The 996,061-nt window shown below is 41.9% G+C and overlaps 167 protein-coding genes, 43 long non-coding RNA genes, 1 other non-coding gene and 1 pseudogene across 397 annotated transcripts; 106 read left to right on the top strand and 106 right to left on the bottom strand.

The window, feature by feature from the left end:
• Positions 1-10,987: 10,987 nt before the first annotated feature.
• On the bottom strand, positions 10,988-16,752 carry LOC124196525 (vitamin D3 receptor B-like). 2 transcript variants are annotated; one of them, XM_046591648.1, is made up of 4 exons: positions 15,333-16,752; positions 13,556-14,565; positions 12,907-13,435; positions 10,988-12,654 (listed from the first exon to the last, which is right to left on the bottom strand). In XM_046591648.1, the coding sequence occupies exons 2-4, from the start codon at positions 14,441-14,443 to the stop codon at positions 11,861-11,863; spliced, it is 2,211 nt and encodes a 736-aa protein (XP_046447604.1). In that variant the 5' UTR covers positions 14,444-14,565; positions 15,333-16,752; the 3' UTR covers positions 10,988-11,860. The 2 variants fall into 2 exon arrangements, with proteins under 2 accessions (XP_046447604.1, XP_046447603.1); XM_046591647.1 differs by lacking the exon at positions 15,333-16,752 and adding an exon at positions 14,727-15,068.
• A 7,251-nt stretch (positions 16,753-24,003) lies between these two features.
• On the bottom strand, positions 24,004-31,707 carry LOC124196524 (ecdysone receptor-like). The gene is made up of 4 exons (XM_046591646.1): positions 30,915-31,707; positions 26,548-27,402; positions 25,931-26,459; positions 24,004-25,838 (listed from the first exon to the last, which is right to left on the bottom strand). Exons 2-4 carry the CDS (start codon positions 27,343-27,345, stop codon positions 24,892-24,894), a joined length of 2,274 nt encoding a protein of 757 aa, XP_046447602.1. The 5' UTR covers positions 27,346-27,402; positions 30,915-31,707; the 3' UTR covers positions 24,004-24,891.
• Positions 31,708-34,217: 2,510 nt separating this feature from the next.
• On the top strand, positions 34,218-69,015 carry LOC124196189 (neurobeachin-like). Of its 12 annotated transcripts, none has more exons than XM_046591054.1 (41): positions 34,218-34,598; positions 35,395-35,499; positions 35,566-35,692; positions 35,762-35,953; positions 36,019-37,656; positions 37,755-37,906; positions 37,967-39,539; positions 39,609-39,756; positions 39,827-39,980; positions 40,064-40,243; positions 40,318-40,482; positions 40,556-40,796; positions 40,918-41,091; positions 41,304-41,449; positions 41,538-41,624; positions 41,700-41,841; positions 41,915-41,995; positions 42,058-42,252; positions 42,350-42,476; positions 42,568-42,676; positions 42,746-43,081; positions 43,152-43,278; positions 43,384-43,520; positions 61,874-61,991; positions 62,120-62,222; positions 62,290-62,405; positions 64,799-64,911; positions 65,028-65,168; positions 65,286-65,405; positions 65,499-65,651; positions 65,726-65,798; positions 66,270-66,364; positions 66,433-66,522; positions 66,600-66,777; positions 66,858-66,938; positions 67,075-67,242; positions 67,317-67,412; positions 67,487-67,657; positions 67,734-67,930; positions 68,012-68,163; positions 68,255-69,015. In XM_046591054.1, exons 1-41 carry the CDS (start codon positions 34,431-34,433, stop codon positions 68,343-68,345), a joined length of 8,760 nt encoding a protein of 2,919 aa, XP_046447010.1. In that variant the 5' UTR covers positions 34,218-34,430; the 3' UTR covers positions 68,346-69,015. The 12 variants fall into 12 exon arrangements, with proteins under 12 accessions (XP_046447010.1, XP_046447011.1, XP_046447009.1 ...); XM_046591055.1 differs by having other exon boundaries at positions 39,606-39,756; positions 66,864-66,938; XM_046591053.1 differs by having other exon boundaries at positions 39,606-39,756.
• Positions 54,456-56,447, bottom strand: LOC124196191 (protein mab-21-like). Its single transcript, XM_046591066.1, has 2 exons — positions 55,232-56,447; positions 54,456-55,064 (listed from the first exon to the last, which is right to left on the bottom strand). Exons 1-2 carry the CDS (start codon positions 56,072-56,074, stop codon positions 54,810-54,812), a joined length of 1,098 nt encoding a protein of 365 aa, XP_046447022.1. The 5' UTR covers positions 56,075-56,447; the 3' UTR covers positions 54,456-54,809.
• A 108-nt stretch (positions 69,016-69,123) lies between the features above and the next one.
• Positions 69,124-70,521, top strand: LOC124196192 (thymidylate synthase-like). 2 transcript variants are annotated; one of them, XM_046591067.1, is made up of 6 exons: positions 69,124-69,265; positions 69,331-69,463; positions 69,530-69,709; positions 69,769-69,844; positions 69,905-70,175; positions 70,270-70,521. In XM_046591067.1, the coding sequence occupies exons 1-6, from the start codon at positions 69,257-69,259 to the stop codon at positions 70,477-70,479; spliced, it is 879 nt and encodes a 292-aa protein (XP_046447023.1). In that variant the 5' UTR covers positions 69,124-69,256; the 3' UTR covers positions 70,480-70,521. The 2 variants fall into 2 exon arrangements, with proteins under 2 accessions (XP_046447023.1, XP_046447024.1); XM_046591068.1 differs by having other exon boundaries at positions 69,153-69,265; positions 69,337-69,463.
• Positions 70,522-71,515: 994 nt separating this feature from the next.
• On the top strand, positions 71,516-72,803 carry LOC124196193. Its single transcript, XR_006875612.1, has 4 exons — positions 71,516-71,806; positions 71,900-71,997; positions 72,268-72,385; positions 72,527-72,803. It is a non-coding gene; the product is annotated as an uncharacterized LOC124196193 (long non-coding RNA).
• Positions 72,804-73,655: 852 nt separating this feature from the next.
• LOC124196188 lies at positions 73,656-76,089 on the bottom strand. 6 transcript variants are annotated; one of them, XR_006875608.1, is made up of 7 exons: positions 75,719-76,084; positions 75,413-75,659; positions 75,288-75,354; positions 75,072-75,226; positions 74,866-75,017; positions 74,501-74,645; positions 73,656-74,143 (listed from the first exon to the last, which is right to left on the bottom strand). It is a non-coding gene; the product is annotated as an uncharacterized LOC124196188 (long non-coding RNA). The 6 variants fall into 6 exon arrangements; XR_006875610.1 differs by having other exon boundaries at positions 75,288-75,332; positions 75,719-76,083; XR_006875611.1 differs by lacking the exon at positions 75,288-75,354 and adding an exon at positions 74,713-74,791 and having other exon boundaries at positions 74,084-74,143; positions 75,072-75,287; positions 75,719-76,089.
• A 107-nt stretch (positions 76,090-76,196) lies between these two features.
• On the top strand, positions 76,197-78,152 carry LOC124195664. Of its 4 annotated transcripts, none has more exons than XR_006875351.1 (7): positions 76,197-76,529; positions 76,589-76,606; positions 76,663-76,959; positions 77,019-77,173; positions 77,232-77,372; positions 77,593-77,736; positions 78,093-78,152. It is a non-coding gene; the product is annotated as an uncharacterized LOC124195664 (long non-coding RNA). The 4 variants fall into 4 exon arrangements; XR_006875349.1 differs by having other exon boundaries at positions 76,198-76,529; positions 76,589-76,834; positions 76,915-76,959; XR_006875348.1 differs by having other exon boundaries at positions 76,589-76,959.
• A 1,191-nt stretch (positions 78,153-79,343) lies between these two features.
• Positions 79,344-81,259, bottom strand: LOC124195663. 3 transcript variants are annotated; one of them, XR_006875345.1, is made up of 5 exons: positions 80,969-81,259; positions 80,117-80,214; positions 79,871-80,046; positions 79,567-79,720; positions 79,344-79,494 (listed from the first exon to the last, which is right to left on the bottom strand). It is a non-coding gene; the product is annotated as an uncharacterized LOC124195663 (long non-coding RNA). The 3 variants fall into 3 exon arrangements; XR_006875346.1 differs by having other exon boundaries at positions 79,871-80,008; positions 80,969-81,258; XR_006875347.1 differs by lacking the exon at positions 80,969-81,259 and adding an exon at positions 80,308-80,591.
• A 355-nt stretch (positions 81,260-81,614) lies between these two features.
• Positions 81,615-94,507, bottom strand: LOC124195657. Its single transcript, XM_046590171.1, has 15 exons — positions 94,032-94,507; positions 89,568-89,720; positions 89,183-89,255; positions 88,928-89,039; positions 88,690-88,852; positions 88,357-88,616; positions 86,559-86,658; positions 86,100-86,480; positions 85,696-86,031; positions 85,424-85,617; positions 85,136-85,360; positions 83,545-85,070; positions 82,578-83,285; positions 82,458-82,508; positions 81,615-82,394 (listed from the first exon to the last, which is right to left on the bottom strand). The coding sequence occupies exons 1-15, from the start codon at positions 94,075-94,077 to the stop codon at positions 81,962-81,964; spliced, it is 4,761 nt and encodes a 1,586-aa protein (XP_046446127.1). The 5' UTR covers positions 94,078-94,507; the 3' UTR covers positions 81,615-81,961.
• Positions 94,508-96,901: 2,394 nt separating this feature from the next.
• LOC124195658 (E3 ubiquitin-protein ligase NEDD4-like) lies at positions 96,902-101,868 on the bottom strand. The gene is made up of 17 exons (XM_046590172.1): positions 101,567-101,868; positions 101,341-101,417; positions 101,197-101,278; positions 100,934-101,133; positions 100,640-100,844; positions 100,398-100,566; positions 100,191-100,330; positions 99,758-99,823; positions 99,578-99,668; positions 99,396-99,513; positions 99,205-99,308; positions 99,014-99,138; positions 98,703-98,932; positions 98,281-98,643; positions 97,990-98,218; positions 97,744-97,913; positions 96,902-97,659 (listed from the first exon to the last, which is right to left on the bottom strand). Exons 1-17 carry the CDS (start codon positions 101,603-101,605, stop codon positions 97,557-97,559), a joined length of 2,511 nt encoding a protein of 836 aa, XP_046446128.1. The 5' UTR covers positions 101,606-101,868; the 3' UTR covers positions 96,902-97,556.
• A 31-nt stretch (positions 101,869-101,899) lies between these two features.
• On the bottom strand, positions 101,900-104,374 carry LOC124195660 (integral membrane protein DGCR2/IDD-like). 2 transcript variants are annotated; one of them, XM_046590175.1, is made up of 7 exons: positions 104,031-104,374; positions 103,743-103,950; positions 103,443-103,674; positions 103,265-103,358; positions 103,038-103,198; positions 102,769-102,975; positions 101,900-102,706 (listed from the first exon to the last, which is right to left on the bottom strand). In XM_046590175.1, exons 2-7 carry the CDS (start codon positions 103,947-103,949, stop codon positions 102,483-102,485), a joined length of 1,125 nt encoding a protein of 374 aa, XP_046446131.1. In that variant the 5' UTR covers position 103,950; positions 104,031-104,374; the 3' UTR covers positions 101,900-102,482. The 2 variants fall into 2 exon arrangements, with proteins under 2 accessions (XP_046446131.1, XP_046446132.1); XM_046590176.1 differs by having other exon boundaries at positions 101,900-102,703; positions 104,031-104,347.
• A 709-nt stretch (positions 104,375-105,083) lies between these two features.
• On the bottom strand, positions 105,084-106,220 carry LOC124195661 (integral membrane protein DGCR2/IDD-like). Its single transcript, XM_046590177.1, has 5 exons — positions 106,031-106,220; positions 105,813-105,910; positions 105,671-105,737; positions 105,516-105,602; positions 105,084-105,423 (listed from the first exon to the last, which is right to left on the bottom strand). The coding sequence occupies exons 1-5, from the start codon at positions 106,113-106,115 to the stop codon at positions 105,344-105,346; spliced, it is 417 nt and encodes a 138-aa protein (XP_046446133.1). The 5' UTR covers positions 106,116-106,220; the 3' UTR covers positions 105,084-105,343.
• A 311-nt stretch (positions 106,221-106,531) lies between these two features.
• On the bottom strand, positions 106,532-107,558 carry LOC124196143 (tubulin polyglutamylase complex subunit 2-like). The gene is made up of 5 exons (XM_046590957.1): positions 107,474-107,558; positions 107,237-107,404; positions 107,034-107,168; positions 106,770-106,954; positions 106,532-106,666 (listed from the first exon to the last, which is right to left on the bottom strand). Exons 1-5 carry the CDS (start codon positions 107,556-107,558, stop codon positions 106,532-106,534), a joined length of 708 nt encoding a protein of 235 aa, XP_046446913.1.
• Positions 107,559-107,712: 154 nt separating this feature from the next.
• Positions 107,713-110,552, bottom strand: LOC124195659 (E3 ubiquitin-protein ligase RNF115-like). Its single transcript, XM_046590174.1, has 8 exons — positions 110,393-110,552; positions 110,107-110,229; positions 109,921-110,026; positions 109,614-109,803; positions 109,390-109,550; positions 109,156-109,319; positions 108,945-109,096; positions 107,713-108,832 (listed from the first exon to the last, which is right to left on the bottom strand). Exons 1-8 carry the CDS (start codon positions 110,471-110,473, stop codon positions 108,514-108,516), a joined length of 1,296 nt encoding a protein of 431 aa, XP_046446130.1. The 5' UTR covers positions 110,474-110,552; the 3' UTR covers positions 107,713-108,513.
• Positions 110,553-111,380: 828 nt separating this feature from the next.
• On the top strand, positions 111,381-113,886 carry LOC124196142 (putative inorganic phosphate cotransporter). Its single transcript, XM_046590956.1, has 11 exons — positions 111,381-111,396; positions 111,481-111,554; positions 111,632-111,661; positions 111,731-111,889; positions 111,967-112,200; positions 112,265-112,352; positions 112,415-112,770; positions 112,839-112,991; positions 113,076-113,208; positions 113,274-113,515; positions 113,578-113,886. The coding sequence occupies exons 1-11, from the start codon at positions 111,381-111,383 to the stop codon at positions 113,737-113,739; spliced, it is 1,647 nt and encodes a 548-aa protein (XP_046446912.1). The 3' UTR covers positions 113,740-113,886.
• A 3,522-nt stretch (positions 113,887-117,408) lies between these two features.
• LOC124196211 (exosome RNA helicase MTR4-like) lies at positions 117,409-121,700 on the top strand. The gene is made up of 12 exons (XM_046591090.1): positions 117,409-117,904; positions 117,976-118,347; positions 118,410-118,584; positions 118,647-118,958; positions 119,021-119,396; positions 119,461-119,621; positions 119,692-119,968; positions 120,045-120,217; positions 120,282-120,602; positions 120,659-120,847; positions 120,919-121,408; positions 121,478-121,700. Exons 1-12 carry the CDS (start codon positions 117,804-117,806, stop codon positions 121,633-121,635), a joined length of 3,105 nt encoding a protein of 1,034 aa, XP_046447046.1. The 5' UTR covers positions 117,409-117,803; the 3' UTR covers positions 121,636-121,700.
• Positions 121,689-124,188, bottom strand: LOC124196212 (adiponectin receptor protein-like). The gene is made up of 5 exons (XM_046591091.1): positions 123,964-124,188; positions 123,123-123,823; positions 122,678-123,046; positions 122,422-122,615; positions 121,689-122,344 (listed from the first exon to the last, which is right to left on the bottom strand). The coding sequence occupies exons 2-5, from the start codon at positions 123,820-123,822 to the stop codon at positions 122,210-122,212; spliced, it is 1,398 nt and encodes a 465-aa protein (XP_046447047.1). The 5' UTR covers position 123,823; positions 123,964-124,188; the 3' UTR covers positions 121,689-122,209.
• Positions 124,189-134,628: 10,440 nt separating this feature from the next.
• Positions 134,629-153,984, top strand: LOC124196209. 6 transcript variants are annotated; one of them, XM_046591085.1, is made up of 18 exons: positions 134,629-135,611; positions 137,939-138,047; positions 139,659-139,881; positions 141,434-141,598; positions 141,662-141,742; positions 143,142-143,375; positions 143,471-143,631; positions 146,140-146,251; positions 147,096-147,394; positions 147,497-147,523; positions 147,661-147,705; positions 148,003-148,235; positions 148,758-149,375; positions 150,725-150,991; positions 152,194-152,327; positions 152,440-152,519; positions 152,656-152,869; positions 152,938-153,984. In XM_046591085.1, the coding sequence occupies exons 1-18, from the start codon at positions 134,894-134,896 to the stop codon at positions 153,037-153,039; spliced, it is 3,822 nt and encodes a 1,273-aa protein (XP_046447041.1). In that variant the 5' UTR covers positions 134,629-134,893; the 3' UTR covers positions 153,040-153,984. The 6 variants fall into 6 exon arrangements, with proteins under 6 accessions (XP_046447041.1, XP_046447039.1, XP_046447045.1 ...); XM_046591083.1 differs by having other exon boundaries at positions 134,631-135,611; positions 152,437-152,519; XM_046591086.1 differs by lacking the exon at positions 147,497-147,523 and having other exon boundaries at positions 134,632-135,611; positions 152,437-152,519; positions 152,938-153,983.
• Positions 135,800-141,974, bottom strand: LOC124196210. Of its 3 annotated transcripts, none has more exons than XR_006875624.1 (6): positions 141,461-141,564; positions 140,524-140,610; positions 140,276-140,454; positions 139,954-140,100; positions 137,828-139,883; positions 135,800-135,959 (listed from the first exon to the last, which is right to left on the bottom strand). It is a non-coding gene; the product is annotated as an uncharacterized LOC124196210 (long non-coding RNA). The 3 variants fall into 3 exon arrangements; XR_006875623.1 differs by lacking the exons at positions 135,800-135,959; positions 141,461-141,564 and adding exons at positions 136,477-136,619; positions 141,876-141,974; XR_006875622.1 differs by lacking the exon at positions 135,800-135,959 and adding an exon at positions 136,477-136,619.
• Positions 153,985-155,040: 1,056 nt separating the features above from the next.
• Positions 155,041-155,935, top strand: LOC124196208. 2 transcript variants are annotated; one of them, XR_006875621.1, is made up of 5 exons: positions 155,041-155,120; positions 155,176-155,364; positions 155,426-155,593; positions 155,663-155,780; positions 155,850-155,935. It is a non-coding gene; the product is annotated as an uncharacterized LOC124196208 (long non-coding RNA). The 2 variants fall into 2 exon arrangements; XR_006875620.1 differs by having other exon boundaries at positions 155,085-155,364.
• Positions 155,936-156,171: 236 nt separating this feature from the next.
• On the top strand, positions 156,172-159,333 carry LOC124196206 (structural maintenance of chromosomes protein 1A-like). Of its 4 annotated transcripts, XR_006875619.1 has the most exons (10): positions 156,172-156,232; positions 156,299-156,461; positions 156,529-156,673; positions 156,732-156,912; positions 156,980-157,457; positions 157,902-157,976; positions 158,107-158,223; positions 158,291-158,516; positions 158,601-158,998; positions 159,059-159,333. XR_006875619.1 is itself a non-coding variant. In XM_046591082.1 (4 exons), exons 2-4 carry the CDS (start codon positions 156,376-156,378, stop codon positions 156,747-156,749), a joined length of 249 nt encoding a protein of 82 aa, XP_046447038.1. In that variant the 5' UTR covers positions 156,172-156,232; positions 156,299-156,375; the 3' UTR covers positions 156,750-156,908. The 4 variants fall into 4 exon arrangements, 1 of the variants encoding a protein (XP_046447038.1); XR_006875617.1 differs by having other exon boundaries at positions 158,601-159,333; XR_006875618.1 differs by having other exon boundaries at positions 158,291-158,524; positions 158,601-159,333.
• Positions 159,334-160,994: 1,661 nt separating this feature from the next.
• On the bottom strand, positions 160,995-165,567 carry LOC124196205. 2 transcript variants are annotated; one of them, XM_046591081.1, is made up of 8 exons: positions 165,412-165,562; positions 165,330-165,347; positions 162,712-163,927; positions 162,158-162,654; positions 161,700-162,080; positions 161,519-161,635; positions 161,326-161,432; positions 160,995-161,250 (listed from the first exon to the last, which is right to left on the bottom strand). In XM_046591081.1, the coding sequence occupies exons 3-7, from the start codon at positions 163,865-163,867 to the stop codon at positions 161,343-161,345; spliced, it is 2,241 nt and encodes a 746-aa protein (XP_046447037.1). In that variant the 5' UTR covers positions 163,868-163,927; positions 165,330-165,347; positions 165,412-165,562; the 3' UTR covers positions 160,995-161,250; positions 161,326-161,342. The 2 variants fall into 2 exon arrangements, with proteins under 2 accessions (XP_046447037.1, XP_046447036.1); XM_046591080.1 differs by lacking the exon at positions 165,330-165,347 and having other exon boundaries at positions 162,712-163,877; positions 165,412-165,567.
• Positions 165,568-165,745: 178 nt separating this feature from the next.
• LOC124195415 lies at positions 165,746-167,162 on the top strand. The gene is made up of 5 exons (XM_046589803.1): positions 165,746-166,013; positions 166,073-166,309; positions 166,374-166,481; positions 166,547-166,834; positions 166,910-167,162. The coding sequence occupies exons 1-5, from the start codon at positions 165,909-165,911 to the stop codon at positions 167,159-167,161; spliced, it is 990 nt and encodes a 329-aa protein (XP_046445759.1). The 5' UTR covers positions 165,746-165,908; the 3' UTR covers position 167,162.
• On the bottom strand, positions 167,089-171,824 carry LOC124195416 (tubulin polymerization-promoting protein homolog). Of its 2 annotated transcripts, none has more exons than XM_046589804.1 (6): positions 171,310-171,824; positions 168,639-168,915; positions 168,483-168,557; positions 168,016-168,145; positions 167,874-167,936; positions 167,089-167,775 (listed from the first exon to the last, which is right to left on the bottom strand). In XM_046589804.1, the coding sequence occupies exons 2-6, from the start codon at positions 168,905-168,907 to the stop codon at positions 167,656-167,658; spliced, it is 657 nt and encodes a 218-aa protein (XP_046445760.1). In that variant the 5' UTR covers positions 168,908-168,915; positions 171,310-171,824; the 3' UTR covers positions 167,089-167,655. The 2 variants fall into 2 exon arrangements, with proteins under 2 accessions (XP_046445760.1, XP_046445761.1); XM_046589805.1 differs by having other exon boundaries at positions 168,639-168,910; positions 171,310-171,700.
• Positions 171,825-181,304: 9,480 nt separating this feature from the next.
• On the top strand, positions 181,305-193,639 carry LOC124195354 (protein FAM135A-like). 7 transcript variants are annotated; one of them, XM_046589717.1, is made up of 23 exons: positions 181,310-181,978; positions 182,578-182,866; positions 183,184-183,476; positions 184,606-184,635; positions 184,840-184,939; positions 185,181-185,710; positions 185,771-185,987; positions 186,167-186,670; positions 186,796-187,269; positions 187,349-187,546; positions 187,639-187,748; positions 187,855-188,149; positions 188,245-188,586; positions 188,677-188,926; positions 189,065-189,292; positions 189,384-191,568; positions 191,628-191,645; positions 191,722-191,874; positions 191,955-192,007; positions 192,069-192,223; positions 192,278-192,419; positions 192,645-192,788; positions 193,145-193,639. In XM_046589717.1, exons 1-16 carry the CDS (start codon positions 181,902-181,904, stop codon positions 189,587-189,589), a joined length of 4,143 nt encoding a protein of 1,380 aa, XP_046445673.1. In that variant the 5' UTR covers positions 181,310-181,901; the 3' UTR covers positions 189,590-191,568; positions 191,628-191,645; positions 191,722-191,874; positions 191,955-192,007; positions 192,069-192,223; positions 192,278-192,419; positions 192,645-192,788; positions 193,145-193,639. The 7 variants fall into 7 exon arrangements, with proteins under 7 accessions (XP_046445675.1, XP_046445673.1, XP_046445672.1 ...); XM_046589716.1 differs by having other exon boundaries at positions 191,628-191,874; positions 192,000-192,007; XM_046589718.1 differs by having other exon boundaries at positions 191,628-191,874; positions 192,069-192,186.
• Positions 193,640-196,647: 3,008 nt separating this feature from the next.
• On the bottom strand, positions 196,648-202,521 carry LOC124195499. 5 transcript variants are annotated; one of them, XR_006875232.1, is made up of 11 exons: positions 201,998-202,521; positions 200,893-201,921; positions 200,663-200,835; positions 199,076-199,474; positions 198,859-199,011; positions 198,658-198,717; positions 198,122-198,528; positions 197,842-198,046; positions 197,414-197,776; positions 197,252-197,337; positions 196,648-197,180 (listed from the first exon to the last, which is right to left on the bottom strand). XR_006875232.1 is itself a non-coding variant. In XM_046589933.1 (11 exons), exons 8-10 carry the CDS (start codon positions 198,416-198,418, stop codon positions 197,310-197,312), a joined length of 969 nt encoding a protein of 322 aa, XP_046445889.1. In that variant the 5' UTR covers positions 198,419-198,528; positions 198,658-198,717; positions 198,859-199,011; positions 199,076-199,474; positions 200,663-200,835; positions 200,893-201,657; positions 201,716-201,921; positions 201,998-202,498; the 3' UTR covers positions 196,648-197,180; positions 197,252-197,309. The 5 variants fall into 5 exon arrangements, 4 of the variants coding, with proteins under 4 accessions (XP_046445889.1, XP_046445885.1, XP_046445886.1 ...); XM_046589933.1 differs by having other exon boundaries at positions 197,252-197,776; positions 200,893-201,657; positions 201,716-201,921; positions 201,998-202,498; XM_046589929.1 differs by having other exon boundaries at positions 197,252-197,776; positions 201,998-202,498.
• Positions 202,522-206,323: 3,802 nt separating this feature from the next.
• LOC124196302 lies at positions 206,324-207,478 on the bottom strand. Of its 2 annotated transcripts, none has more exons than XR_006875655.1 (4): positions 207,336-207,478; positions 207,134-207,205; positions 206,955-207,077; positions 206,324-206,756 (listed from the first exon to the last, which is right to left on the bottom strand). It is a non-coding gene; the product is annotated as an uncharacterized LOC124196302 (long non-coding RNA). The 2 variants fall into 2 exon arrangements; XR_006875654.1 differs by having other exon boundaries at positions 207,148-207,205.
• Positions 207,479-208,028: 550 nt separating this feature from the next.
• Positions 208,029-209,011, bottom strand: LOC124196301. The gene is made up of 3 exons (XR_006875653.1): positions 208,859-209,011; positions 208,373-208,790; positions 208,029-208,304 (listed from the first exon to the last, which is right to left on the bottom strand). It is a non-coding gene; the product is annotated as an uncharacterized LOC124196301 (long non-coding RNA).
• An 881-nt stretch (positions 209,012-209,892) lies between these two features.
• Positions 209,893-212,274, bottom strand: LOC124196299 (major facilitator superfamily domain-containing protein 12-like). Its single transcript, XM_046591239.1, has 9 exons — positions 211,902-212,274; positions 211,661-211,820; positions 211,389-211,599; positions 211,205-211,319; positions 210,970-211,140; positions 210,806-210,898; positions 210,422-210,733; positions 210,257-210,345; positions 209,893-210,198 (listed from the first exon to the last, which is right to left on the bottom strand). Exons 1-9 carry the CDS (start codon positions 212,127-212,129, stop codon positions 210,000-210,002), a joined length of 1,578 nt encoding a protein of 525 aa, XP_046447195.1. The 5' UTR covers positions 212,130-212,274; the 3' UTR covers positions 209,893-209,999.
• Positions 212,275-212,416: 142 nt separating this feature from the next.
• LOC124196297 (mucin-19-like) lies at positions 212,417-222,704 on the bottom strand. Of its 3 annotated transcripts, none has more exons than XM_046591236.1 (10): positions 222,573-222,704; positions 218,401-218,627; positions 218,176-218,316; positions 214,768-218,108; positions 214,078-214,579; positions 213,854-214,003; positions 213,660-213,790; positions 213,464-213,568; positions 213,252-213,384; positions 212,417-213,177 (listed from the first exon to the last, which is right to left on the bottom strand). In XM_046591236.1, the coding sequence occupies exons 2-10, from the start codon at positions 218,533-218,535 to the stop codon at positions 213,097-213,099; spliced, it is 4,719 nt and encodes a 1,572-aa protein (XP_046447192.1). In that variant the 5' UTR covers positions 218,536-218,627; positions 222,573-222,704; the 3' UTR covers positions 212,417-213,096. The 3 variants fall into 3 exon arrangements, with proteins under 3 accessions (XP_046447192.1, XP_046447190.1, XP_046447191.1); XM_046591234.1 differs by lacking the exon at positions 222,573-222,704 and adding an exon at positions 220,390-221,404; XM_046591235.1 differs by lacking the exon at positions 222,573-222,704 and adding an exon at positions 218,773-218,976.
• A 313-nt stretch (positions 222,705-223,017) lies between these two features.
• On the bottom strand, positions 223,018-235,015 carry LOC124196298. 2 transcript variants are annotated; one of them, XM_046591237.1, is made up of 23 exons: positions 234,855-235,015; positions 234,634-234,742; positions 234,505-234,555; positions 232,725-232,816; positions 231,692-231,730; positions 231,033-231,200; positions 230,216-230,245; positions 230,078-230,128; positions 229,212-229,289; positions 228,354-228,412; positions 228,059-228,168; positions 227,892-227,989; positions 227,668-227,796; positions 227,321-227,450; positions 227,108-227,230; positions 226,584-226,673; positions 226,350-226,445; positions 226,229-226,256; positions 225,385-225,603; positions 225,115-225,189; positions 224,887-224,903; positions 224,687-224,701; positions 223,018-224,473 (listed from the first exon to the last, which is right to left on the bottom strand). In XM_046591237.1, exons 1-23 carry the CDS (start codon positions 234,947-234,949, stop codon positions 224,360-224,362), a joined length of 2,016 nt encoding a protein of 671 aa, XP_046447193.1. In that variant the 5' UTR covers positions 234,950-235,015; the 3' UTR covers positions 223,018-224,359. The 2 variants fall into 2 exon arrangements, with proteins under 2 accessions (XP_046447193.1, XP_046447194.1); XM_046591238.1 differs by having other exon boundaries at positions 228,086-228,168; positions 234,855-235,010.
• Positions 235,016-237,433: 2,418 nt separating this feature from the next.
• LOC124195584 lies at positions 237,434-253,657 on the bottom strand. 6 transcript variants are annotated; one of them, XM_046590069.1, is made up of 7 exons: positions 253,067-253,657; positions 252,106-252,322; positions 244,125-247,796; positions 243,941-244,019; positions 243,648-243,789; positions 243,481-243,567; positions 237,434-239,956 (listed from the first exon to the last, which is right to left on the bottom strand). In XM_046590069.1, the coding sequence occupies exons 3-7, from the start codon at positions 244,240-244,242 to the stop codon at positions 239,048-239,050; spliced, it is 1,335 nt and encodes a 444-aa protein (XP_046446025.1). In that variant the 5' UTR covers positions 244,243-247,796; positions 252,106-252,322; positions 253,067-253,657; the 3' UTR covers positions 237,434-239,047. The 6 variants fall into 6 exon arrangements, with proteins under 6 accessions (XP_046446025.1, XP_046446022.1, XP_046446024.1 ...); XM_046590066.1 differs by having other exon boundaries at positions 252,106-253,657; XM_046590068.1 differs by lacking the exon at positions 252,106-252,322.
• A 4,174-nt stretch (positions 253,658-257,831) lies between these two features.
• Positions 257,832-259,377, bottom strand: LOC124195587 (transmembrane protein 98-like). The gene is made up of 5 exons (XM_046590071.1): positions 259,171-259,377; positions 258,927-259,105; positions 258,596-258,857; positions 258,291-258,482; positions 257,832-258,182 (listed from the first exon to the last, which is right to left on the bottom strand). Exons 2-5 carry the CDS (start codon positions 259,094-259,096, stop codon positions 258,084-258,086), a joined length of 723 nt encoding a protein of 240 aa, XP_046446027.1. The 5' UTR covers positions 259,097-259,105; positions 259,171-259,377; the 3' UTR covers positions 257,832-258,083.
• A 135-nt stretch (positions 259,378-259,512) lies between these two features.
• On the top strand, positions 259,513-262,736 carry LOC124195580 (exosome component 10-like). The gene is made up of 7 exons (XM_046590057.1): positions 259,513-259,746; positions 259,818-259,954; positions 260,018-260,129; positions 260,190-260,300; positions 260,369-260,737; positions 260,807-260,950; positions 261,010-262,736. The coding sequence occupies exons 1-7, from the start codon at positions 259,696-259,698 to the stop codon at positions 262,588-262,590; spliced, it is 2,505 nt and encodes an 834-aa protein (XP_046446013.1). The 5' UTR covers positions 259,513-259,695; the 3' UTR covers positions 262,591-262,736.
• Positions 262,737-263,164: 428 nt separating this feature from the next.
• Positions 263,165-266,889, top strand: LOC124195583 (6-phosphofructo-2-kinase/fructose-2,6-bisphosphatase 1-like). 2 transcript variants are annotated; one of them, XM_046590063.1, is made up of 10 exons: positions 263,165-263,274; positions 263,387-263,723; positions 264,644-264,769; positions 264,966-265,113; positions 265,201-265,216; positions 265,291-265,579; positions 265,643-265,746; positions 265,816-266,034; positions 266,110-266,344; positions 266,424-266,646. In XM_046590063.1, exons 2-10 carry the CDS (start codon positions 263,417-263,419, stop codon positions 266,585-266,587), a joined length of 1,608 nt encoding a protein of 535 aa, XP_046446019.1. In that variant the 5' UTR covers positions 263,165-263,274; positions 263,387-263,416; the 3' UTR covers positions 266,588-266,646. The 2 variants fall into 2 exon arrangements, with proteins under 2 accessions (XP_046446019.1, XP_046446018.1); XM_046590062.1 differs by lacking the exons at positions 263,165-263,274; positions 263,387-263,723 and adding an exon at positions 263,941-264,333 and having other exon boundaries at positions 266,424-266,889.
• Positions 266,890-267,010: 121 nt separating this feature from the next.
• LOC124195581 (kazrin-like) lies at positions 267,011-276,158 on the top strand. Of its 3 annotated transcripts, none has more exons than XM_046590059.1 (14): positions 267,011-268,125; positions 268,217-268,340; positions 269,156-269,322; positions 270,055-270,182; positions 271,658-271,837; positions 271,957-272,254; positions 272,749-272,835; positions 272,975-273,059; positions 273,170-273,333; positions 274,109-274,527; positions 274,605-274,887; positions 274,956-275,100; positions 275,195-275,408; positions 275,487-276,158. In XM_046590059.1, exons 3-14 carry the CDS (start codon positions 269,163-269,165, stop codon positions 275,769-275,771), a joined length of 2,448 nt encoding a protein of 815 aa, XP_046446015.1. In that variant the 5' UTR covers positions 267,011-268,125; positions 268,217-268,340; positions 269,156-269,162; the 3' UTR covers positions 275,772-276,158. The 3 variants fall into 3 exon arrangements, with proteins under 3 accessions (XP_046446015.1, XP_046446014.1, XP_046446016.1); XM_046590058.1 differs by having other exon boundaries at positions 267,011-268,129; XM_046590060.1 differs by lacking the exon at positions 272,749-272,835 and having other exon boundaries at positions 267,011-268,129.
• Positions 276,159-276,160: 2 nt separating this feature from the next.
• Positions 276,161-279,522, bottom strand: LOC124195582 (zinc finger protein 431-like). The gene is made up of 8 exons (XM_046590061.1): positions 279,216-279,522; positions 278,141-279,145; positions 277,888-278,082; positions 277,532-277,812; positions 276,999-277,460; positions 276,835-276,927; positions 276,663-276,762; positions 276,161-276,600 (listed from the first exon to the last, which is right to left on the bottom strand). The coding sequence occupies exons 2-8, from the start codon at positions 279,141-279,143 to the stop codon at positions 276,464-276,466; spliced, it is 2,271 nt and encodes a 756-aa protein (XP_046446017.1). The 5' UTR covers positions 279,144-279,145; positions 279,216-279,522; the 3' UTR covers positions 276,161-276,463.
• Positions 279,523-282,342: 2,820 nt separating this feature from the next.
• LOC124196141 lies at positions 282,343-283,574 on the bottom strand. Its single transcript, XM_046590955.1, has 5 exons — positions 283,567-283,574; positions 283,360-283,448; positions 283,194-283,304; positions 282,908-283,079; positions 282,343-282,857 (listed from the first exon to the last, which is right to left on the bottom strand). The coding sequence occupies exons 1-5, from the start codon at positions 283,572-283,574 to the stop codon at positions 282,644-282,646; spliced, it is 594 nt and encodes a 197-aa protein (XP_046446911.1). The 3' UTR covers positions 282,343-282,643.
• A 294-nt stretch (positions 283,575-283,868) lies between these two features.
• On the bottom strand, positions 283,869-285,463 carry LOC124195586 (skin secretory protein xP2-like). The gene is made up of 2 exons (XM_046590070.1): positions 285,367-285,463; positions 283,869-285,252 (listed from the first exon to the last, which is right to left on the bottom strand). Exons 1-2 carry the CDS (start codon positions 285,376-285,378, stop codon positions 284,284-284,286), a joined length of 981 nt encoding a protein of 326 aa, XP_046446026.1. The 5' UTR covers positions 285,379-285,463; the 3' UTR covers positions 283,869-284,283.
• A 1,256-nt stretch (positions 285,464-286,719) lies between these two features.
• On the top strand, positions 286,720-287,293 carry LOC124195588. Its single transcript, XM_046590072.1, has 2 exons — positions 286,720-286,878; positions 286,948-287,293. The coding sequence occupies exons 1-2, from the start codon at positions 286,768-286,770 to the stop codon at positions 287,275-287,277; spliced, it is 441 nt and encodes a 146-aa protein (XP_046446028.1). The 5' UTR covers positions 286,720-286,767; the 3' UTR covers positions 287,278-287,293.
• A 1,272-nt stretch (positions 287,294-288,565) lies between these two features.
• LOC124195589 lies at positions 288,566-289,279 on the top strand. The gene is made up of 3 exons (XR_006875303.1): positions 288,566-288,587; positions 288,718-288,862; positions 289,218-289,279. It is a non-coding gene; the product is annotated as an uncharacterized LOC124195589 (long non-coding RNA).
• Positions 289,280-290,476: 1,197 nt separating this feature from the next.
• On the bottom strand, positions 290,477-291,240 carry LOC124195579. Of its 2 annotated transcripts, none has more exons than XR_006875297.1 (3): positions 290,987-291,240; positions 290,695-290,836; positions 290,477-290,622 (listed from the first exon to the last, which is right to left on the bottom strand). It is a non-coding gene; the product is annotated as an uncharacterized LOC124195579 (long non-coding RNA). The 2 variants fall into 2 exon arrangements; XR_006875298.1 differs by having other exon boundaries at positions 291,045-291,240.
• Positions 291,241-291,931: 691 nt separating this feature from the next.
• Positions 291,932-293,009, top strand: LOC124195578. Its single transcript, XR_006875296.1, has 2 exons — positions 291,932-292,451; positions 292,531-293,009. It is a non-coding gene; the product is annotated as an uncharacterized LOC124195578 (long non-coding RNA).
• A 250-nt stretch (positions 293,010-293,259) lies between these two features.
• On the bottom strand, positions 293,260-299,298 carry LOC124195577 (F-box only protein 21-like). Of its 8 annotated transcripts, none has more exons than XM_046590053.1 (13): positions 299,068-299,298; positions 298,854-298,947; positions 298,403-298,675; positions 297,640-298,327; positions 296,740-296,854; positions 296,298-296,615; positions 295,967-296,137; positions 294,645-295,005; positions 294,425-294,570; positions 294,040-294,373; positions 293,896-293,976; positions 293,652-293,832; positions 293,260-293,586 (listed from the first exon to the last, which is right to left on the bottom strand). In XM_046590053.1, exons 8-13 carry the CDS (start codon positions 294,966-294,968, stop codon positions 293,429-293,431), a joined length of 1,224 nt encoding a protein of 407 aa, XP_046446009.1. In that variant the 5' UTR covers positions 294,969-295,005; positions 295,967-296,137; positions 296,298-296,615; positions 296,740-296,854; positions 297,640-298,327; positions 298,403-298,675; positions 298,854-298,947; positions 299,068-299,298; the 3' UTR covers positions 293,260-293,428. The 8 variants fall into 8 exon arrangements, 7 of the variants coding, with proteins under 7 accessions (XP_046446009.1, XP_046446010.1, XP_046446008.1 ...); XM_046590054.1 differs by having other exon boundaries at positions 296,468-296,615; XM_046590052.1 differs by having other exon boundaries at positions 295,967-296,615.
• LOC124196140 (serendipity locus protein H-1-like) lies at positions 296,529-298,665 on the bottom strand. Its single transcript, XM_046590954.1, has 6 exons — positions 298,403-298,665; positions 297,640-298,327; positions 297,478-297,558; positions 296,740-296,854; positions 296,687-296,691; positions 296,529-296,615 (listed from the first exon to the last, which is right to left on the bottom strand). Exons 1-6 carry the CDS (start codon positions 298,663-298,665, stop codon positions 296,529-296,531), a joined length of 1,239 nt encoding a protein of 412 aa, XP_046446910.1.
• Positions 299,299-300,037: 739 nt separating the features above from the next.
• LOC124196318 lies at positions 300,038-301,882 on the top strand. 2 transcript variants are annotated; one of them, XM_046591269.1, is made up of 6 exons: positions 300,038-300,177; positions 300,252-300,314; positions 300,381-300,714; positions 300,779-300,980; positions 301,034-301,285; positions 301,345-301,882. In XM_046591269.1, coding segments are annotated over exons 2-6 (1,254 nt in total). In that variant the 5' UTR covers positions 300,038-300,177; positions 300,252-300,312; the 3' UTR covers positions 301,809-301,882. The 2 variants fall into 2 exon arrangements, with proteins under 2 accessions (XP_046447225.1, XP_046447226.1); XM_046591270.1 differs by having other exon boundaries at positions 300,068-300,090.
• A 1,909-nt stretch (positions 301,883-303,791) lies between these two features.
• Positions 303,792-306,275, top strand: LOC124196317 (troponin C-like). The gene is made up of 7 exons (XM_046591268.1): positions 303,792-304,056; positions 305,050-305,074; positions 305,138-305,281; positions 305,343-305,462; positions 305,520-305,651; positions 305,723-305,785; positions 305,843-306,275. The coding sequence occupies exons 1-6, from the start codon at positions 304,054-304,056 to the stop codon at positions 305,746-305,748; spliced, it is 450 nt and encodes a 149-aa protein (XP_046447224.1). The 5' UTR covers positions 303,792-304,053; the 3' UTR covers positions 305,749-305,785; positions 305,843-306,275.
• A 1,800-nt stretch (positions 306,276-308,075) lies between these two features.
• On the bottom strand, positions 308,076-310,455 carry LOC124196316. Its single transcript, XM_046591267.1, has 2 exons — positions 309,563-310,455; positions 308,076-309,508 (listed from the first exon to the last, which is right to left on the bottom strand). The coding sequence occupies exon 2, from the start codon at positions 309,233-309,235 to the stop codon at positions 308,357-308,359; it is 879 nt and encodes a 292-aa protein (XP_046447223.1). The 5' UTR covers positions 309,236-309,508; positions 309,563-310,455; the 3' UTR covers positions 308,076-308,356.
• Positions 310,456-310,591: 136 nt separating this feature from the next.
• Positions 310,592-327,027, bottom strand: LOC124196315 (integrin alpha-PS2-like). 2 transcript variants are annotated; one of them, XM_046591265.1, is made up of 12 exons: positions 326,264-327,027; positions 318,701-318,822; positions 318,541-318,635; positions 318,344-318,464; positions 318,204-318,265; positions 317,710-317,758; positions 316,916-316,984; positions 315,660-315,835; positions 314,017-315,581; positions 312,980-313,946; positions 312,682-312,909; positions 310,592-312,296 (listed from the first exon to the last, which is right to left on the bottom strand). In XM_046591265.1, exons 1-12 carry the CDS (start codon positions 326,413-326,415, stop codon positions 312,198-312,200), a joined length of 3,705 nt encoding a protein of 1,234 aa, XP_046447221.1. In that variant the 5' UTR covers positions 326,416-327,027; the 3' UTR covers positions 310,592-312,197. The 2 variants fall into 2 exon arrangements, with proteins under 2 accessions (XP_046447221.1, XP_046447222.1); XM_046591266.1 differs by lacking the exon at positions 316,916-316,984 and having other exon boundaries at positions 326,264-326,992.
• On the top strand, positions 312,440-312,511 carry Trnaw-cca. Its single transcript has one exon. It is a non-coding gene; the product is annotated as a tRNA-Trp (tRNA).
• A 2,095-nt stretch (positions 327,028-329,122) lies between the features above and the next one.
• On the bottom strand, positions 329,123-330,905 carry LOC124196126. Its single transcript, XR_006875595.1, has 3 exons — positions 329,781-330,905; positions 329,592-329,675; positions 329,123-329,511 (listed from the first exon to the last, which is right to left on the bottom strand). It is a non-coding gene; the product is annotated as an uncharacterized LOC124196126 (long non-coding RNA).
• A 6,458-nt stretch (positions 330,906-337,363) lies between these two features.
• On the bottom strand, positions 337,364-339,111 carry LOC124195468 (hatching enzyme 1.2-like). The gene is made up of 7 exons (XM_046589895.1): positions 338,822-339,111; positions 338,607-338,735; positions 338,406-338,529; positions 338,122-338,318; positions 337,993-338,052; positions 337,738-337,829; positions 337,364-337,627 (listed from the first exon to the last, which is right to left on the bottom strand). The coding sequence occupies exons 1-7, from the start codon at positions 339,033-339,035 to the stop codon at positions 337,586-337,588; spliced, it is 858 nt and encodes a 285-aa protein (XP_046445851.1). The 5' UTR covers positions 339,036-339,111; the 3' UTR covers positions 337,364-337,585.
• Positions 339,111-343,289, bottom strand: LOC124195470. The gene is made up of 9 exons (XR_006875208.1): positions 343,155-343,289; positions 342,900-343,071; positions 341,784-341,884; positions 341,444-341,721; positions 341,279-341,335; positions 341,132-341,210; positions 339,633-339,729; positions 339,336-339,470; positions 339,111-339,249 (listed from the first exon to the last, which is right to left on the bottom strand). It is a non-coding gene; the product is annotated as an uncharacterized LOC124195470 (long non-coding RNA).
• Positions 341,108-343,530, top strand: LOC124195467 (mucin-5AC-like). The gene is made up of 8 exons (XM_046589894.1): positions 341,108-341,222; positions 341,293-341,356; positions 341,464-341,531; positions 341,640-341,725; positions 341,805-341,949; positions 342,024-342,837; positions 342,919-343,055; positions 343,166-343,530. Exons 1-8 carry the CDS (start codon positions 341,205-341,207, stop codon positions 343,343-343,345), a joined length of 1,512 nt encoding a protein of 503 aa, XP_046445850.1. The 5' UTR covers positions 341,108-341,204; the 3' UTR covers positions 343,346-343,530.
• A 56-nt stretch (positions 343,531-343,586) lies between these two features.
• LOC124195469 lies at positions 343,587-345,426 on the bottom strand. 2 transcript variants are annotated; one of them, XR_006875207.1, is made up of 7 exons: positions 345,252-345,426; positions 345,038-345,175; positions 344,760-344,843; positions 344,627-344,697; positions 344,307-344,427; positions 344,055-344,204; positions 343,587-343,979 (listed from the first exon to the last, which is right to left on the bottom strand). It is a non-coding gene; the product is annotated as an uncharacterized LOC124195469 (long non-coding RNA). The 2 variants fall into 2 exon arrangements; XR_006875206.1 differs by having other exon boundaries at positions 343,587-344,204.
• A 290-nt stretch (positions 345,427-345,716) lies between these two features.
• LOC124195374 (UDP-GlcNAc:betaGal beta-1,3-N-acetylglucosaminyltransferase-like protein 1) lies at positions 345,717-349,296 on the bottom strand. 2 transcript variants are annotated; one of them, XM_046589745.1, is made up of 10 exons: positions 348,933-349,296; positions 348,636-348,855; positions 348,485-348,549; positions 348,352-348,417; positions 348,139-348,302; positions 347,924-348,076; positions 347,582-347,864; positions 347,387-347,510; positions 347,038-347,314; positions 345,717-346,609 (listed from the first exon to the last, which is right to left on the bottom strand). In XM_046589745.1, the coding sequence occupies exons 1-8, from the start codon at positions 348,960-348,962 to the stop codon at positions 347,430-347,432; spliced, it is 1,062 nt and encodes a 353-aa protein (XP_046445701.1). In that variant the 5' UTR covers positions 348,963-349,296; the 3' UTR covers positions 345,717-346,609; positions 347,038-347,314; positions 347,387-347,429. The 2 variants fall into 2 exon arrangements, with proteins under 2 accessions (XP_046445701.1, XP_046445702.1); XM_046589746.1 differs by lacking the exon at positions 345,717-346,609 and having other exon boundaries at positions 347,039-347,142; positions 347,199-347,314.
• Positions 345,724-347,517, top strand: LOC124195373 (coilin-like). Its single transcript, XM_046589744.1, has 5 exons — positions 345,724-345,929; positions 345,997-346,987; positions 347,047-347,149; positions 347,219-347,333; positions 347,397-347,517. The coding sequence occupies exons 1-5, from the start codon at positions 345,724-345,726 to the stop codon at positions 347,431-347,433; spliced, it is 1,452 nt and encodes a 483-aa protein (XP_046445700.1). The 3' UTR covers positions 347,434-347,517.
• A 726-nt stretch (positions 349,297-350,022) lies between the features above and the next one.
• Positions 350,023-352,582, top strand: LOC124196139 (pollen-specific leucine-rich repeat extensin-like protein 1). Its single transcript, XM_046590953.1, has 7 exons — positions 350,023-350,032; positions 350,077-350,433; positions 350,497-350,667; positions 350,739-350,786; positions 350,876-351,070; positions 351,150-351,506; positions 351,574-352,582. Exons 1-7 carry the CDS (start codon positions 350,023-350,025, stop codon positions 352,212-352,214), a joined length of 1,779 nt encoding a protein of 592 aa, XP_046446909.1. The 3' UTR covers positions 352,215-352,582.
• A 395-nt stretch (positions 352,583-352,977) lies between these two features.
• Positions 352,978-355,134, top strand: LOC124195372. 6 transcript variants are annotated; one of them, XM_046589742.1, is made up of 4 exons: positions 352,978-353,578; positions 353,704-353,832; positions 353,955-354,266; positions 354,330-355,134. In XM_046589742.1, the coding sequence occupies exons 1-4, from the start codon at positions 353,074-353,076 to the stop codon at positions 354,941-354,943; spliced, it is 1,560 nt and encodes a 519-aa protein (XP_046445698.1). In that variant the 5' UTR covers positions 352,978-353,073; the 3' UTR covers positions 354,944-355,134. The 6 variants fall into 6 exon arrangements, with proteins under 6 accessions (XP_046445698.1, XP_046445695.1, XP_046445697.1 ...); XM_046589739.1 differs by having other exon boundaries at positions 352,983-353,578; positions 353,647-353,832; XM_046589741.1 differs by having other exon boundaries at positions 352,987-353,578; positions 353,647-353,832; positions 353,955-354,218.
• Positions 355,135-356,188: 1,054 nt separating this feature from the next.
• LOC124196092 lies at positions 356,189-358,754 on the bottom strand. The gene is made up of 2 exons (XM_046590905.1): positions 357,080-358,754; positions 356,189-357,012 (listed from the first exon to the last, which is right to left on the bottom strand). Exons 1-2 carry the CDS (start codon positions 357,321-357,323, stop codon positions 356,342-356,344), a joined length of 915 nt encoding a protein of 304 aa, XP_046446861.1. The 5' UTR covers positions 357,324-358,754; the 3' UTR covers positions 356,189-356,341.
• A 3,792-nt stretch (positions 358,755-362,546) lies between these two features.
• On the top strand, positions 362,547-363,805 carry LOC124195524. The gene is made up of 2 exons (XM_046589961.1): positions 362,547-363,035; positions 363,127-363,805. Exons 1-2 carry the CDS (start codon positions 362,816-362,818, stop codon positions 363,678-363,680), a joined length of 774 nt encoding a protein of 257 aa, XP_046445917.1. The 5' UTR covers positions 362,547-362,815; the 3' UTR covers positions 363,681-363,805.
• A 1,065-nt stretch (positions 363,806-364,870) lies between these two features.
• On the top strand, positions 364,871-366,840 carry LOC124195523. Its single transcript, XM_046589960.1, has 4 exons — positions 364,871-365,314; positions 365,385-365,465; positions 365,542-365,742; positions 365,811-366,840. The coding sequence occupies exons 1-4, from the start codon at positions 365,017-365,019 to the stop codon at positions 366,593-366,595; spliced, it is 1,365 nt and encodes a 454-aa protein (XP_046445916.1). The 5' UTR covers positions 364,871-365,016; the 3' UTR covers positions 366,596-366,840.
• A 5,196-nt stretch (positions 366,841-372,036) lies between these two features.
• On the top strand, positions 372,037-375,115 carry LOC124195412. The gene is made up of 8 exons (XM_046589802.1): positions 372,037-372,515; positions 372,707-372,976; positions 373,058-373,279; positions 373,346-373,558; positions 373,633-373,800; positions 373,871-373,901; positions 373,969-374,118; positions 374,218-375,115. The coding sequence occupies exons 1-8, from the start codon at positions 372,407-372,409 to the stop codon at positions 374,867-374,869; spliced, it is 1,815 nt and encodes a 604-aa protein (XP_046445758.1). The 5' UTR covers positions 372,037-372,406; the 3' UTR covers positions 374,870-375,115.
• A 635-nt stretch (positions 375,116-375,750) lies between these two features.
• On the top strand, positions 375,751-377,077 carry LOC124195620. Of its 2 annotated transcripts, none has more exons than XM_046590109.1 (4): positions 375,751-376,014; positions 376,076-376,318; positions 376,383-376,605; positions 376,678-377,077. In XM_046590109.1, exons 2-4 carry the CDS (start codon positions 376,123-376,125, stop codon positions 376,979-376,981), a joined length of 723 nt encoding a protein of 240 aa, XP_046446065.1. In that variant the 5' UTR covers positions 375,751-376,014; positions 376,076-376,122; the 3' UTR covers positions 376,982-377,077. The 2 variants fall into 2 exon arrangements, with proteins under 2 accessions (XP_046446065.1, XP_046446066.1); XM_046590110.1 differs by having other exon boundaries at positions 375,753-376,014; positions 376,467-376,605.
• Positions 377,078-382,348: 5,271 nt separating this feature from the next.
• On the top strand, positions 382,349-383,719 carry LOC124195381 (39S ribosomal protein L16, mitochondrial-like). The gene is made up of 6 exons (XM_046589755.1): positions 382,349-382,509; positions 382,658-382,747; positions 382,813-382,970; positions 383,036-383,167; positions 383,225-383,386; positions 383,513-383,719. The coding sequence occupies exons 1-6, from the start codon at positions 382,497-382,499 to the stop codon at positions 383,675-383,677; spliced, it is 720 nt and encodes a 239-aa protein (XP_046445711.1). The 5' UTR covers positions 382,349-382,496; the 3' UTR covers positions 383,678-383,719.
• LOC124195382 (huntingtin-interacting protein K-like) lies at positions 383,708-384,313 on the bottom strand. Its single transcript, XM_046589756.1, has 3 exons — positions 384,075-384,313; positions 383,901-384,008; positions 383,708-383,839 (listed from the first exon to the last, which is right to left on the bottom strand). Exons 1-3 carry the CDS (start codon positions 384,216-384,218, stop codon positions 383,741-383,743), a joined length of 351 nt encoding a protein of 116 aa, XP_046445712.1. The 5' UTR covers positions 384,219-384,313; the 3' UTR covers positions 383,708-383,740.
• Positions 384,314-384,529: 216 nt separating this feature from the next.
• Positions 384,530-387,895, top strand: LOC124195380 (putative glycerol kinase 5). Of its 3 annotated transcripts, none has more exons than XM_046589753.1 (10): positions 384,530-384,733; positions 385,126-385,338; positions 385,449-385,542; positions 385,603-385,772; positions 385,836-386,032; positions 386,112-386,322; positions 386,393-386,719; positions 386,783-387,080; positions 387,146-387,221; positions 387,301-387,895. In XM_046589753.1, the coding sequence occupies exons 2-10, from the start codon at positions 385,192-385,194 to the stop codon at positions 387,365-387,367; spliced, it is 1,587 nt and encodes a 528-aa protein (XP_046445709.1). In that variant the 5' UTR covers positions 384,530-384,733; positions 385,126-385,191; the 3' UTR covers positions 387,368-387,895. The 3 variants fall into 3 exon arrangements, with proteins under 3 accessions (XP_046445709.1, XP_046445710.1, XP_046445708.1); XM_046589754.1 differs by having other exon boundaries at positions 384,558-384,783; XM_046589752.1 differs by having other exon boundaries at positions 384,558-384,809.
• Positions 387,896-388,142: 247 nt separating this feature from the next.
• LOC124195413 lies at positions 388,143-389,622 on the top strand. Of its 2 annotated transcripts, none has more exons than XR_006875182.1 (5): positions 388,143-388,296; positions 388,363-388,532; positions 388,602-388,773; positions 388,993-389,138; positions 389,562-389,622. It is a non-coding gene; the product is annotated as an uncharacterized LOC124195413 (long non-coding RNA). The 2 variants fall into 2 exon arrangements; XR_006875181.1 differs by having other exon boundaries at positions 388,993-389,065; positions 389,562-389,603.
• Positions 389,623-390,817: 1,195 nt separating this feature from the next.
• Positions 390,818-391,975, bottom strand: LOC124195482. Its single transcript, XR_006875216.1, has 3 exons — positions 391,646-391,975; positions 391,045-391,197; positions 390,818-390,968 (listed from the first exon to the last, which is right to left on the bottom strand). It is a non-coding gene; the product is annotated as an uncharacterized LOC124195482 (long non-coding RNA).
• A 339-nt stretch (positions 391,976-392,314) lies between these two features.
• LOC124195458 lies at positions 392,315-393,649 on the bottom strand. The gene is made up of 2 exons (XR_006875200.1): positions 393,543-393,649; positions 392,315-393,471 (listed from the first exon to the last, which is right to left on the bottom strand). It is a non-coding gene; the product is annotated as an uncharacterized LOC124195458 (long non-coding RNA).
• LOC124195457 (actinia tenebrosa protease inhibitors-like) lies at positions 392,994-394,732 on the top strand. Its single transcript, XM_046589873.1, has 6 exons — positions 392,994-393,139; positions 393,210-393,452; positions 393,512-393,787; positions 393,878-394,105; positions 394,196-394,429; positions 394,488-394,732. The coding sequence occupies exons 1-6, from the start codon at positions 393,070-393,072 to the stop codon at positions 394,535-394,537; spliced, it is 1,101 nt and encodes a 366-aa protein (XP_046445829.1). The 5' UTR covers positions 392,994-393,069; the 3' UTR covers positions 394,538-394,732.
• Positions 394,423-397,938, bottom strand: LOC124195456 (glutamate receptor ionotropic, delta-1-like). Of its 7 annotated transcripts, XR_006875199.1 has the most exons (13): positions 397,844-397,908; positions 397,266-397,476; positions 396,975-397,176; positions 396,668-396,788; positions 396,483-396,586; positions 396,313-396,397; positions 396,085-396,243; positions 395,821-395,995; positions 395,512-395,729; positions 395,310-395,432; positions 395,088-395,239; positions 394,579-395,019; positions 394,453-394,510 (listed from the first exon to the last, which is right to left on the bottom strand). XR_006875199.1 is itself a non-coding variant. In XM_046589866.1 (12 exons), the coding sequence occupies exons 3-12, from the start codon at positions 396,989-396,991 to the stop codon at positions 394,767-394,769; spliced, it is 1,407 nt and encodes a 468-aa protein (XP_046445822.1). In that variant the 5' UTR covers positions 396,992-397,176; positions 397,266-397,476; positions 397,844-397,938; the 3' UTR covers positions 394,453-394,766. The 7 variants fall into 7 exon arrangements, 6 of the variants coding, with proteins under 6 accessions (XP_046445828.1, XP_046445822.1, XP_046445824.1 ...); XM_046589866.1 differs by having other exon boundaries at positions 394,453-395,019; positions 397,844-397,938; XM_046589868.1 differs by having other exon boundaries at positions 394,453-395,019; positions 396,975-397,171.
• Positions 397,939-398,393: 455 nt separating this feature from the next.
• Positions 398,394-400,319, bottom strand: LOC124195472 (glutamate receptor ionotropic, delta-1-like). The gene is made up of 7 exons (XM_046589899.1): positions 400,171-400,319; positions 399,995-400,088; positions 399,741-399,899; positions 399,163-399,648; positions 398,971-399,093; positions 398,737-398,885; positions 398,394-398,655 (listed from the first exon to the last, which is right to left on the bottom strand). The coding sequence occupies exons 4-7, from the start codon at positions 399,406-399,408 to the stop codon at positions 398,439-398,441; spliced, it is 735 nt and encodes a 244-aa protein (XP_046445855.1). The 5' UTR covers positions 399,409-399,648; positions 399,741-399,899; positions 399,995-400,088; positions 400,171-400,319; the 3' UTR covers positions 398,394-398,438.
• A 1,063-nt stretch (positions 400,320-401,382) lies between these two features.
• On the bottom strand, positions 401,383-402,841 carry LOC124195473. Its single transcript, XM_046589901.1, has 4 exons — positions 402,628-402,841; positions 402,421-402,543; positions 402,196-402,344; positions 401,383-402,091 (listed from the first exon to the last, which is right to left on the bottom strand). Exons 1-4 carry the CDS (start codon positions 402,778-402,780, stop codon positions 401,791-401,793), a joined length of 726 nt encoding a protein of 241 aa, XP_046445857.1. The 5' UTR covers positions 402,781-402,841; the 3' UTR covers positions 401,383-401,790.
• A 56-nt stretch (positions 402,842-402,897) lies between these two features.
• Positions 402,898-404,528, bottom strand: LOC124196138. The gene is made up of 6 exons (XM_046590952.1): positions 404,153-404,528; positions 403,867-404,069; positions 403,676-403,779; positions 403,482-403,575; positions 403,173-403,331; positions 402,898-403,089 (listed from the first exon to the last, which is right to left on the bottom strand). Exons 2-6 carry the CDS (start codon positions 404,038-404,040, stop codon positions 402,898-402,900), a joined length of 723 nt encoding a protein of 240 aa, XP_046446908.1. The 5' UTR covers positions 404,041-404,069; positions 404,153-404,528.
• Positions 404,529-404,833: 305 nt separating this feature from the next.
• On the top strand, positions 404,834-406,356 carry LOC124195471 (trichohyalin-like). 2 transcript variants are annotated; one of them, XM_046589898.1, is made up of 3 exons: positions 404,834-405,075; positions 405,147-405,760; positions 405,803-406,356. In XM_046589898.1, the coding sequence occupies exons 1-3, from the start codon at positions 404,849-404,851 to the stop codon at positions 406,219-406,221; spliced, it is 1,260 nt and encodes a 419-aa protein (XP_046445854.1). In that variant the 5' UTR covers positions 404,834-404,848; the 3' UTR covers positions 406,222-406,356. The 2 variants fall into 2 exon arrangements, with proteins under 2 accessions (XP_046445854.1, XP_046445853.1); XM_046589897.1 differs by having other exon boundaries at positions 405,147-406,356.
• Positions 406,357-406,496: 140 nt separating this feature from the next.
• Positions 406,497-408,321, bottom strand: LOC124196128 (glutamate receptor 3-like). The gene is made up of 5 exons (XM_046590942.1): positions 408,112-408,321; positions 407,516-407,996; positions 407,311-407,433; positions 407,095-407,243; positions 406,497-406,994 (listed from the first exon to the last, which is right to left on the bottom strand). Exons 2-5 carry the CDS (start codon positions 407,666-407,668, stop codon positions 406,727-406,729), a joined length of 693 nt encoding a protein of 230 aa, XP_046446898.1. The 5' UTR covers positions 407,669-407,996; positions 408,112-408,321; the 3' UTR covers positions 406,497-406,726.
• Positions 408,322-411,273: 2,952 nt separating this feature from the next.
• LOC124195636 lies at positions 411,274-418,872 on the top strand. The gene is made up of 2 exons (XM_046590143.1): positions 411,274-417,280; positions 417,341-418,872. Exons 1-2 carry the CDS (start codon positions 412,499-412,501, stop codon positions 418,772-418,774), a joined length of 6,216 nt encoding a protein of 2,071 aa, XP_046446099.1. The 5' UTR covers positions 411,274-412,498; the 3' UTR covers positions 418,775-418,872.
• Positions 418,873-419,623: 751 nt separating this feature from the next.
• On the top strand, positions 419,624-421,112 carry LOC124195481 (trichohyalin-like). The gene is made up of 2 exons (XM_046589910.1): positions 419,624-419,827; positions 419,899-421,112. The coding sequence occupies exons 1-2, from the start codon at positions 419,733-419,735 to the stop codon at positions 420,974-420,976; spliced, it is 1,173 nt and encodes a 390-aa protein (XP_046445866.1). The 5' UTR covers positions 419,624-419,732; the 3' UTR covers positions 420,977-421,112.
• A 723-nt stretch (positions 421,113-421,835) lies between these two features.
• Positions 421,836-423,381, top strand: LOC124195369 (store-operated calcium entry regulator STIMATE-like). Its single transcript, XM_046589735.1, has 7 exons — positions 421,836-421,995; positions 422,058-422,184; positions 422,257-422,401; positions 422,472-422,593; positions 422,685-422,797; positions 422,866-422,949; positions 423,021-423,381. Exons 1-7 carry the CDS (start codon positions 421,978-421,980, stop codon positions 423,273-423,275), a joined length of 864 nt encoding a protein of 287 aa, XP_046445691.1. The 5' UTR covers positions 421,836-421,977; the 3' UTR covers positions 423,276-423,381.
• LOC124195368 lies at positions 423,327-425,863 on the bottom strand. The gene is made up of 10 exons (XM_046589734.1): positions 425,420-425,863; positions 425,270-425,316; positions 425,067-425,165; positions 424,890-425,001; positions 424,681-424,827; positions 424,558-424,598; positions 424,164-424,493; positions 424,062-424,092; positions 423,893-423,979; positions 423,327-423,827 (listed from the first exon to the last, which is right to left on the bottom strand). The coding sequence occupies exons 1-10, from the start codon at positions 425,697-425,699 to the stop codon at positions 423,541-423,543; spliced, it is 1,461 nt and encodes a 486-aa protein (XP_046445690.1). The 5' UTR covers positions 425,700-425,863; the 3' UTR covers positions 423,327-423,540.
• Positions 425,864-425,893: 30 nt separating this feature from the next.
• Positions 425,894-426,879, top strand: LOC124195371. 2 transcript variants are annotated; one of them, XR_006875162.1, is made up of 3 exons: positions 425,894-426,012; positions 426,117-426,317; positions 426,379-426,879. It is a non-coding gene; the product is annotated as an uncharacterized LOC124195371 (long non-coding RNA). The 2 variants fall into 2 exon arrangements; XR_006875163.1 differs by having other exon boundaries at positions 425,936-426,027.
• LOC124195370 (U7 snRNA-associated Sm-like protein LSm10) lies at positions 426,343-427,436 on the bottom strand. Its single transcript, XM_046589736.1, has 3 exons — positions 427,090-427,436; positions 426,903-427,020; positions 426,343-426,839 (listed from the first exon to the last, which is right to left on the bottom strand). Exons 1-3 carry the CDS (start codon positions 427,230-427,232, stop codon positions 426,639-426,641), a joined length of 462 nt encoding a protein of 153 aa, XP_046445692.1. The 5' UTR covers positions 427,233-427,436; the 3' UTR covers positions 426,343-426,638.
• Positions 427,437-431,140: 3,704 nt separating this feature from the next.
• LOC124196308 (phosphofurin acidic cluster sorting protein 2-like) lies at positions 431,141-439,290 on the top strand. Of its 12 annotated transcripts, none has more exons than XM_046591248.1 (12): positions 431,271-431,788; positions 432,774-432,861; positions 432,970-433,372; positions 434,111-434,593; positions 434,669-435,105; positions 435,237-435,488; positions 436,082-436,290; positions 436,386-436,898; positions 436,968-437,294; positions 437,357-437,733; positions 437,852-437,968; positions 438,130-439,290. In XM_046591248.1, the coding sequence occupies exons 1-12, from the start codon at positions 431,646-431,648 to the stop codon at positions 438,240-438,242; spliced, it is 3,462 nt and encodes a 1,153-aa protein (XP_046447204.1). In that variant the 5' UTR covers positions 431,271-431,645; the 3' UTR covers positions 438,243-439,290. The 12 variants fall into 12 exon arrangements, with proteins under 12 accessions (XP_046447215.1, XP_046447204.1, XP_046447206.1 ...); XM_046591250.1 differs by having other exon boundaries at positions 431,273-431,788; positions 437,381-437,733; XM_046591247.1 differs by having other exon boundaries at positions 431,273-431,788; positions 434,108-434,593.
• A 551-nt stretch (positions 439,291-439,841) lies between these two features.
• On the top strand, positions 439,842-443,118 carry LOC124196310 (alpha,alpha-trehalose-phosphate synthase [UDP-forming]-like). The gene is made up of 8 exons (XM_046591260.1): positions 439,842-440,033; positions 440,117-440,279; positions 440,377-440,502; positions 440,591-440,731; positions 440,831-441,111; positions 441,178-442,305; positions 442,387-442,631; positions 442,736-443,118. Exons 1-8 carry the CDS (start codon positions 439,903-439,905, stop codon positions 442,975-442,977), a joined length of 2,457 nt encoding a protein of 818 aa, XP_046447216.1. The 5' UTR covers positions 439,842-439,902; the 3' UTR covers positions 442,978-443,118.
• Positions 443,119-444,509: 1,391 nt separating this feature from the next.
• Positions 444,510-446,048, top strand: LOC124196313. Its single transcript, XM_046591263.1, has 4 exons — positions 444,510-444,660; positions 444,728-445,246; positions 445,354-445,489; positions 445,575-446,048. Exons 1-4 carry the CDS (start codon positions 444,621-444,623, stop codon positions 445,678-445,680), a joined length of 801 nt encoding a protein of 266 aa, XP_046447219.1. The 5' UTR covers positions 444,510-444,620; the 3' UTR covers positions 445,681-446,048.
• Positions 446,049-446,230: 182 nt separating this feature from the next.
• Positions 446,231-449,748, top strand: LOC124196312 (glutamate receptor ionotropic, delta-2-like). Its single transcript, XM_046591262.1, has 10 exons — positions 446,231-446,838; positions 447,483-447,583; positions 447,687-447,790; positions 447,876-447,969; positions 448,073-448,231; positions 448,315-448,495; positions 448,570-448,784; positions 448,860-448,982; positions 449,048-449,196; positions 449,337-449,748. The coding sequence occupies exons 1-10, from the start codon at positions 446,799-446,801 to the stop codon at positions 449,599-449,601; spliced, it is 1,431 nt and encodes a 476-aa protein (XP_046447218.1). The 5' UTR covers positions 446,231-446,798; the 3' UTR covers positions 449,602-449,748.
• Positions 449,749-449,868: 120 nt separating this feature from the next.
• On the top strand, positions 449,869-452,781 carry LOC124196311 (glutamate receptor ionotropic, kainate 2-like). The gene is made up of 10 exons (XM_046591261.1): positions 449,869-450,389; positions 450,547-450,696; positions 450,804-450,907; positions 450,980-451,073; positions 451,146-451,304; positions 451,373-451,553; positions 451,616-451,833; positions 451,914-452,036; positions 452,111-452,262; positions 452,343-452,781. Exons 2-10 carry the CDS (start codon positions 450,556-450,558, stop codon positions 452,614-452,616), a joined length of 1,446 nt encoding a protein of 481 aa, XP_046447217.1. The 5' UTR covers positions 449,869-450,389; positions 450,547-450,555; the 3' UTR covers positions 452,617-452,781.
• Positions 452,782-454,956: 2,175 nt separating this feature from the next.
• On the top strand, positions 454,957-456,236 carry LOC124196314. Its single transcript, XR_006875656.1, has 5 exons — positions 454,957-455,257; positions 455,317-455,535; positions 455,597-455,719; positions 455,788-455,929; positions 455,998-456,236. It is a non-coding gene; the product is annotated as an uncharacterized LOC124196314 (long non-coding RNA).
• Positions 456,237-459,243: 3,007 nt separating this feature from the next.
• On the top strand, positions 459,244-471,732 carry LOC124195409 (TNF receptor-associated factor 4-like). 4 transcript variants are annotated; one of them, XM_046589797.1, is made up of 9 exons: positions 459,244-459,331; positions 460,968-461,149; positions 463,465-463,525; positions 465,567-465,671; positions 466,857-467,018; positions 470,066-470,383; positions 470,562-470,822; positions 470,979-471,134; positions 471,321-471,732. In XM_046589797.1, the coding sequence occupies exons 1-9, from the start codon at positions 459,308-459,310 to the stop codon at positions 471,516-471,518; spliced, it is 1,467 nt and encodes a 488-aa protein (XP_046445753.1). In that variant the 5' UTR covers positions 459,244-459,307; the 3' UTR covers positions 471,519-471,732. The 4 variants fall into 4 exon arrangements, with proteins under 4 accessions (XP_046445753.1, XP_046445756.1, XP_046445755.1 ...); XM_046589800.1 differs by lacking the exons at positions 459,244-459,331; positions 460,968-461,149 and adding an exon at positions 462,924-463,354; XM_046589799.1 differs by lacking the exons at positions 459,244-459,331; positions 460,968-461,149; positions 463,465-463,525 and adding an exon at positions 464,754-465,312.
• Positions 471,733-473,307: 1,575 nt separating this feature from the next.
• On the top strand, positions 473,308-475,033 carry LOC124195347. 2 transcript variants are annotated; one of them, XR_006875156.1, is made up of 7 exons: positions 473,308-473,418; positions 473,493-473,607; positions 473,738-473,837; positions 473,926-473,984; positions 474,163-474,284; positions 474,349-474,473; positions 474,681-475,033. It is a non-coding gene; the product is annotated as an uncharacterized LOC124195347 (long non-coding RNA). The 2 variants fall into 2 exon arrangements; XR_006875155.1 differs by having other exon boundaries at positions 473,899-473,984.
• A 299-nt stretch (positions 475,034-475,332) lies between these two features.
• Positions 475,333-477,409, bottom strand: LOC124196090. The gene is made up of 2 exons (XM_046590903.1): positions 477,039-477,409; positions 475,333-476,528 (listed from the first exon to the last, which is right to left on the bottom strand). Exons 1-2 carry the CDS (start codon positions 477,177-477,179, stop codon positions 475,704-475,706), a joined length of 966 nt encoding a protein of 321 aa, XP_046446859.1. The 5' UTR covers positions 477,180-477,409; the 3' UTR covers positions 475,333-475,703.
• A 982-nt stretch (positions 477,410-478,391) lies between these two features.
• On the top strand, positions 478,392-479,077 carry LOC124196448. The gene is made up of 4 exons (XR_006875727.1): positions 478,392-478,445; positions 478,540-478,636; positions 478,704-478,809; positions 479,020-479,077. It is a non-coding gene; the product is annotated as an uncharacterized LOC124196448 (long non-coding RNA).
• A 3,894-nt stretch (positions 479,078-482,971) lies between these two features.
• Positions 482,972-496,184, bottom strand: LOC124196442 (paxillin-like). Of its 12 annotated transcripts, none has more exons than XM_046591524.1 (11): positions 495,770-496,184; positions 492,299-492,444; positions 489,787-490,019; positions 489,350-489,370; positions 489,096-489,183; positions 487,510-487,650; positions 487,303-487,380; positions 487,036-487,209; positions 486,388-486,618; positions 484,223-484,343; positions 482,972-484,022 (listed from the first exon to the last, which is right to left on the bottom strand). In XM_046591524.1, exons 1-11 carry the CDS (start codon positions 495,795-495,797, stop codon positions 483,877-483,879), a joined length of 1,407 nt encoding a protein of 468 aa, XP_046447480.1. In that variant the 5' UTR covers positions 495,798-496,184; the 3' UTR covers positions 482,972-483,876. The 12 variants fall into 12 exon arrangements, with proteins under 12 accessions (XP_046447480.1, XP_046447476.1, XP_046447475.1 ...); XM_046591520.1 differs by lacking the exon at positions 495,770-496,184 and adding an exon at positions 495,210-495,537; XM_046591519.1 differs by lacking the exon at positions 495,770-496,184 and adding an exon at positions 494,284-494,436.
• Positions 496,185-496,354: 170 nt separating this feature from the next.
• LOC124196446 (PAXIP1-associated glutamate-rich protein 1-like) lies at positions 496,355-497,207 on the top strand. Its single transcript, XM_046591533.1, has 3 exons — positions 496,355-496,552; positions 496,616-496,776; positions 496,842-497,207. The coding sequence occupies exons 1-3, from the start codon at positions 496,487-496,489 to the stop codon at positions 497,056-497,058; spliced, it is 444 nt and encodes a 147-aa protein (XP_046447489.1). The 5' UTR covers positions 496,355-496,486; the 3' UTR covers positions 497,059-497,207.
• A 72-nt stretch (positions 497,208-497,279) lies between these two features.
• LOC124196447 lies at positions 497,280-498,109 on the top strand. The gene is made up of 2 exons (XM_046591534.1): positions 497,280-497,920; positions 498,020-498,109. The coding sequence occupies exons 1-2, from the start codon at positions 497,551-497,553 to the stop codon at positions 498,043-498,045; spliced, it is 396 nt and encodes a 131-aa protein (XP_046447490.1). The 5' UTR covers positions 497,280-497,550; the 3' UTR covers positions 498,046-498,109.
• Positions 498,110-498,201: 92 nt separating this feature from the next.
• On the top strand, positions 498,202-499,309 carry LOC124196445 (glutathione S-transferase 1-like). Its single transcript, XM_046591532.1, has 5 exons — positions 498,202-498,423; positions 498,495-498,662; positions 498,743-498,801; positions 498,876-498,962; positions 499,065-499,309. The coding sequence occupies exons 1-5, from the start codon at positions 498,291-498,293 to the stop codon at positions 499,230-499,232; spliced, it is 615 nt and encodes a 204-aa protein (XP_046447488.1). The 5' UTR covers positions 498,202-498,290; the 3' UTR covers positions 499,233-499,309.
• Positions 499,310-499,932: 623 nt separating this feature from the next.
• Positions 499,933-501,959, top strand: LOC124196444. The gene is made up of 4 exons (XM_046591531.1): positions 499,933-500,101; positions 500,195-500,421; positions 500,510-501,473; positions 501,605-501,959. The coding sequence occupies exons 1-4, from the start codon at positions 500,051-500,053 to the stop codon at positions 501,797-501,799; spliced, it is 1,437 nt and encodes a 478-aa protein (XP_046447487.1). The 5' UTR covers positions 499,933-500,050; the 3' UTR covers positions 501,800-501,959.
• Positions 501,960-502,283: 324 nt separating this feature from the next.
• Positions 502,284-507,494, top strand: LOC124195474. Of its 3 annotated transcripts, XM_046589903.1 has the most exons (9): positions 502,284-502,558; positions 502,620-502,788; positions 503,169-503,867; positions 503,950-504,296; positions 504,382-504,614; positions 504,695-505,029; positions 505,120-505,299; positions 505,415-505,472; positions 505,722-507,494. In XM_046589903.1, exons 3-9 carry the CDS (start codon positions 503,226-503,228, stop codon positions 507,389-507,391), a joined length of 3,465 nt encoding a protein of 1,154 aa, XP_046445859.1. In that variant the 5' UTR covers positions 502,284-502,558; positions 502,620-502,788; positions 503,169-503,225; the 3' UTR covers positions 507,392-507,494. The 3 variants fall into 3 exon arrangements, with proteins under 3 accessions (XP_046445859.1, XP_046445858.1, XP_046445860.1); XM_046589902.1 differs by lacking the exon at positions 502,620-502,788 and having other exon boundaries at positions 502,285-502,558; XM_046589904.1 differs by lacking the exons at positions 502,284-502,558; positions 502,620-502,788 and having other exon boundaries at positions 503,731-503,868; positions 503,952-504,296.
• Positions 507,495-507,544: 50 nt separating this feature from the next.
• Positions 507,545-508,491, bottom strand: LOC124195475. Its single transcript, XM_046589905.1, has 2 exons — positions 508,411-508,491; positions 507,545-508,310 (listed from the first exon to the last, which is right to left on the bottom strand). Exons 1-2 carry the CDS (start codon positions 508,420-508,422, stop codon positions 507,654-507,656), a joined length of 669 nt encoding a protein of 222 aa, XP_046445861.1. The 5' UTR covers positions 508,423-508,491; the 3' UTR covers positions 507,545-507,653.
• Positions 508,492-512,435: 3,944 nt separating this feature from the next.
• Positions 512,436-514,911, bottom strand: LOC124195613. 2 transcript variants are annotated; one of them, XR_006875321.1, is made up of 3 exons: positions 513,776-514,911; positions 513,098-513,539; positions 512,436-513,006 (listed from the first exon to the last, which is right to left on the bottom strand). XR_006875321.1 is itself a non-coding variant. In XM_046590104.1 (2 exons), the coding sequence occupies exons 1-2, from the start codon at positions 513,107-513,109 to the stop codon at positions 512,680-512,682; spliced, it is 339 nt and encodes a 112-aa protein (XP_046446060.1). In that variant the 5' UTR covers positions 513,110-513,539; the 3' UTR covers positions 512,436-512,679. The 2 variants fall into 2 exon arrangements, 1 of the variants encoding a protein (XP_046446060.1); XM_046590104.1 differs by lacking the exon at positions 513,776-514,911.
• A 2,487-nt stretch (positions 514,912-517,398) lies between these two features.
• LOC124196352 lies at positions 517,399-520,546 on the bottom strand. Its single transcript, XM_046591368.1, has 2 exons — positions 518,428-520,546; positions 517,399-518,353 (listed from the first exon to the last, which is right to left on the bottom strand). Exons 1-2 carry the CDS (start codon positions 518,437-518,439, stop codon positions 517,616-517,618), a joined length of 750 nt encoding a protein of 249 aa, XP_046447324.1. The 5' UTR covers positions 518,440-520,546; the 3' UTR covers positions 517,399-517,615.
• Positions 520,547-521,076: 530 nt separating this feature from the next.
• LOC124196353 lies at positions 521,077-521,788 on the bottom strand. Its single transcript, XM_046591369.1, has 2 exons — positions 521,723-521,788; positions 521,077-521,661 (listed from the first exon to the last, which is right to left on the bottom strand). The coding sequence occupies exons 1-2, from the start codon at positions 521,732-521,734 to the stop codon at positions 521,188-521,190; spliced, it is 486 nt and encodes a 161-aa protein (XP_046447325.1). The 5' UTR covers positions 521,735-521,788; the 3' UTR covers positions 521,077-521,187.
• Positions 521,580-523,516, top strand: LOC124196354. 2 transcript variants are annotated; one of them, XM_046591370.1, is made up of 4 exons: positions 521,580-522,102; positions 522,243-522,295; positions 522,364-522,731; positions 522,815-523,516. In XM_046591370.1, exons 3-4 carry the CDS (start codon positions 522,720-522,722, stop codon positions 523,265-523,267), a joined length of 465 nt encoding a protein of 154 aa, XP_046447326.1. In that variant the 5' UTR covers positions 521,580-522,102; positions 522,243-522,295; positions 522,364-522,719; the 3' UTR covers positions 523,268-523,516. The 2 variants fall into 2 exon arrangements, with proteins under 2 accessions (XP_046447326.1, XP_046447327.1); XM_046591371.1 differs by having other exon boundaries at positions 522,040-522,102; positions 522,217-522,295.
• Positions 523,517-524,102: 586 nt separating this feature from the next.
• Positions 524,103-529,776, top strand: LOC124196349 (putative gustatory receptor 28b). 2 transcript variants are annotated; one of them, XM_046591364.1, is made up of 12 exons: positions 524,103-524,412; positions 524,847-526,212; positions 526,307-526,530; positions 526,601-526,880; positions 526,943-527,017; positions 527,092-527,181; positions 527,246-528,493; positions 528,555-528,814; positions 528,897-529,191; positions 529,256-529,330; positions 529,414-529,503; positions 529,584-529,776. In XM_046591364.1, exons 7-12 carry the CDS (start codon positions 528,032-528,034, stop codon positions 529,638-529,640), a joined length of 1,239 nt encoding a protein of 412 aa, XP_046447320.1. In that variant the 5' UTR covers positions 524,103-524,412; positions 524,847-526,212; positions 526,307-526,530; positions 526,601-526,880; positions 526,943-527,017; positions 527,092-527,181; positions 527,246-528,031; the 3' UTR covers positions 529,641-529,776. The 2 variants fall into 2 exon arrangements, with proteins under 2 accessions (XP_046447320.1, XP_046447319.1); XM_046591363.1 differs by lacking the exons at positions 528,555-528,814; positions 528,897-529,191; positions 529,256-529,330; positions 529,414-529,503; positions 529,584-529,776 and having other exon boundaries at positions 524,847-525,059; positions 525,925-526,212; positions 527,246-527,710.
• A 60-nt stretch (positions 529,777-529,836) lies between these two features.
• LOC124196348 lies at positions 529,837-534,817 on the top strand. Its single transcript, XM_046591361.1, has 8 exons — positions 529,837-530,681; positions 530,761-530,990; positions 531,050-531,622; positions 531,707-532,994; positions 533,063-533,322; positions 533,409-533,703; positions 533,763-533,837; positions 533,902-534,817. The coding sequence occupies exons 4-8, from the start codon at positions 532,527-532,529 to the stop codon at positions 534,058-534,060; spliced, it is 1,257 nt and encodes a 418-aa protein (XP_046447317.1). The 5' UTR covers positions 529,837-530,681; positions 530,761-530,990; positions 531,050-531,622; positions 531,707-532,526; the 3' UTR covers positions 534,061-534,817.
• Positions 534,179-534,995, bottom strand: LOC124196351. 2 transcript variants are annotated; one of them, XM_046591366.1, is made up of 2 exons: positions 534,889-534,995; positions 534,179-534,817 (listed from the first exon to the last, which is right to left on the bottom strand). In XM_046591366.1, exons 1-2 carry the CDS (start codon positions 534,898-534,900, stop codon positions 534,290-534,292), a joined length of 540 nt encoding a protein of 179 aa, XP_046447322.1. In that variant the 5' UTR covers positions 534,901-534,995; the 3' UTR covers positions 534,179-534,289. The 2 variants fall into 2 exon arrangements, with proteins under 2 accessions (XP_046447322.1, XP_046447323.1); XM_046591367.1 differs by having other exon boundaries at positions 534,179-534,795; positions 534,889-534,981.
• Positions 534,996-535,261: 266 nt separating this feature from the next.
• On the top strand, positions 535,262-536,378 carry LOC124196350. The gene is made up of 2 exons (XM_046591365.1): positions 535,262-535,970; positions 536,070-536,378. The coding sequence occupies exons 1-2, from the start codon at positions 535,518-535,520 to the stop codon at positions 536,310-536,312; spliced, it is 696 nt and encodes a 231-aa protein (XP_046447321.1). The 5' UTR covers positions 535,262-535,517; the 3' UTR covers positions 536,313-536,378.
• A 2,533-nt stretch (positions 536,379-538,911) lies between these two features.
• Positions 538,912-547,984, top strand: LOC124196346 (protein MMS22-like). 5 transcript variants are annotated; one of them, XR_006875667.1, is made up of 25 exons: positions 538,947-539,298; positions 539,839-539,964; positions 540,047-540,095; positions 540,178-540,644; positions 540,731-540,953; positions 541,020-541,145; positions 541,205-541,547; positions 541,616-541,912; positions 541,975-542,201; positions 542,271-542,374; positions 542,438-542,604; positions 542,661-542,940; positions 543,006-543,113; positions 543,178-543,355; positions 543,420-543,527; positions 543,594-543,774; positions 543,835-544,011; positions 544,079-544,201; positions 544,279-544,398; positions 544,532-544,666; positions 544,737-544,909; positions 544,986-545,177; positions 545,289-545,363; positions 547,223-547,306; positions 547,765-547,984. XR_006875667.1 is itself a non-coding variant. In XM_046591359.1 (24 exons), the coding sequence occupies exons 4-23, from the start codon at positions 540,581-540,583 to the stop codon at positions 545,338-545,340; spliced, it is 3,378 nt and encodes a 1,125-aa protein (XP_046447315.1). In that variant the 5' UTR covers positions 538,947-539,298; positions 539,839-539,964; positions 540,047-540,095; positions 540,178-540,580; the 3' UTR covers positions 545,341-545,363; positions 547,765-547,984. The 5 variants fall into 5 exon arrangements, 4 of the variants coding, with proteins under 4 accessions (XP_046447314.1, XP_046447315.1, XP_046447313.1 ...); XM_046591359.1 differs by lacking the exon at positions 547,223-547,306; XM_046591357.1 differs by lacking the exons at positions 547,223-547,306; positions 547,765-547,984 and adding an exon at positions 546,872-547,213.
• Positions 547,985-547,998: 14 nt separating this feature from the next.
• Positions 547,999-551,261, top strand: LOC124196347 (high-affinity choline transporter 1-like). The gene is made up of 10 exons (XM_046591360.1): positions 547,999-548,595; positions 548,672-548,779; positions 548,882-549,186; positions 549,270-549,422; positions 549,524-549,653; positions 550,023-550,117; positions 550,191-550,313; positions 550,377-550,480; positions 550,551-550,681; positions 550,745-551,261. The coding sequence occupies exons 1-10, from the start codon at positions 548,421-548,423 to the stop codon at positions 551,173-551,175; spliced, it is 1,755 nt and encodes a 584-aa protein (XP_046447316.1). The 5' UTR covers positions 547,999-548,420; the 3' UTR covers positions 551,176-551,261.
• Positions 551,262-551,880: 619 nt separating this feature from the next.
• On the top strand, positions 551,881-554,441 carry LOC124196199. The gene is made up of 7 exons (XM_046591077.1): positions 551,881-552,359; positions 552,430-552,829; positions 552,915-553,048; positions 553,129-553,432; positions 553,545-553,622; positions 553,703-553,901; positions 553,977-554,441. The coding sequence occupies exons 1-7, from the start codon at positions 552,046-552,048 to the stop codon at positions 554,183-554,185; spliced, it is 1,638 nt and encodes a 545-aa protein (XP_046447033.1). The 5' UTR covers positions 551,881-552,045; the 3' UTR covers positions 554,186-554,441.
• Positions 554,442-554,587: 146 nt separating this feature from the next.
• Positions 554,588-557,087, top strand: LOC124196198 (F-box only protein 21-like). Of its 2 annotated transcripts, none has more exons than XM_046591074.1 (8): positions 554,588-554,847; positions 554,960-555,065; positions 555,139-555,550; positions 555,624-555,769; positions 555,839-556,154; positions 556,209-556,286; positions 556,349-556,598; positions 556,663-557,087. In XM_046591074.1, exons 1-8 carry the CDS (start codon positions 554,748-554,750, stop codon positions 556,815-556,817), a joined length of 1,563 nt encoding a protein of 520 aa, XP_046447030.1. In that variant the 5' UTR covers positions 554,588-554,747; the 3' UTR covers positions 556,818-557,087. The 2 variants fall into 2 exon arrangements, with proteins under 2 accessions (XP_046447030.1, XP_046447031.1); XM_046591075.1 differs by having other exon boundaries at positions 554,590-554,847; positions 555,142-555,550.
• Positions 557,088-558,327: 1,240 nt separating this feature from the next.
• Positions 558,328-558,928, top strand: LOC124196204. Its single transcript, XR_006875616.1, has 3 exons — positions 558,328-558,500; positions 558,571-558,678; positions 558,887-558,928. It is a non-coding gene; the product is annotated as an uncharacterized LOC124196204 (long non-coding RNA).
• Positions 558,929-561,630: 2,702 nt separating this feature from the next.
• On the top strand, positions 561,631-563,189 carry LOC124196200 (28S ribosomal protein S35, mitochondrial-like). The gene is made up of 6 exons (XM_046591078.1): positions 561,631-561,824; positions 561,914-562,231; positions 562,292-562,431; positions 562,504-562,683; positions 562,781-562,964; positions 563,067-563,189. The coding sequence occupies exons 1-6, from the start codon at positions 561,707-561,709 to the stop codon at positions 563,132-563,134; spliced, it is 1,008 nt and encodes a 335-aa protein (XP_046447034.1). The 5' UTR covers positions 561,631-561,706; the 3' UTR covers positions 563,135-563,189.
• Positions 563,190-563,225: 36 nt separating this feature from the next.
• Positions 563,226-572,797, bottom strand: LOC124196194 (ankyrin repeat domain-containing protein 50-like). 2 transcript variants are annotated; one of them, XM_046591070.1, is made up of 8 exons: positions 572,239-572,797; positions 566,199-569,538; positions 565,919-566,108; positions 565,146-565,839; positions 564,967-565,061; positions 564,709-564,867; positions 563,925-564,618; positions 563,226-563,854 (listed from the first exon to the last, which is right to left on the bottom strand). In XM_046591070.1, exons 2-8 carry the CDS (start codon positions 569,024-569,026, stop codon positions 563,643-563,645), a joined length of 4,872 nt encoding a protein of 1,623 aa, XP_046447026.1. In that variant the 5' UTR covers positions 569,027-569,538; positions 572,239-572,797; the 3' UTR covers positions 563,226-563,642. The 2 variants fall into 2 exon arrangements, with proteins under 2 accessions (XP_046447026.1, XP_046447025.1); XM_046591069.1 differs by having other exon boundaries at positions 566,199-569,531.
• Positions 572,798-578,844: 6,047 nt separating this feature from the next.
• Positions 578,845-580,451, top strand: LOC124196203. Its single transcript, XR_006875615.1, has 3 exons — positions 578,845-579,317; positions 579,456-579,556; positions 579,775-580,451. It is a non-coding gene; the product is annotated as an uncharacterized LOC124196203 (long non-coding RNA).
• A 1,228-nt stretch (positions 580,452-581,679) lies between these two features.
• On the bottom strand, positions 581,680-590,568 carry LOC124196195 (interferon-induced very large GTPase 1-like). Of its 2 annotated transcripts, none has more exons than XM_046591072.1 (3): positions 589,944-590,568; positions 582,932-586,771; positions 581,680-582,871 (listed from the first exon to the last, which is right to left on the bottom strand). In XM_046591072.1, the coding sequence occupies exons 2-3, from the start codon at positions 586,761-586,763 to the stop codon at positions 581,871-581,873; spliced, it is 4,833 nt and encodes a 1,610-aa protein (XP_046447028.1). In that variant the 5' UTR covers positions 586,764-586,771; positions 589,944-590,568; the 3' UTR covers positions 581,680-581,870. The 2 variants fall into 2 exon arrangements, with proteins under 2 accessions (XP_046447028.1, XP_046447027.1); XM_046591071.1 differs by having other exon boundaries at positions 582,932-586,774; positions 589,944-590,567.
• LOC124196197 (verrucotoxin subunit beta-like) lies at positions 587,035-589,916 on the bottom strand. Its single transcript, XM_046591073.1, has 2 exons — positions 589,353-589,916; positions 587,035-589,243 (listed from the first exon to the last, which is right to left on the bottom strand). The coding sequence occupies exons 1-2, from the start codon at positions 589,453-589,455 to the stop codon at positions 587,085-587,087; spliced, it is 2,262 nt and encodes a 753-aa protein (XP_046447029.1). The 5' UTR covers positions 589,456-589,916; the 3' UTR covers positions 587,035-587,084.
• A 917-nt stretch (positions 590,569-591,485) lies between the features above and the next one.
• On the bottom strand, positions 591,486-592,329 carry LOC124196202. The gene is made up of 2 exons (XR_006875614.1): positions 592,097-592,329; positions 591,486-592,020 (listed from the first exon to the last, which is right to left on the bottom strand). It is a non-coding gene; the product is annotated as an uncharacterized LOC124196202 (long non-coding RNA).
• A 2,195-nt stretch (positions 592,330-594,524) lies between these two features.
• Positions 594,525-597,354, top strand: LOC124196201 (ionotropic receptor 93a-like). The gene is made up of 10 exons (XM_046591079.1): positions 594,525-594,631; positions 594,768-594,935; positions 595,058-595,161; positions 595,256-595,349; positions 595,420-595,578; positions 595,650-595,830; positions 595,983-596,200; positions 596,277-596,399; positions 596,484-596,632; positions 596,734-597,354. The coding sequence occupies exons 2-10, from the start codon at positions 594,792-594,794 to the stop codon at positions 596,987-596,989; spliced, it is 1,428 nt and encodes a 475-aa protein (XP_046447035.1). The 5' UTR covers positions 594,525-594,631; positions 594,768-594,791; the 3' UTR covers positions 596,990-597,354.
• A 1,904-nt stretch (positions 597,355-599,258) lies between these two features.
• Positions 599,259-600,309, bottom strand: LOC124196103. Its single transcript, XM_046590915.1, has 4 exons — positions 600,096-600,309; positions 599,862-599,987; positions 599,644-599,798; positions 599,259-599,568 (listed from the first exon to the last, which is right to left on the bottom strand). Exons 1-4 carry the CDS (start codon positions 600,189-600,191, stop codon positions 599,322-599,324), a joined length of 624 nt encoding a protein of 207 aa, XP_046446871.1. The 5' UTR covers positions 600,192-600,309; the 3' UTR covers positions 599,259-599,321.
• A 373-nt stretch (positions 600,310-600,682) lies between these two features.
• On the bottom strand, positions 600,683-601,733 carry LOC124196104. Its single transcript, XM_046590916.1, has 4 exons — positions 601,429-601,733; positions 601,174-601,277; positions 600,994-601,087; positions 600,683-600,871 (listed from the first exon to the last, which is right to left on the bottom strand). Exons 1-4 carry the CDS (start codon positions 601,546-601,548, stop codon positions 600,686-600,688), a joined length of 504 nt encoding a protein of 167 aa, XP_046446872.1. The 5' UTR covers positions 601,549-601,733; the 3' UTR covers positions 600,683-600,685.
• An 805-nt stretch (positions 601,734-602,538) lies between these two features.
• LOC124196137 (ionotropic receptor 93a-like) lies at positions 602,539-603,868 on the bottom strand. The gene is made up of 5 exons (XM_046590951.1): positions 603,697-603,868; positions 603,339-603,556; positions 603,068-603,193; positions 602,854-603,005; positions 602,539-602,785 (listed from the first exon to the last, which is right to left on the bottom strand). Exons 1-5 carry the CDS (start codon positions 603,866-603,868, stop codon positions 602,539-602,541), a joined length of 915 nt encoding a protein of 304 aa, XP_046446907.1.
• A 3,537-nt stretch (positions 603,869-607,405) lies between these two features.
• On the bottom strand, positions 607,406-609,192 carry LOC124196136 (glutamate receptor ionotropic, delta-1-like). Its single transcript, XM_046590949.1, has 7 exons — positions 609,005-609,192; positions 608,842-608,935; positions 608,574-608,732; positions 608,322-608,508; positions 607,934-608,151; positions 607,650-607,772; positions 607,406-607,576 (listed from the first exon to the last, which is right to left on the bottom strand). The coding sequence occupies exons 1-7, from the start codon at positions 609,190-609,192 to the stop codon at positions 607,406-607,408; spliced, it is 1,140 nt and encodes a 379-aa protein (XP_046446905.1).
• A 1,090-nt stretch (positions 609,193-610,282) lies between these two features.
• LOC124195477 (synaptic vesicle membrane protein VAT-1 homolog) lies at positions 610,283-613,031 on the top strand. Of its 2 annotated transcripts, XM_046589906.1 has the most exons (10): positions 610,283-610,424; positions 610,484-610,615; positions 610,688-610,774; positions 610,890-611,397; positions 611,465-611,537; positions 611,615-611,809; positions 611,885-612,095; positions 612,154-612,414; positions 612,468-612,712; positions 612,772-613,031. In XM_046589906.1, the coding sequence occupies exons 5-10, from the start codon at positions 611,472-611,474 to the stop codon at positions 612,835-612,837; spliced, it is 1,044 nt and encodes a 347-aa protein (XP_046445862.1). In that variant the 5' UTR covers positions 610,283-610,424; positions 610,484-610,615; positions 610,688-610,774; positions 610,890-611,397; positions 611,465-611,471; the 3' UTR covers positions 612,838-613,031. The 2 variants fall into 2 exon arrangements, with proteins under 2 accessions (XP_046445862.1, XP_046445863.1); XM_046589907.1 differs by lacking the exons at positions 610,283-610,424; positions 610,484-610,615; positions 610,688-610,774 and having other exon boundaries at positions 611,352-611,397; positions 611,611-611,809.
• LOC124196135 (BPTI/Kunitz domain-containing protein-like) lies at positions 610,352-611,140 on the top strand. The gene is made up of 4 exons (XM_046590948.1): positions 610,352-610,424; positions 610,484-610,615; positions 610,688-610,774; positions 610,890-611,140. Exons 1-4 carry the CDS (start codon positions 610,352-610,354, stop codon positions 611,138-611,140), a joined length of 543 nt encoding a protein of 180 aa, XP_046446904.1.
• A 2,518-nt stretch (positions 613,032-615,549) lies between the features above and the next one.
• On the bottom strand, positions 615,550-618,023 carry LOC124196124. Its single transcript, XR_006875591.1, has 7 exons — positions 617,735-618,023; positions 617,472-617,675; positions 617,071-617,238; positions 616,872-617,012; positions 616,485-616,634; positions 616,156-616,243; positions 615,550-616,062 (listed from the first exon to the last, which is right to left on the bottom strand). It is a non-coding gene; the product is annotated as an uncharacterized LOC124196124 (long non-coding RNA).
• On the top strand, positions 617,995-619,316 carry LOC124196123. The gene is made up of 4 exons (XR_006875590.1): positions 617,995-618,182; positions 618,241-618,381; positions 618,623-618,710; positions 618,804-619,316. It is a non-coding gene; the product is annotated as an uncharacterized LOC124196123 (long non-coding RNA).
• Positions 619,306-625,812, bottom strand: LOC124196125. 3 transcript variants are annotated; one of them, XR_006875594.1, is made up of 8 exons: positions 625,740-625,812; positions 625,563-625,670; positions 623,985-624,190; positions 622,355-622,436; positions 620,847-622,291; positions 620,657-620,775; positions 620,295-620,448; positions 619,306-620,221 (listed from the first exon to the last, which is right to left on the bottom strand). It is a non-coding gene; the product is annotated as an uncharacterized LOC124196125 (long non-coding RNA). The 3 variants fall into 3 exon arrangements; XR_006875592.1 differs by having other exon boundaries at positions 620,847-622,436; XR_006875593.1 differs by lacking the exon at positions 623,985-624,190 and having other exon boundaries at positions 620,847-622,436.
• A 1,802-nt stretch (positions 625,813-627,614) lies between these two features.
• On the bottom strand, positions 627,615-646,872 carry LOC124196122 (endocuticle structural glycoprotein SgAbd-5-like). Its single transcript, XM_046590941.1, has 5 exons — positions 646,806-646,872; positions 646,242-646,452; positions 628,497-628,643; positions 628,241-628,368; positions 627,615-628,131 (listed from the first exon to the last, which is right to left on the bottom strand). Exons 3-5 carry the CDS (start codon positions 628,503-628,505, stop codon positions 627,954-627,956), a joined length of 315 nt encoding a protein of 104 aa, XP_046446897.1. The 5' UTR covers positions 628,506-628,643; positions 646,242-646,452; positions 646,806-646,872; the 3' UTR covers positions 627,615-627,953.
• Positions 633,869-635,051, top strand: LOC124196118 (cuticle protein CP14.6-like). Its single transcript, XM_046590936.1, has 3 exons — positions 633,869-634,131; positions 634,288-634,412; positions 634,482-635,051. Exons 1-3 carry the CDS (start codon positions 634,126-634,128, stop codon positions 634,813-634,815), a joined length of 465 nt encoding a protein of 154 aa, XP_046446892.1. The 5' UTR covers positions 633,869-634,125; the 3' UTR covers positions 634,816-635,051.
• Positions 638,542-639,774, top strand: LOC124196121 (larval cuticle protein LCP-22-like). Its single transcript, XM_046590940.1, has 3 exons — positions 638,542-638,783; positions 638,846-638,967; positions 639,035-639,774. The coding sequence occupies exons 1-3, from the start codon at positions 638,775-638,777 to the stop codon at positions 639,288-639,290; spliced, it is 387 nt and encodes a 128-aa protein (XP_046446896.1). The 5' UTR covers positions 638,542-638,774; the 3' UTR covers positions 639,291-639,774.
• Positions 642,520-643,714, top strand: LOC124196119 (endocuticle structural glycoprotein SgAbd-3-like). Its single transcript, XM_046590938.1, has 3 exons — positions 642,520-642,796; positions 642,912-643,042; positions 643,109-643,714. Exons 1-3 carry the CDS (start codon positions 642,788-642,790, stop codon positions 643,362-643,364), a joined length of 396 nt encoding a protein of 131 aa, XP_046446894.1. The 5' UTR covers positions 642,520-642,787; the 3' UTR covers positions 643,365-643,714.
• Positions 645,056-645,948, top strand: LOC124196120 (endocuticle structural glycoprotein ABD-4-like). The gene is made up of 3 exons (XM_046590939.1): positions 645,056-645,167; positions 645,235-645,368; positions 645,483-645,948. Exons 1-3 carry the CDS (start codon positions 645,159-645,161, stop codon positions 645,727-645,729), a joined length of 390 nt encoding a protein of 129 aa, XP_046446895.1. The 5' UTR covers positions 645,056-645,158; the 3' UTR covers positions 645,730-645,948.
• A 1,802-nt stretch (positions 646,873-648,674) lies between the features above and the next one.
• Positions 648,675-662,505, bottom strand: LOC124196117. The gene is made up of 4 exons (XR_006875589.1): positions 662,235-662,505; positions 661,965-662,064; positions 661,529-661,757; positions 648,675-648,849 (listed from the first exon to the last, which is right to left on the bottom strand). It is a non-coding gene; the product is annotated as an uncharacterized LOC124196117 (long non-coding RNA).
• Positions 652,429-654,637, top strand: LOC124196107 (larval cuticle protein LCP-17-like). Of its 3 annotated transcripts, XM_046590920.1 has the most exons (4): positions 652,429-652,566; positions 652,664-652,724; positions 652,791-652,893; positions 652,974-653,370. In XM_046590920.1, exons 1-4 carry the CDS (start codon positions 652,444-652,446, stop codon positions 653,269-653,271), a joined length of 585 nt encoding a protein of 194 aa, XP_046446876.1. In that variant the 5' UTR covers positions 652,429-652,443; the 3' UTR covers positions 653,272-653,370. The 3 variants fall into 3 exon arrangements, with proteins under 3 accessions (XP_046446876.1, XP_046446877.1, XP_046446875.1); XM_046590921.1 differs by lacking the exon at positions 652,974-653,370 and adding an exon at positions 654,347-654,637 and having other exon boundaries at positions 652,664-652,893; XM_046590919.1 differs by having other exon boundaries at positions 652,664-652,893.
• Positions 655,182-656,010, top strand: LOC124196112 (endocuticle structural glycoprotein SgAbd-4-like). Its single transcript, XM_046590932.1, has 3 exons — positions 655,182-655,270; positions 655,347-655,525; positions 655,601-656,010. Exons 1-3 carry the CDS (start codon positions 655,262-655,264, stop codon positions 655,863-655,865), a joined length of 453 nt encoding a protein of 150 aa, XP_046446888.1. The 5' UTR covers positions 655,182-655,261; the 3' UTR covers positions 655,866-656,010.
• On the top strand, positions 656,576-657,543 carry LOC124196113 (endocuticle structural glycoprotein SgAbd-1-like). The gene is made up of 3 exons (XM_046590933.1): positions 656,576-656,731; positions 656,857-657,008; positions 657,111-657,543. Exons 1-3 carry the CDS (start codon positions 656,723-656,725, stop codon positions 657,364-657,366), a joined length of 417 nt encoding a protein of 138 aa, XP_046446889.1. The 5' UTR covers positions 656,576-656,722; the 3' UTR covers positions 657,367-657,543.
• LOC124196106 (mucin-12-like) lies at positions 657,804-661,186 on the top strand. The gene is made up of 3 exons (XM_046590918.1): positions 657,804-658,149; positions 658,236-660,580; positions 660,644-661,186. Exons 1-3 carry the CDS (start codon positions 658,138-658,140, stop codon positions 660,936-660,938), a joined length of 2,652 nt encoding a protein of 883 aa, XP_046446874.1. The 5' UTR covers positions 657,804-658,137; the 3' UTR covers positions 660,939-661,186.
• A 156-nt stretch (positions 662,506-662,661) lies between the features above and the next one.
• LOC124196114 (larval cuticle protein LCP-22-like) lies at positions 662,662-663,392 on the bottom strand. The gene is made up of 3 exons (XM_046590934.1): positions 663,318-663,392; positions 663,116-663,231; positions 662,662-663,045 (listed from the first exon to the last, which is right to left on the bottom strand). Exons 1-3 carry the CDS (start codon positions 663,324-663,326, stop codon positions 662,790-662,792), a joined length of 381 nt encoding a protein of 126 aa, XP_046446890.1. The 5' UTR covers positions 663,327-663,392; the 3' UTR covers positions 662,662-662,789.
• Positions 662,662-674,452, bottom strand: LOC124196111 (endocuticle structural glycoprotein SgAbd-3-like). 2 transcript variants are annotated; one of them, XM_046590931.1, is made up of 4 exons: positions 674,329-674,452; positions 674,097-674,212; positions 673,782-674,019; positions 662,662-662,807 (listed from the first exon to the last, which is right to left on the bottom strand). In XM_046590931.1, the coding sequence occupies exons 1-4, from the start codon at positions 674,416-674,418 to the stop codon at positions 662,790-662,792; spliced, it is 462 nt and encodes a 153-aa protein (XP_046446887.1). In that variant the 5' UTR covers positions 674,419-674,452; the 3' UTR covers positions 662,662-662,789. The 2 variants fall into 2 exon arrangements, with proteins under 2 accessions (XP_046446887.1, XP_046446886.1); XM_046590930.1 differs by lacking the exon at positions 662,662-662,807 and having other exon boundaries at positions 673,594-674,019; positions 674,329-674,451.
• LOC124196116 (larval cuticle protein LCP-22-like) lies at positions 664,224-664,972 on the bottom strand. The gene is made up of 3 exons (XM_046590935.1): positions 664,897-664,972; positions 664,686-664,801; positions 664,224-664,615 (listed from the first exon to the last, which is right to left on the bottom strand). Exons 1-3 carry the CDS (start codon positions 664,903-664,905, stop codon positions 664,360-664,362), a joined length of 381 nt encoding a protein of 126 aa, XP_046446891.1. The 5' UTR covers positions 664,906-664,972; the 3' UTR covers positions 664,224-664,359.
• On the bottom strand, positions 664,224-670,143 carry LOC124196109 (endocuticle structural glycoprotein SgAbd-3-like). 4 transcript variants are annotated; one of them, XM_046590925.1, is made up of 4 exons: positions 670,015-670,143; positions 669,784-669,899; positions 669,438-669,675; positions 664,224-664,377 (listed from the first exon to the last, which is right to left on the bottom strand). In XM_046590925.1, the coding sequence occupies exons 1-4, from the start codon at positions 670,129-670,131 to the stop codon at positions 664,360-664,362; spliced, it is 489 nt and encodes a 162-aa protein (XP_046446881.1). In that variant the 5' UTR covers positions 670,132-670,143; the 3' UTR covers positions 664,224-664,359. The 4 variants fall into 4 exon arrangements, with proteins under 4 accessions (XP_046446881.1, XP_046446879.1, XP_046446880.1 ...); XM_046590923.1 differs by lacking the exon at positions 664,224-664,377 and adding an exon at positions 665,823-665,975; XM_046590924.1 differs by lacking the exon at positions 664,224-664,377 and adding an exon at positions 667,445-667,596.
• On the bottom strand, positions 665,823-668,257 carry LOC124196110 (larval cuticle protein 1-like). 3 transcript variants are annotated; one of them, XM_046590928.1, is made up of 3 exons: positions 668,117-668,221; positions 666,284-666,399; positions 665,823-666,213 (listed from the first exon to the last, which is right to left on the bottom strand). In XM_046590928.1, exons 1-3 carry the CDS (start codon positions 668,204-668,206, stop codon positions 665,958-665,960), a joined length of 462 nt encoding a protein of 153 aa, XP_046446884.1. In that variant the 5' UTR covers positions 668,207-668,221; the 3' UTR covers positions 665,823-665,957. The 3 variants fall into 3 exon arrangements, with proteins under 3 accessions (XP_046446884.1, XP_046446885.1, XP_046446883.1); XM_046590929.1 differs by lacking the exon at positions 668,117-668,221 and adding an exon at positions 666,495-666,591; XM_046590927.1 differs by lacking the exons at positions 665,823-666,213; positions 666,284-666,399 and adding exons at positions 667,445-667,834; positions 667,905-668,020 and having other exon boundaries at positions 668,117-668,257.
• A 935-nt stretch (positions 674,453-675,387) lies between the features above and the next one.
• LOC124196105 lies at positions 675,388-681,652 on the bottom strand. The gene is made up of 7 exons (XM_046590917.1): positions 681,429-681,652; positions 681,296-681,368; positions 681,166-681,233; positions 676,648-681,107; positions 676,515-676,587; positions 676,385-676,452; positions 675,388-676,326 (listed from the first exon to the last, which is right to left on the bottom strand). Exon 4 carries the CDS (start codon positions 680,159-680,161, stop codon positions 676,832-676,834), a length of 3,330 nt encoding a protein of 1,109 aa, XP_046446873.1. The 5' UTR covers positions 680,162-681,107; positions 681,166-681,233; positions 681,296-681,368; positions 681,429-681,652; the 3' UTR covers positions 675,388-676,326; positions 676,385-676,452; positions 676,515-676,587; positions 676,648-676,831.
• A 2,098-nt stretch (positions 681,653-683,750) lies between these two features.
• LOC124196470 (cuticle protein CP14.6-like) lies at positions 683,751-687,960 on the top strand. Of its 3 annotated transcripts, none has more exons than XM_046591580.1 (3): positions 683,751-683,880; positions 684,008-684,159; positions 684,250-684,701. In XM_046591580.1, exons 1-3 carry the CDS (start codon positions 683,872-683,874, stop codon positions 684,605-684,607), a joined length of 519 nt encoding a protein of 172 aa, XP_046447536.1. In that variant the 5' UTR covers positions 683,751-683,871; the 3' UTR covers positions 684,608-684,701. The 3 variants fall into 3 exon arrangements, with proteins under 3 accessions (XP_046447536.1, XP_046447538.1, XP_046447537.1); XM_046591582.1 differs by lacking the exons at positions 684,008-684,159; positions 684,250-684,701 and adding exons at positions 687,323-687,474; positions 687,540-687,960 and having other exon boundaries at positions 683,762-683,880; XM_046591581.1 differs by lacking the exons at positions 683,751-683,880; positions 684,008-684,159; positions 684,250-684,701 and adding exons at positions 687,134-687,243; positions 687,323-687,474; positions 687,540-687,960.
• LOC124196474 (endocuticle structural glycoprotein SgAbd-4-like) lies at positions 685,455-695,941 on the top strand. 3 transcript variants are annotated; one of them, XM_046591587.1, is made up of 4 exons: positions 685,455-685,586; positions 685,678-685,829; positions 685,911-686,262; positions 695,834-695,941. In XM_046591587.1, the coding sequence occupies exons 1-3, from the start codon at positions 685,578-685,580 to the stop codon at positions 686,260-686,262; spliced, it is 513 nt and encodes a 170-aa protein (XP_046447543.1). In that variant the 5' UTR covers positions 685,455-685,577; the 3' UTR covers positions 695,834-695,941. The 3 variants fall into 3 exon arrangements, with proteins under 3 accessions (XP_046447543.1, XP_046447544.1, XP_046447542.1); XM_046591588.1 differs by lacking the exon at positions 695,834-695,941 and having other exon boundaries at positions 685,911-686,128; positions 686,159-686,342; XM_046591586.1 differs by lacking the exon at positions 695,834-695,941 and having other exon boundaries at positions 685,911-686,342.
• On the top strand, positions 690,018-690,897 carry LOC124196469 (cuticle protein CP14.6-like). The gene is made up of 3 exons (XM_046591579.1): positions 690,018-690,106; positions 690,226-690,377; positions 690,459-690,897. Exons 1-3 carry the CDS (start codon positions 690,098-690,100, stop codon positions 690,814-690,816), a joined length of 519 nt encoding a protein of 172 aa, XP_046447535.1. The 5' UTR covers positions 690,018-690,097; the 3' UTR covers positions 690,817-690,897.
• On the top strand, positions 691,683-692,614 carry LOC124196468 (cuticle protein CP14.6-like). Its single transcript, XM_046591577.1, has 3 exons — positions 691,683-691,813; positions 691,908-692,059; positions 692,141-692,614. Exons 1-3 carry the CDS (start codon positions 691,805-691,807, stop codon positions 692,496-692,498), a joined length of 519 nt encoding a protein of 172 aa, XP_046447533.1. The 5' UTR covers positions 691,683-691,804; the 3' UTR covers positions 692,499-692,614.
• On the top strand, positions 693,636-694,411 carry LOC124196473 (cuticle protein CP14.6-like). Its single transcript, XM_046591585.1, has 3 exons — positions 693,636-693,701; positions 693,789-693,940; positions 694,006-694,411. The coding sequence occupies exons 1-3, from the start codon at positions 693,693-693,695 to the stop codon at positions 694,355-694,357; spliced, it is 513 nt and encodes a 170-aa protein (XP_046447541.1). The 5' UTR covers positions 693,636-693,692; the 3' UTR covers positions 694,358-694,411.
• LOC124196476 (larval cuticle protein 65Ag1-like) lies at positions 695,085-695,941 on the top strand. The gene is made up of 3 exons (XM_046591589.1): positions 695,085-695,159; positions 695,251-695,399; positions 695,482-695,941. Exons 1-3 carry the CDS (start codon positions 695,151-695,153, stop codon positions 695,831-695,833), a joined length of 510 nt encoding a protein of 169 aa, XP_046447545.1. The 5' UTR covers positions 695,085-695,150; the 3' UTR covers positions 695,834-695,941.
• Positions 695,942-696,839: 898 nt separating this feature from the next.
• On the top strand, positions 696,840-698,766 carry LOC124196490. Its single transcript, XR_006875728.1, has 3 exons — positions 696,840-697,089; positions 697,251-697,362; positions 697,584-698,766. It is a non-coding gene; the product is annotated as an uncharacterized LOC124196490 (long non-coding RNA).
• Positions 698,383-699,322, bottom strand: LOC124196467 (larval cuticle protein 65Ag1-like). Its single transcript, XM_046591576.1, has 3 exons — positions 699,170-699,322; positions 698,904-699,055; positions 698,383-698,822 (listed from the first exon to the last, which is right to left on the bottom strand). Exons 1-3 carry the CDS (start codon positions 699,176-699,178, stop codon positions 698,465-698,467), a joined length of 519 nt encoding a protein of 172 aa, XP_046447532.1. The 5' UTR covers positions 699,179-699,322; the 3' UTR covers positions 698,383-698,464.
• Positions 699,323-700,750: 1,428 nt separating this feature from the next.
• On the bottom strand, positions 700,751-701,668 carry LOC124196471 (larval cuticle protein 65Ag1-like). The gene is made up of 3 exons (XM_046591583.1): positions 701,515-701,668; positions 701,289-701,440; positions 700,751-701,207 (listed from the first exon to the last, which is right to left on the bottom strand). Exons 1-3 carry the CDS (start codon positions 701,521-701,523, stop codon positions 700,856-700,858), a joined length of 513 nt encoding a protein of 170 aa, XP_046447539.1. The 5' UTR covers positions 701,524-701,668; the 3' UTR covers positions 700,751-700,855.
• A 974-nt stretch (positions 701,669-702,642) lies between these two features.
• Positions 702,643-703,542, top strand: LOC124196479 (larval cuticle protein 65Ag1-like). Its single transcript, XM_046591593.1, has 3 exons — positions 702,643-702,769; positions 702,867-703,000; positions 703,115-703,542. The coding sequence occupies exons 1-3, from the start codon at positions 702,761-702,763 to the stop codon at positions 703,440-703,442; spliced, it is 471 nt and encodes a 156-aa protein (XP_046447549.1). The 5' UTR covers positions 702,643-702,760; the 3' UTR covers positions 703,443-703,542.
• A 197-nt stretch (positions 703,543-703,739) lies between these two features.
• Positions 703,740-710,962, top strand: LOC124196456 (larval cuticle protein LCP-22-like). Of its 3 annotated transcripts, none has more exons than XM_046591554.1 (5): positions 703,740-704,032; positions 704,440-704,637; positions 708,447-708,562; positions 708,627-708,865; positions 708,936-709,367. In XM_046591554.1, the coding sequence occupies exons 2-5, from the start codon at positions 704,475-704,477 to the stop codon at positions 709,261-709,263; spliced, it is 846 nt and encodes a 281-aa protein (XP_046447510.1). In that variant the 5' UTR covers positions 703,740-704,032; positions 704,440-704,474; the 3' UTR covers positions 709,264-709,367. The 3 variants fall into 3 exon arrangements, with proteins under 3 accessions (XP_046447510.1, XP_046447509.1, XP_046447511.1); XM_046591553.1 differs by lacking the exon at positions 703,740-704,032 and adding an exon at positions 710,780-710,962 and having other exon boundaries at positions 704,571-704,637; positions 708,936-709,227; XM_046591555.1 differs by lacking the exons at positions 703,740-704,032; positions 704,440-704,637; positions 708,447-708,562; positions 708,627-708,865; positions 708,936-709,367 and adding exons at positions 710,033-710,097; positions 710,153-710,382; positions 710,488-710,962.
• On the bottom strand, positions 704,653-705,533 carry LOC124196480 (larval cuticle protein 65Ag1-like). The gene is made up of 3 exons (XM_046591594.1): positions 705,400-705,533; positions 705,184-705,314; positions 704,653-705,103 (listed from the first exon to the last, which is right to left on the bottom strand). The coding sequence occupies exons 1-3, from the start codon at positions 705,406-705,408 to the stop codon at positions 704,776-704,778; spliced, it is 468 nt and encodes a 155-aa protein (XP_046447550.1). The 5' UTR covers positions 705,409-705,533; the 3' UTR covers positions 704,653-704,775.
• Positions 706,778-707,734, bottom strand: LOC124196462 (endocuticle structural glycoprotein SgAbd-1-like). The gene is made up of 3 exons (XM_046591571.1): positions 707,635-707,734; positions 707,299-707,543; positions 706,778-707,228 (listed from the first exon to the last, which is right to left on the bottom strand). The coding sequence occupies exons 1-3, from the start codon at positions 707,641-707,643 to the stop codon at positions 706,877-706,879; spliced, it is 606 nt and encodes a 201-aa protein (XP_046447527.1). The 5' UTR covers positions 707,644-707,734; the 3' UTR covers positions 706,778-706,876.
• A 397-nt stretch (positions 710,963-711,359) lies between the features above and the next one.
• Positions 711,360-714,264, top strand: LOC124196492. 3 transcript variants are annotated; one of them, XR_006875732.1, is made up of 9 exons: positions 711,360-711,747; positions 711,808-711,931; positions 712,026-712,076; positions 712,146-712,314; positions 712,375-713,069; positions 713,133-713,463; positions 713,553-713,646; positions 713,717-713,835; positions 714,072-714,264. It is a non-coding gene; the product is annotated as an uncharacterized LOC124196492 (long non-coding RNA). The 3 variants fall into 3 exon arrangements; XR_006875731.1 differs by lacking the exon at positions 711,808-711,931 and having other exon boundaries at positions 711,361-711,591; positions 711,664-711,747; positions 714,072-714,263; XR_006875730.1 differs by lacking the exons at positions 711,808-711,931; positions 713,717-713,835; positions 714,072-714,264 and having other exon boundaries at positions 711,362-711,747; positions 713,553-713,692.
• A 1,861-nt stretch (positions 714,265-716,125) lies between these two features.
• On the bottom strand, positions 716,126-716,784 carry LOC124196134 (annotated as a pseudogene).
• A 4-nt stretch (positions 716,785-716,788) lies between these two features.
• On the top strand, positions 716,789-718,192 carry LOC124196494. 2 transcript variants are annotated; one of them, XR_006875736.1, is made up of 5 exons: positions 716,789-716,807; positions 717,006-717,189; positions 717,251-717,408; positions 717,635-717,755; positions 718,131-718,192. It is a non-coding gene; the product is annotated as an uncharacterized LOC124196494 (long non-coding RNA). The 2 variants fall into 2 exon arrangements; XR_006875735.1 differs by lacking the exon at positions 716,789-716,807 and having other exon boundaries at positions 716,997-717,189; positions 717,298-717,408.
• A 1,378-nt stretch (positions 718,193-719,570) lies between these two features.
• On the bottom strand, positions 719,571-721,698 carry LOC124196493. Of its 2 annotated transcripts, XR_006875733.1 has the most exons (7): positions 721,529-721,690; positions 721,146-721,468; positions 720,774-721,088; positions 720,380-720,710; positions 720,197-720,290; positions 720,008-720,126; positions 719,571-719,764 (listed from the first exon to the last, which is right to left on the bottom strand). It is a non-coding gene; the product is annotated as an uncharacterized LOC124196493 (long non-coding RNA). The 2 variants fall into 2 exon arrangements; XR_006875734.1 differs by having other exon boundaries at positions 720,774-721,468; positions 721,529-721,698.
• Positions 721,699-723,617: 1,919 nt separating this feature from the next.
• Positions 723,618-724,722, bottom strand: LOC124196461 (endocuticle structural glycoprotein SgAbd-8-like). Its single transcript, XM_046591570.1, has 3 exons — positions 724,492-724,722; positions 724,128-724,417; positions 723,618-724,057 (listed from the first exon to the last, which is right to left on the bottom strand). Exons 1-3 carry the CDS (start codon positions 724,498-724,500, stop codon positions 723,736-723,738), a joined length of 621 nt encoding a protein of 206 aa, XP_046447526.1. The 5' UTR covers positions 724,501-724,722; the 3' UTR covers positions 723,618-723,735.
• A 494-nt stretch (positions 724,723-725,216) lies between these two features.
• On the top strand, positions 725,217-726,080 carry LOC124196489 (endocuticle structural glycoprotein SgAbd-1-like). The gene is made up of 3 exons (XM_046591604.1): positions 725,217-725,258; positions 725,336-725,574; positions 725,645-726,080. Exons 1-3 carry the CDS (start codon positions 725,250-725,252, stop codon positions 725,970-725,972), a joined length of 576 nt encoding a protein of 191 aa, XP_046447560.1. The 5' UTR covers positions 725,217-725,249; the 3' UTR covers positions 725,973-726,080.
• A 738-nt stretch (positions 726,081-726,818) lies between these two features.
• Positions 726,819-727,754, top strand: LOC124196464 (endocuticle structural glycoprotein SgAbd-2-like). Its single transcript, XM_046591574.1, has 3 exons — positions 726,819-726,900; positions 726,972-727,201; positions 727,307-727,754. Exons 1-3 carry the CDS (start codon positions 726,892-726,894, stop codon positions 727,632-727,634), a joined length of 567 nt encoding a protein of 188 aa, XP_046447530.1. The 5' UTR covers positions 726,819-726,891; the 3' UTR covers positions 727,635-727,754.
• A 702-nt stretch (positions 727,755-728,456) lies between these two features.
• On the top strand, positions 728,457-729,418 carry LOC124196463 (cuticle protein 3-like). Of its 2 annotated transcripts, none has more exons than XM_046591573.1 (3): positions 728,457-728,534; positions 728,647-728,900; positions 728,971-729,418. In XM_046591573.1, exons 1-3 carry the CDS (start codon positions 728,526-728,528, stop codon positions 729,296-729,298), a joined length of 591 nt encoding a protein of 196 aa, XP_046447529.1. In that variant the 5' UTR covers positions 728,457-728,525; the 3' UTR covers positions 729,299-729,418. The 2 variants fall into 2 exon arrangements, with proteins under 2 accessions (XP_046447529.1, XP_046447528.1); XM_046591572.1 differs by having other exon boundaries at positions 728,510-728,546.
• An 826-nt stretch (positions 729,419-730,244) lies between these two features.
• Positions 730,245-731,206, top strand: LOC124196458 (endocuticle structural glycoprotein SgAbd-1-like). The gene is made up of 3 exons (XM_046591565.1): positions 730,245-730,293; positions 730,403-730,677; positions 730,748-731,206. Exons 1-3 carry the CDS (start codon positions 730,285-730,287, stop codon positions 731,097-731,099), a joined length of 636 nt encoding a protein of 211 aa, XP_046447521.1. The 5' UTR covers positions 730,245-730,284; the 3' UTR covers positions 731,100-731,206.
• A 7,201-nt stretch (positions 731,207-738,407) lies between these two features.
• On the bottom strand, positions 738,408-739,365 carry LOC124196477 (larval cuticle protein 65Ag1-like). The gene is made up of 3 exons (XM_046591591.1): positions 739,223-739,365; positions 738,945-739,117; positions 738,408-738,847 (listed from the first exon to the last, which is right to left on the bottom strand). Exons 1-3 carry the CDS (start codon positions 739,229-739,231, stop codon positions 738,526-738,528), a joined length of 504 nt encoding a protein of 167 aa, XP_046447547.1. The 5' UTR covers positions 739,232-739,365; the 3' UTR covers positions 738,408-738,525.
• A 1,366-nt stretch (positions 739,366-740,731) lies between these two features.
• Positions 740,732-741,576, bottom strand: LOC124196486 (larval cuticle protein 65Ag1-like). The gene is made up of 3 exons (XM_046591600.1): positions 741,466-741,576; positions 741,209-741,339; positions 740,732-741,130 (listed from the first exon to the last, which is right to left on the bottom strand). Exons 1-3 carry the CDS (start codon positions 741,472-741,474, stop codon positions 740,845-740,847), a joined length of 426 nt encoding a protein of 141 aa, XP_046447556.1. The 5' UTR covers positions 741,475-741,576; the 3' UTR covers positions 740,732-740,844.
• Positions 741,577-742,021: 445 nt separating this feature from the next.
• On the bottom strand, positions 742,022-743,339 carry LOC124196485 (cuticle protein CP14.6-like). The gene is made up of 3 exons (XM_046591599.1): positions 743,184-743,339; positions 742,724-742,857; positions 742,022-742,642 (listed from the first exon to the last, which is right to left on the bottom strand). The coding sequence occupies exons 1-3, from the start codon at positions 743,190-743,192 to the stop codon at positions 742,354-742,356; spliced, it is 432 nt and encodes a 143-aa protein (XP_046447555.1). The 5' UTR covers positions 743,193-743,339; the 3' UTR covers positions 742,022-742,353.
• Positions 743,340-744,678: 1,339 nt separating this feature from the next.
• Positions 744,679-745,410, bottom strand: LOC124196488 (pupal cuticle protein Edg-78E-like). The gene is made up of 3 exons (XM_046591603.1): positions 745,287-745,410; positions 745,095-745,225; positions 744,679-745,025 (listed from the first exon to the last, which is right to left on the bottom strand). Exons 1-3 carry the CDS (start codon positions 745,293-745,295, stop codon positions 744,788-744,790), a joined length of 378 nt encoding a protein of 125 aa, XP_046447559.1. The 5' UTR covers positions 745,296-745,410; the 3' UTR covers positions 744,679-744,787.
• Positions 745,411-745,946: 536 nt separating this feature from the next.
• Positions 745,947-746,706, bottom strand: LOC124196481 (endocuticle structural glycoprotein SgAbd-4-like). The gene is made up of 3 exons (XM_046591595.1): positions 746,569-746,706; positions 746,388-746,509; positions 745,947-746,328 (listed from the first exon to the last, which is right to left on the bottom strand). Exons 1-3 carry the CDS (start codon positions 746,629-746,631, stop codon positions 746,052-746,054), a joined length of 462 nt encoding a protein of 153 aa, XP_046447551.1. The 5' UTR covers positions 746,632-746,706; the 3' UTR covers positions 745,947-746,051.
• A 1,186-nt stretch (positions 746,707-747,892) lies between these two features.
• LOC124196483 (cuticle protein CP14.6-like) lies at positions 747,893-748,835 on the bottom strand. The gene is made up of 3 exons (XM_046591597.1): positions 748,682-748,835; positions 748,453-748,583; positions 747,893-748,371 (listed from the first exon to the last, which is right to left on the bottom strand). The coding sequence occupies exons 1-3, from the start codon at positions 748,688-748,690 to the stop codon at positions 748,074-748,076; spliced, it is 438 nt and encodes a 145-aa protein (XP_046447553.1). The 5' UTR covers positions 748,691-748,835; the 3' UTR covers positions 747,893-748,073.
• Positions 748,836-749,983: 1,148 nt separating this feature from the next.
• Positions 749,984-753,655, bottom strand: LOC124196482 (cuticle protein CP14.6-like). Its single transcript, XM_046591596.1, has 3 exons — positions 750,743-753,655; positions 750,534-750,664; positions 749,984-750,467 (listed from the first exon to the last, which is right to left on the bottom strand). The coding sequence occupies exons 1-3, from the start codon at positions 750,749-750,751 to the stop codon at positions 750,167-750,169; spliced, it is 441 nt and encodes a 146-aa protein (XP_046447552.1). The 5' UTR covers positions 750,752-753,655; the 3' UTR covers positions 749,984-750,166.
• Positions 753,656-754,879: 1,224 nt separating this feature from the next.
• Positions 754,880-762,891, bottom strand: LOC124196460 (cuticle protein 16.8-like). Of its 2 annotated transcripts, none has more exons than XM_046591568.1 (4): positions 762,138-762,891; positions 757,254-757,446; positions 756,749-756,881; positions 754,880-756,645 (listed from the first exon to the last, which is right to left on the bottom strand). In XM_046591568.1, exons 1-4 carry the CDS (start codon positions 762,183-762,185, stop codon positions 756,396-756,398), a joined length of 624 nt encoding a protein of 207 aa, XP_046447524.1. In that variant the 5' UTR covers positions 762,186-762,891; the 3' UTR covers positions 754,880-756,395. The 2 variants fall into 2 exon arrangements, with proteins under 2 accessions (XP_046447524.1, XP_046447525.1); XM_046591569.1 differs by lacking the exon at positions 762,138-762,891 and adding an exon at positions 758,065-758,252.
• LOC124196457 lies at positions 758,415-769,803 on the top strand. Of its 8 annotated transcripts, XM_046591562.1 has the most exons (6): positions 758,415-758,638; positions 759,115-759,314; positions 767,945-768,093; positions 768,244-768,451; positions 768,637-768,815; positions 768,934-769,803. In XM_046591562.1, exons 4-6 carry the CDS (start codon positions 768,449-768,451, stop codon positions 769,589-769,591), a joined length of 840 nt encoding a protein of 279 aa, XP_046447518.1. In that variant the 5' UTR covers positions 758,415-758,638; positions 759,115-759,314; positions 767,945-768,093; positions 768,244-768,448; the 3' UTR covers positions 769,592-769,803. The 8 variants fall into 8 exon arrangements, with proteins under 8 accessions (XP_046447518.1, XP_046447519.1, XP_046447513.1 ...); XM_046591563.1 differs by having other exon boundaries at positions 758,421-758,638; positions 767,945-768,451; XM_046591557.1 differs by lacking the exons at positions 758,415-758,638; positions 759,115-759,314 and adding an exon at positions 767,706-767,814 and having other exon boundaries at positions 768,625-768,815.
• Positions 769,804-770,117: 314 nt separating this feature from the next.
• On the bottom strand, positions 770,118-773,696 carry LOC124196455. Its single transcript, XM_046591552.1, has 6 exons — positions 773,535-773,696; positions 773,329-773,454; positions 773,143-773,238; positions 772,254-772,454; positions 771,527-771,689; positions 770,118-771,432 (listed from the first exon to the last, which is right to left on the bottom strand). The coding sequence occupies exons 1-6, from the start codon at positions 773,547-773,549 to the stop codon at positions 770,366-770,368; spliced, it is 1,668 nt and encodes a 555-aa protein (XP_046447508.1). The 5' UTR covers positions 773,550-773,696; the 3' UTR covers positions 770,118-770,365.
• A 2,274-nt stretch (positions 773,697-775,970) lies between these two features.
• Positions 775,971-776,863, top strand: LOC124196478. The gene is made up of 2 exons (XM_046591592.1): positions 775,971-776,127; positions 776,204-776,863. Exons 1-2 carry the CDS (start codon positions 776,119-776,121, stop codon positions 776,687-776,689), a joined length of 495 nt encoding a protein of 164 aa, XP_046447548.1. The 5' UTR covers positions 775,971-776,118; the 3' UTR covers positions 776,690-776,863.
• Positions 776,864-778,623: 1,760 nt separating this feature from the next.
• On the top strand, positions 778,624-779,645 carry LOC124196459. The gene is made up of 2 exons (XM_046591567.1): positions 778,624-778,854; positions 778,923-779,645. The coding sequence occupies exons 1-2, from the start codon at positions 778,846-778,848 to the stop codon at positions 779,547-779,549; spliced, it is 636 nt and encodes a 211-aa protein (XP_046447523.1). The 5' UTR covers positions 778,624-778,845; the 3' UTR covers positions 779,550-779,645.
• Positions 779,646-779,990: 345 nt separating this feature from the next.
• On the top strand, positions 779,991-782,251 carry LOC124196491. The gene is made up of 3 exons (XR_006875729.1): positions 779,991-780,284; positions 780,364-781,427; positions 781,565-782,251. It is a non-coding gene; the product is annotated as an uncharacterized LOC124196491 (long non-coding RNA).
• Positions 782,252-782,879: 628 nt separating this feature from the next.
• LOC124196487 lies at positions 782,880-783,575 on the top strand. The gene is made up of 2 exons (XM_046591601.1): positions 782,880-783,000; positions 783,085-783,575. Exons 1-2 carry the CDS (start codon positions 782,992-782,994, stop codon positions 783,472-783,474), a joined length of 399 nt encoding a protein of 132 aa, XP_046447557.1. The 5' UTR covers positions 782,880-782,991; the 3' UTR covers positions 783,475-783,575.
• Positions 783,576-785,554: 1,979 nt separating this feature from the next.
• LOC124196466 (cyclin-dependent kinase inhibitor 1C-like) lies at positions 785,555-786,704 on the top strand. The gene is made up of 2 exons (XM_046591575.1): positions 785,555-785,707; positions 785,794-786,704. The coding sequence occupies exons 1-2, from the start codon at positions 785,699-785,701 to the stop codon at positions 786,337-786,339; spliced, it is 555 nt and encodes a 184-aa protein (XP_046447531.1). The 5' UTR covers positions 785,555-785,698; the 3' UTR covers positions 786,340-786,704.
• A 977-nt stretch (positions 786,705-787,681) lies between these two features.
• Positions 787,682-788,526, bottom strand: LOC124196472 (cuticle protein CP14.6-like). The gene is made up of 3 exons (XM_046591584.1): positions 788,422-788,526; positions 788,193-788,344; positions 787,682-788,126 (listed from the first exon to the last, which is right to left on the bottom strand). The coding sequence occupies exons 1-3, from the start codon at positions 788,428-788,430 to the stop codon at positions 787,775-787,777; spliced, it is 513 nt and encodes a 170-aa protein (XP_046447540.1). The 5' UTR covers positions 788,431-788,526; the 3' UTR covers positions 787,682-787,774.
• Positions 788,527-790,602: 2,076 nt separating this feature from the next.
• Positions 790,603-795,275, top strand: LOC124196454 (aminopeptidase N-like). Of its 5 annotated transcripts, none has more exons than XM_046591546.1 (14): positions 790,603-790,756; positions 790,870-790,937; positions 791,593-791,962; positions 792,026-792,181; positions 792,300-792,623; positions 792,685-792,790; positions 792,857-792,934; positions 793,000-793,162; positions 793,226-793,307; positions 793,414-794,113; positions 794,172-794,365; positions 794,430-794,741; positions 794,817-794,901; positions 794,990-795,275. In XM_046591546.1, exons 3-14 carry the CDS (start codon positions 791,820-791,822, stop codon positions 795,185-795,187), a joined length of 2,541 nt encoding a protein of 846 aa, XP_046447502.1. In that variant the 5' UTR covers positions 790,603-790,756; positions 790,870-790,937; positions 791,593-791,819; the 3' UTR covers positions 795,188-795,275. The 5 variants fall into 5 exon arrangements, with proteins under 5 accessions (XP_046447502.1, XP_046447507.1, XP_046447505.1 ...); XM_046591551.1 differs by having other exon boundaries at positions 790,612-790,756; positions 794,823-794,901; XM_046591549.1 differs by having other exon boundaries at positions 790,633-790,747.
• A 1,662-nt stretch (positions 795,276-796,937) lies between these two features.
• On the top strand, positions 796,938-797,842 carry LOC124196496. The gene is made up of 6 exons (XR_006875737.1): positions 796,938-796,986; positions 797,083-797,172; positions 797,236-797,360; positions 797,450-797,540; positions 797,609-797,728; positions 797,790-797,842. It is a non-coding gene; the product is annotated as an uncharacterized LOC124196496 (long non-coding RNA).
• Positions 797,843-798,690: 848 nt separating this feature from the next.
• Positions 798,691-800,342, bottom strand: LOC124196296. Of its 2 annotated transcripts, XR_006875651.1 has the most exons (5): positions 800,189-800,342; positions 799,990-800,130; positions 799,601-799,750; positions 799,275-799,362; positions 798,691-799,181 (listed from the first exon to the last, which is right to left on the bottom strand). It is a non-coding gene; the product is annotated as an uncharacterized LOC124196296 (long non-coding RNA). The 2 variants fall into 2 exon arrangements; XR_006875652.1 differs by lacking the exons at positions 799,601-799,750; positions 800,189-800,342 and having other exon boundaries at positions 799,037-799,181; positions 799,990-800,040.
• Positions 800,343-800,641: 299 nt separating this feature from the next.
• LOC124196295 lies at positions 800,642-801,340 on the bottom strand. Its single transcript, XR_006875650.1, has 2 exons — positions 800,862-801,340; positions 800,642-800,802 (listed from the first exon to the last, which is right to left on the bottom strand). It is a non-coding gene; the product is annotated as an uncharacterized LOC124196295 (long non-coding RNA).
• A 163-nt stretch (positions 801,341-801,503) lies between these two features.
• Positions 801,504-802,037, top strand: LOC124196294. The gene is made up of 2 exons (XR_006875649.1): positions 801,504-801,817; positions 801,877-802,037. It is a non-coding gene; the product is annotated as an uncharacterized LOC124196294 (long non-coding RNA).
• A 298-nt stretch (positions 802,038-802,335) lies between these two features.
• Positions 802,336-803,987, top strand: LOC124196293. Of its 2 annotated transcripts, XR_006875647.1 has the most exons (5): positions 802,336-802,489; positions 802,548-802,688; positions 802,928-803,077; positions 803,316-803,403; positions 803,497-803,987. It is a non-coding gene; the product is annotated as an uncharacterized LOC124196293 (long non-coding RNA). The 2 variants fall into 2 exon arrangements; XR_006875648.1 differs by lacking the exons at positions 802,336-802,489; positions 802,928-803,077 and having other exon boundaries at positions 802,616-802,688; positions 803,497-803,642.
• Positions 803,988-804,898: 911 nt separating this feature from the next.
• On the bottom strand, positions 804,899-805,751 carry LOC124196292. Its single transcript, XR_006875646.1, has 5 exons — positions 805,703-805,751; positions 805,517-805,606; positions 805,329-805,453; positions 805,149-805,239; positions 804,899-805,080 (listed from the first exon to the last, which is right to left on the bottom strand). It is a non-coding gene; the product is annotated as an uncharacterized LOC124196292 (long non-coding RNA).
• Positions 805,752-807,413: 1,662 nt separating this feature from the next.
• Positions 807,414-811,470, bottom strand: LOC124196290 (aminopeptidase N-like). Of its 2 annotated transcripts, none has more exons than XM_046591231.1 (12): positions 810,727-811,470; positions 810,508-810,663; positions 810,066-810,389; positions 809,899-810,004; positions 809,755-809,832; positions 809,527-809,689; positions 809,382-809,463; positions 808,576-809,275; positions 808,324-808,517; positions 807,948-808,259; positions 807,788-807,866; positions 807,414-807,699 (listed from the first exon to the last, which is right to left on the bottom strand). In XM_046591231.1, the coding sequence occupies exons 1-12, from the start codon at positions 811,248-811,250 to the stop codon at positions 807,502-807,504; spliced, it is 2,916 nt and encodes a 971-aa protein (XP_046447187.1). In that variant the 5' UTR covers positions 811,251-811,470; the 3' UTR covers positions 807,414-807,501. The 2 variants fall into 2 exon arrangements, with proteins under 2 accessions (XP_046447187.1, XP_046447186.1); XM_046591230.1 differs by having other exon boundaries at positions 807,788-807,872; positions 810,727-811,468.
• Positions 811,471-812,037: 567 nt separating this feature from the next.
• On the bottom strand, positions 812,038-836,822 carry LOC124196289. 4 transcript variants are annotated; one of them, XM_046591227.1, is made up of 21 exons: positions 834,789-836,822; positions 834,355-834,723; positions 831,907-832,921; positions 830,465-830,757; positions 830,018-830,293; positions 829,035-829,937; positions 828,610-828,837; positions 828,443-828,505; positions 822,740-822,922; positions 821,949-822,587; positions 821,702-821,854; positions 821,259-821,357; positions 820,488-821,132; positions 819,695-819,840; positions 819,145-819,415; positions 818,218-819,085; positions 817,938-818,154; positions 814,274-817,868; positions 813,930-814,199; positions 813,531-813,842; positions 812,038-813,442 (listed from the first exon to the last, which is right to left on the bottom strand). In XM_046591227.1, the coding sequence occupies exons 1-21, from the start codon at positions 836,616-836,618 to the stop codon at positions 813,083-813,085; spliced, it is 12,735 nt and encodes a 4,244-aa protein (XP_046447183.1). In that variant the 5' UTR covers positions 836,619-836,822; the 3' UTR covers positions 812,038-813,082. The 4 variants fall into 4 exon arrangements, with proteins under 4 accessions (XP_046447183.1, XP_046447184.1, XP_046447182.1 ...); XM_046591228.1 differs by having other exon boundaries at positions 821,949-822,584; XM_046591226.1 differs by having other exon boundaries at positions 821,949-822,596; positions 834,789-836,821.
• Positions 836,823-847,011: 10,189 nt separating this feature from the next.
• Positions 847,012-856,712, bottom strand: LOC124195401 (lysyl oxidase homolog 2-like). The gene is made up of 8 exons (XM_046589789.1): positions 853,512-856,712; positions 853,304-853,450; positions 852,621-852,970; positions 852,312-852,396; positions 851,526-851,786; positions 851,159-851,420; positions 849,361-849,613; positions 847,012-848,517 (listed from the first exon to the last, which is right to left on the bottom strand). Exons 1-8 carry the CDS (start codon positions 853,828-853,830, stop codon positions 848,395-848,397), a joined length of 1,800 nt encoding a protein of 599 aa, XP_046445745.1. The 5' UTR covers positions 853,831-856,712; the 3' UTR covers positions 847,012-848,394.
• A 1,450-nt stretch (positions 856,713-858,162) lies between these two features.
• Positions 858,163-862,290, bottom strand: LOC124195398 (DNA-directed RNA polymerase II subunit RPB2). The gene is made up of 5 exons (XM_046589775.1): positions 862,121-862,290; positions 860,571-862,056; positions 859,953-860,499; positions 859,414-859,875; positions 858,163-859,350 (listed from the first exon to the last, which is right to left on the bottom strand). Exons 1-5 carry the CDS (start codon positions 862,137-862,139, stop codon positions 858,340-858,342), a joined length of 3,525 nt encoding a protein of 1,174 aa, XP_046445731.1. The 5' UTR covers positions 862,140-862,290; the 3' UTR covers positions 858,163-858,339.
• A 102-nt stretch (positions 862,291-862,392) lies between these two features.
• On the bottom strand, positions 862,393-863,106 carry LOC124195404 (kunitz-type protease inhibitor 1-like). Its single transcript, XM_046589793.1, has 2 exons — positions 862,954-863,106; positions 862,393-862,860 (listed from the first exon to the last, which is right to left on the bottom strand). Exons 1-2 carry the CDS (start codon positions 863,009-863,011, stop codon positions 862,559-862,561), a joined length of 360 nt encoding a protein of 119 aa, XP_046445749.1. The 5' UTR covers positions 863,012-863,106; the 3' UTR covers positions 862,393-862,558.
• Positions 863,107-863,564: 458 nt separating this feature from the next.
• LOC124195402 (cilia- and flagella-associated protein 157-like) lies at positions 863,565-869,636 on the bottom strand. Of its 3 annotated transcripts, none has more exons than XM_046589792.1 (11): positions 869,407-869,636; positions 869,164-869,332; positions 869,004-869,106; positions 868,787-868,940; positions 868,577-868,700; positions 868,375-868,518; positions 868,027-868,308; positions 866,459-867,961; positions 865,332-866,370; positions 864,112-864,335; positions 863,565-864,026 (listed from the first exon to the last, which is right to left on the bottom strand). In XM_046589792.1, exons 1-8 carry the CDS (start codon positions 869,634-869,636, stop codon positions 867,890-867,892), a joined length of 1,278 nt encoding a protein of 425 aa, XP_046445748.1. In that variant the 3' UTR covers positions 863,565-864,026; positions 864,112-864,335; positions 865,332-866,370; positions 866,459-867,889. The 3 variants fall into 3 exon arrangements, with proteins under 3 accessions (XP_046445748.1, XP_046445747.1, XP_046445746.1); XM_046589791.1 differs by having other exon boundaries at positions 865,906-866,370; XM_046589790.1 differs by having other exon boundaries at positions 864,112-866,370.
• Positions 869,637-869,729: 93 nt separating this feature from the next.
• Positions 869,730-879,626, bottom strand: LOC124195396 (ral GTPase-activating protein subunit alpha-1-like). 4 transcript variants are annotated; one of them, XM_046589771.1, is made up of 34 exons: positions 879,393-879,626; positions 879,023-879,323; positions 878,851-878,961; positions 878,620-878,791; positions 878,431-878,555; positions 878,212-878,327; positions 878,010-878,154; positions 877,697-877,943; positions 877,452-877,620; positions 877,284-877,379; positions 877,045-877,205; positions 876,743-876,977; positions 876,151-876,670; positions 875,765-875,914; positions 875,566-875,700; positions 875,301-875,497; positions 875,138-875,236; positions 874,914-875,069; positions 874,696-874,827; positions 874,505-874,630; positions 874,265-874,432; positions 873,961-874,005; positions 873,504-873,614; positions 873,011-873,448; positions 872,692-872,946; positions 872,161-872,630; positions 871,922-872,096; positions 871,729-871,857; positions 871,509-871,664; positions 871,269-871,427; positions 871,066-871,193; positions 870,856-870,992; positions 870,634-870,783; positions 869,730-870,569 (listed from the first exon to the last, which is right to left on the bottom strand). In XM_046589771.1, the coding sequence occupies exons 2-34, from the start codon at positions 879,126-879,128 to the stop codon at positions 870,442-870,444; spliced, it is 5,847 nt and encodes a 1,948-aa protein (XP_046445727.1). In that variant the 5' UTR covers positions 879,129-879,323; positions 879,393-879,626; the 3' UTR covers positions 869,730-870,441. The 4 variants fall into 4 exon arrangements, with proteins under 4 accessions (XP_046445727.1, XP_046445729.1, XP_046445728.1 ...); XM_046589773.1 differs by having other exon boundaries at positions 873,961-874,002; positions 879,393-879,625; XM_046589772.1 differs by having other exon boundaries at positions 879,023-879,626.
• A 104-nt stretch (positions 879,627-879,730) lies between these two features.
• Positions 879,731-884,605, top strand: LOC124195399 (apoptosis-resistant E3 ubiquitin protein ligase 1-like). 2 transcript variants are annotated; one of them, XM_046589777.1, is made up of 14 exons: positions 879,731-879,925; positions 880,676-880,824; positions 880,904-880,976; positions 881,052-881,248; positions 881,311-881,573; positions 881,636-882,433; positions 882,495-882,636; positions 882,706-882,827; positions 882,895-882,970; positions 883,035-883,243; positions 883,307-883,516; positions 883,577-883,765; positions 883,823-884,085; positions 884,149-884,605. In XM_046589777.1, exons 2-14 carry the CDS (start codon positions 880,689-880,691, stop codon positions 884,249-884,251), a joined length of 2,781 nt encoding a protein of 926 aa, XP_046445733.1. In that variant the 5' UTR covers positions 879,731-879,925; positions 880,676-880,688; the 3' UTR covers positions 884,252-884,605. The 2 variants fall into 2 exon arrangements, with proteins under 2 accessions (XP_046445733.1, XP_046445732.1); XM_046589776.1 differs by lacking the exon at positions 879,731-879,925 and adding an exon at positions 880,382-880,617.
• A 49-nt stretch (positions 884,606-884,654) lies between these two features.
• On the bottom strand, positions 884,655-889,702 carry LOC124195400 (F-box only protein 21-like). 10 transcript variants are annotated; one of them, XM_046589785.1, is made up of 13 exons: positions 889,287-889,702; positions 888,847-889,225; positions 888,613-888,785; positions 888,270-888,552; positions 888,114-888,209; positions 887,859-888,048; positions 887,566-887,741; positions 886,876-886,943; positions 886,750-886,808; positions 885,863-885,951; positions 885,413-885,789; positions 885,127-885,327; positions 884,655-885,059 (listed from the first exon to the last, which is right to left on the bottom strand). In XM_046589785.1, the coding sequence occupies exons 1-10, from the start codon at positions 889,613-889,615 to the stop codon at positions 885,932-885,934; spliced, it is 1,773 nt and encodes a 590-aa protein (XP_046445741.1). In that variant the 5' UTR covers positions 889,616-889,702; the 3' UTR covers positions 884,655-885,059; positions 885,127-885,327; positions 885,413-885,789; positions 885,863-885,931. The 10 variants fall into 10 exon arrangements, with proteins under 10 accessions (XP_046445741.1, XP_046445742.1, XP_046445740.1 ...); XM_046589786.1 differs by having other exon boundaries at positions 885,413-886,038; XM_046589784.1 differs by having other exon boundaries at positions 885,413-885,951.
• Positions 889,703-889,939: 237 nt separating this feature from the next.
• Positions 889,940-892,795, top strand: LOC124195395 (probable methylmalonate-semialdehyde dehydrogenase [acylating], mitochondrial). The gene is made up of 11 exons (XM_046589770.1): positions 889,940-890,120; positions 890,293-890,430; positions 890,495-890,644; positions 890,711-890,944; positions 891,002-891,214; positions 891,272-891,391; positions 891,458-891,584; positions 891,727-891,908; positions 891,972-892,151; positions 892,255-892,353; positions 892,442-892,795. Exons 1-11 carry the CDS (start codon positions 890,088-890,090, stop codon positions 892,541-892,543), a joined length of 1,578 nt encoding a protein of 525 aa, XP_046445726.1. The 5' UTR covers positions 889,940-890,087; the 3' UTR covers positions 892,544-892,795.
• A 1,618-nt stretch (positions 892,796-894,413) lies between these two features.
• Positions 894,414-900,877, bottom strand: LOC124195394 (mucin-5AC-like). 2 transcript variants are annotated; one of them, XM_046589769.1, is made up of 6 exons: positions 899,169-900,877; positions 896,664-899,081; positions 896,387-896,506; positions 896,071-896,196; positions 895,649-895,747; positions 894,414-895,551 (listed from the first exon to the last, which is right to left on the bottom strand). In XM_046589769.1, the coding sequence occupies exons 1-6, from the start codon at positions 900,169-900,171 to the stop codon at positions 895,085-895,087; spliced, it is 4,233 nt and encodes a 1,410-aa protein (XP_046445725.1). In that variant the 5' UTR covers positions 900,172-900,877; the 3' UTR covers positions 894,414-895,084. The 2 variants fall into 2 exon arrangements, with proteins under 2 accessions (XP_046445725.1, XP_046445724.1); XM_046589768.1 differs by having other exon boundaries at positions 896,664-900,877.
• Positions 900,878-904,672: 3,795 nt separating this feature from the next.
• On the bottom strand, positions 904,673-910,818 carry LOC124195393 (mucin-2-like). The gene has a single exon (XM_046589767.1). The coding sequence runs from the start codon at positions 910,573-910,575 to the stop codon at positions 904,726-904,728; it is 5,850 nt and encodes a 1,949-aa protein (XP_046445723.1). The 5' UTR covers positions 910,576-910,818; the 3' UTR covers positions 904,673-904,725.
• Positions 910,819-914,982: 4,164 nt separating this feature from the next.
• LOC124195350 lies at positions 914,983-925,600 on the bottom strand. Its single transcript, XM_046589705.1, has 3 exons — positions 925,500-925,600; positions 920,366-920,538; positions 914,983-919,935 (listed from the first exon to the last, which is right to left on the bottom strand). Exons 2-3 carry the CDS (start codon positions 920,523-920,525, stop codon positions 915,359-915,361), a joined length of 4,737 nt encoding a protein of 1,578 aa, XP_046445661.1. The 5' UTR covers positions 920,526-920,538; positions 925,500-925,600; the 3' UTR covers positions 914,983-915,358.
• A 6,441-nt stretch (positions 925,601-932,041) lies between these two features.
• LOC124196133 (aminopeptidase Q-like) lies at positions 932,042-934,751 on the top strand. Its single transcript, XM_046590947.1, has 7 exons — positions 932,042-932,297; positions 932,380-932,492; positions 932,793-933,262; positions 933,326-933,481; positions 933,985-934,090; positions 934,158-934,219; positions 934,301-934,751. Exons 1-7 carry the CDS (start codon positions 932,042-932,044, stop codon positions 934,362-934,364), a joined length of 1,227 nt encoding a protein of 408 aa, XP_046446903.1. The 3' UTR covers positions 934,365-934,751.
• Positions 934,752-936,421: 1,670 nt separating this feature from the next.
• On the top strand, positions 936,422-936,775 carry LOC124195351. Its single transcript, XR_006875157.1, has 3 exons — positions 936,422-936,470; positions 936,567-936,656; positions 936,720-936,775. It is a non-coding gene; the product is annotated as an uncharacterized LOC124195351 (long non-coding RNA).
• A 95-nt stretch (positions 936,776-936,870) lies between these two features.
• LOC124195590 lies at positions 936,871-937,347 on the top strand. Its single transcript, XR_006875304.1, has 3 exons — positions 936,871-937,016; positions 937,088-937,207; positions 937,282-937,347. It is a non-coding gene; the product is annotated as an uncharacterized LOC124195590 (long non-coding RNA).
• Positions 937,348-940,330: 2,983 nt separating this feature from the next.
• Positions 940,331-941,934, bottom strand: LOC124196288. The gene is made up of 4 exons (XR_006875645.1): positions 941,571-941,934; positions 940,851-941,128; positions 940,452-940,609; positions 940,331-940,393 (listed from the first exon to the last, which is right to left on the bottom strand). It is a non-coding gene; the product is annotated as an uncharacterized LOC124196288 (long non-coding RNA).
• A 120-nt stretch (positions 941,935-942,054) lies between these two features.
• Positions 942,055-942,738, top strand: LOC124196287 (uncharacterized protein KIAA1143 homolog). Its single transcript, XM_046591225.1, has 2 exons — positions 942,055-942,263; positions 942,362-942,738. The coding sequence occupies exons 1-2, from the start codon at positions 942,153-942,155 to the stop codon at positions 942,707-942,709; spliced, it is 459 nt and encodes a 152-aa protein (XP_046447181.1). The 5' UTR covers positions 942,055-942,152; the 3' UTR covers positions 942,710-942,738.
• Positions 942,739-947,876: 5,138 nt separating this feature from the next.
• Positions 947,877-953,093, bottom strand: LOC124196286. The gene is made up of 4 exons (XR_006875644.1): positions 952,941-953,093; positions 952,649-952,764; positions 952,222-952,445; positions 947,877-948,528 (listed from the first exon to the last, which is right to left on the bottom strand). It is a non-coding gene; the product is annotated as an uncharacterized LOC124196286 (long non-coding RNA).
• Positions 953,094-959,156: 6,063 nt separating this feature from the next.
• On the bottom strand, positions 959,157-969,071 carry LOC124196285 (T-box protein H15-like). 2 transcript variants are annotated; one of them, XM_046591222.1, is made up of 7 exons: positions 968,926-969,071; positions 966,539-968,337; positions 965,984-966,470; positions 963,862-964,297; positions 962,343-962,507; positions 962,039-962,115; positions 959,157-960,598 (listed from the first exon to the last, which is right to left on the bottom strand). In XM_046591222.1, exons 2-7 carry the CDS (start codon positions 966,768-966,770, stop codon positions 959,776-959,778), a joined length of 2,220 nt encoding a protein of 739 aa, XP_046447178.1. In that variant the 5' UTR covers positions 966,771-968,337; positions 968,926-969,071; the 3' UTR covers positions 959,157-959,775. The 2 variants fall into 2 exon arrangements, with proteins under 2 accessions (XP_046447178.1, XP_046447180.1); XM_046591224.1 differs by having other exon boundaries at positions 966,539-968,234; positions 968,926-969,068.
• Positions 969,072-981,166: 12,095 nt separating this feature from the next.
• LOC124196284 (T-box transcription factor TBX20-like) lies at positions 981,167-993,276 on the top strand. Of its 3 annotated transcripts, none has more exons than XM_046591220.1 (9): positions 981,167-981,364; positions 981,508-981,610; positions 981,853-982,034; positions 987,251-988,016; positions 988,089-988,506; positions 988,595-988,904; positions 990,563-990,727; positions 990,896-990,972; positions 992,169-993,276. In XM_046591220.1, exons 4-9 carry the CDS (start codon positions 987,773-987,775, stop codon positions 992,827-992,829), a joined length of 1,875 nt encoding a protein of 624 aa, XP_046447176.1. In that variant the 5' UTR covers positions 981,167-981,364; positions 981,508-981,610; positions 981,853-982,034; positions 987,251-987,772; the 3' UTR covers positions 992,830-993,276. The 3 variants fall into 3 exon arrangements, with proteins under 3 accessions (XP_046447176.1, XP_046447177.1, XP_046447175.1); XM_046591221.1 differs by having other exon boundaries at positions 981,183-981,364; positions 987,276-988,016; XM_046591219.1 differs by lacking the exon at positions 981,167-981,364 and adding an exon at positions 981,424-981,440 and having other exon boundaries at positions 987,276-988,016.
• The last annotated feature ends 2,785 nt before the right edge of the window (positions 993,277-996,061 follow it).

Below are 996,061 nucleotides of genomic sequence, written 5' to 3'. Positions count from 1 at the left end.
TGAACCCCAAAAAATGTCTGCCATCGCTAACTTTTACCGCACAATGGAATTTGTGTCACACGAAGTAGACCGGGTCAACTTGTACGAAGGGAATCCAGTCTGATGATAAATCAACCCGTCCATCACAAATTATTGTATATACATAATAATTATGTAGTCAAGGTTCCCGAAATGTTATTGCGGCGGCGGATAGCAACACGGACTGTCTATTAATCTTTGATATGAACAAATCCGTCCCCACCAACCCAAAAAATAATATGGAGAATTAAATTCATTGGCCAGCCCGAAAACTGGCTCAGCTCGTTATTTTCTTTTTCTTCCCGTCAATGTTTACAGTTACGTCAACAGGCGTCAGTAACTTCCCACGAATGTAAAAGTTCATCAAATTATTATTATCAGACTACTAGAAAAAATAATAAATACAAAGATGAACCTTTAGCATATATTTTACATCAAAGTTCGTGGGAGTCATCACGCAATAATTATCGTATTCCGATGGTGCTGCCTTTGAATTTCTTGCGGGGAAAATGTAATCATTGCAATTAAATTTATCGAATTTTTTTTTTCTTTTGGCACAGCGTGCCGAGCCTTGTGCCAAGAAGAGATTGCAACAAGAGACGTTATGTAACAAGAAAATCAATAACAAAAGCTGCTGACTGGAGACTTTTACCATTTGGGCAAAATCCACTCAACTTTGAGTCCCTTAAATACACAAAGTATATGTATACAAGCACAGTGCACATCAGTGTGTAGTGAGGGGGAAAAAAGAATTTCCAAACAAGAGCGGCCATCTTATAACTCTGCGTCTATTTGTAAAGGCAGGAAAATATATATGTATGTCTGGAAGACAAGAGAATATGTCTAGTCTCTCTACACACACACACACATGCACATCATATTGACAGAGTCTCCTGGATTTCCCTGTGTGTGTGTGTGTGTGTGCATTCAACGTCTTTTATATCAATCCCGATGCGAAACGAACGAGCCATTCGTGTATCGCTCATCCAGCGCTATTTCCTCCTCCTGTCCATTTAATCAAAAAGACCCTCCCCCCTACTCCCGGGGCAATGTCCAACAGGACAGAAAAGAGAGAGAGAGTCTCTTTTGTGTGTGCAAACTATTTCGTCCATCTGACTAAATACAGTCGACTCGAATATGTTGGACGTGAAATAAAGCTTTTCTCCTCCTCATCCAGACATAGAGGAGGATGTATACTATATTACTGTGTGTGCGTGTATAGACGAAAATGCTATAGCTCTATCCCGCGCTGTATATGTGCAACATCAAACAGTCGCCGTACTTCTTTTCAGACAGAAAATTTTTCTTTCCAGCTATGGCGTATATTATAAATGAGCTTTTCATTCCTCGTCATCACATTTTCCCTTATATTCCATTCAACCCAAAGTCGGCAGAGTTTGATTCGCTTCAATTCATCGCGAAACCTTTTTTTCCATGGACTTTTTTCCCCCGATGAAAAGTTGAGACATTGTACAGGCACCGCAAAAATGTTTCAAGTAAAATGTTGCGGCCGGACGGAGGCCCGTCTCTCTCGGCTAATTATTTTAACGGACAAAAAAAAACAACAAATCTAAGTCGAAGAAAAAAGAAAAAGTGACTATACACGTAGAATATAAGATGGGTGAATTTATGACGTCCATCAATTTCTCTCTAGAGCCTTGAGAGTCGTCGCATTCGTTCCCATTCAACTCGGTCATTTTCTCATTCCGCTTCTTCAGACGGGCGCTATGTGGCGGCTTCGGGCTGGCAGCGTCTAGTCGTGGCAACTACTGCGTGTCTATACCACCATCATAACGGAATTCAAGTGGAACGATGCCAAAAACCGTTTCGGAAAGAAAAACAAAAAAATACGCCGTGTAGCGTTGAGGATTTTTGGGTCGAAAAAAAAAGGCGGCGGCTATAAGCACAAGGCCTTTTTTTCTTTTTACAATCGACGGCCATTTTTATGTCCTTTCTCTCTCTCTCTCCTTTTTGGCTGGCACCAGCAGCAGCAGCGGACATTACAACGCCGAATATAGAGAGGCAACAACCTCACCCAACCCAAGCCCGAAAAGGAAACGGACTCATCTAATGGTCACGCTGATGGATTCCTCCTCCAGCCATGTCTCCTATATAGCTTCTCTACCGACTGTCTGGAAAAGAAAGAAAGAAATTCTTGTCTATACTCAAATTATTGCGCATAACATTAGAATATCTAATAGGCTCAAGCTCCGCGACCTTGCATAATCTGCCATCGTCGTCCTTCACTTCTCCCTTTTCTCAATCATCGAAAGATAATGATCCCAATCCTCTCTTATAATTTCTTTTTTTCCCGATGATGTTGAACGAGGCTCTTTCTCTCGTGAATTTCGTCTAACACGGGAGCCAACGTTTCACGGTCTGTTGATGAAGTGACGACAAAACATTTCCGACAATTTACCCGGGCGAAATTTGCGCCAACATCCAACGTCATCTCTAATAAGAAAAATTCCTGGATTTACATAAAACAAGCCCTTCTGAAATACAATAACATGGCCAGGAGGGGGTATCCAATTAATTTCGCCAAGGGATACGGAGGGAAACGTAGACATACTACAACCTGGGCGCTCAAAGATAAATAGTTTAGAAAGGGATATTATATTATATGCGCCGGCTATTAAATATGTATACGCGCACACACACACACGAGCTTATTCAAATGTCTGACGCAAGTCTCTTATTACGCCTTTACGTAATGCAGGTGCTGGGAGGAATTGCGGAGGTGGTAAAAAAATCAAATCTCCGGGATGTATGATGCAATCAACATTTGTTTGTTTTTCACCGAAGAATAGGTGGAAAAGTAAGCCCACGGCACGCCCAACTTCTCTACACTTTACACGAACGCACGCAGATAATGATGGCCGATCAGAGGAAGATGAAGAAAACAAGTTTCATCCGATACACGTGTCACCAAAATACGCGAATATCATCACATTGGCGCCGCCATCGAACGCACAGGAAAGTGGAGAGGGCCTTTGACGTGGAACGAGATACGCCATGCGTGGCCGTCTGTATAAGTCACACACGACTCATATCTCTTCTTATTCCGACTTTATTCTTCTTCACTTGAGAAGGGGATTTCTTTCTTTCTTCTTTGAGAGTCGGCAGACAGATCCTTCATCACCGACTCTCTTTCTAGAGCTCTCCTCTAGCTTTTATTCAGACATCTTTATCCCACTTGTGTCCCCCATCCGTCCATGCACGTAGCCAACCCTGCAGATTCCCCCCCCCCCCTTCCTTGCCAAAGAAACATGATGACTTGTGTATTTCAAATTCGACTTTTAAAAAAGGGAGTCCTGATTTCATCACGACAGTGGCGCCCCTTTTTTCCTGACAAGAATCACGAACTAGACACAATTTCCCCCTGAATGAAGAAGAATGGAATGGAATGGCTTGCATCCATCATCGTCTCAGCAGTTATAATACAGGAACGATGGGGGGAAGGAAAGAGATATTGGAATGGATTTGTATTTTTCACGCTGTCATAAGAAAGGGGTGATGATGAGTAAATGATACGGAATCATTCATTCAATGGCGTTTTATCGTTCGCCCACCATCTGAAAAAAGGGGATATCCGCTACACGCAACTTATTTCCACAGAGAAAAAAGCTCTATAGATCCTGCGAGGAACACAATGCACGCCCGGGGGGGATAGTTATTGAATTCTACATTGGATAGCCAAAAAGAGATTGCCCATACGACGAGAGACTCTGAAACGTTCACAAATTACCAAAGTGCTCCATACGGCCTCGGAGTGCCTATCAAATATGTGTGTATAGGCAGCTACTATATACTATAATATCCCGGTGCTCTCCCCCCTCCCCTACTGCTATTGAAACACGATTGTTATTGTTAATGAGCTCCTGATACTTAGTCCTTATATCTGGATTATATTGAGGGAACCAACAATATTGTATACTATTAGCGTTCACTCTCGACAAATTGCGTAGCGCACAGCCAGGTCCATTTTTCACTCGACGGATACATAATAGCGTACAGGCGCTACATTTAAAATAGACATATCATATTTTCCAATGCAATATCAAACTTCAAAGGGAATTTAAAGTTTACCAATACATACTAAAGCTTGATTAGTTTATCTCTTTTTTAAGGTTTTCTTTTTAATCACACGAGCGGAGCTTGTCCAATGCTCAACATTTCTCCACAGCATCGAAATCTGGTTCTTTTGATCTATGCACACATATATTACACCAACAGTAATTTCAGATATGCGCTCAGCATGTCAACTCTTTTCATCACGATTTCATGCATTGGCGAACTCGTCTATTTCATCCAGCCAGCTATAGTGCGCTGCTGCTGGCTGGCTTTCTGATCAATTACTTTGCGGTTTCTCTCCCCAAAATTGCCACTAACCATTGATATGGCCGCTATAGCTGGCATTCTAGATCGGAACCTATTACGTCGTGGTAGGAGTGTACCATCACCCTGAGATGTTTCTTGCAAACACTGGTGGCTGTTTTTCCCTCCTGTCTATCGATCGACTCCGCCTTTTGCATCCGCCTTAGCAACCAGAACCCAGGACCTGGACATTTTCCCGTACTGAATTATTTAACACGTACCGTATGAAAAATACTATGTAGTACTCGTTCACCTCACTCCCGTGTGTAGTGCGAGCTCTTCCCGTTAAATTGACTTTGACTTTCACACAATAATGCCAGTAAATCGAAACAAATTTTAATTGTATCAAGGGAAAACGAGGAGGTGCCGCCGGTGTGGCGGCAGGTCCCTCTTGGTAAAATCAATTTTCGACTTGCACTTTGCTTGAAGTGTTTAAAGTTCAAATATTCTTGAATTTTATTAACCGCAGACAAAGTTGCGAGGTACAAAAACAGGCCTGATCTACAGTCGTTCTACAAACGAGTTGTTTAATGAACCCTGACTGATTCAACAAAAAAGACAAGAGAAAACCAAGTTCCAGTCGTCCTAGCTCAGGAGTAATCTAACGATTTATAATTAACGCCATCAGATAGTCATGGGAGAAAAGAGTATTAGAGATAAATTTTTCCTACCTTTCATCCGCTTTCATCCTGGAAAGTACGGCCAGGCATCCATCCATAATTGCTCCATCCGCAGAGAAGTTGAATCCACCAGGCGGGATAGGAAAGAGGGCGTCCGTCCCGCATCCTCGTGAATACACCCACACACTCATATGGGTGTAGTACACGAGGGCGATTAAAAGAAAAGAGCTGAAGAGTAACTCGACCGACATTTCTCAATCAAATGGGATGGTTGTTTATCTAAATAAAAAATAAGAAATGGGTTACGAAAAATAATAGCAGAAAGAACAAGTAAGGAATTGGTAAAACCTAATTTTTAATAAATGGCATTTATGCAAGTCATGCATAAAAATGATCTAGCAGATTGCAGGAATAAAAGTAACACAAAATTATTTTCCAAGCGATATTATAGTGAGACTGTTGCTGATGACAGGTGAACAGGTCAATACCAGCCCAAGTTGCATATCTTTTTGTTACGATGGCTGAATCAGGCCTCATCAAATCTGCACAAAGGATAAAGTTACGTAATGCAAACAAACTGCCATGCATTGACAGGGGGCTTACATGTTAAATGCCAGTCAGAAAAACTAACATTTCACAAAGTTGAAACAGGTTTAACTCTACTATTTATCCTCGCATAATTATTCTATTGCTAGTTTTATAAACCTGCCAAACAGCATGGAGTCTGATGGAGTGGAGAGCATGGAAAGAGACACCAGAGTTGTTCACACCATTTTGTTCACAGGACGACCACTTTTTTGTATAATTTTGTTACCCAATTTTTTGTGCAGTCACGTACACGTTTCCAAAAAAGTTTTCGACTGGTCGTTCCGTTTTTCTACATCTTAAACCTCGTCTCTATTTCGAAACTTTGAAAGTTGAAACAATGAAAGCAGCAGACGACCCTAATATTGTAATTAGCCATGTTTTGATTAAGATATCGATATGATTAACAATCGAACCCCCCCTCTAAATTTAACCGCTCAAAAACGATAAAAGCGGTTTTCTCACCATCCACTGGGATTATTTGAGTTTCTATTAAGATAATTACGTTTAGACAAATCCAAAATGGACAAAAGCTTGTTATTACGAATTCAGCTATGGGCGATAATTCGTGATTTCACTATCCATCAGCTTATGCCAGATTTGCGAGCATCAATACATCAATAAAGTATCCACAAAAGTCTTAGCAAGAAGCCCTATAGTCGGTTCGGCGTTCATCAGTTCCGAAACAGGCCAGAGCTGTAGTAGTATATATCCATCCGGACTCCCCAAACAAACTCCAAATTATATTGACGCTCGCATTTGTATTTATCCCGGGTTGCGTGATCGGTGGATTGAAAGCTTCCTTCTCCAAAAACTTCCCTATTTTTTCGCAGCGCTGGGATGTATATAAAAGAGCAAAAGCGTGCATTGAAGCCTTTCCGGGAACAGGTAATATTGAAATATTTAACGCTCAGTCACACACTCCACACACATATTGTATAGACAGGTAAAACTTTATCCGCCCTTTTATAAGACAGACATTCCACCCGTGAAAAGGTCGTTCTTTTTGTGTACGTATAGCTGGCTCAGTTAGCATACCTAGTAATGCGGCCAAATAACAAGGAAAGATGACACCCAGTATAGAGTCATCGATCAAACGTAATAATAACTCTATTCGAGCTAGCAACTTTTTTGATTCATGCGGGTCTTATTTCAATATAAATAGTGACATCATATTTCGACGGTTGTCGACCTGCAGACCCCGTCAGCAGCAGTGTTTGTGCGCTTATTATATTACGTATTCCATTCCGACGTCTGACGTAGTAGGTAATACCTTTGTTAGGCAACTGTATGCATTGTTTGAAATGTCTAAAAACCGAAAGCCACTCAAACTATGTCTGTGTACAGCGCAGACACACACACGTACTACTTTTCCACAATATGTCTTTTGACATATTTACTGTTTGTCTGGATGGATTCATCACGTTCGTCGCCAATCGATGCGAAAGAGCTCGTGAGTAAGTCTGTTGTCGCATATAGAATATAGAAGAATCACTTCTTTTATTTTTGATTATTCACGCACATACTCTCGCACATACTGTATTATACAACAGCATCAGCTGGAAAACTCTTCTGATGAACTCTATTGTTGTTCGGCAGCGTATAAGAGAAGTTTTGTCAACACTTTTTCTCTGTCCCACGAGTTGTTTTGTTCCTTCATATGAATGCGGGATGAGGAATTGATGAAGGTGCAACTTTTTTCGATTGCACAAAGTGTTGAAAAGGGGTGGACGTGATCATTTTTGGGCTCTTTTGTTCGTCGACCAAATTACTGGGCAAACAAGACAAAGCTGAGGAACCCAGTTTCTTTTTGTCGGCTTTTTGTTCATTTTTCAAAATACCAAAATTGTCGATCGAAATAAAATACGCCATTGTAAACGCGTGTTTGAAAAACTGCGCTGCCGGGTCTGTGAGAACACCCACGTCCTCCATCACCCAGGAAAAAAAAGTTGGCTGCTGGTGAAACCTTCATTACAATGAAATTCTTATTATATAAATTTTATAGCCCCGAAATTAATGAGTTGTGATCACTGGAAATGTTGTTCTAACGACAACCAGGGTACGTACTCTAAAAATGTGTAATTGTGAGAGTGTACTGGACTGTTTTTGTATTATAAATAATACGGTCAATGGCACATTATTATCCTTAAAGTCCGGAGTGGTCCAGCACTTTTGCCATTATTATTGCCATTCAAATTACTGGGCCGTCTTTTAATTTTTTAATCTTTTCGAATCGAAGTGCTCGCAGCTGTGGAGAAATTGGAAATCAATTTTGGTCGATTGTGGGAGGCAATATTCCGCTTTATGAATAAATAAGGTGACTGGGTCCGTCCACGTCGAGAAAAGAAGCGAATGAACCTGCTGGTGCCGATCAATAACCCCTCCCGCCACTGCACAACATTAACAGTCCCGCTCCGTCTGAAACTGAGAGGTTGTATCATTTGATATGCTCCGCTCTACAGCTCGTATAGCTTCAATCAATACGTGTGTGTATACCAGTATACCTGTACAGTACGGCGCTGCTGTTTCTTTTGTCAAAACTATCCAATGGTATATACACACGGGAGTCCAAAATCTTAACGCTGCCAACGTTGGATTTATCATTTAGAATTTCATTGTTGGCCTATAGAGACCAAACAGTCGGGTCTTTTTGTATACCATTTCGATTACAACCGCAGAGGCCACTCAACATCCCCAAAGCAGCCTCGTTCAAAACAAATACTACACCGAATTTTAACCAGCGCGGGCTGATCAAGAAATGGTCTCCGTAATTAAGAAACGGACTTATCGTAAAATCCAACAATATTTACAAGAGATCGTAGGAACCACGTCCGGTTCTCCCCATGGGAATGTCAATAGCATCTGGGACTGTAAAAATTAGTTTCATTCTTTTGGAAAGAAGAAGAAACAAGCAGAAGAAGACGAACTGAGAAATATAAACACATCGGTGTTTTTATGGCGGCGGAGACTGTGGAGTCTGGAGTCGTCTCCAACACAGAAGCCGACGTGTGCACCAGCATAGTGTAGTTTATAACTGTAAACTCAAATTTAAAAATAAAAGAGGCAATGTCACTGTGTACACGCTCGTCTTTTTAACGGCAACTGTCGTCTAGTCGTATCTAATGAACGGCCTGGAAATAATTACCACCATCTTGCCGCTTTTCTCTATTCGACTAAGAAATTATAGACTAAATACAAATTGAATTGGACGTGAGGCTTTGTATCTACATGTAAATCATCACGCTGAATTAGCACTTGCATTTATTCCGTGACTAATTGTTCTCGATGCTGTTTATAGTCCGTTTGCGTCATTTCGTCAGCTATATAGGGTGAAAGAAACTGTGCATTTTCTTTCACTTATAAAAGGTTTCTTTGAAATAGTAGAGTACACCGAGCAATCGACTATACATATTACATACGAGTTACGACGTTGTATAATACATCTCCCAGTCGGAAATCCAAGATGGAAAGATTAAGAAGAAAAAAGACGATCAATACGACCCGTCTTCCACGAATTTGGTACGTGAGTGGAGATTACATACGTGGCCGTCGTCAGCAGCAGCAGTGAAAAGCGGAAGTTTCAATGAAATCGAAAGTTTTGTATCCCCGGCGATCCATATATTTATGCACACAGCACCCAATTTCATCAGATGATAAACAAACACCAAAAGTAACGATTATCATCAAACTTCAAATGAAATTTCTATCAATGGCAAAGAAAAGAAACAACGATTCAACAACAAACAGTGTTGACCATCTGTCGTCATATTTTTGGTTCTTTTCTGGATTCCACCTGTGCATACATGTTCGGCCAAAACCGAACCGAACCGAAGCGTTGCTGCCCATTTGAACGCATCAAACAACCCCTTTTTTTTATTCCATGCCAGCTGGAAATATGCGACTGGTGTAGTTAAATATTCCGAATGTCACGTGAACCATTTCTCTCTCCTTAGACGGTTAGGGTCTGTCAATCGCCTCCAGCTCTAATGCCAACACCTGGTCTCACCTGGAAAATTCTCGATTTGTTTTCACGCCGGGCAGATTGTATACATATAGCGAAGAGAAATCATGGCCAGTAGATATCCAGAGTATACGCGTGTCTTTTCCTCGAGGAAATTATTACGTATAAGGTTGCGGTTTTCTGTTTGTTCAATATGAGCCGTCAAGGTGAAATAGGTAGAGAGCTCTAGATGCACCCACACACATACAAAAAGAAGAGCGGTTGCTCGAAAAATAAATTCAGAGTTGGATAGGTTTCTATTTCGCTGCCGGGGGAGCCAACGGCAAACAAACAATTTCGTGTCTCTCCGCTGAGCTATATGCCAATATATATATAACCTAGCCCAAACAAAACCCCACAGAATGAAAATATAACAATACGAATTTCGTTGTGTCGACCTCTCCTGCGCAGCTTGTGAAAATTGATATCGGGATAAAAACAAACAAGAATTGTTATTTGATCAGAAAATCGGCAGAATAATAAGGCATGGGCTATTACTTGGGTGCCCAGGTAAGTCGGAAACCCTTGAAGCATGTCCTTTGCTTGTCGTTGGCCTTCTATATTAGTGCGCGCTACTTGTTGGCCACTTATCCAACAATGTCTGTCCTATACCTGCTTGTTTTTTTGCCCCATCATTCTTCGCCGAAGCGTAGAGCACTAAAGAACCACAACGACTGATGCTTACAAATAAATGCGGAACCGTGAAAAAGAAGAAAGATGACAAAAGAATAAAAACCTTTTTTTACCATTTTCTGGGCAGTCACGATCCCCTAAATGCTTGTATTCAGTTTCGTCGAGATATTTTTAGCAATTTCTTTTCGATCTTTCAGCTTCGTCACGATCCCGAATTTAGAAATCTACGGGCTTATTATTTTCTATAGTTCCATTCATCCGAATTTCCACAAGTAAAAATTTAAAAATTGTCTTTTATAGGTTAAAATAAAAATGTCTAAATATTTCCATCGCTTTACTTACTTTCAAATTTTTAAAATAAAAACAGGTTTCATTTTTCAACGCCCAAACTCTCCTAGAGCATTAAATCGATTAACATATAGTGAATGTGTTGTCGACTGTCGCTGGGCAGAACTGGAACGGTATATGTACATTTCAACCAAGCACAGCAGCAACCGGTCTTTCCCCCCCTATTGAATCGACATTGAATAATAAGTTCGATTCTGTTGGTGTGTGTGGCTGCCGGCGTTTTGTCCTGCATAACTCGTTCGTATAACCCGCACGATATCTTCCCCTTCACACCCATGGAAGTGATGGAACCAAATGATTTCCCTGCAACATCCGATAACGAGTTAGTTTAATAGCTCGACGTTGTGGGGAAATAAATACGTCCCGGAATAAAAAAAAACAATCGAAATGTTTCGATTGGGGGTCGTTGAGTATAATTACTGTATGTATTTCTCATTTGTTTTCTGTTTTTTTCTCTTTTGTATCTCCTTCTCTAAACAGACAATATGAAGCACAACGATATTATAAGTATTGAGTGAACAAACAGAATAATAGTAGATGATAGATATTTTTTTTTTTGCCTCATGTATATATATATTATGTAATATACATATACACAAGATGTCAACAAAGAGGCACACAAACAATAAGAGGTATTACACACGGTGGTGCATGAAATCACAAAACAAACACACAATCAATAATTTGTAATAATGGTTTTCTTGGGGCAATTTTTTTTTTTTAACTTTTTAACTTTTTCGCTGTTTGGTTTATGTCAGTTTTTTATTTCTCCCGGAGACGAGGTATCGTGAGCAGAAATTGTTTTTTCCAACTTTTTTGTTTTGTATAGGGGGGGACAGAATTGGTTTTTTTTTAAAGACATCAGGTAAGAAACAATCCCATTCAAAGAAAAAAAGCTCATTAGCTGTGTAGTATACCCGGCATTTGCAGTTTAGTTTTCCATTCGTCAGCAAAGAAAACTTTTGTCCGAAACGACACAGAGAAGGGCCCAGTCATTAAATGTTGATTTCTTTTTATCATTGCACAGAAGGTTTGATTTTTTCCATTTTTTAAACGACACAGAAAAAGAGAGCTACCGAACCGAGGAAGGAAAGACAGAATTTCATAACCAGTAAGCAGGATGTGTATAGATTTCAAAGAAAGTGAGACGATGGAGGGGGGGCCAGGGGTTGCGCCCTTCCAATGCCAATGCTCTAAAATACGTAGACAAACGACAAAGACATTTCTTCTGTTCCATTCAATTCCTAGGGCTGATGAGGAGGGGATTTTTCATTTTCTTTTATTCGGAATATAAGTGGCTGGTGGGGGCCTGAAGGATCCGTCCTTGAACCAAGTCCTTGTCGGTGTACTCGTCTATCACTTCGTAGAGCTCATCCAATTCCCTGTCTGTCAACGGCGGACTCTCCGACACTGGGGAGCTCTTGAGCAGTGGCATCGTCTTGTCGCTCAAGGATTGTTCCCCGTCGTAAAACGTCGACAGGGGATCAAACTGGTAATTGGGCTTGACCCATTCGTAGCCGAAATGAGGAGCATTCACTACCTGACTGACCGATTGCTGCATGGCCTGCATAAACTGCATGGCCATATTCGTGCCAGGGGGCTGCTGCTGTTGATTCATTCCATTCTGATATTCTTGGGGGTGGTTCGTCTGATGCTGGGATTGAGCTAAAAATTGCTGAGCCTGGTGTTGTTGTTGCTGCAGCTGTTGAGCGTTAAATCCGTTCGTTTCACCGTTCTGACAACGTGGCTGCTGCTGCTGCTGATAGGCCGTCGCGGCTGCGTCTAATTGCGGCGGCTGTCGTTGAGCGTAAGGGTTTGCTGATGGTGGAAAAGGTGGCGAATGCGCTGCTGGCTGTTGATACGTCGAAGACCCGCCCAATTCCACGTCTGATAAGCGACTGGAAATTACTTTGGCATTCAAAGTCGGACTGTGGCAGGATTCATCGTTGAACGATGGTTGATCAGCCTCGTCCAATGGTGTTTCGTTACCGTCGTGAACCACTTTCAATTCGGGGTAAGGATTGAGCTTCAAGCTGTTCAACTGGCTCTGGATCGATGAGACTTCGTCGGTTCCTGATAAACGAAATGAAATAAATAAATTAAACAATACAAAAAAAAGGAAAACAAACACAAACAAAAGTTTGAAGGGAGATAAAATTCGTCCTCATTTCTCTTCTGTCAAAAAACCTTAACAATAACAACAATAGTCTCACTTGCGACGATAAGAAAAACAAAAACGGGAAAATACTTTCCAAAGTCTAAAAAGAAAATGATCCGATATTTTCCTATCTATAATATCAAAAGTCAAAATTGCTCGTGTCTCACCTAATCGCAGATTGGCGTGATTGTGGGTATCGCTGAGCTCCCTCAAATCGCTCAGCTTGGTCAGCATTTTGCCAAAAATGAATTTGGCTTTGGCCAAACCGAAGCGCCAATTCAAATAGTGTTCCAGCAGCGAAGTGTAGTACGATTGGAATTTCTCGATCCAGTCCGTGTGAATGAGACCTGCCCTCTCGGGAGTGAAGAGGACAATCAAGATCAATAGCATGATGGTGGGCTCGTCGACCGACATCTGCCGGATGCACGAAATGAAATCGAGATGCATTTGAAAGAGGCGACTTGAAGTCAAGTGAACAATGTTATCCAGCTTGAGGACGGGCATGTCCTTGTACATGGACATGTTGGCAGCGGGCCAACGGTTGGTCTGAGGGTCAAATACGAGGGCCCCACGCAGCAGACACATTTCCAGGACGCCACCTTTCAGCAGGCAGCTCTGATCCTGGAATGGTAAACTTGAGAAGTCGGCCATCATTCGGGAGAAAAACGCAAATCGGCGAATCAGGGTCCCAAACATCTAATTACAAAAAACATTAGCGGTTAGAAAAGTTTACTCATCGATTCACACAGACCGGGACACCAAATGGCAAATGGTTTGGGGGGAAACCCAACCAAAATAAGGAAAAATAAAATTTACCTCCATGACTTGGACGCCGGGACGGTCGCTATCGAAGAAACGCAGTTCTGAGCGATAGGGAACGTGTTGGTAAGCGTGCATGTATTTAGTGACGATCGATTCGATTTCTTTGATTTCGAGCGGAGCCATAAAATCGATCATTCGTTCGATCTGAGGCTCGTAGTCAGCACTGGCAACGGCGGCGCTGGTGGGGGCAGTAGGAGCAGCGAATCCAGGACTCTGATCTCCTCCGCTCGAGTTGGACGAAGTATTTAAATTTTGAGCACTCGCATTGGAGCTAGTTGACACGGTAGGCGACCTTTTGCACGATTTCTTCTCGGCCCTGGCCTTCATGAGAGCCTTGCGCTCCTCCTCGGTCATGACCCAGCTCTTCTCCATGCCGATGGCGAAGCATCGCTTCATGCGGCAGTACTGGCAACTCTTGCGGTTCGACAGGGAAATGACGCACTGGCCGCGGTGACAGCACTGGAAGTGGAGGTAGTTGTCGTTTTGCACCGAGCGCCGGAAGAAGGCCTTGCACGAATCGCACGACAATCCGCCGAAATGGTAACTCTTGGCGATGTCGCCGCAAACGCCGCAGTACTTGACTCCTCCATTCCGACCGGAACTACCACCGGCGCCACCTCCGTCCATTACTACTGGGGAGGATGGGTTGTAACGTAAATCGGGATAAGATGACGAGTCGCTGCTACCGCTGTCGCTGTAAAGTCTCTCCATCATAACAGTTTTTAATTTGCCAAAAGAACAGTTGCTACTCCAAAATATCACTATCAACGGGTTTTTTACACAGACACACACACACAAAGTTGATTGGGGGAAACTAAAGTCTTTCAAACACGAGCTGATCCATCGCAACTGGCAGCAAAGAACGTTACCATGTAACAACATCAACCAGGGTTTTTATTTTATTTTCCTCTTCCAGTAGAAGGGGACACGGTAGGACGAAGACACGAGTCGTTAATTTCATCGACCAGTGCCTTCAGGCTACTTCAGTCTGATTCTCCTGCCGGCTAAAGAAAAAAAAAGAAATTGGAAAAAGAAATTATTATTAATTGAACCTCTAAAATAAAATAAAAAAAACTTGTTGCAACCGCTTATCCTCGCCAAATTCTTGTCTCAAGAATAAGACCAAAGGCCACACAGTTAATAAGCGAAAAAAAATTACACGTACGTCACAGCCCATCAATTGCGATTGCCTACGGTGGGTGTGTTTTACGTCACACAGTATTTAGTATACACGCTAAGGGCAATATAACACACGGCGAGTTGTATAACCGACATTGTTGTCGAGACTATGTAGTCGATACGCTGTCAGCTTGCCAGTGAATTTCTCCAAAAGTAGTTTCGGGAGAGACAAGAAAGTCACGCTACACACACACAAGGCCACACGATCAATGCACACACCAGACCATGGCTGAACACAACAGCGAAATTCGTAATCGATACCGAAAGGTTAGCGTCGAAAAAATTATTAAAAATGTAGATTCATACTACGACTCATCGATTCTGGTTGGAAACAAGAAACTGATTAGAAACACTAGACACACTTTTCATGGACTGGATACCCCCAAAAAGAAATGAGGGTCTCTGAGTCCTTTTTAAAAAACAACAAATCTAAAAAAGAAAAAAAAGGCTGGATTCGCCTCAAGGCAGTTGGTCGGGAAAAACATGGCGCCCTACGTCTTTTTTGGGTGTAATACTTTGGCGAGTTTCGAGATATAATATTATGAATTCCAATAAAATGCACACTGTACAGAGAAACGTTTCAACGACTTACCTCGATTAAATCGATCGACAAATGACGTCTGCTGGTAAGATGTCGATTAGTTTTAAAACGCCTATTTTTTCACGACTGCAGATCGAACGTTCACTGTGTCGATTTTTCTCCTTTTTCCAGTTTATTAGACGAAAGAATTAATCGGCCAACAGCAGAAGCACAGATGGAAGTTAGCGTCTGCAGTCACCCACGTCATCTGGCACTGTACGTAAAAAAAGTCGCAACAAAGTTCCCGTTCCATCGGTGTGGCGCGCAGTAGTCACGCCGTCCTCTTTTACCCATACACACCCGAGTTCACTGGATACGTTCACGCTCTCTCCCCTCTTAAAAAGAAGACGTAGAAGACCAACTCAAAGACATTGTACGACATCACCACCGGTACTGAGTTACTGACTATGCGCGTGAATGACGTTCTCTCTCTGATCGGATTTTCTCTTCGCACACACACACAAACGAATATCCGTATTTGCAACGAGCAATTTCACGAAGGAAATTGGGAATAAAAACTCACACTAATAATGTGAACGACTGGCTCTGCCAGACAATGTCGGCCACCGTGTGGGACAGGGACACGCAGAAATGGAGACTTTGGTCTGGGCTAGTGGGTAGGGCTGGCTAGAAAGAGCTTGCTGCTGCTCTACCTCGTTTCCCCCCTCAGGCCGATCTGAATAACAGCTGACGAACGCCATCTATTGTTCGACTTTAGAACCGATTACAACAACCGACGAAAGTGGCTTCCTCTAGGAGCCGACACGAACTCGTTTGGGTTTTCTGAACGCGTCGAACGTGTCACAATAAAAAAAACTGGAAATCCCGCCTTTTTTTAATCAGCAATGACATTGAATAAGAATCGTGCTCGGGGGATCACGTCCGTCTAAGATGCTGATCTTTGCCAAAGTCCCTCACACACACATAGAGAGAGAAACGTCTCGAATTCTTTTGAAAAGGCCAGGCAAAAGTTGATGGAAGCAAGCGATTCAGCAAAGAGCTAAGGGGAATATGATGAACGTGCACATAGTCGATTAATCAAAAGTCCTCGTCTCTCTCCTCTTTTGTCGTCCAAAGCAGAACATTGGCGCACACAAATTCTCCCTCCGTTGCCAATTCAAAAAATAAAACCGCCCACAGATGATGACACGGTCGGTACTGCTCCGTCGTGACTCGCAGATTCTCTCAGCTCTTATTCTACATAAGAAGATTTAACAAATGTTTTTTTTTCTTTGTATTATTATTATTATTTTTTTTTAAGTTGACAACCAAAAATAATTCAAACAAACGTAGAAAGTAAAGAAGCTTTTAGATGACGGAAGGATTTGTATATTCAATTCTCCCCTTGGGGGATGGAATAAGCTACAACATCGTTACATACGTACATCCCCCGACAGATTGCACACGTAACACACCATTTCCAGACAAATCTAGAACGGAAAGACTACGGGGTATATTTTTATTATTAAAACATTAGCGTTGCGATATTATAAAATCAAATCAATGAAACGAAATCGACATGGACATAAACCTCGACTCCGGACGAGCGGCCTTATTTATATTGTTCCACCCATTTCTATACATTGTAGCGAAAATAAATAAATACAAAGGACAAAAGAAAATAAACACAAATGTTTAGTTAAAAAAAAAAACTTTTTCGGTTGCTTCCAGAATGCTGAACGGCTGGTGATTCGTGTAAACAAATATGGCGCTATCTGCTAGCCTGGGAGGTCGATGTTTCTCAGTCTTGTATAGGCCACGATAATGGAGCCGATAACGATGAACTCATATTCCATATTTTCCACGTGTCAACAAGTTTATATACTTGAATCGGTCCAATGTCCGCATTTTTTCCACTCTGCGTTCTAAAGGGCATTTCTTTATTTTAAATCATACACGAGCTGCTGCCTTTTACAAAAAGATGGCGATCCTTGGTGAAATCTCACGGGGTGGAAAAAAAATAGCCTATATGATTAGCATCAATACACACTTCCTTGTAGAGGATAAAATGAGGTATATACTGTAGAGTGTAGCAGCCCATTGTTTAATGACTGCTTTAATTGCTCACAATTAGCGAGCTGTTGAATAGGACAAACATATTGACAATAGGAATAGCTCCGCATCATACAAGTCGAAATTGGGGATACGGCTAATTAAATTATCCGATTGTTCGATTTTCTGACGCTCGGACCCAACCTGAACTGGTTCAATGGTTTTCAACACTTTTATCGTTTCGTTCGTGTTCATTCGCTTTTGCTTGTCGTTTTTTTTTTCTATTACTGGACAGTATACATGCAGTGCTGTCTTTTTCCCATTTTCCATGCAGCGTGAACATACAGGTAGCGGCCGGATGGGTATGGTGTACGGTGATCGCCGCTGTAATGAAAATTGATGTTGCGCACAAGTTCGTAAAATAACAACGAGCGATGCTTACTTTTTTTAAATTCATATTTCATTTGTATAAATACATAAATTTGTTTGCGTGGTTCGAGTATAGTTTTGTTAAAATTCTATAATTGTTAATGACAAACTTGAAATAATAAGGTAAAATTATCAGCCATGAATATGTACCGAAATAGACCGCTTTATCTTGATCACACAGAGATAATAGCCGCGCTGTTATCTGTAAAAAAGTTCGTTTTCCCGTCAAGAAAATTTGGGTCAATTCTTATTTCTTGTTGGAGCGTTAAAATGTCTATATGACTCTCCTACGTTTATACGCAGAACCTTATATACCTCCTGTCAGTCCTGTGTGTTATTCGTGGAAATCGAACGATTGTTTGACACTCCCCAGCGGGATTCTTTGAGTCCCCTGGGGCGTGAATTTGAATGTCTCATATTAACAACAGCAAGTAACGATCTTGTTATTCATTTCCTGGATTTAGTCTCCTTTTTTATTGATAGTTTACATGAATAAACAGCGTCTTGTCTATTACATACCGATGTGAAACTATAGAATGCAGTGAAGCGTCTGTATTACTCCGAGGGGGGTGAGCTAAACTCATTTAATATATCCGTATATACTACTATATAATAATGTCATCAGTCCAGAACCAGAAGAGTTCTTGATTTACTATTGTCGAACAAGTTTATTATACACAGCTTTCTTTCAAAACGTTCACTTCGTGGAGGACTGGAGGTATATGAACTATACTTGCTACTTGCCAAACCAAGCCAACGTTCAACTCGATTGATTACTACGGTCTCCGATACATTATTCATCAGAAAATTCTTTTCTTCACCTTTTTTTTTTTTTTCAAAAAGAATAAAAGAGGAAAAATAAAAATAAGAATCAACAGATAATGAAAGCGACTACTATTACTATTCTGCGCTGGTTTTTTTTTATTATTTTTTAATCTTCTCTACGGTAGGATATTCCGTCGCAGAGAAGAAGACAAAACAATCATCGATTATTTTTGAAGCATAAAATCTTCCACAACTGCGCGCATCACGCTTCGCCAGAAATCACTATTGGGCATTGTCTGTGACGATGCATTGTCAACGATTGTGGAAATAATAAAGAAGACCAAGACAGAGACATTTCGGGAGTTGCTGGGCGAAAATGAGAAAAAGAGCCACCGTTTCTTTATGCTCACTATACACCGGGGATAAGAATTTCCCCATTTTAATGTCTAAAGAAAAAATAACAACAACATTCATTTCTCTTCTTTTTTTTTAAATTTTTAATCAGGGAATAGACAATGATTTCAATTCAACACTGTACACTATATAAAGTAGGTATAAATATAAGTCGGCTGACGGTGCAAGTGAAGCATTGAAATGAAAAACAGAAATTCATCGCCTTATTTTTGTACCAAGAAAATGTTCTTTGTTATTACAATCCTTTTTATATTACATCTTTTTGTTTTGTTTTAACCAGATGATATAGCATCATCAGCGGTACACGTACAACTTCACATTTGGCTTTAACAAAATAAATCTAGACGTCCAATAAATAAAGTCAAGTTCGACAAGGAAAAAAAAGAAAACTCCAACATGTTTCCTCGTTGATTCCGACATGAAATGTACAAAAGCTGCAACCTGCCGACGACTAGATATATATCTATAATAGCCCTGGTAGCTACACACATTTCATCACTTGTACACAACATCAAACACACGAAATATCAAAGCGATTGATTATAAAAGGTGATAATGCTAGTGCCGCGACTACAAACAATGCTGAAACCCTTGTAGATCCAGAGAGAAAAACTAATAAGATTGATGATTGAATGTTCGATGCATCGATGACTGGCTCCTATAGCCTGCTTGCGTGTATAGGCTAATACTACTCGGATAAATAGGCTCTCCCCGCCGTGTCTATAATGAGATTGGCGAACGGGACGACGCCAAAAAGCTTTGATCGCCCATTCGTATAAAGGTAGTGAATACAACTTGGATGTGTCTATAGCTATGTAGTAGGTGTACTATACCTGCGACGAGCGGATATACCGTCGCAAAAGAGATTCCCTTTTATACTTTTGAAAAAGAAAAAAAAAGAACTTTGAAAAGCTCTTTTTCTCACCGCCCTGGCTGCCGAAGCCATTGACGTTTGCGAAGCCTTTAGATATATACTTCAGAACATCATCCTTCGATATAGAATTGGATTCTAAAAGCGACTATATATAGTAATAGCTCCAGCAGAGTCTAATAGAAAAACCTGCTCAGGTCTCATCAAAAGCTTCCTCGTCTATATTGCACGGATCGACGGATGGCTATCCACATCAGTTGTATCACTGAATGAAGTTTTTTCCCTTTTTATCGAAAATCCCGCACAGGACGTAAAATAGCAGCGAAAAGAAATAATTCCATTTGCGTCAATACACAGTAAATATCCAACTGTATTGACTGAAAACACATGTGCTGTCGCTGTCAGACCGTGTCTTTGGGTATATATAGCTCGTATTTATGCCTGTTGACAGATTCGGTCTAAAGTATTAATAATACCGCATCGATGTGCGTATATATTTATCTTTTTTAGAATATTCTTGGTACGAACTGAATCGCGGTGCCAGACGGAAAAGTGTCCGCCATCGATGCGGAAAGTCTGAGAAATAACGTGTAAACAGAAAATGAATAAACTGCAAAGCAGAAAGGAGGGGAGGTGAGAATAATAGGGTTTTAGGGCCCGCCACAAAAAGGTGTGCTGCGTAGATAGTCCAAACGGCCGGCCTTGGACTAGCGCTTGGCCGCATCAGAAACACGCGGAGCACCTGACGTAAACGAGTCGAGGTTCCCACACACAATAAAGTTCCCATATTCTAGTCGGCCCATTCAACTGTGAAAATATTGACATATTCTTATTTTATACGTGCCAAGTGCGGGCTAAGAAAGGAGAGAAAAATGGGATGACGAACGGCTGTAGTCGAATTGATCCAGCAGCTTTGTGCTGCTGAGGCAATAATGTCGTCATATTCGCTGTCATACGGCCGCCGCTTCTATAATTTCCTGGGATAGGACGGCTAATAATCGAATCTGCAATTTATTTTGATTTGCTTCCCCCATTATTTCATCTCGAAAAACATCCCGACTATGTGAAGCGCATCGCATTCTTTTTTTTGGGGGTCCGTCTGTTGTTGTTCCAAAATGGAAAAAGAAGGGGGTCTTTTGAAGAGTGGGCAATCCAACAGTCATGTTCCAACATCAGCAGTTTTTAGAAAGACATTTTTTAAAAAAATAATCTAACAATGAAAAAAGGAAAACTAAATTTTTAACGCGGAACTACTCAGCACTTTTTGAATAGCGCGCCACGGAGAAAAAATAGGATGAACAAGCGACAATGATTCGACAGTCTGTTATTTTTGAAAAAAAAAAGTGCCAGGATGCGCAGTGGAGCGGCTGAATGTATTTGTCTTGGCAAAGTTCGAGCCAATAATGGACTGCTGCTGCTGCACAAGTGCAGGTGTCGTCTAAAAATAGCCTCGTCTTATCTTGACTTAATCTTTTATTTTAAAAAAATTCTAGATTTCGAGATAAAAAGTCTGACTGGCTTTTGTTGGCTACAACACAAGCAAACAATACCAACGCCGAGAGTCCCGGGATGAAAAACTCTTACCGATAAATAAAACAACTAGGAATAGAAAGAATTTAAAGTTCTCGGCTTTATTATTTTCAAATAATTTTGTTTTGACACTAGCGGACTCGGATTCTGATGAAATCGTAGAAAGGAAATGGTTGTTTCTCGTTTTGAATGGAGCTGGATTCAATCATTTGTCAAATCCCATTCAACTGTTCACCGGCAGCATTGAATCGGATTCGAATGAGAGGATATAGAAACTAAGAATTTGTATTGAATTTCTTTCGACAAAATTTTGGTTTGCTTCTTTTGTAGGAATTTAATGGCGATAATTCAAGGCCGCGGACTGTAATCATTTCTCTCAAATGTTAACTGCCGACATTTAGAAAAGCGTACCCAGTGCGCAGACTGACGGCCCACCTTTTCATCGGTATATCTACCAGCGGCGAAACAGATCAATATTTTAATTAGACGTCAGGCACTGAGCACTCTACTGCCGCCGCCTTGCTCATGTCTACTTCCCCCCCCCCTTCTATCATGATGGACTTTGTGGATAATCTATGATGTATATAGCAATATAGGTTATTACATCCATATTGTCGATCGATACTTTTATATTTCACTCGCAAAAACCTATTTTTAAAAAAAGGTAAAACCAATACGACGTAGAGAGACTAGCATGTTTCGGAGAGATGAGAGATGGCACGAAAATGCCATTGACTGCTGCTGGGGCTCTATCCTATGCGAACGTGTTTCTTATTCGCTTCCTGTCTGGCGGGCAAAATCGATCGATAGTTGGTGGAATTGCTGGTGTCTACGTACATACACCAGTAAATAGGGAATTATGGGTTTCTTTCTTGCTACGACAATCTTCCAGAAAATCGAAACCTAAAATTCGGCAGTCGGATAAGACATTTGTTCTAGAAAAAAGAAAAAAAAAAAAGTTAAATTTCGATGAGAAATATAATTGGACTCTATTTTTTTTTTTTTTTAAAGACCACCTGATGGCGTTTTTTTCATGTACTTTAACTCCTTCCTCGTTTAAAAAAAAATGATGGAACCAGCCTAATTGATACAAACACTTTGTTTTTTACCGGCATGAAGGTAATAAAAAATTGGGTTACCGAGTACGTCTGATTTTGTCACAGCAGCTGGAAGCATAGACAAGGTGGGAAATATGAACACCTTTAGACCGTTGTTTTTATTGGGACCTTCGGACCCTTTGGAGTTTGGACTTTGAGAAAAAGGGGGAAAAAAAAGATAAAGAAGGTGGAGTTCCACCAGCCTCACGCTGAGCCATTGTTTATGGGAAACAAAAATGAAAAAGGTTTTTTTTTTTATTTTTTTTAAATTTTACCTTGGAAAATTAGAGCCTCTTCTTGTGTCGACGGTCTCTACGCAGTGGAAGATGGAAAAATAACATACAACATATGGAATAAAAGTGCGAGGGTTAGTTGGATACGATTTGATGTTTTTTCGCGTCTAGTCGATTGGTGTTTAACCGAGCGTTAGCAATTTATCCTTATGTCAAATTGGGTAAATGATTATTTATTGCATAAGTATTACAAGACACACTTACTCACATCTGTTGAGTTTTCTTCCGGGTAAACATACAGTACTATATCCAGATTTATCCGGAAGGTCGACGCTATACTCGAGTTCTTTATATTAATTAATAAGTTGTACATTCTCATTACAATTTCTCCCCGGTTGAAATGAATCTGTGCAGGGCCTCTCTTACATATGTGCAGTAAAAACAATCGATAACAAACATTACTTGTAATGACTGCGCTGCCAGCGTATAACGCCGCTTGTTTGACAAAGTTCCATGTGTGACTTATAACATTCAGCGCGTCACCAACTTCCTTCGCTCTTTATTAAACGACGCCAGCAACTTCCTATACATACTACTTCGGTGGAGGTGATGACGTAATCCTTTGTACGGATCCAACAAAATGTCGAGCCTTTTTGACTTGTGCAGCCAACTGATAATGCATAGTCGCCGGGATAATATAATGCAGCAGTCACACATATGAAAAGTTCGTGTATATAGGTATATTTCAAATTAGAACTCGTCACAATAGTATTTCCCTATTATAGCTAGGCTACTTATTATCACGAGTGAGGAGTGACAAGCAAAAACAGTTTATAAGACCGGCAGGCAGGCAGGCTTTAAGACTCTCATCGTCATTATTCCAGGAACTCAGCTCACTTCACCGGTTGGGTTTCACGACCCGGTCAGATGAGCAAAGTGATGACCCGAAAAAATCCTCAAAGGTCGGCCCGGTCAAAAGAACAGATGTTGGCGTCAGGCGATTATTCTGTATAACTGCAGCTAACGTCTCGATTTCTTATCAATTCCAAATGGGATAAAACCAACCTCTTCTCCATCAGCACTCAATAACATCTGAAACTTATTTAATGTCAGCGATTGTGTCATCCATATTTTGAATTGAAGATGTGAACGGCTATAGCCAGACTACTGGACTACGGGTTACAAAAATGGGCACAGGGCAGTTTCACCAGTTTGATTACGCGGTCAACTCGTCTCACATTTCCTGCTGAGAGGCGGGATTTTGATTTATTCAAATTGATAGTCTGCCGATTTCGGCAGACGGTTGCAAATTCGACAAATGATATAATTAAATTCCAGCCCGTCGCAGCCAGTATGCCATCACACAGTGTATTTTCTAATTAATTTTGGTTTCCGACAGCAACAAAGTCCAGATAATATAATGATAGAATAATAATAATAATATATAGATGTGTAATTTTCGTCTGTATAACGGCATCGCTGCTGGGTTTTGCAACGTTCATTTTTAACAATTTTGAACCATGTAGACCTACGTAAAAAAATTTAACCTAATTATAGCTGCAATACATTTCGTCAACGTACTATACCAATGATGTGGAACAGCTACAGGTGTGTGTTTGACAAACTTTGGAAAACATCATGCCGACGATATACTCTCATGTCGAAAGTTTACAGTAGCTACACAACTGTCACGTATTAACATCAAATTTCCAAAAAAAAAGGTGATTTTGGGATTTTTAAGTGAAAGGGATTTTTAGAGTCGGTGAGAATACGACAAATACGTTCTCTATATCACCATCACGGGCAGTTGACCGCACTAAAAAAATACAAAAGGAGAAAAACGTGAGTCCCTCGCAAAATGTTCATTCTTTTACAGTCTGACATATGTTTCGAGAACCAAAGTTAAAAGATGTATACGTATACTATATAATATGCAAATGACGTTCCTGTATTAGGTGAGGTTTTACAAAAAGGGCAGGTACGTGTGTGTTTACAACATGTGGGTCGACGGATAAAAATGTTTTGGGCAACTCGGTGGTCCAGATCGTCACCAGCATAAACACAATAAGAGAAATGCATTACCGATCCTTTTGAACTGCAGGAAATGATGACATGACACACAGACAGGGGACTAAAAATATAACAAAACATCAAACATAACCAACTTGCATTCAATGTTCTCTTCTAAGGAAATGCTCGTTTCTTTTTTTAATATTAATATCTTTCCTTGATGAACGATGTCAATGCTGGGCGTCGTAGAGCTCTGAATATTCTTCCAGCGCTTCGTAGAGTTCCTCCATAGTTGTCTGAGTCACAGGGACGTTTTCGATCGCCACCATCGACGAATTGAAGTCGTTGCAACTGCCGCTGCAGCTGCTGCCGCTCGATTTCGATTCCGGCGACGACGGATCCTCCAGCGAGGAGATGGAGTACGTCTGGTGGGTCGGTGATTGCGTCTTGGTGGTAATAGCATCCATTAAATCGTCTTCGGCCATCGGGTCAAACTGGTAGTCGGGTTTGACCCAGTCGAAACCGAAATCGGGAACGTTGACCACCTGGTTGACGGATTGCTGGATGGCCTGCATGAACTGGAGGGCCATGTTGGCCATTTCGGGGTTGGGTTGTTGTTGCTGTTGTTGTTGCTGCTGCTGATAAGTTTGGTAGGCTTCTTGCTGTCCTGCTCCTAGATGGACTCCTTCTTCGCAACACGACGAAGAGGAATAAGAGGAGGAAGAAGACAAGCTGGATGGTTCACGTGTGATGTAGTGCTGACTCGACTGATGCTGGGCCATGCCACTCGCGGGATACGACTGAGTGTACGGATGTTGTTGTTGTTGTTGCTGCTGCTGCTGCTGCTGCTGATGTTGAACGGGTGGAAATTGCTGATGGTGGGGCACGTAACTGGTGCTGCCGTCGGAAACATTGGACTGCTGGATATTGCTGGCACTGCTGCAACTGGTGTACGTCCTCGTTGATTGAGCATCGGACGCCGGAGCGTAGAAGGATTGCTGAGCTCCTTCGGCTGGGAAACCTCCGCCCGGATGAATGGCGACCGAAGGATCGACAGTAGAAGCCATTAGAGCTGCTGCTGGCCCATCGACGTCATCAGGTATCACTTTACATTCCGGATAGGGATTGATTTTCAAATGCTGCAGTTGGTGTTGGATCGAAGAGATCTCGTCGTTGCCTGCCGGGGGTAGTAGAAAAATTCGAATGATCAAAAGGATTGGATTAATCACATAAGGCATTTGAGGGCGCCATGACGTTGTTTCGACGTACCTAATTGGAGATTGTGGCGGTTGTGGGTGTCGCTCAATTCCCTCAGATCGCTCAATTTCGTTAGCAATTTGCCGAACATGTACTTGGATCGGGTGGTGCCGAAGCGCCAGCCCATGTAGCGCTCCAGCAGTGAGGTGTAGTAGGCCTGGTATTTCTCGATCCATCGGGTGCGGACCAGTCCGGCCCGCTCGGGCGTGAAGAGGACAATCAAGATCAACAGCATGATGGTCGGCTCGTCGACGCCCATCTGCTGGATCGTGTTGATGAATTCCATGTGCATCTGGAAGATGCGCGACGACGTCAGGTGGCCGATGTTGTCCAGCTTGAGAGTTGGCGCGTCCTTGTACATGGACATGTTGGCGTTTGGCCAGCGATTCTTCAACGGGTCGTAGACCAGGGCCCCCCTCAACACGCACATTTCCAGGACGCCACCTTTCAGCAGGCAGCTCTGATCCTGGAATGGTAAACTTGAGAAGTCGGCCATCAGTCGGGCGTAAAAGGCGAATCGACGAATCAGCGTTCCAAACATCTAATTACAACAGGATCGAAATATCTCATTAAGAATTTTTTAAATCGCTAAAATAGGAAATGGCGGGCTATTTGAATTATTATTTTACCTCCATGACTTGGACGCCGGGACGGTCGCTATCGAAGAATCGCAATTCCGTGCGATAGGGAACGTGTTGGTAAGCGTGCATGTATTTAGTGACGATCGATTCGATTTCTTTGATTTCGAGTGGGGCCAAGAAATCGATCATCCGCTCGATCTGTGGCTCGTAGTCGCTGCTGCTGGATGTCGAAGCCCCGTCGTCCGACGAATAATTGTAAATGGATTTGCCACCGGTCGTTGTCGAAGTGGCCGAAGCCGCCAGTTGTTTGCTGAGCTTCTTCTCGGCCCTGGCCTTCATGAGAGCCTTGCGCTCCTCCTCGGTCATGACCCAGCTCTTCTCCATGCCGATGGCGAAGCATCGCTTCATGCGGCAATACTGGCAACTCTTGCGGTTCGACAGGGAAATGACGCACTGGCCGCGGTGACAGCACTGGAAGTGGAGGTAGTTGTCGTTTTGCACCGAGCGCCGGAAGAAGGCCTTGCACGAGTCGCACGACAATCCGCCGAAATGGTAACTCTTGGCGATGTCGCCGCAAACGCCGCAGTACTTGACCACTCCGCCTCTCCCGCTGGGCGGCATCACCGGATGGAGCGGAACGTTCGAAGGGCCGTTGTTCTCCAATTTGACGGCGACCGCTGGATGTTGTTGTGGTTGGTGCTGGTGATGAGACAAAGATGGGCCACTGCTGTGCATGATGTTGGAAGTTAAGTTGTAATTGTGGTAGGCGGAGGCGGCCGAGTCGACGATGGGATCGAAGTTGGCCATCATGCCGAGGCTGTTGATTGGATTGGCCATCGGATCCATTTTTTTCAGTTTGGCTTCCCTTCACCTCCGCTGTCGATAGGCAACTGGCCTGTGGAACTGATAAGATATTCCTTATTACACCACTCGGTCAGCTCATTATATTGTGTGGCTATTTTAAAACTGTGTTTCTTTTTTAATCTTTTGGTAAATGCAACCTGCTGCTGCCATTCCCAATCGCACACGGATACGTGTTGTGGCTGCTGCTGCTGCTCTATGTGCCAGTTACATCATATCCTCATCGTTTAATTTTATAATCGAGTTATTTCGGTCACGAAACCCCAAAAAACATATTTATCTATATAGCGGCTGCCCCCTTTTCTTATTTTTAAACGCGGGCTTGTTTCCAACGCCACAGTACACAAAATTATTAGACTCATATCTCGATTGGCGTTCCAAATTTAGACGTTCACGCAAAACAAACAACGCTGGCGGCGCGTGATTCTCCAGCGTTGCGTCATTTCCTGAATTTCGCTCGCATCAGGTACAAAACACACCAAAAGTGTTTGAGTTTCAGTAAATTATTATTTTCAATTTTTATGTCCTCTGCGATGACAAACAAAAAACAGACGACACGTGGGAACAAGTCAAAGAAAACGACGAGTAGATGAGTGTGTCTGTCTGCGTGACTGTCTCTTAAATAATTGGAGAGCGGGTGGAACTCTCTTTCATTTCTTTTTTCCTCCGGATGCCACGTCGGCGGAATAGATGGTAACTCTCGTGAAATGGTTTCATGACTCCGGTGTAGTATAATCATTATGAAAACGTGTGATGCTGCTCCTTATTCCTTGCACGGTCCATTTCTCCTTCGTAATGAGACGCGGCGCTTCTACTTGTCATGTGATGATTATTCCTGTAGCTGCTCTCGTGCGTACCTCCCCGACTACTACACTAGCTGCTGCTGCACACACACGTTCCACGCACAGACTGATAAGTGTCGACCGGTAACTTTGCAAGTTGCCGAACCCCATATTTAAAGGGGGAAATAAGATGAAGAAATACTAAGAAAATAGACTATGAAATTTGAGATCTGCTGGAAAATGGTCTAACTTGGAAAAAAAAAGGGATCAATTCACGGGGCTGTCACGACAGTGTGTAAGCCGAACACGCGGCAAGACACGGGCCGGCCCTCACCTCCTTCAGACATATGTATAGTCTAATACGAGCGGAGACCGCGTGACTTTTTTTAAAAGTTGCCGAAGCCAAAAGAAAAGGGAAAAGTAAAAGGGGGTCTCGGCATTGTGTGCATTTTAATGTATCGATTGGCAAGAGATAAGACGGAAGAAGGGCGCGTGTAAAAATAGAAAAGAGCAAACGATCATCTTGTGATATCGATCGCTTTGGCCCTGTCCCTACTAGTCCGCTGGCTGCTGCTCATTCGCGTACCTCGTTTAGATATTTCTCCCCAAATTTTTTTTAGAGGGGGGTGGGCGCAGACATGTAACTTTGTAGTATATGTTGGAGACAAGTTATTTATTGTACAATTTAGTGCTGTAAAGCTCTAACTGCATGATGGGGCCAGACGGATACCAAGAGAGGACAGACATGCTGACTATATACATGTCCCTTTTCAAAGGCAAGAGATAGAGAGCTATAGATTATTAGCCAGTATTGACGGATCGCGGAAGACTTACATAGCCCAAGTCTTTTGATGGATGAATTCAAACATTGCCCAAAAGGGTGATCGCTCTCTCCCGTATGTATACTAGAATTGTATATATGCTGCTGCTGGTTTGAATCGCCGAAATGGTGACTCCCATATTTCTATTGATTCCTGTTGTGTTGGCTGCCGAGTCGAGTGTAAAACAATTTTTTTTTTTTATTTCGCCTTTTGGTTTAAAACTTCTAACCGGTGGGGAAAAAAAATAAAATAATTTGGCTGTTTATAGATTCCCATTTTTCTTTCTGAAAAGGAGAAATCCCGCGGGACTCGAATCGCGACTCGGCGATTTTTTATTGAAATTCATTGAACAACAAACGCGCACGAGTCAGCAGCTATTTTGGATTTTTTTTTTTTTTTTAAGTTACTATCATCACACAGACAAGACCGTTCTCTCTGTCGAAGCGCCAGAGGAACCCGTGCAACTTAACCGTCTAAGTTTCTCCGCGCCCAAGGCATCAGGAATTAAGACTCAAGAAAAGAAGTCGACGTAACATTCTCCTGCTGGCGTTTGGTGGTAGTGTTAAAAAAAAAAAATTGAAAATAAAAACTGGTCTTTAATGAAAGCGATGAACCAATTTCATTTCGGAGGTGCTAAACATTGATTCCACCTTTTTTTAATTCTTGGTATTTCACACTGTGAAAAAAAAAAGCGGATTCATCAGAAACTGCGTATTCTGCTGCCACCCCGTAATTCTGCTTGGCTAGAGATAAGGTTAAATAATACACTGGCGTCTAGTAAATGTCAAACATCATTTGTCAGTCGAGAGAGAGAGAAAGAGAGAAGCCAAACAAGTTGACGCATTATAGTTTCCAAAAGTCAGCGTAAGCCTGACACTCACAAATCTGATTTCCAACGCACACACTACACACACACACACACTGGCATCTAGAAAACGGTAAATAACTGTTCAGTAACATATTAGGTGTACACACAGGAAAAAGTCTGTCGTCCGAGACCCCAGAAATGGTTACAAATAAAAAAGATGATTCATTTTTTCTATCTTATTTGTTTTTTTTTTTTTTTTTTTTTTTTTAATTCCTCTTCCTATTACAGATCCTGCTGCTGCTCTACTGCTATGTAGTTATACGTACGGTTTACATTATGACGGAATTAGATTTTTCGTGGCTCCTCATGTTACAAACTGACCCTCGCTTACCAGCAAGTGTACGTATATAAGAGCGGAAACGTTAACACACACACACGGATGATATAAACACACTATGTGTCGTCATGTGGCGCGTCGCGCTCTCCGATTTTGATCCGCAACTGGCACACGAATATACACGACGCAAATTCACAAACGTCTCTGTTATTGCTACTATTCGTGTATAGAGGCTGAGTTCCCCCCCAAATAAGAAAAGATGATTGTGTATTTTGTCATTTTCACGCCGTTATTCGTCGTGACTGACTGGCGCACAGGTGGGCCAGACATCCGATCCATGCATCTCTGCACGTTTTTTTTACTCTTCTTCACCAACACGGATCGATGTCGTGAAAAGCGGACATTGATAGTTGTCGGAGAAGAATTTGTTGCGCGAAAAACAATCCCGCGACAGAGAGAGAGAGAAAGAGAAGGATTTGTGACAGTGTACGTGTTCCTTGTTCCGCAAGGATGACCGCATCTTTCCTTTCTGCTTGCGGCTAACTCCGTTCGCCTTTTTTTAATTGTAAACAAATCCCAATTGAAAATGGAGAGCGAGATATTTCATAAATATAATGAAACTTTCACTCTTCTCTTTTCTTTTGCTGTACGTTTGGGAGACTCAGTGTGCGCCCAGAGATAAGAAACGGAACCAAAATTGGACACACTTTTGGTTTTCTTTTGACGCAACGAATTTTTCTGTACACGGCGCTTACGTAACAGTGTAACAACATTCTATACTTTCAAACGGGGTCAGAATTACTCACCTCACAATCAGGTAACGGTGTTGTTGTTTTTCACTTTCAATTGGATAAGTTAGCGTCTCGATAAAAGTTTGGGTTTATTCGCTGCTGCCGGGACACTTCTATTAATCCATCGTCGTTCGGCAGGCAAGGTAGAAGAAGAAGAAACACGAGTAACAGGCAACTTGTTGTGGTGTCTCCATCGGCACACGTCAGACGCGGTCGAAACGAAACGAAAAAAATCACCAAAATGAAAAAAAAGCGACCAGAGAAAAAAAAGTCAACCGATTCGGTCGACAGATAACCCGAAACTGAGTTTCTTTTTCAAAAAACTCTTATACAAAAGTCGCGAAAACAATGGGGGGAAAATAAAGAATTTGAAGCCCTGCTGCTGCTGCTGCTGCACACACACAACAACAACAACACACAGACACGAATGAGAAATGAAAAAGAAATGAAAACAATAATAAACTGGCGCTCGCTAGGGAGACTCTCTTCTTGACTTGGGCACTTGGCCACGTTCAAAGCCACACTAGTGAATTTCAGCCCAAGTTTTCCTATTTGAAATGGACGACCAGCTGGGAGAGCGCAGAGAGACGGTGCAGCATTTGGGACTCTCTCTGCCACAGTCCTTGGCTGCTGCTCTACCGTGAGCCAAAGCAACGAAAACGAGGAAGAACAGAGAAAAAACCGAATAGACGGGAGAGAAAGAAGAAAAAAGGAAAAAGAAAAAGAGAAAATCACGTAGCGAGACCGTGGACGCGCAGACGCTATGTCATGGCACTTAAACGCGCAGGACCCAATCAGCACGGTGGTTGTGCTGCTGGCGCGTTCGTTTTTTTTCTTTTATGGTAGACGAAAGGAGGTGGGAGATGGGCGGTGCTCCCGTGACGTCAGTCCAAAAGGAGCAGGGACGGGACGGCGAGATGTTGTTGAACAAGATCGTTACGTTGGGGCCTTCAACGTTTTATGTGATGATGGTGTTTTGATTGATATCATCGCAGCGTCATTAAATCCAAAAAGTTTTGATCGCTCGGTGTGAGATGCAGAGCAATGGGCGGCAGGATCAATTAAATGGTTTACCTGTCTCTCAGTACAGGTTAAATAGTGGCCATTAAAAAAAAAAGAATTCTTTCAATACTTTGTGATTTGTCCTTCTCTATTACTTTGTATGCGTGGTGGTTACGTAAAGACTTGCGTCATTTTTCTTGGCTCTTATGTACTTGCAACGCCACCTAGGACTTTGCCTTGACACTTTTGTTTTTCGCTCCAATCGGAAGGTCATCATCATCGTCGATCTACTCAAAATGGAATCCGATCTGCTCTCAGATCGCCATAGCAAATGGGGAATTAAAGTAAACACTAAATACAGCTGTTGCCAAGCTCGTAAAAGGACGGGGAGAAACGCTGCTGCTGAAGGCTAAAACCATTTTATCAGAGATGTTTTCATTTGGGATTCTTGTTTATCCCTTAAAAAAGAAGAAGAAAAAAAGAGATCACATTCCAGAAACACGAGAATGCACAATTGGATTGAAAGTCGGTTTATAACAACCGACAACAACCCGTGCGCTGAAATAATCATTTGATCTGTATATCTACGTCACAGCGCATCCACATGGGCTCATTAAATAACAAGTGGCCCATTTTTAATTCATAGGCCGACGCCTCCTTGGAAAACCAGTCGAGGTAATGAAATATCAAAGGAGTTTCGTGTTTATCTTCCAGTCAAAGTCAATGTCGCCGTCGAAGTCAAATGGAAGAGCAGCACGTCCGCTTACAACTTTCAAAAAAATGAATTTTATTGATCGACATGTAGAGCGACGGCGACGACGATTCCTGCAGAGGGAAAACGACTGACAAAAATGATTGCGCATGTGGATCACTAGCTTCACCCGTGCAGGCATCAGAGGCAAGTATATAAGCCTACGTGAATTATTCATTAGGCAATTCGGTAGAGCGAATGTCAAAAGTGAAAGAAACGAGGATAGAGGATTCAGCTGCCATCTAACGGTCCTGGACGCTAAACCGCCCGTCGTCCCTTCGTTAACATCATTAACGAGGGTAAACCGGACGCTCGCACGTACTAATAGTTGGAAATGAATTATTGATGATGTAATGGCGTAGTTATAATGCGGACCACGGTTATTTTTTTGGGGGGGGGGGGTGGTGGGTAGGGGTCCTACTACTAATTGTTTTACTTGCCCACATCATCCTCTTCAATCCCTATAGCGTTATAATGATGATGCCAACTGAAAATTAAAAATGGTAGCCTTGTCGCCCTTCCAGCGATAATGGCGTGGTTCCCTCTCGTTCCTAAATTCTCCTATTTTCTCATTGAAATTAGTATGGCTTTGGAATGCTTCGTTAAATCTAGCTTTATATGAAACTTGTGTTTGCGGTGTGTTTAGCTTTAGCCCTGCAAAACGTGTGTTATCGTCACACTAGCTTAACGCTTGCAGCTCGATTTCACAATCGGTCGTGTTTGAACCGGTTCGGGATTGCCATGGGAGATTCAGCGATTGCACGCATTCTCCATTTGCTGAGTTTACTGGAAAAAAATAGAAAGTACTGGCAACACATAACATTTTTAGAGAGGTTATCATTGGAAATGTATTACGTTGCTTTAAGAGGGCCGTTCAGCTTTCAAGGGAATCAATCGATTACTTGCCACTCGCGCTTTCTTCAGTATATACGTCAATGAGTATCGACTTATTGGGTGACCATTCGCCTTCTTCGATTTCATTTTCCAAGTGAAAACGGATCGTGGTTTTATAATGCCAATCGATCTCATTATAACGCTGGGTTTATTGTTTCGAAAGCTCAAAAAAAAATTACAATTTACAAATTTACAATTGCTTTTTTATTCATCAAAAGTGATGTGGCGCCGTTGTATGCTAATCAGCTGAGAGCTGGATTAGAGAAAAAAGAGAGAAGCCAGTCGATATCGGTTGGGTCCTCTTGTGTTCAACTGCCGCAGCAAATTAACATAAGTGTCAACTGAATGAATTGACTTTTGTTGTCCGAGAAATAATAGATAATCCTAATTAAAGTAGTGATAATTTTATCACAGGTCCATAAACGTATTAGTGTAAAGTTTTAAATATTGCATTAAGAATTTCAATGAAATAATACATTGTTTTAAAATATCTTTAACATAAAAGAATTATAACATAAAATAATTCGTTTTTGTTAAGATTTTGATTCTTAATTTTAAGATTTGATTGAGAAATGTTTTTTCCGAAATTGCCACCAGAGGGTTCGCTGCCGGTTACGGAACGTTGCATCATAGAGCTCATCTCTATTTCCCTGTCGTGACTTCTACAGTTCTACTGCTAATGTCATTCAGCCGTGTCTGTCTGTCTCGAGTGTATATGTGTATGTGTACAATTTGTTCTACTACTTTCGGTTTTTTAAAACAGTCCAGAATCAGTTCTTTATTTAGGGACTTTGCTAGGTTGGAGCTTATGTTTTTATTACAGGGCCATCGGGAGACTTCTCTCCTACAGCTAATTTCAAAGTATTAGAAAACAAATTTCGAAAATGAATTCAAACGGAAAGAATGCCGAAGAAACTGACTGGAGTGATGGAGGGATTCCGGCTGTCTTGCAGGCATCAACAGAGACTAGCTTGAAATTTGCTTGCTTAGTGAGGTTTATAGAAGCAAGCCATGTCTCTCGCAAAGAAATCCTTGAATCCGTCCTTTACCTGGTAACTTTTCAATTCCTCAAGACTCATAGAAAAATATGGACTATTGTAGAACGAAATGTTAGAGCACCCTTTGTTATGAAAACATCTCTATAGCTTATTAAGTTATCTGGGCATTGTATTTTAGGTTTGTTACACAATATCCAAATAATTCAAAATTTAACTTACTCAGTTAATTTGATGTGTTTCTAATTCTTCGTTTGAGAAAATAATTGCTAGTTATATAGAAACATTATTATTCGTGTTACCACACACCATATTTCTCTGCTGCAAGTAATCACTGTGTGATATAAAATGGAACAGAATTTAGTAGATATAACTATGCAGTTGCAGACAAAACAAGAATATAGTTCTTTTACAGTTTGCTTGCATTAGAGTTTAACCATTGCACATTGACTTGACTAGTAAAAACTCAACCGTAAATTGGTTTCTCTACAGTCCTCAGTTGTCTTGTCTTTCTGATTCCTATTTGCCATTAATGAATTTAAGTGTATAGATATCATGTGTGAAAGTTTAACTGGATGCTATGTTTTGAACAAAAATTCATAACTTAGAATTTTGATGGTTCTACCAAAATTTCCCTTGGCAGCTGAGTTAAATGATAATCTACTTGTGTGGAAATTTATCATGGGACTATTTAAAATTAGACCTACTGTGTGGCTGTGCCAAATTTCACTCATTTCCGTCCCAATTTGCGATGCAAACGACTAATTTAGCTAAAATTCATTTCCCTGAAAATCCCCTCAAATTTGATTGTTCGTGCAAAATTTCAATTCTTATGTTTTCGTTCATTTTATAGTTAGTTGGTGGCGAGTTCGACATGGAGCTCAACTTCGTAATCCATGATGGTGAATCTGTTGTGCACATGCTCGCCTTTCTTGACAACTGCCCTTGCAATTTGCAGGTAAGAGACTCCGGATAATAGTCAAATTATTCATCTAATTATCGTACTTCATTGTTATTCTTCTAGGCGGAAATATGGAGCATATTCATCGCCATTCTAAGGAAAAGTGTCCGGAATTTACAAGCCTGCACTGAAGTTGGACTTATTCGGCCAGTTCTGGCACGTTTAAAAACAGCCGAGCCCATTGTTGCTGGTATGAATTTTAAGTAGCTTTTTTTATTTTTAAAAATAGCTTTATAACGCATTTGTGCGATCTCGGTAGATCTCCTCGTCGAAGTGTTGGGTGTATTGAGCAGCTACAGCATCCGAGTGACTGAATTGAAATTACTGTTTCGAGCTATGCGGGCAGAAAATGGTCGTTGGCCACGTCATTCAGTAAAATTACTTCATGTCCTAAGGCAAATGCCGCTGCGTAGCGGACCGGAAGTTTTTATAACATTCCCAGGAAACAAAGGTTTGCAAACATGGTCAACTTTTTTTTAAACAAATAGTCGGATGTCAAATATCTTTTGGTTGTAGGATCGGCTCTAGTGTTGCCTCCCATGGCCAAGTGGCCACAAGAAAACGGCTTCACATTCACCACCTGGTTTCGGTTAGATCCTGTCAATGCTGTCAACATTGAGAGAGAGAAGCCATACCTGTACTGCTTCCGGACTAGCAAAGGGTTGGGTTACTCGGCCCACTTTGTTGGTAGCTGTCTCGTATTGACATCAACTAAAGTGAAGGGAAAAGGGTTCCAGCACTGCGTCCAATACGAATTCCAACCGCGACGATGGTACATGTTGGCCGTGGTTTACATTTACAATCGATGGACCAAGAGCGAGATCAAGTGTTTTGTCAATGGCCAACTCGCCTCTTCTACTGAAATGACGTGGTCCATCTCCACAGGAGAAGCCTGGGACAAGTGCCACATTGGTGCCACTCCAGAATTAGACGATGACCGCCTTTTCTGTGGTCAAATGGCAGCTGTCTACCTTTTTAGCGAAGCACTCTCTGCTCACCAGGTCTGCGCTATGCACCGACTCGGGCCAGGCTATAAAAGCCAATTCCGTTTTGAAAACGAGACCCCGGTACACCTTCCAGAAAATCATCGACGCGTATTATACGATGGAAAGTTAGCCAATGCCATTGTTTTTATGTACAATGCAGTTGCTACTGACGGGCAACTTTGTTTACAATCGGCCCCCAAAGGCAACCAATCTTACTTCGTCCATACTCCACACGCCCTCATGTTGTCTGGTGTACAAGCTGTCATCACGAATTCGGTTCACAACACGCTCAACTCCATCGGCGGCGTTCAACTCCTCTTCCCACTCTTCACGCAACTGGACCTGCCCGTCGAGGACTCTGTCCCCACTGGTGACGGTAAAAAGGATGGCTCGGAGAGTCAAGATGATCGGGATTACACAGTTTGCAGTAAACTAGTGGCGTTTCTTTGCGAGCTGATTGAAAGTTCGCCCACCGTCCAACAGCAAATGATGCAGAACCGTGGATTTCTAGTGGTGAGCCACCTGCTGCAACGTTTGTCACGCAACCACCTGACGCTGGATGTTCTCAATGCCTTTTTGAACTTGACCAAGTTCTTGGTCACCTCTCCATCGCCCAATGCCGATATCCTTTTGAAACAACTGTTGGATCACGTCCTTTTCAATCCGTCACTCTGGATTTATGCGACGACTGAAGTACAGACGCGGCTCTATTCCTATTTGGCCACCGATTTCGTCCACGATACGCACATTTATACGACGGTCCGGAGGGTCTCGACAGTTCTTCAAACAGTCCATACGCTCAAGTATTATTATTGGGTCGTCAACCCGCGATCGTCCTCCGGCATCACGCCGAAGGGCTTGGATGGAATACGACCGTCGCAGAAAGACGTGCTGACTATCCGTGCATTGATTCTGCTCTTCTTGAAACAACTGACCATGATGGGAGATGGAAGTAAAGAGGATGAACTTCAGAGTATCCTCAACTACTTGACAACTATGAATGAGGACGAAAACATCCAAGACGTATTGCAGTTATTAACGGCTTTGTTAGCTGAATTTCCAGCTGCCATGGTGCCAGCGTTTGATGCCAAGCAGGGCGTGAGGGCAGTCTTCAAATTGGTTGGTTCACCCAGCCAGTCGACCAGGTTGATGGCCTTAAAAATTCTAGGTAAAAACATACAGAAACTAACCCCTCCTACCTGCTTTACGTGGATTTAGTCAAGTGCTCAAAAGTTTTGATTATAAAACTTCTTCAACTTCTTTTAGGTTTCTTTTTGGCTCGATCGACGCACAAGCGCAAGTACGACGTCATGACGCCGCACAATTTACACATGCTGCTAGCCGACCGGCTTTCGATTCATGAAGATTGCCTCTCGTTGCCAACCTACAACGTTCTTTATGAAATCCTCACCGAACAAGTCAGTTGAGTGCTCACGTATTTGTCCGAATCTTTATTTATCTGTTTCTTAAAATCACAGGTGACACAGCAGATACTACGCGTACGCCATTCAGAACCAGAGTCTCACGTAAGACTGGAAAACCCGATGATTTTAAAAGTGATGGCTACTCTGATCCGGCAATCGAAGCCTTCCGAATCCTTGATGGAAATCAAAAAAATCTTTCTGACAGACATGGCGTTTTTGTGCAATAACAATCGGGAAAATCGTCGTACAGTCTTGCAAATGTCGGTGTGGCAGGAGTGGCTTATCTCCATGGCTTACATTGTGCCTCGAACGGCCGAAGAACATTTGATATCCGACATGGTCTATTCGCTCTTCCGCACACTGCTTCATCACGCCATCAAATACGAATACGGAGGTTGGCGTGTCTGGGTCGACACATTGGCCATTGTTCATTCCAAGGTTTCTTTTGAGGAATTCAAACTCCAGTTTGCCGATATGTACGCCCATTATGAGCGTCATCGAAGTGATCACATAACCGATCCTGATCTTCGTCAGCAACGACCAGTAAGCACGATTTCAGGACAAAGAGAATCGGCAGTTTTAGCTTCAAAGGTCACCCCTTATCCGGATATGGTGTCGCCCGCCCCCATTGTGGAAGTGCATGACAACGCCAGTCCAATCGATCCTCCGACCGAATGTAATGAACGTGTCACTTTGTCATCACAAGGTGAAAAAGAAATGGAAAAGGAAAATCAATCCAATCGAACTTTTTCCGAAGATTTTCCGGCGTCGGCAGACGAGCAAGTCGTCACCATAGCGGAATCAACGACGCAGAAGGAGGAAATTGTCGTGCCTGTTCAACCGGAAGACACCGAAGGCGTTGTGCAGAGCCACGAATCTCTTGTCGATCCGAACGAAGAGGTGGGATCTGATAGCATGGATCAAGAAATCAATGAAATTCGTGGGGAAATGGAGGAACGAACACATCCAGATAAACCATTGGTTCCTGGAGTTAGCGATGAAGACAGTGATAATGTTACCATGGAGATTCCTGTGAATGGTGGAAGTCCAATTAAATTTACCGAGTTGAACGGTGGATCGGGAGATGAAGAAGACAAAGAGCTCGACTCTGCTATTGTTACTAAAATGGAAGAAAAACTTAATCTGAAAGCAACCGTAGAAAAAGATGCATCAGATGATGAAAGCAAAGAACTGGAAAATTCGATCGTTGGCGAAATGGAAGAGAAACAGGATCCTAAAACAGACGACAGTGGCGACACGCCCACGACTCAATTAAGTGAAGAAGTGGATGGCAACGAAGAAAAGCCAGAGCCGGAATTGACAGAACAACAGGAATCTGTGCCAGAAATAGTGGAACAGAAGCCTTTGCAGACTGTATCAGGAGCGCTGGATTTGCAACTAGAAGATGATGGAGAAGGAGAGAGTATGACTAGTTCCATGGAGTCCCACAGTGCACGCATTCAGGACCAACCGGCTGCTTCCGAACCCGCCCAAGAACAGCCAACCGCTGCAGTCAAGGATGAAGGAGCAGTTGCCAACGAAAATCACCAGAAGGAAGAAAGTAAAGAAACTCATTTGTCTCCGGAAAAATCGCGTGAACCGTCGCCAAAGAAGCAGAACAAGAAAGGTACGCCATTCCGACATGACTTATTATGACAAATTTTACGATAATGTTTTCGCTCCCTTGGTTTAGAAGTTGGTCGAAGTAAAACGTCGCAGACATTCAGTCCAGGTCCTTCTCGGCCTCCGTTCCGCATCCCGGAATTCCGATGGTCATATGTCCATCAGCGATTACTATCTGACTTGCTCGGGTCCATTGAAGCTGATTTGCACACATGGAGAAAGTAAAATTACCTTAAACTTATGACTAGATGGAAAAAAAAAGAATGTGTAATAATAACATAACATTTTTAGTCATAGCACCAAGTCGGTGCTAGAATTTGTCAACAGCGGAGAGAGCGCCATATTCGTCGTCAACGCCGTCCATTTGATATCGCAATTGTCGGATAATTTGATTATCGCTTGCGGTGGATTACTGCCTTTACTGGCTTCAGCTACTTCTCCTCACGTAATGATTCTTTTCCATTTCAATGTGACATTCTTGTCAATTTTAACATTTGAGATGCTTATCTTCATTCCTCTTTTTTGTAGAGCGAGCTGGATATTGTCGAGCCAACTCAAGGGCTCCCTGTTGAAGTTGCCGTCAGCTTCCTTCAGCGCCTGTCAGCCATGGCCGACCTTCTCGTCTTCGCCTCTTCCATCAACTTGTCAGAGTTGGAGTCGGAAAAGAATATGGCGACAGGAGGAGTACTCCGTCAGTGCCTGCGCTTGGTAATACTGCAATTGAGAGTGAACGTCACTATGGACTGTTGAGTCATATCATGTATCTCATTACCATTTCATAGGTGTGTACTTGTGCTGTCCGCAATTGTTTGGAGTGCAAGGAACGCACTCGATTGGGTAGCTGGCTTCGCTGTAACGAGGAATCGAGTTTGTCTCCCAGAGCGTCTCATTTGGTATCGCTCATTAAGGGAGCTCACAGTCACTTCAAGCTTCACTCCCAGTCTGCGGTAAGTAGCAGTTGACACCTCCTCGCTGATCTTGAAATCAACCTTCAGTATGGATCTTAATGGAATCGTTTAGGATGGCGAAGATTTGCCGACTTTCGGTGGTCCAATTCGCGACGTCGACCGATTGCTGCAAGACTTGGACGTGAACCGATTGAGGGCCGTCATTTACCGAGACGTGGAAGAGACCAAACAAGCCCAGTTCCTTTCTTTGGCTATCGTTTATTTCGTTTCGGTCCTCATGGTCTCCAAGTACCGTGACATTTTAGAACCACCCTCTACTGGATTCAACAGCCCAGGCGCCCTCCATGAACCGGGTATAACATAACATTTCATTTATTTGTCTTGTTTTAGTTTTAAAGAAGCAAAAATGGATGGGAAAAAATCCTTAAATTTGTAATGATGAATGTGGTAATCATGATCGTAAATCATCGCCAGCTTCATGCCACATGCGTGGCTCGAGCCGTGAATGGACTCACGCCCATGGCCGGCCATCCCACCCTCATCATCAGCAACCTGTGTCGAATCATCAGCACTCTCAGACGTCTGTGCGCGTCAAGAACCACGTGTACGGACCAGAACCGCTTCCATGGCAACAATCCTCCGCCATGGGTATTTTTCTTTCCGCCAATGCGTCTTTTAAATGTCGTCGGACGCATGCTCAGTAGGGAAACGGAATTGCATGCTCTTAAAGCGAATGCCAACTTTTTTCTATCTTGCCAATAGATTTGATTGTTGTATTTGGTTGTTTGGTCATTGTGTTGTAGTTGCAGTTTTTTCCTCAATGATCCATGCTGATTGATGTTTTTGTTACGTTTTCCCAGGCCACAATGGTAACGGAGTCTTGACACCGGATGAAGAGCATGCGGCCGAGGACGGAAGGGGCGGAGAAGAGGAAGTCATTGAAATCGACGAAATGAACTCATCCGTCATTGCAGAGCGCCGTTCTGAATCCAGTTATAAATCCGAGGTTAGTTTGAAATGAATTTAGATCGCTACCAGTTTTGCGTTGAATTTACAATTGAGTGTGCTAACCTTGCTTCGGCATTCGGCAATAGAAACCTTCTACCAAGTCTGCGACTGCTTCTAACCCAATCTTATCCAATAACCGAGATAATGCTACAACTAATTCTCCTGCTTCTAAGGCAAGCAGTTCATTTGACTTGTGCCGATGACCTCGTTCCTATTGTTTCAATTATTCATCATGTCTTTCCCAACAGAACGAAGGAGACAGCGTGTCGATAAGAAGCGGAAAAGTCGTCCCGACTGAGACCTCTAGGGCGGCATCTGTCGTCAACGAAGAAGAAACGTCCTGGACTGATGTGAACCTTGATGAACAACGGGAAGATCAACAAAGACCGGGTAATTTTTCATTCGTCTGTGTGTAACAAGAAATTCAACGTTTAATTTACCATTTTTAATCGATTTCGGACAGCACCTGGAACAATGAATGTTAGCGGACAGGCTATGGTTGGCCGAGGTAACCATCAGGGCGCAGGATCTTCTGTCGAATCGGGTAATTTCGATTGTAGAAGGTGAATTTAAGCTTCTTCATCATTCAATTCGAATTTTTTTCAGTTTTGAGACCCTTTAACGTTCCAGCACTCAACAGTAGTTCGTTGGTAACAAGAGAAGCCTCTCTAACGCAGCAACTCGAAGCCGCTTTAGGATCAGTTTGCCCACTTTTGCGCGAAATTATGGTCGACTTTGCTCCCTTCCTGTCCAAAACTTTGTTGGGATCGCACGGCCAAGAACTGCTGCTGGAAGGCAAAGGTTTGTTGTTGCTGTCCAATTTTCTAGTAGCTTATAATTCAATAATAATTTTAAAAAACTTTCGATTTTACTACGGATCCATCATCGCTGAATGCAGGGTTGATCACTTTCAAACAAAGCCAATCAGTGGTGGAGCTGGTGATGTTGCTGTGCTCGCAAGAATGGCAAAACTCGTTGCAGAAGAACGCCGGGCTTGCCTTCATCGAGCTAATCAACGAAGGACGGTAATTGGCTATTCTTGATAAGAAAGAAGAAGAAGAATGTGGAAGTTATTAGAACCGCGGAATTCTTTTCAATCTCATTTTGTATGTGTAGGTTGCTCTCTCACGCCATGAAGGATCACATAGTCCGCGTTGCTAATGAAGCGGAATTTATTCTGAACCGAATGCGGGCTGAAGACGTGGTCAAGCATGCGGATTTCGAGGTAAATTCATCATCCGTTTTACCCATTCGCGAAGTGCGAAGTTGTTCTAATCTGATATTTGCTTTACAGACACAATGCGCTCAGACTCTTTTGGAGCGCCGTGAAGAAGAAGGCGTCTGTGATCACATCATTAGTGCTGCTCGACGTCGCGACGCCTCGTCGGCATTGCGTCTGGTTGATCGCATAACCAATATCATCGTTTCGAAACAGGGTGCCTGGGCTTCATCATCGCCCGACGGCGATGGCGCCCCGTCGGCCCCTCTTGAATTTTGGCGGCTGGACGCCTGGGAAGATGATTCCCGCCGGCGGAAGCGTATGATTCGCAATCCGTTGGGTTCCACCCATCCGGAAGCTACATTGAAAGCCGCCCTGGAACATGGCGCCTCTGAGGCGACTGTCCTCCAGGTGAGGATTGAGCAACTTTGATTAACATTCACATTCGTTGGTTTTAATTATGAATCATCAACTCTTGAAGGCCGAAGAAGCCCTACACGCCCAAATAGCCAAAAGCAAACCTAATTTGGCTCCGCTCCAGTCCTCTGACTTGCTGGACGATGCTGAGCTTCTGGCTGAAGATCGAGAGCTGGATGCTGAACTAACTGGTAATGAGTCTAGACGAATGCATCAATCATCTCACCACTAACTAACCAAACGCATTTCTAAAACGTCTACGTTTCTTTTTTGTGTTTGTGTGTGTGGTTTTCCAGGTCCCGTCAATTTGAGTAGTCGTGCCAAACTCATTGCACCAGGCCTCGTAGCGCCCGGTACACTGTCCATCACATCAGCTGAACTCTACTTTGAAGTCGACGAGGAAGACGCCGAGTTCCAGAAACACGACCAAGAGGTAGGAAGACACTTTTCACTCAATTTACTTATGAATGGTTTCTGCACTTAGTCGAAGAGCTCTCTTAGTTCAAAGGTCAGGAAAGAGGTCTTTTTTCTTTCCTTCATTTTGAGTTTGTTTTGATGAATGGCATCCTGGATGAGACTCTATAAAGAGGGCCCTGATTTTTGGAATCTGTTAGCGAGAACGGATTGATGAGTCTTGGGTGGTAGTGACGTGGGTAGCGTTTATTTGTTATGGTCGTGGCAAGCGATTTGTACATGATAATGATGATGATCATCATTCCACTCTCTTGTTTCTTTCTCCTTTCTTTGTTGAACGAGTCATCGAGATAGATGAGAATCTTCCATGCAGTCGGATGATTAGTCGCTGGAGGACAGCGCGAGATTGGGTGGCCGTTCAAAAAAAAGAGAGGAATTAAAAAGAAAAACAAAAAATAGGAAAAATAGGGAATGAAAATAACACGAGACAAGTCGAGTGTGATACGGATCAGATTTTAATGAAGGACAGGACGCTCGGTATTTAATGGCCTAATGATCGATTAGCGTGTGGGAACGCAACCCCAGAAGAAAAAGGGAAATAATAGTTTTTTTTTAGCTGAAAGAAACAAACAAAAAGTAAATACAAAATGGAAGGGAAATAAGCGATTACAACCCGAGGGAAGCCCACAGACCCTCGAAAGTGAAATAGAAAACCATCCCAAATCCAACAACCTCCACCGAAAAAAAAAGAGAATGAAAGAGAGAAAATAATAAAAGAAAAAGGTAACTCTCGACAACTTAAGAAGAAGAGGAAGCTTCATCTGCATAGCGATCCCGTGGTATGTAAAGCAGCCATATAAGAGGGGTTAGAAAAGGAGGCCAGAAAAGAAGATGCTGATTTATGCGTTCACAAATTGCCAAAAGCTTGTCGGTCGATGATTTACACGGAAGATTCCCAGCTCCGCCTTGAGAATGTAAACGCTTTAACCATTTTTTTTTGTTCGTTTCCTCCTTTCCACCTCGGTGGAAACGGCAGCAAAAACAACAACAAACCGGACCAACTCTTGTTGTATGGTTTAGTGAGAAGCATTTTGACCTCTTGACAACCTCAACTGCGATTATTACGAGCCGTGTTTTTATGGCAACTGCGGAAAGAAAAAAAAAAATAGAAAAGGCTACTTTGTGTTTTGTGTTTGTTGAAGGCAAAGAAGCGCGGCAATTCGTTCAAATTTTTAAGAGAAACCACGTCGTTATCCTTACTTTTTATTCCCCTTTTGGTTTTTTTTTTTCCTCTTTCAATTTCTTACTGTCGGCTCATCTTTCACGCTCCCGGTGTTGGCGTGTACGCCGGAAGAGCAAGAATCAAGAGTTGTTTGAATTTTCCATTTTGTTTTTTGTTTTTTTTTTGTTTTTATTTTTTGTGTGTTTCTAAATGAGACTCTTGTGATCGATTGCCGGACGAGTTGACCGCTTCCGCCACGCGCCTTTTCTTTTACTCCCCCCAAAAAAGAAACAAACAAATTCTTGTCGGTTATGAATAAGCATTTTGGTTGGAAGATCATTTGCATCTTGATGGCGGTGACATGGTTCGCCGTTTGTGTGCATGTGAACCCCTTTCTGCTCATTCTTGAACTTCCTTTGGAGTTTTTATTCAAATCGAAATCGTCTCTAATGTATTCGGTCCGTTCATTATGACGAAGTTGAAGAAGAACTTGAAAGAAAAGCGTCGGTGTTATATAGTAGTATTCTTCCCCCCTTCAGTCGTTAAACGTCCACCTTTTCTGTTTCTCTCCTTTTTTTTCTATTTGTTGTTTCTTGTTTGTTGAAGGTCCGGAATTATTTATCGATTCAGACGGAGGGGTTGATTTTTGTGTGTTTTTGATTTCTGATTGCCCTTTTTTTCCCAAGATTTATTTCTTGAGAAGGGTCGGAGCGAAAATAGTCTCCAGTAGACTGGACTATGTGTCTCTGCAGAGACGGACCAAAAGGGAATGAAAACAAAAAAGAGGTGCTGTGGTGGTGGTGCGAGTGAAAAAAAGAGGAGCTGTTAGAAAACAAAACAAAATCCGAAGCCCTTTGCATAAAAAAAAAGAAAAAAAGGAAGAGACCTTTATATAAATATACACACACGCACTAGTTAGGTATTCGAGTCCCGTCTCTCTTGTAAGTCCAGGTGGATGCGATATTGATAGGCACCGCTGGTGTTTGGCGGGAGAGAAGAGGAGGGCACAGGATGGCTGCGAAGAGAAACAAAACAAAAAAACAAAACAACAAAAAGTTGGAAATGTCTGTGCCATGAAATAAGACAGTGAGAAAGGAGCAAAGCATCGAGCGAGATAACGCGGGACGAGCCAAAAAGACATCGGGAGAGAGGAGAGAGAGAATTCGAAAATACACGCGAGGGCAATAGAAGAAGACGGGCGCAGAGCTAGGTGGAGGGAACAGGGGGCGCACCACCTTTAAGAGTCGCAGGGAGACGACGACGACGACACGCCATCAGGTTGGAGGATGGCGATGCCAAACGAAACAGGAAACCTGTCGCTGCACACTCTTTGTGTCTGTGTGTGTAGTCTTCGGACGTGGCATCTTTTATATGGTGTTGGCTTTGATCGCGCCACGGAATAGATAAATAAGGTAATCCCAAGAAGAAGAAGAAGAAGAAGAACCGAAACGTCGCGTCTCTGTAAAAGGAAGCGCGGAATGTCGTCACGACACTTGTTGGTCCGCGCAACACACACCCTGCCGGCGCTGGGCTGTGCTGCTGCTGCTGCTGTTCTTTTTCACGGTCTTTTCCTTTCTATCTCCTGGAGTTTCAGGTGCTGCTGGCCTTGTTTGTTAATTCGGTCCCCTGTCTGGCAGTTTTTTTTTCTTTTTTTAAAAGTTTTGGCGTTCGTTTTTTTGTATTTTATTTTTCTTGTTGTCGAGGCGACGTGGACTGCCCAGGAAGAAAAAAGATAAAGTTGAGGAAAAATAACAAAATCAGAAAAAAAAATAAAAACCAGATGGTCATCCTTCCACCTATATGGACGGGCGCTTGTTATAAGTTATAACTGACTGGCTTATTATATGCATAGCAGTGGTAGTCACCGTGCTCCTCATCTATGGGGTCCACGATGATTGACAGCGCTTGTTGCTTTCCAGCTCCTCCTTCATACGTCTTCATTTGTTTTTGTCTTATTGTGTGTGTCTGCCACTAAACTTGACCAGACAGAGAGACTCTTCAACTCTCGAGGCTCAACCGAGAACGGGCAACTGGTTTCCAAAAGAAAGAAAAAGAAAAACCTTTACCACTGCAAGGAAAGATGATCCAATCCAGTTGACATGATGACAGCTTGATGTTGGTTTGGCTCCTTCTTAACTTCTGTCTTTTTTCTTCTTCTTCTTCTTTAAACTGGAGGAGTTTTCAAGTTGATTTCTACCTTCTTTTTTGCCCAAATTTATCAAAGAAAACAATTCGACCACCTTTGCGTTTCCTGGTCGTTGGATGTCGTTTTTCTTTTCTCCAGTTAACCTCCTCCCCCCTTTTCTGGAAAGTTAAAAAGAAAAGAAGATAGGTATCAGGCCATTTGAAGTGTTATGGTCTTTGACTGTCCGTGGGAAGAGGAATCGCATTCAACACACAGGACGAAACACGAAGGAGACAAAAAGGAGAAATATCTAAGTGAAATAGGAAGAGAGGCCTATAATATCCTAGTCAACTCAACGAGATAAAAAGCTAAAATATGACCGCTACTTACCACTGCGACGTTAGGTTTTATTTTCCAACCATTTTCAAGACATTGTGACCGGCCGTTACGTAACCGCCTTTTATTTTGTAATCTGTAGCAACGTTAAAAGACTAGGGAGGAATTGATAAGCCAAATCAAATGTAAATCTTGTTTTATTTAAAGTCATTTCAACGAAAAAGGGGAAACAAAAAAAAATCTTTGCGATCAAAAGTAGAGAAAAAAGACTAAGCAAGGAGGAGGAGGATCAGTGGCGGCGGTGAATCGGTGCCCAGCGGAGCTTGTGTCTACCCGGCGCGTCCCCCCCTGCCGAGGCCGGCGTCACCACCCCGACGTAGCGGCTGACTACTCGTAACTTTCCTGTTTCAATCGACTTGTGGGCGCGGATCAAAGGAGAAGGAGAAGGAAAATAGCGGCGGCGTCTTTTTTTTCTTCTTCTTCCTTTTTTGATATTCTTTCGTGGGTGAAGATTTCATCGAATCCCGCGATCAGAGGACTCCCCGTGATTTTACGGGTCGCGGGGGGTTTTTCCATGACGTTCCATCGGCGGCAGTGGGCAACGCATCGCGCCCGATTGACGAACGGATTGTTTGTTTTTTTCTGTTTTTCCCCATTTCTTTTAAAGGGAAATTTGATCTTTTTCAGAGAGCTGTGTGTCGTAAGAGATGGAAAGAAAAGAAAGATAGCCCTCACCATTCTTCTTCTTCTATAGCCGGGCATGATGATGACCCCTCTCTATCTCGTGCCTCCCCCTTTTGGACATGAAAGAGGGGCCATCATATAGTCTCTCTCTCCTACTCGTCTATAGGCCTATAAGTATCTCTCCCTGTCTTGTCTGTTGAGGGAATAGAAGAAGGAAGAAGAAGAAGAAGGTTCCGTGTTTATTTTACCCCCTGGTTGGTTATCCAGCAGGGGGTTGACCTCATAGAATCGATCATTATCTTTTCTTCTTCTTCTTCTTCGCTGGATGGCGCACACGGAGACCCGTGTCCCATAGTCTCCGTTCATGCGCAATCTGAGTAGCATTTATTTTGATGGCGAAGAAAATGTGTTTGGAAGGAAACGACAGACAAGGAGACCTTTGGCACACCAGTTGGAGAGGTGAAACAAGAAGTTGCACTTTTACCTGCGTAATGAGTTTCCTGGGACGAATAGGAGGAGGCATTTGAGATTGAGTTATGCGCTACACGAGTCGTTGTCGTTGCGCCATCGGTACAGGCCCGTGTGCCAAAAGAAGAAACAGTTTATTTTATTTTATTTTTTTCAAACTACATTATTTTGGAGGGAAAATATTTCAGAACCTGAGACACTAAGACACACACAACATGAAACGACCTTTCTATTCGTCTCGCCCCCTCTCATTGGGGATTACAATCTCTTGTGACATTGTACAAGAGGTCCTCACCCCCAAAAGTAATTCCTTTTTCTTCTTTACCGTTGTCTTTCTTAACTTTTCGAATTTGAAACAAACAAACAAAAAGAAAATGTCTTTAGCATTTTAGGCCTATTTGTTTAGGTCATCGTCACAAACACACACAGCGGAAAGAACGAACGAAATGTGCGAGAGTCTCGGAATAAAAAAAAAATAAAAAGAGTCGGAGGGGGAATCCAGCGGTACACTGATGGTTTTTGATATCCCATCGGCCGATCAGATGTTTTTAATGAGAAAACCTGAACCGACCGGCCTTCCTTTTTCTTCTCACTATCTCTTGTATTATATAACTCCTCTTTTTTTTCTTGAAAGATTCTTCTTCTTTTTCTTTTCGTCTTTCTTTTTTCCCGACCATCTTTCGATCATTTAAATAAATGGTCCACCAGTTTTGGGATTTTTGGGTCCGATCAACGCTGAGGGGGTGAGAGCTAGTAGATAGGAGGACCTGTTAAATCAAATGGGGGAAAGACGCAAGCACGTGGAAAGGAGCAGCGCTCGGAGAAGAATAGAGAGAGGGACATGCCTAATATTGATTGACTTAAACAATCGGGAAATAATCTTCACTGGGCCTCTCCTCGTGATGTCAGAACGAGTCAGTGTTACGGGCTTGTTGTACGGCACACCGGAGAGAGTGGCGGAGGCTGCTGGTTGTAGTAGGCTGGTGTAGGTTAGAAGAAGAAGAAGGTGGGGACCGATGGTACCTGTCTGTCGCACCAGCAGCAGAGTATTATATATATCTATAAAGACAGATAAGAAGATATATCGATTCATCGTCGTCAACTCGGCATCAGACGTTGGACGAGAGGGGAAAGAAAAAGGAGAGAAACAACATGGGAGCCCCACACGAGAGACGGGAAAGAAAAAAGAAGAAGAAGAAAAGAAAAATAAAGCGTTGGACGGTTATTGATGTCAACTAATAAAGAGTAAGAGTGAGGAGTAAGGTGAGCTCTGTTTCAGAAAAAGGAGGAACAAACAAGAACGCCAAGGAGGCAGAAGGCAGAAGAAAACTGGCTGTGAGCTGCTTCTGTGAGACGTGGGCGATTCATCTCTGACACAACACGTTGGCCCGGTCGTTTGGAAACAACCAAAAAAAAAGGACAAACTTTTTTTTTCTTTTTCCGAATTTCAATTTGAAATTCAAGTGGAAAAAGAAGAAGAAACAAAAGGAGAGAGAGATAAGCGTTCCTTGTGTGTAATATAACACAGTGTCATCTTATATAGGAAGAGGAGCGGTTGGGTTTTTTCTTTTTTTTTTAAATAAAAAGGCGCGGTCGGTCACAAACTGAGACATGTGTACAACAGGAACGAAAGCGCTGGCCTGGTGGCTCTACGTGAATGACGATCGTGATCGTCCTCACGCCGAGTGTACAGTTGCTACACAACTGCTACACGTACACCCAGAGCGCCAGCAGCAGCAGCAGCAGCAGCCACCCAGCAAAAAAGAGTGCAATCGTTTTGTGGCCTTGTCACATACACGTCGGGTGGAAAATAAAGAGACGGACTGAGAGAGAGCGAGAGAGAGCCGGAGCCTATTGCCGCCACCGCCGTGAATTTCCATAGCGTGTTATTATTATTCCTTCCCTATGCGCTCCGCTCGTGTGTTTGTTGCTGTTGTCTTTTCGGCGTTGGTTGGTTGATTTCGGTTGGATTTTCTTCCTTTTTTCGGTGTTTGCGATGGGGAAAGATCCTCTTGCGCGACTATCAGTTCACCTGACACTCGCCTTTTGTCTTGTGTGACCCCCCTCCCATCTCCCCGAACCCTCCTTCTTTTTCCACTCCACTCCTTGGGTCTCTCCCCATCACGCTGACATTATCTTCTTTTCGACTCTTCTTCTTCTTCTTCGCCTTCTTGGTTTTTTGGTTTTTTTTTTCGTCTTCTATCTCACGCAGGACTTGAATTTATTACCGGCCGTGAGAGAGAGAGAAAGAGAGAAAGAAATTTTCGGCTTCTAGTTTACGATGTAAATAAAGGCAGAGAAATAATAATGGCCGTCCGGAGAAACACTATTATATATTTAGCTCGCAGGGATTTCGGTTTTACCTTCTCGTCCTCTCTGCATCCCCAAGTCGAATGTGTATATAATTCAGTATTAATTGGCAACTCGGAAAGGCCTATCTAATACAATAGGAAATATCAATATTTATTATGCCGAATTCAATCAGCCCGGTGCTTCTCTCAAATGGGCCACGCCCCTATATCGTTTGATTTGTGTTGGTCCGTCCGTCCGTCTCTTTTTTTTTTTTGTTTAAATTTTTCCCGTTCTAATGACGGGCCCTTGCCCTTTTTGGACGAGCGGATAGATGACTGAGGATTGTGGAGAATAAAGAAAAGACTCCGAAAAATTGGTGCCCCTCACATCTTTCACACGACATGACGAACGGGCCGACGAACGGAATGTGTTTTGTGAGACTTTTTTCTTTGCTTCGGGTCCCTCTCTTGCTCTTGGTGGCCGTACGTGTCAGGAGAGAAAAGAGAGTGTGCCCGGCGTGATTGTTAGCAGCGATAAAACTGGGAGAAAAACTTTTTCTTCTTCTTTTCGAATGTCTCTTCGTGGATGTGACACACTGCTGCCAGCTTTCTCACACCGGTAATCACCGCCTTGCTTCTTTTCTTTCTTCTTTCGTAGCCCCAAATGATTGACAAATTTGTCCGTCGATCGAAATTATTAAAATCAGAAACCGTTTGGGAAACGGTAAAAAGATTTTGAGATTTTGAATTTCCCGCGCTCTTTTTTTTCAGCGGCGCTGGCTCCGTTTTACAAAGTACTTACACGGACACCGTTGGTTTTTTTTTGGGGGGGGGGGGTTTAGTTTCAATTTGAAACAAGAAAAAAGATGGAAATTGAGCCGGTAGATGAAGATGATGATGACAGGGTTTTTGTCTTCTCACACACGGCCCTCTTTCTGTTCCGTCTTGTCGACGTGATTTGCCGCACATATTGAATTCTTCTTCATCTTCTTCTTGTGCGAGTTGTTGTATAGTACCTTCCACTCGTTTTGAAAGGGGAGGCAGAGGATCATGTTGGACGAGGGAAAGATGAGGAGGTTCCACCTTTTTTCTTAAAAGGTACTGGATTGTGTATACACACGGTGGGAGGGTTGGAAGGCTGGGCCCTTCTTGTCGACAGGTATCCATTAACAACTCGAATGAACCCCCCTCTCAATTCCTCTGTTTGTTTAAGCTCTCGAAGGAGAGAGAGAGATTTATGATGACGTCAGCGGGGAAGCATTTGCGATGATCGCAGGATGTTGTCGATTCGCTCGTGACGATCGTGTCGCATTTCGGATGTGTGCGGGGGTGAGCTCATGGGGTTGGGGACCAGGGGGGGGGGGATCCATTTCGCGTGATCGGAGCCCATTCATCTCTCTTGTGCCGGGCAGGGCTCGAGTCTATGATCCGTAATATTGAGCGTGAGAAAAGAAAATGGCCCCGTCACGCGACCCGCTGCCCATTTTCTCGGTTGTCTGTGGAGGGGAAGGCCAAAAATCCGACCATTTTTGCACGCCCGTCTCATAATCAAATGCCCAAAAGGAACTTAACGTATACCAAGAGCAAGGATGGAGCTAGGGAGGTCGTCATTAAAGTAAAACATCATAATAATAGGCATGTAAAAGATGCAAAAGCAACTCTATGCCCCTCCTACGCGCCCACGCCCACCGACGATGGGGACGACGACGATGGCGACGGCTCAATCAGCCCCGCTGTCTTTTTTTCTTTTCCGTCTTTTTCTACATTTTTCGAACTTGTCGGAACCCCCCAGAAAAAGAAAGAAATAGGCGAGATATGTGTGTGTGTGTGTTGTTCCCTCTCTTTCTCTCTCTTGAAAGTAATATGAATTAAGTGGTTTGTTTACTTTGAGAGGGGGGAGCAGAGGATTTCGGGGGGTCTTCATTCCAAAGCTCCCACCTCTTAAAAAGGAAGGCAATGATGAATAATAACATTTTGGGTGGGTGAAGAAGAGAGAGAGGAGGGGGGTGGGTTGGTCGTGATTGACGTGCCGGAATGTTGCCGGCGAACCAACCTTTGGCCCATCTCGCCGAGTCCGCGCTGTCGTTGTTGTGTGGTATTATCAAATATTTAAACGCCATTTCGGCATTGAGGAAAAAAGGACAGAAAGAAATTCAAGAAGATAGAGAGAGACACACTTTTGATGATATCGATGATTCAATCTTGGGACAACAGAGACAGACCCGCACAGTCCCGCGATTCTTTCATTTTTCTCTTTTTCTTATTTTTTTTTTCGCTTCCGCATTTCACACTCCATCGCACCCTCTCCCTTCCAACTTTTTGTGTGTGTCTGCGGCGCCTATTATCAAAATGCATGCGCGCACATTCTCCTGATGGAGTTTTGAACACTGGAGGAATAAATAGAAAGGGGGGAAAAGAATAAAGAGGGAAAGAGGACAGGAGAGAGATGGGCTGCGGATGGATCCAGCTGGTGGCCGACCCACCGCAATTCCCCTCCAAAAGACCATCCGCACATCAAATAGACGAGAGAGTAAGGGGGAGTAGTAAGAGATGTTTGAATGTTCACTGAATCGGGAAATGAGTAGTACTCGGCGTAGTAACGAGTTTGTTTCCATCCTGTCGAGGACAACAATGGCGGCAGACGAAAATGATGAAGGAAGAAAAGCAGCTCTAGGAGAGGCGGTGGCGGTCCTTGTGTGCAGACGCGTACGCTACGATGATTCACTTTCCGATGGTCGTCGACGTTCTGTTTGTGTTTGTCGTGCCGACTAGCATCTAATAAGATATAGTGGGCAAGCTTACGCTGGCGCAACCACGGAATGCGTGTAGGCCTTTATCTTTTTTTTTTTTGGACGGTGGCCCTCTTCTTTTCTCTCTTACCTTGCCCTATAGTATGCCTACCTCAAAAAGGAGGGTAGACATAGCCACTCTGATGAGATCATCCGCTTTTGTTACCTGATCAATACTCTTTACACGGGGAAAAAATAGACGAGTTGTTGGAGGGGAGTCCTCCAGTTGCTCTTTGCGCATCCACTCCAATTTTTCAAACAACAACAAAAGAGGAGTGGTCTGGCACGGCCATTTTGTTGTCGTCCAGTACACTACTACGACTACTACTACCGTACCGAACTCTATGGGAAATTGTTCAGGTGTTAGGTTGGTCTTAATGGGGGACTTTTGTCATTTCAAATAATTTGTTTTTAAAACTTTTTATTGGTAGTGTAATTTTGTGAAATTTTCTTTATTCTTGTTCAGATGTACTGATTTCTATCCGACCGCCACACACGGTCGAAAGTGGCGTAGGAAATAGAAAAGCGGAAGACATTTAAAATGAACAGCAACAACGACAACAAACAAACGAAAAAATTTAGTTAATAGGCGCGAAGCGTGTTATTAGAATTCAATGTATACTAGAGTTCGGGGGGAAAAAAAGAAGATCATTTGGTCTGAGTTAAAATGTCAGTTAGGAGATAAGAAAATAACCAACACATTTTTTTTTTCGAATCGAAATGTGAATTTCTGAATTTTGGTATTTTTTTACAGACATTAATTGATATTTACAACAACTCCCCGTTTCACAATAATCGCGGTTCTATTTCCAGACTTTAGGGATTTTGTTTGATTTTTGGTGGATACAAAAATAATAATTCTTAAAAAAAAATTCGCCAATAATAAATAAGAAACGACAAATCGTTTAGAGTGGGGTGGGATCTGTTATTCTTTTTGTTCTTTTTCCACCGGGTAAAATCAGTTTGTTGTTGTTGTCGGACGAGAAATTAAAATTAGCGTAGAAGAAAAAGCGATCGCAAAAAAACAAACAGAATTCCGTAATAGTTCAAGACGAGGACGTGAAGTGAAATTTCGTCTTGTTTAATAATCATCAAGGGTACAGACTGGGGGTAGTAGTATGTCAAAGAGCGTCTAGATCTAGATTGTTAGCACCACGAATCGCGACACTCTTTAGTAATAATATTTGATTGACGACCCTAAATCTAGGAATTAAAAAACAAACCAACAAACTTATCTATGAATGAATAATATCGAATATTATTACAAAATCCTCGAATTTCTTCTTTTTCTTTCTCTCCCGCCGTCTTCTTCTTCTTCTTCTTTTGGGTTGGGTTGCGAAGGCAAAGAAAAATTTGTCCCGTTTTTTGTTTTCTCCTCAATTTATTAATTCGTTTAGAGTTTCTCTAACGAACGTGAATTGGTGAGGAGTTCGCGGGTGAGGCGCCAGGCCTGTTTGGCGGCGCTCTCGAGCGAGGCGGGTGGTTTGCCGCGGAAGAGATCCAGCGACGGCAGGAAGTAGTGCGGGCAGCGTCTGCACTGCAGACAGGAGATGAGTTGCAATAGGATCCCGTTGATCCTGTCGCCCAGGCACGATTCGTCCCACTCCATCTCCCTGGGATGTTTCTCGCACTCGTAGAGCAGCAGCGTCTACGTCAAAAAACAACAAAAACGATGATTATCAGTTATCCCCTTTTGAAATGGATCCGATCCCGACGGCTTTCCAATAGGCCTTTCGATATTTGTCGTTGGGTTTAGATAACATCATTGATTGATCATTGGGAGACCGTCGGGTTTGTTTTTGTTTTGGTATTTACCTTCATGATGTAAGTTGTGACGGGATTGGCTGGGATGTCGAGATGCCTGTCTCTCAGAGTCTTTAAAATGCTGAGGCATTTGCGGCGACATCCGCCGACCAGGAGCCGGTTCTCGGCTTCGATGAAACTGAGGACCCAGGCGTCGCCTTCCATGGCCGACTGTTTGCCAGTCATGGCCGGCGTCTCCTTGGAGAGCAGGTCGAATCCTTCGGTTTTGACGTCGGCGACGAGGCCTGGGTGCGGCCACGGCATGTGCGGAATGGGCCAGTGAGCGGCCGAGCGCGGCCAGACTCCCGAGCACTTGAAGGCGGGCGTGATTTGGACGACGAAGCGCTCGCGGATCCTCAGTTTGACTTCGGTCGTGTCGGCCACCATTTTGACGATGTCGCGGTAGGCCGATTTGTCGCAGGCCTGGGCCACCAGCGTCTGGAACCTGGAGCGGATCTTTCGGGCCGACAGGTAGCCGGAAGCGGTGATGAATTCCACCCAGAGCGACATGGATCGCTTGCGTCCGTCGCTGAGTTTGAGGACGGCGCAGCCGGGCAGAGTCCCGTCGTCGACGAAATTGAAGACGCCCATTTGATTGAGATAGAGGACGACTTCGAATTCGCCGGGCGAAACGACTTCCAGCCCCTCGAACCGCCCGTTGCACTCGGCCAGCGACGAGATGAATCTCGGCTCCTGGACCTCGACTTCTTTGAGAACGTCCTGCACCACTTTGCACACTTCGCGCAACGTTTTGGCGATCTGGCCTTTGCGCGTTTGAACCCGCTCGCCGTAGTACTTGTTCAACTGGTACAGCATCTTCGACTGGGCCGCCATCATATCCGAAGGGACCAACATTTTCGTCGTTTTCTTCCGGTTTGTTAAAAAAAAATCACTGTGTGAAAAATGGTGGATGGATCGGTTTGGCGGTGTTATCCAGGGAAATCAGTCGGGACTCGGAGCCTAATTGATTTGCGCAGTTGATTTCAATTATTCAATTGCCGTGAGAGACATCGTTGTGATGGGGTGTAGAATGGTCTGACTTGTTACGAGTTGGTGGCGGGGTGTGGTAGACTGCGGATGGAGAAGATTGTCTAGCAGGAGAGGCTTGCTGGACCACTGCTCACCACGTTCGGCGCATCACTGGTCGCTCACGAAGAGCCTCTCCATTGTTTCTTGTCTTTTTTTCCTTCCTTTCTTGCACTCTCTCATCCACCCTCCGTCCAAAGACAAGAGAGATGGGAGACGGGAGGGGGGCATGGGCTGGTCTAGCTCCTCCTCTGATCGCTTCTCATTGGTGCCCGACCCTGTGGACTTTTGGCAGTCGAGGCGGTTCGTTTTGTCCGCCATGTCGGGGCTGGGGCGACGTCGAAACCTCCGGACCTGCTAACTTGTGTGTGTACGCCCGTGGGTTGGACTTGGACCGTTCATTTCACAGGCGGCAACGGGCCAATGGCGTTGCGTGTTGGTTTTATCGACCGGGAATCTTATCCCGTCTCTTCCATACCCAGAAGCTGCCGCTTCTTTCTTTCTTCTTTTCTTTCCTCGTATATTAGAACACCACACACACACACATATCCCGCTCCCTTAGACTTGTGTGTGTATATTCATGCCCAGGACTCTTTCCCTTTTTCTTCTTGTTATAAAGTTTCTACATTTAATGGCGGTTCTTTATGTTTTCTTGTCGGTGCTAGAGGGTCGAAACGAAGAAATGGCAGACGGGAGGAATAGAATAGATGTGGGATATTTATTTATATATGATGGGAGTTAAACTCGAGGAAACGGTGGATTGTATTCCCTTACTGATTTATCGTAACGAATATTTCCCCAGCAAGATCTACATATAAAGTGTGCGTACGTAATGTTTGGTTTGGTTCTCTTCTGTTGGGCGGGTTTGGGCTGTTGTTGCTGTTGTTGTTGTTGTATTTTACTTTCGGGTTGATTTCATTTTATCTTTTTCTCTCCCGTGAGCTTTTTGCGGTTGACGTCGGCACCGGATCCTCTTTTGAAATAATTATTCTCCGACTCTACTTTTTCCAGCTCGGGATTCTTTTTTTTACTTTTACGACTCGTTGTTTTTGTTTCTCTGATACGGTGCCGACTGAGAACTCTCGTATGCAAATGCGCAGCTCTTTCTGTTTGTTTGTTTGTTTGTTTGTTTCTCGTGTTGTCTTGTCCATCAGTCGGCGTGGCTAATGACAAAGGCCAACAAAGTGGAGGATATACACCACCTAAGTTACTTGGCGTTTCCTCCACATTTCACATAAAAGCGAAAGAGGAGAGAGAGACGAGCGTTCGCGGTCGAAAAATGACCGGTTATGACTCGTTGGAATTGTGTTTAGTGTTTTCTCGAACGGCTTGCGTGAGCGGCGGGTTTCTTTTGGCCGAACCAAGGATCAATTATCTCTTTTTTTCTTGTTTTCTTTTTCTTAATAACGCAACCCAACTAACAACTTTGCGGCCCACACATTCCGCCTCGTTTGTCACCTCCGTTTTCTCTTCACGAAAAACTTGTTTTCCTTTTTTTTTTGTTTTTTTTTTTTACATATTTATTATGTATTCCTGCTATCATTCATTGCCCACCGAAAGCCAAAGAGTTTCATCAGTCGACACAACAGTCGACAGGGTCCAGGGAAAGAACAAACAAGACACAAGACAAAAAAGAGAACAGCTGCACAATTTGATAACGGGAGAGAGGTCTGCGCTCAGACCGACCGACACAACATCTGGTTCTGTTAAGATTGTTCAACAATCGAAATGTAGATAAACGAAATACGGTAGTGAATAATACAGTTTGATTGGCAGCAAAGTGTCCAAGTGGACGACGAGGATTTTCAAGTCGATGGCGGCCGTTTTTTGGCTTGTGCTGCGCCGGGTGCGAGTTCCGCACGACACGGAAGAGCGTCGGCGCCGCCGGTCGGTCGGTTATTCCGTATAGTTTTCTTTGGAACGAGAAAGAGAGTCTGTGAGTTTTTTTGAGCGGAAGTAAGTTGGTTAGATGGAACTTAATGCATCCGTAATGCCCTTCTCGTCCTCCTCTTCCTCCTCCCCCCCTCGACATTTGAACCGGTAAGATGTATGACCGTCTAGACGGTAGCCATGGCAACCAACCCTGTGCTCTTTCCTATAATCCGATTTAGTCCCTCCTCCCTCCCCCTTCTTCTCTGGCACTCCCGCTGGTGTTTGTGCAGTTCCAACGTCACTTTTGTGTGACTCACGAAATTCTCGGAAAAAACCATTTTCCCGACTGTGAGGCGAGGCGGGATAGAACAGGGAAATGATCAAAGTAAAAGATTCCCATTCATCACCTTGAAAACTGCTGCCCTTTTTCTGGTTGTTTTCGCTGTTCTTTTGGGTGGAAATTCGTTTTTCTTTTCTTTTTGTCTGCTGTTTTTATTTGCTCGATCAATTTGCGTGGCTGCTCTGATCGATTTCTAACCCAATCATCTTGTTGTTCCTGCTGCTGCTATTGCTGCTGCTCTCCGATGGCGTGTTTTTAACTTGATTACGTGGCAACAAAAGAGAGCTAGAGAGAGATACACCAGCTATTATAGTGAGGGGGGGGGGGAGTAGAGGTGGAGAGCAGGTTTTATCGTGTGTCATACATCTCCCATTAGTGTCACTACTATATAATACTGCCGATGCGTACAAGTGTACATGAGAGAAAGAGAGAGGCAGAGGCGCACACTTGACCGACCGATCCAGCCTCTCCCCTCCGCCATCAACCGAAAAACACTCTCTCGCTGATTATTCAAACATTTGGTGAAAATGTTGTTGTGTGTAGTGACTGTAGTCTACTGTATAGACTTTGTTGTGTGCTTGTCTATGTGACTCCCTCCCTCTCCCCTCTCCTCCTCCTTTGATCTATCAGGGCATTGCTGGTGGGCCGGCCGGCCCCATCTGCCTCTTTTCCAGCTCACCCCAGTCTCGATTCTACACGCATCAGCGGGTTGTGCTGCAGTAAATAGTTGTTTCAAAAGTACTCGCAGGAGTTTGGTGTGTAGGTAGAGACGCACTGGTGTAGTATATACCAGCTAGATGATGAAGCCATTGGAATGATTACACCAAACAGAACAACCCATCGAGAAAATAAAGGCAAGGAGGTGGGACAGAGTGGGTGGATGGGCAATCAATGTTTACAACTTGCGCATTGTACAATGTGTGTAAATCAGAGATGAGAGAAACATTGGATCGGAAATATTCTTTGGGTGCAATGTTTTCTGATCGATTCGACACGAGTTTTTCTCCTTTTTTCTCTCTTTTTCTAAGCTCGAAAAGAATTCCTTATTTTCAATTTTCGGCTTTTCCTGTTGTTGTTGGAAATTTGATTGAATCCATCAAAGTCTAGTACGATACCGTGGCAAGCGGGTACTAACATAAGCCCGGCCAGTCTTACCAAGGTGAGGCTTTATTTTATATTTTATTTTTCGTGGAGGCCGGCGAGGATTGGGGGATGTGGCTGACATCAACTCACTTGATGCATCGAGCCGCGATGCACCACCAGCCAACGTTTCACGCAGTTCAACACGGCGCCGCGCTTGCCATGCAACAACGTCGCCCGCTCGGTCATTATCCAATCGGCAACGAAGAAAAGAGAAAATAAAAAAAAATAAGACGCTAGAGTTATCATAATATGTAAAACACAAGAGGAAAAAAAAAGTTTCTGGGGGCGATTATTCAAAAGTTTGTTCCATCATGTTGTCTCTTCTCGGCCGCCATTTTCTTTTGAACACGGAAACTTTGTGTACGCAACACAAGTGCATGTACTGCAGTAGATTTCTAGAAAGGAAGTCATCTGTTCACTTTTCCTGGGAACATTTTTTTTTTTTTAATTTTCCTTGGACGCCCGTTTCCTTCTATTTGATGCCCGGTGTCAAAATGGCCGCCATTCTGACGGACATTTTCGTTTTCTACTTAAATATTGCGTGCCTAAATGATTTAAGTTCATCACTTTAAAATTCATCCGCCGGTGTTTACACATTGACGACTCGTATCTTCCGACTACAGTCCGGATTCTCTTCCGGACATGTTTGAGAATACGGAAGGGTGATAATGAGATGTGTAAGCCGACCACGAATTTCGATATAATAGGCCTGTGGTGGGTGCGTAATAGATATGGCGCTATATTCATTCCGCGTTTGATGGTTTTCAAATTTCAGGCCAATCGCGGGGATAGAAGAAAAAAAAGAAAGAAATCGCCTTTTCTTGAGTTAATTCCCAGTTAATCACTGGCGGGATTACATTGGAGTTGGCTCACACTCAATCTCGAGGGTCTCATTAGCGTTTGCTTGCGCACATCTCGATCCTTCGAGTCCTTTGATGCACTTGGCACGTGCGGATCTTTTTTCCCTCCCCCCAATAGAATTTTCCCTGTTATTCATAAAAGACGCGCACACACTTCCCATCCCTCTCTCACTCTCTCCATTCCATTAAGGCGTGGCCTACTATTCCATTTGGCTTTTGATATTTTTTTAACAACCCTATCATTACACACACACACACGACGTCGAGCCGCCTGGCTCCTCCGAGTATTTCGGCTCGGCTCGTGTAATCACTTGGCAAACTGCTGAACACACGTGACGTTGTAGACACCCGAGAAGATCCTCTAATAATCCGTTAGGTCGCCGTCGTTGGCTGTCGCCGTCGGATCATCATTAAACAGGATCTGCTGATGAGGAAGAGGAGGATGGTATTATCGACTGTGCCATCCGAGAACAATTTTGATGACACACTCGAATTTTTGTTAGAACGGCGGATAAAATCTCTGCTTACTGTCACTTTTTCTTTGCAATTGCGCTTTTAAATAAGACGAGTCGATCTCATTTTCGTGAAATATCATTTCAAGGATGAAACGAAAAACGTCGAATAGGGAAATGAAGTATAGAGCAACTGCTGTAGACTGCAGAGCCCGGTGGTAGGCTACTATATCCATAGGGCCGGCTGTCTTTTTGGGCTTGTCCTCCTCCTCTTCCGAGCTTTAACCAACGCAATAAGGAGGGAGCGCAAAGTAATCAGGTCCATTTTGGGTTGGAAAGAAGCAAAAGAAAGAAAGAAGGGGGGAAACTGTAACAGCAGCGGCAGCAGCAGTAGTACATGAGGTAATTCGATCTCGTGTGTGTCAGAGCTAGAGAAGAAGAAGAAGAGTCTCTGGCTTTTGTGTGTAATGCGTGCGCGTTGCATTCTTTCTGTGTTATCTTTTCAACGGATTTGTAGAATCCCTCTTCTAAAGAGAGGAAAGCAGAAAAAAATATAGAGTAATAGTGAAGTGGGTGGTGACAATCGTGTGTCTCCTTATAGACTCCCACTCTCTCTCTCTTTGGCGTGTGTTTTTTTGTTATTATTATTTTTCTTATTTCTCTGTCGTCCCCTACGATGGAGAAAAAAAAAAGGAAAAAGTCTTAAGTTGTCTCTTTGGATTTTCGTTTTAAGGTTTCTTTTTTTTTTTTTTACTTTTCTCCAGTTCACAAGAGTTGATGTTTCTTTTTTTCTTTTCTGCCTAAGGAAGTAGAAAAGATTTCGGTTTTCGATTACCCTCTAACTCACCCTACACATCACCAAAAGAGAGAAAGACAAACGAGAAGAATAGAAGAAAAGGAATGACGACATTGTGTGTCATCTGTTTTTTTTTTTTTTTCTTTTTCTTTTCTTCTTTTTTAGGTATTAAAGTACTGCGATAATCTTCATGGAAAATGGTATTTCACGGAGATACGAGCCATCTTCACCCGCCGTTATCTGCTACAGAACGTGGCCATCGAGATCTTTTTAGCCAGCCGCAGTAAGTCTTCCGACCTGTCATCCATCTTCCTCCGATAGCTTTTTTTTTTCTACAACAGAAAAAAAAATGAAAATAAAATTTTGAAAAAATTTATTTTTATCGTTTCTTATCGTTCACGCGTTATATAGCCTCGATCCTGTTCGCCTTCCCCGACCAAGCCACCGTCAAAAGGATCATCAAGGTACTGCCGCCCGTCGGCGTTGGCGTCAAATACGGCATCCCGCAATCACGGTAAAAATTCGCCCGCCAAATTCAAATGTTTGGGTTACAATTTTATGGAATGATGTTTTTTTTCCAGGCGAGCATCGATGATGTCCTCCCGTCAGCTGATGCGCTCGTCCAACATGACGCAGAAATGGCAGCGCCGGGAGATCTCCAACTTTGAGTATCTCATGTTTCTCAACACCATCGCAGGTAAGAAAAATAAATCAATAAGAAACAAGCAACACACAAAAGAAATAGTTTGGATTGCCCAGTTGTGTGTGCGTTTTATAAGCGCTTGCCCCTTGTCAACTTACGTAAAGAAAAGAAAATCTGTTGGGGGGGGCTTTTTTTTTTCTTCTTTTTTTAATTCCGCCCGGCTGCGAGGTCGGAATCTTTCCATGTCTCTCCCGAAACGGGAGATAAAATAAAACAAGAAAGACATTTAAGAGAGTTTTTCTTTTGGGGAGTAGAAGAGAAAAAAAAAAAGAAAATATATATATATAAGAGAAGGGGCGACATGTTGTGTGTGTTTGTGTGTGTGTGGATCTCGTATTTTTAGCCGTCGACTGACTTTGGGGCTGGCAACGAGAAGCCGCAAGAGAGAGAAACTTTACGGTGTCTTGGAGACGTCGCCTCCAATCAGACAACTCGCCCGACACTGTCCGCACCAATATCCATCCAGCTCTGAATAGGCGGAACATTCACGCGCAAGAAGAGAAGACGCGACCAACTGTCTGCCCTTTTTTTCTAAAATAAAAAAAGACAAACAAACAAACAAAAAAGGCGCACGAAAACGACAAACAAAATAACCGGCTTTTATTTTTGGAGTTTCTTTCTTTGCATTTCGAAACGATATGGATATAGATTCGAACGTAACGTTAAAGATTTTTAACGACAGACGACGACGAGAGCGAAAAGATGAGTTGAACTTTGTGTTTCTCACGATAAAAATGACCCGGCCGAACTGCTGCTCTTCGGCGCAAGTGTCGTGGTGGTGGCGGTGGTGGGGACATTTTCCAGATGACCAGAAGGTTCTTCGTCATTTCGACGTTTTGTTGCGCCACACAACACCACAAACACACACACAAAAACGTGGACAATATCTCAACAGCCATTCATCTTTTGTGTTGGGAGGGGGTTGTTTCTCTTTGGAGTCGAAGCTGCGGGTCTTTTTCGTGCAACCGAACAGTTGCTGCTCTCAGCTTCTTTTTCAAAAGGATGGATGGATGCGGAAGAAGACGTTAAAAAAAATGTTTGTTTCTTAGCTTTTTTCTTTCTCCCTCGCGACTCTGTCAGACGGCGCCATCTCTTCCGTGGGGTTTTATTTTTTCCCCCTATTTAAAAAAAAACAAAAACAAAAAGTCAGTTGCCCCTACGACAACTGGATTGAATCAAGCGACATCCGTTTAAGAAAGACGCCAGTACGAGAAAAAAAGAAAAATTGTACCCGCTTTATATTTCATCCATCATCCCGGAAGAGAAAATTCTTCTTTCAAGAAAAATGAAAAGAGCGGGAAGCGATAAGAATTTGAAAGCCGCTACTTTATTAAGAAAGATTTTTGGGGTTCTTTTTATGTTGATGAGAATCAATTATTTATTATGTTTCTCCCTTCTTCTACCTTGGCCGGTGGAAGAGAACCAGGGCGCGCGCGTGTTTTAAACACACAGACGAAACTCCCGACTGCGTGTTTATCCAACATTCAATTTCCTTATGTTAATGTCGACGCCCTTCGGGATGGTGCAGTGGGGGTACCTCTTCTGATCAAATCACCAGTCCATCATGTCAATCCGTTAACAGAGGCAAATGCCATCGATCTCTCCCTTGTTGCTCTTATCCCTTCGTATTTCTAACATGCAGCGCCTCGCCATAGACAATCCATCATCCCCGCTGTGGTAGTACTACAATAGTCAAACTCGACTCGATCCAGCGCTGCGGTGGGCCCGTTTCTCTGTACACGGATGTTTATACAATGTTGAGCAATTGCGAGCTCTTCTTTTCTCATCCAAGATGAAAGAAAGAAAGAAAAGGTGTTTTTTTAATTTTCTTTTTTTTTTCTCAACAAAAGAGCAAATAGGCCAACTCGCAAGGACGGGCTCCCTCGCACTGGATTGTCTAGGCGAAAGTTGCGTGTGGCCCACAGTGAGACTAGGCAGCGCTGTGCTATGCGGGATGTAATATGTTTGACTTGTTGCTCATTCATCGAAATGACTGTCGAAGAAGAAGACGCACTCATCCATCATGAGTCTGTCGGAGAAATTCCCTTTTCTCTTTAAGAGGAAACCAAACATGAGGATCATGTAGTACCATCACGGGGGGATATACTAGGCCTCCCCCCGAAAGGGGGGGGGGACGCTTTTTAGCTCCAACCTCCACCGCCCAGGTGCAAGTCAACACATCCCAAAACGTTTTGTTTGATTATTATTCATTCAACCTCAAAGAGCGACTCCGCCTAAATGAATGGGGGGGACTTGGTGTACGCACAGTACAACTCCCACCCACCTCCTCCTCCTCCTCCCCCGCCTTCTTGTTGTCTAAGAAAACGGTTTTTGATGTGGAAACATTTTATTATTTTGTTTGTATTTTTTTGTTTGGGTTTGTGTAGGACGGACCTATAACGATTTGAGCCAGTATCCGGTCTTTCCCTGGGTTCTGACCAACTACGATTCCAGCGAGCTGGATCTGAGCCTGCCCAGCAACTATCGAGACCTGTCCAAGGTATGTAATATATGAGCAATGCTTTTCTTTCTTTTTTTGTGGGTTGATAAAGTCTGCGCTAACCATATGTGGGCATATTTTTATCTTGTTGTTTTTCTCTCTGCAAACGCTTCTAGCCCATTGGAGCTTTGAATCCGAGCCGGAAGCAATACTTTGAAGAGCGTCATGCCAACTGGGAACACGACAGCATCCCGCCCTTCCACTACGGCACACATTACTCGACGTCCGCCTTCGCTCTGAATTGGCTCTTGCGACTCGTTAGTTTGCGACCTTTTTTTACTTTTTTACTTTTTCTTTTTCCAAATGAAAAAATAATTATACATGTTGAGCTTGAAAACAATACCATTTCCGTTCTCTCTGTCTGTCTCTCCCAGGAGCCTTATACGACCCTGTTTCTGAACCTGCAAGGTGGTAAATTCGACTACCCCAACCGGTTGTTCACTTCCATGGCGTTGGCTTGGCGCAACTGCCAGCGAGACACTTCAGATGTCAAAGTATGGAATGACACTTGATCAAAGTCCTTTTCTTTTCTTTTCTGTCCTGTTCTGATCTTTAATCTCTTCTCACTCGTGTTGGCTGCATTGCAGGAGCTGATTCCCGAGCTGTTTTACCTGCCCGAGTTGCTGGTCAATGCCAATCAATACCAAATGGGGCAGACGGAGGATAACGTGACCGTTTCGGACGTGATTCTACCTCGCTGGGCCAGCAGTCCGGAGGAATTTATCCGCATTCATCGAATGGTGCGCGTTAATTGATTTAAACGAGACGCTTTAATCAAGTTGACAGTAATCAAATTCCCTCCCTTTTTCTTCAGGCATTGGAATCGGAGATCGTGTCGTGCCAATTGCACCAATGGATCGATCTTATCTTTGGTTACAAACAGAAAGGTATGTCGGGAATGAATTCCAGTTTTCCTTTTGTGGGTTGGGGCGGACGGAGGATTTGTTTGTTATTTTTGAGTATTACTCTGTACTTCTACTACTGCTACTACTACTGAGAGACTAGTAGCACTATTATGAGAAGGGGAAGGCGCATATGGTTTCGATTTTGGGCCTGTCGCCGCCTAATCTCTCGAGAGTCTCGACGTCCCGTGAGACGAGTCCCACGTCGCGACGCCCGCCAGATTTATCCGCCGTCGCCGAGTCGAACTCTCTCACCCCCCCATACTTTCCCATTTTTCTTCCTCTTCCGACCGGATATTTGGCGCGTGGTCAATTAAGACGACAAGTCTGTGTCTATGTGCCGTTTCCCTTCCGTCGGAATAAAAGTTTTTCTTCCAATTGGTCTCCCGCGCCATCTAGTGGTGAAAAATAAATAACGTTTCTTTTTCACAATTGAATTTGTTTGTTTTGTTTTAGGTCCAGAAGCAGTGCGAGCAACCAATGTTTTCTATTACCTGACGTACGAAGGCAGTGTCGATCTGGAGAGTGTGGCCGATCCAGTGACGCGAGAGGTCAGCTCATTTTAATTCTGTTACTATTCAGCAGTCATTAATCTTTACATTCAATCCTCTAACATCAGGCCATTGAGAATCAAATTCGAAGTTTTGGCCAAACTCCGTCGCAGTTGTTGATGGAGCCTCATCCGCCGCGCAGCTCAGCCATGCATTTGGTAAATGATAATTCGATGTCAACTGTCAACTCGACCGATTTTTAACTATTTCCGTCTTAATTTGTTTTGTTTTATAGTCTCCGCTGATGTTCAGCTCTGTGACGGAGGATGTTTGCATGTCGATGAAGTTCCTGTCAAACGCGGCCGTCGTTCATCTGTCTGCCAACACTTATCCCCAGTTACCTCTGCCCTCTGTCGTCTCCGTCCACGCCAATTTGCAATTCGCTCTCAACAGGTGGAACCCAGCCTACGCCGGTACGTCATTCAAATCCGAGAATAATAAATTGGCAATTGTCTATTTATTTCTAATTGTCTTGACTGATGTTCTCGGTCAGCTTCAGGTAACAATTCGGGTTATGCTGACAATGCCCAAGCCGTCCTCGCCAATTTGCCCCTCTCTATGGATCCCGTCCTATGTAAGTTATTTGCCGATTCGTCGTTTTTTTGTTTTTTTTTTTGTTTTTTTTGTTTTTGTTTTTGTTTTTGTTTTTTCTGTTGACTCGAATGAAATCTATCTTGGTCTAACGAATCTGTCTGGTTCTTATCAAATAGCTACCGTGACTAGCCAGAGTGGATTCTTGGCTCGTCGCCATCTAGGAGACAATTTTAGCCAAAAAGTGCGGATGCGTTCCAACTGCTTCATTACGACAGTTGACAGCCGATTCTTAATGGCCTGTGGATTTTGGGACAACAGCTTCCGAGTTTTCACTACTGACACCGGTATGTTCATAACGTTATGTGCAAGTTATCGAGATTCCTCTCATGTAAAAATATTCTCTCGTTTGCTTTGACAGCTAAAATCGCCCAAATCGTCTACGGCCATTTCGGTATTGTGACGTGCCTCAGCCGCTCTGAGTGCAACATCACATCCGACTGCTACATTGCTTCTGGTAAAATGCCACATCTCTTACGAAAATGTAAACAAGTACAAGTTTCTTATCGTGAATTTTGTCCCATCTTACAGGCTCGGAAGATTGCACTGTACTTTTGTGGCACTGGAACGCACGGACTCAAACCATTGTTGGCGAATCAGCCGATTGCCCAACTCCCAGGGCGGCCCTTACCGGCCACGAGTCTGCCATTACCAGCGTAGCAGTGTCAGCCGAAATGGGTCTTGTCGTCAGTGGCAGTCAGGGTCAGTTTAAAATCAAATCTTTTTGTCAGCTTCTGTTTTTAAAAATTGAATTTACAAATTTTGATTCCCAATGCAGGTGGGTTGGTTTTGGTTCACACGACTTTTGGAGACTTGCTGCGGTCGCTGGAACCCCGTGAATCTTACGGCAGTCCGCAGAATATTGTCCTGTCGCGCGAGGCCTTGGCTGCTGTCCATTACCAGAAAGGCAACATTGTTACATACACTGTCAACGGCAAAACGATGCGACATGTCAACCATTCTGATAATATCCACGTAAATAACCTATTATAGTATTATCTTATGTTCGTAGTTTGATTATCTACTTGTAATTTGTACTTCATCTTGCCTTTGCAGTGCGTTGTATTGACTCGAGACGGGGAGTACTTGGTGACGGCTGGTGAGCGAGGTATCGTCGAGGTCTGGCGACTCTTCACCCTAGCTCTACTCTATGCCTATCCGGCCTTTGATAGTCCCGTCCGATCTTTGGCGTTGTCGCACGATAACAAGTAAATAAGAAAAACAAAACCAAAAAAAAAGCTCCTGCTCCAAAATTCATTCAGTTGGCTAAAATTCTAATCCATTGATTTTTTCTTTTAGGTACTTGTTGGCAGGGTTGGCGACGGGATCGATCGTCGTTCTAAACGTGGATTTCAATAAATGGCACCACGAGTATCAGCAACGCTATTAAGAAGAAGAAACTGGGGTTGGGGGAGATGCCATTTGCTTGCGAATTCCGTTGTTGAGCTCATTTAATGTGCCTCGCTCTAACACTTGCGTGGTTTCCTTGGATGCCAAGTCGATGCGCTTTGAAATTGTGTTTGTTTCTGCCCGAATTTGACGACGAGGTTATGTCTTGGAAGATTTCCGGCCAACGTTCTGCCCCCTGTCTCTCTATTTCTCTCTCTCGCTCGCTCCCTCGTACATTCCGACGAGACATCAATCGATTCCCTCCCATCACGTGAAGGTTGTAGCTTCTACTGACTTGTCCTTTCTCTAGCCGTACATATATAGAACTAGTTTTCTCTTAATTTTCTTTTTAAATTTGTTTTCGCGTATGCAAGATCAATTTCCTGGGGTGATTTCAGCAGGTTTAGTAGTTGTTTTATTTGATTTAGATGTCTAGTCACACAGTGCGCTCCGGCCAATCCAATATCCCATCCCTTTTTGTCTTATATACAAAGGAAAGGAAGAGAAAGTGAAGAAACGCGAATTCAGTCCTCGTTTTATTCGTGCTGTGTACTGTACTGGCTACTGAAATTTCCTGTCTTTTTCCTATATATATTTTCTTCTCTCCCATGTTAGTGTTCCGCCAAAAGTTTCTGTGTGGGGGTTTGCAATACACTAGCTCTTTTACTTCAGTAATTTTGAAAGATTTTTTGGGGGTTTTTGTTTTTGTCTAATATTCCAATCAAAATGAAATTTGTGAAAATTTAGAAATGAAAAACAGCCACGTTGATATACATGATTTGGCAACCATGTTGAGTAAACTTAGTCTGCTACAATTTGCGGAAGCAAACAGCGGTTGAATTTTGCTTGAAACTTGTGGAGGGAGTTTCTCACTTTCTCTCTTTGACTTCTCAGTTCTTAATTCAATGGAAAATGTCTGAGGTTTGCAAAGTGTTGGTTTCAAGTTTATTCCTTTGACTTTTGACGATAATAACTACACAACTTAGGCACAGCATGAAGAACATCAGTATTTGAATCTTATTAAGAATCTCCTACAAAATGGAAATGTCAAAGGGGATCGAACAGGAACCGGAACGAGATCTATTTTTGGAGCACAAATGCGATTCAGTTTACGAAGTGGTATAAAAAGTAGTTTCATTCACTTACAAGGACAGTTAACTGATATTCTTATACTTTTTGAAAAAGGGAGGTTTCCACTGTTGACAACTAAACGTGTTTTCTGGAGAGGACTGATGGAGGAGCTTCTTTGGTTTGTTAGAGGTTCAACCAATGCTAACGAACTCAGGGAGAAAGACATTCATATATGGGATGGAAATAGTTCTCGAGAGTTCCTTGATTCACTAGGCCTGAAAGACAGAGAAGAAGGTAATGCCTTTATTTTTTAGATTGTGAGAACAAAGATAACTGGATTCTTATGCTATTAGGTGATTTGGGTCCAATCTATGGATTTCAGTGGAGACATTTTGGAGCTAACTATGATAACATGCACAGTGATTACAGGTAAAAGTTAGACTATTCTTCATTATACCAGATTTTAAAACATGTTTTGAACTTATGAAGTTGCCAAGGGGTTGATCAACTAAAAAATTTGATAAGCACAATCCGCACCAATCCTGATGATCGACGCATGATCCTTACAGCTTGGAATCCTTCGGCATTACCACTGATGGCATTGCCGCCGTGCCATTGTTTGGCTCAGTTCTACGTAGCAAATGGCGAACTGTCTTGTCAAATGTATCAAAGATCTGCTGATATGGGTTTGGGTGTCCCTTTCAACATAGCTAGTTATTCTTTGTTGACATGCATGATTGCTCATGTCACAGGATTAAACGTAAGAAAAGAACATTTTTTTTCTCTCTTAATTTTGTAGGATTAGCCTAGTATTCTAAATACAATTTAATTTTCTTATTATTTTTATTATGAAGCCGGGTGAATTCATTCATACACTTGGAGATGCTCATGTTTACAACAATCACATCAGTGCACTAGAAAAGCAACTAGAGCGACAGCCACGTCCTTTTCCCACCCTGAAAATCGTTCGAAAAGTAAGCGATATTGACGATTTTAAAGCTGATGATTTTGTTTTGGAGGGGTATGATCCCCATCCGAAGATTCCCATGGACATGGCTGTTTAAATTTCGTGATCTTTTGATAAATATATCAGATAAATCCACTCACTAATTGTTAAAAGTAAAGATTTATTCAGTGACTCAGCTTTAATGAAATTTTATTAAAGATTAAGGAGCATTTATTAAGGTTGCTGAAATTCGTTAGCACATTATTTCCAAACCGATTTTTTTAACACTTCGGATTGGAGGAAAGAAAGCTCCAGAAATCCCCCACTAGGTGCCAGTGCAGTTTAACAACAACAATGGATGCCATTCCCCACATTGATTAGTTGTTGTTTAGTGGTCCGTCTTTCACGTTTCGATGCAATATTAGGTGAACATTTTTTAATGTTTGTTTTAGCAGATTAAGTATTACCAAACTTCGTCGTTGGGTATTGCTGGCATATTTAAAGTTAGCCCAGTTAAAGTGTGGTTTAAGGGAGTATTAACTGAACCTGAAGAAAAGTCGCAAGTCACCATGTATCTTGGAGAAAATATTGCGTGAGTATCAAAGTTACTTGCCTTTGTTTGTTAGTTCTTTCAACTGAGTGTCAACGAGCTAGAGCAGACATTGTTTTTTTTATGTTACTGTTAAGCGTTTATTTTTTCCGACGCTAGACGACACAGCCTTTGATCATTTTCCGTTCAGTTTAGTTGATTTAATTAAGTTTACTTTGCTCATCTCTGGATAAGTTTCTCGCTGCTACTATATGGAAATTTTTAGTGATAATTGACGGTTTCTGTTTCAGCAACAAAGCTCACTTGTTAGATTTTATATGTGTTCTTTTTTTCTACTTCCGGTTTTCTCATTTCAGTCAGTAGTTCAGTAAATATTTATCTGACGAACAAAAGAACCACATATTCGTAATCCTCGTCAAATTTGTGGTAAAGTTCATGTTTCTTTTTGTACGTACGCATACTTCCGGTTTCAAGAATTTTCCTGAACTATAGTTCAGGAAAATTCTCGATTTTGATCAAATTCTGGATTTCGTTTAAATTATACCTAATCGACCCCAAATTTCACGGAGATCACGAATATTTGGTTTATTTGGTCGGCATCTCAATGGTTAGGGCGCTATCGCTTACTTCCGGTATGCTTCCGGAAAATTTACATAAAACTAGCAAGTGAGCATTGTTTTCTGTACAGTTCTAAGGACTGAAGGCTAGGTTTAAGCAAACAAATATGACTTTTTCAAGTGTTGTGTGTATCTTAAGACCACCTGCAAATACTGAGTTTTGAGACGTGTCAAATAGATGGCGTGTTGATTGTGTCAATTATGGAATGGCGGTTTGTTGTCAAAAGCAGTCAAAAGTTAAGCTATCCTTTCTTCGAAAATTACCAATGAGTTCATAGGTAAATTCGAGTGATTTCGTCTCTAACTTGTCGGTGATGTGTTCTATTCCGTGTATATGTTGGATAACCTTATTGTTTCTCATCAACTTGTAGGAGGAAACGTGAAAGGGTCGTGGCCGTGTGCAGCCAACCGTTAACTATTTTGTTCAAAATCATAGTATTCTACTGAATGTGCCATTGAAATGATACAGGTAATAACCAACACTAGTTTTATCCATTTCATGTATTGCTGAAACATATATTCTTCTCGTCTTTTATTAGGAGTCAAAATTATATGTTGTTTGTCTTGGACTTGCTAGATCACCAACGGCCCATCATAGTATTCTACTGAATGTGCCATTGAAATGATACAGGTAATAACCAACACTAGTTTTATCCATTTCATGTATTGCTGAAACATATATTCTTCTCGTCTTTTATTAGGAGTCAAAATTATATGTTGTTTGTCTTGGACTTGCTAGATCACCAACGGCCCAGCATAGACCAATCTCTCATTTCATCTTCTCGAGAGAAGATTGGATAACTCATTGGTGGTTTCATGTGCAAGTTCACTGAACATGTCACTGAAATGTATTCGAAGTATTGATCTCCTCTTACATCTATCTAATGTTTAAGAGACGCTTTTGAGTGTATACTGAAAATTGTTTATTCTTTTAGATCATAGACATCAAGCACATTGATGACACAAATTGTAACTTATTTTTCTTTTTTTATTTATAGGTTCTAAACTTCAGGTTTCTAAATTTGCATGGCAGACTTTATGAGAAGTCATGTCCTTTCAAGAAAGTCAACAAGATTCCTTGTTTGCTAACCTGTTGGCTGGTACCCTTGAATCTCCCTTTATACTTTCTTAAGCGGGCCATCTTTATTTGAGGTATTGTTTTCTGTCGCTACAATCTTGTTTGAATATTATTGCCATCCAAATAAATGTTCATTCTGCTTACAGGGTAATCCTTCGCTACTTGTCATGGGCTTCATCCACTGGTGAAAACAACGAGAGAATGCTGCAATCCAAGACTGATAAATTGTTTAATCGTTAGATTAAATGACAAGTGCATATCTGGGCTCCCTTCTTTTCTGTGGCCCCGTTTCCCTAACTAACCACTAACCAACGCCCGCCGGTGGTCACTCACCCGCTGTGAAACCAGGAGGAGGGGAGGGCTCTGGTCGAACGGGGACTTGGAAGGCGCATGATCCGATGAAAACTTTTGGAGGGTCATGAGTCTAACCCGGAAGCCTAGTATGACTACATCTCCCCAGTAAAACTTGCCTCGTACTTCTCTCTTCTTCTCGGTCCAGATAAATATCTCTGGGGGCCGTAGACATGTCCTATAACAGCATGTGCGAGTTAAACAATGCAACCCACTACCCAATGAAACAAAAAGCCATGGTTTATTATTTGCGCAAATCTCCGTCAGTCAAGTTACAAATTTTTCTAATTCAACAAATCGTGTAGAATTTTTGCATCTAGTCTATTAGTGCAAATCGCGATTCCATGTGTTTGGTAGTTAAGAAAATGGTTGTTTAAAAAACAAACAATGGGATGTTCTGAAGCCAAAAAAACTCACCATTGTTTGTTTTTTAAACAACCATCTTTTTAACTACCAAACACATGGAATCGTGATTTGCACTAATAGACTAGATGCAAAATTCGACAGAAGTTGTTGAGTTAGAAAAATTTGTAACTTGACTGACGCAGATTTCCGTAAAACTAAACCATCGCTTTTTGTCTCATTGCCGCAGCGGTGGTGGCGGGTTGCGTTTAACTCGTACAGAAGAAAAACGTTTTGAACCGGACGCTCTGATTATTGAATTTTTTGAACATTTTAAAAAGAAAATACAAAGTTGGTTCATGCAATATTTTTATTTTTACTTATTACAGATATTATATGGTTAAGGTTTAAATTTGGTTTATAGGGTTATGGGTTTAAATGTAAGGATTGGTATGTGTATGTTTTCGGGGTTTGAAGGATTGGAAGGTTTATGTTTGTGGAGTTTGATTGTTTGGGATACATTTATAGGGTTATAGATTAACTGAATTTTTATCCAAACTTTAAATATCCTCCCTCCCCCCTCCACTTTCTTTTCCCAATCCCGGAAACATGTTTATTATTTGTTGACATAAACATCCCATATTTGTTTTTGTTGCTTCTGAACTTATAAACGGTAAACTGCAAGTCACGATGACAATTTAACAAAATAATGATGCACCTTCGGTAACACGACACCAGCACCAAGGAACGGCCAATTGAACTTGATGTAGAAAGATCTTTCACCAGCATAGGCTGCAACAACGTGCCACATCGGACAGCCACTACGCGAACATAAACGCTAAACCTAGAACCAAAATTAAATGAATTAATCTTCAGCATCAATGGAAATGCTGTCAATGAAAAGACGAATAAATGTCACTTTATGTTATTTACAAGAGTTAACCCAAATCGTAAGTTTACCATTAAGAAAATTGTACATGTCAAATTCAACAGACTGGCTGACAAAATCCATGTGTGATTTAGACTGGAACCAAGAAGAAGGGAAGCTAAGACTTCAACTAGCTTTATAACAAAAATGATAGAAGTATAGCTAAACTATGCAATCTCTTAAGAATTATCATTATAAATGTTCCAAAGGAATCTACGGTTGGCACACTTTTCCAATGAGCCATGCAATTAGAAAGTTGATTGAAATAATTACTTCAATTGTAGCTAAGTGTTTCTTCGTGTGATGAAACACACAACAGTACAGGTAGCAAGAGGAACATCCTTTATCAGATGGCTGCTTCAAATCCATATTTATGTTGGGCAGCAACGGAAAGCTCAACTCCACCAGCACGTTATTCCTATAAAAAAAAAAACTCATGAAGCAACAATTTCTCAAACAACAAAACATAAATGATTGAAGTTAACTTAAACTACAAAATCCTTCAGAATAAATGTTGCAAAGGAATGTACAGTTGCAAGCTTTTCCAAGGTTCAATTTCCACAACTGAAATAGGATGAAAAGATAGGCACTAACTAAATCTGTAGTCTCACAGTTAGAAAGTTGAACATTATATTTACCCGAAGTGTTCCGAAGTGTTTCTGACAAACGTGATGCTGGTACAAGAAAAAGAGACATTTTGGCAAAATGTTCAGCTGCTCAGGCCCAGCTCAGGCCACATGATCAGATGTAATTGCCATGTAGAAATTATAGGCTGTTACCAGATAAATACCTAAATTCACACAAATAATTAACACAGTCACATCCAAGAATCCAAAGCAATTACCATTATTACGAATAAAAATGTCAAGAAAGAAAAGTACGCCGTATTAAGAAGTATCCAATCCAACGATACGTTTTCAACATGCGGTTTCCAATCAGTGTTTTAGGAAATGGCGGAATTTCGTCTGGACTCTTGAGTAACGAAGACACTCGCGCCATCTAGCAGACATAATTTTAGCCACTTAGTGATATCCAGCATATTCCGTTAGCAAATGATTACCTAATTGTGGAAAAATCGCCGAATAATTAATCCCTAATATGGCCCCTAAGGTGAATGAGTAGCAGTACTAGAGCAACCAATTTCTATTTCTTTTCCAGTTCTTCTACATTATCTACAACTTGTACCTGTGAATTCATATCAAATGTTGTAGTTAGCTCATATCTGTAAAGCATATGCTGTGCTGGAACTCTGTGGCTGGAATGTTTTAAATTGTGGTGATGCAAAGTAGCAGTTCTTCCAGGGCGCTGTTGGACAAAGTGACAACAGCCCCAAGACATTTTCAAGGATTTCATTTCGTCTTTAGAAAAAAGAGTACTGAGTATGCTGACTGCAAACTCTTGTTTGCCCTGTTTGATGCATAGAGCCATAGATCTATTTCAATAATATGTGTGGTTAGTTGTAGTCTGTGGTTGTATTGACTTGAACCATACCTGTTGTGGTCTCCTGAAATGATAAATTGTTGTCGTTTCTTCTTACATTGTTTTCTGACTTTTTGCCAGGACTAGAAGCTGTTGCTGGTGAACTGACTGGTTCACTGGAATTTCAGATACTCATGTCAAAGTGTGGCGTAGTATGGCAGCTTCTTGTCGTAAAATTATTCATGAACTATTCCATCACCTTTCTATGCAAATCTTGCTTTACTGAAAGAAACACAGCACAACTTCTTCATCCCAAGCTCCCATTGCCCAAACATTAACCGCAAGGTTTTGTTTACGAGTTTACGTTTACTTTACGACATCAACGGATAAACCAGCGGTTGAGCGGTAGCCTACTGCGGATCAGTAGCGGGTAGCCATATCGTGTGGTGTTGCCAATGCCGAAAAAATAATGCGCGTTTTGATTCTTTTGAATATTTTAATTGCACAAACTGGCAAGTGGCAACACCACACGATATGGCTACACCGATGACCGATCCGCTCAACCGTTGGTTTATCCGTTTATGTCAAAGTAAAAGTAAACAAAACCTTGCGGTTAATGTTTGGGCAATGGGAGCTTGGGATCAAGAAGTTGTGCTGTGTTTCTTTCAGTAAAGCAAGATTTGCATAGAAAGGTGATGAAATAGTTCATGAATAATTTTACGACAAGAAGCTGCCATACTACGACACACTTTGACATGAGTATCTGAAATTCCAGTGAACCAGTCAGTTCACCAGCAAAAAAACAGCTTCTAGTCCTGGCAAAAGCCAGAAAACAATGTAAGAAGAAACATCAACAATTTATCATTTCAGGAGACTATAACAGGTATGGTTTAAGTCAATACAACCACAGACTACAACTAACCACACATGTTATTGAAATAGATCTGTGCATCACACAAGGTAATCAAGAGTTTGCAGTCAGCAGCATACTCAGTAGCCTACTCTTTTTTCTAAAGACGAAATGAATCCTTGAAGATGTCTTGGAGCTGTTGTCACTTTGTCCAACAGCGTCCTGGAAGAACTGCTACTTTGCATCACCACAATTTAAAACATTCCAGCCACAGAGTTCCAGCACAGCACATGCTTTACAGATATGAGCTAACTACAACATTTGATATAAATTCACAGGTACAGGTTGTAGATAATGTAGAAGAACTGGAAAAGAAATAGAATTTGGTTGCTCTAGTACTGCTACTCATTCACCTTAGGGGCCATATTAGGGATTAATTATTCGGCAATTTTTCCGCAATTAGGTAATCATTTGCTAAAGGAATATGTTGGATATCACTAAGTGGCTAAATATGTCTGCTAGATGGCGCGAGTGTCTTCGTTACTCAAGAGTCCAGACGAAATTCCGCCATTTCCTAAAACACTGATTGGAAACCGCATGTTGAAAACGTATCGTTGGATTGGATACTTCTTAATACGGCGTACTTTTCTTTCTTGACATTTTTATTCGTAATAATGGTAATTGCTCTTTGGATTCTTGGATGTGACTGTGTTAATTATTTGTCTGTGAATTTAGGTATTTATCTGGTAACAGCCTATAATTTCTAAATGGCAATTTAATCTGATCATGTGGCCTGAGCAGCTGAACATTTTGCCAAAATGTCTCTTTTTCTTGTACCAGCTTCACGTTTGTCAGAAACACTTCGGAACACTTCGGGTAAATATAATGTTCAACTTTCTAACTGTGAGACTACAGATTTAGTTAGTGCCTATCTTTTCATCCTATTTCAGTTGTGGAAATTGAACCTTGGAAAAGCTTGCAACTGTACATTCCTTTGCAACATTTATTCTGAAGGATTTTGTAGTTTAAGTTAACTTCAATCATTTATGTTTTGTTGTTTGAGAAATTGTTGCTTTATGATTTTTTTTTTAAATAGGAATAATGTGCTGGTGGAGTTGAGCTTTCAGTTGCTGCCCAACGTAAATATGGATTTGAAGCAGCCATCTGATAAGGGTGTTCCTCTTGCTACCTGTACTGTTGTGTGTTTCATCACACGAAGAAACACTTAGCTACAATCGAAGTAATTATTTCAATCAACTTTCTAATTGTATGGCTCATTGGAAAAGTGTGCCAACTGTAGATTCCTTTGGAACATTTATAATGATAATTCTTAAGAGATTGCATAGTTTAGCTATACCTCTATCATTTTTGTTATAAAGCTAGTTGAAGTCTTAGCGTCACCTTCTTCTTGGTTCCAGTCTAAATCACACATGGATTTTGTCAGCCAGTCTGTTGAATTTGACATGTACAATTTTCTTAATGGTAAACTTATGATTTGGGTTAACTCTTGTAAATAACAAAGTGACATTTATTCGTCTTTTCATTGACAGCATTTCCACTGATGCTGAAGATTAATTCATTTAATTTTGGTTATAGGTTTAGCGTTTATGTTCGCGTAGTTGCTGTCCGATGTCAATGTGGCACGTTGTTGCAGCCTATGCTGGTGAAAGATCTTTCTACATCAAGTTCAATTGGGTGTTCCTTGGTGCTGGTGTCGTGTTACCGAAGTTGCATCATTATTTTGTTAAATTGTCATCGTGACTTGCAGTTTACCGTTTATAAGTTCAGAAGCAACAAAAACAAATATGGGATGTTTATGTCAACAAATAATAAACATGTTTCCGGGATTGGGAAAAGAAAGTGGAGGGGGGAGGGAGGATATTTAAAGTTTGGATAAAAATTCAGTTAATCTATAACCCTATAAATGTATCCCTACCAATCAATCTCCAAACTCCACAAACATAAACCTTCCAATCCTTCAAACCCCGAAAACATACACATACCAACCCTTACATTTATACCCATAACCCTATAAACCAATGTTAAACCTTAACCATATAATATCTGTAATAAATAAAAATAAATATGTTATATGAGCCAATTTTTATTTTATTTTTAAAATATTCAAAAAATTCAATAAACAGAGCGTCCGGTTCAAAACGTTTTTCTTCTGTACGAGTTAAACGCAACCCGCCACCACCGCTGCGGCAATGAGACATAAAGCGATGGTTTAGTTTTGCGGAAATCTGCGTCAGTCAAGTTACAAATTTTTCTTAATCAACAACTTCTGTCGAATTTTGCATCTAGTCTATTAGTGCAAATCACGATTCCATGTGTTTGGTAGTTAAGAAGATGGTTGTTTAAAAAACAAACAATGGTGAGTTTTTTTGGCTTCAGAACACCCCATTGTTTCTTTTTTAAACAACCATTTTCTTAACTACCAAACACATGGAATCGCGATTTGCACTAATAGACTAGATGCAAAATTCGACAGAAGTTGTTGAATAAGAAAAATTTGTAACTTGACCAACGCAGATTTGCGCAAAAAATAAATCATGGCTTTTTGTTTCATTGGGTAGTGGGTTGCATTGTTTAACTCGCACATGCTGTTATAGGACATGTCTACGGCCCCCAGAGATATTTATCTGGACCGAGAAGAAGAGAGAAGTACGAGGCAAGTTTTACTGGGGAGATGTAGTCATACTAGGCTTCCGGGTTAGACTCATGACCCTCCAAAAGTTTTCATCGGATCATGCGCCTTCCAAGTCCCCGTTCGACCAGAGCCCTCCCCTCCTCCTGGTTTCACAGCGGGTGAGTGACCACCGGCGGGCGTTGGTTAGTGGTTAGTTAGGGAAACGGGGCCACAGAAAAGAAGGGAGCCCAGATATGCACTTGTCATTTAATCTAACGATTAAACAATTTATCAGTCTTGGATTGCAGCATTCTCTCGTTGTTTTCACCAGTGGATGAAGCCTATGACAAGTAGCGAAGAATTTCCCTGTAAGCAGAATGCACATTTATTTGGATGGCAATAATATTCAAACAAGATTGTAGCGACAGAAAACAATACCTCAAATAAAGATGGCCCGCTTAAGAAAGTATAAAGGGAGATTCAAGGGTAGCAGCCAACGGGTTAGCAAACAAGGAATCTTGTTGACTTTCTTGAAAGGACATGACTTCTCATAAAGTCTGCCATGCAAATTTAGAAACCTGGAGTTTAGAACCTGTAAATAAAAAAAGAAAAATAAGTTACCTGGTTTATAATTTGTGTCATCTATGTGCTTTTTGTCTATGATCTAAAAGAATAAACAATTATCAGTATACACTAAAAAGCGTCTCTTAAACATTAGATAGACGTAAGTGGAGATCAATACTTTGAATACATATTAGACTGCAACAGAAAAAGTTCAGTGACATGATCAGTGAACTTGCACATGAAACCACCGATCAGTTATCCAATCTTCTTTCGAAAGATGAAATGAGAGATTGGTCTATGCTGGGCCGTTGGTGATCTAGCAAGTCCAATACAAACAACAGATAATTATGACTCCTAATAAAAGACGAGAAGAATATATGTTTCAGCAATACATGAAATGGATAAAACTAGTGTTAGTTATTACCTGTATCATTTCGATGGCACATTCAGTAGAATACTATGATTTTGAACAGAATAGTTAACGGTTGGCTGCACACGGCCACGACCCTTTCACGTTTCCTCCTACAAGTTGATGAGAAACAATAAGGTTATCCAACATATACACGGAATAGAACACATCACCGACAAGTTAGAGACGAAATCACTCGAATTTACCTATGAATTCATTGGTAATTTTCGAAGAAAGGATAGCTTAACTTTTGACTGCTTTTGACAACAAACCGCCATTCCATAATTGACACAATCAACACGCCATCTATTTGACACGTCTCAAAACTCAGTATTTGCAGGTGGTCTTAAGATACTCACAACACTTGAAAAAGTCATATTTGTTTGCTTAAACCTAGCCTTCAGTCCTTAGAACTGTACAGAAAACAATGCTCACTTGCTAGTTTTATGTAAATTTTCCGGAAGCATACCGGAAGTAAGCGATAGCGCCCTAACCATTGAGATGCCGACCAAATAAACCAAATATTCGTGATCTCCGTGAAATTTGGGGTCGATTTGGTGTAATTTAAACGAAATCCAGAATTTGATCAAAATCGAGAATTTTCCTGAACTATAGTTCAGGAAAATTCTTGAAACCGGAAGTATGCGTACGTACAAAAAGAAACATGAACTTTACCACAAATTTGACGAGGATCACGAATATGTGGTTCTTTTGTTCGTCAGATAAATATTTACTGAACTACTGACTGAAATGAGAAAACCGGAAGTAGAAAAAAAGAACACATATATAAAATCTAGCATCTGCTCTAGCTCGTTGACACTCAGTTGAAAGAACTAACAAACAAAGGCAAGTAACTTTGATACTCACGCAATATTTTCTCCAAGATACATGGTGACTTGCGACTTTTCTTCAGGTTCAGTTAATACTCCCTTAAACCACACTTTAACTGGGCTAACTTTAAATATGCCAGCAATACCCAACGACGAAGGTTGGTAATACTCAATCTGCTAAAAAAAAACATTACAAAATGTTCACCTAATATTGCATCGAAACGTGAAAGACGGACCACTAAACAACAACTACCAGACACGACACTAATCAATGTGGGGAATGGCAGCCATTGTTGTTATTAAACTGCAGTGGCACCTAGTGGGGGATTTCTGGAGCTTTCTTTCCTCCAATCCGAAGTGTTAAATACAGGTTAAATAAATCGATTTGGACTTTGGAAATAATGTGCTAACGAATTTCAGCAAACTTAATAAAAGCTCTTAAATCTTAAATAAAATTTTATTAAAGCTGAGTCACTGAATAATTTTTTTAAATTTTAACAATTAGTGACGTGATCTCCATGACTGCATGAAATTTGGGGTCGATTAGGTGTAATTAAATCGAAATCAGAATAAGAAATTTCTAAAAATTATTTAAAATATCGGGATTCTATTGTTGTTGTTGGAGTTCTTCTGTCAGCAACCCTCGATCTTTATAGTAAATCTGAGGATAACATACACTAACCAATATTCCCAATTGTGTGTATTGCCACTTGTTATATTCCGTCAGAAATCAGGTAGTTTGCAAAAGATTTTGTAGAAAAGCACATTACACTGCAAAACAAGACATCCCTATTACATTAAACTAAGACCAATTTTGAAACCGTGACAAAGGAATATAAATAAGCAATAAATTAAAAGAGTGAAATTTAAGAACAAGCCATCCTTTTTTTCTGTTCTGTTATGCAATTTAAGTGAAACCCAACCATTTTGTGTTGCAATTCAATCTGAGTTATGTGCTGACATCGTCAGTCGATTGCTTATTGGCAATTATTTACAATAAGGAAGTAGATTGAAAAAACATTATAGGTTATTAAATGTGATTTAACTGGATTCCTGTGAAACCAATAAGTAAGAATAATGCGGAAGTAACGGAGAACCAAGGAGCAAATTTAGTGGAACTATTGTTATTGTTTTGATGAGAATCGTTTACTTCCTCGTCGTCCAATCCGCGGTGTTCAACTGGCAGCTGGCTCGAATCCTGTTGAGGAATTTTATCCAAAAGTTGATTGTCATTCCGTTCATCATCGACGGCTTGTCGCTTCCGTCGCTGTGATTGGCTTTCAACACGATCGATTTCTTTATTGTCATCATCATTTAAGACATTATGGGACTTTTCGTCGACAGAGGAAATCTCTTCATCATTGGTTGTTGGTAAAGTGGTTGAGGCATCTGGTTCAACAGTGCTATCTTCTTCTGGAGAAATATCCGTCGAGGCTTCAACGGATAAAACTTCGGCAATTTTACTACAAGGACAAGAATCAACATTAGATGGGTACCAACAGAGTTATTAAAGAGTTATTGTGTACCTTAGTAAAGATTCGGAAGGAGCTTCACCGGACAACCATTCCTCGAGGTTGCTTTAAAAAGTAAAACATATAATTAGTAGGAAAGACAATAAACATAAATTAAAAAAAAAATGTGACTACCTTAACAAAGACTCGGATGGGAATGATCTTGGGGTGTATTGTTCTGATGGCCCAAATAAAAATCGTTCCAACTGAGCTCTCTCTTCGTCCGTGATGACGGGCTTGCCTCCAGTTCCCAAAACGGATCCTCCTTTGATAATGGATGCTGAAAACTGATCTAGAACGTTGGGGTTCTTCAACGGACGCTCAGAACGGCGGACTCCGTCGAAATTGGGCCTAGTGGCCGCCTGAACTTTAGAGGCAATGATGGGTGGAAGCGGCCCTTGGAAGTTTGGTGGAAACGGCAAATCAGCTTTTCCATTTATCGAGACTGGAGGTGGACCTTTGTGTATGGCATGAGGTCCATCTGCTTTTTTGTCCGTTTGCATTGGTCGAGAAATATCTTTGCGTCGGTCCCCACCGCCCAGGAATCTTTGAAGAAGGCCCGTTAGTCCTTGATTTGGCTTGGACTGCGGTTGTAATGACGGCTGATTTTGCGCCGGATTATTGCGGTTCTTTAGTTGACCCTCTTGCTGCTGTCGCTGCTGCAGCGATAACGGCTGTTCACCTTGATGTTTCTGTCCTTCTCCAGAAAAAGGTCGTTGAATATGGAGTCCCGGTGGCGGTCCTTGTAGAGGTTGCGGTAACAGCTGTTCACGGTTTTGTCCAGCTGACGGATGTCTCAGTTGAAGGAGAGGACCGTTCTGAGGTTGCCAATTTAGCGACGGCCTGTTGTGAATAATATAAGAAATATGGCTGTCATTAAAATCAGTCCATTCATTTCATCGTTTCGGGAAACAAGTCAGTCCCAAAATGTTTCGATCCTCATCAGTGTATTGACTGTTTTAATATTATCGAATACTGGACAATAAATAATACTGATTGGTAAAATAAATAGTGTTTCAAAGTTGCTATAGCTAGCTCTACAAGTTTGATAACAAAACTTTTCGGTTACATCGAAAACTTTTGTTCTTTGAAATCCGCTCACCTATTATTAGGAGAAGGCCCAGATGGTCCAGCAGCAATGGGCGTAGCCAGGGGAGGGGTGTTCTGCTCCTTCCGGCGGTTACCACCAAAGCTGAAAAATGCAGCCAAACCTGAAGATTTCTTGCGAGCAGGAGGAGAAGGTGGAGGTGTGTGGGGACGAGCATTAACATCCTGGCCGTTGAAATGAGGTCGCTGCTGTTGCTGACGCTGGGCAGGAGGCGTCGGGTGCGGTCTGAATTGTTGTTGATTGAAGTGGTTCACCTGCTGCTGGTTGGCTTCGTGATTAGGAGGGAACCTCGGAACAGGTGCCGACGGTCCGGGAACAACTGGAACAACAGCCTTGGGCAACGTGATGGGAACGGGTTCTTTGGGTCTGCGGTGATCTTGTTCGGAAGCGACGAAAACGGGATCCAATGTTACCAAACTTGGTGAATCCGTCGTGAATCTCGGGTCTTCGGCAGAGATTCCTTTCCCTTGGGCGTTCTGCTGAGGCTCGACGTCAAATCCAAGCGGTGGGATCGGCCCATCCGCATTCCGGATAGGTTTGAAACCACTCTCCAGAATGATGGTGTTTGGATTAAAAATACCGCCGATCTGGTCGTTTTGTTGTCGGAAAAACGGAAGGTTGGAGGATGCGGATTGCTGGTTGAAAGAATGCGACTGAACCGGAGGTGGATTGATCCTTGTTGGAATCGTTTCCTTGTTGTTGAAATGCGTGCTTTCTTGCTCGTTTGATGACGGACTCCATGCAGGTTTTTCCGGCTGCTGTGGGCGATCACGCGACCTATCCGGAGTCAACGGACGGGGTTCCGCTAAATCGTGATTGGGTGACGATTCTTTCTGATGATTCTGCGAATTGGGTCGCTGGCGGAAGTTGGTGGAATGCTGGATGAGCTTAGTTAGTTGTTTGACAGGGCCCGGGATGGACAGGCCGGAATGAGGCTTCTGTTCTTCCGTTTTGACGTTTTGCGATGGAATTTGCCTCTGAGGGGGTTCGGTTGTTCTCACAGGAACGGGAACAGGTTTGGTTGGCTTGACAGTGGGAGGTGTCGGAGGTGCAGTTGGGAGTGGTGCTGGATAGCGTACTGTATTACGTTGCGGAGCTGTAGGGCGGGGTGAAGTTGACGGGCGTGGTGGTACTGTAGTACGTTGTGGCACTGGTCTTTCATCTTCTCTACCGCCAAAGCTCGACTCTTTGAAGAAATCTTCAAAATCGGTCGGGAAGTTGCCTCTGAACGGATTTTCCGGGAAGAAATCGCCGCTGTCACCTGGTGTTCGAAGCTCTGGCCCGAAATCAACATTGTTCGGAGAAGAGGCGGCATCCATTTTCTTGATTTCTTGGAAACGGGGTGAATCATCTTCGTAATAATCCGGATACTCTTTCTGTTCGTCTTCTGAAGGCTCTTTGGGCGAGGGTTTCAACGGAGCTGATCCTTGTCCGGAAACATCCGCTTTGCGATTGTTATCACCCAGATCGCAGCGATCCACAACGCGGATTTTCCAACCCAAATATCGGTGAATGTAGGACTACAAAAAACAAACGAAAGTTGAGAGTTAAATCATTCTGGCGATAAAACAATAAAAGGAAATACCTGATAGTAGACGGTGTCGGGAGTGTACGCGTCCGGCTTAAACTGCATGATGGCCGGCTCACCTTCCTCGCAATGGAGTTTCAACGTTCTCTGATACGCCCCGAAAGACGAAAACTTGTCGGCCGGTTGGCTAGGATCTTCCACCCATTCACAGAGACGGCCTTGAGCTGAAGATGCTGGATTGCCATCGCGATCGTAATTTACGCCAGCAAAGATTTTGATTTTCTACAAAGTAAAAAAGGGTGTCAAATCAATTTATCACTTTTGTTCCATTTCTGTGGGACTTACGGATCTCTCGGCAGGTGTTTTGAACTCGTAACCACCTTCGGGATCGTCGGTGATGTAGAATGGGTGATAGCGAGATGGACGGTCGGGATCCTGGCCACCTTCTACCACAAAAGTGTACGTCTGGCCACGAACGACAGTCACTTCGGGAATGAGCAGTCCGTTGATGAACCAGGAAACACCCCAGCCCTGGTTGCCTGTCATCGATAAATAAGGAAAATCACAATTAAATTTCGAATTCGATTCGGTATAGACTTTTAGAAAATATTACAAACCTGTAATAGCGTTGTATCCTTGACTGCCACCAGTCGGGCCGAGATGGGCGTAATAGACGTGATTTTCCGGCTCATTGCACTCGATGGCTGGGATGTACCAGGGCGGCCTAGTAAGCACGGCAGGTGTGGAAGGCGGCGGCGGTGGTGGTGGTTGGTTCTTGGCCAAATATTTGGTGTTAGGTCCCACAGAGTTACCTTCCAATGAAGACCAAGGCTCTTCGGTGGTCGGTCGACGTTGAACGCTGGGAACAGTCACAGAACTCGATGTCACAGTGGGGTCTTCCGGAGCTGGACAATTCCAGAAAGGCGATCGTCCGAAATCAATCAACAAATCACCTAGACAAAAGAAAAGAAGAAAAATGATTCTCATTATAAAAAAGAAATAACTCGTCTGTGCCACCCACCTTTATTTCTGAGTTTGTGGTAAGTGGGTTCATTGTCCGAACTGAGTGGTCCAACGGCCCAAATGACGGCCTGCGTTCCATTGGTGATGATGCTTTTGTCCTGTTCATCTTGAGCTTTGAGTGGCCTCTGGTAGGTCAGCATGACGTAATCATTGACGAGAGCAGCATTGAGCAATCGGATGTTATTGGTGCCACGAGCGGACTGGGTGTCTTGGCACACTCCCTTTCCGGCCGTGCACGCGCTCTTGGACGTCATGTAGTGATCGTGAACAAAACCCTTGCCACTGGAACGATCCAGCCAACCGACGGCTACATCGGCTCCGATCATTCTCGTCCTCTTGGAATCTCCGCTGGGTCCGAACGCCACGTATTGCCCGTCATCTGTGTGCACACGCGGAAATGAATGATCAATTGATTCTATTTGAATGAGTCATCAGACAAGAGAGAGAGGAGGTGTACCAATTTTCCCGACGAGTTGGAGGACGATGGTCTCGCCAGCAACCGCCCATCGCACCTCGAGCGCTAGGTCATCCCAGAGCACTTCACAGTTCAGTTTGGCCTGCACGTTGACGTCAATAGAGACAAGGTCGAACACGAACGAACGAAAAAAAAATGTACAGTTAGAATTAAAAATTCAAATTAAAAAAAAAGAGACAACCAACGAACTACAAAAATGAAGAAGATTCGGGCTGGCGCAACGAAATCTTGGAAAAGGAAAACAAAAACAAAATTTAAAAAACAGGTTGATCAAGGAAATGAGCCAGAGAGAGAAATAAAAACAGGTTGGAAAAAAAGACCAGCTTTTATTTCAGCTTTCAAAAAGTGTGCCTTTCTTTTACAACGCACAGGGTCCAGGTGGATAGCAAGTCAAGAAAATGGGAATAAAACTAATAATAACAAACAAAAGACACTGACGTCCGTCTCTCCTCTTGGACATTTGTTTGTTCTCATGTTTTTTCTTTTTCAATTGCATGTATACTTTTACGTTTTCTTTGTTCTCTCTCTTTTATAAACATAATATTTGATAACTTCTGCTGCTGGGGGAAAAAAAGGAGGGTGTAAAGCTTTACCAACTGTGAAAAAAAATAATAAGAAAGATGTCATCAATCATATCTCTTGTGGTGGGGGTTTCAAACGGCTCTGTTGAGTTGGCGGACAGGAGCCGAGCGTGAATAGAAGGCGGGATAGGATGGTAGTCGGTTGGCGGGTGCAACTACTTTGGGTGCTGGTGCTGGACGAAGACGCGGATCGTACTGTTGACGTGGGCGTTGAGGCTGCGGTGGCTGATTGGAAAATTGCGGCGCTCTCCGCCGGGCCAGTGGAGCCGTTCGCGGTTTATTACCATCACCGATGAGCACTTTGTTGTAGATGTCGTCGTCCGGCTGCTTGTCGTCGTCGTCGTCGCGTGTGTATAAACAGTGCGTGAAAAAGAGAGGGAGCAGAAAGAAGTCGAAGAAATAAAGAGACGGAAATGACAGGCAGTGGAAGAAGAAGATAAGGGCGAACAGTTATATGAATGATTCGCCCCATTATTTTGACATTAGAAATTCAGTTCATTAGATAAAGGTATTAGAAGAAAGTTACACCTTATCACCCTATAACACTATGTTAGCAGTCGTTTTGAATTTAATTTCAAAAAGGAAAATTGACCGCCAACGGGATCTTTCCGCCTTTTGAAATTGTTCTAATAATCGGGAATTGTTATCCGGAAATAAAACAAATAGGAAAGACGTATAGAAGCGTGACGTTACGAAACGACAAAGTGTCTACATATAAACTAAATAGGGACTACTTGTATACTAGGCAGTAAATAGTGCGTTAACACTAAACAATAACCAGAGAAAAGAAAAAAAAAGTCCATTATTTTCCCACGTATTCGGATGACACGGATGCGTGCCGTCAATTCAACTGCCGATGGCACAGGGCATTCAAAACCTCTTCCGTGTTTAACTGGCGTGAATCCCTTGGCCGTTGTTCTCCGAATATGCTTCGGCGGCAACAACCAAGAGAAATGGGACTGGTATTTTTTCTTTTCTTATTATTATTTCAAATGGTTTTGTGTTCGAGTTGGTTATTTTTGGTTAAGACGATCGGTCTCGGTCTACTTTCTGCTAATTTAGCGGGCGCACGACGGATCCGGTTTAGAGAGGAATATATACATAGTAGGTTAACACGCATGCGCTTCCTCAACGTAATAACAGTTAACCGCAAACATGTCGGATTTGGAAAAAAAAGAATTTCGAGTTGTTCATCTTACCTGAGGTGCGACGCCGAGCATTTTGAGCGACGGAGGCACGTTGAGGCTCTTGGGGATGCGGATGTGACCGAAATCGATGCCGTAAGCCTTGCACCAGACACTCAGCCATTCAACGTCGAAAACCGTCAAATCACCCGGAAGAGTCAGCACCAGCGTTTTCGTGTCGTAGCGTCTCAACGGGTCGATTTTGCCGTTTTCGTCCGGCACTTGAGCTCCCTCTTGGCTAGGCTTGGAGCCGGTACCCACCCAGAAAAAGGCATCTAGAAATATTTTGAGCAAACAATGCCACGTCATAATGTGTTGAGTTGTTCAAAGTTGTTGTCGACACCATACCGGGAGCTTGTCCGTCGTAAGTGAAATTGGGCAAGAGGAAAGTCTGAGCGTCAACGACGTAGATACGATCCGAAGCGACTTGGTGGATGCCCGACAGCGGGGTCAAGCGTTGAGGACGCGGGTAATCAAAACCAGCTGGTACTTTGACTTCACCAAAAGCTTCCTAAAATGACAAACGTCCAGGGATTATAATATTAGAATTTAGAAAAGAATAATGCAACAACTTGTTCATACGTACGGAAAAGGATCGACTCCATACAGTCAACCAACGGATTTCTTTGATGGTTTTGCCTTCGGGTAGAGTTAGCGTCAAGTCTTGGTCCTCGTAAGCCCTCGAAAGACTTTCCGTTCTACGATAACAGACAAACAAAAAAGATAACGTTAAACTCGAGCTCTAGGACCCGTGCCGTCCAGTAAAGCGTGAATGGATGACAATCGCAGAAAAAGAATGTTAGCTGATCTTTTCGGTACAAAAGGAAGATGGTAAACTTACGAGCCATCTTCGTTGGGGATGACGAATCCGTCCGTTCCGACTCGGGACGACGATCCGGCGTAGAAAAGCGCATCTATTCACGACGTAATCACCGACGCAGGGGAGACGAGGAAGAAGGAAAAAGTTCAGTTACGGCACGACTTTTATTTGTTAGATTTCAGAGGAGAATGCAAATCAAACGGGATTTATTCAATGGAATGTCGAGAATGATAAACAACTAGAAATACCCCCTCACTTGAATGGACCTAAGCAATAACGCCGTCGGCTATATCACGACGACCTTTCCAAATGACTTGTGATTGATTACGACGACTCGATCGACTCATCACGTTTCCATTTCCCAAAAAAGTTTGAACAAAACGAAAACAACAGAAGAGCAGCTCACCTTGGCCTTTGCCATCGTAGGAGAAGGACTTGATGAAAAGAGTTCGTGCATCGACGGCGTAGACGTCGCCGCGGATCCCGTGGTACTGCGACTCCAGTGAACCGATCAGACGACCGTAATAAGTGTTGGCACCCGTGTCGGCCCGGCAAACACCTGCAAAGACCAAACAAAACAGAAAAAATGAATACAAAAACGAACGGCCAAGATGAAAGAATTAAAAGGGGATAAAAGGTCGACGTGCGTCACGAAGTCGACCGCGGAGGTCGAGTGGATGTTTAGCGATGACAGTTCAACCGCAGCCAAAACTACATACAGTGCCAAAAAGAGAGCCGACAACAACACCACGACCATTCGTTCGTCAAAGGGGGGCGTGAGGGCACAACGTTGCATTTCGCCCAAAAGTTTAATAACTTGACATGAATCAGACCCTTGCACAGCTCACAGAAGAAACGAAATAAACGCCATCACATTATAACGGCTTTGTTGATGTTCTCTCTCTCTCTAGTGTTTGGTGACTATTTCTCCGGAACGAATGACTGGTTAAGACATTTCAACGCCATTCATCCATCACGCTTTGCTGGATGCTAAAGCAACGATCTGGATTTGCCAACTCGGTGAATCACCACTGGGCCAACGAGGAGGAGGCGATTGGAGGACCGTGATAACGGAACGATTCCCACACTATTCCAATTTGGAATTGACAGTGGATGGAATGGCTGCAAATGATCCGGAGTGTAATACAATCATCCAAACTTGGTGATTATTCGGCGAACGCAACTAGGGCAGTGGCACTTCTGATGGACCGGTCTAAAAAAGTTGCTGACTTCCACCCGGATGAATGCACAAAACGCGCCAAGTGAAAGAAAAAGAATGTCACCCATTTTGTTATCCACCAACGATTTCATAACAACTTGGGGTTTGACGTATGTAGGTGACAATGACGAGAAGATAAAAGAAGTTAAAAAAAAAAGACGACAAAAACAAGGTGGATGGACTACTTTTCCGCTTCATTTCATCGTGCGTTGCGTGAAAGTCACGCGCATTTCAAATTCAATAAGGTGAAAATAGAGAAATTTTTCTTATTTCGGACAGCAGCTAATCTGAAAAATGTATCTCATTCTATTTCTGTTTCTTTTACGAAGCTCAACTTTACAAAAAAGAAACATCAATAACCGCCGATAGAAAGTTGCTTGGTTATGCACAAAATCTCTGACGGGCTTTTGTTGTCTGGCCGTGTCTGGGATCTGCCCTACACCCGCCAACGCGAGCCGGGATCGCGGGCGGGCGTCCTCGGAACGAGGAGAGAGAAAGCTCTTTCCCATTGGACACACACAAGCTGAAAATCTTGCCATCTCATTCTCTTTTTCCGTTTCCAGCCAATAACGCCATGGCCGTCGTTGTGCATACGTGCGGCGGCCGTCGTCCCGCTGGCCTTAATCTCAACTTTTTCGAGACACGGTGGCCCGCAACGGGTTTTCTTTTGGTTTTCGGGTTGTTCCTTTCTTTCTGGGCATTCACTCGCACTGCCTGTTGTTTTTATGTACAGATTATGCAGCGATCGCTAGTGTGGAATCTCCATCTCGGCCAGCAGAGACCACAACGGGTTCGTTCGCTTGTCTGACCTCATTTTCTTCCCGTATTCTGTCGAACGAATTCTACCCCGTTTGCTTTTGTTTTTGAGAGGGGGGTTGTGCATAACAGGGCTTCAAACTGTTGTCGCCATGATGGCCGATATTCCGACTCTGGTCACTTGGATGTTTCGTCTCACGATCCACCGTGAGTCTGTTAAATCCCGTCTCATCATCATCACCGTCCGGTCTCCATCAAATTTCCGTTGGATGCGGTTCTCTTGGTCTGCCAACTTTACGTTTTGTTTTGGCCCTTGGTTTCACCGTTTCGGTTAGTTCGTGATGATGAACCGTTGGGATAAATTATTAAACGAAAAAAATAAAATTGCGGATCTCAATTAAATGTAACCCGAGAGCTACGAGTGTAAGTGGTTTGATCGTTAATAAACTAATTCGAAACTATAACAATGTAACGGTGAGTCGAAGGCAGTCCGTTCGGTCCGGCAGCCGAATGTTGGCTGTACGAAATAGGCGAAGAAAGTGATAGCGTGTGAATTCCTCCCGAATGTTATTAGCGTTACACCACGTTATTCCTTTTTTGTCCCCTTGGTTTATTGGCTGGAAAAACAGCTACGACTTCCGTATCAAAGGCAATTTTCGCCGATAACATCTGCCTCGTCCTTCTCTCTTGTACATAAGTCTGCCGATGTTTCCTTTTGTTATTATGGACTCCCCAACACCAGCAATGTTGTTGTTGTTGTTGGTGCCTGGGAATGGTGAAGAGGAAGTCCAGTAGCCCCCCCCCCTCTCTTCTACCTTTTCTTTCTTTCTCAAATTCTTTAATCATCTGAGGAGTTCGCCGTTATGTTGTGTCGCAACCGTCGTAATTATACACAACGCACATATCGAAGCAACGACAAAATTAAGTTTCCCAGGAAATGGTTGGAATAATCACGGCGATCCTAAGGTTTTAATCGAATAAGTAATACAGGAAATCGTTTCCTTTTTTAATGAATAATTACTTAAAAAAACAAAAAAGACGAAAACATTTGAATAATAAAATAAGAGAAAGATGCCGAGCGCGCTCAGAAATCGTCTGGAAACTGGGGAAAAGGGCAACGATAAGCCTGCCGCGGGGTCAAACACTTGGAGTGCCCAGTAAAAAAAGAGGAATGCTAACATCAACTATAAGCACCCGAACATAACGGAACTTTTTTTTTTTTTAAGTTATGGAAGGGGGAACCTTAGATATACTAATCTACCCCCTGTTTCTTGAAAATAATAATAAAAAAACAATCTAAAACTAAAATACTTGGGTTGGCAGTCAGTTGCTATAAATCAGCTATTGTCGTTCCGAGAAAAGCAAAAAGAACAAATCATTTTATGGATGCCTTAGTGTTGTTATGACGCAAGGTTGCTGCTCTAGTTACCCCATTTTCCCACGATTTGCAAACACTACCTGAATTTTTAAAAATATTTTTTATGACTTACGATTCAGTGAAAGATAACCCCACCTAAAGCTACGAGGTTAAAAAATAAAAACAAGTGTTAAAGGGCCCCAAGAAGACGAAAATAACAAAGGTGCATAGAAAAAATCGTTCCGGTCAGTGATCCAGCACCCTATTCCTTCCAGGTTCAACCATCGGCAGTCTATTCTATATTCAGATTCTTCTAGTCCTTCAGCTTATAATACCGTTAGATTAACGAGAACATTGCTACCTTTTGCCGTGCAGTAGCGTATGTGTTGGCACCTTCTGCCAGATATATCTTCTTCCTGTTGTGTGTCTCAAAAAAGGAACATTTGCCTAGCTCTTCCAGCAGATGTTTGGAGTTGAAAGGCACGGAGCTTCCCTCTGTTCTAACACGGTTCGCTTGACGATTTGAAGACAATGTCGACTTCCGATGGAAAGAAAGAAACACGCAACAAGAGAAGCTACTGCCCACGTAAAGTCAAAAGCTGCGCACCTGCAGTCGATTGAAGAACAAGAGTTATACAACCATTAACCTAGATTTCCCCCAAAGTCGCAATCAACGTCCCCCCCTGTCTACCCTTTTCTTCAGCCCCACCACCCAACGGGCCGGTAATCGCAGTTATATGTTTCTTTCGAGTCTCACAGCTCCGTGAAAGACCGACCACCATCCAATGCCTCCTGTAGCGAATGATTTCCGTTAGGTCCACCGTCGGGCGGCCGCGCATCTCGTGTGAAACTGAAACTGAAAGCCATCTGTGCGACGAAGAAACGGCTTTCTCTCCGAGGCGGTCCCCCCGTGTATTCCCATTCGACGAAGAAAAGAATAAGAGTCTTTATTATCAGAAAAAAAAGGGGAAAAAATTACTTTCAACATGTCAGCAACCTTGCCCACGCCATGACTGTACGATGAGACTTTACTTTTTCTTTTCCTCGTCGTCCATTTCCCTACGATTGTGTTGCCTACTGTGTAATTTCCTTTTCTTCGACCATCTGACTCTCGGCGGTGGGACTGCTGCATAGGTGCAATATAATTCAGTGTTTTGTTCGAGTTGGCAAAAGTGGGGAGACTTCGTCATCCAAATCCCCACCCAACCATCTACCCAACAAGCCGAGCGTTTATTCCCTTTAATACTGTTACTTTCCACGTTGTGTACGTTTAAACGACGTGCGCATATCGGTGGATTTGGTTAGACTTCATCGCTTCCGTTATGTTTGAGTCGAGTCATCTGGTCCCGCTCAATCTCTCTTTCCGATACATAAATAGCAGAACCCCTTTTATCTATCGACCCGAATATTTTCGTTGTGTTCGGCAGAACGGGAACAATTGATTTCAATCGGGAGCCGGAAGTGATGTGCATCATACATTCACTCATACGCATTTTTTGATTTAAAATTGAAATAGTTGATGGTATGGTTAAACTTACCAGCAACCAGAAGTAGAAGAAAGAAGGCAACTGTAGATTCCCCCATCGTAGATATCTCGATTACGGCTGTCCAAAAGATTCGAACGACGGTTTCTCACTTGGTATCGCCTCAGATGTGAAACACTGTCGGGGGAAATGAAAAATAATATTCAAAAATTTCAATTTGAAATTGTTTGTTTCGGGGGAAAATAAACTGGAGCTCCACTCAGCCCCACTGTCAAGAGTGGAATGACCGTAGACGAGGAACCGTAGTGGCTTTTATATATGGCCCGCACCCGCTATGTCTACACGCGTATACCTTCTCTTCTTCTTCTTAGACCGTCTCTGCATCTGCTTTATACCTGATTCTCTCCTTTCTTTCTTTCTTTCTTCTTCTTCTTCTTGCCTCTTCGTATTCTCCGTCTTTCATTTTTACACCATTCACCAGTGGCACGTGACCAGGAACAGTTTTGACTTAAACAAATTTTTCTTCTCAGTTCTTTTCTCTTCCTATAACTTCGTCTTCCCACAAAAAACCCCGAACGCAGATTTTTTTTTCACGAAATACCGGCGCAAAAAAATTTTCTTCTCCCCCCGGTGAATGACGGGAAAAAGAATCGCGTTTGCTGTACCGATAAAGAAAAATAAATAAAAAAAAAACACCGGACGGAGTTTCCAACACCGGGAAGTTGGGGTCTAACAACAAAAATTGTCTTCCTCGACTTCTTCTTCACAGCCTCTAGGTCACGATAATGCACAACTCATCGGCTATTATCTTCTCTGTTTAAAATCCCTCCCACCCCAAAGTCTCATGGATAACAGTGATTCTTCCAAGATTTTCAAAAGACGAAAAGTTATTACCTTCGTCAGCTTGTTGGCTCAGAATAACCGAATTCCGCAACCGAGTTGGAGAAGAAGAAGAAGAAGCGGAAATTCAGCTGCTGCTGCTGGATCGCAATCTCGTTATTCTTGTTTTTCTTTAATTCGTTTCCACGATGCGCGGGGAGAGAAGAGCGACGACGACCAGTCTCGGGACTTACTACCGTTACACGGTATACTCTGGCATCTTCTTGTTTCTTCTTCAATAGTCGTGATCACCTATTAGCAATGCTCTACTTTCGGGATATGCCATTTCTCATTAAAATTTTGATTTTGTGAACTCCTTTTTCTTCTAAACTTACCTCAGGGCGACAGAAGTTAAGAAAAGGGAAAAAACCTCGGAAAACTTTGATTGCGCGGTTACGACAGGGTAGCAAACTGCACGCCATTCAGCATGCTTAATCAGTTTGTGTCCATTGATGGACAAGTTGTTTTCCTATTCGAAACACACCCTTTTTGAAATTATTTATAGAGAAACAAAATTAATTACTTGGTTACCTTGCCTTGGGAGCAAAACGAAATTCCTCATTTTGGCCCGTATCACCGATGACCTTATCGTTGGCTGCCCGACAATTTCGTCGAAAAATATAAATTACAGCATCCCCCCCCCCCCAAATTGGAGAAGAATATTACAATCTCCAGTTTGTTTCTATCTGCCTCCTCTTCTTGTTGTGTGGAGTAATCGTGTGAAATCCAACATGGTTTTCCAATTCAAGTTATATAACTATAATTATTGGGGGCGTGATCAAAAACTATTCGAGACGATGGGTAGTGTGAGTTCTTTTTGATTGAGTGAAACAGACTGCGAAAACCGTGTTAAGTCGGACACGACGGGAACGATCCGGCTTGGTTTCCGGTATTATTGCGGTCGCAGTTCTCATTGGCTACTGCCAAAATGCGTTCCGACTCAATACATTCCATTTGTGCACACGAAATTCCGTGTAGTATACAATACAGATTTCATTGACTGTAAATAATAAGCATGATTTAAAAAAAAATAAAGTTTGAAAGAAAATGTTTTTGCACGGACCTTCTCAATGACCCACAAATGGCTCGGAATGGAAACACCTCAAATGTACGCATTTATCCCCGAAGGCAAAGTAAAACATCTGTCAAAAGGAAGACAGTGTACATCTAGCAGACTTAGTAGATTAATGAGAATCTGAATGAAATATAATTGAGCCAGCAATTAGCTAAGAGATCAAATCGCTTATCGCCGAGTCACGTACCTTTGCTGTAAATTTGAACATTGCCCTTCTTAATCGTCATATCCTGGAGAGACTGATTACGAATAGATCGACTATAATTGTTGGTACATCAGACGATTTCCTAAATCTGAATAAAAATAAAATTATTATTTTGTAGGAACTTTAAGTCATTATGCACTCTAAAACAATTTACCTGCAATTCATAATAGAACACATGGTGCAAAGAGCCACAAAATGAAGGAACAACAGACATTTGATTATTCATCACGATCATGGTGGCTATTATTCCGCATTGCTGGGTTTGAATGAATCAGCGAAATTAAAAACGTTTAAACAGTTTTTAAAAAAAGAGAAAAAAAAAATCCACAACTCGTCGTTTATGCACGGACAGTAATGCAATCCGCCACCATATGGTTTTACACCATATGCATTTTATAAACGGGCAAAAAAACATTTTATGATGTCGAATCCAACACCCGTTCCGGTAATTATCTAGTTCTACATCAAAGCACTTTTTTTAATCAACAAATTTGGGAGGAGTCGAAAGAAAATGGAGCGAGTGCCATTACGTATTGAGTAAATAGCTCTCATGTATTGAATTTGGGAAGGTTTTTGTTTTCACTGACACACAAAGGAGGAAAGGGATGTTATTGCTGCAAAAAAATAAATGGTAAAACTTTTTTTTGGGCAAAAAAAAAAAAAAATCGTTGGATTTAAAGAGACAAATAATTTTTTTTTCGTTGACCGGGAAAGAAGTTATTTTAAAAAAAAAGAAAAAAAAATTAATAATTAAAGAAGAGGGTATAGACTGTATAATAATATGTATCACACTGTGTAGAATAGTCGCGACAAACGAGAAAAAATTGTAACACAAAACACGCAGGCAATTGTCGGGATTAAATCGACGCGACGGGGAAAAGAATAGATGATGTTATGGTGTTGGTTAATAATATTGCAACGATTTTACCGAATATGGGTCGAATGGGAAGTAGAAAAACGCAATGAAATTGCTTCCACCTTCATCTACACTTTCCTCAAGTGATGCAAGAAATGGCAAAAGTCGAACCCCCCGAAATCAAACTCCATCAGCACCCTGTTCATGACAAATGATCCAGGCCATGTCGGAGTAACAAATGTTTTCCATAGTTTAAAAGTAAGAGTTAAAGAGAAAGATAGAGAGAAATATACCAACTGTACACTACCCAAGGAAGGGGAGAAAAAGGGAAGGTAAATAAAGAGAGTACACGGCGTCTCCATAGGCATCGTGAACAAAGAGGATCGTTTTCGAGGCATAAGACAGAAATCGATTATACGACACGCACCGTTGGTGGAATGAATGATCTTACACAACTTACAGTGGTAGGGAAAGAGAATAAGAATGATAAGAAAGAAGAGAAATCTCTACAGGAAAAACACACGCAAACAAGAAATCTTTTTTTTTTAAAGATTATCGGCACGTTTAATCTACGCCGGCGAAGCCCTCAGATCCTTCGATGGCTTTGATCAGTTTATCTCTTAGCTGTTGGTAACTCTCGTAAGGTGGCAAGTCCAAACGATTGAAACTATTGACAACAGGAAAACAGAATCCATCGTCAAAAATCTTGCACGGTCTTTCGTTTCGCAAAGGAATGAAAAATGCAACTTACCAAGTGTGAGCACGGGGGAAGTTATTTGGCGTGCCCCATTTCTCGATGGTAAACGGCTGTGGGCCATTGCTGCCGTACAGCTCTTTGAATCCATTCATGGGAACACGTGATGTCCCCGTAACAAACTGCAAGACTCGAGAACGCATTTCGGGATTGAACGATAAAACCACCTAAAAAAAGGAGAAATATTCGAATTGAGGTTTCGACGATGTCGATAAAACAACTTCAAGAAAAGACGAGACTTACCCTCCAAAACCATTGCACTACCATGTGGTTGGCATTGTAATCCCCCTTGTAATTGGTGTGTTCTCTCCAATCTTTGACATCAATGGTACCAATACCACACATCAATAATTCGAGCTCATTTTCATCGAAGATCTTGAGCATCGACAAAGGAATCAAGTCCTTGAAACCGTCGAGGAAGGCACGCATCTGAGCTTCAACGCGGGACACGAACCTCCATTGGATCACCAAACTAGAGAGCAAAACATTGGTAGATCATCGCTGGAACAAATAATTTAACTTAAATAAACTTACTTGATGTATTCATGTTTATTGTCATTGGTGACAGGAATGTTGGTCCCGTTAGGCTTCAGCTCGCGCTGGATTGTTTTGCCAAAGCTTTCTTCGTCGACAGCAAAATTTAAATCCAACTCGCTTGGATCGTTCTCTTTGATCCAAACAAGAGAGTTGAAGTACTCAGTATCGACAGACTCCATATCTTTCAGTTCGATGGGCTTTTCCAACATCATTTTATAAAATGGGCGAATGAAAAAGCCGTCAAGCAATTTGCCGTGATAAACTGCCATGCCAGCAACTCGACCGATGAATTTGAAATAAGACAGATGGTCTTCGGTACACAATCCAGACATTGGGTTGATTTGCAGCGTGTAATTGTCCCTGTAGGCAAAAGTAAATGAATAAGTTGAAGTTGCAAGCAATTTAAATTGGAGACTTACATAGCAGAATATTCAAACAGGCCGTAGTATGGGTTGAACATTTCTTTAGAGAGAAGAAAGAACCATTCACGAGCAACACCGCCGTAATCGAGTCCGACTTCACCGTCAAATTCTACCCAAAGTTTCGTCTTGAGCAGCTCCGGTCGGGCGACAGTGTTGATAATTCGATACGAATCTTCCAGTATAGAGGCTCGATGAACTTTAATTTCAAACTTGTTTGGAATGTTGGCCTGTAACAAGCGGAAAAAACAAAAAAACAATTAAACCTAAGAACGCAATCAACAATAGATTGTAGGCATTTAATATATTACTGGTTTCTTAAGTTGCGACTTGAAGAAGTCGTACTTCCTTTTATAGTCACGTGAGTAAGGAACAGCCGGTCCAGCAATATTAGGGTTCGACATACGGGGGTCTTCCCATTGGGTAATTCGTGTATCTGCATGTCAAGAATGCATTAAGCGTCAGCTGTACGAGTACCACCTGACGGAAAATGCCAACTTACTATGATCAATGTAGAAGATTCTGCCATCATTATGGATTCTTTCTTCCCATCCTTCCGGAAGAGGTCCCAGCGCTTCATCTTGGAAGTTTTTGTTTCCAGGGCTCCTGAACAAACAGATAATAGAATTATTGAAATGACCTTCATTTTTGGCTTTGTTTTTGTTTGAGAAGCCCAACAAAAAGAATACGAACTGGCTCTGCCGCGGAAGTGTCGATGGTCTCCCTGATCTTGGGTCCACCCAAGTTGTAGCCCGCTTGTTATGATCGATAAAAAATAGACGTCCATTTGGAGCAACTTGCACTGTCCAACCTAGATGTTTCCAAACGAGAAGTTTGCAGCTGTACACGTACGAGGAAATGAATGATTCACGTACCTTGTGGTAGTCCTTCACTGCTAGGAACAACTACAGGTCTTGGTGGGGTTGGAGACGTACTATTTGCAACCTGTTCTCCGCCGTCAATAGACTAAAATTTGAGGGTAAAGATATGGGTTAAAAATCACGCCATGAGGAAGGTCAGCATCGAAAAAGGAAATCAGGTTTTATTCTAATTACCGTTACGGAGTGACGAGGTGACGCTGGACTAGGTCTTGGACTGCCATTAATTTGTACATCTCTTAACTACAAATTTCGAATAAAACAAGAGGAGGTAAGCACAAATTCGGTTAAGCTGACTGTAAGTTTAGCATAGTCTACTAGCTCGATATTCTACATCGAATATTTCTAGCTTTTCTTACAACTGTAACAACGCGCAGAGGCAGGCTAATCAAACCTGTTCATCGCCCTCTGCAGTATCATCCCAATAATCATCGTATTCATCATCAAATTCGTCCCCGTCATCATAATAATCATCAAGTTCTTCATCGTCATATTCATCCTCCTCAAATAATATCGATTTTCCCGAAACAGCATGCAGAAGAAAGTGGCAAAATTCGTGAGTAGATATAAACATAACCGGGAGACCCAATAAAAACGAGATCAACTCTACCTGATCAGCAATACCAGCGGCTGCATCTAGTCCAGCTTGAAGCGGATGGGCATCGTCCGATATGTGATAGCGTCGTTGCATATCCGATCCAGCAGTTTCAAGGTTACGTTCACGTGCCAACTGCTGTTCCTGAATCACAGCTTTAACGGAAAGGAAAATTCGTGATAATACTCATAAAATAACAAGCCTTCCAGACTGCTCATTTACCTGGCTGGATGGACGGTCTCTCCCACTGGGTGGTGCGAGCAATATGATTAACGTAATAGGTTCGACCGTTAGCATCTTGACGTTCCTCCCAACCAGAAGGCAAAGGGACAGACTGGGCCGTTGCATTGGCGACGTCTGGAGCGGAAGAACTTCCCTGAACGTAAACGGGCTGGAATAAAAATCAGTATATTAGTATGCGAGAATATAAATGTAAATATTTTAACTATTTTAATCAGATTTACTCTAGCTGGCTGTTCTACTTGTGCCTGTCCAGCACTATTAACACCATCTGTCGTATCAACCATTTCCCAACCAGGTTCGGGATCCTGAGTTTGAGGCTCGGTTGCAGCGACAGAATCATTGGCTACTGTAATCTCCGAAACTTCATTTGGATCAGGGATGTATGCATGATATAGTTGCAGATGTCCTTTGACCTTGGAACGCGCACTGTTTTAAGATAAAGGACATAAACATTAAGCATGAAAGCAAAAATAAGAAACAGCAATTGCAATCTATTAGCATAAAATAGCATGTACCTTCGTGGCCGAAGAATGTAATATTTCCTGGGTATACTTGTATCTGGTAGTTCCTTTGGAAGTCCAACCAAAGGAAGTTCTACCATTCCCAGAAAGTCATCTCGGGTCAAGCGATTTTCATCAAACACTTCCATCACTAGCTTATGTTCTGAAGGTTTGACCCGGAATATGAATTCTTCATCCCATTTTGGATTTAAGGTCTGTGAAGTAAATGATTAAAGTTAGAAACAAACTACTGGCAGCACTGTGATGTTGCAACATACCCTTTTCTTGGTTCGTGTCAACACTGAATCAATCACTTGTTCTCCATTATTTGCCACCAAATCAATTCTCACATAAGGATCACTAAATTTAGGAAGAAAAGTGAGGACATGAGTAATACAACAAACACCACACTTTGTTATTACCTTGCTCCAAATATGTCTTTCTTGCAAAGGTTATGCCCAGCAATCACACGTAAACGAAGTAAACTTGTAAGCTCAGGCTAAAAGAATAAATATCAAATCATGTACAGACTTACAAACAGAAATTTGCCTTCCTTTCAAACAAAAAAAAGTAAACAAAATCTGATTTTGACCAGATTTGTCCGGGTTTAAGGTTTCATATTTCGGTATTTAGACACGTAGTACGTACCATTGCGTTATTGAGCCCATAGACACGACTTTCGGCCATGCAAACTTTTGAATTTTCCTTGACTTGATGCGATAAAAAATGAGTATTGACTCTGCAGATTTTCAAGGTTTAAAATTGAACAAACTAATTGAAAATGAAGTTTTTCACGCCCCAGCCCCAGCGTACAACACAACCAGAGAGCAGACAACTTGTATAGTTGTAGGCAACGAAAGTCGACTCGAGAACTGATGAATATCAGCTGATGGAGAATTTCGTCAGTCACGTGACCCATCGATGTGAGTTTGTGACAATGCTCTCTACTAAATGCGCTCTTGAAAAAAACGAAACATCGCACATGCTTGAACTCAATTTATTTCTTTGTTCGAAAGTGGTCGGCTGTAGATAATACGTTACCGTTTACAAAAAATTGAAATGAGGGGCGTGATTATATAGAGAAATCTGCCCTACAATAAACACATTCAAAGCAACCTACCGTCACCGCGACAGGACTGCCTATATGTGGATTATAATATTAATGACGTATGTGCCCATCAATAGATGACTGTGATTTTCGAAGCCTTTTGTCTAAGCACATAATTTTACATAATAGAAACGTTGTAATGAATACAATTCAAAATGATTGGGGGAAAATACCGTCGAAAAACACATCATGGAGGAAATTTGTCAAAGGTTTTCAAAAATAACCTAGATGACAACGAATTAACTATGTGAAGGCTTTTTGAAATGAAAATACATGGAGAAGCCCCACATAGTCGCGTAAAAAAGAGAAAAGCGAGTAAAAGGTGACAACACAACGAGAGCAGAATCAATACATCGAACAGTCAAACGAGATCTTCTAGACTGAAGTAGCTGATTTCTTCTACTAGATTCTGCTTTAGGTAGATACTTGATTCTGCTAAAGAATAAGTACACATAATCAATTGGAGCCCAGATGGGCAATCGACGCGGCAGAAGAAGAGGAGGAAGTGCTCAAAGTCCCAGGTTGGGCGTGACTTGAACTGCTCGTGCAGCTGCTTGTGTCTGAGCAATCGAGGGCAAGTTGTAGGCTGAAACGTTGAATGGCAACTTCGGCTGGAGAACGTTCTCTCGGCAAGTTCAAACTATTCCTCCATTGAGCAGAAGGAAGTTCGTCGTCGTCTTCTATAAACAAAGCATTCCAATTCAACAGCTGTGTAAATTAAACATTTCTCAACTAACATTACCCCTGACTGAGGAGGCCCCTCCTTCTATCTCATTCATAGCTGGAGTTGAAATACAAGCAAGAACTTCTGCGTAACTAGGAGGAGGTGTTCCCGCGTCCAAAAAATCGCTAGAATCCAAAGTATCGTTGCTCCGTCGTAACATCAACGTGTGACTCATAGGTGTTTCGACTAAATCATTCGACGGAGCGGATGGAACAACTAAAAGACCTGCAACATAAATATAATGCATTAAATTTGTTGAAATACGAAATAAAAACTTCTGTTTTTACTTGTGGTTTCGCGGCTGTTTTCACTTTCTTCGATAACTAGACGATTGGATGGATTTTCAGAATAGGGCGGTGGGTTATCCGTGACGGACGAATTAGGTAGCTTCCACATCATGTAAATTGAAGATTGATTTTCTCCAAGATTCATTAAGGGTTGAGGTTGTCTGTGCACATAACATACAACATCATTAGCCGAAATTGATTACTCCGATAATGTAACTTTACGCTACCTGCTGAGATGTCCAGTACTACTCGTCAGATCTCCATGATCAAAACTCGCTATACTACTTGAGGGAATTGTATCTCCTTCCAATTCATGACAAGCTGTTGAATAAAATGTAAAAGAATAAAATTGTAGTAAGAGATATTCAATAACATTGATATAAATGCATATTGATTCAGCATTACCTGAATGATTCCGCACACGACGTCTCTTTAACCGATAAAAGAGGAAGGCTAAAAGAGCCAGTGAGAGTACAGCAGTGACTGCTGTTGCTATTAAACGTAAACCCAAATCCCCCCCAACCCAGTTCTCATCACCCCACGTAACATCGATGGAACCTTCATCATTCCCTCCTTCAGTGTTGTCCAAGCAAATGAATTCACAGCAAGAACTTCCAATTCTGAAGGATTTGCAATCCTGTGAATGAATTTGATCAAAATTAACATTTGCTTGACTTTTAAAAATCTTTTGTTGTTATAATGTACCTTGGGAGCAGCACACAAGACCGCTTGGCACCATTTTGGCTTTCCTCCATCACAAAGACAGACTGTACAGGAATCTGGGCCTGGAACATAGTGATTCCCACCAGTGATGGTCCTTCCATTAATATCTTGGCAGCTCTCTCCAAAAACACCGATTTCATCTTCTTGGGAACTATCAGGGGTGGCAACAAGGAACCTTTCACCAGGCATTCTAAAATAGTTGTGTGTGAATATTGATTAGAACCACTTTACACGACTTTCCCCTATGAATTAATTGGCTGCGTTGTTTACCTGGCAGTCACGTCACGCCAAGTCACGAAAGGAATGGGAGCGGAAAAATGTTCCTGTTATGTCAATTTATCCAGGTTTTCAAATACCAGGTCGCCTCGAGAACTTGACTTTGAAAAGACAAGAGATAGTAACAAGCCATATAGAGTATAAAACCACCCTATCTTGTTCTACAAAAAGCTGCGCGAAAAAAACTGAAAACTTATTTTAGGCAGTGATAAATAACACTTTGCTATCAACACTTTATCATGGAGGTATATTCCTGATAAACACACGAGTACGCGTTCAGCTCAAAAATGACACTCTTTACAGAAAAATGTAGTACTAAAAACAATCGACTGACGCGCCACCTAACGTCGAAACCAGCACAACAGATGCTAGATGGAGTACAGCAGGAAGTCGTGGGTTTGAGGAGGGAATGCCTTTTCTTTCTGAGTTAAAGTCATCAAAACCCTTTTTTTGGTATGAAGATGGAATGCCAAAGGCAATAAACAAGTTTTTACAGATGTATTAATTCAAACCTATCCAGAAAAAATGCTATTCAAGTACTAAGGAAAAAATCTTCTTTGTCTTATACTCCAAATTTACTACGTCCGGTAGTTGAGCGGATCGATGTTCTCGGTTCTAATTAATTATAGTGCTCAAAACAAAGTAATTTTCTACTAGATTTGTTTGTTTTTGTAGGCATCTTAAATTCTGTTTCGTTTTATGACGCATAGCTGTTGGTATTTGAAGGATATAGGTTGGGTAGCTTACACAGCACTTCTTTATTCAAACTGAAACTTGGTTTCCGTGAATCTATTTAGGTCGGAGCCGTTGAGGTGCGTGCAGAGCTTGGCAAAATTTTATGGCCATGCAGCAGATGTAAACAGACCATTTTCAGCAGAGTCTACATATATTTATTCTCCACCACGCAACCTTTAAAGGAAGCCGATCTGTATGGAAACCTTATCCCTTTTCAGTGACCAGTGGGAGTATTGTATTTGGAGACTCGTATTTCTTCACGCCTTAAAATGTAAACAAATTAAAATAAATACAAAGGATTAACCCTTTATCTCTAGCTATACGAAGTTTATTGGAAACGGATATAGTATAATAACGTTAACTACACAACATTTGACGCTCTTCAAATCTCCGCGCCTCTCTAACAGAACACAACACGTCCGATAGAAGAGACAGCGACCGCATTTCTCTAGAAACGGGATAAATATAACAATACAATCATAGTGTTTATAATAATGATCAAGTAATAGGTTGGTTTAAAATATTCAAAGTTAACCGGAACGAGATTCATGCAAACTTAATATGTAACACATCTAAATCTTCACTTTCTTTTCGTAAATGGACGAGTGGTCGACTAATGCGACATCGGCATCGGATTTGTTCATCGATATGCCTGAAACATAGAATATTGTTTAGCATACATTTCCAATCATTATTGTGAGATGTGCAAAACAAGCACTTTGATTTTTCAATCTTATTAATTACCTGTTGCCATCTTACGGTTCTTTCTGTGAAGGTAGTAAACAAATACACCAATCATGAGTAGGGAGAGTAAGCAGAACCCACAAATGACTGGAAAAAAATTATCATATTAATCAATTTACAAATCCATGAATATATCATTTGCATGTTAAACTAACCTTCAACAACTCTATCCATGCAAATAAACTCACAGCATGATTTCCCTGTTGTATAAAACAAACAATCCTGTACAAAACAAAGAGTATGATGACCAATCCTTCATTAATTCAGAAGTTAGAAAAAAAGGTGATTTATCATTACCTCTGAAGCTGCACAGCGAACAGCTTGACACCAAAGGTTCTTTCCATGTTCACAAAGACACAAAACGCAAGGGTCCGAACCGGGAATGTAAGTGCTTCCTGTATTGTTACAATAACATATTACATGTAGGACTTGAAAATAATCACTACAAGTTGCGATGCGCAACAAACAGCAGGGATGACATTTGTGTGTGGTTTAACAAAGATGACAGTTGGTACCTGAAGGGATAGTAACGTTTTGGAAGTCTAGGCAGTGATCGTCTACATGATTTGAGTTTTTATGTCCGTCCATCACTGTAATCATTCTGTAAATCCGACTTTTTAGTTGTGGTAATTTAACAAACAGTCAAGGGAGACAACAATAACCTCCATTTTGTTTTGCTTGTTCCTCAAATGCCATCTAGTTGCGTGAATCCGTGTTACGCGCGATCCCGGTTGAACGTGCAGCTACCAACCAACAAATCGGAACTCTATATGGTTTAATAGCCCTACTGGCCTACTGCGCATATTCACGGTCTAGACTGGGTGTGGGTATCCTCTGCAGCTTGCACCAACGGTCAATGGGCCAGGGACGTTTATATATTTACATTCAATGAAAACAAACGCGGATTCGTTCTATAAAGTATACACGGCATCAAAAAAATTCATTCGAAAAAAGTTCGGCTATTTTATTGCTACATTCAGTTTATTGCCGAGACCTTCGTTCATATTTACAAATAATCACCTTGGCGTTTTATTTGCCTTGAAGATGCTCTTATCAAGGACGTTGACTGGGTGAGCCGTTCGATTGTCTACATCCTCTAATTTCAAAAAGTTGGATTGAGATAGATAAGGCGCGAAATAGGCGTACAGTTGCTGAAAGAATATTTAAAACGGTAAAGTTAAAGTGACAATGAGGGTTGATGATAGGACTAATACGACTGATAATAAAGGTTTGATCAAGATAAAATTTTCACACCTTGTTCCAGTAAGAAAGTTCCATTTTGAGGTGGACAAGGGGCCAGTCAGGCAGTCCCATGTATAGTAACATGAGGCGAAGATAAGCAGTTAGACTATCAGCTATTTGATGCAATTGCCCTTGACTACTTAGGTAATGAACGGAGCTGTTTGCGGTGCCTTTGGTTACCAAAAGTACGACACTTCCTAATTTCGAAACAGCAATTTTTTTTATCCCTCCTTCGATATCCGACACCATTTTTATTTGCTTTATTTGCGGGCTTACCTTGCGAGAAATTGGTGTCAATTACAAACAATCGTGTGGAGCCATCGTATTTGTCGGGAGTCTTGAAAGGCTCGTTGACCGGACATAATTCGGTCAGGACGTTGATGTGCATTTTTCCCACTGGATAATTATGATCTTAACAAGCACAGCATGATGAATAGTAATATGATGAAGAACGGTTGATTAATCAAATGAATTCGCACCAGCTAAGCGAAACTTCCATGTGAATTCAAATCCGTTTGTAGCTAAATAGAAGCTTTTGACCTCTTCAGGCAACGAAGTGGCATGTAACTGTTCCCAGTGCAACAGCGCAAGAGTTTCGCAGCCATATTTCTCATCCATCTTCAAATCGACAATCCCTTGTATGGATTCTGTTAAAAAATGAATATGTGTACATTAATGTTTTAGTAATTATAGATCACTTTAAGCTGATTACTTACGTAAATAGGTGCTCAAATCCAAGGTTAAATAACGGTAAAATTCATTTCGCAGCTGATCATTGAAATTTCCAGCAGGGAAAGCCATCACCTCTCTTCGTAGGAACAGTTTTCCGCGTGTCCATGGCAACCGAGTGTAAAATCAAACAAATTATAGTAGCCAACTCATAAACTCTGTTTTTCCTTTTCCCCTTGGCTTTACTTCTATCAAACACACTCGATATTAATTAACCTGGTCTAGCGACTGACAAAACTCGATAATTTATTTTTGTTTTTCTGATCAATTTCAACAAGGAAACGGAAGGAATTACATAAAAAAATTAAACAGAAATCGCGGAGTTCTGCGCATGATTCTTTTTTCTTGATTTGTTGCCCCACTCGAGTCGACCAATACGTTTTATATCCATTTGGTAGTTTGCTTTCTAAGTTACTTAATAGAAATGGGAGAGTGGATCAACTGTATCCAGTTTTCCCCTCACGGCAAGTCGACTACTTGCAAAAGAAAAAAAAAATAAGTAAAGGGAAAACGACACTTAATTTCACCACTAATCAAAAAAAGTTACACATTTTACATCGGGCCACGTCAAATAATTTTGTGACTGGGTTAATTCAAAGGAAAAAAAAAAAAAAAACTAGGTTCCTCGCAATTTTGACGAACTTTTATGGGATGAAAAGGCGCATAATCAAACAGGGAAGGGGAAAAAATAAACAATCCGGAAGCGCCATGTTAATAGGGGCACAACTGGAAAAGACAAAAATGTTTGTTGTTGTTTTTTTCTTTCATTATTTTTCACTACTCAACTGGAACTTCCTGTTGCTTATCAAGTGCTCCTACACGTATGACACATCCAATCGTTAGTCTCTTTTTACAATATCTCGGGCGCTGGAGTCACTATCATGACGATTTCGAAATTTCTTTGCCGTGCAGAGTGCGAGTTTATCCAGAAGGTAGAAAAATTGAAGGGAATATGGGTAGAGAGGAGCTATGGTCTTGTTATTTCTTTGTAGGATTGTTTTTTCTTTTGCCTTTTTCCATTAATTCTTTAGTCATAATCATCTTCAAAGTGATGGGATCGTCCACGGCCTCTGCCAGCGAAACGCTGTGTAGGTCTCTGCTGAGCACTTGCACCGTTGCTGGAATCTTCATCTTCTTCGTTGCTTTCTTGACCTCCAGGTCGTTCTCTGCTGCTGCGCAAGTTGTAAGAATGCGATGGAGCAAAAGAGCTGAAAGGATTACTTGAATTCTCGCGCCCTGGCTGCTGTTGAGACGAGGAGGCAAACGAAGGAGAGGATGATTGGTATGATGGAGACGCTGAACTTGGCGAAGAAGACGATCCCCCACTAAGCGCATTGGTGATCGACCTGAAAATTTGTTGTGTCATGGATTACTGAGCTTGTTTTTGTAATGATTGAGACAGACAGTGCAACGCTGTGTGATCCTATTACGTGACTAACGCAATTACAAGTTCCTTACCCAATCAAGGAAGAAATTACAGATCTCGGACCTCCTGTTTGGCCATCTCTGGTGCTATTGAGCCACGAAATTCCGCTTGAACTGTTGGCGCTACTACTACTGCTGGATGACGTACTTGGCCCTGCGGCAGAAGCACTTTCACTCTCCGCATCCTATTGAAAACGGGCATTAAGCGATGAAGACAAAAAAATGACTCTTGTCACAAACTTACAACCGAATCATCGTTGAGAGCCTTCCTACAAATCGGGCAGGTCCCGTGTAACTGAAGCCATGGCACGATACACTGTGTGTGGTAATAGTGCTCACACACTAATTTTCGGACTGGTTCAGCAAGTTTGAAGTCTTCCCAACAAACTGAACACTGCAAATTTTGTTCTGCAAAAATTTGTGAATTTGGTTATTTGAGGAAAATGAATGGAATATTTTGGTTATGACTGGAACTTACCGACTTGTTGCTGATCGATCGCTACAGTAGGGATCTGAGAAATCTTATCTTTAGCCATTGGAGGCGGACCTGTGCCATCCATTTGGTTCAGCAATTGAGTTATGATAGCATCTAGGCCTGCCCGGCCAAAGGCATAATCACCTGGATTGCCATACATGAACCTTCAATATTGTAAATATCAGTAGGTGTTACAATTTAACCAATATATCGACCGAACTACTTACATGGGTGAGCCTTGAGCCTGTAACACCGCCGGATCAAAATCGAATCCTGATAGATTTATAATGAATTCTTGGATAATAGTTTCCAAAGGAGGCATTTGGCGATCACTATTAGTCCTCCGTCGAGTTGACCGAACGGGAAGATTAAAAGTTACAGGCTGTCGTCTTCGTCGAGTCGCTGTTCCATTTCCAGCTAGGCAAAACAAAGAATAACATCTTATAAACATCAACGAATCGGTCAGTGATGGTACATGTGAAATGTTTATGAAAAGTTGTCATGAGTTTGGTTATTAGAGAAACAACAACATACCGCCTGAAGATGTGGATGAAGGTTCTTCATCTTCTCTTTCGCCATTATTTGCTGCTTGTGGTACTGTTGCATCACGTAAACTACCAAATAGACTTTGGCTGAGAAGCTGAAAACAAAGAAGTAATAGTTAGTATATGGACCAAATAAAAAAATCCTGGTGAAAACATTAGACGATGACAAACTTACTTCTCCTATAGATGTGACCATTTCAGCATCACCTTCATCACTAGATTCATCGCTGAAAGATTGCTGTGTTGGGAGTTCCATTTCCTCAATAAAGCCACTGTTACATCTTGGACATTTGAAACCCTGTCAAGATAACGTAAAATAGTGTTAATATATTACGAATAAGTTTGCCTGTGACACGTCCCAAATTAGCCCCCCCTCCCCCCTCTTTAGTGTGGACAGAAGTTGCTCCCAGAACTGGATAGCAATTTAAAACTAATTTCGAGAATCATTCATGTATTCTTACGGGAAGGACGCGTGCGATTTCCACATTACATCGGTGACAAAAGAACCGATTCGACGAGTTTGGCTCCGAAACGGCCGCCATTCTGCAAACAAATAGTCAATTTGTGAGGAGACGACGAACAGTCCTCTCGACCGAAAATACTATCCCTAAACACAGTTCTCGTACTCATCCACAGATGGTGCTTATTAATATCCACGTCGGTTTTATAAAATAAATTAAACTTTTTCCAGTTAATTTAAAGATTCCATCACATAAATGGATTCTTGAAATGAATAAATAATCGTCAAAACATTTCAGTTCACTAATTGATTCACAGTGGAAATGCGATCGTGTGGAAGTTATGTGAAATGACTGTGCATGAAGCGTCTGATGTAATCTTTATCAAAATCATCTCGAATCTATGAACGTGATTTAATTTTTATGATAATTCGCCATTACGAAATCAATAGAGAGTGATGGTGTGACACAACAAACACAGATACAACAACACATATTGTGGTAGGCTGTATGGACGGTTTCTTGGCTATCACTGAATCAAAGTCACGTTTGATTTTTGGCCCATAGGCTAACTGTATATCCTTGACGTAATAGGTTATTAGTACGATTGCATCTTTCTTTTGATGCAAATGGCAACTGTCCAAGCTTCTTGGGAAATAACATCACGCGATGTTTTCGTAGCCTATGAGATGTATATCATAAAACTTAATGAACAAATGCGGTAATATCAAGAAGCGGAAAGCTAGCACGGAACCGTTTTCTATTTCTCACCATTGATTTCAGGGAGGGTGACGTTATTCCCATTCACCAGTCGAGTCTATATAACGTTCCAGCATCTAGCGTGAACAGACGTCTTCTCATCAAGTCCTTACAATTAGTTTTTCCTTCCAGAATACGGAAGTCCCGATCTGCCGAATCGTTGGATCTGCGACTTAGTTTTCACGCGAATAATTTTGGATGATCCATCGACGTTCCAAGTGTATAGAAAAGCATGGCTATAGGAAGATGTATGTAATATCTGAATGAGGATTGTGTTATTTTGATTAATTCTGACAAAACGTTAGGTTTTAAAATTTATCTTTTTCTTTCAGTATGGATAATACCATCCCGTTACATCTTCACCACCTTGGTGTCGATGGGCCTGGCTATCATTTATGGGCTGAAGGTACACTTAACCGAAGATCGATTGCTTTAATATTTGATACACTCTGCTAAATAACAATTTCAAAAAGTAATCTCTAGGTCAATTTGAGCGTGGCGATTGTCGTTATGGTAAAATTCATTTCACGTTTAATAAAATGACGTAACATTTTATGTTGATGAGCAATTCTTTTATGCCAGATTAATTCGACGGAGCTTAACGCAATGACAGCAACGGAATCGTCCCATCAATCACATCGTGCCGCTCAAAACGTTTCTTATTACGACAAAGGAACTAATTTACCGGAATTTGCTTGTGATGACCCCAATTTTAAAGTTAATGAGACCTTCATTATACAGGTACAGCATAAAATCAAAGCGCTGTGTTATTAGAGATTATTTTATCATGCCGTAAAAATTCCCACAAACATATATAGGATGGGCCGTTTGTTTGGACCGAACCAGTTCAAGGTTTGATACTGGGATCGTACTTCTGGGGCTACATACTGAGTCAAATTCCCGGTGGAAGAATCGCTGAAAAATACTCGGCAAAGTGGGTTATCTGGGGAGCCGTGATGACCAACGTAGTCTCCGCTCTTTTTACGCCGTTGGCGGCCTATAAAAGCTACATTGCCGTCCTTGTTGTTCGCTTCATTCAAGGGCTGGGCGCCGTAAGTCCTTATTTCCAGCATGTCAGTATTTAAATCTATGATTCTAATTTCTTTATGAGCTTAGGGAGTCTCTTCACCAGCTATTCACGTTATGCTAACTAAATGGGTTTTGCCAAAAGAGCGAAATTTGATGTCCTCTTTAATCTACGCCGGTAAAATTCTAAAAATATCAAGAAGGATTGATTTCTAATCACTTATTTTACGATTGCAACAGGAATGGCATTAGGTACGGTCATTTCCCTACCTTTTTCAGGTATTCTGGCATCCGTTGGTGGATGGGAATCGGTTTTCTATGTTGAAGGTGGTTTAGCTTTGATTTGGTGTGTCCTGTGGCTCTTATTCATATATGATTCGCCGGAAGAACATCCGCGCATCCAATCTGTGGAGTTGAATCTTTTTAAATCTTCTTGTGGAGACAATCGTGAAAGTTTGGATCCAGCAATCGAAATAAAATTAGAAAACGAAGAAACTAACTGTGAAGTGTTCACGTCGACTCGGTATTTATCCGGCGAAACAGCTGCAAAAGAAAATAAGAAAACATGGCGCAATAAAAAAGGAAAACCACATTCGGTATAATTATTGGAAAATGCGTTAACTTTATTTTATCAATAGAAATTTACCTTTTTGTTGATTCGTAGAAGTTACCTCCTGTACCTTGGAAAGCTCTTGCTACTTCCGGTCCATTCTGGGCTATTCTCGTGGCTCATACCTGCGCCAATTTCGGTTGGTACATGCTTTTGGTTGAACTGCCCACCTACATGAAGGCCATTCTGCGCTTCAATATCAGCCAGGTGATGAGCGAAATTATCAGCCCGATCCGAATACATCTGTTTTGATAATTTCCCTATTTTTTAAATAATCCACACTCGCAACAGAATTCTGCGTTGTCCGCTATTCCGTATTTGTCGTTGTGGGTTTTTAGTATCGTTTGGAGCAATCGTTTAGACTGGGCAAAAGGCAAAGGATGGATCTCCAATACAACTGTGCGGAAGTTGTCAACAGCCGTTGGTGAGCAACTGTATAATTCACATAACAGACTCAAATAATTTGACGCTGGGAATCTGTAAAAACAGCATCTTTGCTGCCCGCTGCCTGTTTAATTGGCGTCGCTCTGGTTGGATGCAATCGTGAAGCAGCAGTTGCCCTGGTGACTATCGGTACGATGTTCGTTGCCGGAATGTATTGCGGATTCCTCACCAATCACGTAGATATCGCACCCAATTACGCGGGTACTCTCATGGCCCTGACGAATACGGTGGCTACTATTCCGGGATTCATCGTTCCAGCATTTGTCGGCCAATTAACGCACGGAAATGTCAGTTTACTTTGAATAATGGATAGAGGTCCCGTAACTTCAACATTTTTTATTTTATTCAGCAAACTTTAGGGCAGTGGCAAATTATTTTTTATACTACGGCTGCCATTTACGTTGTTGAGTTCGTCGTTTACGCAGCGCTTGCATCTGGAGAAGAACAATCTTGGAACAAAGTTCTCCGGCCAACACAAAAACTCCAATGCCCAAGAGTTAGAGGAATGTAGGTAAGGCATGTCGTAAACAGTTTGTGCAAGAAAAACGTCATCGTGTTGCTGAGAAAAAAAACTAGAGCTAATCCAATCCCATCATAAATAAAATGAATATGATCAGAGGTAACATTTTATGCAACTGTTAGAGTAAATAATTACAGACGCGAAAAAATTGTCGCGCAAATTGTGTAATTAATTGTAGGTCATAAATACACGAGATGGTGTTCTACATTTGTATTCTAAATGCCATTTCTTAACAGAACAGAACAGAAGAGAACAGCACAGCACAGAACAGAACAGAACAGAACATACCAGCATAGCACAGAACAGAACAGAACAGAACAGAACAGATTAGAACAGAACAGAACAGAACAGAACAGAACAGAACAGAACAGCACAGAACAGAACAGAACAGAACAGCAAAGCACAGCACAGAACAGAACAGAACAGCACAGATTAGAACAGAACAGAACAGAACAGAACAGAACAGAACAGCACAGCACAGAACAGAACAGAACAGAACAGCACAGATTAGAACAGAACAGAACAGAAAAGAACAGAACGGAACAGAACAAAACAGAACAGAACAGCACAGAACAGAACAGCACAGAACAGAACAGAACAGAACAGCAAAGCACAGAACAGAACAGAACAGAAGAGAACAGAACAGCACAGCACAGCACAGAACGAAGCAGAGCAGAGCAGAACAGAACAAAACAGAACTGAACAGAACAGAACAGAACAGAACAGAACAGAACAGAACAGCAAAGCACAGAACATGACAGAACAAAAGAGAACAGCACAGAACAGAACAGAACAGAAGAGAACAGCACAGATTAGAACAGAACAGAACAGAACAGAACAGAACAAAACAGAACAGAACAGCACAGCACAGAACAGAACATTACAGAACAGCACAGCACAGAACAGAACAGAACAGAACATACCAGCATAGCACAGAACAGCACAGAACAGAACAGAACAGAACAGAAGAGAACAGCACAGCACAGAACAGAACAGAACAGAACAGAAGAGAACAGCACAGAACAGAAGAGAACAGAACAGAAGAGAACAGCACAGAACAGAACAGAACAGAACAGCACAGAACAGAACAGAACAGAACAGATCAGAAAAGAACAGAACAGCACAGCACAGCACAGAACAGAACAGAACAGCACAGATTAGAACAGAACAGAACAGAACAGAACAGAACAGCACAGAACAGAACAGAACAGAACAGCAAAGCACAGAACATGACAGAACAGAACAGAACAGAAGAGAACAGCACAGATTAGAACAGAACAGAACAGAACAGCACAGCACAGCACAGAACGAAGCAGAGCAGAACAGAACAAAACAGAACTGAACAGAACAGAACAGAACAGAACAGAACAGAAGAGAACAGAAAAGAACAGAACAGAACAGAAAAGAACAGAACAGAACAAAACAGAAGAGAACAGCACAGAACAGAACAGAACAGAACAGCACAGAACAGAACAGAACAGAACAGATCAGAAAAGAACAGAACAGCACAGCACAGCACAGAACAGAACAGAACAGCACAGATTAGAACAGAACAGAACAGAACAGAACAGAACAGCACAGAACAGAACAGAACAGCAAAGCACAGAACAGAACAGAACAGAACAGCACAGATTAGAACAGAACAGAACAGAACAGAACAGAACAGCACAGATTAGAACAGAACAGAACAGAACAGAACAGAATAGAACAGAACAGAACAGAACAGCAAAGCACAGCACAGAACAGAACAGAACAGAACAGAACAGAACAGCAAAGCACAGAACATGACAGAACAGAAGAGAACAGCACAGATTAGAACAGAACAGAACAAAACATGACAGAACAGAAGAGTACAGCACAGATTAGAACAGAACAGAACAGAATAGAACAGAACAGAACAGAATAGAACAGAACAGAACAGAACAGAACAGAACAGAACAGCACAGATTAGAACAGAACAGAACAGAACAGAACAGAACAGAACAGAACAGCAAAGCACAGAACAGAACAGAACAGAACAGAACAGAACAGAACAGAACAGAACAGCAAAGCACAGCACAGAACAGAACAGAACTGAACAGAACTGAACTGAACTGAACAGAACAGAACAGAACAGAACAGCAAAGCACAGAACATGACAACAGAAGAGAACAGAACAGAACAGAACAGAACAGAACAGAACAGCATAGCACAGAACAGCACAGCACAGAACAGAACAGAACATACCAGCATAGCACAGAACAGCACAGAACAGAACAGAACAGAACAGCATAGAACGAAGCAGAGCAGAATAGAACAGAACTGAACAGCACATAACAGAACAGAACAGAACAAACCAGCACAGCACAGTACAGAACAGAACAGAACAGAAAAGAACAGAACAGCACAGTACAGCACAGAACAGAACAGAACAGAACAGAACAGAACAGAACAGATCAGCACAGCACAGAACAGAACAGAACAGAACAGAACAGAACAGAACAGCAAAGCACAGCACAGAACAGAACTGAACAGAACTGAACAGAACAACAGAACAGAACAGATTAGAACAGAACAGAACAGCTCAGCACAGCATAGAACGAAGCAGAGCAGAACAGAACAGAACAAAACAGAGCTGAACAGAACAGAACAGAACAGAACAGATAAGAACAGAACAGAACAGAACAAAACAGAACAGAACAGCACAGAACAGCACAGCACAGAACAGAACAGAACAGAACAGAACAGAACAGAACAGAACAGAACAAAACAGAACAGAACAGCACAGAACAGAACAGAACAGAAGAGAACAGCACAGATTAGAACAGAACAGAACAGAAGAGAACAGCACAGATTAGAACAGAACAGAACAGAACAGAACAGCAAAGCACAGAACAGAACAGAACAGAACAGAACAGAACAGAACAGAACAGAACAGAACAGAACAGAAAAGAACAGAACAGAACAGAACAGAACAAAACAGAACAGCACAGAACAGAATAGCACAGCACAGCACAGAACAGAACAGAACAGAACTGGACTGGAATCGAATCCTTTATTTTTTTATTTTAAACTTGTCGACTGTGAATATTCCTTTTTTGTAAACTTAACATTTCTAACTCAAATCTAGAGTAAATGTCATAGGTAACACTTCAACATTTTCCTTATTTTGTCATAGTGGCTGTATTTAACAGGACTCTATAACTCGTGAATAAAGCTGTTAAATTTATTTTATTTTTTTGCTAATTTTAATTTAAATATTTGGCCGCTCGGCGCAACTAAAGGCTGGTGGCTTTTTTCAAATCTTAGTAAGAAACAAAACAAAAACAAAGATATATGTTAAATACAGTTAAATATTTTCTAATTCCACATTGCTAGTAATAAATTTTGCTGTAACTTAAGCTTAAACAAGAGTGGGACGAAGCCTCTGCCACACCTAAGCCGGCTGTGGCATTTTTTTATTTTTATCTCTCGGCTCACACACACACACACATTTCCGCCTGAACGGTAATTTTTTTGGAACACAGAAGTGGAGATGGACGGAGTTGAAGGGGGGCGAAGACGGCCCGGTCGGACAAAGTCAAGAGATTGAAATATTATGATTTCCCCCTTATGATTTACTGATAACTTTTGAATGTTCCGAAATGTTTGATTGTATCCATACTTTTTAAAGTAAAAGTCACCATAGATAAAGTAGACGTCGAAAGTGGTCTTTATCTGTGGTATCACGGTAATTTAAGTGATAAACGAAGCGCTTATTCACCATACCGTATCAGATTCATATCATTCATTTTTAATTTCATGTTTACTTTTGCTTTTTTAATGTTTTAATTCATATTTCTTTTAATTCATATTTCCTACGGGAACCTCGAAAACCGAAACGGGATGCCAGCTTTTTACGTTGCCAAATTTTAAAAATCTTCATTTGCCGAAAAATTGAAGCAGACGAATTTTTTTTTTACAGCATAGCACATGGCGTCAATGTCAGTCCCAAAATTTACTTCATTTTCTGTTCTCTTGCTAAATTAGTACATTCAACAAGGTTTTATAATTTAAAGATCCTGGACTAAGCAAAAATGGACAATATTGACGATCTCTTCAGCGTGTTTAGTGAGGAATCTACTGTAACAAAACCGTTAATTGGAACTAAAAAGAATGTCACGAAGCCAGAAACAAGGTACCAGTACTTTTTACTCAACTAACCTTAGCAATCTTTACTATACTTATCTGCTGTTCATTACAATTTAGTGAATCCACTGAGAAGCCCTCATCCAGTGGTCTCAAGCGTCACATCAAAACAAATGACAATAATGATGATGCTCCTCAAGCAAAAACTTCCAAAATGGAGACTGACGAAGATGAAAATGTAGATGAAAAACTACTGATGTCAGGACCAAGAATAGCCATTCACACACTTGATACCATAGAACAATGCACCCATGAAGTTGCTGTTCCACCTGATGCTGACTATGCTCCATTGCGGCCATACTCTGGGCCTCCAGCCAAGGAATATCCATTTGTTTTAGATCCATTTCAGAAAGAAGCTATTCTCTGTTTGCAGAATTCTCAATCAGTGCTGGTGTCAGCCCACACATCAGCTGGCAAAACTGTTGTTGCTGAGTGAGTAATTATTGTTGATATAGTTCCTGTTGTAATTCTAATATCATATTTGTATTATTTAGATATGCCATTGCTATGTCATTGAAAGAGAAACAACGTGTTATTTACACAACTCCCATCAAAGCTTTAAGTAATCAGAAGTACAGAGAATTTTCTGAAGAATTCAAAGATGTAGGTTTAATGACTGGAGATGTTACTATCAACCCAACAGCCTCTTGTTTAATTATGACCACTGAGGTTAGTTCTTTTGACATTTTCTTTCAATCAACGAAAAGTTTAGAGCTCCTATTTCTTTACAGATTTTAAGGAGTATGTTGTATCGTGGCTCAGAAGTCGTGCGTGAGGTGGCATGGGTGGTTTTTGACGAAATTCATTACATGAGAGACAAGGAGCGTGGTGTCGTCTGGGAAGAGACAATTATTCTACTACCGGACAATGTTCATTTCGTCTTTCTCTCGGCTACGATCCCAAATGCACGGCAGTTTGCCGAATGGATTTGTCATTTGCACAAACAGCCATGCCATGTTGTGTACACCGATTATCGACCAGTTCCGCTCCAGCACTACATTTTCCCTGGCGGAGAAGGTATTCATCTCGTTGTAGACGAAAAGGTATACTTTTAAGAAAAAATGTATTTCAATTGAGCTTGAAAAATAACTATCTTCAATTGCAGGGGCAATTTCGAGAAGATAACTTTAATGAAGCAATGGCAGTTCTGCACACGGTTGGAGATGCTGCATCTGGCGATAAACGTGGTCGACGTGGTGGAATTAAAGGTGGTGAAGCCGGTTCCAGCTGCTTCAAAATTATCAAAATGATTATGGAGAAGAACTTTTCACCTGTCGTTGTTTTCAGCTTTAGCAAAAAAGAATGCGAATTTTACGCATTACAAATGTCAAAATTGGATTTCAATTCAAATGAAGAGAAAAAGTTAGTGGGTGAAGTCTTTCAAAATGCCATGGAAGTACTGTCGGAAGAAGACAGGAAATTACCACAAGTGGAACAGGTCCTGCCTCTTTTGAAAAGAGGAATTGGTATTCATCACGGAGGTAACGCGTTAAAATTCATCTTATTTCTTGTGTCACGAATATATTTTTCTTAATTTTTGTTCAGGTCTACTACCGATTTTGAAGGAAACCGTAGAAATCCTTTTTGCTGAAGGGCTTATCAAAGCCCTATTCGCAACCGAGACGTTTGCTATGGGTCTCAACATGCCTGCTCGCACTGTTTTCTTCACCAACGCCCGCAAATTCGATGGCAAAGAAAATAGATGGGTAAGATTTTATTAATTTTATCCTACGTTTTCTTATAATCACAAGTCTCTTGTTGTTGTTGGCCTCATAGATTTCATCTGGAGAATACATTCAAATGTCTGGTCGTGCTGGTCGACGTGGTCTCGACGAGAAAGGTATCGTTATCCTGATGATAGACGAAAAAATGAGCCCTGCAGTCGGTCGCAATTTGGTGAAGGGCCAAGCAGATCTTCTCAACTCGGCATTCCATCTAACATACAACATGGTTCTCAACTTGTTGCGCGTTGAAGAAATCAATCCAGAGTACATGCTGGAGCGTTCGTTTTTCCAGTTCCAGCAATATGCTGCCATCCCGCATTTGGTAGAGAGTAAGTATTGATGTTGACTCTTGAATCCTATAGTATTTTTGGCAGATTGGCAGTTATTGTTTTATGTTTTATTCAGATGTAAGACAGAAGGAAAAGGATTTCAAAAAATTCTCTGTTCCTCAAGAAGAGGATGTTTCTTCCTATTACACAATCCGACAGCAATTGGCTAACTTGAACGAAGGTCTCCATAAATATTTAGTGAAACCTCAGTACATCGTTCCTTTCTTGCAAGCCGGGCGTATGGTTCACGTAAGTTTAAATATTAATTTAAAAACTTATTTTCTAAATACTATTTTACAATATTGATTTCCAGATCAAAAATAAGGGTGACGACTTTGGCTGGGGAATCATTGTCGATTACAAGAAAGAAAATTTAGTAGGAAAAGGAGAAGACAGTAAAAATAAGGATTTGGATAGTTCTTTTGTCGTCAGTGTCCTTATGTACATCTCCAAAGCCAGCACAGAGAGTAAAGTAGTTTCTGCATTGAAACCTTGTGGGCCCAAAGAAGAGGGAGAAATGCGAGTCGTGCCTTGTTTCCTTAATCTTATCACAAAGATCAGTTCTGTCCGTCTCTATTTCAATGAAGATCTTCGCCCACTCGACAACCGTATGGAAGTCTACAAAAGGATCCAGGTACGAGTCGTCGTTTAAATTTCGTTTATTTACTTAACAATTTCATTGAAATGTAGGAGGTTCACAGACGTTTCCCACAAGGTGTTCCTCTCCTCGACCCTGTTAAGGACATGCACATTAAAGATAAAGATTTTGTAGAGATGGTACAGCGATCACGAGCTTTTGAGGAGCGTTTGACAGCCCACCAACTTCATCGCGATACCAAAGTCGAGACCCTGTGCCAACTCTACCACGACAAACAAGGGGTATATATTTCATCGTAAAGTGATTTAAGAGTGTCCTGCTAAAGTGCTGTATTATTGTTCTTATTCAACAGTTGGCTGCCCAACTGAAACACGCCAAAGACGAGTTAAAGAAAGCCAAATCCCTTTTGCAAATGACGGAGCTGAAATGCCGCAAAAGAGTATTACGCCGTCTCGGCTACTGCACTGCGGCTGACGTTATTGAATTGAAAGGTCGCGTGGCTTGCGAATTGTCTAGCGGCGATGAGCTGTTGCTAACCGAAATGATATTCAACGGACTGTTCAATGCACTCGATGTGACTCAAACAGCTGCGCTACTCAGCTGCTTCGTCTGCGATGAAAAATCCAACGAGATGCCCAAACTTTCCGAAGCATTATCAGGTCCTCTGAAGCAGATGCAGGATCTAGCCCGAAGGATCGCCAAGGTGTCAGTTGAGGCTAAACTGGAACTGGAGGAAGACGAGTATGTAGAGAAATTCAAGCCTTACATGATGGATCTGGTCGCTGCCTGGTGTCGTGGGTCTTCATTCGGTGACATTTGCAAAATGACTGATCTCTTCGAAGGTGATTTGAATGTTTTAATTAATTTCTCCATTTGATCCTAATACTATGTGTTGTACTTGACAAAATTAGGAAGCATCATTCGTTGTATGAGGCGGTTAGAAGAATTACTTCGTCAAATGGTGCAAGCATCTAAAAGTATAGGAAATACCGAGTTGGAGAACAAGTTTAGCGAAGGTATCAAGCTCATCAAACGTGACATCATCTTCGCTGCCAGTCTATATCTTTGAATTGTTAACCTTGTTTCTCTTTTTCTTTCTTCCTTTTAATGAGCATACAAAGATTTGACACGTAATCAACACATGTATTTCTGATAGTATATATATATTTCATATGCTCTTAAAAGATATGGTATTTGCTGTCGGAAGTCCCATTCCGAGGTACTACCAACTGAAATGGGAGGGTTGTGAATTTTACGTGCTGGGTTAACCAATAATGGGTGGTCTAAAATAACACGAATAGCGCCAACCAGAGGCTAAACAAATATCTTAAAAAGAGGGAAAAAAAATAACGTTGAAATCCCCTTTGTACAAAAATCCATGCAGAGTTGCCGTTTTAAAAGATACTAACACCATAGAATCAGATCTTATTAAGACAATGCACGTCTTGACGCTTTAAGTAGTTAATGGCAATGGCTAAAAAAGGAAAAACGTTGAGACGGTTTCTCGAACGACAATGACGAGCTACTCAAACGGAGAAAATGTTGCCTTTTAAAATGGCTCTACATTTGTTTTAAAGGAAGTTTAGTGGTACACTAAACCACGGTTGGTTTTGACGCACTTGTATGTATTATTGTTGTTTGAACTAAATACGGAAATCGCTGACAAGTGGCGGGCATTCACCTATAGTCAGCCTGTGCATTGCCATTTCGGAAATCCCATGATAGTGAACGAAGGCTGCGGCAACCACGAAAACGTGGAAGATTTGGTGGCTTTGAAACTACAAGTCCAACCACAATGTAATTAGTGATACTCCGAGACCGCCTACGGTAAGGTATAGGAATAAATTTTTCTTACCCAAATATCGAATTTTCCCGGAAAAAAGCGTTCGGGGATCCGCAAGGCGTAAAACATGGTTCCAATGATGTAGAGTAGACCCATTAAGATAAGCCAGCCTAACGAGGCCTGATTCAGGGCTTTGATCCATCCCTCTTGCACTGAATAGTGTACAGCAGGAATCACTCCACTCAGTCCAAAGCTCAGAAAGACGCCTGCGCAAGTGACAGAAGAAAGTATAGACCAAAAGTAAAAATTACGTAACTTTGATAACTACCTGCTCGAAGGAATCTGTATCTGGGCTCGCCGAAACGGGGCCAAAGTGAAATGATGATCGATGACAGACCGAGTACAATCTCGACGCAGACGTAGACAATACGAGGCCAAAAATCGCAGTAAAAGCTGTAGTAAAGCCATGGGACAAATGAGCCCATGATTAACAAAGCGATGCCGACGTAGTCCAGTTTGCTAAACAATTGACCAGCCCATTCTGAATGACAAAGGAACGTGTGGAAACAGGTTGAGAGACCGAGGCAGACGCAAGCTCCTGTGAAAAAAGCCGAAAAGACAACTTTGTCTTCGTTGCGTATCTCCTCCTCGGAACAGCTCAGGAAAAATGCACCAACCCCCAAAAAGGCGATGCAACCTGATGGATGTACAAAATTTAATTTCGGTCATTAAAAACTGTAGTTATTATAAACATTAGACGATGGTATTGTTACCAAGCATATGGGTCCAGATATTGCCAGTTTCCGTGTGAATGCTGAAAATACTTTTGATGCAATCCCAAAAAGATGGTAGTGGTGGTCGGTAGCCCTGCCAGATAAAATCGTTATCCTGTAACCATTTAGGCAAAGCGTGAAAATGGCAAATAGTCCACGAGACGGTGAGCATCATCCGTCGAACTAATTCTTCTGCATGACGCATCGCCCCAGCTGCAATCTCTCTGAAATCAAACATTTCACTGTCTTCTTCAATTTCAATAGTAGCTTCTTCTGCATCATCATTCTTGGGATTGATCAAATGTCCTCCAGTGAGTCCCTTAAGAGAAAATTGATCCACACTACCAGAATCACTGCTCGATTCAGTAGTATCATCACAGTTGACCACATCAATAGTGGATCCACGTTTCTTCTTCAACTCATGGCACAATTGGCTGAGATCTGCTTCGTCTTTGCCGATCTCAACAGGGTTCCCTTCAATCAGGGCACAAGCCCCCTCTGAATCCAACAGTCCATCTGTTTCATGGGGATCATCATTTTTTATATCACAGTCTGCGTATGGAATTTCCTTGAGTTCCAGCACAACATCAGATGTCTTCTGACCATCATCTTGATTTTCTGAAAGTTTTGTGGCAGAGCACAAAATGCTAGGGGATTCGGGTAGGGAAACAACGACTTGTGTATCGATGTCCACATTCATCCTGGGAGCCAAATAAAGGTAAGTTAATCTCTCTTGCACGTAGTAGCGAAAACGGTATTAGATAACAGTACACGATTGGTCGTACCAGCAATACATGTAAACTGTGTAAGAAAGATTGGAGAAAAAATGGTCTATGTTTACCTTTAAGATCGATTGCATTAATGACTTAGATCATATCCGATTGTTGTTGGCCACGAACGTCGAAGCTTCCCAAATATTTTGGGGTAGTCCGTCTTAGTTTTGCTCAGCGAAAGTTACTAGAAAGTTTCTGTGCAAGTGTAGAGATTTAGATAACCTTGGAACAAGGAAGGTTGCTGAAACTGCACAAACGTCACAATTTCTTTGTTAGTAGTGCCATCTTCTGGAAGAGAAACAATCGACGAAACTCCACCTACCGATGAAAAGTGGCGAATATTTAGATGAAATAATTAAATACAAAAGCTGTCAAAGCAAGCGCTGAAAGTGGAATAAATTACCAAGAAAAATCCATTTCAATAGTGTGCTGTGAAGCGGAATCATCGGGACAGAAAAGGATTATGTTTCTCCTATTCATCGGAGATTTCGTGACGAACCTACACCCAACTAAGCTCCTTTCATTTGAAATAAGCTTTCACAGGAGCGAAATTTCAATGTGTGAAGAAATGTTTGACTGCTCTGTGACATGCGACAAGAGAAGCCCTTGAAACAATATGCTACAATTTGCAGTTTAAACTCTGAACGCAATTGGACTAGTAGCTCGTTGCAGACTCAATCTGCAATCCAAAACAAGCTAAAGATACATATCTAGACTTATTATACAAGAAGGCTACGCACAAGTTGTTCGAACGAAACAAGGGCGCAAAGGTGATGAAGTTTAACACTATACGAAGAGTCTCAAGAAGTTCCAGCTCTCCAGACGTATGTATATGGGACGAGGTGCGCGTGACAAACTTCAATTTCACTCTTTAGTGGCTTCAAAGAATCACTTTGTCGCCGCTGCATTATATATAAAAATATATCCGAATGGAGAATAAGACGTCGGATATGTCGTCTAGTTTATGCGTAGAGGAGACATTACTCCCCGTAGATGTTACGGTGTATATTTTTCATCGTCTAGTCGAAAAGGGCGAAACGGTAGTGCCCGGTGAGTTGAAGCAAAAGGTGAAAAGGTAGACGTGAAAAAAAAAAAGAAACAATCGATAGTACATCTCGTCGGGAAACAGAGCGGGGAGGCTATACACAGTCGTTCGTGCAGTATACGCGCAGCAGAAACGCAACTCGCCCTTAAGAGCTGTATCTCGATGCTGATGCTCTTGTGTCGATCCATGTTTCATGGAAATCTTCTTTTGTTTCTATATCGATTGAATTTCGCTGCTTTCCGCTACGACTTCCCCTTTTTTTCCAATTGTTTATATGCAATTTCCGTTCCGTCCATTGTGTCTGGCTCTGTGTGTGTGTGTGTGGGAGTCGCTTTTGTAAAATTTAAACTTGATATAGGTCAAATATACAGGCTGCTGGGCATATCAATAAAAGGGTTAGATTCAATATCGGCTCTTTTTCAGGGCTATAAATAATGTAACCCCTTTCACAGCAGTTGGGTGAAACCGATTGATGTAGTGCCATATTACGGAAACGGCTGAACGCAGGAAATGGTAATCAAATAAGATATAAATTTGTAACTTGAAGTCACTTGAGTGTGTTTTTTTTCTTCTCCCCCCAACTTACAAACGCGGTCGCCATGAAAAGGCGACCGTCCATGTGTGTATGGCGGATATGTACTATATCGAGTCGCTCCATTTTTTACGAGAATCTAAACTATTTTGATTTTATTGGCCGCCAGTCTCTCTCCGTTATTCGACTTGCCATCAAACGGAATGTGAAACTTGCATGACTAAGTGAATAGCCCTGGCAGCACACTGACTGGTCTAATGATAGTCTATAGAAAAGATATAGCCGGGTGCATTGCCTTGGCCAGAACCACCATCGGTTCGTCCATTTGCCGAGTGTACATCAGGCCAACAGCCCTCCAGGCTACAGCCCAGTCGTATACACACTAACCATTTCGATGGCGAGAGGGGATTCAACCGATTCCGGTGGCAAGCGTCCAAAATGTTATTCGCGCCTCACAGCAGACGAGTCACTGGGCATATCGAGCACCCAAAACTTGAATTGAATACCCCCCGTCGATCCATAAAAATGATTTTTGGTCGCATTTGATTCCTTCGGGGCCTCCTTAATTCAGCTGCAATCGATTTTAGCTGATTAAATAGATGCTGATTCAATGATTCATCAAAGTTGTCTATATAGGTTATTCAAACGTCATGATTAACTTGTAATCTTATTGGTAAACTAAAGAATATTCTGTTGAACTAACTAGTATTTATGAACCGGGATTTTAATCAGAATAGGCGCTGCGACGGGCCTAAATCCAATTTGTTATTCGGCAGCCTGGATTTATGAATCAAGGGGGCGGCAACCAATGCACAGCAACCACACCTTGAAATAGAATTTAATTGACATTTTTAGTTCAATGGAAAACTAAACACAAAGGCCTGGTACCCTTTGGTAATTTAAAGGTGTGGTCTTGGTTGAATTGTGTCATATTTTGTTTGTCTGCCCACACCGCACAGCGTTGAATTAAAAGCAGAATAGATATTTGCGCCTTCACAGTTAAAATAAAACTCCTTATTCAAATTTGGCTCCCATTTTAACCACGTCACTTCAGCAATCAGATTTGCTTATTACTTTGCAAAATTATTCGTCGAGTCTAAGAACAAGGGGATTTCGATGGCACCAGCTCTAATGCGCAAGTGACTATGTAAATTAGCCTGGACAATAAAAACTGTTGACATTTCCATTTGGGTGCGTTGCCGACAGAAAAGGGTTACACAGTGCGGCAAGGAATACAAGACAAATGATACACAACCAATTACAAAGACTCTGCATCAAAGCCTTAATTTTTCTTTCCCTTTTCTAACTCGATTGAATCATAATGGTTAACGGGTCAATACCCATCAGAGAGTTTAGAAGAGTGTCTACTCCTTATTATTCAAGATCCTCCTATGACGAAAAAGAACCTCGCCAGTCACGAGCGTATTGGATTTGCTCGTCTTTGTCCATCGCCCAGCAGATATCCAGCGATATGGTGCGACGCAATTGCTCATGTCGATATTTTTTTTTACACTGAAATGAAAACTTTATGTTATTTTACAGGGGCTCATAGACTAATAATATTAGATTCCCCCCCCCCCACCCCGCCGAAAATCTTATTTCCTTATATATTACTTCTATCAAAGGCACTGGGCTGATAGAAGGGTGAAAAGAAACTATCAAAAGGGCCTTCTTATAGCCTCGATATCTTCTAGAAAAAAATTTTATGGAAATCGAATCAACGAGTCCGGGAAATGCAATAATCAATGTTTCACGTCTCTCGCCTTGTGAAGAAATTCACTTCTCACGATAAAAAGTCTCTCCCTCTTGTAGATGTCGCTGTTTCGCTTTTCGGCGAATTTCTTACTTTTTTCTTTCTATTAAAAAATATATAAAAAAAAAGGAGAAACGAAAATCCTGCACGATGAGAGAGAAACTCTTGTGAGGAACGACTGTGCGGGAACTCTGCTCGAGTTCAGCCAGTCTGTGACTTTATATTGACAGAATCATAAGGAGCAGCTGGGATGAAGAACCAAAGAAAACCGACGTGCTTTTATATACATGACTGTATACCTTTGAACTAACTATAACTCTCTCTCTCTCTCTAAAAATATGCGAGGCAAAATAAAAATAAAACAAACAAAAAAGGAAAAAGTTTCGGCTCTCGACAGACCCAGAGCCCATTCTCTTCTCACGACCGCCAACCATTTTAGATTAAAATAGCTCATCGTCTTGATTAAAAAAAAAAAAAAAACAAAAAAGTTTTTCCTCCCCATTTCATTTTTCTTTGATTCCGTATTTTTTTAAATATTTCACATTCATTCGATATTATTTATGGCCCTACAAAAAAAGAAACGAGCAGTCACGTTCGTTCTTAATTCGTTCATGACGCAACATTAATAGCTTTATGGCTTCTCTATTCGCAGCCGAACATCCATCAACCCTGACAAGTTGCCCCAGGAGCCGATGAGGAAGAACATTCTCTCCATCACCGAGACGAATTGCGTCTACCGACATCAAGACGAGGTATAATATCTTTTGGGTTGCGCCTCAACCAACCGACTGTGAAATGAACACAAATATAAAGCCACGCTTACTGTTGATACTATATATTAGTTCCCTAGATACACTATATTACACAAGAGCCTTAATAATCGTACTCTCCCCGATCATTTTCCGAATCAAGAAAAGCTCCCGCCCGCGTTCATCAAATGTGATCGACTGGCTGCCGAGAGATCGATCGTCTGCTAGTATATATGCTCCCGATCACATATAGGAAGCAGTCTCTATAGAGAGTATATAGAACTATAGACACATTAGATGCGAATGGGTGAAAAAGATTTGTTATTATATAGAACGGCGCCGGCGTTGGTGTGCACACGACTTCCTTCCGCTCTCGCCTCCGTTATTTCGCGCCCAGCGCCTATACATCTGCTGGGATATTTATTCTTCGTTATCGTTCCAACGAAAGAAGAAGAAAAAAAGGTTTTTCTTTTTTGGTTGTGTGGGAGTGACTAGCTGCTGCTGGGCGATGCCAAGAACTTCTCACAAGGCTTATAATGCGATTATATAGATCTACTTGCTGGTCTGAAATACAATATCCATACAAAAAAGAAAAACCAACGAAGACTCTCGCCTGTTGGCCTCTCCGCACAAACCGCCTGTAGGGCCCGAGCAGCAAATGGCTTTGATGAATCACTGCGTAATACTGACTGTCATCATTTTTCGGTCACCAAATACATAATAAGACGGAGTGCATGTTGCGCTGCTACTGCTGGATCACGTAATGCCTATTCGTTTCACGTCTTATTATATGTATCATCAAACTATATTTAGAAATGTCTTTGCAGCATGGATGTTGCTGTGTGTATATCGCACACGAAAAATCTATCCTTCATTTCGCTTGGCCAAACCGAAGCTGCTAGGGCCACAGGGGAGACACACACACAACACATCTATCTGGATCTTATTCTCTGTCTCCATCTCTTTGAGGTGCATTCGTGCTCCGGGAATCTTTTGGCGTGACTCTCAGGTCGAGTCGCGCAGTTCTGCACGTCTGATCACTCTAGCTGGGCTGTGCGTTGTACAAACACATACTGTATATACGCCGGATGGCCCCACTGGCAGATTGTTGAGAAGAAACTGTCAAGACTATCCCTACGCGCTTTGGGCTGTTTTTTATATTCTCGTAGTTCTGTATAGACGACCGACAATAGATAACAAAAATAGTTTGACTAGTGGTGGTATTGATCTGTTGCCGAATCACGGACCAGACACGAATGCTGGCGGGGAACAAGACAAGCCGGTCCTTTATGCTCTGTCTAGATACTATATGGGCTAGTTCTCACGCCTGGGCAACGTGTGTGTGCATCTGACCTTGGTAGAGCCCAGCCAACCGTGAGATAATCGCTGCTGGCTAGAAGAGCCATCCAGCTGGATACGGACCCCACCCCCACCCAAACATAGGTAAAAAGATAATGACCGTTTCACCTTTTTTAAAAAATAAAGTTTCGAGAGAATTTTCTTGGAAAAAAAAAAGAAATTTGATTTATGATGTCAGCTGAAAATAGACACTTATGCGAAAGAGCGGAGATGTAACCGGGCATTTCTCCGTTTCATTTTAACAACGTTTACGGAGAGACGTCCTAGAAATGGTAGTCGGGGGAATATTATTTTTTCTTTCTGCCCGATCCTGGCGCCTTATGAATCCGAGTTCTATAGGCTCCTAGTTTCACATTATCGACTCTATTTTTAGTTGGCAAACCTACAGCTATCATTTCCGACAACTCAGCACGGCCTTCCTTATTATTATTATTTCAATGATCTGTAAAATAATAATAAAAGGACAACGAGAACAATGAACTATAACTAATAGCATACTATCTATATCGTAGAAACTGTGTATACTTGTGATTTTGTTGGATTAGGATGGCAGCGCTGGCTGAATGCCACCGACATTTTCCCCAGAAAAATAACAAAAAAAAAGTCGAACTTGCGGAGCACAGCATGGGCCGGCTATATAAGAGCAAAAGATCATCCGAGCCGGGGCCTATATAGTCGCAATATTTCCTCCTCGATTTATTATACCGAGACCGGAGATGACTATAGGGAGCATTTCGGCGGCTGTCACTTTTGAAAAAAATAAGTTTTTTTTTTTCTTCTTCTTCTTTTCCCCTTAGGATAGGCACACGCCTGCCATATAGTTGTATATAGACTTGGTTGATGTCTACAATAAAGATCCACGGCCAAAGAGAAATATGTCGGACATTCACTGTGTGACGTTTAGTGGAATCGGCGACCGGCCAAGATGCTCCCGTGATTGTTTCACCCGGCCCCACCATCGCCCTCTACAAATATAATATCAGTCAAGAATGACGAAATCGATAGAGAAGAAAAGGCAGCACAGCCTGTGACACCATACACGACACATCACTCTCTATGGAGCCTCTCGGCGCGCTGTGTAAATAACCGCTTTTTATTGTTTTTTGTTTTTTCGGAAGCCGGCACTAATTAGCTGTTATTATAGGACCCTTGTACAGTGTGTGTGTGTGTATCATTTATTGTATCTGTAGAAGCTGTGAGACGACTGAAGCTCGGAATTTCTTTTATATTGTACGTGGTATTATATTCGGGGTGCGATTAATAGGCTCGTAATATTCGTCATCAGAGTGTAGAGTAGTATCTAGACTGCCGTTGATATCCCCCCCTGCTGTTGTAGAGCAAAAACACCGCCTCCCCCCAAAAAAGCCAATATTGTACATCAGGGCATTATTACAGCCGAATAATTAATAGAGCTCTTTCTCCTGGCTTTCTTATTATCAGCGTCTACTTGGTTCTAGTTACTAGGGGGAATACCTATAATAGTTAGAAATACCCAGACAATATAATATTAGAACCAGACATGTGTGCAGCTAGTCGAATAAAGAGAGGAGGCACGGCAGGTCCCTCTTGGTCATAAAAGTTTCTACTTGCAATTTGTTGGAAGTGTTAAACTAAAGTGTTTTCGAGTTTGATTGTTTACATCCACTGACAAAGCTGTTGGGTACAAAACAGAGCCTGATCTGCAGTCGGTCTTCAAATGAGTTATTTAAAGAAAACTCACTGAGAAAAACAAAAACGGAAAGAGAGAATAGTTCCAATCAAGTGCCTAGCTCAGGAATAATCGTACTCTATCTAACGGTTTATAACCGAAGCCACCCAATACTCAAAAAGGAGATAGATTGTGTCCTACCTTTATACCCGGGAAATACGGCCAGGCATCCACAAGTGCTCATCCATCCGTTTAAAAGTTGAATCCCACCAGGCAGGATAGGAAAAAGGGTGTCCTCATGAATACCCCCACATTTAGATGGGTGTACACGAGGACAGAGGGGATTTGAAGAAAGGAGAATTTCTCCAATCAAACAGGATGTTGCTTCCCTAAATAATAAATTTTAAAATGGGTTAAGTAAAATAATAATTTTCAGAAACAATAACAAGGAAAACATTTCACAAATTTGAAACAGGTTTAACAATTGGCTATGCTTTAGCTTAATAAAATAGTATCGATATTATTTAAAAATCGACCCCCAAGTAAATCCAAACTGCTCAAAAACGATCAAATAAGCGGTTTTCTCACCCACGCTCGACATCCGCTAGACAGATCGGGATTATTTTAGCATCTCATAGTTACAGTTTAGACACTCCGGAACCCGAGAATAAAATAGAAATCTACGAGCTCGACAACGTACTGACCAGATGATGCATTATTAAATTGGGTTCTGTCCGACAACCAACCGAAAATGAAAAAGGAATTGCCCAAAGTATATAGCTGCGTAGACTGGCGGTAGTATGAAGCTTGCGCTGCCGTATAACAGTGCTATACACTCACTGGGGTCCTATTTCTATTTCATTTGGCCAAGAGATGTGTCAGCTGCTGGGTGAGTATCATAAAATGAAACTATCGCTATGATTTCCTCTGATGTCGAACGAACCTGAGGATATATCGAGAATGGAGATCAATAGAGAGTCAAAATCAATCAAATGAGAACGGGGATACATGAGGCAAGTCGGCACTGATGAACTACCGTCGTAATAATAATTAAAAAAAAAGTCCAGGGTTCTTGTACATTATGCCATCGAGTTTCCCTTAACAATTTTCATTCTGAGGAACCAACTCGAGCAACTGCTGTATAAAACACGGGCAATTGATCAGTCGCTATTTCCTATTCACACACAAACACACAAGGGATAAGCTCCGAATTCACTGGATCCCTTCATTCACACATGCAATGACATGCAAAAGCGGAAAAAGGGGGTGGGAACACGTCGGACAAAGACGTGAGGCACCAGAGTATTCACGGCGATTGTGACTCTGCATAAACACAGCAAAAAGGCAACACGAGTCCGATCGTCCGAAAATGGTCGTCCAGCCAAACCATGCCCAACCTACCCAAATAAAGTTATCTCAAATTATATCTACAGACTCTCAAACACTCAAACTGTAAACCACTCTGACGTTGACCTACATTTCATCGGCCTAGAAAAAAAAAGAAAAAGCTTGTTGATACTTAAAGCGTTCGCCATTGGCCCAGCCAGAAAACAATTGCCGTCCGTTATTCAACACTCTTTTGTTTGACCACATCTCTAAAACTATTTACACACTGTCGAGAATTCCCGTTGATATCGAATCACGCGTGCTGTATATTTACTTGGAAGTACTATAGAGAGCTTGTATAATGGATATATATGGTCCAGCGGAAAAAGGTGGACAAGGAAAGGAAAAAACAAACCCGTCGTTTTGATTTGCGTCCGCCATGGAAAACGATAAAGACCGACGTTAAAAAAAAAACCCAACGGGAGCGAGGAGGACTGAAAGTTGAGCAAGTTTTTCGTGCCATTCACGAATCGGCCAGCCAAATGGTCCATCTATACGTGCCGGGCCACCCTTTTCTAGAAAGGCTGTGTGCATGCTGAGCGAAGTTTTCTGTGGCTGGCGACAGTTGTCTTGTTTGTCCACTTGTTCACTCCCACCTCCGTTCAAACTGTTTCGGTTTCCTACGTGAGCTGTATTATTATTTCCTCTTGCTTGTGCACGGTCTAATATTCGCTGTGAGGGCTCACGTTCGCTGTGTGCTGGTCGATACATGTGCCGACTGGTGTGTGGACAGTATGTACATGTTGTACGCCACATTTGCCTATTGCCCAGCAGAGGTGGAACTTGTGTGTCGCAGGAAATGTGTTGGGCTAACATCATTCGATCCATCACCCGCAGCTGGGTTTAAGCTACACGATGTGTATTTCCCCCAACTTTATTAAAGTACTACACCCACACGCGGTGTCTCTCCGAATTATTTGTCAAGATATGAACTGACTCGTGGCTGGGGATCAAAGCGCGGTGGCTGGAAATGGAGATTTCGAGAGCGGTCGGGACGATTCTATTCATCAAACTATTCGTCTGACGATCTCCATCCATCCAAAACGGAGGGGGGCGAAAAAGGAAAGGACAACCATCATCATCGGAAACTAATGGTAAGTGTAGCAGAAACGGAGAGGGAAACATCCAATCGTCCTTCTTTTATTACCAAATGAAGAGGAACAGCACGCACAGCAGGGTCGTCGCTGCTGTGCGTTGAACCGTGTCAGTGGCTCTATGGGGGGCGGCGTGAATAGAGTCATCGATTTTTCGGCTCTTCGCCCGCCTCGCTCTTTTCTATTTATACGCAGGGAGAAGGAGCGACAGAAAGACATTTTAGCCGGGCGTCCATACAAAGACAAGAAGAGCAAGCCGATGAGATCAAGAAGTAAAAAAAAACGGTCGGGAAAAATATGTTGACTCGGTAGTGATAATTGAGAATTCGTGTCGGAATAAAAGAAAAAAAGGTTCAACTGCATATCAGAATTATTCACACTAGAAGTTGGTGGCTTTTTCGGCGAAAGAATAAAGGCTCGACTCGGTAGGAAAACGGCGGATAAGTCCCCGACATTTGAAGCAACACGCTACAGTCGTACAAGGGCCTAGACCACCACCTTCATACATCTACGTGTCTGTATGAGCTGGATTGCCCACCAGATACAGGACCAGTCTTCATTAAATCAATAACTTTGTGTAACCAAGTTGATTGAGAGAGCGCGCGCTAGGCGAATGAACCGCAAATGATTATTCAGGGGGAGACGCGAAAATTAAATTAAAAATTAATGGCTAAAAACAAGTTTTCTTCAAAGGGAATTTGTAGCTTGTTAATAATCATATCGATTGATCATTTTTTTTCGGTACAAAATTTATGGACGCGTTAACTCCCCCCGTCAAAAGCAATATGAAATAAGCGCTAAACGGCCCATTTCCCTCCCTTTCAAATATCTTGTGAGAAATCATTTAAATTCTGATCGAATGACTTTTGTTGACGATTTGAGGGATTGGGAGAGCCTGTAGAAAAAGCAAAATGGGAGGCTTGGAATGCCCCGGAATGAATTTGCATTCCGTTACTGAACTACGCTGAAAAGGCGAAATTGTCTGTAATATTAGGAGCTATATAGTCTAGGTCTGTCTGTTGGAATAATAATAAAAAAAAAGTCCAAAAGAATGATGCCCAGCAGAGGGGGAATGACATTAAGGAAAAAAGAAAAAGGACGAAAAGTGAGTTGATGGGAATTTTAAAAAATACGAACGGTGGAGACGAACGAGGCGCGGGAGTAACCAGTAGCGAAGCAGCAGAGTATAACAGTGCCCAGTTTCGTGCGCTTCCAGTTCAGTCAGTCGCCGCGCTCGGAGCGAATCAGACACCCAGTCACGTCGGCGGGATTCAGCTGGCCTAAACTTTTTTTATTTTTAATTGCGTGAATGTTTGATTAGTTGTGGTGGTGGTGTCTAACTTTTGGCTGGTTTCTATCGCGTGTGACACTTGACAAAAGGGGCTGGATAATATGGAGGAGGATCGGGTTGATAAGTCTTTGGACGGACACGATGTACGCCAAGACTAATAACCAGGTGCAATCGGGATCGAGTGAAGCAGTTGCCGATGATCACCTGCCGTTGTTTGATTTCCATCGAGCCCATCCGTTGACGGATGAGCCAACGCTAGCCAGACTGGATCCTTATCAACAGCAGCAAATCTACCCTCCTGCACCCAACCAGCACCACCCTCAGCACCACCCCGTTTACCTGGCACCGTCGTCCAACATCCAGCAGAATCTCCAACAGCATCGCTCGTCCTTTTCTTCGACGTCCAACGGCACTTCTAGCATCCAGCAGCAGCAGCAGCAGCAACACGGATCGACTCAGCGTCTAGACTTCCGGAATCTTTTGCTGGCGCCACCGGCGGCAGCGCGAAACGCTCGCGACGGAAGAGGAAGCGTCAGCGCACCGGCCACTCCGGTCGACGATAGTGGCAGTGGTGGTGGCGGCGGCAGTTTGGTTATTGCCGCCTCTACGGTCGTCACAGCGGCCGTTCCGCTTAATTTCAACGTCTCGTCGTCTTCTTCTTCCTCCACTTCGAATTCCGGAAGCAAAAATAACAGCGGGCTAGGGAAATTCATGATGAAGAAGGTCAACTCTTATTCGAGTGGCGCAGCCATGGCCGGCTCCGCCCCACCCGATTGTGTCCTCAGGGATCTCATCCATCCGGCGCACGCCGACGCCCTCAAAGCCCACAGCGCCCTGGCCATGAAACTCCTCAAAACCGGTAAGGATTCGACGGCAGGAAACCGTCTCTCTCCTTCTCTAGGGTTATTGATGACTTTCTCCTAAAGGGAAAAAAAAAACACGTTAAATAGCGCAGCTCAGTAGAATCTTATGTAATTATCTCTTACCTCCGAACTCTGAATAGACCGCATAGAAAACTCTTTGTACTTCGGCAAGGATCTCATTCAGAGGCGAACAAATTCTTCCTGGATGAATCAGCACGCCAGTCTGGTGATGTAAAATACTCGCGTGATGGTAATGACAGGTGACGTCACTCTGTGATGACGAGATCTGTGCGTAGTATGTTACGGGGGGAGGACCCACAAAAGGCAGGAGGAGGCAAAGTTATCTAGAAAATAGAGATGATAGGATCACATCATGTCCCTTTGATTAGAAGAACTAGGCTCGTACCCCCCTTCCACTCTTGCCATCGTCTAATACTTAAGGGATAGATAAATACAACTGGCTTTGGCTTTTGGCTTCACGGATGGCCAACTTTTTCCGACCGCAAAACAACCGGGGTATTATCTTTCCCCGGTACATGTAGTAGTAATCTGTATTATATAGCTGATTGGCTTTTTTTTTCCTTTGCTCCTACCATATGGGGAAGGGGTGCGCGGCATTTCCTCCTTTCAGTCGTTAAGGGGTCGGCCAAAAGGTGAACGGCCAAAGTATTTCAGGACTCCCGAAATTCTATACTGGGCCGCAGAGGTTATGTTATCAAAACCCAATAAACTCCACGGACCCGTGAGTCTCGCTCCGCCAACGGATCCATATCAAGTCCTCCTGCGATCGCCTTGATGCTATCGACTTCCGGACTATTGACCGCAGTAAAACAACAACAACAACCTCCTGCGCTGCTCCTGCCGCTCCTGTTGTTGTAAATTTCCTCGATGATTCGCCGTGACACCAGTTTGCTGTTGGGAAATAGTTGAGTGTGTCAGAGCTATTAGGTACAATTCCGGCGCTGGCTCGGCTTTCTTCATCATTATCGTCACACGAATAGGATCTGAAACACAAGGATACAAATATCTAGTGTTACACTTCATTATAATTCACATCGCCGAGCCGCTTTCGGCCCCCCCATTAAATTTTTAACCTTTTTTTTAACCGTTTGTCCGCGCCATTTTGTCGTTCAACTGTTTGGATTTATAATAGCACATTTTCAAATAAAACAATAGCCCCAAGCCTTTTTTTATTTCTCCTTTTTATTTTTTTTTTTTAGATCTTCCGGTTGGGATCCTTTTTGGGTTTTCCCCATCTTTTTTGTAGGCATTGCGTATCGTTGCCATGGAAATGGATTCCAACCACTGCCACTCAATTATTTTTTCAAGCATCTAGTCTGTGGCTATATAACATACAACAACTTTAGAATATTTTCAAAAATAAAAGGAGAAATAAAAAAAAGGCGAATTTGGGAGGTGATTCTATACGCGAGGGCGGGCATTCAAAGTTTTCGGAGGATAAGTCCCGCGGGTTAGTACACTACTAACGTTCGCTCTATCTCCCCCCCCCCCCCCCCCACGTCCCTGTTTCCATATAGATGATGATCACGCCAGGAGCGGGAGGAAGCATGTTACCCAGGGCAACGACCAAACTGCCAAAGATGATTATATGGGAAGGAGGCCAGCAGGTGCCTCTCTTTGCAAAGAATGGGAAAAGGTGCTGCCTCTAGTGTCCTATATACACACACAAAAGATGTACTCCCCCTATACTATATGGATCCTAGGTTTTCTCTCTATCTTTTATCCTTTCATCAAGATTCGTGGGGGTTGTGTATATAGCCAGGCGGATCTGTTTGGTAGAGCACCATCAACCGGGGGTATATAAGCGACGCGTACTGCAGGCCCCTGCTCCCCATACAACGGGAGATCGATCCTGCTGGTATATAACCCAGTCAACATTTTCAGTCGATATCTTTTCTTTTCCTGGATAGAAATCGACATTCATAGAGAAACAAACAAACAAAAAGGGGGAGCAAAGATCAAGCCTGCATGTACACATAGCCGAGATAAAGAGAGAGTGCTCTAGAGCATATAAAGTGTGTGATGGTGTGTGTGTACCTGTACCTTTTTATATTATTGACGACTTTGTTTCATCGTCTGTTTCGGCACAAGAGTTTGATTATTGTCTTTCGTGATCGTGTGTCATTTGTGTGTGTGTGTGGGGGAAACCTTCCTCTTATATGATTACACAAGCTATATAATACGTACATACCTTTGATTGTCTTTCTCTTTTGTTCTCTCTCTCTCCCTTTCACGTGCGGATCCATATTCACGCCGGCGGCGTGTGGAATGTTCGGACGACGACCCGCGTGACCGACGGCAGTTTCCGACTTCACCCAGCAATTGGCCACCATTGAGGAACAGCACGGCGAGCAGCTTCAGCAACTAGTCGAGACATTCCGCATCAGGAACGCCGAACTGAGGAAAGAAAGGTATAATATTAAAGGATATCAACCCAAAAATAAGCTGTTTTTATTTTATGTTTGCCAAAAAGATTGGGAGATCCTTCAAAACATTCCCAGCATACTTACAGTGAGAGAAAGATAGTTTTCTAATGCACTGTGACACACAATGTACAGGAGAGAGAGTGGTTGAAGCACCAACGAGAGCAGCAGCTGCTGCTGTTTACGTATCGCCTTGCGTAACGGGTTATTGCCTATTTTTATAGAGCTCCGAATGAGAGCTAGCTTCACATAGATCTATGCATAACCTTGTTTCCCATTATAGCATATACACACACATGAGGTAGACACAAACGAATGGGAAACAGCTGAAAGGAAAGAGCCAAACATTTCGATAGAGGCGACACGATAAACAAAGTTGTGCGATTCCCATGGCAACCATCGAACCAGAGACTTGACAAGTGGATACAAACGCCATAATTCAGTAGATCCGTGTGTGTGTGTTCCGATCTGTCGGCTCTATTCAAATCAAAGCTGCGTGCACTGTCGACAGCGAAGGTTCATCTATACCCGAGTGACCCCCCTCCTTGCTTGGCTGAATTGTTAAAGAAAACTGTCGCTGGCGTTTAACGACGCTGCTGTCTCAAGTATTGAGTGACCTATCGAATCTACCATAATGATATACTGGGATATATCTCGACGTCAATCAAACAATACAAAAATGACACGGACAAACTCAACTGTTTTTAGTTGGAACATTCGACACGATTCGGCTATTTATGTCGGACGAAATTTGACACGACCAACTTTTTTATAGTAGACGACGGGGGGATACGAGAAAAGTGTGCCGGTCAGCGTGTGTCACGTTGGCGTGATTATTGTCAGTCTGGCCAGCATTTCTTATATAATAAGTGCGTCAGCGGAAGTCGAGAGACGGGGACTTTATAATGGCCAGTTCGTGACCTGAGCAACACGGCACCACTCTTGAGAAAGTGAACATGGCAACAAAACATCCACTGGACGCGCTCATCATCCGGAGAAAAAACCCTGCAAAAACGTCGTATCATTATAAGTTGCGTCTCCCTGTCCACTTATTTCCTCCTGTCCCCTCTTCAGACAGAACAAAACAAACGGGAAAATATTGGCCCTTGTTAAACAAATAAACGACTCGATTTTCTATTATTATACCGGTCTTACTTGGAATAAAAGGATCGTCGATTCAGTTTTCTCGAAACATTCGACATTCAACTTGACTGTTGCCTTTTCGTGCAACGTTCAGTCTTTCTTGGGTGGGGGTTGATTGCACGAAAGTCGTCGAAAGTTAATGCACCTATAGACTCGTGTATCGTTTGAGATACTATATCACAAAACCAATAATAATATCGCAATCGAAGAGAAAGAGCGGCACGCCACCATCGACTTGGTACAAGAGATAACTTTTTAAATATTTGTGGGTTTCCCGGGGATTGCTATGAGAGTAACGCCCGTCTCGAAATCCCTGTAGCTGAGCTTTGCCATAGATCGATCGGCGTGAATATTGGATGTAGGTGCACGGGCTGAGACTTGGAAGTTGATTGGATTATACTACCTTGAGAAACGCGCATTTTTAATTATTATACGCGTCGTGTTTGCAATTAACAGGCCCAACGGGAACTACGGCATCTTTCAAGTCTGGGAGACGCTCCTCCAGGAAGTGGAGGTGGATTCGGCCGTAGTGGCCGACATTGCCAACTGCCTGAATCGCCAAGTGTCACGACCCATGACGGACGGAACTTTTCACCGGAAACTGGAGGCCCGCAAAATATTCCAACATCGGGAGCAGCTGGAAAATGCCCTGGAAAAGGCGTCACAGCAACTGGACAAGGTCTGTAAAGAATCATAAATATAAATCTTATCTTACGAAATAGCGGAATATTACATAAGTTACTAAACATACGTGATTGGAAGAAGAATCCCGAGTGGCAAGTGACGGATGAGTCCTGATGGAAGAAGGCTGGTAAAAATCCAATTGATATAGTCGCTCAGAATGCCAGACACGTAAGACAATACACAGGGAACTTGGTGTGGTAAAAGTGCAGGATCTCTGTAAAAGAAAAGAAAAAATGGTAATAATAACAACACGAACGAATAAATGGTAAAGTTTTATGGTCTACACGCCTACACATAATCTTTTCCACTTTGTCTGCTGCGCCTGCCCGTTTGAAGCACTAACAAACAATATTTTAAAAAAACTGGAGGTGTATACAAACAGTGCTCACGTGAACGTATAGTGTACAATGCATTATTGATCTTGATGGATCTGGTGTAGCAAATAGGACTGCATGTATACAGGCGATGCTCGGATGGTCTGAATCAACATTCAATTTCCGGTATGAGGCCCACTGCATCACACTGAGCAGAGGCTATGATGACGTGGCGGAATTGAAGGAGCCCTTGGCTAGAAAATCAGGATCTCTTTTTGCTCAACATCCTATACAAATATGGGTGTGTACTCGATAATACTTACGCCCCAACTTGTTCACAAAGCCAAGAGTTATAGACCATCCGCTGTATAGATTTTCTTTTTTTACGATCCCAGGTTGTCCTGGACACCCTGGAAAATAAAAAAGGAACACCTCATTTTAGATTGGCGGGGAGAAAAACAGATAACGATTTGTACAGTTCTGTATGCACGCAGTTCTTTTCAAGACAACTTTTCCCCCCCTGTATTTTGGGTTGCCTTCGCTAATGGGTTGCCATTGGCAACGTGACTGCCACTTGATTATTAGATAAGGGCGCCAGGGATGGGTGAGATAGAAAAGAGGAAGGATGAAGCAGGAGTTAATAATAACAACAGGCGCTGCAGGAACATCATCAGCAACAGGATGGAGAAATGGTGGAGGGGGGAAGGTAACGCGTGTGTGCCGCATGCTGGGCTGTAGCTTGTAGACCTAGGGAACGCGTAGGTTGTCGGGCATGTTGTCCAATGTTATTCGGAGAAATGGCTTTTGCCATTAGCGCAGCAAGAAGGGGGGAAATAAAAGGCGTGGCAGAGTGTGTGTACCAAGCAGTTACAAATGGCTTAATAAATAACTACCGAGTTAGTATTGGATTACTCCATTAAAAGAGGTCAGCGAGCCCTTCTCGTAGAGACAATTTGATCCCGGCTGGATCGACTATACCGTGCAATTTAGATTAATAATCTTTCGCCATTGAACACAAATTTTGAACGGCACACACACCAACTTTTCCCGAGTCGATGCAATTAAATAATTGAGTTAGTTCTTTTGATCGGATCGACGACACAATGGCGATCCCATAAAGAGATATTTACAGAAATTGACGACAAAATTCGAAGGGATTAAACAAGATTTTTGAATGGCAACAACAATCTGATATGTTTATATAGTAAGCAATTTTGTTGTTGTGATGGACAGAGTTATCAGCTATACGACGAAGCTTACCAACAACATCTGGCCGCTCCTAATACGTTGACGTTGGCCGCCTACGTAGAATTGCACAACAACTACGTGCAGGATGTTCATGCAGCAAACGCAATGGCCGACCAGTTTCACAACGTTATCCTGCCGCAATTGATCCAGGTATTTACCAACAACGTAATACAAAATACAGGTTTTACAATTTATCTTTTTTAAACTATGCAGGAACTAGAAAGCGTCTACGTCGATCTGAGCAAAACTATGACCAATACCATCCAGCAAGGTTGCGAAGCCATGTCGGAGAGGGTGAGTCTGAATTTCCGTATTAGCTAGACCCAGTTTACTTGTTGTTAATTCACTATCAAACGCTGTATGGTCAAATCAATCCCAACAATGAAACTTATACAAATACAACATGTGGTAGAAATAGAGAACTTACTCGAAATTGGTCGAAAATTTTTTTGTCCATCAACACCATTGTGAATAAAAACGCGGGAAAAATGACCATGTGAGAAAAGCAACAACCTGCTCCTTCGAAAAATCACACACACAATGAGGCAGGATGCCAGGATGAATCACCCGGAGCTTTGTTGCAATTCGTATAAAGATTAAATGTACTACTGTTTTTTCGAAGTTGAATACCCCAAACATTTTTTAAATAAAATTTCTTAACTTACTAACCATCCTTCCATAATTCTGATTTAATTATAAATATTTAAAAATTCAATGCATCGTGAGCATTGTATTTTTGATATTGCAACACTGCTCAGGTTGATTCAACCTCATTGTCAGTTAAATATTCGTCGATGGAACATGTGCTTATTTTTGCGCTTGTTCATTTTCGCGCGTTTTTTATTCGCGATTGTAGACAATGGAATTTTTGACCAGTGAGTAAGTTCTCCGTTTCTAACATGTTGTATTAATAGTTTTTGTAATCTAATAGATTTTCATGGCCGATATTTTATTATCCATTCAAGCCAATTTCATGACGATATAACGGCAGATTAAACTGTCGGGTGTATAACGACTGACACGAGCTTCCAATCAGGAAAGAAATGACTTGCACTATATATCCCATGCTACTCATTGCCTTAATGGCATGAGCCTCCTCCAAAAAACCTTATGAAGTTCGTACCGTGCAGATGTCATCAATGTCAAAAGACTTCAACGTTCAATTGATTCCCCAAGGCATGGCAAATTCTGCCTTTGATCCTCTTTTTTATTTTTTACGAATCACTTTGACTTGGATGATATCTTCTTTTTTCCTCTCTCCCCTCCAAATATCACTATATTCTTTCGACAATCTGTAACAGGATATTAGTCCCTGTCGAAATGTTCGGTAGCAATTTCATTTCGTTCCAACTTTCTAGTCAATAAAAGGGGAGGAAAAAGTCAGTGGACAAATAATTTTGGGGAAAAAAGAAATGAAAGGACTTTTTCTTTCTTCTCGTAGAACCTCCATGCTGTGTATTAATCATATTTACCAGGGTTCCACATCAGTTCGTATAACCTTATTGTCCCTCATACTCAATAATCCCTTGTCTGTCTGACGAAAAGTTTTCAAATCAATAATTCTGATGATGAATGTCTCTCTTGCTGGCGTAAGTAATTAACTAGCACACTATGTATGCCTGAATAACTGTTGATGAAGTGTAATATCATGTTTCCACATGTTGCTCACAATATTCTTTTTTGTGTTAATCAGGCGGAAGGATCTTCTTCGAAACGTTACAACGCCCTGGCGAATCAATGCCGGGCCGTCAACCCCAGCACAGATTTGGCAACTTTCGTTCGCTCGGTGGTCGGTGGCAGCGGGAGCGGCCCTGGCGGTGGCGGAGGTTCTGTGCTCACCATCCCGAGCTCGTTCAACAAGTTCACGTTCATACCGCCAAGAAATCCCCCGCCGGGAAGTGTGTCGTGCTCCCAGCACGATATTCAGGTCTAAATTGCCGTCCTATTGGTCCCATAGGGCGACGCCGATGGGGAGTTATTCATATTGATCTAAAAGCAAAATGTTTGATTATGGTTTTATAGGACGCATCGCTGGTGCTGAAAGACGAGTTAGTTTTCGATCGGTTGGCGGGATTTTCTCTGCGAACCAAATACGATTCACTCAAGAAAGACACTGCCGAAGTGGAGGCTCACGTAAGACAGTTAAACGAATGTATGGAATCGCTCACCCGCCTCCAGCAAAGGTACTTTATACCAACTTTTGATATTTAGATATATATCCGATACCCATTCGCCCTTTAGCTAAGCTAGATACCTCTACCACATTTTCACGCCGCGTTATGGTAAATAGCTGGGATTTTATTTGCACTTTTTTATTCCACATAAACTGATATCAATACTGCATTACTGTCGGGGGCCCCCAAGACAAGCGGGTCTTTATATATGTGGCCTATAGTCTTTATTACAATATTATCTTTGCATTCAGACTGTATATGCGAATGTATTATCAGCTGTGTGGTGGAAAAGCATTTTGCGTGGTACGCTGGAGAGACGACGTCATTCTAAATCTGTCACCATCCATCTTTGTCAATGTTAAGAGTATACTTTTCAAAGGGAACCACCCTCCCCGCACTTAGACAATCCGCCTCTCCTAAGACATCCTCACAATCCAGCGGGGGAAAGAGAATCATAGAATTTCCATTAACATCAACTCTTATCCGATCCTTTTGGGGATCAAGTTCAATCGAATTTTCAATTGAATGTGTCCGTTAATTGTGTTGGGTTAGTCCGTGCAGATTTTTAAAAATCAAATTTTCGTAGTGATTAGATTTGCCCCCATTTCGGTATTGTCAAGGGATAAAAAGAGCTAGATGATGGGCTATAAACAGGGTTAAAACCTGCTTCAACAATCTAACAATCTCACACTGGTCAAATAGAAAAAAAGGAAACCTTATCTACGCAACATACAACACGTTATCGACCGTGAACGCCCAGCTTGGGTTGCTGGCAATTTAAGCCCCCAAGTGCAGTTGCGTGTGTGTGTATAGTGTCCTCCTTCTCTTATATAGTGGCCCTTTAGACCACTATGGTGAAAACGTACAACGACGCACGGTATACGTGCTTAGGGTTTATATGACTCCCACCGGTCAAAGAAATAGGAAAAGAAACAATAACGACCAAACGTCTACACAAGATGTAATAAGTGTCGTCATATACTTCTTTTCTCTCCTGCCCTACCGTCCACCTCCTCCGTGTCCTCCCACCCTTGGCAACCACAGCTATTTCGCATGATTACAGTCATTATGGGTAAAATATCAGCCGGGCCAGCCCCGAAAGACAAAAGACCCGTCTCAATTTCATGTCAAAATCCTCAATCCAATTTCGTTCTACTTTTCTTTGTATACGAGGATTAGCTTGCACAAACTCGTCTTGTTATATCCCTTGTAACGTTCTCGATTACTTAATGAATTTCCCAAGAAACCCACCAGCTCCGGACTTGACTACAAAGTGGTCTCCACTATTATTCACCTATACTTAAACTGCATTAAGTCAAGGAAGTGGTCTAACTTCAATTAATCAACGGGTAGATAATGTGTCTTTCTACTTATGAAATCCATCTCCACCACACACAGATCTACTGCGTGTAAGCATCGCCATTGTCATCAGGAACACCATCATGCACCGTGGCATGCAGAAACAGTGCAGGATCATTACCTTCTTAAATATAAAAGACTGCGAAGAGCGGCCCGTCGTTGTCGCATTGGCCGATTGCTCTCTTGTGGCCAAGGAAAAGGATGGCTGCGCAGCATCAAACGCCAAAATGTAGTTACACACAAGGTGCGCTTCAACTTTCAGGGCGCTGCTTTTGAATGTGCAATGTGGCGGCCATTTAGACGGTTGGAAAAAGAAAAACGATTCTGACCTTTTCTCTCTCGCTCCGTTGATCAATAATATCCAGTGCGCTGTTGTACTGTTTCTTTCTTTTTTTCCCCTGTTGACTTCAGATTCGCTTGTCTTTTGTGTAGAAAAACAAAACAAAACTAACCCATAATGTATTCAGCAGCAGGAAGATTGGCTGGCGCTCTCCAGCAATCCCTCGTCCGCTCTCTCCTGTAGTACCTGTTATTCATAGATGAGCGTACCTTTTATTATTGATTATCGTGAAATTGCGTGCAGTGTGCGACATTGTCTACGTGCTCTATCCATCGCGTAGGCTACACGTCGTAGATGTACAGCCGGATAAAAGATGGAGTAGAGAATCTGATCGATGTCGGAATACTAAAAGAAGCGCACGAGGCGTTTCACCACAAGAGCACAGGGCTGTGTGTGTCGCAGCTAGGCAATATACCGGCACGCAGCAATTATCAATGCCGAGGCTGTAGTCCTCATCAGACTTTTCGGTTGTATTGGCTTTTATTGTGTATAGGAGGAACACGCAGTATTTTCAAATTATCTGCCACCAGTCATAAATAAAATCTCGAGCTCAATTGTAATATTCAATTTCTTGTATAGCCTGCGCGCTACCTCTCTGTACGTGTTACCTGCCGGGCTTATCCCGCGCCATTGTGTTCGCGATGAACCCCCCGCAGTATATATATCTATATTTATATGTCTAGAAAAGCAACTCGGCTTATGAGGCATTACTTTACTGCTTCCAACCGAGTTGCCAATTATATAAGACGACTATATTACGGTTATCTTCACAATGCTGGCTTGCAAACTATATTTAGTCTATTTCATTGTGTTAACAGAAGTTTGGAATCCAACTCGTACAACAAAGCCAGCGAACTGCAAGAAGAGATCTGCGCCAAGAAGTTGGAATGGCGAATGGCCCAGCTCCACCTTGCCGCCGTCAAAGCTCAGGTATATACCCAAAAAAAATCAAACAATTCTTTTATAAAACAGCAATAATCAATAAAAGCACAACGATCGTCGTTTCTATTGTTTTTTCGGGGAAACGGAAAAGAATTTCAAGATGGGCTCGTTATTTCCACATAAATCGCATATTTTGAATGTTGACGGCAGACGGGTTGACAGTTTAGTTTAATACGGTAACATTAAACTCGGAACAGCCAATAGAGACACGATGGGAGTCGCGGGCTACGTGCTTTGAATTTATATATACAAGAAACGTTATATCTAGTCGTGTCTAGGCCGTGCAGGAAAAACTAATAGGTCTGCGCGTGATGCAGACGTGCGTGGAGCAATAAAGTTGCGTAAATATTATCTTTTTGAAATTGGCGGTTAATCTGGAAATGGGGGGAATGTGTTATTATATTCAATCAAGCGCATACACATTCACGGCGCCGCCGCTTGATTCAATAGAAAAGAAGAAGAAAATCCATACGAGGCTTTTCACTGTATATTAGAGTTCAATCGATTTTCTTTCCTATTTTCACGCGGGAGGAGCTTCCGCACTAAAATCGCTTGCCGTTGTGGAAAATTATTCATTTGCGAACACGAATATAGGCCTATGAATGCGTCATTATCACGATCTTTCTGGGTATTTCATCCGAATGAGGGTGCGGTTTAAAAAAGGTCTTTTGCTCTCTAATGTTACCTTAACGTCGTTGCTTGTACCGGAGTTCTGTAGTAGTTGATGAAAATGAGCTTCTTTCTCGCTGTGATCTTTCCATCTGTGATTGAGTGATTGAGATCTTCATTTGAATTCCTCCTTTGTTCTTTTGTGTGTGGTGGCGGAATTTAGCGGGACTTGTACGGATCCAAGGCTGAAATGGTCATGGCAGAAGTGGCGGCGGCTTCCGGCGGCTCCCATCAGTCACTGCAACAACTCGGCAGCAATCGAGGCAGCAAGTTTAACTTGATGGCAGGCGGAAGCGGAAGTGGCGGAAGCGGTGGACCCGGAATGAAGACCAAGTGGATGAAGGCATTCAGGACGCTGACCAACAGTTCGTCCTCGCACAACATGGCCGTGTCGGGTTCTTCGTCGGCCGCCACCGGATCGAGTCCACCTCTCGCCAACAACCGATCAACCACACCCGAACAGTAATTACGTCATAATTATTGTGCACACATCTTATTCCCTTTTTAATTTTAATTGGATTTCCATCATTTTTCATTTGGGCCTCAAAATGTTTTGATTATAAGATGCTATGACAGCTTATATTCAAGCCGGTAAATTGTATCTCATTTTTATTTACACAACTGCTTCGCACTATTATGTTTTCTTTTATTTATTTCCTCTTTTTTTTAACTTTTGACTTGGACGAAACCCAACGAAAACAACAACCAATCGCGTCGCACGTCAACAGAGGATCTCGACTCTATCAGGCAGTCATGGCCGTGATTGCCCTCAGGTATAAAAGCCTTCCGACATCACCATTCTGCGCATTCTAATTTACTATATACGAAAGATTTATTCTTTTTTTTTTGGCTATAATATCAGTTGCAAATTGGTCGTCGTTTCCAACGTTTTGGCTTGTTTAAATTGGAAAGAATAGCTCCTGATTTCCCTTTTAAGTGTTGATCATAGAGAAATAACTGAAACTTTTTCGTATAGTTTGTTAAAAAGGATATGAATAGTCATTTGGTATTATAATGCGGGCGCCTTTTGAAGTTGACGGGATTATTTTCATTATTCAAAATTTTTCCAGGAAGAGCCCCAGTTCGTCTAGCAGCAAATCAGAGAGACGAGAACAGCGGAGCTCAAATGTGTCGGCCACCGTTGCGGCGGGAGTGTCGGGAGCTTTCCATTCGACCATGTCGTCATCGGACCTGCTTCAACACCATCATCTAATGCAGAATCAAGAAGGCCAACGTCACGTATTCCAGGAGAACACCTACAAAAAGATTACGCCGTGCGATGTCTGCTCCCAAGTTCTAAGAGGTATACACACACAAATGAGCAGGGGAAACTTGGTATAGATCCATCCACCGGTGCGGAGGGAAAAGGTCATTTAACACACAATCTAATGTGTAGAATAACTGCGGTCTATCCAGACTCCGTATAGGACAACTTGGTTGATTCGAGAGATAGTGTGCAACCGCGTCGCCGTGACAAAATCGGCACTGCGCACCTTGCACCGCACCGGTCGATAGAATGAGACAAACGGGCCATGTTGAGAACTAACGTCTTCACATGCTGCCTGGTTGAACTTTTGCCTCTTGTCTAGCAGAGAACAAATATCTGATATGTTCGGTCGCCGACACACACAGAGCGATCTGTGACCTACATTGGCCCACAATCGAAAACGACATGTGACCTATCTCTTTTATGATTGAACTCTTTAGGCTCTATTATGATGATGACAGTTCATTAAACAATTGGTGATGGAAGCGCATGCTTATCGAAATGATTTTGTTTTATGACAATGAGAATTAATTGGATCGCGTGTCGATATTTAACTAGGGCATTCGCGTCAAGGATGGAAGTGTCGCCTGTGCAAAATCAACGTCCACGCCGATTGCAAGTCGGGAGTGGGCCGTTGTCTGCCGAAATCGCGGCTGCTGCGCCGGCAGAAATCCAGCTCGGAGCTGGAGACGTCGGCGTCGCAGCGGATCATGTCGGCCAATTACGATCCGCAGTACCAGTTCCAGCAAGTCCAGCAGCAAATGCAGGCGGCGGCGGACGAGGAGACGATGGTCGGTGATGATGGACCGCTCAATTTCGGCCGGGAGGAAATCGACCAGACGTACATCGTGTTGAAACAGGCCAGCGAAATGGCAGTTTCGTCCAGCTCGGGCAACGTCTCCGGCCGACGAACCCAGCAGCAGCAGCAACAGCCGTTGCCCTCATCATCGCTGGATCAGCAGCCGCAACAGAATATCTCGGCCAGCGATCAGTCACTTGGCAGCAGTACAGGGGCAATCAACCGGACGGGCTCCGCGAGTGTCATGCGGATTACCACGTCATCCACTCAACTGCAGCAAACGGCGGCGGCGGCTGCGGGGGCCTCGTCAAGGAGAGCCAACCCGAATTCACTCAGCGTCGGAGATCCTTCTTCCTCTTTTCTTTCGTCGAGTTCAGGTAAATATGTACACAGGGAAATGGCGTCGTATCCGAGAGTCTGTGTAGTATTAGCCGCTCGGTTCGTTTCTCTCGGCACCAACTCTATCCATTTTCATCATTGAGATGTGTGTATTTGCCGAACCGCATTATATACTACATCCGCTGCAGCCCTATTATATTACGGGCGCGCGCCATGTAGTCAAAGAGAGAGCGTTTGAGGGCCGGGCCGTGCCCGTTCTATCCATCAAGTCAGACGACGAGATATGGCTGGTGGTCCTGGTGCTAGAGTGCCACCCCGGGGGGATGCGCCAAGAAGATATGTATACATACACTCAGTCGACGCCATTACACAATGCGACACACGATTCTCTTCGCAGACTGTCCTCGGGTGGTGGCCTTAAAAACCAACAGGCGACTTTGACTAGACGCAGACAATGGGCGGGGTAGTACTGGCCTATTCAAAAAAGGAAAGAAATCGAAGGAACTGTTATGTGGTTTTTCGCCATAGGTAAGTGGAGACGAAGTCTAGCTGCTACATGTTGTATGAGCTTTGATCGATTTGGGAATTGGGTAAAAGTTCAGGGAGTTGATTTTGCTGGCACAGTGACGTTGCTTTCCAACCCATCCCTTTGATGCTGGTTGACATTCTGTGGCCAACAACCGTTGGACGGGTGTCTTTGCTGGATGGGCCGAAATCGGAGGTTTCTTCTTCCGCCCGCGGTATGGCGCGACACACATCATCCATAGCAAAGGCACCCAACAGGATAATTAGACGGCGTCAGTTTGTATTAGCTTTTAGACACATTTGCTAGAAAGTTTCAAAGGCCAACTTACAAGCCCTGGAAACTCTGGAAATAAAAATCCAAACGAAATAAAGGTCATCGTGTATATAACGTAGTAGTAGTACGCTTTCGAGTTGACTTTGGAAATTGCGGAACGATGAGAAGATAACGCCTTGGAGTTCTCCAATCAAATTGGAGTGTTTGCGGATGCATGGTATACTATATAGTCTGGCCCGTAGTGAAGTGATGCACAAGTGAGAGCTCTCATCCTCTACAGCAGAGTCTTAGTGTGCTATCAACTTTTTTTGGAGGGGGGATCGGAATCTTGGCTTTGATTGAGAAGAACCGACGGTTGTGTAAAAATCGAAAATCCCCTCCCGATCCATCCATATTCCGCCGCAACATACACACACACAAAACATTGTTATTGATGTACTAGAGAAAAACTAAATGGTGTAGCGCGTGTGTAATATCGAACCGTCCGCTGCTGCCCTTTGCGTCTTGTTGTGCTCTGATTGGGTCCATCCATCTCTCTCCATCCCATGTGGCCATCCAACGTCGATTGCCGTTTTCTGGTTCTCACAGCGCCGCACAGCCCGCGGCGTCATCAGAAGCTCAATCTGCGGATGAAGAGTTTCTCGCTGGACGAATCGGGCGAGCACTTTCATCATCACGGAAGCATGAGCGTCGGATCTGGCCACTCGCACGGATGCGGTCCGCCCAACGGCCACCACCGTCTCACCCACCACCGCTCGTCCAACCCGAACGCGGCCACGACGACGACGACCAGCAGCAGCGGAACGCTCAACAGCAACAGCGCCCACAACAGCCAGGCCTCATTCTACTGCCAATGTAAATTTCGCATCTCGTTAAAAAAAAGGATTCATTATGTCCGGGGGGTGAGAAGACAAACGGGCGATAAGTTCAATCAATTCAGCATTGCATGAATCGGGTTCTGTCAACGATTGGGGGCGTCAACTTGATCGCTTTGATATAACACACAGTGCCGCTCGCTTGGTCTTGATCGATATAGACACACACCGTCGATATGACGTGTCTTTCTTCTTCTTGTGTGTTTTGTGCCAACGAGTGCGCGCCTGCTCATTGTGTTTGTGTAGGTGCTGCTGCTGCTGCTGGGGGATTCTGTCTTTTGTTTCTATACTTGTGTGTCATCTGTGTGTTTGTTATGGGGATGGTCTTGCCAACGGGTCATCTTAATGCTCCACTCGAACCGGGGGCAAGCCTGCTTTTCATATTATTACTACACTCTCTCTGTACATCTATTTGATGGACATGCATTCAATCCCATCAACTCAGCTCAAGTTCTTGTTTTGTCATCTCTATTTATTCTCTTTACCTCGAAATCGCTTTCTTACAGCTCTGCTCTTGGCTATACACACGCACACGACGAGCCCCCCTTTTTTCTTCTTGGATACAAATGTCGTTAATGCTCTGCTGCTTGTTATTGCCGGCTTTCTTATCAACACTCACGAATTTTCGCTCTCTACTCTACTCTACTCTGACTATATTAGACCAGAAATCTTTCATCACTCTCATTTTAACTGCGTTATCGATTTTTTAGCCCAAAAAAAAAAGAAAAACGCGCTGCATGAAAACTCACTTGTACTACATCAAGTCTCTTTGTCTTCGTCATACATCTCTCTTTCTAATTCGAGCATGTTATACTACCATCGCTGCAATTGCTGCTGCTGCTGCTATACTGGTTCTTGGCTTTTGACTCTTGGGCTCTTTATTTGATCTCTTGATTCCGCTCTGGGCTCTCTCTCTCTCTCTCTGCGCTCTACTTTTTCACTTTTTCACAGTTTGCTTCTTTTTTTGTGGTGTGTTTCTGTGTTTTCTATAGATTTTGCAGAAAAGCTGGGTTATCACATAAATGCAAAAAGTTACATACGAGCGAGTTCTAGCTCTATAAATCTGCAGAGTTGGACTTTTTTTTCGTAGAGCTAAATATTTTGAAAACAAACAAGATGGAAAAACTGCTGGGGGGATGTGTGTTTGAAACTTTGTCTTTGTCTCTTCCTTGTAACGCACAGCTCCTTCAAGTCCCGTGCATCACAATCGACGTTTGCTGCTCAGCGCCAGAAACATCCGGATGAACTCGGTCGAGTTGCCGGACGAAAATGAGAAATCGCAGAGCTCGGCCAGCGCTTCTCCCTGTCCGTCGCCCGTACGCCCCATTTTTATTATTTCAAAATCTTTATTTTTTTTTAAATAATGTCGATAAAAACGTTTTTCTTTTATCTGTTTTCTTTTTTCCCTAACCGGTTCGCCGACAGAAGGCGCAGAGGCTCTTGCCCACTAACCTCTACGTGGTCCTCTTCAACTTTAAAGGCAGAGAAGCTGACGAACTCGATCTCAAGTACGTAGTTTTCACTCGTAGTTTATATACATCATTAAAGACTGGATGATAATAATAAAAAAATAAAAACTAACCGAATTATGGATTCGTTGACATTTGGTGATTGCGGCTGGCGAAAATAACAAAACGTATTAAGGGCTGGCTACAAAGTGACAGTGATCGATGCCAGCGACCCGGACTGGTGGCGGGGCAAATGTTTGGGACAGATTGGCTTTTTCCCTTCAAAGTACGTGGCCAAATTGGCACCCAACGAGAAACCCCTGCAGGTGACGCACAACTTGCAACTCGGAGGCAACGACGACGGGACCGATTCCGATCCGAATCGTCTCACTAAATTACTACGGGATCAGGTACACAATAATTTGAATATAAAATCCTTGAAATATTCATTGTCGCCAATTTCTTTTTTCAACGGCAGATTGTGATACAAATTGGAGAAGAGCTGAACGGGATGGTCACCGTTCGCAATGGTGAAAATAAAACAGGATCCTGCCCAACTCAATATTTACAAGAAGTCTGAATTGGAGTCGAATAGTATTGACGATTGCGAATTAAGGCTGCACACGGAATCGGAGTTTTCTCTCTCTGTAGACCGTAGAATATCGTTCGGGATGAAAACAATACGAAATTAATCAAATCGCTTTTGGTTTTCAACCGCTCCACAGTTTTGACACGCCCCTGAATTAAACTGGAATCATAAAAACCAGACAAATGTTTCGTTTTATTAGCATTAAAAACACATTTAAAATTTATTTGCGGATTTAGAAAATAACAAGAGGAAAATTCCGTACCGCGTGCAAGACCTAATTGAAATAATGACATGATTTCTTTGGTTAGTTCGTCGGCAATTTTTCATACTAATAGAATTTACGAAAAAAGTTCCTTAACACACGAAAATCCACGGCCGTTCTGGAACTTGAATCCCTTCCTTGCCCCCCTCTCAATTTTGACCTTTTGCCCAATATTTTTAGAAGTATTTGTCGTTTCATCACGTTGCCCTCAAGCACCAAATGTAATTAACCTATATACATGCATAACTACCTGTTATACCTGGAGATGTTCGTCAGAAGAGAGATGAAACATCCAATAATTACCTCCTCTCCTAGTCCTGTCCTGTTACACCAACACCAATCCAGCCTTTATAATTTGATAAAACAAAAAAGAAAGCGCCTCATCCCTTTGATTGTGACCATGTGTGACGATGGACGAGACAAAAGATAACACATGCTTTTAACCCTGTACTCGCAGAGGGCGATCTCGTTCACCACCTGGGCCGACCTTACCTGTTTCTATGTCTAATATGTTATCCAGCACACAATATCACTGTATTCGTTTTCTCATCGACCCAATCAACCCAAAAGAAATATAAAATAATAATTACAAAAAAATCAAATGTTCTAGGTGTGCTATAACAAAATTGTGATTGAACACTCCCCAAACACAAGAACTAAAAGTATATGAATGAAGTTACGGCGGTCCTTCAACAGCAGCGTGTTCGTTGATTGATCCTGGTGTAAACTCCTGGAAATTCCGGCTCCGCACATCCTGCGTGGTTAGACAGGGCAAAAAATAAATGTTGAGAAATTCAAATTAACCCAAGTTATTGAACATATACCTACACCCCAACTAACGATGCCAACCTAGCTGGATCCACTTTTCACCCGGAGCTGGTTGGACAAATAATGGACCTCCACTATCGCCCTATTAATAGTTGTCGAGCAATTTAAAATATCTTTTCTTTAATTTCTTATTTTTAAAAAAAGGTTCTTACACTGCGAGTGCCTTTTCCTGGATAACCTGCTCAGAGCATTTGGTCAGTTATTCCACCGATGTACTGCTGCATTCATTGTTGGAAATGATTTGAATAGTCACTTGTTGCTAGACGTTTGGTTGGGTCCCATCTAGAATCAAATTGAAGATTTTTATTGAATTCAAAATTTATTTGAGTTGAAATTTATACTTTTGACTGGTACTCCCCATCCGATCGTAACTGCATCTCTGTACGCGTATTGGTCAGCCAAGTGAATTGACGGCAGACAAACAGGGGAAATGGTATTTGTGAAGTTAACTGGCGACTCCAACGTCAGCAGTGCGATGTCGTTGTGCTACAAGAAAAGTTGACAAATCTGATTTATTTTTTTTGGTAAAAATTATGACATAAGAATAAGATAAAAGTTCCATACAAGTGTTTCCGCGTTAAAATCTCTGTGCCAGGCCAATCGTCAATTATCCTGTATTTAATTAATCCCTGAGGCTAAGGCTTTAGCCTGCCGAGGGCCTTAACAGGGTTCCCGTAGAGCTCAAAAGTCTCCCTGGAAGGAAATGGGAAAAGGCGGAGCTTAGAGAGAAAAACTACCCCCACGTGACCGAAATCTGGCCTTGCTATTGGCTCCCGTCTCGATTTACCGATCGATATAAAATCGGAAATTCAGTGAAGCCTATACTCCCTGCAACGCGATTTTCAACCCACGGTCCCAGACTTCTCAGTCTTCGCCGAAACCTGAAAATGGAATTACGTGGTATACCACTACACTGCGACTGTGACTTCGGGGTGTTACTGTTATGTTATTATTGTAACTGTCTCTGCGTTGTGTTCATGTTGTAAGTTGGTAATAATAAAGCAGTTTTCATTCTAATTTTACGAAATTTGCTCTAGAGACCATGAATCGAAAGGATTCTCGAATTGTGAACTTCCTCGAAAGCCCTATTGTTTACACCATTGTTATTGTGACTAGTTTTCAACCTCCTTTGCATGGCTGAAACCCCATTGAGGAGGAAGGAGTTCAATGGTATGCTAGTAGCAGGAAAGACCTGGACAGTTTACTGGAAAACAACAACACACAAGGTATTGATTTAATAATAATTTTTAGTGGCTTAAAATTCTATTTCGACTGTATTTTCTGCAGCCATTGTGGAACGGTGGGAAAGGTCTGTGAGAATTAAAAAGAGCCAAACAGGCAGAAGAAAAACGATTGAGTGAAATTGGTAAAGAAATTAAGAAGGTGGAAGAAATGAAATCGATGTGAATGTGTCAAAAGAACGACCTAGACAATATGGATGAAGGCATGGCCTTGGTATAATCCGTTCTGTCTGTTAATTTAAAAATGTTATGTCACAACATTATTTGTATTCTTAATATCAAGGCTTGACGAGATATGGGAGCAGTAACAAAAGACCTGCTGAACATTCAGAAGTCTATAACTAGTTTAGAAGCAAATATTGGAAAAGTAAGAAGACAATATGAATGAAGGCATGGCCTTGGTATAATCCGTTCTGTCTGTTAATTAAAAAATGTTATGTCACAACATTATTTGTATTTTTAATATCAAGGCTCGACAAGATATGGGAGCAGTAACAAAAGACCTGCTGAACATTCAGAAGTCTATGGGGCTCTTCGGGATCTGTTTTATTTAGCCGATTTATCTGGCAACGCAGCATGGCGCCAGTCTTTTTTGAGGGAAGAACGGGGAGAATGGGACGAGTGGGAGGGAGGAGGGCGTACGAAAAAAAAGGGGACCCACGTTTCCTCTTCTCCCCCATTCGTCCCATTCTCCCTCTTCTCCCCGTTCTTCCCTCAAAAAAGACTGGCGCCATGCTGCGTTGCCAGATAAATCGGCTAAATAAAACAGATCCCGAAGAGCCCCATAACTAGTTTAGAAGCGAATATTGAAAAAAAAAAAAGTGAAAGGCACAGCATTTTAAATAAATCAAAGGTAACCATTTAATTTCTTTTAATTGATCTTATTCAGTTTCTTTAATTATTTGTGTTGCCCAAATAGAAGGAAGATATCGTTATTCCGATGTCGCTTGGTAACATGGAAGACATTGGGCAAGATAGTAATATGCTACCGGAAGTATGAATAGCGAGTCTGTCACAACCTGTGGTAGCGATTCAGTTAGCATTCCTCAAAACTCTCAAGAGATATATGAGAGAGAAGAAAGGTAAGTTGCCTGCACAACATTCGGGTGTAATTTCCGCTTTATTCTCTTTGTTTTTTATCTTATTTAGAATTGTTGTCGACTATTCTAATCTACCTGACAAGTATAAAAATCTTCTTGTATCGGATGAAATACGCCGTGAAGGTGATCTCCTAGAACGTCGCGTGAACGAGTTGAGCCATACAGTTCAGCATAATAAAGCCCCTAATATGCGGGTACGTTGTTTTTTCTTACATTTTTCCGTGATCAACTTCTTGTTATGTTCATCTTTAGGCTGTGGAAAAAATTTGACTTGGCAGGAGAAAAGCTACAATGGACCAACACAGAGTTTGAAAAGGTTCGCGCCAAAACCAAGAAAGCTCAACAGGCATTTGAAAGAGTAAAACAAGAGCGTTTTGATCTCTTTATGTCTTGTTTTGAACACGTTTTGAATAAAATCGATGGCATTTATAATGTAAGGTTAAACCATTAATTTTTACAAAGTCACCATATTTACCATTTTTAAAATTTTTGCCCGTCAGTCGTTGGCGAGGAACAATTCTGCTCAAGCCGTTTACCCCAGCCGTCAGAGCGCCCCTATCAGCCTGACGGTGCAATAGAATTTTCGCCTACTAATAGAATTTTCGCCGGATCTATGCAGACGCACCTACCCCCTATCACATCACATCACTGCCTAATTCCAGAATTCTTCCAAGATAGCTCTGTGACTTAGCCGAAGGCCAACGCTTGCAACGCGAGCCCTAGTTCAATTGAACCGTCCAGTAGTAGCTCTAGCTCGATGAGTTATTCCAGGAAATAATTTAAGCGTGTCCGTTAAACCGTTAACGGTTTAGTAAACTTTTTATTCAAATGCTCCATTCCAGCATTCCTAGATGGCGAAATCGTCGTGCCCGGAAGTCATGAAAAATTGTTGTCTGCTGATTTCGAATTCGAATGGCGACCAAGCCGACCAGTCGAACACGTTGCGAATTGGAATAATCTTACATATATAATCTATCGGTATCTATTTCCACATAATTGGAGCAGTTGCAGTTGTGAGCATTTTCGCGAGTGTCGGGTTGTAAAAGTTAACAATTCATGATTTCGTGCCGATACCGTGAACGATCTGCTTTGCTGTATGCTATGCAATGCTCACTTTGATTTTTTATGGTGGATGTGGACGAAGTCGTTGGCATATAATGTCAGGGCGTTGGTCTCTTCAGATTATCTTGTTGAGAGTAGAGTTTTAAGTTTTATAAAGTTTCATTATATTCGTTTTTATAGATGAAGTTTAAATTGACATGTTTGATGCAATGTTTATAAATTATCTCGTGTTTTATTTCAAGTGCAACACATCTAAATGATTATTTTTAGCTTGTAGATAATAAAATTAAGTGTCTATAATGTCTTTAGTTTATTATAAAGCTGCTAATAATAATATATGGTTTCTTATATTTTTATTAGGTTCCAAATCAACAACATCTTGTTGTTTTAGTTGGAATGGTGGAGTGCCAGTTGTGAAGCCAGAAATGGAAACAGGTATTGGTTGAAACTTATCGTGTCTCTTTTACACCTGAAATTTCCAGATTATTTGTTTACTGGTGAAGTGCATACAATTAAACTACATAATTTTTGTCATAGAAGACACTAATAGTTCGTTATAATTTAGACAACGACAAGACAACCGACATTTTTCTAAGGGCATGGCAATTATTTGATGTATCAAGACCACGTCACTAAATCTAAAATCACAAAAAATATTTCTGCTACAGGAGCATAATGCGCGGTAAAGAATTTCTAAAACAGATTAAAGGTCTATCTGATAGCAATGATTATTGCATTCTACAACGCAGAATTTTCTCAGCAAGAAATGCGACGAAAGAGACCAGATATCCGACAATTAATATGACAAATGCCCCTGTCAAATTGTTAAGAGATAATCGTGTTGAGTCTTTTTTCGAAGACTTTTTCAATTGCATTATATTATCGGCTTTTTCAAGACACTGTCGAACATCAGGTTGATACCACTTGGTCCAAAAGTCCAGCAACCCAAAGTCACGCATCTCAAGAATCCTAACGGTAAGAGAGTAAGTGCGTGAGATTAATGTAATTGTTATACTACATAGCTACCTGATGTAATGATCTAAATATTGACTTGAACAGAAAACCAATAACTAAAATGTGTTCAACGACTTACCCTTGATTGAAGTACTCCAAATAAGGACTATTCTTAGCCAATGCCCAGCTCCAAGGTGAAGCATATTCTTTCTCTTTGGCTAAAGCCAGGTTACATTTCCCAGTAGATTGAAAATCGTTTTTCATCACATCCAGTATGGCTAGGACACTCTGCATACATTTCATCAAAACACTTTGATAGTTATTTAATGGTTTTCTTTCGCATATAGTATTTATATTTACGTTGATGTAGACGTGATTACCAGACTTGACGAGGCTAACACAGTTCTCTGTTTTAAGACAACGGGAATTCGGATAATCGCGCAACTTATTTTTCAAATGGTTGTAAATACTGCCGTCTGGATATATGCTTTTCTGAATGCAACGTATACATTTTTAAAACAAGTTAACACTTTTTACATTAACCCGTTCAACTTTTGATGAAGGAACTTGAAGCTTACCGAAAAGCCAATATCGAAACCGTTGCCTGCATCCACCACTAGATGAATCTTGGAAACGTTCGACAAATCTTTCATATCGTGAATAAGAGGCTCAGCATTTGGAGAAATCAAATACGATACTAAAAGACTGTTGTAGCTGGAGATCAAGACAAAAGCTGCCAGACACCAAACCATGGTCACCCATCGGATGAATAGCCTTCTATCAGGACAGTATCCACCTTTTATACATTATTAGTTTAAAATTATAGTAGATCATTCTTTCTTCTGCGTTATTCACTCTTCTGCTGGATTTTTTTTTTTTTTTAAGTTTACCTTGGCTTAAAATGACCTCTACGATGTAAAGCAGGGAAAATGTTGGCAAGTGATTGGACTTTTAATGGACGCATTATCAGTTTCAATTTGCCCGGGATTTTCCCCGTTTCTTTCGTTAGAAAAATGTTTGGAAAAGCGTAGCAAACAATATAGTGCGACTAGAACAGAAGAAAAAGCACAAATTATTCCGATCCAAACCTGTTAAATAATTAAGACATTAATAGATGATGATCAAAGCTCCTAGATTTCAAAGATTTTTTCGCGTCCAGTTCAAGTAAATCAATATGCGAAATACATAGAAATTACCTACCAGCATTTGAAATGGTTTGAGGATCGCGGAAACATTAATTGAAGCATCAGGCATTGGGATCATTAATCCGATGTTGCTCGCATATAAAAAGCCATGTGTGAAATCCATAAAAACAAGCCGGGTATAAAGCGTCGCCATACCCCCGACCATCAAGTCGCACTTCTAATAACGAACGTAATGTAAAGTCTCAACAAAGCAGTAATACGCTAGCCAGGATTATTTAAAACCGTTTACTCACCCCGTTTACCAAGTAGGAGGAATAACCTGGGGAAATGCTCGATCCCTCAATCGAAGTTTTGTTTATTTGAAGAAAAGAATACCTTACATGCAATTATTGTTTAAACATATTAGTTCTTTATCGATAATTTTATGATTTGAATTTCTCACGAAAATCCGTAACGGAGTGAAAGCCAATCTAGCATAATAGCTGATATCCCCCCTATCTCGATTATGTAACCCGAAGAATTTCTCACTTCCGTGAGAGCAATGGGATACTGCCGTTGGGAAAGCGCAAACAGTTAAGACATTTTTGAAACGTGAAGTGCAGTGGAAAATTATAACATTTACTTACAGTTATAGGGGCAATGATTAGATGTTGCCCTTTTAATATTTCTGGGTGTAATGTTGCTAAAACACTTTCCATCAACACGAGAATAATGAAAAAAGCCATCTTCTTTATCTTGGTAATCATTTGGAAATTAAACACGGGATTGAATCCCAATTGGGAAACCATGTCATAAATGCTGCTGCGATTGCTGCTATATAGAGCACTTATTTTCTACTGCACCGTTATTCCTTCTGAATTCATTTTTATATATTTGTAGGATTGCCATAGATTTACAACTAAGGTAACCAGCAACAAACAATTTTATTATTTTTGGTTTGTTTGTTTCTGTTGTCCCGGTTACTGTTTTAATTCTAACCATAGATCACGTTCGAATTTTTTTTTTTTTTTGCGCGTTTGACATTTATACATACCAACGGAAAATAGCTGCATATTGCCCAGCAGCGGCCACGGCCTAAAATTTTTAAGAAGCACGCAGACAAGTGGACAAGGGGTTTAAAAAATCATTCGTTAGCATTGTATACACTGTGAGTTATTTTGATATTATCAAATAGAAAATGCGTACAAAAAGAACACGCAAGACTTATGTCGAGAAGTAGAAGGAAATATCTGGTACAGACTTGTTTATTTGTAAGTCCAGCGGATGGAACTTTGAGTCAAGGACGACTTTAAGTTACGGCCATGATGACTTAGCAAAATCATATGGCGATAAAGAAAACAAACGGTGTCTTGTCTGCATTTGAACTGTTTTTGTAATTAAAAAAAGAATTCGCTGGATTACTGCAGTACACAAGTAGTATAGTTACATTAATACGCTCGTCTGTGGTATTAGACTTGACCGACGTGTCAAATAGAACCACGAAACGAGACAATTGAAGTAATTTAGGTTTAGACAAGGACAGTCAACGGTCAGGCGTTTTCCCCGAAGATGGGAAAAAGGGATGAACTTGTAAGGCAGACGGTCGACTTTGGCAGAAGAAAGGTTTCTTTCTGTAAGTAATTTCATATAACATTTCAGGAACTAGTTAACCACTGAATACTGGATGAATAACTTATCAGACTCACAAGGCGATTTCTTATTCTTAGTGACAAATGTACATCACCGTGTCTTGATCCAGTTCCGCCTCGTCTACCAGAATTACATGTTCAACAGCGATCGAAGTATTATCAGCCTAGTTATTAATAAAACGGTATCATAATCTTTACTTTTTTAAAGACAGAAAAATACAAAGATTCAAATAATAAAGCATTCAGTTACCTCATCCACTGAATTTGATTCCAGAATACAGATTTCCTCCATACTGCTATCGATTTGTTTGGACGCACATCTTCTGGTGGTGCTATGTAAGGTCGAGGTGTTGCTTCGTTTTCCTCCCTTAAATCGGTAACAACGTGAATTAGGAGAGCAGGTTGATACTTAGAAAGTGAAGCGGTTCTACCTTAGATGCTGATTCCGTCCGTGAAATTTTTATGGTACTCATTAACTGTTCGACCGTCATCGATTCCGCCACGTCGCAATCACTCTCACCATAGAAGTCATTCAGATTGGCTTTGAGTGTGTAGGCGTAATCAGCGAGTCGGTATCGACTTCTTACTACCCGAACGTTGAAAAAGTCGGTGATCTTCATCAAAGACGAAACCAATACGTCGACAGAAGACTTATTCCACTGAAGATGTGTTTCACTTAATCGTTTCATGATTCCACTGAACGATTCTGGCTGGTTGGCGGTCTGAAGCGATATTCCAAACGGGCGTAGAGCCCATGCACCCATTCTATTCATATCAGGATCGATTGCCAGGTCAAAATATTCTGAAAACTCCTAATTAAATACCAAACAAAAATATTTCAAGATAAAATTACAAGTTACAAATTGCGAAACTTTTAAAATTTGCTTACTTTTTTCCATCTTTTCAAGTACATTTGAGCAAGTAGAGACTTGTATTTACCAGCCGAGTCTTGATTCAGTAAACGAATGAAATCACTTTCATATTGCTGAACCTCTTGTCGCTCGGTGATGTTAAAAAACTGGAGTTTTAGTTTAATGTTTTGAAGTGCGTGTTGCCAGCAACGGAGTCGAGGAACATCAGGACAATGTTTCGCGATGGCGTTGGTGATGCTTACTTCTTCGTTGCTAGTGATGATCATTCTTTGGGGAGTCGAAAACTCTGGAACAGCCGCAGCAAAACGCATAAAGAAGGTATCGTGAACTTCCGGCACATCGCGTTCATAAATCATGTACATTAGCGGAATGACAGGACTATCTTCAAACTCTGGTTGCCGGAATGTCAAAACTGACAAATACAACTCTCCTATCGCAAATGTTGTGTCGTAAGTAAGACATTGCGTAGTTAGGTCTTCCCGTTTGATGAATTCCCTGAATTCTGATACAGCATCTATAAAACACAAATTTAGTTATGCAAATAAATCTAATGACAAACATTTGGACTTACTTTTGTCGAAGCAAATGACCAAAAGGAAAGGGGCTATTTGGAGATCACTCACAAAACCAGTTTCACAAGTATACAAGTTGTATATCGCATCCGCTACATCATGAGACGAACGATCCGCTTTGCTTGGAGTTTTGCGCTGAACTTTGGGCGTGTTTCGGACTTGTTTCTTTTCATTGGGTGAATCGACGGTGGAACGTTCGGCTCTGCGAATAAACTTTCGGGCGTTTTGGACTTGTTTAACGTCTCTTGGAGCGTCGATCATGTGACGCGCTCGATTAGAGCAATCAGTCAACATATCTGAATAGACTTGTAGAGGTAACTTCTCCGTTACAGTCTCCATCTGGATCTTTTTCAGCACAGACGGAGCGGTGCGATGATATTCTTTCTCTGGGTCCTTGGAGTTTCCATGAGCGAAATCCCTGACCACGGTTTCGTCTCCTTGATACCAAACTAACACCTGATTTTCATACAGCGGGCACTCGATGGCATTTTTAGTAAATTCCGTGCTAAATTCATCAACAGGTCCCACTTGCAACTTGAAATAGTAGCGTTTGGAATCGATACCATTGTAGCTGAATCTGGTAACTGAATTTTGTCTCCAGCGATAACCGTCAACGCGCCAATCCTGTCGCTTTAATGGGATCTCCCACTTGAAAATATACTTGAATCCACCCTTCGGGCGGAGAGGAACTTCACTTAAGACAGGTAAATTTGCTTCAGACTCAAATAGCTTCATTTGATTTTCAAATCTCTGTGGGGTTTTACTGTCTTTATCAGAATCTTTGGCATCTTTAAGGGCTGCATCAACAGCAAGGGAATCATCACCCTGATACCATATCAAGATCTTGTTCTCGTACAGTGGACACTCAATTGCATGTCTAGTGAAGTCTGTTGTAAATTCGTTGCCAGGCCCCACTTGCACCTTGAAGTAATATCGTTTGCAATCCACATCACCATACTTGAATGTCACAGTTGAATATTGTCTCCAGCGAAATCCATCCACACGCCATTCCTGCCGCTTAAGTTTATCTTCCCATTTAAAGATGTACTGAAATCCAGTTTTTGGACGAACTGGAACTTCAGTAAGAATTGGTAAATTTGATTTGGGTTCAAATAGCTGCATTTGAGTTTCATATCTCTGAATTTTCTTTGCCATTGCTGATCTCCTACAGAATAAAATATTTGATTATAAACCACTGTAGTGACTTCTGATGACGGTAGAATCTATTGCAACGAAATCTTTCGTTGCACTAACTAGCCATTTTGGCTATTGCAACGAAATCTTTCGTTGCACTAACTAGCCATTTTAGCTATTGCAACGAAAGATTTTGTTTTTTAAATAGAAGAAGGAAACCATCATATTAAATCGAAAAACAATTTTTTTTTTTTACGAAATTTGACTTCTGTCATGCTGTGCCGCTTCGACCCATTCCTCCTTCATGCTTCGACTGTGGCGCTGATTGATTTTTTAAAATATTTTTTTTACATATTTTATTTTTTTTATATTATGCTTCAATTTTTTATGCTGTGATAGATTTATCGAGTAACCATCAAGTAACCTTCATTTCTAACAACTTGTACTCTTAAAGGGTTACCATCCAATTTTAATTTTTAACTTTCGACATTCTATGTTTTTCAATTACTAGGCAGACTTATGCAGATTTGGAAGACACTCAACAGTGTACCACTATTAGCCTACTCGGCTACTCCTGTACATAAATTCATTATACTTTCATCATTAAATAAGGCAGAGTAACTTAGAACTGGGGAAGCGTCGTTGGTTCCATCTTTCCCTTGATTCTTTACAGCTGGATTTCCCCCCTCCCCTGCTAACCTGGAAGTTTTTAAGGTCGTCGTGAATTTAAGCCGGCAAACGAACTTTGGCAAGCACTGGGAAGCAGGAGGGAAAAAGCTAGCTCTTGTCGATTTGTCGGTCGGCTCAAAGATTCAACACTTCCCCATTCTACATTTCCCTGTCATGATGAAAGTAAACTTCATTTAGTAACTGGTGATGGTAGTCCACTGAGGTCAGACTGTGATAACATCTTCCCAATGTGCATGTAATGTACAAGAAAAAAGTTGAGTAATCGAACCGAGGTTGTACCTGCCGGGAATGGCCAAATCATAGAAGAGAGTCCCATTGCAAAGAATTTTGAAAATAGAAAACGTCAAATGTTATTTAATTATTTTAGATTAAAATTTGATGGTAACCTAAAGGGTACAACTTTTTAGCACCATCAGAAATATAAATTATAGCCTACACACTGAGACAATGTCGAAAAGAAGGTTACTTCATGGTTACTTGATAAACCTATCACAACATAAAATTGACACATATTACAAAAAAATATGTAAAAAAAATTTTCAAATCAGCGCCACAGTCGAAGTCAAACAATTTCACAGAATGACAGTTTAAGTCGAATTTCGTAAAAAAAAGAAATTTTTTTTTTATTTAATATAATGGTTTCCTTCTTCTTCTTATTATGTTTAAAAAATAAATCTTTCGTTGCAATAGTCAATATCTGTAGTTAGTGCAACGAAAGATTTCGTTGCAATAGCCAAAATGGCTAGTTAGTGCAACGAAAGATTTCGTTGCAATAGATTCTACCTCTGATGACTGGATTTGTTGAACAAATCTATTTTTAAAAATAACAATTCTGCCAAACTTTAGGCATATGCAATGCACGTGAAAATATTTACCTGTATTTTTCTTACGATCTATATCACACTTATTTTGGGACGATAAATTTATGAAGATATGATTCAAAATAACCGACAACCAAAAAACGTCATTGCCTTTAGGTTTTGTGTTTTGTTGAATTGTTGTTGCGTGGAATTTTCCGCGCATGTTGTTACTAGCTGTTGATCGATAAATTATAGCTGAATAGATAACGAGTAGTTTTTTATCTTTATTTTAGTTTGAAGTCTCATTTGCTACTTTTTTTATAATTAAAATTAGAATAATAACTTGATTTACAGAACAAGACCCTTCGATTTATTTCCCATCCCATGTCCTTATTCTGCCTATCACTCTGAGAGGACAGCGCCATCTTATCGGATGATGATGGTGTGGGAAGTCTGCTCAAAAGTTGTCTGCTCAATGTTGTTGATAATTTCCTGTTCTTTCAAACAATACGCACGTGTAGCCTAAATAAATATCGCGAACTTTGTGCATCTAGTGAATTATAATTGTAAAGATGGATTTCGGAAGTTTTGCCGACGACTTTTTTGAATCCGAAGAATGTGATAACAAGGAAATATCATCACAATTTCACTGGATAGCTCATCGATCTGAACCGGGTGTAAGTTGCCAGCTCACTACTTAATTTTTATTGTATACTAAAGGGTGATTTTGTGGTAGTGGTTTCATGAAGTTTGCGAAAGTGCCTCTGAGAGTGATGTTACATTCAATATCAAGCATTTGCGTGCAAATCACTTGTACTACACTGGCAGGTACGTGGAAGCTGCAAACACTTTTACAGAATTGCTCAAACTACTGCGAACTGGGAATCACCAAAGAGAAGTGTCTGAGGGTCTGTGTAGGAGTCATCTTAAACTTGGAGATTTCAAAATGGCCCTTGAAGCAGCCAATCAATTTGTATGTTTTCTTTTGATTTCAAGAAATGCTTGACTCATTTAATGACAATCCCATGTATTTTCAGAAACTGAGTTGTAAGAGTGAAGCTCATTTTTCCTCTTACCACATGATGTGTGGGGAAATCCATCAAAAAAATTTGGATTTCCAACAGGAACTCATTCATCTCCAGCAGGCAAATCTTTGTTCAAACACCATATATATTTAATAAGCAAGATCACTAAATAAGACATTCTATAGGCAATCAAAATCCACCCAACAAATTCCGAAATGTGGCTCAAAACGGCTGAATGCTATGGCCATATCAGTCAGATTGACATTTATGATGTTCCTTTCCCGTTGTCAAAAGATAAGGATACGACGTGGTTTGCTGCGGCCAGCCTATTACGGGTAGACATAATTTTGAAGAGCTTGGCTGGCAGAGAATCCTTTGGCAATTTGAAAAAGAAGCGCAATCAGAAACTCCAAAATCTTGTTCATCCTATCGTGGCCAGCCTTCCAAAGAATTTCACTGCTAAAGCTCATGAAGTACTTGGGAAATTTTTATTTTATTTTTGTCTTTGCTTTTTCACTACAGAATTGATTCATTTTTATTCGTTTCAGGCTTTGAGTCGGGACGTGTATAATATAGAATCTCAAACGCAAGACGAAACCGAGTTCGTTGATTTGGGAAGTTCAAAACAGGAGAAACCAGTGGAGTGCGAAAGCGATGAGCTCATTGTTGCCATGGGTAGCGAGTCCCAGAAAGATTGGTTCGAAAAACAGTGGTTCTCGTTTGTTGATTCCATTCAAGAAAACATGTATTACATACCCCCAGACAATACACAGACGGATGTAGTGCTTAACGCACTTTAAAGGATTGTAAATGGTTCGTTCGAGTCATCATGGTCGAGTAATGCAGGGAAGGTTTTGCTTTGTTTTTGTTTCTTAAGCAGTAAAAAGCGGAAGAAGAAAGTGTGGGCGTCTCCCTGTTAAACTCTGGAAAGCGAAAAACTTTAATCTAAAATACGTTTTGCAAATGGATTATTAAACAGAATGGAGAAGTATTATTGAATCGATGAAAAGGGCAAGGGAGCACATTTGCCACAAAAGTGGCAAACGGCTTCTTTCGAAATTGTACTTCATGTTTCTCGGGTTAACTTTTAATGCTTTAGTTTTTAGAAATTTCACGAAATGCGACTTCTACATGTACGACGGAATGGGTTAAGTTCAAACACAGAACAGACTCCTTACGGAAGTGGGTAGCATTCGAAACCAAAATGATTTCCCTTTCAACAATTGAAAAGCAAATGAAAAATTGCGCTTTAGGTATTGAAGGAAAGTGAATCAATTCATCGTTTTCTTTTTCTTTAATGACTCTTATCGTAAGAGTTCTTATTGTCATAGCCTTGAACGTATCCGGAACCGTCAGGTTTGTCTCGCCTCCCATCCATCCCGCGACCGCGCCCGCTCTCATCAAACCGCATCCGCTACAGAAATAGACAAAATGAGACATTTAGCGCAGGATGTAGTAAGTGATTGTTTAAACAGCCCTTTTTAAAAAGCCTATTATGCCGTTCATACGTACACTAGATCCGGTGTACTTTGCAGAGTCTGTAAGTCTGTCCACTGCGGCCGTTTTCATGGTGACCTAAAAATTTCGAGATAAGTAGACATGTATAACTCATTTTCTAGATCACGAAACAACATTATCGTGTCAGCAAACATACTGTAGTTCCGGTCGTTCCTGGGGGTCCGCATTGGATCATCTTCTCTCTGATTTCAGTCAGCTCGACTTTTTTGGCCTTAGCCAGTTCCTCCAGAAACTTTTGGTAGTCTGCCAGTCCCAGCTTGAGTGACCTATACGGATGTATCAAGGCGAGTGCCAACGACAAGAAAACAACAACGGCGTGAGTATATGAGTTGACATGGAAGAATGATCACTTAGTGTGCCGTCGACAAAAATGCACAAAAATGCATGGGCTTCTATAGAGAGAGAGGTCAAACATAAGTCGGACCCTTATTTCATTCTGTGTACAACTTAATCGAATCAGTCCTTATTTTTGAAAAAAAAAATTTCCCAGGCTTCCAGTAGACAAATATTATGTTGCAAGTCATCACTTATTATTTCTTTTGTAGGAACAGTGCGCGTTGAATGACATGCCGTTCTGGCGATTACACTGTAAATTCAACTCACTTGTGTTTTTTGAAGTAGATGCCGGTGTCGGTGGCCGTGATTTTCTTGCCGTCAATAACTTTGGCTTGTTTCATCCTACAGGATGACACACGATCGTGATTAAGCTGAAAAATGTTGTGTGAATTCTTATTCCAGAAAAAAAAAAGATGACGTTACCATTTGTCACTCTGCGACAAAGAAATCGCCTTGCCATCGGCTTTGCTGTCGCCGAATTTCGCAAATGCGCGGAAGAGCTCCGTCAATGGATTCTTGGCACCTGATCCGGGACGAGGAGAAGCCGGAACAGCAACAGTCTCAGTCATGGTGGGGGCTATTACAGGAGCCCCTTCCGGAGCTGAAACCTCGGGCAGTTCATCTTTCAGCGACTGGAGTGGTTGCTCACCGTTCAAACCGTCTGGTGACGACTTAGTGTTGACATCAGCCATTTTCTATTCTTTTTTTTTTTAAATGAAAAATACGTGAGGACAGGTCACACCATTATAGAAACAGGGAAGTCGTTAAAGAAAATGAAACGTACAACAAAAGAAAGAAAAATGGAAATAAACTGTCGATGTGGTTATGGTCAAAAGAAAGAAAAGTTTAAGAATATTATGGTATTGGCCACTTCACGGTGGAGTGAACAAACCATTCGGACACGGGTGGGCACATCACGCGACGTAGGTTTTTGTGGTGGCACACAAAATCGTGTAGCGGCTGAGTAAACAGTGACTAAGCGATAGCTTGTTGTTTCTACCACGTCCGTACTTTTTTTCCCCGTTGTTTCACGGAAGTTTCATTTGAATAGTTTAGCTTATTGTGTTCTCTGGCCGTTTTCTCTTCTGCATCTCCTTCTTGCATTTAATATCAACGTATTCGAACACTACCGTATTGTAGGGTCCGTGACCGCAAGCCATAATCCGCGCTCTGAAAGCTATCCGTGTCGAGATGTTCGCCCATCCGGAATGGGATTCTATAATGTCAAGTCTATTCTCGAACTCTTAATGACTAGAAACAAAATGCTGTTTCCCATTCATCGACTACATACTTTTGTATCTATTCTTTTCATGCCTCGAAGCTATATTTGCGTGAAAATAGTTAGACTGTGTCACGCAGATGCACGGATGTTCGACTGTGGAATTTTTTTCTTTCATTCATTTGCGTCGATGAGCTCATTTCTCTCTTTTCTTTTTCTGCAATTTCGGACAAATCCGAACACCAAAATACTGAAAGCCCGGCTGGCATCACGCATGTGAAATAACGTCGAGGCTTTGCTCGGGATCGCACACATCTATTTATACGAGCAAAGCGAATTTCTTGCTGAAAGCTTTGCTGGGCACGACAGTGGGCGTCAACGACATCACCTTTTTTATCTGACCACTTCATCCTTATCACCTGCGGAAGAAGACATAACCGAATGCATGTAGCAAATCGTCGTCCAAAGACATTCGTTCATATTTTAGGAGGATTGGGTGCACTTTGGGTGCACTTTTGAGTCTTTGTTTGCAGTTTTGTTATATTCTTCTCGCCATCTCATCTTTTACCCCAACAATAAAAATGGGCCCGGATAAAAACATACAGATGCTTGGGGACTTTTGTGAGAAAACGTGTGCTCTAACGTTGTAAATCTAGTTTTGCCAATTTCTAGTTTTATCGTATTATTCGGTTTTATTCGATTTATTTAATTAAATTTTATTTTTGTTTATCCAATTATTTGTATTGAATATTTTTTTTAAGACAAAATAAAAAATTCGATGATAAAAAAACTTGATTCGATTTTCGATTCATTTTCACAATTTGGCAACTGCAAACAAAACCATTCCAGATTGCACTTGCAGACTGCAATTTAGCGAACACGACACGTGAATCGTCTTTTTTTGAATTTCTTAGAGGGTGAGAACTAAAAATCGTCGATAAAACCTACAAGAAAATAGATTCTTCACTTCATAATGAACATTCTACTATTTTGGCAGGTATGTTTAATTTTAATTTATAAACCTGAGTGTGAATTATGTTGTATTGTAAAAAGCTGGCAGAGGCAGGCACAGACATAGGTTTTTTTTTTCTTGTCAGAGGCCTCAGGCTGAGGCCACCATGGTCGAATTAGAAATAAACTTAGAAGAAAATGATGATGAGGAATCATTTAAGCTATTTCAGAGTTTTCTTGTCCAACACCATCCATGTGAACAAGTCACATGGTGGTTATCGTTAGTGTAGGAACTTAAACATCAGGTTTTATGCCCTAGGAATTTATTGATCGAATTTAGTTTAAAAACAAGATAAAACTGAATAATAAATTGAATATTATCTAGTTGATTATCTTGTTTGAGGTAAACAACTTGATTTTCATTTTTTGTGTGAACATTTTTCGAAAAACCAAACTATTGAATTGAATTGAATTTAGTTTTTTTTTTAAACTAAATTTGCAACCGACCATTGCATCCTTTTCATCTGTGAAGACTTTCTTAATGCTCCATAGTAATTGCCGCCCAAAGACATTCGTTCATATTTTAGGAGAATTGGGTTGCTACATTTGGGTCTGCTGTTTACTAGTTTTCTTATTGTTCTTCCCGATGATCTCATCTTTGCTCTCAATAATAAAAATGGGCCCCGGATAAAAACATAGCGAATACTTGAGGACTTTTGATGGAAAACTGTGCTCTCGAATCAATACGGCCAAAGAGCATGCGCTCCACAGACATAGGCGTCGCCCTCCCGTTCGCATTTCCCGCCATTCTTTTCCGTCCTCCATCACTTCCGCCGCCCTTATGGACTCCGCTTTTTTTTCTTTTTGACGCCAATTGTTCCAATTGTCACTCTAAAATGTAGACACAAAATTGTTTGGACTTACTTTGAAATTTGTCGCCTTGTTTTGGAATTTGTTCGTTTCCTTTCAATTTCCGGTTCGAGCGGATGGTGGTCTATACGATGTCCAAACTGGAGGGGCGAAAAAAAAAGAGCCAACTGATGGATGAGACGAACCAGCTGCACCAAACGCACGAATCTTTCACTCGGTCAGACTATGGCAATCTGCTGCGATTGTCCAGTTGCTGGAAGAGATGGAAACGGATGGCTGTTTTTGAAGGATGGCGTGCAGCACGCGGAGGTGATCTTTTGTTGTTGTTGTTGTTAACGCGGACCGCTGCTGATTGAGCGCGTGTCGTTAGCCGAGGACCTTGTACCTACAACCAGCACGCCAAACAGCACACTCTGGTCCAGCTGCCGTACCCTGGAATACAGCTGGTAGGGGGCGATATTGGGATGGTGGTGGAGGGGGGGGAGAAAGAATGGGACCCATATACACTCAAGTCCCTTTTATTATCAGTTCCTTGTTCCTTTGCGTGACTAGCTCCTCCACCCACCGACGCCTTGACGTGTTTCTCCACACTGTTTGATTTTCCCGCCGCTAGATGGCAGCTCCATCCAATAATTCCAAAATGGCCGTATCGGATTGAATTGAAATTCAAAACGACTGAAATATTTACACCGCGCCCGTGTTCTCTCCACACAATGTCCAATGTCGTGAAAAATGAACAGAGAAGGTTCAATCCAATTCTTCTTCTTTTATCCTGTCGGGCTCAGAGTGCGACGAGAGCTATCACTTGTCAGATTGATTCGATAAAGCTTGATTGCATTAGATATACACACATTGTGCGCACATGACGTTAGTGGAAGCACTATGTCGTATGCAAGAGACGTCTACAGTCGCTGTAGAGTGATGGAAAATATCAATATTCCATCAGAGTCAATATTGCATTTGCTATTATTTCCGAGAAAACTTTGTTGCTTCTTTTTGTATTCCCGCCCTTTTTATCACTCGCTGAATGTTCTGGACAGAATGGGGGCTCAAGTCGCGATCGATCTCGAAGTGAAGAGGATTTCCCAGCACACCCACCCACCCAAAAAAGAAATCAAACGAGAAATGCGCTTGTTGTCGGTTGTATTTTGATAAATATTGCGGTGGGCTGCCGTTGTCGAGTGAGAGGGGAGGAGCAAAAAAAGATGACAAGAAAGAAGAAGAAACTTTTTTATTTATTCTTCTTCTTCTTCTTTTCACGCCGTGATTCTCTATCTTTCTGAATCTGTCCCTAGCGGCCTGGGCGGCCGTGATCGATGCGGAGCAAAGAAAAAGTATATCCAGGGTAAAGATGCGAAGCTGTTGGCGAAGAAATAAGTGCGTCCTTTTTTTATTATACAACCGAAAAAGAAGAAAAAGTTTTGATGGCAACCGCCAAGCTTTTAACTTGACACTGATGATGCGGTAAACCGGGCAAAGAGTCTCGCAACTTGTCACTGCCACCTGGCCTTTTTTCGTGATTTTCTTTTCGGTCACTCTTCTTCTTTTTCCCCCCTCGGCGCCGGGATGATGTTGTAACTGTTGATTTACTTTGTATTTTTTTTGAGATTCGTTAGACCTCGGCTTGGACGACCGGCATGGTATAAAGGACCGGAAAAGTTGTTTTAACGTGAAATCTCTCCTCTCCCGCGTCTACGGTCAATAGAAGAAAAGTCCAGCAGGACGAAAAGAGACGGTCAATCGTATTATATACACCCAGTCAAGCGCATTACGAGACCGGATATCTGTCCGGCTACTCTATAGACTTAACCATGTTGTCGGGATTTGGTCGTCATTTCCCCGTTTCTGATCTCTTTTGATGTACAGTGTTGGCTGAAAGGAGGAATATCATACCTGAGTCAAATCAGTTGTGTCCCGAATTCAATCCATCCGCTAGATGGTGCTGTCGTCGGCGGGTTCACGCTCCATCTCCATCGATTTTTCTGATTCTTTGAAACCCAACAAAAACAAATGGGTCCAATCAATCGGGCGCGCGTGTATATAGAGATGCTATTGGTCACCCCACCAATTGGCCACCAGTCCCTTTTTTTTTCTTTTGAATCCCGAAGGATCACAAACATAAGAACAACCCAAAAAATATCTGAAGCTTTTTTCCAAAAAACCCGTTGTAACATCAGGTTCTTTATTTATTTGGTCGGCTGCGGCCGCCGGCCGTGTGTCATTCTCTCCATCGACGTGTACACATCTAGCGGGAGTGCCGATACGCCAATCGATGTCGTGGAAAATTGTAGAGAGACGCACGAGCGCGCGCAGCCCGTGCTGCCCAGCAGAGCTCTTTCCAGCCCGGCCCTTTGTGTCCCACCTCCCGGTATACTCTCGGCGGCGCTCACGGTGCCGTCGACCATCACCTTATGACATTTCGCACGCAACCAACCTTTTTCTCTTTGCTCTCTTTAGTTGCTCACCCTATCTGGGTTCTTCCACCCCCACCACCCCCTTTTACAGTCTTGTCATTTATAGATAATCCCATCAAGGAGGATATGAGACAGTCAGACCTCTCTATATGAAGGTTTTTCCCCCCTCCTTTTGTTCATAACACAGTCTATATAGATACATGTTATGTATAGCAGCAGTAGCCAGTCAGAAAGGAGGAGACAAAAGCTGAAGCACTTGGTGGGAGCACCACACGTTCATAAAGCCCCGCCATTACTGTCCCCCGACCCAATCCTATTCTAGATGTAGATATATACCTTTGTCTTATTTCTTTTCCATCTCTCTCACCAATGTTGGAACTTTCCTATATCCACCTATACTAGAAATTACGCCACTGTTATATTTTGACGATAGTTATACTACATACTAGCTGGTGTAGAGAGTGAATTTCTCCGATGAGCGACGAAATGGGTTTGTGCGGAATCGATGATTCCATTCCCGTTCTTTGTGGCTTTCCTTTTTCATTGTCGTCGGGAAATTTTGTTGAAGGGGAGAAGCCTATAGATGTGCGTAGGCCGCCCATACAATGCCCCCAGTGTGTGTACATACCTTTTTTGGGAGTGGGGTAGATTTCTTATAATGATGAACGATCGCGAGTCCGTATGCTGCCGGCTCTTATTCTTTTGAGACGTGATATACTAATAATATCCAGGCGATAAAATTCCAATCCATTCTACTATGGGGTGTTAGATCGTTTTAATGAGTTGAGATGAAGCTCATTTCGCCTGTCTATTATGCCTGGCACTCTATTATACATCCTGGGATAATATTCCAATTTTTTCTTTTTCTTTTTGCGCTGGGTGCTGGTGTGTGTACAAGTATAACGAGCCGATGGCAGCTCAGCCAATCATTGAGGACTGTTTTATATGTGTGTGTGGATCCTAACTGACTGCCAACTCCACGGAGAGATGAGAAAAGGTCAATCCAATTATCTTTCGGTGAGATGCAAGTTCCGCGAATATAATTCTATAAGAGCCGTTGTGTCGATGTGTCGGTTGTACATGATACCAGATCAATAGCCTTTTTTTCTTTAAAATTTTTAAAAGATATTTTGCCAATTGCCAACACACATCGATCGAAACCTCGGCCATTTTATTATTATTATTACAAGGAATAACGCGCTCACACATGTCGTGCTGGAATCCGTTTTGGTCTAGCCGAAGAAATGTTTCCTCCATTCACATTCCAAAATAGAAAATACCTTTTTGGCCGAATCAAACTGACGACTTTAATCGAATATTTAACATCATATAAAATAATACCTTGACTGAGATTCTTTTTATTTTCTAAGCATCACCGTCAAAATAAATCCCCTTTTAAAATATAAAGAGTCAGTCGAAATTCTCTAGGGAAAAAAACGAATTCGGTTCCGACGACGTGTACTTCAAACATCTAACAGCGACTGTCGGCTGCTGCCGTACACTATATACACTTGACGACGGGGTTGTCTATACGTGTATAGTACGCGTAGGAGGAGAGATCCACTGGGGACATGATATCTGCGACAAGCTTTTGTGTTTGTATCTTTTTGGCTGCGCCACATAGTAGTAGTAGTAACTGTATACGTTCGTAAATAACTCGAGTTATATACATCTCTAATGCACTGCAAATAATATTTTTTTAACTTTTTCAAAATGTTTCTTTTAGTCTACATTTTGTGAATATTAACGTCATAGGCAGGAGTGTACCGAACGCGTGGGACGCCATTAAACACACGACATGTGAATCACGCACTCGTCGTTGCACTATGTATACACATATACCTGGGGTTCTATATAGCGCGCTTTATTTCCGGGCTCGTAATTTCGCAGTTTGACAATTGCCGGCTGCTGCTGCTGCTGCTGCTGTCTATTACACCGTCGCTGCTGCGTTCATGTTGTGTATAGTATCGTATATAATATGTGCAACTTTCAAACTGATTGCTATATACACACACACGTGAAAGGGGAGGTACGCTCGCGAGCAAAGGGCCCCCCGCAGGATGGTCATATTTTTTAAGTGCCTGCAGGGAAATGGGGGGTGGGGAATCCATTACCTGGATATACTGTACGTATACACACATTCATAAAAGTGACGGTCGGGCGTATAAATACGTCATTGCTCTCCATTGTACCTCAGACGAGATAGATATACTAGGGACTCTGTTAAAGAAATGGGAAAAAACACAGTGCAGCACTTGTCTTTGCGATAGCCTGGTAGATGTACATCCGCCCTTTCGTGTCTATAGTGTACATATATATACCCGTCAACTAATAACGTCACGTTTTATCAAAGGAGCCATAACAAACAAACTCCCACTAGAAAAAAAGAAAAAAGCCTAAAGGCCAAATAAAAAACGAGACGACAATTGTTGTTGTTGTTCTATTTATACACAAGTCGTCCCTTTTTTTTTATTTTTTATTTTTTCACGATGAAAGGGAAACACGTTCACGCACAAGTGGGCGGTGACATCAGCACAAGAACCGGATATGCAAATGATAGGGGAAAAGAAGAAGGGCGAACCACACCAAAAAGATGTGCAGAATGCGCGCGGTATTGTAATCATTAGTGACACGTGTTCAACGACCCCTTGCTGTTGGACCCACCGAGTTTTGCATATGAATACCAGCGGGGGGTTGTATTGAAACTTTTACTCTACACATCGACTGTACAGACCTCCTCCCTGGTCTACTATACATGTTGTGTATTACGTTCGCTTGTATCCAACGTTTTGGCTCGTCTAACCCAAGGTGAAGAAGATCAATACCTGCTTACTACAACGTACTATACGACAGTCGCTCGAGCAAATTTTTCATGCATCTCCATCGCATAGTAGTAGGTCTTAAGGAATAAAGTTCGACAGCGGATGTTTGAGAATTTCCGCTACGTCAATCTTTTGAAATCGTGAATTTCGCACGGATGTTGTATAATCATATTTTTATTTCTGGAATATATTATACGCATTCTCGGATGCATGTGTGCTGTCCAATTAAGGCGGTAAATGAGGCGAATTTCGCCATACATATTCGGCTCATTTTTTTTGTCTTTCTTTCTGCTTAATCGACCGGATGAAAAGAGAAAAAAGGAGCCGATCCTCCTGTCGACTTTTTAGCTCCGCCACGTTGATTTCTTGGCGTCCTTTCAACTAGCACCAGGGGCTCTGCTCCTGCACGTTCTACTATGTACTTTTTCTTTTTAGATATTATACCGCGCACTCACTTGTGTATTCTCTTGTATGCCTTCAAAAGCCAGCGGCCCGGCAGCAACAGCACAGCAGCCAATTCATGTGAGATGCTGGTTCTCTGCTGCTGTTTTGTACTACATAAGAGACAAATTCTTTTCATCTTTAGTTTTTTTTTTATATGATACCCGAGATGTATTGGATGCCCTTTTTTGTTAAAAAATGTTTCACGTAGATCTTCTCTGCTGTGTGTGTGTGTGTTACACACAGCTGCACGGGGGCCGAGGGTATATATTGCGCTGGATGTGAAATGTCGAGTTCTTATACTCCATCCACACCCCAGGGGAGGTTTCGGTATAGGCCAAACTCTTTTTTTCTATTATGAATTGAACCTTGAATCAATATATTATAGAGGAGCGTATACAGGGTGGGCGGGCGGTTCCGTCAATACCGTTGCCTCCTATATAGCCTCCCCCCCATCCACCCACCCATCAAAGAAAAATAAGACCCTCCGCGCCATCCAGACCCCAGCCGGGCGGAGGGGAAATTCACCAGCCGAACGCTCAACAGCCAACACACCTCGAGTTGTGTGTGTGTGTGTGTCTTTTGAGTTTTGTTGATCTCATTAGCGTCTCGATGAAACACAAAGTTTGTCAGGGCGAAACGACAAAAGCCTCCGCCGTGTGTGTTACTCTCGGCATCCATCTCGCCTTCGACTTTTTGGTAGTCGACTTCGTCTATATAAGAATCCATCCGCACCGATGTGAGACTGGGGGAGGGGGGGGGGTTATTTCGACAAAAAAGATATTGTTCCCGCGTGCAAACGCTCAACCAATGAGAACGAGAATAAGAAAAGAAGAAGAAGAGGGTATAAGACAACTTCACAAGTTGAGTTGACGTGTCAGCCTCCATCTGTGTGACATGTCGGCTGACATCGCTCGAGAGTTGCTGTACAGGAACAATCGACTGTTCTCTATTTTTTCAGTGTTTTTATAAATGAAAGTGCTAATCAATATCCGACTTATAGGTCTAGACGAATGAGCTCTCTTGTAATATTCACGCGTCTATTTGATTTGATTTCCCTGCAATGTTTCTATTGGCTGTTTCGTCACAGGGTGAGATAAGACGGATGGCTAATTTCCCATTTGAGACCCTGGCCTAGCTTAACATGACTCTGAGACTGGGCGGCAAATCCCTCACAAATTTAAATCTATGCTAATGAATGTGTGGAACGCGGCTTCAAGTGGGAATGGCCCATTACCATAGATCCTTCTCGTCGCCGAGCTTCTTTGTCCGTGCTCTACATGTGCCAAGTCAAAACGAATAAGGAGCATAGCCGGCCCGGCATCCAGCGCGGCCGCCGCTGCTATACTGAACTGTATATCGCGCCGGGTCCGTCCCCCCCATTCGTTACTTTGAAGATTATATTAGGAGACGCCGGGCGTTAATGCTCTTTACGGTCGCTCACATATATGTCTGTATGTACTAGAGTGATGGCGATATAAGTGTCGGCACCATCGCGTGAAATATACCCGTTTCGCATCCGGGCGGCGTCTATACTAGATCCAACTATGCACACACAAGGGCTCGAGATGATTATATCTCTAGGAGCCAGCCTATATATATAGCAGACGACGACTTATTAGTGGCAGGAGGAGACACTATAATATTAGCAGAGACACATTCTGTGTGTGTTCTTGCGTTCTAATGGCCGGGAATAACGAGAAAAACAAACAATGGCATAGATGATTGCGTATGTAGAATAATAGGAGCCGAGGCGCCAAGGATCGATTATTATAGTATAGTGGTGCAATCATTCAACCGGCGCCGGTCGTCTTGATGTTGCCACTGGAGCGTGATGAGCAGTTGACTGTTAAAGCGAACTCAACTGCTGCGGGGGTGTACATGACTGGCTGCCAGAAGGAGCTCGGGGGTGGATATTTAGGAGCCGAAAAACAAAATTGCGCTGCTGCTGCTGCTGCTCCTGTTTTGCAGACGACGTGACCCACTCGGCCAGCTGATGCGCTCCTGGGAAACAAGGAGCAGTCAGGAGCTGAGCTAGGAGTAGCCGCAGAAAAACACAAAAGACAAATCTTTGTTTGCTGCGAGTTTCTTTCTTTACCCGCCCACATCATTGCCTCGATTCCATGTTCAAGAAAAAATCCTGTAAAAAGTCCAGGAACTATCGGACGCCTTTTTTTTTTTACTCCCGAGTACTGCTGCGTCTATAGTGTGCACATAGTAGACACACAGTGGCAAAAAGGAGCTTATAGTCCCCCCATTCCGACTTGGTTTCTCTCTCTACTGTGTGTTTTCTCTGGCAAAATAACATGCTGCCCAGGGATGGATCCCAGTTAAAGGAGCCGGCGCGCGAGAGAGGATAGTGCTGGCAGGGAGGGGCTTATATCGATTGGGCGGACATGACGAACGACAGGAGAGTTTTGAACTTGCGTGCCGCTCTCTCTCTCTTACTGTGGTAGAAGAAAGAATACATAGGAAAAAGTAAAAGGAGCCGACCGACCCTATAGGAGTAGTACACTTTCAGCCTCTGTGTGCATGTGTGCAAGTCGCGTCATAAATTTTCAGCAGTCGCCTAGGCTCTTTTTCCAACGAAAAGGAGCCCGTTGGTCGGCGCTGGGTTGGTGTAGAGCTGGAAAACTGAAACAAAAGGGCCTCCCGGCAGCCAGGAGCCAATTTTATACGGTGGAAAAGAAACGAAAAAAGAAAACGAAAAAATCCAATGTTTCCCAAGAGATGCATATAGGATCTAAATATATGTATGTCTGTGTAGTATATGTATAAGCCCAGGGTGTAGTAGTTTTTTTATATATGTGTATATACTACAGATATTAGACACACAAAAAGAATAAGAGAGGTACTAGTACAACAGCCAAAGTTCTGATGGATATACCGCACTAAAAGCTATTGGACGCCTATACTAGCTTCCACCTCATTCCGGAAGTGAGGGTGGCCGATAGATACAACTTGATCCCCTCCTCCCTTCTAAAAAAATAAAAGGATGGATGGATGGATCAAACATTCCCATTGAGACGTGCTCCCGGAATATTACGTAATGTCAAATTCTTTTGGTGGGGGACCGTGACAAATATAAAAAGCGGGAGCAAACAATGGAATCAGGAAGATTGGAACCAACAAAAAAAATATCCAATTTGTGCTGGGGGGGGGGGCGCATTAAAATGTGCGCGGTCAGAAATATCACGCAAAGGTCACGGTGAGTCAGCAGCAGCGTTATGTATATTTTGATTGATTCGATTTTCTATTTTTGGTCAGGTATTTGTGGTGGTGGTGTCCTCGTCTCGTTTGGACGTCCGCATTGCTTACGGATGAAAAAAAGGCCAGGAAAAAGCGGAAGAGAGAAACGAATTATTTAGGAAAAACGACAATGACGCATCGGCTCGTGTACATTTGAATGCGGCTGGCCGTTTCTTCTTTCTTGTTACGTCTTTTTTTACATGGGTCTATATTTACATATGAAAGTGGGAAGGGGGGATTTGTATAAAAGTGACTTTTTCTGGGCCTCTAAAACATCTTTGGGCCGTCTACACTATTGGCTGCAAACCTGAAAAGATTGGCCCAATAATAAATGTCGCTATATTTATATTGCTTCCGCCTTCTTTCCTGTTTCCCATATATCCGCTTGATTGGTTTTCGATCCGGATGTGGCCAGTGGAAAGAAGAAAAAAAAAGGCGGAATGACGTGGATTTCGTTGGACTAGGCGAAGAAAAGAAATAAGGAAAGAGAAAATCACGAAAAATCAAGATGGAGGAAAGCAAAGATGGGCGATCGTGTGTGTGTCCGATGCCGACGCTATCGATAGACAGTCGCAATTTGTCTTGTGCGACCGTTATACTTTTTCTTCTTTCTCTCTTTTTCGCCGTAATATTTTGTCGTTCAACAAACAAACAAACAGCACAGAGGAGCATTCGATTTTCGTTATGGATTCGGACGCTCGATGGTGGTGGCCTGATGGGGGGGGGGTATTATAAATCTCGATTGAATTGGAGAAACGAGCCATGTCAACTTGTACGACGTCCGCGAGAGTGGCGAAAACAAAGATATGATCAACCTCTCTGTTGTCCAGCCCCCCGAAAATGGCTCTTGGAAAACTAGATAGTATAAAAGATGTCCCCGGGTATTTCCCGGACGAATGGACGCCGAGTCGTAACTCGTAATGTAATTATGAACGAGTCGAGTTGATGGAAAATGCGACGCTCTCCCGACATCAACAAAACAACAACAACAGAGGGAAATGACAAGAGCAGCCAGCGGCTGGCCCAGGAATAATAAAGAGCATTTCGATTTTTTCTCCGGGTTAGAAACGGCTTCGATCCGGCGTTGCCCAACTTTCCCAACTGTCAAAACGAAGGACGGGGGGAGGGGGGAAGGAGGACCGACCGAGAGACTGGCAACAGTCGGTAGACGACACGGAGTGAACGCGGTCGTGAGTGGGGGGTAGCGCGTGACACAGACGACAACAACAACAACCAGACGGGGGAAAAAGAAATCACTAACGATTGAGACGTCTCACGTTCGACTAATTATCCCCCGATGCGGATGTAACTAGCAGAACAACAACTACAACGAGCCGTGTGTCTGGAATTAACGGTGATTCTCGTATTGAATTAGGGTTAGTGTTATACGGCCTGCGAGAGTGCGACGGAAAAAAACTCGTTAATCATGAAAAGGACCAACTGCTACTCCTACCGCCACTGTCGTTCGCCCTGTTGAAGAATCTCTTGCCAAAGTGGCAGCAGCTGTGGCCGTGTTCTATTACCTGGTCTGGAAATCAGTTTCCTTTTGTGTGTAGTGTGTCTGCCAGTTGTGGTTTTGCTCAACAGTGCAGGAGATTGATTCTGCCTGCCCACCTGCGCTTTCATCAATCATTTCACCTCCTCAGCCCCCCAACAAAAACCGTAGAACAACTGCTCACTGGACCGTGGAGATCATGCTATCTCTCCTGTCCACATCATCATGGGTGATCTTCAAGCAACGCTAGAGCTTTTTGTGGAATTGAACAAGTTCTACAATGTGGACCTCTTCCAGCGAGGGTGAGTCCAATCAGCAGCTCCAACTCCCCACACACACAGAGGACCGTCAAGTGTTTTTAATTCCCCCCTTTCGAGTCTTAGCTACTGAATGACTTGACTGAAGGGGGTTGTAATTTGACTGCTGGGTGTTGCAGGAAAGGACCGTGAGCCATGGCTGGCTGTTGCCAGCACTCACATCCTGCAATGTGAAAGCAAATCCCCTTTTCCTTCTCTCTCTCTCTCTGTAACTTAAGCCGAAGAAAGCGTCGTACTAAACTAACAACCACCCCTGACGTTTCTCTTTCGTTATTGATTGGGCGCCCTCCCCCCTCCTGAACAGTGGCGCTTTCCCCATACTTAAACGGCTTAGTACATGATCTCTCTAGCTTACACAAACGTCTGGAAAAGAATGGAAAAGACGACGAGCAGGAGAGAGAGAGAGAACCTGGATCCGGGAGCTCCTGTAAAAAAGATGTCCACGACTAATCAGGCAGACGAGCAACGTCTGTGTGTGTTGGGTCGTGACCGACTGCACCAACATCTTTGTCCTGCGTCTTTTTTAAAAAACCATGTCTAGATCATTATTCTTTGTGTTCCGTGTGTTTCTTTGCCATGCACAGGATCTACCAAGTGCGGGGGCACTTGAGGACGTCGCCCAAGATCGCCGTCAAATTGGAAGGATCGCTCTACCACCGCCCGAGCGGAAACAACAACGGTCAAGGCACTACTACCGGCGGTGGCCAGCAGCAAGCGACTTCATCTGCATCTACGGCCAATATCCTGCACCCGGCCTGCGTCCTCAACGGCTCCTTTATCAGTCAAACATTCCAGATCCTGTACCGCAACGAGGACGTCTCCCTGTCGGACATGGCCCAATTTAGACTGCACGTCCTAGTAGACAGCCATAAGGTTAGGCCACTACTGCTGCTACTGCTGCACTAGTACTACCGTCTAGAGCTCTCTGCTCCACTCACCTCGTTCTGCCCGTCTTGACTATTGATTTTTTTTGCTCCCCTCCCGTCTTCTTCTTCCCTGCCGTGACTCCCGTTCTCTTCCTTTGGCTTTTGGGTCGACAGCAACGACGAGCAACAACGCCAAAACAACCTTTTCTTTCTCTCATCTTTTTTAAGTTGTCTGTGTTGATTATTTGATTCTTTTTATCTTCTTTGACTGTTGTTTTCCCTCTGATATATTTTGTGTTTTCTTTTCCTTTTTGGTCCGTTTAGATTGAAGAGACGCTCGAGCGACTGGATTTACATCTGGTGATGGAGCTGTGGTTCAGCGAGCAGGGCTACAGCCTGGCAGAGTCTGGATTGGATTCCCAGGAACGTTTTAGCAACGGAAGCGGTGGCAACGGCGGCGGCATTCTCTGCGTTTCCAGCCGGACGCTGCAGCTTCACTTGTCGCCCACGCGCGGCTTACACTACCACCTGCCCGTCCTTTTCGACTACTTCCATCTGGCCGCCATCACCGTCACCGTCCACGCCTCTCTCATCGCCGTCCACCAACCTTACATCAAGTAATGAATTCCAGGCGCCCACCACTTTGATTTTATTGCCTAAGAGAGAGAGATTGGAGTTCAATCCAGCCGAGGTGGCTCTGGCTCTGGCTGGGCTGTGCTGTGCTGTTCAAAACATGGGCAAGGGAATAAGTCGGGCGTGTTATTAGGAGCTCCTCTGCTCTCCTTGTGCTGCTCGGCAGAGATGTTATAAACAAAGACTGTGGCTGTCAAGTTGTTTTGTATCGTCTTTAACAACTACAACAATCACAAGACAGCCGGCCCAGCTGTTCTGTCTGCAAATAAACACGGCCCTGACTAGCTCCAGTGCCGTGTCTGTCTGAGAAAAGGGGCCACTCCCATCGCACTGCTTAGTCTACGATGGCAGCGCTCTGATTCCCGGCAACCAGTCAAAGCCCATCAGAATCTCTTCATGTCTGACTATGTTGTTCTTCTTCTTCGTTCCCGTGTAGTATAGCGCGCGGCCGAAAATTGTAGAGGCAACCGGCCTCCTCCCTCCCGGAATTCTCCCACGCGAAAAGTATAGACCGATCGCGCTTCACTCGTCGCCTTTTCCATTCCAAAACCTGTCGCAAGGAGGGCGGAGAAGAAGGAAATGTGTGTGTGTGTAGTTATTTGCTTTTATAGACGACAGGAATATAAGCTCCTTCTTCTTTTCTTTTACTTTTTGATAGATTTCTTTTCAAACACTCCCGACATTCTTTGAATGGCAACCTCGCCGGCGCCTAGTATGCGGTAAACTTTACTTTTCCGGGGGGAGGGGAAAGCTTTTTTCTTCTTTCTCTCTCGAATGTTGTTGTGAGTCTCTCCTGGATCGTTTTTTTCCCCCCAATTCTGGATGGATCGTCGACGATTGCTATCGATCCAGGCCGTTAAGTTTCATTAGTCGAACGCTGGAATGGATCTAGGTGGGATGGTAGGAATAGTATCGATACTTTTGGAAAGGGAATAAAATAAAAACTCGTCAAGCTAATAGCTTTTTTAGAAGTATTTTCTACTCGCCCGTTTTTCAACCGAGTTATATAAGGAACGGTTGGGGAAATTAATGTCGGACATTTTTCTCTTATATATTTTCTCTCTCCTTTTGTGCTGCACTTTTACTCTGCGGATAAAAATAAAACCTATCAAGGAGGAGTATGAAACACCTGGTGCAGAGCTGGTAAGTTGTTTTTAAAAAATTTGAATGACAACGTGGAGAAGCTATTGTGTTTGACCGAGGCCATTGTATTTGATTTCTCATTGTACATGGTATCGCCATCTTTTTCGAGTGTCTCGCACATATTGTCATTGACTTTGCATTGTTTAACTAACACCCTCACCCCTGTATATTTCCTTTCGTGTGTGTGTGTGTTTTTCCATCCAGTGCTCCCCGGAGTGGCCGTTCTCGGATGGGCAACAATGCCAGGACTTCGTATTCCCGTTACGACGAATCGTCCTTCGATAGTTTCTTCTTTCCCGGAGGGGTAACGTTGTGTGTTTTCTTCTATTTTTCTTCTTATTCTTCTTCTTGGCAAAAGTGAATGCCATCCATTTTTTGTTTGCTCTTCTTGATGGATGTTTCTCATTTCTTATTGGCTCTCTTATCCCTTTTTCTTTTAGCCCATCGGTTCGGACCGGATCGATAACCCGGCCGTTGTTATTTCTTCTTCCGGACCATTTCGATTGATTCTCTTTTTTTATTTATTTTGATCCTTACGAATTCAGACTGGAGTCAAGTCGACGGGTCACGCTGGTTGGCGATTGGCTCAGGCGCGACAAGTTCACCGGGACGTGTGCAGTTTGCTGTCGGCCTCGGCTGAATCGCTGCGCTCCGCCCGGCGTCGCTTCCTCAACGAGTTGCCGGAAGAGCAGCACGACGAGCAGCACTCGAGTCGACCGCTGCGCGGAACAAGTGCCGACGACCAGCAAATTCCGGCGTCCACCTCGCAAGTGACGCTGGGAGGAGGCCGGGACGGACACTCGTCGGACTGCGAGGAGGAATTCGTCGCGGCGGCCAACAACGAGATTGGCCAGCTCTGTGCTCACAATGTCCTACTCTGGCGCAAGTTGCTGGACGCCTTTGCCGGCAGCGAACCCGTCCGCTTGATGCTGGCCCAGCAACATCACGCCAACCGCGTCAGACGTTTCGCCGAGGCCTTTTACGTCGTCAATCACCCCAGGCCGGCCATGGCCAATTGCAACGACGCCGATGTCCACACTTACCTCTACGTGACGGAGGCTTTGCGCAAATCCAGGTAGAGTGACAGCATCCGTTTGTATGGGAGCCGTCAAATTGATCCGTCCATCTCTTATAGGTATCTGTCCAGCTTGCCTCCGTTGCCGGTCGAGTGTCTGGAAATGAACGGCGACATCAATAGTCTGCCCGTCATTTTCGAGGATCGCTACGAGCCAGCCGGCAGCGCCGGATTCAAGAAAAGATCCTTCACTAATCCGGTCGCCAAGCCCACCACGCCCAAGTGTGATGGGCCCTTTGAGTTCCAGCAACCCATTTACGAGGAGATTAATCCACAGGTGAACCATTTTGAACCGCTTTTTGCCTCTTTGTTGTTGTTGTTCTAGTGGCTGGGTTGGGCTTTTTGCCCAGTCGTCGTTCAATTGTTGGGTTGAAATATAATGGCGACTTTTCTCTTTTCTTTTTTGTGTCTCGCCCACTGCTGGCCGCCCATTGATCGTGCTGATGAATCATTCAGACGCCGTCCGGCAACAAAAGCCTCTTGCAGCCTCAGCAGTCTCGACAATCCCGTCGCCCACCGGGGGCCACGTTGGTGGTGAATCATGTTTATCGATCTCTGCCCCAGACGCCGCTCATTAGCGGGGCGTCGCCGTCCGTCCTGCACCATCACCACCACCACCTTGGCCAGCAGCAGCAAGAGTTGTTGCTGGGAGATCACCGCCGACGCTCTTACGGCGGAGAAAAAGGCCAACTCCAAGCCGAATTGGCACACGACGCTCACGTCACGGAAACGGCGGCCGGATCGTTGTCGTCACGTCCGGCGGCCGACGACATGGACGACATGGACGGCGGAGGCGAGGAGCCGCTCATTCGTCATGTCAACGACGACGACAGCGGCGGCGGCGACCATTTAAATGACAATGGCAACTCGGCAAGCGGATCACGTTTCAAATTCCGCCCACTGGTCACGAGCAAAAGCTCCGAAAACTTTCAGCAGCTCAGACGAGTCGCCATGGCAGCCGTAAATAATCCAATTTGACTTTGTTATCAGTCGTATTTTTCCAAGGACTTTTTGTTTGGTTGCTTTCCTTCTATATTATACATCAATTGGATGTTTGTTTTCTTTTTTTTTTTTACGTCCATCAGGCCGCCAGGAGGAATCCGTCGCTGCCCGTCAAATTACTGGGATACAAACCCCTGGTGGAGTGCTGCACGGCAGCTAATCCGCAATCCAATAGCGAATCTCTACCGGATCTGAAATGCGCGTCGCCCGGTCGCCAGGCGGTCGCCCATCGAATCAAACCGCCGACATCGGACCTGGCCTTTTGCCACAGCGTGTCCGATCCGGCTCTGGTCCGCGCTGCTTCGAGCGGACGGACTTTGAAGACGAATGACATCATGACCAAGGGTGCCATGGCGCCCACCAGTCCACTCATTGAACGTCTCAGGGCCGACGGATTGAATTCCTCGGCCAGCGACTGTAGCGACCAGAGCGGATGGGTTTCCTCGACCATGTCCAGCCGACAGAATAGTCCGCCACCGGCCCGTCACCGATGTCGAGACGAGCCAACTTATCCTGAATTAGATCCCGCTCCGCTGGCTCCGCCGGAAGAGTTCCAAGTAACCTCAGCTGGATAATTTCATGTCTGGTCCATGGTTTGACGATCTTTTATTTGTGTTTTGTTTCTCTCTGGCGCAGGATCCTCCCCGGTTGAGAAACTTTGCTGCCAAGCGGTTCAACCTGAACTCGATGCTCATCTCGCCCAAGCGGGACGCTCCGCCTGAAGGCACACGCGGAACGTTTCGCAGCCTCGGGGAAGACGAAGGTCTCGGTGTCGGTCGCAGCAGTAACGGCAATCAGTCCGGTGGCCGTAAACCGCGCCCACTCAGTCAAGAGGTTTGCCCCGCAACCTAAATTGCTCGAATTTTCGAATATGAAATTTATTCAACTGGAAAAAAATTTGGTGGGTTGTTTTTTATTTTTCACAGGAACTCCGATTGCTTCAGTTATTGCTGTACGAAATGTGCCGACCGGGCCAGCCCAATCCGCTCATTAGAGCGCTGTCTCATTCACTTTACGAGTCTTTGGCTGTTTCCTTGTAAGTTGCCTTGTACTCCTTCCTTATTTCTTTCTTTTTAATTGAACAAATTTCCTTTGATCTTCAAAGGCACTTAATAAAATGAACAAACAATTATTCATTGTAGATCCCTGACATCCAACAATCCATCCGCCCAGCATTACAAGTTGCTGGAGCCGAATGTTTCGCATTCGACTTCGTTGCCGTGTCTCATTAAAAATCAGGACGACGAGGCGCTCGACTTGCATCCGCTGCACGCCCAATACCAACAAAACCAACGCCAAATGCAGCAGCAACAACAACAGGAGCAACAACAACATCAACAACAACAGCAGCAGCACAGCCAACTCCAAGAGCAGCGAACTGGACTTCACCCGAATATTCAACAGCGATCGGTTTCGCTTTCAACTTTGCAGCCCAAAGTAAAAGAAATTTTCCCCCTTTATTTCCTGTTTTTAAAATGGCACTACTTTTGATTGCGACGTCCCATTAATCTCTGGACCCGTTCACCCAAAAGGAGGAGACCTCGGCGGAGAGCGAAGGAGAGGAGCTGCTCCAACAAAAGTTGGTCTCGATGCTGGGCGACGGTACGCTCTCCTTCCTGAAAGCCAAGGAGGATTTCAAACGTCAGATTCACTTTAACGGGACGCTCTACTCGGATATCCATCCGATCAATCCGACGTCGCCTTACTTCCACGTGGCTGAGGAGTTGAGGCCTTTCTCGCCCGAGGGACTCCACTTGATCGTCTGCGTTCACGGGCTCGATGGCAATTCGGCCGATTTGCGACTGGTCAAAACCTATTTGGAATTGGTTCTGCCCGGCTCCAATTTGGACTTTCTCATGTCCGAACGCAATCAGGTTGGCCATTTTGATTCTCTCAGCTCTCAGCTTTTTCTGGTTGTTGTCACATTGTCGTCTCTGTAACGTGTTGTATTTCCTCGTACTCAGGGTGGGACATTCAGCACGTTCGACGCCATGACCGACAGGCTCGTCTCGGAGATCTTCTGCTATCTGGAGGGCAATAATCTCAATCCCAAAAGGATCAGTTTCGTCGGTCACTCGCTCGGCACCATCATCATACGATCGGCTCTTACCCGACCGCAAATGCGACCGCTCTTGCCGAAACTCCACACTTTCCTATCGCTCTCCGGACCGCATCTGGGCACCCTTTACAATTCTTCCGGATTGGTCAACATGGGTATGGATTTCTTCGTTCGTTCGTGTGTTGTATACTGGCGAATGCCCATCGGGATTCGGAAGGAGGGAGGGAGAAGGGGGGGGGGATCTTTTTTTTTTGCTGATCGATCGGCTCATTTGTACATGACATTCTATGCAGGTTTGTGGCTGATGCAGCGATGGAAGAAATCCGGCTCGCTACAGCAGTTATCTTTGAAGGATGCCGAGGATCCCCGCAATTCTTTCCTCTATCGCCTGGCTCGCAGCTCGGAATTGCATCACTTTCGTTATGTCATTCTTTCGGCTTCGGCCCAGGATCGATACGTCCCGCTGCATTCGGCCCGCGTCGAAATGTGCCGAGCCGCCGTCAAGGATCCCACGGTTTTGGGTAATAATAATCAAAAAAGACCCAAATACTAGCGAAATTTGTGTTGTATTGATTAATGGCGTGATTTTGTGATGCCGTTGTGCTCTCACAGGCACCATCTATCAGGAAATGGTTCACAACATTCTCGGCCCGCTGATGAACAACGACAAAGTCACAGTGGTCCGTTACGACATCCATCACGCTCTGCCGTCGACGGCCAACGCCCTGATTGGTCGGGCCGCGCACATCGCCGTCCTCGACTCGGAGCTCTTCATTGAAAAATTCCTGCTCGTCGTTGGATCCAAATATTTTCAATGAGTCGCTCCTTGAATCACGATCTCATCAGCCCCGACTTCGTTCCCTCCCTGTTTGGTCAACGGGGGTAGGTATAAAAACACTTAAATTTATTGACGATTACACGGCAAATGGTACGCCCAGCTCGAAAACTGCCACGGAACAAATGAAGAACGAGAAGATTTGGAAGAATGATTGAAATGGAACAAAAAGAATCTGGTCAACCGTCCAATGCTACAATAAGGGGATTTTTAGGAGAAATGCGAATAAAGTTAGCAGCAGAAGGAGATACGTGTCTGTCAAGTCAGACTATCTCTCTCTTTCTCGGCCGAACTCTTTTTGTACATATAGAAATTTTAAAAAGAAATCCTTCTTTGACGAATTTTTGTCGTTCCCCTGTTGCACGGATCAAAAAATCTCTAATTTCTTGTTTTCGTTTTTATTTAATCTTGTTTTCACCATTGAACTCTATGTAACTGTTGAATCTCGAGTTTCAAGTTTCAATCATGTCTTGTTGGTCTATAATGGTCTTCCCGGTGAATCATTTCTTGAAAAAATTTAAGGGATTAGAAAACAAACAAAATAATCGCAGTGTGGTTGGGTCAAAACTTGGGAAAATATCAAACGATTTAAAAAGTATTCGAACCAATGTTCCTCTTTTAAAATTAAAAATAACAAAAATACTTAACCGTATAAGAGATGATTTAAAAAAGAAAGAAAACAAACCCGCTCATACATTTTTGCACGGCCATAATCTCTCGTATATACATACATATATATATATCAAGTATTATGTAATATCCAACTAAGTCCTCAATCTCTTTTGATCTTTTGTTACCGAATTCTTGTTCTTCTCGTTTTTCGCATGAGCCAATTCACACGGAACTTGTTATACTTTGTCTCATGCGCCAAATCAGTCGTGCAATATCTGCTTGTTCTTACATGAAATCTTTTGACTCAACGATATGCCTGTTTTATGGTTTTTTTCTTCCGAGATAGACAACCGTGTTACCAGTTTATAAAGCCACGGCACGTGGCGGGGATTTGGAAAAAATAAGATGGATTTTCAGAATTCCTTCTGAATAATTAATAATATAGCTTCTCATCAGACTGAATTATTTCAGAGTTACAATACCTTTGCGCTAATAAGCTATGCACGTTGTTTTGTAAACGTTTTGCGAGGGAACTTAAACCGATGCCGTTGTGACGTGTTTACCACATTGAAGACAGAGATCTGAGGAGACACTGAGCTGTTCTTGATTACCCATGAGGAAGAGCGCCGGGAAACTATTACATCATTTTTGATCGTGACTCGTGAGCACGAAAAGGATCGGCGGATGTGCGTCAACCACCGTCTGGGGAGCTACTTCTATTGTGAAACTCATGCAGTAAATAACACCACAGTGTAGCGTAGCCGACCTTCTGGATTCGGTTTGGAATTTGTATTTATCTTTTTAACATTGTTGACCTCTAGTACATTCTTAAGCATCGTTATAATATTAATTCCAATCCTTATTAGTCACTTTCTGCTCTGCTAGTCTGCTCTCTGTCTCTGCTTCCACAAAATTTCTTTCGAAATTGGCCACACCGCATCCGCATTGCAATTTCAGTTTTCGCACATTTGATAAACCGGCAACACCGCTTGGCTCGCAGTGCTGTAGTGACCGCTCAACCGTTGGTTTATCCGTTGATGTCGTAAAGTAAACGTAAACTCGTAAACACAACCTTGCGGTTAATGTTTGGACAATGGGAGCTTGGGATCAAGAAGTTGTGCTGTGTTTCTTTCAGTAAAGCAAGATTTGCATAGAAAGGTGATGAAATAGTTCATGAATAATTTTACGACAAGAAGCTGCCATACTACGACACACTTTGACATGAGTATCTGAAATTCCAGTGAACCAGTCAGTTCACCAGCAAAAAAACAGCTTCTAGTCCTGGCAAAAAGCCAGAAAACAATGTAAGAAGAAACATCAACAATTTATCATTTCAGGAGACTACAACAGGTATGGTTTAAGTCAATACAACCACAGACTACAACTAACCACACATGTTATTGAAATAGATCTGTGCATCACACAGGGTAATCAAGAGTTTGCAGTCAGCAGCATACTCAGTAGCCTACTCTTTTTTCTAAAGACGAAATGAAATCCTTGAAGATGTCTTGGAGCTGTTGTCACTTTGTCCAACAGCGTCCTGGAAGAACTGCTACTTTGCATCACCACAATTTAAAACATTCCAGCCACAGAGTTCCAGCACAGCATATCCTTTACAGATATGAGCTAACTACAACATTTGATATAAATTCACAGGTACAGGTTGTAGATAATGTAGAAGAACTGGAAAAGAAATAGAAATTGGTTGCTCTAGTACTGCTACTCATTCACCTTAGGGGCCATATTAGGGATTAATTATTCGGGGATTTTTCCTCAATTAGCCAATTAGGTAATCATTTGCTAAAGGAATATGTTGGATATCACTAAGTGGCTAAAATTATGTCTGCTAGATGGCGCGAGTGTCTTCGTTACTCAAGAGTCAAGACGAATTTCCGCCATTTCCTAAAACACTGATTGGAAACCGCATGTTGGAAACGTATCGTTGGATTGGATACTTCTTAATACGGCGTACTTTTCTTTCTTGACATTTTTATTCGTAATAATGGTAATTGTTCTTTGGATTCTTGGATGTGACTGTTAATTATTTGTGTGAATTTAGGTATTTATCTGGTAACAGCCTATAATTTCTACATGGCAATTACATCTGATCATGTGGCCTGAGCTGGGCCTGAGCAGCTGAACATTTTGCCAAAATGTCTCTTTTTCCTGTACCAGCTTCACGTTTGTCAGAAACACTTCGGGTAAATATAATGTTCAACTTTCTAACTGTGAGACTACAGATTTAGTTAGTGCCCATCTTTTCAACCTATTTCAGTTGTGGAAATTGAACCTTGGAAAAGCTTGCAACTGTACATTCCTTTGCAACATTTATTCTGAAGGATTTTGTAGTTTAAGTTAACTTCGATCACTTTTGTTTTGTTGTTTGAGAAATTGTTGCTTCATGAGTTTTTTTTTTTTTTTAATAGGAATTATGTGCTGGTGGAGTTGAGCTTTCCGTTGCTGCCCAACGTAAATATGGATTTGAAGCAGCCATCTGATAAGGGTGTTCCTCTTGCTACCTGTACTGTTGTGCGTTTCATCACATGAAGAAACACTTAGCTACAATCGAAGTAATTATTTCAATCAACTTTCTAATTGTATGGCTCATTGGAAAAGTGTGCCAACTGTAGATTCCTTTGGAACATTTATAATGATGATTCTTAAGAGATTGCATAGTTTAGCTATACCTCTATCATTTTTGTTATAAAGCTAGTTGAAGTCTTAGCTTCCCTTCTTCTTGGTTCAATCTAAATCACACATGGATTGTTTCAGCCAGTCTGTTGAATTTGACATGTACAATTTTCTTAATGGTAAACTTACGATTTGGGTTAACTCTTGTAAATAACATAAAGTGACATTTATTCATCTTTTCATTGACAGCATTTCCACTGATGCTGAAGATTAATTCATTTAATTTTGGTTATAGGTTTAGCGTTTATGTTCGCGTAGTTGCTGTCCGATGTGGCACGTTGTTGCAGCCTATGCTGGTGAAAGATCTTTCTACATCAAGTTCAATTGGCCGTTCCTTGGTGCTGGTGTCGTGTTACCGAAGTTGCATCATTATTTTGTTAAATTGTCATCGTGACTTGCAGTTTACCGTTTATAAGTTCAGAAGCAACAAAAACAAATATGGGATGTTTATGTCAACAAATAATAAACATGTTTCGGGGATTGGGAAAGGAAAGTGGAGGATGTTGGAGGGGGGAGGGAGGATATTTCAAGTTTGGATAAAAATTCAGTTAATCTATAACCCTATAAATGTATCCCTACCAATCAAACTCCACAAACATAAACCTTCCAATCCTTCAAACCCCGAAAACATACACCTACCAACCCTTACATTTATACCCATAACCCTATAAACCAAAGTTAAACCTTAACCATATGATATCGGTAATAAATAAAAAATATATTATATGAACCAACTTTTATTTTATTTTTAAAATGTTCAAAAAATTCAATAAACAGAGCGTCCGGTTCAAAACGTTTTTCTTCTGTACAAGTTAAACGCAACCCGCCACCACCGCTGCGGCAATGAGACAAAAAGCGATGGTTTAGTTTTGCGGAAATCTGCGTCAGTCAAGTTACAAATTTTTCTAACTCAACAACTTCTGTCGAATTTTGCATCTAATTTACTGGGGCAAATAGCGATCCTATGTGATTGGTAGTTAAGAAGATGGTTGTTTAAAAAACAAACAATGGTGAGTTTTTTTTGCTACTCAGAACACCCGATTGTTTTGTTTTTTAAACAACCATTTTCTTAACTACCAAACACATGGAATCGCGATTTGCACTAATAGACTAGTGCAAAATTCTACGCGAGTTGTTGAATTAGAAATTTTTTTAACTTGACTGACGGAGATTTGCGCAAATAATAAACCATGGCTTTTTGTTTCATTGGGTAGTGGGTTGCTTTGTTTAACTCGCACATGCTGTTATAGGACATGTCTACGGCCCCCAGAGATATTTATCTGGACCGAGAAGAAGAGAGAAGTACGAGGCAAGTTTTACTGGGGAGATGTAGTCATACTAGGCTTCCGGGTTAGACTCATGACCCTCCAAAAGTTTTCATCGGATCATGCGCCTTCCAAGACCCCGTTCGACCAGAGCCCTCCCCTCCTCCTGGTTTCACAGCGGGTGAGTGACCACCGGCGGGCGTTGGTTAGTGGTTAGTTAGGGAAACGGGGCCACAGAAAAGAAGGGAGCCCAGATATGCACTTGTAATTTAATCTAACGATTAAACAATTTATCAGTCTTGGATTGCAGCATTCTCTCGTTGTTTTCACCAGTGGATGAAGTCCATGACAAGTAGCGAAGAATTTCCCTGTAAGCAGAATGAACATTTATTTGGATGGCAATAATATTCAAACAAGATTGTAGCAACAGAAAACAATACCTCAAATAAAGATGGCCCGCTTAATAAAGTATAAAGGGAGATTCAAGGGTAGCAGCCAACGGGTTAGCAAACAAGGAATCTTGTTGACTTTCTTGAAAGGACATGACTTCTCATAAAGTCTGCCATGCAAATTTAGAAACCTGAAGTTTAGAACCTATAAATAAAAAAAGAAAATAAGTTACCTGGTTTATAATTTGTGTCATCAATGTGCTTTTTGTCTATGATCTAAAAGAATAAACAATTATCAGTATACACTAAAAAGTGTCTCTTAAACATTAGATAGACGTAAGTGGAGATCAATACTTTGAATACATATTAGACTGCAACAGAAAAAGTTCAGTGACATGATCAGTGAACTTGCACATGAAACCACCGATCAGTTATCCAATCTTCTCTCGAGAAGATGAAATGAGAGATTGGTCTATACTGGGCTGTGGGTGATTTAGCAAGTCCAATACAAACAGCAGATAATTATGACTCCTGATAAAAGACGAGAAGAATATATGTTTCAGCAATACATGAAATGGATAAAACTAGTGTTGGATATTACCTGTCATTTCGATGGCACCTTCAGTAGAATACAATGACTTTGAACAAAATAGTTAACGGTAGGCTGCACGACGGCCACGACCCTTTCACGTTTCCTCCTATAAGTTGATGAGAAACATTAAGGTTATCTAACATATTCACGGAATAGAACACATCACCGACAAGTTAGAGACGAAATCACTAGATTTTACCAATGAATTCATTGGTAATTTTCGAAGAAAGGATAGCTTAACCACTTAACTTTTGACAGCAAACCGCCATTCCATAACTGACACAATCAACACGCCATCTATTTGACACGTCTCAAAACTCAGTATTTGCAGGTGGTCTTAAGATACTCACAACACTTGAAAAGTCCATATTTGTTTGCTTAAAACCTAGCATTTAATCCTTAGAGCTGTACAGAGAACAAAGCTCATTTGCTAGTTTTTTTGCAAATTTTTCGGAAGTATACCGGAAGTAAGCGATAGCGCCTTAACCATTGAGCTGCCGACCAAATAAACCAAATATTCGTGATCTCCGTGAAATTTGGGGTCGATTTGGTATAATTTAAACGAAATCCAGAATTTGATCAAAATCGAGAATTTTCCTGAACTATAGTTCAGGAAAATTCTTGAAACCGGAAGTACGCGTACGTAATATAAACAACGTGAACTTTACCACAAATTTGACGAGGATCAGGAATATGTGGTTCTTTTGTGTGTCAGATGAATATTTACTAAACTACTGACTGAAATGAGAAAACCGGAAGTAGAAAAAAAAAACACATTATTTAAAAATCTAACAAGTGAGCTTTGTTGCTGAAACAGAAACTGACAGCTATCACACAAAAGTGTCTTTTAGTAGCAAGGATAAATTTCTTGAGAGGTGTGCAAAGTAAACGTAACTTAACTTAGCGGAAAATGATCAAATGCTTTGCTGTCTACTCGTCTAGCGTCAGAAAAAAGAAACGTTTACATGAAAAAAATGTCCGCTTTAGCTCGTTGACACTCAATTGAAAAAACTAACACACAAACAAAGGCAAGTAACTTTGAAACTCACGTAATATATGTCTCCAAGATACATGGTGATTTGCGACTTTTTTTCGGGTTGAGTTAACACTTTCACACGAGTTAACACTTCACGCACCGGCACGACCCACTAATTTAGTTTTGCAATACTTAATCTGCTAAAACAAACATTTTAAAAATATCCACCTTAATGCTGCATCCAGTGCATCGAAATGTGAAAGACAGACTGACAGACCACTAAGCACTAACCAATATAGGGAATGGCAGCCATTGTTGTTGTCAAACTGCACTGTCACCTAGTGGGAGATTTCTGGACCTTTCTTTCCTCCAATCCGAAGTTAAGTGTGTTAATAAAAAAATCGGTTTGAAAATATTGTGCTATCGAATTTCAGCAATCTTAATAAATTCTCCTTAATCTTTAAATACAATTTCGGTAAAGCAGTCACTGAATAAATCTTTAATTTTAACAATTAGTAAGTGCATTAATCTGATGTATTTATCAAAAGATCACGAAATTTAAACAGCCATGTCCATGGGAATCTTCGGAAGGGGAATCATCCCTTCATAACAAAATCATCAGCTTTAAAATCGTCAATATCCAGAAATCGTCTCATACAGCAGTCACCTATTCATCATGTTGGTATAAGTAAGCATACTATAAAATATCTTAGTTAAATTAAGTCAGCTTGAAGTCCTTGAACAAAAGAAAACTTGAGTGATTTTACTAACTGTGCGATATTAAGAAACTTGTATTTTCGCATCAATTAGAAAATCAGTTGTGTTGAATTTCAGGATTATCCACTATCTTCTTTAATTCAAAAGCGAATTTAATTCAAAAGCGAATTGGTCCACATTGGTTTGTAGCTTTGATGAACTTGTAAGAAGATCCGCAGCTAGCTGGCCCACGGTTGCTACCGCATTGTCCAGTAGCTTGCAAGAAATCATTTGATGGGCAACCGAAAGCAGGACTGACAGGCTTACTAACGTCGCGTCTGGGTCTACTGGGACTGTGAAGATATTATTACATAAATTATCAAGTGTCCTTAAATGTTTGCTAAAATGCATGTAAATAACTTACACCAAAGGATTTGCACACTTGAAATTATTTCCGTTTCGACCGCCGGGTTGACAGGGATTTAGGAGAGATGTTGGAATTCTACTTGGCTGTTGGAATATCCCAAAAGTATTAATCCCTTGTCTTCGTTTTCTTGATAACCATTGTGCACGAAAAACGTATTACTTTTGTTATTCTTTGTTGTTATGGGTTCGTTTGCGGCCCAATCAAAGATGTCATCTAAAATTGCGTTCTCTTCCGGAGAAAAAAAGTACGGCGTTCTAGGGTCATCCATGTCAACACACTCTCCCTGACAGTGAAAGATGTTGTAACCAAAAAGTTCAGAAGGTGAGCAAGGTCCACGAGTGCCTAACGCACAGCAGTATCCATATTCATCGTCTTCGTCATCGTTACTTATTCTTGATTGTTTAACTGGGACCAATTGCAGGAGAAAGTCCTGGTATCTATCAACGAGTTGACAAGTGTTGGGGAAACACTCTAATTTACCCGATGAACTAACGGATACAACCTGATTGGTTGGACACGGTCCTTAAAAAAAATCATAAAAAGAAATTAATTAACAAATAATTTGGGAAAATTGGCGTTTACTGTACCTTGGGTAAATAAAGGAACGCAATCGTCTTCCTCTGATGGGAATGGATATTGCCCAACAGGACAATCACAAATTGGATCTCCGTAAGCCGAGTAATAAAGACGCCTACCTCCACGACACTCTTTAGTATCGTAAATATCGTGACATAGACCATCTCGACCGACGAACACTTTTTCTCTGCCACAAAGGCGAGGAGTGCATATTCCCTAAAAGTAAAAAATAAAATAACATCTGATAAAATACAAGTTCAGTATTAATTCTAAAAAGATCTAAAATCCCACCTCGTAAGTATACGGGTCGACCGTAATCCAAAATAACACATTCTCGCAAGGGCCTATCTTCAGAAGAGGATAACAGTACCCATCGCCCTTAAATCGGACAGAATAGTCTCCACAGCCATCATCAGGATAAGAAGAATTAGACGGTTTTCCATTTTGTGGAACTTTTGCACCATTAAGCGGAGGACAACTCTCACAAGAATGGTCTTCCGTACTGGAGACATCACTAGAATAGGTTGGCGCGTTGTTTGCCAATACCAGTGGGACAGCAGCTGCAAATATTATTGCTGAAGCAAACATTTCCTTGAATGCTTGATGTTCTTATAACAAGAACGGGTTTGTCCGGGGCTTTCCCTTGACTCTTTGTTATGGCGAAACAAACTGTTTTTGGTTAATTAACTGCGATCTTTCTATGAAAAAATAAATAAATAAAAATAAATAAATAAAAATAAATAAAATGCATGACATTGCGTCGAAATACTTTATCCTTAGAAATATTATAACTTAAACTGTTTTTAAAATAGAATAATTTTTAATACCGTGGTTGATGAGTGAAGAGTAACAAACGACTGTTACGCCAAAATGTCTGTACAAAATACCTGTTAAAAAATCGAATAAAATACAAACAAAATGTAAACTAGCAAAAATAAAAAAAATAAATAATCAAAATAAATAAAATAATCAAAATACAAGATAAAATACAAAAACTAAAATAACAATACAAAATATGTACAAAATACTTGTTACGCCGGAATATGTCGGTGGAATTCGTTCTTGAGTTGAACACTCGATGGACCCGTCCACAGCCAAACGGGGTTTATATAGACTAACCAGTCCACTCTTGCTCCCACCTGGTTTTTCGTTCTCTCATAAAAGAGATGTTGGTTGTCACCCTTCGATGGAAAAAGAAAAAAACCTTACTACAGTTCTACAATCGAAAAAGAGAAAGGCAAACACCATAAGCGTGTTGCGTAAACTGGTGTAAACCATCCTCGACAGGTTGGCAATGGTAATTAAACAGGTAAACAAAAAAACGACAAATCAGTGTACGGGATCACCTTGAAATAAGCATTAATCGAAGGAAAGAAATCAATCTCGTACCAGAAAAGGTTTAAATATTATTAATAAGGTCATAAGACGAAAGGCCGATACCCCCCCGGCTGACCTTCCTTGTACAACTTCTTCTCACTTCAAGATCGTCTCTTCCAGATCTTCGTTTCAAAGATCGTCACGTAGGACCTCCCCTGATGTATCTAACGCATTTGATTTGATTTTGACTGTCTAACCATGCTAGATGGTCCCCGCACCGCCGACCTTCTTGTACAGCACCCAAAGACGCGGAAGTCTTGCGTATTACTGCATTGTAAACAAGCTCGAATTTAGTGCAAATATTTTCTAATCGTATTTGTTCCTTCTATGGTAGCTATTTACTGTTACCTCGGCACATTTTACTCAACAGTTAAGGGAAATGATTTTAAAAAGTAAATAAATTTTCGGTAAATCAATTGGAAATTGGAATAATTGTTCTAATTAACAAGAATTTGAGGCCACTACCACATAATTGTTGCATAACGAGAGAGGGGGAATAAACAACGAGCTGTTGAACACCCGGGAATAGAACTTCGAAAGAGTTTTTATTTTACCCTAAGTTCTTGTTTTAGAAAGTGAAGCGCAGTTCTTCGATGAAAAGGGGGGGGGGGGAGAGAAGAGAAGAGCCAGATAATTGAAAACAAATGGTAAAAAAGGCGCAATAAAAGAGAGAACTTTCTAAGTCTAGATCTATGGGCAGCTTATGTATGCGAGAAATGTAAATGCACAGAGGAATACCACACGCTCTAAAATGTTGATTCTGCATGACTAGCCACAACGAAAACTGGCGTAGTCTCTTATTAATGTAAAACAGACTAGTTACTCTGGTATTTCTGCTTCAAATTTTAAGAGATTTTGTCTGATCATCCAAATGGTCAACTATATGAGTGAAAGGTGTTGACAGTTGAGTAGAAGCTTAGAAGGGTAGTAAGGGAATCTGAATTAATAGAGATCAACTAGGATAGTAAAAAAAAGGGATATTAAATCTTACGGTACAAGTTGGTAGCGCTATTACAAAAAAATATCAGGATTGTCGAAATATAGCTACTTCATAAACCTATCACAACCTCACTTCATTAATCTCTCGGTAGCTGAGCGGAAATGAAATGGTTTCGTATTCCTGTACCTTTGCTATTGCATAGTATGAAGTTGCGTGTGGGACTTGACGGCACAGCGACAGAGCGTTTTGCATATGTCAAACATGTAATGTGCATTCGTTTGTAAGATAACTGAGCAGAGGTATTGATAACCACCATATGCACATGCTGCTGCAGCATGGCCACCGGGGCGAGTTCAAATCTTATACAGGGGAAGTTGACAAAAAATATTGTGCTCCGAACGGGAAAAAAAGCCTTCACTCCGCATCTTGTAATTGGGTTATATAATTAGCACAGATGCGAGTGGCGTTAAAATTCTATGGTAAAAGTAAGTACAAAGGGTAGTTGCAGCACTAACCTGATTAACGTTTAGTTTCGTTTCTAATTTCAGTTTAGGAAATGTGAGTGTGAATCTGGATGATTGCCCACTTTGCTTGTGATTAGTGGCTTGGTATCACGAGGGAAGACGTGTCATGGCAGAAATGAGAACAGACCGAGCCTCAGCCAACGTTCGATTTTTCTTCTGTAATTCTAAAAATATAAATTCAAATCAGAGAAACAAGCACGTAATTTTAAATTGTGATATACCAAACAAATCGGCAAGGATGGGTTCTTGTAATTGGGGCAGAAGCGACGATGGCTGCCAAATTATCGATTTTCGCTGAAGGACCACCAGAGAATTACCCAATTCCAAATAAGCATTTTTGAAAACAAATTCGGGGATGACGTCAAGTGCAAAATCTTCTGCAATAGCACTGCCTGCCGATCACGTCTCACGATAAAACGATCAACTTCTTCAGTGAACACGTGAGCGTATAAAGATTCGTCGAAGTCGGTAATTTTTCTTCGGGCGTGTTCTAGTTGCACGGATGGTCGACCTGCAAAGACTCTTCTAACGTAGGCCGAGAACGAAGTTTCATTTTTCAGCAGGAATTGATTGAAGGCTTTGAGTGTCCAGTCCAGTAATGTTATCAAGTTCTAAACCTAGATTCGTCTGCTGAACTAGCAGTCGGGATAAACCATTTTCAAAATCGTCTCTCGCCTGAGGTCCGCTTGCGTGGTTGTCCTTTTTTTATGAAAACGAGTCGTCAATCGAATCCAGCAATATGTGAAGACTCGTGTCACGTGAAAGCCATCGGGTTGAAGCCATTAAATAGAAGACCTGGATCTCTCTTCTTCTGCAGTCAGGGGATGAGTGCAACTTTATCAACGCCCTACATCGTTGCATTTTCTTCTTCCGTTGTAGACCGAGACCAATAAGATGTGGTAGGCGCCAATGAATGAGAACTCTCCAGTTTTGACCCATTGGAATTCCGTGTTTCAGCTCTTTCTCAAATGTTTTGAGAGTTTTCTCTATTCAAATCCTTTTCAAACTTTAAGTTACACAAGTTTAAGGGTTGCTTGAAGTTACAAGTGTCAAGTTCTGTGTCAATTCTTGATTTTGGGACAACTTTTCTTCAACTATTGCCACTGCATGAGAATGAGATCTTTCTTTCCTGGTTTTATAGAATTGTGTGGACTGTGGAGTCAACAGTTAACACACCCTAATCCGTGAGTCTGCACTTCATTGCGGAAGCTTGATTTAACTTTCAACAAAGATGACTTGTTCTGGATGTTCTAGAGTTGTCAAGTTAAAAATTTAGTTGCAAACAGAAATGTTTCATAAAATCAGAGAGAAAGAGGAAATGTTTACCTTCAATAATTTTTTTGTTACTCGATTTGGATTCTGTTGCAATTAATCATCTTAAATCATCGTAGTAGTGATTGCAAATTTTTCAATATTGGAAAATGTTGTAACCCCAATCTTGCATTTCTTCTTCGGCCTGCAGCCTAGCCCACAAGCTCTTTGTATATTGTCCTCATTAGCATTGAGGACAATGTGAATGTGAATTCTGGTTCATGTTACCTAGTTTTAAAACAACTTTTGAAATTTATGTCCATGTTTGAACCAGATTCAAACTTCAATAATTTATCACTTTGAACTTTCCTGATACTTGATTGATTGAACCTTCACATAATTGTTTATTTATAAAATGATTAATTTCCTTCTATTCTTCAACGCAGTGTGAGTCACTCACTCTTACCAATGTTGGGACTTGGGAGAAACAATACGAACGAACAGATCAGACCAGAACAAGCCACAGACGAATTGACGAATGATGCGAACATGCGATCCATATGAGTATATGACGTTGCCAAACAAAAATACTTCAGATATGTATGGAAAAATTCACCGAGTAAAACACTAATTCAAACTAAAACTAAACTAAAACTAAATCAAAACTAAACTACAACACTAATCCACCGTCTAGAACACTAAAATAAAACTACTAAACTAAAACTAAACTAAAACTATAAATAAAGTAAAACTAGACCAGCAGCAAAACCAAAGTGACTACTGTTTCTAGACCATAATGATATGCCATAATTGTGGTTAAGGTGGTTCAGGTTATATTGGAGAGGGAATAAACAAGAAAATCATACTTACACAAACACACATTTAACACAATAAAACACTCACACAACCTTAGGCAAGAAAAAGTAATACCGTACCATTTAAAGATCTTCGAAGTCCTTTGCTGCGGCGGAGACGATCTTGTAGTGGCGGCGGCGATCCTCCTTGGTCCAGGGTCCCATCTAGAGTACATAAAAAAAAGTATGGTTAGACACTTAGAAGAAAACAATATACCTGACATCCATTGGCGAAGGTCCTAGCGTGCGGCGATCTTGAAGCGGCTCCAGTGGTGACGGCGGCGGTGGCGGCGGCGATCTTCTCCAGTCTAAAGAAAATAAAAAAAAACATTAATAAAAGAAGTTTAAGGCATTTGAAATCAAATGAAATTTACCTTCGACCCGTGGGCCAGGGTCCTATCTTGAAGCGACGATCTTGTAGTGGCGGCGGCGATCCTCCTTGGTCCTGGGTCCCATCTAGAGTACATAAAAAAAGTATGGTTAGACACTTAGAAGAAAACAATATACCTGACATCCATTGGCGAAGGTCCTAGCGTGCGGCGATCTTGAAGCGGCTCCGGTGGTGGTGGTGGCGGTGGCGGCGGCGGTGGCGGCGGCGATCTTCTCCAGTCTAAAGAAAATCCAAAAACATTAATAAAAGAAGTTTAAGGCATTTGAAATCAAATGAAATTTACCTTCGACCCGTGGGCCAGGGTCCTATCTTGAAGCGACGATCTTGTAGTGGCGGCGGCGATCCTCCTTGGTCCTGGGTCCCATCTAGAGTACATAAAAAAAGTATGGTTAGACACTTAGAAGAAAACAATATACCTGTCATCCATTGGCGAAGGTCCTAGCGTGCGGCGATCTTGAAGCGGCTCCGGTGGTGGCGGTGGCGGCGGCGGTGGCGGCGGCGATCTTCTCCAGTCTAAAGAAAATCCAAAAACATTAATAAAAGAAGTTTAAGGCATTTGAAATCAAATGAAATTTACCTTCGACCCGTGGGCCAGGGTCCTATCTTGAAGCGACGATCTTGTAGTGGCGGCGGCGATCCTCCTTGGTCCTGGGTCCCATCTAGAGTACATAAAAAAAGTATGGTTAGACACTTAGAAGAAAACAATATACCTGTCATCCATTGGCGAAGGTCCTAGCGTGCGGCGATCTTGAAGCGGCTCCGGTGGTGGCGGTGGCGGCGGCGGTGGCGGCGGCGATCTTCTCCAGTCTAAAGAAAATCCAAAAACATTAATAAAAGAAGTTTAAGGCATTTGAAATCAAATGAAATTTACCTTCGACCCGTGGGCCAGGGTCCTATCTTGAAGCGACGATCTTGTAGTGGCGGCGGCGATCCTCCTTGGTCCTGGGTCCCATCTAGAGTACATAAAAAAAGTATGGTTAGACACTTAGAAGAAAACAATATACCTGTCATCCATTGGCGAAGGTCCTAGCGTGCGGCGATCTTGAAGCGGCTCCGGTGGTGGCGGTGGCGGCGGCGGTGGCGGCGGCGATCTTCTCCAGTCTAAAGAAAATCCAAAAACATTAATAAAAGAAGTTTAAGGCATTTGAAATCAAATGAAATTTACCTTCGACCCGTGGGCCAGGGTCCTATCTTGAAGCGACGATCTTGTAGTGGCGGCGGCGATCCTCCTTGGTCCTGGGTCCCATCTAGAGTACATAAAAAAAGTATGGTTAGACACTTAGAAGAAAACAATATACCTGTCATCCATTGGCGAAGGTCCTAGCGTGCGGCGATCTTGAAGCGGCTCCGGTGGTGGCGGTGGCGGCGGCGGTGGCGGCGGCGATCTTCTCCAGTCTAAAGAAAATCCAAAAACATTAATAAAAGAAGTTTAAGGCATTTGAAATCAAATGAAATTTACCTTCGACCCGTGGGCCAGGGTCCTATCTTGAAGCGACGATCTTGTAGTGGCGGCGGCGATCCTCCTTGGTCCTGGGTCCCATCTAGAGTACATTAAAAAAGTATGGTTAGACACTTAGAATAAAACAATATACCTGTCATCCATTGGCGAAGGTCCTAGCGTGCGGCGATCTTGAAGCGGCTCCGGTGGTGGCGGTGGCGGCGGCGGTGGCGGCGGCGATCTTCTCCAGTCTAAAGAAAATCCAAAAACATTAATAAAAGAAGTTTAAGGCATTTGAAATCAAATGAAATTTACCTTCGACCCGTGGGCCAGGGTCCTATCTTGAAGCGACGATCTTGTAGTGGCGGCGGCGATCCTCCTTGGTCCTGGGTCCCATCTAGAGTACATTAAAAAAGTATGGTTAGACACTTAGAAGAAAACAATATACCTGACATCCATTGGCGAAGGTCCTAGCGTGCGGCGATCTTGAAGCGGCTCCAGTGGTGACGGCGGCGGCAGCGATCCTCTCCAGTCTAAGAAAATCCAAAAACATTAATAAAAGAAGTTTAAGGCATTTGAAATCAAATGAAATTTACCTTCGACCCGTGGGCCAGGGTCCTATCTTGAAGCGACGATCTTGTAGTGGCGGCGGCGATCGTCTCCTGTCCATGATCCTAATTACATCAACGACAAATGGTGGATAAACTTTATAGTTTTTTAAACCACAATCAATTAAGCAAAAATAGAAAATATACAGCTAAAACATTCAATTTAGATTCACAATTTCCTGAAAGTGAAAGAAAAAGGATTATTAGTTGACACGTAAGGGTTGGGGATTGGTAAAGACGAATTTTCCACACCACAGAGGCACCACAGTAAATTGGCAACTAACTCTATCGTGAACTTAAACCTTAACTTAGCTTAACCTACAATAGCCTTAGCTTAGCTTAACCTACAATAGCCTTAGCTTAGCTTAACGTCTTAACCTACAATATCCTTATTTTATGCTTAACTTTAACAACCTTATCTAGATTGGCTTACTCTAATTAGGTAGCTACTGGTGTGGACAACAAATAAGGTGAATCAATCTACGAACACTACAAGACTATTTTAGTGCAGATGCAATTTTGGTGATATAGTGATGAGATAGTAAAACGAAATCTACGACCATCAACGACACAAAACACTACAGAGAAACCACGACAAATTGTGTAGGCAATGCATAAAACGCAATTAATCCAAGTGCAAAGGCGTGAAGATGCAAAACTACAGCAGCAAACTAGAGACAAGTGAACACCGTGCGAATACGTGGACTACTGAGCATTTTTTGGCCTCTGGAATGCCCATCGGCACGCCGATTTCCCGCAGCAAAACCCCTGGAGGTATTTTCCAGTATTCGAGGTCAGATGAAAATGGAGCAGTTGAAGGGAGGAGTAACCTTTATTGACCCAATTTGAACTCAACATCGTTTGGTAGCGAACAGCCTTGAAACAGTTATTTTGTCTCTCTTCCCCTTTAACCTTGTTATGACGCTGGCTTGACAACACCATCTCACAATTATGCGTCGTCAAAGTGTCGAGTCAACTCATGTTAGTAGGTGTAGCCTAAGTGTGTTAATCTCAATTGTTGCTTCAAGCATGACGAGGTAGAAAAATCTAATGCCAAAATCTTGACCTAATTCGGTTTTTATTGGAGATAACGTAGATAATGCACCTGGCTTATTCGTTATCACAAAAGATAAAGACAGTTTTATTAGCTTAAAAATTTGTACAAATTCAATTACCTAGAATACAGTCACTAAACATTTTCCAACAATATGATTCACTTTTTCTTTGTTTGATGTTTTGGATGTGAATAATTCAGCTTGATCTGTCCAGCGTTATTCCTCCACCAACATTGCAGCTGAAAACTGACATGTAACATTTTAGATATGTTCTTCTCCATTGGGATGTTCTTTTTAGAGAGTCAACAATTGGGAAAGAGGACAGGACAAGACTCCTTCACCATCCTTGTTGGGGTAAGGTCCAGACTCAACGATATTCTTCTGTGTTGTATCTGTTAGTAAGAGACGTCACCATCCGTCTTCTGTTTTCTTTTTTTGATCTCCGACAATTTTGACATTCTTCAATTGACAGTTCTTCCAGCCCTTACCTATGTGGTAAAATATGGATATTTAATTAAAAAACCAGACTCTAATGTATTGTTATGTGGTCTATGATTAAAGAAATACAATTAACAAGCTCTAATGAAATTTTGAATGTGATGGCTGGCTCATCTTCTTCTTGGTTTACCTCAACTATACAACAACTAATTTTAGCTCACCTAACCAATGTGATTACTGGTACTTACGCTAAAGTAGTTTTGGACTTTGTAAAGACAGGTCTGTGTCAAAAATTCCCTTTTGCAAACTGAACTATCTATGATAGAGCACACCTTCTTCTAAATCAGAGATGGCATTCAGACCTACAAGACCTAAAAAAAAGGAAGCTTTACCTCCGCAGTTAAATAATGATATTGATGATTAATACAGTAAAATAGTGACCTCTTGAGATCTTCAACATCCTGTTTCGAAATATTTCCATGCATAATGTGTGCATAATCTGTTAATTAATAAATGAAAATTTAGTAAACTAACCAACATCCAACAGAAAAACTTGCTGTTTTCTCAACAGTTTGTTAATGCACTTTGTACCCAAACCAACAGAATTTAATCTTAAAAAATTAATTTACTGTTTGTCTGTGTCCGTTTTTTTATATTCTTTCCATTTCACATAGTCTTAACAACAAATATTCCATGGAATAGTGATAAAGAAATCAACTCAAGTTTCTTTTCTTCGGTCATAACCATTTTGCATTTTAACCAACCAAAAAGTTCAATAGACCTTTTTCACAATGCGGAAAGTCGGGATTTTCCAATCCGGCAACGCCGTAATCGGCCATTTTAGTTCCCATTATTTTTTCCCTGTGTAAATTCCCATAAGGAATCGGGGTACCTTTGGTTTAAATTAATTTTTTAATTATTGGTGTCTTACAGCCAATTTATTTTTCATCGATCGTGTTCCCCGATGAATTGGTAACATTTTCATATTTATCTATACATTTTAACATTAACTACTTATTATAATATCAGGACTTGAAGTTGTTTGTTTTGATTCAGTTCCTGATGAGAGCATCAACAACAACGGAAACTGGGTTTACTGATTCGAGTTTTTCAATTGATTTACGCATTAATTTTTGTCTATGGTTAAGTTTAATCGGAAAGAGGGACTGAAAAATTCCCTTGAAAGTATTTAGGGTAAACTAGTTTAAAATGTACTCATTCAACTGTGATTTCTCAACATTTTGTTCCATACTCTGACGTTTTTCACCATATTATCTGATTCATTATCTTTATTTCGTTAGTAATTTTAAGAAAACTCACAGTTCTTTTTTCGAGTGAAACATTGTATTAAACATGAAATAAAGTTTTTAATAAAAATACTGAAGACGTGACGTGACACTGCTTCAACTAGTAATTATTTCTCATTTTTCAATACTTTTTATTCGAAGAACCAATGACTGTTTTGCAGGTAGATGGATTCTGATTGTTACTTGATTCACCAATGTGTTGATGTGTTCATCAAACGTGTTCTGCATTGTACCCTCAGGTACAGTTGTATCTTTCATGAAATCAGTAACTACGTCTTGTGGAATGTGTGTCTATGGAAGAAAATGATGAGATATGTTAAGTAATGTTATAAATGACATAATCAATATAAATAACATACCATCCTCTTACATCGTTGAACATGTCCCAGCAACCTGCCTTCTTAGAGAGCGACTAATTCTTTCAACAGTAGCAATCTCAATGGAATTTTGCTCATTATTATGTGTTGGTGCAGTTAAAAACATGTTACTTAGTTAATTATTTCACATAAATATTTCCAACACGACTCAATAATATGAATTACTTTAAAAAATTTACTATGTTACCAGAAGTAAAATGTTGACTACATACTCTGCTGTATATTTTTATAAACCTTTTTCTCTCAAATTTGTTCTTTTCAGCAGCCATATACCTGTCTCCTACTTTTAGAAACCCCATATTCTAGATGTCCATTAACATTCACTTTTGGGAAGCAAAAGTTACAGCACCGCAGCCAAGCACATAACATGTCTGTTTTGACATACCAGAATCAAAACAACCTAATAAAGTTCGAATTACATAATTAGTATAAACCGCAAGTAAAATGTACCATACATGAAAATGTTACCAATTCATCGGGGAACACGATCGATGAAAAATAAATTGGCTGTAAGAAACCAATAATTAAATAATGAATTAAAACTAAAGGTACCCCGATTCCTTATGGAAATTTACACAGGGAAAAAATAATGGGAACTAAAATGGCCGATTACGGCGTTGCCGGATTGGAAAATCCCGACTTTCCGCATTGTGAAAAAGGTCTATAAAGCACGCCACGCGGAAATAAGTCAATAAGGCAGACGACAACAAGCAATCATGATTCGATGGAGCAGTTCAAAATTCCACTACTAGGTGGCCAATAAAGAATAACTATGGCGGCTTTTTCAAAATGGTGCTAAGTTTGTAATGACAAATAAAAATACATCAATTTGGGTTGTGAGGTTCCCGTAGGAAATATATACTTATGACGTAAAATATAAGAAAGCAAAAGATATAAACTATACATATTTGAATCCCACGACGGTGAAATGGTGAAACCCCACGACGCAATTTTAAATCTAATCACTAGAAATTTAAAAAAAAATGGAAAGTTGGTTGAAAGCAGTTGGAAGTTAAACTTCAACAATTATTTACCACTTGTACGAGCCAACGACCTAGAAACCTAGAAATTGATTAATTCCTTATTTTTCAAATACTGCAAAAGTGTGTTTTTTTAAATTGCTAGATGGCAGCATTCCATATTTATTTCCTTCTTCGCTAGATGCTGTGTAGTGTAGGGGATTCCCCTTGTTGTTAGCTTCCCTCAGAAATTAATTACAATCCTTCAGGGAAATGGTACCTTTTGCGCAAAATAAGGCCTAAGAAATTTTCAAGAAATAGCAATCTCGAGCCTTGATACTTGATAGAATTACTGAACCTGGTACGAAAATCTTTAAGAGGATTGTAACTGTGAAAGCAAATATGCGGTATATGCCTACAAGTTGCACTATAATAGGCTACTTAGATGTTACTTTGAGTGCGCAGTACAGCCTGCCGAAGTTCGAGTAAAACCTGTTTCGAATGCTTTGATGGAATGAACAAAGTTCTTCCTACGCGATTACCCTCAACAAGTACGAACATTTATTCAGATTTCGCAAACACAGTGGATCAATCAATAACTCGATATTAGGTAAATTAGATTTGAATTTAAATATTCTTCTAAACGGAAATTAGTGGACGTATTCGATCAATGACGTCGTCTCTTCAGTTCGACATGTTCCATAGTTCTTGACGTCTTTCGCTTCGACGTGGTTACCCTGAGATTTGGGGCCTAGCAAGCTCGATATTATGACAAAGATAAACGGAATGCCCACGCCGTAGATGAGCACTTGGGCGTAGAAGTAAGTACAGCCGTCTTGGCAAACCCAACTGTGAATAAAGATATGTTTATCAACTTTCCATTGCTGAGTAAAAAACGATAAATTACCTGTGCAATCCCTGAATCACGGCGACCATAATGCCGCTAGACATTTTGTCGCAGAAGCTCATGCAACCGTAAACGAATGCGGACGTTTCCTGCGAGTCGCAAAGTTGCGTGTTACATTAGAGGCAGTTGTATATTTATCAATAGGAAGAGTGACATTTATGTTACCGTATTGCTGTCGATGAGGTCGGCTGCGGACGTCAGGGACAAGATAACAACCATGGCGGCCCCGCCGCCCATCATCGAGGCCAGCAGATAGAATTGCGCGTTGTCCGAAGAAGGTGGACCCAACGAAGGGTCCAGTGCACTAGCATTCTCAGATAAATTGATGTCAATGACTAGCCAGATGCAACTAATCAACCCCATAAGTGAAGCCATTCCGTAGGAGGCTTTTTTGCCGTACAATTTGATGGTGATTTTGAGTAAGCCGGAACCGATCAGCCCAGCGACGTTCATCACCAAAGGAATCAAAGCCAACATCTATTTAAAAAAACAAATGGTACACCAGTGAGTAAGATTAAGGACTCACGATGACTGGCATTAAGTTAATACCTCTGCCGATTGTTTAGTCTCTTGCAGGTAAAGTGGCACGAAAACTATAGAAGTATTGTGAGCTAGACGGGCAGCAGTGTACAAGACTCCCACCTATTAAAAACACTCGAATAAGCCTTTCCGTTTTGTTTTAATAATATTAACTTCATCGTCTAATTATTTACCCGGTAGAAATGCCAGTTGTAAAACCATCCGAGCCACTGGCTTTTCAAAGTGACGGCAGCTGTGCCCATAATAGCGGGAGGTCTTTCAATCTTGATTGGCTTTTCATTAACGCCGACGTGAAAGATTATTGTAAACACTATACCGATACCAGTGATAGATATAGCCAGAACCTGAGCGAATTGAACATAGAATAATTGTATAATAGAAAAGCCGATAAGTTGAGTGGGAAATTACCATAAAGTCTACGCCGTTTTCGGCGGTGACTTGAGATAAACTGTGGCTACTTTGCGCGAAGATGAGAAGCGCGATGGCATAGACTAAAATATCGGTGATGATATCGAATGAAAACCTGGCGATAAAAAAATATTATTTCATTTTTAAATCTTGTTTGATTCATATTTCGCTCAATCATATATACCTGATGATGTTGAGTTCATCACGCTCGGCTTCAACATGCGTCAGTTCGGGAATCATGGCCAAGTGGGAAATTTGAGCAGAGGCCCAACCGAATTGGAAAACACAAACGAGAGCAATGAGAATGACCAAGTAACCGATACCGTTGGACGATTCACAAAGGCCCATGCAGCCGACGAACATGAGCGGAAAGGAGACGATCACGCAAATCGAGCCTGGCGGTGGTAATTAATTATGTTAGTAAACTGTAAGTCAAAGTGTAAACACGAAACTGACCGATGAGATGCCATATCTTTCGTTTGCCATAATTGCACAGGTTTTGTCCACCAATGCAGCAGCATTGGCCGTGATCGGATAAGATTCCCACCAAAGGAGTTGCAATGGCATCGGCGACTTGACCAATCAGCAAAATGATGCCGGACAGTCCACTGGGAATCTGAAAATAGTAGCCATAAAAAAAAAAGAATCAGAGCTGGAATATAACATTTGATATAGTAATAAAAATTTGTTATTTTACCAGTAGAACGTACTGTAGATAGACGAGAAGGTAGCTGAACCAGACACTGGCGCACAGGTCGTTAAGTACATGACCGGTGCCGAAGGACAACTTTTGTCCCCAGCCAATCGAACCGCCACCAATCCCCATTGATGTCTGTCTAACCTGATGTCCGTGATCGTTCGAGATGTCGAGAAAACTCTTAAAAGAGGACGACGAGATTTGCCAACTTTCTTCGACGTCAAACATCAGCCCAACACTGAACGAATGTCGGAACTTATTGAGCGCGTTAACAAAAAAAAAATCAACTTGCAAGGGATCCGTGCTGTGTCCTGCTTAAGGTCAATGCACACATGAGGCCTATAACAGCAACAGAGTAGACAGACGGGCAGCGCAAAGGTTTCTCGACGTTCGTCAACACGGTAAAGATAGCGAGAAAACGGGAAGCTTTGTTTAAATGAAGGGGGGGGGGGGACGATGAGGGCTTCGGTAATAATAAGAGAGTCCCTATAGATTCAAAAGGAGAGAAGAACATGTAAGGTCGTACCCACTCGTACGGATTCCGTAACTTGTATTCTCACAACTCATATCGTCTCGATGACAAGCAGGAGGAAACCCGGTGTACATGGTGGCAATCGGAGAAGGTATATAAAGAAGTGGATAGGAGACAGAGGGGGGAGTTATTTGATAGAGTCTCAATAATGGTGTGTGTGTAATGTTTGTGTATTTTTATGGGGGTCCTAATGAACCAACTGAAATATAACAGATGTGCTCTGTATAGTTTCACTAGCAAAATAATTCTGCACGATAGAAACACACAAGCGCGGGCCCGACTTTCTTAAATTGATTTGGCTCGTCTCGTCCTGGCCTGTGCACGCCCTCTTGGACTCTCACATTCAAATCAACACGAATAATTTGTCAAAAAACAAGAAGAAAAAAAGCAGCTGATTATTGTCAACAAACAATGAAAACTGTAATCATTAAAGAAAAGAATAGAAAGAGAAGAGAAGACAAAGCTGCCGAAAGATCAGTCAACTATTATATAATATGATCGTCTGAAATATCAACTAGAATTGTCACGAGCAAAGTGAGTCTTCTAGTTCATCTCTAAATGTTGAGGTTTTCATTAGCAAATTTCTGACGGCTGATTATTACACGTTGTGTTACATGATATCATGAAAAAAAAATGTAAAGAAAAAGAAATGTTGTTCTTTTTTTAAAATACTTGAATTCGATGGTTTTCTCGATCGGCGCAGACTATATTGCCGTTTGACATGACGGCGATGCCTTCAAGTCCCTGTTGTATCGATTGAAATAAAGTCGGCCGTTAGTTGATGGACAGTAGCTTTATAGTCTAAAAATAGGGCGTACTTTGAATTCTCCGTCACCGGAGCCCCAGCATCCGAAAGCTTTGACGAAAACGCCGTCAGCGGTGAACACTTGGATGCGGTTGTTACCCGAATCAGCCACGACGATGTAGCCTTGGTCGTCGACGGCTACTCCCCTGTACCAGATGGAATTCAATTATTATTTCAGTTCCACTCCGCGTGCATCTAGGGAAATCAATGAGACAGCCCCGTTACCTGGGAAACTTAAATTGCCCCTCATCTGCTCCCTCGCCACCAAACGAGGCGATTACTTTGCCATTGACGTCAAAGACTTGAATTCGGTGATTGTTCGAGTCCGATCTGTTGGAAATCGATCAACGGGAACGGTGAGATTTGATGGAAAACATTTTCGATAAAACCAGAAAAAAAAAGAAATTTAAAAATCACTAACACAATGACGCGATTGGTACTGCTGACGGCTATGTAGTGCGGATGTTCCAGCTGGCCGGGCCGATTGCCCATTGTGCCGAATTTGCCGACAAAAGTTCCATCTGACTGGAAGACCTGCACTCGATGGTTTTCCTTTTAAATAGTACAAAAGTGATTTTATTCCTTCAATAGTAAAGATCAAATAGGGTCAATCACCTTATCGCAGACGTAAATGAAACCAAGAGCGTCGGTTGTGACGCCCCAGGGATAGCTGAACTTGCCGTCGGTCGTTCCTTGCGAGCCGAAGACCCGCAAGAAACGGCCCGATGGATCGAACACCTGGATTCTGTGATTATACCTATCCGCCTGTTGAAATGGTTGAAACCGTGATGTAAACTTTAACAATTTTTGAATTTAAGAAAAATCACGACGCAACTTACGATAATGTACTGGCCAATTCGATTGATGGCAACGCCGGCCAAGCAGTCAAACTCGCCTTCGCCGTTTCCGTAATAGCCAAACTCTTTCAAGAATTTGCCAGTGGAATCAAACACCTGGACCCGATGATTGGAGCTGTCCGCCACGACGATGGAATTGTCGGGAGCCACTGCAACGCCGCGGGGCCAGGTGAAGGCTCCGGCTTCGCTGCCGCGGGTTCCCATCTTCATCAGGACCTTCCGCTTTTGCATGTACTGGTGTCTGGACGAAGACGTAATCAATCCCGACGGCGGTGGTCCTGTAACGTCTTCCGAGTTGCGTCGTCCGTTGGCCGCGTTGTTTCCGGAGACGCCGATGGATCGGGCGCGGCTGAATCGCGACGACGTCGGTTGCGCTTGTTTCCCTCCTCCGGCCGTTGTCGAATCGCTGTTGGTCGTGGCTGACGGTGGCTGGCCGTCTCCTTCTTTATTCCTGGGCCCGTACTTGTTCTTTAAATAGCGCGCCCTAGTATCCAAAAAACGGCGGCAAATTCAAATGATTGAGCCATGCTATGATTCCAATGAAGCCAATGATTGAGCCAATGGAGATGAGCCTACTAACACGTCACGGACACAAATTTCCTAAATGTCAAAAGCCAGCAAGCTATCGATGCAAATTGGCTGACTTGCTGGGAGCCGGGCTGTACTACATACCAAGTGGACAAGGAAGATCCTGAAGCGGATTCAGCTGAAGGCGATGTTGGTTCCAGCGAAGAAGTCCCGGTATCCCCGACTTCTCCGCCCAGCTGACCGTGCTGATGATAGTGTGGGTCCGATGCCCTGCCGCCAGCGACGCCGTCGCCGCCCGTCAATTGACTCGACGACGACGGCCCCGTGGGCGACAAGGGAGCGGGTGGCCCCACATCGTGAGAGCTCTTGCTGCGGGCAAGCCGGGATCGGCGGTCCTTAAGGGCTGCATATCTCGACCTGCCGCTTGGATACCGTTCGTCACCGGAGACGACCAGGAGCGGCTGCGACGCCGACGAAGCCGACGCCGAGGCCGACACCGCCGACGACTTGTTGTAGTCGTCGTCGTTGTCGTCCATCGCGTCTTCCTCGTCATCGTCGGCCACTTCGTTGCCGCCGTCCGGTGCGCAGTCTAGCGCAGCAGAGCTCTTACTTTTGTTTAAAAAACGACTCTGATAGCCTCTCGTTTGCGAGTAGCGCGGAGTCGATGACGATGATGACGAGCTGCCGTGATAGCCGCTCGAATCTCCTCCGTAGCTTCCACCAGTGTCGCTGGACAAGTTGGCCCGCGACCGGTTGAGGTATTTACTCGTCAACGGATACTTGTTCTCCATATCGTCGGCCAGCGCCGAGCCCGTCCTGCTCCTGGACAAAGCCGATCCCGTTGTCGATGAGTCGGTCGTTCCGAAACGAGAGGAGGAACTGTAGGGCCGGCTGGATGATGATGATGGGGTAGCCGCCGCTGAGGCATTGGCTCGGCTCCTCGGCGTGTAGGAGGAAGGCGAGTCGGATGATGTTGGTCTACTATTACCGGAGCTACTACCGGTGTGATTGGTGCTACTACTACTGGGATAGGTGGATGTGTCGCGAGCCTGTGCACTCCTGGCCAACAGAGGCCCGATGTCGGTCCGAGCTAATTCCCGATCCTTAGTGGTGGTGGTGGTCTTGGGTGCAGCAGCCGCCGCAGCAGTTTTGCTCCCTGCTGCCGTACTGCTTTTACCATTCGCCGGTTTCTCGGCTGAATCGGATTCCGACGAATCTGAACTGTCGTCGGATGAGCTACTCTGACTATTCTCGGATCCCCTCGAGGCCTCTGCTGTAGGAGTGCCAGCCCGGCCTAAAAAACGACTCTGAAATCGGTGGGGGGCTGCTCCAGTCGCAGCTGTTCCATTGCTAGCGGCAGCAGCAGCTGCGCTACTACTACTCGTCGAACTGCTACCAGTTGTTCCATAGCGTCCAGACGATGGACTGGTAGCGCCACCGCTGGTGGTGTTGCCGAATCGGCTCCGGGTCGTCGTCGTGGCCATTGACGCCGAAGCGTCGCCATTCGTGCTGCCCGTACTGGATTTACGCCCTCCAGTCACTCCGCCGCCGAATCGATTTTTCAATTCGACCGTGGAGAAAGCCGCGCCCGTATTGCGCACCGGCGACGAGTGGGTCGAAGACTCGGCCGACGTGCTGCTCTCGGAGCTGGACTTGTTGAACCGCTCGGTTGAAACGCGGCCCACACGTCGACTGGGTCGATCCGACGTGTCTTCGGCAGGTGACGACGTCCGCGACGCCACAGCCGCCGCGTAACTGGACGCCACAGCCGCCGCGTAACTGGACGCCACAGCTGTTCGATCCTTCTGCCTGGACTCGGACTCGGTGTCGTTGGGTGTCGACGTGCCGCTCTTGCTTCCGCCGGCCAACAAGGACCTTCTCCGCGTTCGCGCTTCTTCCGGTGTTTCATTGGTGGGCGTGGCCCCGGAGCTGCTGGATGATTCCGCCGGAGTCTTTTGCGAGGCTTCCGAGCCGGTCGTCGAGGTCTGCCTCGAGGCCGCCGGAGTTTTACTGCCCTGCTGCTGCTCTGACGAATTGCTGCTCTGCTGGCTGGAAAATCTTGGCCGCTCGCCAGCTCCCGTCGGAGTCGACGGAGTGGCATCCGTTTTTCGAGCGCTGTCGGAAGAAGAAGCTTCCTGTCCTTTGTTCTGCTTCTTGATTTTGGCGATTTCATCTTCTTCGCTCACTTGGCGGGCGGCAGCGGTGGGACGGGGCGGTATGCGGCTCGACGGACTGGACAGCGACTGCTGATTTGTGGCCGGCGTTGGCAAATTGAGCGTGGTCGGTGGGGTCGGTTTCTTTTTCCTGCCCACCTCCTGGAGCCGTTTGATGACCCGCGGCGAATCCGTCAGACGTGTAATGCCACTGAGCGGTCCCCTGGCAGCATCTTCCGTGTCCAGGACTTTGAGACGTTCCTTCTTGTTAGCCGATGGATCGCCAGCGTCGCCCGCCTGAAAGCGAACAGAACGGCCGGCCGGCTCGTTATCCGAATCGCCCGAGTCGTGATGGCGCATAAAACGCGAGCGGAATTTACGACGGCCGCTGTCCGGCTCCTCGTAATCGCCGTAGTCGTTCCGGCGTGACGACGACGTGTCGTATCGGTCGATGGCTCGAGTGCTGACACTTCCGTGTCTCTCGCCGAAATAGCGCGGCCGTCCGCTGCTTCCGCCGCCGATATCGTCGTTGTTGTCCGATCCGTAGGCCATGCTGTTGTAGCGCTCCTCCTGCTGGCGGAAGGCGGCCGCCACCCGGTGATCGCTTTTACTCCGCATCAATCCCGGTCCCAGCGACGGGGCCGTGGGTGGACCCTGGCCAGAAGATGACGACGGACCTTGAAGGATCGTTAGTTCCCCCAAGTTGGCCAGGGTGTTGGACAGCTGATTGGGATCCTGCGGGACAAAGAACCGCACCCGCCGGTGGTAGTCGCCCGTTTCCGTTTCGAAATTGCGGATAAACTCCATGGTGCGCAGGAAGATGTCTTTAGTGTCCATGAGCTCGTTGTCGTCCCAGGCGACCGTGCTGGCCGACGAGGAGGAGACGGACGACCCACCTTCGGTGCCGCCCGTTCCGGCCGTGACGTGCTTTTCGGCGAATTCGGAATTCGAGTCAAAATTTGAGATCTCGTGCTCCAGGTTGGCCCGCAGGCCAATCATGGCCTTGAGCTCTTTCGACATAAAGGCCTCGATTTCGCCCTTGATGTGGTCCGTCCGGTCTTTGAGCGCCTTGGAGAGACGCCTGTAAAGACCGTCGACTTCCTCGATGATGGACAGGCAGTTGGTTTGCAGCTGAGTCGAGTTCTTGTCGATGACTCCTAGAGCGTCCTGCAGCCGAGGCAAAGTCCTCCGCACCTGGTTGTTGACTCGAGCGATTTCCCGTCTCAGGATGTCCAAATGGCCCTCCTTGCAATCGCTGCAGACTTTCTTGTCGCAGTGACAGCAGAGCGTGCAATAGTTTTTCTCCGAGCAAACTCCACAACGTTCCATGATCTTAGGATAGAACAAAAAAATGGATAAGAAACCGTGAATCTGGGTCTTAAATTTAAATGTCAAATACCTGACCGCTGGTGGGGTCGGGCAACTCTCCGGTGATTTCGATGTGTAGCTCGAGAAACCGTTGCAATGTCACGTTGGTCGGATAAGCCGCAATTCCTTGATAAGGGATTCGGTGCTCGGCTCTGCATTCCGGACATTTGACCTAAATTAATTGAAATTTTGAAATTAGAATATCAGTGGCATTTTGATTAGTACTCTACTAAAACTCAAGAAATTGATTCGATACCTGGCGAGTGACGTAGTTGATGAGGCCCTCCATACAAGGCTCCATGCAGAACGAGTGCTGACATGGTAGCAGTTTGGGGTTGCGGTAACGGTCCAGGCAAACGCAGCAAGTCAGCAACTGATCAAACTGTTCCATCTTGTCGAATCCAACTCTCTTTGCAAGAGTCGATAGCGACCAAGCTGCTGCACACACAAATGGCGGCTGGATCAGCCGACGTCGTTAGCGTTCTGGATTTAAAAAAAGAAAGAAAGGCGTGGACAGAAACACGATTGAGACCAAATTGAGATTTGTTTTTCCTTGCAGACGAATACAAACAAAAGGGACGAAACGTGACAATAGTAAGTAATGAAAAGAATAATAAACAATAATAACCAAATGAGATGAAAGGGAGCGGACGTCGAGAATCGATGAATATTGAAGCGGGACTGGGTTTTTGTTGAGAGTTTTCGATCGACAAAGACGGGGGGAACTTGAGTCAGCTACAAACATGGGCGGGTGGGAGCGGCGGGGGAGTATATGAGATGAGCTGGCCAAACGTCGTCGTCGGTCGCTGGACTTTTGGCGGCTGGGCGATGTCGACCATCTTGAGAGTGAGACATAGCTCGGGCGGCGGCGGCGTTGGGCGCCAACGCATATCGGCTATAATTAGACCCCGGTGCGTCGCCCTCGGGAGAAAAAAAGTTTGTTACCGCTCCACGTTGCCAGTGTGTGAAGCAGCCCTCCATCTTTTCCCTACTTTCCAATGCCTTGATTCGTTTGTGTATATATTTTCGTCCTCACAACGCACGACGAGTTGTCTCAATATCGAGGCGATATGGGTCAAGCCCGTTTGGCTCGTCTGTCCGGCGTGATTCGCACGGACGACGCATTCGCACATTGACGCATCTTCGCCCAACTCTCGAGTGTCACAATAGCGACGACAAATTTCAGCCATAATAAAAGTTGCGATGTTTTTCACCGGTGACGCAGATCTATTTCTTTCTAGGTTTGGAAGACATCCGGTTCGAATGTCACACGACATCATTGCGTTGATGACGCACACGCCAGCTTTGCCGTCCGCTGTTGATTAAGAGGGGGGCGGCGGCGGTATCTTTCTCTTGTGTTTTTTTCTGGCAACTTGAGTTGCATCTTTTTGTCTTTGCATACCAACAATAAAGTCAGTGACAAATTAATGGAAATCCTCGATTATTAGTAATAGGAAATAAGTGGAAATTTCTGTTTTCTTCTGCTCCGGAATAAAAGCTGAATAAAAACATGGAATTTACGTCCGAGTTTAGCATTTTGATGTCTAGACCGTGTTTTATCCAGCGCACCGCCAGTAGCGAATTGGCGCTGTACCTTGGTCTTGACGCTTCTAATATTATTCCCCACTTTTTTTTCTTCTTATTCCTGTCTATTTTTATTGGATTCCCTTCGTCTTTTCTTTTTTTCCGCATTCCCAATCCCATCCGGCTGGCGAGGATCAGCTCCGAGTTGAGACTGTCAGATGGCGCGAGTATCCTAACCTAACCGGGGAAACTTCTCCCGTAAAAGATTACGCATATCCATCACGGGCCATTAAGGCGACAGACGAGTCCGGCACGTGTTACAAGAAATGAGCACCGCGTACATCGTCTATATATGGTGATTTCAGTATTTGGTATACACAGAAAGGAAAAGCATTCACCCGTCTTTAGGATATACCAGGATCGCGGTCGGAGTTATACACTGGCAGTCGAGTTAGGGCCAGGGTATATTTATTTCGTAATTAGCTTGGCCTTAAAGAAAAGAAAAGAGCGGATGAGTCGAGAAAGAGAGAGAGAGGCGGACGTGGCTCGCCTGAAGAAGCACAAGGTATTTTTAGCTGGCGAGATCCCAAAACGGGAGCCACCCGCCGCTTTTTCCTGCTGCTCCTGCCCAGACTGCTACCCCGGATTCTTATAATATAGCCGACGCACACACACAGAGAAAAAAGGTAACAAACAAAAGATGCACTGCTGATGACCTTACCGTTATTTCAAGCTAAAAGGCTTGAAGTGGTCGTGGTGGCTCCGTCCAAATGGAGACGGGCGACAAACGAGTTAAGGAGAAATGAGAGAGAAAAATGTCCGGCACTCGCAAATGAAAATATCGGCACTGATTAAGTTTGGTTTAGCACAGATGAGAACAAACGAGTGGATGCGGTGTTGGGTTTCTTTTTGATTGTGTTCTGGATCATTGTGGCCGGGCTAGGGATCGTCGGACGGACTAGCGCAAGTGGGCGGCTCGGCAGTGAACAGGAAATGTTGGCGTCCATTTTTTTTTTTTTACCCTGGGCCGAAAAAATGATGATGATGATCAAAAAGGCCGCCGACTTATTCCTAGTTTTCCTCCGTCTCCCCAGCCCGGCCTGGGCCGGCTACTTGCAGTTACCGATAGCAACACAGCGCAATCCTCAGCAGCTCCAACGTGATGGCAAGCGGAACAGACGGAACGGCACCGGTTGAGTGTCTGCCTCCCCTCCTTTTAACGAGTTGAAAACGTCCAGGAACGGTCACAGGTGACGTTAAGGCAATTCACTCAATAAAATAAAAGACGGGCCTCTTCCGAGTCACATTAAACAAAGTCGACACGAGAGACAAATTACAAAAGGATTTGGATGGAGAGAAAGTCACTTATTGGAGGGGGGTGAATGCCGGGCGGCTCACCAGCACACCCGTTGGGAAACTGTACTTCTGAGCTGTCCAGGACGTTCACATGTTGACTGGTGACTGGATAACAACTGAGAGGGGGGGATGCTCTAAGAGCCGCGCTCACTCTCTTCGCAGCCGCCAGTCTCCAGCGACTGGAAGAAGAATGAGCTGATGGGGCAAAGTGAAGAAAAAAAGCCAAGTCAAGTCTGTGCAGCCCCGGCGCAAACGGTTGCAGCTCTCCTGTACAAACTCCAGCACTTCTCTTCTATACACACAAAACTATAGGCACATTGCATCAGAGCGCGGGACCCTCTCTCTCTCTCCGGTTGCTGGACGAAGTACCAGTCTAAAAATGAAACCCTACCTCGGAGCAGGGTATAGGATGTAGGAGCAGCCCAGCAGGAAGAGAGAAAAGATGAGGGAAAAAGAAGGAGGCAGCAACAATTTCCCCCACCCCGAAAGAAGCTGATCGTTTTTGGGTGGATGGGAAAAACACATTTGAAAGGGGCCCCCGTTTTTTTTGGGCCGGTGCCGCGTGAATGAGCTGCCCAGCCGATTCCTGCCAACAAACAAGGGCGCAAGCAAGGGCCCGTTATTGTCTCGGCAGTCTACTCGTTGGTATTTCAATGAGGGTCACGACTGTTAAGGGGCAGCAAAGGCTCCTGATTGACGTGGTGACTCGTCAGTTTGACGCCAAAACAAAAGGGAAAGAAACGCTTTGATGGGCGAGATCAGCGCTGCATCACACACGTAGAACAAACACTGTCACGCACGCAAGGACCGTTATAGCATCACAAATAACATCAAGATAGCGCAGTATACATACACGACGAGTCATCGGACTTCCAGCAGCTGTTCCATGACGAATTGTCTTGGGAATCGAGACACACACACACACTCTGTGGACTTTCGGGAGGAGTTTCTGACGGATATGTAGTAGTACAACGAGTATGACATTCATTCCCGTCTTGTAAAACAAGACAAGATAGACTGTGTGTTTTCAAAGGAATCGAAAAACATGACTAGTACAGCAATGAGGTGTTAACTATGCTGTCGATTTCTGGGTAGTTTCTGTCAACTCGTTAATTAACCATTCAGCTGACCATGGCGTTGCAAATACACAGTTTTAAAATTACACGAAATAAAACTAAATTCAATCATTTGGTTTTTTGAAAAACATACCGGTAGTACAATGAAATAATTTAGTTTTATTTTGTTTTAAAAAATTTCCTAGTTCTCAATCTATTGAAAAACCTGTACGTAGTTAACTGAGTGTTTTCATTCTTCACCAACGATAACCACAATGTGACTTGGAGGTGTTCACCTGGATGATGTTGGACAAGAAAACTCTGAGATACCTGAAATGATGCCTCATCACCATTTTCTTCTTAATCTAAAATCCTTTAATTCGGCCATGGTGGCCTTTGACTGAAAGAAAGCTATGCCTGTATCTGCCTCTGCCAGCTTTTTAAATTACAAAATAATTCCCACTCAGGTTTACAAAATTAAAATGAAACATACCTGTCAAAATGGTAGAATGTCCTTATGTAATGCAAAAACTATTTCCTCGTAGGTTTTATTTAATATGATTTTTCTGGAGCTACTTTTCTCAGGCTCTCAAACATTTGAAAAGAAAAGAAACATTTCCACGTGTCGCTAAATTGAAGTCTGCAATTAAAGATGGTCCGGTTTTGCATTTGCCAAATTGCGAAAATGAATCGAAGAATAATTATCAAATTTTTTTTTTCTTTATCATCGAGTCATTTATTGAATTTATCGAAGTCAAATTATTAAAAAACAAAATATTTAATAAAAATAATTACGAAAAAAATTAAAACTCAATAAGTCTGATAAGTCGAATAAAACCGGATGTTACGATAAAATTAGATTTGCAACGCCACAGCTGACTCATTAGCTGACTGCCGGTTATTAAAAGTGAATCGTGAACAGGAATAGCAGCTGCACGTTAGTTGTTTCAATTCATTTTGTATTAAGGTGCGTAGACGTCAGAGTTGGTGCGTTTCGCACGTAAGCATAGTATCAAAATCGATTAAACACACTACGCAGTGAAATGGCAATCCAGCAGGGTGATCCAGTTCTATCTAATGGATAAGTTACAGAATGGACAGGGGAGGGGCTATATAGAATTCATGTGTATCACAATATCCTCTACGACATTTTGTGACAAGGTAACTGGGTATAAAAGTCCTTCTAAAAAAACGTATCTAGTGGAGCAGGAAAGAAAAAAAAAAAAGGAATAGCCAATTTCTTGGAAAGAGACAATGCAAAAATGGCGTTTAAAAGATGGATGAATGCCTCGTAAAGCTTATATATATTCGCCCTAATCGCCAAAAGCATTATTATATAGGCGGAAAGCTTAAATAGTATAGACCGCGGGAAGCGGACTAATACCCGAAAACTAATGCATTCATCTCTGACGACAATCATGCGCACGCACACACCACCAGCCATTTTTACGTTTACGTAATCAAAAAATGAAGATAAGAAAGAACTTTCTCTTTTGTTGCTGCCGTTTTTTCTCCCCCGTTTCTGCGCTCTCCTTTTTTATTTTATTTCCAGGAGCCTCGTGCTCAGTTCTCTCTCTTGGGTGGGGGACTTGTGTAATGGGTTAAAACGTAGCCAGGAGTGACATTCGAATCCCGGCATGCACGCGCGCGGTTGCGTGACTGCCGGATATCTAAGTTTCCCCTTATTCAAAAACCCGTTGAGTTAGCGATGAAATGTTCGTGAAATCGAAATCGAAATAATTGACGAGAAATATAAGTCTAGGGCGATAATAAATTAATAATTCATTATTTTTGGACGGAAACGCAGCAGCGGACTATTTTCGGAGAGAAACAGTTGCAGCATCAATCACGAAAGAGCGGACGGATGTTGGCATTTGGGATTTTGACAAGACATTTAAAGAAAAAAAAAGAAAAAGAAAAGTTCGACCGAAAATCTTTTCTTTCAACAAACAAACGGATAGGAGAGAGATCAACAACCCGAGCTACCTAATACATCACCCAACTTTCAGAGCTGATAAAAGGATACGGCGATTAGAACCATACAGCGGCTTACGTAGACAATCGATAAATATATAGGGTTTTTAGCTTCTCTCTTTCTCTCTGTAGCTCCTTGGTTATTACTAATAACTACCGATCAAAACCTTTATCCGGTTCATGCACAAACACTAAAAGATTCTTTTGCGGTCATGTTCGCTAATTATACGAATTATGACATCTCCCGTCCAGCAGCACGTTCGCTAGTTCGAGAGTAGCTGCTCAGCTGCGTTCACAACTGTGCCTTCAAGGCAAATCGGACAATTCTTTGAGGTATTCCGGCTCGTCCATGTAACCGGGAACGTCCACCTCCAGGAAGCGAGGCAGCCCACCTTCTCTGCCCGTCAGCCAGTATGTATCCTATTTCCAGCAACAAACGGGGCGACCCAAAGAGGATGAGGGCAGGCCAACAGCCGTTCCAGAGCAGCAGCAGCAGCAGGAGCAGCAATAGGCGAGAAGAAGAAAAACGGGAAGAAATTGTCGCCGTTAATAATAGACGAGACTACACACGACGTCGACGACGCCAGGCCGTCGACCATATCAATGTAAAAATAACAAAAGACGTGTGCTCACCATCATCCCTTTACCCTGAATGGCACAATAATAACGGCCCCCCGATTTCATTCAGCATCAGCAACAGTCGTAGTGTACAAGAGAAAATAAAAAGGGGATAAAATAAAAGATGAAAAATAGAAAATCAATACATGATGATGAACCAAGAAATCCTGGAAGGCAACACAGGCCCCTCCTGCAGCTGAAAAATGCATGTATACCTTGACTTCAAAGCTCCCTGCAAATAAGGAAAAGAATTCAATTTTTAATTCAGTCCAATATAATAATCAACTCGAATTCAAGACTCGATATTCTTCTGATAACAAATGCGGGGTTACAAGATCCCCATTTCAAACATTGGAAAATCTTTCAACTTGACATAGATCGACAATAATCCTGCTACAAAAAAAACCGTATTGACTGTCGTTATAGATCGAGAGCTCACGTACCGCGAAGTTCCGTGTAATAACCACCGACGGCGTCTAGCGCTTCTTTGGCGCTGGCGCTGATGTGAATCTTCATGGCTGCCATCCAATAGGTAAAAAAAAAGAAGAATAAAATAGATACACAGTTCTTGAGAATTGGATGATTAAGTTTCGATTTATGTTCGGCTTTTTCGCCTGTCATACCGCTGGGACACGTAGACTGAGTGCGGCACGTGAAATGACAGGAGCTGTAAAGCTCTTTTATTATATGCACATATATACATACGTACGTACCTTCTCCGGTCGATTCCATGCGCGACGCCGTGTTAATAGTGTCGCCGAAGAGGCAGTAGCGCGGCATTTTCGTGCCGACAACTCCCGCCACGCAGGGTCCAGTGTTGAAGCCAATTCGGATGCTGACCGACTGGTTGGGTCGGTGCGGTATGTGGAAATTTTTCACGCCGGCAATCAAATCCAGCGACATTGTGGCGATTTCGCCGACGTGCTTCAAGCCTGAAGGAATGATCCGACATAGATTGAGACAGAGATGTCAAATTTTACATCGAATTATTGACGATAACATTTTTGAAATACAGTAGAAATACTTTCGATTTAAATTTGAATGGAAGTGATTTCAGGAAGGGGAAATAAAGAAGAGCGAATTGAAATTGATGGTAATTGAAAACTGTCAAGGAAAAATTGTCTGCTGACGTATAGTAGGTGTACGGCAACTATAAATTCAAAGCCTCAAAAGGCAATGAATAAATAATGAGACGGTCTAGGAATAAGGGCACAAGCGGCGCACCAAGAGGATTTTCACAATTTTATGCGCCAACTCGGATTGAAAAAATTGGATCCGACATTATATACGCTCAGTGAGTCAGTCTAATATTTAGATGTCGTTATAAAACCGTAATTTTCTATAGGGAAAACCGCCTAGCTATAAGTGTGTGCACCGGCTCTATTACATCTACTAAGTCGCAATTCTGAATGCTGCTAGCTGCCCCCATATAGCTTGGTGAACGACGAATAATAAGTTTAGATTATATAGTGTGTGCTAAGCTTTTCTTTTCAGAAAAGAGAGAGAGTGCTCCTCAAAGTGGTTAAAGGTACGTGCTTGTTACAATCGTAATCCTACCGTTGCGATGAGGAAGGCCGGAGACAACCTATATTTAAAACACAAAAAGAGAAAATTGAATCAAACTCGGTTGGGTTTCAAACCTAACAAGAAAATCAATTTCAAAAAGTAGCGTTGATACCATGTAGGCGTCGCCGATCGTCTCCACCTTGTAGACATCGTAGCGCTCAAGTTTGGAATCAAACATCTTGTAAAGTGCATTGAGGAAAGCGATGATCTGACGTTTGCCAAGTTGGAAACAAACATGAAAAAATAAATAAACAGATATAAAAGAGAGAGAGAAGATTTGAATTTGGTCCTTTTTTTCCAATAAGATCCCGAGTTAAAAAGAAGAAGAGAGAGACTCTCGACACACCTCGAGGGGCGTGCTGGAGGCAGAGATGGCGGTGAATCCCACGATATCGCTAAAGTAGATGGTCACCGAATCGAAACTTTCCGCCGGCACCTGCATCAATAGTACATGTACATACGGAATAAAAAGAAAAAAGCCCCATGAAAGATGGAAAGCGCCCGAGACACGCACACATATGAGCATTCAACTTGCGTATGCCCTTTTCACTCTTTAGACACAGAATCTATATAGAGTTGGCCAACTGCATTGTACATCTATAGAGAGTTGGAGACGAGCTGTTTCGCCAGGACTGCGCCAGCACAAGATGTTTGGGGGTCTAAAAGTTTTGGTGACAAAAGGGCCGCCAAGCAAAGTCCGTTGGGAGAAACGAGACAGACACAGAGAGAGAGCTCACATCTCTGTGGAAACCAACACACGCGAGCATCGGGGGTAGTACACAACAAAGGCGGAGCAGAAGTACACATAAATTGATCTCGGCGAGTCTCTTCACAATGACACAAAGAAGCGAGCGACGACGAGCAACGAACCTGTCTCCTCTGTTTGAGTTGACGGACGACGGCCTTGGGCAGCATTTGGCATAACAATCGATCGCAGCGCTTTCGCTCGCGCTTCAATTCCGTCGTTTTGGACACCAACCCGCTGGCGAACGTCTATTTAATGGGCGCCCAAATTCAAATTTTGGAAATTGAGATCAATGCGCAGAGCTCTTAATCAAACAACAGCAGCTGTTCAAACAAGACCTGAATGGTTTGCGTGGCGTTGCGGACCAGGAAAATGATGAACGGCGAAATGAACAGAACCAGCGACAATATGCAGATGGTGACGGTCTGCAATGTTCCGGCCCCTTCCAGCTCTTGCTCCACCGACAGTCTGGAAAGATTTTCGACAAAATCAAAGTGGCAGATTAGACACACACAATGGCACACAAAAGGGAATAATGGAAAAGGCTCAGAAACGTCCCAACTATAATGTCAGATTAGACTGTCGTCATCATTAGCAGCCTTGCACAGGGGTGACTTACTATCAGTCTGAGCTGCAGATCAGGTTTATACTCTAGCGTGCGGGAATTATGTATATGCATACTCACAGGATTTCGTCGCGCAATTTGTCCTGATGCATTCGCAAAGAGTCGATGTACAGCGACATGTAATCGTAGTACGTTGTCGCTATTTCATTGTCCGGCGTGCGCTCGAGATTGGCGTAGACTTCGAGCCTCCTATCACGGGCGGAATATAAGATTGCGTTGTAATCAGAAATTAAAAAAAAATAGAATAATTTCAGACACAAGATATCAAATCGGATATAACTCACCTCGCCGTCAGATTGTCGTAGTAGGGGAAGTTATCGACAAAGAGCTCGTAAGTGTTTTGCGACGACGACGAGAATTGCTGAGTGGCGTTGAGGTAATCCTATAGATCGGGGACAAGGTGGTGACAAAATCATTGGTTCAAATAGTCTGCTATGTGAGTTGGTCAAACTTTATTTAGCCACGATGATAAATACACCTGTGCCAACGAGTCATAGCGGACGTAGCGGGCGTAGTTGTCCAGCGAAAGGTGGCCCTTGCCAAAGTAGTAGAGCCCGTAGACTGTAAAATGTTTGTGTTAAAAGGAGGAAACAATTCAGTCAATATTAAATAGAACTGCCGAACGCTGTCGCTGCAATCACTGCCGGAATTCTTCAAAATTTAATTCAGAGCAGCGTAGCAGTGCTAAGGTCTCCGATGAAAATACGCGGATGGAATATGTTTTTTAAAAAGGTGGAAATACAGACCTATGGCGATGCTGAAATTTTCGATTGAGCGGATGACGAATTTGAAGGCAATCAGCAACCTGTTCACACAAGACATTCAAAAGGATTTCGTTGAAAATAGATCGCTTAACACATAGTACACACAGCCGCAGCCTTTAAAAATTCACTTGATTGGGAATTCGCAGCAATTGCTTTGACACACAAGGAATAGGAAAATTGGGTGCATAGCGGGAACGTTTCGGTGGTTATTGATTTTTTCCCCCTCGTCAGCTGGATCTGTGCCATGAGGGCCATTTGGACACTGCCAGATCAGCACCTCGCGTCACGCTCTTGATCGTTGACGTAACGATTTAGCCTTTGATGAACTATATACTGCCGGTCTTTGGCTCTGGACGAAATAAGCTTCTTTGCGAAAAAAAACAAAAATGCGCTAAGAAGTGACCTGCTTAGTTAACTATCTGCAACTGATGAACATTTGCAGCTGCAACTGCCGTGAAACTTTGGCTCCCTTTGATGGCATTTTTATTACGAGGCTAATTGAGTGCAGCGCTTAGTGCGTGTCGTTGGTGAAACTTTGCCAAGTGCAATCAAACTGATAACGAGCTATGCCGTTAAAGAAATTCGACTGGAGAGAAAATAAAAATCAGTTTTACTTCGTTGAATAGCTGAAATCCACTTATTACGGGGGGGGGAATGACTTTTGGCTACTTTCTCACGACTGTAGGCGACATAACACAAATTGGAATGAATATGTCTTGTTTTGGATATGTTATCGGATATTACGAATAACTCTGAAAGTTTTCAAAACTCTTGATGAACTGACGAAACTTATTGAAAACTAAAACTTGAAGAAAAAGTAATTGATATAGACTGTGTGACCTCCAAGCTCCGGTCGTCGACGTTTGTCGAATTCTTGTTGATAGTTGGTCTAGAATCAGATCGTTGGCCACATTATACCTGCATTAATGGATCAAATAAAATTACATTGAAATATCTCGCGCGTTGCAAATTTAGTTTTAAAAAACGTAATACAATGAAATAATTAAGTTTTATCTTGTTTTAAAACTCAATAAATAAATCCCTAGTCCTCAACGTATTGAAAAAACCTGTTCTTAGTTCTGAGTGTTTAAGTTGCTCCACCAACGATAACCACCAGCATATGTGACTTGTCCACATGATGATGTTGGACAAGAAAACCCTGAGATACCTAAAATGATGCCTCATCATCATTTTCAACTAAGTTTCTTTTAATTCGGCCATGGTGGTCTCAGCCTGAGGCCTCTGACAAGAAAAAAAAACTTTGTCTGTGTCTACCTCTGCCAGCTTATTACAAGTTACAAAATAATTCACACTCAGGTTAACAAAATTAAACATACCTCCCAAAATAATAGAAATTTTATTATGATGTGCACAAACTATTTCCTTGTAGGATTATCTATGATTTCTAGTATTTCCACACCCTCTCAACAATAATTTAAAAAAAAGACGATTCATGTGTGTTTCGCTAAATTGTAGTCTGCAATCTGGGATGGCCATGGCGCGCTTTTGAACTTTTTGCCAGATTGCGAAAATTTTCGAGTCGGAAATTGACTCAAACATTTTTTATAAATTTTTTTATTGAATTTGTCTTAAATAAAAAAACCAAATATTCAATAAAAATAAAAGTGTAAAATTAAAATAAAACTACATACGTCAATCGACTAGATTTGCAACGCTAGACTAGACTAGTAGAGTAGACTACTTACCAATTGATTTCCCGAATGGCAGCGCTATCCTTTTGGCCTTCACCTCGTTCCCTTTTTGATCAAGAAAAAAGAAATAGACTGAAAGTGAAATATGACAGATTCGGGAAATAGTTGAATCATTCAGAAATCCCAACTTACGCAATGTCAATAATTCCGAATCGTTTGACGCTGCCGTGAAATCAAAAAGCAAAAAGTCGAGGATGAAAGAAACATTGGACGGAGAGAATTTCAAAATTCAAAGGAGGAGTTTGGTATGTGCGTGTGTGCAGATTTTTAATTTATAATCGAACACTACACATGGTAATAAGATGATGAGGGGAAAAAATGTTTTATGAGCCGAGTCGTCTCTTGTTCGTTATACCGAGGCATAATCAGCATTCTCGACTCATACGGATGCCAACAATGCTTTGGATCTTTCGAGCGAGATATGCCAGCACGCTCAACTCCTTCAATTATGATTGCGTCTATAATAGAAGGAACTTCCGCGCCCAGAATAGGAAGGGAGCAGAGAGATATGACTTTTGAAAAAGAATATGTCCTTCCAGATAGAGATAGAGAGAGTCTTGACTTTATCCGGACAACAACCGACGCAGTTACAGTTATCTAGTATACAGCTCTAAGAAAACCCTCGATTGCCCTCAAGCAGTATAATTGAGGTATACTTTAGAGCCCAATCAGCCGTCGTTATCATATTTGACTTACCATACGTCTCTGTGTCATCATCAATATATAATGGCGATGCGCTATCGAATTGCATCAGTCGCCATGCGTACCCCTCGGGAAAGCTAATACTGCGTCAACGTGATCTTTCCTCCACTGTATCGATACACTCCATCCAAATCGATATTGTGATTATTTCCGAGTCAAACTTATATCAGGTATACATAGTAGGCGGTGGACTATTAAGGTGGCTATACGATGATTGGCTGCTGATGCACCTTCTTCCTAATCTTACCCGAGTAAACTGAGATGTTCCATGAAATTGGCTTTGCTGCCGAAGATGCTGTTCCACGAGTCGGCCTTGAAGGCGAAGATGGCGCTGACGTTGCGGAGGGCCTCGTCGGTGACTGCGAACCGGTGCGATAGGCTAGATCTGTTGTACAATCCCGAATGGGAGGAAAGCCTAGGATGTAGCAGGTGTGCGAACGCATCAAAGCCCCCGTGCCGATCAATCACGATGACCCCATCAGCCGAAGCCGCGCGCCGTTTTTTAAAATGTGTGGTTTTCAAAAAATCGGGCGCGGGAGAGAGAGAGAGACGAGACAACATGCAAACAAGAATATAATAAAAAACCCCAAATAGATTCGACGACGTTGCCGGATATATATATCACCACCGATCGGAGCTTGGCGTGTCGATGAAAAATGAATTTTTGTTTTTTTGTTTTTAATTTGGAAAATGTGAAACGAAAATGAAATGTCACAGCAAAAACGGCATGCGTCGTTTTTGAACGAGATCTATATAGCGATAATTGTTATTATTATGTCTAGTGATGACACGTATCAGCCGGGAGCGGCGGGGGTATATATGTATATCGAAATACAGCCGGACATTATTGTGAGAGCCGATATGTAAGTAGAAAGAGATATAAGACACTGCAACGGCAAAACAAACCTGCTGGCGGTGGACGCCTCTGTGCTATGCTGTCCTAAACTAAGAGAGATGGAGAAATCAAAGAACAAACCAACAAACAACAAGAGCCAAACAAACAACAAATAAAAAAAAGAGAAAGACGAGTTGACAATATGCTGGCCAATAGACAAGACGATAGTATAGTTGGTATACTAGTATAGACAGACAGACTACACGTAGTACTCATCTTCTTCTTCTCTTCTTTCAAAAGATTTTTTGAATTGCGCGCGCGTGTGTGCAAACAACAACCCGTGAGCGAAAGCGATGTTATACACAGCAAGTATATAATAGAACGGAATAGTTCCGGACTGGCGGTTATTCGTTAGGAAAAGGCATCCGATGTTTGGTTGTATCCGTATAGAATTATGATGAAACCCGATGCGCGATATCATTATTCCTTTGGGTTTGGGATTCCAATCGCATTTCTTTTGAGTCTCATCACATTGAATCCCATCCATATTATTTGTGAAATAAGAAAAAGGGAAGTAGAAGAAGGGCGGCGGTCAATAATGTATAAAACAGCGCAGGGGAGGAAATTTGGCATTATATAACGCGGGCTGGGCGTGAGACGAATGATAAGCGCTGGCAGCGGCCATCGCCCAGAATCGTCTACAAAGTGGGCGATTCCACAACAGCGGAATAATAAGGGCTGCAATAATCTCGTTATTTAAAAAAAAAGAAGAAAAAAACATTTCAAAAAGATAATAAATGCAGAGCAGCTAGCAGAGAGCGGAAAGAATAATAAAAAGCACTCGCATGCGGCCAAGTCGAAAGAATAGTTCATCATTACGGGCATCGTTATTATATATATATATAGTATACCTATATCTCCCGCGTCACAACATCATTCGACCATCAAATCGAATGACCATATATTACATTTCTATCTCTACGTCTACATATATCATCTAGATCAAGTCCAGGAGCCCTTTAGCATTTAGACGAGCAATATAAAATGGAAGACGGGCGTCGTCTATAAATGGACGCCTGTGTGTGTGTGTGTCGTCCAACTAACCTGTTACCCTTGGTGAATATGTAATGAGCAATCTCGCTGCGTTCGTGTTGCAGAGCGGTGAGTAGTTTGCCAACCTCCACCGTCAGATCGATCTGAGCACCCACGACGGATGCGGATATAAAGGCGGGAGCAGCCAGCCAGCCAGCAGATCAAGCGCGTGGCAATCAAAGCGTGAAGAAGAGGAAGCGGGAAGCCAGCAGCACGTATATATTACATCCGAGAGGGCGGAACACCAGCACCCAAATATATAGGGTATAGGTCGAATATACATTCACAAAATAAAAGAAGACGGAATGAATGGAAATAAAAGGAGAAAAGACGATCGTCAAGAAGAAGAGACGCCAACATATTGACGTTGAATATAAGAGATAGAAAAAAAAAGAAAAAAAGCTTCAATCAACGTAGAACAGCATTGATTGAATCGATGGCTCTATATATATATACTATAGCCGGGAGGCTGTAAAAAAAAAAGGACTGGCAATAAGAAACATGTGGGCGAGAAAAGTGTAGCTAGGCTATATAAGAAAGAAGGCCACCAGCAGCACCACGCGGATATATGAAAAAAAAGGAACGGCAAGTGTGTATATAGAAAGTCATAAATTCTGTGCGCGAAAATCAAGGGAAAAGAAATTCTTCAAACATTTTAAACTCCAGCAGAACCTATTCATCTCAATTGCTCCGGACTTATATTTGTAATCGTCTCCGATGCTCCCCTCAACTCTGGTTATTTTATATATATATAGCTCTGGCCACGCCCACTCAACTCCCTCCATCTTCGTTCATCGCCAAGCTTTTCCCAAATCTCTCTCCGTCTTTCTTAATGCAGCCAAAGTACACACTTATACATCCCCTCTGGTTGATTATACAATTCTATTCGAGCGATGGTATGTACTGTTATAAAATGCTGGCGAAAATTCTGGATAGCTCAATTCTGAAGGAGAGCGCGAACGTCTCATATTTTTCATCCGACGTTTCTTATTGTGTTTGGCTGGAGAGAGAGACTTCTGCTGGTTCATATATGGGCTCTTTTTGATTGTATTATATGTTGAACAGAAGTGAAGCATCAAGCGCCATCACAACTGATTCCATTGGTGCATTGAATTGCGCTGCCGGGTGGGTTCTCAGGCAAAGTGTTCCTCTATATTTGTGCAACATTTGAATAATTTTTTTTTCCCGCCTTTTCTTTTTGAATTTTCGTTTGATCTTGTGTCCTGTGTCTGGCGCTCGTCTCGACAATTTTTCTTGTTACGACCCAACTCTCACACTCCATTTTAAACTATATTCAGAGTTACACTGTACAGCAGTGTACACTACGACTTTTCCAGCGAACTCGGCAGCATACAAATTTTAAAATCAAAATTTCCGCTGGTTTGAGCTTGGCCAGATACTTTCATCTTGTTCTTTTTCCCTGTGTGCATTATTGGCGACTCGGACGTCTATATAAGCGGAATTCAACCACTGTGTCTCCTTCTGATCTCCCCCCCCCCTCCCGTTTGATATTACATATACATACTGCGGGCTAAGCTGGAATATTGCCGACCGAGCCCAGCCACTGCCAACTCCAATATCAACATCGTTTCAATCACACACACAAGGGAAGTGGCCGGAGGGGTCAGAATAATAATTTAGAAAAGGCGGTCAAGTCCATTTCCTTCAATATACGTCTATAACCCCCGAGTCAACTGTTCTGCGAACAGGAGAGTCGAATATTAGAGAATGAATTATTTATAAGCCACTGGGGGTTGATATTATTGGCTGAGGCTGATTTGGTTTTATATACCTGGTGTTCGATGATGGTGGCCGCCTTCTGCGCATTGATGGCATCCGTCATCTGAACATTTACCGAAAAAGGCGCATAAAATTAAATCTCTACACCAATCGCACGGAAAGATTAATCAACTCTACCGACCGTCAAGGCATTTTGAATCACCAGTGCCATGATGGGTATAAACGGAAGTAACAGCATTTGCAGGAGTTGAAGTCGCTTGCCTTTACGAGTCGCCGGGCTGACGTGGAAACTTTTATTTTTCAAAAAGGATAAAATGAATGATATTATTCCGTTGAAATGAAATCACCAAGACGCGCTGGGATGAAGTGGTGGTAGTAAAGTCACAGATTTTTATGACTTACCATCCCGTCGACACCTGCGTCAGAGTGGAATCGTCTGCCGAGCTGGCGTAATCCGTCCCATTTCCATTTTCAGGGCAGCTGAAATCCGAGTCCATTTTCTTATTTTGATTTTTTCTTCTTTCTGAAATTGACAATCACACCCACCCACAAAGAAATCGATAGATAAGCTGTGTGTGTATTCTCTGCTCCTTGGATCGGAATCAAATATGTCAGTCCCTCCCCCCAAGAAAAAAAAGCCAATATCTGATGAAAGAAAATGGCGGCAAACGTAAAGTAGCATTCGCATCACTACTCTCTCGCCCGGATTGCCTAATCAAATACACCACTATAAAATATATACAGGCATGGCGTCAAAATGCAGCAACCCCCCGGGCACTTAATTGCTCTCTCCCATACGTCGCAACATCGTCTGCACCATCCAACCAGAAGAAGGTCGTCAATTTGCCAGCCCCAGTGCAAAGTCAAACCGGGAGGTTGTATAGACTCTGTTATTGTATTACGACACGACGAGAAAATAAAAATCTATTTTTTTTAGGGGGGAGGGGGGAAGGTGGGACCACCCACTTGTCTAAATGAAACATCGATCCGCATTTTAACCCCCCTCCAGCTTTCCACACAACAACAACAGATCCAGCATCCGCAGGCTCTTTTTTTCCTTCCATTCTGATGCGTGCGAATCTTATAGGTCTAAGAATTTGTTGGATGGAATAATCTTTTACCTTTTCTCCCCTGTTGGATGGATCGAAATGTCACTTGTTCAAATTCAGTCGGGTGCTGCGGATGCCGAAAGTTGATTGGTGAACTCTGACGCGGAATCGGATGTTTTGCGGGTATATAGGAAATGTGAAGGGAAGGATTTCGGCACGATGCGGAAATCAGATGTGAAGACGTTCTCCTCTTCATTGACGGGCTTTTATATACTACCGCCCGAGCCCCGAGATGCTCCTGGAAATGAGAGAGGCTGGATCGTATTGCGCATCACGGTGCCGAGATGCGGTAACCGGGAAAAATGTCTGTCTATCCAAAAAGGCAAAAGAAAATAATAAAAAAGGAAAAAAAAGTTGGGTCAATGTTTGTACGACTGACTTACGGGACCTGCCCATAGCAACGCGTATCAACTGATGTCATATCCTACCAAGATCCTCTAATTGAAAACGTATCTATAGGTACACCGTGATATTATTCCCAGGATCATCTTTCCCTTTTTGACCCTTTCGCCATCATATTAATATTTCTCCGCGGTTTCTTATAATATTTTCTTGTAATATTTGGATGGGTGGCTGCTTTAGTCACGAATTTCTTATTCCGTCTAATGATCCTGCTTATTCCATTCAATCTCTCTCCCCGATATCTAACCAATAGCCGCTCGTGTACACACACACACAGTTTCTCTCTGCTATCCAGACCGTCACTGATGACACGGGACGAAACAGAATATAGCCGAGATCCGTTCTATGCTGGGCTTAGCACGAACGGAGGCTGCTGGATCGTGAGCCGAATGAATAAAAGGCCTAGATAGGCCGGCCGGCTCGTGTCGTCCTATAGGCTACTACCCCCATCGTCGAAGTATATATATAATTAAGAAACGAATGATCTCCTTTCGGGACCCATCCCCTATCGTCGTCAAGGCTCTTTTAGCGACGCACGCGGACCAGCAGCACGTGGAATTAATCTTTTCCTTATTCCTTGAATCAATTTCTTTCAGATTTTATTTTTTTTCGGGTGGGTTTTTATTATTTCTTATATACGCTCTGACTCTTTAACGGGCTGTACACACGCGTCTATGTAACGTTTTCTCGTGACATCCAATTAAGTCTCTGCGATGGCGGATGACATGTCACGACAGTCGCCGGGACGATTTCACGCTAGCCATTTATTTATAGACGAGTGTTGGGACTATTATATGTGTAGTCGCCATCATCACGCGTCCGTAAATATTTTTCTTTTTTATTCTTTAGACACGCACATCATTTCGTGGAAGGCTCTTTATTTCTGCCGTCTAAACGGAAAATGAGCCCGTCGTAATATATAAGATTATATAGACCCAACAAAAATGAAAATAGATCAAATCATATCACCCGCCAAAGAATAATCGGCTAATTACTCTGCTGAACCCCTTCTCCAATCCGATTTCCTCTCGTCCGCATTGATTATATAATACCAAAAGCCTATTTTCAGGTTGCTGTTTCCTCATTGTTCCTATATAGGCTGTGTCTAAATGTGACATCAACATAAATTCCCGTTTACACGCGACATGAAATGAACCAAATTATTTACGAGCGTAGGTTTTTTGGGGTTTTTTCCTGCTCCGCGCAATCTCGGAATCTTATTTGTCGAGCCGGACTCATCTCCGTCACTTTATTACATTCTTTTTTATTATTTTGGCAATATCTGTCCGGACGACAAATAAAAGAAAATGACAATTTCTCGTATGTTGGTTATACTATCCGTTTTTTTTTGCAGCTGCCTGGACGCATGTTATTACGTAATATATGCATTTGAGAGCTAGCGAATTAATGTCGGCAGCCTTTTTCTTCTTTCGTATGACACACACGTATATAAGAAAAGGGCAACTGTGCGAATGTTTATCAAGTAGTTTATTACTTCAAGTTCTGTACAACTTTGGGTATGTTATGTAATAGAAGGGGGTCGAGGGCAGCTCCAAAAATAAAAAAACAAAACTATGGTTATAGACAAAAGAATATTAGGGATGAAAAGAAACCGGGAAACTTGTATAAAGAAAGAAAATGCTCTCTGGCGAAAAGAGATCAAAAGAAATGTGTGTACATGCGCTTGATGCAGCAGGGCAGTAGAAACACATATCAGTAAAACTGTTTTTATTATTTCGTCCTTGTTTCCTTTTCGCCGAGGCGTATAGAAGAGACTCTGGCCGTCATTCGTTTTCCCTGTGCTGTGCATCTGCAAAGCTCGACGGGGATTCTCTACGTGTATGAAATCCATCGATCGGCCGAGAAGGAAAAAGGAAATCCAATTGAAACCAAAAAAAAAAAAAAAAAAAAGGAAAAAGAAATTAAAAAGACAAAAAAAAAAGAAACTGCAAACGGTAAGAAGACAATAAAACACGGTTGGATAGACTTTTGCTGGGATATTTAAAGTGACTCTCGCAGTTTCCTCACGATCAACAGCAGAACACAGCATACGTATATACGAATCAATATTGCACTCTGTGTGTACATACCCATCGAATATAGCAAGTGTTACGCGCATCTTAGATATACACTATATTTAGACGCAGTTGAATTTCACGTTCGATTATGCACACACGTACCGCTCTGCTGGCATTTGCGACAAACTGTTTGCTGGGGAGGGGCTCACATGCAGATGGGCGGGAAAATTCAGTTACAAAAGTTGCTTGTTTGTATGTGTGTGTGTCAGAAATGTGTATAGGCTATCAATATTTGTGTATGTATGAAGCTTATTGTTATTACATGTTCTGGGAACACAGCAGCATAGCAAGCGCAGCAGTCAATAAAATAAATCTATACAACCGTTGTGTCATATCGAAATGATTTTTGTTCATATCCTCCCATGCGATATCGTCGAGCTAGACAATAAATATTCATTGGGCGTCGTAGCCACTATAGCGCAGTTTATTGGATGGAAACAAGAGACATATATATATAAGGATTTGACTGTCGAAGCCATTTATTTCCTGTACACACAGCATAATGTATAATGTAATGTTGAACGGATATATTTGTACAGCGCTGTTTGAAATTCTCTCTCCTTGTCTCGCTCTATATTTTCGTTAGAGATCAAATATTACATGTCACAGTCGCCCACCGTCATTACAATATGGGCTGCTGCTGGTCTACAATGGCCACTTGGACTGCCAACTTACGTACGTATCACATCCCATGCAGCGCATCCAGCAGACTGGAACAGAAGAGATGACGCCGGATCTATTCGAGTGGAACAGACCGGACGGGAAATGCGAGTATGATACAGATATTCTTCTTTTGAGTATATAGCCACTTCCTATATACATCGCGGTCGTTTGCTCGCAGAATTTCATCAGTAATAAAAAACAAAATCCGAGTTGACAACGTCGTCAGATTTTCTTATATGAAAAAATGGGCGGCAAATTCAACAAAGAGGAATGTTACATCATTTTCTTTTGATGTCTATTCTTCAGTTCTATAAGATGAGAGAAACAAATACGGTCCAGCTCTCTATTTGCTGAGCACAACCAACGATTCGGCTGAGCGGACCAGTGTAGGCAACAAAAGCAAAACCGGCTGAGGCTGATAATGTGAAGATGTTGCTGACTCGGGTTGTCTGGCAACGCTCATCATCATCTGCTGCTGGCCAAAGAGCGATGTGCTATTGCGCTGGTCGTGTTGCTGGACGATATCGAGTTCTTCCAGACGAACCGAGTTATTAATTCGGCCGTTATTGTGGTGGCGTAAAGACTTGGCTTCCCTGGCTGCTGGATGTCGATTATTGTTGTTGGAGGCCAGCTGGTGGCTGTAAATGGGATCGACGTAGCCGTAAGGGCCGCCCATGTACTCGAACTGGTTGCCATTGCGGTAGCTGTAGCTGCTGGGCGGGACGTCGCCCATCACCATCAGTCCGTCGTCATCCTCTTCTTCCTCGAAGAGGCAACTGCTTTTAGATTGAGTGAACCCGAAGCCGGGCAGGTGCTGGTGATGCTGGCCGAATCTGGCCATAATCTGCTGTTTCTGTGTCGCTATCAATTCGACGTTGGCCGGCGACCGACCGTAGCGACGCTTGGGTGATCCGCACAGACTCTTCGTCTCCAACGGCGTCGTCGTTGTTGTCGGTTGTTGTTGCTGTAGGTGCTGAGCATCGTTTCCAGCGGCTCCGGTTTCTCCTCCGCCCAGCTCTTTGCTCTTCTTTCCGGACAGCCAAGTTTTGAAGACGAGAAATCCACTTGGCTGGGCGTCGTTTTCGGCGTCGGCGGCGACTGATGAAGGATGTTGCTGCTGTCTCATCTCGTTGTCATGGCGATGATGCTCCGGCGGCGAAAATGTTTCTCTCGGGGGATTATTAGACGGCGTCTTGAGCGTCGACGTCTCCAGCGACGACGTCGTTGCCAGTTCGCCGCACCCGGACGAGTCCTTTTCAACATTTGCCAAATGCGCGCGCACATCATAATCGCCACGGTGGCCAGGAGAAAAATAAAAGAGAAAAATAAGAGAAACATGATATAGACTCTCGACTGTATATATACCAGCTGAGCTATAGTCTCCCAGTTACCACAAGACTATTATTATTACGTCTAAAAAAACCCTGCTGCTACTTGCCGATAGATATATAAAAGTCACTTGACGGACAATCACGTCATCAGCACTACATCAAAACAGTAGCGGGGACTATTTGGTGTGTATCTTGGCGTAGAAAATAACACGAGTCTTGTCTAGAGCTCACTATAATACGTTCGTTATACGAGAAGAAATAAAAGCAGTGTATAGGTTGACTGGTTTCTCTATTTATCTCTGTCTCGTGCCATCCAGCAGCTCATCAAAAGAAGTGAAGTTGATGAATAGGACGCCGCTGTTGGAGAGAGAGAGAGGTGTATTATTTACTAGATAGACTGTATATAAATCAGCTCTCTCTCTTTTCTTTATCTTTTCTCTTTTGTGTGCGCGGCCCAGGCACAGGCGCCGATAGACTCGTGTGTGAGTCGCTTTTAGAGCCGAAAGAGAATGGCGACAAGATCTAATGGCAGCAACTTGAAAGGCTCGACACCCCCATTTCAAAAGAGTCGTAGAAAAAAGGAGAATTCTACAAAACTCTTTGGGTAAAAATAAGACTTGACTAGAGTCGAGTGCTGCCTACGACAAAATGGAGCATTCATCGTTTTGGGCTGGGATATAAATACCGATCCATTCGGCGGATGTTGATCCAGGCGGGGGTTGGCAACTCAAAATTTGGGTGTACGAGGATTCAGAATCTCAAGGATTCCGAAAGATTCTAGAGATTCTGAGAGATTCTGCGAGATTCTGAATCAAGTTTCCCCCAAAATTCCGCTAGGGGCGCCACTAGTCCTTGGCCCAGTTTCTGTACAGAAGTATGCACTATGTTACGTAGTGGGCGTAGCTCCGTTTCGGCATGCTCTATACCGCTTATAGACATGCAGATTTTATTATCTTCAAGATTTTTTACTGATAGAAAAAGGTGCTACAATAATTTTTGTAGTTTCAAGTAGGGTGAAGTAATCTGATAGTTAGAAACTTGATAGGTTTGAATTAAAAGTCCAGATTATTAATTTTAAAATAGATTATACGGGGAAAATTAACCGCAAGTGACTTTTGCTGGGAATTATTGGCATATTATCAATAGTTTTTTTTAACCATATATTTGTCCCACCCTATCCTCCATTCATCAGCAGACGAAAAAATGTGTGCGCCTCCCAGCGGTGGGAAAAAGGAGGGAAAATTAAAGAAGTTTTAGCGCAACTTATATTTTACATTTTTCAGTATTTCTAGTGCATTTTTTTACAATTTGAGCTTTTCAAAGACCAAATTCACAAAATATCTGAAATTTTATACGGTTTTGGGGTAGTTTAAAGAAAAAAAAGGGGTAAATTTAGTGAGATTCTGGAGATTCTACGAGATTCCATGGGATTCTACGGGATTCCATGGGATTCTACGGGATTCCATGGGATTCTGAAGATTCTGCGAGATTCTGAAGATTCTATGAGATTCTGGGGATTCTGGAGGGATTCTAGCCAGGGTGTACGAGGATTCTGAGGAGTTGCCAACCCCCGGATCCAGGATTCCAGGGTGAGAAAAACTGTTTTAATCGTATTAGATTTAGAAGAAGGGGATCGATTTTTAATTATATCGATATCTTAAGAAAGCATGGCTAATTAGAATATTAATGTCGTCTGCTTTACTTTTGTTTCAAAGTTTCAAATGCGAGGCAAAGTCTTAAGTCCCAAGGAACGATCACTTTTCTGGAAACGTATTACACGTGGCTGCATGAAAAGTAGAGCAACAAATAAAACTACAAAAATGTGGTCGTCTTGTGAATTCTACTCTCCATGCTGTTTTGAAGGTAAATATAAAACTAACAATACACATAGAAACTTGTTCCAACTTTGTTAAATGTAAGTTCCCGACAAGCATTTATCATTTTTAAAAGCCCCCTGTCGATGCATGGCAGTTTGTTTGCACTATGAACTAACCTTCTTCATTGTGCAGATTTTGAGACCTGAGCCATCGTAACAAAAAAGATATGCCAGTTTTGCTTGTGATGGTGTTGACCTGTAATCAACAGCGATCCCACTATCATTGCTAATGATTTGTATCACTTTTATTCCTGTGCCTGACATGCTTGATTTGCATGATTTGCATCAATGCACTGTGTTACACGTAAACTTTAAATTCTTCTGCTTATTGACATAAGGGTTTAACCGCTGTGTCATTTGAAACTTTTTTTTATTTGTTGTTTCTCTCAATGCTTTTTGTAACCCATTTTTTATTTTTGTATTTAGACAAACAGCATCCTGATTGAAGAAACTTCCACTGTCGGCCGAGTTAAGGATCTCTTCAATTTTTCCCCTTTCGTGTACGCCCATGTGAATGTGGGTGTATTCACGGGGACCCCCTTTTTCCTATCCTGCCTGGTGCTGGATTCGACTTTTCAACGGATGGAACAGTTGTGGATGCCTGGCTGTATTTCCCAGGCTTAAAGGTAGGAAAAAATTTATCTCTACTCTTCCTTGCTGATGCTGACTATTTGATGATGTTGATTATAAATCGTTACGTAGTACGGAGTACTACGAGTCTTCCTGAGCTAGGCACTTGACTGGAACTGTTTGCTCTTGCCGTTTTGTTGACTCAGTCAGGGTTCATTAAACAACTGAACGACTGCAAATCAGGCCTGGTATTGTACCTCACTACTCGGTCTGTGGGTATAAACAATCGAATTCAAAAGTATTTGCATTCTAAACACACTTGAAGCAGCGGGCAGCTAGATCACTTTTTTCATTTTGTCCCAAGAAGGCCCTTCCGCTCGCCACCCGGGCACCTGCTCGTTAATATCATGTCCTAAGATTCGCCTTCGATTTCCCCAACTATGCTGGCGGTGTGCTGGTTTATTTTCCAAGTGCCACTTTTGGCATTTCTCGTCGTCAGATTTTCAACGACAAAGTTACGCCGCTGGTTGAAGAGGGAAATGAGAGTGGGGGGAGGAGACCTTTCTCGCTAATTACCAGCGACTATGTAATCCTTGTTTTCTCTTTGCCGCAACGAACACTCGAGAAATGTTCACCTGAGTCTCCACTTGTCGCCCGACGACGACGACAGTCTCGCTCTCTTTGATGTTTTTAAATATCCCATTTCACAACTGTCGCCACGCTCTTTCTCCAATAATTCCCCCACTGCCAACGGCAACACAGCACTGCCCGGCAACCTGCGACGTCTACTATTACCGCCCGGGTGAAGATGGGAAAATAATTTAAAAAAAAAACAGAAAAAAAAGGACAAGCGTATATAAACTAAAACTGGCTGATTGGAAATGTCAATCCCGCTGGATCTTGTACGCTCGACTCGTTCCGGAAACTATATTACATCCTTTCTCATTTATCTTTGATGGATATCAAGTTTTGTCATGAATGATTATAGGCGCAGCATACCTGCTGAGTCTCCACGATCAGGTCGTTGTCGACGAGTTTGATTGCGTAAGTGTCGCTGCCGGGCGGATGCGTCTGGGTGAGGGACGTCTGACGATGATGAAACGGGCCGGAAAAAGAGAATAAGAGGAAAGCGTCGGAGGGAGGCCAACGATTTGATATTACTATACCTGAATGGTTTGCTGAGAGGCGGCCAGCGATTTGGTGATGGAAGCGTGATCGTCCAGGACGATGGTCGTCAGCGGACAGGCCGATCGATCGTGGCGATCTTTGTACCTACCCAGACAGCTTTGCCCTCGTAAGCAGCCGATCCTGTGGCCGTGTGTGTGTTATGATAGACGATTGCCGGGTTGGGGGCGACGGTCAATCGAACCAAGTCGACGGCCAATGGACAAAGACAAAATGAGGAGAATCAGCCGATTGTTCCTTTTCTCTGTTTAAAATCAAATTGCAAAGTGTTTACCTAAGAAAGATGAAGAAGAGGAGTACGATGGCCAGTCCGGCCGACGTCGTCAGGATGATCAATAAAGTTAATCGCCCATCTGTTTTACGGATCGATATAATAACCAGTTATTCGGTTTTAAAAATGACTCTCGCAACGTTGCGTGATTAATTCATTAATTATTTGAGGTTGGCCGTACTATTACCTTGTTCCAGCATGAGCGACGCATCCTGTGAGCGATTGGTGGCCACTTCGATCGGAGTGTAGGCCGGCGGCAAGATGCGCGAAGCCAGGAGCGTGTTTTCCCAAGCCATGCCGATCATGAGGATGTCGTGCGAGAATAACAACAACAACAACAACAATTCCCCCCCTCCCTCCCTGAAATCGTTTGACACAACACTGATTGGAGACGGGGCCAACGTCAGTCCCGCAAAACGCTCGACAACAACGGCCCAAAAGAGACAAGACACACGGCACGTTTGCCTTACACTCACGTTCAACTTGGTTTTTCAATTGCGGGCGGAAGTTTTCGCTCTTTTTTTATCGGCTCGATCCTGGCGCCGTTCTCCCGTTTCTATCCGCCCGTTGGTGATACATTGGCGTGTTCAGCACGTCGACGATTCACGCGAATTTGAAATATAAATAAATAAAATAAGAATCGAACGAGAGAAAAAATGGATGGAAAAACAAATGAAAAACCGGAAGCAACTCCACCGACTGCAGCAGCACGTACACGCAGCCCCCGGAAAGAAAAGTCAGTTTTCTCTCCCACTCGTTTTGATTCCGCCAAATTGTAGCGCGTCGTCGTCTAGAACTTTTGGCTTTTTTATTTTGATTTTATTTCTTTTTTTGTGTGTTATCCAGCCCAATCACGAAGCTCAACTTTTTTTTCTTTTTCTCAATTGCACACGCAGCAGGCGGCAACAATCAAAATGCCTGTCGTTTAGCGCATCCGTTCAATGTGTTCCGCATTTAGCTCTTTTTCTCTTGAAATCATTTCTTTTTATTCTTGACGTGATTCCCAGTCAAAACTGCCGAGCTGGAGAGATTGATGGGAGTCGATGAAGTGAGTTATTCTGAGTAAATGTAAACTGCTGCCCGGAGGGTTTTGGCGAATTAACTAGCTGTCACGTACGTTGACGGGTCGTGCAGTTAGCGGGAAACTTTGGCGGGCGGGGATTTTTGCGTTGGGGAACTGTAACGAACTTGCAGTAATTAACGTCCCTCCCTTGTATATATGTATACGATAGACGGGCACTGATGTTGCACAACTGGCAAAAGCGGATGAGTGAGGAGCGCCAGCGATGCCAACCGACAAAGACGAGCGTATTGGAGCGACTGCGGCAAGCAGCGACGTCAATGGACCTCTCTCGCCAAAGTGTAGTAGCAGAGGATATCGAATACACGGGAGCACAGCTGGGCAAAGTACCCACGGGTGTGTGTCTCGAAATAAAAATAAGAGGGACGATCCCGGGCGTGAGTCGATATCACTGCGTCGCTCTTTCTCGGCACACACGGAATCAGAAAAGCCTTTCAATCACTCGACGAAAGAAATCCCCGAAGAAGAAAAGCAGTGATGTACATTCAAAGAAAATGCAACTGTCACTGGGACACACACATACAGACACAGGGGGGAGTGCTAGCAGAGAGAGAGGAGCGAATGCGTACAGCCAAAGTGAGAGGTTGTCCCGACACTGGCGTCTGTAAACTGCCGACCGAGAGAGAAAAGCGAGTCGAGTCGAATCGAGTCGACGCGCTATACTCACGCCGGTTTTGCTCTGTTTGGTGGTGAATTTTTATTTTCTATTTTCTTTTTTTTTCTCCCCTCTTATTTCTTTGGCGCAAGCTTGACTCGATCCTCGTATATATAACAACTGGGCGTTTCTTTCTTTTTTGACTCGATCCCGCGTGCCCGCTCTTTCCCCCCCTCGTCGCTCGCTCTCTGTCTTCCATTGGCAACCAGCACGCACTCTAATGTATAACCGACAGCTACTTTAATACGCCTGTGTGTGTCTAGAGGATCGAACAGGATCGCTCGCTCTTTTTCCTTTTTCTTTTTGGGTTGACTTGGCTTTCTTGTGGAAAAAGTTTAGTGCTCGATGTTGTTACCCCAATCGGTCCCGGTTACTATTGACAGCCAATGGCTGGCCGAGTTTTCGGCTGTGACGCGTTTTCGCTGGCCCCTTTGGCGTTACCGGGAAAAACGGGATGGAAAAGTTACGGGGGGACGGACACGAGGCAAGGAGAATCCTCGAGGAATTAAAAAATGGCATTTTTGCGATCATTTGGGATGTGTATGTCTCTCTACAGGGGCCTGCCCAGCCCAGGTATACATGTAGAAGAGAGATAAAGGCGGACCAGACCACTCGAAAGAAACTCTTCTCCTATATCTCTCTCTACGTGCGAGGTACAAGGTAGTTTGGCAGGCTGCCTGGCCGGCCAGTATCTACCTCAAAGACTCGACAGCAGTCGAGAGGATATAGCTAGGCGCTTATTAGCTCTATTGTGTTGCTGGGGGGTTGCTGGCGTCCATCGTCAGCAACTTGAGGCCGTCTCTTCTGCTCGGCTGTGCAGCCGTAACGACTAGATGGATTTCCAGCAGCCTTCTCTTTATACACGCGTCTAGTGCTTCTCTCTCTAGCTGCGTGTATGTGTGTGTGTGCTTGCTGTCTGTATAAATACAATACCGTGAGCGAGCCGATAAAAGAAGCCAATTGACGTCGTTGTCGTCGTCCAAGTTTCCCGGCCGACCGTCGCAAATAAGGAAAGGATATACGATCACTTTCTTATATTTCTCCGTTTTGTATCTCCAATGTTGTGTAATACGAAAGCAATAAGAGATAGATCTCTATATCGCACACAGCAGCAGAAGGTTTATTTCCTCGCTTCTATTACGATATAGGCTCCGGCTTCTAACGTATTACAAGAAAGGAAAACTCCAACAATAATGGTCATTATTTTTCGAGATTCGGTCGGCCATGATATCTGCGATATTTATATCGAAAGCCCTTTCCCCCCTCGTTGTACTATATAACATCTATCTCTCTTTCTCTCTATACAAGCGAGAAGGACACACATACAATGGGGCGGAATTGTTCGGCCGACTGAACCCCGGCGTGTGTGTGTAGGCAGTCATAGAACCTTGTTATATCGACTTTGATTGCGTATTTATATGTGTATTTGGACAGGTTATTCCTATTACATCAGACGATTTCACATAATATTACAGGACGTAGTAGACATTAAGAAACAAATCACGATCAAAAGGTGCACTTAAATACTAAATATAACCGTCGATATTTGACTGTCAAACTAACTCAAGCCGAACGAACAAACCGAACTGCAAATGTAACCGCAACATAAACTCCGGCGACTTGTTTCCCGACACACTCCGTCTCTCTCGCTCCTTTTCTCTCTCATTCAACTTCAACTTCAACTTCTCTACCGACAAGATTTTAAATCGCCAGTAGTAGTAGTAGAGAAAATTACGAAATCAAATTTTTAAAAAAAGAGATCAGGAGAAAGAAAGACGAAAATAAAAAATGTCGTCGCCGGAGAATAGTTGCGAGAAATCTTTTCGCACCATCAAGCACGATAAAAACTCCAGGCTTATACGATCAGCTCGAGTCAACAGACAGTTTTTTTTTTTGGTTTTTTAAACTTTTTCTTCAAGACTTGATTTCTTCTTCTTGCACGCGGGTATATCGCATTTCTTTTCTTTCACTTTTTTTGTTGATTTCTGGTTGTGTTGTTTTGGCTCGGCTTCTTCTTGTGATTATCTCTCGATCGCGGCCAAGTCGAGTGGAGAGAGAGAGATGGGCGTGGCAGCCCGGGCCGAACATCGACCGAGGACTTTGATAGATATTCGGCGTGTGCACTGCAAAAGAAAAAAATCAAATCGACCCAAAGAAATAATAACAAAATAGAGAGAGAAAGACAATGATGGGGAAATACCGAAAAAAGATTCAGTGTCACGACAGTCGGATAAATTGGGGGAGGAAAAAGAGATGGGTGAATGCAATTGTGTATATCCTTCGCTGAGATGTGTAAAGAACCCTGAAGGATATCTCGCTAGGAAATTCAGTGGCAAAAGGATAAACAGGAAATGGAATAGTCAAAAGAAAGAATAAGACCATTGAGAGAAAAGACAAAGATGAGAATCAGCAGAGACTGTCAGACATCAGACGCTCGTTGACAGGCAGCAGCAGCAGCAGCTCAAAGGGGATCTAAGCGTCGGCTTCTCTTCTCGTGTAGACATCGCCGATGAAACAACCGAGAGCAATAACAAACAGCCACACACACACATATTTTATTTGTACACAAGTATATATAAAAAAAGGAAATGATGATGATAATAATCGTAAAAGTCTTGTTTTTTGGTAGGGGGTTTGATGGAAAAACAGAATAGGACTCGGCGCGCGCGCGCAATTTGAACGGGTGCCAAGAGCATCATCATCATCATGTCAGCAGGAGAAAGTCAAACGAAAAAGGGAAGAAGAGAAAGACGATGTCAGGAGCTAACGAGACAGGAGCGTAACGACTTGGTTGGTTGGCTTTGATCTCCGGCAAAAAGCTCCTAGCTGATGCCCGGGATGCGGATTCCGGCCTCGAGTAGACGTGTGTGATGTTGAAGTCAAATCAAAACAAAAGACAATCAAACTGATAAAAGGTGTGGTGTGCACACGCCATTTCTGCTGCGCATGAAGAGGATGGCACATTTCATGTTTTCCAGTGGGGGAAGGGGGGAATCTCCCATCACCCACCCCCTTCGTTATCTTTTGTGCGGATGCAAACAAAGCCATTTAGATTATTAGTATATAGACTATAATAATATTCAGCAAACGCAGACTCTAATTAATTGGATTGCTTTTCTCAATTCAATTTAGACAGGATCGTCCATAATTTTGGGAAGTTTTGTTTAGCTCTATTATTCAGCTCATTTATTATCTTTATACCCAGTCCGCTTTTGTTTTAATCAAAGAAAATGGAGATGGAGATTAAAATCAAAATTTTGATCACGCCAATGGAATTCGAGACTTGAGAAACTGCCAGTGCAATACGAGAAAACGCAAGTTATGTAGTTGTCAGTTGGAAATAAAAAGTTTAGATCCTCCTCCGTACATTTGGGGATAAGATTTTTATACAAAAATGGAAGCGCGGTTCAGAAGCTTTTACATTCCCAACCATGTCGACCCTTTGCCGCCCCGCGTGACGTGCGGTCCAAACTTTTTTCCCTTTTCCCCGTTTTTAGACTAACCGGTCCGGTGCCGGCGGGAGTCCAGTTCAGGGCTACTTTACTCCCAACTCTTATTTCTTTCTTTAACAGCGAAAAAGCGAGAGAACTATGGAGAAGAAAAGGTTCTTTTGTTGCTTTTCTTTTCGTTTCTTTTGTATGTAGGAAGCAAAAGCTATAGGCCAAATGGAGAGAAACGGAACAAGAAGAAGAAGAGAGTAAATACGTACCGAATAGAAGTAGACAGCCATTATTATTCTCTTTTCACGTTCGTTCGTTCTCCTCTCTCGTTACGCCACCGCCTCTGTCTGCTGGCGGAGAGACTATATCGTTGGCGGCTGGCCCCACCCAAATTACCACCTCTAATAGAGGAGACCGTATCCCAGTCCCGGGTTCCTTTTCTCATCTGACGGTGAACTGAAAAGCCATTATTGTATAGACACACACGTGCCTGCCATTCTTCTCTTATTTGCCGAGCTGCTGATTATAATCAGCAACCCGACTCCGCGTATGTGTGTGTTATACGAGAAGAAGAAGAAAAGTTATATAAGATTAGAAAGAAAAGGGTAGACAGAGAATATATAAGACCAAGCTATCAGGGTGTGCTTAAATGCACTCACGTCTGCTCTGTTATAGGGCTACTACTACTATCTAGTATCTACTGTGATGTTGTCGAGGAGTTTTTGATATTCTTTTTCCTTCTCTTTATCGTGAAAAAAAAAGTTACGTCATCCACGGGTGCACGAAAAGATGAAATGATGTTTTATAGCCAGTCGACGAATTGGAGCTCGTTATTTTCGGATGTATAACGCATTCCCCGGAAAAGAAATAACACAAAAATTGGTGGGGAAACCCGCAGGATATAAACTTGGCTTGTTGTTGCCGCTGGCGTCGTATAGTAATTATTATTATTATTATTATTATTACGTCAAATTTTGTTTTACGTTGGCGCTTTGAAAAAATTAAAATTGAAAGCGTACTATCATCGTCTCATTGGCTTTTTAGTTGATTACAGAGAAGATGTTCATCAAATCAGCGAAATTCGAAATTTTGTAATTGGTTTTAAAACGAATCGCCTGCTGTGTCAAAGTTAAGAGATCTCTTACCTCTTTTGTTTTATTGCATTTCAGTTCCTGTTTCTTTTTTCTTTTTTTGACTTGGGTTTTTTGGTCGCTCAACTTCCTTCCGGTTCCCCAACCGGAGATGTCAGCCGGTCGCCGGGAAACGCGGCGCACACGGAATTGCACTATGGGGCATTTTGGGGATGAGAGTCACGAACGGAACCCCTAAAGGCCCGAGACGACCGTCGTATCGATTGCGTAGAGGATGACGGGCCGAGCCAAAAAATAAATAAAAAAAGTTTCTACTAAAGAAATACAAGGGAGGGGGGGGGCGAATATTGCGCGCCAACAACTGCGGGCAGCCGGAGCTATAGACACTCCCGGCGCGGGAGCAAATAATAAAAAAAAGGAAATAAAACATTTTTTTGGGGAGGGGGGGGGGGACGACTCACGCACGAAACACACAAGTACAGTGGACGACGACCCGCTATAATAGTCGCACACTCTAACACACAAGGGGATGCACAGAAAATACATATATATCCAAATAACGTCAATAGGAAATGAGAGCACAGGTGCCAGACCATCTGGCGAATGGAACTGGACGAAATGTGCTGGGCTGCGCACCGCTACTGTGTAAATAATCAGAATCGCCCTGGCGTGTAAAAGTAGATGCGTTAGCAATGGCGCAACCCGAGTCTCGATTTCCAATCTAGAAACGACGACGACGGTAATCCAACGCCGCCCAACTCGAGTTGAACTCTAAAATAATCTAACAAATAATCGAAAAGTCCAGGTGGAATCGAATTTTTATTTTTTGGAAAAATTCGATTTCATTCGTCTGGGAAATTGAAACTGTCGAGTGAAAATGAAGCTTTGATGTGTGACGTTTGGGTTATTTCCCAACGCGCTGGGGTTCGTACATATTTCATTTCTAGAAAAGTCGAATACAACTTGACGATTTCTGCTAGACGACGGTCGATTCACTGGAACAGAATACAAACCGGTCGATGATTTCGGTTCGGGGGAAATAAATGGGCAGCCCAAAAACTATAGCGCTTCATTTGCATGTCGAATGGGCCATATACCGTGTGGTACCGACTATTCTACTAGTAGTAACGTCTAAAGTGCTGAGTAGATGGGAGAGCGCAGGGACGGCACATCACGACGATGATTACACGTCATTTTTCGTTTCCCCATTTTCTTCGGTTGGTTCAGCGCGCGCACGCTCGACGAATCCCGTCCCGACAACGGGCGCTGACGCGTCATCTCCCTGGGCGACGTCCCCCCCCCCCCTTACCATCTCTCTCTAGTTCTGTACAGCTGTTGGTCTATATGTGTGTGTAATATTGCCCATCAAGTTTTGACGGATTAAACCAAGGAAATTGCTCCTGCCTCTCTCCCCCGTCAACTCCACCGTACAAACGACGTAACATAATGGAACGTGCTGGATTTCTCCTTTAGCTGAGATGGATGGATGGATGGATGGATGGATGAGGGGGGGGGAGCCTGGACACATAGACATTATGAGAAATTGTGTGTGTGTGTGTCTGCCTGGCTATGTCTCGTCTATACATTGACGATAAGATATATATGTATATTCAAATTGTGTGTTGTCAGATGTCATAACACACAAGAGAGACTAGGTCAGTCAAAGATTTTTCCCATTTTCATATTATTCCGCCCCGAAATGAAGAAACGAAAATCAACCCACAAAATTGTTTGGAGAGACTTAAACTTAGACTGGAGGCACGTAGACAAGAACACGAGAGAGAGTTCAAAGTCGACGTGTCGTTTTTCGGATGGTGGTCGATCGGTCGGTTGGGAGTGTGAGGGCCGGGGGGATTAGGGGGGGAAAATAAAGGGCAGCAGCCAAAAATTTATTATCTTACCAGATTTATATTTCCTTTTTGGGGGCGCTGGTGGCCTGAACTTGTGACTATCTGGGCGCGATTGGAGTTGGCTGACGTATGGAAAGAAGAAAACAGCGTCGATAACGAATAATCGAACACAAATATTTCGGTTACGAGATGACGAAGTGTAAGGGGGGCCTCTATCTGGTCGAACGGCACGAATCCAAGTGAGCGGGACGATCGCACAGGTTGTCGGCTTATTTAAACGACACACAAAAAACAGACGGACAAGTGTAGACGACGAGGTGTGGTGCATATTAGAATAAGGTGAGGTGGGGGGGTTGAGCAGGGGGCGGGATGTAAGGTGGTGGTTTATACAAAATATGAGAGAGATGGGCCATTCTGTCACTCACAGACCACGGGCAGGTGTCCGTCTCTCTTTACATGCACAGTTTTGAGAGGGGACAGCCATTTTGATGATACGACAGAAGGGGGGGGGGTGTCTGTTTCATTTAAGAGCGTCCTCAAAACTATTACAAAGACTTTTTGTTTGTTCCTTTTTTGTTGGCCGTCGCCAAACGGGCCCAACAATATAACAATAACCAGTATTAAATGGACCTATTATTATTATATTGTGTAAGTATCAAGAACTGGCCCAACGTGCATGTGCAGTTGCACCTTTCGATGTGTGTGTGTCTCTGCCCTCTTTTTTCTTATCTTTTTCTATCTCTAAAAAATTAAAAAATTTTTTTACATCCTATTACACGACTCGTTATTTGTTTTCACTCTAAACACACACACAGAGTGACTAAACAAAATCGAAGAGAAACAATAAAAAAAGATAAAAGTAAAGAGGGAGAGAATGCATCGGGAATAAATAAACGAGCGCAAAATCGAATCAACGACAATCGAATTGTCACCGCCAACGAAACATGGAATAAATTCAAAAGAAATCGACAAACCCCAATAAAAAAGTTTACAAAAAATAAGAAGAAGGTACCGTGCTGGGCTTTTCTTTTTGATTGTCGCGTGAGTGATGCGGACGTGCGGAAGAATGTGGTGCGGCCGGAGGAGAGTCGGACTCATCATCACCAAGCGCATCAGTCGAGACGTTGTGAACAAGTGAACGATTCTGTCGTTGGTTGGGCTCCCGTCTCTCGTCGTCGTCACAGTTCAGAGACAACAACACTCTCGTCGCTTCTCGATCACACACAACACACACAGCACACACAAACTCTGTCTCTATCTGAGGTTAAGTCTGTTCGGGACTGAAGGTTATCGCACAGTATTTAGACCACAGCTTGGAAGTTTTTTTTTCGAGTAGAGTAGAAATGGAGGAGCTGCTCCAAAGGAGGCGGGCAAGTGGGGGGTGAGGAGCAACTGGGAGTCAATTTGGAAATTCGAAAAGAAAAAAAAAATAAATCAGAGCTAGAAGTCGATGGCTAGCGCGCGACTTATCGCCACTTATTGCAAACGGGTAATGCGACACCGACAGACAAATGCAAGATTATCACTTGCATCCAAAAACCCTCCCGTTTATTTTTCAATGACGTTCACGTTGCGGGCTTCCCTATTATCTCGACTTCGATCAAATCTAGAACACACACAACACACAAATCGAATGGGAAATGTTAAAACGAATGGATGAATGGCTGGGATGATGTTGCCATCCGGGTGATGTGTGTGTAGCACGCTGGGTGTCGAGTTGTTTGTTATCTTGGGGGGAAAAGAAAAAAAAAACGAATCGACTGACCGATGGACGAGGTGAAACTCAGATTGTTGGACGGATGGACGGCAGGGTCAACATTTGATATTATGCGAAGACTAGCCAAAAAATTCTAGACAAAATCAAACGTCACAGATACATGTCCTCGTTTTTCTTTTTCATTTAAGTGGATTTGTATTTTCTTTTAAATTGAAAACGTCAATCACTGGCCGTTGTTATTACGATCACGAAATGTATACATAACGGATAACTCGGCCGGCATATTCAGCTCGTATGCCCAGCAGTGCGTGTCTCGCTGCTACTGTCAACCAAATCGGCTGTGTGTGTGTGTGCGCCAAGCTCGGGATATCGCTATATGTACATTTCAATGTCGTAATCAGTACTAGTATATACTGACGAGCCCCGCCATCAGTTCGTCATGTCCTCGGCATTGTTTTCTTTCGCTGTTTTATCAATCGCCGCGCGCTTGTAATGTAACACGGACCCAACATCCGGGAGCGTTCTAGCATCAGCATTTTTCTTTGACTAAACGTGCCCATATTTTAAAAGAGAGTTGGTTGCGTCTATCATCCGCCACACATCGTCGCAACACCCGAAATTGTGTAGGCCTTCGATGATTTCCATCGACTTTTATTTGACCAGTTGGTTGTCAACCATTAAGAGGCCAACGGCAACTCTAGTTTTATTTATTCTTTCTATTTCCAAGTCGTTTGCGTCTACATAAAGAGAAGAAAGAAAGACACACACAGATGGAGATGGATTATTCGAGTCACGCTCTTTCCCGCATGCCCCGCTCTTCTCGGATATGTCAAATGAATAATTCATTTTGGCTGCTCACGCTTTTATTCTTTTCTTTTCTTTGCGCTATATACCGGCAATTGGCAGCAGCCGCTTTTCTATGCAAACTCTTTTGCGCAGGAGAGGAAGAATAAGAGAAACGGTTTTTGGGCGCTACCATAGAAAAGGGAAATGAGATGTAATTGTATATACGCGTGTGTGTGTGTTAACCTTTCCTTCCTTTGGGCTTCTAATAAAGTCCTATACATACATATATACACGGCCGAGCCTTTTAATCTCACCCCCACATCGTTTGACATTTCCATTTGGCCCGTCGATTTTTTCTCATTAGCATCCGCATTGAAAATCCACGGCGGAGGCGGTTGGCATTGATTCCGTTGATTGAATGCGCTGCATCAGCCCCTGGCCGCCCCGACTGCTGCTGTGTATATACACACACATATCAAGTTGGCTTCTCTAAATGTAGTAGCCCTGATTCTTTGCCTTTTTATTTTCGCCGAATAGAAGACGGTGCAACATCTTTCCAGGGCGAGATTGCCACAAAGCTGCAGTATCGTCGTCGTCATTGAATGGCCGCTTGATCAGCGGTTTTTTTCTGTTTGCCAAGTAAAAGAGATGGACGGACGGACTTGTGTTTGCTGCTGCTGCTGCTGCCATGTCGGACGTGTTTTATCAATGGGCGGGGGGTGATCGTGTTACCAAAAAAAAAACGACATTTTTATTTGATTTTTTGTATTTGTTTCTTATTCTTATTTGGGTGTTGGGGAAGCGGAGGAAATAAGAAAAGCGATTCCTATTTTTTTTTTTCTTTCGTCTGGCGATTCCATCGCCTTCAGCAAACACACATCAATCCCTCCCGCTCCAATCCCTTTTCTGTATACGTAACATGTAACGCGCTGCACTGGAGGCTGCTGTATGTGTGTGTACTCTCTAAGCGGATATTTCCATGGCGGCGGCTCGATGCGGCGCTGGCTTTTCTTCCGCTGGCGGAGAAGACATTTGATGGCTGAGCTGAGCCCGAGAGAGAGTTACGTACGACGGAGATAAGCGGCTAAGCTTTTTTTCTTTTCCTTTTGATTCCGTGGGAGTAGACACACACACACACACAATACACGAAGACGGCCAGGGATAAGGGTACACGGGCCATCTTAAATAATCCCCCAGACTCTATCTTCTAGCTGCTGCTGCTCTTCCCCTTAGAGTATAGCGCCGTTATAGTTATTTCTTTTTGGCCTTTTGGGTTAGGAAGAGGAGCCCATGTTCCGCAGCAGCAGCAGAGTCGTGAAATAACTCGCCCGGCCATCGCCGGATGATGGTACAGACGGATATATTTATACATAGTTGCCGTGCCACTGCATCTATATTCCAAGAAGAACCTATAGCGGGCGAAGGGGAGAGAAAACGAAGGTTATAGAATTCCATTTGGATTCTATTCCATCGCGTGTGCAATGGCGGACGTGGGACTATAGCTAGCAACTGCGTTTCTTATATGAATGCCAACGTACATATATTGTTCCGTCTAAAGTAGCCTATCGTCAACTCAAAGTGGATAGTATAGAGACAGTAGTAGTACTCTGCTGCTGGAGAGGAAAATGCGGAACAAAAGGAGAGATGTAGCGCCGAAAATAAACGGAGGCCCAAATCGATTTCCTTATATTCCACTCTCGTGCGTATAAAATGGGCGAAAGAAAGCGACCATCTCTTTTTCTTTATATTTTTACCAAGAATTCTATTTCCACGTACACGCTTGAGAGTGTGTAGCAAACGAAAGGGAAATTGGGTTTATTGAATGAAATAGTTTTGATATAGCCAGAAAATGTATATTTTTATTATAAGTATCTTTGTGTGTGCCAAGTGAAACTGACGATGGGGGCGGGAGCCCGCTGAGTTTGATGAAGGTGGAGAATTGAATTCGGACGAGCTTGATGGATCCATCCTCCATGGAAGGTAACCGGCAATTTATTTAGTCCCATATTTCCGGCGATGGTAGGAAACATTCACATCGATTTCAATCGAAGAATCGAAATAAAAATAAGATACTACTCGTTGACAAGTTGGCGAAGTTGAAATGGATTGGGATACATGTAACATTGCGTGGAAACTATACAACTTATCGAAAGTGAACGCGCTTGCTGTTACGTCACGGTGGGAGGGCCCTTTTGTTTTTGCGCGTAGGGAAAAAGAGACGCAGTTCGTGCAAACTCGGTCGATGGCCGGCCCATCATCGGATTAAAAAGTTGGGAGAATTGAGTTACTAAATTTGTTTGGTCTCTTTCGGCCGGTTGGGGTTTTTAGAAGTAGAGGGACACATCCGCTCGGGTTATGTTTATCGGGGCCGGATGCAGCAGCCGCTATTATCGGACTTTAACCCCAGCACATGTCGCACTCGGTAAATGTACCACGTCGTTTTTTTTTTTTACAGAGCGTGCACTTCTCTGAAAAGAGGCTGACGGTTGTTCTGGTCCACTCACGAACATTCCACAGAGACCAATAATTGTTGTCTATCTATCCCCTTTCCAAACCAGATGCGGATGTTGTTCCTTTCAATGCAAACGCTTCGCGGTGAAAACGGCAGACGTGGACTGTCGCTCCAGGGAAACCGCGCAGGTGGCCGGTTTCGATAGTTTGTTTCCCCTCCTCATTCGTTTTATACCTGTTAGACATTTGCAAACAAATGACGGACACACGGGATGATGGAAGCCCATATATTCCCAGCTGCAGATCGCCTCAAAACTTGCCACAGACTCTCGACTATTTTTCTCTGATGAAGGCAAACAGATTTGGTGCACCTGCTGGAAGTGGGGGGGTGAGTCCGTCGGTCGATATGGAAATGTCGCAGCTTTTTTTTATTTTTCTAAAAGAAATAAAAATACGGGGGGATTCAAACTTTCATTATTGACCATGGTAATTTTTTTGTTTGGTTTGGTTTTCCATACGCTTTCTTTTGTTCTACCCAATTTGGTGAAGTGCGGCTCCGCAATGCCCACCCCGAAGAGTCAGACTTTTTGGCATTTTCTGGTATTATTTGAGAGCGGAGTCATCGATCGATTTCCTAGAACTGAAACTTTTTGATAATGTTGTGTAAGCCACAACGTGATCTGCCGCCAAACTTTTTTTCCCCCTCCTCGCTCTCTCTTTTTTTTTTTAAAATTTAAACGGTTCACTACACACCCGAGTCCAAAACTTGTTTTTCACGTGGCAGACGTAAACAAAAGGATCAGAACCATTATTATTTTTGAAAAAAGATAAAAAGTTGCCAAAATAGTTTGGAACGAACTTTGATTGATAACGAGTGGTTACATTTAAAAAAGGAAAATACAAAAAGGATAGTTGAATCGTTAGAGCCATTAATAAAGGTACATTACTTGGTCAGACGTTATAATGAGTCCACTGTAACGAACATTGTGCATTTAGGTTAGTGAGGCTAATTTTGTTAAGATACGTTGTGATATTTTGGACGGAGATTACGAAGGTTTTCGAGATTATTCGTGTTTCAAGTCATGGATGATTCGACTATGGTCACACCTTCCCTGTAAAGATTTCGTTCGTTCCATAATTGAGTTTCAGAGCGCCGGGCGATGGCTTTGAGTTTCTGCAGTACAAATTAATGAAAAGTTAAGCAGATAGTATCGAGAACATTCAGAGCCAGTTCGCGTTTCCAAGCAAACAAGTCGTGTAGCATTTAAAAGATGCACGTTACCTGGTAATGCATATTCATCTCTTCGAAAATAGCTGATGGCCACGACACATTGCATGTTCGCTCGGTGAGTTTGCTCAAGCGGTTGACAGCATTCAAGAGGGCAAAGGCTCGGATTTCGACATCGCGTGGTTGAATGGGTGGGCACATGGAACGCAAGACGTCGTCAACTAATGGAAGGACAGATTTTGCAACCTAAAACACAACAGAACTTTCAGACACATAGTAATCTTTGGAGTGTCACAACTGAATTCCAACATAACAGAAATGCATGCAATTATTTTTCTTTTAGATAATGAGAGTTGTACCATTGCCAATTCAACAAATCTCTGTTGATCTGTAGAAGCCATAGCTGTAGTCACAAGCCTTTCACTCATCAAGTGACAGCCTTTTAAAATCTGAAGGCAATGAGGAACAATTCCAAGGGCATCGTCCACCCATTTCCATCTGTGAGATTCTAGAACTTTGTCCAAGTCAGGGTGAATCACTAAATCTTCAGGATCAATATTGTCCATGATGTAGTCTTCATCTTCCATCTCTAGGCTACTGATTAGATGAATATCAGACCTACTGGGAAATTCAAAAGCAAAATTACTCCCAACTGCGAAAGAAGTCTTTGTTCGTTTTTGAGATAGTTACCTCACATGGAATCCATTCTGCTGCACTTGTGGGCTTTGTTCCTTCTTCTTAAATTTAGAACCAAGATTAAAGCAACATAGTTTATATCTGCATATAAACAATAGCGCAAGGAGAGCAGCAATGAATACGGAAGTCAAAATCCCTCCAGTCACAACGACAACAGCGTGCATTGTTATGTGCTGAAAAAGAAAGCAATATAAGAAAATCTTTCGATCGTTTCAAGCGTCTGTCATATATTAGTTACCTTCGCAAAAACGACAAGTTTGGATGACACAGTGAACCTTTATAAGTACTCAATAACGAAAGTCCAAGTTAATAAACAACTAGTGCAAACATTTTTACGGCGGGATTAAAATTGTTATTATTTTATGGAAAAGAATGATGGTCAAGGCACTTGTTGATTTGTTATTTTCGGGGAACTTTTATAACGCCCTTGGCAGAATTTTAAAGCGCAATAGCATTTTCAAATGAATAAAAAATATTTAGTCGTGGGTTGAAAAATATTCTAAATTTACTAAATATTTTACTTGTTCATAGATATTCAATTAATTAAGTAATATAGATCCTTTTTAAGTTTAATAATAAATAAATCAACTGTTTAACTAACGGTGTATTACATGCATAATGTAGCAGACGACAAGTGGATTCTGAAAGCATGATTCTTTGGTCAACGGCGAGACTGAAACAAGGCGATTCACGTGCTTAATGTTTTCTGTGAATAATCGCAATAAGATTTTGTTGCAATTGATGATCAGAGAATATTTTTAAAATGAGTGAAAAAGAAAGTGAGAAGAATGGAAATGCCCAAGAGGTTCAACAGGTAGAGCATTGGCTGGCCAAACATTTTGAAATTTCATATCAGTCACAACTTGATTTTCTCTGTTTATTTAGAAATTATTTCAAAGTGCAATGAAGGTCACAAAGTACTCTAATGAATTACCAAGTAGTGGTTCAGACTGGGATTACTACCAAAGTTATCCAGCATATGCCAGCGCAATGAAAGAATTTGGTGGTCGCATTACTAACTTGTGAGTTACAGCTACCGTTAAGTATAAGAATTTTGTTTGATCCTAAAATTTTTATTTGTCAAGGATGACCACAATTTACGGACACTATGGACTAACAGGAAAGGTGGGAAAATTGGATTTGGAAGAGCAGATGGAGCTGGTGTCGGACAACAATGACATCTTGATGGAGCGAATAGTATGCTACTAGGAATTATTAGAATTTTACACCTGTTAAAAAAAACTGCTTTCGTTTCAGAATCTTTCTCTAGATGAAGCTGCTGGATTAAAAAAACAAGCAGAAACTGTAGTTGTTGAGATGATGGCAAAAACTACAAATATTAATGGCAGTTGGAATCGGCATTCTGTGGTATCTAGTTTTTCATACCAATTGTTGTCTTAGATGCTGAATCTATAAAGTATTCATCTTGTTTACAGAGTTCACCAGCAACCTCTTACAAACTTCTTTCTGCTAAAAACATTCTGAGACCACAGTTGAAATTCAAAGAGAAAATCAAGAATTCACCTGGACCGTTTATCCCCAAAATCAAAGATAAGCCTCATTCGTTGAAACCACTGGCGATACTATTAGAATTGAATGACTTGGGCGATGAAGAGTTTAGCCATCCGTACGAATTTGAATTGGAACGTTTTACACCGGATCCAAAGTTCTTCACCGTACTTGATGAAGTGCCTCCATTCCCAAGTGTTCAAGAAATCCCTTTGGTAATGATAGATACTGAAGAAGGTTTAAAAAGTCTTTTGAAAGTTTTGCTTGAGGAAACTGTGATTGCTGTAGATCTGGAGGTATTATTCACTGTCTAGCAGTTTTTAAATTGGTGAACCTTATTAAGTTCCTTAATTATTTATTGCCAGGCCCATTCATATAGATCCTTTCAAGGCCTAACATGCTTAATGCAAATTTCAACAAGCAGTTCTGACTACATTATAGACACTTTAGAGCTATGGGATCAACTACAGCCTTTAAATGAAGTTTTCTGCAACCCAAAGATTGTTAAGGTATGAGCTAACTGTTTAATTGAAGAAGTAACAAACTTATTTTGTTGGTTTTCGTTTAGATTTTTCATGGAGCTGATATGGATATTCAGTGGCTTCAGCGCGATTTCGGTATCTACGTCGTTAATCTTTTTGACACTTATCACGCTGCCAAATTATTGGGTTTTGCACAGCTGTCCTTGTCCTTCCTCCTTCGTCATTATTGCCAAGTTATTGCTGACAAACAATACCAGCTAGCCGATTGGCGAATTCGTCCCTTGCCTGAGCAAATGGTCAATTATGCTCGAGAAGATACCCACTACCTAGGATACATTTACGAAAAGATGAAAAAGGATTTGAAGATGAAGGGAACAGGAGATAATTTGCTGACAGCAGTTTGGCAAAACAGCCGACTGGTTTGTCTCAAACGTTACAGAATTCCCCCTATCACTGCCGAAAGTCACTTGGAATTGTATAGGCTCAGCAAGAAGATTTTCAACGAACGTCAGCTGTTTGCATTAAAAGAACTGTTTGCTTGGCGCGATCGAATAGCTCGAGAAGAAGACGAGAGCACTGGTTTTGTTCTACCCAAACACATGTTGTTACAAATCGCCGATGTTCTACCTAAGGAGATGCAAGGTATCCTTGCCTGTTGTTCACCTATCCCTTCGCTCGTTCGTCAGCATTTACTTCATCTCCATGGAATCATATTAAAAGCCAGAGAAATGCCTCTCGCCACTCTACAACATCACGGCCAGCCATTAGCCATCCCGAAAATGATGCCGACTCCATTGGATCAAGACACCGAAGACCCCCTTTATTGTATGCACGACTTGACACATTCTCAGGACATCCGAGACGACCTACCCACTCTGCTGAATCCGCAAACGATCGAATCAATGGCGTCAAGATCCGAGGAGTTTGGAGTCCGCGTCACTGTAAAAGAGTTCCCACAAGCTCTAATCTTCGCCGAATCGGCTCATTCTGGCATCGTGACAAATGTATCAACTAATTTTGTTTCTCCATACACGAGATATATTCGTGTCAGAGCTCTAAAGTCGGCCGAAGAAGCCGCAGAAGCACAACGTGTCGAAAAGTTGCGCCAACATTTCATGGAAGAAGTGGCGCATTCAACACCCGATGCCCAGCGTGAAGCGGAAGCGATGGAAGAAGAGGCGGAAGCAGTAGCAGTAGTTCCTGCGAAGAAAAAGAAGTTGGCGTTGAAAGCGCAGGGACTTAACAAGAAGAAGAAGAAAGTAGGGAGTACTAAACGAGTAACGGCTACTCCTGAAACATCTGTAATTCCATCAAACTCCAGCTCCCCATCGAAAAAGTCGGCGGATGCAGTAGTGCCGTCAGCATCCAAGAGCCCTAATCCAGCAACATCCAAGAGCCCCAATCCAGGAATGAAGAAAAAATCATTAAAACGACCGGCGAGCAAAGAAGCAGGAAATGACAGCGGGGCTAATTTCGAACCATTTGATTATTCCCAGGTTGATTATCACGCTTTTAAAAGGAGCGCACTGCGTGAAGATGGTGATGGACGCGGTCGGGGTCGAGGAAGAGGCCGTGGTGGCAAAAACCGAAGAGGTGGTCCCGGACATAGCAATAACAGAATCCACAGAAAGGGTGGCCAAAAGAGTCTTACGTATTCATCGAAATAAGTTAATCTACACTCTTTTGAAAATTAATTTTTGAACGTCGTATTCTTGTACTGTTGTGGATGAATCCGTGAACCTGTTTATCCTCTCTTAAAAATTGTTCGATTTTCAATCGTTTTGAAGTAAACAAGACACCGTTTGAAAAGAAAGAAGCAATTTGTCGTGTCAGATGTAATGGCGGAATCTGAATTAGCAAAAAGCTCGAGAACATTACCCTTTGGACGAGTCCTTTGGATATTTGAAATATGACGACGCAGAGTAATAACGGAAATCAGCAAAGTAATTGGGACACTTGTGGCAAGCTAATGTTAGCAGCGGATGAATAACCATCCGATTTTAATGGGACTTTAACCATTTGATGAATGTCGTGTTCTAGGGTTTCATTCAGGGTTTCCTCCCGGCTGATTGCAACATACGTACAACTACAACGAAATCCTTTCGTGGAATGAACGCGGTAATGACTTCTTTTGGGGTTTCCCTTGCACAGAGCTTGCGGTTTCGCTTGCAATGAATCTTTTATTTTTCTGATGATGCCGAAAAATTTTGATATCCCAAGGTTGATAACTCGCAAATTTATGTGGCTGGCCAATCCAAATTGCTTTCTGGCGCATTGCTCCGCCAATTGTAGTGAATGAAGAAGTGCACTTACACCTCCATCTGGACTTGAATCGCTTTTTTCAAAAGCGGGTAATGCGAAAAAGGGCAAGTTGAACCTTCAGTCGTTCGTCGCCATCTGAACAAGGAACACCGACAAACTACACCTCAATTATCCTCTAATAATCTTTAACATTCCACTTAGGTTTTAAAGCTTGCAGAGCAGCTGGTCGTCATGGAAGTGGGTCGGCGGTCTGATAATGGACAAATACGATGGGAGACTAATGGGAATGCAGTTTCCCTAAAGAAAATGGCCAAATCTCCGCTCGAGTGTGTGAATACACCAGTTCTTCCCACTGATCCACCGGGAAATGACCTTCGTCGTACAGACGCAACTGCCACATCGCTACATCCAGTTAAATCCGAGCAAGTGACAACGAAAAGTGATATAATCGATGAATTGCTTGAAGGGTTCCAACGGAAATGGTTGACCTTGCGATCCAACAAAGGGAGAGTTCAATCCACTACAATTTGGAGAAATGGTAATACAATTTTTATTTTGTCCTTTATATAATTTTTAAAATTTTTAAATTTCTTCTGTCAAACTGGGTTGCCGCATCTATCGCAAAAATTGTCCGATTTTTTTTTAATATTAAAAACTACTTAATATTCTTTAAACGATTTTGTGTTTCGGCTTTCGCTCGCACGATAAATTGTCGTGATTCCCACAGTGTAATCACGTGATCTAGCAGACGAGCATACAAAACACATCGATAAGAGTCAGAGCGAGAGAGTCGATGCCAGAACCCCCTGTAGGATTTAAAGCTGTCTGATAGTTTGAGGGGAAAAGAAGTCGGCCAATATTGCTGGCACAGTCTTAAAACAGTGAACTAAATTACGCTTCGTAGATTAGTGGGCGGTTTGAACTTGATTCCTGTCCAACTTCTTTGACTGAAAACGACAAGGCTCAAATAGGAAACGGGTTAAGTGTGAATCAGAAGTCGCTGTAGTCATTTGAGTGTTTGTGAGTCCCATTTGCCGGGGTTTGGCCTAGATATCTCGTTACTATAGAAATGGCTACAGCTGCACAACCGGAGAAAATCCTGGCACCAGCAAGTGACTTTCGGCAAAGGTGTCACTCCATAAGAATCGGTAAACAACATCCCCCATGCCTTTGCCCTGCGCATTTATTTCCAATGCATTCTTAAACATTCCAGGCGGCCATTCGCCTTTTGTAAATTTTTGTTTTTTCCTGACCGTTTCGACCTTGGGACTAAGGGTATTGTTAGAGAAGTAGATTTCAGTTTCCAAGGGGAAAAAAGAGAAGACACACATTTTTGCTATTGTATTTTGTCAGGAACGTTTTTAAGGTTTTTTTGACGGTCCTTCTCGGGTTACAATGTTGTTTGATGTGTGCACAGAAATGTTTTTCGTGGTCATGTTTTTCTGTTGACGACGACAGGTGAGCGCGTCAACTATGTCAATACGCCTCATGTGATTGCCCTCGTCGGTTTACCTGCTCGCGGAAAAACTTACATGGGTAAGAAGTTGAGTCGCTACCTGAACTGGATTGGCATCAACACCAAAGGTGAGCGCTAGATGGCATCAACATCGCAATTTCCCATTCAATTCACGTTCGATAATAATATTAAAAAGAGTTGACCTTTTTAACTTGTGCACTGGCTTTTTCAATTTGTTTTATTGAATTTCCGGATCAAAGAATATTGATTTTGAACGAACAATAATATCCCCCTCTAATGGATTTTCTTGCTTGCTCCCGACAGTTTTCAATTTGGGAGAGTACCGCCGTCAAGCCACTGAAGCCTACAAGAGTCATGACTTTTTCCGTCCGGACAACACGGAAGCGATGGCGTTGCGTGAACGGGTCGCTATGGATGCGTTAGAGGATGCATGCGAATGGATCGAAATTTCGTAATTAAAACATTTTATTATTTATGGTTTGATACTTAAAAAATGTTTGTTAACATGTACAACTTGCCGGCTGGTTGTGTGACGCAGTGGTGGCGAAGTGGCAGTAAGTCAAACTCGACACTTTTGACATCCGACCTTCAAAGTAGTTACTAAATCGGATGTTTGGCTTGCGTGCAGGTTTTTGACGCGACCAACACGACACGTGACCGACGCCGTATGATCCATTCCATCGTAGTGGAGAAAATGGGCTACAAGTTGCTCTTTGTCGAATCGATTTGTAATGACCCCAAAATTGTACAGGCCACCATAAAAGAGGTTAAAGTCAACAGTCCCGACTACAAGGATGTCGAAAATGAAACAGTGCTCAACGATTTCCTGTTGCGCATTCAACATTACGAAGCCCTGTACGAGCCGTTGGATGAAATACTCGAATCTCATTTCAGTTTCATGAAAATTTTTAACACTGGTATGTTCTTCAGTTTAAACAGCCTCAATATCATTTCAAGGTTTATTTTTATTGGTTTTTCAGGGGCCAAAGTGTTGGTGCATCGTCACGAGGGTCACATTCAGAGTCGAGTTATTTACTATCTCATGAACATACACATTCTTCCGCGCACAATTTATCTGACTCGCGTAAGTTTAAACCAATGCCCATTTTTGGCCACCTCTTAAACTTCAATTTTTTGTTGTCTCTCTTTTCAGCATGGCGAGAGCTGTCACAACCTTCAAGGGAAGATCGGCGGAGACTCTGACTTGTCTGAAAAGGGCTGGAACTACGCCAAAACCCTTGGCGATTTCGTCAAAAAACAACGCATCCGTGATCTCAAAGTATGGACGTCATGGATGAAGCGAACCATTCAAACGGCCAGCTATATCGAAGCGCCTCAAGAGCGCTGGAAGGCTCTCAACGAAATCGATGCTGTAAGTTATTGTAATTCGACGGGATGACTAATAATCTATCACCCTGATTGATGGGCTCTGACATTTGATGTGTAGGGCATTTGTGAGGAAATGACGTACGAAGAAATCGAGAGCAAGCATCCAGACGAGTTCCGTAACCGAGATCTGGACAAATTTCATTATCGTTATCCACGAGGCGAATCTTATGAGGATCTCGTCGCTCGCCTAGAGCCCGTCATCATGGAACTTGAGAGGCAAAAGAATGTACTTGTCATCGGACACCAGGCTGTGCTGCGCTGCCTCTTGGCCTATTTCTTGGATCGTACTGCAGGTGCGACTTTCTTTTTTCTTGTTCTTGTAGTATAATTTAAAAAGTGCCGCAATCACGCAACACTTTTTTTGAAATGTAGATCAACTGCCGTACATTGAAGTGCCTCTTCACACCATAATCAAGTTGACGCCGGTGGCTTACGGTTGTAAAATGGAAGAAATCCGCATGCCGATTGAGGCCGTCAACACCCATCGGGCTAAACCGGCAACCTGTCCTAATACGTCCACTCAAGAGGACCAATAGCACAAAAAATTTAAACAAAATGTATAACGCTAGTTGCATCTACACCAATTTTCGGGTTTCATGAGTGCTCCATTAGTATAGACGAGAAATTTTTTAAAAAAAGAAAAGGGAGCCTTGAAGTGCCATTCCACAATAACCGAAAAACACACACACACACGCACACACACACACAATAAGTCTATTTCCGAACCCCGACTATGTCCTAAAAACAATCCTCACCCTGCTCTCTTCCTTTCATTCCTCGTGTCTTCAAACATTGCCACTTACTAGCACAATAAAAAAAAACAAGTCGAACACCCAAACAAAAGTGAACGTGTCGTGCTTGCGCTGTCACACAACCCAAAACAAAAGGAAGAAGTTTAAAAGGTACACCCCCGGAGAAGAAGAAGAAGAAAAACATCAAAGGAGTTGATGGAAAGCACAAGGCGACGTCGACTATGAAAAGAGCTGCTCCGGTAATGCTGAAAGATGGATGTCCGTCTTGTCCTCATCATCATCCCCCCTCTCTACAAATCCTTTTCTTCTTTCCCTTTTTCTTCTTTTTTACTTCATCGCACCGATTTGGCGCCGTTGCCAGAACTGATGGAGCTTATATTCTCTCTCTTGCCCTTTTATTTTTTTCTATTCAAAAAGGATCTGTAAGTCACCCTGCGTGCGTGCAGTCTAGGGGGGGACAGACGGACTTCCCGACCGGAAGAAGGAAGAAAAAAAATGAAAGTTTCCGAGAAAACAGGCGGTTGCGCAAAAATCTTTATATAAGATTTTATACTTGGAAATTGAATTTGATAGATTTTTCGTGAGCTGTATTTTTTAAATTCCATTTGGGGAATAATAATCTATTTAAAATTGACATGACATTTCTCAACTGTGGGGGCTGAATTCAAAAGAAGCGGATGACTCATTTCTCGTGTGTAGTAAACGAGTTGTACGTGCGTCGTCGAAGAAGAAGAAGCAACCGGGAGTTGTGTGTGTGACGAATCAGCGCGCGCGCTTCAAAGTGTCTGGTAACGCTGGATGATGAAAACGATCAATACAGTTGTGTGTATATGCTTGTGCCTGTGACGAGAGAGAGGGAAAAGAAAAGTATATTGGGTAGTGAATAGAAACGCCAGCGGAGTTTGGAGGGGAGAGAGAGGAACGTGAGACGAGAACAGTCGGGACGAAAAGAAAAAATAATCCGCTTTTAATTTAGCTTGATAGCTGGAACAGTAGCCAACCTCTCAAATTGAAACACACAGACAAAAGCTTAGACAAACTACACTATGCGCCAAGCCTAAATAAAAATGTCGTCCGAACGTGAGTATGGGGCCACCCTGTGTCGAGGGGGGTAAAACCAGCAGTAGACGATAGAAGTCGGTAGACTCGGTACCGGTTTGTTGTTGGCTCTTGTGTTGGTGTGTGTGTTCGTTCCTGTGTGTGCCGTCGTTTTTCTTTCCCTCCCTCGTTATTTTTTTTTAGTTGTCTTTTATTTATTCATCTTTTATATACTTAAATTACGTGAGCCATTTGTTTCGGTTTTTTCTTTGAGTTTTTCCCTCGTGAGTGAGTGATTTATATATTCCGCTCGGATTGTGTCACGTGAATAATCATCTGCTTGGTTTTTACATGGTGATATCCGCTTCGATGCAGTTGGTGAAGATACTGCACGAAGAATCAAAGTTTTTCTGTGTTCTTCTGTGGTGAGAGAGAGAGAAAATAATCAGTTGGAAGCCTTCGGCGGTTGATTCTTCACGGCTCCACACAAAATCTACAGGTAACTTATATCCAATGGAAATCTTTTAAGGAATGTTATTATGCCTCAGCATCTCACAGTTGACCGATAAGGCACAAAAGCTGACCGCCAGTATTACGTTTTGAAAGAGAATCTCCATGCGTTTTTACTTTTTGTTTTTCCTTATTTCGTTATATATTAAATTCCTTTCCCCTCCTCGTCGTGGAGATAATAACTTAAAAAACTTTTAAAGGTGCGTTATCAGACCTAACCTTCACTTTTTTTTCCCTCTCCACCCCACATCCACCCCCTTAAGGAAATGCCCTCCTTTTTTCTTACCTATTGATTAGCCGCAGGCCATCATTCGAAAACGGCCTCGATCCCCGCGCACCTTTTGTGTGTGTTAAAGGTGGAGTGGTCAATAGGGGGGAAAGGAAAAAATAAGTGCAGGTGGTATTGTGTAACTTGGGGTATTGATCTCGAGATTTCCCGCGTGATGCTTACAAACTTTGCCAGACGTTATGTGTCTTACCCCCACTGTAATCTCCAATTTCGGTCAGCTAGTCGTCGTCCAAGGACTGTGTGGTGAATACGAATAACCAAAAGCATTGTAACATGACCTAGAAAGGGAATAACAAGCCGGGAAAAATCCCATCCGAAGATGTGTGTATAGTCAGTTAGCAGTGATCTTTTTTAGCTTAGCCGCCTATTCTTTTCTCCCCACCCCCAAATGGAATATTTAAGTGACTAACACACATGTCGTAATGTGAGATTGTGTCAATCAAGTGGTGGAAATTCGATCAAGTCGTGACTTTTGGTTGATTTTTCCATATTTTTGTGTGTTTCTCTACAACCAGATTTGACATGTCGACCATCAACGGAGACGGTGGCCGGACGACTCCGAAAACCAATGGAGAGAAATTCAATGGAACGTCGGGCGAAGCCACGGACGATGTCAAGGCGACCCAACAACATATCAAAAATCTAGAAACGGAATTGAAACATGCACGCGAAGCTCTTTCAGGTCTGTTAAATCATTTTTGAAAAAAAAAAAAAACTTATTTTTTAATCCAACGTTTTCCGCTCGACAAATCACATGACGATCGTTGAAATGATTGCAAGTCATTGAACGTGACTACGTTTGATGATTTCAAAAAAAACGCCACATCTTTTGTGCCCGTGTATATGATGAACGTGAATTTGGAAACTCGCCATTCTCCAAATTTCTTGTCATCGGAAATCCATTGAAAAGTCGCACAGCTTTTCTTTGACAAAAGATGGAGACATAGCGATGGCATAGTTTCGGCTGGATGAAGAAAAGTGCATTAACAAAAGGCTTCTTTCATCCGCCTTGATCTTTTGGTAAAAAAAAAAAGTCAGCTTGGCGATGGTATCTAACTAAAGTGCGGTCAGACGTAGAGTATAGTATCTAGTGTGTGTGCATTATTATTCTGGCTGGGGGCTGTGTATAGAGACGGTTGGCAGTGACCAGATGCAAACAATCAGCCACGTGACAAAGTTCTAATGTTGTTCACCATAGCGGTTTGTTTGTTGAAGCTTGAAACGCGCTGCGCAAACTCATGCGGATCGATAATGTAAGACAGTTGGGAACCTCTACGCCGGCACCACTGCTCTTATCTATCCACAGTGTTTTTCTTGTTTCTAAATTTAAATTTTCTTCATAAGCAGAAAAAAAGGAAATTGTTTTTCTTGTTAAAAATTCGTTTCAAATGTTTATTGTTTTTGTTTGTTTCAGCTCTGAAGGCGGACCGGAAACGATTGAAAGCCGAGAAATTCGACGTGCTGAATCAAATGAAGCAGCTCTACGCCACGCTAGAAGACAAAGAAAAAGAGTTGAGGGAGTTCATCCGTGCTTATGAGAAGGTGAGTGCTGTGTAATATCTATACTATCGATGCCAAAGTAGGTGGGAGGTACTGGTGCCGGAATAACGGCGAGAAGAGGTCAAAAAGCCAGGAGGTTCATTTCTTCAGGCTTTTTGTGTTTCTCTCATCATTAAATTGTCGTGATTTCCCGGAAGGAGTGTTGGGGGAAGATTGTAACCCTGTTTCTTTTTGCCACTGTATTATTTAATCCCACAGTATATGTATAGTCGACGGTGCTCTCTGGGTTGGCTCATTTTTCCGGTGGGGAAATGCGGTCGGGAGGTCTATAGCTCTCTCCGGTACTACAATCTATCTACTCTATACTCTTTTTTTTTTCAACTCACGCCCGGCGAGCTTCACATAACCCCCCTGGAACTTGTTAATTGAAGCGTGTAACGCCAGGGCTACACACACAGTACTTGAGAGCACCTGTGCGCGTAATCTAGGAGCTCTCTTGATGATCACCTTTACTATATTCCATAATGTTTTGAATTCCGTCTTCTTGGAATTAATTAATTCTTCTTCGCTTTTCTTGAGATTTCCTCCCAGCTCGTTTCAATATTCAATGCTCTGGTAAATTCCAAGAAAGTCAAAGAAAGATAACCGTTTTTCTCGTGCATCATTCATCCATCAGTATGCAATTGCACTTGAAATAATCAATAGAATATGATTCGTGATTCGAGCCCGTTTCAATAGGCAATAGAAATCCAATCTTTTCATCATAGTTCCCATATCTGTAACAGGCTGAAAATGGATCACTGTAACACAATTTTGCGATCGTCAAATAGAAATCACCCCCTAGATATGTACGGTATCGAGTCTACACGCACTTCATTGGCGATAGACGTCGTCGTCGTGAGTGAGAACAGCATCTAGATTGGTGAGGCAGATGTGTACAGGGAAGAGCTCTCCAAAATCCAATAGCTCGACTTGAATAAAACGAAAGAAAGCTCTCAACATTTGAAGAACGACAGAAAGGATGAAAACTCTTCAACAACGGCGACGATCGATAGCATAAAAGACACAGTAAAAGCTCGGAGCTGCTGACTCGTTTCTCGTCCGTCATTTCCAAGATGGAACAAGGAAGAGAGAGAACGACAGACATAAAGAGATGAGAGAATAAAGAGACCCCCAGTCCTTGATTACCACTTGGATAATAATCTGCCATTGAATTTGGGGCTCGGTTTCGCCATCAACTTCCACACCAGCAAACAGATCAATACTTTGCAAATGTACAATAGTCTTCTTCTTCCTGCGGGGTTTCTTTGTATGCAATATTCGAAATTGGCCGTCTATTTTTATTTTTTATGTTTTTTTTTTTAATATTTTTGTTTTTAAATGATTCCTTTTAATTCAATTTAAGCGTTTGCGGTAGTCTGTTTTTTTACTGCGGGATGATTAAACCCTTCTCCGTGATTTATAACGTAAAGCCTGGTAGAGAAAGACGTAATAAAATGATGATTCGTTGTTTGCAGCGGATGCGGGAGAGCGAGTCGGCCCTGCGTCAATTAATACAGGAACGCAACGAGGCGGAACGGGAGAAATGGACGATATTGCGGCACGCAAGAGACGAAGCCGAACGTTGTCTCGCCGTGACAACTCAATTGACTGCCCGCGACGCCAAAATCGACCAACTTCAAGAAGAACTGGCCCAGGTAAAAAAGAAAAAAAGTCGCCTGGGCATTTGAGCCTTTCACACGTACCAAAGGCTTCTCAATGACGCGCCCCAAGACGTCTTAAAATCTAATTTATCTCTTTGCAACGTAATCGCCAGATCCGACAGCAATTGAGCCGACAGCAGATGGCCGGCCAACGGATTTCACCGACGATAGCCATGTCGACCGTGGCTAATAGCGGCCAGCAGCAGCAACAACAACGTCCGTCCCTAGCAACGACGGCGAGACACAAGAGATCGAGCATCAGTTCCATGGACAGCGCTGCCGTCGTGTCAGATGCTTGCGACGAGCCTCTTTATTCGCGGATCGATCACAGCAGCAGCAACGAGAGCCAGCGTGAAGCTACGACGACGGCGGCCGCCGGGTCGTCGATAACCGCACCCAGTAATCATGACGGTATGGCCATCAGTATAAGAGCGGGTTGTAGCAGCTCGAGGTCATCATCAAGAATGCTTTGTCCTACATTTCTATGTGTGGCAGTGCTGGCCCACTCACAATGTCAATTTAGTGACACTTTGGCGCTTTAAGTGTCCAATCATCGCGATCGATGGTCCGATGTCGAGGGCGGCGCTTCATTGTTATAGTATAAGGGCGTCAATCATTTTCAAATTATTAAAAAAGAGTAATTCAAATCTAGATTGGCGTTGGATGGCAATTTCTGCTGTTGATAGAGCCGGACTGTAATTTAATGCGATAAAGATCGAATTGTCAACAGCTGCTTTTACACACGGACGACGGGACGCATAATTGACGCGTAGAGTGTAGTTACTGCATGCTAGTAGCTTTTATCTTTAAACGCCCGACAAGGACACACCCGGACTTGTTCAAATTTGAGCACAGTTTGTCCCAAATTTTTCATTTGACTCGTTATGTTTTGTTATTGTGCAAAGGCGCAGCAATAGCAGCAGCTTTAGTCGATCAACTGATGGCTGATGTTGATTCTCTTTCTATGAGTTCGATCGTGCCCGGTAGTCTGCGTAAGTCTTTATATACAATTTTTCCAAACATATTTTGAATGGCCGTCGGTTTGTTTTACAGATTATTCATTTTTACCCGGTCTCTTTCACAAATTGAAATCTTTTATTTTTAACTCGTTTTGTTTGTACATCCTCACAGTGTCGGCGGCCACGGTGGATTCCGGTGACGTTAGGAAACTCGATGAGCTGACATGCCAGTCCCTGGCATCTGATTCCGGATGGAAGTATGTGCTCGAGTTTCTTTCTACTTTGACTCCCAAAAAGTTTGTCTATTCAAAAACTTTTCTCTCTCTCTTTCTCTCCGCCTTGATCTTTTATGACCAAAACAAATAAGGTCGACGGATCAGCTGAGTTTGGCCAGTTTCGGTAGCAAAACCATGAACAAATTGACTTTAAACAAATCGATATCGCGCAACGGTGGACCTTGGGGCAGCATTTCACGTGTCTTTTCCCGAGCCAGCAAGCAACGCAAAACCCTCGATCTCTCCATCTACGAAGGTAAGAACATAATTTATGGCGATACTTACATTTTTATAAGGAAGATGTATATATTTTATTTTAAATTCCGCGTCCAATTTAGTTGGCGGGTTCATTATTATATCCGTTGCGTGATTATGACAGTGCATGTCGTTCCTATGTCGAATCACGTGCTCGTTTCTCGCTTGGCAGATGTTGCGTGATTTTTTCTCTCAACCAACCAATTGTGTGGAGGGTGTACTTGTTGGGCGTTTGGTCTTGAAACACGCGCGCCAGTAGTCCCGTCGACACCCCTTTTTAGGGGTTTTTGACATTTGAATTCACGATTTGAACCTAGCTGCTAAAAGCACAGACTACCACCACTAGTCGTGATGGACAAGTGCCTTCGTGTGGCAGGAAGTTCATTTAGGTCGAAAAGTGTATATTCTCCTTTTTTGTTTTTAAATGGTAGGAGCGAATCAAGTTCCAACACGCCGGTTAAACTCTTCTGGGTTACATTTTCAGCCATAAAGAGTTTCAGTTACAGAAGAAAACTCGATGCGGCACAGCTGTTTGGTTGCCGCTCCTATTTAGTGTGCTGCCAGGATGATATTTCTCTTTTATTCTCATATCTAGACATCCTCGCTTAAATATCTCGTGATCCTTGAAACAGTTGAAACGAATAACAAAACACCCGCATTCTTTTCATTAGAAAAAATTAAAAGATTCGGGACAACGGAATCGGCGTTGTGTCCTCGATTGCTGAAACCGAATAACAAACTTTGATTGACGTGTGGTTTTTGATTGAAAAAACAAGGTCCACCTCGGTCGGAACGGGATTCAAGGCGAAGTTGGTCCCCACGCAGTTCATTATGCACCACGCCATTGACTGAGGAGACGGTGGCCGACCGGTTTCGATTCTGGGACGAAGCCCAGAGCTGGGCTGTCGAACGTTGGAAAGCTGGACATGTCTTGGCCTGGTTAGAATTCGGCATGGGCATGGCCCGTTATCTGCCCGCATGTGCCGAAAACATCAAGAGTGGCAGAGTTTTACTTGAGCTATCGGACACTGAAATTGAAGCCGGATTAGGACTCAATCACGCCATGCACCGCAAAAAAGTCCGACTGGCCATTGAAGAACGGCGGCCTGGCCAACCAGTTCGTTATCCGCTCTTGTCAACTCTCGGGAATTCGTGGGTCGCCAATGAATGGCTCACCGACATCGGACTCACTCAGGTATACAATGTTCATTCACGTGTGCTCGAAAGATTAATGACGTCATTAATAAAGTACTATTATCCGCATATACGCAGTACGCTGACGCCTTTCACACCTGTCTAATGGACGCCCGACTACTAGACAATTTGACCAAACGTGAATTGGAGAAGCATTTGGGTGTGACCCGCAAAGCTCATCAAACATCTATCGTGCAAGGCATTACTTTCCTTCGTATGATCAAATACGACCGGCAGGCAATCAACGAAAGACGAAGACAGTGTGATGTGATTGACTGTGATCCTCTGGTGTGGACCAACCAACGTTTTATCAGCTGGGCACGGGGCATCGACTTGGCTGAATACGCCGACAACCTTAGAGGTATGTAACGCATATGTTTATTGCCCTATGTTCCGCTGTCTGAACACCTGATTTATTTGAATGAAAAGAGAGCGGTATTCATGGCGCTTTAGTAATCCTGGATCCTACGTTTAATGCGGACGTCATGGCGACCGCCATGGGCATTCCTACGTCAAAGAACATTATACGTCGCCATTTAGCTACCGAGTTGGAATCGCTCGTCCAAATAACACGGTATAATTCTAGTGCCAAATTCACGTTTTAGTTTTTTCCCTCTTTTTTTTTTTGTGCTGCGGGTCATAAAAATGTTATGATGATTTATGTGTAGAGCGAGGTACGAGCAACGCAGTCGACAAGCTCGAAGCGAACGGAAACGAGTGGAAAAAATGGACGGTAATGCCAGTTTAGGTCGAAATTTGTCGCGCTCTTTTACAACGGGATTGGTGTCAAGTGGACCCAATCAGGAAGATATTTATGGCCGATCTGCGGAGAATAACGGCAGCATGCTTGGCATCAAATCCAACGTTAGAGCGAGCTTTCACGTAAGAGAAGTCACGAATATTGTCTTATCTGTCTTTAAACTTTGGAACTCACGCTCGTTGTTTCTTCGACTTTTATAGGCATCATTGAGCAGGGCGTTCGGTCGAAAGATTAAGCAAGACCGAGCTGCAGCTGCGGCTGCTGCTGCGACAGCAGTTTCAGGAAATGGGAGCATTGCAACATCGGACGATCGTGACGCCTTGATTGCCAACAGCTCAGACACTGCTGGAGCACCAGCATCGGCCAGCTCCTCTTCTATTTATTCCGACGCCAGAGACTGGACGCTCAAAAATTCGCAGGCGGACAACCACCGGCGCGTCAAATCTAGCAGTGATATCGAGAAAATTACAGTGACTAGAGTATAGTTAATTTCTAATAATAATAATATTATTCCTGGCGGCAAATCACTTTGCCGTTTGTTACAAAAAATTTAGTGTTTGTTAGCACAGCATTTCCCACAGTACCTTTCTTGTCTCTCACGTCATGTTTACCCAAATCTTGTTTCTCAGTTGTTTTGTTATTTAATAAGAAACTTCTTCTTATCATATATCGTGGACACATCGGATCGGTGATTGTTGTGATGAAAAATGGTCATGTGTACATTGTTAGTTCAAATTCTCTTCTTCGTGAGTGTGAATTTTGTGCATAATACAGTTATTCGGCGCGTCATGAATTAGTCAGCACGCGGGCGATTGCTCGGTTTATACAAATTATATATATGAATAAACGCATTCAAACTATCCCAAACAAAATGTAACAACGTGCGTCTATTTATTTTTCTAAAAAAAGGTCAGGGTTGTGTGTAATAGAAAAGGAAATATCGCTAAATTGGTGCGAGTGGTGGGAAGTTCAGTTAAAGCGAGCTACCAAGAGGTAAATTCGACAAAAAGGCACTTCTTATACTGAGAAAATAAGAAAAAGTATTACTTAACTCATTCTAAGGCGTTTCAAAATCTCAAGAGTAATGGAAGAGAAATGGTCCCATTGTTAAATGCATGTAGAATTGTAGATAGACAATGTAGGAATGGTGGATTTGTCTGAGTGATCTCGTGGAAATTTAGGATGAAGAAGCCGCTTCAAGTTCGGAATTGCGCTTCAACTCTCGACGATGGATCCGTTTGTGCGTCGACAAAGCCGAGCGTACGGAGAAGCGTGCAAGGCACTTTTGGCATTGATACGGTTTGTTACCGGTGTCTGGGTACAAAAAATCACAGTGAAACAATCATTACAAAATCCAAAGACTTTCGTTTTCTTACGGGTATTCATGTGGTCCAGCAGGAATGGTTTCTGTTTGAACGCAGCAGGGCATTGGTCGCATTTGAAGGGCTTCTCGCCCGTATGGTTCCTCATGTGAACCTACAGATATTAAACCAAAGTAAATATAAGAAGATGAAAAACCTGGAATGGCTTCGAAATCCTTCGTCGTACCTTCAATCCTTGTTTCAGACGAAAGGATTTATCGCATTCCGGGCAAGGATAAGGTTTGTCGTTCGTGTGGTGCCGCACGTGATACAGCCAAGGCTATAATTTCCAATGAAATTCATGAAGAAAAAAAAAATCGATTGCACCGAAGAACTTAATAATTCAATTACCGTATGGCAGCCGTATTCTCGATTACAAAATATGCATTTGTAGATTTTAGCAGTATTTCTCGACTTTGAATTATCCAGGCCATCGCAGCTGTGACCGACCAATTCGGTAGCTGAAGTGAACGATTCGTTGCAATGCTGACATGGAAATGATGAACCTCCATCCCGGCCTTCACACGCGTGCATTTCCAACAGCTTTTCGCTCTCAAAATACTTTGTGCACACCCGACAGGAAGGTGCATTACTGTCGGCTGTCATGCTAAGGCTCAAGAGATGTCGAGCACTTTCTTCTTCTTCTTCCTGCTTCTCTCGGTGTCGATTAATGTGGGCTTTGAGTGAAACACGACTCACCTCTTTCTGACAAATTTCGCAGGTCACCCGCGGCAAATTCTTGTGGACCATGCGGACATGATGACGCAAGATATCGCTCGACTTGTACTTCCGGTGACAGATGTCGCATTCAAACTATTACATGGTAAAACGTTTTGAATTGTAATGACGCAACGTAGAAAATAGAGAAAATTTCCAGATTATACCTTTTTCTCGGAACTATGGCTGTACATGTGCAGCTCAAGATACTTCTTGTGTCTGAATCGCTTTCCACATACTTCACAGCACAAGTTTTTGACCGGTTTAAAGTCCGAGTGACGTTCACGGATGTGCGTTCTCAGGCTGCAGAGCATCACGTAAGATCTTCCACATTCCTCGCAGTGAAACTTTCGCTCCGTATTTTTACCCTGACACTGGGCGCGATGTGTCTCGGCCTTCTGTTCAGTGTAGTAGCTTTTGTGACATTGATCGCATTTAAAAGGAGCCACTGTGGATGAAGAAGCAAAAATAGAAAGAGTCAATATTGAACGATTCACTTAATGGGGAGAGAATCAATACTTACATCCGGAATAAGCGATATGGTGCTTGTAGCTGCTCTCACTACTAAAAGTTTTGTTACAGTGCGTACAAAAATAAGTGTTGGTATCAAAATGCTTCTTTTTGTGGGCAGTTAATATTGAAGTACGGGAGCACTTTTTTTGGCAGACGCTGCAAGTTAGAGTACGTCTTTCTTCTTCCTTCAGGGCCCACAGTTTGGCTAGAAGAATTAACTAATTGTTAAAATATTAGCGCAATCAAAATAAATAAAATCTTACGAGTAATTTCTGCTTCAGATTCTTCTTCGGAAGAAGACGAAGAAGATTCTTCAAGTTCTTCTTCCTCCTCTAGATCTTCCTCGTCTTCATCTTCTATGGCCGGCGATAAAAATGAATCCCTTTCTGTTACATGAGCAGCTTCTTCGGGTAAAGCAGGAAAGGCGACAATTTTTATGGGATTATTGAAGGAACAGTCGTTTGAAGGCACATTGGATTTTTCAGTCTGAATATCAACATCTTTTTCAGTGTTGACCGAATCTGATGACAGAGAAAGGATTGAGTTTTTCTTTACGACGATGGGCAATTCTCGAAGGCTTCGCGATTTCTGTTTTTCCGGTGCATCATTTTCGGAAAATGTGATGAACTGTTTTTCAACATTGTTATTTCCTTCAACAACTTCAGCAGATTGTTCTGATACAACAATTGCATTAAAGTTGTCAACTTCTGGGATGATAGGTACAGCAAGTGATTGAACATTCGAAACAATAGGTTGGAATACGTAGTTTGCTTTACCCTTCTTTTCCTTTGTTGATCTTTTCTTACTAGTTGTCTTGTTTTTGTTGTTGTTGTCATCTTCTTTGTTGACTGTGTTTTCTGTCAAACCTGCCAACCTTTTTCTTTTTGAGGCTCTTGTTGTACGTATCCCTTCAGTTTCTTCATACTCATTGTCTTGATTGTAACAATCTTCGGTAGCAAAGCTTTCCACTGGTGCAAAGTTAGCATCTTCATAATGTCTTCCTTCAGCATCATATTCTTCATCGATAGGCTCCTCCTTGATTCCCAATGCAATATAGGCATTTGACTCAACTTGGGCCATTCTGACATTTTCATCAAGGCATTCATGAATTCTTAAGACAGGCTGTGGGATAACTAACATTGGTTTTGAGGCCTTCAGCTTGGCCAACTCATGAGAAGGCACACGTGTAGACTTGACCATCCTCGTATTTCTACTAGGTTTTAAAGATGGAGAAATAAGAGAGCTTCTAGTTCTCCTGGGTTCCATTTCTACAAAAAAAGATTGCAAAAATGAGGAAATGAAAATGCTCATGAACAAAAACTACTGGGAGGGACCCACCTGTTGATCAAGAAATAAAACACACACTTTGAAATGAAAAAACCAAATATAACACAACTAAAAACAACAAAGAAAGACAACACTACATTGGTTCAGACGAATTCACTGGAGAAAAGTGAAAAAAAAAATTAAACTTTTGCCTGGAACAGTAGTAATAAGTCCATTACAAATCCTACAACTCTAGAAGGGCATCACAAGGGCTACAAGCAAAGCAACAAGCAACAACTTCTACACACGACACTATTCCGCGGGAAGAATGATATAGACAGAATGTGTGGAAGAATGCCTAACCAGTGGAAACAATAGTGTGGAAGAACGAGCTAAGCAACAATAAAGTGATCCAAGCTCCAACGCAGCGGAAGCGGTCAAAACTCAAAACGGTTGAAATAACCTATCAACAATTTTAAGAATGAGAAATTCCGTAAGATAAATAGACGGTTCTCGGCAAGTGCCTTAAAAAAATAAAATGTATGGCTGATATGATTTGCAGTTTTCAATTCAGCCTGTTTGTGTGTTGTTAGGAGAATCTTTAGTCCTTTTTTAATTTATGAATTTTTTTATGTTCTAGTTAATTTTTTTTACTCATTATAATTTTTTTTGTGTTTATTTATGAAACAATCTTTTTTCGAAATCGCAAATCGGCCGGCACGCACGGCAGCGCAGCATTACATCCAGTTCTTGTCGGTGGAGTTCTACGGTCGCCATAACGGCGGATTATCGATATCTTATAAACAAATCATGACAAAATGGCTAATTAGAATATTAGTGTCGTCTGCTGCTTTCGATGTTTCGAAACTCGAAAGTTTCGAAAACATGAAAAACTATAATTCTTCTGAAGAAAACTGAGTGATCATTTTTTTGAAAACGTACCGTGGCTGCACGGAAAACAGCACAACAAATTAAATTACTTAAATGTGGTCGTCGTGTCAACTCTGATGTCACGTCCCTTTATAGTTTCGCTCAATACACACTCCTTGCTGTTTAACAGGTAAATTAAACCAAAAATACAAATGGGATGATTATAGGAATATGGGATCGTAAAGAAGAGTTAAAATCTGTTCCACATTTGTGAAATGTTAGTGTCTGACTAGCATCTTTCATGTAAGCCCTCTGTCGATGCAGTACAGTTTGTTTTCACTATCATTTTCATTGTGGAGATTTGAGGCCAGAGCCAATCTTCGTAACAACAAGATATACAAGTTTTGCTTGTGCTAGCATTGATCTGAAATCACAACAATTTCAGTGTCATTGCAAGGATAGCTAATGATTTTTGTTACTTTAATCCTGTGACCTGCTAGATATTTTAATGATGCATTACTTGAACAAATGCAGTGCATTAAATGGTAACCTTTGATTATCACATTTATTAAAATAAGAGTTTACCTACTGTCTCGTTTTCAACTTTTCCACATTTGTTGTTTCTGTAAATATTTTTCGTAATACATTTTTAATTTTTCATTTAGATAAACCGAACATAATCCTGATTGGAGAATCCAATGTCGATCGAGTTACGTGTTTCCTCTTCCCCTATCCTTAAATATCCTCGTGTACATCTATGTGAATGTGGGTGTATTCACGAGGACTCCCTTTTTCCTACCCTGCCTGGTGTATTCAACTTTTCTACGGATGGAGCACTTGCTGATGCCAGACCGTATTTCCCAGGTTTAAAGGTAGGACAAATTTATCTCTATTCTTAATCTTTGACTGTTTGGTGGCGTTGATTGTAAGTCGTAAAGTACGGAGTACGATTAGTACAGAGCTAGGCTGTTGACTGAAACTGTTTTCTATCTCCGTTTTCGTTTACTCAGTCAGGGATCATTAAATATTTAAATTAGTCATTTGTAGAACAGCTGCAGATCAGGCCTGTTTTGTAACATCACATCTTTGTCTGTGGGTAAACAATCAAATTTGAAAGTATTTTCACTTTTACTAGTTTACTAGTTGCACTTACAATTTTATGACTAAGAGGACTGCAGTCCTGCACTGGCACTTCCTGGTTTTTTGTAAGTACAACTAACAAGAGGTAGTCGTATGCTAAAGAAATAAAAACGAGTTATCTTTTTTTTAATGAAATGTTTATTATCAGAATCAAATCTTGATCAATCAGGACAGAAATTTTAGTTTAGGAGATTTTTGTTTGGTATCAGGCCGTGAACCAGTGATCCTCGTGCTTCAGGGAAAGAGTTCCGAGGTGTTCGTTGATGCGGAATTGTCGACCACGACGGATCCAGCGGATTTTCAGGTTTTCGTAAAAGATGTTCCATTCGTCGTGATCGTAGTTCATGTCGACGTAAGCGTCCACCATCAAGTCCGGATAGGTGCGATCGCAATGCTCGCGTATCTTTTTGACGTCTCGATCGAATAGGATCAGCTCCACCAAAATCGGGTCAAAGAGAAGCACTTCTGTCGGATACGAACGAGTCCAGGGCCACGGGCGAACCGGGCAATAAATGACGGCCACTCGATTACCTCGAATCACTTTGGAGAATCCGGTATTATCGGCCGTTTCGATCTTGAGTGTCAAGTAATTGTTCGACAACTCTTCCACCAGCTGGAGCAGTTCGCGACGGAATTCCCCGACATCCGGAATATTAATGCTGTCGCACGGCCCTCGAGTCAGAATCTTTTTGCTCTGCGTCATCTCCAAGTTTTGTCGGTATTCCTTGACGCTGAAATCCAATTTGTAAGTCGAGTCTTGTTCAACAATTTCCTCAAAATGGAGCTGGCCATTGCGCGGAAGAGGGTGGGATTCTCGGTAAAGGTGTTCCAGCGCGTTGAGTCGTTCGCAAAGTTCAGTGGCGACATCGAGAGTGGCGTAGATTTTGTTAACTACCATTTTACCGCCAGGTACCGCAGCAGTCGCTTGGGTGATTTTGAGTATGGCTCCATGATGCGCATCTGGTTTGCAGTAAATGCTGAAGTCTTTCGAGCGAATCGTAAATTTTCTGAAGAAAGTGAAGTAAGGCGACATTTTTCGGACAGTGAGTTTGTTTTGAAGTTGAAAGGGTTCGAACAACGACAACATTTGGAATTGCACGACTGTAGCCAAGCTTATATAGACTTTGGTGGTGTTGCTCGAGTGTGCAAATCAATTTTCCCGATGTATTTCATTTTTAACTTTTTAGGCTTGTTTTTAATTAATTTTATTTTTGTTGGGATAATAGTATCGTAATTAAACCAAAGTTGTTCAGTGATACTTGATTTGATTAGGGTCCCGCAAATTTTTTAATTTCAAGTTTTCGTCGATCGTTACTGTATTACAGTATTAGACTTGTGAATATGACGCATTTTCTGACATCAATCCGGAGTCAATCCGATATTTTAAACAATTTTATTCGTTTAAATATGATTGAACGGACTGGGCGTTAAATCAGATGAACCAGACAAAACAGTTTTCGGTACCGAAGGAAATGTAAAGCGTTTTACTGTTATTTCTTTAAATCGGCGAGCATTTTTCCGACGCCTCCATCTGTCGGGGGAGAATCGAGCAAATGGTCACTGGGGACTTGGATTCCGTTTTCGTCGGCAACCCAGTTGACGGCGGTGTTATCGAGAATGGAGTCCGAGTAAGATTCGCGGTTAACATTGCCAATATCCTTTGGTTTCGGTCCAACTTGTCTTTGGCTGCCACTCTCGGAAATGCTGCCATTATTTATAACTAACAGAAGTTTGAAATGATTTATATTTGTTACCTGAAAGAGTAACTACCGTCGTCTTTTTTCTCGGTGACTGAGAGATCGCCATCTATTGGATTCATCTCGTATTTTAGTTTGTGCTCGGGCATTGGGGGAGATGTGGGAAAATGTGCGCGGGTTTCTCTGTTTAAATTTGCATTACTAACGACTTTTAGACCGTCGGTGCCATCTAGATTTGTGCGTGATAAAATTTTGTGATTATCAGTCTTCATTCGTTTGTTAGCCGGAATCGGATTAGGATGAGGCTCAGGGTCTCCCCTTTTCCAAGGCGGAAATATATTACCAACCGCACCGCTATTACCGCTGTAAGAGTGAAATTTTATCGGCACGACACCTTCGTATTTCCGTTCGATTTGTTTTTTACTTTCTTCCTCCTCCCGCTTGACGCTGTATGCTGTGATAACCGCCTATTAATTGTTGAGTGATTTAACTTTGCTCTAACTTTTTACCACTTTCAAATCTAAGTTTCTGGCTGTCGCTCTCGTCTAATTCGACCGGGGCAGTGTAAGTGACGACCAGCAGACCCGAAATTGCTGAACTAAATGCAACCATTAAACGTGCGTTAAAATGGGTGTCAAAATTTTTCAGAATAAGGGAGAAAACGTAAAGTTAAAAAAAAAAAAAGTTGGTATGGTCTCGGAACAAAAATGACTTACGGTACCATTCTCAATGTCTTTCTCTCCATTTTTTCGTATGTTGTTGATTAGGCGCAGGCTTTTGGCATACTTGTTGATTTTCATTACTTACTCTTCGTATTTATGTACATGATGGTATACTCTGTGTGCCAGTCGAATTAATACGGCGCAAATATTGATATTGCAGAATTAGGAATGCCCGTGCTTTTCTGTGTTTGTTCAGGTGTTGGGAGACTAACATAGTCGACGACATAAGGTTGGATAAACTGACCTAATTATACAATCTGCTCCTATTTATTCAACAAACTAAAACAACACGGCTGTTACCGATTACCCAGTATATTCAGATATACATTCATTATTCTATGCGAGTTTAACGCCAGGCAATCGTTCCTATACGTTTCAAACCTACTAAGCTACGAAGGCTAACTAATGTAACATGGCAGACTAACGCATGGACTTGGCTGTTTGTTTAATACTATTTTCTAGCGCACTTTTTTATATGAATCAGCCAACTGATTAGTTGTTACCAAGGCCAACCGGTGCGGTTTACTTGGGTAGCAGCAGTAAAACTGTAAAACTGGTTCTTTGCGTGCAAAAAAACGAGTAGAAAACAAAACAATGAAATGCAAATCATTGACAGTTGTTGTCTGCGGGCACAGAGTTAACAGTATAGATGATAACCAGATCACATCACAGCTCACCCAATCAAGAATATTTGATTGCCCAACTGAGAAATTAATAGCGGGGACAGGGGAAATTGACACAGACAATGGAATTGGCAGCTGCTGCGTGATTCTGGTGGATTTCGTATTCGGGAGCAATTGGAACTGGGACGGGCTGGGCGTCAGGAGCGGCGACGGGCACCTCAACGGGGAACTTTTCAACGTTGACTTTGGTCGGGTGTTGGGCGGTCACCTGGGGCGTGATTTCGGAGACGGTGCGGGCGGAAGCAATTGGGGCTGGAGCAGCAACAGCTACTGGTACGGGAGCGGGAGCAGGAGCAGAGATGGGTGCGGGAAAGTCGTATTCAACTTTGACGGGAGCGGCAACCTGGACGACTGGAGCTGGTGCGGCATAAGCAACGGGAGCAGCAACAGCGACGACTGGGGCTGGGGCCGGGGCGGAGATAGGAGCTGGGAAGTCGTATTCAACCTTAACTGGTGCAGGTCCGGTATAGGTGATTGGTGCTGGGGCAGCAACAACAACTGGTGCCGGAGCTGGAGCAGAGATGGGTGCAGGGAAGTCGTACTCGATCTTGACTGGTGCCGGCAGGGCAACGGGAGCAGCAACCGGGACTACTGGGGCTGGTGCTGGGGCCGAAATGGGAGCGGGGAAGTCGTATTCAATTTTGACTGGAGCGGCAACAGCTACTGGAGCAGCAGCAACAACAACTGGTGCTGGTGCTGAGGCAGCAATTGGTGCAGGGAAGTCGTATTCAACCGTAATTGGTGCTGGTACCGCAACGGCTACTGGGGCAGGAGCTGGAGCAGGAGCAGATACTGGAACGGGGAAATCGTAAGTGATTTGGGGTTGAACGGCAACCTGGACGGGCTCAGGGACGGCGTAGGTCAGGGCAGCCGGGTAAGGGACTGGGGCAGCGGCGGCATAGGCCACGGCAGCGACTCCATGGGCACACGGGACGGCCGGGTTGACCAAGTTAGTCGGTGCGGTCGATGCGGCGGCAACCAAAAAAGTGACCAAAATCTGCCAAAAGGAAATCAGTTTATGAAATTAAATCAACATTTTTTAAAGAGCGTTCATCAATTATAAAAATGTTAAAGATGAAGAAGTTTTTGTATCGAAGAAGTTGTCTCTTACCAAAGGGTTCATTTTTGACTTGAGACTGAATTGAGAACTTGTCGGTAACTGACGATTGAACTAGGAGCTACGATCCATTTTTATACGGCAGTAGTCGTTGGGCGTTGGACTAACCTTGGAGACGCAAATGCTAGCAGAGATGTTGCCGGACATTCTTCGTCTTCTCTTTCTTATTTCTTTTGGTTTGCTTCTTTACCTGGCTTTAACTCCCCCACAATTCCAATTTCTTTGATTCAGGTGGGAAAGGAGGAAAACTGGTCTCCCACCCAATTAATGGTATTCGTTCGTCCAAGGCGTCGCCCTTGATCTGAAAGTTGCCGATTCGTCTGTCGTAGAATCTTCCCATGTGACAAGGTCGCTACCTGGCGGCTACACTGCACAGCCATCCCTTAGTTTTCTTTTATTGCTGTTTCCAGTTCCTCTTTTCTTTTTAATTTGAAAGAGAAGAGATAGACAGCGAAGTGGCTATCCGGTTTTTTACTTTTGGGTGTGCCCCAGACACCAACATATACCAAATTTCATAGATACTGCCCATCAATCAAACTCTCCGAAATGCTGGCTCCTATACGAATTATTTCGGCTGGCTTTTACTTGCATTACAGATACGTGGATAGGGATATCTCATTTGAAAGTCTATACAAAAGGTTAACGACCCCAAAACATTATTGAGTAAGGACATTTTCGTGTATCTAAAATTCGATTGTTGAGAGAGTTAAAAGAGAATTAAAAAACAATCCTAAAAGCTATCCTTAACAAATTTAATTTCTCAATTGTCGCACACACCCAATTTTCAACCTGTGGGTTAGAGAATTCTTAAAATCCCGTTTCTCTTGGTTTTTTAAATTTCGTTTCAGTTACTAATTGCAAAATCTGTGCTTTAATTGTACTCGTTTTGCGTGATTATTTTCAAGAGACGAAGGACGATCCGTTCAGTGATGCACTGATGGGTTGGGCGAGTTTGGGCGTTTTCTTCTATACGCACGGTCACAAAAAATTCACGACAAGGTTCTGATCTGGAAGATCTTTCAAGGCTATAGCTCAGCCCCGCAACACGTGTGACATTCTTGAATTCGCATTTACAGGGGAAACAAACTGGCAACACGAAGCCCAACAAATGTGATTATTAGTTAGTGATGCGATAGTTAGAGAAATTTCGAATTAAATTTTAACTATTCAATTATTACCGGACTTAAAATATTATGAGTGTGCGTAATATTTTATTTATATTTTTCTGCTTATTTAAAATAACGAGATACGATTGATCTAAATTTAAAGTTTGTTAAATGCCGGTCTTGCTCAGAAAGAATAGGTAATCCCTGGATGATGTAAAAAGGGACATTGGTGCCCTTGTAAGTCCAGGAATTGGAGGACGACACATAAGTAAAGGTGTGGTTGTTCCATATGCACGTAGTAACTCTGAGCTATATGAAATGGAACACAAAAACCAGAAACAGTACACACTCTTCTCATCTTAGCTTCTACGACTCCTCTTTCCACTTCAACATGCAAGTCGTAAGTCGATCAAATGATTTAATTGATTTCACGCTGATATTTATACTAATTTTTTAAACAATTTTCAAGATCGCCGTCCTCTTGGTTTGCTTGGCTGCCGCCAACGCTTTCGTCATCCCAGCCACCACCTTCGTCCGTGCTCCGGCCCATGACAGCGCCATCATCAATTCCGATCGTCTTGGTGGAAACTTCGCCTGGTCCACTGTTGAGGGCCACGCCTACGCCGCCGTCACCCCCGTCGTCCAGCGCGTCCTCACCCCGGTCGGAATCTCTCACCACGCCGTTGCCACCCCCTACTACGGTTACCCAGCATACGGTTATTCCGGCTACCCTTACGGTTCATTCGTCGCTCCCGCTGCCGTTGACGCCAAAGCTGGCCAGCCCGTTTTGGTTGCATAAACAAAATATTCCAAGATGTACACAGACTTTTTTATCCGTTTATGTCAAAGTAAAAGTAAACAAAACCTTGCGGTTAATGTTTGGGCAATGGGAGCTTAATGGGATGAAGAAGTTGTGCTGTGTTTCTTTCAGTAAAGCAAGATTTGCATAGAAAGGTGATGAAATAGTTCATGAATAATTTTACGACAAGAAGCTGCCATACTACGACACATTTTGACATGAGTATCTGAAATTCCAGTGAACCAGTCAGTTCACCAGCAAAAAAACAGCTTCTAGTCCTGGCAAAAGCCAGAAAACAATGTAAGAAGAAACATCAACAATTTATCATTTCAGGAGACTATAACAGGTATGGTTTAAGTCAATACAACCACAGATTACAACTAACCACACATGTTATTGAAATAGATCTGTGCATCACACAGGGTAATCAAGAGTTTGCAGTCAGCAGCATACTCAGTAGCCTACTCTTTTTTCTAAAGACGAAATGAAATCCTTGAAGATGTGTTGGAGCTGTTGTCACTTTGTCCAACAGCGTCCTGGAAGAACTGCTACTTTGCATCACCACAATTTAAAACATTCCAGCCACAAAGTTCCAGCACAGCATATCCTTTACAGATATGAGCTAACTACAACATTTGATATAAATTCACAGGTACAGGTTGTAGATAATGTAGAAGAACTGGAAAAGAAATAGAAATTGGTTGCTCTAGTACTGCTACTCATTCACCTTAGGGGCCATATTAGGGATTAATTATTCGGCGATTTTTCCGCAATTAGCCAATTAGGTAATCATTTGCTAAAGGAATATGTTGGATATCACTAAGTGGCTAAAATTATGTCTGCTAGATGGCGCGAGTGTCTTCGTTACTCAAGAGTCCAGACGAAATTCCGCCATTTCCTAAGACACTGATTGGAAACCATCAAACCACATGTTTAAAACGTATCGTTGGATTTGATACTTCTTAATACGGCGTACTTTTCTTTCTGGACATTTTTATTCGTAATAATGGTAATTGTTCTTTGGATTCTTGGATGTGACTGTGTTAATTATTTGTGTGAATTTAGGTATTTATCTGGTAACAGCCTATAATTTCTACATGGCAATTTCATCTGATCATGTGGCCTGAGCTGGGCCTGAGCAGCTGAACATTTTGCCAAAATGTCTCTTTTTCCTGTACCAGCTTCACGTTTGTCACAAACACTTCGGAACACTTCGGGTAAATATAATGTTCAACTTTCTAACTGTGAGACTACAGATTTAGTTAGTGCCTATCTTTTCAACCTATTTCAGTTGTGGAAATTGAACCTTGGTAAAGCTTGCAACTGTACATTCCTTTGCAACATTTATTCTGAAGGATTTTGTTGTTTATGTTAACTTCAATCATTTATGTTTTGTTGTTTGAGAAATTGTTGCTTCATGAGATTTTTTTTTTAAAATAGGAATAACGTGCTGGTGGAGTTGAGCTTTCCGTTGCTGCCCAACATAAATATGGATTTGAAGCAGCCATCTGATAAAGGGTGTTCCTCTTGCTACCTGTACTGTTGTGTGTTTCATCACACGAAGAAACACTTAGCTACAATTGAAGTAATTATTTCAATCAACTTTCTAATTGTATGGCTCATTGGAAAGTGTGCCAACCGTAGATTCCTTTGGAACATTTATAATGATAATTCTTAAGAGATTGCATAGTTTAGCTATACCTCTATCATTTTTGTTATAAAGCTAGTTGAAGTCTTAGCTTCACCTTCTTCTTGGTTCCAGTCTAAATCACACATGGATTTTTTCAGCCAGTCTGTTGCATTTGACATGTACAATTTTCTTAATGGTAAACTTATGATTTGGGTTAACTCTTGTAAATAACAAAGTGACATTTATTCGTCTTTTCATTGACATCATTTCCACTGATGCTGAAGATTAATTCATTTAATTTTGGTTATAGGTTTAGCGTTTATGTTCGCGTAGTTGCTGTCCGATGTGGCACGTTGTTGCAGCCTATGCTGGTGAAAGATCTTACTACATCAAGTTCAATTGGCCGTTCCTTGGTGCTGGTGTCGTGTTACCGAAGTTGCATCATTATTTTTTTAAATTGTCATCGTGACTTGCAGTTTACCGTTTATAAGTTCAGAAGCAACAAAAACAAACATGGGATGCTATGTCAACAAATAATAAACATGTTTCCGGGATTGGGGAAAGGAAAGTGGAGGATGTTGGAGGGGGGAAGGAGGATATTTCAAGTTTGGATTAAAATTCAGTTAAACTATAACCTTACAAATGTATCCCTACCAATCAACCTCCAAACCCCACGAACATAAACCTTCTAATCCTTCAAACCCCAAAAACACACACCTACCAACCCTTACATTTATACCCATAACCCTATAAACCAATGTTAAACCTTAACCATATAATTTCAATAATCAATAAAAATAAATATATTGCATAAAACAATTTTCTTTATCTTTTTAAAATGTTCAAAAAATTCAATAAACAGAGCGTCCGGTTCAAAACGTTTTTCTTCTGTACGAGTTAAACGCAACCCGCCACCACCGCTGCGGCAATGAGACAAAAAGCGATGGTTTAGTTTTGCGGAAATCTGCGTCAGTCAAGTTACAAGTTTTTCTAACTCAACAACTTTTATCGAATTTTGCATCTAGTCTATTAGTGCAAATAGTGATCCTATGTGTTTGGTAGTTAAGAAGATGGTTGTTTAAAAACAAACAATGGTGAGTTTTTTTTTGCTACTCAGAACACCCCATTTTTTTTTTAAACAACCATTTTCTTAACTACCAAACACATGGAATCGCGATTTGCACTAATAGACTAGATGCAAAATTCTACGCGAGTTGTTGAATTAGAAAAATTTGTAACTTGACCAACGCAGATTTGCGCAAGCAATAAACCATGGCTTTTTGTTTCATTGGGTAGTGGGTTGCATTGTTTAACTCGCACATGCTGTTATAGGACATGTCTACGGCCCCCAGAGATATTTATCTGGACCGAGAAGAAGAGAGAAGTACGAGGCAAGTTTTACTGGGGAGATGTAGTCATACTAGGCTTCCGGGTTAGACTCATGACCCTCCAAAAGTTTTCATCGGATCATGCGCCTTCCAAGTCCCCGTTCGACCAGAGCCCTCCCCTCCTCCTGGTTTCACAGCGGGTGAGTGACCACCGGCGGGCGTTGGTTAGTGGTTAGTTAGGGAAACGGGGCCACAGAAAAGAAGGGAACCCAGATATGCACTTTTAATTGAATCTAACGATTAAACAATTTATCAGTCTTGGATTGCAGCATTCTCTCGTTGTTTTCACCAGTGGATGAAGCCTATGACAAGTAGCGAAGAATTTCCCTGTAAGCAGAATGCACATTTATTTGGATGGCAATAATATTCAAACAAGATTGTAGCAGCAGAAAACAATACCTCAAATAAAGATGGCCTGCTTAAAAGGGAGATTCAAGAGTAGCAGCCAAAAGGTTACACAAGAGACCTTGTTGACTTTCTTGAAAGGACATGACTTCTCATAAAGTCTGCCATGCAAATTTAGAAACCTGGAGTTTAGAACCTGTAAATAAAAAAAGAAAAATAAGTCATCTTGTTTATAATTTGTGTCATCAGTTTGCTTGACGTCTAGTATCTAAAAGAATAAACAATTATCAGTATACACTCAAAAGCGTCTCTTAAACATTAGATAGACATAAGTGGAGATCAATACTTTAAATAGATGTTAGACTGCAACAGAATAAGTTCAGTGACATGATCAGTGAACTTACACATGAAACCACCGATCAGTTATCCAATCTTCTCTCGAGAAGATGAAATGAGAGATTGGTCTATACTGGGCTGTTGGTGATCTAGCAAGTCCAATACAAACAACAGATAATTATGACTCCTCATAAAAGACGAGAAGAATATATGTTTCAGCAATACATCAAATGAATAAAGCTAGTGTTGGTTATTACATGTATCATTTTGATGGCACATTCAGTAGAATAATATGATTTTGAACAACACAGTTGACGGTAGGCTGCACGACCACGACCCTTTCACGTTTCCTCCTATAAGTTGATGATATTAAGGTTATCCAACATATACACGGAATAGAACACATCACCAACAAGTTAGAGAAGAATTCACTAGATTTTACCAATGAATTCATTGGTAATTTTCGAAGAAAGGATAGCTTAACTTTTGACAGCAAACCGCCATTCCATAACTGACACAATCAACACGCCATCTATTTGATACATCTCAAAACTCAGTATTTGCAGGTGGTCTTAAGATACTCACAAAACTTGAAAAGTCCATATTTGTTTGCTAAAACCTAGCATTCAATCCTTAGAACTGTACAGAGAACAAAGCTCACTTGCTAGTTTTATGCAAATTTTCCGGAAGTATACCGGAAGTAAGCGATAGCGCCTTAACCATTGAGCTGCCGACCAAATAAACCAAATATTCGTGATCTCCGTGAAATTTGGGGTCGATTTGGTATAATTTAAACGAAATCCAGAATTTGATCAAAATCGAGAATTTTCCTGAACTATAGTTCAGGAAAATTCTTGAAACCGGAAGTACGCGCACGTAAAAAAAACAACATGAACTTTACCACAAATTTGGCGAGGATCACGAATATGTGGTTTTTTTGTGTGTCAGATGAATATTTACTAAACTACCGACAGAAATGAGAAAACCGGAAGTAGAAAAAAAAAACACATTATTTAAAAATCTAACAAATGAGCTTTGTTGCTGAAACAGAAACTGGCAGTTATCACTAAAAATTTCGTTATAGTGGAAGCGAGAAACTTCTTCAGAGATGTGCAAAGTAAACGTAACTAAACTGAGTGGAAAATGACAAAGGCTAAGCTGTCTAGTGTCAGAAAAAAGAAACGTTTACATGAAAACAATGTCCGCTCTAGCTCGTTGACAGTTGAAAGTTAAGAACTAACAAACGAAGGCAAATAACTTTGATACTCACGTAATATTCTCCCCTCCAAATTTACATCTCGTCTTCACTAAAAAGCCACCACCGCAGCATCACACATCACAACAGACGAAATCCCCAAGATATAATGATGAGAAGGCAGCTTGACAAGTGACATTCTTCTGAATCTGTGCGTTGTCTATGGCATCTGTTAGTGATTGCAGATTCTTGACGAAATATCGTATACTGCTACCTTTACGTATCACTTTTTTTTAACTTTTCACTTTATTCCTGTTATTCTGCACTTTGCCTTACTTGTGATGAATCTTTCTCTATAGGTTTCAACAGCTGTTTATGTTCAGGCTGTTAATGCCTTAATGGAGATGCTGCCTAATGAGGAGATAGTGAAAGGCAGGTGAAAGGTGTGCTTGATGCTGTTGCTGTCTGTGGTGCCACAATTCAATGTGTTCTTTGTTAATTTGTCTGACATGTCAAATCTCTTGCTTCCAATCTCATCCATGCAGTAAGATTAAGGCAACCTGATCTTACATGATAGGCCTATAGGAGTGATTCCATTGACAACTGTTGGAACAAAATCTTTCTGCGCCAAACAAATAATGACACTGTGTTATTATCGTGGTTGAGAAAGCAACATGCCATCAAATAAAATTATGGGTGTTGTGTTTCATTTAATTAGTTGTGTTCTTCCACTTAGTCGTCTTTGTGAATGCTCTTACTTGATTTTAATGGTTTATGAGTGCTATTTTGTAGCTGAAAAATCACTAGTAATGAAATAAATCTTTTAGCTTTTTCTTCATGTTTTAAAGTCTTCTATATTGGATTCATTTCTTACCTACCTTACTAACGCAGGGGGCTCACAAATATCTCATGTGGTCTAGCCTTTACTTCTTATTTAGTTATTTGGGGTCAGAGGTGACCCAGATTGTTACCCACAAGTTAGAGGGAGTTCTGTCTGGAATTTTTAAGTGAAGTGAAAGTTAAAATTGTTTGCAAAATAACACAGGATTTAAGCTACAAAAGGATGAATGAAAAGGTGAAACAAGAACCTGATTTACATTTAGGCTGTACATTGGTTGAATTAAGAAAAACAACCTGAATGGCCTAAATAATTTTTGATTTCTCGTAAAATTTGATGAAACTATTTGGCACTGTGTAGCGGCTTATGTAAGTAAAAGGCAGGCAATCACATAATGCGATACGATAATACATATAATTTTATCCGACCAGAGAAAGAGCAAAGGCTTCATCGTCTGGGAAGAGGGTCATCATCTCAGCATTGGAGATGTATCGGCGGCCGTTGAAACGTTCAAAAGAAAGCCCGATATTCGGATGGCTGCTGACGAACGACACATTAGTGTTTAGTTTTAAATTATCTGAAAAAACAAAAATAAAAATAATTTGAGTAGGAAGTCGGTGATTTGAAATTCATTACGATTACCTTCAGCAACGAAGGAAGAATCCCCATCGTCGAAAAGGACGTTATAAAATATTCTGTCTGGATCATGGTGTGTCCAGGAGTCGATTACACACAGTAACGGTGGCTTACAAGCGCTATCTTTGTATATCATGACAAGTCCCACTGCGTATTTAACGGATGATGATCGAAGGTGGATAACCTTCTGGTGAGCAATCCAAAGTTTAATTAATTAATCATACATTTGCAGGAAAGATTATAATTTTACTTTTTTTGTGACTAGCGAATTTTTCTGGTTTAATTTCTGAATGCATTTTTCCATTAGTCGATGATCGTGCAGCGTTTCAACCTACGCGTCAACCATACGGAAATTTTCTATTTGATCACACACAATTTAAATGAATAGGGTTACTTGCTGAAGGAGCCGAACTGCATCTTCTAGCTGGACGTCAAGATCCAAGCAGAGGTGCGCATAGAGAAGGATCGAAGAAGTTTGGTCAGGAGAAACGGCACAGGCCAATCGAGAAAAGCACAGTTCGTTTCGTCTCCTTTGGAAGTGGGTTCTGTCTCGACCTTCTCTTCTTCCAGACCTAATACTTTGTAATCTGATTCTACGCATATATTCCACAATTCTCTGTAAAAATTCTTTAGTTGAAACGACTGGACACGTAGTCGGATGGAAGTAATGCAAAGAACCGCCATTTGCTGGGTCAATCAATTGATTACAGTCAGTGTCCCCTGCAAGACTTTAAAATAATAATATTTAATTTATTGAAGAACGAATTTAGAACTCTTACTTTGGGTTTGCGTTCCACTTAAGATAAAAACGATGCAAGAGAATTTTGGGGGGTAAAACAGGCTCGCAGTAAATTCCCATTCGTTTGGCTACCTCTCGATAGATAATACAAAGAGTCACGGGGAAGCCAATTCTCGATTCAAGAACCTAAAATTTATTATTTTATTTGATAATGATAAACTATTTAAATGTTTGGAACTATTCACAGTAAATTAAAATACCTTGTCAATAAAAAAATATTCAAATGAGTAATCAGACTGCATGACTTTGAATTCCATTTCACGATACAAAACTTTGTTAATACATTCCAGTATTTCTTTGGCTGTAAATGTGTCTGACTTTTCAACCAAATGTTGCTTTACACATTTTGTAATGTCTTCAAGTTTTAATTCAACCTCAATTAAACTAATTAAGTGCTCTTGTTCTGTTTGGACCCACTGTGAAATCAAGACAGCCCCTTCTAATATGGATTTCTGGGATTCTGGTAAATCCATCAGGTGTTTTAATTTCTTTTCAATAACACAACTTCTAAAATACCTCAGCATTTTCCGGGCATAAAATCTTGTAGTTAAATTTTCATTCCTGGTAAAAAAAAGTGATATGTATAAATTTTTTGTAATTGTAAGATTTTGTTTTCGTTAAATTATAAAAATTTATTTACAGGTTCTGATTAAATATCTCATTTTGAAGAACACTTTCCATCCACTCATCTGGAGCATGACTTTCACTATTAACCATATTTTCTACTTCTACAAGAGAGGGTTCACCAATTAAAAAATATTTAGAGGATAATCCCTGAAGCATATTTTTCACTTTCTTTTCAAATTTCCACAATCTATTGTAGCTTTTAATCACATGTAGGAATCGGTGACATACTAGCATAACGTTATGCAAGTCTTTAACCTTAGAAATACTCCCAAGTATACGACATAAAACCTCGTCAGAAAACGAAAGCAAGTCTGCCATTATTTAACAAAAACAAACTGTTATTTTAAAAAATCTCTTGTTTACAGTTTTGACTTTGAATTATTCCTGAACCTGAACGTCAAATGAATTCTCTGTAGAGCTTGGGAGTCGTCTGCTTGACATTGCCAGATCAGAAAAAAATTTGTCATTTCCATAGAAAACGAGTACAGGGAGTACTGGCCAAAGCAAATGGCAGATGCTCTCGTGCTGGTCTGTTGGTTTTATATTTCCATAATTTCATTTCCGTTTATAGTTAATCATTTTTCGCTAGCATGCAAAGATATGACTTGGAAAATAAAAAAAACTATTTACACTAATTGATTGATTGACAGAATCAGCATTGATTCTGTTTTGCATTCCAAAAAAAATCTCTTAAACATGCGAAGGCTGCTATCGACCTAAATTTAGCTGAGAATCTTGAGTTCCATCAAACGCTAGGGATGATTTGATATGTTGAAATAGTTAAGCCCATTTATCTATATTTTTTAAAGGCTAGTACATCCCTACCGGAGGTTCAGTTAATTAACTCTCAGGAAGGTAATCTTAGCGCGGAACGTAATATGCCATGGTGACTTACCAGTTCCTCTGGGAGAATGGGAGGCTTTTCTTCGGGCTTTAATTGAGTTAGCCATTACGATCGAAGCTATATCTCGCTGCGCTCACTTTCGTCGCGTGTTGAGCTATTTTCCTTTGTCCTCTGCTACGATCCAACCCTACAAAGTTGCTCTCAAGCACCATTTTCAAGAACCTGGAAAGAGAAAGCAGTATACACTGATAAGTGGACCAAATCAAAACAAGCGACTGTCATCGCCAATTTTAATGTACTTTTCGATATTGAGGACTTGCCCCCTGTCATCCAGACATTTCTCAATAAGCACGGAATCAGAAGTGAATGCTGACATAAATACCATTTTACAGCGCTGTTGTCTAGACGATTTCATGGTGACACCATCAACTGAAAGCCAAACGGACCTCAAGCATGCATCAAGTGTAGATTAGACAAAGCCGTGGGCGTTCTCCATGCCGTTTCCCACGATGAATACAAAAACATCCCAAAGAATTAGGAACAGTAGCCTACTTGGAGAACTGGATCTAATTGGTCATCGCCATCATCCACGCACCGATCGCAGCTGCTAACATCAAAAACGTTCTCGACACTTTGGTTGCGGCACGATCATTCGCCTCCTACAATTGGTGCTGTCGTCAAAAACCGCTTGACAAAAATTCTACAAAAATTCAATTCAATTGGTTAACATAAATATTTGTAATAATTTGTTTTCAAGAAAATAACACATACACTAACTAACATTGCAAAAATAAAACAGATTAAAAAGGGTGAGCTTTTATTACCTTGAGAACGTTGAACGGTAGAAGAAATCGGAGGTCGATCGGATTCGCTGATCTTGCAGATGGTTACCTCATGGACGATGTTGTTGAACTGCAGTTGGAAGTTTTTCATGGAACGCTAAACGGGTGAATAAAGTAAAACATTGCTGGTTTTCTTGTTTGTTGGCCAGCGTAGCGCTAGAACTGTAAATACAATAACAAGTACATGTGTGTGGCTACCACACATTTCTTGATACTAAATTATATTCGAAATCACTTGAACAAAGGATAAAACGGATTTCAACACAGCCATTTCTGTATGAAAGTAACGATAAAAAAGCAAACTAAGACAGACGAAAAGTTAAAATTCTTTGTAAGTATGCTGAAGGAAAAGAAACAGCTTGTGGATTCGATAGCTTGAGAAAAAAGAGGACTTCTGTTCACTTAAAACAAGGAATATAGTTAATGAAGGTATATAATTTCTGAAAATTGTTCGATCAAACAAACAAGATCCATTTTTGGGGGGGAAACGATCCGTTAGTTACGATGGATTCGATTGTTCAATGTCGTTTTGTGGGACCTTTTGAAGTGATAGGCGCCAGCACTTTACTTGGCAGTAAAGATATGTTTCCGGTGTGGATCTTAATGGGAAATAAACCTTGCGTTTGTAACCCTGTGTTAGGCTATTTGAAAAGAATCGAAAAATTTCAAGATGAAATGGATAAAAGTGAGTTTGTGATAGATTTAAAAGATAAGCAATACTTGAATTGGGCTGTGGTTCTCACGCAGGCCGTTAGACCATGTAATTTTAACGGGGGGATTCAGGGATCTCAAAATGATGAACTAAAATCCCGAAGAAATGGATAACAAATTTAAGAAACGAAAAGCAATACAGTATTGAGCAGTAAACAAACTCGATCTTACCTGTTTGTTGGATGTCGCATTAGCCAAGGAATTCTTGTCAGAAGAGGACGATAAATCAGTTTGGATTTTGTGAGTGCTGCTCATTGGAGGAAGCAAGCAGTTACTGTGCATCGCAATATCGTTAGCTCTGCCAATGGGAGAGACTTCTTTGCTTACGTTTTCGTCCGCTTCCACAGACAACGGTTTTGCAATCACCTGAGATAACTTGGAAGTATTGAGATTTATTTGAGGAGTGCCAGACAAAACAACAAATCTGGTTTTCTTCAGCGGTGGAAGAGTCATTTGCTTGTTGTAAGTGGAACTTGAAACACTGTGCAAGTTGGCCACGTTTAAAATATTGTTGCTAAGATTTTCGGCATCGGAGAATTCAAGATCTTCTGGATTAGAGGCCATAAATTGGAAGCTACGACTCGAATAAGTTTCAGCAGTTAGTTCTTTTGGAGACGCACAAATAAAACTATTATCTTCTGGAGATGGTCGGTCTTGATGGCTCGATTGAATGATCGACGAGGAATATTGTAATTTATGTTTAGTACTTGTCATATGACGTGCTAGACTGTCTTTTCGATGAGTGGCGAATAGACAAACATCGCACTTAAATTTCTTTAAATCAAAATGGGCCCCATTTCGGTGACGCTTGAGATTAACTCGTTGAGTAAAGCTTCGAGCACAGATTGTGCATTTGAATCTAAAAAAAGGATAAATAAATAAAATAATAAATTCCACATTCAACAAAACAAATTGCTTAAATCTGCATCTATACCTAAAGCGTAAACATGTTTCCTTGTGTTGTTGAAAGTCATCCTTAGTCATAAAATAATTTCCACACCAGCATTGAATGATTTTGGCGTTATTTTCGTGAATCTTCGACAAGTGACGTTTTAAATGTTCAGATGAAAGAAAACTATCATCTGGACACAGTGGGCAGGCATATTTCTTCACAGATTGAATGCATTCAGGTGAGATGACTTGTGTCTTGCCTGAATGGTCTCTCAATTCAACATACAGCTGTGGATGATGTGACATGGCTACAAGCCTACAACAATACAATCCATTAATCCTACACTTTGTACAAACAATGTTGCAATAACAAACACTATTGGTGGCGGTCACAATCAGCTTCTTGAAATCACATGGGGTTTCTCATTGTTTAAATTGTGTTTCTTACTTATTGCAGCAGTAACTTGCCATAAATCTCACTTGAAATAACTTACTTTTTAGTGGGACTGGAACCTTTTGAACTGATTCTGCTGCTGCGTTTTCAATAAGTCGATAACTACCAAGAACCACGTTCATCAATCAAGAAAGCTGAAAAGGTTATATAGCACAGGTTACAAATTTACATTAATAAGTATTTATAATTATAGATTTTCGGAAACTTTAGTGAAGAAGGAAATAAAGGATTTCAGCGTTACAGATTAGACACACCGTAAACTTCGTTTCACACACAAACTTGGACGAAACACTTTTTACTGGAAAGTAGAAACACGTGTTTATTACTCGTTACTGGTTCTGCTAAACTGCTATTGTTGCCATGGAAAAAGTAGTCTGATATTAATTATCGCAGCAGTTTTTGGCGCCAAACAATTAATCGATAGTTAATTTCTCGACGATTATTAGCTTTCTTCTGACACTTCATCACATCGTTACTGATCACTGATAAAAAAAAGTAAATTTGAAGCAGTAGTCATCAATAAAATGCAGATATTAACTGATAAGGAGATGTTTGAATACTTAAAAATAAACTAAACTGTCAAAGTAAGAGAAGTGGTTCTTTCTCTTTGATATGTAGAAACATTTTTGAGGCAAACCACTAAACCCAAACACCATTTGGCGTCGAAAATTTTCAATTTGGATTGAAAATTTTTGGATATTTAATTTGAGTTATAATGCATGAGAACTTTTTGATCGATACGATGGATCAATTACGTTTCTTTGTAACTAAAAAAGGAGTGACAATTGAATTACAGTTATAGAGGAGACATGCTGGTTGTGGTTTGTATCACATCATGACAAACTAATCAAAAGTAAATTTTGCGATAGGATACAAGAAATGGGATTTAGCTACTATATAATCCTAGCTCAAAAGCTCAATCTTTCGAGTCTACATAAACGACTTAGGATGGATCTTGGCTGAATTGTGCAGTACATTTGTCACCATACGCCGGCCACATTTTAATATTTATCACAATATATTTAGCGCAATGTGTTATCCACGATTCTGTGGCAACAAATTAATAAAAATCAAGTAAATGTGACCCACACATGTCATTGAACCGACGCTCATCCGACTTTTGCACCTGATATCAAAGCAACAGATCAATCAACAGGCAAATAAAGTAATTCCCCGCTATCTTATCTAGCGTTTGATCACATATAAAAAGAGGCAACAGAAAGAAATTCATGTGCGTTCTATTTTTAAAGAGAAAAACGATGGCTACACTTCTACAGGTCGGTATCCTCCTTTTGTTTGGTTGCAATTCGATCGCGAATGGCCATTTTGTAGAAGAAAGATTACAACAATTAACTGACGATTTTGTAAGAATTGGTTTTTAATTTCACTACTAAGAATTTTTTTAACCCAAATGTTTGCTTTTGTCTTTCTCTGTAAGATTGAAATGAAAAATGCGTTGAAAGCGAAAGATACTCGGCTAGAACAACTCGAACAACAACATGTAAGTCACCTAGCGCTTTCATCTTTCGTAAGATATGCATGAATTTCTAATGGTACAACCCGATAGGAAATTTTGGCAAAAGAGGTTGCCCAATTACAACTGGACCTACGCAACGAACGAGAAATTAACTCCAGACTTGCAAAGAAAAACGACAATGCAATCGAAACTAAATCTGCAGCAAGGAGTAGCATCCCAAGAACGTGCAGAGAGGCTCGTCTCGCAGATCCAACCCTTACTTCCGGAATGCACTGGATCGATCCTGACGGACAAGGTGTTGGGGACGATCCCATGTCACTGCGCTGATCCTGGATGTTATTCCAGGGCCATCAATTACAACGCATCCAGCAGACAAATGGCAGCATTGGCTGAATTATCGAATGAATGCCACCAATCGATTCAAGTTAGTAGATCTAATCCATAACATTTGAAATTTCAAATCAATATTATCACTTTACTCAATTTAGTACGACTGTTACTACGCACCTTTGGAGTTCGATCGAACCGCTGTTTCTTGGTGGAATGATCAAAATGGAAACCCAAAATACTTTTGGTCTGGCGGAAACACCGACAATCACATTTGCCAATGCGGCATCGATGGAAATTGCGTTGAATCAACAATGATGTGCAACTGTGATTCTACAGCTCCTGTACAACTAGTCGATAGCGGTAAGTTTGGGGGAAATGTTATTGTAGCAAAGGACTCAAAATATGTTCTACAGGAGTTATAACGGATAAAACTGTTCTGCCCATCACTCGCCTTAACTTTGGGCGTACACAACTGGAGAGTTCTTCCGGTGTCCACACTCTAGGCCGGTTGGAATGCACTGGACAAGTGGCTGTGAATGGGATACCGAAGTCATGCCAAGATCTCTGGCGCATCGGGTACACACTTAGTGGAATGTATAACGTAATGGGAACTACAATGTTCGAAAGCGTTTACTGCGATTTCACGAAACTGCCGAACGATTCAGGTATTAACGTTTTAATTGACTTGATTTATAAAACTTGAAAACTATTTAAAATATTGCAGGCTTCCAAAAATGGATGGGCTACGCTGACGTCAAATCTATGCCCGTCTATTTCTACGTTCAGAAAAGCACTACTTTCAATCAACTGAATACCCCCGTTCCATTTGAAGTAGTCCAACTCAATATAGGAAATGCTATGAACATAGCATCAGGAATCTTCACAGCACCACGAACAGGAACTTATTTTTTCTCCTTATCTGGGATTGCGTATATTCCATCAACTGGGGGATATATTGATGTGGGAATAGCATTGAATGGTGCTGTAGTGGGAAGAGGGGAAGCTTATGACTATACTGGGAATGCTGGATGGGAAACATACTCCCTTCAGTTAACTTTAAACCTCCAAGCAGGAGATCTAATCTCAGTGCAAATTACAGCCATAGCAACAGGTGTGTTCCTGCAAGACAGCAGTAATCATTTTACCCATTTTAATGGTTGGCTCATGCAGGAAGAATTGTCCCAGTAATTAAAAGTATACTGTGAAATTAATGTTGAATGACTTGTTCAAATGGTACTTAAAAATACAACTTATAATCCCTATCTAGTTCTCCCCTATGGCTCTATTTTACCAATTTAATTAAAATGTAACATTAAACATTTTTTATTTGAAGAATATTATTATATGGAATTCTATTACTATCAATGTAAAACTGCAATAGACCACTTCTCAAAATGAAAATTACCTTTAATTTTTACCTGTTGAGATTTATCACGTGGTGGAGATCAACTTACTTAACGAACTTTTAAAATTTCTAACTTGTAAAAGTTGTAACAAAAAATGTCGTCTGCTAGAAGTTGCGCGAGATGTAATCCACGTAAAAGATTCATTTTAGCGGAAAAATTTCTCGATAAAAATTCTATCCAATTAGATGGCGGTGTTCTCTCAAGAGCGATAGGGAGAACAAGAGAACTTTGAACGAGACCTTTTTAGTTGGGTCATGGGGGGAGAACAGATAACACATCTCTCCACGTTTCTCCATCCCATGATTGTGGCCGCTTTGCATTATACTGAGTAAACTGGTAATGGTTAGCGATTCGCAATGACTAATCGTATAACCCGACTCTCAGAAGTCAACTTCGAAGCCTGCAAAAAATTAGCCGATGCGCCGGGGTTTTATTAATACTGACAAATGGCAAATATGGGTTGAAGAAGGACTGCCCATCCCCAGTCCCCACGTATTAATACTCATACTCCTCGGCTGTAGAATAAATAATTTAAAAATATTTAATCAGTACAAATTTGTGAAACCATTTACTTGCTAGGTAACTGAAACTGACGTTAGTCTCGCGTCCAATTTCTTCCAATCAGTTGAGTACGTTCCAACATTGAAACAACAACATATCGTTATCAACAAGGAATGTTTCAATAATGTCAACATGCATTCGGCAGGTGCGTCCTTTCTATCTAAAAATAGCCACACCATTCTTGTTTTAAAATATTAGTTTCGGTTCTCGTGCTTCGCCATGCATCATAACATCTAAGAAAAGATGAGCCACTCGAGCCGATACGCGGACATCAACTGATAACAATTTTCCCATCATCCGTCATCTTGATTGATACATCCCAGCATCATTTACACCAGTAATCATCAAGGTAGGATAACCGCTCCTAATAGTTTATATGATGCGGAAAAAAAACGAGGATTACCATATCCCAAAAGATAATCCCTTTAAGTAAAGTATTGACTTAAAACTATTAAAGGACTTTGGAATCAACTGTGGCTGGAGAAATAAATATTAATCTTGGCCGGCCACCAAAAAGTGTTTGCTTACGTACTACTCGCGCAAGTTTTCAAGTTAAGAAAAGATGAGTTGACGTTTTGGATCGTCTTTTCGAGAGAGAGAGAGAGAGAGGGTAGGATATAGTCGTCAACATCATCGGGTGGGCGCCACGACGCCACCAGCCGTCGTTTGCCGGCTCAGCAGCCGGTCCGGCATCTCATCAGCGGACGAGTCGCGAGGCCAATTTGGCAACTGGATTTTTTCTTCTCTCCTTCTATTTTCTCGTCGCAATGTCTTCTGTATACCTCCCAAGTTGGCCATGCAAGTCACCTTTGAATTATAGGCCTATGATTCTTGTCACGCTTCCGCAAACTTCCGCTCTCGTTGTACACACAACAGCCAAGACGAAGTGAATTTCAAACTGTTGTTCACCTACACGTCTAAATATCTTTTGGGATGGTCACGTCGAATTAGATCGGAAAGTGAACATGTCACGATAATGGGACCTTTGTTGTTTCTGGGGATGTTAAAGTGCTGGACAATGCGACAAGAGGAATGTTCTCGCAAAATCACAAGTGCCTGCGTAGAGAGAGTGTGGCGAGTCAAACAAGGCACTGCCCAACATCAGTGATGTGGCCTCGCTCTCGCTCCTTTTCGCTGATGTAGGCTAGTAGACCATTGTCATCGTTGGCAACAAGAATGCGACTATGGGAATCGGACACGGGTTTCTGTCCTGGCGGCTGGTTACATTGCCGGAGCAGCTCAGTTGTTATCAGTCCACCTGATGGTCGTCATCTTCGTCGTGGCTTATTATCAGCTCGAGGATTTGTGCCAATCTCCCTCATCTTTAGTCTCTTTTTCCTGATTCGATTAATTCAACAAAATTTGGGCCAACTGAAACGCGCTCAAATTTTTGAATCCTAATCGACCGAGTGTACTTCTATCTATTGAAATTTTCACAGGACTTTGAAACTTTACTATTTTCAACTATGGTGAGCAATTGATTTGAATTACTAAACAAATTATCCGGTGGCGTATGAAACAGGAATCGTATCTAATTTCATTTGTTACATCAAAAGAGAATTAATTTTTACATGAAAAAAATGAATGAGAAAATTTTGCGTAGTTGCAACAGTTAATTAGAATTGATCATCCATATCATCTTGTGTTTACAGACAACGCCCAGTCGAGTTCTTTATTTTACGTTAACTTTTTCAATTCAAAAAATTTCTTCTTTTGACTAGCCCAGCGTCTGGATACTAAAAGTCTAGTCGCATTATTCGGCTGAAGATTAATTTCCTAGAAAAATGGTTCAAAATTTCCCCGGTGCTTAGTCATCAGCCTTGTATGTTATAAAAACACGTCGTCGATAGACTTACACGCTGCCTAGTTATTCCACACATAGATAGATAGGCCTGCGTATATACAATCTTTATGCGTGTCGGATTGCCAAGTCACGCGGCTCCAGAACGAGGTGGAGCCCACTGGAAAAATAAACAGACGACAGACTCATTTGCTTCCTCTTTCTCCCATCTCTCGTCAAATCACATTCGGGAAGCGTTTCCCCCCCCCCCCCCCAACTGTTTAGTTGGGATGGGCAGCAGCAGAGAAAAGACTTTGACGATTTACTGGCTGGCCGAAATTCTTTTGAGCGTTTGCGGACGTTGTGGATATATTTACCCAACCTACGCAGACGGGAAGGTAGAGTAGTATAGTGATCGAGGGGGGGCCAAATGAATTTTGAATTACTGCTGGCGTGTCATTTGGCAAAGTCGGACAATACTCATTTAGCTTTTTCGTTCTATTGTTATGCGTTTGCATTCTCCTTTCGTGTTTCTTTCTAGCGTCGATTTCTATGAATAGGTGCGTGTCCTTCATATATGCATGCACCAACTCATATCACCTGTGTATAGACACACACACAAGGCAAATGAGGAAATCGATATGACTTTCTTTTTCTTTTCATGGACACTTTGACGTCATAGGACCCCGAAGAAGAGAGAAGGCACAGTAAGTAAATTCTTTAATTTAAATAAAAGAATGTTAGATTCAATCATTTAAATTTTTCACCAGTGATGCTGAAGGCTTTCCAGACGTTCGACTCTGACAAGAAAGGATACATCGAGTCGAGCAAAGTCAGCACGATCCTGCAAATGATGAACTTGCCCTTCGATAAGGAGGAGCTAACGAGGTCGCTGGTGGAACACGACCCTAAAAGTATAGCCGTCATCAGCTAATTTTTATGGTAGTTTGTTATCAATGGAATTTGTTAAAACAGATACGGGAAAGATCAACTTTGACGGATTCTCTGCCATCGCTTCCGACATCCTCGATGAAGAGGATGACGAGGCGATGCAAAAGGAGCTGAGGGACGCTTTCCGGTTGTACGACAAAGAAGGTAAATCCCATTTTCGAAATTAAAATAAGAGAATTATATGGAATTATGTTTTCGCAGGGAACGGCTACATTACGACTCAAACCCTGAAGGACATTTTGGCTCAAATTGACGACAAGTTGACCAGCGACGATTTGGATGGAATGATTGAAGAAATTGACATTGACGGAACGGGTCGAATTGACGTCGAAGGTTTTCATTACTTTATTCTAATTTCGCAAATATGACACATACGTAATTACGTATATGTCTGTCCGCTATAGGTTTCGTGAACATGATGTGCAGCTAGCGTGTCATCACGCTCGTCGCCAACAATAAACCAGCAGGTAAAATCATTAAAAATAAAAATTATTTGGCAAATTGAATTGACATTTTCTTTATAGTCGATGTTTTACTATCTGGTGCAACTGCTGGGCGTGGGGAAATGTTTGATGTGTGATGGGAGGGGGCGGTCAAACGAATCAAGTTGCTTAAAAAATTCATTCATTTCAACAACCAACCAACCAACTTTCTTCATGTTCTCTGCTGCTGCAAGGAAACAACTTTAATCGTCACCGGAGGCAACAATTTATTTTACCAAAATTTGTGCAACAATTGGAGAAAGTGTGTAATAAGTAGAGAGAGTTGGGCAATATCAAATGTCACGTTCCGCATCATTGATTTGTCGTTTGGTTATATGAATCGATTCTTTTAGGCTATTCTGTCGAGTGTATAACGCCAAGTGTGTGCCAACATGGGTAGATTGAATATCAATTCAAACAAAAGGAAACAAATGATTTAAAATACACGCTGCTGATGTGCAGCACGCTTGTGCAATAGGTACCTCTAATAACCAAGTAAGAACGAAGAGGTGCCGGTGTTGCGGCCGGTAGGTCATACAATTTTCTAGATAAAAATATTTTGGAATTCGATTGTTACATCCACAGACAAAGCTATGGGGTACAAAAACAAAAACAAAAAAACAAGCCTGATCTGCAGTCATTCGACAAATGAGTAAAGAAAACGTACTGAGAAAAACAAAAACGGCAATAAGAGAAAACATTCCGGTCAACCGCCTAGCTCAGGAATAATCGTACTCCATACTATCTAACGATTCATAATCAAGACCAATAGCCAAAAAGGAAAGAATAGAGAAAATTATTCCTACCTTCAAGCCTGGGAAATACAGCCAGGCATCCAAAAGTGGTTTATCCGTAGAAAGGCGAATCCAGCAGCAGGCAGGATAGGAAAAAGGGTGTCCTCGTGAATACACCCACACTCACATGGGTGTACACGAGGACATTTAAAGAAAGGGGAAGAAGAGATAGGTAATTCGGACCGACATCGGTAGTTTCTATCCCATCAAGAAAGTTGCTGTTTATCTATAAAAAATAAAAATGGTTTACAAAAATGACAGGAACAACACGCGTAAGGTAAGTTGACAGTGAAACATTTGGTTGACCCTAATTGTCAATAACAAGAAGAATTCAAGGTTGTACACTGCATCATGCACGATGTATGTCTGCAACCAATGCATCATTAAAATACCTAGCAGCTCACAGGTTAATAAAAGTATAGAAAATCATTACCCAAGCAATGAAACTGATATTGTTGCTGACGACAGGTCCATCACAAGCAAAACTTGCATATTGTGTGGTTATGATGGCTCTGGCCTCAAATCTGCATAATAAGGGAAAAGATTACATAGTGTAAACAAACTGCCACACATCGAGAGAAGGCTTACATACACTAATTTGGAACAGGTTTAATTATACCTTCTATTTAAGCTCACACAAATTCTATTTGAATTCTTAGTTTTATCGTGTTTTATTTACCTGCTAAACCGGCTAAACAGCATGGAGTGTGTGCTGAGCGATTCTATAAAGAGACGCGATCAGAGTTGACACGACACACGACGACCACAATTTTGTAATTTTAATTGTTGACCTATTTTCCGTGCAGCCACATAGCCTATGTTTCCAAAAAGGCAAAAACCAAAACATCTATCGTCCCATTTTATTTATAATCTTAAACTTCGTGTTCGTCTCTCATTTGAAACTGTGAAACAAATTCGAAAGCAGACGACACTTAATATTCTAATTAACCATACTTTGTTTAAGATATCGATCTTATCAAAAATCGATCCTCCTCAAGTCAAGATAAAAGTAATAATTTGCACGAAACCCGCAGATAATTAGGTAATTTCTTGTAAGAAAGCGGCAAAGACCTTTTTTCTTCCTGTAATTTGATAATAAGTATATACGAGTTCGGAGTTCGTTGCGATACAGAAAATGTGTCTGTCCCCTGATCGATCGATGGGCTGTTCTTTATTGGATTACGCAGCGCACACGGTGTGTCTATTTGTGTGAAGCCCAGTCAAAAGCAAATGGAATTATTTCAAAGAGAACTCTCGTAATTTTCAGAAATGTGTTTAGCTTAGCAGTCACGGCTGACTGGCTGCCGATCGCAGTGAAAAACCAGGTAGAACGTGTTTTGACTTTTGGGTTGACTCTCGTCGTAGTGTGTGTCATCAACAAGGAAGTGCAATTAATCTAATATATACCTGAAATGTTTGTTGGGAAAAATCCACTTTGATCAAAAAACCAGAAGTAAAATAACCGCATGAAGCCAGCCGGATCTGATGTGATAACAAATTTTTATACGTGATGTCTTTTTCTTTCTCCGGTGAAAAATTACACAGAAATTACAAATATGACACATTTAAAAAGGAGAATATTTAGAAATGATTAGAAAGAGACATTTAAAAAGGTGTGTGATGACTGCGAATGAGAAACAACAATGAACTATGGAAAATGAAACCATTTTCTGAATTTTGGACCGTGAACAAATACGAAACTGAAAATAATATAAATCTTAAATATTTATATAATTCAATTCGTTAGTTTTTTTAACAAGTTTTATTCTTTGTTGAAGATGTTGGGAATGGCGGGCAAGTTCAGGGATTCCGGAAACATTTGAATTTTGAGCCGGATCGCCAGCCAGATGTTGGCAACGGCCAGCGCTAGCCAAACGAAAAACTGAAACCATCCGGTAGCCATGGCCACTTCCAGGGCGGAATTGCTGTCGATGATTGAGGCCGAGTTGCTGGCCACTGCCGCCACAGCGATGGCCTTAGTAATTCCTTCATTTTCATCGTCGTGTTCGGTGACGAGTTTCAGGCCGTGATCCAGCGCCGAGTAAAAAAATCCGCAATCGAGTCGCTCAAAGAGTTCGTGAATCTGCAGGGAGGAAATGCCCAGCCATGGGGACAGTCCCTGGGATGTGACGTAATGACGTAATCCGCTGCAGGTGTAGTCGTGTCCGTGGGTCAAAACGCAGGCGACGACCAGGGCCAGCAGGGTCATCAAACTAGACAAGACGACCAGTAAACGGACCATCATCTCCCAGAAATCGGATTTGACGTCCGATTCTTCAGCCCTCCAGCAGTGCTTGCAGAAGAGATTCCGGAGGTGGTAAGAGATGCACATCATGGCGATGAAGATGAAAAAGATGGGCGTGAATGTGGTGTAGTTGCAGACGGAAATGTCGGAGCCGATCATGACCCAGGAACTGTTGTGAACGGGGATTTTCGACTGCTGGATCGGCTGCCCTTTGCTGTTGTGGGTGGGAATATCCTGATAAATGTCCGAGTAGAGGATGCATCCATCGATGGTTTCCTTCCAGTAGTCGGTCACCACGCCGGAGCTGACGCTGACCATAATCGCCAAACAGGTCGTCAATGAATAACCCACCACGAACAATCGGTGCACAATCGAACTCAACTCTTCCGATGCCATTATTTTAATTCAATTTGAACGAGGGACGATATTAATCACGGGGAAAAGTCGGTAATGTAAATGTCGTGAGTGAACGAATGAGATCAGCACCATGAACGAAAAAACAGGGTCCGAACTACACTCAGTTTGACTTTTGACTGTATGGAATAATAGCGGCGCACAACATTGCCGAGCTGTTTGCGTGTAGCGAAATGCAGTACCAAGCGCGTGACGTGAAAGCTCGGTCGGTTGTGCGCAGGATCGAGGGAGGGGGGAAAGAATAGGAGGGAGGTCCTATCCAATGGAGAAAGTTTAGACATCCCAAAAAAGAATAAAGTTTCATACTACCTGCTTTGGAATAAAGTTTACATTGAAGATTGAAGCCAGCACTGAACAGCCAACTCACGGAATTGACGGACAGGCAACCGGTTCATTCCTTAAAGGAGACCCGTTTTTGTTTTTCTCATCCATCTATATGCAGCAGCCTCGGTTCAATCTGGTATTTATTAGACTCGTGATGACGGTATAGAGGAGAGAGAGAAACGGGGACGAACGGGATCACACCGGTTGTACACCGACATGTATTACTTAAACTACACAAGGCAGTTGTTTCTTACATGTTTTTTTTTTCGATTTGATTTTCACTGGAAATGAAATCGCATCTCACGAGGAAAACGTCCGGTTCTTTAACATTAAATCTTCGTTTCGATGCCATCCCAATCGTCTCTGAATGGATTGAGCAGATCGAACGATGGGGCTAAGACTTCACGTGCTGTGAACCTTATGATGCAGTCGGCATACACAAGACCAGTCTCAGCGGCTCTCGTCTTATGGATAGTCACGTTGTGCTGGATCATTCGACGGGTGTGTGTGTAACACATAGCGAACCATCACTCCGCCGATGTGGAGATTACATCAACAGCATTCCAAATGAGAGTTTGGCTGTTGCCATACACACAAATATATAATCACCAGATATTTTAACCTTTCCCTGTTTACGTACTACTCATCCGATCCGATTAGTTTGTCCATTTCTTCCATTTCTTTTTCTTCTTTTCACGGGGCTGTGGGTCCATGCACTCACGGAATTTTTCGCACGGACGACGCCAGGGTTCATCCGTCCGTCCTTATTCGTCGACGGTCACCGTTCCGTTTTTGAAGGGATTCAAAAGCTGCCCGGCGTTACAACATACAGGACGTTCGTCTTGCAGCTCAGGATGTGTGTGGGGGGGATTATAATCACACCGATGTCTAAGTCGGGACGTGACAAAAATCGCGTTTCAACTAGAAACAATTCGACATTTCTTTCAAAACGGCCAGTCTAGATAAGACCTAAAAAGAAGAAGAGCATATCAATCAAGGTCAGACGAGATTAAATTCACGAGGACTAGTTAGTTTTTATTGTTCTCTGTGATGACATGTCGACCAAAAATAAAAATAAAAAATAAGAAGAAAATTACATTTACAGCCAGCAGCAGATATCATCAGTAGAGTCGAGCGAAAATTATTATTATATATATAGAAATGACACTGATTAATTAAAATTAGAATATTATCGTGATATTTTTTTCAACAAAGTCACAGACACACAAACAGCACTCGCATCGAGACCCATCCATCGTCACACCGTAGACGGTCGCACAATTGGAGGGTCGTTAAACAGGATTGTCACGCGGCAATATATTAATAATTCATTGAAAGGGGAATTCAATAAAGAAAATCAATCAAACTGTCCCATTTGTTAATCATAAAAAAAAGGCTAGCTCAAATATTTTAAGTCAACACGACCGCTGGTCTCTAAACAAAGTTCATGGCTCAATTTAGTTATAAAAGTCAATCAACACTCGTCTTTTTAAAAACAAACCCACAGTTTTCCCTTTTGTACAATTGGCTGTTGGACATCTTTAACGAAGATCGTCAAGGGAGATTAATTCATTATTCGGATTAATGTTATCAAAGTCAAAAGGCCTGGCTTTTCAGATATCGTCGGAGATGGGCAATAAAAGTGAGAACATGGACCGTTGAGGTACGACACAGCCAGTCAACACGAATCAAAAAAATAATAACTCAATCCAAAAATAAGCAGCAAAATTGGACGACGAAACGCAATTTTTTCTTGGCAGGCGAAGGCAGATGAAACACGACCAACAAGGCGATTGGGGAGTATTAATTATGAACGATGGAGTTGAATCAATATGGAGACGATCGAAATATAATGGAAACATTAGAGCAGGACGCACACATTTTGGTTTTTTGTTGAAAATAAAAACTCACTCGAAGAAAATTATTACAAAAATGAATTGAAAAGGCGATTCACAGCGGGATGCTGACCGACAAAAATAAATGAATAGCCGCCCAATTTAACTAAAGGGAGGGGGACCTCTCTTATTTAAAAAAAATCTCTCTGTATAAAAAAGGGGTTTTGTTCGTCAATCTGTTGAGCACCAAATCATAAGCTAAAGAGGCCCCCAACACATTTGTGCTTGTATAAATTGCTGATGGTTTCATTCATTTCGTTAGTCATCGTAATAGCATCCATTTTAAACGCAGGGCACCACCACAAATGTAATCTTTTAATTGGTATAAGCTAGCCGATGATCGATGGTGATTAAAAAAAAATTCATTAGATTTCTAAAGTACAATTCAAATTCGACGTAACAAGTATAGAGTAGCGTCAATAATATACATGACGAGCTACTATTTACTGTCGTCTCTCAACAACAATACGCATCGCAACAACAGAAACAAAAGGTCATATCATGTGAACAATGGATAGAGGGGGGGGGAAGAATAGAAATAAAGTCAGAAGAGTTTTTGTTGTCCATTACTTCTTTTTTCAAGGAAGATTAATAACGTGGCCCTATATAAAGCCCAGTCTAAATACATACTGTACACATGTAGAGTCCTATTGTGTGTTGATTCGGCTGGATAACGGCATCTCTGGCAGACTCGAAGTAAGTTCCAAAAGTTGAAACGAGTTTATTTAAAGGGCTTCGTCCCTCTGTAAATGGCCGTTCTCCGACTTGAGCGGCTCCTGCTCGCATTCGTCCTTATCCGGTCGACTCCGTTCGAAGAAGCCCAACTGTAACATTAAAAGAAAAGATAGGGGTAATGTAGAATGATATTTAAAAAATAGAGGGGGAACTATTTTATACGGTCACAACAAGGTTTCTAAGTCTAGTCTTATCAGCCGGTTTGGGAGACTTTAAAATCTTTAAAAGATATGACTGCGTGGCGCAATGGTAGCGCGTCTGACTCCAGATCAGAAGGTTGCGTGTTCGAATCACGTCGTGGTCAAACAACTTTTTTAAAATTATTTTTTAGTTCTCAACAGACTAAGCGTTCTTTTCTTCTACAATGACTACTCAACCCAATTTTAATTTAACTTTAAATAAAGATTTAAAAAAAAATAAAACTAAACAAAAAGAATTTTGAAAAAAAAAGAAAAAAAAAAGTTTAAATTTTACCTTCCAAAGGACAAAGATGAGGAGTAGAAGAAGCAATACTCCGGCCACGGCTGCCAGAACAATGATCCACCAGGGGATAGCTTTAGCTTCTCGTTCCCGATCCAGTTGATCCAGCGTAGTCGTCACCGTAGCAGAGCGTAGAGGAAGGTAGCCAGGATCGACACCGTACGGAAGTTCGTTGATATCCACCACCATCTTTGATGAAATCACCAAATCCTCCCAGTCAATCTGCAATCAATCAATATTCATTCAACTATAAACCGAATTCCAACTTAACAATTTAATCAGAAATTTTTACCTCTGAAATGGTTTGAGCCCAAATTCTGGCGCGCAATTTGAACACGACGTTGTTGTTGGAAGTGATGGGACCAGCCGAGCACTTGATGACGGTGCACTGAGTCGCTCCGCAGTTCAATTCCCTGTCCAGATCCTTCGACTGGCTTTGGCGACGACTGCGAACGCGATTTTTCGTGTTCCTTCCGTGCTGGAAGTTCATCGGTGCCTGGCGTCTTCTCCTCCGTCCCTGGGTCGACTGTTGGTCCAGTTCTTCGTCGTAATCGTAATCCTCTTCTTCGTCAAAGATTTGGCCAGGGATCACTTGTCCAGGAGCTCCGACTCCGCTGTTTTGGCTGGTCACGCTGGACTGGACAGTGCCGTCGGGATTGTAACGGGTTACCGTCGACGTCCGGTTCCAGGAGGAAGAGGAAGTCGAAGTTGTTTTGGGTTTCCCGTCGACAGATGTCGTTGAGGATGACGACGAGGACGAAATGGCATTGGCACCGCCACCACCACCGGAAGAACTGCTGGAGGAATAAGTTGTTTTGCTTGATTTACTGGCGCCACTTCCGCCGGATGATGAGCTGCCGGATGAGCTGCTGGACGAATAGGAAGATGATGATGAACTGCTACCAGACGACGCCGAGGAGGCGCTTCTTTGGCCGCTGAAACTTGCGCTGGATGACGAGCTGCTGAGCCTTTCGCTTTCCAGTTTGAGAGCCAATGGATTGAACTGCTCCATCAGTTGGCAATTGGCGGGTCCGTCGACAAAGGGACGGTCCACCAGGTAGAGCAAATCTTTGCCTGAAAGCGTTTTGGTGGGCCAGAGGATGTAGACGTCAGCCTTGAGGATGTCTGATGGGCCACGATTGCCCAGCTCGTAAATGTGAAGCACTTGGGGTCCGACTTGATTTTCGTGGCTCTTGACTTGAACCGTAGAGCTGACAAATGAGGACAAGTTGAAACGAACCACTTCCGGATCAGAAATTCTGTAATAAAACACAAAAATGAATGAATCAAAAAGGGGCAATTTAATGTCAAACTAATTCAAAACTATACCCTCTGATGGACAGATCAGTTTCGACTCGGATGGGCAATGAAATCTCGGCTCGATTATCAAACATTTGACTGGCATCTTCCGGATTGGTGCTGTTGACTTCCAGGACGAAATCGAGAGACGATTTGGCTTTGAGTCCGGCAGCGATGGCTGCAGCAGCGTTCTCACGGGCCAACCTGGCGCTGGGCTGGAGGACGATGGTGAAAACGGAAGTGCGGAAGGCGGCCAACGGGTTGCCGATTTCACAGCGCAAAACGGGTTGACCCAACTCATCCGTCGAAGGCGAAGAGCACAAAACGGCCGGCCCGCCTTCCTTGTCGTCGACGCGATCGACTCGGACGAATTTCACTTCTTCCGGCAGCGTCAAATAAACGGCGGCCTCGAAAGCGTCTTCGGCCGCGTTCAGCACCGACACTTCAATCTCCAATTTCTTATCCGATCCGAAAATGTACTTATCCATATTGGCCTTGTAAGTGACCTGCATGTCCGGCACACAAATGTTGTCCGGTCCGCAGTTCTTCTGGATGACGATGACGTCCGTTTTGGACGGCGCTTCCGCACCGAGAACAGGAGGCAAAGATCTTCTTGATCGTCCGGCTTGAACTGCTCCGCCTCTCCTGGTGTCCGTCACTTCCCTCAAACTGTAACGGACCTCAGACTCGATGGGCGTCAATTTGTCGCGGATCAACGGCCGGACGTAAACCGTGTACGTCCGGCAGGCTCGCTGGCCTTTGGCCAGTTGGTAAGTTTCGTTCAACGACGACTTGTTCTCCTCTGATAGGAAGTGCAACCGAGGATTTTTGGGGCTTTTAGAGTCCAAGATGAGCTGGACCATCACTTCCTCCCGGTTGTTGACTCCCCGTCCGCTGTACTCGAAGCAGAGCGTCAAAGGGACGCAGGCGACGGCTGTTCCGTCGAAAAGGGAACAGTTTTTGTTCTCCAGGTCGATCTGTTTCGACTCGACGTCGTAGTTGATGTCGACCGTGTTGAGGTAGACGACGGGGCGGGAGCGGAGGTAGACGATCCGGTCGGAATCGTAAGCGCCGACCAAAACGTCCGGGTACTCGTTGCCGTCCACGTCCATTCCGCCGGCCAGTGAGAACCCGAAGGTGCTCAATTCCGACGAGACTTCCTCGGCGTAAATGACCTGCGAGGCTTTGGTGCGGATGCCTTTGCTGGATCCGTGGTAAATGTAAACGGCTCCTTTCTCGCTGGGTCCATCGTAAGGGGCCCCGACGGCGATGTCGTTGAATCCGTCCAGGTTGATGTCGCCCAGGGCTGAAACGGCCAAGCCGAATCGAGCCTTGGAGACTTCGCCGCCGTCGAGGACGTCGCTGCGACGGAACGATTGGCGGAGCCGGGCGCTCTGGTAATAGACGTGAACTCGACCCATCTCGTATTTCCCCTCCGTGTTGGCGTAATTCGAATAGAGCGGGGCGCCGACAATCACGTCCTGGAGTCCGTCGTTGTTGACGTCCGTCACGGTCACGCAATAACCGAAATAAGCGCCCAATTGCTGGCCAGTGATGTTGACAATGTTGGTCAAATTCGAAGTCAACAACACGACCTAAAATGAATAAAAAATGCAAATTCAAGGGTCAATTCACTGGAAATAAAAAAATTGTTGACGGGGTGGTTATTTTACCTTTCCAGTGAGATTGGCACCGCGGGGCATTCCGACGGCCACGTCTGATCGGCCGTCATCATCTAAATCGCCAACTGCCGAGGAATAGCCGAGGTAACTGTCGTCCTCGGCAGCAGATCCTTCAGTGGTGGAGAGGACGTCCAGTCGTGAGAAAAGGCCCTGGGAGAAGAGTTGACCTGGAAAATTGAATGAAGATTAATTGACGTTTCAAATGAAATTGGTGGGGAATGTGAATTTTAAAAAGTCCTGCAAAAAGACGATCTAACACCTCAAATAACCAACCCAAAAATTATTATTTGAAAAAGATAAAATAAAGGCGGTAAAACCAACAGCGAATAGGAATCAATAAGCCAGTAATCATAATTCAAATATTGCCAGAGATAGAAAGAGAGAGAGAGATGAGAGAGAGAGCCAGAGGATGTGGAGAGAGAGAGACACCAGGGATGACAATTATGAGGATTATCAGGTGAGATATTATAAGCTACCATCCCAAATGTTTGCAGAATAAATAAATTACGTCCAATTAAACTATGGTAAAATTCACATTCAAAACTGAGTAATGATTTAGTAACACTTAAAAAATATCTAAGTGGATTAATTTGGCTGCACTTCCCATCGCTACAGTAGAGAACAGGTATCATGTTCTACTGTAGCTACTAGACCAAGCAAATAAAATGTATTTTAAATTTAAACTATTAAATTGTTTGTTTTGTTTCAAGCTGAAGCGTAAATTAAGCAATTAAATGATACTGTACCGACAGATATACCATATATACCCCAAAAGGCGGAAGGTAAAGGGAGGAAAAAACCAGGAAAGGGAATTTCATTTTAAAATACTCACAAGTATTTCACTTAAAATGTTAAATCAACCAGTTATTTAATTTTAAAAAAGCGCACAAATAAAACATTATTAAGCGAACACCTTCCATCGCAGCCGACACCATTATTGGGGAGGATATGGACGGAATTGGGTTGGTTGGATGACCAAAAAACATTTTGGGAGGGAACGAGGGATGGATGGTTAGGGCAAACGTCAACCAGAGCGAGGGCACCACCATTTTTAAAAAGAATTGTTTTAAATTTAAAAAAGGAATCCCAGCTAAAATAATGTGAAGCGCCATTATTTGTAAGGCTTTGTTGTTTGTTGTTGTTGTTGTGTGTTAAAGAGTCATGTTTGTTTTGATGTTGTTGTTATGTTTTTGATGGTCGAGGGTGTTTTTTTGTTGTTGCGGGAGTTTTGTCATTTTTGTTTTTACCTGTGACAAACGTCCGAAAGACAGGCGATCTGACGGCCGGATTTGTGGTATTGATCGAATACAGCTGACCTGTGGGGGTGGATGATATGGTGATAACACAACCGACAGTCAAGTGAGGTGATATTTATGTTTTTTTACTCTCTTTTTCTTTTTTATAAGTGCACAAAACATCCAAAAGGGGTTTAATTTGAATTAAATATTTCAAGGGAGGGTCGCAAGTCACAGCAATCTCTTCTTTTGATTCAGGAGGGGTCGGTGGGAAATTGTGGAGGAATCAAGGAGGGATGAGAGGTGGGAGGATGAACATTTCAGGTGAAGTTTGAGCGTGACACATCCGGCGTCATCAAATAGGGGTGAAAAGTAGAACACGAAATGTTTGTACAATATGTACAACAAAAGATCTAGAAAAATATTTGACTTGTACGAAAGGGGGGAAGTTGCAATTCAAACAGTCCGGAGCATTTGGCAAAGCTAAAGGGCTGTGAAATATTGGCATAATGATAATAAAACGTTGTCAATTAGAAAACATGACGAGCTCTTATTAGGGGGGTCATCATCCGTGTTTGGTATTGACACAATGCAAACAGAAACCGGACATTCGCCCTAAAATTTCTGCCTTCCGCAAAACGGTACAGGATGTATTTCAACTTAACTACTCGGATAAAAAAAAAGAGAGTCTCTCAAACTAAAGATAATACTTGCGCCTAAAATAATAACTGGGGGAAAGAATGTAAAACCTGTTGGATTTCTAATCAAAACTCGTAGGGAAAAAAAAAGTAGTCGGATGAACTTACCCTGCCAGTACCAACTGCCAACGGCGCCGATAAACACTCGAAGCCCATCCTAGGAAAAAACGAACGAACGAAAAAACACGATAAATAAATGGAAACATCTGTCATCGCCACGTAGAAAACGACGGCGGCCAAACGGAACAGACACATCAACATGTAGCGATGATATAAAGGACGACTTGAACCACCATTTCCCACCAGAAAAATTCTTTCAGATGCAAACGCACGAACAAACAAAAATACTTAAACTCTTGTATACAATAAGGGGGAATCAATCAAATTCTTTAGACTTCAATCGGCTTTTGTGTGTGTGGCTTGACAAACAAACGCCTTTTCTTGGGCGGATGGAAAATAAAAAAAGAAAGTTTCTTTTAAGAGACCAAACCCTAACCGGAGTCGGGAGGAGATGGATGAGATAAGCAATTTTTTCCTATTAATAATTTCTTTTTTCTTTTCTCTCAAAATATTTGTCGAAAAAGATATGGAAGTCGTCGTACCGGTGTGATAGTGGCTCCCAGTCCGGCTTGACACGAACCCTGACGATGGTATCCCCAATTGGCTACAGAAATGAAAAAAAGAACAAATGAATTTCATTTCAATTAAAGAGTGGCAAAGAAAAGAAAGAAAAGAAACTCACAGGTCCTGCATGGCGAATATTCGGAGAATTCCCGAAATGATTCACGGGCGACGAAGCAAGTGCCAACTGGTTCACGGCGCTTGTAATTGTTGGAGAACCAGACGTAACGGGGAGCGCAGGCCTTTATAAGAGAAAACCAAAACATTTTGAAACTGAAATAATAACCAAAAATGAACGATTGAATTTTCTAAACTGACCAGAACTGGTCCGTTTGGTCCGGCACTGCGGACGGTAGCGCCAAACCACTGGTCCGATTTCTGGTCGATTTGTTGTCCCGACGCGTTATTGTTTCCTGTTTATGTTTTTTAAAATTTCAAATTGATTATTCGTATTTACGCAATGATTTTTTTGTTTTACCTGTGACGTCGAATGGAATCGATTGGCACTGGTCGGGGATTTCTGTGCTGCAACGGAAAACGGATCCACCTCGGGTGACGCCCGGCTGTTCCGTCTGCGCTGTCGGAGCTCCAACCAACAACCTGCAAAGAGAAATGAATCAATATTTCATTACTTTAAAGGCAAATAAACAAATTGGGCGTTTCTTCTTCCGCAAGCGAATTTCAACCAGGGACGCGGGAAGTTTAAACTGTCCGTTGGGAAATGACGGAAACGACAACATTTCCAAGTGCCCGACCAAGAAAATTCGATAGTCTCTAGACAACAACGTCAGTTGCATCACCTGTGACAGACAATCAGATAGAAGAAGAGGTGCGAGAGAAACCACAGAAGTTGGCCCCCCTGGGGGGGGGGGGGGCCAACCAACCACTCGAGAATATGGAAAGAAGAAGAAAAACCACTGACACTACCCTCTTCAAAACTCATTCTGACGTAAGAGCTGTCATAACATTCTTCGAGTGCATATGGCCGGAAGCTAATCCCTCACAGCGGCTGTGTGAAGTTGCTGCTTGTGTGTGTGGGAGCTCTGCGGTCAGGGGTGGAGGTAGAATATAATACCGAAAAGTCGAATTGATGAGCTAATAACTTTGACGCCCAGTCGTTTTCTTTTAGAAATAAATTTAGACGAGAGCAAATGACGTCCGACTCGTCGTGTCCCTATTTGGACGGCGGGGTCCCATTCATTTCACATCGGCCATTTTCGTGATTACCAGCAGCAGCAGCAGCGTGCGAGCTCTTTGGTGTGTTATATTTATAGCATCGTTCAGAACTGGAGCCCCCCAATTAAGGGCTGCTGCTCTCAAACGCAATCCTTTAGTGGGCCAACTCCCTTTTTTTTCTGACTGCAGAACCTTGTTATACTGTACGTCCAGTGTCGATCACAATCGCAGACGAAACTCAACTGTCAATACACTGGGCAAGAAAAGAGCTGAGAAATGGCCAGGCATTGTTATACGCTGCCATCGTTAAAAACCAGAATTTTGAATTCTATTGTTCTTATTTCCCGTTCAGATTGTGGCATCTTGACTGCCATCTGCCGAGGATCGAATTGAGACGTGCCGGTCGCATCAACAGGCTAATCATTTGGATGAGGCCCAAAAAAAGAGAAAACAAAAGGACTTCAAACTCGTCTAATAAGAAAAAAAAGGAGAAGCGGTCCGGCTATTTATGCCGGCCAACAGTCAAAATATATGGCAATATACGATCAATAATTCGACCGCTGTGTTCGTACATTTTTTCCCCGACGAGAACTCTGTCGGAATTGCTCCGGACTAACGAGAGACACACACAAATCCATAGATGGCGGCGACGGAAGACAACCAAATTTGAATAAACGAAAAATCATTGGGGGGTCTACAAGTTTTTACAGGGGATTGCCTTTAACCGTGTACCATGTTATAACAAATCCACAGATAAGGCCTTATAGCAATAGCCCCAGACGGGTGGATTCAAATAAAATTCATATAGTTGTGTAAGCAGAGACACATAGTCGTGAGTGGGACATGAAAGAGCCGCCAGCACGACGTGTACAGTTCAATCGAGTCTCTCCTATCAGAAAGAAAGCGGCTAATGTAAACAAGTCTTCTATATAATATCTCGACGAGTCCAATATCAACGTCCCTGATGTCAACTTTTTTTGAATGATGTCTTACCAGTTTCTCTCTAAACTAATAAGAAGGAATGTCGTTTGCTTTATTTCCCCCGTATGGAGTGGAATAACGCAGTGTCAAAAACCCCCAAAAAATCCAAACTGAAACAAGGTATATACAAACAACTTTTGGGGTTGATCAAGAAGTCAATCGAGTCTCAGCAGGTGTTTCGGTATGCCAAGTTGGAGAGACTCGTGCAAGAAAAGTGACGTGAACAGGAAAGACTTGACGATGATATCTTCAAACTAACAAGGAATTCAGAGGGACGTGATCCAACGAGATGGAAGAAAAGAGTCCAAAGTGTTGATAGAAAACAAACGGGGAATTGATTGTAAATCAGTGCGGCCAATCGAATCTCCCCCCAATCAAAAAGGGTCCAGCAGCTGGAATACAACGCCCCTTTTGATGTTGTACATCAGTTTCTTCTCTCTTGACACTTTTGTAGAGGAGGGAAGAAGAACAAGAGTCTCGTTATATCTGACTAGCCGATCGGAAGGAGATCTCCACCTATAGCCCCCAAGGAACTGAACATTAACAAAACACCGGGGGAGAGATTTCTTGGAAACAAATTTTCCCGTTTTTTTTTCGTGATCGAAATCTCCCGAGCGTGTGCCGTTGGAGTGCGGAAGGCACTCACAAGTCGTCCCAGTGAAATAAATTTGACGTCCAAGGAATTTTTCCATTTCCACATTTTGTTTCTTCTAAAAATTGCGGACCATTTCCAAGCGCCACAGGTCCGAGTGACGTGTACAACATTTGCATAATCATGTCGGAACATCATCTGGTCTCAAATGGACGACAGAAAGTTGGAAAAATTCCGACACGACACGCGTCATCCCAAGACAACACGGACGATAAAAAAAACCTCGACATTTTGAATTTATAATTTTGGTTTTGTGTTGTTATCGTTTTTGATATAATAACAAGGACTGGGCCAATCTCTGATGTGAAAGAGACATAACCACCGAATAAGGCCAGATGAAATCTTTTTTCTCCATACGTGAGCAAGAAACTCCATCATATCGATGTTGCAGTTATCTTTTATATGGAGAATAAAATTCCTTTGAAAAAAGAAGAGTGAGTCTGGGCGTGGTATGTGGGGGCTATCTGCTTTCACGACGTGATTATACCGGAGCAACATGGCCATACGGCACACAGGCACGTACTTCGTGAACAACAACAACAACAAAAGAAAGAAAAGAAAAAAAACAAGTCTATAACGGGACAAAGAAAAGTGAGAGAGATGAATGAATAGGGAAATGCTGGCGGTGATGAATCACCGCAGCTCTGACGTGAGTGAAAAAAGCTTGGAAAATAAATGAGGTTTTTTGTAAAATAACTGGCGATATGCCCGCCCAAACTGAAATGTGCAACTAAAGGGGGTTTCACCTGCTATTTGGCTTGTGTATAACTCTCGACTTTGATATAAGAAAAAAATCGAGCCGGTCTGGATGAATTCCCACGTTCGTCTTGATCTGTCCGTCCCATTCCAATTTTCCACATCCACATCACGTCTAATAATAATAATAACAATAGCTAGAAAAATGGGGTCTCATCATCAACCATTTCCCGAAGAAGAAAACCACACGAAAAAGAGGAGCCGAACTCATTAGAAGCAGATGATGATCATAGGAAAGCCAAGGAAGTGGGTGCGAGACGAGACGAGAGAGAAAATAACCAAATAAACAAAACGGCGGCAGCGGCGGCGCCGGGCTCGGCCAAGTCGTTTGTCGCGCTCCGCCTCCATCGCCTTTTTTTCCCACACACACAATTTTTATTCTTTAGTCTTTTTAAAGTTGGAATCGACCACGCCAAAGAGACCCGTGTTCAAAGTGTCAAAATGACGTCAATTGTTTTTTTATTATCCCACCACCAAGAAATTGGGTGAGAAGAAAGAGACGACAATGCCGTGATGCATCACAACAGTCATGAGATAATAACATATCATCTACTGAATCAAATCCCCCAAGTGTGCCGACTCATCTCTTTTCTTCACAGACTCTCTCGTGATTCAGCCGAAATTTTTCTAGTAGTTTTCCAACATTTCCTTTGAATCTCTAGGGACAATAGACGCGGACAATGGACGGGCAATTTTGCGGATATTTACGACGGGAGAGATTAGAGGATTGCGCAATGATTGTCACAGTGTTTGATCGTTTGGCTTTCGTGAACAATCACAGGGATGGGACTGAAATCATTCACGCGGGACTCGTTTCACGGCTGATTCATCTTTTTTAACTTTGTGGTTACATTCTTTTTAGCTACCGCATCATCTCGTTTGATTCTTCTTCCTGTTTCTTTAACTTGCAATCAGTCGAGCGATTACCTTTTTACGGTCGTTTTTATCATTTTTAAAATGACATTGTGCGCGTATTGGATTTCTCCCGAGCCGCTAACCAGTTTTTTTTTTCTTCTCACGTGTGAATAAACTATTAATGAGTTAATATTTCGTTGATTAGTTTAGGGGAGATTTTTCTGAAAAATTATCAAAGTCATCAGTTGGAATTGTTTTATTTTTCTGTCAGTTTATTCACGCCCTTGCCGTTCAAACTGTCGGGTCTTGGTAAAAGTTTCGATCGAATTGTCCTTTTTAAGTCATTGTTTTTCCTTGTCTGATGCCCAGCCGCGGGCCACACCTTTTTCCCGAGAAAGGAACGCAGAGACGGGGCTGTGCGCGTGATGAGAAATGAAATCGAACGCTTAGACACAATGTGCGGGACCGAGGGACAACGCCCCGCTGGGCTGATGTGTGCGTGCATTTTCTCATCAATTGACGGTGAACATTCACGTTGGCGTTTTTTGGCCGTCGCCGGAAAAACCAAACGAGTCAGCTCCCATGCAAATTTCCATCCAGTCAGTCCCGTCCGTCCCGTGTGCCGCGCATAATCAACTCGAAAAAGATTTCCTCGAATCCCGACACTTTTCATAATTCCAATGCTAAATACTCCACCATATTGTGTGTGTAACCCCAAAAAGTCAATGAAACAAAAGACGGGAGATAATCCACGGGCGACAATGTACGCGGGAATAACCAGTTTCTCTTAAATTCAACTTCAATAGACTCTAGTCGCAATTACAAATGTCTAACCTTTGAGTGTGTGTGGAACAGTAGCAACACCTGCTGATAGTGTAGGGGTGAAGAAGTGGAGGGAAATTTAAATGAACTCTCAACCGCGCTGTGCATTAGTCGTATCTATCCCACCGAGTTTTTAATGTTAGAAACCAGGGACGCAGTGGGAAAATGGGGGTTTGTAAAAAAAGAAAAAGGGTTTTTCCTATGGGTTTTTAAATAGATAACAGAGTTGATGGGGTTAATGTGTGAGAAAGGGTTTTTCTCATATCGCCTTAGTATTAATGTATTCAGAGAAAATACAAAAATTTCCATGAGAAATATTTTATTTTTTCTTAAATTGAAAAAAAAAACTGGGGAAATGATTGCCGAACATGTAGTAAAAACAACAACATTGGTTTCCATCCATTTGGGAACTGGACTTGAATAAATAATAAGTCAAAAAGGAGAGAGAGAATGTTTCTTATCGGTGGTCCGCCATCCCCATAGGAAAAACGGATAGACCCAATACCCTCACGTCTTTTTCTTGTATCTCGTCTGAATATCTCTAGCTCCGTCTTTCACAAGTTTTTCCCTTTTGGTGGGTCTACCCGTTATAATACCACACAGACCTTTTGCTCTTTTCTTGTAGTCACTCGAGCGCGGCACACAAACAAAATAACAAACCCAATGAAATATCGCTTCTCCAATTCATCCCTTTTCTTTCCCTTATTTATATTTTGATTCGTTTCGTTTGAACATTCTTTTAAGAAAATATGGCTGAAATCAATTTGAAAAGGGAAATATTATAGACCACCCGGGCTCAAGTCGACAAAAATTCCTTTGATTTTTTCGCTCAGCCGAACTGTTATCACTATAAACCCAATTCTTGAATGAATGTCGAAATTCTGGATTTTATCGTTTCATCACTCGCAAGTCGATCGATATACGTCCGAGGACCAAAGTTGAGAAAGGAATTTTTCAATTAGCGCAAACGTCGACTGGAAGTTTGTTTTTAATGACGACGAAACAATTTGAAAATTGGAAATGACATTCGTTTTGGATATTTTACTAATGGCAATTCTTTCGACAGAGTAGATTTAACAAGTCGCATTCCACATCACCGAGTCGCATTCAATTTTTCTGGAAACAAACGGCAAAATGTCTGAAAAACATTTCGATGGAAATCTTCAATTTTTTGGGGGCCGGCGAAACAAAAAGGAATTATAACTACGCCGGACATTGGAGAAACCAAACAATTTCAGACACAGTCGCGGGCGGTGGTGTCGTATTGGTTTGTTATTTCTAAATGGTCAGGGGCTGTGATGCTGTGCCGGTGCCCACATGTCATCCCTCTCTCTGGCCAGTGACATTTGCGCCCTGCCCAGTCACCAGATTTTCGGATGGTCCTAGGGGTCATTTTTCGTCGTCGCCCTTAATAGTTGCTGGCCCCTTATTCTTTTGGTAGAGTGACCCTCCGGATGAGGAGACGTGTGCAATATATTTCAAGATGGGCAACAAACATCTGGACGTGTTGGGAGAAATGCAGATGAGAAACGGACAGCGCCCATCTCTAAAGAAAATAAAACATTTTTTTTTTTCTAGGGGAGGGTTCGTTTTCATTTGCATCTGACCGTCGTTATTTTTCATTTTCGGCCAAGAAAGGTCGTATAATTTAATTTGAAACTGCTGAATGAATTTGAAATGTACAAGCTCGGCCTGGCTTAAGTTGAGTGCAAACACGTTAAGACTAGCTGCCAGTTTAACTGCACAGTTCGTGTTTTGACTGGCCGAGACGGCGTCGGGTCTTGTCAAGTTCTCAAAAATATAGACCTATAAAACCTAGCGACTGCAGCCTCTAATAGCTGTTGAGGAACTGGGGGGAAAAAACAATAACTATTTCAACAAGCAACAAGACGGCTAAATATATCGAGCGCAAACGCACCCTTTGAAAATCAAATTGAATCGAACCGAAAGATGTGAAATACGTAAGACTGGAATAGAACGCTCGGCACGTGTAAAAAGTTTCCTCGACAACGCCCCACAAAACTCACGCGACAAAAGAAGAACAAAGTTCAAAAAAAATGTCCCGATGCGACATGTCATCACAGCAAAGTTTTCTTGTTGTTGTTTTGGGGCCGCCTGGGAATTCAATCACCGCCCCCACAACTTTTTCCCTTCATATTTCCGATTTCTTTACCCGAAACAACAAAAAATGTCTCGTTTCCTCTCGGTGCAGCATTCCGTGCAGCTCCAACTGCGTGAGAGGGGGGGAAACGGAGGAGGAGGAAGCTGTTAAAAGAAGAAAAACACGAAGCAGCCGAGAAAGAAAAAAAGAAAGAGGCGTTATACATCTCTACACTTTTTTCTTCTTTACTTTGGCCTCGTCTCAAAGTGCAGCTGCAACAAGAAAAAAGATTTCGAACGGGCGGCTGAAAAAGTTATTTATAAAACGCTAGTGGAAGAAGAAGAAGGAGCCGGAATGGCCGGAGTTGAATGAGAGAGATAGCTCTGCTGTTGCACACACGACTGTGGCAAGAGAGGCTGTTTGCTCATTCTTCATCTCGTCAGATTTCACACTCACTTTTAGGTCAATTCGAGAAATTGCGTTCAGAAAGTTCGATTCGACCATTTACGGAATTATTTTGATTCGTTATGGGTGGGCGACAACAACACGTTTTTCCTTCCCTATCAAATTGCCCGTTCGTTCAAAAGTTGAACCGGTCACGGCCTATCGAGAACTGGACGTGTACCGTTACCACTTGGAAATGTTTTCACCACCTGGATGACGTCATAATTTTGTGCCAAATGAAAAATTGGGCTTACCAGTTGAGTCCTCGATCCTTGTGGAGGTCGACACTGAATCCGAAATAGGATCCGCTGGGTCCCCGATGCGTCAAGGCGCTGGGGATGTCCACGTTGAACGCCAATACTTCAACCGCCAATAAAAGCGATAAAACCATCAATGGCGTCGTCATCTTTCTGATATATTCCTAGGGCTGGAGGAGATGAACACGAATGACGTCACTCGAATTGTGTGCCAATTTCCTTCAAGTGGATCGAGAAAAGTTCTTTTCTGGCGTGGAGCTTCAAAGTAAAAGGGACCAAGCCGAGAACAGGACCATATTAGGCAGGAACGATCTGCTCCCAAGCAACAACAACAACCTACACACACACACACTCCACCCAGCAGCAGCAGCAGTCACCAAATTTGTTGTTTTTTTGGGGGGGGGGGGGTTTCGTGTGCAGAGTTTTCTTCTTTAACAAAAGAAGAAGTTGATGTCACAAGGACAACAAAAACACACGCACACACACTGAACACGTTGGGAATGGCCGGCCCACTTGAGTTGGTAATCCTATTTTTCACACGTGGCACAATTATTAATTCAAAATTTCTTTTAATTAAAAAAATTATCCAATTGGATAATTTTCTGCCAATGTTCAATAAAGTCAATTTAAAATTTAAAGAAATTTATTTTTGCCAATTGAAATATTTAAGGCGAGAGAAAAGTGGCGACCCGACAACGACGGCGGTTGCAACTGAACTGAGAACCTTTTTCATCATGCTACTAGCGCCACCCAGCAGACCACAGTCGTTTTTGTTCTATTCGCTCTCAGCTGTTATTTGGTCAGCATGCCTCGCAGCGCTTTGGTGGAGGCGGAGTCTGGTGGTGTTCCATGTGGAATACGGCTGGAACATTTGAATTCACGACTCAAGACTTTTTGTTTAGTTGTAACACGAAAAAAAAAGAGAAACGGGCGAACGTGAAGAGACGAAGGAGAATGAAAGAAAACCTTGGAGAATAATAAAATAAAAAAATAACTCGTAAGGAAAGATATCCTCCCTCAGGGCCCGCATCTCTTAAAAAAAGAACACTAACCATCGCCTTATTCGGCTGCCCGAAGGAAAAAGGTCCTCAATGTTGCATTTTTTTTTCTCTTTTAAATTAAATAAAATAAAAAAATAAACAAATTTTTGAGACGAGGGGCAAAAATGTTTCGTCTGTACGTTTAATTCTTCACAAGGATGTTTCATTTGAAATGTAGAAGAGGTATGGACGTGAGTTGCATTTACAATTGACCGACTCTTTTTTCTTCTGGTGACTTTCAAAGGAGAGTCAAATGTAAAATGACAGATCGATGGCGCATTTCTTTTTTGAAATTCTTGACGATGAAAACAAACCAATTGACGAGTCACCATTGGGCGAATCACTCGCACGAGCCACAAGTGATTGCGAAATTGGTCTGTTGACATATCTTATATAGTTATATGGCGATTGAATAACAGCTGCGATAAGGACCACCCACAGGCCCATGTAACATTAGACAATTCAACCGTATAGATTCATAGCCACAACAAAATTCAAGTAATAATAACATTTTGTTGAAAAGTTTGATTCTGATGTCATTTGTCTGAAAGGCATAAGGACAGCCATGGGTGCCACACGTCTGATTTTTTTCTCTGCAGACCAACGGCAGGTGATATTGAGCTGGGCTTATAAGGATGGAAGACGAGAAGCTTTTTTATTTTTCCAGAGGATGACGTTGGAAAGGAGCAAGGACGAAGGAGAGAAACGAGTCTATGACTTTAAATGGTCATGCACTGCTGGCTGCTGGCTGGCTGGCTGGCTGCCTCCAGTCAAAAAGGAACGACCATACTCGCACAAGAAACAGGTATATGATGGGCTGGCTACCTTATTATATTTCCAGGTAGAAAATTCGACTACACATATAGACTCTCGGCGCATATGTGTGTTCACTTGTGTATAAGCCGACAGCAACAGTTGGCACACGGACCAGCAGCAGCAGCAGCTCCTGCGATTAAAGGGGAGGATCTGAAAGAAACAAAAAGGCAATCGGTGATGTAATCCCAATAACTATTTGACTTTCTACGACGAATAGACGACAGGTCATTTTTCTACGGAAAAATGATTGGGGCGGATATTCGTCATATTTCCCACTCAAAATGATGACGTCACAATGGGAATATTCGAATTTCCCGGGAAATGGGAAACCGGCGATTTCTCGTTTTTCCTTTTTTCTTGGCCGATCGCCCGCATAGACTACGCGAAACGGTATTTTTAAACCTGCATGACGAATTTCCGGTCGTGATGCAAAATATCCTTTCTCTCTCCCTTTTTTTAAAAACAATATATATGTGAGAAGCCGGAACCAGCGCAAATGAAAATGACGTCATGTTAAATTCATAGACGGACAAAACACGCAACGCGTATGATAATCAAAGCACAGCACAGCACCACCAACAGCGGCGAAAGAATTTTTTGATTATTATTTTTTTGTTCACCCGGCTATAATAATGATTCAATCGCCTGTGGGCGATTTTCATTTTCTCATTCAAATGTCGTCGTCACCCGGCCTCAACCGATGGATGAACTAAATTTATATCAAAGCAACGTGCGTCATTGTGTGTGCGGTTTATTCCCCATTGTGGCGAAATGCACAACGTCAAGCCGAAATGATACATTTCCTCAATTCAATTCTAGACTTGTTTTATTCCGAGAAATGATTAAGGAATGCCCCGCTGAAATGACGTTGGAATTCTTAGAGACGAAAAAACGAATGTTCTCCTTCTGTTTCGTTTCCGGCCAAATAGACAAAGACTTGTATAATCCAGCCACCTATTCTTCTTGAACTAAACGAACCGTGAAAATAGTAGCAAATAGAAAATTGATATTCTTCTACGCTATACATAACAGCTTGGTGCATTGTTATATTGTTGTGGAATGAGAATCCTCCCCATTGTGGGGCGAGTCTCCCGTGTTTCTTATAGATTATTGATGGATCATTGCCGGTGATTGAAAGGTAATTGTGGCCCCCAAAAGAATCCAATCAAATGGTTATTATTTCTATATCAAATGGAGGAATTATAACGGTAGAACAGACTTAACTAGAATTTTACAGAAATTATATTCACATAAGATGTTACACTACATAGCGGATGATTAAGATCAGATGGTGTAGTACCTAATCTCTGTATTCACACAGTACCGCCATATCGAGATGTGCCAGAGGGCATTGCATCAACAACCCTTGGAGATTGGAAGAATTTCCCCCTAATGGAAGAAAGAAGAAGATGGTTTTAAAGGAGGAAACTGTATAATCAATACATCATCACACAGAATAATAATCCGACCTAAAGTGATGGATTATCACCGAATAAATAATCGAGCCAGTCTCACAGGTTTTGAACATCTATTCTTCTTTTTTCTATGATACTCTATAAATAAATTACGTAACAGATTTATTCTTTGTCGACTTTTTGGCAAAAGACAAAATGTGATTCATGTACAAATAAAGGTGGCGCAATTGCACATATATATACCTGTGCTGATCCAAAGGTGGAAATTCCACCCAAAAATCCAAGACCATGTATGGCGATATGATGGACGCAACACACAGGGACAACAACTTGTACACGTTACATCATCGGTAAACAATTTGGCTGTTGTTTGGCGTGATTTGCTCATCAGCCAAGAATTTTCGCATGTTATTAGTCCATTACGTCTTCATGATTAAAAGGCTCAGTGTATACACACACACACACATAAAGGAGATACCGCCCAGTGTACATGCACTTAAGGCTGCTGTTGATTATTACCTACACTCGGCTCTAATTATATTTGAATAAAACGAGCCGCCGTTGCGTCTATAGCTCTTCATTTAAATAATCACGCACTTCTTTTCTGGTTTATTTTTTAATCAATAATTAACCGGAAAATTTGTAGAAAAATGGAACAGGAGATAGGCGAAATGCATTGTGTGTCTGATGTATGCAAAGTAGAGTGCGATAGCCGACCAGAGCAGAGTCCTTGAATCAAAGCCAAAAAAAGATATCGACTGAGAGAGCAACAACAGCAAAAGAAGATTGGCACGTGTCCAATTCGGTTGGTTATTTTTTCTGTTTATGGTCGCAAAACAAAAGAAGCAGAACCTTAAGAAAGAAACAATAGAAGAAGGAGAATAAAAGAGTGGCCAATAAATTTTCACAAAGGACGTCGTCAAACGCGACAAAAGAGAGAGAAAGAGATCGTTAAATTGTTTGGGCTATTTATATGATAGCTGCACACATGGATATAGGGCGGATGGGTTTTTGGATAGACTTGGCGACACCTATGGCCTTTTGAATTTTGAAACTGATGACGCCCTTTTATTTTTTAAGGTTTTTCAGATCGCCATTACAGGTCGATGCATCATCATCATTGCTACATGGAAGTAGCCAACAGCAGCAAATATAAAATCAGCCCATCAATTTGGGTGTTTTCCTTTTTTTTTTTGAATTATATTTCGATGGAATTCGGTTTGGTTCCGTGTTTCCATCGCAATTTTCTCCGGGCAGAAAATCATGTCCGAATCGCAATTACAGTACACAATCGATCACAATTAAATCTGATAAGAGACGCATCAACGTCAAAACTTGTAAATAATAGACGAAGCCGAAGAATCGAACAGGCCAGCACACACACATATACGTTTATTACTTTTTTCTTTTCTTTTGAGAAGAAGAAGAAAAAAATAATATTTGAATAATGATGATGGGCGGGTGCATAGAGGGAGAACACAAGGGTGTGGATAGATAGGGCAGTCGGTCTATCATACATATCCACCAGAATATATCACATGTAGGCCATATGATGGGCTGTCGGATTCTTGGAACTATTCAATTTCACCTTTTTCCATATCTATCGCTTATTTATTATTCCCCAGTGTGCTGTATCATCTATATACAGTTGGCCATTGATTTTCATGTTTTATCCGGTCCTATTCTCAATCCATCTGCATCGAATTGACAGTTGTTCTCCCATTTCTGTATGGGAATATCGATCGGGTCCTATCTGACACCTGATCTCTTTCTATAGACCCCCCCCCCTGCGTGTGTGTATTGACATTGTGTAGGTGTGTCGGCTAATAAAACGCACACATAGGTACACATAGTGAAGCCTCGCTAATATTATATTAGCCCCGGCAGCCGGATTGTATTAGCAGTTAGCACCGGTGGTGCTGCTGCACATGCAGAATTTATGATTAGATGTAAAAGGCTGAATAATATAATTCTGATGGCGTTGCTAAATGTGTCGACCAGGTGAGAAATTCTTTCAGTCTCTATTCATTTTCATTCGCTTGGAAATTTGTATTAGGAAAACTATTTTGCGCTATTATTTTCCGTATTAGTTTGTCATTATTTCCTGTTTTGTTTGATTAGATGTTAACTCGGGATGGAATTCAAATTGAAATTTTTGACCTTATTTAATATGAATTTTCGACTTTTCCTTATTTAATATTCAAAAAGAATTTGGTCAATCTCCATTGCCATCTCTCGGTCGTGTCCGCGTCTTTTGTCTGTGCATCCCCGACGAATTTTTTCACGCGGGATTCCCGCGGGGATTACGAATAACCGCAAACAAAAAAAAAAAAAACTACGTCCGACGTGCGGCGGTACTAAAAAGTTTAGTTTACGGCGTGAATAAGCGGCCGAGCGATATCTTATAAAAGACTATAGACCGACAAATTTGTCTAAGGTTTCGTGATCGAGAGCTTATCAAAAAATATCTTTTCCTCTATATACTAGTACCAGTTTATGTAAAAGAAGAGGATTATGTTATTTAGTATTTTTTTAATGCTATCCAAAAAGGGAAAGGGAAGAAATTATTTTTATTTCGGCCTTGTGTTCGCTGGCGATGATGACGCATTCGTAATCGCCGGTCAGTTCTGGGCTGCCGCCGCTCGGTAATATCAAATGTCTTGTACAAAACCAAAGGGGGGCAGGTGTGCTGTGGAAATGGACAGGAGCGACACAAGGGGACGCCGCACACGGGATAAAAAGTTCTAATACGATGAAAGAGGCGTTGGTGCGAGTCACCGACACTCTAATCGAACCCGCTCATGCGACATATACACTATAAGCCACAATTTAAGACTTGGTCGGGCTGTACAGCCCAGTGAAAATCTCCTTTTTTATTTTATAGATTCTGAGAATTCGCCTTTATGGTCTCTTATAATAATAAGAGGCTTCTATTATTAGTTACCCGATCGTTTTACCCTATTTCTTAATGAGTCATAATGTCAGAAAAGAATACTAAATGGAAGAATTATTTGTTATTCAATTCAAAAGTGGCGCTAGTGTTTTCTGCACTTGTCTAAACTATTGGTGGAATAGGCCCAGACTGACGTGCCATCACGGACAATAAATCAAATTGCGGCTCTTTTTGATGCGTGCCAGATTGGAATGCGGTAACGGGCGGCGTTTGTTTATCGTATGCAACGAAGAGGAGGAGGAGGAACTCTCGCGCGGACTCTTTCGGGAATAATAAACGCGTGAGAGGGAGGCTGGTGTGGAAACTAACGCCTGTTTCCCCTCTCACTCTGCATGTGTGTAGAAATGGATGCTTATACTATATGAAAAGGGCCATATAAGCAGCAGCCAACAGCAGCCAGCAAATGTTTTGGAACCTGTTTCCTGTCATGTGGCACCCACTAGACAGCACAGCCCCAGTCAGTCAGGGGGGCCCAGGGTTCCATCCATCCAGACACAGCGGCAAAAGGGTCGCCATCATCATCAACAACAACCAAAATGTACGGCCTAAGACAAGGCTCAAAAAAGGCTACTGGGCATTTCTCTCTCCCCACGCACTTTGCTGAGGCCTTAGCCAGAAACACTTGGCACTTGCTGTGCTCTTCTTTGTCGAGTTCCAAAAATGGAATGAAAAAGCTTCAAAGAAAAAGAAGAGGAACCCCATCATTTCCCCCCCCTTTTCGTCGGTCTCTTTTTCATGTCCTCTTCCGTCAGTGGGAGCTACTGCTGCTGCTGGCAGCATTTTAATATTGGGTCTATCATAGTTAGAATAGACAGGTTAGAGGGGACGACACTGGGAGACGATGCTAATTGAATACATCCGTTTTTCACCCCCCTCTCTGCTTGGCGGTTTTTCCCTATTTTTGGCCGTCAGTGTCATCTCTGCACGCCAGTTCGTTTTGACCAATTTTTTAAAACTTAGTTTTCCCTTTTCGACGTGAAAAATACCAGCTGCTTTTCATTTTTCGTCTATTCAGATAATTTAGACTTGACAAAAGTCATCATCCATCCACTTCCGGCCCATCGCCTCAAAATACTATACGTGATGGCTGATATAGAGTGCTAATTGTATGCTGGCTCTCACTAGCCGCAGTATAGTTCACTACATAATAATCGTAATAATAATCAGACAAAGCGTGACGTCGCCATAGCCCCCGCGCGTTATTATAGTCTCACACATCCGCATCTCATCCAGCCGAAACGTATAGCAACAAATCTTTTATATGCTCGGCTGTATGTGTGTCGGATATCTACACACGTCTTGCTACACTGTCATGTATTTCCACCCCACTTGATGGCCTTGCCAGCAGTGTATTTATTAGACGGAAAGTAGCCCCATATACTCTTATAACAGCCGAGAGAGTCCATAATATCCATTCGTTCCGGTTTTGGCATTCCACAGTCGGTGCACTCGCGCGGAGCTAGACAGCTACACAATGAGTAAAGCTGATTATTGTCTGATGGCTTCTACATCACTTGTTTTCTTCCCCCCCCCCTTTCTAATAGCATCTCCCCTACGAAATCCTTGGCTAATGACGACGTAAATCAGGTGAGCCATTCCGTGACAGAATTGTGAAGATACGACCAGGTGCGAGCCAAACGTCTCAACTTTTACACGTGTAGGCCTACATATAGCATCACAAATAGACGGGTTGAAGGGGGGTAATAGACATGTCAACTGATGTCGTGACACACAAACAAAAAAAGTTCCCATAAATTCCTAACGCTTTTCCCCAGAATTTATTTAACTGCCTAGCGCACATGTTGGGTTTATGCAGGAACTGTTTTCCCCCTATATAGTATGTATACACTAGCGCATATTTTTATGTGTGTACATTATCTGATGGTCGCGTGTGATGTGTGTAAAGAACATTTAAGACCACCACCACCAGTCGTCGTAATAACAGTGTAACCTGCTGCTGGCAAGAGCAAATATTAGATGATTAATTGTTTATGCTGAGGGTCAGTTAATTGTTGTTTCTCTCTCGCTGTGTGACGCTACATCTCTATATTTGTGTGCTGGATGGATGTTTGACGTCTTTATGACCGTATACATATGCAGGTGAACGACACAAAAGAGGCCCCTCAAAAATGTTTGTATTTCAATATACATTCCCGGCTGACGTAACGGTCACGTTTCTCGTTATTGTGACAACGTGGAAATGTTGTTGGAACAAACAATTGCCGTTGCGAGACACACTGCGTCCTTTTACGAAAGTGAAAGAGTGAAATAAATCACGCGAGTGGGCGCTAGACATAAATCTTATTCTGCGTAAGGGTGGTCTCTCCCCTTGATGGCCTCCAACTGCGCTTGTTTGTCTTATTTTGCAGTTAAAGAAATAGACTTTTTGGTGTGTTCGCTTTTTTCCTGGTTCAGAGAGAGAGAACTAAAATGGCAGTTTGATTGCATAGAGTTATAATAATAATAGCGGCGTGATGCTGTCCTGCAATCACGGTAGAATGCCCGTACCCACCCAGAATATAACAACAGCGGAGTGATGGCGTTCGTTCTGTAAAAAACACAACAGAAATTCCATCTGAAAATTTTTTACAATCGTTTCTTTTTCATCCCTTATTACATTCTCGATCGTATATTAACGTTTCGTTTGGCCCATCAAGGACAGTGGAGCTGCAGACAAAAGGCTTAAAGGGGCCCCCCCAAACAAAAAGGTAAAAGAGAAGTTAATGAGCGGAACGAGTCCTACTATAAAATAACGGATGGATGCGGACGCACGTTCCCCTTGTTCGGCTGCGCTGCCTCCTGCGGCTTTACCTCAAATCAAAAATATGAAAAGAGAATTTTCCTTTTTTGTGTGTGTGTGTTTCCATCTTGTTTTAATCACTAAATCGGGGGAAAAAAATTCATTTCCATTTAAGTTTATCCAATTGAGAAGAAGAAAAAAAAATTGATGATCTTGGAATTGATAAGATCTAGAATAGAAGTAGAAACGATGATAGATGGACTGAAAAAGAATGTGTGATGCTGATAGAACGACTATATAACTACACGCCCTCGTGCATAACTAATAATAAAAGAAGGACCCAACCGACACAACAAAGCAGCAGAGCTGCGTGATGGAACTGTCCTTCCCTTTTCGTCGCCCGATGCTTTTGATGACACTCTTTTATATTTAAATAAAATTTAAAAAACCGAGCCACGGATTTCATCACGCCCCGAATCGAAAGGTGTGGATTGGCACCGTGATGGAGTGCGTGTTATAGTGTGACTGTCGACTGTGTGGATACTCAGCTGCTGAGCATGTCCCGAGTCCATGAAACTCTTTCGTGAGTGGATGGTTATCAGGACATATTCATCAGCCACAAAAGTGTCCTTTGCTATTCGTTTCTTTTTAGAAAACAACCTTTCAGTTAAATTGAAATTTTTAGTGCAGAGCTCTGTAACGGACTATTACTATTACATTGGCTTTACTGTAATAACCTAAAAAGAATCTAAGAAGCACAGACGAGGAGATGCCGGTGTGGCGGCAGGTCTCTCTTGGTAAAAAAATTGTCTTGTTGCACTTTGTTTGAAGGTGTTTAAAGTTCAAATATTTTCGAATGTGATGATTTACCCACAGAAAAAGTGGTGAGGTACAAAAACAAGCCTGATCTGCAGTCGTTCGACAAATAAGATTTTTAGTGAACCCTTACTGAGAAAAAATAAAAACGGAGAGAGAAAATAGTTGCAGTCAGAACCGCCTAGCTTAGGAATAAACATATTCCGACTACGTAACGATTTATAATCAACGCGACCCATAAATGTCAAAAAGGAAGAATAGAACAATTTTGTCCTACCTTTATGAATGGGAAATACAGTCAGGCATCTAAGTCAGTTGCTCCATCCATCCGCTGAAGAGTAAAATTACGCCAGACGGGATATAGGAAAAAGGGTGTCCTCGTGAATATCCCCACATTCACGTGGCATGGGCGTAGGAGACGAGTGCATTTAAAGAAAGGAGAAACAGAGATATCCGTAACTCGATTGACATCGGTAGTTTTCCCAATGCAATGGGATTCTTTTTATCTAAATAAAAATAGAAAATGGGTTACAAATAAGTATTTTCAAAAACAATAAGTTCTGCTGAACAACTCAGAAAAAGTTAAAAATGAGACTGGGTAAACCCTAATTGTTAATAAATGAAAGAATTAAAGGTTTACATGTAATACACTGCATTGATGCAGGTAATGCAGCATTAAAATATCTAGTAGGTCACAGGTCAATAAAAGTAAAGGAAATAATTACCCAAGCGATGATACTGAGATTGTTGCTGATGGCAGGTTAACAGTTAACACCCGCACAAGCAAAACTTGCATATTGTGTGGTTTATGAAGGCTGGCTCTGGCCTCAAATCTGCAAAAATAAAAAGGTTAGTACAAACAAATCGCCATGCATCGACAGGACAATTGCTTGATAAATGCTAGTCAGTAACAATTAATGAATTTCGAAAACTAGATGCATGAAGTTAGAAATTGGATTTCCTGACCAAACATTGCCACCAAATGAAATAGTCAAACAAACACTTACTTGCAATTTCACCCAAATGTGGCATAGTGCACTCCGAAAACCGACTCTCTTGATAAAAATGATATTTTACACTAACTGAATTTCCTGTAAACAAAATTTTTAAGTACTAACGATATTTCAAAAAATTTGAAGCGAAAGTTGTAATACTTATAAAAATTTTAGTGATGTCCAGCCGCCAACTTAAAAAGCCAATTATTCCTATAAAAGGTTGAAGCTTCCACTTGATCACCATAATATTTTAATAATAGTGAGCTTTAAAAAACCGGGCGAGGAAAGCATTTTTCTCGCTCCAAAAGAAAACTTTATATGATTTAAGTGCAACCAACTACTTTATGTATTAGAGATAAGATAGGATAAATTAAAAGCATTCAATGAAAAGAGAAAATATCCTGCACCAAAACATAGTAATACAATTATAAATGCTAAAAACTTTTTTTGTAAAGTTTTATAAAAAGATATTATACGTGGATGGTGAAGTCTTCAATAGGAATCTTATCGTCGTAGCCAGTGAGAAGCAATAAAAAGACGCTGTCTAAAGTTTGCAGTACATTCGGTTTAGCTTCATTATATCCAGCTGTTTGGGAACAAAACAAAAATTTAGCAGTTAGCAACCACGCGTTTTAACTAAGTACAAAGTCGCTTCAAATAGGTCACATTTGGGTGCATAATTTTCTTCAAACTTACCTTACTAAATCCGTATCGCTGTCCTATTAGGGCACGTTTAACATTTTTTTTGGTTGTCATTGAATTTGACAATCCGTAGTGCATCACGGAACCTGTGAACAAAATGAAACATCACAGTATGGACGAAACAAGCCTTATAAAAGTAGAGCCTACTTCAAAAAAAGTGAGGCCACATTTCTAAACAATCAAAAACGGATAATTTTTCTATTTTTATTCTTAAGAATAAGAAATAATGGGAACATCTATTAAACTCACCATAGTCGTAACTCAGGATAAGACTTGAATCATTTGCAGCATAATACTGTGACTGCAAACCTAAACGAAATCAAAGAAAAAAAAAGTTAGTTCATTTTTCTCTACTTATTAACTGAACAAAATACGCACTAGGATCAATATTGGACCAAATGATGTTAATATAATTGTCGCGATCAGGGCGAGTATGTTCGTGATGAAAGCCGACACGATGCATCAGTTCATGCATTACTGTACCGGTTTGCGAAGCGTAACAGGCAGGAGACAAGTTGACAGAGTGGGCTCCATAGCCTTTATAGTAACCAAGTCCAAGTGTATAACAACTCCAACTTGTTTTTAATACAAACAATAATCGTTTACGATAGAACGTATTGAACAATCTTAACGCAATTATGAATGAATGTTGAAACACTTACGCTGTGATATTCAATCTATTGATCTGAACGTAGTCAACTTCATTCGTTCGGGGCACAAAACGAATGCAAGTATTCTTGTGATATGCTTTCATGCCATTACCAATAGCGCAACGTCCGCTTGCATCTAAATTAAAAAATGGAAAAGCGCTTTATCTTGCAAGCCTGTTGCATCAAATGAAATACAAAATATAACAATATTACCAAAAGTAGAGTCGATGACATACGGGATATTAGTAACATTAGGCCATTTATGATCCAAATAGGCATTTTTATTATCAAAAAAAGGAATAGGTACGACATCGTTTCCCTCGGAAAAAGCCTGATTGGTTGCTAAGCAAAGCAAAGCAACAATCGACGTTAAATGAGTTATAACTCACTGACATTTAATCAAATAAGCGTTAAAGTGAGTTCCTTACCTGCTTTACTGTACGTTGGTATGCAATTGAGTTCAGCTTCAGTTAACGGAGGGCCGTATGTTGACGATTGTCTCATAGCTGATGATTGAACGGGATTTCCTGAGATGTCTTGGATCATCCAGCAACACCACAGGATGGTCAGAATTACAGTCGATTTCATTTGCATTTTCTCGTGTATGAAAGATCTAAAGATAAAATGATTAGAGAAGAACATGCTGTTTTTAATAACGATGATTGTGGAAGAAAAGTTCAGCTACAATTCTGCAATTGAAATGATGATACAAGGCACTGAAACGGCTGGTATTTAAACCTAGTTATACCTATTCGGAGTCGCGTTGCTGACGCACATGTGTGCCTGCATGATAACACACAACGGGGGGCGGGGTTTAACGGCTCTGGGCTCTGCGAGTCTCCGACCCAACTGCTTACTGGAATACAGTCGAAAACATACACAATGGTAAGGTAGAACTACTTAGACGAATAATACAGAAGAATAGGAAGCTTGATGACTTACTAAAAACAAAATATGCTATAAATCAGTCCACGTAAGCTGAACACGTCCATATAAAATGTAAAGACAAAATAGAGCAAAGAAATTTCATGTTTGCAATTTACACTACCAAGCAGTTCTTATGTGGTAGACAGCAGCCTATGTGAATATTTCAAAACAACATGCTTTAGTTGAAACATTCCATTATTTTCTTATATTAAATTTATGCATCTTAGGATGTTCTTTTACATCACGTAGGGATGTGATGATTCTCGGAATGAAATCTTTAATAAATTGCAAAAATTATCATGATTTACTTACTTTGTCTCCCTGGATGAAAGGGCCTTAGAATTTTTCAAATAATTTGTAAAACTGGTAGTGGTACGTGAATTGATGACTTCTTCTAAACAATCTGGTGCTGTTAAGTGAAATCAGCTTGTGTAAGCTACACATTTCCATAAATACACATAAGAAATTGTTGTGTTCATATTAAGCATCGAGTGTTGATTATTATGCAGTTTTGATTAAATTCAGCCTAAAGTAGCTTTTTTAAAGCAACACTTATTTGATGTTGGATTATTTTGTTATGTCAAGTTGAACTGAGGAATCTGTAAAGGTTCACAGGTGTTAAATGATTACTATTATACGATGACCAATTCCAAACAATAAAAGCATTTTGCAAATCATGACGTGTCGTCTACATCTCCGTGCTACTGTTTTCGAATCCTTTTAATACACTGTAATCGACCAAGGTGTAATTTTGAAGTGTATACACCTTAATACGACACAAAGTTAATACGGCACTTGTAAATACCAATTATTATCATCGTACAGTATACAGTATACTGCATATTTCGTGCTGCAATGGTGAAAAGCCTCTTTTTCTGTTTTAGTTCTGTTAAAGTTTACCGGTTTCGAAAAATAAGGTTTCGTCAGTCGCGTGTATGGTAACCATCAGCAGCTCGCAACCTTATCGCTAATTGGACTTGACAACATCTGCGTGTGTTTTCAACTGGCAACCACAACAACATATGCGTGAGCATATTACAAGTTGTCAAGTTGACAACCTAAACCAAAACTCTTATCATTTTGAAACGTTAGTACAGTAAATAATATAAAGCTGCAGCCTGCGTCATGCAAAATGTGGTAAATGAACAACATTTATCATTTTCGAAAGAATTTAGTAGAGCGTACGGTAGCAGTAGTCCCTAATCGAATCTGACATGACAATTTTTCCATATTTTTTTTACCGGCAACATATCCGACAGGATGTGTCCATCAAGTAAGTGAGACAAACCACTTCTGTCATTTCGAAACGTTCGAATGGACAGCAAACGCACAAAACTGCGACATGCAAAGCGCGGCAAACGCACAACATTTATCACCTTCGAAAGAATTTAGTAGAGCGTTGGTAAGCAGAAGTCTATAACATAAACTGGTATGACAGTTTCTGCGTTATTTTTTTAACCGGCAACATATCCGTCCATCATATTAATGACCTAAGCCAGAACTTCTGTCATTTCAACGTTTGAACAGACAGTAACATATAGCTGTTAGTGAGTGAACCTGCGTCACGCAAAGCAAAATCGATTCAACATTTCACGTAAGGCGGGGGGAAACAAAATCTACCAATGAAACAGCACCACAAAGTATTTAACACCGCCTTTTCGCTGTGCAGACCGCCCAAATATTCAACTTCAAGCCCTCTAATTTGTGCGCCATAGTTTATGACGAAAAGACACAGCTCTTATTACACCCACAAGCAACATACGTTAACCCGGGTCAACTATGGATGAATTTCAAATATATTAAGGGGGTACCTTAGGCAGCAATGGATTAGTTGAGCGTCTTCCCTGGCTCCTGACATTTTGAGGTCCGCTCGACACTTTAAACATGCGTCTAAATTTTTGGGTAAGATAAATAGAAAAGATTATTTTTTTTCTTTCTTGAATTATGTAAAATTATACTTGAATGATATTAGGTTACATTCTTCTTTTTCTTTATCGGATCAGCGTATTCCAATTCTGTATCCAGCATTTCCATAGGTAATGTAAATTTTTAGCATTATACAGTGGACCTTACATTTTACTTGCAACATTGAAATAACACGAAAATTGTTTGAAAATAATCACCTTTAATTCGATTGCATTAGGAAATGAGCTTTCCAACATGAGAATCATCGGTGGAATTGACGCTCAATCTGGTCAATATCCATTTACAGTAATCTATTTAAATACCCATTATCTCCATTATGCTTAATTAAAACATCTAAAGAAGCGCCATTCAGTGCACAGCGAAGTTATTCAAAGTATTAATATTCCATTCCAGGCAAGTTTACTTTCCTCAAGGAGTGCTTGTGTTGGGACCTTAATTGCTCCTTCCTATGTCTTGACAGCAGCCCACTGCATTGCTTTGTGAGATAATTTCATGTCCATACAATGAGCAAAATCTTAATGTTCTATTTTTTATTACCATTGACTATGTATTGGTCAGATATGCCGCTAATTCCCCTGAACAAGGGTACATAGGTGTGTATCTAAACACATTGAACGTAACCGGCGGTGGGGCTAACTCTGTAACAAGAGGCGTGTCAGAATTCATCGTTCATGAAAACTTCTCGATCGTTTCTACCGGTTATGTAAGTATTTCACGGTATTTAAACGTTCTTAAGTGCTACCTACAATACAGCATTTCCTAAACATGAAAAATTAGGTTAATGACGTCGCCATAATAGTTTTAACGTCACCTGTAACGACAATTACACCCGTCCAACTTCCTACACAACAAACAACAACAGCACCACCAATGACGGAAGCAACAACCCAAAGTCCGATAACTTCAATGTCAACTGCAGCTCAAACCACAACATCACCAACTTCTACAACAACCACAACACCAGCTACTACAACTACCACAACACCAGCTCCTACAACTACCACAACACCAGCTCAAACAACAACACCAAAAACTACAGTTAAAACCACCACCACTCAATCCACTACAACTAAACCAACTACGAAACCAACCACTACAACCCAAACAACTACGAAACCAACCACTACAACCAAGACTACAACTAAACCAACAACTACAACCAAGACTACAACTAAACCAACCACTACAACCAAGACTACTACGAAACCAACCACTACAACCAAGACTACAACTAAACCAACAACTACAACCAAGACTACAACTAAACCAACCACTACAACCAAGACTACAACTAAACCAACAACTACAACTAAACCAACCACTACAACCAAGACTACTACGAAACCAACCACTACAACCAAGACTACTACGAAACCAACCACTACAACCAAGACTACAACTAAACCCACTACGAAACTAACCACCACAACAACAAAGCCAACCACCACAACAACGAAGACGACCACCAAAACAACAACGAAGCCAACAACTAAAACAACGACGAAGCCAATCGCCAAAGCAGCCATAAAAACCCTAGCAATTGTTAATAATACCAACGGCATAATTACTGGATGGGGACTAACATCGGATGGTAAAAATTTTCATTTAGATAAAGTTGAGTTGTGTGCTAAAATGATTAAATAATAATTTTACTTGATTTTTTAACGAAAAGGAGGATTCAGTTCAGACACATTGAAGGTGGCCAATGTCCAAGTTCTCGGTGATCAAATCTGCAGCCAAAATTGGGGCAGCTTATTCAACGTTAACTCTATGCTGTGTGCCGGCGGAACCACTAGCTCCATCTGCGTGGTCAGTTCTTAATACCCTAGTTAAAAGAGAATATTTTACATATCGTTAACTAAACAAAAGGGGAAAAGTACACATAAAAAAAAAAAATTATTCGTGAACCTTTGAACTAGGATGACGAAGGTGGTCCGATTCTGGTTAACGGAGTCCAGGTAGGTATCGCTAGCTTCTTTTCTGGCAGTCTTCAGCAGTGTAATGATCCTAACGCTCCTGCCGTGTACACCCGAGTCTCCGCTTACCTGGACTGGATTGCGAAAACTATGGCTGGACATCCTGCTCCACAATCCGGTTAAAAAAATAAGACCTGTAACGCAGCAGTCTCTCGGCCTAGCAGGTCTTCATTTAAAGCATATTTTCCATTCTATCAAATAGACTTATTTAGATCCTACTTTAAGTTTTTCTTTTGTGTGTCGTGTGAAAATTACACATTATGTGCACGTGAAGTGCGCGAATACATTTCTTAGGGGAAGGTAACACAGACATGGATTCTTATCGAAATTATTAACTGCGTAGTGCGGAATCTGAATTGAATACATTGAGAGCTTATTCGAATCTACGACACATTCAGAATTGCAGAGGGCAGTCCGATAAGTGAAAAGTTCTAAATGCTACGACAGGAATGTATGAAAATCATTAACTCATAAGACTGATTCTTTAAAAATATTTAAAAATAAATTATGATAGTTGGTTAGTTCGAGAAAATTCACAAGATTACGTTAATAGCTACGGCCGATAAAATCTACGTCAGAACTCTGCATGTGAACGACCATCAAAAAACGAAGAATTAAAAGAAAAAGTCATTACCTCTAAGAAAATATTTCACATTTGCGAAACGTTGTTCAGAAATTTAGCCTTTTTTTACCGCCCAAGCCGCAGTCAGTTGTTCAGACAGTCCCCAAACTGCCAAAGCCATTTAGAAAATTGTTACTGAAACAAGAGTTCGATTATTTTTTGGCGGCGATAAAGCCGACAGCTTCCTCTGCTCAAAATCTAATTTCGTACTATGTGTAGTAGTTAGTACAGGGCGTTAAGTGTAGGATTAGTATGTGTATAGTAGTCTGCTTGTAAGAAGCTGGATGAGCTGTAAATGTTGGGCAGACATCTTGGGCGATTGAAATGTAAGCAAACGACTCCTTTAAGCAACTGGCACCACTTTGAATGTGCAAACGGTGGAGCATCCAAATCGAACATCCAGCAAAAGACACGGTCAATATAAGTATATCGATGAAAATAGACCAATAGTTGTAAACTCACCGTAGTTTAATAAGGAGCCATGGCGAAAACGCTAGAAGACCAGGACCAGGAGCTCAACTTAGGGTTAGGGATGCGATAGAATTAGAGTTCTCACTTTTAGATGAAGCTGATCTTCACAAACCTGTTGGGAAAAAAGCAATCAAGACGTTAACAAATTATAATCAAATGGTGTGAAATAGGAAATAGTAGAGCAAGCCAATATTGAATCTTTAAATATTGAGGTTAAATATCAGCACTTCTATATAGCACTCTGAATGTGAACAGTTGAGATAATCACTGAAAAAAACATAACTTTTTTAGGAATTACAAAATAAATTAACCTTTAATTAAGTAGCTGTGTTGATGCAGCAGTCAACAAATGTTAATTGAGGATGGTCTGAAGGGAGGTGGCCTGAACGTCATCCACTCAATTATTTGCATCAAAGATTAATTGAGACAATTTTACAATCATACCTTGCTACGCCTGACGGACTGAAAGACAGCACTGCAAACCCATCTTTACATTAAAAGAACGCTGCACAGAATGTTACATTCCATCTTCAAAGTTTTACAAAAACAATACATTAAATTCATTGCCATCTGTAAAAATGTTATTTCAACTACAAATGTTTCACAATATGAACACCACTATTTCGAAGCTAGGTAGAACTGAGTGGCATACAGAAATTAAGCTACCCATAAACAACTATTGATATGTTGTCATTCAGTCAAGACATTTTGAACTTTAATACCTGAGCATCCTCATTTTCTCAAGCAGCTGGAACAGAGAAGTGAAACAGCTGGAATCAACCAATGAAGTTGTTTCTGTGTCATCACTCATGACATGGGCATGGAGAGCCCATGTCTCGAGAGCCCACCTCTCCATACCCCTGCTCATGAAACATTTCGGACGATTAAGAAAAAACTTTTGTGATAACCTGCTAACTCTGTAATAAAAAAACTCACTGAGAGGTGAAGGTAAAACAATCTAAGTAAGGCACGTGCATGAGACCATGCATGAAAATTGTTGGAACTTTTGAAAAAAAGTTAAAATGTTTCTGGTTTCTACTGTCGTCTGCTAAGGATCCAAAGTTGTCATATTAAAAAAGAATAAAAAGTTCGATTATTATTTTCATTTCGGGTTGCCCCACAGGGGTATGGAGCGATCTCTATAATAAAATTATATAAAAATAATAATTCCCCAATCTCTCCTTACCCCTGCCAGTTCCATCTCTAAAAAACCCAGATTTAAAAAGAAGAGGGAAGAGGCTTCTGAAAAAATGAAGCTGACTCTAGCCATGCTCTAGCAGACGATTTGTCTGCCTTTTTTGAAACGTTGAAAAAACTTGACTTGGACTTGAAAGGATTCTCCTTTGCGACTGTGACAGCTGTGCTCTTTTCCTCTATTTCAGTTCAGCTTTTATGATATAAATATCTAATGGCGAGCTTACGTGTCCGTCTTGAGTTTCCCGACAACGAGAAATTTTGGCTTTTTATTGATTTATCTGTAATCAATACGATTCAAGATGTCATTGATTACATTGACAACAAATATTCAGTCAGTTGCCATAAATTGTGGCTCGATGATGCTCAGTTGTATTGCAGAGAAACGGCGCGTATACTGCAAGACAGGGATTTGCTCAGGTAACTAGTTTGACAAAAAGTAACTTAATTTACATGGTTTCAGTATTACAAAAATTGTAATTTTTAGGGTAAGTATGAGGGAACCGAAGAAAAGGAAGGTAAATTCTCTAGATAGCCAGCAGAATATTGAACCAGCAGTGGAAGAAGCTGCAAATTCGTCACCTTCAAAACCAAAGAAAAAAAAGAAATCGAAAGAGGATAAGGTTCTTGAATGTGAAAATCTTGGTAATCTATTGCTTACTGAACCTTTGACTGAAGAACCAGTGGTCAACAAGAAACAGAAAAAAGTTAAACAAGATACTTATGAACCTACTCCTGAAGAAGCAACAGTTTTGGAGCAACAGTCTGTGGTGAAGCAAGCTGTGAAAGTGATTTCCCCTGAAATAGAAACTGAGTCAAAAGTACATGAAGCTACAACAGAATTGGACTTAACAAGTAAGGAGCCATCAGAAGAGGAAGGTGCCAAACGCAAGCGCCGACGAAGACGAAGGAAAAGCCACCACAAGTCTCCGTCTAAAGAAGTGGATATCAGTCTTCTTCAGCCTTTTGAAAGTCTACCGGAGTATGTTCCACCTGCACCCAAGGAACGCCAGCATTTTCATTTCGACGCAGACTCTGGAGAAGATGCTGAGTCTAAAGTGGGCCATGCGAATGCCAGACCTATTAATAGCTTTGATGATCTGAATAAACCAGAATTCAACGGTTACAAGACTAACCGCGCAAATATTGAAAATTCAAAAACTAAACATCTCAAAAGCACTGCGAATCCTGCAATTTATCAAAGTCCGACTAACGCAAGCACTCCTGTCCCTCCTCAATTGGGTGCTTTGCTTTCTCTTCGCTCGGCTGTTTTCTCCAGACATTCTAATGACAAAGCCATACCATCTAGTTACAACAATGTTCCACCTCCACAAGCCCTTACTTCTAGTAAAGCTATTCCTTCCTCTCCTAAAGTACCAGCTCCCTTGCCCGCCAAGCAGGAACCTGCTAAACTCGATCCTCTGGCGTTTCCAATCATTAAAGGACTTCCTAGAGTCAACGATCTTATTGCCTTCAAAGTAATTTAAATTTTTTCCATTTTTCCGTAAGCGAATTCATTGAAATTTACCTTTTTAAGGTGCTGGAATTATCTGAAAATTATAATCCCGAAGTATCAGACTACATGCAGGGGCGAATAACATACATGTCTCTTGCTTCCGAAATTACGGTTGAGCTGCTGGGTACAAAACATTTAATCTTCTCTCTTTAAAGTTATTCAAATGTTATTACACAGTCCAATGAATTTGCAGATCCTAAACCCAAACTTCACAGCAGAGGCAAGTTCGAGATAGTTGAGGAAGACGAGGAAGAATGTGATGGGGAAGAACCCGTGGTGGAGTACGAAACTACGGTGACATACCATTGGTAAAATCAATTGTTTAATATTCACGACGCTAAATTACTGATGAAATATTTACTTTTTATTAGGAGTCAGATGATTGAGCCTCGTCTAATTTTCCCTTAACTGAACATGACATAGTCGACATTTTCAATCAAATTGAGTGAATGCAAATTTTTTTCAAACTCTCCTTTCGTCAGGTCCTGAATGCAAAAAAAATTGGCAAATAAAATCTAAATTTGTACGAACAAGAATCTGAAAAAATGCGATTTACCATTTTCACACATATAACGAACGGTGGTTTAGCGTTGGTGAAATGCACAATGGGTACTTTGGGTTTCGGGCGCAATTCCGAATTTTCATAGATGTAATTTCCTTGTTGAATCTTTCTCACATCAACATCGCAGAAGCTCACAACTCTCGTTCGATATTGCTCTTGCAAGGAACGGTATAATCGACGCCCTTGTTTCCCGGCGTTCCAAATTGTGAAGCCATTAGTCCACTTTTCCAAGTACTGCCGTTCTAGACGCTTCAAACGCAAATCCCAGATAACTTTCCTGTGAAATAGGTGGAATGTTAAATTAAACTATGATTTTGTATTTATTATAAAACTGACTCATCGATAGAGAAGGTGGTCTGGTCTGGATGGTAGCGGTAAACTAAAAGTACTTCGTCAACTCGGTATATCCGTCCTTTCAAATCTAGATGTCGATAAAAGAAGATTAAATCTTCTGGCGTTCCCTTTCCTTTCTCGTCAAACCCCCCGACCCTGTTTAGCAGGAAAATTATGGCAAAAACTATTTATATTGTAATAAAAATGGTATGACGTACCTGTTGAAAATTTCTCGTGAACAGAACCATGTAGGCATGATAACTGTGGGTCCATGAGAAGTGAGTACTTGATAATTAAGTTGCTCTGGTGTTAGACTGTTGGCCCAATGAGTGTATCTTACGGTGGATTCCGGTGGATCGCGTTCAAATTTACTACCTATTATCTGAAGAGACTCCTTAAATCAAGTTTATTCAAGCAATTCTTTTACTCACAGAATCTGGCTGCTCCAAATTGGCATTATATTGAAGATTCAACCTTTCAGGCTTCATCATGTCATCCTACAAACAATGTATTTGGTTATTTGAAACATATAAAATGCAATGGTAATGGTTAATCAATAATTACACTATCTTGGAAGCAAAGAAATTTCCCTGTGCTCTGTTTGATACTCTGATTTTTAGCAAAACCAACTAGAAAGATTACAGATTACAAGGTTAAAAAAAAAATAACAGTTCAATCTGAAATAAATTGCTTAGTACAAAATTTGAGCCTGTACCTCCTTTAGGTGCTGGTTCTTTGTGGCCGCCAACCAAAACTTTGAAACCTTCAGCTTCTAGTACTGGCTGCCACTTTTCTATTACATCTAAGCTGTCATCTGTTGATCCATCATCAAAAACACTGAGTTCAACTTTCAGTTTGTTTTTGACTTGACATGCTATTGAACGGAAACAATCTGGAAGCCAGCTGCTTGCGTTGTAAACTGGTAAAATAATTGCCTGTTAACATGGGGAATGAATATGATATCATTTAAATGAACTAGGATTCATCATACAAAAAAAACAATTCTACTTACAATATCATATTGATCATTAGTTGGCTCCATCAGACTTCTGAATTCGACTCTTAAGGTTCGTACGGCATGTAAACAATGTCGCCACTCCGCGCAATGCTGAAGTATGCGCGGAATTGTCTTGACAACAAGCTGCAACAAGTGTTTTTTAGAAGGAGAGCAGAGCAAGCAAAATGTAGTCCTTGATTTAGTCCTGCGATTCACAACCCGTGTATCCAGGGTGGAGTAGGACCCATTATCTATCTCAAACAGGTCAAGTCAAACCGATTAGAAGGTTATTCCATTCCATTGAGAAATTGCCGTTAGGTAGATTCGAACTCTTAACCTTTTTATTGCTAGCCGAACACGCTAACCATTATGCTACGACATTGCTGTAATAATCTAACTTACAATCAAAGACATAGAAATTGATAATAGCAAAGTAAACAATGTCGTTTGCAATGTTGCAATTGTTGGTAAATCAAAAATTAGGACACGTAAATTACTCAACATAAAAATTCTGACATCTGAGAGTGGGATTGATGTTTATAGCTTAATAAACAATCGAAAAATCTGACATTTTACTGAAATAATACCGTTTGATAATCTCTTCTCTTACTTTGAAATGGTCTCGTGATCCCGATACACGCGTTCAGGAACTAACCTACTTTTCTTTGTACAAAGTAGATGTTTCTTTCTGCAATTCTTCCATCTAAAAATAAATTTCCAGAACAAAGTAACTCCGATTGCACTTCCAAAATCTATCATATGGGTTTCGAAGCGCACATTGTACAGCAGCAAATCTGACGGAGGCCTTCTGTTATCAATACAATAGATGTACTAATCCGGTCATGCGGTACGCGTCCTCTACTTTTGGCACACACTATTGTTAACGACCAAATAGCACAAAGGCTTTTGTAAATTATGATACAAGCAGTCGGAACTGTATAACGGCAGCAATAACATTTAGGGACAATTGGATAATTGACGAAGGAGGAGGAGCTTGCTTGACTATTATATAAAATGAACACTTTGGATGCATCAAGAGCTCAGTCACTCCGCAGCACTCCAAGTCGGTCTTAGTGTAGACTTTATCTCTCACGCGAATAACATAATGATGAGACGTAAGACATGGAATTAAATTCACTGATATTCCTGTTGATGTTAGTCTACTGCTCTCAGACTGTTTCCAGCATAGAAATAATCACAGAGTCGAGTCGTCTTTGGCCAAATCCTTTTGACAGGCTTTTTAATGCCACCAAGTTTATTCGCAAACCCGAATCGCAGGAGAAACCGGATTTGGAATTTTACCATCCTGACGATCTGAAACTGTTGCATACGGTCAAGACTCAAAAGATAATTCCTCCGCAACAGCTCGCCAATGATCAGCAGCCTTATCCAATCGCAAAACTCGTCGAGGAACTGTTCCCCGGCTTCAAGTTCACCACTTCACGACCACGGAAATCCACTAATCCGCCAGCACCTACAAGCAAGGAAAAAGTCAATCGACCTGTTAGAAAATCAGGCAAGTCCACCATCTTTTATTCATTTTTCATTCAGAATTAATTTTTACATTGGATTTAAAAAGAAGGCAGCGCACCTAAGAAAAAAAGAAAGCATTCAAAACCTTTCTGGGGTCCTCCTATCGCCACTACGTCACCTCGACCAAGGTTTTACACGAGACCAACTACGAGACAGAATCCTTTGAAAAACAGCCAAGAGGACAACATCGAAGACTCTGAAGAGCACAGGCCATTGGGTAATAAGGAGAAATTAATTTTGACACGCTACAAATTGAAGGTGCAACTATAATTTTATGCGACATTTCAGATGAGGACTTCTTGGCCATCGCCAATCCGCCCACTACGAAAAATTCAGGTAAGTTCTCTATGCACAGTTATGAGTGCGGTGTAATATTATTTGTCCGCTCAAACGAGACTGAATAATATTGAGAAATAATTCAACAGAAGCTCCGGTGATAAAAATAAAGCCTTCTCATCCTTTCTGGGGCCCTCCATTTGCAACGTCAACTACCTGGCCGCCGTACAACACGAGAACAGCGTCATCTGCGATTCCTCGCGAAACGGAAGACGATTTTCCCTTCCATCTCTCCAACGTCGCCATCAACAACAACGATATTTCTGAGCACAGCACCCCATTTAGTAATTTACCGCCCTTAAGCCATTTGGTTTTGACGCCTTTATTTCAATATGCATGGGCGTATTTTCTGTTTTGTTTCAGGCCCAAACGTTGCGGAACTGAAACAATCTTACGACCAAGCGAACAGTAATGAGCGTACACTACCGGAACACTTCCGAGAGCCGGTCCATTTGAAGCCCGGCCCACCGTATCACGAAACAACGAGTAAGCAACAACAACAACAGGAGCATCATGATCCGTTGGACCAAAACATCTGGCATCCGCTCACGCAAACAGTTACGGAGCCGACGTTTATCCCGATACCCCCAAAATCGGACTTGCCGCAACAGCAGCTGCTGGAACCGGGAGTCGCAGACAATCACGAGCAACACTTTCCTATCTATTCCGGCATCACCCCCATTCTGGATGTGAGCCAGCTTCAATCAAAGGAAACCGACTGTAAGTTCAGCATATCCTTCCGTTCAAATTTCAAATTTTTGTTAAATGTTCGATTGCCTGAATCAAGCTGCAGCTTTGGCCTCGTACCCGAAGAAGACCTATCCGCATCCCGCCAAACCGGAAACTCACGTGATCTATCACCAACCACCTGCGACACACAACAATTACTATCACCCGCCGACTGGGCTGACTCACGTGGATTTCAGTCCGATATTCTTGGCCATCGTCCCGATCGCCTTGTTCTTGGGTGCAGCGGCAGCATTCGCATTGGCATCCGCAGTGACTTCCAGCACGGCAGTGGCGACAGCTCAACAGCAGCAACAACAACAAGAGGAGAGCAGCAGCAACAACAATAATGATAACAACAGCAACAACAACAACATGAACACCATTCTATCTCTGCTGGCAGCATTCAACGAAGTCAAGAAACATCACGATGACAGTCACAAGATTGTCATCGTCACCGATGAGCCGGATCTTACAAAGGTGGCCGCCACTGATGTCCCTGCTGTAACGATCGACCCGCCGTCGCCGTCGCCTTCGCTTCCGCCTTCGCTTCCGCCTTCGCCGCCGCCTTCGCCCTCGCCCTCGCTATCCTTATCAGGGCCGTTCTTCGTCAAAGTAAATTTATCAACGACGCCAACTCCGCCAGGAGAGTACGACCACAAAAAGATGATGTATTATCACCATATGAATGGAGTTACGTGAGGGCAAATATTTCGCCGGCGACTGAACAATCAACGGAATTTTCTATGAAACATGCGCATTCAATTATTAATGATTTCCTGTTTGACCTGTAACCGAACTAACCCCCATCATCTATATTGAGAGCTTTAAAACTAATTTATTATTACGCTTGCCATTTTCTAACCCTGTAATAACGGCTGCAGTTCATTCACGAGTTACAAATGAAATAATCACATGAGCAACCTTTTGATTTACAATGACATTTTGGGGTTATAGTGTGCAAGATAATTTCACCGTTCCGTTATAGTCTAACAGCTACGCTTTAATTTTCGATTTTATTGTTCACTTTTGAAGCTTCGCTGTGCGTATAAACCTTTTTGTTAATCAAACATTTCTCGAGATTCAATTCGTTCAGTTACCGTTTCCAGCAGTGAACTCTCGGTAGTAACACGTGTTAAACTTTCCGGTGTGTATTCGATTGTTATGATTTTTCCGATCCGTTAGCATCCTATAGCAAGCGCACTACTTAAAAATGGTCACCAATACTTACCGTTTGTTTCCTATCCAGTTTTTAAAGAAGGACTTTAGCTCCTTCATGTGACATATAGTTCCGCATCTTTGGAGGGTTATTTTTAGAGTGCCAATGACACCCAAGTTTCGTTTTTCAACCATAGTACTTTTAGCGGGACTTTGATGTGGCAGCAAATATTTATGGTCAAGCAATGGAGAGGGAGGAGCCTGTCCCGCTAGGATAAACAACTGTGGGCTATGCGTTTACAACTCAGCCAGCAGTCACTCAGTCACTACTGAGACAGTCGGTCCAGCAACAGCGGTTGTCTCCCATTACCTCATTCCGAACGACAACGATGAGACCAAAGACATGGAATCGTATTCACTAATGTTACTGCCGATGTTGGTGTACTGTTCGCTCGTCGTTCTGAATTATGAGACAATTTCAGTGTCGGGCCGTCGAGATGACGCAAAGTTTTGGTCGAACCCGTTCGACAAATTGGTTAGTGCTTCCAAGTTTCGCAAAGCCGACGCCAAGCCGAAGAAAGATTTCGATTTCATGATGGCTTTCCATCCGGACGATTTGCACAGGGCTGAGCTTCCAATCAAACCCCAGTTGCGTTGGGATGACCGTAGCTCGACCGCTAGCAGGCATACACCTATTAGGCTCTTCGATAACCCCGTCAAGATAACCACCCAACGACCGAAACCCCCGCCGACGAAAAAAAAAATGTTCAAGAAGAATCCGGAAGCTGCCAACGAAATTCACGTTCAGATCGACGACGTGGCGGACTTGACAGACATTCTGGGAAATTCTCAACACTACCAGGACATTGTATTCGCCATCGACGAGCAGCAGCCAGATGTCAAATTAGGTAAGATCAAATGCCTTCCGCTATCAAATAAGTTCCGTTAAAAAAAATGAAGGGCAATTCGTCAGCAGATGGTAACGCCCCATCGAAAGAAAAGGCTCCTAAACCTTTCTGGGGTCCTCCCATAGCCACTCCGTCTCCCACAGGACGGCCAGCATACTACCCTAGACCTACGACGAGAGCGGTTATTCCAGTAAAGACGAAAGAAGAAAATTCAATCTACAAGCACACCAACATTAGAGAAAATTCAGCCACAGGTAATTAAATAAAAGATTTGGTTATTTAATTTTTATAGTGTCAAAAATACGATCGAGTTTATTACAGCGGGAATTATTATTGGTACAATTAATATTAATGGGCATATTTTTATGTAATTCAGACCCAAAGATTGGCGATAATAATCAGCCAAACGAAAAGCAAACGACACCAGATCTTTACCGGGAAACGCCTGTCCACATGCAGTCCGGCCCGCCTTACTATGAGAAACGGCAGGAAAACGATCCGTTTGATCAAGGGTTCTGGCATAAGGTGCCAGTTACGGAAGCGACCCCCTTTTTCGGTAACCCACTATCTCCCGACACTTTTTTCCATCAGAAATTTCTGGAAGCCGGAGTGTCTAGCAACCAGGATCCGCATTATTCCGGTACATTAGAAACACCAGTTCCCGCCGTCATCTTCAAGGAGATTGACTGTAAGCCCACCAATTAAATTACTTAGCTCAAACTTGGTATTTTCTCAAATGTTTGGTACATAGCTTCAGCGGTAGGATCGTATCCGGCTCCATATTATCCGCCAGCACAGGATCACCACGTCGTTTACCACCATCCAGCCCCTGCACACAACAACTACTACAATCCTCCGTCTGGATTCGCTCAGGTGGATTTCAGTCCCATCTTTTTAGCCATCGTTCCGATCGCTTTGTTTTTGGGCGCAGCGGCGGCATTCGCTTTAGCGACGGCCACATCGTCCAGCTCGGCGGCAGCGGCCGTCTCCCAGCAACAACAACAACAAGAGGAGAGCAGCAACAACAATGCAGCCAACAACAATAACGCTAATAACAACAACATCGCCATTTTGGCGGCCTTACTGGAGGTTATACAAAGCAAACACGACAGCCATGATGACAAACACAAGATTATCCTCATCACGACGACAACTCCAATGGCTATCGTTGCTGCAAAAGATGTTTCGCCCATCGAAAAATTAGCCTCAGCTACTAATCAGACGGGGTCACTTCCGCCAGACAAACCTCTTTCCGAAGAGGACGATCAAGGGGATGGATTCGATCAGCCTGGCGGAGGGACTGTCATAGAACCCCCCATCATGGAAGAGGAGGAAGTCCCAGAAATATTGACATATGACTTATGATGACCTCTCCCTCAAAAACTAGAAATTGAAAATTAACTTAAAAAACTTCTGAATGAAATCATTGCATCACTACAGACATAGCCAGTATTAACTTATACTATGTATTTTGTATACAAGCGCTTTCGCTGATGGTATATGTCACCATACGCTGTACTGTTGTTGGTTAGGTTGCATACATAACTGTATAGGTAGTTTTCATTTTCAATTTCTTCACTGTTCATATTATACTTTGCACAAAAGCGTCCCGCTGGGCATAAAAAAAATTGTACTCTCTTCCTCTCTCGGCCATCCTTTTGCTATACACACAACACACACGGCTCGTAAACTATTGAGATTTACGATTGTTTTTTTCTCTCTTGTGGTTGTTGTAGAACGGCTAGCGGTCCGTCCAGTTAAGTCGACCTTGACAATAAGCTGGCGGTTTCATCCTGTACAGTACAGAGGTTCACTAAAGTAGCGTATACACACACTTGTACTATGCATACGGCAGCAGCACATACTTGGGTATGTAATTGCGCTATTCGAACATCTGTTGTGGCTTCCACCAAAACTTTCTTTCTTCATTGCAAGTTTTTCATCTCGCTGGCGCCTTTGTACTACGCGTGTACTACACACATATATTGAGGAGGAAGCCCTGAGGAAGCCTTATTCGGTTGCATAACTTGAGTGTAGCGTCATTGAAAAGATGACGTGTAATAGCGAACGAAACATTTCCACTCGCGGATATAAATGCCTATCATTTTCTGCTACACTTTTGAAATTTTTTAATGAGCAAAAAGACGGTCTTCTCTGCACAGAAATATGAAACAATGGCCATTGAAAAAGTCAAACAACACGCAGCATACCGCTACATAATTGAACGTCCATTTCATGCAAATGCAAAGCAATAAGTCGGCGCATACACATAAAAACGAGAGTCTAGACCCTTTCACAACAGCTGGTTGTATAGGGGTGAAGACAGATATTTCCGCATCAAAATTGATCTTTTCACGGGTCGTCATTACTCAGACGCAATCCACAATAATCGAAGTTGAGGAGAGGCCAAACTAGAAATATACGTTCCAGTCACAGATGTGAAATGAAAGCATTACCAACATTGTTTCAACGGGCAAACATCTGTTAGATCAACAACCAGGATGGAGATACGATCGTTCAAACTTCAAAGTTGAAGTTCACCCGTCTATATGTGTTTCAACCATTCCAATTGATGGAAGCCACCATGTAATTTCGAAACGAATTAGATGTAACGGAATAACAAGATTTTTCTATTATGCCGATTATTTCAACAGATCAACACCTCTACACAGATACCCTCAAAACACCCATTGGGGAACTAAAATACAATGTACACAATGACTTATCGGTCATTTTCAATTCTGATTTGCCATTCAAATGGAATTACGCCAATAACCAGGTCTCATTCACCAACGCCATCGGGGCCGGGGTAGTGTGATGATAGGAGTTGTGCCAATTGAATAACGGGGCGGGGCTTCTGAGAAAGTCCAAGAAATTGTTGTTGTGGGCGCGTCCGGTGGCGTTGATGGTAATGACAAACGTCCCAGTCGAAGAAGCCAAGACGATGGCGTTGTTGTTGTTGTCATTATTGGCGTTATTGTTGTTGTTATTGTTGTTGCTATCTTGCTGCTGTTGCTGCTGTTGACTCAGGGCGGCGGTCGCGGTGGTGGACGAAGAGGCCGCCGCTATGCGGACGACGAAAACGACAGCGACGAAGAAGAGAAGCAAAAAGAATGGCAAAATCAAGAGGAGAAATAGCGGCTTGAAAAATCCAAAACTGCCAATGCCAAAACTGTGCTCTTTAGTCGCGGGGTAATACGGCAAAGGTTGAGCCGCGTAGTATTGGCCACCGCCGCCGCCGCCTCCGTGGTGGTGGTCATGGCTATGGCTACTACCTCCGCTGTAACCATAAGACTTTTTAGGGCTAATTTCTTCTCTCTCCAGCAGTCGTTGACCGCTTGAAATGGCAGCGACAGGCAGTTGTGACGTAACGGTAGGCCGGAAATCGGATTTCAAATGTTCTGCGCCTATGCGATGTTGTTGGACGCGCTCCGCTTTTAAAAATACAAATAAAAACTGAAACTAAACTGAGCGATAACTGGACTGTCTAGGCCTTTTTACCTGCAAACTTGTTTGACGATTGGACAGGAGTTACAATCGTCTTGTACGTGTGATACTGCTGCTGGTAAGGATACGGCGGAGTGACTCTCTTTTCCCAGATGTAGGAAGCCCTACCTTTACCGGAAGTATCCTTGTCGGGCGGCGATTTGTCGGTGGCGATTGAATTGGAATCGACGGCGAAAATGAAATGAGCGGCCCCAGTCGCTATGGCGACGAATCGAAACCAATTGCCGAAGAGCTTCATCTTTGTATTCACACGAATATGCAAAAGCTAGCTGCTGCCGCTGAGCTGCTCTTGTCGGTGGCTTTAGTTCCTTGGGCTCGATGACAAGCAACTGACTTATCAGCTCGTAGCCAACTAGCGCCAAACGCTTGGCTGCAACTAGACAAGCCAACTATACTGCGCGCATCAACCGGTATAGGCTATATTGCAGTCAACTTGGACTGTATAGTCCCGACACAACAACTGTGAGTTCCGGGGAATTCGTTTTCTGCCCGCCAGGCCAGACCAATGGGCGTCGCAGAGTTGCTTTTCAAACTACTACTGACAAACAACAAAAATAAAGAATTGTTTGAGGCTGCTGCAGCATTTCGTTTCTTTCTCTTTATTTTGCTGATGTGTGGTGGAATATTACCGGTGTGTCCGATACATTACGTCACGCATCCTAGTGGAAAAAGTGAAGCTTAAAAAAAATGAAGGAGGGGAGAAAGGCTTTTCACAAGAGTTCGGCGAACCATCAGACTTAATAGACTACAACATTATGGGCTGTCGTCTATCTCGTTTCTTATACGCCGGATAAGACTCGGAGCAGCAGCCTCCTCCTCACATGTTGCATCTGACTCAATCGCCGTCTAGAGGTGAGACACATTTCGGTACATAACATCATCACGCTTGAATAGTTTTACGCCATATAGTCTCTTATCTCTTTTGATGCAATAACAAAAGCGATTTAACGGTACAGGTGAACTTTTTTCCGTTTTTTTTTTCTCCTTCGCTTATCGTTTCATCGGGGTGTTCTTCCCACATCCCTCAATCACGACATGAATGCGCAGCATGTCGGCCGAAATTTCGGTCTCGACACTTATCACAGCGGCCGCCCCAATCAAGAATAGTTCTAATTACGATTTGAACTCTGCCCATATCTACGTCACCTAGAATCCCACTTGATTTCACGGTTCATACACGTGCTCACGAACTAACAGCCTACTTAAATCTGCCGCAATTACGAGCACATTCTCGACGAAAAAAAAAAAAAAAAACATCCGAACAATTCAAACATTCATTACAATTTACCAAATAGTAACTGTTTGGCTGAAGAAGCAGGTCTCTCATCTGTTCTACTCAAATTCAGACACAATAGAAATGTTACTCCGGCAGTTAGACACTTGTGCCTCTAGTATACTCCACGTGCAAGTTCAACGATTGTTATAACGACCAAATGCGCCCAAAAGATTTCCCATCGAGTAAAGTTCAGTGAAATGCAACAGGGGATATAGTAGTCTGGTCATGTGTGCTGTTTGGACATTCTACTATTTTTAGAGTCGAAATACCGCTGTCATACAGAACCGGGACTCTACGTCTTATTGAGCTATTGCAAAGCAAAAAAATTTTTTTTTTACGAACAATTCAATTCGTAATAGCAATACAAAGAGCGAGTTGGGCCGCGCCATTTACAAAGTCCTTTTTTATGTCAGACATATACTGCGAAAACGGCAAACAGTTATGGCACCGAACAAAAGTTATCGCGAGAAGCGGAAGACAAGTTTTTTGCACCACGCCGATGAACGCCGTTCTCTTTTTTTCCTGGAACTATAACATTTAAAAATGTTTAGTTGCATTTCTATACACCCAATTTTTAGGCAAACCACAAACCTTTGTCTGTTTTGCCAGAACAGCTTTCGCGCTTCAATGAGCGATGTTCATAATTGTGGCTAGTTTTTTAATGCTTCCCAAGTACTCTATCGAATCCAATCACCTTAAGCAAATGAAAAATCATTTGCACACATAAAACCACAGTTTCAATGGCTGGCAAACGCTGGGCGCTCTTTATTGAATCGAAATAAGCCTTTCATTCCGCTTCAGCGATAAATGTTGGGTTTACAAAAGATTACGGCAGATGCACATTGTGCAACCGATCCATCAGGAGCAGTTCTGCATTTATCAAATGTCGGATACATGAACAAATACTTATTGTATCTACCTCAAGTTATTATTCCGTTCACTGGCGTCAACTTGTTGCATCATGGCAGTCGGTTGCGCTGAGCTGGCCATCAGTGAGAGTGTACATGTACGGGTGATCGGAGCGCGTCATGTGGTTACCGTCATTTTTTTCCGCCGTTTGCCTCTAGATGACGGAAAATGGAAGGATAGAGAAAGTCGATCGCTGTTGGATGATGAATGTGTACAGAAACAACAAGCCCATAGCACATTTTTGGGACGCTAATGTCTGTTATACGTGTTGTACACGCGGGCGCAACCTCGTCATTATCCGGTACCTTGCTCAGCATCACACAATAACGACGGTCATAACAGCTGGCGCATCTAAACTATACGAAAACCCCTATAGCCTATACTATACAGTATATATGTGCAGTCGTTGGAACGTCTTATTGGTTTTTCGTAGGTTGCATAACGTGTAGGTCGCTCATCATTTTAACGACCGAAACCAAGTTGGATTTTGACTGGAATGGCTTCACATCACACGATTCGCACATTGAAATAAATACTATGCAAGAACAAGACAGTCAATAATTATAAGAATGAGTTTGTTGAAATCGCCCTTAAAGTTAACAATGAATAAGATAAGAGTTGATGTGACTTTTTTCTTCCCACGGATCTCTGCCACTTGTCGTCGTCGGCGTATATCTACTATTCATACTTTGTATGAGTGAATGAATATAAATAGACTCGCCATAGAAAGTGAGAGAGAGAATTATAGTAGCGTGAAATCGGCATTGTCAGGATGATTCAGCTTCTTCATTGATGTATGGAATAACTTTTCCCTAAAAATACCCTGGATTCTAGGAAGTCATTCATCTGACAGAGCTGTTTTTTTGTGTGACTCGTTTCGCAATTGAAATGTTTCACAATTGGTCGTATCTCCCCAGCAATTGTTGCCAACGGAAGCGAATAACGGCGGCCAACTCCAAGATCAACAGTTCCAGATAACGACACCCACCAGAAAAAGACATGCGCGTATTGTAAGTAGCAGCAGCCCCTATCTACTTAAGTTTATCTGTCTATTTGGAAAAGTACGAAGAGAGTCCTTGATTCACGAACTTCTGCTGGCCACAAGTCAGCAACCTAATCGCACGAACTTTTGCCGTCTATATGTGTGGGGCCCTCGACACTTGCTGTGGCGCTATAATTTAACTCTATCACTTCCTTTTGGATTTCCAATGCGGGCAAACTCGTTTGAGACGCCCTTTTGCCATTCGACAGCAGGAAAATGATAATTCGGCAAAATTACGATAAAGATGAAAACTGAATTATAGCAAGAGAAAAGGTTTACCGAGTTCGTTCAACTGGAAAATCCTCGCAGAATATTCCAAGATAATTGCCAGCACGCGTGTACGTTTTCGTTTCAAATTATATTGCCCTGGAATTATTTGCCTAAACGGCAGCCCCGCTGCGATGGAAAAGGTTGAAACAACTGTGAAAAGTGATGCTGATCTCCTGTAACGAAAGATAAATGTCAGCGGCGACTGCATACTACGATCATCGTCGAGTTTACGAAATCGCTCAACGCAACATCATTCCACCAATGTTACTCGGATAAATCTAATCTTGTTAATACATTCAAGCCTCGGTGAAATATTCGAGAAATTGTTGGTTCGTCTCCGGCTCTACTGTGAGTTTTCTTTATCATCGCACTGTGACGTGACTTTGGATTTTGAAAAAGACGTGACAAATTAGGATGGCAGGAATGCATCCGCATGATCAGAACATGGAATCAAGAAAGGTTTGGAGCCAGATGATGTCTCACCAGCAGGCAACCGCGGCGAACAATCTTCCGTCTATATTTGTTCATCTCCATAATTTGGCACCGCATGCCGGATGTGCAGGAGAATCTCTCAGAAAATTCTAAATCTTCTCCTAGGGTTCCGTTGAGATGCAAATTCTTTTATTCGCTTGGTTGGAATAGAAAAGTGGAAAAAAAAAACAATCAAAAGAAACTTAAAACTTATTTTTTTCCTGACGTCTTAATACTTTGCGTATAGGACAGCGTGAGAAAGCTATTAATGAATATGCATAAACTATAAATGTGCGGGTATAGGCTACTGCTATATCAAGTTTGGTGTACCAAGCCGGCGAGAAGTAGTGCTTAACGCGCTGCTACGCGATGCATGTTATAGCTCATTGATTTACGTCATCCCAGCAACAGGACAGACACAAACGAGACGGAAACAAAAAGTGGAAAAAAAGAAAAGGCCGTACAAGTTTTTTTCTTTTTTACGGTCTTTTGATTGTCTGGGTAATATTATACAACCGGGGACGATGCTTGCTAAAAAAACATTTCCACGCTGTGTTATTCCATCTCCAAGAAAAAAAAAATCTCTTCCGCACAACAACAACAACAAAGCTCAAGTTGTGGTGCCGCCAACTGCGTCCGTACTCGCCGACGTCTAGCGGTATGCGCCAAAGGTTCATATGTGCACCATAATGAAGGCGTAATACAAATGAATCAGCTTTTTCAAGGGTATATCAACAATGTTGGATACAAGAAAAAGAAATTGGGATATAATGGAAGCGAGTTTGAAACCATCCTGTGTTTTTCCCCACCAAGGGTCTGTACGCTCGACGGATGCCATTCACTGTCAAATAAATAACATGTCACCGGTATTGTCTAATAAGAGTTTTTAGTTAGATATTTTTTTCTCAACCGGAGAGAAAAAAGGAATTTGTTGCTATTTAGCCTCTAGGGTTACTTTTTTTTTTCTCTCTTTGTTTTTCTTCTCATTTCCAGTGTCATTTTCGTTTCCCCTTGCAGTTAAGGTAACGACTCCATCAATCAGGTCTTTTATGAATCACATAACAGTCGGAAAATTTTCTTTTGGGTTGAAACCGACAGTTGGGTGGAAGAAAAAATAAGATTCATTGGCCCGAACTGACTAACGTTTCCTTTTTGCCAAAAATCAAAGTTTGGCGGTTTACAAGAAATCTGTCACCGTTTCAAAAATCTGAAGTGAAGACACGGACCGTTAAAACGACTAATAACGAGCCAGTGATAATTATAAGGTAATAACAGTTAAAAGGTATTTAAAGGAAATGAGAAGGTGATTGACCCTTTGCTTGTATTATTATATAGCAAGGTATGTACCATGAATTCTAATATGAAGTAAGTCCCGCACAAGCAACCAAATAACCGCAAGAGAGCAGCTCCTATACAGGAGGTACAGTTCGTGAAGGGAGGAGAGTACGGACAGTGTGGAACCTCCTCCAAATGTCCGCTCAACTCCTCTTGCCGTCTTGCTGGAAGAATTGGGAAAAAACCAGTCTTGGTCTGTCCAGGTGGCAAATCAGCTGGACTGGAGCACGTCCCTAGTGTCTTCCATAGTCTAGATATCAGAAAAATTTCGATCAAAAACGTGTCTGAAGCTCACACTCTTACGCCATTTGCCTTTAGTCCATCCGTTCGTGTCATGTGATTCGATTCGAAACTTTGGCTCACGAAAAAAAAGAAACTTTAATCGCGAAAACGTCAAAACGAGTGGGCGACTTTAATCCATTTCGAGATGAAGGTATCGACGCAATCGTATTTGACGCTGGCCGTCCTCTTGCCCGTCATCCTCCTCATCCACCCTTACATCGCAGCCAAGGAGACTAACAGCAAGAAAAATTTGCTGGCCGAAGATCATTTCCATCTCGGTGCCGACTTTGAGGCCGAATTCAGCTCGATGGAGAATCAAATCGCAGTGATGGCCATCAACAACACGTCATCCGCTAACAGCACAGGTAAAATCTAAATTTTGGAAATATTGTTTCACACTGTATACTGTTTGTCAAATGATCAAATGATGCGTTTCTATTACGTTTGTGATGACAGGCACGATTTCACAGACAGTTCAGGAAGAAGAAGGTGTTAATGACGGGAATACCGTTAGCTTTATAAACACGGGATCGGACGAAACGGCTGTCGTCGTTGGACACGGGCGACAGTACGGCGACGGTGGCTACCACCACGCCAGCCCAGTTCATATCGATTTCAGTCCGATATTCTTGGCTATCGTTCCGATCGCTTTGTTCTTGGGCGCAGCGGCAGCCTTCGCTTTGGCGACGGCGTCTTCGTCCAGTTCGTCGGCTGCGGCCGCTGCCCAGCAGCAGCAGCAGCAGCAGGAGGCGGCCAACAACAACAACAACGCAAACAACAACGCAAACAACAACAACAACGCCATCCTGGCCGCTCTGTTCGCCGCAATCATCAACAACAAGGGCAGTCACGCTAAAGCTCACAAGACCATCATCTACGCCTACAACGTGACCAAAGTTCACGATTGGCGTCGATCCATGGGCGACAGCTATCAGTTTTCTTTGCCGCAAATCAAACCGCTGTCCAGTCACTTCCACCGACGTCGCAAATATGTCAAAGAAGAACCTTAAATTGTGTACCGTAGCTGTTTGCGTGTATATTTTTCTTAATTTTATTATTTGTGGATTTGGTTTGAGTTTAACGAGAAATGTAAAACATTTAAAATGAACAGGAAATGTAATTAATAATAACAAGACGGTTGAGTAAAAAAATAAATAAATTTATATTAATAATGTCGATAAATGCCCCTCCCGCAACTGCGTTTATGCGTGAGTTCCGGCTTCATCGCCATTTGTCTGGACGCCATAAAAATGTCGAGTCAACAAAGTTGCTTTAAAAAAATTTAAAAAGGAAATGAAAAAGGTGCGGAGGCATGTAGTTCTTCTTTTATGATCTAGAACCACCCAAACGAACTCTGCACCGACTCGATCGTTATCACGAAAATGACGCAACATGAGGTGGTATACTACATAATTATTATGATATAACAAAAGGGTAGAAAGAGAAACAAAGGAACTCTATACACGCACATCCTGTAGGGACATCAATGCACCGTTTCAAATGATTCGGTAATATTGCGCCATCAAACGATGCGGCAATCGCACCGTACAATCCCCCTCCCTTTTACATCATCTACAGCAGCTTAAAGTCGAGTTAGCTCTAAGGTGATATTATGTTAAGACAAAGTCGTTGTCCAGACGAAATAGTTTCAAAACACACACATCAACATTTGCATAAAACCTGTCTGTTGCCACGCCAATAGAGTCGAGAGAGATTTCAATTGGTGGGTCTGTTCTCTAATTTTCTGTTCAACATCTTTTAATGAAGCTATAGTACACATATTCTTTTATCTACTCTCGTCTATACGTTCCTGATGGACTTCAGCCCTTAATTTCATCTTTTCTTCAAGTGTCCAAGTGAAAAGAAAAAAAAAACACCGACTTCCTGCCGATGCGGCACTGACCGAAAGCTCCGACTGTCTGCCATCCCGACCGCAGCACGTAGTACCGGCCTTTTTTTTTTACGCTACGCCGGGAATTTCGAACAAACGTTTTTAAATTTTCGAAAAGAAAAAAAGGAAAACAACAGATGCTCGGCTGCGCTCGCAGCAACCTTGCAGCTACTGCGACTGGTGGATGGATATACGCCATTAAAGCAAACGCTTTGGCTGCTGTTGGAATGGCCACAAGTCGGCGCCTCTCATCGACTGACTCTCGTCCGTTGGTTCTTCTCTTATACCGACCGTCCTACAAATCGGGAGACTAGTCTTGTTCCATTCCACAATCGGAAGCGGTCGTGAGCGTGATGCTCATACCGGACGGCAGTCTCAGTGAAAGTTGATTATCAAAAAGTATATAGACTTTGCGTTAAATTGTCTGACATTATTCTTTGTTCGCATATCGCCAGATGAAGTCCTTTTTGTGGTTTGCGTCGGTAGTGCTGGTGCTGGCAGCGATGACTGGGTTCGTCTTTTTGACGGATGCAGATCTCTTTGATCTTTTCAACGGCTCCAGTCATCACCAGCGGAGTAGGTGGAAGAGAAGTCGACTCTATCCTCAATACGTTCTCCCTCCCGATCAAGATAGGCAGCGGTTTTACCAAGAAGAAGAAGAAGATCGACACAATCATGGGACAAATGATCAACATCATCACCCACAGATTAGCGACGATGACAATTCTCTCCAGTCCCGCATTCCAACAACCGGTAAAAAGAGTTTCGTTTCGTTACTTCAAGATTTTTGATAACATTATTGTCATCTCGTCGACAATTTTAGACAAATTCGAGGAATTCTGGTCGAACGAAAACTATGCGCAACTGATGCCTCGGCCAACTCCTTTCCCGCCCAATCATTTCAGTACGTACACATAGTTAAAAAAAACAACAACAATCGTTATTCGCAATAACATTTGTCAATTAATTTCTCAAAAAAGTCAACCAGCCATATTTCGAATCGAAACTGCCGCCAAAAACAGCAGCGATTTCGATGGCGATTTACAACAAGAAGAAATTCAACACCGAGAGGCCAATCACATCAGGATCCAATCACAAAGTGTTGAGAGAGGCGCAGTACCACAGCGAGCCCATTACAACAACGACTATGCGGACTCAATTCGCTAATAATCTGAGCCCAGGTAAATCAACTTCAATTTGCGGTTCAACTCTAATGAGCCATACTTATAACCATCGTTTACATTTTTAGCAATGACTGTAACTGCAGTTGCAGCCATTAACACGGAGAATTTCAACAACATGGACGTGGCCCTCAAGGTATCCGAGAGTAAAAGTAAGCCGAGCTTTACCAAAATGTTTCAAAAGGCCATCGGCCAGCGTCGCGGAGAGAAAAAGTCCATCAAAGAAAAATTCAACAAGAAGAAACTCAAACAAGAACTCCCGCGTGACTACCGGCACGGCGGTGGCGGAGGTTACGGTGGTGGCAGCACCACTTACCACCACCACCAACAGCCTCCGGTGTACTACATCCCCAATCACCACAAGGAGAAGGATTTCAGCGGATTGCTCAAACTCTTCCTGCTGGCCATTTTGATTCCACTGGGCATTTGCATCGCCCTGGCGGTGGCCGCCGCCTTCGCCACGGGATTATCGGCCTACAGCAGGTACTTGGTGACGTACGTCAACACGACCAATTCGACGTATTACTTCATCAACGGCTTCGGCGGGTTCGCCAACCTGTTTGGACTCAGCGGGCTGAGCGGGTTGAGCGGATTGATCGGGTCCACATCCGCCAGCACCGCAGCTGTGGCAGCCGTTCAACAACAGCAGCAACAGCAAACGAGTAGCAACAACAATAACAACAACAATGCCAACGCCAATAATAACAACAACGCCGTCGCGGTGATTGTAGTCAATGTAACCGGAAGGGCCAACAAAGACAACGACTTTTTCCGCAAACCGTTCAAATTCAAATCGACTCCGCTCGACCAGGAAGAAGAAGAACAAGAAGACCGCGTCATTGAGAACTATTAAAAAATCTCTTAAACAATTTGTCTGTTACCTCTTTGATTATTACGTAAACAAGGGGACACACCTTATGGGGAGGGGGGCGTTGGGGCCTTTAAATGAAAAATCAATTTGTTTGCTTGTAACTCGATGCTTTTAAATAAAAAACAAACGATGTGAAAATGTATCCAAAACGTAATTTCTTCGGCGCCCGGTATTAATAATGTTGGGAACCTTTTGTTGTGTAATACAATGACGCTATTTGTCCGTTATCACAAAGCCTAGTCTTTATACGTACAAACAACCAAATCACTGCTGCTGGCCGTGGAGCAAAACCGAACAAAATGAAACAGAGCTCAAGAGCTTGTGGTTTTCTCGTCGTTATAGAGAGTAACTAAAGCGCAAAGTGACACAGCCTGAGAAAAGAATCAAATGGATGGGGGTATAATGGAGCCTTGATTGCATGATCGACTCGAGGGAAGAAAGAAAAAAAAACGAGTTAGAACTGCTGTACTCTCGGCTATTTTAGATCTTCCCTTTTTTGTCGTTTGACTGATTGTGGTGGTTAAATATCTCTATTTGCATGACTGCGTAGAATGGGGGTGTGGCTAGGCAGCTGAGATTCCCAATTTTTCCACCGCAAACCCGGCTGCCGAACAATAAATGTGATAAAGCCAACAATAAGGAAAGATTTTAAAAACGAGGTGCCGGTGTGGCAGCAGGTCCCTTTTAATCACACAATTTTCTAGATGCACTATGCTTGAAGGGTTTAAAAGTTCAAATATTTTTTTAATTTGCTTGTTTAACCACGGTACAAAACAAAACAAGCCTGATCTGCAGACTGCAGTCGTTCTACAAATGAGCAACCACTTCCTTTGGTTATTGACAATGACTAAACAATAAAAATGGCATGAGAAAAAACAAACAGCCTAGCTCTGGAATAATCATACTCCGTACTACTTCACGATTTATAATCAACGTTATCAGATATAGTCAAAAAGAAAGAACAGAGATAATATTTGTCCTACCTTTAAGCCTGGGAAATACAGCCAGGCATCCACTTTCGCTCCATCCGTAGAAAAGTCGAATCCAGCACCAGGCAGGATAGGAAAAAGGGGGTCCTCGTGAATACACCCACACTCTCATGGGCGTACACGAGGACATTTAAAGAAAGGGGGAATAAGAGATAGGTAATTCGGACCGACATCGGAAGTTTCTCCAATCAAGGGGGATGCCGGATGCTGTTTATCTAAATAAAAAATTTAAAAATGGTTTACGAAAAATTTTCATTGAAATAAAAAATAAGGAAAAGTTGAAAATGAGACAATGGGTTGACAACCCTCATTGTCAATAAAAAAAAGGAATTAATGGTTTACGTGTAACACACTGCATTGATGCAAATCATGCAAATCAAGCAAGTACACAAATCGTTATCAGGATTAGTGATGATGGATTGATGGTGGGATTGTGTTGCTGACGACAGGTCAATTTACCAACATAATCAACTGATATATCTTTTTTTTACGATGGCTCAGATCTCAAAATCTGCACAAAGGAGAAGGTTCCAGTGCAAAGAAACTGCAATGCTTCAACAAAGGGCTTACGTGATAAATGCTTGTCAGAAACTTTTGGAACAATTTGGAATAGGTTTAACTTTTCTTTTTAAGCTCTCACAATCATTCTATTTATAATCTTTTGTTTTATTTACCCGCCAAACAGCAGCATGGAGTAGGGCAAATGAAGAGCAGTTCACACCAAAGACCACACGATGACCACATTATTGTTATTTTATTTGTTGTGCTGAATTCGTGGCAGCCAAGAACGTAATCTAAAAAATATATTGTTTCGTTTACTTTGAAATCTTTTTTTTTCCTTTATAACTTTGTCTCAAGTCTCAACTCTTATTCGAAACGAAACTTTGAAACAAAACGAACAGATGCAGACGACACTAATATTCTAATTAGCCATGCTTTGTTTAAGATATCGATCTTATTAAAAATCGACCTCATCCCCAGCAATAAATCCAAACCGCTCAAAATCGATCAAAGTGGGTTTTTTTTTCTCCCCTCTTTGGTTTATTTTATTTACTAATTAATTTTTCTCGTCAAGTTACACTGTGCCTCCTTACCACAGACTATATCAAAGTAAAAATTTGCACGAAAAACCATAGATAATTACTTTTAGACCACCACAATAAGACCCCTCCAGTACCCTCTTGGAAGCCAAGGGAAAATAAATGGCTTTATGAGGTGTTTTTATGACACAAACGATACAAATAATTTTCACTAATCCCAATAACTAAGCAAGTAATTTCTTAGATTACATTATTCCTCATAAAACCGCGATTAAAACCAGCAATATCATATTTAATTTGAAAATTAATTGCCGACAAAGAACGATGCGGTCATTAAAAACTAAATGGCGGAACGGTGCCTGTTTAACACATTTCATTGCGTCGAGGTTTAATGGGTTAAGAAGAAATGGAGGACAACGGTAACGAAAAAAAAACAAAACAAAACAAAACAAAACAAATAGGTCCGTGGTTCCCATCAGGTTCATCCTGTTTGTTCGTTTGTTACATGTTCCGTTGCGAAATAAGAAAAGCCCAATTTGTTTTGTGACGTTCCATCTCCGGCTCCCGTTTTTCGTTTTCCATTTTTTTCTTCTCCTTCCGGATTCGTGTGGAACATGTCAAGATGATCCAGTTGTTGTTATGGTAACCACCACCACAACAGCAATTCGGCTCAGAATTTTTGTTGGCGAATGGAATCGGCCAGCAAAAGCTAACTAAGAATTTGAAATTCCTGAATTTGAAATTCCTGAATTTGAATTCTTTCCGAGTTAATTTGAAGCGCATCTTTCAGAGTAAAAAGTTGATTGGCGAGCTATAAATAGAATTCGATACACCTGCCGGTTCTGACCACCCGTGTGAAGTCTGGAAAGTAATCCAGCACAATCAAGGCGATTGCATCCGTACATGATGTGATACCGGTACCGTCTAGGCCGACAGCCGCCGCCCACCCGCAGCCATCCCGTACAGCGTTTTGCAGGTGTATATAGTATTTTTAGAAAACAGCACGGAAGGTGCTACTGCTTTGTACGTGTTCACGTATCCGTCAGTTTCTCGGGGAAAATAGAGGAATAAGAAAAAGAAAGAATGGTATCTATTATTAGCAAACAGAAGTCGTTTTTATGTACGGTATAGCTTTTGTGTAGCGTGAATGCCCTTTTGAGGCTCACTAAAGAAATGGCCGAGGCCTTCAAACTGATATTGTTCGTTGTAAAAGGTGACGGGCTGATGGTCCTCTTATATTCCAATCCACCTCGCCAGTAGCCTACCATATAGCTACAACATAGACGATGCGGTCCTATATTACTGTCCTATGTATTAACCGGCCGTGAAATGATTCTCTTAACTAGCCAAGCATTCTCTACTAAAAGTATTATATACCCTAGCGTGTGGTTATGTTAATCGATCACACCTTTTCATGGTATATAACACGTGCCTACTTAAAACTCTTTCTTTTTGGACAGAATGAGGAAGTTTAACTCACATGCGTTTATACTGGATAAACCTTTCATAAATCAAGAGACGTATGTATTATGTATGTAAGTTTTAGACTCCTTGATCTCTTTGTTAGCACCTGTCGCGCCAACTTGAGCGTCTGCGCAGTTTCCACACAAGTTAGCTACTAATAAACTGACAAGAATCTAACGAAAGAAAAATGTCTTTTGAGACTGTAGACTTTTATTCGGGGAAAAACACCGCCACCATGCAGTTCCTTCACCTTTTCACTTGGAGACGAGACACCAGCGAACATCGTTATCAAATTTACTGTAGAACCTTAATGAAAGAAACAGGAGCGTTACAATGCTTAGTGAAGCGCGCTAACTCTGGCGGTGATAATACACCCGCACCTGGATGAGCTCATGTCATGTGTGTGTGTGTGTTGTTCACCTCCAGCCGCGTTTTATATATACTTCTATCGTAAAAAATTGGTCGATGGGAATCTCGAGCGATTTCCCGGAGATGATCGAGGTGCATTCTCGCCCGCGTTTATATTGTCTGCTATACCCGCATCGTCTTTTCAATTAGCCGCCCTATTATTATTACAATACAAACAGCTATAGCGAGCAGCACCACCCCGGAGCACCACGTGTAATCGCTTCTGTGTGTGGGCAGAATAACAGACGGAAGAAGAAGAAGAAAAAAAACCCAGCAGCCGCATAGCCGAAATTTTATCAGCCGGATCGTGCTTGTACATAGTGTCGTGCTGTGCCTTCTGACTCATTTATGTGCATCAAAGTTCCAAAGGTGAGCTACACGTGGATGTACCTGGTTGACATCCGCATTGTGGAGGGGAAAAAAGAATAAGCAGAAAAAAGGGTTTGGCGGATGCCGGCGGATGCTTTTTTTTTAAGTCGGATGTTGAACCTTATAGACACATCTGTGGCCGTTATAAGACCACAGTGGCCGGTATAAAGAAACGGGACCGTGTTTTATCGTCCATCCGAAATTTAAAAAAATAAAAAAATAAAAGTGACGCGGCCGAAACTTGTTCAAATTGTTTCAAATCGCAAAATAATAACATGTGCGCATCACGGTGACTTTTCATTTTCATTGCTACACCAGCAGCAGAATAATGTCGGCTTTTTGCTCACACACGTCGTTATACACGGTCAGTAGAATTTTGAACGTGTTAAATAAATAATAAGTGTGCGGACTGTATGACACGCACGCCAGCCACCAACGAATATTGTTATTATTATTTCGTTTCCACTAGCGCAACTTTTATTGTCGGCCAGATGAATCCTCAAATTTTTTTTGTTGGAGTGCGATTGCATAACAAGTCGTCATATTATGCAGATTGTTTCAACGTACCCAGTATACCAGTATCACTGCGCAGTCTGCCACGGCGTATAACGACGACCACACATTTTAACGACGACTTGTATTCAAATTAAAAAAATGGCAATTCCGGCTCTGAAATGATGCTTATTACGTCCATGGTGTTTTAGAATGACGCTCAAAAAGTCCAGCTTTTGTCGAAAGAGAAACGACCGGATAATGACACAGTCAGGAGTTATAGGACTTCCCCTTTTCCAACAAGTTTTTGATGTCCGCACCTGACGCTCCTAGCTCTCTCCCTAGCTGTAGACATATTTTCCCGATTATCTATCCGAGTTGTCGTATAAGAAAAAATCAAGTCACGAAAATCTCTCTCTTGCCTTAGATTCATCCAGGCATATTTTATAGTGAAGCGTATACATTCCACCAGCGGAACTCGGTGCGCTTCACTGTAATATGTGTGTCACAATCGTGAGCTGTCCGATTTGAAATCGACCCTGTTGCCCACTTTTCCTGTCCTCCCACCTTCGTTTCCGCATGTACAATGAAGACCAATGTAACGTCTATATGCATATACAACATGATATATTCAGTTCCCATGTTTTTGAGCGAGTGCTAGTATAGTGAGACTACTCCGACTGTGATGTTGACACAACTCATTTGGCTACGCCAGCATACGCTATCAGAGCTGAGGTGCCATAGCAGCGATAAGGTGCGCATTGCTTACAAGGGTCTCGTGTAATCTAGTCGGAGGCCGAGTGCAAGTCAAACTGCTGATAACACGACGAAATAATCGCCGATCCTGGCAGGAAGTTTCTTTTTTGTCTATACCTTGGACCGTTTCTTCATTTCGTATATTGTCGACCGTTACACCTCAGTGAGTCGCTTTTGTGTGTGCACACATCTCTATATCCCGGTGGCTGCTGGATCGATCGATTTTAGACAGTAAACAACTGCAGAAACTTGTGCGGATTAAAAAAGGGAACCGAATGATCGGTCCAACTGGATGGAGTGACAAAATGGCAACTACCAGCCGATTTTGCATTGGATTTTTTCCCCTGCTGCTAGTGTTACTCGCCCATCAAGCGTCAGCCCTGAGTAAGCATATTCCTATTTTTCTCTTTGAACCGATAATCTATACGCGGTGTATGTAACAACCCCACCTACGCCACAATAGATAGGGCGTGATTGCGACACGCCCGTGCATTATGGATCCGTTTTAGGCATTTCATATTCTTGGGGATTTCAATGTGGAGAGAAAATAATAATCAAATGATTTGACAAACAAGGTTGCGGTTGGCCTGGTAAACCGGTCGGTGGCTCTGTGTTGAGTCCCACTCTGCCCCAGCCGCTTCAGCAAGACAGTCACTCGTTTGGACGCGGTTTCGTGCCGACCAACCGGGTCCTCTCCTACGACTACCAGTTCCAAGAAGGTCAAGTGGTTGCCTACAAGTGTCAAACTTCGCGGCTGGACGTCCTCACCGCGGGTAGCACCACCGGGAGTTTCAACCGAACTTGTCAAAATGACGGTAGATGGAGCGGTAATCGTCCCTGGTGTGGTAAGTTTCTCACGTTTGATTTTATGCTTCACTATCACTAGATGTAGTACGATCTGTAATCGTTCAAATTATTACGTACAGATATTAATGTCGCCTACGGTAAAACGGTCACCTACACCGCTCTCGATACGACTAGAGCCGTGGAAGTATCAGACACTCTGATGACGGACGCCCTGGTCGACAGCGAGGATCCGGTCAACACGGCCGACTGTCCGTCTCTTACCAGAAATGGCGGTGCTTACTTGTCCGTCAATCTGGGCGAGAGTTTGCCCGTTCGAGTCGTCGGCATTTTCGGCAAAAAAGGTATAATTGTTTGAATCAATTTCCCGACGACAGCACCATCAATTATAAGCTGAATTTTCAATCTAGGCGAAGGAATGAACAATTTGATGAACAAGAAAGTTACACTGGGAACGGCCGAATGCGCTCAGATGGCGGGCAACGCTTCGGCTTTCGGTTACCAGTGCAACCGGGCAATGTCTCAGGCCAGCACGTCTAACCTGGTGGGCAGCACCGTCCGATTTGAGCACAGCAGCACTTTTGTTGTCGACATTTGCGAGGTGGTCATCTACGCCAATCCGAGTACGTCAAAGTCTCTATTATACACGTATTGTTCGACTAATTGAATATAATTGTATCTTCTTTATTTTAAACAGCCTTGGCTGATTGCGGCGAGCCAGAGATACCGGCCTTTGGAGAGGTGACAATCACAACGGGTTCATTGTACCAAGAGGCCAAGTACCATTGCCGCAGCGGGTACGAGCTGCAGGGCAACAACCTGCGCACTTGTTACGGACGTGACTGGGGCGGCGAACAACCAATCTGTATTTAACTATATTCAAACGCTTGATTTTGTTCTATACTTCATTAGTAATTATGTTTTTAATCCATCAGGTGTGGAGATTTTAATCACGTCGACTACCGAGTAAGATTTCATCGTATTAAATAAAGTTTGATAGGAAAATTAAATGAACAATTTCTATCAATTCCAGGATCAACCCAAATTCGACACTACCTTATGGGGGAGGCGAAGAAGGATCCAAGGCAGGTCTGGACCCGTTCCAAATTGTTCTGATTGTCGTTTGCGTGGCCTTGGCCATCGGTCTGATTGTGGCTCTAATCGTCCTCCTCTATTACGGAAGGTGAGAGAATTTTAGGTCCATCCAAATGAAACGCGCCAAATTCAAATCGCCCTTTTATTCGAATTCTTTTTCATTCTTTTTCATTCGCTGATTGCACAGACTGAATTGCTGCGGAACAGCCGGAAACAAGTTCGCCAAGAAGCTGAGCAAGAAGACGAAGCCTTCGTCCGGCGACCAGCGTGACTACCAAAAGGTGGCAGCACCAGCAAACAAGTCCAGTAGCACTACCGGCTCGGCCACGGCTGCCGCTTCCAAGGCGATGCAAGAGGCCAACAGGAAAGCCATAGCCGAGCAAGAGAGGCGAGCCGAAGAAGAGGATTTCATCAACACCAGACTGGCCTATCAGAATGAAAAGACCAACCAGCAGATGCAGCGGAAACCCTTGCCGACGCCCGACTCGCCTCCGATGGCCTCGTACCCACGGAACGAGACGGTCGCCTACGTGGAATTGGCTCACGAACCGACGAGACGATTGGACTCACCGGCTGCTGTTCACTCGCAGGCCGATCCGGCCAATGTCGAGCCTCAATACGCCCAGGTGACGATGAGGGCCAGCACGAAGAAGAAGGCCGATAACAATGACGGGACTTCATCGGATTCGACGGATCACAGCACGACGTCACCGCCGGCCCGCAAGTCTTACATCCCTTCCATTTACCTCAAGGAGTCGCCCGAGGTGCAGATGAAGCAGCAAGCGTTGAACAATCAGCTCAAGGAAGCCGTCAGGATTAGTCGCAACACGGATTTCTAATAAGTTGGAAAAATTGTTATTGTATTTGGAAGATCCCACACAAAAATATTCATTAGAAATATTCGATGTTCATTCTTTTTTTCTTTTTAACTTTTCCCATCATTTCAGTATATACGTAATTGACAAAACAAAATAATGTCTTATATCAAAATGGGTTGCTTTTGGTAGGCTATATTGATCCCCGTTTCGTGTATATCAGGACTTAACGTCGTGATGAAGAAGTGAGAAATACAAGAATTTATGTTAGCCTATGTGTTATATATTTTGATGGAGACGACTAACGAGCTAATGAGCAGAAATTCGTGCAGAAATTCAAAAATAATGAATACCTAATATACAGCAGTTTACACAGATCTTATAAATACGCGTTATCGCCAAAGTGGTTGCCCATCAGCATTATTCGTTGTATGTTGATAGTAACTGTACCACTGCTTATCAATGTTCCGCTATAAGGAACCACAGCTTCCTGACTAAAATGCCAGCAACAATATAAAGATGTAGTGTCGTATTTCCAATAGTCGGCTTCGCAAGTCATAGCGGAGAAGTTTTTTTTCCTCTATATTTACTTGCCTGTGTGCGACTGTTTTCAAATTCATAAAAAAATCACTTACTGTATAGTACAGTAATCTAGTGTAAAGTTATACTCGTTTGGTGACGATGCCATCACACTTCTCACATGGAAATGCAGTCACCGCTATTGCAATTGGAATCGTAGTGACATTTGTGTCCGTGATGTCAGATATTGAAACTAAAAGTAAGTCTATTGGTCAAATGGAAAGTTATATGTTCTATCGCTAGCCTGCAGTATAATATAAAAGTATATACCGAAACGTTTTATATTTATATATTCGTATATATTGAAATATTGCCTACTTTAATTTTGGAAATTCATTTTTGTTTGAAATAAGATGGATGCCGTTTCCCAGCTTGGAAGCAAAATATTTCTATTGTATTTGCAAACAATTTCAGTGAAATAACGAATTCCTCCATTTGTTTTCCTGTCAATACCGAGTTACTTTACGTCTGTAAGTACGGTGAAACCCACCAGGTTAGTCCAAAAGCAAATCTAGATCATCTTTTCGGAAAGTGCACCGCCAACGGGTGGTTAAATTGGAATGACACTCCATGGGTTTTACCTCAATGTGGCAAGTCATCCAGTTTGAACTTATATTTAAACAAATCACAATAATCGACGCATTCTTGTAGTGCCAAGACAGAATCACTGTCATTCACCGTGGAACAACAATTCAAATATGTTTGTTCAAATCCATGGCCAAAACATCAGTATCGAACATAATAACACATCACTAAATTACACAGTGGAAACGGTGGCCGTTTTCAAGTGCAAGAATCCCAAATCGAATGCAAGCCAAGAATGGAGGTGCACAGCAGAAAATAACAAGACATATTCATGGAAACAAAAAACGAACAAAACAAAAGATTGTGAAGGTATTTTTATGCATAAATATCACTTTTGGAAATTACGCAAAATTTGCACGATTACATAAATAAGTGCCCACAGAATCGTCGACAAAAATACCAGAAAACGACGATAACAGAAAATCAACAGTAACAGAGAACATTCTTTCTGCTTCAGAAACATCTACTCAGAGCAAAGAACTTTTCTCTGCATTTCCTTCTCGCAGCGGAAATCTGAGTGACCTCCTCATTGGGATTTGCAGCTTCCTGGGGTTTATTATGATTGTGGTTCTTTTCGGCTTATTGTACAAAAACAGGTAAATACTCCTTTAGCCAATTCACTTTCAGGTCGATTTTTAATGAGAAAATTTCTATTTGACTTACTACAGGGCTAGGCATGGCAAGAGATATAATAACACTGCCAATCAGCATGCAAGGCAATCGCCGTTCACATCCATGCCGGAAGGGGAAAACCAATCAAAGGGGAAATTCGCCGATGGAGAAGAAAACCTCGTGTACGCCAATATCATTCCTATTAAAGTTAATCAAGAAACCATCTACGCTGAAGTTGAAACCGGCAAAATTGGTAAATCACGTCCAACTAATATTAAACTGACTATCGACGACGACCAGTTACACACCACATACGCTGAAATCCGTCATTCAGTAATCCCCGAGGATCAACGTCGATAAAATAAAAAAAAATAATTAGCGGACGTCATTTGAAAGCGGTGTAATTTAATGTGAAAAACTTTGCTACATTTCATACACAAATAGCAACATTCCTGACTTCAGAAAAATGTTACTGAAAATAATTTTAAATAAATACAAATAGTTGTCAATATGTAATGCATCAAAGATCGTTCAAAATAAGGGACTGATTATTATCAGTTTTTTAAATATCAAGAGTATGCGTTGTCAGTCGGAAATACAAATATACATTTCAAAGTGCTGATGTGTGTGCGATAACGAAACTGTCGATCCACACTTGTCGCCTCACTCCTGTACCAAATCAGCCAACACCCCTGTAAGATACAGCGACGACACAAATCAGTCAAATATTCATGTCATTCAGAAATAGCTGTTTGTAAAACATGTCAACTCGATCGTAACATACATACCATTTCGTTTTGATGTGACCTGTTTTGTCAACTCCGATTGTGTTGCGATTGGATCCGTACTGTCCGATGGCGCCCAGCATAAAGGGTTCTTCGTTTGTTCCGTTATGAACAGCGTCAATGTCAGACGAATTGGACGGTGAATGCCATTTTCCCGAGCCGCTCGGACTCGTCAATCCCGTGATGATGACTATAACAAGGACTGTGAAATTCAAACGTGTTAAAATACACAAGATGATAAAAATAATCTGATGCTAGATTAAAAAGATTTGATCAATTATTATATAGCTGCTGACAAGTTGTCAGTGACAACCCGTATAGCTCCCATCTGTTCAAAATGACATCAGCCGCGATTTTCAAATGTTTCCGAGTTGAGCCCTGTGTCTGTGTTTACATTTGCGGGGTTGCAAGAATAAACACAATGCGCAGTGTGCTTATGGCTGGTACAAATAAATAGGACACCCGTGGTTACACACGGTTCACAAAAGCAAAAGTAAAACTAAAGCAGCTGAATCACCCGGACCCGGTTCACCCGGTTTCCAAAATTGAATCCAAATTCTTTCAGGATAAAGACGAAAAAATAAAAACAAAAATCCCACTGCTTGCCTATAGAATGTGATTGTTGGATAGCTAGAGAATGTTTGAAAGTGCGCAACATTCCACAACATAAATGACTGAAGCCCGGAAACTGAACCCACGATAAACAAGAATTTACATTTTAGAAATGCAGAGTGTTATACATGCGCTCTATCTCGTGATAATTCAAATAAAGCTTATCCCAGAGGCGCGTGTAACAGAGATAGGTTAACCAAATGTGTTCTATTTACCTATGAAAATGACGACGCCGAACGCCAAACATTTCCCCTTGACGTTGTCCAAATCCAGCAACATTCCTGCGCTGTGTCGTCGAATAATACCTCGACGTCGGATAGACTGTTGTGCCTTAATAGCAAGTTATAAGTTCACAATTCCAATAGAGACGGTAGAAATGGTGTGTTGGCCTTTTCAGTGGCAGAGTAGACCGGAAACTGAAAGTGAAGGAAGAGCAGGATTAGTAGAGCAGCAGACCATCCGCCTGCTTGGGCGGCCAGCTGAAATCTGTTGATACTGAATCGCTCGACGCTGACGACTACACCTACCCGGCCCTTATTGCCTTTTACTATGATCCCTGGTGAGATAACAGTAGGCGTCAAGGCAACGAGGAGATGGACATCGTGACTCGGTATATTAAAGTCTCTATCTGAAAAGTGGGTGATCACGATTACATTCTCGACTCTTCGTTATCACTCATTCAGCAGTTGGACTGTACACTTATACATACGTAACATACGGCGTGGATCCTTATAGCATTGGCTTTTATAATACCGGTATAGTGTCGTTAAGTGCTATTTTGACATAGAGGGGATCGTTGGTCCATTCCGTTTGGACCTGATGGGGCCGAAAATGGCATAATAAGGGCTAAAGTAGTACATATAAGTGACGTCAAACTTTCGATCCTGTTGGGTTTTTTTTCGACTTCACTAGTGACGGAATGAACGAACTTTGAAACAGGAAGTGGCAATTCAAAAAAGAAATATCAAACTGCACTGGAATTTTTTGTTTTGTTTGAAGAATCTTATTTCTTTTTACTAAGGCGCCGACAGATAACAGCTGAGATTATTGCATGACTCGACTTTTATAAAACATTTGGTTGCGGGAAAGACAAATTTCGTCAGCTTCCGCACGAGCACGAGCTTAAATTCGTTTTTAAACGGAATTTCTTACATTTAGGGTGATATAGATTCGGCATGACTGCTCTGCACACGCCATTAATCGTGCAATGGAAAAGAATTGCGTCATCAAAGTGTCCAAAACTCCAAATCAGGCCAAAACAAACAGACGCCGGAGTTGCTAATGTAAACGTATATCTAACTTATATACCGCGCCGGCCAGCACCGAGACAAACGCACAGAATCTACATCGCATAGCCTACTATGGTATAGCACCCGGTCTGGGCAATGTTGATCACGCGGGAGCTGACTTGTACTATAGTCCTGTTTTTGACGTCAGTGATTGCGTATTGGCACGTAATGGAATCCCAGGATCTCGCCCACTCGTTTCTTCATCGAGCTTTCATTCAATCTCTTGCCCTCTGACTCACTCGCTTAGAATAGCGCTAGTATCTATAACAACTGAACGCGTAGAATGTTCTTTTATAAATAACGGCGTTGAACTATATTATTACGCAAAATCGATTTCGACCGAATATTGGTTCGGACGGATATTGCTAAAACGGCAAACTTTCTAGCTCAAACATTAATTTTCTCAAATCAATTTTCCCCTCAATTAATTTGGTTCGTTGCCTAGAGTCGCCTGTACACTCGTTAACAGTAGAAAATCATTTAAATTTAAGTTTGCCGTTGCTTTTTCTCGTGCATTCTTCAGTCGCTTGAGAAATTGCACACATTTCAGTTTTTCCAGCAAGTTTCGTATAGTGTCGTATGGACATTGACAGATATAAGCCTATAGGTATGACGGGCACTTATATTTCACCCTATAATGAAACGCGGGAGCGATAGGCCTACTGATCTGAATTGAGTGACGAAGCGTGTAGCCTTGTTGTTCCTATAATATATTATTCTAAAAAATACGGCAAGGTAAAATTGTTTAAGATTGATGGAGTACTATGCAAAGAGTATTGATTTATCAATCAACAAATTAACAGGTGACAGGAAAAAAAAAGTCATTCGTTAGGCTATTACTGAAATTATTACCGGAGACATATGTGCGCATATAGAAAAAATTTCCATGGTAACGTATTAAACCTAACAGACACATTGCATTTTATCAGTTAATAAGGACGCAGTTCAAATTTAGTTTCCCATTATGTCTGTCTTTGAACGGTTACGTCCATTCGTTAGTCTCTGCCAAGCCTGTGGCTTTTTCCCCTATACTATCGAAAATAACTCGAACACAAAGAACTTCGAGAGATTCACTTTTTCTTTCAAAAATCTGACTACCTGGTGGTTTTTTCTGATCTCCATTTCACAATTGGCATTTCTTATTGGATTAGTATATCTCTTTTGGAAGCAAGTAGTCAACTTCAATGAAGAAAATATGCCGATCACTATGTCCATTCTTTTCGTGATCAATTGGTTTTTCGTCATAGCCGAGTTCTTATCATCTCGCCGGATGATATTACATTACCGCAAACTACGAAATGCAGTCGAGGCAGTGCAAGAAGTCGAGAGACTTTTTGGAGAAAAGATGGTCGTCCAAAGTCTCAGCACCTCCGTTACGACACGATTAACGATTGGTTTTATTCTTATTATCATCGATGTTAGTAAAAAAATAATTACAGATCCATATGTATTAGTGCATCATTTCAAAATTTCAATTCCGAATTTTATTGTTATACAGACTATAGGTGTTCTCTTTGTGACGACTCCTGTCTACAAAACGTTCACATCACCGAATACTGGCACTTTATCAATAACAGTTGCCCTTTTCGTTGGATCGTTAGCATGCGTAATGTCTGACTGCACATTTCTTTTCATCCATCTGTCTTATTATATCATCTCCCGTTACATCCAACTCGTGTTACGGGACCCGTACCCCATTTGCCACCTGGAAAATGAAAGCAATGAGCAAGCAAGTGAGCAAGTGACTTCGAATCAAGGGTATAAATAAGACTCTTACAAATTAATCCTATTCGAAATTTGAAATAAAATTTACATACTGCCATTTATTAACTGATTGATTGATAATATAGGAAGGATAATGTCAAGTTATTGCGACGAAACGCCCTAATATTTCACTATCTCTGTCGAGCCTCGTCGGAACTTAACGATGTTGTCTCGTTCCACGTCTTTTATATGTTGACCAACAAATTCGTGTCGGTCATCAACACATCCGTTGCCTATTTGTACAGTTTTATTAATCAAACTGTGTTTTTGGAAGACTATAGTTTGATGATTCCATTTTTTCTTGTCACGGATTGGGCACGGATATTGGTCCTTCTCACGGCTTCTGACATGCCCGTTCATCAGGTTATATTTTATGAGCTAATCGATTCAACAACTCTATATATAATTTACCTAGAACAAACCTTTCGGGTTGACATTTTTAATTAACCAGGTGCGTCTCCTTCGCGAACGAGTTACATCAATATCGTCTACTGGATCCTTTCAAACGATGGCCGAAAATATTGCGGTTCATTTTTTTTTCACAAAAATTTATTAATTCATAGATTCAAGCGTGGCGGGGGAAAAAATGAACGTTCTTTTATATTTGTTGTGCTTTAGACGATGTCCACTCTGCTTCAAATTGACGAAGATCGCATTCGTTTGTCAGCTCTTGGAATATTTAAGGTTGGAATGCATCTTGTTCCGACTGTAAGTTGCCTATTTTAGAAATCGCTATCTCTTTTAAATTGTCAGCCACATTCGTTTAATAATTGGAACCCAACAATCACAATTTCAAGTTGGCAGGCGCAGTAGTGACTTACATGGTTATTCTCCTAAATAATTAAACGCAGAAAAGGGGCCACGGTGTTGAGGAAGAAGGAAGTGGCAACTAAATGAGCTACCAACAATATTTACATCAACAATAAAATTTACGAAAATTTATTTTATGTATAATGCCGCATTATTTTATTACAGTTGTTAAAATTATGTCTGGATCTCAAATTTGACATGGAATACTTTGCTTCAGTTTGTATCATTGTTCAAATAGATGAGTCTGAATACCGTTTTTGTTTTTCCTTTTATAACTTGACTCATTCATTCTTGTAAATTTGTTAGGAATACAAGAAATACAATAGGAATATTAGGAATACCTGCTTCAAGACTTGATAATCAAGTCTTATATAGCCATCTGTACTTTCATATTAATTTTTACTCGAATTTCAATTGAAATCCCGCTGAAAAGGTTAAACAGCATCCTGCATCCCTGTTGTTTTTCGTCTGCATGGAGCAGACTAGCTGATTGCGGCGAGTCTAAAAACATCCAGCGAAACGTGTAAAAAGTTGAATTACACTGGTCATCGTTTGAAATTTCTTTATTGTTTATTCCTTTATTCATTGATTAGAACGTCTTAAGTCAATTGAAAAATGTTTTCAACAAGTAATATATCACCTTATTGTGCTTCTGTCAAACGTTTCGTTATCCTACTGTGTTCTAAGTGGATACTGCCGACGGGATAATTTATCAATAATTTTTAAAAAGGCACGATATTCGAACAAAATTCATATTGTTTTTTTAAATCTTTCAGGACTATTAAAGCAAGCTTCATACTCAAGAGTGATGATTCAAATTCAAGTGGCTGGAATGAAGAATTTTCAACCCCCACCTGATTATTCACGTTTGATGATTTATTTTGAGCATTTAATGAATTATTAAATTTAAAGATATTTTATTCATTTATAGACATTCAACTGCCTGAGAGACCAAAATTACAATTCAAGGATAAAGTGCCTACATATCCTTCCAATTTGAAACCTCCCAAAATGTCCAAACGACTCACTTTCATGAGAGGGCCTGAGCCAATTCATACAGAGTTCATCCACAAACAGTATGGCATTGTGGTCAGTATTTCATATCTAAATGTGATAAATGATAAGGGCAATTTCAAAAAATCTGGTGAATATAGGCATTGTGTGGAGGTAGATTACATTCTGGCCACATTGAAATGATCAGGATGACAATCAATAGAAAGATGGATCCATCCAAAATGTTTGCAGTATGGAGAATTGATTCACCCTGGCAACCCCTTACGCGGAAGGTAGCCTACTTGTTAGCAATAAATTAGTAGCACGTAAATACAGATGTGATATTATAGGGTCAAGGAAAACGAATGGGTGGAGGTAAAGGTGCCATCGATCATTATGTCGTTCCTATAAAGGCTGGCCGTGTCATCGTCGAGCTTGGCGGAAAATGCGAATTCGAGCAAGCATTGCCATTCTTGAAGGAAGTCGCCCACATCCTTCCATTCAAAGCTAAGGTATGTTAACTGCCAATAAGACCAAAAGTCCTTGCAACAGAAATTTCCCCCTCCAGTCTTAGAATTTTTTTTCTCATAGTCTCCCATCAATTAATTTATTATTAAGAAAATAATTTTGTTTTAAAGGCAACCAGCTATGAACTTATGGAAGCTGAGAAAATTGAACAACAGCGGTTACAAAAAGCCAACATTAATCCATACACTGCTGAATATGTTATACGAAATAATATGGGAGGCTGTCACACATGGATCTCGCCAAGTGACAAAAAATGGTATTTCAAATATGTCTAGCTAAGTTGTTTTTTAAACAGTCAATACACATTTAGAAGTTAATGGTGTATTTAAAGAAATCAATTAAGAATTTATGACTTGTCTCAAAGCTGACACCAGATCACCCTTGTTCTCCCTTAAAATTCTTTCTGCCCGTGTTCTAGGAATTTCAGTTTCTTTAATCTGCAATAACAAAACAAGGTCAGTAACTAGATAAATACTTATTTTTTTGTGTGAAAATTACCAGAACTTCTACATCCTCTTTCTTGATGGAAACTTTTGCCAATTCACGCTCTTTAGCTTGACGTTCAGCTTCTTCTTTGCTTCGACGATTATCAATCTTATTAATAGCCTGTGTAATAGATACAAAAATTCAATTAATGTACGAACGTAAAATGAACAAAGTTTGGACATTTACCCCGGTTATATCTTGTGACAAAACGACTCGTTCCTCTTCGTAATCGGTAACCTTTTCCAGATCTGCTGCGCCACCATCGTGTTGCCTGGCAGACTTTTTTTGCCCTTTATTGTCTTGAGGTTTATCTAAGTCACTCTCGTCCATTTTTATTACTTTTAAATAGTTTAAATTCAAAGCCGGTAAACTCAAGCTTTTTTCTTTTTCTTTCCTCGTTGTTGTTCAGCAGACGACACAGAATGCTGTCAAAAATGGCAACGTTGAAATCATGGTAGATTATTGTAAAATAATGAAATTTTCACGAGAAACTACTATTACTGGTGTTGAATAAGGTGGGAATTAAATAATTATTTTTAAGCCGATCAAAATAAAAAATTGTTGATGAGAATTTAGTTCTAAGAAAAAGATTGCAACTTACAAGGACATTCGGATACCTGGACACCAGGTGGCGCTGAAAATCACCTCAACTTCAAAATATTGTTTTCTTTTCTGTTTTCTCATTCACGAAGTAGGTCAGAACTCTTTTGGACCAACATCACATGCTGGAGGGATTGATGTTTACCAAATCATAAAAATACATACTAGAAACTATGTAGAAAGTTTCACTTTTATTTCAGTGTGTATATTGTGCGAGGGAATCCACCGTGTCACTTCAGTTTCAGGTGAGAGAGAGTACGGGCCTGTTGATTCTGCTTTTGATTCGAGACTATCGGAAAAAATTCTATTTCCAACAAATTGGTAACCTTGGGCTTTTAAATATTTTATTGTTTTACTCTTATTGAGAAGTAACTATCAAATCATTCTTACTACTGAATTTCAAAGTTTAATTATGTTTACATTTGTTATAACTGAGACCTTCTCATATGCTAAATATTAAAAGGCAAAACCAGGTACTTCGCTCTTAATACTAACAAATTTCAGATTTTTTTATTTTTATAGATCCATTTACATGGCTAGCTGTCTAGTATACAATAGGATACTTGTTATCTTTCAAAGCATCCATATCTAGATCTAAATCTGATACAAAAAGTACTCACCTTATCTTGTGTGGCAGATGGTGTCTGATCATTAGGCAGTCTTTGCTTGCTGTCCGAGAAAGAAGTGAGCTAGCCCTCTCAAAATGGCTAGTAAACGAGGAGATAGAAACTCGAAACGGTCATCGTCGTCGGGTCGGAAGTTTATTGCCTCTGTGGATTTCGGTACCACTTCGGTCCGTTGCTTTCTTTTTGATCTTCAAGGGCGCGTCCGATCTAGTGCTTCAGTAAAGGTGAAATGTGACTCCAAAGGTGTTAAGAAAACATGTGACGTCTGATTAAAAAAATTACAGTTATACGTAAGTCTTTATTATAAATTAATTTCACGTTTCATGTACCACAGATCAGTCAAATTTATCCACAACAAGGATGGAATGAAATAGACCCCGAGGATGTTTGGACAACTTTTCAAACTGTTTTCAAAAAGGCTCTCGAAAGTACGTCGATTTCACTAATTTTTTATTTGGTGTCAGCGAGTTACTTAACTTTCTCAACAGAAGCTGACGCCGCTGTATCTGACGTTAAAGTATTTGGTTTGTCTACGCAACGCGGTTCATTTGTTACATGGGACAAACGGACAGGAAAGCCATTTCATAATTTTATTACATGGAAAGACTTGAGAGCTGATCACCTTGTGAAATCGTGGAATAATTCTTGGACCATTCAAGTATATTATTCCAACTTAAAAAAAAAATTATTCTATGTTAATTTGCAATTGTTCTTAACTTAGGGCATCCGTCTGGGCTCGTTCATTTTGCATCAAGCAACTCGCAATAAGCGCTATTTAGCCGGTAGTGCCTTTAAATTTATGAATGGTTTAGTCAATCTACGCTTGCGCTGGGTCTTGGATCATCACGAAAATCTGCGCCAAGCAGCAAAGGATGGCAACGCCCTTTTTGGTACCATAGAAACGTTCCTTCTCTACCGGTAAAATTCAATTGTCATTTCCTTTCAAAAAGTGGATATCGCAAAAACCACTATCGTGGGTTCGTTTTGTCCCCAATAGATTGACTCGAGGTCGTCTCCACGCAACAGATTACAGCAATATATGTGTCAGTGGATTATGGGATCCGTACACGTTTCAATGGGTAGACTGGCTCATCAACATGCTGGAAATTCCCAAATCTATGCTTCCAGAAATCAAAGACTCTTGCGGTGACCATTGGGGTTCCATCCATCAAAGTATTTTCGGTGCCGAAATTCCGATTCGCTGTGTTGTAAGTTTCACATTTCGATTAATCATTTTAAATCAAATCTGTGATGCTTATTTAACAGAATTATATTTAGGTGTCAGATCAAGGGGCTTCCTTGTTCGGCTCGCTCTGCTTCAAACCTGGAGATGTCCGCTTGACAATGGGTACCGGATCGTTCGTCTCGTACAACACGGGCGAAAAACCACACGCCTCCATCTCTGGTCTCTACCCGGTAGTAGGTTGGAAGATTGGTGATGAAGTGGTGTTTATCGCAGAGGGTCATTCCAGTGACACAGCCACAGTCATCGAATGGTGTCGAGACATTGATCTCTTTGAAGAGTATGACGACATTGAGAAACTCATTACATCCATCCCAAACAGTGACGACGTTTTTTTTGTCCCAGCTTTTAGTGGAATCCAAGTATGTAAAAAGAACTAAATTTGTTACATTTGTTTTGTTGACATCTTTTGTTTGTTAAACCAGGCACCCATCAATGATGAATCTGCCGCCACTGGTTTTATTGGAATTAAACCGTCCACCCGTAAAGTCCACCTTTTGAGGGCAGCTGTAGAATCTTTAGCTTTCCGGGTCTACCAAATGTGTCAACTGATGTATCAGGAAACGGGTGTAGTTGTAACGAAGATGCGCGTCGACGGTGGTGTCTGTCGCAATGATTTTCTCATGCAGCTCATCTCCGATCTCACTATGGTCACCATCGATCGTCCAACGTTTATTGAAACGGCATCTCATGGCGCCGCAATGATGGCAGGACTCTCTTTCGGTAGAAACATGTTAACTTAATCGAAAAATAAATAAATAATTCGGATATCATTTTAAATATTTCAGGGATATGGAAGTCGAGGAGTGAGCTGGAGGCAATGCGGCAGACGGAGCGTGTCTTCTTCCCTGTTGAAAATCGATGGTAAAATTTAAAAAAAAAAATGTTTACAAGAGCTTCTTCTTGTGTATTAATTTCGACATTTTTTATTTTTGGTCCACAGGTTGGATTATGCCCCCCTTTACAGTTCATGGAAAAATGCCGTCCGAAGACTTTGTAATTGGTATTAGGTGGATACCAGAGAAGAATAAAGATTAATCAAATGTTACCATATTTTTCTAATTGTGCTGAATGACAAGCTGGTCAGAAATGGTATCCGGTTCTCTCACTTCACACCAAAAGCAAAATCTTTATTTTTTTTTAGTTTGCCTCAATGATTTTCTCTCGAGCGTTTTCCTCGTTAGAAAAAAAAAATTAATTTTAAAATTTTTTATTTTATGTTAACTGTGTAAGGGGACCTTAACTATGCCTTTCTTTTTCCTGTTTTTTTTTTACGTTTCATCACACAAAACGAATATACTCGGGCATTCACCGCATAAAACGCAACTTTCTATCATCCTCTTCCCATTACATTTGAAAGTTGACAAGTTGGTGAAGTATTACATTCTTCTCTGGTCGCTTATGAGTATTTCGAGGAAAATTTTTCCTCGATCAAGAGCTTCAATTAAAAATTAAAGTTTTCCTGGCCTTCTTTTATCATGGATGTTGAAATGCATAAAATTGTTTATTTTTATATTATTACACAAGTGATAAACGCATACTGCACACGTATTCTTCATTGTTACTTTTCTTTTCACATTTATATAGCATAGACGCGCTGCCATCACAATATAAGCTCTGCCGATAATCTACTTGAGGTGAAGTAGGCTATGGCTTTCAATCATTGCTCGAAATAAAATGGTGGCGGTCTTGCGTAACGAAGACTATTGTTCTTCCTATTAGTAGTTGTAAATGTGAATCATAGATGGCGCTGAAACTTGTATTTTAGTCTGCTAAAAATATCGATTGCTCAATCGTAGGATCCTCCCGTCCTTCAACAACGTGGTTGAAACTTGAAACAAAGCAGGCAAGGTTCTAAATGTTTGAAATAGTCTGGAAATACCCAGGACTATCCTGAAGAGGGTTCAATAATCCAATATATTAAAGTTCTAAAGCTTCAGTTAAGAGGAAAAATTTTCATCTCTTTCCAAATCCATATCTAATGAAATTTTATTGACTTTGGCAGTTGGATATGACAACGCAAAGATTAAGAATTTAGCCCTCACTGTTGATGTGGAGTTTGATGTAAGTTGGTGCTAAACTGCTAATTTGCTGCCATCCCCTTTCGTGATATGTTCAATGTCAAGTAATGCATATTAATAGCTGGACCCTGACAAATTGTCACTCGCACATGAGGTAATTTTGCAGTTGACGGTTGTGATGAGTATTTGACTCATTAAATTGTTTTTTTCATATATTTCTTAGAACAGGCTGGTGAATTCTGAGCTTCTTTGTGTCGGTCCAATGTGCTATGTGCAGATGGGTTTGTTACAGCCAGCTGGTGATGGGTGCTTTTCTTGTAACCTGTACCAGCTGTATGTTTCATATAATACAAAAACACTCAACAGAATGAATGTCACACTTCAGAACAATTAAGGTATTTATGTTGATCAGCTTTCTAACTTGAATGCTACCGATATTGTTAATTGATGACTAGTTCTTTGCTCATCTGTTGTAGAATTTTCAGTCTAGTTTAAAAGGAAAAACTTGCCAACTAATTCCTTTAAAAAGTAATTCTGAAGGATTCTATAAACTTATCTTCTGTAACTATGCTGTCACTTACTGTTTTCTGTTGGTAATTAATTTTTCCTAATAGGATTAACAGCCTGGTGAAGTCTGAGCTTCTTTGTTGCTGACCAATGTTCACATGGATTTGACATAAGCGGCAGGTAAAGGTTTTTCTCTTGCTTCCTGTACTGCTGTGTGCTCAGTCCCTTGAAGAAACACTTAAGAACTATTGAAGTAATTATTTTCATACATTTTTTAATTGTATTTCTCATTGGTAAAGCTTGTCAACTGTACATTATTTTCATTTTGTAACAGTTCTAAGAATAGTTCTGAGAGGATGTGTAGTTAAGCTATATATTTATTTGTCATTTTTGTGAGATTCACATCAGACTTAATTCCTTGATAGTAATTAATTTTTACAAGTAGGATTAACAGCTATGAGTTGAAGTCTTAGCTTTACCTTCTTCTTCGCTCCAGTCTAATTCACACATGGATTTTTTCAGTCAGCATTTTGAATTTAACATGTACAATTTTCTTAATGGGAAGCTAATGATTTGTGTTAACTCTTGTAAATAACATGAAGTTATATTTATTTGCCTTTTCATTGACAGCATTTCCAATGATGCTGAAGATTAATTCATTTCATTACGGTTATAGGTTTCGCGTTTATGTTCGCGTAGTTGCAGTCCGATGTGGCACGTTGTTGCAGCCTATGCTGGTGAAAGATCTTTCTACATCAAATTCAATTAGCCGTTCCTTGGTGCTGGTTTCCTGTTACCGAAATTGCATCATTATTTTCTTAAATTGTCATCGTGACTATGCAGTTTACCGTTTATAAGTTCAGAAGCAACGAAAACAAATATGGGATGTTTATGTCAACAAATAATAAACATGTTTTCGGGGTTGGGAAAGGAAAGTGGAGAATATTGGAGAGGGGGAGGATATTTCAAGCTTGGATAAAAATTCAGTTAATCTATAACCCTACAAACGTAGCCCTACCAATTAATCTCCAAACCCCACAAACATATACCTTCCAATCCTTCAAACCCCGAAAACATACACCTACCAACCCTCAAATACATACCCTTAACCCTATAAACCAATGTTAAACCTTAACCATGCAATATTTGTAATAAATAAAAATAAATATGTTTTATGAACCAATTTGTTTTATTTTCTTTTTAAAATGTTAAAAAAATTCAATAAACAGAGCGTCCGGTTCAAGACGTTTTTCTTCTGTACGAGTTAAACGCAACCCGCCACCACCGCTGCGGCAATGAGACAAAAGGCGATGGTTTAGTTTTGCGGAAATCTGCGTCAGTCAAGTTACAAGTTTTTCAAACTCATCAACTTCTGTCGAATTTTGCATCTAGTCTATTAGTGCAAATCGCGATTCCATGTGTTTGGTAGTTAAGAAAATGGTTGTTTAAAAAACAAACAATGGTGAGTTTTTTTGGCTACTCAGAACACCCCATTGTTTGTTTTTTAAACAACCATTTTCTTAACTCCCAAACACATGGAATCGCGATTTGCACTAATAGAATAGATGCAAAATTCTACGCGAGTTGTTGAATTAGAAAAATTTGTAATTTGACTGACGGAGATTTGCGCAAATAATAAACCATGGCTTTTTGTTTCATTGGGTAGTGGGTTGCTTTGTTTAACTCGCACATGCTGTTATAGGATATGTCTACGGCCCCCAGAGATATTTATCTGGACCGAGAAGAAGAGAGAAGTACGAGGCAAGTTTTACTGGGGAGATGTAGTCATACTAGGCTTCCGGGTTAGACTCATGACCCTCCAAAAGTTTTCATCGGATCATGCGCCTTCCAAGTCCCCGTTCGACCAGAGCCCTCCCCTCCTCCTGGTTTCACAGCGGGTGAGTGACCACCGGCGGGCGTTGGTTAGTGGTTAGTTAGGGAAACGGGGCCACAGAAAAGAAGGGAGCCCAGATATGCACTTGTAATTAAATCTAACTACACAATTTATCAGTCTTGAATTACAGCATTCCTTCGTCGGTTTTCACCAATGGATGAGGTCCATGATTAGTAGCGCAGGATTACTCTGTAAGGAGAATATGAACATTTATTTGGATGGCAATAATATTCAAACAAGATTGTAGCGACAGAATAAGCAATACTTCAAGTTAAAATGGCCCTCTTTAGAAAGTAAAAAGGGAGATTCAAGGGTAGCAGCTAACAGGTTAGTAAACAAGGGACCTTGTTGACTTTCTTGAAACGACATGACTTGTCATAAAGTCTGCCATGCAAATTTAGAAACTGGAGTTTAGAACCTGTAAATAAAAAAGAAAAATAAGTTAGCTTGTTTATAATTTGTGTCATCAATGTGCTTGACGTCTATGATCTAAAAGAATAAACAATTATCAGTATACACTCAAAAGTGTATCTTAAACATTAGATAGACATAAGTGGAGATCAATACTTTAAATACATTTTAGACTGCAATGGAAGAAGTTCAGCGAGATAAAAGATAAGGAATGGGTTTGCTGTCAAAACAAATTTTCAATTCCTTGTGGAACAATCACTATAAAGTTGGCAACTACAACAAGTGAAATTTTCAAGTTGTTTTTCATCCTTATGTACAGCTAAGAGTTTCAAGGATGTCTTGGTCCAGAACCCCAAAACACCAGGTATAATAATAATCCTTAGATTTGAATACCAATCACACAATCTATAGGAAGTGAATGAAATAGAAGGCAAATAATAAAAGAAAGAAAATACTTATTCCATGCATTCCAGTGATTTTGAGGAAATTTCCCATGGCAATCAATAAGTGAAGCAATTCTGGAAAAGGTAGCCTATACCCAAAAAGTTACTACTCGACAACCAAATTCATGACGATGATGAGTCAAAATGTGTCTTGAGAGATGTTAAACACCGGTACATCACTGGAGTATTTCTGAAACACGGGAAATTGAAAATAATCACACTATCACAGCATCAAATGTTAACCAAGTTTTTGACTTATGTCAAACATACGTCAAACAGCCATACAGCCTGCCTGCCGAATGGTAGCCGCCATTTTGAATATTTTAGAGGAGGAATGGGCAAGGTTGCACGATAGGAAACCTGACATCTAGCGTTACTTTTATGAATCAACAAATTTGCATTAATCAGTTCCTGCGTTATGCAAGGTAAAAAAATCAAAATAGCATAGGATTAGGACGTATACGTCGCTGCACAGTTCAACTGATTTGAGTAAATCTGTGACACAAAAGATAAACATAGAATAAGTAATAAACAATAAATAAAAACTCCATGAAAAACATTGTCGAAGAATAAGACAATCTATACACCGCTTTTCCAAGCTTAAAATTGAATTTCGAAATGCTGCTACCTGTTTAGGTAACTTGATCGTTCAGAAACCCTTCGGGTAATTCAAGGTCTCGATTGAAGGCCGCCCTTGCTCATATTTTCAGGCGTTTCTTTTTATTTATCGCAGTACATGTTGAAAAAGCTAATACATTCATCATCATTCTGTTACGTTAAAGGAAGTGAGTCGAATCCAATGTAAAATTCATATCCAAATATGGACTAAGTTCTATTGAGATTTCCATTTTTCAATTTTCGTTACCCGGGGTGCAAAGCTCTCCTTTCCAAATAAAGATTTTGTTTTTGCAGCAAAATTGCCACGAGCTAGGTCAACTAACAATTTAAAAAAAAAGGAAAAAAAAACGACAGATGGAATAAATTAGATGGTAAAGTTGCTCGCACAAATCCAGGAAATTAAAATCAAGGCCCCCAAGTATCAAGCATAATATTACAAATACAGCTATACATAGCCTACTAATATTTTAGATAGACTAATAATACAGAGTGCAAAAACTTGTTTCTCCGTGATTGATTGCGACCATTGGACGCCTTAAGGTTATTCGTGCGATCCCAGAGAAAGTCTAGCAAGTAAAAAGTTCCTCATCAGTGCACAGACCTTCTCAAACGATCAACCCAACTTCAAGACAAATGTGGCTGATATTTCGCCAAGGAATGGGACTCGCTTGACGAGTCTTACCTATGGCAAGTATATAAAGAGCAGAGACGGATGGAAGTCGGCAGTCGTTCCCGGATTTCGCGAGCTTATACAGATCCTTGTGTTCTTTCATTTTTCATTTGCTTTCTTCTGGGCCTGTGAATTTAAGTGAACCGTCATGCTGGGACAGTCGAAAAAATTTGTTATTCTTTTGTGTTCTGCAACGTCGATCGTGTGGGCCATCCCACGTAAGTTTTATACGTCGATTTTCAGTTTTCACAAGTTGAGAAAATCAATTCGTTACATATTAAAACACAGGCCCAACTGAGTCTCCTGTCGTGGAGAATTACACGGTAGCAAACGAGACCAAAGTTGTCGACATTTGCTCCCTTCCGTCCATCAATCGTCCTTCGGATGCCCCGGAGTGCAGTGGAGTGATTCCACGTTGGACTTACGACACGACTGCCAACGCCTGCAGGAAGATCTTTTGGCAGGGCTGCTGGGGCACAGAGAATTTATTCAAAAATGAATTTGCTTGTCTCGCTACGTGCAACAAACAAGGCAGGATGAACATGACCCCCTGTTAAATATTCAGAAATTGAGTTAACTTTTGTTCACAGGACTTCAGAAGTTAATCAATGGAAGGGATACCTCTATGCCATGCATGCAGTCAAAGTCCGAAGGCAGTCCTTGTCTTAAATTAGATAAAAGCTCGGTCGATGTCGTTGGTGAAAACACGCGCTTCTTTTTCGATACGCAAACTGGAAAGTGCCTAACTTTCAATTACACCGGTTGCCATGGCAACAGAAACAATTTCGAATCTGAATCTGAATGCGACCTTACGTGCAATGGCCTGCAGGGACCCGTTACACCGCCTACAATCACAACTGAAACAGGTTAGAAAATTGTTATTGAAATAATATTTATTAGAAAAACATTTTTACCTGCCTTATTTTGAACTAATAATATCCTGGCATTGTAAACAGTTACAGAGACAAATGTTACTGCTGACGGAGACAATGTTGAAATTATTAGCGACGACATTTGCTTGTTGCCTCCGTTGAAGGGCACTCTCTCTTGCTCCGGAGTCTTTTATCGATGGACTTACAATTCCACGACAGAAGTTTGCGAGAAGTTCGTTTATGGCGGATGTCAAGCTACCGAGAATGTTTTCAGGAATCAACACGCTTGCCTGGCAAAGTGCAATCAAAAAGGTAGGATAGCATATAGGAATACTAAAGATTCTCTTACCCAATAACAGTTTCCGCTCGTTCACGATAATCTTTTCTGCTGGTGATGTGCAGAATTAGAGAAGGTGATTAGTCAAGGGCTTCAGACATATCGGTGCTTGCAACCGAAACTGATCGGGAACTGCCGTTCGTCCATTCCAAGCTTTTATTACGATGCTACAACTGGAGTTTGTCGACCATTCAATTTCAGCGGCTGCGATGGGAACAGCAACAACTTCGGCTCAGTGAAGTCCTGTGAACGTGCATGCATGGGTCCTGATTTCTTATCCGATCTACCTCCAAGCATGAGTAATTAATTATTTACATCATCGTTTCTTGATCTGTATTCATTCTCTGAATATTACAGCTACAACTGAGCCACACGAAGATCTGAGAATAATAACAAACGGCCAGTAAGGTTAAAATATAATCCAAACATACTCCAATTTGTTGCTTACCAAGGGAAACGTAAAATAGAAATATGTGCTCTTATGCTGTGACTTATTATCGTAAGTATGTTAAATAAATATGAATTATACTAAAATAGTCCGAATATAAGGCAAAACTAATAGACGAAAAGAGCGTAAATGTAAGTTAGCGCTCCACTACCGTCATCCGTTTGATCGTCAGTCTTTTAAATTGCGCACTAATTGTAAAACATGTTCACAAATTTAAATCGACGTCTAAAGTGAATAACTAATTCCATTAGAAAGGCAAACGTAGCAAGGCCCAAACCAATGCCTAAAATGAGGAAAGGAGCCACCAGGTCTCGGGATTTAATGGCCATTTGACCCGCCGAATTCGCTCTCGGTTTTGTTTTAGCGAAGCACTTTGGCGCTCGTGGAATTGCGTTTTTCATCCAGAACAATAGTATTCCAGTTTCCCAGGGCTCAATCAAACTTTTGGCAAAAAAGGACGTTAGGAGCGTTTGCTGTTTACGAAACAATCAGGTTAGGTATAAACCTACGCGCTGTCAATTGCTGACTTGTATTGGCTGTCCTTTTGTAGAATAAGTGACCAGAATCCTAAATTGAAAGGTAGAGGGTCGGACATACGAAAACGGCAAGTTCCGTCTTTTCTATACTGACTGATGACGAAGTACTTGCAGTACGTTTGAAGCTAGGGCGTTGCATTTGTAAGATAACATGAATAAATTCAAACATGAACCAAAAAATTCTGTAATAAATACCCAGGCATAAGCGAAACGGCCAGTTCCTAGTTTAGCATCGATTTTCAATTGGTCTGTCGAGAGGCGATCAGGATTCTGCCGAGCCTTGTCCGCTAGGGTCTTGAGAACGCCAGAATTTGCTCCCTATGTTAAAGTTTGGGGAACTAAAAATGTATTATCGACTATACAGCCAAAGTAATGAGCTATTCTCCTACGAAATTACCAATATCTCATGTCCAACATAAGTGTCAATTTTGACAAGGAGGTCGACGTCGTCGCTAGCGGCGAGGTCTTCGAATGTGTTAATGGGAGGTTTCAGTTTGGAGACCGTCAGATAGGAAACGATGGTGCTGGAATAACTATTAACCAAGACCATGGCGACTAACAGCAACACTCCAATTAGAAGTCTGAACGAAAAGCGATCACCAGAAATTGCACCCCCTTAAAGTATTCAAAAGATCCACAAGAGGAACATAAATTATATGCGTAATCACTATATTTTTAAATATTTTGCCCTCAAGTAAAATGTTACCTTGATTTGTCATAATGTTGAAGATGTACATTGAATAATTACTGGCACGCCCAAACATTGTCAATCCTTTGTTGGTAGCCAGCACATTGACAGTGATGTACTTCGAATAAATTCTCGAGAAAAGAGTCATCAAAGTCACCATGACAACGATAGTTATGAAGATGAACAACCACACCTTTGAAGATAATGACGAAAATTCCATTATGATAATATTGACATGTAAGGCAAAATTGTAATGTTCCGATAATAAATCAGTTTAGTCACCGTTGACTGAAATGGCCGAATGAAGGCAAAAATCCGAGTCTCTTCCCCTGGTTGAGGCACTACCATTGCAAAATATTCCGACCAAACGAAATAAGTAAAATCCACATTTTTTTTCCGATCCAGGGTGGGTACAAAAGCTACTGCTACTCCGTCGACTTCCTGCAGTTGAAATTAATAATAGAACAGATATAATAAATACACATTAAAACGATCGGTATGAATTATTACTTTGTTTGATGTGAGATTAATAGAATGTCCGATGGGGTTCCCATATTTCTCGCTTATCGCATGGTTGAGGCACATGTAAGAAAATCTGCCAACAAAAAGATGAAAAAAAAAAAATCCAATAGTGTGATGATTAACAAACAGAAAATATGCAAGTGTCGAGGGAACGTTACGTGAATTTGAGTTTTTCCGCAAGCCAATCTATAAGAATTGCAGTGGGGCCGGAATGAGTGCAGTTTCCGTCAGGTTTAAAAGTAACCAAGTTAAAAGGCGGTGACTTCAAAAACACAAAATAAACAATGTGATTAAAATAATAATAAAAATGCGGGAAAGTGTTTTGCTTGAATGAGTGACATACTTGAAATACTGCAAACTTCAAATGCACATCTTTCATTCTATTCTTGAAGGGAAGTGTAAGATTTTCTGCTGCAACAAGATTTATCATCACTATGGGAATAATCAACCAGCGATAAAGTATCCTGATGGAAAAAAAATGAGTTGATCAGTTGGAAAGTAAAATATAAATTAAACTGTAACATTAAACAATAAGCAATCAACTCATTGGTATAATCAACTTATATTACGGCAATATATGCATTATATGGTCGGCATAATGCAATTAATAGCAGCAAAACAGAGCAACCAAGAAAACATTTTATAGTTACGTTAATGAAGAAACCATAGCGGAAATGTCAAGTTGTTCGTCTAATACACAACTGGATCCATCCACAAGTGTTGTAGCACTAATATAACTGCTTGAAACGTAAAATTCGTGGTTATGTTTTCGTACTGCATTCTCCGGGGCTGACGTTGTACCAGAAGTTCACGGGGAAGTTGCACGAAAAATTCCAGGGAATAAGTACTGAGCTTCGTTGCATTGAATTGAATTTCACAAAGTTTAAATTGGGCTAGCCAGCGCTACAGTTTCAAATGAAAGATCTAAATCAGTTTCTTACCTAGCAGTCACCGGAAGTTGGCAAACAATGTTGAAAATAAATCAATCGGAATTACCAACTTCGGTTATCACGCAGATGGCGACACTGAATCGACAGACATTGACGAGTTAAAATCCAATAAGACTCGGTTTTCAATAAAATGAGGAGGTGCCGGTGTGGCAGCAGGTCTTTCTTGGGCATACATTCTTTTGTATGAAAATCAGGCTACAATCTAAATTGTGAGAAAAAGGTTTGTCGGCAAATCATTCCATTGTTGTTCCATCAAGAAAACCATAATGTTTAAAAATTAAAATCGTAAAATTACAAGCAATAGAATATGCTGTTTGCAAAGTAAAACTGTTGAAATACTGAAGCATGGAACAGTTCACAAAAACTTTTACCATGTTTTCTAATATCAATGTTTATGATTGATTTTCACATGTGATTTGCTACACCAGAGACTGGCTACACGAACAACAATGGAATGATTTGCCCACAAACAATCTACGTTCGTATCGTGTTTCGCATATATCAACACGATTGTTTTCCAAATATTTGTAAACACAAAAGTAGTTAAATAATTTCAAATTATATTTTACCTTCAGCTGCATTTGAATGTCATCATTCTCTTTTTCTTCTAATGTAATCATTCTAATCTTCGTCTTCGTTCGTCTCATTTTTGAAACTTGTAGACAGCAGACGACACTTTTTCTCAGCCTTATCTTTAAGAAATCGATAATTAAAAATCGAACCCTCCCCTTAATCCAAACCGCTAAAAACGATAAATGCGGTATTCTCACCTGCGCTCGACATCAGCTGAACTGATCTGATTATTTTAATTTTAGCATAAAATTCGTCTCAACAAGTTACAATAAGCCCTTCTACTTAAGTCAGTAAAAATTTTCACGAAAACCGAAAACCGCCTCCTCTTGGCTGCCAACAAAATGTGTGTGTTTGAATTTATTATTCATTCTTCACTTCGATTTACACGTAATCAAGTGTAACTGAGATGCATAAAATTTAAGTTCTTTCCGTAAATATGTATTATTACATATTTTCTGTTTGACACTAACTCAATAAGTCCGTACTTCCTTATGCGCATTTGTCGCTCAAGGATCGCTGAAAGATTATTTTGTTTAACGATTATGGGCGTTTCTTGAATTTGACAATTCTTCACAATCCTTCGGCTTCTCGCTACATAAACTGAAAGATCTTCTCTACCAAAAAGATAAACGTTGCTAGACCGAAGCCGATGCCTAAAATCAGGAAGGCGCCTTCCAGGTCGTTTAATCGAATAGGAGTTTGACGGGACGATGTCAGAGGCTTTGATTGAGCAAAACACTTTTGCGCTTGTGGCATAGCATTTTTCACCCAGTATGAAGGCAATCCCGTCTCCCAAACTTCCATCAGTCTTCGCCGTCACATGTTTAAGTAAAGTAATAAGAGATTAACATTTTTGTTCTTAGTTAAAAAAAATAATCAATTCAATTACGCATGGTTCAGCATCGGCGTAAATTTACTGTTCTTTTGCAAAGGCAACGACCAAAATCTGGCCATCGTGAGTGGATCCGTGGTTTTGAATCGACATTTTCCCGTTTTCTCAAAGTCGCTAGCGATGTAATTGTTGGAAAATGTTTGAAGCTAAAAGTTTCGTTCAGATTATTATCGGATTTAGCGCCATCATCGTCAGATAACATAATTGTAAAACTCTCAACTGAATCCTTACAAATGGAAAGGCATAACGTCCAGTTGCAATTCGACTGTTAACTTTTGGTACGCTGTTTAAAATTCGATCCGGATTGTTGCGGACTTGGTCGCCTAGAATCTTCATAACACCCGTTTTGGCATCCTTTCGAAAAAGACACAAACAACGCACATATTATATCAAAGAAATCATTATTATTTGACCGAGCCTTACTCGTATCTGCTGTTCGATGACCGTTTCCGCTAGTAAAATCAGTTCAACTTCTTTACTAGCGGCTAAATCTTCGAACGTGTTGATGGGCGGTTTCATCTTGGGAACGGTAAGATACGAAATAACAGTGCCGGAATAACTGTTGACTAAAACTGTGACGATCAATAACCACGCCCCAACGAGAACCCGAAATGAGAGTTGAACAACAACAACACTACCTCCTATAATTAAGCAGCTTAGTGTCACCATAATGAACCCAAAGAGACCGTTTTGGAATGATTAAAATTGAAATAAATAACTGATGTTACCTTGATTTGTCAAAGTGTTGAGAACGTATATGGAATACTGACTTGCCCATTTCAGTGCGGTCGTGTTCTTCTTGGCTATAACATCGTTTACATTCTTTACAAATAGTTTCGAATACACTTTGGAAAGCAGACTCATCGATGAAACTATAGAGATGCTGGAAATTAAGATCAGCAGCCACACCTTTGAAGAGGAAAAAAAAACCCTCCGTCAAAAGACAAATTTAAAAAAAATAAGTATAAAACATTTTTAGAATATCGACGAAACATAATAACCAATGGTTGAAAAGGTCGAATAAAGGCAAAAAGTCGAGGCTCTTCCCCTGGTCGAGGAACTACCATGGCCTGTGGTTCCGTCCAAATGAAGTAAGCCAAGTCCATCACTGATTTTCTTTCGGGAGTTGCGATGAAACCAATGGCGGATGCATCTACAATCTGTTAAATCATAAGTACTGTTAGAAACAAAGTCTTTCCTACGTATTTCAACTCTTAATCAAGACAACGCGCAATTTTAAATATGCTATGCTTACTTGATCCGCGATTAGATGGATTACGACAGCATTGTCACTCAAATTTCTGTATTTAGCTTGGGTAATCTCGTTGGGAATTATGAAATAAGAAATTCTGAATAACAAATTGAAAATTGAAAAAAAAATAAATAAAAAGGGAGTCCTTGTAAAAAAGTAGATAAATGAAAACGACTTACGTGAAGTTCAGTTTTTTGGAGAGCCAATCATATAGTTTATCATTGCTGCCAGAATGGGTGTAGTTTCCGTCCGGACGCAAAGTCAATATGTCAAAAGGTGGGAACTTAGAAAAGTTCGGAAACAATTTAGCCAAGAGGTTACACACATATTACTGTCAACTGTTTTAATTGTAAGAAAGAGGCACTTACATGAAAGACAACGAATTTTAAATTGGCGCCATTCAAACTCAGTTTCTTGTTTGGAGCATTCATTGAAAAATGAGGAAACATTTCAAAAGAGTTTACGGATGCCACCAGAAATACTGACACCAAAAATAGAAGTGATAACCTTAGCTCTGTCATTGTTACAACCTAAAATAAAAGCTGTTAAGACCTAAAAAAAAAGTGACTGTTAATCCACTGATAATTCTTATAGCGGAAGATAATTAGGTGAAAAGAAATTTACTTTTACGTTTGATTGTGAAGAGCGATTGGGAGGATGTCTTTAAGAGAAGGCTGCCTAATTGCCTATCAATGTGTAGTGTCCAATTGGAACTAGATTTAGTGGTAGTGAACATGCCTATATATATCTTTGGTATTATAGGAATTACTGTGTACAAAGAAAAGAATCTGAATTGCACAACCTTGCTACTGATATAATGATCGTACATCATTTTTCTAATCGTACCTATAATGAGTTTTTAATAATATAAAAGTCTTTTACCGGTATTAACGTTAGATGTTCATAAATTTAAAAGTTGGACTTTCATCGAATAGAGCAAGAGCAAGCATTAGCCTATTCACTAACCTATTCGCAGCGACATAACCGTATTGCTAGAAACTAGAAAGCTAACCAATTTGGCATTATCAATCATTCACGAATCACGAAATAAATCGAAACAAAATCACTCGTCTCATTAACTTACATAACATGGGGGATTAAACAATGAGCATAGAACAGTTGTCGTCAGTTATTTAACGTTGTCACTTGACAGATCTGTAAAATCCATAGCCAATACACTAAAAAATTCGTGTACGAGAGAAATCGAATGGACGCGGGGATAATTTGTCTAGTTGGAAAACAATCACTCCGCGCTTGATGTCCGCAATCAAGAAAGGCGGAATGTGGAAGTAACTAATCGTTAAGGCAACTGCGTGTTGATTGGGGCAGAAAATCTCGTTTCACTTTAATAACAAATTCTTATATCAAATGTAAGGCTTTGTTAGCAGTGTTCGGCACGAGTTACTTTTATTTTACTTTAATTAACGTTGAACAGAATTTGTGAAATTACAAGATTTTTAGACAAAACAAACAACGCGATTGCTATAGTTAAAGAAAAGAACACTAACCTTTAATCTTTCACAAGGCCACTGAGCAAATGAGAAACAACATAATACGCAGAAGAGGTAGGATGGGTCACCTTCACTGAGCTAATGAGACAACGTAATACAGAAAAGGTGACGAAATAAGGCTAGGTAAGGAGAGATACAATAGGATGGGTCACCTTTGGGGCAATATTGGGTATAGGGATGGGTCATATTGGTTAAGAAAAAAGATTTAAGCTATTATTGAAGCGTATTAAACTAAAAACTACTCCAGTTTTGCTTTTCTCGCATTATCTGATTTTGAACAGACTTAATTTAGTTTGGATTTATTATAATACAATTATATACTGCCTGATTGAGACTGTTCAACGCTGATGGGCGCGCTTGAAGTTGACGTCTAGATCTGAGATAGAGAATCTTTTCTGTGAGAAAGGCCAACAACGACAGACAAAAACCGATGCCTAAAACGAAAAATGCGCCAGTCAGGTCCTTCAAGCGAATGGGAACTTGACGAGAAGACGCCCGAGGTTTTGCTTTGGCGAAACATTTCGGAGCTGATGAAATGGCCTTTTTGACCCAAAACGGAGGCAATCCAGTTTCCCAGAGTTCGATCATACTTGATGATCCAATCATGTGCGTGTGCACGCAGAAGAAAAAGTTAAGATTCATAAGTGTTACATTGTCGATCAGTGTTTAGTATAATTCCGAAAAAAAACTCACGCAACATTAAAAACCGGCGTGAACTTGTTGTTCTTTTGCAAAGTGAAACACCAGAATTGGAAGCTGGTGATTGGGTCAGTGGTTTTGAACCGACATTTTCCCGTTTTCTTGAAGTCACTGGCGACGTAATCGTTGGAAACTGTTTGAAGCTGAAAGTATTTTAACGTTGTTGATTAGTATTTATGAAATATTTGGCGATAACCGATGGAATAATCAATAACTTACGAATGGAAAGGCATAACGTTCAGTTTCCATGCGGTTGTTAACATCTGATAGACTGCTTGATATTTGATCCGGATTATTTCGAATCTGATCTGCCAAAATCTTCGATGCTCCGGATTTACTTTCCTTTGAGAAATGTTGAGAATGATTTAAAACAGCACAACAAAGAAAACATTTTAAAGAAAGCAATTGAAAATGGTCGAATTTTACTCGTATCTGTTGCGCAATGACGGTGTCCGCTAGTAAAATGAGCTTAGCATCTTCCATTGTGACTAAATCTTCGAATGTGTTGATGGCCGGTTTCATTTTTGGAACTGTTAGACACGAAATTATAGTGCCAGAATAACTGTTGACCATGACCATGGCCACCAGCAGCCACGTCCCAACGAGAACCCGAAATGAGAGTCGAGCGACGGAAACACTATTTCCTATATTAGATTAGAAAAGGGAAAAAATTCAAATCCTAATATGAGGCCAATATCAAAAGTTTGTAAGATGAATACCTTGATTTGTCAAAATGTTGACGATGTACATTGAATATCGACCTGCCCATTCCAGTGCGGTCGTGTCAGAAACTTCACGCTCATTCATTAATAATTTCGAGTAAGCTTTCGAAAACAGACACATGGATGCAATCACAAGGATGCTGGCAATGAAGATAAGCAGCCACACCTTGGAAGAGAAATACAGATGTAGAATATTTATGCATAATTATTGGATCAACAGTAAATGTACTCAAATAAATAATTACGTACTGATGATTGAAATGGTCGAATGAAGGCAAAGAGCCGAGGTTCCTCTCCAGGACGAGGTACTACCATCGCATGAGGTTCCGCCGTAAGAAAATATGCAAAATCCATTTTAATTGCCCTCTCCGGAGTTGGGATGAAACCTACAGGCGAACCATCGACTTCCTTTTCCGTACGAATGAAAATTTAAGAGAAAGTAACACATTTCACTGCATGCTCTATATTCTTCAAAAAAGATTTCACAGCAGGAAGAGAGATGAACTCTTTTCCACACGAGTTGAACAGCAATGACTTTGTAAATTTATTTTCTCTCACTCTTTCCGCGATGAGATTCAATGTGACAGCGATGTCACTTTTGTTTCCGTATTTGCTTTTCGTCATTTCGTTAGGTATTAAGACATAAGAAACCCTGTCAAAAAATTTAAAAAATATAATTGATTTGAATTGATCTTTTACAATCCCTTTAAATCCTGCTGCGTATTAGCTAATAAGATATAGGATATATTTACGTGAAGTTGAGCTTCTGAGCCAGCCAATCTATTATTTTTGAATTGCTACCAGTGACTGTGTAGTTTCCGTCGGGCCCCGAACTCATTACGACGAAAGGTGGGACCTAAAAACGATGTAATTATTCGGCAGTTTATAGCCCTATTTCAATACGATTATTTTGTTAGTTTGTGGAGTGTAATGAGCTTCTTACCTGAAAGAAAACATATTTTAAATTGGCGCCGTTGAGTTGGTCTGAGTTCCTGTTTAGCAAAGGAGACGGGGTACGAGTGATTATTTCGAAGGAGTTGGTAACCATCAGCGAGTTTAGCAGCAACAACATAAGAAACCGCATCTTAGTTCTCAATGGTGCACTCAGAATCCGCATCAAGTAAGACAGTGGCTGTTTCTTTGGAACTAGGAAAATTATTATCTATTACGATTTTCTATTGCGCCGTTGCTATGCTATGGCAATTGCGCAAAGCTATGTAAAGGTATACCTTGACGCTATGTCACAAAAAATTCGTTTGAGAGAAACGACGACAGGTTATAATCAGGTAATTGATTGTTCTGATTTATTAATAACCTGGTCCAGAAGTTGGTTCTCTTGTTCTCTTGAAATAAATTCTGAACGATTATCGACCGAGGTATCTGAATTTTGGATATGAAATACAATACTTCACTATTTAGACTGTAACACAAACTTAGCCATTCCCCATAATATTATAAACCAATGCAAACATCTATAATTTACGACAAAAGCCGTGTGCTGTCGGCCTGTCGCTTTTATCTACAACAAAGAAAAATCGAGAAAAATAAATTTGGAATTCATTTTTGAACAAATAAGTTAAACTAACTCTAGTCAACTATGTACTATGTACTGTTGTTACAATAGAACAGTGCAGTAGTGCACGCAACAAAATTTTGCTACTTATATCACCCTGCAGAACTTGAATGCATTTAGTAATAAAATCGCTGTTATCGGCTTTCTAGGGACAGCAAGTTAATGACGCATGTCAAGAAGAAAGAAGAGAGAATAACCATAAGTTTCACTTAAGGATAAACTAGAATCACCGTTGAATGAATCGTCATTCAGGCTTAAATAATCCAAATTAGTCGCCTGGTGTTTTCTGATAACGAAAGTCTATTGGCGTCATTCCACTCTTACCCGTCCACTCTTCTACTATAAATAGGCAATGCAACAGCAGCAGAAGAACAAACACAGCCAGCGACTCTCCAGCACTACCAGCAATTCTGAACCCGCAAAGCAACCATTATTTGTAATTGAACTACTTAACGAGGACGGTAAAAGTTTAACTCAAAAGGAGATGGTGAAACTGTTGCTGCTGCCAGCTGCTCTTTGGCTCCTTTTGGCCGTCAATCAATATCGTTGCGACTCGCCCGTCGTCGTGGGAAATTTCCGGTAATAATCTTTCAAGTTTTAATCAATAACTCCGCAAGTTGTGTTTAATCAAAACGATGTTTGAATGGTAGAAATAATGAAGAAACTCGATCGAGTTCCATCGGGATGAAAGATGACGTCAGCAGAAGAATTGTCGCTGATGAGCGTCGCATGGATCAGGACCGACGTTCAATTTCTCATCGTCAACAGGTCGATGAGCGCTCAGCACTTGATCGTCGTGAGGAACAAAATCGAATGGACGAGAGACGCTCGGATGTCCGACGCCAATTGGAGCGTCGCATCGATTCACAACGGGACGAAGATCGTCGAGTGGATCAGCTCCGTGACAATGAAGATCGACGATCCGGCGAAAGGAGAATGGAGGAACGTCGCGATGTGGTCGACAATCGACGAAATGAAAATCGAAACGACGAGCGTCGGGTCGCCGAACGCCGAGGAGAAGAGCGTCGAGAAGATCGACGTGAAATGGAGCGTCGGGTAGAGGAGCGCAGAGACGAGCGCGTCCAACAACGACGAATGAGCGAAGAGCGTCGATCAACTGAGGAAAGAAGAGAAGAACGTCGTCGTGTTGACGATCGCAGAATTGAAGGAGAAAATTCAAACGATCGCCGATCAGAACAGCGTCGATCCGTCGATAATCGACGAGATGAAAGACGCCAAATCGACGCCGACGAACGAGTTGAGCAACGCCGAACTGACGAGCGCATCACGTCAAATGACGACACTGAACGCCGATCGGTCGAGGACAGACGCCAAGAAAGAAACAACGAGCGTCGTGATGAACGCAGAAGCGAAGAACGTGAAAATGAGGAGCGTCGAGATGATCGTCGTCGAGTCAGCGAGCGCCGAAATTCAAACGAGCGATCCCGCGAACAAGTTGAGCGTCGTGTCGATGAGCGTCGCATCTCTGAGTTACAAGTCGAACCCCTCGAGACCAAGAATCGATTGGACGACAGGATGACTCGTCGAGATGTTCGTGTTATCACCAAAGGAGATGAGTCAGTCCTTTTCGAACCGACCGATTCCCTTTTTGATTTAGTTAAGAATAAAGTAGTCGACACTGATTGGGTGTCGTCAGTTTCCATCGGGTTCGTTACTGTCGCCGCCTTGGCCATGCAACAGCAACGCTCTGTCAAAGTTGCTTAAACGTTTATCTCTAATGATATTGCTGTCTTATTAACTGTACTACACTGTAACACGTTACTTGATATTTGGTTCTTCACTCATGGATATACTACTGTCATGATTTGGTGTTAAATATACTCTCTATAAGCATTCAAAGATCCTTTTTGGCATTTAATATTACTTTAGTGCGATTGCGCAATTTATGTAAACCAATTACTTCACTAGGCACTGTCAAATGATATAATTTGAGGGAAGGACAGTATATTTTTGGATATTTCGTTGGAAAATGAATAGCGTTACGTGTTGATTGTGTATTGCCCAAATAGTTATATTATTTGCGTTTCGTGGTTCAACATGAATAATGAACTGGAGCTCAGAACTATAAGGAATTATAGGCCTAGGTTTCGGCGATAAGTAAGCGAACTAACAAAACATTATATATTTCTTAGGACTATGCATGACGAAGCTTCGGTAAGAGCCTGTCCTAATTAATTAAATTAATTAAATTAAGTTAATTAGCAATTCTCTATTGACTGTTTTGCTTTTGGACAGTAGTTTTCTTGCGTCGAGATCTGAGGTCCCTGTAGTTAAAAATGATTTCGACGAGGAAAGCGAACAGCGCCAGGCTCAAACCGATGCCCAAAATGAAGAAGGCTCCCATCAGGTCAGCTAATCGGATGGGAACTTCGCGTGACGACGCCCGAGGTTTCGTTTTCGCCAAACACTTTTCCGCTCCTGGCATGGCATTTTTCACGGAAAATGGAGGAATTCCGGCCTCCCAGAGTTCCATCAGTCTTGATATCCCATCCATTTCAAAATGAAAATGAAAATAAATTCGACCTTTGTTGTTCTGTCGGAGTAGTAAACAGTCAATCGATAAAATGTAAAACGTACGCAATGGTAAACATCGTTGAGTATTTGCTGTCCTTTTGCAAAGGCAGAGACCAAAGTCCGAAAATGTTGATAGGATCCGTGAGTTTAAATCGGCACTTGCCATCCTTTTTAAAATCGTACGTGATAAAATTTTGGCAAAATGTTTTTAACTGGAAACGAAGATTATGATTATTTTAATTGTGTGCAAATTTCCATGTATTTACGATGAAAACTTACGAATGGAAAAGCGAAATTTCCAGATTCTAAACGACCATAAACTTTCGGCACGCTGCTGGCTATGCGATCTGGGTTGCTCCGAACTTGGTCACCAATAACTTTGAGTGCACCGCTTTTGGCATCCTTGGGAAGGTGACACAAAGTTTGGACGCATACACCGACGCATAACAGAATTACGGATAATGAAAAAATGACCTAATCTTACCCTAATCTGTTGCTCGATGACCGTATCTGCTAGTAAAATGAGTCCAACATCTTCACTACTGGCTAGATCCTCTAAGTTGTTGATGGGTTGTTTCATTTTCGGGACTGTCAGGTAAGAAATGACAGTGCCTGAATAACTATTGACTAAGACCATGGCGATCAACAGCCACGCCCCGACAAGAATGCGAAACGAGAGTCGAGCGATTGCGATTCCTCCCCCTTTTAAGACAACAACATTCAATATACACCCCCAATAGTAACCCAAACTATACGAAATAAAATTTGCCTTGATTTGTCATGGTGTTGATTATGTACACAGCATAATTAATGATCCACCTGAATGAAGTTTCCTCTCTGCTAGTAATCGGTTGGAGATTATTATGGCTAGTGTTGACTTTTGTGAAGAATTTCAAGTAAATTTTCGAAAACGATGACATTATGGCTACCATGGTGATCATTGTAATTAAGATGAGTAGCCAAACCTATGGCGGTAGGTTAATCAAGATAAATGAAAGATTTAGCCATTTAGGGTATTAAAAACTTTGCAGCGATAAGCGCACAATGTGAATAGACTATTGAACCGTAAATTGAATATACCGTCGACTGAAATGGCAGAATGAACGCAAAAAGTCGAGGCTCTTCGCCTGGCACAGGCACCACCATAACGTACGGTTCCGTCCATATCACGTAAACCAAATCCACCAGCTTTTTTCTATCGGGAGTTGCGATCAAGCCCATAGCCGACCCGTCAATTTCCTATACTTACCAGAATAGAGTTGTATAAATAAAAAATATGTTCGAGAGTTTCGCTTAATTTAAAATCAGGTAGGCAACGTCTCAAGTATTATAGCTCACTTTATCAATGATTAAGTTGATAACAGTAGCAACGTCGCTAGTGTTTCCGTACCTGGCTTTAGTCATTTTATTAGGTACAAAATAATAAGAAAACCTAGACGTAAATTTGTGTGAAAACCAGAAAAGCAATAAAAATCTGTCAGTCTAAAAATCACAAGTGAGTTCTGAGTAAACAAAGATAACATCATACGTAAAATTGAGTTTTGCTCCGACCCAATCAAAAATCACTTTGCTGCTGCCAGTGTGAGTGTAGTTCCCGTCTGGACGCAAAGTCAATACATCAAAGGGTGGCATCTTGCCAGACACAGAAAAATAAATCAGGCGAATCAAGTATTTTGTCATAATGACTAAAGGACGACCAACTTACATGAATGGCTCCTAGTTTCAAATGGACACCGTTCAGGCCCGTGCTTTTCTTACTCAAAGTCGGCAAAGAATTGGCAGTCGTTGGGGAAAAGTTATTGCCCAGCAACAGCAAAATCATTAAAAAACGAAGAAACGACATGGTCTAATACACAAGACGATGTTGGGCACGTCCACAGTTTGTCAATGGTTCGTCTAGCTCTATTTCAACAGGGTTTTATATAGTTAGCAACAAATGTACTACGCCTTTTGACGTCACTTTCATTTTATTTTCTGAGAGTAAGGCAGCTGCAGAACTGTTAATTCAGCCAAAATATCGTATAGAGTCATGTCAGAAGAAGCCATCGATTCTCGTTGAAATAACCACATATACGCTGAGCTGTCAAAGTGTACCGTATGAAGTTTCCAACTGAATCCAAATAGAGCATCTCATTAATTGAGCCTAACGAATAGTCGAATAATTGATACGCGAAGCGTTATTCAACATTCAATTCGATCTCATCAAGTAAAGGTCACAAGGCCTGACAGGTATAATTGTGTTTCGAAGCTACATTTGAAATTAACGCTAGAAATAATCCATGTCCGCGAGATTCAAAGCAAGAAACCTCTTGTCTCTCTCGATCACAAAACTGTACATCCATTGACAATCACTCAACAGAGTTTACATTGCAAACATTGAATAAAATACTACGTTAACAATTGAAGTGTTAAGTTACGGTAGTAAAATTAACAACTAAAACCAATGGATGCTAAATGAAATTATAAGCATAATATATATTCCACCCGATGTCATTTGTCTTTAAGTGATGAGCGTACGAGAATTGCTGCATCAGTTATGGGAATCGATGAAGGTGATTCCCAACAAGCGCTTTAATGGATCACGTTGGATAGATTCAATTATTAATTGTGTTTAGAACGACGAGCTACCTGCTGTCGCCTACTACAAACAATTCCCAATGAGGAGTGGAAGGACACCGATAACATGGATGATGTTAAGAAAGGAATGATTACGGAACTGGTTTTAACGCTGGGTGAAAATAGCGAAGTGCGTACACAATTTCTTCACACATTCCAAAATATAGGTTCTACTTTTATAAGTTATAACGAGTTATAACGAGGAGGTGTCGGTGTGATGGCAGGTCCCTCTTGTCTTGATCACACAATTTTCTAGTTGAAAATATTTTTGAAAATTTTATTGTTTATACCCAGAGTCAGAGCTGTGAGGTACAAAACTGTGCCTGATCTGCATCCGTTCTACAAATGAGTTATTTAATGAACCCCAGACGAACCCTTACTGAATAAACAAAAACGGCAAAAGAAAACAGTTCCAGTCAACCGCCTAACTCAGGAATAATCGTACTCCATACTATCTAACAATTTCATAATCAACGCCACCAGATAGTCAAAGAGGAAGAAGAGTGAATTTTTTCCTACCTTTAAGCCTGGGAAATACGGCCAGGCATCCACAATAACTGCTCCATCCGCTGTCGAGCCCACCAGGCGGGTTAAGAAAAAGGGTGTCCTCGTGAATATACGAGGACAGTCAAAGAAATGGGAAGAAGAGATTCGTAATTCGGACCGACATCGGAAGTTTCTTCAGTCAAGAGGGATGCTGTTTATCTAAATGAAAATAAAAAAATGGGTTACGAAAAATTTTGACAGAAATAAAAAGTTAAAAAGTTGAAAATGAGACAGAGGGTAAACCCTAATTGTAAATAAATGGAAAAAGTAAAGGCTTCCATGTAATGCACTGAATTTACATAAGTCAGGCATTATCATTAAAATTCTTTGGTCACAAGAATAAAAGCAACGAAAAAATATGACATTACCCAAGCGATGATACTGAGGTTGTGGCTGATAACAGGTCCAGCACAGGCAAAACTTGTATGTCTTGTGGTTACAATGGTTGCTTCTGGCCTCAAATCTGTGCACAAAGGAAAATGTTACATATTGCCAAAAAAACTGAACGTGCATCAAAGAGGCTTACACGGTAAATGCTAGTCAGGACTCAGGAATTAACAATAAACAATTTTGAAACAGGTTTAACTCTTCTATTTAAGCTTCCACAATCATTCTATTTTTATTCTAATTTTTCTTATTCTCTTTTATTTGCCTGCTAAACAGCATGGAGTGTTGTTTTAATCTTTTCTATAAAAGAGACCCGACCTGAGTTGGCACCATGGTTGGCACGACGATCACGTTTTTTATACTTTAATTGTTGTGCCATTCTTCGTGCAGCCACGTACGTTTCCAAAAAATTGGTCTTTCTATACATTTTCTTTATAATCTTAAACTTCATCTCTCGTCTGTTGGTTTTTCGAAACTTTAAACAAAATGACGAAAGCAGACGACACTAATATTCTATGTTAGGAATATTCCATTCCAACAGACGACGACGAGATCAGGACGCCGCACAACAACACCGGCGCACCTACGCGACTATTGCCTTGGGGGCCCCCGATAGGTGGCCCCAAATTCAGTCGTTGTTACCCTACCCCCTATTGTTTATTTCCCCCCAATTTACTGTACAATATTGAGTGTGTTAAAATAGACGAGAGGTAAAAGACACGGTTTTGTTCGTGTCTAATTTATTCAACTTGGAAACTGTAAGTAAACGGCCCGACACGCCGAACATCCCTATTACATTTTCTACATGGTCCTTCGAACGGTTTTTAACCCAGTGCATAACCGTGTCCTCCCTCTCAAATCACTCAAATCAACTCACTCAAAACTCAAAATTGTGAAGCCGGTTGGGGCTACACAATTCTAGACCCCCCAAACGTTTATCTTTGTTTCTTTCTTTTGTTGTTGGGTGGTTAAAATCTGCCCAAACTAAAACTACTAAATTGTAAAAACAAAAAAGACGTAGAAAAGGGGGGAACCTATGCCCAAAAATTCCATTTTTTTTCTTTCGACTTTTTTGTGCCTTTCGTTGTCGGGCTAGCCTGAGGGGGCGGCCATTGAACACGCCGTCCCAACCTCTGGCCCATAGATCGGCCTGGGCTAAACTACTGGGATTTCGTCTCCTCTTTTCATTGCACGTGTGTCCTCCCGTATCCATTCTTCGCTTGCTGATGGTATCGAGTCAGAAATAATCTTTCTCTTTCTCTCAACATTCACAGAGGAGCCGAAAGGTCTCCAAAACAACCGCTAAATACAATTATTGAATGAATATTCTCTGTCCATCTGTCCTTCCTTAAAAAAAAAAAGAAAAAAAACCCTCTTACATAGGATCCCGAAACATCGGTGCATCCAAACGAAAAAAAAAAAAAACTATTTCTCTCTCACGCTCACTGTAGTGGCACGCCGCAAGGGGCGCCACCAACAAAAAAAAAAAAAAAAAAAAATTATTTCTCGCTCACGCTCAGTGTAGTGGCACGCCGCAAGGGGCGCCACCAAAAAAAAAAAACTTTATTTCCTCTCTCGCAAAGTGTAGTGGCACGCCGCAAGTGGCGCCACCAACAACAGAAAAAAACCAGATTCACTTAATTGAGTCATCCAGCCCGGATTTTTGCAGGAGCCTGGGTATTACCCTAGCTCCAAATTTAAATCGATTCTTTTTCAGATACATCCAAGGGATTTCAAACAAAGTGGAAACAAAAAACGGAAACTCATCCGTTCCACGAAACCCCAAGGAAAACAGGAAAAGGAAACGGGCAAATCAGTCGATAAGTGATCGAAAAAAAAAAAAAAAATTAAATTAATTCTCTATTTCATCTCCTTTTCCCCAGTCAACAGCTCTTGAAGAGCTACACAACCAGGAAGAATGGTTCAGTCAATGAAAAACACAAGGTCAGCCACCAAAGGCCACATAACAAGAGCAATAACCCGGATCAACGGATTTGCAAATCAAGTAATGGCCCAAGAAGATGTTAAAGAACTAGAAACCTTAGAAACAAGATTGAAAAGTCTCTTCGAAAGCTACCAAAGCGCAACAAAAGAAATCAAGGAGAAATTAATAGCGACCAAGGCCGCGCAGGAGGAGATTGATGGGGATCTGGACACCTTTCTCCAAGTTCAAGATGAAGTGTCTGGAGCAAGATCAATCATCAAGCAGAAGAAGCAAGAATGGTTGGACGACGTGAAAGAAAAGCAAGAGGCAAAGAAAGAAGAGGACAGAGACAAACGATTGTTAGCGCTCTTCCAACAACAGGCAACAAGCCAAGCAGCAAATCAAGCGGCAAATCAAGCAGCAAATCAAGCAGCAAATCCAGCAACAAGTCAAGCACAGATGGCGCAAATTATTGCCCAAATCATGGCGGCCATTCCGGCACCTCCCGCGCCAGTAATCAACGTGACGGCAGCACCAGCCCCAGCTTCAGCCGTACAGTCGATACGATTGCCGCAGCGACAAATTAAGCACTTCAAAGGAGACGTACTGGAATGGACCCAATTCTGGGAATCCTTTAACGCAGCTGTCCACTCTTCATCTCTTTCAAACGTCCAAAAATTCGATTACCTCAAGGAATATCTTAAAGGTGAGGCGTACCTGTTGGTTAACAATCTTGAATTAACAGATGCGAATTACCAAGTCGCAATCGACGAACTGAAAAGGATGTACGGGAAGACGGACGTTCTAATCGACGCGCACATTGAGAAACTGGATGCCTTGCAGCCCGTAAAGGACGGGAACGACGTTCCAGCTCTGAGGAGCTTCCAGCTGAATCTCCAATCGCACATTAGCGCGTTGGAAACGTTAGGAGTCCCCACAAGTTCCTTTGGCGGACTCCTCGGAGCAAGATTAATCAAATTAATTCCTACCAGGCTCCAACAAGAATGGGCAAAATCGCCAACAAACAAATCAACGGACATCGAGATGGTCATCAAATTCATTGGAGATCAAATCGACGCGGCCGAAAGGTTCAACCGAATCAAAGGTGTGGAAAAGGAGAAATCGTCTCCAGCTCCTAAACAGCCCAAACCGGCAAATCCACAGCCGGCAACAGCATCACAATTGGCAGTAGGAGCCAAAGCAAGTCCAGCTCCTCAGGTTAAATCCGCCTTAAAAAATAAAAACGTTAAATTTAACCCAAGTTGGATTGTGTGCGAAAGGCCCTGCATCTTCTGCAGCCAAATTCACTGGCCGACAAAATGTCCGAAAGGGCTGACGGAAAGGAAAAAGATAATCTTTGATTTGAAAAGGTGCGTCAACTGTTTTGGAGACAAACACGCGCTGAAGGATTGCACATCCGCCCGGAACTGCAACAAGTGCGGAGGGAGGCACCACACCGCTCTCTGCGACAAAGGAGACGTCAGAGTCACCAATCCCACAACAGCAGCAATAATCGTGGCCAGCGATCCAACTTTGACAACCACAGCCTGTGCAAGCAGCTTTGGACAATTGATGCTGAAAACGGCAACAGTCATCATCAGCGGCCAAAACGGTAACGAAACAAGAGCGATTTTATTTGCAGACGACGGAAGTCATCGTTCTTGGGTGCTGAAATCACTCTCATCGCAACTTAACATGAAGACAGTAGCGGTGGAAAACATCAGCACAAGAGTGTTTAAGAAAAAGGAACCCAACAAGCCCGAAATGACAAAAAACGTCGAAATGCAAGTAAGGGGCACCTGGCAAGGCGCCCCAAAAGTTACACTAATGGCTTTAGAATCGGATCACATTTCAGATACCGGCCCGTACGTAGGATCCGAATTTGCAAACAGCCTCTGGATCCAAAACGAAAAATTGGCCGACGACAGATTCGAGATGGCACACACCGAAGATCAGCCAATTGGAATTTTAGTCGGAATGGACCAGATGTTCCAGATCATGTCGAATGAAGCCGCCATACAGAGTCCATGCGGATTGCGCGCGTTTCAAACGAAACTCGGAAGAATGATTGCTGGACCATCTCAAGAAGCAAAATCGAAGACAGGAACTCAAGTAATCCAAAATTTAATTTTAACATCAAGTTACCCGATTCCACAGATTACGTCAACATTCGCGACAAGTAGCCAAAAAAGAAAAATCCTTTCAACTCAAGCAAACAAAACTCCGATGGAAAAGGAGACTGGAACGGCCAGTCCCCAAACTACGCCAATAGGAGCGTCATTCTCAGATGCCCCAATCGGATCCAGCGGAGAAGAAGATAGTAAATGGTTTGAGAAGGAAGAACAAGTTGCTGCTAATTTCGACCTTTCTCTTTTCTGGAAAATAGAAAATTTTGCGAACCTTGAAGGCGCTGATGCAGTGGAATCGGATGATCGCTTCGATTTCTTTGACGAAAAAATAACGAGATGGCCAGATGGAAGATACTGTACACCGATCCCTTGGACAACTGACAAGTGGAGACTTCAGAAAAATCTCCCGTTGGCCACCGGAAGAGTGGAGAGCACAATAACAAGATTGAGAAAAAATCCAGGAGATTTGGTGAATTACCACGCAGAAATCCAAAAGCTCATCGACAGCAAATTCGTCGAGGAGGCGAACATGGACTACGAAGAGCTTCACACCTATCTCCCACATCATCCGATCTTCAGAGGCGACAAATCAACGACGAAAATCAGACCCGTCTTTGATGGAGCAGCAAAAACGAAATTCGGCCCAAGTCTGAACGACGTGTTGGAGACCGGACCAAATCTCAATCCGGATCTCCTATCAGTGCTAATACGCTTCAGAAAGTACGAGATTGCCTGGATTGCCGACATTGAAAAGGCTTTTCTAAACATCGCCCTGCAGCCGGAAGATGCCGAAGCAATCAGGTTTTTATGGCCCAGGGATCCAGCAGTGGCTGGATCGCCTCTAATTGCCTACAAGTGGAAGAGAGTGCCCTTTGGCCTTAGTTCTAGCCCCTTTCTCCTACGTGTTACAATTAACAAACATTTCAAATCACTAAAGTCTCGTTTTCCAGAAACTATTCAACAGCTGGAAGAAAGTTTGTACGTTGACGATTACCTCGGCGGAGCAAACAATTTATCAATCGCCAAGAAAAGAGTCGATGAGACGGACGAGATCTTTAGTGACGCCCAACTCAACATGAGAAGCTGGGCAACCAACAACGAAGACCTCAAACAACACCTGAAGGAGAAAGGACTGTCGAATCAAGTCGTAGGCCTACTCTCCCCAGCCTTGGACGGCCAACAGAAGGTGTTAGGAATCCGGTGGGACACCGGATCCGATTCGTTCAAATTCGACCCAGCATCCATCATCCAAGCAGTGGAAGAAGTGGGAACGGAAATCACCAAAAGAAAGATACTCAGTATCTCGGCAAGAATTTTTGATCCAATTGGATTTTTATCTCCCACTGTACTTTTATTAAAGATTATTTACCAGAAGCTCTGGGAAAAGGAGATAGGTTGGGACCAAGCAGCTCCAGCCGATATCCAAAAATCTTGGAAGATAGTGATGACTGGTCTCGCCGATTTCACCGAACTACAAATTCCACGATGGATCGGACTATCCGAAAAAGTCACTTCTCACGAAATTCACGTCTTCGGAGACGCTTCTGAAGCAGCGTATGGAGCCGTAGCCTACGCCCGACTCCAAAAAGGACAAGAAGATCCACTCATCATCCTACTGGCCAGCAAGACGAGAGTTGCACCTCTACCTAAGAAAAAAGTAACTTTACCGCGTTTAGAATTGCTGAGCTCACTTTTAGCCGTACGTTTAGGTGAAGTCGTAAAAAATGCAATGCAAGTCCAGTATTGGAGAACTATCTACTGGTCAGACTCCTTGGTTGCACTAGGATGGATTAGAGGAGAGCCGAACAAATGGAAACCATTCGTCCGAAATCAAGTGGAAACGATTCGAAAATTTTCACAACCCGAGTGGTGGAGACACTGTCCAGGTCTCCAAAATCCGGCCGATCTTGCCTCGCGGGGAGCGCCAGCGCCAACGCTGGTAACCTCAACTCTTTGGTGGAACGGCCCGATTTGGCTCAAAGGAGAAGAAACGGAATGGCCAGATTCTCCCAACGACCAAATTCCACAAACAATCCAGTCCGAAATGGAATCGGAAGCTAGGAGTACGACGGTCAGCACAACAGCAGCCATCGCAATTCCAACAGCCTCCGTCGACTGGAATCTCGACAAAATTTCCACCTGGAATCGACTGTTAAGACGTACAGCCTGGGTCTCACGATTCCTCAGCAGGAGTCAAAAGAAGCTCAGACCTCCCGGTCCAGAACGAATGGAGTCGATAAAGGCAATTGGACCAGATGGAAAAGGAAGTGGAAAAGTTATCCGGATTACAAGATTATCCAGAGAGGAGCTGGATGAAGCGGAACTAACGATCTACAGACAGCTCCAACGAGAGCGGTATCCTAAGGCGTTTGAATCGCTACAGTTAGACAACACAATCCAGCCCAAGGAGAAAATCGCTGCACTTTTTCCAATCTGGGACGCCAGAGACCGTCTCGTTCGAATCCATGGGAGAGTATCACTTGCCCTAAGAGATAGAAACATCGATCCCCCAATTTTGCTTCCTGCATCACATATAGTAATCACTTTCTTAATTACAGACAAACACGAGTCGCTACTACATGCAGGAGCAAAGGTGACACTATCAGAGTTGAAAGAAAAATTCTGGATAGTTAAAGGACGACAGCAAGTGAAAAAGATTCTGTTTACTTGTGTGGAATGTAAAAAACTGACATCGCCACCATTCCAGGAACTAGCAGCCCCTCTTCCTTTAAACCGACTCAAACATGCGCAATCTTTTCACGTTACAGGAGTCGATTTCGCTGGACCACTGCTGTACAAACCAGCACAGCGAAGGAAGAAAAGGAAAGCTCCACCAAGCGTCCAGGATCCGACGCCAGCAGACGATCCAACTGAAGAGCGAATCGAGGAGCCACCCGCTGAAGGAGACGCTCCAATCGAAGCTCTAATCGTAGGCGAAGAGGATTCAGTCGAAGAAGATGTCGAAATCCAAGACATCTTAATAACAACAACTAAAGCTAAGAAAACGAACCATCTTAAAAGTTATGTTTGTCTTTTTACGTGTGCAGTCACTCGAGCGGTTCACTTGGAACTACTACCCGATATGACGGCGCGTTCCTTCTTACTAGCCTTTCGAAAATTCGCAGCTAGACGAGGACCCGTCTCAGTGATGTATTCGGACAACGCGCAAACGTTCCGATGTGTCGACCGATTCCTGAGAACTATTCACGCCGATCCCATCATTCAAGACTTTCTCGCGTCCAGAAAAACCCTTTGGATATTTTCCGCCAGCCTAGCGCCATGGTGGGGAGGATTCTGGGAACGGATGGTGAGGAGCGTCAAGGATCTGCTGCGACGCTCCAACGGTCGAGCCTGCCTTGACTACATGGAACTGGAAGCGAGTTTAGCAGAAATCGAGAGCGTAATCAACGCCCGCCCACTCAGCTATATTGGGGAAGGAGCTGACGATCCACTTCCGATAACTCCTAACCAATTTCTAAACAACAGACGTTCTACTCGTGCCGATCCGGAGCCAGCCGTTAACTTGCTGGATCCTACATCGACCAGCATCGTACTACAAGAGATGGACAAGAACAGGAGGGAATATGTCGCTGACATCTGTGCTAGATTCGTCGACGATTATCTACTCCAACTAGACAACTTCCACTCCAAAGGAAAATCCGGAAGGAAGATCCGCCTAGGAGAAGTCGTTGTTATCCACGACGAACACTCCAAACGACTCATGTGGTCTACCGGAGTAGTGAAGGAACTGATTCCAAGCCGCGACGGACTCATCCGTTCTGTCATGCTCAAGATTCCAAATGGTAATTTAATTAATAGAGCCATTCAATGTCTTCACCCTATAGAGCTGCGAGAAGATCTCGCCGAAGACGTCGAAATTGGAAATCCGGAACCGATCCAGGAGCCGGAAGAGGATCCAAATCCAACTCTGCCAGAACCAGAAATCGATCTCGCTATCGGAGACGCTATGCCAGCTCCCGAAGAACCGGAAGACGTCGTCGAAGATGTCGAGCCGGATGCTACGGGCTCTGGTGGGGAGTGTGTTAGGAATATTCCATTCCAACAGACGACGACGAGATCAGGACGCCGCACAACAACACCGGCGCACCTACGCGACTATTGCCTTGGGGGCCCCCGATAGGTGGCCCCAAATTCAGTCGTTGTTACCCTACCCCCTATTGTTTATTTCCCCCCAATTTACTGTACAATATTGAGTGTGTTAAAATAGACGAGAGGTAAAAGACACGGTTTTGTTCGTGTCTAATTTATTCAACTTGGAAACTGTAAGTAAACGGCCCGACACGCCGAACATCCCTATTACATTTTCTACATTCTAATTGGCCATGAGACGCAAAATCCAAACCGCTCAAAAACGATTAATATGAAGCAATTTCTCACCCACGCTCGACATCCACTGAACTGAACGAATCGAAATTAATTTAGTATCCTAGTAGTTCGTCTCATCAATTTACACTTAGCCACCTACCACAGTCCACAGTCAAGGAAAGTAAAAATTTGCAAAACCCGTCAGATAGTTATTACTTTTAGACCGAAACACAATAAAACCCTCCAAGACCCACCTCTTGGAAGCCAAGAAAGAATAATAAGGAATTAAGTTTTAAGCCGGAACAAGGTCGATAACTAATGAGATGATTAAAACATGCGCTATTATCCCATTTTAAAGCCTTCTGGGGTTAATTCTAACGGAAAATATTCTCTCATATTAAAGGCTGATGAGGGGTTTTCTAAATAGTGTACAAGGAAGTCAATGATGCGAGCCTAAGTTAGTCATTCATAAATCATAATATATATCCAATGTAAAGTGCACCAGCTATAAAAGGTCATCATGAACGAATCGGTCATTCAGGCTTAAGTAATCCAAATTAGTCGCCTGGTGTTTTCTGATAACAAAAGTCTATTGGCGTCATTCCACTCTTACCCGTCCACTCGTCTACTATAAAAAGGCAATGCAACAGCAGCAGAAGAACAAACACGGCCAGCGACTTGCCAGCGTTACCAGCAATTCTGAACCCGCAAAGCAACCATTATTTGTAATTGAACTACTTAACGAGGACGGTAAAAGTTTAACTCAAAAGGAGATGGTGAAACTGTTGCTGCTGCCAGCTGCTCTTTGGCTCCTTTTGGCCGTCAATCAATATCGTTGCGACTCGCCCGTCGTCGTGGGAAATTTCCGGTAATAATCTTTCAAGTTTTAATCAATAACTCCGCAAGTTGTGTTTAATCAAAACGATGTTTGAATGGTAGAAATAATGAAGAAACTCGATCGAGTTCCATCGGGATGAAAGATGACGTCAGCAGAAGAATTGTCGCTGATGAGCGTCGCATGGATCAGGACCGACGTTCAATTTCTCATCGTCAACAGGTCGATGAGCGCTCAGCACTTGATCGTCGTGAGGAACAAAATCGAATGGACGAGAGACGCTCGGATGTCCGACGCCAATTGGAGCGTCGCATCGATTCACAACGGGACGAAGATCGTCGAGTGGATCAGCTCCGTGACAATGAAGATCGACGATCCGGCGAAAGGAGAATGGAGGAACGTCGTGATGTGGTCGACAATCGACGAAATGAAAATCGAAACGACGAGCGCAGAGTCGCCGAACGCCGAGGAGAAGAGCGTCGAGAAGATCGACGTGAAATGGAGCGTCGGGTAGAGGAGCGCAGAGACGAGCGCGTCCAACAACGACGAATGAGCGAAGAGCGTCGATCAACTGAGGAAAGAAGAGAAGAACGTCGTCGTGTTGACGATCGCAGGATTGAAGGAGAAAATTCAAACGATCGCCGATCAGAACAGCGTCGATCCGTCGATAATCGACGAGATGAAAGACGCCAAATCGACGCCGACGAACGAGTTGAGCATCGCCGAAGTGACGAGCGCATCACGTCAAATGACGACACTGAACGTCGATCGGTCGAGGACAGACGCCAAGAAAGAAACAGCGAGCGCCGTGATGAACGCAGAAGCGAAGAACGTGAAAATGAGGAGCGTCGAGATGATCGTCGTCGAGTCAGCGAGCGCCGAAATTCAAACGAGCGATCCCGCGAACAAGTTGAGCGTCGTGTCGATGAGCGTCGCATCTCTGAGTTACAAGTCGAACGCCTCGAGGCCAAGAATCGATTGGACGACAGGATGACTCGTCGAGATGTTCGTGTTATCACCAAAGGAGATGAGTCAGTCCTTCTCGAACCGACTTCTGATTCCCTTTTTGACCTCGTAAAGAATAAAGTAGCCGACACTGATTGGGTGTCTTCAGTTTCCATTGGATTCGTTACTGTCGCCGCCTTGGCCATGCAACAGCAACGCTCTGCCAAAGTTGCTTGAACCTTAATGAGATTGGTGTCTTAACTGTACTACAATGTAACAATGAACTTTATGTCTATTACTATCATACTCTTTCTTGTGTTTTAACGTCCTTTCTTAATATTTAATGTGAAAATATACTGTCTGCAAGCATCAACATTAATCGTTTATCTCCTAGGCATCAGATTTAAAAAAATAGCACAATATTGACGATCGTAGTAACCATAAATTGCCATCTATCAATTTATGTTAATACTCCCTATAGGGTCACCTTTTGGTAAAGTTAGAAAACATATGCGGGAAGCTGATTTAATTTAGACACCACATTTTTTCCGGTTTAGAAACGTCGATAGTGAAGATCTCGGTACCACTTCCGCAGTCAAAGCACGAACTTCCGCATGAACTGGAACATACTTCACTGCCAGACGTCATGTCTATGTGTTTCTGAGGGCAGATGCTTATAGCATACCTACTTCATGTATTATAATTTCGTTGTCCCTATAGGAAACGTTGCGTGATAGACCCAGTCATTAGTAAGTTAAGCGTGTGGCACACAATTGTATTTCTGAAATTTCCTCTGAAAATATTTCTATCCCCTTACGTAATGCTCTTACGTTATTAGCCTTTGGTTATTTGAGGCGTCTCTCTGAATGATCTCTCTGCTGCCACCAAAAGCAGAATTTTTTAACGATATTGCTTCAATTGATTCGTCTCTGCAATTACAATTAATTTTTTAACCACAAAAATGATTTGTCACATTATACATTAAAGATTGCAAATGAACAAAAAGTTTTTAACGGTTAATGACTGATGGTGTGTTTCGAAAGTTCAGTTATTTCCCGCTCGAGTCTCTGTAGATGCACCCACAAAAATAGTGGGTGTGAACATCCACAGCTATTCGGCCTTCAATGGAAAGTGGGCCATGCCCAGTCAAAACGGAGAAAGTTGGAAATGAAATAGTGACAGTTTTCTTTTGGATTTGTTTTTGTGCATGTGTTAATGCACAAATATATCTCATCTAGATGAATCTTGGAACAGAGGTTTTAAAACATTAGTGGTGTTTGATTGCTGACGTTTCATTCATTCATTATCAATTTGATAGATTACCAACACGGCGGCAACCGTCAGGCCTCGAGGGTCTCCGTTGTGTTCTAAAGATGCCCTTACTGATGATTTTGGTTGGACTGTGCAAGCAGTCCTTGCATGCTTAGCTTTCACATGTCTTGTCTGTAAGTCGAAACTTTGTACTTTACAATTTTCCTCGTTTCTTAGACTTGACTGACATATTCATATCTTTACAGTGAAGAGGTTTTGTGAGCCTATTCGAAGAAGAAGATCTTGGCTTGTTTGGTTCTATGACACTTCAAAGCAAGGTCTTGGTTCACTTGTTATTCATATGGCAAACATATATCTTGCAACATTATTCCAGGGAGATCCATGTACATGGTATATATTTGATTTCAAAATTTTATTTGTTTATGTCGCATCTTTCTTCTAATGCATTGTGGAATCTTAGGTATATTGTCAGTTTCCTCTTAGACTCTTCAGTAGGTCTACTAGTCATATATGGATGCATTCGGCTCACAGTGAAACTAGCAGACAAGTGGAAATGGCGCTACCTCTATTTTGGGGAATATGGTATTAAGCTATAAAGATATATAGTCATTGATCCTAGAGCTTTATTAAATAAATAAATCATCCACCCCACCCCACCCATTTTCTTAACAAGGAAACCCTCCAAGTGCTAAAGCCTGGGCAGCACAGTCTGGAGTTTATATGGGAATAATGGTGGTAGAAAAAGTTCTCATAACTTTTCTAGTCCAGTTGGAGTTTTGGGACAAAGTATTATGATTTTAATCCTTAGGTTTTTTTTTTCAATGTAAGATTACCATTTTTTCTTTCTTTCTAAGGTTCGTGATCTGATACTCTCCCCTATAACAGATCCTAAGGTCGCCATTACAGTTGTTTTATTGGTGATACCCTTCTTTGTCAATGTAATTTGATTTTGGATGTTATTTTTTTAAATTCGTAGGCAACTTGTTTTAATCTTACATTCTTTCAATAGGTTCTTATGTTTTGGGTGACTGATAATTTCCTCATGAAGAAACCCAAGAGAGGTCGAAAGCGAGCTGTTCGATACCAAAGAGTAGTCAACAACAACAGCAGTCCGGAAAGTTTACCGGATGACTCTGATGCGCTTTTATCCGGAGATGAAGATCTGCTTGATTCCCCCGAAGAAACGGCCACCACAACTCCATTGGCCTTCAAGAATGTCGACGAACTACTAAATGTCAACCGAAGAAACAATTCGGTTGTGTAATGTGTAAATTGTGCATTCCTCTTCGGTTTACTTTTATTTTTGAAAATGACGACGAGTTCTGAATTTGTGTATATAACGGAGCAATAATATACTGACATCTAGTGGCCATTTTTGTCCGACATTTTAAATAAATGGTAGATAATTTTAAAATGCTTCTCTCAAGCTTAAACAATGCAAGAAAAAATGATGATAGGAAAGTAAATTTATTCTCAAATCATGAAATAAAAAATTGAATCCTTGTGCGATGTACAAAAGATTTTTAAAGTTAGGAAGTGGACACGAATTTTTTTTCACTCAATTCGACAGCTAATTGTCGAACATCTTTGAGGCTTAGTTGAACATTTCCCTCGGGACGGCGTACGAATGAGATATCCCGATTTTTCAGATGGTAGAGCGTGTTCATACGAGCTGGCACCACGATTCTAACCACATAGAGCGAATGATTGGGACTAATCGTTTTCATGTTCTCTTCTCTAACAGGAATAAAAACTATGTTGACTAAAGAAGTTGGAAGTAAAGGCGAGAGTTGGTTTAAAAAGAGATTATCGACCCCTTAAAAAAAATACAAAAATTAATTACAAACTAGAAAATTGGCAATTTGAGTAAATTGTTATTACCACCACGTAATCCATCTCGTCGCTCATGGTTGACAAGAAGGCCGTCTATGCGACCAGAACTGGTAAGTCCAAAATGAATAGTTCCACCTTAATTAAAATTAATTTCAAATATACTGTACTGTACTTCCCATTATTTTTAACTAAGGATTGGCGAGATTAACGGCTTTACCTTTGTTGGAATTCAGCATACCGCAAATCACCTGTGAAGATTAAACCAAAACATAAATGACAGTGGTCCATAGGATCCAAGATTAGGAGAACGTAAAACTACCTCTGCTGTTGTGGTCATATCAATTAGCTCAACCGATTTTTCGAGTGAAATAGCATCAACCTCCATATCCATGTCGTCCATGTCCACGAACATGTATCGACCAACAGAATAGGCATCAGATTTTGCTGATCTAAATCCAGTTATGGTTAGATTGATGCTCGGCGTAGGTTTGAAGTCCATGATGCTGAGGCTGTACTGGAAAACGTTCGGTCGTTGCTTGGAAATCCTTGAATGTGTTATACTAAAACACGACTTTTTAGTTGACTTCGACGAGGGTCTAGAAGAGGAGAGCATGGCTTCACAAACTAGCTTATAAACTCCTTGTATGACCTGATATTTCAATAAAATCATTAAGGCACGAGTCTTAGACATTTACCTTATATTATTTACAAACCTCTTCTAATTCGGGATACACACGAGCCAATTGTAGAAAAACTATTTTAAAAAAACGTCATCGTGAGAACATAATTTAGATATACGTAACAGTAACATCTTCCATAGACATGAATGAGCTCACCTTCATCAAACTTTCTTAAGTGATTGCTATTATGCAATGAAACATCATTGGTGATTTTGCAAATGAGGGTCAACAATGATTTTAAAAGATCAATATCATTAAGATTGCAACCAGATTCATTATTTTCAATAAAACATCCCAAGAAACCTGTGAGAGAATAATTTTTAAATTGCCACATAAAAATGTAAGATGAAATACTTTTTGCTTACAGAAAAGCAATTCTAATGCATTAACAGAAGAAATTTCTTGCAAAGCAATAGGTACATCACACAGCTTATCCAAAATATCAATCCTCCACATGATGAGGTCATGGTTTAAAACCTGTGGTGTCCCAAAAAAAGGTTACTTTTATCAATGTATGAAAAATAAAAAATTCATTCACTTACTGCAGGTTTCAACAACAGCAATCTATGGAGACCAAGTGATACAAATGTTGATTTTTTAGTTGGAATGTGTTGAAGAATAAGACTGATGAAATGTAACACCTTGTCAAGGGAAAAAAACATACATGATTGTTATAAATTGATTAAATTTTCTGAAAATTGACAATACAATATTTTTATCCTCAAATTGAGATGAAGTGTGTTACCTTAATATGTAGAGGGACCAAAGATTGGCTCTCAATCAATTCACTTCCTGCAAATTTGATAGAATCATAAGTTATGTGAAGACAGCTAATTGTTTGAAAAGTTAATAAAGGTGTGGAAGTAATGCTGTAGAATTTCTTAATTTTACTTACTTAGGCTGTTAGTAATTTGACCACACAAGGAATCACTTGTTCCAAAGAGAGGGATGAATTGTTTGTCTTTTTCAGCAATTAAAAGGACACAATCAAGCCTATCACTTATGGTTGCTATTGAGTGATTAGGCTTTCCAGATGATCTCGCCTCGAAGATTTGATTTAATTTGTTGCAAAAGAGCTCCACAAAACGTTTTTCAAAAACGAGAGTTGGGATGAAGTCAGGCTCTTTTAGCCTTAGAAGCAGCGGGGTAAAATCTTCCGAATTACTCATGGTCATTTAGTTTGAAATAGTAAATTACTTAAATTAAAAACTAATGCAGGTAATTAAAATGGTTTTAAGCAGTCAGGACTCTGAAATTGGGAGACTATGAAAACGAGGAGGGTTAAAGTCGAGAACGAATTACGACTTCGATGAACAGACGACGTTAATAGCCGACAATAACATTGGACACCTGGTGGACACTTGTCAGCCACATTTTCGTCTGCTTATTATTGATTTGCATATTCTGTGTTCTAAAACTTCGAGACAAGTGCTTTCCGAACAGAACCACACATAGGTTTAAAATAACCGGGGTTTAGCAAAGGAATATGTAATTATTTCTTTTGTACTGAAACATATTCTAATTTCCTTCTAAAACGCCGTAAACGAATCTATTTATAATCTATGGTATGTCCTTTCCTTTCCGATTCTTAGATTTCAACAATTTCCAAATGGAAACTTCAAATCGAGTTGTCTGTGGAATGGTATTGGGTGAAGCTTCGGAATCGGACGAAGAGTCTGATGTTCCAAATAGTTCTACTCCTGCCAATATAAGCTTTCTTCCTATCAATAGTAACACGAAAAAGACTCCAAAACACAGATTAAAGTACAACACTCTTCTCCACTATAGGCTCCGTAAGAGATGATCAAATAATTTTGCCTTCTTCAAATACAATTATTTTTATTTCATTAATAGGTGACAGCAATATAGCTGTGAGGAATGACATAGTGAATATTGTTGAACAACCCCTACAAAAAGCCACACAACGTCTTCAGGAATCCTTGCAAATTCAAAGTAGAACAAGAGCATCACTTCATGAAATGCCGCGCTACCTGCATCAGTTGAGCGTTGCCTTGGTCGGGTTACAAGATCGCTTGCCGACCATTTGCAATACTAAAATCGTCCCGGAAAAGTAGGGTAACTGAGCAAGCCATCTATTCTTCATAATATTCCAATCATTCGTCCGTCTCTTGTGAAGTCCCAGGAGGCTGAGGCTCAATTTCATTCTTTTCAGCCTGTTGCTGCTGTTGAATGAATTTGAGTGTTTCCTTTTGTCTCTTTCTGGCCAATTTGGCTTTTGTCGTAGAACTCATATCTGTCTTGTGAGCCTTTGGCTTTCCTTCAAGTTGATTCTTTATGGCCTCTGTGATATCAATCTATAAAAACCAGTCTGAAAGTAATAAGGTTGTCAAATGATTCATTTCATGAAATTGACTCACATCTTCTGGGATTTGGACATATCTTATGTTGCGTGCCTTGACAAAGAACTCTTCAAAATGGTAGTGGTGATCGTCATTCCCCTGGACTGTTGCATTTTGTAGGGACACATTCATGAATCTTGATTTTTTTTTTTTTAATGAGAGAAATCAAATGTAAAACAACAACAAAAATGTTAAAATATTTTACCCATCAACTTGAGAGATAAGACCCTTGACAGCCATTTCATTTCTCAACTCAACCACTGCTACTCGCCCTTCCAGCGCTTGAAGAAGACATAGTAAGGAATTCGCGGCGTTGTATCGGTCCCTAGCTGTAGACAGTGACGTCATTGAAAGCAATTTAACGAGAAAAAATCTTTGGACAATATGGAACGATTTTCTCCCTTCAATAGGAAACGGAAAATGTGTATAACGAGGTGATTTATATGCAGTTCCTTAATAGCACTTTCGTTGAAAAAGCAATTAGTTTTGAAAGAGAAATTGGAAAAAATCGAAACACAACAATTCAAAATATTTAATAATGTCGTCTGCTTGTAAATTCAGGCTAAACAGGAACCTGATAGGACCCGTTCGTGCCAGACCCGATTACCCCGTGTTCAATTTGTTCATCATGCTCTCTGACTCCTGTCCAATAGTATAGATTTACCCTTTGATTAACCCAGCAAATTGGCTTCCCTTAGAACGCATTTAGTTGGCTCGTACATTACAGAATTCATCGTTGATTTGTGGAACCGTTGGGAGTTCGTCCACAATTGTACACGGGATTGGGGTAAGCTTCAATTTTATTCCATTCGAGGGCGATAGGAATTCCCATTGGCAATTTTCTGAATTGTATTCCCAGTGGGATTTCGTAATAGTCCGTTGTCCGTTTTTTGATTGTTTTTACCGGAAATGCCTTAAACGTTATCCAACAACCTGATGACACAAATGGAAACCAAAACGGCTATTACTTTCTCAGTTTACGTCGAGCACTTGAACTGAAAAAATTAAAAATGTTGAGCGTAAAGTGCGTGAAAATCACGACAGCAGCCATGCCATTTCTCGTCCTGTTCCTCCTTTTGCCGATCATTTTGAAAGTGAGTAAAGAATCTGGTCGGCCACTTTCGTGTTACAACTGTTGGGCGGATAAAGTCGAAGAAAATGACACGAGCGTCTGGGATCGACCGTGGTGTTTGCTGGATCAGACGCAGCCGGAAGCCTTGGCCGAAACGGTCGTTTGCCAGCCGTCTGAATCCTATTGTGGCATCTATTATCACGAGAAACGAGACAATGAAGGCGGTGTTGCGTCTGCCGTCTTTGTCCGCGGCTGTCAAGAAGATCGTCAACGGCCCAGTCTCTTCATCGGAAATTTCCAGTCCATCATCTACGGAACACCAGATGGCCGGAATATCTTGGTGGCCGACCCTCTGCGCAACACCAGTCACAGTTATTGGGCCTTCGACCAGGCCTGTTCGACTCCGCTCTGCAATTCCTGGAATGATCACAGCCGCCAGTGGGGCTGGATCGATTATTTGAAAGAGGCCTATACATTTCACTGCCCAGGATTACCGGCTAAGATCGTCCCATAGCAAAAACGACTGGATTCTTCTCCTTCATTATCCGTTAACGAAGAAGAATGGATCAATTAAATAACGCTAATGGACCGTGTAAAATTAGGCAGTTGTTCAAATGAAATTTTGGAACTCGGTCAAACAGAACAGACTATAAACATTTTTGAGGTTGCGGTCAATGTTTTATTTCTGTGTGTCTTTCTTTTCCTTTTGTACATTCACGGACCACCAGAAAAGTCAAAAAACACAAATAGAATATTAACCGTGAAATAATTTCGTTTCGAACGACGGTAGGTGGCTCTGCTGTTTGACCAATCCATTGCGGGCAATTATTATTCCGGCCGAAAATGGCCCCAGGAAAGCACAATCTCGGTCTGGGAATGATGATGGCCATCATTGTTTTCGTTGTGGGTTCCTTAAGCGCTGCTGCCGCTGGTGCTTAAATATAAAATAAATTTTTGTGTTCCCTTTCTCTATTCTCAAAGGAGAATGAATGGCCAGATAATGAACGGGACCTTGGCCGAGTCTGCGGTCTTTCCAAATGTATTTCTTGTTTGTTTGCTGGATGATGGCCATTTCTTGATCTCCTTTCTCTCTCTCTTTATACGATGGAACCCGAAAGCCCACGGGCATTTCACGCGCCAATGATGACAATCGGGTCTTTTAATTCCCCACTTTTTTTCGCCAATAAGACAAAACAGCTTAAGAAGAAAAGACAATAGAGCTGTATAGGAAACGAAAGTCTAATAGAACTTCCTTCCAGTCGCTATGACGACGCTCCAATGGCTCCATCATATTAAGTTGCCGTTCGCCAGAGAGAATTACACAAGCGGGGGGATAATATATAACATCAGTTGACTTATTTTGTTTTGGGTTTTTGTGTTCATTTGTTTTTTCGCGCAATCGAAAAATATCTTTGGCTTGAATCCAAACAAATCACGCGCGTCTTTTCTCTTTCTTAGCTCCTCTTCCTTCCACCACCACCACCAACGCCGCCAGCAATGAAATCCCAAAGAGGATTTGGGGGGATATAATACGAAATAGATACGTGATAGTGATATAGAGAGAATGGGAACGAGCATATCAACGTTCAGGGTTGCGTGACTGGCGTCGGGTGAATATTAATCAGGTGGGAAGTTTTCATTGTCGGGCGACTAGAACTTTTTGGGGTGGAATCAAAATAGGAAATGAATCACCGGACGTTGTAATCTTGAAAATCCCATTGATTTTTCGGACATGATGTGCATGTTGACACAAAGAAAGAAAAAAATAAATAACCTTTTTTTGTGTATGTGTCATCCGGTACGATAGCGCGGAGCCAACAACAAAGAGCCAATGGGGCCAATTGACAACTCACGAGAACGATCCTTTTCATAATGCGACAAATCTGCGAAGCCACATCAATGCATGTCACATATCGGCAGACATATACACAACGTGAATACATGAAGGCCCCCCTTTTAAATTGACGCATTTCTCCTACTACATTTCATTTCACCTTTTTCTTTAAAAACGGTATCGATTCCAAATAGTAGTTTCGTCTCTCAAAGTAGAGGGGGGGGTTCCTCCTCTTTTTTTTCATCCGCCGCCCGATCGATCCGCCGTCCGGACGCGCTTATCATCTCCTCCTACTCCCTTCTTCTTCCTCTACATGTTGATGTGTTTTTTCCCCCCTTCTGTGAAAATCTTATTTCTTTTTTTTTCTTCCCTTCTCGCCTCCTCTCAAAACTTTGGTTGAGAGCCTCGCGGGATTACTATCGTGACCCTTTCGGGATTTCTCATCACAAACAAGGAGAAAGAGCCGGTCGGCTTTCATCTTTGATGAAGGAAGGAAATAAGTAAAAGGATGCTGTGCACGCGGTGGAAACGCTAAGAAAAAAAAAACGGAACATTTAATAAACCGCTGCCTAGAGGCAGTGAGAGGAGGAGGGCATTGCATAGCGTTTTCTTCAGTTTATCGTGAGTCGGATGCCGGAGGAATTTTGGGTATATAGTATAGCCCTTGATTATTATATTTCGCCTAGACGCAATTTGCCTGCGATGGTTGATTGCGTGCAATCTACTTTAGAAACGGACTCGGCATTTGCAACTCTTTCACGCGTTCGCTACCGGCAAAAGATTTTCCCTGATGATGTGGGAATCATCCAAGTAAGTTATTCATTTCACTCGCCATTTGTCCCGGGGAAATTGCTTTCATTTTCCAACGGGAAATTCCGAACGTTTTCGTTTTTTTTTTTAATGATCGCACACACGTCATCGAGAGGAGCTTCCATTCTATAAATGGAGTGAAAAACAGCTGGTTCTTAAACGCCGCCATCCATCAGAAGAGCTCCAGCAAAAGTATGTTGGCCGTGCTGGGCTAATCAGCAGCCAGGCAGGACCAGCCGCGGGAGCAGAGCTGAGAAAAAAGGCAAGTTATTTCTTCTCCAATATCAAATCATGCACTGCTGTGCACACACCAACTCATACCATGTCTCGGGCTCTCCAAATCGATAAAATGGTGTGGGCGACGAAACGTGCAACACCGACACTCTGTGTGTGTGCAACGACATTCCAATCTACAGATGTCGCTTCAGACGACTTCTTTTTTTTTCACGGGAGATTATTGCGTCTTTCGCCTTATTACTTCTTCTTCTCTTCTCGGGGAAATGTTTTGTGCAGCGTTGCAGTCTTAAAAATAAATATAGGGACGTGCTGACGAATCAGCTGGGATCGCATTTCGACTGTGTGGTGGTGTTGCGCCACAACCGATTTTGCACAACTTCTTCTACGTCTTTGAAGGGGAGAAAGAGTCAACCGCCGCTAGAGGCGCTGCCGGCACGTCTCAGCTGATCGTGTCATTTTGGGGCCCCGACGCAGACGCTCATCGCGCCCCAGTATGTGTGTTGTATTTGATTCGAGTTAAAGGAGAGGGAAAGGAAGTTGGACTTGGGCGTCGAAAGGCGTCGGTAGTGAAAACAACAGCTCTTGGTTTTTTTTGTTTTTGTTTTTATCTAGGAGTTGGGCCTCGATCACTTTGTGCTGTGTGCGTGTGAACCGTTCTCACTGGCTGATTCTCGATGGGTTCGTGAGCTCCAACTTTGCTCTGCTGTGATCTTTTTCCCACCCCAGAGTTCGCCCCACCAGAGTTCTTCAACAGTCTTCAAACCTGCTGCTGCTGCTGGCCTGTGTTCTTGCACACATCTGAAATAAGATGACGGAAAGGGCAGGACGCGGCTCGCTGGCGAGCAGCGTCGTCACCAGCAAGACAGCCAAGGGAGATGGCCAGCCTCTGATTCCGATGAACCTTTTTGCAGCATGGGATGTTGATCGAACACCACCCAACTGTGTCCCCAGGTAAGATGGCAGCTGCCAACGAACCACCAACAGCAGAAGGCCAGACCACGATTTCAGATCCACACAAAGTCTCTCACACGGGATGTCTGCATGGCAGCAACTTGCCATCATTGTCATAACATTCTTTCCGTCAAGCACCAGACTGGAACCTCAGTCATGAAAAAACAGGAAATCCTGCAAACATATCTCTCCCTCTCTCTCTCCAAACCCGTGGGAATGTCATTTGCCTGTTTTTTTCTTTTGTCCCTTTCTTCGAAACCTAATCTGTGAAAAATGGCATTTCAAAAAGTCCTGTTTTTTCTTCGATAGCTGAAACTTTGAGACAAATTGTCAGTTGACGCAGGCAGAAATTGGGGGGGAAAAGCGAAGTCAGTCATGGCAGCTAGCACCCACTTTTGGGCTGCTGATCTTGCACTACTTTGTTTATCATCTTCTTCTCCTCTCCACTTTTGTGTGCCGTAGCCTCTTACCCTTTAAGCCGGCTCAGTGCCAAAACAGGCTTCTCATTCCTTTTATTTGTCTACTCTTTTAAAAAACAAAAAAAAAACAAAAGAAAATTCCTCACTAGAAATCGATCGCCCGCTGCAGACGTGACGAATGAATGAGAATGAGAAGAAAAGATTAAAAAAAGAAAAGAAAGTTTTTCCTATTTTTTGTTTTTGTTTTAAATTGTTTCTAAACACACACAAACACTCGCTGACGGCCAACGATCCACGGTTGACTGAAAGGCGGCCGAGAGAATCTGACGGCCCCGGCCCCTCTATCGCTAATGATTAATCGATAGCACAACTATAGAGAGAGCCCCCAAAGTCTATAGGGCGTGTTGGGCGTGTCGAGGTTGAAGGCGGAAAGGTTATCGGGCGAAGCGGTTGTGGCGACTGGCAGAAAAGACCATGTTGCTATATATTTGTTTTTGTTTCATTTGTCGTTTGCTTTTTCACGCTTTGGGTTTTGATTTGTTTGTCCCATTCAATGTCACTTTCAGGTTATGCTCGCTGACCCTGTCCCGACTGACTGTCCTGAAACCGCTCGGCTCCGACATCAGCACCATTACGTTGGCCGTCAAAATGCAGGTACAAAATAGACCAGCCAAACAAAACATATCTAGGGCAACAACATGGATATTAATATAAAAACGATAACTCGGATTTGATTACATCAATTTTGTTTTGTTTTTTCAGAGTTCAAAAAGGACGTTGAGATCGAATGAGATCATGTTGCCAGCCGGCGGTGGTTTACTGGACACGGCACTGGAACTGCGATTCGCCCTGCAGTACCCGCATTACTTGAAACAGTGGGAGGCCGGCAATCGACTGCAAGTGATGCTGCAGCGCCGGAAGCGCTACAAAAACCGGACGATCCTCGGCTACAAGACTCTCTGCTCCAACACAATCAACATGGTGGCAGCTGTTCAACGCCAAATGGACATGGAATTGGAATTGTATGGCGAGGCGACCAGCACCAGCGGCAAGGAGAGCGTCGCTCCGCTCGCCCGACTCCAAGTCCAATCATTGACCAGTCAGCCCGTCGATCACGAAGAGGCGGCCGAGCGTCTCAAGACTCTATCACTGGGCGACGGCGCAGGTATAATGAACCTCCTCCCTCCTTCTACCCACTTGGTCTCTTTTCTTTCTAGTCCAAACTGACAGATGCTTACACACATGAGAAAGAAAACAAAGTTAAAATCCAGGGCTCCGCAGGATAATATTGTCTTGTACGTCAAAAGTCCAGTCAAAAGATTCTCGTTTCTTTGAGTTCTCCCTTCCACCCGAGCACCAACCACTTAAATTCTTTTTAGTTCATCCAATTCTTTTCTCCCAGTTTTTATTTCTTTTCTTTCTTTCTTTTTTATTACAACTCTTGACTATTTCTATCTCTCTCTTTTCTCTCTCTCTCTCTCTCTCTCTTGAAATATCCTTGGAAAATCCTATCCGCTTTGGCATGATCCGCTGGACATACAAACGGACTGAAAAACCATCGTGCATGTTATTAAATATGTCCGTTTCTTTTTTTTTTATTAACCTTGATTCCGTTTTATTTTCCGATTCGAAAATGCTCGGAATTCTATTTATATCCATCGTGCACGGATTAATAATTGGGCTACATTCTCTTCTGCGTTCGACGTCTGTTTTTGTGTGTGTGTGATTGCACGTTTATAAATATCATATATTTCCGCGTTATGATTATTGACTGGGCGGCATCCGGCTTCCTATTGATATCCGGCGGCATTGTTTGTTTTTGTTTTTGTTTACTTCGACTTTTAAAAAATTCCGGAACTTGGAAAAAACGAAATGGAAAACAACAAAAAATATTTTTTAGTAGTTCAATCGACTGCCGCCACGTTACTGGGCGGCAGTCCTGCCGTGTCGTTGTCTTCTTCTGCCACCAAGTCCAGCACCAATCCCCACTCGACCCTTTCTCTGTCTCACCCTTTAGTGCTGGAGCGCGGAGGCGTCGGCGGAATGCGGTCGGGATTCGTCCGCTACGAGGACGAGGACGACGACGAATTCTCGAGCAACGACGACGGAGGATCCGATTCGGATCAGACGGCGGGGCTGGGTGGCGTGCGCGCCGGAGGAGGTGCCGGCGTCGGAGGAGTCAGTGGCGTGGTGGGATCTGGCGTCGACCGACGACCCGCCAGGATGAACAAGGCCATGATGCAGAACCGTGGAAAAATCCTGCCTTCCAACGCCAGGCAAAGGAATTTGAAGCAGAAATTCGTTGCATTGCTCAAACGTTTCAAAATCACCGAGGATCTCCAGGGCCTGGAAAACGAGGCCGACGAAGATCCCACCAAACTCACTGGTACTTTAATAAATATCTTTCTATGTTTTAAAAAACTCTTTCTCAATTTCAATTTGTCTCGACACACTCAAACAGGGGCCGACTTGGAAATGGACGCCGGTGATATCGAGGATTTAATCGACGAACTTGAGGATCTGAGCGATTCTGGACCTGAAATGGACACGTTGAGCGTCACGTCGACTCCCAAACCGTCGCTGAGACCGTTCTTTGCATCCAGTCGATCCTTGTTGGCTCCTGATCTCAGTTCGAATCCATCCGCTTTCGCCTTCCCGACGACCGGGACGTTTTTCAACGATAAAGCGACAGCACCGGCCACTCTCAACACGTCATCGGCCGGTGGCCGGAGGCTGGAACGCCACTACAGCGACGAGAGTTCCAAACGGGCCGATTCGGATTCCACGCACGCCGAGTCCATGTTCACCGACCAGGATCGCGAGAGCGACACACCGACCGCTTCCAGCGCCCATTGCCCGTCTCATTTCTCCACGGCCGCACACGATGACAAGACCAAGGTAACAAATATTTTCCTTCTTTCTTCTGCAATTCCTTCCCTGTTCCCTTCACACACACCCAAATGTTCAAATATTGGCGGGAAATGTACGAAAAAACAAAAAAAAAACGTCCGTGATGGTTGCGTCATTAGAACGAAAAGGAAGTGAGAAGAAGTCGACTGTTTAACCGGGAGCGGTCGGGTCCTTCGCTGTCGTCCGTCTCGTCCGGGAGCGTCGCTCCGTCGCCTTGCTCAGGGACCTCCACCAACGCGCACCAGCAGCAACAGACGCACCAACAGAAAGAATCGTGCAGCGGAAGCAAAAAGAGTTCCGGTGCCCAGGGCAACAGCGGTAGTTTAACGTCGTCAACATCGTCATCCAAAGACAAATCGAATGAATCCAGCGTAAGTTTTCGCTGTTCCTGCGTTGCTCTGTCATCTAGACCTCCTGCTGATGCCGTTCTCACCCCCACCCCCTTTCTGCGAGCATGCCGATTCCGGCTCCTTCCGCATCCGTCGCATATCGATCCCCCCGTTTTTTTCTTTTTGGTTTTTCTTACAAAACAAGAAATATATGTTTCTTTTACTTGTATAATCTTCTATTTTTTTTCTCATCCAGCCAATGGTAGTGTCGAGTAAAAAATTGGGTTAACTTCAAACAAGATTTTCCGGATGATCCCGGAAGCTTTGTTTTTGTTTGTTGTGTTTTTTGTTGCTCGGGGCGGATGTATCGATTCTTTTCCGCTCGTTTTTTCCCTCTGTTTGTTGATTTTCTTGTGTGTGTGTGTGTGTGTACGCCTGTTGTTTATCGCCGTTGCCGCTTTGATCGAAATGGGGAAAAAAAAGAAAATCCTCCGGCATGTTGCGAGCACGCGCAATTTTGTTTGTATTATTCCCTTCTTCTTCTCTGTCGAGGAATTCTCTTCTGGACTTTTGATTTATATTTGTGTGTGTCTCTCTTATTTGTTATTTTTTCGGTCGTCGTTGGACCTAAACAGCCGCGCAAGATCCTGTTGGAACAACTGGTGCGTTGCATGCCGGCTGACGACGCTTTACCCGATCATGTCGTCATGGTTAGCGGAGCCGACCTGCAGGGCTGTAACCTGGCCGGGAGATTGGCCGAGCGCCAACAGCGTGCCGTCTGCACGGGCGGCGTCGCCGACGTCCGCGCAACCATCGCCTGTCTGGTTTCCAAAATTCAGAAATTGTAACTTTGCCAAGTTGTTTTGATTCGCTTCTTCTAACTTTTTTGTTTGACTGGGAACTTTTTTTTTGTTGTTGTTTACTTCAACTTTTCCACAGTTGCAACTGCAGCGCCAAACCACCGCCGGCCGTCAAAGTGGTGCTCATGGGTCCTGATAGTTACGTCAACTCTGTCCTCCGTTGCTACGTGGAACAGTTTAGCAGCAAACCGCCCGACTGGAAGAATTATCTCAAGTTTTACATCGTCCCCCTCGTTACCAACAGCGGGTCTTCCGCCGGAACGAATAACAACAGCGGCAACGGGATCGGCACTGGCGGATCCAACAACACCTTGTCGAGGTACCTGGCCTCCCTCGACCGATACTACAACGTCAATTTCGTTTCCGACTCGTGGAGAGAAGCCCTGGACAGGCCGGCCGAGAAGATGCTGGCGGCTTCCATCAACGGTGGAGGTGTCGACACCATGGGCGGCTCGTCCGCTCCCGCAGTCACTACCCCGTCGAAAATCGATGTCCAGGAGGTGATACACAGACTGGGCAGATACTTGACCAGCAACGGATGCACAGTCCAAGTGCCCATCGCCGAGGCCATGATCACTTACAGAGAACCCAAGTAAAACATTTGAATTATTATTTGTCAAATTTTGTTTGGATTTTTTAAATTGAATTTCATTTTAAACAGTTCGGAGGAGGAATCGACGCAGGTTTTCATCCCGTTCGTTAGTGAAGTGCGGATCGGTTTCGCCGAATCTGCGGCCGCCGTGATGGCAGCGGCCGCTGCTATGACTCCCGGCTCGGTTGACGCCGAGGACGGACAGCAGCTGAGCAACACCGGGGCCAGTTCTGGGCCCTTGTCCGGTTCGCCTCCTCACCAGTCATCCGTAATGTTGACTGTCAACGCTGCCATTCAACCTGGCAGTTCAATGGAGAGGGAACAGCGCGACAAAGAGCGGACTGGCGGCCGGACAACACCACCCAGCTCACCCAACATTTCTTCCGTTCACGGCCAGTACGTTTCACATGGAAAATTCTTCTTTGTTATAATTGGAATTCTTTGATTTTTGAAAATAGAAAATCTTTTTTTGATGAAAACAGGAGGGAAACGTCGACTCCTGGAGCCGAATCGGTTGAGCTGCAAGTGGATTATTGGTTGTCGGGTGCCAGCGCGGCAGCGGCGGCGGCCGCCGCCTCGGCGACAGCCCGCGAAAGCATCGCCTCTGCGGCCGCCATCAGCCTGGCAACTATGGCGCAGGCTGTCAAGCGGGAGAAACCCGGTCCGGCCGAGCAGAGCAGTGTCAAATACACGGTGAAAGCCGGTTTCCGTTGGATCGTCGTCCAGCGACTGCCTCATAGCAACGTGTCGTCGTCGACAACTGCTTCCTCCTCCGGCTCGGATGCCTCTTCTCTCTTCACCATGACGTTCGGTCTCAAGGAGAAGAAACAAAAAAGTGAGTCATTTTCGTTACTTCTTTAACGTTTCCTCTCCTAGCTCCTAGCGCTAGTGATTTGATCTCATTTTCCGGCACTCGATTGATGACGTCGTTTGTTTTGTGTTGCAATCATCAGTCATGCGGCTGGGCAAGAAGAAGGAAAAAGAAAAGGAATCCGAGTCCAAGAGTCAAGTGGTCGAGGGCATCAATCGACTCGTGTGTCAGGCCAAGACGCATCATTCTCTGCTCAAAGGTAAATTGATTGATTTAGTTGTTGACGCTAATTGAATTCGATGGAGATGGAATTGGATTAGATTGGGATTGTGGGTGGGACGCAGAGGGGAATGAATGGACCAATCTGATTTTGTTTTTGTTTTTGTTTTTTTTTTTTTTCGCTTATAAACTCATTTGCAGTGGTGATTGACGGAGTGGAATGGAACAATGTCAAGTTCTTCCAGCTGTCGTCCCAGTGGCAAACGCACATCCGCCACTTCCCCGTCGCTCTCTTTACCGAATCTATTTTGTGAAACAATTGCGGTTGGACGGAATTCGCGGAAAATATATATGAAAACAGGAAAAAGGCAGTCGGCTACTACCCACAAAAAAAGAAGTCTAAAATAATAATAATAATGAAAAAAGTGAATGAAACAAATAATTTCGGGATTAACATCCCGCAACCAATCCCCACCGCCGTTTTTTGTTTTCTTGATTAATAATTCCTCCTCCTCCTTGCCCTCTACTGATTTTCTCTCTGATGAATTTGTGCTTGTGTTTCTCTCAATGTTTTTTGTTGTCGTTTCCTCCTCCCAAACTGTCGGCTCCCAACGGCTTTTGTTGTTGTTACATTATCACAACTTCTTCTGTGATTCCACCAACTTTTCATCGTCAAGATGTCGTCTCCTTATTCTTCCTCCCTCCTCCTCCGTTGAAATAATTAATGAACTATTGGATGACACAAAAAAACACTCACAAATGAAACGGGTGGAGGGGGGATGTGGCTCCACATTTATACAAACGGGCAATGTCTGGCCGTTTGTAGGACTTGCAGACGAGTGAAAGAAACAAATCAAGCGGGGGTGTGCGCGAGAGATTAACTATTTCATCATGCCGCGCGCCATTGTTTTGCAACATGCCTCGTTATAATTATTGTTATTACGTGTTCGATGGAATAAGAGCGGAGAGGTCCAATCTCCTAGTCACTCTAAAAAAGAAAGGAAACAGCAAACATTGTTTTTTGAAAAAGAGGCCTGTGGAATATGATTTTCTATTTTTGATGGAAGGCGATGCTGTATCGTTGTTTAATCTTTTGGATTATATATTAATTAAGTGTGTGTGTGTGTAATCATGACATGGCTTTGTGCAGAAGAGATGGAGGCGCTCTTTTTAAAAGAAAAATCAAATGAAAATCAAGAAACTCAATCGGAGATGGAAAGGAAGGAGGGAAGAAAAACAAAATGAATTGAAAAATCAACGTGCATGTTTTCATTGTTGTACTGTCTATATATGAATAACGAATTCCATGTGCTTTGATGTCAATCTATTATTACCACCACACACATACACACAATAAGACAACGTTTAGTTTTCGGTTTTCGTTCCATTTTATTTTGAAGAACAACAGCAAACAAAATTCAATTAATTTTGGGGGAATATACGAAAGCAAATGAATCATCACTATCAAATTCTAATTTAACGAACAAGTTGAATCAATCAAGAAAAATCGGAAAAATCAGAAATGATATGACAATTATCAGCCGGTTGTATGTGTGTGTAAATGTAACATGTCGGTTGTTCTTTTGATATAATATTATGCTACAAAAATAATAATAATCTCGACGTTTGAATATGATTACAAGGAATTGGATCTTTGCAGTTGTTTGTATCTTTCCGATGTCATTGACGCAACTCGCAGAGAAGGGGAGAAGTGAGAAAATTGCAAGGGGGTGTACAAGTGATCAAATTTTCCCGGAAAAAAACCAATCGATGGAGTGATGGTTCATTTTTCCAACGTTCGTTTCTATGTGCGTTTGGGGAGGTTTTCCCCGTTATCGGCAAGGTCATTTCCATAGAAAAACGTATTTCTAATCCACAAACAATAGGTTCAAGGCTTTTATTTATGTTGTAGACCTAAGGGGAGGCTTATGGGGACGTCATTCAAATCAAATGTAGATCAGTTTCACAGTCGACATGGCCACGCAAGCAACCCCCGTTCTGGCCTCAGCCCCACCACCGAGTCGTGAAGCTTTGATTGTAGTTTCCAATCGGTTGCCATTCGTCCTCAAAAGGAATGAAAACGGCCAGTGGGTCCGTAAAGCTAGGTAAATATTTAAATAAGCATGTGGGCGTTGTGCTGGAAGGACAATAAGAAATTTGATTTGCAAATTTGATTGATATGATTTAGCGCCGGTGGACTGGTTACAGCAGTAGCTCCGGTCGTTGCTCGATGCAATGGATTGTGGGTCGGATGGCCGGGCATTTTCCTCGAACCCGGCGAAATAGAACCGGCCATTCCCGAGTCTAAAGAAGGAAAATGTACACCAACTGCCGGTCTTTTATCCAAGCAGGTATCTACAATTTAGCTAGCTCGAATGTATTGTGTGACACATATGTTTTCAAATTGCCTGAAATTTCCACTTTTTTATTTTTTTAAAACACGACAAGATTGTGCCCGTTTTCATGGAGAAAGATCAATTTGGACAGTTTTACAATGGCTGCTGCAACGGCACGTTCTGGCCGCTGTTTCACTCGATGCCAGACCGAGCCATTTTCTTCGCCGAACACTGGAAGGTTTGAACCAATTTTATCTGCTGTATAAAATCCGGTTGGGACGGAACCGGATCGATAGGATTTGACATAATTCTCTCGTGTTATATAGGCTTACGTTGAAGTGAATCAATTCTTCGCCGACAAAGCCATGGCAGCCGTCGACCGTCTGGTCCAACAAGACAAGGACGTCCTTCCACTCGTCTGGGTCCACGACTACCACTTGACGCTGGCAGCCGCTCTCATCCGCCAAGTAAAAGCAATTGATAAAAATTATCGCAATTTCTTGCAAGTCGAGAGAGCTGTTGGCAAATGGGCTGCTGTTTAATCTCCGTTCGTTTCTTTCCCCCAGCAAGCTGCCGAGAAAGGCGTTCACATCAAGCTGGGCTTCTTTCTTCACATTCCGTTTCCGCCGTGGGACATATTCCGTCTTCTTCCATGGGCCAATCAAGTGCTTGAAGGATTGCTGGGCTGCGACATGGTCGGATTTCACATCGAGGACTACTGTCTCAACTTCTTGGACTGTTGCCAACGCCAACTCGACTACAGGGTCGACAAGAAGAATTTCATTGTCGAACACCAAGGGCGCAAGATTTCCGTCCGTCCTCTGCCCATCGGCATTCCTTTCGACAAGTGAAACTCTTTTTGACATTTTCCAACATTTCACCTCGTTAATTATTTTTAATTATAATTTGGCAGATTCACTAGAATGGCGGAAGAAGCTCCGAGGGTCGTTCGCGAGTCGAAAGAGAAGATTATTTTGGGCGTGGACCGGCTGGATTACACGAAAGGATTGGTTCACCGTTTGCGTGCCTACGAGAATTTGCTGACGAAACATCCCGAGTACATTGAGAAAGTGATTTTCCTGCAGATTTCTGTGCCGTCGCGCACGGACGTGAAAGAGTATCAAGACCTCAAGGAAGAAATGGATCAGGTTGTCGGCAAGATTAACGGCCAGTTTTCCACGGCCAATTGGTCGCCCATCCGCTACATTTACGGGTCCATTTCTCAGGCGGAATTGGCGGCTTTTTATCGCGACGCCTCTGTCTGCGTCGTCACGCCGCTCCGCGACGGAATGAATTTGGTGGCCAAGGAGTTTGTCGCCTGTCAGATTGAGGACCCTGGCGTCTTGATCTTATCTCCGTTCGCCGGAGCGGGAGAAATGATGCACGAGGCTCTAATCGTCAATCCCTACGAGGTGGATTTGGCGGCCGAAATGATCCATCGGGCACTGAGTATGTCGCTGGACGAGCGCCAAGTTCGAATGACTCATTTAAGGAAGCGCGAAAAATTGAACGATGTCGACGCCTGGACGGCCGCCTTCCTCAAAGCTATGGACAGTTCGTTGCTGGGAGTAGTTGGCGCAGCTGTCTGTCGCCCTGGAGAAGAAGTCGGCCAGATGATGACCACTCCAGAAGATTTCGATCGTTTTCTATCCGACTATCTGAGCGGCGGTGACAAGTTAGCGATTCTTCTCGATTATGACGGGACGTTGGCGCCCATTGCTCCGCATCCGGACATGGCCATCATTCCCAACGAAACGAAACGCGTTCTGGAACGGCTGTCAAACTGTCCAGACGTCTACGTGGCCATCATTTCTGGCCGTGGGGTGGCCAGTGTCAAATCGATGGTCGGCATTGAGAACATAACATACGCCGGCAATCACGGACTGGAGATTGTCCATCCGGACGGGACGAAATTCACTCATCCCATGCCGTCCGAGTTTGAAGACAAGGTCAGTCAACTGATGGAGAAGTTGCAGGACGAAGTTTGCAGTTACGGCGCTTGGGTGGAGAATAAAGGCGTCCTGTTGACTTACCACTACCGGTGAGTTAATGCCAAGTCGACTTTTGCTAAACTTTGGACCATTTAAAATGCAACTTTATTTATTTAATTTGGATGAAATAGGGAAGCGCCTGAAGATGTCCGGGACGATTTAGTTGAACGAGCTCGTTTCCTAATCAAAGCTTACGGTTTCAATTGCTTTCCGGCTTTGTGCGCGCTGGAGGCAAAGCCGCCCGTTGAATGGGATAAAGGCCGCGCTGCCATTTACATTCTGCGCACAGCTTTCGGCGTCGACTGGAGTGAGCGCATCCGCATCGTTTTTGCCGGCGACGATGTCGGAGATGAGGATGCCATTGTCGCCTTGAAAGGTACGTGAACGTTAAAAAATAAGTTAATGAATAACCCGCGGGAGACATTTTTTTTTTGAAAACTTTCTCTTTTTTTTTACGGTTGCCGATTGGACATTTTTTAGGTATTGGGGCCACGTTTCGTGTTGGTTCGGATATGGAGATCACCACGGCTGCCGACCGCCGACTGCCCAACACGGACGTTGTGCTGGCGCTGTTGAAATGGATCGAACGTTTTATGATGCACCGAAAACCGCCACGTTTTAGCGCTAGCATGACGATGGTCGTGCCCATCAATGCGGCCGGACCCTTGGTGCCTTCCTACGCCACGCAGCCTCTGGAAGCCCAAGTGGAAGTCGGCCAGTGATTTGATATTTTCTTTCTTTCCTATGACAGGAAGGAAAAAACATGTTCTCCCCATTTTGTAAACTTGAGCGGCGATTCGCGTTCGAGCCCATCGTAAACAAAGACCTAATTGAAATAAAAATAGCACGGAACTTCACTTTGAGACGTTGTTGCTATCTTTCATTTACGACGCATTTCAATGTTGCGCAGTTTTATGTCCAACTTTGACGTTTCGCGCTATTGATTTGTATAGACCGGATGGATTCAGGTGGACCTTGGCGAGTGAAATAATGAAACTCGACTTGAATCATCTCGAATGTTGGATTGTTTCTGGATGGGATGTGGCGTGGAGCACCTTGAAAGAAAGAAAGAAGTATTTGCAGAGAATGCCGGAAGTCACGGGGAGTCACAAGAGAGCCTGATTAGATGGCGAAGCCAAAGATGATCGCGGTAAGATTCGTGCTGGTTCAGTTCCGTCTCAGTGACTATATATACTATGGTTTGCATGTAACAATAAGATGAGCGTGTATTTACTTTTTTTTTTAGGTTCGGGAATTTTTATGATATACATTTGGAAAGCTCTGCCGCCTCTTCGTCCTTGTAGTGTCTTGAGACTTGCATAAATCCTGATCCTGTAATTAGCGACCATATTCTCAAGGTAATACGGACAAAACAGGCTCGTTTTGTTTGACTTCTCGGTCGCTCTTCTACGCTCTTCTACGCTCATCTACGCTCTTCTGAGCAGGTATGTTGGCATTGAACTTTAACTTCTCCATAACTAACATTTGTTGCGATTTGTTGGTGTAATTTTGTGGGAGAATGTGGGCATGTCATACGTGGGTAATAGGTGTGAGCAATTTAGCATAGTTTAGAAACTTGTCTGACACATACGAATTGCAATTCTGTTAAGTTTGCGACTTGATAAACTTTTGACTTGAATTTTAGTAGCTATTCGAACTCGCTAACCCAATTATCACGCTCACAGCAAACGAAATTTTCACTTTTTTCGGAAAACCGGAAAATCTTAATCAGTGAAACAATATCATTAATTATTGTTACTGTGGACTGGTTACACAAAAATATAAGAATCAACCCAACTTCCGGCGTGCGTTTTTTTAGTTTCGTGTTGCTTGCGGTTAAAATGAACGAACGAAAAGATACGACTTTTTCTCTTATTCTTTTTATTTTTTGTTTCAATTCTCAGTTGGGGTCCACGCGCCATCACATCTGTTTTAATTTAAATGGGTAGATATAGGCTCTTTCTCTCTCTCTCTCTCGCGCGGTGCTTAAATGTTATTAGTTAATGTCGAGGGAGACTTTGGTTCAATGGTTATTTCGTGGGAGCTGAGACGTTTCTCCCCATGGCCCGCTTTCGATTTCTTTTTCATCTGTTACCCCTTTATGGGGATAGATAAAATATCGTTTCTCTCTTTTGTTTCTCAGGAAGATTTCACGGCCGCCCTTCAAATAAAAAGGGAAAAAAGAACAGGACGACAAACGACGCCTTCCGGCGGCAGAGATCACCGTAGCCAATCGTCCTCGATGGCGTTTGGCCGCCGCCAACAGGTTGGACTACAGTGGGAGGAGAAATAGGCAACTATAAAAGCCAAAGGTGCAGACTGAATTAACATCTTGTTCTCTTCCATCCGCTGTCGTAGTCTCGCCATGGCTAAAATCACTAAGAGTGTCATTAATATTTTGGCTGGTAAGTTCAAACGTATTAATCTAAATGTATGTTGAGTTGACTCTAATTTCAGCGTTTATCATTTTAGCAATTGCCTTGCTGGTCGCAGCAGTTTCCACCCAAGAGTATGGCCAGCGCATTGGCCGTCGTAACAGACCGAATTTAGGAATCCAATCAGTTTCTTCGTCGCCCGTAACTGCGACTAAAATCGAAAGTAGCGTTCCAGTGGTTCCGTGGGAAGCGCGAATTAATATTGGCTATTCCTATGTGCCACCAACCAATCCCCTATTGCTACCGTCCAGCAGCAACCAGGAGGATCATCAAGTGACTATTGCTATAGTCCCACAATCGCCAGAAGTAGTCCAGCAGGAATTGGAAGAAGATTCTTTAGAAATTGCTCAGGAGATTACGCTGCCCGATCCTGAAACGTTTCCAGTCATTCTGGCGGACCAAAATTCCTTGGCCCCCGTCCAGCAGCAACAGCCGATCGATGAAGAGATTGCCTTCTGGGATTTCAGGGAGTCTATTCCTGGCGAACCCGAATTTGATTACCCGATTTTGGACAAGATACCATCAACTGCATTTAAATGTGTTGGGCAGCGTAACGGTAATTGTTCGTCAAGTTGTACAATGAAAGCATGTCCCGACAATGCAATTTAGGAGAGTTAAGCTCCAGCCAATAATTGATGGTTATACTCTTTGTAATGCCAACAGGATATTACGCCGACGTCGAGACCCGCTGCCAAGTTTTCCACGTGTGCACAAACATTCCGGATGCTGAGCCCATCAAAGCTTCTTTCCTCTGTCCAAATGGCACCATCTTTAACCAAGAAGTCTTCGTCTGCCAATGGTAACTTACAAAATTTGATCCTTCGTTGCTCCGATTGATCAATATTTATGATTCTATTTCCATCTTTTTTGTTTGAAATGTGTAGGTGGACGGATGTGAACTGCGCGACTAGTCCACAGTTCTTCGATTTGAACAAGAATATTGGCGTCGTGCCCGAATCATCATCATACAATGCTGTGGAAAACCAATAAGAAGCATCGCATGATTCGCATCACATTTGATAGAAAGAAAAAAAATTAAATCAGTCACTTTTCGAGCCAACAAAATTATTTTTGAACATTTGGAATAAAAAGCTCGGCGCCTACCATGAAAAACAGTTTGGTATTTGTAGATTTATTTGAAATCTCCGTGAGAACAAGGTCGCGCCATCTTTTGGACGGTGAGTTTCGGATCTGTCCGGAGAAAAAGACAATAAAATCCCAATTTAAAAATTGTGGGTTTATTTGCCTTACACGAATCGCACGAATACTCACGATGCGGAATTCATTCTTTTATTGGCTTCTCCTTAATATGATGTGTGTATATAACAGCGATATGTGTGTATCAATATCACAGCTCATGCGCTAACAGCTCATTGTCAATTTTGTTTTATTACTCGAATCAACTCGAATCTATCTGATGTGAGAATTGAATTCAATCGAAAGTTTCTCAAAAATTATATTTGAAATTTGAAAATATTTTTAATTTTGGCAACACCGCTTTCCTACTTTCACGAAAGTTCGTCTGCAGTGCAGTGTTCTGTTCAGTCATTTCGCGGCATGATTGTATTGTTGTTGCAAAGTTTCAATCATTCATTGAGTTGTTTGATTATTGCACTGAAAAGTTGGCAATCAAGTCCGTTTTCTAAAAAAATTTTGTTTTGGTATCTCGAATTTTACCGGTGTAGCAGTCACGTTGGGCCCTAACGTGATTGAAATAAACAGTCAATTCAAGGACATGTTTGAAACCGCCCATGTGCCCAGATCACATGGTGCATGAAGTGAGGCATGGATATGGATTCCTTCGCCTGCATCGAATTTTGTATCCACTCTTTTAAAAGAGAGTGGTCTAAGAAGATTTTGTTGTATGTGTTTTTATTACGCTTAAATCAAATCACCCCACCACTTACTGCAATGTAACAGCAGCAAGTCCAAGCTTTTCGAGCACAGTGTGATGAGTGACTGTTTAAGTTACATCTGCTAATGAAGAATCCAGAGATGTAGAACAAATACTTAATGAAGTAGACTCAAACATTTAGTGACAGCACTACTCTACCCGTGTAAACTGCCAGACACAATGTTTGCCTAAAATTAGAAGAATTCCAGTCTACATGGGGGTCCATCATCCATTGGCATGGATTACAGTTCCACGTAAGACATCAAATTTTTTATTTTGTTATTTTACTTCCACTCCTTTGAGACTTTGTGTTTAGAAAAGTAAAAAGACCGCTAGATGACTCTAGAAGGTAGAAATTCAAATACTTATCCGCTATTTTGATTTTGACCGTAGTGACTTTGCATCTTTCTGGAGAAATAGATTGATTTTGACTGAATATTTTGGGGAATTGGGTAGTCTGTCACCTGAGACGAAAACTAAAACAGTTTCAGGCATTAGACTTGGAAGTACAGAAATAGTCATGGATTTAGGTTTTCTTTTATTCATGCCACAATCAATAGCAATTTTACCGGGTCTAGTCTCTATAGCTACCTCTGTAATAGTTGAAAGATGAATAATGGCTATTCAAATTATAGCGATGTACCCAAACAAACAGTCCGTGTAAAACGCATAAGAAATTGGCTATTGGCTATTGGCTATTGAACTACGCGCATGCATCCCGCAATTCCTGCATAGGATTAAATTCTCCGTCGTCTTTTACGTCATCAGTTCTCTTTGCTATAAAAACAGAGTTATAGAGGAACAAAAGGAGTCGAGTGCAGAACGACTTCTGAGTAAAACCCCTGTCTTTATTCGTGAGTTGAATCGACAATGACGTTTCGATTTTTAACGATTTTAGCGGTGGCAATGGCCAACTGTCCCTTTACGACTGTTAATTCTTCGTCTTCAATGAAAATTGGAGACCTGAACGGCGCGCATTTAAAAATTGCAGTTGCACATGTAAGTTAAGAACATAGATTTCAAGAATCTACATTGCACGTAAATTGACTACAATAATTTAATCGTATTTTTTATGTCATCATAATCATGATATGATCACAAGTACCCGCCTTTTCATATTATTACTTTGATGCCCGACGGAAACTACAGCAACATCGGCGTCGGGATAGAGTATTTTATCTGGCTTGAAAAAAAACTCAACTTTACGTAAGTATAGTCCCACACCATTCATCACCATTGCATTGATCTTCGATGGCGAGTTTTACAGTAAATCAACCATTTTTATTTTCAGGTTTTCGTATGATTACATTCCCAATGAAGTGACCAAGGCAAAATATGGTATAAAGAGCAACCTGGCTATCATGACCAATCTTTTCACAGATAATGTACGTATGACACCAAGTTAAGAAACAGATTTGTATCATTTATTTTGGGCTATTGACTCAGTAACGAAAACCGATCTATGTTCTACATCATACGCGATAACAGGAAATCGATGGAGCTAGTATTGGTGCAACTTTAACTTTGGAAAACAAACAAAAAATGGACCTCGCATATTATATCTGGACGGAACCCTATAAGATGGTTGTTCCTCGACCAGGGGAAAAATCTCGACTATTGGCATTCGTTTATCCATTTGATCCCCTGGTCATTATAACCTTATTCTTCAATATTGTTGAAACCTGGTTCCAATGAATTATATAATTTGGCATTTGATTTCCCTTGTCAAGGTGTGGGGACTTATTTATATTACGATACATGCGGTGGTGGCTTCGATGACCTTTTTTACATCAATTTACTTCAAAATTTCAATTAATGGTCGTGAAGTCTCTACTATCTCCGGAGGAAGAACAGTGTATGACCGTGTCAGTTATTACATGATATACGTCTTCAACATTATGACGAATCAAGGTAAAATCTCTTCCAGAATATTTCTTTCACATACTATATCGGATGAATAATAGTCTATTTTATTTTTATTGCAGGGAATACGATCCATGTTAGTCGTCTTTCGTTCCGGATCCTTGTCGGATCGTGGCTGTTGGTTGCAACGGTCCTTGTCTACAGTTATTCCAGTACAGTCGTTTCGCATCTAACAATAGTCGTTACGAAACCCCATATTAATTCACTTGAAGATCTTGCTGCTAGCAAGGACGTAGGACTTCTTTTACTGGCCGACTTTTTTCCAGAAGAAATACTCGTAAGTTTCTTTTTTTACTTTTATTCCTTGTCATATTGTTTTGATTGCATTCGGTGATTAAAAATAACGTTTCAGGATGCCAAATTTGGTGCACTGAAACATCTCGGTGATCAGATTCGGTACAATCCTGATCGGCTATTAAATAGCATGCAGAACGTTGAAACCTTCTTGGGAACTGGGAATTATGCTATGCCGCTAGTAAGTCTGTTGGGTATTAAAAGCGATTAAAATTAGTATAATTGACCTTAAATTATTTCATTCAGCTAGCAACAGTATGTAAAAACTATGTCGCCACTCAATTCAAGAAGGAACATACATGTCGCTTTGTAATCACCGATCCCGTTTCAAGTGCCAATTTTTGGTCTCTTCCTTTTCAGAAGGACAGCAGATATACATGGGCATTTCACTATGCGTAAGTATCTATTATTGCATGAACAATTGTAGAAATGTTTCCGGCTCGTTTCTGGAGAAAACAATTATTGCTTAATTTAATGGATTGTTTCTATTACGTATATTTTATGATCCAACACAACCCACTGCTACCGGTTGCAGTCTGATTGAACTATGGGAGACTGGCCTCCCTTATCACTGGGTTGGAAATTTCGTACCACAAGTTCCAGAGTGTTTGTTAATAACCAATAATAAGCACAAAGAAAATTCAGTTCGACGTGGGGCCATTAGATTGGATGATCTAACTGGCGCATTCCTAATTTTAGGCGTCGGTTTTGGCCTTGCGACGTTCACCTTTATCCTGGAAAAAATTGTTTACTTCAAAAACAAACGAAAGACTGGACAGCAGGAATTTCAGAATTCATAGGTTACCTCTGAAAAAGCGGGTGAAAAATTTTGAAGCGCAGTAGTTGAATATTAGACTATAAGTTTTCTTAGAATTGAAGTAGTTCGAATGTGTAGCCTAGTAACGCTACCTTGCTGCATTTCAGTTATTCATGCTTCAATACCCGACGAGAAGTTCAGCTCGATCTTACACGACAGTAATTTTAAATGCAATCCTGACTACAAACAATTGCACGTAGTTTAACGGCAACAATCGGAACAGATACTTCGTACAGCCCATAAATTTCCAAGGCTCCCAAACGAGAGATAGAGAGCAGAGCGATAGAGAGCCAGCAGAAGTTCTTGTGTGGTTTACGGGGTGGTTTATTATTTAGTAAATTATCAATGAGGGATGTTAAATTCGATTAGATATAACCTGAGACAGATGAAGGAGTCATGTAGGTCACTCTCTATTAGATACCAAATTCCTAGTGCCTTCCTTGCTGGAATACACTAGGAATAGAAACTAAAATTTTGCTGTCGATCCCTTTATTTTTGAAACAGTAGTTTCTGTTCAACGGACTGCCGATTGCTGGTCAAAATATCTACTTCGGTGAACGATGTATACATGTATTGTAGCTAATAAAATAATCAGAAAGATGACCTTTCAATCGAATCGCGTGTGGAAAATGACAAGATTTTCCTCTCAAAATGTAGTTTTGTTATATAATTTTCAATAATTGAGATCTTAGCAATTTCAGGTTTCTATATTACGATTTAGTTGGAAGAGAAATTCCGAGAAACACCCGAAAAGGTGGTTGACATGAGCAGGTAGGCAACAGTCACATCAACAAAGTTCCTTATATAAAACCTATAGTCTCAAGAAGACGGGCAATCTCATAGCTGTGTTACTCGTAATCGGTGTTTTACGTGGAGTTGGATATCATTTATCGGTTGTTTACGTGATTAGACGCCAAAACTCATTTAGGAAACAAGGATGATGTCACTTTTTGTTATTATGGTGATCTGGCTGATGGCAATCAATTCTTTTCGGATGACTGTCGAGTCTTCGTCAATTTATGGCGACAAGAACGTTGGCCAATTGAACCGCGCTCATTTGAAATTCGCAGTTAGTCATGTGAGTTCATTGTCTACGTATCTCCAGCCCTGCGATTATTACTTAGCATTTTATCAACTCTTCAAGTTATTGGTATTATAATCTCGTTCTACTTTATCCGCATGTAGTTGCCGCCATTTGACATTCTTACCTTAAAACCTGACGGAAATTACACCAATAGCGGCATCAGTCCAATTCTTTTCAACTGGTTAACCGAAAAGCTCAATTTCACGTACGTTATAATTGTTACAATTATAATGCAAAATTAATTTGCTAAATAACATTGTAATTTTTTTTTTACCAGGATTTCTTTTTATTATATTCCCGACGAAATGACTAAAGCTAAATATGGTACCAAGAGTGATTTGGCAATTGTTCTCGATCTCTTTACTGATCACGTGAGAAATTTGTCGAACTAGGTGCGGACACATTAACAAAATCTATTTTTGCCAAAATTGAAACTGAAATAGGTAGTTGACGGGTCAACTATGGGAGTGATCAGAACACCGGAGAGGAAAAAAGTGGCGGATTTCGCATACTTTATGTGGACGGAGCCTTTTACTATGGTGGTACCTGTGCCGGGAGAAGAACCGCGTCTCTTTGCCTTCATTAAACCATTTCAAAATTCGGTTATTAACTGTGAATTTCGTGTTAATTTATTCAACTGACCGTATTTTTGTTCATTTCATTATCGAAGGTATGGCTCCTCATTTTAATTGCCATGATCGTCCTGGTGGTCTTGTTGAGTCTGTTCTCCGGTGCTTATTTGAAATACTTCACAAGGAGCGACAGCGATAATCCTAGCGCAGATGATATGACGATGTTGGGGCGTGTCAGCTCTTACTCAATCTACGTCATCAACATTCTCACAAATCAAGGTATTGTGTCTATTGTAATTTGTTTCTCATTTTACGTCCAAATGACATCCTTTTTCTTGAAGGAAATATGGTGCCCGGCGGACGCTTCTCGTTCCGGATCCTTGTCGGGGTGTGGCTTTTGATCGCTACGGTTTTAGTCAATAGCTATTCTGGCACCGTCATTTCCTACCTGACCGTCCCCAAAATGAAGCCGCCCATCAACACTTTCGAAGACCTGGCCATTAGTGAGGACGTTGAACTGATTTTACTGGCAGATAACGTCATCACAATGCAAATTATGGTCAGGCCAATTTATTACGTAGCACTTGTTTTCTAACAAAATTAATGGTTAAATCGTTTTCAATATTTTATTGTAAATAGGGTGCCCATTCAGGTACATTGAAAATTTTGGCCGACAAGATGCGGCGCAATCCAGACAACATTTTAAGGAACATCCAGAAAATCAGTGAAAGTTTGACAACTAGCCGTTATGCTTTCCCATTTGTAAGTCACAGCTTTAATTCTTTCGTTTTAGAAATCAAACAATTCATTTGTGCTGTTTTCATTGGAATTTCTAGTTAAAAACATTTTGCAACAGCTTTGTCGCCAGCGTTTACATCAAGGAAAAGAAGTGCCTGTTCAAAGCCACTGAACCTCTACCCTTTCTGGCTGGATTCTGGTCTCTGCCTTTTCCAAAGAACAGCAAGTACACGCCGTTCTTTCATTCTGCGTAAGTTGCAAAACCATTATTCTAGCTGGGACGAATTCAATTCATTTTTTCATCATTGCTAAATTTCCATTTATAAAAAGTCTGATGGAACTCTGGGAAACCGGGCTCCCACCGTTCTGGGTTAAAAATGGCATGCCAAGAGCCCCGAAATGTTTCGCTAAAAGGAAATCGGGAGAGAATTCAGCCAGACAAGGTGCCATTCGATTGGATGATCTATCCGGCGCTTTCTTGATTTTGGGCATCGGATTTGGCCTGGCAACTTTGGCTTTTCTCCTGGAGAAAATGTTCGGTTTCAACGACCGACGGGTGACGTCGACGACTGTTGTTTACGTTTATCGAAACGCAACTTTGTAGTGTTGCTGGTCTTTTATCACCCGCCGTTCTATCAATTAATGTATGGCCGTCTATATAGAGAATGATTATTTGTTCAATACTTCTCTCTGAAGTTTGATTTGGTGGAATTACTGTTTAAATATAATTTGATTTGATGTGATCGCAAATAAAACGTACGTACGCCCACTTTTCCATTTGTCTCAGCCAAGGCGGGGTTCGTTGCAACTCCACAGTAACAAGATTACATCAAACAAAAAAAGGTTACTTCTCCTCCACCAGGTATCCATAACTGTCAACCACGCCCATTCATGTGTCACTATCGACGTTTTGTTTCTTTTTCTTCAAACTTTTGTCGTCATTCCTCTTCTCTCCGTCTTATTCGTGGGGGTATTAGCAGCCTTAAATGATACGTGTTTCGTTTTCAGAATTTCAGATGAATAGCATTTTTGTGTCGTCGTGACAGTCCGCCGGAATACCGTCGTAACGTTACTATTTACAGAAAATCCGCAGCTTTTAGAATGTTTGATTCATTATTCCCACGGTTGAGACAAATGACGGTACTACTCTATTTCACATCTTTAGCAAACCATTTTGGTTCAAACCGGCTCTTCTTCTTCTTGTTTTATTATTTTTTTAAACTCTCCGCTCTACCAAGGTCTCTTGTTTACAGCTTTCAAATGTCTTCCAAGGCCAGCAAGCTCATTAACGAGTGTTTAAGCACGGTCCAGTTGCCACGCTGATTGACGTTTTGGACTTTGGGTCTTGACGGTTCGTCTTTTCTTCCGACTCAGATGGTTTTCAAGGTAAGTGACGGCATCCAGTATGACTCAATACTCTAGCCGAAAAATGCATTCCTCCATTTCTTCTCAATTTGAATTCTTCGTGACCGAGAGAGCGAATTCTAAAAAATGTTTGAAAGATTCACCAGCACAATGTTACATGTCAGAAAGCGGTTGATAAACAAGAATGTGTATTCGTGTTGAGATTATTTAGACCGTCGGGTTTTTGAACTCCCTGTGGCTATTCACTTTATCGTTCCAAATTTTGATTTAGTATACTTTGGTCGTTAGTGTTTTTAATAATTACTTTAAACTTTATATGGCTAAGGTTTTTTTTTTTTTTTACTATGATTCGTCAATCGAAACCCAATCTGAGTAAGGGACTGAAACAATATGTCTAGTTACTGGTTGTTTAGAATAATGTTTATCAATAAATTAAATTGAAATTAGATTAGCCTTTGTCTATTAACAAAGCGACCAGAAATCCCGGATGCTGGTCACGCAATAGCTAACAAATTGAGCCTGGCATCTTCTGGGGGTTTAGTCTCTTATAACCGAAGTTCTCCCTCTCCTCCCTGAATGCGGAGGTGGATTGATTCACATTTTAGTTATTCAACATCGATCAGGTGGTTGTAATGGAATAGATAATTTCAGGTAGGGTACAGTACACATTCATGATGCAGTATCAACTAACACAGCGCCAAAAAATACCCTCATTGCGCACGTAGAAATACCTCAGACTGACGACCAAATGTATTTATTCAAACTGATTCTACCTCAACACAAAGACGCAATCTCGTATTGCTGGGACGAAATTAGAATACAGCACGTAAACCTTTGAATTTTAAATTTTGAATTAAATCGCCGAGCAAAATGTGGTTAATTTATCTGGTCATTGCAATGATGGCGGTAACGGACTCGCGCCGAACTAACCAACTAAACGGAGCGCACTTAACTTTTGTCGTCTACCACGTAAGTCGATCGATTTCACTTCTATTTTTATTTTATTTTTTGTCGACAGCCTTGGAAGTAACCAGCGGAAATGATTGGTCTAATCTTTATTATATGCTATCGTATTTGTGTGTCGACGGCTTTTCTTTTGTTACGTAAGAACCCTCCTTATGACGTGCTGACTTTTGGGCCGCTCGGCAACTACACCCACACCGGCACCGGACCCAAATGGCAATCCTAGGATGGCTGGCTAGGAAGCTTAACTTCACGTATTATGTTTCATCATTATTTCTAACAGTTTTTTTCCGCGGCACCATCTATAATACGATGAGCAACTAATCTGAAGTTATTCTATTTTAAATTTGACAGCTTTTCCTATGTAGCACTTAATCAAACAACTGTGGACAAAAGCGGAGGATCCAACGTCGAACTTGGACTCAGTTTAGTAGCGAACAAAGTAATTTGTTTCCTTCAGTTGCACCTTCAAAATTATTATAACCGTTTTAACATTCCTCCTGTTTTTTTGTTTTTTAAAATAACAGCATGCCGACGCCCTGGTGAACGGAATCATCGCCACTTCCGAAAGAAAACAAATGGTAGACTTTTCTTATTATGTTTGGAGGTACCTCGACCTGGAGAAGAGCCCCGACTTTTTGCATTAATTAGGCCATTTCAACCGATAGTGAGAAAGATATGTTTTAAATACGCAATATTGCGCTTAATGTTACATAACTTTCTTTGATAGGTTTGGCTACTCATTTTTATAACCATGATCGGTATGGTGTTTGCACTGAGTTTCTTTTCCAAGATCTACAAGTCGACCAACGGCGATGCTCTGAATCGTCCGGCCTCATCCCGAGAGCGACCGACGACGTTGTTGGATTACGCAAGCACTTATTCGATGTACGTCTGGAACATCATTACAAATCAAGGTAAATTACCAGTTATGCGCAATAACTACTTAAAACTTTCCCTACAACGTCAATTATAGGAGGAGTCGTTCTCCTTCCTCGATGTTCATTTCAAATTCTAGTCGGGGTGTGGCTGCTGCTCACCACCGTTTTGGTCAACAGTTATTCGGGAATCGTCATTTCCTACCTGACTGTGCCTAAAATGAAGCCTCCCATCGAAACATTTTGAAGATTTGATCGCTTGCGAAGATGTTGAAATCATTCTGCGCCAAGATTTCGTTATCGGCAAGCAGATTTTGGTACAATTCTTCTTTCTCCTCGCTCCGTTATTCTCCACAAAACACGCTCTTTATTTGTCAGGAAGCGAAATCGGGAACTCTCAAGACCCTGGGCGACCAGGCGCGCAACTATCCGGAACGGTTGTTTACCGATCAGTCGAAAATCAACGCCCGTTTGCTCACTGGGCGTTTCGCTTTTCCCACCGTAAATAATCCAACTTTTGCCATTTCCAATTTCATTACGCCAACGATTTAAAATCAACTTTTTGTCAGGTTCAGACATTCTGCAAATTCTTCGTCATCAATCAATTGCAGAAGGAAGGCACTTGCCGTTTTCACGTCACCGATCCGTTGCCATTTCAAAACGGATTCTGGTCGATTGTTTTGCATAAGAACATTCGAGTGTTGACAGCGCGTAATATGTCCATTATATTAATTTGCGCTCGATCATTGCTGACTTTTCTTCATCATTGGTAAAACTAGTTTGATGGCGCTGTGGGAAAGTGGGCAGCTTCAGTTCTGGGCCAGCAGAGGCTTTCCTCACCACGATTGTCTGGCCAGAACGAAATCTCTCCGCAAGACTCAAACGGCTCGACTGCAAGTGCCTATCAAGTTAAGTGACTTGATGGGAACCTTTTTGATTTTGGGCATCGGTGCCGGCCTGGCGACGTTGGTTTTTCTCCTGAAGAAAATCGACCACTCTAGACGACTTCGAATGTCTGCAACTGTGGTGAACTGGTGACTGACGACCGTTAACAAATTCACGCTGTCCGCGTTTGTGTGTTTATCGTCGTTTTCCAGTGTTTAATGTTTTTCTTATTAATCTTGTAGGATGTGCTACTGTTGTGGTTTTCATTTACAATGTCTGAGATGAATTGAATTACTATTTTGACATTTGAATTATTGAGGGCATCATCGGTATACTAAATACTTCATTTATTAATGACAGATATTGTCGATCAATGGCGGACATTCTTGCCGAATGATGAAGTCGATTTCTACAGTCGGTATTTCATCGCTCATAACCTGTATTTATTTTGGCGTTGTCACGAAATCGGAAGCTGAAATATTTCCAGGTTATCGGACTTTGTCTTTTGGTCAAGTCACGAAGTCACGAATGTCGGAGTTGGTCACTCGGTAAAGTTATGCGACATTTTTGTTTTATTTTACCTGGTGGGTGCTGACTGGAGTAAATGATCCATTTATCGACCCAAGTTGTATAGACGTCGATTCAATTGTTGTACAGCGCTTTCTTCTTTCAAGGCGCATCGGCGTCCAACCTACACGGATGATGATTCACTCCAGATGCCGACGGACGGCGTCAACACAATAACTGGACAATAGAAAATGGAAAACAATGAAAATGTCCTTGTTAGTATTGCCCATTGTTACTCGCTCCCCTCCGTGTGGTTTATAGCTTTGTATAGTATATGGCGGCCATTTGCGGTGGCTGAGAGTACCTACTTGAAAAGTGTACTGCTGAACGTATATACCTGTCTACTCTTATCCCTCTTGTACCTGAGTATTGAAAAGATTAGAATACTGTAACTCTTCAGTAAATACTCGAGCACCCAGGATGATACTTCAGGTTAATTGACTCCTAATTTAATCTAATATCGGTAAGAATTTATTCCTATTGTTTTTGGTTTCCGCACGCTTCACCGACTTTAATCGATTCCTTGATTTATTATTTCGGTAAATGACTCAACAGATGTGACTGTACACCACCCGATATCCCATCCGGATGTCATATTAAATTTCACAAATTAACAAGAAAAGCCGAGGCGCGGGATTCAAGCTTGAGCACGCATCTGCAATCAATTCGTCGTAACTTCACACTTCACAGTTTGCTGAGCACACTGCATATGCACTACTGGCAACATATAATTCCTTTATCGTATTTTTTGGTGAGGTTTTTGATTCTACCGAGAATCACGTAATAGTTCTGCTATATACAATTAATTGGTCCGCAGTTCAGCAACTCACTTCCCCCCTTTGTTTTTCTATTACATTTTGTTATTTTTTTTCCAGCGAAAAAACCTCGAATAAATAGCTCAGCGTGTGCTCCGGCGGTCTGTCGTGCAATGGGTCCCAGGCTATTACGTTTATTTTCTTCTCGGAAAAAGGGGAAAAGCCGAACAGTGTGTGTCTCTCATCAGAGCCGGCGATGTCGTCCGTTTCCTTCTTCAATCACACGACGAAGCTCAAAAGCCCCGAAGAGATAATAGTTTACAAGAAAAAATGGAAAGGTAAGTAACAAAAAAAGGGCAGGTGCGATATTTACTTGTTTGGTAGGGGAATAAAAAGATCCTCCCTCTATTCCAGAAGGAGAAAAATACAAACACCACGTCTATCGTCCCAAAAAAACGAGGGACCCGCCGGTATTTCTGTATACATACGCGCGTGTGGCAGATGGCTTTGGTAAGTCTTTATCTTCATTTTTTCTTTCGAGATGGGGAGAAAATACACAGAGCTCATTGTGAGCTAAAAGGAAAAAGGTTTTCAGTAACACAAAAAAAAGAAGAAGCGAAAAAATAAAAAGATGATGAAGAAGGGGGGGAGAGAGTCCGATGAGCGGGTGGCTGGCTGCTGGGTCTGTACAGCAACCTACACCTGCCCTTTAACTATGCGTGCAACAAAATAAATCTATAAATGTTTTCCAACCAGCCGCCACCACCTTGTGTGTAGCTACAAACAAAACAACAAAATCAAATCGAAATGAAAGGGAAAAATCCGGATCGATGACCTAAACCATGTGTAATCACAATGGAACCATTTTCCCTTATTTTTTCGAAGGATAAATTTACATGTGATGGATCGGGCGCCAGGTGATGGGAGAAGGAAATGTCACCGTGTCTGTCGGAGAGAAAAAAAAAGTTGATCCAGTCACGACCGTATACATCAACACAATAATAATAATAATCCAACGAAGAAAAAAAGTGTCAAATGAATTGAACGCGCGACGTCGCCCCAGTCTCACATTCCTCACGTCTCGTCCCCTTCGTATCGTATCAAAAAAACAACTATAAAATGAACGTCTACATTATTACGGGTCGATGTGTATATAGGAAAGGCGTCGCTCTAAATAACACACAATGTTAAGGGGGATGTGTGGGGCCCTGTTGCACCGGTAACATAATAACTGCGTTGCATAATAGAAAGAGCAACATAAGAAAAGGCAGCTGGGAGGGGAAAAAAGATCATTCCCGCTTCGCATCAGAATGCGTCGAGATGTATATATGTATATAACAGTTAGCACGCAGATGCGGTTCTGCGCCTGGTCCATATATATAACATTATATATGTACCGGTGGACGGAATATTCGTGGGAAAAAAAAAAAACTGAAATTTCTCCTGGGTTCTTTTCTCCCAAATTTGTATGTACTCTTAAAAAATATCGCGAGGATGAGCACAGGAAATTCCTGGAGAAAATGATACAAATAAAGGATATGATTTTCATTTTTTTATGGGGCATTATTCTTTTCTGTTCAAATAACTTATTTGTACACCAGATCATTTTTTTTACCCAATAATTTTATTAAATATTTCGTTTTTAAAGACAAATTCAATTAAAAAGTCGATTGATAAAAAAGCTTTCGACTAATTTTCGCAATCTGGCAAAATGCAAAACCGGACCATCTCAGATTGCAGACTACAATTTAGCAAACGACACACCACGAGACACGACACACCTGGTGAATCATCGAATCTTCTTTTTTTAATTTTTGAAAATGTGAGAAAATACTAGAAATAATCGATAAAACCCGCAATGAAATAGTTTGTACACTTCATAATGGACATTCTACTATTTCGGCAGGTATGTTTGTCTTGTTTTCGTAAACGTGTGTATGAATTATTTTGTAGTGTTAAGAGCTGGCAGAGGCAGAGCACAGACATAGACAGCTTTCATTCTTGTCAGAGGCCAGGCCCAGGTCACCACGGCCGAATTAGAAGGAAAAGATAAAGGCATCATTTCTGGTATCTGGTATCAGAGTTTTCTTGTCCAACATTCCATCCATGTGGACAAGTCACTTGGTGGTTATCGTTGGTGAACACTTTTTTCGATACATTAAGGACTATGAATTTATTTGTATTGAGTTTTTTATTTAGTTTAAAAACAAGGTAAAACTGAATAATAATCCAAATATTATCTAGTTAAAAAAAACAAATTTTTGATTTAATTGTATTACGTTTTAAAAAAAACCAAATGGTTAAATTCAGTTTTATTATGTTTTTTCAACTACATTTACAACGATAATGTACACCAACAAGCAATGGCCGTAACTTTCTCCGGGCATAGAAAAAAAAAACCGGTCCAGACATTTCAGCGTGTCGTGAAATAAATCAAAGAAAGTGGCATCGTTGACACGCTCTTGACTTTATCGGAGGTGAAATGAGGGTCTTGCTCTTTTCTTCCACTTGAATGTGAATGCTCTTCCCCCGTTTGTTTCCCTATAAACACGCAGGTAGACAGCAGCACACACATGACGATATAAATCGTCTTCTGGTTGAAGGGGCCAGCACGGGACCAGGTGCTTCTGAATCGGGTCGCCCATTCACCGACCAGAGATGATTTCTTATATGACTATTAAATTGTCGGATAGGGGGGAATCTACACACATTTCCAGTATGTGTGTGTGTGTGTATGAAAAAATGAGGGGTTGAAGAAGCAGTCATAATAGGGGGGAGAAAGAAAAGGCAATAACAGGATGAATCAGCTGTCCAGCGTGTACTTTCTTTTTAAAGTTCCACTAAATATATTTTTTATTTTTTCAAAAATAGCGGCGCAACAAGTCACGTGATCAACAGCAGGACCTTCATAAAAAGAAGAAGATACCAAAACGTTTTACTGTGTAGCGCAGTTCTTTATAGACAGACCCTTGGCTTTTTTTTTTTAAAGTGTGTCTGCAGCAGGTCAACACTGTGGGCTTATTATTATTATCCCTGAAGAAGAAGAAGAAGGTGCTGCTGGATAACAGGAGGAGGAACGCCAGGTGTGTCGCGTGGCATCGCCTCAGGGGTTATCATAGGTTAAATGGGCAGCAGCAGCCAACTGAAGAATAACAAGAGGAAGCGGTCAAGAGTAAGAAGAAATAGAGGCAGCTGGATAACGTCTGACTGTCGCCCGGTTAGAGATAGAGAGCTAAGGCGCGCGTATATGCCTCCTTCCGAAACTTTTAAAATAATAATAAGAGGATGCCGACAATTGATGGGGGGCTGGTTCGAGAGAAGGGGGGGTTCCAAGTTAGCTGGGCTGGATGGATAAGAGTCCAGCAGCAGAGAGTCCAAAAAGAGATGGGGAGGAGAGACGTTAAAGTCAGGTCGTTCAGTCGTCGATTCACTCAGTTCTTCTCTTGGTGTTACACCGTTCAGGTGTCTCTCACTCTCTCCCTATCGTATCAAGTTTGTTAAAAAAAAACCCATACCCGGTATACATTTGAAATCTTAAACAGCGCCGTTACGCTTGCAAGACTCTTCAAACATTTCAGTGTCACCATTTTTCCAAGAAAAGAAAAGAAAAACCCGACCGACCGACCGCAACCGAAAAGGAAAAAGAACAAAACCAAATCATGTCGTTGCTCCGGGATCTTCATCATCACGACTGTTCCATCCCTCTTTACGCCAACGTGAAAGAGTAAGTTGTTTTCTTCTTATTTTTCCAACGGTTGCGCTGATTTGTTTCGTCGGTCTGTTTCTTCTTCCCTTTTTTGGGTTTTAGTTTTAGTTTTTTTATTTTTTGAAAAAATTCCCTCCCAATTTATTGAGGGAGGGAGCGCAACTGCCACGGAACTTGAGTGTCACGGAAAGCGGAAAACCCAACGAGTCATGTCGTGTGTGTATCGCTCACGCTGCTATGGTAACACGAGAAATATCTCCCCCTCCCGCGCGCATGTTGGTTATTTAGACTCGTCGTTGAGGATTCAAACGTTGTCGTCTAGTCAAAGTTAGATTGTAACCAGAAAAAACAAAACAACAACCAACGGCTTCTTCCTTCTCCATTCTTTTAATCTTTTCCCGACTTGTCATTTCACTTTCCCCCCGACAAAAAAACAAAAGGATTGCGCGTCGCCAGTGTCGAATTACGCACGCAATCCGAGGTCGACTTTCTTTTGTTTGATTCAGTTAATTTTCTTTTGAAAAAAGACGAACGTGAATGTATTTAGAGGCTCCCTAATAATAATAATCATTGGTCCTGATTGGAAATCCGAGTGCAAGCCATACACATTTCCCCCCAATATGACTTTTAGTTCTATTAGTGGGCGTGATATCCGCTTTCCAGAGGTCTCTCTATTATTATTACGTAGTCATTCTATTTAGCTACTGTTGACTGGGCATCGACAGAGTCCCTCAGTGTTTGGGTGTGTAAGCCAAACCATAGCGAAACCTTGAAACTGTTGGCTTACATCTACTTTTTCAATGTAACACCAACCCAAAACGACCGAGTCTCTTTTTTACTTCTCTCCTCGGCTTGAAAATGTCCTATCGCCTTGGCCTCGTCTTGTGAAAACACTTTTATTTAGTTTCTTCGGAGGGGAATTGACGCGCAGTCTATTTTGTGTTTTTGTTTCCTTTAAGAGAGCGGAAGTGGGGTGGAAGTGGGATGCGCATCCGCCACACTCCGCCCTCTATTGTGCCATAGTAACTCACGAGAAAAGAAGGAACTGTACAGTCAGTTAACAAAAAAAGACACGCACAACGCCGTCCATTGTCGATAGGTGTAACATGTCAATGTATATAGCCGAATAAGAGAAACATTTGGTTGCCGACATCTTGGCAATGGTATATTATGTGGGACATTGGACAGTCATACAAGAAAAGGGACAAGGACATTGAGCGCAAAATTCTCTCGTTCAGCTTTTTGTGTTTTATTATTCCTGTAGAAATTCGTTTTTTATTTGACTTTCGTTCGGTTTGTGTTTCATCTTTTCTCACACGGAGTAGACAAGTCCAATTAGGAGGGGACGGCCGTTTAGTGTGTCTGCACACACACACACACCACATCAATTTACAGCTTGACCATAAATGTAATTTATGCAAACGAGCTTCTTCTTCTGCGACTGGCCAATGGCCGATCGGCTAGAAATGACCTACATTCAAATTCTCAGCTGTGGCTTTTTTATACATACAATATAATACACTAGAAGAATTAACCAAAAAAGAATATGGTAGCTACTTCTTCTATTTTATTTTTAATATCCTTTGAATGTTTCTTTCAATATGGGGCCCTTCGTTCTCTTATGGATTTTGTTCGTATTATATTTATTTTCCCGACCCCATATAGCGTATAAATAAATATACAATAACTCGGATTCCCTCCGCAGGGGATTCTTTTTTTTTCCTTTTTCCCTTTAGCCAATGGGCGTGAGCTACGGGTGGTCGCGTGTATGCATTGTAATAGTCGTCGCGTTCGTTTCCTATATATCTCGTCGTCGGAGCTCTGGGTGGATGTGGTCGTAGTTTTCCCTTTTTATTTTTTCTCCAGTATTATGTTCTGCTGCTTCAACCCTCCGTCGCCGTTCTCCCCTCCCATTTAGAATTGTTTCGGTAGTATTCAGTTCACTTTTGGGTTGCCGGTTCTTCTTCTTCTTTTTTCCCATTGCATTTCCCGAAAGAGCAGAGAGCGGACCGACCAGATTGTATTCCTCTTCGGCCCGCAGCGCAAGGCTGACGTCTGTTTCCTTCAGTCCCAGCGCCGATTCGAACAAGTTTTGTTTTAGATTTCATTTTGTTAAATTTGTGCGCAAGTGATAAAGATGAGTGTTTTGTCGCAATTCTGTTTGGCCCGTTGGAAATCCGTCGATTCCATCACACCCACGGCCCTGGTTTACAATCTCTCTAGGTTAGATCATCGAATTATTTATGCCAAAATAGTGAAATTTATTTCTCATCTCAGAAAATGTGAAAGAAGAAAATTATGTTATTTACAAATTTCTTTTTTTGTTTAATCAGTGACAGTATCCTGACGTGTTCGGATGACGACGAGACCAGCAATTCCATGGAGTTCAGTAAGGTAAGATACACTACCCACACACAAAAAAATACTTTTGACTTGTGATGTCATCCGCCGCCGGAATGATTTAAACAAACGCAGATGTGAAATGTGAGAAACATGATTTCCCTGTTTTTTTTTTTGGTTTAAAAAAAACCTCCATAGTTTTTAATCGAAAGTTTAAATGTCCGAGATAGGGAAAGACAGCTGTTTCCCTTTTTATTTTTTTGACGGAAGCAGTTTCCGGCGTAGTATCTATACGCCGGCTTTCTCTCTCTCTATCCATCCATCCCTATATAACACATGTGGTAGAACCATTAGCAGCGGGGAGAGGGTGCAGCCTCGCGTGACCCTTGTAAGGGAAGCCGTTTCTTTTTCATTTTTTCTCTTTTTGTGTTCCCCATTTTTTTTTAACACCGCCCTTGCATATTTTATTCCGGGGGTCAGTGAAAAAACAAACCATATGGTGGACGCTATTTAAACCAGCAGCTACCCACCTTACAGCCCCCCCTCTTCATCCAGCCCCCTCTGAAGAACAAAAGACCTTTAAAGAAGAACCACTTGCAGATAGAGCGAACCCCACCGACACCTTTTTCTGTTAGTGACGGTTCAATAGACCCGCGCTCTGTACTACAGTCGCACCAGCACATTTTGATTAGATTATAGAACTGAAATTCTATATCGCTCTCTTGTTATCTACACACAGCTACATCTTTATTTATCCCAGCCACAGGCCAAGTGAAAAAAGATATCGACAATAACAAGGACAACCCTTTCTGGTGTCTTTTATCTCTCCTATATTTTTTAACAAGCTGAACTGAACTCTTTCCACATATATTGTCCTTATCAACAATTTTCTCTCTTGTGATATCGAGGCCGGCCATTGGGTCGGATCACAATAGACTTGAGCTACTAGTCAATAGAAACGGCCCAACAAAAGCCGGAAAAAAAGAAGAGAGACTCGGACATGCTTAAGAGTTAAAGAGAAGTTCATTGCAGCAGCAGGGAACCATGTGTACATATGCTGGTAGTAGAGCCACACTACTATAGAGTCTCTCTCAATCCATCCAGTGCCGAGTATTATAAGGGGTCGGTCCACACATCTGCAGGAGAGCGACAGCCGGGCCAGCAAGAGGGGAAACATCAAAACATCATCCCCCCACCCATATTCACCCCCCTCTCTATTTGGAGGTGTGTCTATGTGTGATATCCCCATATGTGTGGATGATGTGTATAACTTTGTTAGTCGTCGAGGGAGAAAGGAAGGAACTGGTAGAAAGAAAAAAAGGTCTTTGCGGGGGGGAAAGAAGAAGCGACGGACCAGTTGCACATGTGAAGAGGGGGGTGTGTGCCCGTCATCAGCCGAGCAGATGATGGAAATAGAATAGGCAACCAACAAACAGATCAGCAGCAGCAGTTTCACATAGGGTTGTGTACGGTAGTACAGCATCTCAGTCGGCGGCTGGATCTCGTCCGAGTTTGTCACACACAAGTTCATCCACGTCTGTTCCGTTTCCAAGAGGTTGCCGCATTTGTTTTGTCAGTGTTTGTTGCTGCGCTTGGAAACGCCGAGCGTCGTTTCCCATTTTCTTGGTTAAACGTGAAATTAACGAAAGGGAAAAAAAGAAATAAATAAGAAAATGGTGAGAAAGTGCGGTTGGCGGTCAGAGTTATCTTCACCGCCGCCTTCGGTTCTTCCGCCCACTCCGCCCGCTCGACACACGATGGCCGTTTCTTCTTCTTCGTCGTCATCCTATCAACGGAAATCCTCCCGGTGGACGTTCTACGACGCCACCCAACTCACTTCTGTACATAAATAATAATTGCATAGTGCGCGCTCTATAATATAAATATGTAGACGTCGTTTATTTAGACCGACCATTAGATCATCATTGCGTAACAAAATGTCGGCTAATTAAACTTGCCAAGTCGGAAATGTTTTTTTTTAGATTTCACCTTGGAAGGAAGTTGACTGTGATGAAATGGCGTCGTTTACATCTTCATTTGCAATTCTAATTTTTATCTTGTTTTTTCTTCCTGACTCATTTCCGTCATGGCACAGGTGTACCCGGAATCGTCTTCGCAGAAAACCATCTTCAGCTCGGTCGTCTATTGCATCCACCGCAAAGAAGGATGCGATTGGAATGGAGAATTGCGCAAGCTCAAGGTATTTATGGAAATTAAGAAAAACACACACACATTCTCTGCCCATGTTTGAGTAAGCTCCCGGTTATTGTCTGTCCGCCTACCCCACCTCCCATTTCGGACTATTACGTGTGCGTTATTCATAGATAAATAGAAAGTCTCTCTCTCTCCCAAAAAATCGGATACTTTCCGCACTGCTGCCAGGCCCATCGCAGCAACTTGCCAACAGATCCCAACCCAAACAAATGTAAACATTTTAGACAAGGGAAATTGTATATCCGTAGATATTCAATACGGCCAGACGTGACATTTTTTTTCCTTTCCCTTTTCAAATGTCTACAGTTCCGTCCTATACGATGGTTTTTCTCTAAATGTAATAGTATCCAGTATTTCCTTTTCGACAAACCAAAAAGAAAAAGTGGCGATGTATCGGAATTTTGGTCGGAAACTCATTCGGGTGGGTGGGATGGCACTCACAAACACCGGGAAATTTGTTATCAGATAATCCGATCTATACGGGAGGTGGGGGGTAGTACATTTGATTCTAATTATTTCTTTACAACAACTACAAAAAACAACGGAACCCGTATACGGTCTGATTGGAATCATGCGGGTACTTGTGTAGCGCATCACGTGTGCTTTCTGTGTAAAATGTTTTTTTTTTTTTTTTTTTTTTTTTTTTTTTTAAGATGAATATCTACGCGGAATTATAGCTCACGAATTAAAGTACTAAAAGTTGGTCCAAGTCAATTAACTTGCGGGGGGGGGGGGTTATTGGTTGGCGTGGAGGAAAAGAGATGGATGACGTGTCGCAGCTCGTGTAACGTGTCGGTTACACGTTGGAAACCGTTGAGTGACGACCCCACTGGGTTTCTGGGTTGTTCGTCTACTTTTCCAACTGTCATTTTCGTTCGTTCGTTCGTTTTTGAAACCGCCAAGAGAAATCGATACACTTGCAATCAATCGATAGTTAATCTCTCCCCTCTTTTGTTGTGTTGGCCTCGGTTCGTTACCGTTCAAAAAAGCGGAACGGATGGGAATGTGATGCCATCCGATAGTTTAAGGGGAGGCAGAGAAAGTTTGTATTTATTTTGGGTCTGTTTTTATTTTGTGTGTCAAACGCTGGGAAAGTTGGCGATTCTTTCATACTGATGAGTGTTCCTCTTTTTTCTTCTTTTATGGTCCTTCCGCCGTTCCACCCATTTAGGCTCATTTGCTGTCGTGTACACTGGACGCCATTCCGTGTCGGATGCAGTGCGGCCAGCAAGTTTCCCGTCTGGCCCACGACGATCACGGCCGAAATTTCTGCCCAAACCGGCGCCAGATTTGCGATTACTGCCAAGTCGAATTCAACGGTCTCCAATACGATGTAAGTTTTTCCATTTGTTTCCTTCCTTCTTGTTTCTTGTTATTTGGTTAGCGTATGAAATTATAGAGTCGCCGCCCGGGGGCAATCGAAACAACAAATCCCTGCCGCTTTTTTTCCCCTTTTTTAACGATTATTTCTTCACATTTCTCGTATTATTACCGTATCGAATATTTTATCAAAAGCAAGTCCAACGGAAACTTGACGAAAAAAGGACAAAGGGAAAAAACACAACACACAAAAAATCCTTCGAATTCCAAATTCCCCCCCCCCCCAATTTTCCACGAAATGTGTAACGAAACAACAAAAATGTGAGTGGGTTCGTTGCGTAAACACCCAAAGGGCTTTTTGATAGTAACATGTTCTGGTTTTTTTTATTTTTTGTATTGTCTATCTACCTTATTATTTTTATATATACATTTTTGATTGGCTAAATGGGACTGCAAGGACGAGGGTGACACTCTAACCCAAATGAGATACCGTGAAGATAGACAACCAGAAAGAATGATTGAAGATTTTTTCCCGAAGTGGAACGCGCGCGGTGGTTTGAATTAGAAGTTTTTTTGAGCGACACAGGGTCGTAGAGCGGGCAACCCGGCGGGGGTTGAATTATGGACTGTGCAATTAGGTACAGTGGTGGTAGATATGTGTCTCTCCGGCGAGGTCCTGTCCTGCTATAGGGGGCTCCCGTCTCTTCGTGGTAGATATACCTAGCGGAGCTAATCACCGGAAGAACGAAAGTCCTTTTCTTTCGTACAACTATAAAGGGCAAACACACACACAGGATAAAAGATAAGGGGAACGACTAAACCTGGGAGATGTTGTGTAGTATAAGGTGTTGGGAGTCGGTTGGAAAAGTCGTGGGAACTGGACGCGCGTTCGTTTTTATATTTTCGTTCTCTTTTTTTTTATCTTTTTTTCCTTTGGCCGCATATTCGGGCAGAGTCAAGGACTATCTCACGTGTGGGGGTGATTGAGGTGAGAGAGGAGATGCACCACCTTCTCCTCACCGGCAACCGCCAACCGACGCCATCAATTTTGTTTTCTTTTTCCCTTTTAGTATTGGATAGCCTCCACTAATTTTGAATTTTTCACAAGTTATTCCCGATACGATTTATTTGTGTAAATTCTATCGCGTGCTCCGAATCCATCGGCTATAATAGAAAAATGGAAAAGAAAATTTCATTTAATATTATTACGTAATGTTATACGTAACATTTTCCCCGCGAAGTTTGAATCGGGAAAAGTTGAACCGGATTGACCTTTTTTCTTCTTCTTTCCTCCCGAGTGACGTTCGTTCAAGAGCGTGAGACTCTTTTTTCTGTTTCTCCTTTCCATAAAAGTAAAAAAAAAGAAGGAAAAAGGGAAAGAAAAGTGTTGATGATGATGATGATACCGCGCGGCGCCCTATGTAGATCCTCCTGTAGGAAAAAAAGAAGTCACGCGTTCACACACATTCAAATGCAGCAGACAACGCCATTCAGCTAAGGTCAAAAGGTTTTTTTTTCCTTCTTCACCGAGGGAGTGGTTTCCCCCCCCATCTTACACACATAGCGGCCGGATGAGAGCACCCCCCTCCCGACACAAACACAAAACAAGAAAAGAGAGAGAGAGAAAAACCCAATAAGAGAAAACTCGGTTCCTCCTCCTTCTCCTCCTCTATTCTACCGGCGGAATAAGTGAGTGCGTGAGAGAGTTGCCAGTGTGCTAGACCAAGCGGAAAGTGACTAAGCCCCTTTAGTCCTCAGCGAACCGCTCACCGGAGCGGTTGTGTGCGTTCTTCTTATAGATAGTATAGATTTGTTGTGTGTTGGGTTGATTTAGACAAATCCAATATTTCCCACCCACCGCCCTCCCTTTCGATAGATATCGTGTTACCTTGTTTTCCCCCCTCACCAACCCCTCTGGTTCCCAGAAACAAAAAAAAAACAAAATGGCTCCGATTGTCACTTCGTGGTCGTCGCTGGATTACGAAAACGGCCAGCAGCAAAGGTCCAACAAATTGAAACAACAGCAACAGCAACAACAACAACAACAATCGGTGCAGCAGCAGCAGCAGTCGTCTCTGTCCGTGTACCAGCCGTTTCGGTTGCGTCAGAACAGCGTCAGTGTCACTCCGCCGTCCATCAGCAGCAGTTTGAAAAGTTACGGCAGTGTCAGTTCGTTCGAATCGGCCGATCCGTTCGCCAGTCTTTTGGCGTCGACCATCAACGGCAACAACAACAACAGCGGTGGCAATCCGGGACCCACCAAACCACCCAGAGCTTTGTACCCACCCACTTCGAGTCATCGCCTGATGGTCGGCGGTAATCGCCAGCATCCGCCTCCGCTCTCGATCGGCGCTCACGTCAATTCCAAATTCCTCCCGCAGGGTCAAACCGTATGCGCCAATCGTAGCAAATCTCACTCAGACCTGGTAAACAACACCAACAAAAAAGCGGAAAAATTTTTGTTCTAATGCATAATCAAATAGTTTGTGTGTGAATAATTAAGACGTGATCGGTTAAAGAAAAAAAAAATAACCGCACCCGCCCTCGAGCGGTTTTTTTGTGTAGCGCAAAAAAGAACTGAACACAGGGAAACCTGTTGGAAACGGTTGGTCACAAAATTATGCATTGGGTTGAAACTTTATGTTAATCATGACAGGTCTCTCCCAGCAGTCTGTATGGAAGAAAAAATACAAAGTTGAACCTTATTAACCAAGCGGATGTGAAGCGGGTGGGGCTGCTGGCTGTGTTGTTGTGATGTTGTTGCGTAGCACAAGCGGCGGGGATGCAGAGAGGGGGGGTCATTGTAATATTTTCTGCCGGATGGGAAAAAGTTGTTTAGTAATAAAGAGAAGAGAGGGGGGAACTCGGAAGATTTTATCGTGCGGATCCGGCGCCACCGGAAATGTTGTACTGTACTCTCTTGCGTCATTATAACACAGCGCGAATCGTAGATAGATCATATATTTATAATTACATTATCTTCTTCTTTTTCTTGGAAAAAAAAACAAAAGTTCAATGATTCATTTCCTGATTTTTATTTTTTGGTTTGACATTGATCAGAGTCACGTCGGCACCTGCACGATGGAGCCGGTCTACTGCGACAACAAGTGCGGCCAGAAAGTCAGCCGCAAGCAGATGATGCAGCACAAGGCCATCGAGTGCGCCAAGCGCCTGGTGGCCTGCCGCTACTGCGCCAAAGATTTCGGCTTCGACACGCTGCCGGCCCATCACGCCAAGTGCGGACGCTTCCCCATCGCCTGCCCCAACCAGTGCGACTCGCCAAAAGTCGTCCGCGAAGAACTCGAGTCACATCTCAAAGACAACTGCCCGGCTCTCATGGTCTCGTGTCCTTTCAAAGAGGCCGGATGTCGATTTAAGGTAAAATGATTAACCTCAAAACAAAACAAAACAAGTAGAGTGAAAGCGGTAAACTGCTGCCGATATCAAAGAAATTACTGGGCCGGACGCAACCGGTGAAAGCCGAGAGAGTCGTCGGCGTCATTTCTAAAAATTGAATGACGTTTAATCAAGAAACATTTTGATATTGTTTGTATAGGGTCCTCGATTCTCGTTGGACAAACACCAAGAAGAAGGGATGAAGCAGCACCTGCTCCTGATGTGCGGGCTGGCCAGCCGGCAGCAGCAGCAGCTTTCGACGTTGCGCTCGAGCGTCTCGCGTGTGTCGCTCAACTATTCGGGCACTTTCCTGTGGCGCATCAACGACGTCCAGACCAAAATCGCTGAAGCTCGAATCAAGGAGGGTTTCGAGCTCATCTCGGCTCCTTTCTACACCAGCCAGTACGGCTACAAATTGCAGGTATGTCTTATCTCTCTCTGCTCAGCTCCTTTTTTCCGTTGTCGCACGGGAACCGACTAAAAGTTCACTGAACTTTTCCGCATTCTTTTCCTATACAGTCAAATTCTTTTCGTGATTAATAACTGTATTTTTCTTGGTTTTCTGTTTGGTGTTCAGGCGTCATTGTTCTTGAATGGTAACGGGTCGGGAGAAGGAGCTTACGTCTCCATTTACATCAAAATCTTGCCGGGAGAGTACGACGCCCTTCTCAAGTGGCCTTTCTCTCACACAGTTTCGTTCACGCTCTACGACCAGGCCGCCAATCCCGACAAGGTAAAACATTCTTTTTCGCCTTTCACATCCGTTAGAAACTTCTTTTTCTTTTTTTCAACCATAAAAATGTGCTCGTTTTCATTCCATTTGTGATAGATTACTACTACACAGTGAGCTGGAGAAATCATTAAACACGAGAGAAATAAAAAAAATTGTTTTTCTTTTTTTTTCGTATTATTTTTATAGGCGTGTAACATCGTCGAGAGTTTCATTCCCGATCCGACGTGGGAGAACTTTCAGCGGCCGTCGCGCGAGCCCGACGCTCTCGGATTCGGATTCCCGCGCTTCGTCTCGCACGAAATGCTCAAGAAGCGTCACTTTGTCAAGGACGACGTTCTCTTTCTCAAAGTCCGCGTCGATCCGGCCAAAAACATGGCCGTCTAGTTGAATTCCAATTTCGACATTTTTCCCTTCAAACCAAATCGAATTTTTACACTGACGAAAACAAAAAGATTCATTTCCTCCTATTTTATCCTCCGACATCCCAACTTCCCCCCTTTTTTTTAAATCTGGAAAGATTGTTCCTTCGTCATCATTGCTAAATGTTTTGTACATTTTTATACATAATTAAATAAATACACCTGCCTACCAAATTCAATTCTTAAACCATCAGCAACAGCAGTTGATTCTCATTTTGGTTTTTCTATTTTTTGTCTTTTTGTTATGGGACTAAAAGTATTTCTTTCTTTTTTCAGAGTTTCATCATTAGTTTTGCGTAGTTTTTTGTGCGTCTCGGCGGTGAATCAAGCGTTAGGAGCGGGAGGGAGGTTTAAAACTTCATTTCCTTTTTTGTTTCCCTCACCACTTGGTTTATCCAATGACAACTAAACAAACTAGAGAAACCACTTTGAAAGATGAGCCGATAGAGGCAAAAGACGTTGGCTGGAAACCCCCCCCCCAAAAAATGGTTAACCGATTAACCAGGAAAAAAATTGGTTTCATGGGATGTCGCCCTAAGAATATTTATGGTAGAAATCGAATAAAGATTTATACTGTAATGTAGTAGTGTAAGTATATAGAAAATGTGTCTGCGTGTCATTTTCTTTTCCTTTTTTTATGCGCTGGTTTCCTTCATGGGGGGCGTGGGCGGGCGGGGATTACATTGAAAAATAGAATTCGATGTGGATTGAGTGGGGGGGGGGGTTATCTTTTCACATGTGTTATTACATTGTAAACGTGGAGTCCGTCGTCAGTTGTACTTCCCCACCCAATCATTAAAAAAAAGAAGAAATGAATCATTTTTCAAAATCATTATTGTTTGTTGTTGTTGTTTCATTCCTTTCCGGAATTGTTTTGGTTTTTCATCCGAATAGGCGCTCGAAACATCCGTGGCAGTACGGCTTGTCTCCTTGCTCTTTGAACGTGCCCTTCTTGAATGTTTCAGGCAATAGGAGCAGACAAAGTGTTCCGGGTGAAACTTCTTGAACATGGCCGTGATGCACCGACCTGATTTTGTTTTGTTTTTCGCGTGATAACAAAAGAACAATAACAAACAAATTCATTCACATCGTATACAGCAGTTACAGTATAATGGGTGAATAGAGAAAATGAGGTTAAACGGTTGTTGTTTTTTCACGCAAGTGTTATGGGGGGGGGAGGGGGATGTCTATTAAAGAGAAAATAAAGAAGAAGAAGAAGAAAATCGTTACCGGTAATCGGCTTGTGGCATCCGGCGCAGAGCGAACCTCTCTTGGCGTGGTAATGGATCTCACAGTAGGGCATACCCTCGTGAACGAAGAACGATCCGCCCTGGAACAACATGTTGCAATCCTGCAAGTTGGAATGGTGGGGCAAACAGAAAATAACAATTTAATAATCGTATTAGCAAAAGATCCATATTCTTACGCGCATCCAAGATAGAAATAATTAAAAAAAAAACGTAGTTGGACTTTTATTTATTTACTATTCAGCGTGTTACTGGTTTACTGCAACTGGCTTACTGCTGTTCATAACAATCATCAAAAGACAAAAGGGTTGGTAATGAGGACTCTTCATTGTAATATGTAATATTTGGATTTTTTTTTTGCTACTGTTGCACCTTAAAGTAATAATTTTGGATTATAACTCCATTTCATAAAATAATTATTTTCACAAGGTGGCGCAAATGGTTTGTGGCCACCAGATGGCGGAACCATTCATGTACTGGTACTGGCGTACTGCCTTTGAAAATCATTCGATTGTAAAATGGCGAGTGAGATGATGAGAAGTTATTTTCGTCTCATCAAACTTCAAAGAAAAATTGAATTAAAATGAGCAATTGATTTGTGTAATTTTGTAACAAAAGGTAACTAGAATTTTATTCATTAAATAAGTTTCATCTGGACGATGTTTATTTCAACATTTGCTGTTGAATTACAGTGAGATGGACGTACAATTAATTCCAGAACGTGGTCGATGCTGTTGCGATCGTTGCCGAAATACGTCTCGTACACCACATGTTTAGGAAGACTCCATGACATGCTCCATGAAGAAGGTAATTCGATTGACATTTAGTATGTCGTGCTGTGGTCGCTTACTTATTGGAAAAAAGTCGTGTTATTAATTATGTTGAAAATTGTCGATGCTTCCTTAAATCTATTAGATTTTCGTCAAAAATGTTTAAGACGTACAGCGTTTATAGACAGTTCGAGTGAAGGGGAAATTAACATGGTCGTTCAGTTTCGTGTTCATTATCATTCGACATTTCCCTGGGTTCTTAAACAGGTAACTGGAATTCAATTTTTAAAACATTGTTATGTGGGAATTGTAAGTGACTTAATTGCAGTGTCTCATTCTTCAATTCTGTCCTCAGTACGTGGCTGATGGACATTGAAGTAAACCTTATCTATGCCGGAAGCCTCCACAGTAAAGGTGATTGTGTTGAATTTGAATTTTATTCAATATTTGATCATTGATTTTTTCAATGGTTCTTCCGAATTAAAAATTGTTCTAGTCCACCATTACTCACAAGTTTTGATCTCTTTAGTTTTGAAACTGGAGCAATTGCTTTGCTGATAGTTATAGCTAGTCTATTTTTTCAATTTTTTAGGTAGTGCCAATTGATGCCCTAGTAGGGTGTTAATGTAAATTTGAAAATTATATTCAATTTCCTTCTTTAGTTGGTTGGTGTATGAGCATAAGTCAGCATTTTTTTCTTGCATATTAAGAAAGGTAACCATTTCTTTGTAGGATTAAATCATAATGGTTTTATTTTAACATTACAATTCAATTGCAGCTACAACGGCGTTTCATTCTTGCCTTAGCAAGTAAGCACCTGGTGCCTGGTCGTGGTCGATGCTTTACAGCCACACGGAAATATTCCTTGTTTACTTTTTTTTTAAGGAAGAACCCCTATTGAAGGTATTTAGTTTTGAGTTTCAAATTTTTTACTAAGTAATAAGACTCATAATTGGTTAAGGTAGATAAGTACGTTGCAGATAAAAAGATTCTGTTGAACACAATTGAAGACTTTTCTCATATTAAAGATTTCTCTTTGTCCTTTACTTTAGCCTTGGAATGCTTTTGGGATTTTATTTTTCTTAAGTTACATTTCAATTTATTTCATAGGTTGTTCCATTGTTGGCTGTTGTTTGAGATGTCATTGCAGTTGAAGTTCTAACCACCAGCCTACTTGTGCTTACCTGTATTAAAAGCTGTTTAACCAAGACACTATTTCTTCGTTATGTTCTTCCATTTCACATTTCTGTCATTAATAGTTACCAAATATAAAAGTTTTCTATGCTATGATAATAACTCCATATAGTTGCATTCATGCATTGTTTTGGAGGAACAAAATAACATATTTGTTTATACCTATTGCCCTTCTTATGTTTATCCCCCTTGGTCTTATGTTATATACTGTGTTGAACAAAAACATAAAACTTATTAACTTTGAAAATAAATAATTCTGAAAATGGCAAGTATCCATTCAATTAAATGATTAAATCCAATTTTTATATGTTAAATATTGTAAAATTCATTTGTTTTTAAAAATAATTTAATAAATGTAGTGTATTGTCTATGACATATACTTATTTACAAGTCTGTTAGAACTGTTAGAACAATTCTGACTGCTGTATTGGAAAACCTTCAACCTTGCATCCAAAATTAGTTAAACTTGCAACAGTATCAGGACAGAGGGAGGCACTGCCTTGCAAGGCATCTCTGTCTCTTGGACAAGGCACATAAATGAATGTCAAGCTGCCCATCATTGTAGTTAGTGTTGATATAGAAATTAACACGTGAACCTGTTTGCTGCAAAGAACGCTTTGTATTGCTACTCGCCTAGCCACAATCGTCAACAGCACTGAGTCCCCCTCTCTTATTCCTTTGTCTGGGTAGGTCCTTCTCCCCCTCTCTTCTTTCCTGGCTATCCTGCGTTGCCGCACTGTCCAGTTTGTTTATCTTTTATACTCAACACCTCCCCTCAAACTGGACCCCCAAAAATAAACATGAGCACAGAATACACAGCATATTTGAATCAGACATAAATACTAGGTTCAGTGTCACAAGACAAATAATAAGAAAAGAAATATCAGCCTCCTTTAACTCTTCAGTTACACCTCCCCTACACCCCGAACGCCAATCTTGTCACGGAGATACTTGAAGCGTGGAGCAGCCAGGGGTTTCGTGAGTGCATCGGCCAGTTGCTCCTGGGAGCTTACATAGTTTATCATCTCTTCTGTCATGTCGATCGTAACGCTTCCTTTTTCTGTCCGCTTCTTCTCCTTCTCTCTCACGCCGGCGTTTGTATTGACGGCATTGAGCTCTAACATGCGTAGTGGAGTTGCACTCCCAGCATGTTCTCGGTATACCAGCATGTTGACTGGAAGGGTGGCTTTTTCCTTTGTTCTGACCGTACTGGGCAGGAAGTGCTTGCTCTTTGTGCTGTGATTCATCTCTGTTCGGCTTACTGAGATAGGCAGTATCAGATGTCGATTTTGCTTCTTCGTCGTTGCGCAGGCTCTTGTCCAATGCTATAAGGCGAGTAGTCAGTTTCTTGAGAGTTTTCTCTGCAACAGGCGTGCTGTCCCATGCAAAGGCAAAAACACGGAACTCTGGAGGAAGCGACATGAGTATCTTTGCCATTATTTGATTATCATCAATAGCTATGTTGAGGCTCTTCAGACGGAATGCTATCTGTTCCAACTCAGTCAGGAAGCTTGATACACTTTGGCTTGGTCGAAATGTGCATCCATAGAACTTTGTCCACAATAGAGGTGCATTGTCTGCGGCATCTTCTTCATACTCAGTCTCCAATTTCATCCACATCTCTTGGGCTGTGCTACAAGACATCAGGATCCTTGATTGGTCTTCTTTGATGGCGCCAAATATGTTCTGCATTGCCGTGGTATTTCTCTTGTTCCAGTTGGTTATATCAGCTGCATTTTCAATCACCTGGTCAGCATTGCGTCTCTGATTGTGGTAACAAAACGAGAAGATGGTTAGGTTTGTGATATCCATGGCAGCCTCACATTATCTCAATGTGGAATCTCCCTCACATCATCTCGATGTGGAATACCTCTCACATTATCTCAATGTGGAATCTCCCTCACATCATCTCGATGTGGAATACCTCTCACATTATCTCAATGTGGAATCTCCCTCACATCATCTCGATGTGGAAAAACACTCAGCTGTCTCCTAGATGCTTGCAACTCTAGCACACACTTGTCCACCATCATATGATGGAATTTAGCCAGAGTGACCAAACAGATTGAGAAAGAAACACAAAAAAGAGAAATGTCCAGCAAACACAAACACACAAAAAACAAAATCAAGTGGCAGAGATTAAGCACTCACGCCGGGATCTAAGTTTGTCAATTTAATAGTTGGTACCACGCCACAGATAGGCATCTCATATCGCGTTGTTGTCAGGCACGGATCACACACATAAAGAAAACAATAAATCATCAATAAACTTACTTCAGCAGGTTGCCGTTGAGTCCCGTTCACGACTTCCCAAAGCTCAACACTTTGTAACGCCAGCTTCATTCCAAATTTCCAAGACGCGTAGTTTTTCCCATTCAGACACCATACAACATGGCGGCGGCCATCTTTCTCCATCACTCCAGAAAAGAATTTCTAATTTCTTGGGAACAGTTAGCCGGGGACACACACAAAAAAAATAATTGTTCAGACAGAGTAGCTGTTAGCTGTGCGTACAGCTGGGCCCATAACCTGTTGATATAGAAATTAACACGTGAACCTGTTTGCTGCAAAGAACGCTTTGTATTGCTACTCGCCTAGCCACAATCGTCAACAGCACTGAGTCCCCCTCTCTTATTCCTTTGTCTGGGTAGGTCCTTCTCCCCCTCTCTTCTTTCCTGGCTATCCTGCGTTGCCGCACTGTCCAGTTTGTTTATCTTTTATACTCAACAGTTAGTAGAAGATGGACTGACATTATGAGGATTTCGTCTGTTGTGATGTGTGTGGTGTGTGTGATGTTGTGCTGCGGTGGTAGCTTTTACCTGTTTGCTTGTTGGTGTACAATTTTGGAAGGGAGAATATTACGTGGGTATCAAAGTTATTTGCCTTTGTTTGTTCTTTCAATTGAGTGTCAAGTTGTCAACGAGCTAGAGCGGACATTATTTTTCCGACACTAGACGGCTTAGCCTTTGGCCATTTTCTACTTAGTTTAGTTACGTTCTTTACGTTTACTTTGCACATCTCTGAAGAAGTTTATTGCTTTCACTATAACGAAATTTTTAGTGATAACTGCCAGTTTATGTTTCAACAACAAAGCTCACTTGTTAGGTTTTTAATAATGTGTTTTTTTTCTACTTCCGGTTTTCTTATTTCTGTCAGTAGTTTAGTAAATATTCATCTGAAACACAAAACAACCACATATTCGTGATCCCCGTCAAATTTGTGGTAAAGTTCATGTTGTTTTTTTTACGTACGCGTACTTCCGGTTTCAAGAATTTTCCTGAACTATAGTTCAGGAAAATTCTCGATTTTGATCAAATTCTGGATTTCGTTTAAATTATACCAAATCGACCCCAAATTTCACGGAGATCACGAATATTTGGTTTATTTGGGCGGCAGCTCAATGGTTAAGGCGCTATCACTTACTTCCGGTATACTTCCGGAAAATTTGCATTAAACCAGCAAGTGAGCTTTGTTCTCTGTACAGTTCTAAGGATTGAATGCTAGGTTTTAGCAAACAAATATGGATTTTTCAAGTTTTGTGAGTAGCTTAAGACCACCTGCAAATACTGAGTTTTGACATGTGTCAAATAGATGGCGTGTTGATTGTGTCAGTTATGGAATGGCGATTTGCTGTCAAAAGTTAAGCTATCCTTTCTTCGAAAATTACCAATGAATTGATAGGTAAATTCGAGTGATTTCGTCTCTAACTTGTCGGCGATCTGTTCTATTCCGTGTATATGTTGGTTAACCTTAATGTTTCTCATCAACTTATAAGAGGAAACGTGAAAGAGTCGTGGCCGTCGTGCAGCCTACCGTCAACTATTTTGTTCAGAATCATTGTATTCTACTAAATGTTCCATCGAAATGATAAGGTAATAACCACTAGCTTTATCCATCTCATGTATTGCTGCAACATATACTCTATTTGTCTTCTATTAGGAGTCATAATTGTATTGGACTTGCTAGATCCCCAAGCCCAGCACAGAAAAATCTCTGATTTCATCTTCTCGAAAGAAGATTTGATAACTGATGGGTGGTTTCATTTGTAAGTTTACTTATCATATCACTGAACTTTTTCCATTGCAGTCTAAACTTTGCAGTTTAAAGTATTGATCTCCACTCACGTCTATCTAATGTTTAAGAGACACTTTTGAGTGATACTGATAATTGTTTATTCTTTTAGCTCATAGATGTCAAGCACATTGATGACACAAATTATAAACAAGCTGACTTATTTTTCTTTTTTTATTTACAGGTTCTAAACTCCAGGTTTCTAAATTTGCATTGCAGACTTTATGAGAAGTCATGTTCTTTCAAGAAAGTCAACAAGGTCCCTTGTTTACTAACCTGTTGGCTGCTACCCTTGAGTCTCCCTTTTTACTTTCTTAAGCTGGCTATCTTTATTTGAGGTATTGCTTATTCTGTCGCTACAATCTTGTTTGAATATTATTGCCATCCAAATAAATGTTCATTCTGCTACAGGGTAATCCTTCGCTACTTGTCATGGCCTTCATCCACAGGTGAAAAACCGACGAGACAATGCTGCAATTGAAGACTGATAAATTGTGTAGTTAGATTCAATTACAAGTGCATATCTGGGCTCCCTTCTTTTCTGTGGCCCCGTTTCCCTAACTAACCACTAACCAACGCCCGCCGGTGGTCACTCACCCGCTGTGAAACCAGGAGGAGGGGAGGGCTCTGGTCGAACGGGGACTTGGAAGGTGCATGATCCGATGAAAACTTTTGGAGGGTCATGAGTCTAACCCGGAAGCCTAGTATGACTACATCTCCCCAGTAAAACTTGCCTCGTACTTCTCTCTTCTTCTCGGTCCAGATAAATATCTCTGGGGGCCGTAGACATGTCCTATAACAGCATGTGCGAGTTAAACAAAGCAACCCACTACCCAATGAAACAAAAAGCCATGGTTTATTATTTGCGCAAATCTCCGTCAGTCAAGTTACAATTTTTTCTAATTCAACAACTCGCGTAGAATTTTGCACTAGTCTATTAGTGCAAATCGCGATTCCATGTGTTTGGTAGTTTAGAAAATGGTTGTTTAAAAAACAAAACAATCGGGATTCGGGTGTTCTGAGTAGCAAAAAAAACTCACCATTGTTTGTTTTTAAACAACCATCTTCATAACTACCAAACACATAGGATCGCTATTTTCACCAGTAGACTAGATGCAAAAATCGACAGAAGTTGATGAGTTTGAAAAATTTGTAACTTGACTGACGCAGATTTCCGCAAAACTAAACCATCGCTTTTTGTCTCATTGCCGCAGCGGTGGTGGCGGGTTGCGTTTAACTCGTACAGAAGAAAAACGTCTTGAACCGGACGCTTTGTTTATTGAATTTTTTTAACATTTTAAAAAGATAATAAAAATTGGTTTATGCAATATATTTATTTTTATTGATTACTGAAATTACATTAGGTTTAACATTGGTTTATATGGGTATAAATGTAAGGGTTGGTAGGTGTATGTTTTTGGGGTTTGAAGGATTGGAAGGTTTATGTTCGTGGGGTTTGGAGGTTGATTGGTAGGGATACATTTGTAAGGTTATAGTTTAACTGAATTTTAATCCAAACTTGAAATATCCTCCCTCCCCCCTCCAACATCCTCCACTTTCCTTTCCCAATCCCCGAAACATGTTTATTATTTGTTGACATAAACATCCCATGTTTGTTTTTGTTGCTTCTGAACTTATAAACGTAAACTGCAATAGTCACGATGACAATTTAACAAAATAATGATGCAACTTCGGTAACACGACACCAGCACCAAGGAACGGCCAACTGAACTTGATGTAGAAAGATCTTTCACCAGCATAGGCTGCAACAACGTGCCACATCGGACAGCAACTACGCGAACATAAACGCTAAACCTATAACCAAAATTAAATGAATTAATCTTCAGCATCAGTGGAAATGCTGTCAATGAAAAGACGAATAAATGTCACTTTGTTATTTACAAGAGTTAACCCAAATCATAAGTTTACCATTAAGAAAATTGTACATGTCAAATGCAACAGACTGGCTGAAAAAATCCATGTGTGATTTAGACTGGAACCAAGAAGAAGGTGAAGCTAAGACTTCAACTAGCTTTATAACAAAAATGATAGAGGTATAGCTAAACTATGCAATCTCTTAAGAATTATCATTATAAATGTTCCAAAGGAATCTACGGTTGGCACACTTTTCCAATGAGCCATACAATTAGAAAGTTGATTGAAATAATTACTTTAATTGTAGCTAAGTGTTTCTTCATGTGATGAAACGCACAACAGTACAGGTAGCAAGAGGAACACCCTTATCAGATGGCTGCTTCAAATCCATATTTACGTTGGGCAGCAACAGAAAGCTCAACTCCACCAGCATGTTATTCCTATTTAAAAAAAAAAACTCATGAAGCAACAATTTCTCAAACAACAAAACAAAAATGATCGAAGTTAACTTAAACTACAAAATCCTTCAAATAAATGTTGCAAAGGAATGTACAGTTGCAAGCTTTTCCAAGGTTCAATTTCCACAACTGAAATAGGTTGAAAAGATAGGCACTAACTAAATCTGTAGTCTCACAGTTAGAAAGTTGAACATTATATTTACCCGAAGTGTTTCTGACAAACGTGAAGCTGGTACAGGAAAAAGAGACATTTTGGCAAAATGTTCAGCTGCTCAGGCCCAGCTCAGGCCACATGATCAGATGTAATTGCCATGTAGAAATTATAGGCTGTTACCAGATAAATACCTAAATTCACACAAATAATTAACACAGTCACATCCAAGAATCCAAAGAGCAATTACCATTATTACGAATAAAAATGTCAAGAAAGAAAAGTACGCCGTATTAAGAAGTATCCAATCCAACGATACGTTTTCAACATTTCAACATGCGGTTTCCAATCAGTGTCTTAGGAAATGGCGGAATTTCGTCTGGACTCTTGAGTAACGAAGACACTCGCGCCATCTAGCAGACATAATTTTAGCCACTTAGTGATATCCAACATATTCCTTTGGCAAATGATTACCTAATTGGCTAATTGCGGAAAAATTGCCGAATAATTAATCCCTAATATGGCCCCTAAGGTGAATGAGTAGCAGTACTAGAGCAACCAATTTCTATTCCTTTTCCAGTTCTTCTACATTATCTACAACCTGTACCTGTGAATTTATATCAAATGTTGTAGTTAGCTCATATCTGTAAAGGATATGCTGTGCTGGAACTCTGTGGCTGGAATGTTTTAAATTGTGGTGATGCAAAGTAGCAGTTCTTCCAGGACGCTGTTGGACAAAGTGACAACAGCTCCAAGACATCTTCAAGGATTTCATTTCGTCTTTAGAAAAAAGAGTAGGCTACTGAGTATGCTGCTGACTGCAAACTCTTGATTACCTTGTGTGATGCACAGGACAGATCTATTTCAATAACATTTGTGGTTAGTTGTAGTCTGTGGTTGTATTGACTTAAACCATACCTGTTGTAGTCTCCTGAAACAATAAATTGTTGATGTTTCTTCTTTCATTGTTTTCTGACTTTTTGCCAGGAAAAGAAGCTGTTTTTTTGCTGGTGAACTGACTGGTTCACTGGAATTTCAGATACTCATGTCAAAGTGTGTCGTAGTATGGCAGCTTCTTGTCGTAAAATTATTCATGAACTATTTCATCACCTTTCTATGCAAATCTTGCTTTACTGAAAGAAACACAGCACAACTTCTTCATCCCAAGCTCCCATTGCCAAAACATTAACCGCAAGGTTTTGTTTACGAGTTTACGTTTACTTTACGACATAAACGGATAAACCAGCGGTTGAGCGGTAGCCTACTGCCGACTGCCGTACTGCGGATCGGTAGACGGTAGCCATATTGTGTGGTGTTGCCAATGCCGAAAAAATAATGCGCGTTTCGAATATTTTAATTGCACAAACTGGCAACACTACACGATATCGCCGATATGGCTACACCGATCCGCTCAACCGCTGGCTATCCGTTAATGTCAAAGTAAAAGTAAACAAAACCTTGCGGTTAATGTTTCTACACCTCTACTGCAGCTACTACAACTGCGAAATAATTGAAGCCGTAGCGTTTGGAACTTGGGAGTTGGGATCCGTCTTTCGGTGGATTTATGAAATTCCAAAATTCGTAGTGATATTTCTATGGATGTTTTCATTAATATTTTTCATAATCGGAAATCACATGAACGGAAATTGAAATTGAATTAAAATTTTTTTATACACACACAAACAAACAAGTACACAGAAAATTGGTTGTTGTTTTAATGACGACGGACGAACACGATAGCGAACCCAAAAGATTCTTAATTAATACAAATAATTAAATTGAAAGAGACGGAGGAGGGAAATAGAAAAAAGTTGAACCAATATTCGATCCTATCAAATTTATTGATGCGTGTGTGCGCCATCATCAGCAATAGCTGATGCCATACCATTTTCGTTTTCCACTTCGATTTTCTATTTGACTTTTTTTATTGTATAAGTTTTACTATTTAAAAAAAAAACATCATTAGTTTTGCGTAGTTTTTTGTGCGTCTCGGCGGTGAATCAAGCGTTAGGAGCGGGAGGGAGGTTTAAAACTTCATTTCCTTTTTTGTTTTCCTCACCACTTGGTTTATCCAATGACAACTAAACAAACTAGAGAAACCACTTTGAAAGATGAGCCGATAGAGGCAAAAGACGTTGGCTGGAAAACCCCCCCAAAAAATGGTTAACCGATTAACCAGGAAAAAAATTGGTTTCATGGGATGTCGCCCTAAGAATATTTATGGTAGAAATCGAATAAAGATTTATACTGTAATGTAGTAGTGTAAGTATATAGAAAATGTGTCTGCGTGTCATTTTCTTTTCCTTTTTTTATGCGCTGGTTTCCTTCATGGGGGGCGTGGGCGGGCGGGGATTACATTGAAAAATAGAATTCGATGTGGATTGAGTGGGGGGGGGGGGTTATCTTTTCACATGTGTTATTACATTGTAAACGTGGAGTCCGTCGTCAGTTGTACTTCCCCACCCAATCATTAAAAAAAAGAAGAAATGAATCATTTTTCAAAATCATTATTGTTTGTTGTTGTTGTTTCATTCCCTTCCGGAATTGTTTTGGTTTTTCATCCGAATAGGCGCTCGAAACATCCGTGGCAGTACGGCTTGTCTCCTTGCTCTTTGAACGTGCCCTTCTTCAACTGTTTCAGGCAATAGGAGCAGACAAAGTGTTCCGGGTGAAACTTCTTGAACATGGCCGTGATGCACCGACCTGATTTTGTTTTGTTTTTCGCGTGATAACAAAAGAACAATAACAAACAAATTCATTCACATCGTATACAGCAGTTACAGTATAATGGGTGAATAGAGAAAATGAGGTTAAACGGTTGTTGTTTTTTCACGCAAGTGTTATGGGGGGGGGAGGGGGATGTCTATTAAAGAGAAAATAAAGAAGAAGAAGAAAATCGTTACCGGTAATCGGCTTATGGCATCCGGCGCAGAGCGAACCTCTCTTGGCGTGGTAATGGATCTCACAGTAGGGCATACCCTCGTGAACGAAGAACGATCCGCCCTGGAACAGCATGTTGCAATCCTGCAAGTTGGAATGGTGGGGAAAAAAAAAAAAAAATAACAATTTAATAATCGCATTAGCAAAAGATCCATATTTGCTTAATTACTAAGTGAGGGGGGGGGGGTAATTGTTGTTTTTAATTAGACACCCTTAACGTCACCCGTACGCCGTTTGTTGTTGGAAAAGAAATGCCTTTCATTGAGTCGCTTTTAAAAATAAAATGTTAATAACGACTACAAGGGAAATGGCGAAGGAGGAGCTAGCAGAAAAGAGGGTCAAGAGCCCGAGACTAAGTGATTGTTTGACAGCCAACTACTGGTCGTAGTTAGTAAAGCCTCTCCAAAGAGCCCAAAAATAGGCGAAAATAAAAAGAAGAAAAGTCCGCGCCATTCTGCGGCGAATTTTCAAAAACCCGAAAAAAAAATATAACTTTTTTTTTTCGTACGTGTCTTTTATGTTCTGAGAATAGAAAAAAGGAGAGTCGAGAGAAAGGATGTCTTTATTTATACGCTTTCGCCAGCCTATAGATAGTATCCCTCTTCTTCTACTTCGCTAGAGCGGCACCGGAGAAATCTCTTATGACACGCCATGCGTCATCCGGTCGTTTACAGTTCCTCGAAAGCTGGCTTCAAAAAATTTTTTTTCTGCTGGTAAAGATCGACCGAGGGAGGAGGGCACAGCTGTGCAAAGCGCTTTATTCAAACCCCCGGGTCCAAAAGCTTTAAAAAGCGATGACAACAATCAAATGGACAAGACTAGCGCGCAAAAAAGAAGCCAAAATACAAAAATAACGAATTCTAATTTTGAAAGAAGAAGAAGCTCAAAGGTAAGCAACTTCATCCCGGCTCGGAGCTTGTCTCCGCCCTCCCACGACTTGACTGATTTATTCAACCCGGCTCTACACACACAAAAAGAAGAAGAAACCCATTGCGTGAACCGAACCATGGGGAGTTCACGAGAATGACGAACTTGCCTTTTACTTTGCAGCGCTCATTTTGCGTAACGATGTGAACTCATCCGCATCGTTAAAATAAACCCACCCAACGGGTGTGTGTGTTGTATATAGAAAAGAAATGTGACTGAACTAAACGAACTGTACTGCTACTACTACCCCGCCAAACCAGTCCAACTATACCATCCATCCAATAGTGCATGAGCCTCCCCGCCACCGAAGAGTCGTTAATCTTTTGTTTCTTTTTTGTTTTATTCTCTGACTATATGTACCAAACTGGAAAAAGTAGCAGCAGTAGAGTAGTAGTATGATTTGCTCGTTCGAGTGGAACTCTTTTTTCAGGTATTTTTGGTTTTTGGTTTAACTTGTTTTCTTTCATTGTCATTTTGTGCGAAAAAGATTCATCATCGCCAACATACATAACAAGACACAACACACAAAATGGAGAGAGAGAATAGAGAGCGAAAGGGGGATAGAAAGAAGAAAAAAAGTCAGAAGAAACAGCCAAAAAATGAGCCAATAATAAATTTGTTTTAAATAAGAGGAGGCACTTGGGCATGTCGCGCGGTGGGTGTGTTGTTATTTTTCAGGACTAGAACATCATCATCATTTTTTTGGTTTGTCAGGTTTCTTATTTTGTAAAATAAAAACTCGGGACTGTTTTTTCTGGTGGGAGTGGCCAAAACTACTTCAAGAGGAGCGAGAGAGAGAGAGAGAAAAGTGTGCGAAAGGAGAAGTGAGATAAGAAGCGCCGTGTGTTTTTTTGGGTTTGTGTTTTTCTTCTTCCTTGAAAATTTTCAAACACATTTTGGTTTGTTTTTGTTTTGTTTTTTTGTTTTGGGGTCACGGGGGTCACTTCATTGGCTGTCGTCGTCGTCTTCGGCATCGGAACCGACGCCCATACACTTGCCGCAAACTGGGCGCGAGTCGACCGTGTAAAAAGATCCGCCGTTGAGCGAAACGCGACAATCCTTCTCGGTCAAGAGATATATAAGAATGTCAACAACAACAACAACAACAGCGAAACGGACACACGTTACTAATAGGATTGTCTAGAAGAATAACCTACCTTCCAGGGGACAACATATCTGACGTCAATAAGGAAAAACTTACCCTGCAGACGAAACAATTGGGATGCCACTGGCCGTTGAGAGCCGAGATGTAGCCCTCGGTGATGGCCGTGGAACAGCCTTTGCACTTGAGGGCGAACATGGCCAGGTAGTCCTCCTTGCAGTATGGCTTGCCATCCTTCTCCTGGAATCCATCCTCGCCAAACTGGCAGCCGCATTGGGTGCAGAAAAAGTGATCCGGGTGCCACGTCTGATCCAACGCCGTCACGCATTTCTGTAATGGAACCAATTGGCGACGCGGGGGCGATAAAAGAAACACAACGTCCGAAAAAAAGAAAGTTAGTAGGAACATGTTAGGAAAAAGAAACAACAACAAAAAGAGGCTGCCAACAAGAACAAGTTTTCGGGTGATGAGGTGAACCAGACCAGCTGTCTGACACCGTCGTCCATCCATTCATCCGTTTCATCAGTCAGCCAACGTGCGTGACTCTTGTGATGGCTTCGCTCAGTTCGTTCGGGGCCACTTAAAAGTTCTATTTATACATTCTGGATAGTGAGAGAGAGAGAGAGAAGAGCTCTCCCGTCCAGGACCAACTGGACCCAACGCGTGTGTGAAATAGGGTCGGAATTTGCCAAATCAATTGGGCCCGCGGTGGGTGTTGAAACAACCAGGAAAAAGGCAACAACGTACATCTAGAATGGGTCCGTTGCAATAAGCGCAACGGGGCGAGAAGAGGTGGTGATAATCGGGTTCACAGTAAGGCTGGCCGTCGCGTTCGAAAAAGTTTTGCGTTCCCAACTCCTGGCGGCAGTGGGAGCAGACAAAGTGCTCCGGATGCCACGTCCTACCAAGAGCCGTCACCACCTGAAAACCCCACAACAAAACAAAACAATACAAATTCAATTAATTCAATGGTCGGGTCAATTGAATTGAGGGGGAAATGAAAAAAAGTCGGACCTGCCCGACGATGGGCTTCTCGCAGGCGGTGCAACATCCTTTGGTGGTGGCGGAGATACCTTGTTTGTTCATGTCAGCCTGTTTGAATCAATCGTGAAATGCAAAAACGGAATTTTAATTACAAGAACCGATAAGGAACGAATGAAGAAAATGTAAAATCAGAAAGTCAGTAGTAGAGAGAAATGGGAGAGCTGGAAAGAGAGTCACCTGTAGGTTGCCGAGCATCGAATCCAACTGATCCTTGGGGTTGGCTCGATGGACTTTGTTAGGTTTGGCGTAGGTGGCGTCGCCGATCTTTGAAAACGACGCCGTCTCGATTGGCTCCGGAGAACCGGCCGCTCCGCCCTTCTATACACGCGCGCAAAATGTGTAAATCATCAACATTTTTATTTTCTTTCTTTCTTTCCAGCCTTCAAAGGGGGGAAAGAAAAACGTTCCCCCAAATGTTTTGGCTCCCGATTTATTATTCCAAAAAAAAAAAAAAAAGTGAAAAAAGAAACAAGAAAAATCCTTATCGTCAATAAACAAAACATTTTGCCCTGCCCCGCACGTTAGCCAGCTTAACGCCATCGGGGAAACTGGGCGGAATCATACACGTCTTGCCCATCATCACATCGCCAGTCCCGCACCTTTGCTCCCGTGAGGGACAGCGACGAGTCGACGATGATTCACCCAGAGTCGATAGACGACGAGTCCATTTCGAGTCCATGGCCCGGTGAGAGGATCTGGTCTATCCGTCCGTCTGTGTGCGTCCAATTCGACATTGGCAAAAGTGTTTTTTTCGTTCGCGCAAATATAAACACCGACTGTTGATACGAAACCGATAAATTTGACTCGACACCTACTCGACTCTTACTTGGTAACCCACTGGTGGTCCGTCCCAGTAGACGATACGAGTCCCGTGACCTTCGATTTTTCGGGACTCGGATCAACAACCGTCAAAAATTCACGTCCACTGGGAAAGTGGAAACGGGAGAAAAAAATCGAGAAAAAAGGGGTTCTAAAAAATTCTATTTTTAAATGGTAGCCCCAAGACGGAATATATACGCGTGTGTATAAGGCGAAGGTCGTAAGAATGCGCTAGAGCCGTCTCTCTCACGTATACATATGCGCAGTTGAACACATCGTGTTTGTGCCTTGTTGCAAACAGCATCCAGCATCCAGCACTAAAAAGCATTTTGTATTTCTTTCATCGTCACTTTTTCTTTCTTTAGAGTTTTCTGCCCGTCTCGGTTTATCATCAAGGCGCTGGGCAAAGGTTCTTTTGGTTTGGTTTGGTCTGGCAAGTCGAGTACGTTTAGTACACTTTAAGAATCCAGCAGAGTATATAGAACGGCGAGAGGAAGAGCTGGAAAGTCCAGAAAACCCAGACGCGCAACAACACGGCCGGCAGCTACGGTCGGGCTCCGCTTTGGGCCGGCTGTTGCGAGACACTAAATCCATCACAAGACGGGAAATCGACGGACGTGAAGCAGTCCGACTCGAAAGGAACCTTATTACCGCTACTACTAACACACTTGAAAATAAACAAGCGCCCCAAAAACAGTAACGCACATTGGCGTGCACATCTCGCGTGCGCTCTAATCCCAACAAAACTTCATTTTTTGTTTCCTTTTCAATTTCCTTTCGAAAAATAAACAACGCGCAATTTGTTGTTGTCGAGTTGCCGCTCTGAATTTCTGTCGCGCTATCAAGTGTAGAGTTTGAGCGCTAGATGGCGTCCGCTACGATAAACATCGACGGCAGCGACTGGAGAGCGCCAAATTTGAATTTGCATGGAAAGAGAATCCTACCTTGAAAGTGGAGAGGGATGCCATGAGAACATCGAGTTCCTCGGTAGCAGAAGAAGCGGCTCCAGTGCTTCCTTTGTTCGATCCATCACTGGAAAAAAATTCAAAACAATCTTATTAGAAATTGACGAAGAAAATTGATTTCTAAAATTACGTTACGTATAAGGTTAAACTCTAATAGCGATAAAAAATAAATAAGCGATACACAATAAAATAAAAATAACGCGAAAAAATAAGCTATGAAACAGAAACTTTACCTTCTGATATAATTGGCCGAACTGAAAAACAAAAAAAAACAAAAAAAAAAGCGGCGCGATTTTTGAAGTGAATAAAAAAAAATAAACGAGAGAGAAAAAAAAGCACGCCGTTACTATAAAGAAGAAAAAACAACAACATAAAAAAACAAGCACAAAGAGCTTAAAAAAGGCCGATAAATAAGTCAACAATGGAACATAAACACAAGCCCTTCTATGAGCGTTACCTTAAAAAAAAATGCACGACGATAACGGCCAACAAAGGACAGACACGAATAAGCCAAGGCAAACCAATTGAATAACACAGTAAAGGATATACAGCTAAAGGTAATGGATAAAAATAAAAGACTAAACGACAACAAGAAGAAGAGGAATAAAGATGTAAGAGAGAGAGATAGCGGTAAAATTACTACTAAGACTCTTATTATATAACGAGGTACTTGTGAACGGCGTTGGAGAGCTCGTTGAGTAGGGCATCGACAGACGGGCGACCCTCGTTGCTGTTGCCGCCGCTGCTGTTGTGTCCCACCGAGCCGGTGGAAGGGCCGGCCGACAGGCGCGAACGGTTCAAATCGTCCAGCAACGAGTCCAACTCGCGCATGTTGCGCTGCGGCGCCGCCGCCGCGTTTTGATTGTTGCTGGCCAACACCTCGGCGTGATTGGCATACGTCACCTGATGATGGAAAAATGATCCAATTAGGTCAAGGCTATCAACACGATTTCATTTGAAAAATGTCGATCGATTTCATCTAAAAAAGAAAAGAAATTGTTTCTCTTGCGACGGACGTCCAAAATGGTACCGCCATTTGCATAGATCCCATGGCCGTGTGCCCGTGTAAGGCGACTCCAACGTCAAGAACATTCGACCGAGATTCACATTTATTTAGGCCGTGAAAAAGAGTAGTCTCAAAGGAAGACAAATAAGAGAGTGATGTAGTCCCGTGACTGGATTTCTCAAACTATGTTTACACACACACACGCATATGCAGGATCTTTCAAACTATTTACAATCCCCTTGCATTTTTATCTCCGTCTCTTTTTGGTGAGTCTTTTCAAAAAGAGGTTATCAGCAGCGAGTCTGCCTGGAATGAAACTCTATCAGACGACAGCTCAGGAATTCACGTCTTATTGAGGTCAACGGGTTTCGGATCATGCCAAGCATCGGAAAACGGATTATTAACACAACTAAAAAACAAAACAAACGAAATAAATCAAACGAGAAACTTCAGCGTCTGTCGTCTTTTAAATTTTTGTTTCAAACATTTTTTGAAAAACAAAAAATCTCGCAATGTACAACAAGATCCAATGAACTCTTTCCTAGAATTGGCTATAAAACAGCCAAGAGCCGGACGCGCTCTAAATCGATACAAGTTTTTGTTGTTATTTTTTAACTGCACATTATTTTTCACAAACTGTCTGATGGCGAGAAATAATAATATGTGTCGTGAAAGGGAAAGAGAGAAGAAAAAATTAAAACCCGTTTTTAGTTTTTTAGTCTTGACGACACCAATTCAATTCTCTCGGACGTGGAGAGAACGAAGCGGCCCGTTTTAAATCCCGCACTCAGAGCTGGGCTCAACTTATTGGACGACGGAGATGACAGCGAGAAAAAAGCTAACGAGGTTTTCGAGTTTCGACCAGGATCAACAAACCGACAGCTGCCAAGCTGCCAAACGAGCCTTATAAAGCACGTTGAAAGTGGAGGACTTTGGGTCTCCTCTAACTTTTTGGCGCATAATAATAGGCTACCGCACTAAACTGGCTATAGGCTTATACTCAACCGAAATGTCGCCGGAATGTCCCTCTCTCTTTTTCTGTCCATCTCCCCTAGCCCAAAACACCTGTAAAGCAGGCAAGGTCGTTTTTATGGACACGAAACAGGGTAGGAGGAGAATAAGACGAACCACTAACTGCGGGGAATAATTTGATTTGTACATAACGGGCGGTATATAGCAACAGTCAGGGCAAACAGACACATACACGATCACGCTCGTTGAGTCATCTCCCAGAATAGGCGGGTCGATTCGCCTTTGCAACAGCCGAGCCCCAGCCATTTTTCAACTCGATAGTCCGCGTTTTTAACGAATTAAATACCCCCGCATCCAAACAGAAAGATTTGAAAAAAAAACAAAAAGTGGAAGTTCAAAATGATCCATCATATCGGTGACGGATGGATAAACAACCTGAAGCTATTTACATAATTTCCCTTTTCTTTTGGCTTGATATATCTACTCAGACTCAGAGCTGGTAGGAAATTTACAAATAAATCAGAAAAGAATGAAGGAATTAAAAAAGGAAAAAAAAAAAAACTTGGCGAGCGACGCCAAAAAACTTCCGCCCGCCATCATCAATCCTATTATTAGCTTATTGACTTTTGAAGTTTTATATTCTAGTAACGTGTCTTTCAACCCCCTGTCCACGACACAGACTCTCTCTCTCTCGGTTGAAATCCTCAAACAAATTTCCTTTCGAGATTGTCCTTCTTCGCCACATAAACGTCTAAGAGATCTTGGCTTTTAAAAGACGATCGGATTTTCTAGCCATTAGACACACACAGAGGAGAGTGGGGGGGGGGGGTAGCTGGAAATGTGTGTAGGGGATGTAGGAACGAACGAGAGAGAGTGAGATGATGGATGAGGAATCGGGTCGAGGCTACGCAACACGGATTCTACCCATTTATAATCATCGAGAAGAAGATGCCGTAGACATTCACACGCTCGCGTCAATGGACGCCAGAGCAGAGATACACGAAAAAAAAACCCCAAAGAAGTGGAGGCCGACCAAATATGGTCACAAAACTCGAAGCCAGTCCCTCAATAACTTCATCTTGTCGCCTCCTCCATCTTTGGGTTTGTCTTCTACTCTATTCCCCAAGACTTCCAGGGTTATTTGGTCACAAACATGTTTTTTAACCCCCACCAACAACCACAACAACAAGACGAAAGTCTTTACCTGGTGATCAATGTCGCCGTGCTGGTACTGGTAACTCTGCGACGTCACGTGCTGGGCTTGGCTCTCGTTGGCCCAAGTTTCCTCGCCGTCGTTCAAATTGGCGCCGTTGGCGTGCAGCGTCGTCTGCAAGTCGGCCAACAAGGCATCTGCACACAACATTCAAAAAGTGCGAGTTAGAAATTCGGTCAAACGAAAATATTATCACACGCCCTAATACAACAACAACAGCTCTGGAGGGGTAGCAGGTTCAAATATCAGAGTGTATCATTACAAATCTAATAAGGTGATGATGATGGATCAAACAAGGGCGTGTCCGTGATCCCCTCAGAGAACGAAATAAAAGTCAGCCAGGGATAGAAACAAAAAACACAAATGGGAAAAATACGATCCTGGCCGGGGATACGCCCCAACTTTCTGCCATCATTCAAAATTAGGAAATGTTTTTCGGCTGCATCAGGTTTTTTTTTATTCCAATGACGCCATCCGTTCTTCTTTTTTATTTCTGTGAGAGTATCACGGCCGGCACTACCCAACAACAATAACAACCAAAGAATTCTTCTTCCCTCCGCCAAATAAAACAAGAGAATATCACGTTCCCCATATCCATCTTCACGGATTCCACGTTCCGCTTTCATCCGCCTGATTTAAATTTGTTTCTTAAAAAAAGAGCCATCAAAGAAGGAAACGAGGAGCGTTGGAAAATGTTTCCCTTTGGGCTAACAGTTTCTTTAAAAAAAAAGGGCAACAGATGCCAACCGATTTCGAATGGTCCCTGGCCATATCCATCGGCTCCTCAATTCCGTTCCGTTCCACTATGATCCATTAAAAAACCAACACCGAAAGGAAAAAATAAAACGGGCAAATAGCAGGAAGGCGAATGGATGTTTCAAGCTTTGATTTACACAGAGATCGCTCCCAGTCGAGTGTGTAGCACTGGGCCGACGAGTCTTTCAACGGTGGGTTTTGGGCCGTTGCCGGTCGTAGATCGCTAGCTCGACGGGCCATCAGGGTCATCGTTAATCACACACAACAACACGTAGGGGCCTTTTGAACGGACTTCTTTCTCATAACACCTCACACAACCGAGGGGTTTAACAAGAATCCAAAAGGACACACAGACAGACGGTCACACAATAAAATGCCGAGAGAAAAGTGAAGAGTTTTCTCGAGACGGTAAAGAGACGTGGCGCACTGAGCGCCAGACGAACCCGAACGCAGACTCTTATACAAAAGCCTAAAGTGCGATCGAATCGCAGAGCTCTAAGCCGAGCCAAAAAGGGTGCCCCGTCTCTGTGTGAGAGAGATGGGCTTCTTGTGTCGGTTGTTATTGGTGGAGTCCAGGTTAGAAATAACTGGGCCCACATGGAAAAGACAAAAAAACAGAAAATAAAACAGAGACCAAAGTGTATAGTGTTGTGTAGTGGTGCGCTCCACCCAAAAATGGGCGTTCATCCAAATATTCTTTTTGGGTTTTTTACTCTCTTCTTTTCAACCCTCTTTTTTCATTTTTATAAATTGTGAACTTGTTGTTGTTATATACGTTGCCCAACAAACACACACACACACGACACCAGTCTACACATACAACGAGCTGAATAAGAAAAAGGAAAAGAAGATAGACGTGCGGCTGCACAGGCGATCAGTTGTCTCTCACGTCACCGGATCAGGATGTGTGTGTGTGGCCATGACTGTTGACTCATTTCCAAAATAAAAATAAAGGTTTCGCCAACGAGAAGAATTTCACCCCCAAAAAGAAAAAAACGACATCCGGGGCCATTCGTCAAGATTCGCCTTGCGTGTGTAGTACGACGTAATCACCACCCAAATGAGGGCGCACAACTCGTGTGTCAATTTTTAGACGTCGTCTTAAGTCGTTCCGGCGATGGAAGGCAATCCACCACCACCCAGCGAGAAAGAGGATCCCACACGAGTAATTCAGATGGGAGGGTAAAAAATAATTAAAAAACGACGAGCCAAAATGAAACCTGTTGTGTTTGCGTGCAATTGGATGAGCGTTTCCATGCCGACAGATGAGCGACCTTTCGTCGTCCCTTTAGTGCAGCTGCACCAACCGTTCAACACATTCGACATCCGAATGAAAACTGAGAGGGTTGCAACCAAAAGCCGAGACAACTTTCTACATTTTTAAAAAATCAAAATAAAAGGAAAGGACTGAGACTATAGTCAAACGAAGGGTTACCACACCGTCTCGACGTCCTTGCATCTTTCTGGCTTCCCACACACACAGCTTCTCCTCTCTCTATACAACAGGCATGCACACACCCCTATAGAGTGTGTGGAGCATACACACAGGCCACCCACTTTCCCCAGCGTGAGTTTTTGGGTTGCCTCCTCAAATCCCGCCAGTGGGAACAGCGAACCTTACCTTAAAAGGCTCGGCCCGATCCGACACCCAATACGGTCAACCAACTCACTGACGTCACCAGACCAACTTTTTTTCTTCTTCTTCTTCACGCAACATTTTTTGGTGGAGGAAGAAGAGAAAAAAAAACAAATTCTTTGGTTTCATATTTGGGAGGGGTTTTTGGGTTGTTGTGTCTTCATTAATTCGGTTGGTGAATGAACGGCAAAGGACCGCACCCTCGACGATTCCGCACGCGGAGTAATATAGGCGCAACAACAACAACTGTATGCCGTTAACTGTGACGTCACTCAATCACGTGTTTGTCTATGAGTGTGCTGTAAAAGATGGATTGGGCAGGGGGTCTTCATGGCTGCTGGATGCGTCATGAAGTAAAGTGAAGGAAACAGACACGTGCCGACCCAGGTGGGCCCAAGAAAAATTGGCAAAAGAGCCAAAAGAATCCCCCCAGCCAGCCAGCCCAGCTGTCCTGTCCTCCTCCCAAACTTGACCGTGGAATTTTCTATAGACAAGGAAGAAGGAACTTACATCCAGGAGCTGGAGTGTCCTTCTTGGTCAAGCGGAAGGGGTTGTAGTTGACACCGTAAGGCGACGTATCGCCCTCGCCGTAGACGCTTCGATCCATCGGATCGCAGACGGATGCTCGCGTGGGGAAAGGTGTGGTCCAGGTAAACCGCCAATCCAATCACCAGTGTGAAACAAAACACAGCAAAGCAACAAAACCACTTTCTGCCTTCTTCCTTTGTGGCACCTTCAAGAATCAAGAGTGAGCGTTCAAGCCCATCTGTCAGCTGAGCTGTTTCAGCTCTCACTGCCATCCTACAAGAAGTTTCATCTCTCTCTCTCCAGTTCATTCTCTCTTGCTTCTTTTTCCCTCCCACTCAACAACTCCCTCCAGCAGGAAAAAAAAACTCCCAACTGTGTGCAACTCTCTCTCTCTAGTCTCCCACTCCTGAACTCCCCTCAGGCTGCTCGGGACAAACAATAACAAAAGCAGTGCCTGCGTAAAAGAATTTGTTTAAAGCCTCTTGCTTCTGTTTTTGAAAAAAGACAAAAAAATAAACCTCAATCTATATCGTCTGCCTTACCCAAGTCATCCATAGCCGGGACTTCCATTGGAATAGATCCAGGTCCCTTGCTTTGATTATTTTTCCACTTCTTCTTCTTTCTTGAGCGTTGACGTTTCCTCGAAGTATAAACAGATTTAAAAGAAGGGGGGAAAACACAAAAAGAAAAGGGTTCACTTCTATTTATAAACACCGGGTTGACTGCGTTGGCCGAGAGACCCAAAGACACACACAGCAGTCGTGATCGACACACTCGTAACGCCACCACGTTTCTTGCCCCTCCTTTTACAAATCACAAAGATAAAACGTTTAATACGCTTGATTCACTGCGATTAAACTAGAACAAACACCTGATAAAATGGCATTTATCATTTATAATCGTCAGAATCTTTTGACGTTCGACGACGTCTGCTGTGACAACACCCAACAATTTTCCCACTCTTTTTTCAATGAAAGGATTTCACTTCAATTTTTTTATTTTGATTCAATATTGATTTAAAATTTTTCAGAAAATTAATTAGTCAAAATTTTTAATTTTAAGAAACAATTGTAGGCGTAAAAATTGCTTAAATTATTTCTAAACAAACAAAACAAGCCAGAGAGATTACGAATAAGCTCAACAGATGGAAGAAGACATGGTTTACAAATCGGCCGCTAGAGAGGGATTTGTTGACAACAATTTTTTTAACCGCCTCGAATTTTGTTTTTGTAATTTCTGTTTTGTTTTGGCCACGAGAAATGGATTCAGACTGGAAAGTAGATTGTTCCGATGATGAAAATTACGGGCTTACTTATTCGTCAACGGTAAGTGATAGGAAATTTTTCAGCAACCTGATGTTACCACTTCATGAATCTGCATTCTCTTAGTGTCAGCAATGGATTCCATCCCCGTCTGTCGTTGTTCAACTTTTCGAAAGTTACAGCAGTGAAAAAGACTGTAGCCTTATGAATCTTGACTGGGTATGTCCTGGAAGAAAGGAGGTCTCATCTGGCGAAATTGAAGGGGATGCAGAAAACGAAGAGCTAAAGTACAAATCATAGTTTTGATAGCATTTATTCTTTTTGAATGGAAATAATAAACTTGATTCTGCAGAACTGAAGAAAAGTCTGATTTTGACTTTTGGGATGAACCCAGTGCTACAACCATGCCTGGTCCAGCCCGAGTTGGTCCTGGAATGGGTGTCAACAAACAGCCAAGAGGCAGTGCCAAAAAGAAAACCACAAGTCTTGATGGCATCCTCTCCTCCATGAGGCGGCACAGAAAATTGGATCAACTGGAAAAACCTACACCTGCACAGAAACCAAGTTGAATTTTTTCCATGTTTTAACTTTTTGTTTTTTTAATTATTGTTTTAATAAGTGACAGTTTGTCACTGATTATTTTTTTAACCGACATGTTTATTTTTTTAATACACTCGATTTTGCCTCAGCGAGAAGAAACCCAGTAGGCAACAAACAATTTCGGCTTCAGATTTATTTGTTGAGGGTTGTAGGTTTCCAGTTATCGTGATGTCCGTTGCCATGACATTAGGAGACGTCATTTATTACTTTATAATTATAATTTTTTAAAATTACTTTTATAACATGTTGAACAATATTTGAAATTATTCAAAGGTTACTATTTTCCTCAAGTTTACAGCATTACACTTGGAAATGAAATTGAAAATGGAAGATAAAGGGTGTATAGGGTCTTTGCAGAGTTATTTGAGGAGACACAAAGTTATAAGAACTCAAACCTATTTGGCCCTTTTCAGACCACATCTTCCCTCGTTAAACCCCCTGACAGGATTGAATTATTCACCATGGACAACGAAACGTCACAAAAAGAATTCAAGAAAGAGGTGGCCCCGCCAGTCAATGTCCAGCAGACTGTGGTACAAGACCAAATTCAGAACTTGTTGATCAAAGTACAAGAAGAAGTGAACCGAGCAGAGTCCTGCAAACCTTGGTACAAGAAAAAATGGGGTATACTTACTGATTGGATAGACACGCCTCCAACAAGGAATCCTCCTCCACTTCCGCCTGATTTCTGGGTTGGGCTTCTTGCTCCGCCGGAAGAACGCAATGGGACTAATACAACCGATGACGAAAGACCTGAAGAAATTGCAAATGAATTTTATGGAGACCACTGGGCGATCGTGACTTTCTTGTCGTTGTTCTTCTTTCTTGCAGGTATATGGTTAATTGCTGTTATGGCATTGTACGTATCTGGCAAATAAAAATGCATACCAATCTGACAAATTATTATTTTTTATTTTTGTCGCTTTCCAGATCTTTCGAATGAGTGTGTACTTTAAAAGAAAATAAATCCGATTTCATCTACAGACACGCAAGGTAAAGTCTAAAGTCACATATACCGTTTGAGTGATAAGTCATCTTTACATAGATAAAAATAGGGTAAGATGCAAGTCATTGTACACCAACAAAAAAAGTCGGTAAAAATACGTTACATATAAACCTAGTGGGGGTCCAGTCAACTCTCGTTTCTGAACAGTACAGTTGTTCTACTTCGGTTAGACCTTAACAATTTATTCATAAGAAAATGGTTCACTACAAGTTAATTTACTTCAATCTGCGTGGGCGTGGTGAGCTTGCTCGATTGGTCCTCCATCACCAGGAAGTCGCTTTCGAAGATTTCCGTTTTGAGCGCGAAGAATGGCCCAAATACAAAGCCGGTAAGAAAAAAATGTTAACAAATCACATAAACATGAATTTGCTGTTCATCCGAGTGTTCGTCATACACCAGGCACACCCTTCGGTCAAGTTCCTGTTTTGGAAGTGGACGGCAAGCCGTTGGCTCAGTCGAACGCTATTGCCAGATACCTTGCACGGCAACACGGACTTGCAGGCCAAAATGAGTGGGAACAAAGCCAGGCTGATATGTACGTCGATTGCATCTATGATTTGATTTCAGGTAAGCAGAGTTAATTGGAATTACAGTTAAATCTTCTCAATGTCGGTAGCGTGCTAACTAACAGCATACAATTTTGACAGGAACCCGACCAATCATCTATGAAACGGACAAAGAGAAACAAAAGGAAATATTGCAAAAGGTTTGATAACATGACATTCTATAAGAGTGTATTTCCTATTCTAACATAATAAATTCTCTTTCTAAATCAATTAGTTTCTCAAAGAGACGGTGAACCCACACTTGGAAAAACTGGAACAACAACTGATAAAGAACGGCACCGGTTTCTTGGTCGGCAAATCGGTTAGTATTTTAAACTTAACTTTGATATTCACCAGTAGCCTGTGGTGTATTCATATACATAATGACGGATGGTGTGTGATTCATCGCTATCTGTTTCTACAGATCACGTGGGCGGACCTGGCTTACTACTCGTTCTTCTCTCCGATGACTGAGCGTTTCGGCGATTCCGTCATCGACAATTCTCCCCATCTAAAGAAATTGGTTGAGCACGTTGCCAATATTCCACAGATCAAGAAATATGTCGAGACTCGCCCCAAGACCACTCTTTGAAACTGACAACGAATAATTCAAAAACTACATTTAATAATTTCTCCCAACAACCAATAAAAAACTTTGGTATTGAATTAGTTAAATCTCCAGATCGTTCTTTAAAAAAAAACACCGAGAAAATGAACAACGACTGTTTCAATTGTCTGTTAATGACTGGCAATCATCGCTGCCGAGGTTACATAACATAAATGAGTTCAATTAATATCTTAAACACAGAAAGCGGAAGGTCATAAAGAACCTCGAAAATCGAACTGTGAAGTTTTTCCGTTGTAAAACACACCGCTAATAAATGGCTCCGTAAAGAATTTTCGCTATGACACTTATCCATGCGTGAATTGAATTTTTTTTTTTTCGTTATTTATTGATAGGAGTGATGTCTATAGATTCAAAAGCGGCAACACGGTGCTCACGGGAAATCAAGAATTTTTTTTTTAACAAAGGCAACAAGCAGGAGTGTTATCTGCTTTTTAGGAAGTTTGACATAGACAGAGGCAGAAGATATGGCTTGGACGGAATAGGCGAGCATATAAGGAGATATGTTTTTGACACAAGTCACTGTGCATTATGAAGGGGACAATCTTATGGTTAAAGAACGTTTCTGTACAGTAACAAACACCAATGGCATTCTTCCTCAATCGCTATCAACAACCGCTAATCTTGCAAGCTGAAATGCACGTACAAGTGATAAAAATCAGCCCGCAAACGTTAATATTGGATCGCTTGCGACTAACACCAGTCCGTTTTCCACAAACTGCTTAACGATAAAGTACGAACGAATTGATTTGTACTAAAATTTATTTCGACATTTCGGAAGAAGAATGTCGAGATTTAATAACGAGAACGAAGAGCGACCGAGAATTGTCTCTGGAGTAAGAACACAACTATCCCATTTTAAATTATTGATATTGCTCTGGTGTCATGAAATTGTATAAGCGCACAAATGTTTTAAAATTGTCTTGCAGGATATCCGTTTTACCGGATTAAACACCTATCTCCGTCATGATGACAGATTCCAACGTATGACGATCGCTTATTCGATGCCGGAAACGGTTCAGTCTGAAATTGATCAATTGGAGAGCGCGAATAATTTTAGCGAGGACGAAAAACAGCAAATTATAGAAGAGATGCTGTTGAACGAAACCAACTGCCACGGATACTTTTTCGAACAGATGCCAAGTATGTGTTACAGGTAGGTCCGTGGGCGGAGCATTTAAATTTATTGGTTTAATTTAACCCGGACAAAAAATCACAGACTCGCATATTGGTATGTATTATAGGGAATTATGTCTTGAAATGTACGACGAAAACTTGGATAAATTTATTCGTTCGGAAGCGATTCAGAACGACTTTCAGTGGACTCTCCTACAAGATTTGTGTATCCAGCTAGTCGATTCCATAACTTGGTTGCATCAAAATAACATATATTACGATGGAAGACTTCACCCTCGAAATATTTTCGTCAAGAAAACTCTCCTTGATGGCCGAACAGCAACAATAAAGCTAGTAGTACCTCGCAAAATCAATGCATTCAATAACTTGGATAAATTCTATTCAAGTTTTTGGAGCATAACACGGTTTACGCCCAACCACCAAGACCAAGAGGTCGACACACAGCAATACCGAATTAAGAGAGATATGTCCTCTCTTGTCTTCTTGATATATTTCATCCAATCAGCTGGTTATCACTTATTTCAAGTTTTCGAGAAAAGACAAGATGAAGAAGAACATCCTGACTGGCCCGAAAATAAAAATGAAGACACTTACATTACTTTGATAGGAAATATTGAAAGTAGGAGAAATGACGTCAGAGGATTGGAACAGCCTTGTTTTTGCGCAGGCTTATTAGAAAATCCTGACGCTGCTTGTGAAAATGAAATGACATGTAAACAACGCTCTTGGATCAATTCTTTAGCCAAAGACTGGATCAACTGCATCTTAGGTGAACTTGTCAAAGGAGAGACTGTTTATTATACAACTTCTTCTTTCACATTGAAAAAGCATCCGTTTTTCTGGAAAGTTCGAGAAATTCTAAATTTTATAGAAAGATCCTCCAACTATTTAAAAGAGTCGGGAGTACCATCAGATGCCCTATTGGATTCTCTGGAAACTACTCTTATAGATCTAAAAATATTTTATCCTAACATCGTAGAGTATTTGCATGAGGCTGATCCGAAATTCAACAAAAAAAAAGCTTTGCATATTCAGGATTTCAGAACTCTTCTGTATCAGATACGCAATAAGGTTCGAATATATTTTTCCTTTTTTTTATAACAGAATAACAACTATACATGTGATAACAATAGATACTACTGATTTTGATTCAATTTTTTCCCATCCATTTCTATTGACATGCACGTTCTTTTCCTTTGCAGAGCTCACACTGGAATGAGCACAGATCTACTTTCAAACAAGATGCCATTGCAGAACTAAAGGCAATCAAGTTTGTAGCACCACCGGACAACGAAATGAATATCTTCCCTGATAAATACTGCTTGTTCTGGATGTGTAACTTCCCCACACTTCTCTTGGAAACTTGGAACAATTTGAAAGACCTTGTAAATCATTAATCAATAGTGTGTTCAGCGTATTTCAGCATCGACTCTTGAGTTCTGTTTGAAATTATTCACACGAAATTTGTCTTACTAAAATGTATGTTAGCTCTCTTTTACAGTTATGTCCGAACATTGTATAACAGTGGCACCATAAAATATAATAATTCCTGTACTACTGCAATTAAGTACTGCGCGTGCAATATGGTTAATTTGTTTTTAATGGAAAGGTTTGTTCTTTCCAATTTCCTTGTTTGGAACCCATGAAAAGTTGAGTTTCATAATATATAGGAGTGCAATATGTCTGCAATACATGGTTATCTATAGTACACATCACCCGTCTCCACCCCAAAAAAAAAATAACTAATTGTGTTGAAACTTTGTTTATGGCTACACAGTATGTGGGTTTTTTGTCATTTATCAAGTTTTTTTTATTATCGGCGCTTTGGACAGCCTACTTTGCCCGGGCTTACACCAAGTCCGTTGCAACCACTATCATGGTCACTCACGCTATCGTGCAATTTTTGTATGAAAACGAATTCGTTCGGGCACTAAAAAAGCAGTTTGAATTTTTTCTTAGAGGTCCCATCATTGTGTGTAGTTCAACAGTTTCTGAAAGTACTACACATATGTGAAGTGGAACCAATTTCACTCAACTTGAGAATTTCAGGAACTGTTGAACTACACATAAATTAAAAGTTATGTAAACACTGAGCTGAAACAGCAGCTGTGCATTCGATTTTACTGTTTGTTACATCGCTCTACATTGCCGTTAAAGTAAGTTTTTTTTTCAAATTCAAATGATAATCAAATTCAAACATATGTGTGTTCTTTAAAGTCTATAGTACGTAATGAAATGTGGTTGAAAAACGTTGCATTACATTCCCGACTATTCCCCACCGTCCAATCAGAAATTGCCAACGTATGTAGCCTAAGCCTAAACAAGGCTACAGCACGTGACAAGGGCGGTTTCTTATCTAAAGCGGTGAAGTTATACGTGACAATGCGTAAATATTCGTGATAACCGATAAGCTACAAATATGAAATTATTGGGTCCAGCAACCGCTAGCTGTGGGCGCCAAATGAGGCCCTGCACATGCATAGGTTTCCAGCCATCATTTATCCAGTAACATCGGAGTCCAAACTGGTGGCGTACAAGCAAAGCCGTTATATTCATATAACGGCTCGCAATGAATTATCCGGGAACATTCAGTTGCTCGCTTACCGCCGATTTGATGACTCTGATGTAACTGGATAAATGATGGCTAGAAACCTATGCATGTGCATGGTCCCATTTGGCGCCCACAGCTAGCGGTTGCTGGACTCTAATATCGGTCTAATATCTTACTGTATATAATATATTTCTCTCTTTGATGGGCGATTATAGCCTAGGCGAATAGCTAGGTAAATCGAAACCTATTGCGTAGCATATCTCCAATTTCTCATGGATTGCACTTTCCGGAAAAGTTGTCCCGGGAAAAGCGTCGAACACAATGAAATTCTGCGACAGATTACAGAACAATTGGCAGAAATCCACTCCCGAGGAGAGATTCATGGGAAACACATTTCGTCCCTCGCCGAAATCCTTGATTCAGCGCGAAAATTGGATATTTCAAACGAATCGTTGAGCGAATGGCGGCCTGCTGAAGAGACGAAGACCGATTTAAAACCAACCAAAGAAGGAGATGTATTTTCCTTGGGATGCTACTTTTATTACGTCATCACCGGTGGACAACATCCGTTCGGGAAATCTGGCCAACGCGCCTTGTTTATCGAAAACAATTTGTATCATTTGGCTGGATGTCGAGACCAACAACTTCAAACGCTCATAGCCAAAATGATCAGTCACGATTGCACAAAAAGGCCCACTTCATCCGAATTGCTTAAGCACCCATTCCTTTGGCATGGTAAAAAAATAGAAGAGTACCTGAGGAATGTGGCCGAAAATATCGACGAGAAGAGTGATCAATATAATAAATGGAAAGGTACCATTCTCTTGTCAGACAAATCAATTGGAGTCAACAGAGGTCAGAAGAAAACGTCAGTAAAGGTTACAAATGTTGCTGCGGTTTTGAAAGAAATCAAGGTGAGTGCTGCCTGAGCTACAGCAAATTTTGATTAAAATGATTTTATCAACTGAAAAATTAATTGTTTTATTTTTAACGTAGGAAAAAAAAGCGAACCCAACAGATTTGTGTCAAATGTTTCCGAATCTATTTCCCTCTGTATACATTTCTGAAAATACTGAAAGCAACGAAATAGAGCAAGAAATCGAGAATGAGTCGCAGCCAGAAATTTTCAACGACCTTTTGATAGCGAATGGGAGATTTGGAAAAGTCGAATCGGTTACGAAAATCAAGAGACGTCATGGTCGTCTCGGATTGCAACACGTCCATGTGATTCAATTTCAAAAAGATTGTGATGACACAATAACGACTAAATGGGAACGTTTGCGTTATTTAAGTCATCCGAACTGCCTGCAATGCTTCTATCTTGTTGAGAACACTTCAGAAATGTAAATCTGCACATTTTTTATATTATTTTATGTTTCCACTCAACAGCGAAGTAATTTTATGTGTTTTATTGTTTTATGTCTACAGTTGCATGGCTTTCGAGCCATTCAATGAAACACTGGAGACATGGCTTGAAAGAAGAGATAGAAAACAATTGGACTGTGAAACTATAACTGACATTCTCCGTCAAATCACGAAAGGACTTATGCATTATCATACCAACAAGCTCACACACGGGAACCTATCTTTAAGCCAAATCGTAATTTTTGAAAAGGAATCGACCATCGTTGCAAAAGTTGCGACACTTGCGTTAAGTCCCGGTAGGGTTTATTTTATATGGGTAAAACAGTTTTTGAAAGTAGCTCTGACTTTTGTCTTTTGTTCATTTTAAAATAAATAGAAAAATCTTCTCCAGACCTGACCACAGCTAACATGAAAAATGACATTCGGGAGCTTGGTCAAATATTTTCTCATTTGTTGAGTGAATCCCCGCAAGAAATATCACAATCCCGAATCCACCTCATCCGAGCCATGAAAGAATCAGTTCTTCCATCAGCAGCATCAATCCTGAAACACCCGTTCCTTTGGTCGCTGGAAATGACCACAGCTTTTCTTCTTGCGGCTCGTGATTACTACGTGCATCATCCAAATTTCGACAAAATATCAACACTGAATCCTGATCAACAAAATTTGATAACAAATAGAGTAGCTCTGCAAACTTTTTCATTGCAAATGGTAAATTTATTTTACCAATTTTATTTAAGCTATATTATTTATCTTGTGCGCGATAACAAAACCTACTTTCGGATATTGCTACCTTTATAGCGCAATTTGACTGCGGAAGAGCACAATTCATTTGTTGCGGAATGGACGAAGAAGCGATTTCCTAAATTAGTTCTGCAGACTTGGCTCAGATTACAAAAATTCAAAGAGGTTTCTTCTGACGAAGATTTGGATCTCAGTTCCTTTTATCACCCGAATTATGATTTCCCTGCATATGATGAGGTAAGTGCTGCAATCCATTATTATAGTTTATACCTCATTAATTAAAAGAATGAAAGGTTGAATAATTGAAAAAAGAAAAGACATAGTTGTCCTGATATTGTATCTTTTTTTTTAGCCCATAGATGATGAAACAATTATTGACATCAAAAACGATGATAGGAGTCCACCACAAAGTAAGTACCTTTTTAGTTTTTTCCTTGATTTGTAGTAAATAGTTGAAGTCTTCAACTATTTCAAATGATACTTTACTCTTCAATGAAGAGATAAGGGCTGCCTATTATATAGAGAGTAGGGGTAGAGGAGAGTAAGTTAAGAACAGACAATGCCTTGTGCTCTCGACTTATTTTTTAAAAGTGCCATTTTTTTTTAACACGTCAAAGTCTTAGCAATATTAAGCAATAGCCGAATCTTTTTTTATTCAGATTCGGAATTCGGAAAATCAGAAATGCATTCCCTTAAAAAGTGCACAAAAAGGATATTAATAACCAAAATGGATCAAGAGACCAGTAATTATATTATGAAGCACATCGACAATTTATCTACAAGAACATCTCGTCCCTTGCCCGTCTCGGTCGTTGCTCATCAATCTGATGACTCTTACGAATCAACTTTCAATGCATTTAAAATGGAAATTGAAGCAGTTATTTTGAAGTTCGCGCAGCTCTGGAAGAAAAATGCTACACTTGCCATTGCCGACAACTATCATTTAACACCAATTTCCTCCGCTGCGCGCTTCGCTGCAAACAACAAGTCTCCTCAAATCATCTCATTGTATAGAAAAAACAAGGCGCTTCACTTCGCAGTAAAGAATAATTGGCTAACAAGAGCCCATTTTCTTTTGCAAAGTGGAGCCGATATTAATGTAAAAGACGTTTCCGGCAAGAGTCCACTTCACATTGCAGTGGACATGAACTCAGTTGAAATGGTGAAACTGCTACTCAGTTATCACGGGAATCCAAATGTTGCTTTCCCAGAAAATGCTGATAATATTATCATTGGTCGTGCCTTGCATCTTGCAGTGGCAAAAAATTTGCCGGAATTGGTGGAAGTAATTTTGAATGCTGGTGCAGATACCAATCAAACAAACTGTAACGGTGAAACTGCGCTCCATTTGGCGGCAGCAACACACACTCTCAGTCCCAACCGTCTACTCATAGTGGATCTGTTGATCAAAAAAGGAGCCAACCCCAATGTCATTGATAACCGTGGCCGTACAGTGCTTTACAGCGCACTATTCAACATGGCCGAAGATGTTGCGAAACTATTATTGGAAATGGATTGCGCCATCGAAGTTGTCAATCAACAGGAATTTGAAACGGGACTTACACCTTTACACTTGGCTGCTTGGCACAAGTATGAAAACATAACAACGATGCTCCTTGCCAAAGAAGCCAAAGTAGATATTAAAGAAAGAAATGGCCTAACGCCTCTCGAGTACGCTGCTGCATTAAATGCTGTTAATGTGGCTGAACGTTTATTAGAAGCCGACGCTGAAGGCATCTCGCGAAACCAAGTTAAAAATATCCGTTCGCCGTTGCATGTGGCAGCTGCATACGATGCGCTTGAAGTCGGGGTACTCTTCATTTCAAAAGGAGCAGATATTCATTCCATTGACGGACTATGTTTAACTCCGCTTCACTACGCAGCCTATCGCAAAAGCACGCGTTTCATCGAATTTCTTAAAGCCACGCAAGAAAACTGGCTTGATGTATCGGCATCTGATGAGAGGCATCAGCGCAAACCGAAGCTGAAACGGAATAAGGAAAAAATAAACAGAAAACGCCTCTTTCGTCCACGAAGGCATCAGCCAGAAATTCGGCGGAAACGCCAACCACCAAATCAACAACAATACCACACAATACCTAACCTGAGCAAAAATCTCAGCCCTGATGAGTTGGCGTCAATCCCGCAGTTAATCGATTGTTTTAAAGTCATTAGCTCGGATATTCCAAAATTTCCGATAAACAATCCTTCGTCTGTAACCTCGTTTGTAACTGTAAAACAACAACAAGTGATAAATTTAGCCCCTAGACACGGTAAGTTTATGGGGGAGGGGGATAGTTTCAGTAAATTTGAAGTTCTTGCGAAATAACTTTGTTAAATTTTACATGCATCATTTTGTCTTTGTAGTGAAACATATATATTGTGTAGTTCTATTGCCTATTGCATTATTCAATACACCATATATAAATATACACTGATGGGCCAGCATCTTGTTAAATAGAAACCGATAACGACCGATAAAAACCACAAAGACAACCAAATGTACTGCTTGCTGCTGAGGATAAAGTCCCACTAGCAATAATGTTCTAGTAACACGTTGAGAAAAAAGGGTGAACAAAATTGTATCGCGATCACTTCAGAATATGGGGACTTATCGTGTCAAATAAAAAGAAATCCAAATAGGGGTGAAGAATCCTAGTAGCAGAGTTAGGATACGTAGGCCATCTGAATTTTGAATATGGAGCAAAGGTATGGACGGGAAATGGTTGATAGGGGTTCTGACCTCTGATCGTATCTCCTTGGAATTCAATGTTGTGCTGGGTAGTCATCTGAGTCTGTGTTACAGGAGATGTAACTTTCAATTCAGAGTACCTAAAGGGATTCTGCTGTACAGCTGGTGCATTAATAACAGGCGTATCACTTTTAGCGCTGGTCAAGTCCATCGAACTAAAAGGAACGACTGTTTGAGGGCTTAGATTGGACATGATCATATCAGTAGCGGCGAGTATGTGCGGGGTTTCGAGTGTTTCGTACATGTGAACATTAGTAGTATTAATATTAGTAGATCCGCATGTCGTAGGATCAATCACACAAAAAATAATTCGCCATTTGTAGACCAAAAAGATTAGATTGGCCATAAAAGCATAAGTTGCGATTTGATTGACGAGAGCCGGGTTGTTACGATCTTCCACTTCGTGAGCCATATTTTTCTGGAAGGACGTGAAAGACATTTCAGTCTTATAGACAGGAGCTGCTAAAGCGGCAGGAACAAACAGCGCCAAAAGAAGCTTTTGAAAAATGATATCTATATTATACGCTATTATATAATATACACACATAGTACATGAACGCAAAATGATTTCGAATCTAAATTCTATTGATACTTACAAAAAAATTCATTTTGATTTTTAAATTCTCTGTATGAACTAGGACACTTGCTCGTTCACGTCTGAACCTCAGGAAAAGTACGCTTGCTAGATTTATACGAGCCAGGAAGAGGACGTTGGTAGGAGAATAAACAAGTTGTGGGCCCCATTCCAGTTGATTCATTTCCCGCAATTCTAATATAAATACATGTACTAGCGCTGGATTGTCTAGTCGAAAACATCTCGTTCGGTAAGTTTTAAAATTTCATAGAAATGCTGATTTGCTTTCCACTTTTCCAACTCAAGAGCCTTTTTCATGATTTCTTGATCACGACTACCGCGGTACCACTCGAGTTGATTCACCTCGACCAAGAAGAATAACAAACAAGTATTCAAATCAAATTTTTACGACTTTGCTTGCAAGGCAGCTAACACACACGCGGGATTCACCGGGTCCTGACGCACGATGAAAATGTTACTTATCTCCCTGTTTTTCCATTAGCAGTTTACTTTCACTGTACTTATGGTAATTTAGGTTAAGCTCAAGGTGAACGCATTATGCATATTATCCGACTCGCGGTGTATTATTTTGATAGAACAATATTGATCGAGCGGTTGAGACAACGGCAACAGACTAGGATCGATACTGTTCGACCAAACAAATAAATTGGAGCCTGGAAGAGGACGTTGGTCGGAGAATAAACAAGCTGTGGGCCCCATTCCAGTTGAATCATTTCCCAACATTCAAATATGAATACATGTACTAAACATTGGATTCTCTAGTCGAAAACATCTCGTTCGGTAAGTTTTAAAATGTTATAGATATGCTGATTTGCTTTCCATTTTTCCAACTAAAGAGCCTTTTCCTTGATTTCTTGATCACGACTATACAAGAACTCGAGTTGATTCACCTCGACCAAGGGGACCGAACGAGTATTCAAATCTGGAATTTATTTACGACTTTGCTTAAGGCAGCTATTAAGCACGCCGGATTCACCAGGTGAAGCTCAGGGTGAACGCATATAACGCATATTTTCCAACTTGAAGCTTAATATTGATCGTGCTCAATTTGTCGTGTGGGTCTGAGAACGGCAGACTAAGATCGTTATTGTTCAATAACTAATTCAGCGTCATTTCATTGCAACCCAAACAATTAAACAAAAAAAAGGTGAAGACTGGCACAGATTTAGGAAATGCGTTATTCAATCGGGGTGTGAAAAAGAAACGTGTGGCGAATCGTAAAAAAGGCGAGGCCGACTATGTACAGGTGGATTGATGCATGTGGGAAAATTGATCAAACAGAAGAGAACTTGTCCTGCGGAAAACACAAGTTTGCCTCCGATAATGTGCAAATCGGTTGCGGTATTAAAATTTGCTTTACGAACCTCATTGGCGACTGGTTTGGAATCGGCTAAAAGTGTTGGAATTTCAGGACATACGTTGGAGCTGCCATTACGGTGATGGTCAAAAGAGAAAAGAAGAGGCTTAGGAATAAGAGGGAAGTCCGTCACGGAATAATTTAATTGTAGAAGGCAATAAGTTAGAATGGTGATTGGCTTACGAACCAGGAAGTGCCAGTGTGGCGGCATGACCCTCTTGGTGAAAAAATTTTTAAGTTACACTTTGCTTCAAGTGTTTCAAGTTCAAATATTTCTGGATTTGATTTTTTGCCCACAGACAAAATTGCGAGAGACAAAAACAGGCCTGATCTACAGTCGTTCTAAACGTGAGCTATTTAATGAACTCTGACTGAGAAAAACACAAACAGCAAGATGAAACAGTTTCAACCAACTGAATGGCCCAAGAATAATCGTACTCCGTATACTCCGCATCGATTCAAAATCAACGCCACCAGTATGTCAAAAAGGAAGAATAGAGGTAGATTTGTCCTACCTTTAAGCCTGGGAAATACAGCCAGGCATCCACAAGGGCTCATCCATCCGTAGATAAGTTGAATCCAGTACCAGGCAGGATAGGAAAAAGGGAGTCCTCGTGAATACACCCACACTCTCATGGGCGTACACGAGGACATTCAAAGAAAGGGGGAAGAAGAGATCCGTAATTCGACCGACATCGGTAGTTTCTCCAATCCAACGGGATGCTGTTTATCTAAATACAAAAATTTCAACAATGAGTTACGAAAAATTATTTACAGAAACAATAACAAGCAAGGAGAAGTTGCAAATAAGAAGTTGTAAACCAGGGGTATACCCTAATTTTTAATAAACAGGAGAATCGAAGGTTTCCATGAAATACACTTCATTTATGCAAGTCATGCATCATTAAAAAATCTGGCAGGTTACATGCAGGTTAATAAAAGTAGCAAAAATTATTACCTAAGTGATGTTAATGTGATTGTTTCTGATGACAAGGTCATCAGTCAAATAATATGATGACTAGAGGTTCAGCACAAGGGAAACTTTGCTGTTACGATGGCTGGCTCAGGCCTGAAATCTGCAACAGAGGAAAAAGTTACATGCATTGTTGAGTGCAAACAAACAAACTGCCATGAATCGACAAGGGGATAAATCAGGAAGTAACAATTCACAAACTTGGAACAAGTTAACTTTTCTAGTTAAGCTTCCATAGTCATCCCATTTTTATTCTGAGTATTTACCTGCCAAACAGCATGGAGTAGCATGGAAACTTGCTGGAAAGCTGCGACACCAAAGTTGACATGACGAAGACCACATTTAAGTAATTTATTTTCGTGCATCCACGTCCACAAAAGTGATCTTTCAGTCATGGAATATAACATATACCATGGTTCCGTTTATCTTTAAAATCTTAATCTCCTTTTCACTTTTCCGTGGCCATGCCTTTTCGAAAACTTGTAAGAGCAGACGACACTTCATGTAATTAGCAATCCTTATTTCCTTAAGCTAATAAGATATCCGCATTCCGCAGAATATTTCGATTTACCGAGGAAGCAAAAGCGTGAAGACCGTGAAGAATAGTTCAGTTCTGGGTCACCAGCGAACGTTCATCCCCTGTATTTATACAATATACGTTATGGTCAAAAGAAACGAGTTTATGCAAATGTTTTCTTTTGTTATTTTGTAATTAAATAAAATGCATTTGGTCAAATTTCGGTTTGATTTGATTTTTCATCGATAACGGATCCTCCTGCGATTTAACTCCAAATAAATAAAGTTTCTTGAATCAGCAATAAAGTATGATAATCACAGCAGTCACAGAGTTGAACGAACGTGTGACTTTGTGGAACAGGTTTTTCGATTAAACTGTAAGGCTCTTAGTTTATTACACGGATAGGATCGGCCGTCATTAGTGACTACTGACTAGTGAGTGTTTGTCGAGCTACACTTCAAAATTCACAAGCAAACCGGTATTTGTGGATCCAAGGTTAGTCTCAGGTAAACAGAACGATATAATACGCAGCCAAAATTTCTTTGGTCATTTTTTCCCGAAAGGCAAAAAATAAAAAAAAAAGACGGTTGCCTATCTGAAAACAAAAATCAAATCTAGAATAAACCGTTTCTAGTTCAAGGTTGCAGCATTGATCAATCCAGCTCCATTGACGTAAAACTACTATGCTATGTTCCAGCACCTGCCCATTAATCTCTGCGCTCTATAGTGAAACAAGAACATTCAAATTCGACACTGTTATTTTAAACACTGTTATTAATAAAAGCCTAAAGAATTCTTTTTTAAATCATGTTCGGACGAATGACCGACAGTGTTACACTTTGGCTCCTGCACTTGCACAATTATTTGACGTCAACTGACAGTCATCCTTGATGGTCACGGCTACGGGCATGATTGATGTCATCCACGGTGATGATTTACATTTAATGTCCGACTAATAAGGATAACCATAGCGAGAAAGGTGTCGAGTTTCGAGTGACAGTAACCGAGGACGCGATGAATGCCGGCCGTGATGGACATCAAAAGATTTTTCTCTAATAATCCCGTATAAAGGGAAATGACAATCGCTGGAAATTTCAGCTTTAATACTACGCAGTCATATTATTATGCCACCAATTACATATCAGTGAAAGAGTATATAGAGAAAATTAATTCATTTCATTAGTCCTGAATAAGAATGTATTTCAGCCAAATAACAAAACAATGGCTACCGTATGCTCCGAGTCGAATACAATTTGTCAATAATATATTCTGGTTAAAATGAGATAACTTTAACTTTTGTTCGACTGCCCATCCCATGGGTAATTATCAAGCATGGGCGTAGCTTGGCCGAAATGGAAAAAAAAAACCAAAGTGGCAGCAGTTTAGGCCGTAGACCAGGCTTGTCGACACTGCCCCTGCATCTCTAAATTTGACGCTGCTTGCTAGCTGCTGGTTCCTTCAAACTTCGGCCGGGGCGATTTCCACCATATTGCAATTGACTTTGATACTTTGTGCTGGATGCTGGAGCAGCGTCAAGGCTCTTATAGTCTGTGCCGGTTGGTTCAATAATTTCACTCACGCTTCGCCCCCATCTTGGTGGACTTTTAAAAATCTTGTCCAACACGCCACCTAATTGACGCTTTGCGCGGAAGGGAGCGGCGTCGGTAGCAGCGGGTAGCAGCGGGTAGCCAGTATAACTTTCGATAACCTGGACTTGAGCGGCCACAGCGAGCAGCAAAACGCAAGCGATCTAATATTTCCACCCAAATTTAAATTTAAATATCGCGCCATCAAATACAAATTGAAAAGTCTCTTAATAGTGAAAAACGGGTAAAGCTTACCTTAAACTTCATAATGTCGTTGCTGGAGAGAAGTTGAGAAAATGGAGAGAACTGCTAAGAGTTCGACGATGATATGGGTGGTTATGATCAGCTCCCCGGTTCTTGCTCCGGTCCTTTTATACTCAACCCTCCGATAAGAAGCGCTGGCTAACCAATGCCATTTCTTTCGTCGATATATCCTCAGCGATCTGCGCATTATTTTCGTTACATGCCCTTGTATTACACCCGGAAATTCAGGGATAAACAACGAAAACTTTTGGTGGTTAGTGTGCCATTGGCGCGTTTTCTATATCGGGAGCAAGTCAAACTACTTTGGATTCCATCCAGCAATTGTTAATAAGGCGTTATCAGCCAAAATCATCAGCACGGATGATGTAACAATTCAAATAAAGTGCAGCCGCAGCAGTATACTCCAAGCGAAATCTGTTCGTTTTTTTTTTTCCTTTAACATTCAAACGAAACATAATTGATTAATGTTTTATTTTCATTTGGATTTTGGACGTTTACAATCAACAATCATAAAGGTTTCATTGGATTATATTTTTCGATTGCTTTACTGATCCACACAAGCCTCTATCTTTATGCATAAACATTGATAACTGCTTCCAGGTATGGTTTGGTCATCTATTTCACCACAGAAACAAAACGAACCAATTAAAGAAAAAATGAAGTACTTACACATTATATTTAGAGGTGAAATGGGAGGGTTGAAATAAAACAGCGGCCTGGCCTGGTATACTTTGTATATATGTCGAACCTGTTCTCTGATTAATGTTCCTGTATCGCTGATTGCTTGGCTGATTGCTTGTTTTGTACAATGTTCAATGCAAACGCGCCTCGCCCTGCTGAAATCAGGTATTATTTCAAGGATTTTGCGAAATCAGCAGTTCTTGTTTTGACGTTTTATTGTTTGTTTTGTTTCAAATTGGAATTATTTGGTTTCTGAGCTGAATTTCCCGCACACCTTCATTTTCCCCGCGTGGTGATGCTTGGTAACTCCCAAATTCTCATTAACGAAGGTCGCTACTTCATTCTCTTTGGTTGGAATAAAGAATTACTCGTTATTACTTTAGCACCCGTGATACGCAAATGCTGAACTAAACAATTCCAATGTTTCAAAATTCTTTCAATAGAATACACAAGACTTCTTATGCTGAGCGCGTATAATTGGGAGAATTCTGTGCATAGACGAACTGCTGAATCCTACCTTGAAATGAAAATATAATTATGAAGAAAAGGGGTGTGCTTCACGATGCGAGTGTTTTAGTCATTGGTATAACATTTGCTCGATATTTGCTTCAGGTGCTGAGCTGATGATGGCGGAGAACCTGGAAAAAATCCAGCGCGTTGCCTGAGGAGAGCACATTGTTTTACCAAGCGAACTGCTGTAACTATAAGGACTTTATCACGACTCTGTGCATTGCTAATTCTATAAGACAATTGAATCCGCACAAATAAACAAAAGTGCTTAAATGCGACAGTTGGAATGTCAGCAGAAATATCCATTAGATGTTGGTTAAAACACAAACAGGCCTACTGAAATGAGCACATTTCCTCAACTAAACGAAATCAAAGAGATATAACGCAACTTCAATCCGTGTTGATCCTGTTGTAAGATCGATAGAGCCGCAACACTCACAGTTTCCATTCTGGGCTTCGCTGAATGTTCGCTAGGTTTTATATATACTAGGGAGGGCGTGCGGTGGTTGGAATTCGAAAGAATAAACAAGTTCTATGTGGATTTCCCAATTTCATAGTGCGAAAAATGAGCCTCAAATTTATTCATAGAATTTCTGACGTCGGCGGAGATTGGCTGACGCAACTTGAAAACACATCACGTAGTCCAAGTTTTTTTTTTTAACTTCGTCATTGAGTGGCGCACGAGAATATTCACGTCGTGCTCGTGTGTGTATTTAATAATTTATATAATTGGCGGTCAGCCTCGGTCATGTGTGAGTTGTATAAACCAAAAGATTTGTGAACGGGTTTTTTGGGTTTTCCCAATCGACAGACGTTGACTCATATTGGCATAATTTTCTGTGGTCCATGAGAGCTGGAAGCACCTGGAAGGTTGATGACAAAACTGGTATTCGGACCTTAGAGGTCGGATCAAGGATAATGTATTAGTCTTGAAAATTAAGCGAAAACACGTGCCTTGCCAATACGTTTGCGCAGTAACGCGAGTCCAAATCGCCTCATTTTTCATTAAATTCGCGCATAGTTTTCCAGAAAATTCTCAAATTTTTTTTCCAATGGTTTCCTCTGCTTTTACCGAGTTCATGTATAATTCTATCGAATTAGCGCATACACTTTCCACTCATGTGGTAGAATAACTACACGCAAGATCCGTATAGTTGCTATTATTACAAAAAGGTCACCTGTTCATCATTTCCCTTTGTTTCTAAATCAAAAAGTCAACTTTGTCGTCGAGCTAATTAGACTAGAATTGGAATGTGCTAGGACCATGAAGAAGAAGACATTTTTCGCTGTCTCAACATATAGCACGAGAACCAGACAAAAGCGACCTACCAATTAATAATCACAACGCTAAACAAAGGCTGTTATCATCGAAAAATTCACGCTTACCACCCGCTTCATTGTATAGTGCGCCTTGTAAGAAGGTGATGATTGACGATACAAAGGCTGAGAGGATGGAAAAACCCAGTGAGAGAAGCTACATTAGCGCCCAACGGTCTGGGAGTGAACTGTTTTTATTATATACCAACTGGCGAAACTAGATGGCCATGAGTGCTCCTTGTTTACAACCGACATTCTCAACGATATGCGTAATAGTAGTATTTCGACTCAGTCATTCTAAACCCCACCCAGAATCAAAGAGAGACCGGATCGTTGTGCGGAGTCGATAAACGACCTTGCTCACAAGGCAAAGCGTTCATGATTGCATGGAGTGTAACTAGGCGAAAGTTAACATCTCGTTAACAAACTCGTTAACATGCCGTCTGAACGACATCGGCAACTGGGTTGGAATCGGTCAAAAGTGCTGGGATTTCCGGATACATATTACGATTACAATCAGAAGAGAAAGAGAAGAGTCTTTCAGAAATAAAAGAACAAAACAGAATCATTTAAATGTAGAAGGCAGATCGCAATAAATAAGATGGTGATTGGCTTAAAAATATATATTTCGATGATATCCGTTTTCTATTGATTCGATTGTCGTCGATAACGGACCCTCATGATGCGATTTAACTCCAAATCAGAAGAGTTTCTTGCATTCGCGATAAAGTAATCACAGTAGAGGTGAACAACCGTGACTATGATGTGGAAACAGGTTTTGTTTTTTATTATAAAAAGGCGCGTATAGGTAACACCAACACGGATAGGGTCGGCCGACATTAGTGAGTGTTGGTCGAGCTACACTTAAGAGTTATCTAAGCGAACCGGTATTTGTGAATTCAAGGTTAGTCTCAGGTAAACAGCAGAATGATAATTCAGCAAGGAGCCAAAATTTTCTTTGGTCATTTTTCCCGTTTTTACCAGCGGTTTCACAAAAGCGAAGAATTTAACAAAAAAAAAGACGGCTGGACTACCTGAGAACAAAAATCAAATCTAGAATTAACCGTTTCTAGTTCAAGGTTGCAGCATTGATCAATCCAGCTCCATTGACGTAACTTCTATGCTGTGTTCCACCTGTCCATAAATCCCTGCGCTCTATGTAGCGGAACAAGAACATTCAAACTCGAATCACAGTTATTTTCCTGTTAATAGAAGCCGAAGAAATTCTTTTCAAAATCATGTTACAGGACGAATGACCGACAGTGTTGACACTTTCATCTAGGCTATATAGTGTTAAGATACATGTGTTTTAGCCATCGACGATTATTTAGATTGATGTCCGACTAAGGATAACAATAATCTAGCTTGAAGAGAGGTGCCAACTCTTGCCCATTTGACAAGAGCTGAGGGACAGGATGAATGGCGGGCGTGATGGAAATAAAGTGGCTCGATTGATCCGAAAATAGTAGGCCCTACAGTCGTGGTTACCACACGGGCAATAAAGTGAGATAACGGTTAATTACTATGAGGACCTTATATGCAATGCCACTCACAACCAAGGACGTATGGTTACCGGTACGCATATAGAATTTATTTGTTATATGTTTCTCGTTTCGCTCTGAGGCCCAAAGCTATATACAATGATACAGCACATTTTTCTACTTAATAATATCCCTTAAAGGCAAGTGGCAATTTCAGCTTTTATTACGCAGTCGTATTATTATGCCACCAATTACATCAGTGGCCTTGAAGTGTATATAGCGAAACTAAATTCATTTCATTACAGTCCTGAATAAAAATGTATTTCAGCCAAATAACATAACAATATACTATAGTGGCTATATAGATGCTCTGAGTCGAATACAATAATTTCTCAGTTTTGAGATTCAAATGAGATACAACTTTGACGCTTATTTGTTCGACTGCCTTTATACATTGGGGCAATTGAGCATGGTCTGTGCTTATATTGGCCGAAATAGGGAAAACAGACGGGGCAGCAGTTTAGGCCGTAGTCCAGAGGGTGTCCAAGCTTCTTCCGTGCAGTCTCCTTCTAGCGCTGCTCCTGTAGCGCAGCTGAATTTGACGCTTTGCGCGGTCTAATTCAAATTGAACAGGTTCATTCAAACTTCGGCCTCTTCGGTAGCCGCCGTAGCCGCTCCTATAACGCAGTTGAATTTGACGCTTTGCTCGGGATGGATCGTTAAAAGTGACGCTCTCGTAGTCTCCTCCATCAGTCTCCGGTTCAGTCATTTCATTCAAACTACGTCCACGCCTTCCACTGCCATAACGCAATTGAATTTGACGCTTGGTGCGGGATGGGGCGGAGTCGACGCTCTTCCATTGAGTGTCAGGTGATGTCTCTGGTTCAATCATTTCAGCATTCAAACTGCGCCCACGCCTTCCACTACCATAACGCAGTTGAATTTGACGCCGAGTGCGGGTCGAACCTGCAGCCCCTGTATTAGCACCGGCGTCTTTGACATCGGCAGAGACTTGAACAGTTTGCGGATAGGATGCAGAAGGATTGTAGAAATACCAAGGAGCGCCGGCGCTACCTACAGCAATTCCACGATAGTTGACAACTTGATGGGGATAAAAGGGATTGAAAATGGACGGGAATGGCTGGCCCTGTGGGAGCCACTGCAAGGAGGTAGCAGCGGGTAGCAGTGATGGGTAGCCAGTGTAACCACCGATAAACTGGGTTTGAGCGGCCGCAGCGAGCAGCAAAACGCAAGCGATCTAATATTTCCATCCAAATTTAAATTTAAATATCGCGCCATCAAATACAAATTGTAAATATCGAAAAAGCTTACCTTAAATTTCATAATGTTGTTGGAGAGAAATTGCAGAGAGAGTGGAAAGAACTGCTCAGAGTTCGAGGATGATATTGCTGGTGATGATCAGCTCTCCGGCTCTTTTATACTCATCCATCCGTTGAGAAGCGCTGGTTACCAATGCCATTTCTGGCGTCGATATTCTCACCGCGATGCGCATTTTTTTTCGTTATACGTCCTTGACCACACCCCGAAAACCGAGGATGATCAACGAAGACTCGGTGCCATTGGCGCGTTTCTGTCGAGAAGTCAAACTACTTACTTCTATCCAGATCCATCCAGCAATAATTGAAGAGGCGTTACCAGTCGATGATATAATAACATGTCAAATCAAACACTGCAGCACTCGGCGCAAAATTCTGCACTTCCAGAACATTCGAACGATATGTGCACTGGTAAATCAGTGTGGCTTATCGATTAAGCAAATTTGTTTGCGTATTCGTTATTATTTAATTCAATTAAATGTATGCCAACGAATACAAAAAGGGACTCAAAACAAACGTTGTTTTATTACTATTGAAATAGTTATTCGTTTTATTCGTTTAACAGAATAGCCTAGCTGGCGGGAAATTTGAATATGTTACATTTTGTTTTGAACGTGGGGATCGATAACTGCTGAATAGCTTGATGCCGATCCTGCCTCCAGCTATCCCTGGCTGGTCAGCACGTATACACACCAGAAATAAAACCAACATCACAATTAAGATTAAAAAAAGAATCAAAAACAATGAATTTGAGGTGAAGATGGGAAGGTTGAAATAGACCCGTGGCTATATACAGCGCTTCATCGTATACCCAACCTGTTCTCTCTTTCTTTATGTAGCGCTTGTTTTGTAATACAATGTTGATTGCAAACCTGCCTCGCCCTGGTATCTATAGTTGGAAAAAAGGGGGATCTATATAACTACTTTTTTAAAAGAAAATCAGGTATATACCAAGGATTTTGCGAATCAACAGATCTTTTCGTTACGCACTACTGTCTCGATTTTGTTTCAAATGAAAAAAAAAATCTTTTAGATTGTAGGAATTGAATTTCCCGCCCTCATTCAATTTCTCTGCGTAATGCTGATCAGCACCTGCCAACACCCTCCGAACGAAGGTCATTGTTTTCTTTTCAAACAGCACGATGCGACGAATTATAACCAAATAAACCAAGCGTGAATCGAACCTTTTTTTTCTATACATCATATTATTCTTTCGACAGAATGAGTTATTGATACGCAGTAAAGTAAAAATAGCATAACAATAATTGTTTGTATCTTCATTCTTTTTAGGTTGAATCGTATTAAGGGTACATTCGAGACGAACGCGTCAAACCTACTTTGAAACGCATTATAACAAAAATAACTTTTAAATATGATGGAGAAATGGAATGTACATAAAAGGCGATTGTTTTAGCTAGTCGGTGGTAGTTGTTAGAGGTGCTGAGCTGATGCACCGGAGAACCTGGAAAAACCCAGCGCGTTGCCTGAGGAGAGCTTTGTTCGTCTTTGCAAACGACTTGCTGTAACTAAGGACTTATACTTGTAAAACAATTGAATCGTCAAATAAACAACAGGGCAATCAAACAAGAGCGACAATTGGAATTCCAGCTGATGTACATAGCCTAAAAGAGTTTGCAGCAATATCCATTATGTTGAAAAATACAGGATGATGTGTGAAGTCCACTAAACGGAAAATCAATCAATCAATCAATAAAGGAACTAAAAAAAAAAAAAAAATAACGCAGCAGCTCCGATTCAAATTAATCCTTTAGAATATAATTTCGATATTAAAAAAGCTGGAACAGTTACTCTTTCGGTTCTGGGCTTCGCAGGATGTTTGGCAGGTTGTATTTATAGAGAGACGGCGGTGGGGTCGAAACTCGAAACGAAAAAGTTGTGCGGATTTTCCATTTCGTAACGTAGACACATTGTGTTCCACGATGGGTGTACGAAAAAGGCGCTCCAAATTGATGAATTGAATTTCTTGCGTCGGTGTGGGACTATTTGGCTCGACTTGGAAAACCTCACGTAGTCCAAGTCGGTTTTTGTTTTTCGGATGGGCGCGCGTGAGCATAGTATATTCACGTCGGTTGTGTATTTTATTATATTTAAAATTGGCGGTCAGCCGAGTTGATTCACCTCGGTCATGTGTGAGTTGTAAACAAGAAGATTTTGTGAACGGGTTTCTTGGGTTTTCCCAATCGACAGACGTCAGAGCTACTCTCGTCATTATTTGCGGTGCACGAAAGCTGGAAGGCAAATACTTAAAAAAATTAAAAGAAAACCTAAAACAGGTATTCGGATCGTAGAGGTTGGTTCAAGGATAATAGATTCCCAAAATTTAAACGTAAACACGTGCCTATCCATGTGCACAGTAATGAGTAAAAGCGCTTTCATTCTCACTGATTTCCAGAAAATTCGAAAACTATATGTTTTCAATTGTTATTGCTCCGCTTATATACTAATTAAGCCTATTGAATAAAACAGCATCATCCTTCCGTTGTATAGAACTACAAAACTGAAATCGCTATAACAAAAATACATATTTGAAAAATTTCAAGTTTGAGAACAACTTTTATCGTCGAGGCAAATCTATTAGAATAGAACTGGAAACTGAAACAGAATTTGTTTGGCTGTCAATGGGTAGAAGAACAAAACAACGTTTATTATTACGAGATGTGCTTCACTACACCTTCGAATGGAGTCATATTTTGGTTGAGTTCGAGTGCAATTATGTAATGATGGATTGTATTTTTCAAGGTGGTCTCACGGACAGGCATAGCCGGGGTGAGCAGAGCCTAGGTCTAAATTCGCCGTTCCTGTATCGCAAAATGTTTTTGCGCTTCCTGCGGACAGGATCGGCAACATTGGCGGCCTTGGCAGCAACGACAGCTTCCTCATCGGCCTTGGCCACATCACCCTGGACACGGAAGGGTTCTACCAACAAGTTAGCAACAGGAGCGACAGCAGCGGGCAACAGGTCTTCGACGTGCAGGTCTCGGTGATCGGTGTAGGCAACAAGGACTGACTGGAATAAGTAACTCCAAGAGCTAATCACTTTACCTCCCACGTCGTGGTAGTTGCTGGCAATCGGGATGAAATAATTGGCCTGGCCAATGATCGGTGGCGCCACGGAAGCGTCAGTTAGCAACTGATGGCGGTGATGGTCATTATAATTCCTCATCAACTGGACATGGGAGACTCCAATCGAGAACCAGATAAAAGTGACCTGCCAGTTAACAATTACAACGCTAAACAAAGGCTGTTATCATCGAAAAATTCACGCTTACCACTCGCTTCATTGTATAGCGCCTCGTAAGAAGGTGATGATTGACGATATAAGCGATATAAGGGCTGAGAGGATGGAAAAACCCAGTGAGAGAAGCTACATTAGCGCCCAACGGTCTGGGAGTGAACTGTTTTTATTATATACCAACTGGCGAAACTAGATGGCCATGAGTGCCCATTATTTACAACCGACATTCTCAACGATATGCGTAATAGTAGTATTTCGACTCAGTCATTCTAAACCCCACCCAGAATCAAAGGGAGACCGGATCGTTGTGCGGAGTCGATAAACGACCTTGCTCACATGGCAAAACGCTCATAATTGAAATAAACGCGTAATGGTTAACATACTCAATCTCGTTAAGTGTTGTCATTAAATAAGGTAAGTGCTGTTGCACCTGATGACAAGTGTCAAAATGATATGCAGTTTCACAGCATCTAAAAAATCTCATTTACGAACATGTTGACAAAATGTTGTTGCTGTTTTGATTTAAAGGCGTTGTCTTTTCTTCAAATTCGAAGGTCATCACCTGATGTGTTTGTCACGATAGAGGAAGATTCATTCCAGCCAGAAGGTATATCTCTATAGCTGCTCCGGCCATCCGTAAGATGAATATGTAGCCGAGTTCTCTTCTCATTCTAGAAATCAGCTGATGAAGATCTTACAGCTCTATAACCAAACTCGTTTATTAACATTTCGTCTTCACGGCCTTGGCAAGTTAAAATGGGAAGATGGCCATGAAAATTTGGCTGAAAAGTTGCATTCCGAATGCGTGTTTGGGAATGAAATCTCCACAAAATCCAAAAAGCTACCAGCCAAACTATAGGGATGAGCGAAAAATGGGAGGAACTTCCGCAGGCGAATTTGAAATAGATCATTCTTTATTCATAGACAACGCCCTGAGCTCTAGCTCTGTATAAAAAGCGCATCAGCCAACTCGATACTATTGTCAAATTTGATCTGCCGAAGACGACATCACCTCAACCAATTTCTCCAACATGAACTACTTGGTAATTATTATACAAATCATTTTGTTTGCAAAATCAAAAGATGTTGAATTATTTTTGCTATATTTCACGAAATACTTTTATAGATCGCTCTTCCTTTGCTCGCTGCTGCCGTCTTGGCCGCTCCCCTGTATCCAGCGGATGTCTTCCACGGAGAACTGTCCCCGTTCGCCTACTCCGCCTATCAACCGGCCTTCTATAACCAAGCTTTCGCTCCCCATTTCGGCTACAATTACTTTGGTCCGAGTCGTCACTTTTCCGACTATGCCGCACCAATCGTTTCCGTTGCAGCACCAATCGCTTACACTGCGCCAGCCCCAATCACTCAGTATGTTCATGTGCCTGTAGTTGCTCCTCAAGTCAAATATGTTGAAGTCCCTGTCCCTACTCCGGTCGTTGAAACGAAACTTGTTCCCGAAGTTAAAACTGTCGTCGTAACTAAAGTTGTTGAATCTGCTCCCGCTCCCGCTCCAGCTCCAGTCCAGCTTGATTCTCGGGAATCGGCCGAGTCTGTCGAAGTTGATTCAAAGGAAGATTAGTAACTTTATAGTGTCACGCTTTAATGACTTGCCAGTAACATTAGAAGATCGAGAAAAAATTGACAGACTGTTCTTAATCTTGACGCTTAACTTTCCTTTTAGAACCAACCCAAAGATAACTTTTTCTGACTGACTAAATCATTTTCTTTGTTCTAATTTTTCTTGTGACATCGTGACAAAATAATATCACTGTCATATTGTACACCTATAAACATTATGCATCATTTATACATTATACACTATTTCCGTCAAAGTCTATTCAATGTTGATTGTCTTTTTTGAAATAAGATAATTAACCAAGTAAAAAAAATAATAGGATATTAAATTTTATTGAATAAGTCCTTAGTTAGATTCTGGGCAGATGCATATGAAGACTTAATTTCTATTTTAAATGAAACTGATTCATTCTATCCATCAACCAAGCATATAACCCAGCATGCAAGTTATATAACCCATACATTACATCTAGATCTAGCAACACACCACAAGCACCAAATGCTCCGCACTTGTTATCACGGGTTTTCTTTATGATTCTAAGGACATTGCTGGTTCTACAATGAAAACAATCCGCCAGAGGAAAGTCCAAAAAAGTTCGACGTAATCAGGTCTTTCGAATTGTTGCCACCCGTAAGTTGCGTAGAGACAAGTTTCTAAATTCAAATATAAACTAGCGTTTGACGTAACGATACTTGTCCCAACAAACCCGTTTAGCGCAGCCAGCGCAGTCTTCTAGCCTTGATGGGCGACGAGACGGTGAAAAACCAAAGTAAGGTTTTTCCTGAGATATGTTTAGATTTTAATCATTCTTAGTTTCTAACGAAAGAGTAAGTTGTACAAACAGTCTGAACTTTTCGTCGATTATTTATCATTTCTATCGATATCTAAGTATGCTAATTAGAACATCAGTGTCGTCTGCTTTTTTATGTTCAGACTTCAGAAACTTCAGCAGCATCAGAGCTTTCGAAAGAGACGAATGAAGTTTAAGATTATAAAGAAAACAGAACGATGACTTTTTTTTGGAAAAGTGAACGTGGCTGAATGAAAAATAGGGCAACAAATAAAATCACAGAAATGTGGTCGTCGTGTGAACACCCCTGAACATCTCTGGCTCTCCATTTTGCTCTCCACTCCATGCTGTGTGGCAGGTAAATAAAACCATGATTATACAAAGGGAGATTCAATTGAAGAGTTAAACCTGTTCCAAGATGTGTTAATATTAGTTCTTGACTAGCATTTATCATGTAAGCCCTCTGTCGATGCATTGCAATTTGTTGGCACTGTAAACTTTTCATTTGAGGCCTAAGCCAGCCAGCATCGTAATAACACAATTTGCAAATTTTGTTTGTGCTGGGATTGACCTGTTATCAGCAATAATCTCACTATCATCGCTAGGTTACTTTTATTCCTGCCACCTGCTAGATTTTGCATAATACATAACTTGCATAAATGCATTACATCAAAACCTTCAATTCCTCATTTATCCAAAATAAAGCTTTTCCCACTGTCTCATTTTCAACTTTTCCTAGTTGTTTCTGTAAATGTTTTTTCGTAACCCTTTTTTTATTTTTTTTTTACTTAGATAAACAGCATCCCGTTGGATTGGAAAAACTACCGAGATGCCGCTCCGAATTACGTCTCTCTTATTCCCCTTTCTTTAAAGTCCTCGTGTACACCCATGAGAGTGTGGGGGTATTCACGAGGACCCCCTTTTTCCTATCCTGCATGGCGTATTCGACTTTTCAACGGATGGAGCACCTTTGGATGCCTGGCTGTGGATTTCCCGGGCTTAAAGGTAGGACACATTTATCTTTATTCTTCCTGTTTAACTATCTGATTGCGTTGATTACAAATCGTACAATTTGGAGTACGATTATTCCTGAGCTAGACGGTTGACTAGGACTGTTGTCTCTTGTCGTTTTTGTTGACTCAGTCAGGGTTCATTCAATAATAACTCGTTTGTAAAACGACTGCAGATCAGGCTTGTTTTGTTTTTAACCTCACAACTTTTTCTGTGGGTAAACAATTGAATAAAAAAATTTTTGTACTTAAAAAACTTCAAGCAAAGTGCAACTAGACAATCTTGTGAGTTGTGACTAAGAGGGAGAGGGACCTGCTGCCACACAGGCACCTCCTCCTTGATGTGGCAACATCTGTAGTGCAGTGTTTATCACGGTTGCCTCACACGCAACAGGTCCTCAGGTCGATCCTGAGCAGATGTAAGGGATGAGTTAAATGAGCAACTTGAAGTAATGTATTTCTCATGCCAAATTTATTCCGGCTTTCCGTGATGTTGGAACACTATGGTAACTCACATTGTGGACACAATCCTGTCATCAGAATTCGATTCCTAATCAGGCAATGGAAAACATTTCCATGGTTACGTGAATCCAAACAGTTCAACAAGAAAAATATGAATTACCCTCAGTCCCTCACTTATCTATTAGTTTCACCCCCAAATGCACGGCTAAAACCGAGTGCGCCAAATTAAAATGTCAATTTTTGAGCAGCTACGCCCATTTGTCAGCCTCTGCCAAGCTTGTGGCATGATGCCTTTCACCGTCGAACAAAATTTAATAACCAACAAATTTGAGAAGTTTACATTCTCTTTTAGACACTTTACTACGTGGTGGTTTTTTCTCATTTTACTTTTGTTGCAGCCCGCATTCTTTTTCGTAATGAGGAACATGACCAAGGATGCACCAACCGATTTATTGTATGGCCAAGACATGCCCATCACCGTTCACATGATGTTATTTGTATCTGCAATTGGCACCATTGTCGAATTGGTATTGTCCCGCTGGATTGTCCTGCAATACCGCAAACTGCGATGTGCGATCGAAGCTGTTCAAGAAGTTGAACAACTTTTGGGAAAGAAATTTATTTCGCAGCACCAGAGCTCCGTAACGGCACGATTTGTCATCGGCTTCATTCTCGCCATTTTAGTGGTGAGTATGAAAATGAATAAAATACGCCGCACTTGGTGCCAAATATCTTAAGTCTAACAGTTTATCTGAAAACATCTTTTCAATTATCGTGCAGTCCGTAGGTTGTGTGATTACGAATGAACCAGCATATGAAGAGTTGTTCCCGAAAAATGTGAACGTCTTCTTAATGACATTTATGTATTTCGTGCTCGTGCTTCTCTTCGTGTTGTTTCAATGCACGTACCTTTTGTTCTATATGTGCTATTACGTCATCGCTCATTACGTGCAACTATTACTACATTCAGATGTCAAAGAACGGCGAATTATTTCCTTAAAAGCGTAAGGACTTTTTGGTGCATCTCTTGTAATGTTGAACGTATTATCCTCATGATATTCATGGAATTTTTAGGAAGGAAAGTAGAGATGTTATGAGAAGAAACATCCTCATTTTTGATTATCTTTGCCGAGCCTCGCAAGAATTAAATTGCGTTTTTTCCGTCCCCATTTTAATTCTGTTGACGTCAAAATTTATGTCGGTCGTCGCCTTTGCCTTCGCTTACATTTACAACAAATTTATTCGTTATGACGACATGTTAGAGAATCACTCCATGATGTTTGCTTCGATGTTCTTTGTTTACTGGATCCAAATTTTGGTTCTACTCACTGCTGCTGACATGCCCGCTAATCAGGTTGTACACACAGATCGGCTTTAATCGAAAACATAATTAATTTTGGGATTGGCGATGATCAGGTTCGGCTTCTCCGCGAAAGAGCTACCACAATATCCTCTTCCGGTTTGTTTCAATCGTTGGACGGAAAGTTATTAGTACGTTTCTTTTATTCCGTGTGGCATGATTCACTGATTTTACTCCAAGTGGAAATAATAATATTGATGCTTAGGCAATGACTTCCCTGATTCAGATTGATGAAAAAAGGATCCGTTTATCTGCCGCTGGGCTGTTTGAAGTTGGTGTGCATCTTATTCCGGCTGTAAGAATAATGCAGACTTCATACATTTTTAGCACTCAGTAATTCCGTTTATGTGAACTGGAAGTTGGCAGGTGCTGTTGTGACCTACATGGTTATTCTCCTTGACACTTAATCAATACCAATGAGCAATGATGCAAGTTGAAATAATATTGATGCTGTCGCGAACTCAATGAGATCCTCCTCTGTTTACTTTTATCTGAACTATTTACAGTCACATTTTCCCGTCTAACAGCAAATGATGCAGTTATTAACTATTATCGAATTCTAATTGGGCGACTGTAGTGCTTAACTTCTTATTATTATGGTTGCTTCTTAGGCACTTTGTTTATTCAAGCTTAATTTTTTATTTGGGAGCGCAAACAAAACTTGCACTTTGCACCTGCCCAGGATCGAATTGACGACCTGTTGCGTGTAAGGCAACCGTGATAACTACAGATGCTTGGCTTAAGTGTGTGTTTAAAAGATTAAGAGCACGCAATGATATTGATTGGGCAGACATGATTGGAAGCAATAAAACTAGATCAAACTATATTATTGTCTACCTTTTCATGCTAGGACAGGCTTTTTAATCTATCAAAATGGGTCGATGGATGAACGCAAACATTTGTTTTCGGTTGACATGGGTGGTGAATGCCATCATTTTGCAATTACCCGAGCAATACATAATTTGTGCTCGCATGTTTTTCTTTATTGCTTTCATCAATACAATGAAGTACCGTATGCAGACAGAAACCAACACATGAAAACGCTTGTGCTAGAATTTTTTGGTACTCTAAGTCTAATATAGCTGCAGTGTATTGAAACAAGGCATTGATGACGGTGGTAGGGCGGTAAACAGTAGCAACTAAAAATGCGTGTCTTTCTCCAACTACGGCCGTTTGTTTGGTTTTGTCAATTCTTTGGCATCATTCCTTTCTTTATGGTAATCGACGATTCGCCAGCCAAAACTTTCAAAAGGTTTTCCTTCTCCTTGCGTCATCCGGTGACGTGGTGGTTCTCATTTCTCTTCATTTCCCTAACAGTGCTCCCGGTTTTAGACATCCAAGTTGTTTGGCAAATCATCCCTCACTCAGATGATGCGCCAACACATGTACCCCCCATCTTTCTGGGTTTTATACTACAAGAGCATGTGTTTTCCTTTATCTTACTTGCTTCGGCACGTTACATGATTTTCAAACACGCGTGCATACGTCGGGCTGTGTCTTTGGTGCAAAAGGTCAACAATGAACTTATGGTGGAGGATATGCCATCAGAATACATCCCCGCAGTGCGGAAACATGTCATTGCGGCCATCCTTTCCCCATTGATTGCTGTATGTATATAATTTTCTAAAGAGGACGGTGAATTCTCAATTCAAACATTATTTTCCATAGAGCATTTCCGTGCTGGTTTCAAATCCTACTGCATACAACTCAAGAGTCCAAACTGCTGGATTGGCCTTCACTGTTTTGAATCTAATTTCCCGATGCATCATGATTGTAATGGTAATGGGCTCATTTTTGCTCAGTTACCTTTGCTACTTTATTGTCTCTTGCTACATCCGGCTTATTGCCTTGAACTTGGAACGACCGCAACGGCTTCCGGAAGTGAAAATGCTTGTTGAAAAGGTCTCGGAAACAAGAAAAACTGCATGGTACATTGACTCAACATTTTTTTAACGAATATCCGTTGATTTTTGTGATTCAATCAAACATTTATCGCTGTATCAACTGTAGGATTCCTGTGAAAGATACCAGCAGGAAACAAAAACTGAAAAACAGCAAAAGAATGTTTGGATATTTGTGCGAGGCGCTCGTCGAATTGAATCAAGCGTTTTCATTCCCCGTATTAATCTTCTTAACGCTCAGGTTGATTTCATCAGCGTTTAGTCTCTACGTTGCCATTAGCGGACTCTTGAACGCCAATAATTTAATCTTTCGAGCTCTGGTTCCTGCGTTTGCCATGATATCCATCATTGGTCTGTTTGGTATTCTAATCGTATTCAGAGCTGCAGATTTGCCGATCATTCAGGTCAGAGACGAAACAAATGTTTTTGAACGTTAAAGTACAATTGGTCTAATAATTTTTCCAACAGATGCGAGAACTTCGCGAGAGGATCTTTAGCATTTTGAACGAAGAAAAAGATCTTGACATGGATATGGAATTGGAGGTATTTATTCCCACATTAATTATTTCCCGGGTTCGTTTGTAAACGGAGTTTTTTTCCCTGAAACTGATATGCGCACATATAAGGCGGTGGCATTTCTCCAAGATATTTCCGAGGAAAGAGTTCGATTGTCAGCTGCAGGACTTTTCTCGGTTGGCATGAATCTCGTACCATCCGTAAGCTGTTTTCTTTTTATTAGAACTTCGTTAACTTCGTCTGTACCTTCTGTAAAATTGTATTTGTTTATTGCATTCAGTTGACTGCGGCGATTATAACTTACCTTATTATCTTACTTCAAACCAAACTGGTTTAGTCTTCAATCTTCATTACTCTGATGGATGCAACACTCAAAATATTTGTTTGAAACCAGCAAAAATAATTGTTACACTGCTTGTGGAGGTTTATTTTCACCCTATTTGTTGAATTAAAATTACACAGAATCATTAAAATTACACAGAATCAATCTTATTATTTCTGTAGTAAATTGCCATAACTATATCGTACTATAATCGATATTTAAAGACAACGGTACTTCCGGCTCTAGTTTTAAGGAAGGTAAGAAAGTGACGTCATATATCATTGTAGCACAGAGGCAGTAGTGACCTCATGTTCAGATTTTTTTTTAAGGGTGTGCCGGTTTCAACTTTAGTCTATAATGTCCCGGCAGAAATACTTGATCCACAGCCGGTTGGATCGAGTATTTCTCCCACTCAAAATTACTTGTCGCGCCACACGTCTTTCATTTGATTAAACGCTCACCTTGCCGTTATTGGAAAATAGTAGTCATATTTCCATGGTTACACAAACCCAACAGAAGTGGGATCAACAAGCAATACATTTTCCTCACTCTTCCTTTAGTTTTAACCATAAAAGCACAGAAGAAATTTTAGCGCAAACAAAAATGTCTGTTTTTGAGCAGCTACGCCCTTTCGTTAGCTTTTGCCAAGCTTGTGGCATGATTCCTTTTACTATCGAACAAAATTCAGTTACCAACAAATTTACGAAATTTACCTTTTCTTTCAGACATCTCACTACCTGGTGGTTTTTTCTAGTTATGGTTATGGAAACTGTAGTTATGGGCGTGATGGGATACTTCTCTTTCATTCACGTATTCTTTTTACTAAACGGTCAAAATTTGCCCATCACTGTAATTATCCTTTTATTTGTAATTGGAATGTCTTACTTCGCTCAACTACTCTTATCTCGTTGGGTCGTTCTCCACTACCGTCAACTACGAAATGCGATCGAAACCATTCAAGAAGTGGAGAAACTTTTTGGAGAGAAGTTTATTTCTCAGCACAAGAGCTCCGTTACGACACGATTTATTATCGGCTTTGTTCTCGTCGTTATTTCGGTTGGTTATTACTTAAAAAATTATCATAGCATTTTTTAAATGTCTTTTAAACGCTTTTAAAAAATGTAACTTTTATTAGGCTATAGGAACTTTGACCCTATCTACTTCGATTCACCGACAGTTTCCATCATTGATTTACACGAATAACGTCTTTGCTTCAGTTGCCACATTTTCCACTTTAGCATTTATCTACTTGTTATTTGAATCTACATTTTTTTTCTTTCACATGTGTTATTACATAATCGCTTACTATGTCCAACTTCTGATCATACGCTCAGATGCCGAAGATCAAACAATTTCGCAGAAGAAGTAAAGCCTTTTTGTGGTAATCATTTGTAGGAGTGAATCAAATATATGACTTTACACAGGAAGGAGAATATGGGAGTGTTGAAAGAAAACACCCTGATTTTGAATTACCTTTGTCGAGCCTCTCAGGAATTAAATGGAATTTTTTCCGTTCCTGTTTTTATTTTGTTGACTGCAAAATTCATCTCGGTCGTCACCACTGCTTTCGCATATATTTACAACTGTTTTATTCGTTCAAACGTTGTCTTGGATAGTTACAGTTGGCTGTTTCTTTTCACGTGTTTCACTGATTGGATCAAAATAATGATCCTTCTTACCACAGCTGACATGGCCGCTAATCAGGTTTTTACGCAACAATTTTAAACGCGCTTGGTTACCTTATTTTGTATTGTCGCCAGATTCGTCTTTTCCACGACAAAGTTACCTCAATATCATCTTATGGATTGTCTCATTCGTTGGCCGAAAAAATCTCGGTTCGTTTCTTTTTGAAAATTTCTTTTTGAAGGGAAATAAATAATCAATGAGGTTTTACAAACGCATTTTAGTTAATGACTTCCCTGGTGCAGATTGACGAAAATCGTGTCCGATTGTCAGCTGCTGGACTGTTTAAGGTGGGGATGCACCTTGTTCCGGCTGTAAGTGAATTATTTAAAAGGAGAATTGTTTCTCATTTTTTGTTTAGCACTAATGAATTGAATGCCCGTTTATCTGATTGATAGTTGGCAGGTGCTGTAGTGACGTACATGGTTATCCTCCTTCAAAATTAGATCACCCTATCAGAACGGTTGAGAAAAGGAAAAGTACTCACATAGAAATTCGTACATTTTGAAAAATATATCTATCTGGGACACAAAACAAAAGCTAATAAAAAATTTGACACTGATAATTGTGATTCTTGTCATAATGGCTGGCCTTAAAAATTCCATGGGGAATTAAACGTGCGAATATGACGTCTTCATCGCACCAGAGAGGACGATCGTCTCCCATTTTGGTTTCATCAATGAATATCGTCTCTACACTCGCAACAATAAGACGGCTGACGATCTGCAGTCACTCAACAGAGTGAAACCTAAATTGTAACTTGTTTAAAAATGAATCATCAATTCAGCACACGAAACATTGGAGATGCTATAAATTACTATACTGCGTTTTTAATCAATTGGGGTGCACGCAATGATGTGCACGCATGATGAATGATTGATTGGACAGACATGATTGGATTAAACTATTTATTGGCGTTTGTGGATTTCTATTTTGCGTTGAGAGAGGCTTTTTAATTCGTGAAAATGGGTCGATGGATAAACGCAAACATTTGTTTTCGGTTGACATGGGTGTTGAATGCCATCGCAATTTGATGAGCACCAGATAATTTGTGTTTGCATGTTTCTTTTTATGCTTTAATAATCAAAACGATGAAATATGTAGACCACAATGAAGTACCCTTTTGTTGGAATGTCTAGTACACTAATATAGCTGCTGCAGTGTAGTGAAACCTGGCATTAAAGGCGGTGGTAGGGCGGTAAACAGTAGCAACTAAAAATGCGTGTCTTTCTCCAACTACGGCCGTTTGTTTGGTTTTGTCAATTCTTTGGCATCATTCCTTTCTTTATGGTAATCGACGATTCGCCTGCCAAGACTTTCAAAAAGTTTTCCTTCTCCTTACGTCATCCGGTGACGTGGTGGTTCTCATTTCTCTTCATTTCCCTAACAGTGCTCCCGGTTTTAGACATCCAAGTTATTTGGCGAATCCTCTATCACGCAGATGATGTGCCAACCCATATAGGCCTACCCCCCATCTTCATAAGCTTTATTCTACAAGAGCATGTGTTTTCCTTTATCTTACTTGCTTCGGCACGCTACCTGATTTGCAAACACGCTTGCATACGTCGGGCTGTATCTTTGGTGCAAAAGGTCAACAATGAACTTATGGTGGAGGATATGCCATCAGAATACATCCCCGCAGTGCGGAAACATGTCATTGCGGCCATCCTTTCCCCATTGATTGCTGTATGTATATAATTTTCAAAAGTCTTTCAATGACGTCGAATTCTCAATTCAAACATTATTTTCAACAGAGCATTTCCGTGCTGGTTTCAAATCCAGTTATATTCAACTCGAAAATTCAATTTTCCGGCTTGTCCTTTGCTGTTTTGAATTTAATTTCCCGATGCTTCATCATTATTCTGGTAATGGGCTTAATTTTGCTCTGTTACCTTTGCTACTATATTGTCTCTTGGTACATCCGGCTTATTGCCTTGAACTTGGAACGACCGCAACTGCTTCCGGAAGTGGAAATGCGTTTGGAAAACGTCTCGGAAACAAGAAAAACTGCTTGGTACATTTGCTCAACATTTTTTTTAACGGATATTTATTGATTTTGATGTCCTAATCACACTTTCATCGCTGAAACCTTAACTGTAGGAGTACAGTGAGGGATACCAACACGAAACAAAAACTGAGGAAAAGCAAAAGAATGTTTGGATATTTGTGCCAGGCGCTCGTCGAACTGAATAAAGCGTTTTCATTCCCCGCGTTAGTTTTCTTAACGCTCAGGTTGATTTCATCAGCGTTTAGTCTCTACGTTGCCATTAGCGGACTCTTGAACGCAGATAATTTAATCTTTCGAGCTTTGATTCCCGCTTTTGCCATGATATCCATCGTTGGTATCTTTGGTATTCTAATTATATTCAGAGCTGCAGATTTGCCAATAATTCAGGTCAGAGATTGAAGCAATTTTTTTGCATATTAAAGTATATACTACTATTTCTCTAACAGATGCGAAAACTGCGCGATAACATCTTTTGCATTTTGACCGAAAAAAATGATCTTGACATGAATATGAAATTGGAGGTATTTACTCCCACATTAAATTATTTCCCGAAATATTTTACTGATACTGACATGCGCATTAAAGGCGGTGGCATTTCTCCAAGTTATTTCCGAGGAAAGAGTTCGTTTGTCAGCTGCAGGACTTTTCTCGGTCGGCATGAATGTCGTACCATCTGTAAGCTGTTTTTCCTTTTATAAGTTGGTTAACTTCGTCTGTACACTTTTATTTGTTTGTCGCATTTAGTTGACTGCGGCGATTATAACTTACCTTATCATCTTACTTCAAACCAAACTGGTTTAGTCTTCAATCTTCATTACTCCGATGGATGGAACACTCAAAATATTTGCTTGAAACAAAATTGTAACACTGCTTGTGTGTGGTTTATTTTCACCCTATCTATTGATTTAAAATTACACGAAACCAAACTAATTATTTCAGTAGTGGGCCTACATTGTCTTAAATATATCGTACTTCATTCGATATTTAAAGACAATGGTACTTCCGGCTCTAGTTTTAAGGAAGGTAAGAAGGTTACGTCACTTATTATTGTGGCCAGAGAAGCAGTAGTGACCTCAGGTTCAGATATTTTTAAGGGTGCGCCGGTTTCTGCTTTAGTCAGGGAAGTCACGGAAGTGTTGGAGAGGATCTCGGTTTTATTTTCCTGATTTGATGTTGATGCATCGATGGAATCCTTGGCAGCTTGAACGGGGGTTTTGGTTACGTCGGCGAGGTGTGGCGGTGATGGACCTTCTTCTTTTGAATTTTGAGATTCTGACGATTCGTCCGATTCATCTGATTCATCTGATTCGTCAGATTCTTTATCAACTTCCTTGGATTCGGAAATCTGAACAGGATCAGTCTTAGAGGGCGTAGCTATTTTGACTGGAGCCGGAGCAGAACTAGATGTTGGATGACTAATTTTGACGTTTGAATTTGTTACGCTGGGATCGTTCGGAATTGGAACTGTCATTCCGGCAGCTACAAGTAAAGGGAGCAGGAACTTGTGAACAACAGATAAAACATTGCATGGACATGGCATATAATTGAAACTCAAAACATTAAGGTACTCACCAAGAAATTCATTTTGAGGATCAGCGATTCAACTGGGTCACTATCTTGTTCGTTTCTAAGCGGTTCTGAGTCTCAGAAGATGGTTGCTTGCTGCTTTATAGTATTTTAAAGGGATAAGTTGGTTGGGGGGAACAACTTTGACAAACAAGTTCTAGGAAAAGAACTTTCTAGAAATGACTTCGTAGTCAAATCGACTTCTTGTCTTCGCTGATAAGGAGACTGAAGTGATGCCTGAATATTAGGACGTAAACGACGCTTTTTCACATAAATTTAAGAATGATTTAAAAGAAACTGGTTATGTTATTCTCTTAATTACGATCGCTTTCTCTAAACCTTGAAAAACAAATGAAATAAAAAGAGCGTGATAAGATGTGTCTTTCACTTTGTCAACTCGCCCTTCTAATGATGGCTCTTTAATCAGTCAAGTGGATTGAGAATTTGAGATATAAATGAACGCCAATTGCGCTTCATATTGAAAATGTTGGAAGATTCCTTTATTATGCAGACGTGTCATATTTCCATGGTTACACGAACCCTGTAGAAGTGGCATCAACAAGAAAATACATTTTCCTCATTCTTCTTTCAGGTTTCCCCTTACAAGCACAGACAAAATTTTGTCGCAAACAAAAATGTCCGTTTTTGAGCAACTACGCCCATTCGTAAGCCTTTGTCAAGCTTGTGGCATGATCCCTTTTACTATCGAACAAAATCAGATTACTAACAAATTTGAGAAATTTACTTTTTCTTTTCGACATCTCACTACCTGGTGGTTTTTCCTAGTGATGGTTATGGAAACTGTAGTTATGGGCGTGATGGGATACGTCTCTCTCACTCAATCACTCGATTTACTAATGGTCCAAAATTTGCCCATCACTGTAATTATCCTTTTATTAGGGATTGCAATTTCTTATGCCATTCAAATAATCTTGTCCCGTTGGATCGTGTTACACTACCGCCAACTAGGAAATGTGGTCAAAATCATTCAAGAAGTTGAGAAACTTTTTGGGGAGAAATTTATTTCGCGACACCCGAGCTCCGTTACGTCACGATTTGTCATCGGCTTTATTCTCGTCATTACATCGGTGGGTTAAAAAATTCAAACGTCTTTTTTCTTTATAAATTCTTGGGGCATCCTTTTCCTTAAGCATTCCTTTACATAACAAAGACATTTTTATTATTAGGCTGTATGTGCTTTGATTCTTTCTTCTCCGGTTCACCGACAGTTTTCAAGTTTGATATACGTCTACATCTCTTCTTCAACTGCTATATTTTTTGCTATAGCATTAGTCTACGCCTTATTTGAATGCACATTCTTTTTATTTTATATGTGTTATTACATAATCGCTTATTATGTTCAACTTCTAATAATACGCTCAGATGTGGAAGCTATTGCTGAAAAACAAACAACATCACGCAAGACGTAAGAGACCTTATTTAGTGCTAGTCTATTGTGCTAGTCTCGTTAATTAAATATATGTATGACTAAAGTATCGATGAATTTAACAGGAAGGAGAGTGTAGGAATGCTAAAAGAAAACATCCTGATTTTGAATTACCTTTGTGAGGCCTCACAGCAATTAAATGGAATTTTCTCCGTCCCTGTTTTAGTTTTGTTGACAACAAAATTCATCTCGGTCGTCACCTCTGCCTTCACATACATTTTCAACTATTTTATTCATTCAAACGTTGTCTTGGATAGTTACAGTTGGTGGTTTCTTTTCACGTTTTTCACTGATTGGATCAAAATTTTGATCCTTCTTACCGCTGCTGACATGCCCGCTAACCAGGTTGTACACACCAAACTTGATATAATTAGTTACTTTATTTATTTCCGTCGATGGCCAGGTTCGTCTTCTCCGCGAAAAGATTACCGTAATATCTTCATCCGAAATGTCTCAATCATTGGCCGAAAAAATTGCGGTTCGCTTCTTTTCGAATAATTCTATTTTGATTTATGTTTTTATTGAAAAGAAATAGATAATCTGTCAGGATTTTTTTTTAACGCATTGCAGTTAATGACTTCCCTGGTGCAGATTGACGAAAATCGTGTCCGATTGTCAGCTGCTGGACTGTTTAAGGTGGGGATGCACCTTGTTCCGGCTGTAAGTTTATTATTTAAAAGGAGAATTGTTTCTCTTTTTTCGTTAAACACTGATAAACTGAATGCCCATTTATCTGATTGATAGTTGGCAGGTGCTGTAGTGACATACATGGTTATCCTCCTTCAAAATTAGATCAGCCTATCAGAACGGTTGAGAAAAGGAAAAGTATCCACATCAAAATCCATGGAATTTGAAAAATATGTCTATCTGAGCAATTACGTAACTGCTTATCCGTTTTGGGACAAAAAAAAACAAATAGAAAATTTTAGCCTATCAAATAAAATATACTAGATTACATTTTTGTTGTTGTAGTTATTAAGATCATTTTTTTTATGAGCACCATACGTACATTTACAGTTCTACGTTCTAAACTATTTTACCTTAAAGGAAGTAAGATAAGAGTACCGAACTGGTCAACATAACACCAAAGACAACAGTAACTAGTTAAATCTTGTTTTCTCTTTGCGTGAGCGTGTGGGCTGGTCGGCGCTGGTCACAAGACTCATTTCGTCACACAATCAACCCCTCAATTTCAGAGAAGTCTGTGCTGTGCCCTTCAATATGGTTCAGTTCAATTGGGTTTTCGTTTGAGTCGTGATAGCACACACTTCCGAGAATTTATTAAATTTTGAAAATCGATTTTTGATTAATAACTAAAGATATTCATGGAATCCCGGAGGAATTCCAATTCCAGTACTGCCTTCGTTGTAATCGTAATAGGTAAATAAGCTTCAGTTTCTTATATATTTTAAAAATCCGTGTTACGTAAAATTAGAAAAAGGTAGAAAAGTCACCTTTGAATTTCCATTTGACAGTGATAATTGTGATTCTTGTCATAACGGCTGGCCTTAAAAATTCGGCCCGTCCATGGCGAATTAAACGGGCGAATCTGACGTCTTCGTCGCACCAGAGAGGACGATCGTCTCCCATTTTGGTTTCATCAATCAAAATAGCCTCTACTCGCAACAATAAGACGGCTGCCGCTTTGCAGTCACTCAACAAAGTGAAACCTAAATGGTAACTTGATCACTCCAAAAATGAATCATCAATCGAGCATGCAACACGGTTTCATTGTTTCCATAGGAACCCCAACAATCCGAGACCGCATGGAATGCAACGGCGTCCAATATCGACGCAAAACACAAAGAACAAAACGTTGAAGGCAATCGATGCGATCGAGCGTTCATTCTTGAACAAGAGCCGTGCATCGCCACTGCCAAGAAATACAGGTTGATTTGACATTATTTAGAGAGATTTCAGTTTCCGCAATTACTCATCTTTGACTTATTTGGATTCCAAAATACATTCATAACAGTCCGACAATGTATAAGACGTTGATTCGTGCTTGTATTTCTACTACAGTACACTATTTCAATTTCACATTTCACCTGCCGTTGTTAATTACCCAGTCCTTTATCGTTGTCTCTTGTGGTTTTATTTCCCAACTGTCCTCGTTCGTGCTCATGGCCGTTATCAGTATTTTAAAGGTCTGTCTCCGCTCTGTTTCCCGATAACGCGTATAAATTCCCGAGCCTGGAATGAAGTAATCAACAGCTCACTTCCGATTTGGCTCGTCCGCAGCGGAAATGGTGCCAAATTTAGTTGGCAATTTATTTGGTGTCTGAAGTCTACTAGCTAGGTATATTTGCGGTGGCGACGGTGCAGGTCTAAAAATAGGTGTTGTCCGAACACCTCAAATTGGTTAGGTTTAGATTTCTGTTTGCGTGATAGTTAATTTAATCAGTAATTGGGAAAAACCCAATTCAGTAACCGCAAAATACAGCTGCAGGCTGAGCAGGTGTACGTAGACAGTGTTTCTGTGGCCTTTTCTCTTTTAAAAAATATGAATCTCAGAGAGCTGATTGACATTCTGTTATCGTACATTACAGATTATTCAATATCGGGACTACAGATGGCGCAAAAGTCTTCGTTATCAGCAAGGTGAACGGCTGAACGCTTGCGGGCTCTCACATACTGACGTGAAACTTCGGGCAAGTTGCTTCGGGACTAGAGTTGGATAACGGAACTGTTGTAGGTGTGTTTTGGAGTTCATCTCGCATTCTCGCAGTTTCACTTTCATCATTCGTTTGAGAGAGTCTAGAATGATTTCATGTCGAAATTAACAGCAGACGAGTGTAAGAGCAAATTTAAAAATAACGTGATTGCTATTATGGTGATGTGTTAGGAAAAAAGTGTCATCTACCCCAAAATAACAAAATCAACTTCATCTATCATCTGTGGTGTTATTAAACGGTGACGGATGGGGAATACCGGAAAAATCATACTTGTCTTTTTCGTGATTGTCCTGGGTAAGAACGAAACAAACAAAAACCAATTCCCTTTGCTAGAAATCTAATGCGTGAATAGAGGCTTGTGCGATAACTGAATATGACGTCAAGTTGTTCTTTTCTATTCAGTTCCAATTGAGGCAGTTGTTTCCTGATAAAAGTAGATTTCGTTTGTACCTGTTTAGAAATTATTATTTTATTTTATTGCTGGTGAATCATGCGGTTTGAATGTAGCGGGGACAAGGCTAACATACGGCAATAAGAGAACTCAAGCAACACGATGGGGAAAAAAAAATACCGTATACCGTGGCCAACCAAGGCTTCATGAGTGACACATAGACATATGAGCTTATCTTTTAAAGCAGCCATTGTATATTATTTGCTTTACAAAACTGATACATTTCTCAATCTGATTAATCCTGTCATGGTAATAATGTTCAAAGATGTTCAAGGCCAACGTTTATTGAATGCAATAGGTCACAATTGAATATTTCCTGTATAGCTTAATATGTATTTAAATACCAAAAACTTCTGACACATTCTTAATGTTTTGTTTGTTAGTGGTGCTGGTTATCGTCATTGCTTCTGTGTATCCGAGCGAGCAAGATCCAAAAATATGGAACTCTACACAAGAAAACGACACCGAGGATTTGTCGATGGGTGCTATTGGACTAGCACCGAATCGTGGTAAAATAAATTAATCTAACTGCAATAATTTGTTATTAATCTAAGTGCAATAATTTTTTTATTAATAATCTTTAAATGAAAGGCAACGCGAATACTGGCTTTGACAAAACCGGAAAACTGAAGCCGAAATGGTTTGTTTTTTATTTCGTTTATTAACCTAGGGGCAGGGGCACGAACAACCTACTTTTATTTTACTTTCTACATATTCTATAGGGGATAACCCGGAGTTTCTTGATTTCGTCACGCTACCATAGACGTCATACATCCAAAACCGTGTTAACACTACACTGCTCAGTGCTGCTAAACTGCTCACCTGTTTCGCAATAGATTCACAGTGGATTTCTATATTCCAAAAATTATTTAAATGAAATTAAACCATTAAACACGTTGTTTTTGTAGTTTAAATTCCTGTATGTCAACATTTTTCGAATATTTGTGAATATTAATTTCGTTCTTGAAAATGCGTCATCTGTAAATATATGGCAACGCTTTCTCTTGTTGTTTGAATTTCAACTCTCCTTAAAGTCGTCTGTCTTATAGTGTCTTTTGCTGTTGTATTTTACTCACGTTGGTCCCAATTTATTTGATTGTACAAATCGTGAATTATATCAGAGAAATGTTTCCAGATTATTCAAATGACAGCTTCACTGAACAATCAAATGAAGTTGCTCCAAAGAGAGGTAATAATAAATAAATAAACAAAGCTTTATTTGCCTGAACTGGCAGGCAACAAATTTGTCATTGATGTTCTGTAATTTGTTATTAGATGTTAATATTCCACAGTTGATGTGCATGGGAAAGGTCAGTTTTGCCGAGGATGTCTTCCATTCAGCTGGTTATGTTTGCAGCAGAGAGTTTGACTATGTGCTCAACAATCGGGATCCTTTTTATTCTTTACATACAGAAGAGAATGTGCTGCTGTTCAACAAGTGCTTCATTTTTGAAGAAGCCTTTTTTAATGATCAAGAATTACTTTTTACTCTTTTAAAGTATGGCACTTATTATTTACCACTTGCAAAACCAGCCTAACAAGCATTTTATTGAAACATTGTTAGAACTACATACTCAAAGATTGAGCTTGCAGCCAAAGCAAATCAGGTTCACACTACAGGCACATCCCCCACAGTTATGAGACAAAACGCTGTGAATTTTATGTCTTATTTGAGAGTTTATACATACAGGTATCAAGATATTCTGTCACAAAACAATTTTCATATTAAACGATAATTTTTTTTCTAAGGTTTTTATCAGAATTTGGGAAAGATGATGAGCTTGAAGTTCTCTATGAAAAGCTAACTGAAATTATTGAACAAACATGTTTATGGTTGACTTGTGTAAGTGACATGCCAAGTATAGTATTCAGCAGTGGATCACTGAACAACAATTCACCAATAGCTGTTCTGTTCCACACTTATTTTGATATCAAATGGTCTCTTCTTGAGATAGCCTACATGGCCACCAACCTGAGAAAGTACAATGAAAATTCAAGAAAATCTAGAGAAAAATTCATGGTGATATTGCAGCAGCTTGAAGAAAGCTTGTGTGGTGATCTGTTATATCTGGCCATCCGCAAATTTCCTGAAGTAAGATTATGATTTTATTTGTCTGATATAAGTTCTAAGGCTCAACACATTTTTCTCTCTCTTTATAGGTATCCCCGAATGATTGGTCAGGAACAAGTCCTTTCAATTGCACTTGTATACGGGAGTTGTGGTTCATGCTATTGGTCATTTTGAAAAGTGAAAACTCAGTTTACAACTTTATCCTGAAACAGTACACCAACCTACTAGAGAACCCCAGTCCTGCAGGATTTTTTCAAAATTTTAGTGATACTAAAAGGCTCAAAATGCCGTCCAAAGATCCGTTGGCGCTTGCGTGGCTGTTCACTCACCTTTCTCGACTCGGTGGATTCAGTCAAATAGGAAATTGGGATAGGAACTTTTCTCGAGTAACGATATGAATAATTTTTCTGGTTTAAATATTACTGAAAAACTTATTTTCAATTTTTAGATTGAATCCAATTTCGATGTTATCAACAAATTGGTCCAGTTGTACTTAATGGGCACGGACGCAATCGTTAATGAAGAGCGCACAAAAGGACTTGTGGGCTGTTTGTATTCCCTTTCACAAATCTGGGGTTCTAATCTAAACTTGTGCATCATTCTTTGGGAGTACTTCAACAAGAAATTGGATGATAGTTTCACTACTACATCTTCTGCTTTTGAACAATTACCTTAGTATAATCAATCAAAAACACGTTTAAATTGAATGCGCTCTTTTCTAATCTTTTATTCTTGTAAATTTAGTTCCTCAAGTCTTTCCTGGTACGAAACTTTAACCACGAACGTAGAACCGTGGAAGAGTTTGACCACTCGACACAACAGTTACTTTATTTTCCTTCGGTTATTGGGTAAATTTTAACCTGTTTATATAAAATGAAAATGATAATCTTGATTATTCATGTGTTTTGCAGGACATCATATGGAGTTACTGAATACCAAAAGCCAAGCTTCGTTAAAAGCTAGACTTTATGTGAAACTCCAAGGCAAGAAAATCCAGGAACTGAGTTTATTGGGTCTTTATCACATGATTAGTGCCTGTTTGACGATTGTTCTCACCAGTGAATCTTCAGATGACATGGTACAAGGATTTTTGTTATCTTCTCATTGAATGTTATCTAAATTTAAAATCTGAAGTGTTCCAAAATCCTGGAGATGTCAGCCAATCACAAACAGAAATTCATTTTTTTCGTGGCCGAAATGGTTATGCTCTTGATTTGTGTAAGTCGGGGGCGTGATTGCCAACAAGTGGCCACGTCAATTTCATCCCAAATGGAGAAAGTATCACGCAGTCTGAAAGACGGCGATCTCAAAGTGCGTGAAGAGCAGCGCAAATACAGTGCGGTTTTTATCGAAAATTTCCAAGAAGTAATTTTTCAGAGCAAGAATTTCTCCCTCGGGCAGAAAATTTTAATAGGTAATTCGAGCTACTTTTATTCTCGTGTAGTAATTATTATAACGGTTTTTATTCCTGAAAAACAGATAAACCCCTTCGAAGTTATTTGAAAAGCTGCGGCAACTGCGATCGATCTGTTATTCTCGACTCACTTTCCAACATGTTTAAGAAGCTTCGTAACACTCCCGATAATTGTAATAAGACACATTTAAACTGTCAGTGGAAATGAAATAATGACGTTTCCTTTGGTCATGATAGGCGAAGAAATCTACGCTGCCGTGATGACCCACGTTTATCCTTTGATGAAGGAGAAATTCGCATCGATTGAGCACATATCTTTTTTTGTCGAACTCACAACTGTCGCACTCGACACCAGCAGGCCGGAATTTCAAAGCATTTTCACTTTTCTGTGCCTGGATGACAAAGTGAATCCAAGGTACGTAATGATATTACAATTTATTCTTTCCTCTTTTGCTAATGTGATAATGTCCCAATTTCAGGTTGAGTTTGAAATACTTGTCGCAGCTGTTGGAAACGAGGCAGTTTCTTGTCAATCTCTCTTTTTCCGTTGACAATTATCAAACAGTCCTTATACAAAGCTGGTTTCGGTAATGCTACTAATATCTTTAACTTTTTAGAAATATCGCTGTTCTCATTGATATTTTCGCCGAAAGGATCTCGTTTCTTCTTCCGACAGTTGCCGAATGGACCGATGATTTCGATCGCCTTAATAGCATTGTGAAACGCCTTCCACGAATGGCTGAACTGACAATTCAGTCTAATATTCAGTTCAATGGTACCGAAATGATCCTGGAATTCTTGATGATGATTTCAGCGAACCATCAAAATATTCAGGTGAATTTGACTTTCAATTAGATAGTCAATGACCCAATATTAATCGTTTACAAATGACAGAATTACAGTGAGCGGGCTATTGTCAAAGAGACTTATCTCCAGTACATCGGACCGCTGGATAAATACCTGAATTCTGGGTTTACTGGGGGTTTTTGGGAAGCAACCGATCAAGTCGGTCACATATTGCGCCTTGGGGGACAAATTTACTTTCACGGCGGCAATATCATCTACACGAAAGTGAATCAAACTTCTAGATTTCTCCATTGTTTCGTAATTATAATGAATCGTCTCTTAACCCCTCCAGGGCAAAGTTGATTGCCTATTGGCCCAGCTGAACAACGTCCTGTTAATTCCTATCAATTTCTCCGATGTAAACAAAGAGCTCCCCGCTGCGGCCATTTCCCCACTACAACAATACCTCCCATCAGTAAGTAAACTCTTAATTTGAATACCAAATTCAATTTTTTAATATATTTTGAAAATTCGATTGCGAAACTTTTTAAGTACATTTTTGGACTATTCCGGCTCAACCCGTCTCGAGATCCGTACGTGATGCGGTGCCTCAGCACAGTCTTTCAAACTTATATGACTCGGTTTCCGCCCAATCATTCTCATCCTTTCACGGTAATTCCATAATTTCCAAGTGTAGAAAGGCAAAAGCTTTTAAAACTCTTGACAATAATCCGTAACTCGTTTTACAATGGGATTTTCACTCTGCTCTGTGAACCGACTCAACTCCATGCATGCACAAAAATAGCGATGCTGGATTGGCCTGGAAAGTGAACCCATTTCCAACACTCTGGTGCCAATCGTGAGGTCCTGGTTCCTGCAGACCATTGCCAGCAGTGTTCTACCCCAGAAAGCGGCTAAAACGTCACCGTATTTACAACCGGTATTAGTTGATTTAAAAAAACGAAATTCAGAATGAAACATTTTCTCATTGAGTCAATTTCGTTTGATAGACTCTCCATTGGTTAAAATTCTTGATCACCAACAAAGACTGGAAATTGGAAATTCTCAAATCGATTTTACTGCCGATCTTCGAACTCTCGTTAATTCTTGATGAGATCGTCGGAAAGAAGACCGTCACGGATTTCTTGCAATCTGCGGTTTCTTCTCCCAATGCCGAACAGACGTAAAAATATAAAACGAACAATGTAATCAGTTGGAATGGCTAAAGAGAGAAAATGTAATTGTTTCTAATCACACAGGGCGGTGATGGAGCAAGCATTGAACGAGTTCGTGGGGCGCCATTTGGCATTCAATTCCAGCAGGCTGTTTAAATTAATGGAGGTCATTTCCTTCCTCAATGCAGATTTGGTTAGGCGAACACTTCCCAAACTCAGGGAGCAGGTGGCCGTCACAGAATTGAAGCGCGGAATAGGTGCCGATTCCGTTCTCAGGTATGTGTACTTAAACGACGATGTCCCAAAAAAAAATCAAACTTCCTTAATTATTTTTCCCTCCTCTCTTCGTCCTTGTTATTAATGAATGGCGATCGATTTTCTTGACAGACAACTTCTTGGAACACTGGAACTATCTTTGGGTCAGTCACGATCCAATTGATTGATCCTCCTTTTCAGCAACAGGTATTTTAGCCCCATTGTATTTGTATATTGAACACACGACCTGTACGGGTCTATAATCAACTGGCGATCGATCATTGTAAACTGTAACGGGGAATACAAATTATTTTGCACGAAACAAAATAATTTTTTTTCGTTGTTTAGAAAGAGGGAAAAACAATGGCGAGGGCCTACATTCCTAGTTACTGGAACACGAAGTCAACCATCTGGGTTTTTAACCAGTCGTTTGATATCGCCAAATTTATTCGTCCGATAAGTTTGACACCCTTTTTCTTAACGTTCACGAAATTCAGGGCAGTGCAAAGGAAAAAAAAAAAAGGTTCACCTATTGAAACGCGGATGATTTAAAACTTGTGGCTTAGTAGCTCTCAAAAATTGAGTGACTCGAGACTATAAACGTATAATGGGGCGTAACGTTATCTGCCATTTCCATCGACTTTTATGACTTCCCCCCTTTTTTTTTAAGATGTTTCTTTTTACAAAAACTCTTATTCCCTCAAGAGTCATGCTTGTAAATAGTCTTGGATTTCACTAGATGAATCAGCGAGATGGTGCACATTTGTTTGGTTTAATACCGAACTCTTCACATCACCACAACCGTCTATAATAAAAAAAACATGGTCCTCACCTTCACACGCGACTGACTCCACCCAGAAATAGCCTATATTCCCTATGCATATCTCCTTTTATACACCGTTTTTTTTATCAAAGCTTGCAATCGCTTTCAAACCCGCTGGAAAGTAGAAATGGGTTGTGGAGGACGTCGGATCAAACGGGAAATCTTTTGTCACAAAAATCCAGTTTCGTCTCATCTTTTGTAATTTAAGACTTTTCATCAAAAATAATTAATGATTTTCTTCTTTAAAGCTGTCACATTTGGTGCAATATTATCCGATTACGAACCTGTTGCGTGCTAACGAAATCGGGTGGGTTGGGTCTATCGCATAATGGATTTAGGAAAGTCATGATGTACTCAAAGACATGCAAGTTTAAATGTAACGGGAGGTTTTTCGTACATTTTCCTGCTGTTGTGGGTGGAGGAAACGCTCTTGGAAATGTATATAACTAGTAGACATTTTCAAAAAACGCTTCCTCGGGTCTATACTTTTGGGCCGCATGCAATTGACCAAGACCCCACCCGAATATCTGCCCCGGGACACCCATAGCTCAGTCTTCCCCCTTTTTCATTTTCTTTTTATTATTATGCGCTCCTCGAGGGCACTTTTGTCTCACCTGCGAGTCGTTGGTTATTCCAAGTTGGTTCGGCATGCAGATCCAGTTTAGTCGACAACTTATGGGCGGAAGATAACATCCGAGAACGAAGGCGACTCGAAATTTACGAGCGAAATCATTCTCCAGATTGTTATATCTTTCAGCTTGGTCATGTTCAGCGCACCATGTTTTATTGTTGCTCCTTTTTCTTTGTTTGCTTTTGGGTCGAGCTATGCAAATTAGCGTGATTTCGCGGGAAACGTTCATACTGCCGTATTTCTCTCTCTCTCTCAAAATAGGTTCAGGTTGAGGTGAAAGTATCCGTCCTGGAGCCAGTGACTGTATCTACCTGTACGCAACCACCTGTCTCGGACGGTCGGAATAATTTAAACATCTCCATTTTTGAGCGGATCGAATCGAGTTTGAGATGATCGATAAAAGGGCGAACACAATCTGAGCAAACAATGATTCCGATTCTGTGCTCGCTTTTAGTGTTGAACCAGGAACGAATAAATAGAAAGCTTGTTTGAATGAAGAAAGAAAAACAACAAAAAAAATGAAAGAAACCAACAAGAAAATTACCACCTGCAGTTTTTTATTCGTCGATCACATTATTCTGCGCCCTAGGAATTTTTTTTTTTCTTTTTTAGAAAGTTCCTTTATGCCGAGCGGTTCAAAATGTCCCGACAAGCAAGAGGAAGAATGAAAAAGATGGAGCGACGCAACCCAGACACGTAAGTAATATCTTTTAAGCCTTAAACAGCAGCCAAAGATAGTCCTCCTACCTGCTGCTGCACAAACTAGTCCATGTTTTGAATTTTAAATTCCCAAAAGAAATCTGGTGAGTATCTACTGCGTGTTCTGCTTCAGTTGTTTTTGGTGGACCTCTCGATGTTGTCAGGTTGCTATCTATATGTGGCGTTTGTCAAAGCAAACGGATTCCTACTAAGGAGGACATTCGTGTCTCGGTGGATTGACATTCCACGGGTCGACTGGTTGTTGTTGTTGTCGTCGTGACGACCAAGTCAAGACCAACTGACCGATTGAAACTGTCGTTACCCCGTTCTCTGTCGAAAAGAGTCTCGCCAGTAGGACGTTATTTCAGCGTCGAATTTCTTTAACATGTTTATTTCGCTTGTTCTTGTGTCAATTTCCCACGAGTTTCTTGTTTATCCTATTTTTTTTTCTATAGCATTGTTTCGTCGCCTTGGCTAATTAATACTGGCGCAGATGTTGCGGACTCTAGCGCTTGAGGGGCCTCCGAAACAAAAAAAAATATGAAGAAAAACGAAACAAGAAACGTCGAAATATTCCGCGGTCTGCCCAGCCCAGCCAGCAGCACGCTCGGCAACTTACACCGAATGACAGCAGAAGCAGAAAATGTTTTCTCGTTCGCGGTTCGTCTATAACGGGTATTTTTTTCTTTCTCTCTCTCAGTTCACTCCCGACAGTGGAGTCATTCGCATCTAGTTTACGCTCGTGTGGTCCCATAAAAATAAGTGTGTGTGTACAGAGTACGTTACACACACAATTGTTTTTGTGCGGTGTGTGTGTGAACTAACCCGGAAAAAAGAAAGAAAGAAAGAAAGAAAAGTGTGTTCATTCGTATAGAGTTGCTGGATTTGAAAGTAGTTTTTTGTTTTATTTTTCAATCAATGAAATTCTCAACGAAACGTGTCTTGAAGAAAAGATGACGGAATGGGACGGATCGTGTCGTTTCATAACTGGCGATAAATAGGATCGCGCTGGGGACCATTCATTTCCGTACATTGTGTGCATCAAACAAGTGAAAGGATTTCGTTTCTTCGTCTCGGATTGTCTCAGCTTCTTGTTGGCTATCATTCAAAGATGACTATCAACGTGCCTGGCCTCGTGTCCATTGTCACTTTTTACATCCTCATTCTGGCTGTGGGCATTTGGGCCGGATGGAAGAATCGGGGTAAAGGATCCCAAGGCGGAACGGAGCAAGTCATGTTAGCCGGAAGGGATATGGGGACATTTGTCGGTATCCTGACCATGACAGGTATGTATGTTTTATAATGTCGATCAAATGGATACCAAAAGAACCAACCCTTAACTGTGAGAATTGAATTCTGTAGCTACTTGGGTAGGTGGAGGCTATGTCATCGGTTCGGCTGAAGGAGCTTTCACCAGCGGCGTTGTTTGGTGCCAGGCTCCGTTTGGATTCGGCATCAGTCTCATCGTCGGTATGAATGAAAGAAAATCGCTTCGCTTTTTGTTGAACTCGTTAAATGTACGTATGTAATAATAATGGCTTTTGGGTGATTTGAATCGCAAATTGTGGGTAGCTGGATTATTTTTCGCCAATCCCATGCGCAGCGCTGGATACCACACGATGCTGGACCCCTTCCAGGAGAAGTACGGTGCCAAAATCGGAGGTCTCCTTTTCCTCCCGGCTCTTTGCGGAGAGATTCTCTGGTCATCAGCCATTCTGTCCGCCCTCGGCTCCACTCTATCCGTCATCGTCGGCTTGGACACCACCATTTCCGTTGTGGTGAGCGCAGCGGTGGCTATGCTCTATACCTTGTTTGGTGGCCTCCACAGCGTCGCTTATACGGATGTTGTCCAGGTATTTTGCATCGCCATCGGACTGGTAAGACCATTAAAAGTCGTTTTATGATCATACCCTTTTTATTTCTGAATATTTTTACGTCGGTGTGTTTTGGAAATTAACAGACAATTTGCGTGCCATTTGCCTGGACTCATAAAGCGGTCGACACAAAGGCTTTAACTATCCCAGGAGCCTGGGAAGGAGTGATAGAGATCTACAATGTTGGAGTCTACATTGAAAATTACCTCCTTATTGTCATAGGAGGCATTCCTTGGCAGGTAGTTAAATGATTCATCTCTTTTTTGAGCTCTATCTCATGTGGCTTTTATCTAGATTCAATATTTCATGTTCGACTCCTTTTCTTTCTCTTTCTCTACAGGTATATTTCCAGCGGGTTCTAGCGTGTAGAACACCAAAACAAGCTCAGACTATTTCATATATGGCTGGTCTGGGAGCTATCCTGCTGGCAGCTCCACCTATATGCCTGGGAGTCATTGCCAGAGTTACAGGTCAGTAATAATGGCTAGTATTTTGTGGAAATGTCGGACAATGTCTTTAGCTGCACGGACCTGTAGATGGGATGTGTAGATGTAGCAAGTTTTCGGGCCATGCCAAGGGAGGAACCTCTCGCAAGATCAATTTTGGATGTAATAACTTATCTTTAGTGCTATAGGTATGAATAATAATCGTAGATTGTAGGCTTGTCGGATGCGTAATAGATAGCGAACCCCACCCGTTGGGAACTGCTTTTCAGTTGGAATACAAAATGAGGGCAACATTTTTTTACCCCCTACTGTAGGCCTGAGCTCTGGACAACCTGCAATTTTAAATCAATTGGGTTAGTTTAAATAATGACTGCAATTTTGAATTGTTTGAAGATTGGAGTGCTGCAACCCACGGAACGATCAATGTCACAGCCGAGGAGCACGGGAAAATGATTTTACCTCTAATGCTGCAATTCTTGACACCGCCTGTAAGCTATTCATAATCTTGTTTGAATTGCATCTCATCAGAATGTCATTACTCGCCTTTTTATTTTTATACAGTGGGTTTCCTTTATTGGTCTGGGCGCAATTTCTGCGGCAGTCATGTCCTCGGCGGATTCGTCCATTCTTTCAACCAGTTCCATGTTTGCCAGGAATATTTATCAAGCCATTTTCTTCACTGACGTAATTCCTACATCACAATGAGCAGTCTGTTCGAAATTTTGAAATTGTTTGGAAACTTTTCAGGCGTCCGAACGACACGTCCTTCGAGTTATGTGGGTCGCTATTGTGATCGTAGCTGCGCTGGCGTCTCTGATGGCATTGACTGTCAACTCTATTTATGGGCTGTTGTAAGTATTCATTACCACCATCAAGTGATTTACGTTTTCCATTTTTAAAACTTGACATATTACCCTACAGTTTGCTGAGTGCCGATTTGGTCTACGTTTTACTATTTCCTCAGTTATTGTTGATCCTCTACTGGAACGAATATTGCAACTCGTATGGTTGCATCGCCAGCTTTTCCACAGGGTTTTTGTTTCGAATTTTAGGTAAAATATCTTGTAATCTCATCCAATCTTACGTGCTGGTGTACGATCGTTTGTTATTTACAGGAGGCGAGCCGCTGATAGGATTGCCGGCAACTTTGGCTTATCCTTTCTACGATCGAAACCTTGGCCAATTGTTTCCCTTCCGAACGATGAGCATGATCATATCCTTAATGTCACATGTCATCGTATCGTTAACCACTCGGTGGATCTTTTTAAATAGTTGGTTGCCAGCTAGTTGGGACTTGCTCAAATGTTTCAGCGATCCGGTCACCTGTACAGCAGTGAACATCCGTCAGGCCGCTTCTGCAGCGACTGTAGCCACGATTTCGCAATTCGGTGATCCGCGAAGAAAAAGTCACGACGGTACAATTAACGTCCAGCATCAAGATTTAAATATGGGGCGGATGTACATACCCAGGCCGAAACTGAGAAGGAATTCAGCTCATGGAATTTACCGAAGATCAGATAATTTATCTAGTTCTTCGCAAAGATAGATAACTACGTAATCATTACAAATTTCCCCCGTTCATTACACGCCACGTGCTTGTACTATACTAAATATATAGCTCAATGGGTGCCAGTCGATTGTTCTGATTTTTGAAATTATGAGTGTCGGTCTTGACTCTTGAGCAAGAGCGAAATTGTATAATTTTACTTTATTACAGTTGTTTTCTTCGTATAACCCCCGATATAACCATATGTTTTTAAAACTCCACTTAATCTTACTCTCTCGGATGGTATTGCTTCATAAGTAAAGGAAATCAATTCCACAGAACGCGATTTCCGGAAACTTGTTTCTTGGCTGTTTTGCATAAAGCAGTAAAAGTCATTAGAATAATTTCACTTGAAATATTTCCAATGTTAAAAAAAATCTATTCCCATCGGGTAGGACGTAAGAGTTTGGAAAAAGAAAATTCTACGAATACAAAAATTTGTATCTGACGCAATTTGGTCCGCATAAAATTGGTTAAACTGTTTCATAGTGACTGTTTGTATTTTTAAAGAAATCTGTGCTGGTTGATATAATCCTTTTTGCATTTACGAACCATTTTAAGAAAGTAATGGTGGAATTTACCATTAATTTACCTAAGTTTATATTTAAATTTCGCGCCAAGCGCCAAGGCCCAAGGCGCCCAAGGAATTGGCGGCTTGGCGCATCAAACAAATTTCATAATTGGCAACGCCTGGAACTTTGTTATGCCATTCGGATTTCCGTATTCGGCCATATTGCTTTGTCTTTGTGCGTGGCTGCGTCACTTTGTGTAAACGAGTTGACCGTTGTGGCGTGTAGAAAAATAGCAACATCAAGCAACTACTAATTTAGTATTTGTCACACAATTTACAAATATTCTAGTGTTAAAGAAATGGCAGCATTGGTCTCTTGTCCAGATGAGATTTTATGTCGCATTTTCCAATCGATTACTTCGATATCTGATTTGCAAAACTTAATGCTATCATGTCGCCGATTTCTCCATGTTATACGTAACTCCAATAAATTGTGGCGGCTTAAGCTCACTGTGGTAAAAAATGTTAGAGAAACTTTGAAGAAATTGTCACCTTTGTGCTATCCAATGGAGGATCCACCTCTCGCTGTTATGGATAAGTTGATTGTTGGTGACAGCCCAATGCCTGAATTTGTTGAAGAAGAGCTTCTGAATCAAATATTCCGACAAAAGACGTGAGTAGCACAATTGTAAATAGCTTTCTAAATGATAGAAATTGATAACTATTTGCAAATTTGAATTCAGGAATGAAAATTTAACAATTTCGTTTCATGCTCAGAAAGTTCTGAGATATTTAAGGGCTAAGAACCTTGAGAAAAATTGGGTTTCTTATAATTTACAACCAATTCACAACAGGTCGTTATTGGAAGGAATTGTCATGATATCTCAATGGGTTCAAATGGAAAAAGAGTGTTTGGTAAGTTTAGAAGAGGTTGAGTGTGCCATAGGGAACATAGTTAACAGAGTCAGGCAAATTGTCAATGCAAAAAGTAATGATTCACATGCGAAAACTGATGTGAATGACCCAGAAGTTGCTAGAAAAATTTTTGCTGTTATGAAAAATGTACTATATAAAGAAATGCAGTTTTCATGTGTGGAAATTGGAGAAGACCTATTCTCATTTCAAAATATGTGTGTTGAAAAGGTAAATGACGTTTATATGTATATATACATACATAATTTAATTATTCAGACATTTATAAACTAATTTTCTATTGCTGGAAACCTAGGTACTTCAAGTCAGATGTGGCCTTTCACTCGTTTTACTTGTAATTTACCATGAGATAGCCAAAAGAATGGGAATTCTTTGCGTTCCAGTTTTTTCGTTCGACCGTATTCTTTTAAGACACACAGGAAGCCCATCGTAATACGGTCTTCGTTTATGTTTAAAAAATGTTTATTTCATCCGCTTTGCGCTTTCTAATCTTTTTTTTCTGTTTCCAGAAAAGTCATCAACTACACTTTCATTGATCCTTCAACTGGATATTATTTTCCTGGATTTGCTGCATTTGTTTCTTCTGTACATGAGATTGAGAATGTATTAACAGATATGGTCGAACATTTCTTAGAATATCTAGACAGCGGATATTTGGATAAAGATGGCATACACGTTGATCGCAGACGTGCGCATATTCATCGGTTAGCTTGTGCCATCAGTAGGTACCAAGAAATTTCGTGGATTACGGATTACACCGAAATGTGCGCTAATCTCCGCATTCAGTTGGAAGAGACAATTCAGATGCTTGAGGTATGTTTACATTAAGTATAGCTTTTTATGTGTGATCATTGATCAATTGTTATAAATATTTTGAATTCTATTATAATTAATACATGTCACTCTTTGTTTGAATGATTTCCAGTGTAAAGGACTTCAGGATCTTGCCGTTATGAAAATATGCAAACAGATCTTTACCGCACAACGTGCCTCCGTTTCCGAGGTGGTTCCAAACTTCTTCTAGTGTTCTTTGCCAGCTAATAGAACATTTTATTTCACCTTTATTTTCGTTTTTATTTCTAGATTTTTGTTTTTCATCGACTTCCTTTGATGAAATATGCCGTAGGACTCGTAATGAAATATAAAGGGAAAGAAGATTTTCCTCAATTGGGCGTTATAAACTTGTCGGGAATGACGCGAGAAGATATTAATAGCGGGAACATTGTACCATATTATTGTGTGCTGTTCGACGGCGGGCAGGATTGTTGTTGGGTTCCTGAAGGTATAATTGTAATTTACTGATAGTTAAGCTATTTGGTTTATCGTAAAAAGTTTTATCTTGCATTTTTTTCTGAAGACGATTTGGAGCTCCTTCCTGGTGGTGCTGTTATCAAACACTCGCAAATTGGTTTGCATTTTGAACGCTTCGATGGCCGCCGATATGTTTTGAATGCCACTACGAATGCCTTAAATCCAGGCAATGAGGAGTTTGTCCTTACATTACTAGGGTTTTGCGATTTCGCGCGATTGGTGCATAATTTATGTTTGAAAAATTCTGCCACTTAAAAGTCTGAAGAAATTGAAAATTCAATATGTTTATGTTTTTTTTTTGTTATATTGAATTCTTTCTCGTTTTTTTTTTTTTAATTCGAATAATCGTTTGACAACCAATATCGAGGCCAACATGTTTGATACCCTTCGTCCTTCGAGTTTGTTTGTTCAAGAAATAAGGGAAAGACTGAAAGAGCCGCCATTAAACCGTTCTTATAATTTCTGAATAAACCATTGGTCGGTTTAAAACCCGGAAAATTTCCCTATTCCACCTTGAATTTCTATTATTTCATTTACTTTTTATAGATTACACTAGTAATTTTGGCCACAGTTGGCGAAAAATACTATTGCTTGAGTTGGAAGTTGGAATTTGGAAAATGATTTTAAATTCGAAATATTTTCTACGACTGGCAACCTTGCGATCGTTTCAAAGAAAGAACTTAGACTAACAAAAAAGAAAATGGACACGAGCACACTTTAAAGCACTTTAAAGAGTGAAGTTTAAAACAAGTAGGCTTTTAAACTGTAAACTCTACACATATAAAATAGTTGGATCTGTTTTCAAAATTGGTTTCAAATGGCGGACTCGAATATTTGTTCAGAGAAAGTCCATGCACATGTCCGCGAAAACGTTAGGGATTTCGTCAAGAGCTTGTCGTACCTGAATTTTCCCATAGGTGATTTTAGTTTTTACAATATGGTTGTGGTCTTCAAACCTCTTTTACATTAACATTTGATGAAGTAATTTTTCCTTTTAAATGAATATTTTTTTTCCGTCATCATCCATAGGTGAACCATCTCTACTGACTATGAATAAATTGATTGAAGAGTGTAGTCCTATTCCTGAATTAGTTGAAGAAGAGCTACTGAAACTAATATTTCATCAGGATGAGTTGTGAGTTTCAGTTTGACACTTGCATATTTGCATGCAGGCATGATAAAAAAATTTAATTTCTTGTACTTTTAAGCAGGAATGAAAACCTAACAATCAAGTATTATGCAAAAAAGGTTCTGGTGCATTTGAGGACTTGCAGACTTGAGAAAAAGTGGCGTTCTTTCTTGACACTACCAGTGTCTAAGAAATCTCTTTTGGAAGGGGCTCTATTGGTTTCACAATGGGGTCAAGTTGGACATGAGCATAACAAAAGTTTAAGTGAGATTGAAGACATAATAGACAACATCTCAGATAAAGTTAGACAGCTTGTTGATGCTAAAAACAGTACTGGAGAGGCCTGTAGTGATATGGATGACCAATTGACAGAATTGAAAACAGTTAGAATTAGATTGGATTGCATTAAGACAGTGCTGTATGATGAAATGGGTTTTACAGAAATGGATGAAGATGATACTTGCAACTTTAATAATGTTTATGTTGACAAGGTAAGCATTAGTTATAAACATTGCTTTGCTTTTAATTTAAGCCAATATTTCTTTTTTTCTACAATTTATTGAGGTTCTTCAAACGAAAAAAGGCCACTCGCTGGTTCTTCTCGTAATTTACCACGAAGTTGCAAAAAGATTGGGAATTCTTTGCTTGCCTGTTTCAATGCAGGTAGACTATGAGGATTGGATAATTATGAGACATAGGACAACGTCAGAGTAAAACTACTTCATTCATATGTGCTAGACTATTTTTTCTTAAGTTTTTGTTTTCTTACAATTCTCCAGAAATGGGACTGTTGATATTTTCATAAGTCCTTCAACTGGAATTGCTTCGAAAGGAGTGCAATCAGCCGTCTCTGAGTCGTTTCCGATTTGCGTCGTTCCAGCCAAGGATGTCTTCATGCTACTTTTGAAATATTTAGCACCATGCGGAGTGCCTCATAATAGTCCATGTGCATCTATTCTGAACAAGGAAAACCACTTGCATTTTGTTCGATTAGCCTGCATAATCACTTCTGAAACAGTAAGAGCAATCGAGAGCTACGCTGGATGGTGCAATCATTTCGGATATCAATTGGAACAAGCAATGGAACTTCTTAAGGTCTGTTGTACACAGTTGGGATGACGTACAATTATAACAATTTCTTTTTCTTAGTCTCACGAGTGTCTCAACCATACTCATTTGATCGAATGCATCCAGAAATTCAGCGAACAACAGGCTGCGATTGCTAATGTATGAACCAAGTTTTTATTATTTTATTTTACGTCTTATTTTGTGTCACTTTTATTCTTTAGAGAGAAATTCATGGACGTTTGCCTTGGACTAAATACGCTGCTGGACTAGTGATGATTTATAATGGCGAAGAGGATTTTCTCGAGGATTATGTTAACTCTGGTGCGACTGACACAGACAAACACCAGCATAATGCTTGTCCACCCGGAGGATTGTGCGTCATCGTCTCGGTGCAGTTCAATTGCCAATGTTGCCGTGGCGCCCATTATAGAGTATTGTTCGACAATGGAAATCTTAATTCCATCAGCGAAGGTGACATTACTACTGGGAAAACTCAAGTATTAAGCCGTTTTAATCCTTTTGTAACATTCTTTAGACCATTTAAAGCTTCATCCGGAAGGTGCAGTTATTAACAATCCTCACATTGGGATATTCTTTGAACGATTCGACGGGCGTCGTTACATTCCAAACCCAGAATTGATGACTCAGTTTCCAGAGGACGATGCGTTTGCGAAGTCTTTAATGGGATAGTTGGAAATTGATTGGTTCTTTGAACTATCAGTTAATGAGTTATCCACCATTCGTAGTAGTACCAGGCGTTTTACTCATAGCCTAGAATAGCGCCTAATTTGAATAATGTTAGTTTTTTTTCAGTTTAAACTAGCAGTTCATTTATTAACCCAGTAATTAACAGTATGTTTACTAGTTTGAAGAAAGATAACAACCCGTTCCTCGTTTCCTGTTGAAGCAACGATCGTATTCTGTTTCCCCTGAATATGAATATACTCGTGTTTTATGTAATACCTGAAAATGTCTTCAGTTTATAGAACTTGATAATCTTCTCCTAGGTAGTTAATTATCGGACGTACTAACACAAAAAATCACCATTAATCTACCAAACATTAAAATCGGAATACCAATCGGAACACTATTTTGTTAGCACAAACAGTCGTGGCCCTGGAGGACTCGTCGCCTTGATAGACGCAATCTAATTTTGTGTTGTGCTGAATTCCAAATCTCCTTTTCTCTTTGTCACACCACAACCATGATCAGCCTCCTTAAAAGAAAGGATTTTCCATTGAACTCTGTCACTGAATCTAGTATTGAACACTTAGTCTTTATTGCTCATGAAAGGGATTTCGAGAATCAAGCTTCTAGCCTTAGCTTGCTGACGTTGTTGATAGAACACATTTTTTGACAATGCGATCTTCAACAGTCTCGCCAGTTGCCTAACAATATTACGTAAGTATCCAGTTTTTTTAGGGATTTTTTCGGGATTTTATTCTTTGTCATTTTAGTTAGTTTTGATTAAGTAGAGTTTTAGTTAGTCTCGATTAGCTAGAGCGAGGCTGTATCGTTTTCATTTGACCGTTTTAAATTTTCCACATTTCTTGTTTACAGCGCTAGATGGCCATAGGCTGTCAAACTGTCAGAAACATCAGTTCCAGATACTTTTACTTTACAGTTTACACAATTTCAAAGACATTTATTGGCAGTTAAAGTAAGATAATTTTGTGTGCTAATTGACCGTATATTTTCTAGCAACAAAACGTTACATAGTTACATTTTTGATAATTTGCTTTTATATTGGCTACTTCCGGTTTCTAAATGAGTCAGTTAGTTCAGTACATATTCATTCGACGCACAAAATTATCACCATATCCATATTCGTTATCCTCGTCAAATTTGTAGTAAAGTTCATGTTTTTTTTATACGTACGCGTACTTCCGGTTTTGTCGGCAGCTCAATGGTTAAGGCGCTATCGCTTAATTCCGGTATATTTCCGGTAAATTTGCATTAAACTAACAAGTGAGCTTTGTTCTCTGTGCAGTTCTAAGGATTAAATGCTAGGTTTTAGCAAACAAAAATGCGTTTTTCTAGTTTTGTGAGTTTCTTATGACCACTAATACTGAGTTTTGAGACGTGTCAAATAGATGGCGTGTTGATTGTGTCAGTTAATGGAATGGCGGTTTGTTGTCAAAAGTTAAGCTATCTCTTCTTCGAAACCAATGAATTCATAGGTTAAATTCGAGTGATTTTGTCTGTAACTTGTCGGTGATGTGTTCTTTTCCGTGTATATGTTGGATAACCTTAATGTTTCTCATCAACTTACAGGATGAAACGTGAAAGGGTCGTGGCCGTCGTGCAACCAAAAATCAACTATTGTGTTCAAAATCTTTATATTCTACTGAATGTGACATCAAAATGATACAGGTAATTACCAACACTAACTTTATCCATTTCTTTTGTTGCTGATTCATATATTCTTCTCGTCTTTTATTAGGAGTCATAGTTGAATTGGACTTGCTAGATCACCAAAAGCCCAGCATATAAAAATCTCTGATTTCATCTTCTTGAGAGAAGATTGGATAACTGATTGGTGGTTTCATGTGTAAGTTCACTTCTCATGTCACTGAACTTTTTCTGTTGCAGTCTAATATGTATTGTAAGTACTGATCTCCACTTACATCTATCTAATGTTGAAGAGACGCTTTTGATTGTATACTGATAATTGTTTATTCTTTTAGATCATAGACGTCAAGCACATTGATGACACAAATTATAAACAAGGTGACTTATTTTTCTTTTTTGATATACAGGTTCTAAACTCCAGGTTTCTAAATTTGCATATGAGAAGTCATGTCCTTTCAAGAAAGTCAACAAGTTCCCTTGTTTACTAACCTGTTGGCTGCTACCCTTGAATCTCCCTTTTTACTTTCTTAAGCGGGCCATCTTTATTTAAGGTATTGCTTATTCTGTCGCTACAATCTTGTTTGAATATAATTGCCATCCAAATAAATGTTCATTCTGCTACAGGGTAATCCTTCGCTACTTGTCATGGCCTTCATCCACAGGTGAAAAACCGACGAGACAATGCTGCAATTCAAGACTGATAAATTGTTTAATCGTTAGATTCAATTACAAGTGCATATCTGGGCTCCCTTCTTTTCTGTGGCCCCGTTTCCCTAACTAACCACTAACCAACGCCCGCCGGTGGTCACTCACCCGCTGTGAAACCAGGAGGAGGGGAGGGCTCTGGTCGAACGGGGACTTGGAAGGCGCATGATCCGATGAAAACTTTTGGAGGGTCATGAGTCTAACCCGGAAGCCTAGTATGACTACATCTCCCCAGTAAAACTTGCCTCGTACTTCTCTCTTCTTCTCGGTCCAGATAAATATCTCTGGGGGCCGTAGACATATCCTATAACAGCATGTGCGAGTTAAACAATGCAACCCACTACCCAATGAAACAAAAAGCCATGGTTTATTACTTGCGCAAATCTCCGTCAGTCAAGTTACACATTTTTCTAATTCAACAACTCGCGTAGAATTTTGCATCTAGTCTATTAGTGCAAATCGCGATTCCATGTGTTTGGTAGTTAAGAAAATGGTTGTTTAAAAAACAAACAATGGGGTGTTCTGTGTAGCCAAAAAAACTCACCATTGTTTGTTTTTTTAAACAACCATCTTCTTAACTACCAATCACATAGGATCGCTATTTGCACCAGTAAATTAGATGCAAAATTCGACAGAAGTTGTTGAGTTTGAAAAATTTGTAACTTGACTGGCCCAGATTTCCGCAAAACTAAACCATCGCTTTTTGTCTCATTGCCGCAGCGGTGGTGGCGGGTTGCGTTTAACTCGTACAGAAGAAAAACGTCTTGAACCGGACGCTCTGTTTATTGAATTTTTTGAACATTTTAAAAAGAAAATAAAACAAATTGGTTCACATAACGTATTTATTTTGATTTATTACATATGGTTAAGGTAATTGGTTTTTAGGGTTGAGGGTATAAATTTAGGGGTTAGTAGGTGTATGTTTTCGGGGTTTGAAGGATTGGAAGGTATATGTTTGTGGGGTTTGGAGATTAATTGGTAGGGCAACATTCGTAGGGTTATAGATTAACTGAATTTTTATCCAAACTTGAAATATCCTCCCTCCCCCCTCCAACATCCTCCACTTTCCTTTCCCAATCCCGGAAACATGTTTATTATTTGTTCACATAAGCATCCCAAATTTTTTTTTTGCTTCTGAACTTATAAACGGTAAACTGCAATAGTCACGATGAGAATTTAACAAAATATGATGCAACTTCAGTGACACAACATCAGCACCAAGGAACGGCCAATTGAACTTGATGTAGAAAGATCTTTCACCAACATAGGCTGCAACAACGTGCCACATCGGACACAGACTACGCGAACATACACGATAAACCTATAACCGAAATTAAAAGAATTAATCTTCATCATCATGGAAATTCTGTCTGAAAGGACGAATTAATGACACTTGGTGGTTTTAGATAAACCAAATATTCTGAAAACAATATCTTATAGCTATTGTTGGAACAAACAAAAATGTGTGATTTAGACTGCAACAAAGAAGAAAGTGAAGCTAAGACTGTAACTGGATGTTAATCCTGCTTTTTAAAAAATCAATTACTATCAAGCAGTGAATTCTCATGTGATGATTAAAAAAAATTACACAACTATAGCTAAACTATGAAATCTCTCAGTATCAGTTAGCAAGCTTGCTTGAATGCGCAAGCTTTTTGAATGAGACAGACAATTAGAAAGTTGATTGAAATTTAATTACTTCAGTTGTTTGTGTTTCTTCATTTGACGAAAACACAGCAGTAGGAACACCCTTTACCAGCTGGCTGCATCAAATCCATGTGTACATTGGGTAGCAACAAAGAAGCTTAGACTTTACCAAACTGTTTATCACAAAAAAAAACCAATTACTATCAAGGAAACAGCGTCTCAAATGACAAAAACAAAAATGGCAGAAATTAAAGTAAACTGCACAATCCTGCAGAATAAATGTTGCCAAAGGAACAGCTAGAAAGCTTTTCCAAGGTAGACAAATAAAGTTCTACAGCTAGGCAAGTTAACCGACTAACTAAGTCTCACATTAGAAAGTTGAACATATTTACCTGATAATTTGTTCTTAAGTGTTTCTTACAAAACGTACAGCCGGTACAGGAAAAAGAGATGACATCTTGACAAAATGTACAGATGCTCAGGCTTTGCTCAGGCCGGGTCCCGGACATTCAGGCCAGTGACGTTCAGGCCAGTTCAGGCCACATGATCAGCTGAAATTTCCAAGTAGAAATTATTGGCTAGGTTATCACACAAATAACTAAATTCACACACAAATAATTAAGATTCAGTAACATCTAGGGACAATCCAAACGGGAAATACCATTTTTATGAAGAAAAATGTGAGGAAGGAAAATACGCCGTACGGATTGTCTAACGATACGCCATACGCTTTCAATCAGTGCTCGAAAACAAATGGCGGCGGTCTTGCGTAACGAAGACTTAGTTCCAAATCAGTAGTTGTAAATGTGAATCATAGATGGCGACGAAACTTGTATTTTAGTCTGCTAAAAAAGAGGAAAAAAAAGTCGAATAAAATGTCTGCAATTGTCAACCTACGTGTTTTCCGTAATTTTCAGCAGTTTGTGCCAATTAGACCCATTTCTAATTATCCCACATCATTTCGCAAAAATGAAGAAATTCAAAAAGTGGATGGTAACTTTCATCTGTTCAAACTTAGTATCATTAGATTATTTACACGTGAATGGCATGTGCTGTAACTGGCTTTCTGTAAAATTTATTAGGAGATGATGAATTCCGCTCGCTGGATCTGAGCCCCAACAAGTCGTTAAATATGAGATCATACGGTCGCAAAGTATACAAGAGAGCAGCAGTTCATCCTCCACGTTCCAACAAAATGCCAACTGATCAAGACTGGCCCTCGGTTTGGCCAGTTGCCAGATCTTTCCATCCAGCTAGTGTCCCGCTGCCCTTGCATCAGGGCTGGGTTGTCCCTGGTGCAACACCACCCGGCAAATTTGCCAATGCAGAGTTGATGAAGATCCCCAACTTTCTTCACTTGACACCACCCGCTATTGAGAGACAATGCCAAGCACTGAAAAGTGAGAACCCTGCAGTATAATCAATATTTTCATAAAGCTTTACTCATTATTTGTTTGTAGAGTTCTGCACAGAGTGGCCGAAAGAGTTGAATACCAACGAAAAGATTGAAAATCATTTCCCCATCACAATCACAACTAGTGATTACCTCCATTCTTCCCCCTCATTGAGGGATGCCCGAGCCAGAATTGTAACACTCCAGGTCTGTAAAGAAGAAAAAATAAAGTCACATTTCATTTCCTGTTATAAGTAACTCTTTTCTTCCCTCATGTAGTTGAAATTGAGCTCTTTGAAATTGGACAACCACGCCAAGGATAAACTGCTTCGACTAGTGAAAGAGCGTTACAACCCAGAAACTGACGTGCTGACGATCGTCTCCGAGCGGTGTCCTTTGAGAAAGCAGAACCTCGATTACGCCATGTATCTGCTGAATGTTCTCGTCAGCGAGTCTTGGGTACGTCCTAATGTTTTGCCAAACAAACAACAATTGCGTGCTGGCGAGAGTCTAGTAATCGACACTTCCTCTTTTGTCTCTGTTGTTTGCCGTACAGAAAACTGAGCCGTGGGAGAATGAGAAATGCGAAGCAGACATGGAAAAATATGTGTGGGAAGGGAGCCAGTCGCAACGAACAGTGGAGCAGCTGCTCCAACGAATGCCGGACAGAGAGAAAGCCCAAACCAAGCCGGAGGTCATCGAACAGTACGCGAGAAACGTTACCCGCTTCCACAACGAAGGTTGTTGTTTCTTCTACTCTTTTTTTGTTTGTTCCCGATTCACTAGGTCAATCGCACTAAAATTACATCTTGTTTTCTCTTCTCTTTCAATCAAAAATGTAGGCGAAGATGCGGAGACTATCAACGACTACAAGGAATCTGTTAAAAAGCTTTTGGGTTTGCAGGCCTGATGTAGTTGACGTAGTAACAACCCGAGTCGAAATACAAACCTGAAATACCCAAAAATGAATTCGAATAAATCGACGAATCAAAAATGGGAAAAACGTTGGATGTCTGTTTTACTCGTCGACACAACCAAGAATAATTTGTTTCATTTTCTTTCACATCGACAACGGGCGAACACAAAAAGAAGTTATTAAGAGATAGAGATGATGTAACCCACAAAAATAATCGAAAAAAAAGACCAAATGTTATTATAATATCAAACACACGGGCAGCAGCACAACACGCAAGAGTCACGAAAGAAAAAAAGAGAAAAAATCTAAATGGAAGGAGAGGATATTTTTTTTTCTTTTTTATCTCTTTGGCCGTCGTTCTTGAGATGACGATAAAAACAAAACAACAAAATAAATGTGAGAGATGAATAGAGAGAGCGAGAGTGGTGTGTGTGTTGTTCATTGGGCACCGCCCATTTTTTTCCATATAATTACTTGAGTTTTGTTTTTTAATTTGAAATTTTTATAACTGAGTTTCCTTTTTGATGACGCCAACTGGGCGGCTAACGGCGTTACATAAAGCGTTTTTCAATTTGGTGCTGCCATGTAGTAGGGCGCTGTTGCGGATGCCGGCCAGCATTCCGCTGAACCCGCCGTGGTGACTGTCCCGTGACGACTGCGGGTGAACGACCGGACGGTGGCCGAATCCATTGCGACGAGATTTTGACGGAATTCCTGTAATTTTTTTTAAAAAACATAAATCAAAATTATTTGTCAAGAAAAAAGATTTAAAGACAAGACGGACCTAAAATGATTTGCATGTGACTACTCTGCGTGAGAGGAACCGACGACGGCCTCAGAGAGGAGGAATCGTTTTTGAGAATGTCTATGCCTCTCAGTGTGGGCTGAGTCCGGTCGGGATCGACGCTGGACGTCCGATGTGGCACGGGGGGTGTTGTACTGCCCGCCAGGCTGGCGATCCTGAACGCGTCCTCCGACCTTTCCCGTCTCAACAGACTCGTCAGACTGGAACGCGACTGACCGTTCTTGATCGAGACGTTGCCCGTCATGGGACTGACACGGTCAGACAGGACCGACACCAACCGATGATGATCCAGCGGGGCACACGGCCGAGGAGCTTGAGGCTGAAGCTGCGGCGTATTGGAGGCGGTGGTGGTGGCCGTCGACGACGTCGTCTGATGGATGGGTTGCCAGATGGCCGGCTCGTTGGGAGGAGTGGGCGGCGGAGGTGAGGCGTAGAGTGGACTTTGCGGTTCACTTAGCGGCGACAGGATACGAGACGCCGAGTAGAGAGGCAAATGCAGTCCAGCCGTCCGAGGGCGAGAGCCTCTCTGCTGCCCGGCCTGCTGCTGCAGCTGCTGAGTGAAACTCAACTGCGTCGTTTGGACTGACGGTGATGGAGAAGCTTTCAGGTCGGCCGTCAGCGAGCTGGACCTTGGCGTCGACGTCGACGTCAAGTTGCTCCCAGACTTGCAGCTCTGATGGAAGGAAAATCACAAAAATGTTAATGAAATCAAACGGGCGACGGGGGATGAGGCCGCCAAAGTGAACAATGGCGAACTACTTACGGCCGTCTCGAAAGTCGATGCCGGACTATAGTCCTTGGGCGTGGGGTCTGGCCCGTTGACCGACAAATACCTCGATCCCATCTCAGACGATTTCGACGAGGTGCTCGACGAGTTTTCCAGCAGTTGAATCACTTTCTTGTGTCCGCCTTTCATGGCCAACTGTCAAATAAGAAAAAAAGAAAAAGTTGAATCTCCCGTCATTATGCGGTGCGGGCAGCGCCAACGACCGGGTTTCTAATTTTGTGGATAATTTCTTACTTTCAGAGCCGTTCTACCGCATCCGTCGGCTCGGTTGGGATCCGCTCCACTGGCCAGCAACAGTCTGGCAACGCCTTCGTGTCCTTCTTGCGCAGCTGTTTAGACCCAAACAGAGAAATTCGGTCAAAAGACAATGAAAGAATTGAACGAAATAGGGGGAGAAAAAACCCGTAGTGTACCGATTGAGAGGGGCGTGGCTCCCTGGGAGCAGGGCTGATCGCCACGCGCGCCGGCCTTGAGTAAGAGCCAAACAACCGACTCGTGTCCTTGCCAGGCCGAGCTCTGCAACGGCGTCCGCTGCTCGCGATCGACCGCGTTCACGTCGGCCCCGTAACGGAGCAGCAACTCCACCATGGCCGTGTGGCCCTGCCAACTGGCAATGTGCAGCGGCGTCCGTCCCTCTAAATCACGATCCTCCTCCAAATTGTATTTGACGCCAGATTTCGACAGGATGATCTCCACTTGCTCCAACTTGTTCTCGATGGCCAGCAGGTACAAAGTGCTGCGGCCGTCCGGGTCCTTGGCCGTCACGTCGGCCCCGGCTTCGACCAGGGCTGAAAGGACGGACGTGTGGCCCTCGAGGGCCGCCACGCGTAACGGCGTTTTTCCGTCCAGGCTCTTTTGATCGACGTCGGCTCCCAGCTCAATCAAACGCTCCACCACCGACAGGTGACCTTCCTGGGTGGCCAACAACATGGGCGCTCGTCCGTCGTTGTCCGTGGCCTCCATACGAGCGCCGACTTCCAGCAAAAGATCCACCACGGCCGAGTGACCCTCGAAAGCAGCGTAATGCAGCGGTGTCCATCCGGCATTGTCCCGGTGGGCTTCGTCCAGCCCACGATCCAGCAACAATCGAACCACATCCACAGAGCCCTTGATAAAAATACAATTCCAAAAATTCTTTGTCAATTGAAATCCTTTTTTTATTTGAATTTTTTGAATTTTCTTTTACCTGGGCGCAGGCGATGGACAAAACGGTGCGTCCTTCGGCGTCGATGCTGTCCACATAACAACCCCAAAAAAGGAGAAGTTCGACTATGTGACCGTGGCCCATGGAGGCGGCGGCCAGGAGCGGAGTCCTCCCACCTAAATCCGCCTGGTCCACATCGGCATCCGTTTCCAGCAGCAATTCGCACACCGTCCTGTCATAAAAATCATTCCATCAATAAAAAAACAAAAATAGGGGGGAGAGATGAGTCACTGCCGGCCATTAAACGAAGTGACAAACTCACCGATGGCCTTCGAAGGCGGCCACTAAAAGTGGAGTCATTCCCTCCTTATCTTGGTGGTTGACGGAAGCGCCGTACTCCAACAGGATCGTCACAGTCTCGACGGCCTCGTTGTCCTCGCCGTCCAACGTGCCCGTCATGGTGCCCGTCAGAGTGCCGGTGATTCCGCTGTCGGAGTAAATGGAGGCCGCCGACACTTCGGTCGGTGGTGAGGAGGTGTCACGAAGATCGTGACCGGTTGGATCCAGCGCGTCATCCGAGTTGATTTTGGACGGGCGTCGTTTGAGTAGGACGCGAGGACGGCGCCGGCGGACGCTGTTGCCGCCATTAGCACCAGATGGCGGATTGTTGTGGGACTGGGTCCGGCAGGCGACGCTAAGAACGGCCACCGAAAGGGCAGTCCGGCCTTCGCAATCCACGTGATCCGGCTGAGCACCTGCGTCCAGTAGGGCGGCCACGATATCGGCGTGGCCCATGTAAGCGGCCGCTATCAACGGCGTCCGTCCTTGTCGGTCTTCTCCGTCCACCTGGGCGCCGGCGTTCAACAGGGCCCGGACAACTTCTTCGTGACCAGCCCAAGCGGCTGCTCTGAGAGCCGTCCGGCCTTCCGAGTCACTGGCATCCACCTGGGCGCCTCTTTCCAGGAGGACCTGAACGGTGGAGGCGTGGCCGCCCCATGCGGAGGCTCTGAGGGGTGTCCATCCTTCTGAATCGGCCACGTCGGGATCCGCTCCGGCTTCCAGCAGAATGGAGACTAGAGAAGCGTGACCCTGGCGGGCAGCGATCGAGAGGGCGTGACGCAAAGCGGCCGGACTGATGGAGGTCCGGTAGCGATTGCAGAGTTTGGTGACGGCCGACGTGTAGCCCATCTGGGCGGCGTAGAAGAGCGACTGCTCCGGATCTTCCGCCTCGTTCAACGAATGGGCGTGGCGCAATAGCCTGACGCTGTTGCGGCGCTCCAAAAGGGCAGCCGCCGGATAAACGGCCGGTGATTCTTCCTCCTCATCTTCTTCTTCCTCTTCGCATCCTCCTCCTCGATTGTGTTCAATCGATTCCTCAATCTCCTCCACCGGATCGGCACTCATCCGGCACAATCCGGCGGCCAATCGACTAGTAGTAATGACATTCTCTTCTTCCTCTTCCGTCGCCACGGCAACGGCGGATGCCACGGCAATCGAGTCATCTTCTTCCGGAACAAACGGAGCGGCTTCTTCCGGTTGCTCTCGAGATCCGATGTCCTCGTTTTCCTCTTCCTGCCGGACGACGACGGAGACGACGACCGGTGGCGCACACAAATCCAGCGGTGGACTCGTTGCGTCCAGTTGACTCTCCACGTCATCGTCCAGACCCAAGTTGTGGGCCCCGAGGCTGCTGACCATGACGGCCTGGAGTACGGCCTTGTCCGGCACGGGCGCTTTGGTCCACAAGAGCCAAAGCGGAAGATGCCAGGCTTCCAGCGGCGCCTGCAGTTGCATCCGACCCAAATGGAACGTCAAATCCTCCATCTCGTTGGGCGTCATGAGTTCACCTCGACTGGCCAACGTCACGGCCCAGCGGGCGTGACCTTCCGACACTTTGATTAAAAAGCGTTGCGTGCAATGCTTCACGTCCGTCAGCCACTCGCCGAAACTGCTGTGGAAAATCTGAACGCAACCGCCCGACGTGTCCGGGCTGGCGGCCGGGACCAGCAATTTGCGCAACATGTTCATCCGCTTGCGGAACTCGGAACGGGACATTCGAGCGTCGATGGTGTAGGCGGCCCGCATGAGCTGCTCCTGACTGGGTGGGTGACGACTGGCCAGCAGAGTGGCCAGCAGAGGCTGGACCTTGTTCCATCCGCGGCGGGTGAAGAGCCGCTGGCAGAGCCACAGGTAGAGGCCGTTCAGGGTCCCGGGAATCTCGGGAATGTCGCGGAGGAGAACGGAGCCGTCCGCCACTCCGTCCAGCACGGCTTCGACGTACAGCAAACAGCCGTGGCTCTTGATGTGCAACATGTTGAGAGCCGGGGCTGTTTCTCTAGTCAGGTGACGTCTGAGGGCCGCTTCCTTCTCCAGGCGGCCCAGAATGTACTGCTGGACGTCACGGACGACCGAATTTCGCCGCACCTGATCCAGGGCGATTTTCTTGAAGCCCGTGAAGAGACGGGCCAGGGGTTTGTTGCTCCTCCGCAACGTCACGAGGAGGAGAAGCCACGGTGGAAACAAGTGGTGGTGATTGGCCAGCAACTCGGCGATGCTCTGACTGGAATCACCGTCGCAATTGGTCGGGTCCGTCAGCCGGCGGACGCCGTTGAATCCGCCGAGATCCTGGACGAGCGAAGGTTCGTCCAGCGAATCGACGATGAGGAGGAGATTGCGAGGAGGAGTGTCCATCTCGAGGAGTGGGAAGAGAACGGCTCGCTGGAAGGACTCGTCCGGGTCGCGTTCCATGCGATCCGGGTGGAGCCATTCGGCCAGTTCAGAGTGCCGGAGTTTGTCGGTGTATCCATCGATCAGCCGTGACTCTTGGAGTTGATCCACCAGGCGCCGGATGAATCCAGCCACCGACTGCGTTTCCGGCTCGTAGCCGTTGATGAAGTGACTGGCCAGGACTCGATTGGAAAGCGATCGGCACTGCTGGCCCAATCCTCCGCGGACGATTTCCAGGGTGACGGCCGTTTTCCCAGCGCCCGGCTCGCCGACAATAAGGACACCGGAAATGTTGGCCACTTGAATCTTCTCGGCCGTCCTGTTGTCGAGGATGTGTCCGATTTTGGCGAAAACCCATTCGCGGCAGTAAAACGTCTTGGGCGTGCCGTCCAGCACCAATTGCGGATGAAAGCGGATCGACATTTTTTGGTTCAAGTTTTTAAAAGTTTCTTTTACTATTTGGTTTGAGAATAGGTCCCCCAGGGGACGACGGATGGATGGATGGATTGACTTTGACGTCCAAGAAAAGACGAAAAAATTAAAATTGTTTTGGAGACGTCCGTCGTCAACGTGAGGTTGCAGTTACAGCAGGAGCGCCGGTGGGTGAATTACACGAGGCAGAGAAAGGAAAGGAAGAAGCCAACATTCCAAGACGGCCCAATGCAGGGAGGAGCAACAACACGTCGGCGGATGTGAGGATTACAGTTGGCACTTCTTGGCTGGCTTCCACAACGACGGCCGCCTCCTCCAAATCCATTCCAGCCAAACAAAACGGAAATAATAAAAAAAAAAAAAAAAATGGCCTCTAGTTCTTTTCTTCTGTGTTTATTCCAGTGCGGGTGGATTGAAAATTTTGCGCCGTTTGTATTTTTGGTATTTCTTCTTCTTATCCAGCGGGGGGGAAAGAGAAAAGAATGGCGGCGCCAATCTGAATTCTGAATGGTGGGAGGGAGAAATAAAAAAGGATTAGTTATACAATACAGCAAAAAAGAAGAAAGGAACAAGCATATTGTCTATTAACAAACATCAAATATGCAAAGCACGACGGCAGGAATGCTAAAGTAAAGACGGGGCCCCAATCAAACGCCGTTATTTATTTCCCTCCTATTCTTTAGACTTTTCCCTTTTGTGATTGCTGGAAAAATTGTTAGCAATGCCAGAAATGTCTCTTCTGGGCTTCGGGATATGCAACTTCTCGTTGCCAGATTCTTTTTTGACACAAAGAAATTTCTTCATTTAAAAATGTTTTTTTTTTTTTTTTTTTATTTCTTGGATTAAATTTAAAAAAAAAAGTTGAATTTCGCATTTTATTTCTTCTTTCCGTTCCTCCCAAAAATGGCCGTCGTGATACGAGAAAAGACTTGGGTGGGCTTCAAAGGATGCGGGGAGGAGGAACACCTGCGAGTCCGAATATAGTCAAGAATAGCGTAGGGAATTTTATTCTTTTGGGCTCGGTCGAATAGGAGAACAACAATAAGCCAGCCGACTTGTTGTTGTTCTTTCAATTAGTTGTTTTCTCTCTCAGTTGAGGTAATCGACTGTCCGTCTCACTGACTTGCCTCTCTACCCATATCGAGATGTAGAAGAAGGAGAAAGTCGAGTGGGTGGAGAAGGGCGTGCCGGGCTCTCGATGTGCTTCACGATGTACGTCAAATGACGGAGCCGCCGATCCAATTAACACCCGAGGGAGTCGAGTAACGCAAGAAGAAGAAAATAATAATTCCACCCCCGTCGAGAAAACGACGGAGCCAATTCGGCGGTTAGTAACAATCAGGAAATTTCCTTTTTATTTCTCGAATCTTTCATCACTTTTAGCCGTTTGACGAGAGAAGAAGAAGAAGATATTGATCGACTAGTCACGTGGAGCGAAACGATAGTCCCGTTGGGTTTCGCCATGGAAGAAGACGAACAAGTTACCGAGGAGAGAGAACCGCTCGATTGAGTCAAAAGTCCAAAGGGACTAGGAGAGATGGTCGTAGAGGGGGGCAAACTCACGATCGATGTGCTGCTGCTGCACAGCCAGTGTCACGTGACACACAGGGCAACTGAAGACGAGAGAGAGAAACGCGTCATCCCCCATTGGGGCAAGCGTTCAAGAAAAAAAAAATTTCTTTTGGAATTTCTTTTTTCTTTCTTCCTTCTATGTCAGTGGATATCTTCCATCTGTGCTGCTGCTGCTGCGCCTAAGGATCTCGACTCCAATGACTCGCGATGGCACCCGTCCAAGAAGAAGAATAAAAAGAGAGAATCGTTTCCTTCCACATTGAATTGAAAAAAATAAAAGTCGATATAGGAGGGAAGAAACAAAAGAAGAAGAGAACCTTTTCTTTCGTGTCACGTCATCATCAACGTCCATTCAAAAGCTTTTTTTCTATTCGGTTTTAGTTGACGACGCTCAAGTGTCATCAAAAGAGATGAAAGACTCTCCCAAATCAATAGGAGCAAGAAGAAAACGATCCAAAAGGGAAATGTATCTCATTAGCCCCAAAGGTTTTCTTCTTCTTCTTCCCTCTAAAGAAGAATATAAAAATAGTTGGGACAATAAACAAAAGAAGGTGAAAAATGTAGGCGTACAAGTGAAATGGTCAGTGAGTGAGTGGGGAGGGAGAAACTTCCGTTCTCGTGTTTCCTGGTGTTATTGTTGATTTAACAATAAACAACAACTTGCAAGTTTCTGACCTATGGGGGAAGCTCGAAAATGAGACACGGTAACTTCTTGTCTACATGGCCGGGGGTTCAACTTTTTTTCAGACGAGATGGCCAAAGGCGACGGAAGCCAAGACCTTCCGTCCGCAAGAGGGGAGAAAAAAGCCGCGTAAGGTTCTAATTACACCTTCAATTATAATTTTTAAAAAACGGGAGGAGACGTTAGGCAGGGGTTAGTGAAAACGTTGCCCTTCTTTTTTTCCAGCTCAATCTGGTCGTGTGTGCTTTTTTCCCACACTTTTTGGTACAGTGAATGTCGTCACCTTATTCACTTGGGCCAGTGGGAGAGACAAATATCGATCCACGTCTAGCACAGGGAACCATTAGACAAGTTTTTCTCTTCCCCCCTTCTTCCTTTCTCTCTTATAATGGATGGATCCGGTGGTGGTGTGGTACTGGTGTGTGTGGGCCATGGTGGAACGATAGAGAGTCTGACTGCAGAGATTAGCAGAGCTAGACTCAACGTTTTCTTCAAAGTTTCCGCTGTGTGGAGGAGTCCTGCCAGGCCTGCAAAGTGGATCAGCAGCTGCTTCGACAGCCCACTGCTGTGATGACATGGTGAAAGACAGGAAACAGTTGAAGGATTATGTAATACGATCGCCCTACAATCGTCTCGTACATTTTATGGCCTACAGAGATACACAATGGACAATCGAGACATGTGACACCCCCTGAAGAAATAAGGACGTGCGGTCTGTACGAATAAAAAGTTTCTCCACACATTCTCTTGTGTGTGACGATGACCTAATGCCATGATATTATTTCTCTCCCCCCCTTTCAATTTTTTCCTCATTTAATCTTTGTTCGGTGATTCATCAGGCCGACATTCTTTTCTTTCAAGGATTTTACAGGAAAAAACGAAAATAAAAATAAAATAGATAACGAAAACAGACGACGACAGAAGAGACCTCTCGCTCAAGGATATTTACCTAAAAGCAAAGCCCAAACCAGTGGAGGATGAATCACACACACAGAGAGACAACGAGGGGGCTTTTTCCAAATGGCGCCACTGTACGTACACACACACACACACACAGACAACTTCCTTTTCTTTCTTGTCTGGTTTTTTTTTAATGGAATTCTTCAATTCACTTTCGAAAAAACAACAGGGTCGAGAGTCAAAACAAGATCATTTTCGGGGTCAATTGTTTCACTACCGAAATTGGAACGGCTCATCTTTTATTTTTTAATATTTTTTCATCCTCAGCCCCCAGTCTGCTGCTGCTGCTGCTGCTGCAGACAGGAAGATGAAAGGGAGAGCCCACAAAAGTTAACTTGATGAATTACACGAAGAAACGCGCCGAAGTTTTACGACGACGACGGCAGTGGAGAAATGCACTCACGATGATGAAGCGTGAAACTATACTCGTCTTGACAGTCGAAAAACGTGAGAGGGGGGAGAGATGGCACACACACAACACACACGAACGACCATCCGTGGTTCTCTCAACACTGAAATATCCCACCCGACTGAGGGAGAAACTTATGAAAAATAGCAACCAGCTACTAGGCCAGTGTGTAAAATAAGGGCTGGGCGTCTGCTCGCTGCCAGCGCCATCTAGCGGGAAAATTTAAAACTATGTCAACTGTCGTCTCTCCTTTGTTGTTGTTATCGACTGGGCGAAGCGAAGGCAGTTCAGATGTGCCGTGATTGGCGTCATCAAACAAACAAGACGCGCATATACAACAACACACAACTGGGGACGGGCAGTACACATCAACAACAATACGGACAATGCCAACAAAAAGGGCGAACAGTTCTCGTCTTTCTATAGACTTTTTTGTCTGCCCCCCGCACCGAAAAGTCAACAACAAACAATGCAGTCGTCGTCGGGAATTGCACGCATCCGCCGCATCCGTTTCCAATCGATTGGCGAACGAGCCCTTCTATTCTTCTTCTTGAATGATGCTAATCGCCGATGTATATAATACGCCCGCCGCTTTCGCGGCCCATATTGTTCTAGAGCTCTCTCGTTGCAACTCGATGGGCGCGTCTGATTGTTGTTACGTTACATGCGAGGCCCCATCACATCAATTTACGGGAATCAACTTTCCCAGTTGGCTGGCACCAACCACCACACCGGCCAACACCAATTCGCACTCGAGGCGAAGCTGCCTGCTGTATTTTTAATGTTTCCAATACATCACCACCAAACTGCGCGCACCAAAGGATTCGGTATGTTATACTACACGTGTAGATAACCATTGGTCAATATGTTGATTTTTTTAAAATGGAAATAAAATGCCTTTCACTCCGGACAAACGCAACCGGACGAGGAGAGGCGAACTCCGCCGGCGGGTTGGAAGAACTTGGCCGCCCAGTAAGAATCGATAGTATTATAACTTTCGCTTTTTCTTTTTGTAAAAGATATATTTATTTCAAAATAAAATCAACCAAACGCACAGGCAAAAGAACGAGAAGAAAAAGAATTCTCCGTGTCTGACTGTGAGCGGGTCCCGGTGCGCTCTTGCCGCATCAGCGAGCGTGAAATCTCGTCGCTTCACGAATTTCTCCCATTGTTTTTTCTCCCTCCTTCGTAATTTTAACTTTTTTTCAAATTCTTTTTTTTTTTATTTTATCTTCCTGACATGAGCACCTCTTGTTTTTTTTTTCCTTCGCATTTTAAACGTCCCTTTTTTTATTGTTATGATTATTTTTATCGTGCATCCACCTGGCCGTCTACACCGGCGAAAAAAAGTCTAATAAACTCTCAGATAGCTTTCACCTTGTTTCACAAGTTTTTCTGTTTCTCTCTCTAGTCTACAGACTGCATGGGTTGTGTTGTTTCGTAATCATTTTTCATTCATATCATCGCCTAGATAGCCTCGAGCTGTCTTCTTTCAAGAATGTTTGTATGAGTAATAAGCTGCTGGACGTGGCCCACCACCACCAACCCCAAAGTCTCCGGGTATTTTTCCTAAACCGCAACTGCTACAGTGCTACACACAAGAGTGTATAATAGACAAAAAGGAAATGATTATTATTATTATTGTATTTCCGTTCCCGATTTTTTGGTTTTTCTTCTTATTTTGTCAATTATTCGGATTCCTCCCTGACACACAAATGAAATTTTTTAAAAAACAAAACAAAAAAAGGAAAACAAAATTTTTCTCAACTTTTGTTTTGGCTGTGCCAGGCGGTGCTGATGGCCCGTTATACTATATACGTTCTCTCCCTTCACATGTAATATGTGTGGTCGATAGGACGGACGGTATTGATTTCCGAGCTGAAGCACTCAACTTCTTCTTCTTTTTTGTGTGTGTGTCGAGCAGTAATGATATTAAAAGCGTAATACGACAGGACACAGTGTTGTTGTTTGTCACGTTTTCCGGCCGCTTGTCGCACCAATTAACGACGTGGGCCCCCCTCCAACAACCAAAAAATGCGCTGAACTCTAACAAATTGCGTATATTAATGTATATAAGAATCAGTCCGGATTGGAAGTAAAATCATGTTAATGGTTTCACCTCATGACATCCTTTTGTTTTGTTTTTTTCGAGCAGGTTTATACTACTACTACGCACATTGGCCAAGGGAAAACGGTCGATTACATTCCCATATTGTCGTGCGTCTATGATACGAACTTTAGATCTTGATTCCACAATTGGAAATTCTCTCCTAGATTTTTTGGGGTTTCTGGGTCAAAACGAAATAAAATGTTTTTTTATTTTTAAAAGTATCGTGGAGCTGATAAAGTGTTGACTCATCGGTCGACTATACCAAAATAAAAAGAAGAAAAAAGAAAAGAAAAAAAAACTGGTTCGGTCATTCCTGCTTAGACAATGGGACTCAGCAGACACTGCGTCCAAAAACGTCCACGTGAAATAATAAAAGCGGCGCATTAAAAAGAAATGTATTTTAATGTGAAAAAGATGTGCGTAATAAAATAAGAATGGGGCAAGGAAATTAGCCGAGTCAAAGTCAATCTAATGGCCTACCATAAAAACGTTGAGATAGGACAATAGCACCACCACACCAACCGTTTAGAAAAAGACTTGGCCAAATAATAGCGGCGCCATTTAAGGGCGTATAGCGAAAATTCTCTCCGACGTTTATATGATTGACGCGACTGGTTCTTATATATTCAATAAAAAATTAATTTCCCCAAACTATGTGCAGCACGTATAAATAATAATTCCGGTATGACGAGTTCTTTTTTTTATTATTTTTCAATGACCGGTCTCATCATTCATGCTGTTTAGATATATTTACGGTTTCGCGGTTTTCTATCATGATGGAAAACGAAACGAGAAAAAATATGAATAAGGGTCATTGATGGTCGGCGGGAGAGCGTTGTTATATACCTGTTTTTCGTTGCCAGACTCTCTCACACAGCACAGTTCGCCGTGTGGTTTTCTATTGTCCGCGTGAAACCGACCGTGAGCCGGGGGTTTGATGATGATCGGCCGGAGTGCGGCCCATGATGAATGAGACCTGGCAATTCGCCTCCGCACGTCTATCCATTTCAAACTCTAGTCCTACATTATAACCTATACGTTTGGACACGTTTCCTTTATATTGTTGCTCCGAGGCTGAAAAAAATGTAGTAATTTCCGATTGCATTACAGTTTTAAAAAAATTCGAAATTGTGTGTTTTCCCGCCGTTTTTTTTTTTTAAATTATATTTTTCCACGAAACGCCAACAACTCTGGGACGTCTAGATATATTATTTGCGCATTAGGTGCGCTTTCCACACCTATGTGTGTATTTCACAGCTCTCGCAATCCTCGCATACGTATATAGAAAGTTTGATGTTGACTTAAATGACTGGCCGGCAAAGCCTTAAAGCTTTTTTGCCAGATAATAATTTGGCACGACAGGACAATCTCAACATTTTTTTGTCTTCTTCTCCTCTACTAGTAGATAACCGGTACTACGTATCACGTCCTTAATGATTACGTTCGTACGTTTATACCCGTTCGAGATTCTATCTTGTGTACATAATAAGACACGACCAGCTATCTAGCTCTAGCTATATAGCTATAGGTGCTGAGAAAACACGAAATAACAGTTTCCACGCCAAAGTTAAAAATGGCCGTGAGCCGGTTTGGGGAAAAAATGTTTCCATACCTGGCGGGCATTTTATTAGCCAATAATAATAATTCTATCGCGCATGCAGGGGTGAAAGTGATGAGAAAGTTTTCTGAATGAAAAATCTAGCTATAGCAGCAGCCCTATTATAGATTGAGTCGTTCTTTTTTTCTGTGGGATGCCTTTTGTTATTGTACACGTCATCGGTCGGGAGAAAAGAAGAAAAAAAGATGAAATATTATGGACACACAAACCGGATAATAACTTGTTTCATTTTGAAATGAAAAAAAGCCATACAAGCGTCGAAAGTTGAAGCTAAAGAGTCACCGGCGAGTGTACATATAATCGCTCAGGGCGATGATCAATAGCGGTACGTATATCCGTTGCGTCGTCGCCGCAATGCAAATTCGATTATTCTCAAGCGGAAATTAATTACATAGGGCTTTCGTGATTTTTATTCATCGCAGCCCATCATTCATTTTAGACTGGCGTCTATAGAAAATTTTCTATGATGACAAAAATGGTAACAGTTGATTCGATTGCGTTGTGAACTTTTGTGCCTCTAATTTAGTTTTCAAGTGAAACCGCAGCAGAGCACAGACTGTAGTAATAAGTATTGAATTTCGCCCGGTGGACAATACAAGTCGAAGCCCTATAAAAGAAGAAGAACTGGGCTAACTGCTGGTCGGATGTATTTACAGTCGATGCGGTTGTACAGTATAACAATGACACGCAAAAGGATATGAACAGTTGACGGGGCGGACGTCAGCAGTCGAGCCAAGGTGAGCACATCGCCGAGCTCTGCTGCTGACGCGTCTGGTGCGCGGGGTGACTTATTATTATTTCTATGCAAATGCTATTGCATACAGACAGGAGTGCCATAGATAGACAGACACACATGTGCGTGATGACGCATATAAAGGACTATGTACCATAACAGCAGGTGTGAATCCCGCCGTCAAACTTTGAGAGAGATGAGAGACAAAAAAAAGTTATAAGGAACGAATTTATCATTATTACATTATTATAAGGTATAATATACAATTTCATTCCCGCTGGGGGTTTTCGAACTTGATTGGAATTGCATTCGGACGAGTGGAAGAAAAGAAAAAAAATGAGACAAAGATGGATGGAATAAGAAAGAAACGAACGGAAAGAAAATATAGTATCCTCTCAGCCGGACACACGGCGCGCTAATGATGTAACATAATAATTTACACCCTACAGCGCGCCTATTACATTTGTGATGTATTATAATATTCATAGAGCTGCTGGATGATAATAGGGAAGCCAAACTGAATATACTAAGGTCTCTTTTCAAACGAACAAAACGTTATATAGCTTGGGAAAATCCTTATTCCGCTATAGACTGTGACCAGCATTTCACGAAGGAGAAGAGCATAATCGTTTCAACAAAAAAAAAATGAACGCGGGAGAATATAATCCCAGACGCCATCTGGTTCTATTCTGACGAGGGAGGGCTACCAAATTATTTCTATTCTACCACCATATCACTGTGTGACGGCGGCCGTTTTTAGAACGAACGCGCATCAGTGTTGCGAGGGAGAAAAAGGGGGGGAGACCAACCCAGAAAAGGTAGAGAAACTGAACGCGGACGCCTATACAACACGGACAGATATCTGTTTATAGAACGGCGGGAGAGAGGAAGAGCGGTACAGTGTATATACGTAACACACACAGACATCCTCCTGTTTTTCTGGAAAAATAGGAAAGAAAGATTTGTCTGTCTTTTTGACTTTATTTTTAAAATTTTCTATACATAACTTTGTTCTTAACTTCTTCTTCTTCCACAACTGGAAATCAAACGGGAAGAAAGAAAAATTGTTATGGCCCTAACAGAGTCCCTTTGGGACGGTATAGCGCGGGACACTCTGTGGCTCGCGTAATGAATTGTGAAAGAGATTTATTCTCTCGACGACAAACGAAATTTCCAGGGGAAAAACTCACGAAGCTCACGAAAAAGAATCGCGGCGATAACTTGTGCTGTTCCAGTCAGAACCTCCCCCTACATCCTTGTATAACAGCACCGCAAGGCGTCGTACTGGTTATGTGTTACGGGGGAATACGACGAGCGGCCGTTTCTTCCCCCCCAACGTCTAATTAGCCGTCCCAGTCGTTAAAAATTATTACGAGGGCAACACAAATCCACCCAGTTTTTCTTTCTTTGTTGGGGGATATTTTCACGAAATTTGAATTTTGACGTTTTCGGATGTTTGTTCTTTCAATCAGATGAGAGATGGCAGATGATTTCCACTTGAGAAAAGTTCAATTATGAGTTTTAGACATAAATAATGTTGTTCTATACGTACAACAGGTTCAACACTTATCGGTATTTCCAGTATAGTTGACGACTCGATTAATTATTATTTCGTTTCATTTTATTTTCCGTGAGGAATAATATTTTCTCTTATGACGCTCAACGCCATCTATGAACCGTTCATGAATTCTTTTTCTCTCTTGGCTTCCTATTGGGTCCTTGGTGACGGTTTTCTGACGAAAGTAATTATCTGCGGGTTTCGTGCAAATTTTAATTTTTTCTTGAGTCTGGCTCAGTGTGATTTGATGAGACGAACAATTTGATACTAAATAGTCCCGATCTGTTCAGTGGATGTCGAGCGAGGGTGAGAAAACCGCTTTGATCGCTTTTGAGCGGTTTGGATTTAAGGGGTGGGGGCGATTTTTAACAATATCTATGACTTGATGACTAATACCTCTGCTAATACTTTGATGTTCACTTGTACACTTGATGACTAAGCTTTCGTTTTTCGAGTTTCGAAAAAGAGACGGAAGTTTAATAATAAGATTATAAAGAAAACTGGAAACGTACGTATACGTGATGGCTGCAGTGCTGCACGTGTGGTGTCGGTGGCCGGTGTCAATCTTGGTCGCGTGTCTTTACTCTTTAGGCCCATAGAATCGCGTAATAGGCTACGTACACTCCATACTGTTTAACAGGTAAATAACACCAAGAATACAAATAGAATGATTATGAGTGCTGAAACAGAAGAGTTAAATCTGTCCAAAATTAGTGAAATGATGATTTATCGTGTAAGTCCAACTGTTAATGCATGGCTGTTTGTTTGCTCTATGTAGATTCCATGGTGCAGATTTGAGGGCCTGATCCAGCCATCGTAACAATAAGATACACAAGTTTTGCTTGTGCTAGTATTGACCTGTCATCACCAACAATCTAAGTAATTTAAGTAGCCTAATGTTTTTCGTAACTTTTATTCCTGTGACCTGCTAGATATTTGAATGATGCATGACTTGCACGAATGCTGTGTTACAGTGAAACCTTAAATTCTCTTGTTTATTAAGTATTAGGATTTGCCCAATGTCTGATTTTCAACTTTTCCTTACTTGTTGCTTCTCCAAATATTTTTCGTAACCCATTTTTTAAATTTTCACTTAGATAAACAGCATCCCGTTTTTGATGGAAGAAACTATCGATATTAGTCGAGTTACGTCTCTCTTCTTCCCCTTTCTTTAAATCCAATTTGTCCTCGTGTACATCCATGTGAATGTGGGGGTATTCACGAGGACCCCCTTTTTCCTATCCTGCCTGGTGGATTCGATTTTTCAACGGATGGAGCACTTGCGGTTGGGGATGCCTGGCCGTATTTCCCAGGCTAAAAGGTAGGACAAATTAATCTTTATTCTTCCTTTTGACTATTTGATGGGTTGGTTGTAAATCGTACTATTCCGAGCATGATTTTCCCTGAGCTATGCCGTTATGACTGGAACTGTTTTCTTTTGGCATTTGGTTTACTCAGTGTAAGGGTTCATTGAATAACTCATTTGTAGAACGACTGCTGATCAGGCCTGTTTTTTTTAGTACCTCACAATTTTCTTTGTGGGTAAAGAATCAAATTCAAAAATGTTTTTTTACTTTAAGCACTTGCACTTTAACAAAGGGAAACGAGAAAATTTTTTGACCAATAGGGAGCTAGAATGTATTCGCGCACTGGCATTTCTTCGTTGATTCAAGGATCTTTCCACCCGGGAAAGATTTTGGAATAGTCTTTGTAATTATAGAAGACACTGTAATCTTTGTTAAGGTAAAATGTATAGTCTTGCTCGTATCCCTGACTGCACGTCGTTGAATCCAATTCATCATTGTTAAAAAGATTAATTCCTGCTATTCCTCCTGGTTGGTGGATTGTGTCGTGGGGTGTGAGCTTTGTGTCGTGATTGGTTGCTTCGATGCACAGACTTTTACACATGTAACAACAGGCGTCGCAACGAGGTAGCGCTGCCTTATCGTTCAAAGCTATCATATGCTGGACTACTCCTGGACTTATTTCCTCTGCAAAGTTTTCTCGATTTTCAATAGCTAATGGCTTTTCTAGTACTTCCTTCAACTTTGTGGAGCAGGCTTCCCGGAATTTTTTCAGCTCTTCGTTGTCGCAATCCTCGTACTCGCCACTGCAATCAATCCGAAATGCCGAACCTAAAATTTCACTTTTCAGATAACCTTCCAAAAATTCTGTTCGCAGTTGATCGGCAAATGCTTGCGCTCTTCCAAAGTTGACTTCGATTGCAAGGGCTGCTCTTTCGATGGCTTGTCTCAAACGATTTTTGAAACTTTGCCATTCATCGTCGACCTTGCTGGGAACCTTTAGAGCAATTAATCGATGGAGCACGTCGGCGTAACTAAAACCTCTTAGGATGGCGTATGTTTTCAAGTACTTCTTCCACTAGATTTTTTTCTAGCAAGTCGATCAAATAAAGATCCATGTGCTTTTGCAGGAGTCTGGCGTTGTGCAGCCAACGCTCGTTTCAAATTTCTATTAACGTTTTCTTCATCATTTCATTTTTAAATGCTGCAGAATAAAAAAGAAGTGACGATTAAATTATTTTGATTACATTATCGGTAATTGTAATTTTCTTTTTCAACTTAAAAAAAGATATCCATTCCGTTATCATACAGAAATTAATCACCATTGCTAATTCATGAATTTTCCTATTTTCCTATTTCTCACACATAATGCACGACTAACGACTCGGTTGCATTATTCCCCCCCCCCCCCTCCCCCGTACGTGTACATTTCCTTCTTTCTTTTGGCTTTGGCCCTAAAACGCCACCTATGAACCACTTTTAGAATCCTTTTTCCTGCTGGATGAAAAGGCGCGACAATAAAAAACAAAAAACGATAACTGACTTAACCTGCTACTTGAATGGATAAATATGGAAACACGCATATTTGTAGATTCTGTCATATTCTTATGCGGTCGTTGCTCTTATGCGTAGACTGCGTATATATTGAGGATGATATGAAATTTATATCCTAGATTTTATAACATTAAATGAGATCAATTCATCTACGATTATAGTGTATTGTAATTTGTAAGATAGCAAGATAGTTGTAATTAAGCAAAAATAATAATCAAACAATATTTAATTGTATAAAAGTAACTACGCTCCACACATAAATCATAGGTAAAAACATGTGTGCGCAGAAATTTTTTAACTACTAAGCAAACAAGAAATAGAAAAGAAGAATAATGTCAACCTTTCATTGAGCCACCAATTTCCTCTTCTAGGTGTTTCCTAATGGTGGATAAATGTCGGAAATAGCTTGCGGGTATTGTAGTACAAGGTTCAAGGTTGTACTTTTCGGCAATTTCTTTGTTGTAAGTAGCTAATATGTATTCGCGCACTGGCAATTCTTCTAAGATCCGAGGATCTTTCCATCCAGGAAAGACCGTAGCATAATCTTTGTATTTATACCATTTAGTGTCATCTCCGTTAAGGACAAATGAACTGTCTTTTTCGTAAGATTGACAACAAGTTGTTGCAACCAATTCATTAGTCGGGTGGTAACTAAATCCTGCAACTCCTCCTGGCTGATGGACTGCATCATGAGGTCTAAGTTCTATGTCGTGATTGGCCGCCTCGAGGCACAGACTCTTACATAAGCGACAACATTCATCGCAACGTGGTAGTGCTGCCTGGTCGTTTAAAGTTACCATATACTGGACTACTTTTAGACTCAGTTCTTTTGCATAGACTCCTTGATTTTTAAATGCTGGTTGCTTTTCTAGCACTTCATGCAATTTTTGTGTGCACGCTTCTTGAAATTCTTTTTTCTCTTCGTTGTCGCAATCCTCGTACTCACCACTGCAATCAATCAGAAATGCCGAACCTAAAGTTTCACTCTGCAAATAACCTTCCAAAAATTCTGTGCGTAATTGGCTGACAAATTGTTGTGCTCTTCCACTGTCGACTTGGACTGCTGCCGCCTTTTTTATTGCTTGACTTAATTGATTCTTGAAATTCTTCCATTCATCCTTAACGGCGGGTACCTTTTGAGCAATTAATTGCTGGAGTATGTCTGCGTAAAACGCCTTAGGAACACGTATGTTATCAAGTGCTTCGTTCAATTTATTTTTTTCCAGCAAGTCGATCAAATGGAGATCCATGTGCTTTTGCATGAATCTGGCGTCGTATAGCCAACGCTCCTTTCGAATTCCTTGAAAAGTCTTTTGCACCATCTCTTTTTCGAACGCTACAGATTACAACGGAATAATTAGATTATTGTTACTTTAGTGTGTATAATTTTAATTACCTGAAATAATGGAAAACTCCAAGGTTTTTGCCATGGTAGCAGCAAATAACTGCGTCTTTTCCACGCCCTGTGAAACCATCATGAAGGTATTACGTAAGATCGCTTCGTGGGACTCGAGTTTGGCGGGCACGGAGTTTTGTTTTTCCCATTCTTTTTGAGTTTTTTCCATCACTTTCAAAATAAGTCTCATACCGTGATTATGCATGATCGTAGCTACGGTATTTTCAGTGAGATTGTCGGCTTTTTTTATTTTTTCATCTACCTCGCGGATAACACTCTCAATAATGCTGTCATCGTAACAGAGTTTTCCAGAGACAATTTTGTTGATGGTGTCGTAAACGGTACCAGCACACTTGGAAATTTCGATTTCCTCTTTTTCCTTATTGCCTCTGATCTTTTTGACAATATTGGTAATACTGGGAAGATGCTTCCGGTACTGAAAAAGAAGATTTAAAACCCATCTTGACTTTTTATCTTCTTCTTTCTCTGGCTGATTAGCTTCAAGCGCTAATGACTCATCAACATCGGGCCACTTTATATCAATTTTCCTATTCTTAATCACGGGGCTTTCTTGATACACTTTGGTTATTTCATTTTTAACTACCTTTGGAGGGAACTCTTTTTTCGCTTCAGTCAAAATGCTTCTGAACATCTCTTCGAATTTTTCTTTCTTATTATCTTCTGTCCATGAATTCGTTGATGATGGTTTAAAGAGCGTATTGATTTCAGTCCTCATTTTCTTCCTATATTTCTCCACGTCACGTTCGTAAGTAAACAACACATTAAAGGTGTTCAACAGATTACATTCCCAGTTTAAGGCTTGATCTTTCTTGTTATTTTTCCATATTTCTTCAAACTGGTGACTCCATTTTTCTCGACCTTCTTTTTTCACAATTTTCTCGACCTTTTCGTCTAATTTCTCCTTAATAACTAGAAATATCTCGTTACGAAGCGAAGATCGAAAGGGGTCAGAAGAAACAGGAGAATTTTCATTTCTACCTTGAATTTTGCCGTCTTGGTCTCTCGTGGAAGTTGAACATAAAAATAAATTTTTTTCTTCGATAAATTTTCTCATTCGTTTTCTAATGTTTTCGAAGGACTTTTCGTAGGCTTCAGCTAATTCTCGTTCAACCGCTTTGTACTCTAAATCCAATTGGTCGAACGACATGTTTTCCACCACCGTGGCAAAAGTGAAGATGAAATTGGCTGAGCAGATGCACTTCCAGACCTCTTCCGTGTATTCGGAAAACTCGTTGATGGATCTACTTTTCCAGCACGTATTACCGCTCTTTGCATTTGTTACTCGTTGGTGGATATGTTCCCGAAACTGAATTAACTCTTTGCCGTATTTTTCATTTGGCACATCGTTTGGAGGTTCCGAATCTTTCTTGACGTTTCCTAAAAAGAGAACGTCACTGTCGGATGAGTCAGGTGTGTCAAATTTGAAATCGGCAAATGGACTTTCCGATTTCAAATTAGTAGAATTTCCAATCGAGGTTTGCACTTGACGAAAAGCTTCATAAAGTGAAGTTCCGAGTTTTTGAATGATATCGCCCAACTTGTCCTTCTGGCTGGTGTCGATCCTATTGTAAACGAAGAACATCCTGGAACTGAGCCGGCCGCCGTTGTCTTCTGCCAATTGTGATCCTTGGTAGGCCATTAAAACAATCGGCAAAATTTCTTTTGTGGCCGCGTCGTTTTCTCCCTGCATAACGACGATGGTCGCGTCCGATAGTAAAATGCTTAAAGTAGCCATTTGGTTATCCCTTTTTTCGCTGCCGGGCAGACCATGATACTCTGATGACCGAGTCCCTTCCGTGTCCAGCAGCAAAATGTAGTCGTATTCGGGACGGCCTTCGACGGGTACCAGCTGCATGTTGACACCTCGGGTACATTGGCCGACGCTGGTTCTCATTCTGATGCCGAACATTGTGTTGAGCAATGTCGATTTGCCGCTGCTCTGGACACCCATGACGGACAGGATAAAGAGACGTTTTCTTTTCGTCAACGACCCCAGTTGTTGTAAAACTTCTTTTATCCACTTCTCGCGGATAATGTTGGAATCGCCATCGAGTAGTTCAAGGCAGAATCCGTCCATTAAGTGCTGAGCGGCCAGACGAGGGATGTTTTCTATTGCCGGCGACCGTCGTTCCGGTTCCATGTCCACGTAGAGATGACTCAACTCTCTCCACAAATGTTCGATGCCAAGTACATTTTCAATCAAGTTGGTCTTAGCGGAACGAAGATTCTTTGCGACTGAATGAAAATCTGTTTCATCAGCATTGTTTAATTTCTCCCAATACGAAACCGATAAATTCTCAACATCTTTGAATAATTCGCCAAGTTCCTGTTCACCACGTTTGGCCAATTCTTTTTCTAGAACCCGAATGGATAAAACGCGGGAACAAGGATCTTTAGTCTCAAGAAGACTGAGAAACAATCGGAGTAAAGAGTTTTTTTCAACCTGACGGGTGTAAGCGCGGCGTTGTTCACGAATTACTTTGATCTTCCCGTCTTCTTCATGCAACTTTTCTTCCTTCAATCGGTTCTCCATTTTCGACTCGTGGTGTTCCGCTTCTTGCATAAAGCTTTTCTGAAGGACAAATTCATTTTTTCTCACGTTTCCCAATGATTTGTTAACTGACTCGTCGATCTTTGATTCGATTTCGGTCGGTGACACACACTCCAGAGAGCGGTATTCTTCAGCTTCTAATATGGGAATATCGCACAACTTCAATCGTTTTTTTGCAAAGTCGACGTTTGAAGTTAACGTTTTATCCATACAAGTCACGATATCCGATTTTAATTCAAGTTTAAAAGTATCAGAAAGTTGGTTTTGAAAGTAGAAATGAAGGAATTCGTTTTCTTTACGTTTTTTCTCTATTTGGCTCGGCGTTCCGTCTGAGGGTTTCCAAAGGCAATTAAACGACTTGTGCATCTCTACTCCGAGTGCAGCATCTTGTGAATCCAATTCCCTTTTTTTGTCTTTTGTCATAAATGCTTTGAAAAATGACTCTGATTCAACAGTCGAATCTTCAATCAAAAAGCAATCGGCAAAACGACGTAGAAATGACCAAAGGGGCTTGAAATCTCCCATGACGTGCACGACCAAAACGTTTTGAATTTTTGTTGTTTTAGTTTTACAATCATCAGAAACTATGCAGCCACACCCAATTTCGGCCAGCATACTTTCCGATGAAATGTTGCTCGTGGCCAAATCGAGAAAATGGAAGCTGTCAATGTTGAAAATGCTTTTCAGAATGTCGCATGTCTGACTCTGCTTCCTCTGACGGCAGGAAATCACGGCAACGCGCGACAAGGACTTGTCCTCACTCAGACGGATATTGTCGATCCTGGGCAAGGTTACATGTCTTAGCAAACTCAAATAATGCTTCTTGGATTTGGGAACGAACAAGGGAATGGCAGCTCTTCGTTCCAGCAGCAGACGGAAAATCTCAGCAGCGCCGGTTGCGTCAAATTCGTCGATGAGTTGCAACAATGAATCGTACACGCTAATCACTTTAGAAGTGCTGCTGCTTTCATTGTCTTCCGAATTCGATAAAAAATTTTCTGATGAAGGTGACGAATCTAGGTCGTCCCACTCGCGAAAATCTTTTTCAAAATCACTTTCAGAATCAGCATCATTGGTATTACCTCCCGTACCGGTTTCCGAATTCCGTACTATCTGGAGGCGGTAGCGCAAACAGTTCATTAAGAGGGCCTTCAAGTTGTCTTCTTCATTGAAAGGTCTGTCGATCAGGAAAGCAGCGTAAGACTTTTTGTTGTTACAAGTGGACTGCATTATTCCCTTGTCGTAGGTTGATAAGCTCATTTTAATTTCTGCTGCAATAATGAAAACAAACAATACAGACACTTAATTGCATAACACATTAAACAATGCGAAATCGCTATTTCTTTATAATAGAAGGCAGTATTCAATATCCCCCCCCCTCTAGGCTACAAGCAACAACTAGACTAAAAACTCTAGACTACAAGAATATGTCACATTTTTTTCGAGGTTTTTACCCCATTCCATCAACTCACATTTTTTGTTTGTTTTTTTACACAAAAACCTGGAGTTATATTTTTTTTAAGTGATGAACAAATTAATTAATTTTTTTATTGCTTATATAATTCCACATAGATGGTTTTTTTAGTTCAAAATGTTTACAATGTCTAGAACTTCTTCCTTTCTGAAACGTCCCAACAGAAACGAAGACGCAGTCCCAAATTCACCCCCAGTCGTTATTGCTTCCTTGTCAACTTTGTTTTGAATTAACAGTCGAACCAATTCAGGCAAACTATTTTTCGGTTGAAAACGACACACAAAATGCAGGGCATTCCATCCGATGTTGGTTTTGCAATTTATATCTATTTTTCTTTGGATGAAAAGTTTAATCATGTCAACTAAGTTTTTCTTTGTGTAATGGCGACACAAAATGTGGAGAGCGTTAAATCTGTCGTTATTCCTCCAATTAATTTCCAAGTCGAACTTTTCATTTAGAAAAAGACGGACGATGTCGATTAAATTATCTTTGTCGTAGTAACGGCATAAAATCAGAAGCGGAGTCCATCCGTCATCGTCTTTACAATTGATATCGATTTTCCGATCGAGGAATACTTGAACAAATTCCAAAAGATTTTCTTTCTGGTAAAATCGACACAAAATAAAGAGGCAATTAAATTTGTGCCAATATTTGTCAATATCTGTATCATCCAATAAGAGTAGAACGACGTCGTTTAAGTTGTCTCGTGGGTAGTATTGACATATAAGTTGGAGGCCATTCCATCCGCTATTCGTTGTTAGCTGGTGGTGAACTAATATTATCGATGATTCGGATGCATAAGTTGCGTTCTCATCATCAGGTGTTGTCAAAACAAAAGCGAATTTCTTATCATGAGATTTTTCGTTGGCTAGTTTGGCAAAAACATTGATTTCCTTCTGGATCCGTTTGACAAGGCGATTGTCCTCATACCAGACTTTGTCAATGCCGATATTCGTTGTCTTAGGGTCGTCTTCAGTGATAATTTCAGAGTTAAGCGTTTGATTTCTCACGATTTCAAGAAAAGGCTCCGCACGACCTAACCAGGGGAAAGTAAGTTCTATGCCGAAATCCACAGAATAACTGGTCATTGTGTTTTGTAGAGTCCTTTCGGTCGGGAAAAAAGTGACGTTATCTCTATTCTGGCAGCTGATCTCTTGACGGGCTTGTTCTTTAAATCGGTTTATTATGCGGAATTCTTTATACTTTTGATCCAGCCATCGATCACTGATGCCATTTGGATTCAATGGGAATTTTTTTCCAGTAATATGATCTAACAAATGTCTGAAATGGCCAACGTCAACTTTTCCGCTGCGAATATCGATGATCAATTTTCCCAAATTGGTCTTGAGCTCGCCGCGGAAAGAAGTTAGATAGTGATGGAACAGTCTCAGCTTCTTGTACAAAGGACTGATTTGTTTAATCGCTGAGTCGTTAAGCATCAAATTAAGTTTCGCTTCCAAATTATCGTATTCTTCAATCAGTTTGACGCATTCAGACGCTATAGCGAGACTAACTTCATACCGAATAGCCGGTGCACCTTCGGCATCTTGCATCAATGCAAGGGGGAAAAGCCAGACGGTGCAAGGCACACCAAGAGGGTTTCCATCGGCAATGTCTTTTGCCAACGAATCAGACGAGACTTTGACAAAAATTTTGGCAAATTCCAAAGCTTCTTCGAACGTTGTCGGTCCTTTGACATTATCAGGAAGTTTAAAATCGCCTTCAAACTGACAGTCGATATTTGACGCACTGTCGTTATTTTTCTCTCGAACGCTTCCTCCGACTTCGGCATCAACTTTTAGTAGTTTTAATAATTTTCCCACGTTTATTTTTAGTTCGCCACTTGCTTTTTCTTCTTCATCATCGCTTTCGAATCGTTTGGTGAAAGTGAAAGTGGCTTCGGCACCGTATTGAATCTGGGTGACGACGTGAGTTGCCTTGCCAATCTTCCCGTTCTTTGCAATTTCTGGATAGCGAATTTTGCTTTCGTCTAGTTGTTCCATCGTCAAAGACTTGACAGCTGTCATGTACTTGAACCTCACATGAATGCTGGATTCGCGGCAAGTACTTTCCTTCTTGTTCAGATAATTCGCCGATCCTTTGAGATCGATCAACCCCCCTAAGATGCTTATTTGTAGCGAGCCATTTACATTTAGATCTTTAAGTTTTTCGCTCAATCGATCTGACGAAATGATGGAAAATTTGGTATTATCATTCCTAGTGGTCTTGACATTTCTGAAATCATTTTCACTCCAGAAAGTATAGCCTGTCGGGAAATAAATTAATAAGGCATGTTTAGACGGCAACTCGAACTGTGTTGGACATAAAATCGTTGCATAAAGCAGCAGGGTAGGGCATCATGTTTTTTTAGTTACCTGGAATGACTTGATCGGCCAGAGCATTGTACAGAGTACCCAAACTGAAATGTCGTCCAAATGCGGGTATTTCCAAAAATTTTGAACTCAATTCGGTGGACATTATTTTCTGCAATTTTCGTGTGAAAATCAAAGTCACAAAACGAAGTAAAAGAATTTGTCAAAATCCAGACTGAAGTTTATGATTTTCTTATTAACGTGGTTATACATAATCAAAGAGCAAAGAATTGTGGCTTGAGGTAGCATGATATCATTGTACGTAAAAAAATTAACTCCTGTTTTTGGTGTAAAAATGTTGTAAAATGTGAGTCTAACATTAGACAATAGAATTTTTGATCATAAAGAACCAATCGACTTAAATTCACTGAATTCAAAATCAGTGTCTGCTCTGTGGGTAAATATACAACCGTGCCCTTAAATGGACACGCACAACTGTATGTTGAGCACTTTCTATTTATAAATTCGCCTGCTGTATGGGCTAATAATAATACAGCGGGTCAGTAGTGTATACTCAGTAAGCATAGCTACACTCACGTCTAATGACTGACGTTCAATTTTTAAATAAATAGTACGAAAATTACAGTACATTACCTGACTTGTAAACTTGGTGTAAGAAATGTTATGTTGCACCAGGAAAATAAAGGGAAGAGAATTTCAAAGTTCGACGAGAACGTCCAGAGTTCAGTCTCACAACTGCGCAGGAGATCGTCGTTGGACACTTTCACATCCTTGAGCAATAAACAGACGCTCAAGCGTGAGCGGACGCCAGACGTAAATGTCTAGACAATTTCCGACAATCTCATTCGCTACGGGGTTGTTAAAATCAAAATGTTTCGGCAGACACTTGATATGTTGATAGGGCTACGCCCTTGACATATATATTATGCTCTGCCCTTGACGAATTTCAAAATTCGACGAGAGCTCGTCCAGAGCTCGTCAGTCTCACAACTGCGCAGGGGACCGTCGTTGGACACGTTTAGATCTTTCCAACCACAAAGTAATATAAACAAAGTTGAGTACTAAACAGACGCACAAGCGGGCGGACGCGCGAGACGTAAACATTTAGACAAATTCCGACAATCTCATTCGCTACGGGGTTGTCTACGGGGTCGGCAGACACTTAATGGCTAACACGTGTTATGGCTTGCCCTTGACGATCCTTGCAGCTTGCGCGTTTGTGTGTGCACGAAAGGAGCTCGAGAGAAGGGGGCGGAGCATCGGTGCATAGAGAGAAGATTTTTGTCATCGAAAGCAAGAGAATTGAAACAATAATTCAAACGACTTACAGTTTAGTTGTGCACAGTTTCTTTTTGTCTTGAACGGAATGCCTTTGTGGCAGTTTTCTTGGTTACCAGAATTAATTCACCTCGATCTTCCTTTTCAAAGAGAAGAAGCGACGGCCGGCTGCTAAACAGGTTTTGTTATCAGAGGTAACCAGCTTCCCTCTCCTCACCTCGAACCGTCATTTTTAGCATGCTTAAGAAAGATTCCAGTGTTCAAAGAGTTAAAAAGTTTTAGATTCCTTAAAAAATCAATTTGAACTGCGGTGTCTCTGACCGGCCATTTTTGTAAAATGCACAAATTTCAAAGGCAGCCTTAATTCATATTTTAAATGCCGATCTTTTATAAAGGCCTTATCAGAGCTATAGACTCCTGGTTGCTTCACGGCTGTGTTGGCTTCCCTATCCCGGTTTCAGGGTAACAGTAAGCCGATTTTCAGAGATTTTAGGGCGGAGCCTGTCAGAATTGTGAAGTGGAAACTTTAAAAAGAGCCATCTAGGCTCTCAAAAATAGCTGGACGTTGTAGCTGACACACTCACTAGAGGCGCTTTTTAAAGTTTACAAATCGGCTTACTTATACCCTGAAACCGGGATAGGGAAGCCAACACAGCCGTGAAGCAACCAGGAGTCTATAGCTCTGGCCTAGGGACGGAAGGCTTCTCTTGCAGCAATGCTGTTGTCCTACAATGGATAGATATGGCTATACGGTTAATGTATGTATGGTCCTGGACAGATCGAATTCCTTCAACTTTTGAGTGCAATGCACTCTACTGTATAGCCTACATGTATTGTCGACTTCTGCTTTTTCTCGGACTTCGCTCGTGGTTTTACAAAGTCTCTTCTGGAATTTTATTTTCGACACGGTAAAACAATCAAGTATATTATTTCTTTGAAGTGAAATCAGATCTATTGATTTTATATATTAACAAACGTATTTGTGCTCTAGAAACAATGAAAGGTGCTCACAAGATGGAATACTACACATGTGAAAATTCGAGTCTAATATTACCGTTAATATATCCACATACAATTCTTTTTAAAAATGGGAATAAATGAATTGAATGTCATTTTTAAGCCAATTATTTTAGCGACCAGCAAAGGGGTCTGTGGGAGGGAATACTACGGTCGGACACGAAGAATCAAGTAGACAAAGGATGAAATTCCATTTTGCGGCTGTGTAATACAACTGGACATTGGAGAGTCCCAACAGGGCGGCCTTTTTTATTTCATACAGAGCTGCTATCAATTGAATGTTTCGACTTTGGACATCTTTGTACTCAGCAGCTGGGTAGCGATAGTAATAATTCATTAGGTAATTATTTTCAGGTGCCGTATGAGATGAGTAGGGAGCTGCAAATGCAGAGGAGACGAGCAGCGAAAAAACGATCTTAATGAATTAAATTAAGAGAAATAAATTAAGATGAAATAAGTTGATTTACTGCAACATAGGGTTTATTACTTACAGAGAGATTCATGGTAATTCCTGAGCTTGGCACTGACTCGTCTAGTTCTGGGTGTGACGAAGGTGACCGGTGTCGTATTTATACCTGATTTGAAATTCAACCAAACCTAGGGCGTAGACTACTGGTATCTTCAAGCCGGTGCGTGTACAAACACGTTTTTATTTTAATTTTTTAAAATTTCTATGGCGTCTTACTAAAACGGAAAATTTGTTTCTTGAGGAATCCAACTCTATAAGTAGATGATAAGAAGCCTTTTTTAATAATGCACATTTTCAGTTTTACGCAGTTGATGCCTTGCAGCCTATAAATGGTATTACAATAGCCTTTTATATCACGAGGTCACCTGAGTTGATTCACCTTGGTCATCGGTTATTTAACAGAAAAAGAGCGCCGAAGAGTGCTCCATTCTTCAGGCTTGTCAGACTTCAGAAAAATGTTTTCGCTTTGATAAATGCACTGGATTATTTTGGAAATCTGGAAATCAAGTTACAACTGGAGTGACGAATGAAAATTCCTCCGTCTATCGCGACATCTCAACAAAAAAATTTCCCCACAGAATGTTGCCATAGGCAACACAACCTGTAACTTAGGCTACAAGTCAAAAACATTTTTCTTAAAAGTTGTTTGTTTAGAGCTGATCAAATTCCACTTCTTATTAGTACAAACATATACATGCTTAACATTCCGAATTGAAGTACTTACTTTGGTCTATTGCCAACTAGTGCAGGCACAGCGTTAGCTTAATAAGTGGGGAGCTCGCTAATCTTGTATGTTAATCTGTAACACGGTTTCTCCACACGGTTGCATGCAAAACAAGTCATCACGCATGTCGTACTGCATACGTCTTCAACAACTGGCTCACAGTTGTCAGTTGGGTAAGCAGCATCTATTGAAATGTGTGCAGTTTCTATCGAGTTGATCTTGCAAGAATAAGAATGGTTTACCCTCACCGAGTCTGAGTAATTCGATCGTCAATCTTTAAATGTTTAAAAACGCAAGTTAGAGGATAATGTCGCAAAGTACAGTATAGAAGTTTATTGATCTGCAAACTTTTCTGTTTTCCCTTATGCACTCTGTTGCCCAAACTTGGCATTCGACTGACACGACTGTGTGTGGCTTAAAGTGAAAAAGTTGTGGACAGCTAAACCGAAGTTCGATGCATTTTTTAACTTTTAGAAAATGTCCATTTTCTCGTGTTTGGAACGTTAAGCTGTGCGTATTCTCGTGCTCACTACGGCTTACCTACAACTGAGAAAATTCTACATTCTATTTTTGTTTTCTCCCACTGAGTGCCAGTTCCACACGCCACTGGAGTTGAACGTCCTACACTGAAATTTAGCAGCACCAGCCTGAGCAGGTAAGTAAACTTTGTGCTATCAATACTACTATTGTTTTTGAAAAAGTTGCATAATGTCGTACAATCCAGTGAGACGGCGTGTTAAAGGACGTAGACCTGTGATTTTACAGAGCCGAATTTGTAGCTCTGGCTGATTTAACTCACGGGCAAACAGTAGTCTGTAAATTGACTTCAAATTAGCATTAGCTTCAAACCTCGAGCAAAGTATACCCATTCAGTTGAATGACTTTTCAGGTGCATTCTTGACTTTAGGGATCGGCTTCAGCTTAGGAACCTGCGTCTTTCTATTAGAGAATATTTAATGTTTTAGTGTTTCAAGGACAGGAGTTACTAAAGAAACTTGTGAAAATTTGAACGTTGAATTCTTTTTGTGTTAGCCATCCATATGTTAAATCAATTTCAATTCCACAATTCTAGTTTGTGTTGGCATAGTATCCAAGAATCTCTAGTGCGCTTCAATCAAAAAAATAATACATACTTGAATAACGGAGCTGGTACTTGTGTTCTATACAAGGAAATGAATAAAATGTCTAGACAGATGCGTGTGACTTCGTCTGGGAACTCGATTTCTGGAAGTTCGATTTTCGGAAATTGGACAATCTTATAGTTTCGATTACGTCAACTTACCAGTGCATAGAAAGCGCTGGAGTCGTATAGATTTTCACGAGAAAGCACAGACTATGTGAAATGGAATTAGTTAAATTCGATACCTTTCCATGAATGAATAAGAAAACAATCAGGGCCTTTATTGTGTTTTAAAAACAAATACCTCGGTTTAATCAATCGAATCACGAATGAAAGCGCGCTGGTATAATCTATTCTTGCAGCAGGTTTTAGAGTAAGGTCCGCTCGAGTCCGCTCATGAATGTTAAATCAGGGCAGAGGTGACATTTCCAAGTACTGTTTTTCTTCTCGATTAACACTTGATTTAAATTAATTCTATTCATGGTTCAACGAATTTTGATGAGCTAAGTTCATTGAAATTCGAAGATACATGTATCAGTGTTCACACAATAAAAAAAAATACTTAGCAAATAAACAATCAAGTGGGGTGCATCTGATAGGTCCACCGAATAATAAAATTTTGTATCACAAATACGCCCGGTGTTGCGCTTCCAGTTCACTATAAAACCCAATCTCAGGGGACGAACTGCACTCACTACGCTGACTATTACCAGGTGAAAGGTGTTCCTTTATTACACAACTCTCTCGCCAGTACTTCATAACTCAATTTTTATCACACATTTAGAATAATACTACCGTTATCTTTGTGTGCGAAGATTGCAAACTCTTAATATTTGAATTTTATTTGAGTCGAATTTTCAGGTGAGCTCAACAATGCCGTTTCGACATGCGATGATTTTGCTGATTGTGCTAGGCATTTCTTGTTCTTTGGCGGCTGTTTGTTCTTCATTACCTGCTTCCCGTTATGAAAAATCGGCCAACCTCAACGGCATTCCTCTGAAATTTGCTGCTACTCATGTAAGTCGAATTCCGCACCATTATTAGCCTTTTAGTTTGCATTACTCGTCTTCTTTAATTGTTATGTACATTGTGCGGCCTACTTACTTTCCATTCGTTTTGTTTGTTTATTATTGGTACAGTTTCCGCCTCATAACATACTGACTTTGATGCCTAACGGGAACTACACAGACATCGGTAGTACCCCGTTGTATTTCGCCTGGCTCGCAGAAAAGCTCAACTTTACGTACGCTCAACTTGAAATGCCTTTTTTTTTTAAATTAATAACGGAAGTTCCTATCGTTTTTTTTAAATTATTATTATTTTTTTTAACACGGCAGGATTTCTTATGATTATCTGCCTAACGAAATAACAAAATCTCAGTATGGCAATTTGGGCGACATCGCTCTCGTTCTAAAAGTTGTCCAGGACAAGGTGAAGTTCAATTTTGCGTAACGTATAATCAGTGAAGAATTCTATTCATTTGAAAATTTTTAAAAAGCAGAAATTCGACAGATCATCTAGATTTATTATTGCTTCTTCAGAAAGAATGAAAACGACCGATTTTGCCATTTTCATGTGGGCTGAATCGCTAGCCATGGTAGTTCCTCTCCCTGGAGAAGAGCATCGAATTTTTGCATTTGTTCACCCGTTTCAGTCCACGGTAATAATTCACTTTGTGGCCAGGTCTGTTTGCCAACGCTATGAATTATTCTTTATATATGTCACACACAGGTATGGCTGCTCATCTTTATTGCCGGTTTCATAATGGTTGTCTTAATGGCACTCTTTTCGGAAATTTATTGCAATTTTTTTTTAAGTCCTGAAACTTCCGTCTGCATTGCTAGAAAATGTACGATAAATGGTTGGTTCACATATTACTTGATGTACATAATCAACACCATGACAAACCAAGGTGAAAAAAGAAAATTACCAAATAGCATTAAATAATTACTTATCGCTCGCACTATAGATATACAAATCGCTAATCGATATAATATTAATCTAATTCCGTGGACCATGTTGTCTATGTATTTTTTTAAAAATTGGTCCGTATTTTTCCTGAAGGAAATGCAATTCCTCTTCGTCGTCTCTCCTTCCGGATACTCGTCGGAGTTTGGATACTGGTCGCCACGGTCTTGGTCAACAGTTACTCGGGTACCGTCATTTCTTACCTAACAATCCCGAATATGAAACCACCCATCAACACGTTCGAAGATTTGGTCGCAAGCGAAGACGTCGAACTCATTATTTTAGCTGACACCATGACCAAAAAGCAAATACTGGTAAGTTTTTTTATCGTTATATTTTTTTAAAATGTTACGATACAGCTGTTCTTTTATTGCTCAAATTTAATTTCAGGAAGCTACACGCGGTGCACAGAAGATTCTTGGCGATGATATTCGCGCACATCCTGATCGAATATTAAACAGCATAGAGGAAGCGACCGTTCGCTTGAAAACTGAGCGATATGCCTTTGGAAATGTAAGAAGATTTTTTTTTATAAGAATCACCACGAAAACCTAAACTACAAATTTGTGCGTGTGTGTGTGTGGATTATTATTTCAGTCCCAATCGTTTTCCAACAGCTTCATCGCTAGTCAGTTCCAGGAGAATGGCAAGTGTCGTTTCAAAACATCTGACCCTTATTCAATGACCATGTTTTATTCTATGCCATTGCAAAAGAACAGCAAGTACACGCCGATTTTTAAATACGCGTAAGTTAAACTTATATTTTAAAAAATTCTTCTTCCTAAGCACATTAGATGAGATATTTATTTCTATGTTTGATTTGATTTATTATTTTATTATTTGACAGTTTGATGGAACTCTGGGAAACCGGACTTCCTGAATATTGGGTGAAAAACAGCATGCCGCGAGCGCCGAAATGTTTCGAGAAAACCAAACTACGGAGAACCGCCATCCCCAAACCTATTGGATTGGATGATCTGGCCGGAGCTTTTTTCATTTTGGGCGTCGGCGTCGGTCTAGCAACATTCTTCTTTCTCGTGGAGAACATGATTCGATTCATATCTCTTGCGAAGTCAACAGCGACACAAAACAATAGAATTTGATTGCCATCATTTTCGTTCATGTTTCAACGAACTTAATGCAAACCTTGTTTCATGATTTAGTTAATCTATAATACGACTATATTTATTGCGCTTTATTTTAGCGGTGCAAAAAAATCTGTGTGACAGGTTATTATGATATTTACAACATGAAACATTCCTTCCCTCAATTCCCTCTTGCTGATTGCCCCATTGACCCAGCATTGACCAATCTCGCTACACCCGACTTTGTTTTATTACGTTTTATAAAATTTGAAGTACAATTTGTGCGCTTTTTGTTCAGACACCTTGCTTAAAAAGCTGATTGGATAATATGCACTCTAAAGAGTAAACTAGGTCCTTGTACGTTATTAGAGGGAGTTAATATTACATTTTTTGTTATCGAGTGTAGTGAACCATTTCGTATTTATAAACGGTAGAGGTGAATAGATAGCGGTGAATACTGAATAGACTGTTTTGGCAATCCAAGAAAAACTTCCTAGATTTTTAAAAGCCAATCAACAATAAGAGGAATCAAATTATTTTCCGTTTTGGATTTAAGGGAATAAGGGGGGACTGGGGGAGGGTCGATTTTTAATAAATTCTAATCGATATCTAAGTATTGCTGATTAGACGATTAGGGTCGACTGCTTTCTTTTTGGTTTACAAGTACACCAGCATGATAGTTGATACTAGGCTACAAGTTTTGAAAAGGAGACTAAGATTTCAATTAAAAACGGAACAATAACTTGGATGGCTCTGGACGTAGATGCACGAAAATAAAATTACAAAAATGTGGTCATCGTCATGTCAACTTTAGTGTCGCAGCTTTCCAGGTTTCCATGCTCTCCACTCCATGCTGTTTGGCAGGTAAATACTAAGAATAAAAATGGGATCACTATGGAAGCTTAAATAGAAGAGTTAAACTTGGAACATGTTTGTGAATTGTTACTTCCTGATTTATCCCCTTCTCGATTCATGGCAGTTTGTTTGTTTGCACTCAACAATGCATGTAATTTTTTCGCTTTTCCTCTGTTGCAGATTTGAGTGCCTGAGCCTGCTGGTGGTGCTGGACCTCCTTTAACTGATGACCTCCTGTCATCAGCAACAATCACAGTATCATCACTTAGGTAATAATTTTCGCTACTTTTATTAACCTGCATGTAACATGCCAGATTTTTAAAATGATTCATGACTTGCATAAATGCAGAGTATTATGTGAAAGCCTTCAATTCTCCTGTTTTTTTTTAACAATTGGAGTATACCCCTGGTTTACAACTGTCTTATTTTCAACTTTTCCTTGCTTGTTATTGTTTCTGTATAAAATATTTTCGCAACTCATCGTTGAAATTTTTTATTTAGATAATCCCGTTTAATTGGAGAAACTTCCAGTGTCGGCCGAGTTAAGGATCTCTTCAATTTTTCCCCTTTCTTTCAAATTTTCAATGTCCTCGTGTACGCCCATGCGAGTGTGGGGGTATTCACGAGGACTCCCTTTGTCCTATCCTGCCTGCTGGATTCAATTTATCAGCGGATGGATGGAGCACCTGTGGATGCCTGGCTGTGGATGTCCCAGGCTTAAAGGTAGGACAAATCCATCTCTATTCTTCCTTTTTGACTATTTTGACAAGGTGGCGTTGATTTTAAATCGATGAATCGGCTGAAACTGTTTTCCCTTGCCCTTTTTTGTTTTTCTCAGTCAGGGTACATTAAATAGCTCACGTGTAGAACCACTGTAGATCAGGCCTGTTTTTTTTTACCTCACAATTTTGTCTGTGGGTAAACAATCAAATTCAGAAATATTTGAAGCAAAGTGCAACTTGAGCAATTTTTTTTTCACCGAGAGGGCCTTGCCGCCACACCGGCTCTTCTTGGTTGTACACGATTGAATAACAACGATTTCAGGAAGATATTTAAGCATTTATTATCTATCGTAAGTGAAATAGTTATCCAAGCATAAGTGTAACGCCCAGTTTCCCAATCTTGATTTCAATCCTGATGCTCTGAGCAAAACGTCTGCGCTGGGTGGCGCTGAGCCTCGTTAATCAGTGTCTTGAGAACGCCTAAATTTGCTGTTTGAAAAAGATTCTTTCTAGTATGTGTCGTAAGTTTAGGAAAAAAGATGATTGCCGTAGGGATTTTTAGAATTATTTTTTCGAACTAAACTGACAAAGTGTTTTTTTTTTAACGCCACAAGAAAGTGGTGGTGAAAAGGTGGTGAGAAACATAAAGGAAAACGCCCTCAAACCGTGAAAAGAGAATATGAGTGATTAAAGGGGGGTGGGGGGTGATAACATTTTATTTGGACTTGGTACCAATTCTTGTTTTCTTTTTTTTAAATTAACCACACTTGCTATTAACAAGAGATTACTGCTGATCGTCTAGTTTTAAAATGATTGATTTTTTCGCTGAGAAAAGCCAACGTCGAAAGTCCTAGACCTATGCCCAAAATGAAGAAAGCACTCATCAAGTCCTTGAGTTGAATTGGCACTTGTCGAGACAAATTCCTGCGTGGATTTGATTGGGCGAAACATTTTCGCGCCGGTGGAACGTCATTTTTCACCCAGAACGGAAGTTGTCCGCTTTCCCACAGTAACATCAAACTAAAGCAATAGTTAAAAAAAAAATACTGCAGTTACGTTAAACTATTTACACTACAAAATGTTCTTATAACCTACGCGTCATTAAATGCCGAGTTGTATTTGCTGTCTTTTTGAAGGACAATCGAGAAAAATGCAGCTTGAAATGGTAGGGGATCGCTCATTTGAAAACGGCAGATGTTGCCGTCTTTTTTTAATTGGCGGGCGATAAAGAATTTGCAGTACGATTGAATCTGTAATATTTAAAAAAAATCTAAGTCTTTCAGTTTTTCAATATTGTATCCTCAAATAATTACCCAGGCATAAGCGTAACGCCCAGTTCCCAATTGAATATCAGTTGTGGCCTGATCCTTGAGCAAAAGATCTGCTGGGTAGCGTCGAGCCTGGTCAGCCAGCGTCTTTAGAGCGCCTGATTTTGCTGCCTGGAATTTAAGATCACCATAAGCCTGAGTTCATCAGCATCTTCATTTTCAAATGTTAGGCCCATAACCATAGTAGCTGTGTTTTGATATTATTCAAAAACGAATTACCAACATTTGTTGTCCGATAATCACATCCGGTTTGATGATAAGGCTCACGTCGTTGCTAGCGGCCACATCCTCAAATGTGTTGATCTGCGGTTTCATCTTGGGAACGGTCAAAGAGGAAACGATGGTGCCTGAATAGCTGTTGACTAATACCGTTGCCACCAATAGCCACCCGCCGACAAGAATCCGGAACGAGAAATGACTAACAGCAATGTTACCCCCTGTTAAAATAATGTATCAAAGAAAATGAACATTTCAACAGCGCTAATATAGCCTGAAACCTGAGATGAATTAGGCTATAGATGACATGTCTAATGATAAATGTAAATTCGAATGAATATTTAACTTGATTTGTCACCGTGTTCGTGATGTACATGGAATAATAACTTGCGTAGTCGAATAACGTCATCGTTACTGGATTTTGTTTTGTTACCGGCCGATCTGGATTGTTAGATTTCAGATAAGCCCTCGAAAACAAGCTCATCGTGAACACCATTGCGAACATGGAAATTAAAATAAGTAGCCAAACCTTTGGAAACCAAAAGTTTTCGAAAATAGAAATGACCAGTAAAATCAATTTAAGCGTCGCTTTCTTAGTGAGAAATCGAAATGTGTTGTACTATTGACTGAAATGGCCGAATAAAAGCCAAAAGGCGAGACTCTTCTTCAGCTCGAGGCACCACCATAGAGTACAGCTCTGTCCAAATGAAGTAAGAAAAATCCATTTTCTTCTTCCTCTCCGGAGAGGCCACCAAACCGCTCACTAATGCATCCGCTTCCTGTATAGTCAAAAATAATTATAGTAGAACAAGAGAATTACATCAAAAATTGTGTAACCAAGATTCGTCGCTTAAACACAGACAGTTGATTCTAGAAAATAGGTATAATCTGATTATCTTACTTTGTTCATTACTAGGTTAACAGAATACTCGAGGGCTGACCCTCCGAATTTATCGATTATCATTTGATTGATCATCACGTACCGGTACGAAATGCTGTTCTCACGCAATTTTTTTGTTATAATGAAAATTAGTGAAAGTTTGTTGTGTATACAAAATAATTAGTTTTAAAGAAATCATACGTGAAATTCAGTTTTCTCGCTAGCCATGCCTGCCATATTGGTCCGGAGCCAGTGTGAGTGTAGTTTCCGTCGGGTCGAAGGATAAGCGTGTCATAGGGAGGATTCTATGTGTTGGTTTTTTTAAAGGAATTAACACAAGTATGTAATTATTTTTGAGCGCATACTATAAAATATTGTAACGCAATTTAACATTGAAGCGAGTGTGAAGGCAGATATCAGTTGACGTAGCGAAGTAGGACCTGTTTATTGACTCACGTGATTGACAGCAAATGTTAATTGGACACCGTTCAGTCCAGTTGAAGTGCGGCGCGGTTCCGACACCCAGTTCAAAGAGATCACCGGCGTTAGTAAAATAATTAGTAAAAGAATCGACATGATCGAAAATCGAATTTCAAAGAGAAAGAATTGAAATCTCGGCAGCTAGATTGTCGTCCGGAGCAGAATTCAGAGTTACAGGCTACTTGTTCGTTTGCCAATTTCTAACTGGGTTTTATACGCGGATAGGAACGCAAGGCCAAGTCCTTGACGTCCGGTATAAACGGCCACGTCATCATGCGTATACCGCTACAAATTTCGTTTAATGGAAGTTATAAACCTATTAACCTCTACTCTTAATTGAGCGCTAAATAATTGAAAAGTGATTGAAACGTCATGTAGCCTTGGCGACCTGAAAACTTATATGATACTGATGCACCAAATGCGATGAAAATATCGCCAAGTTTTACGAATCTAATTCCCTTCTGTAATTACTATTTATTGCACGACAACTAGTGTTTTCTTATTCAAGAATTTCGATTGCGCTTGACGGCTGCTCTTGGCTTTCTAATGTCGTTGTTGGTTCACCACAACTGACAGCCATGACTGTCTTCGGTCGGCCTCTAAAGCAAATAACTTTTTCAACAAGGAAGGCCAGCGCCGACAGACCGAGTCCAATTCCTAATATGAAGAAAGCGCTCATCAAATCAATCAATCTTATATGCAATTGGCTACTGGCTAGCGTTAGAAATTCACACCATGAACCAGCAACCAGCAGAAGGTTAAAATAAATGTTTTTTTTGTTTGTTTTTTTGCCATAACGGGTTCGAGTAGTTACATCCAGCTGTATTACGTTTTTGCGAGTTTTCAAAATACATCTGTACAAATTATCGGCAAATTATTCAAATGATTATGCTTGTATAATTCATAAAATCATAGCAACGTCAGTTTTTCGTTTAGAAGTGCATTAAAACCCGTACATAGACATTCAGAGTGAGGATATGTAGTCTAACTTTACGTAACTGACGACGGGCGAGGGATAACAATCCAGTAATTTTGTGCAAAACGGCTATCTGTTGTCTTTATTGATAGCAAAATGCTTTTTCCGCACTACAAAATCAACAATGAAGTGCGACGGCTTCGAAAGTAAATTATTTTCTCGACAAGGAAGGCTAAGGTTGCCAGGCCAAGACCGATGCCCAAAATGAAGAAAGCGCTCATCAAGTCTTTTAGAATAATTGGATCTTGACGGCTCATCACCGAACGTTGATTTGTTTTGGAGAAACATTTCGGCGCTCGCGGAATGGAGCCTTTTACCCAGAACGGAAGTAATCCACTTTCCCAGAGCAGTATAATTCTAAGACATACAGTAGAAATTTATGCTACTAGTCATAGATTAATATTTTAATTGAATTGAAAATGTACCCGCCGTTCATTTTCGCCGTGATTTTGCTGTCCTTTTGAAGAAAAACTACCCAGAATCCAGCTTGAAATGATAGAGGATCCGTCACTTTGAATCGGCAGATGCCATCTTTTTTAAGTTGGTTAGCGACGAAAAATTTGCAGTACGTTTGTAACTATAAGACAAATGTGTTTTGATTTCAAAAGCTATCTTGATCAAATTAACAGAAACGCTTACAAAAGCATAAGCGTAACGCCCGGTTGCTAAACGAACGTCGATCTCTGATTGATCCTTTAGAATGCGATCTGCTGGATTGCGCCTGGCTTGGTCTGCTAAAGTTTTTAAAACTCCTGATTTGGCTCCCTGAAAAATGAAATGCAAATTTGATTCTAACATCTGGAATCTTTATCTATTATTTCATCTATATGGTAACACGTAAAAGTAATTATAAACGATCATATGTATGATAGCGTCTGAATTATTTCATAAAAACAAAATATTTTTTTACTAGGATCTGGAGACCAATGACAACATCTTCCTTAATAAGAATTCCGACTTCTTTGCTATCGGCCAAATCTTCAAATGTGTTGATGTGCGGTTTCATCTTAGGGACGGTAAGGTATGAGACGACAGTTCCAGAATAGCTATTGACTAATACTGTGGCAATCAGAATCCATACTCCCACAAGGATGCGGAATGAGAAGTGGGCAACAGCAACGTTACCACCTATATGCACGCGTATTGTAAAAAAATATTTTCATGGTAAATTTTAAATTTTTTATAAAACCAATAATATAATCCTAACAAATATTTTATTCAAAGTGTTTACCGATAGATGAGGACGACTACATATATTTTATTTTTACCTTGGTTTGTTATGATGTTCAAAACATACACCAAGTAATAACTGGCATAGTTGGTCAATGTCATCGATTTCTTAATGAATTTCGACTTCAGTTGATCTCTGGAATTATTTTTCTTGATGGAGATTAATGAGATTTTCGAAAAAAGGCTCATTGCGATCACCACCGCGATCATGGTTATAAAAAGGAGTAGCCAGACCTGTGTCAACAAATTTGCCAAATGAAATAATAACATTCATTTTTTTAGTATTTTTCTATTACAGTTGGCTGAAATGGCCGAACGAAAGCAAAGAGTCGCGGCTCTTCCTCGGGCGTAGGTACAATCATGGAGTACCGTTCTGTCCAAATGAAATAAGAAAAATCCAAATTCTTTTTTCTTTCCGGGGTAGCGATTATCCCATTGGTGCACGCATCAACTTCCTATTCGAGACCAGTTCATTTGAAAGTCAACATTAATAATTTAGACTAAATATAGAAAGAAATCATTCATTTTCTCTCCGTTCTGCTGATCCTTACATTATCTTCCACTAGACGAAGACACAAATCGATGCCCGACTCGCCATATTTCTCAGCCATCGTTTTGTTCAGAATCGCATATCGGTAGGAATAACTATCAATGTACCAATATCTCATTATAACGATACGTTAAGCTATAACTAATATTAAAAATCCTACGTGAAGTTAAGCTTTTTGGACATCCACGAATGCCATATTGGACCAGTGCCAAAGTGGCTGTAGCTACCATTTGGTTTCGGAATAACTGCGTCATAAGGAGGATTCTTGATTGAAAAAGGGAAAGATCCAGCAGCGAGATCCAGTACGCATCACACAAAATAGTGAAACAGAACACGTCGATAGTTTTTTTTTATAATTTTTCCGTGGCTATTTTGAATAAGTTTGTACGTAATACTTACATGATAGACAGCAAATACTAAATGGGCGCCGTTCAGTCCGTAATTGCGGCTCGATTCCGTCGACCATGACCCGTCTGCCACTATTAATAAAAGTACCAGAAAAAGGAGAGACGGCATACTGTAAATTTAAAAAATATTTTTAACCAAAGTATAAGAATGTTCCTCTTCTCCTTTTTCACAAGAAATAACAAACAAAAAGTAAAAACATCTTAGACAACAGGCCATTCATTTTCGTTTGTTTTTAAGACTGTGTAAGAATTCTAACTATTCATTTGAGAGCTCAACCTGTCGCTAGCTATAACCAACTATTGGTTTGTCGAATCATTTCAAATTGGGTTTTATATAGGGGGAATTAGATGTTGTGCTGATGTAGTTGCTAGGCTGAACTTATACATTGGCTGTTGCAGTCAATGAAAAGTCATCGCTGCTGTACTATTCGTTTTTCGTTTGATTACCGAAGTTGTTCTAAAGCGGACATTAATTGGACTCCGAATAATTAAAACGCGAATCAACTATGTTTTCTCTTTCAGATGAATTCAGTTCTATTCGACTGAAAGTCAACAAGGCAACCTTGTGTTCCTTTGCGTAACAGAGTTTAGTTTTCGTCACATTTTTATTTATTTATTTATTTGTATGATACGATTGTAAGAAACGTTTTTAATAATTAACTGAGAAATTATTGACCGCCGTTTATTGGGCACCTATTGGTTCTTAATAATGTAAACACAATTAACGTCAATCAATATTTTAGTGACTACGTCATTCGTCAATGACGTGGTAAGGGGGCTCAGTGCACTTGATGAGACCAATTATTAGATAATAAATTAATCTCGATCCGTTCAGCGGATGACGAGCGCGAGTGAGAAAATTGCTTTGATCGTTTTTGAGCGGTTGGGATTAAACGGAGGGATGTCGATTAATCGATATCTTATAAGCCTGGCTAATTAGAATGGAAGATTGGAGTGATTGAGTCGTCTGCTTTCCTAGTTTCGAAAAAAGAGACGAAGTTTAAGGTTAAAAGGAAAACGGAACGACCGGGAAGAACGACCACTATTTAGGAAACGTCGTGGTTGCTCAAATACTTGTTGCAAAAATGGCACAAAAATAAAATTACAAAAATGTGTTCACCAATCACCACATCAACTATGGTCACGTCTCTTTATAGAAGAGCTTAATACTCTATGTACTCCATGTTGTTTAGCAGGTAAATAAAACTAAGGATAAAATTGAATGATTATGGGAGCTTCAATAGAAGGGTTAAACTTGTTCAATATTTGTGGAAGCTTCTGTTTTAGTTCCTGATTAGCATTTATCATGTATTCCCCCTGTCGATGCATGGCAGACACTTTATGTGTAACCTTTTCGGCTTTTTCTTTCTGTAGATTTGAGGCCTGAGCCAGCCATCATAACCACACGATATGCAAGTTTTGCTTGTGCTGGTATTGATCTGTCATCAGCAAGTATCATCACTTTTGTAATGATTTTTGGGGTTACCGATTTTTGTTACTTTTATTTCTGTTACCTGCCAAATATTTTTACCATCAGTGTACATGGAATTCTTCAATCCTCCCATTTATTAATAATTAGGGTTTACCCACTGTCATTTTCAACTTTTCCTTACTTAATGCATAGACTGTGCTTAAATGTTTCTGCAAATATTTTCATAGCCCATTTTTCCCTTTTTTAATTAGATAAACAGCATCCCGTTTGACTGGAAAACTACCGTCGGTCGAGTTACGGATCTCATCTTCCCCTTTCCTTAAATGTCTTTGTGTACATCTATGTGAATGTGGGGGTATTCACGAGGACCCCCTTTTTCCTATCCTGCCTGGTGGATTCAACTCTTCTACAGATGGAGCAGTTGTGGATGCCTGGCCGTATTTTCCAGGCTTAAAGGTAGGAGAAACGTCATCTCTGTTCTTTCTTTTTGACTATTTCTTCGTTGATTGTAAATGTTAACATAAGTACGATTATTCCAGAGCTAGGCGGTTGACTAGAAATGTTTTCTCTTGCCGTTTTTGTTGACTCAGTTAGGGTTTATTAAATAGCACACTTGAAGAACGACTTCAGATCAGGCCCGGTTTTTTACCTCACAACTTTGTTGATGGGTAAATAATCAAATTCGAAAAAAATTTACACTTCAACAAAATCTTTTGCAACTGCCAACTAGAAATTTTTATGACCAAAGGGACCTGCCGCCACACTGGCATCTCCTCGTCCAAATATTTATGGTCCAATGATTTATTCAAATTAAGACTGAATCATAAATCGTACATCAAAGGCTTCTTTTTTAACGTTTGTTCACGTTTGTTTGTTTTTTTTTGAATTCATGAGTGCATGATCTCATCATGTGATATGCATACACTCACCGAGGCTATACATAACTTTACATGAAGAGTAAACAATTCAATTAACTATACGTGATACAACAAACACACGTAACTACGTCCTATTTTTTCGATTAATAGTAAGCTGTTTTTTTTTTCGCCGCTACAAAATGACCAATGAAGTCCGACGGAATCGGAAGTAAATTATTTTCTCGACAAGGAAGGCAAAGGTTGCCAGGCCAAGACCGATGCCCAAGATGAAGAAAGCGCTGATCAAGTCCTTTAGTAAAATTTGATCTTGGCTGGTCATCACCGAACGTGGATTGGTTTTGGAGAAACATTTCGGCGCTCGCGGAATGGAGCCTTTTACCCAGAACGGAAGTAGACCACTTTCCCAGAGCAGTATTATTCTAATATAAGCATAGCGGATAGGGAGTTATTTTCGTCTTTTGTCAATCAATATTTTTTAGATTAAATTAAATGAATGTACGCGTCATTTATATTCGCCGTGATCTTGCTGTCCTTTCGAAAGGCGATTGACCAGAATCCATTGTCAAACGATAGGGGGTCCGTCATTTTGAATCGGCAGATGCCATCCTTTTTCAATTGGTTAGCGATGAAAAATTTGCAGTACGTTTGAAGCTACAAGAAAAATTTTGTATTCACATGTTGATATTTTCACGCTTGATAAATAATCAAAAGAAATGCTGCTTACAAAAGCATAAGCGTAATGCCCACTAGCTAAACGAACGTCGATTTTCGATTGATCTTTAAAAATCTGATCTGGATTGCGTCGAGCTTGATCCGCTAGAGTTTTAAGAACTCCTGATTGAGCTGCCTGAAAGTATAGTATAAATTTGAAGAAAAAAAACTCGATTTTATTGATGTATTAATGGAACTAATATATGAGTGATTTTATTAAGTTGATTATGAATGATAATTAATCTTCTAATCGGAAACTGATACGCGTCTGAAAACTGAAATCATCTTATATTTTACCAATATTTGTAAGCCGATGACAACATCTTCTTTGATTAAGATTCCAACATCTTTGCTATTGGCCAAGTCTTCAAATGTGTTGATGGGCGGTTTCATTTTAGGGACGGTTAGGTATGAAACGACAGTACCAGAATAACTATTGACTAAAACCGTAGCCACCAACAGCCAACCTCCGACAAGAATCCGGAACGAAAAACGGATTACAGGAATGTTACCACCTATGCAGTCATAATAATTTTTTTTACCATTAGGATTTAAAAAATTAAAAAAATTAAACATTAAATCAATGCATAATTAATGTCAATTTGAATGGAAGTCAATTTTTCTAAATTATAGTAATTAGTAGATTTATTACCGGTATTTATGAATAGCGTACGGTATTATTTACCTTGATTTGTTATTATGTTTATAACATACACCAAGTAAGAGCTGGCGAAGTTGAACAATGTTGTCGATTGCTTACTGAATTTCAACCCTCCATGGGAATTATTTTTCAAGGTGGAGATGGAAATTTTTGAAAACAGACTCATTGAAAACACCACTGCGATTATGGTTATAAAAAGGAGTAGCCAGACCTGTGTCAACAAATTTGCCAAATGAAATAATAACATTCATTTTTTTTTAATATTTTTTTTATTACTGGTGGCTGAAATGGCCGAACGAAAGCAAAGAGTCGCGGCTCCTCCTCGGGTTGAGGTACCACCATGGAGTACGGTTCTGTCCAAACGAAATAAGAAAAATCCAAATTCTTTTTTCTTTCCGGGGTAGCGATTATCCCATTGCCACATGCATCAGCTTCCTATTCGATCGCAATTCATTTGAAAGTCACCATTAATAGAATCGGATCTTTATCGACTTGATGTATATAATACGAAATGTGGCGGGTTATGTTTTTCGTGCTGACTTACATTATCTGCCACTAGACGAAGACACAGCTCGATAGTCGATTCGCCATATTTCTCGATCATCGTTTTGTTTGAAATCAAATATCGGTAGGAATAACTATAAAAATCCAAATGTTCAACGTTCACAACACGATACATGCTGTGATCACGTATTTAAAAATCCTACGTGAAGTTGAGCTTTTTAGCCAGCCACGATTGCCACAATGGGCCAGTGCCAAAATGGCTGAAGCTACCATTTGGTTTCTGAATAACCACGTCAAAAGGCGGATTCTTGCAATTGAAAAAAGTTAAATATTCACGAATATTGAGCAAGACAATAACAGAATTATCATCGGCTTTTTCAGAATTTGTCATCGGCCAAAGCTTTAAGAACCTTGTACCGGTATACTTACAGGAAAGACGGCAAATATTAAGTGTTCGCCGTTTAGTCCGTTGTTCCGGCTCGATAAGGTCGGACAGTAAAACGAATTCAAAACCATGACAATTACCAGCAGATGAAACGACAGCATGTTAAAAAATCACGTTCAAGACGACAGGAACAAGAAGCTCGCTCTGATTCTATTTGTAAAAGGAAACCGTCGTAACTGCATTTAGAACATTTTTTTTCCTTCCCTATTTCAGCTTCGTAGAAGAAAAAGAAACAAATCAGGCAGGGCATTCAAGCAGAATTTTACTTAATGCGGGCTAAATGTATACCTGATGAATATAACGTTTCACCTTGAATCCGGCCAACGAACCAATAGGTTGGCACACTCCATTTCAAACTGGATTTTATACGAAAACATTTGTTGGCGGTTCCCTCTGTTGCTAGGGACGTGCCCATTTGTTGTGTAGAATTACTGTAAATATGTCGTTTGCAGTCTTGTAGTATAATAAAACTTAAAACATCTGTAGGTATATGAGATGTCAATAGGTAATTAGGTATTGATGAAGTTGCCCTAAAGTTTCTTCCGAATTAATCCTCGAATAATTGAAATACCAATCTATACCATTTTGTCATTCTCCTAGTCAACATATTGTAGGTCGATGTAATTCCACATTGTAATTTATTTACGCAACCGTTTCATAGATAATGCTCTGTGCTACATGCTCAATCCATAATGACAGTTGCCTCACAAATGAAGTCCATATGTTGGCATCCGCATATGTTAACTGTTGATAAAACTGTTTCCCAGGACAAAGAAGCTCGAGTTTCCATTAGTTTCCTAAATTCCCCAATAATAAACTGAGTGCAACGTACCGTAATATGTAAAGTTAGTTTTTGAGAAATCTGATGAAACGCATACTATCCAGGAAAGGAAATTCTGAGTTTTACCACATCTTTTGCATCATATAAGAACCACTTCAAGAGAAGGTTAGAACAAAAATAGCATGGCGTCTCCATAGCATTTGTAAATTCAATTTTCATCGAGGACAGTGTCGGTACATAAAGACCGAGAATCGGCTGTCTTTCTTCAGTCGAACTTCAAACTGACGTAAAGGAACAACTAACGGCAAATATTTTCACATCGCTATGTTATTAGTACAAACAGTTAAATTTGTCCTTCTTTTCGTCTACGTGACATCTGCATGGGCTAATCCTGAGTGTAAGTTTAACACAATTCAAACAGAAAGAAATATTTTTAACATAATTGGAATTTAACAGTCGATGCAGATCCTACGACCGTTGAAGATGCCCGCAATAGACCCAGCATTTGTTTTCTTCCTCCAATAGAAGGCTCAGTTCAGTGCAAAGGCTTTTTTATCCGCTGGACTTACAATGCCCAAACGGAGAAATGTAATTTTTAAAATTTATATTTTCTTTTTTTTTTCCTATTTTGTATTTGAATTATTGCGCAAATTTTACTAGGCGAGAAATTTATTTACGGGGGCTGTTTTGGTACTGCGAATTTGTTTAGGAACCAACACGCCTGTCTAGCCAAGTGCAATAGAAAAGGTATGAGACCTCTATAAGAGGCGCATTCAATTTCAGTTGAAGAAAACATTCAAAACGTTATTATTTAATTTTTAAAATTATTCAAGTGAAATAAGGTGTTTTTCATTATTTACAGGATTAAATGAGCTGATCAGTGATGGAGGTTCTTCCATATGTTTACAAAAAAAAGACGAAGGAAGTCGATCATGTTCGGCATCCATTCCCAGCTACTTTTTCGAGGCTGCTTCCGGATTATGCAAACCATTCCGATTTAGCGGATGCGACGGAAACGGCAACAGATTTCCTACAGAACAGGAATGCGAGCAGGCCTGCTATTACGGTCCGTCAGTCGCAGCTGTTTGCGATCCTGCATTAACCACTGTATAATTTTGTGTAATAATCTGACAAGTCGATTTGATTCAATTCGGTCTTGCAAATATACGCTGCATCATCCAAAATTGTAAACATTCCTGTTTGAATTTAAAATTGCAGATTCAGATTACAGTTTCATCCGCTAGATGTCTTACATTGTTATGAAATATTTATGCGACGCATACGAATGCAAAGCAGAAGTCGAACTGTCGACGTCTCGACGAGAAAAAGAAAGGTGTTGTGCAGTCTGTTCTACCGTTGAAGTTTCCCAGGTAACAAAACATGAATATAAAGTTGTTCTTCTCCATTAATTTTGATTGTATTCATTAATGGTTTAAGATAAAACATGTCGGATTCAGTTTCTTCCCTTTCTGTTGTACTAAAGGCTTATGGTGGCTTTGACAAAATTCAAGTAGGTTTTATACTTTTATAGTTACATTCATACATTAACAATGATCTTTTTTAAAATCTAAACTTTGATTAAGTTAGGTACAAAGCCTTCCCTACAAAACAGTTCCTGACGACAACCAGGTACTAATAAATGTCAAGGCATGTGGTCTGAATTTTGCGGATGTTTACACCAGACAAGGCCTTGTACGAAATGAACCTGGGCCACCTTTTACTATGGGGTTAGAATGCTCTGGACTTGTAGTTAGAGTGGGATCCAAAGTTGAAAACCTGAAGGTCAGTGGCTGTTCCTTCTTGAAAATGTATTATGTCTTCAGCTTCATTAAATTTACAGTTTTTTTTTCGATTCAGGAAGGAGATAGAGTCATGGTACATACTGGGACACCTGGCCTTCAAACTGAATTTGTGTGTGTAGAAGCTTCAGATTGCACTGTCATCCCAGAGTCTATGTCTTTTAATGAAGCTGCAGCTTTTCCAATTAATTATTTGACGGCGTACTTCTGCTTATTTGATATTGGAAATTTGCGTAGCTCCCAAACAGTGTTGATTCCTTCGGCAGCAGGTAGGAAATAAATCGAACAATATTTGTGTCGATTACGTTACATATTGATCGAATTTAGGTGGTGTTGGCTGGGCAGCGACTCAGCTAGCAAAAAGTGTCCCAGATGTTCGAGTGATTGGATTGGCATCCCCCGGCAAGCATGAAACCATCCGTGGAAACGGCGTTGACGTAACTATAGATTCACTGGACCCTTGTTGGGACAAGGCAGTGAAAATCGCCTGTCCCGAGGGAGTAGACATTGCATTAGATTTCACATCAGGCGATAACTTTAAACGTACTCAAAATCTAGTCAAGGACTTGGGACGAGCTATTCTAATAGGTAAAAGCGATTTTAGCAAATATGCATTATTGTTTAATTGATATTTAACGTAGGAGCCAACGATATGATTTCGGGGGAAACTCTTAGTCTGTGGCGAATATTTTGCAGTTGGTGGTACTCTTCGATGGTAAAGCCAATCGATCTGGTTCTAAATAGCCGAGTTGTTGCCGGGTTTCATTTGACTCACGTAAAAACTCGACTTCCTGAACGCTATCGTGATGCCTTAATTCACCTTTTTGAATTGTATCGACAAAATCTGATCCGTCCAAGAATTGATTCTACGTGGACCTTCCATCAAGTAAAACATTTTAAAAAATGGGTTTTAAATTTTATATTTCTAACCTTCACTTTATTCAGGTCATTGAAGCTACCAAAAGGCTTTCCGAACGTGAAAACATCGGAAAAGTTATTTTGACACCTTAGTTTTCTGGAACTTAACTTTTTCAGTTGATTCTTTATTTCTCAACGACTTTTCTATTTCTTATTTGATTCTCAGCTTACGCTACATTTGCCTACCGTTATAATCACAATTTAAATCGTAGTAATAATCATGTGCTGATCTTTTTTCACAGATTTTTTCAACTATATTTTCTAATACAAGTTACTGAGAAAAAGAGGTTCAATTTCACTTTCTTGATGCTTTGTGTATCTTTTAAACCATTTGTTCAGTAGTAGTTGTTCAAGCAAGGGCTAGCTTCTTTAAATCGGTATTCGGATTCATCTATTTAATTTGGATAGCAGATTTTTAGCGGGCAGTTCATCAATCACCAACTTGGATTCGGATTTCGGAGCAATTGGATTCTACCGGGATGTGTGACGTTCAGGCTAGTGACGTTCATGCCAGCGACATTCAGGTCAGTCCCCGGACACTGGCCTGAACGGGAGACATTCAGGCCAGTGCCCGGGGACTTTCAAGCCAGTAAAAAAGACTATGAATGAATGAACACATGTTTAATGTAGCCATAATAACGGTATGGCGACCTACGACCTAGAACTCCACCGACAAAAGAACCCCAATATTTTGAATAATTTTTAAAAATTTCTTTGTATGCGACAGTAGAACTCCAACGACAGTGGAACTCCAAAGACATAAGAACTCCCTTTTTAAATATTAATTAAAATACCCGACAATAGAACTCCAGTGCCCGACAGCAGAACTCCACTACGCGACAATAGAACTCCAAAAAATTCTTTAATTATTTTCGTGTTCGACAATAGAACTCCATTGAATTTAAAATATTTTAAATTTCGTATTTACACAAACAAATATCCTTCAAATACAAATACTGAGTTTTGAGACGTGTCAAATAGATGGCGTGTTGATTATGTCAGTCATGGGCTAATGGCGGTTTGCTGTCAAAAGTTAACTATCTTTTCTGCTTTCTTCGATAATTACCAACGAATTCATTAATAAATTCCAGTGATTTTGTCTCTAACTTGTCGGTGATGTTCTATTCTGTGTATACGTTGGATAAAATTAATGTTTCTCATCAACTTATAGGAGGAAACATAAAAGAGTCGTGGCGTCGTGCAGCCTACCGTCTACCGTCAACTATTTTGTTCAAAATCATTGTATTCTACTGAATGTGCCATCGAAATGACACAGGTAATAACCAACACTAGCTTTATCTATTTCATGTGTTGCTGAAACATATATTCTTCTCGTTTTTTATTAGGAGTCATAATTATCTGCTGTTTGTATTGGACTTGGTAGATCACCAACGGCCCAGCATAGACCAATCTCACATTTCATCTTCTCGAGAGAAGATTGGATAACTGATCGGTGGTTTCATGTGTAAGTTCACTTCTCATGTCACTGAACTTTTCCCATTGCAGTCTAATATGTATTTAAAGTATTGATCTCCACTTACGTCTATCTAATGTATAAGAGACACTTTTGAATGTTTACTGATAATTGTTTATTCTTTTAGATCATAGACGTCAACCACATTGATGACACAAATTATAAACAAGGTGACTTATTTTTCTTTTTTTATTTACAGGTTCTAAACTCCAGGTTTCTAAATCTGCATGGCAGACTTTATGAGAAGTCATGTCCTTTCAAGAAAGTCAGCAAGGTCCCTTGTTTACTAACCTGTTGGCTGCTACCCTTGAGTCTTCCTTTTTACTTTCTTAAGCGGGCCATCTTTATTTGAGGTATTGCTTATTCTGTCGCTACAATCTTGTTTGAATAATATTGCCATCCAAATAAATGTTCATTCTGCTACAGGGTAATCCTTCGCTACTTGTCATGGCCTTCATCCACAGGTGAAAAACCGACGAGACAATGCTGCAATTCAAGACTGATAAATTGTTTAATCGTTAGATTAAATTATAAGTGCATATCTGGGCTCCCTTCTTTCCCGTGGCCCCGTTTCCCTAACTAACCACTAACCAACGCCCGCCGGTGGTCACTCACCCGCTGTGAAACCAGGAGGAGGGGAGGGCTCTGGTCGAACGGGGACTTGGAAGGCGCATGATCCGATGAAAACTTTTGGAGGGTCATGAGTCTAACCCGGAAGCCTAGTATGACTACATCTCCCCAGTAAAACTTGCCTCGTACTTCTCTCTTCTTCTCGGTCCAGATAAATATCTCTGGGGGCCGTAGACATATCCTATAACAGCATGTGCGAGTTAAACAAAGCAACCCACTACCCAATGAAACAAAAAGCTATGGTTTATTACTTGCGCAAATCTCCGTCAGTCAAGTTACAAATTTTTCTAATTCAACAACTCGCGTAGAATTTTGCATCTAGTCTATTAGTGCAAATCGCGATTCCATGTGTTTGGTAGTTAAGAAAATGGTTGTTTAAAAAACAAACAATGGGGTGTTCTGTGTAGCCAAAAAAACTCACCATTGTTTGTTTTTTTAAACAACCATCTTCTTAACTACCAATCACATAGGATCGCTATTTGCACCAGTAAATTAGATGCAAAATTCGACAGAAGTTGTTAAGTTTGAAAAATTTGTAACTTGACTGACCCAGATTTCCGCAAAACTAAACCATCGCTTTTTGTCTCATTGCCGCAGCGGTGGTGGCGGGTTGCGTTTAACTCGTACAGAAGAAAAACGTCTTGAACCGGACGCTGTGTTTATTGAATTTTTTTAACATTTTAAAAAGAAAATAAAACAAATTGGTTCATACAACGTATTTATTTTGATTTATTACACATGGTTAAGGTAATTGGTTTTTAGGGTTGAGGGTATAAATTTAGGGGTTAGTAGGTGTATGTTTTCGGGGTTTGAAGGATTGGAAGGTATATGTTTGTGGGGTTTGGAGATTAATTGGTAGGGCAACATTTGTATGGTAATAGATTAACTGAATTTTTATCCAAACTTGAAATATCCTCCCTCCCCCCTCCGACATCCTCCACTTTCCTTTCCCAATCCCGGAAACATGTTTATTATTTGTTGACATAAACATCCCAAATTTTTGTTGTTGCTTCTGAACTTATAAACGGTAAACTGCAATAGTCGCGATGACAATTTAACAAAATATGATGGAACTTCGGTAAAACAACATCAGCACCAAGGAACGGCCAATTGAACTTGATGAGAAATATCTTTCACCAGCATAGGCTGCCACATCAACAACTGCCAACAACGTGCCACATCGGACAGCAACTACTCGAACATACATGATCAACCTATAACCGAAATGAAATGAATTAAATAATCTTCAGCATCAATGGAAATGCTGTCAATTAAAAGACGAATAAATGTCACTTTATGTTATTTACAAGAATTACAGCCCTCAGCTGGCTGCGTCAAATCCATGTGTAAGTTGGGCAGCAACAAAGAAGCTCAAACTCCACCAGGGTGTTAATCCTATATAGAAAAAAAAAACAAAAAAACAAATCAATTACTATCAAGCAACAATTTCTCAAATGAAAAAACATTTTGATCGAAGTTAAGTTAAACTACAAAATCCTTCAGAATAAATGTTGCAAAGGAATGCACAGTTAGCAAGCTTTTCAAAGGTTCAATTTCCACAACTGAAATAGGTTGAAGAGATTGGCACTAACTAAATCTGTAGTCTCACAGTTAGAAAGTTGAACATTATATTTACCTGAATTGTTCTGAAGTGTTTCTGACAAACGTGAAGCTGGTACAGGAAAAAGAGACATTTTGGCAAAATGTTCAGCTGCTCAGGCCACATGATCAGATGAAATTGCCATGTAGAAATTATAGGCTGTTACCAGATACCAGGGTGTTAATCCTATTTAAAAAAAACAAAACAAACAACTCAATTACTATCAAGCAACAATTTCTCAAATGAAAAAACATTTTGATCGAAGTTAAGTTAAACTACAAAATCCTTCAGAATAAATGTTGCAAAGGAATGCACAGTTGGCAAGCTTTTCAAAGGTTCAAATTCCACAACTGAAATAGGTTGAAGAGATAGGCACTAACTAAATCTGTAGTCTCACAGTTAGAAGTTGAACATTATATTTACCTGAATTGTTCTGAAGTGTTTCTGACAAACGTGAAGCTGGCACAGGAAAAAGAGACATTTTGGCAAAATGTTCAGCTGCTCAGGCCACATGATCAGATGAAATTGCCATGTAGAAATTATAGGCTGATACCAGATAAATACCTAAATTCACACACAAATAATTAACACAGTCACATCCAAGAATCTTAAGAGCAATTACCATTATTACGAATAAAAATGTCAAGAAAGGAAAGTACGCCGTATTAAGTATCCAATCCAACGATACGTTTTCAACATGTGGCTTCCAATCAGTGTTTTAAGAAATGGCGGAATTTCGTCTTGAGTAACGAAGACACTCGCGCCATCTAGCAGACATAATTTTAGCCACCTAGTGATATCCAATATATTCCTTAGGCACTCGGAAGACTGGACGGAATGGAAGTAACATTTTTTTTTTTCAAAACTACTTTAAAATCAATTTAGCAAATCTTTACATAATTGCGGAAAAATTACTGAATTATTAATCCCTAAGGCCCCTAAGGTGAATGAGTAGCAGTACTAGAGCCAATCTACAACCTGTATCTGTGAAGTGTGAATTCATATCACATGTAGTTAGCTTACATCTGTAAAGGATATGCTGTGCTGGAACTCTGTGGCTGGAATGTTTTAAATTGTGGTGATGCAAAGTAGCAGTTCTTCCAGGATGCTGTTGGACAAAGTGATAACAGCCCCAAGACATCTTCCAGGATTTCATTTCGTCTTTAGAAAGAAGAGTACTGAGTATGCTGACTGCAAACTCTTGATTACCATGTGTGATGCATAGATCTATTTCAGTAATATGTGTGGTTAGTTGTAGTCTGTGGTTGTATTGACTTAAACCATACCTGTTGTGATCTCCTGAAATGATAAATTGTTGATGTTTCTTCTTACATTGTTTTCTGGCTTTTTGCCAGGACTAGAAGCTGTTGCTGGTGAACTGACTGGTTCACTGGAATTTCAGATACTCATGTTAAAGTGTGTCGTAGTATCATTTTGCAGCTTCTTTTCGTATAATTATTCATTAACTATTTCGCTTTTCTATACGAATCTTGCTTTACTGAAAGCACTGCAGCACAAATTTCTTGAATGATCCCAAGCTCCCACGGCCCAAACACTTGTTGACGAGCTGTTGTCACTTTGTCTGCTAGATGGCGCGAGTGTCTTCGTTACTCAAGACGAAATTCCGCCATTTCTTAAAACACTGATTGGAAGCCACATGTTGAAAACGTATCGTTGGATTGGATACTTAATACGGCGTACTTTTCTTTCTTGAAATTTTTATTCGTAATAATGGTAATTGCTCTTAAGATTCTTGGATGTGACTGTGTTAATTATTTGTGTGTGAATTTAGGTATTTATCTGGTATCAGCCAATAATTTCTACATGGCAATTTCATCTGATCATGTGGCCTGAACAGCTGAACATTTTGCCAAAATGTCTCTTTTTCCTGTACCAGCTTCACGTTTGTCAGAAACACTTCAGAACAATTCAGGTAAATATAATGTTCAACTTTCTAACTGTGAGACTACAGATTTAGTTAGTGCCAATCTCTTCAACCTATTTCAGTTGTGGAAATTGAACCTTTGAAAAGCTTGCTAACTGTGCATTCCTTTGCAACATTTATTCTGAAGGATTTTGTAGTTTAACTTAACTTCGATCAAAATGTTTTTTCATTTGAGAAATTGTTGCTTGATAGTAATTGATTTGTTTTTTTGTTTTTTTTTTCTATATAGGATTAACACCCTGGTGGAGTTTGAGCTTCTTTGTTGCTGCCCAACTTACACATGGATTTGACGCAGCCAGCTGAGGGCTGTAATTCTTGTAAATAACATAAAGTGACATTTATTCGTCTTTTAATTGACAGCATTTCCATTGATGCTGAAGATTATTTAATTCATTTCATTTCGGTTATAGGTTGATCATGTATGTTCGAGTAGTTGCTGTCCGATGTGGCACGTTGTTGGCAGTTGTTGATGTGGCAGCCTATGCTGGTGAAAGATATTTCTCATCAAGTTCAATTGGCCGTTCCTTGGTGCTGATGTTGTTTTACCGAAGTTCCATCATATTTTGTTAAATTGTCATCGCGACTATTGCAGTTTACCGTTTATAAGTTCAGAAGCAACAACAAAAATTTGGGATGTTTATGTCAACAAATAATAAACATGTTTCCGGGATTGGGAAAGGAAAGTGGAGGATGTCGGAGGGGGGAGGGAGGATATTTCAAGTTTGGATAAAAATTCAGTTAATCTATTACCATACAAATGTTGCCCTACCAATTAATCTCCAAACCCCACAAACATATACCTTCCAATCCTTCAAACCCCGAAAACATACACCTACTAACCCCTAAATTTATACCCTCAACCCTAAAAACCAATTACCTTAACCATGTGTAATAAATCAAAATAAATACGTTGTATGAACCAATTTGTTTTATTTTCTTTTTAAAATGTTAAAAAAATTCAATAAACACAGCGTCCGGTTCAAGACGTTTTTCTTCTGTACGAGTTAAACGCAACCCGCCACCACCGCTGCGGCAATGAGACAAAAAGCGATGGTTTAGTTTTGCGGAAATCTGGGTCAGTCAAGTTACAAATTTTTCAAACTTAACAACTTCTGTCGAATTTTGCATCTAATTTACTGGTGCAAATAGCGATCCTATGTGATTGGTAGTTAAGAAGATGGTTGTTTAAAAAAACAAACAATGGTGAGTTTTTTTGGCTACACAGAACACCCCATTGTTTGTTTTTTAAACAACCATTTTCTTAACTACCAAACACATGGAATCGCGATTTGCACTAATAGACTAGATGCAAAATTCTACGCGAGTTGTTGAATTAGAAAAATTTGTAACTTGACTGACGGAGATTTGCGCAAGTAATAAACCATGGCTTTTTGTTTCATTGGGTAGTGGGTTGCTTTGTTTAACTCGCACATGCTGTTATAGGATATGTCTACGGCCCCCAGAGATATTTATCTGGACCGAGAAGAAGAGAGAAGTACGAGGCAAGTTTTACTGGGGAGATGTAGTCATACTAGGCTTCCGGGTTAGACTCATGACCCTCCAAAAGTTTTCATCGGATCATGCGCCTTCCAAGTCCCCGTTCGACCAGAGCCCTCCCCTCCTCCTGGTTTCACAGCGGGTGAGTGACCACCGGCGGGCGTTGGTTAGTGGTTAGTTAGGGAAACGGGGCCACGGGAAAGAAGGGAGCCCAGATATGCACTTATAATTTAATCTAACGATTAAACAATTTATCAGTCTTGAATTGCAGCATTGTCTCGTCGGTTTTTCACCTGTGGATGAAGGCCATGACAAGTAGCGAAGGATTACCCTGTAGCAGAATGAACATTTATTTGGATGGCAATATTATTCAAACAAGATTGTAGCGACAGAATAAGCAATACCTCAAATAAAGATGGCCCGCTTAAGAAAGTAAAAAGGAAGACTCAAGGGTAGCAGCCAACAGGTTAGTAAACAAGGGACCTTGCTGACTTTCTTGAAAGGACATGACTTCTCATAAAGTCTGCCATGCAGATTTAGAAACCTGGAGTTTAGAACCTGTAAATAAAAAAAGAAAAATAAGTCACCTTGTTTATAATTTGTGTCATCAATGTGGTTGACGTCTATGATCTAAAAGAATAAACAATTATCAGTAAACATTCAAAAGTGTCTCTTATACATTAGATAGACGTAAGTGGAGATCAATACTTTAAATACATATTAGACTGCAATGGGAAAAGTTCAGTGACATGAGAAGTGAACTTACACATGAAACCACCGATCAGTTATCCAATCTTCTCTCGAGAAGATGAAATGTGAGATTGGTCTATGCTGGGCCGTTGGTGATCTACCAAGTCCAATACAAACAGCAGATAATTATGACTCCTAATAAAAAAACGAGAAGAATATATGTTTCAGCAACACATGAAATAGATAAAGCTAGTGTTGGTTATTACCTGTATCATTTCGATGGCACATTCAGTAGAATACAATGATTTTGAACAAAATAGTTGACGGTAGACGGTAGGCTGCACGACGCCACGACTCTTTTATGTTTCCTCCTATAAGTTGATGAGAAACATTAATTTTATCCAACGTATACACAGAATAGAACACATCACCGACAAGTTAGAGACAAAATCACTGGAATTTATTAATGAATTCGTTGGTAATTTTCGAAGAAAGGATAGCTTAACTTTTGACAGCAAACCGCCATTCCATTGACACAATCAACTCGCCATCTATTATCTGAGTCTCAAAACTCAGTATTTGCAGGTGGTCTTATTAAGATAAAGATACTCACAAAAGTTGAAAAGTTCATATTTGTTGCTAATACCTAGCATTCAATCCTTAGAACTTTACAGAGAACAAAGCTCACTTGCTAGTTTAATGCAAATTTTTCGGAAGTATACCGGAAGTAAGCGATAGCGCCTTAACCATTGAGCTGCCGACCAAAAAACCAAATATTCGTGATCTCCGTGAGATTTGGGGTCGATAAGATGTAATTTAAACGAAATCCAGAATTTTGTCAAAATCGAGAATTTTCCTGAGGAAAATTTGCAATTTTGGACGATTTGGGGGTAAACCGGAAGTACGCAAAAACGCAAAATAAAACATGATTTAAACCCCAAATTTGGCAAGGATCCCGAATATTTGGTTCTATTCTGCGTCAAATGAAGATTTACTAAACCACTAACTCGTTTAGAAACCGGAAGTAGCCAATAAAAAAGCAAATAATAAAAAATGGAACAAGTGAGCATTGTTGCTAGAAAATATACGGTCAATTAGCAGACAAAATTAGCTTACTTTCACTGCCAATAAATGTCTTTGGAATTGTGTAAAGTAAAAGTAACTGAAACTGTAGTACTTAAGATATCAAAGTAGGAGGAACCTGGTAACCAAAAGATGACAGAGATGCTTTGGGCCTTGGCAGTGTTGCTGCTTGATCCATGACTAAGCTGGTAGTAGTGCTGAGTGGTCTTCCCCTTCTTTCTGGTTATCATAGTGGAAGAACGACCAACAGGGGAAATCCATGTAAATTTTATTAAAAGTTTTTATTTCAAAACTACATCAAAATCTATTTAGCAAATGACTAGATAGTTGCGGAAAAATTAACGAATTATTAATCCAAAGGGGCAAAGGTAAATGAGCATTAAGTAGCAATACTAGCGCCACCATATCCGGTTATTCTACAACATGTGAATTCACAATCACACGTTAGTTAGCTCATATTTATAAAACTGTTGACTAAATTAAATTGACAGCACCCAAAGGATATTTTGACATTGGTATGTCAATTGTGGAACCGCTGTGGCTGGACAATTTCTCTCTAGCGACGTGTTCGTCGAGTTCTAGATTTAATTGGCCAATTACTGTTGCCTAAATTTAACGAATTATTCGCCTTTTCAAATGAACAAAAAAGCAATTAATGTATGCACCTCATGCTCGATCGTCAACTTCTTACTGCTTTAACATTTTTTTCTACAAAGATGAGTTTTGCAATGAATCAGCATTCGCGCTGGTGTCGGTCGTTAAACGATTCCAGTCTGAAAAGAGAAATAAGGAATTTCGTTAAAATATCCAGAAAGTTATTTTGATTTTTTGAAAAACTGAAAAAAAAATCTGCCTTTCTAAACGCAAGTTGCAACTCAAGTGGAATCAAATAATGCCAGCAGATGGCAGAACGTTAACGGAACCGGACAAAAGTTATAGTAAAGTCCTGATATGAAATAATTTCGGGCAAAACAGTAAAACGAAACCTTCAATGGATGATGACTTATTAGGACTTACTCTTTTCCATCACATGAACACCTTTAATACTGTAAGTTTTTTTTTTTAGTATTATGTTATTAGTCATTACGAACTACGATAAGATGTTGATTGCTAATTTTGGGGCAACATGCAAATTGCATTCCTTCAAAAGAGGTTAAAGTTGCAGACTGCCGCTCCAAAAAGAAGGAAAAATTAGTATCCAAAATATGCGCAATATCGATAATTCTGTTTCAATACGTAAATTATTGAATCTATTTGAAAGACGCTATAAACAAAACATCGCCTTAGTAACCGACACACTTTTACTTTTAAATACGTTCTTCATCCACCTAGTAAGCTGTAACCTTAAGGCTTGTTTTGTTTTCTAGTCTTCCATGACTTTCACTGACCTCCCTTATTTATTTTACATTTTTGGGCAACTGTCCATAAACTAGTGGAAAAATAGGAATCGAGTTTGATAATTTGTTGACTCAGCATCTTTAGATCGACTCTTTCAGTAGAATTGAAGAAAACAAAATCTTACAAGAGTTATAGATATCCCTCCAAAAAATGCCGTTTAAGGATTTATTCCAATGGACTTGATTTTCTTCAGTCGTCGCTTACATAGAACGTAATACTTCCAAATACAATATATTAGCGCAGAGCTGTGATTTCTATTGACAATATAAAATATAAAAACGGGTTTAAAGCAATATGAAATAAACTAGTTGTTGCTCCCAAATTTAAAAATCATTCGACGAATTCTTTGGATTTTCAAATAAATAAAAATGCAAGACATTCGCTAAGACATGAACTGAAATACTTCACGCCCTTTGAGGAATGACCCCGCATATTACACATGTTCCACGGGAAAAGGTAAAACCTTGATGGAGATACTCGACGGAATAAATAAAGACATCACTTAAAGAAACGATACAATTTCCAAATGAGAGAAAAAACTAGAAGACCTTTACAATGGTAAACTACTCTCTCTCTCTTTCTTTTTAATAACCTGCGGACCGTATTCGACCTTCGAAGGTCGTTTCGTGATTATTTACTACATCCAACAAAAGAACACGACGTTTGAATGCAATTAACTTTTGCTGGTAAAATTGTGATTGCATTCAACCCGTTATGTGTCTTAGTTTCCAAGCGAAAATTCTTAGTCCCTGGGCACTAGAACAAGGACGTCACATCATTACGAGACGCGCCTTATTATTTTTTTGTTTTGAGAAAAAAAGTATCAGCCTCAATCTATTTTTTTGTTTGTTACTCGAGGATAGACAAGAGGAACTTCCTACGTTAAATGAGAAAGTGAGAGCAACCAAAAAAAAAACTGTTACCAATTGAAGATTGAACAGCAGCAGCTCGCTCGGCCTTGGCGGCCTTCGTTTAATTCTGCATCACGCTGTGAGCTGCTATACATTTCCGTCCTCGAGACTTTCAAGGGTTCTGACCCGACGGGCAAACCTTTTCCAGCAGTCACTCTCAAGTGAGCGGCATTGCATATAGTGAAAAATAATTGCATGTCACTTGGACGACGAGTGGCCTGTAAAGAAAGTAAAAGCAGGTGAATACCGCATTGAGGTTTCTCAAAACCCGTTTGATTGGTGAGAAAACTCCAATCCGGTTAGATAGTTCTCCGTTTTTTTTCTTCGCTAGAGCAAGTGAATAGGTATGCATAATGTTTGACTTTCAAGGTTTTCGACTAGATTTATGCTCACAACAAGGAGAACTTGGTCAGAGAATGTGACGTTTTTGCTGTTGCTACGATAAGATTTTCAGTGGACAAACACATAATAAAATATGAAATAAAATTTAAAAAAAAACGGGCGTTATCGATAGTTGTCCGGTTGTCCCGCTTCTCAAATTATTCTACGAGAAACCGAAATCTACGAAATTGGAAAAGAGAAAAGCTAAAGAGCTTAGTTCCATTTCAACAAAACGCAATCCGCAAGTTAACATTGCCGTTTTTCTGTCACTTTTATGTTAATAATAGCTGCAAGAAACTGAATATTTGGTAAAAATACAGAGCATGAGGATCACTCAAATGCAATACATTTGTGTCCAAAGAATCTGTCGTGAATTCGCGATAGCTGTTGCTAGGACCAACCAAACATCGTGAAAAATGAGTTTTGACGTCCTATAGCTTCTTGTCACGCATCCCAATGTACCGTTATTTTAGCAATCATGCCAAAGCAGCATTTTTCAAAAGCATTTCGTTCCGCTCCCGAACAAAGGGAAAGCGATTTCCTAGGAACTGGCTCCGTGTCAAGGTGATTCCTACAAACACACGAGCGCGATGAGAAGGGAATGACTACACACTCAACCCCACCGTTGCTTATTACTAACGACAGCTTACAAGTGGAATTGTTAAACGGAGGAATTATACCATTTTTAGATACGGGGAAAGAGATCAGATAGTCTTTCTAATTTGGCGGGTCTTCATAACTCACAATTCCTTTTAGTGCTGTAGAAATATTTGGCCTTACTCGCTGTAAGTTATTAATGGACAACTAAAGCTTGCGAAAAGACTCTCCATCTGATGAAAGTGCCGTTTGGAAGATTGAAATTCTTTAAATTGACTTCCAGAGCTCTCATCTTTTTCTACAGTAATTCAATTTCTCAGCTAAATTTAAAAATAAATTATTCCAAGAAGGCTGGATGTTTTGATATGAAGCCAAAATTTTTCGTTGATACTCTTAAGGTAACAAACTATCTTTAACTTACAATAGGTACCATAAACTGTATGTCTATATTCAGCTGAGAAAGTTGAAGACCTCTTTCACACACAAAGGAGACTGTTGCTAAGCAAAAAATCAACAAGATTGTTTTGGACAACACATAAATACAACTAACAACCGAAAATATAGACAGAACTAACCTTGAAAAATAATAAGAAGCATTGAGCATACACTTACCACACACCACATGTGTAAATGTTGGAAATCCATTATCCATAATTTGACATTTGCTGAGTCAAGTGCAAGCTAATGTCAGTCAGTGATGGTCCAACCTTTTCAGTCTTTCTGGATAGGGTAAAAGAAATTCTCCATCACAATTTAAGATACACTGCAGTTGAAATATAATTCAATTACCATTCAAAGGGATTCAAAATTCGAAATGACTCTCACTACATTTGGCGTTTTTGCTTTTTGGTCACTGTTTGTTGATTTTAGAAATTAAAAGTGAAAAAGCCAAGAGATGGCGTGGTAGATCCACTGGCGCGAATAAATGGATGGATTTATAATTGGAATGGAATACAAAGAATTTGAATTTCCCAATAGTGAAACACAAGCGACCTTAATCCACTTTTAAAAATTCAAAACATCATTATCCATATAAAAACAAAAAAAAAACGCATACAACCGAACTAATTTCCACTGTCAGATTGATATAACGACTTTTCATGTCGTCATCAAGATCAAGGATTTGATAATTTAAAGCAAAGAATAACAAAACATAGGGTGTGTTCTACTTTGGAAAACTTGAATCGATAATTTTATTCAGGTGAGGCGGAAATTAATCAATTCTCGAGCACCTTGAAAAAAAGTGAACGTTCCAACTTCCAAGTCCTTCATTCAAGCCATTAGTTAACACACGCAACAAATTTTCGACAACAACCCTAGATTTTACTCAAATCATTGTAGGAAACGGCTTTGTTGCTGTTTCGTCACCTTGATTCATTATTTTCAAACGTTCGTTACATTATTCGTCAATAGATGACGTTCATGACGTTATTCAACATCCTTTCGGTCGGGAAAATATTGTTGTTACCTTTCTCTAATTCACGGCTATTAAGCGCGAAATGAATTATTTTAAAGAAAAATTATTCTCACTGATTTTACAGTAAATTTTATTCTTTTTAGAATTCATTCAGGGTATTTTTAAATCTATTACAAATTCATTTTTCACTTTTCATTTCTATACTCGCCCGTTTTCCCTTTTTTGAAAGTCCCGTTTTCAGATTTTATTTTTCTTGTTCGATAACAAAAAGGGTGGGATTTTCGATTCCCCACGAATCACGTCAATAATGTTACACGATTATCTCTCGTGCACAGCCGGTCGCAATCGATAGTTGATGACTCTACAATAAAATCCAGTTTCTTCACTGGACGATCCACGCCCTTATTTTTACTTGCTATTTCAACTTTGTTATCTCCCTAGTAATAGCCTACGCTGGAAATTTTTCGTTTTCGAGTTATTTTATCGATCTGGGCGAACCTGTAGCTACTGATGTATAGTTAGTGGCTTGACTGCGCTGGTGGCGAGCCAAACTAAACTGGTCAATTGAACACTTTCGTCTCGTCTTGTTTTTTGTTTTTTTACGACGGTGAAAACTGGTCAAAGCAGGACCGGAGAGAAAGAAGTCATTGTCGAGTCTTTATGCATAGAGAGAGAAATGTAGAGAGTTATACTTAAATAAAAAAACCGGCTCTCTTTTTCCCCAAACTTAATATGTTCATCATTACATAGAAATCTAAGAGGTAAAAAAAAACATAAATAAAATTCACTTTCATTATTTATTACACACACATGCAACAGCATCAGCAGCACTCCTTGTAGCGCATAAGAGAGCCAGACGGAGGAACGGACAAACCCACCAAACCAGCCGGGCAACTCTTTTTTTTTTTTTCTTTCTAACAAGCTGAAGCCAAAAGACCCCCAAGAAACGACAGAAAAAGTGAAAGTGGTTTTTATTCTTTCTTTTCTTTCATTTGATTTACATCAGCAGCCGCTGCCGCTTCGTGTCTGTGCACTTGACACGCCGCTGCTGTTGCAGCCAAGTCGGACTGATGTTGGATGCTGGTGAAGGTTAACATTTTCACCCCCAACAGTTATTCAATATTGCTCAGTCATCGCTGACAGACCTAGCCGCCAAAATTTGATAAAATATGATTGGTTTTCTTTTTTTTCTTTTTTATTGAAAAGGAATGTTTTAAATATTGAAATAAGCCGATTGTTGTTTTAGCTTTTGGTATACAAACAGGTGTATTTCTATGCGTTGCGTGTGATAGAGTTGTATAGACAAATAGAATTTTTGTTTTCGAGTAAAATCAAGAAATAGGAAAATTCAAATAGGAATATTGGCGCCAATTTTCAAATTGGGTTTTGCTTCGCTCGTAGCTTAATTTTTAAAATAAAAATAGGCGGCTCGGTTCATTGCATCATCGTAATAATTGAAGCGATGATAACAATGAACCAAAATACTGTATATCAAAGGCTGGTGAGGAGGGGGGATTGATTTGGCGATATCGGTTTGTCCAGTCCAGTGAGTTGAGAATAGTCCAATAAGAATGTGTCAAAACTTCTTATGAGACAGTCACTTTAGGCTGGAATCCCCTCTCGTCAGCGACGAAAGTGATGGTGACGGTTTTGCCTTCGGGGGTCTTCCACGAGATGCTGCCGTTGGAGGTAGATCCGGACTCTTCGCCAATCTTCTTCTGTTCTCCGGCCTCTGATCGCTTAATACCATCTCCAGTTTCGTATCTGAATTGTCAACCAATTTACTATTTACTAATTTCCGTTTTACCATTTTTCAGCAAGATACTTTGCTGCCAATGAAACTATTAAATCAAAGAGTGAAAGGAATAATTACGAGAAGGAATAGCTGCCATCCTCCTTCTGATCGAATTCGGAGCTGAGGATCGGGACTGGGGTGTTGCCGCCTTGGGGAGCGGATGAGACGATGGCCACCAAAGCGGCGAAAAGAGCGACGGCGAACATCTTCAAGCGTATCCGGAATTTCAAAGAACAGATCACATAATTAATTAAATGTGCCTTCGCTGTTGGATCAATAGCTTTTGTTCTATAACTAAGGTATTGTATTAGTAAGAGATAATTCCACAACTTACCGGTTGCATGTTGGATAATTTGCTTTTGCTTTGGAGATGAGCAAGAATGCTTGTGAAGATCTACCGTCCGGACTGGCAGCTTTTATAGCAGAAAATTTCCCAAGCAACAAATAGACACGGGGAGATGAGCAGGCTAAAGAGAGGGATCTCCTCATTTCCACCGAAAAACCGAAGAAAAAATATACATATACGTACGAAAAAAAAGGCCATCTATAAGCAAGCAGCAGAGAAATCGTGACGACCCTTCGTCCTTTCTCCTCCTACCTCCCTCCTCAATATATTTTTTTTTCGCGTTAACACCCGCCAGTAATAAAGATTGCGCATGTCTATCTCATTTGCATTTGAATTTTATGCACTTAAAATACTAGACGTGAATTCAAGTACTATTATATAAAAGAGAATCTCATCAAATTCGCCGTTTTTTTTCTCTTTCTTATTATTGATGAAGACGGGGTTTTCTGGCATCTGTCCATCCCTTCCTCAATGCGAATGGTATGATCATCAAACAAAAACGAATAGACTCTCTCGACGACTGTAAGGTGATGTGCCAAACGCATTGTATCTATCCAACCATATGTGTCTGTCGTCATGGCCTCCTTTCTCTCTCTCTCCATCTCTCTTGCCGTGTCATTAAAAAAGCTCAAAATGTCCTTTACTGTATTTTTATTGTCCAGCCGCAGTCGTTTCATCGCTCTCTCTGAGTCAAGAACCGCTTGACCTGCGCGTACAATGCCGCAACTTTTTAACTACATGTCCTATAATAATAACAATAAATAGAGGCTGGTCAGATACAACTGTGAATCTTTGCCATTTGGCATTTGCCAATTCATCTTTCGCCAGATATTTGACAAAACTTTTTGATCCGGTCCAAATTGGATACAGCACACGATCAAATGTGAAAACCATTATTCATTCGATTCAAAAGAATAAAGGAAATTTTCACTTTCACTTTTACTTGGGAAATTTGTTAAGATAAAATCTTATTTAAATAAAAATACGTTGAACTACGTCTAGAAGGACTGCTATAACGATTATGCCGAATAAAATTGGCTGTAATTGAGATGCACAAGAAATAATTCCCACGTAAAACAACCTGAATATTCATATAGGTTAAACGGTACATTTATGAGATCTTTTTATGGTCATGGGAAAGGATCCTCTTGTTGCATTGATACCTACAGCTAAATTTCGGCCCTGCAGCACTCATATGGAAATGATGTCAAATTCATTTGATGATTAATATGATGTTAATTCATTTGTTGCCTTGTTTCTTTTTGCGCTTTTCTTTTATGTTGTATTTAAGGCGAATACCGTCATCATCATTAATCACCATCTTTGGCTTTTTTGTTTCTTCCTGTCTTCAATCAAAGTGAACGGCGCAATGTCTGTCCTTTTACGGCCCTGCAATTTTCGGTTTCATCATGTAATTTGCATTCGGCAATAACCTGGAATTCAGTTAATTTGAAACTAAAGTACCATTCACCAAACGATCAGAATTATTCGAATTAAATTCAAATTTACCGCTGGAATAATAGCAAAGTCTATAAACAAATGAGTGATGAGAGAACAAAACAATAGCGAGGATTTTTAGAAAATGCCAGCGATTTAGACTTCCAAACGTACGGGAGTGATGGGAACCCGCAAAAAGACCTTGATGACATTTTCTATCACGACTCCATGTGTTGATGTCATCCCCTTCCATATAGAAAGAGAAAAAATAAAAAATAAAACACGATTGTTGTTTTGATGGGATAGATAGAAGTGGTGGGACTAGGTTTATCATTCAACAACTGCGTGCTGTCACCTCTATACGGTCGCTGGCTTCTCTACGCGCGGGAGAATTGAAATAACCTTATTCCCGCAGCAACTGCAGCTGTTTGATGCGCCGTGTATAGCTACTACTTCACCGTCCTACCTGTTGTGAATGATGATGCGGTCGTGTTTGATGTTGGTGTGTCCTTGCAGGGGGAACGAACGTCGTGCAGCCGTGACGGCGAATAATAGCGCGCGGTGGAGAAGTCAAGAGTGCCATCACGATTATGTTGATGCGACACAACTTCTTTAACTTCGCTCGACAAAAATAAAATCGGGTTTTCCCCCTTTGACGAATACAACCTCTTTAAAAAAATAAAAAAATAAAAGTCCTCGGTGAACCCGCCCCCGTGCGGTTGACCATATCGCCGCGTTCAATTCCCGCGTGATTCGTGCATAAAGCCACAGTAATAACAACAACAAAGCCATGCGAAAGAAGAGACAAGTTTCGTTTTTTTTTGTTCTGTATGCGCTATGCATATTTTTTTGGTTAAAATAAGAAGGAGAAAATTCCGGTGGGGAAAACCGCAGGAAAATGTAAAAAACCCCAAAGGATTCTATAAGAGCAAGGTCGTTTTAATGACACTTGAGTGCACTTTCTCATTCTGACCAAAGAGTAAACAAACATACTATATTCCGAGTATAATCAAGTCATCACTATTGTAGCGCGCAAGTACCAACATTTAAAAAACGCTGCGTGAAAAGACATCAAAACCCGGTCTTGCCATCGCCGGCCGCTTTTCGTCGCAGTCAAAGAGGATTAAGGTCCCGCAACCTTGACACTCTGGAGAAGCAGAAGTTAAAAGACGACGCAATTGACTCTGAAAAGTGCGCGGACGAAGAGGATCGGCGTGTAGTCGAACGCGTGAGCGCGCAACGATGTCGGCAGTATCGCATTAAACAGCAGCAGCAGCGGAATCGTCGCCAGAAAATTGTCTGATAATTACAGGGGAGCGGGATGGTCTGCTATACATGTCGGGCTGGTGTCCTCATTCTCTTGCTGTTATTCTGCGAAGCGATTAAAATATTAGATTCCTACCTTCCCCTCGACAAAAAAAAAAAAAAATAAATAATTCTGTTACGTGTTTAACCCAGTAATTATAACGCATAAAAGATGCACAGCAGGGAGAAACCGGCCTCAAGGTGGATGCGCACAATGGGCCTAGAACCGCCTCGATTCCAACTGAATTTTTCTGACACTCGAGTGTTGAAATTTCAGTCAAAAGAAATGAAAACGCCGAATGGAAGGGAAAACTTTCGCTTTCTCGCTCGACCCACACGTGTGTCGACGACGTGTGTACAATACAAATGCACTTGATGACGTTATACGGTGAATAATGGTTCGAGTTGCGTGTGTATAGAGGGCCAGCCGCAAACGCATTCGGGTCGTCAAATGTGTATGAAATCAATCAACAGTTAGACCCGCGACTGAATATTTTTACCTTTCGATCATTCAGTGGCACGTCTATTTCTATTGAGATTCTCTTATTTTGTAAAACGGTTGAAACGGTGTAGAAACAGCGGGGCCATCAATGTTGAAAGCATCGCCAAAATACCGGTAGCTTATAGAACCTATTCTTTGTTCGATGTGAAACTCAATCAACTGCGGATGCACATAACTATATAACATATCGGTGTAGACACACAACTCTCTAATTTCTAATATTAGCTTTCACCTGTTAGCATCTTGTCTCCGCTTTCAATATGTGATGGAGAGGGCGTAGACCCTGCTGGCGGGTATCACCATCTTCATCTTTTTCATACACTCCAGCAGACATCATGTCTGTCCTTTTTTTTTCTTTCTCCCTCGGCCGTGTCCAGAATAGACGCGCATAGTAAGTAAATATGATGTCGTAATCCCATTTTGCATATAGCGTCCTATTAAAAAAATAAAAAGCTGGAACTGACGGACAGTTGGACACGGGTGAATCCCGTGTCCGCACAAAGGCGAAACGAGAAATGATTTCTAGACACAAAAGGGCGGAGGGTGAAAGTGTGACCGTGTTACAACCTCCAAGCGACCGACCGACAAACAGTTTGCGCTGTACATACATTAGAAACGAAGCGACTTTTCTTCTTCTTCTTTAATTTGTTCCCTTTGCAAAGGCATGACGATCGAGGACGCTTGTTATTTACCGTGTAGCTATATTTCTTTTCCAAGTCGGTTCTTTTCTTCTCTTTTCGCTTTTCACTACAGACTTTGAATGCAGCACAGAGCCATTCTTTTCCCTTTTTTCCACGTAAAGCACCGGCGTATAACTCGGAGTAGCGCTGTATAATGGTCGTCTCATCTTTTCTATATGTGACAGAGTTATGTATACACCCCAAGCCGAGTAGAGTAGCGCTAGATGTATTTCAAACTCGCCTTTCACTTTTCCCTTCGAGACTCAATGAGGTTCTGAAAAATAAAAAGATGATCCTCGTCTCATCCGCCCAATATGGGCGAAAATTAGCGTTTCGTGCCAGGCGCCGAGGCGCGTCCAATGACTTTTTCGGCAGGGAAGTGAAAACTTTTTTGGGTTATGTGCCGTTCGGGAGCTTAATATCTATGGCGACGATGATGACCCGCATTTTTCGCGGAAAATAAAACAGTAGGCTACACAGTTGCTTGCTATAGCAAACTACATATCCCAATGCGGTTCGGTTGGCTTTGTTGATGGATCGTGTGCTGAGACTGCCAGGTCATAGTGCCCGCCAGATATCTCAGTAATAGATCTATCAGACAATATAGGGAGCAGCGCGTATTATGCTAATTGCCTAATTCCATCCATTTTTTTTTAAGGGGGGATTACCTTGTGTCTGGATACCGAGAAGTCAGGATCCCGGAATGAACAATAACAACAAAAAAGCGTGTGTAATGCGTTTAGCATTGAACCGGACGCAATTACAGCCCTGCAAAAAATGGTACGAGGCGAATTCCAAAATCGCAGCGACGATAAAACAAAAAAAGTTGAATCGATGATGCAATTTCGAAAAGGAAGGAAAGAGAAAGGAGAATTAAGTGATTCAAAGTCGACTCGAATTCGTCGAAGAACATTCGATCACATCGTCGCACAATGAAAATGTGGTGTAACAAAAAAGGAGGGGGGAAATAAACAAAAAAATCTGAAAAAATCTGGAAAGGAATAGGTTTTTGTTTCCTTTTGATGGTGGATATGTCATCCATCAAACGCTCAATCTATACTATTATACAATGGGAGAGAGAGAGAGAAAACCTCAACATGTTGAGGGGGGGAGGTAAAAGATATGAACGGCGGAATGTCGGAGAGAGAAATGCTCTTCGGAGGCCAATAGAAAAAGGAAAGAAAAAAAATATAGCCGACGGAACCGACGGTACGGAACGGTGCGGATGATAATAAACAATAGGAAAAAAAAGCTATTGCTCAAGTACGCACCATTATCACGCCACCGCCATCGCTCATCCTCTCGCTGATATAACGTATAGAGTCTTTTTCTTTTTTCTTTTTTAGAAAACTCTTGTGAGAAGAAGAAGAAATAGTTTTGTTGTTGGAGAGTTGTGAAGAAAAAGAGAAGAGGGGGTGGAGGATAAGGCGGAGGACGACGAAGGTGATGAAATGTGAATACACACACAAGAAAGAGAGAAGGCTGGTTGTGGGTGAGCTGGTGGGGTCCTTGGCGTGGTTTTCTTGGGAGAATCGTTTTTGTGTCTTGATGTGTTCCTTCCTCTCCGCTGACGCCGGCAACCAACTCACGAAGGTACCTCGTGGAGGAGGGCCTGGCCTAACATTTTCTGGAATGTATAAAACGCCAGGCGGAGTACAGAAGAGCGTCGCACATCACCTCAAGCATCCGCACAATGAAGGTGGGTAAAAATCTTCCCCGAAACCAACTATTTCTTTGGATTGAATCAAGACGTTTACAGAGAAACATTTTTAACTTCAATTCTCTTATTCTTCGTTCTTGTTTTATTTCCCCCCGTCCCATCTCCCTGTGTGCCCTTTTAAAAAAATATGTCCAGGTATTTGTTTTAGCAGTTCTCATCGGCGTAGTGGCCGCCATGCCGCAGGATGCGGCTAAACCGCCAGTTGAAATCATCACGTCCGAGAGCGAAGGACCCAATTTGGACGGCAGTTACAAATTCAAGTGAGTTGATTCAATCCACTTCCGGATATCGTAATAGCAGTAACTTATAACCAATCAAATGAAAAACAGGTTCGAAACGGCCGATGGCGTGAAACGCGAAGAGGAAGGAGCCCAGAAACAGATCGGAGAAGAGTCTGGAGCGACGTCTCGAGGCTCGTGGTCCTACACGGCGCCGGAAGGTGACAAGATCGAGCTGACCTTCGTCGCCGACGAAAACGGGTTCCAGCCGCAGGGCGCTCACCTTCCCGTGGCTCCCGAGCCGTCGCCGGCCATCAAGCGAGCCTTGGCCATCATCGCACGAACCAACGCCGCCGACGAGGCCCGCGCTGCCGGCATGAGCACCAAGCAGAAACTCCAAATGCTCGGCCTCCTCGACCAGCGACTTGGCCTCAATCGTAAATAAATTGTCATTCCCCAATTTCACAATCAAACCCCCAATCGATGCGCTCCCACGCGCACACAACCCCCCAACTTTTGTTTATATTGCAATTTTTTTTCGATTAAAACAAAAAAACGAACAAAAACCAAAAGAAAAAATTGACCAACCACTAATACTCGATGATGAATCTTGGGCCTCCTCTTTTTATAGTGATACTTTTGGAAAAGACCGTCATTAAAATAAACGAGATGAAAGAGTGATAAACATACATATCAAAAAAAGGAAAAAAAAACGTATTACAAATGAACACGTCACTACATACACCCACACTTATTATTTTCCATTCATTTCCTTTTGAAATTCAAATTTGAAATTTTTTTTTAAATAAAAAAAGAATGAAAGAGCTATAAGGGTAGCGCATAATAAATAACAAGGATGACGAGCAAGAGTCGAGGTTTTCAAAAGAGTTGATGGTGATGAGCAGCGATGAGCAGGTGCTTGGGATATGCCAAGGCCGCCGTCAAACAACTTTCGATTTTCTTTCTTTTTGTTTTTTTTCCCCGTCAGAGTTCCATCCATCGAAGGAAAGGGAAATCCAAAATAGTCATCATCAGGTAATTTTGCCCTCGAGGCGAAGATTATACGCAAGCACAGCCGGCGGAGGCCGCCAAAGTAAAAGTTGTGACGCCGCTAAACTTTGATTTCGAAATAATAGTAAAAAACATTTGGCGCTCGGAAACTTTAATAAAAGTTAAGATTCTATAAACGAATTCTGTTAGAATTAAATGTGATTTCAGAAGAAATCAAATTTTTTTCGTCGCAAGTTCAGGGGAACCTGCTGCTCATGTTTGAATCGTCCGGTTAATAAAAATGTCCTTGAAGATCCTGTTTGAAGTGCGTCCAAAGTTGATGGCCTGTCTTTCATCATCATCATCTTCTTCTTCTAGCGCTATAGTTCCTTTCTCTTCTTCTATATACGTCCGTGTGTCGATGTTTTGAATGCAGAAGCACACAATCACGATATTAATGGCAGATCGTGCCGAATTTTACCCTCTCACTTTTCTCATCCTTGAGTCAATCAGCCCACAACCAATTGAATTTTTGCCATTTTCGAATTTGAACTTTTTGTTTTAAAAAATGCGCACTTTTTGGACGGCAATCAACAGCGACGCCAGACGTCAAACGCGTAACTTTTAAACTCTTAAATTTGATTCGATTTTAAATATTACCCGACTTAAAACGCGTAATGGGTTTGCAATTCGACACGGTTATTTCCTCTGCACCATTAGTTAAATTGGTGCCGCCGCCGCAGCAGTTCAAACATACAAGCGGGAAAACTTGAAAAAAAAAATGGAACCTCCAAATAAAAAATATTTTTTAACGGGCGATAATATGCTGCGGTTTTAATATTTTTGGGGGTGGTTCAAAAAGCATGTTAATACTAAACAAACTGCTGTACGGTGTACTCACGTACACACACACACACGTCGATAAATGCGTGTGCCGTCAACATAAAAGGAAGGTAAGATTTTCTCGGTGTTCAACAAGATGCAGCCTGCGTCAAGGTCGAGGTGGCATATAACTACAGTCAAATGTTGTGGCCGAGTCCAGTCGGATAAACATCTTTTTCACTCTCTTGTGATGCTCAAACGATTCCGAAGGACACTCTACATCCTCTTGCCTTTTAAAAAAGACCCTCCGAAGTAAAAGAAAAATGGATACTATACATATGCCTTATCACACATGTTCTCGGTACCCATCGCTTCATTTGACACGTACAGAGAAAAACAATAAGCGCAATTGTTATTGCTGTTACACGCGAGAAATATCTTCTCTCGGGAAAGGGGAGAAAAGAAAAACCGACCGTAAAATTTGTCGTCGGGGTTTTTTCTTTTCTTTTCTTATGGTGGTGGAATGTTGACTCGAGGAGAAAGTTGTTGACTTTAAAAGGACATTTGTTTTTTCTTCTTCAAGAAGAGAGATGACGCGGAAATGAAAGCTTCTCTATGTGACACACCGGGGTACAAAATATTATTAACTATATTTTTGGCTGACAAATTTGTTCTGTTGTTGATAGTTGGCTTTGTACTTCGTCGGCGACTTGTGTATTTACCCACACACAAGTGACCCTTACATGGTCAGGTTTGGCATGTGGGAGCGACAAGCCATTGTTATTGCATCATGCAAACGAATAAAGAAATCGGAATCGAAACTTTTTAAAAAGATTAGTGTCATTACGTTGGCTAATGAATCTATTATAAAGAATGGGGGGGGGGGAAGTCAACCGAGCATTTAGCAGATCATTGGGCAATATCAAAAGATCTCTATCGATATTTGAATTTAAACGGTCTTGATATTATTGTTATTGGGAGACTATTCTTTCTTCTCGATCGGACGATTGGAAACACCTGCCAGTTTCTTTTACGGCCGTTTTTTACGGGAGAAGAATGAGGGTAATTAAACACTTTGATTGCGCTGGTATCTCAAATCATACGGCCCCCGTCTCTATTAATCGTTTTTCGATAGTCATCTCGCTGACACCGGCAACCTCCTACAAGTTGCATGGAAACGTTACGACACCGGGGAGACATTGACAGGTGATTCGGCTAACGTGTTTCAACATTTCCAAATGGACAGACGGGACTGCGGGATCGAATTCGACTACTAAGACGGGATTTCCAGATATCAACGGGTGTCTTTTGTTTTGAGCATGGTAACAGTCGAGAATAAGGAGGATTGATTATTGTAACCAAGGTTAACTGAAGCAACATCCTTGTTGCATTCCAAATGAAACATCACTTCTCTCTATAGCTGGACGCTGTGTAGAGCTGCGGCTGGAATATGAATCGGGAAGTGAATGTCTTGCGGATGCAGCAGCTACTACATAGTGATGGGTATATTTCTGTCTGAAAATAATCTTTTCGCTTAAAATGTTCAACTTCCATCAAGGTTGTGGTGCTGTGCATTTCGGCAGAAATGCAATAAGGAAGATGTTTTGACCAATCGACAACACTCCTTCCTCAAGACACATGTCATTTTCAAAAAACGAGGGGAAAAACAAATTTGGCGCTAAAGAAACAACCGGCGGGAAATTTGAAAAGTTCCAAGAATTTGAAAAACGACCCGGAGTGAGAGAGCAGCACAAGAGATGAATAATAATGATCCGTCTAATAATAAATTAACAGACGAAGAAGAAGAAGAAGAAGAAAAAGAAAAAAAGTAAAAGTAAAAGTGGACGGGCTTTGGGATTGACCCTGGATGGTGTTGATGGTTGCCCTAGGGTAGGAGAAGAGGAGTGTCGTTTCTCTAGATGTTGCTGTTTTGATTGCCTGTTTGGGTATAACGAGAAATATAGCGAGAGAGCCGGGCAATCACGTCACGTGTTGCTATGAACAAACGTGAAACCGAATGCCACACCACATCGTTTTATTCTTCTTCTTCTTCCCAGTCTAAATCTTCCCTCTCTCTTTCTTCTAATACCAAGAAGAAGAACATGGACCTCTACCAAATACCCCTCTCTCCCGGCCTCCTTTTTGCTTCGGCTAACAGTTAGCGGTGGGATTATAGACTCTAACCCACCACACATATACGTTATGTACACACCTCAAAGACACGAACATAAAACACAAGTTGAAAGGCCACGAAAGACGATCCGAAACGAAAGGCGTCGATGTGAATTTCTGGCACAAAAGCCAACTCGCATAAAAAATCGAAGAAAAGGGCCAAAAGAAGCTAGCGACTCCCCACCCACACAGACGGGGGCAACGAGTCGAATCCTCTTCTTCGTCTACCGAATTTGATTCTCTCTCTCTCTCTCCTTCTAGCACGTGTGTGTAGAAAGAAGAGACTGTCTACATAGTAAATTCATGGCCTATCGTCGGAGAGTCTGAGGTATATAAAGCGGACCATCGTTCGATACAAGACACACACAACATTCTCTCATCAACCGAGAAAATATCCCAACTCTCCTCCCAACACTCATCATGAAATTCGTAAGTTTTTCTCCATCAACTCTAACTTAACTGGAATTTGAAATTTTCATTTGACTCAACAGTTGGTATTGATCGCTTTGGTTGCCGTCGCTGCTGCCGCACCGGCTAAGCTCGATGAGGACAAACCCATCGAGATCATCTCATCCAACAGCGAAATGAACGCCGATGGAAGCTACTCTTTCGAGTAAGTTTTTTCAGCAGTGCTCGCACAATGACATCTTCTAACTAAATCGTCTGAATTGTCTCGACAGTTTCGAATCCGCCGATGGCACAAAAGTTTCCGAGAGCGGCAGCCAGAAGCAAGTCGGACCTAAACCCGAGGATATCGGCACAGTCTCCAAGGGATCTTACTCTTTCACCACTCCCGATGGCGTCGTCTTGACCGTCAACTGGGTTGCCGATGAAAACGGTTTCCAGGCCACCGGTGACCATTTGCCCACTCCTCCCCCCATGCCCGAGCACGTCGTCAAGATGCTCGCCGACTTGAAGGCTGCCGGTCTTCTGTAAACCAACCAAACCCCATCGACCTAGCCAAATGAAAAAAAAAATCCAAAAAATTGTGTCTACCTTATAAATAAAATTGTTTTTCCATACACAAAACCAAACGTTGAAATGGAATCGAAAGTGATTGATACGACCAACAAATTGTAAATAGCCCGCCCACTACCACCGCACGCAGTTTTGACATCCCTTTTGGCTAATACCCAACACAACTATGCAATTTAGCAGTGAAAAGAATCCTCCCTTTTTTTATTTTTATTTTTTTAGTGTTCCTCAGAGGATCCATCTAGTAAATGATTTTGGGACTTTTGCTCACCAATGGATCGCAAACGTGTGAAACCATTTTTTTCTAGCTTTTATATTTTTATCTTTCGATTTTTCCTTTGGTTAATTGGGACATTTTCGTTGTGTTCATTTGATTCGATTGCAATTTTAATTTCTATAATTCATTTTCAGTAAAAAATACAAGTAAACGGTTCCAACCATTGCAGTCGAGCCGTTTCACTTTTTTTTATTTTTGCCCCCGTTTATTCTTATGGGATTTGGAGAATTCTCCCACGTTCAATGGAGGACCTCCGCAGACGATGGCGGGTCGTGAGCCGAGAGAGTTGACGAACCGACCGAGTTTGGTATCAACAAGACGGCGACACATTAATATCATTACACGGCAGTTTTCTTCTCTCCTTTTCATTCGCTAAAGAAAGGGGAAAACACGACGTCATTCAGACGTTCACCCCCCCCCCCCCACAAAAGGAATCATAATGTCTTTGGTCCAAAAACAACATTTCAGTCGAGAGTCTCATTGACCTTTTTCGCCAAAACGGGAATATTCGATCGTTGCGATCCTGTGGGCCCAGATAATTACGTAAAATCTTCTCTTTCTCTCTCTCTTAAGAAGACGAAATGTAATTGGCTTTCAGCCAATAAATAAAATAACCAAACGAAAATTAAAGATTTATGGTAATTACGTTTACGAGACGAGGTCGTCACGAGAGCGCATCTTCTTCTTCTTTACGTCTGGCGATGCTCAAGGACGACCCTGGGCCGACCAGTTGTAGAGAGAGAGAGAGAAAAAGAGATGGGATCATCTGAGTTGCGCACCTTCGAGGCTAAACAGGTTTTTCACTTTTCCACATTACAACAAGACAAGAAAGAAAGAACAAAAATTCCCTGTTTTGTCTTGTTGTGATTGTTTCTTCCATAAAAAGAAGTTTCATTCATGATGATTGGGTGGTCGATTACGTGCACGATATTACCCACGCTATACAGAGAAATGTTCACCAACAAAATAAAATGAAACTTTTCTACTTCTAAAATCTCTTTTCACTTTTCGCCATATTTTTCGGTTTCAAAAAATCGCGGGGATCAGACGTACGTGAAATACGGCGGCGGCCCTTATTAACAATGGTCGACGTCTGGGTTAGTAATAATACGATTTGAGAAATGAGTGAAAGGGGGCGACCGACCAAGAGGATTTGAGGTCCGGTTGAGTCACTGACTAGCGTCGCATTGTGGGTCGAAAAATTGCGCAAAAGTTGAATTTAAGGAAACAAAAATAAATAAAATAAATACCGTTAATAAATAGCTACGACGACGACAACAACAAAACGGGGATTCGCCAAGAAAAATGAAATGGTAGGGCGTGTTTTTTTCAAGCGCGAAGGATATAATAATAACAGGTGAATATGCAGATGGTGAAAAGAAAAAAGGGAAAACACACCACTGGCCCAGTAGCCCACAGACAGCGGCGGAGATGCGCATCAACAAATACTAAAAAGGATTTGAGAAATAGAAGACGAATATAAATCTTTTTCTTTTTAATGCGCCCTGGCTCTTGCGACCTCCTTTTTTAGATTTCTGTGCATAGCTATTTATATAATCAATTCACTTGTATTCAACATCTTTAAAATGTTTTTTTTTAGAAAATTCCAATATGACCTAATACGAGTTCGTTTATCTGGAAGAATGTGGGGATGTAGAAACTGAAATGCTTTTGATTGATCATCGTGGCGTTCCTCTCACCTATGCGCCACAAAGGCTGGAATTTAAGCGGCGGCTATAAGCGCAGTAGCGCCATTTAACCTTGACGTCCGCCTCCGCCATCATCATCAATCCGCTCCTACTCCTCCTCCTCCTCCGCTTCTCTCCGGATGCGTAACGTGTCGTTCTATCAATGTTATTGGGAAATGACAAACTACACAGTCTTTGACATCTTTGTTCGACTGTTCGTTTGCCTAACATGCGAACCAAAAAAAAAAAACAAAAAAACAAAAGCAAAATTTTGTTCGTGCGAATCGGCCAAAAAAAATACGGCGGGAAAAATTCAAATCGCGTCCGGTGTTAAATGATGCCTGTCTCGCACGCAGCGGTGACTGCCGTATAAATAAATTACCCGGCCATAAAGCATTTTGCTGTGCGGCCCTGAGGATATTTGTACCAGTCCATCTCTAATGGCAATCTAATCCTATATGCACATCCTTTTCTCTAGCTCTCGTCCATTTTTGCCCATTATTATTCAAAACATCCAAATAACAATTTAAAAAAAAAAAGAAAAACGACGAGAAATGCGAAACCCCCAATCTCCTAGTTCTTCTTCTTTCCCAGACTACTGCCATCATTTTGTTCGCCTTTTTCTTGTTTCTCATCAAAAGCCATTAAAATTCGATTTTTGAGGAGATTCTCTGCTGATGGTCGTCCTCCCATTCATCACTTTAAATTCTTTGCACGCCCGTCGCTGTTTTTGTTTTTCTTTTCCAAAGTTTGTTTTTTAGTTCACCCCGGTGCAGTGAGTCGTTTCCTTTCACTTGTTGTTGTTTGATGTGCTGTGTGCAATTTTAAGCATTTTGGCGTCTCTATCAGCTAGCTATGAGCTTAGCCCATTTCCTACTGCTGTGGATGATGCTTATTTTTTGGCGTGAGAGCGTGAGTGGTCACGCCCTACAGGTAAAGAGGATCGTGTTTTGTATATTTTAACTCACCGGCAAACCAAGCCAAAGAGCGAACGAACGGTTGGCATGTCTGAATTTCGGTTCAAAAAGAATGTCAGCACATGGGATAAAAAGAAAAAAAAAGGATAAAAGATGAAAGATAAAGACATGATGGCCGGCATTGGGGCAAAGGCAAACACGAAAAAGGAGAGAGAGAAGAAAAAAAGAAGACGAAGCAAATGAAGGTGACTGGAAAAGGGAAGACGACGAAAATAAAAGCAGGCGCGGGATGGGCCAGCGTGTATAGCATAGGGAAAACATACCCGGACAAGTGCCTCCTCCTCCTCCCCGAGAGAACTAAAACGAAAAGAAAAACAAAAAGAAAAAATAAAATTCTCTGCCCGTCGCGTTGAACTGCAGCAAACCTGAGAGCACCTGTGTGTATATAAAAGGAGGAACCGTCCGATGAGACCGGCAGTAGCTAACCGCATCCCCTCTACACACTGACCAAAGCACCAGTGCAAAGTCTTTGCTCTTAAGGAATCTCTCAGCTTCGTTCAAATCCCCAAAACAAAAATGAAAGTCGTAAGTTTCAACATTTTTGTTATTTGGATCTTATTTTTGTTTTGTTTTCCTCTTTTGATATTGCGCAGTCAATTTGCAACGATTTCAATAATATCCTGTGATTTTTCGCATTCAGTTTATTCTCGGAGTTTTCTGTGGTCTCTTGGTCGCCTGCAACGCCGCTCCCGCAAAAGTGGACGAAGTCAAGCCCATCGCCATCGTCCGCTCGGCCAGCGAGAACAACGCCGATGGCAGTTACTCGTACAGGTAACACTTTAGAACAACCAGACTTCTCATTTTATAGTACATCTAATCCGATGTGATGCCTGGCAGTTTCGAGAGCGAAGATGGCACCAAGATGGAGGAAAGTGGCAACCAGAAACAAGTCGGACCTAAGCCCGAAGATATCGGCACCGTTTCCCGCGGATCTTACTCCTTCACCACTCCCGATGGCGTCGTCTTGACTGTCAACTGGGTCGCAGATGAGAACGGTTTCCAGGCCACCGGTGACCATTTGCCCACACCTCCCCCCATGCCCGAGCATGTCGTCAAGATGCTCGCCGACTTGAAGGCTGCCGGCCTCCTGTAAACGATTCCAAATTTCCATCCGAACCGACAACTGGAATATTCACCGGAAACAAACAGCCCATGATGTAAATATCGACCGATCGGATGCCAAACAAACACGCACATCGTCCCACACAAATATTTCCCATTTCGTCTCTCCTTGCGACTTTCTTTCGGCGTTGCCAACGGACTTGTTCATCGGTCGTTTTGAACATTATTTCACCCATTTTTCTATAGGCTTTTTTGATATCTTAGCTGTACACGCAAAACCCAAACAACAACAGGAACAACACAAAATTCGGTCATTGTTACTCGTATCCCCCATATGACTACACATTACCCTGATTTCTTTTCCATTTTCTACATTTTGTGTCAGAAAGAAAATACAAACGACAACATTTTTCTTTAAGAAAAAAACCAACTCAACTCGAACGTTTTCACTTTTCCTTTTATTGCTTTGTTAAAAATCCTTAAATCGGAGGTCCTCGGAGAAATCAAATAGTAAAAAAAGGGGAAGAAGAAGAAAAAACGAATTCTTTGAGTCAACGTCGTAAAGACGAACCAACAGATAACTGCCGTGTTTTGTTTTGTGGATATCCGAGACCGCGCGGCCAAAATTCCATTTGGCCATATGCTGGTTAACAGCTCGGCAAAAGAGAAAAAAAAATCCTTATCGCTGATCCAGCAGCAGAAGCAACAACTTTTTGATAGCCACACAAAGTTTTTCAATTGGGGAAAAAAAATGCCAAGAGATTCATTCGAGTGAAGCTAAAAAAAGAACGTCTAGAGAACAGAGTGTGTGGTTGTATCTGGCCCGGCGAATGATTTATTACATAAAGGAGGGACAAAGCAGTAAAAAAAAGGGAAACTACCGAATTTGATTGAAAAATCGGGCCACCATAAGTAACAATCGGTGCGTCTGTGTAGCGCAGACGTGAAGACAGCAATGTAATAAATACGGCGTGTGCTACTTGTAAAATGGTAAAGGCCGTCACGAAAAAGGCAATGGACCGGTAATTCAACATCCAGAAGTGGATGCGATGATATCGGCAAATGTCACCCGCATTTTTATCGCGTCATAATGCAAGGGACGTGCATTCTCAAGCAGTGGCTGAAAATCTGAAAGGCGATTATTCAGCAAATTTATCGTTCAATTTGATTTCCCTCAAGGTATGGATATCTATTCCTTCCTGGTGGTCTGCGGCTGGCTTTCTACACGGCCACACATTTTGTATAGAACAGAAGACACTATCACAAAGTTATAAACACATCAAGGTCAGGTGAGAGAGTCAAATACCACAAAGTCCAGAAGAAATGCAGTTGAACTTTGAAACAACAACTGTGATTTGAATCTCGTAAAAAAAAAGAATTCTCCCGGACGTTATTAAGTTAGCCACAACCACACAACCCAAAAGAAAAAGAAAGTATATTCGGATATCATTAGACACATTGTCGGACATTCCTAATATATGTGTCTGTAGCCCTATGGCAGGGAATATAGGAATGCCTTATCAATGGGCTACTGGGCCAGGGGGATAATGATATGATGATATCTGTCGCCGCAGGTGCTAACCCCGACGTATTATAACCAACCTTTTCCCCTATAATCCCAAACATGTTCTGTGTGTATACTTGTACAAGGCAAAAGGAAGAAGGAAAAAACAGAAGCAACGCGATGGCCTATAAAAAGGGCGAACCACTTCGACTAGACCAGCAGTAGGCCTAATCGACCCTCTCCCTTTACACCACTGACCGATTTGGCTCTTCTATTACTTTCTTCTAGCCCTTAAACAAAATTTAAAAAGAAAAAGAAAAAATGAAAGTGGTAAGTTTCCCCCCTACCTACATTCTTGCGGTGGTTTTCTCTGATCTTCGCTGATGTGTGTTTTCAGTTCATTTTCGGAGTTTTCCTCGGTCTACTGGCCACCGTCTGGGCCGCTCCCACCGACAAGTTGGATGAGGTGAAACCCATCGCCATCGTCCGTTCAATCAGTGAGAACAACCCTGACGGCAGTTACTCGTACAGGTGACCTAGAGAGCCGAGATCTCATTTGCATAGACGTGTTAATAGCTGAGACTGTATAGCGCCAGCGCTGGGCCATCATGATATAATAACGACACGCTTTTACGGCGACGACAGTTTCGAAGGCGAAGACGGAACCAAGGTCGACGAGAGCGGCAATCAGAAACGAGTCGGACCCAAAGCCGAGGATATCGGCACCATCTCAAGTGGATCTTATTCCTACCTCTCTCCCGATGGCACTCCAATCAGCGTCGTCTGGACTTCGAACGAGAACGGATTCGTGGCCACCGGTGACCATTTGCCAACTCCTCCGCCGATGCCCCAACATGTCGTCAAGATGCTCGACGGCCACCTCGAAAAGTGAATGTCGTTGGCGAAGCTCAACCATACCAACACCCAGTCTTGATAATTGGCTTGTTACTAACACAAATGTATAGATTTAATTTTCGTTTTCACTAATTTAGTGTTGGGTGAACGGTTGTAGATGAAAGGTTTCGGCCAGCTTGGAAAAGATTTCGCAATTTTCGATTGATAAACTTGAACGAAGAGGTGCCGATAGGTCCCTCTTGGTTACAACATTTTCTATAGTTTTCTGTGTTACTTTGCTTGAAGTGTCAAGTTAAAAAAATTTGAATTTTGTTTACCCACAGACAAAGTTGTTAGATACAAAACAAGCCTGATCTGCAGTCGTTTTACCAAATGAACAACCACTTCCTTTGGTTATTTAAAAAAACCGTGACTGAGTAAACAAAAATAGCAAACAGGGAAAACAGTTCCAGTCAACCGCCTAGCTCTGGAATAATCGTACTCCGTCCTTAAAGATTTACAATCAACACCAGATAATCAAAAAGGAAGAATAGAGAGTATTTTTCCTACCTTTATGCCCGGGAAATACGGCCAGGCATCCACTTTGGCTCCATTCGTTGAAGAGGTGCATCCAGCAGGCAGGATAGGAAAAAGGGGGGCCCTCGTGAATACCCCCACACTCGCATGGGTGTACACGAGGACTTTTTAAGAAAGGGGAAGAAGAGATAGGTAATTCGGACCGACATCAGTAGTTTCTCCAGTCAAACGGGATGCTGTATATCTAAATGAAAAATAAAAAATTGGTTACGAAAAATTTTGACAAAGCAACAAGTAAGGAAAAGTTGAAAATGAGACAGTGGCTAAACCCTGTGAGCGATGATACTGAGATTGTTGATGACAGGTCAATACAAGAACAAGAAAAACTGGCATATCTGGCCTTGTTGTTACGCTGTTTCAGATCTCAAATCTGCACCAAGGTGTGATGGTTACAGTGCAAACAATGAAAAAAACTGCCATGACAGGGGGCACACATGATAAATGTTCCTCAGGCAATAACATTCACGAATTTGTAACAAGTTTCTTTTCTATTGGAGCTCCCATATTCATTTCATTTGTATTTTAAGTTTTTTTTACCTGCCAAACCGCATGGAATGGAGAGCATGAAGAGCTGCGACACCAGAGTTCAGACTTCAGTTCACACGAATCAAATTTTTGTAATTTTATCTGTTGCAGATTTTATTATTCGTGCAGCACTGCAGCCACGTTACCAGAAAAGTGATCGTTCCATTGTCTTTAAACTCTTTATAATCTTTTTTTGAAGAACTTGACTTGCCTTTTTCGAAACTTTTGAACAAAGGAAAGCAGACGACACTTATCTTCTAATTAGTCATGCATCTAAAATATCGATTAATTATTAAAAATCGACGAAGTTTCTGTTTATTCTCACTTTTTTTTTATTCTCTTTCAATAGAAACAATTTGAACATAGAAAATTCTTTTACCCTCTGGTTTTATTCATCTCTTCAGCGGCCCAATGCTTGGTCATTTCCTTTTTTATTCCGTATTCGATTGCTTATCTCCCCTATATACATAATAGCTTTTCTTCCTTTTTGCCAAAGCAGAAGCCAGATAGAGGCTCTAGCAAGAAGCATCTCTCAATCTAAATGCGCTTGCCGGGTCAAGCGCATCTTGTGTGCACAATAGTTGGCATTCTCCAGTCTCCACAATGTGTAATTCCTTTGGGTTTTCTTCGCTAAGGGAGGACAGCTAGATCCGTTGATCCGTCGTTAAGAGATGTCCCGAGCGATTTGCATATGCAATCTGCTGGAAACAAAAGGGACCGTAAAAGGAAACGGTTTCAAAGAAGAAGAAAGTAGCAACGCAGCAGACAATATAAAAAAAATAAAATAGAAAACTCTTAGGGATTTCCGCGAAAAAAGATGGATGGATCCTAAGAAACTTCGCGCATTCAATACATAAAACCGTCCTAGCATATCAACTCATCTTTTCTATTCTTATACTGCCCACAAAACGTAAAAAAAACGATAAAAGTTTGAAACAATCCACTTGTCTGACATATTAACCCACTTCTTTTGTTGTTGGTGTCACCAGCCCTTCAGACTGGGCCTTGTTGCGCTGGCGTGATGACCGGACATGAGCTTGCGCAATGTCTTAATAATGGCGTGAATGGTTATCTTACAGCAGCAGCGGAATGATTACAAGTGGCAGAGTATCTCAACCGCACCGTCACCTGTTGCGAATCGCGTTTCGCACGATCGAACCCGCGCTCAACCCAACGAAAGCGCGACCCGATTCGCATATAGAAAACTCAATTGGAAATTTCAGCTCTCGCGTCGTGTCGTTCTGCGCCATAAGCGCCGCAAAAAAACAAAAGCAAAAATCAGCGAATAATTCGTAATCATCCTTCCATGACTTTCTTTTCTTTCTACTATCTCCCCTCCCCCGTATCCCGTCGAAACTAACGTGAATCAGCTAAAAGGAATGCGCTGACTGCTCTTTGCAACATAAGCCAATGAATTGCGAATAATTAAAATTACATTCCCGTCGCAGTCAGTTGCGATATTGCGATACCATCGATGTTTAATTACACCCACACCACCTCCTTACGGCGAACGAGACGAATAACCTAGTGGCCCAGATAGTTCTCGTTCAGATAACCTTGTCAATAACCAACTATTTGATTTGGTTCCCGTAGATATTGCACGTAAGTGCGTCTGTTGCAATTAAATCTCGAAATTTCATCACTTAAAAAGTTATCAGATTTTTCCTTCAAACTCAAATATGCGGTGGTTATGCACATGTTAAGAGATAACAAGAATAAATGGGTTTTTGCGCTCGCCCGCACTTTCTGTTGCTAAACTGCCAACTGTGTCAAATACCTGGTAATATAAGCACACACGCCCATATTTAGAATACCTTTAATGCAAATGCCGGTCGCTAAAGACGTTAATCTGCTGCCTTTTTTTTAATAGGAAAACTCTATAGAGTGTAACTTTGTATTAAGGTCAATAGACTGTCCACTATATCAAACGATTTCTAGGCATTATTGGACATCAAGGTTTTTCTTTTTTCTTTTCATCCTGTTTATTGACTGCCGTCACGATCGCCGAGGTGAATCTCCGCTCCATTCGCTCTGGGCGACTCTCTCCTAGACATGTCTAAAAGGGTTGGAATAAAAAATGAAAGTATGGGTGGATTATTTTCTTTTCCGAAAAAAACAAATAATCAAAGAGAATTGTACAATAAAAAAAGAAAAACGATGGCTACCACTCATGCTTAATTAAGTTACGGCATATAATCCGATATTCCGATGGCGTTCATCCTACATTTTCACTTTCAAAAAAAGCGAGTGGATCGTGGGTCCAGTTCTGACTGCTATTTTGGTTGGCACATCCGAAACAGGTGTTCTGGTTTCCAAGAATTGTTTAACAAATCGACGGACGTGATGTCGCCTTAATTGCGGTGATAACCTTTTTTTCCCATCATCAGTTATTCCAACAGAGAAATGTAGATAATATCATTTCAGTAGTTTGACTGTTACAAAATGCAATCAAATGTTTATTGACTCTGCTGGAGAGATCGTCTATTTGGTTTGCCATCCCATCATCTGTGCGCGGCCTGTTTTGACGTCATCGCAGAGAACACCCACAGCGCTGTAGTTACGAATCCGACAATGACAGCCAACAATCGAACAGTTTTTTCTCTCTCTCTCTTGTTTGGCAAGTGAACGGCCACTCCTTCGTCTCTTCCTCTTTTCTAATGTGTGTACATGAGTATAGCCAATTTTGCCTAAGCTATGGGCACTCCTCCCGTCATAATAGCGTGCATCATGCAAGCGGAAGCTCTCCCCCAAAGTCAACCTCCTGCTGTTTGTTGCCCCATCACTTCAAGGGAAGAAAGTTGCCCGACAAATCACATGAAGTATTATTATAATATTATTGGTAGATTGCTGGATGACTAGCCCGTAGTAGATAAGAGAGAAACCAAATGGAAATCCTGTTGTTGCCGAGATCGTTTCATTTGATAAGCAGGTCGTGTATGAGACAGCAACTGTTTCCCTGCTGATCAAATCGGACCTTGACTAATGTACTAGTTAAAAAGCCCATCGAGCGCACATTCTCGCTCCAACGGCCGTGAAACCAGCTCGCCGCCGTTTAAATTTGATGGGAAACATGTAGCGCAAATAATAATGGTCGCGCGGTATACCGCGATGGAATTTGTTTGTTTGTTTTCTCATTGTCTATAGCTGAACGCAGCGCATAACCACGTTTGACATTGAGAGCATTGAGTCGAATTTTGGAATGATTACTCATTGTAACGAGTTGGCTGTGCGCTGTTTGTTTACAATTTGCAAGGATATAGCCGACAATAAAGAAACACGACGCCAATCGCTGATATGATTTTGATTGGCAACACTCGGCTGGCTGATTTATTCATGACTGGATTTTTTCCGGAATCAGCGGTTTTATTTCTTTGTTTTTATTTCGCCTTTCTGCGAGGAATATTATATATAACGGCGACGCAACAGACGACCTTCGCCTGAATTACTATACACTATATGCAGAGTGTGGGAACGTCGTCGCCATCAACACCGTAAACAAATCGCAAGTGAACGAGTTTGTACACGCGATTCGTGGCACGTCAGCCATCGAAACTGGAACGGAATCTTATCTTATGGGTATTTCATTTTGGCGAATATTCAGCAGTCACACGATGTCGCAAGATATTGAAATGAATACATATCGCTCTAGGAAACTGGTTTACTAGATTGGAAAAGAAAGTTTCTGATAATTAATGAATTATTCTAGGTTATTTTCGTTTTCGACGGGTTTTCGATAGCCAATGAGGTGCGATATTTTGCGTTTCGCCAATCGACCCACGCTGTTACACCTCTTTTTTTATTTTACTGAAAGAAAAAATCCGCACATTCACATTGTCCTAAATATTCCGAGATGTGACGAAATGCGCTGTAAACAACTCACAAACAAAAAACGATTTTGAAATAGGTAAATTTTTGTTTTTTTATTTGAACGCTGAAATGCCACTCTCGATTTGACCGAATTAGCCTTTTTGAATTTGCGAACCCCCCTTCCTCGTTTGTCCTAATAAGACATTAAAAACGTGGGGAGAAAAAAAAATTCTGAAAACTCGGACGAATTTGACTTTCTCTTTCACAGTTCTTTTCGGCGAAATGTAACTTATTGTGCAGTAGATTGGTACGGCGTGTAATTTATTCTGACGTATAACCTTGCTCGCAAACCTGCACCCTGTCCAGTATAGACTAGAGTGATCTAGTTTACCTAAGTGGATAGGCATTTCTCCAATACAATGTGTCGCAAAACGGGTGCTCAAGTCAGGAATGATGGATTTCTTTTGTGTTGGAATACAGACACTAAAAAAAAAAAAAACACACAAACAAATGTAGGTCACAAGACATTTTCCATGGTACTGTGTGCATCGACATCACGATTCACTAATACCGGATATGGTAATATAATCCCTAGTTGAACTGCTGTTTCACGAAATCAGACGGTAAACGGCTTTTCGGTTGTAATTCGTCGGTGTGAAAAGGTTGCAAGACCACCGAAAGAAAAACTGGAAACACGGAGTTTTCCGAGAAATAAGTGAGACGTAGCCGACCAAAGTTAAATCGAAAGGTGAACAACTTACAAAACGTATAGGTACCTGACACGCAGTCAAGTATATCGACAGTATATCTATAGTAAAATGTCAATGGGTCGCTTGTACCAGACCTTTTGCTTCCTTTTGGGAAAACAGCGGAGTAAAAGCGCTTCACATTGTTCACGCGATTCACGAGAGAATAAGAGAGAGAGACCATCGACATGTGCGGTGGGAAGAAACTTGGGAAGAAATGTCTTGTTCCAGAAAACTTTCTCTTCCCTGAGCTTTACATGGGGAAAAAAGACACTGATTGAGGGTAAAGATAGAAGCTCACAGAGTGACGAAATGCCAAGTTTTATTCCTTTAAAAAAAAACCTATTTACGTCACAAGTCGTACAGCATTATTCCGCTTTGAGTAGCTTCATTATTATAAGAACTAGAGAAACTTTGGGGAGAGGAGAGAAATCCATCAATTATAATCCCGAAAGTATGCGTAACATTCCTGCACAACAGTTTCCTGCACAATAGACTTTCCAATCGCCATATCTTCCGCGTTCTTTGGCTTCTGTTGCGTGCCTGCCCCTCCCCAACACTAACGCCATCGTAATTTGAACTGTTTTGGGGACGACTCAGCACCAACCCACTCGATACCAAAACAAAAAAAACAAAATTCGTGATGACTCAGATGGCTTCAAAGGTCAAAACATGCCATATATCTTCCGAGTTGGCTGGGGTGGTGACATTTCTTTTCGAAAGTGTTAAAACACCATTCGCTTGCCTCAACGATAAATAAGTGACGAATAATCAAACGGGGGAAAAAAAAAGTCGGCGCGAAGGTTAACCTGATTTCCAACATACTGTTATACTACGAAGTTAGGAGTTTTTTTTCACCTTTACATGGAAATTGCTTGTTCTATATCCGGCACTTCCTGTTTTTCGTCGTCTTTCTTTGAACTGTCTTTATTTTTCAATAGCAAACAAACCTGATTTCGAATTTCGCTGTCACCTTCCTACAGGGGTTTTCCTAAATTGTAGCTTTGACAGTGTGCGAGACGCATTTGATTCGATTACTTTATTTAGATGTAAACTCAATGAAAGTTCTCAAAATAACGAAACGGAAAAACAAAAGCATGACCGTCAAAAAATTCGACGGAAGTTTGGAGTGCAGTTTAGCAGTATATAAGGCACCGGGACTTGTGGAACAAATACATTATTCCAAACGTTTCCCACTGTCCAACATTAAAATGCAATACGTAAGCACTTTTTCATTTAATCTCTGATTTGAACCATTGAAGAAATGGAATATAAAATCAACGAAACTGTCAATTTTCATTTGTTCAATTATTCTAGGTTGCTCTTCTGTCTTTCTTTGTTGCGGTTGCTATTGCTGCTCCGCTGACCCCAGTTGAAAATGCCGGGGAAGCCGCCGTAACTGAAACAATTACGACGGCAGCGGCTCCGCTGACACCAGTTGGAAATGCCGGAGACGCCGCTGTAACTGAAACAATTATGACGACGACGACTCCCATTCCGATTGTAAGACAAGAGATGACAGTCGAAAACGGAATCCACAAGAATAGGTAGAATAATAGAAAAACACTTAACGATGGCACCAATAAAAGAAATAATCAAAAAATTTGTTGCAACCCAAATGGCGCAGTTTCGAGACCGGGCACGGCATTGTGGTCGAAGAAAGTGGCAGCCAGAAGCAAGTTGGAATGTTGCCTGAAGAAAGCGGTGCCATCTCCAGTGGATCTTACTCCTATACCAATCCGGACGGCTCCGTGATCACCGTCACTTGGGTCGCCGACGAAAACGGATTCAAAGCTTCAGGTGATCACCTGCCAACTCCTCCCCCGATGCCCGAATACGTCATCAAGATGCTGGCCGATATCGAAGCTGCTAGACTCGAAGCCGCAACTGATGCTCCGGCTACTGAAACTGCCCCTTCTTTGTAGTGCAAGCCAAATTGGTTCCTTTTTTTTGTCTCAAAATTGCCAAGTTGATTTGCAATCTGTAATTAATCTGTTAATAAAAACTCCTCTTATTACTTCAAATACTCAAGTCATAAAAGTGTCATCTATATTGACTCCTATAAAATTTGGCTTGCCAATCACGTCATCCAATCACGACTCAGCACCAACCCACTCGATACAAAATTTAAAAAAAAAAAAAATGCGTGATGACTTCAAAGGTCAAAAACATGACATATACCTTCCGAGTTGACTGGGATGGTGATATTCCTTTTGAAAAGTGTTAAAACGCCAGTTGCTTGCCTCCACGATAAATAAGTGACGAATAATCAAAGGGGTGAAAGGTTTACGCGAAGGTTAACCTAGCTGTTTATCCAGCATACTATTTATACGCAGTTACGATAATGGATAGTATTGTTTTTCACCTTTTACATGGAAAATGGATGTACATGGTGCACTTCCCGTCTTTTTCGTCGTCTTCTTCGAAATGCCTTATTTTCAATATCAACTAACACATCTCAGATTTCGATTTCTGTCACCTTCCTGTAGGGGTTTTCTTATTGTTGTTCCTACCATGAGCGACACGCGTTTCATTCGATTATGTTATTTATAGTCTTTACCGAATAAAAGTTGCAAAAATAACGAACCAGAAAAACAAGAAATGAAGGTCAAAGTTCAGTAGTATATATAAGACACTGGGACTTATGGAAATAGATTCATTCCAAACATCTCCCACGGTCCTACAATAAAATGCAAAGCGTAAGTATACTTTTTTCGCTTAACCTCTCACAGAACCACTAATTAATGAATCATTCAAATGAACTGTCAATTTATGTTATGAATAGGCGGTTCTTCTGTCTTTCTTCGTTGCGGTTGCTAGTGCTGTTCCGCTGGCCCCAGTTAAAAATGATGCGAATGTCGCATTAGCTAAAACAACGTCGACGACGACTCCCATACCGATAATAAGACAAGAGCTCAAAGTCGAAAACGGAAATCACAAAAATAGGTAGAATAGAAATCACTTAACAATGGCGGCCCATAATCACAAAATTTGTCGCAGTTTCGAGACTGGGCACGGCATTGTGGTCGAAGAAAGTGGCAGTCAGAAGCAAGTTGGCAATTTGCCTAAAGAAAGCGGTGCCATCTCCAGTGGATCTTACTCCTATACCAATCCGGATGGATCCGTGATCACCGTCCATTGGGTCGCCGACGAAAACGGATTCAGAGCTTCTGGTGATCACTTGCCAACTCCACCACCAGCAGGCTGATATTGAAGCTGCTAGAATCGCTGCCACAACTAGCTGCACTCCGGCTGAACCTGCCTCTTTTTTCCAGCTGATAATCGGCTAGTTATTTTTCCTTTTTTCTTCCAATTGGAAACTTGATTCGCAATGTGTGTAGTTACGGTTAATAAAAATTACTTTGTTTGTTACTTGAAATTCTAAAATGATAAAAATGTCATCCGTACTGACTCCTAAAAAGCTCCGAAAATTTTTGTTTGGCTTGCCAATCACGTGTTCTGTATGATAGTGGTCTACGTGTTAATGACAAATACTACCTTAACGTTATACGCATATCAATTAAAAGAAAGTTTTGACAAAATGACATAAAATATTGTACGACATTTGATCAAAACTGCCTTCGATAACGATCGCGAACTGAATTTAGTCGGATATGGGCACTTTTATCAATATCGAAACAATGACGAGCACGACAGCACGTCAAAGAGATTGCGCACTCTTTTTGAACGGTATTTAAAATGCGCATGGAACATAACAATCGTGATCTCTTCCACACACAAAAAAAAAACAGCTTCCTGTTATATCGACATTTTCGTTAACCTGAACAGGAAATGGGTCATGCGCTCGTCATCGTGTCGTCACACATTTCAAAAATCAGATGCAGTAGACTTGTATATAAGGCACAGGTTAGATGTTAGATAGACGCACTCAACTTCCCACAGTCTTACGTCAAAATGAAAATCGTGAGTCCGCTTCGTCACCTTTAACAAAAAAATCTAAACGGTCTTAACCATCTTAAATTTAATTGTTGATTTCTAGTTTGTTGTTTTCGCACTCTATTTTGTGGCTGCTGGCGCTTCTCCACTGGGTTCAACCTCCGATACTCGTGAACCTGTTAGAACTCAAAATACCCCAGCAGCTTCAATCCCCGACACCACAACTTCTATTCCAATTCTGAAACAGGATTTGGTTATAAATAATGGCTCATTCATCAACAAGTAAATATTGTCACGCTCTCACAGACAAATCAGAACATTAAAAAAGTTTTTTTTTTTTTTTCTTTTACTTTGCAGCTTTGAAACTGGGCACGGTATCGTCGTCAATGAGAGCGGCAACCAGAAACAAATCGGTGACGGAAGCGGGACCGTTTCCAGCGGAGCTTTCTCATTCACCAATCCGGAAGGAGCCGTCATAACCGTCACTTGGATTGCTGACGAGAACGGGTTCCAGGCCACCGGCGACCATTTTCCCACTCCACACCCTATGCCCGAGCACGTCGTCAAGATGCTCGCCGATATGGAAGCTGCTGCTTTACACGCTATTTCCACTATTCCATGAATGTAGAAAATTGGTCAAGTGTTTGCCTTTTAATACACAACTCGGGGACGGAATTCTCGTTTCCTTTCTTTTCTGGTATACTTCGACTCCTGATAATGTATACCGTGTTTTATCAATATAATGCAATAAAAGCTTTTTATTTTTATTCAAAGATTTGGTTTTTATGTTTGCAAATTCCAGCTGCGGCGGACCGTGTGCTGATTGTTTCAAATATTTGCATAAGTCATCAAATATAAACTCAAAATGAAAAGAAAGTCTGCTGAAAGAAAGTGGATGTGTCTGATATTTAGCTTTCTGTCAACTTCACAAGGATACACCTATCTGTCTGGATTTTTACTTTTATCCCCTTCAAAACATGGCATTCAAACATGATTGACGTTTGACGAATCATCTTAAGTCGATAGCGATCATATAGCAGCGAATGCTATTAGCGGAACAAGTAAAACGGGAGGAACATATATACAGAGGAGAAGAAGACCGAAAAGATCTGATACGGATGACGATGGCCTTGTGTCAAACGTTTTAAGTGATTTTAGTGAAAGTTATGGTTCTCGCCATCAGCCATCTAGTCAACCCTCTCTCCACCCATGTCGTACCCGTATGTGCTGAAGACGATTGCCCCGTTCTCCTTCCGTGAATTCCGTTTTTGTTTTGGGATGTTTCTTTCCATTTGCCAACTATGGATATAGTTATTAGCTTTCTTGAAAAAAGAGCTATACTAAACTTCCCTTTTCCGATCGCATTCGCTGATAAAAACGAGTATAAGAAGACCACGGAGGAACCAGCACAAGTCACAGAATCTTCTTCTTCATTCAAGCGAACAACAAGTTCTACAATCCCCCCACAAAACATCCATCATGAAATTGGTAAAAAAAAAATTTCGATTGTTTTAAAATTCTTAGTTTATCTATTCGTTGAACAGAGCGAGCGAGAAATAATTTGTTTTACCATTTATTTTTCGCTTTGTGAATTACTATTTCTATTTTTATAGTTGATTGTCGTTGCTCTCTTTGCTGTGGCTTCCGCTAACACCTTCCAAAACCCGTGGTCAACTGCAAGAGTATTGAAAATCGACGATGAAAAACCTGTGGCCATTTTGAGATCAGCCAGTGACTTTAAGGACGATGGAAGCTGGAGACATAGGTATGTATCAATTTAGTAAGCTAATAGAACTAGTTAATAAAATCGCATTTCTCAAACGATTTCCTAATTATGGCCTGGTTGTCCTGTGCGTATGCTGTATAGCTTTGCCAGTGAAGACGGAATTCAGGTCGAAGCCAACGGATTCCAGAAGCGCGTTGGACCTAAACCCGAGGACGTTGGTGCCGTTTCTCGCGGATCTTACTCTTACACTTCTCCGGAAGGATTCCTCATCACCGTCAACTGGGTTGCCGATGAGAACGGATTCCAGGCCAAAGGTGACCACTTGCCTGTCGCTCCCCCCATGCCCCCGCACGTCGTCAAGATGCTCGCCGACTTGAGAGCCGCCGGTCGTCTGTAAACACTTTTTCGATTTCAATTCGATTTTTCAACGACACTTAGCTATTACCTACCCCTTTTACTGACGATTCAAGATGCCTGCCAATTTCACAATTTTGAAAAAATCAGACAAATAACTGTGCACAAAATGTACCATACGTTGGGATTAATGAATAAACCATGACGGCATTTTTAACAACTCCTTTTAACGTAACAAAAGTTATTTCCAGTCCGAGCGCAATTGAAGACGTGTTCAAAATTACATACTGCAAGACTGCTAATTGCGGTTCGAAAACAACACCTAGCACTGTAATTTCAATTGCTATTGTGCATGAGTTACTTATTTAAAAGAAACCGAGAGTTGAAGTGTCGCCGAATAATTAAGTCTCGTGTGTGTTGGAAGAGCTATTAAAGCATTGCTGTGTGTGTTGAGTGAAAGTCCTGCGGGTAAGGAAACCCTACACTAAAAAGAAGAGCGCAAGAAACAGCAGCTTTTACCCAGTGGGGGAAAGTTTGCAAATTAGAGGGAAAAAACAAAAAACAGAAATCATCACAATCTGGAGTCCACCAGTTCTCAATTGCTCGAATCAGCACTGACAATGTGACAATCTAACTGTTGCGGTTTAGAAAACGAAACACTTCCCGAACGAAGTGTGACCTATAGAGACTTATTACAATGACTCCCATGGTAGCAAAAATGTCACCAAAGTATAAAAAGAAAAGAAGCGACATCGAAACAAGTCAGAACACGTCATTTGTTCCAACAGACTAGAAGTATTTTCTCCTTTCCAGCATGTACTTACAGGTAGGTGCAATTTCATTTCCTTCAATTCAATTCAACATTTAACGTTAACTAATCAATTCTGAATGCTTCTAATCCTCACATTTCAGTTGGTTATCGCATCATGTTTGGCGCTGACAGCAACAAATGGCTACAGCTTCCAAAGACCAATTAGACCTTCAATCGTGCCCATTCAGACTGCTTCCCATCCCAAACCCGGAGGATATGCAGCCCAACAACAACCCCGGACTTCTGGTAGCGTCGGTGTGCATTCCGGAGCTGCAGGAACCCGAAATCATCCAACATTCAAACAACCCGTTGGACCCGCATCAGGTGTCAGACCATATTTAGCCACTCCATCTCATATTGCAGCACCTTCCAGTGTGTCCAAAGCGCAAAAGCCTGTACCCGTAAGACCCTACCCTCACCAGCACGGCCAGCAACAACAACAACAACAGAGTCCCAAAGGAGTCGCTTCTTTCCAATCCAACCGGCCTTATCCTTCTCAAGTTAATACCGTGGTTAAAACAGCGCTACCAAAACAGCCCGATAGCGGGAAAAGCGCTACTTCACAGGCTTATTCAGTCGCTTCTTCACAGGCCCATCCAGTTACTACTGCACAGGCCTATCCAGTCGGGCCGGCAGGTAGCTCCAACCATGTCCAGCAAGTAAAAGGTGCACCAACGGGACCCGTTCGAGCCGAGGCGTCTTACCAAGTAACAACAAAAAATCCATTGCCACAGCGCTGGATTCCTTCTTACGGCGGTACTCAAAATCCTTCATCACAACAATCTAGCTCATTACAAGCTACTGGCGGTTATCTACAGCAGCCTTCCAAGAAGCCAACAGGACACGTATCCAATACAAAAAAGAATAATAAGGAAAAAGAGAACGAGAGTTTCAATCCGTCCCGCGAGCCTCCATTACAAACGGCTTTTTCAACAACTCGTAAACCCATCAGTCAAGCAACAAATGTAAAGCCCAACAGGAAAAACCCTGGCGAAGTACCATCAATCATCCCTCAAACCATTTCACATTCTAATGCGTTACCAGCAACCAATAATTATCAGATTCATAAGAATCCAACCGTGTCAGAGGGCCCGTCAAAAGCTAGCGCATTAGCACCAGCATCACAAACTCACAATTATCAGATCCCCAAAGCCAGCGTCCCTAATACTTCATCTCAATCAGAATCAAGTACCCCGTCATCAGCAGCCCTTAATGCCCATCAAAAGCCCGAAACATCTTTAGCACCCGGAGAAGGGGGAAAATACCCGGCCCATTCCGATGCTGCTGCTGCTGCAACTAATACTTATCAAATTCCGAAACCTTATTCCACGCCGTCTGCGGTAAGTGCACCTCAAACTCAGCCGCCGCAATCGACTACCACGGAGCACTACCAGTTCTCCCATCAGGTGAAAGTCTCCACCGAGTCTATTGTTCCCCAACAATACGAATCGGAAAAAGTGAAAGAAAGTTTTTCCGATGAGAGTAAGGAAGCTCACTACAAGATTCCTCCGACTGACACAAAATCGACTGCTGACGTAGCAGGAGACGCTGACTACCAAGCCCCGCAACAATCTGCCTATACTTTAGAAGAACCTGCCAAATTGCATTCGGCGGAGCAGACTCCGCAAAATGAAGCGACAAATGGAGAAACTTTAGAGAGCGTTAGTGGGTATCAAGTTGCTCAAAATGCTTCTACAACAGCAACGACAAATCAACCCAGTTATCAGACTCTGCAACCTGTTGAAGTGCCTTCAACTAACCCACTGACTGTCCCTACAACTACTCCGTTTTCGTTGCCTTCCTTCGACGGTTCCGCAATCCCCAAATACGTCTTGGGTACATATTCGCCTTTAGTTTTGCCTGAAGATCCTCTACAGTTAGCTCATTCAGCTTACGGTGTAGAGCAATTGGGTGTTGAGGAACACCAGGATGCGCCAGCACAACCAGCAGCAATTCCACCGCAATCAACGGGAAGCTATGGAGCTCCAGCGGTTTCATTGGACACCATAAAAAATCTTCCATTATCACAGCAGTGGGGCTACTATTCAGCAGAACCTTTCCAACCCGCGTCTGTTGAGATAAGCCAATCTGATATACCGAGTGGCGCTCCGGGAGGCGGCTACCAGTCACCGCAAACATCGGCGACAGCAGAAATTAATAATCCGGCACCTGCTTACGGGTTTCAACAATCTGCCACTGCTCAGCAAAATAATGGATACCCATCCAACCAACAATCCAGCGCCGGATCTGAAAATTCTTACGCGACCTTCAAACAAACCGCGAATGCCGCAATTGAAAATGCATTCAGTAATCAAAGAACTTCATCATCCGATGAAAATGTTGGAGGACGTAGTCACCAATCTTTTGATGATAACATCAATAAACCACCAGTGGCCACTCTAGTTTCGGAAAACGTCCTCAATGAAGACGGAAGTTTTTCCTACAAGTAAGTGAGTTGTTTCTCATCATAAAAAATAAATTACTGATGTTGTTATTCAAATTGATTTAGTTACGAAACCGAAGACGGTATCAAAGTGGAAGTAAGCGGAAATCAAAAACAAATTGGAGCAGATCCTGAAAACAGCGGTACGGTTTCGAAAGGATCGTATTCGTACACCGCTCCAGATGGAGCAAAAATTTCAGTCAACTGGGTGGCTGACGAGAACGGATTCCAGCCAACTGGAAAACATCTCCCCACACCGCCTACTGTTCCGGATCATTCGGTTGCTCAGAGCTCGGTTGGTGGCAAAACAGCTGGAAACTCGGTTCCAGCTGAATGGGGTCAATCAGCTCACGCATACTAAGACGGTTATAGTGTCAAGTGCCGGTTTGCAGTATAGACAAAAACAAAAACGTAATGCAATGCTATTTCCAAAGGTATAATCATTCATTCCATTAGATTAGCGTGTTTTTAGCTCATATGAAACTAATGTTTAGTCTTTTCAAGTGTAACATTTCATCTTACCGGATTTTATGTTTTGTTAAATGGTTCTGAATTCTATTACTGGGTTAAAACCCTCTCAACTGTGACAATACAAAAAGTTAATGCAAATGAAACGCTCCTTCCGTCGTCCGTCGTACTTCTACCTTTTTCACGTCCTTTGCACATTGCTTGAAGTGTTTAAAGTTAAAAATATTTTAAAATTTGATGGTTTCCCATAGACAAAGTTGTGAGGTACAAAACAAGCCTGATCTGCAGTTGTTCTACAAATGAGCATCCACATCCATTGGTAATTTTTTTTTAACCTGACGACTGACGAGTAAACAAAAATGGCAAGAGAAAACAGCTCCAATCAACCGCCTAGCTCTGGAATAATCGTACTCCGTCCATAAAAATTTACAATCGACGCCAAGAAACAGTCAAAGAGGAACAACAGAGAAACATTTGTCCTACCTTTAATCCTGGGAAATATGGACAGGCATCCATTAGTGCTCCATCCGTAGGAAAGTTGAATCACCAGGTAGGACCGCAGGATACGAAAAAAGGGAGGGGGGCCCGGGCCCTCGTGAATACCCCCACACTCGCATGGGTGTACACGAGGACATTTCAAGAAAGGGGAAGAAGAGAGACGCAAATCACACCGACATAGGTAGTTTCTTTAATCAAACGGGATGCTGTTTATCTAAATAAAACAAAAAATGGGTTACAAAAAAATATTTGCAGAAAGCCAGAAACAACAAGTTAGAAAATTTGGAAATGAGACAGTGGGTAAGGGTAAACCTTAATTGTTAATAAACAGGAGTTTGAGGGTTTCATCTAATACAGCACTGCATTTATGCAAGTCATGTCAAGCAGGTCACACGTAAACAAAAGTAACGAAAATCATTACCCAAGAGCTGATACTGATATTGTTGATGACAGGTTAATCGCAGCACAAGCCAAACTTGCAACATATCTTGTTGATATGATGGATGGTTAGGGCCTCAAATCTGCACAATAAAGAAAGTTATACATTGCAAAAAAACTGCCATTCATCGACAGGGCTTAGGCTACATGATAACTGCTAGGCAGGAACAAAAATTTCACGAATCTGGATCAGATTTTACTCTTCTATTTAAGCTCCCATTATCATGATATTTGTATTCTTAATTATATTTACCTGCTAAGCAGCATTGAGTGTGTAGCCTATTAAGCCCTTCTATAAAAAGACCAGAGCATGGACCACAGTTGACACGGTGACCACATAATAGCACTTTTATTTGCTGTGCAATTTTTCGTGCAGCTAAGCACGTACGTTTCCAAAAAAACTGAAAAAGAGATATTTCCTCGTTTTCTTTGTGATCTTACTCTCTTTTTCCGAAACTTGTGTCGATTTCGTGGCTGGTGGGCCTAGAGCTCACTGGCATGGAGGCTGGAGCAAGAAGAGGCATGAAAACCAATGCAGACGACAATAATATTCTAATTAGCCCATGCTAATTAAGATATCGATTATCGGCAGAAATAATAAAAAATTGATCCCCCATAAATACCTGTACAAAACATTGTACTGGTATTCATTCTAACAAAAAAAAAATTAATCGCGTATGTACGGACGTAATTTCTCTGTATTGTTTTTGCGTAACTCGAGGAGGGAAATACGATTGAAATTGTACAAAAGCATCAGAGCAATTTGGTTGAGTAATTATACAAGTGAGCGGCCAATAAGTGATCAAGTTTACAGAAGACCGGCAGCCTTCAAGTCGGCGAGCATCTTGACGACGTGCTCGGGCATGGGGGGAGGTGTGGGCAAATGGTCACCGGTGGCCTGGAATCCGTTTTCATCGGCGACCCAGTTGACAGTCAAGACGACGCCATCGGGAGTGGTGAAAGAGTAAGATCCCTTGGAGACGGTGCCGATATCCTCTGGTTTAGGTCCAACCTGTTTCTGGTTTCCACTTTCGGAGACTTTGGTGCCATCAGCGCTTTCGTAACTGTGTGTATCAATGAGGAAGATAAATTTTTAGATTTGTTTAAACGCTTGGCTGCAACAAATAAATTTACGCAAATGAGTAGCTTCCATCGGCGTTCATTTCGCTGTTGGACGAAACGATTTCAATTGGCTTCTGATCTCCTTGGGGTGCGGCAAGAGCCACGGCCAAGAAAGCAAGTGCGACAATCTGTTTGTAATGCAATTTCAAGTAGGATTATTAAAATTGCATGAAAAATCAAATGTATTAGAGAAAAATACGATTAATCTGCTTACGAATTTCATTTTGCAAAATAGAAGAGTTCAGCTGCTTTTCTGAAGACAGTTGGAAGAAGAGTGTGATGATACTGCCAACGCTGACCATCTTTTATATTCCGCTAGGGTATGAAAGTGTTTGGCGTGTAGCCAGAACAGACCACTAGTGGTTATTATTCTGGGTGTGCTGAAATTGGACTCGATAAAGATGTAAACCGCTCTGGTGACTAGGAATTCCGTTCACCTTAGTGATTTTGACCACGTAATAACTGCGATTTTTTCACTTAATAGATACAGAAACAAAAACGTCATCGCCTTGAAGGCTTATAGAAACCAAAAGGGATAGCACCACAAAAAAATACAATGTTTGTTTTGAAAGGACATCTATTTGTACACCTCATGCTCTGTGATGACGTAAATTGTCCACACTTATTTCATATAATTCTAACTATTTCATAATTCCATATTATTTCACTCTTTTTCCCTTTGATCATTCATGTGTAAAGAGAAGGCATCATGTGGTATCATAAAAGATGTATATTTCTAAAATAGGAAGCGCAATATCCTTTTTGGCACAGACTCTTTTTTTTACTGTTAAGTACAAGTTAGAATACGTTCAGCATAACCTTGAATATCTCTTACCCATATTTTCACGATTACTTCGCAACCAGGATATTGTCAATAGACAACTCTGGCATCATCAGTCGTTGAATTTTATTTCTCGCGGAACGTTTATTTCGTCCAAAAATTCGGTTCTTATTTTGTCAAGAACCAAATAAAAATTACGCAATATATCTATTTGACTATTTCAAACTCCCAACCCAGCACCGGATTTTTTAAAATCAGGCGCTATAAAGACTGCAAAACTTTTAGAAATTGAAGTTCAAGATTTCCAATTTTATAATAACAAATTCAAACGCTTGTGTGTACGGAATTAATTTTTCTGTATTGTTTTTTGCGACACGACAAACTGGGAACAAAACTGAAATTGTACAAAAGCATCAGAGCAATTTGATTTGGTTGAGTAACTATACAAGTGAGCGGTCAGTAAAAGTAAACAAATTTACAGAAGTCCGGCAGCCTTCAAGTCAGCGAGCATCTTGACGACGTGCTCGGGCATGGGGGGAGGAGTGGGCAAATGGTCACCGGTGGCCTGGAAACCGTTTTCATCAGCAACCCAGTTGACGGTCAAGACGACGCCATCGGGATTGGTGAAAGAGTAAGATCCCTTGGAGACGGTGCCGATATCCTCAGGTTTAGGTCCAACTTGTTTCTGGTTTCCACTTTCGGAGACTTTCGTTCCATCGGCGCTCTCGTAACTGTGTGTATCAATAAGGAAGATAAATGTTTAGACTTGTTAAAACGCTTGGCTGCAACAATTTAACTTACGCAAATGAGTAGCTTCCATCGGCGTTCATTTCGCTGTTGGATGAAATGATTTCAATTGGCTTCTGATCTCCTTGTGGGGCGGCAAGAGCCACGGCCAAGAAAGCGAGAGCGACAATCTGTTGGGTGGTAATGCAATTTCAAGTGGGATTTTAAAAATGGTAAAATATTGATATTCAATTGGGTTAGAGAAAAATAAGAATAATCCACTTACAAATTTCATTTTTGCAAAATAGGAGAGCTCAGCTGTTTTTCTGAAGATAGTTGGAAGAAGAGTGTGATGATACTGCCAACGCTGACCATCTTTTATATTCCGCTAGGGTATGAAAGTGTTTGGCATGTAGCCAGAAATAGACCACTAGTGGTTATTTTATTCTAGGTGTGCTGAAATTGGACTCAATAAAGGTGGAAACCGCTCCGGCGACTAGGAATTCCGTTCACCATAGTGATTTTGACCACGGGTGACAATTGTAATAACTGCGATTTTTTTTTTATTTAATAGATACAGAAACAAGAACGTCATCGTCCATTGGGAATCAAACCGGATAGATCCCCGAAAGACACGATGTTTGCTTTAAAAAGGACATTTATTTGTACACCCCCTACACTGTGATGACGTAAATTTTCTACGCTCATTTTAGATAATTCTAGCAATTTCATAATCGATTATTTCACACTTATGACCTTAGATCGTTCATGTGTAAATTAAGAGAAGGTATCACGTGGTATCATAAAAGATGGACATTTCCAAAATAGGAAGCGCAGTATTTTCTTGGTACAGACTTTTTTTTAGCGAGAATTCCTCTAGAATACTTTAGCACAACCTTGAATATATTTACCCAAATTTTCACGTTGAGTCTCTTTCGGACAAATTTCAACGAAAACATCGCAACCAGGAAATAGTTAATAGACAACTCAGGCATCATCAATCGTTGAACAACATCATTCCACGCGGAAAGTTTATTTCGTCCAAAAACTCGGTTATTCTTCTCTTTGTCCAGAACCAATTAAAAATTACGCAAGATATCTATTTCAAACTTCTAGCCCAGCACCGGTCAAAATCGGACACCAACGTCTGCGAAACTTTTAGAAATTTAAGTTTAAGATTTCCAATTTTACAATAACAAAAACGCTTATGTGTACGGAATTAATTTCTCTGTATTGTTTTTGCGACACGACAAACTGGGAATAAAACTGAAATTGTACAAAAGCATCAGAGCAATTCAATTTGGTTGAGTAACTATACAAGTGAGCGGCCAATAAAAGTGAACAAGTTTACAGAAGTCCGGCAGCCTTCAAATCAGCAAGCATCTTGACGACGTGCTCAGGCATCGGGGGAGGTGTGGGCAAATGGTCACCGGTGGCCTGGAAACCGTTTTCATCGGCAACCCAGTTGACAGTCAGGACGACGCCATCGGGAGTGGTGAAAGAGTAAGATCCCTTGGAGACGGTGCCGATATCCTCGGGTTTAGGTCCGACTTGCTTCTGGTTGCCGCTCTCGGAAACTTTGGTGCCATCGGCAGATTCGAAGCTGTCGAAAAATAAGACGATTTAATTCAAAGATGAACTTGTACGAGCACTGGATGAGTAAGCGAGCTTACTCGAAAGAGTAGCTTCCATCGGCGTTCATTTCGCTGTTGGATGAAATGATTTCAATTGGCTTCTGATCTCCTTGTGGGGCGGCAAGAGCCACGGCCAAGAAAGCGAGTGCGACAATCTGTTTGGTAGTAATGCAATTTGAAGCGGGTTTTTAAAAATGGTAAGATATTGAAAATCGATTGGATTAGAGAAAAATAAGAATACTCCACTTACAAATTTCATTTTTGCAAAATAGGAGAGCTCAGCTGTTTTTCTGAAGACAGTTGGAAGAAGAGTGTGATGATACTGCCAACGCTGACCATCTTTTATATTCCGCTAGGGTATGAAAGTGTTTGGCATGAAGCCACAACAAACCATTAGTGGTTATACTATTCTGGGTGTGCTGAAATTGGACTCAATAAAGATGGAAACCGCTCTGGTGACTAGGAATTCCGTTCACCATAGTGATTTTGACCACAAACAATTGTAATAACTGCGATTTTTTTTCACTTAATAGATCCAGAAACAAGAACGTCATCGTCCGTTGGGAATCAAACCGGTCAGATCACCGAAAGATACGATGTTTGTTTTAAAAAGGACATTTATTTGTACACCCCCTACTCTGTGATGGCATAAATTTTCTTCGCTTATTTTATACACAGTAATTCTACGAATTTCATAATAGATTATTTCACACTTATGACCTTAGATCATTCATGTGTAAATTAAGAGAAGGTATCACGTGGTATCATAAAAGATGTGCATTTCCAAAATAGGAAGCGCAGTATTTTCTTGGTACAGACTTTTTTTTAGCGAGAATTCAGCTAGAATACTCGAGAATCCTTTAGCACAACCTTGAATATGTAACCAAATTTTCACGTTGAGTCTCTTTCGGACAAATTTCAATGAAAACATCGCAATTCGCAACCAGAAAATTGTCAAAAGACAACTCAGGCATCATCAATCGTTGAACTTCATTCCCTGCGGAAAGTTTTTTTCGTCCTAGAAATTGGTTCCTCTTTTTGTTCAGAATCAATTAAAAATTACGCAAGATATCTATTTCAAACTTTTAGCCCAGCACTGGACAAAATCGGACGCCAAAGACTGCGAAACTTTAAAAAAATTGAAGTTCAAGTTTTCCACTTTGATAATAACCGATAATAACAAATTCAAACGCTTATGTGTACGGAATTAATTTCTCTGTATTGTTTTTTGCGACACGACAAACTGGGAATAAAACTGAAATTGTACAAAAGCATCAGAGCAATTTGATTTGGTTGAGTAATTATACAAGTGCGGCCAATAAAAGTGAACAAGTTTACAGAAGACCGGCAGCCTTCAAGTCGGCGAGCATCTTGACGACGTGCTCGGGCATGGGGGGAGGAGTGGGCAAATGGTCACCGGTGGCCTGGAAACCGTTTTCATCGGCAACCCAGTTGACGGTCAAGACGACGCCATCGGGAGTGGTGAAAGAGTAAGATCCCTTGGAGACGGTGCCGATATCCTCGGGTTTAGGTCCGACTTGCTTCTGGTTGCCGCTCTCGGAGACTTTTGTGCCATCAGCGGATTCGAAGCTGTCGAAAAATAAGACGATTTAATTCAAAGATGAACTTGTACGAGCACTGAATGAGTAAGTGAGTTTACTCGAAAGAGTAGCTGCCATCGGCGTTCATTTCGCTGTTGGATGAGATGATTTCAATTGGCTTCTTATCTCCTTGTGGGGCGGCAAGAGCCACGGCCAAGAAAGCGAGAGCGACAATCTGCACGAACGCACGGCATTAATAAGGGAATAGGGATTGAGAAAACGAGGCGGTGAAATATAAAAATAAGCGTGGAACCAAAAAAGAACGACTTACGAATTTCATTTTTACTAGCTGGGGAGAGTTCTGTTGTTCTTCTGAAGACAGGAGAGAGAGAAGTGCGGTGAAGATTCCGCTGCTGACCATCTTTTTATATTCCGCCGCGGCACGAAAGTTGTACACAGGGAACTGCCCACTCTCCTAGGCGGGCACAAGATTGAAGGCAAAGATTCCCTATCCCAATTGCTATAGGGAAAGACCCGACGTGGTTTCGTGATTCCTCAATCCTCAGTACTTGCACGTCGTATAAACCTGCAGCGTGGGTAGTTGGTATAGCTGGTGGTGGCCGCTCGATGAAAGTGGTTGGCACGGATCCATGACATAAACCACTATTGGTCACTCAGAGTTAGTTTGCGGAGGCAAAAAAAAATGTCCCCTATGGAGATGGAAGCGTTTCTTACGAGCAACAAATCAATCGATTCGCCATAACCGATTTTCCCCACTAAATGGTATTTATTACTTTAGTTTATAGGTATTGCTGAATAGGACCCAGTCTTGAGGTCGGGCTGGAATACCACAAAAGGTGAACTGAAACCGGAAAACGTTTGGAAATGTCGCGATAAGCAATTTTGAATCCGACATCGTAATCAAGCCGGGGTCAAACATCCGTCACGTTATTTATAATACCTGGCGACATTTAATAACTATCCAGCAGTATATACTTCCGTCTTATACCGTGTATTATTTATTTTTTAGTTCGTGATTCTTGATTCATGTCTGCATAATAAATAGATGTGGCGCAATAACATGTTCAATTGAAACAAAGAAACATGAATATCTCATGACGGATGAATAGACGCGCACTGTCAACCCAAACGACAAAGAAGATTCATCCATTAGGTATAACCTTGGCAAAAGAAATGTCAAGTTGAGTCACCAATAAACTAGCGATTTAAATAAAATTTACAACCAGAAATTTATTTGTTGTCGTAATTTTCATTAATATCATCCCGGAACTTTAATTTCTTAGGAATTATCTTATCATTTCTAACTAGAAAATGAAAACTATTAAACCATTTTTGGCATTTTCTTCTTTGATTTATTCGGTCTTGTTTAATTTAGCGCGCGCATTTTAAATTTAGCGCACTTTGCAGTAACAATTTTGGTTGTCCTGTCCGTGTGTGACGCAATTAAATGTGGAGATGATCCGTTTTACGGAAGTAAATTGTCTGTATATTTTGTCGCCACAAAAAAGGGGGGAAACAAATGCCATTGAAGTTGTACAAAGCGGCCCGGAGCAATTTGATTTTTCATTTGAGTTTGAATTACGTTTGTTTGCGGGTATTATATGTGCAGGTGTTTACAGGAGTCCGGCAGCCTTCAAGTCAGCGAGCATCTTGACGACGTGCTCGGGCATGGGGGGAGGAGTGGGCAAATGGTCACCGGTGGCCTGGAAACCGTTTTCATCGGCGGTCCAGTTGACGGTGATGACGACGCCATCGGGAGAGGTGTACGAGTAAGATCCGCGGGAAACTGTGCCGATATCCTCGGGTTTAGGTCCAACTTGTTTCTGGTTGCCACTTTCCTCCACCTTGGTGCCATCTTCACTTTCGAAACTGTTGAAATCCGTACAGTCATTTCCAGTTGGTTGTCAGAGTGATTCCGAGAGATGTTAGTCAATCAATTAAGCCGGCCAATCACATAATAAGACGAATAAGACTTACGCAAACGAGTAGCTTCCATCGGCGTTCATTTCGCTGTTGGATGAAATGATTTCAATTGGCTTCTTATCTCCTTGGGGTGCAGCAAGGGCCACGGCCAAGAAAGCGAGAGCGACGATCTAAAAACAAAAGTAGAATGAAATCGTGAACCGACGAGATGAGAATGTTATTATTTTCTGGCGCATCGAAGCGTGTATATTAAATCCGAAAGTATATGTACAACTGAAGTCTTACCAATTTCATTTTGGATTTGGTTTGGTGGGGGGAGTTCTCTCTGTGCTTTAGAAGACAGTGGGAAAGAGTGTGATGGTATTCGCTCATCCTCGCCACCCTTTTTATACCTGCCTCCATCCGGAGGAGATTGTACACATGACCTTTTGGTTTTTGAAGCAATGCCGACTCCCGCCCCGACGGCCCAGCAACCCATCTTCTTCTTTTTCTTCTTCTTCTTCTTCTGCTGGAGGCCGTACATACCCTATCGCTGCGCTAGCATGTGCCGTATGGAGAGAGATAAGTGAAAGTGCTGAAAAGCGGCGGGTGGTGGGTAGTAGACGAATCAAGTGGCAACGGCACCCAATAAAATCACTTTCAAGAGGAAGAAGCATTTGCTGGCGCCGTGAATGTCACAGCCTTTTATTTTTGTCACCGATCCAGCAATCCAAGCGCGTCGCATTCTTATACCTTGGGCTGACAATCGTATAAACCTGTAAAACGTATTAGTCATTGTATAAAGTTACAATCGATCCTATATATGTGTTTGGTCAACTTGATGGCAGTTAATATTGACAAAGTGCCTGTCTAAAACTCGACACGGCCGGAGAAACCAAAAACCTAAATTCGAATTGGAAAACTTTCCCTTTATAGATAATTTTTTTCGTTTTGAAATAAACATGGCATCGACTTATTATTACAGCGCTTTCAATCCATAAGAAAGCCGCGTTCTTAAACCAAAACATATTCTGATGTATACAAGTGAAATGATATCACATCAGCCCAGTCTGTCTAACTTTTTGTCAAATTTTGATATGCGGTAACGTCAAAAGTCTGGAGACTGAACGACGTGGTAGAATTCTGTATAGACGATTGAAGGCCAAACGCGAGTCACCACTAATTGCCGAAGCCTGAGAGATAGGCCATACGTCTACGGTAGCGGGAGAAAGAGAGAGAGAGAGAGAGAGAGGGAGAGATGGTTTCCTAATTCCAAGGCTATCAGCACACTCCCACATCATCTTGATGCCATAGCTTTACGTGAACGTGATGCTCACTTACCGTGGATTCCAGGCCACTGTGAAAAAAAAAAGATCGGAGAAGAAGTACCACACACACACACACACACAAGAAAAATGTGTTGTCTGTTTGAGACGTCCTTTCGCTTCTTTTGTTAGAGCCTTCACTCCTATTGCGACGCTTCAGTAGTCCTTATTTTATTATTTGAATAAGTCGGAGGGGGTTTATTTTTATTGTGCACCTCTCCTGCTATTATGCGTTCGTGTTGCGGACGCAAGTTTAGATAACCTACATGTATAAAGAGAATGTGGAATTACTGCATTTATATTGCATGAGTTGACACAAAATAAAACAAAAAAAAAACTAGTGAGAATCTAACAAGAAAGAAGAAGAATTGTATGAAGTATGAAATGAAGAGTGTTTGATGTTTAAAATAGAACGGAAAGAAAAAGTTGGGTCTGACCCGAATTGATGCTTTTCACTCTCTTTGATATAAAGTCATAGGTGTGACTGTCTATACACATGCGCCCAGCAAGTCAGCGGAAGTCTATAGAAATGCATAGCGCACCACAGGCCCTTCCAATTCCCAATGCGATGATTACGTTGAATAATGGGAGAGTTCTATAAGGACTGGGAGAGACGATTCAAGCGGGCTGATCGTCCGAAACAGAGAAGAACCTGTTCATTTAGGCAACGAAGCAGCAGTGGCAAAACAGAGAAACCCTTTGACTTTCTGAATAAATTTATTCCTGTCAAAAAGGTGGTACCGGTACAACATGTTTAACAGATGGACGTCAACAGCGCTCCTTATATCTCAAGATGAAATGACGTTGATGCGCTATAGTGACATATGCCTTCCAAGCCAATTGACATGTTGGGTAGACGCGCCAAAAATGTCGTCCGGCCTGTCTATACAGCTATAACAGTAGCGAGAAACGAGAGAGGTGTCAGGCAGGAGGGCGTCAAGTTGTTACGCAATGTCTGCTTTGGCGCACTTCATTCAAACCGTTCGTGACCAGACTCTGTGAAAACGAAAAGAAGCTGTGTATACATTGAGTGGCATGATTTTTGGAAGGAGAGACAAACGCTATAGGAAATCTTGAAATCCCTTTCCCATGCGCCAACCCACTTCTATAAGAGTGAAGGGCGCATCCAGTTGGCGGCTGTTGCGCAGGCACTATCTAGTAAGACTTTAGCAGCAGCAGCAGCAGTGCTATTATGAAGAAGAAGGTTCCAGCAACAGCATATCAAGATATCCTTCGAGTTTAACTTATAGTATGTTGCTCCGGGCGGGAGATTCTAATTCTTTTTTATTCTTTTTTTCGTTAGGGTTCCACTGGTGAGCGTTTTTCTCGGAACTATATTTCCAACACCGGCTGTCGCCGACGTGGGTTATACATCGTAAAAACAATATATATGTACATGCATAAAATAATGTTTTATACCCATAAAAAGATGCGTACGGACCGATAGCCTTGCTGGCTCATCGTCACTATACTACTACCCATGGCCTTGTTCTTACGAGATAGTTAAAATCAAAATAACACGAGCCTCCCCCCCCCCTCCAAATTCTTCTCTTATAGCCAAGGATGTACTCATTCTTTTTTGTTTTGTTTTCAAATTGGCTTTTTGCGCGCTTTTTACTCGATCGTTTTGGCGCATAGTTTGACGAGTCATGAACGAGCAATCATTCTCCCCCGCCCATCTAGTCTGATCTGATAATAAGGAATCACGATGCTGTCTAATCGGTCTTCAATAATAATGCCCGCGTGCGTATTACGACGTGGGACCCGGAAGTACGTAGAGAAGACTGGCAAGGTTGCGCTAGGTACTCTGAGTTGATGTATGTAGAGGGGGAGGGAATTATTTGCTGATGGTACAGCCAACAACACCAAATATAGTCACACATTTTGGCTATACGCAGAGCAGCGGATCGTGTCAACTTTTGATAATGGAATTAATTGAACGTATCATTAAAAACAAATTCAAGAGTGTTTGAAGACGCTGCTGTCGCCGAGGTGCCGGTGAAGTGCTGATTCGAATTTAATTGGTTCAGGAAACTGCGTCACAAGTTCTAAGAAAATAAAAATAGTACTTTCAGCTATTTAACGTTACTTATGAAGGCGTAAAGTTGAGCGGAAAATACTTTCATTTGATCCTGATAAATTTTAGCCAGTCTTGAGTCGGCATGCCCTTAAGTCTTCCACATGATATGGGAATTCCCACCATGACAACACAATTGGTTTCGCTATTGTCACTATTTTATGGAGGAATTCTTTGATCGTTTTGGGTATGCGTTAATTATATGATGCATCTATTCTGGTTTGATTAAATACAAATTTCAAATTTTATTTATCGTTTAACGGGCAACACCTTCGCGTCGTATCAAAAAGACCCGCGTTCGATTTCCCCGTCCTAATTGTGTAATGCCCCATGTTTGCAGCGCAATGAAGTACGAACGTGCATCCAATTCAGACATGACACCAAATACTTTCTCTTAATTCTTGCATTGCTCATCACTATTTTTGCTGATTCATTTTGAATGAAAGCGATGAAACACAAAGAGATACAACTGAACCATTTGGATAGAAACGTACAAAAATGTATTCTGTAACCTGCTCACGGAAATAGTAATATGATACATGCCCATTTCAATTGATCTCAAGCTTACACTATAGGATCGTCAAGCGTTGTGGACGTTATGTACACATTAAGCGAGTTACACGATGGCTTATCAGGATATAATATTGAGCAGTTTACAGAAGACCGGCAGCCTTCAAGTCGGCGAGCATCTTGACGACGTGCTCGGGCATGGGGGGAGGTGTGGGCAAATGGTCACCGGTGGCCTGGAAACCGTTTTCATCGGCGGTCCAGTTGACGGTGATGACGACGCCATCGGGAGAGGTGTACGAGTAAGATCCCTTGGAAACGGTGCCGATATCCTCGGGTTTAGGTCCGACTTGCTTCTGGCTGCCGCTCTCGGAGACTTTGGTGCCATCCTCACTCTCGAAACTGTCGAAAACAATTATTTCAGTGAATGCAAATTCTAGAATTATTGGCATCAAGCAATTATACGTATGTTGACTTACGCAAATGAGTAGCTGCCGTCGGCGTTCATTTCGCTGTTTGATGAAATAATCTCTACGGGCTTCTTGTCGGCTTGAGGTGCGGCGAGGGCCACGGCCAAGAAAGCGAGAGCGACGATCTGCATGGTGAATGAACAATGAAGTGAAGGGGAGATTGAGACGTCAAGATTAAGGAATAAATAAAAAAGAAAAAACTTTCGCAGAAAAGAACTGTGAAGGGATGACGACAACTTACGAATTTCATTTTGCAAGTTGGGGGAGTGTCTGGCTGCTCTTCTGACGACAGTTGAGAGAGAAGTGTGAAGATGATTCCGATACTGACCATCTTTTTATATTTTACACCAGAACACAGAGCCGAATGAAAGTGATGTGGCGAAGCTTTCACAGGCAAACATTCTCTTCTTTAGCTGGGGGCATATTCTCTTGCAGCCACTAACGTGCTAGTGTGTATGGAGATGAGCGAAAGGAGAAACCAGTGGGCAGTAACAGCAATGCCTCCCAATAAAAATCCTATTTTTATTGAGGTAGGAAGAGACGGTCCACAAAGGAACTTTTGTATAATTGCAAATGCCACAGCACTCAGGGTCGTTTCTTGCTGCATAGACACTTTTACTCTTCTTCCTTTGCCCAGCAGTCAGCGATGGGCGCCCAACGACTCAAACGCGGTTGCGTAATTTCTATAGTTAATCTGTGTAGGGCCACCCGTGGTAACGGATAGCTCCAGCCAATTGCTCGTGTCCGGCGTGTAGGAATTCCGTAGGAGGCCCAGTTTTTTTAATTGTCTTATAGCTTCACGAAAAACGAATCGTGCGTCATTATCAAAGAATTTCAACAACTAGCCTTACGTCAAAAAATGTTGGTACATAGTCTCAAACGTAAATCAAACATATAATGACGGTGGATACTATTTGTCATAGACTACACCTAGTATAGAAGCACAAACCGGTTTGGGTACATTGGGCGGTAACCTATTATACAGGTGATTTGAATGAACGACTGGGTCTGTATACATCAGCTGAAGGTGAATGGCTTTCTCCCCGTATATCCTCCCGTGTTGAATATTTCAAAGACCCAGAAAGTGTTGGACATGACAAGAAAATACAACTGTTTCATAGGGAATCGAGTGTATGTTACACAAGATACAAATATCAGTCTGTAGTTCAGCGCATTTTAAAATGTTAGTTAGCTTCTTTCTGTGCCTTTTTTGGAGCCAGCGCAAACACTCCACAACTGACCGGAACATTTGGGAATGCCGGCTTGTGAAGGCGGACTTAGAGAGTTTGTTTTTTAAAGGACACAGGTCTTCTTCACGAATCCCAAATTCAGAATCATACCGCCATCTCGTACCGTAAAAGCGTACCCCAACACGGTGTCTTCCTCACAAAAAATAATACTCTTCTCCTTTTTTTTGCCAGAAAACAACAACAATTGAAGAAATAATTTTTTTTTGTGTAATTAGAGTGTCAAATCACTTGGATTTGGTAGGATTTGGACTTGCGCTATAAATCAGATTTGACGTGATTTTAATTTGTTTTAATTATTTCAAACACGTTCTTTCAGCCGTGGTATTTCACTATTTGTCAGCGATTACAGATCTTTCAAAATGACATATTGTAACATGTCAGCTAAATTGTGATAAACATGCAAATGAATCCGACAGCTAAAGCGCACCTGTTATAGTTAATACCCAAGAACTGCGCAACACGTTTTCGCGAGCGGAATGCAGAAAAATACTTTTGCGACCGGTTCTTTTAGTTCAAGTTTACCGAGTTTACCCACCCTACCCACAGTAGTAAGTAATAGTAAACAAAGTAGTACTTTTTTTTTTTGCTGTTGTTGTTTTTCAGGCTACTACTTGGCAAAATTTCTCGTACGCAGTCACGTGACTAACAAGTTCCGCATTTCGAATCAAGTGCGTATTTGGGTAGGAACTGGAAAAAAATGCAATTGAGCACTTAAACCTTGAACACACTTGATATCCAATCGGATGTATGGTGCGCTTGCTTATGTAGATCAATAGGGAAAGGTATATACAAGCGAAATCAATCAATCCGGATACGAATTCGTTAAGAAGATGTTCCCTCTGAATGTTGGAACCAGTGATTATGGATGCTCGTTCTCTCTTGTCTCTAACATCCAATGTATTAAAGTCGATGAGTGGTGAATAAAATGAGAGCGATGAAATATGTACAGGGTCAGGTGTTGATGTGTACAGAGTATACGTGTGAGGTACCTGAGATAGACAGGAAGAATTATAATCGATACATGAAGGGCATGATAGAGAAAGTTACCTTATAAGCAAGGAAGCTTATCGGGTGACACACACATGAACAGTATATGTGATACAAGTATCTGGGACCTGGGAAAGATATATGAAAATGTAGACTTAAGTAACAATACATCAAGCTCAAGAATAATTACCACGTGTACATAGACGTTATCACGTCAAATAGCCTCGAAGAAAGGAAAGAACACAGGCTGAAATCTGTTCAGGCTAAATATACAAACATGGAATTAGATTCATGAACGGGAAACAATTGTACAAAGGGCGTACCTTGATGAAAGATGAAACACACACAATAAAATCGTATTTCACGATCAAAGAGACTCTAGACAGAGCTTAATAAAATTACAGACTGACTGTCACGACATGAGCTAAAATAGCAGGCGACATTAACTGAAAGGGAGAGAATGACAGGCAGGGAAGACGTAGGCGTAGTTGCCAGATGTAAAACAAATTATTGCGATTTCGCAGAAACATCCTCCCCCGAGGCCGGAACGGCCGAGCTGGTTTCAAGCAAGCAAAGTTCTGTGATCCCGCGGCGAAATATTCTTGACGGAAGTTGGACATCTACTGCTCTCACGCAGCCGTCGGGACCCGGAAACGTTTGAACGACATGACCGATGCTCCAGACACCTCTTCCGAAACCTTTGTTGATCTCCAACACGACGTCTCCGATTTCCAGATTTGGGCGACGAATTTTCCACTTCTTTCTCGCGGCCAAGGATTGTAGATAGACGGTCTTCCAGATATCCCAGAAAAGGTTGAGGGAGCGCTGAAGGTACCGATAGTGGTCTCGTGGCTGAGCATCATCATATTGTCCGGCAGGTGGATAAGCGGTAGGAGCTCGATTCAGAAAATCGTTGGGCGTCAATGGCCGGAAGTCAGAAGGATCTGAGCTTGCGTAGGTCAATGGCCGGGTATTCAAGAGACCGGCTACTTCGTAGAGCAGAGTACGTAAAACATCTTCCGTTGGATGATGAAACGCGCCTTTCTCCTGTTCTAGGGAATTGTAGAGTGCTCTCTTCGTAGACTTGACTAACGACTCGTGAGCTCCACCGGAATGTGGGGTGCGCGGAGGTTGAAATGTCCATTTGATGCGAGAGGCTTGCATGAATTTCGGCAACTCCTCAATTTTCTCCGTGAGCGGATGCCGGCCCAGCAGAAACGGCGAGTGTAGCTGATCATAAGGTAGGCGTGCCCGACCGGCACGTCCGCCTAGACGGAGTAGGCAGTCTTCACCTAAGATCGGCGCGAGTGCAAGAAGAGAGGAGGTAGAATAAAGCGGCTTCTTCATCCGGAGTCGATGTGATTCTCCTAAAAATGAATCTTCTTGGCACTGTCGCACGGGACTCGGGAACCTATCAACCAATTCACACAACTGCGGAATATGACGGGGGGTGATCGGGATCTTCGACCAATCTGGTTTCTCCTTCACGAACGCCATCGCTCTTTGGTTGTCGGGAGATAGACAGCCTTGCTTGTATTCCGTTCCGAACGCCTCCGTGTCGCAGAAGCGACGCATCTCGGAAGTTAACAGATCCAATTGTGTCCGGCCAGAAATAATAAAACTACGGACGGCCAGAGCACGAGCATCTCTGTCTGTAACGCCTCGAATAATCCATCCAAGACGGGTTCTGGACGCGATCGGCTCGTAATCTTCACCTTCTCTTGATTCACGGGCAGCAAGTAGATGAAGATGGTCCGTCCCGATGAGGACGTCAACCTCGCCTCCGACTTCTCCTACCGGCAGATCTAGTAGATGTGGCCACCGCATCTTCTCTTTACTCCAGTCGGTCGTCGGAGCTGGGCTGGCAACCTTCTGCATGGTAGACCCCTCGAGTGTGACGATCTCGCCGGATTCGGCGCGTACCTGGAAGTGGATCAACTCGGATGGATAACTGGTCACCACGCCTCCGGCGCCATCAACGGTCAGCACTTGCGGAGAGCCTCGAATCTGGAGCGCCGTAGCAAATGCGCTACGCACTAGAGTAGTGTCACTTCCCTCGTCGGCGAAGATATTGGCAGAGCACCAACTTCCATCGTTTCCTTGAACCTGCAATCGCAGCATCCCAAGCGCCACTCGTTGATTTCTCTCCGCTCGAGCTGTAGATGGATGGACGATTTTGACGGGCAATTCCTCTGGGCCGTGCAGCAACGGGTGATGGATAAAACGACAGTCGGCGTATTTGCATGGCTGGCCAGTAGGACATTCACGAACAGAATGTTTGCAACTAAAACAATTAAAACAGAGTCGTCTTCTCATGCAGAAATGTATCTTCTCTCCAACGGGAAGCGCCTTGAAGTCCTCGCAGTCTGCTAGCCGATGACTCTTCTCACATTTAAAGCAAAAGGGTTTGCTAGATTGCGTGCTGGAACCACCTTCGTGCGTCTTTGTAGACGCTTGATGAGTTCTTGTTCGACGCTGGGTGAAACCTTCATTCACGGGAGCCGATGAGTTTGCTTGACTGGCAGCGATACTGTACGCATTTTGGTAAGCTGACGCCCTCGAACAGAGCCAAGTCCCAAAATCGTTTAGACTCCTCCTCTCCAGGCGGCCGTGACGCTCTTCGTTCCACACGAGTCGGTCTTGAAGGTTCAGTTTCAGACAGATCTTCTCGATCACGTCGGCTGTGGACGTCTCTCCAATCCGGTTGAGATCGAACAGGTGGGAACGGACCTTTTCGGCGAATCTTTTAAACGCTCCAGCTTCTCCCTTCAGCTCCAGTCGGTCGAGAGCTTGAAGATGTGCGGCTCTCATGACGTCGCGTCGTCCATAAGTCTCCTTTAGGCGCACCAACGCTTGAATATAGGCCGACTCGCCACCACCTAAACCGTACACGACGTCGAGACATTCGTCTTTCAGGTATCGCTTCAAGAGAGCCAATTTCTCCCCGGGCGATTTGGGCGTGTCGTGAACGAGGGCACGAAAGAGGTCGATCCATTCGAACCACTCCAAAGCCTTCCCTTGGAAAGATGCGAGTTCCGCCGAGACAGCAGAACGAGCAGAAAGGTTGTTGGAGATGGGAGGTAGCAGGCCGGCGCTGTATTGGTCAATCCAATCGTCGGGTGTTTCTTGATTGTTGTTGTTGTTGTTCAGATTGCTGATGTTGTTGATGCGCCGTTGCCGTGCGAGCCATTCGTTGGCCAAGGGATTTGCATCTGGTAATTGTTGGCTGACGGAAGAGTGTTGGTCTGGTTCTGCTGGTCGGCCGCTTAGCTGTCTTAGGGCCGCTTGTGCTGCTTCACATTCTTCCCAGACTCGATTCGCTTGTTCCCGGGCCTCGTCACACCTCCTCTGGGCGTTGGCTATCTCTTCTAGGCGAGCTTGCTCGCGACGTTGAATCTCCGACGGTGAGACGGCAGGGGCCGCTGGAACATTGCCACCTAAACCAACCACGGAAGCGGCTTCTCCTTCCCTGCTGGCCAAGTAAGATCGGGCGTATTCGGTGGTCTCGCCAACTCGAGTGACGTATGTGAGGTGCAGGGTATCTTGACGCTCGGCCTCCTCGTCCTCTTCCACTGATGTCAACTCTGTCTGCAAATGGGACGCTCGGAGTAGAAGTTCATCGAAGTGTCGAATAAGGCCCAATATAGCCCCTCTGGAGCCCCTAGACCGAACTAGAGTCTCAATACGCCTCCCCGTCGAGGTGATTTGTTGACGGAGTGTCCTCCTCTTAGTTCTTGCTGCCTTGATCCATGCTGCCGTCCGAACGGTTGTAAGCGTGGCTTCTTCCTCTTCCTCCAACTCATCCTCTGGTGACGGTCGACTGGGTTGCTCGGTCATGATGAAAGCTCACGAGTGACTGATGTGAGTTGAAGAAGAACAGGCCGTAAGGAACTAAGCAGCTGGAAGAGGGGCCAACGACAGCGTTGGCAAGATGAACAACTGGACTCGAGGATGACTGGGCTTAAAGATGACTAGGCCAACAAGAGTTGTTGACTAGATGAACTGCTGACTGCAGAGAGCGGCTGGACTTAAAGATGACTAGGCCAACAAGAGTTGTTGACTAGATGAACTGCTGACTGCAGGGAGCAACTGGACTTGAAGATGACTAGGCCAACAAAGAGTTGTTGACTAGATGAACTGCTGACAGCAGAGAGCGACTGGACTTGAAGATGACTAGGCCAACAAAGAGTTGTTGACTAGATGAACTACTGACAGCAGGCAGCGACTGGACTTGAAGATGACTAGGCCAACAAAGAGTTGTTGACTAGATGAACTGCTGATAGCAGAGAGCGACTGGACTTGAAGATGAATAGGCCAACAAAGAGTTGTTGACTAGATGAACTACTGACAGCAGGCAGCGACTGAACTTGAAGATGACTAGGCCAACAAGAGTTGTTGACTAGATGAACTGCTGACAGCAGGGAGCGACTGGACTTGAAGATGAATAGGCCAACAAAGAGTTGTTGACTAGATGAACTACTGACAGCAGGCAGCGACTGAACTTGAAGATGACTAGGCCAACAAGAATTGTTGACTAGATGAACTGCTGACAGCAGGACGTGTCGACTTGAACGACCGGAAAGTGACTGGAAACAAGATTGCTGTCTCCGGTTCGAAGGACCAAATATTCCCTCTGAATGTTGGAACCAGTGATTATGGATGCTCGTTCTCTCTTGTCTCTAACATCCAATGTATTAAAGTCGATGAGTGGTGAATAAAATGAGAGCGATGAAATATGTACAGGGTCAGGTGTTGATGTGTACAGAGTATACGTGTGAGGTACCTGAGATAGACAGGAAGAATTATAATCGATACATGAAGGGCATGATAGAGAAAGTTACCTTATAAGCAAGGAAGCTTATCGGGTGACACACACATGAACAGTATATGTGATACAAGTATCTGGGACCTGGGAAAGATATATGAAAATGTAGACTTAAGTAACAATACATCAAGCTCAAGAATAATTACCACGTGTACATAGACGTTATCACGTCAAATAGCCTCGAAGAAAGGAAAGAACACAGGCTGAAATCTGTTCAGGCTAAATATACAAACATGGAATTAGATTCATGAACGGGAAACAATTGTACAAAGGGCGTACCTTGATGAAAGATGAAACACACACAATAAAATCGTATTTCACGATCAAAGAGACTCTAGACAGAGCTTAATAAAATTACAGACTGACTGTCACGACATGAGCTAAAATAGCAGGCGACATTAACTGAAAGGGAGAGAATGACAGGCAGGGAAGACGTAGGCGTAGTTGCCAGATGTAAAACAAATTATTGCGATTTCGCAGAAACAGAAGAAATAGAAATGGCGTTCAGAGAATGGATGCGGATGATGGATTATTCAAATTTTTTTTTCTCTGAAAGCCAATTTCAACCGGAACGGGTTCTAGATGTTAAAGTCAGATGGCGCCAATACCATTTACCTGTGTCGAGGGTCCTCTTCACGCAACATAGTGTTGCATATACACATACATACTTTCTATTAACGGCACCGGCGATACGTATATTCCTATCTGACAACAATACTTTCTACACCGTTGTCCTGCTGTCTGCCAGACCTTTTGCTTTGACCGTTTATGGTAACTGACCCAGTCTTATTCGCGGTTCAATTTCAAATCCAAATTTATTATTTTCCAATTCACATTTACGCTTCCATATCTGATGGCGAATATTTCAAAACTTTTCCCATCAGTAATAATGAGAAATAAAGACATAAGGACTGGAAAGGGAAAGACAAATGGCATATTTGTAATTGAATATAAAAACCATTGTGATGCAATTCGTAATCACGTACGCATTCGTAATGAACGGCGAATAGCATCATCGGCGAGTTTCTCTCCATTGTGTTTTTTGTTTTGTTTATTTCTCATTTGGTCCGCGCACTCGGCATGCACTCCCAATAATGGATTTGTGCACAACTGCACATATATGTAAAGCTGATGTGTTTTGACAAGAGAAAGTCAGACGTTATTGATAATATGATGATTGCTACAGCGCACAACCTCCCGCTGCCCGCACATCACGGCAGCGCGCGGTTCAAACGTTCCACAAAGCGCCAACCGAAAATGCCGTCCTCGTCCTCTCACACGGAGTGACGGAAATTTGGGGACAAGGTGATGGCCCTCAATATGGAAAGTGAACAGATTTTCAGTTCTCTTTTTCTTTTGAATACGGTTATAACAGCCTATACCAAAATCGAACGAGCGTTCTTTTTTGTTGCCCAACATAAGCAGTAAAAGTTTTATCAGACATGATTCGAATTGATATCACGCTAACAGGTATAAGGTCGACCGGTACGAAAGGTTACAATTTATGCACTCACTGAAGTATAATACTGCCGTTTAACATCGTTCAAATACGCAGCATATCCCATGACATGTACGAGAATTGTTAATAAAAGGCCAAATTTTTACAAAAGTGTGGTGAATAATGCAACCAATTTAACGGTTCACGTCGCTTGAACTCGGAGAAAAACCTAAACGGTACCTGGAAAAAGCGAAACCCGTTTCAACGTGAGCACGAACTGTTTACGACGAAACGATTCGCCCCCCAGATAAAATTACGTCAAAACGGATTTTACGAGCGATAGATTATTCATTTCAATGCCAAATACAGCAACAAACAAGTCAAACAGGGCCAGTGATTATAAAACCTCCCCTTTCCCCTAAGCGGAATACTCGGGAATACTATCACCCTATTATACGCTGGGGAATTAAATCAAGTTACGCACACAAACTTAAAGAGTGGGAATTATTCTATGGGGAGTAAAGTATTATTACGAGCGAGAATTGTTAATCGATTAAGATCTATACATAAGTCACGATTCCCGACACGGATAAAAACAAATATTACATGGCATAAAAGAAATGACAAGATTCGCTTTAAACCTTGTTCGCTATAAGCCAAACTATATGTTCTTTGACTTGAAGCGACTAAAAACTATATGCCAGCGAATAAGTGAAAGGACCGTGGCATTGAATCAAAGCATTTCAAACTAGTTATTCGGGTTGGACGTTTTTTTGGCGTTCGACGAATAGAAATCAAAAAGCCCTTTAACCACAAATAAGGCCGACTGCACGATAAATTCAAGAGTCAGTTTCACGGACGCAAGGCCCAAAAAGGAAACTCGAGTGAAGATGATTAAAATCGCGTTGTCAGTCGTCACCAAACAGAAGCGACACAGGAGATCGAGTCGAGCATATCAAATGAAAAAAAAGGAACAACAAGAGATGAATACAATGGGAAGAAAGGGAAAGTTACAAGAGGAGGATTCAAATGTCTTATAGCGGGTCGGAAAAAAAGTAACAGGAAAAGTAGGAGGGTTATGCTGGCCAGTCGGAAACACCCCAAGACTGGGCACGTGCAATAGATCAGCAAATCACGTGACTGTTCCATTTCTTGTGCTAGACTGACTGAATGAGTCTAGACCACGAGCGCTAGGTTTGTACGGTATGTTGACGATTGTATAAATAAAGGAATCAGCCCAACAAAAGGTATCAGTTACTTCCAGCTAACAGACCTACAACAACCATGAAATTGGTAAGTCACACCAAGCATATAGTGTTACCATTGATATTAAATTCCGGAGCATGCAGTCTCCAGGAGGAAAACTTACGAAAAACAAAATTCTATAATTCAAATTTTCTATTCGATTAAATTTTAATAGTTCATCATCGCCGCTATCTTGGCCGTCGCCGCCGCCGCTCCTTCCGGTTACAAAACTGAGGAGAAGAAGTACGAGAAGGACTACAAATACCCCGAGATCACCGTCACTGGCCAATCTGATGAGCGCAACGTCGATGGCAGCGGCAAGTGGAAGTAAGTCAACTCATTCACATTTTCTTTTGGAAACCGATTGCATTTTGGAGAGAAACGGACCCTTACTAATTAGTACCATTATTCTGATAGCTACGCCCAGTCCGACTACACCACCCGTGAGGAAGCCCAGGAACAGAAGAAATTCATCGTGACCAAAGTTGATGACTACGGCAAAGAAACCAAAGAAGAAGTCTACGGAAACACCAACAAGGGATCTTCCTACTGGGTTTCTCCTGAAGGCGAGAAATTCACTTTGACCTGGGCCGCCGATGATGCCGGTTTCCAGCCCGCTGGTGCCCATTTGCCCGTTGCTCCCGTCCATGTCTACGAGCTCCCAGTTGCCCCAGTCCATGAATACGAACTTCCAGTTGCCCCCGTCCACGAATACGAACTCCCCGTTGCTCCAGTCCACATTCCATTCAACGGAAAGGGCTACAAGATCTATTAATTTATTATTGACTGAATAATTATGTATATCCAACAATATTCAATACTATGCCATTGAATATTTTGGTGTAAATAAACAACGACGAACAAGCAAAGACTCGATCACTGTTTTAAAAATTCTTTTGAGTTATCAAATTGATATCGAAATGGAAAAAAAGAAGATTTTATATTGCATAAAACATATAAATGGAGTTTAACTATGGGAAATATTCAGTTCCGAATAAAGGTTTCACTAAATTTGGTCGTTCCAAAATGGGAGTGGTGAACATATAGAGAAAGTAAGAAGTACTACCCGAAAATAGTTAATAACATTTGCGTAAATCACAGCAGTCACTACTACACCACCAACAACAAACTAGTTGAACTATAGTCGCGGAAATTTCCCTCTCGAACACTTTAAACATTATGAAATAATTCTTTTGAAAATAACTTCCAACTTCATTTGAATTAAACAACCATACTTTAACGAATGATTTTCTTCAGACAAACCATTTACATTAAATATCATATACAAGAAATGTTCTGCGCTGCATAATAAGGTGCTATCGGCATTGTACTCGTTTAGTTTCTCAATCCATCAAACCATATTCTAAATTCTAAATGTCATCATCACTTGATGGATTATACCCCACAAGGTTTCCAATGAATATGATGACTTGGTAAATTCCCAAGCACTTTGCTTAAAAATAGAAAATGAAAATACGGAAAGGCCAAGGGGAAAGACATGATTTCCCTTACACATGCACAATTTCAGTTAGATGGAACGGGCAAAGAGAATGCACTCGAACCCAACGAAATCGAACTTTAATGTGCAAGAACTGGGTCATGGTTTCACTCGTAAGGAAGTAACGGTTGCTGCTGGTGGGTTAGGAAACCTTCTTCAACGCAACATATAGCCCTTCACTACCTATAAAAGCGAAGAGGTACCAAAGCAAAAGTATCAGTTGTAAAACACATCAACCGAATTCAACATGAAGCTGGTAAGAAATAACGCACACAGCAAAAGGATTCTTTTCCCATCAACACATCGCCAAACAAATTATTGACTAAAAGTGAAATATTTCTTTACAGTTCGTCATTGCCGCTATCTTGGCCGTCGCTGCCGCCGCTCCCTCCAGTTACAAAACTGAGGAGAAGAAATACGAGAAGGACTACAAATACCCCGAGATCACCGTCACTGGCCAATCTGATGAGCGCAACCTCGATGGCAGCAGCCAGTGGAAGTAAGTCGATCCTATTTGATTGTTACGCAAATGTTTTAGCAAATTGCAACACGCTAACAAACATTCTTTTAAATATTATAGCTACGCCCAATCCGACTATGCCACCCGTGCCGAATCCCAGGCCCAGAAGAAATTCATCGTGACCAAAGTCGATGACTACGGCAAAGAAACCAAAGAGGAAGTCTACGGCAACACCAACCAGGGATCGTCCTACTGGGTTTCCCCTGAAGGCGAGAAATTCACTTTGACCTGGGAAGCTGATGATGCCGGATTCAAGCCCAAGGGTGATCACTTGCCAGTTGCTCCCGTCCATGTCTACGAGCTCCCAGTTGCCCCAGTCCATGAATACGAACTCCCAGTTGCTCCCGTCCACGAATACGAACTCCCCGTTGCCCCCGCTCTCCCGTACAAACGTACCGGAGCTGGATACTAAATTATTAAATTATTGACTGTTGATCAATGTGTTCTACGTGATAATGTAGAATACGTTTGTATAAATAAAAGCAAAAGAATTGAAATTTCTCGGGTTTTACTAATTATGCGGACAAAAAGTAGTCTTGTACCATAGTTTCTTGAAGTTGAAGTTGAATCATTTCATTTGAAAATGGTGTCACAAGTTTACGGATTGAAGGTGTTGTCCAATTTTTTTCTGTGAATTTTCTAAGAGAAATTTTGCTTTGATCAATAAGATATTAATTTTACAATAAAAAAAAGTACTTTAATATACCGTGGAAGGTCAACTTTTTTTACGTCTTACGGATAGATTAATGGGTAGCCACAGATTGCATGTTTGGCTTATAGCTACCGGCTCAACTTGCTTGAAAGTAATAAATCAATATGTGGATTGATTAATCTGGTAATCACTTTTAATTGTTCTCGGTTAAGAATCAAGCATGTCGGTCGTGACTTAACTCGTGATTATTCATTCGGTTTATTCCCAGAAATTCCAATGTGATCAAGACTGATAATCACGTTCAACAGTTGGCTTATAACCTACAATCACGAAGACATTTATCAAAACAAATTAATATTGATGCGGTCTAGCGTATAGGCTATATTGATGGATAGAGGTGAAAAGTATAATTCATTTCAATTAGCGCATTGCGGAAGAATGGGTGTAATTTTGAGCAACCGTATTCTGATTAAAGAAAAAAACAAAGCAGACTTCTATAGCACTTTTACATGATTACCATAACGCTAAAACGAAATGCAAAGAATTGAAGGCCATTGCCTGATGGAATATTGGTCAAATGACGGAAAAGAGTGAAACGCCACGAATAAAAAGAAACTAGGTCAGCAACAACAAACACACAGGAATTGATAGGACACTCCCCTAACCAGCTATATAAACTCAACTCCGACCGATCCAAGTTATCAGTTGTATCACTCAACCGAAATCAACAGCATGAAACTGGTAAACAAAAATCATTGGATTGTTCTCAACTCGTATAATCTGTGCATGCTAAAACTTTGCTTCATCCAATTTTTAATAGTTCATCATCGCCGCTATTTTGGCCGTTGCTGCCGCCGCTCCTTCCGGTTACAAAACCGAAGAAGAGAAGTACGGAAAGGACTACAAATACCCAGAGATCACTGTTGTCAGCCAATCTGATGAGCGCAATCTCGATGGCAGCAGCAAGTGGAAGTAAGTTTATCCCAATCCTGCATGCTTACACAAGTGCTTAACTAACGTTGAAAATCATTGAATAGCTACGCCCTTTCTGACGGCACCACCCGTGAGGAAGAACAGGAACAGAAGAAGTTCATCGTGACCAAAGTCGATGATTACGGCAAAGAAACCAAAGAGGAAGTCTACGGAAACACCAACAAGGGATCCTCTTACTGGGTTTCAGCTTCAGGAGAGAAGATCACTTTGACCTGGGTCGCCGATGATGCCGGATTCCAGCCCAAGGGTGACCACTTGCCAGTTGCTCCCGTCCACGTCTACGAGCTCCCAGTTGCCCCAGTCCATGAGTACGAGCTCCCAGTTGCCCCCGTCCACGAATACGAACTCCCCGTTGCCCCCGTCCACATTCCCTTCAACGGCAAGGGCTACAAGATCTTTTAAGTTAATCGATTGAATAAGCACTAAATTAATTCTGTAAATAAATAAACTGAACATCGCATACCAGCCTGTTTTGTGTAAAATTCGGGAAGCAAGACGTAGGGGCCTAACACCAAGTGAACATCAAGTTTCTACTTTACGTCTAATCATTCGATCCGCCTGTTAGACTATAGCTGGTGTGTTTGGGCCAAATGCCAGACAATGCCAGAGTTTGTATCATATGCTCACTTTATTCGGTTCTAGCATTATAGTCAGATCGTTTTATGTATTGAACATAACGACGCATTACTACTTTAATTGCTCGTTAAACTTGAGGATTCCGGAAGCCTTCAGCAGAGATTAAAATATAGCAAAGTAAAATGTGGTTATGATTTTTTTTTTGTCTGCCAAATGTTTTACGGCTCCTAAACCTACATACATACCATCAACCCATAAAGCTAGAGAAAATGTGATGCTGCTGCAAAGGCCGTGGCCTGGTAAAAGAGAATATAGCTGGCGGAAAAAGAATGAAACGCAACCGCCGTGCAAAAACTGGGTCATGCAGCCAGTACTACCAACAGCTCAACAGCATATTCGACTTTCCCTTCGCCAACTATATGAACTCGTCTGCAGCCGATCATAAACATCAGTTCTGTTACTCATCACACACAGTCGACATGAAGCTGGTAAGCAGCGCATTTCTCTTTAGACTGTATGTAATACATTTTCAACCATAAAATCGTTTCGAATTTCTATTTTCCAACTTGCTAGTTCTTGATCTTGGTTCTATTGGCCGCGGCTGCTGCTGCTGCTCCATCCAGCAGCAAGACGGAGGGGAGCGACGCCAAAGGACCGGAGATCACCGTCGTGAGCCAATCCGACGTCCGCCACGTCAACGGCACCAACGAGTGGAAGTATATAATCACGACTCTCTCTATTTTTCGCTTATACCTAACCTTCAACGATACACATAACGCGTTTCGGAGACCTTAATTATTTTCCAATTGCCGACAAACAGTTACGCTCTATCGGATGGCACCTCCCGCTTTCAGATGTGGTTTCCGAAACCCAGCAGCAAACCCAGCAGCAAAGCAACCCGAAGATAAGTGCTGTCGACTACGTTGGGCCATTATTACATGACAAATAAGATATTTAGACGGGCACGCTTCATCTGTTACGCCACAGAAGATCGCCATCGCGTTAACTAGACTTACTCGCCCGAAAGCCCTCTTGCAGGGTGACCACTTGCGTGCTATCTATTGTGTAATTGAAGACATCTTTATATAATATCGCGCTTTTGTAGCTTGTTATCGCTCATGACGTTGAATGCGTGCAAATAAGCGCAGCGAAAGGCTTAATTTTAATACCAAATTTATAATCGTAAAGTGGTTGAAGTTCAAACACAAGACTAAATATACATATAAATAAAAGAATTAAACAGCAAATTATTTCAACGACTCGATCGGACTCGATCAAGGTAAACGCATTTGGTTACGAACCTAAACAACACACCATTTCAATTCTCTATTCAATTAATTTTTACCATTGCACGTATTCGTGTGAAGCGACCGTTTTAATAAGATGGCATAATCGCGTGTAAAATGATAAAAAAACCAGTCTTAGCCAAGAAATAACATGCACAACGATGCACAATTATACAGAATCAGCAGCATCTGTATGCCAAGTTACTCAAAAGAAAGTTTGTAATGAAACTACACACATACATAATGAATTAAGTCACACTGCATAAAATTAAAAAAAGGCAGTGTTTCTTTATAACAAAATTGCAGCAGGCAATCAAAGGCAATGTTAAAAAAGATTTTAGCTATTATATTATCAATTTATTCAATCAGAGTATCAAGAAACAAATGTTCGATTTCTGAATATAAAATGGGAAACTTATGGAATTTGTGTTGCAATCCAAGTGTCAAAATTTAATTCAGTTGAATTGAATATAGAAAAATATAATATTGCGAAACATGTTCAGTAAAATACCAAGAATGTTTCAGAGAACGAAATGCGACAGCAATGGGTAGCATAATACGACTGGACTTCCAAAAGAGAATGGTTCACTCCTTCGTTTGTCGATTTTGTAAATATCATGTGATCTGTCCCACACAATTAGGTCAGTCGTATGGGGCCTATTCAGCCCTTCACCGACTAGTATATAAGCGCAGATACTGTAGAGAAAAGGTATCAGTTGTTCAACAACCGTATATTCAAAATGAAGCTGGTAAGACACAAAAACATGCAAGATCTATTAGATTTTGAGTCTTATAGATCTTGTCATAGTTAACCTTAAACAAAAAATTGTCTTTAGATTAATTAATAAAAGGTGCAATTATTTTGTAGTTCATCGTCGCCGTCCTCATCGTCGCTGCTACCGCAGCTCCTTCCAGCTACCCCACGTACGAAAAGAAATACGAGAAGGACTACAAATACCCCGAGATCACCGTCACTGGCCAATCTGATGAGCGCAACCTCGATGGCAGCAGCCAGTGGAAGTAAGTCGATCCTATTTGATTGTTACGTAAATGTTTTAGCAAATTGCAACACGCTAACAAACATTCTTTTAAATATTATAGCTACGCCCAATCCGACTATGCCACCCGTGCCGAATCCCAGGCCCAGAAGAAATTCACCGTCACCACCGTCGATGATTACGGCAAAGAAACCAAAGAGGAAGTCTACGGAAACACCAACCAAGGATCTTCGTACTGGGTTTCTCCTGAAGGCGAGAAATTCACTTTGACCTGGGTCGCCGATGATGCCGGATTCCAGCCCAAGGGTGACCACTTGCCCGTCGCTCCCGTCCACGTCTACGAGCTCCCAGTTGCCCCAGTCCATGAATACGAACTCCCAGTTGCCCCCGTCCACGAATACGAACTCCCCGTTGCTCCAGTCCACATTCCTTTCAACGGAAAGGGCTACAAGATCTATTAAATTATTATTGACTGTATCCATCTAATGTACAGTGCCATGGCATTGAAAAAGTTGGTGTAAATATAAATCGTGCACTTGAAATTATTCTTCTACGTTTGGATTTTTCGTAGTTAGATTTTCATTTTCCGAATAATATTAGCCGAACAACGTCAGGTTATGCAAGAGTGCTGTGCAACCAACCCAATAAATTTGAAAGAAGAAATTAAAATAATAGTCAAATTGAATCGATTCAATGCGATTATTGGAGCAATCCGGCCAAATAATCCAATAAAAGTAGACTAAATTGCTTTGACCATACAAAGTTGGCTTAATACAATTCTAAAAAAAAAACAATCAATTCATCCCATAACATGTTATTCTACCAGCTACCCATTTTTAAACATTCGCACTGCACCTAACTTTCAATATCTGATTTTTTAAACGAAGAGCACCAATTTTCAGCTTTCTCGTAGCTACCATGTTAACACCGTGGTGTAGTGTAAATAAATAATAGGCAAATCGGAATCAACTGTTCAAAAGCTTGAAAGATTTGGCTAATGCATAACTGCCGTAGTAGTTCAATGATCAGAACATCATAAATTGAAAAGAATGATCAAATTTCCCGAATGATAAGGGAAAGGAACGGGAATAAATAAATGAAGTTTACAGGATCGAAAAGTCAACAGCAATAATCTAAATTTTAAATCAAACTTAAACAAGGTAAAACAAAAGCTGATTAGCTTCTATTATACTCGAAAACTATATCTTAGATAGATATTTTGATATTCAAGACTAAATGGAAATTAAAGCATACATGTCCAATGAGCAAAGAAAGTGAGAGCGAGGTTCACTCCTGTAGTAAGGCACCGTCCAAGACTTTGCCCTATTAGGAAACAAATAGGTCACCCGAATCCTAGTTTGCGCCCTTCACCTCACCAGCCAGTATAAAAGCTGACAACTAGACGAGCAAAAGTATCAGTTGTTCAAACAATCAGTCAGTCAAATCAACATGAAGCTGGTAAGGAATGACAAGAGGTTTTTCTTTAAGAAAATGGAAAACAAATCAAATTTGAGGATAGACTAATAATTGAAGGAATAATTCTTTCATGTAGTTCATCGTCGTCGCCCTTATCGCTGCTGCTGCTGCAGCTCCGTCCAGCTACCCCTCGTACGAAAAGAAGTACGAGAAGGACTACAAATACCCCGAGATCACCGTCACTGGCCAATCTGATGAGCGCAATCTCGATGGCAGCAGCCAGTGGAAGTAAGTCGATCCTATTTGATTGTTACGCAAATTTTTTAGCAAATTGCCACACGCTAACAAACATTCTTTTAAATATTATAGCTACGCCCAATCCGACTACGCCACCCGTGCCGAATCCCAGGCCCAGAAGAAATTCACCGTCACCACCGTCGATGATTACGGCAAAGAAACCAAAGAGGAAGTCTACGGAAACACCAACCAAGGATCTTCCTACTGGGTTTCTCCTGAAGGCGAGAAATTCACTTTGACCTGGGTCGCCGATGATGCCGGATTCCAGCCAAAGGGTGATCACTTGCCCGTTGCCCCCGTCCATGTCTACGAGCTCCCAGTTGCTCCCGTCCATGAGTACGAGCTCCCAGTTGCCCCAGTCCACGAATACGAACTTCCCGTCGCTCCCGTCCACATTCCATTCAACGGAAAGGGATACAAAATCTACTAAATCACCACGATTCGATTGATTCAAGCAGCAATGTTTGACCCTTCACTCTATTTCAATGATATTTAAAATATTTTGTGTACATATTTAACAAGTAAAATAAATGCAGATTATCGAAATGCGCTTCCATTAATTTTTTGGGTAAACTGAAAAGAGAAGGTTAAACCACTTGGACTTGGCCTGAAAAGGCGGACTAAAAAATTCTGATCTGAAATCCAAACTATTTCCTTGATACCTACCTAGTGATAACATTTCCTTTATCCCTGCAATATGCAAGCAATCAGTTTTCTAACAAGTAGGTCTAGGTTTTCTTTAGTGATTGGTTGCCCTCCACGAATATTTGTCTAAAGTCGATCAATAAAGGAAGAAGGAATTTCCTTTAGAGCTCTACCACTAGTAGTAAAAAAATCAAAGTCAAATAAAAAGCTATAAAGGACTGCTTTGGTTTTAGGGTTTGATTCTCTGCCGACTGCTGTATGCTATGAATGAAACGTGTCGACACTTGCAAGGCCGATTGATGGAGGCTAATCTTTTGAATAATCGAAAGTGTTACTAGTCAATGGAAACTTACTTCTGGTCTTGGAAAGTGGGTCAATCTGCAAGGTTTTATTTCATTTGGCTCACTGTTGAAAAAAATAAACAGTGTCAAGAAAAGACGATCGTTCAGCCCTATACACAAAATAAAGTAATGAGTAATCTTCCAAACAATCTCGCTAAGCTTGGCCGGTCGAGAACTACGTGTAAAGTTCGGTTCAATATTTTCGCTCACGCCACATAATAGAACACATAAGAGAGAGGGTTAGAATCCAATTTTTTACGTCATCCCTTTAGGTATACACGAAAGGTTGGTTGCCAATACATTTTCAGATTTGTGTTGTTGTTGTGTGCTGGGTTGGAATTTTTTGTAATCAAAACAGTTTGGATGCCCAGTGTTTTTTAAAACTCGCTCTTAAGGTCGTCAACACAACCCTGACGGCGCGTGCACCAGAGGCATAATAAAATTCATTTTCAAATGAACAAGGCTAACAGGAGACTTCTTTTCTTGTTACAAAATTGCCAAAGGAAACTATACATGTCCTCTAGACAAATAGGTCACCGGAACGGAGCTCGTATTTTCATTTCCCTTCACCCGACTATAAAAGCTAAACATTTTCGAATCAACAGTATCAGTTGTTCAACAAATCAACCGAAATCAACATGAAGCTGGTAAGGAATAACACAAGAATAGGATTCGCTTATCGCCAAAATCCACGCCAATTCCATATTGACTAAAAGTGAAATATTCTTTTACAGTTCATCGTCGCCATCCTCATCGTCGCTGCTGCTGCAGCTCCTTCCAACTACCCCTCGTACGAAAAGGAGTACGAGAAGGACTACAAATACCCCGAGATCACCATCACCAGCCAATCTGATGAGCGCAACCTCGATGGCAGCAGCCAATGGAGGTAGAAACTATTTGTTCTTATTTAAAACGTTTTGCAATTTACTAAACTGTTTAATTGTGTAACAGCTACGCCCAGTCTGACTACACCACCCGCGAGGAAGCCCAAGAGCAGAAGAAATTTACCGTCACCACCGTCGATGATTACGGCAAGGAATACACCAAGGAAGTTATGGGTAACACCAACAAGGGATCTTCCTACTGGGTTTCTCCTGAAGGCGAGAAATTCACTTTGACCTGGGTTGCCGATGATGCCGGATTCCAGCCAAAGGGTGACCACTTGCCCGTCGCTCCCGTCCATGTCTACGAGCTCCCAGTTGCCCCAGTCCATGAATACGAACTCCCAGTTGCTCCCGTCCACGAATACGAACTCCCCGTTGCCCCCGCTCTCCCCTACAGACGCACCGGAGCCGGATATTAATTTATTAAATTATCGATCGTTGGAGTTATTGAATAAATAAAGAGAAAAGAATCAGAATCAATCTTGCTTTAATTATTTTAACCTACTGAAACATAACAGAAGATGAAATGTTTGATCCGAGTTTGGAGTATACTGAGAATCGCTTGAACGGTCTTCTAGAATTATACCATGATTTCAATATTCAGTTTTAATTTTCAGTAAATTTCAAGAACAATTCAAATAATTGAATTCACCAAAAAAATTATTCATTTTTCAGTATCAAACTAAATAAGAAATTTGGGAAATTTAGTCATTTCAAATGAAACGATGAAATTAATTAGACTTCATCTGGATGTCTCATACAAATACTAGTCAAGTTAAAGAGGAAAGATATCAACCAAATTATGCCCATGCCAAAGTAGCAATAATAAAAATAAACGTTAGATAGTCCCGTTTTACGCGATCACATGAATGATCCTCAATTAAATTTCCAAACCTCGCGCGGAAATTTTTTTTAAAGTTAGAAAAAGTGTGGGAAGATAACAGGAAGGACGTGATTTCCCTACAGACATCACGCAATACTTAATTCAGACGAATAGAAAAAGAGAATGCGAAACCTGCTGTGCGAAAACTTTTCAAACTATGTATAACGTTTTCAATAAGAATTGGGTCATGGTCTACTGGGCGAGGAAGTAACCGTGATTTCGTTTGAAACCCTGCAATTTCCCTTCACTAACTGGCACTAAGTATAAAAGCACAGAAATACCAGAAGAAAAGTATCAGTTGTAAAACACATCAACCGAATTCAACAAACATGAAGCTGGTAAGGAATAACAAACTCAACAAAAGGATTCTTTTCCCATCAACACATCGCCAAAGAAATTATTGACTAAAAGTGAAATATTCCTTTACAGTTCGTCATTGCCGCTATCTTGGCCGTCGCTGCCGCCGCTCCTTCCGGTTACAAGACCGAGGAGAAATACGAGAAGGACTACAAATACCCCGAGATCACCGTCGTCAGCCAATCTGATGAGCGCAACCTCGATGGCAGCAGCCAGTGGAAGTAAGTCGATCCTATTTGATTGTTACGCAAATGTTTTAGCCAATTTGCCACACGCTAACAAACATTCTTTTAAATATTACAGCTACGCCCAATCCGACTACGCCACCCGTGCCGAATCCCAGGCCCAGAAGAAATTCACCGTCACCACCGTCGATGATTACGGCAAAGAAACCAAAGAGGAAGTCTACGGAAACACCAACCAGGGATCTTCCTACTGGGTTTCTCCTGAAGGCGAGAAATTCACTTTGACCTGGGTCGCCGATGATGCCGGATTCCAACCCAAGGGTGACCACTTGCCAGTTGCTCCCGTCCACGTCTACGAGCTCCCAGTTGCTCCCGTTCACGTCTACGAACTCCCCGTTGCTCCCGTCCACGAATACGAACTCCCCGTTGCCCCCGCTCTCCCGTACAAACGTACCGGAGCTGGATACTAAATTATTAAATTATTTTGTGTTGTGATGCCGTCAAATCTTGCAAAGGTATTCGATGCATCGACATCGAATATGCTAGTGTAAATACAAAAGCAGTGAATTCAACAAAAAGTCGTTCTTACGTAGTTTCCTATTTTCCATCAATTTGGATTCAACTATAAAACCGGAACTCGAGCTATTTACCATGGATATAGACTTGATTTCCGTGTACAGACAAATAGCTCAAGCGTATTACTTACGTTTATTGCCACTCATTTTGTTGACAGCAATCTCAGGTGAAGCAGAGCTTGTCGACTGTGATAGCTGTGTTACCAGCAGGTATAACTATTTTCACATGTGATTTCTGAACACTCACTGGCTGCTGTAGCGGTTAGTTTGACAAGGAGGCTCAAATGGCTTAGTTTCAGCAGGAAAAACCACAGTCACACAGCCAGATTTTTATAAGTCCTGCACTTCAATTGATGGGTCACACAGAGAAACAGAACGATTCGACATGTCGTGATAGAGATAGAGGAGAAACTATGAAAAGCCTAAAAACGTCGGATGCACGATTTAACAATTAACATTGTGACGAATTCCTGAGGAAAGGGTTCAAGAGAAAGAGTTCGGACACGGAAAAATAATTTCTCCTACCACTTGCCAAAATAATAACTGACTTCGCTTTGAGGGAAAAAAACAAGCCCCCCAAAAAAGAAAGGCGATTTTTCTTATGTCTTTCCGTCTTTCCCTTAATAAATTTTGTTTCCTGCTGGGGGAAAGGTGCTATTCCCTCTTGGCTTCCAAGAGGGTCCTGGGCGGTTCGGACCATTATACCAAACAGAAATGTTATTATTTTCATCTAAAACTTATTCCCTCGAATTATTCGGTTATCGTTTTGAGCGGTTTGGATATTGAGGGGGAAGTTTAATATTTATAATTTTTTATTTCTATCGATATCGCATAGCATTAATCGTAAGCATGCATAGGGCTACTGATTAGGCCTAATAATAAGCAAGAAGGAAAATTGGGCAAGTGTCGTCTGCTTCGTTTAGTTTTGACTTAGAGTTGAGACCGCGAAGCATATGCCAACAAAGTTTGAGAATATAAAGAAAACGGAACGATATCTATTTTGAAAATGTACGTGGCTGCACGAAATAATAATGAAAAAAACAAAAAACAAAACAAGAACAAATCAATACGAAAATGTGATCGGCTCGTGTGATGTGTCTGGTCTCTGATGTCGTAGCTCTCCATGCTCTCCACTCGATGCTTTTTGGCGGGTAAATAAAACTAAGAATAGAAATGCAATGATTATATGGGAGCTTAATGAGTAAAGTTAAACCTGTTCTAAATTTGTGAAATATCAGTTCAGCACATGCAAGCCCCCTGTCGATGTATTGCATTTTGTTTGTGCTATGTAACATTTTTTTCTTTTGTGCAGATTTGAGGCCAGAGCCAGCCATCGTAACAACATATGATACACAAGTTCTGGGTCTGTCATCAGTCTGTCTGTCTCACCTGTCATCACCAAATATGTCAGCATCACCGCTTAGGTAATGTTTTTGGTTAATTATCCTTCACAACCTGCTAGATATTTTATTGTTGCATCACCTGCATCAATGCAAGTGTATTACATTTAAACCTTGAATTGACCCATTTTTATTAACAATTAGAGTTTACCCAGTGTCTCATTTTCAACTTTTCCTGACTTGTTGTGGTTGTTCTGTTATTCTGTGAATATTTTTCGTAACTTATGTTTCCTTTTTTTATTTAGATACACAGCATCCCCTTGCATTGGAAAAACTACCGATGTCAATCAAGTTACGGATCTCTCTTTTTCCCCTTTCTTTCAATGTCCTCGTGTACGCCCATGTGAATATGGGTGTATTCACGAGGACACCCTTTACCCTATCCCGCCTAGCTGTATTTCCCAGGCATAAAGGTAGGACAAAATTGATCTCTATTTTTTCTTTTTGACAATTTTGGATGGCGCTCATTATAAATCGATCGTTAGTACAGACTACGTTTATTCGTGAGCTAGGCGGTTGACTGCAACTGTTTTTTCTCTCTGATTTTTTTTTTCTCAGCATTAAAAATCTCATTTGCCGAACGACTGCGCAGATCAGCTGATCAGGCCTGTTTTGGTACCTTACAACTTTTTCTGTTGAGTAAACCATCACATTTGAAGATATTTGAACTTGAAACAATTGAAGCAAAGTGCAGCAAGGCCATTTTTTTTACCAAGAGGGACCTGCCGCCACCCCCTCGTTCGTTTTCACAACGGTGCCGATCCCCTATTTCCCCCCTTTGTCTTCTGAAGTCAAAAAGGCCATTTTTTAAAGAGCATTAACTCAAGACATGGGATGTTAAGAAAACAAACTTGTCCATCGAAAACAGTTCCACACAGAGATAGATTACTTAACAGAAAATGACGCCATAAACCTGTCGTGAGCTTAGCTCATCATCTTCTACAAGCATGAAGGAGCTACAAGCAAATGTAACATTCAACCTAATTTTTGTTAAAACATTTTGCAGCAAAAGTCTTTGAAAAAGTAATGAAACTGAAAAAAAAATTTGGTGGTGAGCGTCGGCATTTATTTACATTGCCATATAAATTCGAATCGTATAACTTTTCTTGCTTCAAGGAACAATAACTTAATAGATCTTGTAGCCCTTTCCGTTGAATGGAATGTGGACTGGAGCAACGGGGAGTTCGTATTCGTGGACGGGGGCAACGGGGAGAACGTACTCATGGACTGGGGCAACTGGGAGCTCGTAGACGTGGACGGGAGCGACGGGCAAGTGGTCACCCTTTGGCTGGAATCCGGCATCATCGGCGACCCAGGTCAAAGTGAATTTCTCGCCTTCAGGGGAAACCCAGTAGGAGGATCCTTGGTTGGTGTTTCCGTAGACTTCCTCTTTGGTTTCTTTGCCGTAATCATCGACGGTGGTGACGGTGAATTTCTTCTGGGCCTGGGATTCGGCACGGGTGGCGTAGTCGGATTGGGCGTAGCTATAATATTTAAAAGAATGTTTGTTAGCGTGTGGCAATTTGCTAAAAAATTTGCGTAACAATCAAATAGGATCGACTTACTTCCACTGGCTGCTGCCATCGAGGTTGCGCTCATCAGATTGGCCAGTGACGGTGATCTCGGGGTATTTGTAGTCCTTTCCGTACTTCTCTTCTTCGGTTTTGTAACTGGAAGGAGCGGCGGCGGCGACGGCCAAGATAGCGGCGAGGACGAACTATTTTAAAAAATGCAGGAATATCTGAATTAGTTAGGTTTTTATTATTTCTAGATTTTAATCTAACTGTATTTTAAGTTATTGATTAAAAAAATAACTACTAAGGGAACTCACCAATTTCATGATGCTGGTTATTGGTCGGTTAGCTGAATGTAACTGATGACTTCTGTATGTATCACTCTCTTATTTATACGTTGAGAAAGACAAGGAGCAATCTGCTCTTGACCTAAAATTTTGTATGGAGAAATTGTTTGCCCTCTCCGCGTTATTCGTTAATTACTGCTCGCTTGGTCTTAAGATTTGGGTGTTTCCTATTGGCTATAACTCTCCAATTTTCTCTGTTGCATTTTCTTATAATCGACTAGTTTTTTTTTTTACACACCTCTGAGCTTTCACTCCGTTTTCTTTTTTTACAGCACTTGTTCTTGCTAGACTAGTCCATATGCACCCTCAATCGCCAGCTGTTGCTATCGAGATCTCAGGATTGTAAACTGCTATTGGTGATTTTAGCCATTCGACTTTCACGGAAGGCAGGTTAAGCCGGAATGGATGAAATCGCCGCTACAACGATGAGAATTACAATTGTGTAGACCATAGATGTTCGTTCGTTGCAGACCCGCATGAAATGGAAAGTAAAAGTGCTGATGAAATTGTCTCCTAATATGAGTAAAGCAATATAAGGAGAAAATGTAATCGAAATACTTTTTAAAAGTTGAGCGTAGTCATGTTTTTTTGTTTGTTTTTTTAATTTGAGCTTACAAAAACATTTTGCTTTTGAATGTTAAGATACCTTGAAACCTTTGTGTCAAAGCCTACGGTCAAATAATATGTGGCTCCCACCTCTATTGACCCAATTGTCCGTTGGAATTCCTTCACGATCGTCAATTGCGTCATAAACCGCAAGTTTCGACAGACAACTAGTTTTTGCTGTTGCAAATCACTTGCACATTTTTTGCCGTACTGACTTCAACGTCCTTCATACGTCCGTGACTTTCACACGTGACTTACATTAGCAAAAAACGTATTGACCACTTCCCTCAATGCCAACAGCGATTTCTAATCAAGAAAAATATGTGTCCAGTTTTTTTTTCTTCAAATTATCTCGCTATAAAGCGCAAAAAATGAAGGTCACTGTCAAGTATACCGTAATTATGTGGTATACGATATGGGCTTGATTATTTGATTATGGGGAGCGTCATTTTTAATTTGATTTGTTCCGGTAATGAGTAGCCCGCAATCTCAGCATTTTTCTTTAATTACCTACGCTCCAGTCTCTCTCACCAGAAGGTATGCGCTTACCGCATTCTTATTGTTACTGTTGATCAAATTTGATTAATCCATCGTCCAACGATTGTATTAAATTGCACACAATTCAATTGACCTGAACTAGAGGATTAATTTAATTGGAATTTAATTGGAAATTATCCAACAGATCTGGGCTACCGTTTGTAAAAAAAAAAAATGAGTAGAAAACTAATTGATCAAAGTCAAATTTCTAATTCCCGCAAATTCTCCTCGCTGAACCGCATCCACCGTTATTTGCGAATAGTTTTAATTGCTCGGTGCAACTTTCTTCCTGATACCGGATTTCCCAACTGTTTTCTGGCATACTTGAGTTCATCCAACAGTATCTATCTGCTATATTAAATCTGCGATCGTTTTGAAAGTAGAAAATAACACATTCAACGCGCCAACTTGGGTTTGAGATATTTCAATATATTGAACTCCTTCAATAAATAAATTTACCTGGTTAGGAATTATGACACGATGTAAGTGTCCCATTACACAAATTAACCAAATTTAATAACCGAGTCCGGTGCGTCTGTAGGGGAGGGCGGGGGCAACGGGGAGTTCGTATTCGTGGACGGGAGCAACTGGGAGTTCGTATTCATGGACTGGGGCAACTGGGAGCTCGTAGACGTGGACGGGAGCGACGGGCAAGTGGTCACCCTTTGGCTGGAATCCGGCATCATCGGCGACCCAGGTCAAAGTGAATTTCTCGCCTTCAGGGGAAACCCAGTAGGAGGATCCTTGGTTGGTGTTTCCGTAGACTTCCTCTTTGGTTTCTTTGCCGTAATCATCGACGGTGGTGACGGTGAATTTCTTCTGGGCCTGGGATTCGGCACGGGTGGCGTAGTCGGATTGGGCGTAGCTATAATATTTAAAAGAATGTTTGTTAGCCTGTGGCAATTTGCTAAAACATTTGCGTAACAATCAAATAGGATCGACTTACTTCCACTGGCTGCTGCCATCGAGGTTGCGCTCATCAGATTGGCCAGTGACGGTGATCTCGGGGTATTTGTAGTCCTTCTCGTATTTCTTCTCCTCAGTTTTGTAACTGGAAGGAGCGGCGACGGCTACGGCCAAGATAGCGGCAATGACGAACTGCATAGGAGGAAAAAGAAATGTTTAGTAAAAACAATGATATGAAATTTAACTTGACGAGGATATTGTTTTACCAGCTTCATGTTGACTTTGTGTGATGAGTTGTAGAACTGATGACTGGAATCGGGCACAGTTGAGTTTTTATACTCAGAGAAAGGGGGGCTCTTTCGACACTTTCGTTGTTTGACCCAATTTCGGACAACAACCGAACACGGTGTCTCGCTCCGTTCGGTGAATTCTGCGTGTGTGGTTTCGTGACACGAACACTGTCTTTATTGTTAATCCAAATTTCACTTAGTGTCCACGTCAATGTTAACGCTGCTTGCGATCTGACCCATGGAATGAAGGACATATATGCCAATGCCATACAAGAATATGTGAATAAAAAAAAATCCAGGAATTTTGTTGGTAAAAGTTTCTGGTTAAATACAACAATATGTCTCTTAAAAACAATTAATGGGTGTTCGTCTGGAATTCAGTCGCGACTAAACCATTATGTTAAACACCAAAAGAGAAATTGCTGCCAAGTTGATCAATTCGGATTTTCAGAATGACCTGTAATCGGAATTTTTGACATTGCGTAAAAGTGGGAATTTGGTAATATTTTACTGCTTGATGTGTGTGGCAGAAAAGCTGTCAAGAAAAGAAACCAAGGACGAAATGTATATTTACTGCGAAATTTAAAAAATGCGCTTTTTGTCTGATTAAAAAAAAATAGTAGTAGCAGTAAAAGAACAAATAATTCAATGTCATGCCGCAAGTCAGTAGTCAATGCCGTGCCGTTTTATTCGTGAATAACAGACCTCACCCTGAACGTAAAACAACTAAGTACAGTGTTAAATCAGCCAACCTTATTCATTGACTGATGCAATTTTACAACCCGTTTTGCATGTAAGGAAATGCCAGAACAAATGTAAGCAAATGCAGCACGCAATGTCCGTTACGTATGATTTCCTATTTCTAAGTATTTGCGATCAATTATGTTTGGTATGGTATTGTATCATTTTTGGACTAAAGTTGAGACCTTGGGTAAAGTGGAAATTTATTGCCCTCTAGCCTGTAGTAACTACTGAGAACTGCGATAGACCAGATACAGATATTTGCATACAGCACGTATGTCTAGAGCCGACTTCCAAAAGGCGAAGAAAGTGAGAGCGTGTTTCTCTCCCAGAACACGGCACCGTTTCTTTAAAACTACGCCTTATAAGAAACAATTAGGTCATCCCAACTATAGTGCGCCCTTCACCTCGACGGCTATAAAAGCTCGCATCTCACTGACAAGAAGCATCAGTTCTTCAAAAGGAATCTCACATATTCAACATGAAACTGGTAAGGGACAACTATAAGATTCTCTTTCGGTCAAACACGAATGAATACAAATACATTCAGTCGAGTAAAATAATAACGATTTTTATTTTTATTGCAGTTCGTCATCGCCGCTATCTTGGCAGTTGCTGCTGCTGCTCCTTCCAGCTACAAGACCAAGGAAGATGAGTACAAGGAGATTGTTATCGTGAGCCAGTCTGATGAACGCAATCTCGATGGCAGTAGCCAATGGAGGTACAGTCCTGAGTCCTAAATTTCAAACTGAATTTAATTCTTTTGAGTTACGGTTTAAATCGTGATGAGGCGTGTGTGATAAAATAAATAATTGTCCGTTTGATTTCGGTATAGCAACGCTGGATCTGACGGTACCACCCGCGAAGAGGCCCAGGAACAGAAGAAGTTCATCGTGACCAAAGTCGACGACTACGGCAAGGAATACAAAGAGGAAGTCTTCGGCAACACCAACAAGGGAAAATCTTACTGGATCTCTCCCGAAGGCCAGCGATTCACTTTGACCTGGGTCGCCGATGATGCTGGTTTCCAGCCCAAGGGTGACCATTTGCCCGTCGCTCCCGTCCATGTCTACGAGCTCCCAGTTGCCCCAGTCCATGAATACGAACTCCCCGTTGCCCCCGTCCACATTCCCTTCAACGGAAAGGGTTTCAAGATTTATTAGATTACTTCATTTTTAGTGGTAAAATATATAAATTATTTCCGTGTAACTTATGCCAGCATGACATTGAATGCGCTGCTGTTAATAAACGCATGATCATCTATATAGTGTGTATGTTGTTTCGTATTGTTTGGAAAGTGAGCTGGAAAAAATTTTCCCTTCGTATTTGGTGGTTTTCTAGGAGAAAGACATTATTCATTTTTCATAGAACGTCATAAAAAAAGCGGTTTGAATTTAGTAGGTTGATATCGATTGTTAATGGTATCGATATTAAACAAAGCACGCTAATAGAAGATTTTTGTCGTCTGCTTGTGCTTTTCGTTCTAGTTGACTAGTTGTTCGAAAAAGAAACGAAATGGTATTAACGTGCGTTCGTGCCATTAGTACAATATTAGTATCACCGAAGTTTCGATAAAGAGAGTAAGAGACGAAGTTCAGATTTCAGAGAAAACTGAACGGTCTTTTTTTTAGCGTACGTAACTGCACGACAAATAGGAAAACAAAAAAGTGATCGTCATGTGAACTCTGGTGTCGCGGCTCTCGATGCCGTTTGGCAGATAAATAAAACTTGGAATACAAGTTGAATGATTATGGTGGGTTAAATAGAAGAGTTAAATTTGTTATGTTTAGTTCTTGACTAAAATTTATCATGTAAGCCACCTGTCGATACATGGAAGTTTGTTTGCACTGTAACCTTCTCCTTGGTGCAAATTTGAGGCTTGAGCTAGTGATCGTAACAACTGGATATGTAAGTTTGGTATTGACCTGTCGTCAACAATCTCAGTATCATCACCAGGATAATGATTTGTGTTACTTTTATTTCTGCGATCTACTAGATATTTTAATGATGATACATGACATGAATGCAGTATGTTACATGTAAACCTTAGATTCTCCCATTCATCATAAAATATGGTTTACCCACTGTCTCATTTTCAACTTTTCCTTATTTTTTGCTTCTGTCAATTTTTTTGTAACCCATTTTCAAATTTTTATTTAGATAAACAACGTCCCGTTTGATTGGACAAACTACCGATGTCGGTCCGATTTACGTCTTTCTTCTTCCCTTTTCTTTTAATGTCCTCGTGTACACCCATGCGAGTGTGGGGGTATTCACGAGGACCCCTTTTTTCCCTATCCCGCCTGATGGATTCACTATTCTACGGATGGAGCCATATTGGATTTCCCAGGATTAAAGGTAGGACAAATTCAATTCATATCTGCTGTTTGTATTTACACATAGTACCACATGTCCACATTCATTCAGTTCAAAATCCGTTAAATTGGAAATAGCAAAATAATTTAAACGTTCATTCAGGCCTTAAAATTGAATCACTTAGAAGATCTTGTAGCCCTTGCCGTTGAAGGGGATGTGTACTGGGGCAACTGGGAGTTCGTATTCGTGAACGGGGGCAACTGGGAGCTCGTAGACGTGGACGGGGGCAACGGGCAAGTGGTCACCCTTGGGCTGGAATCCGGCATCATCAGCAATCCAGGTCAAAGTGAGGCGCTCGCCTTCGGGAGAGATCCAGTAAGAAGATCCCTTGCTGGTGTGACCAAAGACCTCCTCTTTGTATTCCTTGCCGTAGTCATCATATTTAGTGACGATAAACTTCTTCTGGGCGTAAGACTCATCGCGAGTGGTGCCATCAGATCCAGCATAGCTTATTTATACCAAATCATTCACTTTACGATAATTTTAGGAAACTTAAAAATCCCGCTCATTTCAAAAAGTCATTTTTACCTCCATGCGCCGCTGCCGTCTAGGTTGCGGACATCGGATTGGCTCACGATGGTGATCTCCGGAGCTTTGTATTCCTTGTCGTAGCTGGAAGTAGCGGCGGCAGCGACGGCCAAGAGAGCAGCGATGACAAACTAGATAGAGACAAACAAAACCGGAAGCTTTCAGTAAGAATTCGAAATTGTGCAGGCGAAGAGAATCCTAAGGATCACAAGTTACCAGCTTCATGTTGAGTGTTGGTGAAAAGTTGGAGAACTGATGTCGAGGATCGATACCGAGCGGGTTTATATAGCCGGAGAAAGGAGCGCAACTTCGACACCTTTCTGTTGGTTGACCTAGTTTCTCAAACAAACATTTATAACGATTTTTTTTTTCATTCCTTCGCGCTAACACCTGTGTGTTGTCGCTGTCCACGCCCTTTTAATTCTAGAATATTCTACCTGTTCATTCCGTTTTAAAACTAGAAATGGAATGATTTTCTTATCTTATTTGGCAACATCAGCGACTCAGGTTCCAAAATTCGGTCCACCCTGAATGATTTTATTTAGAAAAATCAAACTAAAGAAAAAAAATGTTAGGCAACAAAATTGGCAAACCGCAAAGTAAAAAGGAAAGGGCAGCAAATTCCTGTGCTATATTCAGGGGAAAGCTTTTGGGTTTGTTTGGAGGCGTTATCAACTGGGTAGTAAAAAGATTCCCTCTTTTGGAATGATAGAGATCCTTGCCCACAGTCGCTTACTGACCCAGTTCTCGCCGAATTCCTAGACAGTCAACGACATTCGTTACGTCATATAGTCAAGTCTGCAAACCAGTCTATTTTTTCTCCTGAAATGCGTACACACAAGGACTTTCGAACGACCCTGACTTTGACTTTCACTCACAGCCTTGCTTTGTAAAACCACTTCGGCTTAGCTCAATTGCCCACCAGCGTTTTCTATACAGGAAATATATGTTAATCGACGTGGAAATTCATTTCCTGTTGGCGTTCAATATCTCACGAAGGTCAATTGCGGTCAAAGTCAATAACACAAAGCATTTTTTTCCTAATTACGCCAAAATGAAATACGATTTTGTTTTTGGTCCAAAAACATTTCTGTCGTTTTTTAAATTGTGTAGTAGATATTACGACACATTTCGTGGATTTGAACCATTTTTTTCTCGCATAACAACTTTTCTAACCCGCTCTTTATTCATTCAAAAAATATCAGCTCATATTAGGTTTAGGAGTCTGTCTCTTTCGATCTCTCTTTTCGCTAGGTTGGCTATAGACTTTTCCTTTGGTTATTACCCATCGCCCCAGTCTTTCTTCTGCGCATTTTCAAGGACTCCGTGGAAATTTGAAAAATCATCCTTTTCCATTGTCTTAACTTTACCTTTGACTTCTCCTACCCTTTCTCCCAAGTCATGTTATTTTCCTACCTTTTCCACTTTTTCCAGGTTTCCTTCGTGTAAAGGGTTTCTGATCACACACAAAAACTCATGACTATTGTGGTTGACTTGGTGCTTTGTGGTGTATACTGATAGCGTTTCATGTGAACGAATTGTGTTTATGTGATTGTTGATCAAGCTGAAAGAAGATGTGAGAGTTGCAACAGTCTGAAAAGATATTTCTGTTTATTTCGACATCAATAAGTTATAATCACGGCTCACACCACATGATTTTTGAGGTCTTATCCAATTATCGCGTTTCTATAAATTAGTATCCAGCTCCAGTGCGCTTGTAGGGGAGAGCGGGGGCAACGGGGAGTTCGTATTCGTGGACGGGAGCAACAGGGAGAACGTACTCATGGACGGGAGCAACTGGGAGCTCGTAGACGTGGACGGGGGCAACGGGCAAGTGGTCACCTTTGGGTTTGAATCCTTCCTCATCGGCAGCCCAGGTCAAAGTGAATTTCTCGCCTTCGGGGGAAACCCAGTAAGAAGATCCCTTGTTGGTGTTGCCCATAACATCCTCGTAGGTGGCTTTGCCGTAAGAGTCGTACTTGACTCCTTGCATCTTCTTCTGGACCTGAGATTCCTCGCGGGTGGTGTAGTCAGACTGTGCGTAGCTGTTTGACACAATCAAATTTATCTTTAGTAAATAGCAAGACCCTTTAAACAACAAGATGTGGTTTTTACCTCCATTGGCTGCTGCCATCGAGGTTGCGTTCATCAGATTGGCTGGTGATGGTGATGTCGGCGTATTTGTTATCCTTGTACGCTGGGGCAGAGTAGGCAGGTGCGGGGTATGCTGGGGCAGAGTAGGCAGGTGCGGGGTAAGCTGGGGCAGAGTAGGCCGGTGCGGAGTAGGTGGGTGGCTTGTATGCCGGTTTGTAGCTGGACGGAGCAGCGGCAGCAACGGCCAAGAGAGCGGCGATAACGAACTATAACAAATGAAACCGAAACTTTTCAGTAAAATGTAGGAACGATGACGGAAAAATCCAAATGACTACGCTGAAATCTTTCACTCTTTACCAGCTTCATGTTGACTTCGGTTGATGAATTGAACAACTGATGTCTAAGACCTAATCTCGCGGGGGTTTTATACCTAGAGAAGGGGTGTGTCTATTTCGTTATTGTTGACCCAGATTCTTCGCTCATGACAGCTAGCGATGACCATTTCACTATCTCTCAATAGCTAACCATAATATTTCTTTAAGAACAAGGCTATGATACTATTATTTCTTGATTCCAACTTTGCTATCGGCGAAATCATATTGAAAGTAAATATTTGGTTGGCTACTTTCCAATCCTTTTACTATTATCAATCTTAAATTTATAGTACTTGCTATGAACTTATTCTAGCTCAATAATCAACTCAATTAGGCAACTTTATTATATGCCATTTAAGTCAATATATTCTTCATTATTCCCTCTGGGTATACGAATGTTTTCTTTTGCAATACGTTTTGAGATTGTAACTCATGTAAAAAGAAACCGATGTGATTCACGAAACAAAATGTTTTCGTTACTTTTGGTGAATCTGTTCATCCATTACATGCTATATCAAAGATGGAATCACTACATTTTTATAGTAGAAAACGGCAGTGTGAGCAATTATTATTCGCTAGCCTACTTATAATAATATCTTTATTCGTGATAGAGAAAAAAACACAAGAAATTTTATTCGAAAAAACTTTGCGTGTTAAAAAAGTGTACGTAAGAAATCTAACATCTAAAAATATGAATGCTCAGTGTTTCTAAAGAGGCTAATGACAAAAGTGAGAGTGCAGTGTTTCCTTGGTTTGCTTACGCCCAAACATAAACTGTCTAGCTTGAACATGTAGGTCACATGAACGCTTCTATGTCTAGCGTTTGCCCTTCACCTGACTATATAAGCTCAGGTAAGAACGATCAAAGATATCAGTTGTTCCACAAATCAACCGACTACAACATGAAGCTGGTAAGGAACTACCTTAGGTTCATATTTTAAAATTAAAGTTAACCACAAAATTCTGCCAATGCAGTTCATTATCGCCGCTGTCTTGGCCGTTGCTACCGCTGCCAGCTACAAGCCGGCATACAAGCCACCCACCTACTCCGCACCGGCCTACTCCAAACCAGCCTACTCTGCCCCAGCTTACTCTGCCCCAGCTTACCCAGCACCTGCCTACTCTGCCCCAGCATACAAGGATAACAAATACGCTGACATCACCATCACCAGCCAATCTGATGAGCGCAATCTCGATGGCAGCAGCCAATGGAGGTATTTACTTTCAATAGCTGTTTAAACAGTATCGGAATTTACTTAGCAACTGCTTGATTGTGTAAAACAGCTACGCCCAGTCTGACTACACCACCCGCGAGGAATCTCAGGTCCAGAAGAAAATGCAAGGAGTCAAGTACGACTCGTACGGTAAAGCCACCTACGAGGATGTTATGGGCAACACCAACAAGGGATCTTCCTACTGGGTTTCCCCTGAAGGCCAGAAATTCACTTTGACCTGGGCTGCCGATGATGCCGGTTTCCAGCCCAAGGGTGACCACTTGCCCGTCGCTCCCGTCCATGTCTACGAGCTCCCAGTTGCTCCCGTCCACGAATACGAACTCCCCGTTGCCCCCGTCCACATTCCCTTCAACGGAAAGGGCTACAAGATCTATTAAATTATTGATACGTGATTGAAGATATAAATTATTTCCAATGTGTTCTTTGTCAACATTCTTGACATTGTATGTGTTGGCGTAAATATAAATGCAGAACATCGAAACGTTAGTGTTACAGCGTAAGCTGCTTCATTTTCAATTTTCATATGTTACCTTACAAAAGGAATCACGAACAAAATGCGCTTGTCATTATTATAAGACATCTAAACTAATTAAACCCAGAAATGAATATAATCAACGCGCAAAAGAATTCCGTGATCAAAATATTACAACTGCAATTGTTTCAGGAAAATAAAATTTTGTATGTATGTGTATTGGTGAAATCTGCGTAAAAGTGTTGGTAGCTTCAGCAAAACGATGCAAAGTTTGCTTTCTATCTCGGTTCAGTAAAAAAGAAACTCGGTGAACGCTATGAAGTGTTTTTCCATGAAATGACAAAACTATTCTGAAGCGCAATATTAGATTAGCTTTTATAATTTTCATTTGGGGCGCAAATGTTTTCATAAAAAGGGATCAATGCTAATAGAGAAATTGTATCACTTGGTACTTAAAGTCAATAGATGAATTTATTTCAAATACTTGTTTCTCTGTAACAATCAGTTGGATTTGATAAATCAGAACTGGTAATAGTTGCAAAGAGAATGCGTTGTTACGCATAAAACTATCTATAGATAGAATAATAATGCCACCTTGGAAGCCATGATGTACTAACAAATTAGGTCACCCCGAAAGACCTGAAATTTCCATTCTCTCGACTATATAAGACCCAGACTCACAGATGAAAAGTATCAGTTGTTCAACAACAGTAAACAAATCGAATACAACATGAAATTGGTAAGCAAAAACAGAACTTTAGCTCAAATTCTTTAACTAAATCTTTTTCAAATAGTTCGTTATCGCCGCTGTCTTGGCCGTTGCTGTGGCTGCTCCATCCAGCTACAAGCCTGCATACAAGCCACCCACCTACTCCACACCGGCCTATTCCAAACCAGCCTACTCTGCCCCAGCCTACTCTGCCCCAGCTTACTCTGCCCCAGCGTACAAGGATAACAAATACGCCGACATCACCATCACCAGCCAATCTGATGAGCGCAACCTCGATGGCAGCAGCCAGTGGAGGTAAAAACTATTCTGTTTTTCGCGTCATTACAATAGCGAATTCTGTTTGGTTTTGTGTATTTCTAAAATTTGTTCTCTGTTAACCATTATCTTGTTGTTTTATAGCTACGCCCAGTCTGACTACACCACCCGCGAGGAATTTCAGGTCCAGAAGAAGATGCAAGGAGTCAAATACGATTCTTACGGCAAAGCCACCTACGAGGATGTTATGGGCAACACCAACAAGGGATCTTCCTACTGGGTTTCCCCTGAAGGCGAGAAATTCACTTTGACCTGGGCTGCCGATGAGGCCGGTTTCCAGCCAAAGGGTGACCATTTGCCCGTCGCTCCCGTCCACGTCTACGAGCTCCCAGTTGCTCCCGTCCATGAGTACGTTCTCCCCATTGCCCCCGTCCACGAATACGAACTTCCCGTTGCCCCCGTCCACATTCCCTTCAACGGAAAAGGCTACAAGATCTATTAAGTTATTGATATTGACGTTATTGCAATTGTAATTTATTCCGATTTATTGTATGCCATAGTACTTTTATGGTGTTGGTATCGATAAATACATGTAAATAAATATACGATGAAAAACAAATATCATAGTCAAACATTTTATTAAATGGTGGCAATGTAAACTTAAGAATATAAAATAAAGCGGTAGTTGTAACGAATGGCTTATAAAACTAAGTAATGCGTACAGTATCCTGCACGGAAACTGTACATTAAAAAGGGCTTGTAGATAAATGCATTAAAAGCACTGCACTGCACTAAAAAGGTAGGAATAAAATTTCGTTTACTATAGGTTTTATTACAGAAATTAATCATTATTTAATTTTTTTTATTTTTATTTTAGTCCGTTAAACCGTTGGCAAACTTTTTCTCAAACGCCCCACTCTAGATGGCGAAGTCGTCGAGCTATGCCCATCTGGCCATCTCGCGGCAGTCATGGAAGTTGTTGCATGGGGTGGTTGTCTGATGTTTCTTTCTTTAACCACATTAAAAAAATATGGCGACGACGTCGACCACGTTGCGAGATGCCGGCTGCCGGGATTTATTTTTCGCCATTAATAAAATAATAATTACCGCCTACTTCAACAATTGGTGTCGTACGAAAACAGCAGTGCAATGTACCATAGAGAGTGTGGGTTGTGGTCGTGGAGAAAATCAGTTTCAACTAGTTAAATTAATAAGAATAGTAGAACTTCAGTGAAGGGTGTAGTAAAAGTTGAGTTCAGAATTTAAAATCTTTCAATAATTCTGAATGTGCTAAAAATCGAATTTTTTATTCTTTTTAAGTTCCAGACCTACAACATTTTCTTGTTTTAGTTGCAAGTGGTTGCAATGATGGTGTACCAATGGTGAAGGCAGAATGAGAAACAGGTATTGCTTTCATCTTCTCATGTCTCTTTCACACGCTAAAGTTCTGGATTTTTTGTCAAGCTTACATATGCTCTGAAATTGAATAACCAATAATGCCTTATTGGCTCTTAACTAGCATCTGATCGTGTGTAATGCTTTTTTACAAATTATGTCATTTTTGAAAGAATAAGAGTAAGAAATATAGGTAAGAATAAGCTAGATGAACATAAAGAGAAGAAAGTAAAATTCAAGTAAAGATATTAAGTAGAACTGTGCTTTATTTGTCCCACCTCCACCAGGTTTTAGGACAAGAAAAATCACAGTGACACAAGAAATAGTCATCCTGTTAGGTTGTGTGTATTTTTTGTTTTTAAATAATGACTGAATATTTTAATGAAATTCCTCATTTATTTTCTCAGACTCTGGAATATTTGCATTTCAACCGATATTGGTGCAAATACTGATTCTATAAGTCACATCTTTGCAGAAGAAACTGGCAGCCTGGAAGAAATTGGCGGTGGTGATTGGTGTGAATTTAGAAATTGAGGCAGGTGTTTCCCACAATGTACTTGACGAAAGAACTTGAAGGTGCATACAATAAAACTTAGTTTTTGTCATAAAAGATGCTCATAGTTCTTTATATTTTAGGCACTGTAAGCCAATGCTATCTGGAATTTTGCTAGAAATGTCTTTCAGACAGTCATAAACGTTGAGAAAAAAGAAGAACCTGAACTCAAAATAGAACCAGAAGAACCATATAGCATATACTACCGGTTTAACTCTCCAAGACCCACGTGCTCAAAGACTACATGTATTATTATGGCATGCTCTTGTTCATTTACGACTAATGGTTTTGGTGGAGTCATCAAATTGGGCATTGGAAAGCTAGCTGCAAAGATTTGTAAACTAGTACACGAGCAATCCACTTCCGGTCGGTAAGAACCAGGCGTCCTAGAAGAGACACTATAAATGTAAATGTCGTTCAAGTTTTCCATTACCAAACCTTTATCGGCTTCATTATCTCAAAGGACAAAGGCATAGAGGAATAGGAAACATTTTCATTTCTTTCCCAATCCAAAGCTAATGAGCAAATTTTTCTTTCTAACTAATCCGGAAACACAAAATGATGAAATTCGTCTTTACGGTCAACTAGTTCGACCGTATCATGAGTGAACCATCTAGCCTGATGTCATTCAAGATTTCCATCACGGTCCCAAGAATAATTCCCCGGCTTGGATTTTCTCATTGGCCTGACCTCTCTTAAAGAGTCTCTCGTTTTTCCGCACAAACGGCTTTGTGTTGCTACAGAAAGGGTGTTGTTTCTCCGTAATGAAAGTTAAAAGGTAATTCTTGTTTTGGATCCCTTAAGCTTACTGAATCTAAAATATTTGTGTATGAATTTACAGGGAGACTAGCCTATAATTTCCACATCGCCTGAAACTGCTGTCCATTTTGCTAGTCTTCGTTATAGAAGAAATTCTGCCATCTCTTCATCGATGAGAGACTTGCTGTAACGTTTTGTCAGAAACACTACAGTTAAAGTAATAATGAATGCTAGGTTTTAGCGAACTTAAATGCGTTGTTCAAGTTTTGTGAGTAGACCAGTCCTGCAATCAAATACTGAGTTTTGAGACGTGTCAAATAGATGGCGTGTTGATTGTATCAGTAATCGGCTATGGCGGTTTGCTGTCAAAAGTTAAGCTTTCTTTTCTTCGAAAATTAATAATGAATTCATAGGTAAATTCGAATTTTTCGTCCGTAACTTGTCGGTGATGTGTTCTATTCCGTGTATATGTTAAACTCTAATGTTTCTCATCAACTTACAGTAGGAAACGTGTAAGGGTCGTGCAGCCTATTGTCAAAGTTCTATTTTGTTCAAAATAATTGTATTCTACTGAATGTGCCATCGAAATTATGCAGGTATCAACCAATTACACTAGTTTTATTACAGTATTGCTGAAACATATATTCTTCTCGTCTTTTTTATGAGGTGTCATCATAATTATCTGCTGTTTGTATTGGACTTGCTAGATCAACAACCTCAGCATAGACCAATCTCTCATTCCATCATTCTAGATAAACTTGGATAACTGATGGGTGGTTTCATGTGTAAGTTCACTTATCATGTCCCTGAACTTTTTTGTTGCAGTTCAATATGTATTTAAATTATTGATCTGCACTTATGTTTATCTAATAACGTTTAAGAGAGGATTTCGAGTGTATACTGATAAGTGTGTGTTTGTGTCTGTTTAATTATTCTTTTAGATCATAGATGACAAGCACATTGATGACACAAATTATAAACAAGTTGACTTATATATTTTTTTTTTTAATTTTATTTACAGGTTCTAAATTAGAGGTTTCTAAATTGGCATGACCAACTTTATGAGAAGTCATGTCCTTTCAAGAAAAGGACAAGGACTATACAGTCCTTCCTTGTTTGCTAACCTGTTGGCTGCAACCCTTGAATCTCCCTTATTTACTTCCTTACACGGGCCCTCATGATTTGAGGTAATACTTACTGTCGCTACAATCTTGTTTGAATATTATTTTCATCTAAATAAATGTTCATTCTCCTTACAGAATAATCCTTCACTACTGATCATGGACTTCATCCATTGGTGAAAACGGACGAGAGAATGCTGTAATCCAAGACTGATAAATTGTGTAGTTAGATTCAATTACAAGTGTATATCTGGGCTCCCTTCTTTTCTGTGGCCCCGTTTCCCTAACTAACCACTAACCAACGCCCGCCGGTGGTCACTCACCCGCTGTGAAACCAGGAGGAGGGGAGGGCTCTGGTCGAACGGGGACTTGGAAGGCGCATGATCCGATGAAAACTTTTGGAGGGTCATGAGTCTAACCCGGAAGCCTAGTATGACTACATCTCCCCAGTAAAACTTGCCTCATACTTCTCTCTTCTTCTCGGTCCAGATAAATATCTCTGGGGGCCGTAGACATGTCCTATAACAGCATGTGCGAGTTAAACAAAGCAACCCACTACCCAATGAAACAAAAAGCCATGGTTTATTATTTGCGCAAATCTCCGTCAGTCAAGTTACAAATTTTTCTAATTCAACAACTCGCGTAGAATTTTGCATCTAGTCTATTAGTGCAAATCGCGATTCCATGTGTTTGGTAGTTAAGAAAATGGTTGTTTAAAAAACAAACAATGGGATGTTCTGTGTAGCCAAAAAAACTCACCATTGTTTGTTTTTTAAACAACCATCTTCTTAACTACCAATCACATAGGATCGCTATTTGCACCAGTAAATTAGATGCAAAATTCGACAGAAGTTGTTGAGTTTGAAAAATTTGTAACTTGACTGACCCAGATTTCCGCAAAACTAAACCATCGCTTTTTGTCTCATTGCCGCAGCGGTGGTGGCGGGTTGCGTTTAAACTCGTGCAGTAGTAAACCGTCTTGAACCGGACGCTCTGTTTATTGATTTTTTTTAACATTTTAAAAATAAAAAATAAATTAGTTCATATAATGTTTTATTTTATTTATTACAGATATTACATGGATAAGGTTTAGCATTGGTTTTTAGGGTTAAGGGTGTAGATTTAAGGGTTGGTAGGTGGATGTTTCCGGGGTTTGAAGGATTGGAAGGTATATGTTTGTGGGGTTTGGAGATTAATTGGTAGGGCAACATTTGTAGGGTTATAGATTAACTGAATTTTTATCCAAACTTGAAATATCCTCCCTCCAACATCCACCACTTTCCCCCAAAAAACATGTATATTATTTGTTTGACATAAACATCCCGTATTTGTTTCTGTTGCTTCTTCACTTATAAACGGTAAACTGCAATAGTCACGATGACAATTTAACAAGATAATGATGCAACTTCGGTAACACGACACCAGCACCAAGGAACGGCCAATTGAACTTGATGTAGAAAGATCTTTTACCAGCATAGGCTTCAACAACGTGCCACATCGGACAGCAACTACGCGAACATAAAACACTAAACCTATAAACAAAATGAAATGAATTAATCAAGATGAATAAATGTCACTTTATGTTATTTACAAGAGTTAAAGCCCTCAGCTGGCTGCATCAAATCCATGTGTACGTTGGGCGGCAACAAAGAAGCTCATACTTTTACCAGACTAGTAATCCAATTTATAAAAAAAAAACTCAATTACTATCAACTATCAAGAAAACAATGTCTTAAATTACAAAAACAGAAAATACATAAGTTAAAGTAAACTATGCAAACACAATTCTTCAGAATAAAAGTTGCAAAAGAACCTAAAGCTAGCAAGCATTTACAAGGTAGACAACTGAAAATTCTACAACAAATAAGTTAAGAGATAGTCACCGACTAACTAAGTCTGTAGTCTCACAGTTAGAAAGTTGAACATATTTACCTGAATAGTTCTGAAGGGTTTCTTACAAAACGTAAAGCCGGTACAGGAAAAAGAAGAATTTATCCTTGGCATGGCTGTCCAATTCAAAGAGCTCAATTTCACCTACATTAGGGAAGAAAAGAGTTACTTATAACAGGATATCAAATGCAGTTTTTTTTCTTTTTTTCAGACCTGGAGTGTTACAATTCTGGCTCGGGCATCACTCAATGAGGGGAAAGAATTGAGGTAATCACTAGTTGTGATTGTAATGGGTAAATGATTTTCAACCTTTTTGTTGAGATCCAACTCTTACGGCACTCTGTGCAGAATTGAGAATTCTACAAACAAATAATGGTTAAATTGTTAATAAAATATCTATTACACTGCAGGGTTCTCACTTTTCAATGCTTGGCATTGTCTCTCAATAGCGGGTGGTGTCAAGTGAAGAAAGTTGGGGATCTTCATCAACTCTGCATTGGCAAATTTGCCGGGTGGTGTTGCACCAAGGACAACCCAGCCCTGATGCAAGGGCAGCGGGACACTAGCTGGATGGAAAGATCTTGCAACTGGCCAAACTGAGGACCAGTCTTGATCAGTTGGCATTTTGTTGGAACGTGGAGGATGAACTGCTGCTCTATTGTATACTTTGCGACCGTATGATCTCATATTTAACGACTTGTTGGGGCACAGATCCAGCGAACGGTTACAGCACATGCCATTCACGTGTAAATAATCTTATGATACTAAGTTTGAACAGATGAAAGTTACCATCCACTTTTTGAATTTCTTCATTTTTGCGAAATGATGTGGGATAATTAGAAATGGGTCTATTAATTGGCACAAACTGCTGAAAATTACGGAAAACACGTAGGTTGACAATTGCAGACATTTTATTCGACTTTTTTTTTTTTCCTCTTTTTTAGCAGACTAAAATACAAGTTTCGTCGCCATCTATGATTCACATTTACAACTACTGATATGGATCTAAGTCTTCGTTACGCAAGACCGCCGCCATTTGTTTTCGAGCACTGATTGAAAGCGTATGGCGTATCGTTAGACAATCCGTACGGCGTATTTTCCTTCCTCACATTTTTCTTCATAAAAATGGTATTTCCCGTTTGGATTGTTAGATGTTACTGAATCTTAATTATTTTTTGTGTGAATTTAGATGGTTGCGTGATAACCTAGCCAATAATTTCTACTTGGAAATTTCAGCTGATCATGTGGCCTGAGCAGAACCTGAGCATCTGTACATTTTGCCAAGATGTCATCTCTTTTTCCTGTACTGGCTGTACGTTTTGTAAGAAACACTTAAGAACAAATCAGGTAAATATGTTCAACTTTCTAATGTGAGACTTAGTTAGTCGGTGACTATTTCTTAACTTGCCTAGCTGTAGAACTTTATTTGTCTACCTTGGAAAAGCTTTCTAGCTGTTCCTTTGGCAACATTTTCTGAAGGATTGTGCAGTTTACTTTAATTTCTGCCATTTTTGTTTTTGTCATTTGAGACGCTGTTTCCTTGATAGTATTGGTTTTTTTTTGTGATAAACAGTTTGGTAAAGTCTAAGCTTCTTTGTTGCTACCCAATGTACACATGGATTTGATGCAGCCAGCTGGTAAAGGGTGTTCCTACTGCTGTGTTTTCGTCAAATGAAGAAACACAAACAACTGAAGTAATTAAATTTCAATCAACTTTCTAATTGTCTGTCTCATTCAAAAAGCTTGCTAACTGATACTGAGAGATTTCATAGTTTAGCTATAGTTGTGTAATTTTTTTTAATCGTCACATGAGAATTCACTGCTTGATAGTAATTGATTTTTTTAAAAGCAGGATTAACATCCAGTTACAGTCTTAGCTTCACTTTCTTCTTTGTTGCAGTCTAAATCACACATTTTTGTTTGTTCCAACAATAGCTATAAGATATTGTTTTCAGAATATTTGTTTTCAGAATATTTGGTTTATCTAAAACCACAAAGTGTCATTAATTCGTCCTTTCAGACAGAATTTCCATGATGCTGAAGATTGATTCTTTTAATTTCGGTTATAGGTTTATCGTGTATGTTCGCGTAGTTGCTGTCCGATGTGGCACGTTGTTGCAGCCTATGTTGGTGAAAGATCTTTCTACATCAAGTTCAATTGGCCGTTCCCTGGTGCTGATGTTGTGTTACCGAAGTTGCATCATATTTTGTTAAATTGTCATCGTGACTATTGCAGTTTACCGTTTATAAGTTCAGAAGCAACAAAAACAAATATGGGATGTGTATGTCAACAAATAATAAACATGTTTCCGGGATTGCGAAAGGAAAGTGGAGGAGGTAGGGAGGATATTTCAAGTTTGGATAAAAATTCAGTTAATCTATAACCCTACAAATATTGCCCTACCAATTAATCTCCAAACCCCACAAACATATACCTTCCAATCCTTCAAACCCCGAAAACATACACCTACTAACCCCTAAATTTATACCCTCAACCCTAAAAACCAATGCTAAACCTTATCCATGTAATATCTGTAATAAATAAAAATAATTATGTTATATGAACCAATTTGTTTTATTTTCTTTTTAAAATGTTAAAAAAATTCAATAAACAGAGCGTCCGGTACAACACGTTTTTCTTCTGTACGAGTTAAACGCAACCCGCCACCACCGCTGCGGCAATGAGACAAAAAGCGATGGTTTAGTTTTGCGGAAATCTGGGTCAGTCAAGTTACAAGTTTTTCAAACTCATCAACTTCTGTCGAATTTTGCATCTAGTCTACTGGTGCAAATAGCGATCCTATGTGTTTGGTATGAAGATGGTTGTTTAAAAAACATACAATGGTGAGTTTTTTTGGCTATTCAGAACACCCCATTGTTTGTTTTTTAAACAACCATTTTCTTAACTACCAAACACATGGAATCGCGATTTGCACTAATAGACTAGATGCAAAATTCTACGCGAGTTGTTGAATTAGAAAAATTTGTAACTTGACTGACGGAGATTTGCGCAAATAATAAACCATGGCTTTTTGTTTCATTGGGTAGTGGGTTGCATTGTTTAACTCGCACATGCTGTTATAGGATATGTCTACGGCCCCCAGAGATATTTATCTGGACCGAGAAGAAGAGAGAAGTACGAGGCAAGTTTTTCCGGGGAGATGTAGTCATACTAGGCTTCCGGGTTAGACTCATGACCCTCCAAAAGTTTTCATCGGATCATGCGCCTTCCAAGTCCCCGTTCGACCAGAGCCCTCCCCTCCTCCTGGTTTCACAGCGGGTGAGTGACCACCGGCGGGCGTTGGTTAGTGGTTAGTTAGGGAAACGGGGCCACAGAAAAGAAGGGAGCCCAGATATGCACTTGTAATTGAATCTAACTACACAATTTATCAGTCTTGGATTACAGCATTCTCTCGTCCGTTTTCACCAATGGATGAAGTCCATGATCAGTAGTGAAGGATTATTCTGTAAGGAGAATGAACATTTATTTAGATGAAAATAATATTCAAACAAGATTGTAGCGACAGTAAGTATTACCTCAAATCATGAGGGCCCGTGTAAGGAAGTAAATAAGGGAGATTCAAGGGTTGCAGCCAACAGGTTAGCAAACAAGGAAGGACTGTATAGTCCTTGTCCTTTTCTTGAAAGGACATGACTTCTCATAAAGTTGGTCATGCCAATTTAGAAACCTCTAATTTAGAACCTGTAAATAAAATTAAAAAAAAAAATATATAAGTCAACTTGTTTATAATTTGTGTCATCAATGTGCTTGTCATCTATGATCTAAAAGAATAATTAAACAGACACAAACACACACTTATCAGTATACACTATACACTCGAAATCCTCTCTTAAACGTTATTAGATAAACATAAGTGCAGATCAATAATTTAAATACATATTGAACTGCAACAAAAAAGTTCAGGGACATGATAAGTGAACTTACACATGAAACCACCCATCAGTTATCCAAGTTTATCTAGAATGATGGAATGAGAGATTGGTCTATGCTGAGGTTGTTGATCTAGCAAGTCCAATACAAACAGCAGATAATTATGATGACACCTCATAAAAAAGACGAGAAGAATATATGTTTCAGCAATACTGTAATAAAACTAGTGTAATTGGTTGATACCTGCATAATTTCGATGGCACATTCAGTAGAATACAATTATTTTGAACAAAATAGAACTTTGACAATAGGCTGCACGACCCTTACACGTTTCCTACTGTAAGTTGATGAGAAACATTAGAGTTTAACATATACACGGAATAGAACACATCACCGACAAGTTACGGACGAAAAATTCGAATTTACCTATGAATTCATTATTAATTTTCGAAGAAAAGAAAGCTTAACTTTTGACAGCAAACCGCCATAGCCGATTACTGATACAATCAACACGCCATCTATTTGACACGTCTCAAAACTCAGTATTTGATTGCAGGACTGGTCTACTCACAAAACTTGAACAACGCATTTAAGTTCGCTAAAACCTAGCATTCATTATTACTTTAACTGTAGTGTTTCTGACAAAACGTTACAGCAAGTCTCTCATCGATGAAGAGATGGCAGAATTTCTTCTATAACGAAGACTAGCAAAATGGACAGCAGTTTCAGGCGATGTGGAAATTATAGGCTAGTCTCCCTGTAAATTCATACACAAATATTTTAGATTCAGTAAGCTTAAGGGATCCAAAACAAGAATTACCTTTTAACTTTCATTACGGAGAAACAACACCCTTTCTGTAGCAACACAAAGCCGTTTGTGCGGAAAAACGAGAGACTCTTTAAGAGAGGTCAGGCCAATGAGAAAATCCAAGCCGGGGAATTATTCTTGGGACCGTGATGGAAATCTTGAATGACATCAGGCTAGATGGTTCACTCATGATACGGTCGAACTAGTTGACCGTAAAGACGAATTTCATCATTTTGTGTTTCCGGATTAGTTAGAAAGAAAAATTTGCTCATTAGCTTTGGATTGGGAAAGAAATGAAAATGTTTCCTATTCCTCTATGCCTTTGTCCTTTGAGATAATGAAGCCGATAAAGGTTTGGTAATGGAAAACTTGAACGACATTTACATTTATAGTGTCTCTTCTAGGACGCCTGGTTCTTACCGACCGGAAGTGGATTGCTCGTGTACTAGTTTACAAATCTTTGCAGCTAGCTTTCCAATGCCCAATTTGATGACTCCACCAAAACCATTAGTCGTAAATGAACAAGAGCATGCCATAATAATACATGTAGTCTTTGAGCACGTGGGTCTTGGAGAGTTCAACCGGTAGTATATGCTATATGGTTCTTCTGGTTCTATTTTGAGTTCAGGTTCTTCTTTTTTCTCAACGTTTATGACTGTCTGAAAGACATTTCTAGCAAAATTCCAGATAGCATTGGCTTACAGTGCCTAAAATATAAAGAACTATGAGCATCTTTTATGACAAAAACTAAGTTTTATTGTATGCACCTTCAAGTTCTTTCGTCAAGTACATTGTGGGAAACACCTGCCTCAATTTCTAAATTCACACCAATCACCACCGCCAATTTCTTCCAGGCTGCCAGTTTCTTCTGCAAAGATGTGACTTATAGAATCAGTATTTGCACCAATATCGGTTGAAATGCAAAATATTCCAGAGTCTGAGAAAATAAATGAGGAATTTCATTAAAATATTCAGTCATTATTTAAAAACAAAAAATACACACAACCTAACAGGATGACTATTTCTTGTGTCACTGTGATTTTTCTTGTCCTAAAACCTGGTGGAGGTGGGACAAATAAAGCACAGTTCTACTTAATATCTTTACTTGAATTTTACTTTCTTCTCTTTATGTTCATCTAGCTTATTCTTACCTATATTTCTTACCCTTATTCTTTCAAAAATGACATAATTTGTAAAAAAGCATTACACACGATCAGATGCTAGTTAAGAGCCAATAAGGCATTATTGGTTATTCACTTTCAGAGCATATGTAAGCTTGACAAAAAATCCAGAACTTTAGCGTGTGAAAGAGACATGAGAAGATGAAAGCAATACCTGTTTCTCATTCTGCCTTCACCATTGGTACACCATCATTGCAACCACTTGCAACTAAAACAAGAAAATGTTGTAGGTCTGGAACTTAAAAAGAATAAAAAATTCGATTTTTAGCACATTCAGAATTATTGAAAGATTTTAAATTCTGAACTCAACTTTTACTACACCCTTCACTGAAGTTCTACTATTCTTATTAATTTAACTAGTTGAAACTGATTTTCTCCACGACCACAACCCACACTCTCTATGGTGTACATTGCACTGCTGTTTTCGTACGACACCAATTGTTGAAGTAGGCGGTAATTATTATTTTATTAATGGCGAAAAATAAATCCCGGCAGCCGGCATCTCGCAACGTGGTCGACGTGGTCGCCATATTTTTTTAATGTGGTTAAAGAAAGAAACATCAGACAACCACCCCATGCAACAACTTCCATGACTGCCGCGAGATGGCCAGATGGGCATAGCTCGACGACTTCGCCATCTAGTGTGGGGCATTTGAGAAAAAGTTTATATTTTACTAAACCGTTAACGGTTTAATTAACGGACACACTAGTGTAGCTGTAGTCTATCCATAACGTTTTTAAAAAGTTAACATTTTTTTTCCTCGAATACCTCTCTTATAATTCGTCGAGCTTCTATTTATTCAACAATTAAAAAATAAAAATAGGACATTACAAAATTATGATTAAATGAGCCATCTTTAGTGATGCATTGCACCAAATCTAAATAATTATTAATTCGACATTGAAATAACCACGCATCACGTATTATTCCAAGTGATGTTATCTAAATGTTACTGGATTAGCATTTATCATATAAAGTCTAATATAAAATAATAGTCTCTTGATAAAAAAAAGTAAACATGGTATACCATTTGATAATATTATACTACGATCTCCCGTTGGTAACGTCCACATTCCCTTCAACGGAAAGGGCTACAAGATCTATTAAGTTATTGATATTTTCCTGAATAAAGCCATTAACTCCTGATTTTCTCTTTATCATTATATTATATCCGTGCATTCTTTGCAACGGCGTTATACCTGTTGATGTACTTGTAAATATGAACTGAGAACATTGAACGTAATTTTATTTTGAAATTCTTTTGATCAGATTCTGCCTATCACCAGAAATATAATGATTGTTCAAATTTCTCAAAATTCACAGAACTTTATGATGTGCCAAAGTAGTAGGGCTTCGCGTAAACAAACACTTTCACACGTGACCTTTACGCATTACAGTAGAAGAAAGCTAATGGAATTTTTAATTTATTGGCTTTTTATATACAACTGAATTTTGTTTTATTAATTGAAACAAAAAACTGTGAAGTCGTTCTTAAAGCGCTTAATTCATATCTGCAAAAATTTCTTGAATTCCTTTGCCATCGATAAATATAAATGAATCCATTGTAAACCCCCAAAGCGAAAAAACCATTCAACGAATGAAAAAAGAGAATATTTTACATCACTCTGTCGGTATCAAGGATGAATATTAATTATCAATGGCAGCAAAATTGAATTAAGAAAAAGAAAATTTGCGTTTATCGTTTTCTCAATCAATAAATTTTTACATTGTTCTAATAGTCATTGACATGAAACACTTAAACTATCTGCTATTAATAAATATGCGACTGCACTTAATATCCAGCTCCAGTGCGTTTGTAGGGAAGAGCGGGGGCAACGGGGAGTTCGTACTCATGGACAGGGGCAACTGGAAGTTCGTAGACATGGACGGGGGCAACGGGCAAGTGGTCACCCTTGGGCTGGAATCCGGCATCATCGGCAACCCAGGTCAAAGTGAATTTCTGGCCTTCGGGGGAAACCCAGTAGGAAGATCCCTTGTTGGTGTTGCCCATAACATCCTCGTATGTGGCTTTACCGTAAGAGTCGTACTTGACTCCTTGCATCTTCTTCTGGACTTGGGATTCCTCGCGGGTGGTGTAGTCAGACTGGGCGGAGCTGTTTGACACAATCAAATTTCTCTTTAGTAAATAGCAAGACTCTTTAAACAACAAGATGTGGTTTTTACCTCCATTGGCTGCTGCCATCGAGGTTGCGCTCATCAGATTGACTGGTGATGGTGATGTCGGCGTATTTGTTATCCTTGTATGCTGGGGCAGAGTAGGCAGGTGCGGGGTAAGCTGGGGCAGAGTAGGCTGGGGCAGAGTAGGCTGGGGCAGAGTAGGTTGGGGCAGAGTAGGTTGGGGCAGAGTAGGCTGGTTTGGAATAGGCCGGTGCCGAGTAGGTGGGTGGCTTGTACTCCGGCTTGTAGCTGGATGTAGCAGCGGCAGCAACGGCCAAGACAGCGGCGATGATAAACTAAAAACAAGGTTTCCACAAAAAGATTAAAATTCACATCACATTATGCTTATAAAAACTTATTTTTTTTTTACTAGCTTCATGATGATAGTTGAAGTTGATAAGTTGAACAACTGACGGCTTAAAATCGGTTTTAGACTAGTTTATATACCCGGAGAAGGGAGTGCCACGTACGGTTTCGTTTACTCTGTTGTCCCAATTTTTCATGCGTGTTTGCGATGGCCATTTCTCTCCTTCATTGGTTAACCAATATTATTCTAGGCCATGGTTGGTTAGGCTTTTGCTTTTCGATAAAATCAATCTGTGATTTCTTGGCTCATCGTATCAAAAGAAATGATGAGATATGTGCTTTTACTTTCAATGTTTAATCATCATGACTGATATTAATGATTTGTTTAACTAGACAGAACAAAGAAATTAATGTTAGTGTTCGTTACATCTAATGGTATAACAATTAAATATTAAACAATAAATTGCTTTTAAAAGCTGTCAAAGTTATTCGGAAATTTCTATCCCTGCAAATTTTTACTAATCTTTCAGTTTTAAAAAACAGTATAAGATATTAGCAATCGCTACTTATATGTAACATCACGTACTGACGGAAAAAAGATAATAGACATCCTCATTACCAAACAGGAAAAAATTGTTTTCTTAAGGGGATAGGGTTGAAAGTGAGAGTGAGAGTCTTATTTGTACTACGCCCAAAAATGAGACTATCGGTCACTTTACAATTGGGTCACATGAATGTTATCTACCCTTCACTCAACGATATATAAGTGAAGAAATGAAACATCAAAAGTATCAGTTGTTTCCCAAGCCAACCGAATACAACATGAAGCTGGTAAGGGACTAAACAATGTCGACCATTGGTAATAACAAAAAATTAATGAAACTAAAAGCAAAATTTCGATATTGCAGTTCGTTATCGCCGCTGTCTTGGCCGTTGCTGCCGCTGCCAGCTACAAGCCGGAGTACAAACCACCCACTTACTCCGCACCGGCCTACTCCAAACCAGCCTACTCTGCCCCGGCCTACTCTGCCCCAGCTTACCCCGCACCTGCCTACTCTGCCCCAGCATACAAGGATAACAAATACGCCGACATCACCATCACCAGCCAATCTGATGAGCGCAACCTCGATGGCAGCAGCCAATGGAGGTAAAAACCACATCTTGTTGTTTAAAGAGTCTTGCTATTTACTAAAAATAAATTTGATTGTGTCAAACAGCTACGCCCAGTCTGACTACACCACCCGCGAGGAATCTCAGGTCCAAAAGAAGATGCAAGGAGTCAAATACGATTCTTACGGCAAAGCCACCTACGAGGATGTTATGGGCAACACCAACAAGGGATCTTCCTACTGGGTTTCCCCCGAAGGCGAGAAATTCACTTTGACCTGGGTCGCCGATGATGCCGGATTCCAGCCCAAGGGTGACCACTTGCCCGTTGCCCCCGTCCATGTCTACGAGCTCCCAGTTGCTCCCGTCCACGAATACGAACTCCCCGTTGCCCCCGTCCACATTCCCTTCAACGGAAAGGGCTACAAGATCTATTAAATTATTGATACATGAATGAAGATATAAATTATGTCCAATGTATCCTTTGTCTTCCCTCTTGACATTGTATGTGTTGGTGTAAATAAAATTGCAGAACGTCTAAATTAATTGAAAAAGCGCTTTCATTTCATGGGTTCTGATGAAATACTTTAATTCAAAGGGAATAAAAGAAATATTCTTGTCATAATTATTAACCAAATCAGTTGATTCCATGCTGAAACGAACAGAATGATTGGAGCAAGAATGAATCAGTGCCCGACAAGCTATTTCTTTATGTGTACGTGTAGTTAACGATGTTACACACTTACATACGTATAGTTGATGATGATTTATCACGGATCGGATTTTATTTCGGATTAAAATCTTTTATTTGTTGAATCTTGCGAGTAATCTACGTTATACGTTTTCAGATTTCTAATTCCGAAATTTTTTTGTCCATCTGGGTTTTGGCAGCAAATGAGGCTCAGATAAATATGTGATTATATCGCTATAAGTTTTCTTCTATTACACGTGAACAACACAGACGATTAGAAAGCTCTTTATGCTCTAGGATAATGTTAATTCTTGCATGGGGCGGAAATGTTTCCCTAAACTGATGTATGTTAATTAATGAATAGCATTCCTGGAAATCTCAAGTACAGAAATGAACTAATCTCAATTCCTGATACTCCATAGTGCAAAATGCCCTTAGTTCGATCTAAATATAGCAAACTAGTAAACGTACAAAGAGAATGCATTGTTAATCCGGAGAATATCTTATAACTAGCGAAATGAAGCCACCTTGGGCAGACGCGATGTGCTAAAAAAATGAGGTCATTCTGAAACACCTGAAATTTACATTCTCTTGACTATATAAGACCCAAACTCACAGATCGAAAGTATCAGTTGCACAGCAATAGCAAAATCAACCGAATACAACATGAAATTGGTAAGCAACAGCAGAACTTATTTTACAAAATTTTTATTAACTAAATATTTTTTGCCCAATTTTTCGACTAGTTCGTTATCGCCGCTGTCTTGGCCGTTGCTGTCGCTGCTCCGTCCAGCTACAAACCGGCATACAAGCCACCCACCTACTCCGCACCGGCCTACTCCAAACCAGCCTACTCTGCCCCGGCTTACCCCGCACCTGCCTACTCTGCACCAGCGTACAAAGATAACAAATACGCCGACATCACCATCACCAGCCAATCTGATGAGCGCAACCTCGATGGCAGCAGCCAATGGAGGTATTTATTATTCTGTTTTTTGCGTCATTACAATAGCAAATTCTGTTCAGTTTTACGCATTATTAAAATTTGCTTTCTGTTAACCATTATCTTGTTGTTCTTTAGCTACGCTGGATCTGACTACACCACCCGCGAAGAATCCCAAGTCCAGAAGAAGATGCAAGGAGTCGCATACGACTCGTACGGTAAAGCCACCTACGAGGATGTTATGGGCAACACCAACAAGGGATCTTCCTACTGGGTTTCCCCTGAAGGCGAGAAATTCACTTTGACCTGGTCTGCCGATGATGCCGGTTTCCAGCCCAAGGGTGCCCATTTGCCCGTCGCTCCCGTCCATGAGTACGAGCTCCCAGTTGCCCCAGTCCATGAATACGAACTCCCCGTTGCCCCCGTCCACATTCCCTTCAACGGAAAGGGCTACAAGATCTATTAAGTTATTGATATTGACCTGATTGCAAATTTAATTTATTCTCATGTATTCTCTGCCATCGACATTATTATGTGTTTGGTTTCGATAAATACGTGTAAATACAAAAACAAATTATCATTTTAACCGTTTTAGTTAAACCGTTATACTGCAAACTTGAAGAACAATGAAATTTAAGAGAAATGAACGTTACAGGCCTATTAAATCAACTAGAGATTTTTAAAGAAATGGTTTAAGGATGTATGTGTAACACAAATGCGTGAAATCGAAATTTAACAGTTTCGTATCAGACGTCCATAATACGGTGCTAAAATGCGTTCTCTACCTTTAAGATGCAAAATTCCGTCTAGCCCATTTATTTTGTATCTCAAATTATTTTACAGTAAGAATAACTGAAATCGCATTTATCATGCGCTACAGATATTCAGATTCTTGACGAACGTTTGAGATTAAAATACTTTCATTATTCAATTTGTATGGACGTGAACATTTTTTCGGCACGTTTAAATGTTTGAAATCAATTAATCCGAAGAGACTACATTCCATTCTTGAATTGATATTTTAAGTCAAATAGTATTTGAAATGAACATCAATTGATATCGTATAATGTTGATGCATGAAAATATTACTTCGCTACTTTGATATACTTGGAACAAGTGAAAAAGTTCATTTTGTTAACCGAAGGACTATCTCGATTAGAAATATCTGATAAAGTGAATGGTTCATTGTTTCACCCTAAAAAATCTGGCATTCTTGAAAACTTGGCAGTGACCTAATTGGCAAAGAAGGGCAGGGAAGGGAACATACATCAGGCTCTTCTCCCGTTCACCTGACTATATAAAGTAAGACATAGAAAAAGAAAAGCGTCAGTTGTTCAACAAATCAACCGAATTCAACATGAAGCTGGTAAGTAACAACGTAATAATAAATTGAAAAATACGATGGAGTATTAATCAGTGAATAAGAGTCACAAAATTTTATCAACTTCAAATTAATTATGTGCAATGTTATTTCATAGTTCATTATCGCCGCTGTCTTAGCCGTTGCTACCGCTGCCAGCTACAAGCCGGCATACAAGCCACCCACCTACTCCGCACCGGCCTACTCCAAACCAGCCTACTCTGCCCCAGCCTACTCTGCCCCAGCTTACTCTGCCCCAGCTTACCCAGCACCTGCCTACTCTGCCCCAGCATACAAGGATAACAAATACGCTGACATCACCATCACCAGCCAATCTGATGAGCGCAATCTCGATGGCAGCAGCCAATGGAGGTATTTACTTTCAATAGCTGTTTAAACAGTATCGGAATTTACTAAAGAGAAATTTGATTGTGTTCAACAGCTCCGCCCAGTCTGACTACACCACCCGCGAGGAATCTCAGGTCCAGAAGAAGATGCAAGGAGTCAAGTATGACTCTTACGGCAAAGCCACCTACGAGGACGTTATGGGCAACACCAACAAGGGATCTTCTTACTGGGTTTCCCCTGAAGGCCAGAAATTCACTTTGACCTGGTCTGCCGATGATGCCGGTTTCCAGCCAAAGGGTGACCATTTGCCCGTCGCTCCCGTCCATGAATACGAGCTCCCAGTTGCTCCCGTCCATGAATACGAACTCCCCGTTGCCCCCGTCCACATTCCCTTCAACGGAAAGGGCTACAAGATCTATTAAGTTATTGATATTGACCTGATTGCAAAATTAATTTATTCTCATGTATTCTCTGCCATCGACATTATTATGTGTTTGGTGTCGATAAATACGTGTAAATACAAAAACAAATTATCATTTTAACCATTTTAGTTGAATAGTTATACTGCAAATAACTTGAAGGACTAGGAAATTTAAGAGAAATGAACGTTACAGGCCTATTAAATGAACCAGAGAATTTTTTAGCAAGGGTTGAAGGATGTGATTGTAACACAAATACGTTATCGAAATTTGAACAGTTTCGTACCAGATCTTATCCATAATAATACGGTGCTAAAATGCGTTCTCTACCTTTATGATGCAAAATTCTATTTTCATATTCTGCCTTCAATTCTGCAAAAATTCTGCCATTACTTTGTATCTCAAATAATTTTACATTGAGAATAATAGAAGTCGCATTTATCATGATGCGCTAGAAAGATTCAGGTTCTTGAAAAACGTTTGAGATTAAAATACTTTCATTATTCAATTTTTAAAGACGTGAACATTTTGGCATGTTTAAATGTTTGAAATCAATTAATCAGTCAAGCTCATATTCTATTCTTGAATCAATATTTTAAGTCAAAAAGAATTTGAAAATGAAATGAACATTAATTGATAACGAATAATGTGGGTGCGCGAAACCATTAATTGAGAACATTAATTGATAACCAATAATGTGGGTGCGCTAAAATATTACTTCGCTACTTTGATAAACTTGGAACGAGTGAAAAAGTTCATTTTGTTTACCGAAGGACTATCTCGATTAGATAGCCTATATCTGATAAAGTGAATGGTTTATTATATCACCCCCAAAAATCTAGTAATCTTGGAAATTTGGCAGTGACCTAATTGGCAAAGAAGGGCGGGGAAGGGAACATATCAGGCTCTTCACTCTTTCACCTGACTATATAAACTCAGACATGGATAATGAAAAGTATCAGTTGTTCAACAAATCAACCGAATTCAACATGAAGCTGGTAAGTAACATCATAGTAATGTATCGAAAAATGCGATGGAGTAGCAAAATTGCAACAGTCACAAAATTGTATCAACTTCAAATTGATGATGTGCCATATTATTTCAAAGTTCGTTATCGCCGCTGTCTTGGCTGTTGCTGTAGCTGCTCCGTCCAGCTACAAGCCTGCATACAAGCCACCTACCTACTCCGCACCGGCCTATTCCAAACCAGCCTACTCTGCCCCGGCCTACTCTGCCCCGGCCTACTCTGCCCCAGCTTACTCTGCCCCAACTTACCCCGCACCCGCCTACTCTGCCCCAGCATACAAGGATAACAAATACGCCGACATCACCATCACCAGCCAATCTGATGAGCGCAACCTCGATGGCAGCAGCCAATGGAGGTAAAAACCACATCTTGTTGTTTAAAGAGTCTTGCTATTTACTAAAGAGAAATTTGATTGTGTCAAACAGCTACGCCCAGTCTGACTACACCACCCGCGAGGAATCTCAGGTCCAAAAGAAGATGCAAGGAGTCAAGTACGACTCTTACGGCAAAGCCACCTACGAGGATGTTATGGGCAACACCAACAAGGGATCTTCCTACTGGGTTTCCCCCGAAGGCGAGAAATTCACTTTGACCTGGGTCGCCGATGATGCCGGATTCCAGCCCAAGGGTGACCACTTGCCAGTTGCTCCCGTCCATGTCTACGAGCTCCCAGTTGCTCCCGTCCACGAATACGAACTCCCAGTTGCCCCCGTTCATGAATACGAACTCCCCGTTGCCCCCGCCCTCCCCTACAAGCGCACTGGAGCTGGATATTAAATTATTAAATTATTAAAATGATGTATGAATGTCATCGATCATATTGATGTTGTTGATGTGAAAACAGAGTATGATGGTGTAAATAAATGCGAGTTATCTAAGATCAATTAATTTTTGTTCGACTTATTCACTGCTCATTTTGGAACTTTGCGGAAGTGCGAGCTATCGCTTTTCCACAATTATGTAAAAAACGATTACAGCGCAGTGAGTTTTAAGGAAACCTTTTTAAACTGGAAAATTTGGACTTTGATGAGCAATGGAAGAGGAGAACAGAATGGAAATTTTGGACAAGGAAGAAATCCGAATCTTGATTTCTTTAGTCTGACCGCATATTTAAGAAACTTGCAATTTTCACCTTGAAAACTGTTCCTATCTGATCTAATTTTCAAGAGGCATTTTATGGAATAATAAATGAGTGGATTGCGGGAATTGATGAAATGTCTTACGCCTGTTGTGCGTAACTGGTTCGCATGAGATTCACCTGTTGTTCTTTAAATGTCTGGATTTGCTACCAAATTGAGCGACACGGCCTACCGCAAAAACTATTGTAGCCTGCTATGGCAGCAAGATAGAAACGTCTGACTCTCTCTATTGCCGAATTGCACCTTCAAATTTCCCCGACAGCAGTCGATTTGTTGCGTCAGACAGCCAGTCTACAAAATCGTCTGTGTTTTCTGCTGTTTAAAATCGCATAAAAGGAACTCCATAAAAGGTGCCCCCCCCCCTCGAACGTCCATGACTTTCACCCGTGACTCGCTTTCGCAAAATCACATTGCTGCTGGCCTTCCCTTATACGCCGACAGTGATTTCATTGAGGAAATCTAAATTATTCTATTTTTAAATTCACGCGATGGTGCACGGCGCTCTGCGGTGATAAACATCTCAGTGTCAAACTGAGCCATGCCACATAGCGATTCGTTGGCTGTGTACGATGAAGGTAAGTAGAAAGTAGCCGATGCTTCATCATAAGTCATCGTGTAATATTTAACAGCCAACTGATGGTGAACACATTGGAAAGCGCGCGTTTTACAACGCCGGTCCCCACAGTCCCCACATGCCGTTGCTGTTATATCGGAAAATTCATTACAGTGCCCCAGACTTTGAGGCCAGGGTCGTTGAATCATCAAATTTCACTATGGCTACAGAGGTTGCAAATTACAGGTTGGCGATGGCTGTTTGTGTGTTATGAATGCCAATATTCAACGAGGAGGTACCGGTGTGGCGGCAGGTCCATCTTGGCACTTTGCTTGAAGAGCTTAACGTTCAAATATTTTTTTTACCCACGGACAACGTTGTAAGGTAACAAAACTGGGCCTGATCTGCAGTCGTTCTACAAACGAGTTATTTAATGAACCCTAACTGAGTCAATAAAAACGGCAAGAGAAAACAGTTCCAGTCAACTGCCTAGCTCACGAATAATCGTACTCCGTACTTTACGATTTATAATCATCAACGCTACCAGATAGTCAAAAAGTAAGAATAGAGATTAATTTTGTCCTACCTTTAAGCCTGGGAAACACAGCCAGGCGTCTAAAAGTGCTCCATCCGTGGATGAGTCGAATCCAGCCCAGGCGGAATAAGAAAAAGGAGGTCCTCGTGAATACTCCCACACTCGCATGGGTGTACACGAGGGCATTTAAAGAATGGGGAAGATGAGAGATCCGTAACAAGGCCGACATCGGTAATTACTCCAATCAAATGGGATGCTGTGTATCTAAATGAAAAATAGACAATGGGTTACGAAAAATTTTGAAAGAAACAAAAAGTATTAAGGAGATGTTGAAAATGAGACAGTGGGTAAACTACCCTAATAATTGTTAATAAATGGGAGAATACTGCATAAGTACAGGCATCATTAAAATATGTAGCAGGTCTCAGGAATAAAAGTAACGAAAATTATTATTACCCAAGCGATGTTATACTAATATTGCTGCTGATGACAGGTCAACACCAGGTCCAGCACAAGCAAAACTTCCATATCTTGTGGTCATGATGACTGGCTCAGACCTCAAATCTGTACAAAGGAAAAAGTTATAAAGTGGCAACAAACTACCAAGTGTTGGGAATTTATTGCATCCCAACAGTGATCGACATTATTGCTACTGTTAATTCTGTGTAATTTGTAGGGACCTCAACAGAGGGCCCCGATTTTACCCTCTCTTCCCATTCAATCTATTGTTCCCTACCCTACTCAACCCTAAACCAACTATTGAAATACCAAAATGCTGTATTATACGGCAGTGTGAAATATAAGGACGAACTAGCAACAACAAAGGTGTCATCTCTTATCTCAATCTTGGAAGTTGAACGGTCGACACCGCCAACAAGAGTTCCATTTCCAACATGGTCCTTCGAACCGGAGTTTTCTCCAACCAGTGTTAAGTTAGTTTCGCTCTATCACACTCAAATCTTTCTCTCGTTATCTCCTTTTGCTTAATCATTGCCGCCATTTATCAAAGAAAATTGTGTTTAATTATGGCAGGTCAGTCATTTATTAGAATCTTTTTCTCTCTCTCTGAGTTTAACTTGTTCTCAGGGGTCTAGTAAGCAAATAGATCCCTCTAAACAGTAAATTATTTTTCTTCTCTCTCTTGAATTAAAGCTAAAATATTTCCTCAAAGTTTCTTAAAATTAAAATAGGATTCCTAAATCATTTTTGAAGGGGGATTTCTTTTTTTGTCACGTAAATTATCATCGCCTAAGTTGATTATTCTCTCTTCCCTTTCAACAAATTTTTTTTTTTTGGGGGGATATTGCTTTCCAATATCTAAGATTGGGCAAACTTGGGAACTTCCCTACCTCTTTAACGTGTTCACCTCGTGTGAGCCTTAGGTTAAATTCCCTCTCTATCTCTTGATACGCCTCCCGGCATTGTAAAAACGAATCTCAGCTGATTGGGTTCACTGCCCGTTCTTTAAAAATGGGATAACACGGGAATCTCTTTCCTTTCAAGAATTTTTTTTTGGGGGGGCTTGCTTCCCTACCTCTTAGATTGGGAAAACGCGGGAACTTCTCTAACCCTTCAATGAGTTCGCCTCGTGTGAGCCCCAGGGTGAAAAGACTTAAATAAATTATCGCTCTCTTTGCTATGGCCTTAGACCATTTCCCGAAAACAAATCTCTCTCATTTTTTGAATTAATTTGCATTGTTTGTTATTCAATCATTTGGGTAAATCTCTCTCTGTCTCAGAAGGCACAACGATCTCTCTAAATACGACAGAAAAATATTCTCTTTTTTGGGGGGCTAGGCCGGTTTCCCCTTTAAACTGGAAAAAACGCGGGAAAATTCTCTACCCTTTCAACGCGTTCGCCTCGTGTGCGCCTTAGGGTGATTAAAACTTGAATTTTTTTTCTCTCTCTCTATTTACAAAGGCCTTCCGCCATTTCGAAACAAATCTCGCGCTCTTACGCTCTTGCATTTTTTGTTTGCTTAAAGGGAAATCTTTCTCTTTTTCTGAGAAGGCACAAAGCGCCCTCTGAGCACAAAATTGGGAATTAGAAACCGCCGTCTTGCGGCAAAAACTCTTTAAATTCTCTTTCCTAAAAATTGTTATTATGCCGTTTGTGGGATTGTAAGGAGCTAGAAAATTACCCTAGCTCCAAAATCATTCAGTTTTTGCAGATATCTTCACATAAAGGAATTCAAAGAAAGTGGAAAAGACAGCAGAATTTAATTCGGCACCACGAATCTCCGAAGACCGAGCAGAACAACAAACAAAAAGGCTAATCAACTTAATCAAAACATTAATTTAAACTAATTATCTTCTTTTCGTACTCTCAGCAGCTCCTTAGGAGCCACCTCCAACTCACAATGGCTCCAAATTACGCAAGAACTTTAATTAAAAAGCATATCACCCGTATCATTAACCTCGTCGAAACGTACAAATCAACAGAAATGACGTTGGAAGCGTTTATCGAAGTCGAAAAATTAGAAAAAAAGCTAGATGGATTCTACAAAACTTATGAGATATTCTCAAAAAGGGTCCAGGCTGAAATGTACAAAGAAGGCGAAGACCAAGAAGAGATCAATGCAGACATCGACACCATGTACCAAACAATGGACGATGTTATTGTCGCCAAAATTCACATCTTAAAGAAAAAACGAAGAGAATGGTTAGACAAACTCGAAAAGGAAGCAGATGACGAAGAATGGGAGAAGGACAGAGAAAGAATGCTCCAAATTCTCCAACATCAGGCAGCAACCCAGGCAGCAAACCAGGCAGCAACCCAAGCACAACTCAATCGGGACATAATCAGTCAGGTGATCGCAGCCATCTCAACAGCCTTTTCAGTGCCCGTCGCTCCAGGAGATGTCAACTTATCACCAACAGCTTCTCAGGAGCCAGCTTCTCAAACAAATCCAGTAATAGAGTCAATTCTCAAAACCCTCTCAACATCTCAATTTGCAGCAGTATTAGTGCCAAACCCAACTCCACTAGAAGTGTCGTCGCTTACGACAACAAGCTGTAGTTTTCAAAACACCCCTTCATACCAGTCAAAAGAAAATATCCAGACGGAAGAAAAAGAGACTGGAACGGCCAGTCTCCCTCACCCACCGAAAAAAGGAGACTCACTCTCGGATTCTCCGGATGGGCCAGACGGATATCCCGACAAAAAAAGGTTTGAAAGGAACGAAATAAAAGAAAATAATTCCTTTGTTTCAAAGTTAGAAAACTCAGCAAATCTGGAAGGAGCAGAAAAAATCCCATCATCGAACGCGAAAAGTTGCTACAGCGACCAAAACGTCAAATCAGCCCAGTCAAAAGAAGTCCCGATGGAAAAGGAGCCTGGAACAGCCAGTCTCCAACAACGACCAAAAAAAGGGCTATCAATCTCAGATATTCCGGTCAAATCCAGTGGAAACAAAGACGAAAAAAGGTTTGAAGACGAGCTGAAAGCAACTAACCTCAAATTTGCAAACTTAGATGGTGTAGATGCAGTGGAGTCCAAAAATCTCTTGAGCTCCTCTAGCAACGAAAAAACTGCTTGCACACTCATTATTCAAGAAGCTCCAGCTACTCCGGCAGAAGCTCCTCGTCCTCTCATTATTCTAGAAGCTCCAGCTACTCCGGCAGAAGCTCCTGGTACTCTCAATCTTCAAAAAGCTCCAGCCAATCCGGCAGAAGCTCCTCACTCTCTTAGTCATCAAGAAACTCCTACTTATCAAGCAGAAGTTCCTGACACATTCAATTGTCTAAAAACTAAAGATTCAATTATTAGGATTCCGCCAGCCGGCTCCAAAGAAAAGGATATTCCTACCTTTCTTTTTTTCCCCTCGGGAAGGCCAGCTGCATCGCTGGAAACACTTAACTCTTTTCCGAGTCAACTTAAACAAACCAACTTCTCTTCTTCTGGAAATTTATCATCGTCGCCAGAAATCCAGGAAGCTTCGAAAGAAAATCCTCAAGAAGCCGCTGCATTTGTCAATTCAACAAACGTAGAAAGCAACCAAGAAATCATTCCGAAGTTCAGATCGCCGTGCAGTCAAGCAGCAATTCTTCCGGAATTGGCCAATCAACAAAACTCAATGAAACGGAAGCGCTTGGAGCCAGTAAAACCAGCTCCTAAACGCATCTCAAGGTTACCAAGTATAGAAGAACATCTCATCAACCAGTTGCTGTTCTCTTATTCGTTAACCCAGGTACCAAACAAAATCGTTTCACATCTACTAAAAAATATTCTTGTGTTAAAGGACATTGAAGAAGATTCCAACACACACCAATCGGTATGGGATCCTGGTGGCAAACTTCCAAAGAGTCAGCCAACTCTCAATCGGAATCAAATGGAATGGACAATTAACTGAATCCGTAGCCAGTCAACGAAACAGCTCCTCGTAATCCAGGCCATCCGGCCATCCTTCTTCAACCGCATTCTCAGATCTCTAATCCAACGGATATCAAGTCGATCAGGATGTCGAGCCAATTGAACGGGCTCTACTGGGGAGTGTGTTGGGAATTTATTGCATCCCAACAGTGATCGACATTATTGCTACTGTTAATTCTGTGTAATTTGTAGGGACCTCAACAGAGGGCCCCGATTTTACCCTCTCTTCCCATTCAATCTATTGTTCCCTACCCTACTCAACCCTAAACCAACTATTGAAATACCAAAATGCTGTATTATACGGCAGTGTGAAATATAAGGACGAACTAGCAACAACAAAGGTGTCATCTCTTATCTCAATCTTGGAAGTTGAACGGTCGACACCGCCAACAAGAGTTCCATTTCCAACACCAAGTCTCGACAGGGGGCTTACATGGTAAATGCTAGTCAGGAACTAACATCTCAAAAATTTTGAACAGGTTTAACTCTATTTAACCTTCCATAATCACTCCAAATGTATTCTTAGTTGTTTTATTAACCTGCCTTTGCCTGGAATGGAGAGCATGCTGGAGAGCCGCGAAACCAGAGTTCACACAACACTCCACACACCACATTTTTGTCATTTTTTTCATTCATTGTGCTACTTTTCGTGCATTCACGTACGTTTCCCAAAAAGTTATCGTTCCGTTTCCTTTGAAATCTTATAAAATTCGTTTCTTTTTCGCAACTAAAAAAGCTGTAGGGAAAGCACAAAGCAGACGACACTAATATTCTAATTAGCCATTTTTTTAAGATATCGATGTATTAAAAATCGATATTTTTTATATCTCGATGCGATCCAGGAACTTCCCTAAATAAATTAAATGAAAGTGCCCATCAATCATCACCTTCAAGGATTGAACAAAAACAATTTCGCTGTACAATTCTTAAGATCAACATTTTTATTATTCGTTGTTTACCAGTCGTAACATTTGTGGATTGTGTGGTTTGCCGGTGAATGAATATTTACCACAGTCACCTAGAGCTGTGATTTGTGTTTACATTCCATCGAGGTGTCTAGAGAAATCGTGTGTTTCATGAATAATAAAGACCTACTGCATTCGAAACGGAATCCAGTAACTGGTTTGACGAGATATCGCTGCTGTGAGGTTATTCAACGTGGAACCCCATATAAAGACAGGACTTTCCCGGGTTTCGTTTTCAAAAGTGTTGACCCTAAAGAAATTAGACTTCACCTGAAGGAGAGTGGTATAGTTATTTTTACTTTCACTGGGGAAATCACCATCAGTTCACCATGCCATTTCAAAATAAGTACCAGTTTGATGTTTTAAGAACTTGAGAAGCTATAGCCTTTGGTGGAGTCACTTGAAACACAGTTTTTTGTTGAGAAATCTCAGTTTTGCATAGTAATAAGCCTTGAGCGATTATGTTATTCGCAATTGCCAAAGTAGAGCGCTCAGTTTGAAACGAAAGAAATACGAGATAATTTTAAACAAAAATTTCGGTAATATATTTGTACACCAATAAATTAGATTGGTATAATTAGGATAGTTGACACGATATCTGGTGTGCCATTCTCAAACTGTAAAGGTTTGATTCAAAATTTAATAGCCGGGTCCGGTGCGTTTGTAGGGGAGAGCGGGGGCAACGGGGAGTTCGTATTCATGGACTGGGGCAACTGGGAGCTCGTAGACGTGGACGGGAGCAACGGGCAAGTGGTCGCCCTTGGGCTGGAATCCAGCATCATCAGCAACCCAGGTCAAAGTGAATTTCTGGCCTTCAGGAGAAACCCAGTAGGAGGATCCCTTGTTGGTGTGTCCCTGGACTTCTCCGTAAGATTCTTTGCCGTAAGAGTCGTAGGTTTTGCCTTGGAATTTCTTCTGGGCGTAGGATTCGTCACGGGTGGTGTAGTCGGACTGGGCGTAGCTGCGAAAACAAATAACGAAGGCGCTCTTTAAGTTAATCATCCTTTTTTGCAGCACTAACAGTGCGTGAATAGTCAAAATAATTTAGATATAAGTACCTCCATGCTCCGCTTCCGTCGAGGTTGCGGACATCGGATTGGCTGGTGACGGTGATATCGGCGTACTTGTTATCCTTGTAGCTAGGAGCAGCGTAGCTAGCGGGAGCTTTGTAGGCCGGCTCGTAGCTGGAAGGAGCGGCGGCGGCAACGGCCAAGAGAGCGGCGACGACGAACTGTAAAATTTGATAGAGAAAAAAAAGCCGAAACTTTAAACTTTAGCGACTATCGCCTCGGCAAATAAACTGGACTGGACTGCCAAAAAGCTGTTTTTTTTTTACCAATTGCATGATGTTGTCTTGGGATGATGAGTTGAACAACTGATGTCTTACAATCGGCTGCAGACGAGTTTATATAGTCAGCGAAAGGAGTGTGTTGGGCTTCAACACTTTCCTTGCTGGCTTGGCTGACCCAGTTTTTCCCAAGTTTTTCCACATGCACCGAACGGCGATTGCCATTTCACTCTTTTCCGTAAGTCATTCGTGATCCAGACAACGCCCCTTGATTCATCAAATTTCACTATCCTCATCGCCCACGTTTTGTACATATACCATTGCTCGATAAGAAAGAAAGAAAACAAAAACTAGTCGTCGTAATAGCATTGGCACTGTTTTCCTACGACCGCTATTTTACTCGACATAACATAACTTCCGGAATTGCGGTTTAGCTAATGATCCAATTAAGGCCACGCACACAAACTGATTGTGATTGAAAACCAATATTTCAGGATTTATTTTTAATCAAGCAAAATAACTGATAAGCCCTACACAGAAACCCGAAATATTCAAGTCATCTTTGATGTAGGTAGGAATATTATATTACAAGACCGTGAAGGTTCATTGTGAAACACGGACAAGGCCAATTATTATAGATAAACGCTTTTGAAGGAGATCCCCAACCGCGAGAAAATGGAATGATGTAGCCTTCAACTCCGTTTGTATAAAACAACGGCATCATAGTATTACATACAGTTTATCACCTAATAAAGAAAAGGCGCTTCGAAAGTCAACTGATTCCATCAACCGGGGCGGAGGTAAAAAAATATGGAATAATCCCGAAGGACGATCGAGTCCGGATTGGACGAGCGATCAACGAGATCAACTAGACGTTGCATGTGTTTAATAAACGCCTGAAAGAAGAAAATGTTCAGTCTGATTTGTGCTGCGCAACTAAAGGCTTTCGGATTTTACTGCCTCGATCAAAAGGCGTAGAACAGCCATAGCCGGAGAGAAGATAAGAAACCTTCAAATTGGTGACATCAATTGGCAGTCGTAAAACATTCGGCGCTTATTTTGCCTTTGAGCGAGGAGTAAATGACTTTCGGCTGTAATGAATCAGTCCATATAAGGATTCCTTATTACGTGTGCTTTCACTTTCCTCATCCACATGCTGCTGCGGACGTGGGTAAAAGTTAAAGAAAAAAAAAAAAACTGGGCACGGCTATAGTCGGCAGGGAGTATGAACACACACATGAGAGCAACCCATCCAGTCCATGGACAGATGTAGGTGAAAAAAGAGACTAGCTACTATAGAGAAACGAGGACTTGTGATGTGGCCGGACTTGATTCCTTGAACGTAATAGGTGCCTCCATTGAGTCCATTCTAGTAGTTCAGTTCTTATGTCGTCTCTTTCACTCGACCGACACTTTCGTTTTCCATTTTTCTTTTTTGTAACTTAAAAGAATAAAAGATATCGCGCTTGCAGCTAAATTTGTTTCATATAAATGTATGCTGTAGCCTACATTTATGTGTGTCATTATGATACTCCGAAGGATATAGCTATTTCAATCTTAGTTTTTCTTGTTGGATGTATTTTGACATCAATATATTATAGCATTGTACAAAAGAGAAAATTGGTCTTTGACGCGGTCACTAGAGATTTTGGGTGAGATTGGAAATGCATTTAGTAGATCTTGAAGCCCTTGCCGTCGAAGGGGATGTGGACGGGAGCGACTGGCAAGTGCTCGCCTTTGGGCTGGAAACCGGCCTCATCGGCGGCCCAGGTCAATGTGAGACGCTGGCCTTCGGGCGAGACCCAGTAAGAGTTGCCCTTGTTGGTGTGGCCGGCTCCAGACTCCTTCTCGTAAGTGTCCTTTCCGTAAGCGTCTTTGCCGTAGCTGCTGGCCGGAGCGGAGATCTGCTTCTGGGCGTAAGATTCATCACGGGTGGTGCCGTCAGATCCAGCGTAGCTAATTTTCAAAATAACAAACAAAACATTCATTATTGGCATCGTTATACTATTAGGTTTTTTAGAAAAATAGTTATACCTCCATGCTCCGCTGCCGTCGACGTTGCGGACGTCGGATTGGCTGACGATGGTAATTTCAGGAGCTTTGTATTCCGGTTTGTAGCTGGAAGGAGCGGCGGCAGCGACGGCCAAGAGAGCGGCGATGACGAACTGGAAAAGAAAAGCGAAATTCAGTTGTCTAAACATATGGAAATGCTTGGTGGAAAGCGAGAAAAGATGGGGGAAATCCAGCAGCAGCCAGCGCAGGTGTATTATTTAAAAAAATTCCTGTTTTACCAGCTTCATGTTGACTCTAGTTGACGGGTTGAACAACTGATGCCTTAGAGCCGGTGTAGGCGGTCTTATATAGTCGGCGAAAGCACTATCTCTCCCACCGGCGCCTTTTCATGTTGTCTGCCGCCTCCAATTGGCCTAATTGCGCAACACACACACACATGCACAGCAGCAGCAGTCGCTATGGCCGCATGCGCTTCGCTAGATTCTCTTTGTTATCCAATCGCTTGCTCCTTTATTTGCCTTGTTGCCTAGCTGGTGTGTGTCAGTCGCGTCCCATATAGCCAAACTGTTATTATTATTTACAGTTTCCAGTTAAATTTCACTATAGCCAGAGGGGAAATTTAGACTTCGGCAATACGTTATGCGATTTAACCGACTCTATGTTTTTTGTATTATATAGGTTTCTCGCTATATATTTTCCTCGCTGGAGGCGATTGTCAAGAAAGACAAACATTTCTTTTTTGGCTTATGATTAATTAAGAGGCAGACGCTTGTCTAATAAATCAGCGGATATCTGCAACCAAATAATAACAGGAAATCGGCTCGTACTATAAGGTTAGCATCAAACTGACATGATGTATTTCAATAATTATTATTTTGTTTTTTCTAAAATTCCAACGATAATTTTGGAGCTAATAGTTTCTCATCATTGGGATTGAGGGTGAAGGGAAGGGGGGGGCGTGAAGGTTAGTAGGAGAAATTGATGGATTACGACTATGTGAACTGCCAAAAGGGAGAGTATCAATTAATGAGCAGCACGTAGTATTTAGCTAAAATTACAAACACCCGAAAAATATATTATCTCGGCACGATTTGGACTCGAGCTCGTCGAATACTCATCACCGACGGATTATGCAATTAGATATCAGAAAGAGTATTTTCGAATATTTAGTATCCAGGTCCAGTGCGGGAGTAGGGGAGAGCGGGAGCCACTGGGAGCTCGTAAACGTGAACGGGAGCAACTGGCAAGTGGTCACCCTTGGGTTGGAATCCGCCCTCGTCAGCGACCCAGGTCAAAGTGATCTTCTGGCCTTCAGGGGAAATGTAATAGGAAGCTCCCTTGTTGGTGTTTCCAGCTCCGGATTCGTAAGATTCTTTTCCGTAAGCGTCCTTGTAGCCTGGAAGGGCTTTCTGGGCATAAGACTCGTCGCGAGTGGTTCCATCCGATCCGGCGTAGCTGCAAATGAATAATAGATAATTCCCACAAAATTAAATCCTGTTGATACAAATTTATGAAGGAGATGACCGCATCACTCACCTCCACGCTCCGCTTCCGTCTCCGTTACGGACATCCGACTGGGCGACGATGGCGATTTCAGGGGCTTTGTATCCGGCGTAAGGTGTGCCGGCTGGGGCAGCGGCGGCCACGGCCAAAAGGGCAGCGATCACAAACTGTCGGTTTTACGAACAAACAGGTTATACTATTTCTTTTTTTTTTGGTAACTGACTGCGATTATTGGCAAAGAGCATAAAGCATTGTTTTCTCGAAACTCGAATTCGAAACCACCTGTGAGTTCTTTAGGTAAAACCCGTTTCTTGTCTCTATATAGGAAGTTTGGTAGCATTATAACTGGTTTTCGAATATTTGAATTCTACTACGCTTCCTATTTTGAGATAAAACACTTACCGGAAATGCACTTTAGTTAGTTTATAAGTAAGCGAAATGAAATCACAGAATTATATCTTAATGCGAATGAATTTGTCGGATAAAATCTTACCAGTTTCATGGTGGGTCTGGTGGGTTGGTAGAACAATTGAACAAGAACTGATGTTTTCTTGGGCCTTTCGCCCAGCTTTATATACCTCCGCGATAGACGATGAAACCGAAAGGTGTAATACCCGACGTTTTGGTCTACTTAGTTGTTCGATTTAAGAGCTTTTCGCACCTGTTTATTTGTCACCATCCCGGCCGGCAGTCCCCCATATCCTCGTACGAGACCGCGCCCATTGCATTGGCCATACGTTTTCAATGTGTGAAATCGTCCTCGCTTATTCAGCCCAACTTTCTTCGAAACTCGATAAAAAAAAATTGGGCGCTTCATTAATTGCATGGGTTTAATTGTTTGTATTGGTGTTGGAATCTCCTGCAATGCCCTATAACTCCCAAAGAAAACTACGCCGAAATAAAATGAATTGTTTTATTTGATTTTTTGCGTAATAGTTACTTATTTTTTAAATTAAAAGTATTTGCATTTTTTTTTTTGGGGGGGGGGACTGGTTAATTAGCAAAATGTATGGCCAATGAAATGGTGAAAAAAAAGGAAAGGAAATTATCGAAAAAGAAATTAGAGAAAGAAAATCTCTGGAGCAATAATCCTGACAAAAGGCAATAATACAAAGCACATAAAAAGGTAAGTGGGTACCTGCAAATGGCTTTTAGTTAAGCTACTATGCTGCATTGGAGGAAAAGTTTGTCAAGGAAAAAAAACATGGGTGTTCTCTCCTGAGTCTAGAATCGGAGAGAATTCTTACGTAATACTATTAGCGGTAATGTTGATGATTATTGTTTATGCAACTTATATAATAGCTTGGATTAAATGTTGCCTTTTGCGTGAGGTTTTTGTACTTCTGACTGGCCACCACATGAAAATGTCATTCATCGTGAAGATGCAACCAATAATTTCAGATCCACTCGAGCTAGACGCATATATGGCTAAATATGTACTACGTATACAAACGTTAAGTATCGGTGAAAGTTTCCTTGCCGTTAGTCCTCCGACTTTTGCGAACCCCACACTTTTTAAACCGTTTTCTCCTGCTCGGATAGTAAAACGATTTTGTGTGTTCATCCTTAACTATGCACATGTTGAAACTGCGTTGGACTGCGTTCTTAGTGGAAAAAAAACATGAGAAAATCTCAAGTTAAAGTAAAATTCTAAATATCCACATTATGTCTATCCGATATTTTAAAATGAGAAAATGATGCAATTTTACATGGGATCATATTGAATCTGCATACAAAATTAATTTCGTGTAGTGTCAACACTTTTGCAAGTGTTAATCCATCAAATGTCGTTGACTTTCACTCGGCCATAATAACTGGTTTCCGCTTCTGAGATTTTGACCACTTATTTTCTTATATGGAAATAAATTTTTTTCCCTTTTATTTACGAGGAGATCAACCGAATCTCAACAACTGACAAACAAATTGACGTGAATGTCCAAAATGTGTCCGCGCGCCGATGCGAAAAGTGAAACAAAAAATCAACTCCGTTTTCTCTTTTTGTTCTCTGACTGATTATATTTGCAACAATATATTAAGAGGTGGGCATGCATAAGATTGACTTTGTCAGCCTGGAATAGTTGCGTCAGACGAGGTGATTTAAATGCCGAGCCCAGTGCGGAAGTAAGGGAGAGCAGGGGCGACTGGCAAGTGGTCACCTTTCGGCAGATAACCGTTCTGATCGGCTGTCCATGTCAAAGAGATTTTCTGGCCTTCCGGTGAAATCCAGTAGGTTGCTCCTCTGTTGGTGTTTCCACCGCCATAACCGTAGTCGCCGCCGCTTCCAGGTAGCTGAGACTGAGCCTCCTCGCGTGTGGTACCGTCAGATCCGCCGTAGCTGAGTACATAAGTATTCAATTTGAATGAATTAATCCAATCAGAATTGAACAAATGTACAGGAGTTTACCTCCACTGGCTACTTCCGTCACCGTTGCGGACATCAGATTGGCTTACGATGCTGATGGCGGGTTTGTATCCACCGTAAGTGCTGCCGGATGGTGCGGCGGAAGCCAAAGCCAAGAGAGCAGCGATAACGAACTGTTCACAGAAGAAATGATGTTCATTTAAAAGAAATCGACTTTATAGGATCAAATCTTACCAATTTCATGTTGAGTCCGGTAGAACAAATGAGCAACTGATAATTTCTACGGTCCTCCCACGCACCTTTATATACCAACAGCTCGGCAGCAGAAGAAATTCAAGGGAGGTGTAATAAGATGTAGTATAATAATACTCGTAACGTTCTGTCCTACTTCTGTTCGATAAACGTTTTTTTGTTTTCTTCCACTTTATTTTCCTCACCAGCTGTATATAGCAGAGCCCAGCAGGCAGCTATTTAGCCGGCTATATCCTCGTCTGTAGTATAGTCGTATCCCATTGCAGGGCTGTGCTCAATGCGTGAAATCGTCCTCGCTTCAGCCCAACTTTCTTCCAATTCAATTGCAATGTATAAAGTTGGAGGCTTTATTTGTCCTCTATATAGCTATATAGTTAGTATGGCTTCACGAACAATTGTTATCGGGATATCCCAAGCAATTCGCCCTTGCAAATAACAATTGGTTCAACGTGAATTTAAAATATATAGCGCCCACCTTCATTTCCTTACAGCATTCGCAACGATTTGGCGAAAGTCGAAATGCAATTTGGCACAGTGACACAGTCTACACGCTCCGGGATCCAGTTGTTTGACCACTAACGAGTTCAAGTACTTTCCTTATTCTTTCAAAGAGCAAGGTTTCCATTTAGTATGACCACATACTTGATTTCTATATATATTTGTTTTGACCGAAATGACGCAACGTCAACATATGTTTCACATCTTTAAATATGCAAGAATTAAAATGACTTGAAGGATTTGATGGGTTTAAACAGATTTGTAAGGCTCGGCCAATTTGGGCAAAGTGGACAGCATACGAGCGATCTCTTCCGGAACGGGAGGAGGAGTTGGCAAGTGGTCGCCTTTGGGCTGGAATCCGTTCTCGTCGGAAATCCAAGTCAGCGTGATTTTCTGGCCTTCCGGCGAAATGTAGTAAGTCGATCCCTTGTTGGTGTTGCCAGACGCCGTCTCTTTGTCATATCCGGAAGTCAACTGCTTTTGAATTTGAGATTCCTCGCGAGTAGTTCCGTCAGATCCAGCGAAACTGAATCGTTTTCAAATTGATTATATGCGAGCAAAGGATAGGAAACTGTTTATCATTACCTCCACTGGCTGCTGCCGTCGATGTTACGGACGTCTGATTGGCTGACGATGGCCGGATGTTTGTCTCCGTACGCCGGAATGGATCCAGCAGCAACGATGGAAATGAGGACGCCAAAAATGAACTGCAATTCAAATTCAAATATTCACAAAGTGAACATCTAAAGTCTATCATTTCACTTACCACTTTCATGGTGGATGGAATTCTTGAGTCCAAGTGACACCAGTAAGATCCGTCAGAGCCCATTTTATAGACTACTAGACCGCTATAAGAGGTGCTGTCGGCAGACGTACGTGTATGGCCGTGGCGGTCACCGATTTGTTTGACGCTCTCTCTCTCCTCTCCTGACCCATTTCCATAATCAGATTCCCTCGACACTTTTTTTTTATTCCGTCAGACACCGAGTCTACAAACATGTCTGTTATTTTGTTTTCTTGTATTAAAAAAGCAGCCGCTCACGCTTGCTGCTGGTGGTGTCCTTCAAATGTCAATGACTTTCTCCCGGGACTTATTCTTTCATATTTTATTGCGCACCTCTATTTGTGCTGCATTCCACCGTATTAATTGGATATATGTTATCTATATCTTTTTGTGACCCACTGAAAAAGGTGGCCAACAACAGCAACTGATGATAAAACTGCAATTTCAGAAAACAAATGAAAAATAAATTCCAAACTTTAATTGTTGTTATATGCCTGAGTTATTATTGTCCAGGGAGATCTGAACGTGCCGTAATCTTTTCCGGATTTCTAGATATCGAAATAACACGGGCCATCAATTTCAGGGGGGGGGGAGATACGTCACACGCTTTCACGTACCAAACATTCCTATCTATAGCGATATAATAGTGCTGATATAATCGTAAAAACTACTAAAAGATTTTTTTCTTTCGCTTTTCTTGTTCCATTTGGCTTTCTTTTACGACCGCCTGTATATAAATATAACCCTTTAACAGAGGCAATATTGCAAGAAAAACGTGGGTGTGTAATCAGAGACATAAATTGGCGATAAACAACGCGAGTATGGCACTAAAATATTTAAGTCTGCTGGCCTACACCTGTACATGCAATTTCAACGTTTTGGCTTATTCGCAATTTCTTGCTGAGACTTTAAGTTATGTGTGTGGTCTCATTTGACGCAATATTGCGTCAGCTGTGCTTTCATTCACCAATCATATTTGCTTTTCTTTCCTCCTTTTTAAAATCTAATAATGTTGATGATGAAAACTACAGCAGGTCTTACGGTAATTCATGCGGGGAAAGTTACCTTTCGTGTAAATAACGTTTAGTTTGTCTTGTATCTATTTATTTTAATCATACCGTGTTGTTAGCCGCACCGTGAGAAAAGCAATTTTGACAAATGTCAGTGAATGATGACGAAAATGGACAGCACATTCACAGCAGCTGTCCCCATTTGGCGAATTGTCCTGTCAAGGGTGTGCACACGATTGCGCAACGTAGCGCGACACGAAAAACAAAGAAATGAGAACGAAAAAGAATAATTGGAATCGAATTTGAACAGATATATTTGCGATACGAATAAATACTATCTGCAAAAGATATCATGGTTCCCACATTGACAGAGAATCGAAGAGAAACCAGGAGCGATGCAGGTGGTAAAATAAAAAAAGAAGATAAAAGGAGAGAGAAACATGGAGGCGATTGATTGGAGATCAATCAGAGATGAATTTAGTAGATCTTGAAGCCCTTGCCGTCGAAGGGGATGTGGACTGGGGCGACGGGGAGTTCGAATTCGTGGACGGGAGCAACGGGCAAGTGGTCACCCTTGGGCTGGAATCCGGCATCATCGGCGACCCAGGTCAAAGTGAGGCGCTGGCCTTCGGGGGAGACCCAGTAGGAAGATCCCTTGTTGGTGTTTCCCTGGACATCACCGTAGGACTCTTTGCCGTAAGAGTCGTAGGTGACTCCCTTGAAGGTCTTCTGCTCGTAAGCTTCATCGCGGGTGGTGCCGTCAGATCCAGCGTAGCTAGAATATAAAGAAATCAATCGAATTATTAGAATCGAATCAATTGAAAGAAAACAAATGCTGGACAAAGATTGCTTATACCTCCATTGGCCGCTGCCGTCGACGTTGCGGACGTCGGACTGGCTGACGATGGTGATCTCGGGAGCTTTGTATTCCGGCTTGTAGCCGGAAGGAGCGGCGGCAGCGACGGCCAAGAGAGCGGCGATGACGAACTAATTTGAAAAATTTCAAATTGTTCACTCAGTTATAAGCTCGTGAATTTATATAAGAGAAGAAGAAGAAGAACAAGAAAAATGTTTTGCCAAGTTACCAATTTCATGTTGACTTGTGTTGATGAGTTGAACAACTGATGACTTTGGATCCGACCGACTCGGGCTTATATAGTCGGTGAAGGTGCTGGAGGAGGTCTATCGCCGTTTCAACTCTTTCTTTCTTCAGTTGACCCAATTATGCAACACACAATGCGCACAACTCTGGGCACTCGGTCATTTTTGGCCTGTATAGTATATACTACACCCAATGGCAAGCGTCGCTGGCTCAGCGTCGTCTGACGTCGCACCTCCCGTTGGGGGCGGTCTCTTCTCCCCCCCCCCCCTTCTGTCGTCGGAGGAAACTTTTTTTGTTTTGTTTTTACGACTCCGTTATTTTCCATTCAAATTTCACTACAGCCAAAGGGGAGAAAACTGAAAGCAGCAGCCAGCGATCTTGTCTATTTTTTTTTTTAAATTTTCAATGCCATCGCTATGTCTGTTATGGTTTGTGGTAATATCTTCTTGGTCATCTTTGGCCGTACACAGACACAGGGGGATACGGTTTCGTGAGCAGATTGGTATCTCAAATCGTTGCGCATGATTTATTATTTGTCTCCAAACCATTTCGGTACTCTTGGTTTCGATAGGCAGCAGAGAGAAGGTCACCGTTTGTATACAAAAGAAGATCTTGTCCACCTTGCTATATTTACAAACGAAGGCAAATAATCAAATAGACTACTGTATTATTCACTGAGCATATAAAAGTCTGCGGGAGATGAAGGAACATTTGTAAACAAAAGAGATTTCGTTTTTTTTAAACAAGTGATTTCGTGCGAAAAGACAGGCTACTTTCAACCAGAGCCTAAAGGCATCACGGACGGAAGTCTATGCATTACACATTTCAGCTTTTACCTGTTTGATGGTTGATATCATCAGCAATTCAAAAAGCTCTGGCGAAAAAAAAATTTCTTTTGGGTCTTTTCAGATTTTTCGCACAGCGCATGATTTATTATGAGATCATGATGCATTACGTATTGTGTGCGCGCTAGCTATTACATCAGCAACTCTGTCATGTGTGTGGATCACGAAAAGGAAAAAAACCAGCAAATCAAAGATAACAACTGTATAATTCGGGGTTTTTACTTTTCTCCTGGCGAGTTGCGCGGACTAGAAAATAACTAGAGCCTAGCAGAAATAACTAGGAGACTTGAATGCAGTTATACATTTTTGCATATTGCTTACAATTATGTTGAAATGATAAGTCCTTTTTTTTTAATGAGATGCTTTTCTCTTTCTAATGTACATGCACGGTTAATTTCGATGTTGGAATAATAAGGAGAAATGGAAAGCTTTTGGGTCAATTCAAGATTGAAGTTCAATTTGTATTTACGTTGTTGTTCATGCACCGTGTATAAATATTTACACCGGGAGGAAATATATTAAACCACATCGATTTAACTGGGGTGGGTGTGTGTGTGAATAAGGGGAAGATTTATAGGACTGGCATTTTTGCTTTGCTGTTTGATTCTTTTCTCTTCTTTTATTTAGAATCCAGCTCCGGTGCGGGAGTAGGGGAGAGCGGGAGCCACTGGGAGCTCGTATTCGTGAACGGGAGCAACTGGCAAGTGGTCACCCTTGGGTTGGAATCCGCCCTCGTCAGCGACCCAGGTCAAAGTGATCTTCTGGCCTTCAGGGGAAATGTAATAGGAAGCTCCCTTGTTGGTGTTTCCAGCTCCGGATTCGTACGATTCTTTTCCGTAAGCGTCTTTGCCGTAGCTGGGCTGGGCGGCCAACTGCTTCTGGGCGTAAGACTCGTCACGAGTGGTGCCGTCAGATCCGGCGTAGCTATTATTGAATGGGAGAAAGAAAGGTTAAATACAATTGAAAGTGAATTTGAATTTTCAAACTCACCTCCATGCGCCGCTGCCGTCGACGTTGCGAACATCGGACTGGGCCACGATGGCGATCTCAGGGGCTTTGTACTCGGGTTTGTAGCCGGACGGAGCGGCGGCGGCGACGGCCAAGAGAGCGGCGACGATGAACTTTAATTTGATAAAAAAAAAATATCCTCTTAGTATATAAGCATCGGAGGGAATTGTGTTTAACTGAAATTGACTTACCAGTTTCATGTTGACTGAAGTTGGTTTGTGGAAGAACTGATGCCAGTGGTCGGATGACACCCGGGCTTATATACCGCAGCGCTTTTCACCAGAGAACGAACGAAAAGGAACGAGAGAGTGACTATAATAATAATAGTACATAAAACTATTTTCTATTCCTCTTCTTCTTCTTCTTCTTCTTCTTCTTCTTCTTCTTCTTTCCTTGTTCATTTTTGTTTTGTGCCCAGAGTGACCCACTTCCAGCCGAATACCCACCACCAGCAGCAGGGCGGACGACGCCTCTTAGCGCCAATAAGCTCGGCCAGACCAGACCAGCCCAAGCGTCGTTAAACGCCCCATGTGGTGTGCCGTGCCGTCTGCATTTTTCTCCAATGTTACGCGACCATACGGAGTATAGTAGGTATTGCTCGGTTCGCAGTTTTCTTTAGTTTTCGGCTGATTGTTATCGGCCGCGCCCACTTGACTTTCAGACTCTTCATTTCTTCTTCAGCTGAATTTTGTTGTGTGTGGGGTTTGTTGTTATTTGGGCTTTCACTTTACACACAAATAGTATGCCGCAAGGTTTTGATACAACAATATCGAGTAAGGAAGTAGGACAGGACAATCATCAAACTATATAAACCGAAAAACAGTTTTAGGATGGTTGGCTGGCACTTGGAGGATCTAATCACGCGTCTATGTACCTACTATGCAGCCGCCACTTTAATGGCACTGTCGGCCGTGAAAGACTTGTACGTCTACATTGCCGTGCGACTCGCATGAGAAATCTGATTGGGGGGACCCTAATAGGAGGGACAGAATGTAGGTTTTGACCCCGAAAGAATAACTATATTTTCTCCCCTCAAACGTCATCCATTTCAACCTTGAATTTCATGGCGTGACGTCTGTCTATAGAAGAAAAAGACCTTCGTGAAAGCGACAAAAAGAAACCGTTTTTCGCCTCTAAGGTTAAGCGCCATTATTGACGATTATTATATCTTGCAGCGCAGCTTTTGTGCTGCTGCCATCGAATAAGAAAAAAAAGGAAATCGCACCTAACTGCGCTAGCTTAAAATATACGCCGCGCAGGCAATAAGTGTCCCAGCAGTCAGTGTGTCTGGGTCAGAGGGCTGCCAAAGAAATTTCGACTGTTATTTAGTTTGAAAAAAAAACGGGCGGGAAATAGGAGACTTGGTTATTTCTTTTCTTTCGAAAGAGAAAGCTAAATATATAGCCAGCCTATGATTCTTTTGCGTGTGCTGCTGTGATCCCATAGTAGGTATACACGTAGATAGAGCATTGTGTATAACCTTGTCGGGTGAAATCATCTTTACAGAGAATTGACAGCAGCGAAGAGAAAACTGAATGCCCCTCGCGCGATATTATTCCACAACTTCAGCAACAGCATGCTTATTGCGTAAAGGCCATACGGGCAGGGCAGGAGCAGCAGGAGCGCTGGATATTATTTATTGCGGCACAACATAAGCATCCAGCCCGTTGGAATCACTTGTCCTTGCCACTACTCAGCTTTTCATATCCCCATCTTGCCAATAAATTCCCATCTCGCCCAAATCATGCGCGGATCTCCAGTGAAGCCAGAAGGTCGTCCGTCGACCGCCATTGGAAAATCTATAGGATAGATACCATACTGTGAATACTATACCCCCATCGAATTAGATACAACCGAATTCAACGAGGCTGAAACTCATAATTACTTATTATTATTTCTTTCACTCGCTGAGCTTTGAGTAGACGAACGAGTTCCTCTTCACCTGATGGGTTATTATTATTAGATGATTATCGGTCTCTCTGGTGCTGGAGACATGCTGACTATATCTCTATCCATTTATTTGATCAAACCGCCAGCACGGCAGCAATCAACACCTGAAAGTGAAAATGGCGACCTATATAGTATATACTGCGGCGACGATAGATATATACCTAGGTATAGGGGACACGGAGTGCTCAAACCTTCGTCTGATAACCATCGAGACTGTCTAGATGGAACGGTTGATTATAGAGGAGAATTGGGACATTATAGCGCTAGCTAGCTATCTAGCTGCATCTTCTTTTTCGACATGATCGTTTGAGGCTTTACGTAGAAGACAAAATGACGAAGAGTTGTTTGCGGTTCTGATGGCTGTCTCGTGACTCACGCCAGACACATTTTTTTTAACTCTGTAATTTCCGCAGTATGTAATTCAAACGCCAACAATGGCTGCACAGCCACAGCGCATTATTGTTTTTTTCTTTTCTACAAAAAAATAAAATAAAATAAAAATTCACGTCCATTTCTCTTTTTTTTTTACTTTTTTTCCCATACGTCGAAGTTGCGAAAAAAAATCTAAAACAAAAGGGAGCGCGAGCGCGTTCGCCGCGTTCGTTCTTTTCCGTGACATCAATAAATAGAAATCACGCCGGCGTGTGTGTGTAGTATATAATAGAGGCAGGCCTTTTGTTTGCTGCTGGCCTCCTCCTCGATTACTCTCCGAACACGAGAAAAAAAAAATGGGCCTTATAATCATCATCACAATTCACGACGACGAATTTTCCTGCCTCACCATTTCCCAATTCCCGCGAAATGATTTGAGAATATGAGAAAAGGGAAAAAAGTGAATGATGCGGTGTATTACAGTTCCTTGACCTGATTGTTGTTTTTTCTTTTTTTGCGCAGCTTACAGTGGGAAAATGTCAAGACGGTCTGCCCTGTTATTCTATAGCGCTATTATAATCACTGACGTAACGATGAAACATCAAATTTGACTTATTCGAATATCCGTCCAACTCCGGCAAATTTAGGTTTCACATTTTCATATTTTCGGCGTCTGAACGGAAAGTGAACAATACAAAATGTCTGTCTAGCTATATCCTTTTCTGGCCCAGCGTTACGACATATCGCCACTCTCTCAACTCATCGGGAGTGTGTATGAACCCCACCCATTTATACTATTATTTTTTTTTTGCAAACTTTTATTTTTGTTTTGGTGCGATGGGGTTATAACGGTCCGTTTTCACTCTCGCTGCGCATACATCAAACGAACTTTTTTTAAATCTTATCTCGTTAGCTAGCGGCTGATTGATTTTTTCACAGTAACGAGTTATTCCGGTTTTCTGGATGGGTTGGAGGGTGGCGCCCTAAATATTCGCAGCGCAACCGCTCTCCTATGGAGACTAATAAATAATTCCTTATATTGCATTTTGGGAAAAAAATGATAGGTTATTATATCCCACCTCTTTGTTAAATGTACAGACATTTCACGTTTCTCCGTTTCCAGTTAACGGCGCGTCTGTCCGATAAAGTAATAGCGGTGTCAGCCATGTGTTGCATCGTCAACCCCACATCCGAATCTAATCCGAACGAAATCACCAATCAAGTTTTTAAAATATGAAATGGATCACGTCGTCGTCCAAATACCTAGAACGAAAAAACGTTTACATCGAGCCCGTTTTCGTCGGGGAAATTGATTGCATCATCAGAACCACCACTTTCACTTACACATAGTACATCACGCATGGTGAGCACGCTGAAAAATCTGAGCGTTTCAAATCGTTCAATCCGGAGAATCGATTTGAAATCAGCGCCAAAACAAATTCCCGCCTTATATGGGCATTTGAATTTTTCGCGTGAGTGTCTAGATTACCCAATTTTCACTTGTCCTAAATATTCAGATTTAAATCAAACAATTGGCAAGGCGACGATCGTTTCAAATGGTACCAAGGTGACGATCGTTCATCAACTCCTAGATTGCAGAGGGTCACGGTGTACGTTATACTTCGCTGCGTGAGTGGAATAAAATCACGGAGAGAATGGGTTACTGGGCCCCGTTTGCCATGGCCTCTGTCGTTAGGTAATAAACTATATAGGGCCAGCAGGGCAGCCAACAGCAGACAGCGAATCATGACGAGAAACCTTAATTGATCCAGCTACTGTTTCTATCCGTCTCTATGTGCGGCTTATTAATTCCTTCTAGAACACTCGTCTAGTGCCTGGTATATTATTTTTCTTGCTGTCCTTTTAAAGTTGTTTTCCTTGTGCGTAATTTGTCCTTTTTGTAATTTCAAACGATTATCTAATGCTGCTGCTGTTGGCACCCAAACTACGGCACCTGTTTTCTAGTCGGTCTAATTTCAAACGGAAAATTTCAATGAAATATCAAAGCAGTTGGACGTCGTATATCGTTCGATAGGTCGAATTGAAAGTCCATTTTATTTAGTCAGTTGGAAAACTACTAGAGACAAATCTACAGTATACAGGAGACACCGCCCAATTTTAGATTTGCATAACTATTTGGTAGCCTCCATCAGAGTCGCGAATGACTCTGTAGAATTGTTTTGTAAAAAGTCCTATAGCTTGAACTATAATTGCACGAAGAAAAAAGGAAATAATACAAAAACCGCCCAGTAACCGAGAGTGCTTCGCCTTGATATGGGGGCCCGTCATCCTTGTCGAATGCGTTCGATTTTATTTTTGTTTCTCTCCTGACAATCCGAAGCGATGGAATAGCGATAAGCATCACACAGCTGACCCGAATGTAATTCTCCTTTCCCTTTTTTTCGTATCAGTTTTCATATTTTTTAAATTCAAAAATTGTTCTCCTCTCCCGCCAATTCATCGCCAAAATGACGATATGAAATCTCAAAAAAGACTTTCTCGCATTGACCGGCAGTCATCGCAAAAATGTTCAGGCTGCCGAGGATTGCGCAATCGGGCGTCATCGAGCGTTCATTATTTTAGCAATCAAACCAAAATCGAACATAATAATAATAAAAAAATCGGTAACAATGCCAGAAAATGGCGAAGGCAGGGCTTTCTACTCGACGGGGGTATGTCACGCGTGCGGGAAGAGGTGAGAGAATTGCGTTGAATCAAAAACCGTCTAGCTCCAAAGGCATTTTCACAAAACAAAACTGGCAAAATTGAATTTTTGCGGCGGACCGCTTATTACCCCTCCGGCTAGACCATCAACAAAAGTTTTTTTTCCATTTTCGTGATTTCAGGTTTTTTGTCCCGAATTTTTTTTTTTTTTTCATTTACATACACCATGGGCTATACCGCAGGTGTATGGTAACTCTTGTTGATTGTCAACAATTTGGTACACGACCATATCAGCCTAGAGCCACTCTGTTGGCATGGGAACCCGTTCGCCGTTCTGGAATATTCTTAATTGACGTTTTTACCTCATTTTCACGTCGTTTCTGTATCTTTCTGCCTCTTTTCTTTCAGTTTCTTTCTACTTCTTCTTGTTTTATTCTGATGAGAAACACACACAAGAAAAAGAGTGGGGGACTGTCGGTGTGGAAACGGAGAGAATACAAACACAACAAACAAACAAACAACAACTTTCTACAAGAAAGAAAGGGGATTCACACACACACCAACGTACACACACACACACATAAAGGAGGGGGGGGGAATGAATTAAGAATTCTCAGCTCTCGATTTCACTATACCAACTGGCGCAGGTATACCAATAACCCCGCTGGTTCTTTTATAAAAAAGACTAAATTCATTACATTTTTTTTTTGGGTTGCCTTTTTTTCTTTCTTACTGAGCACAGACACATAAGCATGACGTTACTTTGTCATTTTTCATCATCACTGCGTTCCGAAATTGGTTGGATTTTTTTTTCCTCTTTTTTAAATTGAATTTTCTGATGCGATTAACTGGAATTCATCAGAGGCCAAATAAAGGGAAAGGCGGCAAGGTGTCTGCCCTGCTGCCGCTGATGCTGCTGCTGATGCTGGCGAGATCGACGTCGCCAATGCTGACGATCTGGTTCGTGAATAATGAAGCGGTGACCAGCGGGGTGGCGAACGGGATCTTGCGCGTTTTCAAACGCGATTCCTCTTGAAGGATCGGCGACGGGATGGGGCCGATGAAGGACGTCGTCCGCGAAACCGGATATCTCGTCGTTATTTTCGGCCTGTTTTTTTATTATAAATTGAATTTGAAAAAATGGAATAAATACAAAAATTTGCAATTCAAATTTGGCGCGCTTTTCTCGGGATTTGGATTCCAATACGCACCGATATCCGCGACGGTCGGCCACGTAATCGACGATGCGCAAGACTCCCTGCGGATCCACGTAGCCGTAGCGACCCGTAACAGTTCCGTCAGGTGAGCGCGTTTCCACGCGGTATGACTGATGCTCGCCACCTCCTTAAATGGACAGCACGAAAATTTGTTCACGTGAAAGAAACAGGCGCAAACAACAACAACAACACCAAACAAGTACATTCTTTTGGGTTTTGTAAGAGGGAGAAACATAAGAGGGCTCCGCTATATGTAATCAGATGCGCTATACAGTCTCTATCCCGTCACAAGGATGCACACACAAATAAGTTCGTGTGATGTCTCATTCATCACTCATTTCCCCTCGCCGTGATTATTCGCTTTGTTGAATAAGCAAAAATGTGAAATACAATTTTTATTTTTTGGTTTACCCACCGCCGACGCCGTATAGTTTCATTTGATTTATTCAAATTATGATTTTTTTTTTTTTGGTTTTTGGTTAATAATTAATTTCATTACCGGTGTCGTAACCGAAAGTGTAGGCGCCCGTTTCTGCGTCCATGGTGAACGTGGTGAAGGAGGCGTCGTTGGAGTGAACGGGCAGACGGCCTTCGTAGAAACTGTCGCCGACGCTGCTGATTCCGCTGTCTCCGCCCGTTTCCATCCAGTCGAACGGCGTGAGTTGTCCAGCTCCAACGCCATCCCACACCATCTACCGAACAATCAAAAAAGTTCACGTCAATAACTTCGAAAAAAAAACCTTCACGTGAGAAAAAAAAAAGAAATAATTAAACGTTCAGACCCTGGAGCGGATTGGAAAGTTGTTTCACTTTCCTTCGTTATCATCATCATCTTTAATTAAAATAATATTCCCGTAATTTATCTGGCAACTGATTGACTAAAATAATTAATTGGAGAGTCCAATCACAATTGGAATTCGGGCAAATATGCGACCAAGGAAATTTGGACGAAAGAAATCGAAATGAACGCGAAGAGCGAAACAACTTTCCCAAGTTGTTGTCGTTTTCATTTACCGGTGGCGCGATCTATCCGCGATAAAACGATATATAAAGTGCACGATAATAAAACGTGTAAAAAGCGCGCGATGAATCACCTCTGCAAGATCTGCACGTTACGTAAAAAATGTCCGTTGGAAAATGTTTCCTTCGAATTACCAACAGGTAAAACCCACTCAACAACAACAACAACAACAGGTACGAAACGAGTGTGCCGTTGACCGGCGAGTACTTTGACCCTTCGATGAAAGGTTGTCGGTGGGAAAAGAAAAAACAAAGTAAAAATCGAACGACGTGTGCACATATGCATATACCTGTCGCTCTGTAAAAGGTGAGGAGAAAGTGAGCCCACAACAAGAAAACGAGAGAGATCAGATTTGGACTTAATTGTGGCGGTTTCGGTCCAAAAGTAAATATCTGCGGGTTTCGTGCAAAAATATTTACTTTTATCTTGACTATGGGAGTGGGATCAATGGAACCTGCTGATGAGACGATCTATTAGATACTAAAAATGATAAAATAATCCCAGGTGCAAAAATTGCAAAGTGTGGGTGAGAAAACCGCGCGGTTTTTTAGGGGGAAGGGGTCGATTAATAACAATCGATATCTTAAACAAAAGCAATGGCTAATTAGAATATTAGTGTCGTCTGCTTCCTTTTGTTTCACAGTTTCGATTCTCGAAGAAGGTACAGGCACCTACCTCTCTTTGAATCATCATCATTTTCGAAGAAGAGACGAAGTTTTAGATTACAAAGGAAACGAAACGATCTCTTTTTTTTTAAACGTGCGTAGCTGCACGAAAAATAAAACCTGCAACAAATAACATTAGAACCACAAAAATGTGGTTGTGTGTGTGTACGACTCTCCATGCACCATGCTGTATGGCAGGTAAATATAACGATAAGGATACAGTTGAAATCATTTTGGGAACTTAAGTGGAAGAGCTAAAGTGTTAAACCTGTATTAATTTGTGAAATATTAGTTCCTGTTTCCTGACTAGCATTTAACATATGTAAGCCCCTTGTCGATGCATGGCAGTTTGTTTGCACCATGTAGGTAACACTGTTCATTTGTGCAGATTAGGGGCCTGAGCCAACCATCGTAACAACAAGATAAGTTTTGCTTATCCTGATATTGAACTGTCATTAACAATCTCAGTATTATTGCTAGGTTAATGAGTTGTGTTCTTTTATTCCTACGACCATGCTAAAAACTTTAATGATGCATGACTTGTAAAAATGCAGTGTCTAACAGGGAAACCTTGTCCAATTTATTAGGTTAACCCACTGTCTCATTTTCAACTTTTTCTTAATTGTTGTCTCTGTAAATGTTTTTTCGTAACCCATTTTCTATTTTTCATTTAGGTAAGCAGCCTCCCATTTGATTGGACTTATTACCGATGTCGGCCGAGTTACGTAATTCATCTTCCCCTTTCTTTCAATGTCCTCGGCTACACCCATGCGAGTGTGGGTGTGAGGGTATTCACGAGGGCTCCCCTTTTTCCTATCCTACCTGGTGGGTTGGAGCACGTGTGGATGCCTGGCCGTATTTCCCGGGCATAAAGGTAGGAAAATATTATCTCTGTTCTTCCTGTTTGACTATTTGCTGGCGTTGTTTATAAATAGTTAAGTACGGAGTACGATTATTTCAGAGCTAGGCATTTGACTGCAACTGTTTTCCCTGTTATTGCTGTTTTTGTTTACTTAGTCACTGTTTTTTAAATAACAAAAAGATTGGTTGCTTATTTGTAAAACGACTTCAGATCAGGCTTGTTTTGTTTTGTACCCCCACAACTTTGTCTGTGGGTAAACAATCGAATTCAAAAACCTTTTTAACTTTTAAACACTTGAATCCAAGTGCAACTAGGCAATTGTATGACCAAGAGGGGCCTGCCGCGCCACACCGCCACCTTCTCGTTATAAATTGGGCGCTTAACTATTGTAATATTAAATAATGACAGCAGCGGACGGGAGAGAAAAAGGAAGGACCGTCTTCTCTTGTGTCATTATAAATTGCGTCACCGCGCTGGCGATGAAGTACGTCGTTCCGTTCAATGAGCAATGCCGTCAGCAGCAAACAACCAAAAATTAAAAAAAAAACGAAAAGCTCTTAACGCATTTCGTACAGCATTCGGTCATCATGACGGCGCGTCATTCAAATTTCACCGTAAATCAAATTGAAAGCGCACACCTTCTTTATTCCTTTAAAGTAAATTCTAGTTGGCTCATTCGAAAACAAGAAACGGATCTCGCGCTTGGTGAGCAGTAGAGAAAGTAGCGTCGCCGAGTTTCAACAAATTTTTGTCAAAAAATCGTTGGATATGGTCGTCCATCAATCGCCGTCTAGCCCCCCCCCCCCTCCACCTGAGATAAATGGCAAAGTGAAGAAATTCCTCTTTTGTCTTTTCCCTTTTCTTTTTTCAATAACTCCAATGCGTCTAAAAGCTTTTTTTGTTTTTTCGGTGCCTTGGCGGGAAGATGCGAGTTTGAACCTTGGAGAATTGAAATGGCGCGTTGATCAGTGACTATCTGTGCCGCAGTCGGCGGATGAGACAAATGGATCTGATTATTTGACGGGGCCAAAGAATTGATTATTTTGGCTGTAAAAGGTCGCGTTGGACGTTTCAACTTCCACGGATGGGAGAGGACTGAAATCGCCACCAGAATAACCAATGATACGCTCATTTGTGATCGAGCCGCGTGAGCATCCGTCAAGAAGAAAGAAAGAGCCGGCGCGACCGGAATCGTAAAAAAAAACAAAATCCGCATCAGGAAAATGAATGTCTTCCACCGGCTTTCTCGACTGTGCACACGTCTCGTATATTCCGCCATTTTTCGACTTGATAAATTTGAAAACTGTTGCAAACGCGCCCAGCCGACTAGCCGTTGTCGCCTCTCTCTAAATCAACTTCGTCGTATAGTCCCAGCGCTTGTTGGCCCCCTTAAATGGTCATCAGGATGTGTTTGCTGGCACACGTGCGTCTCGTATCGTCCAGCATATACGAAGCACTAGAGTAAATACAGGAATGCCCAGTGAAGGACGTTCGCTGGCCCGGGACAGCAAACAAGTTGAAGCGGGGGAGAGAGAGAGAAAGAGAAGGTGCATATCATCATTACCTATACACTCTCCAGAAGGTGGTGGTGGTGGTGGTGGTGGGGGGGGGGGGGAATGAAATGTCGTAATAATTAATGGGCTATAATATTCATGCACATATCTATACGCACGTGCTGTGCCCATCATCACTCGAGTTGATGATGTGCTGCGTTTTTTGGTATTTTTTCTTTTCTAGAATTGAGAATAGAAAAAATTCAAATAATGGCGCACAAGAAAAGATATAAGATGGCACATGCGAAAAAGAATTCTTATTTTCTCTCGCCGAGCTGGTTTGACGAGGCGATAAATACGAGATCACGGATCTTCAATTTCTTTTTCGCCTGTTTTTTTTTCACGGCCATCATCATATCGCCGCACGCAGCTTAAGAAAACCTTCAAAAAGCTGGTCATTTTTTTTTCCCGCGACTCTTGTGAGCCAAATAGACACGCGCGCAGCAGCAGCAGCAATGAAAGAAAAGGAATTTTTACAAGAAAGAAGAAGAAGAATCTGTTGCGATAACCTGAAAGGAGCTCTCTGCTGGCCCGTGGAAGGTTGTTGTTGTTGTTGTTGTAGTAGTAGTATCGGGTCTTTCTTCTTCTCCTTGCGTATAGACGAAGACATTCTTTTCCAATTACTCAGAGAGCCAAAGAAGCTGCACAGTGACGGCAGACTCTCTTCTAGCAGCGGGAACATTACAGACAGCTCAGACACAAGCACTACATAGAGTGGAGAGGATCGACCTTGGTGTCTTGTGTGTGGCTAGGCTGCCGGGACGAGTATATTGTAGTGTGTGTGTGTGTGTGGTGGATAGTGCTATTATCAGAAAAACTATGCACTGGCGCAAAGAATTTTTCAGAGTCAAGACACAAATACCACACGACCCCGCGCGCCATCAACTTTTTTTGCTTTCGAATGAAATCATTCATCGGTTCCTATTTCTCCTCTCAACGGGTCGTCGGGCAGTAAATAATATAACCGCCGATAAAAATTTTCAGAGGGGAAAAAAAAATTCACGACGACTAATTTGGTTTTTGTGATTATGGTCGAGGCTATTATTAGCCATGAAAGAGGATGACGTCATCACTGCCATGTAATAATATTCAGGCCTATATGTGTGTGCACGCGAAAAAGCGGCCAGAGAAAAAGAAAATACCGGACAGACGGGGCCACCACATGTTGAGTAGATTCAGAGGAATAAGTGATGACGTCAGACAAACAAAAAAAAGAAAAATAATCATTTCCATTTTTCTTCGGTACCAAAAAAAAAGAAAAGAAAAATGAAACCAAACTTACGGCAAGTAGCGTGACAAAGAGGCTGCCGGTGACGTGATGATTCTTCATAATTCTCCCGCTGGCTGTATGTGTGTGTGTAATACGAAGATGACGCTTGTGAGCTCAACAACAACAAGGAACACGTCCTCTGGTCGCTGATTTTTTATTTTTATTTTTTCTGTACAAATTTGTTGTTGGCGTGGTGGATCGTCGTCTTTCGGGAATAAATTCACGCACGGAGTGAGAGCTGCCGGGCCAGGTCGGGGCCGGCCAGCCAGCCAAATGGAATGAAGTGGGGGAAGAAGAAAAGAAAAAAGAGAAAATTTTTGCGGACGTGACGGGTCGGAGTTCACGTTGACGACGAGCAATTACCATCAACGGCACTGAGCGACATGGCGGGCAGAAATTGAGCGTTGCTGGATCAAAATCTAGATCACTAGACGGTGGGAACGCGCACGTGGAAAAACGGGTTAGGTAATGGGATGCGCGCTGGCCAACCGACTGACGAGATGGGGGGGATAACACGCGGCGGCAACCGAGCAACAAACACAAATGCCGTGGCTGGCTAGACTCCCGCGCCTATTTAAATATATACCCAGTCTTATACTACACCGCTGGCTGCTGCTGCTGGTGGTGGTGGTGTGTATATGGACGGTTCCGCGTGCTATGCTGCCACTACGGTACTATAGATCCCTCTCACTCTCGCCTGCCCTTTTTCCTTCTTCTTGGCCTGTGTGGGTCGTCGCTTCTTTTGGTCCTGTCGTGCGGCTGCTGTTGCGTTTTTGCTTGTAGCTTCCTCCTCCTCCCCCAGAAGAGACCCAACCCGGTGCACAGCAGAACCTCCCACTCTCTCTCTCTCTTCTTCTTTTCTTTCTCTTTCTCTTCGCTGCCATCAACTCACAAAAAAGTGTTCCGTCCAACTCCAAAACAAGTCCGCCGCAAAGTTCATCTGCTCTGGCCTCGATTTTTTAAAAATTTCGCCTGATAATCTTTCGGACTCATTTCCATATGGAGATTTCAGTCTAATATTAGTCCCGCGTGAGCTGATTATCCGCTCAAATTTATTAGCTTCTTCTCTCTTTCAGGGAAATGAATGGTGTCGTCAAACAAGTGGACCGTACGGGGCCTTTTTGGCGTGTCGAGTTCTCTCGCGTTTGTAGGAATAGAATTAAGACAGGCTTGATGATGGGTAGCGCTAGGGGAAGAACCCCGCCCGAGGCGATCGAAAATCCCGAACAAGACAATATAACATTACAATCTTCTTCCACTCTCTCTCTTTTTTGTCTTGTCCTTTTTTTCTCTCTATTCTCCCTAAGTGTCTTTCACCCAAAAACTCATTTTCTTTTTCTTCTAGCGCTCATCATTTCATTATTCCGGCCGGCAGCGGCGAAAAGTAGCCAGCGGCCACAAAGTTGCTCATCTCAAACTAGAAAAACTGACTAGCTCCGTTTTCGGTCCAAAAAAAGAAAGATTTGATTTCTTTTTTCTTCTTCTTCTTCTTCTTCCGCGCACGTATTATTATTATTACAAAATATACTCTCACCAACCATCACCAGGGCTCTCGAGGCGCATCCAGTGCAGGAATGAGCGTTGCGCGCCTAGTCCCAGGTTAGACAGTCGACTGGGGCCCCCCTGCGTGACAGCGACTATATGTATTGCCCACCTACACGGCTACAGAGAAGGCCGGCCAGCACGGGTTCACTGCTGAATCTACATCAACTATATAGGACGCTGTTGCTGCTGCTGCTTTTGCACGGCGCTGTCCGTTCCCTTATTTCAAAATATTCATCATTTAACACACACACTCTCTCTCTCTCTTATTCGTCTTCGTCCTAAATATCGGACAAACAACAACACAGCACACGACTTCCTTTGAGCCAGTGCAGCACCTTTCACTCATTGCTCATTCATCCTCTTCTCGCCGGACCTGTGATTATGTACATTTTCACGTATTAGTATAGGAATTCATGTTAGTAATATAAGGACGGATTGGCCGAATTAGCCATCACTATTTTTCAAACAAATGACCGTCCTGCAAGTTCACGTGTGAGCGATAGGAGATGCGAATAATGATGATGTGAAATTCTTTTTCCCGGAGGAGATGAACGGACCTTTTTCTCGCCCGCCTGTCGCCTGTCTGGATATAATAATGATTGTGTTCTTTTTCTTTTTTACTTGATATTGTCTATATGGCGTGTGATGATATTTTACTCCGGGTTCGCAGACCCTTTTTGGTATTTTTCTTTTTCGTCTCTGGTCGGACGATATTTTTTATTGCGTAATATTATACGCCACAGCGAATGCTGTGTGCGTATGGCTCCGATTCCTATCGAGTTTGGTCTCAGATGAAAGCCCTTATGAGCTAGTGCTAGCAACCCAGCTCTTCTCTCTCGCCGTGAGCTGTGACATTTATATACGCGCACGCCATTTGTGATATGTGAACACTGCCTTTCCATTCTTCATTCATTGTCTGGTGTGTGTTTGCTGGGGGGATAACAGACGGTCGCGCTCGCGAGAAAAAGGAATCACAATAATAACAATATCGCGTAGCCGGAACAGAATAATTTAGCAGAAGAACATCAAACATATCAAATGACATGGCATACACTGGGGGGATGGCGGATATGATAAAAAAAAAGGCGAAATAACTCGCCAGGATCTAGCAGATAGATCATTCATCCATGTGCGCAGACGTATGTAGCACACACAGACAGACAGCGCACAGCCAGTTGAATATATGGGCCTTGGCGTTAGATGGACATGATATTATTATTTCGCCAAAGGGATGGATTTCTTTTGGGGGGGGGGGGAATCGTGACGATCATTTCCCGTAGAGTTCCTCGCCTTCCATGTAACCTTGCCGTCGTCGTCGGAATAAGAAAATCAGCCGCTCTACCCCATAACGCACCATCGGCAATCATTTCCTCCCTGTCGATAATCTTATTGTATCAATCAAAAGAGCCCCGTCGAATTATGGATGTGTTCACTTTCCTTTTGCTTTTTTCTTGAATGTGCATAAGGTGAGTGCTCTGGGATGTTGTTGTTGTTGCTTTAACCTTGCCAACTGCTAACCGCCCCGCTGTGGGAATGTAACTGCCGCGGAGGTACTAGATGCCAGCCAGTCAAAAAAACGTGCTGAACGGAGGGATAGAAATAACAGCACGCCATCAGCAAGTTTCATCCGGCTAATTATACACCATCATTTCATCTATCTATACACAGTATACACACATACATACACAGACAGATATTAATATTATAGAGGAAGGAAAGATGAGAAATTTCTTCAATCGCGGCCGGGCCGGTCGGTCGTTCAGAAAAAAATGGCTCACGACGTCAAGCGCGGCAGCTGCAATTATTTCTTGTTTCTTTCAAACAACAACAACAACAGCATCTCGTGAAAAAAAATTTCCTTCTTCTCCGCCGTCGCATTTGATTTAATAAGAAAGTCGCCAACGCCGAATGGAGAAATAACAAAACAGCAGCAGAGCTCACGACGTGATTCCCGTGTTTGTGCGCGCCCCCCTTTTAGTTCGGCCGAATGCAAATCTTTTTCACGAACTCCCCCCCTCCCAACTTTCTCATTATATTCTAAATACTCTTGATGACTTCATTATCTATCACGTTTCACGGTTCTTTCCTGGCAACTATGTCTAATTAATTCGTCGGTAGCTTTAAAAACGGGTCATTTTATGGATTGATCGGCGACCAGCGTGTCGGATTGGTTTATACGCCATTGCGTAAGGTTTGCCATTAAAAAAAAAAGGTTATGTGGATATTAGAGTTGAAAGCCATCGCCAAAATGTTTGAGGGGGGGATGCGATCAAAAGATGGATTATGTAATAACCACCAGTGCCCATTTCTCCGTAATATATTACGCCAAAGAGGATTTTGCACATATCGTTTTATTTTTAATATGCAGTTGATTGTCTTTTTTTCGAAAGTTGCTGAGCGCTCTGTCCTCTCACTTTCGTGACTTTCAACCTTTTTTTATTTTGAAATTCTTCTTCTTTCCACCCGCCGCTGTGTCTGTAGGGTCTAAAGTCAACGTCTTTCGGTTGAATCGTCCCGTGACGTGCGCCGGCCGCGTGACAAATGCAGCAAATCAACTTATACATTTATCTTACACGCCGTATGCATCATATAGACAGGGTTGAATGAAAGGTGTATGAAAATTGTTTGAGGGGGGGGGGGGGAGACAAGTTGCGTCCCTTTCTCCTCGTATCCGTCAACTGCCAAGACAAGATGCACGCGCGTCCTTATCGGAGACGATCCTTTTTTTTTTTCTTTTCTTTTCTTTCTGGCAAATCAGTTGCAGCCCTCGCCAATTGAATTTAGACGATGAACGAGCTCTTTTCTCTTTGTCTAGCGCCGTACACAATGGCCGTACTTTCCATTTGCTGACAGTTTGCATTTATCACGTTTTGCGGTTCAATTTGACCGCTGCAAATTCTGTGGGAATAAAACAAACAAAACACACGTCAGACACAAAAGAGTCACATATTTCCGTCTGCCACGCCATTGGTGCAATTGATCGACGCCTTCTTTGAAATAAAAACGTACAAATCTTTACCCGCCGTGTTTCGAAAGCGTTTTTGAAATGCTGCAAATAAAACTAACGTTCCGGGTAAGAAAGAAAAAAGATCTAGAATTCCGATTTCCAAACTCCAAATAGAAATTTGCATATCAGAGAGAGAAGACGACATATGGATGCATAGCTTATGCGCTTATATATTATACACACATGCGTATACTGTTAAATGTATTCCCCAAAAAGTGAAAGACGAGAAAAGTAACAAACGAGGGACCGAGGAGAGCAATACTTTTGAAATTGCGAACAACAACCAAATGGACGTGTGGAAGAAAAGGGATTTAATCACATAATCGGGCGGATGAAATACTAAATAAATTTTCGCTCGGCCTTTCATTATACACACAGACACAGACAGAACTGATTGCAACGAAAATGAGCGCATTAAACAGATGCTGCTGCTGCTGCAGCCGGGACTCTCTAAGTGTAGAATATGTGCCATCATTAAAAGAAGATTTTGGCCGGATGAAAAAGCCAAAAAGACTCCTTTCCCTTTTTTTTCCCTCTAATCTACTTTTGCGCGTTTAATGATTTAAAAAAAAAAAAAAAAAAGAAAATGCGATTCCCACTGGGGTGGATGAAACGGGTCAATGCCATATAATTCATTCATTTCTTGTTATTAAGAAGAAATTTGACGAATCGACCGCCGCCAGACATTTTTAGAAAACGGGATTAGATTGACCCTCATTTTAAACTGCTATAATGGCCATCCACCCTCATAGCTAAAGATCCAAGGTATAGGCTAGAAATGGATAACTTTGTTTGTGACCTGAGCCGACACTTTGATGTGGTTTTCGCCAGGACACAGCGGGTGCATTTTCCAGCCGGGAAATGTATACAAGCCGCCCGAGGTCCTTCCATTTCGTAAGATGTCTTCTTCTTCTATTTTTTGGTTCCTTCTTGTTGTTGTTGTCTGTAACTGTCCAAGTTGTGTGTGTGTGTGTGTGTGTGGGTATGTGTGTAGATTCTTTTGTTTCTTTTATATTCCTTGTATGGGAGGGAGCCCAGAAACGCACTCAACTCCGCAAGGTCAACAGGACATTGGCTTGAGGGAATCATTTCCACCTTTTGTTGTGCTGTGCAGCAGCAGCAACAACAGTCATCCAGGTAAAAGGTGCAATCCGGCGGGTGGGGTGATGGGCTTCCAACTCCCCCCTGGCATATGTGTCTTGTCTCTCTTCCAAGTCGTCAATACTACAGCAGGACTTGGCTTGTTTGTCTTCCTCGTCTCGTTTAGTTACAAGTTGGCAGTCCGTCCGTCCAGCATCAGGCGGGGATCAGTGTTGCAGCAGGCGCTTCCGTCGTCGTCGTCATCTCCCACAGGTGGATTTATTTCCTCCCCATTCTTGATTCCTTATTGGCCGCCCCCCAAAAAGGCGACAACAGGTGAAAATATATATATAAAACGATCATCTTTTTCATTTCCATTCGTTTGGCAAACGTTCACAACCAGAAAATCCCGACGAAAAGATATCGTTACAGTGTTTGTTAAAATTATATGCGTGTGGATTTTTTCTTTATCATTTTCATCTTAAGTCGAACGTCACGGGCTGTGACACGTTCTTGACCGGATTGCTGTTGCTGCTGCTGCTGCCAAACGTCGTAAAAAGCGACTCACAAAAGTGAACAAACGTTTCAACGCAACTGTTAACACCGAGCAATAATAACCCACAAGTTCTCCCGGGTGTGTGTGTGTGTGTGTTATCCTGCGAGAATAAGTTAACGAAATCATCAAATCCCGATGGTAAGGTTTTTCTTAGCGCCACAATATTGCTGTTATTATTATACAAACTGTGTGGACATAACACGTAAAGAATAATATTGAGAATTTGCATATATTTCGTTATATGTACAAATAATGGTGTCTCCCGTCGGATTTTTTTCTTCTTCTTCTTTTTGGTGCTGTGGCGACGGGAGAAAATGCCAAAGGCTTATCGTCAACGGAGAGGAACTTTTCCGACATCGGTCGTCGCCGTCTGCTGGGCTCTGCTGGTCCTGCTGATGTCGAGCGACGTATGCAAATCGCAGCCCATTAAGAAGCCGCCAGCCATAACTTACGTTGCCGGACCCAATCAGTTGACCTTGCTGTTGGGCAGCAGCTCATTCCGGTTCGTTTAGTTGCCCGTAATTATTTCGCCGTTTATTTTTAGCGTTTCTAACAAATTTTGTTTTTTATTTTTTGTTTTTTTTCCTCCTCTATACGCACCGGAATCACGCGCTAAACAGATTCGGCTACGATACGGACGACCAATTCCGAGCTGAAAGGCGTTTCCCTAATGGCACCGTGGCCGGCTATTATGGCTACATGAGGGCCGATGGTAAACCCATCCGTGTCAAATACGGAGCGGTCGACAATCTCGGCTTTTCGGCCATCGAAGAAATTATTCCAGTCACATTCCCGCCGCCGACGACTCTCGAGCCCAGCGAAGAAGGAGAAGGCAGCGGCTCCTTGGAGCCCGTCACGGATACGCCCCTTACCACCGTTACCGAGACGGTCGCGCTGGTCGACGAGCCGTTCATAGTCGATGACGCTGAAGACAAATTGAAAACTGTCCTCGTCTTGCCCAAACAGCCGATAGTTGACGACGAAAAAGAGTCTGTTTCCATCGACGCGGCTGATTATTTCAGGTCCGGTGGATTTCTGCCCGCCTCTCAGGCACTCGACAGCAACTTTCGATTCGTCTTTCCCAAAATTGACGTTCCGGATCTTCCGCAACGACGTCAGACTCGAGCGGCTTTTCCTCCGCCCGTCGCCTTACCACCAACAGACCCCGTAGAGGATCGCCGGATTGTTGTTGAACAACTTCCGGGGGAACCGCCCATCATCTTCAAACAGCCGAATCGTTTCCACAAGCTTGCGAGCACTCGTTACACGCTCAATTGACCCATTTAAATTATTTTTAACAAATCAACTCATGCACAACGAAAAACAAATTCCTTTTCTAGAATTCTTAAATAATTAATTTGAAACTAGTTGCAATGATCGATTGGTCACCTTAAAATTTAATATAAGTTTTAAAAAATAATAATTCAAACAACATTCTGTTGTAATTCTCAGTTATGCTGGACATCACCATAAACGAATGATACGATAAAGTTTACTCCATTCAAAATTAATTAACAGCAATAATTCAGTAAATCTAAATTAATACAAATAATTATTAGCAACTTCAACAAAATGTCGTAGTATAGTTAGTTTTGATAGGAAAATATTTTATGGAAATGTCGAGTGACAACGAGTTGTTAACTTTCTAAGTAACGAGTGTTTAACTTTCTAATGGTAAAGGTTGAAGAATGTTAAAAGATTTGAACTTTTATTAGTATTATAACAATGATTGATCGTTAATTCGTTACTTAATTGGCAAACGATTGCGTCACGTTCATAGACAATGAGTAGAAAAAAGAAACAATTCGATTGAGGATTGTATTGTTGTTGCATAATTATTCGTCCAATTATTTGATAATACCAAGGAATATTCTAAACAACAACCAACCCCAATTACATCATTTATAACAAACAGTGTGTCAAAGAAGCTTGAAAACAAAATGCCCCACCCCCCGTAAAAGAAACCTTGGCCTGACCACGCCCTGGCCAGACGATGGGAAATAATTTAAATGCCATCGAAAAATTCGCATAATTGCAACTAATTATATCAAATTAGTAAGAATAATACGGGTTGTAATGGTATGGGTTTGGCGAATAGGGCCTTACTGAAGGCATGCGTCTATAAGGGGACATGTGGTAATTGCTGTAAGGATTATACTGGGCGGCCGTTTGGCGGTAATGGTAATAAGGGGAATAGAATGAAGAGTATGGCGAATAGTAAGGCTGCTGGTAGTTGTAGAAGTTGCTGGCGAACCTCTGCTGATTCAGCAATTGCTGATTCAATCGGACCTGCTGGCTGGGCATCGACTGGGCGTTGTGGTGGCCGTCAATGGCGCCCATTCCGTTCAGAGCCAATTGCAAAGATTCGGGCAACTTTTCCAGTGTCTCGCGATTCAGAGGAATAGCCACCAAAGGACTGGTCTGCTCATCACCGCCGTTGGCAATGTTGAAGTAATAGTTGTACAACTCATTGGGCGCGACGAACTCGCCGTCAAAGTCCAATTCGGCCGGATTGGGCTCCACCGAAGTGAGGAGATCTTCCGTGATGTTGTCGTCGAATTTCGACGGTTTCACCATTTTCTCTTCAGCGCGGAGGACGATCTGGGGCATTTGGTTGCGGGTGCGGCTGGTGAAGAAGGCTCGAAGGTCGATGAATTCCGGATTGGTGATTTCAACGGCATCTCGACCGTCTGTTCCGTCGTCGCGGCTGAACAGGTCGAATCCGACGGGTAGCAAAATATTCTGCGGATGGAAACCAGCCGGACGCTCGATGACCTGCGGCGGTTCGGCGTTGGCCTGGACGTGTTTGGCGTAGACCTGGGCCAACAGCCGGATGGGCTCGGCATCGCTGTCAAAGATTCCGGCGTTGATGTCCTCATCCTGCTCGGTAATGACGGCCTGTTTCTCTTCATCGATGGTGACGTCAGGGTCAAGGGGCTTGATGGACGGCTGTTTCTCCAATGCGGAATCTTGTTCGATCTTGGATGCAGAGTCCGGGCGGAACAGTTCCATGGCAGACTCAACTTCATCCGCCTCTAGGGCATCGGTGATGACAGCTTCGCGATTGTCTTCAACGTTAGTGGCAGCTTCGACCCTCCTGATGGCCTCTTCCTTTGCGACTAAGTAATCAAATAATTTTTTGTTTAGAATTTAATTTAATTTTTTAATTTTTTTTTCAAAAGGGAAATGAATCGATTGGGATTGCGCAATTACTTTGTGCCTTATTGTTTTGTTTGGCGATGGCGGCCCAAGTCTCGAGATGTTTGCGCTTGGCTTCCTCAACCTCGGGCGTGTCCTTGGGTTGCTCTCCGGGATAAAAGACGGGCAAGTTGTTGGCAGCAACGCGGAATCCATCGCCATCCGCCAAATACTGAACCTGTTTCGTCGATGAATAAGCGAATTGTTAGCGTTGAGTCAAGATAATTTAAACAAACCAAAATTGGGAGTTTGGGTGAATTTCAGGGAAAACCAGCCCGTATCCTTTCGATTGTTCTCTGGCAAGCGTGTGAAATCGTCTAGCCTCGAGCGTTCGATATGTTTGATATTTTTATGCACTGCATCATCATTCTATAGAGAGGCCCGAAATGATTGTATATTCCCCGAGAGTTGCGGTTGAACGAAATACAGGCTGGCAGCGCTTAAACACCCGTAGAGAATGGTATACGAGGACAGGTATACCATAAGGATTAAGAAACACCCCGCAGTGATTACGTCTCCTTTTCAACAAACTTTGCGTGTGACCTCCGCGGTTGATAAAAGAACAAAAACAAAATTCCGCCCGGAATTCCCGCGCCCTCTATTCAATCCGTTACAAATTATACAACTTTTACGAACGAAAAATAAAAGCGGAAAACGCTTTTGCTTCGTTTATTGACCTCTTCTTTTGGCTTTCGCCTGAGGTCGTGTGGATATATGTTAAAAAAAAAGATAATTAACAAACCTGATTGTGAACGCCATTGGGGTCTGTGTAGAAGTAAGATCCAGTGACGACTCCGTCTTCGGAACGGGATTCCATGCGAACCTGTTCGGGATAAGCGTAGCCGAAACTGTAGCGGCCCTCATCATCGAACCTCTGGAAATGACTGAGTTTCAACTCCGGAACGGCCACTCCGAATTGCCGAACACTAGTTGGTACGTTTCTCTACAGACAAACAAAAAAACGACCCGGTAAGAACGAAAATGTTATTGAGAACGGCCCAGATGATCAGATCATGTCGTCACCGTTTATGAACTACTAAGATTTGTGATAACATTTTTAGAAAAAAGCTAATTTTACTTTTGTTCTCTATAAGGGAACTCCCAATAATAGTATACCCATCCATCACTTTTAATTGCAGAGTCGTACCATAAAAAATTAACGGCGATGGTACGCGATAACACGGCTCAACTTATCGAGCCGATTTCATCATGTTCACCTGTGTCGAAACCGAAAAAAAAACACACACCCAGCAGGGAAGTCGACATTTTTACCGTTGGGGGGCTGGTGTTGACGACTGACAGATAGTGGCAAAGACTAGAAGGGAAAACGACAGAGGAGTCGACAGAATTCTTAATGAGCCTCTCAAAAGAAGAGTCAAGGTCTTGAGGGACTTGAGAAATAGAAATAAAATGTATACAGCCAGTTCCTGTCAGCCGTCAAAAGGTTAAAGTCCTTTTTTCTTTTTCTTTTTTTGAGCTGATAATAACGAAGCGGACAAAAGCCAGGCTAACAAGCGCGTCATTCAGCTCTGAGAAGAAAAAAACGATCTTATCGATTCCCAAGTACATCTGACAACTATAAAGCTATAGGTAAAAAAGAAGAAAAAAAGAAGAAGCTGTGCAAGACTTACATCTACCGCTGCGACGTTATCGCCGCTGAAAATCTCCGATTGGGCAGCAATGTCAGCCGCAATTTCAGCCGCTGGAATGGCTTCATCGGCATCCAACTTGAGTGGAAGAAAGAAAGAAAATAAAAATTGGTGATGTTGCAGATATCGTCGGAAGATAGGGAAGAATTAAAATTTCAGAAAACTCACTCGGTGGACAGTTAAGTCGGGATCTTCCCGGGCTTCGACTGGATCCTGTTGGGCGGATGCTGGATTCTCGCTGGGAAGAGGAACTCCGGCCACCAAGCAGGCCATCAACATCGCCAATAGAATAACCTGAAACGTAAGTATATCGGTGTCACAAATGTTATTCTAGTTTGTACGACTAAATGTAATTTGTAGATGAGATGACTTACCCTGCAGACTCCCATGTTGATTCTGCGTTTGTTTGTTAAGGTCTGGCGAGATTGTTCTGATTGCTATTGCGGTAGTCTTTTTTGTGTATACACCTGTGACGAGTTTTGCAGCACCAGCTCCAGGTAGACGACTCTTGTCGACTGACGGTCTTTCGCTTCAAGTTCAAGGGCTTTTTACTTCTTTTCTACTTTCGTCTGCCCTCCGAATCTTCTCCCACCCACCCCACCCTCTCTCCATCTTTCTCCTCTTCAGAGTCTTCAGCGTTCATCCACCGCCTCGTGCCTCTTTTGCCGCCAGGGTTTTCAAAAGATAAATTAAAAAAAAAAATAGACTTTGCTGTTTATTTGTTTTCATTTTGGCCGGTTTCACAATCGACTGTACCCCTACTGCCACCATTACACACGGATGAGATAAACAGGACGACCAAAACGAATTATTCTTATACGATACGATAAAACGAATGTAAGGTAGACTCTTTGTGAAAACATACGAGCGTTGACCGATGAATAGGCGACTAACAATGTGGAATAACCCGTTGCGCCAGCAGAGAGCATTATTATCAGCAGTTCATAAAGGAAATGCCAACTTGCTACTCTCGTACCAGCAGGACCGAAAATTGATTTCCATTCGCAGATTATAGTTTAGAATTAATAAGCTATCCTCGTTCAGAGTCGTTGGTGTAGCGTGAGAAAATGAGAACGACAGGGCCGGAGGATGCCACCGCTACCGCGTCAGCAGTGCTCCGAATGGGTTATAAGGCGGGGGGCTTCTGGCTAAAAATGTTCAATCGTTTTTCTATTTCATTCTGCAGAGCGCTCATTATGCGCATCATTTAATGAGCACATAAAAACCCAAAAGTTCAAAAGAACTATTAAACGAGAAGCGAAAAATTGAAAAGAAAAAGAAATCAATAAATTTTAAAGACTATTAACGACAACGTGATAATAACCTAACCCAAACCGAACAGAAAATAATTATAAGCGATCTCCGGCTGCGCAATTAGGTCTTTGTAATATGCAATCACCACACACATGTGCTTATACCTGCAGCCGTCTTCAAGGCCATCGGGTGACGGCGCATAAGGAAAAAACCGAAAAACTAACGGCAGTGAGAAGAGTTCATCGAAAGAGTTCGGTTAAAAGAATTTGTTTTTCCTTACTTGTCACGATCGCCGCGCGGTCAACAGCGCAAAAAGAAAAAACACCCACATGAGAATAAGTCTAAGAAAGGGATTGGTCATTCTTGTCTACTTTTGGGTGTGGGAAGATTTTGAGCTTCTTGTTTAATTTTTCTTTAAAAATAAAACGTTTCAGTGACTGAATTTTCCTTTTATCTTAAATGATAATGTATAAATCGCCTTTATCTTGAATTCATATATTTCTGAATGGCATTTCCCGATTGCATACGTATACATTTTTTAAACAAGAGATTGCGATTTTGGCTTCAAGAGATTGGCCTTGAAATTCTTCTAGTTCCTCCATTATTCTGCTCCCGTATATTCACCTGTTTGAATCATCTCATTAGTTACCGGCAAAATGTCTATGTTTACGCATCATTTTCACGATGACTGAACATTTCACAGAATGAACTGGAAGAAAATCCTTTCGGCCAGTCATTCCAGTTGCGGCAGATATTCTTCTACTTACAGGAGCTCCGATTATTTCGCCGACAGACTTCGCGATGCATCGGTATATGTAAGCGTTAGATCCTAAACGAAGAGCTCTTTAAAAAAAGCCTTTCAAAAGTATCGCTTATAATATCCCACTCCCAAATTAGATGCTCCGTGTCAAAACATTGAGGATTGAAGCATCTCTTCTCCGACTGAAGTGTTTATTTCGGACGATATGAACCAGTTACAAATTTCAAAAGAAAATCGAGATGGGGGAATAGAAAAGAGAGGAGATAATGGAAGTGAAGGTGAGTTTTCTGCTGGCGGTCCTCCTCAGGGCACGGTGATGGCCAACGCCCAAAGATAGTCCTGTCAGGTTTTTTGGCAAAACCAAATAGGAAGAAAATAAAAATGTTGAAAAGAATAAATAAAAGTTGTGGACTCATCCGCAATACGTCGCTCTTGTGCTCTGACCTTGGCCATGAGTGAAAAAGACGGCCATTTAGAGCTCAAGAAATACGTATAGATATGAATTTCTGTCTCCAGCAGTTCAGCAAAGGTTATTGACTTCAAATGCGGAGCCCTTATTCATAATTCTTCTGATGCCTATACGTTATTTCCTCTCTTGCGCAAATTCAAACATTGTCGTTTACAATATGGATTAACGGTTGTTTCCCCATGGCAACCGACCGTCGTTTCAACGCCAATGTCATTGAGGGTAAAACCTAGCAGCACGTGTAACTATTCCCTTATTTGGACAAAAGAGGAACCACACCCATCTTCGCTATTACTATACTGGCAACAAGTGCAAATTGGGGATATACATCCTTCGCGTCTAATTCGCTGTCGGGTAGAAAATAAAACAAAAGTTTTCGCCAACTTGGCTTCGTGCTGGGACGTCACTATAAAAGCTTGGCGAATTCACATCAACAAGCACCAGATTCTTCAGAGTTGCTGTGATCATCGAAGTCATCATGAAATTCGTGAGTCAAAATCTCAATCCAATTCTAGACTTAAATCATTGTCGTTTTTAATTCCTTCATTTTTATATGTAAGCAGATTGTTGCAGCAGTTTTGGCCCTGGCCGTCGTTGATGCTGGAATCGTTTACAATCGCCAGCAGGGTGCCAATTTCGCCTACACAGTCAACAGCCTGCCTTACGTCCAGCATGTTCTACCTTATCCCGCTCCATTCCAGCTGGTCAACCCCGTTGCTGCTGACGTGAAAGCCGTTGAGTCCAAGAAGGTCGAAACTGCCTTGCCTTTCGTCAACCCTTTTTTCCCCTTTGCCCCATACCCATTGATCAACCCCGTTGAAATCAGTAAGGCGACCACCGAGGCCAAGAAGGTCGAATCCGTCGCCCTACCTTCTCCGTACCTTTATCCATCCACTTACGCATATGGCGCTTACCCGTACGGCGTCGGATCTCCTTTGGTGTACCCCGGGTACGGACTCCTTCCCCTGGCCGCTGATGAGCCGGTGAAGCCGGCCGCTGAAGTGAAGCCGGTCGAGGCCGCTGATTCCGTTGTTGTTCAGGCCGCTTAAAATCCGCCTGTTGTTATTGTTGTTGACCACCGATTGACCACTTATTATATGACCGTTTCGACCACGAATTATCCCTGATTATCTTTTAATGCATATTTACTCATTGAACTTGTGATTTTGTTATCGGTTAGAAAAGGGAAAAATACAAAAAAAAAATATTTTCTGTTGCAAAAACCAATCGAAATTGATCCAATTGAATTAACTTATAATGGCAGTACGAAAAAATGAATTCCAGTTTGATATTCGAAAATGAAGACTTTTTATTTTTCTAAAAAGTGGACTTGTTTTGATTGCGCAGCAGTTCATCGATGCACGAATTCAAACTAAAAACTGGTACGAGGGAGTGACAAGAGCAGCGGAAAAATCTAGATTGATCGTGCTACGAATTACAGAGTCGATTCCTTCATTGTCCTATTATCCGCAAAAGTAGGATTGCTGAAAATAAACATTTTATGCCATGCGTGTCGAGAGTAGGCTAGTTTTTCGTAACGGAAAAGAAGACGATGAGCCACGCCCAAATCTGAATATCGTTTGTCCATAACAGATGAGCTCACCTTATTCGGATTGAACGGGTATAACCAAGGAAAAGACAAATCGAAGTAAACAAAGTTGCTCCGAATATGGTTGGACACGTGACCGTATATAGCTCATCGGTACAATAACTGGTCATATTCGATTGAGAGTAGCTCTTCTGAAATAATTATCGAAGCAGCCACCACTCCACTAATACGAAATCAAAACGGGATTTTTATTTGGCACGGTTTAGCAGTGCGTGTCTTGCTGATATTGTTGTGGCCAGAACATCTTTGATGAAACGCCCCGCGCAAGCAAATGAAAATGAATGAGGAAAACACAATCTCTTCGTTTTGACAGAATCAAAGCAACAACATGTATAACCTTATTTGAAATTTGAATACCAGGAAGGACTTGGCTGCTGGCAGATGAGCGCAATCTTAAGTAGGAAAATCAAACCGGTCTTGGGGGAGAAAAAAGGTTCGCGTAACGTGTGTCGTTCCACTACACACTCTGCCGTATAAAACGTTCTGAAGTGTAACGAATGGCGTCAGAAACCGAGTTGAGGTCAACAAATAATCAACAAGCTTCGATGAAACTTGTAAGTACAAAAAATATAAACAGACTGTTATTTTTTAAAATCCTGAAAACTAAAGTAGAAAACTATAACGGTTTCCGGGGTCTATACGTGCAGCAGATCGTCGCCGTGATTTTGGCTTTGGCCGTCGTGGAAGTGGAACTTTTACCGGCTCCGCAGTTCATTCCGCTTGGCAACAACTTGGCTTACGACGTCATTAACAGCCCGATGACTCGACTTTTGCATTTCTTCCGTCACGTTCTCCCCAACACCCCTCTGATGGCGCCCCTTGGGACGAAGAATACATTAAACACCATGTTTGAATCCATGGAGCCCTTATCTTTGACTTATCGAGCTCAAGCCCAGATTTGCTATATGTATCCGAGATTGTGCGATTAGCCCACCAGTGCGTTATAACCTGAATTCACTCCTAATTCCAGTCAAATTTCAACAGCAGTCTAACTAACGGTTCTAAGTTATGTAACCGAATTTGTATAATCTGATAAATCGCTTATTACAACTGTAAAAATCACAAAATAAACATGCAATACACATCAGGCGCAACAATAAGGTAGCAACTACCAGATACTATTCCATTTATTTTTTTATTTTTGAAATAAAAAAAGAGATTCGAAGAAGAATTTTGTTGTAAACTATTTGTAGTTAGAATCGTAGATGTCACTGCAGCATTTTCAATTAAAAGTGAGTATACAAAACAATGCAACAACAATTCCGGTTTCTAATGAAATGCCTTCAGCTTTATAAAGCAGGTTGTTGGCTGTTGCCTTATAATAATTCAAAATGTCCGTATCGAGTGCAATGGTGCAACTTAGCGGAGCATTCACGAAGCTCTGAAGGGCGAAGAAGGACAAGAGCAAACACCTCAGGGAACCTGCATAGACAAATCAGGATTCTATTCAAAAAAAAGTCTTTCCGATAAACTCGGACGGGAAGATGACACGAATGTTCACAGTGGTGTCTCGGTCTTACGTCAGGATAAAAGCATCTCCGTGTTGTCACGGCGAGGAACTTTGGATATTAATTAGTATACTAACGGTTCGCCAAAATGAATTTCGTAAGTGAATTAAGATCAAACAAACAACTCAATCGGTAAATTGTGCAACATTTCTTTCACTGATGCAGACAGTCCCATTGATTTTAGCGCTGGTGGCGATTGTAGATGCTGGTACGGTTCAGACATATCGCCAGGGTGGCAACTTTGCTTACGCCTTTAACACCCACCAGCATCAAACAGCTCCGCTGTTACTTCAGCACCCCACGTACACTTTCAAGTCCTTCCCACAGATAAATTACCCTAACGCCGTTCAACCGACTCCGGCGGATTATTATTCCGGCCCTGATTATTCGCCTCTCTTTTACCAGCAGTTGCTTTTAAACAATGACCAACTCCTCCGCATGGAAGAAGACGAGAATGAAAGCAAATGGTTCACCTCGAACCCTCTAAATACAGCGCATACCCTTCCTACATCAGCGATTTCTGCATCCGCATCCTCATCGACTTTCCATTCCGGATCGACTGATGCTGGCCCATCTTTTTCGTCTGCATCTGACGCTGTATATAATTATCCTCTACTCACGTTATTCCACCGACTGTTCAACAGGCCCTCTTTGTTTTCCAATCGGCCAAATAGACCTGCCACTGTTTCCAGTGGACCACCACTTATGAGACCAGTTTTAAACAACATTAACGACTCTATCTTTACCTCAAGTATGAATTTATTGAATCCATTTGCCCGACCCCGACCGTGATATCCGATTGAAACCCAATTGATCTCTATCCCTATCCTTTGTTCGTATCTGATTATGGATGCACCATGCTACAATAAACGACAGCTCAGAAAGTTATCAATATCTCATTAAAATGCAGATTATACTTCCTAAATAATAAGTATTCGCCATTCGGTGTACAACTGAGGTTGTTGGCTTTCTAAAATGAATTTTTCGAATAAAATTAAACAGATCAAAGACGAAATTACTAAACAGGTTGATAGATCGAGAAAATGCATTATTACGCATTATTATATACCCGCTTTAAAATATTCACAACTTATTTGGGGTGTTGGCTGGCATTTATCCAACGAAAATACCGGAGGGTTTTGACCAACAGCGTCTTATTAGGCATCGAATAAATTTTGATCCACAATCGTTTGAGACCCAACGACTGTGCTGGTAAGGTTATTGACTGCCTTTGAGGGTTATCTTCTTCGTGCTGTCTCCTCATCGGACGCATCCAAAAGGGATAGGTTGATCGAACTGAAATGGAATGGCTGGAAGAACTTGTTTTTGAGAAGCTTCTGGCAAGTGAAAATATACCTCGGCAATTTTATTTATTAGATGTATGAGAAGATAACATGATGAAATGCAAGTTCAAGGTGAGTCGCCAAGCCGGTATAAAAGCTTCACGTGTAGTTACTGCGGTTATCACAATGTGAGTTTGTGGGTGAAGAACTGTGCAACTTTTTATAGTATACCAGCATGAAATTCGTAAGGCACATTTCAAATTACGACATTTTATTGAAAATGTTACAATAATTTCGCTAATTCTTTGGCAATCGATTCGCAGATGTACCTATTGATTTTGACACTGCTGACCGTAGAGGCCGTGCCCATGATGCGGCTTAATACCCAGGAAAATGTTAACTTTGGTTACCCAATCAATACTCCGATGTATTATTACGTTCCTTACGTGTCCCCTTATTATTCACTACATCAGTTGATAGACACTGGTGCGTTTGCAATGAATGGACCAAGCGGGATGGAATCCAAGTTTTCTCTCTCGGACAAAACTCTAGGCCTTTTTTCGACCACCGATGATGATTCTGTTGAGATATACGCTAATCCTGTCCAAGAATTTCTAAATCGATTATTTTCGGGAGTAATATTTAGACCGATTCGATTTTGGATTAAGGGCTTCAAACCTGTGAATACTGCTAGCGCACCGACAGTTATCAATTACCCTGGAGTTTCAAGTGCACCAGCGGTTATCGATAATGAAAACGAATCTGTGATTATTGAAGCTGAAGGATACCAACTATTGAAATAATTTGTGTAATTCATGCCTGTTGGTCATTCACGAATATTTATTGAAATCCTCCTACACCGTGAGATTTTTTTTCAATCAGTAAAAAAATACACAAAAATTTGATAAAGAATTCAATGACCTTTATTTTTCCCATTTCACTTTTAGTTAGGACTGAAAAGACAGATAACTTGATGATCGATGTTCTACAGCATTAGTTAAAGAACACACATCACGACTGTTAACTTACATTAAGCAATCTTTTCCTATATTCCGAGGAAATCAAACCAGTACAACAGGTCAATCTAATTGGCGTGAATAAGAGAATAGAATCCACGAAGGAAATATCATTTCATTTTCAGCATTCACTCGAATTCCATTGGCTTATCCAAAAAAGAGTGTGCAGCAGGAACTCGAGGGAGGAACTTGTTTTTGAAATTCCATGACCAGCTTTGTCGTGTTTACGGAAGCCATCAGAAGAAGAAAAAAAAAGTTGTCGGTTTGATCTTCCCAAAACTCGCCCTCGTCGGTACTATAAAACTCAGTCGAAGTAGCTTCAATGGCTGCAGAAAGCGTCCAACAAACAGTCGATTACTACCATGAAATACGTAAGGACGAGATTCTATAACTATTACTGAATTAATTATAAATTACTTCCTGATTTGTTCCGATATTTCAACATTCCACCGCAAATTATTTTTAGCTTGCCATAGTTTCATTTCCTGTATTCTTTCCGCTCTCACAGATCGTTGCAGTGCTTTTGGCCCTGATGTCAGCCGTAAGTGCTTGGCGATATCCGTTTTATGACCCGTCCAGTCGCCACGGCTACCCGCTGCTACCGTTTTACGATCAACACTTTCCAGCTCCCTGGCCGTACCAAGGGCCGTACTATCCTGAAGATTTTCCCGAGTTCCGGGTGTTTCCCTGTTCACCACGCCCTTTCCCATACTATCCCAGCAGTGTGGTTGACAGAGAATTCGAGCCCGAAAATAAAATGGAATTCCGGGATGATATTGACAATGATGAGTCATTTGACACGGCAGACGACTTATCTGACAGCCGGTTGATACACTTCCAGACCAACACTCCGTACAGGAGATTCAATAATTTCATCAAAACTTTGGACAATTTGAGATCAGCTTTCAACGCCCGAAGAAGGTGGAATTTTAAGATCAGAAGAAACAAAAACGGTCTTGTCTTTGAAACAATCCAAGAGCCCGCCGTCGAAGAAGAAAATCACCAAGCAAATAGTTACAACTACTATTATGTTAATAATTAATTTGCCATATTATATTGCAAACCCTGTTGCATTCGTCAGACGAACTGTTACCGATTATTTCGCATATGCGGTAAAACTCGACAGTACGTAAATTGTAATGCGTATTATTTTAGTTGATAATCTGGTTATTCCTACAATACAATGTCAAACCGATTCACGTTGGCCGACTTTTGGCTTGATTTGTTAACATCTTGAAAAGTCGGGTAGATTGGTGGTTAAACCCTGCTGTAAAATAATAAGCACCAATACAAATAAAACCTAGACAACCAAGTCATGGTCAAAGTGGAAAGCATAACATATAACACCAATACGTATCTATACTCTTGTTCGGCGGAACGGCGGCGGGGTAGCCGGAAGTTAAAACAAAAGGTTTTTTACCGTGGAATCGAAATAAATTCACGGACACCCAAAAAGGTAATGTTAAAAGGTGCAATCCTTTCTAATAAAATAAAACGGATGTACGCAAGTCTTAATCTCGCGAGTTCTACATATTTATTATTCAAAAACAACAAGCTGTATGTTACCTGCCGTGTCATTTTAGTGAAAAAGTGTACATCAGCGTATCGATATACAGGCCTTGAAGGCCCACCGATCGCGCTTAACCTTCACCTAAGTGAAGGTCACAAATTATCCGGAAACTGCAGAGGTAACAGACCCCCTTGAAGGGTGAGAAGATAATGTACCGCGCCCACCGGAACTCTTATTCCCGATTTTAATAGCTGCGTTAAATGGTGAACGAGAGCATCGGGAACTAATTGGTGCTGGGAAATCCAACTGTGGCCAGTCTGCTGTGCATCATATAAAAGGTGGAGTTCTCAAACGATTCAACTCATTCTCTACTGCAAAGTCAGCGAATCCATTTAGCATTGATCGTACAACGCTCAGCTCCAAAAATGAAATCCGTGAGTATCTTTACCAATATTATCTCTAATCCGGCCAGAATTTTCTGATTTATTTTGAGATGGTAATATGGATTGACTCGACAGGTTGTTATTCTGTGTTTGGTATTCGTTGCGGCGGCCTCCGCCGGCGTCAGTCGCAGTGACGTCCGTTTCAACATGGGTGGCAGTCAAGTCGCTTACAGCATCGATCACAGACCGGATTCGACTGGAGGACACAGTTCTTTCGTATCCGTCAAGAGAGAGGAGCCCGTTCCCCAACACTTTGTTCATCACCTTCCTGTTACTGTTCCCGCACCAGCAGTCCATCCGACCGTCGCCTATCCGTTCGTCTACCCCGGGACTGACTTTTACGCCCCGTTTACTACTTCATTTCGCCAACCTAAACATTATCCAGCCGCTTATTATCCATACACTTACTCCCCTTATTACCCGTTTGCTGCTGGTGGTCACCCCGGCTTAATTTTCGTAGCCTAGAGTATTGCACTCGCTTCACGATTCACGAAACGACATGTTCACGGCACACCAAAGATTTTTGTTAGTTTGTAACGCAATAAAAACGGAAGTTTCCCATCGTCGAGATTTGAGTTTTGTCCATTAACAACTGAAACAATTAGGGGGAAAAGCGAGTTCCATTCAATTGGGCCAAATAAGTTTGAGAAGTTGTTGCGAGTTTCCTAAGTGCTACAATCTCGAACTGGCCGCCCAATGAGAAACGAAAAGATGCGTATCAAATTTGAAGTTAACGTTCAACCATAAACGACAACGCGTTTACATACGCCAGTAGTTTAACGTTAATGTTAATTCGGAGCGTGCTTATCAAGACATCTGAGTTGCGCACGAAGGTAGTTAAATAACCAAAGTTCTTCGCGTAGTACTCTGACGGACGAGAAACCGGAGACCTTGTACTGTCTCCGTTTCATCCGGCTTACGTGATGGTGTCCAAGGCTCCTCCGACTCCAATTGCTTGCCCATAACGAAATAACTGATTCGGTAAGTAGAACGGAGAAGCCAAGCATTAAGCTAACTTGCCGTTTCCTCCTCCCCCCCCCTTCTCTCTCTCTTTGATGGTAATTTCGAAGGTTATATACACACTTAAAAAGGCGAACTTCCTGGCGCATGCCTTCGGTAGACCGTATATTGACCAGCAACTCTTATTTTTTCTTCGATCCCATCGAAACAATAGCGACTGTTTCAAATTCCGGCACAGTTATATCTCTTATAGCTCTGATATCTATAGCGATGTAACCTTTTGGCTAATCTCGCATTGTTTGGGAAAATCAACTCAAATGTTGGCGATTCTCCAAGACAAGGGCAGATTGCTGCAACCTTTCACACTGAGTTTTGTCTCTGCGTTTCTTATTTTATACGGGTCGTACTTTCACATTTTGAAACTGCCATATGATAAATCGTAATACCATTTTGCTTTCAGGTTATTCTGGTGTATGATGACGGTGATCTATGATCTAATTGCATATTGTGAATCCCTGGCGACTGAAACTCTCTCTACAAATATTTTGAGGGTTCAAAGGCGGAGAACGAGATTGCAGGATAACTTTGCAATTTGAAAATAAATCGTTTTCTGTCTCGAAATTTCTCTTGAAATATTTCAAAAATTTGACTGCAACACTGCAACTAAGGCAGTTGTGGCGACGTGATCTCTTCAGGATTAATGTGTGTCTACTAAATCAAATCGACAAAAAGGAGTGAAATAATATTCAAGCAGTTCGTTGTAAAATAAAATTGATTTCAACCGATGAAAATGAATTGAAATTCTAGCGAGTCTATCTGAATTAAGCTGCAGCTTCTGAGTTGGCCTTCTTCTTGTCAAGCGCTCGAAAGGAAACAACTTTTGGCAACGAAATTGAAAATTGGAGATGGTGGCCGCCAGCAGGTTTCCTATCAATTATGTGGTTTCAAACTCAATACTGCTACAGAATAATCCAAGAATCCAAGCAATCAATCTTGCCCTATATGAAAATCTGGCAAGGAAGACCTCAAATTTTAAAGATGACGTCCTTGGAAAAAAAAAATTTCAGGCGTTCAGATTTCTTAACCCTCACCAGAAGAGCCCCACCTTAATAACAGGAAGATGGTTTAAGGGTGCTGTTTAAAAGAATACCTTGTCGAGACATGGCCAGACATCAGCTGCAGTATAAAACCAGTTTTAAAATTCTTATAAGGATTCGATATTTGACGACGGAATTGCAACATTATAATACCGTACAGGTTAGTGCAGTGTGTAGTGGCTATGAAGATCGTGTTAACGCTGCTTGAGGATAAAATGATTATAAAAATCACTCTATGGTCATACGGCAGGAAGGAGGAGGCGGAAAAATATAACTTCATCCAAAAGACCTTGATTGGGTTATTGGCAAATCATAACAGGGCACCGTTCCACAAGAATGAATAAGACTGGACCAATGTCCATGGCTATCAAGATGAGAAGGACAACACCCGACGACATTGAAGGGAACAACATCTTCACTTCAATGAAGGTTTCAGTTCATTTTTTGTTTTAGACTACTCCCGCTCGTGGAAGGTCACGACCGCACCCATCCGCATTAAGGAAGCCCAACACGACAACATAACACCCAAAGTCTTACATTGTGCTCTATATAAACCCGCATGCTCAGAGGATCAACAGGTAGTCCGTGATTTAGAAGCCTCTCGAAAGCTTGAGCATCAGCGAAGTCCTAGAATGAAAACTGTAAGTACAAACAACATTTTGATTCAATTAAAAAATCCTCACAGCTGACGACTAATTCCGGATGGCAATGGCCAACGCTACCATAGGCCATTCTGTTCCTTTTTTCTATCTTTGTAGCCGCCAACTGCACGTCTGTCGCCTTCACCAGCAGCAAATTAGGAAACAGGACTCCTGTTAGTCGTAGCAATGTATTCTTCAACATGGGTGACAGCAACGTCGCTTACAGCATCAACCACCGACCAAGCGGCGGTCGCGACACTTCCGTTTCCGTCACTCGCAATGTTCCCGCTCGCCCAGCCGCAGTCGCCGTTCCCGCCATCATGCGTGCTCCCGTCGTCGTCAAAGAAGCCTACAAGGTTCCCGTCGCCGCGGTGGAAGTTCCCGTTCAACTTCCCTTCTACGCTCCCGTGAATGTTCCAACGTCGCTTCCATTGGTTCTGGACGCTCCTGCTGTCGTCCAGCAAATCCATCCCGCGCCACTTCCCGTCGCCGCTGTTCCAGCACAGGCCCCGATCCCGGTGCCTTTCAACACAGTGGCTTACGACAATGCTGTGGATGCTTATCATCTAGCAGATCCGTTCGCATTCGGTCCCCATCCATTTGCGGCGGATTACCAGGCCTTTTTCGTCTAAGTGCTGCTGCCGATCGATCGCGTCATGTTATGAGTCCGTGCAAATATGACTCAGTGTTTTGTTCACGACGGAGCTATAGTGGGGCACATTGTGTGTGCCAAATCTACTCATGTCCACCTGTTGATTGTTAGTTGCATTAGGTTCAACAGTTGGTACGCTCTCCTTTTTCTTATCCAGTAATTTTCCACGTTATCGTTGGTTTTTCCTATGCATGCGAATCACTCCTATGTCGTGAGAGTCGGTCCTTTTTTTCTCGTCAGGCCTCATGGTCGACTCAATGTGTAGCGTGTATTACATTCGGCATTTGCCCAACAGCAGAATAAATACAGAAAACAAGTTCTCCGAGAAGGATGAATCACTCTAAACACACTTTCATTTTTTGTTGGCGTTCTTCGTCAAACAAGGCTTGAGACGGAATGTGGGAGTGAGGTGGAGAGTAAAAGTGGGTCACTTATCCACCATAGACTTTTTTTTTCAATAAATAAGTCACGATAAAGAATAGCTTATCTGATGTGTCTATGGATTAGTTAATGCGTTACCCATTATTCATTTATTACAGGAGAGTAGATTTTATTCCGTTTTTGCTTTCCAAGAGGGTCCTAAAAGGATTTCTTTTTTAACTTTTTTTTTTACTGCTGAGGCAGCTTGTTGAAATGAATTATTTGATACTAATATAATTCCGATCCGTTTAATGGATCTGGGGTGCGGGTGAGAAAACTACGTTAATGGTTTTTGTCTTTTGGAGCGGTTTGAATGAGAGGGGTCGAAAAAAATGATTTCTATCGATTTCTAAGAAGAGTGTCGTCTGCTTCGTTTTATTTACAAGTTTCAAAAACGAGGCGAGTCGAAGTCGATTAAGATTAAAAATAAAACGGAATGATAATATTCGAAATCCAGCTTGAAGGTAAAATACAATTTGAAATTATTACATATAATGTTAAAGTAATTTTAGTTTATCTGGAAAGCAGTAATCTTGTTGATATTCGAAGAAGCCTGTTAAACACAAAACTTTCTATGTGCTCTTTGCTTTTAGAGATCAAAATTGCAATATTTTTTAAGTTTAAAATCAATCAGTAATCTGAATTATGAAACACACATAGGTTGTTTGTGGGAAAATCAATCCAGTGTTGTTCCTGCAGAACAAGTTTTAAGCTCTTTCGTGCTTTAGTACGTATTAATCATTGTAGTTTCAAGAGTTTTGCTTTATTCTTTCTCATAATTTGAAACCTTCTGATTTTCTTGGAAGAACAGCAATGGGATGATCTGCAGACAAACCTCAAATTAGAAGAATATAGAATTTTTTCATTATTAAAAGAATGGATAAAACTAAATTTGACCGAGATAAAGAAAAGTTGTTTGTATTTAGAATAAATTAATTTAAGTTGACATAGGGCAGCTCATATTAGCACATGAGCCACAATGGCATTTAAATCATTTAGTATCCAGCTCCAGTGCGTTTGTAGGGGAGGGCGGGGGCAACGGGAAGTTCGTATTCGTGGACGGGGGCAACGGGGAGTTCGTATTCATGGACTGGGGCAACTGGGAGCTCGTAGACGTGGACGGGAGCGACGGGCAAGTGGTCACCCTTTGGCTGGAAACCGGCATCATCGGCAACCCAGGTCAAAGTGAACTTCTCGCCTTCGGGAGAAACCCAGTAGGAAGATCCCTTGTTGGTGTTGCCCATAACATCCTCGTAGGTGGCTTTGCCGTAAGAATCGTACTTGACTCCTTGCATTTTCTTCTGGACCTGAGATTCCTCGCGGGTGGTGTAGTCAGACTGGGCGTAGCTGTTACACAATTAAACAGTTTAGTAAATTGGAAAACATTTTAAATAAGAAGAAATAGTTTATTACCTCCATTGGCTGCTGCCATCGAGGTTGCGCTCATCAGATTGGCTGGTGATGGTGATCTCGGGGTATTTGTAGTCCTTCTCGTACTTCTTTTCGTACGAGGGGTAGCTGGACGGAGCTGCAGCAGCAGCGGCGATGAGGACGGCGACGATGAACTGTAAAAATGTTAAAAGGAATGGAATTGATTATAAGAATTAACTTGGCGATTTTTGAGCAACTTGATTTTCTTTACCAGCTTCATGTTGACTTGCTTGATCGCTTTCACGAATGATAGGACAAATAGATAAATGAGGCTTATATACTCTAGCGTAATCGGTGAAGGGCGATCACTTTTTGTCTGACCCAGTTTTATTTTCACGTCGGACTTGGCATTTGTTTACCAATAATCACATTCTAGTACCAACTAGACCGCGCCCTTAGCGACTATAATTTGTTTTCACTATGCTAGTTGTGTATTTTACCCTATTACTGATAAAATGGGTATTTATAGCATTTAGTAATAGTTACTCGAGTGTCTTCGAAAGTGCTTCAATGTCCAAACCCAAACCGGTATTTTGCATGAATATTTAAAACTAGATGGACAGCTAGTGTTGCCTTAAATGTTTTATTCACCAATCTCTTCACGTAGAATGTCAGAGATACTAAACCTTTTATTGGTGAACATTCGACGTCCAATTTCTCTTTTATTGTACCTCCGATTTTTTACTTCTTGAAATGGACTTTAAAATTCAATAAGGTATAAAGCCTAAAGCTTATTTGTAAAAGCCACGCAACTCTTCAGAAGAAATCAGCTTGCAACGGCCGACAGGGCTGAAGAATCATCGAGTTCCCTCGTGATTTGGAATTAATGGTACTAAAAAAGTCCAAACCTACAATCATATAATAGTTAACCGTGGCCACGACAGGAAGAAAAAAATAATACCCTAAGAGCAGTTATATAAAAAGGAAGCGCTACAGGCTCGTTCACATGGAATATCCTTTGATTATGTGATTTGCTCATTATTCACACGGCAAACACTCAAACAGTGAAACTCTTTGAGATGGTGGAACCTCTTGAAATGCTCCTTACGGAAAGTTGCATCATTGGCATTCTGTCGGTGAACTAAATGACGTGGACATATATGTGTGTCCACTGTCTCGCTCGTGATGTATCTTTTATATGCCCAAAATAGTAATTCGTTACATCCGAACAACGACACGCCAAAAATGTATCGGGAATCGCAACGTAAAGCTCAAGTAGTATATTTTCCTAAAGGCTATATAGAATAGCCTAGATCCGCTTTAGAATCTAGTCAGCTCATGGGTTATTTGTGACCAATATGCACGATGGTGTTGCCAACCAGCAGAGAAAGGCAACGGAGCTTTCCATCCCAAGAAAGCAGCAGCAATGTGTGTCGTCGCTGCAAAGATTGATCGAGAACAAACATAGCCGACATTCTTTTGAATTACTACCTTTCTTGCTGTAAGATTTCCATAGCAACTTTTTCGTCTCTAGCCAATCGATAAATCAGTGGAGAAAATAATAGTAATTGAAGTGCTATATTTCTTTTTAATTTTTTGAGGTGGGAGTAAAATAAAATTTAGTAGCCTACGATTAACTGCGGTTAATGTGGGAGGCATGGGACAACAGGTGAGACATAGGGTAATCTATAATTTCGAAAAGAATTTGGGTTGTAACCTTCAAACCTTTTGTGGATTACGTGATGCAACAACATTTGAAAAAGTAACAGAACTCATTCGAATGTCGAACCTTGAGCGCTTTAAGGCGAACAAACCGGAATAAATTGAGCTAATAATGACGGAATATTTCAATGAAGGCTATACAACAGTTTTTACATTAAACTAGTTTCTACGTCTCTTGCGTGCAGATCTTTTGTTGCATTACGTACAATAGTGACGAGAATTTTTTTAACAAGTAGATTATTAGCAATCGTTTGTAGGAAGAAATACAAAATGTCAGGCAATAAAAGTCCAAACAAAGATGGATATTAGTATGATATCACACTTTTTGGGAACTATGCCAAACCAACGTATTAAAACTTTTACTAAATTTTTCAGCATTCAGTTTTTTTGCTTTTTTTCAAATTTTTTCTTTCTTTGGAGAAGGCAAAGGGTTTCTTCTTAAGCCGACAGGTGGTAGCACTGAGCAGGTTTTTTTGAAGAAATCAATTTTCGATTTAGAGGATGATTGAAAACCGAAAAAAGTGTAGCGAAAAATATCGATTAGATTAGTTCAGTTTAAATTATTTCTTTCCTGAAAAACATTAGAGTAGAAAAAAAATTATACATAGGTACTTATGTAGTTGTAGACTTGTAGTTAGGGTAAGTCCCGCCGAACATTTTATAAGGTTAGATGTCGCTACGTGGCAAAATAACATATATACACACTCGAATTTCGCGAGCTACTTGGCCAGCAACCCCATTGGCCATAATGCTTTATCTAAAAAAAAAGAGGCGTTCACCGGCATACGTCAACAATTGGTGTCATACCAAAAAAGCAGTGCAATAAAGCACCGTGAAGCGTGGATTGTGGTTGGGGAGAAGAACAATTTTCCACAGTTAGTTTTGTAAGATTTATTGAATTTCAGCGAAGAGAGTATAGTAAAAATTGAAAATCAGAAATGAAACTCTTGAAAGTTATGAAGCTGCTAATAATAATCGTTTCTTTTATTCTTTTTAGGTTCCAGATGTACAACATTTTGTTGTTTTAGCTGGAATGATGGGGTACCAGTTGTTCATCCAGAAGAGGTAACAGGTGTTGCTTTCATCTTTTCATATCTCATTCACACACTAAAGTTCCTGAACATTTGTTATGGTTATAGTGAAAGCAGTGTAAGTGTGTGAAGTAGATAGGGCAGAGTGAATTCTTTTGGTTCACAGCAGAAAAAGCACGCTGTATTTTGATAGGACATAGCATGACATTTACATCAAGGAAATTTTTTGTTTAGGAAGGGTTAGAAAGAAGTATTGAAACATGTGTGGGTTGCCAAACTCAAACTTATCTTTTGCAGAAATTTCTCCTAAATTGATTAGCCATGCTGGAAGCCTTATTGTCTCTTATTAGCATCTGATAGTGTGTAAGGCCTTTTTACATACTTAAGTCATTTCTTAAAGACACAGGATTAGAAAGAAAACAGGAAGCTTAACAAAAAGAAAAGAAAGTACAATTCAAGTAAAGATGTTAAAGTAGAATTGTGTTTTATTTGTTCCACGGCTCCACCCACAATTCCACCATGTTTTAACATACAAAAAGAAACAAAAAAAAAAAGGAATGATTACAATGAAACAAAAAATAATTATCCTGTTAGGTTGTGTATATGTTTTTTGTTGTTTATTATTTACCTAATATTTTAATGGATTTCCTAATTTATTTTCTTATACTCTGGAATATATCCATATGAAGTCAGGAAGAAATTGATAGTGATGATTGGTGTGAAGAATCTATTGCCATGGAGTACCCCCATCAATTCTAATAGTTGATTGCAGTTTTGGTCATGACGGAATTTGAAAAGTCCCTTGTCAAGATCAAAATACCAACTTGAAGCCAAGAAATTGAGGCAGGTGTCTCCCACAATATATTTGACAAAAGAACGTGAAGGTGTATAGTGTATACCTACAACACGCGAGCAAATGAGCATCGTTCTCAAACAGGTTTTGCTCAAGGGTCACAAGTACCGCATCGGTTTGTATTACCTGGGCAAGGTTAGAGAGGATTCCAGAGGATTTTACAGAGCCAATTACAAGAATGACGTCACTTCCTGCTGCCACCAAGGGTAAGAAAATAATTCCTTGAATTGACTTTTGAATTTTAAAATTTTAAATGATTGGATTTTTAGTTGGTTCGGTGGAACGCAAATGCAAGCGACCGACGCCCGTCGAGTTCTTCCCTGCCTGGACGAGCCGGGATTAAAAATGACTTTTGACGTGGTTGTCGGTCACAGCAACGCCATGACGGCCCTGTCCAACATGCCCGAAATTTCCAGCCGTGCCATGTAAGTCCCTGGCGATCTGTCATGCCAAAATTGACCTTTTCTCCTTATACATCGATGGTCCTATATAACGGTGAAAAGTTGCGCGTTAATGTGTGTGTTAACTTTGATGTTACAAAAGGACAACCACGCGCGATTGGATGTGGACGTCATTTTCACGGTCGCCGCCCATGCCCACCTATTTATTGGCCATGTTCGTGACGGACTATGAGAGTTTGGAGACGATTTATCAGTTGGACGGCGACCGGTCCGTCAAGTTGCGCTTCTGGGGACGGCCGGACCAGCTGCCCCATCTAAAGGAATCCATGGCGGTCGCCGGCGACCTGCTCAACTATTTGGTGAAATACGTCCGTCAGCCGTTCACTTTACCCAAAATTGATTTTATAACCGCGCCAATTCAACTCCATTTCGAGGCCATGGAGAACTGGGGTCTCATCCTCTTTCGGTATAATCAATTGATTGATATAAATTTTATTATAAATCTAATTGAATTGAACTTTAAATAGGGAAAACCGACTTTATCACAACAAGGAAACTGACAGCGAGGACGACCGTTTTACTCTCATTCAAATAATGGCGCACGAATTGGCGCATCAGTTTTTCGGCAACTTGGTGACAAATTGATTGAAATTTATAATTTTCCAATGAGAAATTAATTCATTTTTTTTTAATTAAAAGGTTACTTCCAATTGGTGGAGTGACATTTGGTTTAATGAAGGCATGAGTTCACTCTTCGAGATGGAATTAACCGATTATGTCTGAATAATTTTCAAAATCAAATACCGTAATAATTTAAACTGCAACTACAATTTGCTGTTTAGGCAATGCCAAACGACACGTATCGTTGTGAGGCCGAACGCCACAAATCCATTCGATCCGCCATGAAATTCGAAGAGGAGCGAACAGAACCGCTGACGGTCATCCGACAAGTGGAGACGGCCGAAGAAGCTGAAAAGATGTTTGATCCACTTTCCTACAGTAAAGGTAATAGGAAATTAATTTAGTTTTTTTTTTCTGACACACAAAAATACTCAAAATCTGTCGTAGGAAGTGGTTTATTCCTGATGTTACGCAATTTCGTTGGACATGAGAAATTCAGAAACGCACTCATCACTTACATGGATCGCTAGTTAGTCACATTTAATTGATAATAATAATTAATTACGAATCACAAATTATTTAACCTCTTTTTCAATTCGTAATTCACTTAAACGACTTGTTTTTTATTCACACAGTCAATTCCAGAGTGTCAACAGTCGAAATTTCATGGAGATTTTGAACGAGCAACTGCACCAGGACCGCGAATTTGGCCGGACGATGAACGTCACGAAGATCATGAATTCTTGGACCCATCAGCCGAGTTATCCGATCGTTCGTTGCTCTCTGGCCGGCAACGGGCGAATTCGGCTGTCTCAGATGCCGTTTCCGTTACTCCGAAGCAATTCATCACAGGTCAATGCCTTGTGGTGGATCCCCATCGCCATGACGGATGGCAGACGGCCAGATTTCACCCGAGAAGGGACATATCCGAGAGTTTGGCTCACGCCCGAACGTCCGACTTTGGAGATTCCTTATTTCCCTCAGGTGTTGAACCGAGACGGACCAGCAGAAGACCAAGAACCGGACACTTGGATTCTCGTCAACGGCCAATTCGCCATCTACGGTCGAGTGTTGTACGACAAAGCCAATTGGCGACTGATCTCCAATCAGCTGATGCTCAATCACACCGTCATCCCGAAAGTGACTCGGGCTCAATTGATTGACGACGCTTTCACGCTGGCTGGAGCCGGATATTTGGACTATCAAGTGGTTGTTGAACTCATCGAGTATCTGACTTTGGTCAACGACGAGTTCGTCCAGTCTACCAGTTTATTCCACTTGAAATTGATCCAGGAACGGTCGAGACACAACGAATCGCTTTATAATCTGTTCAAGGTTCGCGAACTGACATTCACGATCAAAAGATCATAAATCATTTCATTCATTTTCACAGGAATACACCAGTAGATTCAAGTTCGAGAAAACCGACCATGGAGAGCCAGGCGACTACAACGACTGGGTTCGAGTTGGTGATCCGCTGGATGGAGTTGGCTGCCTGAACTGGAGTGACGACGGTGTGTGTGTCGATCAAGTCATGCGCCTCTTTCACGCTCAAATGGGCGGCTCAATTACCCCCGAAGAGAAAAAGTAACAACTTTGATATGATTTGAGTTGAATTGAACCGTTTAAAATGGTCCTACGTATAATTCAGGGCAATGACGGAACATTTGGAGCGCAATTGGTGTGCGGTGATTCGCTACGGTGGCAAGGAAGAATGGAACTGGGCGTGGCGAGCTAGTCTTTGCGACATGTGGTCGTCACAGCGGACAAAGATTTTATCGGCCATGAGTTGCAGTCAAGATCGTGATCGTTTGAAACAGCTTCTTTCGCGCGTGTTTTCGCCGACAATCGAACAGGACCCGCACGACACGTTCGCCACCATTGAGAAAATGACGGAAAATCACGTCGCTCGTTCCATGGTGTTGAACTTTTTGGCGACCAACTGGGAGATCCTAGGGCGACAGTAGGAACACATTTAATTTTAGACTTTTAATGCGTCGGTTTTTTTTTAAACATTTTGATTTGCGTGGACTTTTAGTTTTAGTTATAGAAGGTCTGGCGATAATTTGAAGCTGCTCACCTCTGCCGCCAAATTTCTGAGTACACCAGACGAATTGAAAGAGGTAAATTGTTCATTCAGTTGAGCATCTAATTGGTTTGAAATATACCCAATTCCGCTTTTCTTTATGTGATTTATTCGTCACGAAAAAGATGTCCCGGATTTTGTCCGACTTGGAAAATAAAGACAAGAAACTCAATCGCGCTTTCACGAACGGGATTCTGGAGGGTATCCGCAACAATATTCGCTGGGGTGAGAAGAATTTGGAACAAGTCTATTTGGTTATCGAATCTCGGATAATGACACGTCGTTCGACAAATTCACTCGCCAAGACTAACTGCATTCCCTAAGCTGTTTTGCTGCTTGTCCTGATTTCTTCATCGTTTTTTTATTTTCATAGTTTTTACCGTTTGTTAAATAAATATGGAAATAATGAAATATTCGGGTATTACTTTGCATTTTTAATTGATTATATAATTTATATTCGTATCACAGATAAAGACTGTGAATTTATTTCTCTTTGAATTCGTGTTCTGTTAACGTGTTAATCGTGTTTTGGTGTTTTGAAAACACATTTTATTTGGCTGCCGATTTTCATAAAATGGCAACGCTGCTTGACAGTTTCCCCGAAAGTACGTCTGCTCGCTTGTTCCCCAAAACGTCAGAATTTTCGTTCGTTCACCTTCATCGTTAGTTATAGTTATAGACAAGTTGGTTAATAGATGTTATTTCTGCATGTGCTAAAGAGTGAAAGAAACTAAATCGGTAATTGCGAAAATGCCCGTTCTCATTAAGTTTTCTCTTGTTTCTCGGTTGCCCACCTGAGCTGTACCACGCGTCAAGATTTGGATTTTTCTTCATTTAAACAGGTAAGAGCTTGTGAACCCAAAGAAAGAAATTTAATGTAACCAGTCACTGCTGGAAAGGGAAACCAGTGGCATCCTACAAATCGGGACTGGCTGTTTGTGTGTGTTCCAAGACTGATTGTGTAATAAAGATCATGTGAGCTGGACAGGACACTTCTAGCTAAGAATCCAAATCAACTACTTTGTTCACATCTTTTGTTTATCATTTGTCTTCAGGTGTGACAAATTGAAATATGCTGTTGTAGATGAAGTAAATATGCAAGAAATCCTTTGACTAAAACTTGCTTCTGACGCATTAAACACTTGACCTCTCTGTTGTAGAATTTTCAGTTAAGTCTACACTAGAAATGTGGTTTAAATTAGTTAATTTTCCATTGGTTGGAAGTTAGAACTGCATTTTTGTAATATTCGAAAAGTTTGCCAACTGTGACTACTTTGTAATATTTATGTAATATCTTCTTATATAATCTTCAAACTTTGTGTCTGCGTAATAATTCCAAAATCAGGCCCTTCTTGCGAGTCGCAAGCGAAGTATTACTTAAACGTTTCTTTATTCTATCAACGCCTTTGACAATCTTCAGCTGTCAAATTAGTCAGTTTCAGTTACTTTGCACATCATTGTAAACGTTTGACGGTTGTGTGGTAATTTTTTAGTGATAACTGACGATAACTATTCCACCAACAAAGCTCACTTGTTAAATTTTCGATAACTGCTTTTGTGTCTACTTCCGGTTTCTAAATTCGTTAATAGTTGTGTAAATATTTGCGTGACGCCAAAAAGATCCAAATATTCGTGATTCTCATCAAATTTGAGGTCCATTTTAAGTATCAGTTCAAAATATCGGAAAATCGTCCAAAATCGTAAATTTTCCTGACTAGTTCAGGAAAATTCTCGATTTTGACTAAATTTTGGATTTTGTTAAAAGTATAGTCAATCGACCCCAAATTTTATGGAGATTACGAATTTTGGTTTAATTTGACGTCAGCTCAATGGTTGAGGCGCTATCGCGCACTTCCGGTTTACTTCCGGAAAATTTGCATGAAACTAGCAAGTGAGCTTTGTTCTATGTATAGTTCTAAGGATTGAGTGCTAAGTTTTAGCAAACAAAAATGCCCTTTTCAAGTTTTGTGATATCTTAAGACCAGTCCTTCCTTCAAATACTGAGTTTGGGACGTGTCAAATAGATGGCGTGTTGATTGTGTCAGTCACGGGCTAATCGGTTTGTTGTCAAAAGTTACGCTAGTTTTTCTTCGAAAATAAACAAATACCAATGAATTCATAGGTAAATTCGAGTGATTTTTTTTGTAACTTGTCGGTGATGTGTTCTTTTCCGTGTATATGTTGGATAACCTTAACGTTTCTCATCAACTTATTACAGGAGGAAACGTAAAAGAGTCGTGCAGCCTACTGTCAACTATTTTGTTCAAAATCATTGTATTTTACTGAATGTGCCATCAAAATGATACAGGTAATAACCAACACTAGCTTTATTACAGAATTGCTGGAACATATTCTTCTCATCTTTTATTAGGATTCAACATAATTATCTGCTGTGTGTATTGGACTTGCTAGATCACCAACCCCAGCATGGAACAATCTCTCATTCCATCATCTAGAGAACCTTATCATCTGAATAACTGATCAGTGGTTTCATGTGTAAGTTCACTTCTCATGTCACTGAACTTTTTCCCTTACAGTCTAATATGTATTTTAAGTTTTGATCTCCACTCCGTCTAATGTTTCAGAGACAATTTCAAGTGCATACTGATAACTGTTTAATTATTCTTAATTACATCATAGACGTCAAGCACATTGAGGACACAAATTATAAACAAGGTAACTTGTTTTTCTTTATTTTTTTATTTACAGATTCTAAACTGTTGGTTTCTAAATTTGCATGGCAGACTTTATGAAAAGTCCTGTCATTTCAAGAAAGTCATCAAGGTCCGTTGCTTGCTGACCCATTGGATGCTACCCTTGAATCCTCCTTATTGACTTCTTTACACAGGACCTCCTGATTTGAGGTATGCTACAATCTTGCTTGAATATTATTGCCATCCAAATAAATGTTCATTCTGCTTACAGAGTAATCCTTCGCTACTGATCATGGACTTCGTCCATTGGTGAAAACCGACGCGAGAATGCTGTAATTGAAGACTGATAAATTGTGTAGTTAGATAAAATTATCAGTGCATATCTGGGCTCCCTTCTTTTCTGTGGCCCCGTTTCCCTAACTAACCACTAACCAACGCCCGCCGGTGGTCACTCACCCGCTGTGAAACCAGGAGGAGGGGAGGGCTCTGGTCGAACGGGGACTTGGAAGGCGCATGATCCGATGAAAACTTTTGGAGGGTCATGAGTCTAACCCGGAAGCCTAGTATGACTACATCTCCCCAGTAAAACTTGCCTCGTACTTCTCTCTTCTTCTCGGTCCAGATAAATATCTCTGGGGGCCGTAGACATATCCTATAACAGCATGTGCGAGTTAAACAAAGCAACCCACTACCCAATGAAACAAAAAGCCATGGTTTATTATTTGCGCAAATCTCCGTCAGTCAAGTTACAAATTTTTCTAATTCAACAACTCGCGTAGAATTTTGCATCTAGTCTATTAGTGCAAATCGCGATTCCATGTGTTTGGTAGTTAAGAAAATGGTTGTTTAAAAAACAAACAATGGGGTGTTCTGTGTAGCCAAAAAAACTCACCATTGTTTGTTTTTTTAAACAACCATCTTCTTAACTACCAATCACATAGGATCGCTATTTGCACCAGTAGACTAGATCCAAAATTCGACAGAAGTTGATGAGTTTGAAAAATTTGTAACTTGACTGACCCAGATTTCCGCAAAACTAAACCATCGCTTTTTGTCTCATTGCCGCAGCGGTGGTGGCGGGTTGCGTTTAACTCGTACAGAAGAAAAACGTCTTGAACCGGACGCTCTGTTTATTGAATTTTTTTAACATTTTTAAAAGAAAATAAAACAAATTGGTTCATACAACGTATTTATTTTGATTTATTACACATGGTTAAGGTAATTGGTTTTTAGGGTTGAGGGTATAAATTTAGGGGTTAGTAGGTGTATGTTTTCGGGGTTTGAAGGATTGGAAGGTATATGTTTGTGGGGTTTGGAGATTAATTGGTAGGGCAACATTTGTATGGTAATAGATTAACTGAATTTTTATCCAAACTTGAAATATCCTCCCTCCCCCCTCCAACATCCTCCACTTTCCTTTCCCAATCCCGGAAACATGTTTATTATTTGTTGACATAAACATCCCAAATTTTTTTTTTTGCTTCTGAACTTATAAACTGCAATAGTCGCGATGACAATTTAACAAAATATGATGCAACTTCGGTAACACAACATCAGCACCAAGGAACGGCCAATTGAACTTGATGTAGAAAGATCTTTCACCATCATAGGCTGCAACAACGTGCCACATCGGACAGCAACTACACGAACATACATGATCAACCTATAACCGAAATGAAATGAATTAAATAATCTTCAGCATCAATGGAAATGCTGTCAATTAAAAGACGAATAAATGTCACTTTATGTTATTTACAAGAATTAGAGCCCTCAGCTGGCTGCGTCAAATCCATGTGTAAGTTGGGCAGCAACAAAGAAGCTCAAACTCCACCAGGGTGTTAATCCTATTTAGAAAAAAACAAAAAAACAACTCAATTACTATCAAGCAACAATTTCTCAAATGACAAAACATTTTGATCGAAGTTAAGTTAAACTACAAAATCCTTCAGAATAAATGTTGCAAAGGAATGTACAGTTAGCAAGCTTTTCAAAGGTTCAATTTCTACAACTGAAATAGGTTGAAGAGATAGGCACTAACTAAATCTGTAGTCTCACAGTTAGAAAGTTGAACATTACATTTACCTGAATTGTTCTGAAGTGTTTCTGACAAACATGAAGCTGGTACAGGAAAAAGAGACATTTTGGCAAAATGTTCAGCTGCTCAGGCCACATGATCAGATGAAATTGCCATGTAGAAATTATAGGCTGTTACCAGATACCGGGGTGTTAATCCTATTTTAAAAAAAACAAAAAAAAACAACTCAATTACTATCAAGCAACAACTTCTCAAATGAAAAAACATTTTGATCGAAGTTAAGTTAAACTACAAAATCCTTCAGAATAAATGTTGCAAAGGAATGCACAGTTGGCAAGCTTTTCAAAGGTTCAATTTCCACAACTGAAATAGGTTGAAGAGATAGGCACTAACTAAATCTGTAGTCTCACAGTTAGAAGTTGAACATTATATTTACCTGAATTGTTCTGAAGTGTTTCTGACAAACGTGAAGCTGGTACAGGAAAAAGAGACATTTTGGCAAAATGTTCAGCTGCTCAGGCCACATGATCAGATGAAATTGCCATGTAGAAATTATAGGCTGATACCAGATAAATACCTAAATTCACACACAAATAATTAACACAGTCACATCCAAGAATCTTAAGAGCAATTACCATTATTACGAATAAAAATGTCAAGAAAGGAAAGTACGCCGTATTAAGTATCCAATCCAACGATACGTTTTCAACATGTGGCTTCCAATCAGTGTTTTAAGAAATGGCGGAATTTCGTCTTGAGTAACGAAGACACTCGCGCCATCTAGCAGACATAATTGATAATTTTAGCAACCTAGTGATATCCAATATATTCCTTAGGCACTCGGAAGACTGGACGGAATGGAAGTAACATTTTTTTTTTTTTCAAAACTACTTTAAAATCAATTTAGCAAATCTTTACATAATTGCGGAAAAATTACTGAATTATTAATCCCTAAGGCCCCTAAGGTGAATGAGTAGCAGTACAAGAGCCAATCTACAACCTGTATCTGTGAAGTGTGAATTCATATCACATGTAGTTAGCTTACATCTGTAAAGGATATGCTGTGCTGGAACTCTGTGGCTGGAATGTTTTAAATTGTGGTGATGCAAAGTAGCAGTTCTTCCAGGATGCTGTTGGACAAAGTGATAACAGCCCCAAGACATCTTCCAGGATTTCATTTCGTCTTTAGAAAGAAGAGTACTGAGTATGCTGACTGCAAACTCTTGATTACCATGTGTGATGCATAGATCTATTTCAGTAATATGTGTGGTTAGTTGTAGTCTGTGGTTGTATTGACTTAAACCATACCTGTTGTGATCTCCTGAAATGATAAATTGTTGATGTTTCTTCTTACATTGTTTTCTGGCTTTTTGCCAGGACTAGAAGCTGTTGCTGGTGAACTGACTGGTTCACTGGAATTTCAGATACTCATGTCAAAGTGTGTCATAGAATCATTTTGCAGCTTCTTTTCGTAAAATTATTCATGAACTATTTCGCTTTTCTATACGAATCTTGCTTTACTGAAAGCAACTGCAGCACAAACTTCTTGAATGATCCCAAGCTCCCACTGCCCAAACACTTGTTGACGTGTTGACAGTTAACGTTTAGGGTCTTAGCGTTGCTGAGGTTATTTTGGTTATTGCAACGCCTTGCCGCTAGGTGCGCTGCAGTCTGACGTTGCGAGAAGAACTCCACCGACAAGGCGACAATAGAACCCAAATATTTTAATTAATTTTTTAAAATTTCTTTGTATGCGATAGTAGAACTCCAACGACAGTAGAACTCCAACGACATAAGAACCCCTTTTTTAAATATTTTTAAAAATACCCTTCAATAGAACTCCAGCGCAACGTCAGACTGCAGCGCACCTAGCGGCCTGACGTTGCAATAGCATAGCGACGACCCTTCAGGCCTTAATCTTTGCAGGCAACACAACACAATACGGCTAACGAAACGAGTCTGGACTGTCTCGTAAACGTTAACTCGTCAACAAGTGTTTGGGCAGTGGGAGCTTGGGATCATTCAAGAAGTTTGTGCTGCAGTTGCTTTCAGTAAAGCAAGATTCGTATAGAAAAGCGAAATAGTTCATGAATAATTTTACGAAAAGAAGCTGCAAAATGATTCTATGACACACTTTGACATGAGTATCTGAAATTCCAGTGAACCAGTCAGTTCACCAGCAACAGCTTCTAGTCCTGGCAAAAAGCCAGAAAACAATGTAAGAAGAAACATCAACAATTTATCATTTCAGGAGATCACAACAGGTATGGTTTAAGTCAATACAACCACAGACTACAACTAACCACACATATTACTGAAATAGATCTATGCATCACACATGGTAATCAAGAGTTTGCAGTCAGCATACTCAGTACTCTTCTTTCTAAAGACGAAATGAAATCCTGGAAGATGTCTTGGGGCTGTTATCACTTTGTCCAACAGCATCCTGGAAGAACTGCTACTTTGCATCACCACAATTTAAAACATTCCAGCCACAGAGTTCCAGCACAGCATATCCTTTACAGATGTAAGCTAACTACATGTGATATGAATTCACACTTCACAGATACAGGTTGTAGATTGGCTCTTGTACTGCTACTCATTCACCTTAGGGGCCTTAGGGATTAATAATTCAGTAATTTTTCCGCAATTATGTAAAGATTTGCTAAATTGATTTTAAAGTAGTTTTGAAAAAAAAAAAATGTTACTTCCATTCCGTCCAGTCTTCCGAGTGCCTAAGGAATATATTGGATATCACTAGGTTGCTAAAATTATCAATTATGTCTGCTAGATGGCGCGAGTGTCTTCGTTACTCAAGACGAAATTCCGCCATTTCTTAAAACACTGATTGGAAGCCACATGTTGAAAACGTATCGTTGGATTGGATACTTAATACGGCGTACTTTCCTTTCTTGACATTTTTATTCGTAATAATGGTAATTGCTCTTAAGATTCTTGGATGTGACTGTGTTAATTATTTGTGTGTGAATTTAGGTATTTATCTGGTATCAGCCTATAATTTCTACATGGCAATTTCATCTGATCATGTGGCCTGAGCAGCTGAACATTTTGCCAAAATGTCTCTTTTTCCTGTACCAGCTTCACGTTTGTCAGAAACACTTCAGAACAATTCAGGTAAATATAATGTTCAACTTCTAACTGTGAGACTACAGATTTAGTTAGTGCCTATCTCTTCAACCTATTTCAGTTGTGGAAATTGAACCTTTGAAAAGCTTGCCAACTGTGCATTCCTTTGCAACATTTATTCTGAAGGATTTTGTAGTTTAACTTAACTTCGATCAAAATGTTTTTTCATTTGAGAAGTTGTTGCTTGATAGTAATTGAGTTGTTTTTTTTTGTTTTTTTAAAAATAGGATTAACACCCCGGTATCTGGTAACAGCCTATAATTTCTACATGGCAATTTCATCTGATCATGTGGCCTGAGCAGCTGAACATTTTGCCAAAATGTCTCTTTTTCCTGTACCAGCTTCATGTTTGTCAGAAACACTTCAGAACAATTCAGGTAAATGTAATGTTCAACTTTCTAACTGTGAGACTACAGATTTAGTTAGTGCCTATCTCTTCAACCTATTTCAGTTGTAGAAATTGAACCTTTGAAAAGCTTGCTAACTGTACATTCCTTTGCAACATTTATTCTGAAGGATTTTGTAGTTTAACTTAACTTCGATCAAAATGTTTTGTCATTTGAGAAATTGTTGCTTGATAGTAATTGAGTTGTTTTTTTGTTTTTTTCTAAATAGGATTAACACCCTGGTGGAGTTTGAGCTTCTTTGTTGCTGCCCAACTTACACATGGATTTGACGCAGCCAGCTGAGGGCTCTAATTCTTGTAAATAACATAAAGTGACATTTATTCGTCTTTTAATTGACAGCATTTCCATTGATGCTGAAGATTATTTAATTCATTTCATTTCGGTTATAGGTTGATCATGTATGTTCGTGTAGTTGCTGTCCGATGTGGCACGTTGTTGCAGCCTATGATGGTGAAAGATCTTTCTACATCAAGTTCAATTGGCCGTTCCTTGGTGCTGATGTTGTGTTACCGAAGTTGCATCATATTTTGTTAAATTGTCATCGCGACTATTGCAGTTTATAAGTTCAGAAGCAAAAAAAAAAATTTGGGATGTTTATGTCAACAAATAATAAACATGTTTCCGGGATTGGGAAAGGAAAGTGGAGGATGTTGGAGGGGGGAGGGAGGATATTTCAAGTTTGGATAAAAATTCAGTTAATCTATTACCATACAAATGTTGCCCTACCAATTAATCTCCAAACCCCACAAACATATACCTTCCAATCCTTCAAACCCCGAAAACATACACCTACTAACCCCTAAATTTATACCCTCAACCCTAAAAACCAATTACCTTAACCATGTGTAATAAATCAAAATAAATACGTTGTATGAACCAATTTGTTTTATTTTCTTTTAAAAATGTTAAAAAAATTCAATAAACACAGCGTCCGGTTCAAGACGTTTTTCTTCTGTACGAGTTAAACGCAACCCGCCACCACCGCTGCGGCAATGAGACAAAAAGCGATGGTTTAGTTTTGCGGAAATCTGGGTCAGTCAAGTTACAAATTTTTCAAACTCATCAACTTCTGTCGAATTTTGGATCTAGTCTACTGGTGCAAATAGCGATCCTATGTGATTGGTAGTTAAGAAGATGGTTGTTTAAAAAAACAAACAATGGTGAGTTTTTTTGGCTACACAGAACACCCCATTGTTTGTTTTTTAAACAACCATTTTCTTAACTACCAAACACATGGAATCGCGATTTGCACTAATAGACTAGATGCAAAATTCTACGCGAGTTGTTGAATTAGAAAAATTTGTAACTTGACTGACGGAGATTTGCGCAAGTAATAAACCATGGCTTTTTGTTTCATTGGGTAGTGGGTTGCTTTGTTTAACTCGCACATGCTGTTATAGGATATGTCTACGGCCCCCAGAGATATTTATCTGGACCGAGAAGAAGAGAGAAGTACGAGGCAAGTTTTACTGGGGAGATGTAGTCATACTAGGCTTCCGGGTTAGACTCATGACCCTCCAAAAGTTTTCATCGGATCATGCGCCTTCCAAGTCCCCGTTCGACCAGAGCCCTCCCCTCCTCCTGGTTTCACAGCGGGTGAGTGACCACCGGCGGGCGTTGGTTAGTGGTTAGTTAGGGAAACGGGGCCACAGAAAAGAAGGGAGCCCAGATATGCACTGATAATTTTATCTAACTACACAATTTATCAGTCTTCAATTACAGCATTCTCGCGTCGGTTTTCACCAATGGACGAAGTCCATGATCAGTAGCGAAGGATTACTCTGTAAGCAGAATGAACATTTATTTGGATGGCAATAATATTCAAGCAAGATTGTAGCGACAGAAAGTAATACCTCAAATCAGGAGGTCCTGTGTAAAGAAGTCAATAAGGAGGATTCAAGGGTAGCATCCAATGGGTCAGCAAGCAACGGACCTTGATGACTTTCTTGAAATGACAGGACTTTTCATAAAGTCTGCCATGCAAATTTAGAAACCAACAGTTTAGAATCTGTAAATAAAAAAATAAAGAAAAACAAGTTACCTTGTTTATAATTTGTGTCCTCAATGTGCTTGACGTCTATGATGTAATTAAGAATAATTAAACAGTTATCAGTATGCACTTGAAATTGTCTCTGAAACATTAGACGGAGTGGAGATCAAAACTTAAAATACATATTAGACTGTAAGGGAAAAAGTTCAGTGACATGAGAAGTGAACTTACACATGAAACCACTGATCAGTTATTCAGATGATAAGGTTCTCTAGATGATGGAATGAGAGATTGTTCCATGCTGGGGTTGGTGATCTAGCAAGTCCAATACACACAGCAGATAATTATGTTGAATCCTAATAAAAGATGAGAAGAATATGTTCCAGCAATTCTGTAATAAAGCTAGTGTTGGTTATTACCTGTATCATTTTGATGGCACATTCAGTAAAATACAATGATTTTGAACAAAATAGTTGACAGTAGGCTGCACGACTCTTTTACGTTTCCTCCTGTAATAAGTTGATGAGAAACGTTAAGGTTATCCAACATATACACGGAAAAGAACACATCACCGACAAGTTACAAAAAAAATCACTCGAATTTACCTATGAATTCATTGGTATTTGTTTATTTTCGAAGAAAAACTAGCGTAACTTTTGACAACAAACCGATTAGCCCGTGACTGACACAATCAACACGCCATCTATTTGACACGTCCCAAACTCAGTATTTGAAGGAAGGACTGGTCTTAAGATATCACAAAACTTGAAAAGGGCATTTTTGTTTGCTAAAACTTAGCACTCAATCCTTAGAACTATACATAGAACAAAGCTCACTTGCTAGTTTCATGCAAATTTTCCGGAAGTAAACCGGAAGTGCGCGATAGCGCCTCAACCATTGAGCTGACGTCAAATTAAACCAAAATTCGTAATCTCCATAAAATTTGGGGTCGATTGACTATACTTTTAACAAAATCCAAAATTTAGTCAAAATCGAGAATTTTCCTGAACTAGTCAGGAAAATTTACGATTTTGGACGATTTTCCGATATTTTGAACTGATACTTAAAATGGACCTCAAATTTGATGAGAATCACGAATATTTGGATCTTTTTGGCGTCACGCAAATATTTACACAACTATTAACGAATTTAGAAACCGGAAGTAGACACAAAAGCAGTTATCGAAAATTTAACAAGTGAGCTTTGTTGGTGGAATAGTTATCGTCAGTTATCACTAAAAAATTACCACACAACCGTCAAACGTTTACAATGATGTGCAAAGTAACTGAAACTGACTAATTTGACAGCTGAAGATTGTCAAAGGCGTTGATAGAATAAAGAAACGTTTAAGTAATACTTCGCTTGCGACTCGCAAGAAGGGCCTGATTTTGGAATTATTACGCAGACACAAAGTTTGAAGATTATATAAGAAGATATTACATAAATATTACAAAGTAGTCACAGTTGGCAAACTTTTCGAATATTACAAAAATGCAGTTCTAACTTCCAACCAATGGAAAATTAACTAATTTAAACCACATTTCTAGTGTAGACTTAACTGAAAATTCTACAACAGAGAGGTCAAGTGTTTAATGCGTCAGAAGCAAGTTTTAGTCAAAGGATTTCTTGCATATTTACTTCATCTACAACAGCATATTTCAATTTGTCACACCTGAAGACAAATGATAAACAAAAGATGTGAACAAAGTAGTTGATTTGGATTCTTAGCTAGAAGTGTCCTGTCCAGCTCACATGATCTTTATTACACAATCAGTCTTGGAACACACACAAACAGCCAGTCCCGATTTGTAGGATGCCACTGGTTTCCCTTTCCAGCAGTGACTGGTTACATTAAATTTCTTTCTTTGGGTTCACAAGCTCTTACCTGTTTAAATGAAGAAAAATCCAAATCTTGACGCGTGGTACAGCTCAGGTGGGCAACCGAGAAACAAGAGAAAACTTAATGAGAACGGGCATTTTCGCAATTACCGATTTAGTTTCTTTCACTCTTTAGCACATGCAGAAATAACATCTATTAACCAACTTGTCTATAACTATAACTAACGATGAAGGTGAACGAACGAAAATTCTGACGTTTTGGGGAACAAGCGAGCAGACGTACTTTCGGGGAAACTGTAAAGCAGCGTTGCCATTTTATGAAAATCGGCAGCCAAATAAAATGTGTTTTCAAAACACCAAAACACGATTAACACGTTAACAGAACACGAATTCAAAGAGAAATAAATTCACAGTCTTTATCTGTGATACGAATATAAATTATATAATCAATTAAAAATGCAAAGTAATACCCGAATATTTCATTATTTCCATATTTATTTAACAAACGGTAAAAACTATGAAAATAAAAAAACGATGAAGAAATCAGGACAAGCAGCAAAACAGCTTAGGGAATGCAGTTAGTCTTGGCGAGTGAATTTGTCGAACGACGTGTCATTATCCGAGATTCGATAACCAAATAGACTTGTTCCAAATTCTTCTCACCCCAGCGAATATTGTTGCGGATACCCTCCAGAATCCCGTTCGTGAAAGCGCGATTGAGTTTCTTGTCTTTATTTTCCAAGTCGGACAAAATCCGGGACATCTTTTTCGTGACGAATAAATCACATAAAGAAAAGCGGAATTGGGTATATTTCAAACCAATTAGATGCTCAACTGAATGAACAATTTACCTCTTTCAATTCGTCTGGTGTACTCAGAAATTTGGCGGCAGAGGTGAGCAGCTTCAAATTATCGCCAGACCTTCTATAACTAAAACTAAAAGTCCACGCAAATCAAAATGTTTAAAAAAAAACCGACGCATTAAAAGTCTAAAATTAAATGTGTTCCTACTGTCGCCCTAGGATCTCCCAGTTGGTCGCCAAAAAGTTCAACACCATGGAACGAGCGACGTGATTTTCCGTCATTTTCTCAATGGTGGCGAACGTGTCGTGCGGGTCCTGTTCGATTGTCGGCGAAAACACGCGCGAAAGAAGCTGTTTCAAACGATCACGATCTTGACTGCAACTCATGGCCGATAAAATCTTTGTCCGCTGTGACGACCACATGTCGCAAAGACTAGCTCGCCACGCCCAGTTCCATTCTTCCTTGCCACCGTAGCGAATCACCGCACACCAATTGCGCTCCAAATGTTCCGTCATTGCCCTGAATTATACGTAGGACCATTTTAAACGGTTCAATTCAACTCAAATCATATCAAAGTTGTTACTTTTTCTCTTCGGGGGTAATTGAGCCGCCCATTTGAGCGTGAAAGAGGCGCATGACTTGATCGACACACACACCGTCGTCACTCCAGTTCAGGCAGCCAACTCCATCCAGCGGATCACCAACTCGAACCCAGTCGTTGTAGTCGCCTGGCTCTCCATGGTCGGTTTTCTCGAACTTGAATCTACTGGTGTATTCCTGTGAAAATGAATGAAATGATTTATGATCTTTTGATCGTGAATGTCAGTTCGCGAACCTTGAACAGATTATAAAGCGATTCGTTGTGTCTCGACCGTTCCTGGATCAATTTCAAGTGGAATAAACTGGTAGACTGGACGAACTCGTCGTTGACCAAAGTCAGATACTCGATGAGTTCAACAACCACTTGATAGTCCAAATATCCGGCTCCAGCCAGCGTGAAAGCGTCGTCAATCAATTGAGCCCGAGTCACTTTCGGGATGACGGTGTGATTGAGCATCAGCTGATTGGAGATCAGTCGCCAATTGGCTTTGTCGTACAACACTCGACCGTAGATGGCGAATTGGCCGTTGACGAGAATCCAAGTGTCCGGTTCTTGGTCTTCTGCTGGTCCGTCTCGGTTCAACACCTGAGGGAAATAAGGAATCTCCAAAGTCGGACGTTCGGGCGTGAGCCAAACTCTCGGATATGTCCCTTCTCGGGTGAAATCTGGCCGTCTGCCATCCGTCATGGCGATGGGGATCCACCACAAGGCATTGACCTGTGATGAATTGCTTCGGAGTAACGGAAACGGCATCTGAGACAGCCGAATTCGCCCGTTGCCGGCCAGAGAGCAACGAACGATCGGATAACTCGGCTGATGGGTCCAAGAATTCATGATCTTCGTGACGTTCATCGTCCGGCCAAATTCGCGGTCCTGGTGCAGTTGCTCGTTCAAAATCTCCATGAAATTTCGACTGTTGACACTCTGGAATTGACTGTGTGAATAAAAAACAAGTCGTTTAAGTGAATTACGAATTGAAAAAGAGGTTAAATAATTTGTGATTCGTAATTAATTATTATTATCAATTAAATGTGACTAACTAGCGATCCATGTAAGTGATGAGTGCGTTTCTGAATTTCTCATGTCCAACGAAATTGCGTAACATCAGGAATAAACCACTTCCTACGACAGATTTTGAGTATTTTTGTGTGTCAGAAAAAAAAAACTAAATTAATTTCCTATTACCTTTACTGTAGGAAAGTGGATCAAACATCTTTTCAGCTTCTTCGGCCGTCTCCACTTGTCGGATGACCGTCAGCGGTTCTGTTCGCTCCTCTTCGAATTTCATGGCGGATCGAATGGATTTGTGGCGTTCGGCCTCACAACGATACGTGTCGTTTGGCATTGCCTAAACAGCAAATTGTAGTTGCAGTTTAAATTATTACGGTATTTGATTTTGAAAATTATTCAGACATAATCGGTTAATTCCATCTCGAAGAGTGAACTCATGCCTTCATTAAACCAAATGTCACTCCACCAATTGGAAGTAACCTTTTAATTAAAAAAAAATGAATTAATTTCTCATTGGAAAATTATAAATTTCAATCAATTTGTCACCAAGTTGCCGAAAAACTGATGCGCCAATTCGTGCGCCATTATTTGAATGAGAGTAAAACGGTCGTCCTCGCTGTCAGTTTCCTTGTTGTGATAAAGTCGGTTTTCCCTATTTAAAGTTCAATTCAATTAGATTTATAATAAAATTTATATCAATCAATTGATTATACCGAAAGAGGATGAGACCCCAGTTCTCCATGGCCTCGAAATGGAGTTGAATTGGCGCGGTTATAAAATCAATTTTGGGTAAAGTGAACGGCTGACGGACGTATTTCACCAAATAGTTGAGCAGGTCGCCGGCGACCGCCATGGATTCCTTTAGATGGGGCAGCTGGTCCGGCCGTCCCCAGAAGCGCAACTTGACGGACCGGTCGCCGTCCAACTGATAAATCGTCTCCAAACTCTCATAGTCCGTCACGAACATGGCCAATAAATAGGTGGGCATGGGCGGCGACCGTGAAAATGACGTCCACATCCAATCGCGCGTGGTTGTCCTTTTGTAACATCAAAGTTAACACACACATTAACGCGCAACTTTTCACCGTTATATAGGACCATCGATGTATAAGGAGAAAAGGTCAATTTTGGCATGACAGATCGCCAGGGACTTACATGGCACGGCTGGAAATTTCGGGCATGTTGGACAGGGCCGTCATGGCGTTGCTGTGACCGACAACCACGTCAAAAGTCATTTTTAATCCCGGCTCGTCCAGGCAGGGAAGAACTCGACGGGCGTCGGTCGCTTGCATTTGCGTTCCACCGAACCAACTAAAAATCCAATCATTTAAAATTTTAAAATTCAAAAGTCAATTCAAGGAATTATTTTCTTACCCTTGGTGGCAGCAGGAAGTGACGTCATTCTTGTAATTGGCTCTGTAAAATCCTCTGGAATCCTCTCTAACCTTGCCCAGGTAATACAAACCGATGCGGTACTTGTGACCCTTGAGCAAAACCTGTTTGAGAACTATGCTCATTTGCTCCCGCTCCGGCACCTCCTGGATCGTCTGAAATTCCTTGGAGGTTTGAACGAAAAGACCTGAGAAGCAGAGATCCTCCAGCTGGAGAAATCGGTCGTCGATGGCCGAATTGACAGCGGCCGTTTCGTTCCCGACACTCCGCACGCTGACGTCGATGATGGTGAGCTCGACTGCGTGGAACGTGATCAAATTGGTCGTCCTGGTCGGCTGGACGTCGATGTAAACGTGGCCGCACAATCGCGGGCTGCCGCCGCTGATGACGGGCAACAGGACCAGGTCGTAGTGGAGGGGATTGAGGAAAGGATCGATCCTGTGTCCGTCGCTCATCCCATTGGAGGCGAGCAGAAATAAAATTAATCGGATGAATATCAAACGCATTTTCCAAATTGAATCAATCAACACAAATAAAAGATTTGAAATGAAATTCGGTGATGGAGAAGTTAGTTAACTTTGCGGGTATAGGAGTGCACTGGTGTACGGTCCACGGGCGACTGCCGATCAGAGGTTAAACCAATGGCATCATCAACTGCCAAATACTTTAGGGTTTGTAACTTAACCGACGGTCATCAAACCTGTTTTTGTTTTTTTCCAATCTTCGCTATAAGGCAATATGAAACGGGATTAGTCAAAGAAAAGTTCGATTAAATATGGCCGAAGCAAGCGATACATTTCCCAGCAAAAAAAAAAAAAAAAAAACAATTCAGGAATGAACATTCAAGGTTAAAGCTGATATCTTTCAATCTTGTACAAGGATCTTATCAATCGATCTTAAGAAAACCGAAAATTTCCCCCAACAGAATTATATGAAAACTCAAATAGGCAATGTTGATCAAATTCAAAATGAGATCAACTCAATTCAAAAACCGGTTATAATTTACCTCGTGATATTTTTTCTTCTTCTGGGAACGTGCCGTCCGGTTTGCACGCCCGATCCTTTGCCAACATCAATCAATTTTTTCCTTCTTCTTCTTCTTCTTCTTCTCCATCGTGAGTATAATTAAAACCAAATTACCAACAAAAGAAAAACATTAAAATAAACCGGATCGCTCGCTTCATCTGTTTACTCGGGGGTTATACAAGTTTAAAAAGTGTACGTACCTGCAAAGTGTAACGGTACAAACCATCGCCGTCCGCTGGATGAGAAAGGCTCGAACGAGGATGGCAATTAGCTATCAAACCGATTTATTACTATATCGAAACTCACTGAGAGGTTTACATAGTAACGAAGAGAAACCGACTTGTCACTTTTCGCCAAGTCAATTTGCTTATTTTGGACGCGCGTCAATCAGTAAAAATTCACATCAGATGGGCGACACGAGATGGACACAATTATTACAGAATTTAAAAGATTAACTTTGGGGCCGGTCAAAAAAACAATTTACGGGGTTGAGGGGTGGGGTGGGAGGGAAGATGTACATGAACAATATCGGGGGGGGGGGGGGATTGTATACAAAAATTGGTTTTTTCTTGTTTCAACTGAATTTTGTTTTTGGATATGTTTGCGCAGGTTGTTCGGGGGAAGGAAAAGCTTTTTGTTTTTATATGATACAACTTTTTGGGGGTGTTCTTCCTCCTACCTCATTCGTTCATCACACAAGGAAATCACGAATCGCCTGGCAAATTTTTAAATTAAAACAAAAAACTGACGGGATCGTACGAAAAAAAAAAAAAAAAAAAAAAGGAAAAATTTCATTCAAATTCCTTCAATTCTTTTAGCGAATGAAAAATCCAAATAATTATCGAGAGCCGGACAAGAGACACAAAAAGTTGGTGCGCGAAAAATTCGGGCAATTATATCAAAGTCCACGGATGGGAGGAATATTTATGTACAAGACCGGAAAGAATGGGGTCTGTGTCTTATATTGAATTCAAATGGACTAGAATCATACAATCTAAACCAACTCGACAAACGGCCAATGTGTCAAATAAAATTTAAAATTAAAAAAAAAGAAAAGGAGTGTGACCTTATTGTGTGACCGCTATACATATCCTCCCAAAAATGTCTAGATAGTCCAATGTGGATTGTTGCTTAATAGAGAAACGGAAGTGAACGGGATATCCGGTGATTTGGCGACGACATCAAAACGGGGGGTAGGATTGTGAGATCTAATTGAATTTCCTTTTTTAAAAAAAATTTAAACAAAAAATTGGTTTTTTGAAATTTTTGTGCTTTTTTGTTTGTTTTTGTTTGAAATTCTGTGCGTCGTCCATCATCGCCAGAGACGGAACGTTCTCAGCGACATTTTCTTCAATTTGGCCACGGTGGAACGCAATTCCCAGTCGCCCTGGTTGCCGCCTCCGCCGCCTCCGCCGCTGTCGGCCTCGGCGTCCGTGTCGTCGGCGTTCCACTCGCCTTCAGAGTAGGCCGTCCGCTGCGGTGAAAACTGTTCCAGGCTGCTGAGCGTGTCGCGCGACGACGGGCTCTTCATCTGGTGGTGGTGGTGGTGGTGGGCGTGGGCGTGGCTGCCGGACGCCTGCACTCCATCGCGAACCAAACTGGAATCGGAGCGGATGCGCTCGCGGGATCGGCCGCTCTGGCCCAGCCCTGGATCGCTGTACATCTCCTTCACCTGATTTAATTTTATTAAATTTTGAATTAAAATAGAATTTAATTAGGAATTTGTGTTTCATTTTAAAATATAAAAATGTGAGACGGACCTGGGCTTTTGGGTTCTTTGTGCTGGCCTGGAGTCGCCGGGTGAAGAGGGAGGCCCGGAGCATGGCCCCAGTTTTATTCCGGCTCATTTCCGGCGTTGTCGGGCCAATCTTGTCGTTCCAGTCGACGTTTCCGTTGCGGGCCCGGATGCGCCCTCGCTCGACGGCCACGAAACGGCCCAGTGTCGTCCACCTGGCTTGCACCTGGTGAACATTGTCGTCGTCTCTCAGGACCCGTCTGTGCCGGCCCAGCGACGGGCCCAGGTCACGTTCTTCCACCAGGACGTAACGTTCCAGCTCGTGCGGTTTTCGAGCCTTTCATTTTCGAAAATTTAAATTAAAACAAAAAAATGTAAATCTTTTCGCGCGGGAAAATTTGAAATCAAAATCTGCCAAACGAACTTTGAGAAGAGCCTGGAGGAGAATGTCCTTGGCCGTGTCGGTGACGCGGCCTTTGAGGATGGCGTAAGGAATTTCGGGCGACACGTTGTGGACGCAGACCAGGAACGTCTCCTCCTCCTCTTCCTCCTCCTCCTCGGCCAGCCCAACGTCGTCGTCGTCCTCCTCCTCTTCATTGTCGTCGTCCTCGCCCGAATCCTCGTCCTCCAATCGGCTCCGCTCCTTCATCTCCACTTTGCACTGCGATTCCGGGCGCACCGCCACTTTGCTGATCTGCTCACAATTTTTAAAAAAATTGAAAATAACGGCGGGAAATTTGAAAAATTTGAAAATTCAAATTTGTTCACCTTGCGGGATTTCATCTTCTGATTGGAATTGAGGATGGACGAAAGCCACGCCCTGGAACTGGGATCGTCGCCTATCCGCCGCAAAATGAAGCGGCCCTCACCGCGCCACTTGGCCTGCGCTTCCAGCGGCCGCTCCTGGGCGTCCAGGATCCTCTGCAGCGGCGGCAGGAGCCGGTCCGACGGCTCCCAGCCGCGGTTCACCTCCTCCAGCAGGAGGTAGTCGTGCAGCTGGAGGTGGACGGGCGTACTGGCGCTGGACGCCGACGGCGGCAATTTGCTTAGGGCCTTGCGGATGACCGTCTCCGACGTGCAATCCTGCGTCACCTTCAGGATCACGTAAGGCTCCTCCTCGTTGTTGCGGCTGGGCGCCGTGGCCTGGGCACCGGCTCCACCACCCACGTTCTGGACGCCGTAAACGATCAGGAAAAACATGCGCCGCTTGACGGCCCCTCCTTCCGCCGGATTCTCCTCCTGACTGGGACTCGTCAGGGCCGTCGGACTCTTGTCCGTCTCGTCGGCGGCCAGGGCCGACGAGTCCGGCTCGTTGCTTCCGCTGCCGCCGCCTCCTGCCAAGACGGGCGGGACCGTCAGCCCAGACGGAAGGGCCGGCACGGGTTTGCTGGACTGGCCGCCGTGGATCACGTCGTACCCCTCCTCCTCGAATTTCGTGTGGATGAAAAGCGACGAGAGCGGAAGCGGCTGGTTCTGCGTGTTGTTGAGCCGGACGTGCCGGTAGCCGGGCCTCAAATAGTTGATGGGAATGACCCGCTGGGCCGTGACGTGGTTGGAGGCCACGTCCGTCACCGTCAGCCGGAGGAAGGCCAAATCGCGGAAGAGAACCGTAAACTCAAACTTGTCGTGGAAAAGCGGATTGATGCCGTTGCGCTGGACCATCTTCGACTTGTGCTTGACGCAGTCGGCCGGGATGCCCACCATCTCAACGTCCAGCAGCGGACTGCCGGCCGACGGGTTGGCCGGGCAAACGTACTGGCCGGAAATGATGGTCAGCCGGACGTGGAGGACGTGGAGGCCGTCAAATTCCTTGCCCCAGGGGTTGAAGCGCCGGTACATGACGTGGGTGCGGTCGCGCATCAGGGCCGGCTTGAGGACGTAGCCGCAGCGGCCCATCTGCTCGAAGAGGGCCGTGTTGAGGTGGAGGGCCGCGTCTTCCGTCTGGTAGTTGAGGGCCACCATCTGGATGCCAAACGACCAAAAGAGCACCGGATTGAAATTGGACGAGTCGATCCGCATTCCGGCCGGATAGGTCCGCAGCAGCTGCGTCTCCGTGTGGTACAAAATGGACGTCGGCTGCTTCCGGCACAGCTTCTTGGCCGTCGTCTCGTTGATGGAGCAGCACTCGAACACGGGATGGCGACACTTGCGCGACAAGCTGCTGGACGTTTGCGGAGACGATTTGAGCGGTCCGCCAGCGACGCCGGGCTGGCGCAGTCCGGCGGCCGAAGTGGACGGAAGGCATCGCAAGCCCCGGAATTTGGTGGCCTGGCAATAATTGACCAGGTCCGACAGTTCCTTGGCGATTTGACTTCCGCCGACGTTGGCCGATTTCTTGCTGCTGCTATTGGCCATTTTGCTGCTGCTGCTGCCCGGCTGCTGTTGCTGCTGGTTGCAGCCGTCCAGCAATAAATCCTCCTCCAGGCTGCCCGGACTGCAGGTGCTGCCGCCATTGCCTCGAGGCAGGTGGACTTGATCCGCTTCCGGCACTCCGCCCTGCGACAGAGACTTGCGCAGCGGGACAGAGGCCGGCCGTCGTCGCCTCTTTTCCGTGTCAGAGCTGGCCCGGTGGGTGGGCGTGTGGGCGTTGTTCCAGTTGACCAGCTGAGGAGTGCCAGGGGCCGACGCTTCCGACCCGTAACTGCTTCCGGCGACGACAATGGGAATTCCGGCCAACTGATGATCGCCGCCGCCGCCCGTCCGGCTGCTGCTGCTGTGGTGGTGGTGGTAGTTGTCCGTCTGATTGTTGTCGTCGTCGTCCTCGTTGTTGTCGCTCACGTCGCCGCTCAGCGATCCGGCCGCGCTGACGGTGGAAGACGCCACGCTTCCGGCTCGAGCCGGACAAGATCTAGCCTCAGCGGTGGAGGCGGCTACCCGTCCTCCTCCAGTCCGTCCCGGTGGTAGGACCTTGTTGGCGACCTGCCCGTTGACCACGTTGACGACATTGACGGTGGAGGGCAGACTGGCCACCATGGGCGGAATTTCCGTGTGCCACTTTTTGTTCTTCAAGAGGATCCGGTAGCGCAACTGACTGGGACTGGGCAGGCGCGGCTCGTCCGAGAAATCCGACTCGAACAGGAAGCGCGACACGAGCCGGTCGCCGAAAACGTACTGGAAGATCTGGGCCATCTTGGCCTGCTGCTGGACCGAGCAGTGGTTCTCCACCGACAGGATGACCGGATAAGGTGAGGTGACGAAAGCCGAGCGATGGATGGCCTCCACCACCGAGCGGAATGGAATTTTCGTCGTCAGCGTGTGGCCGTGGTAGATCATGGGCTGGCCGTCGTCACCGTCCCAGCAGTCCAGCTCGACGCAGCGGCAGCCCGTCAGCAGCACTTGACTGTAGAGCTCGACCGAAGATTCGCCCTTGAGCTGATGGCCCGTCAGGTACGTGTTGTGAGAGGAGGCGACGTAATAGTGGGCCAGCGGGTAGTGCATGTCCTCGTCGCTAGGTGTCAGCCGCTCACTGCGGAAGGCGAAATTGGCCGCGTCGTTCATGAAGGCCGCGAAACCCTCGTACGAGAGCAGCGGCGGCCCGCTAGAGCGCAGCACAGGGTCCGTCTCGAAGCGCAAAATCAGCTCCTTGGCCGCCTCCAGCGGGCACGATTCGTGCTGCTGCGATTCCATGAACTGCATCAAGTTGGTCGTCGTCACCACGCGGCCCAGGGCCGGCGAAACTTCGCTGGCCAGACGTTCGCCGGGCAACGAAGACGGGCAAGCGCTGCCGGCGGCCGATTTGACACTGGCCGGCGTGGGGATCGACCACTCGCAGAAAAGGTCCATCAGGTCCTTGCGCATGCCGATGTTGAACGACTGGAACAGGGCGGCCGTCTCGGGGAATGTCAGTCGCTTCGTGTCGTTGCGGACGGGCAGGAAGTAATTTTGGCTGGAAAATTCGGCACCGCCCATCGTCGTCGTCGAGCTGAGGTTGAGACGGGTCGATGGCTGGGCGCTGGATCGTGGAGGTCCGGCCAGCATGTCCAGGCTGTCAGAGGAGCCGAAACTTTCCGTCATTTCGTTGTTGGTCATGGCCCATTCCAGCCTCCGGTTCTTGGGGCTGGGCATGCACGGCAGGCAGACGTCGTTGGGGGTGACGTTGGAGGCGGCCAGTCCGGCGGTGGAGACGGGCGAACTCGGGTGACTCAGGTACGTCTTGTCTTTATTGCCGCCAACCAGGGCGATTCCGGCGATGGAACGTTTCTTCTTGTGAGCAGAGGCCGGACTGCCACGTCCGCCCAGCTCGGCCGTCATCAAGCTGCCGCTGCCTAAGCCGGCAGACTGGGCCAGATGTTGCTGGAACACGTCCCGTCCACCAAACAGTTTCAGGGCGTCCGATTGCCTCGGTCCGCTGCAAATTCCGTTCCTAATCCAAAATCCAAAAAATTGAAATTGAATTAAAAGAGACGGGCAAATTAGAATTTAATAGTGTTACATGTAATAGAGCTGGAGGTATTGTTCTTTGAGCCAGAAGAGTCGACGGTCGCCGCCATTTTGTTGCCTGCGGACGGCCTGGAGAGCCACTTGGAAAAAGCTGGCCCAGTGACGGGCAACCAGCGGCGAACAGACAAAGACCGTCACCCGGTTGTCACTCAAATTCCGGCCGTACACCAGGGAAATGCACCACGGCCCGTCGGCCAGCGTCGGAATGGCTAAAATAAAGAAAGAAATAAACAGCCGGCCAACAGACCAAAAATAAATTCAAATAATTTTACCGTAGCGACGGGCAATGGAAATGAAATCGCCTTCGCGACACGACAGGGCCACTTCCTTCAAGGCGGCCACGTCCAGGTATCCTTCCTCAATTCCGCCACCGCAAACTTCGCCGTCGCTGGCCCCACCCATTGCACCGGCCCCACCCGTCGGTGGAGACGGCCCGCTGCCCAGCCCGTACTTGAGTTTGAGCCCAGTAGTGATGTCCACGTCCGGGTTGGAGAAGAGCGACGAGTTGTCGCCACCGCCGCCGCTGCTGCTGCTGCCGGCCACGTTGCCGCCGTTCCAGGGCGTCCGGCTCCACGTCAGAGTGCCGTGACTGCGCTCCAGGCGCAGTAAGACGGGCACACCCCGCGATCCGTCCGCCTCGCAGTGGATCACCGTCGTCCCGTTCGTCAGCACTTTGATGGTCCTCAAGTCCAGGCCGGCCCCGTTGCACGACAAATCAAACAGAGTCACTCGGTGGTCCGTCCCGGTGACGCCTCCGCCGGCGGCGGCGTTGGCCGACACTTTGGGCCGGCGCAGGGATCGCTCCGACCAGTCCCACAACTCGCCGTTGCTGGACCCCGAACTGTTGCGTCGCGTTGGGCAGCGCTGGTCGTCGCCGCTGGTCGTCCCGTCCGACCAACTGTCACTGCTGGAACACTGGCCGTCGCCACCACCGCCGACACCGCCGCTGGAACAGAAACTCTGGTCACTTCGACTGCGCGTCCGTTTCGAGCGTTTGTCCGTCGACGACGACGACGGGCGCTGGTAGCGGGCGATTTTTTCCAACACTTTTTGGGCGGCCCGGATTTTATCCAAATTCAAAAGTCCGCCCGTCCCGTGGAACGCCAAAAATTGATCCTCCCGACCAATTTCCGACAGGTGCTGGACACAGAAAAATTTGTTAATTTCAGACAAAAATGTGATGGGGGGTAGGGTGTTACCCTCAAGACGGGCACGGCATTTTCGCCGGACGAGACGACGATGATGCTGGGATTCTGCGAGAGCGTGGCTTTGAGGTCCCTGATGAAGACGCCGAAAAACGGGACGACCCGTCGGGTCGTGTTTTTCGACTTGAGACGAAGGGCGCGGGCCAGGGCCCGTCTGTACTCGTCACTCGTCTGTCTCGACAGCAGAGCGCTGGCCAAAAAGTCCAGCTGAGGTAATTTCTCCTTCTCCGTGATGGACAGCCAAAACGGCTTCAGTTTATCCGATCTGGGCAAATATAAAATTTAAAAAAGAAAAAAAAAATTAAAAAAGTGACGTCAGTTGCGTTGCGTGACGGCCCATAAAAATTCCGGCCGAAAATGGGAACGTGAAGGAAAAAAAAAGTGGAAAATAATAAAAAAAAAACACGACCGCAAAAAAGTCGGCAAAGAATTTTTTTTCTCAGGTAAATAAATAAAAACGGGCCGGTTGGCCGTCCTTGGGAGACGAAGGGAACAAACAAATTTTCGGGAGAAATTTTTGGGGTTGTTGTTGTTGTTGTTCTACCTGAGTCCGACGACGATCTCGGTTGCTCCGTGAAAGTTGCCCAAGTTCCAGCAGATGACGGCCGTCCTAATGAGACAGGAGAGGACGGCTTTGCGTTCGTCGTGACTGGGCGGCGAGACAATCAGATGCGTCACCCAAGAACTCACCTGACATCCAACAAAAACACAAACAATCAACAAATTATAAGTTAATGGAAATTAATTCGACGTCATTTGTTGGAATTTTTTTGTTGTTGGCCCGTCTAGGACATGATTGGGCCGTCTGGCCCCCGCAAACGAGAAACTGTTTAGAGCTTTTGGGGCTGGAAATGATTATTATAAATGTGCAACGGCACGTTCTCCTTCCCACGACCGCTACCCTTCCATTCCCCCCAGGAGCGACGGCCCGGAATGTGACACGACAATCAACAAAATAACAAAAAAATAAAAATAAAAAATTTTGTTTTTCCACATAGAAAAAAAAAGACGCCGAAGCGGAAACTTTGAGGGAGAAAGTGGTCGGCCCGCGTCCGCGGTCCAGCAGTAAAAAAAAAAAAAAAAAAAAACGTTTTGGCTGGAGGCGGCGTGTGCTGCTCCGTCGCTTTTGTTTTCTTTTTACTTTTAAATAATTGGCTAATCAAACGGACAAAAATGAAACACAAACTGCCGGCCGTGCGTGTACACTTTTTTTTTTTTTTCTTTTATGGGCCGGCTGATCGCTCGGCCGCACCCAGAAAGAAAGAAGGGAAAAAAAAAACAAGCCGGACAAAAGAATAAAATAACGGAGCAGATTGTTGTTGTTGTTGTTGTTGTACCTCATTGAATCGCCGGATGAGGGAAGGCACTCCATTTTCGGCCGGCTGGGCGTTGGTCGATTGTTGCTGTGACGACGAAAACGGTTGGTGTTGCTGGTGGTGGTGATGGCCCGAGGGTTGGTGGTGCTGCTGGCCAGCACTTTGTCCGGCGGCGGAGGCTTGGTGGTGGTGGTGGTGACGGGCCGTGAGATCGGTGGTGCAGTAGCGGAGGTAGTCGATTGGCGGGACGCTGTTGAAGAGTTGGAATTCCGTTTCCGTCAACTTGAGGGCCACCTCCTCCGGGAAGGGCAGCAGCCGCTGGAGGATGTTGAGCTCATCCGGAAACGACGGCGGAAGGGCCAGCATCCGGCGTGGAAGAGCCGACGAGGAATAAGAACCGGACAGCGACGACGAAGACGAAGCCGAGCCCGTCCGGTTGACGTTCTCGTGCGGATGCTGTTGTCCACCTCCGCCCATTCCCAATCCGGAAGGATCAGATCCGTCGCCCGTGCTGCCAGGGTAGGCCGGATTGAGGTGCTGCTGCAAGTCCCACAGGGCCGCCCCGAGATCCTGGAGCGACGAAGGCGAGGGAACGACAACGTTCCAGCGGGTGGCCCGGAATTCCAGCGTCACTCGATCGTGCGACCGCCCGCCACCCAACTGCCACTGCGGACGGCCGAATTCAAATAACATTTGAAAAAGTCCAAAATGAAAATCTTTGATGTAATCACATCAAAGAGAGACGGGCAGACCCGCCGGCTGCCGTGATGGATGGGCCGGCGCGCGCATTACCTGCATGAGATCGCTAGTCGACTGCGACTTGGCCAGCATCCTCGTCTTGCTATCCAGCAGCGTGATGGACGACGGCCCGAGAGCCAAGAGTCGATTCGACTATTCAAACAAAAATACAAAAAAACATGAACCACGGCAATGAATATGAAAATCAGACACGCCGAAATAAATTCCGGGCCAGCACACAAACAACAAAAAAAGACGGGCAAGAAAAAAAAAGGCGAGTTTGGTCCGTCGTGGGCGGGTGTTTCGCCCGAAATAAATCCCAGCAGTCCGTTTTGCAGAAAGTGGAGGTGTCATCCTGAGCGTGACGGAATTCACAGAGCCACAAAACTTTGCCCGTCCCGACATATTTTTTCTCCTGCCTCTTGCCAGAGTGAAAGTTGTTGTTGCCCGTCGAAAAGAAAAGAAGAATCGATCAACTGGGCGATTGTGTTGGTTACCTTCTTCTTCGTGTGCAAATTGCTGACAATTTCTCGGACGTGAAACAGGTGGCAATTGAAGGCCGGCAGCCGCTGGCACGTCTGGACGTAGAGCCGCTTCAATTGGGCCTCCGACTCGTAGACGGACGAGTGAAACAACTTCCTTTTAGTCTCCTGTGTCAAACCCACAAAATTGTTTTTTGAAAAAAAAAAATTATTTTTTTGCCCAGCTGGCCGTCTGGCCGGCTAAAAAAAAATAAAAACTGACTTTGACGAGACGGGGCATGTGCTTGGCCTCCCAGTAATAAGGCGGAAGACAATCGACCAAGGCGTCGGCCAGCACGGCATTGCCGGCACACACATCGGCCGGCTGCTGCTGCTGCTGCTGACTGACGGCGGCCAATGAATACGAGCTGCTGGCGGCCAACAATTCCGTCGACCCAGCACTTTGCTGCTGTTGTTGCACTGCTGCTGCTGCACCGCTAGTGCTGCCGGACGGAGTGCCAAATGAAGAGGAGAACCAGCTGGGCACCACGATGGCATTGCTCTCCGACGAGTAGCAGCGACGGAAAATGGACGGGCGCCGATTCGGCTGCTGCTGCTGCTGGGACAGCGAATATCTGGTGGGGACGGCCAAGGCGGCTGTGGTGGATGTGACCCCGCCGCCGAAACGGCCTCGACTGGCTAAATCGCCGGCCGAGTGGAAGAGCAAATCATCGCACGAGCGGACGCCGGACGCACTCGACGAGACACTGGGCACAGCGACGACAACGACGCCAGATCCGACGACGTCGTCCTTGCTGCTGCTGCTGCTGCCTCCGCCGGCCGGAAGATGAAGCAGCTGGGCGCTTCCTCCGGCTGCAGTCGCTTCTGGCCCGGTACCGGCCAGTCTTGTTGTAGTTTCCTGCTGCACGTGCTGTCGGACACACGGGTGACAAAACACGACACGATCCATTAGCAAAAAAATCAAAGAAAGAGAAAGAGAGACGGGCGCATTTGCCAGAAAAGGGACGGGCCAACTAATCAAAAGCAAATAGAAAATAGAAAAAGGGGCCCAACCTGATTGTTGTTTTGGTTGGGGTTGCTGCTGTTGTTGTGGCACGACTGGTGAGATAAAAACTTGGAGCTGCTGGGCAATTTGATGCTGGGCAAACACTCTTGTAATCGCAGCTGGATGGCGGCCAAAGAGGCGGCCTCTTCTTTGCTGCACGGCAAAGCTCCCGTCGTCACCAATCGCTGCAACTGCACAAAACAAACCAAAACACAAAAATAAGAAAAGAAATGAGCAAAATTGGAATAGAATCAGGACATTAATCATCACGTCACGTTATACAGCGTTGCCGGGCAACAAACACACATCACACACATCAAAATACCGGCCCTTGAAAAAACTTAATGATTAATGAATTAAATCGCAGATCATCTATGTCATCATTTCTGATGATGATTTTTCCCTGTTATTTTGTTGCCCAGTCAATCACAAATATTTTGGTTGTTGGTTTTTAGGTTATTTTGTACCCCGCTGGGCTGGATCCAAGACGTGGCCGGCCCCAAGGACCAGCGTCTGCGTTGTCCTCGCCACAGCGAAGAGGAGCGACGGACTCCGCGACGAGTCGCCGGATAAGAAACGTGGCGACTCGGCCCGTCTCCACCACCACGTCGGTGATGAGACGACGGAATCTGAGGTCGGATGTCGACAGCAGATGCCGGACGACAATCGACAGCCGATGGCCGGCGCGGCTGAGAGTTTCTGCGATAAGAGGCCGGGCGGGATAACAAAGACGGGCGTCGATCCGAGACGTAGAGGACCACAACGGCCGGCGTGGAAATGATGGACAATCCTTGCGAGACGGCCGTCAAAGAGCATCGCTGCTGGTGCTGTTTCAGTTTGGCTTCCGTCACGTCCAGCAGTTGATTGACGTAATTGCCAGTGGCATTGATGGCGGCCTGCTGGCCGGCTATTTCAATCCACGGCTTGGCTCTGGCTGGCGCGCTATTTTTACGGATGATGGCGTTGCGTCGCTGCAGGGCCGGCGACTGGGCCGTCGTCGACGAGATGACGATAGACGGAGGCGAAAGATGACCTCCTCCCACTTTGGCCAGATCCTGCAGGAGTCGCAAAGGGGCCGGCAATATGGAGCCGGAATGGTGACAAATGCCCAGACGTCGTGATCTGCCTCCTCCTCCCCCTGCTGGCTGCTGCTGGACGCGCACTTTACCTCCCAATACGCCGGGAGATTGGCCAGCAACTGTTTTGCTTTCGCCCATTTTTTAAAAAAATTTAATTTGTTTCTTTTGAAAGAAAACTAAAATGACGTCACTAATTCACTGGCCGTCATTTTTTTTTTGTCTTGTCCAGCAGTTCACGATTCCATTTATTTGTTGTTCTCCACCGTCCGTTACTATTATTGTGTGGGTTGTTGTTGTATCCAGCCAAGGCAATAATCAAATGATACTACTACGACGTAACAGTCTCAGAGAAAATATATAGTTCATTTGCTGTCCTTCATTTGCTGGGCCAATACATGTCCGTCTCTTTCTCTCTCTCTCTCCCGTTCAACGTGATCCACTTTCAGATCCTTTTTAGATATTTATACAACTTCTTTTTTCTTTTCTTTTTCACTAACACGCAGAGCAGCCCGAGGCGGAGGCGATTATTTCATTATTCTCCTCTTTCCTTTTTCTTTCTTCTTCGTTTGGCCCATCGATTTTGTCTCGAAATGGAAAATCAACAAAATTTTTTCTTCGGAATTTCCCCCCCAAACAAAATTGTTTTTTTAAATTTCAGAAAAAATGGGCAGGTGCAGGTGGGCGTGTCGCTTTGAAATCCGAAACTCGACGGGAAAAAAATTCAAACACATCCGCTTGTTAAATACACACACAACACAGAGACACACACTGGGCCGGATCTAAGGTTTGTCGTTTGAAGAAAATGATCCGTCCGTCCAGATTTATTTTGCGGTGGAAAAAAAAGAAAAAGAGAAAAAAAAAGAGAAATCGTTTCGGCTGAGATGCTGGTCCCGCGCGGTATTTTCTTGCTTATCATTAACCCAGTTTTTGATTTGATTTTTACACGGCCAACGACTGGGAAAAGAGAAAAAAAAAAAACTGGACAACCGACAAAAAAAGCACCAGCTGGACAAGACGGGGAAAAAATGTTGTCCGTCCGTCGGTTTCGAGACGGGAAAAAAAATTCCGGTGTCGCAGCCGACGACACATCGGCTCGAGCTGGACACACTAGCGGCTGGCCAGAAAAATTCCGCTCATTTCTCAAATGGCAAAAACACCAAGGAAACGAGGGGTGAACCCAACGACACGACGCAACTCGACTCACTAAAAATCGACCGTCAGCATCAACGCAGAGTCTCGAGAGTGAAGGGGGGGGAGCCGGCCCGGCCCAATCACTCGACGGACCAACCGAAAAAAAATAAATGAAAAAATAAAAATAATGAAACCAGTTTTGTGTTTTTCCACATCGCATCAGAGAGAGAGAGAGAAAAAACGGGAAAAAAATAAAATGAGTAAGAAAATAAAACCTTTCTCTTTCAAACCTTTTCTGAATTGTTGTTCTGGTTTTTCTCTCTCTCTCTCTTCCATTTTATTTATTTTGTTTTTTTATTATCTTGCCCAGTTCTCTTTTTTAGGTTTTTTTTGGGGGGGCTTTGGGTTTTCGTGTTTGTTCATTTTGTTCTTTCTCTCTCGTGTCCGACATTGACGGACCGGATCGTGTGGACGTCAAAAGTTTTGGGTTTTTTTTCAGGTACGTGATTTTTTTTGGATTTTCCCTTGGCCGGCCGTTCGTGAGTAGAGAGAGAAGGAAACTAAAAAAGGAGTCGGGTTAATTAATTCTTAATTTTTCATATTTTATCTAACGACACGTGTGGAGTTTTTAGAAGGAGCTGGGCAAAAAAAAAAGGTTCGATAGGAGCCGGCCAGACAAAACCGGACAAATGAATCACATTCCTTGCTCGCATTTCGGCCCGATCGGCATTTGTTTTCTTTTTCAACCTGCTGAACTCGTAACGGTTTCCACGGATGCGATTGATGGATGGGCCGGCTAAAGGAGAACGGACGGACGGACACAAGCGGCGCCGCAGCACCAAACTATTTGGTAACTGCATAGTTTTGAATAAATCATAAAAATACAGTCGGAGCAAAACGCGACGGACGGGAAAACTAGACAAGGAAAAAAACATTTCCCGAAATGTTTTCAACAACTCAATCGATGCAACAAGGAAAATCTCAAAAATTTGCTGGAAATGGACGGACTTTAGACTTTAGGAGGGGGAGCCGGACTGGCATCAAACGTTTCGATGTAGTCCCAAAAAAAAACCGGAAAAAAGAATTTGATAAACTAGTCGAACGTCATCCCATTTCAAAGGTCAGATTATCTCTGGTTACCACCTCCCCTCGGCTAATGAGTGAGTCATCCACAGTCGTGGGGAGGGGGGAAATCCGAAATTTAAAATTAAAATACAAACACACGCCCTTTATATTCATAGCAGCTCTAGCAGACGAAATTAATCAAATATGCAAGGCCCATCCAACCGTGTGTGACGTTCGGCCCAATTGGCCATTCGAATTCCCCAAATTGGATTTTTTAAAAAAAGACCAAAAAATTGTGACAACAATTTTGTTAGCCAAAAAACCCAAACCAGTTTCTGGTTAACAACAACAACTTGCGTCTATACCACCACCAGTAAACCAACAGTCAATCGAAATTCAAAAATTGTGGGTCCCCACAGATATACTCACACGTCAATGTGTCCGGTTGAAACAACAGAAAAACGAATTGGTGGTCGATAATCCGAGAGAAATAACTGGCAAACACTTTTGGGGTGGTTGAAAGAATTGATGGATGAAGATATATCCGGAATTATGAATTTTTTTTTGAAATATCTGGTGTCGTCGACGACAAGACAAACAACAACAACAATCGACGGCCAGCCACGGCCAAATGGATCGACAACCAGAGACGACGACGACAACGACGACTGGGAAGAATAAAGTGCCACGCGAAGCCGCTGGCTCCGCTCTTGGCGTTTGACTGGGAACAACCCAAACCCTGTGTCATCATCAACGTACCCAAAAGAGAAAAAAAATATAAAAATAAAAGAAAAAATATTCCGAGCCAATGGGGGCGCTCCAGTCGCTTCCAAAAAGATAAAAGAGAAGGGGGGGGGGGGGGGTATGGGGGAATGTTGATTTTTTTTTCTTGGCTGGCGACACCATCGTGTGTACATGTATATTTATATATAAATATCTCTTTCTTTCTTCAACCCAAAGAGACGAGGATTAAGACTTTCATTGGCCCGGTTTCTCCAACCCCACCCACACTCTCCCACCTGATGTACAGCCCCACCCTCTCAGTTGGTTTATATTACCTGTGTGTGTGTGTGTACCGTTACGTGATAAATTATTAAACGTTTTCGTGTCGCTAAAATTTTGTCTTTTCTGCGATTCAACTTGAGAAATGGAAGGGAAACAAAAATGTCATTCCAGGTGAGGGGGGAATTATGGTGGGGGGTGGTAGGGGAGGAGTGCTTTGGCTGGATAGAATGCGAGGTCGACTGTGTGGCCAACCTTTTTACCGTTTCGATTTTTCACAAGACTTTCTAGGTCTCTCTCTCTTGTACCTGTTCAGGTAGAAAGGAAAAGAAAAAAGAAAGGGGATTTAATCAAATAAAACACCTTTTACCTGATTGGGAAATTCCCACCAGGGTTTTAATTCTCACCGCTAGATGGCAATCGTTACCCGTCAAGGAAAAAAGAAACACCAAAAAAAAAGTTCCTAAATCAAAAATCAGTCGGCGGGGAATGTCGGTTTAAACGTCATGTTACTTGCGACTATGACGTTTCCCAACGGCTGGACGCATTCCAACAGCGAGCGGGAATTTCAAAAAATTTAAATCAATCACAAAAAAATAAAGGGAAAACATTCCGAAAAGGGAATTTTAAAAAAAGCGGCGGACGCGTAACGTAAGACACACAGCGAAATGGCCAAGTCGAGCAACTTGGCAATCGGCACAATTTATAAATAAATTATTTGAAAATTTTAAAAATAAAAATAATAATTCGCGGACTTTTGGCGGGACCGAAATAAAATGAAAACAAAAATTCCCGCCAGTTGGGAGGAATTTTCTTGACGCAATTCGCCGCTCACAAAAAAAACAACAAAAAAAAACGAACGTGAGTCCCGCGTGACAAAAGTTGGTTTCACTCGGCTTCCGCTCGTGTCACACATTCAAATGAGCAATCAATCGCTTCAATCAGTCGAGTTCCAAAACGGAGGACCCACAACAAATGAGCTGCTGCCGGGCGGGAAATAGTTTGGGTCTCTCAACTCCTTCAACTGACTGCCGGCCGAAATATCGGGAGAAAATGTGTCGCAATCGGTTGCGACGATACACCACCATCAGCGTCCGTTGAAATGAAAAATGACACAACCCAAAACTGAGCGTTCCACTTTTTCGCAGCTCACGTCGCACGGCGATTCCACTTTTCGTGAGTGGGGCGGGTCGCTCACGGCTGGTCGGCGGGGGGGATCGGATGACTCGGTTGCTGCAAGATCGACACATTCCCGACACACAGACATTCGACTCAACCCAATGTCTTCCTCCCTTCATTTTCAAAATGTAAACCAAAACGCCATCAGCTCATCCGACCCGCTCGTCCCGTTTCTTTTCACGGCGGGTTGAACGGACCCGACCGCAATTTTGTCAATCAAATCAAATTGGATCAACATTTTGTAATTGGCTTTACCTGATGGTATTCGGCGTCCAGGACAATCTCGGCGCTCTCCGCTCCTTTATTCCCGTCGAGCCACTGGATGGAATTGCATTGCAATTGAAATAAATTTTAATTGAATTAATTAAATTTTTTTTGAAGGAAGAAATTAAAAATTCAATGAAATTCCGAACGAGAATTACGGGGGAGATGAATCGGTTTCGGATATCGTCGACTTGACGGCCGACGACGCAATGAGAACCGGCCGGAGCAGAGTCGCTGCTGCTGCTGGCGCCACCGCCACCGTTCATATTCTGATTGGCCGTCGCCGCCACCGCTGCCGCCGTTCTGATCGATTCCAGCATCTCGTCCAATTCCCGGCACGTCGATTCGCTGCCACGGACGCTGACAATGCCCTGCTCCATCGATTCCTGCCATCCAATATTCCGTCCGTCGATACAAAACCGGAATAAAAAATGGGAGAGATATCATTAGACCACGCCACCCCCCACCGAAAAAGTCGATAAATAATTGGGCAACATGTCGCGGCCCCAACAACTGGCCCGTCTCTTGTCACAACACCGTTCAACTGGCCAGCCAATAGGACAGTTGGTGGATTCATTTTTACCTGGACAATTTGAAGGATGGCCAGGGCGTAGGACTCGGTGTTGTGCTGGTGGCGGCCGTTGGTGGTGGTGGCGCCGGCCGATCGGCTCTCGTCGCTGCTGGAATGGGAAGTTGAGCGACTAATGGGCGACTGGCGGGACGGCTGCTGGATCATCACGTTGGCCAGCGACAGACCTTGCTGGCACTGCTGGTCCGTCAGTAGCCAACGCCTGGACGTGGCCGGCGACAGGGAGCGCCGGTTATTCGAGTAGGAGGAAGTGCCGGTGGCCAGCCAATAATTCTGGTGCTGACTGCTGCTGGGCGGCACCAGCGGGTGGCGTTGCAATTCGCTCAGCGACGGGAAATTCTGCAATTGACGCTGAAACGAGCGCAGCTCGTCCAGCTGGTCGCAGAGCGGCACGGCCGCCGCTGCCGGACGGCCACCACCACCGCGGACCGACAGGTTTGTGGCCGCCGCCGCCGCCGCCGGCGATCCTCGCCCGTGAGCGTCGTTGAGGCCCATCTGAGACTTGGATTTGCGTCGCAACGCCAAAACGGCCAAATTGCTGTCCGTCTTCTTATGGCCGCCGCCGGCGTAGGAGCGGACCAGCGAGACGTTGCGCTCAATCTCGCCGGCCGTCATAAAAGTGGCCAGTGACTGGCCAGAGCGGGCGGCCATGACTTTGGCACAGGGTAGCGGCAACAATTGCATCGTGGCCAAAATGGCCTCGGTCGGATTGAAACGGCCACCGCTTGCCGTGGTGGCCGTGGCCGCCATTTCTTCTTGTTGCCCGGCATCATCTGTTGATGGCCGCTGGCATTCCTTCTCTTCCTCCTTTTTCATCGATTCCTTATCGGGCTGCTGCTGGGCCAGCCGGACCTCTTCCATCGATCCGTCGTCGTCATCGGCAAACGAAATGTCCACCTATTGGCCGTCGCCATCAAATCAAAATAAAACATTTTTTTAAAAATTCCCGCCAAAAAAAAACGAAAAATTCAAATTACGTGAGGGAGTAGCTGGGCTTCCAGTCGGGAGATGACTCGCTCGTCGGCCGGCAGCGAAAGTTCCCGTCGGACTAGCACCGGCCTCTTTTGGCTGGTGGTGGCGGCGGTGGTGGTTGTCTTCTGTTGTTGTTGTTGTTGTTTGGATGGTTGCACTTGATGGACAACCTTGCGTGACAGGATCCAGTGATGCAACAACCTCAGCACGATAATGGGATCGATCAGGACGGGCAGGCTGTTCAAAGTCATCACTTTGGCCACTTCCTCGTCGTCTCCGCCCTGTGTCAAGAAAATGGCGGGAAATTTGAAAAATCATAATTCAAAAAAGGGGGCCGTTGCCCATCATCGTCGACCACGCCCATCATCCCGACAGTGAATTTTGAATAAATCAATCAAATTGCGTCATGGAATAAATTTTGAAATAAAAAAATGAGCAGCATATACACATACCGTGTAATAGTCGAGCATTCGCATGGCAACTTCTTCCGGGCTGATGGCCACCGTGACGGGTCCAGCCGACGACGGCGTCAGATGCCGATGGCCCGTCGGATGATTGAGCGACGTGACGGGCGACGACGAACTGGCGGCGGCGGCCTGCTGCTGCTGCTGGACAACCGACGCCGGACTGGTCAGCATTTGCATGACGTAACTGTCCTCGCTCGACTCGTTGACGCTGTTGGGCTGGTGGGTCAGAGAGCACGGCGACGGCGAAGGCTCCGCCCACATTTCCCATCCGCCCGATCCTGTTGTCGTTCCCCAAATAATCGAAAAAATCGAATTTTTTCTCTTTTTAATTTTGGCCCATCGATTCGTGTTGAGCGCTGGATGGCGATTGATTGCCGGTTCCTATCGATCGATCGATCGATCCCGATCCATCATTTCTGCCCAGATGACACACCGCCCGGCCCCAACCCCATTTCATTATCGATTCGTTAATCAAAAGGAGCCGGGAATCAAAATGCAAATGTCTCAACGTCGTCTGTTTTTTTTTGTTTTGGCCCGGCTTCAATAATCAAAGCCCATGCATCAAAAGGACCTGAATATATATACAACAAGAAGACTGGGCACAAACATGTACATCTTTTCTTTTTGACTGGACCAAAAAAATAAAAAAAGGAAAATTTTAAAAAATTCCCGAGGACAGCCGTTCGTGACCCGATGGATGCCAACGATATCGCTCCTGCTGCTCCATGATTCATTGTGTACCAGCCACAAAAATCCTTGGCCGTCCCGCCCGTGTCCTACTACTACGACTAGACTTACTACGCGCGGGCCGGTATCTATTCCATTATGTATATCAACTTGTATACTGTGTGTGTCTGTCTACAGTTGCCTGGAATATTTATCGACCAGTCCCCCCCCCCCAGTCCGTCCGCTTCCGCTGGATGAAGAAAAAAAAAACATTTCACGAGAGGAATCCATTTGATCTACGACTTTTAGGAAAGAAAGAATAAAAAAGGAGGAGCTGAGATGATCAATCCAGTTCACGTGGAATACAAGAAATCCCGATATCCCTCCCGTAACTGTCACGACGGGCAAAAAAAAAAAGAAAAGACGGGCGAAAACAGACGGGAATCAATAGCGACATGGGGTGGCGGGGGGAGAGAGATCAGCTGGCAGTTGGCAATCAATAGAAAGACGGACTATAAATATACGACGCCCGGCATTTTGCTGGCCATATCCAGCAGGACGTGAAAAACCTCATCAGTTGAATTGGTTTGACAGACGGGCCACCTTTTTGATTATTATCTAAAAACCGCCCGTTTCCCAAAAATGAAAATTTTAAAAAATAAGACGGACAGGCCGTCCTTTTTTCTCACCCCACAGCACAACGGGAAAAATGTAAACTTTGAAAAAAAAATCGATCCAGCAGCTGGATGGATCATTTTTACCTTGAAATTCAAAGAGGGAAACGCGCGGGCCGAGACAGCGGGCCAGCCCCAAGTAGACCAGGGCCCTGGCCGCGTGATGTTTGACGATCCTGGAGAATCTGGTCGTGTGGTTGGTGTAGTACCACTCGTCCGACGGCAGAATCAGCTGCGTCAGAGCGTCCGGGATGCCAGAGTCCAGCAGGAGCGGCTGGTAGGGGTAGTGGAGGGCCAGCAGGGCCACCGTCTGGATGACGAGGCAGAGGAGTTGAGGGTCCAGCGTGTAGTCCAGGGCCTCGACCATCATGCGCAGCTGGGCCTCCTTCATGAGCTGGTCCCTGGACAGGGCCGACGAGCCGGCCATGTAGAGCAGGAGCCGGGCGCTGAGGATCTGCAGGCAGTGGTAGCTGCACTGGCGGATGCGCAGGCTGGGCGTGCAGCGGAAGCGGCTGCTCTGGTGCTGGTGCTGGCCAACCACCACCCGTCGGTGCAGAGTGATGGCGTTCAACACCAAACTCAACACCGTCCCGGCGTGGACCTTGTCCGACAGCAGACGGGTCACCCCGTTGTTGGCACAGTCGGAACTGGAACTGGAATCTACGCCAGAGTCCATTTGCTGGGCGCCACCGCTGGCCGGCTGCTGCTGCTGGATCATTTCCTTCCAGTAGGAATAACTTTTGCACGTCGTTTTCTTCGATCGAAGAAGGGCCGTCGAGGATTGAGACGGGCCGGCACTAGTCAATTTATATTTGTGGGTTTTCCTGGGCCGTTTCGGCCGCTTATCACTGAGGCCGTGGTGCTGTTGTTGTTGTTGCTGCTGTTGTTGCCGGGACGTGGTATTGGTGGTGGTAGTTGTTGTGCTGGACGTGCTGGCCATGGAGACGTCGATGATTTTGTTAATGAGGACCAGCCCGGTGAATTGGACACTGTGCGATCCGGCCAGAAACTCGACGCCCACTTGAAGTAATTTGCTGAGCGCAGAGTCCATCGTCGACGGGCTGGCCGTTCCTGACGGACTCAGCGACGTTTCCAGGGCCGACTAAAAAAGAAAAAGGACGGACATGTGAAAAATGAATCATCATCATCCATTCCTTCACACATTAATATAATTATAAGCCGGACCATTCATAGTCGTCGTCGGGGGGCTTTGGCGGAATTGCTCTAAACGCCGGAATTGATAATGAGAGTCGGTTATAATGAGAGACGATTGCTGCTGCTGCTGCAGCACGTTGGTTCTTGGTAATAATTGGAGTGCTGCTGCTGAGCTCCTGCCCGGCTCCTAACTGCAGAGACTTTGCTGTGCTCCTCACAAACAGCTCGCCGGGATTTGATGTCACACGTATAAAAGTGGGCGAGGCTTAGACATTCTAAATAAGGCGTGGCCCCTTTCATCATTAGATATCCCCCTTTCCTCTAGTCATTATTATTACTATTCATCTGCATACATTAATTAAGAGCTGGCCATCACAGACAAGACAAAAGAATGAGGCAATGGCATACCACTTGAGCGGGTTACATCTACAGTTTTACACCCTTTTGCCACACAGCACAGCACTACTGTTTTGACAGTACTACATGACATTTTAACGCTGTCACAACACACTACACAAGACTACCTAATCACTCAACACCACGACGCAAATTTTAAAAAATAACAATTCGCCACTTGAAATCTAGGATCTCTGCAAGCTATCCACCACACTTTATTTCGATAAACTCCTAGTAACGACCCTCTTTGTTACTATACTAAAAAAATCTCACGAACAAAACTAGTGTAGCTAATAATTTAACTAGTGTAGCAAACGAAAAAGTCAGAAGATTAGAATTAGAATTCAACTTTCGAACAATTCGAGAGACACGAGGTGTTCTTAATCTCGCTAATGGTAAAAATCAAATGGGAGATTTACTGCAGCAGACGATTTGCAGTGTTGCCATGTTGACCATGGCGAAATTTCACATTTGACTTTTTCCTCTTTAAAATTCCAGTCACATAATGTACATTTATTAAAATAAAAATCCAAAATGTGAAAAAGAAAATTCCGAGGGAAGTAAAAAATGTTCGTTATTTCCAAGTCAAATTGTAAATGGGAACAAATACATTGTAAACTAGGCAACGCTGTTAGTGACGGAAGAAGTTGATTTGCTAGTTGTGAAAAAAGAGGCTGGGGGAGAAAAATTTGAATATTTTGCTTTTAATAAAGGCAAATCCTGTTCAAGGTTAGGTTAAAGTTAAAAAATAACTTTGAGTATTTCGTCAAAATCTGATTAATTTGGCACAATGGCACATGTTATGTTAGTCTCATCAGAATTTGTATCCAATCAATTTTTGATTGGCTAATGTCAGTTGAAATCCCAATTTAGTTTGATGTCAACGTTTCATTTTTCACCTCGCTAAAGTAAATACTTTTGCAAGACGGCCATAATTGAATGAAATGGGAATGAAATGGACTGGACTGGGCTGGCAATAAATACCTTGAGGAGATTGTGGAGGAAGGTGGCCATCATGGAGTGGCAGGGCAGGTGGTTGGTCTCCTGCAGGGCCCGCACAAAGACGCCGACGTGTTCCGACAGCGACGGAAGGATCAAGTGCAAACACTCGGCGTTGGCCGCCATCCTCACCAGGACGGACAGCGAGCGAGTCAGACGCTGGGCCCATTCTTCCCTTTTACTTCCAGCTGTTGTTGTCGTCGACTTTGATCCAGAGTGTTGTTGTTGTTGCTGTTGTTGTTCGGTCGATGAGGTCGACGAGGACGAATGGGTGGGCGCATCCGGATGGATTCCGTCGCTGCTGGTCAAGGCGCCAATCGTCAGGGCCGTCTGATTGGCCGTCAATTCCGCCAACTCCATTTTGAAATGAATAATTAAATGCAATTGAATTAAAAATTAGAATTTGATTGAATTGTTACTTTGATGGAAGTGAATTCAAACGAGTCGTAGTCGATGCTGGTAGACGTCGGGCCGGAAGAGGCCGGTGAAATGTTGTTGGGATCGGGCGATTTCTTGTTGACTCCGCCCGGCAGGAGGACATTGGGGTGGTAGTGCTGGTGGAGGTAATGGCCGGCCTGGTTGATGATGGCGCTTTGCTGCAACCGACGGAATATGTTGTTGACCGCTCCACCTCCACCGGGGGCGCCCAGCAGGCCGGACACACCACCACCACCAGCCATTCCGCTGGATTTGGCGTGGACGGGATCGGCCTCGTCAGGATCGGCCTCCTCTCCATCGTCGCAGCGCATCCGGTCGCCACCGCCGCCGGCGGATGCCGGATGGAAGGTCGAGGACGGAGGCGGATGATGGGGCAGGTCGACTCCGCCGCGGACCAGGTAGTCGACCGCATCGTTGACCAGCTGCTGCTGGATCCTGGGCAGGTTGGGCACGAGGAAGACGGGCTGAGTCCCGTCCTTGTCCCGCTGCTCCACCCGGCATCCGTGTTCCAGCAGGAGGAAGACGCCCGGCCAGGGGACAGGCGTCTGGACGGCGCACCAGTGCAGGGCCGTGTAGCCGTTCGAGTCGCTCAGCGGAGCGTTCACGTCCGTCACCGACCCGCTGTCCAGCAACTGCGACGTCAACGTCCAGTTGGACGAAGCGATGGCCTCAAACAACATCAACAACCCGGAACCACTACCACCACTGACGGATGTTGTTGTGGTTGCATCCGCCGGATCCTGAGGGCCACTGGCCGTCCACCGACGCTTCCGGTGGGCCTGCAAAGCGCTGGAATAATAAGACGTCGATTCGGCGGCCGAGTAAAACGTCGTCTGCTGTTGTTGTTGCTGTTGTTGTGGTGGTTGTTGAGGCGGCCCGGAAGGAGAATGGGCGGCCGTGCTGAGACTGCTGACAGTGGACCCGTCCGACGAGCGTCGGCTGCCGGCCGTCGAGGCCGAGAGGCTCAGCAAAATGTTACGCAACAATTCAGAGCTGCGCCGGAATTCCTTGACGACGGCGTTCGAGCGGCCACCGGCGCCGGCGGCGGTGCGGATGCGACAGTGCGGATGCGACGACAGCGAGGACGTCGGGCTCAATCGATCGGCCAACGACGGCGGCGGAGGCGGCGGCGGAGGTGATGGAAGGCTGGAACTGGCCGGAATCTTTTTCGCGTACTCTTCCAACAAATGCGAAGAATCCGGCGGAGGAGGACCGCCCCTGGGCGGCGGAGTGGTCGTGATGATTCCGGCCTTCAATTCCAGCGAAGCTGATCGCTGCCGGCCAATGTGTTTGAGCGTCCGTCGATTCTCCTGACTCCACGAAGAAGAGGAGCCGCTCGTCTTCCGGCGGAGTGAAACTTGTGGCTGCTGCTGGATCACTTCCTCCTCTTCTTCCTCTTCCTCCTCGTCCGGCTGGGTCTCTTCGACGTGGATGACTAGTCGCAAAACATCGTCGTCGTTGCTGTCCGTCTGCCCGTCGTCGGGTTGTGGCTGCTGCTGCTGGACGGGCGACGGCAGCTGGACGCTGAGTCGCTCGACGTAATTGTTGCGGGCCGGCGGGTGGAGGACGGACGAGGAGGAGGCGTTGGCTTTGGCGCGTTGCTGCTGTCGCATTGTCAGCGTCGTCATCATCTTGGATGGATGGCGGCCCTCATCCTCCCGTTGCTGCTGCTGGATCTGACGACGCCGGCCCAGCAGACTCTCCTTGCTGGCCCTGCCCGTCGTCGTCGTTGTTGTTGTTGTGGTTGCTGTCGTGATGCAACAACCGTGGCCACTGCTGCTGCTGCTGTGATTGGCTTGTGGTCCGTTCATTCATTCGACACAATGGCGGCCGGCTGTGTTGTGTAGCTGCTGCTGGACAAACAGGATCGATCCTGCTCAATCAACTCGGCTGCGATCGCTAATATGTTGCTCATCATTGGCCATCGACCGGATGTAAATCCACCACACCAGTCTGACGTCATCTCCGCTTTTTATTTTCTTTTATTTTTTCCCAATTTTTCACATTTTTCTTCTTCTTTTTCTCTTCGATTCGCCAAAATGATCCTGTCGAAAGACAAAATTCAATTTTAGTTGAGTCAACTCTCATCAGATGGAGATTCATTCACGCAAGACGGTCGGGAGCCTTATATTCCGCAACCGTCACACCCCTCATGTCGCCAACAACAAATTGGGGTGCGTACATCATCCAGGGAAAAAAGGTAGTACAAAATGTGTCGCTAGGGGCGATATTATTATTCAACCTCCCCCCACAGGAAAAAAGATGAGACGCAAAAGAAAAGTCATTTTGGGATGTGAGCCAACGCCTTTATATCCCCCCCCCCTTCGATAGATTTATAAGAAAACGCGTCGACCAAATGTCGACATTTGTATTCGGCGCCCAAATGGAATCAAAATCGGGAGCTGTTGGGTAGATATATATATATATTTATTTAGATATATATATGGATGGGTGGGGGGATCGATAATACGTGAAATAAGAGAGCCCTGTCTATACACATATTATACGCACACAACACTTGATGGGGTAAATATCTCTTTTAAAGAAAAAGAGTATAGTAGAGATCAGCTCCTGGTGTGTAATCCAAGAACATCATCAAGAGGGTGGAAGGATCTCGATGGAATCAACCCCCACCCCAAAATAAAAGGGAGGTCGATTACCTTACCCGGACGACGACAAATAGGGAACACAATCTTATACGTTCAGCTCCTGAACGGTAATATACTATAGAACAACCGAGAGCCCAAAATAAAAAGCAAGTTATTATTATTATTATTACCATCATCCTAATAGGGAGAGAGATAATAGCTCGTGACATCCAAGACGTGATGTAATCGACACTCTCGATTGTGTCAATCTTTATATTCTACCCCCCGACTGCATCGATGGATATAACGAACCCCCCTCCCCCACCAAAGAAAACCAAGTGTTATGACATGTACTACCCAAAAGTGAGAAAATAGACTTTGAATCAAGTGTTATTTAGTCACATTTCGATTGGATTTGGTCCCGGATAGAAAAGAAAAAGAAATTCCATCAGCCCCAATCGATCGTGTGCGCATTTTATTAGGAGCTTCCCCCACCCGTCGATTCCGGTCACGAATTGTTCATCAACGCTTCCGCCCGGGCCAATCGAGGGGAAATCAATCAGACGAACAAATTCATCTGAATTAATACCTCATTGCAGCTTTTTCTATTGTTCTAATTCATTTCATTACAATATTTCAATTTTAAAAACAAAATAATTTTTTCTTTCTTTTATTTCATTGTGTCTAATCCAGCAGCTGCCGGTGATGGAAGACGAACGAGCCCACCCCCAAACCAAACAAATAAACCAAATAAAAGTCCAGCAAAAATCCTATTCTATTAAACTACCAAGATCCAGCAGTTGCTATTCTTTTTGATTGTTTGAGAGAGTTTCATCCATACAAGAATATGTGCAATTGTGCCCAGCTCCCTGATGGTCTTATTTTTGGGCTGGAAAATCTCTATTAGAGATAACCTTCATCATAATAGACGGACAATAGTGTACAACATACAAGAGCCACCGACTGGGCTGTTGCTCTTTTTGGATATATACAAGACGGCCTGGACGTGATCCTTTTGTCTGATGCTTTTGTGGTGGTAGAGAGCTGCTGGACCACTTTTTTCCCTCCCCATCTGCTGCCCATGCACGGACCCCGGGCCGTTATATTTATAGCCTAAATCTAATGCAATCAATTCGTGGCCGCTCCTCCTTCGTATTAGAGCGCGCAATTTTCTATAACCTTTTTTCTCTTTTTTATTCTCTATAATAATCAGATTATCCAATCAAGTCAGCGAGGACACAATCAAATCAAAAAATTAAATAAAGGCCAAAACTCTGACGTATTATATACAACCAGCGCACGAAAAAGGGGAAGGGGGGAATATTTCTAAAAAAGTTTCCAACATCGGGAAGGAGAGCTGGCCATCAACTTTGAGCGAAGGGATATTGAAAAAGAAAAAGCGCAGCCTCAGCAGCAGCAGCAGCAGCATCCAGTCACGCCCGGCTAATATCTTCCCCTCCCTTTTTAAAAAAAAAAACTATATTACACATCCGCCAATATATATATATAATATCCGGTGGGCGATTTTTTCACGGGGGGAGGGTTAACTGTCGCCCCAAACTGGGCCAAGATCCAAAATCAATAAAACGATCTAAACACATCTCAATCCCGTCGAACGAAAAACAAAATAAAAAAATCCCGTCCGTCACCGGGAAAAAACAAACATCCGCACAAATTCCGTGTAAAAAACGAGACACACGTTTGTCTTTAGTCTCTCTATAATATTCCGCAGCGATTTTATTCTATTTAGATATATAACCGACCGGACAAGAAATAATAAGAAAAAAGAATCGACTTTTCATTGTGCGCCGGCCAGGCTGCCGTGAAACAGCAGAGCAACTGCACGAAAAGCCGCGAGTAGAGAAATAAAAAATAAAACAAAACAACAAACTGACGTGAGTGATGTTGAGGGTAGAATAAATCAGAAAAAAAAGAGAGAAAATCAATTCATGCACGCCCAGCACACACTCTTAATGGAGTCGGTGATGGGAAAGAAAAGAAACAAAAACCCCCCAATTTGATATCTCTATAGTAGCTGAGAATATATATATATATCTAGACTAGTAGACATTGGTTATTCATAAGTTAAAAGGAAAAGAAATGGCAGGCTCTCTCTCGCTCCATCATATCCAGTCATGCTAATATAATATCGAAACAGAAAGAGAGAGGCTCTAATATCTTTCGATGGCGTCTTACGAGCGGCAGCAGCAGCGGCGGAGGTGGAAATATATATACTATCCACGAGATCAAAGATTCAAAGTTGTCTAGAAGTTGCTCACTTTCCCCCTTTTATACAGCTCGTTTCATATTAGATGGATATTATATAGACCATTATCTCTCTTGCGCCCGTCTCTCTCTCGTCGACTTGTGGCCCCTTTTGATTCGACTCACTGGTCGATATCATAGACCAGCCTCAGTCTCTTACTCGCCAATGTTCCTCATGAAACGTCAACACCGCTACATTTCCCATTCGCCCAGCTGACAAGAGACAAAAATACTAAATCAATGTCCAGCACCAGGCTATAATACCTGTCTCATTAGGGCCGTCTATATAGACTTAATGGGGTTAATTATTTCAGCTGGCCCATCTTAAAAATCAATCAAATCGCACAAACAAATGTGTGAGAGTTGCAAACTCGAGCTGGGCCAGCAAGGCGTCGGCACGATCTTTGGCCATCCATCAGCAAAGGACTGAAATATGGACGGGCGCGGAAAACTATATACCGGGACGGGACACACACACACACAAGTTTATTGGCCGTCTATAACATGATACAACTTGTGTGTCTAATAAGCTGCTGCTGCTGGGCATCGAGACGAGAGTAGTTGCCAAAGTGGCACCCGTACGCGAAATCATCCAAACTTGTCGCAAAGCCGGGCACCTGGTCGCGGCCCTATAAACAAGACCCTATCTGAATATATATGCATATATGTACACGCTGTTGATGCTCAATATGGATCTCCTCTAGATCGGTCGGATCCAGAAAGTTGCCGGCCCAAACCTCTCGACTACGAACAAACTCCCGCCATAACTAATGACCTGCTGGACATGAGTGGCCTAAATCATTAATGAATACACAAGTGGGATGCCTTTGCCATGACTTTAGAACTTTGATTGGCCTTTCCAGCCTGCCGAATCGAATTGCTTGGAGGAAAAAACAATCCAATCGAATCAAAATAAGTGGAAATTTCCCGTCTGATCAATCAACCGTGAGTGCGCAAGACCCTCCCCAACTAGAAATAAGCGCCTTTTTCAAATATTTATTCAAATCGAATCGGGTTATGTCTTAATATTTATAATACAATTTTTGGCCCGTTTGAAAACATCAATCAATATATATATTAGAAGGTCTATATACAGCTGGGCCTTGATAATAACACGACGTGTGTAGATACGTGTGTAGATGATATTGAAGATGTCATGTAGACTCGCATAGACTTTTATTTTCTCTTTCACCCTTCAGACTTTGAGTTCAGATTTTTCTCCTTATATTTTTATTTTTCCAGCGAGAGCTGATGCTGGACCCTGCTCCCCTCTCTCTCTTTCCAGATGGATATCTCTTTTTTTTTCTCTTTTTATTTCAGACTTACACAAGAGTCTTTTGTTAGAGGAGGGTAGAGACGTTGTGTGTTGTTGGTCTGAGATTATTATTGACGTGCTGGCCCGGCTTGGAAGGAAGGAAGGAAGGAAGGAAGCGAAGATGGCGCGTGCTCAACGACGTCCGTTTCGGTTGGGTGGGGGAAAAGGGTCCCCCCTTTTTTATTTTGGATGTAACAAACTTTTTCCCGTCTTGATACTATACTCTTTCGCCCGTCGCTGTGTGAGCTTCTTTCTCCTCCTCCTCCTGCCTCATTATGTGGAAATAAAAACACATCAAAAAGCCGCACACATCAAATGTTGATTTTAGACTGGAAGGAGGAAGGAGAGACGGCCATCTCCACAGACTTTTTGTTCTTTCTAGAAAATATATATTTATATTATTATAATAGCCCGGGCTCTCTTGATTTTTCCTCTTTTTAGTTTGTCCATCCATCCGTGAGCAGCAATTATTTCAGCTACAGCTGGATCACGTCCGTCCATTTCAAAATATATATCCCACCTTCTTTTTTTTCGGATGATGTCATAAAAGATTTAATTTTCTGTTTAAATCAAAACAAACGCAATAATGGCCGGGATCAAATCAGACAAAAGCAAAATCTCGTCGTGAGTTTAAAAAAAAGGGTGGAGGCCGGCTGGTTGACAAGTTCTATAGCAATGTGTGTCAAAGAGTCAGCTGGATCGCAGCTGGAATGGGTTGCATGTTTTTTCTTTAAATTTTCCCGCCGAATCACAAGAGATTAGCCCTCGACAGCTCCGCGGGAACGGGCAAAGAATTAGTTTTTTTTTCTTTCCTTTCTCAATTCCAACAAAGAAAAAAGGACGGCCTAAAAGTAGAGAAGAGAGACGGGCAGAGAAAATGATGGATAGATTGAGAGTGTGTGTGTTACCCAGTTCGTCTGCTAGACATCTGTGCGGCTATCCGAGAGAAAAAGGCTTAGACGGAAATAAAAAACAAGGATTTGGACGGACGGTTCTCGCCCGGCTTTTTTTTTTGTTTGTTTCACACTGGGAGACGAAATCAAATTTCGAAATCAAATTTCGCGCCTTTTTCTATTCACCGAAAGAGAGAGACTGTTTGTGTGTTGTTCAATTAAATCAGACTTGCCGGGCCAGCCCGTCTAGTCTCTCCAAGTTGAACCTACTTACGTTACACATACACAGCATTATCCCAACTTGTGATCAAACTCGGCTGCTGGCCCTGTGCCGGCCCCCGTTTGAAATAAATGGGCAATTCAAAATCGATACGGGCAGAGTATAGGAAAAGCAGTGGGCCGCCATCAGATTCGATCCCGCGTGAACTCGGCCCAGCGACACAGAGAGAGCTGCACGCTCCCTCTGTGTTTAGATGTATATACAGACAGTGGTGCATCATGGCACAGCTCTATCTATTCCAGCAATGCACTATAGACATCAAGGCGGGGATGGATGGAGAGAGTTGCTTATATAGAAAAGGGACGACGGCCCTGTCGTCTATAGAGAACGGACCAAATCAAAGCGGGAATCGAAGGAGCGGAAATCACGGAGATAAACACAAAATCACAAAAATAAAAAAAATAAAGGGCCGGCTTCCAACCCAAAGAGAAAAAGCAATTTAAAACAAAAAAAGAAAAAAGAACCCTCCTAGGCCAGCAGCCGGCCAGCCCATCAAAATGCTCTCTCCGTCTATAATCAGAGTTTTCTTTTATTTGTTTCATTTTAAAAGAAAAGTGGTGGTGATGGTGGTGGGGAGGGCAATCTAATTAGATTTTCAGCATCTTGTGTCATCGAGAAAAGGGGGGGGGGAAGACGGACAAACGAGAGCAGCCGACCCGTCTAGACGTCAGTCAATAAAGTGGCCGCTGACCAGCAATCTCGTGCAATTGCGCCCAAAGTTATAGACATTTTTTTTAGGCTGTAGAGCTTCGCTTTTCTTCGTTATGATTCCTTTAGCATCGCCATCGGACGCTGGACGCGGTTCACTACACGGTCCGGCTGGATAGAAAAGAAAAAAACCGGACGTCCAACAGCCTCGTCGACTATAGAAAGAAATATGTACGTGTCGTCCCACCTATATAGGCCAGCAGCAAAAGGCCAGTATTTTTTCTTGTTTGGAGGGGGTGGTTATATTTTCCCAAGGACTGCTGGGCAAAAAAAAAGACGATCGAACCGGGCGGGCGGGCGGTTGGACGTCCTGCGCCGTTTTCTCTCTGCTGTTGCTGGGTCGATTGATGTCGTCGAATATAACAAAACAACGGGGGAGGGGAATCCATCAAGAACCGAGGCGGAATAGATGTGTGTGTAGTCCCATCTAACCTTGCCCGTCCAGATACAAGAACATCAATAACAGTGGAGGGAAAAATAAAAAAAAAAAGGGCCGTCGATGGACGGACGAACGGACGTGTGTCTTATACTGCAACGTGCAACATTTTGAAAAGCGTTTCGCAGAAATGGCCGACGACGACCATGTCATCGATCTGGTGACATGTGATGATTCAATCCAGACGGGCCAGCAAAAAGGGGCTATTAATAGAGACGGGCTAAAGAGTGGCCTGATGATGATGACAACAACAGCTCCGTTTAATGACTTATTTGTCATTAGAGCTTGGCTGCTGGCCGTGTTGGGCAAGTTCAAAGGGCTGACATTTGACGGCGTTGTAAATGTCGCCGGACGGGTGTCCAATGGCCGGAAGGAAATCAAACGGGCCAAAAAACGATAAATCTTTCATTAACTTTAGACGTCAAATCAAACCTTAAGTGGCAAATGACTGTAAAATAAGTCGACGGCCTGGAAAAATTAACAAATTTGAAACAGGCCAGCAATACGGACGGGCGTGGGTAGAAACAAAACAAAGAAAAAGGTACATATATTTTTACTTCCTGGCGCATCCATTCAAACTGTCGTCTCAGTAGCTAGGCGGGCAGCTCGAGAGCTGGACCACCGGACATACACAAAAAATAAAAGAAATAAAAAAAGGAAAACGAAATGGACACGTTGACCTCTGGGCCAGCCAGTCGGCCCAAAGTGTGTCCAGTTGTGTGTGTTTTTTGCTCGAGCTGCATACATATTGTCTCTGCGGCTATAAAAAACGGACTGAATAGTAGTGAGAGAAGGTTCTATGCACATCTTCTTCTTCTTCTTCCCCCAGCCGGGCAATAAATATACATCACCGGCCAGCTAAAAAGAGAGAAAATGAGAAAAGAAGAAGAATCGTCCCCTTGACGACCTCCCCCAAGTGAAGGCGACCATTCCGGGCGGAGGAGACGGACAGAAATAAAAAAATTGTCCTTGGTATTTAGTTGTAGGCAAAATCATTGCAGTAAGATCAAATTTAAAAAATCTAAATCAATCAAAAAAGAATTCAACCTTTAAATGTCGTTTTAGAAAGAAAATGGCCGTTGGGTTGTATCAAAAGTGAATCCAAAAGACGGGAAGGGGTGAAATAATAATCGGAATCTTATTAGACAATAGGCGGCGACATTTCCTGGAAATAGGGGACGGGAATATAAATGTTGAGACGCGGGCGTTTATTTTTCTTTTATGGCCGTCCCCCCTTCCAAAAAAAACAAAACTTTTTCTTCGTGTTTTGATTACCCTCACTCTATTTTGCTTTTTTTGATTACGCAACCACCAAACCGAAACGAAAAGTTATGCAATAAGAATTAAAAACCAAAAAACCAAACTCAAATCGATTTTGAATGTGACGAATAAAAACTTACAGATTTCGGTGATGTGTCGTCTGGGTGTGGAGGTTTTTCCTGGGCTAATTAGTAGCCGGTAATGACTGGCGATCGGTGGGCCAGCAGCTCTTCTCTCACTCGATTAATAGAAACGAGAACTCAGACTTTCTTTTTCTCTCCTTTTTCTCTCCTTTTGATGAATCAAATTTAAGAAAAACAACGATCAAACCACTCAGGCACAACACAATCGATCATCGCTCACACACGATCACACGCATTCACAGCATCCACTGGCGGCGCGGGCGGCACACACACACACACACATCCGTAACCAAAATTCGGCTAGAAAAAAACCAAACAAAATTGTCATCCGGACACACACACACCCACACAGACACACACACTGGGCGAATTGAAGTTACAAAAAACCGGAAAAGTCCGAGCGAAATGTCAAATGAGCGCGCGCGCGGCGCAAATGTGGACGAGTGTCGGTATAAGCAACTGCTGCCGTCAAAGTCCATGCCACGTCTAAGACGTCACACACTTTCCCCTTACTAGTCCAGCATACACCCCCATTGTGTGTGTTGGGCCGGCCAGCCCGGGGTTGAACTGCGCCGACGCCAAATGTCGCATTTTGTGATCCGTTTCGACTTTTTGATTTGATTGAGAAGAGATGGCGCTGTCTAGTAGTTCATTTTCTTTTTTCTATCTCTCCCCTTTTTGCCTTTTCGTGTCACAAAAAATGAATGAATAATTCAAATAGAAAATTGGGGGGGGGGGGGGTGGGGGGTGAATCGATGATTGGATCATTAGATATTCCGTCGACGGCAACACACTCTCTTTTTAAATATCAGACTAAATCGATGGGATATATTTACCTTTTCCCAGATATATATTAAATCCCCGCCCGACTCATCCCGCCCGGCGGCGGCGTCGTTTTCTTTTTTATTTGTATATTTTTCGTCTTCTTTTCTTCCTTGAAGAAGAATGGGAAAAGAAGAGGCTAATAGGATCAGACGGACTGAAATAAGAAAAAGAAAATAAGTCAGCGGAGCGCGGATCCGCCCGTCTCCAACGCAGCAGCAATAGCCGGCCAGAGAAAAATGGAAGAAAATACACACACACACACACACACGAACAACATGATATGTTATATGATGTGATATGATAGGCAGGCAGGCCTATAAACACATCAGAGCAGAGACTGGCTAGATGGTTGGGGGGAGGGGGCTGGTGGTTATTTAGTTGGCCAGCCAGACCACAGTGTATTATATATTATACATTATATGGTCTTGATGGAATACACGTGTGTGCTCGTAGCCGTACCTCTCCCCTCTTCTCTCGTGTGCTGTGCTGTGTGTGTCATCTCATTAAATCCAGCCGAGCGTTATTATTATTATCATCATCAGCTTCTTCTTCTTCTTCTTTCTACTGGGATTTCCTTTCCGGCTGGATTACTTCCATCTCGACCATGTTTTAGATTAGATTATATTAACCGTAAAATGTTTCTCATTCATCATTTGTATTTATTTATTTTTTTATTCACCAGGTGCAATTGCCTTTTGATTCTGATTACCTTTCAGTCGAGTCAGTTCCAATCAAATGGCACTCTTGACTCAGAGGCCCAGACAAAATTCAGTCGATGGAGATAATAAATATTAATATTGATCCGCGGCGCCGTGAGTGCATATATCATATTCGCGGCTGGCCTTTGATATCGCGGGCCGTTTCAATCTCAACGTTTCCATAGTTCCGAGAATATATGCACGTCTTGAGAAGAAGAAGCCGGGCAAACAAAATGCGATCGCAGGATACACAAAATACGGTTCACACTCGAGTTGGCATCCCATCAGCAATTTTTATTTTATGGACGGATATATTTATAATATTGAATAAACGAATTTTTCTTATTCCGGAAATCAAAGAAAAAAATCAAATTACATGAATTTTTTTATTATGATGATTATTTTTCATTTGATGAATTTGGGAAATTGTTTGAACGTGATCGATTTCCTTTTCTCCCCCTCGCGATCGTTTCTGATTAGACATGAAAAGATAATAGACAGAGAAAACCCCGCCCTTGTCTATATACAACCCATCAAATATACAGTCGACACAACACACACGTACACTCGTGTGGAGTAGTGGACACTGGACATGGTGGGCCTGTACACGGAATTCTTTTATGCATGTCCATCTAGGGAGAGAGAGCAACTACTATACTACACACGCCGTGTCTACCGGGAATCCATCCAACTTTGATATGGCCATCACCATTTCAATCCAAACGACGACCAAATCTTTTTTTCACTTTCTTATCTTCTTTTTCTTCTCGTGCGAAATCATTAAAGAGTTGCGTAGAGAACAACACGATCCGTCTTGTATTTGGTTTGTCCTCTCTACAACAAAAAGACGCTGATTTGAAAATAAAAAACAAATAGATTGGCGAAGAGTTATACGCAATAGAGAAACAAAACAAAAAGACAGTAGACCCCCCCCATCATTTCGATCGATCGATTATCAAACGGCGTGTGACAACAAAATTCGTTTGACTTTCAGTTTAACAGATTTTTCGTTTTTTCTTTTTTGTTATTGGCTTTCTAATTGGAAGGGGATTTTTCTCGGAAGGCAGGAGGAAAAGACAATCGACAAAATCCAGTTCACTTGAGAAATGTTGAAGGCGGGGCTTTTTTTAAAAAGGAGGAAACAAACTTGGCGGGATTTTTAGATTTTTTGAAAAATAAAAATAAAAGAAAAAAGACACGTCCGCCAGTTTGACACGTTCCAACTGTTTTGTTTTTCTCCTCCTACAAAGGAGCTCGTCTTCTCCTAAATATCCCAAAAAAAAAAGGTGAAGGAAAGAAATCGATTGGCGCATGTTTATCATTTGGGTGGGGCCGTGGGGTGGAGAGATGAGACAAGGAAACCAAAAAGAAACCAAAAGAAGAAAAACATTTTTTCATGTTCTTCTTCTTCTTTCTGGCATATTTGCATGGCGCTCGCTCGATCGATATCGGGTCACAATAATCAAATGGTCGTCGGTGACAGAGAAAATCGGGAAATCACGTCGATAAAATACTCATCAAGACCAACCAACCAACCAACACAGTCAATAAGGGGGCGGGGCTGGGAACACATTGCGGCGAAACAATAATAGACACACACACACAGATAGAGAGAGAGAGTAGACACGTCACATGGTAATTCATCGACGATCAACTGCCAGCCCAACAATGATGAGAAATATAATCGACACATTTTCCAAGAGAAAAATGAAAATCAAAAATTTAAAAAAATAAGCGCGTCGTCCAGCGCCACCCAACGCGGCGGCGCATATGCCAATCATCAAAGGAAACAGGCGCCCGTTTGATTTGTCACGCCGATCCTTTTTTCCAACAACTTTTTTTTATGATTTGCTTTTGTTTTATTGTCCGGTCATTTGCGCAGACACCCAAAGATCCTTTCCAAGGACGAAAAGAGATGCCGAGTTTTGTTGAAATGACACGACACGTGCCGTCGAGTTTATCGTTTTTTCAGGGAAGGGGGTTTAGTTGTTGTTGTTGTTGTTGGCGGATGGCGGACGAGCGATCGACGGGGGATACAAGATGAAAAGCAGCTCAGATGACACAAACTTGCACATTATTACATACGCCATCTCTGCACGAAATCAAATTGAAAGAAAAGAAACGAAACAGAAATTGTTGGGGCGACGACGACATTTGTCCTCCTCCTCGTCAAAATTCAAGGGCGCTGGAGCGAACAATTGAACAGGGTGGCGTACTGCTGGCCGTAGTAGAGCGTGCAGACGACTGCGTTGTTGTCGAACGACATTTCAGCCACCTTGAAATCAGGATTGATCACCACCTGCAAAATCACAATTTAAAAAAAAATAAAAATCAATTATTTTGTTGTCGCCCAGGGGATCTCGAAATCCTAGCGCCAACGTTCGATTATTATCATCATCACGCCAGCAGCTGGGCGCTTTTGCTCAAGTGCTTTTCGGGGACCGTGGAAAAGCCTTTGACGAGAGCTCCTGGCCGTCTCCTCGTCACTTGTGTCAACGTGTGTCGTGTAGATTTTACCTACAACGAACAAGAAGAGAGAGAAAGCTCGATCCTCTTCTTCTTCTTCTTTTGTCCGCCTCCTCCAAATGAGAAAACGGAGGAGGACCCTATACATAACAAAGAGCAGCTCAAAAGTGTAGACACACAAGATGATGTGGGCGCACAGTTGCATGTAGCTCCGGCCGCCGCCGCCACCGCCGAGTGCGGGCCAGATCGATCCAGCAACCAAACACATTGGCGGCTCTCCTATAACTCCCCTCACTCTCTCTCACGTCCCAGACATATAAAGACGAGGGACGGGGGTGAGCTCTCCCTGCTGCTGCCATTCAGCCGGAGTAAAAGCAAACGCTGGTCTGGATATAAGCTCTCTCTCGCCACTCAATCACACACAAGCAACTTCTCCCACTTGTGTGTTTGTGTGTGTGTGTGTGGTGGCGACTATAGTAGGTATAGTTGGCCCACCCTTTGATTACTATTAGCGGGGGCCGGGCAGGGCCGGCTCCTTGTAAAAAAAAACTCTTGGCGGTCAAATCACACAATGGCCATAGTAGTACATAATATAACCAGTCTCAGAACTCGATTACATTTGTAGAGAAGAAGAAGAAGACAAAAAGGGTTGGATTTTGGATAAAAAATATTTTACCTTGAAGGTGTAGATGCCGGGATCAATGTCGGTGATATCGATCCACTGGCAATCGATGTTGTGATGATAAGTGTCGGTGCAGTTGACGGAGATGCCCTGGTCGCCGTAGTTGGCGCACTTGTAGACGGGCTCCGTGTTGTGGGTGCACTGGTTGTCCTCGAGGCAGAAGGAGGCCTTGTGGCCCTCGGCCACTTTCACGCCCAGCGAATTGATGATGTCGAAATGGGCAAACACCTCCATACTGTGGTAGTGCCTATACACCAAACAAAACACAAAACACAAAAGAAAAAGATATATGTATAACAACCGACTTGTTGTTGTCCGGAGAAACCCCACAAAAATCAACGAGTCAATAGATCGTGAGTGGACGGCCCTCTCTCGATTGTTCGCCCATCGATCGTTTGCCTTTACGTCCGCCGGAATTTTTCATTTTATTTCATTTTTTGGGGGTGGTCTTCGACTCTCGCCCGTCTTGATGTAGGTCACGACGTATAGGGAAAAAATGAAGATTAAAGAGATTGGGCCGTGATGACGCAATTGGACGACGTCGTCTCCATTTTGGCAATTGGCAATTTGAGCGACGTCTCTCGATCCCCCCAACGAGGCCGTCAAACGGAGAGTTGAGTCAATCAAGAACCCGCAACCTCGGAGAGGACGCACCGCTCACAACTCAAAGTCGAGTTAATATGACTTGTAAATAAGGAGCCGCCCAGCTCCTGAATGACCCGCCATTTCTGCACACAGAAGGACAAATCTAAGTGGTCGGCTATTTTCAATGAGCGCCGCTGGGTCCGCGCGCTCTCTCTCCGTCCATCAGCAGCTCACATTTTGATGAGGACGACCAACATAATAACGAGCCGGCCATCAAATAGGCCGACCTAAAAGGGGGAAGGGGGGGGGGGCCGAGCTTTTGAACGCGTTGTGAATGACGACGACGACAGGCGACGCCAGCCAGTTCAAATAAGAGAAACGGCACGTTCCCCTCTCGATCCTTTTTCCTTTTAAATCATCCGGAGAGCTTCTTTTCTTCGCCAATCCGCAGCACTCCAGTTGGGCAATGCCAAGGCGAAGGAGCTTCGACGTTTCTAACCCACACACGTACACGCACACACAACCAGAGAGACTCGTCGTCTATTACATTAGCCACTCGAGCAGCGCAATAAGGGGAAACAAACTGGGCGATCAATACGCCATCAAAAAAGATTTCGACCTTCCAAAAAATATTTAAAACGATCCTGATCCTGCCCCCCAAAAACCCTTCATCTAATTGCAATTCAAAAACAATTAGAGATAAAAAGAGAAATTTAATAGCTTTAGCATTGACTCGAATTTGCACAGGTGTGTGCCGGGCAATTTAGTTTCAACTTTGGAAGGGGGGGAAGTGGAAACTTTGTTTGAGGAGCGGGGGGGCTTTGAAACAATGGTGATAATAATGGTCCAGGCAACTTTGACCTTTTCTGTTGTTGGGGGATTTTCTCATCAGGAGCTGCTATTATATCACATCCAATGTGTGGTGGTGGTAATAGAGAGAGTTGCGCAGGCGACTATTGTAACAATTGTAGAGCAGACGGGCCAAGGAGCAACTCCCGCGCCAAAGTGCTGGACTCTCATTACGTCGAAACAATGACGATGGGAGTAGATGAGCAGCAAAGTGCTGTAATGACCAAGTTTCGATCCTCCCATCAAAGTGAAAATCTTCCCAAGACTCGTCTCGGTGAATCCCCCCACCCCTGGACTGAGCCGGAAATCGCCGTGTAGAGAGACAGAGAGAGAAGCTGAGGATGCTGGACACACTTACATGTGACAGGCGTGCCATTCCCACATGTGCTTGGGAATAAAGGGCTTAAAATCGGCCGTGCCCATGTTGGCGATCCTGGCCGTGAAGCGGAGCAGACGACGCGTTTCCAGGTGCCATCCGTACGGGTCGTCCTTTTGCACTTGGTAGGCCGAAGCGGCCAGGCAATTCTCCTCCATGGCGCACTGCAAAAAGAACAACTGGCGATCCTCCAGATGGGCCGTCCGCATCATTTCCTGGTGATCCGGGACCAAATCCGCCATTTCTGTTGCCAATTTTGGTTCCCAGACACAAACAAAAACAAATAAAATGACATTTGACCTACTCCGGCCGTCCAGAATAAAATAAAATCAGAAAAATAAGACAAAACCTGAAGCGCAGACGACGGTGGCGATGTTGTTGGCGTTGCCCGGGCAGCTGACGGCGCCGAACCGGTCGTGCAGACAATCCATGAGCGATTTCTCCGACCCGTGACATTTGACTCCGCTCAACGCCAACGAGCTGCGATTGCCGCCGAAAAAGTCCGTCTGCAGGGCGTTCTGAGCGTAGCCGAGTTTCAGCTCGCGACACACGACGCCGGCCTCAAACAGACTCCATCCGTCTCCGCAAATCAGTCCCCAATCATTGGCGTCTGTACCGAAAAGAGAAATCATAATCCCGAACCTTTTTCTTTTCAAACGACAGGATCAATCCCGACAACTGAAATTCGATTCTTGGGTGGGCGGAAAATAGAGACGGGCTTTTTGCACCATTTGCTGTGAGCTGGATCGATGATGTTTGTCTTCAAACAGACTCCCCCCCCCCCAAAAAAAAAAAAAAAAGAAGAAAGGGATCGAGATAAAAGGATCTGCTCGATAATGGCTCCCAACTACATGTGGAAGAGGGGGAAACAAAAAGCCAATCGAATCAATAGGATTTTAGCCAGGAGCGCTGCTGGACTTATTTTTTTATTATTTTCACGAGTCCTGTTGATGTTTGAGCCAATTAGGAGCGAGATCGTCTTACGTCACAGAATCCAGCTATAAAAAAGACGACGGACGCTTAATTGCGTATTATTATCATTATTACAGGAGGGAGGGGACGTCAGTCGAGATGGGAATAGAAACAAACAAACGGATAAATAAGAGAAAGGAGAAAAAAAGGTGGACGGACTCACTGTTGCCGATCTTGACTTCCACACGCCCCTCCTCCTTGGATCGACCGCCACGTAACCGGATCTTTCCTTTGCTCCCGATTATGTCCTGCACTCGTCCATACACAAATTGAAGTTAACTCGAGTTAAATATATTTACAAAAGACCAGACGGACACACACACGACAAAAATAAGGTCAACGGATGAAGGATCGTGCCAAGTAGGTCGGGGCATAGTTTTGAGTGGGACGAGTTTTTATTTTTAAATTTCCCGCGCCAATTTTTAGTTTTTTTTTGTTTTTCAAATGTTTCAAAATTACAAAATATTAATACCTTGATGCGCATAGCGGGTGCCATGTCCTGCTGGACTCTTTTGGTGGCGGCTGATGACGCGTCGGCCGGAATAGCGGAACTATTTTCCGGTTTGGCTGTTTGTCCAACAGACAATGTGGTCCTTATCGCCCTTGTCGTCGTCGTAGTCAAGGGACTCATCGTCGTCGATGTTGTTGTTGTTGTAGTGGTGGTCGTTGTTTGGGCCGTCAGCCTGGACAAAGGCCCCGGTTTGCAGATAACTCCGGCGGCTTCCGACTCTTCGCAATCGCTGATGCCCCAGCCGTCGAACCGGCAATCCGTCAAGTTATTTTCACCGCCGACGCAGTAGAGATTGTCCATCCAAAATGGGTCTATTATTACAACCAACGATGACGACGTCAATTGACGTCATCATCATCATCACACATTAGTCAGCCGGACGGACAGAGATAATAAATGCCCCCCACCCCGCCCCAATTGCACAAGAAGAAGAAGAAGAGAATAGAACAAGAGGGGCGGCTAAAGTTGGGCAGGGCAGGGCAGGGCCGTCTCTCGTCCTGCGTTTGTTGTTTATTTTTAAACGCGGCGGGGATAGTTGGAACAACAGGACGGCCCGCTACCACCGCCACCACCACCACTACCACTACTATACCGCGATTATATACGCAGACAAAAAATATTGAACGAACGTTGCGCTCTCTTACATCTGGCAGGCCCGTACATGGAGTTGTGCGTCTCCTGGACCACGTCCGAGTAGCCCAGCTCGCGGCAGACCACCGTCGCCTCGCGGATGTCCCATTCGTCGTCGCAGATCGAGCCCCACTTGCCCGAATGGTAAATCTCCACGTTGCCTGAATGAATCAATTCGAAATTGGATGGAATCAATTGAAAATTAAATGAAAAATGAAAAACCTTCGTTTTCACGGAGGCCGTCGACGATGCGGACCATGCCTTCCAGCCGGCCGTTCTTCTTCAGGTAGTGCTGGATCAGTTTGGCCTTGTCCGTTCGGTGTCTGCGCTGGCGGCGAGTCCCTTCCCGGGTGGGACGTTGCCTTTGTTGTTGTTGTGGTTGTCTCTGCTGTCGCCGTTGTAATTGCTCTTGTTGTTGCTGGCCCTCGCATTCGGCCAGGATGGCCAACAAAATGGAGAGGTACATGAGCCATTTCCACCAGCACCTTTGGCTGCTGCTGCTGCTGCTGCTGCTCCATTGGCCGGCCATTGTCTTCATCATTTCTTTTCTTTCGGCTGTCCCAAATGGCCCGTCCAATCGAAATGGAAACACTTTTGATGGCGACCGCACGCAACGAAATGGATCGCCCGTCCTTTCAATCCGTCAATGACCCCTGGAGCAAGAGCAAGCCTATTTGGTGGGGCTCAACTGGGCCACACGCCACTGGGGCGACAAAACAAAAAAAGTGGGGAGAAGGAGAGCAATCAAACAAAAAGGTTGAAACAGGACCCGATAAATGCGCCGGCCCGGCAAGTTGACTGATGAGATTGGGCTTTGCGCGTCTTAATCGCGTGATCCGCTCCGAGTCGAGTTCTCCCAGCAACAACTAAAACAAAACAAGTAGCCGGCCGCCCAGATCGTGTCTGCATCAATTTGTTTGTGCGTACCTTTTTTTTAGTTTAATCAAATTGGATAAACTACCAGCAGCAGCTTTCAACTTTTATTGTTTTTCATTATTCAATCGTGTGTCTGTCTGTCTGAATTGCGATGGCACGGCCTAATAAATAAACACTTTGCGAGAGAGAGAGAGAGATGATCAAACACCAACTAGAAGAACAACTGGACAAGCTGTTGCAAGTTGGGAAAAGTTTGAACCCAGTGGAAGAGGAGAAAAAGAGTTGCACATTCGAGTCTCCGCGGTTGGAACCAACTGAATGAGGATCAACTGCTGTTGCCTTGCCACACTCGTGGGGGTTTTTTCGCCCGTCGCTCCTCTGATTTGTTTTGTCTTTTTTTTTCTTCTGCCCGGTGTGAGGGGATTTCATTTTGTGTTTTTTTTTCTCCCGTTTTAAGAGCGGCCAAAAAGGAACTCTTGGTTCCTATCTGTTACTTGTGGAGAGTCACACACCAGCCAATAGGATATGCCCGCTAGGGGACGGACCGGGCCGGGTTCCTTTTTTTCTTGTTTTTGCTGGGCGCCAGAGGTGGGCGGAACTTGTAAAAGAAATGGAGGGGAGGGTAGGAGGGAATTTGGCCGCATCTTCTCCCGTTTACTCATTCGGTTTTCTTCTTTTTTGATTTTTATTTCCGAGACGGGTTTCAATTTGGTTTCGAAAGGAAACATCTCTCGGCGATGACGTCACTTGGCCGTTCGGAACAAAGGGGAGTGGCAGCCAGCCTCTCCCCGTTTCAAATAAATGACATTATTTTTCGACTAATTCGTTTGGCAACTCTTGGGCACATCATCCATCGTCCTGCAGACATCATTTGGCGACTTGTTCGAATTTCAAATTTTACCGCCATCTTGCCCATTTGTGTGTCCAGCGATGGTTCTATTCTTCGCCTTGAAAAACAAAAAAGCCCCCATCGACATTGACCTGAATGCACAAAAAGTTAGAAACCCGGTGATTTACTTAAAAATGATTCAATTTCCCGCCGGCGGCGGCGGCGGTTGCGGCCCTCCCGCACTCTGCGAGACGAGAATATAAAAATAAATGCGACGTCGTCGTTCCGATTGAAAGGGCCGGCAGCCCAGCAGCCAGAGGAGGGCGGAGAGTACGGCAGTTCCAGGAGGATGAATTATATAAGTTGTTGCCTTCATCATCCGCGCTGGAGCACTTTGGTTATTGCAATGACGACTGGGATGGGTGGGTGAGTGGGGTGAGCGACGTGCGTTTTCAATCATCTCCATTCATGCTGGATGGGGCAACCGGATGGGCGCTTTTCTCGGGATCCCGTGGGTCGTTGGTTGGCGCTAATTTTAAACCGTTCCACCAAGGATCTATCGTCCCTTTTATCTTCTTCTATCAGTTTACATTTATTTCACAGCTGTGAGCTCTCATCCTCTCAACTCTGATTCTGCTGCTGCTGCTGTCCCGTGCACAGAGCAGTCCGCTTCAGTTGGCACGCAAACAACAAATTGACATTGACGCCCAGTGATGACGTCAGGCGGAATCCCGTCGACTCGACTGTCCTGTCGACTGCTGCATTTGGGCCGGACCTCACATCTCGCGAGTCGTGTGCTCCTCTCTTGTTGTTGACTCTCGCCTACACTTGCGCCACAATTTGCATAGCTGGGAACACGTCGATTCCAAAAGGAGACGGCCCATCAAATAAACGTCTCATCAATTGGGTCCTTTTGGTCCCGGCAGCTGCTGGACCCTGGAAACAACATGAATAAGAACCAATAAAAAGAAAGGAAAAAGTATTTGTCGACAAAAGAAATAAAAGAAAAAAGGGGATTATTATAATATACTCGCCATTGTTATCATCCGCCCACACGGCCCGGCAATGAATGTCACCGAGGCCAGCAGAAGAAGAAGGGATGGAGTCGTCGGGGTTGGAAGATTCTTCGGGATTGCCTTGTCGTGTGTGTCACATTGACGGGGCGCATCAGCTGGCATCAGCGTCACGCAGTGCATATTATAAGGGCGGGCTGCTGCTGCTGCTACTCCTGTACCCCGTGCGACGAGTTTCTATTATCCTGTCCCGTTGTCGTCGTCGTCGTTTCGCTTCCTTCACGTTCGTTTAGAATTGGAACGAACGCACGATCCTCTTTTTTCTTCCTTTCTCCCCCACTCCCGTTCACGCGCCGACTCCTTGACGTATTTAGATTGACACACGCACACACGTAGACACGTCAGATTGACTTGACAACTGTTGACCTAGATATATTGGGGCCTGGCTTGGCTGTACGCTGCTCCCATTTCTTTTCTCCGCCATCCAGAAAATCTTCCATCGGGCGGAGGCGAAAGATTCAAAAAGAGAGAGGGGTGTGGCCGGCTAAATTCGGGAGCGAAATGGGAGTCAAGAAGCCCCTCGTGGAGCTGATGAGATTTGGCAGCGGCGAGACGACGCGCCAGAGCTGGAACGGACCCCGAACAACTTTTCAACGTCATTTTTCTGACCGTTTCAACGGGTGGCGACCAACTTTGGACGGCGCCAAAAAATTCCGTCAAAAATAACAGAACCAAGAAAAACAAAATTTCTTTTTTCGTGAATTTCTCGTTTGGTGGTTGGTTTTTTAGTATTTTGAGCATCGATCGTCTGTCGGCGGCATCCCAAGATTTATGGTCTCCTCTCTACCTCGCCCCCCCGTTGCACGTCCCTCTAGCGTCTCTCCTGGACACGGCACAAACACAATAAGTCATTGGACCGTGGGACGAAATTGCGGCGGCCAAACTCGGCGACGGCAGCGGCGACTGGACCGACTTATTGTGTCTGGTGCAATCACTTTGACTTCGTCTTTCAACTTTTCAGCTCCACGCCTTTCCCAGTTTCCAGGTACGTATATATATATATTTACAATGCGCTGAACAGTCGCCAGACTAGTGTACGTAAGTCTATGTATACCTGGATGACGGGCACACACATCGTTTACAAAAACATCCGTCCATCAGCAGTCCATTCTCGCGCCATTCCTGACTGGCCAATTCAAAAAGTTTTCAATCAACACGGGGCCGGAGGCGCAGAGGAGACAATAAACAGGAGCCCCCCCAACCCAACCCAACCCGATCCGCCATCATCACACACACACACATCGCACCGACGTGTTTGTGTGTAAGTCGATGGATAAAAACACACAAACGGGAGCGAAAGGCGTCGACGGCGGGAGTAAAAGGCGACAAAGAAACACAACATTGGCATTCCAAAGTTTTCGAGTCGTCCCACCCACCCACCCACACTCGCAAGAGAGAGAAAAATAGCTCCACTTCTGGGTTCTTCTTCCGGAGGAGCTTACGCGTCGGTCGTCACGTCCTCCACCGACGACTCCCCTCCGCGTTTAGGTATTCTCGACATTTGTATTTTAAATGCCCTCTTTTTAAACTACCACTACGAACAACAACAACAAATGCGCGTTGGGTTAACAATTGCTCCCTCCCGGAATTCCTTTGGCTGACTCGTCGTTTCGCGTTTCGTGCAGATTTTTATCTGCGCGTAAAAAAAAGTATCGATCAATCACGGATTGACAGCGGCGACAAACAAACAAGGCGCCAATTTGTTCCAACTCCTGTACACTGCCGGGACTCTCTACTACATACTTGAGCAAAGAAACACACAAAGTCACTTACTCTCTTCAACGTGATGGATCGATAGTTTCTTCGGAGCGGAATTCTGCCCAACTCCTTCTCCTCCAGTGCAAACATCATTATTGTTTCCGTCCCCTTTTTTTCGGCGATGCAATAAGATGAAGGAGGAAGAGCTGGGATGGGGGGGGGGGGGGTTAGAGTTAGAGAAAGAGACTTTGACTTTGTCTATCTGCTTCACTTTTTTCCCTTTGTCCTGGCTACTTCCTTTTTATTTCTCCATCTGTCATTGTTGGAAGGATTCTGGCGAAAAAGGAAAGAAACAAAAAAAAAAAGATTTAAATAACGACAGGGTCGATAAAACAAGTTTGAATTTTTCTCGTCTTTTTATCTTTCCACCGTTTAATTCGGCAACTTTTCGAGTCGACACGTAATTTCAGAAAAACCCGGCGGGCAAACACAAGAAGGGGGTAGGATTTAATCGAAACGGATGAAAAGGAACCCCGGGAGAAAAAAAGAAGAAGAAGAAAAGAAAATGGGGAGATTAGATGACCATCAAACGGGGTGCAATGTTCATCGACATGAGCTCCTGGAATAGGAGCTTTGCAGCGTAGGGGAGCCGAACTTGGGAGATTTGCGTCTTGTTCTTGCAGCCCTTGCACTCGAACGTGTTGTTGCGCAAATTGGCCACGGCGATGATTCCGCAGAGGTTGCAAACGTGGATGCGGTAAGGATCGGAAACTTCAAAGAGACGCTCGCGCAGGAACTGAGCCGCTCCGTGGGCGATTTGACAATCTCGTTCCATCTCTCCGAATCGGAGACCGCCGTCGCGGGCACGACCTTCCATGGGCTGGCGGACGAGGATCTGGACCGGACCTCGGGCTCGAGAGTGGATCTTGTCGTCCACCATGTGCTTGAGACGCTGGTAGTAGGTCGGGCCGAGAAAGACTTGAGCGCTGAGCTTGCGACCAGTGTGGCCGTTGTAGAGCACTTCGTTGCCTCTCAGGTGATAGCCGTACTCTTGCAAGAGGTTCGAGATCTTTTGGACGTTGACGGCGTCGTTGAACGGAGTGGCGTCGCCGATTTCGCCCTTGTTGGCCGACACTTTGCCCTGAAGGCATTCGATCAAGTGACCAATTGTCATACGAGACGGAATGGCGTGCGGGTTAATGATGATGTCGGGAGTCAGGCCCTCGCAAGTGAACGGCATATCCTCCTGGCGGTACTGAATTCCACACGTACCCTTCTGACCGTGACGGGAGGCGAATTTGTCGCCAATCTGCGGGATGCGGACCGAGCGGACGCGAATCTTGCAAAACTTGTTGCCTTCGGCGTTCAACGTCAGCATCACCTGGTCCACAATGCCCGTCTCCGAGTGACGCAGGAAAGTGGAGGCGTCCCGTTTCGAGAACTTTTTAGTGGTGCTCTCCAGGTCGTCGTCGTTCTCCGGAAGAGTGATCGTTTTGCCAATAACCACGTCATCGCCAGACACACGAAGTCCAGGTGCAATGATGCCGTCGTCGTCTAACTTGTCGTAAATGGCATTTCTCATTCCCTAGACGAAAACAAAATGTGATTACCGAAGAAGTTAAAAAATTCCGGAATTCTGATCGGTTACCTGGCAATGATCGCGGAAAGGCTTCTCGAACGTTTCCTCCTGATCGGCCGATCGTTTAGACTCTTGATCTTTGTAGGATCGGAAAAAGACGGAGCGGAAGAATCCTCGTTCGACGGCGGAAGCGTTTATGATGACGGAATCCTCCTGGTTGTATCCGGTGTAGCTGAGAATGGCAACAATCGAATTGATGCCGGCGGGCAACTCTCTGAAGCGCAGGTACTCCATGGAGCGTGTCGTGACCAAAGGTTTCTGAGGGTACTGCAGGACGTGGGCCAGAGTGTCCATCCGGACGTGGAAGTTAGTAATGTACACTCCCATGGCTTGTTTACCCATGGCGCTTTGGTAAGTGTTACGAGGCGACTGGTTGTGATCGGGAAACGGAATAATCGAGGCGCAAACTCCCAAAATCATGGCCGGATGAATCTCGCAATGCGTGTACGTCGTACAGTAGGCGTCTTTACCCTGGATAAACAAAGCAAAACATTCAACGGCTGGATGGGGTGGGGTAGGGAAAGAAAAAATCAATGCAGAAAATTTACCTGGCGCAAGTCCTCGGGCGACATGGCAATCATGGCCGTCTCCTCCTCCAAAGTGTCAATGTACTCGACTACACCAGTGGCCACCAGTTCCTGCCAGCTGAAATTGATGTACTCGCGCTGTTTGAGCATGTCAACGTGGCGCTTCTTCAGCAACAATTTGCAGTTCTCGACGATCAACAATGGACGACAAATACGGCCGGCGTCCGTGTAAATTCGAATTTCACGGTCCTGGATGTCGCGCACCATCGATACTTCAGACACGATAATGTCCATCTGACGACGCAGTTTGCGCAGGGTGGCCATCAACTGCTCCGGGTCGCGATGGATACCCACCCAGCAACCGTTGACGAAAATCTTGGTGGCATCCGCAATGGCAGACGGAGCGATTTCTTCCAAGTTCTCCATGGACCACTCTTCCAAAAACTCGAGGATGGGCGACGGTTGGGAACCGACTGAAATGTAGGCCATCAAAGCCAAATTCTTGACGAGACCGACAGCAGCTCCTTCGGGCGTTTCGGCTGGACAAACCATTCCCCACAGCGTGTTGCTAAAATAGTTTTAAAAAATGTTATGTAATAAACAAAAGCCGATGAAAATAATTTGAAATCAATGACTTACTGGAGCTGACGAGGTTTGGCCAGTTTACCGTCACGACCAATGGGCGAATTGAGGCGACGCAAATGTGACAAGGTCGAAGCGAAAGTCAATCGGTTCAACACCTGAGAGACACCAGCGCGGGCCTGATGGGCTTTTTTCTGGTCTCCCCAATTTCCTGTGGCCAACGAGTAACGGAGTCCGTCGGTGATGATGCGGGTCTTAATGGCCAGTTCCAAATTGAAATCTTTTCCTCGATCGATGAATTTCTGTGCGTACATTCGGACTTCTTTCATGAGAGTTTTGAAAAGGGCTCGGAAGAGGAAAGCCATCAACGGTCCGGCGAGATCCAGACGTTTGTTGCCGTAGTGATCACGATCGTCCAGCTCACGGCGTCCCAAGGCAGCCAGCAGCAAGCGATGGACCATGTAGCCGAGGAAATAGGCTTTCTTCGTCTCGCAAAAGTCGGACACACCAACGTGAGGCAACATTTCCTTTTGGAGAATCTCACGGGCGTACTTGATACGCTTCTCTTTGGTGACACCAGGCCTGGCACCGCGAGCACCGATGAAATTCAAGGCAACATTCTGCTCCTGGATGACGAAGGCTTCGTCCAGCGAAGGTTTCACCATTTCCATCATTTCGGGGTCTTCAAAGTCGTAGATGATGTGCTCGAGAATATCTCGATCGGCCACGAAACCTAAGGCTCGGAACACAATCATAATGGGAATTTCTTGCTTAATGTAGGGCAGAATGGCAATGATACGCTGGCCGATGGCGGATTTCTTGATGCCCTGACCACCACGTGCCAACATGTTGACGTACAAGGTGGAGGTTGGACGTGACGAGTGTTCCAAGCAGGAACGAATTTCTGTCTTGTAAGCGAATTTGCCGTCCTTCATGCTGAAGACATACACTGTATTTGTGGCCATCTTCTCTTGAGCAATCAATACTTTTTCTGAGCCGTTGATGATAAAATATCCACCAGGATCGAGAGGGCATTCATTCAATTCACACAAATCACGATCATTCATTCCATTCAGCAGGCAATAAGTGGATCTCAACATGATAGGAATTTTGCCAATGAATGTTTTCTGATGCTGTGTCTCGACCTGCTCTTCCCCTTCTTTGTGCACAGTTTTCGTGATATCAACATACAACGGGGCAGAGTAGGTGAGATTTCTTAGTCTTGCTTCATTAGGCATCATGGCTGTCGGAGCACCATCTTTCTCCCAATGTGTAGGTTTCGAGAGGTAAATCTGCTCAAATTTTAGGACATATCTCGGAGGGTTTTCTACTTCCCCCGAAGAATGCTGGGCTTCTGCCTGAAGGTCAATGGCAGGTGAATCTTCAACAATTCTTTGTACAGACATCTGAATAAATTCATCAAACGAATCAAGCTGTTGTCGCACAAGACCTTTTTCATCGAAATATGCGTTGATGACAATCCAACAGGCTTCTTGCCAAAGCTCTGAAGAGATTTCCTCGCCATCTTCATCCTCGATCGGATCTTAAGTAAAAGACACGTTAGAATGAGAAAAAAATGTATGAATATCATCATATTTTGATGTTACCTTCGTCTTGATCGTACATTGTGTTATTATACGAATCGACAAATTAATTATGAATTAGAAAACGACTGCAATGTAAAGATTCGTTGGCCTTTGCAGCCGGCAGTCGACTTTCGTTCACTGTTGTCGCACTTGTCGGAAAAACTCAATTTCGACATCTGCCGGCCAAATCGAAAATGAGACGCAAGGTGGCGTTGCCGGATATATTTTAATTTCGCCGGTTTATTTAAAAGTCGGTAAAAAAATATTTTCTTTAAAACACGAAACAACTCGTATTGTGTGAGTAAATAAGAAGTGTATTCAAAATTAATTTTAACTGAATAATATAGATTACATTGAAAGACAATCCATGTGATCAATGTAAGAACAATTCTTTAAATTACTTTTTAAAATAAAAGAATAACAACGTTGTGCTAGAGAAAAGCATTTTACATCAATTGATTACTTGCCAAGAACGAAATATCTGAATTTCTGCAACGAGGGATATTGCTGGAAGTCCTCAACGCTCTCGTAGCTGTCGAAATTATCTTGATCACAGCGCAATTCGCAAAGGTCTTCGCTGGCGAATAGATTTTCAGATCCTCCACAGCCAGTGTAGAAAATCTTTTCACAATCCCTGGTAGCAGAGTCGTAGTACCACTTGATGGAAAATTGATTGCAACGCACTTTGGGGTTGAGTGGTGGCAAGAGACAAACCGGATCCAATGGTCGTTGAGCAAATACCGGTACTGGGACCGCCAATTCTATTCAAATATATTCATAAATCGTAAAAGAGCATTGCTTGAAAAAGCCCATGTTACATAAAACTAAAATTTTAGATTTAAAAAATCACTTACGAGGAGCAGCAGAGGAGAAAGCGACGAGGCAGAGCATAACGACGAACGTAGCCGACATTTTCCGGTTGAAGTTTATGGAGTTGAATGGAGCAAATGGGAAAAACCTTCTTCTGCTTTCGACTGAAGAAGGAAGGAGTCGACCGGCTGGTACTTATAGTCCCGCTAGAGATAATTACAGCCCTGCAATCGGGCATTATAGCTGGAAAAAACATGAATTTGACCTTTCGCGATGTAACCAAAATAAAAATAACCGCTTAATCATTCACCCCTAAAGGAAGAGAAAAGAGAAAAGCGCGCATCGCAAAAGAATTAAACACACACATATCGATAACCGGTTTGTACAGTTCATCATCTTGATCATTGTCTTCCTTTGAAAAATATATGCACGACATGATTGCACAATTATTTATTTAGCTCCGGGCTCTTTATATCAGAATTTCAAATGTACTTACTTAAACATAAGCTCGGAATTATAGAGAGAATTCGAATTGGCTTCGAATTTTATGTTTTCCGTTTTATTTGTATAATTTATATTGATTTGATTCATTTATTGAATTAAATTAAATTTTAATTGTAAACCAACTTGATTATATTAAAACTGAAAAAATGTATTCTAATCAAACTTCAACTGTATTTATATCGGATTACATGGGAAGTTAACAAAAAAAGATAACTGCGGATTGAGAAAAATGTCAACAATAATAAGTTGGTACAGTATAACCTGGATTGAAATTCAACAAACACATCAAACTGAAAAAAAATTATTGCACGATTGAAACAGAGCATGAAAAAAGATGTGCGTTGCAATTAATCCCAATAGCGCCCGAAGACCTCGATGCTCTCGTGACTGTTCAATTGATCGTGGACATTTTCGCAGCGGAGTTCGCAGGCCAATTCGGAGTTGAAAACATTTTCAGTGGCGCCGCATCCGGAATAAAGGAAATCTTCGCAGTCGCCATCGACCGGATCGAAATAGTACTTGACGGAGTAGTTATTGCAGTTTTGTGTAGAATCAGCAACTGGAGGCAATAGGCAAACGGGGTCTAATTGAAGGACTGGAACGGCAGCTCGTTCTGTCAAAATTTAAAAAATGAAAAGCCAATTTCAATTAAACAGCTAGATTTTATGTTCTAATAATATTTTAATGATTTAACTTACGGGGAGCAGCCGAAGCGAAGGCAACAAGACAGAGCAGGATAATGAATGACATTTTCAGTTTGAAAATTACTGGATATTGCGAGTAATAAGTGGTTGTACTGAGCAATATCTGCGTTCGACTGAGGAAGATGTGTCGGATGGCGGGTTTTTATAGGTCGGGTCTGCGACTGGTCACACCTTTTCCGTAACTGGCAAATTCCAGAAGTCTTCGCCAGCAAGTCATCCTTGAAAAAAAAAATTATCAAGCTTGATCATCAACAAGTTGTCCACAGGGTGGAGAATAAGCAACATCACGATTTTAGATACATCTAAAAACGAAGCGCATAAACAGCAAACTGGTTTACATGTTCTCAAAATTTTTCGGCGTCTTCGATTCAAGAGAGAAAGAACAGGTTCCGCACATTTTTCTTATTCGCTATGTTATTTTTACTGGGCGAAATCGGAAAACATAGAAACTTATGTTCAGTTAAAGTACCGAATAATTTCTATTGTGCAGCATTATTCGCTGTATCATCAGTTGACTCTACTGTTAACTTTAGTGCATAGGTAAAAATATTTAAATAAGATTGTCTTATGTTACATTTAAAAATCATTAATTTCGTATCTGATAACAGTTTCTGCTAGGTGATGCTTGGTTCTTAGTTGGCTGAAAGCCAGAAAAGGACCAGTCATTTAATTTGCCTGAACACAGTCTATATATGTAATATGCCCAAACGAGAAAAGAAAAAAAGGCTTTTTGGTGTGGATGGCCTTTGATTAATCAAAATGTAAGACGCACTAGGACGAGGTGGGAAAAAGGTCCCGAAAAATACGTTTTTTCTGCCTTGTGTGAAGGACTGGTTTAGCTGCCTGCTGCCTTCAATATCCTGGAATCAGACACGGTTAAACTCTTTCGCCGCTAGTCAAATGCTGTTTTCAAAGAAACATTTCCATACGTTGCACAATAAATATCTGTCAAAAGTCAAATGCAAGGAACGCGAATAATTTTCCAGCGAATAATTTTGTGAATCGTTAAGTCACGACGCCCTTGAAATTTGTCATTCAATTGCCCAATTCATTTTCTGTTGCTGATCAGGTGACTCGCTACAGTTTTGGTAATTTCTCACATTGAAACACTTTCAAGGTGAAATTATATTTAGTCACCAGTACCTAAGTAATACTTAGGTACTTTAAAGCTAAATTCATCCCACCCCCCTCAGTAAAGTAAAAAATCAAATTACCTTTCTAAAAACAAACTTCCAGTTTTTTAAAAAAAGTTATTGTTTTACAGATTTGGAAATTGCGGTAAAAACTTGTTCTCTACGAACCGCCGTCTCGGCCGTCGGCCCCTTTTTTGATGAAAAAAAAGGGGGGGCCTTGAAAACTTGGCAGAGAAAACGCCCAAATGTCTAAAGGGTCAATACACTGTAAAGACGTAGAAGCAAGCTTAGAAGCCACAAGGTATGAACGCACGATTATTCATCTTTTACAGAACGATAATCAACTATGATCAATAACAGTACTTGAATTTTCACAACGTCACGATGTATAGACTGACTCGACTATAATTAATAGGAAACTGTACGAAACATGATCTGTCCAAAAAACAGAATATTTCTTTTAGGAAATCTAATTAGATTGAATTAAATAAGACAGAGCACTACATAAATAAATAAAGTAATTAATTAAAAAAAAAAACTTTTCGCAATTCGATTTTACATAATACGCCCAAATTTTGCTCAGGGTTTTTCCCAGCTCATCCTTGATGAAGACACCACCGACCACACCTTAATACTGAACCTGTTGTTACATTACCATCCATGCCATTTGAATTCAACGAAGTAAAAACCGGCATTCAAAGATGCGTGTTTTTAATTTATTTGCTTGTTAGTTTGTCTTTGGGGACGCACGCAGTTGTCACTGTAAAAATAAAATGGGTGTATCCCTTTTTTGTGAAAAACAATCTTTATTTGTAGTGTGGATGGAATAAATAAACTTACAGATTAAAATGTCTCGAGTTGTCATCAAATTAACAAGTTAAAGAAAGGAATAAATTTGGACAAAACAAAAAATGAAACGTTTTTCACATTTAGTTTAGACAAGCTAATCTGCATTCGTTGAGCGAGTGGAAATTGTTGCCATTTTCACCGCATCCACTGTAGACAAAAGACTGGCACGATCTGCTGGATGGATCGAAATAATATCGAACCCAATGCGCTCTGCAGATACCTCTCGATAATGGAAGGAAACATCCGCTGGCAGCACGCGAAACTCGGTTCTCTGCATGTGAAAACATATTTCATTAAATTGATGCAATCTACGAGATACTAGTTATTTATTTCGATTTGGTAAATTTGAAGGAACTTACGTGGTGCGGCCGAGACCAAAGAGGAAGCGATACACGCCAACAAGACGAAGACGAATAGTGATCTAATAGCCAGCATTTTAGTCAGATTCTATTCGCTGATTTTCTCGCGGTTGTGTTCCGTTATCGACTGGTGTGGAAGTGAGACGAATGCCGGTGGTTTATAAGGCCGCTCGATTCGTTGATCTCTGCTGCTGTTGCTGTGATCGACACTTGCCAACAGCTCGCCAATCCGGAGAAAAGAAGAAAGTGACGACGGTGAATATAAGATAGAAAAAAGGACAGAAATAAAAATCTTGTTCTACAACAGCAGCGGATAAGGTCAGGAGGAAAAGGCACGAGCTTGATCACGCAGACGTCATGCAGAAAGAAAAAAACTCAATTTCATAAATGGAATTTTGGAATATTTCTCATGTCTGCAGGCTCTCCAGAACAATCCTACCTTAATGTAAGCTGGCTTAATTCAGCAAAGCAATAGTAGTAGTAGTAACCTATATATTGGCCAACGATCTGATCATTCCGGTTTACGAAATAATTATAAGAGACCCACGAAACTTTTTTTTTCTGTGTCAACTTGCCATATTATGTCTTGATCAACTATAGACCGCAAAGAAAACGTGATTTTAGCCACGTTGAGCCACGTTTTTTTAGCTTGGCAAGATCTCTATAAGTAATTGGCGGGGTTATTCGCCTCAGTTGTTCTAGTTTTCAATTTGGGAGCACAGTTTTCTCCCTTTCAAGAGAAATCTGTTGACGTAAGCTACGGTCCTCAACAATGAGTGCAAAAACCGTGTTGGTAAATACCCGGCAACAACCCGGTAAATCCACAGTATATCAAAAGTATAGCAAGTACCAAGTAGTTAAAAAAATAATTTCTATGACATTGGATTTTCCTTGTTTGGCAAGTTATTCACCAATAATTTCTCTTGTAGACATCATAGGGGATTTTTGGTATAAATTATTAGTGTCTGTTGTCTGAGTTGAACGGGGAATTTTTTTTTTTTACTACGATTTGTTATCGACGATCAGAATGATCACAATACTTACAGTGCGCGTTTCGTTTAGAGCTACCAGTTAATAAAATCAAGGTCGACAGATAGCTGGGCAGGTTATAGAATCCGTGCTTGTTTTTTTTTCTTTCGGAATAGCTGATTAGTTGTTTATTGCGTTTGAGAGTTGCTTCTTCTTCGTTCCCCCCCAGATGTTTACCCAATGCCATCCGAATATGGACTACACGTGCTTCGAAACCTGAAACTTGCCCATTCGACTTTGGCGTCGATTTCTAGATGGCACCTGATGATAGCTTTGAAATTGCCGTATATGGTTCACATTGGTACACAATCCAGGCTACATGAATTGAAATTAATGATCAGCGTACATTAGTGCTCGGTTATTGTAAAATCAGATCATCTAAAAGCAATTGAATTCGTTTCATTAGGAACTGAAATCTTCGTTGATAAAATCAACCACTTGAGACATAGCTGCAGTAATGTCTTCTTTGTCAGCCTGTATGAATTGAAGAAAAGAATCAAAGCTAATCAACATTGAAGAATATAGTGAATCAGAAATACCGCCAAAACTGCAGCCATAATTCGCTTGGCAGACTGAATGCCTTGCGAAAGAGCTTCGCATTTCTTCTTGTTTTTAGAAAGGTAGTCACGTGTCTTTTCGCTTGCGTGACTGATCTCGGCCAGCGTTTCCTGCTGTCTCGACCGTTCTTGCTCATATTGGATAATTCGCTTTTGCATACTGACATTCTCAGTGCGCAATTCCGACTCGGCTTTCTCAAGCTCTTCGCATTGTACGATTTTCCTTTGAAGAAGGGCTTCAATGTCCATTTGCGTCTTTCGTTTCTGGAAAATGATGCGAATCAAAGAACATTCAGACGTCTTATCATTATTCTTTAGAAATAAACTTACACTTCTCTCCTTCGCCAATTGTTTAGTTGCTTCTTCATGTTTGCCTTCGATTCGGCTGAGCAGGGCTTTCAGCCCCTGATTCTGATATCTAGACGTGGCCAGTTGCGATTCAATGGTCACAAGTTTGCTCCCGACTGCAGCCACCTAGAATATGATTCACTGTAGAAACCAATATTTAATTACTTCATGTTAATTATAGTACTTGGCGCAGTAGCATAGTGTTTTCTTCCAGGGCTCTACGCGATGTCTCATTCAGCTTGGTTATGGCTTTCTTCTCCATTTCCTTGGCGATTTCTTTGATGGCATTGGCGTGTTCCTCTTTCATCCTGCATTCAAAAATCGATCGCTGAAGAGTGCGTTCAAAAATCAAGAGCCAAAATCGAAATAAATTGCGTAAAGTAATCGGGCTAACGTCTCGATGCGCAAAACGGTCTGCCTCTCCATCCGTTCCAGGTGCATTGGCAATTCCTCGTCTTTTCTTTTGAGACTATCATGGGCCTCTTTGATTTGGTTTTCGAAAAGATCTTTTTGAATTCGAAATTCCTCCAAAGACGTTAGTTTTCCCTCTGTCAACATTCCAATCTGATGAGCTGCTCTTCTGATTTATTGAAAATGTTAATTTAACTTACGCAACAGTTTGATTTCACTTGTAAGACGCTGTTCCATATTGCCGTACATCCGTTTGGAAACTTCCAATTCTCGTTCGTAGTCTTCACTTTCTTTCTCACGGGCCTGATTTTAAAAAGAAATAAACGTTGTCCAGAAAAAGTGAATAAAAATAACACTTGCCATTTGCAGCCCTTTGAGTCTCTCCTTGAGCTCTGCACATTGATCATCTCTTGATTGCAACTTACGATGCAGATATTGAATGATGTCTTCGTTGTCTGTTCGCAACTTGTCGAGAATATCCGTAGCCGCAACGGTTTCCCTCTCGAACTTTTGACGCTCATCAAGAGCCCTGTCTCCGGAAATTTAAAAAAAAAAAGTTTGATTATATAAGCTCAAATTAATTAAACAAAAAACTGGTCTCACCTTGACAATTTCTCCTCAAGGTCCCGGATTCGAATGTTGAACCACTCCCTGTCCACCTCCGTAAGATGATTTGAAGGTACGTCACTCTTAGTGTCGTCCACTTGATTTTTGGCATCGTTACCAGACCCTTTGGTATTGCCTCTGGCACCGGGAAATCGGGATTGGGCGGTTTTGGACTGCGAACGTGTTGAGGCAGCTGAAGTGTCATTTCTTCTGAAAACGCTAGGCATTATTAAAACAATCTTTGACAATTTTAAATAACACAATGAAAAGGGTCTCAACACTAGTTGCTAAGTTCCAGCCGAAAGAACATTCGACTCCAATAACGATCAAACAAATGTTCCCATGGCGATGTCGCCACGGATTTGTTGTTTATTAAAGGTAAACAATAAGAGAAACAACACACCGTAATGGTTTTTCTTTATATAAATATGGGCACAAAACACAAACAAATAAACAAGTGAGCGGTAGAAAATCAAGAGAGTTTGGAAGTGGAGAGAAAAGGAAGAGTGAAAGTGAATCAAAGGAGCTGAAAAGAAAGTACTGTTGTTCAAAGAATCGCGCTGGCAAAGTAACAACACGCGATGCTAACAACAATAAGGGAAGAACGAGAGGTAGCTGGATTGATTATTTAACACTACAAAACATTCCGCTCCGCAAACAAAACAGAAAATAATGAACAACAAAAGAATCAAAAATCAAATGAAGCGAATTTTGACGAGTTGTCTGAATGTGTGTGTGTGTATATATGTTTTTGAGCTTGTGATCTGCGATGGGGGGACTTGTCATGTGAAGCGAGCTCGCGATACACCTGAATGCACGTCTGTTTCGTATTTTTTTTCTTTCCATTTAGCGTTTTCATAAATCTTATTCAGTTTAATTAAGTGATGAAAGACGTGAACTGGGGAGCGTTGAAGCTATTGAAAAATTGCATAATATACTGTACAAGTATAATTTACTTCGTCGAAATGTGTGTGGAATGTCAAATCACTCGTCGATCATCAAGACACTTTTTGTTTCAGTTATTTTCACTCTTTAAGAATCTGGATTACCAAAGCCTGAAATTTTACGTGATGTGTGTTTGAACGAAAGCCGTTTATTTGCTTTGGGCGAAGCGTAGTGTGGTTCCTCAATATCAGCACTGCTGGTGGCGCCTTCGAATCCTTATAAGGAAGAACAAACTAAATCAGAACCAGTTCAACAAACTGTGGCGGAAAAACGACATACCTCTTTGTTTGTCTTGGCCAGAATTGTGACGGAAGATGGATGCCGGAAAGCCGTAAGACGTGTCAGACGAGAAAGTTACGTGTCCACCCGAACTTGAAGGAGGACCTGAGGAAGGATTCGCAGGCAAATCCATGGTATTGAAGAACGAGCCTAAATTTATTAAACGGAGCAGTTTTCACTTCAAAATCTGCTTGTGTTTCAACATAAGACATTTCGGCTTACCTGATAGGTTGCCGGATGATCCACCTGTGGGCACCGGTACACCTGGGCAACAAAGTTGCGCACAGAAATCCTCGAACGTCGCTGGCTCTTGAAGGTTTTGCGTAATCGTTTCCAACGCCTTGTATCTTTCTTCATAACTAAACGAAAGTATCACACATTATAGGCTAAAATTCTTTCACAAAATGACTGTTACAGATAAAGAATTATTACAAAGTGTGGAAGTATGGAATAGTGGAACGTGTGGCCCTTGATGCATTCAGTGCCGTAGCGCGTACCAGCCCTGGAAGAACTCGTTTGTCTATTATGCACTCGTTGAACAGGGGGCCAACAAATGGAACCTAAATTTAAAAGAAAAAAAAAGTCACAAGGTTTAATTAATTTTGCTTTCACACAAATGGTGTTTTGCTACTGACATCTGGTTTGCGGGAAATCTGAATACGGAACAATTGATTCGGCAGTGGATAGATAGTGATGAGAACATCGCAAAACTCGGTTGGTATTATTCCTCTTCGATAATCTCGGCTGTGTTCCGACCAGACAATGTGAACTTCATCGTTACCCAAATGACGCGTCTGTACAAATCCAAAGGAATAAAACAAAAAATAATTAGTAAACGACAGGTGCATCAACAACTAATGCATGCCAAATTATACTTTTTGAAGGAGAGCATCTTGATTGTGCGAAGGCATTCTAGTCGATACGTGAAAGATCACTTCCGTCAAAGAAGTGGCAAAGTAAGGGGCCGTTTCACCGGTAGAACGGTTCCGCTGCAAACCACCAAGAAAGCCAGTGTGCGTTTCCAGTTCAACCTAACCCAACCGAATAGACGAATTCTTATTTATTAAAAACTTGCAATTTACCTCCGCAATTTACCTCCCATGCTAATCCAGCGACAAAGTCTTCGAAAGCCTGACTTCCGCCAGAATTGGTAAGAATGGAATTTTTATCCTCTTGACCCGCTCCAACGTAGATGACGGCGATTTTGTGCGTCTCTCGACATTTCTATAGGGGAAATGGCAACATAGAGCATACTGAATGAAAGTGTTGTCATTAAAATCGAATTTACTTGACTGTCCAGATTTTTCAACTCCCGGAGAAGTTTGTCGCATTTCTTCAACAATTGCACTTGGCCTCGTTTATCCCATGAAGTTAACCCTAGTTGAGAAAAGAGCATACGGCTAAACTGGAAGGGAGACTGTGGATCTTCCGGAATGGGTTCTTCAGCCGGACGTCCTCTCATCCTAGACAAAATAAATATATCAGTGTACCACTCTTTTCCCCACAGAAAAACTAAAAATCCATTACCACTGATCGTTAGAATGCTTTTGATAAAAATCGAGTTCAATGTGTTTCTGGTGGAGCAAAGCATTGAGGGCTTCCTCTTCTTGTTCGGGCAACATTGTCGGTGGAGGCGGAGGTGGTGTAGTCAATGTATCAGCTTGTCTTCCAGCAGGAATGCATTCAGGACTTGTGTGTCCAATGAACAACAGAAGATCCTCAAGATTATCCATATCTTCGGCCGTGTCCTCCCATCTGGGCATGGAATTAGGAGGCCGATGACGCACCGAAAGCCGCGGAGGAGACGGCTGGATAATGGCTCCGTCTCCGCCAATGAACGAAGATGTCATCAACTCTTCGTGTTGGAAAGCGCGAGTGTTTATTAATGGCGGCGGTGGTTTTACTGGGCGTGTGAGGGTCGAATCATCCTTGAGTGAATATAATATCGACGAATCCCAACAGAATTTCCCGCCGAGGTTTCTCAAAATGATTCGTACCTGGATGAAATCGACCGAGATTAGGAAAATGAATTCAAGAAACACCTTTCAAATTGACTACCTGAGAACGAGCGGTTTGAAGGCCGGACAATGCACTCCCTGGAGGCGCTTCTAAGGTTGGCAATTCCACCAACGACATCAAAGTATCCTTATTTAACATAAAGAACTGGACTGACGGAGAGTGAAAGAGTTCGGCCGAGAGTTCATCGCCCTGAAAGTGGGGAAGGTCATCGTGTTCACAGACCATTGAGCTTAATCGGGCAGCACCAATTCCCATAGGGAAATGACCGAGATGGATGATCAAATGTTCCATTACCTATCCATCAGATAATCAAATAAATCAACTGTAACAAATAGATATTTTCATCCCAATCACCAACCATTCGAGCAGCCAATCGAACAGATCGTATATTAGCTTCGTTCTCGCCAGGGGCAGGTGCCACCTTGGCATGGGGCGATCTCTGATTGTAGCCATCCTTGGTTGGACTAGAGAGAGGTGAGTGTGGCGGGCTCAGAGTGGATAGATGCTCTCCAACATTATCAACACTAGGGTCTGCATCTTCAATGTCTAATGGTCGACTCCCTGCCACATGTCCTGTTCCGCCAATGTTACTTCCAGTAGCTACTGATTTCAGAACGCGGAAAACAGTTTCTAACAGAGGTGGTGATTTTGCTTGAGCCAAGGGCTTCAACAGAACTTCGTATGGCACCCGCATGCACCATTCTCCCAGGCAGATGGACAACGACAGGAGCAAACGTTTCGTTTGATCGTTGCAGCCGTGATTCGATGTCAGAGCCGAAAGCGTATGAGACAAGTCCTTTTGAGAAACAAAAAATTAATTTCAGTCGAACGAAAAGATGAATTTATGTTACTTCAACTATTGCTTGGGGAACGTCTGGATAGTGTTCGAGAAGGTAATCCGCGTGGTCGCAAAGGAGAAGGAGCATATCACACGCCACTTGTCCAATTAGACGGTTTTTGAACTATCCAAAAACAGAAAATTAATATTTAACACTAAAACAAAGGTCTAGGATTTAAAAAAAAATCCAATTCACAAAATTGGGTTATTAAAACATTGGTAAATCTTAGTTGAGAAACGTTAATAGCACACAACTAACATTAGCTGTCGCATTGTAAATCGTAAAAAGTTACGTGAAAACACCAACACACGCTACACTATTAAACTACGTTTACAATAGCACAAAGGCAAGCACAAGTGAAATAAATTTGCAAAATTATTTCGACGAGATTATTTGATGTTAAAATAATTAATAAAAACAACGTAAATAAAAATTAAGTGATGGCTTATGTGTGAAAAAATTAACGAACCTCCGAATTTGAGGAGGACTTTGGTTGGGTGGTGGGAATGCACTGCTGCGCATGTACGGCGACCGACAAATACACAAACACACACGCGCGCAAAGATACAAAACAAAAAAGTCATCAATCAAAGCCACAAGAAGACAAACACAATAAGTCAAGCATTAATGTGTGTAGCAGAAAGCAAGCCAAAATGAACAAACAAAACGAAGGCAGTGTGAAACATTGACTCGCCCCATATTTTAAACTCCCGTGTAAATAAAGCACTACAACGGTGAACGAACGTTAAAAATGGACACGAGAATTGAATTACCTTGAGCACAGCCAAAAGGACGGCAATAGCTTCCTTGACTTTAGAGTGCTTTGTGCCGTGAGCCAATTGGCAGTAAACATAAACGGCCAGACTGGAAATGGCAACGCAACGGCCAACACTGGTGGCTTCACGTTTGGCCGATTTTAATACCAAGGCCACGATATGTTCCTGTAAGCGAAAAAACGAACAATTGCAAATAAACGGGAAATTGCTTTTTTCGAATTTAAGACAATTTTATACTTTGATGTCGTTACAGTTGATAAGGTTGTACTCGTTGGGTACTGGCTGAAGTACAGGCGAATTAGGAAGACTTTCGGGAAAGAAAAGCAATGATCCAACTACAGAAATAGCCTCCACTCGTGAGCTCTGAAATTTAAAAAAAATCGGATGTTAGTAAACAGGTCTACATTGAAAACTGTATGAAAAATTACTCCTTTTAGATCATTGTTGGATATTATAGTATTTGCTGCATGAAGGAAATCTAACATTAACAAAGAATAACCGGGTTGTTGGAGGGAAAAGAAGCGTGCACCACAATATTTGATGACGGTATTGATAGCATCCTGTGGAATAGAAAAAAAAAAAAATTGTTTACACCACAAATGAGCAATGTAATAAAGTGTGGATTATTAATTATGCTTGGATTTACTTGATCTTGCCCGACTAGGGCGTGATGGATAGCCCGAAAGAAGAGCAAAAGTTGATTTCGTGGTAAGGGAATATCATGGGGCCGGACTACTACTGTGCAAAGTAGACGCAGCGCCATTATTTTCCCTTTGTGGTAAGAATTAGGTAATGCCAACGCCTGTAGCAAATAAATCGGTATGTATTTAACAGTTGAACTAAAGCGTTAAAAAAATGCATTTAGGGTACCTTTTGACACCATGGAACAAGAATCAGAATGGGGGGGACGAAAGCCGGAAGAGGTGGTGTGGACACATTATCCAAGCTAACTCCTTGATTTTGACGAATCTGTGAGATGTGGGGAATTATTTTAACCACATGAATATTAAAAACAAAAATTTTATTTTTTTACCTTAATTAATATAGAACCCAATTCGACTAAATAATCGAAAATTGCAGCATGGATCTGAGGGTTGCGAACTTCATTTGGATCGCCCAAAGCCCCAAGCATCCGACGCCACATCACAACAGCCACATCTGGAAGCCAACCTTTTGCCTTTCCTCCAAACATAACAGATCGATTGTGCGAAGCATCACCATCAACAGCATCTAATTGCAAACAGAAAACAAATAAAAGAATAAATGGTTACGTCAAAAACAAATTAAAACGAACTTACCATATCCCTGATCCAAACCCATAACATCAATTTGCATTGGCGAATCTTTAAACGAATTTGTTTCGACGCCACTCGATGGTGATGGGGAACGAGATTCAGTTTCAGAATCGGAATAACGATTACTCTCCTCCAATCCTAAAAAAAAAATTTACATGTAAATAAACTAAATAACGAACGTTATTTTTTCGAATGATACTACCTTTTAAGTGCTTGATAGAATTCATAGAACGAGAACGCTTTCTAAAAAACTGCTTTCGAGGCTGTAGCGGACGTCGCAAAAGTTGCGCAGTGGATGGACTCTCGGTTGTTAGCATACGTGTAATTTTGTTCTCCACCGAAGTCGGCAAAGCTTAAAATTGGAAAGAAAAAAAGAGAAATCAAATAAAGGTCATGACATAGCTTTATAAAATTGTCGGTTGCTCTCGGCCCAAATTGCTTTAGATCTTGAAAACAAATCGGTAGCTTCAACACCTTATTATTGGTGATGTTCCGTTACAACGCAATCAATTTCTTGGCATTACGACGCTTTAAATAGAACATCACCGACTTGATTAACGATTTTTTTTAAAACATGGATCTCCTTACTTGGAACAGTGATGTGACCGTAGCGTTTGGCTTGATTTCTGGGACCGTTGATACGGTATTTGCGCGCAAAGTTACCCTCGCTGCGACTCCGTTCCACTTTCTTAGTGCGAGGAATATTCCACATCTCTGTAGTTTTTAACGAGGTGTCACCGGAGCTGCTATGTCGAGTGCGTTGAGGATGAACGAGGTGACCAGGAGTCATGACAGAATTTCGTGATCTCACAGAACCACTAGCTGATCGGGTCTCGTCTTGGGCAGGATTGGAATTGCCGGAATGATGCCCAGTTGCATCAAGGTTCGTCACGGCTGGCGAAGATACTGGAGTAGTGGCTGGTGTATTGATTTGACCGCTGCGTGGCTGGATGTTCTGCGGGAACGGACCTAAACTAGACAGCAGTTCTACGCGACCAGCTCTTCTTTTTTTGGCCTTCTGTTCACTCAATCGATCCAATGGAAGGTCACTCAAGTCCAAATGATACAGGTTCTTGGCCAAAACTCTAGTAAGTATATCCATCGTTTTCTAAATGACAAACACATCGACATAAATAAGACCAACTTCAATTCTCAATTCAATAAACAATAAACTATTTACCGCCCATTCTCGAATCAACTCTTCCCAAACTGTCAATCCTGATAGAGTTAGGACAAACTGATCCCAGAGATCCACCGTGATTACAACATTAAGATTTGCTCGTATCCAAGTAACAATAAGAGTCTGGAACAAAGCGGGGGCTAGACGGTTACCCAGTGTATCCTCTTTCTTGTCAGGTACTTTGTTACCCAGAACTTGTGAAGTGACTTGCAACAACACTAACAGTAATTGCTCCCTGTATAGAACAAAAACCAAAATATGTATATGGAATTATTTTAATTTGATTTTAAGTTAATGCATACCAAGTTTTTTGTTCCATCGGTGAATTCATGACCATGTAGCGATAAATATTCAAAACTCGTTTACATATGTCAACCTGTTCTTCCAGAAAGACCAATGACCCCGGCGGTACCCAACTCATAAAAACACTGGCCACTTGTGTGATGAAGATTTGCAAAACATTCTAAATCATCAATACATGAAGGAAAAGGTTTAATGACAAAACTAATAACCCAAACCAAGTTTTGATCAAATTATGTACCTGCATTCCAGCATAAACATTAGTGTGTTCTCTGGAAGCATTTCGCTGTGAAACCGAATCTTCTATTGGCTCATGCATGAAAGGAGGAGCATCAACCTAAAACGACACATAATCACGACTGTCAAAATAATGAAATCATAAATATTTAATTTAATTTTTAATTCAAACTTTTCTGTGTATCCAATCCCGATACAGTGACAGAATTTTCCGAATACTCGGCGATTGCTGTAAAGGCAACAAAAATGCCTGGCGGTACAATTCTACCACAAGGTTAACGTTCTCTCTGGTTCCGAAGAGCACGTCTTGGACAACGGTTACTTCATTACGGTGTTGTTCGCTGATTTAAAAAAAATCGTATTTATTCATCACGCATTCGTAAGATTAGAACGGCAATCGTAAAATGAAATCTATACCTAATGTACGTCGGGGCTTCCCTTTCTGATATTTGACTGTAGAAAGAGGACTCCATAGCAGGGGACCCAATATGCTGCGGAAGAACTGCGGCACAAGTTGCAAAGTTGACATCGTGATGATGGGTAGATTGGGGGACATGGGTGAGATTCGCTAACCATTTTAACACAACAACTCGACAGCAAATGAAAGGCTGTTTGGCATTGCTGCTAGGGTCGTTAGGACCAAGGCGCCGAAGGTCTGAGATGTCTGGAGGAACAATTATAAAGATATTAGTTGATAAGTGGAAACATGGAATCAAAGCAGCAGACTTACCCAAATCAGGTCTATAGACGTTAGTACGTTCGGAAATTTCCGGAAATATGTGTGGTAAGAAGAATGTTTGAAATTTCTGAAGCAGAAATGAGAAACAACGCTGTGGACGACCCAAATGTTTATCCCTCCATTCGATCCGCATCACCTAAAAAATACAGTTTTCTCAGTAAACTGCTTGTTAAACGATGAGATAAAAGTTTACCTGGGTAATCATAAACTCCATCAACGAGTCCAAAAAGAATCGGCAAGAATCGTCAATCCCTTTTTCACCCGCTTGTGGTGGAATAAGCGGTAAGAGCTCTGTTGGAGTAGCAACATCTGAGTTTCCAGTAATAAAAAAAATAAAACAATAAAAACACAAATTAGAAAAACAGTTTCTTAAACCTTTAAAGAACGAGAAGAAAACCATGAAGAAACTCACTGAGACCAGTACTGGGGTAAACGATAGCAGGCTGATTTGGAAATCCTGGAACTAAACAAGCAAACATGGAGTGAATTCCACTATCTGCTTGTTCACCAAGGATTTGATACCACAAAATAAACAATCTAGGTAGAAATATAGAAATATGGTTAACAAACTCAAAATATATAGCTCAACTCAAATAATTACTTCATGGAATCTTTCCTGAGCTTTGTATTGTTGGCAGGATGCAACAGTCGCTTGAACAAACGAGTAAGGGCATGTTTTTGCCATCTTTTCTGGAGGAGTTCAGGAAGAAGTAGCAAAATCTTTTCTAGCAAGACAAGCACTGCATCCAACTCCTCTCTTTGTACTCGGTGGCCTGTTAGAAAAAAAAGGGGTTAGAAAATGGATTTTGGTGTGTGAGTATGATGAATGCACTTTTTTGCTTAAGTGTTGATTCTGTTGTGGTAAAAGAATCATAAAATATGTGGAAAACTGGACTGTAGTAGGTCTCAAGTAACGACTTAGCGTCATTAGGTTCAGCATGATCTAATAAGAAAATGTAGTTGGTTAATTTAGTTTTGGTTTGGAAATAATGAAAGAAACTCACCCAAAACAATTTTTAGATGCCTAAACCTTGTAGGAATGTCACGTTTTCCATCCAAGAATTTTTGTGTAGATTTCTTAACATCAATGCTAGCCTTCTTACTAAACATCTTCCTTTGTAAACTTCAATATGTATCCAGAATCATGAATAACACAAGCACCAAATACTGTAGAGAATTCTTGCCATCAGATGACAGTTGCTGATCATTCAAGGCACAAAAAGAAGTTTATTCATTTTGTTTGATTATCAGGCACATGCTGGACAGCAACCAAATTGTTTAACCAGCCAGACAGCTAATAGCAAGCTAAAAATAAAATTCTCTGCAATTATTATACATGGATAATGTGATGTTAATGACAAGAAATAGCCACACCTCTCATTTCCAAGTTCATCACTATTCGTTCACAACGACACACGACTGCTACTGACGATAAAGCTGGACAACAACAGACTAATAAAAAAAGTAATCGAATTCGATTTGCCGAGAGAAAATTTTGTTTTTGTTGAATTTGAAAATTGAGTAACACTTAAAGTATAAAACGCAACTTTAGTTGTCGGAGTTGTGTGTTTCGTGTTTGTCCCATAACAAATCAAGATGGTCAATGGAGTAATCGGCAATGTTGCTTTGAGTAAAGTGTACACGACTTAGCCGCTTTTAATCCTTAAAGAATTTTAAAATTCGTTTGGACAAGTGTAATCGCCAAGCTCCCGATTGAGGCCACAAACTTGTGACTTTTCCACATTTTTCCTCATGTTAATTTTAAAGGTTAAAGCAAATATGTTACCTCTGTCTGTTAGTTTCGTCAAGTAAAATATACGAATACAAAAAACAACAATCGCTGGGCAAGATTCCCGTTAAGTTAACGGAAATAAATGGAGGACAAATAGTCCCGAACGAAACGTAAGGTAAAATTTTTATTGAGTTTTTAATTTGCTGAAGCCAATTTAAGAGAAAGTGTCCGATGCGCCTTGACTTGACTAGTTCTTTGCATGGCGCTGGTGGATTAAACATAGAAATACGCATGAGTATTTTTATCGTCATTTCATTAACGATAATGAAATTAAATACTCTTAAATAATTTTATATTATCTTTCGACGTTAATGTAATAAAATTTGTCGGACGAAACACGGATACTTGATACGTCTAAATTCTTACGCATATTAAGACATAGCGTCTAAATAATTAGTTAATGTATTTATTTTTAATTCGGGTAACTGTCACGTGACAAAAATTCTTATTGTGTTATTACTTGTAATTTTTAGTTATTGTAAAAGACGGTCGTTTTGTACATGCCGTTATTTGATCCAGAGGGTTTCTCCTACCGGCTGTCTGTTGAACTACACTTGACAACAAACAAAAAAAACATCCGCAGTAGTCGTCTGGTAGAGTAAAATAGGGCTACGCGATTTTACTTGATTATTCCCGAAAACAAGTCATTCCATGTACAATTTGCTTTTCTGAATGTCTGAATCTTTGATTTTGAGAAGAGGAAAAAATAGAATAATTTAAACTTACTGTGTGCCTTCTGCTCTTGTTGATAAAGTAGCCAATGTTAAAGAGAATTCGTTACAGTCGTGCATGACGAATGTGTTCAAGGTTAGGTGTAACATGGACAGTCAAAGAAGTTGATATCCTGATTGAAATTCCCAACTAGATAAGAAAATAATATGCCGCTCGCTAGTCGCTGTATTGCTTGGTGGGTGTTAGTGGCTTTCACAGTTGCAGTTATAGTTTATTTTGGATCAAATAAAAACCCAAGAAATGCCCTGGATAACTTATTTCAAAAGTGCTCTGAAAATAAAGGCAAGTTTTGGACTGTTTCATTACTATTAACTTTAAAACAATTTTCCAAACACTTAATTTCTTTCTTTCTTTTCCAAAGGGACCAGTAACGAAGATACAAATATACTCTGTTTATGGCTAAAAGATTCAAAAATTCTTGATCTTGCCGGGAGGTAAAGCAAGTTGCCTGACGTAACCTTGAGTTACCAGATGTATGATTAGCAAAATTGTTTGTTCTTTTCTATTAGGTTACCAGAATTAGGTGTGAAAAATTTAGAAGATGTCTATAATTTGGAAGATCTCAAAATCAAGACACTGCTTGGTCCAGATGAAGCACAAAGATGGTTATCGGCTCGCCGATCGCTTCCCTTAGATCCAAGCAAGTTGCCCGGTCTAAAGGAAAAGTTTTTGATTGACTCAGCTCAACAGGCAGCTTGGAAATGGGGTAATTTTAGAGACACAATTTTTCAAAATTTGACTCATTAAAAATCGTTGATTTGAATTTAGTGAAAGAAATCGCCGTTTTGCTACTTATTGTCTGGGGAATAAGTCGTCTAGCTATCAGCTGTGGCTTGATTCGGTCTTTTTGTCCAATTTCTGCAAACGGCCCTGTTTCCCTTGGGATCATTGACTTTTTCGTCGATGCTGATATTAAACAAACTTTTTTGCACTGGTTAAGTGGAAACAGGGCACTAGCTAAAAACGCTCAAGTCGATTTCCATTGGGAAGAACCTCTGATGGTTGGAAACACTGTATCCTTTACTGTTCAAGTAATCATTGATTCAATTCATCTACATTTTCCACTGCTTAAAATAATAACTTTCGAATTCAGTTTTTTCAACGGTGGAGTAGAAGACCATATCCAGTAAGCGACGCCGATTCGATCCGTATCAACATTAGGCAAGGAGCCAACAAAATAGCTGCAGCTGTACAAATTGGTAGCTCAATGGCAACCGAAGCGAATTTGGTGAAGGCAACCTTTACTGTTCGCAGAGCCGGCCAGTATCATATTGATATTAATTTGGGGTCCATTCCCATCCGGGGCAGTCCATTTGTCAAATACTTCCGACCGGGTCCACCCGATCCTTCCAAAACTACGCTTGTTCGTCCAACATCGATGGTGGTCTGTACGGCTGGTATCTCTCATCAGTTGCTTCTGGAACCTCGTGATGAATACGGCAACTATTGTTCATGGAACCATGATGCCCCAGGACAGCAAAAAGCCCTTGATGCATTTTCCTGCGAAGCGTATGCAATAGGGTCATCCGACATAGTAAGACCTCTTGTTCAGTGGCTTTGGGTGGAGTTGATGCACCGACTCATCATCAACGTAACATTCAACGAAGAAGGCATTTACGGAGTTCGTCTTAAACTTGATGATAGCATAATTAACAAAGGCGAATTCAACATGATTGCACTGTCGAGAAGCGAAGCCGTTCAAGTCGAGAAGGCCCTTGTAACAAGAACGGCAACGTACGAAACAAAACTGCTGACGATCAATGGAGAGAAGTGGAATAAGAACAAAAAAGTGTTTTTCTCCATTTCACCAAAACAAATCGCCTTGAAAGAATATATTCTTGGAATCATTCCCAAACGTTTGGCGACTTTCCGCTTGTGTCCAGCAACCAAAGTATAACATTTTCCCTGTTCAACGTGGCAATGAATCTATAATCATCTGATTTTTTTACTAGGTTACATTTCTTAAAAATACCAATAAACAGGAATTCCCTGTTTTGGTTATTGAAGATGGCGCGCAGTTCACCGTAGAGTTGTCCAGCAAAGAAGCGCACCTTATGGCCGCATCTTTTGCGCATTATCTACTAAAAAATATTGGTATTGTACATTTTTCTTTACTTTTAAAAGTAAAAAATCAATTTGTATAATTTTCTCTTTCGCTCTCAGGTGGCTCGGAAACTTTTACCGACAAGCAAGGATTTTTTTATCAAGAAATTCGAAAATTTCATCAGAAAAAGCCGCACGAGAAATTATTGCTTCGCGTCGAACGTGACAAAATCTTGGAATCGGTAGTCAATTCAAAGTTGAATCCTAGCCCGGATCGCTATAATAATCATTATTTTTTCCTCTATGCAGTCAATGAAATTGACAAAGTCTTTCAGTACCACCGATTGGTGCAGAAATTATGAAATAAGTTTTATCGGTGAACAAGGTAAACAGATTACAAGTTATTCAATGTTTTGTCGCTTTACTTCACAATTCGCATTTGAATTTAGGCCTTGATTGGGGAGGATTGCGTCGTGAATGGATCGAGTTACTTTGCGTTGCCATTTTCGACCGGAGACACAGTGGTTTGTTTACCAGTTTCTCTGAGGACGGCCAGGCGTTAGTCCATCCAAATCCCAAGATGCCTGCATCTTGTAAGCTAAAACACTATGAATTTGCCGGTAAATTGGTCGGTAAATGTCTCTACGAGTCTTCACTGGTAAAATAACTTCAAATATTTGAATTATCTTGAAAGTTGAATGTTATCAAACATTGTTAATAGGGAGCCACTTACCGGCAGTTGATAAAAGCGCGTTTCACTCGATCGTTTCTCGCCCAGTTGATAGGACTTCGTATTAATTACAAGTACTTTGAACACGACGATCCTCCACTATTTCTATCGAAAATCAAATACATTGAAGAGAACGACGTTTCGGATATGGAACTGACGTTCACAGAAGATGAATACGACGAACAAGGAAAACTATTTCGGGTACGCTTTTGATTTTGTAATCTTCGTTTTACTTCTGATTAACAATTTATGTCTTCTTAGACTGTGGAATTGATCCCAGCCGGAACTCGGATAGCAGTTGACAACGTCAACAAATACCGATATCTAGATGCTTTAGCCCAGCATCGGTTAGTAAACTCCGTCAGAGATCAAGTCGATGCGTTTATCCGTGGATTAGGTGAATTGGTCCCCGATAATCTTCTTAGCATCTTTGACGAAAACGAACTCGAGGTAATGTCAGATAGTCTTACAAAATTAAATTAGTTGCTGATGATTGCTTCATATCAGCTGCTCGTTTGCGGCACAAGCGATTATAGCGTTGCCGAGATGAAGGCGCACCATGCTGCCATTGGTTCTTCTCCGGAATTCCAGAAAGTATTATCTTGGTTTTGGACAGCCGTCACAAATTTCGGATCAGAAGAAATGTCTCGCCTACTCCAGTTCACCACTGGATCGTCGCAGCTACCACCCGGGGGATTGAGTGAACTTCAACCCAAACTTCAAATCGCGGCTTCTCCGTGCTTTGGCACCCTTCCCACCGCACATACTTGGTAATATTTTATTAGTTTAAAACTGACGTTGAGTCTTAACGTTTTCTTGTTTGAATCATTCAGTTTCAATCAGTTATGTCTGCCTGACTACGAAAACTACGAACAATTTGAAAAGGCCTTGTTGATAGCTATAAATGAAGGCAGCGAAGGATTCGGTTTAGTTTAACTCATTGAAAACGAGTAGCAACGAAGTTTTGTACTTGTTTATTCTCCAAGTCAATCGAACAGAAAATACTAGTTTCGGCGGTTTTGTTTAGATATTTTGTCCAGTGCGGTGTGTGTACTTATATATTAACTAATAATCTCACCAACAGGACCTTTCTGCAAATTCTTATCATATGTACTTAGTTGTTAGCTCAACAGTCTTTTTCTACCAATATTTCGATTGAAAGAGGATCATAATAACCGATGTTATAAAATATCATACACCTCCCTCCCAGTTGCAGCTCATTCCCACTATACATAGCTATACTGTTATTGTTGAAGTACATTTGTCATCAATACACCAGTTCTCACTTTATTTCTGTCGTTTAATGGACAATCATTCGCTCGCTTTCATCCCACCAATATTCATTCACATTTATTTTATTTAAATTTCGAAATTTAACATTTCTTGCGCTACATTTGGTGGCAGTAAGAAATAAGATGGTATAATTAAATTAATTAAATTATTGGGATGTTTTTTTTTAAACATAGGCAAGCATTTTTGCGATAACGGTCACGATTGAACGGTAACAAGAACACATTTTTCAGTAGTTTCGGCGTCCGCCAGATGTGCTATTATTTCCATCAACGACGACTTCGACGCCGTGCGATACGCTGGGTACTATCGGAGAAATTTCACAAGTAGACCATTCCGGTTCAGAACAGACACCAAAAACAGAGACGAGAACAAGAGCCACAAGCAGGCCGATTCCACCGGTAGCCAATAAGATAATCCCGGCAATGTCACATCGTAAATTGTATCCTTCGGCCTACGCCAAAAAGGGTAGTTGAATAAATTGGATGGGGAAGTATTAAACATTGAAGATGAATACATACCACTGACGTAAATCCTTCTCTTTTTTCGTATCCGAAAGCCAATCCTGTCATAGTTCCTCCAAGAAACACGCCAAAAGAACTGAAAATGATGATGAGGATGGCTGTGATTCCATGATCGAAGGGTTTTGACCGATTAGGCAATAAATTTCCGGTACTTGGTTGACGTTTCACCATTTTTGTTTGAAATCAAAATTTGATGCGCTGTGAAAGAAATAACTTATTATTAGGAAGTGAGAAATTAGAGAGGAAAAAAAAACACCATTTCAGTTTAGTGTAAGTACAATACTTTATCGAAGATAAAATAGAGGTCTCGATTTGTCAATGCGCTGTCCAACCGGTCCAAGCTCAACTGATGAATTTTTGCCGAAAATTCTGTCGGCGCTGCACAGGCTGGTTTTCTTGACCAAGCAGACTAGCTGCACGTCGTCGTACAAGTGCAAACTGAATAATCACACTGGAAATGCAGGGGCGATGCAGAGGGAACGAACGTAATTGGCTTATGTATCAGCAGTCATTCGGTCAACTATCGTTGCTGCCGAGAACCCAACAGAGTGACGAGGCACACCTTTTACTGACGCACGGACAAGGAGTAATAATACTGCCTTCAGAACCCAATATAGCCCAACCCGTTCCCATGTTGGATGACATGTTGGATGACATAACCAATATTAATAAATGTCAAAACGAAATTGACACAAATAACTCGTAAAATATAATATGATGTACCGTAGCTTACTTGTTAATGATATAACACTTATCAGTCCTCGGTGATATAGTTCTCCATTCCATCCACTGCGCATATTGATCATAGCACCGGAATGCAATCTGCAACGTGCGACGAAATATAAACTAAGACGCGCTATCCATCTAACTTGGAACGAGACACGTCTATGTGTCAGCGGTCCACTCCAACTGTTTTTAAGTTAATAAATATAAGGTTCTGTGAATAAGTACTTTCTTATGCATCCCGATAACTGTCTTTCAATCAGCCATTCCTCACAGTTGGATGCACATCCACGACATCATTTGTTTTTCCTTTCATAACTTTGTTTCGCTTTACATCAACACACGGGGAATATTAAAAACAGAGGACTTAGATTTGGATAGGTGTCGTTTCTCAAATTTTCCTGTAGATATGGCCTCAAAAATCGAAAATCTTAAATTACGAAAGGGAACTCAAAAGAAAAGCTAGTCGTAAATCCCGTCAGCTGGTTAATATTGATTCTTGGCTTTACGCAATCAGTGAACTGGGAATTTAGCAAAGCAAGGTAAATTAGTTATGCAGACATGGTAACATGTACACTTGTCTTACGCCTGTACACTAACGAGAGTGACGCCTATCATTACTTCAGTTATTGGCGCGCTAAAGTTGCGAAACCATGTTGTTTCCTATTTCAATAATTTTTACTTGGTGGTTTCTGTTGAAAAACCTATTACTTAAAATTTCAAAGGTACTGTACAGAATAGTATGGCTTCCTTTACCCGATAGCTTTGTCTAAAAAAAAGTCGTGCGCATCCGCGTTAAATGCAATTGACGTACCCTTTGCCCGTCTAGCAGCTGTCTAGCCTCAAGTCCAATAATTCAACCCACACTAAAGAAAGGTGATTGAAGGAATGACTTACCTAATTTTAACTTGCATATGAAGAAGTCGGTTTTTCGTTTGGATAATACTGCATACTGCCTACGTAATAAAAAAGAAAAATATATTGCATTTGAATTGAGACGACTGGTCAAGAATAATTATTTACCTTGACGACAACATACAGTATGACATGACATATGACAACCATATGAGATAATGGACTGCAGCTTCGACCTAAAAATTTTCGTTCAGGATGCAAAGGTATCTCTCAATTTAGACAACACGAAGTTAAATGCATAGATGCACCGCATTTTTTCCTGTCCTCTTTTAACGCTTAGTAATCAGTCCCATAATATGAACAACTTCTTAAAATAGGGAAGAAGTTTTTTTTAAATTCACCATTTCTGCTCACTTTCTTTCTTTATTGTTGTTTTTTGTCATCGAATTCAGGCAGGAATGTTTACTTACATAGTGACATAGATATCATGGAGTGGCTAGTCAAGACGGGAGGCATAGTATTTCACATATAGTTCTTGGTTTCCAGGTTATATAGTTTCTTGGTTAAGCGTATTTTGTTTTAACACAAGTCATTCATCTACCCCGTTAACGATCACTTTCCCTTCTATTTGTGATTCAAAAAAAGTCAAACAAGACTGTTGTAGTAAAAACTAATATTGCTAACCCATAATGATAGGAGATCGATACTCTCAGGGTTAATATCTTAATTTCAATGCTTACTTGCAATTTAATGTAAGGGTAAATTAAATGATACGGATTTCTTAATTTTTCTTCCTTCCGTTTTGTCTAACTTAGCATTGTCTTCACTAGGAAAATTAGTAGAAGAGCAAACAGTTACTTGATTGGTACTTTCGTCCCCTTTCTGAAGCAAAGATAGAGCAACAGAATCGTCCTCTGGATATTGTACTTTCATTTCGGCGTTCGGGATGTACCTTCGGCCGTCGAAACGTTCAAAGTATTTGCCAATTTCCGGATGTTTGATGGCAGCAGGAGCAGGATGAAGTTCCAATTCGCCTTAATGTTTGCGCAGACGTAAGACACAAATGTTATTAAACAAAGAGAACGAGATCTTATACATTTACTTGAGAAGAAAACTCATTAAAGCTAATCTCTCACTATAGAAAAAATTACCTTCTTTAACATCGCAAATGTTTCCATTGTTAAACAAGACATTGTAGATGACTGGTTGACGAGGACGGTAGTACCACGCGTGAATAACGACCAACCGATCCATTTGTAGCCCATTCACGTTTATTTTTTTGTGCATCATGATTAGTCCGACAGCATATTTAACTAGCGGAAATCTCCGTTTGATATTTTCCTGAAAATAATAAACGAAAATAAAACAATTCAAAGTCTTAGTCATAAATATCAAATAAAGAATACCTTTTCCTTGGCGTTCTGGGCTTGAGCCTTGTTTAACTTTGCGCTGCAATCTCTTATTAATGACTGAATAGCTTGATTATTCATAAACCCGTCAACCTATGCAAAACAAACCACCAGAAATAAAAATCATCAACACATATTATAAAATTTAATTACTTTCTTGAGAAGCTGAATTGCCTCTTCCAGTTGTTCACCGTGAAGTTTGCTTAATTTGGCGTATTTTTGGACTAAGCTAGCCTGATTGGGATCAATTATGCAAGCCAATCGATAAAAATGGAGTTGATTTTGCCAATCCAGAACATTAACTGATAGCAAATTCTCCACCAAACCCATGCAAACGTTTTTCACTGGAACGGTCGAGTAATTTCCAGGCGGTCGATGTGAAGCACCCCCATTACAAGGATCGTTGTAGTAGTAAGTGCAATTTAGATCGTCATCTCTTGAAGAATAACGACAAATTTTAATAAAAGGTTTACAATAGGTAAGCCATTTTAATTACTCAGAAAACTCATTCCATCTGAGAAGAAATGAATGAGGAGTGGACGAAAATTCCTTAAACGAGCGGAATATTTTAGGGGAGTAAACAAGTTCGCACAGAATTCCCATTCTCTTTGCCACCTCATAGTAGATGATGGCCAGGATGAGTGGTACTCCCACTCTCATCTCAAGAACCTTCAAATTTAAAGATATAACAAATTGCTTAAAAACAAAGGATATCAAGAATACATTTTACCTTTTCAATGCAAAACATAACAGTTGCAAAATTTACAGAATTTTTATGGAGGACATACTTCTGTAAACCCAGCTCTTTGTATAACACTTGGTTTATGACATTCAACATCTCCATTGCTGTTTTGTTCTTGTCAGTACTTGTATCAGGGTTTAGGCTCTCTTCAGCAATAATCTGTCTGACTCGATCAGTGATGTTTTCTAGGACTTGAACAACATCATCATAACTAATTAGATATTGCTCTTCCATTAAACCCCACTGAGAGATAAGTACGGCTCCATGCAACAGAGAATCTACTTGTTTCCACATTCTCTTTGCAATGTGTATTCGTGTATGTTCCAGTAGTTTCTCTGCATAAAATTTGAAAGTCAAATTTTCCTTTCTGAATAAACAGAATATTAGGTCATCTACACAGAAAATTTATGAAAAACTTGAGTGCTCACGATTGGGGGTGAAATAAATGCTTTGAAATCTCATCTTCAAATAATTCAAGGGGATGTTTACCAACAATGAAGTTGTCCATCACTTTTAGAGGTGGTTTGCCATTTGGGAAACTTAATGAGGAGATACTTACCAAAGTATCTAGAACTTCTTTTTCGACATTGAGCCTTAACTTCCACAACTTGTTGCGTTTTCTTATTAAGTTATGGAACCTTCGGCATGCTAACATAATATTTTTCAAATCGTATGTGGAGGTAATGAACTCAAAAATCAGACATAAAACTTCATCAGAGAAGCACGAAAAAGGTGAAATGGTCAGTAAATTCGCCATTTCACAGTGCACTGCATAATAGTGTGAGTAAACAAGTTTTAAACTTAACCCCTACTAAATCTGAGAATGACGACTGAAAAATGTTTAATTTATGGAGTTGCGTTGCCAGTTCGATAGCAAATTATCAGCGCAGAAATTTCGACATTTTCCTAATTGCCTGTTAATATCAAGTATTTATTCTGCACCCAATCTCATAAAAGTATAGTGTAAAAATAAAAAGTATAACATATTTGGTTTGGAAATCACTAATCAGGGAAATTTAAATTACTTTAGTTTCACTTTTGAAAAAGGCGCAATTTCACTAGCCATCTATAGTAGAACTTCAATACTAATCCTTCATTTTCTTTCAATACTAGATGTCGTGAATCCGTTTGTGTTGTTTTAATCGCATTAGATTTTTTTCCTATAATTCGTTTATCCTTTTTCGAGTAGCAGTTCGGGAACGTGATCGTACGAATTTTGTATTCTAAACATGGCTGCTATCATGCTGCGCACCGTGTCTCTTGTAAGTTATTTCAAAGCTTTAATTATTTAAAAAGTTATTCTTATCTTAAATCATAAAATCGTGTTATGTAATATCCTATGTGCGAAAGTTGCTTGCTGGATCATATCGGCTGATATCGGGATGTTTTTTTTTATATGGTGTGTCTAAAAATTGTTTTCATGTTTTACTTTAGATCCCAAAGTCTTTCCAACATGCCAGTCTGCGTGGAAACCACTGTGCCATCCCCACAACAAAGCTTTTCATCAACAACAAAATGGTTGAATCAAAGACAAATGAATGGATTGATCTTTGTGACCCAGCTACCAATGAAGTATTAAATTGCCCATTTTTCAAATATGTTTCCTTTCCCAACATGTTTTCCCTATGATTTCAAGGTAATTACAAAAGTTCCCAAATCAACTCGGGAAGAGATGGAAAATGCTGTTGAATCAGCCAAAGCAGCTTACAAAACATGGTCCAAAACATCCATTCTTACAAGGCAGCAAGTCATGTTGAGATATCAACACATTATTAGAAACAACATGGTATATGAAGTTGATTGCTATCTCAAATTTGAAATCTAATTTCCTATTGTTTCTTGGATGTTTCAGAAAGAGCTGGCTAAAAGCATCACTTCTGAACAAGGTAAGACCTTGGTGGATGCTGAGGGTGATGTACTTAGAGGTCTCCAGGTTGTTGAACATTGCTGCAGTGTGACAAGTCTTCAGTTGGGAGAGACTATGCCAAACATTGCCAAGGATATGGATACGTTATCGTTCCGAACTCCCTTGGGTGTTTGTGCGGGAATCACGCCCTTCAACTTCCCAGCCATGATTCCACTTTGGGTAAAAATTTCCTAAATATACTATGAAAATAATTTTCTAAAGTGTCGTGTTTAATAGATGTTTCCGGTGGCCCTCGTTTGCGGTAATACATACATCGTCAAACCTTCGGAGAGAGATCCTGGCGCTTGCATGATGCTCGTTGATATGCTCCGTGAAGCTGGTGCACCTGACGGTGTAGTAAACGTAATCCACGGAGCTCACGATTCCGTGAACTTCATTTGCGATCACCCTGACATTAAAGCCATTTCCTTTGTGGGATCCGATCAAGCCGTAAATCAGCAATTCTGAGTAAAATCTTACAACTAACTAATCGCTTTCATTGGTCAGGGCCAATACATTTACGAGCGAGGATCACGTCACGGCAAGCGTGTTCAAGCCAATATGGGAGCCAAAAATCACGGAGTCATCATGCCCGATGCTAATAAAGAAAATACCCTCAATCAACTGGTAATTTAATTGGCTAATAGTCCTTACATAAGCAAATATTCAACAGATTGTTGATGATCATTGTAGGTTGGTGCCGCTTTTGGCGCTGCTGGTCAACGTTGCATGGCTCTGAGCACTGCTCTCTTTGTTGGCGAGGCTGCCAACTGGATTCCTGATCTGGTTGAGAGGGCCAAGAAACTCAAAGTGAACGCAGGTATGTTCTAGAATATTTGGGAAACGAAGTGAAACACTAGACAAGGGATTGTGTGTACCTTCTACCTAGATGAATTATTCATAACTGAAATCCCTTAATTCTGTATCAAGTACTTATAATTCTTTTGTTTTCCTTTCTCAAGGTCACATTGCTGATGCCGATCTCGGTCCCGTCATTTCTCCCGAAGCCAAAAACCGTATCCATAAGTTGGTTCAATCAGGCATCGATGAAGGAGCCCATTGTATTTTGGATGGTCGTAAGATTGTCGTTCCTGGATTCGAAAAGGGCAATTTTGTTGGCCCAACCATTTTGACTGACGTCACGGTAAATATTACATAACTTATTGTTTCCAAAGAATTCTAACTTACACTATTAAATTGTTTTTAGCCTTCTATGGAGTGTTATCGCGAAGAAATCTTTGGCCCCGTTTTGGTTATCCTTAAGGTGAACACTTTGGATGATGCCATTAATACAATCAACTCTAACATGTATGGCAACGGCACGGCCATTTTTACCACCAACGGAGCCACGGCCAGGAAATTTACTCAGGAAATTGACGTTGGTCAGGTAAATGTTCACATCAGTTGTGGTACAACCGCTGAACCCATTCTGCCTTCTTCCTAACTAAACAAGGAAAGATTTTATAAAGTTTGATCTTTTTCCGTAACAGGTTGGAGTTAACGTGCCGATTCCTGTTCCCCTTCCGATGTTTTCCTTCACCGGCTCACGTGGATCTTTCCGTGGTGATACCAATTTTTACGGCAAACAAGTAAGATTTAGTTTAAAGGTTTAATCGAACGTTGATCCAGTTGTTTCACACACATCTTTTGTTTTATTCTTCTCACCAATTTTTGTAGGGAATCAACTTCTACACTCAATTGAAAACAGTGACGCAGATGTGGCGCGAGCAAGATGTCACCCACACACAGGCAGCGGTCGCAATGCCAACAATGCAATAGATACCTACAACATGTAGTTACCCTCAGGCCGCGTTGGCGAAAATGATTGTTACAAAAATAAGGAGAGTTACAATAATCTCGGTGATTGTTTGTGAGCTTTGTATCAGTTCATCCAAAACCTCCAAGTGGAAATTATGGGCTCTAAAAAAATGGAATATCTTTTGTTTTGCCATATAAGTTTGTTGTTCTCTGTATTCCAATGGGGTTTTTGTTATTGTTAAAATAATAAAGTTGCAGCAGATTTTCTCTTTCTCCACTGGAAATCATGTTATTGTTTTAACGATATGATCCTTAAAAAATGTTGTGATGGAGATAATTGAATTCCAAATATCCAGTCCCTATGGTATTGGTAAGAATGTTGTGGAAACCTTAAAATAGTCATAATAATCTAATAAAGAATAGATTCCATTTTCCCGCTGGAACGCCAAAGTGCAATGACGCAAAAGCGCATGCATACGTATGTTGAACAACCTTTGTAATCGGGAAATGTACCACTATTATTTCCCGTTATCACGTAATCCGATTCGTATGTAATTATAGAAACAGATAAGGAAGTTCCCGGCAGAAGAAAAAAAGATTTTATTCGATCGGAAGCGTTAATTTTTCGTATAGTAATTAGGAAACAGTAAACACGAAACGGTTGACAAAATCAGAATAGGCGAACTGCGGGCGATAAACGGTATTTCACACCACGTCATAATCTCGATATTAAAAAAAACACTCTACTACCACACACGAGAATTACCAAACAGCTAATGACAAGGTCTTCCATTGTCTTGCGGGTGTATATACCTTAGGGGGGCTATATGGTACTTTTAATGCTATACATACATTGGTAGCATTCCGGAGGTATGTAGCATTTGTTCGTCACCGCAATAATTGCCTGATATTGCCGCCATCCGAGTCATTTCAACGGTGTTGACCGCAGATAACGTGCTGTGTAGGCCCGGTGCGAAAGATATACACACATATTTGGATACAAATGCCTAGTTATCCTGTGTCCCTTTTTAAGCCCGTGTGTCACCTGCTTCTGTCTCGGGTGCACTGGGCCGAATCGAGCCGAATAAGCCGTGGGATAACTTCTTAACAGAAAACTAAAAAGGAATAATATCATCACCCGGCTCAAAAGAGACAAATTTTTAAAGGAAATGGCACGACAGACGTAACGTTCGTGTCGTCGTCCGGCAGAATGTGAAACTATAAGCAACAACTAGGTTATCTTTTAATCACATTTTTTCTCACCGTTAAATAAAAAGTCTTCGACTGGACATTTGGAAGAAAACAATTCGCGGCGAATCGTGTAAGAAATTTCAAATTTCCGCAAAAAATTGAAACTCGCGATAAAAGAGAGTATACGAATATGTTACGTGGGTATAAAGCAAAATGCAATTCGGTGGTATTAACTCAGAGGGTGTTTAATGATTGCTTTGCCTGTTACTTTTGTAAATTAAGCAGGGAAAGTGCCGGTGATCTCTGGGACTGTTCCTTCATGTGCATCTGCCTTTTTGAAAATTGCCGATAAATTGATGTGAACGTCCTCATCTTTTAGTCTTGCATCTTAGTCAAAAGAAATTCCACTCTTTTTCTTCGCCGAGTCCCGTTAGAGTCCGATATCATCTCGTTGGTCTTCGCAATTCTTCCCGTGCAACGCAGCGAAACCTCCGTCATCATCTTCAATGGTCTGAGAATAAATAATAAAAATACTTGGAACTTTGTGCCGGGGTCCTTTAAAAAAAAAAATTTCACACGGTCTATCGCCTAAGCTAAGCGACGAGGCGACGAAGCGACAAGATAAAAGAAAAGTGTAATATACCACAGCTAGAGATGGAACCTTTCTAGCAGTTGTAGCAATAACAGTATATAAGGCTCGTTTGTTGTTATGTCGTGTTTATTTTTACTCTTTCCAAGAAGAAGAAGAAGAATGAAAGCAACAACATGAAACAGCATGATGCATAAGCAACCGCGGAGAGCAATCATATTTAAAATTGATGTAACGTCACGTTAAGTATAACAAAATGGATGAATTCGGTTTTTATTTGGTGTACTAAATTATAATAACTTTGTTGGGACCGCAAATCAATTGCTGGACCTCATATGTGTAACGAAATCAAGGAGGGCAATTTAGATAATAAAATATATATGTATATATATTTAAATAATATATAAAACATGAGGCCCTAGGGCTTAAAAAAAATAAAATTAACAAATAATAGCGTGAAAAGAAAATAATGATATAAAAAAGTAACGAATTATTTTTTTTTTTCTCCTTGGTTGGTTTGAGTAGTTTTTTTTAGAAAAAAAAATCTTTTAAAAATAACGTATGAAAATGGTAGGGAAATGCTGGAGGATGTTCTATGTAATAAGGAGTAAATCTCTTCTTCAACTTCTTCTTCTTCTTTTCGCTCTTTCTCTCTCTCTCGAGGGCCGGCTCAAAGAGATTTTCAAAGATAAAAAAGAAGCTTATGGCCAGAGATACAGTCTATAGTTTAACGGAAAAATTGTTGAAGCGCATTTTTATAACCTCGTATAACGCGTGCGCGCTCAGCGGACGGCTAAGCCGTCCAGCAAAATCATGTTGAGCGTTCGGGATTGGCGACCCGGGCAGACGAGCAGATGGTGGAGAGTGGTGACGGCACTGCTGCGGCCAACTTCCTCGGCACTTTCGTCGTTCACCGATAGCTGTCGGCAATTGTACGAAGCAATGTTCTTTTGGCGCATCTCTCGCTCGTTTTCCGCCGTGAAGTGTCTGACAAATGCTTCCTCCGCTTCGTGATTGTGTTCAACTTCTTCTTGCTTCTCCTTCAACTGCCAATAAGGACCTCTTCTGGCCTCACGCTTCTTGCGTCCGACCAGAATGGGCAGGGAAAAGGCGGCGGCAGAAATCGCGGCCGCCGGGAGGTTGAACTTGACTCCCTGCATGTGGAATCGTCCGCGGTCCGATTTGGGTGTCGTTGCCGTAGTCGTTGAAGTCGACGATAAGTCAACTACCTCCGAGCCATCGTCAGATCCTAAATTTTAAATGAAATGAATCAAATAAAGAAATAAAAATAGCAATGAAAAAACGCTCATTCATCATTTTTCGATTTGGTAAAACGTCAAACGTACTTTGTTGATTGCCATGGGCCACTTCTAACGGATGTCCAAGAGACGGATAGTAAGCGACTGGAGTTAACCTCTTCCCGACAGCATCACCGAAAGCGATTTCTGTTACATAGTTCCAAGATGAATGTTGTTATAATCAACTTTTAAAAATACTAGAACATTTTTCCAGTCCGTAGAATTAAACCTAAACACAACAACCGGTTTTATATTTTTCTATAGCGACTTAAATATTTCTGTGATTGTCCAATCAACGACTTTTGATTGTGGAGGTGCAAATGTAGTTAGCTAACTGTAAATAATTTGACACAGCTCAGTGATCTAAATAATTGAATAATTCGTGACTGCCTGCTGGCGGAGGGTTTTTCGCTCTACATTTATCCAATATGTTTCCCATACACGGGTGAAATGAAATTATCCTTATATACCCATGGCAGACGGTGATGGTCGAGTAAACGATGGTCGCGGGTCGAGCGGATGTTTGGGTTGTTTGTTGGCCGGGCTGTTGATGATGACGCTGTCGCTAACGGGACTCTTGTTATCGCTTCTGGTACCTGCAAGGCGATTATACAGTAAATGTGTACAAAGATATTTATCATGAAAGTTTTCTTTTTCTTTTCTTTTCCCGCTTATTTTTCTGTGTCTTCCTTTTTTTCCTTATGATCGTTATTTCTTTTTTCATTTTTTTTAGGTTGTTATTGAATCAATAGCGCGTAAGACTCAAATATATGGGACTGGTCTAACCTTGAGTGGTAGGAGCCGGATGAGCTGCTCTATTGCGGTCGCCAGTCGACTCTCCGTCATCTCCGGTGCGGCTTGATGCGACGTTAGTGCGGGAATTGGACTGGTGCAACTTTTGGACCGCTATACGTAGGAAGAAAATAGTAATAATCGATAAATTATTGACTGGCCACCATATAATTTCCGAAAAACGCCAATACGACGTGTACTAGTATTCTAGTTCAAGTGGGAAAACCACTGAGGGGGAAAGTTATCAAACAGGAAAAGTAGTTAAACTTACGTTGTGATGGAGCATCGTCGAAACGCGGATCGAATTGTCCGGATCTCTGAGAGAATTCGTGCGGCAAGAACGACATCGGATGTCCGAGACTCTCTAGAATGAAATCGGGCAAAAGAGCTCCCAACGGGTTGCCTCCCTTGACGAACGGCCCTGGGCTTTGCCCGTTGTTGATGTCGACAAAGTTCAAATTGCCTTGCGGAGTCCGCAGAGTCGTGCTGACAGACTTGACCCCGCCATTTTGCGGCCTCTTCTTATTGGACGGCCTTCGAGCGGGACCTTTGGCGACGTTTTTATTGGTGTTGGTGTTGATTTGATTGGCGTTAACCACTCCTTTGACGACCAAGTTGTGATTGATTTCAGGTGGGCTCGGAGGACTCAGTGGCGCTTTCACCTGCAACTGGGAAAAGGACGAAAATTTGTTGTTGCTGTTGTGGTTGTGGTTGTGATGGTGAACGGCGTGATGAGCGGAAACGGACGGTGGGGCTGGCGTCGTCGTGGTTGTCGTCGTCGTCGTGCGGTGATCCGGATGGTAGTCCATGTTGGATGCATTCGGAGATTGATTGTAATCGTGGTGGTGGTGGTGATGTTTCTCAGCGTAAGACTCTAAATCGATGGGCTTCGGTGTGGGTGGAGGGCCGTACGATTGGATCGGCTGGCCGTAGGATGTGGAAGGAGCCTTGGGAGGAGGCCCGTAAGAAGTGGAAGGAGCTTTGGGAGGGGGTCCATATGAAGTGGAAGGAGCTTTAGGAGGCAGGTAGGATGTTGGAAGTGAAATGCTGGGAGCGACATAAGTCGGGGCCTGTGTGGTTGGCGGAGGGCCGTATGACGTGGAAGGATACTGGATGGCTTCCAAGTCTAAAGGTGTCGGAGTCGGTAATCCGTAAGAGTCGGAAACTGCATAAGACGGGACTGACGTAGTCGGCGCATAATACTGAGGAGCAGGAAGGGATATAGCTGGCTGTGGTGGAGGCCCATAGGATGTAGGCGGTGGGGGTCCGTAAGATGTAGGAGGTGGACCGTAAGATGTAGGAGGTGGACCATAAGAAGATGCTGGCGGTGGGCCATACGAGTCAACTGGTGGAGGTCCGTAGGAAGAAGCTGGCGGTGGGCCATATGAATCAGCTGGTGGAGGTCCATAAGAAGAAGCTGGAGGAGGCCCATAAGAAGTAGATGGAGCTTTAGGTGGCCCGTAAGATGTCGAAGGAGCTTTGGGTGGGCCGTAAGATGTTGAAGGAGCTTTGGGTGGGCCGTACGTCTGGGAAGGTTTCCCGTAGTCTTGCCCTTTGACAACCGAAGGGCCGACTCCGACTAGCGCTGGATTACCTACTCCGCCGTAAGGACGTGGTGGCAAAGTGGGTTTAGGAGTTGTTGTTGTTGTCGTGGTCGATGTTGTACTTAACGTCGTAGATCCCAGGAGACTGGTCAGCTGATTCAAAATCGTCTCGGGCAAACTGGATGACTGGATGGTGGCTCCGTTGGTGATGTTGATGCCGGCCAGGACTTGAGCGGGTACCACTTGCTGGCCAACCAAAGTCAATTGACCTCCGACATAATTCCAGATATTGACAACGACGAAATTGATGGGAATTTGCTGTTCGTCAATCAATCCGTTGCTGCCAGTGCCGCTCGTTCCGCCGCCGCTTCCGGTGCTGTCGGTCGACGAGTTGGATGAACTATCGGGGCTGTCGGTGAATTCGCCATTAGCGAACAATTCTTCGGCTGCTTCAAATTCTGCCGGGAATACCGGGCGAATTTCGGTGCCTCCCAGATCAATTTCCAAGTCGTCTGTGGCATCAGAGTCCGGGAATTCGGTTGTAGTGCGAACAAATTCCTGGAAATTTCCAGGTTCGTCCGTCACTCCCGAATCGACTGGAAAAGGTGGGCGAAGGTTGGGCAGTGGGACGCGGACAAATTGGACACTGTCCGGCCTTTTGTTGGTTTGTTTAATGGGAATGGTGGCCGGTGGTTTTCGAGTGGAAGCGGTGGTGGTGCTGGGATTGGTTTTAGGTTTTCTGGTCGTTGTTGTTGTCGTGGTTGTTTTCGGCCGTGACGTCCTGGGTTTCGGCGTTGTTGTGGTGGTGGTCGTAGTTGTGGTTGCAGCTCTTTTCGTCGTTGATGGCCGTCGAGTTGTGGTCGCTGATTTCTCCGTCGTTTTGGGCCTAGCAGTGGACGGCCGGGTGACCAGAGGCCCTTTGATAATCAGCGGGTTAGCCGAAAGCGGAAGTCGAGGTGTCGATTGGTAAAAACTGGCCGGTCGATTCTTTAAACCGGTCGGAGCTTCCTGGCCGTCGTCGTAAAAAATGTTGAAATGCGGAGGAGATTTGGGTGGCGCTAGTCCAGCAGCATCGGGGGATTCGGCCGACGTCGCCGTTGCCTGGTTGCTGCTGCTGCCGTCGCTGCTGACGTAATCGGCCTCAGCTTCATCGTCCAGGTTGTCAAATTGATAATTGGGTTTAGTGATCCACCATTCAGTGGTTTGTTGAGTGGAAGGAATGGACGTTTTACCTAGCATTTGGCTGGCCAGCGTCGACCTGGCCACTTTGTGATGGGCGGTGGTCGTCAGTCGTTCAATGTCGGCCGTGGGTTTCGATGCCGTGACTAAGCCGTTGGGCATTTTGAAACTGCGCACCGTCGTCGAGATGGTGCCGGGCTTCACCGTTACGCCCCATCGGCTCAATCCGTTGCTGTTGGACGGCGTTCCTCCGCGCTTGACCGCGTTGCTGGGCTGCTGGGCCGCTTCGTTGCTCACTGCTGCCGACGAGGTCGGACGGTAGATCCAAACGGGGGCCGACGAGATGCTGGCCGGACTCGGCGTGCTGGAAACGCTGCTGTCGTGAACGACAATCTCGGCCGCGTTGGTCGGGAATGACGAGAGACTATTCCGGTTGTCATCGTGAACCTTGGGCGCTTCCGTCTCCAGCATTTGCTCAATGGCGTCGATGGACGGCAAATCGGAATCCTGGACGGTTTGGGCCACTTCTTCCAGTGTGTCCAGCAACCACCTTTCTTCCTGCGACGTAGTCCTCTCGCCGTCGCTGGTCGTTTCGCCAACCGGAGTCGTCACGTCCGTCTTGACGACATCTTCCGTTTCGATGGTCGGCGGGACTGTGGTGACGTCCATCATCTTTTCCGGCGTCGTCTCCAGACTAATCGGCGTCGCCTTTTTGGTCGACGGCGATTGGGTCGTCGTCGAAGATTTGAAAGAGACCGGCGACTGGCCGTTGTACCAAACCGGGCGGGTTTTGGTGCGAATGGGCCGGGAGAAGGTCTGGACTCGAATCAATCGCCTCAGAAACTTGTCGTTGTCGATGACCGTCATCGGATCTTCCAGCGTTTCGTCTCCTGGATCCTCCCGTCCTTCGGTTGAATTTTCGTCTTCGACCAGGACGACATGGTAGTCGTCGTCGGTGGAATTCTCCACCAGTGCGGATTCGGTATTAGCCGAGACGAAGCGGCCAGCGACGACGGCCAAGAAGAAGAACACGAGCATCAATCTCTTGTCTTTCATGGTTGCTTAAGAGTGTGGTTAGATTAAACTCCCGACAGGTGTGGATTAAGTAAAATGGGGTGGATGGAAATGATAACAACAACAACAACAAAAACAACGTACAACAAAAAACCAAGCGAAAACAGTTACGAATGTTTTTTTCACGATTATCACTAGTAGCGGCGGTTGGGGGGTGTACAGTTAGACAGTTAGACAAGCTACAAGGGCTTTTCTGGAGGTGGACGGCCAGGAGACGTTCGAGTGTCTTCTCACCAGTGCAGATCCATCGTGACTGAAGTCTGCCCTCTACTTCTACCGAGGGGTCTATCCAGCTTTCTCTGCTTTTGTGATCTCGATTTCTCGATCTCTCTTTCACACAGTCACGAAATAATATTAAAAAACAATTTCTTGAACGCAGCAGCGGCGGCGATGGTGGCGGGCGGCGCTCACTAGGACTGGACGGCCCTCAAGCTCTCCACACACAGAAAAAAATGCACTTGTGCGCAGACTCCCCGCTGTTATTTGCCTATTGCTCCGCTTCTCTGAGGAATAAACTGACGGCTAGTTTCTGTTGTTGCTCTCTCTCTCTCTCTCTCTAGATCTGTATGGACATTTAAACGCGCCGCGCTCGGCGGGATGACGGGAGAAATATAGTTAAGAGAAGCAGCCAAAAAAATAGTGGACCGTGACGGGAAAGCGCACTGTGACGACTCTGCCGAGACTTTGCGCCCGCGATGCGTCTCTGTGCTGGCTATATCATATCCACTAGCGTAAAGGACCTCAAGCAGCTAAACCCCGTCCCGAACGAGATAGATACTATTATATGGCTATTTCTCCGTATTCCATATAGTCTATAGTTAAATAAGCCGTATAGCGCATATAACTATAGCATTAGCCCAACAACTCGATATACATGCCCGCGAGAGAGTCCAAGAGCTCAGGTCGTTAATATTCTTCTTCTTTTATCGTTTTTCCTCGTTTTACCACCGCACGCTTAGAGTCGCAGTTCTTTTTAGTATCGGCAAATAATAATTCCCGCGAGCGGAAAAAAATAAATAATAATTCCACTGTACACGAGAGAGGAACTCGGCTCTCGGAGGACCCGCGGGAAAAAGTTACGAAAGAAAAGGGTTTTTTTTTTTTAGTTATATTTGTTAATATATAAATAAAAAAGAAAACGCGTGTGGCTATGAGAGACAAAAGACCTCGTTGAGCATTTGAGCTCAAAGTCGAGTTGTTAACTTTGCGACTCAAAAAAGCTCGGCCAGCACAGCTAGCGCGGCCAAATAACTTGTTGGGTGGTGGTGAAGCTCGTGCAGCCAAGTGATCGGAAATGGCGCGCGGTCAGTTTTTTGGTCAGCATTCTAATACGACGGCCTAATTCACACATTCCCCAAGCTCGGGATAATAATAATAATAATAATAATGCTGAAGACGACGACGACACCATTCCGGTCGGTGTTTGACCCTATCCCATCCGGCCGTTTTCCTTCGGGGAAACCACATGCGTGTTTTTTTAATACGTCCAGCACAGAGTACAAAAGCTGAGGGAGGGACCGTGTGTATCAGTTGTCTTATTATTTCCTTTTGGTCGTTTTTCCATGTTCCACTGATAGTGTTGTCGTAGGCGACTCCTCTGCGGAATTTTTGTTCACTGACACAAAATAAACGAAGGGAAAGTCTAAATGGAACGAGAACACACGAGAAATTTCGACAGGAAAAATACCGAAATCTTCCTCCTATTTGTTCGACTAATAAACGGGTGATCTGAATATAAATCCCCTGACAACATTTAAAAAAACAAAAATGTCATTGAAATTCCGGTACATATCAGCAGCGTCATCGAATAAGGTGTTGCAACATTTGACCGTCATTATATTCTTTCCTCCGCTCCCCCCCCCCCTCCTTTGCAGCTGGAAAAATGCAAAGTGATTTGTTTGCTTGTCAGAAAAAAAAGGAGGAGGAGACCGAGCGTGACGACCACAACGTAACGATGTTGAACGAAGTTGAGGAGAAGAAAATACAACAAATGGGATCTGCCGCATCACGACGTCGACTAATACCGCGACAGCAATATAAAGAGTAAAACGACTGAATAGCGTGAATAATAACACAGCAGCAGCAGCAGCTAGAGAGGAGAGAAAAGATATTAAAGGTATATGGACTATAGAGATAAGGGGAGGAGACCCAGCAGAAAAAGGGCAACCACCGAATCCGTTTGAAAATATATTTGAGCGTGCCGGACAAGAAGTGTTTGACGCTTCTTGGGCTGCTGGCTGTACGTAATACGTTATATAGACCGCAATGCTGTAATAATAAATAGACGTCAAAGAGCTCTAGAGGAGAGCTATGGCTGCTGCGGTTGGATGCATACCACTAAAGGGACGATAGAAGAAGAAGGATGGATGAATGAACGCCTGGCGATATGAATTTTACCTTCCGGTTGGTTGTTGCTCCGGAATTGCGCAATTGGCATTTTTTTTCTCCAACATGTTCCGCGTTAACGAGCAATAACAATGGTCAATGTGAGATGTGATGCACAGACTGGAGATTAGGGCAGCAGTAACAGCTTAAAAAAAGTACTTCTACCGCGCGTGTATATAAAGTCAGTCGACCGAATAATAATGTCGAAAATAACACTTGAAAAACACTTATACAAGTTGCTTTTGGGCCTATAACAAGTCTAACTGCTAAACCGTCAATATCTTTTTAAACGTCAATGATCCAACTGATTGTAACTCTATACATAGGCCCCTACGATGTCGATTCACACTATAGAAACCGAACGAAATAAATTATTCCACAACGGGCGTTGGGACACCACAGTAATAACACGTATAGTCTAACAATCACAGCAGTGGTGTGGCGATGACGCAAAGTGATGAGTTATGAGCGGGAAAAAAAATTCTTGCGGTTAATGCAGTTGGGATATAATAAAGCAAGTCGTAAGCCATCAAACTTATACAATGAGCAGCCTGTTGGCTTATATTCTAAATGACCATTTGAATCGTCTTTATTTGAATGCATAAACGGTGGACTCATTTCAAGAAATACAGGTCTAAATGAAACAGGATTGAATCAGATGCGTTCAGAAATAAAATTATACACTTTAAAATGGTAATTATACCGAATCAGAAAGAGAAACGACTTTTCGAGAACTGAGAGAGACCGTTCACAGTCTACTTTACCATATCACGATATCCATTGTTGAGTTATGAAAGAAGGCCACAAGAGAAAAAATTGATTTCAAAAAAGGAGATGAGATCCGTTTTGTTATCAGGTTAATTGAATCGCGAACCTAATAACCGGCATCAAATGTGTATAGGCTGCCATAAAACAACACGTTATACTCTGCATCATTAAAAAGCTATTTAATCTGCCATTCGTACGTAATGTTTCTCCGCGCTTCACGCTACCGTGGGGAAATCTTTCGTTTTCTCTTTTCCTATTGTTTCTCCGTTCGCGATAATCATTTTCGCACAACACAGATATCGCGGAAATGGCGAATGTCATTTAATCGCATTTAATACTTTCCGTGTCTTTTCACCAATGAGAGAGAGTTGCACTTTTTCACAAAAACAAACAAAAAAAACATATCGGATTTTTCTTTTTTAAATATTATATTTCATTTATTGCCACGGTATAGTCATTGTTCAATATGTTCACATTGTGTCGCATTTTGTAGCCATTACATGTTGGTGGTGGTTTGTTCCGTTGTGTGATTGGTGAGTCGTGTCGAGGTAAATGGCCGCCAGACGCAATTACACAGTGGACAGTCAATACACACACACGCGGATAGATATAGTGAAATGGGATACTTAGGGGGGGGAAAGCGGAGTCGATAGATATATACCAGCAAAGTCTCCCGCTGCATGTAATAACGTATAGAAAACAACAGGGATGTAATATAGCAGCATATATCTATATATGTTTTAACGAACACAACAAACGAGAGAGAGTGCAGCTAGCATACAATAGAGAATTGACCATTACATTGTATTATTTTATATGTAGATCTGGAATGAAAACCTTGGGTAACCTACTTCAAATGTTTTTATTTCGTATCATTGTCGTGCGTATCATAAATGTTCTCATTAGCTCGCGTGGTATTATAAGAGAGGTTATATAATTTAGGTGTGGATCCGGAACAGTAGTATAATATCTGTTGGTCTATATTTTTAAAAATGCTGTGTGTATACAATATCCTAATACATTATCTAAACTTTTACTTGTTTGGAGAAGAAGAAGAAAAAAAACCCAAAAAAACTTTGTGCGATGAGTGATGATTATAATACAAAATGTGACTTGATGTGCAATTCTCCCCAGATTCTACAACAAAACTAATAGGAAATCGTGCGTGCATACCCCAAAAGCGAAAATGTTATAGTCAAGCAAAAAAGTTTTTTAAATACCCCCAAAATGCAACCACCTGAAAATGCATCCACCCATTTATGTAATCTATGTTGTTTTCTGTGTGTGTGTGTGTTGTTTTCACTTCAAAGCTGACTAGTTCCCAGCACAATGAGTGTGTGTTCTCAATAGTTTTCCTTTTTTTTTTTCCCCGTTCTTATTTATTTAACGGCTGTAATAATCATCGTCGAGATGATTCCAGGTAACCTCCGTTGTTGTCACTTCCATCTCCCGATAAGGAAAACTGTCCAGCAGGGCCCAGACGTCTTGTTCGAGCCGCCGCATTTCGTCGTCGGGTTCCGACAGGATGCGCTTCCAGTCGATGTTCCAGTTCCGGTGCTTCCGTCCGTGGAAGGCGCCCGAGACTTTGAGGAAAAGGATGAGGGTCAGCGGAACGACGGCCAGCACCAAGACACCGCTGACGATGAACGGGATTTCCAAAAGAGTCAAACAGCCAAAGATGATGGGCAAAGCGATAAAGAAAAAGAACAACAAGAAGCCCGTGACGCTGATTGTGCTGCCGGATGAAGTCACACTGCCACCAGTGATTCCACCCGAGGAAACGGATCCGTCGGATGAAGAAGAAGAAGATGATGATGATGAACCGGAAGACACACTAGGGAAGAAGATGGTAGATATTGGGTTGGGTGGCAGTGGAAGCCCTATTGGAGGCGTTGGTTTATTATTAGACGGTTTATTAGATGGTTGGATTGATGGCGAATCTGTCACCAAAATGTCATCAAACTCGTTGGTGGTCGTTGGTGGTGGACCGGTGTAAGAGCTTGGTGTTGTCAGTTCTGCCGCTGACAACTGGTTGCACGGCTGATTGTCGGTTGACGAAGGGGAAGCGGTTGATGACGCAACGACGCCCGCAATCGCATCGCCCGTCGACGCCACCGTCGTGGTGGTGGTGGTGGTGGTTGAGAGCTGATAAAAGTTGCCCATTTGGTAATAGCCGGGGAATAAGAACGAAGGGATTCCGTAGTAGGTCGCGAAAGAATCGAGGAATGCTGTTAGGTTAAAAGCAGTGGAAGGTGTCGACTGGTTAAATGGGGGACGATGCGGGATGAAACCGTTTCCCATTTGGGACGGGATAATGGGTTTGATTTGTTGCTGGAACAAGTCGAAGGGGGCTTCGGTGCTGGTAGGAAGCAAAGTCGAAACTGCTGTTGTTGTTGAAGATGTTGTGTCACTTGTTGTCGGGGGTTTAATTGTTATCGGCCGTTCAGTTGCTGTCGTTGTTGTTGTTCTGACTGTCGTTGTAGTGGGTGTTGTTGTTGTCGTCGGAGTTGTAGTTGTCGTCGGTGTTGTCGTTGTCGTCGGAGTTGTTGTTGTCGTCGGTGTTGTCGTTGTTGTCGTGGTTGAAGGAGTTGTTGCAGGTCTGTTTGTGATGAACTGATCGGGGAAAAACGGACTGACGAACGGCGGTTGAACGACCACAAATGGATCACCGCCTCCACCACTTGGAACTGAACTTCCGTTAAAGTTGCCCATTTGACTCTCAAAGATGCCGCTCGGCTGCTGTGTGGGCTGGGCCAAATTGATTGGCTGGAAACTCACCGGCGCAGTTGTAGTGCTGCTGCTTGACACGAAAAACGGTGGCCGGCCACCCGAAGGTTTGACGACGTTTCCTGGATTGCTGATGCCTATCGGATCTTGGATTGGAGGCTGGAAGATTCCAATCGACGGTCCCATAGTCGATGTCCCCTGCTGGAACATTCCGTCGGTCGGTTTTGTCGGCCAGGTTGGACCCACTGGCGGAACGCTGCCGTAATACGACGGGGGAGGGACTCCGTACGTTGGTCGGAGAGGCGGAGCGCCGTAACTGGGTTTAATTGACCCGTAATCAGGTTTGGGCTTTGTAAATTCTTCTGGATAATAAACAGGTTGGCTGGGATATCCGAATTGATTACTGGGATAAACGAATTGATTACTGGGATAAACGAATTGATTACTAGGATAAACGAATTGATTACTGGGATTAACGAATTGGTTACTGGGATTAACGAATTGATTACTGGGATTAACGAATTGGTTACTGGGATTAACGAATTGATTACTGGGATCAACGAATTGATTACTGGGATATACTATGGGCCCAGCTGTAGGTCTAATAGGTCGCAGAGGAGGTCTATTAGGGAACATGTTATTATTCAACGGTCCGGATGTTACGAACGAGCTTGGCGGACGGAATGGAATGGGGGTCGTCGACTGTTGGTGATTTGGATCCATATGCATAGCGCTTGGAAAGCCTGCTGTTGGATTGGATGGAAAGTTTGGACTAGTTGATGTAGTACTGGAAGGACGAACGGTTGGAAAATTTGAACTAGTCGTACTGCTGGAAGGACGGACGGTTGGAAAATTTGAACTAGGCGTAGTACTACTGGATGGACGGACGGTTGGAAAATTTGAACTAGGCGTAGTACTACTGGATGGACGGATGGTTGGGCGCGTGCCAACAAAGTTAAAATTCTCCATGAAATCGACATTCTGCAAACCAATGTCCAGTTGCTCTTCCAGCATTCCGACTGCATTCATGAACATGTCCATTTCGTTATTGGTGGAATTATCGAGTGGCTGGAAAGGACTCGGTGTAGTCGATGTGGTGGATGTGGTGGATGTGGTTGATGTAATATTTGGTTTCGGGATCAAAATGACGTTTGTCCCATTGCTGATTCCAATCGGAATCTGCATCATGACTCCGGGAATATCTACGGCCATTTCTTCCGGGTAATCGATCCCGAAATCCGGGAATGGATCCACAAAGATGTAATCGGACGGATCTAAAGTGGCGTCAGTAACTGTCGGTTGCGTTGTAGGAGTAATTGTAGTGGACCCCGCGCTAGGTGCTTGTGTGATCGGAATAATAACTGATGTGATCGGCGACTCTGTCGGTAGCGCCGTTGTTGTGATGCTGGGTGGTGTCGTGATGCCCAGTGTAATGTCGATGATTCCATCCAGCGGCCTATTTGTCGTGTCCATATTCGAATTCATCATCTGTGGAATGAGAACCGTCGTCGTCGTCTCAATAGTTGGCGCTACTGTTGTTGGCTTCGGTACCACAATTATATTGCTCATGTTAGTGATGCCGATAGGATTGGGAACGAGTCCGGGAATATTCACCATTTCCTGTTGAGTTGTTGGATTCCCGGTACTGAAATCTGTTACCTCATCATAGTAGTCATCGGTCGGGTCGAAGGGCCCTTCCGTAGTAGTAGTTGTAGTTGTTGGTGTCGTTGTTGGTGTTGTCGTTGGTGTCGTTGGTGTTGTCGTTGTGGGTGTCGTTGTGGGTGTGGTTGTTGATGGTGTTGTTGTCGTTGGTGTTGTCGTTGGGCTCATTGGCCTTGGTCTAGTGGGACGTTTAGTGGGTCTTGTAGGTCTCGTAGGTCTCGTAGGCCTCAAAGTTGGTCTGTTGCTGCTAAACTGTTCGACTGGAGTCGAAGGAGTTGTAGTGCTACTACTGCCGAATGGTGGCCACAGTGGACCAGGAGTGACACCTCCAATGATTCCCATTTGTGTACTCGTACCTGTTGTTATTGGTGTCTGTGTTGTGGATGTTATGGTTGGCCTTGGTCTAGTGGGTCGTTTAGTTGGCCTCGTAGGTCTCGTAGGCCTGAAAGTGGGTTTATTAGTGCTGAATTGTGGAATCGAAGGAGTTGTAGTGCTACTACTAGCGAATGGAGGCCACAAGGGCCCAGGAGTGACAACTTCAATGATTCCCATTTGTTGCCCCGGACTAAACGGACGAGACGTCGTTACTTCATTCGTAATAGGCTCGCTCGTACTAAATTGGCCGCTCGGTCGTAACGTCGTACTACTAGAACTGAAAAACGGCGGCCTGGCGGTGCTACTGGTGATGGGTTTGGGGATTAATATGATATTCGCCTCATTACCAAATAATCCTAGTCCGGGAATAAACGGATTTGGTGGCGGTTTGACTTCTTCATTTGTAGGATAATCGTAGTCGAGATCCTGGTCTGTTTCGCCGCTCTGGTAATTATAATCTTCTGGATCAATCACCGGCTTCATAGGTTTATAGCCTCCACCACTACTCGGATAGCCTCCACCGCTACTCGGATAACCACCACTGTTGCTACTTGGGTACCCGTAATAGCTGCTCATGTCGATTGCCGGCGGTTTTTGCTGTGCGTACATGTTGATTTGCTCGTACGGAGAATTGTTATTCATGTAATACGACGACTGGCCGTATGATGGAGCTCGAGATTGAGTTTGATAGGAATTGGCCGTTTTCCTTTGATTATTGTCGTTTCTTTCTCTCTGATTGTCGTTGTCCGACACGGTGAGTAATAACGGAGCTGATGGCGGATTGATTAGTTGATTTTTGTAAGGACTGGGAGGAAGGCGAGCAGGAGCCGGAGAACTGACGAATGGCCGTCGAGTAGCGACTGGGGTGAAATTGAAACGTTCCATGATAGTGTCGGTCCCGCTGTTCATTTGAAATTCGTTCCCCATGATCGGTTTCCTTTTTGGCAGTTGACCGCCCGGAGTTGTCACGGAATTCACGTGAACGTTGCCCATTTGATATTCGCCCGGCTTGACAGTCGGTTTGGTCGGTTTGGGCCGTGACTGAAGCCCTTGAACGGGCCACTCTTTCAGCCCAACTTGTACAGGTGGAGAAGGTTTTTGCAGTCCTACCTGGACGGGCCAATCTCTCATACCAACCGTGATAGTCGGCCTGCTGCTGATGGGCCGCTTAGTTCCGAACGAAGTCGTCGCCGGTGGAGCGGTTCCTGATTTCTTGTTCAAAGATGACGAAGAAAATGGGTTGGGCTTGAAGAGATGTGTCACAATAGGTCCAATGAAATCCTCTTGGTCCATTTTCCCTGGCGTTAAATGAGGACGTTTCCAATCGTTGCTGGACTGTTCCACCTCGTTACTAAGTCTGTTGGGCAGATTGACGGGCACTTGCGGCTGTCCCAGACTCATTCTTTCGCCCGATCCAGTTAGCTCATATTCTTCTTCGTATTCATATTCCTCGCTCGGTTGATTCGATTTCTCCTGATGCAAATTTTCAATAACCGGTGGCATTAGTTCGTGAAGAGGAACGCTCTTGACGGGCTGGACTGGCGGCGTTAGTATCGTTTCAACCGATAAAGGCTTTACCGGCTGAACGGATTTCTTCACTTCTTCAATGGGGAAACTCTTGACCGGCTCAACTGGTCCCGTTATTGGCTGTTGCATCATCACCAGCCATTCCAGCAGATTATCTTGCGGTCTCTTCTTTTTGTTTGATTGCTGGTCGTCCTCTCGTTGTTGGTATTGCATCAATAGGGAATCGATCGGCCGAAGAGGTGGCCTTCGAGTGGTGGTGGTTGTTGTTGTTGTTGTTGTTGGCCCGTCCAACACCAAATTCAACGTCGGGCCATTTGGGCGGATCGTCGTCGGAATTGGCAAATCTTTGATTGGAGGCGTGTTCTCCGGCAGGTGATCGACGTTCTGAAAGTGATGGTGCTCGATTTTGGGATTGCTGGTGAAAAATGGACCTTTGGTCATTTGGACGCCATCTCGCGTTGGATCGGCTAGATTTGTGGTGCGTTCTTTGTTTTCGTAATAAGCGTCGCCTTTCAATGGCTCGGTCGTCCTAGTCGCCGGCGGCCTCGTGTTGGACAAGATTTGGGAAGATATTTCGTCCATGATCAAGTTGAAGCCTTTGAGTGGCGACTTGCTGGATGCCGGTGAGCCGGTCGGACGGAAGGACGTCCGCCGAGTCGAAAAATCCCGCGATTCCGACGACGAGCCGTCGCTTAAAAACAAATTGAGCGTCGGCAAGTAATGACGAGTAGTCGTGGCGTTATTAGGACGTGTCGCCCAAGTTGCGGGTGCCTTTGTACTACTCGGGTTATTCATTTTCTCTTTAGCTGCTGGGCTGATGGGCTTGTCATTTAGCGATGCGATCTTTGCCAAAGCCGCCGCGGATGTCGGATCTAAAATCGCGCACAAGAAAACGATGGCGACCATCGTCAGAAACACAACGAATGGCCGTGCCAGCATCATCGCACTGCTGTCTGTATAGCTATCGAAAGATCAAACTAGTTGCGCGTTTTAATACGACACTTTGAGCAGGTGGATTATCAATTCTCGTTCATCGATTGATTCACTCGCCACGCCACAACTCGCAATCATCCGCACTTTTGTACAGGGTCACTAGTTTTTTCCTTCAAATTTGATTGTAGACGAGCACCACCGGCTAAACTCAACAATAACATACACGGACAACCGGCTTGATCATCGGCACGACTAAACGGGCGATCAGAGAATCACTTCGCTTTTTATCAGTTTGCCTCCTCCGGGTTGGTGGTGGTGGTGGTTATAATCGGCAACAGCAGCGAAAGGGGGAAACAACAAAAACCAAAAAAAAACAAAGAAGGAAGATACAAAAGAAGAAAGACAAAAATGAATTAAGATTGTGTCGTCGACGCGGTTAGGGAACGCCACGCGCCTGAATTCACCTGCCCAGGTATACATAAGAACCTAACGGACGATGGGACCAACATTGAAAAAAAAAAAACTGAAAGTTACAAGAAAATCTCTCACAGAATAAGAGGGTGAGAGAGAGCCGCATCCGTTCATTTTCTCAATGTTTCAATGACGCGGCGACAACTGCCACGCTCGGTGACTGCGCGCGCGCACCCCACCGCTCTTTCTCGGTAATATTATTAGCGATAAGAGGATATGTACAAGCCCCACAGCAGCTCCCAACAAAACGAACGGTTTGTCCCCGTGATATGGTAAAAGACACGCCTGAATTCACGCGCTTGGGTTTTTTTTTTCTTACTTCTTAGTCGATGAAATACCGGCGACGATGCGCGAATTAATGTTGTGGGGATAGTGGCGGCTGTGGCGATAATATGCTAGAATCCATATAACCAGCATGTATAATATAGCCAGTGAGAGAGAAAGCAATCAAAACCGCTAGACATGTGTGTGTGTGTGTATATGGCTGCTGCTATGCTCTTTCCCGCTCGTGATTTCTTGTGTGTATAGTTTAATAATAATAACGGGTTAATGGATAAAAAAAAAGGATTCATTTCCGGACTACAATACACAGCTAAGAGATGTGTTTGATTCTAACAGTGAACCACCTGTTGTTATTTGACGGTAATATGCCGGAGACGGGTTGTATATGTGTAGACTTGATAAACCAGGAGAAGGATATGCATAAATGTGCACACTGTACAGTACATATTCAGCGGGATGTATAGGATAAGCGGACTTTATCCAATAAACTGTTGATATATAGATGTTTCTTTTTCCTCTTGATCACTGAGATCAATCGTCCGTGACCATCCGAAGCTGTGGTGTTGCCCAAATTACCGGTGCGCTATATTAATACCTGCTGTTGCTCCCGCTGATTTCAGATCTTGCATCTCCTCTTTCTCGTGTTCTTGATGACTCTAACGTGAATCACGATTAAATTAGCTTCACTCACGCCGAAAGAATATTTTCCTCTCGTTTTTATATCTATAAATATGTAAAAAAAAATATCGTGCAGGTGGCGCAGTAATTTGCAAATATCTCACGAGGACAAAGGTAAAAGTCCTGTTTTGTGTAGTACGTTATGTAACAGTAAAGTGAGTTTCTGAATTCGCAGAATAATAATTTGAGGTAATCATTTCTTTGAATGTTCCAAGGGTTAATATTTCCACGCTCCGCATAGTTATTATTGGCCATAAGTGACGAGTGACGCGGTAGGTAAGATCATCGGGGCGTGGAATAAGAATGTAGACTATAAATATAATCAGCTACGTAGCAGCCAGATAGACCGTTTTCTCTCACCGTCTCGTCAATTTATTGGTCACAAAACAGTGTTTTTATTTACTTGTTTTCGTTTTTACGAGAATCAATAAAACAACAAATAAATATAGCTGTAAATAGTTGGAGGCAGAGAAAATTTTCGCTACTTAGAGTTAAATTGATTCTTAAACTTAAACAAATTTTATTCAATGACTAATACTAATCTATTGATTGATCATATTCCCTCTATCGATATCTTAAACAAACATGGCTGACTAATTTGAATATTAGTGTCGTCTGCTCTCTGTTTGATAAAATTACAAAAATGTGGACCTCGTGTGAAATCTGGTGTCGCTGCTGTTCATTCTCTCCAATCTATGCTGTTTGGCAGGTAAAAATAACTAAGAATAAAAATGGAATGATAATCGGGACTTGAATAGAAGAATTAAACGTGTTTTTTTTTAAATTTCTGACCACATTTTATCATGCAAGTCCCTTGTTGATTCATGGCAGTTTCAGTCTGTTTGCACTAATCACAAATGTAGTAGACTTGGGGCTGAGCCAGCCATTTTAAAAAGATAATTATGCAAGTTTTACTTGTCCTGATATTGTCATCAACAATCTCAGTATCAGCACTACTAGGATAATGATTTGTGATACTTTTATTCCTACGTCCTGCCAGATATTTGAATGATTCATGATTTGAATACATTCAGTGTATTACTATTACATGGAACCTTAAATTCTCCCCATTTACTAAGAATTTGGATTTACCCACTGTTTCATTTTTAGTTTTTCCTTACTTGTTGAGTTGTTGTTTCTATAAATATTTTTCGTAATCCATTTATATTTTTTATTTAGATAAACAGCAGCTTATTCCCGTTTGTTTGGAGAAACTACTGATGTCGGTCGACTCGACTTCTTCCCCTTTCTGTAACGTGTACACCCATGCGAGTGAGGGGGTATTCACGAGGACCCCCCTTTTTCCTATCCTGCCTGGTACTGGATTCAACTTTTCTACGTATGGATGAGCACTTGAACGGATGCCTGGCTGTATTTCCCAGGCTGAAAGGTAGGACAAATGTTTCTCTATTCTTCTTTTTTCCGTTAATTGAAAATCGCGACATAGTATATTTATTCCACAGCTAGGCTCTTGACTGGGAATTTGCCGGTTTTGTTTTTACTCAGTAAGGGTGTTTAATAACCTAACGACTGCAGAACAGGCCCAGTATTGTATACCTCACAATTTTGTCTGTGGGTAAACAATCAAATTGAAACACAGTTTAACTTAAACACTTCAAGCAAAGTGCAGCTTGAAATTTTTTTTTTACCAAGCCTCCAACGTTTTTTTCATCACAATTGTCTGGGAATAGGCCTCTTGAAATCGAGTTTTTCTGTTGTTTTGCTTAAATTATAATTTTTCAGAATTTTCACTACTTTAATTTCGCAATGAGTATAACAAGAAGAATTTCAATATATGCATTTACTTCTTTTAAAACAAATCCAATAACAGTAATTTTTAATGAGAGATTGTCGAATCGTATTGATCTTTTTCAATGAATTCAATAATCTTCAGTAGTCAACCATGGGTGAGGGTAATCGGAATCATACTCGGATGTAACGACTAAACGATCTTGAAAGCTTGTTGATCTCTTTTTCCTTCTTCCTAAGAAAGGAATCCCGAAAAGGGCGATTACAGCATAGGCGGCCGAAGCGACTCCAATACTCAGGCCAGCTCCACCGGCCCGTGTGAGTCCGTTCAAAATTCCAACATTCTGCGGCGGCGGAATGTAAACCGGGTTCGGTCTCGGAGTTGTTGTTGTTGTTGTCGTGGTGGTAGTGGTGGTTGTAACTTGACGTTGGATAGCCTCTGTTGCCAAAATCAGCTTCGTTGTGCTCAGCAAAGTTGGAATAGTAGCAGCAGTAGTACTACTACTAGGAGTAGACGTACTACTACTAAGAGTCGACGATCCTGATTTCCCTGGGTTAGTTGCATTAGTAGTTTGGGTGGTATTTCTTACTGGTGATACTGTTGTCTCTTCATCCTCGTAATAATCATAATTATAATCAAAAGTGGTGGTGGTAGTACTGACTGTTGGTCGTGATATCGGTGCGGTGGTAGTGGCTACCCATGTTACGTTGCTGGGCGATTTCAGTCCGTTATTGGTGCTGGGCGGTTTTGGCAACGAGTTGCTATTAGTTATGACAGCGGTGTTATTGTTGGCGATGGGTCTGGGCGGTCGAGGTGTTGTCGTTGTTGTGGAAGACGTCCGGATGATATTGACAGCTGCCGGAACTGCCACTGGGCGCTGACGTAATAATAAATTGCTAGGCGTCGATAGCGATGGCGACGACGCCAATACCGGAGAGAACAGCATCGGCGGCTTGTTGCGATTCAGCAGGGTGTAGGTGACGGAAGGGGAGGAGGCCGTCAAAACCTGTGGGAGAGGTGAAGGCAAGGAAGGAGTAGTTGATTGAATAAGTGAGAGATTGGTCAATTGTTGGGTTATCGAAATTTCCTCCAAGCTATTGGATTCTTTTTCTGTCGCTCCGACATCGGACAGGAGATTGGTGTCACTAATAATTCGAGAAAAAAAATTATTAGCATTCAAATATTATTGCGCCAAAAATGGGGTTGGAAAATTTTGGAATGAAAAATCAAATGAATTCGAAATATGATGGGGTTTATTTTGGTAATGGAAATGATAACACATGCATCAACATTTCATAGCAGTCGATCGCCTCCAAAAAATGTAGTAGTTAATCTAAATGCTGAACAAATATCACGAATGAAGTGGGATGATTTCGAGTATAAGTGAATGAGATTAACGGTTAATAATTTACAAGTAATAAATAAATGAGAATTTCCAATAAAGATATAGGCACAACAGTTTTTTTTTAACGAGGGTTTGTGCTTTTAAAGATATGTTATTGGGTTAAAAGGGCCGGCAAACTCTTTCTTTAAAAAAAAAAGGTGACGTCTGGTTTACAGGCAAAGGTGTGATTGAAATTCGGAATTGAATGAAGTTGGTGGTTGCTTGAACTATTTGCTGGGGAGTCGACGCCGCGCTGCTTTCCGATCGTCGTAATATGTCGCTGGCGAAGAAGGTCCGTAAATGTCTTCGGAACTGAGCGGCCCAGGATCGCTGAGCACGTCGTCCGAGTTGGACGAGAACAGATCACGGAATAAAGGAGAATAGCGTTCAGCGTCCGTGTCTTGGTAATCGTCGTGGCTGTTGCCTCGATACAAATCGTCAATGGTGGTGCTTTGATACTGATGATGTTTATTCACCGGACCGGCAGGGTAATAATCTTCATCGTTGTAATTTAAATCCTCGTCGAGGTCTTTGTAATGATTCGGTGGAGGTTCTCCGTATGTCCCTTTAATTGAGGCATAATTCTTCTTTTTCTTGGCCGGATATTTCTTCTTCTTTTTCTTATCCACCTTGTTTTTCGTTGGCCCGTAACTGCCCGTACGTCTCCGCTTCTTGGCGACTACAATCGGAACCCAAATGGGCAAAGTCAGGGCGAAAATGCCGGCCGAAGCCAAGCCGAGAGTGTAGAACATGGCGAAGGGGTCGAATGACGCTGCAGTTGTTGAAGTGGTGACACCTCCGCTGCTAACATCACCGGATGAAGATGAGCCGGAAGAAGAAGAAGAGCTGGAGTCGCTGCTCCCGGACGATGCGATGAAAAGGTTTGCCAAATTAGAAACGACCGGCACCGAGTCCGGTTGATTCCCTTCGGCTGCATCGACGACTATTGAGTCAGAGGGTTCGATGGAGTAGTCTTCTTCAGCTTCCATGGACTCTTCATCAGGCGTAGAAAATATTGAACTGGGCGTGACATCGAATTGACTGAGGATGACAACGTCCGTTGACGTGTTGATAAAATGAAGTCCTCCAATCGGCCGTTTGGTCGATACATAGCTAGTGCGATTCATCTCCAATTGGGTCGCCAAATTATCCACTGTCGAGCCCACCACTTCTTCAACGCTGGTCGTTGTTGTAATCGGGCGGTTGGTGCTGGGCGATGCAGCGCTGCTGTACATTCCAAACGCGTTGTTCATCTCGCTACTGCTATCCACCAAACTAGGTCCGGTAGTTGATTGATCGTTGGACGGTAACGGGCTGCTTGCAGCTCCTTTGATTATGCTGGACAAGACGTTGTGCTTGTCGACAGTGGCTGACACCAGCGACGAGTCTCCACTTAATGTGCTCAAATCCAACGTCGGCGGATTCGTCACGGTGACTTTGACGTTCTGAGATCCTCCGATGGACGAGACATCGACAGGTGGGGGAACCGTCGGTTTCAGCCGATTGGGCGCCGCAAAGCTGGCCATAGTCAGCAATGAAGATGGTCGACTGGACTGAACTTTTGGTGGAGTTGATATCGGTTTAGGCGGCCGATTAAACTGCAAAGGAGGGGTTACCGGTGCAGGCGGTCGAGTTCCAGCCTGGAAATTGGACTGTGTGTTGAAAAAAGGTGCTGACGGCCGATTTCCAGGTTGAGAATTGGGTTTACTATTGGACGGTTGTAACACTGGTTGGTTTGCAGGCTGAAAGTTTGGAAGTGGAGACGATGGTCGGTTTCCGAATTGCACGTTGGGTCTGAGACCGGATGGTCGTGTTGCCGGGACAGTTGGTTTAGTTCCAGACTGAGTGCTGGGAAGTGGAGTGTTTGAAGTTGTAGTTGAGACGCTTGAAGTTGGCGGAACTGAAGGTCTGGACGTGCTGGCAGTACTCGATCCGACAAAAAGTCCATCCTCGAACGGGTCGCTGAACCAATGCGGTAAGGGCTTGTTGGTGGTCGCGTATTTTTCCGTCAATCCGGCAGTCGACGAAATAGGAGTGGTGGTTTTCCCAGGAACCTCTTTGGAGACGAAAAAAGTAATGCCCGTTTCATCTTCGTGAAACTGAAGAGGCGCTCCGATATTATCGTAGGTGTCGGGTAAGTCGCTAGCGTCAATGAGATCAGTGTCGTCGTAATCCGCAGACGATGAGGCTGGCTGCGTACTGGTCGTCGTCTTGAACGGTCTAGTCATAACGTTAGGTGGCGCTTTGAGCGAAACGTAAGTGACTGGACTGTTGGTGACGTTCTCGCTTTTAACACCCCAGTTGGGCATGATGGGATCGGCCGCGAAGAGACTAACAGTCGTACCAGTAGTTGGGACTCGAAGTCCACCCGGATACGAGCTGTTGACGATTGAGGGTGATTTGACTAAATAATACTCTTCCCTGTGCTCCGGCCCGTCCACATCTTCCCTGTGCTCCGGGCCACCGTCCATCATGTCTTCTCTATTCTCCGGGCCACCGTCTACGTCTTCCCTATTCTCCGGTCCATCGACGACGGGATTTTCTTTCATTTTGCTGTTGCTGTTCATCATCATGGCTTGGACGAAATTGGCTACAATATCGAAATCATAGCCGGACGGCGAAGTTGACGGAATGATGTGAATGTGCGGCGTCACCGATTCTGAATGAGTTGTCGCCGTATTTTCTTCTGATTGCGTCACTGGTTTATTATTGTCTTCCATTTCGTAGTCGCCGGATTCCGTTAGCGCGTTGCCCGTCGAGTAGGTCGAAGGTCCAGCAGTCTCGGCTTCGTCGTAGTCGACAATTTCTCTGTGTTCCATGGAGTCTCCTGTCGAGCCGGCTGCCGAATAAAACAAGGGCGAAGGTTTACTGTAGTACTGATTTGTGTTGGTCTCGTAGTTCTCATCTTCATTGTAGTTTGCTCTTTTGATGGTAGATGGCGCTGTGGTGGTAGTTGAGGTTGTAGTCTCCCTGCTTTGAGCGCTTCCGGGCCGGTTGAATTGAAACCAAAGCGGTTTGTTGGTGCTGGCCAATTTGTTGGCTTCGGTTGTATGAAGCGCAACGGCAGCGTTGGCTTCCTGATCGCGATTCTTCCAGTTGTCTATGGAATCTTGCAGCGATTCTTTGCTGACGTTCATGTAACGCTTGCCCATCAATAGGGCTAGCACTTGGGCGTCTTCTATAGCCCGTCTGCGGTCATCAATATTAACCACTTTACGGTTGGGCTGCCATTCATCGTATTCCTCGTATCCCAGGGTGGATCTCTTCTTTCTGCGACGCCCGAGCGCACTCATGGCCGGCAGCCAAGCGTTCGCTGTGCCGGCCAGACCGGCCAACAGTGGAATGCCGAAGAAGCCAATCGTTCTGATTTGATTTCTGATGACATTGGTGGCCCTGTTTGTCATAGAACTCACCATTCCTACCTTTTGCACTTTACTCGGATTGTTGTTCGGTTTTGGAGACGCTGCTGGGACTTTTACTTCCGGAAGTTTTACTCCAGGGACTTTTACTTCCGCGGCTTTTACTCCAGGGACTTTAATTTCGGGGACTTTTACTTTCTCGATTTTTACTCCAGGGATTTTGACTCCAGGAGTTTGACTTTTGTTGCTCTTTTCTACAATAAGGACCTCGAGCTCTAAGGGTTTTTCAACTGAACTGGTAAAATACGGTCCACTTGGCAAATTAACGAATTCGAGGCTAGCATTAGGATCGATCTGGGGAGATTTTTCTTTCAATGGCTTTTTATCATCCACCAGCTGTTGCAGTGTTGGCTGGATGTCGTGACTTCTCAAATAGTCTTTTTCCATGGCCATCAAAGGTCTAGCCGTCGAAGAAGGTTCATACGAATGTTCTTCTTCAGTCAAGTAACGTCCGTTGACTTGTTGCTGGGCCGCAGGGCTGCCGGCAATTGAATGCGGAACATGTTCAAGTTTTTTCTCGTGATGAGGATCGACGTCTCTTGGAGCGGCTGCTTTATTCCGATTCTTTTGAGATTCTTTCAGAGCAACGATGTAGGAATCTTCTTCGACAACAGAGTCGGTTGTTGCAGTCTTTTCGTCAACAATGGGAATAACGGCTTTACTATGTGGCAGGATCACGTTGAGGATATTAACGTTTAACACGTTGACAATTAACACGTTGATGACGACGGCTCGATTTCTCGATGGCTCACTGCCGTTGTTTTGCCTTTGGAACAGCGAATCGACAGCTGGGCCGCCAGTTTGCATCAGATTTCGAAGACGGGCGAGGATTTCAGGCACTTCGTCCTGCGAGCCGACCTGTGACTTGACGACGTTGATGAAGATTTGACTGTCTTCGATGTGATCGGCTTTGACGACGACGTCCTGCTTGTCTATGGCGTTGAATATGGTTTCCTTGATCAACGTGTCAGGTTTGTCGGCAACGTCGACCACTTTGGGCACCAAATCTCTTAGCCAGTTGACGTCCGGCGCGATAAAGGCCGACTTTAAAGCTTTCTCCTTCTGGATGACGATGTTGAATACCCAATCGGGCTGGTCTTCCTGTTCCAGGATTCGTTGCGCCATCACCATCGATGGGAGTGAAGGATTGGTGTTGATCGAGGTGGTGGCATGCTGTGCGTTTTCTTGGTGTGAGGAGAGAGCGGGATCAATTTCAGGTGATGATTGGGGGCCGTTTGGGTTACGGATATCGGGCGGCTCCACGGGTTCTTCCCACATTCCTCCGTACCTTAATTCAGTTGTTGCGTCGTCGTAATCTCTTCCGGCCTCCATCGAACTTTCAGCACCTAATACCGAATCGTCGTCGTCGCTCTGTCCAGCAGCTGCTAATTAAAAAACAAAGTAAAAATGTAAGAACTACCAACACCAAAATATTTCATTCTAAAATACGAGACGCTTTAGTTCGGGTATACTAAAGCAACCGGCATGTTTCTCCAAAATAACACTATAGCGTGACGAAAGAAGATCTTTTGTCTTTTATTCATTCCGTTTCTTACAAGCTTCGATAAATGCGCTGGCGGCTGTTGGTGGCGCTCATTGCTGAAATTTAACGGTAAATGACTTTGAGCGATGTAGGCAATTTGGCGGTTAATTCCTCGCAGCACTTTAGCTTCAGGAATATTTTTTTTTTTTTTTCGATAAAGAATTTCCATTTTGTTGGCTGACGGCCAGTAGTACAATAAACATTTGATTTCCTTCCTACATTTTGAAATGTAAAAGATGGTCTATAAGTCTTTTGAAGTTTAAATACTGTACCATCTTTTTGTTGAGGTGTTGGGGCCGAGTGGGCCATCTGCCAGAAGCTAGACACCAGGAGGATCAGAGCTAACGTCTTTGAGTACGGCATCCTTGTTCGACTTGTACCAGTTGATGAAGATTTTGTTCCTCTTACCGCTGCTTCGTCATTTGAATTCATTCCAACAGTAAAACTATAAAAGAAAATGGTTGGAAAATCCCCAAAGACAATAAAAGAAAGTTATTAGAAAAACAATTATTCAGCATCGATGGCGCTCGTAACGAAACTAGTATTCATTTACACAGACTTTTCAAAACCACGGATTTGTGGCTTTATAAGGTATACGGTATTGTCTTGATTGCCAGATGGTTAGTTGCCGTAATTAGAGATGCTGCATCAGTAATCTTCCGACTGGTCACCCTACACTTACGGCGTGAATTAACCAGGAAAAAAGAGAAGAAAAGAAGAAGAACAGGATGAAGGTTCTTTGCCTCTTTGGGCTGTAACGGCTTCACTGGTTTCTCGATAAAAATCTGGGCATCTTCTCTCTCTATCTCAGGGAAAGAAAAGAAAAATCAACGACCGCTGGTGAACGAAACAAGGTACGAACGGACGCAATGATGCATACACTAATATTCACAACAGGCGCTCAGGCTATGGGGTGTGTAGACTAGTAACTCGGGGCGAGAGTAAATGCGCAACCGGTCATCGAGACGAGCAAAGAGAAAAAGAAGGAAACGCGTATAGCGGGCGCGCAAAACCCCTTAATTCGGCTCAGTTCTTAATTGCGGGTGAGTGAAAGAATGGCGGATAATAATTATTACTTGTCATCTGTACACGAAACAGCTGATGTTTCTCTTTTTGTTTGTTTGTTTGTTTTTTTTTAGCCGAAAGTTGATTTTTCTTCCTTTTATTTTCTGTTTCCTGGTATGTCCAGAAGGTTTTTAGTCTTTTATCGTGCTAAAACCAGCGGGCTGGGTTAGAGAATTACGTAGTTTCTTTACGTGCTACAGCAGGCAGGCAGACAGTGACGCAACACTATTCTTCTTTTTTTTTTGTGTGTGGCCATTTTTCTTTTTTAAATGAATGATTTCTTCCCTTAAGGACATAACTGTTTATTTGATTCAAACTTACCCCCCAACGCTATGCGCCACCACCTGTTGACGAATTCCAAATCCCGATTGAATCTCTTTCTCGAATTTCCGATTGCTTTCTCCTTTCGTTTTCTTTTCTCTTGACTATTTTGTCGTGTTTTTACCAACACCCGGCACCCTTCTGCTGTTGGTGGTGTAAAGTTTCAGACGCAGAGTTTCAGAAACAACTTTCAGATTGTTTTCGACACTGTTTTTTTTCGGATGGCTAAATATATACTCGCACTTTGACTGGCCACTTTGTCGGCTAGGAAACGAGAGTGGGTATAATTTCAGGAGGAAAAACAACAGCAATGAGCCAGGGAAGCTCAGAGATGAGAGACTGAAGAGGCCAGCGAGCAGCTAGACACTTATATAGAGATACTTCTGTCTCGATATTCACGCTACACGCCGTGAGGCGTGAGCGCATATAGTTGGGGTATATCCCGTATGCACAGTGGCAGTAACTGGGCGGGTTTTTTTTCTCTTCTGGAAAAAATCCGCCCACTTTCGTGCTGGACATCTCACAGTTTATTCATGCGCCAAACCGAATAGATGTAAGAAAATACACTAATTTAAGAATTTGAAAATTTGAAAATGGACTACGTAAAATTTTAAATATAGTGACGTCATTCAAAGCGTAAGAAAAAGCAGGAATAAAGCAAAAAGAAAATGAGGTGGAAATTTATTAGCAACAGATTTGAATAACAAGAGTAGAATCAGTTTGAAAACGCTATAACAGTGTATTATTGTTAGCATAATTACTGTTTTCCGGGTAGAATTTAATGTGAAATAGGTGTCAATGTCGCAATGAACCGCTAAAAAAAGATGTCTGTTTGGTGGCAGAATTTATACGCTGTAAGGGAAAGGGAAAACAGAATGCAACATACCCACAATCAATGCGTTTTACCCACAATGTTCCTCATGAGAATGAGAACACTGGGAGCTGAATGAATCCGTTCACTTAAACAGCCACTATAGTACTTTCTTGATTTTTATTCCCGCAATTTCTGACGCTGTTCGATTCGTCCACAATAAACCCAGAGAAAAATATTTTCAATCGTCAGTCTGGATGTTCGAACAAATACCTATGCATCTCTGCGCGTACGGTACAGTATATCCTGGGCCATCTTCAATGAAGCCCACCGCCTGTTGCCGAGTGGGAATACTATACGTAAGTACTACATCGACGCTGAACATCAGCCGTGCGTAGATAGTACATAGATGTTAATCGCTCATCGTTCCAGTCGAAATATCTCCGTCAATAAAAAAGGCAGAGGGGGGAAAAAATCTCACACTTCCAAAATATTCATTTTTTTTTTCGTCGCATTTGACTTTTGTTTGACGGACGGCGCGATTTTTCGTTCTCACATTGGAAAGATGCAATAATAAGAAGCAACAATAACAGGTAGCAGTATTTTATAGTTGAACAATAATAACAGAAAAGAAATCCGTTAGATTTCGTACTCATACGCGTCTGCGTGCAGCTATACACGTGCAACCCAAATAAAACCTATATCTTTTGTCTATGAACATATCGCCAAGCTGGCTCTCGAATTCCCGAGAAAAATCTTCCGTGATAATAACCGACCGACCTTTGCTGAGTTGCTTGGAGGTTAATTGCCTTTCTCCAGGCTATTGGTTTATTCAAAGGTTATTATGTCACTTTTGTACTGCCACGTTTGTAAATTTTGGGTACGTTTTGTCGAGCGCTTGTTTTCAACAGCCTAAATACCAGACGGAAGCAGCGCTCCATTGATCAGCGACTTAAATCTGTTTCTCGTTGAGGCTTCGTCATCGTGCAACCGATGATTTAGCTCAATACCGTTACAACCTCTCCATATAGACTCACAGTTAAACATGCAGTGTGCACGCTTTATTGCCCAGCTGCGGATTTTCACTCTTTATCTAGTCTCCAAGCGCTCGTACAAAGTCTAAAAATGAGTACGTGTTTAAGACCATTATGCTGCAAAGTGAAGTTTTTTCTTTTCAAATAACAGGACTCGTATCGTGCAGTCAAAGACGAGAAAAATGCCAAAATGAGATGCGCGTCCGACCGCCACTTATTATGCAGTCATAGACCAGGGAATCGCAAAAACCATTAGGATGTATAGGAAGACAGTCCGGTTCCGTTATGTACGAGTATGCCGCTGATGATGATCACTAAAGAAGCAATGGCAGCAGATATTCATTCCGGAAGAAGGTGGAAATTGGGGGGGGGACCTTAAAGTCCACCGCATGACAACCGACACACTAATGTAGTCGCTGTAATATCATAATAAATATTCTTGGCATTTGCGGAACGTACACGAAGAAGAGTCTCAGCGTAAAATGACGTTTTCTTTTCCCGAGTAAACTTGAACTTGAAATGACCATCAGGATTCCCAGCTATAAGCCAACAAGTTCACTCTCTAATTCTTAAGTTTATTTGACTTAACTTTCCGCGGTCTCATTCACTTCCATCCGGTGTGCTGCCGCGTGCTTCCGACAACTAACAGAGAGGGAAAGAAGAAAGAAAGGAAAATTAGACGAAAAGGAAACCCACAACACAAGAGGGACAGACATCTGACACACGAAAGACAAAGCCGAAAGCCGCATGATTTTTTTTTTCCAACCACCTGTTGCACCTGCAACTATAACCGTACTACAGCAGAGTCCAGAGCTGCGTCTACGTGCAGCAAGACTGTATTATACACATTGTTACAGATGTTGGACATGTTTCATATGTTTAAAAAGTGTATGCGTTACGAATTGAGTGTGCCTTGCTCTGTAGTGTCTGAGGCTATTATCTTATTTTATCAAGAATGCTGGATACATAAGAAACAATTGGGTCGTTTACTAGCGTACAGTTCTCTTATAAGTGATAAGAGTACAGGGAAAGGAGTTATAACGATGATAACATTTCCTTAGTGGATTGTCGTTCGGTGACAGACCTGCCAATCAAGGAACAAAAAAGGCTCGGCTTCAATGAACGATGGCGAAAGCAATGTGTCTTGACAGTTTGAACAATACTCGTGTTGTATAGAGCACCGTTATATTGCACACCAAAGCTAGGCTAACAATTCTACACTCGGCATAAATTATAGCTACACTATATCAACTATTGTTCATGCCGTACCTGTCTCATTACCTTCATGTATACTGCGTTATATTTCCCTTTCCTTTGGCCGTCCGTTTCTTTTTTTACGTTTGCTATCAGCCGTCACTTGGGAACAAGTTCGCTGTTCAGAAATCATTTCCGACAACCGCCACCAAAAGTTTTCCATTTTTTTCCCACAATGTCGGCGTGCAAGTGAACGAGTCTATATAGAGATACAGTTAGAATTATGGATGGTGTAGAGAGAGAGCGCTACGGGCAAATGCATTGTCTTTTCGGTTTCAATCAGGTGCAGTGTCTTTCACACAGAAGAAAAGACAATTCAATAGACGAGCTGTTTCCATTGACTCCAAATTCAACCGTGCACTCGGCTTCCCTCTCCGCTTTTGTGGGTTGTCAACTTCAAATAACGACCGCAAAAATTTTTTATTGTTGTCAAAACCAGCCAGCTATAGGCAGGCTAAAAATCTATAACAGTCCTCGTTAATATAGCAGAGACCGCTGCCGTAAACGATAGCGCGCGTAGAGAGCGCTTAAAAACCAACGAGCGGTCATCCGACTAAGAGTTACAAAAATTCACGGAAGCGCGACAGGTTTCCGCTTCTCCTTGCGCGTTAGATGTCCTACATGTGCAGTATAGTCTATACGCCGTGACAAAAAAGAAAAGAAAAAACAACAACAAGCGTGATTGAAAGTGACTTACCGTTTAAACAATGGGACAAACAAGGATTGTGCCTTGAAAGCAGCTCAAAGAAAAGTCTAAGGTATATCTGGCGATGAGCTCTTTAACGGTCCCGAGAAAACCAAAAAACAAACAAAACAAACAAAAATAAATGACGTTGTCGTGTCGGAAGACACTAGCGAAAGAAACTTCACGGTCTTTTGATTTTTTGTCTTTTCCCTTTGGTTGAATAATAATATGTTCACCTGCTGTATATACGTCGGCAAGCGCGGTCGGCTGTTGAAATGTGAGACACACTCGAGATGAAAGAAGAACTTGTATGCGATCCGATCTGTCGGAATTGAATTCAACTACTGAACACGAGATTCACGCCGAGAGCTAAAGATATAGTTTGCAAGATGACGATGCCTCCAGTGGTAGGTGGAGCCAGACTATGTATACACACAATCAAAACTGTACTACTATATAGGCTATCGAGGCAAAAAGACGGCAGTAAACATATACCGAGAGGAGAGTATCAGGTGGCCGTGAACTACCTATATGCGGCTGTGATGACGATGCGCTTCAGGGTGCTCAAACCCGTTTCTCTAGCGCAAACATTCCATTTAACCAACGAATTTCGACTCCAAACCATTCCCCTTAAAATGTCAGGCACTTACTTTGACTATATTCTTGACTATATTCTCCGCTTTTTGTAATCTCTTTTGATTTTTTAAAAAATCGTTTGGGAAATTGCTAGGAAAGAAATTGTTTTTCGATTGCCATTATTACCGACTATTTTTCATCGGTTAAAGGCGGCGAATGCACTCTGACTTTCTGTGAGAATACGCCTCCCCCCCTCCCCACGCGGATCGGTGCGGGAATAAAAAATGGAGCGTTCAGAAATTTGAACGGTATACTGTTCCATGCAGACGCAGAGTTCGTGCTGAACGAGAACATCACTTGTAATAGGAACATCATTAAATGCGAATCAATTTCACCGAGTAACGACCCCAAAATCTTTTGAGTATGCCATTATTTCATGTACTGCCATTAAATTTATGGAAAATTCTCTCGTTCCAGCAGCTACAACTCTTTATATCCTGTTCAAAGTGCCATAATAGATGTAACACAGTGTCAGTCGGCCAGCACTCGGGGTGTTGGCTGCTGGCTTACAGACTCGACTGCGTCCAGCAGCTGCAAGCTGTGCAACATTCCATCCAAGCTTCGTATAATAATATCACGGCTGTATAGCATCAGTGAGGTTGTAGCATACACTTGTACCGTTATCCCGGACGGTAATACGTACAGGCTACAAGGCCATCTGTCACATCGATTTCCCGAGTATTTGTTTTTATATATGTACGTCTTTTTTTTTACCTGTTGCAATTGACGTATAGGCGACAGTGCTGCGTCATGGACTATATTACACTTTGCCAGAGTACGAGGACAAGTTTTCCAGTTTTCCTTTATCAACTCTAAAGAATATTCCAGAAAGATACTCACTAAACATTTGGAAGAGGAATAGCAGTACGTGTTTTGTTTCAATCGCTCTTATCTGGACAGGTGTGCGGGTGAAAGTCATCGTTCTTTTGCTGCTTTTCCCATCAGTCACCCAAACATGACGTGAAAGTAATATATAACAGTATAGGTCGATGGTATATACGACAGACCGCTGATGAAAATGACATCGCATTGCGGAACAACAACAACAATAAGCGCGGATCCAAACACCCAAAACCGGCCTCCACCTTATCCTCGGTTGTTTCGTTCTACCCTGATGCACGTTCATATTCTGACTCTTTTCGTCTTGTTCCTGGAAGAGAGGGGGGGGGGGGAATTTGTTGGTAGCTGTATAATAATTGCGTGGCGGTTACTTCAAAAATACCGATACACCAATAGAAATGTGTACATATTTAACTACATTTATGGTCACAATACGACCAGGTGCGGGAAACGTATTCACCAAATAAAATGTGACTTTGGCACGCATCAATGATGGTGGGGTAAATTGATTCTTGGAATATTCGCTTCATTAATTGCCGTCCTCATTCTATACTGGTGACAAGATAAATATAGATCTACACTGCAGCTAGGCCAAACATTCCATTAGACGGAGTCTTAAAAAATTGGGATCCCACGCCAAATAAACCTCTGTAGAGACCTCAAGTATTAATGGTGATCAGGTGAAACCATCATAATTGCACAGTAAGAGATTAAACCATATATGTACTGTTAGGTCGTCCAAATGTCTCGGTCTCACCGAATTTTTAGGAATGGTTTTAACAAGAAAACCAAATTGGCCTAGGCTATACTATGTTACTTGAGGCTGGAGACGATTTTCAAGTTGCCGATCGAAGGTGTTGCATCTCCGTTAATTGTTCCGCATCAACAGAACAGACGATGGAGGACGAGAAGAACTCCTAACTTCGGTAACATCTTGTATGTGTATACATGTGAAGCTTGGATGCAGTTATCGAATCCTATCTGGTATGACTAACGCAGCCTCACAGCTATAGGGTAGTGGGACTTCACTAGTCAATATAACGGGACTATCGCACCTATGTGTTGTCTCGTGATAACGAAGCCCGCTGCGTATTAACCTACGTTTGCCTACAGCACAAGCGCGTAATACGAGATGTAACAGACGATTGCAGACGATTGTCTGCAAATTAATTGCTGTTCGATGCCTATAATGGTGGTTCTAACCATTTTGTGACGTCATTCGTTATTGGCGTTAAATGCTGTTCAAATGAACACGCCGAACAGTATAATGATAATAACGGGCTTGTCATCGCTTTGCTCTCGACTGGGCGAATCGTCCGCATTGCAGCTGTGCCATCCTTCTGTCCTCATCCGCTTCTTTGAATTTCACACTTCACCGTTGTGCGATGACAGAGATGAAGGGATATGACGCAGAACACAATAAACTCCCCATCACACGTCTTTTGATCATTTGTGATATTTTTAGAACGAAGTTAAATTGGGAGATATGTGGGTCAACGGGACGCCCCATCGCATTTTGATTTAATTTTATAGCGTACAATTTTAATAAATTTTATAAAACTCATAAACGAAGTAACACTCGGAGATATTCTAAGCTCTGGTGCGGCTGCTGTTCTCGGCTTAAACGAGTCGTGACTCAATTGGGGGAAAACATAATTACATTGAGAGTTAAGCGTTTTTCTTTTTATTGTTATTTTCCCAAGTAAAATGAAGTACATCTTATCATTCGTCAGGCACTGGAGAAACGAACACGACGGAAAATGCTATAACCACAGTTTTGACTGCTGTGCGCACGCACGAAAGTATACACAACACATGTGTTGCAGTATACGTAGTCAAACTAATAATCATTGATGAGGGTGGGCTAAGGAAGAGCGAAAAAGCCCGTGGGATTCATATTTCAGACACACGATACATCGACATTTTTCACGTCTCATTGAACAGCTGTTGGCTCCTACCGTTATTAGTATGATTGACGAACGAAAATAAGTACATGCGGGTGGGGGCTGGTGGTTTTTCTGTTGAACTCGATCATACATGTAATATATAGCTGTAAGTTATTCATCATTTATAGCATAATTTTGATTACATCGATCCGGAAAATCACTACAGCACATTATTTGCACTAGTGTTTATATTATAGCCTCATTCCCTTATTAAAGAATAAGTTTGTAAGTGCAGCAGAGTGCAGTTCGATTCCGCATGTTAAAAATAATTTCTTATTTGTTCTAATGTCTCAGAAATCTTGAAATTCTTTTTCTGACTAAGGCCAGTTAAATAAGGTTTGCGGTAAATAGAAATTTCATATTACTATGCTCATTTCCTGCTGGAAAGTAAACAAAAACAGCAGCTGGAAAACCGTTTCTGGAATTTTCGACAAACAAAGTTACCAATGTTGAAGTAATAATGCTATTTAACCGGGCACGGGCTGACTTTTTGCGAGTGTTTGTCTATTGTCTTTTGGATGTTTTTTTCTTGTTTTTTGTTTGTTTTTTGTTTGTTTTCTCTTTGTCGAATATTTTAACACAAAAAAAGGATAGATAATGCATGCAACAAGGACACTGCTACCGTTATGCATGACGATGACTTTTTATTTGGCGAACGGCAGCGGTCTGACTGGCACCACAGAAACAACGAAATGAATGAAAGATTTTAAAACATACAAAACGGAAAAGAAAAATGAATTGTAGACTTAATGTAATACCGGTAATACCACGCGGTACCGACCAATCGGCTGATTTTTACCACAAATGACTTAAGCTGAGAAAATTCTTAAGTTTTCAGGTAAGGAACAAATACCTACCGCGAATTTGCACATCCATATGTCCCGCGAATAAGACGTAAGACTGGATGTCGGTTGATAAAAGTAGAATCACAAGCACTTCACTTATTTTCATAGTCAGTCGTTCACGTCGCTCCTCTAACGGTAAACAGTCAAATAATAAAACGAAATAACAAGATTAGGCCATCAAGTCTACCGTGAAGATGTCACGCCTTTTCCTCCAAGTATTCGTAATTACAAACATTACATCTCAATCCATTCCGGAATTCTTCCTTGCGCAAATGTAGTTTACTAAAGTTTCTTGGGAATCAATAGTAGCGGTCTATTTCGGATTCTCAAACCTTTTTGTTGGGTAACTTATACACTACTTGTTAACGTAAAGAAATTTCTGATAAAGAAACGCGCATGATCTTAGATTGGTGGATCACCGCAGGTGGTAATAAGCCGAGATGAGATGAGAATGAGATAGATATTTCATCTTACAAATTTTTTGAATAATAGCTTTGGTACTTTATCTTACTATCTTTTTGAATAATAGCGTTGCTATTTTATATATTTAATTTCCTATTTTGGATTAATTCAGTGCGATTTAAAAATCGCGCCACTTTGGTTCAGAATTTCTTCGCTGCGTTCGGATTGTCATGACAACGAAATGGGAATCTGGCGTCTGGACGTAAACATTAAAATGGCTGCCTCCTTGAACAACGTGGTTGTCTTCGCGTCTGCATAAGTGTAGGTTGTAATTGAACTCCTCACACGCTTTTTAATTTTTATTAGGGAAATAATGATTTATTTTCCTGTTTTGCTTCCTATCATATCTTTGCTGTCTATGATCCAAAGCTATGTGTCTTGTACTGAATATTTACTACACGCGTTTTTTTTTACGTTGACGACACGTTCTGGATTGCATTTTTTTTTCTAGTTTGCTTAAAATCATGGAAAGATTTTGTACCACCATGTTTTGTACCGTTTTGTACACTCCCTGTGAGCACCAGCAACGAATTGTTGGTGCTTGAAGCAAAACTCCTGGAGTTAACCGTTCATGAGTCTCTGAGTTATTGGGTAAAGATAACTTTTTTTCAGTCTATTCAAGCAGTATTCATAATTTTCCTGACATTTGTTTAGGCTTGGAAACCAGTTTTAATAAAGTGGATGTATTCTATTAGAAATACAAAGACAATATTGCTACTGATTGTCACTTGTATTGTATAAGTGGAAGGAGTTGTCGTCATACACATTATTTCAATGGTATAGATCTTTCAATATTCTCAATTTAATTCAGATTGCTTCTCATTTTCAACATCTCACAGGTGAATGGAGGGTTTTGCAGAAGTTTCATCAAATGTCTTGGTGTTTCACTTTGTAATTCATTTATGGTCAGGCTGCTATAAGTTCCTCTCCTTGCATGTGCTGGAGATGGTGGATCCTTTCAATTATTCAACTTTCAATAATCAAATGGAGAAATGCTTTGTTTAAGAACAATGAAAGTCCCTGGTCATGAAGTCTGGATTCATGCACTAGCTTTTACTGTTGAATTATTGAATAGCTCTTAATGTTATTATGACTATGAAAAGGAATACCTTCGCGTTCCGTTGATGGTACGATTGGTTTGCTTTTAATATTATTAGAATTGTTTTTAAATGTATTTCTTTGTTCGATTCAAAAGGAGTGCACCAATCCGGAAACAAATCAATTTGGATTCTGCTGCCTTTGCGAAGACCCATATGGCCTTCTGGTATGCCCATGCCAGGAATGATAACGAAATTCCAGCACCTTCAGGTCCGGCTCATTTGAATCGCCCTACCGTGTCGACATCCAAATACGTTCGCGGTCATCCGCCCACCAGCGGTTTCTACCTTTAACAACATTGCAGCAAATGGCAATCGTCCAACTGTTACAACCACAGTTGCCGTGTCTTCAAGAAGCAACGGAAGACCATCAGTGTCTTCTGTAGTAGCCGGAGCTTCGTCATTCCACCAAACATTACAAGCCCAGCAACCATATAAAAATTACCTTCCACAGGTCTACTACGGTTTAAACACAGCGACCGGTCATTAATCATTAACCTGCAACCGGCTTCTGTCATCCTCCCACTCCGGCTTATCAACCTTCCGCTCCGGCCTATCAACCAACTCCAGCACCAACACAGAGACCTATTCAACAGGCTCTTTTGGTCCAGCAACCTTCTCGTCCGTTCTACCTACCACCTTCTCCTCCTGCGTCACAAGGTTCTCAGACTGAGAAACAGACTAAGTAAATATCATACGAATAATTACTTATAATTTTCTATGGCGATACCTATTAATTCGTGAATTTTTATAATGAGCAGCATTGTTCAAGGTCCTCCACCATTTGCCGGTTGCACTGCCGCCCTAAAATGTGTTACGGAAGAATTCTGAAATGTCGATGGTGTCGTGGTTAGCACTCCTGTGAGATTATCTCCTTACGAGAAGGAATACCTTCGCGTTCCATTGATCGATTGTTCAGTTTCGCCATTTAACTACTTTGTAGCAAACGACAATGGCCCAATTGTTACAGCCACAACATCCGTTCGATCGCAGACCGATCGCCCATCAATCCGCTGTAAATGAACCGATCGCTTTTCCTGCTTACCAATTACCATCGCAATCCTATCTACCACCACCTGCACAAAAACCTACCACGGCTCGTCAAGTGACTCCGGCCCAGCAACCTGCCCGCCCTGCATACCTAGCTGTTCACAAGCTTTATCTGCTTTTCAACCTCAATAACAAGCATCTCAGAGCCAGGAGACAAAGTAAAATTTTAAAAACTAAATCACCTGAGAAAATTAAAGATTACAAAATTAACAATTTGTTTGAGTTGTAGCACTATTCCAGGTCCTCCAGTTCCGTCTCATGCTGAATGCACGGAGGAATTCAGTAGTGTTGATGGCGTTGGTAAACACACCTCTTTGGCTTGCGAGAAGGAATATCTTCGTGTCCCCTTGATGGTAATGTCAATTTAAGTGCAAACTATCGGGAAGGACTATAACAGATGATCTTAATGTTTCCACAGCCTTGTTTGAATACGGAGAACAACCAAGAAGGATTTTTTTTTTGCAGAGATCCATTGTTTAACAACCCATGGCCTGCTGGTTGCCTATGCCATAATAACATCCTCCATGCTGACGAATTCGGATCGGACAAAATCATATCACATGTTTGCTTTTGTGTTCGAGTTTTTTTGTTTTTTTTTTTTGTTATTTTTAACTATTTTTGGACTACATTCAACCTCAATTTTGGTATGGTAGCAATTCTGTAACTGTAGTCTTGTCACACACATACGGACATACCCCTGTATTTACCTGTTGCCCGTCATCAGTGGCGGCAGCCCGCGCTTGTGCGGCCACGTTTACATCGACGTCCAGCCAACCAGGACGACCAATTTGATCACGTTCCACGCAGTCGAGCTCACCATCATCGACGTCAGCGTGCGGAGTGTCGGGAACGAAACGGCCGCTGTCAATTCGGCCATCGACGACCGATTTCTCCAGCTGGAGGATCTCTGCTTCTCAGGTCTTTTCGTTCAAACCTCCATGGAATTTCAGACAATCCAGGAGGTGCCGGAGTGGGAGCAAATGAGCATCGTTCTCAAACAGGTTTTGCTCAAGGGTCACAAGTACCGCATCGGTTTTTATTACCTGGGCAAGGTTAGAGAGGATTCCAGAGGATTTTACAGAGCCAGTTACAAGAATGACGTCACTTCCTGCTGCCACCAAGGGTAAGAAAATAATTCCTTGAATTGACTTTTGAATTTTAAAATTTTAAATGATTGGATTTTTAGTTGGTTCGGTGGAACGCAAATGCAAGCGACCGACGCCCGTCGAGTTCTTCCCTGCCTGGACGAGCCGGGATTAAAAATGACTTTTGACGTGGTTGTCGGTCACAGCAACGCCATGACGGCCCTGTCCAACATGCCCGAAATTTCCAGCCGTGCCATGTAAGTCCCTGGCGATTTGTCATGCCAAAATTGACCTTTTCTCCTTATACATCGATGGTCCTATATAACGGTGAAAAGTTGCGCGTTAAAGTGTGTGTTAACTTTGATGTTACAAAAGGACCACCACGCGCGATTGGATGTGGATGACATTTTCACGGTCGCCGCCCATGCCCACCTATTTATTGGCCATGTTCGTTACGGACTACGAGAGTTTGGAGACGATTTATCAGTTGGACGGCGACCGGTCCGTCAAGTTGTGCTTCTGGAGACGGCCGGACCAGCTGCCCCATCTCAAGGAATCCATGGCGGTCGCCGGCGACCTGCTCAACTATTTGGTGAAATAGGTCCGTCAGCCGTTCACTTAACCCAAAATTGATTTTATTACCGCGCCAATTCAACTCCATTTTGAGGCCATGGAGAACTGAGGTCTCATCCTCTTTCGGTATAATCAATTGATTGATATAAATTTTATTATAAATCTAATTAAATTGAACTTTAAATAGGGAAAACCGACTTTATCACAACAAGGAAACTGACAGCGAGGACGACCGTTTTACTCTCATTCAAATAATGGCGCAGGAATTGGCGCATCAGTTTTTCGGCAATTTGGTGACAAATTGATTGAAATTTATAATTTTCCAATGAGAAATTAATTAATTTTTTTTTTAATTAAAAGGTTACTTCAAATTGGTGGAGTGACATTTGGTTTAACGAAGGCATGAGTTCACTCTTCGAGATGTAATTAACCGATTATGTCTGAATAATTTTCAAAATCAAATACCGTAATAATTTGAACTTCAACTACAATTTGCTGTTTAGGCAATGCCAAACGACACGTATCGTTGTGAAGCCGAACGCCACAAATCCATTCGATCCGCCATGAAATTCGAAGAGGAGCGAACAGAACCGCTGACGGTCATCCGACAAGTGGAGACGGCCGAAGAAGCTGAAAAGATGTTTGATCCACTTTCCTACAGTAATAGGAAATTAATTTAGTTTTTTTTTCTGACACACAAAAATACTCAAAATCTAATCTTGTCGTAGGAAGTGGTTTATTCCTGATGTTACGCAATTTCGTTGGACATGAGGAATTCAGAAACGCACTCATCACTTACATGGATCGATCGATAATGACACGTCGTTCGACAAATTCACTCGCCAAGACTAACTGCATTCCCTAAGCTGTTTTGCTGCTTGTCCTGATTTCTTCATCGTTTTTTATTTTCATAGTTTTTACCGTTTGTTAAATAAATATGGAAATATTCGGGTATTACTTTGCATTTTTAATTGATTATATAATTTATATTCGTATCACAGATAAAGACTGTGAATTTATTTCTCTTTGAATTCGTGTTCTGTTAACGTGTTAATCGTGTTTTGGTGTTTTGAAAACACATTTTATTTGGCTGCCGATTTTCATAAAATGGCAACGCTGCTTTACAGTTTCCCCGAAAGTACGTCTGCTCGCTTGTTCCCCAAAACGTCAGAATTTTCGTTCGTTCACCTTCATCGTTAGTTATAGTTATAGACAAGTTGGTTAATAGATGTTATTTCTGCATGTGCTAAAGAGTGAAAGAAACTAAATCGGTAATTGCGAAAATGCCCGTTCTCATTAAGTTTTCTCTTGTTTCTCGGTTGCCCACCTGAGCTGTACTTTGGTTACTTCACGCGTCAAGATTTGGATTTTTCTCATTTAAACAGGTAATAAGAGCTTGTGAACCCAAAGAAAGAATTTTAATGTAACCAGTCACTGCTGGAAAAGGAAACCAGTGGCATCCTACAAATCGGGACTGGCTGTTTGTGTGTGTTCCAAGACTGATTGTGTAATAAAGATCATGTGAGGACAGGAAACTTCTAGCTAAGAATCCAAATCAACTACTTTGTTCACATCTTTTGTTTATAATTTGTCTTCACTCTTCAGGTGTGACAAATTGAAATATGCTGTTGTAGATGAAGTAAATATGCAAGAAATCCTGTGACTAAAACTTGCTTCTGACGCATTAAACACTTGACCTCTCTGTTGTAGAATTTTCAGTTAAGTCTACACTAGAAATGTGGTTTAAATTAGTTAATTTTCCATTGGTTGGAAGTTAGAACTACATTTTTGTAATATTCGAAAAGTTTGCCAACTGTGACTACTTTGTAATATTTATGTAATATCTTCTTATATAATCTTCAAACTTTGTGTCTGCGTAATAATTCCAAAATCAGGCCCTTCTTGCGAGTCGCAAGCGAAGTATTACTTAAACGTTTCTTTATTCTATCAACGCCTTTGACAATCTTCAGCTGTCAAATTAGTCAGTTTCAGTTACTTTGCACATCATTGTAAACGTTTGACGGTTGTGTGGTAATTTTTTAGTGATAACTGACGATAACTATTCCACCAACAAAGCTCACTTGTTAAATTTTCGATAACAGCTTTTGTGTCTACTTCCGGTTTCTAAATTCGTTAATAGTTGTGTAAATATTCGCGTGACGCCAAAACGATCCAAATATTCGTGATTCTCATCAAATTTGAGGTCCATTTTAAGTATCAGTTCAAAATATCGGAAAATCGTCCAAAATCGTAAATTTTCCTGACTAGTTCAGGAAAATTCTCGATTTTGACTAAATTTTGGATTTTGTTAAAAGTATAGTCAATCGACCCCAAATTTTATGGAGATTACGAATTTTGGTTTAATTTGACGTCAGCTCAATGGTTGAGGCGCTATCGCGCACTTCCGGTTTACTTCCGGAAAATTTGCATGAAACTAGCAAGTGAGCTTTGTTCTATGTATAGTTCTAAGGATTGAGTGCTAAGTTTTAGCAAACAAAAATGCCCTTTTCAAGTTTTGTGAGTATCTTAAGACCAGTCCTTCCTTCAAATACTGAGTTTGGGACGTGTCAAATAGATGGCGTGTTGATTGTGTCAGTCACGGGCTAATCGGTTTGTTGTCAAAAGTTACGCTAGTTTTTCTTCGAAAATAAACAAATACCAATGAATTCATAGGTAAATTCGAGTGATTTTTTTTGTAACTTGTCGGTGATGTGTTCTTTTCCGTGTATATGTTGGATAACCTTAACGTTTCTCATCAACTTATTACAGGAGGAAACGTAAAAGAGTCGTGCAGCCTACTGTCAACTATTTTGTTCAAAATCATTGTATTTTACTGAATGTGCCATCAAAATGATACAGGTAATAACCAACACTAGCTTTATTACAGAATTGCTGGAACATATTCTTCTCATCTTTTATTAGGATTCAACATAATTATCTGCTGTGTGTATTGGACTTGCTAGATCACCAACCCCAGCATGGAACAATCTCTCATCTAGAGAACCTTATCATCTGAATAACTGATCAGTGGGTTCATGTGTAAGTTCACTTCTCATGTCACTGAACTTTTTCCCTTACAGTCTGATATGTATTTTAAGTTTTGATCTCCACTCCGTCTAATGTTTCAGAGACAATTTCAAGTGCATACTGATAACTGTTTAATTATTCTTAATTACATCATAGACGTCAAGCACATTGAGGACACAAATTATAAACAAGGTAACTTGTTTGTCTTTATTTTTTTATTTACAGGTTCTAAACTCCAGGTTTCTAAATTTGCATGCTGGCAGACTTTATGAAAAGTCCTGTCATTTCAAGAAAGTCAACAAGGTCCGTTGTTTGCTGACCCGTTGGCTGCTACCCTTGAATCCTCCTTATTGACTTCTTTACACAGGCCCTCCTGATTTGAGGTATTGCTTTCTGTCGCTACAATCTTGCTTGAATATTATTTTGCCATCCAAATAAATGTTCATTCTGCTTACAGAGTAATCCTTCGCTACTGATCATGGACTTCGTCCATTGGTGAAAACCGACGCGAGAATGCTGTAATTGAAGACTGATAAATTGTGTAGTTAGATTCAATTACAAGTGCATATCTGGGCTCCCTTCTTTTCTGTGGCCCCGTTTCCCTAACTAACCACTAACCAACGCCCGCCGGTGGTCACTCGCCCGCTGTGAAACCAGGAGGAGGGGAGGGCTCTGGTCGAACGGGGACTTGGAAGGCGCATGATCCGATGAAAACTTTTGGAGGGTCATGAGTCTAACCCGGAAGCCTAGTATGACTACATCTCCCCAGTAAAACTTGCCTCGTACTTCTCTCTTCTTCTCGGTCCAGATAAATATCTCTGGGGGCCGTAGACATATCCTATAACAGCATGTGCGAGTTAAACAATGCAACCCACTACCCAATGAAACAAAAAGCCATGGTTTATTACTTGCGCAAATCTCCGTCAGTCAAGTTACACATTTTTCTAATTCAACAACTCGCGTAGAATTTTGCATCTAGTCTATTAGTGCAAATCGCGATTCCATGTGTTTGGTAGTTAAGAAAATGGTCGTTTAAAAAACAAACAAGGGGGTGTTCTGTGTGCCAAAAAAACTCACCATTGTTTGTTTTTTTAAACAACCATCTTCTTAACTACCAATCACATAGGATCGCTATTTGAACCAGTAAATTAGATGCAAAATTCGACAGAAGTTGTTGAGTTTGAAAAATTTGTAACTTGACTGACCCAGATTTCCGTAAAACTAAACCATCGCTTTTTGTCTCATTGCCGCAGCGGTGGTGGCGGGTTGCGTTTAACTCGTACAGAAGAAAAACGTCTTGAACCGGACGCTGTGTTTATTGAATTTTTTGAACATTTGAAAATAAAACAAATTGGTTCATGCAATATATTTATTTTGATTTATTATAGATATTACATGGTTAAGGTTTAACATTGGTTTTTAGGGTTAAGGGTATAAATTTAAGGGTTAGTAGGTGTATGTTTTCGGGGTTTGAAGCATTGGAAGGTTTGTGGGGTTTGGAGATTAATTGGTAGGGCAAAATTCGTAGGGTTATAGATTAACTGAATTTTTATCCAAACTTGAAATATCCTCCCTCCCCCCTCCAACATCCTCCACTTTCCTTTCCCAATCCCGGAAACATGTTTATTATTTGTTGACATAAACATCCAAAATTTTTTTTGTTGCTTCTGAACTTATAAACGGTAAACTGCAATAGTCGCGATGACAATTTAACAAAATATGATGCAACTTCGGTAACACAACATCAGCACCAAGGAACGGCCAATTGAACTTGATGTAGAAAGATCTTTCACCATCATAGGCTGCAACAACGTGCCACATCGGACAGCAACTACACGAACATACATGATCAACCTATAACCGAAATGAAATGAATTAAATAATCTTCAGCATCAATGGAAATGCTGTCAATTAAAAGACAAATAAATGTCACTTTATGTTATTTACAAGAATTAAAGCCCTCAGCTGGCTGCGTCAAATCCATGTGTAAGTTGGGCAGCAACAAAGAAGCTCAAACTCCCCCAGGGTGTTAATCCTATTAAAAAAAAAAAACAAACAACTCAATTACTATCAAGCAACAATTTCTCAAATGACAAAACAATTTGAACGAAGTTAAGTTGAACTACAAAATCCTTCAGAATAAATGTTGCAAAGGAATGTACAGTTGGCAAGCTTTTCAAAGGTTCAATTTCCACAACTGAAATAGGTTGAAGAGATAGGCACTAACTAAATCTGTAGTCTCACAGTCAGAAAGTTGAACATTATATTTACCTGAATTGTTCTGAAGTGTTTCTGACAAACGTGAAGCTGGTACAGGAAAGAGACATTTTGGCAAAATGTTCAGCTGCTCAGGCCACATGATCAGATGAAATTGCCATGTAGAAATTATAGGCTGTTACCAGATACCAGGGTGTTAATAATCCTATTTAAAAAAACAAACAACCAACTCAATTACTATCAAGCAACAACTTCTCAAATGAAAAAACATTTTGATCGAAGTTAAGTTAAACTACAAAATCCTTCAGAATAAATGTTGCAAAGGAATGTACAGTTGGCAAGCTTTTCAAAGGTTCAATTTCCACAACTGAAATAGGTTGAAGAGATAGGCACTAACTAAATCTGTAGTCTCACAGTCAGAAAGTTGAACATTATATTTACCTGAATTGTTCTGAAGTGTTTCTGACAAACATGAAGCTGGTACAGGAAAGAGACATTTTGGCAAAATGTTCAGCTGCTCAGGCCACATGATCAGATGAAATTGCCATGTAGAAATTATAGGCTGTTACCAGATACCAGGGTGTTAATAATCCTATTTAAAAAAACAAACAACCAACTCAATTACTATCAAACAACAACTTCTCAAATGAAAAAACATTTTGATCGAAGTTAAGTTAAACTACAAAATCCTTCAGAATAAATGTTGCAAAGGAATGTACAGTTGGCAAGCTTTTCAAAGGTTCAATTTCCACAACTGAAATAGGTTGAAGAGATAGGCACTAACTAAATCTGTAGTCTCACAGTCAGAAAGTTGAACATTATATTTACTTGAATTGTTCTGAAGTGTTTCTGACAAACATGAAGCTGGTACAGGAAAGAGACATTTTGGCAAAATGTTCAGCTGCTCAGGCCACATGATCAGATGAAATTGCCATGTAGAAATTATAGGCTGTTACCAGATACCAGGGTGTTAATAATCCTATTTAAAAAAACAAACAACCAACTCAATTACTATCAAGCAACAACTTCTCAAATGAAAAAACATTTTGATCGAAGTTAAGTTAAACTACGAAATCCTTCAGAATAAATGTTGCAAAGGAATGTACAGTTGGCAAGCTTTTCAAAGGTTCAATTTCCACAACTGAAATAGGTTGAAGAGATAGGCACTAACTAAATCTGTAGTCTCACAGTTAGAAAGTTGAACATTATATTTACCTGAATTGTTCTGAAGTGTTTCTGACAAACGTGAAGCTGGTACAGGAAAAAGAGACATTTTGGCAAAATGTTCAGCTGCACAGGCCACATGATCAGATGAAATTGCCATGTAGAAATTATAGGCTGTTACCAGATACCTAAATTCACACAAAACTAATTATCACAGTCACATCCAAGAATCTTAAGAGAAATTACCATTATTACGAAAAATGTCAAGAAAGAAAAGTACGCCGTATTAAGTATCCAATCCAACGATACGTTTTCAACATGTGGTTTCCAATCAGTGTTTTGGCGGAATTTCGTCTTGAGTAACGAAGACACTCGCGCCATCTAGCAGACATAATTTTAGCCACCTAGTGATATCCAATATATTCCTTAGGCACTCGGAAGACTGGACGGAATGGAAGTAAAATTTTTTTTTTCAAAACTACTTTAAAATCAATTTAGCAAATCTTACATAATTTTACATAATTGCGGAAAAATTACTGAATTATTAATCCCTAAGGCCCCTAAGGTGAATGAGTAGCAGTACTAGAGCCAATCTACAACCTGTATCTGTGAAGTGTGAATTCATATCACATGTAGTTAGCTTACATCTGTAAAGGATATGCTGTGCTGGAACTCTGTGGCTGAAATGTTTTAAATTGTGGTGATGCAAAGTAGCAGTTCTTCCAGGACGCTGTTGGGCAAAGTGATAACAAAAGTAAAGACATCTTCCAGGATTTCATGCATCTTCCAGGAGTACTGAGTATGCTGACTGCAAACTCTTGATTACCCTGTGTGATGCATAGATCTATTTCAATAAGATGATGCTTAAGATCGATTTCAGCACATCTTTAAACTGGAAAATGACTGCAAAACCCCATGATCACCTACACAGTAAAAAAACATTAATAAACCAAAAACATTTTGAAATGTGAAAAAAAAATGCCAATAATGATTTACTTTAAATTTACACCAAACTAGAGAAATAGAATTATAGATGACCAAAGATCATCATTTTGGAAAATTCTACAACAGATGAACAAAGAACTAGTCATCAATTGACAACATCTGTTACATTCAAGTTAGAAAGTTTATCAACATAATTACTTTCATTGTTCTGAAGTGTCATTCATTCTGTTAAAGTGTCAAGTGTTTCTGTATGATATGAAACATACAGCTGGTAAAGATAGCAAGACAAACACCTATCACCAGCTGCATGATGGCTGCAACAAAACAATCGGCACATAGCACATTGGACTGACAAACAGAAGCTCAGAATTCACCAGCCTGTTCTAAGACATTGATGGAAAAATATTCACTGATACTCACCACAACAGTCAATTGCAAAATTAATAATTTGGCAGGGCCCAGCTGCATTACTTGACATTGAACACATCACAAAAGGGGCTAGCAGCAAATTGGCGCCAACTCCACACCAGCAGTTAGGGCTAAATTCTTCATCTTTGTGTTATCATAGCTGTACATCTCAATAAAATTTCATTACCTATGGATTTGGAAAGAGATGAAAATACCTAACCGGCAAAAGTCTAGTTTAGTGACCTAAATTTACGCTATCACGTCACACCTACAGCTAATACCATGCCAATACAGCAGATGATTGAAACGGCCATGATTGATAAATGCTCACAACAATAAAGCTTTTTAATGTATGAAACTATGGTATAATGTTGCAATGCACATCAGGCTCGACGCTCGAAGACTCACTGCGATTAGAAAACACTGTAATGCTGCTGCCATCTAGATTCTAGAGGGTAATAATTTCTCTAACAAGGTACAATAGACTACCGCTAGATGACAACATTCCACTCTTTATTTGTTGTGCGTTGGTATTTTGACACTTCAAAATTCTAACTTGTTCAAATTTATATTCTGCTTTCATAAACGTAAAATATGGGACCTAAAAGAAATCAGGTATCTTATATTAAACCGAATGAACCAGCTTTTCTAAGGCGTATAAAACAACAAGCCGGATACAAGGAAGGACCAGATGTTGACACAAAAGTAATTTTTTATGTTTGATAGTCTGTTTCATTATTATGTTTCCATTATCTATTTTGTCTTTGTATTTCTTGATTTTAATTTCACAATATTTTGTTTAGAGAGAACAATATCAAGGTGACAGTGATAATGACGAATATGCAGAGGAGAAGGAGGATGAAAAGCCAATTGTGGTAGTTTTACGATCTGGTGACCTAACTGCCGAAGAAGCAACAAAAGAAGAAGTTGAGCTAAAGGAAAAAGAAGAAAGAGAGCTTATTGAAAAAGGCAAAATTGTTTTCAAGCCACAGAAAAAAAGAACTCAGATTTCAGACGAGCCTAATGGTAGTGAAATAGCGAATGTCAAAAAAGTGAAAAAAGAAGATTCTGGCTCCAGCACCAAAAGCGAAAGTAGTAAAGATACTGCAAAAAAATCCAGTTTACTTTCTTTTAATGATGAAGATGAATAGAAATATAGCAATAAACACTACACAAATTATTTTAAGAGGTAAATGTTTATGAAATACGATATACTTTATAACAGTGTAATTTTTCTACGTGCTATAGACACTATAGCCAGAATCAGTGATATAAATCTGGTGACCCACCAGTGACAGAGGCTCGCTAATCGAAATCTTGAAATTGGATGGCTGAAAAGCTTGTCGTATGACGAACGACACTACGCATAAAACGCAAAGAGGCGACGACCCGCGTGACAACGCGCAAGATTAGGAAGTCGAGTTAAGAGTAGACGAAGAATAAGATGAAGAAGAAGCAGAGAAGAGGGAGAGATGATTTGTTCCGGTTGAAATGCCAAACGTCAGGCCCGAAAATGGGGGAGGCGGTTGAGGATGGAGCTATAGGTCTCGCTTCAACTTGTCTTCTCTGCAAGTTGAGCTGGAAGTGTGTAGTGAAACCCATTGAGATCACTATAACATGGGATAGCTAGGAAGTTTGTCAGACGGGGAGAGAAAGACAAGCGTAAAGAACAAGTTTGAATCAGATTAGTTTGCCCTATAAACATACTTTCGGATATTCCAGTTTCCCAGCAAAACGACCAACTCGACGCAGAGTTTCACGAGAGTAGGGTGTGTGTACAATGACTATCATCTAAGACATGTCTTACTGATTATTTTTTGAGGGAGGCGTATGTAATTCTAAAAAATAAACCTCTTGCTTAACTTTTCTTGCATGTAATTCACGTGGTCCAATCTTAATCATTCTTTCTTTTGGGCATAATATGAAATCGCATTCGCTACATTAGTCGATGCTTCTTATACTACATTCGTTGAACTCTACGTTCAGCACTTTAAGAAAGGTTTTTTTTTACTATTACCTCGTAAAATTCACGTAAAAAAAGTAAACTCTTTCAGTAACTTCCAAACTTTGGTTTTCATGTTCTCGGTCGCTACCCAGCTTTGTTACTATTGCATTTCTGGAAGGAAAGTGAAACCTCATAATGTCAGACAAACAAGAGTTTCGAATATTTCCTTTTGCCTGCAAAAACAACAACGGACAAAAAATCGAGTGGGTTGATTACATGTTAACACAAAACACATATTATTTAAAACAGAAAAAAGTAGTACCTAGTCGATTAAATCGCGTTCCTCTTAATTGCACACTACATAACGAGTCTATGGCTGCAGACATGCCAGATATACAGTTCTCGCAACTTCCATCCATGAACTAAAGGAAAAAGAATGAAACTTGACCTGATATTTACGAAGCGATTTTCTTATCGTCGGCGTTGTGCGCTTTCGAGCATCGGCGGTGCCATTGTTATCCACCGAAAGCCGACGGCGTGTGCCTGGGCGCAACTGTTTTTCATGAAATGGAATAAGAAGAGGACGTTGGCGTACTCAGCGCCCAACTCTTTAACCCCCCTGTCCAATCTTTTCAAGATTTCCCGTCTGTTCAATATCATCCTAATGAAATAGAAGACAAAAGAACCCAGCATCCGATTCCGGCAGAGTTTCTTCTCAAGTGCAGCACGTGGCTCTTACTCCCATCTCTCATTTCTCGAACGCTCACTTGGACGTGCGTGCGCGTTATTTTATTTGACGCCATCAATGCGCCAGGCCGCCGGCAGATATTCATCTCAACTGTAAACTTGTTTTTCAGTAGTATGGACTATGGGCAAGCTGGATTTACCAGATGACCTAGTCAAACCATTCAAATCAACAGCAGTCCCCCCCCCCCCCCCCAAAAAAAAAAAACTATTTTGGATCTCGACATCTTAACGCCATTATTATGTTCAATACTTAGGAGTTAGGCCCATATAAAGTTACAAACATAACTACGAGCAAAATCAAAGTTTCAGTAAGTTTAGAAATAGGAATGTTTAGAAACAAAGTTATTAAACAGTTTTGGTTCGTTAATTGACTGTTATGTGAATGAAACCAATTTTTGCCGTTCATTTCTTGGCTAGTTACTGACGCGGACTGTTCACGATAACGACAAAACAATATCTGGACAAACTACAACTTGTAAATGCGTCAAATTTATGTTGACTGTTTTTCTCGTGGTCAATATAGGCTCCTGATAGGATTTCCGCCGTATTATACTTATACCGCCAAGCGCCAACGCCTACCGACCAAATTATAGCGTGAAGGGTATAGGGGCCTATACAGTCGGGCAGGAGACAAAAGGGGAAAGCCAGGCACTGTGAGAGGATATCATGCAATCAGTCCCCATTTCCCTTTGCTGCATTAGCTCCAAAAGCTAAGTCAACACGATTGCATGGGTCACGTTTTGTCAGTTGTTGGGGGCCGCAAATAACGATCACCACTGCCAACGCTACAATTCGCTATGCTTTCAGATCCAATGCATTCAAAACCACCAAATCCAACAGTCTGCCTGCCGTTCAAGCTGAAGGAACCGAAAGAAATGTATTTATTATTCCAGTTTTTCTTTTAAAAAAATTGACTTGATTAACTGGGCTATCTTAATTTTCGATCAAACAATGAGGCCTAAATAGTAAATAATCATTTCGTTTTGTTCCAACTGTTTTTCTCCTACACACACATCACAAAGCATATAGGCCTATACAATACAATACAATTTTCTGATTTCTATTTTTTCTTATTAATTTAAAAACAAGATTGTTGTTCGAAAATGTAGTCCAATAAAAGGTCCTAGCGCTTTGATTTAGGAAGAAGAAAATGTGAATTACATTGCAGATTTTACTTTTCCAACTCCAACTGGTAAAAGAAATAAGACCAAGGAAGTGGCCATATGTAGTATCTCCTCGAATAATCAAATCAGGATAGTACAAGTAGTAAGGCGAGGTTGAAAACAGTTTCGCATTTATGTGGAGAGTTTTGATTGAATCCAAGCGTCACGTAGTCAGCCGGAGCGGAGGATCTTCTCGTTCCAGTATATTATGCGCAAGAAAGTCATTGGAGAGACGAGTATCAGCAAAGGCGGTAGCTACGTATATACTATAGAAGAGCAGAGCAGAGCAGTGGGGGGATCAACGAGAGTTTCACTGATCTATATATATGCTAATAAAGTGTTGAGCATGACTGCCGCGTACCCGCCTACATCAAACTGACGGTGGTAAGTTGAAATGCAAATTGCTTGAGCGACGATGAGGAAACTGGGGACGGAAAAACACGACCAGCCAGCAGCAGCAGCAGCAGTGTTTCTCCATATAGCCCATCTAAATGGTTCCATTTACTTTTTTTATTCTCTTGTCGACTTTTGCTGGATTATTCGGGATTTCACGTTGCGAGGATATTCGCGTGCACACATCCCCTCGACAGCTAGATGGCTCCGATCTACTGTGCTGCCCAGTAACGCGCAAGAGCCCAGGGAGTTAGGGGACCCAACAGGCAACAGAGTGAACGAAACGATCTATATATCCCCGAGGGTAATTTCACTTGGTAAATCTGTTCAGTTAGTTTCATCCGACCCCCACTCTCTGGCTGCTTTCTCCCTCCTCTTGTTCCATCAGCAGAGACTTTTACGAGCCTCCTCCTCTTGGGTGCTGTGTGCCGAAGCTCACGAGAATACAGACGATACATATTATGGTGTTGTTATAATATAAGTAAACGACACGCAACACAGCGGGTCCATTTCACGCCAATTGGCTCCGGAAACGCTTTTATCACAAATGATTCTAGACTACTGTAGCCTACATGGCGTTTGCTGTTGTTCTTATTTCACAGCATTTGTCTCAAATATTCTCGGGGGGTAGCGGCGTCAGCGCGTAAAAATCTAATCTCCTTCGATTTCATCGCAATAAAAAAAGTGACGGAAGTTGAATGATCGCCTTCACGTCGTCGGTAAAAGCCTTGTAAACATCAAAATCTGTCTAAATTCTTATTCCAGCGCTGGGATTTGTCAAGGCTTCGACTGTTACCGTCGAAACAATTCTCAGCCGAGCCGGCCGAGCGGTCCGGCCTGTGACTCTTATTCTCGTGATGGTATGACTAGATAAATCGATTAGTAATATCCATATACAGGGGGTTTTTGATGGCTATCAGGGTGAGCAATAGGGATGACGAGGAGCGGAAACTCTGCGGAGGAGGTCATAGGTGCATTGTCAGAGAAAGAAAAAGAGAAAAAACCCTGTGGAATCCTGACGTGTCGATTCTGATGAACAGATACGATAAGCCTACTCTTTTTTAGACAGACACTACTATGCAAGCATGTAGCAGCCAAACCTTCTCTAAACTCTGGAGAGAAAAAAAAAACATGACCCATCGAAAAGAGCTCTAGCGATGATGAATGCCCCCCCCCCCCCCCTTCGATGTGTCAACCCGCCAGCATCTTTCCGCCAGCAACACCAACTTCGGCAGCCAAAAGTCCGCTGCTCCTGCTCACGGGGGCCATATACTTCATACTGTAGCCTATGGGCTATATCAATTCTAATTGAATTCCATTCATGCGTGCCCTGTGCAGCAGGGGAAACATAAACGCGCCACTTATTCAAACGCTGGGTGACATTCCCGCGCACAGAATGTATTTGAATATTTGACGCATCACCAGCACTAGCTGCGCGTTAGATTTGCAGTTCAAGAGTTATTATGATGTTGTTACGACGCCCCCCCCCCCTCCTCCCATCAACAGCTGATCTTTCGCAAGTCGACAGCACTGTGGAAATCGCCTCGGTTACTCGTGAAATAAGAACGCATTAAATAGAGTCGGTTGGAGAGGGTGGAGGCCCTGCGCCATAAAACCGGCCAGCAACTTCATTACGTGGTTCGCTGAACTGCGATGATTGGTTTCCTTCTGGACCCCCCCAAAACCCATCTGCTGGTCATTTCACGTTACACGATCGCCTTATATCCTCCCACTTGCTAACTCGAAGGCTTTTTTACGTATATTTGCTGGGCATATATAGCCTAGTCTTTGTTGTATACACCCCGCACTGCTTGCGTAAGATTATTTTCTCCAAGTTTCTCATCTTACAGCATGAGCAGCAGATCCGTGAAAGGCCATCAATTCTTGCCCACATAGCAACAACTTTCCTGATGTAACAGTTGCGTAATCCTCTCCCAGCCTTGTTATACTTTGACTCAATTAAGCCATGGCCATCAATCGATTTCCTAAAATCGACTCAAGAAAAATGTGTACCGAAAATTAAATTTAAATGTCGATGGTGAATCCGCTAGATCCTCGTTCGTTATTCCTTTCGCAATCAAAAATTACAGATACACACAGCCGAAACGCGATAAAAAAGTTTAGAGAATTTTGAGCTTATTTATCCCTATACATATCTCATGCTAAGGATGTTTATGTGTTCAAACAAGTTGCATGTAAAGGGGTCTGAGCAGCACCTGTACAGTTTTGTATGGAGGTCGCTCCAGTGATAAACTCGCGCTCGTCTGGCAGCAGCAGCAAAAGAAAGTCAAAGAAAGTAAAGTGACTTGAACACAGCCTGTAAAAACACGTATCGGATTGTTGTACACATCCATCAAGATATACATATAGCCGTAGGAATCCCATCAGATAGGGGGCCCTAGATAGCGTACGTACTGTGTGTGTGTGTGTATCTACGGCCTGCGGCCGGCTCTGCCGCGTATTATTATCGAATTGGAAAGGGAGAAAATCTATCCGAGTTAAACGAGAGAAAGAGATTTGTGTTCCGTTTTTCTGATTCCTTTCGCATTCACACACACACACACATACAACTGATAATAATAAAAAGAAAAAGAGGTCCGTTGCTGGCATCAGTTGGACGGCATTCGATGATATTCATCGAAGATTTGGCCCGCGCGAGCTCACCTTGTCGACTCCGCACCTTCTCGTTTGCTGACGGTGAGCAAGTCAGTCAACTGTCAACCTGTCAGAAAGAGAAACTTATCATCTTGTATGTACATGTGTTAGCCCCACGGACGTGTATAGCAGGGGGGACAACACTTATATACAGGGGGAAAATGGCCGACTATCGCCTTGGCGTACGGTCAATTCCGGCTGTTTGCCTCTTGGCTCTGACTGCTGGCTACTTTTTCTTGATGCTCTGCTCTGTGCAGCAGAGGCGATACGATGCGTCGACTTGCACTGCACCCGATCTTTCAATCCGATAACCCGGCAAATAACTTCCATCAACTATCCACTATAGATCGAGAGACTCACGGAGCTGTTTTTCCTTTTTTCTGTGTGTCTGAATTCTCTCCTTTCTCTTCTTCTCTTTTATTTTCCCCCCATCCGCTTTTCTTCCTCTTTTTTGAGTTGAGCTTTTCTTTATTTCGGTGTCTCAAGAAAAATATTTTTCTGCCCTCCTACTTTTCCACCCACCACAACACGGCCATTCACAAAATGAAAAAGAAGAGTCGCCTATTATGTCTTGTTGTTCCGCGCCGCGACTAACACACGGACCACGGTGTGTGTGTGTGTTGTGCCCGTAGTTTTTAATGTTCCGGAAGCTTTTTACTCTTGAACTTATCGGATATAGGCTTACATGTTTCAAGTGCTTACAGTACGCGCGCCTCCATTTTTATTAAAAAAGAGCCAAAATAACACTTTCCGTCATACATGTCTCTATCTTTTAGCTCGAAAAGTATGTGTACCGGTAGTATATTTTTTTAAAATGGTTGTGATGAATGAGTTGTGCCATACCACTCAAGTGAGAACTTTGGAGGGGCGGGGGAGTACCAGTTAACGGGCAAAAGTCACGGCAGGGAATTGGAATTGAAATGATATGATGGGCCAATAAGGTTCGGTATATCGAAATATCATTTGATATTTTCGGTAATGACAATCTGCACTTTATATGGGCCGGATCTGTTGATCAAAGTGGGGGGGTATTTGTCTTTTGTCCATAAAGAATGAGAAGTTGGCACTTTAGTCCTCCTATATAACACCAGCACTCTCCGCGAGAGTTATAGCAGACATCACGCCGGACTGGGCGACCTGAAGATGGTCAGTCCTTTTGTGTTACGTTACCGCCTCGCACGATCTTAGTGTTTTCTGTCACGCTCGCCTCACTCTGTAATTCATCAACAGTCAACTTTCTCGTTTATCAAAACAAATTGAAACCAAGATACTTTTTTCCCGAGTGCATCTAGAAATATACCATTATTTACGCACATCCATCCAGACAAGAATGGTCATTTAGGAAACGACACAGTTGAATACTTGAGCGAAATGGTTCATCTATACAACAACGCAGCGCAGTGACGCACAATTTTGCTTACAGCGGACAGATTAATACAAGTCTAAATAGTTTTGTCATTCTCGGGGAATTTGGACGGTCACGTTGGGCTATATTACCAACCGGCCAACAAAGGGCGTCGTCTTTCTTGGTAATGATCCGATGTGCATTTGATATGGATCTGACGAGACAGTCGAAACCAATACCAGGAAAGAGGAGGGTGCTGGAATAGCATAGACATGTAAATATTTATATCAAATGGGCAGCGTTCAATCTTTTAATGATGGTTGGGGGTGAGTCGGTACGAGCTCTGAACCCCCCTAGCTCCTCGTTTGGGTTGGTTTTGGTAGAAAGAAAAAAAGTGGTAGAAAGAGCGATGGTGTGAACACCGCGACAAGACAAGGGGGAAATTGTTCCATGATTATTGGATGAGGCCACTGTGTGTGTGTGTGTCTAGCGTGTAAGTACATTACACACCGCCGTCGATATATATATATTATGTGGCACGGACGGGGCCTGATGGAACGGCCGTGGTAGCACCGTGTCACTGATTTATCAATGATTGTGTGACACAAGGCAATGTACGGCAGCAGCAGCAGAGGGCTCGGCCGCCCGTTGCCGGAGCTAATGGATGTTTCGCGGTCGGGCCAATCAGCCCGTTATAGGCTCCCTCTCTCTTTTTCCCCTACGCCCTTACAATCGGATCCACGTCCATCCATCTTCGGTGATGGATTGGCAGTCAACTCCAACAAATCCGCACAGGTATTTACGGTCTCGACATGCTACCCAAGTATGCCCCCCCCTACGCATTGTGTTATCACGGCAACAACAAGCTTCTTGTGGGATCTCGACAAGGCTCTTGAATCTGGTAGTTCATGAATCTATACGGCTAATAAGAATGAAATAAGTAACCCCCAGTGTTCCATCAGCCGATCGATCGTCTTCCAAAACCCATAAAATCGATCCCGAAAATTTCGCTTCCTAAAAATAGACATGTCTATCAAAATGGCTAAAATGAAGAATGGGCGTCGTATAGATGGTTGACACGAGCTGGCTCTCAACCCGCCTATATAAACAGTTATCTGCTGCTTTTTAACGTTGAAGATTGGCTTGGAAAACAAATTCTGTGGCGCGCATATACCTCACCGAAATCGAAAATTTATGAAAAAGAGAAGGCATCAGCCGAGTTAGGAGCTACTATACATAGGGATGTGTAGATTCATATCGGTGCAGCATATACGGGCCGGTGTTAAAGGTCACGCGCCTGCCCTAGCCCTCGCCATACCAGCTGCGCATTTCTCTGTCGTTTTTTTGGCTTGGCTTGTCTTGTTTCTTTCTCACTCGGCTCTCGTCGAATAGCTGCTGGGAGGGCGCCGGTCGACCTCACGCAGCTTCCTCGTCGTTTGCTGCCACGTACAAGTAACAACGCCCCCTCGTCGTGACACTCTATTGTGTTGGTGGGCAGAGGCCCATACGGCACGGCCTCCATTCTCCAGCAACTATTTATCTCTTTTTATTTTTTAAAGAAGAAGAAGGAAAACCTTAAACTAGTAGAATAAAGTATCGCATAGTAAAGAAACAAAAAAAAGGGGGAAGCAATAGTACGACACGTGGTATAATATACGTACGTACGGTATATACACAACAGAGGAGCACATGAACTAAACTATGAGCTGCTGCTTTGGCTCTTTTCTGAGAGGGCGGTGAACCTCTATTGTGGCTGAAGAGGATCGGCCAGCAAAGAATGGGAAAGACACTCCACTCAAGAGTTTGTGTATACACACATTCATCGCAATGGATCAGTTTATAGGTCTGCTTCCTATTGTCGAGTATTGAACAGCATCGAGTCTTCCCCTATTCTTCCCTCTCCCATTCACTAAATTGTATAATGCATCGCTTTGAGTTTTGGGCGGTGTTTGAATAGCTTGGATGTAATAAGAGTTGGTCAAATCAATAAATCGCCTATTATTATGCTCAGTACTATTGGACTCTTTGCTGTAATAATACCTTGGCTTTTCAGCTGCGAGACTTGTCTCCCCTTGATAAGCCTTAGTGCCCATGAAAAGGTCATTTTCATAAGCGTACAACTTGTATACATGTCTGGCATACGAGTTTTGTCGTCAAGCCCCTCTTGGTCAAAACATTTTCTAGTACTTTTTGTTTGAAGTGTTTAAAGTTAAATACTTTTGAATTTGACAAAACCGGGCTAGCTGATCTGCCAACGACTTATTTAATGAACTTTTACTGAGTAAAAAAAATTAAACGGGCGAGAGAAAACAACTGCCTAGCTCTGGAATAATCGTACTCCCTCCTATTTCACAATTAATAATCAACTCCACCAAACAGTCCAAAAGAAAGAATAAAGATAAATATTCGTCCTACCTTTAAGCCTGGGAAATCCACAGCCAGGCATCCTGAAGTGCTTCATTGGGCCGTAGAAGAGAAGAGTTGAATCCACCAGGCAGGGTATAGGGGAAAGAATGACTTCATGAATACACCCACACTCACATGGGTATACACGAGGACAGTCTAAGGGATTCAAAGAAAAGGGGAAGAATGCGACCAACATATCTGTAGTTTCGCCAATCAATAGGGATGCTGTTTATCTAAATTAAAAATAGAAAATGGGTTACGAAAATTATTTGCAGAAACAACAAGGGAAAGAAGTTGAAAATGAGACAGTAGGTAAACAATAATTGTTAATAAACAGGAGAATGTAAGGTGTCCATGTAATGTACTGCATTAATGCAATGCATCATTAGAATATGTAGCAGGTGACACAGGTTAATAAAAGTAATGAAAATCTTACCGATGATATAGTGAGATTGTTGCTGATGACAAGACTTGTGAGAGTGCTGGTGACATGAAGCACAAGTAAAAATACATATAATCTTGTAGTTATGATGACTGGCTCTCGTCTGAGATCTGAACAAAAGAAAAAGTTACATTTAGTGCAAACAAACTGCCGTGCATTGAATTGGGGCTTACATGATAAATGCTAGTCAGCTATAGGAATTAACATTTCACATCTTTGTAACAGGGTTTATCTTTTAATTTAGCACCCACAATCACCTTATTTGTATTCTTAGTTTTATATTTACCTGCCAAACAGCATGGAGTGTGTATTTAGCTCATATTCTATGAAGAGAAGCGACCAGCAGAGTTGACACGACGACCAAACTTTTATAATTTAAATTTGCTATTTTTCTTGCAGCCACGTTTCCAAAAAACTATTCTTCCGTTTTCTTTAGAACCTTCAAGAGGCTTCAACTTTGTCTCTTTTACGAAACTGTGAAACAAAACCAAAGCAGACGACACTATCTTTTATTTGTGCTGCGCGCCAAATTAACGAATATTTAGATATCGATAATAATAATAAAAAATTGAACTATTGAAAATTGAACCCGCAGATAATTACTTTAAGACCGAATTCGCCACAATAAGACCCTCCAGTACCCCCCTTGAAAGCCAAAAGGGAATAATGAACTTTAACGGTGAGATCCCGTATTTGTGTGTGAAAAATGTTGTTTTGACTTTTGTATCGTCAGTGTCCTGCGGTTGGGAATGAGAAAAGAAAGAAATGCAGTAGGCTGAGTTTCTAAAAGTTTCCCCACACAAAGTTCAAACGTCAGCCCTTATATTCGGTTTATACCGTAACCAATCAGGTTCATTCATCAACCGAGACTGTGTAAACATAGTTTATATATAAACGAATCCTCTACACAGCAGCAGCAGCAGCGGCATGAATGAGTCCCCAAAAAATCTCTGATACATAATAATCTCAATGAATAAGGGCTGCTCATCTTTCTGAAAGGAGGATGCAGCTGAGAAATGGAAACACAAAAAAATGGACGAGCGAAATGGCTTTGAAGTAACTGACGGCCGCACGTGCCGGCCACACCAAAGTTCGTGTGTTGTCCGCCCTTCCGTCATCTCACGTCTCTCTTATGTGTACATTTAAATATTTTTGTGAATGACTTTTTTTTTTTTTTCGGAAAGGGTGGAGAGGAAAAAAAGGAGCGTCCTAAATCAACACGTGACGACGCTGTCAAATGAGTTTAGCCTCGTCTATTTACTCCATCGCTACTTCTCAACTCTTGTGCGCGCTATAGAATATAGGCTAGACTTTTTTTATCCCGACTGCTGCGTGTTTTCCTTTCTTTAATTCTTTTTCTGCTTTTTGCTTGGCTCTTGTCTTGTTATATTAGGTTCGTATATACATGTTTATCTCCCTTTTTATTTTTTGTTTTGGTTTGTTTGCTGTACTTTTTAGAGACGACGACATAAATACATATATAACTCTCGCCAGGAATGAATGGAACTCGGTCGTGAGTTGCGGCGGTGGCGAGAGGCAGTGCAGAGCGGAGAGACTTGCGACGCGCTCATCATTTTTTGAATGGGCGCCAGCAGCTCTCAGTCTTTTTTCCACTGTAGTTCTTTTGGTTCTTTTGACTTTTGAAATATATCGCAAAGCGCCTAGCTGCATGTCAAAACAAACACACTTTCAAAAGAGACAACGAAGCTTAACGAGTAACAACGCGCATTCATTACATTGTAATTATTCATTTCTATCTACCTTCACCAAGTTGCAAATTTATACTTTTTGAAAACTGTTCGAAAAAATGTCGTCGTCATCAATCATTAGAATTGACCGCGCGTAATACAAAGCCGACGTGTGCTGATTAATTATCTCCCGGATGATTGGAGGGAATAAACGCGTCATTTCCAATTTTGAGCTTCGAGCTATAAATGGAGCTGAAAAATCAATTCTATTTTAAATTGAAAAAATAAAATAGAAAAATAAAAGACAATCTGCTGTCGTTGGAATTTGTTTTGGTCTCACCTGATGCGCGAAGAAACTTTCCAGTTGATTTCACCCTTCGCTCTTGATAGATAATGAATTTTTGACGTCAAAGCAAAAGGTGTACTATATACAAGACACGCTCACGCTTTTACATATTCCAACTGTCTCTTGTATGTGTTTGTTTCTCTTATATATATCTTTGATATTTTGTTGTTGTTGTTGCTGGTTTTTGTTTTTCGGAATATTAGATTAGCCCACATAAATCAGATGGGATGATTTACACGTCCGCTGCTCCAGGAGCGGATGATGTGTATCCATCCCGGAGCCAAAAAACAAAAAGAAACAAAAAAGTCGAGAAAAAGAAAAAGGTGACTGGTGGTAGTGCGATGGCTTTGATTAACGAACGTCAAAATTGTTTCAGAGAGAGCGGGATGGTTATAGGAAACAAACCCAAAAGGAGATGCAGAAAACGAGTCGGTGCAATTCTAAATAATGGCCCCGCCAGCAGCAGCTGCCCATCACTTATATTTATTAGACACGTATATATACATATGGGAGCTAGAAGAGTTAGCAATGAAGATGGTGCTGGACAGGTTATTCTTTTGGGGGCTGCTGTGTGTTGGCAATGACCGAGACATGCCTCGATGACGGTCGGTGCTGGGGGTGTCGTCGGGCCGAGGCGAGAGAGAGTGAGACGGCGCGCTAGTTTGACGACATGCGACCAGCGACGTGCCAAAGTCAGCAGCAGCAGCAGCAGCCAGTCACACATATCCAATGCTGCACACCCAAAACTCCTACATTTATATTTATACATGCATGCACACACCACCCACCCACACACACACGGGGCGCATATATAAATATAGGCGAGAGAGAGAGAGAAGAATGTCCCCCCTTATCTATCCACCCCACACATATATAGATCTACTGTCGCCATTCTTTTCTCGTATTTCCTTTTCTCTTTTGCCTGTCTTGATTTCTTTCTTCCTTTTCAGAGAGATATGTAATTAGGAATCGTTTGTCTGTCATCGCGCGACTAACGACCGCACGCCAGTCTCAGCAGCTCGAGACTTTTGTTTCTTCTCAACTCGACTAGCTGCTGTCTCTCTTTTCCTTGAATTGTTTTCTATATGTGGGCGCGACTATACGAGCGAGATAGTGAGAGGAGGTCGTAATCAGCCAACATACAGAGAGTTCGTTAGCGACGACGGCAGAGCACAGGGTGAGTGAGTATATAGACTAGTAGCAGATAAGACAGAAAAGACGGGCCCAGTTTCAGGAAGATGTCGTTCAACAGCTTTGGCAGTTTCTTTTTTATCAATGACATCTCATCCCTCGGCAAAAGTCTCGGCTTGCCTTGCTATGGAATTGTTAGGCTCATCCTTCAATCTTACCACCACCAATAATATTTGGACATCCCGAAATACCTCAATCTTTATTTTTGACACGCTCCGCTTAATAATTGTCGTTTGCGCATCTATATACACGAACGGTGTGTTATGTGACGTCATTCGACAGTTTGCCTATCTGTTGGATTGTCTCTAATCTCCAGACATTCTATTATACGGCCAGCCAGCAGCAGGTTTTGGCCATTATCCATCCGAGTTGGAACGAGCAGATAGAGAACGGCGTGACTCGTTGATGTGGACCAAATCGGGGAACGACACTGTTCGGGACCCATAATTCACATTCATCCCCGCATATTTCCCTTCAATCATTTTTTATTTATTTCGGTGAAGGATTTCTTCTAAAATCACAAGGTGCTGGGGCCGTGCTGTGGGTGGCGCTTCTTGGGCGGCGGCGGCTGTCGACGTCGTCTCTCTCCCCATGTTTCCTTTTCCATGCACATGTGAGACGTGAGAGAGATGCTGAATGCCGCAGTGTATAGTATATCTATCCCTCTCATACATGTAACTTAGTATAGTATATAGCAACACTGGCTATGCAACATACATCAGCAGGATGGCCATAGTGGGGAGGAAGCGAACAGGCCAAAATGAGAGGGGACGGCGTGAGCGTGACAAAATATGCGCGCGTCACGCTTGACAAAGAGTGTCAAGACTCGACGACCGCCGACCGACCGCCGACGTCTAAGCCACACACACACACACACACAACGGGTGCTATATTTACATAGTTATTCTCTGGTTATTCCGATAGCCAGAACGAGCGCGACACGAACGCTTTTCGTCCGTGGCGTTCATGTCTGAATACCACTGCGTGTGTATTGCTCCTGCTGCTGCCGGTGCTGCTTACATACATACGTGTATTTGTTTCTGTTACAGCATTTTCATTTGTATTTTTCTTTCTTTTTTTAAAAAAAGAAGTCGGGCTCGGATGACTTCCGGAGTTGTGAGCGCCAGCAGCTTCCGCCTCCCTTGGCGCTATTAAAGATCATTAGTGTGTGTGCTGGAAGGAGGGTTGACCGAGTGTGCTATACGAACCAAAGTGGCTGCTCATACACCCCCCGAAAGAAACAAACAAGCTCACAAATAGACAAGGCAACATATAACAATAGATGAGATGATTTCACTCTCCTCAATCATGGCCAAGGTGTATATAATACAATCAACACCGGCGCTGGCAGCAGCTCAGTCATCTAATATCACACGGACATTCGTGTGGTCTACCAAATGGCCGGGCTATTATCTATAGAATATTATAAGAGAGAACTGGGTGCATCAGTGTCGATCTCACCACATCTATCGCTATTATGTATACATCCTAGTCTATACGCTGCTTGGCTGTATACAAGGCTGAACTACAATAGTACCTACAAAAGAGTTGTAATGAGACTGGACGAGCTGCTTTATTGAGTGGTGATGAGTTGATTGTCTGCTGTTTCCCTTGTTGTTGTTGTTGTTGTTGTGAGAGAGCAAAAGGGGAAACCATTAAGACTGGGGGAAGAAAAAGGCCGCACTCATCGTCAATGGATACCGCAAAGTTCTCTGGTGAAAGTTTACACCATTAAATAGACTTAATAGATTTTCATTTCTTCTTCTTCTACTGTCTCTGCTTTTGTTGTTGTTGTTGTCGATCAGAGCGGACTGTTGCGTCTGTTGTAATGCGCTTGCTGTAATATAATAGACCGACTATATTTAGAGTGTGTGGTACATACAAACTGCCTGTCAGTGTTTACTGGATAGTACGGTGTGCCATTGCACCGGATGAGAGCCGATCCCAGCCAAGAGCTCTCTCTCTCTAGCTCTATACCTTTTCCCCCTTGTGTTATTTCTTTCCATAACAATACTCACTCTAATTGGCACCCGGAGCTAGACGCGGAAGAAAAGACGAGAGACGAGAGAGAGAGAAATTGAAGTAATTGATTGGTTGCTGGGAATAAGGTGTTTTTTCGCCGGCTGGGTTGGGTGCTGCAGGCGCTGGAATATAAGAAGTTGGGGTGTCGGATTCATCGCGCGATATCGCTTAGGCGGTGAATCAGCTGGAAATTTTTTCGCGCCCACATATGACAGTCTATTTCGATATATAATAATACTTGTGGTTTGTTGTTGTTGTTATTTATATACAACACAAGAGCGCCCATCGGAAAATCGTAGAAATGCCGGCACATCACAATTGCTGAGCTGCGCTCGCGACTCGACACAATAGCCGGGTTAATTGTGATACGCCATCGCGCTTACATTCCCTACCGTATAGAGCTAGCTAGGCTCTGTATAGCTACAGACGTGTGTACATTTATGTGTACACACATCGATATAATCTATAAGCTACATTTTGAATTCAAGCGAGTCTGACTTTGTCATCTGGGCGTATATTCCCTTTTGAAATGTGTAATTCCATGCATTCACCGCCTATCTGGACGTAATATCTCGAACCCAACCCAATTTGTGAGATCACAATAAATGCACACGGCAATGTCTAAAGCATCGGCTTGCATGCGTAGTTTATAGACTATCGGCGACTCCCTTTATTTCTTCTGGAATTAAAGAGACTTCCTATTATTACATCACTTCTCAGGGTAAAACATTTTGATCCAAGTGATTTATTTATAGTCTCTGGTATTTTATTTGTTACACAATCAAGCGCCTATTATTGCAGAATGCAGATAGGGATCAAACTCCATAAAATGTCTTGATTTCGATTTACGCGAGCAGCAGCGTGACTATGGGAAACAATTACATCTCAATCCCCTTTAGGATTCGTAATAACAATCTCATTTTTCGTTGTTGTGGGAGTGTACGCGGCAATCACCTGAAAATGGTGCATAGTACGTTCGATAGTACGTGTGGTTGAAAAAATTTCCAGGTTTCACTTGGCTAATGGCGCTTGATACCTGACGACCCCCAAAGTGCCGTTCTGGTACGTCAAAGCTATTGAAAAGAATAACAATTCAACCACCCGCAGTATAGAAAGTTATGTGTACTGTACACTAAAGTATAGTAGGCCTGGCTGATAAAATAAAAATAGCTTTTGTTTAATGCGCTGTGGTGAATTTTCTGTCGAAAAATGTTTTCCGATTTCTTTTTTTATTGGAAGAAAGAACATTAAAACGAACCATTTAGTGTGTATAAAGTATATAATAAGGACTGTACAGGCGCGACAAGGGGGGAAAAGCCGAAACAATTCGAGCGGAAGGCGAACGAACCAGAACGAACCAAATGTGAACTGATTTTACAAGAGAAAAGGGAGAAAAGAAAAGGGTAGGAGGAAGCACCACATTTCTGGAGAGACAAAATATACGCCAAACCGACGAACAAGATCAAAATGCGACGAGAAAAAACTCTCTATTTATATACTTAGTTAAACTGTGTACGTATCAACATGAAGAATTGTCTATAACAACAAAATGAAAAGGACGAAACCATTAACGAATCAACACTGCAAATATATTGAGTGTCGGGATAATCATAATAACGCCAATAAGAAATGGGGAAAATAAATAAATAAACAACCAATAATCGGCAGGTGGAAGTCACCCGAACGAGTGAGAGAAAAAAAAGTCAAACAAAAATCAAAAGAAAAATTCAATGACGAGCACAAGCGGCTGGGTCGAGAAAAGACGATCGACAATCCACACATCTGCGTCAGGTGACGTTATGTTCTGGTGCAGAAGACGGATGTCAGCTTGTTTGTCCATCTGTGATATTAATTTTTAATGTCGCCTATCCCGTTCATTTATCGAAAATCAGTTTAGAACCGGCCGGAGCAGGTGAGCGTTCCGACGGGTCAGCAGCATCCGAGTTGCTGCTGCTGCTGCCATGAGTCTTACTGCTGGCGATGGCCGGCGGATAGGGACTGAATCGGTGGCGGGAGTGAGATGGATTGTGACCCTTCAAGATGCTGTTGGATGCTGTCTCAGCCCTCTCGCCGGACAGGCAAGGCAGGTGAGCGACGGACGAACCCGTGACAGTCGCCGTAACCGAAGGCGGCGTGCTGGTGGTGGTCATTGGACTCGGCTGTCGAGTCGACTGTGAAGGCGAGACCGACGCACTTGCATTCACGCTCGACTGCTGCTGCTGCTGCTGCTGCAAGCCAGTCAATCCGGCACTGGGTAAACCTCCCAGTCCAAAGAGCCCCAGATGATTCAAACCGAATCCGGCAGCGGCGGCCAGCGTCCACTGCGACAGCAAATGGTGCGGGAACGGGATTGGCAGCATCTGCTGCTGATTATTATTATTATTACCTCCGCCACCGTTGGCAGGTAATCCGGAAGTGGCCGACGGTGACGGCATCATCGGGTAACTGTTGGTGCGCTGCTGGATGGCGAACAAGTGCTGCTGGATGGTGGCCAGCGGCATGGGCGGCAGCCGAGGATTGTTCGAATGTTGCGGGTGGATAGGCGCCCCGAACGGATGCTGATTGTGCGGATGGTGGAGGCCGAGGCTTCGCATTTTTTCGCTGTTGAGGAATCCAGTGGCCGCTTCGAAATCCGACACGTCTGGAAACATCCGCGACGGCGCTCGAATGTAATCCGCCATGCCGTCCATTCCGTCCCTACAACATTTTACAAAATCACAATGGCAATCAATTTCCAGGCATTTCTGAACGCACACGGTGTTAAATAAAGATAACTACTATACACTCGTCTACATTCACGAATTAATAATAGGATTGCCTTTTCAATGAGGGCCAGAAGCAGAAGAAACGAATGAAACGAGCCGCCCTGGAATCAACCGAAATGGATGACGCTGTGTTTTTTGGGTGTGATGATCACAAGATGTGCGACTTAATTACAGAGCGCAACGAAACCGACTGCCGCCTATCTACGTAGGTGATATGTGCTCTTGGTTAGCGGGGTACGGTACTGTCTTATGAACTGACTTGGCGTGTCTCTCTTCTATATATCCTATTCTCCACAACTTCAATAATTGAAAAGTTTGCTCATCTTGTCTTGGCCAGTCTTTTCTCTTTCATTCCGTGATTTCGGGTTTGGCTGGAAAAATTGATGAGCTGTTTCGTGTGTCGGCAATCTCGCCCAGCAGCAAACAAGGACTCATCCCCGCATACTTGCAAAGCCATAGTCGTCTCATTTCGTTTTCTAAACTAGCTAATACACTGTTGGCCCAACGCTCTTCTTCTTCTCCCCTCTCTCTCTTCACGCCGCCCGATTATCTAAATATAACATCATTCCAGACCTCCCGCGCCTTCCCTTTTTTCCCTTCTTCTTCTCGAGTCTATAAGCTCCACTTTTATTACACACACAGACGTCTAATGTGAAGAAGAACGCGTTTATATTGCTGTTTTGTTCCGTCCTTCCCAACAGCCCATCTCCGAGCCTTTCCAATTAATTAGACATTAGCAGAGCACAGCCTCGCCGTTCTTCTTCCCACCAGCCTATGTACACCCCCCAAAAAGAATTGGATGTTAAAAATTTGTTGGTCGACTTGTGAACTCGTCTCGCCCTGGACGCAAGGTTTCACGCAGAGCGGCGGCAGGTGCTGTGGGTGCCGTTTCATGATAAAACTCCCGGCCCACATTGCCAAGATGTTGAAGCGTCGTCCGTCGCCACCGCCGCCGCTTTATTACAACAGACGAAGGGGGAATCATCTAGGCAGCTATTTGGACGACGGGCCGTTGGCCGTTGGCGATCTGCATGCTAACAAGCATCCGTGTATAGTAATAACGCACCACCACCGTGTGGTTATTGGGCAGCAGTTATATGAGTGGCCGACCGGGCCTGCCCACGCGGCGACAGATAATGAATTGCTATCGTGTCGGATGGTCGTTAACTTGTGCCTATGAAATTTCTGTAGAGAGACCGTGAGCATTCCACTCACGGCACTCTCTTTAATCAGATATATCTGCCGTGCGTGTCTAATTCGTGGTTGTTTCTGGATTCACTTTTTGGAAAATGAGCTCAAGCAGATGATTCCCAGTCTAATGCTAGTTGCTGGACCCCAAACGCCCTGGAAATCAAATCAATTCAAAACTTACCGGTCGAAATCGCTGAGTCTGGAAGAATCGCGAAATCCCTTGGCGAACGGGTTGCTGTCAATCTTGAGTTTGGTTATCTGAAACGAGCAGCCCCAGAAAATTTATGTACGTGAATCAATGTAGATGCGTGAGGAGAATATAGATATGAACGTGTTATAATATACAGCTGGTGACTTTGTCACTTTGTGAAACAAGGTGAAGATATCATATGATGTAAACAAGCCAAGCGGAAAAAGAATCGAAATCGGAATTTTTGTAACCGGTTTGGATTTTTCATTTTTAGTTGTTTTTCAATAGGACATACCAGCTGGTTTTGATAGGCAGTCACGGCGGTGAAAACCGTTTCGGGGAAGACGTAGGTGCGGAATTGTTCACGCTCCAAGTCGACGATCGGCCGAGTCGTGTCGCCTTCCATCCGCCGGACGAGGTGCACTCGCGGTTGGTACCGATGCATCGAATTCAACACAATCTAAACGACGGGAGAAACAATTGATGTTTGGTTATGTTAGACTTATTTGGAAATTTGGAATAATGCACAACGCCGGAAGTCGATGCGGATGTCGTAAATTGGAGGGGGCCAACTATGCGGATGAGGTTGCAATTCTAATTTGTCACATCGAATAGGATGGAGGGATGCTGCCCATGTCGTCTTGTAAGAATTGGGGCTGCTGTGGGTGGGTTCAAAGGTTAAAGCTATACCCACGAGAGAGGATAGAGAGACCACCCGTGTCGAGGAGAAGCCCCAGCAGCAGCTCAGGGTGGGCCTATTTATATCCACCCACATCGTCCATATGCATATATAGACTAGAGTGTGTCGAGCATGGGGCTGGTGCGGAACTATCTACCACATCTCCTTGTGCGGCCGGTTAAAGAGACTAGCTCGTTATTTTCCGCTCACTTGCTGCTTTGCAATGTGTGTCCGGTCATCAACTTATCTCCTTTTCTCTCTCTCTTTCCTTAGCTACGCTTAAGCGACGAGACTCTTGTTTCTTTTTCTTTCTTTTTCGTAGGAACTGTACAAACGAGTGTACAGGCCCACGTCTAATGAGGTTCTTCGTTGAGCTGAAGTGACACTTCATCATCCGGCGTCTTTGGCTTGGAGCTGCGCGACACACTCTCACCGTTACCGGACAGAAACAGAATAAATGAGCGCGGGGGAAGCAAAGTGACACTGTACCAGGAGGAGGAGGGCTAACAGAGTCTTTTGCTCCTGCTGCTGCTCTTGTGGAGGAGGTAAGACAATTCCGGATGACGTGAGAGACACTTACAACTCGTACCGTCCGTTCCCGTCACCTCCTCTCTGTGCAATACACTCACGGCTTACGGACGAGGGGCGTCGCTTTTCCATCAGTCCCCACATGTTATGTGTATAGTACTGCGTTTCTTTCAAAGTCCATTGAAGCTATTAGGTTTCCGCGCCAAAGGATTCGTTTACAGTTGAGACTTGTTGGTAGGGATAGGATAGACCCCGCGTCATGATATATTTACTAGCTGATGCACAAAAGGGATACAAACGGAGTGTGCCAGTCTGCGACTGTTCAACCCTCCCATTCTGACGTTCATCGCTCGATGAAATACAAAGCGACAATTCCCATTTGCTTTCTCCCCTTTCTCGCATTTCTAGCGTCATGCACCAGACTGACATTAACGGATTCGAGTTGCGCTGCTCGACGCACGTGCCTCATATCCAGCCCTTGACACTTTTATACCGGAGCGCGAAATTCAAAATGACTCTTTCATTATTATGACTAGCATTATTTCGATTTGTCGGCCTAATAATTCAGTTAATGCTGGATGTACAGAAGATGATGATTTAAGCATACCTGTCCTTGTTTGTCCATCTCGTTGTTGGTTAATTTGACTTTCTCGAAGGAGATGACTTGCTTGCGGAGTTGATCGGGAGTGAAAGGCGAGTCGGGATGAGTGTAGAGACGGGCCGGGGCCGGCGGGTCGGCTTTGCCGGCCACCAGCCACGAAGAACGATGGTAAGCGTAGCGGTAGCGTTTGCTGTCCACCGGCACAACGTCCAGCATGACGAAATAGCGCACTCGGCTCTGCTGCTGACCAAGAGTCTGATGATGCTGCAAATGCAAGTTGTTGTTGTGCTGGAGGTGGTGGTGGTGGTAGGCCAGCGGATGGTGCGGATGCGTCATCAGCAAATCACTGGCAGTGCGTTGCTGCTGCTGCTGCTGGAGCTGCGAACTCTCAGCCATCAGCACCGCCCCGGAGAATGTGACTCGAACCGTCGGGAACATTCGCCTGTTTGGGTCATGAAATCGTCCAAGAGTTTAAAAGTCAGCGAGAGTTATGACAAGAAGATGAACAACATTTTTTAAAAGACAAAAAAAAAGCTTATGGTGTGGGGGCCGATAAAAGATGTTGGCCCCCACACGTCTAACACGCCCTGCTGCGCTGCGTGTTCGGTCGTTGAAGCCAACGCATAGACGGACGGAGGCAACCCACAACAAACGACGATAAGAGTCCTGGGCAAAGTTTTCAGTCCCTTGGACTGAAGGGACTGAACAGGTATGCCTGTGCGCCTGCTGTCAGTGCACATAAAAATACCCCCATATAGACACGGGCAGTTGACAGTGCGATCTGGGCATCGTGTCAAAATAGGTTGTAGATTATAAAGCCAAGCGACTCTGGCTCTGGAGATGATTCGAGTTTTTTCTCGCAACTTTTGCTTCTTCTTCTTCTTCTATGTCGGCACGAGCAGATGACGGGTTGATGCTGCTTCGGCATACTCGAGCAGATATTATTCATAAGCGTTGCACACTGGGCATAGTTTTCCCTGCCCCCCGAAAGTTATTTAAGCTCCAATAAAGAATCATAAAGCATCGAGAGCCATTCCAACCGGCCCTGGATGCTTGTTGGAATCGGCTGGAATGCCATCATCCGGCAGAGGCCCCGGCAACGACAGTCATCTTTCAACAAGCGGAAATAGTCAGCAGCTAGTGCACACAGGCCGTGAGGCCCTCTGAGCTGTTGCTGCTACTGGCCTGTGTGCGTGTATAGCAGCCCGCCAGCAGCAGCTCTAAACTTGTTGTCATCAAAGAGAAAACACGCCCGCTCCCGCGTCGAGAGTTGCGTGCACAACGATCGTTTTTTTTCTTTTCTTTTTTGGGGGCCGTCGCCGAAATGTTGGATGGGGGGGCGACAGTCGCACACACATCAGAGACGACGCCGTTGTCTACTCGTTAGCCGCTAGGAACTTTGGGTGTGAGACCTACCAGCACGCGCTTTGAAGCCTATCAATCATGGATAGATCATCGCCGCCGTAGCTGTTGGATCCTTGTGCTGGCAGTCTGGCACTCGGCCCCGAATACCTTCCTCCAGCCAGCCCGTCCAGGCTGCAATAGTCGCCTAGTCAGGTCGCGCATATAATACAATGTAGAAATGCCAACTATTCGATCGACCACGCCATCCAAATCAAAGGAGAACAACAACAAGGAAAGACAATAGTCAACTCGATCCAAACAAAAATATAAAAAACCCCGAGAATATCAAGAATTGTTTTGATAAAACAAGATAAGAAGAAATGTAATTTGAAATGCCTGCCCCTCTGTAGTTATCCCGACCGGTTAGTCGTCGTCTGCGTGGGGGGATCGTGGCGGAAGATAAGTGCGGATATCATTCCGGTTTGTTTGGTTTGCCCATCTAACGACATTTTGATCGATCTGATATTCGCCGACCATTTCCCCCATCAGTCTCAATAAAATCCGTGACGCTTTGCACGCTGCACGCAGCACAAGATGACAATGGGATTGGGAGATTGCTGGGCGTGTGCAGACGAGGGTGCGAAGGAGGAAAAGTTTTGGTGGGCAAAACAACCAACTCAATTGTGATAGTGTGGAATGTTCTTTTGTTTTGGGGTTCGACTGAAAGGTATGGACCTTGGGGTTTTGCAGAGTGATGGATGGCTATAACCAGGATATAACTGACCTGCCGGTTTTGGTGATGATCATCTCGGTGCCCAATTCGTTGAACTTATCCCACAATTCCTTGGTCTCCAGGTGGCAGTCGACGAGTTGCAGCTGCTCGCAGTTGCACTTGGGTTTGATTTGCGGATTGGAGCTGGACGAGGAGCCGCTCGAGCCACTTCCGCTCGATTTGCCGCCAGATTTCTTGCCAGACTTTTTCTTCGACTTGACTGCACCCACCGGCGGCCCACCGACGTCCTCCTCGTCCACCATCTCTTCTTTGTCCAGCACTTCATCTTCTTCGTCGTCGTCTTCCTCTTTGAACGACCGCAGAGTCGAATGGCTCCCCTGGTGGCGGTGACGCTGCAGATGGACGGCGCCACCACTTTTGCCCGTCAAGTGAAGAGGCCCGTCGTCGTCAATGTCCTCGACGTCGATTTCGTGATCCGTCAGCGAAGACTCGACGTCTTCCTCCTCCACCGTGTCCTCCTTCATGGCTCTGTCTGAATCTGTTTTGGACGATTTATATTGACGTTAGTATTCGTTAGAAAATGGAATGAATGTTGATCGATTTTACCTGGCGATGGATCGACGGAGGAGCGGCGGATGCTTCTGGGAGGCGACGGCGAAAGCTCTTCCATGGCAAAGGGTCGGGATTCGTGAGTCACGTGATGTCCCATGATGGCGGCGATGGAGAAATTACCCTTTGATCTCGAGTGCTGGCCATGGATAAACTGTTGTTGTTGTTGTAGTGGTTGCTGTTGAATGGCGTTGCCACCAACATCATCACTGGCACTCACCGGCAGCATCTTGTAAGCTCAAAATTTTTGCGGGGGAAAATTCGTGTCTTTTCACTTGTAAATTCAATTTCAATAAAACGATCGTCACATGCAACGAAACACGAAAACAAAGGATCGATAAATCTGGCGGAATTGTAAACGGCAAATGCGAGCGAAGGTGTCGAAAGTTGAATGGGAAACTGCGACCCAAAATTCTGGTTGAAAGCCGAGTGAAAACGAAATTTCCGGACAGGAAAACGAAAAACAAAAGAAAACCAAAAAACGGGAGCGGGATTGAACGACGTGCAGAACTGACGCGGCTACTGAGGCAGCCGAGACTGCTGAGCTGGAGCCGTCCGCGGGACCAAGTCCGTGCGACTTTGGAAATAGGTGGTAAGGTTTGCCGTAGAAGAAAAGAGGGAGGGAGAGGAGGTGGTGGTGGGGAGCGAGAAAAGATTAGAGAATGGGGCGGGGCCGGCACAGGGAGGAGGAAATGAGCTGCGGTGGTGGGGGGAAGGTGACGGACGGTAGGTGGGCACGGGACTGGCATGGGAGGGGTTTGACCGTCGACCAATCGGCAGCCCGACACGAGTAAGTGATGATGTGATAGGTCGATGCCACCGACGCGCCGCTCCAGCTGATGCTGAATGATGATGCTCGTCGCATTATCGCATCGGCCCCCACCATCGCTCCTCTTGTGAGACACGTCGCACGGCCACTGCTGCTGCGCCACATAAACACAACTGGAATAGACTTCATCTCCGTTGATGTCTGCACACAAACACTTCTTCTTCTTTTTTCTTCTGCGTCTGATAATGCTCCTTTGTCCGTTGCGGCCATGTGTGTGTGTCCCGTGTGGCCATGTGTGGATATTCACCGTCTCTTATATTATTCGTCGCCGCAGACACATTCCACAGCGGCGAACAGATGGCGCGCGTTGACGTTTGAATGGGTCAAGTGCCTTGGTGTAACATGGTCGTTGGCTTGTGCTGCTGCTGCTGGTATATATATTTAGACGACATCTAATATTCTACCGTTTTGGCGCAGGCATAAAAGGAGATTCGTTTTCAATGTCGAGAAATTGAAAACCGCAGCTGATTTCTCCTCATCGTACGCCGGTCGGTGGTGTCTTGTGTAGGTTTTGGCTGTCTAAACGTGTGTGGTATTTGGATGGGTGGAGGTTCTATGCGCCGCATTACTGCCTCTAAGGAAAGTTCTCATTCAGTCCGTCTGTTTATGTATAAACGGTTGACGTTTGGATGTCAATGCGGCCGTCAACTTGCTCTTTTGATCGCAGATGACCGATGACACCCCGTCGGATGGCAGCCATGAGAGAGAGGAACAGCAGCAGCAGGCCACCCCCTTCCAAGGCTGCAGTCGCCATATCCTCGACCGAAATTCAAAGAAGAAAAGCAAATTCGAATTCAATAGTTTCCTATTCATCGCGTTGTGCTCGCTTTAAAATGCTTCGTGGCAGTTCAGTCATCAATGGCCCTGTTCAAAAAAAAGAACCACACACAACAATGAAACTGTTTGCTGATTTTCTCTTTCATCTCGAAAACCGTTCACCATTTTTTTCTTCTCTTTTTAAAAGGACCTGCAAATAAAGAGATTTGAGAAGAATGGATTGAAATAGAATACATTTGCAACCTATTAAATCTCGTATATCGTTCATCAATCTTGAGTTGATTTCATATTCTAAATATCAATTAAAGTATAATGTATTTTTGAAAAAAAAGGATGTAGGAGTAGTGTTATAAGTTTAATTGAAACAAAACTAAATTTTACTGAATTAAATAATTTGGTTTTTCGTAATAAAATGAAATGAACAGGGGTTTCTTTTTTAGAACAAGATAACAAAACTAGAAAATATTCAGCTTATTATTCAGTTTTATCTAGTTTTCCAACCAAATAAAAAATTTAATCAATGGATTCCTAGTCCTCAATGTTATTGAATTTCCACGAGTGTTACTTCACCTACGAAAACCAACATGTGACTTGTGTTTGACTAGAAACTCTGAGATGCCTGAAATTATGATCAACGTTTTCATACAATTTTTCCTCTAATTCGGCCAACGTGGCCTCTGAAAAGGAAGAAAGCCTGTGAAATCTGTGTCTGCCCCTGCCAGCTTTTTACACTACAAAATGATTCACACTCTAGTTTACAGAATTAAGACAAACATACTTGCCAAAATGTAGAATGTCCGTTGCGAACTATTATAGGTTTTATCTATGACTTTTAGGCTTTTAGTATTTTATCAAACTCTCAATTATTAAGGAAAAAAAAGAAAAGACGAGACACATTCCGTCATGTGTGTCTTTCGCGGTCTTTTGCTAAATTGTCGTCTGCAATCTGCTGGACCAAATTTTGCATTTGCCAGATTGCGAAAATGAGTCGAAAATTGACTCAAAATTTTGTAAAAATTTGCAATGCAACATTACGAGTCGTTAAATGTAATTTGGAATAAAAAGCAGTTGCGTGGAAAACCTCTCTATCTGTGTGTGTCTTCATTTTTAACCGCACACATACTACACACTGTGGGGTTTAAAGCGCGTTAATGATTGTTTGAAGAAAGAGTTGATGGCTGTATTTTATCTTGGGTATATATTCGCCTTTTAAAAAAAAGAAATAACGACAGGAAAAAAACAACAAATTGTGTACCTCCAACAGCGCCGTTCAATTAAGTCAATTAAAAGATTTTCAAGAACTGGAAGGTGGTGGGGATGAGACGGGCAGGATTTATGACTGTAATGAGACGCCCGAACGGTTCCGCGCGCCTTGTGTGTGTATACATAATATAGCCTATACATATAATATTATCGTACTACTCTATAATGCAGTAAAAGGCTCTCCAGCTCTATACGAATTTGGAAAGCTGGAATAGGCGCCGCCACCCATTCTATTTGAAACTATATATAAAACACCGTAATGTGCTCGCTTGTTTTTAGTTTGTTATATAGCGATGCTGTTGTTGTTGTTGTTGTCGCTCTCTGCTGTTGCTATCTAGACTTAAGAGCGGCGGGTCATTATTTTTATTTAAAAAAGGTTTGCGTTCTTGATTGCATTACGAGCGACGACGAGATTCGCCGTGTGTGGCGTGGTGGTAAACTTAAAAAGTCGTTGCGTGTTTTTTCCTATTTCCCCTCGATTTTATTCGCTCGGGCAACGGGAGAAATAAAATACCCAGCGGCTATTTTATCCCGGCAAATATCTTAGACAGAAATAAAGTTGTTTTTTTTCTGCTGAACTTTTAACGCGTTCATTCTCAATTTCAGAGTCATATACCCCCCAAGAAATAAGCCTAGCTCCTTTTCAATGGCCTCTGATTGATGGGTGGATGACAGTAACACGACCCGATAGTTGACTTGATAGAGCGGAACGAATGATTGTGTATACAAAACCTCACCCATTTGGGCGCTTTATCTCTATAGCTGTTGTGGCTATATAATACCTGGTTTTGGGGCGAGAGCAACATTGCCTCCTGGCCAACCTTTACGCGCGGTTTATTTGAGTGGGGGGGAAATTGTCTAGAAATATGTCAGGTATTCTCACATAATGACTCTGTTTCTATCTCTAGGCCTCTCTTCTCTCTTTTCTGAATTTTCTTCTCTCGTCGCAACCCGCAAATGAATTATTAAACACATCAGCAGGGGGAAAAGGGATGAACACGGTACATCTTTTCCCCCTTATAAAATGATATAGCCTGGCTTATATAGTTGGTTCCTTTTATAGGGTTTGCGTCGTTTCAAACTGGAGTCGGCTGGAGATATCCCGCGCTCGCTTGTTGCTGATGTTTTCATCCGTCAACTGCTGCTGCCTCTCCCTCGTATTTATTTAAAGGCGGACTGGCGGACCCACTCTGCCCGGTATCAAAGTCTACACTCAAAATGGCTGCTCACCGCTATCACTTTTAAAAATTTCGAAATTACAACATGTGCCGTCCCTTGTGAAGGGTATAAAAGTGGGGTGTGTGTGCATTGCATACCACACATGTCATCCCACACAATGAATCAATCTGAATTGTACGCATAAGAGGGAGGTCTAACGGCTATCATAAATTCGAGCCAAGTGATTTTCTTCCTCTGAAATGTAGGGCGAAGCAACTCGGCGCGTTTAAATTTTTGGAAATGTCTATAGGCCTAGTTTCTTTTACAATTTGATAAAGAGGGGTAAGAATATTCATATAAATGAAATCACCTCTTATTCGTCGTCTTGGCTGGTCCTTTGAATTTCCCCTTTTTGTATATAAGAATAAGACGACGGATGAGCATCAGAGTGCGCGTTGATGGTGGGGACGATGTTCTCTCTGCGCACAATTACCCAGGATGTTTTCTATGGTTTTTCTCACCGAAGCGAGCGAATAAGTTAGATAGAAAATGTGTTGGGATGAGAGCAGGGGAGAGATACTGGAGAGAAAGGGGCCGAGGAAAAAAGAGTTGATGACCATCAGCCATATAGACCTGAACTGCGCTGGTATATGGGGATGCGACGACGACGAATGAATGGGCTGTCATCACCCAACACCAGGAGGGCGCCACGCAGTCTTCTTTTCTCGACTCCAACTTTCGAAAAACCAAATCCCCAAAGAAAAAGGGCCAGCCAAAATGGAGAAGAAGACGGAGCCAAGTGGAAGAATTTGACAAAAGAGATCAATAAATTTCCACGACTTGTTCCGAATCTATACACAACGCAGCCTGCCTGGCACATATTGCATCACACAGCATTGAATTCACCAGCGCAGGAGATAAGAAAAGCTCGACAATCTCCAATGTGTTCCGTCTTGCTATTCTCTTGGCACTTGTAGACGGATATGAAATCAAAAAAGGGAAGAAAAGTGGGAAATCTCAGGTGTTGAATGGACGCAACGCAATTGTCCGTTGTGTGTCCTTGTTGTGCGACGCTCGCTATATGTAGGCCTATATAACACATGTACAGAGAGAGATGCGCTCCATCTCTTTTTTTTTCTTTCCATTTTCTTTCATCTTTCCGAGAAAAAGACGACGGTGTTGTTCCCTTCTCGCCCCCTACGTTGGCGTGGATGAGATGTGGAAGGTTTGGGATCAGGTGACGTTGGATTTTCTCACGGCACATCCATAGTCTCTCTCGACTCTTTTTTGATGATTCTATAGGAAGGAAGGAAAACCCCCTCAATGCCATGGCGCCGAAACACTCTCGACTGCTAGTGACGTACCTTTTGAAAAATAATAAAAGACTTTTGGAAGATGTGAGTTATGCCGGATAGATGGGCGTCCGTGACAAGAGCGCGGATTGATGGGCGACCATCACAATAATCGACAGCAGAAGAGAAGAGAAAAAATAACAAAGACAACGACAAATCAAATACAATAAGAGACACAGGACACAGAGCCGAGGCTCGTGCGTGACGCGCAAAGTTGTGGGACTCACGCGACACGAGTTCCAATCATCACGCTGACAATTTTTCCGTTTGCCAGCAGTCTGTTTGTTGTTGTGTATTCTTTCATTCTTTCTCTGATGCTGTGTCGTCGCGTCTCTTCTTATGAGATACACCGATGGTGATTTACGAGCTCCGCAGGTTATCTGCTTTGTCTATAATGACTGGACAGAAAAAAAAAAGACAAGTTAAATGGTCGTGCACTCTCTCCCATCCATTCCAAGCCGACTCTCTTTTTCTTTTTCTTCTTTCCCCTTCACATTTATTTCACTTTGCTTGGTTTCCATTTCCATTTTTCCCCATTCGAACGATGGTGGTGACAGCTCATTATTCTGCCAATTTCCTTTTTTTTTTACTTTTATTTATTGGCCGTTTGCAGGCAAGTTGCACTAGACCTCTTGGCGATTTATTAGCAATGAATTAGTCATTGTTTTACCTTTGGGTTGGGGTGGAGGAGGAGCAAACGCGTATAGACCTATACTACGCCTGGGTTTATTTACACAAGGAGGCTGATGCTGCCCCCCCATAAAAATATTCAGGTCGAGCCGGACAGGAATAGAACTTCGGAAACTGCCGTTTATATTTTCTAGACCCTCTCGTCGACGTGGTCAGCAGGTTGTTTGGTTCCCAAGATATCACCTGCTGCCTATGCGCGAAGAGGTATAGGTATATAATTCAACTGCTATGTCAACAAAGCGGTTTTCGTACTCGTTATCTGATTGTTCGACAGCATAGACTCGGGGACGTAGTTAAGAGATTTCAGATAAAATTTGTTTAGATTTGTTTGGGTTTTCTTCAAGAACTATCGGCCAGTATATATAACTTTTGGTCACTTGCAACTCGGCTAAATAACCACAACTGCAAGATTACTACAAGGCGTCATGTTCAACATGAATAAGTGTCTCTTTTTGCCTATAGTCATCGACAAAAGTTTATTCTTTTTTATTTCACTGTTACATTTTTGTTGAACGAAAGTCAATGTCAAAGTCAATAAAGCGTAAGATCGATTATTTATGATATCTTTGGTTTCTGACAGGCGGGTTTTGCTATTTCGTTATTACCAGTTTCAACAGTTATCAGTTTGTATCGGACAAAGCCACCCATCACGCGGCAACCATTTTTCTATCCAACATTCTATTCAAATCATTTCCAGTCGTCTTTCTTTCCCGCTCTCACATTTTTCTTCGCTTACATAAAACTATCCTGGACTGAAACCAAATAAATACGAAATCAACATTATCGTATTTTTATTGTGCCATTAGCCATTAGTTTATTATTAGAAAATCCAAGTGAAGAATTATGTAAATGAATGGATATAGGAAAGCAATGAGGCAGCAATCTAAAACTCGAAATCATACCTGAAGGAAAGAAGAAGTGAGAGCAAGTTGAAAGATTATTGGGTCATGAGGGCCGAAAAAGAGCAACGCGGCTCTCCATCTAAACAAATTCTGGAATATAATAAGTGAAGGGGATAGACACAGACACAGTCGCCTGCTGGCCATTCCAACACCCAAAGAAATACCACCACCACCACCAGCACCACTCGTTGCTGTGCTGGCCCAGCAGAGATTTACGTCTTCGATAGGAGAAGCGGACAAATACCTTGTGATATCTAGCTCGCGCGGTTATCAATGATGGATAAACACTCGGAGCGCGACGACGTTTCAATGTTTTCTTCTTTATTTTCCCTTGTGGTCCACCACTTGAAACAACTGGGAGAATAAAAATCAAAAAAAGAATAGGACCGGTCCTGCTCTAGCCACCATAGCCACTAGCACTAGCGTGTGTGTGTGCATATGTTAACACGGTTCAATCGGCAATGCGATCGCACACCTTTTTTCTTCTTTCTTTTTCTTCTTTCCTCCATTCCTGTCCTTTTTCGTGCGGGACAAGGACCACACACTCTGAATCTGGCACGATCTCCTCGACGAGAAGGTGAGAAAGAAAAGAAAAGAAATTGGAATGATCAATGTATAGCCATTTGGGCCCCCACAGGCTGTGCCATCCGTATATCCCCGCGTCTTGATTCTATTTCCAGCGAATTTAAAGTTGATTCAATCAATGGCCTGACAAGACGATAAAATGCAAACGGAGGATATGTGTTGTTGACTATATGCGAGCGTCAACAGAGATCAACACACACACAACACCTGTGCGCTGCTGGATCACACATAGAAGAATATTTTTCTTTTTAAATGGGGCTCAGTGGTGGTGGTGGTGCAGGATAAAAGGTGTTATCCGTCGCTAATTGTTCCGGGGCTCCTCTGAAATTCTCCTATTCTCCCTTCTCCTTCTTCTCTGTTTAGATTCAAAGCGCATATTATTACAAGACCTCACAGGAGCGAAAGAGAAGAGTCAGAACCCTTCTTCTCTTATTATATTTCCTGGCCATTTCACAGCAGCACATCTAGGCACATGTACACAAACACACTAAATCAACACAAAAGGTCTATCTCTCTTATACTAGACTCTACACAAGTTGGCATATCTTGGCAGACCTCCCATAATGTCCTTCCATTTGCCCATTATGTCCGAATAGATCGAAGGTGCAGAACCGATAGACCCGGCCATCATTGCCTCCCACCTTAGCTCGCACTGTCCAACAATGGCGAATGTACGGGGGAGGACTGTATATACTTGCATGTTTCCACGACATTCGCCAAACTGCCAAACGACCGTGTTTTTCTCCAGTTGATTCAGTTGAGATACCGGATCCACCACCAGACCATTCGCTTAGTATATTCAACACAAAATACAACTGCAGTTGTGCATGGCTATAAGCTGCTTGTTGTTGGCTCCTTTTTCCCAATCATAATGTCGATGTGTACACTGTAATAAAAAGCCATTTAGAAAACAACAACCCTCTAAATGGGGGCTCCGCGCTTATGGGAGCACATTCTTGTCTCGTCTAACGGCCGGCTTCTCCGGTGGCTCCTCGCCGTACCTCACCAAAGTGTATTTCATACCGATACTTATAGACCCCCCATTCATTATCTTTTTCCTTTTTTAAAAACCAACAACATATTATAAAAGTTATACACCAACACGTATACACAACACAAGGGTCGGGGGTAATTAGCGGGAACGCATCATTGGCCTGAATTTTTAAATGGCCATTTATACCCCGGATTGCATCAACAATGGCTTAATAATAACAAAAACAGCTAACCATCATCTCTCTCCTCTTATTTCCTGAGAACATACATCAAAGCCGATAAATTTGTTTGTGTTACATATAATTACGGCCTGCTGTTGTGATGCAGACGGGTTTTAATATAAGAAATGATGTAGATAAGAAGTATGTCGTGAGGGAGTGTTTAGTTGTTTACCTAATTAAGATTATAGACGATGTCAAGTCATGTTTGTTTGTTTTGTATCTGCTGGCGTGTTGGTAGGCCATAGCTCTCTCCGTGTGTACGTGTGTGTGTTCCTATTGTTGACACACAGTGCTGTGCGGCCGGCTGGTTTTCTCATTTTCGCCGTTCGGTTCATTCATCGTCGAAAATGGCGGCGCCCGTTAAGGATCACGGGACGTAAAAGAATAACAAGAAGAAGAAAAAAGAGATTTGATTCAACGACGACGACGAGTTTCTTCCTTGTATATGTACACTTTGAGCTGCCATGGGAGTGGAGAGAGACTCCCCACCGAGGTATCTTCACTTTGTCAAAGTATAGAAGAAAAAGCAGAAGAAGAATGCCATCGCTCGTCGTTTCTTCTTCTTCTTTTGGGGGGGAGATTTTTGTTTTTCTTTTTCTGTGGTGGTGGGGAAGAGAGAGGAGGAGGAGGAATCGGTCGATTCACGTCACCCGCTAGAGGGTTCTGCCGGCGTGTGACAAATGAAGTGTCTCTCTTCTCTCGCAGCCGCGCGACAAGTGGATGATGGTCGCCATTTCCTTCCCCCCGCCGGCTTGTGTCTCAGCCGAGTCCATCGAGCGCTGTGCTGCTGATGGCCCGGCCGCTGTTTTTCTCCGTGACAAGCGTCAGGACTCGGGACAGGTGGCGCAAGATGAATGAAGTCGGCGACGTCGTGTGAGAACCGTTCCGACGACCACCACCACCACAGACACACCAACCAAACCAAATATATATTTTTTAAAAAATAAATAAAAGTATATGTAAATAGACACAAAAGCGGTCGACCAACAGGTCGGTAGTCGCGGCTCCAGACATTTTTCTTCTTCGACAAAAGAATTGAATTTACACACAAATATCCAAAGAGTGTTGTGATATGGGCCTCAACTCAGAAACGCGCCCAGCTAAATGATAGTGTATCGTGTAAGTAGCTATAGCCATTAAAGCGAGCCCCGGTTTCTTCTACTAACTCGGCGCAAAAGGGATATTATTTGGGGTTGGATGTGGAAGCGTTGATAATTGTCGTGGGATCGATATGCTGTGCGACTGCCGTTTCATTCCTCTGAATAACCGCCGAATCAATGGAAATCGGAATTGGACACACAAGGCAGCAGCGCTCACCGCACAGCACACAAGAGGCGGTGCACATCCAAGCAGAGAGGGGGGATACTATCCTTTTTTATTTTCCCTCCCACTACACAGCCGAAAAGGCAATGATGAAAAGAGCGCGAGGAATATCGTCTGTTTGAATAGACCGCTGCTAGCTGCTGTCGGTGGGCAAGGTGGCGTGCAAATCCGGCTGACAACACACCGTCACAGTCAATTAGCTCAATGCTGGGCTGCCATTATCCATACCACGTCAGCCCTTGCACTCCCACAGAGCTATAGCTTATAGCCTAGCCTGTGCAGTAGTGTCAAAGAGAGACCCTTCTCCTATTTTTATTATGTGTACAGGGCCGTGGATCTGGCCACTCTCTGTGCGCTGTGCTGTACGCTTACACCAGTGAAAGGAAGCCAATTAGAAATGTTTTCATATGACTCTCACTTCTTTGATTTTCTGGGTATAGGTTACGCTTGGCGCATTCCACATACGTCAATAGGCCGTCTCTCTTCTTCTCCCAAAATCAACTGCACAGTCAGCAAAATATTATTCCCCGCATTCTCGTCATCAAAGAAAAACCACTTTTATTATTATGAGATACCCACACGCATATGTACAGTCGTCCGTTGGTATAAAGAGGAAAAAGTTAAAAGCTCTGTCGAGGGTAATACTAATATTCGGCTCAACGAGATATACCTAAGGTATATACATCCATAATGGACGTATAAACCGTAATAGATCTATTATGTTATTAAAAGCTTCTTCACAAACAAACACACAAGTGAAGGCCGTAAATGCGCACGTTGAACTTGTTGAACTAAATAGCTGCTGTTATTAACCACAGGGGGGCAATCGCGTCTATGACGTCCGAGAAGAATGTTAATCAACACTACCACCAGACATGAACAAAAGCTGCTGGTACGTACGTATACATCAGGTAATAATAATAATCTACATAATATAGCTAAAGGGGGGGGGGAGGCGAATAAGGCAATAATAATACAAGACAAGCGAGCTTTCTAGACACATGTATAGCGCGCCTATTACATCATATAGTGGTGTATCTACTACCCCGGTGGTCCTCGGCGCGCTAAATAATCAAATATACTTTCTTCGCTATCAGCGAGCGGGAATTCAAATAACGTTGTTGAATCAACATCTTTCTTTCTTTCTTTTCCAGCCTTAAACCTTTTCTCTCCACTAGCTCCTTTGGCTCTATGATTATGGCAGCGTGACGACGCTCATATCTCTCGCCGTGTCTCATCGTCATCTTCAATTTTACCTACGCGGCTAATCAAGACTTTTATTTTGTCTAGCCCACAAAAGGGCCTTGTTAAAAATAGATGGACGCGCACTATACAAAAGTGTAAAGCAAACACGGAGGGGAAATGAAAATAAATAAATTCACGCCACACAAGAATATCTAATAGAACAACGCATGGGTAATGTATAAATATGTGGGACACGTCATCTATAAAATTTGAGCTCAGTTGTATTTTTATTTTATTTTTACACTCTCGCGGAACGGGATTCTTTTTTTTGGTCTTTGTCCAAGGCGACGTGTTGATTACTGCACCGTGAGCATTCTTAACTTTGCATACGTGATTAACCGATGCGGTGCGCTCTGTGGCTGCGTGTATAATGATATGTGTGTTCTAGACATTACAGAATAGAACCTTATACGTTTGGTAGCGAGCGGTCCTTGGTCGTCTGCATCAGGTTATTCTGGGCTCTGATAAATCGACGGCTCACATCAGTTTGAGTTTGCCGCTCTTTTAGATTCTCCCTCGCTTTTTCTTTGAAACTCGATCCTCGTCGGTCCGGGATCGGCAGAGACGGAATAGTATACCGCCAACGGAATAAATATCTAAAAATAAAAAGAGTCCGCCGGCCCGCTTGGGCGACCGCATATCGTTCGACGAGGAACCGAAAAAAAGATGGAGATAAGTTTGATTGAACCGGACGTTTTTTTTCTTTTCTTTTTTTTTTGGCTTTTTTTTTATTCCGGGCAGCCGACAATATTGATCGCTACGCCGCCACACCATCGCCCAACCATTTTCGGGCATATGGCCATCAGCTGACTTTTTCCTACGTCTGTGATGCCCATATACATACACAACACGCTCGGCGGGCAAAATCCCCATCGGTGGTGCTGGCCTTTATCAAAACAGCGGCGCACATACTTATTGGTACGCGGTGAATCTGATGCGTGTGCACACGTGTATGTAACAATCGGTTGACGCTCATGTAACGACGGCGACCAACTATTTGTTGGGCGGGGACTATTGGCCGAGCGCGACATATAATAATAATACAAATCGGCTTGTTTATCAAATTCGGTTCTTAATAAAGCTATTCTCTTAGTAAATGACAATAAATTGGAGGTGGAAGAGGGCGACTTTATCGGCGACAGACATCAGATGAAGGGGGGAGAGCGTATATGCTGGGAAAGTGGAGAATAAGGAAATAACGGGCGTGACCGTCATTATATAAGCCGCGTAGAATAAGGGAGACAAGTTGACGCCTTTCTTTCTTTTTGCTGCTGCTGCTGGGGTCGATCCCTTTTGGGCTGTTGTCGTCTTCTTTTTATTTCCTTCTTTTCTTTTTTTAATTCTCTTTCTCCCGTTGAAAATGTCTACGGACAGTTAGAGTCCGTCCGTCGTCGTCGTGTTATTTCGTAAAAGAAAAGGGCAGAAAATAGTATAAGGTTCGATCTGACAAAGTTGTCAAGTTCACACCCCTACACGACCACAAGTCCTTAACAACCCGAAACCTCCTTTATATATATTTATATAAGATAAGAGTTGACTACATAAAATATATCCGCGCGCTCCTCGTCGTGTGGATGGCCGAGAGAGCCGAGAGTAGAGTCGGTCCCTTCACTCTCCTCTTCGATGGATGTCAATTAGCGAGCGCTCCGGCCCGTGGAATGTCTTTTCCATTTTCGTTTGCTCCGCTGCTGTTGCTGCTGCCTCCAATCGATTCATCTTGATCACCTGACAGTCGCAGCAGTTGCTTGTGGTTGCTCTTTTATCTGATGGACGCAACAAGAGCCAGTCTCACAGCCAACAGAGATGAACCTTATGTCGTTGCCATGGCGACGTCAAAGTCTCTCTCTCTTATATTCCACACACTCACAACAGCCTCAACTGCCATCAGTGTACAAGTGTAAAGCTATAGGCCTCCGTATAGGTGTCTCTATATTTTTTCATATTTATCTACATCCAAAAAGGTCCGATAAGATAAAAAAAAGAAAAGGGGGAAAAAAGAATCAACAGAAAACATTTCGAAGGAATGTCCTGTGGCATGGACATGGTAGTAGTAGTTGTTGTGTAGTTGCTGGTGTTATAGTGCCCGACTGTCGTATTCTTGCGGTGGGGATATATCTGGGATGCACTTTGTACGCCATTATTCAAGGTTTTTCCTTTTCTCCGGCTGTGCTGTGTGCGTATAGGTGTTATTTTTTATTTTTATTCTTCCTCCTCTCGATGTTGTTGTTGTTTCCACAGAGCAGGTTCTTTTCTTTTTTCTCGTATACCTTTTTTCTTTTTTCTTTCTATGTTTGTTGTTATCAGCCCGTTATATCGACACATGGTTGCCACCTTCAAATCTCTTCTCTTCACCACACACAAGTCCCCCCCGAAACAACTTCTCTTCTTATTCTGCCCATCTCTCTCAGGTGGACGAAAAGAAGAAAAATAAGAAGAACTACCTCATGTCAGAGCTCATAAAAGCTTGTCGATCTCGTATATGTTGTCCCGTATGCTGGCCTGGCCTCTCTTGTTTCTTCTTTCCACTTTTAGATGGAAAAAAAGAAAAGAAAATGTGTCGTACATCAATTTTTCTTTACGCCATGCCCACGAATCCCCCACCAAAAAAGTCTGCATGCGTCCAAAAGCTGCCGGATTGGAATCTCACCGAAAAGGTAAAACGCTAGAAAAATGAAATAAAAATGAAACGAAAATGTCTTATATCGTCGGATGACGTCATCCTGTCAACAACATCTGACCCGGACTCTTCCATGAATAATTCAGCTACAATTTTCTTTTTTTGATTTCCAACTTTTTCCCGCCTCCCTTCCAGGCGAAAGGAAACACCAACCATTTGACGCTGGGCTGTTGCGTGACCACCGAAAGAAGCCATGCAACTATATAGCTTTAAATAACGATATGCCAGCCAGCCAGCCGACTATTTCTTCTTCTCCGACTTGGACGCCATTACCGGGATGATAATCATCCAACGTCGCGTGGGATGAGTCCCGGCAAACAGTGTCGAATGCCCGGCAGATTGAAAAGTTATCAGAAGAAAGTCGTACAATATTTAACAGTGATAGACCAAGCTTGGGTCCTGCAGGTCTTGTTGTGGTCGTTTAAATCTTAAAGTAAATCATCTGCGGGTTTAATGGAAATTTTTACTTTTATCTTGGCTGAGGTAGGAAGGGGGGAGTGTGCTTAAGCAAATAAATCGATTTTATCGTTTGATTGGTTTCAATTAGGGTGAAAGGTCGATTTTTAATTGCTATCGATATCTTAAACTAATTAGAATATTAGCGTCGTCTGCTTTCCATTTGCTTCACAGTTTCGAGAAAGAGACGAAGTTGAAAGGTTCTGAAGAAAACGGACCGATCACTTTTTTTTAACGTACAGCCACGTGGCTACACAACAAATTAAATTACAACAATGTGATAGTCGTATCAACTCTGGTCGCTTCTCTTCATAAAACAGCTAAATACACACTCCATGAAACTGTTTGGCAGGTACATATGGGAGCTTAAATAAAAAAGAAACCTGTTCCAACTGAAATGTTGGTTCCTGGTTAGCATTTATCATACTGTAAGCCCCCTGTGTTGATGCATGGCAATTTGTTTGCTCTAGATGTAACCCTTTTTTTGTTTTGCAGATTTGAGGCCAGAGTCAGCCATCGTACCCACAAGTTATGCAAGTTTTGCTCGTGCTGGTGGTATTGACCTGTCATCAGCAACAATCTCTCCATCATCGCTTGGGTAATAATAAATTTTGTTACTTTTATTCTTGTGGCCTGCTAGAAATATTGCGAAATATTGTTATGATGCACAACTTGCATGCATTTACCGTGTATTCCATCATAATCTTACATTCTCCTGACTCCTGTTCATTACGAAATAGGGTTTACCCACTATCTCATTTTCAATCATCTTTCCTTATACATATCTGATGTTTCTGTCAATATCATTCATAACTAATATATTTTTTTTTTTAATTTTAGATAAACAGCATCCCTATTCATTGGAGTTAAACTACCGATATCGGTCGAATTCTTTCGTTTCTTTAAATCCATTTTGTCCTCGTGTACACTCTTGTGTGTTTGGGTGTATTCACGAAGGCATTCTTTTCTGCTGTGGATGGAGCAATTGTGGCTGCCTAGCCGTAGATTTCCCAGGCTCAAAGGTAGGAAAAATTTATCTAGTCTTCCTTTTTTACTCTGGTGGTGTTGATTATAGTAGGGAGTTCGATTATTCCAAAGCTAGGAAGTTGACTGCAACTGTTTTATCTTCCCGTTTTTGTTTTACTCAGTTTCATCATAGAGTTCATTAAATAAGTCATTCGTAGAGCGACTGACAATCAGGCCCATTTTGTTTTACCTCACAACTTTGTCTTTGGATATGTAAACAATCAAATTCGTAAATATTTGAACATTAAACACTTCAAGCCAAGTGCAGCTAGAAATGTTTATGTTTGCCGCCTCCTCGTTATGTAGCTCGTGAATTTCTACAGCCGCATCATCGGCGTTCAGAATTTCCCATTTTCTTTATATTCTTATTCTCATCCTACAGCACCTATTGGCCTTTTGCCTTGCCAACGGGTAGACTGCGCAATCAAAAATCAAAAGAGGGAAAGTCAACAGATGGGGGGTGCGGTTTTGTATGAATAGGAGAATAACAAGAGACTTCACTGCGGAAAAAAGAGTCGCGTGACGTGTGTCTTCAACCGGGTATACGTACTAATCCCAGCCAGCGCACCTATATAGTCGCGATGCGTGTTTAGAGAGACTTGCCATATCTCCACGACAACCAGCTGTATAAGAGAGCGAGTCCTTTGCCATCCATCCCGGCCGTCGTCCCTCCTGCTGCATCCCAGCACAGCACAAACCCGTCAGTTGGGAAAGGCAGCGAGAGCCTGTAAGGTATGATGATGTAGTATGCGCCGAAGGACTGTCATCACTCGGCATTGCTAATCAGATGTCGCCTGTAACATGTCGTTGCTGTCCTGGTGTGGCGTGCCGGCCGACCGGCCGGCTGGCGGCTCTTTCTCAATGAGAAGAAAAAGGCAGCAGAGGCGGCAAACTCTTGAGGAGGATGCTGGGCTGTTGCACGTGGGAACAGATTGTGGAAGAACATCTAGAGGACGAGAGAAGAGAGAGATGGAACAAGACAAAACTATATTATAGATATGAAAGAGGAGAGAAAGAATAAGGGGGAAAAGAGAAGAAATGTGTAAGAAAAGACGGAAAAATATACACACCAGGACGTCCAGGCCTCCTCTCTTTTCTATATATCTATTCTTATTCTCTTTCGTATAGAGTCGAGCCTTTTTTTTCTTATCTTGGGGAATCCATCTTTTTCCATCAATGTTTTGTAGCCGAGTGTCTCGCTCTGACTGGCTGAACGCTGTCCACGTCGTTCGGCCGCAAATGTACGCAAGTCTCCAACATTTTTCCTTTTGATGATTTGTTTCAGTTGTGCCATCAACGATTTGTCAACTTTGTTCCAGCACAGTCGGCAAAATGATGTGAAATCGTTTATTTCATTTTTCAATTCCAATTAATGATCTGGTAAGCTGAGATAATTAGTAGAAAATGACATTTTCACCAACTGCTGTTGACGGAAAATTGGCTGACTGGTCGGGCTCATTTGTAATGAATTCGTTAACCCCACGAGTTGACGTGGAATAACTTTTTTTAAGGGTAAGGGGATCAAGAGGAGGAGCCGCTTCGGAAGGAGGGAAATGTCCGAGCATTTGCTGTGCGTGGTATCGTTAGATTATTTTTTTTTTCTGTTTCTTTTATTTTTAGTGCGGGGGGTTCATATTGCAATAGAGTGATGGTATGTCTCTCTTTCCTCCTCTTCTATCTCTGGCTGGTTGGTTTTTATTTTATTTTGGGTGACTGTTGAGATAGAGAAAGAGAGACAGAAAGAGAAAAGAGACAGAGCTCCCCGCCGAGTCACTTCTCGCTGACCGTACGTACACACACATTGTGTGTGTATACGTACCCGTTGAGGCTCGTATAGCTCACCAGCATCTCAGCGGCCACTTGCAGCGCCAGGAATGTCAACTCCCTCCTCCTTTTTTCCTCTTATTCTTCTTTTTATTTTAACACACGGAGAAACAAAACGGACGAGCTGCCTCGGCAGCCACCTTGCCATCTCTCACGATTTGTACATTTCATTCTTCTTCTTTACACAGCCGTTTATAATAACTTTCTCTCCGTCGTTTGGTTTCGCCTCCTCCTAGCTGTGAGAGAGAGAAAAAGCGGTTTGTTTTCAATCATCAAGATAGAGACGGGACACGGAACGACGACTTGTTGTGAATACCGAACCGAACCAACAAACCGAAAACAAGTCAAAAGTGCGTAGACTTGACTCGGTGTCATCTTTCTTTTCTTTGACCAGAGACATTTTCGTTTCTCCCCTTTTTGTTTATTTATTTATTTGTTTCTTTTTTTGTTATTTTTGTTTTTCTTGTTTTTTTTTGGCTTGCCAAACTGCCACAACACGTTAGCGTGTCTAGAGAAGGAAATAACACTGGCTGACATCATCTTTTGGTTCGTTACGCGATATCAAAAGGCCAATTCTTGTATTATAGGCGAGAGCGTTCGATTCCGAGAAGAATCACGACGAGGCTGAACACAAAAAAGCGATGGGAATCAACTCTCGTGCCGCCTTGACTTTCGCCACGCTAGTTTCATTCATCAATTTGGAGAGAAAAAAGAGCCAAAGAGATCCTCCTTTTCCTCCGCTTTCAGAAATAGAATGTCACGGATACATACGGAACCTGTCGCGTCGTGTTTCCCAATTAGCTAACCCAGAAATGAGACAAGTTCCCAGAGAAAACACTGGCGGAAGTGTTGGACCCTGCATGTGAGAGCTAGCTGTGAGGGCATTACGCAATTGCTGCCATCTGGGAAACGGCATTCGTCACCAGTTATTGCTCTTGAAGATGAAGGCGGCTTGGCTCCCAAGTATACAGATTGTAAGACTTGCATTAGTTCACATTGACACAGCCGCGGTGTACTTCCTCGACTTAATGTCCTCCTCCTCCTCGTCTTTTGTATTCCACGCCACAATCGCCTCAATGGAATCTAACCCGTCGAATGGATTACAAGGATTTCTAATGCGATTAAGAATGTTTGTGGGGGTGGTGCATTGAATGAGCTAGCCCATTCCAAGGGTTGTTTACCGCGAAGAAGAATCCTCGTCCAAATGTTTTGAGAGCAAGGAATGATGCGAGAGTCTCCCGGGAGGAAAGTATAGGGATTCACTACTTTTTATTGTCATTTCTTTTGGGGGGGGGGGGACATTTCATTTGTATCTGTTGTCTCTTTTTTTATTATTCTTCTACTGCTGGGCATTGGGCCCAGTCAGAATAAGATGGGAGAGAACAAGCGCGACCGGGATTACGGACAATGGCGCACTGGGGGGGTTTACACAGGGCACGGGGGGCGGGGGAGTGTGCTCTCCTCACCGTATTTATACACTAGTCTACCCTACACATAGAAAAAAGATGCTGAAGACAAAAAGAGTCCTTAAAAGAGGATCAATGACTTGTTTGCCACCCCACCCTACAGCAGCCACCACCTCCTTGATTTTATTTTACGGAGAGCAGCGCGCGCATAGTGTCTGTCAAAGTCTTCCGCTCCCTCTTGATCCTGTTCGCTGGAGCGTCGGGTAGAAAAAGAAGGAAAAAAAAACGACAGACAGATAGACAGGACAAAACTATACACGCGCACAAAAATAAGAAAAAAAAGGAGAGCGCCGAGTTTTTCTCGCTTGTCAAGTCCGCCTTTGACACGTCATCCAATCCGGGCGGCAGCTGATGACGAACCAACGCGCTGCCGCCGACTGCTGGTGACGATTGTGATGAACCTCACACGGATCTTTTCATTTCTTTTTATTTCTGCTGTTGGTTGTTTCATGAATCAACCGTCCTCCCCCCTTCTATTTCGGTGTGCTGGGGCCCATCCGTTCAATTGGATGCGAATGTGAGGTTATAAATATCACCGGATGTCACGCTGCACGGTGCGTTGATTGTTGGCCGTCAGGCGTTAGCCTTTGATTCACGACTCTCGTTAGTGTAAACTACACGCCTCTCTTTTGTTTTTATTTCTTTTGCGAGTGGGTAAACACATGCCGCATGCGTGTGTGTGTGCTGCTCAACATGTTTCCTGTGCGCACTACTATTCGCCCTGGAAAGTATTTCAACCTACACTGTTGAATCGGATGAAATGATCTTTCGGTTTTTCGTATTATCTTGACGATTTACGGTTGAAAAATTTATTCCGAATGGAGAGAGGCGTATCGGAGGTTGACTTTTATTTCATTCGCCTCTTTTCTATATAAATAAAGAGACAATCAAAACGTTGAATGTTTTGGCCGAGCCATAATAACGCGCAGCTTGCGGCTGTTGGCCTCCGAATGGCCGATCCTTTTGATGATGCGCAGTTGCACACGGCGGTTTTTTTTCTCATCCGGCCGAGCGGACAATGAAGAAAAATTGGGAACGAAAAAGGTAAAAACTCGATGGGACGTCGCGTAGCGAATTCCATCTCAAACTTGTTTCCAATCATGTCCACGTCAATCACGAGCTGTTCAGCCAAACCGTTTTGCTGTGACATTGACAATGTGTACAAGCCAATAATACAACTGAATGAGTCGACATGTTATAACTCGGTCGCCTCTCTTTCCGTTGATGGTAGGTAAAAACATTCTTTTCTCTCCTCACTTTCTAGTTGGATTCTATTCCGTTGCCTTTTCACCACAAAGTCAAAACTCGACTGGATATAAAAAGAAAGAAATAGGGTTAATTTTTGTGACCTGGCGAAATATTTGGCCGCCCTCCTGGGTCTTCCATTTTCATTGTAGTGGAAACAAAAAAGGTAAAAAAAAAAAATGAAAAGAAAAAAAGATTTTCTAGGTGGATAGCCACCACACAACATTCAAAGTGTCCGGCCTTCATATTCAGCTGCTCGTCAAAAATCAAGTCAACATTGTTCCATTGTTTATAAAAAAAAAGTTCCTTGGCTATACAACACGTAGTGTCGATCTGTTCCTTTTTCCCTTTTGTGTGTAGACGTACACACAAGAGTGTCACTAAATCCAATGTGTTTTGCCGCCCCCACAATCGAAAAAGCTTGTATAAACTTTTATGAAAACAAACCATCTCGGATTAAATTCATAAAGATTTCACGTCGCTATGCATTAACACAGTTTTGAAGGCCCTGGCCGGAAGCGCGCTACTAACCTTGTATTTTAAAAGAGAAAGGCTCATCTTTGATAAAGGCCCAAATATAGTCAGTTAAATATATATACCGACGGATGTAATATACATGTAGTTGACAATGGAGTACCGTATACTGTTTGAGTTTTGTTTCAAATTCTTACTTCCAGCTGTTCCGGAATATTTTTTTTTAAGGAAAATGGAAAAGAAAAAAGGAAAAAATCAATTCGGTGGAATGCCGGGAATGTGCGACGACGCGGTAGAGAGATAGCTTCACTATGCGTGCCGAGGAAAAGAGTGCCAGAGACGAGACGAGAAGCTCCCTCCCATTTTCTCGCCCACGAAGAGGGTCGGATTGGCCGCAGTCGTCACTGAAGAGAGCAGCGACTCCGCCTCCGAGGGGCCAAACGGGGAGGAGTCGACTGTTTTGACACGGACCAGGCAGCAGCCAGCAAAACACCCAAAAGGCTCTGGCCAAGTCTCCAACAACTTCAGTTGATCGCCTACTCTCGACTCGAGCGAACAAGGCAGTGCTCGATGCTCATATTTCTCCGCGCGTTCAAATCATCTTCACTGCACAGTCCTTAACTGACAGCAAAACACACGCACACAAGTGTCGTCAAAAAGTGCCAACTTTATTTCATTTGTTATTTCGATTTGATTCGATTTTCTGCTTCGCCAAAGTGAGACAAATGTTGCCTGTCGGAACGATGGAAGACGAGACTTGCCGCATCAGCCTCCACCAGCACATTGCGGCCGCTCCGCCAGCATCGGCCATTCGGGCCATCAAAGCCACAGACTTTTCCATCGCGGCCATCATTGGCAGTAGCAGCAGCAGCAGACCGACATCGCATCATCACCATGGCGAGTATATCGTCAAACCCTCGTCACCCGAATCGGCCAACAGCAAACCCAACAACAGCATCTTCCACTTTGGTAAGTCATCTGGAAAATTGATTGGTCGACGGTATTTTGATTTAATTCGCCATAATGTCTCTCGACCATTAGATCCGGTGAAATCCGTTTTGCCCAAACAAGAGACGGTTCAAACTTGCAAGACGGAAGAGTCGGAAGACATTGACATTGAAAAAGATGTCGACGTTGAAGAATTCTCCGACGCTGAAAACGTTTCGGCCTCTTCGCCATCGGCCCTGTCGTGCGAAGATGAGCAAGAAGAGGAAGAAGAGGACGAAGACGCCAAAAGTAAGAGCAGCAGCCATGGAAACAAGAGCGGCGGCGGAAAATCATCCGGCGGAGGCCGCAACGGCGGCAAGAAGAAATCCCGCTCGGAGCCGGTCAATCATCTCATCAAGCCGCGCTGCAATTGCGACGAGCTCACCACCGTCGATTGCCAATTGGAGACTAAAGAGCTGTGGGACAAGTTTCACGAATTGGGCACCGAAATGATCATCACCAAAACTGGCAGGTCAGTCATCGCGGCAATTTTCTTTTTCTTTTAATGAGCTGTCAGATTGAGCTAACCGATCGTTTTGCTCTCATTTGTTGGCGTATAGACGCATGTTCCCAACTGTTCGAATCACCTTCTCCGGCTCGCTGTTTGGCGATCACCGGGACTTGGGCAGCAACGGGAGTAACCGGGTGCGCTACTACGTCCTGCTGGACGTTGTGCCAGTGGACAGCAAGCGTTACCGCTACGCCTACCACCGTTCTTCGTGGTTGGTGGCCGGCAAAGCCGACCCGCCGGCCCCGGCCCGTCTCTACACTCATCCCGACTCGCCTTTCACTCCCGACCAGCTCCGCAAGCAAGTCATCTCCTTCGAGAAAGTCAAATTGACCAACAACGAGATGGACAAACAAGGACAGGTGAGCTAGCACTTCACTGCGTCGAGCAGGTTTTGTTTTCATTTTTGCATTCCAGCATCCTTGGCGCTATTTCAATTGGCACCCGCCGACTGTAATCATATAGCAGCCTATGTAGCAATTAAGAGCTGGCCAGCCACGTCCGAGCACCAGCATTAGAAATCCTCTTGATTGCATTTCGAGAAAACACTGAGAATTGCATATTAGATATGCAATGTGTGTGGTGTTGGAGATGGTCGGCAGCTGGACGTGGCGTACGTGACAGACGCGGGGGTTAATCAAATTAGTTTCTCGATTTCGAAATTCGGGAATAAAAAAGAGGTCACAACACTTGCAGCTGTCAAAATTAATGAAACGGACTCTAGAGTAGGCTATAGGCAAATTGGAAAGGAGATTGCGAGTCGCTGGTGAGATGGACGTTCTAATCTTCTTTTTCTTTTCTTTTGGGCTGGCTTAGTAAGTAAGGACTGTGTAGTACAGGGTGGGTGTCATGTGTGAGCATCCGTCTCTCCCTCAGCTATGCCATAACTAAAAGACAAGAGTGTCGCATTTCACGTTTCGCTTCTTCAAATCCTCTTCTCCGCCGTCGCTATGAATAACATCGGCCCACCCATACAACACAGCACCGACCCATACGTTTTGTATCCTCCTTCGTGTAGTATTGCGCTTTGCTGGGCAGAAATAAGGAAGAAGAAGAAACATGTTGTTGCTCAACTTTGGAGGTCCGCGAAGTTGACTCTGATGGGAAAGCGAGGGGGGGAAATCGTTAGTTAGTGAAAGGAAGACCACACAGAAAAACCAGTCAAAAGTTGTTTCCTTTTTCTTTTCTTGAGACCCGCGTGAATTGCCGTGCAGCATCCGCGCGACCTAGTAGTAGAGTATCGGTTTCGTATCCGCCGGCGTAGTTCACGGGGCAATTTGTTACCAAACCCATTCGTGTTACTGATATGTAAATGCTCTCTCTCTCTTCCTCCTCGTGTGGAGTAGATGCATTTTTAATTAATTGAAATTGAGCCCGGAGCAGCTCGACTGTGTGTGTGTGTGCGCAGACAATTGCTGAAAGTCTGTTCATGCGACGCCGTTTTAAACTAACGAGAACTTACGGTCCCAGATGGTTTTGATCGTTGATGAGATTTTGCCGTGTCGGCGGTTTAAATCCCCCCCAATCAACGGAAACTCGTCTCTAACTCGTCCCGATCACGCCAGCAGATAGACGCGACAACGGCGGCGGCGGCGGCTCGTGCTTATAGTCAGGCCTACCGTCCGTACGGGATCGCTGGGCTCGTGCGTAATCTGTTGGGGCATGTATAGACGACTCCCGAGGGACGAACGGCAGCAGCAGCAGGCGAATGCCCAATAACATCAGCCCGTGTTTTTCAATTAACCATAATGGTCATCCTATAGTGTATTATACCCGGCAACTCTTTTTCTTCTTCTATTCCCCATTTCGCTCGCTGTAACCGCAGCAGCAGTGCCGACTCGTTTATCAAAGTGTGTAGCGCCATATGTCGCCTCTTTCCGTCCGTTTGAAATCTCCGCCGTCGCAATTGAATCGAACGCAGAGCAATTACACTGTGGCCTTCCCTTTAATCGCATAATATAGGCCTAGATGGTTTTGACCGAGAATTGTCTCTATAATTTCTTTTTCTCCCGTCGTTTAGATTGTGTTGAATTCGATGCATCGCTACCAGCCCAGAGTTCACATCGTCCGGCGGATGGAAGGCGACACGACCCGTCCGATCGTCGATTTGGAGCGTGAACAATTTCGCACCTACGTCTTTCCTGAAACGGTTTTCACCGCCGTGACTGCCTACCAGAACCAGTTGGTAAGTCTCACGCCTTCCAGTTTTACAACCGGTTAGATTGCCTTTCACGTAGAGTTCAATGAATACTCTGCTGCGAGACTTAAACTGACGGAATATTACCGAAATCAAATAAAACAAAGCCACTCATATGTGCCCTCCGCTTCTTTTTTTCTTTTTTCAAATTGATAGATTACAAAGCTGAAGATCGACAGCAACCCATTCGCCAAAGGCTTCCGTGACTCTTCCAGGCTCAGCGACTTTGAAAGGTGAGTTATCAATAACCAGCCAACTGCTGGGGTTTCTTTTTTCCCATTATTATATGATTCCACCAACTTGTTCCTTGTCTGTCAGGGCTTAGTATAAGATATCGGAGCAACCGCAAGTTGATGAGCAATCCATATTACAAGAAAAGGTGTGGGATTCAATTTGTAATTTTATGGCACCACCCGAAAAAGGAGAGCTATAGGTAGTACCGCCACAGAAAAAGAAATTATGATTCTTTTTTCCATGGAAGGAGGCCTATCTATCTATATATAGTGGATTAGGAGGACTTTATATATAGGGGGAGGAAGGAGAAGGGCTGGAGGGGGGGGGGGGGGGTTGTGGCTTTGCCGCATCGGTGGGCCTGCTGGCTATAGGAGTGGAACTCCCGAGTCCATTACGGAGCCCCTAAGTGGTGCCTGCTGCAGCGATATTACCTGTACAAAACGATTACACAACAATGAGTAGGCACCTTTGTCTTTTACCTCCTCGTTTCGCTATTTCAAGAAACTAAACGAAAGGAAAGCAAATGAGACTGACTGGCCGGCCGGCCAGGATAGGATAGGAGGGCTGTGCGTGCGTTGATGATGACGCTGCTGAGCCGCCAACACGGAGCCAAGCAATTAGGCCTCGGGCACCTCTCTCTCACCACCACCAATCTCGCCTCCCTCCCTTTCTTTCCTCTTTTTAGATGAGCGCAAAGGTAATCAAAACCATCTCGAAAAGTTGTTGTCTATAGTCGAGAAAATGTTCCGTTCCGTTGCGTATGTAATATTTTTATTTCGACTTTATTTTATTCTGAAGCACCGGTTGCTGAATTATTCAGCGGGCTGATGCCCGGGCATTAGTGTTGGACTAAGCGACGGCAAATGAGCGTTTCTCTCTCCCCCTTTCAAATAATGGAGATGATAATTATTTGCATAGAAAACAGCAATTAAGCTTAGACGACTCGAGCTCGACGCTTTTAATATTCGACAGGAGAGCACTGGAGGAAATCACGATTTCACATCGAGTGCGTGTGCAGTATTTTTCCGTGTTCAGAACAAAATGCATTTAACGGTTAATATGCGACAGCGATATCCTAAGCTCTTCCATAGGCCCTTAATGTTCCAGTAGTCGCTATATTATAGGCCTATACATTTTTGAAAGCTAGAAACTCAAGACTAATGTTTCATTTTTCTCTTTTTTTTTTGCTTTGCAGTCGGGATTCTATGGAAGGAATCATGGCCGAACACCACCAGCAGTACATGCGCAACAATCCGTTGCGACTCTTTCCCGATGCGTCGGAAATGGATCCGGCCTCGGCTGCGGCCGCTGCTATGCTGACGGAAAAGGCCCGAAGCGCCTTGGGTTTGCCGCCGTCGGCTTTCTGGGCCGGCAACGGCCAGTCGCAACAACAACAGCAACAACAACAGCAGCAGCAACAACAACAACAACAGCGCATGAGGAATCCTCTGGAATCTTCGTTCCAGCCGTTCATGAACCCATCGGCCGCTGCCGCTACGGCCGCTGCCATGTCTCAGTTGTACTCGCGCGGAGCTGCAGCCGCCGCCAGTGGAATGATTCCACCTCCCCACTTTTGGTCGCAATTTTATGGTCTCAACCATCAGCTGGGTCTGCTGTCGGGCCTAGCCGGCGGATTCCCATCTCCCGTTGCTGCAGGACCGGAATCGTCTTGCGGCGGATCTCCTCCGTCACCGTCGGCCTCTTCTACCAGCCCCAACGGCTTCAGCCACCACCAGCACCAACAGCATCACCAGCGATACTCACCGTACCCGTTGAACGGCGTCAAGGGCCAACAGCTGCGCACTCCGTCGCCGCGTGTCAACGTCACTACGTCTGTTCCTTCATCTCCCAAATGAATTTGGGCAGTTGCAACTTGTTGGGCGTCTTGAACTACACACACACACATTTATCTATTCACCATTGTACATATCGAATCCAACTTTAAGCGATCCATGTCAGATTGTACATAGACATTCTAGGCGACAAAGCACGAGACCTCACGATCTAAATGACATCACTTCACCTATCCCGAGTCTTTATATTGTAACTCTTTTACACACGGCAGTATTTGTTCCCTTCGTAATTAGCCTAGCGCATATATATTATCGATGTAGCGCCTTGTGTGCTCACTCTGTGTACAGTATACGTTGCCAATCATTTCTTTTGCCATCCAACTCTATTTCCAAACAAATAGTAATAATGCTAAATGTATCGAGAAAAAAAAAGGAAAAGCGACGAAGACAACAACAAAAAAAAAAGCACAAAATAAACTTTTTATGTTCAAACAATGAAGCAACAAATGAGCGGCTTGTGTTACTTTTTGTTTTTCCCCATTTTCGATAGTTTCGTTGAAAAACCCCAAAACTTATTTTTATTTTTATTTTTTTTTGGCTTTTAGATAAATGATGGAAATTAATGTTTCCGCCAGTCGGCGGGCTATGCAACACTCGTTGGCGGAGGAAGGAAAAAAGGGGAGAAGAAATGGATGAGGCCACCCGCAAGAGAGAGAAAATAAAAAGGAGTCTTAACGTGTTGGACTGAATAAGCGCCAGCAGATGAGAGTTGCTGGTTGTTTGCCTCTTCACTCTCGCTCCTATTTTTATTCATGATACACATAGATTCCTCTTGTTATATTTTCTTTCTTTTAACGACTTGTTATCATCACTTCTCCGTGTGTAATTGCCTTCTGGGCCGGCGCTGCTGCGCGAGTTTTTTGGAATCGACGATCTCTGCTCCGGCGAGCCGAGTCTCAGAGATGAGCCGAGGGCGCAATTGGCTTGGGATATTTATTTATGTAGTACTGCGGTCATATAGTAGATGAGCGCGCGGTGTTAGGTGCATAATTACAGCACGTGTGGTCTCGTGTTGTTTGGCCGCCTTGGAAGAAGAAGAACAAGAGAAAAAACGTGTCGACTCTTCAAATGTACAGAGTCTCTACATCTTTTCCTTTTTCATCAGTTTCCAGTTGCCTTTGAATCACAAAATCCTCCCAGTTGCTAGTCGAAACAACAACAACAACAACAACCCCAAAAGAAGAAAGAAAGAATCGTCGACTGATTGATATCATCAAGCGCTTGATTGTCAATTTGCCTTTTTAATTAAGCAGTGGCTGTGCCGAGAAAAGCCCACACAGACGCTGTTTCACACAGCGTTGTGCGGTAGTACTACTACCTGTACAACAACAACCTCCGTGTTTCCCAGTTGGGCAGTGCTGCTGCTGCTGCTGGCCTATTTGAGTGCGAGCTGGGACAAATGAGATCTCGCGCGGATGCTGGGGTGTAACCTTCTCTTTTTTCTCCTCTTGCCTTCTTCTATCTTTCTCTACGCCTGTCTCTTTGGTGTTTCCCCCCTTCTATTCAAAGCGAGCGCTATAGTTGTTATTAACATTATTATTGTTATTATAGGCAAGTCTGATCGGCAGTGCGCGCGGAGATGTGGGCGCCGCCGGTGCATAGCTAATGACAAGCCTCGTTCATCTTCCGTCTTGTATATCTGCTGGGCTGCTGCTCTCCTCTTTTTGGATTTTTTACCTCCCCAACAAGTCGATTCGGCGTCGACTTGTGTTTGTACGTGCGTTTTCTTTCGACCTTTTCTCTTTTTCTTTTCTTTTCTTTTTTCTTTGGCTCCCTTTTTTGATTTGAGTTTTTCGCCGTGTTGTTCAGTGCTACAGGTGATGAGCTTTCAGAGGTGAGAGTTTCCATCTTATCAATTGAGGGCGCCTCCTCCTTTTTCTCTCGCCCCTTTTTGCGTCAGACTTTTTTTCTTTTTTCTTTTCTTTTTTCGAACCGTGTGCCAGCATCAGCCCCCCACCGAAAACAGACCCAAAACACTAGTAGGTTTGTGTATAGGCCAGGGAAACGACTGGCAGCGCAGCGCCGATGCACAGCAGACGAGTTGTTCATTATTACGCACTCAACATTGCTTTTCTTTTTCTTTTTTCTTTCTGTTACCCGCCTTCCTTGGCATATAGCCCCGTTTGATGAATAATGAATAGAAATTGATGAAGAGGAGGGAAAATGGGAAAAAAAAGAACTCTCTCAGCCGCACAGATAGTAGGTATATAGAAGATGATGGTCAGGACTTAGGAGAGTCGAAGAAAGATATTGCTGTCGTAATGATGGATCAAGGAGGCGTCGTTGGGCTGTCGCTTATTCGTCGGCGTCAACGTCGTCGACTCCCGTCACGCCAGCAAGAAAACGAAACAAAAAAAGGCTCTTGTCTAATTCTGGAAGTGGAAGCCCTTATTACGGCGCCATCTTTTTAAGGTTTTTCTTTTAATTCGTCGAATTAATAAAACAACAACAGGGGGGAAAACGTGTTGCCAGAACAACCGTTTTCCCTGTTATCTTCGTTTCAAAGAATTCGAATAAAAAGGGAAAAAAGACAAAACGGACGACGACACTGTGGTAAGCAAATCGCATCGGACCTGTCTGCAAACCGAAAGAAGAAGAACTGGAAATCTGAGCCATCGCCATCGCCAGTTAGCGCGATTTCAACAATCGTCTCACTCGGAATTGAAGAAGAAATGAAAGAATCAATTCAAATGAGCGCGGCTTGTGAGGACAGGTCAGGCGGAAAGTGGAAGCCGCCCAAACGGGCAGTGCACTGTTTGTGTGATTGTACTATATAACCATTGAAAATATAACTAAAGGGAAAAAAGGCTGACGTCGTATGTTTAGTTTGAAGTTGGCCAAGGAGAAAAAAAAAAAGAAGAAGATGGTGACTCGCAAGTGTCAATCTTCGTCAAGTGATTGCGCTCTCAGAGTGGCTGCTGCTACGATGTCCTTGTGGACTGGACTGGAGAGAGAGAGAGAGCAGACGCGCGGATGTATCCAAATCTCAAAGAGAAAAGTGGGCCCGGACAAAGAGAGGAGGACTTCACACGTCGCCAAAGAAGGCCATGCAGTGAAGGGAGAAACAAAGCTAGCTAGACCCAATCACTAGAAAGAAACAATTTATTTTTTCAGTGCTGGGGGCCCAGCAAGAAACCAGGATGAGAAAAGAGCCTTTAGACTTTGAGAGATGCCCGAAAGATTATAAGAGAGCTGGTCGGTTATTTGACCTCTTCGGAAATTGGAGAACTCTATA

This window comes from Daphnia pulex, chromosome 6, assembly GCF_021134715.1.
Source record: "Daphnia pulex isolate KAP4 chromosome 6, ASM2113471v1".
NCBI lineage: Eukaryota > Metazoa > Arthropoda > Branchiopoda > Diplostraca > Daphniidae > Daphnia > Daphnia pulex.
This window is presented reverse-complemented; position numbering and strand designations above follow the sequence as displayed.

What these genes read in the sequence shown, in the direction of transcription:
- LOC124196348 (XM_046591361.1), top strand. Translation starts at nt 532,527, where the DNA reads ATGCGTGTCTTTCTCCAACTACGGCCGTTTGTTTGGTTTTGTCAATTC. An exon ending in CAGATTTGCCAATAATTCAG is followed by an intron (nt 533,704 to 533,762) that starts GTCAGAGATTGA and finishes TTTCTCTAACAG; the next exon opens with ATGCGAAAACTGCGCGATAA. An exon ending in ACATGAATATGAAATTGGAG is followed by an intron (nt 533,838 to 533,901) that starts GTATTTACTCCC and finishes TGCGCATTAAAG; the next exon opens with GCGGTGGCATTTCTCCAAGT.
- LOC124195409 (XM_046589797.1), top strand. Translation starts at nt 459,308, where the DNA reads ATGGACATTCTACTATTTCGGCAG. An exon ending in ATTCCATGGAGTTCAGTAAG is followed by an intron (nt 463,526 to 465,566) that starts GTAAGATACACT and finishes GTCATGGCACAG; the next exon opens with GTGTACCCGGAATCGTCTTC. An exon ending in AGGCCGGATGTCGATTTAAG is followed by an intron (nt 470,384 to 470,561) that starts GTAAAATGATTA and finishes TTGTTTGTATAG; the next exon opens with GGTCCTCGATTCTCGTTGGA.
- LOC124195380 (XM_046589753.1), top strand. Translation starts at nt 385,192, where the DNA reads ATGGCTAGTAAACGAGGAGATAGAAACTCGAAACGGTCATCGTCGTCG. An exon ending in GATCTAGTGCTTCAGTAAAG is followed by an intron (nt 385,339 to 385,448) that starts GTGAAATGTGAC and finishes CATGTACCACAG; the next exon opens with ATCAGTCAAATTTATCCACA. An exon ending in CAGCTTTTAGTGGAATCCAA is followed by an intron (nt 386,720 to 386,782) that starts GTATGTAAAAAG and finishes TTGTTAAACCAG; the next exon opens with GCACCCATCAATGATGAATC.
- LOC124195471 (XM_046589897.1), top strand. Translation starts at nt 404,849, where the DNA reads ATGCAACAGCAGCAGAAGAACAAACACAGCCAGCGACTCTCCAGCACT. An exon ending in GTCGTCGTGGGAAATTTCCG is followed by an intron (nt 405,076 to 405,146) that starts GTAATAATCTTT and finishes TTTGAATGGTAG; the next exon opens with AAATAATGAAGAAACTCGAT.
- LOC124195472 (XM_046589899.1), bottom strand. Translation starts at nt 399,408, where the DNA reads ATGGTGACACTAAGCTGCTTAATTATAGGAGGTAGTGTTGTTGTTGTT. An exon ending in TCATCGAACAGCAGATACGA is followed by an intron (nt 399,094 to 399,162) that starts GTAAGGCTCGGT and finishes CTTTTTCGAAAG; the next exon opens with GATGCCAAAACGGGTGTTAT. An exon ending in ACGCCGATGCTGAACCATGC is followed by an intron (nt 398,656 to 398,736) that starts GTAATTGAATTG and finishes GTGACGGCGAAG; the next exon opens with ACTGATGGAAGTTTGGGAGA.
- LOC124195584 (XM_046590066.1), bottom strand. Translation starts at nt 244,242, where the DNA reads ATGATCGGCATGGCTTGGGAAAACACGCTCCTGGCTTCGCGCATCTTG. An exon ending in CCTCTCAGCAAACCATTCAG is followed by an intron (nt 243,568 to 243,647) that starts GTATAGTAATAT and finishes CATCATCGTCAG; the next exon opens with ACGTCCCTCACCCAGACGCA. An exon ending in TGATCGTGGAGACTCAGCAG is followed by an intron (nt 239,957 to 243,480) that starts GTATGCTGCGCC and finishes AATGTTGAAAAG; the next exon opens with GACTCGTCCGGGTGCGGCGA.
- LOC124196285 (XM_046591222.1), bottom strand. Translation starts at nt 966,770, where the DNA reads ATGCTGCCGGTGAGTGCCAGTGATGATGTTGGTGGCAACGCCATTCAA. An exon ending in CTCCGTCGATCCATCGCCAG is followed by an intron (nt 966,471 to 966,538) that starts GTAAAATCGATC and finishes CGTCCAAAACAG; the next exon opens with ATTCAGACAGAGCCATGAAG. An exon ending in CTGCCTATCAAAACCAGCTG is followed by an intron (nt 962,116 to 962,342) that starts GTATGTCCTATT and finishes TGCTCGTTTCAG; the next exon opens with ATAACCAAACTCAAGATTGA.
- LOC124195416 (XM_046589804.1), bottom strand. Translation starts at nt 168,907, where the DNA reads ATGGCTGATGTCAACACTAAGTCGTCACCAGACGGTTTGAACGGTGAG. An exon ending in CAGGAACGACCGGAACTACA is followed by an intron (nt 167,937 to 168,015) that starts GTATGTTTGCTG and finishes CGAAATTTTTAG; the next exon opens with GTCACCATGAAAACGGCCGC. An exon ending in CAAAGTACACCGGATCTAGT is followed by an intron (nt 167,776 to 167,873) that starts GTACGTATGAAC and finishes CTATTTCTGTAG; the next exon opens with CGGATGCGGTTTGATGAGAG.
- LOC124195382 (XM_046589756.1), bottom strand. Translation starts at nt 384,218, where the DNA reads ATGGACGAGAGTGACTTAGATAAACCTCAAGACAATAAAGGGCAAAAA. An exon ending in TGTCACAAGATATAACCGGG is followed by an intron (nt 384,009 to 384,074) that starts GTAAATGTCCAA and finishes TCTATTACACAG; the next exon opens with GCTATTAATAAGATTGATAA. An exon ending in AAGAGGATGTAGAAGTTCTG is followed by an intron (nt 383,840 to 383,900) that starts GTAATTTTCACA and finishes TTGTTATTGCAG; the next exon opens with ATTAAAGAAACTGAAATTCC.
- LOC124196350 (XM_046591365.1), top strand. Translation starts at nt 535,518, where the DNA reads ATGTCCGTTTTTGAGCAACTACGCCCATTCGTAAGCCTTTGTCAAGCT. An exon ending in TTATTCTCGTCATTACATCG is followed by an intron (nt 535,971 to 536,069) that starts GTGGGTTAAAAA and finishes TTTTATTATTAG; the next exon opens with GCTGTATGTGCTTTGATTCT.
- LOC124196444 (XM_046591531.1), top strand. Translation starts at nt 500,051, where the DNA reads ATGTCGAGATTTAATAACGAGAACGAAGAGCGACCGAGAATTGTCTCT. An exon ending in GACCGAGAATTGTCTCTGGA is followed by an intron (nt 500,102 to 500,194) that starts GTAAGAACACAA and finishes ATTGTCTTGCAG; the next exon opens with GATATCCGTTTTACCGGATT. An exon ending in ATGCCAAGTATGTGTTACAG is followed by an intron (nt 500,422 to 500,509) that starts GTAGGTCCGTGG and finishes TATGTATTATAG; the next exon opens with GGAATTATGTCTTGAAATGT.
- LOC124196198 (XM_046591074.1), top strand. Translation starts at nt 554,748, where the DNA reads ATGGCGGACTCGAATATTTGTTCAGAGAAAGTCCATGCACATGTCCGC. An exon ending in ATAATGTTTATGTTGACAAG is followed by an intron (nt 555,551 to 555,623) that starts GTAAGCATTAGT and finishes CAATTTATTGAG; the next exon opens with GTTCTTCAAACGAAAAAAGG. An exon ending in AACAGGCTGCGATTGCTAAT is followed by an intron (nt 556,287 to 556,348) that starts GTATGAACCAAG and finishes TTTATTCTTTAG; the next exon opens with AGAGAAATTCATGGACGTTT.
- LOC124195577 (XM_046590050.1), bottom strand. Translation starts at nt 295,389, where the DNA reads ATGGCAGACTTGCTTTCGTTTTCTGACGAGGTTTTATGTCGTATACTT. An exon ending in AATATTTTTTTATTGACAAG is followed by an intron (nt 294,571 to 294,644) that starts GTATTTTAATTT and finishes AATAAATTTTAG; the next exon opens with GTTCTTGAATCGAGAATTGG. An exon ending in TTCTTCCTTCGTTGCTGAAG is followed by an intron (nt 293,587 to 293,651) that starts GTAATCGTAATG and finishes TTGTTTTTTCAG; the next exon opens with ATAATTTAAAACTAAACACT.
- LOC124196107 (XM_046590919.1), top strand. Translation starts at nt 652,444, where the DNA reads ATGACCGTCAAAAAATTCGACGGAAGTTTGGAGTGCAGTTTAGCAGTA. An exon ending in CCAACATTAAAATGCAATAC is followed by an intron (nt 652,567 to 652,663) that starts GTAAGCACTTTT and finishes CAATTATTCTAG; the next exon opens with GTTGCTCTTCTGTCTTTCTT. An exon ending in AACGGAATCCACAAGAATAG is followed by an intron (nt 652,894 to 652,973) that starts GTAGAATAATAG and finishes CAAATGGCGCAG; the next exon opens with TTTCGAGACCGGGCACGGCA.
- LOC124195369 (XM_046589735.1), top strand. An exon ending in AGTTGGAGTTTTGGGACAAA is followed by an intron (nt 422,798 to 422,865) that starts GTATTATGATTT and finishes TTTCTTTCTAAG; the next exon opens with GTTCGTGATCTGATACTCTC. An exon ending in TGATACCCTTCTTTGTCAAT is followed by an intron (nt 422,950 to 423,020) that starts GTAATTTGATTT and finishes TTCTTTCAATAG; the next exon opens with GTTCTTATGTTTTGGGTGAC.
- LOC124196113 (XM_046590933.1), top strand. An exon ending in GATGGAAGCTGGAGACATAG is followed by an intron (nt 657,009 to 657,110) that starts GTATGTATCAAT and finishes TATGCTGTATAG; the next exon opens with CTTTGCCAGTGAAGACGGAA.
- LOC124196468 (XM_046591577.1), top strand. An exon ending in GATGGCAGCAGCCAGTGGAA is followed by an intron (nt 692,060 to 692,140) that starts GTAAGTCGATCC and finishes TAAATATTATAG; the next exon opens with CTACGCCCAATCCGACTACG.
- LOC124196482 (XM_046591596.1), bottom strand. An exon ending in GACGGCAGCGGCGCATGGAG is followed by an intron (nt 750,468 to 750,533) that starts GTGAGTTTGAAA and finishes ATTCAATAATAG; the next exon opens with CTACGCCGGATCTGACGGCA.
- LOC124195456 (XM_046589866.1), bottom strand. An exon ending in TGAAGTTTGCAGTATTTCAA is followed by an intron (nt 396,587 to 396,667) that starts GTATGTCACTCA and finishes GTGTTTTTGAAG; the next exon opens with TCACCGCCTTTTAACTTGGT. An exon ending in GCGGAAAAACTCAAATTCAC is followed by an intron (nt 396,398 to 396,482) that starts GTAACGTTCCCT and finishes TTTTGTTGGCAG; the next exon opens with ATTTTCTTACATGTGCCTCA.
- LOC124196454 (XM_046591546.1), top strand. Translation starts at nt 791,820, where the DNA reads ATGAGCATCGTTCTCAAACAGGTTTTGCTCAAGGGTCACAAGTACCGC. An exon ending in AGATGGAATTAACCGATTAT is followed by an intron (nt 792,935 to 792,999) that starts GTCTGAATAATT and finishes TTTGCTGTTTAG; the next exon opens with GCAATGCCAAACGACACGTA. An exon ending in TGGGAGATCCTAGGGCGACA is followed by an intron (nt 794,742 to 794,816) that starts GTAGGAACACAT and finishes GTGGACTTTTAG; the next exon opens with TTTTAGTTATAGAAGGTCTG.
- LOC124196458 (XM_046591565.1), top strand. An exon ending in GATGGCAGCAGCCAATGGAG is followed by an intron (nt 730,678 to 730,747) that starts GTAAAAACCACA and finishes TGTGTCAAACAG; the next exon opens with CTACGCCCAGTCTGACTACA.
- LOC124195580 (XM_046590057.1), top strand. Translation starts at nt 259,696, where the DNA reads ATGAGTGAAAAAGAAAGTGAGAAGAATGGAAATGCCCAAGAGGTTCAA. An exon ending in ATGCCCAAGAGGTTCAACAG is followed by an intron (nt 259,747 to 259,817) that starts GTAGAGCATTGG and finishes CTGTTTATTTAG; the next exon opens with AAATTATTTCAAAGTGCAAT. An exon ending in ACATCTTGATGGAGCGAATA is followed by an intron (nt 260,130 to 260,189) that starts GTATGCTACTAG and finishes CTTTCGTTTCAG; the next exon opens with AATCTTTCTCTAGATGAAGC.
- LOC124196313 (XM_046591263.1), top strand. Translation starts at nt 444,621, where the DNA reads ATGGCTAAAATCACTAAGAGTGTCATTAATATTTTGGCTG. An exon ending in ATGTGTTGGGCAGCGTAACG is followed by an intron (nt 445,247 to 445,353) that starts GTAATTGTTCGT and finishes TAATGCCAACAG; the next exon opens with GATATTACGCCGACGTCGAG. An exon ending in GAAGTCTTCGTCTGCCAATG is followed by an intron (nt 445,490 to 445,574) that starts GTAACTTACAAA and finishes TGAAATGTGTAG; the next exon opens with GTGGACGGATGTGAACTGCG.
- LOC124196206 (XM_046591082.1), top strand. Translation starts at nt 156,376, where the DNA reads ATGAATAGCGAGTCTGTCACAACCTGTGGTAGCGATTCAGTTAGCATT. An exon ending in ATATATGAGAGAGAAGAAAG is followed by an intron (nt 156,462 to 156,528) that starts GTAAGTTGCCTG and finishes TATCTTATTTAG; the next exon opens with AATTGTTGTCGACTATTCTA.
- LOC124196142 (XM_046590956.1), top strand. An exon ending in TGCGCTTCAATATCAGCCAG is followed by an intron (nt 112,992 to 113,075) that starts GTGATGAGCGAA and finishes CACTCGCAACAG; the next exon opens with AATTCTGCGTTGTCCGCTAT. An exon ending in GCCAATTAACGCACGGAAAT is followed by an intron (nt 113,516 to 113,577) that starts GTCAGTTTACTT and finishes TATTTTATTCAG; the next exon opens with CAAACTTTAGGGCAGTGGCA.
- LOC124195368 (XM_046589734.1), bottom strand. Translation starts at nt 425,699, where the DNA reads ATGACCATGAGTAATTCGGAAGATTTTACCCCGCTGCTTCTAAGGCTA. An exon ending in TCAAATTACTAACAGCCTAA is followed by an intron (nt 425,317 to 425,419) that starts GTAAGTAAAATT and finishes TCAAATTTGCAG; the next exon opens with GAAGTGAATTGATTGAGAGC. An exon ending in TATGCTGAATTCCAACAAAG is followed by an intron (nt 423,980 to 424,061) that starts GTAAAGCCGTTA and finishes ATTTTAATTAAG; the next exon opens with GTGGAACTATTCATTTTGGA.
- LOC124196103 (XM_046590915.1), bottom strand. Translation starts at nt 600,191, where the DNA reads ATGAAACCGCAGATCAACACATTTGAGGATGTGGCCGCTAGCAACGAC. An exon ending in GGCGTTACGCTTATGCCTGG is followed by an intron (nt 599,799 to 599,861) that starts GTAATTATTTGA and finishes TAAATATTACAG; the next exon opens with ATTCAATCGTACTGCAAATT. An exon ending in AACTCGGCATTTAATGACGC is followed by an intron (nt 599,569 to 599,643) that starts GTAGGTTATAAG and finishes CTATTGCTTTAG; the next exon opens with TTTGATGTTACTGTGGGAAA.
- LOC124196461 (XM_046591570.1), bottom strand. An exon ending in GATGGCAGCAGCCAATGGAG is followed by an intron (nt 724,058 to 724,127) that starts GTAAAAACCACA and finishes TGTGTCAAACAG; the next exon opens with CTCCGCCCAGTCTGACTACA.
- LOC124196138 (XM_046590952.1), bottom strand. Translation starts at nt 404,040, where the DNA reads ATGCGGATTCTGAGTGCACCATTGAGAACTAAGATGCGGTTTCTTATG. An exon ending in GCTCAGAAGCTCAACTTCAC is followed by an intron (nt 403,576 to 403,675) that starts GTAAATATATCC and finishes ATTTTTTGACAG; the next exon opens with GGTTTCTTATGTCTTAATAC. An exon ending in TGAATCTCATCGCGGAAAGA is followed by an intron (nt 403,332 to 403,481) that starts GTGAGAGAAAAT and finishes CGTACGGAAAAG; the next exon opens with GAAGTCGATGGTTCGCCTGT.
- LOC124196139 (XM_046590953.1), top strand. An exon ending in TCGACCTGTTAGAAAATCAG is followed by an intron (nt 350,434 to 350,496) that starts GCAAGTCCACCA and finishes GGATTTAAAAAG; the next exon opens with AAGGCAGCGCACCTAAGAAA. An exon ending in GCCCACTACGAAAAATTCAG is followed by an intron (nt 350,787 to 350,875) that starts GTAAGTTCTCTA and finishes ATAATTCAACAG; the next exon opens with AAGCTCCGGTGATAAAAATA.
- LOC124196211 (XM_046591090.1), top strand. Translation starts at nt 117,804, where the DNA reads ATGGACAATATTGACGATCTCTTCAGCGTGTTTAGTGAGGAATCTACT. An exon ending in GGCAAAACTGTTGTTGCTGA is followed by an intron (nt 118,348 to 118,409) that starts GTGAGTAATTAT and finishes TGTATTATTTAG; the next exon opens with ATATGCCATTGCTATGTCAT. An exon ending in TCTACCACGACAAACAAGGG is followed by an intron (nt 120,848 to 120,918) that starts GTATATATTTCA and finishes CTTATTCAACAG; the next exon opens with TTGGCTGCCCAACTGAAACA.
- LOC124195354 (XM_046589717.1), top strand. Translation starts at nt 181,902, where the DNA reads ATGGGTGATCTTCAAGCAACGCTAGAGCTTTTTGTGGAATTGAACAAG. An exon ending in GTGGACCTCTTCCAGCGAGG is followed by an intron (nt 181,979 to 182,577) that starts GTGAGTCCAATC and finishes TGCCATGCACAG; the next exon opens with GATCTACCAAGTGCGGGGGC. An exon ending in GTTTCTTCTTTCCCGGAGGG is followed by an intron (nt 184,940 to 185,180) that starts GTAACGTTGTGT and finishes TTACGAATTCAG; the next exon opens with ACTGGAGTCAAGTCGACGGG.
- LOC124195398 (XM_046589775.1), bottom strand. An exon ending in GCCAAACCTCGTCAGCTCCA is followed by an intron (nt 860,500 to 860,570) that starts GTAAGTCATTGA and finishes AAACTATTTTAG; the next exon opens with CAACACGCTGTGGGGAATGG. An exon ending in CGCCCGAGGACTTGCGCCAG is followed by an intron (nt 859,876 to 859,952) that starts GTAAATTTTCTG and finishes TTGTTTATCCAG; the next exon opens with GGTAAAGACGCCTACTGTAC.
- LOC124196480 (XM_046591594.1), bottom strand. An exon ending in GACGGCAGCGGCGCATGGAG is followed by an intron (nt 705,104 to 705,183) that starts GTAAAAATGACT and finishes GGTATAAATAAG; the next exon opens with CTATGCTGGATCTGATGGCA.
- LOC124196457 (XM_046591557.1), top strand. An exon ending in TTGGGCAGCAGCTCATTCCG is followed by an intron (nt 768,816 to 768,933) that starts GTTCGTTTAGTT and finishes CGCGCTAAACAG; the next exon opens with ATTCGGCTACGATACGGACG.
- LOC124196445 (XM_046591532.1), top strand. Translation starts at nt 498,291, where the DNA reads ATGGTTCACTACAAGTTAATTTACTTCAATCTGCGTGGGCGTGGTGAG. An exon ending in CATCTATGATTTGATTTCAG is followed by an intron (nt 498,663 to 498,742) that starts GTAAGCAGAGTT and finishes CAATTTTGACAG; the next exon opens with GAACCCGACCAATCATCTAT. An exon ending in AAAAGGAAATATTGCAAAAG is followed by an intron (nt 498,802 to 498,875) that starts GTTTGATAACAT and finishes TAAATCAATTAG; the next exon opens with TTTCTCAAAGAGACGGTGAA.
- LOC124196212 (XM_046591091.1), bottom strand. Translation starts at nt 123,822, where the DNA reads ATGAATGTGGACATCGATACACAAGTCGTTGTTTCCCTACCCGAATCC. An exon ending in TATCTGGACCCATATGCTTG is followed by an intron (nt 123,047 to 123,122) that starts GTAACAATACCA and finishes TACATCCATCAG; the next exon opens with GTTGCATCGCCTTTTTGGGG. An exon ending in ATACAGATTCCTTCGAGCAG is followed by an intron (nt 122,616 to 122,677) that starts GTAGTTATCAAA and finishes TCACTTGCGCAG; the next exon opens with GCGTCTTTCTGAGCTTTGGA.
- LOC124196297 (XM_046591236.1), bottom strand. Translation starts at nt 218,535, where the DNA reads ATGGAACAGTTTGATCAGTTGCTGACTTGCTGCGTTTGCCTGGACCGT. An exon ending in CCGACCCCACCAGCGGTCAG is followed by an intron (nt 218,109 to 218,175) that starts GTATTTGACATT and finishes TTCTATCCTAAG; the next exon opens with ATCATGGAACGTTGTGGAGT. An exon ending in CCGGTGACGGAGAATTCAAA is followed by an intron (nt 213,178 to 213,251) that starts GTACGCCCTATT and finishes TCGATACAACAG; the next exon opens with GGACTTGAAGGCATCGCCGT.
- LOC124195372 (XM_046589738.1), top strand. Translation starts at nt 353,074, where the DNA reads ATGGAATCGTATTCACTAATGTTACTGCCGATGTTGGTGTACTGTTCG. An exon ending in TAGAGAAAATTCAGCCACAG is followed by an intron (nt 353,833 to 353,954) that starts GTAATTAAATAA and finishes TATGTAATTCAG; the next exon opens with ACCCAAAGATTGGCGATAAT. An exon ending in CATCTTCAAGGAGATTGACT is followed by an intron (nt 354,267 to 354,329) that starts GTAAGCCCACCA and finishes TTTGGTACATAG; the next exon opens with CTTCAGCGGTAGGATCGTAT.
- LOC124196199 (XM_046591077.1), top strand. Translation starts at nt 552,046, where the DNA reads ATGGCAGCATTGGTCTCTTGTCCAGATGAGATTTTATGTCGCATTTTC. An exon ending in CAAATATTCCGACAAAAGAC is followed by an intron (nt 552,360 to 552,429) that starts GTGAGTAGCACA and finishes ATTTGAATTCAG; the next exon opens with GAATGAAAATTTAACAATTT. An exon ending in TTGTTGTTGGGTTCCTGAAG is followed by an intron (nt 553,902 to 553,976) that starts GTATAATTGTAA and finishes TTTTTTCTGAAG; the next exon opens with ACGATTTGGAGCTCCTTCCT.
- LOC124195477 (XM_046589906.1), top strand. Translation starts at nt 611,472, where the DNA reads ATGTCGGATTCAGTTTCTTCCCTTTCTGTTGTACTAAAGGCTTATGGT. An exon ending in CCAAAGTTGAAAACCTGAAG is followed by an intron (nt 611,810 to 611,884) that starts GTCAGTGGCTGT and finishes TTTTCGATTCAG; the next exon opens with GAAGGAGATAGAGTCATGGT. An exon ending in GTTGATTCCTTCGGCAGCAG is followed by an intron (nt 612,096 to 612,153) that starts GTAGGAAATAAA and finishes GATCGAATTTAG; the next exon opens with GTGGTGTTGGCTGGGCAGCG.
- LOC124196315 (XM_046591265.1), bottom strand. Translation starts at nt 326,415, where the DNA reads ATGACGACGCCATTGATGGTTTTATCGCTTTTATTGGCGGTTGAAGTA. An exon ending in GTGCCAATCTCACTGGAAAG is followed by an intron (nt 315,582 to 315,659) that starts GTAAAATAACCA and finishes TATTCATTTTAG; the next exon opens with GTCGTGTTGTTGACTTCGAA. An exon ending in ACTGATCTGTCCATCAGAGG is followed by an intron (nt 313,947 to 314,016) that starts GTATAGTTTTGA and finishes GTTTTATTACAG; the next exon opens with AATTTCTGATCCGGAAGTGG.
- LOC124195370 (XM_046589736.1), bottom strand. Translation starts at nt 427,232, where the DNA reads ATGACGTCACTGTCTACAGCTAGGGACCGATACAACGCCGCGAATTCC. An exon ending in CTTATCTCTCAAGTTGATGG is followed by an intron (nt 427,021 to 427,089) that starts GTAAAATATTTT and finishes AAAAAAATCAAG; the next exon opens with ATTCATGAATGTGTCCCTAC. An exon ending in ATGTCCAAATCCCAGAAGAT is followed by an intron (nt 426,840 to 426,902) that starts GTGAGTCAATTT and finishes TGGTTTTTATAG; the next exon opens with ATTGATATCACAGAGGCCAT.
- LOC124196136 (XM_046590949.1), bottom strand. Translation starts at nt 609,192, where the DNA reads ATGACAAATTCTGAAAAAGCCGATGATAATTCTGTTATTGTCTTGCTC. An exon ending in AAACATAATAACAAATCAAG is followed by an intron (nt 608,152 to 608,321) that starts GTAAATAATACC and finishes ATGACTGCATAG; the next exon opens with GTGGTAACATTCCTGTAATC. An exon ending in GGCATTACGCTTATGCTTTT is followed by an intron (nt 607,577 to 607,649) that starts GTAAGCAGCATT and finishes TTTTTCTTGTAG; the next exon opens with CTTCAAACGTACTGCAAATT.
- LOC124196121 (XM_046590940.1), top strand. An exon ending in GATGGAAGCTACTCTTTCGA is followed by an intron (nt 638,968 to 639,034) that starts GTAAGTTTTTTC and finishes TTGTCTCGACAG; the next exon opens with TTTCGAATCCGCCGATGGCA.
- LOC124195381 (XM_046589755.1), top strand. An exon ending in ACAAACAGTATGGCATTGTG is followed by an intron (nt 382,971 to 383,035) that starts GTCAGTATTTCA and finishes TGGTGAATATAG; the next exon opens with GCATTGTGTGGAGGTAGATT. An exon ending in GGCAACCCCTTACGCGGAAG is followed by an intron (nt 383,168 to 383,224) that starts GTAGCCTACTTG and finishes GTGATATTATAG; the next exon opens with GGTCAAGGAAAACGAATGGG.
- LOC124196205 (XM_046591080.1), bottom strand. Translation starts at nt 163,867, where the DNA reads ATGGCAAAGAAAATTCAGAGATATGAAACTCAAATGCAGCTATTTGAA. An exon ending in GGTCATTTGCTTCGACAAAA is followed by an intron (nt 162,655 to 162,711) that starts GTAAGTCCAAAT and finishes TGTGTTTTATAG; the next exon opens with ATGCTGTATCAGAATTCAGG. An exon ending in AATCAAATTCAGTGGATGAG is followed by an intron (nt 161,433 to 161,518) that starts GTAACTGAATGC and finishes ATTAATAACTAG; the next exon opens with GCTGATAATACTTCGATCGC.
- LOC124195524 (XM_046589961.1), top strand. Translation starts at nt 362,816, where the DNA reads ATGAAGGTATCGACGCAATCGTATTTGACGCTGGCCGTCCTCTTGCCC. An exon ending in GTCATCCGCTAACAGCACAG is followed by an intron (nt 363,036 to 363,126) that starts GTAAAATCTAAA and finishes TTGTGATGACAG; the next exon opens with GCACGATTTCACAGACAGTT.
- LOC124196299 (XM_046591239.1), bottom strand. Translation starts at nt 212,129, where the DNA reads ATGTTTGACGTCGAAGAAAGTTGGCAAATCTCGTCGTCCTCTTTTAAG. An exon ending in ACAACTGGCATTTCTACCGG is followed by an intron (nt 210,899 to 210,969) that starts GTAAATAATTAG and finishes TGTTTTTAATAG; the next exon opens with GTGGGAGTCTTGTACACTGC. An exon ending in GTGATTCAGGGATTGCACAG is followed by an intron (nt 210,199 to 210,256) that starts GTAATTTATCGT and finishes CTTTATTCACAG; the next exon opens with TTGGGTTTGCCAAGACGGCT.
- LOC124196473 (XM_046591585.1), top strand. An exon ending in GATGGCAGCAGCCAATGGAG is followed by an intron (nt 693,941 to 694,005) that starts GTAGAAACTATT and finishes ATTGTGTAACAG; the next exon opens with CTACGCCCAGTCTGACTACA.
- LOC124195587 (XM_046590071.1), bottom strand. Translation starts at nt 259,096, where the DNA reads ATGCACGCTGTTGTCGTTGTGACTGGAGGGATTTTGACTTCCGTATTC. An exon ending in CAGAATGGATTCCATGTGAG is followed by an intron (nt 258,858 to 258,926) that starts GTAACTATCTCA and finishes TGAATTTCCCAG; the next exon opens with TAGGTCTGATATTCATCTAA. An exon ending in AGATGAATATGCATTACCAG is followed by an intron (nt 258,183 to 258,290) that starts GTAACGTGCATC and finishes TTTGTACTGCAG; the next exon opens with AAACTCAAAGCCATCGCCCG.
- LOC124196308 (XM_046591247.1), top strand. Translation starts at nt 431,646, where the DNA reads ATGACGGAAAGGGCAGGACGCGGCTCGCTGGCGAGCAGCGTCGTCACC. An exon ending in ATCACTGGGCGACGGCGCAG is followed by an intron (nt 433,373 to 434,107) that starts GTATAATGAACC and finishes AATATTTTTTAG; the next exon opens with TAGTTCAATCGACTGCCGCC. An exon ending in CAAGGAGAAGAAACAAAAAA is followed by an intron (nt 437,734 to 437,851) that starts GTGAGTCATTTT and finishes TGCAATCATCAG; the next exon opens with TCATGCGGCTGGGCAAGAAG.
- LOC124195395 (XM_046589770.1), top strand. Translation starts at nt 890,088, where the DNA reads ATGGCTGCTATCATGCTGCGCACCGTGTCTCTT. An exon ending in ACATTATTAGAAACAACATG is followed by an intron (nt 890,645 to 890,710) that starts GTATATGAAGTT and finishes TGGATGTTTCAG; the next exon opens with AAAGAGCTGGCTAAAAGCAT. An exon ending in CAGCCATGATTCCACTTTGG is followed by an intron (nt 890,945 to 891,001) that starts GTAAAAATTTCC and finishes CGTGTTTAATAG; the next exon opens with ATGTTTCCGGTGGCCCTCGT.
- LOC124196311 (XM_046591261.1), top strand. Translation starts at nt 450,556, where the DNA reads ATGATGTCACTTTTTGTTATTATGGTGATCTGGCTGATGGCAATCAAT. An exon ending in TTAAACCATTTCAAAATTCG is followed by an intron (nt 451,305 to 451,372) that starts GTTATTAACTGT and finishes TCATTATCGAAG; the next exon opens with GTATGGCTCCTCATTTTAAT. An exon ending in ACGCCGTTCTTTCATTCTGC is followed by an intron (nt 452,263 to 452,342) that starts GTAAGTTGCAAA and finishes ATTTATAAAAAG; the next exon opens with TCTGATGGAACTCTGGGAAA.
- LOC124195582 (XM_046590061.1), bottom strand. Translation starts at nt 279,143, where the DNA reads ATGGAACCCAGGAGAACTAGAAGCTCTCTTATTTCTCCATCTTTAAAA. An exon ending in CCATATCGCTTATTCCGGAT is followed by an intron (nt 277,813 to 277,887) that starts GTAAGTATTGAT and finishes CTTCATCCACAG; the next exon opens with TGGCTCCTTTTAAATGCGAT. An exon ending in GCTGGACCACATGAATACCC is followed by an intron (nt 276,601 to 276,662) that starts GTAAGAAAACGA and finishes TTTTGTACCCAG; the next exon opens with ACACCGGTAACAAACCGTAT.
- LOC124195350 (XM_046589705.1), bottom strand. Translation starts at nt 920,525, where the DNA reads ATGAATTCAAATGACGAAGCAGCGGTAAGAGGAACAAAATCTTCATCA. An exon ending in AACACCTCAACAAAAAGATG is followed by an intron (nt 919,936 to 920,365) that starts GTACAGTATTTA and finishes TTTTTTAATTAG; the next exon opens with CAGCTGCTGGACAGAGCGAC.
- LOC124196489 (XM_046591604.1), top strand. An exon ending in GATGGCAGCAGCCAATGGAG is followed by an intron (nt 725,575 to 725,644) that starts GTAAAAACCACA and finishes TGTGTCAAACAG; the next exon opens with CTACGCCCAGTCTGACTACA.
- LOC124195396 (XM_046589772.1), bottom strand. Translation starts at nt 879,128, where the DNA reads ATGTTTAGTAAGAAGGCTAGCATTGATGTTAAGAAATCTACACAAAAA. An exon ending in ATCAACACTTAAGCAAAAAA is followed by an intron (nt 878,792 to 878,850) that starts GTGCATTCATCA and finishes TTTTTCTAACAG; the next exon opens with GCCACCGAGTACAAAGAGAG. An exon ending in AGTTGATTCGAGAATGGGCG is followed by an intron (nt 876,671 to 876,742) that starts GTAAATAGTTTA and finishes TTTGTCATTTAG; the next exon opens with AAAACGATGGATATACTTAC.
- LOC124195394 (XM_046589768.1), bottom strand. Translation starts at nt 900,171, where the DNA reads ATGAAAGACAAGAGATTGATGCTCGTGTTCTTCTTCTTGGCCGTCGTC. An exon ending in CGACGATGCTCCATCACAAC is followed by an intron (nt 896,507 to 896,663) that starts GTAAGTTTAACT and finishes TCCTACGTATAG; the next exon opens with CGGTCCAAAAGTTGCACCAG. An exon ending in GGCCCATGGCAATCAACAAA is followed by an intron (nt 895,552 to 895,648) that starts GTACGTTTGACG and finishes TTTAAAATTTAG; the next exon opens with GATCTGACGATGGCTCGGAG.
- LOC124196137 (XM_046590951.1), bottom strand. Translation starts at nt 603,868, where the DNA reads ATGATCGCGGTGGTGATCGCAATGAGCCTTTTTTCGAAAATCTCATTA. An exon ending in GAACATCATAACAAACCAAG is followed by an intron (nt 603,557 to 603,696) that starts GTAAAAATAAAA and finishes GCGTGCATATAG; the next exon opens with GTGGTAACGTTGCTGTTGCC. An exon ending in ACGGCGAAAATGAACGGCGG is followed by an intron (nt 602,786 to 602,853) that starts GTACATTTTCAA and finishes TGTATGTCTTAG; the next exon opens with AATTATACTGCTCTGGGAAA.
- LOC124195401 (XM_046589789.1), bottom strand. Translation starts at nt 853,830, where the DNA reads ATGATGAAGACAATGGCCGGCCAATGGAGCAGCAGCAGCAGCAGCAGC. An exon ending in CGGCCTCCGTGAAAACGAAG is followed by an intron (nt 853,451 to 853,511) that starts GTTTTTCATTTT and finishes TGATTCATTCAG; the next exon opens with GCAACGTGGAGATTTACCAT. An exon ending in CCGGCATCTACACCTTCAAG is followed by an intron (nt 848,518 to 849,360) that starts GTAAAATATTTT and finishes GTGATTTTGCAG; the next exon opens with GTGGTGATCAATCCTGATTT.
- LOC124195468 (XM_046589895.1), bottom strand. Translation starts at nt 339,035, where the DNA reads ATGTTCTTCTCTAATCATTTTATCTTTAGATCTTTCATACACGAGAAA. An exon ending in AATAGATTGAATATCACAGC is followed by an intron (nt 338,319 to 338,405) that starts GTAAGTGTTTCA and finishes ATTAAAAACAAG; the next exon opens with TTGGAGTTGTTATACACTTG. An exon ending in AGCGATACGGATTTAGTAAG is followed by an intron (nt 337,628 to 337,737) that starts GTAAGTTTGAAG and finishes GTTCCCAAACAG; the next exon opens with CTGGATATAATGAAGCTAAA.
- LOC124196462 (XM_046591571.1), bottom strand. An exon ending in GATGGCAGCAGCCAATGGAG is followed by an intron (nt 707,229 to 707,298) that starts GTAAAAACCACA and finishes TGTGTCAAACAG; the next exon opens with CTACGCACAGTCTGACTACA.
- LOC124196318 (XM_046591269.1), top strand. An exon ending in AATGCCACCAATCGATTCAA is followed by an intron (nt 300,715 to 300,778) that starts GTTAGTAGATCT and finishes TACTCAATTTAG; the next exon opens with TACGACTGTTACTACGCACC. An exon ending in GAAACTGCCGAACGATTCAG is followed by an intron (nt 301,286 to 301,344) that starts GTATTAACGTTT and finishes AAAATATTGCAG; the next exon opens with GCTTCCAAAAATGGATGGGC.
- LOC124196105 (XM_046590917.1), bottom strand. Translation starts at nt 680,161, where the DNA reads ATGACCGAGCAACCCAGTCGACCGTCACCAGAGGATGAGTTGGAGGAA.
- LOC124195499 (XM_046589929.1), bottom strand. Translation starts at nt 198,418, where the DNA reads ATGTTTGCTTCAGCAATAATATTTGCAGCTGCTGTCCCACTGGTATTG. An exon ending in TCGACCCGTATACTTACGAG is followed by an intron (nt 198,047 to 198,121) that starts GTGGGATTTTAG and finishes TTTTACTTTTAG; the next exon opens with GGAATATGCACTCCTCGCCT. An exon ending in CGTTCCTTTATTTACCCAAG is followed by an intron (nt 197,777 to 197,841) that starts GTACAGTAAACG and finishes ATTTTTTTTAAG; the next exon opens with GACCGTGTCCAACCAATCAG.
- LOC124195658 (XM_046590172.1), bottom strand. Translation starts at nt 101,605, where the DNA reads ATGGCCGAAAGTCGTGTCTATGGGCTCAATAACGCAATG. An exon ending in AAGTAGAACAGCCAGCTAGA is followed by an intron (nt 100,567 to 100,639) that starts GTAAATCTGATT and finishes TTTTTATTCCAG; the next exon opens with CCCGTTTACGTTCAGGGAAG. An exon ending in CACCTCGTCACTCCGTAACG is followed by an intron (nt 99,669 to 99,757) that starts GTAATTAGAATA and finishes CTCAAATTTTAG; the next exon opens with TCTATTGACGGCGGAGAACA.
- LOC124196122 (XM_046590941.1), bottom strand. An exon ending in GATGGCAGCTATTCCTTCTC is followed by an intron (nt 628,132 to 628,240) that starts GTAATTATTCCT and finishes TTGACAATTCAG; the next exon opens with ATACGAAACTGGAGATGGTA.
- LOC124195581 (XM_046590059.1), top strand. Translation starts at nt 269,163, where the DNA reads ATGTCGACCATCAACGGAGACGGTGGCCGGACGACTCCGAAAACCAAT. An exon ending in ATACGCCGACAACCTTAGAG is followed by an intron (nt 274,888 to 274,955) that starts GTATGTAACGCA and finishes TTGAATGAAAAG; the next exon opens with AGAGCGGTATTCATGGCGCT. An exon ending in TCGCTCGTCCAAATAACACG is followed by an intron (nt 275,101 to 275,194) that starts GTATAATTCTAG and finishes ATTTATGTGTAG; the next exon opens with AGCGAGGTACGAGCAACGCA.
- LOC124196128 (XM_046590942.1), bottom strand. Translation starts at nt 407,668, where the DNA reads ATGGTCTTAGTCAATAGTTATTCAGGCACTGTCATTTCTTACCTGACA. An exon ending in GAAATTTCGCTTTTCCATTC is followed by an intron (nt 407,244 to 407,310) that starts GTAAGTTTTCAT and finishes CTTCGTTTCCAG; the next exon opens with TTAAAAACATTTTGCCAAAA. An exon ending in TCAACGATGTTTACCATTGC is followed by an intron (nt 406,995 to 407,094) that starts GTACGTTTTACA and finishes TGGGATATCAAG; the next exon opens with ACTGATGGAACTCTGGGAGG.
- LOC124196106 (XM_046590918.1), top strand. An exon ending in GACGGAAGTTTTTCCTACAA is followed by an intron (nt 660,581 to 660,643) that starts GTAAGTGAGTTG and finishes AAATTGATTTAG; the next exon opens with TTACGAAACCGAAGACGGTA.
- LOC124196192 (XM_046591067.1), top strand. An exon ending in CCTGAAAGACAGAGAAGAAG is followed by an intron (nt 69,710 to 69,768) that starts GTAATGCCTTTA and finishes TTATGCTATTAG; the next exon opens with GTGATTTGGGTCCAATCTAT. An exon ending in CTCATGTCACAGGATTAAAC is followed by an intron (nt 70,176 to 70,269) that starts GTAAGAAAAGAA and finishes TTTATTATGAAG; the next exon opens with CCGGGTGAATTCATTCATAC.
- LOC124196471 (XM_046591583.1), bottom strand. An exon ending in GATGGCAGCAGCCAGTGGAA is followed by an intron (nt 701,208 to 701,288) that starts GTAAGTCGATCC and finishes TAAATATTATAG; the next exon opens with CTACGCCCAATCCGACTACG.
- LOC124195412 (XM_046589802.1), top strand. Translation starts at nt 372,407, where the DNA reads ATGATCGGTCCAACTGGATGGAGTGACAAAATGGCAACTACCAGCCGA. An exon ending in GGGCGGCGAACAACCAATCT is followed by an intron (nt 373,801 to 373,870) that starts GTATTTAACTAT and finishes TTAATCCATCAG; the next exon opens with GTGTGGAGATTTTAATCACG. An exon ending in TTAATCACGTCGACTACCGA is followed by an intron (nt 373,902 to 373,968) that starts GTAAGATTTCAT and finishes TATCAATTCCAG; the next exon opens with GATCAACCCAAATTCGACAC.
- LOC124196201 (XM_046591079.1), top strand. Translation starts at nt 594,792, where the DNA reads ATGCCGTTTCGACATGCGATGATTTTGCTGATTGTGCTAGGCATTTCT. An exon ending in TGAAATTTGCTGCTACTCAT is followed by an intron (nt 594,936 to 595,057) that starts GTAAGTCGAATT and finishes TTATTGGTACAG; the next exon opens with TTTCCGCCTCATAACATACT. An exon ending in ACGCCGATTTTTAAATACGC is followed by an intron (nt 596,633 to 596,733) that starts GTAAGTTAAACT and finishes ATTATTTGACAG; the next exon opens with TTTGATGGAACTCTGGGAAA.
- LOC124195373 (XM_046589744.1), top strand. Translation starts at nt 345,724, where the DNA reads ATGGCGAGCTTACGTGTCCGTCTTGAGTTTCCCGACAACGAGAAATTT. An exon ending in CAAGACAGGGATTTGCTCAG is followed by an intron (nt 345,930 to 345,996) that starts GTAACTAGTTTG and finishes TGTAATTTTTAG; the next exon opens with GGTAAGTATGAGGGAACCGA. An exon ending in ACTACGGTGACATACCATTG is followed by an intron (nt 347,334 to 347,396) that starts GTAAAATCAATT and finishes ACTTTTTATTAG; the next exon opens with GAGTCAGATGATTGAGCCTC.
- LOC124196194 (XM_046591070.1), bottom strand. Translation starts at nt 569,026, where the DNA reads ATGTCGATCCGCTTTCATCCGCAATTGGTGCTGGACGGCACGCCCAAG. An exon ending in TGTCCATCGCCTGCGCCCAG is followed by an intron (nt 565,840 to 565,918) that starts GTAAAAGAAAAT and finishes ATTTTTATCAAG; the next exon opens with GGCTCTGTGGATGTGGTTCG. An exon ending in GCGGTAGAACGGCTCTGAAA is followed by an intron (nt 564,868 to 564,966) that starts GTAAGAAATTAT and finishes CTTATTTGACAG; the next exon opens with TTGGCCATGAAAGGCGGACA.
- LOC124196483 (XM_046591597.1), bottom strand. An exon ending in GACGGCAGCGGCCAATGGAG is followed by an intron (nt 748,372 to 748,452) that starts GTATAAGCAATC and finishes TTTATATTCTAG; the next exon opens with CTACGCTGGATCTGACGGCA.
- LOC124196524 (XM_046591646.1), bottom strand. Translation starts at nt 27,345, where the DNA reads ATGGATCCGATGGCCAATCCAATCAACAGCCTCGGCATGATGGCCAAC. An exon ending in CCGGCGTCCAAGTCATGGAG is followed by an intron (nt 26,460 to 26,547) that starts GTAAAATAATAA and finishes TGTTGTAATTAG; the next exon opens with ATGTTTGGAACGCTGATTCG. An exon ending in CCGCCACAATCTCCAATTAG is followed by an intron (nt 25,839 to 25,930) that starts GTACGTCGAAAC and finishes TACCCCCGGCAG; the next exon opens with GCAACGACGAGATCTCTTCG.
- LOC124195474 (XM_046589903.1), top strand. Translation starts at nt 503,226, where the DNA reads ATGGATTGCACTTTCCGGAAAAGTTGTCCCGGGAAAAGCGTCGAACAC. An exon ending in AAACTTTTTCATTGCAAATG is followed by an intron (nt 505,030 to 505,119) that starts GTAAATTTATTT and finishes CTACCTTTATAG; the next exon opens with CGCAATTTGACTGCGGAAGA. An exon ending in TGATAGGAGTCCACCACAAA is followed by an intron (nt 505,473 to 505,721) that starts GTAAGTACCTTT and finishes TTTTTTATTCAG; the next exon opens with ATTCGGAATTCGGAAAATCA.
- LOC124196477 (XM_046591591.1), bottom strand. An exon ending in GACGGAAGCGGAGCATGGAG is followed by an intron (nt 738,848 to 738,944) that starts GTACTTATATCT and finishes TTGTTTTCGCAG; the next exon opens with CTACGCCCAGTCCGACTACA.
- LOC124195636 (XM_046590143.1), top strand. Translation starts at nt 412,499, where the DNA reads ATGGTTCAGTCAATGAAAAACACAAGGTCAGCCACCAAAGGCCACATA. An exon ending in TAGTTAAAGGACGACAGCAA is followed by an intron (nt 417,281 to 417,340) that starts GTGAAAAAGATT and finishes CCACCATTCCAG; the next exon opens with GAACTAGCAGCCCCTCTTCC.
- LOC124196111 (XM_046590931.1), bottom strand. Translation starts at nt 674,418, where the DNA reads ATGGTCAGTATCGGAATCATCTTCACACTTCTCTCTCAACTGTCGTCA. An exon ending in CAACTTGCAAAATGAAATTC is followed by an intron (nt 674,213 to 674,328) that starts GTAAGTTGTCGT and finishes TTCACCATGCAG; the next exon opens with ATCGTCGCTCTCGCTTTCTT. An exon ending in GACGGCAGCTACTCATTTGC is followed by an intron (nt 674,020 to 674,096) that starts GTAAGTCAACAT and finishes TGTTTTCGACAG; the next exon opens with TTTCGAGAGTGAGGATGGCA.
- LOC124196090 (XM_046590903.1), bottom strand. Translation starts at nt 477,179, where the DNA reads ATGGAGAAAGATGGCCGCCGCCATGTTGTATGGTGTCTGAATGGGAAA. An exon ending in CTCAACGGCAACCTGCTGAA is followed by an intron (nt 476,529 to 477,038) that starts GTAAGTTTATTG and finishes TACCACAATCAG; the next exon opens with AGACGCAATGCTGACCAGGT.
- LOC124196474 (XM_046591587.1), top strand. An exon ending in GATGGCAGCAGCCAGTGGAA is followed by an intron (nt 685,830 to 685,910) that starts GTAAGTCGATCC and finishes TAAATATTATAG; the next exon opens with CTACGCCCAATCCGACTATG.
- LOC124196133 (XM_046590947.1), top strand. Translation starts at nt 932,042, where the DNA reads ATGGCCCAATTGTTACAGCCACAACATCCGTTCGATCGCAGACCGATC. An exon ending in ACTTCCTGCTGCCACCAAGG is followed by an intron (nt 933,263 to 933,325) that starts GTAAGAAAATAA and finishes TTGGATTTTTAG; the next exon opens with TTGGTTCGGTGGAACGCAAA. An exon ending in GAAATTTCCAGCCGTGCCAT is followed by an intron (nt 933,482 to 933,984) that starts GTAAGTCCCTGG and finishes AACTTTAAATAG; the next exon opens with GGAAAACCGACTTTATCACA.
- LOC124196119 (XM_046590938.1), top strand. An exon ending in GATGGCAGTTACTCGTACAG is followed by an intron (nt 643,043 to 643,108) that starts GTAACACTTTAG and finishes GATGCCTGGCAG; the next exon opens with TTTCGAGAGCGAAGATGGCA.
- LOC124196110 (XM_046590927.1), bottom strand. Translation starts at nt 668,206, where the DNA reads ATGGTCAGCAGCGGAATCTTCACCGCACTTCTCTCTCTCCTGTCTTCA. An exon ending in AGCTAGTAAAAATGAAATTC is followed by an intron (nt 668,021 to 668,116) that starts GTAAGTCGTTCT and finishes GCGTTCGTGCAG; the next exon opens with ATTGTCGCTCTCGCTTTCTT. An exon ending in GATGGCAGCTACTCTTTCGA is followed by an intron (nt 667,835 to 667,904) that starts GTAAACTCACTT and finishes ATTTTTCGACAG; the next exon opens with CTTCGAATCCGCTGATGGCA.
- LOC124195657 (XM_046590171.1), bottom strand. Translation starts at nt 94,077, where the DNA reads ATGGGGGAATCTACAGTTGCCTTCTTTCTTCTACTTCTGGTTGCTG. An exon ending in CTACGATGGCAAAGGCCAAG is followed by an intron (nt 89,256 to 89,567) that starts GTGAGCTGCTCT and finishes CGTCGTGAATAG; the next exon opens with ATGCGCTTTTCTACGCCGGA. An exon ending in CCGACACCGTCTACTATCAG is followed by an intron (nt 85,071 to 85,135) that starts GTATTTCCTTTT and finishes TGTTTTTTGTAG; the next exon opens with TCCTACATTCACCGATATTT.
- LOC124196464 (XM_046591574.1), top strand. An exon ending in GATGGCAGCAGCCAATGGAG is followed by an intron (nt 727,202 to 727,306) that starts GTATTTATTATT and finishes GTTGTTCTTTAG; the next exon opens with CTACGCTGGATCTGACTACA.
- LOC124196486 (XM_046591600.1), bottom strand. An exon ending in GACGGCAGCGGAGCATGGAG is followed by an intron (nt 741,131 to 741,208) that starts GTATAACTATTT and finishes TTTGAAAATTAG; the next exon opens with CTACGCTGGATCTGACGGCA.
- LOC124195481 (XM_046589910.1), top strand. Translation starts at nt 419,733, where the DNA reads ATGGTGAAACTGTTGCTGCTGCCAGCTGCTCTTTGGCTCCTTTTGGCC. An exon ending in GTCGTCGTGGGAAATTTCCG is followed by an intron (nt 419,828 to 419,898) that starts GTAATAATCTTT and finishes TTTGAATGGTAG; the next exon opens with AAATAATGAAGAAACTCGAT.
- LOC124196191 (XM_046591066.1), bottom strand. Translation starts at nt 56,074, where the DNA reads ATGTTGGTCCCTTCGGATATGATGGCGGCCCAGTCGAAGATGCTGTAC. An exon ending in TCACAACTTACATCATGAAG is followed by an intron (nt 55,065 to 55,231) that starts GTAAATACCAAA and finishes TTTTTGACGTAG; the next exon opens with ACGCTGCTGCTCTACGAGTG.
- LOC124196135 (XM_046590948.1), top strand. Translation starts at nt 610,352, where the DNA reads ATGTTATTAGTACAAACAGTTAAATTTGTCCTTCTTTTCGTCTACGTG. An exon ending in TGCATGGGCTAATCCTGAGT is followed by an intron (nt 610,425 to 610,483) that starts GTAAGTTTAACA and finishes GGAATTTAACAG; the next exon opens with TCGATGCAGATCCTACGACC. An exon ending in AGCCAAGTGCAATAGAAAAG is followed by an intron (nt 610,775 to 610,889) that starts GTATGAGACCTC and finishes CATTATTTACAG; the next exon opens with GATTAAATGAGCTGATCAGT.
- LOC124195399 (XM_046589777.1), top strand. Translation starts at nt 880,689, where the DNA reads ATGCCGCTCGCTAGTCGCTGTATTGCTTGGTGGGTGTTAGTGGCTTTC. An exon ending in GCTTGTGTCCAGCAACCAAA is followed by an intron (nt 882,434 to 882,494) that starts GTATAACATTTT and finishes TTTTTTTACTAG; the next exon opens with GTTACATTTCTTAAAAATAC. An exon ending in AAGTTTTATCGGTGAACAAG is followed by an intron (nt 882,971 to 883,034) that starts GTAAACAGATTA and finishes ATTTGAATTTAG; the next exon opens with GCCTTGATTGGGGAGGATTG.
- LOC124196460 (XM_046591568.1), bottom strand. Translation starts at nt 762,185, where the DNA reads ATGAAGAATCATCACGTCACCGGCAGCCTCTTTGTCACGCTACTTGCC. An exon ending in TCTTTGTCACGCTACTTGCC is followed by an intron (nt 757,447 to 762,137) that starts GTAAGTTTGGTT and finishes ATTGTTCGGTAG; the next exon opens with ATGGTGTGGGATGGCGTTGG. An exon ending in CACTTTCGGTTACGACACCG is followed by an intron (nt 756,882 to 757,253) that starts GTAATGAAATTA and finishes TGTCCATTTAAG; the next exon opens with GAGGTGGCGAGCATCAGTCA.
- LOC124196310 (XM_046591260.1), top strand. Translation starts at nt 439,903, where the DNA reads ATGGCCACGCAAGCAACCCCCGTTCTGGCCTCAGCCCCACCACCGAGT. An exon ending in CAGTGGGTCCGTAAAGCTAG is followed by an intron (nt 440,034 to 440,116) that starts GTAAATATTTAA and finishes GATATGATTTAG; the next exon opens with CGCCGGTGGACTGGTTACAG. An exon ending in CTGTTGACTTACCACTACCG is followed by an intron (nt 442,306 to 442,386) that starts GTGAGTTAATGC and finishes TGGATGAAATAG; the next exon opens with GGAAGCGCCTGAAGATGTCC.
- LOC124195620 (XM_046590109.1), top strand. Translation starts at nt 376,123, where the DNA reads ATGTTTGTTCAAATCCATGGCCAAAACATCAGTATCGAACATAATAAC. An exon ending in CAAAACAAAAGATTGTGAAG is followed by an intron (nt 376,319 to 376,382) that starts GTATTTTTATGC and finishes TACATAAATAAG; the next exon opens with TGCCCACAGAATCGTCGACA. An exon ending in GGCTTATTGTACAAAAACAG is followed by an intron (nt 376,606 to 376,677) that starts GTAAATACTCCT and finishes GACTTACTACAG; the next exon opens with GGCTAGGCATGGCAAGAGAT.
- LOC124195467 (XM_046589894.1), top strand. An exon ending in TGTATCCAGCATTTCCATAG is followed by an intron (nt 341,357 to 341,463) that starts GTAATGTAAATT and finishes CGATTGCATTAG; the next exon opens with GAAATGAGCTTTCCAACATG. An exon ending in ATGGGGACTAACATCGGATG is followed by an intron (nt 342,838 to 342,918) that starts GTAAAAATTTTC and finishes TTTAACGAAAAG; the next exon opens with GAGGATTCAGTTCAGACACA.
- LOC124196197 (XM_046591073.1), bottom strand. Translation starts at nt 589,455, where the DNA reads ATGTCCACCGAATTGAGTTCAAAATTTTTGGAAATACCCGCATTTGGA. An exon ending in GGCCGATCAAGTCATTCCAG is followed by an intron (nt 589,244 to 589,352) that starts GTAACTAAAAAA and finishes ATTTCCCGACAG; the next exon opens with GCTATACTTTCTGGAGTGAA.
- LOC124196481 (XM_046591595.1), bottom strand. Translation starts at nt 746,631, where the DNA reads ATGGGCTCTGACGGATCTTACTGGTGTCACTTGGACTCAAGAATTCCA. An exon ending in TTCCATCCACCATGAAAGTG is followed by an intron (nt 746,510 to 746,568) that starts GTAAGTGAAATG and finishes TTTGAATTGCAG; the next exon opens with TTCATTTTTGGCGTCCTCAT. An exon ending in GACGGCAGCAGCCAGTGGAG is followed by an intron (nt 746,329 to 746,387) that starts GTAATGATAAAC and finishes AAAACGATTCAG; the next exon opens with TTTCGCTGGATCTGACGGAA.
- LOC124196284 (XM_046591220.1), top strand. Translation starts at nt 987,773, where the DNA reads ATGTTGCCTGTCGGAACGATGGAAGACGAGACTTGCCGCATCAGCCTC. An exon ending in AGATGGACAAACAAGGACAG is followed by an intron (nt 988,905 to 990,562) that starts GTGAGCTAGCAC and finishes CCCGTCGTTTAG; the next exon opens with ATTGTGTTGAATTCGATGCA. An exon ending in AGGCTCAGCGACTTTGAAAG is followed by an intron (nt 990,973 to 992,168) that starts GTGAGTTATCAA and finishes TTTGCTTTGCAG; the next exon opens with TCGGGATTCTATGGAAGGAA.
- LOC124195583 (XM_046590063.1), top strand. Translation starts at nt 263,417, where the DNA reads ATGGAAGTGGGTCGGCGGTCTGATAATGGACAAATACGATGGGAGACT. An exon ending in CATGAAAATTTTTAACACTG is followed by an intron (nt 265,580 to 265,642) that starts GTATGTTCTTCA and finishes TTGGTTTTTCAG; the next exon opens with GGGCCAAAGTGTTGGTGCAT. An exon ending in CTCTCAACGAAATCGATGCT is followed by an intron (nt 266,035 to 266,109) that starts GTAAGTTATTGT and finishes TTTGATGTGTAG; the next exon opens with GGCATTTGTGAGGAAATGAC.
- LOC124196316 (XM_046591267.1), bottom strand. Translation starts at nt 309,235, where the DNA reads ATGGCATCGGAAGAGTTGAGTTCGATTGTGCACCGATTGTTCGTGGTG.
- LOC124195661 (XM_046590177.1), bottom strand. Translation starts at nt 106,115, where the DNA reads ATGATTACAGTGATGGACGGACATAAAAACTCAAATCATGTAGACGAT. An exon ending in CATGGATAGAGTTGTTGAAG is followed by an intron (nt 105,603 to 105,670) that starts GTTAGTTTAACA and finishes ATTTTTTTCCAG; the next exon opens with TCATTTGTGGGTTCTGCTTA. An exon ending in GAACCGTAAGATGGCAACAG is followed by an intron (nt 105,424 to 105,515) that starts GTAATTAATAAG and finishes TCTATGTTTCAG; the next exon opens with GCATATCGATGAACAAATCC.
- LOC124196092 (XM_046590905.1), bottom strand. Translation starts at nt 357,323, where the DNA reads ATGAAGCTCTTCGGCAATTGGTTTCGATTCGTCGCCATAGCGACTGGG. An exon ending in ATCGTCAAACAAGTTTGCAG is followed by an intron (nt 357,013 to 357,079) that starts GTAAAAAGGCCT and finishes TATTTTTAAAAG; the next exon opens with CGGAGCGCGTCCAACAACAT.
- LOC124195659 (XM_046590174.1), bottom strand. Translation starts at nt 110,473, where the DNA reads ATGGCGGCCGTTTCGGAGCCAAACTCGTCGAATCGGTTCTTTTGTCAC. An exon ending in TGGTCACATCTATAGGAGAA is followed by an intron (nt 110,027 to 110,106) that starts GTAAGTTTGTCA and finishes CTTTGTTTTCAG; the next exon opens with CTTCTCAGCCAAAGTCTATT. An exon ending in TTCATCCACATCTTCAGGCG is followed by an intron (nt 109,804 to 109,920) that starts GTATGTTGTTGT and finishes TGTTTTGCCTAG; the next exon opens with CTGGAAATGGAACAGCGACT.
- LOC124195404 (XM_046589793.1), bottom strand. Translation starts at nt 863,011, where the DNA reads ATGTCGGCTACGTTCGTCGTTATGCTCTGCCTCGTCGCTTTCTCCTCT. An exon ending in TTTCTCCTCTGCTGCTCCTC is followed by an intron (nt 862,861 to 862,953) that starts GTAAGTGATTTT and finishes ATATTTGAATAG; the next exon opens with AATTGGCGGTCCCAGTACCG.
- LOC124196442 (XM_046591518.1), bottom strand. Translation starts at nt 493,312, where the DNA reads ATGACCCTGATGGCCCGTCGAGCTAGCGATCTACGACCGGCAACGGCC. An exon ending in CGATGCTCGGCAACCTACAG is followed by an intron (nt 487,381 to 487,509) that starts GTGACTCTCTTT and finishes TGATTCAAACAG; the next exon opens with GCTGACATGAACAAACAAGG. An exon ending in GCAACGGACCCATTCTAGAT is followed by an intron (nt 486,619 to 487,035) that starts GTACGTTGTTGC and finishes GTTCCATTACAG; the next exon opens with AAATGCGTGACGGCGTTGGA.
- LOC124196112 (XM_046590932.1), top strand. An exon ending in AATGGCTCATTCATCAACAA is followed by an intron (nt 655,526 to 655,600) that starts GTAAATATTGTC and finishes TTTACTTTGCAG; the next exon opens with CTTTGAAACTGGGCACGGTA.
- LOC124195402 (XM_046589790.1), bottom strand. Translation starts at nt 869,636, where the DNA reads ATGCCTAGCGTTTTCAGAAGAAATGACACTTCAGCTGCCTCAACACGT. An exon ending in ACCGTTTTGCGCATCGAGAC is followed by an intron (nt 868,701 to 868,786) that starts GTTAGCCCGATT and finishes TTTTGAATGCAG; the next exon opens with GATGAAAGAGGAACACGCCA. An exon ending in TTATGGCTGCAGTTTTGGCG is followed by an intron (nt 867,962 to 868,026) that starts GTATTTCTGATT and finishes CAATTCATACAG; the next exon opens with GCTGACAAAGAAGACATTAC.
- LOC124196120 (XM_046590939.1), top strand. An exon ending in GACGGCAGTTACTCGTACAG is followed by an intron (nt 645,369 to 645,482) that starts GTGACCTAGAGA and finishes CGGCGACGACAG; the next exon opens with TTTCGAAGGCGAAGACGGAA.
- LOC124196298 (XM_046591237.1), bottom strand. Translation starts at nt 234,949, where the DNA reads ATGGACTCGGATTTCAGCTGCCCTGAAAATGGAAATGGGACGGATTAC. An exon ending in TACGACAATCTGACGGCGAG is followed by an intron (nt 227,797 to 227,891) that starts GTGAGTTATATC and finishes CGCCCGTGATAG; the next exon opens with GAGGCTCGAAGTCTACGCCA. An exon ending in CGATCGGCGACGCCTACATG is followed by an intron (nt 226,257 to 226,349) that starts GTATCAACGCTA and finishes TTTTAAATATAG; the next exon opens with GTTGTCTCCGGCCTTCCTCA.
- LOC124196346 (XM_046591359.1), top strand. Translation starts at nt 540,581, where the DNA reads ATGTTTCCAGATTATTCAAATGACAGCTTCACTGAACAATCAAATGAA. An exon ending in TTACTTTTTACTCTTTTAAA is followed by an intron (nt 540,954 to 541,019) that starts GTATGGCACTTA and finishes AAACATTGTTAG; the next exon opens with AACTACATACTCAAAGATTG. An exon ending in TACAACAATACCTCCCATCA is followed by an intron (nt 544,202 to 544,278) that starts GTAAGTAAACTC and finishes AAACTTTTTAAG; the next exon opens with TACATTTTTGGACTATTCCG.
- LOC124195393 (XM_046589767.1), bottom strand. Translation starts at nt 910,575, where the DNA reads ATGATGCTGGCACGGCCATTCGTTGTGTTTCTGACGATGGTCGCCATC.
- LOC124195457 (XM_046589873.1), top strand. Translation starts at nt 393,070, where the DNA reads ATGCTGGGACAGTCGAAAAAATTTGTTATTCTTTTGTGTTCTGCAACG. An exon ending in GATCGTGTGGGCCATCCCAC is followed by an intron (nt 393,140 to 393,209) that starts GTAAGTTTTATA and finishes ATTAAAACACAG; the next exon opens with GCCCAACTGAGTCTCCTGTC. An exon ending in CGCTACGTGCAACAAACAAG is followed by an intron (nt 393,453 to 393,511) that starts GCAGGATGAACA and finishes TTTTGTTCACAG; the next exon opens with GACTTCAGAAGTTAATCAAT.
- LOC124196488 (XM_046591603.1), bottom strand. An exon ending in GACGGAAGTAGCCAGTGGAG is followed by an intron (nt 745,026 to 745,094) that starts GTAAACTCCTGT and finishes TTATGTACTCAG; the next exon opens with CTACGGCGGATCTGACGGTA.
- LOC124196104 (XM_046590916.1), bottom strand. Translation starts at nt 601,548, where the DNA reads ATGTCGATTCTTTTACTAATTATTTTACTAACGCCGGTGATCTCTTTG. An exon ending in TAACATTTGCTGTCAATCAC is followed by an intron (nt 601,278 to 601,428) that starts GTGAGTCAATAA and finishes ACCAACACATAG; the next exon opens with AATCCTCCCTATGACACGCT. An exon ending in GCGAGAAAACTGAATTTCAC is followed by an intron (nt 601,088 to 601,173) that starts GTATGATTTCTT and finishes GCGTGAGAACAG; the next exon opens with CATTTCGTACCGGTACGTGA.
- LOC124196289 (XM_046591226.1), bottom strand. Translation starts at nt 836,618, where the DNA reads ATGAACGGACCACAAGCCAATCACAGCAGCAGCAGCAGTGGCCACGGT. An exon ending in ATGCCGTGCCCGTCTTGAGG is followed by an intron (nt 819,086 to 819,144) that starts GTAACACCCTAC and finishes TTCTGTGTCCAG; the next exon opens with CACCTGTCGGAAATTGGTCG. An exon ending in TACCTCCAGCTCTATTACAT is followed by an intron (nt 817,869 to 817,937) that starts GTAACACTATTA and finishes ATTTTGGATTAG; the next exon opens with GAACGGAATTTGCAGCGGAC.
- LOC124196463 (XM_046591572.1), top strand. Translation starts at nt 728,526, where the DNA reads ATGAAGCTGGTAAGTAACAAC. An exon ending in TGAAGCTGGTAAGTAACAAC is followed by an intron (nt 728,547 to 728,646) that starts GTAATAATAAAT and finishes GTTATTTCATAG; the next exon opens with TTCATTATCGCCGCTGTCTT. An exon ending in GATGGCAGCAGCCAATGGAG is followed by an intron (nt 728,901 to 728,970) that starts GTATTTACTTTC and finishes TGTGTTCAACAG; the next exon opens with CTCCGCCCAGTCTGACTACA.
- LOC124196446 (XM_046591533.1), top strand. Translation starts at nt 496,487, where the DNA reads ATGGATTCAGACTGGAAAGTAGATTGTTCCGATGATGAAAATTACGGG. An exon ending in GGCTTACTTATTCGTCAACG is followed by an intron (nt 496,553 to 496,615) that starts GTAAGTGATAGG and finishes GCATTCTCTTAG; the next exon opens with TGTCAGCAATGGATTCCATC. An exon ending in GCAGAAAACGAAGAGCTAAA is followed by an intron (nt 496,777 to 496,841) that starts GTACAAATCATA and finishes TTGATTCTGCAG; the next exon opens with AACTGAAGAAAAGTCTGATT.
- LOC124196109 (XM_046590925.1), bottom strand. Translation starts at nt 670,131, where the DNA reads ATGGAGGCAGGTATAAAAAGGGTGGCGAGGATGAGCGAATACCATCAC. An exon ending in CCAAATCCAAAATGAAATTG is followed by an intron (nt 669,900 to 670,014) that starts GTAAGACTTCAG and finishes TTTTGTTTTTAG; the next exon opens with ATCGTCGCTCTCGCTTTCTT. An exon ending in GATGGAAGCTACTCGTTTGC is followed by an intron (nt 669,676 to 669,783) that starts GTAAGTCTTATT and finishes GGATTTCAACAG; the next exon opens with TTTCGAAAGTGAAGATGGCA.
- LOC124196476 (XM_046591589.1), top strand. An exon ending in GATGGCAGCAGCCAGTGGAA is followed by an intron (nt 695,400 to 695,481) that starts GTAAGTCGATCC and finishes TAAATATTACAG; the next exon opens with CTACGCCCAATCCGACTACG.
- LOC124196469 (XM_046591579.1), top strand. An exon ending in GATGGCAGCAGCCAGTGGAA is followed by an intron (nt 690,378 to 690,458) that starts GTAAGTCGATCC and finishes TAAATATTATAG; the next exon opens with CTACGCCCAATCCGACTATG.
- LOC124196140 (XM_046590954.1), bottom strand. Translation starts at nt 298,665, where the DNA reads ATGTCACATCATCCACAGCTGTATGTTGAATTGAGAGACCATTCAGGC. An exon ending in ATGCGACATCCAACAAACAG is followed by an intron (nt 297,559 to 297,639) that starts GTAAGATCGAGT and finishes TCGGGATTTTAG; the next exon opens with TTCATCATTTTGAGATCCCT. An exon ending in AGAACCACAGCCCAATTCAA is followed by an intron (nt 296,855 to 297,477) that starts GTATTGCTTATC and finishes TCACCCGTTTAG; the next exon opens with CGTTCCATGAAAAACTTCCA.
- LOC124195415 (XM_046589803.1), top strand. Translation starts at nt 165,909, where the DNA reads ATGGATTTCGGAAGTTTTGCCGACGACTTTTTTGAATCCGAAGAATGT. An exon ending in CTCATCGATCTGAACCGGGT is followed by an intron (nt 166,014 to 166,072) that starts GTAAGTTGCCAG and finishes ATTTTGTGGTAG; the next exon opens with TGGTTTCATGAAGTTTGCGA. An exon ending in TCACTGCTAAAGCTCATGAA is followed by an intron (nt 166,835 to 166,909) that starts GTACTTGGGAAA and finishes TATTCGTTTCAG; the next exon opens with GCTTTGAGTCGGGACGTGTA.
- LOC124196143 (XM_046590957.1), bottom strand. Translation starts at nt 107,558, where the DNA reads ATGGCTTTCCCTGCTGGAAATTTCAATGATCAGCTGCGAAATGAATTT. An exon ending in ATGGAAGTTTCGCTTAGCTG is followed by an intron (nt 107,169 to 107,236) that starts GTGCGAATTCAT and finishes GTGCTTGTTAAG; the next exon opens with ATCATAATTATCCAGTGGGA. An exon ending in TGACACCAATTTCTCGCAAG is followed by an intron (nt 106,955 to 107,033) that starts GTAAGCCCGCAA and finishes TTTCGAAATTAG; the next exon opens with GAAGTGTCGTACTTTTGGTA.
- LOC124195473 (XM_046589901.1), bottom strand. Translation starts at nt 402,780, where the DNA reads ATGGTCATGGTCAACAGTTATTCTGGCACTATAATTTCGTGTCTAACA. An exon ending in TCATTGCGCAACAGATACGA is followed by an intron (nt 402,544 to 402,627) that starts GTAAAATTCGAC and finishes CATTTCTCAAAG; the next exon opens with GAAAGTAAATCCGGAGCATC. An exon ending in AACGTTATGCCTTTCCATTC is followed by an intron (nt 402,345 to 402,420) that starts GTAAGTTATTGA and finishes AAATACTTTCAG; the next exon opens with CTTCAAACAGTTTCCAACGA.
- LOC124196447 (XM_046591534.1), top strand. Translation starts at nt 497,551, where the DNA reads ATGGACAACGAAACGTCACAAAAAGAATTCAAGAAAGAGGTGGCCCCG. An exon ending in GTTGTTCTTCTTTCTTGCAG is followed by an intron (nt 497,921 to 498,019) that starts GTATATGGTTAA and finishes GTCGCTTTCCAG; the next exon opens with ATCTTTCGAATGAGTGTGTA.
- LOC124196485 (XM_046591599.1), bottom strand. An exon ending in GACGGAAGCGGAGCGTGGAG is followed by an intron (nt 742,643 to 742,723) that starts GTGAGTGATGCG and finishes ATTCATTTGCAG; the next exon opens with CTACGCCGGATCGGATGGAA.
- LOC124195588 (XM_046590072.1), top strand. Translation starts at nt 286,768, where the DNA reads ATGCACGTAGTAACTCTGAGCTATATGAAATGGAACACAAAAACCAGA. An exon ending in TCCACTTCAACATGCAAGTC is followed by an intron (nt 286,879 to 286,947) that starts GTAAGTCGATCA and finishes ACAATTTTCAAG; the next exon opens with ATCGCCGTCCTCTTGGTTTG.
- LOC124196479 (XM_046591593.1), top strand. An exon ending in GATGGCAGTAGCCAATGGAG is followed by an intron (nt 703,001 to 703,114) that starts GTACAGTCCTGA and finishes ATTTCGGTATAG; the next exon opens with CAACGCTGGATCTGACGGTA.
- LOC124196114 (XM_046590934.1), bottom strand. An exon ending in GATGGAAGCTACTCATTTGC is followed by an intron (nt 663,046 to 663,115) that starts GTAAATTTATTT and finishes TGATACACACAG; the next exon opens with TTACGAAAGCGCTGATGGCA.
- LOC124195523 (XM_046589960.1), top strand. Translation starts at nt 365,017, where the DNA reads ATGAAGTCCTTTTTGTGGTTTGCGTCGGTAGTGCTGGTGCTGGCAGCG. An exon ending in GTCCCGCATTCCAACAACCG is followed by an intron (nt 365,315 to 365,384) that starts GTAAAAAGAGTT and finishes CGACAATTTTAG; the next exon opens with ACAAATTCGAGGAATTCTGG. An exon ending in CGCTAATAATCTGAGCCCAG is followed by an intron (nt 365,743 to 365,810) that starts GTAAATCAACTT and finishes TTACATTTTTAG; the next exon opens with CAATGACTGTAACTGCAGTT.
- LOC124196189 (XM_046591053.1), top strand. Translation starts at nt 34,431, where the DNA reads ATGAATTCAAACGGAAAGAATGCCGAAGAAACTGACTGGAGTGATGGA. An exon ending in AGGCGCCCTCCATGAACCGG is followed by an intron (nt 40,797 to 40,917) that starts GTATAACATAAC and finishes AATCATCGCCAG; the next exon opens with CTTCATGCCACATGCGTGGC. An exon ending in CTTTGGTTACAAACAGAAAG is followed by an intron (nt 65,799 to 66,269) that starts GTATGTCGGGAA and finishes GTTTTGTTTTAG; the next exon opens with GTCCAGAAGCAGTGCGAGCA.
- LOC124196290 (XM_046591230.1), bottom strand. Translation starts at nt 811,250, where the DNA reads ATGCGTTTGATATTCATCCGATTAATTTTATTTCTGCTCGCCTCCAAT. An exon ending in ACTTCCTGCTGCCACCAAGG is followed by an intron (nt 810,664 to 810,726) that starts GTAAGAAAATAA and finishes TTGGATTTTTAG; the next exon opens with TTGGTTCGGTGGAACGCAAA. An exon ending in TCCACTTTCCTACAGTAAAG is followed by an intron (nt 809,464 to 809,526) that starts GTAATAGGAAAT and finishes AATCTGTCGTAG; the next exon opens with GAAGTGGTTTATTCCTGATG.
- LOC124195374 (XM_046589745.1), bottom strand. Translation starts at nt 348,962, where the DNA reads ATGGAGCCAACTAATGATCAATATGATATT. An exon ending in ATTTGGAGCAGCCAGATTCT is followed by an intron (nt 348,303 to 348,351) that starts GTGAGTAAAAGA and finishes GAGTCTCTTCAG; the next exon opens with ATAATAGGTAGTAAATTTGA. An exon ending in ACCACCTTCTCTATCGATGA is followed by an intron (nt 347,865 to 347,923) that starts GTCAGTTTTATA and finishes CCTATTTCACAG; the next exon opens with GAAAGTTATCTGGGATTTGC.
- LOC124195400 (XM_046589778.1), bottom strand. Translation starts at nt 889,615, where the DNA reads ATGGCGAATTTACTGACCATTTCACCTTTTTCGTGCTTCTCTGATGAA. An exon ending in CAATTCAGCTTCTCAAGAAA is followed by an intron (nt 888,210 to 888,269) that starts GTAATTAAATTT and finishes TGTTTTGCATAG; the next exon opens with GTTGACGGGTTTATGAATAA. An exon ending in GGGACGAAAGTACCAATCAA is followed by an intron (nt 886,809 to 887,565) that starts GTAACTGTTTGC and finishes TTTATTACGTAG; the next exon opens with GCAGTATGCAGTATTATCCA.
- LOC124196349 (XM_046591364.1), top strand. Translation starts at nt 528,032, where the DNA reads ATGCGTGTCTTTCTCCAACTACGGCCGTTTGTTTGGTTTTGTCAATTC. An exon ending in GAAACAAGAAAAACTGCATG is followed by an intron (nt 528,815 to 528,896) that starts GTACATTGACTC and finishes TATCAACTGTAG; the next exon opens with GATTCCTGTGAAAGATACCA. An exon ending in GCATGAATCTCGTACCATCC is followed by an intron (nt 529,504 to 529,583) that starts GTAAGCTGTTTT and finishes TATTGCATTCAG; the next exon opens with TTGACTGCGGCGATTATAAC.
- LOC124196195 (XM_046591072.1), bottom strand. Translation starts at nt 586,763, where the DNA reads ATGAGCTTATCAACCTACGACAAGGGAATAATGCAGTCCACTTGTAAC. An exon ending in GGAGTTTTCCATTATTTCAG is followed by an intron (nt 582,872 to 582,931) that starts GTAATTAAAATT and finishes TGTAATCTGTAG; the next exon opens with CGTTCGAAAAAGAGATGGTG.
- LOC124196456 (XM_046591554.1), top strand. Translation starts at nt 704,475, where the DNA reads ATGTCGGTCCGATTTACGTCTTTCTTCTTCCCTTTTCTTTTAATGTCC. An exon ending in CCGACTACAACATGAAGCTG is followed by an intron (nt 708,563 to 708,626) that starts GTAAGGAACTAC and finishes CTGCCAATGCAG; the next exon opens with TTCATTATCGCCGCTGTCTT. An exon ending in GATGGCAGCAGCCAATGGAG is followed by an intron (nt 708,866 to 708,935) that starts GTATTTACTTTC and finishes TGTGTAAAACAG; the next exon opens with CTACGCCCAGTCTGACTACA.
- LOC124196525 (XM_046591648.1), bottom strand. Translation starts at nt 14,443, where the DNA reads ATGTTGTTACATGGTAACGTTCTTTGCTGCCAGTTGCGATGGATCAGC. An exon ending in CCGGCGTCCAAGTCATGGAG is followed by an intron (nt 13,436 to 13,555) that starts GTAAATTTTATT and finishes TTTTGTAATTAG; the next exon opens with ATGTTTGGGACCCTGATTCG. An exon ending in TCACGCCAATCTGCGATTAG is followed by an intron (nt 12,655 to 12,906) that starts GTGAGACACGAG and finishes TTCGTTTATCAG; the next exon opens with GAACCGACGAAGTCTCATCG.
- LOC124196118 (XM_046590936.1), top strand. An exon ending in GACGGCAGTTACAAATTCAA is followed by an intron (nt 634,413 to 634,481) that starts GTGAGTTGATTC and finishes AATGAAAAACAG; the next exon opens with GTTCGAAACGGCCGATGGCG.
- LOC124196470 (XM_046591582.1), top strand. An exon ending in GATGGCAGCAGCAAGTGGAA is followed by an intron (nt 687,475 to 687,539) that starts GTAAGTTTATCC and finishes ATCATTGAATAG; the next exon opens with CTACGCCCTTTCTGACGGCA.
- LOC124196317 (XM_046591268.1), top strand. An exon ending in GGTGGAACACGACCCTAAAA is followed by an intron (nt 305,282 to 305,342) that starts GTATAGCCGTCA and finishes TTGTTAAAACAG; the next exon opens with ATACGGGAAAGATCAACTTT. An exon ending in GGGTCGAATTGACGTCGAAG is followed by an intron (nt 305,652 to 305,722) that starts GTTTTCATTACT and finishes TGTCCGCTATAG; the next exon opens with GTTTCGTGAACATGATGTGC.
- LOC124196141 (XM_046590955.1), bottom strand. An exon ending in CGGTAATAGCGGTGCGGTTG is followed by an intron (nt 283,080 to 283,193) that starts GTAATATATTTC and finishes GCACAAATCTAG; the next exon opens with ATGGCACCGACGGTCTAAAA. An exon ending in GACGGTAGTTACTCTTTCAG is followed by an intron (nt 282,858 to 282,907) that starts GTAACAAATATA and finishes AAATAATGGCAG; the next exon opens with CATTTCCGAGAGTGGCAGCC.
- LOC124196209 (XM_046591083.1), top strand. Translation starts at nt 134,894, where the DNA reads ATGTACGCCAAGACTAATAACCAGGTGCAATCGGGATCGAGTGAAGCA. An exon ending in CGATCAACCACACCCGAACA is followed by an intron (nt 147,395 to 147,496) that starts GTAATTACGTCA and finishes TTTGATTATAAG; the next exon opens with ATGCTATGACAGCTTATATT. An exon ending in TTTTCTTTCGTCGAGTTCAG is followed by an intron (nt 149,376 to 150,724) that starts GTAAATATGTAC and finishes TGGTTCTCACAG; the next exon opens with CGCCGCACAGCCCGCGGCGT.
- LOC124196347 (XM_046591360.1), top strand. Translation starts at nt 548,421, where the DNA reads ATGACTATCAACGTGCCTGGCCTCGTGTCCATTGTCACTTTTTACATC. An exon ending in TAGGAGGCATTCCTTGGCAG is followed by an intron (nt 549,423 to 549,523) that starts GTAGTTAAATGA and finishes CTTTCTCTACAG; the next exon opens with GTATATTTCCAGCGGGTTCT. An exon ending in AACTCTATTTATGGGCTGTT is followed by an intron (nt 550,481 to 550,550) that starts GTAAGTATTCAT and finishes ATTACCCTACAG; the next exon opens with TTTGCTGAGTGCCGATTTGG.
- LOC124196287 (XM_046591225.1), top strand. Translation starts at nt 942,153, where the DNA reads ATGGGACCTAAAAGAAATCAGGTATCTTATATTAAACCGAATGAACCA. An exon ending in GACCAGATGTTGACACAAAA is followed by an intron (nt 942,264 to 942,361) that starts GTAATTTTTTAT and finishes TATTTTGTTTAG; the next exon opens with AGAGAACAATATCAAGGTGA.
- LOC124196200 (XM_046591078.1), top strand. Translation starts at nt 561,707, where the DNA reads ATGTCTGCAATTGTCAACCTACGTGTTTTCCGTAATTTTCAGCAGTTT. An exon ending in AGAAATTCAAAAAGTGGATG is followed by an intron (nt 561,825 to 561,913) that starts GTAACTTTCATC and finishes AAAATTTATTAG; the next exon opens with GAGATGATGAATTCCGCTCG. An exon ending in ACAATGCCAAGCACTGAAAA is followed by an intron (nt 562,232 to 562,291) that starts GTGAGAACCCTG and finishes ATTTGTTTGTAG; the next exon opens with AGTTCTGCACAGAGTGGCCG.
- LOC124195660 (XM_046590175.1), bottom strand. Translation starts at nt 103,949, where the DNA reads ATGCCTGGTGAAAGGTTCCTTGTTGCCACCCCTGATAGTTCCCAAGAA. An exon ending in TCGTGTGCGGAATCATTCAG is followed by an intron (nt 103,359 to 103,442) that starts GTAATGCTGAAT and finishes TTTATTCAACAG; the next exon opens with CTTGTCATGAATTGGAAGGA. An exon ending in AAACAGCCGCGAAACCACAA is followed by an intron (nt 102,976 to 103,037) that starts GTAAAAACAGAA and finishes TTTATGTTGCAG; the next exon opens with GTCTTTTAGTTGTTCCATCC.
- LOC124196116 (XM_046590935.1), bottom strand. An exon ending in GATGGAAGCTACTCATTTGC is followed by an intron (nt 664,616 to 664,685) that starts GTAAGTTAAATT and finishes TGATACACACAG; the next exon opens with TTACGAGAGCGCCGATGGAA.
- LOC124196467 (XM_046591576.1), bottom strand. An exon ending in GATGGCAGCAGCCAGTGGAA is followed by an intron (nt 698,823 to 698,903) that starts GTAAGTCGATCC and finishes TAAATATTATAG; the next exon opens with CTACGCCCAATCCGACTACG.
- LOC124196472 (XM_046591584.1), bottom strand. An exon ending in GATGGCAGCAGCCAATGGAG is followed by an intron (nt 788,127 to 788,192) that starts GTAATAAACTAT and finishes ATTGTGTAACAG; the next exon opens with CTACGCCCAGTCTGACTACA.
- LOC124196312 (XM_046591262.1), top strand. Translation starts at nt 446,799, where the DNA reads ATGGGGGTCCATCATCCATTGGCATGGATTACAGTTCCAC. An exon ending in TAAAAATTGCAGTTGCACAT is followed by an intron (nt 447,584 to 447,686) that starts GTAAGTTAAGAA and finishes TATGATCACAAG; the next exon opens with TACCCGCCTTTTCATATTAT. An exon ending in GGAATTATGCTATGCCGCTA is followed by an intron (nt 448,983 to 449,047) that starts GTAAGTCTGTTG and finishes TATTTCATTCAG; the next exon opens with CTAGCAACAGTATGTAAAAA.
- LOC124196455 (XM_046591552.1), bottom strand. An exon ending in CCGACTTAACTGTCCACCGA is followed by an intron (nt 773,239 to 773,328) that starts GTGAGTTTTCTG and finishes CTTCCACTCAAG; the next exon opens with TTGGATGCCGATGAAGCCAT. An exon ending in ATAACGTCGCAGCGGTAGAT is followed by an intron (nt 772,455 to 773,142) that starts GTAAGTCTTGCA and finishes GTTTGTCTGTAG; the next exon opens with AGAAACGTACCAACTAGTGT.